Below are 1,009,884 nucleotides of genomic sequence, written 5' to 3'. Positions count from 1 at the left end.
TAAACATTTGTCCAATTGAATAGGACTCAGCAATCAAAAGAAACTACTCACACATGCTACAACGGGGATGAAACTTGAAAACACTCTACAAAATGAGCAGAGCCAAGCACAAAAGAGTACACCTTGTTCGATCCCTGTTAGATGTTTCACGGCGCATGGCTCCATTTCACGGATGTAGCGTGAATTATTTGAGCCCCATTGTTAGACCTGAACTTGTTTCCCATTTTTCAATATTATGCATAGCGTACGGCTAAATATTGGTGCCCAGTCTTAATGATTTCTTTAGGCAAATGCCTAGAAATGGAACTGCCTGTGTGAAAGTCTGTCCATTTTAAGCCAAATGGCCCTTCACAAAGTGCACTCGGTCTGGGCTCCCGCCAGCAGGGCTCCCGTCTCAAATAGAGCACCGCTTACCACACGGTGGGGGGTGGGGAGGTCACTCTTCCAAGCCCAGGAGCCCCACCCTTATGACGCTCTGTATTTGTTTGCAGACCCCCAGTACGCAGTTTCCATGGCCTTGCCGCTGGGTGCCAACAGCTGCCAAACGGCAGGCTTCGCCCTAGCCACCATAGGATGGATCCTCACCATCACTTCCATGGGCCTCGTGGAGTGGCGAGTGTGGCACATAGGGAACACCTCTCTCTCTTACTCCAGAGTGGTCTGTGTGGGAATGTGGAAGGTGTGCATTTACCACCATGTCCCCAACACCAACAGATCTGCATTGTGTTACCATTACGCCTACAATGATACTTACATCCCTTTGGATATTCGTATTTGTCAAAATCTCCTGTTGGTCGCCAGCATCCTAGGTCTTATGGGGAGAGTCTCCATCATCTTTGCACTTAAAAATCTGTGCGTTGGAAGTGGTCAGAGGAATGTCACCTTCGGTCCACTTGTTGTCTCAGGAATTCTGGACATAGCTGCCGGTATCTGTATCTTGATCCCTGTGATCTGGAATTACCTCTCCGTGATGAATGAAGAGGGTATTGCCTTCCCACCATTTCTCTCTATACCCTTCAAGCCCAATACTCAGGAGCTTGGCAGTGCCATTCTGGTGGCAGGCCTGAGTGCCATCATGATGCTGTCCAGCGGATTAATTTTCCTCTTTTACAGGTGCCCCATAGCTCGCCGAGTGCATCCTCAAACTTCAGAAATATAAACTCTTGGTTGCATTGGCTTTCCAAATTCAAGATTACCAAGCATTTTTGACGAGTTCTAGCAGGATGCCCTATCAAATATTTCCAACGATTCTAGACCATGCCAAGGGTAGTTGTGGGCAGAAAGTAGCCAACTATTTCCATCTGCTATTTTCTACGTCTTGGGTTCTTTACAAGAAAATTTCACTTAAAAAAAATCTTCCCCACCTGTTGGTTGGTCTTACTGAGTCTGAATTTCAATTATTGTTGAATAAATAATCTATACTATAAACCTAGTCTATGGACATAAGATTTTCTGTGATTCTCACATGTCCCTTTTTTTCAAGTTGGTTTTGTTGTTGTTGTTTATTAATTTGAGAGAGAGAGAGCATGTGAGCAGGGGAGGGCCAGAGAGAGAGGAGAGAGAGAGAGAGAGAGAGAGAGAGAGAGAGAGAGAGAGAATCCCAAGCAGGCTCCACACTGTCAGCACAGAGTCTGACTCGGGGCTCAAACCCACCAACCAGGAGATCGTGACCTGAGCCGAAATCGAGAGTTGGACGCCTAACCGACTGAACCACCCAGGCCCCCCTCCAGAGTATTTTACTTTCTTTTTTTTTTTTTAATGTTTATTTTTGAGACAGAGAGAGACAGAGGATGAACGGGGGAGGGTCAGAGAGAGAGGCAGACACAGAATCCGAAGCAGGCTCCAGGCTCTGAGCTGTCAGCACAGAGCCCGACGCGGGGCTCGAACCCACGAACCGTGAGATCATGACCCGAGCCGAAGTCGGACGCCCAACCGACCGAGCCACCCAGGCGCCCCCCCTCCAGAGTATTTTAAAGCAAACCCCAGATATCATGTCCCTTCATCCCTATACACTATCTAAAAGATGGACATTTCCTTGCATAGTCATTCTGTGCCTTAAAAAATTGAACAGTTATCCCTTGTGATCATGAAATATTTAATCAGAATTGTTACATATCTCCAAAATAATTCTACAATTTTATTTCTTCCACACAAGATGCACACTCTGTCTCTTAAATCTCAGACTGAAGTACTTCCCCTTTGGTGCCCACTCCACCTTTTGTTCTTGTAAGATTTTATTTTCAAGTAATCTGTACGTGGAACGTGGGGCTCAAACTCAAAACCCCAAGATCCAGAGTCACATGCTACACTGACTGAACCAGCCAGGCACCCTTGCCTTTTTTTCCTTTTCTTCATTTTGATTTGCCTAAGAAAGTGGGTCTGTCGTCCTCCCATGAAACTTGTCACATCTCAAGGCTTCATTAGATTCCAGGTCAGCTGTTTGTGGAAGAGTATGTCAAAGGCGATGCCCTACTTAGACTGAGTGCATTGTAGCAGGTGGTAAATGGTTATTTACCTTTTTAGTGATGCTAATATTGATGGGTGGATCCAGAAGGGGAAAACCCAAACCCTCTCGTAAATTTCATCCAGCTTCCACCTTTTGATGGTCCTTGTGCGAATCAATGATTGCACTAAGGATTACGAGTGGTGACTTTCTAATGTGAACATTTTTGTCAGATTTATTAACCAGAATGCTTTTGTAAAGAAGAGCTTTCTCTCATCAAGTGTGGCTACTTGGGTTCCCTACAATTCAGCTCAGACACAAAAGGCAAGGTAAATGCTTCATTTTTTCCCTTTAATTGTGAAATTGCTAGAGTAAGGGGGAAGAAGTCCTTAATTACCTTGGTGTTGACCGATGGCATTTTAAAATTGTTTTCACTGTTAGTTTTCATTTTTGTCTTTTTCTCCTGAGAGTATAAACTCAACTCTGGAGTCTGAACTCATGAGACTGTTTCCATGTTTTTATTGTGGAAATTTTCCAATGCCTTCAAAAGTAGACCAGCGATTTTCTCAGCTTCAAGAATTCTCATTAGGTGCCCTATAGTGTTTCATCCCCATCCTCACCGACTCTCACCAACCCCAGTCTTGGATCATTTTGTAATAAATCCCTGGCAGTGTATCATTTTATTGATGAATACTTCAAAACACATCTCTAAAAGATAAGGACTCCTTTTTCATAACATAACCACACTGTCATTATCACACCAAAAAAAAGTTAATACTTTCCTAATGGAAACAAATGTGTAGTCAATGTTCAAATTCCCCTAATTGTCTCATACATGCTTTTGTGGTTTATTAATTTTGAGAGAGAGAGAGAGAGAGACGGAGAGAATGCAAGCAGGGAGGGGCAGAGACAGAGAGAGGGAGAGAGGATCCCAAGCAGGCTGCATACCTTCAGTGCAGAGCCCCACGCAGGGCTTGAACTCATGAACCGCGAGATCATGACCTGAGCCAAAGTCGGACGCTTAACCAACTGAGCCACCCAGATGCCCAGATATATCTAGGTTGTTTTTTTTTTTTAAGTTTATCTACTTATTTCTGAGACAGAGAGAGAGAAAGAGGATTTCGAGCAGGCTCCACACTGTCAGCAAAGAGCCCAACACAGGGCTCGAACTCATGAACCGTGAGATCATGACCCGATGTGAAATCGAGAGTCAGGTGCCTAACTGAGCCACCCAGGTACCTCTTGTTATTACAAATTTAAATAACTACTCCCAGCACCCCACGCAGTTAGGTATGCCCTTCGTGGACTGTGGAATGCCTTTTTCTCCCCAACTTCGTAGGTGGTCCAGTCAGCTCCCAGGGTAACTCCTAAGCCCTCCTAATGCCCTATTTGATTACATTCTGAAATCATCCTGGAGGCCGGCCTAGAAGAGAGACAACCCCTTGAGCTCACTCACTGATGAATTCTTTCCCCAACATTCACTGGGTGTCTTTCACATGAGAGGTGACATCAAAACATTTCACCGAGAGCTTTGAGGATATGGTGTATACGAGACACACGCCTCCCACTTGTGCTGCGTGATTGCTCACGCTATTCACAGCCCTTCGGATGCGTAAATGGCCTCAAACGAAATAAATGACTAAAAGATAAGGTCTTAATGGGTAAAACTCAGACACACTTGAATCTAGAGTGACAGACTGAGGGTCATACTGAGTTCACGAGAGAAATCAAAGGGCTAACCTGGAATGTCTTTCTTTTCAAAGAACATTTATTTGTTTGAGAGCATAGTGGTTGAAAAAATTGCCCCACTGTGACAAAAGTCTATCAGCTATTTAAATTTTTTTAATGTTTCTTTATTCTTCAGAGAGAGAGAGAGAGAGAGAGAGCGAGACAGCATGAGTGGGGGAGGGGCAGAGTGAGAGAGGGACGCAGAATCTGAAGCAGGCTCCAGGCTCTGAGCTGTCAGAGCCCAGTGTGGGGCTCGAACTCATGAGCCACGTGAGATCATGACCTGAGCCAAAGTCGGACGCTTAACCTACTGAGCCACCCGGGCACCCCAGTCTATCAGCTATTTAAATATGTGTTCCAAAATCATCGCCTGTGGACCCAAGTGGGCTGGGTGCTCCGCTAGAATGTTAAACAGACACTTCCTTTAGGCTTTGTGGCCAGATTTGTGGGCAACAGATTCTTCCTCCTCTCTGATGGAGATTTTGTAAAATTTTAATAGCATTCTTTAGGAAATCTCCTTTCTCCACCGACTATTATTTGCATAACACCCTTAGCTCTCAAGCTTTGCGAACTGGGAGGAAATCACACCCTTTTGCATTTAGTTACAGAGTTCCTGGCTCCCTTCCCAAGTCTTCGAAAGGAGCTGGATGGCAAGTCTGAGTCCCATCCAGACCTTCAGGGCTGGCCTTGGACAGAGTCCCACGTATTCTCCATGCAACTACAAGAATGGCTTGTAAAGTGGTTCCTCGGTAAACATCACATTCCCCCCAGTGAAATCTCCCCCTGTAATAGGTCTAATTAAGGCCAACTTTACATACAGGGGCTTTGAAAGTGGATTTGTGTAATTTAAGTGGATCAAAACCACGGGTTGCTTGGAAAATGGAAGCTCGCAGACGACATGCTTATGAGGAAGGGTTGCCCAACCCACCCCCCTCACAGAAGAGATACCGTGACCACGAACAGAGTGGCACATTTGCCACCTGTTGGTCACGGGGGAAAGTGGCTAGATTGGCTTCGGTGAAAATTTAGTGGTGACCCCCTTCTGCCTCCAGGCTCAACAGAGAGCAAGCCCATGGGTCCTAAAGACTTTAGATGCAAAAGGCCAAGGGATCGCCATGGCAGGGTCTGCCCTGGGGGAGAAGGGTAGAAGAAAAGGGGCAAAAATGAGTTTCAAGACCTTCTGAAGGACCTTCATTCATTTCTCGGGTTAATGGCTATAAATGGAGGCAACTGTGGTTCGTTTACCTCGGGAAAGGGCTTTTAAGGAATATTCCCAAGCAGCTGCGGAAACCCCCTTTGTTTCAGGGAAATTCCCTGTCTTCTCTGGCTTGACAAGGACTGCCTATTTCCACCTGTTGGCGGGAAAAACCTGCACCAGCTCATCTGTCTGAGCTGATGGAGTTTAAGACCGGGAGACCTCCTTCTCTGTCCTCTGGACTTTTACCGGCCTCCAGCCCGCCTGCTGGGCCCACACCTCTTTGGCTTCCCGCCCCCCTCCTCCCGTTTCTGCACCACTTGGGGTGTGGCCTGCCTACCATCCTCAGGGCCTGAGGCACCACCGGCTCCTCCTCCCACCCTCCCGTCAGCACCCACTTCAGATCTCCCCACCAGTGTCTCAGGTAAGCACCGACAACGGGGAACGAATCGACTGTCTTTTAAGCTGATGCAAGCGAAACATAACTCGGTATTTAAACTAATTGAAGTTTGTTGGTCCAATTAAAAATAGAGTTATCAGCATTAAATATAAAACGTTTTATTCTATCTAGGTTTCCTAAAGGGCAGATAAGCTAATGTCATCTCCCTTGCAATTTGCTAGCAAGAAGGTGACTTAAAGTGATGGTTAATTCGGTCTCAAAGCTTTCGCGGGTAATTGTTAAGATAGCTTTCAAAGGCTTTGGTAACCTGAAACTTTAAAGTTTTTGCTTGGATGAGAAATTGAAATTGGATTCATCAGACATCTAGGTCTTTTCGAAATGAGATAAAGTGCTAAAGCATTGACTGCTAAACATAAGTTTGAGCTTTTGACTTCTCGTCACATGAAACAAAGGATATTTGGGTCTGTTGGAAAACATGCCTTGTGCTTCATCGATTGATGAATTTGCCATCTGCTGAATTCTGCTGTAACAGTTCACGATTGGTTACTAGTTAGTTTTGCCCGGAGATTAAGGTTTCTAAGCATTAAAATTCTTCTGTTAAACATAGTTAAGACAGATGGAAAGAAGGGAAGCGACTCTGTATGTAGAAAAGTAGGAGAGGTGTAAGGAAGATATAAGGAATGGAGATACATTTTTGTTGAAGGTAAAAGAAGGTAATTTGGTCCTAGAATTGATGATGTTTTGGGGTCATGGGGGGGCTTGTGGCGTCTGGAACTGAAGGCCAAGAAAGAATTCTGGAAGACGTCTTTGGTGCAAAAAGCCGATTTTATTAAAGCATGGGGACAGGACCCGTGGGCGGAAAGAGCTGCATTGGGGTCCTTCTGGGTAACTCATTATCTACCCTCAGGTTGGGAGGAGTTCAGGGATAGAGTAAGTCTCTAAGGAATTCTGGAAGCAAGGTTTCCAGGACCTTGAGGGGCTAGCTGTTGCTAGGGAAACACCATTTACTACCGTTTAATAAAAGCTCGGTCCTGAGACCCTTCAGATGCATACGAGGGGACTGGGCACAGGCTTGGAGCCTGATTGCCGGCATGTATCCTGGGGCAGTCCTCGTAAAGGAAGTAGACTTCCAGGATCCTCGAGGTTGGGACACCGGACAACAACGTTAAGCCAAGGTTCTCTTTTGCCCCCAGCAAAGTGTCATCGTGGAGGCAGCTGAGCTCCTAGAGGGAGATCACTCTGCCGGTTTCAAGGACTTGAAGGACCTTCATCAAAAGGGCGCTGGTTGTTTAGAGAAAAATGGCTTGGGACAAAATCTGAATGCAAAGGAAAGTTGTAGAAGGTTTGTGAAAGGAAATCTTTGGAAAGGAATTTTATGTGTGGTCAGCATGGACTAAGGTTAAAATAAATGGATTTCCATTTTTTTTAATGTTTGTTTATTTTTGAGAGATAGAGCAGGGGAGGGGCAGAGGGAGAGGGAGACAAACAATCCAAAGCAGGCTCCAGGCTCGCAGCTGTCAGCACAGAGCCCGACACGGGGCTCAAACCCACGAACCATGAGATCATGACCTGAGCTGACTTAGCCACCCAGGCGCCCCTAAAATAAATGGATTTTTCAAATACACTAGTATGAGACTGAAAATCTGCTTTTCTCTCTGTTCAAAAGACAAAAGTTTTCTTGGATTGTTGATCTGCTCTTAATAAAAAAATGTAAACAAGTATCTTTTTTGTCTGCCGGGAAAACCAAGCTTATGTTTTGTCTTTATCAAGTCTTTGATTACTTAGTTAAAACTTCTCAATGTTAAAGGAGCTAAGTCTTGCTAACAACTATATAACCCTACATACATATTTGCCTTTGAATCTCTTATTGCCACCTTGGTTAAATAAATAACTAAGTTTTAAGTTTTGTAATGATCTGTGATCCTATTTAGGCATGTGCTTTATAACTTTCTAAGGTTTTAACAGATTCCCCAAGATTTAAATTGTAAATGAAGTCTTTTTGACCAATTAGGCTTGTTTGTTTCGTATGTTACGTTACTTGAAAAAAACTCAAACAAATAATGGTGAACCTCAGGTTGTATTGCTTGGATAAATGCTATAACTGTTCAAATATATATATATATATATATATATATATATATATATATATATATAATTCCTAAAGTTTTAATATGTTTTGGTAATAAGGTCATCACTTGATATTCTAGTTATCAAAGTGCTAGGTGTCACAGAAATCATGAATTCCCTTGTCAACTGCATTATAATGAACTCTCATATCAGATTGTTAACAGTGTCCATTTCTGAGATTTTTGCCATTTATAGTTAATTGTTCTTATTCTCTCACAAAACGTCTTTCATCTTCAAGGACACTTATAAAAAGGACTTTTAGGACAAATACAGGTGTTTCACATCTTTAAGATTACTGAAATAGGTAAAAATTTCCAGAACTAACTAAAAGTTTTATTTGAACTAAACAAGAATTAGGAACATGGGAGTAAATGAACTGAGGAAGATTATAGTTTTTGTGACTCTTGTTTGAAATACTATTGGTACTCATGGGAATGCAAACTGGTGCAGCCACTCTGGAAAGCAGTATGGAGGTTCCTCAAAAAAATAAAACTAGAACTACCCTACGACCCAGCAATGGCACTACTAGCCATGTATCCACGGGATACAGGTGTGTTGTTTCGAAGGGACACAGGCACCCCCATGTTTCTAGCAGCACTATTGACAGTAGCCAAAGTATGGAAAGAGCCCAAATGGCCATCGATGGATGAATGGATAAAGAAGATGTGGTCTATACATACACAATGGAGTATTACTCGGCAATCAAAAAGAATGAAATTTTGCCATTTCCAACTACGTGGATGGAACTGGAGGGTATTATGCTAAGTGAAATGAGTCAGAGAAAGACAAATATCCTATGACTTCACTCACATGAGGACTTTAAGAGACAAAACAGATGAACGTAAGGGAACGGAAACAAAAATAATCTAAAAACAGGGAGGGGGACGAAACAGAAGAGACTCCTAAATATGGAGAACAAACTGAGGGTTACAGGAGGGGGTGTGGGAGGGGGGATGGGCTCAATGGGGAAGGGGCACTAAGGAATCTACTCCTGAAATCATTGTTGCACTATATGCTAACTAATTTGGATGTAAAATTAGAAAAAGAAAAAGAAAAAGAAAAAGAAAAAGAAAGAAAGAAAAGAAAAGAAATAAATAAATAAAAGAGATACTATTGGTACTCTAATGTTTGCTTTTCCAGATTAAGAAAAGTTTCTCTTAAGATATCTATGACTTACACGGTCTCATGGTTAAGTTCTTGGGATTGAGCCCTGTGTCCAGCTCTGTGCTGGTGGCATGGATCCTGCTTGGGATTCTCTCTCCCTGCCCCCCCCCCCACTCTCTCTCTTCCTGTCTCTCCTCCACTTGCACTCTCTCTCTCTCTAAGTAAATAAATAAACTAAAAAAAAACCTATGACTTACAAAAACATGATAAAAATATTCCTCTGTAAACAAATTAAGGCATTTCACTTTTCTTTGTACCTAAAACCCTCTGAAATTCAGAAGGTCTTAACGAGACCTTTTTAAAGGCTTTTTTTTTATAAAAGGCTTTTAAAAAAGGCTTTTTAAAAAATAACTTTTTAATGCTTTATTTTTGAGAGACAGAGAGCTAGAGCATGAGTGGGGGGAGGGGCAGAGAGAGAAGGAGACCCAGAATCCGAAGCAGGCTCCGGGGCTCTGTGCTGATATCACAGAGCCCGATGAGGGGCTCAAACCCACGAACCACAAGATCATGACCTCAGCCGAAGTCGGACGCTTAACTGACTGAGCCACCCACGTGTGCCAACACTGTTGCCTTTTTTAACTAAGTTTATTTATCCCTTTTTTAAAAAAATTTTTTTAATGTTTTATTTATTTTTGAGACAGAGAGAGACAAAGCATGAGCAGGGGAGGGGCAGAGAGAGAGAGAGAGGGAGACACAGAATCCAAAGCAGGCTCCAGGCTCCGAGCTGTCAGCACAGAGCCCCACGCGAGGCTCGAACTCACAGATCGTGAGATCATGACCTGAGCCGAAGTCGGACGCTTCACCGACTGAGCCACCCAGGCGCCCCTATTTATCCCTTTGAATGTGAATGGTGGCTTGCAACATGGGTAATGGCATCCCCACCATTATGTCTCTCTTCCCATGCCACAGTGACATGACCGCGTGTGCGTGTGGGGAAGCAAATGACTGAGTTGTGACTTAGAAACGGCAGAGATAGCGGCGCTGACAGCTCAGAGCCTGGAGCCCGCTTCAGATTCTGTGCCTCTCTCTCTTTCTCTCCCCTGCTCACACACTCTCTTTCTCTCAAAAATAAATAAACATTAAAAAAGAATTGAAAGAAAGAAAGAAAGAAAGAAAGAAAGAAAGAGAAAGAAGGAAAGAAAGAGAAAGAAGGAAAGAAAGAAAGAAGGAAAGAAAGAAGAAAGAAAGAAGGAAAGAAAGAAAGAAGGAAAGAAAGAAAGAGAAAGAAAGAAAGAAAGATGAAGAAAGAAAGATGAAGAAAGATGAAGAAAGAAAGAAAGAAAGAAAGAAAGAAAGATGAAGAAAGAGAAAGAAAGAAAGAAAGAAAGAAAGAAAGAAAGAAAGAAAGAAGAAAGGAAGGAAGGAAGGAAGGAAGGAAGGAAGGAAGGAAGGAAGAAAGGGCAGGGTTAGTGTTTCCAAACCACAGGGTGTCATTCCTTCAATAAATTGGACACATCTTTGCTCTTTTTCTTTTCAAATGTTTATTTACGTTGAGAGAAAGAGAGCACAAAAGGGGGAGGGGCAGGGGGGGGCGGGACAGAGGATCTGAAGCGGGCTCTGCGCTGACAGCCGAGAGCCCGACGTGGGGCTCGAACTCACAAACTGTGAGATCGTGACCTGAGCCAAAGTCGGACACTTAACCGACTGAGCCACCCAGGGGCCCCTATCCACTTTCATTTTTTGTGGGACGTAGAGAAGACCACAGACGGCCATTGTTAAAATTGACAGAGAATTTGTCAATTTTTGATTCTCTTTTGATGTGAATAAATGCCCTCTGGTATCAGGAGAGGCAGGAAGCACTGTGCCCACAGCAAGGGCTCTAGAGCCTGCCTCGGCCGTTTCTATCTATGTGACCTTGAGTAAGTTACTTAACCTCTCTGTGCTCGGTCCCCTCATCTAGAAAATGGGGGTCATAATTGTACATCTATCACTGGGCTGTCATGAGGGTCGAATGTGTTAACATTCATAAACTATTTGGAAGAGGGAATGAGCTTTACAAAACACGAACTATGTGTGATAAATATTTGGCAAGAGGCAGCAAATGTTGGGCTTTCTTCAGAGCCCCGAACTCTGCCTGGCCACACCTCTTTTACTGTTCATCTCTTGCTGTGGATCTTCTAATGTTGGCTGGATCTTCTAATAGTTGCCATTCCCTCATCTTCTGAACACTGGAGTCCTTCTACATGGCCCACGGGTAAAATGTTAAAGTAAGATACAGGGTGTCTTTCAAATTTGGTCTTCAGGAAAAGCATGTTCCCATCCCACTGATTTCCTTCACGCTGCCCAAACTCACCGGTCCCGTGGTCCATTCCCTCAGCCCTCCATTGTCAAGGAAGTATTATTCCTGGAGAGTGAGGCCATCAAACTGGCAGTCAACCCCAAACTCGTTTTGCTAATGTAACTAAGACTGCTGCCTTCACGCGATTAGAAAGCCCATTGCCCAGGAGATTGTGGAACAGCGAATACGGTGTTGAGAATATCAGGCTTCATAGCCAGGAGACGGATTTTGGAGGCCCCTAAAATCTTCTGCATGGACAGGTGTTCATGTTACCCACTCTGAGCAAAAGCCCTGCCTCACGCCCTTCTGCTAATCGGCAGAGGCAGGAGCCTGAGGAGTATCATTTTCTGATTAGCCCTGCCTCTACTCCCAAGGACTCCAACTGAAAAAGATCCAAATAAGTCAGTGCGCAATCTCGATTTTGCTTCATAGAAGATATCTGCTTCGTGTAAAATACGTCAAGCTGGAATTTCACAGTGGATTTTTATGACTTAGCTTTCCCACTGCAAAAGAAATGCTAATAAGGAAATGCTTCTCCTACGCATTCGCACTAGGACTCACAACTGCCACCTTCTCGCTAATAAGTGCCTCCACGTTCTCCTGTGAAACATTTTCCATAAAACAGTGGAGTCAAATGAAACCCAGGGCTGGGGGCAAATGTCCAAAACAAAAGGTCTGGACAAAGGACCTACTCTTCGGAATGGCTGCCAATAGCTTTCTTTTTTTTTTTTTTAATTTTTTTCAATGTTTTTTATTTATTTTTGGGACAGAGAGAGACAGAGCATGAACGGGGGAGGGGCAGAGAGAGAGGGAGACACAGAATCGGAAACAGGCTCCAGGCTCCGAGCCATCAGCCCAGAGCCTGATGCGGGGCTCGAACTCACGGACCGCAAGATCGTGACCTGGCTGAAGTCGGACGCTTAACCGACTGCGCCACCCAGGCGCCCCTGCCAATAGCTTTCTTGAAAAAATGTCCTACCTACATATCATATTGTTGTCGTCATCTACTCATTTAACATCAAATAAAACGTATTTGGTTTTTCAGGGTGTGTCTTCCTTCCTTTGAAGCTTTTCACTTCCTGAAATCTGTAGACAAACACATTGCATGCATACGCTACCAAAAATCAAGGGGCGCCTGGGTGGCTCAGTCGGTTAAGCGTCCAACTTCGGCTCAGGTCATGATCTCACGGTCCGTGAGTTCGAGCCCCGCGTCGGGCTCTGTGCTGACAGCTCGGAGCCTGGAGCCTGCTTCGGATTCTGTGTCTCCCTCTCTCTGACCCTCCCCCGTTCATGCTCTGTCTCTGTCTCAAAAATAAATAGACATTAAAACAAAACAAAACAAAACAAAAAAAAACAAAGGCAGGAAAAATGTTTATTGCAACCGCTCAGGTGCAAGTGTCACTGCACACAACCCACTCTAAGCCGAGTCAAAGCTTATAAATAAGCTGACACAGTCGGTTCAACGGCTGACTTCGGTTCAGGTCGAGATTTCACCGTTCATGAATTTGAGCCCCACATTGGGCTCTCTGCTGTCAGCACAGGGCCCGCTTCAGATCCTCTGTCTCCCTCTCTCTCTGCCCCTCCCCCGCTCGTCCCCCCCCCCAAAATAAACATTAAAAAAAAAGATTTCTTGGGACGTCTGGGTGGCTCAGTCAGTTGAACGTCGGGTTCCTGATTTCAGCTCAGGCCATGATTTCCTAGTTTGTGAGTTCAAGCCCCACATCGGGCTCCATGCTGGCAAGGCAGAGTCTGCTTGGGATTCTCTCTCTCTCTCTCTCTCTCTTTCTCTGCCTCTCTCTCTCTCTGTCTCTCTCTCAAAATAAGTGAATAAACTTTTAAAATTTAAAAATTTAATGCAAGATTTCTGGGGAAAAAAAGCTCACACATGCACACAGGAAAATAATCACGTTTAGAGCTTAGAGATCTTTAAGACATTATAACTGGTTAAGTTAGCACAGGGTTTCTCAACCTCAGCACTATTGACATATGGGGCTGGGTTTGTTGGGGGCAGGGGGCTATGCTGTACCTTGTAGGATGTTTATCCACATCTGTTGCCTCTACCCAGTAGGTGCCAGGGGTACTTCCTCTCCCCTTCTGTCGAGACCAAAAATGTCTCCAGACATTTCCCAGTGTCCTCTGGGGGCAGAAGTGCTCCCCACCGAGAACCTCTGGGTTACAGGTAGCCAACGACCCTCGCTAATGAGCTCTATGGCGTGTTGAGAGGATTTTGAGGAAAACTATCCAATAAAACTGTATTGGCTCAATATGTCATAGCATCCATTTGCCTGGTCTTTGACTATCTTTAACTCAAGGGTCTCCTGGGGTGATTTTGCTTCCCTCCCCAAGGGGACATTTGAAAATATTAATAAGAAATGTAATTTTTGAAATATGAAACACCATAGTAGGGTTAGGTAGGCAGATAGATACAGCTGATGAGAGAAATGGGTAACTTGGGGGATAAATCTGAAGAGATGGCCTGAAACACAGCCTGGAAGTTGAAATATGAAAGAGTACTTAAGGGGCGCCTGGGTGGCTCGGTCAGCTAAGCATCCGACTTCGGCTCAGGTCATGATCTCGAGGTCCATGGTTTTGAGCCCCGCGTCGGGTTCTGTGCTGACAGCTCAAAGCCTGGAACCTGCTTCGGATTCTGTGGCTTTCTCTCTGCCCCTTCCCTGCTCGTTCTCTGTCTCTCTGTCTCTCTCAAAAATAAATAAACATTAAAAAAAAAAAAAGAGTGCTTAAGAGGCATGGAAAGTGGAGGAAGAAGGCCTGATGTATGTATGTCTCTGGGCATTTCACTGGAATACAAATAGACTACGGAAAAGGCGATATATATTTTTTTTTAATGTTTATTTTTGGGGGAGAGAGCTCAAGAGCACAAGCGAGGGGGGGCAGAGAGAGAGGGACAGAGGATCAGAAGCAGACTCTGTGCTGACAGCTTTGGTGCTGAGAGCAGTGAGCCAGATGTGGGACTGAAACTCATGAACCACGAGATCACGACCTGAGCTGAAGTCGGACACTCAACCGACTGAGCCACCCAGGCGCCCTGAAAAAGGCGACATTTGAAATGAGGTTGAAATTTTTCTAGATCTTTCTAGTGAAAGATCTGAGTCCTCAAATTGAGGAAGTACACTGGGTCCTTCAGTAGGGCAAATAAAAATAGGTTCACACCTATCATAGTGAAAATGCAGAAACTTCAGATATAAGGAGAAATTTTTAAAGGAGACTAGAGAGAAAGCAGAAATTAAATGATAAAGGATCTATAATTAGACCAACAAACACCAGACTTCAAGAAAGAGCAAAAACAGTAAAATAATATCCTCAAAGTGCTGAAAGAAAATAATGCTCAACCAGTAATTCTATGCATACTAACCTATCACTCAAGAATAAGGACAAAATGAAGACATTTTCAGAAAAGGAACTTCACAAAAGGAGGCACTTTGGGAAGAAAGTAATTGGGCCCAGAATAAAAGACTTGGATCCAGAAGTAATGATAAACAAAGGAATTGGTGAGCACGTGGGCATATCTGAAAAGTTTTTTTAATGTTTCTTTATTTTTGAGACAGAGAGACAGAGCATGAAGGAGGAAGGGTCAGAGAGAGAGGGAGACACAGAACCCGAAGCAGGCTCCAGGCTCTGAGCTGTCAGCACAGAGCCCGATGCGGGGCTCAAACTCACAAACTGTGAGATCATGACCTGAGTAGACGTCGGGTGCTTAACCGACTGAACCACCCAGGCGCCCCCTGGTTATAATTTTTAAATGCTGATATTATGGAGTTCACAGATAGCATGTAATACAGGAGAGGAAAGGGTGCCTGGCTGGCTCAGTTAGAAGAAGGTCTAGATCTCGGGGTCGTGATTTCGAGCCTACATTGGACGTAGAGATTACTTAAATAAAGTTAAAAAAAAATTTTAAGACAGGAGAGGAATAGTTAGGGCTAAATCTTTTTAATGTCCTATTTATTCTGAGTCATTAATTAACTTTAGATTTAAAAAAAATTATTTGTTTGTGTAATCTCTATGTCCAACATGGGATTTGAACTCATGACCCCGAGATCTAAAGTCACATGCTCTACCAACCGAGCCAGCCAGGTGTCCCAACCAACTTTAGATTTTAAGTGAGTATATATGTTAAAATGTTAAGGATAACCACTATACAAATAGAGGATGGAAAAAAAAAAAAGTAGAAGGACTGGAAAGGACAAAACAAAGCCGTAATTTTTCCGAGGCAACATGTTTATGTAGAAAATCCAAGAAAAGACTGCATAGTCATGATTCCATTTATAGGAATTTTCTAGAAAAGGAGCACTCGACACAGACACAGAGCAGTGGTTCCCTGGTGCTAGGTGTGGGAATGGGGAATGGCCACCAGTGGGCATTAGGAAACATTTGAGGCAGACAAGGATAGTCTAAACCTGGATTGTGATTATGGTCCTACAATTCTATAAATTTACTAAAACTCTGCAAGTTGTGTGCCTTAAAGGAACGAATTTTATGGTGTACAAATTATATCTAAACAAAGAATTTTTTTAATTTTTAAAAAATACTTATTTTTGAGACAGAGAGCGTTCACGTGTGAGAGTCCAGGAGGGGCAGAGAGTAGGGGACAAAGGATCCCAAGCGAGTTCCACGCTGACAGCAGCGAGCCCAATGCGGGTCACCAACTCACAAACCATGAGATCATGACCTAAGTCCAAGTCAGAGGCTCAACCAACTGAGCCACCCAGGTGCTCCTCAACAAACATAAAAATAAAACCCAATGGCATTCCTAAATGCCAGTGACAACTTTTTAAAAAATATATACTATTTCCAATGGTAAGAAAACCAGTAGTGGTCCAAGGAATACATTTAAAGATGTGCAAAACTGTCATGGGGAAAAAAAAAAAAGAATCTTATTTAAAGTCAGGAAAAACAAGTTATTCAACAGAGGTGTAGACTATGTTCATGAATGTCATGACTCGATGTTGTAAATTGGCCATTCTCATCCATGTATTGTAATTCCAGCCAAAACCCCGCAAGAGTTTTTGTTCGTTTGGGAAGCACTGACAAAAGGTAAAACAACAGTGAGTGAACTCAGTATAGGCCTATTTCCTCCAAGTTGTGACTCAGGGGCCCCGGATCCTTCCCTCTTGTAGCCAGATGTCCTCAATAGGTAGATGGCGAGTTCTCTGGGCCTGTCTGCTTCTAGTGACAGGAGTATGGGGCATCGCTCATGGAGCACTTCATAGGTTGGCCTGGAAGCACTATGCAGTATTTCTGCTCACTTAATAGCGACTAGTGCCAGCCATGTGGCTGGGAAATTTAGTCCAACTACGTGCCCAGGAGAAAAGAAAAGTAGGTTATGGCCAACACACAGCAGTGTCTGCTGTAGCTTTTCATCAAGTTTGATGAGCTGATATTCCCAGACTCCTCCTGACCTGCGCAACATGGACTTCTTCCTGGGATATTCACCCAGGAAGTGAATAAATTCCGAGCTCGCTCCTGGCATATAAAGTTCCAGTCCAGAAGCCACAAAAAACATTCAGGGCTCATTTTTATAGTTTGTGGTAGAAAATGAAAATCACATTTTCGTATCATAAATGACGTGTATCAATCAGACCCATCATCGTATAAACTGTACAGGTCTTTCTGTGACTTGCCAAATCCTCAGACGACCAGCATCGCCCTGCCACCCACCCCAGGCCAGGGTCTGATCTGACTCCCGCCGGCAGGTACAGGAAGTGGAAAGGGTAGCAGAGCCAATAGTGTGAAGCTTGGCATCTTCAACGGCCACTAACAGTTTGCTCTTGGCTGCTTATTTAACTCAGTCCCTCAGTTTCTCCATCTGTAAAACTGGGATAATAATTGTTTTGTCCTCATCTATGATTGTTGTGAGACTAAAATAAATAATGCACGTAGATTTTTCAACATTTTTTGGCATGTATAAACACTCAACATATATTAGTTGTTGCTGCTGCCACTGTGGCTTTGATTGTTACTGTCATTTATATCCCAGTCCCCTATTGGTAGGTATTTGATGGTTTTTACTTGTTTTCTGTTATGAACAGCACTACCTAAGCATCTTTTTAGTCCCATCTTGGCTGACACATAAGTAGCTTGCTAATTCACGGGACGTATTCCATAGGTCCAACTGGGTTACGACCCAAGGCATGGATCAAAATACCTCTTGGGGTACCTGGGCGGCTCAGTCGGTTAAGTGTCCGACTTTAGCTCAGGTCATGATCTCACTGTTCATGAGTTCTAGTCCCGCGTCAGGCTCTGGGCTGACAGCTCAGAGCCTGGAGATGCTTCATTCTGTGTCTCCTTCTCTCTCTACCCCTCCCCCACTCATGCTCTGTCTGTCTCTCAAAAACAAATAACCATAAAAAAAACCCAAAACCTCTTTTTGTAATTAAAAAAAAAATAAGTGCCAAATGAAGGCAGAGCGCATTTGCTTGATTTTTCCAAAAGGAAAAGAAACAATTTCTAAAACCTGGTAACTAATAAACTTGAATTCAATAATCCGCAAAAATACTAGGATGTGATAGTAGATATACAGTTTATGAACTCCTAGGATGATGGCGATCTTGGATGGCCAACATGAATTTTCTAGGAACAATCTAGCCGATCCGATTTCTACTTTCCCTCACGTTAAGTGCGATTCAGATTGGCATTGCAGACAGATTGGGCTGCCAGGCATTCTGGGACTTGAGTGACTGAACCTCTGGGAGAAGGAAGAAAGTCCAGCCCTGGTAGAGCAAGGGCTAGAAAGTATGGGTGAGATCACCAAGGGTGGCTTCTGTTGGGCCAACATAGTTCCATGAGGTCACTCTTCACCTACAAACCAGGCCTGCAGCTAGTCCAGAAAAGGAACTCCAGGGAAGAAGCCTGGCATGAAGGCCTGTCAACACCATAGGGAGGTGTGATAAAGACCATGGACGTCCATGGTTGCAACACTGATTCTAGACCCTACTGGCAATAGACAGAAGCTGCCACTGTAAGTCTCCCCGTATCAGGATTGGTTTCCCATTTTAGGGCAGCAGCCCTTGTCCTACCTTGAGCATCATGACCCTTTGGATCTTGCCAGGAATTAGTGTGACTGTCTCCCTCAGACCGGAAGCCATCTAACTATTGCTGGCATTTTACAGGTGTAGATGTTATCGCTCACCCAATTTTGAGATCTCCTGAGTAAGGGAATCGTGTCTTCCGGAGATGTTGGGGCATACGAGGGATGTAAAGACTCTTCTTATTTCATTCAATAAGAGAAATTTACTTGAGTTTGTCTAAGTCAGTGATTCTCAACTGGGATGACTCTGTCCCCTTAGGGGACATCTGGCAATGTCTGGAGATATTTTTCATTGGCACAACTTAGGAGGTAGAATGCTACTGGCATCTAGTGCGTAGAGGCCAGAGATACTGCTCAACAACCTACAATGTGCATGATAACCCCCAGCATGAAGAATTATCCCGCCCCAAATGTCTACGATGCCTAGTTGAGAAGCCCTGACCTAAACCGAAAAGGAAACATGCAAAACGACTTATCGGAAGAGTCCTGGGGGTAGTTTGCAGAATCCAAGGAGAAATTGAATCAGTCTCAAAAAGAAAAAGAATATACCGGTGCTGATCCATGATCCCGAGCAGTAGGAGGTCACGGACATTTGCCACACTCTGTTGCACATATGACTTGTCTCCCCAGCTGCCAGTCTCTCGGGAAAGAATGTGATTGGTCCAGCAAGGGTCAGAGTCCACTCCCAGGAGATTCAGCTGGGGCCAGCTATGTGGTAGAAACGTGGCACACGGGGGCCACTCCATAGATGTTTCCTACACGAGTGAATTACCATGGCTGCTGGCAGCCATTCCTGTGAGCCGTGCTAGTGCTTTGAGAGATGGGGCAGAAATCTGGCAAAGAATCTATCACTTTCAGCCTGTGGGGCTATCTGTTGTTAAGCCATGGTCGTCCCTCTCTGCTTGTCCACTCTTCCCGACCTTCCAGCCCATCCTCCTATAAATCCCCTGCTCCGGTGACACGGGCTATGTTCGTGGCTATGAACATAAGCTGCTGTTTCCTGGAATTTCAGAAGCCTCCACATCTCCTAATAGCTGGGAGTGATGTTCCCTGACTTTCACTCCACCAGCCAGTCTAATCTTCCAATACCTAATTCTCTGTATTAGATCGTTCCTGTTCGAAATATCTAGAATTTTCCCGACTAAAACTGACTGACGTAGCAGAGATGGTTTCCAACAGTTCTCACTGCACATTTGATGATCCCTTGGCCGCTGGCCTCGTTGAAGGCAACCTCAGACACCAGATGTGTTCCCGCTTCCCGCCAGGCCTCAGGTCTCTCTGCAAAGCGGGGCTTCTCAGTCGTGAGTGGGCATCAGAAACTTCACTGGAAGGCGTGCAAAACGCAATTTCCTAGACCCCCAACTCAGCATTTCTGATTCAGTAGGTCTGGTTTGGGAGTTAAGAATTTGCATTTCTAACAAGTCCCCACTGAATGTTGACACTGTTAGTCCAGAGCCCCCGCTGGGAAACATTGTCAGCCGGATCCCAAAGGTCAGTCATTTTGAACGCCTGGCTGAATTATTAGAATTAAAAAAAAAATTTTTTAACCTTGATTTATTTTTGAGAGACAGAGAGAGAGCACGAGTGGGGGAGGAGCAGAGAGAGAGGGAGACACAGAATCCGAAGCAGAGGCTCCAGGCTCCGAGCTGTCAGCACAGAGCCCGACGCGGGGCTCGAACTCATGAACCGCGAGATCATGACCTGAGCTGAAGTTGGACACTCAACTGACTGAGCTACCCAGGTGCCCCTAGAATGTTTTTTTTAAGATTTTATTTTATTTTTTTCAAGATTTTATCTTTAAGTCATCTCTACAGCCAACGTGAACTTACAGCCAAGCGAACTTACAACCTCGTGATCAAGAGCTGAGAGGCCTGAGAAAATTAAAACTTAAAAGCTTAAGTTACGGGAAACTGAAACCTAACCAAGCTTAACCAGCTTGTTCCGCTTCTGTACAATTGCTTGGCGTGCCCGTGTATTCCTGATCAATCATTGTTGCCTGGCACATCCGTATATCCCTGATCAACCATTGTTACTTGGCACATCCGTGTACTCCTGATCAATCATTGTTGCCTGGCACATCCGTGTATTCCTGATCAATCATTGTGATACCCGTACCCCCCGTTGTGGTCTGACCTAAAGGCAGGAACCAATCGAATACTGTTAAGTGTCCAACTTTAAACACCAACCAATCGCAGCTCTGTAACCGTGGAAAATTCCTGATTTCCCCATGACTTGTTTGTACCTGTCTATAAAAGGGGTGTAAAAACCTCTCTCAGGGCCTCTCGGCGTCACCGGCAATGGGGGCGCAGAGGTCCAGGTTCGAACCTGCAATAAATGACCCTTGCTGCTTAGCTTTGGCTCTGGACTCTGGTGGTTCGTTTTTGGGGGTCTCTTAGACTCTGGGCGTTTCATTTGGTGCGTTGGCCGGGAAGGCCCCCCCCCAAACCCACCAGACCCCAAGTCAACGGGTCATTTCTGAGACCGATCGGTGAGTGAGCCGGCTCTGTCTGTGTCTGTGTCTGTGTCTGTGTCAGTTGTCTGTCCGTTTCTGGCTCTCCCGCGCGGGATCTGTATCAGTGACTGACCTAGCCCTGGCGGACGCGCTATAGGGAAGTCAGTCGGGACCAGTAGGAGACGTCCTCTGGCTCCCGTCTGGGGCACTATTTTGGCCCATCAGAACTCTTTGTTCGGGTTACGGACACCCGTTCTGTATCTGGTCTCTTCTCCAAGGCACTTTCTGTTTGCCGCCGCGCTTGCGATTTAACTTGTCTTCTCTCCCCTGCAGGTATATCCAACTCGATTCCGGAACATAAACTAACTTGGCCCATTTATTTTTTCCTATACAGGCTATGGGACAGAACCAGAGTACACCTCTCTCCCTTCTTCTAGCTAATTTCAAGGATGTCCAGGCTGGAAGAAGGGAGAGAGGCCATAACCTAAGCCTGGACATCCGCCGGTCGAGACTCATCACTTTCTGCCGGTCTGAGTGGCCCACTTTCGGGGTGGGCTGGCCTACTGAGGGCACTTTTTGTTTGCCTATAGTTGCCAAGGTCAGGGCCACCCAGACCAGGTTCCCTACATCCTCGTCTGGCAAGATCTTGTTAAAAACCCTTCACCCTATCTTCCCCCTCCCCTTGCACCCCAGGCCCTGCCCGAAGCGGCCGCCCCACCTGTTGCCCCGCTGGTGGCCCCTCAAGGGGAACGGGGGCGGGGGGTGGGAAGCAGCAGCTGTGCCAGAACCAGGGAGGCTACAGGCAGCAGCCGTGCCAAGCCCTATTGAAAATGTAACCAACCTTAAAGGGCCAGCCGGCCAAACTCGCTGGCGCACCCAGTGTGAGCCAAGCTCTCGCCTCCCCGACTCCACTGTAGCCCTACCCCTGCGGGAAATAGGACCCCCCGATGAAACGGGCAATCCCCGACTCCAGTATTGGCCCTTCTCCACCAGTGACCTATATAATTGAAAAACCCAAAATGCTCGGTTTTCTGATAACCCTAGAGATCTTATAGCCCTCCTAGAGAGCATAATGTTCACCCACCAGCCTACCTGGGATGACTGCCAACAGCTTTTGCGAATCCTGTTCACCACGGAAGAAAGGGAGAGAATTCAACTTGAGGCGCGGAAGCTGGTCCCCAGGGAAGATGGTCGACCCACTGTTAACCCTGACCTCATTAATGCTGCATTTCCCCTGATTCGGCCTAATTGGGACTACAACACGGCAGAAGGTAGGGGACGACTGCTCATTTATCGCCAGACTCTAATGGCGGGTCTCCGAGCTGCAGCACGCAAGCCCACCAATTTGGCCAAGGTGTACTCGGTAATACAAGGTAAGACAGAGAGCCCTGCCAACTTTTTAAAAAGATTAATGGAAGCCTTTAGACAGTACACTCCCATGGACCCTGAGGCCCCTGAAAATCAGTCTTTTGTAAACCAGGCTGCCCCTGACATCAAAAAGAAACTCCAAAAAGTAGAGGATTTAGAAGGAAAACAGATCCAGGATTTACTCCGCATTGCTCAGCGGGTATATAATAATCGGGACGCTCCAGAGGATAAGCAGAAAACTCGCCCCCCTAGGCGCCCCCTAGACAAAGACCAATGTGCCTACTGTAAAAAAAAAAGGACATTGGATTCGTGACTGTCCCAAAAAGAAGCAACTGCGCTGGGGGTCAGAGCCATGGCAAACCAAAGCGGCCCCCATCCTATTTACCCAGAACTCAGGAATTCCTGGGGTCTGCGGGATTCTGCCGGTTGTGGATCCCAGGTTTTGCTGAAATGGCCAAACCCCTTTACGCAGTCTCTAAAAACCAACCATCATTTGAATGGTCTGCGGAAGCTGATTAGGCATTCCAAGAGATAAAGAAAACTCTCCTATCGGCCCCAGCTCTAGGACCGCCCGATATCTCTAAGCCCTTCCACTTATATGTGGATGAGCATAAAGGCATAGCCAAGGCAGTGCTAACCCAGCATCTAGGTCCATGGCCTAGACCAGTGGCCTATCTCTCAAAGAAACTGGACCCTGTAGCCGCAGGATGGCCCCCTTGTCTCCGGATAATAGCGGCTACAGCCCTAATGGTTAAAGACGCCGATAAGCTGTCCCTGGGTCAAGAGTTACATGTCACCACACCCCACGCCATCAAAGGAGTACTCAAGCAGCCCCCCGATAGGTGGATGAGCAATGCTCGGATGGTCCATTATCAGGGACTCCTGTTAAATCCCTTGCGGACCACATACACCCCTCCCCGAACTCTAAACCCGGCCTCGCTGCTACCCGACCCTGACCTGGACTCCCCGCTCCATGACGGTGCCGACATCCTAGCGCAGATCCATGGAACAAGGAAAGACCTACAGGACCGGCCGTTACCTGATGCTGAGGTCACCTGGTTTACTGATGGAAGCAGCTTCGTCCATCAAGGACAGAGGTATGCGGGGGCAGCAGTGACATCTGAGACTGAAGTGATATGGGCAAAGGCTCTGCCCCCAGGGACTTCTGCCCAAAGGGCAGAACTAATTGCATTGACCCAAGCATTAAGAATGGGGCGGGACCGCAAAGTGACTGTATATACAGACAGCCGGTATGCCTTTGCCACGGCCCATATACATGGGGCAATATACCGTGAGAGGGGACTACTCACTGCTAAAGGCAAAGACATCAAAAATAAAGATAAAATTCTGGCCCTATTGGCCGCTATTTGGGCCCCTAAAAAATTGGCCATAGTACATTGCCCGGGTCACCAAAAAATAACTGATCCAGTCTCTCGAGGGAATAACCTCGCTGACCAGACTGCACGCCAGGTAGCACAAAACCCCATTCAAGTACTCCCTGCGCAGCTACCAGACCCAGGGCCCCGAGATTTATCCCCAGAGCCTGAATACTCAGAAGATGATCTTATTTGGATGCGCAAGCTCCCCATGACCCAAGTTACAGATGGATGGTGGAGGGACTCTAGAGACCGCCTTATCCTTCCCGAAAAATTGGGCCACGCAATCCTGACAAAAATACACCACTCTACCCATTTGGGGCCCCGAAGACTTCAGGATCTCCTCAGACGATCTCAACTGGTATTAAGAAACATCTCTGACCAGACGGAAAGGGTTGTGACAGCCTGTTCCACATGTCAACTCCAAAACGCGCACCCACACACCACAGCCCAAGGCCACCGAAAAAAAGGAACCATACCAGGAGCCCACTGGGAAGTGGACTTCACCGAGGTAAAGCCCGGCAAATACGGTTATAAATACTTACTAGTGTTCATAGACACTTTTTCAGGATGGACTGAAGCCTTTCCAACCAAGAAGGAAACGGCGCAGATAGTAGCCAAAAAGATCCTAGAGGAAATCCTGCCCAGGTATGGTTTTCCAGTCATGATAGGGTCAGACAATGGACCTGCATTCGTCTCTAAGGTAAGTCAGGGATTGGCTTCCGTACTTGGGGCAGATTGGAAATTACATTGTGCCTACCGGCCCCAAAGCTCAGGACAAGTAGAAAAAATAAATAGAACATTAAAAGAGACCCTTACTAAATTGACTATGGAGACTGGCGCTAATTGGGTAAAGTTACTCCCCTACGCTCTGTACAGGGTTCACAACTCCCCATACAAGTTGGGCTTTACACCCTATAAAATCCTGTTTGGCCGACCCACACCTATCATACCTACCTCATCATACCTACCTCATTCAATTAGACCAAGATAACAGCCTCTTGTCTTCTCTCAGGGCTCTACAGCGGGTTCATGAGGCCGTGTGGCCTAAACTAAAAGAACTGTATGAGACGGGGCCCCCACCCACTCCTCATCAGTATCGTCCAGGAGACTGGGTCCTCGTCAAGCGACACCGGCAGGAGAACCTTGAACCCAGGCGAAAAGGACCTTACCAAATCATCCTGACGACTCCCACCGCCATCAAGGTAGATAACCTCCCCACCTGGATTCACCACACCCACGTGAAGCCTGTCGACCCGCTGTCTGACCTCGTGGGACACACTGATAAAAATACTACTTGGATTGTAGACCGGAGTAAAAAAAAAACAAAAAACCCTCAAACTAACCTTGCGCCGTGCCTCCCCTAGACATGTTCAAGATAGTAACCCTTGTCCTACTAGCCCTCAACCTCAACCTCCTGGAGGGAGGACTAAATGCCCCCGTCGACAAACAGAAATTGTACGGAGCTCTGTATAGAAGGCCCTGTGATTGCAGAGGTGGTGTAGTTAGAACCCTCACCCTGCCACATGGTAACAGACTAGTAGCCGGCTCTGTAGGAAGGGGTGGTCACTATCAGCGAAGATACACTCAAACCCAAGACTGTGGGACCACAATTGCTCACTTAACCCAGACCTATGACATCACGGGACCCCCAAAACAGCAGTGATTATGTGTTGACAAACCTAAGCCCCTGCCCCCCATAGCAGAATGCCCTCGCTCTACTTTCCAGGAGTCGATGCGTAGCTCTTGTTATGACTCCTATCAGCAATGTACAGGGCCAGACAACTCCACTACCTACTTTACAGCTATCCTACAGAGTAACAGGGCAGCAAAAGCTAGTGATAATAATATGCAACCTCAAGCTGGCTGCCGTGGCTCAGTTGGAAAAGCCGTCCGCTGGAACCCCCATGCCCATCCCTAGTTTAAACTTTGCAACTGGCAGATCCAAACGAGCTGTGGTTTTTATCCCCCTCCTGACAAGCCTAGAAATTACAGGTGCATTAACTACCGGGACAGCGGGATTAGGAGTCTCCATACACTCCTATCTGGGACTCTCTCGGCAACTAATTAACGATGTCGAGGCCTTGTCAGGGACAATCCAGGATCTGCAAGATCAACTAGATTCCCTAGCAGAAGTGGTGTTACAAAATAGAAGAGGGTTAGATCTGCTAACCGCAGAATAAGGTGGCATCTGCTTAGCCCTACGAGAAAAATGTTGCTTTTATGCCAATAAATCAGGAATAGTTCGGACCAAAATTAAATAGCTCCAAGAGGACCTCGCACGCCAAACAAAATAATAAACTTTATCAGGGACAGACTAAACACCATTCGGGTTATGGTCCTTAGACCACAGTATCAGCTCCTAGACATGGAAAGCGAGCTTGATTAGGTAACACTGTAGGACCCAAGATTGGGTCTTCAGGTACTTGAGAAAGGGGGGAATGAGAGGCCTGAGAAAATTAAAACTTAAAAGCTTAAGTTACGGGAAACTGAAACCTAACCAAGCTTAACCAGCTTGTTCCGCTTCTGTACAATTGCTTGGCGCGCCCGTGTATTCCTGATCAACCATTGTTGCCTGGCACATCCGTGTATTCCTGATCAATCATTGTGATACCCGTACCCCCCGTTGTGGTCTGACCTAAAGGCAGGAACCAATCGAATACTGTTAAGTGTCCAACTTTAAACACCAACCAATCGCAGCTCTGTAACCGTGGAAAATTCCTGATTTCCCCATGACTTGTTTGTACCTGTCTATAAAAGGGGTGTAAAAACCTCTCTCAGGGCCTCTCGGCGTCACCGGCAATGGGGGTGCAGAGGTCCAGGTTCGAACCTGCAATAAATGACCCTTGCTGCTTAGCTTTGGCTCTGGACTCTGGTGGTTCGTTTTTGGGGGTCTCTTAGACTCTGGGCGTTTCAGAGCCGCACGTTCCACTGGCTGAGCCAGCCAGGTGCCCCTGAATCATTAATATATTTAAAAATGAACTCTTTAGTGATTACTTTGCTATAGTTTGTGTGGACTGCTACAAACAGGACACCACTGTGTGTTGTCCTTCCTTTCCCTAACGTTGTGAGGCTGCCCACCTTTCTCAGTGTTGCCTTCTCACCTCCCACCTTTCCGATAGCATGTGAACTTCAGGCACCCGCTTTTCCTAGGGTGTGATACTTGACTTTGAAGTGGGAAAATGGAGTATAAATTCACCCATTCGAGGAGGCTTTTTCAGCTGGTATTTAATCGTGAGCAGCAACAGATGAAAATGAAGTCAATCCACTGCGGGAAAGCAAAGAGGAAGAGAGAAGGAGAGAAAGAAGTATGATTTCTGATTAAACAAAGTGTCAACTACACTTTAATAAAAAAAAATAGTAGTACAATTTCTGAAAGACAAGGAAAACAGTGCCGCGTTGGAAACATTCTTCAGAAAGCTTGAGGTTAACGGTCCATTGTTTAAAGGAGAGAGTGAGTGGGGGAGGGGCAGAGGGAGAGGGAGAGGGAGAGCGAACCCCAAGCAGGCTCCGCGCTGCCAGCGCAAAGCCTGATGCGGGCTTTGAACTCACGAAACGCCAGATCGTCACCCGAGCTGAAAGCAGGAGCTGGACGCTCGGCCGACTGAGCCACCCAGGCGCCCCGGTCGGTGGTCCATTTTTAAACAAAGTCTACCTTAGCAAAAGGCACTTTTCTTGAGAAGTCCAGTTTTGAAGGAAAAGAGGTGGGTTTTTCAGCCAATCTGTTGGCACAAAGCTGTGACGCGATCAGAAGAAGGCCTCCGGTCAAAAGGAAAAATCCGCCAATCCAGCCGCTGAACATGGCACTGCCATAGTCCCACCGGGGCACGTCGGTTGGGAACTCAGGGCCCCAGAACCTCTGCACGGTGACCCGGGCGATGTAGGACACGGGCACCAAAGTGGCGAGTCCAGCGAGGAAGAACAGAGCTCCCCCTGCAACGTTCGTGCTTCTCTCCAAAGAGCTTCCCTGGTGGCCCCCGTACCTCACACATGTCAGTCCCAGAAGGACGGCCACCAGCCCGAGCGAGCCAGCGACACAGGCGCCACACATGAGGATGCGGGCCACCAGCATTTCGGTGGCCAGGTCCCGCAGGCTGGCAGAGGCCTGGCACACACGGCCACCCGTGTCTTGAGTCACACACGTTTCCCACAGGCCCAGCGTGTACTTCTCACTCTCCAGTAAGCCCGAGGAGAGGGTCAGCCACTGAGGGATGCAGAGCGTCACCAGGGAGCACACCTGGCCAGCCAGGGAGCCCAAGAGCCCCGCGTTCTCGACCAGGCGGAGCACCCCACTCGTCATCTCGCTGGCCAGGCCCGAGTCCGCTGGGGAAACTGTGTCTCCACCTAAGAGCACAGGGCGGCTTTGCAAACATGACTCACTCCTTGGTTAACCAATCAGAATGCGGCGGCTATTGTTCACCCTTCACGAATGCAGACGGGCACCTACCATTAAAATAGGCCCGACAGAAAAGCCCGGCCGACCCAGGCCGAGGGGGAGGACAGGCGGGCTGGGTCAGGTAATAGGCACTTGGCAGAGTTCTTCCCAGTTGTGAAAGGTATTCATTTCAGCAGTCTTATTTTCAAAAAGGAGACAGTTTGGAATGGAGTTATTAAGCATTCGAATCACTGATCAAGGTTTTTCAAGGAATCTTTCATCATTTTGAACTATTTTGAATTCTCTGTTAGCATTACCTCTTCCAGGGTTTGGTATCTGGTTCCATCATTCCTAAACCTATCCTCACAGGAAGCCTCTAATTTTCCACACCTTCCATTAAAACAGGAGATGGGGATCTTCCCGAATGAAAAAAGACTCTCATGGTCCAGCAATCGCGCTCCTTGGTATTTACCCCAAGAAGCTGAAAACTTATGTCCACGCGAAAACCTACAGCAGCTTTCTCATAGTTGCCAAAACTCGGAAGCACCCAAGATGGCCTCCAGAAGGTAAATGGATACATAATGGTCCATCCAGACGTGGGATACTATTCAGTGCCAAAAAGAGATGAGCTACCAAGCCATGAAAACAAAGGGAGAAACTTTAAATGCACATTACTAAGTGAAAGAAGCCGGTCTGAAAAGGCTACAGACTATATGATTCCAACTACATGACATTCTGGAAAATTCTGGCAAAACTACGGAGACAGTAAAGAGATCAGTGGTTGCCAGGATATGGGGTCAGGGCAGGGGGGAGGGGGAGGGATGAACAGGTAGGGCACAGGGTATATTTAGGGCAGTGAAACTATTCTGTATGATATTATAATGGTGGCTACTCACCATTATACATTTGTCCAAACCCACAGAATGTACACCACCAAGAAGGAACCTTAATGTCAAGTGCAGACTGGGTGATAACAATGTGTCAACGTAGGTTCATCAGCTATAACAAATAGTACTGCTCTGGTGGCAGATGTCAACAGCGAGGGAGGCTATGCATGTATGAGAGCAGGGAGTAGGAGAGAAATCTCTATACCTTCCCCTCAATTTTGCTGTGACCCTGGGGTACCTGGCTGGCTCGGATAAGCGTCCGACTTCGGCTCAGGTCATGGTCTCACGGTCTGTGAGTTTGAGCCCCGCATCGGGCTCTATGCTGACAGCTCAGAGCCGGGAGGCTGCTTCAGATTCTGTGTCTCCCTCTTTCTCTCTCTTTCCCAAAAAGAAATAAAAACATTTTTTAAAAAATCAAAAATTGTGTTTCTGTGACCCTGAAACTGCTCTAAAAATTAAAGTCCGTCTAAAAAGAGAGAGAGAGAGAGAGAGAGAGAGAGAGAGAGAGACTATTATCTGTCACTCCAGTTCCCACTCAGGGTCATCATGATCAGTGATAAAGGAGAATTTTCCATTGTCTCTCTGCTAGGTCCGAAATGATGTTGGGATCCCTCAGCCTGCCCCGGGGGGCTTCTTCAGGAAGCCGAACACAACCTCTCAGGTTTCCAAATTCTCCCCCTTTGGGGCTTGCATACACATCATATTCTCTTGGAGTGCCCCACCCTCCTTTGTGCTGTTGTAAATGTTTGGCAAGTGGAAGATAAATCCACCCCCAAAATTCTGTCTCTGTCCCAGTTTGAGATATGGGTCTATGAGAAGTCTAAGAAAGTACAGAGACACAGTCAGCTTGGCCATTACTCAGTATTAACCAGAATCAGGGAGATTTCTGTTTCTCCAGCTTCTAGAGTGAGCACGTGAAGGAATATCACACACACACACACACACACACACACACACACACACACTCATACACACACACATTTTTCTGCGAGAGGTAGAAGGAAGAAAAGAAAGAAGAGGTCTTGACCTGCTGGGAGGAGGCGGCATCTCGCCAGGAGGAGGGTGTAATTACCCCACACCCAGTCCCCATTCCTAACTCCCCGATACCATCTAGAGAATGGACACCCACAGCCAAAGGGACACACGAGGTACGACTGTATCTGTGATCTGCCAGGAGGCCCTGATCCTTCACTCCAATGCCAAGGACGGAGAGACTAATTCTGGTGAATCCCCAACAGGGATCTAGCGTCAGCATAATCAGTGCTGGTCAGAGCCTATTACGTTAGGGTGAATTCCCGGATTTAAATCTACTTAGACGTTTTTATTCAATGGTTTTATGGAGCCCTACGTCTCACACAGGCTTTCTTAGTCTTACGGGGCAAGTCTAAGGAAGCCCTGACTTTTGAGAGCCGGTGCAAGGCCTTCGAACACACCCATGTTTGTCTCTTAAAGAGAAGTAATTAGCTTCATGTAAGAGAAAACTGTGTCAACACAGGTCTAGCCAAGATGGATATTGTGACAACAATATCCACGAGCTGATGTCCCTGCATCTCTGATGACTCGACAATGCCTCCCGCCCAGGACGGGCACTGCTTGGAGCAGATCGTAAAATAACTACACATCTCCAGCAGGGCACCCATGTCTCTTGCCCCAAGGGATTCTATTTTTTTTTAATGTTTATCTATTGATTTTGAGAGACAGCGAGACAGAGAGACAGACAGAGAGAGAAAACCCCAAGCAGGCTCCACGCCGTCAAAACAGAACCCGACGTGGGGCTTGATCCCACAAACTGAGATCATGACCTGAGCTGAAATCAAGAGCCAGATGCTCGGACGACTGAGCCACCCAGGTGTCCCCTTTTTTTATTTATAGAATCTTTTTTCTTTTGTCTGTTTTTATTAAGTTTCTTTTTAATTTTAATTCCAGTGTCGTTAACATACAGTGTTGGATTATAGTGATTCAACACTTCTGTACGTTGCTCAGTGCTCATCATGATGAGTGTAGTCTTTATCCCCTTCACCATCCCCCTCCCCACCTCCCCTCTGGTGACCATCAGTTTGTTCTCTATAGATAAGCGTCTCTTTCTCGGCTTCTCTGTCTCTCTCTCTTTTTTTTATTTGCTTGTCTGTTTTCTTAAATTCCATATATGAGTAAAATCATATGGTATGTCTTTCTCTGACTGACTTATTTCACTTAGTGCTATACTCTGTAGCACCATTCGTGTTTTTGCAAATGGCAAGATTTCGTCCTTTTTTGTGGCTGAATAATATTCCATTGTGTATATATGCCACATCTTCTTTATCCATTCATCTATCAATAGACACTTGGGCTGCTTCCACAATTTGGCTGTTGTAAATAATGCTGCAATAGACTTAAGGGTTCGTGTATCCCTTTGAATTCTCCTTTTTTTGGGTATTTTTTGGGTAAATACCTAGTAGTATAAACCCCGCATTGTAGGGTGGTTCTATTTGTGACATTTTGAGGAACGTCCATACTGTTTTCCACAGTGGTTGCACCCGTTTGCATTCCCACCAACAGTGTAGGAGGGCTTCCCTTTCCCCACATCCTCGCCAACACCTGCTGTTTCTTGGGTTGTTGATTTTAGTGACTCTGACAGGTGTGAGGTGATATCTCCTTGTGGTTTTGATTTGCATTTCCCTGATGATGAGTGATGTTGAGCGTCTTTTCATATGTCTGTTGGCCATCTGGATGGCTTCTTTGGAGAAGTGTCTGTTCATGTCTCCTGCCCATTTTTTGATCAGGTTATTTGGTTTTTGGGTGTTGTGTTATGTCAGTTCTCTCTATATTTTGGATACTAACCCTTTATTGGATATATCATTTGCAAATCTCTTCTCCCATTCAACATTGCCTTTTAGTTATGTTGATTGTTTCCATCACTGTGCAGAAGCTTTTTATTTTGATGAAGTCCCAATAGTTTATTTTTGCTTTTATTTCCCTTCCCTCAGGAGACATATGTAGAAAAATGTTGCTATGGCCAATGCCTGTACTCTCTTCCAGGATTTTTATGGTTACAGGTCTCACATTTAGGTCTTCAATCCATTTTGAGTTTATTTTTGTGTATGGTTAGAAACTGGCCCAGTTTCACTCTTTGGCATATAGCTGTCCAGTTTTCCCAATGCCATTTATTGAAGACACTGTCTCTTTCCCATTGGATATTATTGCCTCCTTTGTTGAAGATTAATGACTATATAATTGTTGGTTTATTTCTGGGCCCTTTATTCTGTTCTATTGATCTATGTGTCTATTTTTGTACACATACCATGCTGTGTTGATGACTACAGCTTTGCAGTATATCTTGACGTCTGGGATTGTGATACCTCCAGTTTTGTTTTTCTTTTTCAAGGTTGCTTTCGCTATTTGGGGTCTTGTGTGGTTCCGTGCAAAGTTTAGGATTGTTTGTTCTAGTTCTGTGAAAAATGCTGTTGGTATTTTGATAGGGATTGCATTACATCTGTTGAGTGCTTTGGGTAGTATAGACATTTTAACAACATTTGTTCTTCCGATCCATGAACATTGGCTATCTTTCCATTTGTGTCATCGTCAATTTCTTTCATCAGTGTTTTCTAGTTTTCAGAGCACAGGTCTTTCACCTCTTTGGTGAGGTTTATTCCTAGGTATTTTATTATCTTTGATGCAGTTGTAAATGGGATTATTTTCTTAATTTCTCTTTCTGCTGCTTCACTATTGGTGAATAGAAATGCAAAAGATTTCTGTCCGTTGATTATGTATCCCATGACCTCCCTGAATTCATTTATTAGTTCAAGTAGTTTTTTGGTGGAGTCTTTAGGATTTTCTATAAATATAGTATCATGTCATCTGCAAATAGTGAAAGTTTTACTTCTTCATTACCAGTCCGGATGCCTTTTATTTCTTTTTTGTTGTCTGACTTTTGTGGCTAGGACTTCTAGTACTGTGTTGAATAAAAGTGGTGAGAGAGGACCTCCTTGTCTCACTCCCAACCTTAGGGGGAAAGCTCTCAGTTTGTCCCCATCGAGGATGATCTCAGCTGTGGGTTTACAAGGCCCTCCAGAGATTCTTCATGTACCTGCATCAGGATGGGGATGTTTCTGGCCAGGAACGCTGCCCCACAGACACCGCCCTGGGGACAAGAGCTCACAGGTCTTTCTGTCCTGATATTAACCTGGAGCAGATCCAGATTCAGAGATGGGAGGTCAGGTCAGGAAGCAAAGGCCTTGGCAGTTATTCTTGCCAAACGGCTCTGGTGTCATTGGGTGTGTAAGCGTCAAGCATCCGGGCCTTCCCAGGCCTTCCTGCTTTGTTCCCCTCCGAGCCCTTGTCTGGCAAGCTGGAGTTGGGGCCCCTTCCTTCCACTGTGGCGGTCTCCTTGGCTCGCCGTGCGTGAGCCAGATGACTCAAGCAGCTGCGTTATCACTCAAGGGGCTTTGGATAGGGTTGATATTTATATTCAGAGACACACAGAAGTATTAACAACAAATTTTACGGAGACTGGTAGTATGTATGTGCATCATGGGCTATTATGATCTACATTCAGCTGGCCAATAATTTACCTCATGTGTAAAGATTATGAAATGCCTAGCACATCACAGGCCTCAATTGTAGGCCATTTCCACCCTTCTGGACCCTTCCCTCCCCACTGGGCACTGGCACACGGAAGACCTGTAAAAATGACAAGCCTGGCTGTGGAGTTCAAACTCTGTCCCTCCTATTTCCAAGGTGGCAGAGATTGTGAGACTGACTCATAACCTGCGACTGTCTTGGCCCAAGTTTCCAAGCAACTGCTCTTAAAAAAAAAAAAGTTTATTGATTTATTTGGGGTGGGGAGGAGCAGAGAGAGAGAGGGAGAGAGAGAATCCCAAGCAGGCTCCGCACTGTCAGTGCAGAGCTCCACGTGGGGCTCGAACTTACGGACCCGGAGATCACGATCTGAGAAGAAATCAAGAGTCTGGTGCTTAACCGCTAAGCCAAGCCACCCAAGTGCCCCCCAAGCCACTGTCCTTCTATTATACTGGTTGTTTTTAAGGGGCGGGGAGGGTGGGCGATGTGCTAATAATGAGAACAGAATCTTAACTGTGTCTCTTCAAAAGCCATCAAGCAGATTGAAAGGAGTGCTGTTAAATAAGACCCGATCATTCAGATTAATTGTGTTCACTATTTAAAGTTGTTTTTTTTTTAAGATTTATTTATTTTTGAGAGAGTGCACAAGCTGAGCAAGGCAGCGGGGGGAGGGGGGGGGGCAGAAGGTCCAAAGTAGGCTCCGTGCTGACAAGTAGCCAGTCCACTGCGGGGCTTGGACCCACGACCTGCGAGATCGTGACCTGAGCCGAAGTCGGACACTCGACAGACTGAGCCACCCAGGCGCTCCTGTGAAAGGGCTTCATTTTAATTCTAATTTCCAAGCAACTACTGCACGTACACAGCAAGGCTGTTGATTTTTGTGTTAGTATCCAGCGGCTAACTGGGGTTTCCGCTGGGTTGGAATAGCTTTTTCAGGCGTTTTCTTGGGCTTTTGAAGGCATAGAATCAAGTTAGCCGAACAATGACTTATGTGCCCCTCTAGGATAATTATACCTCATTTCTCTGTCTCCTGACTTATGTCAGACCGGCTAGACCTTCCAGAACAATCTTACGTAACAGCGGTAATGACAAGTTTTCGAGTCTGGTTCCTTGTTTTCAGGGAACTGGTCTAATGCAGGGATTCACAGCAGGGACAGCAGAGGGGGTGGTTTGCTGGGGCTGAGGCCGAACAGGCCTCATTGGAAAAAGCCTCCCAGGCGATTCTGAAAAGCCCCACCTCACCCAAGGGGGGTAAACCTGCATTCATGTTTCACCAAAGATTTAAATGTTCATTTAAAATAGGCATCATCAGGGGCGCCTGGGGGGCTCAGTCGGTTAAGCGTCCAACTCTTGGATTCGGCTCAGGTCTGGATCTTGAGGTTCGCGAACTTGAGCCTTGGTACCCGGCTCTGCGCTGACAGTGCGGAGCCCGCTTGGAATTTTCTCTCTCTGCCCCTCCCCTGCTCTCGTTCACTCTCTCAAAAAAAAATAAATAAATAAACTTAAAATAAAATAAGGTAGATATCATCAAGTGAAGCGTCTTTTGTTCCTTAGTTTACAAAGAGCGTTTATCAGAAATTAATGGTGCCCTGGGGTGAATCTCGAAGATAAATAGAAAGGTTTTATTGAGCTCTTATCTACATACCGTGCAACGCACCCATTTGAAGTGTGCAAGTCAGTGGCTTTTGTCTGGAGTCTAGAGACACATCCCCTAAAGGGCATGGTGTGCTCCCAGCTTCCCAGACTCCGGCGAGGCCACAGTGGCCGGGCAGTAGAAGGCTTCAGGTGTATTTGTCAGCCAAGATCTTCAAAGTCCGGCCGTGAGTGGCGCCAATAGCCTCCGACAGCCTGTGTTGCCCAAGGGACGTGCGTGGGCGTCCCCTTTAGTCACCACACTTGCTTGTCCTCTATTTCCCAGCAAGCCCCACGCCTTGCCGCTGCTGCCTCTTTAATCTCTTCTCCCTTGGGGCCTGCCGCCACCTGTCATGTGCTTTGTCGCCATCCCCACCCCCCCGCCCGCCCCCCTGCCCCAGGAGCCACGTCCCCGCCGCCACGTCGTCTGCCGGCCAGCTCTCTCCTCTCCTGGAGACCTTCCCCGGCTAATGGTTACTCCTTTCCCCCCATCTACCCTCCCCAGAGCCCTTTCCAGGCCCTGTCCTGGGCCCCTGCGGCGGCCTGTCTCTCCCCTTGGTGGCCCTCTGTCAGGCTGAAGTCACTTGCCAATCCACACTGTCTTCCAGAGGCTACACGGCCTGACCCCGTCCCCCTCAGTCCTGCACTCCCAGCCCCTAATGCGGGCACGAGGTAGGTTCTCAAGAAACATTTCTTTAGTCTGGGTTGCTCGACCCTGCGCTGGTGACACTGGGGGCCACATGACTCTCGGGCAGGGGGGCGTGGCGCGGGGCGCTGTCCCACGCGGGGCACAGGGTTTAACAGCATCCCTGGCTTCTACCAACCAGAGGCCAGTAGCACCCTCCGGTCGGGACATCCCGAAATATCCCCACACGTCGCAGCTGTCCCCCGGGGGCCGAGTCCACACCAGGCTGAGATTCCCTTCAAGGCCTCAGCGAAGGAATGAAGGGATCCTGCCACGACAGACTCCATCCGTGGCACCCATCAAACACCAGGAGGCCACTTTTCCTCTGCTCCATCTAAGTGAACCAAAGAACCTAAAATGAGACTTAAAAGAGCAGGAAAAGAAATCAGCCATTCTACTCACGCTCTATACACCCCCACTCTCTCTATTTTTTTTAAATATGAAATTTATTGTCAAATTGGTTTCCATACAACACCCAGTGCTCATCCCAAAAGGTGCCCTCCTCAATACCCATCACCCACCCTCCCCTCCCTCCCACCCCCCATCAACCCTCAGTTTGTTCTCAGTTTTTAAGAGTCTCTTATGCTTTGGCTCTCTCCCACTCTAACATCTTTTTCTTTTTCCTTCCCCTCCCCCATGGGTTTCTGTTAAGTTTCTCAGGATCCACATAAGAGTGAAAACATATGGTATCTGTCTTTCTCTGTATGGCTTATTTCACTTAGCATCACACTCTCCAGTTCCATCCATGTTGCTACAAAAGGCCATATTTCATTCTTTCTCATTGCCACGTAGTATTCCATTGTGTACATAAACTATAAGTTCTTTATCCATTTGTCAGTTGATGGACATTTAGGCTCTTTCCATAATTTGGCTATTGTTGAAAGTGCTGCTATAAACATTGGGGTACAAGTGCCCCTGTGCATCAGCACTCCTGTATCCCCTGGGTAAATTCCTAGCAGTGCTACTGCTGGGTCATAGGGTAGGTCTGTTTTTAATTTTTTGAGGAACCTCCACACTGTTTTCCAGAGTGGCTGCACCAGTTTGCATTCCCACCAACAGTGCAAGAGGTTCCCATTTCTCCACATCCTCGCCAGCATCTGTAGTCTCCTGATTTGTTCATTTTAGCCACTCCAACCAGCGGGAGGTGATATCTGAGTGTGGTTTTGATTTGTATTTTCCTGATGAGGAGCAATGTTGAGCATCTTTTCATGTGCCTGTTGGCCATCCGGATGTCTTCTTTAGAGAAGTGTCTATTCATGTTTTCTGCCCATTTCTTCACTGGATTTTTGTTTTTCGGGTGTGGAGTTTGGTGAGCTCTTTATAGACTTTGGATACTAGCCCTTTGTCCGATATGTCATTTGCAAATATCTTTTCCCATTCCATTGGTTGCCTTTTAGTTTTGTTGATTGTTTCCTTTGCTGTGCAAAAGCTTTTTATCTTCATGAGGTCCCAATAGTTCATTTTTGCTTTTAATTCCCTTGCCTTTGGGGATGTGTCAAGTAAGAAATTGCTGTGGCTGAGGTCAGAGAGGTTTTTTCCCTGCTTTCTCCTCTAGGGTTTTGATGGTTTCCTGTCTCACATTCAGGTCCTTTGTCCATTTTGAGTTTATTTTTGTGAATGGTATAAGAAAGTGTTCTACTTTCATTCTTCTGCATGTTGCTGTCCAGTTCTCCCAGCACCATTTGTTAAAGAGACTGTCTTTTTTCCATTGGATGTTCTTTCCTGCTTTGTCAAAGATTAGTTGGCCATACTTTTGTGGGTCTAGTTCTTGGATTTCTATTCTATTCCATTGGTCTATGTGTCTGGTTTTGTGCCAATACCATGCTGTCTTGATGATTACAGTTTTGTAGTAGAAGCTAAAGTCTGGGATTGCGATGCCACTGTTTTGGTTTTCTTCTTCAATATTACTTTGGCTATTCAGGGTCTTTTGTGGTTCCATATGAATTTTAGGATTGCTTGTTCTAGCTTTGAGAAGAATGCTGGTGCAATTTTGATTGGGATTGCATTGAATGTGTAGATAGCTTTGGGTCGTATTGACATTTTAACAATATTTACTTTTCCAATCCATGAGCACGGAATGTTTTTCCATTTCTTTGTATCTTCTTCAATTTCCTTCATAAGCTTTCTATAGTTTTCAGCATACAGATCTTTTACATCTTTGGTTAGGTTTCTTCCTAGGTATTTTATGCTTCTTGGTGCAATTGTGAATGGTGCAATCCATTTCTTTATTTGTCTTTCTGTTGCTTCATTATTAGTGTATAAGAATGCAACTGATTTCTGTACATTGATTTTGTATCCTGCAACTTCGCTGAATTCATGTATCAGTTCTAGCAGACTTTTGGTGGAGTCTATCGGATTTTCCATGGATAATATCATGTCATCTGCAAAAAGTGAAAGCTTAACTTCATCTTTGCCAATTTTGATGCCTTTGATTTCCTTTTGTTGTCTGATTGCTGGTGCTAGGACTTCCAATACTATGTTAAACAACGGCAGTGAGAGTGGACATCCCTGTCGTGTTCCTGATCTCAGGGGGAAAGCTCTCAGTTTTTCCCCACTGTGGATGATATTAGCTATGGGCTTTTCATAAATGGCTTTTATGATGTTTAAGTATGTTTCTTCTATCCCGACTTTCTCGAGGGTTTTTATTAAGAAAGGATGCTGAATTTTGTCAAATGCTTTTTCTGCATCGATAGACAGGATCATATGGTTCTTATCTTTTCTTTTATTAATGTGATGTATCACATTGATTGATTTGTGAATGTTGAACCAGCCCTGAAGCCCAGGAATGAATCCCACTTGATCGTGGTGAATAATTCTTTTTATATGCTGTTGAATTCAATTTACTAGTATCTTATTGAGAATTTTTGCATCCATATTCATCAGGGATATTGGCCTGTAGTTCCCTTTTTTTACTGGGTCTCTGTCTGGTTTAGGAATCAAAGTAATGCTGGCTTCATAGAATGAGTCTAGAAGTTTCCTTCCCTTTCTATTTTTTGGGATAGCTTGAGAAGGATAGGTATTATCTCTGCTTTAAATGTCTGGTAGAATTCCCCTGGGAAGCCATCTGGTCCTGGACTCTTATTTGTTGGGAGATTTTTGATAACTGATTCAATTTCTTCACTGGTTATGGGTCTGTTCAAGTTTTCTATTTCTTCCTGTTGGAGTTTTGGAAGTGTGTGGGTGCTTAGGAATTTGTCCATTTCTTCCAGGTTTTCCAGTTTGTTGGCATATAATTTTTCATAGTATTCCCTGATAGTTGCTTGTATTTCTGAGGGATTGGTTGTAATAATTCCATTTTCATTCATGATTTTATCTATTTGGGTCATCTCCCTTTTCTTTTTGAGAAGTCTGGCTAGAGGTTTATCAATTTTGTTTATTTTTTCAAAAAACCAACTCTTGGTTTCATTGATCTGCTCTACAGTTTTTTTTAGATTCTATATTGTCTATTTCTGCTCTGATCTTTATTATTTCTCTTCTTCTGCTGGGTTTGGGGTGTCTTTGCTGTTCTGCTTCTATTTCCTTTAGGTGTGCTGTTAGGTTTTGTATTTGGGATTTTTCTTGTTTCTGGAGATAGGCCCGGATTGAAATGTATTTTCCTCTCAGGACTGCCTTCGCTGCATCCCAAAGCATTTGGATTGTTGTCTTTTCATTTTCATTTGTTTCCATATATTTTTTAATTTCTTCTCTAATTGCCTGGTTGACCCATTAATTCTTTAGGAGGGTGTTCTTTAACCTCCATGCTTTTGGAGGTTTTCCAGACTTTTCCCTGTGGTTGATTTCAAGCTTCATAGCATTGTGGTCCGAAAGTATGCATGGTATGATCTCAATTCTTGTATACTTATGAAGGGCTGTTTTGTGACCCAGTATGTGATCTCTCTTGGAGAATGTTCTATGTGCACTCGAGAAAAAAGTATATTCTGTTGCTTTGGGATGCAGAGTTCTAAATATATCTGTCAAGTCCATCTGATCCAATGTATCATTCAGGGCCCTTGTTTCTTTATTGATCCTGTGTCTAGATGATCTATCTATTGCTATAAGTGGGGTATTAAAGTCCCCTGCAATTACCACATTCTTATCAATAAGGTTGCTTATGTTTGTGATTGTTTTATATATTTGGGGGCTCCCGTATTCGGCACATAGACATTTATAATTGTTAACGCTTCCTGATGGATAGACCCTGTAATGATTATATAATGCCCTTCTTCATCTCTTGTTACAGCCTTAAATTTAAAGTCTAGTTTGTCTGATATAAGTATGGCTACTCCAGCTTTCTTTTGAGTTCCAGTAGCATGATATATCTCCACACCCTCACTTTCAATCTGAAGGTGTTCTCAGGTCTAAAATGAGTCTCTTGTAGACAGAAAATAGATGGGTCTTGTTTTTTTTTTTATCCATTCTGATACCCTATGACTTTTGGTTGGACCATTTAGTCCATTTACATTCAGTGTTATTATAGAAAGATATGGGTTTAGAGTCATTGTGATGTCTGTACGTTTCATGCTTGTAGCGATGTCTCTGGTACTTTGTCTCACAGGATCCCCCCTAGGATCTCTTGTAGGGCTGGTTTAGTGGTGATGAATTCCTTCAGTTTTTGTGTGTTTGGGAAAACCTTTATCTCTCCTCCTATTCTAAATGACAGACTTGCTGGATAAAGGATTTTCGGCTGCATATTTTTTCTGTTAATCACATTGAAGATTTCCTGCCATTCCTTTCTGGCCTGCCAAGTTTCAGTAGATAGATCCGTCGCTAGTCTTATCGGTCTCCCTTTGTACGTTAGAGCATGTTTATCCCCAGCTGCTTTCAGAATTTTCTCTTCATCCTTGTGTTTTTCCAGTTTCATTATGATGTGTTGTGCAGAACATTGATTCAAGTTACGTCTGAAGGGAGTTCTCTGTGCCTCTTGGATTTCAATGCCTTTTTCCTTCCCCAGATCAGGGAAGTTCTTAGCTATGATTTGTTCAAGTACACCTTCAGCCCTTTTCTCTCTCTTCCTCTTGTGGAATTCCTATTATATGGATACTGTTCGGTTTCACTGCATCACTTAGTTCTCTAATTCTCCCCTCACACTCCTGGATTTTTTTATCTCTCTTTTTCTCAGCTTCCTCTTTTTCCATAATTTTATCTTCTAATTCACGTATTCTCACCTCTGCCTCTTCAATCTGAACGGTGGTCGTCTCCATTTTAGTTTGCACCTCATTTATAGCATTTTTTAGCTCCTCCTGACTGTTTCTTAGTCCCTTGAGCTCTATAGCAATAGATTCTCTGCTGTCCTGTATGCTTTTTTCAAGCCCAGCGATTAATTTTATGACTATTATTCTAAATTCTTCTTCTGTTATATTGCTTAAATCTTTTTTGATCAATTTGTTTAGCTGTCGCTACTTCCCAGAGTTTCTTTTGAGGGGAATTCTTCCGTTTTGTCATTTTGGATAGTCACTGGGGTGGCACGGAACTGCAGGGCTCTTCCCCTGTGCTGTCTGGAGTAACTTCTGTTGGTGGGCGGGGCCACAGTCAGACGCGATGTCTGTCCCCAGCCCACCGCTGGGGCCACAGTCAGACTGGTGTGTACCTTCTCTTCCCCTCTCCCAGGGGCAGGACTCACTGTGGAGTGGAGTGGCCCCTGTCTGGGCTGCTTGCACCCTGCCAGGCTTGTGGTGCTGCTTCGATGGGATCTGCCTCCAGAGAGTCCCTTCTGCGAGTCTTCTGGCGGTTTTCTGGGTTATTCAGGCAGGTGGGGGTGGAATCTAAGCGGTCAGCAGGACGCGGTGAGCCCAGCGGCCTCCTCCGCCGCCATCTTCCTCTGGTCTCCCACCCTCTGGAAAACCCAGCCCAACCCATGCAGTAGACCTCTGGCAGTGTTTTCCCTCTCGGCCCGCCGCTTCCTCGGACGTCTTCCCTCCGCGGACCGTGGCTCCCGGGGCCGTCCTGTCCGTACCGGCGCCGCTGTCCCCGGTGCCCCCCATCCCTGCCTTCTCAGCCTCTCCAACGCGGGCTCTCCCCTCTCCTGGTTTGGGGCCCCACGGCCAGGCCGATGACGCCCATGACAGCAGTACCACTTCCCGGGCACTTCCCACAGGCCGGGGCTGTCCCGCAGCACACCCGGCTCACACGGGCTTAGCGGTCGGCCCCAGGCCCCACGACGCCTAAGTGGCGGGGGCAGAATTGGAACCCAGCTCTTTCCGAGTCCGGGCCCGGTCCCTCTCAAGGCTGAAAGACGGGCCGCGCTGAGAGAGCTTCTCCTCCCGGGACACGTTTGCTCAGGACAGCCTGGAGGTGTAGGAAGCTTCTGGCAGGCCGGGTGCAGCGACGCTCCGGGCCTCGGAGCTCCCCTGCTCACCCCTCCCTCGCCCCCATCGCGTTCCCGGCCACCAGAAACTCGTAACAAAAGCACCTTCTCGGTGGGGGCCGGAAGGACCTTTCCTAAATGCTAACCCGCCGTGAGGCCCCCTCCCCAGCGCCAAATGTGGGAAGGGTCCCACATCCTGGCGCGTCCCCTCTGCCGCCACCTGCTCCCTGCCCTTCACTCCCACCGCATCCGGCCATCGGTCCCGAAGCCCTCACCGCCCCTCGCCCGCGCGTGAGTGCTGCCCCCTTCAGTGTGCTCTGACCTCCAGTCTTGACTGCAGGTGGCCTCCCGGTGCCTAGGGCAGCATGTGAAGCACCGGGAGTCCTCAACAAATGCTGGCGGCTGGAATGTAGGGACCAGCGGCTGGAACTTTGCTGTGGGTTTGTTTTTTTTTTAATATAATTTGTTGTCAAGTTAGCTAACAGTGCGCTCTTGGTTTGGGGGGGGGGTAGATTCCCCTGATTCGGCACTTGAGTACAACGCCCGGGGCCCATCCCAACAAGCGCCCCCCCCCCCCCATGCCCATCGTCCACTTTCCCCTCTCTCCCACCCCCCACCCACCCAGTTTGTCCTCTGTGCTTCAGAGTCTCTTATGGTTCGCCTCCCTCCCTCCCTCTGTGTTTGTAACTATTTTTTTCCCCTTCCCTTCCCCCATGGTCTTCTGTGAAGTTTCTCAAGTTCCACATAGGAGTGAAAACCTATGACATCTGTCTTTCTCTGCCTGACGTATTTCACTTTTGCTGTGAGTTTTTAAATAGTGAACACAGTTGGGGCACTTGGGTGGCTCAGTCGGTTGAGCCTCCGACTTCGGCTCAGGTCACGATCTGGCAGCTCATGGGTTCCGGCCCCACATTGGCTCACTGCTGTCCACACAGAACCTGCTTCAGATCCTCTGTCCCCCACCCCCACCCCTCCCCCACTCATGCTCACTCTCTCTCTCTCTCTCTCTCTCTCTCTCAAAGATAGATAAACATTAGAAAAAAAATGGAGTCCTTTCACAAAAGCAACGCACTCTCAATGTACCCCCCAGATGGGAAGACCGCACGTATCTTGCAAAGTTGTTCAGGCTTCCTAGATGAACGCGTTGACTCAACGTCATTCTAAGCAAAGTATCGATGATAAGTAGTTAAGTGGAAAAAAGGGGCAATATCCACACGTACGAAGAAGGGTACCGTTCACTCTGTCAAGTTTATACCCAAAGAAGATCGCCGCAAACACACATGGATCACTAGTTCGTGGCTTGCTTGTTGACACACTCAGAGACGTGTTTACAGACGTGTGCAAGAATAAGATGGACTGATTGATGGATGGCCCTTTGTAGCAACGGTGGATGGAACTGGAGAGTGTGATGCTAAGTGAAATAAGCCATACAGAGAAAGACAGATACCATATGGTTTCACTCTTATGTGGATCCTGAGAAACTTAGCAGAAACCTATGGGGGAGGGGAAGGAGAAAAAAAAAAAAGAGGTTAGAGTGGGAGAGAGCCAAAGCATAAGAGACTCTTAAAAACTGAGAACAAACTGAGGGTTGATGGGGGGTGGGAGGGAGGGGAGGGTGGAGGATGGGTATTGAGGAGGGCACCTTTTGGGATGAGCACTGGGTGTTGTATGGAAACCAATTTGACAATAAATTTCATATATTGAAAATAAAATAAAATAAAATAAAAATAAATAAATAAAATAAAATAAAAATATGAGCTGAAGGGGCACCTGGGGGCTCAGTCGGTTGGGCGTCCGACTTCGGCTCAGGTCATGATCTCACGGTCCGCGGGTTCGAGCCCCGTGTCGGGCTCTGTGCTGACAGCTCCGAGCCTGGAGCCCGCCTCGGATTCTGTGTCTCCCTCTCTCTCTGCCCCTCCCCTGCTCAAGTTCTGGCTCTGTCTCTGTCTCTCTCAAAAATAAATAAACATTAAAAAAATTTTTTTAAATATGAGCTGAAGACAGATGGGGAGGAAATGGGCTAAAATATTGCCTGTGGTGAAATTATACGTGGTTTTTATTTACTTTTTCATACTCCACGTCCTGACCATATTTTCCTTTTAAAAAAATTGTTTTAATGTTTGTTTATTTTTGAGAGAGAGAGAGAGAGTGAGAACAGGGGCAGAGAGAAAGAGATACAGAATGTGAAGCAGGCTCCAGGCTCCGAGTTGTCAGCACAGAACCCGATGCCGGGCTTCAACTCACCAATCATGAGATGGTGACCTCAGCTGAAGTCGTAGGCTTAACCGACTGAGCCACCCAGGTGCCCCTCTTTTTTTTTTTTAATGTCTATGTATTTCTTCGTTTTGAGAGAGGGCCCGCGTGCACACACGCATGAGTGGGGGAGGGGCAGAGAGAGAGGGAGACAGAGAATCCCAAGCAGGCTCCGTGGCTGCCGGGGGGGCTCAAACCCACAAACAGTGAGATCAGCACCTGAGCCAAGAGTAAGAGTTGGGCCCTTAACAAACTGAGTCACCCTGGTGCCCTGAGCATGTGTCAATTTTTAATAATAAACTTATGTATGATATCTTTATCACTATGCGAAGAACGCTTTGGGGTTTTAGAAATGCCTCTACATTCAGGAGCATTCTTCCATTTGTCCACGAGAGGACGGCATAAGCACAGCAAATAGCAAAATTGCTTTGAAAGTATTCAGCCTGAAATTGAATGCTGCTGTTAATTGTTCAGTTTATTTTTTAATTTTTTTGTGTTTATTTATTTGTTCATTTTTGAGAGAGAGAGAGAGAGAGAAAGAGCAGGGGAGGGGCAGAGGGAGAGAGAGAAAATCCCAAGCAGGCTCCTTGCTGTCAGCTCAGAGCCCGATTCGGGACTTGATCCCATGAACCGTGAGATCATGACCTGAGCTGAAATCAAGAGTTGGACCCTGAGCCATCCAGGTGCCCCGAGCATGTGTCAGCTTTTAATAATAAAATTATATATGATATTTTTATCACTATGCAAAGAACACTTCTTTAGAAATGACTCTACATTCAGGAGCATTCTTCCATTTCTCCACGAGAGGGCAGCATAAGCACAGCAAATAGCAAAAATGTGTTGTAAGTATTCAGTCTGAAATTGAATGCTGCTTTTAGTTCACCAGTTTGGTTTTTTTTTTTATGTTTATTTGTTCATTTTTGAGAGAGAGAGAGAGAGAGAAAGCGGGAGAGGGCAGAGAGAGAAGAGAGAGAGTTTCAATAAGGCTCCTTGCTGTCAGCTCAGAGTGAGGTTCAGGGCTTGATCTCATGAACCGTGAGATCATGACCTGAGCTGAAATCAAGAGTCGGACACTTAACCGACTCAGCCACCCAGCCCCTCCCCCCCCGATTTTCTTTTTACAATATCCAGGGACTTTCACCATAACCCAAAGGGTATTGCTGCCCACCCACTCACCCTCTGGCCAAGCCAGAAAGGCCCATTGGGCATCGGTGTCTCACAGGTGTGCTCCCTCCTCGTTGCTGTGGCTTTGAACACCTCCTGGGTCCCCAGAGCCCTCTAAGCACAGCTCTAGACATCTGTCCATCTTGGCTTCTCAGGAGATGACCAAACCTACCATTGACTTGAGTTCTCAGGCTACGCCCCACCCTGTCTGTATCTCTGCCCATCACGGGGCTACCGCAGCCTCTTGTTCCAACCATACCCTGTTGCTCCCTGTAGTTTTTGTCAGTTACTTCAAATGTCTTATTTTAAATGATCTTTGCCTAGAAACTGAAAAGGAAGAATTTACAAATTTTTCTATGTGATGATGTAAAATCCCTGCTCAGGGAAGGAAGGAAGGGAGGAAGGGAGAGAGGGAGGGAGGGAGGGAGGGAAAGAGGGAAGGAAGGAAAGAATTATGAAATGACATTTGCGAGAAATATATTTGCAACATACATGACAAAGGGCTGATTTGCCTAATTTATACAGAGCTCAGAATCAAATGTCAAAAAAAAAAGGAAGATGAAGAAAAGCAGATGAAAAACCCAATAGAAAAAAAAAGGATGAAGTAAACAAAAGGGTACAAAGAAATCTAAGTCACCAACACACAGGGAAAAGCTGTTGTACCTCACTGGTCACAGAAGACACGCAAACCAAAACGCTAACAGAGTAGAATTTCTTACCTTGCAAATTGCCAAAAGTGAATTGAAGTTGGGTGACACCCGGTGGTGTTGAGGATGGCAGATTGGGAAATGAGCACTCACGCTCATTTGAAAAGCAGGTGCTTGTCGAAAAGCACGAAGGGATGCAACTTTCTGAAGGACCATTTGACAACATCGATGAAATTTACCAATGCATGTAGCCACCAAGCTATGCCCTGTTTGGAACTTACACTATAGAAATATTTATATTTCTATATATGTATATGGAATTTACATTATAGAAAATTTTATCATACCAAAAAAACCCCAAAGCGAAACAAAAACACAAAAACAAAACAAGGAGCTTGCAGCAACCGAAGTATCTAAACAGGGCAAAATTACTAGATATTTATAAAAATGAAGAGGCTTGATGATAGGTTAAAAAAGCAAGAATCAAATACCAAAATCAAGTTCAAAGTTGGCACCCATGTAGCAGAAAAGTAGACTTTAGGGGCACCTGGGTGGCTCAGTTAAACGTCCGACTTCAGCTCAGTTCATGATCTCACAGTACCTGAGTTCGAGCCCCGTTTCGGGCTTTCTGCTATCAGTGCAGAGCCGGCTTCAGATCCTGTCCTTCTCTCTCTCTCTGCCCCTCCTCTGCTAGTGCTCACTTTCTCTCTCTCTCTCAAAAACAAACATTAAAAAAAAAAAAAAAAAGTAGACTTCATACTGAAAGAACTATAGTGCCCTGATCTTTGTTTGTATCTCTTCTGCCTGGGAACTCAGAATCCTGACCCAATGGTGAAATGAGATCATGTGTGATTTTTTTCTTCTGTTGTACTTTCCTGGGTACTCTAAATTTTATGTAATGAGCATGTGTCGGTTTTTAATAATAAAAGTATATATAATATCTTCATCACTATGTAAAGAACACTAGGAATTTATAAATTACATTCATGAGCATTCTTCCGTTTCTCCACGAGAGGGCGGCATAAGCACAGCAAATAGCAAAATTGCTTTCAAGGTATTTGGTCTGAAGTCGAACACTGGTGTTAATTGGTCAGTTTGGTTTTTTCATATTTATTTATTCATTATTGAGAGAGAGAAAGAGAGAGAGAGAAAGAGAGAGAGCGCGCAGGGGAGAGTCAGAGAGAGACAGAGAGAGAGAATCCCAAGCAGGCACCTCACTGTCAGCTCAGAGCCCTATTCGGGACTTGATCCCATGAACCGTGAGATCATGACCTGAGCTGAAATCAAGAGTTGGACCCTGAGCCATCCAGGCGCCCCGAGCATGTGTCAGCTTTTAATAATATTATTATATATGATATCTTTATCACTATGCGAAGAACGCTTTGGGGTTTTAGAAATGCCTCTACATTCAGGAGCATTCTTCCATTTCTCCACGAGAGGGCGGCATAAGCACAGCAAATAGCAAAAATGCGTTGAAAGTATTCAGTCTGAAATTGAATGCTGCTGTTAGTTCACCAGTTTTTTTTATGTTTATTTGTTCATTCTTGAGAGAGAGAGAGAAAGAAAGCGGGAGAGGGCAGAGAGAGAAGAGAGAGAGTTTCAAGCAGGCTCCTTGCTGTCAGCTCAGAGTGAGGTTCAGGGCTTGATCTCATGAATCGTGAGATCATGACCTGAGCCGAAATCAAGAGTCAGATGCCTAACCGACTCAGCCACCCAGGCGCCCCTGGTTATTTATTTTGACGTGTTACTTGCACAAGCAAATTGTTCATTAAATTGTTTATCTGCATGATAAAATGTGTAGTCATGGTAAAAATTGATATATAGGAGAAAACACGAGTCACCTATGGTCACACTCCTCATATGTAGCCAAAGTTGACAATCTGGCATTTATCTTCATGTTTATAGGTGCGTGGTGGAAAGAGGAAGCTACGGGTTTTTAAATAAAATGCGCCCACCCGTACAATTGTTTTGTAATCCGCCCTTTCGCACCAAATGTCTCTTGAGGATCTCCTTGTTTCCCTAAATTCTTTGACATGGTGGTTTTTAAAGGTGGCATGGTCTTCCAGCTGGTGGACACATTGTACCTTGCTTAACTGACTTACCCTGGTCATTTAGGCTGTTCTTTTTTTTTTTTTTTTTTAACATTTATTTATTTATTTATTTATTTAACATTTATTTATTTTTGAGACAGAGAGAGACAGAGCATGAACGGGGAAGGGTCAGAGAGAGAGAGGGAGACACAGAATCCAAAACAGGCTCCAGGCTCTGAGCTGTCCGCACGGAGCCCGACGTGGGGCTCGAACTCACGGACCGCGAGATCACGACCTGAGCTGAAGTCGGACGCTTAACCGACTGAGCCACCCAGGCGCCCCTCATTCAGGCTGTTCTAACCATCTTTAAATTACAAAAGATTTCCCATGTACAAAATACACAAGGAAAAAGAATGGTCACCCAATTAATCACTGCTCAGATTTGATACATGTTAATTTTTGCCATCTCTGCTTCAGATATTTTTTAAAAGATTTTAAGTAATCTCTACACCCAGTGTGGGGCTCGAATTTAACAACCTTGAGATCAAGAGTCACACGCTCCACTGCCAGGTGCCCCTGCTTCAGATTTTTTTTTTTAATTTTTTAACTGTTTATTTATTTTTGAAGAAGAGACAGAGTTAGCAGGGGAGGGGCGGGGTGGGGGGGGGGGACACACAGAATCCGAAACAGGCTCCAGGCTCTGAGCTGTCAGCACAGAGCCTGATGCGGGGCTCGAACCCACGAGCCATGAGATCATGACCTGAGCCCAAGTCGGACACTTAACCAACTGAGCCACCCAGGCGCCCCCAGATATTTTTAAGAAAGAAAAGTTTATAGGTAGAGTTGAAGGTCCCTCTGGCCAGTTCATTTCTATCCTTCATCCCAATAGTCACCTCTAACATGATGTTTATTTTTCCGATCCTTGATCTCACACTTTAATTGCAAAAATATGTTCCGTAAACAACATAGTAGTGTTCTGAGTTTTAAAATTCTACACGTAAACGGAATCACGAGGGCATATCCTTTATTCACTTAATATTGTGATTTTGAGATTTACTCAAGTTGATATAGACCCAGGTAAGTTTAACTGCCCCAAGATATTATCATTTATAAATAGAATTCATTAACACATTCCCCCCTTGATAATCATGTAGGTTGGTTCTAATAACTGACAATCACTGCTTTTTGTGATGGGGCAGGTGGACAGGAGTCTCTCTAGGGGCGAGGAGAAGACTGGAACATGCTGAGCTGAGTTTGGCATTGCAAGAAGAAGGGCCGATTCAAAGGGGCGAGCCTCTTCAGCCCTACGGGGTCCTGCTGAGTCACACTGCGGAATGACTGTGGTTTCCAGGTCAGCCAGTCTTTTTTAATTATTATTCTTTTAAAGTTTATTTATTTATCTAAATAATCTCTACACCCACCGTGGGGCTTACGCTCACAGCCACGAGATCACACGTCACAGGCTCCTCCAGCTGAGCCAGCCAAGTGCCCCCAGGTCAGCCAGCCTTGAAGGAGTGTCCCCTTTCCCCACCTCCACTGTGTGGTAGGACCCGTAGCTTTAAGCATCACGGAGATGAGGCATTTATTCGTGGTCACTGGCCAGCAAGGTTTGTCTCTTGCGAATTCCCTACCCATGGCCTTTGCTAACTATGCACTTGAGTTACTCGTCTTCTTCTTGCTGACTTGTATACGTTTTATACATATTTCTGATTCACACCGGGTCTCTGCAAGACGCACGTGGCAACGCACAAACCCAGTAATTTAAGGAGGGCTCGATAAAGGTGAGGGGATAGGGCGGCCAGCAAGGTGGGCAACCTCAGGCCTGAAGTGGCTGATGTTCGACAACAGTTCTCCCCGGATTTCTGGGTGTTTCCACACGGTCCCGCTCTGCCGAGCAAAGGGCACTGACGAGCTTGTTCGGGGATGATTGGATAGCAGCCGGCCTTGAGAGCTGGACTCGATGGAGATGAGAACATCGAGAACATCGCCCTCCCCGGAGACATTCCAGGATCCTAAAGCCAGCTCCTGCCGGTCCGGGAGACCTTTGCTTACCTTCCCCTGTGGCCCCTGAGGGGGTCTGGTTTGCTTGCATTCCAGATAAGGTCATCTCTCCGGAGGGGAGGATGGGCAGGCCATTAGCAGGCCTGAGAGCAGCTGGCTTTCCTAACTCAGGAAAGTCTTGTAGTGCGTCCCCCCCCCCCCCCCCCCACCGCGTGCAGGTGAGCGTCGCCCTGTGGGAACCGGGGAGCTGCTGCCGGCTCCAGAGAGTGTTCTGGCTGCTGCTTGTTGCTCAGCTAAATCCTGTGCCTCTGACCAGGGCTCTGGCGCTTCCCGGCCAGAGATGCCCACGAAACGGGGGCGGGCCGACTGGTTAGCCTGCGGGAGGGCACGGTCTCAGACCGCAGCTTCCGACTCGCCGGCAACGAGCGGGGCCCGGGAAGGGCGGCCGGCCGGCCGGCCGCAGCCGCGCTAGACCGCGCGACTCGGCAGGAGCCGAGCGGGGCGGAGGGACGCGGCCAGCTTCCTCCGCGGGGGCGGAGCCAGGGCCAGAAGCTCACACGCCGGCCGGCGGATCTCCCACGGAGGCTCCGCCCCCCCGGAAACCGGTGGGAACGGAGCGCCCGCTCCCAGGGCCCGCCTCCCGGGCGCCGCGTGGGGAAGGCTGGGAAAGGGACGGCCCGGGAAAGGCGGAAAGGCGACCGGCGCGGCCGAGGGTTTTGCGCTCGGCAGATGTTTTCCCTTGGACTGTGGCTTGCCTTTCCCTCCAGAAACGTGGTCCCCTTGCTACTGATACTTTGGGGATGTGTGCAGACTTGCTTTGCATACTTTTCCCAGGTCTGTATTTGTAAATGTTCCACGTGTGTATTGACTAATCGCTGTGCGCTGGCTCCTGCGTATGCCCCGTTAGCGCAGGATGAACACCAACAATAATAGTAACCGACCGGAGCAGGGTGTAGCCGTGGGTTGGTTTAAAAAAAAAAAAAAAAAAAAAAAGGTGGAACTACGCAGGTTGACTCTTGATTTCAGCTCAGGTGGTGATCTCACGGCTCGTGGGTTCCAGTCCTGCGTCGGGCTCTGTGCTGACAGCGTGGAGCCTACTTGGGATTTTCTCTCTCTCTGTCTCCAAATAAATAAATAAACTTAATTTTTTTTTTTTTTTTTTTTTTTTTTTTTTTTTTTACAGTGGAACTACAATCCTTGGCAATAACCACGTGCAGGAGGGCAAGCCTTTCTGTGAGTTAGAACGTTCTGGGCCGTAAGGGTCAGAAACCATGGCTCGGCTGGATCAAACAGTAAGGCAAGTTAGAGCTCTTTTAGCAAGCCCAGATGTAGCTGTCTTCCGGGCTGGTTGAATCTTCAGCCTCATGATGTTACCGTGGGCCTAGACTTTTCCATTTCTCTGCTATCGTTTCTATTAGTTTAATGAGCATGCTGGGAGCAAGACATTTGTAGCAGTATCAGGTGCCTCGTCCAAACTTGACAGTGTCGAGAGGAAGAGATAAATAATATTGTCCTTGCCTTTGTCTTGAAAAGAGAGGAGACTTCTCCCACAGCCTTCTTAGCTGACTGCCCATCGCGTGGCTAGAGTTGGGTCACACTGGTTTTCCTGACGCCGTGACTAACAAGACAGAAGATAGCAAGTTACTCATGTTGAGTTGATTTTTAGAGCAGGAGAGGGACTTGGTTTTCCCTTCAAGAGACTTGCTGTGCAGGGCAGAGGTGGATAGCGGAACAATATTTGGACCCTCTCAGGTAGGAAGGAGAGTAGGCGGGTGCTGGGTAGGCAACCCAAAGCCTTCACTAGGGCGACCAAACCCTTGAACTCCACAGTTAAACACCAAACGATCCGATTAAAATCTAGGCAAAAGACGTGAAGAGAGGTTTCACTGAAGAAGGTACACAGACGGCAAACGGATGAAAAGGCGCTCAACGTCATTAGCCATTTGGGAAATACAAATTAAAACCGCGATGAGATATTATCACACACCTATCAGAAAGGCTCAAATGTAAAAACAACCACAGTAGTGACAACACCAAACGCTGATGAGGCGTGGAGAAACCTGACCGTTCCGTAGTAGGAATGTAACATAGTGCAGCCACTGTAGAAAATACTTCGGCAGTTTCTTAGAAGCCTAAACATAGGCTTATCCTATGAAATTCTAATTTTGGTGTCAATAGAGAGAGTCTTACTGGTACACACCCATAACCGTTCGTTTACATATTGTGTAAATACGTTAGGCCGTGGCTGCTTTCACGCTCCAACGGCAGAGACGAGTAGTTGTGACACAGACCTATGGCCTGCAATGACTAAAAGGTTTGCAATCCGACCATTTACAGAAGAGCTTTGCTGACCCTCGTTTTAGGCAAGATCAGCCCAAACACAGACACGCAACGATACCGTCACGGAGATCCAATGAACCACAACTACACACAACAACGCGAGTGAATCCCACGGACATACAGCTGACAAGAAGAAGCCAGAAACAAAAAAAATACACAGAGTACGCGTCCCAGTGGTAGCACATTTAAAAACAGGCCTGACCGTCCCCATGCTGATTGTGACCCCGAGGGACGGCCAGTTCAGCGCCCGGAAGGGGCCGGGACAGGGCATCTCGAGCGCTGATCTGGTGCCAGTTCAGTGGGTGAATTCACTTCGTAAAAATTCACGGAGGCTTCCGCTTACAATCTGCACGCTTACTTGTGGGAAGCTCTGCTTCGACGAAGACTGCAGAAGACAAGGGATGCGACACCACTGCTTGGCCACATCTGGGAACAGGTGGGCCCATCAGAGCAGGCCAGGATTGCTTCTGTATTTGCTCACGTTCTGTTTCTCAGCTCGCCGCCCCCCCGCCCCATCCCAGCTTTCACTGCTTCCTCACCGCGACCCTTCTAACCCTGCCCTAGCGGGAGGGGCTCCTCTTAATTTCGGCAGACCCACTCTGTGACGGGGAGGAGGTAGGTTGCTGGTATGCAGGTCTGCGTTCGTCAGAGCTATCTACCGCCACGTGACAAGTCACCTCCCAAATGAATGGCTTAAACGACAATATTTTGTTGTTTGCCCCTGATTCTGCACAGCTGGCCAAGATGGAACGTTTAAGAAGCCTTAACGTACGTAGTTGGGCTCCTCAGTGCTCCTTGCCACATAGCCATCTTGAGCCGCCTTATAGCATAGCGGCCTCAGAGTAATCTGATTCCTCACGTGGTGGCTGACTTCCAAGAGCAAGAAAGTGAAAGGGCCCATTCTCCTAAGCGTGGGAATGGACGCCTTAGAACATCACTTCCACCCAGTTTTACAGGGCAACGTAAGTCACGGAGAGGAGAAACAGACTCCCCCTCCTGATACAAGGAACAGAAATGCATGTGTGACCTTCTTTAATCCACCCAGAACTTTATCTAGGATGATAGGGCTGGAGCTTAGCGTGCTTCCTGGAGCTCGAGGGTGCTAGGGCTCCGATGATTACAGCAAAAGCCCGGGTCCATCCCCCAGGGGACTTCCGCAGAGACGTTAAGTTCCAACCACCCAAGCGCCACTTGCATTAACTCAACAACAAACACACACATAGTTGAATAATTTATCGAGAACCTTTGTGGAATAAACTGAATGGGAACTCGGTGGCTTTTCATTTCAAACAAATGCTACTGGGTACTCTGTTGAGCGTGAAACTCAAGCAACCCAACATCACTGCGAGAGTGATTACTGTTACCTGAATTTCTTGTCTAGACCAATGCTTCCCAAATTGTAATGTGCATGGGGATCACCTGGGGATCTTGGTTGCTTTTTTCCCCCAAGTTTATTTACGTATTTGGGGGGGAGGAGAGAGAGCGTGTGCGAGCGTGGGGAAGGGACAGAGAGAGACAGACTGTCCCAAGTGGGCTCTGTGCTGACAGTGTGCCGGGTTGAACTCACAAACCGTGAGATCACGACCCGAGCCGAAATCAAGAGTCAGACGCTTAACAAACTGAGCCACCCAGGCGCCCCAGGGATCTTGTTAAGAAGCAGATTCTGATGTCGCTTCACCAACTGAGCCACCCAGGCGCCCCAGGGATCTTGTTAAGAAGCGGCTTCTGATGTCGTAGGTCTGGAGTGGGGTCTGATGGCGCTGCTCTCAGTGTGGTTGGGCACAATCAGACCACAATGGAATTCAAACAGAGTGCGGGAACTTCCAAAGCACGTACTGGCTACAAACAGGGTCATTTGGACCCTCCATCAGCACTCCCCTAGTTAAAGTAGTATGGAGTTAAGCTGATCCTTTGTAAGGAACATAAACCAGTTGGTTAGGGGTGAATTAATTTATTCAGGTGACAGTCAATCACACACACACAAATCTATAAATGAGAACATGACAAGGGCCGAAAATTAGATTCAGATTATGCAAAAGGACAGAAACACAAGCACCTCAGGAGGAATGCAACTTTAATCATATCAGACCTTATCAGCTCTAAGCAGGATCTGGAGAGCTAAGTAAGGTCCTGAGCTTGCGCGGAATTTATTCGGTAAACAGTATTGGTATTTGCTCATATCATTGCCATAGGCTCACAAAGATGGACTTGTGCTATTTTAAATGTAAGCACATTCATTTGTACATTGTACAGCTCTTCAGAAATGGTGATCGGAGCCCTCAAAAGTGGTGTGTGTGTGTGTGTGTGTGTGTGTGTGTCCGCATGCACAAAAAAAGATTTATTCAGTTTTACAGATTTGATAGCTTATTTAAGTTACAGGTTCAAATGCCTTGTTTACCTGAACCTTTTAAGTTCAGCCTAGAAACCTCATTATCCTTTTTCTGAATTCATTTTTAAGTCTAGCCAATAACAGCAGCCACTTTTAAGGGGCCTTCGGAAAATACTTGATTTTCCTTGCAAACTTAGTTAATTAAACACTGTCACGAATTTTCAAGTACATTTAAAACTTAGTGTGGGGCACCTGGCTGGCTCAGTCGGTGTGGGGTGGGACTCTTGATCTTGGGGGTGTGAGTCTGAACCCCACGTTGGGCCTAGAGATTACTTAAAAATAAAATCTTAAAAAAAAAAAAAGAAGACAAAAAAATGTAGTGTTCTGTAGTTTCCTTTTTAATCACTTCAACTGTCTCAATTAACAAGCAAATACATTCCCAACTGTGCAAATAACTTTTAAGTCTAGCGAATTAAGCCTATAGTGAAACTTAAGTTTTCTTAAAATGTTCCAGTACCGTATACAAAATTAGTTTTCAACTAAAATCAAGAGTTTAGATTAATTACCCGATGATGCATTTTACAGTCGTTTCCAATGCTGAGAAAGTCTCTGAAACTTGTACAACTACATAAAATACCAAATAGGCATAGATTCCTTCCTCACCCCAATGATGAGTCCCGTTTTTTTGACTCTCTTAAGTTTCTCCACTTTTCCTAAATTCTCGAGCTCAGAGATTCGTCCCCATTACAGATGATAGTTACCACCCCAAGACTGAGCCTGCACACACAGCCAAGATTTGGGCTGGCCTCTGGCTAGATTCTTGTCAGTGACCCTAATGAGATACCTGAAGCCTGTTAATGATTGCTATGTCCACGATGCGATGCTGTATTTCTTGTGAGGTGGAATCAAGACCCTGACCCTTTGTTTGTTTGTTTGTTTAGATTTGTTTCTGTAAGATTTTATTTTGAAGGAATCCGTGCATCCAACATGGGGCTCGAAACTCACAACCCCGAGCCGGAGTCGCACGCTCTGTGGACTGAGCCAGCCAGGTGCCCCCCCGACCCTTAGTTTTAAGCTGTACACATTCTTGGTTTTTCTGTGCGCTCCTGGACATTTGTAGGACTGGCAGCGGGATCCCTTGACTGGATTTTACATCTAAGCGGTTCTCACAATATGTACTTTTCTCTTTAGCCCCAAAGACCTTTGCACTTGAGGAATCCTAAGATATGTAAATACCCTTTTATCTTCTAATAAGACCTTGGGAATCCGTGGAATCTTTGTAGAGGCTTTGATCAGATTGGCTTTGGATTTTAGGGCCTGGGTGCCTCTCTCCGCGATTTCAGCAGAACACATACTTTTTTGAATATTTCAAATTACATTCAAGTTTTAATATTTCACATGGCTCTGTCGGAGCTGTGGTCACCAAAATTTGAGGTCCTTTTGCTGACAAGGTTTGATGCATATGATCAGCAAGCTGCTTCTTTACTAATTCAACAAATGTTTACTGATCACCTGCTCTTTGTAGATAACGCAATAGAAAACGTAAGATGCTCTTTTCCTTCTGTTCTTCTTGCCCCGAATTTCTCAACCTCAGTACTACAGTCCATGGCCTCTCCCCACTAGATTCCAATAGCACTCTTCCCCCCCACCCCCCGCCCCGGGTCTTTCTTGACAATCCAAAATGTCTCCAGATATTGCCAGATATCCCCGGGAAGTAAAATCACCCCCGTTGAGGTATGCAGGAACCATTATAGGGTATCTTGGTTTTGAACGAAAAAAGGTTAAGTGTTTGTCAATCTGAAATACCTGGTCCGAATCACGTCTGTGGTAGGCAGAATAATGGCCCCCCAAAGACGTCCGGACACATCCGAATCCCCCAAATCTACGTTCCTTTACGTGGCATACGGGACTTTGCAGATGTGGTTAAATTAAAGCGTCTTGAGGTGGGAAGATTATTCTGGATTATGCAGGTGAACCCAATGTGATCACACGGGTCCTCATACGAAGGAAGCAGGAGGTCAGTGTCAGGGAAGGAGGAGTGAGATGTAAACTGAGGCTGGAGGAGGGACCCAATTGCTGGCAGGGGGCATGAGCCAAAGACCGCAGGCAGCCTCTAGATGCTGGAAAAGGTAAGGGGACTGGACCTCCCCTAGCGCCTCCGGAAGGAACAAAGCCTTGCCGACACCTTAACTTTGGCACAATAGACCCATTTCGGAGTTCAGACCTTCGGAACTGTAAGATAATCAATTTCTATTCCTTCTGGTCACCACGTTTATAGTAACTTGTTACAGCAGGGAGACAAGACGAATACAATATTTAAATATTCAGATTCTATTGGCTCAGATGTTTTTATAAAGTTCCCATGGAATGAAAACGTTTTTTTGTTATTATGGAAATTTTAAGCATATGTAAGTGACAGCGAACAGCATAATGAACCTCCTTGACCCATCCCCGGCTTCAACAATTATCAACTCACGATGACCTTGTTTTAAACCCACTCACTCCTGCTCTCCGTCACCTGTATTTTTATTTTTTATTTTTATTTTTTAACATTTATTTATTTTTGAGAGAGAGAGACAGAGCATGAGCAGGGCAGGGGCAGAGAGAGAGAGAGGGAGACTCAGAATCCAAAGCAGGCTCCAGGCTCCGAGCTGTCAGCACAGAGCCCGACGCGGGGCGCGAACCCACGAACTATGAGATCACGACCTGAGCCAAAGTCGGACGCTTAACCGCCTGGTGCCACCCAGGTGTCCCTGTATTATTTTTAAACAAATCTTAGATATGTCACACTTCCCATGCATTTATAAAATGTATGGACTATTTAAATGGTAACTAAAATACCATTACCCAACCCGAATTAAAAAAAATAATTCTTTAATACCATCAACTATCAAGGAGCGTTCCCATTTCCAGTTGCCCCACAAATATCACGGATGTTTTTTCCAGTTGGGTCTGTATAAATCCGGATTCGCACACAGCCCACGCCGTGCTACTCGTTGCTACGTCGCTTCAGTCTCTTTTTCACCTGCAGGCTCCCTTTCCATCTCTCTTTTGTCCCCCTTGAAATTTATTTCTTGAAGAAAAAAGGTCATTGGTCAGGTAGAGCTTCCTCAGCTGGGGTTTTGCTGATAGCATCCCCAAGATGTCAATGTGTTCCTCTGATGTCTGTATTTCCCAGAAGCTGGTAATCAGATCTACAGGCTTTGATCCGATTCAGGTTTGACTTTTTGGCAAGACTGCGTCATAGACGGCGTGTTCTTCCACAGAAGCCCGTCAGGTGCCTGGCTATCCTTTTTGTAATCTTCGCAGCCACTGAAGCTCAATGTCAGGATCCAGTCAATCCGTGGGGTGGTGGGGGGAGGGGGGGTTCATTCACATTTCTGATTCCCTCACTGCCCCTTCGGGATCAGCTGAATGTTTCCACAAAGAGACCCTTCTCTCATCTACAGGTTGGATACCCAGTGGTCCAAGGTACGTCCGAGCTCCGGGTAACACACGGCAGATGTGGGCGTTGCTGGTTTGCTTCCCGTCTGGACTGGATGTCAGCCTTTACTGTTTATGGAATGTGGTCTTGGAATCAAGTGTGACATACCTGGGGCTCCTGGGTTTGGTGGGATTTCTGGGGGCTGTCAGGGTGGGTTTCCGTTTTCTGGGATTCCCTGGCATTACATGGGATTCTGTAGACGGAGGTCTACAGATTCCCGACAGATTTCCAGGCGTATTAGTTTCCTGGGGCCGCCGTCACAGAGCGCCGCAGACCGGAGGGCTGAAAACAACAGAAATTTCTTCTCTCGCTGTTCCGGAGGCTAGAAGTCTGAAAGCAAGGTGCCAGCCGGGTCGCACTCCCTCCCTCTGAAGGCTCGAGGGGAGCGTCTGTTCCGTGTCTGTCTCTTAGCTTCCGGTGTTGCTGGCAATCTTTGGCTTTACAGGAACATCACTCCAATGTCTGCCTCCTTCATCACATGGCCTTCTCCCTGTGTGTCTGTGTCTTTTCTCTCTTCCAAGGACGCCAGTTATATGTGGTTGAGGGTTCACCCCACGCCAGGATGACCTCATCTTAATGTAACTGATTACAGCTGGCCTTATTTCCAAATAAGGGCACGTTCACAGGTACCAGGCGCAGGACTTGAACACACCTTTTGGGGGACATAATTCAGCCTGCAACACCAGAGAACCCAGGGCGTAGGAGCAGTAGACGTTCTTCTTGCCAGCGATGTCACGGTAGACTCGGGGAGGGAATCAGCTTGGCAGAGACGTCCTGCAGAACGAGTGGTTTGATCTGCAGGAACAGAGCCTCGCTCCCCAAAACGGTCTTCCGTGCTATCGCTGAAAACTGCCGTCCCTTCGGAATGTCCGAAGGACACAACAACTAGAAGTCAAAGGTACGGACAGGGCCCTGTGCTCCAGAGGACTTGTGTGAGTGAGATTTAGTGCTCTACCATCACCCTCTCGAAATTCTTCGCAGTTTTCGTAAACAAGGACCCGCCATGGTCTGAATGCTTGTGTGCTTTCCAAATTCATATGTTGGAATCCTAAGCCCCCTGGGGGATGGTATTAGGAGGTGGGGTCTTTGGGAGGTGTGGAGGTCATGGTGATGGAGCCTCGTGAACGGGATCAATGTTCTTTTCTTTTCTTTTTATTAATTTTTTAAGTTGATTTACTTATTTTGAGAGAGAGGGAGAGGGCGTGCGCGTGAGCGAGGGAAGGAGGAGCAGAGAGAAGTGGAGAGACAGGATCCCAAGGGTGTTCCACGCTCAGCGTGGAGCCTGACCCGAGTCTCGATCCCGTGACCGTGGGATCATGACCTGAGCCGACATCAAGAGTTGGACGCGCAACCGACTGAGCCACGCGGGCGCCCCATGGGGTCGATGTTCTTTTAAAAGAGACCTCCCAGTTCAGGGTGAGGGAAACAGGACGGCGGCGTCCAGGAACAGCTAGTAAATTGCTGTCATAGAATTCAGGCTTTCTAAAGGAAGGACCAGACCCCCCCCCCGCCCCCCTCCCCCCCCCCACAGCAGACGTCCCCTAAACAAACTAGTCAAGGGCACTGGACCTATTGGAGAGAGTCTGGGACTTAGTGACTGAGGAATTGAGGTTCTGACCCTACTCCGGTAAGTTGTACACAGGTGTCCCACTCTCAGAAGGTTGGTAAAGGTTAAACTATACATAACTGTATAATCCATATAACTATATAAAGGGTAAGCCATAGATTTCGCTATCTCTTGCGTATAAAAAAGAAGTGTGTTCCACAGTGCCAAGCAGGGTATGTGCGCAATAAACATTCCTTTTGGCCATTCATAAATAAATAAATAAGAAAGAGACCTGCCGGACTTTCCTCGACCCTCCTGCCATGGGAGGACACAAAGACCCGGAAGAAGACCCTCATTCAACCATGCTGGCACCCCGATCTTGGACGTCCCAGTCTCCAGAACTGTAAGAAATGAATTCCTGGTGTTTATAAACCAGTCAGTCTGTGGCATTTTGTGAAAGCAGTGTGATCAGAGTAAGACAGGGCCCCACATTTCCATTGTGCACCGCAAAGCACAGACCACACATTATGTGGCCAGTTCTAGGTGGGGACGCCGACCGGGGGGGGGGTGGGTAGAGGCACAGGAAACAAACCAAAAATCAAATGTTGTTTACAGCATAGTCGGCTTGGGGCTGGCTTTTTGCCTCTTTCTTCTCCTGTGCCAGGTAAGTCTGGCTGCACTTCACGGAGACATGGCCTAACCTTGCGTGACAAGCAAACCCGGCTTCTTAGCGGTGCTTGTGCGGAGCGAGTGTGGACGTGGCTGTCACCATCCTCCGCTCAGTGACTGGAGTAGGGCTGGGCACCTCTTACGTGATCAGTAAACCTTGACTGATTATGAAGCTAAGGAAAACGTGACCTAGATCCTCTTGGAATCAGCATTGTGAAATCTCTTCCCTCCCCCCGCCCCACCCCAACACCATCCCCTTCTGTGTGTGTGACCTGGTGGGACGCACACGAATGGGTCTGGACTGGGCGTTACGGTGAGCTCCCCCGCGCTGCTGGTTTATGAACCTCTCTGTGAGTGGAAAGACTTGTAGAGACACAGAACAACTGCTTATGGAGTCGAGACGTGTGATGGATAGTTTGTCTGTTGACGTGACCGGACCGTGAGTTGCCCAGATATTTGGTCAAATGGCGTTCTGTGCCTGTGAGGTTGCTTCTGGATGAGCTGAAGGTGTCAATCAACAGGCCAGACCGAGGAAAGCGGATATAGGTGGGTCCCATCCAATTCGTCGAGGGCCTGAACGAAACAGAAAGATTGACGCTCTGAGAATAAGGGGGAACTCCTCCTGCCTGACGACTGAGCTGGGACATCACTTTTTCCTGCTGGCCTCCGCCTGGAACTGCACCATTGGCTTTCCTGGGTCTCCAGTTCACTGACTGCAGATCTTGGGACTTGTCAGCCTTCATAATCATGTGAACCAATTCCTTATAATGAATCTCTTTATTTATATATTATCTGTCTATCTATCTATCTATCTATCTCCTATTGGTTCTGTTTCTCTGAACTTCCATCTCAGGGCTGATGCTTTTTAGCAGCGGCCAGATCACATTGGATCAGTTACTTACATTCTCTGAGCCTTGGTTTCCCCACGATAAAGCCTAGGCGGCGGTACAGATGTGATCATAAGTCACACATACACTATGGGGTTTCTCATGGGGGATGCATCGTTCTCTGGGAGGTGGGGCCACCCTGTGCACTGTGGGAGGGTGAGCAGCCTCCCTGGCTCCTACTCACTGGATGCCAGTAGGGGCCCTTCTTCCAAAAACGTCCCCAGACACTGCCACATGTCCCCTGGGGGCCACGGCCGGCCCTGGTCGAGAATCACTGATGTATGACAAGCGTCCTGTGGTTTTGCTCCAGGATCTAGCCAGATTAACTGTGTTCCAAAGCTGTTCCATTCGTGCGAGGAAAGAGACTAAGTTGTAACACCAGTATTGGCAAGTGGAAAAAAAAAATGGTTCATGACCCAGAGGCTGCTCCTCTCTGTGTTGCATAAACCCTCCTTCTTGTTTCTGTAAGCTGGAGACTTCCAAGCGGCTCTGCTTGGCTCATAAGGCAGAGGTCTGCAGTTTAAGAATCTGTTTTTCCAAAGACACAGGGGACCAGAGTCCTAATCTTGAACCAGAGAATCCAGCCAGGAGGAAGCATCTCGTAGTATGCTGGCTCATGGCAACTGTGTCTTCCTAAAATTATGGTTTGCCTGGGATACATTTTCAGTTGGCTCGTTAGCATTTTGTTGAACAGAACCCACGGGTTGGGAAGGAAAAGAAGTAAAAATGTAGCCCTGGGAGGGGAGACTTGGAGAGGAAGGAAGTGGGTGGTTCCGAGTGTTCTAAGTTTGGGAGAGAAATTGGTCTAACATTTTTTTTAATCTGAATTTTAATAACCCAGGTACAAATGGAGTCCTACAACATGACAGCCATGACCAATTCCAAGAACACCGCTTTGTGCTGAGACGCCGAATGATGCAGAGCAGAACGATGCACTAAAAACGACCAAATACGGACCTCCCGGCTTATCCACACAGCTGACTTTTCCAGAACACCCTGCATGGCTTTCGAGTGGAAGATCAGGAAATGAGACAAATCTTAATCTCAAAACTGGATGGGGGCGCTCGGTCGGTTAAGTGGGTGACTCTTGGTTTCCGCTCAGGTCATGATCTCGCAGTTTGGTGAGTTTCAGCCCCGCGTCAGGCTCCACGCCGGCCGAGGCCGACCGTGCGGAGCCTGCTTGGGATTCCCTTCCTCTCCCTGTCTTTCTGCCCCTCCCCCACTTGCACTGTCTCGGTCGCTCTTAAAATAAATAAACAAACTTAAAAAAAAAAAAAAAGAACTGGATGCATCTACACATTTGGGAACAGCGCTGCCAGTCTCTCCGTCCACGCTCAGAATCTAAACAGCAGCCTTTCTGATCACGAGTCAAATAAGCGTCTAAAGCTAAAGGCATCAAGCCACAAAATAAAATATCAGGGAATAACCCCACCCTGTCCCCATTCCAGTCCGTGAGCCTGCCTAGGGGTCCCGGGTTGGGGACCTTGGCATTTTTCTCTTCTTTTGCAGTCCCCAAACCAGCACGACGGGAATTAGCGAGAACTACATGTGATCTCCTCCACAGCCTGTTGGATTTGCATTATTTAAATGTATGGGAAGTGCCCATAATTGAGTAATTATTCTAGCATTTAAAGAATGCCAAACAATGAGCCATTTCTTCTTCAGACCCGATCCGGCCCACTTCCGGTTTCCTCCCCGCACAATGTGCAGAATTAGCCAATGTGTCATTTCCTAGAACACTTGATTGTTTATACAAGTAAGCAAGACTCCTTTGGCAGTATTTATTTCTCTCATTTTAGACATGATGATTGTGGCCTTCGTGGTACTCCCTTCCCTAGAAGCTTCTCAAGTGTTGAATGTGTACAGATGCGATTTGGTACCTTTTTTTTTTTTTTGTACCTTCTTTTTTTAAAATAAAGATTATCCTCTGGGAAGAGGCGCGGGGAGCGAAGGCGGAATCCAACTGAAAGAGCAAAACTCTTCCAACTCTGCGTTTGCTTCTCTGGCGTGCAAAGAGTCTGTCGGTTTGACTCCTTCCCAAGCATTTTAAAGAAAATATTCTGCGAGCTATACTTGAGTGCATTTTAGCAGTTTCAGAAAAGGGATTTCCCAGAAGGTCGGAAAGGAGGAGAACAAGTATTCGCCACCTCAATGACCCAGAGCCTAAGTGGATTTTTCCTGAGCTGTTTTTCCATCAGAAATCTCGGTGAGAGCCTAGGTCACTATGATGTTTGCACTTTTGTTGTGAGCAAGGCTGTGGTTTTAATATAGAGGCAATTAGGGGCGCCTGGGTGGCTCGGTCGGTTAAGTGCCCGACTTCGGCTCAGGTCACGATCTCACGGTTCGTGGGTTCGAGCCCTGCGTCGGGCTCTGTGCGGACAGCTCGGAGCCTGGAGCCTGCCTTCGATTCTGTGTCTCCCTCTTTCTGCCTCTCCCCTTACTCGTGCTCTCTCTCTCTCTCTCTCAAAATAAATGAACTTAAAAAAAATTCTTATAGAGGCAATAAAGAATGCATGACTGTGCCTTCAGCTCAGACCAAAGCCTTCTTTCACTACAGTGTTCGGTGTGTGCCTGTGTTTTTAGTGCAACATGGAAAACCCGGCCTATAAGGAAGACAGGCCTTATTCTCCCTAACGGTCCACACCCGCACACCACTCTTCCCAATTCGTGGCACTGCTGGGGAGTCAGGAGTCCCTTCCTCGGCCACCGACTTCTCTTCCACCCCAGCTCCCTGTACAGGTCTTCGGGGAGGGCCAGAGGCTGGCTAGGGCAAACATTACAAGTCAAAAAGGATGAACGGTGCCATAAACAGGCCCCGGGAACCCCGAGTTCTGGCCTCTCCCCTTAGCTCATTTAGGAAGAAGTGCAGCAGGTCCGCCGACCTTCTCTGAGTCGGAGAGGTGCAGGGGCCACGAGTGGGCATGTGGATAAGGCTTCTCCAGTGAGGGGCTCTGTCTTAACCGGCTGTGTCACCCTTTTTCTGAATTCCCCTCTTGTGACACGCACATGAAATTAGGGATACCCGTAGATGTCGTCATGACGGTCAAATGGTTTGTTTGCCAAGTGCTTGGAAGAGAGCAAGTGCCCCAGACTCTCTTAGGTCAGGCTCCGGGAAGGGTGCCTGAGGTGGGGGTTCTCATGTGAGTGATTGATGGGGGGGGGGCGCGCTGACTGCAGGGGGTTTGGGAGGTGGGCCGGGGCAGGGGGCAGCCCAGGGGGAGCTCTGGAGTGCGGTGCCCTGGTGTTTGCCCCAGCAGGGCAAGAGGCAGGGCTGTCACATAGCAGACTCAGTCCCCGGGGGGTGGGCACAAGCTGTCAGACTCAAGGGCAATCCTCCGAGAAGGGTGTGTGCCCGGGGCCACGGAGATCTGGGTGGGATGCGGCATCTGCTATGCAAATCGACAAGTACTTGGGGCCAGCGGCTCCACGTGCCAAGGGGACAGGGCCCAGAACTTGGGAACCTGAAGACCTGAGCCTCACTTTCCTCATCTGAGGCGTCTTCCTTTTAGTCTCGCGGGCCTCCCTGCATCCTCAATTTGAGGTTGGCACCTGGGCTTCATTTGTAGACAAGTCACAGTCGTTCACTGCCTGTTTCTTTGTTTCATCCCCAACTTGTGGCGTGGGGCGTGCACAGACTCTGTCTTGCTCTCTGCAGCATCCCAGCACCCAGCACGATGCCTGCACACAGTAGGTCTGCAGCACAGTCCGATTGGGTACTTGGGAGCTCCCATGCTCAGCGAAAGGCCCGTCCACTCTTGCCTCTTAGCTCCGAACTGGATGTAGCCTCCCCCACCCCTACTCTACGGATACATTCTCTTCTTGCCTTTCCTCGGATGAGTCCTTCGATGTGCGGGTGTTCTCTCTCTTTAGACGCTAGCTTCACTCTAACACACCCCAGCCCCATTCGGGGCAGTTTCTAGCGACAGTACCCAGATTCACGAAATTCTGGAAGGACTCCGTGCCCGGGAGGGCGGGGACGCAGCTTCAGCCCTGCCACGTTGGGAGGCAAAGTGACTGCGTGCGCGGTGGGCGGGATGAGAGAGAAAAGGCTGTGTGTGGCAGCCCCCTTGGCAATAACGCATGCCAACCAGAAGGGAAGGTGTCAGGGCAAAAGCGCTTGGGCATCCCCTGGAAAGCGCAAGATCAGAAAGTATTTGCTTTTTTTGTTACTCTCCCTACCCTTCCCTTGGACATTTAATAAGCATCCATGTTTACAAGGACTGGAGCGGTGGAATTTCCGGCACATACGTTTTGGGTGGGGGCGGATACTTGGGGAGCAAGGAAGTTTCCGTGTTGTGGTGGGAAGACTGGAGGAAAGACCTTCCTCAGCGATGTCCCAGTTAGCAGTCTCCACGCCTTCACCGTCGTTAAAAACAACTTTCTCCCTTATGAAAGTAGTATTACCATTTTACAAACAATGTGGAGGGTAAATAATTTTTAAGCAACCATCTCACCGAAGGAATGCAAACTACCTGTGAGCATGTTTCCTCTAGTCTCTTCTCCCATGTGCCCAGATTTGGATCACTGTTTTGACTTTTTACTAGATATTTTTATATCACTCTAAGAGCGTTTTAACCACCCCCCCCCCCCCTTTCCTGCATTTCCTGGCATTAAATCTTGTGGCCAGGGAACTGGAGTACTAAGTAGCCGGGGCATTTGGTGCAAGAGACAGCCCCAAAGTTGGACTTCAGTTTCCCCAGCTTGAGATGCGAGTGGAACATAAACTGCCATCGAGGTTTCCAGTTTTAGGAATTGACCTGGCTTCCTCCCCAGCAGTGGCCTACTTGGGTCTCTGCTCAAACTAGCAGATCCTTCAGGCTGGACGATGGAAGAGCTCAAAGCAGGTCAGGAGGCCAGGCCCAGAGTGGGGACTCCGGATCAGTCCTTCTGGGGCTCTCCTGGCAGGGATCCATAATGCGTAAGTGGCCACCTGCCCAGCTCTCTGCTCCCAGGTGTGTCCTCCCAGCTCGACCCAGGACGACTGGCCGCGGCTTCCTCCTCCAGCTCCCCAGCTCCCTCGGCCTCCCCTCCGGGGCATTTCCCGCCCTCGCGGGACCGTCTTGGGCACTCGGGAGACCCAAGGCGCTGTCCTCCCCCCACCCCAAGTCGGCAGAGGGGAGGCCCCCAGACTTCCAAGTCCCGGGAGTGGGTAAAGTGAGGTGACCGCCCTCTCCCCCGGGAATTGTGTGGGTCCCAGGAGTCAGCCCCGGGGCGGGCCGCGCCTGCAGCTCGGGTGGGGTGCCGTCCTCCCGGCCCTCTTTCCTCTCCGCGGTGGCCCGGGGGCGGGCGGACGCGGCGGCGCCCATCCTGGCCCCCGCGCGGTTTCCCGGCGGGGCCGGAGGAGGGAGGTGATGGAGTGGGAAGAGGGAGGAGCGCGCGGAGCCCGAGGGGAAGGAGAAGGAGGAGCAGCGGCGGAGGGGAGAAGGCGCCTCCGGCGGGGGAGCCGGAGGAGCGGCAGCGGACGGGGGCGGGGGCTCGGGGGTAGAGGAGCGGGTAGCCGAGGAGCCCCGGGGAGCTCGGAGGCGGAGCAGCGGAGGGAGACTGGGGGACTAGCAGCGGACGCGGGCGGGGCCGTCGAAGCGGCCGGGGCAGAGGGGGGCGGAGCAGTGGGAGGGGCGGGGCCTACGCAGCCCCGCCCCCTCCCGACCGGGCCGCGCCGAGGAACGAAGATGGCCGGGCGCGCCGCGGGAACCGAGGGGCCGCCGGCAGCAGCGGTGGCGGCGGTGGCGGCGCCGGGGCTGTGACTCTACGCGTGGCGGCGATCCGAGCGATCCGGGCGGGCGGGCGGACGGCGGCGCGCAGGGCCAAGAGGGCAGCGGGCGGGCGCCGGTGCGCGGGCGCCGGGCGGAGGATGCACCGGGTGCGGCGGGCGGCTCCCCGCGGCCGCCCCCGCGCCCCGGGCGCCGGGCCTTAGTGCTGGCTGAGGAGGCGGCGCGCGCGGGGCGGCCGGGCGGCGGCGGCGGCGGCGGGGCCCGTGCCGTCATGCCGTGGCTGAGCGGCGGCCGGCGGCGGCGGCGGGGAGAGCCGCGGGAGGCTCCGCGGGAGCCGCAGCCGCCCGCGCAGCCCGCTCGGGAGCCGCCGCCGCCCGCGCCCCCTGCCGCGGCCCCCGCGCCCTCCGCGCCCTCCGCGCCGCCGCCGCCGCGGGCCCGGGAGAGCGCCGAGCTGCCGCTGCCCGCCGGCTGGGAGGAGGCGCGCGACTACGACGGCCGCGTCTTCTACATCGACCACAACACGCGCCAGACGTCGTGGATCGACCCGCGCGACCGGTAAGGGCGGGGGTGCGGGCCGGGATCCGGGCGCTCCATCCCTTGGGTTCGGGGAGGGGATCGAGGACACCGGGAGGCCTCCGGATCCGGACGAAGATCGCGCGTCCTCGGGGGTCCGGGCGTTGATTCGGGCCCTCCACGCCCCCACCCCGGGGCCTTGGACGAGGATCGAGGCGCCCCCTCTCCCGGCCTCGAGCCCCCGGAGTGCGGAGCCCCGGCCGCCTCCCGGCCCCCGCCGCGGGGCCGACACAGTGACTTGGTTCCCTCACGTCACCCGCTGACCGGCGCCTGGAAGCTGGGCGCCTGGAATTTCCTCTCCCGGGGCTGACGGATGGCCCTCTTTTCCTTTTTCCGCCGCGGCCTCGCCCATCCCTGCCGGGCCTCAGCGGCCCACCGCCCCCGGCCCCGCGGTGGCCAGATGAGCTGTCATCTTGGAGCCGAAACGTGCGCTCCAGCTTCGTGGTGTGGGTTCCTTGTCTGGCGGGCTCAGCGTACTTTCCATCCAGAAACTGGTGCCAGACGGGCCACTTCAGGGATTCCCAGTTCTTTTGCAGTTGGGAGAGCCCGCTCCCAAACTATGATGGTTGCTCTGTAGCGCCTTAAAAATTGAGGTAAAATTCTGATGGAAAGAGCCTTGCCTACTGCAGGCAGAATGGAATATGATTAGACCCAGATGCTTTTGGGGTAAACGAAAAACAAGAGCTGAATTTCAGGTTTCCTTTTTGTGCAAGATGTGAACAGGGCACCAAGTTGTCTTATTCATGTAAATAAATCCCATGGAGGAGAAAAAAAGGATTCTTCTGAAAGCACTACCATATTGCATTTAATTAAGTTCATGTAATGACGCTTTTCCCTAACTTTCTGTTTGATTGCTGGTTTCAATGGCTCGGCGGCTTTTGGAGAGATGCAGTGTGTGTGTGTGTGTGTGTGTGTGTGTGTGTGTGTGTGTGTGGAATTGGGGATTCTGTTGAAACCGAGTATTTCTGGTGGTTACCTGATATCTTGCTGGGTGCCAGAAAGGCAATAGTGCTGGCTCCCCAGTGATTTCAAGACTTGAGAAGGTTCAGTTTGGTGACATTGGTCCTGCTTTCCCCTCACCTGCACAGGAAAGGCAGTGCTGCATGGCACTGGCATTTGAAAATAAACTTTGGAGGAGGGAAGCTGCTGCATTATTGTTTGAAGATCTCTGTGGGTTCAGATAGGGAAAAACAAAGCCAAAGGATCGTGCTTCCCTAACATTTTCCCTGAACACAGCAAACTTCTGGACTCAGAAACTTAGATCAGTCTTAGCACAGTTTTATGGGTTAAAAAGATGCTTGGTTATTTTGAAAATCAGGTGAGATCATATAATAATTTTAACCAAAGGCTAGAGCCACAGCTGTTTGATCAAGCCTTGGATGGTTCTGGAATTGGTAGAACTGCTTGGAGTGTAACGCCCTTTTATGCTGTATGTCTGTTAAAAACCCAAACAACTGGAAAATGAACCAATTAAAAACACCGTTTGGCTTAGAAAAGGCTAAGGCTCATTTTATGAGGGTAATATAAAACAGTTGTGGTTACGTCGGAGTGGGGATTCAAGATGAAAAATATAAATGTGAAACTTTCCATTTTAATGGTATGACCCAGGGCATAGGTGAGCAGACCCAATGGAAGTCAGCTTGTAGAATCTTCCTTTCTGTGTGCTTCATACACATTTCGTATGTTCTTTTTTCCAGAAATCTGTTTGCGCGAACTGAATGACATTTTCCCCCTTTTCAGACATTGCTTATGTTATAGATTTTTTAGAAGTCCCCGTTTCTAGTGCTTAAAAGTGTCGATTGAGTGAACAAAAGTGCATATTTTACATTTTTTGTAAAGTAAAAAACATGTGTATACTTTTATGAGACATTGTTTTTATAGTGAGTGAAATTCAGCAGGGGACAGCTTGCACTTCAGCTCCCATAATACCTTGCCCGAAATATGTATGGAATGTTCAGCAAGCCACAAACATTTAAGTGGAGTCTACCGAAGGGTGTAAATGGTGTATGGTGTAATAGCCATTCTTTTTCCTCTTTCAAAACAGAGCCCTGCTGATTTTTATGGGTGACTGATTATCCTTTAAGGTTGTAATTGATTTTTATCATATGGAAAAAACGGTTTGTCGGAGCACATTTTCTCCATGTGCGTCTGACAGTTGAAACCCTTTTTGAGTTGTGTTTGAGTCACACAACTGGAAGACGCTGTTCAAGGACTTTCTCCAAACAGCTTCCAAATAGAGAACTGACAGAGTGGCAGATACACAAATAGGTTTTTAAAGAAAACGAGATTTTGAAGGAATACGTGAATGTGGTAGGTTAGGCGAAAATTGTTGCTGACTTAAAACATGATTTCATATACGATTTAGTAAAAGCTATAATAGCGTAAAATATGCTGCTGTAAGCAAAATAACTGAGGACCGAGGGTTGTAAATAATCTCTTCTAGGGTTTTAGAGTAATTCCATTCACTGTTGTGTTTAACAACATTTGATATTGCCACGGCTCGGGGTGTGTTGGTGAATTACTGTAGGTATCGTTTCTTTTTGGAGTCACAACCAAGAGGTTGCAAGCCCAAGGGAACAGTCTTTACAGATGTGGCTACAGATGTATAAAAAATTTCAGTATTTCCAAAATGCAGTTTTTTTAGTTTGATTTTGAATCCCCACCCCCACCCCCCCGCCTCAGGTTTAAAAATCACCATCTCTGCAGATCAGTACTGTGCGTATAATGTTCATAGTTTCCTTTAACAAAGGATTTTATCCTTTAACAAAGGGTTTTACATTAAAAAATATAAAGTGAATTCATCATTTCTATGGCTCGTAGCTCCCGTGGATGAGCCTTGTGTGGTTTACATTAGTTGCACATATGCATCCTACGTATATTAACTCAGAGTTCAATGACTGCTCTACAAAAAGGTATTTGCTGTTGAGGCAGAAAATTTGGGAAGAACGTTTTTGCCTCCTTTGAAAACCTTGAGTGCTTTTGACAGCTGTGTATATGTGTGCTCCCTGTGGGGTTGTGTCGATATCATCCTATAGGCGGACTGAGTGATCGAAACTTCACATTCTGTTTCTTGTAGCTCAGTTGAGATTGTGCAACACTGGAATACCAACTTTGGGCAGCTTAAGAATGGTGGACCAGATCACACTTGAGGTTGAACAGAATGTAAATAACCCCGACGATGGTGGGAGACCCAGATGATATCATGACATAAGCTTTTAGGGACCCATTTGTTCACGAGATGGGATTTGACCTGCTCCAACTGGAGACATTCTGTGGTATATTAAAATTCCTTTGAACAGGCTCTTGCTTTATGGAGAAAACAATCCATGGTTTGGGAATTTGCCAGGTTTGGAGCCCCATATGACAGAGCCAGGTGACATCATGACCCCCTTCTTAGAACTTTTATTCAGTATTAATTAATGGGCGGTTTACCGTATTTACTCCACAGAATCTGTTTCTGGGTTATATAAACTTTCTGATAAATAAGCAATGATTTCTCCATTTTTCATTTTTTTTGAAGAATAGGTACTGTTTGTATGGACATGGGGGAGCATCTTGCTTTTAAGGCCATAAGGGGTGGGCTCCTGGAAGAATCAATAGTCATTTCTTGGTCTATTCTTGGCTTAGTATCTTTCTTTCTTTTTCTTTCTTTTTCTTTCTTTCTTTCTTTCCTTCCTTCCTTCCTTTTTTTTTTTTTTTTTTTAAGAAAAGTGAATGGAAAAGTCATTTCTGAAAATAGATCCCGGATGTTTGGAACTCTCTAAGTTTCCTCTTCTCCCTTTTCACTCTGATTCTGAAAGTGGAAATAATGTTTCACCTTCTGTAGTAGGTTCTGCTTCAGGAGCCGATGGGTCAAGTGATGTGTTAAAAGTCACCCTGCGAGCCTGGTGAGTTTCTTCTAGTCCAGGTCCCTTTGCTACTGCTGGTTGCCTTTCCGATACGTTCAGTAAAATTAAGCAGAGTTAAATGCTACTGAATTCAGTTATTCCCATTTAAATCCAGTAAAATGTAGAAGTATTTACAGAGATTCTTGGGAAGGTGGATGGGGAGACCCGGGTTTTCTGGGGGATGGGAGACAGACATATACAATGAAGACAGTGGTCACCAAGCACCATTGTCAGGTGGTGATGGCTTCTGAGAAAAGGACGGAGGGCTCATTTGAGCCTGCGGGGTCTTTACCTTCTTCCATTGATTTCCTAGGTTGAGGGTTTCTTGCGTGCTCTCTTGGAGCTGGGGAAGAAAAGGAGGCATGTGAGGACAGTGCCGGAGACAGGAAGTGCTGCGTGTTCAGGATAAATGAGGTCAATTTGACTGACCCAGAGTCTTTGTGTAAGGGGGGTGAGCCTTGGGTAACAGCACGCAGAGCTTGGAACCCTCAACTTTGGGCTTGGAAGAGCGAGGACTGTCTTGCGCAGGCTCTCATTTCGCACCGGAAGGCCACAGCTATGGGGACGTCCTGCCGGCAGATGGGCGAACGGGAAGTTGAGCTGGGTCTTCTGGCCCGGAACCAGTGCTCTTTCTGGTATGCCACTCAGCTGCCCAAACCCCACCCGCTCTTAAGCATCCTACCTCTGTGTTTGTTCGTTCGTTCATTTGATAACTGTTGCACAGCCTCTCCGTCTCGGGTGTTCTTCCAGGGTTTGAGACTCTAGTGGCGAGCACTAGCAGACGGGTCCCTGCCTCCGTGGGGCTTACACACCTCACCGTGCTGTTCCTGCCTCTTGGTTGCTCCCCACTGAGATCCCTCAGGTCTGTGATGATGGTCAACAGAAGTGGAGTGCTGACCGTGTGCCAAGCGCTCTAGGTGTTTGTCTGGATGCTGTCGCTGAAAGCCCACAGTGGCCGCACGGAGTGTGGGTGGGCAGGTGATGAAACAGGACAGGGAGGTTGACTTAGTAACCTCACTGCCCACAGCCAGAGAGGGGCAGCGTCTGTCTGACTCCGGAGTTGAGCCCACGTCTACTACCTGGACGTGACCCTCCCTTGGCCAGGTAACTGTGCCCCTTGCTCTGTGTTATACCCACCAGTTATTTTTATCTTGCATTCATTGTTGTTTGATATTTTGCCCCCTCTCCCCCACCCCGTGGTAGGTAGAATAATGGCTCCCCCAAAGATGTTACAATGACATCTGTAGGTAGGATTAAGTTAAGAATCTCGAGATGAGGTGATTGTTCCCGATTATCCGGGTGGGCCCCATGTAATCATGGACCTTATAAGAGGGAGGCAAGAGGGTTGTTTCCCATTGAGAATGGAAGCATCTGGTCAGCTTGGTGTCTTTGATAATAACGGCGATTGCTGGTGCTTGTAGAATGCTTAGGGGGTACTGTGCTAGTACGCTCGTTACATCCATTTTCTCCCTAGCTCCTCCCAGCAGTTAGGAGTCCTTGTTCCTTTTAGAATAGTGGGGAGTCTCACCTTAGTCATCTGATGCGCTGGCCAAATGTGGGGTGGTGGGTAGGGTGAATTTCCAAGAGAAGAGGCCAGTTGGAAACTCTTGGGAGGTCTTCATGGATGGTGGCCTGATTGAGAGAGATTGGGAGCAGCGGGGCTAGAAAAGGCAGGGATTCTACGAGAGAAACTGTGATGAAAACAAGGGCACAGTATTTAGCTAATACTTGAATCAAGGCAGGTGGAATCGGGAGCTCTTGACAGACATGGTGAGGGCATCTTGAAAGGCTGTTCGTGGAGCTGCAGAATCTCCAGTGTTTTCTATCTGGTGGGCCCTCTTTTTATTTCTTTAAAGGGGCTAAGGAAGTGAGAGAGAAGGAGAAAGGGAGTCGGCTAGGCTGGTCCTTAGGCAGAAAGCCCTGCACTTGGGTGGGTGAGTCATCGAGCCAGGCGGGAGATCTTCTGGTGGGTCTTAAGCGCCAGCCTCGGCACCACCAGGAGATCGAGCACTGCCAAGGTGGGCACGGCGTTGCCATGGCGTGGGAAGCTCAGCCAGGACACCGGATAGCCACCGTGGGAGACGGACCCCTTCTGCCCGTGGAGCTCTGTGCCACGGGAAGGTGCTCGTCTCCAGTGCGGGGCAGGCCTCTGAGGGTATGGATCCACTGGATTTGCCCTGAAAATTCTCCCCGCTTAACAAAAATTGAGATAAGATTTACTTACTCTAAAATGTACCATTTCAAAGTACACTGTGTAGGTAGTGGCTTCTAGTATATTCACAAGGTTGTGCCATCATCACCACTAACTCCAGAACGTTTCCTTCACCCCAAAAAGAAACCCTGTACCTGTTACCCAAAGTCACTCTCCACCGCCCCCAGCCCCTGGCAACTGCTAATCTGCTCTCTGTCCCTGTAGATTTGCCTGTTCTGGACATTTCATCTAAGTGGAGTCATATGCTCTGTGGCCTCCCGGGTCTGGCTTATTTTGCTCAGCATGATCTCTTCGAGGTTTATCCGTGTCGCAGCGTGGATCGGTGCTTCCTTCCTTTTCGTTGCCGAGTATGGCCCCACCGGGTGGCTAGGGCACAGCATTAGAGGCTGCCCTGAAGTGCCGTCCTTGTCCAGGTGTCCCTACAGACTATAGGAAGTGGCCGTGGCTTGAATTCCACCCTGTCAACTGCAGCTGTTCTACTCACAGAAAAATGACCCTTCCTATGTTTACAATGTCAGAATGTAAACATGACCTCGTGTATTCCCTGAAAAACACGAGGCTTGGGCTGGCTGTGATCAGCTGTTGTCTGTTCTCATTTGCTCGCTGCTTGCTGTGGCCCCTCCGTAGTGCTGTCCATGGTTGAACCGGCTGGGGGGGTGGGGGGGTCTTCTGAGTCCCGGCGCCCTCTGCACGTGGCGCCTAGGTAGCCCGTGTTTTAGGTTTGAGTTTCTATTCCCTGACACGAGCCTTGAGTAGATTGCTGTTTCCGAAGATGATGTCACAGCTCCACACGGTGTTACGATGTTAGGCTTAGGTAGGTATGTTCAGTTCTGTCACCGCGCTTGGAATTTCAGAATTTTGACAAATGGCTCTTTGTTGCGTGCTGTTTGGGAACTGCTCATTCCGGCTCTTGGGAAAATGTTTTCTGGCCCTTTTCCCCCAGGTCTCCGTTAATCCTGGGAAGTGTCTGTGATCTTGGGACGGACGGGAGAGCTCAGGTGAAGCCCGTGAGGATTTGGAACGGGGTGGGGGGGGGGATTTTGGCCCAGGACGGCTGGCGGACCTCGCCTGGCAGGTCAGGCCCGGGGCCAGGGTCACGCCCGCCTGGCCAGCCGGGTCCCGATGTGCAAGGTGGGGCCTGGCACTCAGAGCCCAGTGCAGGGGGGAAGGGGGGTCTGGCTGAGGCCGCACACCTTGGTTGCACCCTCGCTCCATTCTCTCTCCCTTGTCCGGAAATGCCCTTCCTGCACACCGGCCCACTTCTCAGAGAAGAGAAGCGGGTTTAAAGGGGAGGGTGATGCTGTCCCGATGGGCCCTTCTGCAGCCTGCGGGACTTGTTTGTGACGTCTGATGCACTTCACGTGACCGATCAGCTGACGGACGCGGCCGAGGCGCGGGAACCTCGGTAAAAATCCGTTGTTTGGCATCACGGCAACTGTGGCCCCTCACTTGGCGCCGTGCTCCCGTGCACAGCTGTGCGTGGAACCGACTGTGGCTGCCCTTTCACGTGTCGAGGCCCACGGGGACCTGGGGTGTTCCTTCTGTTCCACGGGGAAGCCACTGAAGTGTTTCTGCCACCCGAGAACGAAACCGTGCATGAACATGCAGAGTGCGTGCAAATCCCCGCCTGCCCCTTCCCAGAGGGAGCTCCCATAACAGCTTGCTGTGTGTCCTTTGGTCCCTTCTTGACACTCTGCCGAAACACATGTGCATGAACCTGGACCTCTGTCTGGGGATTTTACAGAAACGGGATCATGCTATCGACTTGCCCCCGTGGCTTGACACTGTTGCTTAATGATAAGTCCCGGTGCTCTTGCCACTGTTGGAATATTACGGATCTACCACCATTGTTTTCCATGTCGTTGTATTGAGGTACGTTTCATAACAGAATTACTCATTTTAAAGTGAGCCACTCCGTGGCATTCAGTTCGGTCACTGTGTCGTGCGGCCGCCCCCGCTGTCCAGTTCCAAAACCTTTCCTTCACCCTGGAAGGAAACCCTGTCCCCCCTAAGCAGCCACTGCCCGTTCCCTCCCCCACCCCCCGTGGGCCCTGGCAGCCCCAGGCTGCTTTCGGGCCCTCTGGCTTTGCCAGTTCTGGACATTGCCTCCAAATGGAATCATATGATCTACAGGTGTCCCATCCCCTGGGCAGGGGACTTGGGTTCCATTACCTCCCCAAGGGCTCTTACAGTTGGCCCCATCCCTGGGGGCCATTTCCCCATTAACCACCCGCCAGCCCGAGGAAGGGTGAGGGGGAAGGGCCATCAGTGATATTAAGGTGGTGGTGGTGGTGGTTGTTCTAAACAAAATGGAGAAGCATAAATAAGTGAAAGGGTTTATTTCAGTTCCATAAAATGGATGAATGAATGAATGAATGAATGAATGAATGGAATCGTATGCCATGTGGCCTTTTGTGTTGGGCTTCTTTCATCTAGCCTAATGTTTTTGAGGCTCATCCCCATTGTAGGGGTCTGGTTTTATGCTTCTGCTTCTGGTTTAATACGAGGATACGCCCTCACGTGATCCTAACTGAGGGCAGCTGCATGAACTTGCCCGCGGGAGCTGCCAGCACATTCTAAGAAAAGTCAATTGACAATCAAAGAAAAGAGATTTTTGCTTTTCGTTTGTTCCTTAATTTAGCCTTTAATTTGTTACTTTGAGAAAGAGAGAAATGTAAAATCTTTCACATTTCTCTTCAACGTGAGGGACAGGGAGCCAAAAAAACTAATATGTACAGTAAGACTTTTCAATAACCTAGATGCAAAAAGAAAAATCATAAAAACCCCAAACAAACAAACAAACAAAAACCCCGATCTAGATGCTACGTCTGTGCCGGGGGCCATGGAGAGTAACAAATGAACATCACCTAGCCGCTTTCCTCGGGGAGATGGAAACACCGCTGGGGAAAACAGAAGAACCCACGTGGAATAATAAGCCGGTGCCGGGGTGGTTCGCGGTGGGCTGTCAGGACCGCGGCAGCCCTGGAGCCGGACGACGCGGGCGCCCCAGGTCAGCTCCTGCCACCAGCGCCGTGCTGCCGTGCAAATCCCTGAACTTCCTTGTGCCCAGAGTTTCTTACTTGTACAAGGAGAAGGGCAATACTTGTCATTAGATGGACCAGCGTGTAAGTGTAGGTTCTTTCCCAGATGCAGTGGCCGGCCCCAGGAGGTCTTAGGAGAGGGGGCGGCCCAGCATCTGTTCCTGGGCAGCCTGTGGGATAAGAATGGGTTTTCCATTTGCAAATGGTTGAATAAAAAGAAGAGTAGTATTTTGTGAAATTTATGTGACATTCGGATTTCAGCGTCCACGAATAAAGTTTCATTGGAGCTTAGCCGCACACTCCGTGGCTGCTTTCGAGCTACAACTAACTACGAGGACAGAGTTGAGTGGCTGGGCAGAGACCGTGTGGGCCGCAAAGCCGAAAACGTTACTGTCTGGCTCTTTACAGAAAAAGTGTGCTGATCCCTGATCTTAGAAGACAGGATTGGGGCGCCTGGGTGGCTCAGTCAGTTAAGCAACTGACTTCTGGCTCAGGTCATGTTCTCACGGTTCGTGAGTTCGAGCCCCGCGTCGGGCTCCGTGCTGACAGCTCAGAGCCTGGAGCCTGTTTCAGATTCTGTGTCTCCCTCTCTCTCTCTGCCCCTCTCCCACTCGGTCTGTCTGTTTCTCTAAAAAATAAATAAAAACATTAAAAAGCAATTTTGAAAAAAGGAGTAATTAAGGTCAAGGGACCTGTGGTCAGGGGACCTGTGGAGGGTGGCACAGGATAAGACCTGAAAACCCCAGTGGGAAGTCTTACCAGAGGAAAGGGGCATGGAATCATAAAAGCCAGTGGGGACTTTAATTTAGTCAAGGAACCCCTCCATAGAAACTTCTTCGGAAAAGGATGTTGTAGGGGTGCCTGGGTGGCTCAGTCTGTTAAGCATCCGACTTTGGCTCTGGTCACGATCTCACCATTCATGAGTTCGAGCCCCGTGTCAGGCTCTGTGCTGACAGCTCGGAGCCTGGAGTCTGTTTCGGATCCTGTGTCTCCCTCTCTCTCTGCCCCTCCCCCACTCACACTCTGTTTCTCTCTCTCTCAAAAATAAATAAACATTAAAAAAACGAAAAGGACGTTGTATCTGTCATATGACAACCGGTAGAGTTAGATTAGATCATTTAAATAGGATGCGAATTAAGACTGTATAAGAAGGCAGGAAAATAACCACATTTAAAAAGATTTTCATTAAAAATACATTTTTAATTCTGGGGATCCGCTGCACAGCACTGTTATTATAGTGAACGGTACTGTGTCATATGCTCGAATCGCTAAGAGAGTAGATCTTAAATGGTGTCACCACAAAGAGGAAATGGTAATCAGGTAACGTGATGGAGGTGTTAGCGCACGCTATGGTGATAATCATATTGCCATATACAAGCCTATCGAATCATCATATTGTACACCTTAAACTTACACTATGTTAAATGTCAATTACATCTCAGTAGAGCTGGGAGAAACACAGTTGAAAAAAGCTAAGGTTTGAAGGTGCAAAAAAAACCTTAGTTCCTGGGAGAATTTTGAGTAAAGGACTCATTCTTTTGTGCTCCTGGGTAAGTGGACCCGCCCCCCTGTACTTTATGAACTGAAGTGGGTTTTAAAGGCCCGTTAAGAGAATTGTGTGTGTGCACATATGTTGCTTGCTAAGAACACGCAGATGGAAAGAAGAAACCCAGCTGTTCTCTGCCCCTCCACACCCCCCTTCACAGACCTGGAGGGGCAGAAAAGACCCCCTGGGACCAGTGTTACAGGGAGGGCCCTTCATTAGCCTGTTCCTCTTCAGAGCAAACCGAGACGCAGAAAGAAATTGGTAGGATTCCGTTTATATAGCATTCTTTTTTTTTTTTTTAATGTTTCTTTATTTTTGAGAGAGAGAGACAGAGTGCAAGCAGGGGAGGGGCAGAGAGAGAGGGAGACACAGAATCCGAAGCAGGTTCCAGGCTCCGAGCTGTCAGCGCAGAGCCCGACGCGGGGCTCGAGCTCCCAAACTGTGAGATCGTGACTTGGGCTGAAGTCGGATGCTTAGTCGACTGAGCCACCCAGGCGCCCCGATAGCATTCCTAAAATAATAACATGGAGTTGGAGAGCACATTAGTGGTTGCTGAGGGTTAGGGATGGGGGGCAGGGGTAGGTGTGGCTATAAAAGTGGCTCGAGGGAGGCATGTGGTGGCAGGATATTTCTACGTCTTCATTGTGGTTATAGAAACTACACATGTGGGAAAATGACACGGAACTACTACACAATGTGTACAGCCACTCACATGCACACGGATGTGCACATGAACTCTGAGTAAGCCATGTGGGCTGTGTGGGTGTCGGTCACCTGGTTTGGCCTTGTGCTGTAGTTGCGCAGGGCGTGACATGGGGGGAAACTGGGTGAAGGAGCCTCCCTTCCACAGAAGGAGCAACTTTCTGTGAATCTGTTATTTCAAAATAAAAAGCAAAAGGAAAGAAAAGTGAGAGAATGAAGGGACCAAGCAGTTATAGTTTTGTTTTGTTTTTGTTTTTTTTGATTTAAACCATCTCCTTTCCTTTAACTTATTTAGATTTTACTCTCCTTTTCTACACAATACCTACCACGCAGTGGGTGCTCAGTAAATGTTTTTTGAATGTAATTATGCATGTAGAAGCAGGTTTTTTTTTTAATGTTTATTCTGAGAGAGAGAGAGAGAGAGAGAGATTCAGAGAGAGCGGGGAGGGGCAGAGAGAGAGGGAGAGAGAATCCCAAGCAGGCTCTGCACTGTCAGAGTAGAGCCTGACGTGGGGCTCAATTTCACAAACTGCGAGATCGCGACCTGAGCCGAGATAAGGAATTGTACGCTCAACCGACTGAGCCACCCAGGTGCCCCCCTAGAAACAGGTTTGACTTACTTGTGTATTTCTGTGTTCCACTTAGTTTTTCTCAAATATTCTAGAATTCTCAAGAGCAGTCGTCTTTGCCTGCGGTCAGAGCCCCCGCTTTGTTGGAGTGCCCACCCTTGCCTTGGCTCAGGGGATGTGGCCCTCTCTGCAGCTCCTGCTGAAGTCCTGCTTGCTCAGAGCCGGTGGGTCTCCGCTGGGAGTGGGTTTGCCCCTGCGGGGCCATTTGGCCACGTCTGAAGACATTTTTGATCATCACAGCTGGGGAGTGGGGATGGGGTGCGATTGGCATTTAGGAGGTGGAGGCCAGGGAAGCTGCTGGATGTCCTCCAGTGCATAGGACAGCCCCCAGCACCACGAGGAGTTATTTGGCCCCAAGTGGCAGTAGCCGGGCCTGCCTGCGTTTGGCTGAGGCAGGAGCACGTGGCCCAGAGCTGTGCCGTGAGTGCAGGGGGAGGTGCGGGACAGCCAGAGTTGAGGACAAGGCTCCTCGTTCCTGCAGGACCTGCATGGAAGCGACTCCTCCTTCTGCTAATTGACGACCCGTCTCCACCTACATCCGGAGCTGGGTGGTTACGTCGCTGCCACAAAAGCCAGGAGGGAGCTGGCCAAGAAGCCGAGGGTGGCAGAGAGAAAAGGCTGCACCCTTGGTAAGGTGGATGGTAGCTGATTGAAGAAGGTTCTAGAGCTACCTGCCCGCAGCACCTTTTCTTACGTGAAATGTGAACTGACAGTGTCTACTTAACCCTCCAAAGCTGGTTGAACTGGGGACTCTGTCACTTGCAGCCAGCAGAGCCGTCCTCGTTCGTGTGTGTTTATCTCGTGGCGTCTGCAGTTTCTATCACGGACATTCTTACTGGGGGTGCAGGCTGCCACGGAGCGTCTGGGCCTCATCTATTAAGTAGTCCTCTGTTTTTGACCCTTTAGACTGTCCCTTGATATTTGTGATCATATAAGTACTATAATTATAGTGCTGCTTAGGTGCAATTATTTTCTCGGCAGCAGTGCTTTCCCCCGTGTTTGCTTTAGGAGACAGACACATAAGAAACAGACACATAAGATAGCTAAAGGCCTGGGCTGAATGCAGACCAGTGGTTGGTTGGTTGGTTTTAATACACATCTGTTTTGGAATGTTTTAGAATTACAGAAGAGTTGCAAAGATAAGACAGCTCCCCCCATTGTTAATATCTTATGTCACCATAGTGTATTTGTCAAAACTAAGAAGCCAGTTTGGATATGTTTCTGTTCATAAAACTCCAGACATTATTTGGATTTCACCAGGTTTTTCCTCTAATGTCTTTTTTCTGCTCCAAGAGTGTTTAGAACTATTAAGTTGTTGGCATTTGGATGCCTCAAGCCGACTATTGTATGTTTCTTTTATATCTCTCTTGTGGGTGTTCCTTTATCTTCTGTGCACTTGACAGACTTGTTAGAAGTGCTCCCAGGCTGCTTTTCATTTAGGCTCGTGACATCATATGGCATCCATTGAACAGTGGAGGTTCGTGAAGAACCTTCTTTGCTTTCTCCAGCTCTTCCTCGGCCTCGCACCCATCCTAGCATTAAACTGTGGTGTGCAGTCACTAGATACAGCCCCCAAGTACCGAGCGGGTTTCACATGAAAAGGGAAGGGATCAATGAACCTCGAAGACATGATGTTGAGTGAAAGAAACAGACACATAAGACGGCACAATGTCCCCCAAAGGCAAACCCATAGGGATAGAAAACTAGTTGTTGCCTGGGGCCGGAGGTGGGAAAGGGAGCTACCTCGGCGATGAGAACGTTCGAACGCTGGATTAAGTTTTGTACAACTCGGCACGTTTACTAAGAATCAGTGAATTGTATACGTAAAAAGGGAGGGTTTTATGGTATGTAGATTATACCTCAATAAAATTGTTTTGAAAAAATCTTACAAAGCGAACCTGTTCTTACATTCCGGTGCCTACCTTGCTTTGGTGGTGGGACAGACCAGGCTAATGTCAATGAGAGTTGGCAGCCGCTCGCCACGCAGAAGGCTTCCGGGCTCCTCAGAGTGTCCATACGATGTAGCATTTTGTATGTCAGCTCTGCTGCAATGGACAATAAAAAAAAGCTTTTGGAAATGTCCCTGAAGTCACCAGGTACCCTTAAGAAGCCATATGCTAACATTGTCCAGGAGTGTTGCCAACCGTAAGGGGAGACCACCGCCACGAACAACCTGGTGATCATCACTCGATCAAAAACATAGGTGGTTTTCATGAAGGCACCTACCTCCTTCATTCAGAGGAATTTTCCTTCTAGGAGGACTCACCGGCGCTGCTTTCTGTTTTAGAAGAGTTGATGTGACATCTGATTATGTGGCAGTGTTTGGATTGTAATGCAGTTTGTGGCTGAAGGGTCGATTGATACTTGGGCCTTTATTTATTTTTAAAATTTATTTTTATTATTATTTTTTTGGTGTTTACTTTTGAGTGAGCGTGTGAGCAGGAGAGGGGCAGAGAGAGAGCAGGGCAGAGGATCCAAAGCGGGCTCTGCACTGACAGCAGAGACCCCAACGCAGGGCTCAAACTCACGAATCGTGAGATCATGACCTGAGCCGACGTCGGACGCTTAACGGACTGAGCCACCCAGGCGCCCTGATACTTGGGCCTTTAAATGTCAGCATTCTTCTCTTTCACACATTTTTTTGGAAGAAGCTCTTAAAATTGTACTACATGCTTCTTGTTTCTTGGGTGTATTAAAATGTGACATTTTCTTGATAGTTAGGGTTTGTATGGGTGAACAGGGCCGTTGATATGTCCTGGAATGGACCACTAGCCATAGGGACCACCCAAGTGTGCTTAGCCCTCATTTTAGACGTAGACATCTTGAGTCTGACTCCTGGCTCTGCCGTTCGGTGTGTGCCCTAGGGCAGTATTTGGGCTCTCTGAGCCTTAGTTTCCTTTTCCATAAAATGGGGGCACTTAGGTCAATGTCTAGTGCATAGTAGACACATTTTAATTGTTCTTGTGATCATAGTAAATAGTCTTTCAGCATTGTGGGTCTTCAAAGTCTTTTTTCTTCTGCCTATCAAATTTTCCTCTCTCCATCATCTCTCTTCCGCTTCTGAGTTGCTTCCTTATTTTCCTTGTAGTTGTGTGGCCCTGGGGACCCACCAGTGTAAAGGCAGGCACTCAGAGTTCATGATAACTATTTTTCCTCTCTGCTTGAAGCTGTTCTTTGCATTCTCTTGGTTTTGTGGGCTGAGTGAATGAAGTTGCTGGAAGTGAAATGTTACTAAAGAGAGTGAACAGATTAGAGCAGGGCCATCAAACTTTCTTGGTAAAGGGCTAGAGAGAAAATATTTGAGGCTTTACAGGCCACGGGGTCTCTGTCGCAGGCACTCAACTCTGCTGTTGTAGCTCAAAAGCAGCCAGAGGCTATCCCTAAATGTGGATGGGCCTGGCTGTGCTTCAGTAAAGCTTTATTTATGAAGACAAGAAACAGGTTGAATTTGGCCCACAGGCCCTACTTTGCCAATCCGAGAAATGATGTCATGCTTGTTTGTGTACCGTGTCGACACAACCGAAGCTTCTGCGTGTTTAGCTTTCATTGTTACTGTATTAGCTTGGATATAAATCTGAAAATACCCCAAATATATACCGAATTATTGGTTTCCAGGTTTCAGCATCGTCTTGTTCTGGAACTTGGCATTTGTAGCACTGAGTGATGTTGGGGACTTTCAAAGAATTCACATCATATGATGAGATCTTGTTCCGTAATTAATGTTGGATACTTAATATTGGACAGCTATTAAGACCAGGAGAAGTTGATTCAAGGTCAAGATCTTCAGCTACATCTTCTCAGCAACCTTGTGCACTATCTGCACAGTTTTCGTGTGTGTATTAGTAGCTTTTGGCTGCACATTATTTATTTATTGAGAGAGAGAGAGCGCGCCAGCACGCACAAGTGAGGGAGGGAGGGACCGAGAGAGAGTCTTAAGCAGGCTCCACTGTGCCCCAGGCTGGATATTTGACGGACAGACTTACTTTGGGGATGAAATTAAGTTTACCCAAAACGCTGTGCTATTGGGGCCTTGGGAGGGGGGCTCTCAGAGCGCATGTCCGTAGCACCGCCTCTGGAAAGTGCTCACTCCTGCGCGGCTCACCTGCCGGCGGTGGGAGATGGGTAAGTGGGTGGACCGGGGCTGCAGGGAGGCTGCGAGAAACCGTTAACATTCACTTCAACAGTTAACTTAGATATTTTCCTAGCAGCACGTGGCCACAGCTGTAAAAGCTATCCCGGCCCTCAGGTTCACCGATTCCACCAAAACCAAGGCTGTCAGCTGGGGGCGGTTTCGCCCTCCAGGGGACGCGTGGCAATGTCTGGAGACGGTTCTGGTGGTCACAGTTTGTGGGGAGGGGTCGGTACTGGCGTGCAGCGGGCGGAGGCCGGGGATGCCGCTCGATGTCCCACAGGGCACAGGGCAGCCACAGCAGAGAGTGACCCGGCCCCTGTGCCAGCGGCGCTCAGGCTGCGATCCTGCTCGCGGGAGCACGCCGATGCCCATATGATGTCACAAATTGTTGTGTTTAGAAACTGAGGTTTTATTATTACTTAAGAGCAAGTGGCTGGTGGTTGCTTTCTAATGGTTGGATGGTTTGGGGTCTAAAGCAATAAGGCACAAGCCCGCGGTGGCCGGCGCGGCAGAGCTTCGTCACCGGGTGACTTTTCTTCAGAAGCGCCGTGGCGCCGTGTCGTTGGCCGTCCACGGACCGCTTCGAACGCGTCGCACCCGGATCATTCTGATTGATCTGGCCCCGGGTTAACCGAGATTGTCATCCCCTGAATCTCAGTGTTAAAAGCCAGAACATCAGAAACCGAAGCGTCCCTCCACCGGGATCCTACACCTCCCGAACGTCAGCGTGCAGATGGCACATTGACAAAAATGTCGAGGATTACCAAGAATAGCTTCTTGCACTCACACGCATGCGGCAGGGAGGACAGAGCGGCATTTGCTTCTCCAGGCCAGAACCAGCGACTCCTCTTGGAGCAGCTCCCCACGCTCGGCTCTTAGAACCGTAGACACACCCACTTTCAACTTTTAAATACAGATTCGTGTACTTATTATCCATTATGCCTTTAAAATGATTAATTAGCATTTTTCTTAGGCCGTATATCACCCAGCCCCTTTAAAAATATGGGTCACCCTGAAGTTCTCTATAAACACGTAACTGATGAAACGCACGTTTCCCTGAGTCATCGCCGGCATCTCGGTTTGAAATCTGGTGCCAGCTCAGTAAATACTTGGGATCAAAGTCTGCGCTTCCTTCAGATGGGCTGATTTTTATCTTGTGTAAAGTGGAGAGACCTATCACGTTCTTCCCATCTGTTTTGGGGTGGCTGGTAGCCACTTTTTCGTCGGTTGCAGTGGCTGCCATCGCTTTTTGCACCGGGGAAAATAACACCCTTGGCACGCTTTTGTTGTTTTCAGGGTTAGAAAACCATGTGGATTAATCCCAGCCGGGTGGTGGGGGAAGGAGTAAGAGCTAAGCTGGTTCTTCCACCTTCCAGAGCTGCGGGATTAGTTCCTGGAACACTCACCAAGCTCATGGCAGTTTAAACGACTTGGATTGCACAGGAGCTGGTCAGTGTCACTGCTGAGCTCTTCATCGATGGTGTGACAGAAAATAACAAGCATGCCGCTGAGTCGTTCCTCTTTTTCCCAGGATCCTTTTTTTTTTTTTTAATTTTTCTTTAAATTTTACTTTTGAGAGAGAGAGAGAGAGAGAGAGAGAGAGACAGAGTGCGAGTGGGGGAGGGGCAGAGAGAGACGGAGACAGAATCCGAGGGAGGCTCCAGGCTCCGAGCGGTCCGCGCAGAGCCCGACTCGGGGCTCGAACTCACGGACCGCGAGATCATGACCTGAGCCGAAGTCAGACGCTCAACCGACGGAGCCACCCAGGTGCCCCCTTCCCAGGATCCTTTTTTACATTTCACTGGTGGCTGGTTGCTTTACCTCTCCACCCAGAGTAGAAGAAGGTGCTTTGGCATATACAGAACTGGTAAAAGAAATGAAAATGGACAATTTTCCGTGAAGCCGACCAATGACATGGTGGTAACACAGGCATGTGAGTTACTGGAATTGGTTTTGTAAAGCAGTCAGCTGGTCACGTTTGCAAAGCTGGGAGGTGTAAGTGGTTGGGGTTTTTTTTGTCACCCAAACAGTAGCCCTACATTAAAGTTGAACATTCTTGTATTAATTAATGGGTTCCAAAGAAACTGAAGTTCTTTGTTCTTCCCGTGAAAGTAAAGGTGAAATGAAAGTGTGACCTTTAGGCCGTCGTTCTTTTCATAATTAGGTCTTACACGTGCTCGAAAGATAGGATCAAAGAACTCTCCAGAAGCAAGGAAAAGAAAGTGCTGGAGAAAGTGTCGATCGCAGTGCGGTTTGCTTATAAAGGAGTAAATGAATGCTATGTGCGGTGGTCCCTCTTGGTAACTACCTCCCCTCCGGTGGAATTGTGTAATAAAACGGTGTCTCACCATCTCTGGTCAGTATTCAGAAAACGAGATCTCTGAAATACCAGCAGGAACCGTCTACCGTGCCAGAGGCCGAGCAGCATGGGCTTGAAGCCACAGGCATATTTCTGTTCCGAGGTGGCCCTTGCCCCTCAGGTGTCCTCAGGAATCTCAGACTGTCTGTTGCCATCGACAGTCACGGGGCCAGGTCCTCTCGGCCCGATGCCGTCTCCAGCCCTGGACGGTTAGCCGGCTCACGGTCCGAGCGGTCGGCCTTTGGCTGGGCTAGCCTGGGCTGCCGTTTCCAGCTCCCCTGCCCCCTTTGGTCCTGGTTGGTTCCCCTAAGAGTCCATTAACGTTTGCTCTTATTTCATGTTCGTCATGAACACGTCATGCTCAGTGCTTACTGAGGACACCCGTCCAGTTTGCATTCATCTGTGTAAATTGCACTCTGGGTCCTTCCATCAGTGTGGGGGCATGATTTTAAATGGGCACGCTGTCCTGGTCATGTTGCTCTTGAGTGCCCTGTAGCTGGGATTTTGTCCCGGCTTTGTATTTCTGAATGTTATGTGTCTATTTATATTTTTGAAAAATGCGTTGATTTTTTTTTTTTTTCCAGAGAGAGGGAGGGACAGCATGCCATACTCTTTACCCAGGATGAGTGCAGCATCAGGTAAAACCCTGAGGTCTTAGCCACCGAAATGCTCTCATTTCTGTATTAATTTAAAGTTGCACATATGTTGGGGCACCTGGGTGGCTCCGTCGGTTGAGCGTCCGACTTCGGCTCAGGTCATGATCTTGCGGTCCGTGAGTTCGAGCCCCGCGTCGGGCTCTGTGCTGACAGCTCAGAGCCTGGAACCTGCTTGGGATTCTGTGTCTCCCTCTCTCTCTGCCCCTGCCCCGCTCATGCTTTGTCTCTCTCTCTCTCTGTCAAAAATGAATAAAACATTAAAAAAAATTAAAAAATAATTTAAAGTTGCACATATGTGCAACCTGGTGCTTTTCAAACCTAGATGCAAGATCAACCTGGGGTGCTGTATATTTGTGTTTATTTGCATTTACACACACACACACATACACACAGCACTACCCTAGGAGATTCTGATCAGCAGGGTCCAAGAGGAAGCCCGCTTTGACCCATTTCTCTCCTATTTTTACACTTGATCTTAGGCAAAAGGCCGAGAAGCGATTCTCCTATTTTTAAAGACTGAGGCAGAATTCACATAACATGAAATTAACCACTACCCTTTCCCCTCACCCCCCACTAACCATTGCAAATGGTTAATCCAGTGGCATTTAGTATGCTCACAGTGTTGTGCAACCGCTGTCTCTATCTAGCTCCAAGATATTTTCACCACCAAAAAGAAAACCTTGTACCCATTAAGCTGTCACCCCTCACTCCTCCCCCCTTTCAGCTCCAGGCTGCTTTCTGTCTCTATTGTTTGCCAGTTCTGGACGTTTCACATAAGTGGAATCATAGACGATACGGTCTTTTGGGTCTTGCATGATGTTTTCACATTCATCCATGTCATAGCAGAGATTGGGGTCTCATTTCTTCTTATGGCCACCTACCGTTGCATTACACAGAGTGCCCCACTGTGTTTGTCCCTTTGTTCGTTCACAGACACTTGGGTTGTTTCTGCCTTTTGGCTGTGGTGGACAGAGCTACGTGAACACGCACTGCCGGTGTCTGTTTGCAGACCTGCTTTCGGGATCGCTGGGTATGTCCCTGGGATTGGACTCGTTGAGTCGTATGATAATTCTACGTTTCACTTTTGGAAGAACGACCCAACCGTCTTCCACTGTGGCTGCGCCATTTTACAGCCCCACCAGCAGTGTATGAGGGTTCCAGTTTCTCCATACCCACGTCAGTTCTTGTTACGTCCTGTTTTCTTGTTTGCTTGCTTTCTTGCTCTTTGAAAAGAAGGCCATCCTAGTGGGTATGAAGTGGTATCTGTTGTGGTTTTCATGTGCATTTCCCCGATGACTAATGACGGTGAGCCTCTTTTCATGTGCCTGTTGGCCATTTGTATGCCTTGGAGAAATATCTATTCAAGGCTTTTGCCCGTTTTTACATTGGGTTGTTTGCCTTTTTGTCGTTAAATTTGACAATTTGCTTCTACTCCCTGGATATTAGACCCTTATTGGACGCTATGATTTGTAACTGGTGTCTGTTTTGGAAAAGTTCTGGTGGGTTCAATTAGCAGCCAGGCTCAGGAAGCGCAGATCTGGACCAGTGATTCTTGAGGCATCCTACGACACCTAGAAAGCTTTCTAGAAACAAACCGACCCCCTCCAAAGTGCAGCCTCCTACCCTCAAGCTACCCTGGGTTCTGATAAGCCCCCTCTCCCCCCACCCCAAACAAATAACCACATGGCAAAGCAGCAGTTAGAGGTGCCCGATGACCTAACTGAATGGACAGGTGTCATTGAAACAGAGAATCCAGCAGTTCATAGAGAATCCGCCAGCATCGGCTCCCCGCTCCCCCTTCTCCAGAATGTTCTGGGCATTCGGTAAATGTGCAGCAGGCCGCCCTTCCTCATGCTCACGCACATTACAGGATGGCCTGGGCCTCCCGAAGGACCGGCACCGAACCTGCCATGTTGTTTGGCCTCTCAGGTAACAATTCATCTGCCTGTTTCTCCTGTGCCCTGGGGGAAGGGCACCTCAGCATTGCCACGTAAACCCTTGAGCTGCGTGCTCATGTTTCTTTTCAGTTTCTTCTGATGGAGAGAGCACTATTGGTGCTTGCTTGAAACGTCATCTTAATCATGTTAATGTGGGATACTGTGGTTTTCCTCTCGAAAGAAACACATTGTCAGCCTGGGTTCCCTCTACCTTCTGCACCCTTAACTGCAAAGGATGGCTGAAAGCTTGGCTCAAAACCGAGAAGGTGGGATGGTTCTGGGTCCGTTGGTGGAACTTTCTAGTGAAAGAAGTTCTCATCTGATAGGAAGCTGGGCGTGGGGGTGGAGAGGGCGAGATCCCCAGGGTTCTCTGCTTCGTAGGAATCTCTTTATTTATTTATTTATTTATTTATTTATTTATATTTTTTAATGTTTTAATTTTGTTTTTGAGAGAGAGAGAGACAGAGCACGAGCAGGGGAGGGGCAGAGAGAGGAAGACACAGAATCCGAAGCAGGCTCCAGGCTCTGAGCCGTCAGCACAGAGCCCGATGTGGGGCTCGAACTTGGGAACCGCGAGATCGTGACCTGAGCCGAAGTCAGACGCTTAACCGACTGAGCCACCCAGGCGCCCCTGCTTCGTAGGAATCTCTTAAGAGAAAATATCTCCCGCCGATGCTTGAGCCATCCTTTACCACCTTGCGGGTCCCTCCTTGTTCCTGGGTTCATAGGGGCCGAGAGCCTGTCAATGTTCTGTGTACATGGTTCTTCCTTCCCGTACCCTCTGCTCCAGTCTGCCACCTGCACTGCTCCTCCCATGTCTCCAGCTGGTGTAAAATGACTTAACTTCCATACAAACTTTGGGAACCACATAGGGACTCCTAAGAATAGATTCTGATGGATGGGAAAAGAAAAGAAAAAGATCGCCTCAAAGGGATTCAGTGCCACAGCAGTGCATGTGTTTTATTAAATTCCACGTTACGGTGCAAGGTAGTTTTGCTGGGCGGTTTTTATGGGATCCTTATGTGTTGCATCACATTTAGCCTTAGAGGAAGAACGCAACGAAATGTGTTTTGAATAATCGCCTGGTCAGCCATACGTCTCCTGCTTATTAGCACGTGCCCTCTGTACCAGTTTTAAAAAATCAATTACTATTTTGGAACTGCCGTCTCCCTGCGAAAAAGGAGAAGCTGACCCTGGGGTACGTGTTGCATTTCATTGTTACTCCGTGCAGAAGCCTATCTTCGTGAAATGTAGGTAGCCCGTGTATTTGGTTGGCGCTTTTCTTTTCTTGCCTTTTTGTCAGACCATATGCCTTCTGGGGCTTGCCCTCGTCTGCTTCCTAGAGCGTTTCCTGCACTTGGCACTTGGCAATGCCATCCCCTGGGTAGGAGGAGAGATAATTGTTTGATTATAGCTCCAAAGGTATTTTAAGTATTCAAGGTGGAATTCTCAGTTTGAAAAGCAGATGCTGGGGGGCACCTGGGCGGCTTAGTCAGTTGAGCGTCCGACTTCGGCTCAGGTCACGAGCCTACGGTTTGTGAGTTCGAGCCCCGCATCGGGCTCTGCTGACAGCTCAGAGCCGGGAGCCTGCTTCGGATACTGTGTCTCTCTCTTTCTCTCTCTCCCTCCTCCACTCACACCGTCTCTCTCTAAAAACAAATAAATAAATAAATAAATAAACATAAAAAAAGAGAAGAAAAGCAGATGCTTGTGGAAAGTAACCGATGGTGCGCTCCCGAACTGTGCTTCCCGACCCTGCTCACTTACCATCTTCCCTCTCCGGGGCAGTGCCACACACACAGGAGGCAGGTGACTACACGCCTTTGAGCGTCACTTACCCGGGGGTCTCAACCCCGACTTCAAGTTACAGTGATCCAAGGAGCGCTTACAAGCTAGTGTTCCTCGTGTGCCACCACGAGTCAGTTAAGTCCAACGTCTTGGACAGATCCAGATGTCCCTGATGATTCGAGTTGCAGCCAGGGTGGAAATCCACTTTCTCACGGGCTCCCTCTTGTTCACGGGACTGAAGGAATATTTGTTGATGATTTCAAGCCCTTTGTGACACCTGGGCAGATGAGCCTTGATCTTGACGACCAGAAACATGGAGGTTTGTAAAGGAGAAAGAAAGGTTAGAACAGCTACAAATGCTGTTATATCATCGTTCTGGGGCCGTGAGGGGGGGGTAAGGATTTGATGTTCTGCTGACCGTAAAAATCATTTATGTTCCTGTTGAAACGTTTCCTCCTCTGAGCCTTCTGTAGCGTTCTGCACCCCTGCCACTGAGGGGATCTGTCGGGTGGTGACCATTTGTTATTTCTTTGCTCCCGGCTGAGATGAAGTCCTTGAGGAAACTCTTGGCACCTCGGATCTCGAACAGCCTTCCTGCACTGACTGTTTGAACAAGCGAATAGCCCTTTATAGTTTTCCCACAGCTTGTCCTAGGGCGTGGGGCCCCCAAGCTCTCTCATCCTGAGCCAAGATTATATGCCTGAGCCGCTGAGCATCATCTATACTAAGCTTGGTGCCCATCTCTGCTCGCACCCCTCGTGCGTACCGTTTGCTGGGCTGTTCCCGGGAAGGACTTTCCCACCTTTGTGCCTCACCTTGTTTGGTGCAGTGATTACGGACTCGAGCGCCCACCAGGGCTGGGATCCCAACCACGTGACCGCGTGTCAGGGGTAACCAGGAGTGGTGGGGGCCGTGGCCAGCTAGCAAGCCGCCCCTTCCGACGGGGATGGCCCTCCTCGGCTTTTGTCACGCGTTGTCTTTGGGGCTCATCACCCCCGTGTGCCGGTTCTTCTGATGTTCAAGAGAGGTAGAAATTCAGGTGTTTGAAATGAGATCTCCTGAGTTTAAGTATTGGCAACTCGATGGGGTTTCGGTAAATCACCGTGAGGGCCGGCGCCGCGGACCAGACAGAACACGTCTGCAGGCCGAGTTGGCCTCCGGGTGGCTTTGGAGCCCTGCGCTGCCAGCTCTCGCCGCCTGGCTTGCCTTTCTTCTGGGCGGAGGGGAGCAGGAGCCCGATGGGAGCGCGGTGGCGGCCGCACTTGTCTGTACGGATCATGGGAGGAGGAGAGGAGACGGAGCTCTGTTGGGTTCTGGGTAAGCTCTCCCTTTTAAAAAATGATTTGTTTGTGTAAACGCACCACGATCCAGTCCAACCTCTACCGACAAGTACTGCTGTGTTCACACGTCTTCTGTAGTCTTTTTTTCTTTTTGTAACCAAAGGAACCAAACCGCGGTCGTGTATCAGCTAATTTGATAGCCACTCTTTCTCCCTGATCAATAACCAAAGCCCTTCCAAATTATTCCAGTGTGTTATTAAACACACTTTAAAAATTATCCCAGGTAAGGGGCGCCTGGTTGGATCAGTCGGTTAAGCAGCTGACTCGATATCGGCTTAGGTCAGTATTTCATGGTTTGTGGGTTTGAGCCCCGCGTCAGGCTCCCTGCTGACAGCGCGGGGCCTGCTTGCGATTCTTTCTCCCTCTCTCTCTGCCCCTCCCCTGCCCTCCCCCTGTCTCCCTGTCTCTCAAAATGAATAAAATAAAACTTAAAAGAAGTCCACAGCGCCTAAGCGAAGTCTGACATGTGGTAGGTCCTCCGTGAGTAACTCTTGAGTGATTGTCAGCGTGCAGTAATTTATCGGATCCTATCCTGTCCTCGTTGTTGGTCGTTTTTCCTTTTTTTCCTGTTGCTGTACACAGTGCTGTGATGCACCTCTTTATACGTTAAGCTCCTTACATATTTTAGCTGATTTTCATAGGTGGTACTGATGACCTCACGGCCGGGCAGTTGTTTGTTGTGGGGCCGTCCTGCGCATTGTAGCATGTGAGCAGCATCGCTGGCCTTTGCCCGCTACGTGCCGGTAGTTCCTCCCTTCGACGCTCGTGACAGCCCCAAATGTCTCCAGACACTGCCAAGTGTCCCTGGGAGGCCAAATGGCTCCTGCGAGAGCCGCTGTGCCGGAGGGATCAGCCAACCAAAGAGTGGCAGTGTATTTTAAGATTTTCAACTTAAAATGTGTGCCGCTCCGAAGAAATATTTCAGCAGACTATGGTCAGCTGCCTTCCCGTACTCCCGTTTTACCCAGTCTCCTTCCCCCGAGAGATCAGAGCGTCCCCACTGCCCTTTGACCGGAGCAGTGCTGTCCAAGACGGCACTGTGCGATGATGGACATAGTCCATGTCTGCCCTGCCCGGTATGGCAGCCGCCAGCCGCGTATGTTCCTTGAGTACTTGAAATGTGGCTGGTGCAACTGAAGGGTGAAGTTTTGATTTTATTTCATTTTAATTAATTGAATGTTAAATAGCCACATGTGGCTAGTGGCTGCCACAGTGGACAGTGCAGGAATGCTTCTCTCTGGCTCCCCAAAATAACCCACCCTTTCTCAAAGCGGCCTTGCTGAAAATCAAATCAGTAGCAGGTTTTGGGGCAGCGTCTCTGTGGTTGGTGTGGGTTTGCTGTTGAGTTTGGCTCCTTCTTTCGTTACCTTCCAGCCTCCCAGTTAGGAAAGCAATCTAAAGAAATAAAGCCTGATTAAGATACGAAGGAACTGGGCTGCCCTCTGGCCCCCTAAGCCTGCCTGGAATGTGTTTACCTATAAATCTTGGTGGACCTGGTTTGGGAATTCCAGCTTTCAGTTCCCCTTAACTCCTACCATCCACCTTCTCCTTTTCAAGACCTTTCCTCCCTACTGGCCTATGTAGATGGATTCTTTATCTGTTCACCCCTCCCTTTCTTCTTCCATCCTTCTCTGTCCTTCTGTCCATCCTGCTCCATCCCTCCGTCCACCCATCCATCCATCCATCCTTCCACTGACCCCCATCCAGTTATTTATCCATCTGTCCGTCCCTCCATCCACCCCTTTGTCCATCCTTCGGTCCATCCCTCCACCCATCCTTCCCTCCGTGCCTCTGGCTTTCCCCCTCGCCCTTTCTCCCTTCATCTGTCTTAGCATAGTGCACTCCTGCTGTAAGGTCAGGGTCTGTGCGAAGTGCTGGGATGTCAACATCTCTGTGTTCCCTGATTCTGTGGTATGCACACACTAGTGGGGGGCATCCGAAGGCCCCTGCCCTTCAGTGACGATTCAGAGCAGAGTTGGGAACGGGATTGCCTGGGCTCGTGGTGAGGGGGCCTCTGCAGGGCAGGGGGCTATGGATGCCTAGGGTGAGAAGGTGAGTTAAGGTCATTTCAGGGTTAGAGCACTGGGCTGCTTTGGGGAGGATAACGAAGACCAGAGGCCTGTGTCCCTGCAGGCTCATTCTCTGCGATTGGGTTTTCAGGCCATCACGTCTGGAAGTCCTTTGGTCTTCCTTGGTTTCTGGTCCTGGGAATAACTCCTTACTTTGCTCGTGTCCCCTCTGCCATCGTGAAGTGGACCTCAGGCCCACAAAAGGAACTCGCGGTGGAGTCTGGTAAGCAGCGTTCCAGTGATCCGAGGGGCCTGGCGGTTCTACGTGGGTCACGAAGCAAGCCCGATTGACCTTGGCCCGATTGACCTTAGCTGTGCTCTTTGCTGCCCGTGCTGAACTCTGCTCAGATGGAACCAGGCTCCGAGTGCTGGCAGTCCGGGCTTAAGGGTGTGCATTGACAAGTTGGACAGAACAAATGTATTTCAGAAGAAGAGCTGATTACTTGTTCTAAGTGTGGCTTTCTGTTTTGGAGACAGCCAGGTGCCGTGCTTTTGCTCTAAGCGGCTGGCACATCCGGAGAGGAGCAGCCCAGTGCTCAAGGGATGATTCCGTGGGCTTCCTGGTGGTGGTTTTCAACATGGGAGGAGCCATCGGAGAGGGCCGGAGCGTGTCCTCCAGGGGAACTGACTCTAACCCAGAGTGCCTGGCCGGCCCGGAGGGGCCTGCACACGCGACCCCGTGCTGGTACTTGGCAGGCTCGGTGTGGACATGAAGGGTCTTCCAGAGGCTTTAGGGTCTAGAAGTTTAAGCCAGAGCGGCAGGGGCATGAGAGGAAGAAGCCTGGAGCCGACGAGCTTGCGGGACGTACCCTGGCTCAGGTCCAAGGAGTGTAGACTTTCAAGCGGTTGTTAGAACGCCGCATGTTTATTGTGCTCTCTCGGGTGGGAAACCTTAGCTTCTTTTTGGTTCTGAAGGAGAATTTGGGGCTCACTATTAAAAAAATTTTTTTTTAATGTTTATTTATTTTTGAGAGAGAGAAAGAGAGAGAGAGAACACGAGCAGGGGAGAGGCAGAGAACGAGAGAGAGAGGGAGACACAGAATCCAAAGCAGGCTCCGAGCTGTCAGCACAGAGCCCGACGCGGGGCTCGAACCCACGAGCTGCGAGATCATGGCCTGAGCTGAAGTTGGACGCTCAACCGATGGAGCCACCCAGGTGGGGCTCCCTAGTAAGCCACCTCACGGGGCGGCTCAAATATTGTTGGCTTGCAGTCCTGCTCTGAGGCTTAAAAAAATTTTTTTTTTTCAGTTCCTGCAACTCAATATTGAACAAAATGACAGATTCCTGACAGCAGTGCCTGCTGGTTTGGGGGTAGCTCTTTTCTTACAGGACATCCTGACTCCAGCCCAGTAACGCCTGGACTGCCTCACTCATTCATTGGGTCACGGCCCGTGCGTTGGGCCCCCTGCTGGTGATGCTGCGATAAGGGCAACGGTGGCCTGTTCCCGCCTCTTTGGAGAGTATCAGGGGAGCCTGGCATCGTCGAAACCTTTCCACCAATGACGACTTGCCCTTTGGGTAGGCGTGCCTTCGTGCAGATACACACCAAAGACCGCAGACTCAGCGCCTTCCTGGTGTTACTGAGAAGGGAAACCAGCAGGGTAACCAGCAGGGTGACGGGAATGAACGGGAGTGGTTACGGAGTGGCGCTGGGGTTCCTGATACTCTCCCCGTAGCGCCCACCCTCCGGGAGGCTGCCCCCCTCACCCCGGTCCGGGTCCCGGCCCTGGCCCTGCCACTGTTCCCCTGGCCCCGTGCTCCTCAAGCTTCGTTTCCTGCTCACGCCTCTGGCCCCTCCTGCTGCCGTCCACTTTCTCTGCAGCCCAAGGGATCTTCCTGCGCAGCTGATGTGATGATGGCGCGCCTAGCCTCCACTCCTCCTGACTTCGTGCCACCTGCAGACTAAGGCCCTGCTTCGTCAGGACGGCCCACGCCTTCTGGGGGACGCTTCCCTTTGCCGCACCCGCCCGTGAGCCGTCCGCTTGGGGCCAGGGCAGGGCCCGGTCCTCCTGGGACTGGCCTGCGTGGCGCTGGCAGCCTCCTGTGCCCTTCCCGGGCAGGTCGGAGGCGGTCTTGGTGCTCCTCTCTTGGGCTTTGAACCTGCCGCCGGTGAATCGGCCCTTCCCCCGGGAGCCGCACTGTCTCCCTGGTGCCTCTTCCCCTGGGCAGGGAGCCTTGGGCACGGGGATCCTGAAACCGGACTTCCCGGACTGGCAACGTTGCATATAGATGCGGGCGGCATTCTGGGTGTACGTGTAGGCACATTTTTCCAGGGAGGAGATCAGTGGCTTATCTCAGATTCCCAACGAGATCCGAGACCTGGAAGATCCGCTGTCCCAGAGAGCTTAACTGACTCCTCGTGTCCTCTCCGGGCGGGCGTTTCTTCCGAGGAGCTTGCTGGCTGGTGACTGAATGTCTTAGATGTTCGGGCATGTCCCCTTTGCTTTTGTTCGTGGATTCAGATGGTGATATGTGCAAAGATGCATTAATAAAGAATGGACTTCTCATGCCAAAAAGAAAACAGATTGCAGAAATGTGGCTGTTTTCTTCGTGGGGGGAGAGGTAATTCGTGCAAAAAGAGATGTGTGATGAAGTCCTTTTACTCTTAAAAGCCTGGTACAGGACTTCCTGCAACTGGGAGCAATCCGAAGGGGTGAGCCTGATCTGGACGCTGTTTGCAAAGCTGAAATTGAGATCACGGAGCCCCGAGGACTGTGACGTCACCACTGTGTGCCGCTCCTCTGAAAGGATGGCCAGGACCCTCCCTGGTTGCCTCCCCCTGTGATGCCATTTCTAAAGAATGTTATTGTTGGGCCTCTTGGCTCTCCTCAGCCAGTGAGGTTTTCCTCTCTCGTTTCAGTTGAGTTTACTTTTTCCGTCAATTGTTACTATTTATTTCTTTTTTTCCCAAATCCTTCCTTACAACCTCCCCTTTTAATTTTTAAATATCCCTTCCTGTCCGTTGTATTCAGTACTAAGCTAAGAACCAAACTTTTGTAACACTGTATTTTATTTTTAGAGTGAAGTCCCTCATCCAGCATTTTGTCCATGTTAAAAATAAGACGGTCATTAACTAACTTCCATGAAGTACTCCCGTCAGAGTAATCCCCACTAGAAGTTTCTCAGGAGGATGATGGAGATAGAAATTATTTAGAGGTGGAGTATGGTGCGTATATGCTTACAGGCACACCTGGGGTTTGGTTCCAGACCACTGCAGTAAAGCGAGTGTCGCAAAGCGAGCCCGATGAACTTTTTCTTTTCCCGGTGCATATAAAAGTTATACGTATACTATACTATAGTCTGTTAAGCGGACAATAACGGTATGATGTCTAAAAAACAGCGTACGTGCCTTATTATAACATACTTTATTGCTTAAAAATGCTAGCCATCAACTGAGCTCTCAGCGAGTTGTAATCACTGATCACAGATCGCCGGAACAGTTAGACTAATAAGGAAAAAGTTGGAGATGTTTAGAGAATTACCAAAATGTGAGACAGAGATGTGAAAGGAGCGAATGCTGTTAGAAAAAAGGTGCTGATAGACTTACTCTATGCAGGGCGGCCACAAGCCTTCGATTTGTGAAAAAACACAATTATTTGCCAAGTGCCATAAAAGGAGGTGTACCTGTATTTTACGGCATCTTTAGTTCTAGTGTTTTCCCCAGGGATGGTGGTTCCTGCCTGATAGGTTCTTGGAACTGTTTCAGTCTTGCTTGGAATCCTTGCTGTGAGCTCAGTGGGAGTGCAGGGAGCCAGCCAGCGACCCTGCAAGGGCTTCTTCCGAGTCCTCGTCTGGTCTGGGCATTTCTTAGGCACGCATCCCTGAGCTCAGGTTCCTGCTGGGTGAACTGGGGGTGATGATCGTGGACCCATCGCTTAAAATTGTGCTGACTGAAGGAGACTCTCCCTGTCTGGCCAGAGCACAATGCGGGTTTGCCCCCGGCTGCCGGGTGTGGCCGCACACTTTCAGTTGTGTCTGCAAGACTGCGGGGAGGTGGGCGGTAGCCCTACACCGAAGTGCCTAACGTATGACTGGGTGCACTTGCCTGTGGGTATAAACCAGAGCATCGCCCTTCCCAGTACTGCTGACTGCTACGGAAAGGAAGGAAGGACTGTTTTGTATCGCACGCACGACCAAAAGACAAGTTTCATAACGTCGTATGTACCATGCTACCCCTCAGAGGCGTGCTGGGCTCCAAGATTTTCTTTTTAAACGAAAGCACTGATTGCGACCTGCCGGGTGGCTTTCACCGCTCATGAATGGGTTGTGACTACACACGAGAGCCCGATACAGGGTAAGGTGATGAATGAGTGCAGAGGATCGGAAACGGTTACTTTAGAGAGTGTGTCAGCATGTGTCCAGCTATTTGGAGGACGTTCTGGGACACTGTTGAGCCATCACTTGGAATCTATGGATCAGAATCGCCAGAAGCACGTAACAGCTTAATGTGAGATGACAGTGAAGCTAGCTATTGTCCAGAGTGTTTCATATGATTTGGAATCTTGACATTGTTTCTTCCCACTGTAAATCATATGAAACACTCTGGACAACTTACAATTTTGAGAGAGAGAGTGCAGGGGAGTGGCAGAGAGAGAGAGAGAGAGAGAGAGAGAGTCCCAAGCAGGCTCTGTGTTGTCAACACAGAGACCGACGTAGGGCTCGATCTCACAAACTGTGAGATCATAACCCGAGCTGAAATCAAGACAAGAGTCGGATGCTTTACTGACTGAGCCATCCAGGCGCCCCTGTGTGTGTGTGTGTGTATTTTTAATACACCTTTAGTGAGGTGTAATTTACACAGCACAAAATTCACCCATTTCAGTGTAGTTTGAGGAGTTTTAGCAGATGCGTACAGCTTTATGACCATGACCATGAGTTGGTTTTCGTATATTCCCGTCTCCCCCACCCCCGGCATGTCCCCTTTCCTGTTCCAGTCCCTCAAAACCACAGATCTGCTTTCTGTCTTTTATGTGTATTTTGGAATGCCTGCTTTTCTGGTTCCTCTTTGGCAAAGACAGATTCCAGAAGTCAGACTTTCCTGGAAGTCGTCATTTCTCCACTTTCCCTGCTGAGAGAGAACTGCAGTGGCTGGGACTCTCCCTGGTGACCAGCTGCCTGGTCTGGAGCCCAGGGAGGAGGACAAACTCAGATTCGTCTGTACAGGTTGGGCGCTGAGGGCCGCTGGTCTGCACGGGCGTGGAATGGGCAGGTGGGCTTTTAAGGCAGCTGTGGACTATTGGGGGACCCACAGCTGACTTTGGGTCTCCTCGTGAGGGCCCCTCAGCCTGCACTGGCTCCCGTCGGTTAGTGCCGTGGGTCCAGGATGCCATTTCTAACTTGACAAGCCCGCGTTTCCTATCGCATAGTAAACAGCCCCTGAGCACCTGTTAGTCCCGTCCCCGAGAGGAAGAGAGGCGTCCGCCACGCTTCAGCCCGCTCCTTGGGATCCAGTCTCTCAGGCCTCAGATCTGCACACCTGCTCTTGAACGTATTCTGTCGAGACAGAGACATCTAAAAACAGCTCTAGAGCGACCACAGACTCCATTCGCCATCGATCAGGTCAAGCCAGTAACTTCCCCTGCGTGTGCGGTTGTGGCACCTACGGGACACTCTGGAGCTCCGTGGGGGCAGGGCAGAGTTGGGGGAGATGCGGTTCTTGCCCAGAAGGAACCGACAGTGGGGGAGATGCGACATGAACGAATCACCACGTTCCGCTTGTAGGTTTCATGGATGTCCGGGGAGGAGAGAGAGTGCTGAGGCTGGGAGAGAAAGGGCTGCCTACTTCCTGCTGGGACGTGCTGGGTACGGACAGGAGGCATTCCGTGCCACATCCTGGGACACGACTAGGATTTGAATTGGAGGGGGATGGGAGGGAGGCGTGGCAAAGGGAAAGGACAGTCCAAGTCGGGGAAAGCAGTTCCTGAAGGTTGCTGGGAATGCAGGTGAACAGCAAGGAGCCGGAGGGAAGCAGAGTTCCCTGCATGAGGTTTTGTGGTCTTAGAGACTTTAGAAAGCATCTAGGATCCCCACTACGGGCTTGTGGAAGAAGGCTTTTCAGTGTAGATATTTCCTAAGGGCCCAGCATCTCAGTGGGTGGATTTCGCGGTGACCTTTCGTGGAGTCAGATGACGGTAGAGCAGGGGAACCCCTAGGGCCATGCTGTCCCGCCCAGTAGCCGCTGCCACATGGGCGACTGTGCATGTCCCATCGTAGTGAGCCCGAGATGAGGTGGGCTGTGAGTAAAACGTACACTTTGTAGAAAAACAGGTAAAATATCTGTTTAAAATTTTTATCATCATCACGTTAAGTGATAGTTTTTTCAATATATTGGGTTTCTTAAAAAAATACACACACACACCCATACACGTATATATGTATATATATATATATAGGGTTTTTTTTGGGGGGGGGTAAGGAGGGGCTGAGAGAGGGAGAGAGAGAACATCTCAAGCAGGCTCCATGCTGATGCAAGGCTCGATCTCATGACTGTGAGATCATGACCTGAGCCGAATCAAGAGTCGGCTGTTTAACCAACTGAGCCACCCGGGCGCCCCTATAAAATATCTTAGTAAACTTAATTTCACCGGTTTCCTTTTAAGTGTGGCTGCTAGAAACGTTTGAATTCGGTATGTGGCTCTTGTATTTCTCTTGGATAGCACCGCCCTAGAGAATTCTTTCCACCCACTGGGCTGACGTTTATCTTCTGCGGGCTCTAGCTTGTACCGTCGGAGCTCATTCGTGGAGGTGGACAGTGTTTTCTGTTGTCTTGGGACTGGGCACTCGATGGGCTCCACGAGAAATTCTTTTTCTCTGTGATTTTCACGGCAGAGGACCCTGCTGGCTGGAGCTCTCAGGCAGATGGCTGTGCTAAGGCGCCCCTCTGGGTGTGGTTTTCTTTGGGTGGTACACTCCCATCCCATAGCGGCCTGGGGTCTGCTTGCTCCGCTCTGCATTCTAGCACCTGAATCCCAGGCTTTTAAACTGCATGCCATTTGTGCAGTATTCTGCTAAGTCAGAATACTAATTACATTTTTCCAGTTTCTAGACAAAAAAAAATATGGAGTATGTAAGAAGTTTCAGGAACCTCGATAATGGTCACAGCCTTTCAGCCTCACCACCCCGCTGTAAAGATGAGAAAACGGAGGCCACAGTGCGACAGGCATTTGCCGAGGCTCGTCGCCACTTAAGTGGTTATGGTTTCCTTGGTTGGAGGTTGTCTCCCACAAAGTTTACAAAAGTTAATTGCTGTCTGTGTCCACTGTCACTGCGATTCAACGAAATATATACCGAGGGACCCTGTGCTCACTCACGCGCCAGCTCGTGGTCTTTTTTGGGCGTCGTGACTTTCTTTCACCAGTGTGTGAACCATCTGAGAACCAGGAGGATCGCTGGGGAGGGGGAGCCTCCGGGAAGTTTGCTGGTCTCCCGAAATACCTCCTAGACTGGTTGCCTTCGGACAGTTTATTCTTTGCCGATCTTGCCTCTGTTTGCTCCCTTCCCGGTAGACAGGCCCACGCTCAGGAAACCAGGGCATAGGTGAGCCGTCGGCTTGGTCGGTAGAGAATCAGAATAGAAAGCTAGGGGAGGTCTTCAGGGACATTTCCTCAAGCTGTGTGGCCTGCCCAACTGCCTTTCTTCCTTCTCAGGATGTATCTAGAAGAGCTGTCGGAGGCAGGAATGAACCCACAGTGCCTTGGCCTCCTGAGCCCTGCTTTTCTTGTAACGTAGACCTTGTGAGCTCAGTCAAATTCTGAGTGCCCTTTTCTCTCTCGAGTCTGTCTCTTCCCGTTGTTTCTCGACTGCTCATTGGTTCCATTTTGGTTTTTATATGGTACCAGTCTCTGAAATTGTCCCGATCAACTTCTCACACGGTCTCGTGAAGGCCCGTTGTGTGCGAGGGCTCTGGCTTAAAAAGCAAGGATTAGAGAAACAGCATCCTTGCTTTCAAGGAGCTGACAGACCAGTAGGGGAGGCAGCCAGGTGAAATAGCGATTGCACTACAAAGTGACAGCACCGTTGAGAACAGAAATATGCGCAGCGGTCCTTTTCACCCGTTCCCCCCCAAGACTCCGTAGGGGAAGGACAGACTCTCCAGTCCTCTCCAAATAATGCCTGCGCTTGGCTAACACGGTTTGAATCACCAAGGACGCCCCTATAACCAAGTGAGGCGAAACACTCAGACTTTTCACTGATTCTGATTCTCTCTGCCCTTCGTCCAGATCTCCGAATGCGTTAGCCAACCAAGTGCTCTAACGAATGGCTCAAAATCTCAGTTGCTTAACAGAAGTTTCTCGCTCCTGTAAGTGCAGTGGGGGGTCACGGGGGTAGGGAAGGGGCTTCCCAGACCCTCGGATCCATACAGCCTGCTCAGTTCTGTGAAACCAAAGTGCGCTTCTGATCTCCAGGACTGTAAGATAAAAAACCTATGCTGTTTCAAGCCACCACGTTTGTCATCATGTGTTCCAGCAGCAAGAGGAGACGAATACGGTCCGAAACGAGTCTCCTGGAGACAGAACAGGGAGGCAGGAAGGGGAGCGGCCGCAGCCCGCGTCCATGCTGTAACTAAAGAGGCCACCCCCAGTTAGCACGAGCCCGGCGGGTTTGTTGGCTCATCCCCATTTTGAAGATTTGGAAACCGGGGCTCAGAGAGAAACAGAATGACTCATCCAGGGTTTCTCGGCAGTAAATGGCTCTCTTGGAACTGGCACCGACTGGGGCGGCCCGATGCCACCTTCTTAAAGAGCCCTGGGGGATGCAGCAGGCGGAAGGGAACGAAAGAAACCGGCATCTGTGCCGTCCATCACTCTCTCCTTTCTTGTGCACCGGCTCTGGTAAGATTGGCCAGCGACACATACTCCTCTCCTCTGCTGAGGCCGAGAAGAACCATTTGTTAAGGGGAGACTCCGCGAGGGGACTATGTCCGAGTGGTTGTTGAGGGCAAGGGGCACCTCTCCTGGCTGGCGTCGCTCAGACGGGGCGGCGAGGTGAGGGGCTGGTGAGGGCCGGCCGGTGTCAGGGCATGCGTTGAAGCGTGGGGACAGTGGGTGCCCTGCTTCTCGGTTCATCGCTTTCCATGTTTCCCCAGCTCCCCCGCATCGGGAAAATGCCATCAAACTCAGGCTGTGCTCGCTACCTACTTGTTGCCTGAAAGCAAAGCCCGCTTGTGCCTTACGGGTTTGTTCTGAGCCCTTGAGCAAGTGCATTGTAGATTTCCCCGGAGGGTGATGAGACAGACCGTCTCTTACCTCTCTGGCAGGGGTCACGCACTTGGGCAGTTCATGTCAAGTGCTTACTGGAAGCTCACATTCGTCATTGACAATAAAGAGCAGAGTGTCGGGACATACCTGAAGAGGTGACTCGAGGTGCCTGGTATATGGGTTATGCTTTTTACTGCAAGTGATGGAAGATTCCAGCATGACAGAAAGTGGTGCTAACGCGGAGTGAAAGGGCACGAGGAAATAGACCAACCAGTGTACGAAATTGTATGTGGTGTCGTATCAGCTGTGGAAAAGTGAGCTGGAGGACAGAGAAGAGAGGAAAAGAAATGAAAACGTGAATCCAGGGCTTCTGGGCTTTAGGTGATTTTATCTCCTATTTTTCGTACTTTACTGTGAATGTTTTACATTGGGTTGGAGATACGGGGAAAAGAGCGTCATGTTCTTCAACCTTGAAACTTTACTTCTTGGACTCTTGAGGAAGATAGTTGTAAATGCAGATTGTGAGCTTTCTAATACAGAGATGTTCCTTTCATCATAGTTTTACAAATTGGGATGTAATTCACATATAGCACAAAACTCACCATTTAAAGCGTGCAGTTCATGAGTTTGAGTGTATTCACATTGTGCAGCCGTCACTGTCTCATTCCAGAACATTTTTATCCCTCCCAACAGAAGCCCCACACCTATTAGTGTCACTCTCGTCCCCTCGCCCCCAGCCCCTGGCAACCACTGATCTACTTTGTGCCCCACTGGACTTGCCTGTTCTGGCCATTTCTTATAGGTAGAGCCACACAACACATGGCCTTCTGCGTCTGGCTTCTTTCACCCAGTGCAATGACTTCAAGGTCCATCCGTGTTGTAGCAAGTGTCCATACTGCGTTCTTTTCTTGTGTTTTTAATGGCTGTATAATATGCCATTGAATGGGTAGACCGTGTTTTATTTATCCATCCATCGGTTGATGGCCCTTCGTTGTTGCCACCTTTTGGCTATTGTGAGTAATGCCAGCATGGACCTTCATTTGTGTGGATGTACGTTTTCATTTCTCTTGGGTATACACCTAGATGTAGAATTACTGGGTCATATGGAAACTGAGTGTTTAGCTGTTTTGAGAAATTGCTGCGCTGTTTCCTCAAGCACTGCTTATGCATATTCGTATTAACAGAAGTCAGGAAATAATATAGCTTGTCAATAGTAGGAGAGTGCTTAGGTGAATTGTATTAATCCCCTTAGCAAACGCTTGGTAAGAACGCAAGCTCTTTTATTCCTAGATTACGTACTAGGGGTCAAAGGCAGTTGAAATGGGATAATTGTCCTCATTTAAGATTGAGCTTAGTCTATTCCACTCCTCTAGGTGATGTTTGCAGATAATTTAAGAAGGGAGACAGAATACTTGGGCTATAGTGTTAGGCCAGCTCCAGTAATTTGGGGGGAGGCTCCAGGTATGAATTAATAAGTAAAGATGTTACACATTACAAAGTTGAGTGGAATAGACAGGACAGAAAATTGTATATACTGTGTGAGCGTGACTATGTCAGAAAAAACAAATTAAAAGAGCACAGAGGGGCGCCTGGGTGGCTCAGTCAGTTAAGTGTCCAACTTCGGCTCAGGTCATGATCTTGCAGTTCACGAGTTCGAGCCCTGTGTTGGCCTCTGCTGACAGCTCAGAGCCTGGAGCTGCTTCAGAATCTGTGTCTCCCTCTCTGTCTGCCTCTCCCTCGCTTGTACTCTGTTTCTCTCCCTGTGTCTCTCTCTCAAAAATAAATAAAACATTAAAAAAAGAGTGAAAAGAACACAGAAAAAAGGTGGAGGAAAACACAGTAAAATAGGAATAATGGTTTTATTTGAGTGGCGGTATGAATGGACGGTTCTCTCCTATTCAGGTGTATTTCCTAAACTTTCTGTAATGGAAACTGTAATAGAAACAAAAATGCCCCTGAGCCTGTGTGTGGTGACTGTGGGAAGGTGTCGGCTGGAAAAATCTAGCGTCAGGTTTCTGGGGAGGTGAGAATTCAGGAACTTGGGCCGGCCTGCCTGTGAGTGAGTGAAGACAGAACTTTGGGTTTGCCTTAGGGAGGACTCGTAACCCCAGTCTGGGCCTATCCTGGCACTCAGTGCCGTGCACCTGCAGACAGCCACTGCGCTCGAGGAGGGGCCATTGGACATCAGTGTCTCCGCCCCCTCGGAGGGATGAGCGTCACCAAGAAGAAGGGTCACAAGATTGTCCCGGAAGAAGCCCAGCACCTTGCCGAGGGTGCTGGTCGTCTCTGGCTGAGTATGAGATCTCCCCCAGGTGGCTCCAGGCCTCCCCCTGACGTACAGGAATCCTGCTTTTTAGCCAACAACAGCCAGAAAGCACTCCTTGCTGAAAAACTAACACCAAAACAACTCCACTGTTCCAGACTCCCAGACGTTGGCCTTCTGACAGTGAAAAGGGAACCAGGATTTATTCAGCTCTCCTCATTACATCAACGTGATCAAATACATCCTAAGACCGAACCTCTCATCTGAAGTGATTTAGTCATTACTGAAGCAATGTTACCCACCAACACCCTTCTTGGGAGAAAGACATCATTTTGATATTGGTACAGTTTCAAATATTCAAGGATGGCCTGTGCTGTGCAACAGAAAACCGTGAAGTCTTTGTCCCATAAATATTTCGGAATGATGATTAGGACAATCAATTTAGACACGCTCGATGCTGTTGTTGAAAGTCATGCCAGAATGTGCCTGTGTGCCATGAAGTCACAACCGTCTGGAAGTCTGGAGGGTGTGTCGGCCTGGTAGATGGATGAATCAGAAGATCGGCATGGATGTTTATTGTAATGTTCTGCAATAGGATGAAGAGCCTTCTCTGCATTTCACTGCCTCCTAATAGAGGACAGCCTGGATCATCACCACAAATGTCCACTGCGGGATCTGACGATAGACTGGGAAGGGAAGTGAGAGCTTAGGTGTCTTATTGGTTTCCTATTGCCGCATCACAGATCACTCTGAGATTTAGTGGCTTCAAATGACATGACAGTGAGCATTATGTCACGTGACTCCTGTGGTGCAGGAATATGGGAGTTTCACCGGGTGGGCCTTGATCGGGTCTCACAAGGGGTCGTGTTCAAGATGCTGCCCGGGGCCGAAGTCATCCGAAGGCTTGGCTGGGGCTGGTGGACCCACTCTCAAGGTGGTTTACCCATATGGCCGGCCAGTTGGTGCTGGCTGTTGGCAGGAGGCCTCAGTTCTTCCCCATTTGGGTCTCTTCATCGGGCCGCTTTAGGGAGCTCACAACCTGGCTGCCGGTTTCCCCCAGAGCCAGCAATCTAAGAGAGCAGGATGGAAGCACAGTGTCTTTTATGACTGCATCTCGGAGGCCACGCACCGTCATTTCCTCAGTATCTTGTCGGTTGCACAGCTCAACCCTGTTCTGTGGCGGAGGGGACTGTGTGAGGCCATGAACACCAGGAGGCAGGAGGCATTGGGAGCCCTCTTAGAAGCTGGCTGTCACGGGTGTCCTGCTGTAGGCATGCGTGTTTCATTCACAGTATGATGGATGAAGCCAGGGAGCGGGTTTATGTGCTCCTGCTTGCTGTCAGCTGGCCCCTTTGCCACGTTCTGCCTGCCCGAGGGATCCCTATCTTTGCCTTCTAGCTTACCACTTCTGTCTTTTGGGAGCTGGGAAACGTCATCATTGAGCCTGTTCAGACTACCATCAAGTAAGTAAATGGGCTCAAGGTGTAGGCCCTGTGGATCGATAAGACCAATAGCAAGGACTTGATAAACTTCTATGTGGGTGCAGGGACCTTACTCTTGGCGTGAGCTGGACTCTGAGAGGCGTGCTTCCTCCTCAGCTAGCTTTGTAGTACTGATTCTGTGGATGACTGTGCAAACTCCATGCCTTGTTTATTTTTTTAATTTTTTTTTACATTTATTTATTTTTGAGACAGAGAGAGAGAGCATGAACAGGGGAGGGTCAGAGAAAGAGGGAGACACAGAATCTGAAACAGGCTCCAGGCTCTGAGCCGTCAGCACAGAGCCCGACGCGGGGCTCGAACCCACGGACCGTGAGATCATGACCTGAGCCGAAGTCGGACGCTCAACCGACTGAGCCACCCAGGCGCCCCTCCATGCCTCGTTTAGAAAGAAAGTGGAGTCAGAGACATCCGGCTTCTCTATCGGGCCAACATAAAATTCACTACTAGAACAGTAGAGGTGTCATTTGGTTTATTTTTAGAACAACAAGTATGGAAGTGTTATTATAATCCCCTGTACTGGTTATTGGACAGAAAATTGAAAAGATGAACTTCAGAGAGTTTTATAACAGTTCTGAATTATGAAGTGAATTGGCCTCAGTAGCTCTAGTTCAGGATTCCCACCTCTCTTTGCTGACGAAATGAGATCACAGATGTAAATGTGCTTGGAATGCACCTGTGCTTGAGCATTTCTCTCCCAGCTTATGTGCGAGTCAAGAATGGCAGAGATGTGCTCAGGGCCCCATTTATCCTGAAGTAGCGTCGTTTTTGGTGTGGTTTGATCCCATTCGGGACTTGAATCACGCACAACGCCCTACTGTTACCTGCCTGACTTGGAGCCACGCCGCCATCACGCCATCCCCGACCTGTAAAGGAATCGTGCTCCGGACGTTGGTGTTTCGGGACGGCGTGGCGTGCACTAGGCTCATCCTGTGATGTTGTGTGTTTTGAGTGCATTGTAGTTGGCAGGCTGTCTGTGGTGTATCTTGCCTCCTGTATATTTCTGTTTTGATGTTGACTCTAACGTCTACAAACTATGTATAAAATGGAGACAAATTACAATCTGTTCCATTCTGATGGCGCTTATCAGTTTCTAAATGCTACTGGGAGAGACAGAGCCTTGTTGTCGAACCAGTTTGGGGAAATAACATGTTCAGAAATCATCCTGGTCTTGTGAGGTTTGGCCGTGGTTGTGGTATCTCACTTTCCTGGGGCCAAGGACTTGAACAGAAGATGTGGGAAGATTGAGGTGGTGAAATTTAGGTTATCGGATTCCCATGCATACCAGTCAGTGTGCATTTATAGAGACGACCGAAGAGATAGCTGCCCAGACTCAGACAATTATAAGGTGTGGCCTGTTTCATCCAACAGCTGTCTTGTCAATCATTGTGATCATGGGATGTGGGGGAGGGGACGTTCTCCCTAAAGAAACCCATCTGGAAACCTTTTATGTATGTATGTCAAGCCAAGGTTTCCTTAATCAATTGTGCTTCAAGGAGAGAGGTCTGTAGACAATGCGCTTTTGTTGTTTTTCTCCAGAAAACAAAAAAGGACCCTTGGCAATTTCTGCCTCCTACTGTATAAGGAATACAGGCAGTATTTATTTAGTAGGTATCTCCTTGTATTGTCGCCACGCGTGCTGGGCTTTTTGCATTTGGTCAGTGGTTAATGTTTCACTCCTTAACTTCTGATGCCCGGTAGGTGAAACTTACCAATACATTTCAGATAGATTTAAGCTGTAATGCATGCAAACGGTTGTGTGTGTATGTGTGTGTGTGTGTGGGGGGCATCTGTAAAGGAATGAGAACAAAACATAGGTGTCCTCTTGTGGAAGGTTCCAGTGTCATCAGCTCATTAAACGTAGTGCTTGGAAGAAGATGCTCGTTTACCTGTTTTGTAACTGTCCATATCTCTTTTCGCTGCTATTTAAAGTTGCATTTTGACATAGGAATGCTTTTAACTGCAAGCGTACAGATATTGTTGCTGATTATTATTTGGGCAAAGCCAGTCAGTTAATTTTCCACCTAAATAGTTGGAGCAAAGGCAGTCAATTAGATGAGATAATATCTAATTTTGTATTAAAATCTAATTCTGGAGTCGATTCAAGCCAACGTACACGAAATTGACCTGACTTTCAAATTTGCTTTCATAATTTTATTTTGCAGGATAACAAAGCCATTGACCTTTGCCGATTGTGTTGGGGATGAACTTCCTTTAGGATGGGAAACTGTATATGATAAGCAAATTGGAATTTATTACATGGACCACATAAATAGTAAGTAGACTGCCACATTTGAGTTATTACATGTGAATGAGTTTTCATGTTGATCTCAGAGATGCTAAGAACTCTTTTTGTAGAGCTAAAACAATCATTACTATCCGATGCGGCATTGGACCGGATTTTATAAATGTAACCTGAAGTTTTTGTTTGTTGAGTTCTTCAGAAAGTGAAGTGGTTACGTAGCTACCTTGCTTGTGTGTTGCTCCGAACTGCACGGAAAATGTTGAATGGGGAGTTTTAATGGCTAATAGAAGGACTACGTTCCCAGGCGGTCTGGAAATAGAAAGATCTTTCATAATGAGAAGGTTGTTTATTGCAAAGTGGAGCTTACGGGTTCTTGGAACAATGAACACCCAAGTGCTTACCTTACCTTCATTTTGTCTTACACACTTAATTTTAACTTGAGTACACCAAACCTTTTTGATCTTTGGGGAGGGCGAAAACTGTGTAAAGACCACAGCTAAAATAAGGGTCCCTTGACCTCGCAAGCTTTCTTCAAAGAACCGTTTAGAGCAGTGGCTCTCCATCGGGGCTGGTTTTGTCTCCCGGGACGACTTGGCAGTGTCCAGAGGCCTTGTCCGTGGTCACGGCCGGGAGAGGTGCTGCGGCGTCCAGTGAGCAGAGGTTGGGCGGGGGGTGCCGTTGAACTCTGTCCGCTGGTCAGGACAGCTCCCCGAAACGGCAGTGGTGCCGAGGTCGACACACCCTGGTTCACAAGCTCCATTGTATCAGAGATCTGTTCTCCACCGCTCGCTCTCGGCTTGCTGCACTTTCGTCAGCCCTCCTCGATCTGGCCCGGCTGGGACCCACTTGTCACTCAGATTCCCGCTCTTTACTCCCTCCCGGCTTCATTCTAGCTACCCTCAGTGTTTCTGTCGTTCGACATTTTTCATTCCTCAGGACACCAAGCACGGCTTCCCCTCAGCGTGTTTTCTGTCCTTCAGTTTATTAAGTGTGGGGGTGCCCGGGGGGCCCGAAGACTCGCGATGCCTGCCACGTGAGTGATTCGAAGCTCTTTCTGGTCCCACGGCTTCTCCTGTCCCGTAGTGCAGTCAGCCCAGGTTGGTGTCTTCAGGGCCGATTTTTGCCTGTCTCTTCCAGCCCGGCCTCCCGAGTCAGCGTTTGGAAACCCGAGTGGCGAGGCTTCCTTTCTCAGTCCCCGGGCAGTGGAATTTCTGGTGCCTGGCGGTCAGCCTTGCCCTTGATTGTGGCTCTTGCCCCAAGACTGGACAGTGGGGATAAGTACTGCCCCAGACGGGGCCCCATCCCGTCTGCCCTGTCAGGTAGTTACCCAAGTGGCAGGAGGGCTTCTGGGTAAATCCACCACCCAGCGGACAGGGCGCTGTGCTTAGCGAGGCTCCAGCTGCGGATGGCCCTCCCTGTAGCCCCAGCCGACCTGGTGTCTCACAACAGTGTGTGTTCAAGGTGTCTTGCTGTCTGGGCTTGCCCTCCCAGCTGCTGGAGGGCAGCTCCTGCAGGTGAGGGCCTCTGCTACAGGTGAGGGGCCGCTCCCGCAGGTGAGGGATGCTTTCGCAGGTGAGGGATGCTTTCGCAGGTGAGGGATGCTCCCACAGGTGGGGGCCACTCCCGTAGGGGAGGGATGCTCCCGCAGGTGAGGGCCTTTCCCGCAGGTGAGAGATGCTCCTGCAGGTGGGGGCCGCTCCCGCAGGTGGAGGATGTTCCCGCAGGTGAGAGATGCTCCCGCAGGTGGGGGATGTTTCCGCAGGTGAGGGCTTCTCCCACAGGTGAGGGCCACTCCCGCAGATGAGGGATGTTCCTGCAGGTGAGAAATGCTCCCGCAGGTGGGGGCCGCTCCCGCAGGTGGGGGATGTTCCGCAGGTGAGAGATGCTCCTGCAGGTGAGGGCCACTCCTGCAGGTGAGGGATGTTCCCGCAGGTGAGAGATGCTCCCGCAGGCGGGAGATGCTTCCACAGGTGGGGGATGTTCCCGCAGGTGAGGGTTTCTCCCACAGGTGAGGGCCACTCCCGCAGATGAGGGATGTTCCTGCAGGTGAGAAATGCTCCCGCAGGTGGGGGCCGCTCCCGCAGGTGGGGGATGTTCCGCAGGTGAGGGATGTTCCCGCAGGTAAGAGATGCTCCCGCAGGTGGGGGCCGCTCCCGCAGGTGAGGGCCACTCCTGCAGGTGAGGGATGTTCCCGCAGGTGAGAGATGCTCCTGCAGGTGAGGGCCACTCCTGCAGGTGAGGGATGTTCCCGCAGGTGAGAGATGCTCCCGCAGGTGAGGGATGTTCCCGTAGGTGGGGGTCACTCCCGTAGGTGAGGGATGGTCCCACAGGTGAGGGCCGCTCCCACAGGTGAGGGATGTTCCCGCAGGTGAGAGATGCTCCCGCGGGTGGGGGCCGCTCCCGCAGATGGGGGATGTTCCCGCAGGTGGGGGTCGCTGCACCGTGGGCCTGGGCACATGCTCACTGCGGCTTCCTCATCAGTCTTTGGCCTCCCTGGGCCCAGGTGCTATTACTGAATGGCAGAGGCATCTGCCTTACACAATCTTTCCGGAAAGCCAGCCTGCCACTGAGGTCCTGGACCCGTTCTGGCTCGCCTCTCTCGTAAACCCAACTTGCTCATCCCTGTGTGCCCCCTTCTTTGCTGTGGGCATTCGTTGCTCACCTGCTCACTGTCACGGCGACTGTTTTAGAGCACCTTTCTGTGCTGGCCCTGGGGACACAGGGCCCAAAGTGAGACCCAGTGCGCACCTCAAGGATTCCACACGACGCTCTAGACGTGGCCTTGAACCCAAAAACTGAGTAGTCACCGTGGACTTTCTTCCAGTCACGGTGAGTATAAGTGGGGTGACTCAGCACCGTGGGTGATGCTGGTGAAGACATCAGCTCCGGGATCACACCGCCTCCTCTCTCAGAGAACCCAACTCTTTTGTTTTTTTCTTGCAGGAACAAGAAAGGTTATTATTGCAATAGTTTGTACATGGAGGGCCAAACAGCACATTCCAGAAAACTTGCTCCCCAGAACCCAACTCTTCATAGCACAACTTTAAAACTCTTTAAAGGCACAGCACCCAGAGAGTCAGATACTAAATTGGAACCGTGCAGGTGGGCAGTAGGGTGTGAGGGACCAGAGGGACCCTGGTTGACCACCTTCAAGGTTCCCAAGACCCTCCGGGGCACTGGACAGAGTGCAGGCAGTGCTGGTGGGCCGCAGCGGGTCTCACTGCCACACACAGGCGTCGCTGACACCCGGCAGTTACAGATGTGATTTGGCCCCGTCCTGGGCCCGCTGAACGTGAGCTCTGGGACTCGGTCAGGACCCTGATCGTTGTCATTATATTTGGTTTCTTATCGTCTAGCGTGGGCTTTTGAGGCCTGGAGAGGCTGTCCAGTAGGGGCCTAGAGTGGCAGTGTGAAAGGGGCGGTGGGTGTCGAAGGAAGGGGGTTTAAAGGGAGAACTTACTTGAAACATCCTAGCAAGCTCTTGTGTGTGCGTGTGTGTGTGTGGGGGGGTATGTGTGTGTGTGTCTGTGGTAAAGAGCACGTGACATAAAATTTACTTTTTAACTGTTTTGAGGTGAAATCCACAAAACCGAAAATTAGCCATTTTAAAGTGTGGAGTTCAGCGGCGTTTGGTGCGTTCACTGTTGGACAGCCACCGCCCCTCTCTAGTTGCAGAACATTCCACCCCACTCCCCCAGAGTCAAACCTGGAACCCATTAGCAGTCACTCCCCTTCTCCCCTCCAGCCTCCCAGCCCCTGGCCACCACTAAATCTCCTTTCTGTCTCTCTGGAGTTGCCTCTTCTGGACATTTCACGTAGATGGGATCCTACGCTGTGTGACCTTTCGCGTCTGACCTCTTCCACCCCGCGGGATGTGTTCGAGGTCCGTCCGCGCTGTAGCCGGAAGCAGCACTTCATTCCCCGTCGTGGCCGAATGACCTTCCATCGTGCGGATGGGTCCTGCTTTATTTATCCCCTCATCAGTTGCTGGACTTAGGCTTGTTTCTACCTTGTTGGCTGTTGCCGTAGAGCTGACCGAGCACACTTTATTCTGTTTTACTTATTTATGAAGATCTGATTGGCTTTATTACATGTTTCGTGAATCAGGCAGCACCCCTTCTCGCAAATAGAGGGGAGCTCCCCAAGCCGCTTTAAATGAATTATTTTGCATGTTTGTGTAAGGTTGGGGTACTCCTGTACCCTGCACTCCTGTGCCAGCAGCCTGCACGTATTTACCAATGTGTCATGGTTGTAACAGAGCCACCATAGCCTGGGGTCTCTAAATTTGGAACAGGGACACCGCTTTGCAGTTTTTATTTGATTTAGGGCAACGCTTCGGCTGACGTCTCCCTGTTAGGAGATTTGTGGCGGTGGAGGAGGGGAGCGTCTCCCGAGTCTGGGGGTCTTGCCCATTTGCTCAGTCTGCCGCCTCAGTCTCAGGCTCTGATTTCGGGACCGTTGTCCTCTGCCTGTGGAGCGGACTCCCCTTCCTACCGCTCGTTCGGTGCTCCTGCGGTCAGCAGTTAGTGATGGCCTTGCCTTGGGTTTCAGATGAAGGAAAAGGTCCTGAGAATATAATGATGACCGAGGCTCCATGCCTGCCTTTGAGGGGCTCGTAGTTTAGGGGGGGGAAACAGAAATGTGAAAACGGTCACGTGCCCAGTGCCAAGAACTGCAGTCCCAGCCGTCGTGGAGAGACATTACGTGCTTGCAGGGGCGGGGCAGGCTTCAGAAAGGAGGTGCTTTGGCAAAGGCACTCAGAAGACGGTAGGGTTTCCTGGTGGGGCGGAAGAGGACGCAAGCAGCACGAACAAATGCAGACGAGCATTTCCAATGATGGAGACTTCGGAAAAATTCAGCCTCTTTCGAGGACGTCTTGGTTGGGGGAGGACAGAAACTAGGAGTGAAGCTGGCAAGTTAGTTTCGGGACTCCGGCGTCATGAGGAGGATATTGCCTTGAAAGACGTTCGTGTGTTAAAGAATCGCAAGCCGAGTTAGGAAGGCGACTCTGGTGAGCGCACTGAGGAGGCAGGACACCTGCGTGGTTTCGGAGAGGGGTCGTGAGGATCTGATTGAACTTAGGGGAGATGGAGAGAAGGGCATGTCGTCAGCCACGATTGTTTCTAGGGGGCAGGAAGCACCAGTTCTTGGTGGCCCGCAGAGAATTCTGGGTGAGGGAGAAGAGCAGGTGTTCTCTGAGGATGGGCCCCAGGTTGGCCAAGTGGGTGGATCTGGATGATGCTGCTCACGTCGAGAGGGGGCAGAAGGAGAAGCAGGTGACTGCTGTGTCCCTGTTGGCATCGGTTGAGGGTTTGGTGGTGAACGGGCGCCATGTGAGAATGAGTTCTGCCTCAACGAATGACTCAGAATTCCTCTGGCTCCGTCCGGGTGGAGATCTACCTAGGAGGCAGCCGGAAGAAAAACGGGAACTCAGGAGAGAGGCTGGAGCCAGAGGGAGGCATGCGCCTCCCACGGAGAGTGAGAAAGCCGGAGTGGAAGATGGTGGGGGGGGTTGGGATCTATGGGTGGGAGGAGACAAGGAAGTTCGCGAAGAACGCAGAGGGGCTGCAGGTCTGGTGCAGAGGCCCGACGAAGGGGAGCAGCCAGGTCATAGGGCATTCTGGGTCAGAGAAGTCAGTGACCAGAAGGTTGGGAGGAGCCATTAGTTTGACAGTGGAGAGCTCATTTGGGTTCATCCCCGCCAGTGTTTGTTCGCAGTGTGAACAGTTGTCTGGTATCGTCTCCTCCGCGGGAAACTTCTTCATATCCCTAGAGTTTTCTTCTCGTTCCAACTGTGGATCTACAAACGGCAGGGGTTCCACGCTTCAGGAAGCTTCGTTGTGAGGTCGCTTCCATAACGCACATCCCGCCAATGAGTGAATTTTCATATCGGCCAGTCACGTGACTGCGTGACTGTTGGTCAACCTCAAGACCTTACTTGTAAGTCACTTACGTTCTCGCCCTTTTAATTTCAGAGCTTACCCAGATTGAGGATCCCAGAGAACAGTGGAGGCGAGAGCAGGAACGGATGCTGAAGGAGTATTTGATCGTGGCCCAGGAGGCTCTCAATGCCAAGAAAGAAATCTACCAGATTAAGCAGCAGCGGTTCGAGCTGGCCCAGGAGGAATACCAGCAGCTGCACAAAATGTGTGAGGACGACAGCCGCTCGTACGCTAGCTGTGAGTTGACTGTCCCCCGTGGGTAACGCGTGGCTTCGGAAGCCACCTCTCCGCCGGCTTACTGCACACACCGAACCTGACTCGGGCAAGACGGCTCCGTAAAGTTTCTAACCGCGTATCGTTAGGTCGTCGGTATTTTGCTCTGGAATCAGGTGTCTTCCGTTAGCCACTCCTTTAGTGGGTATTTGCCAAGTGCTCGCCCTGTGCCCAGGCGCCGTGATGCGGCGGAGCCTGAGGAAGCAGAGGTCCCTGCCCTCATCGCATCACATTCAGGTGGGGAAGGTAGAAGAGCAACAAGCAGATTTCAGGTAGCGGCACGAAACGACCTCGTGTCTCGTGTTCGTCAGTGCGGAAAAGGGCTTCACTCGGAGCCCTCCGCCACCGATAGGGCGTGTTAGGGGTGATCCCCGGGAGGGCCGCACAGTGGTTTCATCGATCCTGCGTGGAAAGGCTCGGGAGCCATCACGTGTGTCAAGCACCTGTCCCTCTGTAGAGTCCTTTCTGGGGCGGCACGCTGACGGCGGAGGAACTCAGTGTAACCCAGAAGATCGGGGGGCCTCCCCGCCTCAGATGGATGCACACTGGTGTTCTCAAAAGGAATCCCTCTTCGTTTTAGAGGTTACTGGACGTGGGCTCCCATCTCCTTAGTACTCGGCAGACGCTCAGGTATTGAAGGAGCCCGGTCCCGTCTCAGAAACCAAAGCATCTCGTTACCGACACAGTCAGTCACTGCTTGAGCCAGTCTCTTCCCCACAGCGCTGTCACACTTAACAGTCCACCACAGGTGCACACGGCCATGACCGTTCTGGGTGCCCGTGAGCTCGGGAAGAATGCGTGGAGGTGCTACGACTAGGTTTTGTGTGATAACAACCTGAGTCTCGCTGAGACACGGGAAGCCTTAACCTGTGACGTGGCCGCCATGTTGCCAGGTACTTGGCTCTGGCGAATAATAAAGACACAGTCAGAGCTTTGTTCTGTGTTGCGAGTCAGAATGGAGTTAAGGCAGAGGGGCCATAGGTCTTTTTTTTATTGCAGCCGCTGTCGAAGGTGAATACGCCTTACAAGCTGTGGGGAAGCGAGGGGTGGGGGTTCCCCTCTGTAACAGGAACTGAAGACAGTGCTATCACATGTCCCGAGAGAAGGTCAGGACCCAAGTATAATGCTGTGTTGTTTCCAGCTTGTCTTATCTCTTGTTCTTTGGATATTGATATCTACTAGGTTTTTTTTTTTTTGGTTTTTGTTTTAACTGTTCGTCAGAACGCAGTGCTCAGCTCAGTGCGAATTTTTAGAGGTTGGTTTCCTATCTCCATAGTTTCTTCTTTTATAATGTCTTTCTCTGATTTCGGTATCAGGCCTCACAGAACGAATTGGGAAGTGTTCCCTCCTCCTGTTTTTGGAAGGAGTTTGTGTGGGATTGGTATTTGATAGAATTTGATAGAATTCACCAGAAAAGCCATCTGGATCTTGAGTTCTTTGTGGGAGTGTTTGGAACTATAAATTCAATGTCTTTTATGTCTTTTATAGATATAAGGCTATTCAGATGTTTGTTTCTTATTTTTTTAAAATTTTTTTTAATGTTTATTTGTTTTTGAGAGAGACAGAGACAGAGCATGAGAGGCAGAGAGGCAGAGAGAGAAGGAGACACAGAGCCTGAAGCAGGCTCCAGGCTCTGAGCTGTCAACACAGAGCCTGATGCGGGGCTCGAACTCACACAGACCGTGAGATCATGACCTGAGCCGAAGTCGGTCGCCCAACCAACTGAGCCACCCAGGCGCCCCTGTTTGTTTCTTCTTGAATCAGTTTTAGTATTTGTGTATTTCAAGGAATTCGTCTATTTCATGGAATCCAAAATCAGCAAACTTTTCTACCAAGGGTTAGATAGTAAATATTTTAGGCTTTGTGGGCCACAAGATCTCAGCTGCAACTACTCAACCCTGTTGTTATAATGCAAAAGCAGCCAGAGATAATACACGAACGAACGTGTGTGGGTTGTTCTGATAAAGTGTAAACATAGGTAACAAGTTTGATTTGGCCTGCAGGGAGATTTGCCGACTGCCGAGCCAAGTTGTCAAGTTTATAAAGTTGGTCGTCAAGTTTATAAAGTTTGCAGAATTCCCTTACGGTTCGTTTAAGATCTAGACACTCCTAGGTGGTGTCCTGTCTATCATTCCCAATGTTCCTAATTTGTGTCTTCTTTTTTTCCTCAGTGTAGCTAAACTTTTGTTGATTGTGTTTGTCTTTATAATGAGCTGGCTTTTCCCCCCTCCTATTTCTTACCTGTTTTCTGTTTTATTGATTTCTCTTTATTACTTTTTCCTTCTTAGTTTGGCTTTACTCTGTTCTTCCTTTTCTAGCTTCCTAAAGTAGAAACGTAGACCATTGATTTTAGACCTTTCTTATTTTCTCACCTAACCTCTAAAAGGTAGAAATTCTTCTCCAAGTGCAATTTTAACTGCATGCCGCAGGTGTTGGTGTTTTCGTTTTCAGTCAACCCAGATTGGCTGTTTCTTTTTGGGTTCTCTAAAAGCAAGTTGTTGGGACTTTTGAAAGATGTTATGTTGCCGATTTCTAATGTAATTCCATTGTGGTCAGAAACTCCACTATGTAAGATTTCAATGTTTTGAAATCTATTGAGATGACTTTTATGACCCAGCCTATGGTCTCTCTTAGTGAGCTCATAGGATTAGAAGCCCATGGTGTTGGTACGGCGAGGTCACGCCTAGCTGCACCAGTGGCTTACAACTGTTCCTGAGAGCCTATGGTCAGCGATCTTAAGTCTTTTCGAAAGTTACTTAGTAGAAGCTACGCCGAACCATAGAGAATTGTTCTTTCTGTAGCTTAAAAAGGGCTGAATATAGGCAGTTTCATATGATTCAACCTAATGGAATGTTTCTTCCCAGTAGCCTTTAGGGACCTTATCTGTTCCATAGTTGGGTTTGATTAGATCTCCAAAGGCCCTCTGGTTGATTTTTCTTCTACGGATGGAATGGGGGAAGGACAGACCAGACAAATTTGGCAGGAACTTTCTTCCAGTGATTGAAGAGAAAAATCGCAGCAAGGGGAGATGTTTCTTACATGTTGCCTACGACCAGTGCAGCTGAGACTTCAGTCGTGGTGAACGTGGGGCCTCTGGACCTGAGCCTGTGAGGGTGCAAGTAGAGGAGGACCTTAGTGCATCCTGTTGGATTCCACACCCAGCCCTGGGGGAGGCGAGGGAGGAATCCCGGGCCAAAGCCGAGCCCCTGGATTAAGAGCATTCAGAACCTGTAGCCCTGTAACGATGGGATATCCCTCACCATCAGTTTTTGTATTTCCGTGGGCTTTGACATTTGGGCGTGTAGGAAATCGCACTCGGTAATGTTCCTTCCTGTGCTCCATAGAATTTTCCTAATGCCCAGTAAAAAAGAGCTACTCAAGATGCCATCCTGCGTGGTGCATGAAGAAACCTTCAGTAGAGGAAGCAGATGACTCTGTGGTGTCACTTGACACTCTGAACCATGCCCATCAGAATCCTGACCTGCTGGAAGTCTCTGTGTAGACACAATCTCTGCATCCACTTGTATAAGTGGCCTTGGGGGCCAGATAGGGCCAGCCTGTTTTCACGAAGGGCTAGAGGTGCCAGTGGATTTTGCTGGGGCCTGTTGGCTCATCTGGGATAAGACGCCACATGGAATCGTAACGGACTTAATCCAAGCGCTTCACCAGGTTGCTGCTGCTCCTGGGGTTTGGACCAGGCTCTTTCAACTTGCCATTTAACCTGAACTACTAATTACGATGACGAAAACTCTGTTAGTGACTCAAATGAATTCTCTCTGACCACACCGGTCTCACACAGCCCAGATTGCTAGTCATCTAAAGCAGGGAGGCGTCTCCTTGCTCCGGTACTGGGAACAGGATAACACTTGGACCCGTTTCTCGTTACTTCCTTCATTGGCAGTGACTTGAAGCGAAATGAACCAGTGTTCAGTGAGCTAGAGTTTTCTGTGCATCGTTCGGATTGCAACATTACGAAGCACACGATGCTGTCTTTGTTGTACACGTGAGAAGCAATACTGGGGAGGCGAGGTTACTTCTTCAAGGTCACATGCCTAGTAAATGGCAGACCTGGGATCTGAACCCAGATCTGTTTGTGCATGTAGCCTTCAGTGCTGCGTACTGTTTCCTAGGCATGGAAGAGGCAGCTCAAAGGAGCTAATTGTGTTTTTGAAACACTTTGCCCTCCTGTCCTGCCCTCCTGTCCTGTTCAACTTATCTAGAAGTAAAGACCGATTATAAATTGACAAGGCCTCTGGCAAGTTTGCAACACTCAGAGGGGCGAGTGGGAGGCAGAGCACTTTCTATGTCTTGGCTTTCTTGTGGCCCATGGCAGGATTGCTAAACTATTCGTCTAGTTTCCAACAGATACTTACTTAGCACCTGGTATTGGTATGTCCCAAATGCTGGGGACACGATTTCTGTCTCCCTAATGGCTGATTGTAGGGAACAGTTAGGCAGTGATGGGGAACAGAGGAAGTAACTAAAACAGCTACTTTTTAAAATGTTCATTTCTTGATTTTTGAGAGAGAGAAAGAGCACAAGCAGGGGAGGGCTGAAGAGAGAAGGACAGAATCCCTAGCAGGCTCTGCGCTGTCAGCACAGAGCCCGACGTGGGGCTCGATCTCACAAAGCATGAGATCATGACCAGAGCTGAAATCGAGAGTCGGACGCTCAACTGACTGAGCCCCCCAGTCGCCCCAAAAACAGCCATTTTTAATGTTGGAGCAGGAGGGCGGGAGGAAATGACGTGCATCTGTCCTACCCCCTTCACAGATCTCTCCCTGGGTTGTGGAAATCACCGGAATAAAACTCCATTCACTGGAGAGAAAAAGATTTTGTGTCAATATTGGGCCATCTGGTATCTAAGAATATCCAAACCTTGACCTTTTTCTGTCCCTGAGCAAAGCAAAAGCAGATGCTTGCTGGATTTGAGCGTACATGTCCCCGTGAGGCTAAAAACCCTATCCTACTCTATTTCTGGGAGCTGCCTGGTACCCGGGCCTATTTTGTTTGTAGAACACGGGGACGGAGCTGTTCTGCAGTGGGCTCGTTCTCTTTGAGCACACCGGTTTCTCTTCCACAGTTCCATCCTGTCGTGTTCTCCTGCTTTCTTCATGTCTTGTTTTGCTGGCAAGGGAGTTTTATTAAAATCTTTGTAGCAAAGGAACTTCTTGCCGCCTTCATTATAACTATAAAAAATGAAAACAGAAAATGCCAAGAACTGGAGGTCTTTGTATTTCTTGACCCGAGTGGTTATGTTTGTATTTGCGTTGCATTAATTCATTGTTTTGTATGCTTCTCTTTACGTGTGTTATCCCCCCACCACAAAGCAGAGAGAAAAGCCAGGGGGAGCTACATTCAATTATTAACATTGCTCACATCTAGAGGTAGAAACAGGGAGGTCTTTTTCTTTTTTCAAACCTATTTTAAGATTTGTCTCTTGATTCCACGCGTTTATTTCATGCAGTGAGCAGAATTCTCTCTGGGTGAAGAGTGAATCGATATCTCATTTAGAGGAAGAAGATGGTTCTGTCTTGATTTGCCCTACTTTCTTCATTCTAATGTGCTCATCTCTTTGCCTTTCCCACTGAATACATTTGTTATGTCAGACGCTTTTATGCTAGAGTTAATCTTTCAGTCTTCCTGAGAAACTTGAGCTCCTAGATGCATTCAGATGAAGTATTATGACCATTTGCAGGATCTTTTGGAAGGAATTCTTGCATGGGATGAATTACAGTCTAAACCACAGGTCAGCAAATTATGTATGGTTTCTGGGCTGAATCTTGTCCACTCTGGCTCTTTATAAATAAAGTATTATTGGAACGCAGCCACATCCACTCACTTACCTATTGTCTATAGAAGCTACAATGGCAGGGTTGAGGAGCTGAGACAGAGGCTGTACGGTCCACAAAGCCAAAAATATTTACTCTCTGGCCCTCTGCAGAAAAAATTTCCCAACCCCTGGTCTAAACCAGTAGTTCTGAACCCTGGCTACAGGGTATAATCTCCTGAGGGGCTTTTAAAAACTGCTGCCTGGGCCCCACTCCCAGAGATTTTGATCTCCTTGACCTCGGGTGGGGCCAGACATTTTTTTTTTTTTTTTTTTTTTTTTTTGGTAAAGCTTTCCAGGTGAATCCCAGAGTTGAGAATCCATTGGTCTGGATTGACTGTGATGGTCTCTTCCGGCAGCAGGAATATGACTTTGTGCCTCTGGCTCCTAGGAGCCACCAAAAGTCTGCACCAAAAGTATCTTCGGGTGGTTGGGAGAGTTGGCTTAATCTCCCGTGAGAAAGTGCTGACCCACCCTGAATTCCTGGGTTAGGTGGTGGTGAAGCTTGACCTTATCGGTTATCAGTTTTGCCAACATTCTTTCTGAGGCTTTAGGCCCATCCCACAAAGACGGCCTTCCATTGGTTACCCAGGAGAGGGGTTTCTCCTCTACTACCTAGGGGAGTGTAATGGCCACAGTCCATCCATTCAACCTTCTGTTTTCCTTCGTGGGTAAGCGTGTTGGAGCTGGCAGGGGAAAAATGGATCACACGCAGCATTTTTCACGGGTATTAGTTGGCAAGACTCAATCTTAAAGGCGATTGCAGAGCCTATGTCTGTTGAGAGCTAATCCCCTAGTCTGCCCTAGAGAGCATTTCTGAGAGAACTCTCAGTCTGAATTTGGTGGCATCTTGTGTTACTTCCGTAGGTCACCTCTGAGCGGGCTTGGTTGATATTTTCTGTTCCTTTGCTTATGGTGCCTTTAAAAACAAATGTCATGCCCTCCTCTGTTGGCCTGGGTTACTTACGTGCATGCCTTTGTCGCTGCTCTGGTAATTAGTACCTGTCAGCATGGGAACTGTCAGGGCTTGCCATCCTGTCTGCCAGGGTTCTTTTGGCTTCCTTGAGCAGCTCCCTGTGGTGCCGATGCCTGGAGGTGCACACCTGGTCCTAAGGGGCAGTCTGCCCAGAGGATGTCTTTGGAGAAAGACTACTGGTCTTTCAAAGCATGTTACCCCCCTGGGGTGATCTTAGGTTCCCACGGCACAGAGGAGGCCTGTGTGTATCAGAGAAACAGGGAGACAGAGACAGACACACCAGCAGACGTGTTTTCCCTTTTCGATACCCTGGAAAATCAAAATCCAAAATAAGTCCTGGGGTCTGCAGCGTCATGAGTGCTAAATGCACGGGCCACGCTCACCTCTTGGACAGTGGGCACTGGGGAGCCCGGGGTCCATTCCTTCTCTTGTTGGAGAAGCTAATCTGATGAAAGAATCTGGGGCATCTGGCCCACAGGAGCCCAAGGTTCAGACCGAGGTCCCTTTTTGACTGATGTAGATCAAGGCACTGGAAACTTAGTCTTCGTTCAAGTGGGGAGACGTGATCATCGTCTCTCACAAAGATTTTCCAAGAGTTGATGTCGCTGTGGTCCAGCTACACTGTAACCTGATTTTTGTGTTACCCAAAGCACTACGGTAAGCCTGAGTGGGCTCCTTAAGCTGTTTAATAGCTGTGGCCACTCAAGTCTTCAAGAGAGAAGAAAGCTTCAGAGGCGAAGGTCTGGTATTTATCGTAAACCTTGAGGTTGGAGACGTGTCTTAACAGAGGCATGATTCTTTTTTTAAATGTCATGGAGTGCACACCGTGAAAAATGGAGGCTGGTGCCCTGAGGTGTTCCTTGGACTCCAGGAACGGGTTCCATTAGACCTACCGGCAGATGTCAGGAACTAAGGATTTGGCCTTGCAAGTTAAATCACATTATTAAAAGTTATGCCAGTGTTCATGACGCTCCTTCGTATTTGAAGATAAAGGGACTCACTCTTTTAGGTACTTGAGTTGCCTCTTCCCTCGTCCCAGTCCTGGAAGTTTTAAATTTTAGAGACTGTAGCAAAGCTAACGTGAATGCTGTCTGCATAAGGAAACCCCGTTTTATCATTTGGGATGGTTTCAGCCGTAAGTCACAGAAAAGACCCGCTCCTTGTCACATAAGAGTCCTTCAGCGGTGGGGTGGGCCCCCCCATGGGTGCATTCGGTGGCTCAGGGGTACCATTTCTCTATCGGGCTCCCCCTCCAGGACTCGGTACACCTTGAGTCTCCCCCAGGGGAGGGGTGCACGCCCAGCGAGCTGAGGGTCCTGTTAGTTAGGAAGGAGAGCTGGGGGGCTGGTGGCTGTGTATTTGTCTAGCCGTATCCTGTTATTTCAAGTCTGTCGGCTAGTTTTCCCTGTGAAGTTGCGCAGAAGAGGACTTTTGTGGCAACGATTTCAGACCGTTACGTTACTGCTGTCGAACGCTGTTGTCAGTTTCCCCGGACTCTGGGAACCCAGAGTTACTTTCTACCCCACGTGGGAACGACCACAGGTGGCAGCCGTTGGCGTGGTCTCCCTCAAACGCAGGGTGACGGGTGGACCCACGTGGGGGTGAGCAGTCAGCGAGCCCTGGGCTCATTGGCTTCTTATCTGCGTCCAAGTGGAAGTCCCTTTACCTCAGGTCGGGGGGGAACATTTAAGTCCCGGGAGTTCAAGGTGGGGGTTTTGTAGAGATGATTTCTGACTCTTAAGGGCTTTGTTCGGGGCGTTGCTTTCAGTACCGGTCTTAAATGAAGCCAAGGAAGTCAGTCAAGATGGAAGTCGAAGGATTTGGAAATAGACACTCTTTGTCTCAGAAAGAATTCTGTTTTAAAAGTATTTTACTCCGTGTCCTCAAGAGATTACGATTCTAAGAACATTTGAGATAAAGTTGGCAAGTGCTTAGCTCCTCCGGATATTTATTTCTAGTAGATTCTAATGGTTTGAAATTCTGACCGTGATAGGGACTATCTTCTTCTTCTTATTATTTTAGAGAGACAGGGAGCACACGAGCAGGGGAGAGGGGCGGGGAGGGGGGGAGAGAGAGAGAATCTTAAGCAGGCCCTATGCTCAGCTTGGAGCCCGATGTGGGGCTCGATCCCACGACCCTGAGATCGTGACCGGAGCCGAAATCAAGAGTCGGACGCTCAGCCGACTGAGCCCCCCAGGCGCCCCTGGAACTGGTTTTTTAAAGAGATATCTGAACTGCTCACACTACCTTTGGATGTAGTTCTAATTGAGGGTATTAAACAATCTTGCTGTGTAAGCCCCTTGATGACTTTGAGCCGTCCTCTCTGATGCAAAGTCAGGAAGCGATTTTGAACTAGTCGCTAGCGGTTGGCACCCAGTCATCGAGTGACAGGCAGCCTTCAGCTCCCAGAGCAGAGGGGTGAGGAGAAAGATGCCGGCGCTGCCGATGGGTTTTCCGAGCAGGTGGAATCAGTGGGAATAACCCGGACGCAGATGAGAGCGGTGCGGGGTTGGCCACAGCCGGGGACAGGGGCGCGCGCCGCCAGCCAAGGTGGGGGCAGAGACGAGTCACTCCGGCACAGGGGCCGACGGCTTCCGAAGCTGAAGAGAGGAGACGGAAGCATCAGGAAACAGCAGTGCAGGGAGGTGAACGGGGTGATAGAAGGGCGAAGCGGCCACTAACTGCTCGGCTGCAGAATCCCCGGAAAAGGTTCTTCGCTGTCCGCACCGCCGGAAATTGGCTGACTGTGCTCGGCGCACAGCTAAACAGGCCTTCGCGTCCTGCTCACGCCAGGTCCCGGCTGTTCATGAGGGTGCCGCGTCTGGCCCGGAGCACGCGGCGTGGAAGAACAGCTTTTTCTCGGGCCTGCCAGCTGCTGACACATTGCTAGAAAGTCGTCGTTTTTATTTTATAGAGCTTTACTAGTTGTTTCTCATGCCAAAAGTCGTTCATGTGGAGAATACAGATGTGAAGAAAGGAGAAAGAAAACCTTCTGTGATGAAACCATTGAGGATAACCACAGGTAGCTTTGGGATTGTGTCCTTCGAGTGACATCCATGTGTATATGCGTTTGAAAAGGAAGCAGAAACGGATTCATCCTGTATGTACTATTTATGTATGTACTTAGAGCAGTTTTCCATATCATAATCACCACCCCCCCCCCCCGAGCGTATCTGTGGTTTTTAACCCGAGTAATTTTGCTTTCGAAGCAGTTTTGATTTACCGATAGCCATGTACTGCCTCGTGTGGAATCACGTAGAAGGGCCACATGGCAGAAATCAAACGTCAAGATTTGAGGCTGTGAAATGTTAATTCCTTACGAGCCGGTGCCAACTTGTAAATTGGAGACTTAGAATTAATTATTGATTCAGAAGTTCCTGTCTGTGTGTATTTATTTATTTTGAAGGATCCATTATAAAATAAAATGTTTTCCTTCCGTTTAGCCTTCTCTGGATATTCAACAAATACAAAGTACGACCCATACCAAATTAAAGCAGAAATAGCAAGTCGTCGGGATAGGGTGAGTAAAAGAGCGCTCCCACAACTAGAAGCCCTGTGTGTATTTTCACGTAGCGTTACTTCTCGTGGCTCATCTAATGGGGGTCGGTGTGCCTAACACTCATATTGTGGTAAAAATTTTTAATTTCGTGGATTATGATGACGTTTGGTTTTACCCTTCACTTTTTTTCTAACAGGAGGAGAAAAGTTTCTTTTTGAAAGCTCAGCGCATCTAACCAAAAGCCACCTGTACCCCTCTGTGTTTTCCCTAGAGCTAGGGTCCTCCTGCCCGATTTGGAAAGATTGGGTGACGTCGGGGCCCGGGCTCCACGGCCTGCTTCCCGATATCAGTGGGTTGCCGGCCTTGACCCTTGGCAGCTTTAGCTTCTCCTGTTCTCCCCTGGTTGCTATATTCCTAGGGAAATCTTTCCCTCAATGGCATTTGACCAGAAGGTTCTGATGCTCCTTCCCTGGGGACACTGGAATTCTTTACATGCCCCCCCCCCCCCGTCTCATCCCTTCAGTGCCCTGCCTTGGTCGCGTGGGAAGGGGGACGGTTTTGTTGCGTTTGCAGCAAGTCATGGGACACGTCTTGGAAACAAAGCCTGTTGGTGTCTCATGCCCCAAACGCCAGTGTCTCTCTCAGTGCAGCGGTTCCCAAACTCTAGCGTGTCCAAGAAGAGCACCTGGGGAGTTGATTACACATGCGAGCTGCCAGGCCCACCCCCTGAGGGTTTTTTTTTTAATGTTTATTTATTTTTGAGGGAGGGAGACAGAGCGTGAGCAGGGGAGGGGCAGAGAGAGAGGGAAACAGAATCCAAAGCAGGCTCCAGGCACAGAGCCCGACACGGGGCTCGAACCCACAAACCGTGAGATCGTGACCTGAGCTGAAGTCGGACGCTTAGCCGACTGAGCCACCCAGGTGCCCCCACCCCCTCCCGAGTTTTAACACGGGCCTCAGGTGGATGCCCGAGAAGCTCTCCATGTGACGCACTCTCAGGTAGTGGGACCGCAGACTTCCGGCAACAGTGTTCCCACATGTGGGGTCTCAGAGTAGTAAGTAGAGGGAAGGTGAAAAACGCATTAGGCAGTTTGCTGATTGTGATGTATAAATCACTACCTGAAAAAGGAAATAGTTGCCGGTTCCACATAGGTAGGAACCTGTCGGGGACCTGGGATTTTTGTATCCAAGCGAGGCGCTTCTTCCACGCTGGCTGTTCTGTTTGCCCGTGGATGGAAATTCAGGGAGAGCCTAGGTGACCCAGCACATCGGGAGCGAATCAGGAACTTAGAGGACGATGCTAACACGAATCAGGAACTTAGAGGGCAATGCTAACACGAACAACTATAGAAACGATTTTCAGAGCTTTTTTTTTTTGGAAAAAAAAATATAATTTGTCTTTAGCTTTCCAGATTAAAACGAGAGCTGACCCAGATGAAGCAAGAACTGCAGTACAAGGAAAAGGGGGTGGAGACCTTGCAAGAGTGAGTTGCCCGCGATGACAGAGGGGGGGGTTTCCTATGATTTGCTCTTGTGCTCGCCTGGTGGGTGCCTGGGTGTGCGTCCTGAAGCTTCACGGGCCTTCCGCTTCTATGCTTCTATTTCTGCTCATGTTTTCCCCAATCCTAAGCCTCGGAATCTTTCTTTTCCCTGAAGATACTTGGTTCCTTTAAGTGGAAATACCCGGGAAACAAGACCTTTATTTTACATTTATGCACATTCTCTGTAGCCGCACCGTCCAGGACCCCCGTGGATGTTTAAATTTGACTTCTAGTTCTGTTGCTTTTAGTCTCAAATTGTTTTTATTTAAATTAAAGTGAACTAAAATTCAAAATTTAGAAGCCCAGTCACCTAGCCATATCTGAAATGCTCAGCAGTCACATGTGGCCAGTGGAGATTTTCTCTACCTCGCTGCTGTTGGCACTTTGGACCAGATAACTCTGTGCATCACAGGATATTTAGCAGCGTCCCTGGCTTTGACCCCCTGGATGCCCGTAGTACCCTCCCACCCAGTTGCGACAGCCAAAACTCTCTGTAGACATTGCCAAGTGTTCCCTGGAGGGCACACGTGCCCCCGATTGAGAGCCAGAGGGCTAGCGGTGACTGCATCGGATAGAACAGATAATCGAACATTTCCATCGTCACAGAACATCCTGTGGGGCGGTCTGGTCTACAGACCTTCCTGTTGGCGTCTTTACAATTAGAACTTGGTCCCGACTAAGAGTTTGGGGGTGGATTTCTTTTTTGTGAGCTATATTAAGCCAGCAGATTCAAAGAACACAAGTTATTTCATAAATGGTGATGTTGTCCTTCTGAAAGAATTGATTTTCTCAAGAAAGTGTATTGTATGCTTACTGGTCGGTCGAGATTCAGAGCCTGGCTTCTCTTGCTGCACGTGAACACGTGCCTCACGAGACCTTCTGTGCCTGCTCTTCCCATCAGTCACTGGGGATTGTGGTAGTAGCTCAGGCTGCTATAACAAAACATCCTTGGCCGGGGAGCTTAAACAGCAGCCATTTCTTTCTCACAGTTCTGGAGGCCAGAAGTCCAAGATCAGGTCCTGGCAAATTTGGTATGTGGTGAGGGCCTGCTTCCTGCCTCCTTGCCGTGTCTTTCCGTGGTGGTGGTGGTGGTGTGGTGAGTTCTGGTCTCTAGGGTCTCTCCTCCCCTCGTGGGGGCCCCACTCACATGACCTCATCTAACTCTCGTTGCCCCCCCACCCAGAAGGCCCCATCCCCATATACCATCACATTGGGAGTTAGAGCTCACCTTGTGAATTTTGGGGAGACGCGCACCTTCAGATCATTGGGCCGAATTGTCCAGAGGGCGGTGCCAGTGCCTGCTCTGGCCAGCCTTCCGTGAGTGGCAGGGATCGTGTGGTTACTGGGCCTCGTAAGGGTGGGCAGCACGTCACTCTCTTGAATCCTGTGTGCGGACGCGGTGACAGCGTGTCAGACGGGACTGATGTGTTGCTCTTGATAGGGAAGTGATACAAATGTAAGTGTCAGACAAGCATAATTATCTCAGCCTCAGATAAAGGGTAATTGCTGGGCGTGCCCAACCCTGTTGTTTAATACTGTTCAATGTTGCGATTCATCTTCTTAATCATCCAGGATCGGTTTGGTTGATGATTTATGGGCCCATTTCTTTATGAAGGACCTATTATAGGCACCAAGGCAGGCACAATAGAAAACTGAGCTGGGTCCTCCCTGGAGCCGGGTCCTGCTTGGCTTTCTCTGGCCCTGAGATGTGGCCATGCCCTCTGCAGGCCCTGCCGCGCGGTGGATTTTGATAATCCCATCCACACGCTTAGTGCGGCCGGGAGTCTTTAACCTTACTGTCAGCTTTTTGCTGCTCTGCCGTTTTCCAGCTGTGCACAGTCTCGTGTGATTTCAGTCTACAGTGGGAGTTCCTTTAACGAGCCCTAGTCCATATGGCTTTTTAAAAAAGTTCTGCTTAAGCAAATCAGTCCTTCTCGGTATCGGCTACTGTCGCGTTCCTCATCTTGTCCGTTTGCTACGGCGTTTCCCGGTGCGCGAATTCGTGCTCCGTAATTTTACGCATACGGCCCAGCCAGCCTCCGGATACTCCGATGCCTGCTAGGGCGCGTCCGTGTGTGCTGTGGCCACGTTTTCCTGTGTCACTTCCGCCGAAGGGCCGGATGAGAAACGAGCAGGAGCAAATAATTTCATTTGGGAGGTCTTCTACAGTTACGAGGGCCGTCTGGCTGAATCAGAGATTGATTTCATTCTTTCCTTTGGCCACCCAGGAGCTTTCTGTCATTACCAGGGAGAATCGGGACTTCACAGTGTCTCCAGATGATACCTAACTTAATGCTAGGCATCGTGCCGGCTGGAGAGCACAGCCAGTTCAGTTCTCGCTTGTAGAGCTCTGGGGAAGGTGATAGAGGTTCGGGGTGGTTCGGGAACACTGTGAGGACACACAGGACCCCCGAGCCTCAGAGGGGAGCCTTGCCCGGCACCTTTCCCTGCCGGCCCTGGCTTCTGTAGCGGGATCGCCGGCCCGGTGCCCGTCCCTCTGGCCTCCGTCCCTCCGGCCGTCTCCGTTTCTTTATGTGAACGCGCGGGTTCCATTGCAACAGCAGCCGATGACTGAGCACTAGAAAACAAAGGTGTCGGGGCCCAGGGGACCGAGCATCTCTAGGAAGTGAATCCATCGCTTGTGGTCGAACTAATTTCAACAATAGGAAGAGGTGGCCTCGCTGTCTCCAGGTTTATTGGGTGGCGAGCAGCCAGGGCAGGCAGAGCTGTGACTTCACACCTGCGGCCGGAGCGGAGTATGGGTCGTGCTCCTAAGAAGAGAAGGGCCAGCGCTCTTTGTCTTTGCTTTCTGCTTTCCTTAGCAAGGTCTCCGTTGAGGAGTGGTGATGGTAAACGTGTCCCTGCGAAGGAGACAGTCTTCACCCCCTTCCAGAGCCCGTGAGGATGCCCGTGCTCCCCAGTGGAGGCTGGGAGAAGGTTCTGGACCTGGCCTCGGCCCTGGGGGACTCACTGCGGCTTTCCAGGTCGAGCCGCCTGGAGAGGTGGCTGCATTGTCACTACAGGCTCAGTCTGTCCTCACGGGAAGGACAGAAAACACAGGCACTCGTGCCATGCTTTACCTTTCTTCGCAAGCGAAAACTAAGCCGATAGCCTTCCTCTGAGTATACACGCTACGCGGGAGACGGAAACAGCCTCGTTCTCTTTCTGGTATTGAGGATTGACTCTTAAGTTTCCATCGAATCCTGCAGATTGGCATTATTATTAAGGACATTTGGGGAACCTTCTGGAAGCATTGATAATGGGATCGCCTCACCCCTAATACACGAGCTGTTGTACGTGAAAGGGCTTCTCGGATGTTATTACCAGCATCGATTTAAGCCAGAGACCCTAGCTTTTCCTCCAGAAAATTTTCTGCTGTTCTTGCTTCCCAGAATATCCAGTGTATTCTTTTCCAGAGCACCTCGCCAGGAGTTTAGCCGCTTATAACATTTTAAACTCTTACTTGTTTATCTTGGTGAACTTTCCTGGCTAACAAGGAAATCCATCATTATGCTTGGGTCCAAGTGAGGAAAAAAGAACCTTTTGTATTTTTTTTTTTCAGGTCTGTGTATGTTGTTAATTTTTGTAAATGGGAGCTGGCCACGAACACCGTCCTGGGTTAATGATAGAATAGGTACGTGCCTGTGTGGGAGCGTGTGCGTGTAATGCATATAAACTTTTAACGATGGAAAACGTCAGGCGTACACAGGAGCGGAGAGAATAGTATCATGGAACCGTCCTGTGGCCTTGACCACACTTCGGCAAAAGTCACCGCACAGGGGCCGGTCCTGTTTTGTCCGTCACCCTGCCGCACCCCTGAGACCCTCGCTGCCTTACGGAAGCAAATCCCAGAACTCTTTTGAGTCCATAAATGGCTCTTCTGAAGTTACGGATCCCTTTTGAAAACGTAGCTACAACACCTGTTCCCCACTTAACAGTCCTCTCGTAACATCGTCCCCTCTCCAGAACGTTTCCCGTTTCTCTGTTTTGTTTGGTCCAGGTTCGGAGAAGCCCCACACGGTGTGTTTGGTTGGTGTGTCAGTGAATCTCTACACCCCTGCACTTTTTTTTCTTTCCTTCTGACGACTTATTCATCGAAGGAACTAATTCGCTTGTCCTGTAGAATGGCCCTGATACTGGATTTTGCTGCTTTGGCCCTCGCAGGCTCGCTTGACACGCTCCTCTGTCCCTTGCTACTTATGCAAACTAGTGTCATTAGTCTGTGAGGCTTGATCTGATTTGAGTTCAGGTTCTCTTTCTTTTTTTCCCCAGGGGGAGGGGGAGGGGCTGGGCTGGGCAAAGTCCCATTTCCTGGGATGCGGAGATTGTTGGTGGGTCCTGGCATCGTCAGCCTCATTCGCCCGTTTATAACGTTCCCCATCAGCTTTACACCTGCTGCTGTGCCCGTGTGGGTAGGAAGGCGTTCAGGATAAGTTCCCGAAAGTGGGTTTGCTGGGTCAAAGGGTAAATGCCCTGGTCGCGTTAGGAGATGTGGCCAGATCCCTCTCTTTACCACGTTGCCTCCCCGCCACTGACAGGTGAGTTTCTGTTGCCACGGCTGTGCCGACAGAATGTGTTGTCGCGCTTTCGCGTTGTTGCCAGGCGCAGAGGCGGGAGAGAGTATCTCGGCGTGGTTGTCATTTGAATTTCTCTGGAGGGTCTTGCTAAAAGTCAGACGATCAGAGCAGCGTTTACGGGTAACGGAAGTCTTTTTCTAGAAAACTTGAGCTTTTCCAGTGAAAAGGCGGCTGCGCTCCCTGCCCTAAAGTTTCCGAAGGGTGTTTGGGAAAATTATCTTAATGTAACTTGTTACTCCCCTCCAGGGGCAAAGGCGGAGGGCTCAGGAGTGGCATGTGCACAGCTCCCCGAACGGGTGATGTACAAGAATGCGCTGAGTGTGCCAGTGGGTGTGGGAGAGTTCCTTCTCTAGTTATTCTAGATCTCCTGGAGATCTGGAACGTACCTCGTGTTAGATTCCCAGTTGTCCTGCAGCCAGAAAGCTCATTTAACGTTGCTTCACCCTGAGTTTCCCACGCTTACGTGCCGTTGAAGCCTTTTTTTCTACCGAGACACCCGTGAGGTCCCCGAGAGCTGGTGTGACAGCCCTAGACGCTTTGGCAGGGGGCACTGTCCTGCCCACCTTTTTACCACCCGTTGTTCTTGGTGTGCCGTTATCACACCTGACCCCCGTTCCCTTCTCCCAGCTTCTAGCACGGTGGCTGTTAGGGCTCACCGTTCTCACGCTGTGGCCGTGGGGACTTTTCAAATGCTGTCTGTGCTTGTGGTTCTCCGGGGCTTTCTCTCTCACTTAGAATACAGTCTCCTGGATGATCTGGCCCCTGTCCTGACCTCGTTTCCCCCAGTGTCACCCCCACTCCTCTGTGTCTACCCCCTGACCACCCTGCTGGCTCTCCCCACTGGAACTTGCAGCCCCCTGTCCCCGGAACACTCTTTCCCCCAAATTCTACTTGCCTGCCTGTTCCCTCCTTTCTGTAGTTTTCTGGACAAATGGTGTCTTGCCAAGACCCTTGGCTGACCACTGGACCTAAAAAGGAGCCCTTTCCGTCACACTCTGTCCCGGAACCTGGCTTTGTTTTCCTTAAAACGCCGATCGCTGCCTGCCCTAATGATTTATTTTTTGTGGTCTCTCTTCTTGACTCGCATCGTGCCACATGGGAACAAGGACTCTGCCTTGTTCCCTGCTGGGTCCTCAGGACCCAGACGCTTCAGGCACAGGGCAGGGCTGAGTGGCACGAGTGGACCCGGCCCTGGGTGCCGTGCGGAGTGGCTGATGTCGCCGCTCCTGCCCGCTGGGAGCTGTGACGCGGTTCGCGTCACTGCTGGACACTGGCACCCTCTGGGCTGCCTGGACCACCGGAGGACTGTGTACATCGGCCCGGTCACCTTCTTATTAACCGCCCTCCGGCACTACCTTGTCGTCTACGCGCCGTGCTCTGTTGTGTTTTAAGAAATCCTGTTCCTCATTCCTGCTGTTGACATCACAGAGAGGGGCTCACGAAATATTCCAACGACCAGTTTCCAGGGGGCACATTCTTCGCCACGGGGTACCGTTTTCTCTTCGAGCCTCGTAATTGCTTGATGAACGTCTTCCCGTTTGGGCGGTGTGCGCAAAGTGAAAGCCACGTGTCTCAGACAAGAGTGACTGCACGCTCCCGAGCAGTCTGTACTAGAAGGACGCGGTATTAGATATGGGAATGAGCGTTCTCTCTCCAAGGGGATTTAGCGTTTTCACAAGAGAATGGGATCGTTCACAGTTGGAACAGGCTGAGGCCGACAGTTTCCCAGTAACATAGCCCGTCAGGTACAGCCCGTGCGGAAGCCCGGCACCGCTCAGGTAACTGGAAAGCGTGCAGCAGCGGGGCGGAAACAAAAAGAACATTGTTCCTGGTCGCGGGACAGGTCTGCTGCTGCACACAGGCCCTGCTGTTGATAGAAAGCTGCCGGAAGCTGTCTGAGGTCCCTTCAGGGCCCCTTGCCAGAGCCGGTGATGTAAAAGGTGGAGTCGTAACAAAACTCCTCATTCTTTTGGGTTGTAATGTGTGGTATTAACATGGAATATCTTCAGCGGCCTGGCAGCCCTTTTCTTCCAGGCTGTGGGTTGAAGGAGCCATTTGGTTTTGCGTTTGCCGGTGCGGTTCTCTTGACGTCTTAAATCCAACAACAGACACGGAAACCAGGGTAGTAGGAGGTGGAGGTTCATAGATGCTCTGAAATGCCTTCTCACCCGTACTGCTGTCATCGCCTGAAGCTGCACCTTCTCCTTTTCCCTCTAACCCTTTCTTTCAAAAGGAGACCCTGGAGGGCACCGGTTTACTTTGGGACCACATCTGACTGGCTGTGGGGGTGGCCTTCGGCTGTGACACAGTGTGAATTTGGAGGCCTTGACTCTGAGTGTATTGCTAGCCCAGTGATGAAGAGGCTGAGAGCCGGTGTGAGCGGCCCTGGTGTGAACTTCACCGTGCCTCTTACTGGCTGCGTGACCCTGAGCAAGTCACTTAACCTCCCCAGAGGCTGCTTCAAGACGTTGGAACGTGGAGACTGTGGTCTGGGTACTGGATTTTTTTTTTTTTTACACTGTGCCTCAGTCCATTTGGGCTGCTAAAGCAAAATACCACAGACTGGGTGGCTTATAAACAATAGAAATTTATTTCTTAAAGTTCCAGAGCCCGGAAGTCCCAGATCAAGGTGCCAGCCTGGTCGGCCTCTGTGTAGCCACCGTCTTGCTGTGGCGTCACAGGACGGAAGGGGCAGGGAGCTCTGTGGGGGTCTCCTTTATTAGAGCACTGATCCCACCGATCCCAGTCATGGGGGCTTCTCCCTCATGACCTCATCGCCTCCCAAAGGCCCCACCTCTTAACACCATCCCCCTGGGGGTCAGGATCCCAGCATGTGAAGGGGGGTGCGTAAACATTCAGATCATAGCACCGGGCGTCCTAACTTAAGTTTTTACCTTTTGTTGACAGTTACCACTTTTCTGTCATTTTATTTGAGATGTATCCGCACTCTCTTGGGCTCTTGATTAAAATTAAAAAAAGAAAAAGACAGTTCCTTGGCAGTCACGGATGTTACGATCTTCTTTATGAAATGGAGTATATTGGTATTTTAGAAAATACCAAATCACTGACCACATCCTCTGAATTTGACCAAAGTTCTAGAGGGAATTGGAGCAAAGGGAGAAAACTCCCAAAGAAATGAATTTTGCAGATGGGAAGGAAGGGGTTTCCTACCCTTTGAAGTTTTTATTAGATGAAATTTATCATCGTTGAAAAATGGAAGCGGTTGGGATTCTGTGAAGCCTTGCCTGCCCTTAGAAAAGCATATGGGACCGACCTTGGCCGCTCTGAGCAGGAGTATGCCTGTGGGATCAAGGGGGCAGCACTGTACTTGGCGATCCGACACAGGCTTGAGAATTGGGAGACGTGGGTTCGAAACACTGCGGCTCTGCCGGATCTTAGCTTGTCATCTGGGGCCGCGGAGGTCATCTCTCTGAGCCTCAGGTTTTTCATTATAAAATCTGAGAGGGTTATGCTTCCCTCATAAAGCTGCTGAGGGGACTCAACGAGGTGACAGACGCCAAACGTGCAGGAAGACCCTGGTGCCTAGTAGGTGCTTGGCACGTTCAACTATTGTAATGTACTAGTTCTATAATTATATAGTGTAATCAAATAATATGTACCGGATAGAGTGTTTACCTAAGGTTATATTTGCATAATACATAATGACCCTTTTAGATGATTGTATGTTCTGTTCTATAACATTAATATTGACATACAGTTGTGAAATATGATGCACAATACAATAATGGTATATAACTGTTTTTAAATAACAGTATTCTCTCTGAAATACCAGGACTTCAAGATCATGTTCCCTAATAGCTTTCGCACTTTTTTAACAGCGGAATCTTTTTCCTTTCCCTTTCCTGCACATGACATCTTCTATGGAACCAACCAGAATGTCTGAGACGGAGCAAAGGGGAGGTGCTCGCTGAAGCAGGGGTGAGGGTCCTCGAGCCCTAGACGGGCCCTCCCTGTAGCCGCTCCTGCTCCCCGCGCCGGACACCCTTGGCACAGAGCGGAGACAGCTGTTCTAGGCCAATCTGCATTCTTTTCGAGGTCCCAGAGCCACTTGGGTATAGCCAAGGCCAGAGCGCAGGTCCGTGGCCTTGAAGTTGAACTTCCGTTCTCCCAGGTGCTGTGCAGCGTCCGCCGGCGGCATGAATTACGGGGCTGCCGATCCCTCTTCCTGAGGGAATTGCGGCCTGTTTTCCTGTGTGTGGCAGCCGTTCCCATCATGGGGCCTGCCTTGACGGGCTGCTGGCTCAGCCCCTGGGTTTACTGATGTGATGGCCACGCGCAGGCGTTCTTGCTACTGAAAGCCGTAAGGAAGTCACAACACTTACGTATAAAGCTGGAGCTGACATGCGTAGGGTCTCACATCACAGCCTTAGCGCCGGGAGCGTGTGTCTGTACTTCTGTGGCTGTTTGATTAGCTTTGATTTTCAAGCACTTGAAAACATTGTGCTCGGTGCAGTGGAGTTCATTTCTCCACGGGGGTGTCGGCGTCAGGCGAGGATCTATTTGCTGCGTTTTTCGTTCTGGAGCAGTCGACCTGGTTAGCAGAGGCGCTGGGCATTGACTGTTACAGGGAAGTCAGACTTGCCCGGCCTTGGTGTTTTGTCTGAGAACGATGGAACCCTTCTACCGACTTCATGAGCCTCTGCGGGTTGTTGGCTGTGACATTAAATGAGATGTATTGGAAAGCCTTTTATCAGAGGATCGGTGCCAGGAGACCCTGTTACGTAAACGAGTCTGGCTTTTCCCTGCAAGAAAAACCGGGCCACTGCTTCGGCGGATGTGGCGCTGTGAGATGGACGGCCTCTTATTTCCGCCCTCTATTGGAGACCCTTGGTTCTCTGGAGAACAGCTGAAATGGGAAAACGCGTGGCCAGGCCCTGCTGGGATGGAAGCGTGTCACCACTGGATGGGTGGCGTTGACTCCGTGAAAGAGAACTCAGGGACAGGTTTTGTAAATACGTGATTTGTAGCTGATGCAGTGCCGGCAGTGGCCGTGGAGCCCTGAAGCCCGGTTCCAAAGGGAGGGAATGGCTTCCTGCCTTGGTGTATTTGTCCTTCTCTTATTCCAAGGGTCGTGAGAGCTCAGATCAACTCCGGGCCTAAAGAACCAGAGTTGGTGAATTATTTACTTTTTCTCCCATGAATACACAGATTCAGTGTTATCCTGACGATAATAATAATCACCGCTAATATTACACGCCTGGCCTTTCCTCATTAAGTGGGGGAGACGTGAACCTGAGGTTTACAGAGGCCAAGCCGCTTGCCCAGGGTCCCGCTGTAGTGCTGCAGCGTCACTGGTCCTCACCAGTGTGCCAGGATGCTTTCGTGAGCGGAAAACCGGCGAGTTTGGGCTGGTTGTTAAGGATCCAGATTTTCCGGTAACGTGGGGAAGAACAGTGTCGAACCGGAACCTGCGTAATGGTGGGTCTGGAATCTGAAAGGCATGCTAACTACTTTCAAGCGGCGGAGTTCGTGCCCCTTTCTGGATCAGAGTATTCCAACTGCTTTAGCCCTGCGGGTTTCCAAGCCTCAAGACTTAGGTAAGGGAGGCGAGACAAAGGATGTGCTGTATGCGGGAGGCGGCCTGCTTTGTGGAGGCCAGAGCCAGGCCTAGTCTCTCGGTCAGCGCTCTGTTTCCACCACCTGGAAGCAGGCCTTGTGTGCCTGGGGGCGGCCTGGCTGGAAGGAAGGAAGGGAAGGATAGAAGGAGGGAGGGAGGGAGGGAGGGAGGGAGTTTGGATGGATGGATGGAAGGAAGGATGGATGAATGGATGTTTGGATTGAAAGAAAGAACTGAGGAGGTGAGTAGTAAGGAGAAAGAGAGAGGGAGATCAGAACGAGAATGAGATGGAAGAAGGTAGCGGAGACAGAGTTTCCAATTTTATAGAAGGCATCGCTATTAAAAGTTCACAACATTTTGCTGTTTCCCATATGCTCTCCTTGCACACAGATGTCATTCGTATGTTTATTTAATAGACAGTTTTGACCGCTAACCCAGATGCCGGGGATAAACAAGTAAGACATAATCCCCCTCTCAGAGAGGAGTTTACCATCTCAGGATATTACTTAAGCCAGTGTTGTTGCCTGATCATTAGTAGAGGTCATGGGAATCCTGATTCGAAGGTCCTCACCTGCACTGGATGTTCCTGGAGCAAAGGAAACCGTCCACCGGCCAAGGCTCATCTCTGCGTGTTTACCACAAGCAAGAAAGGTTTTATGGGATCTTTATTTCTCTTTGCCACAACGCTTTTAACCGTTTCCCACCTTTCTGTAAAGCTTTTGAGTTATGTTGTTGTTGTTGTTATTGTGTAATGGAATGTTATAATCTCTTATTTTTATTTTTTAACCAGGATTGATCGTAAGATGTCAAGCACTCACACCAACTACAAGCTGGATGAGGCACAGGCCATAATGAGTGAGCTCCGGACCATCAAGAAAGCCATTTGCACAGGCGAGAAGGAGAGGCGGGACCTGATGCAGGTAGGGGCCTGGCACTCTTCAGATCCCATGTCCGTTCGTCTGCCTGCCTACGCGTCTGTCTTTTATTTAAAATTTTAGGAAAATATGTACTTACCATATATATTATGTTATGTATGTATTATACATGCAATCCATACATTTTTAAATACACGCATATATAATACATATATGTGTATATATGTTCTTTATGTGTGTATATTTATGTATACTGTATATTAAAATGTTTTCAAATACGGGTATTAGTTATTCCTAGGGCCGCCATGACAAAGGAGCACACACTGGCATAGAACAACAGAAATTTATTCTCCCAGGGTCTGGTGGCCAGGACGCCAGAGTCAAGGTGCCGACGGGGCCCTGCCGTCTCTGAGGCGGTAGGGGAGGATCCTTCCTCACCTCTTCCAGCTTCTGGCATTCCTTGGTATCCCTCAGCTTGTAGCTGCATTGGTCCAGCCTCTGCCTTCCTCGTCACCTGGTGCTCTCCCTGTGTCCCCGCATCTAAATGGTCTCCTCTTACAAGAGTGCCAATCACTGGATTAGAACCCACTCTAATTCCGTAGCACCTCACCTTAACTTGATTCCGTCCGCAAGGACTCGATTTCCAAAGCAGCCCGCATTCCCAGATTCTTAGGACTTGAACGTAACTTTCTGGAGGACACGATTTAAGCCACAAAAATGGGTGATGCCTATTGTTCAATAATCAAAATAATTTTAAAAGTCTATGATGACAGGTCTTGCTGTTGCCTCATTCGCTTGTCTCCTGTAACTACTTTTATTAGCTTCCCGTATACCCGGCTAGTGTTTATGCAGCCGCGGGAGAGTGTGAACGCGTGTTCAGCCATCCTCACGGGGAGCTAGGACTATGCCTGCTGCTCCCCTGCCCCGGCTTCCTCACCTAACGATAACACCCCGTCTCTTTTTCCGCATCTGTCCACCACGCGCCGCTTCATTCCCTGACGTGGCCGCGAAGTACCCTACTGCGTGCGTACATTCAGTTCCGTGGCTGCCATCAGTGGAGCATTATAGCGTGTTCTTTTTTGTTCCTCGCGCTTCTGTAGATGTTGTTATTTTTAGAAAAAGCTTGAGTGTTTGCAAACGGGTGCGCGCTGGCCTTTTTGCTTGATGCTCGGGTGCTTTCAGATGTTTCTGTTACGGCTTTCATTTCGTGTTCCACACACTGAGTACCTAGTAGGCACCGGTCTAGATTCCGCAGAACGTAGGGCATAGAAGGGCACGTGAAGCAGAGCTCAGACTCGTAGGCCAAATGAGACAGGTGCACAGATAGCTGCCTTCCATGGCAGTGCTTCCTGAGGTCAAGGATCCAAGAGACTTGTCCCCACAGTGGTCACTGAGTTGCCCATTCCCGGGCCCTGCCCCGGGCCTACTAGATAAGGCTCTGGAGGTGTGGCCCACACATCTGCATTTTCACACGCCCTCTCCAGGTCACGAAAGTAAATGATCGACGGTTAGATTGTCTCCGAGCACTGGTAGCAAGAACAGCTACTGCCATTTACTGAGGCCTCTGAGTGCGGTGTCGGACAAGGTGCCGTATGGATGTCACCCATCGTAACGTGAGCCTAAACCCCAGGGGCGAACCAAGCGGCGTTTCGCCACGGGGGCTTGGAGGCTCTGCCCCTGGAGGTTGCGCTAACTGCTCCGCACTGGCCGATCCAGGCGTGCAGGGCGGGGGCGACCGCCCAGTTGCCTCGAGTGGGTTCCCCACTTTGGAGGCTGGAGATAGAATTTCTAGAAGAAGCTTCAGACCCCAGCATCTTCTCTGAGATGCTCCTGGGAGAGGCATGGGGAACGTCCTCTCTAGTAAAATCAAAGAAGTTGTTCTGTCTTTCTTTTATGAGCTTAATGGTACCCGGCCCATTCCAAGATGCCTTTGTCTAGAGCCAGAACCAGCTACGTGTGTTATACCGCTCCTGCGGGTCCTGGTGTCCACAGCAATGTCTGCTGAAGATAAAAACGTTCAAAAGTCTTCTAAAAACTTGTAGAAGATCTCATTGCTCTTTGACTTGCACCCAAAGGGGTTACGTGTGCCAGAAGACATACTCTAGTTTTTGGCCAACTGACCTCACGTGAGATGACTCTTGGTCATGTACAGTCACCTGAAAAACCAGGTTGTGAAAATACGTAAACATCATCTGGGAGTGGTTTTGCTTCTGTGTGGTTTATCAAAATCTCGAGGTGGCATTCATCTCAGACTCATTTATTGATAGAACGTTTTGGATGGCAGTGCTCCCCCCTTTTATTGAGGTACAGATGACAAAATTATGTAAACTTAAGGTATACAACCTAATGATTTGATGTACATATATAACCTGGAATGATTACCACGATAAAGTTAGTTAACACATCCACCGTCTCACATAGGTACCGTGCGTGTGTGTGTGTGTGCGTGTGTGTGTGTGTTGAAACACGCTGTGTTTCCTAAAGAAGAAAAACAGTAACAGTGGTACCCCCGGCAGTTGTCTACGTCATCCACATGCTGGCAGGGGGACTCGGTCACAGGGGGACGTAAATGACGAAGAATTGTATTAAAGGTGCACGTGGCGGTAGACTTGGCTTCTCCACCTGGTGGGGGAGGGGTGGGGTGGGCCGGCGCCAGGGGCGGCCCTCAGCGGGAAGGGAAGCGTCACCACCTCTGTTCAGGCGGCTCGTTTCCTTCCCTTCCAGAGCCTGGCCAAGCTGACCGACGGCTTCAGGAATAGCTTTTCTCTCACCGACCCTCTGCCGGAGTTCCCTCACAATCCAGGTGTGCTTGGCGATTCTTTACCTCAGCAGTTCTGCGACGCTGGGTCTCAGACCGACATCGTCGGAGAGGTATGCCAGGAACCGGGGGCTGGGGTGGAGGGGAGGGCCGAATGTGCCAGGAGAGGAAAGAGCCGCCTTCGCGGTGCCGTCACTCGTCACTCGTCTGTTTTCCTCTGCCACTTTCTCTTCAGAGATGTTTTGGCTTTTGTGCCATTGCGTTGGAGGAAAAAAATCCAGCTGTGAAGGTCCCGGGGCCTGGAAGGCAATCGAATTGCTTATTACCTCTCTCCTTGTGATTCTTTAAAATGGCAGAATCCTTTTGAGAATTGAATTTAGGTGTGTTTTTAACAGACATATGATATCTTACAGCAGGGATCAGCTAACTTTTTCTGTAAAGGCCCAGATAGTAAATATTAAATTTTTTTTTAATGTTTATTTACTTTTGAGAGAGAGAGAGAGAGACAGAGCGTGAGCAGGGGAGCAGCAGAGAGAGAGAGGGAGACACAGAACCTGAAGCAGGCTCTAGGCTCCAGGCTGTCAGCACAGAGCCCGATGCGGGGCTCGAACTCGGGAACAAGATCGTGACCTGAGCCGAAGTCGGACACTTAACCGACTGAGCCACCCAGGCACCCCTAGATAGTAAATATTTTAGACCTTTGCCATAACTATCCAACTGTGTTGTTAGAATGCGAAAGCAGCCATAGGCAGTGTGCGAACAAATGGGCAGGGCTGTGTTCCAATAAAGCTTTATTTTTAAAAACAGGATTGGATCTGGCCTGCGGGGGCCATAGTTTACCGATCGTTGGCTTCGCCCAGTGATTTTCCGAGGCTTTGTGGCTGTAGCACCCTTGGGTTATACTTTGATGCTATTTCTTATTCTTCTAAAAGAATGTCAGGAAATTGAATTGAATCAAAATTAATTTTGGTTGGGACTTGGAAGAATTTCATAAGGCCCCTTTTGGCAATTAGTGAAGCCTTGAGTTAGCCACAAAAACAAAGTTGGCAGTCATCATCTGAAGCAGGGTGGTGAATGCTTAAAGACACTCCTGTTGTAATGTTATTGAGTGAAGTTTATTACAAATGGAAAACAAATTGAAAAAGAAAAAGATGGCTTCTTTTTCTTAGAGCTTATTAAGTAAAGATGAGACATCAATGGAATGTGGAATGCCCTCCCCAAAATTACATAAAGAAAAGGAAACAAGGGGGAAAGACCATTGACAAAAACTCTGGGTTATAAATAATTAACTAATATTTTGAAATTTAGGCAAATAGTATCTCTTTGAGAGTGCTATGGTAAATAATGACTCTTTGTCCTGGACGTCCCAGAACAGCCCTATTTTCAATTTTCCCCTCCTTGCTTTTAAAAGTCTGCGTAGACGTTTTTGACCAGGCAATTTTGGTTTTAAAGGATAGGGTCACCATCTATATAAAGACACACAGAAAAGAATCTGTAAGTCAGAAATGCCTGCTATTTTTGCCTAAAGGGTTTGGTGTGCAGGAAAGAAAGAAGTACAAGACTCATTGAATTCCATGAATAATTGCCGTTATCATAGGGTAGGATTAGAATTTAGAGATTCGACTAGTTTGGAAGAAACAAAGGTTCTCTAATGATTAGGTAAGACTTTCTGAAAATATCAGGTGGGGAGTGGCTGGTCATGCCGTTGCAGTAACTCAAGGAGTAAATTGTTATCGTTTGTGAGTTTACTGGGGCTGGCCCTGGACTGACCGCTTCATGGCTGTTACCTTATTAGTTGTTTCCATATACTTTTGATAGACGAGGGGATCAGGTGCCGAGTCAGCTAAGGTCATGTAGCCAGGGCTGGCTGGGTTTGAATCAACATTTCTGATGTCTAAACCCCTGTTTATATCATGTCGTTATAAAAAAGGATATTGAAAGGCCGTAATTGGATTGGTGGGCTATTACTGCCTAACAGATTACTCCAAAATGTAGCATCTTAAAACATCACACTTCGATTATCTCAGACTTCTACTGTGGGTCAGGAGTCTGGGTGGGCCCTCTGCTTCAGCGGCTCTCACGAAACTGCAATCAAGGCATCGGCCAGGGCTGCAGTCTCATCCAAGGACTTGACTGGGGAAGAGGCCACTTTGAAGCTCACGTGATTGTTGACAGGATTCACTTCCCCACGGGTCGTGGGACAGAGGGTTTTGCTTCTTTGCCGTATGGACCTCTCTGGCACCATAGCTTGCTTCATCAAAGTGTGCAAGCTGAGAGAGTCTGCCAGCAAGATGGAAGTCACTGTCTTCTGTAACCTGGTCACAGAAATGGCTTCTCATCATCTCTGTTGTATTCTATTGGTAATCATGGCTCTAGAGCACTCTCAAGGGGCTCACACGTGGGGCAAATCCCAAGAGGTGGAGACTACTGGGCACCATCTTAGACGTCTGCGTACTTGGCTTAGTTATCAATTTGGGTCATCAGTTTTGTGGGATGGGTGTGGACATAATTGGCTATGCTTTTTGACCCCAGGACTTTGCAAACACAGATGTATACACGCTGCAGGCCTAATGCCGGGATTCGACGGTTGGGGTACATGCTACGTAGGAACTGTGAAGCAGGAACCTGCCGAATCCATTGGGTCGTAGGTTTTTCCTTTTTTGACCAAGATGTCCGTTTTGTTCTCAAAGAAGAGTGCAAAAACAGAGCTTAGAGATCTACAGGAGCATCAAGAACAGGTTGAAGAAATATCTGTTGGTCTTGATGATGGGTCAGCTGCAGGAGTCTCCGACAAACAAGGTGGTGAGGTGACATGTAGCTCGTTTCCAGCGTAGATGGCTTCTGGAGATGTGACGTCAAAGCATAGGAGTGTGTGTGTGTGTGTGTGTGTATTGAAGAAACCGTGGGGAGGCTGTAAAATGTGTAAAATTATGACACATCTCATCGGAGAATGCTCAGCCCCTCAAAGGCATTTCTTCCATCTCGCCATTCGAGACGATGAAGATAAAGACATTCCTATTGATGTGTATCAACACTGGTATCGATAAATTCATCACTAATCATTCAGATAGAATATTTTCAAATATTTGCTGACATGACGTTATTTAAAAAAATGACTTGGAAGCTATGGTCTAGTTAAGGTCAGATCTACAGAGAGGATCAATTTAATGAATTGGTGTCATAGATTTCCAGGAATGAAAGAAGTGACCAAGGTGAGCTACGATTACCTCCCATACAGGTCTTTTTTTGTTTTGTTTTAGGAATTTGTTTTGTTTGGTGTAATTGGTAAGAAAATAAGAACAACTAATGATCATGTCAGGGCACCACATTTCAATTCTAACTCCTAAGGTGATGTGCCCCGATCCAGGCTTTTCCAGACCTTGCTTTATTTCCTTTTGACCTTGAGCTCTTTAACATGCCATGTGACACTAGAAGGAGTCCTGTAGCCCATGCCTAACACAGCTAAGTCCGTCGTCTTCCGATCGTGTGACTTCTCAGAACATCGTTATTCTGCATTTATTGAAGAATGACAAAATGTACTGTACAAAGTGGGACGGACGTTTATGCCTTTGTATCAACTTTTACTAAGGAATTCCCTATTTTGTTTTTTAAACTTAATTTGTTTTTAAGAATTATACAATAGATGAACACACTTCCACTGTTAAAAAATACAAACAGACCCACCAGTGTTTGAAAAGCAGAGCTTCCCAGCCCCACGCCCAGCTTCTAGCAACCAGAGGTGACAGCTAAGTATTATTTGGTGTGTTTCCTTCCAGACCCTTGAAAAGGGGACATTTGTTTTCTTTTTTGAGAGAGAGAGAGAGAGAGAGCGAGAGAGAGAGAGAGAGCGATCAAGCACGAGTGGGGGAGGGGCAGAGAGAGAGAGAGAGAGGGAGGGAGAATCCCAAGCAGGCTCTGCACTGTCAGCACAGAGCCCGACGTGGGGCTCAAACTCACAAACTGTGAGATCATGACCTGAGCTGAAGTCTGATGCTTAACCGACAGAGTCCCCCCAGGCGTCCCGAAAAGTGGAAATTTAAAGACAAAATAAGATCTTCTTCACTGTTGCTAAAAGTTGAAATGAATTTTCTATTTTGAAAATATGTTTTAATATGTTTCCCCCCCCCCTTTTTTTTTTCCTTCTGTTCCGGAAAGTTTGTCTTTGATGATAAGACAAGACTTGTAGACCGAGTCAGGCTTAATTGGCAGTATGAGGAAGCCAGAAAGAGGTAAGAAGCTCCTTTTTCCAATCTTGCCTTCTGCTTCCTTCCTTTCTCCCATGGAAAGAGGTTTTGTGGAACTCCAGTGTGGGATCGTCCACTTTTTCTCAGAAAGCAGTGTCTGATAGAATATAAAATCAAAGATCTTCCTTTCTGTGGAAGCTTCCTAATACCCACAACAGAATTTCATATGCATTTAAAATGTGAAACGGTCACTCTTGTGAAGTTATAAAGCCATGATTTAATAAAGACAGAGACACCCGGCTCCCGCCCTCCCTGCCTTCCCACCAAGGCTTCAACACAATCGCCTTGTCTTTTATATGTGCCCTTTCCGACTCCGTAGGTTAATGGAGAAAGCCACGCATCTTGGTTTAAAAGACGGGTTAATAAGGACTAGGTCAGCACGCACTGGCGGCCCCCGGTCTGTTTGGATTTCGATAGAACCGAAGCGTAGCCACTTTCGTTGACCTTTGCTGTAAATCATCTGCCCTCTGAAAATTGAGACTCGACCCTGTCTGTACATTTTCAAAATTCATCTTTCTGTCCCCCTGTCCCAGTCCTAACCGTAGCCAGGGGCAGGATTGAGAGGCAGCGTGCAGTCCTCACAGGCAGGCAGGGTTTTTAGCACATCATACCCTTCCCCATGTCCCCAGGACCCCGTTTTCTATATTCTGACCCTGCCGTGGCTTTTGTGTCCTCTTTTTAGACACTTTCTCTCTTTTGTGTCTTTTGAAAAGAGCCTTAAAACCAAATCATTTCCAAATCTGTGCTTCGGAAAGCTACAAAGCATATCGTTTTGAAAAAAGTTTCTTGAGTCACATGCGAACTGTTTTCTTGGAGGGCGGGGGAGAAGGAGCGGAATGCCCGGTGGGATGAGGGAGTCCTTTTTGGAAGGGAAATAGTTGGGTCTGCTCGATCGACTGTATCATTCCTGATGTCTGGTAATCCACTTGGTCGCCTTTGTAGAAAATGTAAAAATAGCAACCAAAGCAGATCAGATGACTCCCCTGCTAGACGGCCTGACACGGGCCCTCTGTTTGCTCGGAGCTCTGACACCCGGCTCTCCCTGGCTTCCCCCCTCGCATGTGCAGTGGGCTTTATGTTTCCACACGGACTGCCGCCAGATCCGTTCAGCCGTGCTGCTGGGCTCCGTGGCCGTATTGTCCATCTACCGCGCGTTCCTGCTCTTGAGCTCGCTGCCGTCTGTCAGGGGCTGTTGTCCCCGTGGAATGTTCCTCTGCTCATTCCTGCATGTTTCTACTGGACTGCGCAGTGTGGGTGCTTGGCATTTGCTGCGCTGTTTTAAAATGCAGAAAATAGAAGGTTGCTACACTTAGGAACTTAATTGTTACGTGCTTTGCTGTGACATTTTCTCAACATAGCAAGTGATTTTTTTTGTTTTCTAGAGATAGCATCGGTACACAGGGAGTCACCTTTTAAATGTTGAGATAATACATTTGGGCGAAAAGGCAAGTATTTAAGGCAGATATGCAGGGGAGGACACTGCATTTCATCAATATCTTTTAAATGAAAGTAATATTTCAAGGTTGCCAGAACCTTGTTAGGAAACGCACTGCAGCTATGGGGGTGGGGGGTGGAGTCCTGCCCTGGGTGCTTCAGCCTTTGTGGGACAGCGAGGGCTTCTTGGGAACGCCTTTCTGGGCTGCACTGGCACCGTTTACGCGAGGACCTCCTGGGCTGGCTTGCACGAGCGCTGCCTGTCTTCTCTCTAGCACAGGGGTTCCCAGCTCGGGGGCGGGGGACCCTTTACCCCCAGGGGACTTCTGGCCCTGTCTTGAGGCATTTGTGGTTGTCACGACTGTGGGGGACCTGCTATCGGCATCCAGTCGGCGGGGCCCAGGCCTGTCACTCCATCATCCTACGGCGCACGGGCCGGACCCACACAAAGCATGATCCCTGCCGTGTGTCCCCAGTGCCGAGGCCAAGAAACCCTTCTCTGTGCTGGAGGACTGCGATGTCTTAGCGGGGCCACGCCTGTGGTCTGCGTGGGTGACCCCGGGAGCTCCAGTGGGTAGAGAAGCCGCTGGGAGAATGGGAGATCGTACTTCTTTCTACCCGGCACCTGCCCTGTTCGGGGCATTTCCAAACAATTGTGTGGTGTATGTGATGCGATTGCATATGGTCTTTAACCTATTTGGGAGATAAACTCCTCCCCAGCTAACAGAAATCTGTGAGTTTATCAGCGGCTCTGCCTGGGGGTGAGGACCTCCCCCCAACCCACCGGGCAGTACCTGCTGGGGCTGCGTGTGTGTGTGTGCGTGAACATATGTGTACACGCGCCAGAGCCGGAAACACATGCCCGTGTATGCTTGTACGTGATGTCCGCATATACCACAGGCATGCTTACATACGTGCACGCACACTTGTATTTTTCTCTTTGTTTTTATTACAAAAACAATACATGAATACGTCGTTTTTGTCAGAGGCGCAATCAATAAATAGAGACCAGCTGTTTTTCCCTTCTCTAATCCCACTTCCTACCATTAATGGTTTGACGTGAAACCTTCCAGGCTTTCATCTAAACATTGAAATCAATTAAGCCCAGCATAGTTAAATATGGTACGTGATGCATAGCTTAGGAGGCATAGCCATCACTCTGCGGCTAGACGTCTTCGATGGCTGCAGTTTTCCCTTTCCACAAACTGCACGTCTTTTTGTGGGCCCCAGCCTTGCAGGAATGACGGTTCCCGTGGACCGAGACTCAGCAATGAGATGCGTGGGTCTAAAGGCACGTACGCTGAAAGTTTTGCACTGCTGCGAATGGCGATTGAGAGCCCTGATTCTCACATGCGTCATGAAACGTCTTCATTCCTTGTCGGTTTTCCTAGAGTGATGGGCGGAGACGTCCTCCCAGCTGCCATGCGCTTCTCCCTGGTGTGGACGGTGCGTTTCCTGGTGCGGTTCAGCATACTCTTGTGTAGCCTTTGGTCATTTCAGTTGCTCTGTCGGAATTTTTTTTCCAGACAAGTGATCCTTTCAAACGTGTTAGATGCTGTCATTCCTCTGCCTCGCATGGGTCTCAAGCATTGAAGGAGGCAATGTTTGCTCCCCAGGGAGCGTTTTTGGTCCCCGTGACTAGAGACCGGGCACTGCCGGCAACCAGCGGGCGGAGCCCAGAGATGCCGCATGGCCCCATGGCACAGACTCAGGTGGCCCAGACTGTCGGTGGTGTCTTGGCTGAGAAGCCTTACTCTCGGGCTGCTTGTTTTGCTCCTGAATCCCTACTGTGTTTGGATCGCGAGGGCCCACAGGAGCAGGTTTTCGCTAACTCGGGGCATTAGCCCGTTCCCCGCGCCCTCCCCGCCCTGCTCCAGCCGAGCCGACCCCTCGGTGTTCCCCAGACATACCGGGGCTCCAGCCTGCCAGGCAGACTCCTGACTTAGTGCCTGGAGTTAGCAGAACCACCCCCCTCCCCAAGATGTCCGTGTCCTGTGGACAGAACCTGTGACTGTGTTGCCTTCCATGGCAGAAGAAACTGTGGATGGGATTAAGTTAAGGACCTGGAGATGGGGGGATGGTCCTGGATGATCCAAGTGGGCTCAGTGTCATCACTAGGGTCCCTGGAAGAGGGACGGTCAGGGAAGGAGACGTGGAGGGAAGCAGAGATCAGAGTGGCGTGGGCCACGAGCTGAGGCCTGTGGGCGGCCCCTAGAAATGGCAGTGGGATGGGTTCTTCCCTAGAGCCTCCAGAAAGATCACAGCCTTGCCCACCCAGTTTTGACTTGTGACTTCTGGAACTGGAAGATAACAACGTGTGCTATTTTGAGCCACCGAATCTGTGGTCTTCTGTTACAGCAACAAGAGGAATCTCACAGGGTGCCCTGAGGGCTCGATCCCAGGAACAGAACTGTGAGATCACGACCTGAACTGAAATCAGTCAGCCACTTAACCGCTTAACTGACTGAACTACCCAGGTGCCCTGAGAGTGGTTATTTTATTTATTTATTAAAAAAAATTTTTTAATGTTTATTTATTTTTGAGAGAGACAGAGCGTGAGCAGGGGAGGGGCAGAGAGAGAGAGGGAGACACAGAATCCGAAGCAGGCTCCAGGCTCTGAGCTGTCAGCACAGATCCTGATGCGGGGCTCAAACTCACAAACCGTGAGATCATGACCTGAGCTGAAATTGGACGCTCAACCGACTGAGCCACCCAGGCGCTCCAGGATGTATTCAGATTAAAAGGAAGTTAGTGGAAGTGGAACTCTTAATTCCAAGTGGTAGTGTGATTTCTAGAGAATTCTGTCGACCAAATCACCATCATGGTGACTAGTGTTGTGTTTTCAACTCTGGGTCGTGGAAAATGTACCCAAACATCTGCTTCTGGGTTTCCCTTCAGGAACATCACTTAGGATTCTCCAGGCAGCCCTTATGATAGGAATACTTCCACATTATTGGTTGAAAATTTTAGAACTTTTCAAAGCCGATTTGGAGGAACGAGTCTCGAAGCAGTCCCAGTGACGCAGATAGTTCCTTATTTTTAACCTAAGAGCACTCGTTCCAGAACTGTGCACAAACTGCAGCTGTTTCCATAGAAACACTCGCAGTCCAGATAGGAACAAAACATCGGACCCATCCAGTTTTTTGTGTCTTAGCGTTTGTTGCCAGGATGGGTCCTGCTGTTCATCTGTCGTCAGAAACCAAAGTCGTGTTAGGATTCCAGTCGAATTTGATCAGACGCTTGGAGTTTTCCTTCGTTTCTGCAGTGACTGTGTATCGGCGCTCGGGTGTGAGTGAATCACAGCCAGGAGCGACGTGGGAAAGCATCCTTGCCACGGCTGGCTCCTTCTTCCCCATTCAGGCCAAGAGAAAGAAGCCTACACATGCTCTGCTTCTCATTTGAAGGAGTTGCGCTCTGAAGATCTGTACCCTCAAAGGGGAAAAGACACGAGGGCAGGGAAGGGTTTGGGGGTGTTAGCGGACCCTTCCTACACCACATATTGGAGATTCAGCTCGAATGTCCAACACAGGATAGAGAGCTGAGCCAAATGGACAGCGGTTTATTGATGCTTAGCTCAGTCAGCTGAAGCGATTTTATCGTCCATCTGACCTAGATCTCAACTGAGATTTTCTTGAACTTTTGCTTTTCGCGTACATGGATATTTACAAAAAGAAAACTAAGGAGAGAAAACATAAGCAGTGTCAAATCTGTAGCTGCGATTGAAATCTGAAGGCACAAGGCTCTAAGCCAACACGACGTCCCGGAGTGTGGCACTGGGGGGTCTGTCATGTCTCAAGCGTCAAATGGGACCTTGGCTTGCCTGGGGTTCCATTTCTCTTCCGGAAAGCAACCATATTTTAGGAACATGCAAAATTATATAGTAGACTGCAGAATTTGTATATAAATTGAAAAAACCAAGGATTGTTCTGGGTATGTAAAATATACCTCAGAACTGTGCTGTATTAGAAGTGCGTTATTTTTTTCAGAAAAATGCAGACACTATTTAGGGCTTCTGTGAACTGTGGGGGCCTAAGTAGTTTCTGCAGCATAAACGCACCTTTCTATTCATGGTTTAATGGCGCCTGGGCTGTAACAGAACAGGTGGTCAGGCAAAAACAGCGAGGGGGACAAAAGATTCATATATTACTTGTGTCTACCTTAGACCTGTTCAGGGAATGGAATTTGGAGGTTACATAATAAATATGAAGGCTCAGTGTTTGGTTGAGGCTTTGCCTTCATTTCTTCTCCATCATGAGCACAGGGACATACGTTTTAAAGCTTTTTTTTTTTTAATTTGTTTAACGATTATTATTGAGAGATAGAGACAGAGCATGAGCATGGGAGGGGCAGAAAGAGGAGACACAGAATCCGAAGCAGGCTCCAAGCTCCGAGCTGTCAGCACAGAGCCCAACGCAGGGCTCGAACTCACAAACCACGAGATCATGACCTGAGCCGAAGTCGGATGCTTAACCAACTGGGCCACCGAAGCTTTTAAAGGCATTTGTGAGAGATTATATGTAAGCCATAAAATGTATTACCTATCAAAAATTAGAATCAGTACAGAATACAGTTGACTTACAGGAAATAAACCGTCCCCAGTTTTAAGCGGCTCTCGGACTCCCTTCAAAATGACCTGGGGAACGTTTCTTTTTTGCAAACCGTCCTCAGGGCCTTGGTTTGCTTTCATGTGTTTAATTTCACCGAAATGGTATTTCAGGAAAGAAAGCCTTTCTGGAGATTGTTTTCCTCAGAGTGCTCAGAACTGGGATGATGGTACTCGTAGGAGTGGGGTTCCAGCCTTCAGATCAGTTGTGTGGCGTGGATGTGGAAGAAGGGGCACCGGAAGTGATGCTGCGTCTTAGGCGCGAAGTCAGTCTCCTCCAGTAAACCTACCACACTACGGGTCCTCCTGGCAGATGGCTGCTTTCGAGGCTGGCAGCACGGGACGGCACAGTAGACGAGGCGTACCGTGTCAAAGGCAAAGCCGTCTTGTCTGTCCCTCGGTGAATGCACCAGAAATGAGTGAAGGAATCCTTCTAGAGCTTTGGGCTTTAGTGCGGACACACACACGAGACACGTGTGCCACGCTCTCGACCCGGCCCAGAGCAGGTCCCGTGTGCCTGCATCTGGAGTAGGGAGACAGGGCAAGAAATGGCGCTTTGCGATACGTGTCAATAGTCTTCTAGATTCATAGCTAGCTCTCAGATGACCAGGCGATCGCTTGCATCATTGTGAGATGTATTTTAAAGAGCGCTATCCTCAAGCGTAGAAATGCTTGCCTAGTGTTCGGCACAGCCCAGGCAGCTTTTCCCGACGGGTGGCGTGAAGTCCACTTCGTCGGTTTTTGGTTTCTTCCACAGACGTTGTCCCTTGCCGCGTGGCTTTGCTTATTTTTCTTGCGAGCTGTGCCGAGTCACAGAAACGTGCTTCACCTCGGCCGCCGTGCTGTTTCTTTTATGCCTTCGGCGGACAGCCCTTTCGAAGCTGGCGCTTTGCTTCTCTTCCCGCCTGTAATTCTTTTCTTCCCCTCATTCTTTTTTCTGATAGTGGATATTACTTGAGATCTGCCTGGAAAGAGTAGGATTAGCTAGGACTGGCTCTTCCACCGCCCTGCGGCCCTCGGCAACTTGAATCCACGTAGAATGGCAGCTAACCTGTGCCTGGCCGGCTTGGACAGAATCACGATCGCCTCTCATGTACACCTCAGAGACTCAGAGGCAGTGCTTTTTAAACTGTGTCCGCTTGTAGTGGATGTAGGAGAATTAGTACACGTTACAAAGTAATACCGCTAACTTTAGCAGGGTTCAGAGAGGCTTTCCTGTGGATTGGTCAGGTAAATTACATGAGAACTTACGAGGACGCGATGAATTTGCTCATTGTTGTTCGGCCCCTTCATATTTATTCCTTACTTTGGACTTGTCTGGATCTACGGTAGAACGTTCCAGAAATTTCATTGGGTATAATGTCTGATTTGGCACTAACTTATTTATGGGCCTACTTGCAGCGTATTTTCCTTGGGCTTCAGTTATATGACTGCCATAAATTTTAATTACACTAATTAGACATAGATGGATGCTTAAGGCCCAGTTGGATTCCTAACCCTGTTCAGCTGCCTCTGTCATTAGTATTTTTCAGTGACATGATTTGGCACCATTTTCCAACACATTTTCAGGAAATTAGTTTTAAGTTGGAAAAGAACTTGCCTAATAAAGCTACTGACATTCAACTATTTTCTTTACCTTCTTGGGGAATTGGACTTGAGTAAAATGCACACGTTGAAACTGTAATTTGTACACTCCTTTTTTAAACCGTTGGCTTTCGGATTGGCTTGGTACTCGAAGAAGGCGTCTTACCCAGTCCTCTGGCCGGGCTGGCTAGCCCGCACGCTCACATCCAGCTCAGAGGAGCCTCACTTAGTGCAGGGCCGGCTGACAGGCTTTGACACGTGGACCGACACCAGTCGATGGGTGGGCAGCGTCTGCAGGGAGCTTGGTGTCGAGAAGGATTCTGAGGGCTGGACCTAGCGGGCGGGATGCCAGCTTTGATGAGTGTGTGTGCCCTGGGCATGGGACAGGGTGGCCTCAGGGGCACTCCTGCCATTCCCATTTTAGTGAGGATCGCCACATCGGAGCCTGATGTGAGCCCCTGAGAGCTCCAAGGCCAGTTAGGATCCTCTGGACAAGGCCGGGCTGCCTGGGGTCAGAGGCTTTTCGAACTCCGGTGAGCATCAGAAGTACCAGTGGGACTTGTTAAAGTCCAGATCGCCCCGACCCCGTCCCCAGAGTGTCTCCTTTTACGGGTCTGGGGTGGCGCCCGAGGTTGCCGTTTGTCACAAAACTCCTGGTAATGCTGAGGCTGCCGGTCCGGGACCCCCCTTTGAGAATCACTGCCTTAGAGGCTACAGGGCCACGTGCCCCTGCCGCTGCCCCTTCTTCACCGCTCTCTGCGACCTCAGGGACGTCTCTGGATTTGGGTTTTGGGGCACGTGTGCCAATGTCTGTCTGTCCTTCGCGGCGCCGGGTTCGGGGCAAGTCTGGCGTCCCTCGCTTCTGCCTGAAAACAGATAGGCCTCATATTTAGCCACACCTAAACTTGAAGGGCCTACAGCAGTCTACTCTGGCCATGAAACGATTGCTCTGAAGATACAGGCCGCATCTCTGCCGTTTAGTCTGCATTCAGCAGCGACTCGGGACACACGGTGATGCGGTCTGCCAAGCGAACGCATGGAAGTTTGGGCCCGTGGAAGGTGACAACAGAGCCCGCGTTCTTACACCCGGAGGGTGGTCATGCCGATGCATTTAGCGAGGCTGACCGGTCTCTACCCCCCTGATTACCTCACGCCAACACCTGCCAGGGCAGACCCTCCCGCTCTCGGATATTTGTGGTCATGTTTGCTCCCAGTTCCGTGCGCTTAGCCCTTGCCGAGTGTCTGCTCTCTGCAAAGCATTTTGAATGTCACCTACGGTCAAGGTCTCTGGTGCTGGAGAGAGCAAACAGAACCAGGAGAGGTAGATCACTGGCCTTCGGGGGTTTTCTGTCCAGAAGCAGTGTGAGGGGTGCGTGGCTGTCCTGTCACTTTGTCTACGTGGCGTTGGCGGTCAGGCACGGCAGACGAGGCGGGAAGCCAGAAGCATGTCTCACGTACCCGGCGCAGTGTTTAGCTACTGGTGACGGGGGATGGGGAGAAAGGAGCCGGTTCCATCCTGCTCTGCGACAGTGCCATGTGGGAAACCGTGCACCTGAGACAGCACAGTGCACGGGTACGTGGAGGACGCCAGCCTTTCCGTCATTTCTCTACAACAAGCACGATTTGCTCACTGCCGTCCCCAGTCTAGACCCAGAGACGTTGTGCAAAAGACCTACGCGTCATTCTTATCACTCCTCGTTTCCAAACGCTTTATTTCTGTCACTGAAGGTTCACTTGGTGCGCTAACTTCAGTATGTACTGAGCAGGGTGAGTTTCTAGGATCTGCGTGATGGTGCCGAGAACGTGGGAAGGTGACGTTTTGACTTCATGGATTTTTCTGGGCCCGTCTCTTGCAGGGTGTCGACCATCCAGCAGCAGCTGGCCCAGCTTGACAACGAGTCCTGGCCGGGTTTGGCCGAGGCCGACAGGGACCGGCTGCAGCTAATCAAGGAGAAAGAGGCCCTGCTTCAGGAGCTGCAGCTCATCGTTCAGCAGCGGAGGCCGGCGGAAGACGTGGCCCGGCTGGAGGAGGAGCGGAGGCGCCTGGAGGAGGAGATCCAGCGCGCGCGGGCCACGTCCGTGCAGGGCGCCACGGAAAGGTGCGCCGGCCCCCCCGGGGTCGGGGGCAGGGGGGACCCGGCTGCTAGTGCAGAACCAGCCGGAAGAGCTGACTCGGAGAGCTGGCACGTGACTCGAGATCGGTGCCGGTTGCCGTTGGCGCTCGAGGCATCTACCGCCTGGCGTGTCTCCTCGCCAAGTAGAGCGAAGGGAGAAGGCACGGGGAGCGCGCGCCTTCCCTTCTGTAGGAGGTCCCGGCTCTGCCCAGGGCTCCCGAGCTTCCTGGCTCCTGGACAGAAGCAGGAGGGGATGGAGAAGGGGATGGAGCAAGGGAAGCCGCGCGCTTAGACCGCACCCCTTCCCGGTATGGGGGTGCTTTCCTCCGGTCGGTCCGCAAGACGGCAGCCTGGACGTGGGCTTGCCGGCCGGAGGGCGGGAGGGCGGGAGGCGGGCGCCGGCACGGAGAGGAAGCCCGCGTTCCTCCATTGTGGGCGTTGGGGCCAGCCACCTCTTCCTTTCATCTGCGACCTTGATTCGCCCCCAGGAAAGCCCGCTCTCTCTGCTGCGGCAGGAAGCCGGCAGCCTGGCGTGTGTCCGTGCCCAAACGTGCCTCTCCTCGGTCTGTCCTGGGCTCTTGGCTGGTGAAGCCAGCACAGCGTCCCGTGTCCTCGGTGCTCGGCGCTTTGGGGTGTGCGGGGTCTCCTGGTTTCCATCTGGCGCGTGTGACCACGGGCCGCGCCAAACGCTGGGTCTGACCTCCACGTTTCGGGGCTGTCGGATGGGTATCTGAGGGCATCAGCTGAGCTTTGGTGAGCTCACCCTGTCTGATGACCTAGTGGACCTTCAACTTCAGTGTGTTAAGAGGACCGTACGCGGCATCTGCGTGAGCATTGCCGACATGGATTCAGCAGTCAGCTGAATGATTTCATCTGTACGGAGGCCCTCAGAACTGTCAGTTCATCCCGTTAGCCCGTTCTCTGTGTTGGGGGTTATCGATGCTCGGATAGTGATCGTTTTTTGCTGAGGTCTGTGGTGACATTAGTGGCCGATGTCAGTGTTGGCAGGCAGTGCTGGTGTTCGGAGAGCCCAGCTCCTAGCAATAGGCGGGATGTGTTCTGGTTAGCTTAAGATGCTAGCGTGGCCTGTCACTTCACTCAGAGTAAACACGGAGTTGATTTTGAGTCTGAGAAGGGACTGTGGAACTGAAGTGTTCATCCGTGCCCTTGTGCTTCCAGACTCTTCTGCTTCAACATTACCTTCCGCTCTACCCTTGGTATTCTGTTGTGTGTGTTCTGGCTGGGGGGCCTGAGCGCTCATTGGGTTGGTTCTCTCTTAGGGGGGTGGATCCGGTCCCACAAATGCCACCTGCTTCTCCAGACTCCACATCCATGCACCCCTGACTATATTTGCCCTCGCCGTGTGGAAACCGTGGCACACGTGAGTGCTGTGGTCCCAGGGTACAAATCCACGGAGCCCCATGGAGCCGCCGTTCCCCTCGATGCCTAGGTCCGGGACTGGCTCAGCCAAGCTCATCCGGCTGAGGGAGGCTCTTGTGGGACCAGCCCAAGAGAGAGCCGTCCACGGGTGCCACTACACGGCCCTGGGCGAGGACGGCACACCCTTGTGCCGGCAGCGCTTTCGCACCGAACACTTCGGGAACATTCTCTGCAGCCGTGTGCCCCTCGAGGGCGCCTGCAGCAGTGAAGCGTGGGCCTGGTGGAGGCAGGCCTGTTTCTCTGCGTGCCTCCCTCCACTTGATGCGTGCTGGAACCGGAAGTGTGGGCCCCCGAGGTAGGAGGCTCTCCCTGCGAATAGGCTGAGGGGTGTGAGAGAGAGCCGGTGTGGAGCTGGGCCAGAGTGACCGACGTTGGCGTCTTAGGGCTGAGATGTGCCCGCTGCTTGGCCAGTCTTTGCCCGTCTCGGCCTCCGTGTCCTCATTGTCAGGTAGGAACTTGGCGCCGGGGTCGTGAGTGTCACTGGGGATCGGGACGGCATAAATCCTTTCCCCTGTCGGAGGACAGAGCAGCTGTTTTAAGGGTGCCTACTTGGTCCCATGCTACAATGCCATCGTTTGATTTGTAAACAAGGACTGTTTTGTTCTGAGGCAAACATATTCATACATTCATTCGGTGACTGTTGAGTGCCTGTACGTGTCAGGCTCTATTCTAGGCAGTGGGCTTAGTGTAGTGGAAAAAGTTCATCTCAGAAATAATAAAGTAGAAAAAGCGGAAAGAGGAGAAAAATTGTCTCCAACCCTGTGACTGTTGCTGTTTTGTTTTGTTTGTGTCTAATCTTTTAATTCTGTAGATTTTAGAATTGTATGCATTTTTGCCTGGAGAGGCCTTAAATGAGGGACCCGGGTTTGTTCTAAGAAATTCCAGTAGATTACTGCGTGTTCTGCATTGGAGTCCATTTTCTAGTCTAGCCCCTCATCCTTTCTGTCTGTTCTGTGCCTGCCCACCCCCATCCCCCACTCACCCCCCACCCCTTCCCCCCATCCATATGCCCCCCCCCCCCACTCACCCATCCGTCCACCCGTCCGTCTGTCCACCCGGCCACGCACCTGCTGAGCTCCTACAGTGTATCAGGCACTGCTCAGGGTGCTGGGGGTACGTTTTCAAGCAAGACAAAACCAGTCTGTGTTATCCTGGTGTTTGTGACCTGAATGTGGTTTTTTAGAATTTAGTCTTTCAAACCTAAATCTTTGGGGGCGGGGGGAATTCACAGTTGCATTTCTTGTTGGGAAAATACACTCACTCTGTCTCTGAAAAATCCACCAACGGACCGTTTTCTTACCTACAGGATTCTCCTTCAGGAAAAAAGAAACTGTCTGCTTATGCAGCTAGAAGAGGCTACCCGCCTAGCGTCCTATCTCCAGTCCCAGTTAAAAAGGTGGGTAACTTACCGTCACGTTAGAACGATGCGTCCGTGAACGTCCTCATTCCCTCTGGCTTGTTTTTCTCGTACCAGAACTTGGAGCCGGAAGTGGTTGTAAACACAGGGTAGAAAAGCAGCTTCGTTGTATTTTTCAGAGAGGCTGCTAATGTGTGATTCAGGGAATATGAGGAGAACCGGAGTTGGCTGCAGAATGACGAGTCTGAAGTCAAATTCGTCCGTCGGTTTTGTAATTTAATCCACCGCTTCCGAAGCGTGTATATTCATCTCCATATGCCCATGGATATTCTTCTGTTGTTTTTTTTTTAATGATATGACTATTTGTAAAGTAAGCTTTGGATGCTTAGTAATAGCTTCTGCTTTCGAGTACTTACCGTATCGTGAAACATAATGTAAGGGCTATCTATGTAGTATTTCCTCAGTTACTCCTAAAAATGTCACGAGGGAGCAGGAATTATTTCCCAGCTCCCAGTGAAAAAGTAGGGGGTTCCGAGAGGGCAGACAGCTTGACCCAGCGGACCCAGCTACTCTGCGTCTGAGCTGGACCGGGGACTCGGGCGTGAGTCTCTGATGCTAACTGCTGCTCTCTGCTGATACTCGTAAGAAACAAAGGGAATATTAACGAAGTCGCCTTCTAAATGCTCGCAAGTGGCTAAAGACCCGCTCTGGTTCACGGGAGCCTTGGGCAGGGTTTCGTTCCCTCTAGAACAGACCGGACGCTCAGCTTCGCAGCGGAGAACGGTGGGGCTCCAGCCGGGGTGTGCAGGCTGCTTGTCTCACAGCACGGGGTGTCTGTCCTTTCAGCCTGTCTGCCAGCACCCTGACCGTGTCTTCGGGGAGCAGCCGCGGGTCCCTGGCCTCCAGCCGGGGCTCGCTCGCCTCCAGCCGCGGTTCCCTGAGCTCCGTCAGCTTCACGGACATCTACGGCCTCCCGCAGTACGAGAGGCCGGACGCCGAGTGCGGCCAGCTTCTGCGCTTCGACCTCATCCCCTTCGACTCCCTGGGACGAGACGCCCCCTTCTTCGAGCCCCCGGGCCCCTCGGGCTTCCACAGGCAGAGGCGCTCCCTGGACACACCGCAGTCCTTGGCGTCGCTGTCCTCCCGCTCCTCCCTGTCCTCTCTGTCGCCCCCGAGCTCGCCCTTGGACACGCCCTTCCTCCCGGCCTCGCGCGACTCGCCCCTGGCCCAGCTGGGGGACAGTCTCGAGGTGCCCGGCCTGGGCGCGCTCGACAGACTGCGGGCTCAGGCCTCGGCTTTGGGGGACGAAGACTCGCAGGGCACGGCGTCCCTCCAGCCGCACGGCTTCCCCGGGGACGGGGAAGGACCTCGCGAGCGAGGACCCCAAGCGGCTGCCGCTCCCGCGGGCGCAAGTAAGTATTGATGAGCCCTGTGGGGGGGGAGAAGGGTTTCCGAATCGGGGAAGGGATCGCGTGCGGTGGCACTGAAGCCAGCCCGCCGGCTCTCCGATTCCATAGCGAGCTCTCAATTCCAGACCGTTGGTAGGGCCAGGAGGCGCGCACCTGCCGTCCGTGTGCTCTCCTAGCCGGGCCTCGTGCCTGTGTCCCGGAGACATCGTTCAAATGGCAAAGGCGCCTTTCCCGGGCATCTGGCTCGTTCTCAGAATGCGCTTGCCTGTTGGAAAGGACGGGAAGAACCACAGCCTTCCACACTCAGAGGCTGCTACAGAGGTACCGGGGCCTCCGTGAGTTCTCCGGGGCGTGTGCGGCCTAGGAGCAGCAGTGGGGTTGTAGCCCAGCACAGATCCCTCTTCCTTTGTCCCTCTGACTTCGTCTCTTCTTCTTTGGCCTTACGGTTTTCAAAGATGTAATTTATCAAACGTGGGATTGAAAAGAATTGGTGTCATTTCAAAAGACGGGCCAGTCAGCATCAGTCATTTCCACCGAATCGATTTTTCTGGTAGTCTTCAAATCGAGGCGCACAAACTGGGTCCGTCTAGTCCGAGTTCATTCGGCTTCTGCTTGGCGCCAGAGCCCGTCCGCTCGTAGCCCGTGTGGGGAACTGGACTGCCGTTCTACAGAATATTCCAGCTGATGGCTTGTGCCCGAAGCAGGGCCTGGGCTCCAGCCTTCCTCTTCTTGACCCCGTGCGCCTCTTTGAGCCAACCCTCCCGCAAGATTAACTTCTTTGGGTTTCACAGAGGATCGAGAACCAGGTCTCATTCCTGAAGTTCCCGAACTTTTCTTTACATGGCAGAAAGGTTTTAGACATTCCATTTAAGCAAACGCTAGGTGTTTGTATAGCTTACTGGATCTCAACCAGGGGAGTTTTTGAACCCTGGAAGGTACCTGTCAGTGGCTGGAGACATGTTTTTGGTTGTCACAGCCGAGGTGGTGTTAGGGAGGTGCTGCTGGTATCTGGTGGCCAGAAGCCAGGGATGCGGTTCAGCATCCTCCAGTGCACAGCACAGTCCACCGCCCCCACCCCCCCACCTCCGAGAATGATCCGCCAAGATGTCGGTAGTGCCGACGCTGAGAAACCCTGGGTGTGTACCGTTGAGTAGTTCAGCAGCAGGGGGCAGAAATAGAACGCGAACACAGAACCAGGTGGTTTTGGTGGGAACGGCTTCAGACTCGCAGCTTAGAGGCCCAGATTCTGTTCCCTGCCCTGTTGACTGGTTCGCTGTGTGACCTTGAGTGCATCCCTGGACTTGGCTGAATCTTGGCTTCCCTGCCCTTGAACGAGGCGGTCTTGATGGGCTCTTGCATTCTCCACCATTCTGTTACCCTGAGTTTTATCGATACAACCACACTGGTTATTATGTACGTGATAGAGTAATCTTCCCGGTTAGCACCTACGTGCGTAACCAGGGAGCTGTGAGGTCCTCAGGCAGCCCGGTGGCTTTCCGGCATCTGTTACTTTGGTGCCTTCTCTGTGTTTGCAGACACACCTTTCATACCCCCGGGTATATTGTTACGGTAATTCACATATGCAGGTGACCTTCATTCACTTTGCTCTTTATAGTCACAGGTTCAGTGCTCCGTGTTTACTCCTTTGATTCAAAAAAGAAAACACAAAACAAGGACCGGATTGCACATCTGTCGTTAAGCTCACCGCTCTCAGTGCCTTGCCTCCCATACCAGCCCGTCTTTATAAAGGTTGAGATGCAAAAGTAGTCTTGTTAGGCAGAAAATCCACACGAGGCCCGAGGGAAAGACGGGATGAGATGGAGAAGAGCTGACTGACTTTCTGATCCTGATTTCTTTATTTTTCTTCCCACTCTGGCTGACATTATAATGGTTCAGGCTCCTTAGCCGGGGAGGTATTTGCTTGCGCCACGTTCAGATACCGCCACCTCGTGGTAGATTCTTACATGACACTGTCAGTTGACTCCGGTCTTTAGAAATACTTAGCTCAGTGAATGAATTGGTCCTGGTGGTCCCAGCTCCCAGAAGGCTGGGTTGGGTAACGAGCTTCAGGCATGGACACAGGGTGACTTCTGGCCTTTCTTGATGCGTGTGGGAACGCTTGAGCCCAAAGTCATCGTAGCTTTGTACAGTTGGCAAGGACCTCTGTACCTTCCTTATTTTAGCCCAGCCCTCGTTTATGATGCCTCCCTGCCATCATGCGGTTCCCTCTGACTTTCTAGTTTCCCTAGGAACAAAACAGTCTGAGTTTGACCTCCAGCAAGTTTTAGAAAGATAAAATCTTAGTAAGATAAAATTCTAAATTGCCCAAACTTACAAAGCAAGCCCTGGGAATAATTTCTTCCATTGTGTTTTAAATGGAAGAAATGTGTTTAAATGTGTTTTGCCTGAGGAGGCAAAACATGGGACCGGGGAGTGGGAAGATAGACTGTAATCTGTAACATTTTAAATATTTTTACTATACTTTTATCTTCTTTGGGTAAAAAAAAATTTTTTTTTTTTTTTTTTTTTTTTTTTTAGAGAGATCACAAGTGGGGGAGAGGGAGAGAGAGGAGAGAATCCCAAACAGGCTCCATGCTCTGCACGGAGCCCAGTGCAGGGCTCGACCCCATGACTCTGGGATCACAACCTGATCTGAAATCAAGAGTTGGACACTCAACCGACTGAGCCACCCTGGTGCCCCTGTCTTCCTTGGATTTTAAACAGCAAATGTGCCGGGGTGCCCGGCTGGCTCAGTCAGTGGAACATGCGACTCTTGATCTTGGGGTCATGAGTTCGAACCCCACGTTGGGTGTAGAGATGACTTAAAAACAAAAATCTTTAAAAAAGCCAAATATGTCAGGTTTTGAAATCTTTTCCTATTTTCATTTCCCATTAGTATTTGCTAATCTAAATCTGGGAAAACCTTGATTTTGTCCACCCATTTACTGGCGTTTTATTACGAATACTTATACTCTGTTGAAAATTGTTGGCTTAAATTCTGCAGTTTTTTCACTTTATGCTTTTTTTTTTTTTTATCTCTTTTCTCATGCGGCTCGACAGACACACTCGCTGTAAGTGACCTTGGAATTCTTCACCTTGTTGGTCAGGCAGTAAGCACATCTTTGTGCAATGAATCAATGTCTGTAGGCTGGTAGGAGCTTGGCCACAAAGGGCGTATCTTACTATTATATTATTAATTATTATTTCAACATTAGTATTTATCGTGGCTATTAAAGTCGTCTAAGAACTTTTCTAAATGCTTTAAGTATTCATTCCTCTGCATTTTTTCCCGGACGTTAGTGGCTTACATTGTTTTAGAATGCCAGCTTTGCCCCGAATGTGATTTTCATTATGTTTTCTTTTCGTCAAGCAGTGTTGATGTCCTCGGGTCTCAGTGTCTGTCTGTCTGTCTTTAATGATGGAAAGGTCAGAGATTCCTAAGGTGAACGTGTGGAAGGTTGTTTCCTCCTTGCCTCATTGCCATTGCCCCCTGTGGTCCAGCCGGTTGCCTTGAAGGCTGAGAGCAGGCGGCCGGGCACGTAACGTGGGGTCTGCTGTGTGCTTTTTCTCACCCGGGGCAACGGCTCACCATACTTCGTTCTGGCAACTGCTTCCCATTGCCAGTTGCTCCGTGAATGTGGTGACGAAGCCTGGGATCACTGAGGATCCATTCCTTCATTTCCTTTTTCTCCTCATCGACTGCCATTGCAATGAGGGAGAAATTTTGTTAGAGCTGTACCGTCGGGTTACCTGAAGTGCTCGGGGTCACTGCCTGGTGTTAGTTATGTCCTGGACGGAACGCAAAGCCACGTCTAGGAGCCGTGCTGGGTGTCCGGGCTGGGGACGGAGATAGGGAGCAGTTCCGTCTGCTGGGGGTCAGGGCACCAAACCGGGGTTCCGTCCGCAATTCCGAGCTGGGGACTTCGGGGCCTCCCCTGTGGCGGGGGCGACCGGAAGAGCTGGACTTTGAGAGTCGGTGCCTCCGGCCACCCCAGAATGGAGCCGGCCTCGGTCCCCGACCGGGGAGGAGCCTGCAGTCGCTCTTTAACGCGTTTGGATTTAATTGGTACGTGAATAATTTGGTTGAGGCGAGAGCTGGTCGTCGGTGGACTGGACGTATCCCCCTGTCCGGGGTGCACGGGTGCCTAGATGTTCACGTTCGGAGCTCAGGTGGCCGAAGAGGAGCCGCACGGGCCGGAGGGACGTGCAGTGTGTGCAGAGGCGTCACGAGGCGCGGTGCTCCGTTGGGGGCTCCGCGTTTGCACCCGGGCTCTAACCACGTCTGCCTCCCCGGGGAGCGCTGACGCTCGCGTGTGCACACTCACACGTGGCGCGGGAAGACCGAATGCCCGCTTTGCTTGGCTTGGTGGAAAGGGCCTTGTCGCTGCGAGGGACGGGGCAGAGGCAGTCGATGAAATGCCGGAAGGAAGAATGTCCGAGGCCGTGTTGGGCTCTTGATTACAATAGATACGAGGCAAAAAGAAGCTGCCTCGTCAGGGTGGCTTGCTCGCCCCAGAAAAGCCATTTGGGACGCCGATCTGGCCCCGGGGCTGCCGAGGACACCGCAGTGAGAGGGGTTGTTGCCAAGGCCATGTCTGGGGTCAGCCGTGTCCTGAAAGTCACCGCGTTCAGTTAGGGTTTGTTTGGATAATTAAAAAAATTTTTTTCTGATGATAAAATATAGAGCGTGTGTTTAGTGTATAAAATGTGGGAAGGAACCATGCCAGATAAGGAAGGAAATGAAAAATGCCCCTGTCCCCTGCTCAGATACATTTAGGAGGACAGCTGCTGTCCACATTCGGGGTAACGTCTCTTGCCCGGTCTTTCAGGTATGACGGTCTTTTCTCCAAGTGTGATACGAAGGGGCGTCCCCCTGTCATCTTCTGTTCTGTGTGCTGGTTAAGCAGGTGAAAAGACATCTGTGACTGTTTAAAGAGCTTTTCAAGAAGTAACCAGAAGCCTGTTCCCGCAAATTTTCAGTATCAAAAGAAAAATGAAGTGCAGCATATTTAAACATATGCATGTATATGATGTGCATGTCTGTATCATGGCGTGTCTCTGGAACGCTCAGCAATCTCATATGTGCGCTGACTCAGAGTGTTCCTTTCTTGGCATCACGGTCCCGGGCCTCCCATGCTGTCCCCTCCTGACCCCCCGCGTGTCTCTTGTTTGTAGCGGTGACTCTTCGAGAGGACAGTGCCACGAGGTTGGAGAGGAGAGCACGCCATGTGTCTGCCTGCCTGTCCGATTATTCACTGGCGAGCGATAGTGGAGTATTTGAGCCTCCAACCAAAAGGTTAGAAGCCGATCTTCTCCCTCAGCAGCCCTTCCGCAGTGTTACTGTTTTTGTCGTTAATTTTTTTGAATGTTTATTTATTTTTGAGAGAGAGAGAGAGCGCGCGTGAGCAGGGGAGGGGCAGAGAGAGAAAGAGGGAGACACAGAATCCGAAGCAGGCTCCAGGCTCCGAGCTGTCGGCACAGAGCCCGACACGGGGCTTGAACCCACGAGCCGTGAGATCACGACCTGAGCCGAAGTCGGGCGCTTAACCGACTGAGCCGCCCAGGCGTCCCGTCCACAGTGTCACTGTTAAGCACGACGCGTGTACACACTGAGACTTCCACATATTGAAACTTTGCGTGTATCTCCAGGGCTAGAATCTTTGCCTGGCTTCTCTCAACTTGGATAGGTTGGGCCTTAGCGAGCCACAAAGAAAACTCCTCTGACTTCTGTGTGGCGTCTGGAGGTTGGCCCTCCTTCCGTGGTTCGAGGACGACTTCTTCCTGTTTGGCCCTGGCCAGTTTCAGGCTTAAGCCCATGAGAGCTGGAACAGGAGAACCCGTGTACAAGAGACACCCGCTTTTCTAGAAAGGCATTCGTTAGAAGTGAATGTTCTCCCTCCTTCCCTTCCTTCCTAAGCTGAAGGAAAGTGACAGGACACCTTTGGGGATTCTGGACTTTATTTTGATTTGATATGTTTGATGTCATTGTTTCCTTTCAGGTGTCTGTCAGACATTTCACTTATCACAAGTTTTTTAAAAGTTACTTTTCAGCTTTGCCCTGAATACCACACGTGGTTTTGAAAGACATCCCAAGTTATTTTCTCAAAAACAACAACCCTTTGTAGGCAGGCCCCCACTGAGATAGGGCATGGCAGGTCCCCAGGGCCCATGACAGTGCAGTCACTTAAAGAATTTGTTTATGTCGCGACTTAAGAAAGCTCTCCTCGGTGAGAAGCGCCCCTGACACGAGAGGGCTTCCGCCAAAGCGGCGCTGATCGGTTCCCTGCGGAATAACCCTGTGACTTCCGGTTTGTTCAGGAGTGAAGATAGCGAGGAGTCTGCACATGGAGACGCTTGTGGTAACGAAGGGCCCCAGATCCACGTTGGATTCTTGTGAGTACAGGAGCCTCCTAGAGATGATCTGTAGCGCGGGGCCCATCCGGCGACTCACGCTTCCAGGCCGGGCGGGCCGGCGGGAGCCCCCCGCCGTGGTCCGGGTGCCGCCCCCCGCCTGGACACCCCCAGCCTGCTTCGGCGTCTCGGCTGAGGGGACGGAGGTGGCGGGACGGAGGGTTGGGGTTGAGCCGCTCAGTCGCTGGCCTCCAGCGCCGAGAGTCACAGCCGGGATGACCCCTCGTGCCCGCAGCCAGAAGCCGGGTGGGCCGCAACGCGGAGCCTTTGGGTCCCAGTCCCCGTTTCAGGGAGAGCGGTAACCAGCGGTGTCGCGTCTAGCAAGGCGGGAGGCGTGCATGCCCACGACTTCCTTGGCTCGCCCCCGTCATTGGGCCGGGTGTTTCTCAGTGCCAGCGCAGTGGCCGTCCGGGACTGGGTCGTTCTTTGCCGTGGGGGCCGACCTGGGTGCTGGAGGGTGTGGCACGGGAACCTGGTCCCCGCTCCCCAGGTGCCGCTCACACATAACATCCCCCCCCCCCGCCCCCGCACCCGGTCACGACAGTAAGACGTCTCCTGACTTCGCACACGTCTGGGGGCGGGGGGCGGGGGGTGCAAAACCGCCCTCAGTCGAGGGCCGCCACTGTCGGTCCGAAGGAAGTTTCCACCGTGGGGGATGTGCGCTCAACGAACTCGCGTTTTGTTTTCTAGGCTCGACACTGCCAGCGAATGTCTTCTCGTGAATGTGTTCCAACTAAAGAATTTTGCGGGGCTGGTCATGAAGGAGGACTGCAAAGTGTAAGTAGGCTACCTGGCCGGCAGCGTTTCCTTTCGGAGGGCGCGCTCCTGGCCGCCTCGCCAGGCCTGCTCGCCGACCGGTTCTGCTCGGCGGCTTCGAGAGGGAAGAGGCAGCTTTGGAACCTGAGTTCCAAAGCGTATTCCTAAGAAAATACCGGGAAAGGTCTGAAACCCAAAGGATCGTAAGTTTTAGAGACAGTCGTCGTGACCTGAGGCAGACGAAGTTGAGGGAGCCGGGCCGGGCTGGTCACGTGCCGCGGCGATGCTGAGAAAGTGGCCAGCGGCAGTGTTTTGGTTTAAAATGTGCACCCTGGTCTGGGAGCTGGGTGATGTGGCGCTCGGCTCTCTGATCGCACAAGGGGAACAGAAAGCCTTCTCCCTGGGCCCCGGGGGCCCTTGTCTGCGCGAAGGAGAAGGAAAGACGCGTCGTTGCCGCTGGAAGGCGCTACCTCTGTGAGCTCCGCAGCCGGAGATGGGTCCCACTTACCAGGCACTGACTTTTAAGCCTTTCTCTTTACGCGTGTCTTCCCCCCTAGTCTCCAGGGGTACGTAAATTCTCTGGGCTTACTCTTAGTTGAGAAAAGGACCTTTTCCGAAAGACTTCAAAACTCGGCCCGTGGGCATCCGAACAGGGAGACCTACGTGTGCATCCATGCGTGTGGTTCGTGGATTCAATCGCACAGATCTGTCAGTAAGTGTCACCTCTCTGTTTTTTCCTCCCGCTTCCTGGTTCCAGACACATCCGAGTCTATTTGCCACCGATCGACTCCGGCACACCAAACACTTACTGCTCTAAGGCTCTGGGATTCCAGGCCCCCCTGGTATTTAATGAAATTTTCAGAATCCCTGTGCATTCAAGCATGTTGACGTTGAAGTCACTTCAATTATATGTGTGTTCAGTGAATCAGCAGCTGCAGGAAGAACTGCTGGTATGTCCCTCCCCTCCCCCCCACACTCCCCCCATTTCCTTTCGGCTCGCCTCCCCGCCTCCCTCCTTCCTTCCCCCGTGTTCCCATCGGTCTCGGTCTCGCTCCTGCCCCTTCTCCTCTTGTCTTTCTGCCTGCCTCTCTCTCTTCTTTGTCTCTGTCTCTCCATCCCCTCCTTCCTTCCAGCTCGCTCCTTCCCTCTCCTCCCTCCTTCGTTTCACCCGTGGTGGGCTGCTCAGAAATTGTCGTCCCCTCGCGTGACGCCTGTACCTGGGAGTGCACGCGAGGACAGAAAGCCATTGGTCTCGCCAGGTGTGCCCTACTTCAACTATGTCATCTCAACTAATACTTGCAAAACTGCTCTATTGCCCCCATTTTCAGTTGAGGGAACGAAGTACGGTTGAGAAACTGAGCAAATAAAAATAGAGCATGGGGACGCCTGGGCGGCTTAGTCGGTTAAGCTCCAGCTCTTGATTTCGGCTCAGGTCATGATTTCACGGTTCGCGAGACTGAGCTCTGTGTCGGGCTCTGTGCTGCCAGCTTGGGGTCTGCTTGGGCTTCTCTCTCTCCCCACCCCCCCCCGCCCCTCCCCCGCTCGTGTACGCATATGCCAGCGCGTGCGCACGCCCACTCTCTCGCTCTCAAAAGAAATAAACTTAAATAAAGCACCTTAAAAATTTTTTTTAGTTATTTATTTTTGAGAGACAGAGAGACACAGAGCACAAGTGGGGGAGGGGCAGAGAGAGAGGGAGACACAGAATCCGAAGCAGGCTCCGGGCTCTGAGCTGTCAGCACAGAGCCCGATGCGGGGCTTGAACCCACAGACTGTGAGTTCATGACCTGAGCCGAAGTCAGATGCTTAAGCGACTGAGCCACCCAGGCTCCCCTAAAGCACTTTTTAAAAAACTAAAATACAGGATGGTTCATGAAATGTGAATTTCACATAAACTATGGGTTCTTTTTTGAGTATAGTGTCCCGTGCAACATTTGGGATATACTTATGCTTTAAAAGAATGCATTGTTTACTTGAAGTTCACATTTCCTGGCTATCCTATCTTTTATCTGGTATCCCAGGAACTAAGCGCCAGCAGCTTGCGTTCAGTACCCCCAGCCACGTGCTGCCCGGGCCACGACTCGGCAGCCCGGGTGGCTTCTTTCCCAGACTGGAATTGTTCTCCTTGGTGTCCCCCCTCAGCAGTAGAACTAGATTGTGGCGGTCAGCCAGCCCTCTCTTGTTTCACAAATCCCTGAGCGAATCAGCGGCTCATCAGTTGGCAGACCCTGAGCCCCACCCACCACTCCACGTTGCCCATTCTCTGCCCCCGGCCCCCTTCTGGCACTCTCTCCGCGGGCTGAACCAGCCGTCGAGGAGCCTCCCTCAATCAGATCCTGTGCGACCACTTCCGTTTTCCTGCAGTCCTTCGAATAGCAATGAAAACATTCCGTCTTTCCGGTTAAGATTGGAGGGCGACCTCGATGTCTTACAAGATCCCCCTTGGCTGTCAAGGCGAAATCACTCACTGCCCGTTCTGCTTGTTAACACTGGTGCAGGGCATCGCTCAGATCAACTTGGCCGACTACGACGGGTCCGGCGAGATGCAGCTGCGCTGGTACGCGGTGCAGGTGTTCGGCAGCTGCGGGCCGCCCGGGCCGGGGGCCGCCGCCAGGGACCCCGCGCTGGCCGTCGCCGGGAAGACGGTACGTGTGCCCGCCCGTGGCGCCACCGCTTTCCTGCCGCCCGCACCCGCCGTCACGCGAGTCCACCCCTCACGAGCGTCTGTGCGCGCTTGGCATCAGAACGTAGTGGCGCCGAGAGGCAGTGTCAGGGGACGGCACGGAAGTAGGTTTCCGTAGCTGTGGCCATGCGTGACGGCGGGTTTAACGCGGACGAGCTGGTGACTGTGCGCCACACCTTGGTGGCTTTAAAATCGAGCCCTCGGAGCCGCTCGGGCCGGCCAGGCTAGGTCCCGGCGACACGCGGCCAGCCGCGGCTCAGGTGCGCCCTGTCCCCCCCCCCCCCCCCACAGGACGCGGGTGACGGCGCTGCTGGCCAGGACCACTGCCCAGCTGCAGGCCGTGGAGCGTGAGCTGGCTGAGGAGCGCGTGAAGCTGGAGTACACAGAGGACGAGATCCTTGAGATGGAGCGGAAGGAGGAGCTGGCCGAGGCCGTGTCCGAGAGGTAGGGCCCTTCCGCGCGCCGGGCGCATGGAGCCCGGCGCCAGGCCGCCGCCCTGGCAGAGGGCCCCGGGGCAAGAGGCTCTTCTCACCCACGCCTCCGTGGAACGTGCCGGACACACACTCTGTGCCGCCCGACGGCCGGGATGCTCACGGGGACTTTCGTGCAGCGCCATAGGAGGCGGTACCTTGACCCCTGTCCCCAGCTCCCCGCGCAGGCTTTTCACCCTCTCCTCGTGTTGTGGAGTGTCCCCGAAAGAGAGCGGCTGTGAATGGCTACAAGTATTCTGCTCTGCCGGGACTGGTATAATAAGGTCCCTTTCAGTTGTATTTAAGCAGCTTTTTTGGCCTATGATCTCCCTCCCACGCGGTTCACCGTTTCAGGTGAACGAGTCCGCGGCGACTGGGAGAGTCACAGAGTTGTGCCACCTTCGCCACAGTTGATTTCCGGGCACTTTATTCATCACATGAGAAAGAAACCCCTCTCTCGTTAGAGCAGTCGCGCTGTCCTCTTACCCTGGCCCCTGACCACCGCTCATCTCCTTGCTGTCCCCGTGGATTGGCCTGTTCTGGACATTTCACCCCCGGGGAGTCATGCACTGTCCCTTCGCATCGTACCTCAAACAGCCTCTTGGTGAACCCTTGACTCGGTAGAGACCGCTCTGCGGTTAGAGGCATAATTCAGATGGACAGGCTCTTCGAGTGAATGGATTTCTGTCTGGTCCTTTCTGGAGGCGCTTTTGTATTGCTTTATTTGCCTGTTTCTCCGTGAAGAGCATCCTCTATTTCCAAAGCTTCCTGCTTCTTCCCGATAGCTTTCCCTGAATTGATTTTAGGAATTGATTTTAGGGAGGGAAAGTGCAAGGCAGTGGGGGGAGCATTGTATTCAGGGACCCTCGGGAAGCTGGGAAGGCCTGGGAGGGAGGGTTCAGGATTCTGGCATCTTCGGCAGCTGCCATTGGGTGATAAAGACAGACAGACCTTCTCACTGAAAGTCCTTGTCACGTCGTCTTCCCTCTAAACCAGAAAAGCCCATTTACTTCTTGAGGAAGCACCTCTCCGACCACCGGAAGGCGCGTGGGTCTTGCTGCCGTGCTCTGAGCGCGGCGGGGGACTCAGCCCCTTCATGCGCGTTTTGTCTTTCCAGTTTTGTCAGAAACGATATATTTTATTTTTCTGACGCCACACCTCTGCCAAGGGGTTTTACCAAATTGAATGGAGGTTACACAGAACGTTCTGTGCGTGAGCTGGGGAGGCAAGGGAAGGATCCACAAAATGAAAAACAAAAACGAGATCCTGGGGAGCTGTGAGCATCCGTTCCGTTCCATGCGAGTCAAGTTCAGCTGGGAATTCCTGAGAAAGAACAGAAGAGGGTGGGGGGGACAGGGAAGGCCATGCTGGGGAAGAAAAGGCGGAGGGAAGGAAGACGGCGTTGACGCACCTGTCTGGGCTTTCGCGATGTCTGCCTTCAGGAGCTGGCAGGCCGACTCGGTGGACAGCGGCTGTAGCAGCTGCGCCCAGACCAGCCCCCCGCACCCCGAGCCCTGTTGCGTCGGCGCCGACCCCATCCGTGGACACACGTTTGCCGGCCAGGCAGACCCTTACAGCCCCGAGAAGTTTCAGCCTCCACCTCTTAAGGTCAGTGGAAGAGGGTGAGGGATCTATGCGGCCCCCCGAGGTCCTGCCGCACCGTCCCAGGCACCGCCCTGGACGACGAGCGGGAGGGCCCACATCCTCCATGGGAAACCGAGGGAGTCGGTGCGGGGGTGGGCGAGAAGACACTGGGGCCGACAGACTCATACGCGAGAGTAGGGTGGTGTGGCTTGCCCGCGACCGGGGCTGTGGGGAGGGTGTGGTGTAACGTGGGCCGTGCTGCTGGATGGGGGGGGGGGGCCACGGCCAAGGTGGTATTTCACTGGGAGCCGAGGGAGAGAAATGAGGGCCTAGATCTGGAAACAGAGTCACATGGGCCCAGCGGGTACCATCAGCTCTCAAGTAAAATGAAAGGACGGCTACGGCGAAACCTGGTAGGTTTGTACCCCTCCGTGCTGTGGGGCGATGACCCGTTCCCATCTTCGGGGCTCAGGATGTTTTGTGAGTCCCCGGGGTTTTGGACACTCGTGGTCTTTTTTCTCCGTCGGTGACGTGACGAACTGTGAAGTGTCCCTTTGCCCCTTCTGTTCACCCGATCTTAGCTGTGCTCGCGGCCGTATCTTCAGTGCAGAAATCTTGGTCGCTTGCGGTGATGTGTGTCTGAGGAAGCCGGAGAGGTGGGGAGACACCGCATCAGCGCTCTGTCGAGACTTTGTTCCCAAACGGTTCAACTCCCCGAAGCTTTTTATCAGCGCGGCCCCCGCTCTCCCCCCACAGCACAAGTACTGAGAGAAGTGGAACCCGCCTGCCTCAGTTTCCCCAGGCGCGGCCCACGCGGCCCCAACCGGGTGGCTTCGGGCTAGGCTGCCGGTAATGGCCATCGGGCAGCTTCTCAAGACCTTTGAAAGCTTCGGCTCAAACGGGGAGGGGGCCGTGGCCGGCTGGTTTGGTGGGTTGTCGTCATCCCCAGGCCCCGATTTGCATTTTGAAATACTTCACATCTACAGACGACTTGCCGGGATAGTAGAACGAACGCCCACCCGCCTCGCACCCGGGTTCCCCAGCTGCCAGTCCCTCACCGCGTTTGCACTGTCTCTCCACGTGCACGCGGGGAGGCGCGAGGCGTTGCACACGCGGCCGTGGAGGAAATAGTGCCTCGAGGGGGAGGCGGGCAGCAGGGTAATTCCGGACAGTACGAGGGTGCTTGCCGCTTGCGAGAGTCACGGGGGCTGCGAGTGTATCTCAGGGATCTGCGTTTATATCTCAGAAAGGTCGGGATTGTGAAACGGTGCAGCCTCTACGGGTAACAATACAGAACTTCCTCAGAAGCTTAACCGAGCTGCCGTATGATCCAGCAGTGCCGTTTCCGGATGTGTATCCCGACACTAGGGTCTGCACACACTGACGCTAGGGTCTGCAGGAGATACTGGCACGGCCAGGTTCCTGACAGCGTTATTCGTGGTAGCCTACAGGTAGAAGTCACCCCGGTGTCCACCGGCAGGTGGGTGGATAAGGCAAACGCCACACAGCCACCCAGCGGGATGTCATTCAGCCTCAGAAAGGAAGGAGATCCTCCTTCCACGCTGCAACAGAGGCGAACCCTAAAGACGTCGTCGTGCTAAGCGAAATAAGGCAGCCACAGGAGGGCGAACACCGAATGATTGCACGTACACGAGGTCCCTAGAGCGGTCAGATTCCTACGGACAGGAAGCACGGAGGTGGTGGCCAGGGGCTAGGGGGCGGGAGGACGGGGAGTTGTCGTTTAATGGAGACAGTGGCAGTCTGGGAAGATGAAAAAGTTCTAGGGCTCTGTGTTGCAACAGTGGGACTATATTTAACACTGTTGATCTGTACACTGAAAAATGGTTAAGGTGGCAGATTTTATGTGGTTTTTACAATAAAAAAGAATGAAAGGTCACGGAAGCCTCACCGAGAAGGGAGTTTTTGAGCGGAGGCCTTGAGAAAGGAGTCTCCGGAGCCGTGTGCGGGCCCCGGGGAACAGCATTCAGGTACAGGGAGCTGCACGTGCAGGCCCACGGGCGGGGGTGGGGGCTGAGAAAACAGCAGTGAGGCCGGTGTGGGGCAGGGGGTCGTCAGAGCCGAGGACGGAGAAAAGTAGAAGGACCGGATCACACAGGGTCCACTCGGGACCCTCCCTTTTCTCTGAGATGATTGGGAAAGTGGTGGGTGGTTTGGGGCCCAGGATTGACCTGATCTGACGTAAGGTTTCTCGTTGATTTTCCTTTGTCTAAAATAATTTGGGGGGGGCACCCGGGTGGCTCAGTCGGTTAAGTTTCCGACTCCCGATTTTGGCTCAGGTCACGATCTCACGGTTTGTGAGTTCGAGCCCCATGATTCTCTCTCTCTCCGTCTCTCTGCCCCTCCCCAACTCATGCACGTGCTCTCTCTCTCTCTCTCTCTCAAAATAAATAAATTAATAAATGGAATAAAATAATTTTTTGACATGTAATTGACAAAAATGAACTATTTCAAAGCAAACGATTCAGGGGCATTTAGTATGTCGCCAGTGCAAGCAACTACCACTCTGCCTAGTTCCAGAACGTTTCCATCACCCCAAAGTAAAACCGCGTGCCTATGAGACTCACTTGCCAGCCCCCCCTCCCCAGCCCCTGGCCGCCAGCAGTCTGCTTCCTGCCCGGGAACTTGCCCATTCTGGGAACTGCCCTCCGTGCATGGACAGGTGGGCTGTTTTCACCTTTGGCTGTTTGGATAACGCGGCTTTGAATGTTCGTGTACAAGTAGTTGTTTGAACACCTGTTTTCAGTTCACTTGAGCGTGTGGCTAGGAGGGGAACTGCCAGATCTAACTTCGGCCTCACCGGAGTCTCCCTGGTGACTGTGTTGAGAAGAGATGGGGGAGGGGAGGGAGATCTGGAAGAGGGGGACACCGGTGAGAAACCCACTGTGCTGATCGGGCGCGAGATGCTGGTGACCCAAATGGAAGGTTGGTGACAAGCGGTCAAAACATGCTTCCTCATAAACCTGGAGCCAGTAGGATTTGATCTTGGACCAGATATGGTGTGTACAAAAGAGAGCAGAGTCCAGGATGACAGGAAGTTGGGGTTTTTTTGTTTTGGTTTTTGTTTTGTTTTTTGCACGAACCATCAGAAGGTAGGGGTTCTCGGAGGAGGTGGAGAGGTGTGTATTAGGGGGAGAAATTAGCAGAAGTTGTTTTGGACGTAAGTATCAAATGCCAGTTAGAACTCCAAAGGCAGAAGGCCGGGACGGTTCATGTGAAGCTTATTGCTCGTGTTCTAGAAAAAGTCATGGTAACGATGAGCTACTGTCTAGGTTGATAAAGAAACCAACACAGAAGATGTCTTCCCAGAAGAAGTCGCGAGTCTTCCGAAGGAGAGGCCCGGCCGCAGGGCCCGTGGGTCGCCTTTTGTCCGGAGTAGCACGATTGTCCGTTCGCAGACCTTCTCCCCCGGAGCACGAAGCCAGTATGTCTGCAGAGTAAGTTGAAATTCCGTTGCCACCTGTCTGGACTGTTTTCTTCCCCCCACCCCCTTTGTCGTGTGTTATTTTCACCGTTTATGCTAAAAGACACACGTGTTCCCATGCATACCAGTGATGAGCACCACGCGTGTATGGATGGAAAATCAGTATTGTGGCTTCGTCTCCCCTCACCCACGCGTATGTGACTCTGCATCTGTTCGAGATTCTAATACATTCCTCCCCAGATTTTCAGTCTGTATGCACACCAGCTCGTGGTACCCGGGAAGCAGGGCCAATCAGTTCTACATCGGCCTAAGGAATGACAGTTTGGAACAGGGAGTATCCTGAATTGGATTGAGATTGGGAAGTCGGGCCACTGAGTGGCTGGAGGTCTTAAAGTGTAGCTGTAGCGGGGTCCCAGGGAGGATGGCAACCTTGAAGACTCCGGACACTGAGGCAGGGTTCTGACCCCCCCAGCATGTAAATTCTCCCCCCGAGGGTGATGGCCGGAGATGCTGGGTGCTTCTCAACCTTGGCTGGCCGTGCGGTCAAGTCATGTTGGCAATGGTGGGGGGTGGGGGTGTTGGGCAGGTGGGAGGGCGTCACAAAATGCTAGTGCCCGGGTTCCCAAGATTCATCATTGGCCATGGTGGGGCCTGGGCATCAGGCTTGGGGAAGCCCCCATATGACTGTGATATGGAGAGCCCCGAGGTAGGTAGAGGGGGAGAGCCAATCCGCTGTGGTCCTTGAAGATAGGACAGCGTGTTGGGGGTTGGCGAACAGTGGCGGTGTGACAGTAACAGCACGGAATAGGAAAGAGAAGGGAATTTGAAGGGTAAATAGTCATGACACAGTGGCCTGATGCAGCTGTTTGGGTTGAGGAGAACTTGGACCCTTCCCACCTCTGAATCGGGCTCGTGGAGGTAAAGCTCCTTCGGTTGCAGGGGACCGCCAAGGAGCTGGCTCCATTTGGGCAAAAGCAAAGTTCAGTCGTACGAGAGAATCAGGCTCAGGCCTGGGAGCGTGGTCCAGGGGTCCCCGAGCCCATGCTCAGGTTCAGGAACTTGCTAGGACTCCGAACTCGGCAAAGCCGTTACACGCATGATTGTGGTTTATTACAATGAAAGCATAGAGACCGAGGTCGGCAGGGGGAAGAGGCGCATAGGGCACCGTTCAGGAGAGACCTGGTGCAAGCTCCCAGTTCTCTTCCAGTTGCCTGGATGGCTCTTGGCACTGGTCACTGCCGGGAGAGGCCGCAGGCATGGAGTACTGCCAACCAGGGGTTTGCGGGGGGCTGGTCACGTAGGCACAGCTGATGGCCTGCATGGCTGACCTTAGTTTCCAGCCCCTCCGGAGGTCAAGCTGATGGCCTGAGGCCCCCACCATAAATCACATTGTCAGCAGAGCCTGTGTGGTTTGGCCCGAGGTCCCCAGGTAAACAGGGATGCTTAGGCAAGACATTCCAGGGCTTCACGGGTCACTTCCCGGGAGCTAGGCAAGGACCAAACCTTTCTTGGGGAAAAGTTAATCCTTTATCCTGTGGGGGGGGACAGTGAACAGGAGGGGGTTGGGGCCACGTGGCCCAAGCTGCTCCTGTGCCATTTGCCAGACCTGCTGTGCGTCTCCCCACAGAAGCGAGGCGTCCGATCGCGGCTGCCCTGGGTCGCGCAGGGTCAGGCCCGGACACTCCCGCCCCATCAGGCCGCAGCCCTGTGGGGGCTGATGCTTAACCAGACACCTGGAGGCACGAAACAGAAGGCTACCCTCACGTCCCTTCCTCACCTTAGGCCGAACCACTGCAGAGTGGGTTCGGGTCTGCTCAGTGAGCAGGGCAGGGAGGTAAAGGAGGAAGTCTTTGCTTCCCCAGAGAGAGGTTTCCACCTCTGGTGCCGTGTTCTGCGCCCTGCATAAAAGCGTGCATTTACAAGTGATGCTTTTAGAGGTCTCTTTGTTTTTGTATGTTTGTGATGATGGGGCGGGGAGGCACGTACACTGGTGTGCCACAGCATTTCCTGAGTCTTCTGGGTCAATTGGCATGCAAGATACGGCCACGAAGGCAAGGACTTTGGCTTTCGCACAGATACACACGGATCCTGAAGCGCGAACCCGCCATCGGATGTCTTGGCTCCCATAAAGAAGGCGTTCTTTCTTTTGCTTCTTAAAAGCAGACCTTTTCCCTGGCAGAGCGGGTGTTAGGGCTGCTGGCTCGTCCTACTACCAGGAATGAGTCTCTCGGAAAGCCTTTTTTTCCCAGCTCTTGCCAAAGCCGGAAACAGAGCAAATGAGAACGCCTGATAAAAAGTCAAAGGCGCTGAAGTCCGTGCTGGCTTCCTGAGCGTCACACAGGACGTCCCGTCACAGTTGGTATCAAGGAGACAGAAATCTTGTGGACTCTACCACCCTGGAAACTTCGCGTGGTTTCGTTGATGTGGCACATGAAGGAGGACAGGGGGTTGGTTTGCGTATTCAGTTTGTTTTCGCTTGTCTTCAGTTTGACTCGAAACTCCTGTGTAGTTTGTCTTCACCGAACCCGCAAGTCTTGCTAAAAAGCCCCCGTAGCCGTGAGCGCGTTCGGGTACCCGTGAGGAGAAATGAGATCAGTTCAGGGTACACCGAGAGAATGAATATCGAATTTCTGCGAAAGTGTTTCTGAACCTCATTTCTTTTTGGCACAGCTTTATCGTAGTGACAGCGACAGTTCGACCCTGCCCCGGAAGTCCCCCTTTGTCCGAAACACCTTGGAAAGACGAACCCTTCGCTATAAGCAGGTATGTGCCACAGAAACTGATACGGAGTCTAGACTTACCCTGGGAGTTATTGTTACAAAAGTTAAAAGGTGGGGGCTCTTAGGTGGCTCCGTCTGTTGAGCGTCCGACTTCGGCTCGGGTCACGATCTCGTGGCTCGTGAGTTCGAGCCCCGCGTCGGGCTCTGTGCTGACAGCTCGGAGCCTGGAGCCTGCTTCGGATTCCGTGTCCCCCTCCCTCTCCGCCCCTCCCCCACTTGTGCACGTGCACGCACTCTCTCTCTCTCTCAAAAATAAACAATAAAAAATTTAAAAAAGGTAATATTTTAGGTCACGTTAATTAAAAGGTAATATATTTATTTCCTCATTGACTGCGTTATAATTTTCAGAAGCCTATGTAATGTCAAAATATTGCCAATATTTCTTAATGTCCTAAGATAACATCATGATCTAGGATAATTCATGATCTTTCCGTTTTTAAATATAATACATTCATGAGCAACCATCCTAGATGAGAAAAAACCATCCTTTTCTCTTTTTTGACAAGGGAACACACAGAGTTGAGAAAATGGGAATCTCAGCCCAGAGCCTTCCACATAGGCCTGTTTTACCGGCTTCGTTCCCTTTACCCACCGAGTTCTTTCTCTACATCACGCAGGTTGACAGCGTTGTGCCGCCTTCAGTTTGTGAGCCAGTAGTTCCTTATATTTTTCAGGCTGAGATTCTTTTAAAGAAACAGTAAGTCCCACGTTCCCACGTTGCTCTACTCAGAGCAGCTGCTGACTGGGAACGAGAAGACAGGACAGAGTTCAGCTCCGTCGGTGTTTTTCAGCCGGCACGCTGGTGGCAGTTTGACTGGGTCATCGCTGTGGGGGCCGCCCTGGGCGCTGGCGGCCGTTGAGCTGCCTCCCTGGCCTCGATCCGCTAGTAGCCAGTGGCACCCGCCCTCCCCTCAAGCCGTGATGACCCAGAATGCCTCCGGACGCTGCGGAGAACCAACCGAGCTCTACCGCGAATTCAGCAGTGCTTTTAAATGAACCTGCGTTTGTTAAGTCACGTCGTGTATTTGCATTAAATGTACGTATGCGTGCATGCTGTACGTGTGCACAATAGTGTACGTGGGTGTAGAAAGCATACAGTTCCTCAGTCCACTGATCGATGCCCACTGAGGTGTGCTACAGTGAGTGCCATTCCTAAGGTTGCCTCCCATTGAGCGGGAAGTACCGTTCTCCACTCCATACACAAAGTTCGCTTTTCATCTCAGGACTTTTCTTAAACGTGGCGGGTTTGCTTACTTGAGGCTTCTACGGGGAGGGAAGGTTTTGACAGCTTGCGTGTGTGCCTGTGCAATCTTTTAGCATGGATCATTTAAGATTGTCCAGTATATTTGTTCGACTTTTCACAGTGGCTGTATTTTCTGCTGCCTTTGTAATTTACTTAATCCGTTTTCTCTTGTATTTAGGTTTGGTCAGTCATAAACTTTATTTTTTAACGTTTATTTATTTTGAGAGAGAGAGAGCAAGAGAGTGTGAGCGGGGGCGGGAGTGGCAGAGCGAGAAGGAGAGAGAAAGAATCTTAAGCAGGTTCTGCACTGGGACTCAAACTCCCGAACCGTGAGATCGTGACCTGAGCTGAAATCAAGAGTCGGACTAAACGTTTAACTGACTGAGCCACCCAGCCGCCCCCTGTCATAAACTTATTTTTTAAGACTTTATTTTTGAGCTATCTCTCTACCGAACATGGGGCTCGAGTTCAAAATCCCTCGATCGAGAGTCCCACGCCCTACCAACTGAGCCAGCCAGGTGTCCCTCGGTCATAAACTTTAATTGGATTACTTTTGATTACTTTTACATGTCATGAGTTGTGCCTTTTATTTGTTTTTTGAAATATTTATTAGAGAGCAAGAGAGCATGAGCAGGGGAGGGAAAGAGAGAGAGAGAGAGAGAGAGAGAAAGCGAGCTCATGTGCGAGTTGGGGAGAGACGGAGACAGAGAATCCCTAGCAGGCTCTGCACGGTCAGCAGAGCCCGATGCGGGGCTCAAACTCAGGAACCGTGAGATCATGCCCTGAGCCGAAACCAAGCGTCGGACGCTTAACCGACCGAGCCACCCAGGCGCCCTGAGTTGGGCCTTTTAAGTGCAAGTCGAAATGAAATTTCGTAACCAAAGAAAATGCACGTTTTGGGGCTTGATGTATGTTGTCAGGCAGAACCTCAGAAAGATCATACCCGCCCCCGATCCCGGCAGCTCCGTCTGAGCGGCTCTGTTTCTTCACGCTTTCGCAAATGCGTGGGGCCTCGGGAGACGGGCCACCTGCGTCACTGACTTGATACTGGAGACTTAGCCTCGCCCACGCCTGTGGTTCATTTGACATCGTCCACGCGTGGGCAAACGCCCCCCCACCCCGACCTGTGCGGCAGCTGCGCCTCCCCTGCCCGCGTGCCGCGTGGCAGAACCTGGCGGGGGGCGAGGGGGTCCGGGCTCGCTGCGGCCCCTGCCCTCCCCGCCGTCAGCGCACGCGCTCAAAGCTGCCGCCTCCCGCAGCCCTGCAGGGCCTCCCTGGCCGAGCTCATGGCCCGCACGTCCCTGGACCTGGAGCTGGATCTCCAGGCCTCGAGAACGCGGCAGCGGCAGCTGAACGAGGAGATCTGCGCCCTGCGCGAGCTGAGGCAGCGGTTGGAGGACGCGCAGCTCCGAGGCCAGACCGACCTCCCGCACTGGGTGCTGCGCGACGAGCGGTTCCGGAGCCTGCTGAAGGAAGCCGAGAGGCAGGTAGGAAGCCGGCGCCCGCCTCGCCGGCCCCTTGGCGTCCTGGGCCCGCCCGGTCGCGCTGACGAAGCTGTACTTGAAACCATCCGGGTGCTCGTGTGAAGGAGCTGGGTCCCTTCCCCCCGTGGGCCAGGCAGCCGGTGTCCCCGGTGGCGCCGACGCACGTCTTTTGCAGCCGCCTCGGGTCGGGGTGGCGGGGGGAGCGCTGGAGGGAGGGACCCCAGGACCCTCCGGCTGGCGTCGCCATTCCCCGCTCTGCGGTGGAACGTTCCGTGTCGGGTGTCTGCAAGGCATGACCCCGCGGGGACCCCAGTAGCCTCTGTGAAGATTCCCTGTCGGGGGTGGGGGTTGTGTGGATGGGGCAGGCCTTTCTCCCCTCCGCGACCCGGCGGCTGGGAGCGGCTTAGCAACAACGCCTTGTTCGTCCCACGCTGCTCTTCCAGACGAGACAGACCAAACTTGACTTCCATCAAGAACAGGCAGCTGAGAAGATGCTGAGGAAGGCCTCCAAGGGGGTCTGCCAGCTGCGAGGGCAGAACCACAAAGAGCCCGTCCAGGTGCAGACCTTCAGGTAGAGGCGCCACGGCCCCGCTTCCTTGCGTTCCTTGCACTGTCACACCTTCGTCGTCACCACAAGCATAAGCGTGACAAAACCCCACGGGCGGTTCCGAACAAACCCGGAATCCCCACTGCCGTCAGCATCTTGGTGTTTTCTGCTCCTTTGTGTCTAGGAACTGGGTTCCTGCTGCTTGCAGTCATAATGCGGGTTCCCGTTTGCGTTTCGTTTTTTGTCTTTTAATGAAAATATCCTGGGTTGCCACATAACCTGTTAGCCTTTCTGGCTGTCACGTTTCATGTAACATAGAATTTGCCCAACTACTCTATTTTACAACCTTTCCAAATATCTGCTATTGTGAACAACACGGTGGTTTACATACATATACACACGTATCACCTGTGCCTCTTCACTTAACTTTTTATTGAAGCATAGTATACATACAGGGACGGGTGCCTTTTGTACGTGTAAACTAGTCCGGTGGGTTGTCGCAACGCCACACGGCAAGAATCAAACATTATCAGCACCCCCCGATATGACCGTATGAATCGCATACGTCAGTTTTCTGTTTTTGCTTTTCGTAGGAGAATTAGTTATGTCCATATTCTTTTGTGTCTGACTTTTTTTTTTTAATATATGAAATTTATTGTCAAATTAGTTTCCATACAACACCCAGTGCTCATCCCAAAAGGTGCCCTCCTCAATACCCATCACCCACCCTCCCCTCCCTCCCACCCCCCATCAACCCTCAGTTTGTTCTCAGTTTTTAAGAGTCTCTTATGCTTTGGCTCTCTCCCACTCTAACCTCTTTTTTTTTTTTCTCCTTCCCCTCCCCCATGGGTTTCTGCTAAGTTTCTCAGGATCCACATAAGAGTGAAACCATATGGTATCTGTCTTTCTCTGTATGGCTTATTTCACTTAGCATCACACTCTCCAGTTCCATCCACGTTGCTACAAAAGGCCATATTTCATTTTTTCTCATTGCCACGTAGTATTCCATTGTGTCTGACTTTTTAAAAGATTGAGGTGAAATTCACAACGCATAAAAGTCACCATTTTATTTTTTAAAAAATTTTTTTTTCAACGTTTTTAATTTATTTTTGGGACAGAGAGAGACAGAGCATGAACGGGGGAGGGGCAGAGAGAGAGGGAGACACAGAATCGGAAACAGGCTCCAGGCTCTGAGCCATCAGCCCAGAGCCTGACGCGGGGCTCGAACTCACGGACCGCGAGATCGTGACCTGGCTGAAGTCGGTCGCTTAACCGACTACGCCACCCAGGCGCCCCAAAAGTCACCGTTTTAAAACGGGCAACTCCGTGACATTCAGTACGGTCACCGTGTTGTGTGGCCGTCCCCGCTGTCCAGTTCCAGAACCTTTCCTTCACCCCAGAAGGAAACCCCATCCCCGTTAAGCGGCCACTGCCCGTTCCCCTGCTGCCCCCTGCGGCCCCTGGCACCCCCAGGCGGCTTTTGGGCCCTTACATGGAAGTGGCCTCATACGTTATGTGACCTTTGTGCGTGGCCGCTTTCACTTAGGACAATGTCTTTGAAGTTCACGCGTGTGTATGTAGCTCGTGTCAGTACGTCATTCCTTTTTATGGCTGAATAATCTGTGCCTTTTAGCCTTAATGTTTCTATACACTGAATTTTCATGTCGCCATCATAAAAGAACATAAAACACTATCACCGCCCTCCCTCAATCATGATTTAGAACTCCTTCATTTGTAGAGAGATTCATTTGTTAATAAAGGAGATATTTACAGAGCACCTGCCATAGGCCAGGCACCGTTCTAGGCACCGGGAACAAACCCTTGTCCTCATGGGGCTTCATAACTTCCATCAGCATTTAGAGAATCTGTATACAGACAGATGTGTTGTTAGGAATTTAAATTCATTTTTTTTGTATGCTTAAGAAAGGCCATCATTGACACGAGAGCCTCCCATCAGCTTTCGTCGCACGTATATCTGCTTCTAACCTGTCATTCTTTCCAATCCCAGGGAGAAGATAGCATTTTTCACAAGACCAAGGATTAACATACCTCCTCTGCCTGCCGACGATGTTTGATACAGTGCTTTGTACACATGAAGTATTTATCTGCCTGTTTTATTTTCATGAAGTTCTTAGACTAGCTACATTTGTCTTTAAAATATTTGTGCAAAGCTATTAATATACACCTTTTGTAAAAAAAAAAACCCACATCTATATCTATACATATATATTTTATAATAGTGACGGCAACAGGGCTTGGCTTTCCCTCGTTGTGAAATTGACATCTCTGAAGACAGGTTATTTTATAAAAGATCAACTATCATGTTAAGAGTGTACAGTTTTTACGCTGTTTTATTTGACTTAAAGGCTGGAAGACAGAAACAAAGTGAGTTCAGGCAAATTCACTGTATTGTAATTTATTTATAGTACTTTTTTTTTTCCTTGAAGGAAAATACTGACGTTCAGATGTATTTTAAGACTAAAATTGTGTGCTTCAGTATTTGTCATGCAGTAGAACGGAACTTTGGGGCCGGTTTTGTTTCTGACACCCAAAACGCAAACACTCTGTGCTCAATCCATCGCTTGTAGCCGTCTCTCGCGTGTCTTCACCGTGCCCGGTGTGCACGCTGCGGTGGCCCAGGGCCGGGTCACACGCCGTGCGGGCACCGCAGAGCTGTCTCCCGTGCGCAGTGCGCGCCACGAGCCTCCCGTCCTGCCGTCTCTCCGCGCATCCCCGCGCTTCCCCCCGTGAGTCTGACGCGGGCCCCGAGCCCCGGCATCCTGGCCTCTAGCCTGCCTGGCCGTGGTGGCTGTCCGTGGGGGCTGTCCGCAGGCAGCCCCGCCTTCTGAGTCCGCTCCCCCTGACCTTGGCCTCCGAGGCGGTTGTGGAGCTCCTGCGCTACCACCGTGCCGCGAAGGGAAGTGACGGGAACCGGGAACGCGCGTGTTCGCAGACTCCGTGAATCCACGGATGGACGTGGCGGTTATGACGTAGAAGTGATGGCCTTGGAAGGCGCTTTTTTGTGGAAGGAAGTGTGTGTGGGTAATGACGATTACCCAGTGGGTCTCTTACAGGAGAGTATTTGATTTAAATCAAAACCCGCCCCCCTCCCAGTACTGGACTCTACCCAATATTTCTTAAGAAATCTTAGAAGTAGTTCACGAGGCAAAAAAAAAAAAAATTTATGTAATAAAAATATACCAATATTCTTTTAAAATGCCAAATGATATAAATATTTCGCCTAATACATATTTATTATCTATGAAATGCACTCTCCTTTACGAGGCCTCAGAGAAGTAAACGAGGTGGGTCACATGGAACGTAAAAAGAAAACCGAACTCTCTTCCTAGATCTTTCTGCCTCTCCCTGGGAAATGCCCCGCCCCCTCTAATCAGTGTCTCGCCCTTCTCCTTAGTCTGTAACCGCCCCCTCGTGTAACCTGCCTGCCTTTTTACATTTGTTAAAAATGAATTTTGTAAAAGCATTTCGTTGACACAGACCCGTCACAGACAGTGGCGTTTGTCAGTGGTGCTGGGACTGAAGATCGTGCGTTCGCAGCGCCCAGCTCTTGCTCTGTATTTCCGCCTCTAGTCTCGCTTTTTTTTTTTTTTTTTTTTTTTTTTTGCTAATTTCTCTGTGTACATAACCCACAACAGAGGCAGAGACGCGCAGACCATCAGTCCTTGCCAGAACCGCCCGACCGCAGACGGCGCGGCCGAGCAGGTGACACCGGGGGCGGGCCCCCAGCTGTCGAGACTCTCAGCTCCAGCGGAGAACCGCCTGCCTCCGGACTTGGGTGTGTGGAGGGCACGTCACGCCCGTCTCGGGCACACCGCTCCCTGGCCGTGCAAATGTGTCCTGGAGGCACTGCCTGGCCGCTGCTCCTCAGCGGCCGCCACGCGCAGCTCTCTCCGCAGGAGGGGGGCCTCGGGGGGCTTTTCCGGCACCCTCCATCAAGTAGCAACGTGGGGAAAACCCCCTGTGCCAATGCAGAAGGCCCTCACCCCAGGGCTTTCACACAACTCTCACTGCCCGGCATATGCAGGGTTCTGTTGGGTGTGCGCCCGCACCCCAGGGTTGGTCATTTGTTTTTTCAATCCCTATTCCGGTGCCAGTCCAAGGGGTGCTTGTGTCTGTCACCTCTCCAGTTACTTCTCCCGCGTCCCTGCGAGAGTCCGCCTTTGCACCTGAACGGTACCAGAGTGCGCCAGGAAGGAAAAGCCAGCCAGATGGAGGAGGTGGAGGGCGAGGGCCCGGAAAGGGCACAGGGACGGCGACAGAGACCAGCCCAGCTGGCAGGTGGACAGGAAGCACCATCACTGGCTTGTCTCTCGTGACCTGGGTTTCCAGCTTCTTTCTAGTTAAGACAGCCACCCCCTAGAAAACCCCCACGCGCCAGAAAACTGAAGGCCTGTTGTCGTAAGGGGTGTTCTCATCTTCTGTTTGAACTTGACCATAACCGTGCCGTGGGATGAGAAAGCTGCCGTGTTTTATCAGCAGGTCTGGTCCAGAGACGATCCGAAGTCTGCCACCAGGGCTCTTTAGAAACAGCGCGACGAGTAAAAGGGAATTTGGTCTTCATGTCACCCGATCACAGAATTGTCACTGCTGAAATAACCTTCTGTCGTGGGAATAAGTTATAATCAGTACTCATCTCTGTTTTTGTCACTGTTCCCTACTTGCATTGTTTGTATTGTTGGAAAGTATTCCTCCTATAAAATTAAACTAACCTGCCTTAAGAACAGAATGGAGATGTGTGATTTTTTTTTAAAGAAAAACGTAATCACGTGGGCTTAAGTATATAAAAATGTACATTTTTTAAACATAAAAACAGGTATAAGAGTAGAACGGTAACACGAACACACGTGCGGCCATCCTCCATACACCTTCTCTGTTTAAAGAAAAATGTAATCACATGGGCTTAAGTATGTGCACCTTCTCTGTTCAGCTACGTATTGCTGACTTCTAATGCCATTCAATAGCCGGGGTTCACCTTTCCAGTGGTCTCGTGGGTCATTCGCTTTTTATGTTGTTTTTTAAATAGGCTTCCCGCCCAGCACGGAGCCCAGCTTGAGGCTTGAACTCACGATCCTGAGATCAAGACTTGAGCTGAGAGGGATAGTCAGACACTTAACCGACTGAGCCACCCAGGCCCCCGTCATTCTTTTTTTTTTTTTTTTTTAACTGAACACAATCCAAATATACATTTAATGGGATTTCTTCACGCCGATGGGTTTTTTTGGTAACCGTTTTCTTGAGATAGAATTCACGTACCATATAGTTCACTGTTTAAAGCATGCAACTCGGGGCGCCTGGGTGGCTCAGTCGGTTGAGCGTCCGACTTCAGCTCAGGTCACGATCTCGCGGTCCGTGAGTTCGAGCCCCGTGTCGGGCTCTGGGCTGATGGCTCGGAGCCTGGAGCCTGCTTCCGATTCTGTGTCTCCTTCTCTCTCTGCCCCTCCCCCGTTCATGCTCTGTCTCTCTCTGTCTCAAAAATAAATAAACGTTAAAAAAAAAAATGTTTAAAAAAAAAAAAAAATAAATAAATAAAGCATGCAACTCCTCGGTATGTAGGATATTCACAATTGTGCAGGTATCACTACAATCAATTGTAGAACTTTTTCATCACCCATTAACACTCCCCCTCCCCCCCCCCCCCCAATTCTCCCAACCCTTGGCAACCACTGACCTGTTTTCTGGCTCTATGGATTTGTCCACTCTGGACATTTCCTATAAACAGAATCATACGGTGCGTGGCTTTTGCGTCTGGCTTCCTTCACTCAGCATTGGGTTTTCCAGGTTCATCCACGTTGTAGCAGGCGTCAGGACTTCATTCCTTTTTATTGCTGAAGAATAATCCACTGTGCGGATAGACCACGTGTTGTTTATGCGCTCACCAGTCGACGGACATTCGGGTTGCTTCCACTCTTTGGCCAGTATGAATAATTCCGCTTCCATCATTCATGTTCAAGTCTTTGTGCGGACGTATGTTCTCCTTTCTCTTCGGCCTGTACTAAAGGTGGAGCTGTTGGGTCGGACGGTAACCCTGTGGTTAACCTTTTGGAGAGCTGCCAGACCGTTTTCCCAAGCAGCCGCGCCATTTTACATTCCCACCAGCAGTGTGCATGGCTCCCGATTTCTCCACATCCTGGCCGACGCTTGTTACGTCATTTCGACCATGGCCGTCCTAGTAGGTGTGAAGTCGTATCTCCTTGTAGTTGCGTCTGTCTTTACAGGATCTATCCCTCCACCCCGCGCCACCCCCCCACATACACACCCTGATAATTTGTTGAAGAAATAAGATTGCATGTTCTCCGAGCCTCCCGTGTTCTGGCCTTTGCAGCGTCCCTCTGGAGGTGCCTGGGTGGCTCTGTCGGTTGAGCGTCCGACTCTCGGTTTTGGCTCAGGTCACGATCTCACGGTTCATGAGTTTGAGCCCCACATCGGGCTCTGCGCTGACGGCACAGAGCCTGCTTGGATTCTGTCTTCCTCTCTCTCTGCCCTTCCCTCGCTCACACTCGCACTCTCAAAATAAACTTAAAAAAATTTTTTGAAGTGTTCCTCTGAACTTCATTTTCCATTAATAAATACTATGGGGGGAAAAGCTGTTGTTGAATCTACAAGTTTGGTCGGATTCCCTTTTGATCAGATGCTTTCCCTTTTTTGGGGGGCGGGCGGGGGCGGAGAACGAGTGGCAGGAATTTCTATTTTCATCCATCTGGTGGCTTGCAGTGTCTTTTTTGTAACGTTGGAAACCGTTGCCAATCGACACCTAGATCCATAACTCACTAAGGTTGCAAAGTGAGGATATTCGAACGCTATCAATTGTTTTTAACTTACTTTGAAATACCTTTATAAAGAGAGAACCTAGTGGTACAGTTTGTATGGGTAAAGCAAGATAGGTGCTTAGTTTTTTTTCTCGACCAGCTCTGAAAATAGTGGATTGCTTTCCTAGCATTATGCAGTGGTCACCGATTTGTTCTTGGTTTTTGAAAAAAAAAAGCTCACACGGTTTTCTTAGTATCGTTGTTATCAACACACAGTTTAAACATGGTTGGTGTGCTTTAATCCATTCGAGTTGTTACCCTTATCGATGCTTAAATTCCCCTGTCTTTGGCGGGGGGACCTTGCCTGGTTGGCTCCTGGGTCCTTTTTGGTTTTGGGGAACAGCCTTAGCTGGCTCCCTTGCTATCCCGCGTGACCCGGAAATGGTCATTTCTCCATTGAGGGTTGGGTCTCTTGGTGCTAGAGGCACTTACCGATACTGGGCTGGTCATTGTTTTTAGGCCTTTTATTTATTTTTTTTTTAATTTTTTTTTAACGTTTATTTAGTTTTGAGACAGAGAGAGACAGAGCATGAATGGCGGAGGGTCAGAGAGAGGGAGACACAGAATCTGAAACAGGCTCCAGGCTCTGAGCTGTCAGCACAGAGCCCGACGCGGGGCTCGAACTCACGGACCACGAGATCATGACCTGAGCCGAAGTCGGCCGCTTAACCGACTGAGCCACCCAGGCGCCCCTGTTTTTAGGCCTTTTAAATAGGTAGGCAATATTTTCTTTCTTTCTTTTTTTTTTTCAGGATAAAGGGATGAGAAAATACCATGTAATTACTCCTTCTCTTTATCCTGTATCGTACACACACCACAGTTTCAGAATAACGGAACCAACACGACCACCAATAATATAAGTAACTAGAAACTGGCATTTTTCCCCCAGTTATTTTAAGGTGTACCTCACTAGGAATATGTATTCAAATTGACCGTGTTTTAAAGTAACTTGGAATCTTTCCATCCTACGTGACTATCAGCTGGGCACATGTGTTTCGCTTTATTTTGGACTTTGCATTTTTATTTTATTTTATTATTTTTATTTCTTAAAAAAAATTTCTTTTTGCGTTTATTTATTTTTGAGAGAGAGAGAGAGAGAGACAGAGCACGAGCAGGGGGAGGGGCAGAGAGAGAAGGAGACAAGGAATCCGAAGCAGGCTCCCGGCTGTGAGCTGTCAGCACAGAGCCCGACGCGGGGCTCGAACCCACAAGCCATGAGATCATGACCTGAGCCGAAGTCGGACGCTCAACCGACGGAGCCACCCAGGCGCTCCTCAATTTTATTTTCTAGTTATGTAAAATATTGACATGGTTCCAAAGACAAACAAGGTGTATTCAAAGGAGTTGTTTTTACTCTTGCCTCTACCCTATTTTTTTCCCTCTCCTTATGGGTCACCATTTAGGAAATACTGCCTTTTCCTGCATTGTTCAGTTTTTAATATAAGCAGATACATAGGCATATGTAAATGCATACACAGGCATATACGCAGGCTGCACACATATATACGTGTGAATATATGCATATACACAAATACGTCCACATCTGTGTTTGTGTTCACTCCTCTCTCCGATAAACGGTAGCACACCAAACACACTTTTCTCCGCCTGGCATTTTGCACTTACAAATGTACCTCAGAGGTCACCAACGTCTGTATTGGCTGCTGTAACAATTTACAACAAACTTCGTGGCTTAAAACAACAGAAATCGGGGCGCCTGGGTGGCTCAGTCGGTTAAGCCTCCAACTTTGACTCAGGTCATGATCTCAGTGTTCATGAGTTCGAGCCCCGCGTCAGGCTCTGTGCTGACAGCTCAGAGCCTGGAGCCTGCTTCGCATTCTGTGTCTCTCCCTCTCTGCCCCTCCCCCCCTCTCAAAATAAAGTAAAACATAAAAAAAAAAACAACCCAGAAATCTATTCTCTCATAGTTCTAGAGTCCAGAAGTCTGTGATCAAGGAGTCAGCAGGGCTGGGCACCCTCTGAAGGCTCTGGGGGAGGATCCTCCCTGCCTCTTCCAGCATCTGGGAGGGGTCTGGGAGCATCTGGGGTCTGCCTGCAACCCTGGCGTTCCTGGGTTCCTGGTGGTAGAGCCACGCCCCCAGTCCCCCCCCCCCCCCCGATCTTCATCACCCTCTCTGTTCCTCTTCTGTCTCTTCTCAGAACACATGTTCTTGCATTTAGGACCCACCGGCTAATCCTAGATGATCTCAACTCAAGATCTTTAATTACCTTAGCAAAGACTCATTTTTCCAAACAGGGTCGTGTTCACAGGTTAAAGAGGGCCACCATTGGACGCACTACCATCTGCCCTCCCCCCCCCCACCGGCTCCCCCAAATTCACGTCCATCCCGCATGCGAGTTACGTTCACCAGATGCCCAGCCCCCCTGCATGTGCCCCGGTTTATGCAACGCCCCCCCCCCCCCGGGGTTTCTAGTCTGCTGCTGTTAAAAATAACCCCGCAACGAAAAAGCCTTCTGCAGACATCTTTTCATATTTTTGCCAGGGTTTCGGTGGGATCGGTCCGAAGCGGGAGCTGCAGCTCACAGGGTCAATGCGTCTGGGATTTTGCGGGGTGCCACCTCATTTCTCTGCTGGGGGCTGTGCCATTTCGTGTTCTCACCGGCCCTGTATGCGACAGTTTCCCCACACCGTCACCAATAGCATGGTGTCACCTTGCGAGCGGTTGCCACTTGCAGAGATGAGAAGTAATACCTCAGCAGAGTCTAAGTGTGTTGGAGACTGCCTTCATTATAGAAGCTTTTTGATCTGTTTTATTGTGTTAGGGCTGACTCTTTCTTTTTCTTTCTTTCCTTCCTCTTTTCCTCCCTCCCTCTCTCCCTCTCTCTCTCTTTCTCAGCATTTTCTCAGCGATCCTTGCTTAGTTGTGCTTCCAAATGGATTTTATAATCAACTTGTCTAGCCCCCGGAGTGGAGGGAAATGATGGAATCATTATCCAGGATTGTATTAAACTTACAGATGAGGGAAAGCTGACATCTTTATGGTGTTGAATCGTCTTATCCAACAATGTGTTATGTATTTCCATTTGTTCAAAACTAATATTATGTCTTTCAGGAAGGCTTTACAGTTTTACTCGTTTATATTTTAGATGTTTTTTTGATAGGTTTTGGCCTATTTTTATAGTCTGTCTTAACATGGATAAAGACAGAAAATAGGGATAAGATAAATACTCTACATACAAGGCTATAGACCTTTTTCTCAGACCTCACTGGAAAAGCTAGCGTTTCCCCATTAAATAAAATGTTGGCTTCAGGAGATGAATTTCACACACGCACGCTTTGATGTTAAGGATGAGCCCATCGATTTCTATTTTCTTGAGTATTTTCGACATGAATAGGTATTGGGTTTTTCTAATTCCTTTTCTCCATCTATTGAAATGATCGTATCATTTTCCTAAGCTCTAAGAATGATTGATTATATTCCTGGGTTTCCTATTAGAGACGTTTTGTAAAATAAATTCCATTTGGCCATGATATATAAGCATTAATGTGCTTTGGAGTTGGTTTGTTAGTATTATATTTATGATTTTTGCATTGCTACACTAATTTTTTTTTTTAGTGCAGTCTTGGCCGCGTTGAGGGTCAATACTATAGTTTCTAAAGAAAATGTGGAAATTTTTCTTCTTTTTCTTGGCTCCGAGATAGTAAATTTGAAAGAATTCTGCTGGGGAACCATTTGGGTGCATTCTGTTTCTTTTTCTTTTTCTTTTTCTTTTTTTTTTTTTTTGAAATCACAGGGGAGCTCTTTAAATCACTTCTCTACTTCCTCTATGGCAATTGAGCTCTTTAGACCTGTCTCTTGAGGTCAGTTTTGGTTAAGTTGTATTTTTCTTAAAAATGATCCATTTCACATGTTTTCCCTTTTATTTGTCAAGAGCACACGGCACAATGTTTAGCGGTTCCTTCCTTTCAACTGTTCTTTCCCCCTGGCATTTCCGACTCTCTGTACGTGTGTTTTCTCCCTTGTTTTTCCCCTTGATCTGGTCAGTTACTGAATTATTTGGGGGCTTCTTTTTTTTTTTTTTTTTTAAAGAGAACCAGCTTGAGGCGCCTGGCTGGCTCAGTTGGTGGAGCTTGTGACTTGATCTCAGGGTCGTGAGCCTGAGCCCCACGTTGGGGGTAGAGCTGACTTAAAAAAAAAAATAGAACCAACTTTTTTTTTTTTTTAATTTTTTTTTTTTAACGTTTGTTTTTATTTTTGAGACAAAGAGAGACAAAGCATGAATGGGGGAGGGTCAGAGAGAGGGAGACACAGAATCCGAAACAGGCTCCAGGCTCTGAGCTGTCAGTACAGAGCCTGACGCGGGGCTTGAACTCATGGACCGCGAGATCATGACCTGAGCCGAAGTTGGCCGCTTAACCGACTGAGCCACCCAGGCGCCCCAGAACTAACTTTTGATTTTACTTATTCTATTGTTTTTCTGTCTTACAACTCATGAAATATTGCTTTCGTTTTTATGGATCCTTTGTATTCTTGTATCTTCCTTAGTTGCCTCGTTTGGGTAGTTGTTTGAGTTGGGTGTGTTTATTTGAAATTGTATAGGGCTAAACCAATTTAGTGCTCTATGTTTTCTCTTGTCAACTCATCTGTTGAGTTTTCATTATCATTATAACTAAGAAATTCTAGAATTTCACTTTGTATGTCCGCTTTGACCCCAAAGCATTATTAACATGTCTTTAAAACGTCTCTCTGGAGGGGCGCCTGGGTGGCTCTGTCAGTTAAGCATCTGACTCTTGATTTCAGCTCAGGTCATGGTCTCATGGTTCATGAGTTCGAGCCCCGCATCGAGCTGTGTGCTGACAGCATGGAGCCTACTTGGGATTCTCTCTCACCCTCTCTCTCTGCCCCTTCCTCACTTGCTCTCTTTCTCTCTCTCAAAATAAATAAATAAAACCTAAAAGCAATTAAAAAAAAAAAACAAAAGCCACCTCTGGCCTGTTCTATTAAAAAAAAATCCAGATACAAGGGTCTTAACGGATTTTTATTGATTTCTACTTTCGTGGCAAAGTAGAGAAATCTTGTTTGTGTTATTTTTATTTTTCGGAACGTATTCAGGTTTTCTTTGTGGCCTGTGATAGTCGTTTTTTATGAATGTTCCATGACAAGCAGCACATTCTGTATAGTTAGGGTTTAGAAATTGGCTGATTGATTTATACTTGCATACATTTGATATTCATTTCCTAGGACTCCCGTAATACATTACCACAAGCCAGGTGGCTTCAAACAACAGAAATCTTGTTCCCTCACAGATCTAGAGGCCAGAAGTCTGAGATCCAAGTGCGGGCAGGGCCCCGCTCCTTCTGGAGGCTCTCGGGGAGGAGCCCTCCTCCCTCTTTCGGCTTTTGGTAGCTCTAGGTGGCCCTGGGCTTGTGGCTGCGTCCCTCCAAGCTCTGCGCCGTCTTCACGTGTCAACAGATTCCCTCTCCTTTCTCTTAAAAGGACACCAGTCATTGGATTTATGGCCCACTGTACATTTCATCTTGAAGATCGTTAAATATTCCACGTGCAAAGACGTTATTTCCAACTGAGGTCCGCTTCTGCAGTTCTGGTGGACATGAACTTGGCGGGGGGGAACACAATTCAACCCACTGCACGTACATACACACCTAAGCCCCATTTCATAGATCACGTCTGGGTTTTCTGGGTCTTTACTCACGTCTCGTCTACTTGAGCCGTCTCGGACCCGTGGAGGATGGCTGTTAGGGTTTCACTTTTCCTTCTGTCACCGGTAGTTTCCCCTTCTGAAAGCTGTTGCTTGTTATCGGGCACACAAACGTTAGTGACTCTCAAAGTCTTCGTCGTGCGTTGTAACCTCGCCCTCCGTGAAATGGCCTTCGTCTCTCCGAACGCTTTGTGCCAGAAAGTCCACCTTCCCCGATATTGTGAATGTGATCCTTTCATTGTGTTTGGGCTTTCCTTGTACATCATTTATTTCAGTCGTTTTGTTTCAGCTGCATCTGTCTCCGCGGAGATTGTTACGTTCTGCTTTGTTAGATACTCTAAAAATGTGTTAACCTTCTTACGTGAATTATGATGGGCTGTTTACATTTATTAATATTATTTATTGCTCTCTGATCTCATTTCCATCATTTTTTAAAAATGATCTTCTACTAGCTGGAGGGCTTTTTATTTTTTTAATTATTTTTTTAATGTTTATTCATTTTTGAGAGAGAGAGCGAGCATGAGCGGGGGAGGGGCAGAGAAAGAGAGGGAGGCACAGAATCCCAAGCAGGCTCCAGGCTCCGAGCTGTCAGCACAGAGCCCGACGCGGGGCTCGAACCCACAAGCTGTGAGATCATGACCTGAGCCGAAGTCGGACGCTCAACCGACTGAACCACCCAGGTGTCCCTACGTTTTATTCTAATGGTTTCCTTATATTAATGTCTTGATATCGTCCTTGTAGTTGCCTCTCTTTTTGTGGTTGGTATCTGTTGGTTTCTTACTATGGACAGTGTTGAAATTAGCAAGTAACCCCCCTTTTTCCTTTTTCCCGAGGTCCGATTTAAGGTAGTATCACTAGAAGTCCACCAACAAGCCTACTGGCCTTCCTCTAACCCTTCCCCGTCCGCCCCATTTTCTCATAGCCACCAGTGTTCCCGTTGTCGGGGCGGCCCTGACCCCTACATCCTGTCTTCTGTCTCGTATAAGCATTTTGTCATCGCTCTACAAGTAAATGCATATATAGGTCACCATCAGTCTTCCTGTTGCCTGCTCTCCTTCTGGTTGTCTGCAGCTTGTTCTGGGCAGATTCTTCTAGAAGGACTTGTGGGAACAATATTCTCTGAGCTCCTGCAGGCTGGTGGATATAAAATCCCTGCCTCACCTTTTCCTCCCTTGAGTACCCTAAACGTGGCACTCCATTGTCCTCTGGCATGAAGGGATGCTTTCGAACTTGCATGAGAAACTGATTTTCATTTTCCTACAAGTGACTTGGTCTCCCCCCCCCCACACCCTGATACTCAGAGGATTTTTCTTATTTAAATCCAAAGTCTTTCCCACCTTCTTTCTTGGTGCTGGCTCTTTTTTTTTTACGAGTTTCTCGATTTCTGTGTGCCCTGTCGATACAGAGTTTCACGTCTTTATATGATGACAGTTTTCTTTTTTTTTAATGTTTATTTATTTATTTTTTCCTTTTTTTTAAATTTTTTTTTTAACATTTATTCATTTTTGAGAGACAGAGAGAGACAGAGCATGAGTGGGGAAGGGGCAGAGAGAGGAGGAGACACAGAATCCGAAGCAGGCTCTAGTCTCTGAGCTGTCAGCACAGAGCTCGACGTGGGGCTTGAACTCACGAACTGCGAGATCATGACCTGAGCCAAAGTCAGACACTCAACTGACTGAGCCACCCAGGCGCCCCTAAATGTTTATTTATTTTTGAGAGAGACAAAGCACAAGCAGAGGAGGGGCAGAGAGAGAGAGAGAGAAGGAGAAGGAGACACAGAATCCGAAGCAGGCTCCAGGCTCCGAGCTGTCAGAGCAGAGCCGGATGTGGGGCTCGGACTCACGAACTGTGAGATCGTGACCTGAGCGGAAGTCAGACGCTTAACCGCTTAACCGACTGCACCACTCAGGTCCCCTGACGGTTTTCTTTAATGTCACTTTCCAGTATCTGTCCAGGTCTCCTGCTTTCATTTGGCTGTTGGCTCTTCCTGGCCTATTTTTTATGTTTGTCACTTTCTCTCAAAACCCTTTCAGCTCCTCATTTCTTTGTGATTTTTAGTATTTCCCTTTCCCTTTTAATATTTAAAATACCGTGTTTTGCATTTATCATTGTTGTGTTCCTCCTGTTCTCTCCCTCGTGTTCCTGATTCTTTGCTGAGTCCTCCCCTTTCATTTCTGAGTTTTTCTACTTCGAGTGCATGCTGTTCTCTCAGATAGCGTTTCTCTTACTTTTTTCTCTCACACTGAAATCTTCAGATGACGCTTTGCATCTGTTTCGTGAGCACGTCTTCCTGGCGCGTTTTCATTATCTGTAGGGATATCCGTGTGTTTTTTTATTCTCTTTTTAAAAATAATTTTTTAAAAAAGCGTTTAGGGACGCCTGGGTGGCTCAGTCAGTTGAGTGTCCAACTCTTGATTTGGGCTCAGGTCATGATCCCGGGGTCGTGGGATCGAGCCCTGTGTCGGGCTCCGCGCTAAGCGTGGAGCCTGCTTATGATTTTCTCTCTCTCTTTCCCTCTGCCCCTCCCCCCACACTCATACTCTCTCTCTCTCTAAAATAAGTAATAATAATAATAATGATAAATTTGTTAACACTACTGTGGCCAAATCAAATTTGCTCCAGTTCCTGTGGCATAAAGCGCCCCCTCCTGATGCCTTGGGACACACCCCATCCTCCCTCTGGCCCATCGTCCTCCTGTGTCCCCCCAGCTGCTGTGTGACCCCGCTCATCCTTTGCTAGGCTAACCAGCTGCTTTCTCAAGGAGGCGGGAAGTGGTGTCCATCCATGAATAAATTTGGTCCCTCTACTTTATGTATTAGACCGGGGGCTTAAATAACACAAATTAATTTTCTCACCGTTCTGGACACTGGAAGTCCAAGATCAAGGTGCCAGCAGGGTTGGGTTCTTCTCCCTCCTCGGCTCACAGACGACCGTCCTCTTGGCACATCTTCCCGTGGCCGTCGGTATGAACCGGGTGAATCAACGAGTCCAGGCTCTGTTAGGTACCTCTCGCTGCCGTAACAGATGACCTTAAACTCAGTGGCTAAAACAGCGCGGGTTTATTCTCGCACAGTTCTGGATGGAAGTTGGGAGTCTAAAGGCTGCCTTCCTTCTGAAGGCTCTAGGAAAGAATCTATGTCCTTGCTTTTTCTGCTTCTAGAGGCCACGTGTATCTGTTGGCTCCCGGCCCCTCCCTCGCTCTTCCAGGCCAGCAACTGTGTGGCTCTGACTTCCGCTTCTGTGGGCACATGGCCTTCTCTGACTCCGACCCTTCCGTCTCCCTCTTATAAGGACCTTTGTGATGACGTCGGACCCCTCCCGCCCCACCCCAAGCCTGGGTCATCTCCCACCTCAGGAGCATTAACCTAATCACAGCCGCCAAGCTCCTCTTGCCATGTGAGGTGACACGTGGAATTAGAGTGTTAATATATTTGGGGGGGGGGTCATTATTCAGCCGAGCCCAGAAGCGCTCATCTTTAAAGGGTCCGTTCCCCTGCTCTGGAACAAGATTTGTGGGCCTCTAGGGAAGTGCGGAGGCAGACGGTGCACATCCTGCGGCATTTGGAAACATCTTGCCTGGGACGTGTGGCTAGAGGCACGGAGCCTTCTGGAATCCGTGTTTTCCGCGCTGCCCGCGAACAGGCACTCTGGCCAGATTGCTTCTCCTACGCTGCAATTACAGGCAGAATCCCCTGGGTAATAAACACAAATTGTTTCATTGCAATGGAATTAGTTGAAAAGAAATGCTTTGTAGCACACGATAGAACTGATGATGAAATTGTTCTGTACCTGCCCTGTGTGGCTCTCGAGCCCTCGACACGTGGCTAGTGTGACGGAGGAACTGACTTCTAGATTTGACTGATTTCAGTTAATTTCACTATAAACAGCCCCCGGTGGCCAGTGGCTACCGTACTGGAGCAGTACGGTTTGATAAAAATCCCGTATCTGATCTAAAGCGCTCGGACGAGTCCCAGCTTTCCTCCAGGAACGCGTGCAGGGTGAGAAGAGCTGTCCCTTCCCCAGGTGCAATAAAACGGTTCACTTGTATTGCCTGCGTACGTACGGCGCAGATACTCGGTCATCTTCCAAGTGCGACGGCTAGTGAGCTGGCAACCAGCCATGGCGGGAGAGCTCGCACGCGGGCATCTGCAAAGGCCACCAACCAAGGCTCCCCACCCCCACCCCATCTCTGCCCCCAGAGAGCTGCGCTGTTCGACCTCGGCCAGCACACCGCTGTGCACACGCAACTGTGAGGGCCCAGTCCCACTGAACTGTCTTAGCACAGTCTGAGCTTCCTGGCACCCAAAGAGAGAAAGGACGCGCCGCAGGCTGCACGGTGTTCGTTGTCAGAGAGGAAAACAGGATCGTGGCTTCTGGGGTGGGGAGGGTTCTCTTAGCCCTCAGCGCCGCCCAGGATGGGCTTCCTCGAATGACAACTTCCTGGGCTTTCAAAGCTGCTGCTTGTCACATCATTCAAGGCTGTCCCTTTCGATAGATGTGGGGGTGAGATGGCCCCACTTTCGCAGCTTTCGTATGTCCATCGTGATCTCGGAGCACAGCTCAGAATGCCTGGGCGAGGCTGGATTGTATATACTTAGTCTCCACCAGTCGCTTCTCCCTCTCGTCTCTATGACATTGGCCACCTGCATCGCACCACGCTCGGTGTGGGGGACACATTCATTGATTCGTCCATCTGGAGAATGCGTTCAGATGCACAGGAGCTCAGGACATAAAGGCAGATGAAACGAGGTCCTGAGCTCCAGGTTTTATCAGACCCACCATTTACAGAGGAGTTTACCAGGGACTCAGGGCCGGAATTTGGAGGAGGTGAGGCAGGGACTTGCCTCGGGTGCAAAATTTAAGTGGGCACCAAAAAGTCGGTGATCAAGATAATATTTATAAAAATCAAAATTAATGCAAAAATTCACAATGGGCGAAATCGCACACTTAAAAATAAAAACAGGCTGCCGTGTGTTTGACGACCCGGCATTATCGTGCAAGGGGAATAGTCACTTCTGAGCAGCCAGGGCTAACGCACCCCGCTCGCCCCTGCAGCCTGGGTTTATGGGGATCCACCATGGTGTGTGAAGAAATTGGGCCGCGTGGGGCTTTGTGGGTGTGCGTGTTTGGTTATACAGTCTCTATGAACTTTTTCCACTTGGCCGAAAGTGTTGGAGGATATTTTGATGAGCATATATACGGGTGGACGCTTCTCCTTGTGTCTCAGGCTCCAGCTTGCTCTTTCCGGACCCCTCACGTAAGTCTCACCGTGCCTTCAGGCGGTGGCTATTTGTTACCGCCTACCACTGCGGCCCGCTTTACAGAAGGGAAAATCAAGGCCTGTGGAGGCTTGGCAAAAGAGCGCAGACGGCGATACCGTGAGATGGCCACGTAGTACCTCAAGATGGTGTATGATAAGAGGTGCTGGTCTTTGCTTGAGAATATCGGGAGACGGTTTTGCTTCTGGTCTACCCCTGCACCCCAGGGAGTGTGCTCTCAAAGACAGGTCAATCCAGCTCCCTTCTCTTCCTGCAGGAGCTCGAGGCGAATGTGAGCAAATGATTTTGCTCCGTGGAGAGTCTCAGGGAGCTAGCGCGGTGCCCCGGGTGAGAAGCCGGGAGGACCGGGCCCGACCACAGGGCACGCCAGCCCGGGGAGCGGGAGACTGACGTCAGGGCTTTGACGCAAGGGGGCTTGCAAACGGCTTTCTAGCAGGCCGTGAATGCACTTCCTCGTCTCTGAAAGCTTCCTGCCACCTCTGTGTCCCAGCCGCCAGGTTCTCTCCTGTACGTGCCACCTGCCGGAAGTCCTACGTTGGAGGCATTCTAAATGAAGCAGTTTCCAGCACGCTATATATACCGTGGTGAACTCTGAAAAGGGGCTGGAAAACGGAACATTTTTGGCATTAAATTATACTTCGCAAGTAATTTTATTTTATTTTTTAATTTTTTTTAACATCTATTTATTTTTGAGACAGAGAGACAGAGCATGAACAGGGGAGGGTCAGAGAGAGGGAGATAGAGAATCTGAGACAGGCTCCAGGCTCTGAGCTGTCAACACAGAGCCCGACGCGGGGCTCGAACTCACGGACCGCGAGATCATGACCTGAGCCGAAGTCGGCCGCTTAACCGACTGAGCCACCCAGGCGCCCCATTCGCGAGTAATTTTAAACGAGGGTTCCTCCAGCTCTGTCCTCCCGGTGCTCTGCTGGGGGCGCCCCGCGCGCCGTGGGAGGCCAGGCAGCATCCCTCGCCTGCAGCCACTGGCTAGATGCCAGCAGCATCCTCCCCCAGAGCTGTCGCGGCCAAGCATGGCCCAGCCGCGGAAAAATGTCACGGCTTCAAAGGGAACAGAGCAGGAATCTGCGAAGAATACGGAAGGCACCTGTAAGGAGCGATTAAAGCTCAAAGTCTGAAGGATCGTTGCACGAAAGACGGTCACAGCTCACTTTCTGTCTCCACACAGGGCACAACAGGAAGGGAATTGGTGTGGCGGAGAAAGTGAGACTGACCGACAGACGGTTAAACATTAACACCGGTTTGGGGCTGGCGGCCGCTTTTCCTAAAGATGTTTATGAGCAGAATAATCTAGGACGACCAGGAACTGTTCTCCCGGGGTTTTGCAGTTAAGATTTGAGAATCTTCAAGTAATAAGATCGGCATTGAAAAACAGCCAAAAAAAAAAAAAAAAAAAAAAAGAAAAGCAACCGCAAATGTTCATTCCATGATCCTGTCTGCCACGGTGCTTTTAAGAAAACAAGCAATAACCGTTTCTTGTTTCAAGAATAATACACATTAATTGTAAAAAAAAAAAAAATCTAGATAATGTAACTAAGCTAAAAAGAAGAAAAATGTAAAACACCCCCAATCCCACTAACCAGTGAAATACGATTGATACTTCAGCGAATTTGCTACCTAATTGTTTTCTGTGTTCAGATACAAAGGTATCCGTGTAGATACAAATATATTGTATTGTAGGGGCAGAAAACTTTCCCCTCTTCCCTTCTGGGTTCTTTGGCTAGTCCAATAATTAAATGGACATAAGACAGATTAATGGGAGAAAAACAAATTTAATTTTGTACATACGGGAGCCCAGAGAAATAGGAGATGCCAAGAAGTGACCACAGCAAGCAGCTTTTATACCCTGTAGACAAAGAAGCCACAGATCTGTGAAGAATTGACGAAAGTCCAGGCTTGGGGTAGCAAATTAGTGAGAAGTAACAGGTTTGTTTCCACAGCCCTCTGGCCTTGGACCCCCATCTCCGGCAGGAAGGACGTCTCCCTTCCTCCGGGTTCGGGACGGGCGCCTTCACGGGGGATTTATGTCCTGCTCCCAGGGCACACGGCAGGCCAGAGTGTCCTTGCACGGGCTGCTTCTTATGCGACTTGAATTCGAAACAATCAATGTGCTAAAGTGGCGTATTTGAGGGGCAGCCTGCCCTGAACCCCAGCATGAGCCACGGTGAAGTTCAGCCGTGCCTGCTTGACACGAAGCGGAAACACGCGCGGAGCAGGTGCACTGCCCCGCGCCCAGCCCAGAGGGCACGCTCGCTCCGGTCTTTCCTGTCCATCCACCATCCCTCCATGTGTGCCGACCGGTCCTTAAACACAAAGGAACGACCCGCCGTCCCTCCTCTCCTGTGTGGGCCCCGCCACTTCTCGCCCCGCACGACATGTGCCCCGGCTCGTCCTGGCCGTTTCCCGCGGACTGGGCCGACCCGGCACCATTTAGAGGCGGTGAGCTTTGTAGATACGGTTTTCACGGTTTCGCGTGGACCTTGAAACCCAAGAGAAGTGGGAGAAAGACTCTTCCGGCAGATGGAACGTCATCAGCTGCTAGAATCTTCGAGTGCTAGAAATGGAAGGGATCCCAGAGATTCCGGGTCTGAAAGTCTCATCTCACAAAATAGGAGACTGGGTGGGGAGAGGAGGAGAAGCTTCTCAAAGACAAATTCATTTCAAACACAGTTCTGAAAGGATCCTTACAGCATGCAAATAAAAATCTTTAGAAAAACTTTGGCCACCTGAGCATGTAACTTTAACTTAGTGTATCTGCCGGGAAACACATTTTGGATCTAACCATTTTTATTTTTGAGTTTTGTACCTGGAACATGGCTAAAAATTTTAAATTTTTTTTTTCAACATTTTTTATTTATTTTTGGGACAGAGAGAGACAGAGCATGAACGGGGGAGGGGCAGAGAGAGAGGGAGACACAGAATCGGAAACAGGCTCCAGGCTCCGAGCCATCAGCCCAGAGCCCGACGCGGGGCTCGAACTCACGGACCGCGAGATCGTGACCTGGCTGAAGTCGGACGCTTAACCGACTGCGCCACCCAGGCGCCCCTAAAAATTTTAAAACGAAGGCTGTAAGAGCTCTGTGTCTGTATTTTGTATGTCTGTGTGTATGTCTGTGTATATATGTCATAATGTGTGACATTTTTCTATGAGTATTGCCAAAACTAATTTGCAAAGAGCTCTATTTAATTGGCTTAAAGAAAACTGAGTGTTTACAGAAATCAAGTATACTCTTAGAAATTGTAGAAAGTAGGCCAAATGTTTGTTTCAAGTTCACATGATCTGGGATAATCTTTGATAAATAAAAATTCATTTAAATTTGCTGGTTTAATAAAAGCAAGCATGTCTTCGAAATTTGTCAACAACAAAACAATAAATAAGATAATGGTTAACCATTTGATGTCTAATCCGAGCATCATCGTTAAAAAGAAGTAATTTAAGTATGTGTAAATACGGTCAAAGTTTATGCTAAGTTAAACCAAATAATGGCTCTTCAGTGAATATCTAACTCATTTCCAAATCAGATGAACATTAAATGCTAAGCAGAAGTTTATCTACTTTTTAATTTTTACAGAGAGGAGCAAATATTTGGGTCTATCGATAAACATGTTTGACGCCACATGGAAAAAAATTATTAGAAGACCCTTCCAATAATCTTGCAATGTATTTATCAGTTCGTTAATCTACCACAGGATGCTAATATACGATAGCGCGCAGTCACCTGCTTCCTGGTTTGCCCTGGAAGGCAAAGATTACAAATAGTTTAAAAAATGGGAGGAAGGGCTGCGAATGAACCAGAAGAAGAAGCGGCAGGTAACTCGGTACAAAGCCTGCACGGGCTCCAGGCAAACAACGCAGGTGCAGCAGGCGGCCCCCTGGGGAGGTGAGAGGCCGGGCAGCTTCTTCCTACTGTGCCCGGATTTACCGAAACTTCCAGTTTCCCAAACTGCGCTCACAGACCCTCGGTGAGTGAACGTTAGCCTTCCTGTGCATAGAAAATATGCGTATGATCTACTTATATCTAGATAAATGGAAAATATGGATCTTCAATTTTATCCACCCTTTATAGATGGACTTATTATAGGTGGATTTATTATCTGTGTATAAAGGAAAGGATAATTTCGTAAAGCACAAAACAGAGTGCGTGCGTGGCATATACTAAAAATGGGAAACGTGTGTCAGTTTATTAAACTTTTCTTTCAGTCACTTCTATGGTTTTATATGTGTGAGTATGTGCAGGGCCATACTATTCACTCTGTTTCTTGCTGTGGAATTCTCCAACATGTTGGAAAGCCACTGGGTTGTTTTTTTTTTTTTTTCCACAGCAGATTGAGCATCGGAAGGGTCTGTGTGGCCAGCTGGAAAGGCCCTTAGGAGAACAACCACCCATGAAAAAAAGAAAAAAAAGAAAGGAGAAAGAAGAACAAAAGGGAAAAGAAAGAAGAAAAAAATTATTTAAAAGCATTTGCCCCATTTCTTTTAACTACTTGCAAGGCTGGGAAATCTGGTGGCGGCTTCCCAGCTCTTTACAGCCACTTTCGACCTTGCTGTCCGGTCTTTTGAATTTTTATTCTGCCTGGTCAGCTTAGGGCGAACGTCTTCAGCAACGATGTGGGGACCCTGGTGGCCCTGCCCGTTGTATCATCCCCGGTCTCCTAGGGCAATGTCAGGCTGAGCCTGGAGATGCGAGTGAATGTCATACTGTAAATTTCAAAAAGCGTGTGGTGTATTTCCACTGTATTATATGCTATTGTCTACGAGCGAATCTGTAATTATTCTGTGGCGACAGCTTTGTGCCGATTCGTTTCTAGATAAGCTTTGTAATTTTTTGAAATTGAGAAAACATTTGAACGAATAAAGGTGAAGTTGTCAGGAAAAAGAGGCTTTTGTTTGCTTGTTTTTTGTTTTACGAAACTACTAGAAATAAGAAGGGTGAAAGAAAATGGCTGGATATGAAAAGCAGGATGTGTGTTTTGGCTAAAAGATGATATGAGGGATGGAGATGCATTTTTCGTAAGGAAGAAAAAGAAAGTAATTTTATCCTAAAGTAAAATCACTGTTCCAGAATAAGAAAGAAAAAAGATAGGACTAAATGCGAATGGATCTACAAAGTTGAAGGCTTGCGGAAAAGGGATCTTGAGAAAGGAATCTTATGTGTGGCCAAGCAGACCAAGATTAAAATGGATTTATTTAAGTTAAAAAGAAAAAAAAAAGGACTAATTTTATTTTTTATTTTTTAAATGTTTATTTTGGAGAGAGAGAAAGAGAGAGCACGCGCACGCGCGCGCACATGGGTGCACGAGCAGGGGAGGGGCAGAGGGGGTGGGGCAGAGGATACAAAGCAGGCTCCCCACTCACAGCTGTGAGCCCCATGTGGGGCTTGAACTCATGAACCATGGGATCCCTGGTGCCCCAAAGGAAGAATTTTAACATCCAAAGTATAATGGTGCAAAATTAGAATTTGGTTTCCTCTCTGTTAGAAGGACAAAGTTTTCTTCGATTATGGGTCTGCTCTTGGTAAGAAACTGCAAACAAAGGTTTTTCTTTACCTTTAATGTAATCCGCCTAGAAAACAAAGATTTGATGTTTTGACTTCATCAGGTTACGTAAGCAAACGGGGTCTTCTTTATTTAAAAAGCTAAGTTATTTTTTCAACTAACACTTTAATGTTATGTTACATTTCATGGGAAGCATTATCAAATAACAAGTGATGCTAAACTTTTTTAGGAAATATTTACATGGATGTTATTGATATAAATGTTCTAGAAATTATATGAAGTTCTTGGGAATCTGGTGTACTGACATAGTGTTATCAGTGATAATTCCAGCGATTGTCTTAAAATATTGTATATCAGAAATGACCAAATTTTCTTGTCCATTGCATTATAATAAATTCTCATCTGATGTTTAACTACTGCCGATTTTTAAGTCTTTTGTTTCATCCTGATGCTTTTGCAACAATGTTCCTGCAAAGATGCTTTATCTTTGAGGAGATTCATGAAAAAGACCTTGATAAGTACTCTGTAGAATAGAGGTTTCTGATGACTTTAAGATCGTAATACTGAAGTGGGTAAGAATTTCTCCAACTTCCACGGAAAAGTGATGAGTTCAGAAAACCGACAAAAGATTGAGCTCAACAAGAATTAATTACAAGAGACCAAATGGATCCATGAAGATGACTATAATTTTTATGACTTCATTTAAAATATTGCTGGTTCTTTCATGTTTGGTTTTGCAGATTTAAAAGGATCCGGAGGAACATGATCAGTCACTATTCTTGCTGCACTTACATAAATAATCAGGCCGAGTTTATTAAAACGCCACTTAATTTGCAAAACAAATCCGTCTTGCCTCCGTTGTCTTGGATGGAAATGGAAATGATCACGGAGAGAAAATTATGTTTCGGTAACCCACCCTGGTGGATGTTAGATTCGAGTGCTGGTGATCGTCTTTGAGGCTTATTTTCTACCTGTAAGCTGGACTGGATCCTGAGTTCCAGCTTCCTCCAGTATTTGGCTGCCACTCTCTAGACCAGCATTTCCAATTTTCTCCCACTATTTTGACTTGGAATCACTGTGAACTTAAACCTGCCCCTTCTCCGAAGCCAGGCAGGCTGAAGCTGGACAACTTGATACGGGCTTCAGATGGTGTGGACCATCTTTGGGCCTGTGGCCAGGTGGCCACTCAGAACCACCCCCAGGGACATTCACACCACAAACAGTCTGATTGCCTGTCACTGCTTGCACTCTATCTGAAGATCCTTAGAATCCGACAGTTGGAAATCTTCTCAACCGACTGCTCTCCCAATTTAGAAAACGGAACTTCTAATTTGCTTCAACTGTCGGCCTTTGTTTTTCTTTTGTTAACATAGAAATGCCTCTCATTAAATCACCTGATTGCCCACATCACATAGCCGCCTAATTCAGGTGGAAGCCCAGGTGCGACACCGCCTCCTGAAATACAACATCAAGTTCATCCTGTCCTAGGAAATCACGAGGATATGTGTTTGCTAATACATCATGTTGTGCCTATGTAAATAAACTTTTTTTTGTAGATTGACTTAGTGAGGTAAAACCTGAATCTGATTATAACCCGGTTGATTTATTTGGTTGGTTAAACCTTGGCTCCTGGGTATCTCGGCTCTGGGGAATTTTTCAATCCTTGGCTATTGTTCTCCCTACAATCATCATATTGTATGCACTTGAGGCTTTTAAGTGCCTGTGGGCAGTCAGTCCCCTGCCAAATGGTATCCAACAAGATCAGGCAACTGGAGGAAATCAGCAGTAACCACGTGAATGAATGACGAAGATGGGGACTCCAGGGCCCTCTGGCCTGATGACTCAATGGAAACAGAAATGTGTGATCCTCTGGACTGGCTACCAAGACCGTGATCCTACGGCCGGTCATACTCTCAGCCTGCTTCACGGATGACCAAAAGCGGGGGAACTGTTAAAATCAGAAACAAATGAAGACCAACCTTGAAGGGTCCCCGAGCAGACAGAGCCGGTCCAGTCAGGCGGGCAAAGCTAACTGGACCTGGTCATTTCTTGCTTGTGTCTCTGGAAAGGATAAGCAAAACGTGCACCGCTTCCCAAAGTTGCTATGACCGGTAACCACTGAAAATTATACCATTATAACTCACCACTGTGAAGCGTGTTCTGGTTTTAGTGCTCCAGGGATTCGCTGGTTTTATTTCGGCTATTTTGAACCTTTGACAGAAGTCATCTCATTCTGTTGGAAACTGACACGGCCATTTTAGGCCTTTTCTGACTCGCCCTGTTGGCTGTAATGTGTCTTACACTTGAGCAATCCCCTCCGAAAGAGAAGGTGAAACTGACCTATTGGCAAAAAAAATCGCCCCACAATGAGGAAGGTGCCTTTGCTGTAATTGTTTCTGCCGAGCCGGAACACAGAGCATGTCATTTCAGACCGCATGAGGGCATTTTATAGACCCTCCCCACGTCCCCTCGACTCCTGGAACTCTGTCACAGCAGCCTGTGCAGGCCGGCTTCTCAGGGCAGAGCGTCCTGTGTCCCGGACGCGAGGTTCTCGCCGGCCGGGGACACACACCGAGGGTAGGAGGCGACAGAGCTTGGCATGGCGGGCCTCCAGACCCGAGAGGTGACCCAGCTGGCTGGGCCGGGCTGAGTGGCTGGGCCCAGCACGTGACCTCCGAGCCTGGCTCCGTGGGGGGTGGGGGTGGGGCCGCCCTGGGCGCCTGGGGATGAAATCGACATTTGCCTCTGGCAGGAAAGTGAGCCTGTCAGACTCTGTCTCCGTTAGACCCTCCACCCACGGGAACGGGGGATTTCGGTAGCCTTTTAACTTTCTATCTCAGGAACCAGAAAGCCCAAGGTAAGAGTTACTTATCACCTAGAAAAACAAGCTTGCGAGGAGTGACCTAGAAAACCACACGGCCACATTTGTTGAGTTTTAAAATCCGGTGCTGAAAATAATAGATCGTTGTGAGGGGCAAGGGCCCCTGGTTGTTCCCAAATTACAGACTGACCTTCTGAACAGATATTTGGTTACTGTGGAGGGAATGGCGGTAAAAGGGCCCAGGTTAAATATAGAAGGACGTGAAACCTGCGGAATAAATAGCAAGTAGGTAAATCTTATCTGCTTGTAAAACAATGTTTCACATCTCTTTGGGGGGGGGGGCTGGGCAAGGGAATGTTAAAATTGGGATTTAAACTCTATTGAAAATAAACTAGTCTATATGAAGCTGGGATACAAGTAAAACCGGTTCCTGCTTTTGTCCTTTCACATTTCAAAACCGTTTATATGGTTTGGCAGAAGAAAACTTGGTATGTTCCCTGCTCAAGTTTGAAATATGCCCTTTCAAATTTACATGATCACTGTTGGGAATTTTCTAAGGCTTTCTAGGCAAGGCTGTTTTGAGTTGTGAATGAGAACTGTTGACATCGTGCATATTTTCTGTAATAGTAAGATGACTCACTTTCTGCAGAATGTGATAAAAATTAAAAAGCGTGAAATAGTGAGTTCTTGTGAATTCACTCCTTCATGTCTGAGAGATCAAATTCCTTGCCAGAAGATTTAAGAAAACACGGGTAGGTGGCATGAATATACGGTATCCTTATTTTTTTTTATTTGGCAAATCCACGTTAATATGGATTAGAATGTTACGCTAGTGACAGTAGACAAAAGCCTTACTCACCAGTGCAATTAGCGTAATATTCCATGATGAATATGCTTCAAATTAAAGTATTTGAGGTATGACTTCAAACATCGAACCTCAGCGCAAAGTATTTCCGTGCGCTTCGTATTTCAACTGCCCTTTTGATTTACACAAAATCGGTTTCTCCGTTGCATTTGATAAAGACTCTTAAAACTCACACACTAAGTTGTTCCCTGTCGTTACTAATCCCTGTACTGCTAACTCTTCTGAAATCCTATTACACGCTTGGAGCCTGTAATCATTCGGGTTTCTCCTCCTGTGTGCTGTTTGTTTCCCGTAGCCGGTGAAAGGCCAGGCAAGCTGCGCGCGTCCAGCAAACTGCCCAGAGGGGAGGCCCCGGAGCGGGGCTTCCCGGTCCCCCGCTCCTCACCTCCGGGGACTTCCAGGTCTTCCACGCCCCCCACCCTCTCCCCGCCTCGCCCCGAGGGCGTCACGTGGCGGCGTGGGACCCGCCTCCGGTGACGTCACCGCGCTCGCAGCCGTCGCGCTGAAGAAAGGATGCTCTAGGATGCTGTGCAGGTGGGCGGCCGGACGCGCCATGCGGCACTGCAGGTAAGGGACGCGCGGCGCCCACTCTGCAGGCGGAGCCCCGGCCTGCAGGCGTGCGGCCCGTCGGCGCCCCGGAAAGCGAAAGTGGGGTCTTGGGCCGCTGCGGCTGCTGCCTGCGCCAGGCGGGGGTGCGGCGGAGCGGGGGGGGGGGGGGGGGTTGTCGCAGGCCCACGCGTGACTCGGGTCTTGGCGTGCCCATCCGGGGAAGTGGGCAGGGGCCAGACGGGAAGACCGGGGCCTCTCGCTCAGGAGAGCGAAGAATCTGGAACCGTCAGCCTACGTGCATTATAGGGAGAGGAAGGGGCTTGTCCAAGATAACTGTCAACTGTTTTCCAGCTGCCATTGTGCTTCATAAATCATGACACATTGACTAATTCTCCTTACAGGGGTCTGTCCTCAGGATTTAGCCTGATTTCTTTTAAAGCAAGAGCCCCTTGGCTTCGAATGGAGTGGAAACTTCTTGGTTAGCAATTCAAAGAGCTAGATGTGCAATATAAATCGTTTTTGCAGAATTTTGCAAGGTTCCAGCGTTGAAAGGGGATATGTCACAAATGCATCCCCCCTCCCCCCGCCCCCGCCAGGTGTTTTCGGTAGATTAAAAAATAACGGTATCCAAGAAAACACAATAGAATAAATAAAATGAGCTGCAGCCTCCGAAGATAACTGCGGGCGTTAAGAGCGGATTAGCTGCATCTCTGAAGAACAAAGTGGATTTTGGAAGGGGGGGGTGGAGACAAATACCAAACCCCAAGAATTCCCAGTGTTCTTTTTAATTCCCCCCCCCCCCCCCCCCCCGTGCTGAATAATTAGCCTGCTGGAAGAAGGGGCTTGATGACTCAGCGGCAGATGGGGGGGGGTGGTGTCAGGTGACTTTTCAATTCTAGCCAGACGGGGTGAGGGGGTGGGGGTGGGATTTTAATGGGCTCTCTTAAGCGTTCTGACCTGTTTACATTCCTTTCTCTGGTTACAGCCTGAGGCCAGGACATGGGTGGGCACCCTTAGGAGGAGAATGTGGCATTCCTTCCTGTAAAACATCACTCCTCTGGAGGTCGGGGTGTCCGTAAGCTGTGTTGGAACTCACACCATGAATAATTTGATTCCCCAGCAACTGTCGGAGGACAATGTTAAAACGCAGTGCTATTTTAGTTGATAATTAAAGAGGGTTCTCTATTCTTTTCCCCTTGCTGTGGGCTTACTGTGATGTCAGGCAGCCCCAATAGCTTTGGCTCTAAGAAGGGGATTATATACTTCCTCTCTCTGCCTATTTTCTGACTAATTTTCAATTGATTTGCCCTGACTATTTATTTCAGAATAAGGCAAAGCTATAAAAACAACGGATAATTTTCTTCCAACCTAGAACTTCATAAGTTTGCCACCCAGAAGACATCGGCGGGGGGGGGGGGAGGGGGGGGAGAAAAATGGAGATGTGTAAATGTTTAAATGTTTAAAGAAAATGCGGGGTGGGGTGAAGTCAGCAAGGCTTCTCATTTGCTAAAATCAGACTAATGTTTCAGAGAAATTAATGCTGTGTCAGAAAACGAGCTGGCAAGATATTGGAACGTAGTCTCGCGTGTACTTCAGCCTAGAGATCCAAATATCAAAATCGTATCTCTGTCCACATCCACGTCTATATCTATATAAATATGCATACATTCATGTCTCTGTCTCTATCTCTGTAGCTAGGTCTTTGCTACTGTAGTCTTTTTTTAAAATTTATGTTTAACTTTATAAGAAAACGCCAAACTATTTTCCGAGGTGGGTGTACCAGCAACGTAGGAGAATTTCCGTTAATCAGGATCCTTGCCAGCACCTTGAGTTGTTTTTATTTTTTGTTTTTTAATTTTAGCCATGCTTGTAGGTATGTAGTGGTATCTCTTTGTGTTTATTTATTTATTTGTGAATGAGTCTTATTGTATGTAAATGATTCCCTGCGGGCACCTTGGTATTACTAATTAAAAAAAAAAATCTAGCTCTTCTGGTAGGTAACAGTGATCTCTCCTTGTATTTTTTTCTTCTTTTTGATTTTTTCAAAGCATTTTTTTTTTAACGTTTATTTTTAAGAGAGAGAGAGAGAGAGAGCGCACTATCAAGCAGGGGAGGGGAGGGGCAGAGAGAGAGAGGGAGACACAGAATCCGAAGCAGGCTTCAGGCTCCGAGCTGTCAGCACAGAGCCCGATGCCGGGGCTGGAACTCACGAACGGCTTAACCGACTGAGCCACCCAGGTGCCCCCTTTTAAAATTTTTAAAGAATTGACCTGTCTATTGTGTTTCTCCCTGCTAGAATATGAAGTCCATGAAGGCAGGGATTTGTGTCTGTATTGTTCATTCCTTTATCTCTAGCTCTGGGCCTGATACAGGGCATATTTAGTTAGTGTTTAATAAATCAGTCAATGTTTAGTAATTGAACAAGCCCCGAAGGCCTGGTGGGAGCCCCCTTGCTCACCCCAGAGGGGGTTAAGCCATCGGTGGTGCCCCTGCAGTCCTCGCTGGTGCAGGAGTCCAGGATGAATTGGATTTGGCCGCGCATTGCAAGCTGAAATCATTATCAAGGAGACAGCTAGCAATTTTCATTACCTCGCTGGTAACTGATCTTTATTTGTCACTAATTATTTTCAAGTCCCTGGATCCAACCATGTCTGAAGCTTCAATTAAAAAAAAATTACTTCTCCCACCGCGTCCCCCTGCCTTTGGCAACCATCAATCTGTTCTCTAGCTTCCCCCCCCCCCACCCATTGGATTCCACATATAAGAGGGATCGGAAGGTATTTATCTTTCTCTGTTTGACTTACATCCTTTAGCATAATGCCCCCCGGGGTCCATCCATGTTGCAAATGACAAGCTTTCATTCTTACGGGTGAATAATATTCCACTGTAAATATATAGCACAGTTTCTTTATCCATTTATCCATCGACAGACACTTAGGTTGCTTTCATGCTTTGGCTATTGTAAATGATGCTGCGGTGAACCTAGGGGGGCAGATATTTTTTTGAGTTCGTGTTTTTGTTTCCTTCAGATAAATACCCAGAAGTAGGATTGCTGGATCATATGGTAGTTCTATTTTTAGTGTTTTGAGGACCCTCCGTACCGTTTTCCATAGCGGGGGCACCACTGACATTCCCACCGACCGTGCGTGAGGGTTCCCTTTTCTCCACCTCTTCGCCATCACTTGTTATTTCTCGTCCTTTTGTTAATAGCCATTTTAACAGGTGTGTGGTGTTACCTAGTTGTGCTTTTGATTTGCATTTCACTGATGATGAGTGATGTTGAGCATCTTTTCATGTGCCCGTTGGCCATCTGGATGCCTTCTTTGGCGAAATGTCTATTTCGATCTTCCGCCCATTTTTGGATCTGTTTTTTTTTTTTTATTGTTGTTGTTGACTTGTATTAGTTCTTCATATTTTTTGGATATTAGCCTCTTATCGGTTATATGATTTGCAAACGTTTTCTCCCATTCAGTAGGTTGCCTCTTCATTTTATAAACGAATCCTTTTGCTGTGCAGACCTTTTTAATATGCTGTAGTCCCACTTAGTTATTTTTGCTTTAATTGCTTTTGCTTGTGTCAGATTCCAAAAACCATCGCCAAGACCTATGTCCAGGAGCTTACCGCCTGTGTTTTCCTTTTTTTTTTTTAATTAAAAAATTTTTTTTAATGTTTATTTATATTTGAAAGAGAGAGACAGTGCATGAATGGGGGAGGGGCAGAGAGAGAGGGAGACGCAGAATCCGAAGCAGGCTCCAGGCTCTGAGCTGTCAGTACAGAGCCGACATGGGGCTCGAACTCACGAACTGTGGGATCATGACCTGAGCCAAAGTCGGACGCTTAACCGACTGCACCACCCAGGCGCCCCCCCCCCCCCACGTGTGTTTTCTAGTAGGAGTTTTATGGTGTCAGGTCTTATGTTCGAGTCTTTAATCTAGTTCGAGTTAATCTTTGTATCTGGTGTAATTTCCTATGTGTGGCCTTTCGTTCAGGGTTTGGACACCCTGATGTGTTGTTCCAGTAATTCAGCAACTTACTTATTGCAGCTTCCTTCGTTCGGTTCGAGTTGGCTACAGGAATTAAGATCCTTGGGCCCTCCGCCTTCCCTCTCCCCCCGCCCAACCCTAGATAGAGCTGAACGGGTGATAGAGACGGATGTAGTTGTGACCCGGACTCTTCTGGCTTCCGGACCGTGGCACCTTGGGCACGTTGCTTCGCGTCTGTGGGCCACAGTTTTCTCTTCTTCAAAGTAACCAAGAAACGTAGATCTCAGGGTTCTTCCGCCTCAGCAGTGGTGACATTGGGGGCTGGCTCAGGCTGTTGGGGGGGGGGCACCCGTGCCCTGTAGAATGCTCGGTCGCATCAAGGCCTCTACTCACTAGCTGTCAGTAGCGCCTCCCCAAGTCGTGACGACCAGAATGTCTCTAGACGCCGCCACGTGTCCCCTGGGGTGGGCAGCGGTGCCCCTGGTCGAGAAGCACCGATTTGGATGCTCTCTAAATGTTCTTCTGGCTCCGGTATTCTAGAATTCGTTTTCCTATGAGTCGTCTGGTGCTAAGCCCTCCGTCAGAGATCCAATTCCCTTTCGTCACGTCGTATGTGTTGGGAAATACAACGAGAAGGCTTTTTTTTACGTTGTGGGTTCCAGAAGGAGCTTCTGTCCGGAAGGGGAGGCCTGTTTGTGAGCGAGCTGTCGCCGGGAATCTAGCTGGGACGGGGAGGCTCCCTGCGCCCGCAGGCCCCACAGCCGCGACCCTTCCTCGTGGCGGCAGCGCGTGGCGCCGCGGGAGGGTGGCAGGACGGTGGCGGTGTCTCGCCCACCGCGGAGCCCCCTCGGGGCACGGTGCTCAGGCGCGCCAAGCCTGGGGATCAGAGCGGTGCTGGGTCCGTCTCGTGGGGCCCACGGCACTTGCTGGTCCTGCCGCCTTGACCCGGGGGGATCAGAGGGACGGCAGACGGTCAGCAGGCTGGGAAACGCCCAGGAGTCAGCATGCGGTGATGGCCTTGGCGGTGATGGCCTTGGTGGTGATGGCCGTGGCGTTGCATCATGCGCCCAGTGTGGTGGGGGTGGGGTGGGACACTTAGAACGGCCTGCACTGTGCGGTTCCCCGTCCCCTTGCCATCGGCCTTCTCTCCGGCTCTTCCCGGCCCCCCCCAAATTGGCATCAGGCACTTTGGCCCGCAGGGAGAGAGGCGCTGCGTGGGGGTGACATTTTCCCTGCGGGCCCCTCTCGCCCCTGCGCCTCTCCCGCCGGCATGGCACCCTCGCTGGGCCTTCAGGCCCACCTCTGTGACAAGTCACAGCCCACAAGTCACAGCCGTGAAAGAAGTAGGAAATAGGAGGGTATTCACCATCAAACGAAACTTAAGAGACCGAGTGACTGTCCCGGCGCCCTCTGCTGCCAGAGTGCCAGACTAGGTGGCTTAGCAACAATAGCCGTTTATGTCCTGCAGCCCTGGAGGCTGGCGGTCCCAGACCAGAGTGCCCGCAGGGTCGGTTCCGGTGAGGGCCCTCTTCGGGGCTGCGGGGGCCACCTTCCTGCCCCCGCCCGTGGCAGGAGCCTGCGTAGCTCGCTGGGGTCTCTCCGTAGGGCACTGATCCCATCACGAGGCTCCTCCTTCAGGACCTGGTACCCTCCCTACGGCCCCGTCTCCTGATTGCCATCACATTGGGGGTTAGCTTTCAACATGTGAATTCTGGGGGGACGCATTCAGCCCATGACAATAACCAAATATAACTCGTGGCCCCTGTTTGGGCCCCGGCCCGAGCAAACACCTATAATCGGCGCCCGGGGACACCCGGGTTATGTTTATGTGAGTGGTCATTAGACGATATAAGGAAACTACCGTCAGTGTCACTAGATGTGATAATCTTGTGGTGTGGTAGGCACCTAGCGAAGCCACCCTGGGGTTCCTGACGCGAACAGTGAGGTGACGCGGGTTTGTTTCCCGCCGCCACGTTTTGGGGTCTTTGTTACACAGCTGTAGATAGCCAACACACGTGTACGTAGAAGAGTCTTATTTTTTGGTGACGCGTGCTGAAGTATTTAGGGACGGAGTGTCACGATAGCAACAAGTTACTTAGCAATTTCTTTGAACCATTTTTGGAGATCTCTTTAACGTACGGCTAGATACAAGACAGGTGAATTCTCATACCTGCTTCTACATTCAGTCTGTCGCAATATCACACGTCATGTAGCCTCTGGAAAATTCTACTGTCTACTCACAAGAGAATGAGAATGGGAAAAGGCAGATAGCAATGTAAGATTATTATAAAAATATTTTTGATAGCATGGATCCCTTAAAGGGTTTTGGGGATCCCATGGTGTCCCCAGATCACCCTTTGAGAACCGCTGTTCTAGAAAATAATTGGTGTGTAAATGATTCAGTTAAATGGGAAGAGAAAAAGGTGAGGCAATTTCGGCCAAATGGAAACACTGAATTTGCTGCTATTCATTGGACTCTTCTGGATAATGTTCTGTGTATTTGAAAATGTTCACAATAGGGGCACCTGGGTGGCTCAGTCGGTTGAGCGTCCGACTCTTGATTTCGGCCCAGGTCATGATCCCAGGGTGGTGGGATCGAGCCCCGCATTAGGCTCTGTGCTCAGGGCAGAGCCTGCTTAAGGTTCTCTCTCTTTCTCCCTCTGCCCTTCTCCCCCTCTCTAAAATAAATAAAAAGATAAAAAAAAGGAAAATGTTCATAATAAAACATTTTTAACAAGATAGAGAAGAAACGTAGACTCTTGGGCATGTGGGGGGCTCTGACTGAGTGGGTCACGGGGTGAGGCCCGGCAGGAGCATTTTGGAGCTGGGCTCCGGGTGCCCCCGGTGGCCCTGAGGCCTGCTGGCCAGAGGTTCCCAGCCACCTCCCTCCCGCCTCCACCCTCCCGCCCGATGGAGCTGAGCGCTGTTAGTTAGCGAGTGGTGAGGCTTATCTGTTTTCCCACTACCGATGGGCGCCCTTGGGGACAGTCTGTTCCGCACACGCTGTCCCTCCTCCGCAAACCCTGCGTGCCGGCTGTGGGAAAGACCGTGTTATCAAACCGTTGCTTAACCGCCTTTTCAGTGGACGGCAGAGATAAAGTTTCCTTTCTAAGGGCAGGGGTGGTTTTCCTTCACAGACCGTCGGAAGTATTTTTGAATGGCTCGTCCACGTTACGGACGCACGGTGACTTTCCAGCAGGATCAAGGTTAGGCAGAGAACACCAAGTCTCCTTTGTATCCCCGTTCCCCTGGTCCCCCCCCTTCCCCAGGCAGCCACCGATAACTTGCTGAAATGTGGTTTCTGAAAATGGCTGTGCAAATGCACCCATCTACAGAGTGTATATCGTGCCTTTTTTTTTTTTTTTTTGGTTTTTGCTTTTGTGGGATGTAATTTACATGGAAGCAAAATGCATGGATTTTTATTCCGGTTGGTTTTGACAGAGACTGTTCCCCACACCTCCTGAGGGCCCCGTCTTGCCTTCCTTGAGCCAAACCCCGTGCGAGCGACAACCACTATTCTGATTTCCATCAGCACCGTTTACTTTCGCGTGTTCTTGAACCGCATATACACGGACCCCTGTAGCATGTACACTTTCATATCTGGCTACAGAGAGGTTTCCATGAGACGCGAGCCTCGGTGTTCATTCATGCCTTCCCTCCCGCATTTACTTCCTTGCTCAGCCAATATTTGTTGGGTCCCTGCGATGTGTCCAGACCCGGATTCTTCAACGTTGACACTGCGGCCATTTGGACTGGACGACTCTCTGTGGGGGGCCGTCCTGTGCATCGTACGACGTTTAGCAGCCTCCCTGGCTTCTACCCACCAGATGCCAGTAGGAAGCACTACTGGCATTGTGACAGTTGTGACAGCCAAACTCCAGGCATTGCCAAACGTCCCCGGGTGGGCAGGAGTGCCCCTGGTTGAGACCTACCAGCCTGGGCAGCGAGACGCACTGTGGTGCCAAACAGACAAGGCTCATGCCCTGGTGGGACGTTCGAGTTGAGGAAAGGGAAAGGAACCGTTTTATCGGTCGTGCGTTTAGTGAGGTACGGCAGGGGGCAAAGGATAGACGGTGATGGATTCAGAGTGCCAGTCGGGGGGTCACGAAGGCCTCTCTGAGGGCTAGCACGTGAACAGGGACCCACGCGAAATGAGGGAGAGCTATGTGAACCTGGAGGGCCTGAGTGTTCGGGGCTGAGGGAACAGCCAGTGCAAAGGGCCTGAGGCAAGGCACGGCCAGGTGCATTTGAAGAACCGCGAGGAGGTCGGTGGGTCTGGAGAAGAGGGAACCAGAGAACACGCGGTGGCGAAGGTGCGCCGACAGGTGGCGGGGGGCGGACCGTGCAGGGACTCGGCAGGGGCGGCGCCGGCCCCGAATTATTCTGAGCGTAAAGCTGCCGGCTGCTTTCAGGCGTGGGAGCGACGCGTGGGGGCTTGTGTTTGAAAGGGTGACCCTGGCTGCTGTGAGAAGAGTCCGAGGTGGCTGAGAGAGGAAGCGGGCTGGCCGGTGAGGAATGCGATGGCGGCCAGGACCTCAGGGACCTGGGTGGCCAGGTGAGCCGGAGCGCGCCTCTGGCTGACTTGGCGGCAGCGTGCTGGGCGCCACGCGGACTGCGCCGTCAAGTGTGAACGTGTAACGGCAGCTTGTGGAGACGGGCCCAGGAGGCCGCCCCGGGTCAGGGGCACGATTACCCTCGATGGGCAGCGGTGCACAGGGACAGCACGTGAGATGGCGCTTGCGGTCCACATATGATCTCTTCCCGGCTGTCCCGTGGTGGATGAAGTCCCCTGTGCCCTTGGGTCACGGTTTGGTGGCCATGATTCTTAGGGTCACGGTGACACCTGGACCTTGAGCCCGCCACACTCATCCTTGTCACTGGGTTTGTGAATTGGCTGCTCTCTGTGCCTGGAGGGCTAAGCCCCCGTGTCACATGCTGGCCGGCCCAGGTCACTCACGGCCCGCTGAGCCCTCCTCCGAGCGGCCACCCACTGTCACCCTATCCGAGCTCTCCCTGCCCCAGCCGGGTGTTGTCCACCATCGCCGTGCTGTATTTCCTTCCCTGCAGCCAGGTTTCACACTGCGGTTCTGCTCGCTGAGGCACCTGCTGTTGGCCAGACCTCCGTGTCATTCAGAGCAGGGAGCCCGGTTTGAACCCAGAGCTTCCCTGTCGGAGGTGACGGTAAGCCCTCCTGATGTCACAGAAGGGGAGTCATGGAGGCCTGGGGACAGGCCCTCGAGCCTCCCAGGGTGGAGTCGGGCTCCCCCCCCCCACCGGGCAGCAGCTCAGGTGCCTGGCAGGTGCGGGGCGTGTCTGGAGGGAGCACTTTTTACCGTGTCTCTGGGGGGCAGCCTGTGCTTACCTGCCCCTTGCTGCTTCGTTTCCCTTCTGGCTAAATGTGGAACTTCGTCTGTGGCTGTGGCCAAACATGAAGTTTTTCTCCCTCCACTGTAACCCTTGGGGGCGCTGCTTGCTTTGGTGGGCTTTGTGGTGAGTAGATAGGAGGGCTGACCGCCAAGATTACAGACGAGCTATTTTTCCTCTCAGCTTAGTCATGCCTTCCACAAGCGCCCCTCTTGCCCAAAGCTTACTAACTGACCACACATCAGCCCTCATCTTTTTTTTTAATTAAAAAAAAAGTTTTTAATGTTTATTTTTGACAGAGTGCGGGCGGGGGAGGGGAGAGAGAGAGGGAGACACAGAATCCGAAGCAGGCTCCAGGCTCTGAGCCATCAGCCCAGAGCCCGATGCGGGGCTCGAACTCACAAACCACGAACGAGATCATGACCTGAGCCGAAGTCGGATGCTTAACCGACTGAGCCCCCCAGGCGCCCCTAAGGGAAACATATTTTTATTTATTTTTAATTTTTTAAACATTTATTTATTATCAAGAGACAGAGAGAGAGAGAGTATGAGCAAGGGAGGGGCAGAGAGAGAGGGAGGCACAGAATCCGAAGCAGGCTCCAGGCTCCGAGCTGTCAGCACAGAGCCCGACGTGGGGTTCAAACCCGTGAACTGCAAGATCATGAATTGAGCCGAAGTCAGATGCTCAACCAACTGAGCCACCCAGGCGTCCCTCAGCCCTCATCTTGGTGACCCAGTTAGAGTACGCTTAAGCCACCCGGTGGCCTCGTCCTGAGAGCTCCAGGAGGGACACCTCAAAGCCGTGTTGGATGACTGCCTACATTTAACCTTTACAGAGTGGCCAGTCGTGAGTGTCTCTTTAAATTTTATTTACCTGTGTGTGTGTGTGGGGGGGGGGTGTGTACTGCACCTTAAGCGGTAAATGGATTGTCACGGAGGAAATGGCCAAGGGAAGGTCAGTCTGAAGAGGTCCCGGGAGCGGGGCGGGGGGAAGGGCAGGGAGAGACAGAGAGCTATTTCCCACCAGCGTTGTTGAATTGTGTCCCTCAAAATTCATATGTTGAGGTACCACCGGGACTTCAGAATGCAACCTTATTTGGAGATAGGGTCTTTATAGAGGCAATCGAGTCAAAATGAGGCCATCAGGGTTGTTATAATCCGGTGTGACTGATGTCCTTCTAAGAGGAGGAAGGCACAGAGAGAAGGCAGTGTGAAGGGACGTGGGGAGAATGGCTGTCTACGGGCCAGAAAGAGGCTGGAACAGATTCTCCGTCAGCGCCCTCAGAAGGAACCAACCCTGCTGTCATTTGGATCCCAGACTCGTGGTCCCCAGAACTGTGAGGCAATAGACGGCCGTCACTTGAGGCGGCCGGTCTGCGGTACTTGGTTGGGGCGGCCCTGGGGAGCTGGCATGGCACCGCTCTCAGAGGCCGGAGGGTCGCCCAGCCTGCCGTTATCGAAGCTCCACGCAAGCTTTCCGCACAGTTTAGGAGGGAAGAGGCGGGCAGCGCCCTGTCAGCCGAAGCGGCGGCCCTCGGGTCCCGAGAGGACCCAGGCCTGCGAGGCTGTCGCGGGAGAAGGGCCCTCGGGGCCTGGGCTCGAATCTGGCTCCTCGCTTACCTTCTGGGAGACTCGAACCTGTGACCTGACCTCTCCTCTGCCTCCGTTGGCTTATCTGTAGCGTGGGCCCGAGGGTGACGGTATTTAATTCGGAGACTGTCAAGGGCTCTAGCGACCGAATACGTGTGACGTGCTTAAAATAGCGCCTGGCACACGGAGTCCTGGAAAAAGTTGGCACCAGGGGCGCAGAGACTCCTGCCTCTCCTCCCTCCCCCTAGCGGTGGGGATTGAGAACACTGAGTCTGTTGTGTCACTCGAGGCCACGTGCAGTCGGCCTCGTCCCCTCTCTGACACGCAGGCTGTGTCTCCCACCGTGACGGAGAGCTGTGTGGCCCCGGGACCGTAGGAGGCGTACCACGGAGGGAGGGTCACAGTCCCGCGCCGGCTGCCCGGTCCTGCGGAAGCAAGGCTGTAAGCGAAGGAGCACGGAGCGCTGGGAGCTGGGAGGCCGGCCAAGAAGGAAGGAGGAAGGAGAAGGAGGCCGCCGGGGCCCTCCCCTGTCTCTGTTGGCTCCGGGCAAAGTTTAATGTTCGAGGTCTTTCCGCCTGCCCTTTGGCTCCGGGCTTCCCTCTTCTGGGGACGCTCATTGGCCCCGTGGCCCTCGGCTGGCCCCTTGCGCCACGACCACCGGGGGCTCCTCTCACTGTCAGCGCCTCTGGGGAACCCGCCTCGGGATCTGGAGGACTGGCTGGAAGGAGGGAATGCGTCCCGGCCCCTCACCATCCTGAAGGTGTCTACGTTTTAAAAAGGGAGAGTCCGGGGGCGCCTGGGTGGCTCAGTCGGTTGGGCGGTTGGCTTCGGCTCGGGTCATGATCTCGCGGTCTGTGAGTTCGAGCCCCACGTCGGGCTCTGTGCTGACGGCTCAGAGCCTGGAGCCTGCTTTAGATTCTGTGTCTCCCTCTCTCTCTGACCCTCCCTCGTTCATGCTCTGTCTCTCTCTGTCTCAAAAATAAATAAACATTAAAAAAATAAAACAACAAGAAGGGAGAGTCCGTCGTCTCAAACGGATTTGACATCGGTGGGGTTTCGGGCCGTGGCTGGCGCGGGAGCTGGCCTCCACGGTGGCCCCGGCGGTCCTGCCTCCCGGTGCCCGGATCCGCGTGCGGTGTCCTCCCACGCTGGCCACCCAGGGCCCACCTGTGCCACCAGTAGGGCGCCGTGCCAGTGACGCCGTGGCTCTTCCGAGGCTAGGTCCCAAGACACTCTACTGCCTCCGCCTGTTCCCTCGGATCGCCTGCTTTGGAGGGAGGCAGCCGCCAGGTCCCGTGGAGCCGCAGGACGGCGACCTGAGGCCTGCCGCCCGCAGCCCGCCCCAACTGCTACCCGTGTCCGGGAGCCAACTCGGAGGCGGGTCCTCCTGCCCCCATCGAGCCTTCAGATGACCGCAGCCGTAGCGGACCGCTTGACCACAACCTCCCGAGAGACCTCGAGCCGGAAACACCCAGACGAGCTGCTCGCGAGTTCCTGACCCACAGAAGCTGTAAAATCATACGTGTTTAGCATTTTTAGCTGCTGAGTCCCGGGGTAATTTGTTGTGTGGCATTGGACAGCGAGTACAGTGGTGAGGACCCAAACTTTCGTGGTGGGGGAGGCCTGGCGCCGGCTACCCCTTGGGTCCGCTCCCCACGTGGGGACTGCCTCCCTCTTGACCCTTCTGAAGCTCCACTTTTCTCCAGCTGCTCTATGTTTGCTCACGGTGTGGCCCCCCTCCTTCTCTAGCCCCCACCCCTCTCTCTCTCTCTCTCTCTCTCTCTCTCTCTCTCTGGCCGAGGGGAGAGGCGCTTCGTGCAAGGTTTATAGGTGCATTCACAGTAAGTTAGGGCATACTGATGACGACTTCGAGTGTGTCGATTTTTAGTACATGGACAGCTGCCTGTATTTTTTCACAACGTATTTCCCTATATTCATCTTCAGAGTCTGGACACTTTGGTACAATAACCCCCAATGCCAGTCGGGTTGGATGTCTGGCTGTCGTGTTGACAACCCAGCATTTGCCAGTGTAGGTTGTAATCTGCTTTTTTTTTTTAAGGTTTTGTTTGTTTATTTTGAGACAGAGAGAGAGAGGGAGAGAAAACGAGCAGGGGAGGGGCAGGGAGAGGAAGAGAGAGAATCCCAAGCAGGCTCTGCACTGTCAGCACAGAGCTGGGTGCGGGGCCCGAACTCATGAACCGTGAGATCGTGACCTGAGCCAGAATCGAGAGTCAGACGCTCAACCGACTGAGCCCCCCAGGCGCCCCGTAGGATATAACTTTCTGTGCCAGCATCTCCCCTCTTCCTCTTGCGACGGTGGAACATATGCTGACCTGTAACGCCGCGTGGAGCCTGTGTCCTGTGCCCACCGCGCGGCGGGTCTGCCAGCCCCGGTGCCTTGGTTTTGTCCGAGGGTTCAGACTTTCCACCTGAATTCCTTCGGTGGGAGGTCATTTTTGCAAGAGGTGATGTGACAGGTATTTCGAAGATGCAGTATATCACAGGCTCTTTAGGGAGGTGTTGTAGCCTACAGAAGTCTAACTTTTGTAAAGTTAGAGGCCGTGAGATTTAATTCTAGCCGATGGCTGTTTTGGATTGCCCTTCAGTAAGGCTTTTACCGAAATACATGTGCGGAAAAATGTGTAAAGCAGAAGTGTGCAGCTTGCTGATTTTTCACCAAGGGACCACACCCGGATAACCAGGGCTTAGATTAACCGCAACATGACCAGTCCCCAGAAGCCACCTGCGGGTCCCCTTCTAGGGACTCCCCAGCCCCAGGGTATCTGCTCCGACAGATTCATTTTGCTGGTTTGGAACTTTCTATCAGCGGACTCGCGTATTCCTTCGTGTCCGGCTTGACGTTGGGTTTGCGAGCTTCAGCCTGGTCAGTGTGAGTAGTGGCACGTCATTCGTGGTCACGGCTGTGTGTGGTTGAAGGGTTCGCTGTGTACACGTGTGTCTGCTTTCTTTTACTGCTTTCAGGGTATCCCCCTTTCCGCTGGTGTTAACAACTTGATTTTGCTACGCCTTGGTGTGGTCCGGTTTGTTTACTGATTTATTTACTCTTGTGCCAGGGTTTGCGGGCCTGGGATCCCGTATCTGGGATCGAGTCTAATAGCTCGAATCCCTACAGTAAGTGTGCGGGGCAACTAATCAAACTTTATTTCAGGAAACTTCTCGAGAGAGTTTGAAGCGAGTTTTAAACCAGTTTCCCTCTCACCTCCTCCACTTGGGTAAGAATGGCGAAGAAGGTTCGCCTAAAGGAACTGTCAGCTTGTGGTGCTTTTAGCCACCGCGATGGGTTCAGAGTCCACTCCCGTGGTCCCCGGTGGCACGGGCCCGCGGTTGAGTATCAGCCAGGATGCTTGGCAGCCGCACTGTCGTCTGTGTATTTCTCAGCTCAGCTGTTTTCATGGGTGAAATGTAATAAAGGAAAATCAACATGAATCGAGCAGTTAAAAGGAAACCCCGCCAACCTAGCAGGGAAGGTGGTGTCACACAAGTGTGGGACGGTGCGCGAACCAGATGATATGTAGTCAAAGAAAGGTGTTAAAACCACTCACGTTTTACGTGGGTAGCGACTTCAGTCTGGTTTATATTACTCTTTTTGTCCTGAGTGTGTGCACGGATAAGGTATCTTTCTTGTATTATTATTCAGTATGTCTACGCAGTGATGTCCAAAGCATCGAGCCGAGTGCTGGATACAGGTCTTTTTTTTTTTTTTTAAATCTATAGATGGATTACAATATTAGTAATGCGCTTGTAGAATGGAGATAGTGTATGTGGTCGGCTAAGCTTTTTAGGTTTAGTGGGTAATATTACTGTATGGCAGGGCCCAGCAAACGCTTCCTCAAAAGTCCAGATAGTAAATCAAGGTGAGCAACCGACCTCAAGGAACTCCCAATCTGATACGGAAGGAAGCAAGCTTGCAAGTAATTATTCTAACAAAACGCAGTTTGTAAATAAGGTCGATGTTAAAAATACTGGTGATGAAAATACAGTGGGAAGGATACAGGGCACGGGAGAGAGTGGGAAATAGGAGGGGACAAAAAATGATGGGGGCCAGTGGTTCCCCAAGTACAGCCCACGAGCCAGTATCATCAGTCGGCCTCCCTGGGAGCTTGTTAGAAATGCAGATCGCTGGGCCGCAGCCCGGAGCTGCTAAAGCTGAAAGTCCGGGCGTGGGACCTGGATCCAGCGTGCTGGGAGTGCTGACGCACACTGGGATTTGTGTGTATCCCATCTAGGCAGTGATCGGCCACCAGTGTCCTGTCGAGGGGCGTAGGACAGGCCATTTGGGTGCTCAGGCTGTCCCAGAATTGCTAGAGGCCTCGGGACGGCTTGGACCCTTGTGTTGACGGACTGTTAATCTGTTTTACGTTGCCCGTTAGCATAATGTGTCCAGTTTTTCTTTTATGGATCATGCTTTTGTGTCCCTTCTGATAAGTCTTCGCTTAGCCCCACGTCATGAAGACATTGCCCTTTGGTGCGGGGCCATAAGAACACCCCTTGTGGGTTTTACACAGGCAAAGGCATCAGTGGCCGACGAAGCAGAAAACGCCATGCTGCCTTCATCTGTGTTCTCCCAGAGGTGGACCCTGAGACCAGGAGCCCGGTGCGGGGTCTTTTGGGAGGCGCGTGGGCAAGTGTGGCTGTGAAAGAAGGCAGCCATCAGAGGCTGGGCTGGAGGTGCGGGTCACCCAGTGGGCGACTGGAGGCTACCTCTATGCTCTGGGCGCTGTAGGAACAGGGGCTTTGTGTGTCACCGGTCCCCGAGATCATCTCTGGGTTCAACCAGGGGTATTCACAGGACAGTCTATGGTTGTTTTCATGGCTGTGCTTGATTATAGCCGGGGAGGGGGGGCTGTAGGGCAAAATCAGCAAAGGGGAAAGGCCCGGTCGTTAGAGCCTCAGTGCTGGGGGTTTCACTGGAGGCTGCTTCCGCCGGCATCCTCTGTCTAGCTCGCTGTCAAAATTCTAGACCTTTAGAGGGAAAGCGGGAGTGTGGCACAAATGACATTATTTGGACAGCCAGTGTACACACAGTGAGCCATTCTTACCACTTCGGGGATGGTGGGAACCCTCTTGAAGTCCAAGTTCCCAGATGCAGGCCTTCCCAAGGAGAGCAGTGTCCGGCCTGCAGTGGTAAATCTTTTCTGGACAGGTGCAAAACACATGCCTTGAAGTGATTCCGTTCGAGGGGTGAGGGAGTGGGGGTGTTTCTACACCAGCTCCTGAGAGCCCTCGGGTCCTACCTGCTCCCAGTAGTGTACTTCGGGCGTGCCGTGGCTCCAGGGCCACTTTCGGGGGGCCTGAAACAGGGGTCTCGGGCACGGAGATACTGTCGGAAATCAGCTGCAGCTTATCGGAAGGGTTTGAGGGGTACGGGTAGCATCGGATGCAGTCGTTCTTCTAGAAACTGGGTGAGGACAACAAAGCCTATACAGGGCAGTTCACGTGCCTGTGGTCATGCAGTGGTTTTACAACTGTGGGGGAAGCGACCAAAGGCCGGTCTTCCCTAGAACTTCCTTGGGGTGTGACAGGAGCCCGACGCGGGGCTCGAAACCATGAGCCGTGAGTTCGTGACCTGAGCTGAAGTCCGGCGCTTAACCGACTGAGCCCAAGGCGTCTGGAATCTTGAAGCATCAGAGTAGCTAATTACTTGCAGAAACTCTTCTGATTGTAGGATATTATAGAAACCTCAGTGTGTGTGTGTGTGTGTGTGTGTGTGTGTGTGTGTGTTAGAAACTACCTTTTCAATTTTCCCAAAGCTTCCAGGTCGAAATGTTGCTAGTGAGGTCCTTTAGTTGCATTTTTAGGGTCTAGTCCATTCATCAATTGACGGACCTTTGGGTGGTTTTCACTTTTTGGCTGGTGGGAATAATGCTGTTGTGAGCATTTGTGTGTTTGTGGACGTGTTTGCAGTTCCCTTCCATATAAGCCTGGGAGTGGAATTGCTGGGTCATGTGGTGAGTCTGTGTTTAACCTTCTGAGGTGCTGCGAGACTGAAACCACTTTTCTTAACTGAACTTTTTATGGAAGTAAACATCTATCTATAAGAATGCAAAAAGTGTAAGTGTGCACCTCCACGAATTTTTGCAAAGGGAGCTCAACTACGTAACCAGCAGCCAACTCGAGGAACAGAATGTGACTGGTCCCCAGAAACCTTCTGTGACTTCTTCCAGGCCCTACCCCTACCCCTAGAGGTATCTGCTATCCATATTCTCACCACAGATTAATGTTGCTGGTTTTGAACTTTAATACATTTTTTAATGTTTTATTTATTTTTGAGAGAGAGAGAGAAAGAGAGAGAGAGAATCCGAAGCAGGCTCTAGGCTCCAAGCTGTCAGCACAGAGCCCAATGCGGGGCTTGAACCCACAAACCGGGAGATTGTGGCCTGAGCTGAAGTTGGATGCTTAACCGACTGAGCCACCCAGGTGCCCCTTGAACTTTGTATAAATGGAATCTTTTACTTCCAGCTTTTGTTCTACATTATGTTGTAAAATCTCTGTCGTTGGGTGTAATTACTGATTGTTCTCTTTGCTCTGTAGCAGCAAACATTTTCTTTTTCTTTAAAAAAATTTTTTTTTAACGTTTATTCATTTTTGAGAGACAGAGACAGAGCATGAGTGGGGAAGGGGCAGAGAGAGAAGGAGACACAGGATCTGAAGCAGGCTCCAGGCTCCGAGCTGTCAGCACAGAGCCCGATGCGGGGCTCAGACTCACGAACTGCGAGATCATGACCTGAGCCGAAGTCGGACGCTCAACCAACTGAGCCACCCAGGCACCCCAGCAAACTTTTTCTATTAAGGGCCAGATAGTGAATATTTGAAGCTTCGGGGGCCGTGTGGCCTCTGTCAGAACTACTCAGCTCTGCCCTTGCCACATAAAAACAGCACGAGACAATACACAAATTAACAACTGGGGCTGTGTTTCAATAACGCTTACTTTGTGGACACCGAAACTGAATTTCTTACAATCTTCGTTTGTCACATAATATCATTCTTTTGTGTTTTGATGATTAAAAAAATGTAAAAGCCATGCTTGGCTGGTGAGCCGTGCAAAAGCAGGCGGTGAGCTGGACTTGGGCCACGGGATGATGCATTTTGCCAGCGCCTGTTCTGTAGTGTTCGATTGTGGGACTAAGCCCTGATACATTTTTCTCCTCTACTTGGACGGGCTTCTGGGTGCTTTCCCACTTGGAGCCATTACGCGTGGTGCTGCTGTCATGTTTTACATCCACACGTAAGACGTGGTTGAAGACCTTCCACCTGTCCCCTCCTCTCTCAGCCTGGCAGTGACCCGGCCGTAAGAGCCTGGCAGTTCTTTCCCAGATCAGACCACGTTGCCTTATTTGCCGACTTCCCCGTGAGCGAATTCCCAGATGACTTGGGCGGATGGAGCGGAGACTCGTAACTCAGATTAAGAGGTGAAAACCCTCCAATCAACGAGGAAGGCTGGTCCCCACGGGGGTGAGTACCCCAAGGTTCCTCCTGCAGTGTGGACGCGCCAGAAACTGCCACTGAAACCTCCCGGGCTCATGAGCCTTTCTTTCCATCAGGCTGTCCTTGCCACCTTTCTCCTTTCTGTCCCCTTGGAGCGACTGAGCTGACACTCAGGGCTTAGCAAATGTTTCCTATGAAGCGCCAGTGGGGAAGTGTTTTCAGCTCTGCGGGCCTTACCGTCTGTCGCAGCTGCTGCACTCGGCTGCGGTAGGGCGAAGCAGCCCCAGACGGGGGGTAAAAGGAAGGCGTGCGGCCATGTGCCCTTAACACTTTATTTACAGAAACAGGCGGTGGGCTGGATTTGGCCTGCGGGCTGTGGTTTGCCAGCCCTTGCTTTGTGCCCCGAGCGTTCCTGGGCCCGAGCTAGCTCCCAGACCCCTGTCCGAGGTACCGGAGCTACCAGCAGACCTTTACCTACCAACGGGAGTCAGCAAAGAAAGCATCGTGATCCACTGGGAGAAGGACAGAGATAAGTAGGCGACCGAAATGCCCATCAGCGGATGAATGGGCGAAGGCGACGTGATGTGTACCTACAGTGGCGTTTGAAAAGGAGCCCTCCCATGCGCAGCCACACGGATGAAATAAGCCAGTCACAGAAAGACAAATACTGCATCGTTTCATTTGCAGGGAGTCAGACTCACAGAAGCAGAAGGTAGCAGTGGTTGTCAGGGGCTGGGGGGAGCGGATATGGGGGGGGGGTTGTGTATAAAGTTTCAGTTACGGAAGACGAAAAATATCTAGAGATCTGCTATACAACATTCTGCACAATAATGTGCTGTGTGCTTAAGATTTGTTACGAGGGTGGCTCTTGTGTTGTTACTGTTTTAACCATCATTTGAAAAAAACAAGAGAAACCGAGCATGCTTTTGGGTTGCCAAGGAGGAAGCCCTCAAATCCCTCTGGGGAAATTAGTGCACGTTGCCCAGAGAGAGTGAAACAGAACAGGATTCTGGAGGGTGAATAGAAGCTTTCCAGTCAGAGGGCAGGAAAGCCGTTCAAGGTAGAGGAAACGGACGCTCAAATGTATGGGTTTCTGCGTGACGTTTTTGGTCAGACATGCTGATAATCCTTATTAGCCTAGGATAGGGTGTTCTATGTTCAGTCAGGCCTTGGTTATACCTGGGTCAGAACCCGTCATTCTTCATCTCGATCTGGGTGATTTCCTGCCTTCATTCACCTTTTGGAGAAACCGTTTTGTTATTGCCGACACCCAACTATGCAAAGTGCGGGTTTCCTTAACATTTTACAGATCCCTGTTTTGAGGGTGAGCCGACCCATCCAGAGCTGTGTTCGACATCGACGTCCTAAGTTATGTCACCGAGAGTGTCACAGTCAACACATGCTTGTGTTCGTTGGGCCCTGGGTGAAGTGAGTTTTACTGGACACGGTCCGTTGTTGTCATCTGCTGTCGAACACTTTGACCCTAGCCCCTTGGAGTCGTCCTACCAGAAGACCAAACCTAGATACCTTCTAGCCTTAAAGGACTGCATAAAAGATCTAGGTGCCCCATGTGTCTTCCAGAGCCCCTTTGTAGGTAAACAGGGTCGCGTGGGAGAGATGTTACTTTGTCAGGCCGCGGATGCCTCCGGCTGGAGGCGTTTTATCAGCCGGTCCTCATCCCGTCCCGTCCCTGGGGCTGGTCTGCGATGCCACAGCTCGCTTATCTGCCTCATTCCTCCTCTCCCTGGAGCCCAAGTAACAATGTTAAACACTGTTAGGACGCTGCCACGTGACAGGCTCTTCAAAAAACCCGGTGGCTTGGAACAATAACCGTTTATGCTTCTCACAGTCTGTGGGTGGGCTGGGTGATTTGATTGGGCTAAACTCAGCTGATCTTGGCTGGGCTCGCTCATCGATCTGTGCCTGGCTGGGCCTCGGTGACCTAGGACGGCCTCAGCCAAGATGACCCAGCTCTCCATTCCGTGCGGTCTATCAGCTTCCAGCATTCTAGCCTAGGCTCCTTCCCGTGACAGAGGTGGAGGTCAAAAAAAAAAAAAAAAAAAAAAAAAGCAGAAGCTTCATCACCTCTTGGGATCTAGACTGAGCACATGTGCATGCTGTCACTTCTGCCACATGTCACAAGGCCGGTGCAGAGTCACTGGGTGGAGAGATGGACTGCACGTCTTAACAAAGAGGACCTGTGAAGTCCCCTTGAAAATGTGGTAGATACCCGGAGGGGTAGAGAATATGACCTTTTTTGCAGTCAGCCCACTGCGTAGATCAGGGATCAGCAAACGCTTTCTGTACGCGGCCGAAATACTGAACATTCTAGGCTTTGTGGGCCATACTGTCTTCGCCATGACCGCTCAGCTCTTGTGATGTGAAAACAGCCATAGACCCTACCTAAACGACTGGGCATGGCTGTGTGTGCTGAGCCCTGACCTAGATGATCCAGACCAAGTAGGAATCTCAGAGCCAGGTTCCAGGATGTTGTCCTTCCTGAAACCATGGCCTTGAAGCCATAAGCATAGGTGTCATGTGCCAGCAGAAGCACTCTTCTTGGAGAGAAGAAATGAGAACAGGTGAGAGGAGCGGGGCTCCCCGCTGAGGTACAGATGACTGTTGGCATCCATTTGGGGCTGTTCCTTGAACCATGATGAACTTACGGAGGTTAAGTTCATTTCTCAGCAAGTCCTTGGAGTTCGCTTCTAGTTGCTCTCATGTTTGGCTGGACTCTCATTCCTTACCCACCCATGTCTCCCACCTGGATTCCAGATAGAATCCTTTCCATTTTTCTAACCTGGATGCCCTCTTCTCACCCTCCCCCGGACCCTCCTGTCTTTCCTAATAATCCCAGTGTCAGAAGTGACGTCACCACCTCCTTCTGGGCTCCCACAGAAGACCCCAACTAGATCCCGTTTATTTTCCTTTACCAGTTATGTGTCTAATTGTCACGACCATGACCTACTCCATCAGAATTTAAAGGTGGTGACTGTTCTCAAGAGTGACTTTTTGATTCAACCCTGATTGCCTGGAGTTGTTGCTTGACTACAGATTTGGTTAAGCTTCAGGGAACACGGAGTCCCTTTTTAATAGAATGTTCGAGTCTCTGCTCTCTTATTTTTCCCATCAGAGATTTTCTTTGCCACATATAATACAAAGCTGTTACCACCTTGTTTTTGTAGAAATGAGAATGAGATCTTTGCTTTCTAATTTCACTCCTTCCTTTTTATTATTGGTTGCTACTGACTTATGCAACATGATTCTTCCCTGGGTACCCATCAGCGGGTATAGTTTTCAGCTTGGCATAGCTCAGACCTCAAACTTTTAAAGTTTTAAAGCAGCCGAGTTGCACAGACGGTCAATAAATCACTCACTATTGCTACTTTATTGCTTGTAAGGTGATTACCCCACTTTGCCCATAGCGACTTTTCCATTTGATTAAAACGCAGTTAGTTTCATCAGGTCGTGGTTGAGTCCTCCAGATATAAAAAGACATAAAGCAATGAGAGACGCCTATGCTCAAATATTTTTATAACTACCCTTTGCCTCTTTAACCATCTACTCCAGCACTTTTGTGGTCCTCGCCCTATAATTCAAATTTCCATGCTCTTCGCCAAAGTAATTTTTATTTAGTGCTTATTCCAACCTCTTGTCTTTGTAAGAGCGCCTTATTTTTTCTGCTAACTGGTGGGGAGCATTGGTCCTGCTGCAAAGCATTTTCTACATCTCAAATGAGCTCCTACGTGATCTGTAAACGAGGCTCTGATGGTATAACGTGGAAGGTGTCTTGGGGGCCAGGGTAGTGGGGGTGGAATTGTTATCTTAGGCAGGAAGAAGAGAAACTCCGCCCGGCTACCGTCCTGGCAGCCCGAGCCCTTTTGACTGTATTTGAAGAAAAATTAAAAGTGAGTGCCTGTATCCAGAGCTTCTGTGCCCAGGGGGCGTGCGGCCAGCCTGGCCCGGCTCGTGGCCTTTCTTAGTCTGTTTGGGCTGCTGTGATCAAGTCTCACAGACTGGGGGGCTCACAGGCAATAGACACTTTGGTCTTGCAGTTCTGGAGGCTGGAAGTCTGACGCCGGGCGGCCAGCCCGGTCGGGTGAGTGAGGGCCCCTTTCCCAGTCAGGACTCCTCATTGTGTTCTCACACGGTGGAAGGGGTGAGGGAGCTCTCCGGGGTCTCTTGTATACATGTATGTATTTATTATCTATTATTTTTTTTAAAGTTTATGTATTTATTTTGAGAGAGACAGAGACAGCACGGGTGGGGAAGTGGCAGAGAGGGGGAGAGAATCCGAAGCAGGCTCTGCGTGGGCAGCACAGAGCCCGACGCGGGGCTCGAACTCGTGAAACCGCGAGATCATGACCTGAGCCGAAAGCAAGAGTCAGACGCTTAACCGCCTGAGCCACCTGGGTGCCCCTGGGGTCTCTTGTAAAAGGGCACTAATCCCATTCGTGATGGCTTTGCGCCCCTGACCTAATCACCTCCCCAAGGCCCCACCTCCTAACAGCATCACCTTGGGGGTTACGACGTCAACATGTGAATTTTGGGGGGGGGGGGGACACAAACATTCAGACCGTAGCATGGGTCATGTGGCAGGTCGTCGTCTTCCCTTGTCAGTCTCCGTGGGTCCCCCCCCGCCCAGGGCCACCGGCCTCTGCAGCTCACCCTGGCTTCCGCCAGGTAGCTACTGGCTCGCCAGCATGCCACATCTGTAGTGACGACCACAGAGGCTGCCTGCCTGCGTGGTCTCCTTCATCTCACGAGAGGACCAGTCACTGGTTTGGTTCCAGGGATTCGATTGTGAGCGGCGCGCCTCCGCCCCGCTTCCCCTCCAGTGCTCTCGTTTGGATGGCTCCCTCGCTTCCACAGTACTTGAGGTTTTCCAGAAATGCGGGTGGCCGATCCTCGTGATTTGCGGTTCTGCGTCTGCGCATCTGCCTACTCGCTAAAACGTACCTGTAAGCCTTGCCCCCCAGCCCCCGCGCGTGCCTCTGTCCCGGTTATTCACGGACGTGTGCGTGTGCAGAGTGGCGAAAAGTCCGAGTCCCCAGAGAGGCGCGTTCCCAGCCCCTCCGTCTGATTTCAGCTCCCAGACTAGAAACGAGTGTCCTTTGCCCGGACTGTTTCGTGCCAGGGTTTTCACATTTTTGTGCTCTTATTATGGGTAATTGTGCTGTTGGCAATGGCCCCGAGATGCAGTGCTCCTGGTGTTTCCATTTGGAAGAAGGCTGCAGCGTGCCTTGTGGAGAAAAGACATTTGTCAGACACGCTTCGTCCAGGCACGACTTGTCGCGCTGTCAGCCGCGACTTCAGTGTTAATGAATCAGCAACATCTATTCGGTAAGATATCCTTAAACAGGAACACAGAAAACAAGGTTGTAGATTGACCCGTTCACAAAAATGCGACCTCGTTTACAAAGATGATGCTTGCGGGAGCCTAACCCCACCTAACGCTTTGGGACGTTGCCTCCGTGCTCACCAGTTTGGAGTTCATGGTGCCTTTATAGAACATAATGACCACGCGTGACAAAGGAAAAAGTACATGTGGATGATTCTGCCGTGTCTGTGCAGATATCTTGCATGATGATTTTAATCACAGGTTCTCTCTCCCAGGTGTAACTAGCATGGTCCATGCAGGAGCGATGAGTGGTTCTGGAAACCTGATGGATTTCCTCGATGAGCCATTCCCTGATGTGGGGACATATGAGGACTTCCACACCATCGACTGGCTAAGGGAAAAGTCACGGGACACCGACAGACACAGAAAGGTAGGTGGCGTTCCTAAAAGACATATTGAAGGGGGACGCTTCCTGAGCTGAGGTTAGGGTCACATGTCACGTGCTGGGCCGCGTTCTAAAAAAGAGAAGGCCTAGTGGGAGAGGCAGAGATGTGGACAGATAATGACGGTATTAGGTGCTCGGGGTGGGGGGCTGTGTCATACAGAGGTATGGTGTGGGGGGCAGGGAGGGGACTCCGGAACCAGACAAGTCAGGCACATCGTGCCCTTGGCCCCTTTAGGCGGGGTGACTTTTGGGGTGCCATTTCGGGACCCTGGTTTCTCTTCTGCGAGGATGGAGGTCATTCGGCGTGAACACTGAATGAGGTGTGTGTGTACGAAAGCCCGTATTTCAGGGCCTGGCGTCTAGCGGGCAGTCAGCACATACGTCAGTGGCCACGGCGAGGTGGTATTGGGGCCGTGTGATCATTCGGGAGGGACGGTCAGGGAAGGGTGTTTTAGAGAGGGTGACATTTCACTGGGGTCTGGAAGGATGACTGGGAGTTTGCTAGGCGGAGAAAGAGGAAAGGGTTCCCAGGTCAGGAGCGGCCCTTTTTCGCGTGGCGGAGGCATGACAGAACCCGGTGCCGTGGGTGGTTCCGGCGGCTCGGAGGCCCGGCGGAGGGTTCCCAGAAGGGAAGACCTGAGTCTGGCGGCACGGGCCGTGGAGCCGCGCTGGGGGTGGTGGCCAAGGGGGCCGCGGAGAGGGGGTTGGGTTTCCTCTTCCCGGTCGCGGCCACGGAGTGCGAGAAAGATGCGTCGCAAAGGGAGACGCGGGAAGGAAGCTCGGAGATCAGCTGGGGGGAAAGAGGAAGCAGGTGCGACCGAGGGCAGTGAAGTGCGGGCGGCGAGAGGCTCCGGGTCAGGAGTTCGTCAGGGGAGCCGCCGACCGGGATTTGGGGCGGGTCTCGGGGGCGGGCGGGGAGCGGAGGCCGGGACGAGGCCCCGGCCGCGGGTTCGAAGCGGAGGCCTCTGTTGGCGGGAGGAAGAGGGGAGCGGCCGGCGGTTCCGTGGGAGCCGCTCCGAGTGCGCGCCGTTGACGCAGCCCCGCGGCTGGGGACGGTTGGCAGGTGGGGGGCGCCCTGCGGTTCCGGGGTGAGGTCGGGGCTGCGGGGGCGTCGGGGGGGCCGAAGCGGCCGAGGCGGCCTGCGTGCGGAGACGGAGAAGGTCCGGCGGGGCGCAGACGGGGCGCCCGTGACAGACGCTTCGAAGAGGCACGTAGATGTGGAGGAGGGGAACCGGCGAAGTGGCCGCGAGCGAAAGGAGGGAGAGAGTGGCGAGGTGGCGGACGGGCCCTCGGGGACGGCGCCTTCCCGGTAGGCGAGGAGTGTCCCGTTGCTGCACCGAGCGGCGGGAGAAGGGGAAGAGACGCGTGTGGGGGTGCGGCGGGGTCAGAGGACGGCCCGGCCCCTTGGCCCCCCGGCGTGGAGGAGCGCGGGAGACGGGGCGGCCCGCGGCCTGCAGCCGCGGCGGCCGGACTCCGGCCCTCGGGCCCTGTCGGGCACCAGAGTGTTCCCGGAACGCGGGCACGCACGCCGCTTCGCCCCTTCGCGTCTGCGTTCCTCGCGGCTCCTTTCGTGCCACTGTCGCACGGCCAGGTAGTTGTGCCAGAGGCCCGCCGGGCCGCGGAGCGCACGGTCTTTCCAGAAGATGCTGTGAAGGGTGCCGAGAGGAAGGCGTCCCAGGAAGGCGGGGCTCTGTGAAGGGGGAGCAAAGGTGACCCGTGCGGCTCATTCGGAGCTCTTACTCGTAACGTTCACCCTGGGAAAGAAGCAAAGGAAATGAACTCGTTGTTGAAGGGGTTCTTTGGCGAGCAGACCTTACAGTGTAAGTGAAAGCAGGAATTCTTGTTTTTATTTTATTTATTTTTAAATTTTTTTTAATGTTTATTTTTGAGAGAGAGAAAGAGAGCACGAATGGGGGGCGTGCAGAGAGAGAGGGAGACGCAGGATCCGAAGCAGGCTCCAGGCTCTGAGCTGCCAGCACAGAGCCCGATGTGGGGTTTGAACCCACGGACTGTGAGATCATGAGCTGAGCTGAAGTCGGATGCTTAACCGACTGAGCCACCGAGGCGCCCCTGTCATTCCTTTTTTTAAATAAGGTTTATTTCTTTATCTTTGAGAGAGGAGAGAGCACACGTGCGCACGAGCAGGGGGGAGGGGCAGGGAGAGAGGGGCCTCCAACTCCTGAGCCGTGAGATCACGCCTGAGCCCAAACCAAGAGTCGGATGCTTAACTGTCTGCGGCACCCGGGCCCCTACCCCCAGCCCCCAGCAGTAATTCTTATTGAAAGTGGTGACGATGAATTCATGCCTCCCTTCGAATGGCTTCTGAATAATCAAAGATCAAATCACACTTCGGAAGTTTTTTTAATTAAGTGATTTTCGGGGTGGGGGGGATTCTAATTCTTTGGAGACTGTTATGGCATCCTTGTCACCCTGTGATCCAGAAAGCCCATTCTGTCATCGTGCTGGGCAACCGAAAGGATATCGTCAGTGGGAATTTTGTTGCTTAATCACACTCATTTTCTTAGGCGCCCGTTTCCCAAGGAAACCGTTCCTCGGCAGGAAGCATGGGTTACAAAGCGTATCCAGATGAACCGCTGTGTCTTTTTGTTTCTAGATAACCAGCAAAAGCAAGGAGTCCATATGGGAGTTCATCAAGAGTCTGCTGGACGCCTGGTCAGGATGGGTGGTGATGCTGCTCATTGGCCTGCTGGCGGGTATGTGGAGGGCACGCGGCGGACACGTGGAGGGGCAGGAGGTCCTCCTGGGCGGAGCTGGAGGTACCAAAACCCAAATCGACAACTGTCTGGGACGGTATCCCGAAAAAGAAGCGATCCTCTCTTATCCGTCGAGGCTTTTCTTACTTGTAATACCAAGGAGCAAAATACACGACCACACGTTTCACGTGACGTGTGCCATCAGTAAGGCAAGACCCCAAGGCGTGGGCCCGAGTGCCGTCCCTGGAAAGCTGTAATTAGAGAGCTGGTAGCCACTTCTGCACCGCACGGTCGTTCGTTGCCGTAGTGGATTTTATCGAAGGCACATAGTTTGCATTGTATGCCAGAAAGTGTGGGAGCACTTTGATCTCTAAAAACCAAACCCCATAGGAGGGAGGTGTTTACGGATACTGGCAGGCCCTGGAACGAATTGTACACATCCTAAAGATACTCAGGATAATTCTAGCCCCCCGCGGGCTGTGGACTAGGCCCAGGGGAGATACCTGCAGGCCGACGTTGTTGTGACCCTCAGGGACTCCGGGCCCTTCATTTTATAATCCCGTCACCCTGCTGCCAGCGGGAGGTGTCCAGAGTGAAGGGATGAGTATCTGGAGGGGACACCTGCCCTTTGAATGTCACAGGTACCAGCTCTCCGTGGAAATTGTTTCCTGAAACTTAGTTCCTTTTAGGAGGCTGTGAAGGTTAACGTCTAAGAATAAAATATATGAGCACACTAAGAGATGCCCTTGATAAAAATCACCTGCCTGTAATATCATCATAGTTGTGGTTATAGGATCGATCAGAGGATCACTAGAATACAGGCTGAATGTAGTAAATGTTCTAAAAAGAATATTAAGGGGGCATAGATACACATTTTCCGATTACAGAGGATTTTGATTTCTGGACATTCTTTCATTTATTCCATATACAGTTGTGGGAGAGGCTTGGTTGCCAGGGAGGGGCTCCATTGGCCTTGGCCTGCCCTAAAGAGCCCAGACTAGTGTGGAAGGGGGGGCTCTTTCCCTCTGGTCACGGTGGCTGTCCATCCATTTCCCTAATTTTAGCCTCCCTTTCCCGGGGGCATCCCCTGTATAAAATGGCAGTGATGCCGGCGAGGAATTTGATTTCACGGATGTACGGCGTTTCGCCACCAATTTGTTTGACTGCTTCCACGAAGACCTTTGAAAGCAGGCAGGGTAGGAATTCGCTGTGAATTTTGACGTCTTTATGTAGAATAGGTGTAGGAAGCTGTATACTGTATCATTATTCTTGCCTTCTGGGAAGGACGAGTAAATAGAGGAAGTGAGGAAATCCGGAAGAGATACTCCAGCATCTTCCCTGGGCGCACAGCGCAGCATGGATTTATTGACGAACGTAAGAGCCCGATTGGGCTCTCTTTAACCAATCCGGATACTGCCCGGTTGGCTTCACTGCCAGCCCAATTTTTGTCAGTTGTTTCAGGAAGAATCACCTGGGGAATGAAAACAAAAATTCTGCCGCCTGGGCTTCAAGGAAATAGGATCCCTGGAGATGGTGCCCTAGCATCGGGTAAAGCCCCTCTCCTCTCTTTCTCCCAGCCCCCTCTACCTGCGATTCTAATGTGCAGCTGGGGCCGAAACCCCCCTGGCGAAGGGCGATCCCTTGGACACACCAGCAGACAGATCTAGGAGGAAGGCGAGAAGGGGATGATACTGGCAGTGAAGGTGGCCTTGAAGGGAAAGTCAGCAAATTGTGTCCCGTTCACTTTTCCGTTCCCCAGTTGTTCTGACCGTGGGGGAGGACTCAGGGGTCCCACTGCCTGGCCTGGCCTCTCCTCAGCGGCGCCCTGGGCATCCTGTTTTGACTCCCATTATGGGGAGGCCTGAGCAGCGTCGCCTCTACAGGGCGTTTATCAGGAATCACCACTGGGTGTCGCCGTTGTTCCACCGAAGGAAGCTGAGCTGCACAGTGCGGGCCAGCCCGCCGAGTCCGCCCGGAAGGTTGGAGGAGGGATAAGGTGATCACAAATGAAAGAATAGTGATGAAATTCGGGGGGGAATCCTTGGGTTTTGCCCTTGGGTATCTACTGGACCCCTCCCTCACCTTCATTAGGTCTTCGTTCAAGTGTCCCCTTCCCTTGAGGCATTCCCTGACCACCTTTCCTAAAAGTCCTCTCTCCCTGTCTCAGCCTCGCCCCAGTATGCGTGCGTGTGCGTGTAAAACCTTCATTAGGACATAATTCACATCTTGTACAATTCACCTTGTTAAAGTATACAATCGAGTGGTTTTTAGCGTATGCAGAGTTGTAAAACTGTCACCGCTATTTTAGAACATTTTCGTCAGCCCCCAGAAGACCTCCATACCTCTTAGCTCTCAAGCCCCAGTGCCCCCAGCCTCCTCCCAGCCCTAGGAAGCCCCGGATCTACTTCCCGTGGCTGTACGTTTGCCTCTCGTGGACATTTCACGCAGTGGGATCCTACCGTACGTGGTCCTGCGGTTGGTTTCCTTCACTGGGCATCACGTTTCGGGGTTCGCCCTGTCACGCGCGTCAGTGCTTCACCCTTTTTTGTTGCCAAATGCCGTTCCATCGTGTGGATAGACCGCATTTTATTTCTCCATGCAGCAGTATGGGCGCGTGGGTCGTGTCCACTCTTCGACTGCTGTGAGGAGTGCTGCCGTGAACATTCGTGTGCGAGTCCATGCACGGACTATGTTTTCCTTTCTGCCGGGTGGACACCTTGCAGATGGCTGTTTTCTAAAGTGGCTGCACCGTTGTAACGTGCTGGATTTTTCTCTCTAGCATGTCCCACCTGCTATCGGAGCCCCCGGTTTACTTACTTCTTTTGTCCAGTGTCTTTCCCCCCATGATGTGCAGTTCCACGAAGGCAGGGACCTGAGTCTGCCTCGTTCACTGCCATATCCCCAGGGCGTGGACTAGGGACTGGTGCGAAGGGAGGAGTGAATGGCCGGACCGGGGTTTTCTGGTTTTCGTTCGTTTATTTATCGCACTATGGATGTATAGTTTGCGCCGTGTCCCCAACACAGATACAACAATGGACAAGCCACTTGTGGACATAGAGTGGACACAGAGTCTGGACATCTGGCCATGGCATGCAAACCACACAACAGGATCTCCACCCTCCCAGCCCCATTTATGGACTAGACACTATACACACACGTACACTCATCACACACACACTCATGTTATCAGGATGTGACAGGTATGGTGATGGGGGAATGCCTGGGAGGTACACCTAGCCCAGACCTAGGAAATCAGGGAAGGCTTCCCGAAGGAGGATGTGAATACTGACTCTGGAAGGTCAATAGGAGATTGGCGGGTGTGGGAAGGACAGTGCTGGCTGAGGTGGCACAGAGAGGAGAGCCTGGTGTGCTCCATCCAGGAACATGGTGTGGGCAGTGTGGCGGTTAGCGATGGAGAGAGCTGAGGCTGGAAAGGTATGAGGGGCCAGCTGTTCGGGTCTGCTGCCTGCTAAGGATTCAGGCGTTCTCCTGAGAACAGGGGGCGGCTTTCGGTGTAACAGGAGAAGAGCAGGGAAGGGTGAGCCGTGTCGCAGGTGTGCGGACGCCTTCGGGGTTGATGCAGGTGGGGAGGTGGTATTGAGATAAAGATCTAGGAATAGTTTGCAAAGTGTAGCGGCCTGAAAGTCTTCCCTGCCTCTGTAAAAGACTCTAGAATGGGTTATTCTGGAAGGAGACCCAAAGGTAGGCTTCCGTGGCCCACCGCACACTCTGTTATCTCACTTCCATCGGACTTCAAAGCAGATCTACACGGTCCCTTATCCGTAATTTTAAAAATCCGGGAAAGTCCTAATAGGTGAGATTTTCCAAGTTTGGTTCCCATTTGGTGGCAAAACGGTACTTAAACGATGAGGCTGGTATAGTCATTATGCCTCCGTTTTCTCTGAATCGTCAGGTTGGCCTGAGACAGGTTAATAATGTGTGTGATCCCAGCCTCGTGCCCCAGAAGCCGCTGAGGGGGTTGCGTCATTTACAGGGCACAGGTACCGTGTTTCTAGACTTTGGAAGGGGTGAATTCTGAAAGCTGCTTGGCCCCGGTGGCTTGTGGTGACCTAAGACCTGCCTGACCGTCAGTCCTGCGGGATTTAAGGCACGCAGGCGGCACGGATCGTTGTCCTCTGCTCGTCACCGGCCTGGGCGCTGCTTGCCCACGCCGTAAGTGCTCAGGAGACCCGACAATCGATGAAAGAAACTTTCTCTACGTGTTCCTTCTGCTGCATGTTCATCTCCTGGTCCGGCCGCGCCTCTGCGTTGGCCCCGGGCCCCGTGTTCTCCTGCATCATCACAGGGCGACTCCTCTAAGTGGCTCTCGCTGCTTCTTCCAGGCACCTTGGCTGGGGTCATCGATCTCGCCGTCGACTGGATGACCGACTTGAAGGAGGGGGTCTGTCTGTCTGCCTTCTGGTACAGCCACGAGCAGTGCTGCTGGACGTCCAACGAGACCACTTTTGAGGACAGGGACAAGTGTCCCCTGTGGCAGAAATGGTCGGAGCTGCTGGTGAACCAGTCAGAGGTGCGTTTCTGGGGAGGGTCCTGGCTGGGAGCGGCCGCTGTTCCACGGGCGCTTGGGAACCTGGGCCTTCTGTGACTGTCTGTACTTTTACCTCCAAGTGTCTGTTCCGGCAGCCGTCGGTGCTCAATACCAGTGCGGCTTGGCTTTTCCCAGCTCTGATGTGCAAACCGAAGTTGGGAAAGCCCTCCGTACCGATTCGTGTGCATGGTATACGTAGGTGTTCGTAAAAGCCTTGTTATTTTTCTTAGCGAGAGTGGTCTGTTGATCGTGCTGCAGAATTAGGGTTGCTTTTTATACCTTCTAATAAAAGAAGTTATCTTTTTTTTTTTTTAATAATACCAGCTTCAGTGAGATATAATTCACCACCCATATGGCTGGCCCATTGAAAGCGTGCAGCCCACTGGGTTTTAGAATATCCGCAGCGTTGTGCTGCATTAACCACAAAATAATTTCACGACATCTTCATCATCCCCAAGGAAACCCTGCACCCCTTAGCAGTCCCCCCCATTCCTCCCAGCCCTCCAGTCAGAAGCAACCACTCCACTGACCTTTCTGTCTCTAAGTGGAATCATACAATACGTGGACCTTCGTGTCCGGCTTCCTTTGCTCGTATGAGGGCTTCAGGGCATCCGCCTCCTCGCCCGGTTTTGATTGCAGCCACCCTAGCAGGTGCGAAGTGCTATCTTGGTGGGGTTCAAGTTCTCGTCTTCCAGTGCGGTTCACGAGTGCATCGCAGAGGGTGCTTCTGGGCCTTCTCTGATGGGAGTGTCCCGGCACAGGGGACTTAGAGCTTCAGATCTGTATGCCTGTGTCACTGACAGATCGGAAACCCAGGTCAGGGGGCGCTGGGTTGGCAAGATTCACGTTAGGGGTAACTCGGGGACGTTCAAGCTAGAACTATTTTTGGAAGATGGATGTGATTTATCCCTTTTCTCCCCCCCAACCCCTTCCCCCCGCCCCATGTACTTGCCACAGCTGAAGCGATGTGGAATGCACTTGGCCATTTTGCTAAACCTCCTTCTCAGCAGAATTGAAAATTAATTCCTTCCAATCTGAGAGGTAGACAGGGATCTTGAAATCTCACACGTTCTCAGTGCTCTCCATGACGTCCAAAAATAAATTCTCTCCTTGGGTTGATGGGAGTGGGCAGGCAATATTGGCTGGACACCGTATTTTATTTCTTTTCTCCTCCTTGCAATATGTTTTTTTTTGGGAAATATGGCCATCTATCTTTTCATCCGTTTCTAAGATTTATGCTTTGATTCAAAGAATGACTGTTACCAAGAGTGAGAAGTTATTTTTGGTCTCAAAAAAGCACATTTTTAAGTGGGTGAAATGTATTCTTCGGTCCGATTTCTCTTGCCTCGGGTGTGAATATATGGGATTGTAAAGGCCAGAACGGTCTCCTGGAACGTGGTTTTGCATTTAATAGGCACACATGCGGCCGTATCTGTGGCCTGACTCCTAGGTGACCTCGCTTTCCTTCGCCCCTCACTTGAGTGATCCAGATGGTGGCAAGAAGCTGAGGCCGAGAGAAATGTCTCCACCCGGCCAACCAGGTCCTCAGCATCAAAGACCCCAGACCGTGTGTTTGGTTCAGAAAGCCAGCCTTCATTCATCAGATAATTTGGAATAAATGGTTCAAGGAGTTATTCTGAAGGAGATGAACATGCATTTTCCCCTCTAAAAGCGCCTGGAGAGCGTGTCGCGGCGCACTTTGCTGGGCCCCACCTCGGGTGTGTGTGACCCGGCGGCCCCGGGGCGCGGCCTGAGAACCTGCATCCCGCACGCGGGCTCAGGTGATGTGGATGCTGCGGGTCAGGGGACCACAGCCGGGTGGCTGCATCCTGCAACATCGGACGTGGCCTCCGTGAAAGCCCAGGGAGGCCGGTCCCCCGCCGCCGCCAGACAGAGCCTCCGGGGTCGCCAGGGCAGACTTCTGGGCGTCCCGCCTTCCCCTACCCGTGGCGGGCGAGGGGGAAGGCCCCGTGACCTTGGCGGTTCCCTGAGTGCTGAGGGTTTCGCCCCGCGGAAGGTGTGTGGGCACAGCTCCTGGACGAACGCCCGGTGCCGTGTTTGTGTGTACCTGCCGTAGCAATGGCAACAGCTGATAAAACCAACGCTGGCCTTTTTGTAGACACGGGACCGGATGGGAAGCTGGCCGATGCCTTCGAAGCTCCCACTGTGCCCTCTGCACGGAGGGGGCGGGCGGGCGCGGCGCTCAGGTTGGTGACGGCTCATCTTTCTTTCTTGTTTTGTGTCTGTCGTCTAGGGCGCCAGTGCTTACATTCTGAATTACCTAATGTACATCCTGTGGGCATTGCTGTTTGCGTTTTTGGCCGTCTCCCTGGTGCGCGTGTTTGCACCATACGCCTGTGGCTCGGGTATACCAGAGGTGAGTGCTGGCGGGATTTCTTCTGTGCCGATAATAAGCCTAGCAAACACTTACGTAGCACCTAGGTGCCAAGCATGTGATCTCTGTTAACTCATTTAGTCCTCACGGTGAGACGAGGAGGTAAGGTCTGCTGTTTTGCCCTTGAGAGTTAAAGAAACTGAAGCGCAGAGAGGTTAAGTAACTTGCCTGAGGTCACGAAGCTGGTTAGCAGCAAGTTGAACCCAGCTGTCTGGCTTGGGGATTTATGCTCTATATTCAGGATTTATGCTCCATTGCTTCTCAGATGATTAAATTCTTGTCTTTGCAAGCCAGGCATAACTCTCACAGCCTGTGGAATCAGAGTTAATTAACCACATACATAAGTGTGGCACTTCAGAAACTTGTAAGTGCACCTGTGACGTAATGTGAGCAAAGACGGCGATGGACGTTTGTTACTCAGAAAGTTCACTGATGAGTCAACTCTCTTGTGGGTCAACTCCCTTGCCCTGTTTTGCTCTTCTGGTGACACGGTAATAGCGATCCTTAAAAAGCTTAATTCCACATTCAGCGCATGCGCCGTGAACGCACCCTTGTGGGCTCAGAGTTCTTACGTCTTTTTGCATTTTCGTGTAACCAAAGTGTAAGGGAAGTGACCTCATCGATCAGGAGGGATGCTTGAGATTAAACTTCCCACCTAGGAGGATCTGCTGGCTAGAATAATGAGAGTCGGGCTAATTCCTCAAAAGCCCAGATGCTGAAAATTTTGGCCAGAAATAAGTTCACCAGTTCTTATGTTATCACTACCATCGATGCAGTTCCGTTTTCCTTCAGGCTGGTGCTTCGGCAACGCCCCTAGGTGGTGGGGATGGTGAGTTTAAAGATGTGACCGATGATGGCAACAGCCCCACATTGGTCCCTGCTCCCCTGCGCCCACGTTCTTTGCTGGTATTTGCCAGCACTGCCGCTGTTCCGGGCGGCTCACGGAAAGGGCTGGAGTAATTGAGAGACTGCCGAAAGAAAAGCGCGACATCGTCCCGTTCCGGGAAAGAGAGAGAGAAGAAAAAGACCTGATGCGTCATGTTGACTTTTTGACGGTTTGTATTAACACGTTACCGCAGGAACCTGAAAGGCAATCCAGTCGTGCTGCAGCGCGACACGGGCGTCCCTACGGCTCACGGGGCCGTGCGGAATCGCACAAGAGCAACCACAGCGCTCGTGGGGAAGATGGCTCCAGGAGCACAACACGCAGAAACTCCGTCAGCGACACATACAGAAAAGACAGAAACCCAGTCGGAACAGTAGCCCGGCTTACACGTGTTAAATGGTTAAGAAATCTGTACTCGCCACTGAGCGTGTGACCTGGTAGACGTTGGAGGCACGTGCTGCGTGTGTTTTGTGCGCTCCCGCCGCGTTTCTCCCAGCTGAAATTGTGCATAAACAGACGCGCAGTTTGCATTGTGCTCAAGTTCTTCCCTAATGCATGAGTCACGTTGGAACAAATTTGTGTTTTCAAAACAAGCGCTGTGACCGAACCGACTGTGTTGTATTTGGTGTCTAAGAGCTGACGCACCCCAGATGACAGAAAGAGCAGACTGGTGTCGGCCTCTCAGTTTTATGATCCCACTGCCCGATGGTAGGCTGTTTGTTTTTTTTTGTTTTTTGGTTTTTTTTTTTTTTTGACCCAAGTCGCCTTTCCAAAATGAGCAGGTGGCCAACGGGGAATTGGAAAATTTCAGGCGGCAACAACCGGGGACACACGGCTCAGCTTGCGAACTTGTAGACAGACAGGGGGCTTGGAGGTGAGCTCTGTCTGGGAGGGGCCGCCTGCACTTGGTCTTGTCCAAAGCGGGCATCTATTTGTGACAGCTGAACCGGAAAGGAGTTAAGTCCTGAGTCGGGCATCACGTTTCCTATGTGGCAAACGTGCAAGGCACACACTGGTGTGGATGCAACGCACAAAGGCAGTGTCGAGTGAAGAAAGGGGCAGTAGTATATCTGAAGTGTGATTCTATTTCTGCAAAGTCCGCAAACGGCCACAATGGAGCCGCACCCTGTTTAGTGACACACACGTACGCGGATGGTATAAAGGAAGGCAAGGAAACGATCGATTGGGCTCGGGAAGGAGGAAGGTTCCACCGAGGAAACAAACACGGGGCTTTCGTGGGTACCCATTCTTCTATCTGAAATGCGGGTACGTGGGTGCTTGTTTTATTAATATGCTTTTGAGTCATATGTAACATGTAACAGATTGGTTTCTCAATTTATGAAAGAGCTCACAATGATCTTTGAAAGTACCACGAAGCCAAGGGCGGCTGTCTAATGAAGTTTCGGTCACCATGACTCAGTAGTAGCAAAATTTTCACTGTTCTCACACTAGAGCTTGAAATTCCTAACCTCGGGGTGCAGTACCTACTCCAGCTCTTGGAGGAAAGGGGCAGAGGAGAAAGGAAATGTAAATGGTTCATGCTGGAAAAGAACCTCCTAGTCAAGACCCAAGTGACTACATAAACTGACTTCACTCACAGTGAGATACGAGGCCGCGCGCCCTCATTTTAGCAAAGAGACTAACTGCTCAGAATGGACATTCCTTTGGAAACCTTTTTTGCAATGCAAATGTACAGAACGTTTATTTTGTCTAGCACGTGCTCTTGTATAAGGCACATTGAAAAGTGCACACTAGTTCTTGGGGTTCCGGTGTCCCTCCTCTGCCTGCTTTGTCCGTAGAACCACCGTTGACTCCGGAAGAAATCACGTCCTTTTAAAAGCTGCTTTGAATTGATGTTTCAGCCCATTGCAAAGCGCGAACGCGCACACCAACGTTCATTTACCAGAAAGGTTTTACAGTCAACACCGGCAAGTCCCAGAACCACTGCAATACATCTCGTTAAAGCCCCACTGGATTCGGTCTCTATTAATTCATATTAAGCAAGTGATTACCTTTTGGCATTTACTGGGAATGAATTTGCTTTCTTTAGTTCCTAATTTGATCGTGACAATTTTATAAAATCATTTTAGAGAATTACAAAATACCTATTACATTGTTCAATTCACCGCATGTCACGGCTGGCGGAGGCTCAGGTAATTTAGATGCTTGTAATTTTCTAAATGGTGTTACACTCTTAAACTGTACCCTAGGGTCCAAATCGACATTAACTAACTGACAAAAAATTATAGATAATTTTATTCGAGGCAACACAAAAGGGCAGGACTGCGGCAGGCATAATAAAACATCCCTTAAATAAAGGGATCTGAGATCCCCTGGGCGCGGGCTCACACAGGCCGACCACCACTAGTTAAAGACCACCTTAACCACCGCTAGTCTGTCTGCCATTAGTGAAAGGCTAGTTCAAGAAACACTGTCTGATGGTATCGCCAGAACACCCCACTTGTGCTTTTTCGGGTGCGTGCTTGCACGCTCGCTCGCTTGGTCTGTCTGCGTGAATTAAGTGTTCCATTCGTCCACCTTTAAAATTTTGAGGATTAGCTCACTTCGCACCCCCCCCCCCCATCGCCAAAGGTGACGTGGTGCCAGAGAATGGGGACCATCCCTTGAATACGGAGAAATGGGCTGCATTTTTGAATCACCCGGGGAGGCTGTAAAAATCCCCAGGCCCAGAATACACCGCATCAAACTGCATCAAACTTGACCAACTGCATCAAATCTCCAGGGGGAGAGCCGGTCCTCACTGGTTTCGAGCGCCAAGCTCAAGAAGGACTGTAATAGCTATTTGAGAAATTAATTTCTTGGCATAGCAATGTCCACCGGGAGGCACTTGGAAGATATGCCAATATCCTGACACTGACAAGAGATAACATTGTCCCGTTATGTATTTATGCGATGGGAAAAACAGAAATTGACCATGGATGTCATTGGCTGACTCACTTATTGCAGACTTGTGAATTGCCAACTCAGACAGTAAACATTCACTCCATTTCAGCCAGTTGTAGGAGAAGTTGAAGGTAAAAGATTACTTACCCATTGGTGATGCTTCTGGATCCAAAGAATAGGGATTTGGGATAAGGAGGACTCCAATATATGAAATTAATCACTGAGATTGGCACCCAGTTGAATTCTAAAAGCGTAAGGCAAACCGCACCTTTAGCAGGAAAGCCATTATTTGGCTTTTATTTGGCCTTTTAAAATGCGGTAGATCTGAAAAAGGAGCAAGATGACTCTACCTGTAGTCCCAGAGTCCTTTTCAGTATGAGGGGGCAGGATTCTATGCAAGGCAAGGAGTCACTCTGAATGTAGTCACCATTACGTCCCCTGGAGACGCGTTATTAGAATGTTGAGCATCATCTTTTTCTGACATCGTATTAAGAATATTTTCAAACATTCAGAAAAGTTGAAATAATTGGGCAGTAAACCCCCATGCCCCTGGCCTGCTGCAGGGGTTAGCAGACTTTTCCAGTAAAAGGGCAGGGAATCCATATTTTAGGCTTTGTGAACCGAGAGGGAAAATCTAGCAACTGTTGTCAGTAAAAGGTTAGTAGTCTGGTTTACACATTCCATTCAAAAATGTTAAAGCACTCTGAGTTCGTGGGTCATACAGAAATAGGCAGTGCGCTGGATGTAGCCAATGGGCCGCAGTTTGCAGACCCCGACCTATGGTTCAGTTGCCATTTTGTTCTATTTGCTTTGTCACACAGTTAGCCAGCTTTCCGTCTCTTTATCTTGGATGTCCCTCAATAATAAAAGATTAAGAGTTAAAATCAATAGCTACACGTCTCTCTTCAACACAACGGAGGATAACGTGAACAGGGTTAAAATGCCGTAAAGAAAATGAGACCCTGATAATCGCTCCTTCAGTTCTCATTATGGTCTCTTATTACTTTAGAAAGTCTCCAGATTTGTTATGCGTTGAATGGTTTCAAGTTATCATTAGTAAAAAAAAATTATATACTATTACAAATTCTGTTAATATGAAATCCTAGCCAAATCCAGAACGAAAGTAGCGTGTCCTTGGTATGATCATGTGAATCTAGTGGGGGGCAGGGGGGACTTGTCACTTTCCTCGCTGTGGCATTGAAGCGGCTCATTCCACCTCGTTCTCTGTGCTCTGTTTCAGATAAAGACCATTTTGAGCGGCTTCATCATCAGGGGCTACTTGGGGAAGTGGACCCTGCTGATCAAGACTGTCACCCTGGTCCTAGTGGTGTCCTCGGGCCTGAGCCTCGGGAAAGAAGGACCACTGGTGCACGTGGCCTGTTGCTGTGGCAACTTCTTCAGCAGCCTTTTCTCCAAGTACAGCAAGAACGAGGGCAAGAGGCGCGAGGTGAGCAGGCTCCCCCCGACCCCCGTCCACGGTGACAGCCTCTTCTGGAGGTCCTGGCCCCGTGTCCCCTGCGCACGCGTGTTTGCATGACAGGTCTCGGGACCTACGTGGCGCTCTTTGCCTTACAGGTGCTCTCGGCTGCCGCCGCTGCTGGAGTTTCCGTTGCCTTTGGGGCTCCAATAGGAGGTGTGCTTTTCAGCCTCGAGGAGGTGAGACGGGGCGGGATCTGTGGCCTGAGAGGTCAGGGGTGCGGAGGGCCGGCACGGCAGTCGGCTCTCAGGGCTGTGTTCCAAGGGGTATTGACCGCAGCTCATCAAGAAGTCCCAGTTCTTGCCGTTAAATACCTGTTTTCAAGTATTAATTTCAGAAATTGCCGGTGTAATTTTTTTTTTTGTTTGAAGTTGGCAGTCTTTCTCATAACCAACCTAGTGGGGCATTTCTGGTTGTGGCAAGCTGAATGGATCAATTCCAGGGGTCAGCAAATGTTCTGTGCAAAGGGCCAGAGAGCGACTATTCTAGGCTTTGGGGGGTCTTACAGTCCCGGTTGGAACCTGTCAGCTTTGTCATTGTAGCGGGGAAGCGGCCACAGACAGCACTCACGTGAATGGGCATGGCCGCCTTCCAGTAAAACTTGCCTTATGGATGCCGGAGTGTGGATTTTATATGATTTTCACGTGTCACAAAATATTGTTTTTCCTTTTGAATATTTCAAATATCACAAGATGGTTCTCCCCCCTCCCCACCCCCCCCACCCCCGCAAGCATTTAAAAATGTAAAAACCATTCTTAACTCCTGTGCTACAAGTACATTTGCTGGGCCAGGGTTTTCCAACCGTCGACCTGTTCTGTTGTCTGTAGAGTCAAATCCGGGGCTTTATGTGCCTTTAGGAGGGTCTTGGTGACATAAACAGAAGTATAATGAAATATTTCCATTTCTCGTAAAAAATAGCTCAAACACATCGTGACCAGCATCGATTCCACTTTAGACACACAGTCCTTTAAATACCTCCGTTCGTGCATCTCGGTCCTAATTGAACCTAGCTTGAGGAAGCGAGTACTGCCCATCTTCGGTCTGGGTGTGACCGTGACACTAAGCGCCAGCGGGTGGCTGCGGGTCGGAGGCTGGGGCTTTGCGCAGCCCTTTCTTCAGCCGGTCTCTAACTTTCTGCTTGTCCGTCCCAGGTCAGTTACTACTTTCCCCTGAAGACCTTGTGGAGGTCCTTTTTCGCGGCCCTGGTGGCGGCCTTCACGCTGCGATCCATCAATCCCTTTGGGAACAGCCGCCTTGTTCTCTTTTACGTGGAGTATCACACGCCCTGGTACATGGCCGAGCTCTTCCCCTTCATCCTGCTCGGGGTCTTTGGGGGCTTGTGGGGAACGCTCTTCATCCGCGGCAACATCGCCTGGTGCAGGAGGCGCAAGACCACCAAGCTGGGGAAGTACCCGGTGCTGGAGGTCATCGTGGTGACCGCCGTCACCGCCATCATCGCCTACCCGAACCCGTACACGCGCCGGAGCACGAGCGAGCTCATTTCCGAGCTGTTCAATGACTGCGGGGCCCTCGAGTCCTCCCAGCTGTGTGACTACATCAACGACCCGAACATGACGCGGCCCGTGGACGACATCCCGGACCGGCCGGCCGGGGTGGGGGTTTACACAGCCATGTGGCAGCTGGCCCTGGCACTGGTCTTCAAAATCGTCATTACCATCTTTACCTTCGGCATGAAGGTGAGTGAACGGGGGAAGGAAGGTGTGGGGGCATCTCCCGTCCTTCTGGGGATAGCGCCCTGCTCGCCAAAATGAACTCAGGATGGGGGCGCCTGGGGGGCTCAGTCGGTTAAGGGTCCAACTCTGGACTGTGGCTCAGGTCACGATCTCACCGTTCCTGAGTTCGAGCTCCACACTGACGGCGCAGAGCCTGCTTGGGATCCTCTCTCTCTCTCTCTCTCTCTCTCTCTCTCTCTCTCTCTCTCTCTGCCCCTCCCCCACTTGCGCGTGCCCTCTCGTACTCTCTCTCTCAAAGTACATAAGTAAACTTCAGAAAAATACCAAAAAAATAAAATCGTGATGGGAAGGGAAAGGGGAACCGACCTTTATTGACCGATCTCTTGTGCCGGGCACTTGACGTTCTTTTAATCCATAAGAAGCAATGCTTTTGATAAACCAGCCTGTGAAACAGAGATTTTAATCCCTTTACAAGTGAAGGAGCTAAGGCTCAGAGTATGTCGTTCATACGGAGATGTGGACAGCTCGAGGAATTTTCATAAAACGCACGCTTGTGTCATGAGCACCCAGGACCAGAAGCCAAACGTTTTGAACCCTGCAGAGCCCCTGTAGTGTTCATTACTGTTGCTTTCTGTGTGGGACTTTTAGGATTTGTTTCTTTTTACAAAGTCTAAGAAACTGGGTACTTGAGTGTGTAATGGTCAAATGTGAACCTGAATTTTTGCCTTAAGAACAAGGATGGGTGGACTTTATTAAACGGCCAACTGTCTCTGACGCGTCTCCTAGCAAATGGATTATTTGCGCGTCTGAGAAAGACGTTTGCGGCCTCTTCCGGTGCCTGCTGGGAGAAGTCTCCTTGGCAGTTACGGCGAGTTAAATGCCTAGGATCGGGGGCGGCTCAGAAAGGAAGTTTCTTCAGGAACATCCCAAACTCTAGAAATCGTACTCGAGGATCCAGACTTACCTGGTGTGTGGGAGGGAGCATCAGGGCGACTCCCGGTCGGGATTGCCAAGCACGTGACGTCTCCGCGAACACGGAGAGTCAGGCGTGTTCTGTTGCGCGCGTCTGATCACGCGATAAAACGCATTTCCACACGGCAAAACGTGAAGCACGCTACCACCGACATCTCCCAGTTTACTGCCAGTTTGCGTCGTCTGTTTCTTTGCTGCCTTTCACCTGGCTCGGCCCGTGAAAAGCTTCGCAAGGCGCAGGGCAGCTGCTCCGAGCTGTTTGTGTGACCTGTGAATGGCCGCGCGCCCTTCTTTTCCATTCTCACGCTGGGGCTTGACATTTCATTTCAAAAGCTAATCTGAATGGCGCGCAAGGAGAGAGAGAAAGCGGGGAGTATCTCAAGTGGCCGATGCTCACTTTGAATGTCATTTGCAGCGGGGCTTGTCATTCTTTAATGCGCAGCAGGGGAACCAGGCCCGCTTCCCGGGGAGAGGAGACGCAAGTGTAAAAGTGCGTCCTGTCCAAGTCGCAGTAGCTGGGCCTGACTCAGCGGGTGAAATCACTCGTCCCGCCTTTTGCCAGCTGACCCCTGTTGGGAAGCGTTGCACCTCCTCTGAAGACTGAGGCAAAATGCAAGCTTGTTGAGGGGGGGAGCGCTCACTGGGAGCGGGGTGTGGACACGCGGACTCCTCCACTCATGCTGCTTTTCCCTGTGTTCCCCCCTCCCCCGGAGATCCCGTCGGGTCTCTTCATCCCCAGCATGGCTGTGGGCGCCATGGCGGGCAGGATGGTGGGAATCGGCGTGGAGCAGCTGGCTTACCATCACCACGACTGGATCGTCTTCAGGAACTGGTGCAGGCCCGGAGCGGACTGCGTCACCCCCGGACTTTACGCGATGGTGGGAGCCGCCGCCTGCCTAGGTACAGCCCCCGGGGGGATGGTGCGGGCTGCATGGAGCGCACGGGCTGCTGTGGCTCCGGGCACCGGCGAGAAGGAAGGCAGGGACTCGGGTGCTGGCATTCTCGGGATAGGCAAGCTCGCGTTGCCGTCACAAGGAAAGCCCTAAATCTCCGTGGCTTAGCGCACCAAGGCGTGTATCTCACTCGGGATGTGCAGTCGACTCTTGTATACTGTGCACGAGTATCCTTTCCTTTCCGCGGTCTATTTAGTGCCATGTTTTGGCGTTTTTATGCTTTCGGGTAATGATTTTGCTGTTTTAAATGGCCTCCAGCCACAGTGCTGTCTGGTGACCCGAAGCACAGGAAGGCTGGGACGTGGCTTGCAGAGAAAATAGGGGTGTGGAGAACTCCCTTCGGGCACGAGTTACGGTGCTCTTGGCTGTGAGTTCAATGTTAACGAGTCATCTACACGTCCTAGATAAGGTGTCTTTAAACAGAAATGCACATAAAATAAGGTTCGGTGTTGATTGGTTCACAAAAATGTTGTGACCAGAAACTCGCAGAAACCTAACCTTACGTTTCCCATAGGGCAGTGATTGAGTGTTTGCTCATACAGTGTTCGTGGCAACTTTATAGATCATAGCCACCACGAACAGTGAGAATCAACTCTGTGTGAGTGTGTGTGTGTGTGTGAGTGTGTGTGTGATGTGACTTATTAGAGGGCTTTTCTCCACTCCATCATGCAGGGCCCAGGGTGATGGAGTCTCCATCTTGCAGCTGTACCATCTAGAAGAGTGGTTTTCGCCTGGGGCCACCTGTGTCTCTCAAGAGCCCTGGACAACGGAGTCCTTTCCGGTTGTCACACCTACGGGGGCGGTGCTACTAGCATCTAGTGGGCGGTGGCCAGGGGCGCTGCTAAACATTCCAGGGTACACAGTGCAGCCCCCACATCAAAGAAAGATCCAGCCCCAAGTGTTCCTAGTGCTGAGCTCGAGAAAGCCCAGTGTAAGCTCATTGGGTGATTAATAGGAGTTGGTATGGAGTCTCCTTTTAAATACCGAGGGACACAGAGTTGGGTCCCTCTCCTGTCTGCAGCTCCTACGAATCTCTACAATTTTCTAGCTCGTGGGGTTGTGGAAGAGAGCCACATTGGCTGTGTCAGAAACCTGCATAGCCCACATAGGATCCCCTTCCAAAGAGCCAGGCACGTGGTCTTGGGTAGACAGACAACCCTGTTGTCCCTCACCGAAGAAAAGCCCTCCCTGCCCCCCCCCGTCAGAAGTGACTTACGGCTCCCTGAGGTAAGGCCGCATTTGACAGCCTGGCCTCCGTTGCAGAGGCCCGCCGTGGGCAACCTGGACGACCATCTCTTCAGAACAGGTGTCAGGAGCATTTATAGCCAGCTTGTCCATTTCCATAGTTCATGCCCTCGTGAGGGCCCGGAGATGGGCTTTCAGAACTGTACTCCTCTCTTCGGTTGCAGGCGGGGTTACCAGGATGACGGTGTCGTTGGTGGTCATCATGTTTGAATTAACGGGTGGCCTAGAGTACATTGTGCCCTTGATGGCGGCAGCCGTGACCAGCAAGTGGGTGGCCGATGCCTTTGGGAAAGAAGGCATCTACGAGGCTCATATCCACTTAAACGGGTACCCGTTTCTGGACGTGAAGGATGAGTTCACCCATCGCACGCTGGCCACTGACGTCATGCGGCCACGGCGCGGAGAGCCGCCTCTGTCCGTGCTCACCCAGGACAGCATGACCGTGGAGGACGTGGAGACGCTCATCAAGGAGACCGACTACAACGGCTTCCCGGTGGTGGTCTCCAGGGACTCCGAGCGCCTCATCGGATTTGCCCAGAGGAGGGAGCTGATTCTTGCAATAAGTGAGTAAAGAGAGGGGAGCTCGTGATGTACTCAGAGGGGAACGGTGGCCTCTGTAGCCCCTGAATTCTCAAAGGAGGTAGAGTGCAGAGGCCGGAGGGCTCGAAGCCAGGGGCTCTGCGCATTTCGCATTCACATCCCCTGGGCATCTGGTGGAAATGCAGATTCCGATTCAGTAGATTTGGGGTGAGGCCCAAGACCCTGCGTATATATTTTTTTAATTTGAGAGAGAGAGAGCGTGCGATCGGGGGAGAGGGGCAGAGGGAGAGAGAGAGAGCGACGATCCCAGGCAGGCCCCACGCTCAGCACAGAGCCCGACGTGGGTGTGACCTGAGCCGAAATCGAGGGGCAGATGCCCGAGCGACTGAGCCACCCAGGCCCTCCCCCCCCCATTTCTCCCAAGCTCCTGGTTAATGCTGATGCTGCTGGTCCTCAGGTCCCACTGGCAGGGACGACGCCTAGGGAGAGACGTGCTTGGCTGGAAAATGAGCGCCGCGTTTGCACGCAGCCGAGGGGCTCACTGCTGCTAGGTGGCCGGCTGCGGCTGCCGCCTCTTTTAGGGAGTTGTCAGGTAGAGCCGGGCGAGGACTGAGGTGTGAGAGCCCGGCCCGGCCCCAGGCAAGCTGGTCTGGGACACAGGCTTTCAGGCGGGCTTACCGACTTCCTTGGTGAGTTCTTTGTCTCAGACGCCCCCCCCGCCCCCCCGCCGGGCACCACACAAGCCCTTCACTTTGCTTGGTGGCATTATGTCCCATTCCACTAGTTCAAGAGCCTCGTGGGTCAGTTCCCCGTGGTGCTCTTCCTCCCTGTGCACTAAGTGAACTCTGCTGGGCTGAGGGGCAGGCTGTCGAGTTGGGAGAGGAGTGAGTGGATGACGCCCGGGGGCGGGGCGGGGGGGGGGCGGGGGGGGGCGGGGGGGCCGTGCCAGAGACCCATAGGTCCGAGAAGCAAGCCTGCGGGCACGTCAGCCTGGGGGTGCCTGCACGGAAAGGGGGGCGGGAGGTAGAAGGATTCCCAAGAGAAAGGTCTGGGTGTGAGGCACGTGGAGACCTAAGAAGGAGGACAGTGAGCTTGGAGGCCCCCTCGGGGTGGGGTCCCACCCGTGGCATGTGGCCAGTACAAGTGCCGTCTGGCTCAGCACGCCTGCTCCCATGATCTGCTCCTGGTTCCGGCAGCCCACGGTGGGCCCGAGGCACGGCCCCTGTGGACACTTGATGACTTTACCACGTACCCTGTCTTCCAGCGTACCTCAGTTCGCCAGGGGGACTGGCGCGGTCGGGTTGCAGAACGCCCACTGGGAACACACCTCCGCCAGATGACCCTTTGCTTTTCTCTGCCCTTGGTTAACTATCTCTGCGGCTCCTTTTGAGTTTCTAAAATCTCTTTGTGATGTTAAATAGCTTTTAAAATATCTTTAGGAGCGCCTGGGTGGCCCTGTGGGTTAAGTCAGACTTCAGCTCAGGTCGCGATCTCAGGGTTCAGGGCCGCGAGTTCGAGTTCCGCATCGGAGTCTGCACTGAGGGCACAGAGCCTGCTTCGGATTCTCTCTCTGCCTCTCCTCCACGTGCGCGCGTGTCTTCTCTCTCTCTCAAAAATAAATAAACGTTAACAAAATAGCTTTAAGGTATCTTCGCCAAAGGCTTTATAAAAATAAGTTTCGATAAGCCGTGTCCTTTAATTTGTGCTTACGTGCTCAGTGATGCTTCTCTTTATTATAGGTCCTGTCGCTTAACAGGTAGGTGCCTTTGGGCGTAAATATTGCCTTATAGATAACGGGATCTGTTTTAAGCTGTATAAGTAAGGTAGGGTTTGTTTTAAAATAATGTAATCAGCAGCCTTTAAAAATCCATTCAGTCCCTCAAATCTTTTAAACAAAGGTTGAAATTTAAAAACTAAAGTAATAAATGTCACCGGCTCCATTACCTATTGTGTAGCTCCAGGCACACCTGCTAAGAGACAGCTTACTAATTTCGCTGAAAGCCATTACCGTAATCAAGTGGGAAGCAGTAATTGTCATCAACCGGTTAGAGAAGAAATTTAAGCTTGCCGACGGAGCGCTCTCTTAGAAGCTATGTTTGGAATGTCTGAAGAGGCAACACGCCGGGTAAATAATACCTGTATGCTTTCAATCAGACCGATAATAGTATAGAAGCTGCTGTTTACATGGTTTGTGGAAAGGCGAGGAGTGTTTCGCTCTGAGCAATCAGAAAAACTGTTTTCCCGATCTGTGGAAACAGAGGAGTCCCTGTACTCGGGTGGAGAAATATGTGACCGGTATTTGCAGAATTATGTGACCTTTCATGAAGATAGAAGTAGGACTTTAGCATTTCGCTAGTGACCGTCTCATGCCGGTTTCATTTGCAGGGGAATTAGCAGAGATTCTAGACAGGTAGATCCCAGACAGCCTGTGTAAGAACGCTAACTGAGGCAAATGAGGATTTGTCTTACGTATCCTGTTAAAATCATAGCAGCTGCTCACACGAAGCTGAAAACGTTTTGTTATTTTCAAACATCTCTGGAATGCCGAACCATAGCCGTCGTCCTTGTTAAAAGAGCGATTCGTTAGCCCCGCATCGGACACATGGCCCACTTCCCCCATCACATACTGACACATGGGGCCGTGTGTGACCCTCGTTCAAATTCCCAGTAAATGGGACTTTGCCTTTCAGTGCCATTTGCAAATATGAGGCTCTTTCTGTGCTCAGCAGGGCTCAGACTCTTCTAGTCTCGAATTCTGCAATTAGGTGAGGACGGGTTCAGAGAGGACTCAGCGGGAAGCCGCAAAGATGATTAAAGGGATGGAAACTTGGAGTCACAGGCAAGAGTTAAGGGAACGCTCCTTTTTTTCATCTGGTGGATGATTTAATGATGATTCTCTAGCATGTGGAAGATGCTTACTTACAGAAAGGGATCTACGGCCAGAACCGAACCAAGTGTCAGATCTGTTGGAAGGGCTATTTAGGGATAAAGCGGTTTCTTCCTGGGAGGGCCGTTGATGATTGGAATAGGCCACGGAGAGCGGCGGTATCATCTGCTTTCTGCTGGGCCTAACACACACGTACAGAGGGACTTCTCCATGCCGCGGCAAACTGTAACTTATCATAACATCCTCTGCTTTTTCTTCGAGATAGTTTTCTTGTAATCCCATCTTTGTACTGGCCACCACTCCGGTTGCTTTCAGTTTTCCATTTTAACCTTTCGAGTCAATTACATCTGTCATATGGGAGCATTTTTGATGAACGGGATGGTCGAGTATTATCTCTCTAAAAACATGTTACTCTAAAGTAGAGCTTCTCAACCTTAACACCATTGACATCTGGAGCCGGATCATTCTTTTGTGTGAGGGCTTGTCCTGGGCACCGAGTGACGTTTAGCAGCCCCCTTGGTCTCCCGTCACTGGGTGCTGGTGGCAACACCATCCCCCGGTTACGAGGACCAAAAATGTCTCCAGATATTTCCAAACGTCCCCTAAGGGTGGGGGCAGCATTGCTCCCCGTTGAGAACCGTTGCTGTGGAGCCATGATAATAGCCTACTGAATATATGATTATTTCCAGTCTTGAAATTTCTCGGTCTGTCATAGTTTGTGAAATTTACCAGCACCCTATTTTTTATTTTTTATTTTTTTAAAATGTACATCCAAGTTAGTTAGCATATAGTGCAGTAATGAGTTCAGGAGCAGAATCCAGTGGTTCATCCCCAACGTGTAACACCCAGTGCTGATCCCAACAAGCTTTCTCCTCAGTGCCCCTCATCCATTTAGTCCATCCTCCCACCCACAACCCCTCCAGCAACCCTCAGTGTGTTCTCTATATTTAAACATCTCTCATGGGGGCGCTGGGGTGGCTCAGTCAGTTAAGCGTCCTACTTCGGCTCAGGTCAGGATCTCACAGTTTGTGGGTTCGAGCCCCACGTCGCGCTCTGTGCCGACAGCTCGGAGCCTGGAGCCCGCTTCGGATTCTGTGTCTGCCTCTCTCTCTGCCCCTCCCCCACTTGTGCTCTGTGTGTGTCTCTCTCTCTTTCAAAAATAAACATTAAAAAAATAAAAAAAGTCTCTTATGTCTTGTCCCCCTCCCTGTTTTTGTATTATTTTTGCTTCCCTTCCCTTACGTTCATCTGTTTGGTATCTTAAAATCCACATGATACTTTACCAGCACTCTTATCTGTACTTGGCATTGTCATGGTATTGTCTGCTAGAAAATGGAATGTCAAGTTGAATAGCCTTAGCAAGTACTCACAAAATGTACCTCAGTTTTCAGGAGCGGTGGCCACTGACACTAGTTCTGGTAGAATACATAACAAATCTTCTTTATTAAGAACAGTTTAAGTGATCTTTAAAACAACTAAAAATGGAGTTTATTACATTTTTATTTTTTTATTAAAATTTTTTTAATGTTTATTTGTTTTTGAGAGAGAGACAGAGCACGAGCAGGGGAGGGGCAGAGAGAGAGGGAGACACAGAATCGGAAGCAGGCTCCAGGCTCCCAGCTGTCAGCACAGAGCCCGACGCCGGGCTCGAACTCCCGAACCGTGAGATCATGACCCGAGCCTAAGTCAGATGCTCAACTGACTGAGCCGCCCAGATGCCTCTATTACATTTTTATTTTTAAAAGTAATACATACTCATAGAATATTGGGGAAATCAGAAGTAAAAGGGGAAAAAAAAGATACCCACTTTCTCAAGACCATGGAAAGCCATGGTTAATAATGTTTAGTGCATTTCCTTCTTGTCTTTTAGGTCTTTTACATGTGTAAACCTGGGGCTTTTTTTGTTTGGTTTTGCTTTGTTTTTTTTTTTTCCGACACGAGTCTTCATGGCTCCCTGGGGTCTGGGAGTCTACACTCTTGCTAGCACGGGATCATCCCCTGGGCGGGAAGTTGGTTTAAGCTTTCCCACGGGGACTATTTCTCGTGCACGCGCCATGTACTGGAACAGCTCTGGGAGCCGGCAGGGCGGGGATGGCAGTAGCCAGGCTGTGCCCCCTGTGAGCGCACAACGTGAAGTTTGTTGTAGGCATCTTGGTGACCGGTGAAGATTTCTTATCTGAGCCGGGAGTAGATGGCTCCCCCCGGCAGAACGATGCAAAAAGCTTTCTTGCTGGTTTCTTCTGTTACTGGCCAGAGCACCCCCGCCCCCAAAGTCTGAACATTGAGATAAGTCCCGATAACAGAATTCCAGAGTGGCCTGACAGACCCTTCCGGAGAGAGCGGCAGTCGCCACTCTTTTTTCAACGTTTTTTTTTTTTTTTTTTTTTTTTTTTTTTTTTATTTATTTTTGGGACAGAGAGAGACAGAGCATGAACAGGGGAGGGGCAGAGAGAGAGGGAGACAGAATCGGAAGCAGGCTCCAGGCTCCGAGCCATCAGCCCAGAGCCTGACGCGGGGCTCGAACTCACGGACCGCGAGATCGTGACCTGGCTGAAGTCGGACGCTTAACCGACTGCGCCACCCAGGCGCCCCGGCAGTCGCCACTCTTAGAGTGACAGGGAGCATAGCTCACGTCTCCGGCTCGGACGCCGGCCGACGCCTTTGATTCTCGTTCGTGGGCTTTCCTTCGCAGCACCTCCTACGTGGGATGGGCTGGGTTCTACATGGCGGTTCTACATGGGATGGGCTGGATTCTACATGGTTCTACGTGGGACCCGCGTCCGCCAGACACTCAGGAGACCTACTCACTCATTCATTCGCTTAGTGATGCGTGCGTTTGGCGGATATCTGTTTCGTGCCTGCTGGATACCAGGCATCGTCCAGGCACTGGGAATGTACTGGTGAGCCAGAAATCACTGAACTAGCTGCTATTAGAATCAGGGCTTCTAACCCGATCGGGAGATTCAGAGGAAATCTACAGGGTGGGTATTCATTTCAACAAGTGGACTGGACAGCTCACGAAGTCGTATTGGGTCTTACAAGGGGTTCAGCGAATCACGTGTTCAGTTCTCGACTGAGGTTTGTGGCTTGATCCAGTGCTGAGAAGGATCCATCCTCGACCCAGTCAACCTGACTGTTGGAGTAGGTGGCGTTCTTGTCATGTGGGCCTTTCAGAGACTTGGTCGGTCTGTGAAAGTGAGCCCGAGTCCGTGCTGACCGTTGTATCCTCACCTCAGTGCCTCCGGCCGGAACCATCTTGGTGGAGGAGAGAAAGGTGCAGTGTGCGTGATGTGACATCATGTGCCGGCATTTGCCCAGGGGGCCCTCTGTTCCTCTTTTGAACAGAGACCCCTTTTCAAACTCAGCCTGACCCCGAATGCTGCCAGTTTTCCATTAGAGTACTATTGCAATAAATGGCCTGAGAGCAGGCAGTTAGAATTTTATTTTTCAAAGAACAATATAGGTGAATAGTAGTCTTTGAGAAGGCAAGAAATGTATTATCGAAACCAGGATCCATTTTAAGGCAGGCCTCACACTACATTTTTCCTAACCTTTTCCCATGAACCAAAAGAAAGATTAAAATTCCAACAGAAGGAAAATCGCCTTGGAGAAATATCTTGAGACCGATGGATTTATTTCATGTGTGACTTAAAATAGCCTGGGCTTCTAGTGCTGCAGAAAGCTGTGTTTCTAACGAGTTCCTGTTACCCTGCTTCTCTTCAGCTGGCTTTCGCGTGGCCTTGCCTACAGATAGAAAGAGGCTAATTGTTACCATCACAGTTTTACCATCTTTCTTTGAGGAATCCCCAACACGGTCCGTTTTTAAGAGAGGAGATCCGAGAGGTGGGGGGAAGGTGGCTTTTCTGGGGTTATTTCTTTGGTCCCAAGGGTCATATTTGGGATTGAGCTGCATTTCTGGGCTGGGAGCCTAGGACGGTCCTATGGTTTTTGTTCCTCTCAGGATTCGTAATGCCACTTGGGCCAGTTAAAAGTTAGTTTGTAAGAAAACACCCCCAACTTATTAGGGTCGTCGGGCAGCTCAGCAAGGCTTCTTGTCACGTCCAACCTGGGCCCATGATGAGGTGAGGGACTGTTAGGAAAGCAAGGGTGGAGGGCCCTGGAGGCCGGGAGGAGGCAGCACGTTCTCCCCAAGAAGCCACCCTGCTCAAGCCCGCGTGTCGAGACTTTGGCAGTGAACGATCAGGTCACAGCGTGGGGACCCTCGTAGGGCGCTCGCTTCAGAGAGATGCCGATTTTACAGATGTTTGGCTGCAGCCCCTCCTTAGGAATGTGGCGTTCGCCCTCTGAACCCCTTCCCTGTGGGGGTCTAGGATGTGGATGGGGGGCAGACGTGTGTCGGTGCGGGTGCGGGGCCGACGGAGTTGCTAAGCACGGGCCCTCGTGTGGCTTATCGTTCCCGCTCGCCCGTTGCAGAGAACGCCAGACAGAGGCAGGAGGGCATCGTGAGCAACTCCATCATGTACTTCACGGAGGAGCCGCCCGAGCTGCCGGCCAACAGCCCGCACCCGCTGAAGCTGCGGCGCGTCCTAAACCTCAGCCCGTTCACGGTCACGGACCATACCCCCATGGAGACGGTGGTGGACATCTTCCGGAAACTGGGGCTCCGGCAGTGCCTGGTGACGCGCAGCGGGTGAGTGGCCGGACAGGCGCGGACGGGCTGTGTGCTGGGGCCGCACTCTGAGAACAAGAGGAATGAGACACGGCCACGGCCGTGCAGGGCCTCGAGGTTGCCCCGGGGCGGACGGGTACTTGGGACAGGGCGTCGGGAAGCTGCGGCAAGGGAGCGCGCCGAGCAGGACCTGACCGTGACCGGGAGCTTTGGGAGCTTGGCGCGGGGCCCGGGAAGGTGCGAGAGGCTTTGGTGGGGGGGGGGGGGCGGGGGGGGCCGTCTGGCCTGAGGCTGAAGGTCGGTCAGAAGGGGGAGGAGCGCATTCCTCGCAGCCCAGGCCCCCGTGCAGGGAGCTACGAAGCACGGGCTGATGAGAAAAACAGGGTTGTGTGTGCAACACGCCACGGTGGCGCGTGCGCACGCACACACGATGGGAACCTGATACAAAAAAAGTAGCACGGCTTTTGCACGTTAGATGGTCAGGAAAACACAAATACTACAACAACGGTAGCACTTTACCTTGAAGACGACTTGAAGTCGTTTTGTAGACGTAGGTGTTGTGAGGGCTGCAGCTTGTGAGCGCTGTACAGTCGGACCTCGCAGGACACCGGGCTGGGGGCGCCAAATTCCCGCGCGGTCAGAGATCACGTAGAACTTTTGAATCCCCAGAGCCGTAGCTACCGAGAGCCTGCCGTTGACCCGAAGCCACACCGATAATGTAAACAGTCGATTAACACGTATTTTGTCTGTTCTATGTATTATATACCGTGTTCTTACGGTAAGTAAGCCAGAGAAAGCGTCAGTAAGAAAATCCTAGGGAAGAGACCCAACGTTTATAGTACCGCACTGTACTTCTTGAAACAAATCCGCATATAAGTGGACCTCAGCAGCCCAAACCCGTGTTGTCCAAGGGTGGGCTGTATTCCTGTGCCCCTGGCTTCAGCTGGGTGCAGTTTTCTGCACGCACCTGGAACGTCTCCCGGATGAAATCACCCACATGCAAATGTGGAGTTCACATCGTGCTCAAATTGCTCAAATTGTTCCCTAATACAGCAGTCTGCTCAAAACAACCTCGCGTTTTCACAACAACGGTTACTGTAGAGCTGAGAGATTTGGCGGCCCCGTGGCATCGTCTCTGCCGCGGCGGCGGTGTACCTCTTGCTTTGTGTAACCGCAGACCGGGAAACTGGCATTTCGAAGATCAAAGGTTCATGATGGCGGGAGAGGTGCGGCGCCTCGAGGGCCATTCTTTGGGCTCCGCGGTGCTCCCCGAATCCCACGGCTTCAGCAGCTTCGGTGGGGGACGAGATTGGCTGAGTGAGGGTGGCCTGGAGCATAGGGTCGGCTGCCCGGCTTATTCCTCTGTAGACTGAGAAGAGCCGGGGCATGGGTCCTGGAGACTCCGGCCCCTAAGTGCACTCAGGGCCTTAACTCCCTAACGTAGTTTACGTTGCAGAGCCCATGCTCCAGTTTGACCCGACGGTTCTAGACCAGGGCGATTTTGCTCCCCCCTAAGATTTTGGGTGTCACAACTGGACAGGGGATGCTCCTGGCATTTAGTGGGTAGAGGCATGGGACGGCCCCCGTTGCAACAAAGAGTCACTGGCCCAAAATGTCACCAGCCGTGGACTTGAGTGACCGGGGACTGGATGCCTGGGAATAGCCACGTGAGTGCTCCTGGTTCCCTCGTTTCCTTCGTGCTGTCCCGGCCACAGCAGCGTCGGGCTGTACGAGGGGCCGTATGTGCGCACTGACCCCGAGAATTCCCAGCCCACGCGACGAGCGTCCTCAGCTCTGGCTGCAGCCAGGGCGGGTGTCTTGCACACAGGAGGGACGATCAGTAAGGAATAAATACGCGTTTGGGGCTAGAGATCACTTCCGCTGGTGTATTTGAAAGGAACTCGGTGGATCGCAGAATCCCCCTGGGGATTCAAGCTCCAGGTTAAACCGGGAGTGTTGGGTCCACTGCAGTGACTGATCCCTTAGGTCTGGGAGGGGCCTGCGAATATATATTTCCAGCAAGCTCCCCGGTGCTGCTGCCGGTCAGGACTCCACTTTGCAAAACGCTGAAGCCCATCTACATACTTGAATTTCTAGTGCTCGGCATAAATACCACTGTGATCGCCCGCCGAGTCTCAAGTGCATAGCAGTTTCTCTTTTCCTTTAAAATAATAATCCAATGTCAGTTATCGTGGAATTTCCAGTTCTGGCAGGAAATTCTGCCCTTAACGCCCGCTCACACCTCACGCAGCCCCATGAGGTTTTCCTGTGAAGATCTGGGTGCCGAAATTGGCTCCGAATGTTCTGCGAGAAAACAAAATCGCACTCTCTCTCGCTCTACATATTTTAAACAAACACAGATGCTGATACGTTACTGCTGGCAAGGGATCCTTGTTTGCGGGCCTTTCATCTCCTCGGGCTTTCAGCCAGGACAGGCATGTCTTGAGCCAGCTCGCGTTTTTGATGTATTCCGTCACCATGTGCCTTCCCTGCTCGCGGGGAGAGCCCCAGCTCGCCCTGTCGACCTGCATCGTCTGCAGGATTTCTCGGGGCCTGGGGGTCCAAGGTAGTCTCGAAGCCAGACCAGGAACCACCGAAGTCTTTGTCCCCAGAATGCCCGAGTCTGGGAACTTCCGGTGGCGGAGACTGCATTTGGGTGGGGTCTTCCCCCCAGAGGATATCGAAAGGGCAGGCGGGCAGGGGACGTTGTGTCCGCCTTCCCTGAGTCTGCTAGGCGGGCCCCCGGGACTTGGGACGGATGGCCTTCTCAGAAGAGCCCGGCTACCCTCATCTCATACGTTCACGGTCACAGATTGGCCACTCCCCAAAGGGGCTGGAAGTTTGAACACTTGACTTTAGCCGAATAGGACATTTCACGCCACTAATGATCTCCGCCGGGTTTGATGTTGCCTCCTTCTTGTAGATGCTGAGCTTTCTTCTTTCGCAGCGATTACTGTTGCAGGCCAAGGCACAATTTAGGCCTGAGGCCGAGGCAGCTCCTGAAGTCGCATGTCCCCGGGAGTGTTGTGAGCAGCTTGACTTGGAGGTGCTGTAGTTACAGAGCTTTAAGGGGAGGCTGCCTGGCCCGCTCCCTGGTGAAGGTGGGGCAACAGAACCAGGCCTCGGGGATAAGGGAGGGGCCCGTGGAATAGAATCCCTATCGCTCTGCAAACACGAGCAGGTCAAACTTTTTCAAAGCAACACTGCCTTAATCACCATCTCACTGAGCATCTGGTTGAGACCCGGAGAAAGCTCAAGAGGTGTCTGAAAACTAATAAAGCCAGGGAGTTTGTCATCTACTAGGGAATGTGGACACACTCCAGTTCAGGTGGTACTACCCAGGGGTTCTAGAGGGGAATGTCCTGAGCCAGGCTTTCAAGTCGAAAACGTCCGAGGACGGGGGCGTCCGGGGGGCTCAGTCGGTTGAGCGACCGACTTCGGCTCAGGTCACGATCTCGCGGTTCGTGGCGTCGAGCCCCGCGTCAGGCTCTGTGCTGACAGCTCGGAGCCTGGAGCCGGCTTTGGATTCTGTGTCTCCCTCTCTGTCTGCTCCTCCCCGACTTGTGCTCTCTCTCTGTCTCTCAAAAATGAATAAATGTTAAGAAAAGAAAAGAAAGAAAACGTCCGAGGACAAAAGAGCGGTGTCGGTTGAGAGACGGTCTGCTTGCGATCGCCAGCAGCAGAGCCCTCCCTGCCTCACACCCCTCCCGTTTGTCTTCCCACCACACCTCTGCTAGTGGCGATTGTAGGCATAAGCTGCTCGCCTGTTTCCTGTCCCTTTTTGATTTTAAATGCAGTGGAAGAACGGCTGGGGACTGAATTGTATCCCCCCAGATTCCTATGTTGAAGCCCTAACCTGCAGCATGACCGTGTTTGGAGATGGAGTCCTTAAGAGGTCAGGGTGAGTGAGGGCGCGAGGCCGGGGCCCTAATCTGATAAGACTGGCGTCCTTAGAAGAAGAGGAAGAGGCAGCAGGGCTGTGAGGACACGGCAGGAAGGTGGCTGTCTGCAAGCCAAGGAGAGAGGCCTCCGGAGACCCCAAACCGGCCACCACCTTGACCCGGCCTTCTAGTCTTGGGAACCGTGAGAACAGTCATTTCTGTTGTTGAGCCACCTCATCTGTGGGGTGCTGTTACGGCGGCCCGAGCTAAGTCCTCCGGGCGGCTTTAGTAGGACAGCATCTTGCTTTACTGCGTTCTGATAAATTTTAGAAATGTATTTCAGGTCATCTCTGAACTCAGCTGAAGCCAAGCGACTCTAAACAGCTGGGACAGAAAACAGTTCCCGGCTTTATCCTTCTTCACCAGCACCCCTCTCCCTTCAGGCAACCACGTTTCTCCCACAAGGGTGTTTTCTTTAATTAATGGACTATTTTTTTGGTTACATTTATTTATTTTTGAGAGACAGAGTGAGACAGAGCGTGAGCGGGGGAGGGACAGAGAGAGAGGGAGACACGGAATGTGAAGCAGGCTCTAGGCTCCGAGCTGTCAGCACAGAGCCCGACGCAGTGCTTGAACTCACGAACGGTGACATCATGACCTGAGCTGAAATCGAGAGTAGTATGCTTAACTGACTGAGTTAGATGCCCCCAGAAAACTATTTTTGTTTGTTTATTAAAAAAATTTTTTAATGTTTATTTAGTTTGGAGACAGAGAGAGACAGACTGTGAGCCGGGGAGGGGCACAGAGAGAAAGAGAGGGAGACACAGAATCTGAAGTAGGATCCAGGCTCTGAGCTGTCAGTACAGAGCCCGGCACGGGGCTCGAACCCACGAACCACGAAATCATGACCTGAGCCGAAGTTGGACGCTCAACCGACTGAGCCACCCAGGCGCCCCTAATTAACAGACTATTTTTTATTAGAGCAGTTTTGGGTTTACAGAAAAACTGAGCATAAAGTACACAGTTCTCATATATCCTCTCATCCCTTCAATTTCCCTTGTTAATGTCTTGCACTTGTTACGTTTGTTGCCTCCCGTGACCTGATATTGACATGTTAACTAAGGTCTGTAGTTTAGGGCTCACCCTTGCTGTTGTACATTCTGTGCGTTCTGATCAATGGAGAATGACATGTATCTTTATAGTGTCCTACAGGGTAGTTTCACTGCCCTGAAAATCCTCTGTGCTCCTCTTCATCCCTCCTTCCTTCCCTCTAAGCCCTGGCAACTGCTGATCTCTTTACTGTCTCCATAGTTTTGACTTTTCCAGAATGTCATCGAGTTGGAATCGCACAGTATGTAGCCTTTTCAGACTGGCTTCTTTCATTTAGTGATGTGCATTTAAATTTCTTCTATGGCTTTTCATGGCTTGACAGATCATTTTTTTTCAGCGCTGAATAATACCCCACTGTCTGGATGGACCACGGTTTATGTATCCATCACCTTGAGGAGGCCATCTTGGGTGCTTCCGAGATTTGGCAGTTGCGAAGCAAGCATACATCTTCTTCTTTTTTTTTAAGCATTTCTTAAAGTTTATTTATCTATTTTTGAGAGAGAGAGAGCGAGCACAAGCGGGGGAGGGGCAGAGAGAAAGAGGGAGACCCATAATCCGCAGCAGGCTCCAGACTCTGAGCTGTCAGCACAGATCCTGACGTGGGGCTGGAACTCACAAACGGTGAGATCATGACCGGAGCTGAAGTTGGGTGCTTAACCGACTGAGCCACCCAGGTGCCCCACAAGCATACATCTTCTAAGAGTTAAGGAAATTCTTTTATATAACCACTAAACCATAATTATACAAGATGAACAATAACTCAGTGTATCATTCAATATCCAATTCATATCAGATTTCAATCCAGAATTCCTTCAAGCTTCACACATTGCATTTGGTTGTTTTTCCTCTTTAGTCTTTAGTCTAGAACAGTCTCTTGTCTCTTTTTGTTTGTTATTTATAACATAGATTTTTTTTTTTTTGAAGAATCCAAATCAGTAGTCTCACATTCTGAATCTGTTTGATTGCTTCCTCATGGTTTGATTTGGTATAAGTAGTTTCTGGCGATATGCCACCGTAGATGACGTCATAATGTCAGCTTTTCCAACCTTGTTGGTGATAAGCTCTATCTCCTGAGGTGGTGGCGGCTGGAGCCCTCCATTATAAAGAGACATTTTTCTCTGTGTACGTCATCTGTGGATGGATACTTTCGGGAATTTTTTGTTTTCCAGTGACCATTTGCTGAGTGGTTTTGGAGTCCATTGATAATGGGCGTCGATTGGGGCATCTCTCCTCTACCTACGTGCCGTTGGCCAGAGCCCACTCAGTTGTCCCCCACCCAACTGAAGGGAAGCTGGGAAGTGTCTCTGTGTGTCCAAGTGGCAAAGTCACTGGGGTTTAGGACATGCGTGGGTCAATATTGTAAGGCTGACCTCTTTTCTGTATTTTGTTTCTTCTCCAGGAGACTTCTTGGCATCATCACGAAAAAGGATGTTTTGAGACATATGGCCCAGATGGCAAACCAGGACCCTGAATCCATCATGTTTAATTAGAAACAAGGTGGCATTTATTTTGAGAGAAACACAACTGTGTCATTTTAAAAGAAATAAACAAATGATATGTTATTATCCTAATGAACGATTATACGCTAGGGGCAGTGGAAACAAAAGCTTTGTTTGAACGAAAGGAGGATAAAACCTGGTGTGTGTGTGTGTGTGTGTTTTTTAAAGACATCCACGAGTAGGCATTTTATAGCTTTAACCCCTTATGAGTTTCCAGCTGTGTTTCTTAATGAGTTTATTAACTGCCGTGGGAGCATGTGGGTGGGTGTAAACGATGTGGTTTGTACAAGGACACAGAACACAAATGCTGAGTCAAGAAACGCTTGCCCCTTCTGTTTAAGGCTGTTTGGGAAGCTTTGAGTCTAAGAGGCCAAGGGGTATTGGCCTGTCAGCATCTTTATTTATTGGTTCCCGAAGTGTTGCTGCTATTTTACTGAATTGGATTAAAGATGTTTGCACTTACTTTGTCGGAAAAGAAAAAGAAATTAAATGTGAACCGAGTGAAAGCTGCACGAATGCCAGTGGGCTCACTCGTCACCATCCCGTTGTCTTGCTCCTGCTCTCATCCGTCTGTGCACCAACATCCGGGGGCTTCTGCTCCGCTGACTGTGAGAAACCCTTTCTCGGTGCAACACCAGCATCTCGGGACCACACCGTGAACTCACTGTTCGAGCGTTTAGTGCTACGCGTGTTTCCTCCCGCACGAAGGGACCCGCCGCGATTTTGAGGGTATACGCACCTGCTCATGGTTTCGGGTCCCTGTTGTATGTACCTCACTCGTTGATCGCCGTGGCCTGTGCATTCTTAAATATTGATCAGTCCGGCATTTTCCACGGGCCATATCCTGTATGCTGCCAGCTTGCCGTAAGCGTGCTTCAATTTCCAGATAGCGTACGTGAGAGTCAAAGCCGGCCACCCAGTGTTACTACTTATTTTTCCTCTCAGCTCTTATTAAATACGGCTGCAGGGAGGGTGAGGCATACGAAGTCTCAGTGGGAACTCCTCCAAATGGATTGCGAGAGAAATGCTAAATTGATTCTAAATCTGTTCCATTATCTTCTCTGTAGGATGCATAACGTCCGGCTCTAATGTCTGAGCGCGCGCTTTCATGCTCGCAGTCAGAGCACAGAAGGGCAGAGTTAAATTGGAGACCGCCACTCGGAGCACTGGGCACCTTCGTGTTGAACTTAACGGTGTATTTGTCCCTTTAGTCGGGACTCGGCTCTTTCTGTGAGAAGGAACCGAGCTGCGGTTCCGGTCCGCTGTGGCACCGGTGTGAGTACGTCCGCCCCCGGGAGCGTGTCACGTGTGTCCCCGCTCCCCCCTTCTCACCGAGTGGCCCGCGCCCTTTGCGATCTCGGTCTCGGATACTGACGTGCCAGGTGTGTGTCTGGCGGCCAGAGAGAAATCCCGCGAACAGTGACGAGCTGAACGAGAAACCGGGGGTCGGGCACTCTCGCGTGTCTCCTCATTACCACCCAGCAGCCGTACGCTTTGCTATTGTTGTCTGCTGTCCTTCGTCCTCTGGCTTGTAGCCTCAGTCACAGGCCGGGCTCTCTGTTACCCGGCTGCCAGCCGGGCCGTCGGCTTCCTAGGCACGAAGCGGGAGGAGGAGACACGTAGCAAGGTGCGATGCCTGTGCCCAGGAAGCAGAACTTGCCCACGGGTGCCCAGCCGATGTCCATTGGCCGGACTTTGGTCCCATGGTTCCCCCTGGCTGCACGTGAGCGTGGGAAGGGGAAGTTTTAGTGAGGCCTGGTACTCTCTGAATGAACTTTGGATTCTTCTAACAAGGAAGAGGGACTGGTCCTTGGGAGGGAAGACTGTCCCTGGATTGGATGCCATCATCATGTCTCTGTTGGTGTCCTCCCTGTCCTCCTTACTCTCTTTCTTGCCACACCCTCCAGACATTCTCCCACTCACCGAGCGGTTCCCCACCCCTTCTCTCAGATCTGACCTAGAACTCCCAATCGGAAGCCATCGTTTCTCAACCCTCGTAAAAATGCTCGTCTTGTATAAAAACCTAGCGACTAGCGGGTTTCTGTGGAACTTCTGGTTGATACAAGAAAACGTACTGCTGTGTCCTCTGGGTTCAAAAAAGTGAAGTCAGAGCGTGCTGACAAACACTGGAAAATTTGTTTCTGTGATCGGTTGGCCCCCTCCAGAATGATATCAAATAGCCACTTCAGTGTGGAAACACTGGTCGGTACTAGAGAATTTGATCTTGGTGTCCCGTTCACGGCACGTTAAGTGTCGAGTCACAGATCCCAATTTTAGTGTTGTTACTGGGGTTTCCATGGAGCGTGTGCAAGTGAAGCTGGGTTCTCCTGGACTTGAAATCCTACGAGGTCTTAAAGATTGCTTCATGTAGTTCCCGCTCACTCCTGCGTGGCCTCCCGAAAGAGTGTTAGTCACAGCCTGGGTTTGTATAATCCAGAAAGCCCCTTCAGCTAAAACAAGGAGCTTCAAAAGGGAACACGAAACCGTGAACGGATAGCCAAAGGGCAGTGAAACCACAGAACTTCCTCCTCCAGATGAGGCCATAGAGGAATGAAGGGATAGTTTACTCCAGGCCAAGGTCACCAAGCCGGGGGTGGGGGGTGGGGGGGGGGTTGTGCTCTGTCCTCCTCCCAGGCCTTAGTGTAGAAGAGGTCTGCAAATTCACGGCAGACAGTTGGGAGTGTTACTTTGACACAAATAGCCTTGTTTTCCTTCATGAGTCGAACCTCTAATTTGTTGTGGGGTTCAGGCTCTTGGCAACAGAAGGCCATGGTCAGACAGGCAGGTGAAGGTCAAGGGTGGGAGAGTTTGCAACGGGGCTGCCAGAGCTGGTTGCCTTCCTCCCGTGGAGCCCGAAGTCCCCCGTGCCGTCCACTCGCCTGCTGGCCCCGGGCTCTCGCACAAACTCCAGGGGGAGCAGGCTTCCGAGCTGTTTGTCAGTCTTTCTTGTAAAAGTACGCGGGTCGGGATTCTGAAGGGATTTGCTGTAGCCAAATGTAGAACCTTGTCTATCTGGCGATCTGATGAGCGGGAAGAGTACAGCTGGGATGTGAAGTAAAATAAACATTTCTCAGAACGGTGTGTTTGTTTCTTTTTCCAGAACCAAACCCTTTAGACTTCTGTAGAACTTTCTGGATCCTTTCTGAAGCAGTGTTTTATGTAAAGAAACATAAATGCGGGACAGAAACGGAGTTCTCTAACGGAGCACTTCAACCTATTTCTTGCTCCCCCTCTCTACTAGTAAGGAAACGTGTTGTAGAAGGACAGACATCATAAAGAACATCCCGAGAGGGACACATGAATTTCTTGCGTGTTTCGGTGCACCCCCCCCCCCCCCGGGAATGCAGGTGCGTGGGTGGCATTTATGGAAAGGTAAATGTGTTAGAAGCAAATCAATACTCGGTGTTCGCTGTTCCTCAGAACCAGGCCAGCTTAACTTTCTGTTTGGTACTCCCCAAAGACCTTACAAAGGAGAAGACCTCTCAGTAAGATCTCGATTTGGCCCCGGTAAGCCACAGAAACTGGGGAATTCGTTTCACTGAGGGGAGGACTGGTTACTTTGGATCATCGACAAGTGCAGATCTGCTCAGGACTCCTTATCAGACGCCGAGCTGGAAAAGATGAGAAACACAAGCCTCTGAAATGATTTACACGACGGGGGAGCATGTATATGTGACTTGGGGACATTAACCAGACTCCATTTTCGCTGACGCAGTAATAACTATTTATTTGCCGTCCTAGGTGTGCCGGGAATGAGCCTACGTGCGACTTTTATGAGATCTGTTCGCATTTGGTGTTGGAACGACCACAGAGCAATGTGGTGGTTTTTTTTTTTTTAATTGTAACCCTCTGTGTAAACGTTGGCACCTTACTAAAAATTAAGTGTTTGAACTTTCCTTTTAAAAATAAAACGAGCACAGTCTTCAAGCAGCAAGTTGTAGATGGGAGAGATACTGATTTTGCAGCGTGTTTGTGCCCAGATGGAACAGTTTGGTCAGCTCTAAAATCCCTTGCTCTTAGCCTGGTGGGTGACAGCTAGGTAACAGTTCAGACTTGGCGCTGTGTATTTCCAAGGATGGGGTAGGACCGCTGTCCCCAGGCCATCTGTGTTTCTGCCCTGTGCACAGACGCTAGGGAGGACAGGTTGGGCAGCGGTCTAGTAATTCTTTTCAAGCTCTTTATCTATCACTTTGGGAATCACAAGGGTTTGAGTTATGTCCTTCCCCAACAGTTTTCTTTTAGTTTTCCGCTTCGCAAAAATTTGAAGGGAAAAACACAGAGAATGCCCACATCCCTTTGACGACCTCAAAGAGGCAGTGGGGGGAGTCCCTTCTAATTAGGGGAGGGAGCCAGCCTGGGGACCACTTAGGGAGCATTGTCCTCAGCAGAGGGGCCAGCGAGTGCAAATGGCCTGAGGTATAAACAGGCCTAACTTCCTGGGGTCCCACCAGGGGCGGGGGCTGCAGGATGGGTGGCGCTCGAGGGAGGGAGCGTCGGGTATTTGAAGTTGGTTTTGCTTTTCCCTTGGGAGGAAGCTAACACAAACAGATGCTTCAGAGTCCCTAGGGCCAGGTACAGATACGGGGTTGAAGAGGAACGACGTGCTTTGACTTGCGCTGTACAAGAACCATTCTGGCTGTTGTGTAGCAGGACTGGAAGCCAGGAGGCTGGCTCGGAGGCCGTTCCAAATACACGAGTTACGATGGAAGCTTGCCCCAGAGACACTCTTGAATTCTGGATATACTTCCGAGGCAGAGCCAACACATTTGTCGGTGGAGTGGATATAAAATGGTACAGCTGGGGGCGAGGGGCCCCTGGGCGGCTCAGTCCGTTGAGCGTCTGCCTCTGGATATCAGCCCAGGTCACGATCTCCCGGTTCGTGGGATTGAGTCCCCACGTCGGGCCCCGTGCTGACAGTGCAGATACCCTACGAACAAACAACCAGCGTTCTGACAGAATTGCAGTATCGAATTTTCAGGGAGTCGCGCTCGCCGACTCACACGCCGATAGGACCGCACTTGAATGCCAGCGCCACTGCCTCGTGTCTGTGTGGCGCTGCGAAGGGGTCAAACCTCCCCGAGCCTAGATGATCCCGTGTCTGTAGACTGAGCTGTGGCCCGTGACAACGGCACGGCCGCGGGAGTTCGGCGAGAGACTGGCTGTACGCAAGGCACGTGGCACGGAGCAGACCATGAAAACGGTGGGTCGTCTCATCTTCTCACGTTACGGAGCCCTCCCGGCAGCTCTAGTTGGAAGCCGACTTTGTGTTGTCAGAGGACCTGCGCTTTGGTTGAATTTTAAGACCCCGAAAAGTGACACACGTCGGGCTGACCAGCTGCCTTCTTTCCAGGCTCTACAGTCATTTCCAAACCACCGAAATGAGACAAAACAAACAAAAACTCAGATCTCTTCAGGGGTGTCGAAAAGGTCTCACTGACTCCAAATTAACGGGAAATGCTTAGAAAAGAAACAACTCGGTGAGAAATTCCAGTTCTCCGTAGCTTTGTATTGGCCCGGAGAAGAGAAAAGCATAAGAAGGTGTGGGGGGTAACGGAACTATTGATTGGCCTAAGATGTGGAACGAGAGGTCACAAGTCACAAGACTGTGCTCCTTATTGTCAGACCACGGAAAACCCAATACTGCTGTACCTCCAGACGGAAAAACCTCTCTAGCACGGTGTTGATGTAGAAATAAGTCTCATTGGTAAAACTCCTCAAAGACCAGCCTTTTGTGGGCCTTGGCTATTTCCCCTCAACACGATGTAGTTTAAAAACCAGAGGGGGAGAACGAACGAACAGGATCTGTCTGAAAGGTGACGACCCATCAGTTGTAACTCTGGGAGCTTAGCTACAGCGACCAAGAATGACCTTGCAGAGAAACGTCCGGGGGTCGACGGGCTTCTTCCTGGGCTTTCGCGAATTGAGACAGGACCGAGACGGGACCGGAGACCTCCACGTCCTCCTGGGACCCGTGCTCTGGCCGAGCGCAGGGGAGCCCGGCACGCCCATCGTTACAGCTTGTCCCCAGTTCATTGGTAGTTAACTGGCTAGAAAGAAGCTACCTACCATCTGGGAAGGTAGAGCGGGAGTGTCTCTTCTTGGCAGGCCCTCCACGTCGCGTTTCATTAAAGAAATGGTCTTCTCTTTCCCAATGAACAATAAGCAAAGAGCACCTTGTGGGGATTTCCAAACCCCTTTCGTCAGGGTTTGGCTCACGGAATGAAGATCAATTTCCACGCGATTCCAGGATCTGTTATGGAACACATATTTCAAAGATTAAACGGCCGCCCTCAATCTAAACAGGCTCTGTCAGAGAAATTGGAAACACATACATAAACTCTCGTCCTGCAGGCTGCCCGGGACAGGTTGCATCCAGAGGACGCTTGCTGGTGGTGGAACATTCCTTCCTTCTGCGCGGGCCCATGTTCATTTCACACGCGCTCACTCAGGGCTCCCACCTGTTCCCAGCGGGTACCGACCCGAGCGGAAATTGGAGCTAGCTTCCTTTTGATGGGCTGGTTTCCTTTCCTGACATTTCTCAAACTTCAGCCTGTCCCCAGAAAGATGAGCATTTCCAGGAGTGGCTGCGGGCTATTTCCATCCCTCCAGGGAGGGAGCGAGGTGCTCATGGGGTGGGAGTCTCCACAGTGATGGGAGAACCCGCCCCGTGGGTCTGCGTGCGGGGGGGCTGGGGAGGGGTGGGGGGGTGCGCTTTCCAAAGTGTCCACAGGATGCTTCTGGCCCGCCCCCCCCCCCCCCCCCCCCGGCAGAAAGCGTGGCTCCCGTGGTTAGCGAATTAGAAAGACCAGGGTCGCAAAGACCAGTCCTTGGGAAGCGCTGCTTTGGGGGCAGGAGTTTCTGTTCAGAGCTGAGGGGCCTGGGAGAAGTGACTCCCCTTTGACGGGACTTACAGCACATCATCTGTGAGGCAAGGGCCTTTCCTTCTGCTTGACAACCAGAATGACATTTAGGGACTAACCTCTCCTGCATCACCAGAGCTGGTGGGAAGGGCAGTGGTCTGAGCCCCGCTCGGGCCTGCTGAGTCTGAATCTGCATTTTCCAGGGGTTTTGTGTGCAGAGTAACGTTTGAGCAAGTTGACTTCCAGCTCTCAGATCTCTAAGGGGGACTTCCAGGGCAGGAAGCAGCAGTGGCTGTGGTGACTGGGTCCCCGAAGGAGCCTGTCCAGAGGAACGAGGCGGAGAGCAACTTGGCGTGGGGTCCCTGAGTCTGACTTCTCAGCCCCCAGACCGTCCCGGTCACCGCACGGCCGCGTGATGCTCTGCGTCTGCGGGCGGGGGGAGAGGGGCAGCCCGCCCCCCACTCTAATTGTGCAGAGGGCAGCCTGGGGTTTACAAAGCGTGGACACAGGGACCCTGCCTTGGGATAGTGTGGGTGAGATTTTCATCAAGCTGGTTGCAGATCTGTAGTGTTAGGCAAAGACAGGGTGTACGTGCTCTGGGTGGCCGGGAAAGAGTGTCCCCCGCCTTGAAGCAGAAAGCAACAATGTCAGGCAGGCGGGGACATCCACCTCTTTCTTTCTGAGAACTAGCTGCGTGCCCGGGAAGACTGCAGTCATCTTATTTGGGCATACACCCGGCGCCAACCGGTGATTCGGAAGGCTGCTCTTCCGACCCTCCTACAGTGTGCCCTGCCTGGCCCTCCGTTAGCCCGCCGCCAGCCTGCACACCGGAGCGCAAACAGAGCGCGGCTCTTCGCTTGCAACATTTCACCCGAAAGATGCCCGGTAGCTTCCTTGAGTCGACCTTGAACATTTTTTGTATCTTCATGGAAAGTTCAGAGCAGCCGTTGGCAAACTACAGTACCGCGGGCCCAACCCGGCCTGCCACCTGTTGCTGCAAATAAAGTTTTATTGGCATGCAGCCACACCCATTCTTGCCAGTCGCCTGGGACTGCCGTCAGGCTACAATGGCGGAGTTCAGCTGTTGCAAGAGAGCTGCGCAAGGCCAGCAAACGCTACCGTATTTGCTATTCAGCCTTCTATGTATTTAAGTGTATTTATTTTGAGAGAGAGGGAGAGAGCAAGAAGGAGGGAGAGAATCCCCAGCAGGCTCCCAGCTGTTGGCGGGTATTTGGCCTTTTGCAGAAAAGTTTGCCGACTCCTGGCTTAGAGTCCGTTAGGGTCACCAAAGCACTGGGTAGTTACCAAGAATAATTGAACTTTCTTACACTGGGTGGAAAAGAGAGACGCTTTTAAAACGCTCTCCTAATCCTCCAAGCTTCTCCAACAGCTTCATTTGTGCCAGAAACTATCTGTCCTGCTTGGATACCAGCGGAGGTATTGGTGACCTCCGTTACAATTTAAATATGTTTTCTGCCGGGGAAAGTAACACCTACCCTCTGTTTGACCAGCTCTCTGTCATTTATGAAGGGATTTCAATATTTATTTATGCTTTTCCTTCTCAGTGGTCCCGTGAGGTAAAAGGGATCATACGCATCGTTCAGAGGGCGAAGCTGGGGCTCAGAGAGGTTGAAGCACAGGAGAGTCACCCGTAAAGCGTTTATGGCATGCGGCTGCCCTGGTGCCATGCGTCGCGGGTGCGATCTGGCATCCCCTTTAGAAAGGGCTGCCGTGTGACCCCAAAGCGTGGTGCAGATTGAGAACCTCTGGGCTCCAGGGACTTGCCCAAGGTCGCATAGCTAGTTGGTGGTCTGACTAGAGCTCAAACTTGGCTCTTTTTGCGACTTTCAGTCCAGGGACCTTTTCCAACAACACGACAGTTCACCTTAGCTCCGATCGGTCTCAGAGTCAAGCGGGTTGGGGTATCCCCGTGATTCTCAAAGTGTGGTCTCTTGACCAGCAACATCAGAGTCAGCCGGCAGGTTGTTAGAGATGCAAAGACGCCCTCGGCCCCACCCTGACCTGGTGGTTCAGAAAGCTGGGGGACAGAGCCCTGCCACCCGTGTGTTAACGAGCCCTCCGGCCCATTGGGGTGCGGCTCCCGTGTGAGAACCGCCGGTCTAAGGTGATGGGAAAGCGCCGATGGAGCGAGGATGCTAAAACCAGAACGCGTGCACACGCGCCCACACCTGGATGAGGCACCGCCTCTGGGAAACGAGGCCTGGGTGTAGACGGCCAGAGCGGGCGAGGGAAGGGATGGAGAGAGTGAGACTGTGCGGGCGTCTGCGGAAGCTTGGTGACACCAGGGCGACAAGAAGGAAAACATCTCCCCGTCATCCCGAGATGAGCCTCTGCTGACCTGCTTTTCGCGCTGGCGCCCCGACGGTGTTAGAGGGAACTCAGGCATATTCCTTTGCTGTGTTGGCAGGTCTGAAGGTTTTTTTTGTTTTTTTTGGTTTCGTGTTTATTTTCTGAAGTTTGGGTTTTTCTGAATCCAGCACTGTGTAGAAATGAACATTCTTGTGGGATTAAATGAACCCCCTTCTGCTCGGAGCCAAAGTCGCATTCTTTGCTTCCATTTCAGCCAGGTGCTCCTTTCTCACTGCGCTTTGGGTTCAAGTGCGCAGCCGTGTCCTTCCCGGGGGAGGGCTGGCCCCTAATCGCTATGGGCTTTGCCCCTGCAGCTGGGACTTCAAAGGCCCCAGAAGTCCTACTGTAACGTGAGCTCCCAGTTGTGCCCAGAGAGGCATCGTCAGTCAAGTCAAGGCGAAGGGACACCTCATTGTGGAGGGGAGAAGAAGAATCTGGCCTCATCTTCAGTCCCCCTCGGAGCCTCCCCCCCAAAGCGTTGCCCTTCCCAACGTGAAAACCGCACCAAAACATGCATAATTCAAGTCTGTGCACCGGCCGCCCAGAGCGAGGGGACAGATGTGCATGCCCCGGGAAAGAATGTTTGTTTCAACCAAACGTTCACAGCACCAGCTGCCAACGGGAGAGGAAAAGCAGAGAGGGGCTCCCACAGACTGACGTGGGAAAATGTAAACAACGATTACAGGCTCGGAGCAGGGACTGTTGGTGGGTGAAATCACATCATCTGATTTGGGCTTTGGTTTTGCAATTACTGGACCTAGAGAGTGTAACTGCCACGCACGTGCTGTTTCCAGGATGGGCGGGGCTGTGTGAGCTCACCACGGGTTCACGTCTGCACTTGGACCTTCAAGTCGGACTCTGAGCGTTAATGAGAGCAGGCCTCGATTTCCACAGTAGCTTAACGTCAAGTTCCAAAGCACGGTCCCTGGAGACAGATGGGGTCACTTGTGACTCTATTTCCTTTCTTCGGCCCAGAGCTAACGTGGAGTATTGATTTGCAAAGTGGGAATTCCGAAGGTGGAAACCTGGGATTTGCTTTCTTGCTCAAATCTGCGAGTTTCTCAAGGTCATGGAGCGATGTTTCCATTATTTTTCTTCAGTGTCAGTTCTGGTATCACGTACGGTGACGATAATCAGTGATTACATATTTTTGAAGAACGGAGAAGCGCCGAGGACCTGCTCTTTAGTTGTGACCTTTTGGAATAAATCGAGAAAATCATCGTGGCAGAGTTTTCTGGAGACAGAGAGCGTTTCCCCCAAAGAGAGCCATCCACCATTGTGTAAAATGTCACATAAAACACTCCGCGTCAGAAGAAAATGGTAATCGGCATGGTGTTTCATGGCCTGAGAAGGGCTGCTCAGTTGAGAGACCCTGAATTTCCAAAGACCAAATATGAAAGCAGAGTCTGCAGACCCTATGTGTCCTGGTGTACCTTTGATCAAACTGAACCAGAAAGAAGTGTGGCAGGCTCTAAATGCCGCACAGACTAACGGCTCGGGAAATCCGTGCCCATGACTTTACTGAACGTGTCACATCAAAGGGAGAAATGCCCCACTGACTGGAAAGTTCTTTTGCTGTTCAATGTTGAGAGAGAATAGAAATGAGATTAAATTTCAGTATTTCTGGATTTGGTTAATAGATTCTCTCTCTTTTAGATATAAGAACTTTAAGTGATTCTGTGTACTTCGTAGAAAAATATCCAAAAGGTGCGTCTAATAACCACATCTGAAGGGGAGTAAAAATATATACGTAGAAAGAGCGTCGTGACCTTTAGAGAGGTGGTTCTGCTAAAAGTTGCTTTCAGCTGTGACATCCAGGACAGGTGAAGTTCACCAGCACAAACACCCCCACGGGGAGACTCTGGGTTTCTCGGCAAATCCCAGGGCACCGTTTGCCACTTGACTCCTTTCTTGGGGATTTGAGGAGGCCGAGGCAAAATGCTGGGGAACGATATTGGAGGAATAAGCATGCTAATTCATAGTTTATGAAAAGAAGAAATACCATGCATAGCTGAGTACCTAATATCAACCAACCGTTTGGACCCTGCTTCGCGGCTGCCGAGGCTCGTGGGGCCCCATTCCGTACCCGGAAGAATCCATTCTTCCCGAAGCTCGCCAGTAAGACAAAAGACAGTGTCTGAAGGGGCCAGACTGAGAGCTATGTCTTGTCAAAGGAGAACCGACTCAGCTGGTTTCTGACTTAGGATCAGGTCACCCCCAGCCACCATCTCTGTAGCGGTGAAGCTCTCATCTCTCCAGGATGTTAATTCTTCTGTCCATATCAACGTGGCGAGCGCGGTTCCTGACACAACACGAGTGCTCAAAAATGTGATTGTGCAGAGAGAGCCAATGCCCAACAAGTCTGCGCTCTCTTTTTCTTCCTGGGCATGCGACACGCCTACGTCTCCCAGCATCCCTTGCGGTTAGGTGTGGCCATGTACAGGTTCTAGCCAGTGGAATGTGAGCAGAAACGAGGCCCGTGGAAAACTTCCCGTGTGCAATCTGCTGCAGTCTTCTGCTCTCCTGGGTTGGGAGGGAGATGACCAGGGTGATCTTGGAAGCCTCTGAATGACTTTGGAGGAGGATTCCCCAGCTCCCTGTCACCTGCCCTTTACTGTCATGGGAGTAAGAAACAAAGCTCTGTGGTACTGAGTCATTTTCCACTTTGGGGTCGTCCGATAAGGTAGATAGTCTACCTAGACTACGCACTTAATATCGTTACAGATTCCTGTGCACTGGTGTCATGAACTTGTACCAGTTCCCAAGACCGATGGTGAAATTTGCAGGACTTTTGCCAGCCGGTTGCTGTCACGTTCCTAGCTTGAAACGGGTTATGGTGGGAATTTTTACGCCACACAAAAAGGCAGATACCGTAAACCGGGTTTCGCCCCACCCCTGCGCCCCCATTGGGGAACGTTTACCGGCACACCACTGACTGGGAATATATCTTTTTCTTCTTGGTCTTATCCCAAAGCCTTACAGCCTAGTGCACTGTATATTTATAGGACTCAGAAAGCGTTTGTGGCTATGAAGTAAGGTCAGACTCAAACAAATTAAATGGGGACGCTGGGCCCAGGGATACACTTTGGTGTCTCGGGTCGTGTCAGAAGGTTCAGGTCTTCAACTCTTTTACCCCTTGCCTTCTCTGGTTGTCACTTGTCCACCTGGCAAGTGGGTGTCTCCCGAAGCACAGCGATTCTGTCCTCACTCCCAAGCACTCCGTGACGCCAGGCAGCGGGGAAAGTGTCTTACTCTCCTTGAGTTACCGTTGTCGGCACAGGTAGGGGCTGCCTCGGTCTGGATTCCCCCAACAGCAGGCCCCGAGACGAAGGTTCAAGTGCCAGTCATTCATTTGCAAGGCGACGCCAGGAAACAGCGCAAGGGAATGGGGAGGAGGGGGAGAGAGGGGAAGGCAGCCAGCAAAGGGAGTTACCCGGCAAGTTGCTGCCGTGGGCAGCTGCGGACACGGGGGATAGTGGAGAGCTCTCACTTCCAGGCTATCACCCCCACAAGGGACAAGGCGGCTGGGGTGTTCAGTAGCTCCCTTCAGTCACTGGTTGGTGCGTCACCCTGTGTCTGGGTCCCTAACAGCCCGGACAGCCGGGCGTCCCCGCTCTTTCACTAACTGGCCCCTGACGCTCTCGTTACTCCACCAAGACTTCCCTGATTTCTCGGAGACCAGCTGACTCCTCCACTGGACCTCCCAGTCCAGACTGCACACGTATTTCCTTAGCTGCCCTTGACCACGACTCCAATCGCATATGCATCCTGACCTCTGTGTGCATTAGATCCCTTGAGCGCATTCACGTATATGAAGAATGATTCCAGTCGCAATCTTAGAAATGCCAGAACCGGAGAGTTCTTGTTTTATGATCTAACACGATTACGCCCACCCTGGATTAGATGTATGTTTCGTCAGAATTTCCACACCGTGGTAGACACAAACGTTGGCTCCCAAAGTTGTCCACGACTGGGTCCCCTGCAGCCACGAATATGTTACCCTCCACGGAAAAAAAGGACTTCGCAGGCGTGATTCAGTTAAGGATCTTGAGAGGTGGCGATGATCCCGAATTATTGGGGTCGGGGACAGTGTCATCATAAGGGTTCTTCTAAGAGGGAGGCAGGAGTGTCAGAGTCAGAGATGGGATGATGGAAGCACATTGCGGTTGTGCAGGGCCACGAGCCAAGGAACTCAGGCGGCCTTCGGAAGCTAGAAAAGATAAGGAGCAGATTGTCCCCTAGAGCCCCCAGAAGGAATACAGCTCTGCTGATAGCTTGACTTAAGCCCGTAAGACCTCTCCACACGTTTGTCCTCTAGAATGGGGAGCTAATAAATTTGTGTTGTTTTAAGCTTTAAGTTTGTGGTAACTTGTTACAGCAGAGGGAGAGAGAGAGAAAGAGAGAGAGAGTGAGCGAGCACAAACAGGGCAGGGGCAGAGAAAGAGGGAGACACAGAATCCAAAGCAGGCTCCAGGCTCCGAGCTGTCAGCACAGAGCCCGACGCGGGGCTCGAACTCACGAACGGCGAGACCATGACCTGAGCCAAAGTCAGACGCTCAACTGACTGAACCACCCAGGCGCCCTTCAAAAATTTTAAATTATGTATTTCTGAATGACTTTTTGGGGATCTGACATAACTGTGATGGCTGGCAGGCTATTTTCAGTGACTTTTGGAATCGGCTTTGTGGATTAACTCTAACCAAATCAAGGTGGGGGCTGGCGGCCCTCTGAGGTCTGCTCTCGATCACCGGCCGGTGGCTTCTCGGGGCAGAGACCCTGACCCCACACGCAGGTGGGCGAGCCGGGAACAGGTGTGCTGTTCGCGGCGGCCGCCGATGGCGGGCCAGTTATTTCTGGATTAACGGCTATCTGTGGGTAATCCCTCATCCAGATAATTGAGAATTCTCTGCCTGAGCGCTCTCTGTTTCTGTCCACTCCGAAGCCGAGGGGTTGGCGGCTTCAGCGCACCAGTGACTTTTACGTTCCCAGCAAATTGGTTGGCTTACTCGAGAACCTGCTTCATTCTGGATAATAGCAAATACTTCCTGAACATTTTACGCCACCTGTCAAAACTCCAGGCTGAGCACTTTTTGAGTTCATTATGCTTTCGAATACTCACTCGGAGCTGAGGGCTCCACGTACGGATTGTGCAGTCTGTACACGAGAGGCCAGGAGGGCCGGGGGCCCGAGGGGCTCGCTCGGCTGGCGTCCGGCAGAGCTCTACTCCGCAACCGGGCCCCCCTGGTTCTTGAGCCCGTGCCTCTCACCAGTAATGACAGTCAGTCGCTGTTTTTTTTTTTTTTTTGGAAATGGCCCAAGTTTGTTCCCAGAGGTAGAGATGAAGTCAGCATTTGCCTTTAACTGGCGGTGGAAGACGCAAGAGTCAGGAGCCAGGAGCCCTTGTTCGCAAAAGCAGCCCCTCCGTGAACTGTTGAAACACTCTTCTGGGAAGGGAGGGTCTCTGGGCGTCCCTTTTGTTTCCAGGATGCTGGATTCACCTCCCACCTCGCCAGGAACTGAAGATGATCGTTGTCCCGGGGTCTTAGTGATCAAAATGCGTTAAAAAGGGTTCCGGCTTGCGTCCAGCGGCGGTTCGTTCGGAGAGCGCGTCTAGCCAACAGATGCCGTCCCCGTGTTCCCGGCACGCCGGCGCTCCTGGCTGCGGTTTGCTTTGTTTGCTTTGTGTGCCTAGCCTTTATGGACTCCCCGGGTCCTTCCTTTTAGATCAGAAGATTGCTTCTCTTTGGAGTTTAGAAGTGGCAGGCCGACACAGTGGTTCTCAGGCAGGGATGACTTTGCTCCTCGGGGGACATTTGGCAATATTTGGAGACATTTTGCACGGTCACAACTGGGGGAGGGCGCTCCCGCTGTCTAGCGGATTGTGTTCGTTTCCCGACGCTGCCGCCAACTTCACATCCCCCACCCCTGCCCAACCGCCTCCCATGTCTCTGTGCCTCACATCTCCCTCTCCTTCTCTTCTAAGGACACCTGTCATTGGATTTAAGGTCTAGGTCCGGGATGATCTCATCCCGAGATCCTTACCTTAACTACATTTGCAAACATGCTATTTCCAAATGAGGTCCCATTTACAGGTACTGGGAGTTAGGCCTGGGACATATTTTTTTTTTTTTTTACTGTTTTTCAATTTTTTTTAACGTTTTATTTATTTTTGAGACAGGGAGAGACAGAGCATGAACAGGGGAGGGTCGGAGAGAGGGAGACACAGAATCCGAAACAGGCTCCAGGCTCCGAGCTGTCAGCACAGAGCCCGACGCGGGACTCGAACTCATGGACCGCGAGATCATGACCTGAGTCGAATTTGGCCGCTTAACCGACTGAGCCACCCAGGCGCCCCGGCATATTTTTTTTTAATTCTTTCTAGTGTTTACTTTTGAGGGGGGGGAGGGGCAGAGAGAGAAGGGACAGAGGATCTGAAGCGGGCTCTGTGCTGACGGCAGAGAGCCTAACGTGGGGTTCGATCTGAGCAGAATTTGGACGCTTCACCGACTGAGCCACCCAGGGGCCCCCACTTGGACGTATTTTTTGAGGGGGACATGATCGGGGACCCGTTGCAAGAATAGGTGCCAGGGATACCAGGACACATCCTACCACGCGCAGGACAGTCCCCACCCCTGAGTGGTTGAGAAACTCTGCTCCGCCACGAGTGTGAAAATTGTGGCAGAGAAGACCTTTCCGTGAACCTCAAGTCCTCTGGCCAGTGTCGTGCGCGGTGCTGCCCGGCACGGTGTCGCCACCCGGTTGGAGTGTGACTGATCGTCTCCAATGAGTGGAGGCTATTCGTGCCCAGTAGGTGGCCTTCAAATCCCCACCTATAACCACGGCGGGCGTGCAAATGACCCAGAGCGTCGCAAATGCATGCGGTGCTCCCGAGCGTGTGTATTTGGCGTGTGAAGATGCGATTTGTGTCTTCCTTCTGATTTCCCGGCGTAGGCTCTCGGGGCTTCCCCGTCTCCAGCCCCTGCATCATCTTTACGATTCCGCTCCCGGCCAAAGTGTTTATGAGAATTTAACACGGGGGTCTCCAACTTAATTTGTAAAAGGCTAGATAGTGAATGTTTTAGGCTTTGCAAGCCAGGAGGCGGGATGGAGGGTGTTAGGTGGGTTCTGAGATAACGAGGGAGAGAAGTTCTGCCGCGCCCTGCCCTGCTTGCCCTGGGTGACGGGGCTTGGGTGGTGGGCGACTCTGTGCCTAGTCGTCACCTGCCAGAGTTCCGGCCCCGCTCTAGGGTTGGGGCCGGGCCCTGGCTGGAGCAGGAGTGGGGTGGGGTTGTGGGGCGAGAGGTGGGAGGTTGGGGGGAGGGTGGAGGCACACTGCTTTGGTCAGTTTCACTCCCTGCCTAGTGACCCCCAGATCCCGACACCTTCTCCTCGCTCCGGAAGGGTGAGGCTGTCTCTGGGCAGCTGGAGGGTTCCAGGCTGCCCACCGCCCAGCAGATGCCAGTAGCCGAGGCCACAGCGTGTAGGTGGTGACCGGTACCGTCCCTGAGCGGCAGCCACTGGCCCCAGAGGGGGAGGGGGAGGCTCTGGCTGGTCTCCTGGCTCCCAGTGGCAGCTTGCTACGGCGATGTCTGTAGGCCGCACGAGCAGCCCTGTGCCAAGCTGATCCGCGGGTTGTTAGAGACCATACATAGAGGCTCGGGAAAATGGGTGCAGTGAGGGCTTTCTTTGCAAATGAGCATGCGGGCCAAGGAGAAAGGCAGAGTCTGGGAGGTGGGCGGAATATTTCCGCCTTGCGCCTTTTGAAATTCAGCCTCTTCACCCCTCCCCGTCCGATTGGATTCTGTCTATTCCTCCTATAGGTAGCTTGGTTTGGGCAAACCGTGCTCTAGGAACGGTGACTGGTGGATTTATCTTGCCTTTTACCATATAATCCCCAAAGGTAAATATTAGAAGCAGTAGGCTCGGAAGGAATAAAAGAGCAGAGAACTCCCACATTCGAGGTTTCCGATGCCGTCACGAACCCTGTGCTGCACGCGCCAACCGTCTGGCATTTGCAATATGGACGCGTCGGTTAAGACAAAATTCCTTCCTAGTCAAAGCCCCGGAAAATTGTCTGCGATCACAGTAGCAACCGCTGTCTGTCAGCGAGTCTTCTTTCCTCGCTTAGAAACTTCATTAAAATGCCTTCTCAAAAATCAGCTGTCACCTCCCATTTGATTCAGCCGGGCTCAGACTGCAGCCTCCTTCCCAGCGCGCTTACCAGTCGCCTCTTGAGCCAAGTGCGATCGGGGCTGTGGAAATGTCTGCGCTTCCTCGGGTCCTCCGCGGTCCCTCCAGATGCACCTCTGAGCATGATCCTGAAGTCTGGGGACCTTTCCCGAGTCCTTCACTGTGCACGACATGGGAACCGGGTGAACTTCGCGCCTGCCGCTCTACCGTGGGAGGTATTGCCAACCACTGGAAGCGGAGAGGTTTTGAACGGAAACGTGGGAAATCGGGGGTAACAAACGAGAGAGGAGAGCCTGGGACAGAGGGCAGAAACTGGTTCTGAGGATCCCTGCCCCCCGAACCGTGTTCCTGCCCCAGTCGAGAGTCTTTAGGAATCTGATTGGTGCTGACGAAGGAACTGTCCTGGGGGGAGCCTTGGCCCTGAGAGGTGTGGCCGACGATGCTAGAATGGCTGCCGATCGCCCCTCATCCGGTTCTTGCTGGTGCCCAGACACATGGAGTCTGAGAGTCAGGAAAGAAGCACTCAGCGAGGGTTCTCTACCTCCTAGGTCCTCCTCGACCCTCGGCAGCACCTGACATTTGCTGCTCTGATTTCTTCCGGAAACCTGGGCTTGGCGGGGCTCCGGCCTTGGCCTTCTCATCTGGACGACCTGCTTCTGTGACCTCATCCAGGCTCTCGGTTTTGACCAGCTCTCCTTGATCTCTGGCCTTGATTGTCTCCGGAACTGCAGACTGGTTCTCTAACTTCCTGTTTGGATGTAGCCGGAGAGCCCCCAGGCACTTCAAACTCAACATGTTGTCTTTAAGAGACGCACTATAAATTCCGAACACCGAAAGGTTGCAGGATTTGGCACCCGGTTGTATGTAGGAGGAGATGGCGGGGGGCGGGGGGGGGAGTCATTGGCGACACTTCTGCTTCTTGAAACTTACCAGGATGGCGGACAGGTATGGGGAACGTGGAGGTCGGTGATGTGATGGGGGTGATGAGTGGCTTAGAAGATGAAAATAGAGTTGTGAGGGTTGTGAACCACAAAGACTCAACTCAAACTAGCTTAAACACACACACACACACACACCCCAAAGAAAGAAAAAGAACAAAAGAAACTTTGTAAGTTTATTTGCTCAAGGAATTGGAAAGTCCAAGGGGGTGGTTTCAGGGACAGCTGGATCCAGGTGTTCAAATGGTGTTATCTACCATAGTCTGGGTTCCCCCATAAAAGAACCTGAGACAGGGGCGCCTGGGTGGCTCGGTCAGTTAACTGTCTGACTTCAGCTCAGGTCATGATCTCATGGTCTGTGAGATCGAGCCCTGCATCAGGCTGCATCTGACAGTGCGGAGCCTGCTTGGGACTCTCTCTCTCTCCCTCTCTCTCTCTCTTTCTCTCTCTGGCCCCCCGCCCCACTTGTGCTTTCTCTCTCTAAATAAATAAATAAATAAACTTAAAAACAAGAGCCTGAGACAAGGGCTTGTGTGCCTGTAATTCTTTTGGGAGCCGTGTTGGAAAGGGAACACGGGACAGCTAAGCGAAAGATGCATGAATGAGTCCCCTGGCAATATGGGATCTTCAAAAGTCGGAAGGGAGAAGCACTGATTCATTGGCAGAGCGCCGCAGTCATCAAGGGTGGCCCGTGGGCATTGACTCCTCCCACATTTATACACGTGTAGGTGCCCAGCAGGTCCTACAGGTGTCCCACGAGACAGAAGTCTCTGGGTAGAAATGAACTTATGGTGGCCTCGGAGAAGTCCTGGGGTGGCCGGGTTGCCCCCTTTGTGAGGCTGGTCAAAGCCTGCATGGAACCAGTGGCGGTCACAGTGGATGGGGTGAGGGTAGAGGCCAAGAGGATTCGAAGTGGCTCATAAACTGGTCTTACCCACCACCAACGTCCCTCTATTTCCCTGTCCCTTACCTGTCTCTTGACCACGTTTGCATCTTCCTGACCCTCCGACAGCCTTACTGACGTCCAGAACTGATTCTGATGGTCCCTCCTTGGCCCATGTGCTGCTCATCCCTGTGACCAAGAAAGCAGAGGGTCTCAACTCCTTGCCCCGCTAGAGTTACACGGAGCTGGGAGTCGGGTTGTTTTCCAGTGGACAGGTGGTGGCTATGGCAGGCACCGAGAGGTGGCCCTCGGATCCTCCTTCGAGCCTCGAGGAAAAGCTTGCTGCTGACCCGCGAGGTGTGTTTTCTGCCCACCGCCTCAGCTTGAGAGCCAAGGTCACGCTCTTCGTAGGGCAGTCCCTGGCCAAGGACCACGGCAGGGCAGTGCTCCCCGGATCCTAGCCATTGCTCCCCAGAGCAGGGCTCCTGGAAGCACAATTCGTGCTCTGGAGCTGCCTGTTGGGCTCATGGAGAAATTGTCAGGCCAGCATCCAAGTCTGGCAGCTTCTTCTGCCCGATCCCTCTTCCTCTCTTTCTTCCCCTCAGGTGCTTCTCTCCAACGCACCTTTCGCGCCCCTGACTCCATCTCGGCGCCTGGCTCCTGAAGAACTCACAGAGTTCACTCGGGACAGAGGGGCCTTGCAGATGGAGGGAGGGAGGGAAGAGGAGAGAGAGAGTCCCAAGCTTTGAGTGGGGACAACAAAGGGTTCCAATCGCCACCTCGCCAGGGCTTCGGAACCACCCGAGGTCGGCCCGTGCGCCACTCCGTAACCAGCCGTGGGAATAAAAGGCAGGCCTGGATTTGGAATCAATGCTTTTAGCTTCTGCTGTCCTACCACCGACAGGGCCATGAGTCGGGGGCTACACGGAGCCAGGGAGATAAACACAGAGGGGAGGCGGCGTGCTCATCCATGCCTTCCGGGCAAGCCAACGCCACTGCTCCTCACGGGGACATCGACCCTGGGCAGCACCGGAGGGAGGACCACGTGAATTTGCGAGACCACCTTCCGTATGAGTCCCTTCTGCTGACAGGCACGTCAGGGAAGGGTACGGGCCCCTGTGTCTGGAATTCCAAGGTCCAAGGAAACACGGACCCGAGTGTCATCATTTCTCTGAGCTGCTCTGTCTAACGTGTCTCCAAACACCTGGTTTGCGCATCATTGGCCTTGGCTTCGCGAACTGGGAGTGAATTTTATGGGAAGGTGGCACATAAAATTATGGGTCTATAAACGGCCATCGGAAGCCAGCCAAGTAAAAGGCATAAATTCCAAGTCATATGGTATGAAGAAACAGAGCAGAAACTGCTGTTGTTTTCGCTGGCAGGCAAACAAAAGTGAACAAAATCCTTATTTTTCTGCGTGAACAGGGATCGGAATGCATTCCCATAGTGACTTCTCACGCCCTGCATTCCAGGGAACGAAAGAGAAGGTCTGGTTCACCAACCTGACTTCTAATTGCTGAGATCTGACGCGAATACAAATAATCATGGTATTCTGTGGTGCTTCGTTCCGGAAAGCCAGTATACGGAGTCATAAAACTCCTCCCATGGCCCTAAGGAGCACACGTAAGGCAAACAACATTATGATCATTTTTAAAATTTATTTTTAAGTTTGTTTATGTATTTAAGCAATCTCTACCGCCAACGTGGGGCTCAAACTCACGACCCCGCGATCGGAAAGTTCTTCTGACTGAGCCAGCCAGGCACCCCTGTCACAATCATGTTTGTAGCTGGGTAGATTTAAAAAGCAAAGGATGATCTGATTGCTACTTCGTGCGTTAAAGAATTGGGCTCTTTTTGTGTCCATTCCTGTTAAATCATAAACTACAACAAAGGAGAATGACTTTATTTAAAAGCTGTACCGAGTCCTTGTGGCCGTGAGAGGATGTGGGCGCATCCAGGGCAGAAGTCTTTACTAGCACAGTTAGAGACGAAAGAGGTAAGGTGAGGTCGTAGGTTGACCGTGTAGGCGGTGCAAGGGGTCACCAGGGTACTGGGTTTTTAAGAACAGACGGCCTATTTTATCAGTGTGACCGGAGATATTGGGCTCTTGGGCACTGACTCCCAGTAGCCCATCTGCTAAGAGACTGAATGGTAACAGGGAACACAGCTGTAAGCCCTGACTTTGTCTAGGGCTGGGACATTTTGTGCCGGCCACCCCGAAGCCTTCTGTCTTGGTCTCCGGACATCTGGGGAGTTGGCTTAGAAACGAGAAGACTGAGTATATAACGAGGAATTAAAACTGAGGCCGCTGGATGGTCCCAAGAGCTATGCCATGCGGGTCCTGGTGACTGCGAAGAACCTGCCGGCTCTCTCCACAGTATTTATCTCTAAGGACCGAGGGAATTTGTCCTTGTGAGATTCGGTGCCTGCCTCTCTCCTCGGTAAACGCCACCATAGTTTGCTCTCAGTAGGCGCATTTTCGTGGTCCACCGGTAGACTAGTATCATCCCACCTTAAAAAAGGAGCCTTTCTTTAGAAAGAATACAGCACCATGGAATCATTTACAATCATTTTCTGACCTGCCTCTCTCAGTTGCTGCTGGTGTAATTCTGGAACTTAACCAAGATCAAGGACAACTTACTCTCTTTGATAGTCCCAATTATCTCATCGGTTTGTGAAAGTTGAAATGAACATTTCAAAACGCCAAGAGGCGGGCAAACACAAGAAGTTGTTTTTTTCTTTAATGAAAGTATCAAGTGAGAATTATAGTTGAGTCTTGAACAACACAGGTTTGAACTGTGTGGCTCCACGTGTGTGTGGATTTTGTTCAATAGAGTACAGTACCATAAAATGCATTTTTCTTCCTTAAAATTTTCTTTTTAAAATGTTTATTTATTTATTTTTGAGAGAGAGAGAAAAGAGAAGCAGAGAGAGGGGGAGAGAGAGAACCCCAAGCAGGCTCTGGGCTGTCAGTGCAGAGCCCGACGCAGGGCTCGAACTCACAAACTGTGAGATTGTGACCTGAGCTGAAATGAAGAGTCGGACGCTCAACCGACTGAGCCACCCAGGCGCCCCCTCTCTGTCACATCTTTCCGAGCTCAGGGCCTCGGCAGCTCTCCACAGGACACCGCCCAGATATTTCTGCAGAATTATATCTTGTATCTAATTCTTCTCAAATGGCTGCTAACAGGCATTTAATACGAATTAAACACCCCCCCCCCCACCACCAGTAACAGAGGGTATTTGCGTTTTAGAGAGTCGGGGACGGATTAGAGTTGGTGGCAAAACCCTAGTAGTTGGTCACCAGTTTTCCTTGCTTTCTGGGGCATGTCGCTTGCCCACAGTTCCCAGAATTCCTTACCGTTAGACGGGGGTGGGCATGGCACACCATCTTCAGGCCTGGCCCATCAACAGTTCCTGCACTTTCTCTTTCCCTGAGGGGTGACCTAGTACAGAGCATGTGGTGGAGGACTTCAAGGTCCCCTCGGATGTTAGAGCCACTACACAGAAGGGACCCGGGTCCTGGAATATCTACGTAGAGCAGAGCCTACCTGATGTGATCACTGGGATCTGAGGGTTGTTTGCTGTGGTAGTTAACCCGCCTGACTCATACAGAGCACTTAGCCTCTCACCGTTGATTTTTGCCTAGGAAATGTGCGTTCGTGGAGCCATTTAGGCGCCCTCAACACCTCTGCTAAAGCTCAAGGGTTTGAGGATGACCACAGAGGGTTTCCACTTTTGTGAAGAATTTCCAGAGGCATTCTTCCCAAACTGGTGTTATTTCCCCTTTTTCTGACAACGTGGTAACAACTTTTTACTTCTTTCATGCAACCTGTTGCACAGTACTGAAATTGATCGTTGATGGTGCACCTTGACCATCTTAGGCAGAAGGGGAGTCTATTCCGTCTTAGGAAGTGAGGGAGATAATCTTCCAAGATGGCCACCATCAATTCCTCTCCTCCCTGTACCTGCATGCTGCTCCACCCGTCAAAGGGCGGAGTCTGGCCTGTGGCCGATGACTTGCTTTACCCCGTAGATTGCCAAGGACGTGACATTCTGGGACTTCCAAGCCCAGGCCTTGAGAGGAATGGCTGCTTTATTTTGACTTATTTTATTTATTTATTTTTTTTAATATGAAATTTACTGTCAAATTGGTTTCCATACAACACCCGGTGCTCATCCCAGCAGGTGTCCTCCTCAATGCCCATCCCCTCCCTCCCACCCCCCATCAATCCTCAGTTTATTCTCAGTTTTTAAGAGTCTCTTATGGTTTGGCTCCCTCCCTCTCTAACTTTTTTTTCCTTCCCCTCCCCCATGGTCTTCTGTTAAGTTTCTCAGGATCCACATAAGAGTGAAAACATATAGTATCTGTCTTTCTCTGTATGACTTATTTCACTTAGCATCACACTCTCCAGTTCCATCCACGTTGCTACAAAAGGCCATATTTCATTCTTTCTCATTGCCAAGTAGTATTCCATTGTGTATATAAACCACAATTTCTTTATCCATTCGTCAGTTGATGGACATTTAGGCTCTTTCCATAATTTGGCTACTGTTGAAAGAGCTGCTGTAAACATTGGGGTACAAGCGCCCCTATGCATCAGCACTCCTGTATCCCTTGGGTAAATTCCTAACAGTGCTATTGCTGGATCATAGGGTAGTTCTGTTTTTAATTTTTTAAGGAACCTCCACACTGTTTTCCAGAGCAGCTGCACCCATTTGCATTCCCACCAACAGGGCAAGAGGGTTCCCGTTTCTCCACATCCTCGCCAGCATCTGTAGTCTCCTGATTTGTTCATTTTAGCCACTCTGACCAGCGTGAGGTGATATCTGAGTGTGGTTTTGATTTGTATTTCCCTGATGAGGAGCGACGTTGAGCATCTTTTCGTGTGCCTGTTGGCCATCCGGATGTGTTCTTGAGAGAAGTGTCTATTCATGTCTTCTGCCCATTTCTTCACCGGATTATTTGTTTTTCGGGTGTGGAGTTTGGTGAGCTCTTTATAGATTTTGGATGCTAGCCCTTTGTCCGCTATGTCATTAGCAAATGTCTTTTCCCGTTCCATCGGTTGCGACTTCCAAGCCCGGGCCTTGAGAGGAATGGCTGCCTTAAAGTTCTCCCTCTTGGAATCCGGCTGCCATTTGAGAGTCTGACTATCCTGAGACCACCCTGCTATGAGAAAGCCCAAGGCGACCATGTGGAGAGCCCACTTAGGCACCAGATGTGAGCGAAGGCTTCTTGGCCCTTCCAGCCAGCTCCGGTGCCAGCTGAATACAGCCAAGTGAGTGCCTCCAGCCGATGCCAAATGGCTCCGAAGAACTACCAGCTGAGCTCGGTCAACTCACAGAATCATGGGAAAAAATACATTGTTGCTGGTGTAAGCCACCCAGTTTCAGAGTGGCTTGTCCCGCAGCAACAGATAACCGAAACAGGAGGCAGTTCAGATGTGGTTTTGACCGGGTGAGGAGAGAATTGTAGGCTCCCACGGGAGTGTTCGTTGCTGTCTTTTAAGTCACGAAGGTGGAAGCATGGCTTTCAAAGAGGCCCAAGGAAGGTTCTTTATGCTCAGGGGCACGCAGGGGCCACTTCCCCACGCTTCTACCTGAGCCCTGGCAAATATTTCTCTCACAGAAGTGTTTTGAGCGAAAATAAGTACTCGTGTCCCTCTCTGTTCCCTGTCTTAGGCCATGAACTCCTTCAGGGGCGTGATCGTGTGTTGCTGGGCGTAGAGTGGAGCTTCAGGAAAGTTGCAGGCTTTGAAGGGTCATTGACCGAGTTAACGCTACTGGGGGGGGGGGCTCATCCTCTGAGAGGATAAGGAAGCGATGAGGCGAAGCCCTTGCCTTACCCCTAATGTCTCCCCCAAAGAGCAAAAGAAGTGGCTACAGGAAGGAGGATGCGGTGCACGCCGACAGTCGCAGTAAATCGATAAATATACCACCGTGTGTTGCGAAAGGCAGTTCACTTGCCACTCAATAGAAAGAGAAGACGTTCCTTATCGTCAGGCCGGAAACCACTCTCCGAGGATGAAGATCAATCAAGGTGCATTTCCAACACTCCTCTGACTGCACTTTGTGTCCTTTTCTTGAGTAATGATTTCGCTACAGACAGTGTGGTGACCTCCAGGCACGAATCACAGCGGAGCCGGCCCCGAACTGGGAAGAGCGGATGTGAAATGGAGCACATCTGGACAGAAACAAACCTGGCGGAGACAAAATACGGAGGGCTGAGGCTTCCCTGTTTTGCCCGACTCTCTGGGTACACTTACCTTTTCTTCAGTGACCAAGTGACGCTTGTTCAAGTCATATACCGAGTTATAACCCAGCCAGAGTGTCTCCTTAACCTGGGACTTGGTGAAGATAATAAAAGGATCGGCTAAGAAGAGGCGGACCATGCTATGGAAAGAGAACGACATCCATCTTAATATTGTTAAATCAATATTTAACAATTGCAAACCACAAATTGCAAAGAATATACCGTGGGGTTGTGTTAGAACTTCCACGTATTGCTTTTTAGGGAGTTGATCAGAACTTCTAGTTCCTTTGACCTAAGGACCCAGGCTGGTATACTCATAATTTACGTTTCCTCCCTCCCTCCGTCCTTTCCTTCCTTCCTTCCACCCAGCCACCCACTCACCCATCCATCTACCCGTCTGTCCGTCCACCCGGCCACGCACCTGCTGGGCTCCTACAGTGTATCAGGCACTGCTCAGGGTGCTGGGGGTACGTTTTCAAGCAAGACAAAACCAGTCTGTGTTATCCTGGTGTTTGTGACCTGAGTGTGGTTTTTTAGAATTTAGTCTTTCAAACCTAAATCTTTGGGGGCGGGGGGAATTCACAGTTGCATTTCTTGTTGGGAAAATACACTCACTCTGTCTCTGAAAAATCCACCAACGGACCGTTTTCTTACCTACAGGATTCTCCTTCAGGAAAAAAGAAACTGTCTGCTTATGCAGCTAGAAGAGGCTACCCGCCTAGCGTCCTATCTCCAGTCCCAGTTAAAAAGGTGGGTAACTTACCGTCACGTTAGAACGACGCGTCCGTGAACGTCCTCATTCCCTCTGGCTTGTTTTTCTCGTACCAGAACTTGGAGCCGGAAGTGGTTGTAAACACAGGGTAGAAAAGCAGCTTCGTTGTATTTTTCAGAGAGGCTGCTAATGTGTGATTCAGGGAATATGAGGAGAACCGGACTTGGCTGCAGAATGACGAGTCTGAAGTCAAATTCGTCCGTCGGTTTTGTAATTTAATCCACCGCTTCCGAAGCGTGTATATTCATCTCCATATGCCCATGGATATTTTTCTGTTGTTTTTTTTTTTAATGATATGACTATTTGTAAAGTAAGCTTTGGATGCACACCCCTGTGAAGCTGTCCATGACCCCCCCCTCCACCCCCCCACGTTTTTAGCCCTTGGAGACTTGCTGGCATCTAATGCAAGTACGTTTTCACTGCTGTTTTACGAGTTTCTTGGAATGGGTGCCGGCGTCTGTTCCCTTGTTGAAGCCCCATCCTCTGGCACAGCGTGGGGAGCCACGCTAATCGTAGGCAAACAAACGCAAATAATTGAATACTGCCCTTTGCGCCTTTTCCCCTCTTGTGATGATTTCTTTTCATCACAATTTTATCTCCTGACATTTAAGCTCTCCTTTCTGTAGATCCGAGGGGCCTTTGAAGTCCATTTTAACCCGATTTCCCCTGAGGAAATATATTTCAGTACGAGGGCACTCCCTTATCCCCCCTCCCCAACCCCCTCCCCAGTCCTCGCTCACCGGCAATACACACAGGGGATTTTAATGCACAGTTAATTGGAAGGTTTTTACCAACCTTTGTCCCTTCGCTTGCCGAGAAAGCACCGTGGTTGCCATAGAAAATACCACTTTCACAGCTTGCGAAACTAAAACACTAGGTTGCGACTGGTCATATGTTCTTGCGTCGGTGTCTTCATTATTGTACAAGACGACAAAGGAATGAATGAATGAGTGAATGCACTTACTCCGTTTTCCGGTCTTGTGCCTTACGAAAGAGGTGGGGGCCGCCTTTGAAGAAATGGGGGCTCTCTCTGGAGCATTATGGTGACCCACGGGGGGCGGCGAGGACTCAGCAACGAAGCCGACAGGACAAATCATTCGGCACCGGTTCCATTCTCGTTGCTTGTTGTCATTGGGGGTTTAAGGTACGCGTCCACGTTCAGAAATTTAATGTGTTCATAATCTTTCTGGGTCTGCCTGTTGCATCCAGTGAGGGGTACCTGCACGTGCTAACAAGGGAAACGCTCCCATTCTTTTGCTTTTGGGAAATAGTACCTTCTAGTGCCTGGGGCACACAGCTGCCGAATTACACGTGTTGGCATCTGCTGGTCTCCGACCACGTGTAATGAATGTGTTCTGCTTATTCTGACGCTGCCTCCAAAATGGGAGAATTACTGGCACCTTCGACCACCGGCTGAGGGGGCTGGTGTCTTCTTCGAAGCAGGCGCCAGTTTGTAATGAGTCGTCTGTTCGGCGCGATTTATCCATGATAAGCCACAGCCAGCCTGACACAGACGGCCTGACCTTCTCCAAGTACAAAGGATCATCACAGCCTGGCCCTCCCAAAGCTGAGCTGGGCACAGCCATTCGCTGCTAAAAAGGCCCTTCTCTCCTTTCTTTCTGTAGGGTGCGGACTGTGTCCCAGGTCACTGTTTGAGGCCTCAGTTTCAGAGATGAAGTATTTAATGAGGTTGAGTCCCCTGGTCTCTCATCCAAGGAGTTTCTTTTGGCGCTGAGGTTACCTGAAAGTCTGTCCTATGAACCGATCGCCTCTTTTCTTTCGGCCTCTATTTGCCATAAGAAATGAATCATCAGACATAGACAAACGTGACATCACGACATTCATACGCTTTTAAACAAAGAAAAAACAAGGAAGAAAAAAAAGAAATCTATGTACATAGGTCCTTAGCTAATATTTGTTAAAAGTATTTTCTTTCTTTGTAACCTACGAGCTCATTCTTTCAAAGCTAGTCACTGCTTCAGGGTTGATGAATGTTTTCAGCTCATGAACCATGTGCATTTTTCTCCCACCTCCCACTTCCTGTATGTTACAGGCCCATCCAGATATTGGACATGCTGGCTCCAGGCTGGAAATTCCATCAGCAACCTGGTGTGGGAGTTGGTGTGTCAGCTGTCTCCTAGACGAATGTCGGCCTGAGGAGTCTGGGCCGGAACTTGAAGGGTCGAATCTGGAGAGGGGAGGGGCCGGGGTGAACTGGCAGGGGACCGGAGTTCCAACCCCAGTCATCGCCAACGGTATGACTTTGGACAAGTCACTTAAAACAATCTGGCCCCTCCCTTTTCCCCCGTAAAGGGAAAGGACCGGCTGTGTCTTACAAGGGCCCGTCCGTTCTACGATTCTGGTTCCTAGACTTGCACCCATCTGAGGTCACCCAGACGGGAAGGTCTACCTGTCCGGGACTTTGCGGCAGGAACTCAGGGTGCCTGCGCCTGGACGGCACTACTCTTCGACTTGGAGGACTTGACCGATTATAACGCGTTTCCCAAATACCAGTCTTTTCCCTGCAAACTTCAGATATGCGCCGTGTATTTATTTACTAGGTATTTCTCTTCGAGTTGACTTTCTAAGACTTCAATTTAATTATGGAAACGCTGTCACTTCACCAGAGGGGTACACAGCTTGGTACCGACCGCAGCGGAAGCAACTACAACGACAGCTCAACATTACTCGGGGCTGATGCCTTTCTTCCTATGGAGGGTGGACTCCGGTGCCTTCTGCTTCTCTTCCTCCCACAGGCTGGGAGCAGAGCCGGTGTCCGGCTCGCCGCGGAGAGTGCAGTCCGGATTTGGGAGAACCAAACACAGGGGGCGCTCAGGGCACCCGCTCGGCTCAGCACGACGTTGGCTCAGGGCAGATTCCATGTAACTCGGGCTCTCCATTACGCCCAACGCTGATTAATGGGCAACAGAAACGTTCTGGTCTTCCAGAAATTACTGTTGACTCGGGGTTCACAGGGGTTCAAATCCTGCCACCGAAGGGGGAGAAAATCCCCCACATCCACTACTTCGAGTGGCGCGGCATACTCCCTTGTGTCTCTGGTGAGCATTTCCCTCGGCCCGTGGTCGGGTCTCCCCCACAACCGAGAGCACCCCAGGGCGGAGCCCAGACCTCGTGCTCTCGTAACGCGTTGTCTGATCCTGGGTCGGCCTTCCGCGGGAGCCCCATCCACACCCACGACTGATACCTGCATCTGACATGCAAACCCAATGCCTTCACCTCTAAGGAGCTGGGGGCAGGGCTGGTGAGTACTATTTAATGTTGCTGCGGCGGGAGACTAGACCACCCACCACCGCCGGGATGAGATTCATCTACTCAGAGTCTCGACCATGAATTTTTGCTGCCACCAAGCCACATCCCAGGTGAAACCTTACAAGAAGACCGTGGCCGCCCCGCTGTCTTTCAGGGGCGTTTATGAAGCCCCCGCCCGTGGTGGCTCGTCGCAAACCGTTCTACGAAGCAATCAGAGGCACGGGCTATGTTCTCCAGGGCTTGTGATTAAAAACAGGCTTTCTCTGAGCTTACAGCGTAGACTGTTCTAGATGCTGCCTCCCAAAAGTTTCCTGCTGGTCCGCGACTTTTGCTAGTAATGACATTCACACACGGAAAGGACGCAGCCCCTCTTCTTCAACAAAGCCCCAAACTTCTGTGGTCTGAGCCCCAGAAAGGGGATCTGTAGAGGAGGCGGCTGGTGGGCCAGGCACCCCTGAATCTTCACCCCGAGTTGCTTCTTCCCCCTGGGGTTCTCTCACCCGATTTCCACACTCACCACCATCCTGCCCCCCTTCCACACCCCCTTCCTGCCGGCTTGGTTCCCTCTGACAGGTGAGAAAGACTTTACTCTGAATATATGTAATAGTGAAAAAGGAAACAAAATAAAGGAAGAAAACCAGAACTGTAATTCGGAAAAGACTTGACTAAATCCCAAGAGGGCTACAACGATTGTGGGTGCAAAATCACGTATATGATGACCATACGGTTTAGCCGGACGGGCTAACTCCCGTGTGACCGTTGTCTTCGGGGTCTGGGAACACTTGCCTCCAGGTCCCAAAGTCTGCAGTCACTCCTTGGCCTGAATTCCTTGCTCCCTGGACCCACACTCCGTATCAGGGTTTCTCCTCCTCAGCACCGGGGACTCTTGGGGCGGGATGATTCTTGGCCACCCCGCACACTGTGAGACGTCGAGCGGCACCTGGGCCTCTGCCCGCCGGATGCCAGGCGCGCCTCCCCCCGGCCCCCCAGCTGGACCAACCAAAAATATCTGCAGACGTTGCCAAATCCTTCAAGGGGGTGAACGGGCTGAGCCGAGAGCCGCTGCTCTGTCTTCTGGCCCCTCCTTGTGAGGTATCACCTCTCTCTGAAGCAGGGTGTTCCCGTCACTGCCTACTAAGGAACCGAATTCCACTTTGGTTCTGGCTTTTGCCCTAGGTCGTTGTGGTATAATATAACATATATGTGGTCTTTGTCCCCGGTTCCTGGCACAGAGCTCCTGAAACCCTTGTACTTTCCAGACTGATGGGAGTGTCTTTTGTATTCATGAGAAGGCCCTTTCAACCCTACCTGAAATTATGCCAATGAGGTGACTCATGAAGGAGGTGTGGCTGGATAGCTTCAGGACGGGGCTGGTGGCCAGAAAAACCAACCAGTGACTAGAGAGTTAGAACTTTCAGCCCTGTTCCCCCACCTCCAGGGGAGGGCAGCTGGAGACTGAGTTCAGTCACCAGTGGCCAAAGATTTTATCAATCGTGCCTCTGTAATGAAGCCTTGATTAAAAACTCGGATGAGGATTGGGGGCGCTCCTGGTCGTGAACATATCAGTGTACCAGGAGGGTGGCACACCCCAACTGCACAGGGACAAGAGGGTCCTGCGCTCAGGATCCTTCTGGATCTCACCCTACATACCTCTCACCTGGCTGTTCGTTTGTATCTTTTATAATAAATTGTAATTGTAAGTATAGTGCTTTCCTAAGTTCTGTGAGTCATTCTAGCAAATTATCTACCCTGAGCGGGAGGCGGTCATGGGAACCCCCGAATCTGTAGTATGCCAGGCTGAAGTGTGGATACGCTGGGGACCCTGTCTGTGGTATCTCCAGTGAGGCCAGTCTTGTGGTCCTGAGCCCTTGATCTATGAGGTCTGTTCTAACTCCGAGGTAGTGTCTGAATTGAGTTAAATTGCAGGATACCCAGTTGATGTGAAGAATGGAGAATTGATTGTTGCTGAAAAAAACGACGTAGTAGTTGACGGGATCATTGGGACGTCCAAAGTGAAAGATCTCATGCTTCCGGTGAAAGTCTGCCTGCAGTTATGTATCAAAAGATACAGTGAACTTTTGGGGCTCCTGGGTGGCTTAAGCGTTTGACTTCGGCTCAGGCCATGATCTCGCAGTGGGTGAGTTCGAGCCCCGCGTCGGGCTCTGTGCCGCCAGCTCGGAGCCTGGAGCCCACTTCGGATCCTGTGTCTCCCTCTCTTTCTCTTTGTCCCTCCTTTGCTCACGCTCTGTCTCCCTCTCTCAGAAATAAACATTAAAAAAAACCAAAAAGGTATAGTGAACTTTTAACAAAGTTTGTCAAGCCTGATGGAACACTTGGAAAATAATGGGATGTTGATGGAGCATCATTATGATGTCATTGAATGTAACTGTTCTCCCATAGATGGCGACATTAATTGTCCTGATCTTACAGGTGAACTCACTGTTGCAACAATTGATTAAAATTGCCAGCTTCCCTGGTGGTGTGGAGTATGTGACTCCATCGCAAAGGATTTCACGGCAAAATGATATAGTATTTTTCTTAGAATGTTTCAAATGTTTAGACAAACTGGGAAGCCTAACCTCTTTGGGCAGTGGCAGTTGTTAAAGAAATAGGGGGAATGGTGGGGGTGGGAGAAAGTGTCCTTCCCTTTGAAGAGGGTGTTCTCTCCAGAAGAGCCACTCCAGGCCCAGTGGGCCATGCTCTGTGTCACCTGCAGCACATCCCTACAGGTGACATGTTCCTGACGTGACATTCCATCAGGGTGACTGGGAACCTGGTCTTGCCCCCTGCCACCTGGGGAATCTTGACTGTGACAGGAAGGCCACTCTTCTTCCTGGTGCACGAGTTCCCTACGGCCACCGTAACCAATCGCCACAAGCTTAGTGGCATGACGAAACACAAATTCATTAACTTACAGTTCCGGAGGCCCCAAGTCTGAAAATCGGTCCAAAATCAAGGTGTGGGCATGGCTAGAAGCTTCTGGAAGCTCTGGAGGAGAATCTCTCCCTTGCCTTTTCTGCTTTCTTGGCTCATTGGCTCCCTTCCAGCCAGCCATGGCATCTCTCCAATATCTGCTCCCATGGTCACGCCCCTTCTCTGACTCTTACCCTTTCCTGTGGTAAGGACCCTTGTGATGACCTTGGGCCCATTTGGAAACTCCTGGATAATCTCCCCGTAACTGTATCACACCTGCAAAATCCTCTTTGCCATCCAAGGTAACACCTTCTCAGGTTTCCGGGATTAGGCTTGGGGGCCGTTACTCTGCCTACCACACCGTGGCCTGCATGTGACAATCCATGATGGAGTCCATCAGCCCAGGACCTCAGGAAGGCGAAAGGAGGGAGTGCGGTGCGTCGCCGAACGCAGCTGTAAAAACCAGCCCGTGAGATCCTGCTGTCCGTCCCAAGGTCCTATTCATCAACCAGCTTCACTAGGCAGCTGCAAGCACGGCCTCCGTTTTGATCTGGTTTGGACTTCTGTCTGTCTGTCCTCCCACTTATACAGATCTTCTCTTCCCAGTGCTCCGGAAGGGGTGTGTGTAGAGAAGTAAGCGCGGGGGGCGTGATCACTCCACTTCCCGTAGTGCTCGGAGCCCAGAGGTGCCTAACAAGCGGGAGTTGTTCCCGCCGGTGGTTCCATCCATAGTACGTTTGCAGAGGTATTGGCTGGCTGTGTGTAAACCAAAGTTCCAGGTGTCCCCAGGGGAGGGCCCCTCGTACTCACAGAAGCCATCCACACCAGGGCCTGGGCATTGGAATCTTGTGGGTCTTGTTGACATCCGGCACAGATTCGCCAGGTCTGGGCTGGGGCCTGAGATTTTGCGTTTCTAGCACGCTTCCAGATGATGCTAAGACTGCTGATCCAAGGACCGGGCTTTAGGGATCTCCCAACCCATTTTACAGATGAGACGATGGAGGCCCAGGAGCACAGGTGAGTTACCCAAGGTTTGTGGCAGAGTCGGAACCGGGATCCAACGGCCCTCCTCACAGTCCAATGGCCACCCCATGTCACATGCCTGTCTCAGGCGACGAGAGGATTCAGCTGTGCTAGCCAGCAGTGAAAACAGGGCGTTGCCTGATTATATAACAATTATCAATGGGGCGCCTGGGGGGCTCAGTCAGTTAAGCATCCGACTCTTGATTTTGGCTCAGGTCACCATCTCACGGTTTATGACATCGAGCCCTGTGTCAGGTTCTGCACTGACTGTGGGGAGCCTGCTTGGGATAGTCTCTCTCTTTCTGCCCCCCTCCTCAAAATAAATAAATAGGCATTTAAAAAAATTATCAAGATTTAGCAACATGAAAGGAGGAAAACCATGATAGTGTGAATCAATCATATTAATTGTTAATGAGAAAACGGGTGTATGTTATTTATTTGCTTAAGGGACCAGACTCTATGTGTATTCAGGTTTTATATATGTTAATATTTTATATTCATTATATATACAAATAAATGATTTTTATACATGTATATGTAATCTTTTTCCTTTATGAAACACTATTTTAATGAGAAGAAACCCCGATGACTGTTAGAGGGCTGAGAATGGGCTGGGGCTCTGAACTTGGCACATAAGCTTGGCCTTCCTTCCAGCTGGAGGTGGCCCTTTAAGACCCGGAGTGCTCAGATGGACACGTGGGGGGCTCTGCTGGGGGGCGGGGTGTCCTCTGGTTGGTCACCAATACATCGCCAACACATTCTTTTCTCTCCTTCCCTTTTCCTTTTCCTCTTCCTTTCTCTCCCTTTCCTTCCTCTCTTCTTCCCTCTCTCCTTTGCTCCTTTTTTTTTCTCTCATAAACATTTAATGGGTGCCCTTAAAAATCTTTCACCTCCAGCAATCGCCCCACCCTTGGTACAAATATTTTAGAATGGTTAACTCTGTTTTTTAATCCTTTGTATTTTTTGGTGAAAAAAATTTTCATTCAGGTATAAGCAACATACAATGTTATGTTAGTTTCAGGTGTATAACATATCGGTTCCACACTTCTGTACATTACGAAATGGTAAGTGTAGTTACGGTCTGTCCCCATACACCATTATTACAATATTATTGGCCGTATTCCCTATGCTGTACTTTTCATCTTAGAATGGTTAATTCTGGAAGCTGGGCCAACGACAAGGTGAAATCAATGTGGCCAACTTGACCCTTTTGCGACACAGCCGAGTGGAATAGCTCTGGGGGCAGGTATAATGACAAGGTGAAGAGTAACAAAGACTCTATCAGGGAGTAAGTAAACGGAGGACTGTGGCTCATTTTGTCATTACACCTGCCCCCAGAGAGTCCGCGCTGGCCTGGCGTGAAGAGGTCCTAGCCCGGCCGGGCCGTCCCTCCAGGCTGTGCACACAGGCTTTTAGCGACGGCCCTGTCTGAGCTCCTCTGGGACTGTGGTTTCTATCGCCAGTCTGACTGCTAGGGACGATACGACTTTATGAGAAGCAAAATGAAACCTCCCTTTGCTTGAGAAATCACCGCTCAGAGATGGCATTTATTCTGAAGGAATGACTCGGAAAAGGGTGATGTTGAAGAGAAAAAAATCAGATGCGCACAGAACCCTGAACCCTGTAATGCCAGGGGCCATTATCCGCGATATCAGTGACATTTGGGTGGCTCTGCTGTTTGATCTTTCATCTTCCAGTTTGTACGGACTTCAAGTCTGCCCTACATCGGAAAATGGCAACGGTCAGAAAATGCGACGTGAGCCTGAAGATGGTAAGGCTGAAGGCAGTTCACGACCAAGACATTTTCTAGTGCGTGTTTTGCTTTTTTTTTTCAATATATGAAATTTCCTGTCAAATTGGTCTCCATACAACACCCAGTCTAGTGCGTGTTTTGTATTTTTCTTGCATTTCTTCGGTTTGTCTTCTGAAAAGGCGCAGTTTGGGTATCGTACAGAGGTGTGAGAAGCACCCAGGGACCGTGAGTGAGGAAATGGATCATGACATTGATTATGAACCTGCCATATGAGTGGCAGAAAGGTAAGCTGTATGGATGACCTGAGCCATTTGCTTAGAGCTGCCTGGGGGGGAAGGGCTTGTTACAAATGCAGATTCCAGGGCCTTGTCCTTGAGGCTTACAAGTCAGCGGGACTGAGGTTGGGTCTAGGAAACCGTGTTTGTAGAGTTCCCCTGTTGCCTCCAGAGCTTAACTCGATCAAACACGTGCCAGACATGGGATCCCCTAAGACTAAGCCCAGGATCTTTGACCAGATGTGATTGGTAATCGAACTAGATCAAGGAGGGCAGTGAATTTTTAGGAAAAAGTTAGTGGTTCTAGAGAAAGGAAAACAGCTAGCACTTCTTGAATACTTATTATGGGTCAGCCACTGTGCCGAGAGCTTTATAGAGATTAATCCTGGGCATTTATGCCCTTATTTGTTTATTTGTTTTTAGCAAATGAGGGAACTGACGCTTAAAAAAAGCTAAGGCAACTTGGCTCAAGTCCTACAGTTACAAGTGTTGGGGGTGAAGGTTCCATCCCATGTCTGTGTAACTCTGCAGTTCAAAGCCCAAGGGTGGGGGGAGGGGAGGGGAGAAAGGGAGGAAGAGAGAGAGAGAGAGAGAGAAGGAGAGAGAGAGGGAGAGAAAGGTGCCCCCCCCACCAAAGACTTGCAGTTTTTCTCTGGAAGGAGGTAGATGAATTTACATACAACTATTGCAAGGAACTAACAAAGGGACATAAGATGATTTTTAGTTGCTGTTCAAATTCTCATTACGTTTGGGAGGATGAATCTTGTTAACTGTGGTCCAAACAGAGCAACTTACTCTTAGGGAAAAATTATAATCAGATACTAAACATTTGTGTGACGAATTTTGTTTGGTTGACACCGAAGGCCACTGCGTTTTCGCGGGATAGCCTTAAATGTAATAAAGTGAGGTTTTAAATATAGTATTAGCTGTATAATTCTGTTCTGCTTTGTTAGCTTCTGCTAGCCCAATAAACTCTGTCAACGGAACAAAAGACCCTCCTTAGGGTGATATTTTAATTGTCATAAAAATGTCATATAGATTAAGGGGCCAGCTGAGCCCTTATAGTTTCTCAGGGACTAGAGAAATCATTAAAAAAATGCATATGCTATTTCCAAGATAAAATACTGGCCATGACTCCAGCCGTAATGTTCTTTTTATGTGAATTTTGCCAAATACAAAGCCATGAATTATATTAATTCCCTGAAATCATCTTCCAAAAAGCTTACATGAAATATCAGAGATGTTCCCCTCCTCCTCGTTCCTCTTTCCTCCCTGCCTCAACCCCCCCTCCCCACCCACTTTTTATTATGGGGAATTTTGAATTAATACAGAAGCGCGCATAGTTGTATAAAAAATTCCTGATACTAAAACATTTATTGCCATAGGAATTTCTGCCCTCCCACGTCTGCTAAATTTTGAGTCAAACTTTGATTTCTGGCAAGCTTTTCCCACAGCCCTTCCCTGAGCGGGAGGAAAGACACAGAATATAAGCGTGAGGGACGGTAGAGTCTAGAGCTGCTTCCAAATCACAGCCTGCAGGTCAAACCCGCTGCCCCTGCTTTTGTAAAGAGGGCTTTACCAGAACCCAACCTCGCCCGCTCACTGACTGTCACCTAGGCTGCTCCCCCCGCGACAGTGGTAGAGGTGGATGGTCGTGACCGAGGCTGTAGGGCCTGCAACGTGGAAAATACGTGCAGAAAAATTGTCTAACCCCGCCCTGCTTCAGAGGAACTGTTGTTCAGACAAGGGTATCGAATTAGGTCAGCATCTTTGTTAGTCAGGGTCTGGTCAGAAGAATTGAGTGCCTGCCAGATGAAAACTTAATACTAGAAACAGGGACCCAGGCTGAAAGGACATTTACCAGCTGGAATTTGTGGGTCGTCGCGGCCAAGGAAAAGAGAGCCATCCGTGACTCTTAAAGCTTCCGCCTGAAAGTGGCACACGTCACATCTGCTCACATTTTATTGGCCAAGGCCAATCATATGTCTGTTCCTTCACAGGAGGCACGAAGTGCAATTCTGCTGTATGCTAGGAATATTTAAGCACAGTACTCATGAGATCTAGCGGATGCCTTGGATGAGTCAAAAGCCAAATAAATCACTTCCAGAAGCAGACACACGCACATAAAATACGGACTTTTTTTCTCCCTAAAGGGATTACAACATTTCTAATGTTTTAATTGAGTTGCTATTTTGCACTGTATTCGATACACTTCAGAATTCGTATCCCTCTTAAGACTTCAACCGCCTTTCCTCTTTGTCATTGTTACCTCTGTAAATCATTGTGTTTCTTGGAAAGAAGAAAAACACACATGTCTATACCTAATTAGAATTCCTTTTGTTTTACCCAGACTATTAACGTGACTTACAACACGAGTAGAGGAAAGAAACAAAACAACGGCACTTGCATATAATTGGAGCTCGGAGTAAAAATTCTATGTGTTTTAATTTGCAGGTGCAGCACCAATTACGCTAATAGGCAGAAGAACTTTCTCTCTGCCAGAAGCGAACGCCTCTCAATTCCCCTGAACGTTTACTAGAGAGTCTGTGGTGGTTAAAGGGGCAATGACATGTTTTCGGCCTCAGTGTGTCCTTCCTGTGAAAAGTTGGGCTCTTCTGAACAAACCGTGTTCATTTCCCTCCTTTTGGCAACTGCTTTTGAAGAGAGGGAAGGTCTGGAAAGAGGTAACTATAGGTGAGGGGTCATCAAATTAGGGTCCTCAGGCCAAAGTGAGCTCACTGCCTGTTTTTGTAAATAAAGTTTTATTAGGACACAGGTACATGTTGTTTATGGCCGTTTTTGAGATACGGCGGTTGAATAGTCGCGACAGAGACCGTCTGGCCTTCAAAGCTGAGAATATTTACCGTCTGGCCCTTTGCAGAAACAGTTTACTGACCCTGCTTTTAAAGTCTTTCTCATCTGCAGAAAAAGTCGAAATATAAATTATATGCCCACATATGAAGTTATGTAAAACCTCTCAACCACTTACGGAGCATGATGCTAAAAACACATTAACTTGATATGGGTTTTCATCGTCATTGATTTTGGCAAATTGAGTATATTTCTTCTTGATCTTCCTGTTTTCCACATGACACCTTTTCTTCCGCCCACAGAGAACTCAAAGATGTTCTTCTTTCAGGATTATTCTCTCCATCTTGAAACGTGTTTTTCTCCACTGCTTGCCTTTGCCTCCCCTTTGCCTACTAAATTCTCTCAGTCCCCTCGTCATCCTGTAAATATCGGCATTCCCCACCTTGGTTCCCCTTTGGTTTTATTCTCACCTCACCTGTGCCACCGTCAGCCGGTCACTCCTGTGGTGTCTGTCAGCTGCAGGCTTCTCGAAAACTTAGCTTCACGCCACGATCTTTCTCCTGAGGGCCGGACTCTCAGTTCCAGAATTCTCTCTCCCGGCCGTCTCCACTCACAGTGCACGTTCACGATTGGACTTGTTGCCTTTTCTTCCCAGCCCGGTCGTCCTTCTTTCTTATACCCGTACCCTCTTCTCCTGCAGCTAGAAACTCAGGAGTCCACGTTGATTTTCCTCTGCCAGCTGGCCACCAAGACCCACTGATTCTATCTTCTAAATACCCCCCAAATATGTGGCCTCCTGTCCGTGTCCGCCATTGCTTCAAACTCTCATCACATCTTGTGTGAACTGCCTCGAAGCGACTTCTCTCCTGATTCCACATTACTCGATACCCCGCATGGACACCAGAGCCACCTTCCTCAAGCCAAGTTTGATGTACGAATGTACTTAAAATTCTTCAGGGTGTCATCACCTTAAGGGTCATGTTCAGACACCTCAGCAAGGAACTTAGGTGCCTTCTTGAGACGGCTTTTGCTTAGCTCTCCGGTCTGATCTCTCACTGTTCCATTCCCTCAACCTCTGGGCTCCTTGCTCAAGCCAGTGCATACTTTTGCCCATGGTGTTACCTCTGACCTCAGTGCTTCGTCCTGATGCCATTTCCTTCTCTTATTCATCCTTTAAACGCGAGATCAGGAATCTCGCTCTCCTCCTATCCGTACAAGATGATAGATGTTAAGTAAACCTGTCATGGTAAGCATTTCACAATATATAGAAATCAAACCATCGGGCTGAATACCTCATTCAGGGATGTATAAAACTGGAAAAAAAAAATCTCTGTTAGAAATAACATCGGTGGTTAGTTTTCATATCTGTATACCGACCCAGGCTATCGATATGTACATCTGTATACTACACATACAGCATTATATGGAGTATATATAATATATACACACACACTCGGACATGGCCCGAGGAGGTGGCCCGGGCACGTACACCTTTGAGAATATTTTGAGCTTAAATTTGCCTTTAGCACTTAAGGGTTCTTTAACATCTAGGGCACGAAAATAGTTTTAATATATTGTTGAACATTTCCCATTGACGATCTGCTTAATTGCTCGCGTGAAAAGATTTCAACTCCGCCGGCTCCCTGCCAATTCCGCTTTCCTTCCACTAACGTGCTTTTGTTTCCAACATCTGCTCCCGGTGACTGACCTCCCATCGTGTGGCTGCTAGCCTTTTCCTCACCACCTGGCCCCGGCCCCCCCCCTCCTTCCCCCGTCCATCATACGGCTTCTAGTCAAACAGTTGGCTGTGCCCTGGCGGTCTCAGACACGCACGTGCACACCTACGTTTCGGCCCCACGGCCTTCTGTGTGGGAGCCACGCATATGGCAGGCAGATCTTCTTTTCATCGGGACCAGGTTCAACGCCTTTGTTGCATCAAGTTCACTGGATGATGCCCCAATCAAAGACTGGTTTCCTGGTCGCTGACATCAGCCCCTCTGTTTCTCAAGTTCACTTCGAATCACATTCAGCCAAGTTGAAATTCTCTTTAGCAGTCAGGGGCCAGGGGAATCAGGATAAAGAAAATGTTCAGACAATCCTTCGGTTCGCTTATCCTAAGCAGTAGAATAAATGCCTTTACTAAATTCTCAGCCTGTTGGCTGGCGAGGTGTCTTAAGTAACGATTTGTATTGTGTTTGTCAATAATGATCATGGTCGTCGTGGAAACTGATCGTGTTTATTCTGGACAGACTGGAGCAGGCCTTTGACACGAACTCTCTCATCAGAACATCCTTGGATTCCAGTAAAATGGCCAAAACAGGCATTTGAGGGAGAAGAAAGGGAAAACTGGCTGCATCTCTCTCTGTCTCTCTGTCTCTCTCTGGTTTTCAAAGGTGTTGTTCGGTTTTATAACTTTTTATTTTGAAATAGTTTAAACCTTACAAGAAGTTGGAAACATAGCACAGAGCGTGTGTATCCTTCACTCAGCTTCCCCAATGATAAGCTCTTACATAAAGATGCTGGCTCATTGTCAAGACACTGTGCGTGTGTGCGCGTGCGTGTGTTTCTATGAAATCTGATCACATGTGTAGGCTGAAGAAGTCATCGCAGTCAGGAAACGGGATCGTTCAATCGCCACAAAGAACCTCCCTCACGTTACACTCTAACTGCTGCTGATCTGTTCTCCCTCACCATGATTTGGTCACTTCATGGTGGTTTTTGTTTTGTTTTGTTTCTTCATTTTTAAATGTTTTATTTATTTTTGAGAGAGAGGGAGGCAGAGGCAGAGGGGGAGAGAGAATTCCAAGCAGGCTCCGCGCTGACGGCAGAGAGCCTGATGCAGGGCTCAACCCAGGAACCATGAGATCATGACCTGAGACGAAGTCAGGCGCTTAACCGACTGAGCCACCCAGGCGCCCCCATGGTGGTTTTATATACACGGAATCACACAGCATGTAACCCTTCGAGGCTTTTTCACTCAGCATACCCTTGAGAGCCATCCAAGTGGAGGGTCTCACTGTTACTTTTTGCATCCTTTATTAAAAAGAGACTTTTTTTTGCAGAGTCCTAACTGGAGGGTTCAGATTTCAGCATGTAACTGGCGGGGTCTTCTTTAGGCAAGGTCAGCCATGGAGCGACCTGGGATCTGGGAGCTGAGAAGTCTCCAGAACATCATCGTTGGCAAAAGAGTTCTGGCCCTGATTTTCGCATTCTCTGGGGCCAAGCTCAGGACCCCCCGAGGGTCTCCCCGTGCGCTTGGTCAACTGACTGCTCCACTCTCGAGCTGTTCACGCAGCTAACTCTGAAAGCTTATAATGATTTGGAGGGATTTTATCCGTGTAATTAAATTAATCGAAACCTAGATCTGTATTTCACCCTGAATAGCTTCAAATAAGGTAAATAATCATTTTTTTCACCCCAGTGTCTTATCCAAGTTCCCAAATGGCAGTTTTTCCAAACAGTCCTTTGCTTCTTGGCACGTACCACCGCGCCCTACTGGTGTGGTTTATGCGTCTACCTGCATCCTCCGCTGACTCCCTCGCTGTCGGCCTTGGAGTTTTCATCTCTTTGAATCCTGTGCCGCTAGCAGAGGGTCCCACACACGGATGCGGGCAACGAACGTGCGCCGTAGAGGTTGGGGATGGAGGCGGCAGGGAAACCACAAAAGGAGGTTTCCCACTTGGGCCTTCGGGGGGTGTTAGAGGGGGTCTCGAGTCCGGTCCCACTGAGGCAGTTCTGGGTGATGCTGCTGCGTGGCGGCGTGCGGTCGGCCGGGCCCACCCGTCCCAGCCGGGCTCGCCACTGGTGGCTGGGGAGCTGGGTCAGGTGGCTTTGGGGACTAAAGTCCCGTCAGTGGGAGCGGGGAGGCGCGGGAGAGAGAAAAGAGCAGGGGTGTAGAAGTCAGGGTTAAATCTCCGAGAAGTGACTTTATAGAAGTTGTAGCAGCGGTCTACACCGACGTCCTTTTCCCCCAAAGACTGGCTGGTGCGGGGGTTTGGGTGAGGCCAGAGTGCCTTAATGTTTATTTACTTTTGAGAGAGAGAGAGAGACAGAGCACGAGCAGGGGAAGTGCAGAGAGAGGGGGAGACACAGAATCGTAAGCGCTCCAGGCTCCGGGCTGTCAGCACAGAGCCCGAGGCGGGGCTCGAACCCACGAACCGTGAGATCATGACCTGAGCCGAAGTCAGACCCAGGCGCCCCAACGCTGTTGTCTTTTTAAACTGAGCTTATTTGAGTATCACTTTGAATGTGAATGGTAGCTCACAACATGGGGTAATGGCATCCCCACCGTTATATCTCTTTCCATGGCCACGGAACCGTGAGATCCTGACCTGAGCCGAAGTCAGCACCTAACCGACTGAGTCACCCAGGTGCCCCAACGTTTATTAAAAGCAAACGATGCCACCGTTTCAGTGATCTCTTGCTATGTAACAAACTAGCCCAAGCCTTAGAACTTCGAAAGTACGATGTGTTATTTATTACGACGGGGTGGGTCAGGAATTGGGGCAGGGCTCAGATAGGTGGTTCTTCTGCTCTGTGTGTATCATTGAGGGTCGTTCATCTGGCGGCATCACCTGGCAGCCAGGAGGGGCCGGAACGTCTCAGAAAGGTCTCCGCTAGGTCAGTTGGTCTCTCTCTGTCTCTTCCGATCTCTCTGTCTCCGTATAGCTAGTTTGGTCTTCCTTGCAACATGGTGTGAGGGTTTGGGCTTTTCCCAACTAGGGTGGTCGGACTTCTAACGTGGTGGCTGATTGCCAGGAGAAAGGAAACAGAAGCTGTCGATATTAAGACCTGGGCTCGGAAGTCCCAGGACGTCTCTTCCACGACAGTCTACTGGCAGTTCAAGGGGAGGGAAATGGACTCATCTCTCACGGCATGCACATCTGGGGGTGGGGGTGGGGGGGCTGTTGGAGGCTGCTCTGGTGACTCATTATCACACTCATCCCGGTAGCCGAGTGGCAAGAGTGGGCTTGACTCAGGGGAAGGCGAGGTGAGGCTGTCCAGGAAACTACAACGTGGCCTGGCTTCACAGAGCCACCGGCCATTTTCTGGAGAATCTGGAGCCAAGAGCAGGGAGGGACGGAGGGAGAGAGAGAGAGCACACCATAGAACAGAGCTGAAGGGGAGAGGACCTGTGAGAGAGTAGGAGCCGAGAGAGGCCACAAGTGAGCTGGAGGGAAGGAGGCGCGCAGAGAAGGGCAGATTCTGAGAGGCACAGGCCGTGACTGAGAGGGGCAGGGAGAGTTCTAGTCCTTGGTGCCGACTGGAAGTTTTCAGCTCCAGGGTTAATTCCAACCAGTCCCTGTGCGTTATCAGATACCCCTTTTTACCCGAGGGAAAACGAGTGGGTCTCTTTTTTTCATTTCCAGCGAAACGATTCGAGACATGAGTTTGAGTCCCGGATCGGCCACCAACTGGTGCCGTGTCCGTGGCTCGGTTTTCTCATCGGCAAACGAGAATACTTCTGCCTTATAATTATGCCTACGTCACATGGCTGTTTTGAGTATTACGGCATTTCTATCATGAGGGCTAATACATTTGCAAGCCCTTGGAAAAATGCCTAGCATGTGACCAACACCGTGTAAGTATTTTTTAAAGAAAAAAAGAAGATAATGCTTGGGAGTCTCGGGTTGAGAGTCTCTCTGGAAAACAAGTAAGATGTTTGATCGGGGAAAATACGTGATTTTCTTCCATAAGCAAGGTAGATCAGCCCTACCAGGCCGTTATTGTGTGCCACTGAACTAAAAACACATCTCCCGAAAAATCTGGAACCAAGTTGTCTGCGAGGTTAGACAAAACTGTGGCTATAGTAAATCACATAAGCTGAGGCATCTTGATCCTTATCAGGAATTTGGAGCTTCTTTGAGCTCTCTGTGTGCTCTTTTTTCCATCCTTTTTCTTCCCGCTCACTTCTCCCCTTCTCGAGATAACCCAATTTGTAGAATTGCCTCAATATGTGCCGGTTGACGTGACATTCTGAGCGGAGAAGAATGCCAGAGAGACCCGGTTGTAACCTGTTGATTTATGGTCGGTTCCGCTTCACTGTCACTTTCTGAGTTAACATCAAAAGAGCGGATTAAGAACGCAATCACGCTGGGCAAACAAATATACTGTTGCAAATGACTTTGCAAAAAAAAAAAAAAACAAAAAACTTTTTTGGTTTTATTCCGTCCGTGTATAAAATGAGCTAAAAGTGGCCCTTGGCGCAATCATTCAAATACCTTCGGACCCTCGCACCATATGTTTCCTACGTTTTCTTTTATCACACGTGATTGTATATTATAACACGCGGCGATTCCAAAGGGGAACCAGATGGCCGCGTGTTTCCCGGTTCAGGATTCTCCGGCAAAAAGGCAGAAGGAATCTGGGGCTATGTTTGGTTCTGATGAAACTGACAGGCCATCGGAGGTGATAATCAGTGGTATTTAGGGAAGGCTCGCATTTACGATAAGAAGCGTAAGTGCTCAGTCACGTCTGAATGTGTCTTTAACGGGCATATCCTTTAAAAACGGATTTCATGTCTTCCTTTACATCTGTCCGGTTTGAACATGTTGAGGCAAGCGATATTTTAAACTAGTTTTTCTTTCTGAAATACACATGCTTCAGAAAAAGCAAATAATTTCTTAGAAAGACAGTTCAAAAGGTGGCCAATTTTCAACTCTTGTTTAGGCTGCTGGAGAATCATTGGCTCAATGAAAAAGAGTGGGCTGAGCTGGGGAGAAGGGAGCGGCAAGGGAGGCGACGTGGCAGTTTTCTCTGTGCACTTGAAGGGTCCTTGCACACCCTCGGTTTCACGGAAGTGAAACGGCTTCCCGGACGTGAAATCCTTAAGAGTGTGCAGGACGATCACAAGTCTGGGCGGTCGGTCATCAAGGTGCATAATACTTTCCTGTCTTATTTGTGCTGCCGCAAAGAATGATGCACGTGTCAAAATGGAAAACAAAAAGACACAAAATCTGAACATTTTGGTGGCCGAACTGGGGATTACGCCGTAGCCAGGTGATCTCTGTGTGTCGGCTCAAGGCCTGCCTGCCTGTCGCAACATTTGTTCGTGTTGAAATTTGTGTTGTGGCCTATTTTTATTTATTTTATTTTATTTATTTATTTAATTAATTAATTTATTTTTATTTTTATTTTTTATAATTTACATGCAAATTAGTTAGCATATAGTGAAACACTGATTTCAGGAGTAGATTCCTTAGTGCCCCTTCCCCATTGAGCCCATCCCCCCTCCCACACCCCCTCCTGTAACCCTCAGTTTGTTCTCCATATTTAGGAGTCTCTTCTGTTTTGTCCCCCTCCCTGTTTTTAGATTATTTTTGTTTCCCTTCCCTTAGGTTCATCTGTTTTGTCTCTTAAAGTCCTCATGTGAGTGAAGTCATAGGATATTTGTCTTTCTCTGACTGACTCATTTCGCTTAGCATAATACCCTCCAGTTCCATCCACGCAGTTGCAAATGGCAAGATTTCATTCGTTTTGATTGCCGAGTAATACTCCATTGTATATGTATAGACCACATCTTCTTTATCCATTCATCCATCGATGGCCATTCGGGCTCTTTCCATACTTTGGCTATTGTGGATAGTGCTGCTAGAAACATGGGGGTGCACGTGTCCCTTTGAAACAGCACACCTGTATCCCGTGGATACATGCCTAGTAGTGCCATTGCTGGGTCGTAGGGTAGTTCTAGTTTTAGTTTCTTGAGGAACCTCCATACTGTTTTCCAGAGTGGCTGCACCAGCTTGCATTCCCATGTGGCTTGTTTTTTTTTAAAGTTCATTTATTTTATTTTGAGACAGAGAGGGAGCGTGAGCAGGGAAGAGGCAGAGAGAGAGAGAGAGAGAGAGAGGGAGAGAATCCCAAGCGGGCTCTGCACCGCCCGCACAAAGCCCGGTGTGGGGCTCGAACTCGCGGACCATGAAATCACGTCCTGAGCTGGAATCAAGGGTCGGACGCCTAACCGACTGAGCCATCCAGGCACCCCCTTGTGCCCGTGGCCTTTTAAAAATTGGTGATGGTGTCAGTACTCTTGGGGGTGAAGTACACATGTGAAAAACAAGTACACAACTGAAAAAAAAAATGGCAGGGGAGTAGAAGAGGTAGGATCCAAACACCGGATTCTGGCAACAATGGCCGTGGACTGAAAGGCCTGGTCGCTTCTCAGTGCCCACAAGTTCCAGCACTTGCTGGAACGTCCACCACACGCCTTTTGCGTCTGGCCCTGTCCGTCTGCCTTCCGGGATCCCAACTATATTCACGCTTCCTCTACCCGCCTGATGCTGCTCCTGTTCCCTCTCCTAGGGCTCCCTCCGAGGCTCCAAACTAAGCCTCCCGCCCCTTCCAGAAAGCTCCATCTCCAGTTCCCCTGGGCACTATCAACTCAAAGCGACCCCAACTCTGCATTGGCCGCCCTCTCTCCCCACCTGCCCCTCCCCCTTGAATTCCTTTCTTTGCGAACGGCCTTGTTTCTTGTTCCACGGCCGCAAGAATATTTTCTCTAAAAGAGAAATCCGATCACGGCGCTCCCTCAATCAAATCCTTCAGGAGAGTCCCATGATAGGATGAAGCTCAAATATCATGGCAGGGCCTAGACGCCCCTCACCCTTGCCTGGATCCAGGCTTATCTTTCCTTTCTTCTCCCATGGGGGTCTGCGGAGCGGGCGGCCTCTGACTTTGCAGCTCTCGCAACAGCGCTTGCAGGCTCGCATTTATCTGCTCATTTTCCTGAGAGAGCTCTCCTCTCCTCCCTCTCCTCCCCTCCCCTCCCCTCTCCTCTCCTCTCCTCTCCTCCCCTCTCCTCTCCTCCCCTCTCCTCTCCTCCCCTCTCCTCTCCTCCCCTCTCCTCTCCTCCCCTCCCTTCCCCTCCCCTCTCCTCTCCTCTCCTCTCCTCTCCTCTCCTCTCCTCTCCTCCCCTCTCCTCTCCTCCCCTCTCCTCTCCTCCCCTCTCCTCTCCTCCCCTCTCCCCTCTCTCCTCTCCTCCCCTCTCCTCTCCTCCCCTCCCTTCCCCTCCCCTCTCCTCTCCTCCCCTCTCCTCCCCTCTCCTCCCCTCTCCTCCCCTCCCCTCCCCTCTCCTCCCCTCTCCTCCCCTCTCCTCCCCTCTCCTCCCCTCCCCTCTCCCCTCTCTCCTCTCCTCCCCTCTCCTCTCCTCCCCTCCCTTCCCCTCCCCTCTCCTCCCCTCCCCTCCCCTCTCCCTCTCTCCTCTCCTCCCCTCTCCTCTCCTCCCCTCCCTTCCCCTCTCCTCTCCTCTCCTCTCCCTCCTCCCCTCCCCTCTCCTCCTCTCCTCCCCTCTCCTGTCCTCCCCTTGTTTGTTGAGAACTGCACATGTCCTGGCATTACTTAGCCTCCCCTTCCTGTGAGTCCTCCCTCCAGGCTGTGGGTTCTGCCACGGGCAGCACAGCACGGTGTGAGGCCGGGATGAGGGAACCACATCCCCAAACAAGGAATGACACAGAGCGGTGCTCCTGCTCTGCTCTCGCTGGGCCGGGGGGGGGGGGGGGGTGGGGTGGGGTGGTGGAGGGCAGCAGGGAAAGCAGGCAGGGCGGACCCGGGGAGCTGGCATTGGGGTGGAAGCCCTGACAGCCCACGGACAGACGGACAGACGGGTGGACAAAGGGCTGGCCCAGAGGAAGGAGCGGACGGCAGAGAGTAGGTGATCACTAATCTACTTTCTGTCTCTGTGATTCTTGACATTTCCCAAAATGAAGTCACATAGTATGTGGCCTTTCGTGTGTGGCTTCTTTCACTTAGCATCATGTTTTCAAGGTTCATCCATGTCATAGCATGTGTCAGGACTTGATTCCTTTTTTTAAATTTACTTAAATTTTTGTTATTATTAAAAAAATTTTTAAATGTCTTTATTATTTATTTTTGAGACAGAGAGACAGAGTGCGAGCGGGGCAGGGGTGGAGAAAGAGGGAGACACAGAATCCAAACAGGCTCCAGGCTCCAAGCTGTCAGCACAGAGCCCGACGTGGGGCTTGAACTCTTGAACCTTGAGGTCATGACCTGAGGTGAAGTCGGTCACTTAACTGACTGAGCTACCCACATGCCCCTATTTTTATTATTATTTTTTTAATTAAAAACTTTTAAAAATGTTATTTATTTTTGAGAGAGAGAGAGAGAGAGAGAGAAGGAATGAGTGGGGGAGGGGCAGACAGAGAGGGACAGAGGATCCAAAGCAGGCTCTGCACTGACAGCAGAGAGCCCGATGCAGGCTTCGAACTCACGAACCGGGAGATCATGACATGAGCCAAAGCCAGATGCTTAACCGACTGAGCCACCCACTCGCCCCGGGACTTTATTCCTTTTTACTGCTGAACGATATTCCACATGTAGTTTATGCATATTCATCACTTGACAGACATTGGGGTCATTCCCACCTTTCGGTTATTATGAACAAAGCTGCCGGGAGCCCCATTTTACGGGCAAAGAAGCTGAGGCTCAAAGGGGCTGAAACACAGTGATTTAAAAGTGCCATTTTTTTTAACCCGATAGACATAGATTCAAAACTCAGCTTCGTCACTTGCCAGCCACGTGACTTCGGACAAATCGTTCATCCCCTTCATCTTCCGTAGTCAATACAAAGCCAGATACACGATCTGACCGTCAGCCTGGGTAGGAGCACTCTTGATAAAGGACAGCTTGGTGCGAATCAGGACGTCCGTGAAGACTGTGGACGGGTCCCTCCACATCTGGCCTTTCTAGGCGCCCAGTCGCTGGTGCAGTTGGGGACGGTAGCCGGCGTGGTGGTAATAAATGAGGTCAAGTGCAAGATCTAGCAGGGGTCCTAGCACGTGGGAGGGACTCGGTCAGTGTTCACTCTCTTTCCCTTAATGCCCGCTTGGGGTTTCCTCTTTTAGTCCGATGCGGCCCACACCTGAACCCTTTCAGCAAGCTTTCGGGTCTGTGCTTACGCTTGCCCGTAATTTGTCACTTTTGACTTCCATGTCGTTAATATTCTCTATCGTTAGGGAAAGAAAAGCAGAGCACTGAAAACATCATTTAGGAGCTGCTCGGTCGGGTAAACACACAATGCGTTCGTGAAGCGTTTTGCTTCTCACTCGACGCTTTTTTTATTTTTGCTAAAGCCAACTTGTCCAGAATCAGCAGTATAAAAATTACAGGCACCAAACCGTTTAGTTTTGCAGAGGGGCCTAAGGGTAAATTGAGGATCTGCTGTGCTCAAGGTTTCCGCTCAGCCCGCCAGGAAGGGCAAGTCTTAATGGAAAAGTCTCCACTGTGGGTTCCATTCATTTTGCAAGGAATGAAGTATAGGTCAGGGGTCGGGACAGGGTGAAGGAAAATGTCTTTGAAACAACTCATCGGATGTCACTCAGGGATTATTAATTTACTGAAAAGTCTACCTTTGGCCTGGGGATTTACTGAAGGTAGAATTTGCTAGATGTTTCCTTTGAACTCTGCATCCAGGCATCCAGAGGAAGGCTGGCTCACCCCTGCGCTGCGACCTTGCAGACCCGGCCGGCTGCAGCGTCTTTCTACACCTGATGCCAATGACACGATTCTGCTCAGGCTCTTCGGTAAGCCCAGGCTTTCAAGGCTGAGAAAAAGAAAGAAAAAAAAAAACCTGGGCTTCTCTGTATTTTGGTTTTCCATTGCTCTTTTTTTTTTTTTAATGTTTATTTTTTGAGACGGAGAGAGACAGAGCATGAACGGGGGAGGGTCAGAGAGAGAGGGAGACACAGAATCGGAAGCAGGCTCCAGGCTCCGAGCTGTCAGCACAGAGCCCGACGCGGGGCTCGAACTCACGGACCATGAGATCATGACCTGAGCCGAAGTCAGACGCTCAACCGACTGAGCCACCCAGGCGCCCCGGTTTTCCATTGCTCTTATCCGATCATCAGAGGCCTTAAGTCTATGGAGCCGAAGGCCGCGACCATTTTGGATCTGGTGACAGAGGAAAGGTGCGGTGAGGGAGGGTGGTGAGAGGGAGTTGGGACATTTTCCTTAGCCGCAGCGTCACTCATTAGGAAATTGCCAGCAGTGTGGGTTACTAGCTTCGGCGAATGCCGGTTGAAAGTCTCGACTGGTTTGCCCTCATCCACTTGGGCGCTTCCAGAAATGTTCGCAGATCCAGAGAGACGCAGAGTAGAAAGGGTGGTTTCCCGGGGCGGGGTGGGGGGGTTAGGTTGTTATACGCACGTATATAATGTATTTAATTTTTTTAAGACCTTGTGTTTTAGAGCAGTTTTAGGCTTACAGCAACACTGAGAGGAAGATACGGAGATTTCCCACACACCCCCTGCTCCCACGCGTGCACAGCCTCCCCCGTTGTCAACATCTCCCACCAGACTGGGACATTTGTCACAACTGATGAACCTCCTCCCAACCCCTGCCAACTACTCATCTTTTTACCGTCTCCATCGTTGTGCCTTTTCCGGAATGTCACGTAGTTGGAGCCATACACTGTGGAGCCCTTTCCGACTGGCTTCTTTCACTCCGTCATCTGCATTTAAATCGGGCTTGACAGCTTCTTTCTTTTTGGTGCTGAAGACTGTTCCACTGTCTGGATGGACCACAGTTTATGTATCCATTCACCTCCTGAAGGCCATCCTGGTTGCTTCCGAGTTTTGGCAACGGTGAATACAACTGCTATAAACATCCAGGCACAGATTTTTATGAGGACCTACGTTTTCAGCTCCTTTGGATAAATGCTAAGGAGCAGCATCACTGGGTCGTGTGTTAAGAGTGTGTTTAGTCTTAGACCGAACCATCTCCCAAAGTGGCCCCACCAACAGTGAATGAGGCTTCCTGTTGTTCGACATCCTCGCCAGCATTTGGTGTCGTCTATGTTCTGGACTTTGGCTGCTCTGATAGCGTATCGTGGCATCTCATTGTTGTTTTAACGTGCGTTTCCCTGATGACGCACGATGTATGATACCTTTCCCTGTGCTTATCTGCCATCTGTATAGATTCTTTGGTGAGGTGTCTGTGAAGGTCTCTGGTCCATTTGTAAATCAGGTTATTTGTTTTCTTATTGTTGAGTTTTAAGTGCTTTTTGTATATTTTGGACGACAGTCCTTTATCAGATGTGTCTTTTGCAAATATTTTCTCCCAATCCGTGTCTTGTCATCTCATTCTCATGACATTGTCTTGTGCGGGGCAGGAATTTTTAATTTTAATGAAGTCCGGCCTATCAATTATTCCTTTTATGGGTCGTGCTTTTGGTGTGGTACCTAAAAAGTCATTGCCATGCTCAACGTCTCTAGGTTTTTTCCTATGTTGTCTTCTAGGAGTTTTACTGTTTTGTACTTGGCATTTGGGTCCATGATACATTTTGAGTTCATTTTTGTGAGTGGTGTAAGGTTTGCGTCTAGATGTATTTATTTATTTATTTTGCATGTGGATGTCCAGTTGTCCCCGACACCATTTGTTGACAAGACTATCTTTGCGCCGTTGTGTTGCCTCCGCTGCTTTGTCAAAGGTCAGTTGGCTCTATTTGTGTGGGTCTATTTCTGGGCCCTCTACTTTGTTCCATTGATCTATTTATCTATTCTTTTGTAAACGCAACACTGACTTGATGACTGTCACCATATAGCAAGTCTTGAAGTCTCACAGGGTCCTTTCTCCAGCTTTGTTCTTCTCCTTTAATACTGCGTTGGCTATTCTGGGTCTTTTGCCTCTCCGTTCGGAGAGAATAAAACGTTAGTTTCATTTTAGTTTAATTCTAGACTTTAGAATTAGTTTCTCGGTAGCCACAAGGTAACTTGCTAGACTGCGCATTGTTTTAAAACACAAGAAGTGATATGACAACGCATGTACTTTCTTCCCCAAAGATATTCTTATACTTGCATGGAAAGTGAATGTAAGCTTTTTGCGCCAATACAAGGCTGATAAACTTTTCTTAAATATTCATACAAGATATCTGTAGTTAATGCAACTAGCCATACATTTTTAATGGGTTCCATGGACAGTTAATTTGTCTACTCAGCTGAAGATACGTTCAGCAGAATGTGCTATGCCATTGTTATTCCTAAAGGTACACCCAGCCCCCTCAAGCCTGTCAGGTTTCAACAAACCATTTTTAAAAAGATCTAAGGCAAGTGGTTCCCAAAGTGTGGTCCCTGGCCACAACATCGGCACCATCTGGAAACTTGTTAGAAATATAAATTCTTGAGGTTATCCCAGACTTTCTGAATCAGAAACTCTGGGGAAAGAGCCCAGAAATCTGTGTTTTAACAAGCCCTTCAAGTGTCTTTGATGCTAACTAACATTTGAGAACCTGTTATTTAAGGAAAACATATGAAGCCTCTAGTGATCTGAGTTGTTTTTTTTTTTCTTCTTGTGCCTGATGGTAAAATTAAAGGACCCACCTGCACCAGCCTTGCAGAATGAGAACTTGGGAGAAGGAAGACACCCCAGATAACTAAAGGACATCAATCTTTGAAATGGTGCATCAAAATAGAACATTCAAATGACAACGTAATGTAGGAAGAACCTTACAACGACTCTGATCCTAGAGCGATGGAGAAGAATCCTTCATTCAGAATATGCAGAAGGTGTAGACCATAACTTAGATGTTTCTGTTGCAGAAGAAAGTGGTGTTGGCGTCTATGAAGAGTTAAATATTCTGGTGGGTGAGTTAAAAAGACATTTTAGGAATGCTGAGGCAGTTTCGAGGGGTGCATTCAGGGGGGCCCAACCCAAGATCCCAGTCCAAAGTACTGAATGGTCAATGTCCTAATAATAATTGTGAAGAATTAAGGAGCACGGACCACACTCTCGGCCTCAACCTAACAGGGGGCGAGAGCGGTGAGAGACGTTAGAGGGCGTTTCCAAGTAAGGTTAGAACATGGTATACCATTAAAATGAAACTGAGGACTCCAGAAATTCCAACACTGCTTATGGACACCACGTATTTAGATTTTTATGACATTCTTTCCAGTACTTTTGAAATAAAGGTAGAACAGCACAAAATCCCCTTTCCAACGGAAATGAACCTCATTGCCTCTTGGTTCCCTAATATTTCTTAAAAAAATTTTTTTTAACATTTATTTATTTTTGAGAGAGAGACAGGGTGCAAGCAGGGAGGGGCAGAGAGAGAGAGAGAGGGAGACACAGAATCCGAAGCAGGCTCCAGGCTCCGAGCTGGCAGCACAGAGCCCGATATGGGGCTCGAACTCACGGACCGCGAGATCATGACCTGAGCCCAAGTCAGCCACTTAACCAACTGAGCCCCCCAGGAGCCCTCCAGTATTTCTCCTATATATGTCTATCCTTGCACCTTAGTAAGTGTCTTGTTGAATTTTGTTCACAATCTGAGTCCCTCACGAGGGGCTTAAGCCTTTCAGGACCAGGGCATCCTAGTCTCCCCAGCATTAAACACACAGAAGGGTCTCGGCTCGATAAATGTTATTGAAAAAAAGGAGTGAATGTATAAAGGTTAAAGCTTAGGATTAGGAATCAGGATCTTAGGAAAACCCTATGAGGTAGTGAGTTTTAATGATTTAAAACACATTTTAGGGGAGCCTGGATGGCTCAGTCGGTTAAGAGTCCAACTTCGGCTCAGGTCATGATCTTGCAGTTTGTGAGTTCCGGCCCCGCGACAGGCTCTGAGCTGCCAGCACAGAGCCTGGAGCCTGGAGCCTGCTTCGGATTCTGTGTCTCCCTCTCTCTCTGCCCCCTCCCCCCCTCTCCCCGCTGACGCTCTGTCTCTCAAAAATAAATAAAACACTAAAAAAAATAAATAAATAAAACAAATTTTAAAACGTTAGAGATTGTGTGGTAGAAATCTTTTGGGGAGTTTGCGTAGGTCGGATGCTATCCTCTCCCTTTGAGAACTGTCTTCAAGAATGCGAATGTCCTCAGCGCTCGAGCACCGGGTCATGTACGGAAGTGTTGAATCACTCTGTCGTACACCTGAAACTAAGATAGCGCTGCCTGTTAACTAACGGGAATTAAAGCAAAAACTTAAAAAACCAAAAAGAACGCAAACGTCCGTGTGATCACCGCTGTTTCTCCAGCATCTGGTTTAATAGACACTTAATATATATTCGCTGGAATATTTGATATACGGATGACCCTCTGGGAAGCCTTGACTATGACCTGCCCCCGCTGGCTGAAATTGATTGCATCAGGATTGCGCTCATGACCCAACGGGCCGATGAGATTCTCTCCTGGGAACTTAAATTGGTACTGAAAGATAGTTGAACTCTGAGTGGTCTTGGAACGGTAGCATTTAAGCTGAGGGTCTGTGAGGTTAGCCATGTTCCGCCACTTGGATGGAGACACAGAAAAAGTAATCAACGGATATGCACGTATGTACCTGGGCACTCATGCGTGTTTGTACACGTGTGCCACCGCCCCCTCCCCCTTCAGCATTTTTTGGGGAGGGGCGGGGCCTCGTTTCTGGTTCTTATTTACATTCCCTTCCTCGGACCCAGTGTCTCCTCCTCTTGGTTCTATGAGATACCCCTTATTAGAGTAAATCCCCCTTCTGCCTAAACCAGCTCAAGTTGATTTTTACCACATGTGACCAAAAACGATTAGCAAATACACCCTGTCATAATTCATTTTTGTTCTCGGATATTTCAACATTTGTAAGGTTTAAAAATCACCTGTGTAAAATATTTGTGTTAATTTGAATTAATTTCCATTTCCCTGGACCTTGCTTATTCAGAAATGCCTGCTTGGCCCCCTTCCATCGTGCAAAAAGGAACGCAAAGCAATAAAAACCACGAGACACCAGCTGAGGTGCACTCTCAGGCTCTGGGTGGAAAGTATGCCTTTGAAACACTTGGGAGTCTTCCTGGGAAACCATTTCCCAGCAAGGGAAGACAAACTAACACATTTCAGAAGTAAACTTGAACTATTACTCATTGCTATGGAAAAGTGCAACTTTGAAGTAACCAAAGAAATGCAAACACATGGGTTCTCTTTAGTGGAGGATAAAGCGGTAGTCAGGGTGGAGGTCTGGGGCCAGATGGCTTGTCTGGATGTCACAAGCCCCCAGCTGCAGAGCACACATCGTACAACCGTGTCCGGGTCTTGGCTTTGCGCCCTCAGCCCCTCGCGGAGGGTCTCACCTGAGACGAGGCTCCGTATGTGCGCGTCAAAGAAAGAGCGAGAGATGAAATAAAGGGTAGTGATTAAGTGATTAGGTCTGGAGATCAGAATCAGGGGGCAATTGTCTGGTTCCAACGCCTCCTTCCCGTGCGACCTTGGATGTGTCACTTGACTTGTTCATGACTTGGCTTCCGAAACCATAAGCCAGGGATGAGAACGGAGGTGTTTTTTAGAGCATTGAGTATTGAATGAGTCCATACATGCCCCACATTAGCTCAGCGTCTGCAAAGGAGGAGGCAATAAATGTTTGTTTTCTAATCATCATGTTAGAGAGTAGCTTTTCATAATCACGTTTTGCCTCCTTTAAAATTGTCTGGAAATGCTAGGGGCAAGCGTGTTAGGGACATGTGATCTAACCTTTGTAATGTAGATATTAAAGAAACATACCCCTGTGCAAGTTGCGGTAAAAAGTCTTTACTTGTTCCCGGGTGAGAACTTGAGGGAAAATGCCAATGACCGGCAACACAAGACTTTAGACCCTTAAAAACTCTAACTTTAAAAGGCTTACCGGATGGCCACATCAGAGGAAAGTCTGAGCACAACTCTTACGTCTTCTAGCTCACAGCTAGAAGGCTCAGGTTTCTTGGGCTCAAGAGGATCAGCCCAGGTCCAGCCCGTCCTGGTAGTCACGGCAGGAGACACTGTGCTGGGGTCACACAGACCAGGGCCTTCACCCTGTGCTTCACTCTTGCCTCGCGTGCTGCCCATCCAACGATTACTTCCTACTCCGTTGAGTCCCCCGAATATTCTGCAGGGAAATATAGCTGGTCGTGATCCTTTCCCCCTCCCCATTGGTCAACTCCATATGGTTAACTTTCAGTCCTTTTGGCTGGAGATATTTACATATCTGTGGCTCTTGGCACAGATGGGCTCCTTTCTCTGTTATGGTTGGCCCCTCACTCCACATGTCACCCTTCTGAGGATTGGACCAGGAACTCTCATTCTGTTGGAACGAGCACACGGTTATGGCAGGGGCCGAGGCTGACTCATCAAATGACTTTAATGACGGTTACTGTCTACTGTGGGCAGGCTGACTCATGGGGACACCGATAAACACAAGATTGCTCTGTTCCCTTCCCCAAACGTGGGCCTTCCCAATGCCACTCAAGAAGTGTTAGGTAACAGGTTAGGGGTGAGAGTGCAGATGAATCAGGGACAATCCCTCCCGTCTCCTGCACCAAGAAAACAGACACGCACACCCGCCAGCACTATGTTCCCATGCGGGGGTGTGGCGCTACGACAACCTCAGGACTAGTCAACTGTGGACGGTAGAGGTGGTGAGTTGGCCCGTGTCATCCGTCCTGTTCTCCTAGGTTGGAAAAGCGAGAACCACCGTTCCCAGTCTACCGCTCAGCTGAGGTCCAGGCCTTAGGTCTCATGAATCTGATGCACTCCTGGGAAACTCAGGGGCCAAGAACAGAGTGGTACTGACTTCTGCCCTTTATGTTGGCAAAGCCAGTTGCGGACGTGTAAAGTGCTGTTTCTGCATTTTCGGAGATCCCAGCGCAGGGCCCCAGGGAATCTTTCCTTTCCTTTCCTTCCCTTCCCTTCCCTTCCCTTCCCTTCCCTTCCCTTCCCTTCCCCTCCTTTCCCCTCCCTTCCCCTCCCTTCTGCTCTCTTTTCTTTTCTATTCTTTTCTTTTCTATTCTTTTCTTTCCTTTTCTTTTCTGTGCAGCCCCTGAAGCCAGCAGTGGCTTCCTGATCTCCACTTTCCTGATTAAGAAAGAAACAGCAACACTCATGCTGAAGATAGTTCTGCTGTGGGTTCTAGAGATGATTCCTGGGGTTCCGGCCCAAGCCCCCCTCCCGCAGTATCAGGACCCTGCCTGTGCTCCCTGGAGACAGTGTAGATGGACGTGCCCAGCTCGTAATGGTTTCCCAGGCAGCTGGTCTATGAATGAACACTAGTAAGTGAACGTGACTCAATTCAGCATGTTTCTGGAAACTCCTGATGCCGACAGGCTGCTTCGCCGGTTCTGCGATCGAGTTTATCATGCATTTGTTGCGTGACTTTGGCCTCTGTTTCTACCATTTGTAAAATGGTAGCAATGCTTTCACCCACCTCGTAAGATTTGCGTGAAGAATAAATGAAATGACGGGTGTGAAGGAAGAAGTCAGTAAATCTACCACGGAAGTGGGACTCATTTTGGGCTAGGTGCCAGATCACAAAGATAAACACCACGCACTCGGGTTCTGCCCTGGTCTAGAGGGGGGAGGGTCTGGGGGACAGAGTGGTGGACTTGGAGACAATTTGCTGAAAACCAGTTGGCCAACAGCCAGCTTGCTGAGAGCTAATTTCCCAACGGCCCAATCGCCTAATGCCTGATGGCTGATCCACCAAAGTTTCTACGTTTACTAAACACTTATTTTAAAAATAGTCTTCTTGGGTCTAGTCAGTTAATGTATTTCTCCTAGACACATCGACTTGTCAAAAGTTCTGGGTTTTAGGGTGGTTTTGACTTCATGAATATTTTTTCCATTAGTGTTCACGTTCGTGGAAAACCATGTCAGTAAAGTTATTTCTTGAATATGTTAATAATCATGAGGATTTTATATTACAAACATAGTGAATATATTCTAAAACACAACCATTCAATATTTTTACTTATTACAGTAAAGGAGAATACGATCCTAAGAATAAAATATTTATTTCATTGAATGTATTCAAGACAACTATCCCTTAGAGGAAGGTTTCAGCCAATGAGTAATTTTGGCAAATTCAACCCATCGGCCACGTGGCAAATTAATAATTTGGCAAATTGATCCTTCGGTGAATTGGCTTTGAACAAATTGGTCATTTGGCATATTGGACATTTGGCGAGTTGGCGATCACTTCTTTCAGACTCGATCGGTGAGTGTGTCTGTGCACCTGTCATTCAGTTCAGGCACAGACAGCCAAGCAGTAGTTGTATTGCCTTCCTGCGTCCCCACCACAAATCCACACGGAATTACACAGAACCGACAGCTGAAGGAGACACTTGGCCAACAAAAATGAAAGCGCGGCGAAGAAATGAAAAGTGACGACATCGGAAGCGAAATTCAAATCAACGGAAAGGGATTTCGGAAAGAAAGGGTGACCGCGGCAACACCGATGCTGTCGCCCTTGGAGGGACTCTAGATGTACAGCCAGATGCACGGAAATGAGGAGAGCGGTTGTGACGACGCGGACACGTCCCGGAGGAAATGAGGCTGGCTGAAGAGACTTCACGCTGAAGAGACTCTCAGAGATAGTTCCTGCTATTAGGAGTACGAAGGGTAAGGGGCGCCTGGGTGGCTCAGTTGGTTAAGCAGCTGACTTCGGCTCAGGTCACGATCTCGGGGTCCGTGGGTTCGAGCCCCGCGTCGGGCTCTGTGCTGACAGCTCAGAGCCTGGAGCCTGCTTCGGATTCTGTGTCTCCCTCTCTCTCTGCCCCTCCCCCGTTCATGCTCTGTCTCTCTCTGTCTCAAAAATAAATAAACGTTAAAAAAAATTAAAAAAAAAAAAAAGAAGTACGAAGGGTAAGACAGTAGAAGCAGATCCGAATTTAGAAAGGAGTGTGACGATTTTCCAAGGCCCAGAAAAGACACTCCGTCGGAAGTTACGTAAGAAGTGTTTACAAACAGAAAGACACTTCGATTCTTAATGCGTCTGGGGTTATAAGTTACAGCGTGCTAAAGAAATACAAGTTTGGCCGTGGTTTATTTCCCCACGCATTCGTAACGGACGGGAAGAGGGGAATTCATCTTTTAACATAAATGCGAGGCGCAGCACAATCCTATTGTCCCCATGCGTGACTGAGATCGCTGTGCACGGCTTGGGCTTGCGTGGCCACTTTCGCCAGCCTGCGCTGCCATGCAAAGGAGGCTGCCTGCACTTAAGATTGGGCAGAAGGGAAATAAAAAATAGTTCGCATTATAAAGTCTGACTTCTGGGAAATTGCAGAGCAGTGAAATGTACACTATTCCTCTCCTCTCTCTGGCAGCTAATTCAAATGAAACAGGTGGTGAGGAACAGAGTATTGTACTGGGGGAAGATGAGAGAGAATCTTGATGGCATCTGGAAGAATGTTATCTGATGCTAATGCTGATTTTCTCCGGAGCCTCATGATTGCCCGTTGGCGGAGCGGAGCAGTGCTCTTAACACTGTCAAGAACAATTTTCTCCTTGAGTGATCTTTTCCAAAAGGGTTCTCACTGATGAGTTATTTTTCATTATTATTAGAATTTAAGTACCACACTTAACTCAGACTTCTGCATTCTGAGATGTAACCTTTAGCTGTCATTGTAAAAAAGATAAACAGAAGCGAAGCTCTCATACACCTGATCAGATGAAAGGAAACCAACAATGAGAAATATGTCCGCAAAGACAGTCATACGAATATTTTTGTGCCTGCTGCACAAACCACTGAGCTGGGTCCACAACAAGATGCACTAAAAATTTCGGTATTAATTTTATGACCATATCTCTATTAACTACATGGCATTATTTCTATTAACCACGTGAAATATGTTGGTAAACGATAACATTGAATTTGTAGCTTTCAGGGACTTTTCGTTCTGAGCCATCCCCGGGCTAGGGCACCATGCGGTCGGTAACAAGTCTCCCAAACTCAGTGTGGCTTTCACTCAAGGGGGATAGCGAAATCTCTAAAGGGGGTCACGGTTTGAACCCTCGTCCAGGTGAATCTGACCCTCCAAAAGATCCGCCCCTCCCCCATTATTGCCGGGAATCACCTTGAGCTCTTCTAGTTTTTTATCTGAAGTGCCTCTGCCCTGAGCCTTCTACTGGTTCAAATACAACAAAGTACACGAATGTGCTGGTAGCTGGCGGTCGGAGATGCGTCTTGTGTGACCCCCGTCTTTCCGCCGAGATATCTACCTGTCCGAAACCTTCCATGAGGATTTCTAAGTTTGGGGTTAAATCATTTATCAACCACGTTCCATGTGAAATACGAAATCTTCAGAAGGTTCCATTAATACTCAAAGTAGATTTAATTTTGATATTATATCAAAATTCCCCAAAGAAATGGAACGGATAAAAGGTCGGTTTTAGTGCTGGAGACGGAAGTAATGAGCTTCAGGGAAAATCTCCGTGGGCCGACTTCATTCCTGTACAGCCTGTTTTGCTCTCCGAGCACACGCAAATGCTTCAGCTGAATTAAGCGCCTTAAATCTTGGCTCTGAGAAATATAATAAATACTACTACTTACCGCTTGTGGGGACGGATTAAAGAAGCAGAGGTGGTATAACGACCGGGCCTCAACCTCTCCTGTGTCTGATCCTAGGTGGATATCTAACATCTGGCCTTCATTCTGTCGCCCGGGGCGGGGGGGGGTGGGGGTGGGGGTGGTTGGGGGGGCGGGTGCTGGGGCTCCGGGACTGGTGCGAAATTACTCTGGCCGTTTTTGCCCTGAGTAATAAATGGCCTGCTCTCCGAACCAGAAAGCCCCGTGCCTCCTATCAGATCAAGTGGGATCAGGCCTCAGACTTTCCAGAGGTTCTGACTTAACATTTCATACTGGATGGAGCTGTTATGGGTATTAAAATAGATCATATAAGCATGGGGAGAGGGCTAAAAGGTCATTTCTTTGACCTTCCTTGCTACATACAGTCTGAGTTTTTGTGTCCCCGTCCCCCAAATTCCTATGTTGAAATCCTACCCGCCCCTGTGTGAGGGTATTGGGGGGCAGCTTTGGGAGGTGCTTAGGTGATCAGGGTGAGGCCCTCATAATGGGACCCATGTTCTTAGGAAAGATCCCAGACCGCTCCCTCGCCCTTCCCAGCACACGAGGACACAGTGAGAGGGGGCGTCTACAGCCCAGCAGCGGAGTCACTGTCCCCGGCACCCCGATGTTGGACTTCCAGCCCCCAGAACCGGGAGGAATGAGGTCGGTTGCCGAGGCGCCCCTGGTGGGTGGCATTTTGCTGTAGCGTCCGCAGGGACTAGGACATCCCCCGGCGAGATCCCTGAGTCCCTGGCAGGTGCCAGGCGTTTTCTGCGCCTGCCCTCGTCCAATTGTCAGAGCAAGGCTGTGAGGCCAGCAAACCCACTAGCCAGCCTTTTTTCTAGAGGGGGACACTAAGGTTCAGAGAGTTGAAGGAACTCATTCAGTCATCAGGCAAAACAGGAATTTAGCGCAGGGTGCCTGATTTTCCTGCTGGTCACATGCGACCTTACAAACGGCACCAGACTAGCTATCCGATGCCACCTCATTTAGTAATTTATTTCCTGTTTGTTCACATGGGCATTTCCTTACCTAGAATCTAATCTATGAAGTTAATGGGGGTGTAAATCCCTCAGAATCACCATCTGCCGCCTCCCCACTGCAGGGTGACATTAACATGCTAATGGCTAATTCCAACCGGAGTCTGTTAAAAATCCCCCGGGGCCTTCGCAAAGCTACCAACACTCACGACCTGACTATGTGCCCTTGGAAAATCACTTGCTCCAACAAAGTGTTGTAATAAGCCCCCTGCATTTGAGGGTTAGGAAAACACGGTTTAAATGGCCTGGGTGAAAGCAGAGAGGGGAGGACGGTGGGTGGGGGGGTGGGGGGGTAGAAAGAGAGAGAGACAGTGAAGAAGAAAAAGAAAGACACAGAAAGAGAAAGAAGAGAGTCCAGGAAGGGACAGGAAAGGAAAAAGAAAGAAAGAAAGAGAGAAAGAAAGAAAGAAAGAAAGAAAGAAAGAGAAAGAAAGAAAGAAAGAAGAAAAGAAGCTAGAAAGGAAGGAAAGAGGGAGGCAGGGAGGGAGCTGACAGGACAGTACATCAGCAGAGCCAGGGAAAGTTTGTATTGATTGAAGATTTGAGGAAATGGACCAGGGGACAGCAAATTAGGAAATGCATAATGCATAGAGCATGTACTTTCTGGAACAGTCCTGGATCAAAGATCCTACACAAGGGCCTGGAATCCATAAGTTTACTTTTAGTGCCAGAAAATGTTTCAGAGAAGCCTGCAGACAAGCCTGCGAAATTTTCTTTTAGGCTCACACGTACCCCCAAAGAAATCAGCAAGGTGTGATCCGTAGCACCGGGCAGGATTTCTTCTAGCCAGACGATGATTCTTTGGCCAAATAACACCCGGTACGAAGAGGAAATGGGAGGGAGAGTCCCTGCTATAGGGAAAGAAAAGTGGGTAGAAATTCTGGAAAAATACCCCAAGCAGAGGAAAACAGTGAGTGCCTGGGAATGACAGGGAACTGATGGTTTTTAATATTTGAGATTCAAAAAAAAAAAAAAAATTATCCTGAGAAAGAATGGTTTTGTTTGTTTGTTTGTTTGTTTGTTTCGCATTTCCACGTTGCGTTGCCTCAGGGACCCGGAGCAGTAGGGGGTGCTGATCCCAATCATCTCTGTGTCTGTTATAAATTGTGAGTAGATCTGCTCTGTTAAACAGCTCATCTGAATTGCGCACGAGAGATTTTGCAGATGAGGATAAGCATCTAAAAGTCTGGGTCGCATTTACATGGAGCTCTGATTCAAGACACCTTTATTTGGTAGAAATAATGACAGAGAGCAGTGCTGTGGTGGCGTTTGCTCGATATCTCCCCGGCACATCGCCTCAGCTTCCAAACCATCCAGGTGTGAGTGGGTGAGACACTTCCTGCCGTTGTCCAGAAGGAGAGGCGCGAGGCGTGGCACTTTGTTTCTAGGGCTTTCCGTGAGACGTGCTGAGTCATACATTTCTGCAGTGTATGAGTTTCTTCCTGCTGCTGTGACAAATATCTTAGCGGCTCGATACAACACAGATTTATTATCTTACCGTGCTGGAGGTCAGAAGTCTAAAACAGGCCCACAAAGGTGCATTCCTTCTGGAGGCTGTGTGGGAGAATTTCTTTCTTTACTTTTCCCGGCTTCTAGAGGTGGCCCACGTTCCTTGGCTCATGGCTCCTTCCTCCTCCTTCAAACCCAGCACTGTGGCCTCTTCTTTCCTCTGTGAAGTCTGCTTCTATCCTTGCACCCCCCACCCCTATCCCCCAACAAGGACCCTTGTGATTATACTGGGCCCATTTGAATAATCCAGGATGAATCTCCCTGTGTTAAGAGTCAAGATCCTTAACTTCTTCATCGCATCTGCAAAATCCCTTTTGCCGTGTAGGGTAAGATAGCCAGGGGTTCAGAGGGTTAGGGTGTGGGCACCTTTGGGGTCATTGTTCAGCCCACCACGCGCAATCTGGACATAAGAACAGCATATTAAAGTACAAGGTATATGGACATATTTGCCAATTAAAACCATATATATGTATTAATGTTCCATCTATTGGGTGCAAAAATCTGTATCTTCTTTAGCACTTAAAAAAATTTTTTTTTATGTTTGTTTTCGTTAGAGACAGAGCACACGTGGGGGAGGGGCAGAGAGAGAAGGAGACACAGATTCCGAAGCAGGTTCCAGGCTCCGAGCCGTCAGCACAGAGCCCGACACGGGGCTCGAACTCACAAACCGCCAGATCGTGACCTGAGCCGAAGCCACACGCCTAACTGACTGAGCCACTCAGGCGCCCTTTGTCTTTAGCACTTATTATAGCTGTTATAATGTCATGTGGGCCTTGGTTCTCCAGCTGCAAGGCAAGTAACATGTAGTTCGGAAAACAGGGTTGTCGTATACCATGTTTTCCCAATTTCTTGACCTGCAGTTTTTAGCTAAGAAATCCTTCTCAGTTCGTGTGTCTAGAAGGGAGAATGGGAGCAGCATCCTTGGTTCTCCATATTGACCTGCACACATCTAAGCATCGACATTCAGATATTCAAATACTGACATGCAGAACTTGGGGCTAGATATTGACATACATCTATTTTTTAAAAATGTTTCTTTATTTTTCAGGGGGGGAGGGGCAGAGAGAGAGGGACAGAAGATCTGAAGCGGTCTCCGCGCCAACAGCAACGAGCCCGATGTGGAGATGGAACTCACAAACCATGAGTTCGTGATCTGAGCCTAACCAACTGAGCCACCCAGGCGCCCTGATATTGACATGCATCTAGATATTGACATGCAGAACTTTCAATAACAACAATAAAAACACAACAGCTATCCATAATTGGTCACCCGTTTTGCCTGGAACCGGATTGGGTGTTTTCCACACATATCTCATTTATTGCTTACCAGAACTTTCTGAAGTCTGTATTACTACATTGATTTTACATATGGGTAATTAAGGGTCAGAAAGAGTAAGTAACTTGCTCAAGGTGAAAAAAACTAGTTAGTTGCGATCTTGAGAGAGGCAATGAATGTGAGGAACTCTCCATTCCCAACACACACACACACACACACACACACACACACACACACAGATTCCTGAGTTCTTACATTTGGCTGACATGTTTGTAGATATTTGGGAAATTCGAGTTTCCTGTTTTAGAGGCATGTGTAAGATCAGATGGGAACGAGAGTTAAGTAGTTGAATTTTGAAAATATGACGCATCTGAACATTAGGTACCTGAAACATAGTTGATCTTCGTTAGTCTCTCCTTTATTTCAGTTTTATCTCGTTTTATTTCATTTTTGAGTTGGCTCAGTTCTTGTAGCTGAAATGGCTTCATGGTCATTCCTGTTGTGTACATTTGTTACTAAATTTATTTCCTCAGTTATCCTTCACAGATGGTGAAGGCAAAGATTGCCTTTTCCTTTTCAACCTACTGAGAAAAGCGCTCTCTCGGGACACCATGCCACTGGCCCATAGTAAGCATATTGATTTGAAAGAAATAGCTCGAAGGTCACAGCCATTGGGTGACAGTGAACAGTGATGAGTGGGGGCTCTGCTGGTGAGCATCGGGACCGGGTTTGTGGTCTTCAGTCTTATTCAACTCAAATCCCAGGGATCATCAATAACAGTGATGAGGATAAAATGGCCTCAGAACATAGAGAAGACAGAGGGGTAGGGCCTGTTGGATGAGTGGTTTCAAAGCCCCAGGAAAATGAACTGATAATCCCCAGGGGAGTGCCCCCATGGAGAGCAATTCTGAGAGAAATTGTGGGCTTCCGGCTTCCAGCTTCCGTTCAGACAGGCTGCCCGGGGAGGAGGGGAAGAGGCTCAAGATGGAGGGAAGAGAGGTCAAGTAGGGGTGCTGGTTCATAGGCAAATGCTCTTAGGTGTTGGCTCAGCATTCCAAGGTCATCATAAACAGGTCTGCATGTCTGTTCATCAGCGTCCTCCCGTCTGCATGGTGCTTCAAGTACATCATTGTTTGACTTTCTGTGTATTTGCTCATTATCTCTAATTTCATTTAAAATACAATGAAGTGGGGACTAAGAGGGTCCACACATCATCTATTTGCTTCCAGACACCAGTCATGCCAAGTCGTCATGAGAACTGAGGCGATGCGATCTGGGTCCTACTTGCTTTTCTCTGGAGATGAGGCCAAGGTCTTGTAATGAATCTTCAAATACCAACTTAGATTCCTGTTCACCTTGTGCAAAAGCACACTGAAAAAATGTCCTCCTAGGTCCTTCCCTGATATTCTCTTACTTGCCGTGGAAAAGGCTCCCATAAATGCAACAAGTCCTCATTGCTTTGACGAATCTTGACATAGACTAGCTCTGGATACAGTGGTGTTACAGGTAAAAATCCAAGACTGGCCAGATTCTCCCTGGCTCTTCTCCCAATGCCGACGGGAGTGACAGTAGGTATTTCTCGTGGGTATTTTATTCTTTCAGAAATGAACATTTTTAGAACATCTGTTGTAAGGCAAACACTACGCTCATTTTATATGGTCTCATATATGCTATTTTATTTAATTCTGCCTCTCAAAAAGTCCTTATTATACCTAATACTCAGAAAAAACAACCGAAGTCCAGTGTGTTTTAATGAACCTTGAAATGTCTACCATGAAATCACTTGTTCTTTTCCCCACACCTCTCTAGATACACTTTGACAAGGAAAATTTTCCTTGACAAAGAGCGTTGTTACTTTTTGGTTCTGCTTTATAAAAATTGTGGTGAAAATTTACCAACCGTTGTACGTTGTTCCTCGGTTAGTTTCTTCCCACTCAAGCAAACGTGCTAGAAAAGAACGAAACCATTTGAAATTTACCATACTTAGGTTCTGTCCTTTCTTTAGATACAATATAATATTTACCCAATAGTGTGAAGGGAAGTCTCGATGGACCCAGACACTAAACACTCCCTGGAAAACTCGATGAGGCCATAAGGCTTTCACTGCTTCATCGTAGTGGTGCGGAAGCAGCCCCAGGACATTTACACAGCCCAAGGACAGCAGTTCACAGTCGTCCCATGAAAGCACTCAGACTAACTTTCAAACTAGACAAACAAGGTTTCTGTTTGGGGTTTTGGGTTTTTTTTTTTTTTTATCCAAAAGTCTTTTTGACTCAACTGGGAAGGAGACAACTATCATTGTGATACCCTCATGAAACCCCCTGAATCCTAAAGCAGTAAGTTGCACAATAGGATATCAAAATTATGGTCCCAATCTGAAACCAGAAAGAAGTCACTTTTAATCTAGCTGGGTTTCTAAAAAAAAAAAAAAATGAGTAATTCGTTCTCCTTTGAGCCAATATGTCTTTAAAAATAGTTTTTTCCTATTTTCCCTTAAGGAGAAAAAAATCATATGTATTACCTCACAAGAGACCTATATTCTTCTTGTTTTCATAAGTAATAGCTCTACAGGAAGCATAATCTGCCGTTGTTAGTAGCGGTGCCAGATAATTTGACTTGAGACTGTGAGTGAAACATTGTTTAGATGGCAGCATAGCTTGTTAAACCTCAGAAGAGGTCTTCTAGTTTATTCCAGAAGGCCCGAACACCGCATTTAGCATGGTGCCTTACATGTATGGCCCACTCGATAAATGAATGGAGACACCAGTAAATTGTGGGTTCAGACAGAGAAAAAGTAACAAAAAGATACACCAGAAAGACTTACATTATGATTGCAATCCCAACGTATAATTTCAAGCACACTGACTGTATCACAAGATCTAACTCATCTGTGGCGTCGAGTGGGTTGCTATTTATAATGGTCTCTGTTTCCTTGAAAAACAAAGCAACGCAAATCGAATCAAAACAAATCCACCCATAGCAGGCTTTTGCAATCACAAATATTTTCCAGTAATAATCACGGAGTGTTAACGCGGTGAATTAGAAGTGTAATATTCAAAATGGTTTACCTCTCTCTCTTTCCTTCCCCTTTCCCGCTACCCCCGTGCCATCCTTCGCAAGATAAAAAAAAGTATAAAAGCGTGTTTCAAGCATGTTTCAGTATGTGTCGAATCTAGGGATAAAGCAAGGGCCCATGAATCCCTCCAGTATGTGGTTCCAACATGAAACAATAATCAAACCCCCGCTCCTCTTGAAAAAAAAAAATAGACTTAAATTTTTTAGAGCAGTTTCAGACTCACAGCAAAATTGGGTGGAAAGTACAGAGATTTCCCATATCTCCCTGCTTCCACACATGCACAGCCTCCCCTGTTATCAACACCCCCCCCCAACAGAGTGGTACATTTGTTACAATTGATGAATCTACATTGACACATCATTATCACCCAAAGTCCGTAGTTTACATTAAGGTTCACGCTTGGTGTTGTACATGCTATGATTTTGACAAATATATAATGACATGTATCCACCTTTATAATAACATACAGACTAGTTTCACGGCCCTAAAGATCTCCTGTGCTCCAACTATTACCCACCCCTCTCCCACTAGCCCCCAGAAACCACTGATCTTTTTACTGTCTCCATAGTTTTGCCTTTTCAAGAATGTCTTATAGTTGGAGCAAATCCTCCTTTACAGTAGATCAAGGCTGTCAGTAATAAATACAATTGTTTTATGAGTACACATAAAACCCCAAATCGTTTATACTTCTCTGCTTGCTAAAAGTTACAATCATATTGGATGGGTTAACACCTTTTTGGGGGGACGGGTGTTAGGTGTTAAACCCTTATTTCTGCTTCCCAAATTGAGACCAGATTGGTTTAGAAATGAATGTCTAGTTTTGGAAAGTAAGATTTTTTAATAAGGGAAAAACCAATTAATGTTATTAATTAAAAGGTTGAAGGAGAGATATTATATAATCAGGTCAACAGATGCATAAAAGCCTTTTTCGTAAAGTTCAATATTCATAGTAAAAAATATTGGTAAACAAAGAGTAGAACAAAATTTCTGTAATGTTCTGTGAAGAATATTTATAAAGAGCTGATGATAAGGACAGGTTAAATGTATTCCTTTTAAAATCATGTGTAAGAAAATTTCTTGCTAATAGAGAAGTTCTATTCATTATTGTATTAGGGATACTGGCCAGCAAAATTATCATAGGAATTGGAAGGGAAGAAAAAAGAACTCTCACCACTAACAAACAGAAAAGAAGATATTACAACAGCATCAAAAAATTGAAGTATTTAACAATAATTTCCACCGAGTTGACTGGAAATAATGACACAGATTTATTGAATGTCATTAAAGATTCCTAAAAATGGGGGCGCCTGGGGGGCTCAGTCGGCCGAGCGTCCGACTTCAGCTCAGGTCATGATCTCACAGTTCGTGGGTTCGAGCCCCGCGTCGGGCTCTGTGCTGACGGCTCGGAGCCTGGAGCCTGCTCTGGACTCTGTCTCCCTCTCTCTCTCTGCCCCTCCCCTGCTTGCACTCTCCCTCTCTCTTTCTCAAAAATAAATAAACATTAAAAATTACTAAAAGTGGAGAGTCATGCCATATTCACAGAAATGAACCCACGTACGAGTCATCTCTTGCGGGAGAACGGATTACCCCGCACTTCGTGGGGCCAAACAACACTTTCATCTCACCGCTCGCGTAGGTCAGGTCTTCAGGAGCGGCGCAGCCGGGTGGTTCTGGCTTGAGGGCTTCGTGAGGCTGCAATCAAGCAGTCCCGCGATCTGGGAGCTTGACCGGAGCTGGAGGAGCCACGTCCAAGCTCGCTTACATGGCTCTTGGCTGGAGGCCTCAGTTCCTCACCACCTGGGTCTTTCCATATGGCAACGTGACAGCTGGCCTCCCCCGGAGTGAGCGATCTAAAGGACAGGGTCTCTGAAGTCACACACTGTCACTTCTGCTTTTTTCTATTTATTGGAGACAAGTCACTAGGCCAAGCCCACACTCAAGAGGAGGAGAATTCATCCCTATCTTTTGGAGGGAATGCCAAAGAGTTTTCGGACATATTTTCGACCACAGTGCTCAAAATAAATAAACACTAAAAAATATTTAGCAAAACCAAATAACATTTATGCAAACATAGGTGATTAAAACCTATCAGCAAGAAATGACACAAAATTCAGGATAAGATTTACCTTTAGATCGGTGGTTCTCAAACCGGGAAGACCGGGAGGCATTTTTAGTTTTCATGTCTGGGGAGGTGCTATTGGCATTCTAGTGGGTAGAAGCCAGAGATGCTGGTGAACATTCTACAATGCACAGGACAGCCTCCTACAGGAAAGGATGACCCGGTCCTAAATATCAGTAGTGGTAAGGCTGAGAAACTTCAGGAAAAGGAGTGGGTTTGGGATGGGGCACGTAGGGGACAAAACCATAGTAATGTTCATTTTCTGGAATTCTTTCGGTGATGCAAACACAGGAATATATTTTATAATGGTTTAAGAAACATGCATACCAGAAATATTCTTTTGAGTTTTGTCAGTAATTAATAAATACAATAAAAAAAGGGCAAGTTGTTGAATCAACAGAACTCCGGACTCACTGGATGTAGATGCATGGGGTGAACTTCCTGTTCTGAACCATTGGATAGACAGGGAATACCGCCCGGTGCTAGATTTTTTTTCTTTTTCCTCAGATAAAAGCCGGCCCAGAACACCTCCCTAGACTCTTGGCGTTGTCTCGAGAAGGAAAACAGGCCTTCAACATTAATTGTATTTTGAAGATGGCCTTAAATACAGACTGCATTTGCGAATCCTGACAAATCATCTTCACTTGGTGATTTGTAAGTCACTGTTCCAATCCTGTTGGCCATAAGCAATCGGTCCCCTTCCTCGCAGGGTCAGAAGAGTAAATCCAGCGGTGAGGCAGGGAGACCTTCGAGCAAGGGGAACCATCAGGCGGCCAGAGGCCTCCAAGATGTCACGGCAAAGCACCCCCCACCCCCGTGAGCTGGCTCGGGCGCCCTCCCAGAGCTCACTGGCAGCCGACACCGGGCACCGGGCGGGGAAAAGCAATTCTCCGCGAGCCCAAAGCACAGACCAGTCAGATTCTCCAGGGGGTGGGCCCAGGGCATCTCTAGCCTCGTTCTGAACTCCCACATAAGTTCGTGGTTACCCTGGGCTGTAAATGAATGAAAATCAAGTCTTCCGTGATTAAAAACAAATGCTCTACTTGGGGCCACAGTTGCAGAGAGCTGAAGCCTGCTGTGTGTATCTTATACCGGAATGAACTGGAGGAGACAGACTAAGAGATGGAATTTAAGGAAACATGTGATCTTTTTTACTTTTAGATTATGCTCTGATTTTCCCCTTAACCGTGTAGTTGAATTTTCACACATGATAACAATATTTTTCCTTGCAGCAGATGGGGCCTTTTATGAAGGGGGGTTTGCACCTTATTTTGTCTTTCCTATGTCTAAAAATTATACATAAAAACCCCAAATGTGAGCAATTCACCTAAACTCTGCCAACCCTTTGTGTTTTTAAACAGCCAACCGGGAGGCAGTGGGACTATTCAAGTCTTAAAAGTGTGTAATGACCCCCATTACGGAAATTTGAAATGCTGTCCAATCTTAGAGAACCCTCTTTTTTTTTTTTTTTTTTTTTTAATGGCCCAACGCTTGCTTTGGGCACAGAAGGATGACAAAAGATATGGAGCTTGCCCAGTATTACTCCCATTCTAGACCTCTGCCATTTGAAGCAGATTATAAAATGGGACCTTTAACTGAGCAAATTCTTCTGGTAAAGGCACCAACTGTGGCCTTCCTCTTACAGGATTCTGCTCCAGGATTTCAGCAGAGCTCTGGAAAGCCAAATATATAAAAAATTTATAAATCTTTTATAAATATATAAAAGATTTAAATGAGGGAACGAGTTCTTTCGGAGGCAGCCATGATGCTTGGGAAAATTCTCGGGTCATAGAATGATGGAGATTCAAGAGGTCTCCAGCCTGGATTTGAAGGACAGGAGTATGATGGGACAAGAGACCAGTGTTTCGCGAATTCTGTCTCACCAGCCTTCTCCCTGGGGGATCCCGCTCCTTTCTCCTCCTCTCCCCACCCAGTGTCCTATTTTGTGAGATGAGACTTTCAGACCCAGAATCTCTGGGATCCCTTCCATTTCTAGCACTCGAAGATTCTAGCAGCTGATGACGTTCCATCTGCCAGAAGATTCTTTCTCCCACTTCTCTTGGGTTTCAAGGTCCACGCGAAACCGTGAAAACCGTATCTACAAAGCTCACTGCCTCTAAATGGTGCCGGGTCGGCCCAGTCCGCGGGAAACGGCCAGGACGAGCCGGGGCACACATCGGCTGGGGCGAGAAGTGGCAGGGCCCACACAGGAGAGGAGGGACGGCGGGTCGTTCCTTTGTGTTTAAGGACCGGTCGGCGCACACGGGGGGATGGTGGATGGACAGGAAAGACCAGAGCGAGCGTGCCCTCTGGGCTGGGCGCGGGGCAGTGCACCTGCTCCTCGCGTGTTTCCGCTTCGTGTCAAGCAGGCACGGCTGAACTTCACCGTGGCTCATGCTGGGGTTCAGGGCAGGCTGCCCCGCAAATACGCCACTTTGGCACATTGATTGTTTCGAATTCAAGTCGCATAAGAAGCAGCCCGTGCAAGGACACTCTGGCCTGCCGTGTGCCCTGGGAGCAGGACATAAATCCCCCGTGAAGGCGCCCGTCCCGAACCCGGAGGAAGGGAGACGTCCTTCCTGCCGGAGATGGGGGTCCAAGGCCAGAGGGCTGTGGAAGCAAACCTGTTACTTCTCACTAATTTGCTACCCCAAGCCCGGACTTTCATCAATTCTTCACAGATTTGCGGCTTCTTTGTCTACAAGGTATAAAAGCTGCTTGCTGTGGTCACTTCTTGGTCTCCTATTTCTATGAACTCCTGTATGTATGAATTAAATTTGTTTTTCCTGGGTGGCTCAAGCGGTTAAGCATCCGACTTAGGCTCAGGTCATGATCTCGCGGTTCGCTGGTTCGAGCCCCGTGTCGGGTTCTGTGCTGACAGCTCGGAGCCCGGAGCCTGCTTCAGATTCTGTGTCTCCCTCTCTCTCTAACCCTCCCCCGCTCACACTCTGTCTCTCTCTCTCTCTCAAAAATAAATAAATAAATAAATAAACAAATAAATTTGTTTATTTATTTTTTAAATATTATTTAAAATTTAAATATTTAAAATATTTAATAATTTTAATAAAAAAATTAAATAAAATTTAAATAATTTTATTTAAAAATTAAAAATTAAAATTAAAAAATTAAAAAAAAATAAAATTAAATAAAAATTTAATAAAAAATATTCAAAAATTTAAAATATTTTAAAAAAATAAACAAATAAAAAAATAAATAAATAAACATTAAAACAATTAAAAAATATTTTTTTTAAATTTTGATTTAAGTGTTAGAGCAGCCAAAGAACCCAGAAGGGAAGAAAGGCAAACTTTCACCCAGAGTGTGAACACCAGGAGGTGGAGATCATGGGGGCCACCCTAGACTGTGTCTGCTACACCAGCCACTCCTAGGTTGGTTCTTGATAATTAATTAATTAGTTCATTTGACATGCACCCACTGGGTTATTTAGCATAGCTTGACCCTGTGCTGGGTACTGGAGCATGCAAAAAAAAAAAAAAAAAAAAAAAACCCAAACCAAAACAAAAAACCCTATAAAACAAAGCCATGGTCTCTGCCCTTGAGAGCACCCAGGTGAGAGGGGTGCTGGCTTCCTTCCGCTGTTCGGTTCTGTGCCTGGCTCTCTGTCCCGGCACAGGAGTTGGGGCTGAGCCTGTGTTCGGTGCTCCCCTCCACCCGGGGCTTCTGGGCCGTCTGGGGATGCCTTGGTCTCAGCGTGGTCTCCCAGTGACCTCCTAAGCTCATAGCTCCTCCTGTCTGCCGCCTGTGGCCGGGCTGCACCTGCTCAGCGCCGACTCCCGTCCCGGCAGCCAGAGACCCCTCCCCAGAGTCTGTCCAGCAGCTTTCTCATCACCCTTCTAGAACCTCTGCCGGGGTGGTGGTCACGGTGGGGCGCTGGGGACACCGCACGGGCCTTCGAGACTTCTCGAGACCAGTCCGCCCTTGTGAGTCAACCCTGTCCTGGGCTGGGGTCCCCACAGGTAGAGCCGGAGGTGAGGATCCCTCTGAAGGTGATTTTGCGGAAAAGCTCGTCATAGGGCAGAGGCGACAGGGTGGGATCCTGACAAGCCCCCTGGAGGGAGCCTTTCCACCCCAGAGGAGTTACCATCAGGGGAAGGCACCCAGGGCGCCCTCTGCCCCGCGAGTTATTGGAGAAGGGCTGCCCCGAGATGATGTGGGTTCTCCTGTGCTCTCCTCTCTCCTTTCTGCAGCCAGAGTGGCTTCTGGTGGCCTCAGAGCTGCTTTACCACAGAGACGTAGGTGCTACTCGTGAGTAAGAAGCTTGGGGCAGAAATCCCAGGGGATAAAAATCTCCCTAAAGTTCGGTGTTTGGTTCAATGGCCTTCTGTTTTCTGCCTGCACTCTGTTTTTCGGACCAATACTGCCGAAAAATTAATTGCCCAGTTTTGCTTGTCACTCCATGACTGTCTTTACATTTCCCCTAGGCGTGAGTTCCACCATATTCCTTAGACTAAGATTTTGCAGCCACAGCGCTATTGACATTTGGGGCCAGGTAATTCTTTGTGGTGGGGACTGTTCTGCGCATTTGTGATATGGTGATTTATAAGAAATCCATACATTTGGTCATTCAGGTGACCAAAATGTATTTCTCACACATATTCGGTCTCCGTCCACGGTTCCCGTGCACAGCTCCCCAAACCCTTCGAGTTTCCTGAGCCATAAGACAAAGGGAGCATCTTTTGTTATGATACTGGCTCTCTTGTCCTCAGTCCCTGAAGTCCCTTCAGAGCCACAGAGGTGTGACGAGGGTACTGCTATTCATAACAAGCTCCTTGCCACCACAACTGTGTTTATGTTGGTGAGGAGACTTCTGGAAGGCACCTAAGGATGAGGCTTGGTTGCCAGGGGAGCCAACCACGTGGTTAGACCATCGGAACTTTCAGTCCCACCCCTCGATTTCCGGCAGGGGAGGGGGCGGGGGGGCTCAGGTTTATTCCATCACCAATGGCCAATGGTTTGATCAGTCGCGTCGGTCATCTAGTGAGTAAATGGGTTTCCTGAGTTCTGTGAGCCATTCTAGCCAAGAAATGGAACCCAAGGAGGGGGTCATGGGAAATCTCCGATTTACAACCAGTTCGTCAGAAGTGTAACGACCTGGGTTTGTGATCGGCTTCGGAAGTGGAGGGCGGTCTCGTGCGACTGAGCCCCTGGCCTGCGGATCTGAGGCTGTCTCTGGGTAGATGGTGTCAGAACGGAGTCGAGTTCTCAGATACCCTACTGGTGTCCCAGAATTGCTTGTTGGTGTGGGGAACCCTTTGCGCACTGGAACTGGGCCCGGGAGCCCAAAAGAACGTTGTAAAATGTTTAGCTGCATCTCTGGCCTCTTTTCCCGCTAGATTCCAGGAGCACCTCCTCTCAGTGGTGACAAAATGTCTCCAGACGTTGCCAAATGCCCCCTGGGGCCAAGATGCCCCTGGTCGAGGACCACTGCTTCAAACTGGAAACCTAGCCAAAGCTGGGCTCCGTGTTTCTCTCATGGCTCTGTAAGTGATCAGGACAACTAACTTTCCCCATCTCTACTACTGAAGTGGAAACTTCCGCGGTGCCCCTTGTCTGTCTCACCCAGTGCCCATAACTGGTTCCAAAAAAGGTAAAAAAAAAAAAAAAAATAATAATAAAGGAAAGTGCTCCCTTTAAATACAATTTTAATCAGAATCATCTGTTCAGTCATGTCACACAACTGGATAGCTTTTAATGCCTGTTGGCGAGCAGCGGCTCGGGGCGAGCACTGCCCCGTTCAAGTCTCCACGAGTTACTAAAAAAGCAAGGACAGTCTACTTCCCAGGTAAAGGGATGGCAAATGGTGGGACCTGGAAGGGAGATGACTGGCCGCCTCTATGGATCTGTGGTTTCTGCCTCTTCCCACCGTGCACACCCCCCTACAAATAGAGGAAGAAGACCTGGAAACTTGGAGACGTTTCACCCTCATTGGCTGCACTTAAGACTGGCCACCCCAGTAAGACCAAAGTCGAGATCCGTGCTTTTATTTGGCCAAGTAGAGTAGAATGTGTATTATAATCTTCCAGATCTTCTATATTCTTTTGACAGTAGAGATGTGGTTTAAATCAGCATCTAAACTCTGCAGCTTTCTAAACCACAGAATTACTTAATGAGTTTCCTCCATAATTTCCACTTCCAATGACTGTGCTTCCTGTGACCAGAAGTGGATGAAATGATTACTTTCCTTTTTTTCTTCTTCTCTCCCTCCCTCCCCTTCTTCCTTCTTTGATATTCTTATGTTCTTATTTGACGAGTTTAATTTTGTTTTTCTGAACTGGATGTTTATGTTCCTGCCCACAGAATGCCAAGAACGCAGAGAGACTCAGCAAACCAGGACAACATGCAGATGCCCCTGTTTGATGAAGGTAGAGTGGTGGGGGTACAGTTTCTGCCCAAACTCATCCACCTCCCGAACGTATCCGGGAAGTGACGGGTTTTCACAGCGATAAAGCGTTCGCGAAAGGTAGTGGAGATTCGTTTAGGTAACTCTTCTGATATCTTTTTGTAATGCCTCCAAGGACTTCAAAATGACCATAAAAGAACACGAAGCCATGAAAGACACCAAATAATTTTGGGGCCTGGTGTAATCCTCCCAATTATATCACTAGCAAAGCGCACGCAGGCAGCATGGAGAGAGGGTCATGTTTGCCTTCGGTGGCCATCTGCCTGGGGGTCTCCACATCCGGGTCCTCAGAGCCCTTGTTCTTCTGTGTCCAGCTCCCTATAGGGGTGCAGATCTGGGTTTTCTCTCCCTGTGTTTCACATATTTCGCTTCCTCTTTTTATACATCGTTAGTAGTCACCTGTGAAGAAGACGGTTGGTCAGGGGACTTTATTTACATATTCTTTTATTTTATTTATTTATTTAATTTTTTTAAATGTTTATTCCTTTTTGAGAGAGAGATTGAGAGAGAGAGAGAGATTGCAAGTGGGGAAGGGGCAGAGAGAGACGGAGACACAGAATCCGAAGCGGGCTCCAGGCTCTCAACTGCCCGCACAGAGCCCGACACGGGGCTCGAACCCACAAACCACGAGATCGTGACTCGAGCTGAAGTCAGATGCTTAACCGACTGAGCCACCCAGGTGCCTCTCTTTTATTTTAAAATGAGGGAGAAAGAGATAGAGCATGAGTAGGGGAGAGGGGCTGAGGGAGAGAGAGAGACTCTCAAGCAGGCCCCATGGAGTCTGGCCTGGGGCTTGATCCCACGACCCTAAGATCATGACCTGAGCTGAAATCAAGAGTCAGACACTTAACCGACTGAGCCACCCAGGTGCCCCTACATATTTTCAAATCATTGCCAGTAGAGGCCTCCTCTGTCTCTACCCAGGGTATGGCGTTAGTTGAATTTTTCACTTTTTAAACATGTTGCTGTGGCTTGAAACAGCTTATATCCCCTCAGTTTCTTTTGCTAGAAAATAATCCTTTTTTAAGAATAGATGATGTTAAAAACGGTTTTAGAGTTTCTAAAAGAAACGAAGAGAAATGAGATTGGGAAAAGATGAGTTTCCAACGTGTTTAACATTGAACTACATGTTGGTGGATCATTTACTCATTCTTGCAGAGATCTTTGAAAACGTTTATTTGAAAAATTATTGGAAAAACTCTGTTGAGGTTCTGATGTAAGGCAGTCATCGCATCGGCACTGGGTTCAGAGACGAGTGCCACACTGTCCCTGTCTTCTAGTGCTTTATTATTAGGGGGGTCAGCTATAAATACCCATTAGCACCCTAGGGAGCTCGAGGGCAGGGACTGTCACATTAGAGCTCAAGCAGTGTCTGTTAAATATCATGAGAATGTCCTTAAAAATCAGGCTTGAGTGGGGGCGCCTGGGTGGCTCAGTCGGTTAAGCGTCAGACTCTTGGTTTCAGCTCAGGTCATGATGTCACGGTTCGTGGGTTCGGGTCCCCGCCTCAGGCTCTGTGCCGACAGCGTGGAGCCTGCTTGGGATTCTCTCTCTCTTTCCTTCTCTGCCTGCCCCTCCCCTCCCCGCTCTCTCTCTCTTTCTCTCTCTCAAAATAAATAAATAAACAAACATGAAAAAAACGTTTAAAATATCGGGCTTGAGTGGACAAATTGTCAAATATAAAGATACCACCGAAATAACAATCGAAAGTTTGGAAAACGGGCCCCAAGGAAGCACAAAGGAGGCAAAAAGACAGGAGGAAGAAGGGAGGATGTGGAAAAGTTAGACATTTACTTCCTTGAGGCAGAGAATTGGACCTGGTGGATGTTCTTTTGGAAAGTTCCGTTGGCATATCCACCGTCACGTCCCTCGTCGAAGGTTGAAGGATCCGAATCATGATCCTGACTATCTTCGCTAATCAAAAGAAAGGCCAGTTTTTCGTTTGGAATAAATTGACCTCAAATGTGCATTTCTTAGAACACCACGGTCTATACTACAGCCGCTGGATTCACAGTGCCTTGGCCAAGTAATGCGCTTGGGAAAATAATAAACCTTTACTTCCACACCACCTATCAGCCCGACTCGGCAGTGATCCCGACCCTAAATTAATCATCCCATCATAAAACTAAGTGTCGAGGTGTCCCCCCCCTCCGCCCCCTCCCGCTGCCTTGGTTGTATCTCCACGGTCTTTCATCGCTTGATGAAATTGCTAGATCGTTCGTGGCCAGCGTGTGGAAAGTCACAGTTCCTGCAGTTCTCGTTTCCAGAACATCGTCATCCCCACAACTTCGATAAAGCCCCACATTCGTGTTCTTTTTTAGCCCGTGCTCTTGGATACGCTCAAAACCCGGGCAGAGCAGTGCATTTAAAGACTCAAATCCCCAACTTTGCAAGCACACAGAACCCATTTCCTTAACAGAAAAGTTCAAGAAAAGTGAATCCCTTGTCCTTGCTATTATTATTATTTTTTTTCTTGGAGGCCGAACCTTTATAAATGGCTTGGCCGGATGCCCTTTCAATTAACAGCACGCTGAGCAAAGTCTCTTCTGTGGAAGAAAATTCCATCACCCTCAAATGTGACTTAGCGTTCCCATTTTTTCCTGAAGGACGCGTACTTGAATTTCCAAAGAGTGGGTTTTGGGGGTGCAGGGCGGGGTGCGATGGGATGACCTTTCCTCTTCGTGGATTGGGGCCAGGGCTCCGGACGGGCCTTCCTCACTTCGCTCGGGAGAGTCGGAGCCCGACACCGGCTCACACTTGGCGGTCCCCTGGGCTGAGGCCTCAGGTCGATGCTGCGTGGACGGTTGTCACTTCACGTTTCAGCTGCTTTGAGTCTCATTCCTAGGCGTCCGATTGTACTTGTCTCTTCCAGGCGGTCTTTGAGGTAAACACCTGGCGTTTTATTCGAAGAGCTAGAACCCGAGCCCTCTCCGTCAGTCTGTGCATTTGGGCTTTGCAGCTGGAAAGCATGTTTCCTCGCGCCGCGTTTTTCCCATCCAGGAAATGCTCAGGGGAATTCGGGGTACATGTGGTACCTTTGAAGTTCCACGAGCAATTTTCTCTTTCCTACTTTCCTCCGCGTTTTGTTACATTATTTTAATTGATGTATTTTGTCTGATGTATTATATTAGGGGAGCTTGAGGGATGATGTGTTTCGCATACAATGTCTCTTATGATTCGATTTCTTTGCAGAAACGCAACGTCTCAGTTGTGACTCTGCTCTGGGCTCTGGGTTACGAGACAAAAACAATGCTTTGCCAGTCGAGCAGGAAAATCACTCAGACGTTCCCGCCCCAGAGTTGGCAATTCGTAACCCAAATTTGTTTCAAGTTAAAAAACTCTAATATTTATGGCCCATGTTTCCTCCCTTTATGAGTCCTGCGTGTCTAGTTAAGCTTTTGATGAGATCAATTTCGACGTATATTAGTATACAAACGTAGCGCGTGGGTAGAAACAGAACTTTTATTATTTAATGACGGAAGGGCACCCTAGCTCTGATAAAATGGACCTGATCAGCATGTAATTCAAGTCCAAGAAAGGTAAAGGCAAATATAATCCTGTTAACCTGCATTTTTATATTGGTTTAAATTCCATTGGATTGCAATTCCTTGAAACTTGAAGGCACCGATGTTTGCCTTCTTCTTTATACCTCTATTGTGCTTGGAAATAAGAAATGTCCAGAAATAGCTGTAGGATTCTCTCGGCCTCGTGACTTGCTCCAGAGAAGAAAAAATAAGGCAGGCCCCGTCTGCCACTAATATTTAGGTCCAGCCAATTCGCAAAGTCTGTGGAAGGAATCTTGAGAATAAAACCACACATTTATTCACAACCATCAGGTTTTGATCTAAGAGAACAAGGAAGGGCTACAGCATCAAATACTATTTTTTTTTAAAGTTTATTTGTTTTGAGAGAGAGAGAGCGAGAACCAGCGGGGGAGGGGCAGAGACAGGGGGGGACAGAGGATCCGAAGAAGGCTCCAGGCTCCGTGCTGACAGCAGTGAGCCGGATGCTTTGGGGCTCGAACTCACAAACCTCGAGATCGTGACCCGAGCTGAAGTCGGACGCTTAACCGACTGAGCCACCCGGGCGCCCCCGGCATCAAATACTATTTAGGAAATAATACGTTCACGGTGTGAATAAAAGGAATTCTGTCTTTTCCGGCTATTTTGAGCATTTCTTTGGTGATTTCTGAGAGTCGGGTTTTGTTTTATTTACTTATTTTTTTGCACAAGTGATACACTGCCCCCCTTCCCTTTTCCCGCTTCCTTTTCCTTCTAATATTTCAATTATGCTGAAATGAACCTAGAAACATGCATTCTCCATAAAAGCTTCAAATAATGAATTTATGATGGTCTTCTCTCTGCTTAAGTGATCAGGGAATCTCTGACCTTTGAAAAGGTGGAATAGTTTTTGCTGTGTTAAGTGAAGCGCAAGCAAGAGACCCAGTCAGCCAATTTGTGTTTGATTTTATCTTAAGCATGTCAGAGTTATTCATCCAACCCAGATGAGGGTGAGAGAGAGAGGCAGAGAATTGTTGAAATGGGAAGAAATAAGAGTCGTTTGCAGGCTGCACAATCTGCACAATCCATACAGAACCCTTAATACATTTTTTTTCTCATAACGAACGGGATTCGGAATTTGCTGCAGCGGGTTGACATGAAATAGTTTGGGCCGCACGGCGTAGAAGGTTCTGGAATTCATGAGATGGATGGACGTGGGTAGTTTTGTATGTCTACCGGGCTGAAAAATGGCCATCTTTTAGGGTTTTAAATGTACGCATTTAAGGGAATACTCATCCTATGGGAAAACATAACAGTTGTTTGATTTACCATAGACATCCCCTGCTGCATATTATTTGCTGTAAAACCTAAGTCCACTTAGGATCCGGTGAGTCATTGGACGCCTCTTTTAGGATTTGAGAGACTCAAGGATTGGCTCGGGGCCCCTTCTCTGCAGCCCGAATGCATCACCTCTCGGGCCCCGCTGGCCCTCTCAGCTTCTCACCCCACCGGAGCCCCAGCCTGCCTTCCCGTAGCACGCTTCGTGCCGACCCAAGTTGCGTTTTGGTGAGTAAGCCCCTCTTCGTGCTTTGCCCTCCGCGGCTACGTCAGCCCTGCCCAGGATGCTATGGCAGAGGATCAAAGTTCCCGCATTTCCAAGCGTGCTGATGGATTTTTTTTTTTTTTATCAATAAGTTTGTCTTGGGCCGAAACTATCGGACGGGTCCAGAGCTTTTGTTCTGTTAAAGAGACACACATCTATCCTGGATTTCACCGTGGCAGTTCAGCTTTTCCATGACTTAAAAGCACAGTTCTTACATAACGGAAGGAGACCAGCTTTTTAAGAAATCACTTTCAGCCTGGTTCTACAACCAGCACATTCGTCAAAATGGGGCTGATTTTGCCTAGATCCTCCTTGCAGGGGAATTTGGAGTCTAGAAAGGCCCATTTCTGCAGGGGTGTGATGGAAAAAACACAGGGAGTAATTGGTTCCATTCATTTTAAAATTCCTTATAAAGCCATGAGGAATTAATTCATATTCAAAGAGAACTGAACAAAGCCTCAGAGAAAGCCATTGTGTTTTCACAGATTTTGTGTGTGTTGGAGGGGGAGAGGTAACTCTTCAGCGGTGATGAGTAGAATTTTTCATAGAGGGTTCATTCATGAGAATTTCATATATCACCCAAGGAATCTCCAAGCCTGGAGAAAGATCAGCATCTCAGGACTCACGTATTTTATCTTACGAACACCAGCCCACTCGAATGTGTACGTACGTGTGATATTCAAGTGCGTTTATGTCTGTGGTTCTCGATCACGGCTGTGTAGCAGAATCTCTTGTGGGGATGACCGAGTCGGATAGGGTCGGCTATGCTGCAGTAACAAATGGGTCCCCAACTCTCATGACTTATCACAGCCACGACTTTGCTCTCGCTCGCAATCTGTATTCATTGTGGCTCACCCCTGGCTCTGCTCCTTCTTGTGTTCACTGTGACACCAAGGTGACAGAGTAGCGGCTGCCGGTTGTCATGGCAGAGGGAAAAGAGAGAGCCTGGCAGAAACTGCCAGCTGGCTCTTGCCACCAGTGTTCCATTTCATTGGCCGGGGCAAATCACCTGGCCTGGCATAATAGGGTGGCCCACGAAGCACGCGTCTCCCGGGGAGCCACGGCGAATCTCTGGGCCTCTCTCACAGGGACATTTCAGGGATGCAAATGCCTTCTGACTTCAGATCTACGAAGCAAGAATTTCAGGATGGGACCTGGGGGGCCGTGTTTTTGAAAGTTCTCTGGCAAGTATGAGTAAGCAAGGTTAGGAAATACTGACTTACATGAGACAAATCTTGCATCTGTACCTAAAACATCAGATGAATGCCTGTTTCATTCCTCTACAGTCATATCGTCAAATAATTCGGCGAATTGGGGGCTTTAGGAGTTGTTCTTTAAAGTCTCAAATGTCTGTTTCCTATCAGACAACATGGAAGCGTAAGACAGTCTCAGTGTTGATGTTTACTTAACAGGACATTGTGGTTTATTCGCAGATAGGAGCGCCCTCTGGTTATGACGGTCAAACCCCTCACAGGTAATGGGTGAGATCGGCGTAAAATAATTGATCAGTAAAACCTGTAATCTAATGAGGCCCTGCGTGAGAGGCATGGCCTCGCCCTCGGAGTGTTTGGGCTTGGTGCTAACATTACATGTTTGCACCATCCGTGCGGTGGAAATAAATCATGTGTTTGTACATATCAGAGTGTTGAATATTGTGGGTTAGCAGTACATAAATTAATTCCATTTGGATACTCCCTGCCGTCATACAACCACGTGAGCCACACCAGTGCCATGGAGAGAAGACCGGATTCTAATGAGAGCTATACTTTCTCAGCTCTTAAATACTCACAACACTCTATCGTGCCGCGTCTCCTGGCAGTCTTCTCTTTTATTCTCTATATTAGATATTTGCGTACACCGTGCAGGGCATTGCGGGGGACTCCGCAGTCTACCTGCCTCCGCTGGGTAGGAGCTACGCACTTTGCAGCACTGACTCTCCTCCAAGCTTCAATGCGAGGCTCTGATTGGATCGAACCAATCCCAACCCCCTAGCCTCAGTCATTAGTTTAGGTAACTCATGCCTAAACCAGTCAGATCGTGGCAATTCCCCACCCCGGAGATTGATTCAGGAGTCGCCCCATCAGACGGGGTGAAGAGTTTTGGCAATAACCCAGAAAGATGACGTATCGGGTTCTGGCGTAAACGAGCTGTCAGTGCGTCTAGGAATATGTCTGCCCGCCTACTCTGGACTTGGTTCTCAGAGAGGATCAGAACCTCTTCTCGAGACTTCATCAGCCTCCGAAACACTGGCCTCCTGCTTGTAGTTCCGAAGCAAGCGGGAAGGTGCTCGGGTAGCTTTTCCTTGCTAATTCCATCTACACGGGGTGGTTTGCCAACGTATGCTGAGGAGAGGAGGAGATTGGAAAGGCCCTCAGGCAATATTGACTTTGACCCCTAGTCTGACAAAACCCCAACCAGCGCCTGGAAAGATGAAATGTCTCACCGTAAGTGACTGGAGAGCTAAGTAACTCTAGAGCTTATGCTCGGGTTGATTCTTTAGCTATTCCCAGTAGGAGATGCCATATACTGACAGCACTCCAGCCCAGGGCACCATCATCCCCCATCTGAACCCCTACAGTGGCCTCCTAACTGCTGACTCTATGTGTACCAAACTGGCCCAGTCCATTTGCATACAGGAGTCTGAGGGAGCCCGATACATCCACACTAATCACATTCCCTTGAATGCCTTTACCTTATGCCAGCATCCCGACCACTATGGCCAACCCACGTAGCCTATCCTGGCCCAATTCATTGACCAAGATTTCCTTTTTTCTCTGGGACTGGATAAATCCATTGAGTTTGAACACCCAGATAGGCAATCCTCCTCTGCGTACTATTTCTAATTTTTTCTGTCACTCCATTTAATGGTGAGGTCTGTTATTCTCAACCAATCCCTTCGTTCTCCAAGTCCCAAGTTATTGATGTGGTCATAAATAGCCTTATATTCATAAGATTCCCATGCACAGATGTCTCAGCCTGATGACTCTTATTTCTATGGGGAAGCTAACCAAATGGTCCAGCTAGCTCGTGGAGAGCAAACAAAATGTGGTCTTCTCCAAGCTCATGCTGCTTTGGGAACATTCATGCTCCATGCAGTGTAGACGAGCAGTTTTCTACTTGGATGATTTCATTCCCCCAGGGAATATTTGGAGTCTGGAGACATTTTGTATTGTCATGACTGTTGGGGAGGTGTTAGTGGCATCTAGCAGAGAGAGGCCAAGGATGCTGCTACACGTCTTTCAGTGGAGAGGCATTTTATAATTTGTAGAACACACACACACAAACTCAATCTCTTGTGCACCTGACGGGCCCCCTTCCTCTATGGAAATTAAGGTAGTCACTTGCTCCAAGAAGCTGCTTCTGGAGGGATAGGGTGAGAACACGACCGACAGTCTTGGGCTCCTGATTTTTAACTTCCCTGGAGAGGAAAAAGACCAGATCAAAAGATTTTGTGACCTCAAAATCAACGAAAAAAAAAAACACTTCATGTTAAATGTACCGCAGCTGAAAAATAAAGGTGTTACGTAAGATAACACGTCTGTGATCTTTTTGAAGCCGCTATAAGATTTCCGTACGCAACAACTACAGACCCCATTTGAGGTTTTCTGCAAACAAAGCGACTCTTAGCTTCTCTCTGGATTTTTCTTTAGGTGCATTTATAGGTTCGAAGAAAAGAAAAGTGTGGCTCGACACAGGCAAGCAGAAATAACATGAAAGGTTGGTGGAGCGGAAGGACAAAGCGGTGGGAATAAGGTAGTTAAGAGCTGGACCGAGCCTCCGACGGAAGGGTGAGATTGTCAGATGTCTCCCTGGTGAGGTCCGGGCGACAGTGAGTGGCAGGAGAGGGAGACATAGCAGCCCAGGGAGGCAGCTGGCATCTTGCAGGAAACGGAAGGGTTTCTGCTGCCCAGGCGACTGCAGGCCTGCCTTCTTGGAAAGCAGCACTTCCAGAAGTTTCTACAAGAAGGCCTGGAGGAGGGGCAGGATTGGAGCTCTCGCTTCCCACAGGGCTTGCGTGGAAGCGACGTCAGTCAGGACAGCAGCTGATCGGCGTGCCGGCACTTTCAGAAATACTCGGCCCTTTGGACCTTTTTTGTTTTTTTCTTTTCGCCGTTTGTATTTCTTCCTTTGTGATATGACAATTTTTGAATTAAATGTTGGAGGTCCTCACTCTCAAGCAATTTAAAAGTTGCCTCCATTGTGTGAAGGCCTCTGGGCTTTTCATCTTTAATCCTCGCACAGCTCATTGGGACATAATAGGCCCCTATTAAGTGTTGAAGGAAAGAAAGCACGTCGTTACCCATGAACGTCTCATGGGGAATTAATTCAGCACCTTCTATCACATCTCGTAACTGGATTTTGCGGAGGAATTTTTTCAGTGAAGCAAGGACATGGAGCCCACCCGATGGGGGCAGGTCCTTAAGACGACAATCTAGCGGTTGTCACAGATTTTAAGCAATGCTCACAGAGACAAGCTTGGCACTCGTGACTTAGCACTCTCATTTTGTCTGTTAGCCTCCAAGACATGTTGGAATCTCTCAGCGTGCTGACGTGCAAATATACGCCAAACTTAAAATAAGCCTGGGGTACACGGACAGGTCTGGAAGCTGTCGCTTCTCTCAGAGCAAGTGCCGTAACTCTCGCCACGAGGTAAAATATTTCGTGTCTTCAGACAGCCCCTCACAACCCGAATCAGTGTGTGTAAATTAGAACAACCTTTCAAGGGGACAATTTGGCACAGGTATTAGAAACTTTAAAGGTGCTTTTAGGGGCGCCTGGGTGGCTCGGTTGGTTAAGCGTCGGAACCCTTGATTTCAGCTCCGGTCGTGATCTCACGGTTCGTTGAGTTTGAGCCCCATTTGAACAGGTGATTGCTCATCTAGGAATTCAGGCAAGGGAAGAAGGTGTGTGTATGTAAAGGCATATCATCGAAGAATGTCATTGAAGCACTGAAAATTGGGAAGAGACAAAACCAAAGGCCTAGGACATTGGCCAAATTGGTTAAATAAATTATGTACCTTCATTCAGTGTAATGCCAGCTCTTCAGATAAACGAACGCCCTTTTAAGACCATGAAAGGATGTGGGGTACTTTTCATGATACATTCCGTGATGAGGTAGCTTACAAAATGGTATAAAGACATTTCAACTTTGGTGTGAAAACTGGGGAGAACCACGTATGCAGAGACAAGTGATTAATGGTGCTTCTCTCTCTAGATGACAGGAGAATGCTTCATTTTCATGTTTCGTGCTCTTTTATATTCCACAGTTGTTTGGGTTTTGTTTGTTTTTTTAACATTAACCTGAGTTGATTAGGCAGTTAGAAACAAATTCTTTCCAAACTCAACTTTGCCTCTTTGTTTTTGATTATAAGATTCACAAATGAGAGCAGTCACCTGCCCATTCTAGAGGCCATGAGATTAGGTCCAGAGAGTTTGTACTTTCTCTGGGCACACACGTGAGGCACTTTCTCTAAACTAGGAAACGATCCATCGGTCATAGGATATGCTCCTCTTCAATGTCTCTAGGTAACAAATTACTCTCAAATGTGATTATACCATTTTACCTCTTTTAAACAGTCCCTAAGTTTTCTAGGTATGCTTCCTAGCTTCACAGAACAGCAGGAAAAAAATGCATTTGGGATCCAAAGACGAATCTGGCAAACAAATCTGTCCCGGACATTGTCAGCGCCCCACCCATATCCTCTCATGCTTAACACTTCCGTGTATACCAGCCAACTCCCAACTGCCAGCACCTGCGTTGCTTTTTGCCTGGGAACATTCTCTGGCTTCCAGAGATAGCATTGCTGTTGGGGTAGCAACGGCAATTGGGAGGAGCTGGGGAATTTCCACCCCCTGGGAGCTGTCTCGACCAATGACTGATGGGAGTTGGCATATCAATACCTCAGTTCCCTCGTCCTTCAGGTGGGATAACTCTGAGGTATGTGTTTTATCCAGATTTTTGGCGTGCCCAGAAGAATTAAGCCCCGGTTGCCCACAGATAATCTGCATGATACCAAACCCTATATTCAATGACTCTCTGTCTCACTTCCCCTTCTCCCCCACCAGTGTCCTGGGACCACTTTCCAAATAAATTACTTGTGCTCACACCTTTGGCTCAGAGTTGGCTTCTGGAGGAACCTTAACTGGACTCCAAATAGCTCTCATAAGGATGCATTCAGATGGTCATAGGTGTGGGGGAAATTGTCATCAGTTGTAGAATTTGTCCATAACCACACCACAAAGAAAAAGAAAAGAAAAGAGTTTGCATATCATTCAGAGACAAGATACAATAAACACTTTGCCATTTGGTTCTTGGAGAAGATTAGACAAAAAATACATAAATAAAATGTTAGTAGCTGCAACAGCGGGAGACTTTCCTTTGAAAGCCACGCCTTTAGCTTCTATTCTAAAATTTTTCAAGTGCACTGAAGAGAAATGCTTGTAAGACTTTTGGGTTGCTTTGCAGAGCTTGAGATCATTGGTGTCAGACCTTCGAGTTTTTATAGTTGAAAGTCTGAAGTTAAAATCAGAAGAAAAGAAGAAAAAGAGAAAGAACTATCTTCAAGTGCAAAAAGGCAATGATTTGCAATGTTTTTATTTATTTATTTTTGAGAGAAAGAGAGAGAGAGAGAGAACAAGCAGGGGAGGGGCAGAGAGGGAGAGAGAGGATCCAAAGTGGGCTCTGTGGTGATAGCACAGAGCCCAATGCAAGAAAAGTGGAGTGCAAAAAGGAAGCTGTCGAATGGCAGACCCAGAATATCATGTATATAATGTTGAAAGCATTAAAAATAGGATTATATATTGTTTGCAGATCCCTACACGTGTTATAAAAGCATAAAGCGAGCATGGGAATGATAAACAGGTTAAGATTTGACAAAGATTTTTGTAGGTGCATGGACATTGTTTAGAATATTCTCTCTACTTTTTTTTCTGCATACCTGAAACACTTCATACCAAGAGAAAAACGAAAAAAGATTAAGTTTTTTTTGTGGCCTTTGTAGTTTTGCCATTTTTTTGGAAACAAAATGGTGCGATTGAGTGATGGCATTTGGATTTTTTTCCTACGGCGGAATTTCAGTTTGAATTTTGCACTTTGTGGCTCCAATTTTGAATTTTCTGACTCTAAGTTCCAATTCCAAAGTTGTGTGTGCGCTGCGTGATTGTACTCACTTAAGAAACTTAATTATTTCCTTTCCCCTCCCAAGCTTTTGGCCCAAGGAAGGAAGCTCCTCCAGCAAGATGTCTAGAAGTACGTGGTAGTATGGGGTAAGTCCAAGCTGTCGGTCTGAAGCATCAAACATAAAACACAGCCATGGGGCACTTGGGTGGCTCAGTTGGTTGAGCTTCCGGCTCTTGATCTCGGCTCAGGTCATGAGCTCATGATTCATGGGATCAAGCCCTGCATCGGGCTCTGCTCTCACAGTGTGGAGCCTGCTTGGGATTCTCTCTCTCTGCCCTTCCCCTGCTCAAGCTTTCGCTCTCTCTCTCTCTCAAAACAAAACAAAACAAAACAACACAGCCATATCTTAGGACTGATCGGTTGTTGGGCTCTAAGCGAGAGAGATAGAGAATTGCTGCTTTTAAAGACTTCCGTTCTGGAATTTTGTACGTTTGAGTGTGCATGCAATTCCTGTCAAAACACGGCTATCTGTGACATTCCACGTTTCTGGGCAAAAAAGCAACAGAATGAAGAGCCAGTGAATTCGTTATTAGTTACCTGATGAAGTTAGGAGGCAGATTGCACCGGCAATGAATCAGCATAAGCTCGCCCAGTCTTTCCTGGACAACCTGGCTTCCAGATTTCTCCACACTCCATCTGTGCTCCGGGTGAGAACAGCCTGGGGCAAAAGCGAGAAGAAAGCAGTTCGTGTTCAGCGCTCCTTCTTCAAGCACTTCCGGGTCAGGCCGACCTCAAGCTGGCAAGCCCTGTTAGAAATAGAGAATACGTTCACACGGTTTAAAATGCAGTAAGTACCAAAGGGCTTACAATGATAAATCTCCCTCTTACCTGCCTCCTCCGGGCACCCAGTTCCCCAACCTGCAGGCAGCCAACACTGGCAGAATGTTTTATGCACCATTCCAATCATACTTCAGGGCTATCCAAACAAACATGTGGGTACGTATTTTTTAAAAAAACTCACCTAAAATGCACATAGTTCTACGCCTCACGCTTTCCATGGAACATGTATCTTGGTTATTGCATCATACCTGTGTATATTCAAATGTTCTCACTTGTAAAATAACGCGACAATATTCTACTGTATGGATGCACCGTAACTTATTGAAATAGTTCTCTCTTAATGGTCATACAAGTTCCTTAAAATATTTGGCTATTACGAGTCCTACTGCAACGAATGAGCTCCACATACACTGGTATTTGTAGAATAAATTTCTGAAAGTAGGGGCGCCCGGGTGGTTCAGTCGGTTGAATGATCGGCTTCAGCTCAGGTCAGGGTCTCACCGTTCATGGGTTCGAGCCCCGCGTCGGGCTCGGTGCTCATAGCTCAGAGCCTGGAGCCTGCTTCGGATTCTGTGTCTCCCTCTCTCTCTGCTCGCCCCCCTGCTCATGTGCTGTCTCTCTCTCTCTCAGAAAATAATATAAAACGTTAAAAAAAAAGAAATTTGTGACAGGATTCTTGAGCCAAAAGGTATGCGTATTCATAATTAGGACTGAAATGGGTAACTTGCTCTCCCTACAAGTGGTACCTAGACGATATGTAATGAGTGGGCGAGACTGTGTTCCCATAACATTTATTTTGCTTCTTTCTCCAAATTCTTACCAATAATCTGCTGTTAAATTTATTATTTTATTTTATTTTATTTTATTTTATTTTAGAGAGAACACGTGAGTGGGAGAAGGGGGCAGAGGGTGAGAGAGAATCCTAGGCACACTCCATGCTCAGCATGGAGCCCGACGCGAGGCTCGAGCCCGTGACCTTGGGATCACGACCTGAGCTGAAATCAAGAGGTGGCCACTCAACTGAGCCACCCAAGCTCCCCAAATTTATCTTTACGTTTGCTGAATTAATATATGAGAAATGGTATCTCAATGTGCATTTAATTTGCCTTTCTCTTACTGCCTTTTCACCTGTTACAAGTTTTTTTTGACACGGGCCATTTGCTTTTTTAGGTATCAGAAACTTGAAAAAATCCTGTTGGTATAACACATCCAGATTGGGGATAAATTGCAATGTGCTTTTTACTATGCCACTTTTTACGATGCTATGCTTTACTATGCTCTACTTTTTTCAATGCTGAGGATCCGGTAAAGGGAAGGAAGATTGCCAAGGCAGAACGGGGACGATAATAGCAAAACAACGGGAGCGCATACCAGGGAAGCAGGCAGGAAGCAGACAGAAGCTTTAGTGGCGCTGTGGGCACCGTTACTGTGGGCTGCGCCGACTCTGTGGTCGCTTTCCATTTGCTAATTTCTACAACGCCTGTTGAAGGTGGGGGTGAGTTTATAATGTAGTATGTCACAGGGCTGGTCCCCCCTTTATTAATCTGTTTGTTTTTCCAAAACCTTTCCTGGCTATTGTCTCTCTTCTTTCGTTTTCCACGACACTTTTCGCTCTTCTATTAGCACATATTGACATTTTTATCGAGGGAATTTTGTATTTTGGACCGAATCCAGGGCGACCTGACATCTTCAGCTGGACAATGATGCGACAATGATTTATTGTGCATCTATTATGTTCTATTATGTGCATCTGCCGTGTTCTGAGTGCGGGGATAGAACAGTGGACAAAACGGAACGAAAATACTGCCCCATGGGACCTTACATTTTACGTGGGGAAATAGACAAGCAACAAGAAGAAGGAGATACAATAGAGAGTATATTAATGTTAGATGGTGACAGGTGCTAAGGAGAAAATTAAAGGCGAGATGAGTTGGTGGCAGTACGGGGAAGCGTGCTGTAATTTTAGGAAAAGTGGCCAGAGACGGCGTCAGTGCGAAGGTGCATTGGAGAAAGGCCTGAAGAATTGAGGGAGCAAGCCATGTGGATATTTGGGAAGAGCATTCCTGGCGGAGGGAACAGCCGGTACAAGGGTCTGAAGCCCTAGCATCTCTGCAGGGTTCGGGGAAACACAACGAGCAGACCAAACCAGGATAAACACGTCGAGACGATGCAGCAAGGGAATGAGCCCGCAGCAAGCAGGGACCGGGAGCCGTTCTAAGGACTCTGGGGCTCATGAGAAACCCGAGCTCAAAGGGACCTGGGAAAGTTCACAGCTTTCCAGCCTCTGTGTTACAGAGAGCCATGCTGGAAGCCCAACGGAATGAGTGTTGGACAACTTTCGGCGTCTGCCCTGAAAACTAGCCCAAGTCTGTGTGGTGGTGGTGGTGGGGGGGTGTTGAACATGCAACGGCCACTTGAAATCCAACTTTGTCATTGTCAGGTACAGATAGCCTACAGAAGAAGAGCGAGGTGACCAGGAAAATTATTTGCACGCGATGCAGATAACCATGTGTGACCATGAGCAAACTATGACCCATGAGTTGGGGAAGGAGTGAGGACGATAGAAAGGGAGATGAGTCCATTCATCAGATAGGGGTCAGTGGGTCTAGTGGCCAATGTGACTACAGATGCAAGTGTCTCAAATTGATCTTTGCATCATCACGTATTGGTCACTGTAGGGGGAATGTGCCATCGATCGTCGTGGCTACCCAGCCTCTTTGGCAAAGCCTTTCTATACTCGGGCAAACACACGAGTTATGAGTTCTCACTCACTGACCCAGAGGTTTCCTGGGATGTGGGATTTTAATTGCTGAAACCGGGGAACTTTGCCATTAGTCGGTCACCCCAGGTTTTACCTCTCAGATGTAGAATCAGAGCTCAACCCCCCCAGGGCTCTTTGGGGGCTAGGATGTGGCCTGTCACCGAGACTCGGCCCTTTAGAATTAAAAAAACCACCCAAGACCTAGAATCGGAGCTGAGCTAGGAAGGAAACAGGCTTGCAGTGAGCTTCCTTCGCACTGGCAGGGATGACAGCCCGGTCGGCTGCCTTTCAGGGGCGGGCGCAGTGGCTGTGAGCTTGAGTTCCTGATGCAGAAGAGCGGGAGTCTGGAACGCGATCATCTGCAATCAAGCTGAAGTCTGGGCTTGGTAGTGGTAACAGCACAGCAGCGGTGGTGTCCCCCCCTCCACCCTCCCCAAAATCAGGCTAATTTGCAGCATGGTTTTGGCATTTTTCCTGGAAGCTACGCCTTGGGTTTGTTTTTGCAGCCCTTCCATGATTCCGGAGCTACTGAATATCTTTCAATAAACCCTTTCCTGCTTAAACTCACCAGAGAATGGATTCCAGCGTTTGCCAGACAGAATCCTGACCAATAAAATAAAACTTGAGTACTTCATATATGGGATGATGGCTATAGCTCCTTTTAAGCGTATCCTTTTTTCACTAAGGTGTAGATATTCCGAGGGAGAGGCGAGACAAACCGCCTAAGGGAGATTCTGCTATAATTTCATATTCCGAATATATATTTATCAAATTTCTGGCACTCTAGTGCTGATTACTCATTCTTCTTTTGTTCTTTTTTTGGCTTCTTCATACCAAAAACAAAAAACCAAAAAAAACAAACCAACCCAGGACTCCACTGGGTTTGCTAAGCAAATACGTATATGCTGCTATGACACCGGGTGAAAAAACGTGGTTAATGTGTAAGCCGTGTGTTTATTTCCATTGCTCTATTCTTTCCCACTTTTGATGTATTTAGCTTTTTGCACGGTATCACTTGAAAAGTTTTTTACGGGGGAGGGGTTCACTTGCCTAAATTGCAAGCCACATCTTGCATTTTTAAAAAAAAAAACAAGCTTTTTATTTTGGAAGAGTTTTTGATTTATGCAGAAGTTGTGAAGACAGCACAGAGAGTTTCCACACACCCTTCACCCAGCTTCCCTTAACATTCACGTCTTACACAATCACGGCATTGCTCTTAATTTCCCCTGACGCCTAAATCACCCAGAAGTGCTGGATCTGGAAACGTCACATGCTATCGGTACCTTAACAGCAGGTCGTCATAAATAAACAGACGGCATTTGGGCTTTACCAATGGCTTTTAAAATTCTTTTCACTCTCTCTCGCGATATATTTTGACACGGAAACCTGTGCTGCCAGAGGACTTTGCTCCATGTAGACTTCATTCTGGCCTTGCCCAGTGTCCAGATTAGCACAGATGTCCTTGACGGGTGTGTGAAGATCACAGGTAGAACTTGAGGAGCCCCCCAAGGGTAGAGTTTGTTGGAGGCAGCCCAGTAGGAAGTCAGCTCAGCGTGTCAACATCTAGTTTACCCAGACTGGGGAAAACAGGACTGGCCACAAATGCGAGATGTTCAATCCCCCCGGACTCACAGTACGTCATGGAACCGAGCTCCTCCAGCATTATTGCGCGCATGAGAGGCTCTTCTTCGGGATTCAGTGGGTCTCGGGCGGAGGCTGCGATTCTGCGTTTCTAATGCGTCCCAGTGATGCTCATGCTACTGGTCCGCAGACCACACGTTGAGTAGCAAGGCTGATTGGTCATGATGCAGCTGTTAGAGACAGCATTAAAGGAGCCATACTTGTCATGGGTGGCGTTAACCTCGAGACCAGAATCAAATGGATTGGAAGTGACTTTGTTTCTCTCGTAACATGGATTTGCACCATAGGCTTATATAATTCTCTTCACACACAGACAGTCTCTGAAAACAGTTAAATGCTGCAAAAAATGTAATAGACTTGGGTGATCAGTTATGACCATTTAAGTTCAGACTCTAAGTTCCTGCAGAAGAAGAAAACAAAGATTTTTTTTTTAAAGTTTATTTATTTTGAGAGAGAGAGAGAGAGAAAGTACAAGCAGGGTAGAGGCAGAGATAGAGAGGGAGAGAGACAGTCTCAAGCAGGCCCCTTGCTGTCAGCACAGAGCACAACGTGGGGCTCGAACTCACGAACCTTGAGATCATGACCTGAGCCAAAATCAAGACTTGGATGCCTAACCGACTGAGCCACACAGGTGCTGCAGAGGAAAATAAAGATTTAAGGAGACCCAAGACCATGGGACTTGAGGGATGTTGGAAGCTTTTATGGGTTTGTTGAAAGTCAGAGTTGAAAATATCTCCACAGTCACATGCCACATTAAGGATAAAACATGGAACAGAAAGAATTATTTTGTATTAGGAACCCAATTTAACATTTCATAGGAGACTTTCATTGTAGTTTGATAATGCTAGGTGGACATCTACTAGAGGAATCCAAGACCCCGTGACAGTTGAGAAGATAAGGAAAAAAGGATATTTGTGGAGATATTTATAAATCGAATCAGTTCTCAGTGCGGTTGAAAGAATTGATCTTCCTTAGGATTTCTGAGCCAGGTTGAAAGTTCTACTAAGAACAGTTGAGATTTGAAATAGAAACTGCTACCCATAATATAGAAATGTGATTAAGTTTAGGAATGGAAGAACAATTTTATGTCAGAACTACTATAAATATTTTTGTGTCGATGTGCAATTTATTCTAAAGGACCAAATTTTAAAAATCAGATGCTACATCTCTATTTTCTGTAAGCAATTAAATACCAAATCATGGGACCTGGAATCCACGTGGCAAAACAAATCAAATGCCGCAAAACATGCTGAAGGTTACAACTCATCAAAATTCATACCTGTGGAGTCCCTCTCCTACCTGGGAGAAGGAGCACATTTTCTATCAACTCCTTGAAGAGAGAAAGTTGAGAGAGTTGAGAGGTAAATGTGTGCCTGCGGGTAACTTTAGTGCCATAATCATCGCATCGGACAATCGTGGAGGAGTCTGTGTGGATTTACGTCAGCCGGAGAAATCAGTGGGCTTCTGGCCATGGGATGCAAGTGAGGGAGACCCCCTGAGGGATTCCCAGTTCTGCTGGGGCCACCTCTGGGCAGTGTGGCCTTACAGGAAAGGCCTTACAGGCCTTACATGACTTACAGGAAAAGACCTGTCAGTGTTCCCCCTCGACGTTAAAAGTCCACAGTGGGTTTCTCTCTCTGAGTAGGACATACCCCAGATTCTAGTCTTCTCGAGAATTAAACTGATGACTAATAATAATAAGAAGAAGAAAATTCAGTATAGTACTATATGCGTTATAGGTACATAGTATTGTATGTATTGGTTTGCTATTGCTGCATAAGAGCAAACTCGGAGGCTTTACAAGGCTGCAGTCAAGGTGCTGGCTGGGTTGCATGCTCATCAGAGGCTGGACTGGGGAAGATTCTCTTCCAAGCTCCTCCTGGTTGTTAGAAGAAGTGGTGGTTGGAGGACTGGGCTTCCAGCAACTTGCTGGCTGTTGATGGGAAACTACTCCGAGGTCCTGGAGGCCGCCAGCGGTTCCCTGCCATGTGGTCTTTCCATGGGTTGTTTACAACATGCCGGTGTGCCAGCAGAAAAGTATCTGTCTCCAGTCTGCTAAGATGGAGTCTTCTATAATGTCACCATGGGAGTGACATCCTGCTACCTCTGCCATGTAACAGCCTAAACATGGAAATGACGTCCCATCACCTTTGCCATATTCTGTTGGTTAGAAACCAATCACAGCTTCTGCTCACACTCGAAAGGAGGGACTCGTACAAGGGCATGACTCACTGGGGGTCACCTTAGGGTGTGTCCGCCACAAATAGTGAGAAATGAAGCAAGATTTGGGGCCCTGCCTTGTGTTGTTTGAGGGCTCTGCTTTGTGCTACGTGGTGCTTTTATTTACCTTTGAGTGCCTGGCTCATAGCAGGTGTGTCATGAACTGAGGGACAGAAATCCTTCTGGAATGGACTTCCTTTTGCTCCCCTCTCTGAGAGGTGATGCTGAAGGCAAACAGGAAGGGAGTTAAAGGGAAGAGACTTCCTCTGCTGCCTCCCAAATGAAACCCTGAGACATGACAATATCTATGAAATACGAAAACTTCAAAATCATAAGTAAAATGCTGCTTCTATCAGCTCAGTGATTGGGGGAATCATCTTATTGGTGTCTGAAGAGTTGTAAAAAAATTACTACTAAATGTGACACATGGTTTTTTTTTTTTTTTTTTTTGCCAGCCTCAGTCAAGAATTCACCCAATGAATATGGTGTTATTCGTTTGGTATATTTGTACCATCTTTCAAAATCTGTTCACGAGTGTGGCTTTTATTAATATTTATTTATTTATTTGTTTATTTAACGTTCATTCATTTTTTGAGAGACAGAGACAGAGTATGAGCGGGGGAGGGGCAGAGAGAGAGAGGGAGACCCGGAATCCGAAGCAGGCTCCAGGCTCCGAGCTGTCAGCGCAGAGCCCGACGCAGGTCTCGAACCCACGAACCGTGAGATCGTGATCTGAGCTGAAGTCAGATGCTCAACCGACCGAGCCACCCAAGCGCCCCCATCAGTGTCGCTTTCAGATGCCACCATGGCCAGGGCCTGTCAAAAGACACTGAGCTTAGGGGCACCTGGGTGGCTCAGTCGGTCAAGCATACAGCTCTTGACTTGGGCTCAAGTCGTGGTCTCATGGTTTGTGGGTTTAAGCCCCACATCTGGCTCTGTGCTGGCAGCATGAAGCCTGCTTGGGATTCTTTCTCTCCCCCCACCCCTACCCTCTCTGCCCCTCCCCCATGCGCACACTCTGTCTCTCTCTCTCAAAATAAATAAACTTAAAAAAAAAAGACACTGAGCTTAGAATTTGCTAGTTGGCTTGGCATCTTGAGCTGAATCCATGTATTTTCAGCCCAATGAACATTCACTGGGCCCGATGTCCCAGACACGGAACTGAAGACATGCAGGCCGGGGGTGGGGGTGGGGGATGGGGGCTGTTGAGTTGCCTTCTCGACCTCCCGGGCATGACGGTGCTGTCCCCAGTAACGATTCCATGCCTGGCACATGATTGATCCTGTCTCCACTGCGTCTTCAGGGAAGACCTTTTCCTTTTGGCTCTTGCCGGTCGAATGTGATTAGAGAGTCAACGATGGGAATTTAAGAGAGTTTTCTTCTTAAAAAAACACAGTAGGCGAGAAAAATATTTGGTCAGCTTTTCAAAGTGGAAACAACTGGGGGGGGGGGGGTGGGAACGCTGTGGCAGGTATTTCCCTTGTTTTTTTTTTTTTTTTAAAGTTCAGACTGCATATGTTCTTTAGAAGTAGAACCGGAAAGGAAATGTGGACAGAAACGCTTTGTCTAGGGTGTAGCACGTGAATGCGAGAGAGTGACACAGGCTGTCTGCAGGCTCACGGCCACCCTTCCGAAATATCTCGGGGGCGTTTAGTAGCTGGCAAGGTCCGCACTGGGTTTGTCTCCTCACCGTCCCGGTGTGCTCTGCTAGATTTTTCTTCGGCAAATATTCACTCCCCTTCTTCTCTCCTCCTCACCCTCCCCCGCCCCGCCATCACCTGCACAGGAGTTGATTTCTCTGTCCCATCGGGCTCGGCTGTGCGACCGGCTGGGGCCAATAGGATGAGGGCAGAAGAGACGATGTGTCAGTTGTGAGGCTAGGCCTTAGGGAGATTAGCCCCTTGGGAGCTTCTGACTTCTGCCAAAAGAATGCTAAGCCCGGCTGGTTCCCGCTGCTCCAGCCGGAGCCCCAGGACGAGATGTGTGGAGCACGTCTGGACTCAACCTCCCATGTGAGAGAACTGGTGGCTGTTGCGTGCCCCTGGCATTTGGTGTGGGCACATTTCACGCCTGTGATACACCCGACGGTGGCAGGACCTCAGAAATCAGAGGGCGAGTGCGTTCGTCCACCCCAGCCCTTCTCAGGCTCGAGCCCGTGTCAGAGCCACCTGGAGGGCTTGTGGCTCGGCTTCCCGGGCCCGCTCCCAGGGCGCCTGAGTCAGTTGGTCTGGTTTGGAGCCCCGGAGTCTGCATTTGTAGCAAGCTTGTCGGGCGCTGCCGTGCCGCTGGTCCAGGGACCCATTTTGGGAACCACTGACGGAAAGCCCCGATCACGAATGGGAGCAACCGTGTTTGACACGTTGTGCCACACAAATAGAAAAGGTTGAGTTCTGCGGATGTCGCCCTTTTTGATGTGATCTAAGCTGGGAACAGGCTCCGTTACCCAGAAAGTAGGCTGCAAAGAGAGAAAGCAGGTGGTACCGGTGGTGGGGGTGGGGCGAGGGCGGCTTGTCTTAAAAATGGATTTTGATCCCTGGGGGAACGGAAGACAAGGCTCCGAAGATATCTGTGGGGAGTAGGCACCTGGGTGGCTTCGTCAGCTAAGTGTCCGATTCTGGCTCAGATCGTGATCTCACGGTTCATGGGTTCGAGCGCTGCGTCGGGCTCTGTGCTGGCAGCTGGGAGCCTGGAGCCTGCTTCGGATTCTGTGTCTCCTTCTCTCTCTGCCCCTCCCCTGCTCACGCTCTGTCTCTCTCTCTCTCTCTCTCTCCAAGGTGACTAAATGGTAAAAAAAAAAAAAAAAAATTAATAAAAAAAAATCTGTGGGGAGTAGCCTGGATAGTCGTAGGCTTTAAGAGGCCAGATGGGGGGTAGTGGCTCATCAGCTAACATTTTGGTCTTGTTAATAAACATTTATGTGTCTTCTATCCTGGTCTGGAGACATGGAAGATGGGACTGGAACACTTGAGTTTATTGGAACACTTTAAAAATGTATGATAAAGACCATGAATGTAGGCATCTTTACATCAGGATGAAAAACGAACAACTTAAGGAATCATCTGGAAGTTTTCAAACATCTGCAGACTTGGCCTCACGTTGATTTTGCCTGAATACAATAAGTGTGTAATTTGGAAATGGGAAGAGACAAGTCTAAAACATTAACTGTTGGATCGTCTTGCACATTCTGCTCGCAGTGTAGATGAGGTCCCAGTGGCCTGATGCTGACGTATTTATTGATACAGTGAGAGGCAGGAAGCTGATCACAGCTCGGCCAGGCACAATTCCCAGGAAAAAGAGTAATGAAATCAGATCACTTATTTGTAAAATGCATCCAGCTTTGAATTACATGGATTCCCCTGAGAGCCCAAATTGGTTATACAATGGAGGACGGTTTATAGAAGTCGCTTGGTGGGTGATGGGTAGACAATCTGATTTTGAATTAATATTATCCTTATTCATATTTACTGATAATCTTTTTTGAAGTCACTCATTGATGACCCAACTGCGATCCTCACCCCTCTGAACTCTGGCACACTGTCTCTCAAACTTTGCCGCATGTTCGAATCAAACTGGGGAATTTTGTGCGTCGGGAAGTCCAAGCCATACCCCAGACCAAGTTCACCAGAATCTGGGGACAGAACTCAGGCATTAGCCTTGTCTGGGAACCGGTGCACACTTTGCTATTCAAAGTGGTGCCTGACCCAACAGTATTGTCACCTCCTTGGAGTTCCTTCGATACGCAGAGTTTCAGGCTCCACCCCAGACTTACTAAATCAGAATCTACTTTTTAACAAGCCCCCTTGCCCCACCCAGATGATTTGCTTGCACTTTAAAGGGCGGATAAAAGTCACAAAGGACAGCACCAGGCTTCCGTCCACCATTGGCCCCAGCTGCAGGGACCCTTTCCCGACCAAGCCAGGTAGGTCTTTCCGCCCTCCCCCTGCCCACAAGCAGAGCGCTGATCCCCCCGCCGGTCACGACAAGTGCAGTACGTCTCTTCCACCTTTGCTACTGAGCAAAGATCAGCATTGTTCAAAGGGAGGAAAAGAAAGAGGGAAGGAAGAAGGAGAAGCAAAGAGAATGAGAGAAGCTGTCACCAGCACGGATTTCTTATTTTAACCAGAAACGTCCCACACTGAGTCTTGGCCGGCGCAAATTAAAGGAAAGCTCCAGTTCCTTTCACCAATGACCAGGAGAAAAGTAGCTTAAGGGTATGCACCACGTCAAGGTCTCAAGGATAGTGGTTGTGATGCCTTTATCCCAGGGGTCAGGAAATTTCTCTGTGAAAAGCCAGGTTGGTAAATATTTTTGGCTTTAGGGCTATATCGGCTCTGCTGCAACTATTCAACTCTGCCACCAGAGTGTGAAAGACGCCCTAGACGATATGTAAATGAGCGGGCGAGACTGTGTTCCCATAACATTTATTTTCTTTTTTTTTTTATTTTTTTTAACGTTTATTTATTTTTGAGACAGAGAGAGACAGAGCATGAACAGGGGAGGGTCAGAGAGAGAGGGAGACACAGAATCGGAAACAGGCTCCGGGCTCTGAGCCATCAGCACAGAGCCCGACGCGGGGCTCGAACTCACGGACCGTGAGATCGCGACCTGAGCCGAAGTCGGCCGCTTAACCGACTGAGCCACCCAGGCGCCCTGATAACATTTATTTTCAAAAACAGGCAGCTCTTTCAGTTAGGGGTATAAACCGTGAAGCGTTGAGGTGGTCGTTGTACAACAGTGTGAATGTACTAAGTGCCACTGAATTGTTACTTCTTTTTTTTTTTAAGTTTATTTATTTATTTTTTGAGAGAGACAGAGACAGCGTGGGGGGCAGGGCGCAGAGAGAGCGCAACCCCAGCACCGGCAGCGCGAAGCCCTGCGCGGGGCTTGAACTCGTGAACCACGAGATCATGACCTGAGCTGAAGCCGAGAGTTGGACACTTAACCCAGTGAGCCATCCGGGTGCCCCGAATTGTTGGTTTAAAATGTAAAATTGTAAAATATAAAATGGTTCATCTTATAGTATGTGAATTTTGAATTATACCGCAATAAGAACGTTAAAGGGGCGCCTGGGTGGCTCAACTGGTTACGTGTCTGACTCTTGATTTCAGCTCAGGTCACGATCTCACGGTTCATGAGATTGAGCCCCATGTCGGGCTCAGTGTCACAAACCGACTTCCTATTGTTCCCAAAGAGCCCTAATTAAATTACTGTTTTTTCTCCAGGGAGTGTTAGTTTGCAAGCTAAGGTCAGTGTTGCTGCCTGCCCTGCCCTGAGCACAGTGAGTGATCCGAGAATTTTCCTACATAATGGTGATGCATCTGCCGAAATAAAAGATAGTAGACCCAGATTTCAGGGTCTTCCCTGCTAATTCTACCTCTGTGGTCTTTGTGTATCATTTAACACCGAGCCTGGTGTTTTTTGTCTCTAAAGAGCACCCAGTCCTCTTACGTATTTCTTTGGTTGGTACCTGAGTGAAATGAGTTAACGTATGTGTGACACTTGTATAGATGGTAAAACTCTTTATTAACTATCAACTAAAGGAGGCTTAAGAGTCCCAGAAGAGCAGTTTATGGCTTTATATTATAACTATATTTTGAATGTCGTAATAATAGAAGTATTTCTCATACTTGAGAGAAGTGTCATTCTCCTTGTATTAGTTAGAGACCACTCAGAGCACAGATGAACTACCTCAGCTGGCCCCTTGACCAACCCACCAGCCCCATGGGTGATCCTAAAACAAGGTCTACAGAAGAGTGGCCCAGCTGAGCCCTTCTCAAAATGCTGAATTATAGAATCGTGCACGAATAAAATAGTTATTTTTGTTTGAAGACTCTAAGTTTTGGGGTAGTTAATTATGTAACATAGATGGACTGAAAAATCTCCCAAGAAATTCTATATTCCTAGCAAAGAATATAAGAATGAAGGGTTTTGTGAGATGTTTCCAAGAACTGGGGAAGAAAATGGCTTACGTCGCGTTCTATCACATTCTACTGGCCGGGACTTAGTCTTATGGCCCCCTTCAACTGCAAGGCAGGCTGGGAAATGTAGTGGTCCTGTGTTCCCAGGAAGACAATACAGCACATTATCTGCCATAGCTGTTCGTAGCTTTTTCTCTCATTTTCCTTTTGGTGGATGGAACATGATCTTTGTTCTCTTCCTGTAAGTGGTGGAATCACAATCTCATTTCTTAACTGGTGTATCTTGTCATACTCGTTTCAAAACCTCATCAGGTTGGTGTCAAAAACTCTCCCCGACCCCCAAATCAGACCTGACGTTTTAACAATTCTGGCAATTCAGACCTGGAATTTCCCAATGCTGGTATCAGGAAATACAAAGAAATACAAAGTATAGAATTCCTCTCCACTTAAAACCAAAGATGTTGTCTTTTTTTAAAGAAATGCTTATTTATTATTTTATTTTGCGAGAGAGAAAGAGTGAGCTCGAGCCGGGGAGGGAGAAAGAAAGAGGGAGAGAGAGAATCCCAAGCGGGCTCCGTGCTGTCAGCACGGAGCCCGATGTGGGGCCCGAACTCACAAACCGTGAGATCACGACCTGAGCTGAAATCAAGATTTGGACGCTTAACTGACTGAGCCACCCAGGTGCCCCAAAGATGCTGTCTTAATAGGTATTACACTACAAGTTTCCCCATCAACTTTGTGCCCACCTTCCTGACAACCTTAAGATAGTATATCTTAGTTCTTGTGGTCAGAGAAGATTTTATTTTGTTTGTGACAATAACATTACATACAGTTATATTTATAGTCAACTATTTTTTCATTTTTAATTCAGACAAAACAATGAATAAGAAACACTACTGAAAAGCTTAAGTTGGGGCTTAAGTCAGTTAAGCCTCTGACTCTTGGTTTCAGCTCAGGTCATGATCTCATGGTTATGGTTCGTGAGTTCGAGCCCCGCATCGGGCTCCATGCTAACAGTATGGAGCCAGCTCAGGAGTCTCTCTCTCTCTCTCTCTCTCTCCCTCTCTGTCTCCGCCTCTCTCTCTCTGTCTCAAAATAAATGAATAAACGTAAATAAAAAGCTTAAGTCAGCATATTGAAGAGAAACATTTTAAAAGAGGCCAGTTTAAGATTCAAATTGCAGGCTGGCTTCCAGCGGTTTGAAGTTCCAAAGTGGGAAACTGAGAGCCCTCATGCTCTCACATGTCACACTTTCTGTAACATTATTGAAATTTTCTACTGCATTAAAATAATAATAGAAAAAGTAAATCCTTCTCCTGATACAGGATCCCTCCCCATCTTGTTCCCACGGCACGGTCAGTGGCGCAAGGTTGAGGAGAACAGGGGAGGAAAACAAAAATCTGTGGACACACAGAAAATGGCTAATATTAGCATCTTCTGCGCACAGTTTGCTTCAAAGAACAACATGCGTTAAAAAGGAAGGATGAAAGTGATTTCTACTAGAAAGTGATTGTATTTTAGTTTGTTTAGAACAGAGAGGTGCTGCTTAGAAGAGGAGATTTAAAAGGAAAAATGTGGTAAAATTATAGAAAGACTAAGCTGAAAAGGAATTTTCTGAGGTTTAGCCAATTCCCTTAATTCAATTCGCTCAGTTGAATTGGTTCCATTCCATTCAATAAAATCAATAAACATTCGCCCCACATCTATAGTGTATCAGCCTTGGGGATGTAATGACCAGTAAGATCCAGTCTGCCATCACATATCTCAGTCCTTGTGTGAAGAAACTTAACCTGGAGATCTGAAGTGACCTATGTAGGTCCTATAACTCATTGGCAGGAAAAGCAGGGCTGACATTCCTGCCTCGTGACTCCTGATTCGGCAATGGGCGTGCCACACAGGCTATGGCTTCCCTATGCCAAATCAGAGATCACACCAGAGAACTCACCCAACTATTCGTATGCTTCGTCTATGCAATGCTGAAAAGAAGCCAGCAAAATGAGGTACTAAATATAAGAGGTAAGATTTTATTGTTTACTTTTTTTAAAGTGTATTTATTTATTTTGAGAGAGACGAAGACAGCACAAGTAGGGGAGGGGCAGAGGAAGAGGGAGAGAGAGAATCCCAGGCAGGGCTCCATGCTGCCGGCTCAGAGCCCGATGTGAGGCTCAAACCCAGGAAGCCACGAGACCATGACCTGAACCGAAACCAAGAGCTGGACGCTTAACCGGCTTGAGCCACCCAGGTGCCCCGAGAGGTGAGATTTCATAAGAAGGGAGAGGGGAGAAGGACACAAGGAATAACAATCCCTTAGAAAATCGCGGTAATTTAGACATTGGAGTCAATTACATCTGATGATCATTGAATTTCCTGGTTTGGAGGAATTGTGGGTCTCAGCAATAGTTATAGTAATAATAATAGTAGCCAAGATATGAGTAGGTAATACTTTTTGAGTGCTTACTATGTACCGTTGACTAGTTTAAGGGGCATATTTGAAATAACTCCGTTAAGTCGAAAAAGAAAACTACGAGGTAAGTATTATACTTACCTCCATGTAATCATTAGCACTTAGCGCTGTGTAACCAACCTCGCCAAAATTCAGTGGCTTATAATGACAGCCATTTATCATGGCACTTGAGCGTATGGCTCAGCTGGCGGTTCTGCTGGTCTCGGCTGGGCTTGCTCGTTCACCTATAGTCAGCTGCAGGTCACCTGGGCTGTAGATCGAGGATGGCCTCAGCTGGGTTGATTCTGCTACATGTTAACCCCCATCCACATGTCTTTCAGATCCCTTCAGCAGGCCAGCTCGGGCATATTCCCACAGTAGAGGCAGGGGTGCACGAACGATCAACAGGAGAAGAAGAAACACATAAGCAGTTTCGAAGCCCGCTTGCATCCTGCTTGCTTGAAATCAGGGGAAGCATCATGACAAGCATCTACCACAGAGGTGAAATAACTTGCTCTTTTGATTGGGATATGGGTTCACCTGTGTGTCATAGAGGTCCAGACCAGCAGTGGATTATTACCACTGTGTGTAGTTGTCCAAAGATAGGCAGTCCAGGCTTGTGTGTTTAGTGTGCTCCAGACTTCGGGGTTTCTTTTATCTGGTTTCTCCGCCTTCTTCTCAAGAAGCGTGTTCATTTGCAAGGTCTAAGATTGGTCATCACTTCAACCATGTTCCAAAGTAAAGATGGCTATCAGTGAGGGAAGAAAAGTATGCATTCCTTCCCCCTTACAAGTAGGGGTAGAAATCTCAGGATTTCCACTTCTGGTGATACAAGCTCCGTGATATGGACCAATCCTCCTACAACTAAAAAAGCTATATGGATTACTTTTAAAACCCAAGAAGCATCCAAGAGCCAATAAGATACTGTGGGATTATTGGTCTGATGCTCTAGAGAGGCTGCTAATTCAGAAAAGATGAGCAAAGCTCTTGGAGCTGCCTGTGTCCTAGGGGGATGCTTAGTTGTCCTTTTGGTGACCCCAAAGGACTAGGAGAACAAAAATCTAAATCTTGTTTAGACGGGGCAGCAAAGGATTGTGCCCTAGAACAAAGGCAAACTGGAGGTAAACTAACCCTTGCCTCATCTGAAACCCAGCTTTGCAAAACTCCGATTTTCCCTCAGAAAATCTCATACCTAAAACTTAGATCAAGGCGGTACTAAATCACAAGCACTAGCCCCAGGTCCCAACAGAGGCAAGTATAACTAAGAAAATATCACCTTAGTCTTCCAGTTATTCCTACCAATAATACCTCTGGTGTAATATCAAGCACATGACCAAAGTTAACTAGACATGCAAAGAGACAAGACCATATGGGCAAGAACTAACAGAGACAACAGCAGACTACAGTGATTGGACTGATCACATGTAGACTGTAAAACAACAAAGATTCTTATCGTTAAACAACAAAATTTGAAAACAAAACCTTAAGAAATTGACAGAGAACTGAAAGATATAAAAATTGATGTAACAATTTTGTAAAAAAAGCCAGACAGGAATTCTGGATTTGAAAAATATGACAATGGAAAATAGCAAGGTTGACAACCGAGAATAAGCCCAAGGATACAGTTCAAAATGAAGCACAACCCAAAGGATGAAACTTGGAAGAGACAGAAGATAGTCATAAAGCTTAATGTATGTTTCATTGGAGTCTCACAAACAGAAGGGAGAGAGAGGCAGGGAGCGAGATTGGAGAGAAGTAATTTTGAAGTGATGAAGGCTGAGAATCTTTGGAGATGATGAAAGACGTCAATACACTGAGGCCCACTGAATCCCAAACAGAGTTTTTAAAAATCTACATATAACATATGTTACTGAGCTTTAGAAAACAGAATTAATAAATCCTACCGCTTTTGTTCTCATTGTCCAGATCGTGGTAATGTAGCTACAACTATCTGCAGGAAAAGGTGGAAAATGTTGGTTTTACTCTGTTGTTTATTCAGAGGTACATGCTCTGACAAACACTGAGAGTTTATCACCACGAGAGAGATCAGAAGCATCAACATTGACATTGACATCTTTTCAAGGTCACACAGCTAGTCAGTGGCAGATCAGATGTTTGCTTCAACATGGCCTGGCTCTATAGCCTGTGCCCTCAGTTGCTTGCTCTACAAGCGTGAGACTATAGTACAATGCTTGGGTTTGCAACCGTTGACCACAAGTCAACAGAGTGTGTTAATTACGCAAAGGGACTATTAAAGACACATTGGAAACAGGATAACCAGGCCGGGATCATGCTAGTAGAAAACTAGCTCTTCTCAAACATTTCAGTGTTGCTCACATTCATTAAAGAATATGGTGCCCGTGACACAGGGTCTGAAAGTGCACATCAGGCTGCAAATACCCCATCTTTAGGCATCTGATTAATGTTTCTGAGCACAAGGGACAAGGTGTCGTCAGTCTCTTAGTGAGTTAATTCTTTGCATCTCAAAATCAGAGTCCCAAGAACACAAGTAGTAGGAGAAGAGATGAAAAGTTGATTCTTGTCTTTCGGCATCCAAGGTCAGTTTTCCTCAAAAGTGACCTTAGATATATACCAAATAGAGTTATATATTTTTATTTTATTTTATTTTTATTAGTTTTTTTTTAATGTTTATTTAATTTTGAGGGAAAGAGCGGGGGTAGGGGCAGAGAGAGAGGGAGACACAGAATCCGAAAGAGGGCTCTAGGCTCTGAGCTGTCAGCACAGAGCCCGACGCAGGGCTGGAATTCAGGAACTGTGAGATCATGACCTGAGTTGAAGTCGGATGCTTAACTGACTGAGCCACCCAGGCACCCCTAGCGTTATATATTTTTTAAAGTAGCTCTAAGCCAGGCACTTGGCAAACTGCGACCCATGGGCCAAACTCCTCCTGCCTTCTGTTTCTGTTAATAAAGTTTTATTGGTACACAACCACATCGATTCACATACATTTTACCTATGACTGCTTTTGCACTACAGTGGCAGAACTGAGCAGTCGTGACAGAAACCCCATGATTTGCAAAGCCGAAAATATTTACTATCTGGACCTTTTCACAAGCAGTTGGCCGATCCCTGCTCTAAGCAAATGACAACTTCATGATTCTAGGCAAAGATAAATTCATCTTCGTCTTCAGCCGCATTATGAAGGAACATCTGGGGTCTTTATCTCCCCTTGGCCTTCTTTTTTTTCACGGGGGAGATTTAAACTTGTTGTTTTTTTTTTTATTATTGAACTATAGTTGATGCATGTTATATTAGTTTCAGGTGTGGGGGGGGGAGATTTTGGACTGCGTGAAACCTCCTCATGTTCAGTGAGCCCCCAGAATTGAACTTGACAATTTTGGATATGGATTTTAATAAACAAGCATTTCATAAATTCTTAATTTCTTTTTTCTTACTGGATTAATTTTCTGAATTTAATTTGGTCAAGTAGCTTGATGAGGGTAGGCAAAACAAAGCCATTTTATACAAAGAGAACTCACTGCCCTAAAAGCCCTGCTTGGTACAGGTTTTCCAAAGAAAGGGCGTTTTCTCTACAATGGATGATTGAAAACCAAAGACATGTTTTTCTAAGGTCAGACCATAAGGAATCATAAAATCAAGATTTCTAACATTTATGGATTTGCTCTCATTACTTTTTGGCAATACATGACTTCTTGATTTTTGAAAGAGGGACAAAATGGTGCAGAAAGCTTCTGGAACATGAATAAAATATATATACATATCTTTTATAATTTTAGTGTAAACAAATTCCAAACATATGGATCACATTTCCTTTTAAAAATAAAGGGTTTTAGCATTTAATGGGAAAAGCGATTTGCAAAATATGCTTTGGGTTTTGCCAAAACCGAATCACTCAAAATGTACAATTAACTCTAAACGAAACCAAACTCAACTGTCTTTGCTATAAATGACTAAAAACACATCTCCCATTGTTGTTCATGCCTTTCAGTTCCCAAGTCGAGAAAGGGAAGTCAGAATGCGCTGTGAAACGCACTGTTCTCCGTAAAGTCATGCATCAAAATACAGTTGAACGGGAGAGTGTTTCCCAGGGGAAGATGTGTGACCTTCTCATGTGTAAATCTATTCTGACTAGTTATGATGTTTAGGAGGAATTATAGAGAGGAACTGACGTGCTTCCTGGTAAGGGATCAAGTTGTTAATTTCCACGGGCCATGAAATGCTTATTTGTGCCCTGAGAGCTAGATAATCTGACAAAAGTCTTCTACATTTTAATGACCTTTTATATTTGTAATGAGAGCAGTAGAGTGGTAATAAATGTGCTATTAAAAAATACATTAGGTTTTTTAAGGTTTTTCTCTTAGATCATATTCATTTGCAGAAACAAACACTGCTGTTTTAGAATCAAGGGGGACTGACTAATTGTCGGGGTGAGACACTAGGGGGTGCTTTCTTTTTTCCTTGAGGTTTCCAGCCGTCCTCCTTTGCGGGGATCCAGCTGACTGTGTCGGCAGGTACAACCCCAAACCGGGAGCCCAAGGCTCCTGAGAACTCGCATATCCACCAGTCTCTACTCTGAAAATAATACATGTGCCTCCTTTGAGGAAACATGGATTAGGAATTAGGAATTAGGGCTGGTGTGGCATATGCAGGTGACTCTCATGAGAATTTCAATCTTAAATGGCACTTCTGGTCAGAGAGGATCCATCCGTCTGCCAAGAGTCGAAGAGGGTGATAAAGTTGAGGAGTACCTTATAATGATGCAAATACATTCTCCCTTCTGGACAGAATGGGGAGACCAAAGGGGTGCTCTTGAAATACTGAAACCTAGGAGCGTAATTAGAACAGATTCAAAACCACCATATACACAGAAGAATAAACGAGGAAAATGACAGGAAAAGGAAAGAAGGGAAATCAAGGAGCACTCGGCGTAGTGCCCTCCCAGTCATTTTACTGTCCCTCGAAATCTTTCATTTTCCAAAGAGCTATCCAGGAAGGAGAGTAACTTAATATTTTCATATCCATTTCTCCAGCTCTTTGATGCGACAAAAAGGGCATGATAGCAGAAGAAAACCTGTCAATCGGGCATCTCGAAGGTCAGTTTCTGTCATGTTTCAGTAACATATTCTTATTATATTGGCACTTTCCGAATTCACTGTGACTCACAGTTTTCCACGCCATACATCCGCTTCCAAATCATTCGTTTCTTACAAACGTCACTAAGTCCATTAAATTTAAGCTTGCTATTTTCAGTTTCCGCCGAAGCTGATCTAAATGCAGACCCTGTGCTGTCGACACAGCAGCAGGCTGCAAAAGCCAATAATCACCACTGTTCCTTGTGAATCAAAAACGCTTTTGCAGTTCAGGAGATTGGTCCCAGCAGTCGGATCATTACTTCTTGAGTTGCCCATTATGTGGTTAAAATTTACATAAATATTAGGTACACTCAGTCCCTTCCCTGTGGCTTTTCCAGAAGGACCACATTCCTGTATATTTATTAGCCGCTTTCAAAGCTTCTTGTTGTTACAACTTGCAGAATAGAGAAAGTCGGAAATACAAAGAAGTCTTAGATTTGTACAAATCAGGGCTGTGTTCATATAATCTTATGAAGATTTCATAAGTAAATGGATAACTGAGTTCTAGAAAGCAGTTGGGGCAAGAGTAGTCCTGTCCATCTCTCCTTCTGGAAAATATCCATAGGCCACTTCTCGTTCTCTGGTCATTGCACACCTCTTACCCTCTGCCTTGATTTTGAGGGGATACTTCCCCTCCTGATATCGTATCACGCGCGACTCCTTGTCGCCTTCCGTCAGAGCCCTCGGCCCCTCTTACTTCAAACTTCCCTCTTGTTTCCCCTCCCCTCCCCAGCCCGTACCATTTTCCTTTCATCTGGACTTTCCTCCACTTGGGTTACTTTTCCATCTCTGGTGCTCACGGAGGCATCAACGCAAGGTTCACGAAATTGTTTCCATTTCCTCCCGGGTCCACGGGAAGACTCTTGCATGAAGCGGGCCATGAGGTGATACACACATGATGTTGCCCTCTTCCAAGCCTCTTGAAAGTCCTGCAGAAACTTTCACCTCCCTTCCATCCTCCCTTCATGGATGGGCCCATTAGAACGCGGCCGGCTGGTTCAAGCCTCTGGAGGTCCCCGAAGCTGCAGGGGTTGGCGGAATCGCCAAAGAGAAGGAGCCTGGTTGAGAGACAGCTGCCCGGGACAGCTGTGTGATGGGGGACGTCGGCTCTGCATTTAGCCTACTGCTTCCTGCAGTGCCTGGCACAGAGCAGAAAGGCCCTCAATACATCTCGGCAGATGTCGCCCCTTCCTCAAGAAGACGCCATCACAACTGGGGGACCGTCAGACACCGTAGCCTGGGGTGGGGAGGGGGTTGGTGAAAACTGAAGATGTGGGGGGAATTAGCCACGTGCCCTTCAACGCCATCACCTAGTCTGTTTACTACACAAAGAATGTCTTGTCATCACTCACTCCATAGGGAGTGTAAATAAAGGCAAGTTTACATAAAGCAGTGATGTTGCCTATGTAACTATTTATTCTCTGTGTATCTGTCTTTGCCTGAGCACTGTTCTAGACACCAGGGGAAAGGAGGTGGCTATGAGAGATCAGGTCCTCATCTTCAAGAGTCTGTTTTCTGAGCCAGGAGCATTATGATATCTCCATGCTGGCCGTGGAGCCTAACGTGGGGCTTAAACTCATGACCCTGGGATCAAGACCTGAGCTGCGGTCAAGAGTGAGACCCTTGACCGACTGAGTCACCCAGGCCCCCCCGATATCTTTTTTGAAAGGCACCTTTCCTTTGTATAAATCATAGGGATATTGAACAGTATGAAGCATCGTGTATCCCTTTTGGGCAAAACATAGAGATCAGGCAAATGGTAGAAGCCACTGGAAATCTAGACACTGTAAATAGGGTATCCGTATCATTGCTCGGATCCTATCTCCCACCATTCATTTGCAAGGACTTTATTATCTGATTACAGAGGTCACACATGACTTATAATTTAATTTCTCCACTTACATTTTTTTTCCTTCATTTTTTCCTCCTCCTTGAGGATGGGGACTAAGCCTTACATTCAGTTCAACAAATAGTTATTGAATACAATGCTCCATTTAGTTCCCTTGGGGAAAAAAGATTGCAAACTCCTCTAAATTCATTCCATACTTCTTATAAATAATCCCTGTCGAGAACTGGGCTCTCTTTGAAGCATTTACTGCTCAAGTCTTTTTTGCCACCAAAGATTTTACTCGTCTCAAATTTCTTTTTTCCGTGTTTTCTTCCATACTTGCTTCCTCAACATTTCAGTCCCTATTTTTGAAAAATTATATCATTCAATTAGTAAATTAAATCAAATGTTGGATGTCCAAGGGAAATTCTCTAAATAAAGGACTTATATGAAGAATTCAATCATTTAATTGTATTTAATATTTATTTTAAAGCAGAACTTTGTAAAAACCAGATTTGATTAAAATAGTGACATGTTTTGGTACGGTCAGTTAAGCGTTCGACTCTTGATTTTGGCTCAGGTCCCGATCTCATGGTTCGTGGGTTTGAGTACTGCATCGGGCTCCGTGCTGATGGTGCAGAGCCTACTTGAGATTCTCTCTCTCTCTCTCTCTCTCTCTCTTTCTCTCTCTGTCCCTCCCATGCATGCGTGCTCTCTCTTTCTCAAAATAAACAAATAAACTTAAAAAAAATAGTAACATGTTTACATTCCGTGCCAGTTCATTTCATTTTTTTAGTGTAGAGCTTTTCAGAATGAGGTTTCTGATGTCGACCCCACAACCACTGCTCAACTTGGTCCACTTCTGGTGGAAAGGGAGATTAAACAATGTGACAGAGTAACTCAGGAGAGTGGTCTAGAGCCCTGTAAGGAGGTAGTTTGCACCCATCTAAGGAGGAGTTGGAAAGTGAGAGGGAGGGAGAAGTGGGAAGAAGCTGCCAGAGCAAGAAGGAACTCAGACTCACACGTGATACTTCAGAGAATATAGAAAATAGAGTTGCCTAGATTTGGCCAAGAAACAAACAATCAGAAGTCACCAAAAGAAAATGACGATAACAAAACACAGGATACCCAGTTAAACTTGAATTCCAAATACATCGATTGTGTGGGACATACTTATACCTGTGCCTGTTCATTGTTTATCTGAAAGTCAGATTTAACTGGGACTCTGATTTATCTGGTGACTCTAACTAAAAAGCCACGCAGTGTATAAGTGAAGAAGTGTTTTTAAAATCATTTGTGTGCATTCACGACTGGCTTTCTGTCTCACATAGGCCATCCAAAGGCCCATTATCCTACATGTCGTGAGCTAGAACAGTGGGTTAGGTGTGTGGGCTAAAAAGTGTGTTAAATAAAGAATCAAGAAACACCATGGAAAGAAATGATTGGTTTCCCAGAAGGGACTGGTCTTGTTGGTGGCACTCCCCGGAAGCCAATACTTTCCAACCCAAAAGATGACTTTCCAGCAGGGAGTGAAGAGCCCTGACCCCAGGCCGGGCGGAAGAGACTGGAACGGGCAGAAGGGATAGGCTGAGCTGAGAATGAGTCCCCATGGGTCAGAGCCTAGAGACAGGAAGTGACCCTTGGGAGATGTCTGGGGAAGGATGGGGCACCCGATGGGCACTCTATGGCAAATTTTTAAAACCTAGGCTCTATTAACGTTTCGGACTAGATCATTGTGGTGGGGGCCATCCCGTGCCCTGTAGGATGTTTAGCAGCATCCCTGGCCTCTGCTCACCAGATGCCATTAGCATCCCTGCCTCCAGTTTCAACAACCAGAAATGTCTCCAGCCATTGCCAAATGTCCCCTGGTAGGCAACGTTGCCCCCGGTTGAAAATCCGTGTCCTATGGACACAGAAGCCAAGGAACCAAGAGCGATAACAGAACCGGAAAATGTACCTACGAGTCAAACGGGGCTGGCAAGGATCTGTGGCAAGCATAGCAGAGTCCCATAATCATAGCAAGGTCTCACCATTGGGCTGTTTCCTCGGGAAGCCCGCCCCACCCCCCACCTGCTGCCCACCCTCGCCACTTGCAGAGCCTGCACTTGCAGAGAAATGGCAGCCTAACCAACAGGATCTCTGAGGGCATAGCAGGAAGCTTTGAGAGAAGACCATCTTTACTCTGAGAAATTCACCACCACAGCCTCTGACTGGCCTTCCTGCTTCCACTCCTGCCTGCTGTAGTCTCTTCTCCAATCGCCAGGGTAGTCTTTGAAAAAACAGAAATCAGGCCTCATGATACCCCACGTAAGACCCTCCAGTGGCCTCCTGCTACACTCAGGCTAAACCCCAACTCCTCCCCATGACTTGCCAGGGCCTGCATGATCTGGCCCCTGCCTCTTTCCTCACTTTCACACTGCCCAGAGATCCTCCTTGATCACTACCCCCGACAACACTGGCCTGATTGCTGGTCCTACTCCAGGGCCTTTGTTCATGCTATCCCCCCCTACCTCAGACGCTTACTTTTCATGAGGTTCTGTTTGAATATTACCTCCTTGAATTTTGCCTCCTGACCACCGTATTCAACTGGTTAATTAGCAATCTCTTTACAAAGTTATGCTTTTGCCCCTTACCGTGCTTAATGTTTTCATAGATGTTATCAATGTTTATATTTCATTTATATTACCCATTTATTATGTTCATTTATACTATTCAATATTTTTGTATTTACTTTTTTATGGAATATATGTTTACAGGGTTATTTACTTGCCTCTCTCTGCATTTTCAGGGCCTAGAAGAGAGCTAGGCCCATAGTAGCAGCTCCATAAACATTTGTCGAACAAAAGAGTGACTGGCGATTGGCAAAGCTAATTACAGAAATGTAATTAGTCTTATATGCTTTTTTTAAGTTTATGTATGTATGCATGTATGTATTTGAGAGAGAGAGAGAGAGTGCACAAGCAGAAGAGGGGCAGAGAGAGAGAGAGAGAGAGGATTCCAAGCCTGATGTGGGGCTCAATCCCATGAACTGGGAGATTATGACCTGAGCTGAAATCAAGAGTTGGATGCTTAACCGATTGAGCCACCCAGGCACCTTGAATTAGTTGTATATGTTTAATCTAAGCATTTGTAAATGCAATCAGTATTTCTTGGTCATTCTCTGTAATCTCTTTGTATTTTGTGGGCCATTGGAGAACATCAGATCAATAATATCATTTACGGTTTAGGAGGAAGGACCATATGTCCCCAGATGCCCAGGAGTGTCCCAATTTGTGTCTGTTGTCCCAGTGGAATTATTAATAGCACTGTCACTCTCAAGAACATCCTCGCTTGCACAACAGATTGAACTTACACACGGTATGGATGTGTCTTTTAACAAGTAATAGAAGACAAAGACAAAACAAGATGAGAGGGAGGCTGGGACTTGCAGGCATGACCTCATGGAAGATTTGGAACTAGAATGGAGCCTGGAGGGACAGATAGGAAGAAGGAAGGGCTTTTTGGATGCAGAAAGTCACATGTGCAAAAGGACCAAGATGAGATCGTGCCACTGTGGTTACACCCGGCAAATTGTGATGCAAGGTTTAGGCAAGAGAACAATCAGGGGTAAAATTCAAAGGCATATAAGGGGCAGACGGGAATGGACTACATTCCAAGGCTAAGACTTAGGGCCGCATCCTATAGTTGGTAACCATCCATCTAAGGGTGCTGTCATGCTCCTGTCACTTAAGCACAGATTTAGATGACCAGGTTGGAATGTTTGACACTCACTGAAAAAACAATGTCTTGAACACAAATGACTGTTTTAAATCAGTCCCAGATAAGATAGGAGAGAAGATGATATGGGCTTTAGGGAAACCTAGGGGAGGCAGAATCGGCTCGTTAATGGCACAGCTGTTTCAACAGTTAGAATTAAATTCAGCACGATGATCCAATTTAGTTTTAACAAACTCAGATCTTGCATTTCACCTTCTTCATAGCTTCCGCTCCTCCAGAGAGCCAGCAGAGCTTGGTTTTGGTATAAGTCGCTGGCACTCTTGTTTAGTCAACATTAAAACAACAAGACAGAAGAAGAACGTCTGCTCTCGTACTCTTGAGAAAATAATCAAGTCGCTAAGGACTTGATCCCAAAACACTGGAAGAGGGTGGGCATGACCGACTCATCCACTGAAGTGAGTAATTTTTAGTGTTGGACCAAGTTTACTTCCAAAATCGGTCAACAACATTTTGGAGTCTCATGAAAACAAACCAGTAAAATCCCCTCTTTCAGTCAACTGCACCTCTCTAGAAGTTTTGTCTTTATAAAAAGGATATTTTATCATTCGGATGCATTTTATTCAATAGGTACTTTCTCTAGAGCATACGGATCTCCCCTTTTCCACCATTGTTGGCGAGACACAAAAGAACTCTGCTGACGTGATGATCCGGCACAGCCATGGGTGGTGGCCTGGAGTCTCTAGTCACAGGTGTTTTTACAGAGACACGGTTTGGGAGTTAAAAGCATCTTTGTTCCTAGGGCACCTGGGTGGCTCAGTCGGTTAAGCATCCAACTCTTGATCTTGGCTCAGGTCATAATCTCCCAGTTTGTGAGATTGAGCCCTGTGTCGGGCTCCATGTGGACAGCACGGAACCTGCTTGGGATTCTCTCTCTCCCTCTCTCTTCTCCTTCCTCTCTCTCTCTCTCAAAAATAAATAAATAAACATTTAAAGAAGGAAAAAAAGCATCTTTGTTCTCAAACTAACCCTCTGGGTTCCCTTAGAGAAAACATGCTTTATGAAAAGAAGAAACAAAAGTGGAGGCAAATGAAGGTCTGATACCATCGCCACCACCACAAAGTGGCTAGAGCACGAGCAATGGGTACGTTATCTTAATTGTCACCAAAGGATTTGAACTTTGGCTAAGAGTCCTTCATCTACCTTTTCAGGAAAAGTTGGGAAAACCAAAGTCCTCTGGTTGTTACATTTCCGTTGTTGTTTGAAATGTTCCATTGCCAAAAAAATCATTCTTTCCGATGAATGACAGAGTGGCCCTTAGATGGCCAGGCCATCATGCACTGAGCTGGTGGCCAGGGTGGTGCTGAGGAATGTGAAAAATGCCTGTACACAATGAAATTGAAGCTGGTGTAGCATGCTCTTTGCAGTGGACTCAATTTTTATTGTTTCATTGTCAGCGATGGGGATGGCGGCAGTGTTTCCGGAAATGGAATGGAATTTAGATCTCTGTTTGGATAAATGTCTTCAACTTGCTCAAGAATAGATTAGGAAGATTAGGAAGAGAGATGGAATGAAAATGTACGCATACAAAGAGCAATCAAAATGGAAGGAACCATCTTCAAAAAGTTAACTAATCTCTTTTCAGGGTTTGTTTCTATTTCGTTTCCATTAAAAAGGAAAAAAACCCAAATTATTGGAAAATAATTAGTTGTTTCCCTCAGAATAAGACAGTAGTCCAAAGGGAGCCTCTCTGCTTAATATGGTGGAATTGACCATTCTGTAATTTCCAAGACTAGGGCGTACGGAGCCTTGCCAGTTTCTCTCGGAATGCTTGCTAGCGGGGAAGCCTGCCACCATGCTATGAGGAAGCCCAAGCTAGCGTGTGCAGAAGCTGCATGGAGAGAGGGATGACCAACCAGCTCTAATAATTCCAGCCATCCCAGGCAACATACTATGAGCGCCAAGCCTCCAGATGACTCCAGCCCCGACCTCCACCTGATAGCTACCACTGAAATGAGACTCCCAGCAAGAACCGTCAGCTGAGCCCAGTCTACCCACAGAAACATAGAGATAATAATACGTGGTTTTAAAGCCACTAAGTGTTGGGTGGTTTGTTGTGCAGTAACAGATAATTGGAGCAGTCGTTGAAAGTAACGTCAACTTTGCCGCCAGGCTGCCCGGGATGGACTCCATGAGTTCAAATCCTGGCCACCGCTTTGGATTCTTACTTGCTCTCTCAAAGCCTCAGCTTCTTCATATTTGTAGAACGTGGATGATGACAACAATAGTATGTTTGAATGGTGGTTGTGAGGCGCAAATAAATTCCTATAATGTATGTAGCACACTGCTTGTCAAAGGGCACACACTAAATAAATTTCACCTGTTTTTATTAATAACTAAAATGACCCACAGAAACTGAAAGGCTTTCGGGGGGGAAAGAACCCATTTGCTTGCTTAAATAATGATCCCTGTATTTGGATCATTTGTTCTGCTTCTGGTGGGCTGACCAGCTCTTTGAAAAAAGATAATCTCTAAGATGGTGAACTTGAAAAGGAGCTGGCACATTCCAAGATCGTTTTGGGGAAATGATGCTCTCTGTCTTACGTCGGTGAAAAACTTCATGTTTCTTCTGAAAACTCACCAACAGAGAAGCAAACACAGAAATGAGCGTGAGGGCGTCTGTGGCAAGGTTAACTCCACTGGGCCGTGGATAACGTACACGGTACATTCCAGGAATGGTGGTGCCTTGGAAATTTATTATGTGTAACATTTAATAAAGGGAAGAGTTTAACAAAACACCCTGGAGATCTGTGTTCTAATTGAGTATCTGCTTTGATGTGTGACTTAGAGCAAGTCACTGGAGCTCTGTCTCTTATTTCCAACTATTATAAAACAGGATTAGGAGCACATTCAGAGCACCCTCAGACACTGAAGAATGAAGGGGGTGGGGCAGAGGACCCTCTGCGGAGAGCACCTAAAAATGTGGATGCTTAACAGAGGATAGCCAGAAGGTGTGTGCGATAATACCGTTAGCATTAGGACAATCAGGAGTCCTTCTGGGTTTCAGCAGGGGCAGACTGGGTCAAGGAGCATGATAATGTCCTAGAGGCATGGATGCCTTCCAGCTTAGTACTTTTGATGCCAGAATGAGACTAGAAGGGACCCCCTTCTTATCTGTGGAATAAAGTAGTATGTATATCTATATCTATACCTATATCTATATCTATATGATCTATATTTATATCTACCTCTACCTATCTCTCTATCTCTCTCTATTTATCATCTATCTATCCATCCATCATATCTATCTATCTATCTATCTATCATCTATCTACCTATCTACTTACCTATCTGGTATGCATGGTGTATATATCAATATACCATATGATCCATATACAACATATATATTATATATCATACAGTCCATATACCATACCCAAGTGTATGGACATGGTGGGGGGCGGGTATCATTTAGAAATCTCCAACTGAAATCATACCCACCTGGCTCTGATCAAACATGAGCCTTTAAAGTCAGTGGAGCCCATGATCGGCGCCTTCAACAGGTCTTTGAAATTCATGCTACAAAATATTAAGCAACGGGAGAATTTTCCAATGGCCGGGAAGGGCATGTCTGTTGGAAATAATAACGAGAGCGTTTAACAGCAGACAGCACTAGCCACATTTCACTGGGAAGGACCCCTTTCATTTTGGGGAGAATTATTGACCAATTCATGGCTTTTCTCCAGTTTTGGATTGGAATGTCTATCTCTTAAGTCTTGGGTAGGCCTAAATCACCTTCATTAGCATCATAATTCATTCCAAATTTAGCGCATCCTCTTGTAGACTCAAAGTCTCACGGCTCCGCAAATTGTAAGTGAATTTAGATTTTAACTGGTGTGCAGCTGGAGTAAATAAAAGGCACTTCCATTTAAAGATCTTACAGAGACAGTAATTGGAGCCTCCGGTGGCCCCTGAGACTGTTAAATAGACCCAGAGACTGGAATGTCACTGAAGGCAGGGCCAAGGCATTTTGTCCTGCTCACAGCAGAGATCCCGGCACTCAGGACAGTGCCGGGCGGGCATACAGCAGGCGCTCTATAAATACTTGTTGAAAGGATGGGGTGACTTGAAGGCTGTGTTGAAGCAGAGATGCATCTGTTTGGTGGCAGGTAGAGATGTGAAGAATGTGTGACCTTCAGAGGATCTTGTTTCAGAAACGGTCAAGAAGGACCAAAGAAGACAAGACAGGAGCTTCCACTGGGACTCTACCCAGGCCTTTGGGTCCGGGAAGGGAGACTCCAAGGCAGGGGATTTGTGCGGACAGACTCCTGGGGGACTGCCAGGTTAGGGCTCTGGTGTTTGTGAGGAGGACGTTGCATCCTGAAGTCTGGAAATAGAGGACATTGCTTCTTCTGGAACAGGAGCAGCTTCCAGACTGACGTAGGGTGTGGGAGGCGATGACCACCGATGCCTGATGTATGTTACACTGAGCCCAGTGGAAAATTACAAGACCCATTCAAATCTCTACACAGCAGTCAAGGAGGCTTTGTTTCCTAAATGGCCAAATCAGAGTGGAAACTAGGGAGAGGGCATTTATAAGAGAAGACAGGCAGAGGACTTCATCCTTGGGCCACCGTGTTGGTTGGGCCACCACGACACCCACAGGTTTTGTAAAAGAAATACATTATTAAGTATGACAAAAAGTTCCTTTGCTCTCTAGTAGAGGTGAGGGGGCTGTTCTAGCAGATGATTGATCCCATATTTGACCATCTTTTTTCTTTTGTTAGTCCTCTGGGTTTATTACCTTTCTTTTTGTCAACTCCTTTTAAAAACATGTCTGGGATTGCAGAACCTTACCCTGCAATATATGTGAGGCTCTTTATGGATTTCGTGACATCACCACATCCGATGTTCGACAGGCTTGTATGGTCACATAACTGAGTCTGTAAACCGTTTCCATAAAGGGCCAGATTATAAATATTTTCAGCTTTGTGGGCTATACAGTCTCTCGCAACTCTGCAATGTAGCATGAAGCCAGCCACTGACGGTACATGAGAGAAGGAGTGAGGCTATGTGCCAATAAAACTTTACTTACAAAAATAGGCAGTGGGCTCGATCTTTGGCCCATCGGCTGGAGTTTGCGGAGCTTTTGGTCTAGACTCTCGCTATTCAAACTGTGCTCTGTGGACCAGGGGTACGGGCATCACCTGGGAGCTTCCCGGCAATGCAGAATTCTGGTCCCAGATCTCCTGGATCAGAATCTGCATTTTAACAAGCCCCCGGTGATGCACGAGCACATTAAGGTGTGAGCAGCCCTGAGCTGAATGGTGTAGGGTTTCCTAAGGGAACCATTCTGTTTTCCCCCCCTCACTGCCCCTAAAATCTACTGGGGTGCATGTATCTTCCTTACTCCTGTGCCACCAGATCATATCTTGGGCAAAGCCCCTAGGTTTTTTGTTTTGTTTTGTTTTTGTTGTTGTTGTTTTTGGTGTTTCTTCCGGGCACAGCCTCATTTTTAGCTATTAAGAAGTCTGGTCCAATCTAAACTGATGTTTTACCAGCAAACGCAATTCCAAGGCTCTCAGCCTTCCCGTGGCTGCGTTCGCCCAGCTTGGAAACCTCCGGGAAGAAAAGGGGAAGGGACTGTTTCCCTCACTTCCGATCGCGGCCTTTCCCTCCCTTGCTGCCAGCGGCTTCTGCCTCCTCCAGGGTGCAGCTGGAGGAGGAAGGAAGACTGGGGAGCAAAGCCTCCCAGTGGCCCCACACTCGTGCGGTCTGCTGCGGGAGCCTCGTCTGGGGAGCCGTGCAAAAACTGGCTCTCCCTCCTGTGCGGTGCTCCCGCGGGACCCTAGGCTCCTCCCAGCTTCCCGACTGCAGCCATCCTCCCTCTGGCCTACCTCACACCTGCTTTGTGTTGGGGGTCATCTCACTCTGGCAAGCGTGTCCTTGGGCACATCATTCTGGCGCGGCCACCACCGTCAGCATCACCCTCTCGGCCTCAGGAAAACTTAGCCCCTTTCCCCAACGAGCTCTGGAGGCGTGCGTGGCCTGTGCCAACGCCAGCCTCTGACGTCTCTTCTCACCTCTGAACTTGGCCAGGCCAGGGTCAGGCGGCACTCTTTGTGGCCCAGATGCCGGGACAGGGGCAGGATCAGAGTCCCCGAGGCTGGCCTCTACCCTTGCGGCAGGTAGAGAAAGCATGCTAATCGCTCTCCCACAGGGGACGAGAGCAGACTCGTGACCCTCTCTCTTCTTTCTATGGGCTGCCCTCTTCTCTCAGTGCCTGGGTCTCTTCACGGGCAGGCAGGCAGGCGGCAGGTGACGAACAAGGGTCACAGAGCCAGTCTTGAGCCTCTTAGCAAATCCTTCACGATTCCTGGCCTCACCCGTTGTCTTCAGCTTCGGGCCCCAGCCAGAAATTCCCATAGAACAGCCTGTTCCAGAGAGTTTGTTCTGGTACCTTTATACAGAGGAGGACAGTGACACTTAGCGAAGTTAAGTCGCTGGCACAGGGTCCCTGGCCAAGGAAGGGTGAGCCGATGATCTTCGATGATCTTCGACTCCAAGGTTGGGCTTCTCCCCTCCCAAAGCTTCTCTTTGAGACACTCTCTTAACCCTTCAGTTTACGTGCAAGCAGCTGGGCCCGGAGAGAGAAGTGAACTGTCTTGATTTCCAGCTAAGAAACGTTGCCATTACAGCCTCTTTCCCTTTTTTGTGGAGCGGAAAATTCCGCAATCAGATGAATAAGGGGCGATCTGAAAGATTCAATTACTTAAGAAAAGTCTGCCTGTTAACCTATTTTCCTTGTCGAGAAACCAGGAGTGAACTGACAGGGAAAATGTTTTCTCTGCGAAGAAAGTGGCTCTCAGAACAGGCTACGTTCAGTGATTCCAATTTCGTTTTAAAAATATACGCGCACACGTAGAGAAGTGCCTGGAATAATACATCACAGGTTCCTGCTCTTGCTGGGCTCGAGGATGTTGGTTACGATCTGTGTCAACCTTTCTCATGCTCTTCTGCAGTGTTGGAAGTTTGTTCCGATGCTCGTGTTACTTTTACAATAAGGAATAGGCACACATTTATCTTGACAAAATACAGAAAGGAGGGCTGTTTGTTTGTTTTGAGCTTTTGTTACGATCAATTTTCCATTCCCTATAATTTCAGCATCAACATACAGGGCGCCAATAACAGCCTTTAGAATTTTGGCAAGTTCTCGCGCCGGGGATCTGTAATCTGTGTCCTGTGAAAAAGGCAACCATGAATTTGATGAAATAAGATTTCCAGGGAAGCGTATGATTTCAGGAAAAAGGATTTACACCCCCCCCCCCCCAAATCACTTCGTGGAGAAAAAGCCCCGAGTATGTTTAGGTGAATTTAGTGTTTGCGTCAGTTCTGTGATTGACGGGGCCTTAAGCCTGGAATCTTCCCTGTATATGACGAAGTCACCAGGACCCTGGTCTGCCTTCACCTTTGATCTGCAGAGGTCAAGGTTTCAACGGGGATGTGTGTTGACTCTCCTGCAGCGTTTATTTCTTGGTTTCCGGGTGGCCGGTTTGAAAAGCATGAACGCCGTCCCAAACCCACCAACTCGGTTTCAATTGCCACACCGAATGCATTTGGAGGACACGGTCCAACCAGGTCATCCTAAAGTTGAGATGGGTGAGGCCCCGGAAGACCGAGGAGGAGGAGATTTGCATTGTTCTCTACTTTGCAACCCCTATAGGTTGAATGTTGTCTCGCTATCACGTCTGAGTGTTCTTCCGGATATGTCCTTCCCTCTCCCCACATACCCTTCCCTTTGTCTTCCACCCAGCTGGAGAACAGCACAAAGCTGCCGCAGATAGCCCTACTTTTAAGCTCCCACCCCAAGGAGGAAGGAATTCTTCCTCTTTTCATGGGGCATCATCCTCGTGGCTATTTATTTGTGTGTCTCACCTCCCCTGGGACGCTTTGGGACTACACATGATTAATCGCTGGGTTCCCCACGTAGCTTCACGCAGGGTCTGGCACCAAATGCACACTCAGTGGCCTTTCTTTCAAAATCTGGCTATTATTTTCCTGCAACTTATGCATATGCACCGTTTAGAAAGTTACATCGTTCCACAGGCGCGATTTGAAAAGCGGCACTCAACACGCCCTCTCCCCGCTTCTTACTTCCTGCTTCCCAAGGCAACGACCTTAACTGTTTGGAAATTGATCTTCATGCGTCTGGGTTGCACTAGGTTGCACGCTTAGACTGCTGCTTCTTAATTTTTCGCTTTCTGCGTTATCCATTGGCTTGCGTCTCGGAGGTTGAGGAGCGAGCTCTCTGTTACGTCACCACCTCGTGGCCTCCGCCACCCACGTGCACACCTCCTCGCCTCCAGTCCTGGAAATCCAGCCATTCTATAACTTCGGCCAGGTCAAGATTCAGAGTTCGCAGGATTGTGACGAGGTGGTGCTGGCCCAACTGCTCTCTCTGGAGGTAGCAGTAATCTTTTTTACTTTTCCGGTTGGCTTGGTTTTCGTTTTTTAAAAAAAAAAACATTTTTTTTTAATGTTTATTTATTTTTGTGAGAGAGAGTCAGAGCACGAGTGAGGGAGGGCCAGAGAGAGGGAGACGCAGAATCGGAAGCAGGCTCCAGGCTCGGAGCTGTGAACACAGAGCCTGACGCGGGGCTCGAGCCACGAACCATGAGAACACGACCCGAGCCGAAGTCGGACGCCCAACCAACTGAGCCCCCCGGGCACCCCAGGTTGGCTTGGTTTTCTATGCTCATATCAGATGCCTTCGCAAGCACTACCTTGTTTCAAATCTCTCCTCTTGTGGCTTTCCAACACTCCAGGAAATCTATCCAGTTCATCTTCTTGGGAACATCTCCACCCCTACCTGGATTCAGCTACCAGAATCGTGGGACTCGAGTGTGGGAAACAGGGAGAAGGTCGGAGCTGGCGCCTCAGTGTTTAGAATATATACGTATATTGATTCCCTTCTTTCCAATGTGGACTCAATGCTCCAGTTTCTACTAACCTTCCTACTAACGTCTCTACCAGCCAAGTCCACTAACCTAGAGTTTCTCAACCTTGGCCCTATTCACATCTGGGGCGGGACAATTCTTCGTTGTGCAGCGTAGCATGTTTAGTAGCGTCCTTGGCCTCTACCCAGACCCCCGGTTGTGTCTCCCCGAATTGCCAAATGTCCCCTGTGGGGCCGAATCACCCCAAGTCGAGAAGCGCGGCCTTAATGCTACCTGGCGTTTCTCAGGAGAGGAGCTCTCTCTCTCTTTCCTGAGAATGAATATCCATTTTGATTCTGGGTTTAGTGGATACCAAATCCTTAGTTGTTCAGAGGATCTCAAAGTGTAACTGTTTCTTAAATCAACATTCTGCTACCCTTTCTATCGTTAGCTTCACATTTGCACTTCTGGGCTGCAGTATCTGAGCCGGTCCTTTCCGGAGCCTTTGTGGGATTCTGTCACACCGGTTTTCCCCTTGGCCTGATACAGGTCCCCACTTTCCCGGGCCTGCTAAATCAATGAGCATATCCTTCTGCACACCAGCTGCTGAAATTTTGTTCCTATGATCTCCTCTCTGTTTCTTTGTTGTCCTGGGTTTCTGCTTTTTGTTTTTAAATGTATTTACAGCCTTGGGAGTTAGGGATGGGATTTCAGGAAGGGGAAGAGGGACACGTGCGTATTCTAATTCACTGTCTTTGATGGAAGCTGAGTCAACCATCTTCAAGTTGTAGAAATGTCATCTACCATATAATGGGGGGAGGTGGGGAGGGCACAGGTAGGGAGCCGCCCTGTGCAGGGATTGTAGGTACCACCTTGAGTCATGTAAAGGCAGCCTTCGGAAGTACTCACAAGACCAACTGAACATCTCATGTTTCCACCAAATGATGCTGTTAGCACACGAAGCACCTAAAAGTGAGGTGGGTGTGGGGGAGAAGTCTATTACTTGGCTGCCGCTTTGGCTCCATGGTAGGATTCTTTAATAGATGAGTCACTCTTTCCTTTGGGATGTGGCTTACAGTGTTTGGTATTAACTCCTGTCATGCTTCATGGTTCAGTCATGAGGGTCTGCCCTTCTCCTTCTTGTCTGAGAAAAGCAGAGAAGGAGACTTGGGTCTCAGGGAAGCATGGGAATATGGTGGATGTAACACCTCAGTTCTAGAGGCCTGGGCTTCAGATCTTTGCCTGCTCTGCGTGCCCCACCCCCCCTCCTGTCTATTATAAGAAGGATGGGGAAGGGGGAGGGGAGCGTTGTCACAGGCCCCTTTCTTCCACAGCTCCAGGTTCTGGCCTCTCAATGGTTTACCTCCTGCCAGTCAGAGGGGTGCAAGTTGGAAGTGTGAGACCCTTTATTTGTGACTCAACTGCTTTATCTAATGTAGGCGGATGAATTCAACAGGTTGTAGCGGCCTTCTGGCTAGCTTAGGCTGACGGGTACCAAGTTATCCCTAACGTGGAATACACTTTCCAACAAAATGCACTCGCCGCCTGAATCCTAAACATGATTAGTTTGGCTTCTTAACCAGTCTTCTTCCAAAAAGAAAAGAAACGAAAAGAATATTTTGTAGGAAAATTCCTGATATGGCCTTTCCTCTTCCTCTGAGATTAGATAAACCCAAAACAGAACTCTAAGGAATGTCCTATGAATCTATTTATGAAACATTTCTCATGTGGTTGTAAGTAGTACAAATATTATGGAGGTTTTGGGGGCTACCCCAAATATTCCAATTCTCCTGTTTTTGCTGACATGCCATGGGATGTCACTCCTCTAATTGCTCTGAAGGTAAGTGTGGCCAGGGCACTTGCATTGGTTAAGAAAATGAGAGGAGATGCTTTAAGGAGTCGGTAAGTAATTTCACATTTACCCTTTGCTTATCTCGATTATTATGGAAGAATATCCAGAGGGAGCTTCCTTGAAGTACCGACACCTGGAGGCTGTTTGTTACTGTAGTACAATCTAGTTTCTACTGACTGATACAAACTTGATACTTGATGGAATTTGTATGATTCAGAAACGTCAATAACATTTCCCAGCAAAATGTGCGTGTGTAAGACAGAAGCAAAACCATTTTGGCTGCAGCTAGGTTGAGAGTCCGGAGACCGAGCTTGGCTACTCCTTTCCTCCCTGTGTACTTCCAAAACATCTTCTCACAATCTTATGAGGGGACAGTTTGAAAATCATTACCAAAGACTTCCAAGCGAATATCGAGAAGTTCTCACGATAAGAGTTTTAAGCATCCTTTTCATCCAGAAGCAATGTGAAAAATCCACCCCACAACCACTCGGTAATAAGCCAAAACTAATTATGATCAGGCAAATGAAATAAAAACTACAACAATGGGGGTCTTTTCCCAGCGAAGGTATCCTCATCACGTACATGTGGGTTCAGCATGAAGACAGGGTTATGTGTTTGCATTTCCATACCCAGCAGAACTTTGAGAACAGGACTGATATCAGCATGGGAAGTGGGAGACCCCATGTTAGCTTGTCCCACCCTGGGTCTGCTTCTCTCTTCTCCTCACCTGATTCCTCATCCCCATGTCAGTTCTGCTGTCAGCTTAGTGATTACGTGTTAGTCACAGCTACAGGTCTCAATACTCTCAGGCATCCTTAAATGTTATGGTGTCCTAGTCCTTTGAGAATCTAACTGAAACCATGATCTCCAGGAACAAAATCACACACACACTCAACACGTACATCGAATTGCAAGAGTTTTAAGAAATCTTGATCAAAATGTTCTCTACATCTACCCACGCAGAAGGAATTTGGCCTCTTGAAGATGTGTATATTTCTGCATTTGGTCAAGATGGATGTGAAAGAAAGACACTCTCATAGTTTCACATGTTGGTTAATATTTCAAGAACGTCTCAAATGGTAGAATTCGTTAATTCCACATCTTTACTGTGGTGAAACGTGTGCAACAAAATTTGCCGTTTTTAAGTATGTATGTCAGTGGCATTGGATACATTCACATTGTTGTTGGAACCGTCACTACCATGGGTCTCCAGAACTTTTTTCATCTTTCCAAACTGAAACTCTGTACCCATTAGATACTAATTTCTCATTCCCCCTCTCCCCCAGCCTCTGACAACCACCGTTGTACTCTCTGTCTCTACGAATGGGACTACTCCAGGGATCTCATACAAGTGGAATCATACAGTATTTGTCCTTTTGTGATGGGCTTATTTCACTCAACATCATGCCATTAAGGTTCATCCGTGTCGTAGCAGGTGTCAGGATTTCCTTCTTTTTTAAGGGCGAATACTGGTCCATTGGGTATATAGATAACATTTTGTTTATCCATACATTCACTGATGGGCACTTCAGTCGCCTCCCCCTTTTAGCTATGATGGTGCTCGCTTTGGCAGGACATACACTAAAATAACTATTATGCATAATGCTGCTATAAACACAGGTGTAGGAATATATATGCAAGTCCCTGTTTTCAGTTCCTTTGAGAATATACCCAGAAGTGTACTTGCGGGAACACATGGTAATTCTATTTTTACCTTTTTGAGGAACTGCCATATTGCTATCCACAGCAGCTGCGCCATTTTCCATTCCCACGAGCAGCACATGAGGATTCCAAAACCTCTGTGTGTTGCCAACGCTTGTGATTTTCCGTGGGTTTTTTTTTTATACTGGCCATCCTAATGGGTGGGAAATGGTATCTCATTGTGGTTTTGATTTGCATTTCCCTAATGATGAGGGATGCTCAGCATCAAAAGATGCTTATTGGCCATTTTTGTATTTTTGGAGAAATGTGCACTCTAGTTCTTTGTCCATTTTTAATTGGGTTTTTTTGGTTGTTGAGTTGTAGGAGTTCTTCAGAAATTCTAGATATTAACCCTTTATCAGATGATTTGCAAATACTTTCTTCCATTCCATAAGTTGCCCTTTCTTTCACTCTGTTGATTGTGGACGTTGATGCACAAAAGTTTTGAATTTTGATGTAGTCTAATTTGTCTATTTTTTTTAGTGTCATATCCAAAACATCATTGCCAAATCTGATGCTTTAAAGGTTTCCTTTCATGTTTTCTTCTAAGAGCTTTGTAGTTTTAGCTCTTGTGCGTATACGTCATTGATCCGTTTGGAGTTAATTTTTGTATGGTGTAAAGATTTAACTCCATTCATTCTTTTGCATGTAGATATCCAATTTTCTCAACACCATTGGTTGGAAAGACTGTCTTTTCCCCATTGAATGGTCTCGGCACTCTTTTTAAAAATCATTCGACTGTATATGCAAAGATATGCAAAGATTTATTTCTGGGCTCCTTATTCTATTCCATTGGTCTGTCTATCTGCCTTTATGCCAGTACAACACTGTTTTGATGACTATAGCTTAAGTACTACATTTTGAAATAAAAAAGTATGATATTTCCAAATCTGTTCCTCTTTTTCAAGACTGTTTTGGCTCTGTGGGGTCCCTTGGAATTCTATATTAATTTTAGGATAGATCTTTCTATCTCTTCAAAAAAAAAATCAGTGAGATTTTGATAGGGATTGCATTGAATCTGTAGATCACTAAGTGTGGCCATCTTAACGATGTTAAGTCTTTCAATCCATGAACACAGGATGTCTTTCCAATCATTTGTGTCCACCTTAATTTCTTTCTGCATTATTTTGTAGTTTTCAGTGTAAAAATCTTTCAGTTCCTTGATTAAGTCTATTCCTAAGTATTTTATTCTTTTTGATGTTATTGTAAATGGAATTCTGTGTCTAATTTTCTTTTCAGGTTGTTCATTGTTAGTGTATAAAAACACAATTGATTTTTGCATGTTGATTTTGCATTGGACAACTGTGCTGAATTCATTATTTAGTTCTACCAATTTTTCAAAGAATGTTTAAGGTTTTCTATATGTAAGATTATATCATCTGCAAACAGAGATAATGTTCTTCCATCCCATTTGGATTTATTTGATCTCTTTTTCTTACCTTATTGCTCTGGCTAGAACTTCCAGTAAAGGCGGGCACGCTTTGCCTGATTTCTGATCTTGGACGAAAAAGTTTTCAGTCTTTCACCATTGAGTATGATGTTCACTGTGAGTATTTCACATACGGCCTTTATTATGCTGAAATTATTTTCTTTTAGTCATCATTTTTTTGCATGTTTTTATCATCCAGTGTGTGTGCTGAATGTTGTCAAATGCGTTTTCTGCATCAATAGCGATGATCATGTGGTGTTTTTTCCCGTTATTTTAATGTGGTGTATTACATTGATTCCATATCTTTTCAAGCATAGGATTAAAAATATTTTCAAATAAACTCCAGGCTAAAGGAAGCATTGATGTGTCGTCTCATTGCTATCTCTGCACGCAAACGAGGCCTCTCCACTCTCCTTTCCAAGAAGTCTCCTTGATTCCTAGGCCTCTGCTTCTTGCTCCTTTCTTTGGGGTCTCCTCGTGAAAATATATTTTTAAGTTAAGAAATATTAACCTCTTGAGAAAGAGGCAAATCTACAATGCTACATCATAGGTGGTTATGACCGAAAATGACTTCAGAGTTTATTTTGTCTACCTGTCGCAAGGACACAGAGCTTGCTTTGTTTAAAAAATGTGCTATTGAAGTACAATGCATTTCAACAGTCTGGGTTTCACATCCCATTACGTGTTTCAAGCTTGATACACACATATGAACAGAGAGAAAAGTGATTACATACAGGACTAGCTATGAGTAGATTCAAAACTGTTTAACTTCAACTGGAATATGTCTTCTTCCCGGTTCTACTTCTGTGAAAGCTATTTGATTGCTTTTATACGTCGGTGTGCTAATCCAAAAAAAGACAATTTACCCAAGAAATTCTTGTATATTACCTCATTGAGTCCTTAAAACAACTCGGTGAGGTGGATATTATAATTCCCAATAGACAGACACATACAGGTCAAAAGAAAGATTACAAAACAGTGGTCAAAAAGACATGTGGAGAATTCTAGAGAGAAGGGATATGATTAGAGCATGAGAAAGGAGTTAACAGTTTGGGTTGTTACCTTGTACCAAAAACAAGGATTAAAAATTTAGATGCAAACACAGGGGTTTTTTTTTTAATTAAAAAAAGTTTATTTATCTATTTTGAGAGGTGGGGACAGGCAGAAAGAGAGGGAGAGAGAGAATCTCAAGCAGCCTCCATGCTGAGCGTGGCACTTGATCCCAAGACTGGGAGATCATGACCTGAGCCAAAATCAGGAGCCGGCTGCTCAACCAACTGAGCCAGTTGGTTGACCCAGGCACCCCTGTTTTGTTTTATTTTGTTTTGTTTTTTAATTAAGTAGGCTCCATGCCCAATGTGGGACTTGAACCCATGACCCTGAGATCAAGAGTTACCTGCTCTACCAACTGACTGAGCCCGTCAGGAGCCCCACAAACAAAAGTTTTAAAAGGGATTTACTAGTATTTGCATTATAATGGAAATAACCGCATGAAGCCATGACCATAAATAGAAAAATTATCCTCTTTTTACAATTCAAATCCAAGTTAGTTAACATCTAGTGTAGTATTGGCTTTAGGAGTAGAATTTAGTGATTCCTCACTTGCATATAACACCCAGTGTTCATCCCACCAAGCGTCCTCCTTAATGCCCATCACCCATCTAGCCCGTCCCCCCACCCACCTCCCCTTCAGCAACCCTCAGTTTGTTTTCTGTAGTTAAGAGTCTCTGATGGTTTGCCTTCCTCTCTGTTTTTATCTTATTTTCCTTCCCTTCCCCTATGTTCATCTGTTGTGTTTCTTAAATTCCACATATGAGTGAAATCATGTATTTGTCATTCTCTGACTGACTTAGGTCACTTAGCATAATACACTCTAGTTCCATCCATGTTGATGCAAATGGCAAGATTTTTTTTTTTTGATTGCAGTGTAGTATTCCATTGTGGGTATATATAGGACATATATGATATCATAAATCATATCATATATCATATATATCATATATACACCCTATCTTCTTTATCCGTTCTTCAGTCTGTGGACATTTGGGCTTTTCCCATAATTTGGCTATCGTCAATAGTGCTGCTATACATATTGGGGCACACGTGCCCCTTCGAATCAACATTTTTGTATCCTTTGGATAAATACCTAGTAGTGCAATTTCTGGGTCGTAGGGTGGTTCTATTTTTAATTTTTTGAGGAACTTCCAAATTGTTCTGGCTCTATTAGTAAAGTGACCTGGAGGTCAACTAGTAGCACCCATGTAGAAGTCCTTACTATACACCCTGAATGCCCAGACTTGGGCTTCTATTTCTATTTTTCATTAAAGGAGCATTTTGTGGGGGCACCTATGTGGCTCAGTCAGTTGAGCATCTGACTCTTGATTTCGGCTCAGGTCATGATCTCACAGTTTGTGAGTTCAAGCCCTGCATCAGGCTCTGCATTGGCAGTGTGGAGCCTGCTTGGGATTCTCTGTCCCTTCCCTGCTCATGCTCTCTGTCTCTCTCAAAATGAATAAAAATAAACATTAAAAAAATTCAAAGGAGCATTTTATGGATATTGGATTTCATATTCTCCTGGAGGGAAAAACAAAGTGGGTATAAAATATTTGTTTTTACCCAAAAGTCTTGTCTATGGAAGGCTGAGTCCATGATGAATACTAAGAAGGAGAACAATTAATATACAGTGGCCTGGGTGGCTTAGTCGGTTAAGCGTCCAACTTCGGCTCAGGTCATGATCTCGCGGTTTGTGGGTTTGAGCCCCACGTCGGGCTCTGTGCTGACAACTCAGAGCTTGGAGCCTGCTTCGGATTCTGTGTCTCCCTCACTCTCTGCCCCTCCTCTGCTCATGCTCTGTCTCTCTCTGTCTCAAAAATAAATAAAACATTAAAAAAGGAGAACAATTAATATACAGTGTCCAAAAGGAAGTCATAATAAAAAGTAAAGATGAGAAGAATGGGAAATAGTCCATTAACTGTATTACAGAAGGGAGTATTGATTTAAAAAGGTGTTTGTGAGGAAGCTGCTGATATGCCAGGGGTTCCCGCTCATCTCAAGAAAATTAAAATAACCAGATTCTATTTATGGTAACAGAGCCAGGATGATGTTACCAGGACAGAGAAGGGATGGGCTCTGTGGAGATCTTCTATTAAAAAGGTAAGGATCTTGCCCCTGTGTCATCATCAGTGCCATTGGTGGGAGATGATGTTCTCACGGTCCATCAGACATCCTACTTCAGGGAAACCACCTTTCTTTGGGGGAATATCCACACCCCCCCCCCCACCAAAGCAACAGGAATTTGTTCTGGCAAGGCACCCCGCTGGAAGCAGGGGAATTAGAATTGCCTGGGGACATAGGTACCAGGGAAAAGCTCCCCCCCAAGCGATTCTGACCCCCTCCTACTTGGGAGGAGTTAACTCTCCTTGTTGAGAATCAGACTTCCCACCGACTTAATTGCAAGGGATTCAACTTTTGCAACCGTGAAGGTAAGAGTCCGTGAAACAGCACACAGCATCTGATTTCCAAAAGGAATGTTACATACGAATTTACAGAATTTAAAATAAGGACGTTATGATTTACGTGAGTAATGTGTACTAATTAAATCATCTTACGGGCAAAACTCCAAAGTCCCGAGTTTCTTGGTGTAGCTAAAACAATTCCATGAAATATAGCTAAACTACTGAAGGACATAACTATTGTCGATGAAAATAGCGAACCTGAAGGAGCTGCTTTGTGTTTTATTAACCTGGGAATTAAATAAGATGCATGAAATGCCAGTGATTCAAAATAGCAAATCTGTATTTTTTCCATAATGTGCCTAAGCTAGCAATGAGGACTAAACATTACATGTTGTGTCCAATGCAGTGGATTGCCATGTGTTGAGCACAGCGCCCAGCCGTACCCTTGCCCAGGGAAAGAGGGCTATCGTCAGACTAGAGACGTCTGCCCTGGGCACCGGCACCCATCCCCACACCATGGCCCCCCACACTGGCAGCCATCCCCACTGGCTTCTTTCCAGTGGCGTGATTAGAAATCACACGCCCCGTGCTTGATTAGCTTTTGATCTGGTTTGGGAATTGAGATACCAAAAGAGGAGGAAATAGAACATTTCTCAGGCAGTATAGAGACCTTCTATAAAGCTCTCCCATGCCCCTCTTGGAACAATTGCCCTTGGAACTAATTGCTACTTTTTGTTACTTCCATGGCTACTTTATGGCTGCTGTTATGTGAGTACTGCTTTTATTGCTTTCGTGACATGATTATTGCTCCCCTGTTAGCTTGTGATGCCCTCCAGGGCAGAGCCCTCGGCACCCTGGTCCATGCCTCCTGAGCTGAGGGCCTTGGCGGACAACAGGCTGAGCCGAGCATACGAAGAGGGTTGAAGGAAGTCAAGTAAGCAGGCTGTAACTACCAGGCTGACAACAGGCTGAGTCGAGCATACGAAGAAGGTTAAAGGAAGTCAGGTAAGCAGCCTGTAAATACCAGGCTTGTCCTCAGTTCCCAAACCCTTCCCGTTTCCTCACCTCCCATCCCCAGTTTTTCTGGGCCTTTTCTAGAGCCGCCCCATTGAGTATACCAAATACACTCTCAACTTCCAGATAAATTCCTCTTCTCTTTAAGATCCTGAATCAAGTTTCTGTTGCTTGAAACAAAGCACAGTGCCTGGGACATTCTCCCACGGTTATCTGGCTTTTTCTCCCTTCATGCCTTTGCCCCTGTCACCCTGCTTCCTCTGTCACGTGGGGAGAAGGGAGTCACATAATCTAAGAGCTCTGGAAACTCCCAGAACATGGGACTCCCAGAACATAGGATTTCTCCTTCCCAACATCCAGTTACCCAGGATGAAGTGAACACAATGTCTACCTCAGGAAGTTGCTCTGGAGATCAAGAAAGATAACGCACACCAGGCATACGGCTCAGTAGTCGCTGGTTACCCAGCTCCCAATTCCCCTCACTCAGCAGGGATCAAGTCATTGCCGTGTGCACTCTGGATACTGTGACCATTTAAATCCTTTATTATTTATCTTCTTATGTACTGATGCCTTATTTCCCCGATTGCAGGGAAAGCACCTGACTTCGCGCTGGCCTCTGCAGAGGATTTGAACTTCTATTGGGTAACTTTGGGGAGGACGGAAGGAAGCAGGACTTCGCTCTGGATGGCATGATCTCAGAAAGCGGGGCTAATTCTGGGATTGGATATTGCAATAATTCTCAACCAGGAGGAGGAAAGGCTAGAACAAGGCCAAAGCTGTAACTGATAAAGAAGCAGCAATCACTCATGAGGGGGGAGGACAGGGGGAGGGTTTTTATTCCGTGGCTTGGACAATGTTCGTGTTTTGTCTATGCTCCACTATGTTTACAGAGGACTCTTGGTTTTGTCTTAATTCATTATGGTCACAGGGTGGCCTTGTCTGATGTTGATGTTCTGTGAAACTGTTCATGTTCAAGAGGAGAACACCCAGGCCTGGCGGGAGTGCCTGCCAGCTCCTGATGTCAGAGGCTCCTTTTCTTTCTCTCAACAGTAATTCAAGCTGAAATTGTCTCGTCTGTCGGGCCACAGCTTTCATTTATATGGAAAACTTTCTCCATAATGGTTGAGGTTTCTCAAGCCTTTATAATTATAGCAGACCTCCAATTTCCTGCGTTCCTGGAGTGAAAATCCCTGCTGATGGAGAGACCCTGTTATTGGAGGAGTCTCGACTCGTAGGATACAGACCAAATTATTTTACTCTTTGTGATAACTGCTAACCCACGTGCTGCCCTCTTCCTGGGCAGCGGGCTCTCTGAATATTCCGTTCAATATAACGTCACGACTTTTGTCACTTGCGGTTATTTCCAGTCTCGTGTTGGCCGAGGAGACGGGATCCTGCGTGTGGCTAAGGTCTTCACTGCCCGCAGCCTCTGGTGACGGTGGTCGCTCTCTCTGGCCACCTCTGCAGGCAGCGACTTGCCAGACCCGGCACGTTCTGACTCTAGCCTCGGGCTCCACGGACATGGTCCCTGCAGTTGGCCCACCTCGTTGCCCTTTCCTCCGGGTCGGCCTGCCATCCCAATGCCCGAGCATCTCCAGCACCAGCTCTGGGGCTGGCAGGCACAGGCGGGGTCCTCCTTCCAAGCCCGTTGGGAGCCCCCCTCTCCTCTGTGCACGCGAGCATCCCATCTCTCCCCAAGGCTTCTCTCTCCACTCCAGGGGGGGTGTGTGCGTGAGGGATTTTCCACCGAACGCTCTCCCTTGCTTCTGGGAAGGACTTTGGTCCATACTGGATTAAATAAAATATAATATTGAAATTAATTTTACTTGTTTCTTGTAACTGTTCCTTGAAAATTTTTTAAATTATTGGGGCTCCTGGGTGGCTCAGTCAGTGAAGCATCTGACTCTTGATTTTGGCTCGGGTCATGATCTCGAGGTTCGTGGGATCGAGCCCCACGTCGGGCTCTGTGCCGACGGTGCAGGGCCTGCTTGGGATTCTCTCTCTCCCTCTCCCTCTGCCCCTCCCCCGTTCTTTCTCTGTCAAATTAAAGAAACATTTTAAAAATTTATGTTTGCTTATTTATTTTTGAGCCCCCAAGGGGCCCCTCAGATTTTTAAAAATTATTTATTTCTTAACATCGACGTATAGTTGACATGCAATATTATATTAGTTTCAGGTGTACAACAGAGTGATTTCACAATCGTATACATTACTCAGTGCTCACCGCGATTAGCACAGTCACTGTCTGTCACCGTACAACATTATTAGGCTATAAATTTAACACTACCTGTGTGGATCCATTATATTTCTATCGGGCAGGACTGTTCCAGACCAGGTGTTGGCATACCACGGCCCACTGGCCAAACCCAGCTCAGTACCTGTTGGTGTAAATACACTTTTACTGGACTACAGCCATGCCATTTGTTTTCGTTTGTACAAGAGCAGAGCTGAGTAGGTGAGACAGAGATCATTGGCCTGCGAGGCCCCAGGTATTTGCTATTTGGTCCTTTACGGACAAAGTCTCTCAACCCCGGTGCTTAGATTATCACCTAAAAGGTACTTTCTAACCCCATCTGAGGAAATCCTCAGACTAGAGACTGGAAAACAAGTGCTTTTTGGTGAATGCGCTAACCTGACCTCTTCCCAGCCTGCTGTCCTGGACCTGAGCTTCGGCCTCCAGCCCAGCCATCCCTCCTGCAGACTGGCTCCCCCCCACAGCCGTTTCTCTGTTCTAAGGGAATGTCGTACAGCCTTTCGTTGATGGGAAATCTTCGTAGTAAGAAACCAAGGACCGGTTTTCCCTCTGACATCTGTGAACGCCTTAAACCCCTTAATTCTACATTAAGCCCTAGTTCAGTCTCTTTTGAGAATGAGAGGGGAAGGGGCAGAGAATCCCAAGCAGGCACCCCCGTCCTATTTTAGCCTTACATCTCCAAATGGTGAAACCGTTCAATAAAACAACCATGATTTTGAAAAAAAAAAAAAAAAAAAGTACTCTCTAAATGCATGGAATGTATTGAATTTTTAAAATTTTTTTTTTAATGTTCACTTATTTTTGAGAGGCAGAGACAAAGAACGAGCAGGGGAAGGGCAGAGAGAGAGGGGACACAGAATCCGAAGCAGGCTCCAGACTCTGAGCTGTCAGCACAGAGCCCGACGTGGAGCTTGAACCCACGAACCGTGAGATCGTGACCTGAGCCGAAGTCGGACGCTTAACCGACCGAGCCACCCAGGTGTCCCTGGAATGTATGGAGTTTTTAATTCAATATTGCATATATATTATAGTCTTTTATTTCCCAGAAAGGTGATGCATTTAGGCTAATCCTGTCTTAAGGTGAGTAGTTAAATAACCCGGACACCCCGCTGCCCACGTTGGCGGGTAGCAGAAAATTTGCTCCGTTAGTCCTGTCATGCCAGTGTCCTCATGGAGAGTTCGCACCCAATTCCTCGTCGATACACGCTCAAGAACTGGGGACTGACTGCACCTGGGGAAAAATGCAGGTTACCACTTTCATACAAGTATGAGTGACCGGTGGGGCTCCATATCAAGATAAGAGTCCACTGCGGATGAGCAGTAGCCGTGATGATTAAACGGAAATGCCCGTCTCAGCCTCAAATCACAGGCTCAAGGCACGCGCTGAAATTACACTGAGCAGAAAGCAGTGCCCTTTCAGGACGGGGAGCAGAATCTTCCGCGTTATCGCAGAATCGTATCTAACAACATGTGGTCCCTTTTCTTGAACTCCTGCTGCAGAACCAATTGTCGCAAATGATTACACTCTTCATTTGCCTCCTGACCTTTCATCTTTTTTATTCTTGTCAATTCTCCTTGTGAAGCGTTACCGTTTTAGTGGGGTGTGTATGTCACGAAAGCACGTTTTGCATCGCGCTGGAAATTATGGCCGCAAAGCCTCCTTAAATTACACTCTAATAGTATTTTCTTGGAAGTCATTATGAATTTTGGTTCTTCCTAACCTTTGCCACTGGGGATCACATAGCACAGCTCAACGTTTCCGTTGCTGCGTTTTATAATGGTGGTAATGTAAGAATTTACTGGGGACTTTATACACAGAGACAAAAGCACGCCACTTTATGAAGCTATTAAACACCATGGATTTTCCCACATGAGAGATCAAGCTTATTGTATTTCCCCAGTCTCCCAGCAGCTTCCCCCGCAGCACAGCTCCATTGTGGGAGATGGTGCGGTGTACCCGGCCGCCCCCTTGCCCGAGCTTGTTAGCGTCTTGACTGCAACCCAGTAAGATCACCAAAGCATGGCCGTCACAGACAACTCGTGCTCTGTCACCAGGCTTGTTACTGTGGGACACCTGGCCTCTATGCGGGAAAGGTTATTATATTTCCTTTTGACAATGGAAGCTTTTCAAGGGCCAACAATGCAATTTTTTTTATAGCAGAGATTAAAGTTAAAAACATGACAAGCAGAGAGCAGTGTGCTTTTGTGTGCCGATATCCAGCCATTTTTCAGCCCGAGATGGCAGTGAGCTGCACGATACAAATTCTAACTTGAAACTCCCAGGGTTCTCCAATTAGATGCTTATCTTTTCTTTGATGGGTGAGGCTTCGTTTAAGACAAAATTTCTAATGGGGAAAATATGTTTTCACTGCCCAAATGCATCTGCTACGGGAATGGCAGGCCGCTGAAACGCAGGAGACGTTATTTACATTTTTAAAAATGGTCAAATAATATACCTTCATGTGCATAAGATCTTGAAATTCAGGACTATTTCCACTTAGGAAGAGTGGTGGTAGTCATTAAGGCTCCCTTTGGGGTAATGTAGTTATTAAAATCAATTGTGTTTTATGGAAATGACCAAAGCATTTCTTAGGTTTGAAGGTTCGTGTTTAAAAAAAAAAAATTAAGAGTCCCCTGAATCTGGAGGTATTTACTGTGTGGTTTTAGTCCCTGATATAACTCTAAAACTATGTGAAGCTGCCTATGAGATATAAATCATTCCACCGCCAAATGTCCTCGTTTCTTCTTTGATTAGAAGAAGGAAGTTTCTTTGTAACGGTGGCTGGTCCGCGGGCTGTGTCCGGTTCAATCGCAATGGGCCAGGGCCCTCTGACTTGTTGGATGGCCAGTTCATTGCCCACGCGAAGACCGCGCTTCTCATTCGCTGAGGTTTAGGGAGGGCAGGAGCCCACTCGGGGACCTCCGCGGCCCTGTGTGTTCTTCGTTCCCATCCAGGGTCCCCGGAGAGCTGGACCCATTCCGCCGTGAGCCTGCGGGAGAAGCCATCACACGCTGGGGACATCCAGCATCCAACTGGACCCCCACCCAACAGTTTTGATTTCGTAATCCTCCTCTGCGAACGGTTTCCCTAGGGATTGGCGTTCACAGCCCGGGTCCGGGGGGACCCTCTCCGAGGCCGGGAAGGTGAACGCAGCTCCCCGCTGGCGCCCGTCAGAGGCGGTCCCAGCACCTGCTGGGCAGCACCTGCTGGGCAGAACCCTGGGCCGCCCTTGACTTAGGTTTGCTCACAGGACGCTGTCCGGGGAATCAAGGTGCGGAAGGTCAGACTTGGTGAATGGGAGTACCACGCGTTTTCAGGTCCAGCTCCTGCAAAAATAAAACTTTCTCAGGAGAGAGTGAAATGCCGGAGGCCCTGACCCCGATCTCCCAGTGCTATTTGGGCCGCACATATTTTCAGCATCTGTCATAAAAGCTCAGAGTGTTGTGAGGGGCTCTAAGTTGAATGGTGTGTAATTTTTTTTTTTCTTAAGTCTCTTGTTGCTTCATAGCTGCTGCCTGCAAATGTGGAAAAGCTTTTTTTTTTTTGCATTTAGTTTTAGAAGCACAAAGAAGAAAATACAAAGCCCTAAATGCCCTGGATTAAATTCCCAGAGAATTTTGTGCTCAGAAAAACGTCCAAATGCCAGCTCTCCTTGGCCTGTGGAAATTTCCAGAAACCCAGGGCCCGAGGCCCTGATATTAATTTTCTTTTCGCTCCTCACACCTCCCTACCCGCACCCACCTAAGGTTGTTGAGGCCCCACGTCACTGGATCCCTCCCCCCCGAAACTCTCCTGATAACTGAGGAACTCAGTCCTCCTTTGCCCGGACAATCATTCACATGCTTGGGAATGTGGGGAATGTGACTCCAGGAGAAATGAGAAGAAAATAATTTTTAATTTCAAAGAGAATCCGAGATATCTCTACACTGTGAATATATGAATAATGTACAATTTATGAGGTGCTGGAAAATATACTACATTACATCGTCCAATTTAATGCAATCCATGGAGCTCCAAATGCCCTTTAGAGTGTTTGAAGCCAACATTTACAAATACAATTTTAAATAGAGGATAACTAAATGGGTGTTATTATTCTGTTTCGAGCCTGCTAACGAATTCTCAAGAACGTAGCATGAATTGGTTGTCAAGGTAATGTCTGGGAAGGTGGCAGAAACTGTCACTAAGCCAAGTGGAAAAATTAAACCCTCCCTTCGTCATATTCCAGGAATTCTCAAGCAAAAGGAAATTCCTAGACACCTCTCAGAGCCCTTTTGTATTCTCCTTTCTTTCATCCCTCAATCCTCTTTTCCATTTCCCTGTAGATGACCAAACGAAATAGAATGCTCCCCAAGAAAACTCATTTAAAGAAGTTGAGTTCAGGGTCAGTCTTTTTTTATTTTATTTTATTTTATGTTTTTTCATCTACGGGTCTTTCTTTTAGTTTATACCCTCTGGGCTGATTCAAATTAGAGAGAGTATTTTGGGCTCTCTACGGAAGACACAGAGTGGAATAACTTAAATTGGAAATGCATGTTTCATGATAACAGACATTTCCACTCTTGCTGGGCATTTCCAATTGCTGGAAAGCACCTCTGTGACATGAGCTAATCCACAGACCCTCTGGAGACTCGGCAGAGAAACTGAGGCCATGAAAGTGATTACAGGGCCATTAAGCATAAATGGTGGAAAAGAAATTACATTTGAATTTTTTTTTCATGTTCTGCTTTCATATAAATTACATAAGACAATGGAAAGAAAAGACCATCTGGGTTTGGATTTCATAAAATGGGACTCACATCTGCTTTGGTATGTCCTATAAATATTCCCTCATTAGAGAGTTCAGTCTATGAAACACTTTTGGTCAAAGAAGCATTAAGAAAAAGGGGGAGAGATTGCTTTTCATGGATGCCGATTATTTTTAAATCCTCAGTTCTAAATATTAACTGGCGAACACCTCAGAGGATTGTGTGTAACTTTATTTTTAGAAATTAAAATACCTTACGCTCTGTCTACTTTGGCCAAGTAGTGCACGTTGCTTTTTTATTTGTTAAACAGGAGAGTTGATGGGCCTTCATCAAAAACGAGCGGCCTTTTGTGCTCGGTTCAGCTTTTAAAAAGGGCTGAGGATGGAAAGGTCTGTGTTTATAAGACACGTCCTTTGGCCTCATCAACATGAATGAGATGAATTTAGTTCGCTTTCTAGCAATCTCTCTTGTCTCCTCTTTCTCTCACCGTCCATGTCTTGCTTCCATCTACTGTGTATTGTGTGATGTGCCTATTCTGTAACCAATCAGCGATCACAGAGCTGGTGGGGGGCTTGGGAGGTCTCATTGGCTGAGGCCTAATCACATGCCCCACGTCTGAATCAGAGGAGTCCACCCAAAACTGATGGGCCAAGAATGAAGGAGGGATGATCCCTGCCTCTCGGCGTTTCTGTCTTTGTTTATTCCTCTCCCCTTGAGTCTGGACCGGGCCTAGTCACTTACTTCTAGCCGATAGAATACGGCAAAAGTGATGGGATGTCACTTCTGTGATTAGGTTACATAAGATTGTGACTTCTGTCTTGCTGTCACATTTTCTCTATTGCCTTATGAGCTTGCACGTTTTGGTGAAGCAAGTTGCCTTGTGAGAGAGGCCCATATGAGGACAACGGCAATTGAGGAATGGAGACCCTCAGTCCAGCCACCCTCTAGGAACTGAATCCTGTCCACATGTGAACTTGGAACCAGATCCTTCTCCAGTCAAGCCTTGAAATGATGCCCCCAGCCTTGGCCATCCACTCCACTGCAGACTTGTGACAGACTGTGAAATAGAGGACCCACTAGCCGTGTGTGGACCCCTGACTCAAAGAAACCGTGTAACAGGAGCGCCTGGGCGGCTCAGTCGGTTGAGCATCAGACTCTTGATTTCAGCTCAGGTCATGATGCCAGAGTCGTGGGATCGAGCCCCGCGGTCGGCTCTGTGCTAAGCATGGAGACTGCCTAAGATTCTCTCTCTCACCATCTGCCCCTCCCCCGAGCTCACACACACACACACACTCTCTCTCTCTCTCTCTCTCTCTCTCTCTCTCTCGTGTGCACTCATGCGTGCACAAATAAAAAAAAAAGGAAAGAAAGAAACTATATAATAATAAGTGCGTACTGTTTCATGTTGCCAAGTTCGTGGTAATTCGTAATCCAACAATAGGCAGCCAATAAAAAGAGTGCCCCAGAGGGAATCGAGCATACAGGCACCGGAGAAGGGTACTGTTTAAGGTGTACCTGGAATTTGTTTTAATCAGGTATGGTCTAACACCCAGACCTGAGAATGAGGGTCACGAAGGAAGAAGTCCATACTCACAGATCTCTAGAAACAGGGAAGGATCAGAGTCAGGAGGCAGAGGGACAGTGGAAAAGCAGGGGCAAAGACTTTACAGTGGTTTTCACAGCCAAGAAAGGGACAAAGCAGGGTAGATAGACCTGGGATTGGCGAGTTGGAACAATTTCAGGGCCCTTCAGGATGCAGGGACTGCCCCTCCTTGCCTGGTAGCTGGCTCTGGCGTGGTATTAGGGCAGGGCAATTGTGTTAGTCTGTTCAGGCTGCTTTGACAGAATACCATGGACTTGGTGGTTTATAAAGAACAGAAATTTATTCCTGGCAGTTCTGGAGGCTAGAAGTCTGGGGTCAGGGTGCCGGCACTCGTGGGGTCTGGTCAGTGCCTCCTCTGGGTTGCGGACTCTCGCTATGTCCTCACTCGGTGGAAGGGGCGAGGGGGCTCCCCAAGGTTTTTGGTTTTTTTAATGTTTATTTTTGAGAGAGGGACGGACGATGCGAAGCAGGCTCCGCGCTGACGGCAGCGAGCCCGACGTGTGGCTTGAACCCACAAACCATGAGATCATGACCTGAGCCGAAGTCAGACACTTAACCGACTGAGCCACCCAGGTGCCCCCCAACACCCCACTCTGGTTTCTTTTTATAAGGGTACCGATCCCATCATAGGGCTCCACTCTGAGGACCCAATCACTTCCCAAAGGCCCCACCTCCGAATACCATCATACCGGCGGCTAGGATTTCAACATATGAATTTCGGAGGGGTGCAAATATTCCGACCATGACGCAGGTGGTGGCCCAACCTGCGAGAGCTTGATCAAGGAGGTAGTTGGCAGGTGTGGGCTGTGGACGATTGCTTTGCTGTCCCTAGTTCTGGAGGGGCAGTCTCTCCAGGATCGGCCTGGCCCCGAATGTCAAAGCGTCATAAAATACAGAAAACAATACATAATTAATGTACGATAATAGTAATTAATACATGCAGGTGAAGTCTGGGCGGCCAAAACAATGGCGCGTTATGGGCACGAGCGCGTTCGTCGTCTCGGCAGCCCTATGGGTAGCATCGCTCTCCCCCCATTTTTTCTCCAGCACAGAGAAAAGAAAATAGCCTGCTCAAAATCGTACAGCAAATCACATCAGCGCTCAGAGACTAGAGAGGGTAGAACATGCTATTGGCAGAGAATGTTTAACCCTTAAGAGACTTGAGATGCGATTGCTTTCTAGTCTTTGTATGGTTTCAGGTGTCCTCAGAGAATTTGTTTCGGAGTCTAGAGATTTCAGGTGCCGCACTAAACAGGAACCTCCTCTATGCAAACTGCTGATCTGCCCCAAGCAGCTGCACGGGAGCCTTGAGAATCCCCGAACCTCGTCCGCCCAATACTGGCAGGAAGAACAGATCATTGCTACCACGGCCGGCCCTGCCTCCCTTCGCCAGCCTGACCCCGGGGTCGCCACCGTATGCTCCCACCTGGGCAGTTTCTGGCCCAGTCCCGACCAGGAATGACAGTGTCTCACCAATCTCTAGTCTGCCAGTAGCGGGGTCTGGAACTGGTTTTGCTGTCTTCGACCCAGGCCCTGCGTACTAGGGCCGGGCCCTTAACCCGGCGGGACGCCTCTGTCCCCGCTGCATTAGCACGGCACGCTTGCCTGGCAAATGCCTGGTTTCCCTGGGGCGAACTGCATTTTCCTGACCTAGTAGGGTCCCTGGGACACGATATGTTTGCAAAAAACCTGAGAATTCTCCTTTTCAGGGACAAAGCAACCCAAGCACAGGGTGGGGGCTGGGCTGGATAGATCATAAGGGCTGTTCTTGTCTTGAAAAGCTATAGCTTCATGTGGCTTGTCTTCCTCTGTCTTGTATTATGGTAGTTTCCTTCATTATTTGGTTTCTCCTATTAGACTGTGAACTTTGGGAGACTTTATCGATGTATCTTACACACAAATATATTTTTTAATGTTTTTAAATGTTTATTTATTTTTGAGAGAGAGACAGAGAGACAGAGAGACAGAGACAGAGCATGAGCAGGGGAGGGGCAGAGGGAGAGGGAGACACAGAATCTGAAGCAGACTCCAGGCTCTGAGCTGTCGGCACAGAGCTAGATGCGGGGCTCGAACTCATGAACCTTGAGATCATGACCTGAGCCGAAGTCGGACGCTTAACCGGCTGAGTCACCCAGGCACCCTACATTTTTTTTACTTAAAAATATTTATGTGTCGGGCGCCTGGGTGGCTCAGTTGCTTAAGCGTCCGACTTCGGCTCGGGTCATGATCTCGCAGTTCGTGAATCGGAGCCCCGCGTCGGGCTCTGTGCCGACAGCTCAGAGCCCACTTCAGATCTCCTGTCTCCTCTCTCTGCCCCTCCCCAGCTCATGCTCTCTCCCTCTCTCTTTGTCAAAAATAAGGAGACATTAAAAAGATATTGGGAAAAATTTTAAAAAATGTAAAATGCTTATAGTCTTGATTGTTCTGATGATGGAGATGAAAATGGGTTTAGGAAAAATGACATTCCAACAAAAAAGTCAGAAATGGAAATGACCTTTCATCGTTAGAAAAATGTTTCCCTTTCATGTTGCTCTTTTCTATTTATTCTGTGTGATTAACTCGGCGAACACAGAATCCCAGTGACCTGCACTGTGTCTAATGATGATGAAAGTTTTGTTTCAGTTAAAAACAAACCATCTCACATGTACAAAAAAAGGCAAAGGCGTCCATTAATTTTGCTAATTTACTTCTCGCACATTCTGGAGATGCTAGCCAAGATTAGAGTCGTGCTGCTCAGTTCTGTTTTTAACATCGTGACTGAACATTTTCATTGCGCTGAGCCGACTGGAATGACCCGGGATATTGTGTTTTAACATAGAGCAGGAGTTGGCAAACTACAGTCTTTAGGCCAAACCCTACCCTCTGCTCACATTTGTAAATAAAGTGTTGTTGGAACACCATCGTGCCTGAGCAGATGTGACAGAGGTCGTCCACCGGCAGAGCCGAGAATATTTCTTTGTCCCTTTAAAGAAAGTGACTGCTGACGTCGCACCTTAGCTTGAAGGGCAGTTAATAAAGGATAAGCTTTGATTTGACTTGATTTGATTTTACTCTTTTATGGTGCTCATTTCCTTTTGAGCAACGAGGACTAGGCAGTTTTTCAGTCCATTTATAGGATACCTCCCTCTAAAGAATTTTAAGTCTGTTCGCGTATAGATTTGCACATCTGGTCCAAGGCTTATACGTTTTTGTTGTTTTTTTTTTTTTTCCGGACTCGGAGAGGTTAATTGGCCTTCATAAAGTTGCACACGCAGATGATAGTGGGGCCCAGAGGAGCTCTCAGGTTTACAATTCCGCAGTCAGGCCCCTTTCGATGAGCATTTGTGTTTGAAGCTGTGGTTCCTACATTACACCAAGACCAGTATAAATGGAAAATATTTAGTCGACCGACCGGTTCTGTGTGTACCAGTTAACCTGAATAATACCACGGCCCAAGTGTGTGTCAATGCCGACAACCATACTTGCAGACAAACGTGTCATTCAAGAGGCACTACCAGTGCCATCTGGTCCCTGACCCCTTTTCTAAGTGGCTAGGTTCGAATGACACTTTTATTTTGTACCCCCAGCGCGTCTCCCCTAAACCCGGGGCCAGCCTGAGTCCTGGGCCTTCCGCTTTCAAGGCCCTCCTCTGTCCACACCTTTCCCCAAGCCCAGAGTTCTGTTGCGCTAAGTGGATGCGAAGCCCCCTTCTGGACCATGCCCCTTGGACCCGAGACCTAGAAATTCCCTGCTCAAATGGCTCAGCCTACTTCCAAGCCTGCATGGATTGTTCCCGATGTTCCTCACGTATCCAAGAGCACAGGGCAGACTGTGCGGCCTGAGAGTTGGCCAAGGGGACAGCTGTTGGCCTAATGTTCATCTGGCCTTGAATGTGCAAGCCGGGGCGTCTATTCTGATGCGCCTGAGGCTCTTTGTGGTTTGCAGTAGAGCTGGAGACGGGAAGAGGGGTTGTGCTCTGGACTGGCCTCAATTAAAAATTTTTTTAATGCTTATTTTTGAGAGAGAGAGAGACAGAGCACTCATGGGAGAGGGGCAGAGAGAGAAGGAGACACAGAATCCGAAGCAGGCTCCAGGCTCTGGGCTGTCAGCACAGAGCCTGACGCGGGGCTCGAACCCACGAACCGTGAGATCACGACCTGAGCTGAAGTTGGACGCTCAACCGACTGAGCCACCCAGGCGCCCCTGGGTAGCCCTGATTTCAACTCTTGCCCGGGCTCTGCAAACTCCTCGCGGAACCTAAAACCCATTCTTGGTTTGTACACTTGGTTTTTCAACCAAGTATTCTTGGTTTTGTAAGCTAACTAGCTTACAAGCAATCTCTCCCTGCTAAAACGTAAATCCCTGGAATGCAAGAGCCACCTCTCCTATGTTTCCACATCTCTGGCACCCGCACAGTGGTCGCGACATTTGGGGAGATCAGTAGATATTTGAGGGTTGAAAGAACAGTAGCCTCTGTGTCACTAAATTGACAACCGCGAGGGAAGTCAGCGCTCCTGCTACTGTTGTCGCATAATGAACCACCCCAAAGTTAGTGCCATAAAACAACCATTTGATTATGTTCACAGCTCCGTGGGCCAGGAAGCCGGACGGGCACACAGGGGTGGCTTGTGCCTGCCCTCCAATGTCCAGGGCCTCAGCTGGAAAGTAGGAGACCGGGGGTGACATCACAGCTGGGGCTGGCGTCCCCTGGAGGCTCGCTCGCTCATACGTCTGCCAGGTGATCCTGGCTGGGGCTGGACCGCCACGTGTGGCCTGTGCACTATCGCTGCTTGGGCTTCCTCACGGCATGGTGTCTGGGGTCCAAGCGTGAACATCCGCAAACCAAGTGGTCTCGGAAGTCACTGCGCTCGCAAGCTCCACAAAATTCAAGAGGAAGGAAACTAGACGCCCATGTTTTGATGAGAGGACAACCCAAGACATCCTAAGGAGAGCATGTGAGACAGGAAATAAGGCTGTGGCCAAACTTGGAAAAATGGAATCTGCCACGGTTGGGTAGACCCTCGTTTAGGAAAATCAACCCATCTCCCCAAACCCACGGAGAGGGAGAGCAAACTTTTCCAAGAAAACAAAACAAGTGAAACAAAGATCTCCTTTCCACACCTCCTCCCCCGCAGTGTTCGGGGAGGTCGTGAGGTGTGCGAAGTGGTGTAAAATGAGGACTGTCTCTCTGAGGCGAGAGGGCTAAAACGTGCTCCATTTAGAATAACGATTCGTGGCTTGCAATGGCTTCTTTCCCACTGAGTGGTTGATCGTTCCATTGCACTCGCTTCGTCCCAGTGGTATAGAGTTACTTTTATATGAAGTACTAAAATAGCTTTTCAAAAATAAGACAGGAAGTTTCATGCTCTAATGAACTAATACAGTAAAATGTCAATATCATTAGCTGGAAAAATAGCAGACAAATGTTGAGTTAAACTCAGCTACGAAAGTTCTTTTCTTTGGAAAAGTTCTCGTACTGAATAATGCTTAATTTGGCATTATCGAGAATTTAGAGTCGTCACCGTTAATACGGCAAAAATGTATGACAAATAAGGAAACGCTGTAGGTAAAGATTCCATAAATTTGTTGTCCAAATGGTGTAATTTCAGTGTGGGGCACGAGAACAAAACCCAGGGATTGTATGAAATCTCCAGAAGTTTAAAAGTGTATATAAATTTAAAGTAACGAAGTGAATTCAAAGAGGAGAGTCTGAACTGATGGGGGCCCCACAGACACACCATTGTAAAAACCCAAACACGGTAGCCTCCCACAGTGTCTCTCAAATGTTTCAATTTAATTTGCTCTTGTATTTTTTTAAATTTTTTTTTTAATGTTTATTTTTGAGACAGAGAGAGACAGAGCATGAGCAGGGAAGGGGCAGAGAGAGAGGGAGACACAGAATCGGAAGCAGGCTCCGGGCTCCGAGCCATCAGCACAGAGCCCGACGGGGGGCTCGAACTCACGAACCGTGAGATCGTGACCCGAGCCGAAGTCGGACGCTCAACCGACTAAGCCACCCAGGCGCCCCTAATTTGCTCTTTTAGATTCTGAAAGCCGCTCTCAAAAACCTGGAGGCGCATGCTTCCAAGGCTGGGTCAGAAGCGATTTTGAATGGGGTTTTCCAGAACCTCCCAGAAGGCATTTCTTTCTGCACCTCATCCTTCTCCCAGCTCCGCCCTCTTAGAGGTTAAGGAAGTCCCTGCTCCCATTCCATTGGCGTCTCAGAAGGGGGCAAGCTTTTAGCTCCAAAACATCTAGCCTCTTCCAAAATTCCCTGCTCCAAATGCAACTGCTGGGTCTAATGTGGCAAGCCCTGGCCTGCCGGGATCGCCAGCGGAGGCAGACCAAATTGACCTTGGAGATGAACTGCGCAGAAACATCAACCAAGAGTAGTTTCCAGTTGAGTAGCCTGTTGGCTTTCAAATCCACTCTGCGGAACATCTGGAGTTCCCACTTTCGAGAAGAAAAGGGGCTGTAGCAGAGGAAGCCCTGTGCGCTCTGCCCACGTGTTACTTAGATGGCTCTGGGCTTATCTGTTTTATGTATGGCCTTCCTTTCAAGTCGTCGTTTGAAGAGCTTTTATAGGTTAGCGTCGCACATGCGCTGTTTACATTCACCTGAGTTGGTCCTTACAAATCCTGGTGTCACAGAATGGCTTCTGGGCATCTTTAAATAATTTAGAGAAAGCTCATGTCAGTTCTCCACTCCCACCCATGGTTTAGCCTAGTTAAATCATTGTTTTGGCATCAAGACCTAAAATAATAGTGATAGTAATAATAATAACAATAACAAAAAACAAAAGAGGTCATGGACAAAGTAATGGTGCCCGATGCTCCAGACCTCCCTTCCAAAGCACAAGAGTCTCAGGATTTGAACATTCTTTTTATTAAGTGATTGAAAATTATTTGCTTAATTATGAAAAATATAGAGAGTAATAGGTCCCAAATTAATGACACATGTCGACCGCGACTTGGCTCTGCCTGGAGCCTCACTGTTTTGCTTGTGTTACGAGGCAATTTGGGGAAAGAGAAAAGGGAGGAACATTGAGAAGGCCGTGTCAAACCTCCAGTTTCGCCAGAAGAAGATCTTGTTTAGCCGAGTAAAAAACATGTGCACCGTTAACCTGCTCGCACCGCACTGCAAAGAACGGTAGGAAATGCAAACTTGGGCTCAGTGGCCATTTCCTAGCGACAACTCTGCACCGAGGAGAGGGCGTAAGAAGTTTTGATGGATGGACATACTCTCTGCCACACTGCTTCTGGGAAATAGAACACTTTGCAGTGGCGTGGCCAGATTAGCATTCGGGTGTGACCTGACGGGTTGAATGTGCTAGGCCCTTTCGACGAGGTCTATCACTTGCCCCCCACAAAGCCACCCTCCACTCTTGCTTCTTCTTCCCCAGAACCATCCAACGAGACCTTTAGCCACCGCCTACGATGCAGTATTGCAATGAATTCAGGTCTTCTGACCTCTCATCCCAGGGAAAGGGGGACATGAGATGTTCCGCTCGACTGGACGCTGAGGGGATTTCTTTTCTCCGCTGTCCCTTAGGGCCACCTGCCATGGAGACTGCAGCACCCGGCAATCTGCATCAAGCCAGGCCTGGCGTATCGCTCATAGACCTGCCTCTGAAGCTTCCCTCATTAGAGTCACTTCCTCGTTCTTAAACCTCTTCTTCCTTTGGTCTCCTTGGACAGCACGTTTCTCTCTCTCCTCTCCCTTAGATGATCAGGGATTTAAATTCTCCTCCTAGACTTATGACTTCCAGTCTTCCAATCTTCCTCTCTCTAGCCTTAATGTCTCCTTTGAGCTAAAAGCTGGCCACGTGACAATTCTGGGTCCATGTCAACGGAAGTCCACGTTTCACGTGGTCTCCTCGGAGACACCCTTCCTGACTCCTAATTTACACGAACCGACCTCTCCTACTCCTTGTTAAATATCCACTTATATTGTCTTTGTAACCCTATCACCACCTGAGGCTGCTTTTCCATTTCTTTGTTTGCTTGTCATATCCTCGATGAAGATGCTCCACGGGTGCCAGGCCTCTGCCTACCTTGTGCAGAGCCTAGCACGGCGCCTGGAAAATGGGAGACGTTCCATAATGTGTCAAATGAATACGTGAAGAATTCGTTGTAGGCAGGCCCCCTCTGAAATCCTCAGTGCAGATTGAGGGACACGAGGGAGGAAGTAGCAGACATATTGGCTGGAGGAGCTGGAATTACTTTTCCACCAAGACCACTCAAGACAGGGGAGGGAGAATTGCCCATCAGGGTTCTGGAGTGCTATTCTCTCGGGAAACAGGGGTGAGGCAGGTAAAACCCGACAGATACTTACTAAAGTTTGTAATTATGGCATAGAAAAAATACACTTTTGAGCCCCTAGATTCCTGGATCGGGGTGGGCAAAGATTTTTCTGTAAAAGGCCAGATAATAAGTATTTGGGGACCTGTGAGCCATATGGTCTCTGTTGAAACTACTCAACTCTGCCGTTGTAGGACAAGAGCAGCCATAGACAGTATGTAAGCAAATGGGTGTGGCTGTGTGCCAATAGAACTTTCTTTCTGACACTGAAATTTAAATTTCATGTAAATTTCACTCGCCACTACATTTTTATTCTTTTGATTTTTTTCCAGCCATATTAAAAAAAAAAAAAAAAACAACATTCTGCGCTCACAGGCCAGAGAAAAACAGGCATCAGGCCCGATTTGGCCCACAGGCAGTAGTTTGCTGACCCCTCTTCTAGATGGTCAGACAACTCAGCCCTTATACATATGAGGATTTTTTTTCCCCCCAGCTCCCACGGCTACTTTATAAATAACGTTTCATAAAACATTTTCGTGTAATCCTTGAGTCTCTAGGGGTGTTCTGGGTTGGGGGAGGGAATAGGGAGAGAGTCTCCCAGGCCTAAATGGTTAACGTTTATATTGCAACATAAATAACTCTTTGCTCCAGATTGCCTGTGCTATCCATGTAGAATGATTAATGTCAAGATGATAAAATGATGCAGTCTCTTGAATTTGATTCCAGCTGTTCCCGTCTTTGATATGATTTGTGAATGACATTTGTATTTTTCACTGGTGATTAGTTAATGCTGGAAAGGACGGCCAGATGATAGCTGTCTAGAAATCTAAAGCCAAAGATTTACTTGGCTGGAAAGCTGTTCAATAGAATATCGTTACAACATTTACCGCAAATTCATTTAGCATTTGTTATTAGAAGGTGCTCAGCATCAGGGAAGCAATCTATAGCCTGTAGAATTTCTCCGACCATTTGATTACACCGTGATTACAGAACAAGGGTAACCCAAAAAGGCTTCTATCCACATGATGCATTACTCTTGTTTAGGTCGCAAATGAACTCTTAAAGAAACGATTCCAGTTTTTCTGAGAGCTCCTTGTCAGCTTGCTCATGGCTAGAGGACATCCCAAGTATGCATCTCGGTTTAGAAGCCACGTGTCAGAAGTTACTGGCTTTGGCCCACGATGACATCAGTGACCATTTACCGAGCCACTGACAATGTGCCAGGCACTAAACTATTTTACACTCATTTTGCCTTCACACCAGGGCTTTGACACGTTATACTACACTGTTAGAATATTTTTCCATCCACCAAGCCATCAGGAGGGCAGGCGGTCTGGTCTCACTCTGCATCGTGTGGCCTCTTGGGTTGTGACTCTCTCTGGTCAAGGGGGGGATGAGCTTAACCCCAAGTTCCTCGACCTCAGCCCTGGTGACCTCTGGGGCTGGACCACACTTGGCCGTGGGGGCGTCCTGTACACCATAGGACAGGGAGCACCATCCCTGGTCCCCACCCAACTAGGTGCCTATAGCACACCCCCAAGTTGTGACAGTAACCCTTTTGTCTCCAGACACTGGCAGTGTCCCCTGCAGGACAGAATCACCCCAAGTTGAGAACCACTGGTTTAACTCAATCTCCCCAGTGTAGCATCGTGCAGGTATTGCAGTCCTCGGGGTTCAGCCTGTGTTTTCACTTCCTTCACGAGACCATCCGGTAATGAGTTTCCTTTTACGTTAGGAATTGAAATGGGGGTCGCACCTACTTTATCATGAGTTCTGCTTCATGGAAAATAGAGTTCATTATGACGTTGGCAACAGGGACTGGATTCTTTACTCTGGATCCAAGTTAGTATAAAGGAGGTATCAATGTTTTTGATAAGTGGAAGGAGCAGATGATAAGAGTCTCTCTGTCTCTCTCCTTCTCTCTCTCCCTCCCTCCCTCTGCCCATCTCTTTTGGATCAACATCTCCATCTCCGGAATCTAGAGGTAGACAAACCAGCGTTTTCTCTGCACGTAGGACCGTGAAGTATAGTTTTTGTTTTCCTCTGTGCTATTCTTTATTTTTGAAACTGTTTGTAATAAACATACATCGTTTTTAAATGTTTTTATTTATTTTTGAGAGAGAGAGAGAGAGACGGAGTGCTAGTGGGGGAGGGGCAGAGAGAGAGGGAGACACAGAATCCGAAACAGGCTCCAGGCTGTGAGCTGTCAGCACAGAGCCCGACCCGGGGCTTGAATTCGTGAACCACGAGATCGTGACCTGAGCCAAAGTCGGACGCCCGACTGACTGAGCCACCCAGGAGCCCCTAAACATGTATCGTTTTTTTATGTCAGATACAAATTCCTTCAGAAAAATGGAGTCGCTAATCCACGCTTAGATTTATCAATTTCTTAAACAACACGAGCCTCAACTTTTTTTTTTTTTAATTTTTTTTAACGTTTATTTATTTTTGAGACAGAGAGAGACAGAGCATGAGCAGGGGAGGGGCAGAGAGAGAGGGAGACACAGAATCGGAAGCAGGCTCCAGGCTCCGAGCCATCAGCCCAGAGCCCGACACGGGGCTCGAACTCACAGACCATGAGATCGTGACCTGAGCTGAAGTCGGACGCTTAACCGACTGAGCCACCCAGGCACCCTGAGCCTCAACTTTCTGATACAGACACTGATGCCATTGTAATTCTAATGGTGAAACTTCTTGGAGAGAACTTGAATGGTGGACATGGGGAAATGATGTTACTTAGTTGTGCACATACAATTAGAGCAATGTCCTGAACATTTGAGATGCCAGGGACCTGGAAAAAGAAACATCCCGTCGCCAGTTCTGAGTTACGTAATATTCTCATTAAAGAACAACGGGGGACAGGAACAGCGGTTGCTTTGAATTACATGCTATATTTGGGATTAGCAACAGTGGATTAACAAGGTTTTACTGCATTTCGAAGGCGTATCAATGGTTGTCAGCTTTCATATCTACGTATGAAATGTACATACCAACCTTCCAGGGCACGGGATCTTCAAGGCAGAGGTTATGTCTCTTCTGGATTCTGCACAAGGCTGGACCACACTGGAGAGCCCTAATACACTGGCAGAGCATTCTGACCATTGATAACGGCGTGCGGACCCTTTAGCTCAAGATCCCAAAGCCAAGGTAGAAACAGCCCGGGAACAATGCCTGCAAAAGCTTTTTATGACTATAAAGCCCCAAGCAAGCGTATAGCTTTCCCAATCAGCAAACGCACTTGGCTCTGGTCTGTCATTAAAATGTGGGCATGGGCCCAGCCCCAGGCCCGGGAAAGCAGCCCCCTCATGAGCAGGCTTCCCTGAGCAGAGCAGAAAGGCCTGGCTCTGGGCCCCCTGGAAGCCGGGAAGTTTCCTTGAGTGGCCTGGACGCCAGCTCCCGCCTAGAGAAGTTGGGAGAAGTGATGGCTTTCAGGCTGAGGCCTACAGAAGCAGAATTCCCAAATCCCCAGCCAAAGAACATAATCCTGAAGTGGAAAAACAAATGAAAGTCATACAAACTGAACCCAACAATTCCCTTTCCTCATTGGAAAGGAAATGGCGGGGAGACGGTTGTGGACAAACAGCGCATGGGGGCCACACTCCTTCCTTTTTCTTACGGCGGAAGCCAGAGGGAACTCAGCGCGGAGCTAACGAGGTCGGAAGGGCCAGTCCGTCGGTGGGTCCCGCTGATCGGCAGTGCCCTCCATGGGGCTCTCTACGCCATCAGGACACGTTTCCTTTGGTTCTTAATTTTTGTTTAGCTTCTGGTTCTTTGGCCGATGGGAGCAATCGGATTTCTTCACCAGAATTAAATTGTTAAGTCCCTTATTGCACAAGGGAGGAAACGTTCTCCAGCAATTTTCATTCGGATGAAATGGGGATAAACTGGTCTTGAAATAGAAGGAAAGAATTAAAATAGTAACTCTATTCCCAGGTACGTTTCCTCCCGTAGGAAACAGCGGTTTCAAGTTTGTGGAGCAGGTTAATGAGTTGGAGAACCTTGCCTTTTGGCCCATGTCCTAAAATAAGACTTAAACACACTTCAAAAATATACAACACTTCTCATTAATGGTGAATAAAGAATTAGGGTTTGAGTCAGGATGTAAAGGCTGAATGATGCATATGGTAACGTGCAGCAGAAATGAGGTTTTTCAGAAATGAAATATTTCATTGATTAAATGATTCCTGGAACACCACGGGCATTTATTTTGCTTTGCTTTTTCCCTCGTGCTCTTTGATATCGTTCCACATTTTCTTCCGTCGACATACATGACCAGACTGGAGAAAAACGGACTAAATTCGAGGCCTTTCAAGAAGTGCAGTTGCTGTCAAAAGTCTACAGAAATGGAAAATTTTAAAAAAATATTTTTTCCTTTTTGGTTTTGCTTGAAGGTCGTGGGATGGATCGGAGGACGTGTAACCCGGTTCTTTTATTCTACTTATGTTTACCTTTTATGGCTCCATAGCGGAAGCCCTGTCCTCCCGTCTAATGGGAACGGGAATGGGCGTAACTCGAAAAGCTGGGCATCTGTTGACTAGTTACGGTTACGTATTTTCTCTTGCTGTCAGTTTTCCTTCAGCCGAATTTCTTGGATCGCCTAAACAAACCCACACATCGCTTCTTTCGGTTCTGCATGAGATGCTGGAGGCCGGAAGCAGTACCAGCTTCTGGGTTGGGTGTGGCAAGTGAGCGTAGGTTAGGCTAAGCATCAGTGGTGTCATTCTTTTGATCATGGAACAAATTTGATTTGAGTACGTATTATATAAATCTAACACTGATATCCTCCCTCCGTCTCTTCTTTCTTTTCTTCTTTTCCTTCGATTTTCCCTCCTTCCTCCTTCCCTCCTTCCTTCCCTCCTCTCTCTCCTTCTCTCTCTCTTCCTCCCTCCTTCCTTCCCCCATTCTCTCTCTCCCTTACTTTCTTTTGGCAGTAAACATCTACTAAAGACATACAACGCACTAGCAAGTGGGTTAGGCCCCAGAGATATTAAAAGGTAATCAACACAATCCCTACCTTCAGGGAGCTTAAGGTCGAAGAGGAAAAAAAAAAAAAAGTCCCTCAGGGGGAGGAAGGCAGAAATCTGTGGATTCTTCTGAACTGTGTAAGGAAGGAAGAAAGAAAGGAAAGAGAAAATATGATAGCTATACTCTGGGGCTACTGTGTTCTTTCAAAACGCAGCCCCTCATACCACATGGAAAATACGCTTCCGGCCGTCAGCAAAACCAAAACAGAGTCAGAGACCAAAACACTGTTCTCTCAAGTTAGCCTTGGGAAGAGAAGCTTCATGTGATGACAGAAGAGCAGTGATGTGGCCGTGACCAGGGACCCTGAGGTCTGATGTGGAAGGTGAGGGTGCCAGTATTTCTTGTGCCGCAAGAAAGTTCAGAAATAATCTGTTTTTGCAGAGCAGAGAAATATTTTGAGGGCTTGAGGAAATTCCCATTAAGTTTTATTTATTTATTTATTTATTTATAGAGCAGGAGAGAGTGAGCAGGGGAAGTGCAGAGAAAGAGAGAGAGAGAGAGAGAGAGAGAGAGAGAGAGAGAGAGAATCCCAAGCAGGCTCTGTGCCCAGTGTGGAGCCCAACTCGGGGCTTGATCTCATAACCGTGGGATCATGACCTGAGCAGAAATCAAGAGTCAGATGCTTAACCGACTGAGCTACCCAGGTGCCCCCTTTTAAGTATTTTTTAAAACACGTCTATGGGGTGCCCGGGTGGCTCAGTCGGTTAAGCGGCCGACTTCAGCTCAGGTCACGATCTCACGGTCCGTGAGTTCGAGCCCTGCGTCGGGCTCTGTGCTGACAGCTTGGAGCCCGGAGCCTGTTTCAGATTCTGTGTCTCCCTCTCTCTCTGACCCTCCCCCATTCATGCTCTGTCTCTCTCTGTCTCAAAAATAAATAAACGTTAAAAAAAATTTTTTAAATGTAAAAAATAAAACACATCTAGTAAGCTCACTTTTTTTTTTTTGCAGTAATAATAATTTGTATACGAAAGCTTCTTGTATCGGAGTTCCACATTTACCTAGAATCAGATGTCTTGGGTATTTGCTTATTGGCAGCTTCCAGATCTAGGGAGAAGCTGGAAGTGTTTATTCTTCCCACAACCCTGCCTCCCTCTCTCCTGACTTTACTGATAGTGCCCCGGGCACACGGGAGATGTTGAACCGTGAGCCGGACGATGGCTGCATTATTGCCAGACACCCCACAAGTGACCCAGTGGCCCAGGAGCAGAGAGGACGGGATAGAAAATCGGTAGGAAGGTGACATGAGAAGATCCTGTGGACAGAAGGAATATTATGCTAGAAGGTTGATGGAACATGTACAACATTATATTGTTATAATGATATAATGTTGATATTACGGTTGAAGCCCTCATCTGGGCCAGTGGTTCTCAAACGGGAGTGACTGAGTCACCCAGGGGACATTTGGCAGTGTCCAGAGATATATTCGGTTGTCACACTTGGGAGCAGCAAAGACCAGGGTTGTGGGTCGACGTCCTACAACAGCCAGGATGGTCCCCAACAAGGAATTGTCCAGCCGCAAATGTCCACGGCGCTGAGGTAGAACGCCCCTGCTTTAGAGAAGGGGCATCTAGGGAAAAGACTGAACAATGACGAAGGCAGGGAATCGGAAGACTTTGTCCACAGAACCAGTGAGGTGAGGGAGTATTCACGGCAAATACAGTCAACAGCTACTGGCTTTTCTGTCCTTTGTCTCCGTGAAGGCAGAAGATTCTATGTGGCAATCTCGTTAGACCCTCCATACATAAGCAGAAAGTTCGTAACATCCTGCCTAAATTGAAACGAACTGGAGACACAGACTGTAACTAGCAAGAATGAACAGCGTCCTCACTTTTCCCCAATTCAGCGGCGCATTGAACCCGCAGCCACGTCGTTTCCTTCCAGAGCTGTAAAGGTGTCATGACGTCGATCTCCCTGCCGTGGAGCTGTTCTGCGACACGAAGCCTGGCCGTCCGGCTCCGCGGATGTCTCTCTCGGAGGGCCGTGTCTGACGGCGTTAAGGGAAATTGTTCACGTTTGTGTCTCGGATGCTGTCACGAGCCGTGTCGATTTTGCTCCTGTCAGAGCTGTCCCTGAGGACTTCCTGCTCTTAGGGGCAAAAGCCTCAGGAAGGATGAGCTGCCTTCGCAAGCCGGCCGCCCGGACATGGGCAGTAGCTCTCCGAAGTCACTGGGACGGAAGCCCGGCCTGGTGTTCTGTGACGTCCAGAAGCGTCTCCGGCGCCTGCTTCCCCGAGGGGAAGGGGAGGCCTGTGGGGCTCCTCTGGGCTGTCCTCCAGGCCCCGGATGAGTCCCGCGTGGCCATCTGTGAGGACGACTGTACCCTCATCACTTGTTTAACCACCGGCAGCACTGCTGGGAAATGCTCGATATACCTGTGCTTCAGGGCCTAGGAACGGAGCCCGGGAGGGAGCAGGCGGCCTTCTGTTTCTGGCACCAGGTCCCGTGGCGTCGCTTAACGAGAACCGCCTGTGCGGCACCATCAAGGGCTTGGGCCCTGCGGGCCGGTCGGCCCCCGTGAACCCTGGGGTTCGGGTTCACGCCCTGGCACTTCTGCTTCCAGTCAATCACCTGAAGGTTTCAAACGCACCCCCAACGGCAGGCTTCTCCGTTTCAGGATGTCCTGAGTGCCGGGTCTGGAATGCGGGCAGGGAGCGAGAGGCAACCGACAACAGATGCTGCCGTGTGGACACCCGCCCCTCCTCTCTCCGTGCAGACCCAGTCCCCGGGGGGGGGGGGGGGGGGCAAAGGTCAGAGGCCTCCATCGGGCAACTTGTTCCACGCTGAGGGCCGGACGTCTGTCCGTGTCTGTGTCTCTTGCCGCTTCTGAACCTGGCCTCGCCGAGACGGACTCACCTGAGGCGCGACGTGGGGATCGAAACCAAGAAGATTCATCTCTGTCAGCATCTACGGTAGCTTGCTTATTGGGCGCCAACAGACTCCAAAAAGCAGTAGGCCCGGCCAGAAGGCTGCATAGCCGACTCCGCAGCCGACTCCATTTGGATAGGCTTGCTCCAAATCCTCCAACTCCAGACCTGGTTTTCCCCAACTGACCCCGCCTTTGCCATCTTTTGGGGGGTGAAAGAAAGTGGGAGTTAGGAGGGAAGGAAAAGGAGAGTGCTTTACTTATTCAGTGAATCGACTCACAGGAAATGTCCTTCATTGGGAAATCTACTTTGTCCGCTGTCGACTTAGCTACTCCAGCTTTCGCTTGATGAGGGCTGGCATGCTCTATCATTTGCCATCCTGTACCTTTGGACCCATCTCCGTCTGTCCTGCTGAAAGTGAGTTTCGCGTAGATTGAATATTGTGTCGGACGGATTAGCCCGGAGCTGGTCTTGGGTTGCTTGGGAAACTTGGGTTTCCCGAGATAACCTGGGTTATCTTTGGGAAACGTGCCTGTGACGGGTTCCTTTAAAGGGGCTGTGGGGCAACAGGCCTGGGAACGTGGCAACAGAATCTGAAGGAACGGAGGAAACAGAGAAATCGGCCCATATAAAGAAGCAGGCAGGAGCCCCCGGGTGACCTAAGACCAAGCTGAACAAGCAGGTGACACAGGCATTGGGCAGGATTCCAGGTGCAGGGCTACTGCTGCCCGGGGGGGCTCAGAGCACGCGCTGCAGGTCAAGTCAGGGGGCCGGCTCCTGAGAAGAAATGAGAAAGGAGGCTGGGGCTCTGTGAACCGGTAGTGGGGAAGCTGGGCAGAAATGCCGAGGAGGCGGGGCACCGAGGTCAAAGGGGACCTTCTCTAAGACCGAGGGGGACTGTGACGCCTCGGAGCCCATTTGATTCGCACCTGGATTCTCTTAGAGTGTGGGATGAGCTGAGCGGGCAAGCGAGAAGTGCGTACGTACGTACAACCCCAGACCCACAACACAGGGACAGGAGCCGGGCAGGAGGTGACAGAGGACACGGAGGGGCGGGTTTACTCGCCCAAATTGAAGGTTTGATTTTTGCTTGATGACAAGGAGTCACTATAAAGAGAGGGTGGAATTTGCTAGATGGTAGATTTCCTAGCTTTTATTTTGATAGTATTTTTTATTCTGTAGCATTTGTGGTTTCTGCAAATACGAAGGACATTTTTTTTTTAACACAAGGCTTGTAAAAAGGAGAATAGTGGATGTAGTAGGTTTAAGAGGCAGTTACAAGAACACACGCATGAGGAATTATGATTCTACTCTCTATTGAGCACATACAACACGGCGAACATTGAGCTAAGTCAGTCTTGGCCTCAGACTTCGGGAACACTACCGTCTAGTGGGGGCAAAGGAACAGAAAAAGTAAACAAAACTTACACAAATACCGGCTCAATTTCAAGTGTGACAGACACGCAGGGAAGCATGGGCTGCTTTACGGATCAAAACTGGGGGAATTTGGCTCAGGCAGGGAGGTCAGGGTAAGACTCTTGGGGAAGTGATGGCTGAGAAGGAGCCTGAAATATTAGGGGTATGGAAGAAGGTGAGGGGAGTAAAGGTCTGTGGCAGACCAGAGCGGGGCTACGGTAGCCACTGTGGCCAGAGTGCAGAGAGTAAGTGGAGAGTGGTCCAAGGTGACGCGGGGGACAGACGCAGGGACCGTGGCGAATCGTATGGGCACCGTGGAAGAGCTCCAGGGAGAGGTTTAAAGTCAACGTATAGGGGTGCGGAGTGGACGTGAGAAAGGCCGAAGGACTGTGCGGGGTGAGTGTGACATGACCCGATTTTGAGATCACCTTGGCCGCTCTGTCACCTGGGGGCTGGTGCGGCGTGGATGGCGGGTTAGGTCAGCTGTAGAGTGGGAGATCTGGAGGCTGGGACTTGGAAGTTGTGTGCAGAGACAAGAGTAGGTCAAAGAGATACTTAGATAAAATCAACAGGATTTGGTGATGGATGGGACATGGAGGGTGAGGAAGGCACTAAACACGAACCTGTGGTTTGGGGTTCATGAAACGGGTTGGATGAGGCAAGGTTCAGGGGGGGAGAGCATGAGTGCAGCTTCGGACATGTGGAGTTTGAAGTAGCCTTCAGACATCCAAAGGAGATGACCAAATAGGCAGGCCGACGTAAGGGGCTGAGCTGGGCAGAGAAATCTGACGTAGAGATTTAAATTTGGGAGGCTCCTTGCACAAAATGGTGAAGGAGGAGGGGGTGTGGATGGCGTTGCGTAGGGAGGGATTACGAAAGAAGTGGTCAACATCTCGAAAGCTGCCGTATGTCAAGATGAGGCCAAACGTGTATGGTAGAGCGAAGGCACTGAATGCCTGGTGGAGGGTGCGGGGTATAATGAGAGGTGACATAGAGGCAGAACGTCTGAACCTCCCTTTGAGAAGCTGGACAAAAAAGGAGGCGAGAGAGGGTAGAAGCTGGAGGGAAGATAAGACTGGGGAAGTTACAAGCTTTATTAACTGAAATATTTTACTGAAATTGAACAGCTTTTAATGACCAGAAGCAAACATTAAGCTTTGAGAATAAATAGACCGTGCGGAGGCACCAATGTTCATTAAATCATTTTTTTCTGTGTCTCTCCTTAATTGGTAATTGGTTTTCGGCCATGACACATTTGCTTGTTAATTGCTATACTTCCTATTTGATCATGCTTTTATAATTCTCTCCGGACAACATGGCTGCAAAAGGTCCAAAGGGAGACCTGAATTCCTCTCCATAAATCGCCCATGTTGAGACAGAACAGCTGCAAGAAAGCTTTTCCAGAAGGCCTCAACCCCGTTTTAATTTTGTTCTTGAATGTGCATCCCAGGGAGAATGATACTCAAGAGAGGAGGACTTTGCAAGTTCCACTTCTCTCCCTTTCTATGCTCCTCTTCTAATCACAAGCAACTATCTTCTTCAACATATTGTACGTCTATATATATACATATATATTGTATATGTATACATATATATATATATATTTTTTTTGACAGAGGGCAAGTAGGGGAGGGGCGGAGAGAGAGGGAGACAGAGAGTCCCAAGCAGGCTCTACACTGTCAGCGCAAAGCCCAACACGGGGCTTGAACTCACAAACCGTGAGATCATGACCTGAGCCAAAACCAAGAGTCGGACCCTTAACAGACTGAGCCACCCAGGCGCCCTTGTATTTTTAAAAATAATAATTTACCAAAGAAGGCGATGTGGGCTACTCTCTGGAGTGTATGGCATGCCCTTCAAGTTGACTTTGAAAGGTGATTAATTTCAGCAGTGGTTGTTCAGTTTCAAACGTTCAAATTAGATGTGCTTCAAAACTCTTATTAAAGGGAATATATTTTACACACCTGTCACTTGTGAGGAGGGCTGATTCGAGTCAAAATTATGAAAGAGGTAACGCTAATCATTAGACCCGACACACTCTGCTGAATGAAAGAATCTTCTAATAACCTTTGAGTGGCCCCGTCTTAAGCACTCGGTAACTAATTCTCCATGAGTTCTGTGATTTCAGGATTGATGTAATTCAAAGGTGGAAAGGACTTGAGAGCTAAGAGGCCCAGAGCCCTGAGGGGCTGCTGAGCCCTCAGGGAGAGAGAAGGTAGTCAGAGAATGTCCCATGGGCTTCGGGCCACAAGTCCAGTACTATATCCGTTATAGCAGGCGTTGGCAAATTGCACCATGGGCCAAATGCAGCCCCGTGCCTGTTTTTGTAAAGTTTTATTGGAACCCAGCCTCACCCATTCATTTACGTATCCTCTATGGCTGCTTTCACTCTATAGCTGCAGAGTTAAATAGTTGCCACAGACATAGGTATGACCTGCGAACCCTATAATAACTCGCTATCTGACTTTCATAGAAAACGTGTCGAGGGGCGCCTGGGTGGCTCAGTCCGTTAGGCATCCAACTTCGGCTCAGGTCCCGTTTTCACGTTTTGTGAGTTGGAGCCCCGTGTCAGGCTCTGCACTGACAGCTCAGACCCCGGCACCTGCTTCCGGTTCTGTGTCTCCCTCTCTCTCTGCCCCTCCCCTGCCCGTGCTCTGTCTCTCTCTCAAAATAAATAAACACTGAAAAAAAAAAGGCAAAAGAAAAGGTGCCACGCTCCAGGTGTCTAGCGCTTTCCAATCACTCGAAACAAAAGGACAGCGTCCCGGGCCACACTCTAGACCTTCTCAGCCCCAGTGTTTCAGAAGGGGATCCAGGAGTCAGCATTTCTAAAAAAGAAAAGGCAAGTTTCGTGCTCTGCCGGGTTAACAATCAAACACACTTCAGGTCGTGAGCGCATTTTTCACACGGGAGAGGGGACTGGGTAAAGCCTTCCGGGGCTTTGCTTCACAAACTGTGGCCAGCATCAGAATCGCCGGGAAGGCCTGTTAGAACTTACTGCTGCTCCCACTCCCGGAGATGCTGCCGAGGAGGTCAGGGCGTAGGGCTGGAGAACGGGCATCTCTAAGCAGCTCGCAGTGGCACTGAGGCCGGCGACCCACGACCACTCGGCAGAGCCCGGGCTTCCATCGAAAGGGCTTGCACCTCTAACGGGAGAAGGTCAAGTCCCGGGGCCATGGGATGGGGTTGGGGATAGACTTAAGACTCGACATCAAGCCTTCTTGCGCTGGATCTCCACTCCTGTATGGATTTTATTGTGGTTTTGAAATTCCCTAGGGATTATTTCGAGGCTTGTAAAGGAACTGCATTTTGAACGGAGAGAAGCGGGATGCCGGATGGGAGAGTTTCGGGCAGGAAAAGGAAACACCGTATGTTGCAAAGGAGTTCAAAAAGCCAGCAGAAGCTGAGTGTTTGTGGAAACCACGAATGCGAACACACAAAATGATGACAAGGCAACAGAGACAGGCGAGACAGAGGGCCTCGGAACCACAAAAATGATTTTATTTTGAACCAGAAAGCAACAACAATGGAGAGAACAGTCCGGGCCGAGGGCGTGGCACTGCGACTCGAGTACCAGGGACTGGATTCGTTCAGGTGAAGGAGCAGGCCTACACAGAGTCCACTCTGCCTTTCCAAACTGAGCAGATCGCATCCAGATCTCTGTGACACCAGTCACTGGATTCCCGTTTGCGCGGGCCTGGACCGCCTTTCAGATTCCAGATTTTTGTAACGGTTTTGTAAATCTTGTTTAAACTGAAGGAGCCACGGCAGTGAAGCGTTTGCAGTGAAGCGTCCCCTTTTCTTTTCGAGAGATCAGGCATTGAATGTTTTGCCCGGATCGTTCTTGGCCGTGGGGGGCTGTGCTGTGCACTGTGGGAAGCTGAGCGACATCCCTGGTCTCTACCCACCAGATGCCAGCAGCGCCCTCTCCCAAGCTGGGGTAGCCAAAACTGACTCCAGACATTGCCAAATCGCCCCCTGGCTGAGAAGCACTATTTCCAAAACATCCTCCCGCTTCCTGCTTAACGTTTCACACAGGCAGACCAGATCATCAACTTCCCAACACCAAAAGCACACGTACGCGAGCGTACGTGCGTGTGTCTCTTCAGGCACCGCATACGGGCCCGGAGCCGAAGCCGAATCCCACGCTCGCTGGACGGTGCCGGTTCAGTTCCTTGGCAAGTTCAGGGTCAACATCTCAGTACCGTGATGAACCGCCCGTTCGTCATCAGGCCGTTTCCTCCTCTCCAGCTGAAATCATCGTCAATATTTGCAGTCAGTTTTTGAAGTCATTTTTTGTTTTTTTCAAGCTGGAAAGAAAATCTCCACCCACGCCCGCTCTCCTCTTAATCCGTCTAGATTCCTCCTTGAGTGACACGGCCGGCCACGTTTGACACCGGATGCAGGTTTCTTCATTTGTATCCACCAGGAAGAGAGGTACCATGTTCCTGAGTTCCGTTATGAGGACCGGCTACATAACGTTCGAGGCCCAGCGCGAGATGCAAATGCAGGCCCCTTATTCACAAATTATTAAGGATTTCAAGATGGTGACAGCACCTGTTCACACACCCACGACGTCAGACCCGGCGGCCTTGGTCAGCGCCGCATCAATTTGGTTGTATTAATTTATGGATCTCGAAAACAAAATACGGTGACCCCAGTCCACTTAAAGAATTGTACTGCAGCAAATGTTTATAGCATATATTTTTTTAGACTCTCAAAAAAAAAATCCACGTGGAAATCTTTTCTACATCATTACAGCAACGAAAGGAAACACTGTGGCCTTTCACCATATACATATTTTCCTGTAAATAGGACAACAGGGAAATAGTAACTGCTACTATCCACAAGGTTTTTAAGTTAGCAAAGAGTGACACTTCCACAACCAAATTATAACATAATCCCTCTCGTCCTTATAAAAATAGCCAAAACATAAACTAAATGGCTTGCGGTGAAAATTTGAGTAGTAACTTCTTTATGTTGAAAAACATTATATTCACGGAAATATTGTCCTTGTAAATGCTTTACATTAACATCATAAGGCAAACCGTAGCATCTACTGGCACCTGGCGACCATGATTTTAAAAACTCAGAAGCTGAGTTTTAGACCCTTTTATTTAAAACCTGTTGGTGTACAAAGTGCATTAAAATATCCATTATCCAGCTACCAAAACAGTATGTAAAAATTACAACCCTTTCAGTTTGTCCAGGAAGGCAAATACACATTGTTTTATGTTGTAAAAAAAAACCCAAAAACATCGTTTCCAGAGAATGATTAATTTTTTTCCATTGAGGTGTCCATCTGTGAGATGTGAAATTGTCCTAAGTAGCTATCAAAATATTCATCTGGGTATAAATAATATAGTAAATATATAAACTCTATCTGTTACGAAAAAAGGAGAGTGTCTGCCAGTGAAGGGGACAGAAACACCCATGACGTGGCCCACGGGGTCCGGGCTCGCAGTCACATGACGTGATGCTGAAAACAGTGGGTCTGTGGACGGATTTCGGGGAGACAATTGGTTGATTTGGTTAACAACGAAATTGCTAAAAGCAATGCTTAAATTCATCAGTCTGTTCAGTCAAAATGGCCAACCCAGTAGTTCAGATCAATACATTAGCAAATGAAATGACTTACGGGTATCATGCCCTTCGTCAAGATAGAACCAATGCCAGATTCCTGGTCCGGGTCCAAGGACTGCTTAAGAAAGCCTTCCTTCATGGACCGTTCCGTCTTACCGGATCAGCATGCCCAGAATCCCACCTGACAGCTTATTAGCTGGTTCTACTAGCAGGTTCCAGCTCGGCAATAGTTTGATTTTTTTTGCGTGTTTTTTGTTTTTTGTTTTTTTGTTTTGTTTTGTTTTTTGTTTCACAACTCTATCGTAAACTATACTAGAACACAGAGGGTCCTCTACATCTTTCAAGATGTGTTTAATAAAAGTCTTTTTATAACTTTCGAGGCACGTGTACCAGTAAATAGTACTTTACGCAACGTCCCTTGTCATTACCGACTCATAAATATTAAGTGTTTTTCGGGTGAGTTATATTTGGACGTGGTAGAGACAGTCAGGGCCATGTGCTGATGTCCTGGAGAGCAAAGTCAATCCAAAGTGGTGCTGCCATTTGTAACAGAAAATGTGTATTCCCTCAGCCCCAGCAAGCGAAGAAAAATGATTTGGGGGAGAGGGAGATAGGACAGCTATTAAATGTGGTAAAGCAATGTCACAGGCCTAAAGACACTACTAAAAGGAAGAACGAAATAGACTTATGTCATGAAAGCGAACCCTACTTCTGATCAAAGACAAATCAGCCTCAGACGTTTTGAAAAATCAGTAGGATTCAAAGAGACTATTCTCAATCGCAATCTCAATTCTTAATGTTCTCCCAGATTCCTGAATCCTGGGAAAGGTAAGGTCACACATGGCCAAAGGCTTCGCAACCTTTCTTTCCAACATTACCCCACCAGCCATTGGAGGGTGATTAAAGCCTGGGCCATGGTGGAGTCCAAGCTCCAGAGTCAATTCATTCAATTCTCTCTTTTGCTCTCCGTTCCGGTTGAGCCAGTAAGTTTTTGACATCACAGTTAAAACACTTCGAAATAAACCACAGTAAGAAAGCCCGTTTACTGCCCTACTAGGTTCAAAGCTATGTTTTCTTTTTAAGATACTTGCATATTCTGTTATGCACGGTCAGGGCGACAGGACCTACAAGGGGATCGGTATGAGATATGAGGATGTGAGAAGGTGGATAAGCGCACAAAACTACAAGAGTTTTTCCTCCAGCCCACAGAGCGTGACGAGACGAAGGCTGTTGTGAAGAGCCCGTCCGCTTCTGGGCCTCTTAATGTGCAAAACCAAATACTTTCTAAGAGTTGGAATTCCGGTTATGTTTCTTTTATAAATAATCTATAATTTTTCCTGTAGATACAAAAAAAAAAAATTGAAGAAATTATTAAAGCGTGTACTTAATACAAAAGACAGCAAAGGGGGAGAATCGCCTATTTTGAGTCCTATCCTAGCCGATTTCTGGACACTTTTTGGCGAGATTTAATCACACTCTGGAAGCCTGTGCTTTCTCGGTCCCTGAAAGGGTGGCCACGGCCCTTTTTAATCCCCCAGAAATCAGCTCCACATGGCCCAGTGCTCACGGCAGCTGCTCTGTGCAGTCCAGATGGTCTGGGATCGGAAGGCCAGTTATAATGGTCAAACACTTGTTCCACAGCGTGAAGGTGGGGCACACAGGCTGCGAGAATGTGATGTCGAAGGTGTAGAGGTGGATGGAGTTCAAAGCATCGTAGAAAGCGATGGAACCGTTATCATAGTCCAGCAGGATGCCGACGCGCCGGAGATGGGGGGCTGGCTCGATGGGGGTTTCCTTGCTGTTGTGTCTCACCACCCAGTTATTGTGACAGCGACACAGCGCCCAGGAAGCAGAGTTCTTGCCGATCCACTCGTGCTTTGGGGCCGATTTGTAAGCAAGGCCGATGGCATACCTGCACAAACAAAATGGTGACAGCGAGAACGGTGAGGCGTGGGGCACAGCTGCGCTAGATCCCTTCTACGGTTTTCCGGGGTCACGAGAACCGGATTCATTCTTCAGTGAAAGCTTGGCAAGGACCCTGACACAGGTGTTCCTCATCTCCTTCCCTCCCACACATACAGTGGGTGGAAATGGGCTGCTGTATTTACTCATATTCCTGTTTTTAGTTCCGACATTACATGAGAATTTGAACTTTGTGTTTTGCTGCCTCTCTATCTTCCTTCCCTTCCCTTCCCTTCCCCCTTCCTTCCTTCCTTCCTTCCTTCCTTCTTTCCCTTTTTTCCTTCTTTCTTTCCACTCATCAAGACCCACACAGTGAATTCTCTAGACCAGCGCTGTCCAACAGAACTTTCTGCAATGAGCGAAAGGTTCTGCTCTGTTCCGTATGGTAGCCACGAGCCACATGTGGCTACTGGGCACTTGAACTGTGGCTGCTGAGACTGAGGAACCAAACTTTAAATTTAGTTAGTTTTCATGAAGTTAAATTATGCAAATAACTGTATGTGGCTCAGGGCTACCATACTGGACGGCACAACCCTAGATTTCTCCTTTTGACCTACTTTGAATTTTTCAACCGGCACCGTGTCTGTCATTTTCCATGACTTCAAGCACACTTTGCAAAAGGCGAGTGTGGAGAATGATTTTCATTTGCAGGGCAAGTTCCTCGTCCTCTCCTAGCCATTTTCCTCATCTATAACACAGGGACAATGACAGCGTCTATCTCGGATGGTTATTTTGAGGAGTAGAGGAAAGAATACATGTAAAATCCTGGGCACGAGGCCTGGCAAGGAATCTTCAGTAACTGCTGTTTTATTCTTTTTGCCCAATAACACATTACCAATAAGCATCAGAATCAGTACTTGAACCTCAGATGACTCAAAAGGCCCCAAACTTAAACAACACTCTCCCATACCTTCCCTCACCAGAAATTATGTGATTCATCGTTGCCAAGAGCCCTTCTAATTAACTTCCTACTACATTAAAAAAAATTCTGAATGTCTTTGAGAGACAGATATCCTGGTTATTCTAAACGTACTCGTGGGGCGCCTGGGTGGCTCAGTTGGCTAAGCGTCCGACTCTTGATTTCAGCTTGGGTCATGATCTCACGGTTTGTGAGTTTGAGCCCCGAGCCGGGCTCTTGGCTGACAGTGTGGAACCTGCTTGGGATTCTCTCTCCCCTCTCCCTTCCCCCTCTTGCGTGCTCACTCTCTCTCAAAATAAAGCTTACAAATAAATAAATGTACTCTCAACCGCTCAAAAAAAGTTGAGAATTCTTTCTACAATGTTCTAAGCTCCCTAATCTCTTTTTACCCTGCTGAGGTATGCCACCATTAACATTTGCGATATTTCAGACATTAAGATAAGCAAAACTCATCATTCTTAAGAAAGAATAAATGATTCAGAGCCCAACTTTTAATATGTTGTAGCAGAAGCCAGTCTAAGTGGATATTGACATATGGTACCTTACCCAGTGCAGACAGAAAAAGACTTCATTGGTCTTTGATAAAACGACATTCTTTTAAAAATCACATGTTGGATTTCAAATACAATCACTTTAAGAGTGGTGTGTTAAAAAGAAACGAAAGTAACATGCTATCACTGAATTAAAAAAGAGGATGGAATCGAAAATCAGTAAAGGCCAGTGTACCAGCCTGTCTGCCATCACCTTGGCCTCCTCTCTTCCTTCTTGCCAATCCTGTTCTGCATCTCAGGGTGAATCCCGGGACTGTATCTCCCAGAATCCCTTTTCAAGTGGGAGTCTGGGTCTCGTCCTGCCACCGTGATGGCTTTGCAGAAGATCTGGAAGTTCTAAGAGGTGGGGAAATGCCCTTTTCCAGACAACAGACAGCAGAGGTGAGGTTTGCGGGGGCTTCTGGCAAACTCCAGAACTTACCAGGGGGGTTCTGGTAAGCCGCTGGCTCCCCTCCTCCGTGGGGCTCCTTGACTGACTTCTGTTTTTCTGCTGAACCCTACCTACCTGAGGCACGTTGGAAAGGTTTTTGTTTTGTTTTTGAGTATTTTCCCCAGAGACCTTCTCTATGCCCCAGCAGACGCCGTTTCCGTTTTTCAGATAACCCGGAACCTGCGTTTGCATCACAAAGTAGCCATGTCTGTATTGCTTCCTTCTTGTCGCCGGTCACCACTCTCATGTTTTATTAAAGAACTCTGCCGTTGATTTCCCAGCTGAGCCTTAACTGAACCCGCCGGGAAGTAGCCGCGGCAGGTATGACGGACTTCATTTAGCAAATGGGAAAACACGGAGGTTAAAATTAGGAGCAGAATCCAGAATCTCGCCCCTTCCCCCTCGACTTCTGGCCCAGTAATCCATGTACGAACCCAAGTTTAGTTAACACCATTTCATAAAACACCAAGTGCACATTAACAGCATTAGGGAGTGAGAAAATAACTCTGTGTATAGTCCATTAAGCAAAGGAAAATATCATTATATGATCATTAATCTGTAAAACTATGTACGTATTTCCATCGAGCTTGAAAGGTGCAGGCAGAAGGTAATGTTCCATTAAGTTACGCAGTGAGACTTGGAGAATTCAGAAAGTATAAAAATTACGTTTCTCAGAGCGATGTTAACATGCCTCATTGCAGGGATCATAACATACATGTTAATTGAAAGTCGGGACTGTATTTCACGAGAAAATATACGTGTCGTTAGCTGGTGCAAATCAAGGCATCACAAGCATTTGATCATATGGGTCACCCCTTCCTCTCTAACACCTCCCAGGAAATGTTAAACCACTTTCTACACGAGAATTTTTTCTGAAATTGACACAATCCAGTTTGTAATGATCCAAAGTGCGGCAATTAATTTTAGAATTTTCCCCCCCTCATGAGTTGGTTTTGACATCTGGAGGGTGTTTTCAAGGTAATACCGATCTGTGTTTATATAACTGAAGAGGTCTGGTGGAATTTCCCGCACCATTCGTCAATGGGAATGAGATCATAATGATCGGGTATCATTTATCATAAATAATTATTAATGGGGTTGTAATTATTTAGACACTGGATTCTGTCCCAGGTTAATACAGCACGTTAATTAACTAGAAATGTTTGCTCCTTTGCACCTGCAAAAATTCATTGTATTTTCCTTTGGGCTTTTATCTTGCCCCACTGCAGCTATAAATGCCAATCTGGCCCAGAGCCGAATAGGGAGGTTGGGGGGGAAGGATTTGTCCTCTATCCTCCGGCAGGATGTTGGAACAGGAAAATGTTCTGGGCAAAGAGAATCGTGGGGATCACAACGGAAGAAAACCTACTTGCTTGGCCAATATAGGTACCATTCTGGGGAGAAAGGAGACACCCAAGCTTACGATTTCACTTTTTAGATTTCTGTCGACTTGTACCAACACTGCAAGGGACTTCGGACACAATGTGTCTTAGCATCCTTATCTCAAAAATAGCCGTTACAATACTCATCATTGCAGGTTATGCCCATTTGAGGTGTGTCTTTTTAAGCAAGGTTGAAGCTCTCACTCGTCAAGCATACCATTGTAAGCCCTAGCGTAATTATAATGTTTCAAAAACACAAGCACGGTGGTTAAGAGCAGAAAGAGATCAGCAACCTACAACCCATGGGCCAAGTCTGGCTCTCTGCTTGTTTTTAGAAATGAAGTTTTATTTGTGCCCTGCCACACCCATTCGTGGACATACGGTCCGTGGCTGTTTTCCCGCTACAACAGGAGAGTTGAGTTGTTGGGATAAAAATCATCTGGCCTGCCAAACCAGCAACACTGGCTCTTTAGCCCTTTACAGAAAAGCTTGTGAACCCTTGGCTAAGCGCTTGTACCCTGCAGACTTCCTAACCCTGCCACCTCTGAGCTTTGTGACCTTGAGCCAGTGGGCACGTGCCTCAGCCATCTCATCCGTAAAGCAGGAATAGCAGCACCTGCCTTTGTGGGGCTGTTAGGATGAACGGATGAGTTAACATCCGTAGAATGCTTAGACCAGCGCCTGGCACATATGCCAAATAAAAATAAAACAGCTGCCTTTTTGGGCAGTAGCGAACAGGTGTTTGTGAAACGGCCAGCCAGAGTAAGGGGGGGGGGGCAGTCTGTGGCTGTGGAATAGACAAGGTCAGCTTTGTGAGACGAACTAGGCAAGGTTAACCAATTGCAGCGTGGACACCGCACCCTGACTGGATCTAACGGACCTTTCGAAGGGATTTCCAGCCTATGATCGCTGCTTCACCCTCTCGGCTCCTGGCTATTTACAGTAATCGGCCCAGTCCAGAATCACCAAACATACAGGGCAACGGCAACTAGTTTTCTTTAAAGGTCGAAAAGTAGTGTTTCAGAGTAGGAGTCAGCTAACGTTTCCGGTAAAGGGCCACCGAGTTGGTATTTTCGGCTTTGTGGACCACAGGGTTCCATCTCAACTGCTCGACTCTGCTGTGTGGCTCAAAGGCAGCCACAGACAATGTGGAAAAGAATGGGCACGGATGTGTTCCCATTACACTTTATTTACAAAAACAGGCACGGGGCCCCAGGGCTCTAGTCGGCTGACCCGCATGGGACAGGACTCGATCACCTTAGCTGCAATTCTCGGAGTGAATTTAAAAAAAAATGTTCTTCCTGGCTGAATGGTAGATCAGATGACTGCTTTGCGGATACTCACCCCCTCCTCTCACCTCCACGGGAGGAATATACTTCCCTAGACCACTGGCTTTGGGTGTGGCTCTGTGACTGGCTTTGGCCAATCGGAGGTCAGCAGACGGTGATGTAAGCAGAGGCTCCTTGAGAAAGACATGGCCCGGGTGCCCCTCGCGTCCAAAGAGGATGAAGAGACACAAAGAATGGACCTAGATCCAACCTGCAGCTTAAAGCAAAGCCCGGCTGAGATTGGTCTTGACAGCTAACCCATGGATGTGGGTGGTTGGTGAGCGAAAACGAACGATCATTTTGAAGCCACTGAGTTTCGGGGCGCTGGTTATGCAGCATTACCATAGCAACAACGGACTAAAAAGGCTTTTCTGCCTATTATTCTTCAAGATGGGCTCTGGTATGGATGAATGCTCCGACACAGCACAGCCTAAGACGTGCCTTTTGTATAACGGGAGGACGATAGATAGAATTGCCTACCATGTGCTTCCACTTATGACCACCTCCCAGTAATGCCGACCGCTATCAATGAACACGTTTCCAGCGACACCATAGCTCCCTTGGCTGGTGAAGCGTTCAGGCGTGTGACTCTTTTTGGATGATGACTCATCACGTTCTACTGTCAAGTTATCGTGGGACACCTTCAGCTTCCGATGTGCAGATTTGGGGTCCAGTTTAAATGGTTGGCCTGGGAATGAGTTTGCGAAACACAAAGAGGAAGAAGAAAAGGACTGTTTATTTTGACATGACCAAGAATGTCTTTTCAGAATCAGATTTATTTTTTTTTTAAACGTTTAGTTATTTTTGAGACAGAGAGAGACAGAGCATGAACAGGGGAGGGGCAGAGAGAGGGGGAGACACAGAATCTGAAACAGGCTCCAGGCTCTGAGCGGTCAGCACAGAGCCTGACGCGGGGCTCGAACTCACGGACTGTGAGATCATGACCTGAGCCGAAGTCGGACGCTCAACCGACCGAGCCACCCAGGCACCCCTTTCAGAATCAGATTTAAAAAGCACAGTAATATAGTGGAGATGAACACGTCCCTGCCTTCATGAACTCCCCGTCCATCAGTTCCAAGACAGGGATCCAGAGTTGTTACACCTAAGGACTCAACAGTACCATGGGCAGGGCTCAACCACAGCTATCTTCATGGGTCCCAGATGGACCCAAGCAGCACAGGTACATACTGGCCAAACAGTGTCCCAAAAGGAAGGAGAAAATGAAGACTTCATTTTCAACCATTCCCATATTCAGTCCAGCTTAAAATGTGGCTCATGCTCAGCAGACTTCAGACAAGAAACCAAAGAAATCAAGAATGCAGATTTTGGCAGATGGAATATTCTACAGGCTTTACGTTATTCTGAAATTGTTGAAAATTAACAATTGTTCCCGTGAGCTCAGAGTGGCTATAGAGATGTGTATTTTGGGGGCGCCTGGGTGGCTCAGTTGGTTAAGCATCCGTCTTTGGCTCAGGTCATGATCTCAGTTTGTGAGATCGAGCCCCGCATCGGGCTCTGTGCCGACAGCTCGGAACCTGAAGACTGCTTCGGATTCTGTGTCTCCTCTCTCGGTCTCTCCCCTGCTTGTGCTCTCTCTCTCTCTCTTTCAAAAGTAAATAAATAAACTTTAACAAGAAAAAAATGTGTATTTTTCAGCCCACAACAAGGTCAGGGAAAAAAATGTGATCATAACACCTGGTTTTCTACTCCTGAGTTGTGTGTGTGTGTATACATAATCAAATAAATATGAAATAAAAAATATATATTAAATAAGGCCCTCCCTACCTCTCTATTTCATTATTCACATTTGTGTTTTTGGAGACTGAACCATTAGAAAATCTTGGCAGAGTCCCACCTGAACATCTTGCCATAGCCGTTGTTACTCCTTTGGATTTAACACTGCTTTGGAGGACCGCCTGCCATCCAACACCACATCGGGTACAAGCTTCTAAAGGTGGGAAATGAGTTACGAGAGGACGCAAATACCATGATGCCCAAACTCCACAGCCACTGGTGCAGTTGGTAGGCCCGCTGGGAGACAGCCAGTGGAAAAGTTTGGGAAGTTGGCTGTGGCGATACATGATGCCGCTGAGAAACTGACACCGAGAGCCTGGGGGAAGGCGTGTTAGGTCACGTGCGGGGAGGCCAGAGGATTTCCAGTCTCCACTCGGATACAAACATGACGCCGACACCTCTAAAATCCTTTTAGATCAGGGCCAGCACATCTTTCTGGTAAGAGGCCGGATAGGTTATTTTTAGCTTGGCTGGCCACGTGGTCTCTTCTGTGGGCGCTTAACAATGCTATTGCGGCACGAAAGCAGCCAGAGACAAGAGGTAAAAGGACGGGCGTGGGTCGTGTGCCAATAAAACTTTATTTATAAAAACAGACAGCCAAATTTGGCTGTAGTCTGGGCTGAAGTCTGCTGACCCGATTTAGATTTCTGTCCACATCACAGAAAAGGTTAAAGAGAGAGCTGAGAAGATCTTCAAGTGTTGATCAGGGCAGCGGACATTCTCAGAGGCTGTGAGACCTAATGGATTACCTGTGTCATTTACATTTCAGCTCGTCCTGTGAAATAAATATGCCCTCAGGAGTGATCACATCAGCAACTATTAGGGATAAAGTATGAACCAAGGCAAGAAGAGCATGAAGATAGTTTTGCTTCAAATATTTCAACTTTTAAAGGTGGAAGACGGAATGTATGCAAAAATAACCAGACGCTAATGGGCAGACTAGGAGGAAATGTCAAAAAGGCCGCCATCACGGAAAACGAGGGCCGTGTTCTGGTTGCCCTTCTTCCAGTGAGAAATATCAGAATGTTATAGCCATCAGAGAGACTGGCCTCATGGGGCGCCTGGGTGGCTCAGTGGGTTAAGCGTCCGACTTCAGCTCAGGTCACGATCCCGCGGTTCACAAGCTCGAGCCCCACATCGGGCTCTGTGACGACAGCTCGGAACCTGGAGCCTGCTTCGGATTCTGTGTCTCCCTCTGTCTCTGCCCCTCCCCCTCCCTCTAAAAAATAAACATTAAAAAAAAAAAAAGAAAGATTGGCCTCATAATGGTGAGATGTGTCCTGTCTCGTCTCAGCTCACACCCTCACCTACACATGCACGGAGCGGGATCACGCCAGCTGAGGTCAGGCCCAACCCCTGCCCCCTCAGTGAGCAAATTCACACCTGTGCCTCAGCTGTGTTTCTCACACAAACCCTCGCCTGCTCTGTCCAAGTCAGAGGCTTCTGCTTTCATGAGGACACATCGGTGCAAGGAACAAATTAATCACTTACTTTACTAAAGAATTCAATTCACTGTAATATTTGCACACATAGGAGTTTGGCAAACCACAGCCTGCAGGCCAAATCCAGCACACTGCCTGTGTCTGTCAATAAAGTTTTATTGAAACATAGCCACGCCCATTCATTTATGCGTAATCTGTGGCTGCTTTTGCACTACAACGGCAGAGCTGGATATGAGCGGATGGTGACGGAGACCGTCTGACCTGCGCAGCCCCAGATATTTACTATTTGGCACATTGTAGAAAAAGTCTGCCAACTCCTCGCGTAAAACTTGATAACATCTGTTCAATGACTGCATGTCTAGAAATAGAAGATGACATTATCTATAGTCTACATGAAATGAATCCATTATCTTTAACATTTAATATTTAAATCTGATGGAGCACAAGCAGGATGTCTCCAAGATACAGAATTAACCTCGGTGTATGTATTTACTCATTTTTTCCCCCTAATTAATCTCTAAAAACATCTCCTCCTTTACCAGCAGAAACACTGGAGGAGAAAGGAGCCCAGTGTTTAAGAGAATGTGTCTTAAACACCTATGTCTGGAGGAAAATAGACGTATTTGACCACTGAAATCAAGGCCTTGGGTTAAATGAGGGTTCCTCTTGAAAAGCAGTTAACTATTCCGTTGACCAGCTGAGAACCTTATAACACGGTGCCGTACCGACACGCTCCAATTTGCTTTCTCTCGGGAGGTCCCGGGCAAAAGAAACTCCATGTTACGGAACATATTTCTAGATCAAAAATAGTCAAGAGAAAAGAGAGGATAAAACAAAACACATGTGGGCAGAGACAGAGAGGGAGATGACGGTGTTACAAGACACATGTATCGGCCAGATCTCTCTTTGTTGTGTCCTGTGTGGTGTGGGATGTTTCGCATCAGCCCCGGCCTCTAACCACTAAATAACAGTAGCATCCGCCTCAGTTGTAACAACCCAAAATGTCTCCGGACACTGTTCAATATCCCTGGGGTGGGCAGAATCGCTTCTAAGAATCACAGACCTAGCCAGACAGATATCTGGAGTAAAATAAAGAATTCCTGAAGAAACAGCTGTTCATGTGCTCTTCTGCTATGGAAAGCAATACTACAGGGGCGCCTGGGCGGCTCAGTCGGTTGAGCGTCCGGCTTCGGCTCAGGTCATGAGTTCACAGTTTGTGGGTTCGAGCCCCGCGTCGGGCTCTGTGCGGACAGCTCGGAGCCTGGAGCCCGCTTCGGATTCCGTGTCTCCCCTCTCTCCGCCCGACCCCCACTTGCGCTCTGTCTCTGTCTCTCTCAAACATAAATAAACATTAAAACGAAAGTTTTTTTTTAAAAAAAATGAGCAGACTGAAGTGCAGAGAGGTGGATGGACTCACAGCCCTTAAGGGTCGAGTCAGTTTTGGAACCCGTTAGCTCTGGACTTGCTTCTTGAGGCCGTCGGCGATGCCCGAGGCAGAGAAAAGGAACAGAAAGGGGGGACCGAGGCAGCTGAGAGGAGAGCAGGAGGGAGGCGACACTTACTGTTTGTCTTCAACTTCCCAGGCTCGCTGCTGCGGCTGCCCGCCTGGTTGATGGCCTTGACGATGAAGATGTACTTGGTGCCGCTCTGCAGACCGTGAACGGTGTAGTGGTTCTGCTTGATGTTGGGCACGATCATCCAGCTGTCGGCAGAGTTACACAGACCTGCAAAACCAAGCAGAACACGGTGCGGTGCTTTGGCGCAAGCGTGGGGCGACGTCTGCGCGACTCCGAGTCTGTGTAATCGGGGGTTACGTGAACCACAAGTGGGGTGCTTGGCCACTTCTGAGAGAGACCCCTAGTATGTTCCAGTGCTCAGTCTCCTGCCTACGGTAGGTGATCAACCTGTATTTGTTATTATATATTCCTATTGTGTGCTCTAAATGGAAAAACCAGTTACAACTATTATCTTGCGGGGGGACGCCTGGGTGGCTCAGGCGGTTGAGCGTCTGACTCTCGGTTTCGGCTCAGGTCATGATCTCACGGCTTCGTGGGTTCGAGCCCCTCATCGGGCTCTGTGCTGGTGGCGTGGAGCCTGCTTGGAATTCTCTCTCTGTCTCTCTCTGTCTCTCTCTCTCTCTTGCTCACTCACTCTGCCCTTTCCCACTCATGCTGTGTCTGTCTCTCTCAAAATAAATAAACCTTAAAAAAAGTATTAAAAATTATAACACAGGGGCGCCTGGGTGGCTCAGTCGGTTAAGCGTCCGACTTCAGCTCAGGTCACGATCTCGCGGTCCGTGGGTTCGAGCCCCGCGTCGGGCTCTGGGCTGACAGCTCAGAGCCTGGAGCCTGCTTCGGATTCTGTGTCTCCCTCTCTCTCTGCCCCTCCCCCGTTCATGCTCTGTCTCTCTGTCTCTCTCTGTCTCAAAAATAAACATTAAAAAAAATTAAGATAAAAAAAATTGTTATAAACACAAATTCTGTTCAGCGTAAAGAGCAGCAAAGGCACTTCTGTCTGGTGTCTTGTGCACGTGTGTGTGTGCGACGTGTTGTTAGGGGCCGTGGTGATGTAAAGAAAGCGGCGGGTTCCCGCTGGGTCCGCTCTCTGCACCCTCACCCCACACCTCTTGTTACGGTAACCCCTTAAAATTTGCACCTCGTCAATCGTGAGACTCAGGAAAGTGAGAAGAGACCTGAATCACGGATGAGAAGCTGAACCTCTAATTCCTCACCCCTGCCCCGGATCCAGGCCTAAGTGACTTCGCACTGGCTCGCTCCCCAGATGGGATATATCGCCCTACGACACGGCCTTCGATTTGGCCGTGTGATTGGCTGCAAGGGCAGGCATTACAGGGCCTTGAGACTGTGTTGAGCCCTCGTGCCTCTGCCTTTGCCACGGGGAGAACATTCCCCAGATAGCCTGCTCATCGCAGCAGGAGGAGAGATCTAGGTCACAGCTCTACAGGCAGCCGGTGCCTGAGGGAGGCCAGCAGGGCCTGGCCCAGCTGCTGACAGGGGAGCTAGGAAAATGATCATCGGGGCTGTCTGCGATGCAGACTTAGTGTGGCCGTAATTAACCAAGTCAGGCGCCTACGAGGGTTCCCTACGAGAACCCCGAAGCAGGCAGCTGAGGGCCCAGTGCGGCTCTTAGAAGAGCAGGAACGGGGAGTTTTGACCAGCTGCATTCCCTGGCACGGCTGGTTTCAGAGTAGAGTTCCGGCTGCATTCTGCAGGATGTGGGTTGGGGGGCAGGCTGAGGATTTATGATGCTTGGAAGAACATGGAGGGAAAAGGAAGCCCGTTTTGTTTTGCAGCTGGCTGATGCTGAAAACATCTCTTTGGTATTGGGCCCAACTCTCTTCTCTCCACCCATCAATCTCCATCCACTCTAAAGAGAACATTTTCCCAGCGTCCCCGCCCCCCCCCCCCGCCCCCCCCCCCCCCCCCCCCCCCCCCCCCCCCGCGACTGGCTGTCATGAAGTTTCCTGGCTCTGGTGAATTTCCTTCACCATTTCTTGGTAGAGGGCTGGGCCCCTCCACTTCCTGAGGGGCTCCCAACTCCCCCCACTCTTTCCCTTTCAGTGGATTTGCAAGTCAAAGGATTCGTTCTTTTGATCTTGAGGCAACTTATACCTTACCATAATCCCAAGAAGCAGTCCCTTAATCTTTCTTTGGTCTCACCTCTTTGAGAATCTAATAAAACATTTCTAAAGAAAGAAAGTCACATGTGCATTTCCATACCAACCCACAAATATTTGCATAGCATTCCAAGGTATTCACAGCCCCATGACATCTGTCTTTGAATCCTACTAAATGCTTTCTCCAACTCTGGAGCTCAAGTGTTCCTGGTAGTCTCACAGTTGGAAGGAACCCTGAAAGTATTTTGTCAAGTGTGAAAATTCACCTCATATGATTTGTACCTTAGGTGCATAGTATCTTTAGACACACTTCAGTGAGTCATAGATATATACATGACCCTGTGAGTTTTCTGTCACCTCTTTTCATCCCCACCTGCGAACATTTCGCCAGGAGGACTGCCAGACTTGATAAAGCCAGCGAAAAACAAGGGAACAACGGGAAACTCACAGAACGGGTTGAGTGGGTGTCGGAGACATGGCATCCACCCCACTCCTCCCCCCAATTTCCCCCTAACTCTTAGACCCAGGGAAACACGCATAAGTGGTTCAGCAACATGGGACTCTCCTTACTACGTATCTTTTTTGATACTTTCTCACCTTACTTTTTCCTTGAATGTGGCTGCAAGAAACTCAATGCTTCCGGATAGCGGCATGGCCGAATGAGAGATTTCGATCCAACCAGAGAAGGGCCATTTTGAACGCTGAGCTCTGGGCCCCAAGCCTGTCTAACTCACTTTAGGCATTTAATAATAATCTTACAATAGCAATAAAACAAAAACAACGAGCTTTTCTATTGCCTAGGATAATCTACTCATATGCCTAGACCTTTGTCAACAGCAGTCAAGCACGAACGAAAACAATAACAGCATTCAGGAGAATCAAATGAGAATCCTATCAATGTCACTGCGTTTACACTGGTCCCGTTTAATTGCCTACGTTACAGTAAAATGAGTATTGTGGTCAAAGACAGCGAATGTAAAAATGTTTCAATAAACTTTACATCACTGTACAACCGAAAAGCTGGGCCTCATGTGGTGGGGGAACGCTTTCAACAACATCCTAAAGCAGACAGCAACTTGGCCTATAATCCAGAGTCTTAACCCAACAAAGATTTAATGTTTCAGAACGCTTTACTGAACAGGAAAGGGACTCTGACCATCCTGATTATTTTGAAGAGGTCACTAATTTTTCTCCTTGACTATTAAAAGAACAAAATGTTTACGGCGTAGTAAAATTTGATTGGATGGCTTTGCACTGGGACAGTCTGCTTTCGTGAATACTCACTATTCCTGTTTAGGCTTACCTTTGTGTTATTATTATTGCCGGGGCAATAACCGAGGAGTTGATTAAAAATGCCAAGAAAGCAACACCGACCATTTTCTTTTGGGGGCTGGAGTAAGGGGGTGGGTGCCTCAGAGTACAAAGCTATTGCGTGGCTAGCGTCGCTCTTGTGCCAGACCTCTCTGCCCCGATACCCCACCGTGTCGGGAATGTCGACCGGGTTTTCTTCACCTCTTTATGAGACACCCATGCAACCATCCCGACAGAAACTTCCCTCGTCTCCAAATTCGTTTTCAATCGTCTTTGAGGGTATTCCGCCGTTCACCTTCTCTAATTCAGCTTGAAGTATTAAAACAACAATGGAACTTGGAAGATAATTAGTTCATAATGAAACTTAATTGAGTTTTTCAATTTTATACATTTTGTTCTCATTCACAACGGGTCAGAAGCATTTCCCTACATAATGCCGCTCATTACAAGATCCTAATTACATTTGGGATTTCAGAGCCTTGTATAGCAACTGTCATCTTGCAGTAAAACATTATGTATAAAACATGATGCAACGTGGACACCCTTCTGAGAGGCTGTGCACCGGCTGCTAACATCCTTTGTTTCTTTTCACAGATTGGACAGAAGCGCACATTCTTTTCCTTCTTCTCTATCTGTTTAATAACTTTCACGAATGTTTTCAAAATGACTAAAATTAATTAAATACAGATAACTGCTTTGCCATGAACACTTGGAGAAATGCATCTTATGACTTTGGCTAGTGATAAAAATAGGCTGCTGGGAAAAGGCCCCATTTAAGAGTGCAAATGGTGCACTGGAAGAAGTTCTGGAAGAAAACATGAAAAACGTGGCAAAATTAAATACATATCTACTTATTAATAAGCAATTCATTAACATCTGCAGTCGCAAGTCTGTTAATAAAAATGCGTAATAAAAAATTAATAGCGTCGTTAATTTTGCATTTGAATATATGAATTTGGTTAGGGAGAGCCTTTTTATAAGATTAAAAGCTGCACAGATCTTATCTAATTCTCCTTCACCAAAGTCAGTTGTGGGCAATTAACTAGGATTTATTCTGACAAGTGAAGGCACCGGTGACCTAGCCGCACAAGGAGCCAGGACCAGTTTGGGAGTATAATGCCTTCGAATTTTCTGTACAGTTTTATTATTAGATCTTGTCATTCAATGTGACATCTGCAAGGGATATTCCTCCAAATGGTAGGACAGATGGACAAACAATATTCAGGGAAGGGCTTTCACGTGACGATTGTGCAAAATGCTATCGCGTAGACAATCCAAATGTCATGACAGACATTTACCATATGACCAAAAATACTAGCTTTTTATTGTTTTTAAAGGTTCTTTGGTTTTTGTTTTTAACATCTATTTGCTTTTTGAGAGACAGAGAGAAACAGGGTGCCAGCAGGGAGGGGCAGAAAGAGACAGAGAGGGAGACACAGAATCCGAAGCAGGCTCCAGGCTCTGAGCTGTCAGCACAGAGCTCAACGCGGAGCTCGAACTCACAAACCGCGAGATCGTGACCTGAGCCAGAGTAGGTCACTTAACCCACTGAGCCACGCAGGCACCCCCAAAATATCAGCTTTTTTTTTTTTTTTTTAAAAATGCAATGACAGGCGACTGTAGTCTATATTTTTGTACGAATAAGAACTTTGAATATTTATGTGCCAACACTGTGGCAAATGCGGGGCTAAGACCTATACTTTTGTTATCTCAACCATGTGAAGGTAAAACATTACCTCTTCTTACAGATGAGGAAACAGATTCAGAGGACGTTAGATGATTTGCCCCCAAATTACGGAGCTAGTGTGGCCCAAAGTTGGGATTCAAATCCAGGTCTCTCTCAGTCACTACAAATACGTATAATAGTTAAGAAGAAAATAATTTGAAGATCTTTGCATCTCACTTGCCTTTTTAAAATGTTTTTTAATGTTTACTTTTGAGAGAGAGAGAGAGAGAGAGAGAATGCCAGCAGGGGAGGGGCAGAGAGAGAGGGAGACCGAGAATCTGAAGCAGGCTCTACGCTGTCAGAGCAAAGCTTGACGTGGGGCTCGAACCCAGGAGCGGTGAGATCGTGACCTGAGCCACAGCTGGTCGCTCAAGCGGCTGAGCCACCCGGGGGCCCCTCAATTGCCTATTTATCTAAGTTTATTCTTTCCTTGTTACAACTTGATCCTATAGGCCTCAGGGCTTCACTATAGTGGCTCAATGGACATTCAAGGGACAAATAACTCTCGAGACCAACAAACGGATGAGTGTACCCCCATTAGATGAGCACCTACAGTGTCCCCTGCTTTCCATCCGTCCTGGGAGAATGGCCTTTTTGGCACCTGTGCGTTAAATAAGCAAGGTCTGTCATCTTCATGAAGTCATTCCCATGTATTTTCTTGTGGCCACTGCTCTTGGGGAACAAAACACCTTCCCTGGAATCACCAAGCATAAAGCTGTGGATTCAGGAGTGCTGTTGCCACGGGATTTCCATGGGCATGGCCTTCGCTCCTCTATTCCATTTATATGTCTTGTTGGGGTATTAGTTTTCATGCCGACAGCATGGAAGCCAAGTTAGTCACAGCTTAGCCACCTGAGAAGCCCTAAGTTTCAAGCAACAGATCTCTTCTTTTCATTCTGGGGATGGAGGGGCGAGCTGGTATCGAGTTAGGGTTCTAGAGCGGGCTGCCTTCTGGCTCTGCTTCCTTCCTCCTGGCCGTATCCGTCCCCTTTGTGATGGAACCCTGAAGGCCCTCGCGTTCTGACTCTGGCCTCGCCCAGGGGACTTGCTTTGGCCTGTGGCACATCGGCTAACACGACAAAGGCAAGGGCTTGCAAAGCACGTGTGCAAGCGGGCCTGCCCCTCCACCCGCACGCTGCGATCGCCAGGAGAAGGCACCTGAGCGGGACTGTGGGAGGGCACAGTGTGCCCTGGCCGAGCAGCCGGACCATGACGGAGCCTCACCAAGGTCAGCGGGACCTCCTAGCGGACTCCCACCGGATTCCGGACACACAAGCAATGCGTGTGGATTGTCATCCGCCACCTAGCTTCTGCGGTTGTTGGCTGTTCAGCAGAAGCCAACTGATACAAAGGCCCGCCAGTCCAGGCCAAGGCGCTACGTACTGTCCAAACGCTCATAATCATTTGATTCAAGACACCTCAGGAAAGACATAACTTGGGTAGCCGCCGTGGTTCTCACTCTACTATTCATGATTTTGTGCATTTCTTTCTCCTTGAGTGTGAGCAACACCTGTGACCTGCTTTTAACCAAGAGAATATGGCAAAGGACAAAAGTCTTGCCATCGTTATCATCGTTAACGCTCCTGGTGTTGTATTATATGGCAAAGGTAATGGGAGTCTGCAAACGTACTTAAGGTCCCTAATCCGTTGTCCCTGGGTTCATCAAAAGAGAGAAAATTCTGGGTGAAAAAAGCAAGGTAAGGAGCTGTGTATGGCATGTTACCTTGTGCGCCCCTAAAAAGGTATTTCTCCGTGACTGTGATTGTATATGCACGCCCGTCTATTAACAGACTGTCCCAGGAAAGACGCATGTGAAATAGAATTGATGTAGTGGGTAACTTTGGTTTTTTTTCTTAATATTTTTCTTTTTTTAAAGTTTATTTTGAGAGAGAGAGAGAGAGGGAGAGCGTGTGAGCAGGGGAGGGGAAGAGAGGGCGAGAGAGAGAATCCCAAGCAGGCTCCCGCTGTCAGCGCAGGACCTCACATGGGGCTCGAACTCACGAACCACGAGATCGTGACCCGAGCCGAAATTACGAGTCAGATGCTCAATTGAAGGAGCCACCCAGGGGCCCCACAGTGGGTAACTCTGGAACTGAGGTGGCTGGCGTATTGAAAAGCATCCAATTTTCACTAGATACATTTTATACATTATTATACAGTGTTTGTGCATTGCTCACTAAAAAGAAAGATTTTAGGGGCGCCTGAGTGGCTCAGTAGGTTAAGCATCTGACTTCAGGTCATGATCTCGTGGTTCATGAGTTTGAGCCCCACGTCGGGCTCTGTGCTGACAGCTCAGAGCCTGGAGCCTGCGTCGGATTCTGTGGCTCCCTCTCTCTCTCTCTGTCCCCTCCCCAGCTCATGCTCTGTCTCTGTCTCTCAAAAAAGAAATAAACGTGAAAAACAATTTTTTTTTTAAATAAAAAAAGAGAAAGATTTTAGGGAATCAGCGTTGCTTCATGATTTGTGGGGGGCATGTAGGGCTGGGGCTGGGGAGCGAAACCAGACGAATCGAAAATCCTGATACCCCCCGTGCCTCTCAGATGTGCCCCCAAAAGCACTCCAAATAGCTGAAGATAGTAACGGTGTTCCCCGGGGATACGGGTGAGAGGTGAAGTCTTTCTGGAATCATCTTCTCCTGCCCTCGCCTTCTTCGGTGCTAGTGCCCTTGGCGGGTCCTGGCCAGCTGTGCCTCCGTGAATTACTACGGGCCTCCTAGTTCACGTCTCTGCTTCTAGTGTTGCCCTGTCCCACTCCCTCGTCCCCAGCACTGCCCGACACGGCTTCCAACCGATCAGATGGCAGTGCGGCTCCGCGTGACGCCCAAGCCCACAGGGGAAGATCCAACACGCTGTGGCCGGGTCTTTACTGCGGGTTACGATTTAGAGACTGATGATTAAGGACATGTGCTTTCCGGAACCAGACCTACTCGGGTTTGAGTCCTGGTTCTATTTCCCTGTCTTCACGTCTCCCCGTCTCCCCTTCCTCACTCAATTCTCCAACCAGGCTTTCGTAGGCGGTGTCTCCGAAAACGCCTGGCCATTCTAGGTCTCTACAGGTTTGCGCCTGATCAGGTGGCTGCCTGGCGTCCCCTTACCTCTCTGATACATACCCACTCTTTCAAGACTTAGGCCATCATCTCCCCCAAGACGTTTTTGTTACACCTGCCGCTTCTGCCCTCTGTTTCCCCCCTGCTCGGGCGGCTGGCCAAAGCTGTTCTCGACGTTTCACGGTTTTCCCCCTTACACATTCTTGGAAAATGGTAAGATTTTAATAAAGCTTCCAAGGCAGGCCAATTAGGGAGGGGAGGGTCCGAGGGGTGAGGAGGGAAGCCTGGGAAACGAGGCGCTAAGGAAGCTGGGGGGTCCATTTGTTGGCATGAGCCAGTGACCTTCAGTTACTCAGAAGCAGGGCTCTTCGCCCATCACTCTTTTAATTAATCCTACACCTGATTTCTTTTTTAAGCATCTCACGTCTCAGAACTGTGTCAGAATTACACGGGAAAGAACAGTGTGGTGAAGCCGAGAAGAAGTTTACATAATAAAAGCACATTAAGTTGATACTGAATTTTTCAAAACACTTCTTTGTTGAAAAGTGGCTTCTATTCTATTCTATTCTATTCTATTCTATTCTACTTTGACATGCTGTATTTTAATTTGCTAAAGAGGCTTCAAACTTGCTCCCCTGAAGAGCCACTTCCTCTGGTCCTTTTCCATTTACTCAACTCAATTGAAATAGCTGCGGGGGTGGGGAGGAGAGATTCCTTTGTGATCACCTCTCTGGCCAGCAACTGGGGCGATGTGAGATCATCGCATTGTCTCTGATGCCAAATATCTCACGGGCCCCAGGGAGAGAGGGGCCTCTCCGTGTTTCAAGGAAGGGCTGAAATTCTTCCCAGGTGGGGCCGGTTACTAACATTGCTTGCCTCTCCATTTTATTACATTCTTTTTTTTTTTTTTTTTAACATTGTGAAACAACACTCGAAAAAGTACATAAAACTAAATGTATGATACGATGACCAAACCATGTGACTCCCACCCAGAAAGTAGCCACCCCGCTTTTATCTCTAGCTGTTACACGTTCATATGTATCTCTAAGCAAAAGAGTTTCCTTTTATCTTTCAGTTACGAACGTACAAACGGACTCGTACTGCGTGTATGCTTTGGTTTCCTGCTTCTTTCTCTTACGTGTTTGTAAGATTCATCCACGTGGTTTGCTAGAGATCGTTAATTTTCGTCGCTATTTGGCCAGCTAGTTTTGCTCGTAGAGCACAAGCGAACGCCATCATCTTCTTGGTTAGGAACGGCAGCCAATAAATACCGCGGATTCTTTCCTCCCTTGTCTTCCCCTGATGCTTAAATTTAGAAACGCAATCTATCCGGAAACAGTCACCAAACAGAGAGACCGATAGGGTGCACAATACTCACTAACGACATTGGCTTGTCCGGTGAATATGGTGTATTGGAGCTCATAGGAGACCACACTGAATTCATCATCGGACGTCCAGTGAACGGTGATGGTGTCGTAGGAAGCTGTGCAGAGCTCTTCTCTAATTGTGGGAGGGTTGGGAGCTGTGGGGATCAAGAATGCTCATCAGCAACGAAGCAGGCACCTCTGGGATACGTTGCAGAGGAGATGTGTGACAGTCAAAGCAGGCCTTTCTGGACAGGTCCATCAGGACCACCGTCCTAGAGACGGTGGCCCCAATCCAAAGCACATTTGGTTGGCTGGTGATCGCTGTGATTTTTAACAGGTAGCGTGACTTCGGCCCTCCAGGAGGGACTTGTCTCTATCGTGAAAGCAGGTTGAGGAGACTAAGCGACTAACACTCTTGTCCATGCAAGAAAACATGTTAGGCAGAAAGTAAACGAGATGAACTTTTGGGATTTCATCCGTAGGGGGGGGATGGCAAATTTTTTAGTAAAGGGCCAGATGGGAAATGTTTTAGGCTTTGCAAGCTATATGGTCTCTGTCACAACTACTCACCTCTGCCTCTGCACTACAAAAACAGCCACAGACAATTCAGACTCAAACAGACATGGCCAGGTGCCAGGAGAACTTTAGTTACAAAACCAGGTGAGCGCTAGATTTGGCCTGAGAGCCAAAGTTTGCCAACCCGAGGTATGTGAGGCCACGTATCTTATGAAACCAATTGGAAAAATACTGACGTTCGTTATTCCATAACAAACCTGCCAAGTAATTGTTTGAAAATTTTCTTTCATTAGGTGTTTTTTTTAATTTATTTATTTTTGAGAGAGAGAGAGACAGAGACAGAGACAGAGAGAGCAAGCGTGTGTGTGTGTGTGTGTGTGTGTGTGTGTGTGTGTGAGTGGGGGAAGGGCAGAGAGAGAGAATCCCAAGCAGGCTCTGCACTGACCGCACTGTCAGTACGGAGCCTGACTCGGGGCTCAGACTCACGAACCGTGACATCATGACCCGAGCCGAAATCAAGAGTCGGACACTTAACCGACTGAGCCACCCAGGTGCCCCTTTCATTAGATGTTTCGATGCCTTATAAAAAAGAACCCTTATTAGTGGGGCCCTATTTTCTTCTCAGTTTTTAATTTATAGGTGATATTTCAAATTAAAAAGAACATGATGAACAACCGATCATATCTAAGAAGTACATTTTCCTTCCCCGAAGAAAACACTGGAGAAGGCTGCGATTTTATGTCTTGAACACAGTCTGGAGCAGAGAAGTCTAAATCCTACCAAAATAATTATTTTAAGTTGATTTAAAATCTACCGGCTTGATTTCAGTAACTGGTTTTATGAGAAGAGTTTGTGAGCAAGAAAAAGACTAGGCAGTGAGTGCTTTGCACCGGCAATAATCTTTTAGAGCAGGGGTTGGCAAACTATGGCTATGGGCCAAATCTGGCCCACTGCCTATTTTTGTAAATAAAGTTTTATTGGAACACAGCCAGGCTCATTCATTTACGTATTGTCTGTGGCTGCTTTTGTGCAACAGCAGAGTTGAGTAGTTGGGACCATATGTCCTGCAAAGCCTAAAATATTTACCATCTGGCCCTTTATAGTCAAAGTTTGCCAACCCCTGGCTTAGAGAACTGATCCAGGCCTTTATTTCCACTCTTCTGGATACTAGAACCTAACTTCAAAAAAGGAGAAAATTGCAGCATTCTACAGATTGGTAGCAGCCTCAGTTTACATCATTGCAGAGTTCTTTCTTGCTTTAAATTGCGATTAGGATTGATGAGGCCTGAGCAAACCCAAAGAAGGAGAAAAGTTTGTAAACATGGCAAATTTAAGACCCTAATTGTTTTCGTATTCTTCCTTTTGCCACCTGACGGTGTATTCAGGACAAATACGGTAGGCGGCCAAGTATGAAGTATGTTCGCTGTACGAAGTCACATAGACCAGCTTTGTCTCTTGGTTATTGGATTCTACAAACATTATTAATGAGCACCTACCCGTGGCAGAGGCTGCGTTAAGCTGTGCATTAAGACAGAAAGGCTCTGTAGAACCTTTAAAGCATTCTTTCTGGAATATGTATTTACACACCTATCTCCTGAAGTATCCACACGCAAGACTTAGCGTCATGCGCTGTGACTTTGATGTGCATGAATCAGCGACACCAACCCGGAGATGCATTCTGCAGGGGAGGCCCGGCCGCACCATAAAACGTGCTTCCAATTGTCCGTGTTCGTGTGGGATCACCCTGCCTGGACCAGTGGAGAAATGCTTATTCTCCCATGATCTAAACAGTTCATTGAATTATTTTTTCCATCCACCGCTGTAGAAAGGTTGTGTTCTTTCTGCATTGCAATATATGATTAAATATAAAGAAAACTTATGCTCAAAATAAGCGAGTGGCTGGGAGGCACACGGCAGTTGCTGCAATCGGGGAGGAAATGTCACCTCTCCGGGTTATTAACTTGACATACCGCTTAGAGGCATGTCACAGGGAAAAAAAAAATCTTGTTTTCACAGCCACGCGGGCTAACCCTGTTTTGATTATCAGCCCAATGGGTTTGTCCTGAAAAGTCAATACCTAATTTACGGTAAATGAAAATAGCACCATGCTCCCAATTTCAATATTCATGGACCGGGTAGCAGAGCTGTTATTTTCCTGCCTCTGTCATAAACAGGACACAAGAAATGGCGGGCTCATATTCCGCAAACACTTCATTTCCTGCTTACGAATGTCTGATAGGCTATTTGGACTTGGCAATATCAGCCAAGCATCCTATGTTATGGCCAGGATCGCTGTTATGTCTAGAAGTGGACCAAATTTGTATTTGAGGTTGACAGTTAAGAAGGCATAAGAGCAGGTACCCCATGTGATCTTTCGTTTGGCATAAACAGGCATCGGGGATGATACATGGTGTGCTTGGTACTAGTCGGGGCCAAGTGCTTTCACATTTTCTCCTTTAATCACTACTCTGGCATTGGCTTAGAGATTAGCCCATGAAGGTGTGCCCACTGAAATACCATTAAACAATTCTTGGGGAAGGGGAGGATACACTCAGGTCAACGAGACACTGATTTTGTGCAGAAAGGCCAAGTGCCCAGCCAAACAGTGTTTCGTTCTTCTGTGTCCCTGGCCGTGACCTTGTGACGTGGATCTGGCCCATAAGACACAGGTGGGAGTTTGCTAGATGGGTCTTCTGAGCAAGCTTCTCATTTTCCTAATAACCCAAGACAAAGCTGGCTCACGGATCTTTGTCATCATCTCCCCTGTGTCCCTCTCTTTTTGCCTGTAATTTGAGCATAATGCACGGAGGTGGGGTAGTTGTGCTGTGATCGATCGTGTGGCGAAAAGGCAACACAGTGAAGACGGCAGAGCAGAAAAAGAAGAGAGCTAGAGTCTGAGGTCGTCAGTGAGCCGCTACCCAGGCCCGGGACACACAGCTCCGTCCTCCTGTTCCTGGGATACAAACACTCCTTGACGGGTTTAGTCACTGCTAAGTGGATTTTCTGTTGTTGCGATCACACTCAATCCCAAATGATGTAAGAAAAAAAGAGCTTTTTTTAATCGGATGTCATTATGAAAAACAGCTTAGCCAGAGAAAGCACTGTCTAATGCAGTGGCCACGAGCTCCATGTGGCTTTTTAAATTTCAATTACATTTAATTACAGTTAAATAAAAGTAAAAACTCGCCGCACACATTTCAAGTTTTTGATGGCCCCATGTGGCTAGCGGCTACCATAATGGACGGTGTAGATATAGAACGTTTTTATCGTCGTGGAAGGTTCTATGGGGTAGTTAGTTTAGATAAATCTCAGAGTGAAAAGCTTAAAAAAGGACGGCAGCATATTCATAAGTGTTTGAAACCAAGTTTGGTTCCTTACTGCAAATGCATTTTTGAGTCAACTTCTTTTTGAGTGGTGTGGTTTGAAAGAATTACAGAAGATAAGAAGTTTGTGGGATGACCGCTTCCCTTGCAAATGCAGAAAGGCTAAAAACAGCGCCTCGGATGCTTGTGAAGAAAAAACCTGTCTGGGTATAACGCCCCTTGGATATAAAACTCCTTGATTTTGATCCACAGACTGTAAAAACAAACTATACACAATGTTCCCTTTCTCCTGCTCCGTCTTTTCCAACCACTGTCCCCCAAACACACACACACACAGAGCTGGAGTCGAGAAGCTGATGCCATGCTAACTAAGCCAGGGATGTGGTCTCTCGAGGGCCGCCTGTCCTGAGTTCGGTGCACATCTGGCTTCACTGTATACATGGAGCTTTCCTGAAGTCATAGGCACCGGTGGGTTTGGCTAACACAAATAGAGGTCATCTAAACAGTCCACATCCTCCCAGCGAATGATTTCAGTTCTCGCTCTAGAGGTTGACAGCAAAGAAAAATCTGGAAGCATGGTTAGGAATGGGAGGAGGCTAAGGTTTTCTTTTATTGTTGTTTGCTTTTGTTTCTTAAGTTTGACCCAAAAAATGCCTATTGGAAACATGGTACCAGGAATTCGCGTGTGATTTCTGGGACGTTTGCCACGGTGACCTTTGCCAAGATGAAATGCGGTCTTTTACGAGAAAGACCAGGAGGTCTTTGGGAGTCTGTACAGACCCAAGCAAATGCTAACTCTGCCAAGTCCTTGGCTACCTGACCTCCCGCAAGATGGGTGACCTCCGTCCTCTGCAGAATGAGGCTGACAACACTTGACCTCAGTTGGATGTTGGGAAGATTAAACAGGCTCTCACATACAAAAAGCCGGAGCAGGGTAGACACCCAATCGAAGTTAGCTGCCAAGTTTTTCTCTGGCAAGACACCGTGAGAGCCCGATGCCTTGCTGAGATGAAATGGAAAATAGCCACACTCCCTTATGTATCCCTGCGATGGCCAACAGAGCCATTATTTGTGGTACCCACACTCTGAGAGGGAGGGAGAATGGTGGTAAGTATGTTTTCAGTTATTGAGATTCTCCTTTTTCCTCTGTTCCCAGTTTGGTCTCAGACTGTACTGTTTTGAGTGAAAAAAAAAAAAGAAAAAAGAGTGCCAGAAATTGTTTATGGGACTATTAGACTCCATTCCTAAATCAGAAGCGCACCCCTCTGGTTTTTAGGGAACGGATCTGGGGGGCAAAGTATGCGTATCCCCGAATGTACACTATATTAACCCCCCCATACACACACACTCACACACACACACACACACACACACGCAAGACATTACCTGTAAGGTAATCCAGACATTCTAGCAACTTCTTCTCTCGGGAAAAATCTAAGGCAAAGGTGTCAAAGGTGTCATTGAGGTTGATTTCAGGAATTAGGACCTGGGATGATGCAGTTGCCATGGAGACTCTGTAATGTAAACAAAACAACATTTTAGAACTGTCAAGATGGCTTTCGCTGTCGCTGCATAGGAATGAAAGACAATAAAAGGACAAGAAATACCATTTTAAAACTGTGCTGTTTTCACACGTGAGCCTCAGAAAGGATCTTGGAGTGGCACAGCACAGGGACACCATACTAATGAATGGAAGCTCAAAGACCAGGCAAAGGAATTGGGTAAACAGTAGAATAGCGTTCTGCCTCCCCCCGCCGCCTTTCTTTTTACCTCGGAAAAAAATTCCCCACGGAGGTGAAAGAATATTCATATTTCATGTTGCTGTGTATTTAACAGCCTGGCCCCTTCACATCTAACCCCAGCGAGAAGCTCATAGCTCCGGGCATTTCTTCACACATCTGTCTGGGAAACGGTTTGTTCCTTTCAGACCCGACCCTGCTCTACTTCAAAGAGGAGTCTCCAAAATTTCAAACTGCATAAAAGGCAAAGTGAGGATTAAAAAAGAATGTTTCCAGATATTGGATTAGTTTCATCAATTACCAGCCCCTCTCTGAAATACACATTAAGAAAGGAGTTTTCTCCCTGGCTCGCTCCATTCTCCTTGTATTCATTGTTTTGCCCCATATTCCCGGCAGATGCCATGAAAAATATTCATGAGCTTTCTCTCACATTCCTCCAAAGGATACACCATTTCTCCTCTTCATTTAGGGTTGCTAGTTAGAGTTCTCGTTCATAAACTCTACGGCAAGGTACTGGTGGGTCTGACTCTCCTGCTATGTATGAGAGATCTCCCGAGAGGCCTGTGTTGAGCTCTCAAGTCGATTTGCAAAGTTCGGTTACTAATGGCAGAACAATCTGACTAGTTTAAGAACCGCAGGCGATTCTCTTAAAGGCAATACAATTGTGGCACGATGTAGGCCACTTCTGAGCATATCAGGCTATGCCAGCCTCATAATCTTGGTGATCTGGGTATTTCATTAAGTTTGGTAAACACCACCATTTATACAAGGTCACAAAGCTGGCTGGCCCCAGCCAGGAGGAGAATTCCAGGCCTCTACTCTTCCGTTTAACCTAGAAAAATTTCAACCTCGTTACCTAAGGGGATGTAGCTCCTCCTATACCTCTTAGTGGCTCTTAAAACTTTGTGTTTTATTTTATTTCAAAAATTTTTTAATGTTTATTTATTTATTTATTTTTAATTTTTTTAACGTGTATTTATTTTTGAGACAGAGAGAGACAGAGCATGAATGGGGGAGGGTCAGAGAGAGGGAGACACAGAATCTGAAACAGGCTCCAGGCTCTGAGCTGTCAGCACAGAGCCCGACGCGGGGCTCGAACTCACGGACCGCGAGATCATGACCTGAGCCGAAGTCGGCCGCTTAACCGACTGAGCCACCCAGGTGCCCCTAATGTTTATTTTTGAGAGAGAGAGAGAGAGAGAGAGAGCGAGAGAGAGCGCACAAGCATGGGAGGGGCAGAGAGAGATACACAGAATCCAAAGCAGGCTCCAGGCTCCAAGCTCTTAGCACAGAGCCTGATGCGGGCCTCGAAATCATGAACTGATAGATCACGACCTGAGGTGAAGTCAGCCACTTAACCAACTGAGCCACCCAGGTGCCCCGAAACTTTGTATTTTATAAACATAATATATTTTCGGGGCGCCTGGGTGGCTCGGTTGGCTGGGCATCCGACTTCTCAGGTCACGATCTCACAGTTCGTGGGTTTGAGCCCCGCATCGGGCTCTGTGCTGACAGCTCAGAGCCTGGAGCTTGCTTCGGATTCTGTGTCTCCTATGCTCCCTGCCCCTCCCCCGCTCACACTCTGTGTCTCTCTCTCTCTCTTTCTCTCAAAAACGAATAAACATTTAAAAACCCTTAAAAAAGATAATAATAGTTACACCTGTGAAGTGCTCAAAATCCTTAGAAATAGAATTTCTATACTTGTACTTCTGGTACATTTTCAGTTCTGTGGAGGGGAGGGAAGGAGACAGGATAATTAACAATGTAATAATCGAAATGATATTGGGATCCATAGATGAACGTTTGAAGAGGCATAAACTCTGGAAAGAAAAGTTTCAAGTGTTTCAATGAGGGTGGAGAGTCTAAATTCACCACCTCACCTTTTCACCAAGAAACAGTAAATAGCAGAGTTACGGGATCTTGTTGGCTAAAGATTGCGCCCGAGGGAAATGGGCAAATTATTGTGACTAACACACCTGCTAATTTAGACCGATGGATAAAGGGACGGTTGCTAGGCATTTTTTACAGATGGTCAAACTGTACTTAAACATGCTTTCCTTATGACCCATAATCAGAAAAACTCCTCAAAACTCCGAGAGATCCCAGGATTATTCAGCAAATATTTACTAAGCCCTTAAAGTATGCCAGGGGCTGAAGAGCCCGACATATTTGCATCGGTGCAGAAAAGTTAAAAGAAATGCTCTAACGGCATTTGAACTCCTCAAATAAAAATTTCAAAGCGAAACCCCAATTAGAAGGTCTTGGGCTGAGAGGACCTTAAGGCCTCTGACTCTCGCCTTAGCACTTGCCCAGTCCAGGGGCAGAAGCTTCTGTTCAGGCTCATCCAGAATAGAGTTCTCCCAAGTTTCTCCGGGTCCTATGGTCCACAGGTAACTAAAAATGTGCTTCGGTCACGTGACAGGGTTAAAAATGCCTGCCATCTTGATGGTGGGAACTTTGCGGGGTTTTTTGATGGAAGGAAAGATATTTATCATTGGCTACAATTTCATATTCTTAATTGGAGTGACGGGCGAGGGGAGAGCTGCCAGATTCAACATTTTAGGTCACGTTTTTATTCCCCAAATCCTTGTTGCCCGTCTTCTGGCCTTTCAGATGAGCTGCCAAAATCCACCAGGGCCATCAGTGTTAGGCCACTTTCGCAATTCTGTGCCTTCACAGTTGTGTGTGTGTGTGTGTGTGTATACACACATGTGTGCACATGCCTGTAGGTGTATGTGAAGCCTTGGTCATATTGAGGCAAATAAGGACTTTGTGCCCTATGCTGATGTTTAAGGGGGTGGACTGCACGTTACTTCTGTTTCTGGTTGTACTTTGATGGCTCTAATCTCTATAACACTCTGTTTGCTAGGAGCCACATGCGGCCAGTTTTCCAGAAGGTGGATGTGTCTAGAATTACACTGCTTACAGGGTTTCTGTCAAACAGTCCATGTCAGGGCAAGATGCTCTACCCTTCCTGCTGAATATCGCCCCCATGCCAGGCCCCCGACAACGGCACTTAAATGGGTCGTCTCTCTTGGGCGAGAGGGCACATCACCACAGTAAAACCCAGCGAGGTCTCATGGCAACAAAATGTGGTTTACTTGGGTCTGCTCAAGATTTCCCGGATGCATTTGGCTCCGGGATTTTGTTGTTTTAATACCAATTAACACCCCCCCAGAACACTCTTCAAAAACCACTCATCACATGTGCTTAAATTCTTAAAATCAAGTGACATCTTGCCAGAGCTGACAACTGGAGCTCTGGGCTTTATATTCGGGGTAAGTCTGATGGATCCTTGAACTGCTTAGGTGTTCAAGGGCAGAGGGGTCACTCTGTGGGGTCGGACACCCTCCTAGAAGGTCTGAAAAATGGGTACCGTTGAGAGGGAAGTTTCCTTTAACCCTCCTCTTGAGAATTCGCTGCGAAAACTTCAGATTTCTCATAACCAGTAGACCAACTTTCTTATGCTTCAATTCAGTGAAAAGTTTTGCTTAACGTGATTTTGTAAAGACGCCCATACAATCCTACAAAAGACCTATACGTTAGCGTGGCTTGAGAATGCGGTATGTTATACAATCTGTTTGCATCAACTCAGTGAGTAGGAAGGACGGGAATGAGCATTTGTTGCACGTTCACCTTGGGACGGGAACTGGAATAATGGTTTTACCACATTATCTCATTTTGTCCCTGTGACAACCGCATTAGGTAGGACTCCTCGACCTGTTTTATAATTTGTTCACTCATTCATTCACGTCAGGCAGTTTGCTACGTGCTGGGGCTATAATGGTGGAAACAAGATGGCTGGGGGTTCCGCCTGCTAGGAACGTGCGAGCAAGATTGGACTCACAAGTGTTAAAGGAGCAGCCCCAATGCCGTCCGTAATTACTGCCAGGCAATGAACCCAGAGCCGGACACTTGATTCCAAAGCACATGCATCTCCTACAAGGTAAAGCTTGAGGGTCTCTCTCCTTTTTTTTTTCTTACTGTTTCTAAATCAAAAAGCTTTTTGCAGTTTGATTCAGCCTGTAGGTGAACAAATCCACTTCAAGCGGTTTAAAGACGTCGAAAAACCTCCCCCAAGTCTCACTTTAGGAAGGCTTGCAGGATTCCAAGTTTGTTCTGGGCTTTCCACCCTTGACTAGAAGAATAAAGATGGTTTGGAAGTATACAGGTGCCAACGCCCAAGGCAGACACAATAGGAGGCAGAGAATCATGAAGTCACGTCCCAGAGTGGAATGCTTACTAAGTAAAGGATTGAAGAGTTGAGACAGGCAGAGACCAGCCCCAGAAGAGACACACAAGGCAGGGCTGTACCGACACAATGAACTCTGAAAACTTAAATCCAACATACAGTATGGAGTATCAATGACGTTAAAGGCCTATTCTTAGGATAGGATACCAGCAGTATTATCAAAATTACCGATAGAGGTAGCTATTACGAGCCCACTCCTCTTAGCAGAAAATACCTCACGGATAAACCCCAAAGGATCGCAGTTTAAAAGTGGCAGTGCTGGGATCTGCCCAAGTTTCCCAGGTCCTAGTCCAAGCCCCCTGCCCTTTCCCTTCATTCCAGTCCTAGAAAGAGAAAGGCTCGGGAAGTGACCAAGAAGATTGACAAATGAAGACAGAAGAGAGGGGCTGCAGGAACGGGGGGACGAAGGATGTTGGCAAACTTTTACAGGTACTATGTCTTTAAACTTTGATGGAAGTTTAGCCTTCTCATAAACAGGCGGCCGACTTTCTTATGTCTGGACTTAGTGCATAATTTTGCTTATTTACAATAATTTTAGGGGTGCTTGGGTGGCTCAGTCAGTTAAGAATCAAAGTCTTCATTTCGGCTTAGGTCAGGATCTCACCGTTCGTGAGATCGAGCCCTGCATCAAGCTCTGTGCTGACAGACAGAGCCTGTTTGGGATTCTGTCTCTCCCTCTCTCTTTCTGCCCCTCCCAGGCTCACCCTGCTGCATTCCCCCCCCCCAAAATAAATAAACTTAAAAAAAATAATAATTTTATAAAAGTGCACACACAATCACAGCGAGAACTATGTATTAGTGATGCTTGAGAATATATTGCTCAGTTGACCTTTGAACAATGGGGGGGTGGTTAGGGGTGCTGACCCCCACCCAGTTGAAAATCCACGTATAACTTTTGATTCCTCCCCCGCCAAACATAACTACTAATAGCCTACTGTTGACCAGAAGCCTTACTGGTAACATAAATAGTCGATTAACACATTTTTTTGTATGTCATATGCATTATATTCTGCATTCTTACAATACAGTAAGCTAGAGAGAAGAAACTATTAGTAGAAATATTAAGAAATATTATTATAGAAAATATTATTAAGAAAATCATGAGAGAAAGTACATTTACAGCACTGTACTATATTTATTTTTAAAAATCTATGTATAAGTGCACCTGTGCAATTCAAACCCATGCTGTTTGAGGGTCAACTGTATTATACAATTCATTTGTAGAAAGAAAACTCAAAGTCATGTTTCTGTTCTTGAAGAGATGGGCTTGTTACGGGTGGAGGTGAATGGGACCAGTTATACCCTGCTGGATCTGAGGGAGATCACGTGTGGACATTCATGTGCTTATGTTACACTTCAAAGGTAGGTAGGCCTTCTTTCAGAATATTCTTTTTTTTTTTTAATATTTATTTTTGGAAGAGCATAAGCAGGGGAGAGGCAGAGAGAGGAAGACAGAGGATCTGAAGTGGGCTCCACGCAAACAAGCTGACAGCAGTGAGCCCGATGTGGGGCTCGAACTCATGAACCGCGAGACCATGACCCGAGTCGAAGCTGGACGCTCAACCGGCTGAGCCACCCAGGTACGCCCAGAATGTTCTGTCTTAACTGGTATGGGGCCACATTCTCTGCCCTTGAGAATTTCTTCATATTACACGTGATCAAATTTTTAGGGATTGCTGAGAAATGCACTTCACAGTAGCCATTTCATCTGGCCATCTCGTGGTTTAAAGCTGGAGAAAAGTACTTGGATCCCAGTTGGAAATCATGACATAAGTGTAAACACCGTCTAGTAGACTGCCCTAGGTACACCGGAGTTATTAGTGGTATTTGCACTTTCTAACTTTAGGATGCATATAAAACAATTGGATACAGTCCAGATGAGAGCTGGGAAGACAATTAAACGCTTGGAACCTAGGAGACACGAGGAAAGAAACTGGCTTCTCTTAAGAGTAGGGACGTGATCATTTTAAGGATATAACCAGCTGCTATCCACGTGCTTTGGAAGAGATCAGGTATCGGAACCAATCGCAGAAGAAATTTTTCTCAACTATAACAACACGGCGAGGCCGGTTCAATACGAGACCAGAGTTGTCAAACTACTACTGTACGTTACTCTAATTGAAAGAAGAGCGGAAACGGAAATATCAATGCCTACCTGTACGCGACATTTTGAGAATTAGCACAGTGGCCGCCACAAGCAAGCACTCAACTAATGTTGGCTTTCTTTCTCTTTCCTTGAAGAAATTCAAGTCATAGGATGGTATTTTCCCCCCTGGGCCAGGGGTTGGCAAAATACAGCCAGAGGGCCAAATACCTGTTTTGCGAAATGTTTTTAGAAACACCCTTTAGACAGTGTTTCTGTACTGTCTAAGCGAGGCTGATAGAGAGCTATCATGGCCGGGTTGAGTAGCTTCCAAGGAGACCTCATAAGTTGCAAAGCTGAAAATATTTACTCTCTGGTCCTTTATAGGAGTTGGCAGATTCCTGCTCTAGGATAAAGACCAGCATGAATGAGCTGCCTGGGGTCATCCGGTGATTGGATTCTATTACTGCTCTGGATAAGGGAAAAGTGACTCTGAAAAGCAGAATGAATGAGAGAGAGGTCAAGGGCATTGGCAAGGCTTGGAGATATCATTTAGGTGAGTCAGGTGCGTTTTGTGGCTCCATGAGAGCTGCTGTAGGTTTTTGCATCAGGGAGAGCAAGTGATTCTGTACCGATCAAGTACTCGGACCAAGGGAGCACAGACTCCCACCAGTTCTACTGCTGAACCGTCCATTCAAATAATGTTATCTCCATGTTCCCTGCCCTAGAATAAGCCACACATTTCAAAGCAAGAGGTAGGAGACTGACAGGTGGGTCCGCTCTCTCTCACATGAGTCAGCTTTGACCTTTCAGAAGAGGCGAAGCTTCTCGACCAAATAAAAACAGGTCTAACGGAAAACAACACCTGGGAGTTTGCTCTTTTTTTTTTTTTTCCCAAATAGATGAGCCCTGAGATGGAAGAAAAGATTCCCTTTTATGTCTTTGCCTTCATTCTGATTCTTTGTTATCAAGCGTACGATAAGATCAGGTCTGAGAGTCACAATAAATGCTGGTTTTGTGCCACCATAAGCTTTCTCCCCCCAAAAAGCAAGGCTGATTTTATTCTTTCTAGCTGGTGGACTCTTGTTTCAAAGGCCTTGAACTCCAGGGCGCTGCTGAAAAGGCTTTGACATGTCAAAGGGAAGCATCTTTAGCTGGAACAAAGCTGCTCAAAGCCTCTATTCTCCCTGGTACTCAGCCTTGAAAATGAAAACAAAAGCAAGGGGAGGGCAAGGCCAACCAATCGCTCCCCAGACACAGGAGCCCAGCGGCTGAGAACTTCCCAGCAGCCCCCGCACTCACCTCTCAGTGATATTCTTCGCCGTCTGTAGGAAGCGCGCATGATCGTTCTCCTTCAGAGAGTGTTCCGCTTGGGAGATAAGTGATGCCGACCGCTCAATGCACTGCTTGCAGTTTGCAATCTGCTGAGCCAGTTTGCGGAGCCTCATCACCTTGAAAAGAGGAGATGGTTACACGGGTGGCCTCGCTTAGGGAAAACGCATCGGGCCGGACCCTTCTGATGCGTGCGTTCTGTTGCACGTAAGTTGTCCTTCAATAAAAGTCCGACAAGCAGGCAGAGACATATGGAAATCTCCGATACGGGACTCCTGGCTTAGACAGCCCTTGTCTCCTTGGAGAAGCGTTGCTAATTTGTTTTATGGGAAAATACTGAATGGCGAATTACTTCCTTGTTGATGGGGAAACAAGGTGTTGCCCCATGGTAAGTTACAAGGGTCACCAGACCTCTTCCCCCACTATTCCACTCAATTACTGAAAGATCACAGGGAATGCTGGAACTTTCTCTTATCTCAGGTTTGCAGCTGGGCCATCAAGCAAATAAAACATCTCCATAGGTGCAAACGTGTGGCTTCAGTAAGAACCATTTTCTAAAAAGTTCTTTGCAATCCATGTAATAAAATTGTGATGTGAAAACATGAGGTATTACTATTTCCCACGCGATCTAAAACTCATGTGTTAAATTCACAGAAAGAGAGCGTTTTTTCCATTGATTAATATTTTTCCTGTTGAGCAGATGAGAGAAGGCCAAAAAAAGCACAGCTGGGCCGTTTCCCCTCACTGGGAACGTCATTTCCAGGCACTTTGTGCTTACTTGATAACTAAGAACTATTTTGATAAGCGTTTCCCAGTCGGGATAAAAATGCATGTTTGGTTCCAACCTCCATTCCGATTCCTGATCCTGTCTTGCTTGAAAACGACCCTCAAACGTAATTGACCATAACCTCTGGGGTAGGCCAAGATAAGTGCACGGTAACCCACTTGACCATGCGCTCGGGTGTTTGAAATGTGCTACGAGATGAAGCCCTCGGGCCAGAAGCCAAGTTAAAATTAGATTGCTAATTAGAATTGCCGAGCGCCCGGTGCCCTCTCCACACAGCTCGGGACAGGTCTTGGCCGGCTTTGTGATCATTCCGGAATGGAAACCAGCCCTGGGTGAAAGGGTAGGGAGGAGGCCAGTTAATCTGTCTTACAGACAGGGCTGGCTCCAGCTCCCTCCAGAATTCCTGCTAACTCCGAGAAATTCCTTCTTTCTCCAAGTCATCATTACCATTCCCATGCAGCTTTAATCGGAGAAAAGGAAGGAAGGAGATGTCAGAACTCGAGGCCTCTAAGGAACATCTGATTCCAGCTATGTCGTACTGCAGCAAACAAAGGAAATGAATATGCTACGCTGAGAGACCGCGGCCACAAAATTTCAGGCAAGAGTGAGAAAAATTCCCGAAAGGAGAGTTAGAGAATGAAGTGTCAAAACCTTGGAGCAAACGGTATATGATACGAAGCCTGGCAAAAGGCTTCACTCGTCAGAATTCTAGTGACCCTCCGCAGCGGATTAACCGTGGTCGTGAGTTGAACGAAGTGACGCTTAGTTTACACGAAACTGAATTTAGCTTCTAACGTGAATACATCCAGAGGAAGCAAAATAACTGAAGAGTCCCTCGAACAAACCAAGTGGATGGAATATTTGGAATCACACAACAGAATTAAAGCTGTTTAATACGATTCTAACAAAAGACACATAAGGTCGCAATATTCCCTTGGAATAACTTCGTGTCAATCACTTATCCTTTCAGTACGCCGGTCAGTGATCCCATGACTACACATCTAACAATGCTTGAACTCTATTCTCTTCTTTCTTTTCTTCTATCATGATATTGGAAATTAAAAGTGACATTAAGAGGAGAAGGGAGGGGCGCCTGGGTGGCTCAGTCGGTTAAGTGTCCGACTTCGGCTCAGGTCATGATCTCAAGGCTCGTGGGTTCGAGCCCCGTGTCGGGCTCTCTGCTGACGGCTCGGAGCCTGGAGCCTGCTTCGGATTCTGTGTCTCCCTCTCTCTCTCTCTGCCCCTCCCCTGCTTGCACTCTGTCTCTCTCTCTCTCTTAAAAATAAATAAACATTAAAAAAATTTTTTTAAAAAGAGGAGAAGGGAAAAAAACCTCCTCAGTCATGCGTAAGTTGAAACAGGCCAAAATGAGAGCCTCCTTTGAACACATAGGAATGCTTCACAGAAAACAATTGTTGGAATAATTTTAATTTTAACTCAAGTGTACAATTCCATCTGATACACCGGATCAGAGCTTTTCAAAATGGTGTGCATAAGAAGCTGCTGGGGATCTTTTAAAAAGAGAACTACAGATGTTTGGGCTCACGTCTCAATATCCTAGGTAAAAAGCTGTCACGGGCAGAGCAGCGGGATTCTGCATCTCAACAGGCAATGAGGTACAGGTATGATGAAAACTAGCCCTGAAAACGCGAAGTAGAAGACGGGCACCTGGGTGGCGCAGTGGGTTGTGCCCGACTCCTCATCTTGGCCCAGGTCGTGATCTCACAGTTCGTGAGTTCGAGCCCCAAATCGGCTCTGTGCCGGTGGCACAGAGCTGTCTTGGGATTCTGTCTCTCCTTCTGTCTGCCCCTCCCCTGCTTGTGCGCTCGCTCCCTCCCTTTCTCTCAGAATAAACAAACTTAAAAAAAAAAAACATTAAATAGAAGAGGGGAGGAGGAAAGGAAGTAGCAGAGTGTATTTCTGGTACGAAGGGCAAATTAGGTTTTGCAAAACTCTGTGTGTGTGTGTGTGTGTGTGTGTGTGTGTGTGTGCGCGCGCGCGTGTGCACGCGCACACAGGCTGGATTTGATGTCCTATGTATTTCTTACTGTGAGTTCCAGTTAAAAAAAGAAAAGATAAAAATACCGCTCTAAGTTAGGTGTTCATAAGCTATGGTCTGTGAGCCATACTCCGCACACACCCGTCTGTGTAAATAAAGTTTTATTGGCACACTACCACATTCATTCATTTAGGGCTCGCCTGTGGCTGCTTTCACACTACAACACTGGGCAGAGGTGAGCTTCTGCAAGAGAAACTGCCTGGCAAAATCAAAAATAGTTATTATTTGGCCCTTTACAAAAAAAGTTTGCTAACTGAAACGATTCTGATCAGATGGCCTTGATCGGAACCACACTCTGGGAAACACTACCCTACTTGGTATACAGCCCTTCGGGATCAGACACGGAGCATTTAGCAAAATACTAATTTCTTCATTAGAAAACACTTCGTGTATTATTTTAAAAATCTGACAAGATGAATAAAATTTGATTTTTGAAAAGAAACACTAGATCCTGACACGTAAGAAGAACCTTTATATTATGTGTTACTGCCACAGGGGAAATTTTTCCGAGTTGGCCCTGCTCTTTTTTCCTTTGGGAAGTGTTGATTGCACACTGTAATTTCAGGAATTCATTCCATACTCATCATGGAAATATCCCGCCTGGTGGATCTCCTTTGACTGGGGACACCGGCTTCAGTATGGCAATTTGCTGGCTGTTTATTATACCTTACGCATGCTTTGAAAAGTAGCCCTTTGTTTTTCTTGAAATGCATTTTAAATGCTTTTAATATATGTGCTTTTATGTACATTGCAGGATTCCACCCCAACACTGTTATGTCCTAGCAACTGATCCTCAGTCATCACAAATACCTGAATGGCCAAGGAAGCCGGTCCTTGGCATTTCAATCAGGCTGAAGAAAAGCCCGAACGTGTGGTCCGGTTAATGATCTTAAATTTTGGAGATTTAGAGTACACAAAAGCAGTGAGGACGAGGGACCCTTTTTCTCTGCGGCTGCGGCTTTCTGCCATCGACCTGTGCCTGAACATAACGCACGTGATTTGCTTCATCTGGAGTCTGGTGCCAGCTCTTCGTGTGTTGCCATGAAATTTATCTCCCACTACTGAAGAGATAAGACAATTCTTTCCCAGGGAGTCTCATGGCTTGAGACTCTCCAGTCCGTCCAAGTACAAAGGCTGCCAAGCTATGTATTTCAAAGAACGCACAATGGTCTGAGAGCGATGGTCTGTGTCGGCACCAGAGACACATGGTGGCAAAGGCGCGAGGTGGATGAAATTCACCACCACGATCCCCCAAATCCTGCTGGCGCCTCCTCCAGCTCCCCACTTTCAAGTGCCGCTCAGAGGGCCCCCCAGTCCCTTCTCTGCGTTCAGCGTCCTCAGACACGCTTGCCCTCCCTGCCCAGCACCTCAGATTTAAAGGGTGTAGGTACCCATGTTCCTCTTTTCCTGAAAATCTATCTCTTACACCAACACACCCTGGCCAGGGACCCAGTCACTGTGAATTCCGAGTTTGGGGATCAACTATTCCTTGGCGATATGCCAAAGCAGTCACTCAAGAGAAAGCCGAACTGGGCCTCATCTTTCCCAGGTATTGTGTGCTTTCTAACACAGCTTCTGAGATAATGTCCCTGGGCACTTTTTTAAACAAGGGAGAAATTCCACACGCACAATTTTTCAAGTAATGGGGCAAATTTCCTATCCACGGTACCAGCTTTACCAAATCTCGATGTTTTCATCGTATTAGCGTAAGATTTTTCAAAAGGAAGTAAAACATTATCGATAGCATTGAAGCCCTGTGTGTCCCTCCCTAATTTCACTCAAGTCCTTCTTGAGAGGAAGACACCTTTTTTGAAGTCAGGGTGGGTGACTCCCAAGCATGTACAACGTGCCCAAACACTGTATGGGATTTGTTTTTTTTTTTTTGGAGTTTATCAAATGTTATATAACAATTCTCATTCCGTACAAAAGTACTGTAAATCTTGTTTCTATTTTTGTGATTTGTCCATATGAATACATGTCACCCTACTTCATTAATTTTAATTTTTGAAGACTGTTCCATCATATAAATATGCAACTGTCTTATAAACAGCTTCACTGAGGGGCGCCTGGGTGGCTCAGCTGGTTAAGCATCCGACTCTTGGTTTCGGCTCAGGTCGTGGTCTCACGGTTGGTGAGATTCAGCCCCGAGTCAGGCTCTGTGCTGACGGCTCAGGGGCTGCTTGGGATTCTCTCTCTCTCTCTCTCTCTCTCTCTCTCTCTCTCCGCCCCTCCCCTGCTTGTGCTCGCTCGTTCTCTCTCTCTCTCAAAATAAACATTTAAAAAAATAAACAGCTTTATAGAGATACAACGAACGGATAACAAACTGTACATAATTAACGTGCAAATTTAAAAGTTTTCAAATATGCATAAACCCAGGAAACAGTCACCACATTCAAGACAATGAACACATAGATCATGCCTCCAGTTTTCCTGTAGCCCCTTGGTAATTCGTCCTGCCCACCCCTCCCTGTCACTAAGCAACCACTGATCTGTTTCCTGTTGCTGTAGGTTATTAGAAAGTGTTATTTCTAAACTTCCATATGAATGTATTCATGCAGAATATACTACTTTCTGTCTGGCTTCCTTCACTCACCACAATTTATTTTTATTTTTATTTTTTTACTTGTTTATTTTGAGAGAGACAGAGAGAGTGAGTGGGGGAGGGGCAGAGAGGGAGGGAGAGAGAGAGAGAGAATCCCAAGCAGGCTCCACGTTGTCAGCGCAGAGCCCAACAAAGGGCTTGAACCCACGAACCGTGAGATCTTGACCCGAGCCCAAACCGAGAGTCAGAGCTTAACCGACTGAGCCACCCAGGTGCCCCCGCTCACCGTAATTTATTGAGATTCACCCATGTCGTGGCATGCATCAGTAGGCATTGCTCTTGTTTGCTGCTGAATAGTATTTCATTCTGGATGTGCCCCAAACTGTTTATTCATCTGTTGATGGACATTTGGCTCATTTCCAGTTTGGGGCGATTACCCTTCACACTCACATGAAAATTCATGTACATGTCTTACAGGGACATATGCTCTCATTTCTCTTGGTAAACACCTGGAACGGCTGGAACATACGGTAAGTGTACGTTTAACTACTTACGAAACTGTCAGTTCAGGACGTGTGGGTGGCTCAGTCGGCTGAGCGTCTGACTCTCGATGCCGGCTCAGGTCACGATCTCACGGTTCGTGGGTTCAAGCTCCAAATTGAGCTCTGTGCTGACAGCGTGGAACGTGCTTGAGATTCTCTCTCCTTCCCTCTCTGCCTCGCCCCTGCTCTCATGCGCGCATGCATGCACGCACACACGCACACACACGCTCTCTCTCTCTCTCTCTCTCTTTCAAAAATAAATAAATATTTAAAAAAGAAAAAAAAAAACTATCAGGGGTGCCTGGGCAGCTCAGTCAGTTAAGCGTCCGACTTCAGCTCAGGTCATGATCTCACGGTTCGGGAGTTCAAGCTCCGCATCGGGCTCTGTGCTGATGGCTCAGAGCCCGGAACCTGCTTCGGATTCTGTGTCTCCCTCTGCCTCTGCCCCTCCCCCACTTGCACTCTGTCTCTCTCTCTCTCTCAAAAATAAATAAATATAAGAAAATTTTAAAAACCTGTCAGTTCTCCCAAATGCACCGTTTCATTCCTATAAACAGCATGCGAGAGTTCCAGTTCCTCCACATTCTCAAAAATACTTGCTATGGTCCAGCTTTTTAATTTTAACCATTCTACTAGGTAAGAAGGGTATCACACCAAGGTTCTAATTTGCCCCGATGACTTTTCTTGACGACTTCCTTAATGACTAATGATTTTGAACGTCTCCTCATGTTTTTATGTGCCACCCACATATCTCCCTCGGTAGAGTACCTGTTTAAATCTTTCATCCGTTTTGGCAAAGGTATTGTTTATTTCCTTACTAACGAGGTTTTAGAAGTTGTTATATATCTGCGTACAAATACTTTTTGATTTAGATAAAAATCTGTCCCCAATCCGTGGCTTGTCTTTACATTCTCTTGACAGTGCTTTATAAAGAGTTTTTACTTTTGATGAAATACAATTTAGAACGATCTGTTTAATTTGTAAAGATTTCTTTGATGTTTTTTTCTCATTCTGTATAAACCAATCTTTGCCCAACTCAAGGTTCACCAGGATTTCCTCCCATGCTTTCTTCTAGAAGTTCTTTTTTTTTTTTTTAAGATTTTTTTTGTTGTCAAGTAATCTCTCCACCCAACGTGAGTCTCGAACTCACAACCCCGAGATCAAGAGTCACATATGCCTCTCCGACTGAGGCAGCCAGGCACCTCCAAGTTCTGTCCCATTGTCTTTCACATTACGTATATGATCCATTCAGATTTAATTTTGGGGGGCGCCTGGGTGACTCAGTCGGTTAAGCGTCCGACTTCGGCTCAGGTCACGATCTCACGGTTCGTGAGTTCGAGCCCCGCGACGGGCTCTGTGCTGACCGCTTGGAGCCTGGAGCCTGCTTCGGATTCTATGTCTCCCTCTCTCTCTGTGCTTTCCCCACCCACAACTGTCTCTCTCTGTCTCTCAAAAAAGGAATAAATGTTGAAAACAATTAGATTTAATTTTTGTATATGGCATGAAATATGGATCGAATTTCATATTCTTACATGCGGATATCCCCTCCTACGGGGAGGCTAAAACTCAGTTTCCAAATTCCCCTCGTGGCCAAGTTTTCTTTGTAGTTTCAGGGTCTACATTTTTACCTCCCAAACTGCTAACTTGTTATTTTCCTATTTCTTTCTCTCTTATTTTCTATCCTTTTGTGGTTTCACAAGTTTTTGCTCTTTTAAAATCAAAGTTATGCCCTCATTTATTTCTTTAAACATCTTTTTAATATTTTCCCATAAAATGAATTTCACCTGGGGTGAGGTAATGTCTTTGCTGAGTTTGTCGGCTGTATTTTTCGAAATGCAAGCTTTCCTTATATGCTCCAGAACTGTGGTTTGAGTTTCAGATTTAAAGGGAAGGAGTTAGCCATAATCTTTACTTCCCTCGCCCTCCTTGCTTAGCCCACCCCGCCCAGCGGGTTTACCGTCAGTCGCCCTCACCTCACCCGTGGGGGTCCTCATTCGGGAACCCGGTATTACCTCCGCCTCTCTGAGGCTTCTGTGTGGGTGTCAGAAATAGTGCAGAGCCAGGCGCTAACCTGACAACGGGCTTGTTCCAGACTCCCAGGCCTGAAGTTTGCTAAAAACTCTGACCCTAGGGAGAGGTTGGCAAGAATCCTTTTCGGTGTCTTTTAAGGAAGCGAGAAGGCTCATACAGCCCGTGGCACGAACCAATGAGCCTGATTTCAGTCCCCCATACCATCCGGAGCACTGGTACCCTTCAGCCCAAGGCATCAAGAACTATTGACCCATTGGACTTGAAGGCGGAGCTGCTTCGGTCTCTTCCAGACCAAGTCTCCACTAGCCTGTGTTTTAGCCACAGCCGCGGCTTTGCGGGTTCATCCCATTTCTGGCCCGTGGAGATCTTTCTCTTGTTTTGGGTCCAGCTATGTCTCTTTGCTTTCCTACTTTGCTATGTGCTCTTGTCACTGCACGTGCACCCCTTCACTATCTTGATCCGGCTCATGAGAGAGGTCGTCATGCTGGGAAGTTAAGCAAGGGAAAGGCATGCTGGCCGGGCTGAATTAAGGGCCCCCAAAGATGCTCTTATCCTAATCCCAGCAGTTTTTGAACTATGGCACCTTACATGACACAGGGACATTGCGCATGTGATTAAGGCAGGGACCTTTGAGAGAGGGCGTATTATCCTGGATGTTCTGAGTGATCCCAATGTAATTAGGAAGGTCCTTAGAAGAGAGAACCAGGAGAGGCTGTGTCAGAGAAAGAAACTTGAGGAGGGAAGCAAAGGGCACAGAGTGATGTGATAGGGAAACCAGGAGCCGAGAAAGGGCAATGAATGGATTCTGCCCTAGAGCCTCCAGAAGGAAACAGCACAGCCAAAACCTTGACTTTAAGGCCGGTGACACTGATTTTGGACTCCTGACCTCCAGAAGGTCAGATACCAAATCTGTGTGTTTTAAGCCACCCAGAGCAGTAAGAAACTACTACGAGCCTTGAGAGGTGGTGCACGATAATGGAAGGGGAAATACATCCCGCGAGGATTCCAGGCGGACGCTAAGTTGTACAATGTGTATGTGGGGAAAAGTCGCTTCTCAACACAGCTGAGTCAGTTCTTGGCCAGGGACTGGTTTCACATTAATCTGTTAATTCACTGTAAACAGCTTCAAGAACTATTTGATTTGGTTTCACTTTGACGTCTCCGATCGCCGTCACAATTTACCTGTATAAATAGCTTTCAACCCATACAGACAAAGTAATCTAAAATATGATACAATATTGAATGTACCTTTGAAATTTTGTAGAGAACAGAGAAGAGCACATATATTGGCTATCGTTACCTCTGTGCACCACTTAATAGTTGCTAATTTAATTTAATTATACATATTTCATGAAAGTATGGTTATGAGCAGTAGTAGTTAAATCTTGAATGAATGTTTCCGTTTTTAAAATGGCTACAAAATCACCTTTGGAGGGAGGCAGAGAAATGGGTAAAATAAAATGGATCCTAAGTATTTCAATAAAAACCGTAGGGATTTTAAACACATAAACATTAGAAAAGAATTACTATTCATATATCCACAAAGGGATATATGATACAGTGAAACTACAGGAGTTTTGCCACCACAAAATTATACCTGTCTGAATTCGCTCAAAGGCATGGGAAAACACTTCGCCATCTCTATATAAAATCTGAGTCACTGAAACATTTATTTAATACTGTGATAATTGCTAGGATATAGCGATAAATAGGAAATGAACTCTTCCTCTGTGGAACCCACCTTCTCCTAGAGAAGAGAGATGAAAACAATGGCTGGGGCGCCTGGGTGGCTCCGTCGGTTGGGCGACCGACTTCGGCTCAGGTCATGATCTCACGGTTCGGGAGTTCGAGCCTCGCGTCGGGCTCTCTGCTGACAGCTCGGAGCCTGAAGCCCGCTTCAGATTCTGTGTCTCCCTCTCTCTCTACCCCTCCCCTGCTCACGTCCTGTGTCTGTCTCTCAATAATAAATAAACGTTAAAAAAAAATTTTTTTTAATAAAAAAAAAAAAAGAAAACAATGGCTGTAACAGACCAGAGCTCCACACTGCCCTCTGGAGTTCAGTAATGGAGTAGAGGTAATGTAATGCAATCCTTGTATTACAGATGTGCATAGGAGACCATGATAATACAAAGAAAGGGGTAGAGAAAAAAAAAGGTCAACCAAGGGACTTTGAGCTACGTCTTAAAGACGTAAGAGGAGGTTATAGAAAATATAGAAAAAGGGGGTATTCAATATTTCCTAAGCTATTGAAGTGCATGGGAGTATGACATCCTCTCCAGGAGAATATGGTATCTTCTGCCCTAGAAATCATACCTTCCCTTCTTTGATCTTGGTTCCAATAATTTGTCGTCTTTGTTGAATGATCTCAATGAGAAGATCACACTCTTCCATCAATTTGGCTTCTTGACGTGATGCATTGACCTATAGGACAGATAGAATGGTGAGCATTTAATTTGGCCTTTGTTTTCTGTTAAATGCTCTTTAATGTAGACTACTACGTTTCTGGCAATCACTAAAAAGATACTTTAAATGTTAACTCTTTTTCCAATTATACAAAGATGGAAAATATAGGACTTACATGTCTACTCCCTTCCTTACACTCTTGGAAAACACTATTATCCAATGATAGCAGTCTTCTCTGCTAAGCCATACTCAGCCACAGAATCTTTCTTAACACAACATATACACAGCTATTACCAATTAGTTGGAAACTGACACTTGAGATATATTTGCAATTCCTTCTTCTATATCTTGAAAGAGAGTGGAATTTTGGCCTATTAGACATATAAAGTAAGTTTAAAAAGAACGAATAGTATTCCTTTATGGAGGATAGACTACTATTAACGTCCATTGGACACATTTTCCAAATGCAAGGTAGCAAGACTATATCACATTTACTTAACTCTTCTTTCAAATAGACATCAACTTTGCATTTAGTCACTATGAAAACACCAAAAAAGAAAACGGATGGTTGGATATTTTATTCATCTTATGACATGATTTAAAATTTTACTTCTGGTATACGTCTGAAAGACCAAGATTCTACAATGAACATAAGCCATTCTCCAGGAAAGGTAGATCATTATAGAATGGCCCTTATTTGAAGTTTTTAAGACTCATTATATGCAAGGCAGGGTGACAATTAGCTCATTCTTGGCAACTGGGCTTGGGAAATACTCTGCACACGCTATTTCCTCCACCTCTTGACAATTCTGAAATGCTTATTCGCAAACAGAGACCCCAAAATCACAGCTGTGGGAAATGGGAGATAGCATGCTTGAGTTTTATGATTTTGACACAGCACACAAGTTGCAGTGTTACAGAGAATGACAATGGCATCATTGATTACTCTACCATATCTCAGGGAGGAGCCATGGCCCAGTCATTAAGCCCTTCTGATTTGGGATACTTTATTTAACTGGAGTAATTCCATTCTCTATGAATGAGATAAACTGGAAGTAGGGTCAGAAGTTCAGGATAAATATCCATTGATGGCTGTTCAGAGGAATCACGTCCTGTTTCCAGAGGCCAAGATTCCTTGCGTTTTATTCCTGATTATTATGAGACGCAGGAGAGAGACTACTCAAGACATCTTCTTATTGAGAAGATAATGGTCACTGGCCATTTGCAGCAAACCCCGAGATCAGGTCCTATGTCAGATTAGCACGCAAACATGCTTGCTGAATGTGATGAACAAAAGAGAAAATTAAAAGACGTTTTGAGGGGCGCTGGGGTGGCTCAGTCGGTTAGGCGTCTGACTTTGGCTCAGGTCATGTTCTCACGGTTTGTGGTTCGAGCCCCGCGTCGGGCTCTGTGCTGACAGCTCGGAGCCCGGAGCCTGCTTCGGATTCTATGTCTCCCTCTCTCTGGCCCTCCCCGGCTCACGCTCTGTCTCACTCTCCCTCCCAAGAATAAATAGACATTAAAAAAAAAAAAAAGACGTTTTGATGGGTAAGTACAGAATGTGGAACTCAGGCTAATATTTCAAGGAAGTTCACCACCGGACTCAGTTTCTCTTACCATGACTTTTATGTTGTCATTTCTAATTTCCCTTGAGGATTCCCAAATAAAAACTCAGCTATCCATGGACATATTTACTCAAAATGCCACTACTCTCAAGAAATTTCTTGTCTTACCTTTTGACCTCTAACTGAATGTAATGACTGGCTACAACTGAGCTGTGAAAAGGAAGGAATCATATTGAAACCATGGGCACATTATGATGGAGAGAGTGAAATTTCTGGAAAGTAGCACCTTATACTTGAAAAGTATCTTTGAGAGGAGTGCCTGAGTGGCTCAGTCAGTTAAGCGTCTGACTTCACCTCAGGTCATGATCTCGTGGTTCATGAGTTTGAGCCTGGAGCCTGCTTCGGATTCTGTGTCTCCCTCTCTCTCTGCCCCTCCCCTGCTTGTGCTCTGTCTCACTCTCTCAAAAATAAACAGTAAAAAAAAAAAAACCCACAGAAAAGTATCTTCTAGAATGAGCCCCAAGAGTGACAATTTTGATAGAGTCCAATTTACTTATTTATCTATTGTCATCTGTGCTTCTGGTGTCATAGCTAAGCAACCCGATCCAAGGTCATGAAGAGTTAGGCCTCTGTTTTCCTCTAGAAGTTTTATCTCTTACATTTAGGTCTATGCACCATTTTGAGTTAGGTTTTACGTATGCTTCCAAGCAGGGTCCAACTGTGCCTTCTTACTTCTGGATAGCCAGCTGCCTAAGCACCATCTACTGGAGAGACTATTCTTTCCTTCAGTGAAGTGTCTTAGCACTTTTGTCAAAAATCAATTGACCGTACCATGAAGTCCTCAGGTTTTGATGTTGCTAACATATTCTGTGCTTAATGACATTCTGGTTTTGACTGAACTGGATCCAACCTCACTAATAGTTCTAGAGGTAGGTGTCATGAAATGTGGCGTCGAGGACTAGCTCTACTCATAGGTCGATGTTGGAAAAGTCCAGGAAGATAACCATTTCAAAATTCTCCTATTTTGTAAAATGAGGGGAACGGTATCTGCTGTCTCAGCCATGTGGGATTATTGTGGTAAGTACACGAACTAATATCTGAGGAAATAACTACCACTGTGAAGTCACAGACAAATCTCAAGTAGTATCATCTGCATTGAGAAGTAGCTTTGTTAATAGACTATGATTTAGTTTGGGATCCATTTCACTCTCAAGATCATTGGGATTTGGGTTACTCCATGGGAGGAAAAGTGTCCCAGTTGCCATCCTAGCATGGGGTTTGATTTAATCCAAATTCTGACCATTTGATATTTATGATGGATAGATTTGTTTTACAAAAAAAGTAGACTGAAATCTACTTTGTTGAGCCAAATATGTTTTGGGAAAGCTGATACCACAACCACCACTGGCCGAAAATATAATTTCTCAGAAATTTGGAAACATGATCCATTCATTTTAGGCCAAGTATTTTCCTTAGATCTTTCAAAAAACACAGAGTTGACTTTCCTTTGAAACCAGGAAAGTTGAATCTCTTTTGATACTTTGATGAAGCTTCCAAATTTTTGTAACTCTAGCATTCTTCTATTCCAAAAGGTACAATAAAAGAAGTTGAATGCTATCCTGTATTTCTAAAATTCTCCCACTACAAAGAAGTTTTCCACAGTTTTGCTGTTTTATGTGTCACTTAAAAGAAGTTAATGACTTGATTGGATTTCATTTCTTATATGGGCTATTAACCCAAATATGGGTTTATTGGTCGCTCGCAGCGTGTTCAGGTGTTTCTAGTTCGCAGGTTTGGTTTGGAAGCTGGCAGCTCTTGGTTATGATTTCAGCCTTCGATTTCTGATTCACGTCTTTTGATTCAGAATCATGAAGGCTAATAATGCAAACAAGCGCTTTGAGTAGAGCCAACCTAAGGATGAAAGAAACAAGCCTCAAACCTTCTTTCATAGACCTCTATGTCCACCTTCTTGGTCCCTCACCTAAAGACAAGAGTGGGATGAAGATAATTAGGGATGACGAATCATTCCCCCCATCCTTGTCCCTAGTTCTTAGTACTGACTTCATCTCTAAAGTAATTCTTCTAAAGTCAGATCCCATCTGCATCCTGTCAGGACTCATGTCTTCTTTCAGGTGTTATTATCCCATTTTTAGGCCCTGACGCCTTATCTGAGGCTGCGAGCGGGACGGCCAATGTTATGCAAGCTCAAGCCTATTCTTATAAAACACTCGCGTCCCTCACTTTGAAAGACACGCATACAACTATTGATTCATTCACCTATCTAATCATTTATTCATTCAAATGATAGCAACGGGTTTCCGAGAGCATATCAGGCAGCACTCCAGCGCTGGGCACAGACAAAGTCCACACTATCACAGGGTTTACATACAAACATAGGGGAACAGGCTGAGCAAGTCAAGAAATAAATAAAAATTTCGGCTCATGACTAGTACATAGAGGAAATTAAAGAGGGTGATGTGATTGCCCGTGCCTGAGAGTAGGGCCCGTTTTATTGAAGGTCAGTCAAGAATTCTCTGAGAAGTCTTCGAAGGGGTGCAAAGGAACCAGCCATAAAATATAGAAAAGGTGTTTGCAGGCACTCCCAACTCTGCTTTTAACAGGGACCTCCTCACAAGCTCTACAGCGCAACTTCAGTATTCACAGCTTCCGTATTTGCGATCTGTACGCTCGCTAAAATTAACAACTCCACTTGTAACCCGAAATCAATACTTGTGGCCTTTTCACATGCACGTCGGGCACGCTCAGAGCCCGAAAAAAATCTAAGTCACCCTGCCAGCACCCAGCTGAGGTTGAACAAGGACACGCTCAGCCTTCTTGTTTTAGCTCTTCCATAGTCCGAGGGTGGAGACAATAAGGGTAGGGCAGTGTGGTGTAAGAAGGTCTGGCTCTGGGGCCAGATGGATGGGCTTGGAGTCCCAATTCTGGCACCCGTCAGTGGGCCAGCCTCAGGCAAGTCAGTTAACACTTTGGAAGCTCTTTTTCTCTTTCATAAAATAAAGACAATAGAATCTACCAGGAGACTTGCTTTCAGGATTTAAGATCATATCATCTATACGAGGGCTTAGTGTGTGTGTGTGTGTGTGTGTGTGTGTGTGTGTGTTTTCTCCCCTAAGAGCGATGGTTCAGTATTGGCCAATTCAGTGTTCCTGGCGACTTTATAGAACATAACTGCCACACTTAATGAGAATCAATTGTATTTCCCTACTACCGCGTGTGTCCATAATCGTCACGAGTATTTTAGGAGCAGGAAGGGTAGAGTGAGAGGGGAGATTACGGAAGACACAAAAGAACAGTCTGGCTTGTAGAGCTGGCACCCCACTCTCTCTTATTCCTAGGGCGCTTTTGCTGCTTCTCTTCGACCAACTACGACTATCTCACCCTCGACAGCCTAGTGAAGGAGAGATTGGAAAGTCAAACAATGAATTGAGCACAGAAGGCCACCACTCCTGTCTTGGCCTCCTAGCCCTGAGATCGAATTCAGCTGGGGGCCATTCGACTTCAGTAACACTCCTGTCAGATACCAGCAGTCAGTTGTAGTCCCGTGGAAGTTGCCACCGGGTGCCAAGCTCATCTGCCTTTGCTGGATGTACAGGTACACGTACTCATTCCCCAGCTTGGTTAATGATAACATAAATGTTGGCTATTTTCTCCAGAGCACGTGGTTAGCAATGGCCAGCAAAAAGTCCCCCCCCCCCGCCCTGTTAAGTTTTATTAGATTGCAGACACATGTGGCCTTAACATCTTTAGAAATGTTTTATGGCGCTCTTAGAAGACAACGTCAATGGGGAAAAGTATCTAGCCACTTCTCACGGGTAAAACTGGACTAATATGTATTTTAGAAATCCTCATTTTCTGGGGCGCCTGGGTGGCTCAGTCCGGCTTTGGCTCAGGTCATGATCTCACGGTCCGTGAGTTCGAGCCCCACGTCGGGCTCTGCGCTGACAGCTCAGAGCCTGGAGCCTGCTTCGGATTCTAGGTCTCCAGTGCCCTCTGCCCCTCCCCTGCCCGTGCTCTGTCTCTCTCGCTCTCAAAAATAAAGAAACATTCAAAAATAAAAGAAATCCTCATTTTCTCATCTTAAACGCTTTGTTGAAATGAGTTAGCCATCTCTAGATTTTGAGAAAAGACCCTTTGCATCCTCTCGTGAGAAGGATGTGCTGCCTTGATAGGTCACTTTCTATTCGTACACAGATGCATGCAGTGGAGGAAGTTTTGGAAAGGATGAGGTTTATGTGGTGGAAAAAGGGCATTTTATTTCAGGGCGTTGAGGAAGGAGGGGTGCCTCGAATTGGTCCTCATGGCAAAGGCAAAGCTGTACCACGATTCAAATGAAGGTGACCTGGAGAAAGATTAAAACCCTATTTTATTTTATGCTATGTTGCTTTTCTCTCTTACTAAGAATATGTGATTTTGAGGAGCACGTGGGTGGCTCAGTCGGTAAGCGTCCAACTTCGGCTCAGGTCATGATCTCACGGTCCGTGAGTTTGAGCCCCGTGTCAGGCTCTGTGCTGACAGCTCCGGAGCCTGGAGCCTGCTTCCGATTCTGGGTCTCCCTCTCTCTGCCCCTCCCCCGCTCACACTCTGTCTCTCTCTCAAACATAAACAAACATTAAAAACTTAAAAAAAAAAAAAAGAATATGTAATTTTGAGTCCGCATCCAAATTTAAAGGGGTCGGTGTTAAGATTATGTCTTAATAACACTATTATTTCATACTGTTCTATGCTACAACGTCTATAACAATCCCACAGGTGCAAAGGGAAATACGAGGATCTGAGGGTGCTTCGGGTTTTATTGCCAAAGGCAGCTGTGATGAACATTCCAGACCCTGGGGCAGAAGTTAGACGGAGCTGCCAGAAGGAACAATGAAAGCGACTCTAACACTTGAGTTTGTATATAAAACTGAGCCAAGGAGAATTGAGTAAGAGCAGACCGTATTACTGTAATTCATCTAATATGTTTATATGTAATCTTCACCCTGAAACTCTCTCACACCGAAGTCAAATATTTGTGGACGTAGCTCAAGTAGATGAGAGGGAGAAGAGTGGCCAAGTTCCCAGGGTCCCTGTCTTTGGGGCAGAAACCGGAGTACAGGAGAATATTTTGTAATATTTAATCTATTCATCTGACTAAAACTTTCGAAAGCCCAAGAAATGCTTTTCAGAAAAATAAAAAGATGGAATCCCTTCATACGGTGCTAACCATAGTCCGGCCTTTACCATGGAGTGATGTGCGGGGAAATGCTTGGGCCCAGAGGAGACCAATTCTGCATATTGATGGACTATCCACACGGGATCTTGCTATGTTTTTGCTACGGGATCAAAAAACAGCTCCCAGGAACCTCATGATAAAATCCTCCTTTCTGGAGGTTTCTAAGATAATGGAGCTTGAATGTTGGATAAGGAAGTGAGACGCTATTAAAAATGGCAACACACTGTGGTGAGCTGGGCAATAAAAGGCTTCTTATAAATGAAACACAACTGTAACAATACAATAAAACTGCCCGGCAAGAACACCACTCCTAATACCTAAAACCTTGAAGCTTCACACAAAGGGATTGCCGCCCCCCACCCCCCCCAAGAGGAGCAAACACAACGCGCCCATCCGAAACGTTGTTCGTTTTTCAGTAAAGCGAAATCGTCAGACAAGGTGAGAAGATTTAGAGTGAACAGGGCTAAGGGAGGCAGTAGTTCAGAACTCAGGGTCCCTAGAAAGTCTTCCTGGGGTGGAATGCCAGGCCTTCCTTACTTCCTAATTGTATGTTCTCAGGCATTTGCTTAAACTCTCCATTTCTCAAGTCCCTCAATATCGACTCTTACGGGGTAGACCAGGTGTTCCTGGGGGACCGCTGGCAACGTCCGGAGACATTCTTGGTCGTCACGAGGGGGCTGGGGGCCACGCCTCATATCTAGTGGGTGGAGGCCAGAGACGCTACCCAGCAAACATCCAACAATGCTTGGAAAAGCCCCCACCACAGCAGAGAATTGTCCAGCTCCAAAAGTCACCAATGCCGAGGCAGAGAAACCCTAGGGGAGCTTGTGGTTCAGAGCTAAACGCACTAGCACGTGAAACGTCACTGAAAAATGTTTCACATGTAGCAATTACTCAATAAATGTTAACTACCACCATTGTTAAGAGATTCTGTTTATCTGGAATGTCCACACAGGAGCCATAGTACGAGTTCCAGGACCGGTCAGCCTGTGATGATTACCTGGGGGACTTAATAGCAGGAATCCAAATTTTTTCCCATCTTTCACCAAAACAATGGCTTTGGAAGCTATAACATGAGGACTAACTCCAGAATTTGGGGAGTTATTTTCCAAATCCCCAATGCCTTCTCTTAAGGGCTCCTTCCTGATGCAACGGGGAGGGGACAGAGGAGAGCCTTCCATGATGTACCGCAGGAGGTGAGAGACTTTGCTATAAAGAGTTAGATGGTAAATATTTCAGCTTTGCGGACCATATGGTCCCTGTTGTAACTAGTCAATGCCGCTGTTGTAGTGTGAAAGCAGCCACTGACAATACGGAACCAGATGGGTGTGGCTGCGTTCCAACAGAACCTTATTTGTGAAACCCGGTGACGAGTCGGACTTGGCCCAAGGGGCATAGTTTGCCAACCCCGAGCAAAGGGGAAAAGAGCATGGACTTTGTAATCAAAGAGCCGCTGGTGTGAAAAATGTGTAGAATCTGTGTAGGAAGGTCTCCTCGTTTGCATACTTTCAATGAAAATATCCGTAAGCTCTCTGGCACATAGTAGGTGCTTGATAGATATCAGTTTTCTTCAAAGTGGTTCCAAAATGAAGAAGCGGAATGGAAGGTGTTGCTCGTAATTCATTCAAAAACAATAAACTCCTCCCTTCCTCTCTCTTATTAATTACACACGTTATAAAATAAATGCTCCACACCCTTCCATTTGGGTTGGGCACACAGAACGAAGAAAAAAAAAAATCTATTAACCTGTCATGGACACTTGGGCCTGTCAAGTCTTTTTCATAAAGTTTCTGAAAAGCGGTGCTTTCTATTAAGTAATTTTCAACTAATGTATTTGGCAAAAATCGCATTGTGGTCAGAAGCTAAAAAAATTATTTACAGCGCGGGACAGTTAATGGAGTGCCGGGGAGGACAGAGGTGATCCGTCTCGGGGAAGGGAAGTCATTTCTAATGGAAAGAGGAAGCTTCTATCCCATGACCTTACATTACTCATTTTCAGTCTCACATGTCATTTCTCATTAAGTGGCATTCTTTTTAGTTGTTGTGCCGTGATTCCCGAGTAGTGATGGACTGGAAAAATACAAGGTTGAAGTCCTATTCGGGCTTGAGTTACTCAAAGATAGATGCCATCTGGCGCCCCGCAAAGTTAAGGAGGATGAGGATCGGACCTTGCTCTTCAGCATCCCTCACAGTACGTGAAATACACTCGACTGTATCACTGGTAGGACTCGCACTTGGGCGCACGACTGGAAAATGTTAAGCTCCGTTCTGTCTTTCGGACGCGTCCCCAAGTAACATCTATGAAGCCCTGCCTGGGTGTCGTCACTCCGGAATGCCGGCAGAAGCAGGCAGACTGCTCTTTCAATATCTGTGATGCCCAGTGTTTAATAATATTCACATTTAGTCAAATAAAGTCAAAGACAGGAGGCTTTAGGGAAACCGAACACGTGAGCTGGGGCGGGGGGGCAAAGAGCTGCTTCCAGGAAGCAGGGCAGGGGACAGGGATGGAAATATAAGTAGCTGCCAGGGAACACCAGTAGGGGTGGGGAGGTGAGACAGGGCATGAAGCCAGAAGCACGTGTCTGACCGAGACCACGGTGGCCGACTGCAGATTAATCCCGGTGGGAGACTGGGAAACTCAAAACGGTCCTGCTGATGGGGAGGAAGGGTGGGATTTACCTAATATCTCCCATGGGTGGCTGGTCGGAGGCTGTCAGGGGTGGTTGGGCAGTAATTCTCTGGAGTTAACGGCTGGGCACCCTGGGTGGGGGAGCCCCCAGGCAGAGTGTTACGGGCTTCCAGAAGCTCTCGGGCCAGGAAACATAGGACTGGTGAGTGCGGTAAGCGCCTGGCACTGACCATTACAGACAGAAGTGCCTACATCAGAGGGGACGACGATCTGGACGTTTCTTAAGAAAGAGATCTAGAGGGGGTCAGAGGGCACCGGTGTCCCACTCATCCAGTTTGTTCTACAGCCCCAACGACTTCTGACTAATTGCAGGGCTGAACAGAGTTTGCATCTGGCCGTGCTGTCTATCCTGACCTCGGTTGTTTTTTCCTTCGGGCCACAATCTACCCACAAGTGTTCATTTACAACTGACCACAAATGGGTCTAAATCTGAGCAATGACAGGCAAAGTTGCCTGAAAAGAAAACACATGAAATCTAGTGAGTCAGACTAAAATATATGTATTTCTTTATCTAGAGACCCTTGGATTTTCCATCATTCCAACTCACTGTGAAATTATTATTGTCTTTTTAAAACAATGGCTCTCCAGTTCTAAGCTTAATATGTACAGTCTTCTAGAGTAAAACTGAATCTTAAAATACTTAAGTTAGGGATTACATGAAGAAGTGCCTCTCTCTCTCTCTCTCTCTCTCTCTCTCTCTCTCTCTCTCTCTCTCTCTCCCTGCCTCCCTCCCTCCATTATCTGAAAGATGCTGTCTTCTCACCTCCTAACTGGGAAACAGAATGCTCTGTTTACATTTGTCAGGATCAGGGGGTGGCGGGCAGGCGGCATCCTGCCAGGTAATGGAAACACTGCTCGCTTTAATTTTATGACCAAGAACAAAGCCTTCTTATTGTTTCATGGAAGCCTTCAAGGCGGGCCTCACGGGCATAGTTCTGATTTTTTCGAGACCACAAACAAGAGGAATTCTTTAAGGCCATTTCATGAAAAACAGAAGGCAAAAATACTTTATTCTGCAAAAATTAAAGCAGACCTTTGTTTAAGTAGCCAGAGCCCGACCCAGGTCAGCGTTTCGTTAAGAAGGGACGGAGGCTATGTCACCGGTATGAGAGAACACCACCTTCCTCTCGGATATCATCACTTCGGCGCCGTTATTTTCAGGTAGCATGCTGCAGGAAGAAACATCTTGCACCAAACGTGATCGCGCCAACACTGCCCTTGCGAGCTCTCTCTATAAAACTAGGAACCACGCAAGTCTTCATTCGGTGCTTCTTAGGATTCTGCCAGCCAACTCAACTTTCCATGCGGTCCCACTCCGCTCCCAGGCTAGGTGGTTAAAGCTACTGCTTTCCAGAGATCTCCGCAACGGTCTGGGTAGCTGAGGAATGTACGTGAGAAGAAATGACGACACTCCCACCTCTCCCAGAACGAGGAGGGCGTCAGCGGTGGCCGGGTGGCCATCCTGGGGACTTGTTGGGTGCCCACGATGTGCAAAGTGGCACGCGGGCCCAAACTCTGCCCTCCAAAGACGAGGACTCCCTTAGAGAACAACTAGCACACACGCCGGCTGCACACAGAATTAACTGCACCAGAAACCCCGGAGCCAGACATATCTTACTGCCCCTTGAGAAAAGCCACGCTGAGGTCCACCGCGGAGAGCTGGCGATGACCCATCGCACTCACACAGAGCCCGGCTAAGGCAAAAAGGTGAATTTGGAGGCTTAACTCTGGGGAGGGGTGGTCTTCTCTTGACCTTCTTCGAATTGACTTCCTTGATTTGATTTATGACAACTGAGAGTCACCGTCTCTCTCTGAAGCTGTCCCTGCTTACTTGCTCTCCTAAGGTTTTTTTCTGAAACTGGGGAGCTGGTGCCCATGAAGGTCCTGAGGGTGGCAGGAGGGAGATGGGACACAAACTACAGAGCACTGTCACTGTACAAGCTGGGCTTTGCCAAAAGGACACTGAGAAGGAATCTAACCTGGTCTGGAAGAGAAAAGGAAAGACCAGAGTATTCAGATGATTGTCAGTTGCCGATTTTGAGGTTCTGGGGTGTGTGTGTGTGTGTGTGTGTGTGTGCGTGTGTGTGTTTGTGCACACACTTCAAACGTGTGTTTGAAGATCAAGAGAGCCTAATACTGAAAATGTCATTCTAGGGGCACCCGGGTGGCTCAGTCGTTTATGCATCCGAGTTGGTTTTGGCTCAGGTCATGATCTCACGATTCGTGAGTTTGAGCCCCGCATCAGTCTCCACGCTGACAGTGTGGAGCCTGCTTGCGATTCTCTCTCTGCCTCTCCCCTGCTCGTGCTCTCTCTGTCAAAATAAATAAACGTAAAAAAAAAAAAAAAAAAAAGAAAGTGTCAGCCTGTAAGCCATCTTCAGACCTAGGCTGACTAGCCATCATCCCACATGTGTGAAAGTGTTCAAAAGTGTTTCCCCCAACTTGTTTCAAAGTGGCTGTCTGGCCATTTTTTTTCTTTTACAAACCAGAAGGGATAGAGAGGGTATCCCAGAACATCAAAAGGAAGGAGATAGCTGTGCAACAAGGGGACGGGGAAGACCCACTGTGACCTCCCTTAAGGGCTCAGCAACGACCCAATGGACAGTTCTCTCATCCTTGACTTCCGTCCTCCTAGCCCTCTGCCAGTGACAGGGCCCTTGTGCCGGGAAGAGCTCACAGTGTGCGTCAGCCATCCGGCTACTGCCTCCAGGAATTACGGCTGCTGAGATGTGCCACCATAGAGACCCTGTCCTGTGTACCGTCTTCTCAAGAAGGATCCTTTTTCGGGGCACCTGGGTGGCTCAGTAGGTTGAGTCTCCGACTTCAGCTCAGGTCATGATCTCATGGTTTGTGAGTTCGAGCCCCGCGTCGGGCTCTGTGCCGACAGCTCGGAGCCTGGAGCCCGCTTCGGATTCTACGTCTCCCTCTCTCTCTCCGCCCCTCCCCCACTCATGCTCTGTCTCTCTCAAAAACTAAATAAACAAAAAAATTTAAAAAAAGAAGCAGGACCCCTTTTCTGCCCTTCAGGATGAGAATTCATCTGATGCACTGATCGACACAAATGCACCAGTGACAGAGGGAGGGCAGAAGGAGGCAGCTGGTCTCTCTAGGAGAGTCCTGATTTCTCATCCCTGGCCACGTGCCGTGTGCTGAACGCAGGAGATACTAGGAAAAGGATAGCGTCCTGCTTCCCGAGGAGTCCAACCGACCAGGAGACGGAAGACATGTGTTTGAAGAGCACGTGGATATTTGGCCAAGGACTGTACCTGTATCAACAAATCGTCATGGTGTTTTCCTTAGGCTTTTAAATTCAAATGGTGAATCTCATTATTCTATTCATAAATCCAACAAATTTTATAAAACCAAGAATCATCACTCTCGGGGGGATCCTGAATCAATGTTTAACTCACTCATCTTGAACAGACCTAACTCCATTAAACAGTCAATGCCATATATTAATTAGTTGATTCAGTTCCTGTACTCATTTTTTTTTTAATGGAAGTAAATCTACCTACAGGAAAATGCATAAATCTTAAGGGACAAGTCAATGGATTTTGATAACCAACACAGCCAACAGTTTGACCAAGACATAAAATATCTCACCCCAGAAAGCCCATGGGTAACCGCTGTTCTGATTTTTATCACCAAATTCCTGTAACATTTTAAATTGCATTTATAAATGTAACATATTCAACTTACTTTATAAGCACTTTAAATGCTTAACGGTGTAAAATTAAAACCCTAACAAGGTAAACCTTCTCACGTCCTTAAGTAGCTCTTAGAAATCTAATAAATTAAACTTACAAATGTAGTGAAACTCCAGTTTTCTCCTGAACGTTCCCAGCACTGGTTTCAAACAAACTATTTTACACTTTTAACGGAACAATCACAGGTCTAAAAGAAATTACGTGTTTCGGATTGGAATTTCAAAGCTCGCCTGTCAAATTTCTGTAATATGCTATTTTCTCTTAAACGCTACACACCCTTAAAATACATGTTTTTCGCTCCACATTGTAATACAAAACATTGATTCTATAGATACTGTTTCGGTCCTCGTCTTTACACATACTCCTCAATCTTCCTGGGGAGGAGGAGAAAAAGAACTTTCTTTACTAAAGGGAGCAAACTGATCATCTCAAAGATGTTATGGTGAGTTGGACAGGGTTTCCAATTCCCAGCAGATGGGATCGTTTCTTGCCGGGAGAACTCCCCTAGGAATCTAAGATTCTGATCATCTCTTTCAACGCTATCACCTGGTTTGGGTAGCTGAAGTTCAGTAACCACTCAAGTTGTTTTACTACTTAATTAGATTCAGTCACCCTGCCCCCCCTTTTGTCTTACTGGCTGATTCTTGTTGCGTCTGCCTTCAAGTCACATATCCATGGTCATCTGAAGGACATTCACCTCAACAGGCTTTGGGATAATAAAATCAGAAAGTTACGGTGGGACCTTGTAAGTGGTCGTTTTTGTTTCGGTGTATATCTGTGTCAGTCCTCCCACTGTCGTCTTCTCTACATGACAGCCACATGTCGCTGTGGAGCTGTGAGACTCGATACAGTAATCACCTTCTAACATCTGCAAGGAGGGACAAGGTGCCATCTTCCCAACCTACGTAAACAGATGGAAGGCTTTCTTGAACTTACCACAGCCCCAAACGAGCTTGCCTGGTCAGAGAATTAGGCTACTAGGATAGTTTTCATCACCTCCTATATAGAAACCTGATGTTCTATCTAGTGAAAATACTTTTAAAAGCATAGTAAAAGCTCTATCATAAATTCCCAGGCCGGGAAGTTACCTCACTTGGTTGTAAAAATCTTTATTTGTGCTGCTCCTCACTGAAAGCCTTTTACACGCAGTGGTAGCCTCGGGCTTTTTAAATAGCTGAATTTCAAATTTCATATTTCTGTTTCAAACGAAAATAATCAATGCTACAATTGTGCTCTTGTTAACGAACATTTTATATGCATGACTCAATTATTTTGCTGGCGAATTTCAAAATCAGAACAGAGCTCTTCAGTTTTCCCTATAACATTTAGCAATTTAAAACAGAAGTGAATCAAATGAAGGCAAAAGATGATGTGTCCCATTTCTCTCCCACTCTGTAATTATCTTATGTACAGAGATGATTTCAGCTTGATTATCGTGAAAAGCAATTTTATATTCATTTGTTGAGAAACATAATTTAAGCTAGATATTGAGACCCAGAGACAAAAGAGGCTAGTTCAGTTACAAAATGACAGATTGACGGTTGGGACCGCTTATCTCTCTGAAGGGCAGGCACAAGCACAATCACGAGACACAATCTACCTGACAGTCACCCTCTCACCTGCGATCGTCCCTCCCGCAACTGGATCCATTCAACTACCACCATCTCACGTGAAAGCTGGAGTCAGAACTAACCACAGCGGCCATGTTTTAGATCTGTCCCGACCTATCCTTATTATTCTTTACATCATGCCAGAAGCATCCTTACTGCGCTAGTCACCATCTGAATATTTCAAGGCAAGAAAGAAAATTAAATAAAATTGTTTTTCAAATGGGGCTCCGTCGGTTGAGCATCTGACTCTTGATTTCGGCTCGGATCATGATCCCAGGGTTGTGGGATCGAGCTCCGAGTTGGGCTCCGCACTGAGGCGCGGGACCTGCTTGGGATTCTCGCTTTCTCTCTCTCTTTCTCTCCCTCTCTGCCCCTCTCCCCTGCGCATGCACATTCTCTCTCCAAAAATAAATGAATGAATGAGTGAATGAATGATCTCCAGGCAAGGAGGTTGTGTGTGGAATAGTGTAGGGGAGACACGATGAAGAATTCCTATACTATGGGGAGAAACCACATTAGGATATATGTATTCTTGGGGTGCCTGGGTGGCTCAGTCGGTTGAGCGTCTGACTTCGGCTCAGGTCATAATCTCACGGTTCTCATGGGTTTGAGCCCCGCATTGGGCTCCACACTGACCCAGTGGAGCCTGCTTGGGATTCTCTCTCTCTCCCTCTCTCTCTGCCCCTTCCCTGCATGCTCACAGGCTCTCTCTCTCTCAAAATAAATAAATATCCCTTAAAAATTTTTAAATAAAGATACATGTATTCTCTCTCTTTCCCACGGCTCATCCACTGGGCCCCAATTAAGGCCAATTATTTCACATTTAAGTATTAGCTTTGGAAATCTGCACTACTAAATTGAAATATGTTCAGAGGAACGATCTTCAGAGGCACGTACATGTACTCACACTCCAATCCAAGCCACCTGGTAGGATTCTGAATATGACACAATAGTTCATCCCATCCAAAGTAGAAAGAATAGCAGGTGAGGAGAGGTTTGGATCATGTTTTAAAATTTTTTTTAAACATTTATTTATTATTAAGAAACAGAGAGAGAGCATGAGCATGGGAGGGGCAGGGAGGGAGGCAGACACAGAATCCGAAGCAGGCTCCAGGCTCCCAGCTGTCAGCACAGAGCCCGACGTGGGGTCGAACCCACAAACCGCGAGATCATGACCAGAGCCGAAGTCGGACGCTCAACCGACTGAGCCTCCCAGGCTCCCCAGTATCATGTTTTTAAACAACTTTCAAAGCTGAAACTTGGGAATGTCATTCTCAAAGTAATACCAAACTAACTAAGCCTTATATTCAGTCATTCCTGAGACTGATCTCTTATTCCAAAACAAGACTGGAAGACTTACTGCTGATGTCTTCCCACAATTCCTCACGAATATACCTAAGACGGTAACAGGATCCAATCCCCCTTATGAAACTTTTTTTTAAAGACAAGAACAATGAATCTAAGGAAAGAGTTTCAAGCATGTGTTACATACTACTTTAATAAACGATTACACTCAATCTCCACGGCTGAGAAAAGTGAAGTTTGGTACATGAGCTGTCCATTTTAGCAAACTGGATACATAGCCATTATACACATGCAGTAGTCAATCTTCTTCTCGTCTGTCCTGGGAATCCTAAGACTGGAACGTGGGAGAGCAGCCTTTACCACAGTGGCTCATAACCCATGGATGATGTGGTTTCAGGAGGACAGAATCTGACTCCAATTATACCTTGAGAGCATTCTCATGAGGGCTCAGATGGGGTGGGAATCTAACCCTCCTCTGCAAGTGACAATAGATGATGACTCTGCACATTCAAGTTGGCCCCCAGCGGGACGTATGTCATACAAGGTCAGACACCTGTCCACAAAACACAAACAGCACATTTGGCGTTCAGATGCCGGTCTTTATGCGACGGCTGTGGACAGAGCAATCGCCAAGGTTTCCAGAGAGAGGGGGAGAGCGCTTTTGCGTAAAACTGTATAATAAAGTTAATTTAAACATAAAACCTGGGGCGCCTGGGTGGCTCCGTCGGTTGAGCGTCCGACTTCGGCGCGGGTCATGATCTTGCGGTGCGTGGGTTCGAGCCCGACGTCGGGCTCTGTGCTGACAGCTGGGAGCCTGGAGCCTGCTTCGGATTCTGTATCTCCCTCTCTCTCTCTGCCCCTCCCCTGCTCATGCTCTGTCTCTCAAAAATGAATACACATTAAAAAATTTTTTTTTAATAAAAAAATAAAAAAATAAACATAAAAATCTCATGTTTCTTTTTAACCCAGCAATTTTTCCTCTTATTTCAAAGCTTACAAATTGAGTGCCTTTAGGATGTGGTAAATGACTGAAAAAGTCTTTTACAGACCCCCTGCTTTCCCAAATCAAGGTTTTTAACCGTTTCTTACAAGCTACTGTAACATATTACCCTCCTCCCTCTCAATTCACGGAGCCCAATATCTGGGCAAAAATGGAATGAAATTGCCCTTAGTTCACCCCCAAGAAGTCTGTCACTTCACGTGTGATCTAGCAGTGGCAAGACTCAGAGAAAGCCAGCAAAAGAACAAAGTTTCCATTAAAATCAAAGAAAAAGATCGTTTAAGAACTCAGCGTGAAAAACAATGGCAAAAGGAATTTGTTTAAAAAAAAAAAAAAAAAAGCCTTTGTCTTCTCCACTCTGATCTGGCAATTAATTAGTCACCCTTGCCCAGTCTTTCTTTACCATCTCTCAGTGGATTTAGTCATTGGCCACCCGTAATCCCCCAAAGGAACATCTCTTTTGTGCCCAGGTGTTATAGTCTCTGTGAAAGGACTCGATTCTCAGAATGTGTGGAGAATTTGAAACATGTCAGTATTTGCTTAACTAAACTAGGCCCTCTGATTTTGAAAATAAAACGGGGAGGAGGCTGAGACGAACTAACGTTACACTCATCCCAACGGAATTCTCTAATGTCTTCCTCTCCTGAAGAAACCAAAGCCCAGTGGCTAAAAACCCACTCATTTTTAGAATCCCAGCCACCACATCACACACACACGTTTTGGGAGTCTACCTGATACTGTTCTTTTCAGTATCTCTCCCCTCCTGAGGCCTGAACCGCCTCGGCCTTCATTCTAGTTTTAAAAAGATTTGGGGCGCCCGGGTGGCTCAGTCTGCTAAGCATCTGACTCTTGATTTCGGCTCAGGTCATGATCTCACGGGTCGTGATTTCGAGCCCCGCGTCAGGCTCCGTGCTGCCCGCGGAGCCTGCTTGGGATTCTGTCTCTCTCTCTCTCTCTCTCTCTCTGCCCCTCCCCTGCTCGCTCTCTGCCTCTCTCTCAAAATAAACAAAAATAAACTCACATTAAAAGAAAGATTTGGTACTTACTGTCTAAGAGCCATTTCATTTGCTTACCCTCGCTGTAAAAACAAGTTATGAAACAATGGGGATGTGTGGGGGGAGGGAGACCTTCAAACTCTTTTCATTCTAAAGAAAAGCAGAAGTGAATCCCAGGAAGGAGGTGTGGACTTATAAGGATGTGGCATTTCCTCAGGATCTGGTGGGAATTCGTTGATTTGATTTACAACAATTGAGAGTCACGGGATTATTTTCCCTAGGAATGCTCATGCCCGAAAACAAGGACACCTTCAGGAAGAGGAAAAGGAAGAAATACAGTCTAGGAACCTAGGATGCGAACCAGGAAATTCTTTTCCACCGCCTGCATTTAAAAGTGCCTGACAAACTCCACTGGCTTTTTGGAGTTCAGTAGTGCGCAGTGAGGTTTTCCCTTGGGTGTGCACTTAGTGCATTTTGCACGAAGAGGTCCATACGAACTTTCCATTAGCCAAAAATACCACTTCCTGAAAAGAATCAGGGATGCCAGGTGTCGCTGTGAAAATTACCCAAGTCTCTATGTTCCTCAATCCCTCATTAAACTTTCAAGAGCACATATAGCTAGACGAGGATGCAATTATTAAAGCCCACCTAGCTCTCAGCTCTCGAAAGCCGGCTCCTACGGATCCCCCCGACACACCTTGCGTGTCTACAGAACGAACTACTTGCTCTGCGCACACACACTCTTTCTCATTCTATCCCCGCGCCTCGGTTTCAAGGCCGCCTACCCTTGGAGGCGGGCTCACAGCAGGCACTGCCTTTGGGACACCCAGCCGGAAGAAACGTCTTGCTTCTCTGAAATTCCAAGTACGGGGTCCGTACCTCTCTTACGGCAATTAGTTTCCGATTTGGCATTGTGGTTACTGTTTTGTCTTGGACAAGATGGTGGGCCCTCGGCACCCAGCACAGTGCAGGCCCCACACACGAACGGAACGAACAGACTAGCGTGACGCTTTAACCAACCGAAGCCACCGGCCGGAAGCAAAAATTTACACCCTCGCCCGGAAATATCTGTGTAGTGAACACAACTCATAGATCAACGGTGTCCAGGACAGAGCAGCAAGTCACGTTAAGCTAAATTATCCAACACGCGGAAATAAGGCAACAAGAAGACTGTGCGCCCTTGCCGGGGCGGTGGGAGAACATCCTCCACCAAGGCCGCCCGAGGAAGGGTCATGTAACTCCTCAGGCTGGGATGTCACAGAGTTCGGCTTTCTATTTACTCTCAATCGAGGCTTAGTCTCTGCAAAGTTAAATGTCAACTTGGACACTTGGAGAAAACTGATGATATGCAACTCATTTTGCCCAAACGTTATGACTTTACTGCCCTTTACGTCACCAACCAGTTTTGCATTTCATTCAGCTACCTGATTCCGGCGCCCTTCCTCCCGCACTCCCACCCCATCCCCACCCCCACCCCCACCCCCACTGTTTGCCGGTCCTTCATCAGTGACCTCGATAAATCCTCAACGGACCCATTTGGTTATTGTATGAGAACTGGATGCTCAACTGCTGGGAAGTTACACTCTGAGAATATCGATAATTATGAATAAGAGACACATGTAAAAACATAGGTACTCCTCGCATCACTTTTCTACTCATAATTCATTTTCTTTCATTTTTGTCTAGAAGAAATTTCCCAAATACCAAATTTATTCACCTGCAAGCATTTCTTTCCATTTGGAGGCTTTGTTCGGAAACACAGTAAAATGAATGAATATTCTTTACTCCTTGTCTAGCATAACTTCTCATGGCCTACACGTGTCTCCTTGCAAGCCTGCTAAAATCAATTCAGTAGTAACTTTATTTATTTATTTGTTTATTTATTTATGTATGTTTATTTTTCAGAGAAAAAGCACACGAGCTGGGGAGGGGCAGAGAGAGAGGGAGACATACAGGCTCCGTGCTGTCAGCCAAGAGTCTGATGCGAGGCTCGAACCCACCAACCGGGAGATCACGACCTGAGCCGAAGCCGGACACTCAACCGACCGAGCCACCCAGGTGCCCCAGTAAGTAGCTTTATTTCGAAAGCCTTTATCACAGCTAAATATCTCATCTTTTGGCCTCAAAACAAAATCTGCTTATAAATTTCTATCAATCATTCGAAATTGCTGAACATCATAGAAAGCAGTTTTACACGTTACAACGATAGCATTTTGTAAATTCGAGCCATACTAATACCGCATTAGGAGCAAGACCGTTGTTCTGAAACCACTACCGGCCGTAATGGAAACCAGACCCTGAGTGCTTTAAGAAGTCACTAGCTGAAATTGAATGGAATGATCACCCAATCTGTAAAGGCTTTGTAAGATTTCCCCGTAAAACACAGGTAATTTCTTTTTTTTTTACTGGAGAGAAATTATTCTTTCTGATTGTCCTAAACGTCAAATGCCGTCACATCATAAAAATAAAATATAGCACGTGGATCATTCCATTTTGTTCATCCATTTATTCCTACAACACATATTCACTTTACCCTACAATAATGAAAACATTATGCTTGTTCACTGTTATTTACCATGTTGTTTAATCAACAAGGCTCAAAACGTTCCCTGGAGACACCCTTGCCACAAGTGAATCCATTCTAGGCACACTCTTGACTTAATCCCAACAAGTGGTCAATTTCATGGAAACATATGTGACAGCGAAGATGCATTTCATAGACACCTGCGGTGGGTTGAATCATGTTCTCCCCCCGCCCCCCGCCCCGGAAAAATTACATCCAAGTCCTAACTCCCGCCCGGTATCTGCGAATATGACCTTATCTGGAAGTAGGGTCTTTGCAGACGTAATCAAGTTGAAGTGAATTCGTGCTGGGGTAGGATGGCCCCCGTCCGACGACTGGTATCCCTGTAAGGAGGTTTGGTCATAGACACAGAGACACAGGGGGAAGGTCGTGGGAGCACAGAGGCAGAGACAGCAGTGGGGGCAAAACAAAGCAGTGCGTGGGGAGGGATTCTCCGAGGTTCTATTTCCTTCGATTTTGTGCATCTCTTCTATTTGGCTTCTCCAAACGATCTAATTTTAAGAAGGCTGCCATCTTAAAAATGCAAAAGCCGAGGGGATAAACCAGCCCAGCGGTCTGGCGGTTCTCACATGAAACACAGCGCACAGAGACACTCACCTCCACGTGCTGGCAGGTTTGGATGAGTTTAGCCAAGAGGGTCTCCAGTTCCGTGTTCCTCTTAATAAGGTTGGTGAGGTTACTCTCTAAGTTTTGCTGTTCAAAAAGAGAAGAAAAATATTATGCGGCATACTTTTAATACTTCAGCATACACAAAATTACTCATACTCAGGAAGAGCCGATCCATTTTTCAGAAACCTCAATGAAATCGACGCAGCTTTAAGGATTTATAGATTTAAGCTCGGCTTTGAGAAGCTGCATTTAAAAGAACCTTCAAAAACGGTTCAAATTTCATTCTTTTTGTTCCTGCTTCTCGTACGAACTCCGGCACATGTACCTGAATAATGAGTTATAGGTCACGAACTAGGGAGAAAGGAGGTAATTGGATTTCTACTTCTTTACCTGAATCAGAAATAGCAATAATATAAGGAGTATATTCCCACAGCAAATCAACCATTATTGGATTTTTAGGATTTACCATCTTACGGGCAGGCTGAGGTCAGCCCCTCAGAGGAAGGTTTGAATTATCCGGCTATCGCTGACATTATGACTATTTATAGGCATTTATGAGATATAAGAGGTCCTCGCCATACACATTTACTCACTCACGGTACGTTTTATTGCACACACTTCTTTTCTTTGCCTATCAACCTATCAATGCCAGATCAAATTTCCTTGAAGGCCACATTTTTCACATCACTATCCTGCTTACGAATCTAGAATTATTCCCTATTCCTTGAGAACATCAAAGTTAAAGCCCCCTGCAATGACTATTAAACCTCATTTTCAACCACAATAACCCACTTCTCATTCTTCGTTTATGCCATCCATTCATTTATCCACTCCTACAAGTACTTACGGAGTTTCTGCTAAAAGCCAGACTCTGAGAGATACTGGGGAAGCAAAGATAGAGACTCCCACTCCCCGTCCACAAGGAGATAGCACTGCCACTGGGTGAGAGATGCTCTAAGCGAGCCAAGGGGCAGAGTCGGGGCCACCTGGAGAAGGTTTCCCGGAGGACACAGTCTTTCCGCTGAGTCGGGAAGGATGGGCGCGGGTGGAAGGATGGGCGAGGGAGTGTCTGGGAGTGTCTGGCGAACAAGAGGGGATTTCTTGGGAAGATGGGATGGACGCGAAGGTGTGTGCGGGGAAGCGCGTTCCACGGGCAGGGGTTAGAACAATGTCACGGACCCAGATCAGGGCAAAGGATTAGGGCGACTATGCGTTTCAAAAGTCAGCCAGTTCACAAATTCAGCGGACATATGGGGCAGAAGGAAATTTTGTGGAAAAGAAAACAGATCGAGGATTTGTAATGCCATCTGAGAGAAAGGATTTGAAAAGAGTATGGGGGGCGGATTATGAAAATTAACAACTTCATAAAGGTGGTAATAGCTCATTACACGGTGAAATTGCTTTCTCAGAGCGTTTACTTCTCCTACTTTCCAAAAGTTTAGATTTAGGAAGGTGTATTCAGGAAAATAATCACTTTTATTTAACGGCTAAGATGTGTAAGTCAGAAGCAGAAATCTCTCTGGCCATTCTTAAGCAAGTTAAGCCTATTAATCTGGTCTTTATCCTATTGCCTGATTCTTTTTATTCCAAGGACCACCTTTTTCATTTCCCGCGGATTCTTTATCACAGCTCCCTCTTCTTGAATTACTTTCTCTTCCTGTTCCCAGGATGCAATTCCCTCCTTCATAATTTCAAGAGAACGAAACATTCTTATTTATTCCTCAGCCTATTCGAAAATTAAAAAAAAAGCAATTCCATATTTTCCTGCGTGCAACACTTCCCAAGAACCCGAACCCTTGATGACGGGGCTCGAGGTTGTTTCCCTGGCGAGGACCCTCCCACGAGACCCCCGTGTGTCAGAGAGGCACAGATCCTGGTATGACTCGGTGCCTCTGTTTCCTTCCCTGAGAATTCTATCTGGATCCAATTCCAGAGAAGGTGGGAGCGACGAGTCCAGGATGTACCTGGGGAGTCCTGGGTCTCCTGTCCCGTGCGGGATTGTCTCCGCCGTGTGCCCCTCAGGTCCCCACTGCTCTGTCTCGTCCCCACTTCTCATGAGCAGCCCAGTTTCAGCCTTCCCTCACCATTCTACATTTCCTTTCATTTCCAGTCCTCGGAGATTCTCCTCATGTTTATACACGGTTATTAGTCTATTTATTTATTTATTTATTTATTTATTTTTGAGAGAGACAGAGAGACAGAGCGCAAGTGGGGAAGGGGCAGAGAGAGAGAGAGAGAGAGAGAGAGAGAGGGAGACACAGAATCTGAAGCAGGCTCCGGGCTCTGAGCCATGAGCACAGAGCCCGACGCGGGGCTTGAACCCACGAACTGTGAGATCATGACCTGAGCCGGAGTCAGACGTTCGACCGACTGAGCCACCCGGGTGCCCCGGTTACTGGCTTTAAAATCCATTTGAAAATATTTTATCTGTAATTCTCATGTGTTCGGAACTCAGAGGGAGGTTCTGTACATATTTCATCCGGACTGGAAGACCAACACGAACTGTCAAACACTCAAAGAGTCTCAAATAGAAATATTTTAAAGGAGAAAAATGCCACCAATGATTTTATGGTCGGAGACCAGAGTATAATTTTGAGGCACTCCATTATTCAGTGTCGTCCTTGATCTAGATATGACTACTTTATGGTGTATTTGTCAACTTCTTTTGGTATGTTAATCTTAGGGAATCTTTTTACTTGTCTTTTTGGCTGACCCTTCAGAGCAGGAAATTTCTAGGGAAAGACATCACCTAACTGTTTACAGTTCAGCTATCACAGGTATGAGTTTTCTAAAGCGAGTCAGCAAAAGAGAGCCGAATAAATATAATCTAACACATTTAGATTTTACAAACATCTGCTTGCTTCCCCTCCCTTTATTGAGCATACATCATGTATAAAAATCTGTTTTTAATCAACTAATGTGTAGACTAAAGCCTGTGGTTTAAACGCACTGACCTATCTAGATCCTTTGGGGTTATTCACATTTAAATAGTACAAGTGTTACTGAAGTCCACAAAGAATTACCGAGTCACTTACAAGCATAATAAAGGGAAGTGAAGCCGGGAGACACTTGTTTCCAAGAAGTACCAAAGGGACTGACAACACTTGCGAAGAAAGCCCGGGTAATGGGAAGGTAACAAAATCCAGCGCTCAGCGAACCATGCATCCAGAAGCTTCCACCACAGGGACTTCTGTGGAGTTTTCTAGAACTTAACTGTATCGCTAACATCCTGTGTGGCGGTCAGCAGGTCCTATAACCTCCTAATTTTGGCTGTGCTTTGTGCAGAAGAGAGATAATATTTTTTGGCATAAGGGTCGGGGGACTAAGCGTATGTAAGTACCCACTTCCCTGTGGATACCTAAGGAATTCTACAGAGTACCAAAAAAATAGTTTTAGTTTCCTGTTCTCACCTCGAAAACGTCAACGTATTTACATCTCCTTACGGTGCTGAGCTTTGTGGAGACCGAAGGAGGCAGGCCGGAGTGACCACACATGCAGAGTGAGGAGACGGGAGGGGGGGGGGGGGCTGCCCTCCCACCTGAATTCTCCTGGACAAGGGACTCTCGGGCTCAGTCTTCCCATCCACAATCTGGGCTACTGTCTAGGTCAGGGGAGAAAATGAACACGTACACCAGGAACCATCGAAACGCGTTCAGTTTGGTGTCGGTAGCAGGCACCACAAGGGGACCAACCCCGTGCCTCAGGCTTCCTGGTGACTTTAGGCTGCGAGCACCTGTTCTTGTCCTGTTCTTCTCCGCACTGGGGTTTTATCTGGCCCCAGGCAGAGCAGGCTGGGGTGCTGGGGAGAACAAGGGGAAGCTGATGCCTCTAGGGGCAGTAGGTGGATGAAAAGCCCAGTTTCCCTCATCTCCCAGGTGGGAGCGCTCTGAGTCGTGCCCCGTAACATCTTCCAGAGAGCCCCAGCGAGAGGGGCCCAGTGGCCCACAGCAACAACCTGCTCCAGTCCACACCCTCTTTCCGCTTCCTTCCCTTCTTGGTCCCGCTTCCCCTCTGCCCTACAGATGCCTCCCGGGTCACCTTCCAACGTGGATTGCGAGCCATGCTCTTCTTCCGGGAGAACTCAACTGAAAGTTTACTGGGAAAATAATCCTAGTGTATTATTTTTAAAAAATTTTTTTAATGTTCATTTATTTTTGAGAGACAGAGCACGGGAGGGGAAGGGGCAGAGAGAGAGAGAGAGAGAGAGAGAGAGAGGGAGACACAGAATCCGAAGCGGGCTCCAGGCTCTGAGCTGTCAGCACAGAGCCTGATGCGGGGCTCGAACTCATGAACCGAACCATGAGATCATGACCTGAGCCAAAGTCGGACACTTAACTGACTGCACCACCCAGGAGCCCCCTAATCCATTATTTATGAGTACACCTTCTTATGAGTAATAGCCACATTAGTAAAAAAGGATTTTGGGGCGCCTGGGTGGCTCAGTCGGTTGAGCCTCCGACTTCGGCTCAGGTCGTGATCTCGCGGTCTGTGAGTTCAAGCCCCGCATCGGGCTCTGTGCTGACAGCTCAGAGCCTGGAGCCTGCTTCGGATTCCGTGTCTCCCTCTCTTTCTGCCCCTCCCCCGCTCATGTTCTGTCTCTCTCTGTCAAAAATAAATAAAAATAAAAAAGATTTCTTTCCTTTTGAAAGACATGTGCAAATACAAGAAGAGATTGTTTTCTCTTCCTCCATTTTTCTTTTTTCTAGAGGTCACATATCTTCCGAATTCCAGGCTCAAAACCAGGAGTCACCGGAAATACAATGTCCGCCACAAATGTGAATCACATTTAAAATTTTCTAATAGTCATGTTAAAAAACAAAAGTAAAAAGAATCAGTTAAAATTAATTTTAAGACTATATTTTACCTAATTCAACAACCAAAATATTATTTCAACCTGTGATGAATATTAAAAAAAACTGATGAGCTGGGGGCGCTGGCTGGCTCAGTCAGTGGAACAGGAGACTCTTGATCTTGGGGTTGTGAGTTCAAGCCCCACCATGGTTGTAGAGATGACTTAAAAACAAAATCTTAAAGAAAAACTGATGAGCTATTTTACATTATTTTCGTTTCTTTTTACTAAGTCTTTGGAGTCTGGTATGTGTTTTATACATGTAACACATAAATAATTCAAGACGGTCCTTCTAAAAGTAAAGATACACGATGGTCCTTCTGCAAGACGGATTTGGTGTCTTAATATTAAGCCAATGATTGGACTGATAACCGGAAAGGATGCTAATTTTTCCCATAACTTTTTTTTCTACTGTTTGAGAGAGACAGAGAGACAGAGAGACAGAGTGTGAGCAGGGGAGGGGCAGAAAGAGAGGGAGACATGGAATCTGAAGCAGGCTCTACGCTCCGAGGTGTCAGCACAGAGCCCGACCCCAGGGGCTCGAACCCACGAACCGCGAGATCATGACCTGAGCCAGAGTCGGATGCTTAACCGACGGAGCCACCCAGGCGCCCCCCACGTCATGTAGTTTTCAGTGAGGGTTGTCGGAGCTGATGCTTTAACAGTCCAGGGCAGGATAGCGGGTTTCACACCAATCTCAATACGAGCCTGTAGGCATCGGATATGGACACCAGCCGAGAATAGTCAATGCAACTTAACAGATGAGCTTTGTATTTCCACATACGCTGATCCCTAATCGAATAGCAAGGTAAGCAGACAAAAATACTGCTAATTTTAGCCTTTGGAGACCCGTACCTAAGAATCAGGTTGCAGGGAATTAATGACTTGTCATTGAGTGCTACTATTAAAATGTATGCCTGAAACAGGAGATTTCAGTAATTCCTTTCGGGTTTATCCAGGCCTTAAAGAATGTTTGCTCTTATTCCGAAGTCAATGCTTGAAAATGTCTTTAAAGTATAATATTAAGTCTGGATGCCTTTCAAGGCAAACACAGATCTGGCTTGTTTCATGCCATAATATTCAGAGCGACATTCAGGAACCGTGTTTGTAGCTCTGACATCCAACACCACCGCTCCAGCACCATCAGGATATGAACACGTTGAGTGCCACAATCCATACATTTTCTTCTAAGAAACTTTAATCACAATCCTTAATACGAAAACACACCCGTATTAACACATGCCACCTGCGTGAAGGCAAAAACTCTTTATATACGTAACGAAACACTTAAGATGTTTTAATTACATCGCAGGAGTTTAAGGTTCAACTCATGACGGACCGCGGATACGTGTGATTTATGCTGGTTTTATTTTTTAATGCCTTTTTTCATTGGTTATGATAGCTAACATTTCCAAATGCCCTGGCAAGACAGGCCGCCCAGGGAACTTCAAAAACATAATAAAACTCCATCTACATACAAATTTAAGTCTAGTGTTCCGTGGACTACAATTTGAGCCATTTTGATACGCGATACTGTATTTACCTTGTCAGGTTTTATTTGATAGTTCTATATTAATTCCACAGAACCTGCTCCATATAGTTATAAATTCCATCATCCAGAGTTCGGGGTTTATATTCTAATCTGGTAGTCAATAATACACAGAGAGCAATTTTTAAATACCATTTATGGTCTAGAAGAGCTTTCAGATTTTAATGGAGATAGGTAAATATCTCAGTAGAGTTAGATTCACCTAGTTCTAATTTTAGCAGATCCAACAACTCCTCATCCCCTGGCCTTATTTCTGCCGGTAATAAGAGAGGCGAGCAACGGACCCGTAACCACATGTGTCACTTTTGAGAATCAATACTGAGGTGAAGGAAGCTGGATTACTAGGAACCTCTGAAAATCTGAAATGTAGAAATTCCCATTGCAAAATTTGTGCCCATAGAGAAGTATTTCAGATAAAACGATTGTAACTTTTATCAGCGGAACACACAGGAAGCATTTCCTAGGATTATGGCGTAAGTGGAAGGGCCGTGAAGGTCCAATTTGGCAGCTCTTTTGCTGCCTTTCTCTGCTCATTTGCCCCTATCCAGGCTCTGGAATCGGCCTCCACACAGCACATAAGAGGCAACCAGCTGTCAGTCCAGAATTAGATGGTGAAGGGGCGCCTGGGTGGCTCAGTTGGTTGAGCGGCGGACTTCGGCCCAGGTCATGATCTCATAGTTCATGGGTTCAAGCCCCGCGTCGGGTTCTACACTGACAGCTCGAGCCTGGAGCCTGCTTCAGAATCTGTGTCTCCCTCTCTCTCTGCCCCTCCTTTGCTTGTGTTCTCTCTCTCTCTCTTTCTCTCTCTCAAAAATGATAAATAAACTTAAAAAAAAAAGAATTAGATGGTGAAAAGATCATGGAAATATCGGAAAACAGACTGACAGTAGTAGTTGATTATTTCTGCTCAAAAGAAAAGCTTTCAAGTTGGGGAAATCTGAATCTCCCAGAGCAGGGGACGACGGCACTGTACAGCCCGCAGACCAAATCCCGCCTGCCACCTGTTTGTGTATGGCTTGCCAGCTCAGAATGGTTTTGACATTTTCAAATTGTTTGAAAAAATGAAAAGGTAAAATTTTGTGACCCACGAAGAGTATATGAAATTCAAATTTCTGCGTCCATGACGTTTTACGGGAGCACAAAAAGTGTCATTTGTTTAAGGGTTGGCTGTTGCCACTTAGGAGCCACAATGACAGAGTTGATTACTGGTCCTTTGCAGAAAGTTGGTCTCCTTAGAAACAATAAAAACATCTTAAAAAAAATAACCTCAACACTTTTTATTGGCTAATACGGAGTGCTTTCTCTGTTGGTCCAAATCATTTTAAAATTTCAACAACTCAGCTCACTTAACATTTTCTTTATTAAAAACAAATCTTTTTTAATGTTTATTTATTTTTGAGAGACAGAGAAAGACAGAGCACGAGCAGGGAGGAGCAGAAAGAGAGGGAGACACAGATTCTGAAGCAGGCTCCGGGCTCCGAGCTGTCAGCGCAGAGCCCGACGTGGGGCCTGAACCCATGAACCGTGGAGACCGTGACCTGAGCCAAAGTCGGACGCTCAACTGACTGAGCCGCTCAGGCGCCCCTCACTTAACATTTTCAATCCGTGCTATGAGAGCGGAGGAATATGCCTAAAATTTCAATCACTCAGCGACCCAAAATTCTAAAGAAGACTCTTTTCGTTTCTTTTTGTTGGCTACCAAAACGATTTTTAATTCATAAAAGAAAACAATGGCTTTCAAGCATGGGTGAAACGCAAATGTCCGAGTCAATTCCTCTGTCAACTTTTGCTCAGAGAAGCAGAAGATCCAGGCTGAAAAAGGCTCAGAAAGGACCTCATATGGAATCAAGGTTGTTCCAGCAAGAGCATGGTGGGTAAAGACGGCAGCGAGCACAGGGATCAGTCAGTTCTTTCCGACATGTGAATAAGTGTCAAGCGTTGGGTTGCAGGTACACACCGAGTGTGGAATCACTCGTTAATCGCTTTTTCCATCCACTCGACTTTCCTCAGTCTTTTTTCTTAATCATAAGACACACCTCAAAGGGGTCCTTAGAGCACAAGATAATTAATGTCTGTAAAATCCCCTGAAACTGATGAACGTCATACACCTTGTTTGTATATGTCACTTCGAGCTTTACTTCCTCCATCACTCAGAGATTGAATAATCTTGATCTTATCCCCTTTCCTCCGTTTTAAGTAGATGATGACATTGTTAGATACTCATTAACGAACATGTTCTGACTTTTCTACTTAAATAGGGTTTTAATACCATCAAACATTTTTATCAGACCTGAGTGTCTCATGGTGGATGTTTAGCCTTCAACGAATGGAAATATAGTTGAGTCTTTGATCTAATAATTTGGCATCGGTCACTCTGATTTGCTTTGTTTCTATAGCAACATTTATCTCCTCAAACTTTTAGGTTTTAGAGGAATATGCCTTTTCTGGACCAGCTGCTGAAAATGATTATTAAAATTCAATACATGGGCAGCTCTGCTCTTGAATTTGTGGCATTCCCAAGAAGGATTCATATTGTTCACAAAATTCATATCCCCATCTGGGAGGTGCAAAAAGTATTAAAGCCAAGGGAGGTTACACTCTTTGACTCAAAAAAATAGATTAAAATTCCATTCCATCCAAAGGGGTCTGGTCTGTTAAGAATTTACAAAATCAATGTTAGTAAGAGAATTCCCCATTTGGGACAGCCTAGAGAATCAAAGAAGAATATGAAAGCATGCCATTGTTTCTCAGCCCTGAATAACCTTCAAAGACAGAACCTTCCTTGGGTTTTAGACCTTTGAATCTCAAATTCCTTGAATTCAAACCGCATCCTTCGTCCCTGACTTGACCATCTTTACTCAGCCATTTCCTCCTCATTTAGTAGGACCGATTCTGCCTTTGTCCAATCAAGGTGATTTTCATGGAGTCGAAATTAAAAACACATAGAAGTTATGGAAGGAAGGGAGGAAGGGAGGAAGGAGGGAAGGAAGGAAGGGAGGGAGGGAGGGAGGGAGATGATGCCGGATCACAGGGTAAGTGGTTCCCACCCTGGCCTGTTTGCTGCAATCACCTGGGGAACTGAACAAACACCACGCTCAATCTACACCCAACCAGAGTCTGAATTACTTAGGCTGGGGTAAGGTCCAGGGATTGGAATCTTGAAAACTCCCCAGGAGATTCTAATGTGTAGCCAAAAGCAAGAACTATTGCTCAAAACTGAGACATCGGGCTGCTGAATCTTTGGGTCTATAACACAGTGGACACAAATTCATAACTTACTCACTTTACTAGTTTTACACTGTAAGATTTATTCAGAATAAAAAGAGTCTTTTTTTGTAATGCAGCATATACATATAGTGAGTGCAGGGATAAAAGTACATACAGATGTCGCTAGAAGTGTGAATTTATGGGAATTTGTCATAGAAAAGCCCAGGAACCTTACTAAAACAGTGCTTTGCAGGCAACACTGATTATTACGGTTCAGAAATTCAGAGGACTTTTTTGACTGGAAACTACAGGGCAATACTTTGTTGAATCACTCAAGTATTCCTAACGGCTAAAAAGAACTTCTGGGGGTGCCTGGGTGGCTCAGTCGGTTGAGCATCTGACTTCGGCTCAGGTCATGATCTCACGGCCCATGAGTTAAAGCCCCGCGTCAGGCTCTGGGCTGACAGCTCGGAGCCTGGAGTCTGCTTCCGATTCTGTGTCTCCCTCTCTCTCTGCCCCTTTCCCGCTCACAGTCTCTCTCTCTCTCTCTCTCTCTCTCAAAATAAATAAACATTAAAAAAATTTTTTTAGAAAGAACTTCTGGTTACCTTGCAACCTATTACTATCATACCAACTTAGTTTGTTGATTTCCGCAGTAATTATCTCACCAGAAATATAACAGAAGTATGATACAGATGTTTATAATCCAACAAGATTTTTTAATGTGGTAAATCAAAGATGTAGGGGGGAAATGTTAAGAACTCTCGATGACAAAACAATAGATTCACTGCCCTACCCAGATTCTTTGAAAGGTCAACTCCGGCAACACAACTGCCCTGAAGACTAGAAAAGCCTCTAGACTAAAAGGTAAAATGCAAATATTTACAATGATGGAAACCGCAGTGAAACCATTTCATTCCTTCCATCTTTGTCCATAATATTCTGTGTCTTTGATCGAGAGCCACCTGTCTACTGGCCAAAAAAAATAATAAAATAAATAAAAATAATAATAATAATTCTAGAGAGTGAATTATTTTACTTGTGGTGCTTTACAAAAAAAAAAAAAAAATGATTAAGCCATTTTCCCAGAGTTGGTTTGTGTATACATGACTAAAGACGTTTTAAGGTTCAATGTATTTCGGAAATGAACAAACTCCCATTTCCCCGGAATATATCCTGGTTTGCACATACAATGTTTTGCTAAAGAGGAAGTCAAAGAATAAATGTCGCTTTAAAAAAAAATGTTTAAAGCCATTTGCTTTTAACCCAGTGAGAGAAAACTGTCCAATATTCGGAGAACTGGAAGGAGACTTGCCAGTTAAAACAATTACGAATTACAAAGTCCCATCTTGTCCTGTCCATAGAGTCTAGTTTGCAAAATGTAGCGTGGACCAAGCTCTCCTCCCCGGGGAGCTGGTTGGAAAGGCAAACTCTTGGGCCCCGCCCCAGACCTGCTGAATGAGAAACTCGAGGCGGCCCAGATCCTGTGATTTAATAAGCCCTCCAGGGGATTCTGGGGAGTGCTAAAGTTTGAGAACCACTTACCTGAATGTTGTGACACTCTGGGGGGGGGGGGCAGGGGAAGTAAAATTTTTACAGAGAAGAGAAGCTAAGTGGGGGGTAACTAATGCCTGTGCTGTTCTTTTGATCCTATTACTCAGTCTTTGTCATCAGGCCTTATTCTTGGCCCCTAGCTCCTTCAGTCTCCACTGGGAAACAGGGGTGAAACAAGGCAGGGCTGGAGAATTTGGGCAGTGCGGGGAGATGACCCCATGTCATGGCAGACGGAAGGCTTGGGAATGAATGTGTACCTCAGTCAACCGTGCTTTTTACCCCGTCACCATTGGCAAGTCTGAATTGCTTTTTCTAATAAAAACATAGATAGAACTCAGATGTTCAGAAAGTTCCAGGAAAAAAAAAAATCAGTCTTGGTGAAGTTGCCCCAGTGTATTCTCAATTACTTATAAATGCTGTTTTGAAAAATGTTTAAGTGGTGTTGAAAGGGGGAGAGGGCAGTCAGCCAGCAGAGGACCCAAACTCATCTGTTTATGATGAAAACATAATGCCACCCCCCCCCCAACTGGTTGAAGTAAGTGCACCTCTTTAAGATTTGGCTTGACACAAAACACACAAAGCTGAAAGCAAACGTTAAAGTTCGCTCTCAGAACGTTTCAGCGTGACTTTTGTCATCTGATTTTCAAATGTCTGTGATCTTGGTTGACCACTGTGATCGGACACTCCAGGGAGGTCGAACGCTAACCCATGACGTCAGAGACGGCTCGACAGTTCAACGGTGACAGTAAATCATATAGTGGCCTTCCACTAACCATTGTTTTTCTCTAATGCGTTAGTTTTATTTGAATGGAGCGTCCCTTATATAGCTAATGAATACATTTTCAAATCAAACACATTTTACTATAATTAAAGGCAGACTTTAGCACTGCGTAATTTTGACTGCAAGTGAGTCTTACACCAGAATGTGTTCTTTCCATCTCCAAACAATGATGACAAAACAGTGACTTCATATATACCACACACACACACACACACACACACACACACAGACACGTATATACATACATATGCCTCAGCCATAAATATTGCCTCAGCCAACATGTATTCTTTTCCAGCTTTGACTCTCTCCTCTATCCTGATAATATTCAAAGTTTGACCTCAGATCTCAAGTGTGACCTAAACTTTGGTCTCTTGTTCCCAAAGCTTTGATGCTACCTTATTTTATTTTTTTTTTAATTTTTTTAACGTTTTTATTTATTTTTGAGACAGAGAGACAGAGCATGAATGGGGGAGGGGCAGAGAGAGAGAGGGAGACACAGAATCGGAAGCAGGCTCCAGGCTCTGAGCCATCAGCCCAGAGCCCGACGCGGGGCTCGAACTCACAGACTGTGAGATCGTGACCTGAGCCGAAGTCAGACGCTTAACCGACTGAGCCACCCAGGCGCCCCAATGCTACCTTATTTTAAACTCAACTTTCTTAACAGCATCATCTGCCCCTTTGAAATTTCACTCCATTTTCTAGTCTTTACAAAGGATAATGACCATTCTCCAGGCGAGAACTAAACTCAACATACTCTTAGACTTTGACCTCTCCTTCATGCATTCTATCAACCACTCTCTAGGGTTGCCTGGTTGTCTATTAGAAGGCCCCTTGACTTCAGCTTTCCCTTTTCTTCTCAAGGTTACCACTCTAACCATCTTCTTCCGAGAAGTGTTGGTTTTCATCCCTCTAATTTTTGCCCAGCCAAGCGGGTCCATGCGTGGTCACCAAGGTAATCTTCTGAGTAAGTTTGTATTACTATAGTATCACATGATCACAAGTCCAAAAGCTGTCTAGTCTTAATTTCCCCAGTAGAAGCCAGCTATAATCACTACTGCCCTGCAGAATGAACACTGCACTTCAGATAAACTGTCTGAGGTCGTGTCTTTCTACTTACCTAGAATTTTTTTCGTTCCACCCTCCAGCACTCTGCTGAGAATCTAGCCGACTGCTCTACACGCAAATTGAGGCACCAATAAGTGCTTGCTTGACAAAGGAGTACATGAATAATAATTAATGCAACTAAAGATTTCCTGTCTATAACAGAAATCACACAAAGCCAAATCAGAATTCTCTTTCAAACTCGGATAGGATTAAATCATACGTTTCTGAAGACATCAATACATATTTGAGACATCAAGCCAGAGTTCACTATAGTATAAAAACACTTTGATTAAATTAGTTTCAGAAACTGCTCTCTGGCCAAGGAGCTATCTACTACGCATTGGATCAGGCAATAAATCTTGGACTGTATGTGCTGACAGGTGTAAGATGGTTTATTGAATTGTAAGACAAGGAATTGTAAGGCATTACTAAGAAAATCCATACTCTCTTGCAATGCAACCTTATTTTACTTAACAAAAGGAATTTAAGAGGATACTATACTGTTAAAGTAATCGCACGAATGCTTCCCATACATCGTTAATTGTATATATTAAAAATAATCCAGGAATGAAATCATTAGATTGTGCTGCTGGCTCTAGATCAGACAGATGACTTAATAATGATCCATTTCCCTGAAATAAAGCTCATTTCTGCCTGGTAATAATCAGAGAATTTACACTACCTGTGACCTTCAATACTCTTTTATCTGGTTTTTCTTTGCAATGTTATTCCTTTTTACACAATACCTAAAGAAACTGAGCCCATATATTTAACTTTCTCTTCATGATTGAACTTCATTATAACGATTTCCCGAATTTTTCCATTTAACCAGTTCCTTGAAAATTACCACTAACCATTTGCAGCTATAAGCTTCCCCAATAACCAAAAAAACCCCCAATTTTTTCATTAAAAAACTGTACCTAAGGGGACTTTCATGTTGGTTTAACGAAAAATGGCATCTTGGGTGCTCAGGATACAAGGGCAACCTGACATGTCCTCGGAGAGGTTGGTACAATTATGCCACGATCTACACGTAGAACAGTGTGGAGGTGTGCCAATCAGAAAGGTGCGTTTTGTTTTGTCAAGATGGAATGATATTGCTAGAGAATTTGATATTCCTGCCCTTGGCCTCTAGCTCCCAAAGAGTATTCTAGCCCTAAACAAAATCCTAGGTCCAGAAAAGAGATCTCCTTAGGAGCCCTCTCTAGCATAGGATGCTAAAGAGATTTGATTCTGGCGAGAACCAGCCCTTAGGGTCAGAGGGAGGCTGAAAGATAGTGGGTAGGTGGGTTCCTGGCTCCTTGTGGAAACCAGAGCTGTTCACGTGAATCTTAATGACCATTTACTTCCTGAAACCTTATGGAGGAAATCTGGGCCAACAGTTATTGGACACAGCAACATCCGAAGTGTCTCTATTAAATACGCTCCTGTTGTATAGAGAATAGGACGACTGGGCCTCTGTTCATCACCATTGTACAAGAGATTCATTAAGTGGGCATGGAACCTCAGATCAAAGCATCCTGCACGCTTCCTGCAAGACTTTAAAGAGCCGACCTCTCTAAAGGGCCTTTGCAAGGTTCCAAGATCTGAGAGACTCCCCAAGTCTTAAGAGCACCAAGTAGTTAGGAAATCAGTCAAAAGACTTCTGCCTATAACCTGAGTCTGTTTCCTGGGCTGCTGGTATTCCACACAAACAGTTCTGGCTGTGGTCTGTAGCATGCTCTGTGGTGCACAGAAAGAGATTCAGAACAAAAGTAGCTCAATTACAATCCGATGCATTGTTTCAAAGTATGGGAGTCAGCGTGTCCTTGATCATCGGAGACCCGGTATCTCACCCTCGGAGGGGATTCCAGGGATAGGATACGGAGTTCTATCCGAATTGAATCTACGGCATAAGCAACGAGGATCCCACCCACACAGTCAACTTGGTACACATTAAGTCTCCCAGTGCCAATATTCTCTAGTAACACATTCAGAGATTCCCCCTGCCTCTTCTTCTTGTTAGAAAACTTCAGATACAAAAGACGTGAACTCCCTCGAAGGAAAGCATCATTAGGACAGGACTCCGGTCTCACTTTTTCCCCAGTGGATTCAAAATACCTGATACCATGTTTGCTGCATAGCAGATTCTAGAGAATTTGCTAGAGAAATGGGTGGATGAATGGGTGAGTGGATAGATGGATGGGAGGGTGGGTGAATGAATGAGGGCTCCTACAGAGTTTAGGAAAATAATGTGGCACGTTAGTCCCAAATCCTGAGAAAGAATTAAGGTGATGCAGAAAGTTCTCAGATTATACTGTTCTCATAGTTATCCTGGTGCCACCGAAGAGTTGGAAATATTTCCGGTTCTCGTAAATGAACACTTCTGATTCTATCGAGAGCTTTCTAGAAGGATCCACACACTTGGTAATTGGACATTCTGTGGAAGATACCAAAGGCAGTGGACCTATCTGCCTCCTTCTCTGTGAAAAAGCTTGATTCTCTCCACTGTATGTGCTGAAAAGAAAGGCCTTGCCCTCAGGGCGACATTTCTCCTGTGGCGGGAAAGTTGCTGTTGCAAATTAGCAGAGTAGATGCTTGTTTTTAGATTACAGACAAACAGAAAACACCGAGTTCAGGTGCTAGTAATAGGTTTTCCCTGCAGTGATTCACAACTGGTTATTACAACGTCTTAATGTCCGAAACACTAACTTTAAAACTGGAATCTGAAGAAAACATTTCATGCTACGTGCATTCCATCCCCTTGATAACCAATTACGTGTATCAGCACTGAACAACAAGGGGAAGTTGTCAACTGACAAGCATTTTCTTTCCTGTAGTCCTAAAATACAATGAGGGTTTAAAAATGAGGACACGGGTAGTTTTATGTTATTTGCATTTTATAGTATAGTGAAGTGTATCCTGAGGATGCGAGCCTGGAATTCTAGTTTAGGGTCCATCTCAGGAAGTATCCTAGAAATGTGAAAGGAAATTGGCAAAATGAGTTTAAAGCACAGAAATCCCAGGTGTGAATTTTCTGAGCACAGGTGGAGTAAATGAAGAGTCGGATAGAAGTATGTGGGGGACGAGGGGGAGGGGGAAGGCTTTACGGGAGAAACACCTTACTCCAAAGACTTTTGGGACCCTCCATGGCCAGGTATTTCCACTACGTTTCCCAGGCTTAATCACACTCCCCAGGACTGTGGTTCATTTGCTTCCAGGCTGCCATTTTACCATTTGACTCAAGAGTCAAATCTGTAAGGGGAGTTTTATCACCACTAATGCAACCCAGCATGGACCATGTTCCTACGGCACAGAATGAAATTTGGCAAAATCAATGGTCATTTAAAATGGCTAACAAACCTCTGGATCATATCAATTAAGTCCTTCATAGAATTTTCACCTACATTAAACATTACAAATGTACAGCTGGAAGGCATGTTAAAAAAAAAAAAAACACCCAACTGTATACATTACAACCCTTAATGTGTTTTGCAGATTTTTTTTAGAGGCTGGGATGAATCCAAATTGACCATGTGTATGCTGTCTTTGGCAATCATGTGGTTTTCCAAAACAATTATAAAAATAAAAGAAACATTTGCTCATTGCTACTAGTGTATACAATGTCTCCATAGGGTACTTTCTGCTGTCGGAATAGACGCTCAATACCTTTAAAAAATGTTGTAGCTCATTATTCACCAACGTCTGCCAGTTGTTGAGAAATGAAAGAGTCACGATGAGGGTTGGGGTGGGGGATTTAAGACTTAATGAACGTGGTGATTAACATCACAAATAGTGTCTAAACAAAAAGCTGAAGAAGCAAAGGACTGAACTTGAACCTTCACAGTTCCGGATGCTTTCTTTCCTACAACTAGTACATGAGTTTATAATGATAAGTAACATTTCAAAAATAACCATGGACGTAATCTAGCATCCAGATTTACTGGACAGTAACCTCCTTAACGACAATGGTATCTTTGTGCTAATCTTAACTTCTTCCCACGTGAACATGGAGTAGGATCAATCCATGTTTGCACGGCATCGGAATATATATGGACATTGGTGGCGGAGGAAGTGAAGTATTCCATTGCATCGTACTTCACACTCAAAGCTTTTCGAAGACACACCATCCACTTCACATGGGAAGGCCCCATCACAATTTTATTTAAGTTTCCTTTAGTTTCAAATTAAAAAGAAACAAAGAATTTTTAGTGCAATCAACCGCGGTGCATTAAGGGGAAGTCTTAGTCCAACGACCACATACCAAACATGTCATAATCTTCCCCATATGACACACTTACTGGCCTACGAGTGTTCACAACAATATCCACACCCCAAAGTCTACCTACTTTGAATCCAATTTGAGGTGTGCTAAGTATTCATCTGCTTCGAAAGATCAAATATGGACCACAAGATAAATCTCGATACCTTTGACGATGTTCGATTTTGCAATGCGTAGCAGCAGCAGCAGTAGTCATGATAACAGCAGCTAGCATTTATTGAACATACGCTGTGTGCCAAGTATTTTGCATATCTTACGGAGCTCTAGTCCCCTTCATAATGCTACAGGAATGCATTATTACCCCGATCTTTAGTGATGGAGAAACGCACTCCAAGAGCGTCACTTTCCCAAGTTGGCACAGCTAGTGAGTGCTGGAACTAGGCCCCTGAGCCCAGTTCTGTTTGATTCCAAGCTCGTTCTCCACCCCCCACAGCATCCAACTTTCGCGGCATCATCCTCTAAAAAGTCATTCATGTCCGTCACTTTCTTTTTTATTCCATTGTCACATGCCCAGAAGATGCCTCTTATGAGTACAACAGGTCGTGCTGGTTTTGCAAACGGAGACACCAAAGACAGAGTCAGTGTTTCAAAGGGAAGATTGGGATTTCCAAGGTTACACTGATGGGAGAAAAGCAAATAAGCAAGATTCTTCATCCGAGTGGCCCTGGTTAGAATCAAGAGGATTTGGAATCTCAGTCAACAGTAACTGCACCATACAGAAGGACCTCTGCTGGGCCAAGGCATGCTGGGAGCTGCTCACCAAGGACTTAATGAAAAGACCTTCATTTAGGAAATACTTGTCTATCATGAATTGAAATCTTCATCGGAAGACTTTTCCGCAAAAGGAAAATATTGTTCTATTTTAATATCCAACTCATTCTAAAAAAAAACCAACTCTGGGTCATTGACTTAATTTAGTTTCATAAAAAATAACAGGACTGAATCCAACTTAACAGTATAAATACATAAGATACTGGGGAGCCTGGGTGGCAGTCGGTTAAGCGTCCGACTTCGGCTCAGGTCATGATCTCACGGTTCGTGGGTTGGAGCCCCACGTCGGGCTCTGTGCTCACAGCTCGGAGCCTGGAGCCTGCTTCACATTCTGGGTCTCCCTCTCTCTCTGCCCCTTCCCTGCTCGTGCTCTGTCTCTATCAAACATAAATAAAACATTAAAGAAAAATTTTTAAATGTGGAATCTTGAGGCTAGATAATTAGACTTTCAACACATAGTAGGCGATTGTGATACCAGTTGACAAACTCTAAAGGTGATTTCTTTGGTTGTACATGCTGTACATGATTGAAAGAAATAAGATATTGTTCTTCACCCTTTCCTCAGTCTACAATTAGAGAAAGGTCCATATTTTCCTTCAGTGCATCTAGTAATCCCTTTGCCAAAGGGACTGAAGTCACACCAATATTCAGATCACAAAATTAAAAGAGAGGGAAGGGGCACCCGGGTGGCTCAGTCAGTTGAGCACCCAGCTCTTGATTTCAGCTCAGGTCATGATCTCGTGGTTCGTGGGATCAAGCCCCACGTTGGGCTCTGCGCTGACAGTGCAGAGCCTGCTTGGGATTCTCTGTCTCCCTCTCTGTCTCTCTGCCTCTCTCCCATTTGCTCGCTCTCTCTCTCTCTCTCTCTCTCTCTCTGTCTCTCTCAAAATAAATAAACATTAAAAAAATTTCTTTTAAAGACAGGGACATGTTCCTGGAAAACATCTTCAAAATGGGATGTGTGCCTGTGGTGACAAGATGATTATTTCTGAATGAAGGAGGGGGTGAGAGGAGAGAGAAACACATCCGAAGCAATGCCACTTTAACGTCCCCAAACAAGGCTGGGGTTGATTTGTTCTGTTGCTTTTAAAAACTTTCATTTGTCACTTTGTAGTAGTCCCAATTCTCATATTTTCTTAATTTCTTTTCTTCTTTAGTTCTGTTTGGCGGTGTTGGCTGCTGGAGTAAACTATGTATTTGAAAAAGCGTATAGTTTAGATTTCCAGAACTTCGAAAAAAATATTGAATATTGCCAGTGTGTTTTAAGTGGAACTCCCAAACAATAGCATGTCGTACATGGACTTCCCATGGGGTTTTAAGACCTTACAAGAGAAATGGCCAAGTCCCATGAGATTGCTTCCTCCACGTTTTGGGCACGCCTGAAATGTTCTGGCATTATGCTCTCGGCTTGTCTTTTATTGCGTGGAATTTATTACTTGGGAAATATTTTTGAAATATTTTAAAATAATAAGTAAGTATTCTTCGAGCAGTAACAGCAAAAACAAACAGAGGGGGAAAAACCGAGTTCTGAACTGTTTTTGTTTCATGAAAATTATTTTAATTTCAGCTATGTATAAATCATCATTCAAGGGCTTAGCGGCATTTAATGACCTCACTCCGTCTTCTTTATAGCTGTTTTCTCAATGATAATGTGAAACAAACAAACCTATTTTTTACAACATTTTCTATGCCTATTGTCCCCCCTACAAAGGCAACCTCAAGTGCAGAGCTTATCTGGATAAGGATCAGTTCAACCTTCAGCAAGCTGTCTTATCATCTAACACTTCCTTGTCAGAAGGAACGCATGGTATTAACTCATATCACCCATCTTCTAGTACAGTCCTTTGGAACACTTTATTTCATAAAACCGCTCAGGGCTATAAAACTCTCAACAGCACTGAAAAAATGACTCTCCCGGAGCCTCGGGAACCAAAGATTAAGGCAGCAGTGAAGTTTTACTAGGGCGGAGTAAGCCAAGTGGAAGAAGCAAACTTAGCTACAGCTGTCCTCACATCTGTGGGGGCATCACAGAGAGGGGGCATCACGGGGAAAGGGCACCGTAAAGAGGGGTGTCATAGAGATAGATAAGGGACACTTCCTGTGGGAGACAAATTTCATTTTGTTTCACCATCTTTATCCATTCGGAGAAATCATTGACAGAAAGCCATTTTATCATTGTAAACAGGACACGTCAGGACAGGGAGCACTTTTATCAAATGTATTCTTTAGACACAAAATGGAAGAGAGAATCATCTTCCTGAAAAATATCGTTATGTGTGTAACTAACAAATGTAAGTCAATCTCCAAGAAAAAAGACCCGATTCAATGGCTTTTTAACCTTCCAACAAACCTATTTTTATGTGTGCATTTGGAGGAAGTGTTACACAAACAGCAAAAAAAATAAAAAATAAAAAAATATATACCAACATTGTCATTAAGAGCCAAACCCATAACTCTCCCCATTAATTGTGACGGCTTCATTTCCTCTACCTTGGCCTTACTCCATGGTCATTCTCAAGGACTCTTAGGGAGGCATCTCTAGCTATTAGATAGAACGCTCAAGATTGCTCACAGTTGTTCGAAAGAAATTAGTTTTGGACTTTCCAGTTGAAAAAAAAAAACCTTGGACAGAAATATTATTGACTGGCTTATTACGTTAGTAAAACAGAGACACTGTGATTGTAGATCCTCGGATGCTTGTCTTAACTTACATAAAGGTATGTATTTAACTTCTACAGAAATTGGGTATGTTATAGACCCTGCCTCAAACAGGAAGGCTGCATCCAGTGGAAGAACATTTACTGAAAGTTGGTGTATTTGTGGTCTAGCCATATGGGTTTCCACCAACCGGTCGTGAGACCTAAACCAGGGGTTGGCAAACTATAGCCCGTGGGCCTAATCGGCCAGCCACGCGTTTTTATAGTTTCATTGACACACAGCCACGCCCGTTTGGGTAAGTATTGTCTGTGGCTGCTTTCACACCAGGACAGGTGGAACAGTTCCGAAAGAAACCATATGGCCCAGAAAACTGGCAACATTTAGTAGCTGGCCCTTAAAGTGTTTGCTGACTCCTGCCTTTATGAATTAATCTAGACCTCAGTTTCCCCGTTTGGAATGGAGAGACTGAGCAAGACTGAAGTTTTTCAAGCAAGTCCGCACGTTAGAATCACTTGGGAAGTCTGGGGGATCTATGCGCAGCCAGGGCAAGACTCATTGCACTAGACAATGACAAAGGCCCTTCCAGCTCGGGGCATTCACGTTGTGAACCTCTTGTGAAATAAACAGCATCTGCCTGCAGGAACAAGCTCTTGGAAATTATGCCGGCATTGAAGGCTCATGTTTGATTCCAAGACTCACATTCCAAGTCTCCGAGTTGAGAAGCTGAGAATCTACAGTTTTGCAGATAAAGAAGCACAGCTACATAAATATAAACGGTGTCTCTGGAAGATGGATTTGAACTAGACGAACAGATCTAATGAGTTAACTTTGGAACTGTGGAATGAATCCACTTTGAATGTATCACCATTAAGACCATTATACATCAAATGCACGCCATTTGGGTGAAAATCTCGGCTGCCAGCCTGTTCTCTGCAGACTTCCCACTCGGTCGAAGGCCCCAGGCTGTCTCTGACACAAACAGCTACACCTGGAAGGTAGTCTTGAACACGAGCCGCCATGACTCGGAAATCTACGGGACAGCAGATCATATCAAGTGCACCTCAATCATGTTTGAGGAAGGGATTAAGGAACGTTTAATAAGCTTTCGGAGGGTTAAATATTGCTGAAACAGCCCGAAGGACGGCATGTGCGGGCCCAGACTGCTCAAGACAGGCCCCAGCCTAAGGTAGAGGAAGCCTGCCATGCAATGCGCCTTGGGGCGCTGCCATTCTGCCACTCAGGGCGGCCACAGATGGCGGAAGCGGGATTCTCCAAGGGCTGAGCTTTCTACATCTCCAAATACATTTGGTTTCGGAGGTCACACAGACAAGTCAATGCCTCTGAGAATGAGGCTGAACATTTCCCTTGGTGTCACTGGCAAAGATGCTTTGGGTCAATTCAGGGTGCCCCAGTCTTGGCCTTTGGGGTCAGATGATTCTCTGCCATGGGGGCTGGGCTGTGCATTTAGGATGATGCTTAGCAGAATCCCCGACCTTGACCCACTAGGTGCCATTATCAGCCCCCTGCCCCCCCCCCCCCGTTGCCAGGAGAAGGCAATCGTGCACTGCTAAGCTGACCCCCTAAGCTCTTTATGATTTCTTAGTATTCTGCCTCAGAATGGAATTAAAGGTAACTGTTTTGAGGCAGCAGAGAACAAAATGTATACACAAAAAGTATATATACAAACAAATATACGGGTACATAGTGATATTTTATCCTACCTCTTGTGAATGACAAATATTTCATCACCTCTGCCTGAGGTGAAGTTTAAAAAAAAAAAAAATCAAACGGTCTCTCTCTAATACTTTCTCTAGAGAAATCATTGGGGAGCGATTTGCAGATTCAGAAATGAATGCAAAAACCTGAAAGGCAGTGTTTCACTTGCTTATGTATTCAAAATTCAAAAGAATGGCTGGTGGGCTATGTATGGCTTTCCTTTTTTTTATCTGATGGGCAAATCCTACCGACACAGTGGAGACTATAATCTGATTAAATTATTATGGGCTGTTCCATTTATTTCAACAAGTATTTACTACTGATAAAATGCCTCATAGCTTTAAAAAAAATGCTCTCGTCACTGAAAACTGAGTAAGCAGATACAAAAGAACTACAAGATACAGTCACCGGGTTTGAGAAATGGACAAAAAGTCTACGGCCATACCACCCTGAACGCGCCCGATCTCGTCTGATCTCGGAGAAATGGACAAATGGTTGGGCCGAGAAGGCTCTGCGCCCCAAGAATGTTCATAAAACAGTACCGAATGCTACGTAATCATGAAAAGACAATACGGAACGTCTGGGGTGAGGGAATTTCATGAAAAGCTAAGCTAGAGAAGTCCTCAGTGAGCCTAGAGTTGGGTCCTTTAAGAACAGCGTGGAGTGAGTAGAGGAAGGGATGGAAGGATTGAGGAAGGAGATCCGTCATTCACTTGTGTTTCTATACACTTTATATTGTCTGACTTCTTAGAGTCTGTAATGGCTTTATTACTCCTCGTCCAGGGCTTCCCAAGGGTCAAGCGTTACAGGGTTTAGTCCTGAATTATTATCACCTCCTGTTTTATTGAGGAGCAAATGAGGCTTAGAGAAGTTAGTTTTGCTTTTATCCCTAACTTAAATGCATATGACTCTAAAATGGCAAGGCCAGGCCCCAAGTTGAAATCAGACCCCAAACCCATCTCAGACTTGCTGAATCAGAATCTGCATACTAACAAGACCCCCGAGTGGTTCCCGTGTACATGTTACGTTTGAGACATTCTGGTCTAAGATACTAATTGAAGCCTACAATTCCGATGGGTTAGCAATCCTAGAAGGAGGAATGGAGGATAGACCCAAAAGCTGTTATTGACTAACACGTAGTGATCATTTTTATCTGTAGCCAGGCTTTGCCAAGAATAACTAAATATGAACAAGAGCTCAGTTGGGTCTCTTAAGAGGTTTGAAATGTCAAAATCATAGACCGAGACTCTAAATTTACATTTTTAACCAGGGCAAATAAATAATCACATTTCAAGTGATGAAATGAATTTAGGGATCACTGGAGATTCGTTCATTCCTTCATTTAACACTTACATATGCAGTGGCTGATGGGTATGGAAGAATTCGACATTACTGGAGATACATAAAAATGATTCCACATGGATTTCCGTATTTCAACTTTGTATTTTTCCATCTTTATTTCTGTTAGAATGGAAAATAGATCATCTTCGATCATAGTCACCACTTTAAAGAAAACTTCTTCGCTCTGTCCAGGGAGCCCTTGTGTCCAAAGTTAAGGCAAAAGCGCTTTCAAGCCCTTTTTCCTTGTCAATAATTTTTTGAGGTGTGGGATGTTTGAGCCATAGTTCTTTCAGCCTTAATCCTAGGCAATGATTCGTCAGGGACAGGGTGGGCTCCCTGGGTCTGAGCCCCAAACTTTTATGTCTCTAACCGTACTTATGCTATTTAATTTCCCATGGCCGCGTGTTGCACATGGTTAAAAAGGTTCCTCTTTACCAAGCTTCTCCCACCCACTAGACGCTGGGCTAGACACTTGGCCCTACATTATCTCATTTAATCCTCCCAAGACCCCTAATGAGCAGGTATCATCATTCCCACATCTTTGCCGGGGAGACACGGTTGTTCCAAGGATCAAATAATACTTGAAAGTGCTTTGCAAACTGTCAATCTGGAGATTTACCAGTGCTAGTCATTACTCTTGGTAATAGCTGGTTCTCAGTGTTGAGTCAACAAATACCCTTGAACCACATCTCAGAACAACTGAAAGCAGCATCTTGAAAGAGAACTCTCCCTCCCTCTACTACCACCCAGCCTTGGCCCACGCGACATTTTTCTAGAGGTATGGAGGCAGCACGGTGGCCTTGCCTCTTACGTTTCTAGATGAATTTCTAGAATACAAGAGAAAATGTAACTACTTCACTTAACAAGATGAACACTACACATGGGCGAGCCCCTTTTTTGCCAGGACCCTGTAGAGCCTGATTTCAGCAATCCAGGGGGCCAGAAAAACATCTCTCTCCAAGTTCCTTGGGTGGGGTTTGAACGGGTACCTCAGGTCTCCTAGATCTTCCAGAAGCAACAGGTCATGCTGACAGGGAGTCTTAAAATCTGTCCATTTTGCTTCTCTCCATACCAACCGAGAGCAACTGAGCTCTGAACAGCCATGTCAAGGGTCAAAGGAGGAAGGAATAAATCTCTCACTCTACCATGTCAGGATATTCATCCTATAGCGCCTAAATTTGTAAAAAAAAAATCCCCAACAAAGCCAGCCTACCGGTTGGCTTTGGCAACACAAGGGCACTTCCTCCAGTTGCCTCTCATAGCGTCTTCTTAGAGATGGGCCCCTTCAGAGTGGAAATGACAGAAACTGTTCTGAGCCTGGCTATTTACCTGACCTATTAGCTCCGTCCAGGAAGGACACGGAGACGGCGGGGGGAAAGCAGACCTTAATAAATAAGAAAGGGCCTGGCCCAGATTTTATTATGGATTGGGGACCTCATCTCTTGTCCTTTCCTGCCACTCCAAAGGAACGCATGGTGCGAAAGCAAGTCACTGCTTGTCCTCCGCATGTGGCTTTTCATCGGAAAGTGTTTCCACTGCAGCTTCTGGAATTAGGCAATTTCCAGGGAGCAGCACCTAAGCCATCAATTTTTGGCTATCATTCATAGCAAGAACTATCTCATGGATTGAGTTTCATACACTTCTTTTCATAGTCCTTTCATATACTCTTATCACACGTTATCATTACATCTAGACTTATCTTGGTTATTCGCCTCTGCATTCCCAGAGTTTACCCAGTGCTAATCTCATTAGCTACAAACAAATAGTCTTTGGGTGAATAGACAAGCCTTCTTTTCTTTCTTTCTTTCTTTCTTTCTTTCTTTCTTTCTTTCTTTCTTTCTTTCTTTCTTTCTTTTTAAAAGTAGGATTTGATAAAACAGATGGGGGGAGATCATTTATAAAGGTACAAAAGGCGTAGAAGCTTTTCATGATTTCCATATTGTTTTATTAGTAACCTAGTCTATACCAATGTGAATAAAAGCCATTATTTTCCTGATCCCACCCCCCCACCCCTTAAGCAGTAAAGAAGATAGAAGGGAGGAGGCAGATGATAACCCTGCTGTTCTCTGCATTCTGTCCCCATGGAGTGGCAGGAAGCATAGAGAACAAAATCCCCCAGGGCCACTATCGTGGAGGACCTCCAACCCTTCTCCTTCTGCGAGTTCCTTCTTCTGAGCTCTCTTCCTCTCGTAGCCCTAACCAATACCAAAACCTCTTCTTCCCATTCTAAGGGACACGGCTACTAACATAGGCCAAGGTCAGCTTGCTCTATCCTTCCCTCATACAACACAAAAGAAAGTTGGCCCATGGAACTTGTGATTGGTCCAGGCTGTCTACGTGTGACATAACCCTGAGCTGGCTTCTTTTTCCTAGGAAATAGTCATAGGTCCTCTGTCAACACCCACGGTGTTGATTCTATCAGATAAGCCTAGCTCATCCCCCATGGACTGGACTTCAAAATGGTGCCTGTTCTTAAAGCCATTTCTTTCAGTCTACCACTCCCTGCTTCTTAAAAGTCCATTTTACTACCTAGCTCGGTTTAGAAAGAAGGACAAATCAAAGTTTCCACCCAATTATAATTCCCCTGAAGGTTGTTTAGTTTCCCATGTCAGCCAGAAACACAAATCGACCCTATAACCACGGAGTAATTTATGATACTGTCATGAAATCCATGATTGGATTACACCAATGAAGCCTTTAGTGTAACAGTAAATGCCCAGATGTAATAATACGTCACGTTCATGGAACGCTTACTATGTGCCAATCACCATGCTCGGCACTTTACAAGCATTTTCTTTTTGACGAGAAATGTAAAATGTGTTTCCTCTGTCAGCTTCAAACCTATCCTCACGGGTATGCCAAGACTTTATGTATCATGCCCCAAAGTGCAAAACATCAAGTGAGTAAGTTTTAAGTGGATTTTGTAAATGCAGTTTCGTCAGATTTTTCCAGAATGCTTACGTCACATACTGAGAATAAATGAAATCTTTAGCCACATTCACTTTCGCAGGCCACTCATGTCCTCTTTATTACTTAGCCGGGACTAAAAAATGTACCACTCTTTCGAAGATGGACTTAATTCATGATCTGCCAATGACACAGAAGGAAGGAGAGTTTTGAATATCACAGCCTTGAAAAAATGGAATGTTTTGTTAACGTAATTTCAGCATATCGTACTGGCCTTAACTTTGTAACTGGTCGCGATGAATCGCATTCTTTCAAAACTTTTCAACTTAAATCCAAATACCACGCACAGATACTCCTCACTTATGTTTACTCAGTTAATGTATTTCAATAAAATTAAATTGTTAATCTGTATGTTAAAACATTCAGGAAAAAAATTACCCTAAGGGCGGGGAGTGGGGGGGACGCCTGGGTGGCTTAGTCGGTTAAGCGTCCGACTCTTGGTTTTGGCTCAGGTCATGATCCCACGGCTTGTGGGTTTGAGCCCCGCGTCCAGCTCTGCGCTGGCAGCGCGAAGCCTGCTTGGAATTCATTCTCTCTCTCTCTCTCTCTCTCTCTTTCTCTCTCTCTGCCGCCTCCCCCCAACTATCTCTCTCTCTCAATATAAATAAACTTGACAAATAATTATCCTAGGAGGGAAATTAATGAGCCATTTAAGCTGCAATTGTAATTCATTTGTTTCCACGTGAGCATCTCCTTTTCTCTGTGGTGTCCCCAAGGGCAACTGGGTCCATCTATATGAACCCACCTCCTGGCATGAGGTCTGGCCCTTCAAAGCCACCCGGTCTACACTGGCACAGCGGTAGAAATGACAGCACGGGGATATCTTGAAGCAGCTTTTTTGGTGGCCCTAGAGGCATCATCCTACATCCACGATGGTGGCTCACAGCCAGGCCAGGTGCGTGTTCAAAGTCACTGTAAAATCAGTGCATTTAGTCCCAGTGCCTCAAAAGGACCCAGAGGAATGCCCGGAGGGCGGCGGGGCTGAAGGGACGCAGGACAGACCGGGCAGCGGGATAGCCGTGTCCAGCCCCGGTATAGTCACCTCGCCGGGTGGTTGCAGGCAACTCCTTTTACCTAATATTCTCATCTACAGGAGGGGGGTGAAATAACGTGAGCTCCGAGGTTGCTTGTGGCTCTAAAACGTTACTTAGGTGTATAGCAGGCATTCCGAGGCTTGAACGGCATCCTGCTTATCGTGAATCAAAAAGCCAGAAGAAATCGGCACATGTTATCACCAGTGTGTCGCGCTGCACTAGGACAGGAGGAAAAGAATCGCCTTTCCGCCTGGACCCAAGACCCGCCCGGCAAGGACACCCTCCTACTTCTTCTCAGTCTTCCTGGGCCACTCTCTGAATCTCCCAGCTTCGCGTGTTTCTGTTGACGGTGTGGCGGGTTCTGAGCTGTGTGACGCTACTTTACTTCGCCAGTTAACAAGGACACCGCTCTGGGGGCGCCTGGGCGGCTCAGGCGCTTGAGCGTCCGACTTGGCTCGGGTCACGATCTCGCGGTTCGTGCGTTCGAGCCCCACGTCGGGCTCGCCGCTCTCAGCACAGAGCCCGCTGTGGATCCTCTGTCCCCCTCTCTGCCCCTCACCGGCTTGCGCTCTCTCAAAGAGAAACAAAACGTTTTTTAAAATGTTACAAAAGAGAGACCACAAATTCTAAAGGCATGGGAACGTCTTTTCCTCCCCTACCTCTGTGGATGCCTACACGTTCGCGTGACCTCACCTTCAGAAAACATACGTCACATAAGCATCCCTCGCAAAAACAAAATGACTTCAGCGTTCCCCTGTAGAGAAGGGTAAAAATGTCGCACGCTCTTAACTTGGCACTCGAAAGGCTTTCAAAATCTTATCCCAACAGGACTCTTCCAACACTCTCTCTCCCGGCCCCCCAGTCGGCGCCCCAGGCTCCAGCCAGCGTTGTCTAGGATCCCTAAACTCTCTTGCAGGTTCCTGCCAACAGGCCTCACGTCCATCAACACGTCCATCAACAAATGGATATTCATTGTTGCGCCTCTGCCCTTTGCCAGGCGCTTTGGAAACAAAACTACAGAACACATGAAAACCGTAACACGACCCTTACCTCACACACAAATAATACAAACAGTATTAACAAACGACTGGCAGGCAGTCTATCTCCAAAGTCCACACTGTAACCATCCTACCCCCTGGCTCCCAGTAGACACTGTTATGCCCTAACATACACTGCAGGCTTCCTGGGGGCCAGGCACAACACAGAGAGTTTATGTGAAACATTTTATTTTGTTCTCCCAAGTGTCCATGTAAGTAACTACATACTTAGCCCTGTTTTTTGAACAGCAAGCAACGTGCCCAAGAATGACATTTGTTTACATAGCCACATGGCTACAAGGTACCTCTATACTTGCCTGTGCATCTTCCAGAACTCTCCAAACTTACTGAAAATGGTTCCAATAACACCAAAGCATCAGGCGAAAAGACCTTCCTCTCTGCAGGTGCAAGAAGGGAGAGGAGATTCTTCAGGGAGAAGGATGTGGCCTTGAGCTTACAGTTAAAACTCATCCCTGGGGACGGTTTCCTTTCCTCCGTGTGTCATAAATCCTTTGGGTACCAAACTGAGAAAATTAAAATCTAGGCTTAAGGTAATTTACAAATACTTGGAAACCACATTTTAAATATATATCGCTGACTGAAAAAAACCACAAGCAGAATTGCATTCTCAAGGGGCCAGTCAGAACTGGTGAGACCCCATAAAACCAAAACGTTCTACAAGACCTATGTCCGACTTACGCACATATCCCACCGGCATCATGTGGTGAAATGTCAGAGGGCATATCCATATTTTAGACTAAAATCTAGCCTGGGATTATTGTGAACTAGCTTGAAATCTTATACAGGGTTGCACAAGGGATGTCGCAGGAGATAACAATAAAAAAGAACGACCCAGCAATGGCACTACTAGGCGTTTATCCATGGGATACAGGTGTGCTGTTTTGAAGGGACACGTGCACCCCCATGTTTAGAGCAGCACTATCAACAATAGCCAAAGTATGGAAAGAGCCCAAATGGCCATCGCTGGGTGAATGGATAAAGAAGATGTGGTCTAGATATACAATGGAGTATTACTCGGCAATCAAAAAGAATGAAATCTTGCCATTTGCAACTGCGTGGATGGAACTGGAGGGTATTATGCTAAGTGAAGTGAGAAAGTGTCAGTCAGAGAAAGACAAAAATTATAGGACTTCACTCATATGAGGACTTTAAGAGACAAAACAGATGAACATAAAGGGAAACAAAAATAATATAAAAACAGGGAGGGGGACAAAACAGAAGAGACTCTTAAATATGGAGAACAAACAGAGGGTAATTGGAGGACTTGTGGGAGGCGGGATGGGCTACATGGGTAATGGGCATTAAGGAATCTACTCCTGAAATCATTGTTGCACTATATGCTAACTCATTTGGATGTAAATTTTAACAAATAAAAAAATAAAATGGAAAATAAACAAACTTAAAAAAAAAAAAAAAAAGAATGACTAACACCAGGGAAGTTACAGACATCTAGGAAATTCAACGTTTTCTAATAAAAGGCTGGGAATGGTGAGTGTCATGGTCCTTTTCTGGGAAGCCTTTCTCCATCGCTCAGGTTTAGGGATGGTGTTTGCTGTTGTGGGCAGGCAGTGCTTCCCCCCACCACCAACAGAGAAAATATTGACCTGATTGGAGTTCTCTGCTAGCCTATGAGCGCCACGAAGGAAGGAGGCTGTGCCCGGTCATTTATTAAGCATATACTGGCTTAGCAGTTTTCGGCAGCCCGTTGAAACAACACCTAGATGCCAGATATGGTTAACTGGAGGGGAAATGAAACGATGGGTTTAATGGGTCTATCAAGTGCCCATCACATAACAGCGTGAAACAAATGTGAATTGTTGCACAATTAGCTGAGATCTAGTTTATCAAAATTCACGGCCTTTAAGCCAACAAAACGCGATAGGGTCCAAAATAATGGTTCACGTCCAGTTGGGTGGAATGTCATGTAACGCCTGGCTCCTCTCTCATTTAGATATTATAGGATGCTTTGTCACGTAGAAGAATGAATATCTGCAGTATTGTTATGGCCTTAAATTAAAATTTCCACGGAGGGTTAATAGTTGATCATCAGTGAAGCAGCTGACAAGAGTTTATTGGGAATTCATGATCTACAAGCCCCCACGGTCAGTCTTAGGTGAGTGCCGGGGCAGTGCGAGCCCACAGGGCTCTGCCTAACTTGAGGTGATTAAATCCCTGATGGAGAAAGAATATGTGTTCAATTGACTAGATAATTAGGTACACATTGAAGTAAGGAACTGTTGTGGGTTGAATTGTGCCCCCCCCCCAAATTCACACGTTGAACCCCTAACCCCCAATAACTTCAGAATGCGACCTTATTTAGAAATCGGGTCATTGCAGATGTAATTAGTTATGATGAGGCCATACTGGAGGACGGTGGGCCCATCCTCCAGTATGACTGGTGTGCTTATAAAAAGGGGAAATCTGAACACAAAGACGAGCACAGGGGGAGAACGGCACCGAAGAGAGAGAGAGGAGACAGTCACCTACAACCCACGGAGACGTGCCTGGAGCACATCCCTCCCCTCACAGCCCTCAGGAGGAGTCAACCCTGCTTACACTTTGGTTCTGGGCTTCTTGCCTCCAAAACTGTGGGACAATAAATTTCTGTTGCTTAGGTCACTGTGCTTGTGATCCCTTGTGAGGGCAGCCTAGCAAATTACTACAGTGATGAACACTAAATTCTTCTCACTGACCAGGGTCTCTCGACTGGGCACTATTGACATTTGGGGCCAGATAACTCTATCCTTACCATGGATGTGCCATGTAGCACACACACACACACACACACACACCTTTGCACTGGAACCCGTACTATGCCTGTGACTATTTTCAGAGAAGGGACAAGGTATAGAAATTCTGAGGAAAGAGAATACCAGTCTAGCTAAGTATCTACTTACGACATTCCTGGTTGCAAATAAAGTACAGGACTTTCCAAATTATGGAACCTTACAATCTATAAATGAAACCCAAGAGTGAAATCCCTTGCCTTGACCTCCAGATAAGAAGGACTACACAGGAAGGCTAAGCTTGAATTGGAACTTTTACCCAACTGTGACCAAATTCCACTGGGATGACCCATTGAAGTGGACATTATACAAATAAACTCCCTCAGCCAGCCTTTAGAGTCAGAAATGCAAAACAATGGTTTGGACCTTCAGCATCAGCTAACTTGAAGTGAGTCTATGCTGAAGTTGAAGGGCAAGGCAAGGTCAATTCCTCTCAGTTTGTATATTTTTATAGGTATAACTAGAGAAAAGAAACTAGAGCTCCAACATCGTATGTTGGAACAGGGAAAAAATGGAATGATTGCATTGTAATTCCTCGGTCACTCTGCCATACACTATATTAAATTCTCTTATATGTTATGTAGTTCACCAATCAAAATTTAATCCAGATTTGGGGCACTGAGAGGCTTCTTCAAATTCAATTAAAATGACGCAAGAAAGTCCACAGTATGACATGCTCCATTTAGAGACGTGCATTTGGTAGGAAGACTTTTCTCTTTTCAGATAAAATTCTACACGTTGGGATTTTTATGTTTTTCCTTTTGTGCCTAGAAGGAGATGTGCAAAAGTATATTCCAATTCTTTACATAAACATACGTATAACGAGACCTAACATGAGTAAAGGTGCCCCCCGAGGTTTAAGATCAGTGCAAGAAATAATTGTTCTTCGTCATCATTGCAGAATTCCCGTCTTCAAATAGTGGACTTTTACTAACAGAAGGACAGACACACACGTTTTTCAACAGGAGACCCTTGCGTCCCTACATATCCAATTTACAGAGCATAGTCACTTGTTCAGACCAAAGTAATAATTGACAAAAACACCCTTCCTTGGCTTTGGTCCTTTCAAATATTAATGCACACGCTGTGCTTGGGTTTTAAGCAAAACAAAGAAGTACGTACGTTCATAATTATGTGACAGCTGAAATATCACAGACGCCCCACATGTCAGGGTATTCCTATGATTTGTCCATTCTAATGGCGTGTTTTGGAGCAAACACGTTATGTTGGCATGTTATCTGTTTAAACGCTCATAAGCGCATTTTGTGAAAAGGCTGTAAGTAAATGCTCGGAAGCATATTTTGTTGAGTGGCTGTAAATGTGCTTGGGTGCACTGGGTGCTGTTTATATGCTTATGCTTCTATAATTCGAAGAGAAAATATACTGCTTCATTAACTGATACTGTTACCAGGAGGGCCTGACAATTATCAACGACCACTAACCCACTGGCTCGATCAGACAAGTGTGCAGGGCTCATAATTGAAGAGTTGTCAGTTTCATCACAAGAAGGGCCTAGAGCATGACAGTATCTCCTCATAAATTTGGAGATGTTCTGTAAATAATTAATAACTCCCCTCTGATAGTACACAAATAACGAGCAGAACCTGACTACCAAGTTTAACTACCGAGTCCGGGGTTGTCGAATATTGAACATCACGGTGGGGTTTTAACACCCGATCATCAAAAGGCAGTGTCGATCCAGTCAGAGGAACATTTTGTGATAAAGAAAAGACCCCGTCCGCCAGGTTTACGTCGGGAAGACAAAACCACCTGTGTCCGGTCATCTCAAACGTTCAGTCCCCCACCAAAACAGGGGCGAAACGGTCACCTTGGTCTCCAAGATGGATCGCCGCATCCATTTCCGAAGAATTTGTTTCAGAGGCACAATTCGACACGCATTGCCTCCGCCATCGTTAACTTTGGAGGTGTGCTTGTGGTAGTGCTGGGCACACTAGAAAACCAGGCAGCTTCCGTGTCCCCTTGTCCCCAGCACCTAAGTCCTCGGGCTTAACTCCCTCTCCATGGACACTTAAAAGTGAGGCGTGCTGCCCAGGTGAGGTTTTGTTTCCCCAGGTGAGTGACACTCAGGAGCGGGATTCACTTCAGCTCCTCCATTTCCCTCCGCGTCTCAAGACACAGCCAGACCAAATCACAGGTGTGGCCCATTAATCCCAGCGTCACAAAATAAACAATGAGGTCCCGGGAAACACAACCACCCATTAGCTGAGGAAAAGTGATAGGAACCATTTGTGACAGGTGACGGTGTGCTCCCAATGGTAGCACTCTCGATCATGTGATTCATTTTCTGTTTGCTCAACAACACGGTGTGTGTTTTTCCTGAGAGGAAGGACTTGAATATATATTTACTCAAAGCTCTTAATTCCTACTTCCTTTCTTTTTAATTGGCGTCTTGTGATCTAAAACTGACTGGTGAGCATAGTATCTCACTATCAGAGCAAACTCTCGGCTGAGTTTGCCATAATTAGACCCACCGTCGCCTGAAGTTGAACAGACATCAGGAGACCTGACTTATTTCTTCCCTGGTGCATTCTATCCATATTTAGAGAGTGATTTTTTAATTTGACGTATAGTCATATTAATTATCGTTCCCCGAGCTGGAGTCAGGTTAATAATTTCATGTTAAAAGTGGAAGTTCAAATAGTCTTGCCTGTAACCTTCCTGAACACAAAGCCTAAATGAAAAGGAAATCCTTCGTGAAACCCGAGATGGTCAGCGTACTCTAACTCACCAATAAGCCAGATATCACTCACACGAGAAATGAAAGGTCACAGGTCCTCCAAAAGCCCACAGTTGCCACAGGCTGTCCTCCTTGTGTCCTTTCGTTTATGCGGGTAACTAGATCCAGGTACAATTCGGGTGAAATTAGCTTTCCTGGATGAATGAAGAAACTGAATGCCCACCCCCCCCCCCCCCGCCGCAAATGCCCAAAGCCAGATTTTATCTGCCATTCCTTCTTTCCTTCTGTCTGTCTGTCTGTCTCTCTCTCTCACACACATACACACACACACAAAACTGCAAGGGTTGAAGACGATCCAGATTTTGCAAATTCATCGTCACCGTGACAACGCTAAAATTACAAGCAGCCGTCAACTTTTACAAGATACCCTTATTGTGCAACATTTATAGGCTGCCAGAAAACATGCTAAAACTAATCAGATAGCAAAGGTGAAGAGGAAACCTTCACCTGCCATGTAGCTAGCAGTGAGTACACTTTTTATTTCCATGACATTTGCTGGCAGAAAGGGGTTGGCTTAAGGCGGATCGGACTAACCTTCAACTTGTCATAGCGTTCACTCAAAGCTGCCACCTGATGATCTCGGTGCCGCCCAACCAGTTTACACAAGGCACAGATTAACTGGTCATCGGTCACACAGTACATATTCACCTTCTCATCCTCGTGCTCCAGGCACATCAGCCCCCGGATGTGTGAGTCCGGAATTGGCTCAATCAGACGATGCCCTGTAAAGGGCTTCTTGTTTGGGTGAGTGGCTTTCAGGCACTCATCACAGTAGGACACTTCGCAAGTGACACAGGTCTTCACAGCATCCTGGGCAGGATCCTGGTCACAGAACTGGCAGAGGACTTTCTCGGCGGAGGTCATGGTGTTGGCGTCGAACGCCCGCTCCCGGCGGGTCTCGCTGGGGGAGTTGGGCCCGCTCACGGACGCTTTCTGGAACCTGTCGATGATGTTCTGCAGGGTGACGTTGCGCTTGAGTCCGTCTAGACCGCGCTGGCTGAGCGTGATGACATGTCGGCAGGTGGGGCACTGGAAGGCGGTGATGGACTCCACGGACTCGTTGGTGGCACAGTGCGACACCAGGATGCGGTGGGCACAGTTGAAGCAGAGGCTGTGTGCGCAGGGCAGCAGGAGAGGGTCCTCAAAGAGCTCCAGACAAATAGGGCAGGTCAGCTCCGACTCCAGTGTTTCCATCTTCAGGCAAAGCTCTCCTGGGTCATCAGCAAAATCCAAGGAAGCTGATCAGCTATCTGGAAACAGAACGTAAGATGTGATTAGGCGCGAGGGGGTCAGCCATGGGGGGCTGTCAGCTTTGAATGCGTCTCAAAATGATTCCGAACGCGGGTCACGGAAGGGTAAAATGCGTGTACGTTCCAAATAATTCTCTTTCTGTGCGCGTGGGGCAACGAGGCGGGGAGAAACACCCTAAGCCAGCACACCAACGGACGTTTCCTCTAAGTCCCAGTCCCTGAAAGCAGCGAGTGGGTTTTTGCCATTTTGCTTGCCAAAAGGTCTTACTCCAAACTGGCAAGTTACTGAAACGGCAATGTCCACAATTTGTATCTGATCCCAATAACCTGAGTGGGTCACGGCCAACTTCTACCTTGTGCTGAGAATTAAAATGTAGAAATGCTAACTAACGAGCGAGAGCCTTTCAGAACTCGGAATCGATGAACTTACACGCGAACGTTTATGCGTCCGCAGGATTTCTCCCTCTGTGACGCCAAAGCAGTCTTCAGGGAAGGAGAAAGGCACCTCCCGTGGAAACGGGCATGAAATGTGCGTGAAATCAAACGCGTGGCTTCCGCGGCGACGATAACGCTTAAATACGCGATGTCAGCTTCCCAAATATATTCCCGAGGAAAAACACTGACTTTCGCGGACATGATCGTGACAGAGGCAATGTTTCTGGCATGCGTTCGCTACCCTCCTGAATAATTCTACTCGTTGATCCCGCAGTGGGATGGTGGGTGGGCAGAGGGAAGCAGAGAAAAAATATCTACGGGCCTTTTCAGGGGCCGCGGTGAGCTTGGGTCCCAATGACTAATAACGATTCAGTTAATTAGAACAAGGATTCTCGGGGCTTTAACGTGCATCTGGTAAGTCACTGACAACGGTAACGCCTGCAGATCGGACGGCAGCGTCAGGCCGTCGCGTTACCGCGCGGGGAGGCTCGCGAGGGCTGCCGAGGGGACCCCGCGCGGCCCTCCCGGCCGACAAACTCCCATCCAGGGCCTGTCCCTGTCGCCGGCGACGGGCCGGGCTGGCGGGAGGTCCAGCCTCACACCCAGAGCCGCGTGGGCCGGGACACGATCCCCGCCGGCTTCGGTGCTCGCCCCCCCTGCCGGGCCGCCTTCGGGTGGCTCAGCTGCGCGCTGCTGCTTTTGTGAACCCTCGCCTGCCTTCCCTTCAAAAAGGGCAGGGGAAAGAATCCCACAGAAACGCCGGTTCATTAACCGGGAAGGGGCCCCGCGCTCATTAGCAGGCCTGGGAACCAAGCCTCTTTGAACCTTCTCCCTTTAAAGACCATCAGCAGAGGTCTGCGGAACAGCGCCGGGCATGTTAGATGCGGCCCACTGCGGGCTGTGGGAGAACGGTAGGGCTCGGGGGACACCAGTTCAAATCACGCTCGGGGTGGGGGGGGTGGGGCGGGGGCAAGGCGGGGAGGGGTTCTCGGCCGGCTTCAGGGGAAGGCTTCACATCCACAGCTGGGTTTACGGGATTCCGACAGTCGGCCCTTTTGTAGTCCCACCTCCGTGTGTTTACAAAATTCGAGGTTTCCAGCCCCTGCCGCCCCTTTCTGAAATAGCAGCCCTCGGAAACGCCACGTGGTGCTCGGGTGAAGCTTAATGCTCATCCTGCCAACCACCGAATGGTAAGCGATCATTAAAAGCGTCAAGTATGTGCTGAGTTTGTTAAAACTTAACGAGCTGCCGGCTTCATAGGAGCCCGGTAGCTGAAAGAGATCTTCGGCCATTCGCGAACATTAACTACATGGGAAAGATTAAGCGGGCAGCTGAGATTTGAAATATTAAAGCTTGCTCGTGTTTCCACAATCTGCAGCGGAAACCCCAGTGGGGGGGCGGAAGGGGGGGTCGCTGCCGTTGGGAGAAACCCGCCGTCCCCCCTCGGTCTCGTCCCCCCTCGGTCTCGGCCACCTCTTCCGGCAGATGGCCTGGAAGAAATTGAAAGGGTTTTACCTATTAATCACTATTTTGGTTGATCGCGGAAAATGAGAATGATCTCTAAATCGAACTCCTTCTCTCTTCCCACCGGAAGAACGTAAATTAAAGGGAAAACGTAGCTCTTTTGGTCGGCTTTGTTCACAGGTGGAACGAGAGGAGCCCCAATTCTGTCTGGAGAGCTGTGACGCTGGTAACTTTTTAAAAAATGTCCACTTACTTATTTTGAGAGAGAAAGAGAGGTGAGAGGCAGAGGGGGAGGGACAGAGAGAATCCCAAGCAGGCTCCGTGCCGTCAGTGCAGACCCCGACACGGGGCTCGATCCCATGAACCTCGAGACCATGACCTGAGCCGAAACCAAGAGTCGGATGCTTAACGGACTGAGGTGCCCAGTCATGATTGTACTTTCATGCGGGTGCCAGGATTCCATCCCAGAGTGGCACGATCAGAATTTCCAGAGGTGATTCCACTGCTGACCCCGGGAGAAATGCTGACGTTTCATTCAAGGACATCAAGTGTGCTGGCTCGAGAAGCCGGAATCTGGCGTCCTCACTAGCCCGGCTCTATGATCGTGGGCCAGCCGACATCACGCCTTACCTGGATTATCCTAATACCCTTCCAAACGGCAGAAGCCAGAGATCCTGTTAAAACATGACTGAGCCTGCCCCGTCTCTGCTCTACCCTCCAGGGGCTTTCCCATCCCACTCGGAGAGAAACGCACCAGAATAACTCCAGCCCCAGAGAACACAGACTCAGACAGTGACCTCATTTCCTCCCACGTTACCCCTTGTTCGGCTCCGGGCACATGGCCTCCTTGCGATTCCTCAAACGTGCCAAGCACGTCCCGTCTCCCCCCTCACAAGGTCTGGGGAATCCGCAGGACTCTCTGCATCGGTGTCACCTTCTCTGTGAGCCCGCATAAAACCAAGTCCCCTGCTACCACCACGACCACCTGCCCACCCATCACGGCCACCCTTCTCCCCCGACCTCGGTTTGCCTTTCTCCACAGCTTTTATCGCCCAAAGTATTCTATTCGTTTGGTCACTGAGCCATCTCTCCCCACTGCCCCAGCAGAGGGCGGGCTCTATGGCAGCACAGACTCCACTTTGCTCAGTGACAATGTATGCCCAGCACGTGGAACAGCGCCTTGCACACAGGCAGGGTCAAGCATCTGTTGAAGGAGGTGATAAACGTCCAGATGTTGGGGTTAAAACACCTCAAAGAATAAAACATAACCGCCGCCCTGAAGGATCTCTCAACGTATCAGAACAGAGGTCAGCAAACTTTGTGTCCTATAAAGGGCAAGGCAGTAAACACTTTTGGCGTGGCGGGCCAGGCAGAATCTGTCGCAGCCGCTCCAGTCCACTGCTGTAGCGCGCAAAAGCAGTCACACACCAGGCGCGAAGGAGCGAGCGTGGCTGGCCAATAAAATCGGATTTACAAAAAACAGGTAGCCAGCTGGACTGGGCCTGAGGATCTTATGTTGCTGACCCGTGTGTTCGAAGGTAGAGACACGTACAGCTAGACAAAATGCAAATGAGAATCCCTCCCCAAGAGATACGAATAAAATGCAGCAACGGCAGTGAAGTAAGACTCTGACAAGCGGGTACAAGTTCCGAATGCTAACGAGAAATGATATGCAATGGAAATAATGGCAGTCGAGTGCTTAGGGGCACTTCATGTAAGAATGATTTAACAGCAGCTGCTCAGAACAGGATCTTTTTCTTTTATTGCCATCGCGTTTGGCGTGGCAAGCACTTTGTGCAAGTGTCTACGCTGTAAGCGTTGGTTTAATGGTATTAAGCCATGACTACATATCTGGATACCCAGAGAGGTGCAGCCCATTTTCTGGATCTTTCGCCCATATGTTGCCAAAAAGGAAGGGGCCACGGGTTCGCTATCTACAGTGGATCTGATTTTTTCTTTCTCCTCTCCTGCAGATCATATTTTTGTTACATTACCCAACAATATGTTAGCGGTAAGCGTGCGTAGCATTCACCCACCTGAAAAAAGTAGCCTCGTTTATTGTCTAGCTTCCTTTGAAACACCCTTTTCGAGAAATGAAAACACCATTCATTCTTTCACCAAACATCGAAGCCCCTCTAGGTTCTCGGACCTGGGACATGACAAAAGACACGTGCCAAAGATTGGGGGACAAGAAGATAGGAAAGCTTCCCGGAGGAAGCATCATGTGAGAAAGATTTTTGAAGACGAACAGGGGTTCGCCAAACAGGTTGGGGGAGGAGGCTGTGAAAATGTTATGTTTTTTCTTTTCTTAAATCCCATAATTTAATTTCTAAGCTTCAAAAGAGAGAGAGAGAGAAAGAGAGAGAGAGAGAGATTCTTAGCCTAAATGCACTACAATGGAAGGAAATCCCACGTGCATATCATTGTCAGGAAATTCTATAGCTCAACATTTTTCTTAATGGGCTGAGCGGTCCTCATTCACAGGAGGATGTGGGCAATCCTGGGAACCCCTTGCAACAAACTGGGAGTGGCAACAATTTAGAGCTCACACCCCCGCTTGTCCACAGTTTGTAGTCTAGAACAGGGCACGGAATAGAGAGAAAGGAGAGAGCTGGACGAGCGGCCAGACAGTCGGGGACGACATGTAGCTCGCCTATTAGCTGAGTGGCCCTGGGAGTGTGTCCCCAGATGCTCCCTCCAGTTCCTTCCAGCCCTCACTCGGAACAATCCCTAAGCAGGACAGTCCTCAGGGGCGGGTGCGAGACACGTTTTCAAGAAACTTTCTTACAAATCCAAGACTTTCGAGGAAAACACTTGTTTACAATGGAAAATTAATAAATGGGTGTTTCGGTTGAAGTGACAATGGACACATCCCACCCTCTCTCATTCTACGTGTCACCGAAACTGCTCTTCGGGTTTTCCTCTCTCTAACCACTGCCGACTTCTTCCAGCCAATCAAAGCCTGGGTGTTTCCTAAGCCAGAGTCTGGCCTTCCATCCAAAAGTCATCGAAGAGTGGTCAAAAGGCAGACTTCCAGATGTAAAAGAACGTACTCGCGGGGATGTAACGTAGAGCACGGTGACTCTCGCTCACGATACGGTATTGCGTAATTGGAAGTTGCTAAGAGAGGAGATCTTAAAAGTCCTCATCACAAGAAAAAAAGTTGTAACTGCGTGGTGACGGATGTTAACTAGACTTAGTGTGGCGATCGTTTCACGACGTATGCAAATGCGGAGTCGGGTCGCGCACGTGAAATGAATATAACGTTCTACGTCAATTCTAGCTCAATTTTTAAAAAAGCTGTCCCGGTTGTTCGTTCGTTTCCCGTACGGCCTGAGAACGACTCCTGGGCTTGTCCCTCGCAGTGCCAGCTCTTTCCAGAAGCCCAGCTCATCACTGCCAGTTCTTTGCTTCATTTACTGTAAATGCCCCACTTCACAGCGTGCACCTCCTGGGTTTCGTCAGCTTCCCTCCGGAACCTGCCTGCCCCGCAAGCCTCCTGGTGCCTCACATTCGATCCTCCCTCCCTCCAAAGAGGGCCTCATCCTAATCCCCGGAACCTATATGTCAGGTTACAAGGCAAAGGGGAATGCAGGCTGCGGACGGAATTGAGCTTGCCACAGCTGAGCTCGAAATGGGGCGCTCAGCCCGCACTGCCCAGGTGCACTCGATGCAATCGCCAGGGCCCTTGGATGTGGAAACGACAGGACACGTCAGGTGATGAGACGCAGAAAAGACTCGAGGGCCATTGCTTTGAAGATGGAAGGGCCACGAGTCAGGGAACGTGAGCCGTTTCCAAAAGCTGCAAAAGGCAAACAGATTCTTCCCTAGAGCCTCCCCAAGGAACACAGCCCTGCGGACACCTTGACCTCCAGCGTTGCTGAAGCCATCACGCTGGTGGTCATTTGGTACAGCATCAATAGGAGGCCACACGCTCTCCTTCCCCCAAATCCAAATCACTAGCCAAGACATGTAAGTGTCAGTCCCTAGTTCTCGGGTCGGTTTCTTTCTCTCTGCTCTTGCTCTGCCTTCCGGGTAGATCTACACCTTCTGTCCTGCATTCCTGGACTATTACCAACCCTCCCCACCCCCCCACGAACACACAAAACCAAAACAACAAACCACCACCTCCCAAGGTGATTCCTTCCCTCCAATCTTTTGTCCCTCAGTTTCATCTTGGCCACATGCTTCTGGCACCAACGGCTTCTTCCTGTCGCCTGCCTTAAAGGCCCAGGCACTGAGCAGCACCCAGCTGCCCAAAGCAGGAGTCGCAAGGGATGCCTCATCTCCTGTCTCGAAGCCATGCCCAAGTTTCTCCCAAAGTGCTCCTTCGGCCTGATTCCCACGCACTCACCTCCCATCCCAGGAACCGGGACTGTTTGCTGCTCTTAGCAACTGCCTTTGTTGTTCTGCCTAGCACAGATCATTTTTTCCTTTGGCAGATTGTTTTGTGTTTCGTGTTTATTTTCTTGTTGTTGTTTTCTGGTTTTTTTAAGATGACGGACGGCAGGACCTCGTAGAGGCCCGAAGAACCCTGGTCGCTGTTGTTTTTGGAGATTTCATATTAAACAAAGAAGGATTGTTTTAAAAGACAGCTATAAATAGCGTGACAGGTCTTAAATGTTTACAGTGAACAAAGTAAAGCTTTTAGGTGAAAACCACAAAGCAGCATAACTATCATCTGTGCAAAACAACCAAAATATTCATTTAAAGATCCTAATTCCTACTCCTGAAATCATTATTGCGCTATATGCTAATTCACTTGTATGTAAATTAAAATAAATTAAGCTCTGGGACTGATAAAGGCATGCACGATACAGGCGCGCGTGCACACACACACACACACACACACACACACACACATATCTCACACAGAGATAACACTCATAGTCTAGATTTGAGGCCAATGACGGACAGGTGGCCTGAGCCAAACGACCACCTACTCCTCGAAATCCCCCATGCTAAACCTGGATGTCAAGAGGCTCGAGCTTTTTGGGGCAAAGGAAAATTAATCAACAGAAAGGGCTGCAGGAATGATCGAACCTTGGCATCAGGTGGTGGCTAAGGTGGTCTGGCTGAACCAGCTGCCTGGGCAGGTGGCCCCTCGCCCCCTCGGGGCTCCAGGTATCATCATCCTTTGGTAGCACTCCTCCCAGGAGGAGGACTTTCCTGGAGGGAGAAGGGCTTTCTTTTGTCCAAGGTGCGCGATCTGGGGGGAAGCAGACTGCGTGAGAAAGTCCCCAGTGGAAGAGAACGGACAGCAGGACTTAGTTCAGACACAAGCTTTGGACCTGAGAAGGCAGATGGGGAACTCAGGACGGGTGCCCTAATGGATTACTGTCACAGGCCAGGCAACGGAAGGTCTTTTCTGCCTCCTCCTTTAAAGTGAGAGAGAGGCAAAAAACATTGTCCGGGCAAGTCAATGCAAAGAAAACGTTTAACCCCCTGCCTGTGCAGTCACAACCCTCGCCATCATCCTGCTCGCTAGCTCATGTAAGAATTTCACAACTATATTCCTTATCGTCTCCCCCAACTCCTGCTAGGACACAGAGAAGGTAACCTACAGCCCGAAGGAACCCCCGGTACCCCGTGAAGATGACACGCCTTGCACGGCTTAATCCGTGGCCAACGTCAGTGAGGGGGCTTTCCGGTTCAAAATCCCCACAGTGTGGAAGTTTCACCCATAGATGCCAGAAGTGACCAAGAATCAGGAGTCTCCAGACCGAGTGCATTCTATGCGTTCAGTCACCCACGAGGCACATCATCCGTGAGTTTTTAATCCCAAATGTCTCTTAACGGGGTTTCGACATCTTAATCGTAAGGTGAACCCATCTCTTGGCGCTTCCCTACAGGTTCTGGGTCTCCACGAACAATAATCATGTTTCCAATTATGAAACAGAGCGTGTATTGCAGCCCCCACTGATTTTACTTTCGGTCTCACTTTGTACGCCTCTGAAGGCCATGGCCTTCAGAGGGAAATTCATGAGTCACCAGACCAAGGAATAAACTCGGAGAGCAACCCTGGGTGGCCCGTGGTCAACTGTTACTACCAGGTGGCTCTCAGCCACTGCCCGGACGATTCCCAAGGCACTTCCTCCGATTTTTTCCTAAATAGCCTCTGGGGTGGGGAAACTAAGCCTGATGTTCCATTTACCAACACAGAACTGAGCCGACACACACACCACCCAAACTGTACAAATGTTACACCAAATCACATAAAAACGGTTTGAGGGGGGAAAAAAACCCTTGAAAGTGTTTTTTCACAAACAGCATCCCCCATATCCTATGAATAAATTTTCTTTAAAGCATCCTACATTTCAGAACAACGACCAAGTCCATTTCCTATCCCCTCTTCACAGGGGTAATGAAGATTTAGTGGACTTCTTGCCATTTGGGTTTTTGCTATGACATCATCCCTGTTCTAGAACCACAGGTGGAATTTTTTTTTTAAGAACTGTGGACGGGGCGCCTGGGTGGCTCAGTCGATTGGGCATCCGACTTCGGCTCAGCTCACGATCTCACAGTTTGGTGAGTTCGAGCCCCGCGTCTGGGTCTGTGCTGATGGCTCAGAGCCTGGAGCCTGCTTCCGATTCTGTGTCTCCCTCTCTCTCTGCCCCTCCTCCACTGGTGCTCTGTCTCTCAAAAATAAATAATATGTAAAAAAAAAAATTTTTTTTTAAACTGTGGAATGATGTTTTTATCTTGGATCAGAAGGCACATGGGACTTTCAGAGGACTCAAAACTTTGGAACTGGGCAACTTTGGAAATTAACCTGTTTGTGAGGCAGAAACAATGGAAACTGGGTGCTATATTCTAGATGAATCCACCACAAATGCACTATTTTCAATAACAGAATACAGGCACCCAATGTTTGCGCATTCGGCCATGGTTTAGGATTTAGCTTTGAGTTATAAAAACTACAGCTTTGAGTTCTAAACACCCGACCCAAATGCTACTTTACTGATTAGCAGCACCCTGGCCGATTGGAGACACGGGCAAGTCGGTAAATGCACAATAAAACCGGGCCATGAAGCTATGGAAAGGGGAGGGTGAGATCCAATTGAATGTAACAGCATTCTGAAAGACTGGAAATTGATATGACAACAGAGGCAGTCAAAATGCAAAGTGGCTCTTAAAGCAACAGTACAAATAACACACGAGCGGAAACAGGTGGAGAAAAAAAGAAAGTGATCCTGTAACATTCTATAGGTAATGTCTCTGAAATATCACTGTGGTTAACCTCCGACTGTCAGCACCCCAAATTGGTTCACTTTATCGGTGACAGACTTAAGAATTTCTGCCAGCCGAATTTTAAGGGACCAGAGGGACTGAGTGAGGAAACAAAAACAAAAACAAAAACATGACAGGCAGATGAGCACGGAGGCACCAGCCTCAAGTTTTAAAGTAACTCATTAAGACGATAGATTTTCTTAATAACTTGCCACTTCGTGTTTATTTATTCTGAGGAGCGCTGAAGTTAAAATGTTCTACCTGCCACGGAAAGTGAGAAGCAAGGAAGACTTTTAATGTCACCAAACACCCACCTGGTGGAATTCATGCAGACTGAATGAAACCGTTCACAAAACCTGTCCATAGTGTGCTCGATTTTTAGTAATTGGATCTCCAGGATATTCTTTAAAATAATCACATACTCTCTTGACCATGCAACCTGATTAATAATGAATGAACATTCCTGAAAAGAATCCTTTGGAAGCACAGCAGATGTCTTTGGGGATATGAAGGCTTTAATGATAAAAATTAAGGGGAAGCGGGAGCTAGGTCACACTGTCTGGTTATTTTAATTGAAACCTAGTCTTCCACATTTACTTAACAGAATGCTTAAATACACCTTCTGGAGTTCATTTATACAAGCAGACAAGAAAAAAGACACCAATGACAATGCAAAAAAAAGCAATCCCAATTTCTCAAGGACCGACCGCCCGACCCCGCTCTGCCTTAATAGTAAGGAAACCCCCTCAACCGTCTCAGAAATGCAACTTGCTCTCTTGAAAAAACTGATAGATAGGTTAAAAACAGGAAACAGCACATTTGTCCTTAATAGTTCTTTGAGCACCTCTCCAGATTCTTACAAATAGATCGCCTTGAATACCCACCAATGGACTGCACCCTAGTTCTTGGTGAAGACACATCGCCGTAGGCAGAGGAAGGGGACCCGCGAAATGACAGGCAGGCCACCGAGACCAGATGGCGGGTGGCAGGCAGTGCCGGAGCAGTCCTGTGTGTCTGTGAGAGCGTCAACGGTGAAACACAACAGGAAAATCGACGCGACAATTCCAGGAAGCCCAGCTCCACCTCATCCACCCCGCCAGGGTTGCTGAGTTGAAGAATCAAAACTCCCTCTTGCTTTCCAGCTGCCTTTTGCACAGACCCTGCCGAGGCTGCCCTATGTCCTCGCCCACTCCACGTTCAACTCAAGCCAAATGAAAAGGCAGCTCGGGGCGGATTAACACCCACTGCCTCGTCCCCAAAACGACGACGATTTGGCACTGCGATCTGTACCCTCATGGCTCACGGGGCCCAGCAGCGGGTCAGTGTCCCGCAGCCGAGTGCCGGGTGCCAGCTTTTCCATGCTGCCAATAGGAGCGTCCCGTCCGGCTCCCGGGGTCAGCAACGGGCTCTTGCCTCCCTTGCATTTCGGTCCTTTTGGCGGCTTCCTGAGCACATGATCACACTATGCTCTGGACGCTGTTGTTGTTTTTTTAAATAATACACTTATTTGTATCTATCTTCTGAGTTAAAATATAATATCTGGAAGAAGTTTTGATTTTTTAATTTTTTTTAATTTATTTTTGAGAGAGAGAGACAGGCAGACAGAATACGAGCGGGGGAGAGGCCGACAGAGAGGGAGACACAGAATCCGAAGAAGGCTCCAGGCTCTGAGCTGTCAGCACAGAGCCCCACACGGGGCTCAAACTCGTGAACCGCGAGATCATGACCTGAGCCGAAGTCAGACGCTTCACTGACTGAGCCACCCAGGTGCCCCCAGAAGAAATTTTTTAAAACATCACATCCAGGGGCGCCTGGGTGGCTCAGTCAGTTGAGTGTCCGACTTTGGCTCGGGTCATGATCTCGCGGTTTGTGAGTTCGAGCCCCATGTGGGGCTCTGTGCTGACAGCTCGGAGCCTGGAGCCTGCCCCGGATTCCTCTCTCTCTCTGCCCCTCCCCCACTTGCACTCTGTGTCTCTCTCTCAAAAATAAATAATAAAAAAATTTTAAAAATAAAAAAATAAAAAAATAAAACATCACATCCAGAAGAACAATCTCTCGTACAGACTCCATAAAGCAGTCATTTTTTTTCTTCCCCAAATAGAGAGCTAAACTGCAATCTCTCATCCTGATAAACAACTGAAAATATAGGTGTATGAAATATACACACATGTATATACACACATAAGCAAGCAACACATATACACACATATATATATATATATATCATGCCTGCATACAACATGTCGTATGCACACGTGTTTATACATACATATGATGCATACACACATACACACAGCAAATCTGTGATAGGTGTCCCAAATTTCAGTCACCAGAACGGCAAAGAAAGAGTGAATTGAGAATGGAAAGTAATCTTTTAAAAATTGATTGTCTAAAGGAAGAGGAAGTAGTCTTCCCAAAAGCAAAAAAAAAAAAAAAAAGAAAAGAAAAAGAAATTGTCTTGCCCTGCAATTCTTTCAAGGATGTTGCTTATCACCATGCAAGACAAGAACAGGCAACTCAAGTAAATCATCAGGAAAGTGTAAAAAAACACACACACACACAAAAAACCCCACACACTGATTGCAAACCTGCACGATTCACGTGCAAAATCAGACATCCGGCCTCCACCAAAGGTGTTTAAGAACCTTCTTGATAAAAGGGCAAGCAGGAGGCAAGGACTGTTGCCTGGCTGGCGTGTCGTGACGCCTACTTTCGTGCCATTGCAACACCTCACGGTAAACCAAAGCGTGCTTCACATGTTTGGACATAAAAATGCAAACATACACTTTCTTGGCTTATGTCTGTACAAATCACAATTTCATCCGTCTGTTAACAATAAACAAAGGGATTACTCAATTTCACAAAGAGGTGACTTCCCAAGGAAGACCTCGCTGTCCACAGGAGAGACACGCATCCATCATCAAACAGAATTCGAAAGAAGTTCTCGGCATGAGATGTGAAAGCGTTGCCTTTGTTAAAACAACCTTAAACCTGCCAAAATTTCTACGAGACATGCCTAACTTGTCCGTATTTTGACGCTGCGGTGGCAAATGAGCCTGAACGTCTAGAGTTGGAACATCAGGAAACAAACATGGACTTCACCCCTCAAAACCGGAAGAAAAGGATCAACAACCGCAACCTTGATCATCTTCTACGGAGCATCATCTGACAACCTCTACAGGCGATTTCCCACCGCCGGAGGGTCTCAGACATTTCATGTCTTTTACAGTTTACGCGAAGAAAGCAAACATCCAGTGTTAAAGGCAAATGGCACCTATTTCGCATTCAGTTGAAAGTGACGGACGTTTTCCCTGTCTGTGCTGTACCGAGCGCCAGGCAAGAATCTGGTGCTGAGGGCAGCGGCAGCGGACACGAAAGAGAGGGGAGGGAGAGAACACCTGTCACACCTAGTCTCCTGACACCTCCAGTGTGGTGGTGGCAGAAATGGAAGCTCCCGTGGACGCTTCTTCCCAGTGTTTCTAGTTCGACAGGCATTTCTACACCCATGCATGGAACTATTCTCTGTCTCTATAAAACCCTACGTACGTCTACAGTGGAACTGATTTTTGTACACACCCACACACCTAAGCGCCTTTGCAAAATTACGTGGGACTTGACAGAACTCACCCTTCACAAATCCCTCGGTGACAACATCCCTCCTGGATCAGAGAGACACGCCTTCCTCTGTGCAAAAACGGAAACCTTACACGATTTATATATTACATTTTTTTTTAAAGCCTGCCCGTATCTGAAAAGGGTTACCTGGAAATCAGCAAAATGACATCAGAGGTCTGGTCTGTGAAGGACGGACCAGTTGAGCTGGATTATTGCAGCAAGTAGATTCCATCTGGAAAAACGCTTGCCCCTTGGGAAAACCTTCTCTTACTTCATTCCTACAATGCTCCTCTAGAAGGCAGAGAAAGTGCACTCTCCCCCCTTCCCACTTATTATCCACCGGGAGAAAAATGCATCAGTAAATAGTTCCTGATGATGGCCAGTATGGCATTTCACCATTGTTCTCTGAACATCGAAAAGCTTACGTTCAGTGGCACGCACAACTCCTCCAGTCCCATGACTCACTGAGGTAACGACAATGTCATATAGTAACTGATGCCTATTGTATGGACAGATTGGGAAATTCTCTCAAACGCGATAGCTCCTTTCCTCAAAGGAAATCGCTTTGTCTCTCAACTTCAAAGTTAGCCACACACAAAGGCCTCATGTTCACAATGCCCCGAAGCTAATTTGCGATCTTGAAAACTAAAGAAAAGTAACCTTGATTCACAACTCCTGGTTAACTATTATGAAGAACATGCTTTCAATGTTTCCCGTGATCACTGAGGCCCTACCGTCAGGGGATGAAGTCTTTTGTTTTTTGGGTTTTTTTTTTAAGGCAACAGAAACAGGAGTGACTCTTTTGTTCAGAGTTGTTATTGTAAAGCACCACACGAGAGAAGGGGGACGATGGAAGAATGGCAATGAAAAGAACAACAGTGCTGACGAAAACAGGATATTAAGAACAGCATCTGAACCGGGCGTCCTCACAGAACAAAGGCAGGTGGCTTCTTGGGAGAAATCTGAGCAAAAATACTTTGAAAAGATTTAAATGCTAATGGATGAATGAGTTTTCCAGGCAGCAAGAAATCTTTACGTCTGGGGCGGTAAAACTGGGTTGTCATTTAAATACATACACACACACACACACACAGTATCATGAAATTAAAACTTTCAAATCAGATTAAATCACTCACTTTTTAAACCCATGATCCACTCCTTGAAACTTCTAGATCTGTTTCTGCCCCATCTAAAGTAAGATACTTTTTATTAGATAACTGAAGGAACTTAGGGTACATTCGTAAGGAAACGGAATTTGTTACAAAAATGGTTCTCTCCATTCGGAGCATACTCTAACTTACACTTTTTTTCTTCTAACTTACATACTTTAAATATAACCTTTAAGGAGAGTTTTCAAGAACTCCTAGGGAAGCCACGGAATGGATTCTTCGCTGAGAAACAATCACCGCGACCGAACAGCTAACGTGAAGGTCACAGATGGGTTTGGTCAAATCATGCTCTTTTTTTTTTAATGTTTATTTATTTATTTTGAGGAGGGAGGAGGGGTAGAGAGAGATGGAGAGAGAGAATCCCAAGCAGGCTCCATGCTCGGTGCAGAGCACGACACAGGGCTCGATCTCACAACCACAAGATCATGACCTGAGCTGAAACCAAGAGTCGGACGCTTAACCGACTGAGCCACCCAGGCGCCCCCAAATCATACTCTTCTTACCTTCTACTTTTTTTCCGATTCAAATTCCGCTCAAGCTGCTAATGGGACAACACATTTAGTGAGAGCATCAGAGTTCATATAAGTCTACTGGACTTACCACATAATGAGAATTATAATGATCATTATTGCAGTCTCTGAGCTGGAGGGTTCAGAAAAGTAAAAATATATCCTGTCTTGCAATGCTTCCAAAATGGCCGTCCGTTTCCTCTTCTCTCTGTTCCGCTGCTATTCCACGTCTTTCGCCTTTCCCCATCCCCTCCTTCTATTGCCAGCGGAAGGAAAAGCAAAAAGACTTTCCTCTTTTAGACAACGCATTTCATCTGGCTCTCTCCTTGATGTGCTGGCAGAAAAGCTGGGGTTAAGCCTCGATTGAGCTCAGCTGGCCCAACTACGCTTGGTCTCGTTTTGGGGTGAGACCGTCAGTATGGTGTTGTGCAAAGAAACGTGTACCTGGAAACCAGATACACCTGAGTTCAAACCGTGGCTTCTGCCGTTTCCTATCTTGTACGGTTTCCTCATCCGCAAAATGCGACAATGAGAACAATCTCGAAGGGTCTTTTGAGGATTAAGTGAGGCAAAGTTGCAAAAGCGCTAGCAAAATTGTAGCTCCCACACCCCTCTTCCTCTCGTGTCCCCGGTCACCACTTCCCACCCTTCTCTGAGTACATTCATGATCTGTATTTTTTATTGCAAACTGTTCCAGATCACTTTTGGAAACAGGAAGGATCTCAATCCATGTCCTTGTTCAATAACATTCATGGGCCGTCTTGTATAAAGAAATAGTATATAACGAATAAACCGGCATTCCTGCTGTTAACATTAATTCTTTTTTAATAATTGTCTTCACGTAGGCAAGGTCCTCTGTTTCCCAGACATCAATATACCTCTATTCATTGCCACTGGGCCTCCGGCCGTGACCTCGAGCCTTCAGTTCTCCGCTCCTCACTGCAGAGCTCCCCGTCCCACATGAATCCTAGGCCAGAATTTTTGATGTCGCAGGAAATAAGAGACCCTGGCACGGGTGGCGCAGGTGAGACTATCAAGACCAGTGACGGCTTTCAGATTTTTCCTGCTCGGGAGCTAAGCTGTTAGCCTACCAGTTCCATGGATTTCGGCAGAAGACATGAGACCCGTGAGTCAGAGACAAAGGACGGTTTTAAGGCAGGGCACAGCAGGCATCGCGTGTCTCATAGTCACGCTGGTTCCCCTCGTCCCCCAAGTCCACGGAGCGCCCCAGGTGCTCACTGCATTCGTAGAGGGTTTGCATCACAGCTGAAAAACCCGAGCTCAGGAAACCCCAACCTCTCATTATGGGCTGCAAGCCAACCTCTCTGGCATTCGCCCTGTAGAGAACATTATCTTTACCATAACGGACAGCAGACCAACCTACTTTCTACCCCGGAGGGAGATACTCTGTCGAGATACTCTATGTCAATCTTCTAAGCTGTTGGCTATACGGATGAATATCCTCGAAAAGACCGTCTGGAACAAAAGCCATCCGTACCTCAGCTCGCCAGAGGTACAGAAACGTGAGAGGTCCCTGGAGAATTATTGTCCAACAGACACAGCTCCTGGCTCCTCCTGGAGATCTGGCCCAGGAAATCGGATCGATCGCCACCGGGCTTTCCAGCAGTGAGGGCAGAGGCACTTAACGTGACAGTGAATGACGCTTGAGTCATGGAAGACCAGGGGTCAAAGGAGCCCGCCAGAAAGTGCTCCACACTCCTCACCCCTACCATCCTTTAACATCAGCTGGGGTTCCAGGAAGAGAGCAGGTGGGCCCCACCCATAGTAAACAGAGCCCTTAACTACTTCCTTATTAGCCCCAAATCAGCCTGTATCTGGTCTTTGCTCTTAACCGAAACTCATTTTAAGAGGTGGGAAGAGTAAGCTCGTTTTGTTACTTCTTTGATATTAGAAATCCTACACGTGCGTTAAGTTGGCTTAAGCGTTTTTTTGTTTTTAATGTTAGAGCTACCTTTGGCGTAAAACCAGAGAGCAAGTCATTTCTCTGAATAGTCTTTCATTCAGTAGGTATTTTTGAGGTCCTGCTGTGAGTCAGGCACTGCCCTGGGCCCTGGGAATACACGGGTGAATATGTCCTGGGAGGGCTTATGTTTTAATGAAAGGGACATAAAATAAACCAGGAAATGGGTGAGAACCATACATAAAATGAAAGAAATAAAAAGGATATCATGATAGAAAATAGAGGGGTGGGTGAGGTCTACTGTAGCTACAAACACGTTTATACTCATATCTGTGCAGGCTTTCTTAATATTTTGCCTTGCCGCCCTGCCAATAAATGAGCAAACAACATCTTAATTTCAGTATAAAACTTTCCAGCATTTGGGAGCAGAGTCTGGATTTAATTTCTCAAGTTGCTCAATGTTTACTGACAGATTTCCTTAACGGATGATTTCTGTTTCAAGGACGTGAAAATCCAACTTTTACCAAGAAAAAAGGAAGAGGTCACTGCACGAAAAGATAACGTGACCAATTATTGGAAAGCAGTGACCTCTTGATTTTTTCTAGCATTAGAACTTGCGAGAAAAGCCACGATCACACGGTGGACCCAAAAAACCCCAGGAACTACGGGACTTAGAACTCCCTGAAGGTCTGAGAATCTTGATGGCAGGATGTTAACACGAAGTCGAAAGTAACAACGGGCCAGGCAGTTAAGGGTCCAGGGAAGGGCGTGAAGGAAATTAACAGACATTTCAAGAGTCATTGGTTTTGCTGTTGCCTCTCTAGGAGAAGAAATTTCAGGAAGGACAGGAAAGAGGTGGGGAAAGAGCGCGGGGGTTAATGAACAGGTACAGCTGGGGCTCCATGCCCAGAAGATCAAAGAGGAGTGGAAACCGGGGGAGCCCATGGCCTGAGAGCTGTGTTGGCGTCTTGTGGGCAGTGATGTCAGTAACGAAAGGTATCTCAAGAGAAATAAATTCCCGGCCTGAAGGGAGACCAGCACGGCAGGAATCGTGAGACGGTAACGCGTGGCTACTGCAGCGGTAGCAGAGGCCAAGGGCCCGGCTTGGGAAGCAGGGGTGGCAGGTGCCAGCCCTACACCACAGAGACACCAGTAAGCCGGTTTAGGAGAGGACGGAGCACCAGGCATAGCGGCGTTTATAAAGCAAGTCGTTCTCGGAGGGGGAGTTCTCCCCAGCCCAAAGATTTTTGGCCTAAAAACCAACATTAAAGGGTGTCCGGGTGGCTCAGTAGGTTAAGCGTCCGACTTCGGCTCAGGTCACGATCTCAGCGTTCGGGAGTTCGAGCCCCGCGTCGGTCTCTGTGCTGACAGCTCGGAGCCTGGAGCCTGCTTCGATTCCGTGTCTCCCCCTCTCTTTCTGCCCCTCCCCTGCTCATACTCTCTCTCTCTCTCTCTCTCTCTCTCTCTCTCTCCGAGCCCCGCGTCGGTCTCTGTGCTGACAGCTCGGAGCCTGGAGCCTGCTTCGATTCCGTGTCTCCCCTTCTCTTTCTGCCCCTCCCCTGCTCATACTCTCTCTCTCTCTCTCTCTCTCTCTCTCTCAAGTAAATAAACATTAAAAAATTTAAAAAATTAAACTAAAACCAACATTAAAAATGTCTCATTGGAAGCTTGATAATTCTGAAAAAAAAAAAAAAAATACTTGTAATCATATGAAAACAAATCCCACAAAGGCCATGAGGCTTCTTCTAGTGTCTTCTTAAAAACACTCTCGAGGCAGGCTAACCTCTGAGAGATTTTCCTTGCATTATCCAAAGGTTTCCTGTCGTAACTTTGAGAGAAATTATACATGCAACTTATGAAACAGGAAGTCAAGACGTTCCCTTGGAATTTATATCGAAAGGTATGATCTCAGGGACCCGACTCCAGGGGTTTTGTTGTTGTTTGCTTTGTGTCTTATTTGTTTGTCGTCTAGGATTCTTTGAGTCTTAAAGGAAAAAGAGCTTCATTTTCAGCCACTAAGCGAGCACTTCATCTTGCGCGTTTTATCCTCTCATTGAATCAGATTATATCAAGAGCTGGCTTTATGGATATAAACAAAGGCGAAACTGGAAAGACTCAGTACTTGAGATACAATCTAGGGCTTAAAACTTCACTTACGAGAAACTACCTAGCTTTGAGAACAGTGAGCTTTCCGGGTGGCTAAGCTACCTCAAAGTGGAGATGTATTTATTCTGATAATAAATATGGACGTTGTTTGGCAGAAGTATCGCAGTTACGTGAGGAAGCATCGCGTTTTGGAAAAGAAAGACAAGAGCCCTTCTCAACGTCTGCTCGCTCATCTTTAAGGTAAAGATGGTTACGGCGCTCCTTTACCTTGTCCTGATTTAAATCAACAGACACTTGACCCAGGGCGCGGTTCCAAAGGGTCCTGCCAGTTGTCTAAGTCTATTCTTTCCATTACAAACTCCTCCAAATGACTCCCTTGTAAACGGATGCAAATATTCCGTTCCCCCGCTCTATTCATTCTCTCCCTCAGAGTGGGAAATGCCTTTCTCCGGGGGCGCTGGGCCGAGGGGGCAGGACGGTGGCAGGGTGACTTCCCAGAAGGGAGCTTTGTTGTGCCCAAGCCACTGCCAGGCAACCTGCCTGAGCATCAACTGCCAAAACATCACGGTCCGAATAGGGGCGCTCCGGCCCCCCCTCCCCCCCTCCCCGGCCCGCCCCCGCCTAGCAGCGTCCAGAAAGCAATTCTTTGCATGGGTGCTTCTTCATCGTGATCCTGACTGGCAGCTCCGAGGATTAAACACAGGTCCTTTATGCACATTAGCCCCCTGGAGTGTTGAACTCCAAAACCTCTATTTTCTCCCAGTTAGCCACTGTGGTACACAGCCTTTCTTCCACTCTGGGCTATCAAAAGAAAACAAAACAAAACACCAGACCCTACAACAATATGATGGACATGGTAATGACGGAGAGTCGGTAGGGTAGTGGGCAGATTCTGAGACTGGGAACCCATTTCCTTCTTTATCATTAAAACTTCGCATTCTCAGCAGCAGAAGCTTGCTCACAATGGCACCAACAATCGACTGGGGGAATGAAAACCCTGTGCTCTGTGCGCGCGTATATCTATCTCCATTAACACACGGCCCGCAAAACTGCTGAATGAAAATCGACACCGGAGCCTTCTTAATCAAGCAAAATTTCCTGCTTCGTGGCTGCATTAAGAAAAAAAAAGAGAGAGAGAGAGAGAGAGACCATCTGGCCTCTCTCTGCTACTTAGGGTTTTTGCTCCCCACTTCCTGGTTATCTTCAGCAACGCATTACATTTTCACTTATAAATTATTTTTACCACGATGCATTTCCTGCGGTGAACTAGAGGCCGAGTAGAAAGCATTGTTCTATTTCTAGGAAAATACTTCTCCGTTCCTAATGGCAGGTTGGAAAGGGGAAAAGAGCACTTGAAATAGGAAAATGGAGGACAAGTCGCAGCGAGAGCATTAACTACTCGTATTTCTTTCGACGTAAACACGTCTGCCACCAAGCTCACTCTGTCTCTTCCTCTCTCTCTCTCTCCCTCTGTATATAGAGAGAAAAAGAGAGAGTAATAATTTAAATCCCAAAACAGAAAGCCACCTCTGCCCCGCTCATTCAAGGTGTACTTCGTACTAATCAGTCTCCAAATAATAAGTCAGAAAGTGGAATTCATTTTTGCACGGGAACAAAGACCCTGATAAAAGTACAATCAACCTTCAATGAGCTGAAATTCCCCGAAAATGGGAGAGTTCTGGTTAATTTAATTTTCTGGTTAACTGAACCTCAAATAGAAAACCTTGTCTTTTTTTTTTTTTTTAAATCCTCGTTGAGAACGTTCCTAAAATGCTTGAGCCTGCTTTTCTTGCGTTAACTACAAATGGGATGGAATTTAAAAGTTCTTAGGTAGTTCCAAATTGTATTGTTTCTTGAGATCATCACCATAAAGTCTTCTTCCTTTTAATCATAAATTGAGGAGATTTAAGAGATGGAGCGGAACGTAGATTTGTACTCGTGACCGTGAATTTTTACATTAATCCACGATATTGCCTTCTTTCTTGTATTTCACCATCTCTTGGGAAAGTACAACGTAGAAAACTGGTTAACAGAGACGTTTGACTCTGTTGGCAAAATTCAGGTAGGCTGAAGTTTCTGTATGCTTACGTGTTAAAGGGACGAAAATTCCCTCTATACCTGTTCAATAGGTGTAAATAGTGAATACTTTTAATACAGTGCTTCCCATCAAGCTTATTAACACAAATTAAAGACCGTGTCAATTCCTCTGACGTACGGATTTAAACGGACCAAGAAAGCGCTAGGATTTAGGTTTCATGGTAGAACGTGATGGCAGCTCAGAACTGGCCCCAAACGTCCTCCTTCCACAACATGGTCACAGCCAGCCCAGCCCTCTCTTGGGTTCCGTGTTGCAAGTTCCCACAGAATTCTATGCCGCGCCACCTGCGGCTATCAAACAATAACACCATATTGACTCAAAGCACTGCCCAACGGTCAGAGCCCTCGAGTCTTACATCAGGCTTCCGGGAACCAGGTCAGCTAGGATCATTTACGATTCCAGATACCTCACCATGTACGCGTGAAGAGAAGACTGGGGCTTTTGCTCTCTAGGTAGAATCTCTCTAAGTAGGATGTCTTTGTCTCTGTCTCTCTCTCACATACACACGCACCTCTTTTTCTGGGAGTGGGGGGGGGGAGTAAGGGGTGTTACGATGCACTCATCCTCAAAGAAGCACTGGGCAAATCTAACGTAGATTGAGACCTTATTATCCGCCAGGAACTGTTAGCCACTGGGCGCACAGTAGGATTTTCATAAAGATTTCTCCAAAGGACTGAATGGAAGTGAAGGGATCAGCCATGGCTCACTTATGGACCTATACAAGATCGCCTTATAGGTAGGCTAACGATACCAAATGATTCTGAACAATGACTATTTTCAAAATGAGGCAGTGGTCACACCCTAAAAATAGGACTTTACTGTAAGGCACAAAGACAGCCATTTATGTATTAATGTTATCAACCACTATGTCTTGGGCACAGATGTGGTGAGTATATATGGAGGATGTATGTATCGAGTGTGTATTTTAGATCTCAAAACCTACAATGCAGCATAGAGCTTGCCCGCGATCAGAACCAGGGCCTTCCTTCTGGCTCGCTATTGTCCTCCTGTCCGTACTGTCGGCTCTTCTCTCAGTCCGTTTTGCAGGTCCTGCCCCGAAGAAGGATACTGACACCCAAAGCACAGACACTTTTCTTCCCCTAAGGAGCCCTCGGGGAATACAAGAGATCGAAAGCCTTGGAGAGTTCTGCAGACTTCGTAAAGTGGGACACTCAGAAGCAGCGTAAGGGGCCTGAGGCTGCTTTGCCTCCGCCATCTGTCAGACGGTGATTTCCAGGTTGAGTGGGTGCCTAGGACATCCTTGGTCAAAGGTCTGGATGAGTAGCTCCATCCCATGTAGAACCACTCCAACACCCTTCCGGCTCATTTGCGGAAGCATCGGGAAGTGCTGGACATTGTTACCTGCTAGCTCTGCGAAGCCCTCCCGTTCAGTACTTTAACAGCTTCCTTAGAAAAGAGCAAGCAGGTCTCACGTTGCACGACTCACTTAACTATTATATCCTGGGAGACAGTGTGCTTATACTGATTCCTCCCTGCACTAAACAAAGAGTATCTATAAAGGGAATTGTTAACTTAATGGAAATAATACTTACTTGGTGGGGGGGAGGGGTTGGGGACTTCTAGGCAAGAATAAAGCATGTGTTAATACACCTAACACGCAAGTGTTTGACGTGTAATGCCAACTCACATAAGGCTTCCTTTGAACCTCCCTTTTCTCGACCATTCTTCCATATGTCCACAGCTGACATGTTTTTAAGTACCTACCATTTGTCAGGCACTTTCTATCAATTACAGACCCAAAAGGGTAGGTACCATTTTCTCCACTCTCTACATGGGGAAACTGAGGCTCCGAGTTAGGGCACCTTGCCCAGGGCCACAGAGCGGGAACATGGCAGAGTCCAGCTGAGAACGTGCTGCTCCATCACAAGGAACTGGAAATTTCCGATGTACGAATGCAAAGAAAATGTGGATGCTGTAGCTTCCAGTAAGTGCTTCAACTACTTCGAGACTTTAATTTAAAAAAGAAAACAAAACTGGAGCCCCAGTTGTAGGGTGGCTCAGTAGGTTAAGCATCCGACTCTTGATTTCGACTTAGGTCATGATCTCACGGTTGGTGGGTTCGAGCCCCACGTTGGGCTCCGTGCTGTCAGCATGGAGCCTGCTTGGGATTCTCTCTCTCTCTTTCTCTCTCCCCCTCCCCAACTCATTCTCTCTCAAAATAAATAAACTTAAAAAAACAACAACTAATAGTTAAGCATTGGTCCTGTGCCTTTACCAGGAGCCATTCAGGAATTTCACAAGCTAAGCACTCGCCAGTCTCCCTTGGAAGGACTGACATTTGGATCATATTGGCAAGTGGGTGCTTTAAACACGAGAGAAAATTAGGAGAAAAACCTAAGACTGGATTACGTCCACGAGTTCACTCACCAATATCTCCCCAAGTACTCTTTTTTGTCTTTTTTTTAAAAAGTATAACAAGCTCGTCAACCATCCTTTTCACTCAGTGAACAACGGCTTGTGACCTCCCAGGTAGCAAATTCACAGGAGAAACATATCAGTTATAATTAATGTTTACTAGGATAAATGTAAATATTTAAAAACACACAACAGTTCCAAGCACATGTGATTTCCATTTTATTTTATGAAACACTAAAAATCCACTTGTCCACCCCATTAATTATAAGCTGCTCCCAGCCCTGACCTGTATATAATTCCCTCTGACGTAAATTGGAACAAGGTGCCCAGAGTGGAAACAGCCTACACCCTAACTGGGCTACAAAATGTCAAGTTCCCAAACCTCTCAAAAGTGTAACCTGACATTTTTCTAAGATTAGAGGCAGTTTGTGAATTTAAAAAGAGGGCTTAAAGACTCACCACAGTTAAATCCTACAGTAACTCCTGAAATATCCAAAGTAAACAGGCCTAAGGGGGCTCTGGGGACACCAAAACCCTACTAGGAGAGAAGAAACACTCTTTAGTAGGTGGTATTGCTTTGCAGAAAATAATGTACGTGCGTTCAACCAGAATTAAGAAGAATGCGACAGTACACTTTGAGGCATGAAGCCCTCTAGAGATCTAAAGGAGCCATGAATGGACCATGCGAAAAATTTCTCCTTTTGCTACACATGAATGATTGAGTTTATAGTGCCTATTAATCTTAAATGTTGAAGGCAAAAAAAAAAAAGAGAGAGAGAGACTGGTTAACTTTTCTAATAGTATTTTTCTTGACACAATTATAGTATGTGTTCATTTATAACATTCCCCAAAAGCAAAATGCCTCGAAAAGAATCTGACCACCAAGAAGCAGCATTCGGTCCATCAATCTTTCGAGTCATTTTTCTATCGTCTTATCCACAAAAATGGGAGCATACTTCACAGGCTGTTTTGCAAGTTGTTATTTTAAAATAGAACATACTGGGTGATTTTTCATGTTCAAAGACTCTTGTGATTTCTCAGGATTAATCTTAAGTGCCTTTTAGTACAACTTAAGTATTACTGCCAGTTGCCAAATCAAATAGACCGTACAAGTTGAGGATTTAATAAATATTAAAATGTGAGCAATTTCTTTTTTCCCTTTACCAGCATGCGTTGCCAGTGAGGGCAATACTGCCTTCAAGGGTGAGAAAATTAGTTCTTGGTGGCAAATAGTCTCACTCTTTTTATGTACAAAGCACAGAAACACATAAATAGGTATACAATATAGCTGCGTAAGGAAAATTTTATGGGGGGGGGGAGCAATTAGGAAAAAATGTTTGAAAAGGCTCCTTGGAGGATCAATGACGGAAACAGGTTGCCAAACACAGTGCTATGCCATCAGACGTACCGCAAACAGTAGCCTTTACGTCACTGGGATCCAAGAGATGAATTTTTCCATTTTAAATGTCTCATCCTTGAATGAATTCCAGCCCATTTCGGAGCTGGAGAAACCCAGCTTCCCAGCGGCAGATCTACGGCGAGTTTTTTGTGACGTGCCCATGGTCGGCACCTGTTCCCTCTCCCATGTTCTTACTAAAGACTCAACGGGGTCTGGGTGAGGAGGCACACGTTGGGTGAGAAGATGCTCTGAAGACAGATGAAGAAACCATCTCCGAACAGACTCGTACCGTGGGAGTCTCTTAGTAGCTCTTGCTCTGTGCTGCCCTCTAGTGCTGTCTGGGCCTCCGGGATACCTCTTCCTGACAACCCTAATCCCCAGAACCCATGTCGGCCCTAATCCCCAGAACCCATGGATGTGAGGTATCACTCCCCCGACCATGTTGTTAAATAACAGCGCAGTTGACGTCAGGGGAAGGGAGATGATCCAGATGGGCACATGGGCCCTTACGATAGAAAGCGTTTTCCACCTGGTGGCAGAGGAGGAATTTAGAGAGATCATGTGTGTGCAAGAGACTCCACGTGCTGTTGTACTTTGCGGATGGAGAGGGCCACATGAGAAGACGAAGACAGAGGAGACTCGGCCGACAGCTACCAAGGACACAGGGAGTTCAGTCCCCAAAACCGCAAGAAAATGAACCCGCCAACAACAGGTGTGAGCCTGGCAGCATCTTCTTCCCCACAGGGCCTTCAGATCAGAGCCCACCCTGGCCAACACGTTGACTTCAGCCTCAGGAGACCCCGAGCAGAGAAGACAGTGGGCTACCCGGACCTGTGACGTACAGAAGCACGAGCTAATAAATGGACGTGGTTTTCACCTGTAAGTCTGTGGCGACTTGTTATGCAGCAACGGTGACGAATACACCTTCCTTTTTCTACTTTACGATCGTACCAATTATACCAGTGGAGGACATCCTGGCGATGTCTGTCTCCCAGGTCACAGACCCTGGGTCAGTGGGAATCAATTCAAATACAGTTGCCAATCTCAGGCCTCTCGCTGGCCTGTGTGACCCTTTGAGAATCTACAGTCAATCCTGCCAGTCAAGTCGCAGCTCTTGACCCCTGCTCGGAGCAATGGTCCCTCGGGGGGATTTTCATCACCTTCCACTTAATGACCAAGTTCCCAGTGCCCCCCGCCACCCGGTTTTCTTGGTGCTGGGCGACCTCGCCGGCTCAGGCATCCATCGGATGTATTTCACTCAGATTGTCTTTTACTCCCTATAACGGGCTGACCAAAGAATCATGTGAGAAGATAAGTGGAAATCTGAATGCTCTGCCGGGCCTTAGTTTTCCTAACTCTGCTGCAGGGAAAATTGAAGCAGTGATTGCTAAATCATATGCTAAGGTGCAAAGAGAAGGAAGGGGATTAGGGATCAGATGTGGCTGAACAGGAAGCCTACCCAGTATTTTATCACTTCTGGTACCTGCTGCCCCATTTTATATCTTTCTGGGCCTCATTTCCCTCATTCAGAAAAGAGTGGTGGAAACATTTACCTCACAGAGCTGCAAGTAAGAATAAAAATGGTAAAGTCCCATATAACAGAAATTAAACTACATAGACACTTTAAATATCACCGTGAGGGGCGCCTGGGTGGCTCAGTCGGTTAAGTGGCCGACTTTGGCTCAGGTCATGATCTCGCGGTCCGTGAGTTCGAGCCCCGTATCGGGCTCTGTGCTGACACCTCAGAGCCTGGAACTTGTCTCGGATTCTGTGTCTCCCCCTCTCTCTGCCCCTCCCCCACTCATGCTCTGTCTTTCTCGCTCTAACAAATTAAAAAAGGTATCTATCACCGTGAGAAGAAATCAGGTAATAGTTTGTATAAAACGCTTTCAACCTTCCAGGAGGCAGCTCTGTAAATAATCTCTCTATGTCTTCTGTTATCACCAGAAAAAAGCCACAGTTAACCTTCTTTAGGGCAGACTTTAGCCGTGACAAATTGAGTACCGTATGACATGGAGACAATCAAACGGCATTGGGATGCTGTATTCATTACTCTGGCCAAGAATAAGGAAAGAGTTTTAGGATTAGGAAGAAAGTTCTGCAGTTGCCATATTTGTAAGGATATTTCTATTGGTTTTGCTGTAAAGTGGAATAAACCATAAGCCCCCTGAGGATACAGCCCATGTATAATTCACCATGGATACCACGGTGGGCACTTGACTTATTCAGGCACCAAAAAATCAGTTCGAGAGTAAAGTTTATGCTACAAACTGTGGTGAGCTCAACATTCGATTTTTTCCCCCTTGAATTCTCTTCTTTATGATCCGGGTAAATATAGATCCCATTTTTCTTCAAATTAATAGATCTAAATACTTCCATTACAGAACTGAAGGGGATGTTCAATCGAAGGGGCTGGGAGCAGTGGGTCAGACCTCCCCCAAATCTCCATGTTCCTCAACTTTTGACTTGTGCTCAAATCAGAAAATAAGGCCCCCAAAGTGTAGCATAAAATGGCCCACATATTCCCAAGGTTTTCTTCCTTTTGCATTTCCGGCTCATTTCCCAGGAAGTATTTCCAGGCTCCTGGTGGCCACCCAGGATCCTGTGAGAAGCATCTAACACCACTCACTCCCGGGCTGGAACGTTGGGGACATTTATTTCCAGATGTAAGAGACCCACTTTCTGAAAAGTTTTTCTTTCCGGAAATTAGTTGTCATTAGAATAACATCGGATGCACTCATCAGTCAAATTAAAGATCATCTTTCTGGATGTGTGTCAAATGCAGATAAAGTATAAAGAAGCATTGTTGATAGTTTTGTAAAAATGTGGACTTAATGAGTAACTTTGCTGGTAAAATTCAGCAGCCGGGGGCAATGAAGAATTCCCAGGGCTTGAAATCCACAGCCTTGGCAGACTTCTTAATGGCCTGTGTTCAAGATATCCCTAGATTCCCGGACTTAAAAATAAAAATCTCAAAACCACACAAGGTAGCATTATTACATGCTCAATCCCGTTAGCTGATTTTTTATTTCATAATTTGCTACAATGTGGACTGCTGCAGTTGAGTCTCTCAATAGCTTGGCTTTTAAACATAATGTAGCATTATTTATTGCCTTACCTGGTACATTGGGGTAAGGACTTTAACACGCTTCCCAACAAACTGCTGACTGGCCAGGTACCTTTTTCAACCATTAGCCGGGAGCCAGAGTGCGCAAACTATGGCCCCCCGCCTGTTTTATATGGCCCCCAAGCTCTAAATGGTTTTTACATTTTTAAGCGGTTGGAGGAAAAAAACTCAAAAGAATCATATTTTGGGAGATGTGGAAATGACATGAAATTCAAACGTCCGTGTGCAATTGTTTATACCTACTGCTCATGGCGAAGTTGAGCGGTTTCGACAGGGACTGCGTGGCCTGCGAAGCCCAAAATACGATCCAGTCTTTACAAACAAGTTTGCTGACCCTTGGCCTAGATGTATGTGGTATGAGAAGGGTGCAAACAGCTTAAACTTCGCCCCCTAAGAGTGCAGGGTGTCCGCAGATGCTGGAAGTCTCATGACCTAGCTCTGTACGCTGCCCCGTTACACTTATATGCGCGCGCACGCGCACACACACACACACACACACACGCGCGCGCCTCTTTCTAATTATTGGAAAGAGGGAAGCAACACCAGAACCCACCTGTATTCTCTATGGTTGTGGGAGTTCTGCTGGGACAAAATCTACATGATAATCAGCAAGTGATTCCCAACCACTTGGACCACCAAGGATGCCTTCTTCTTCTTTTTTTTTTTTTAAAGGCTGGGTGCTGGGCTTATTATTTTTAAAACCAGTGTCATTGAAATAAAATTGATATATCAAAAACTCAACCAGTTAAACTCAGTGGTTTCTAGTGGATTCAGAGTTGTGCAACCGCCGCCACTATTTAATTCCAGAACATTTTCATCACTGTCCCCCCCCCCCGCCCCCCCGCAAAAAAGAAACCCTGTACCCGTTAGCAGTCACTCCCCATTCTCCCTTCCTCCCACTCCTGGCAACCACTAATCTACTTTCTGTTTCTATGAAATGTGTTTATTCTGGACTTTTCATATAAATAGATCATATAGTATGTGGCCCTTTAGGGCTGGCTTCTCTCACTTAGCACAATGTTTTTGAAAACCTCTTCGCTTTCTAACTTCACAAATCTCCAGGTTTAGAAGTATCTGATGAAAATAATCATTTAAAAGCTAGGACTGTACAATTTCCTTCGAGTTTTCTATAATGATAAAAAAAAAAAACAAAACAAAAAACCCTAGCACACAAACCACTCTTCCAGTCCGTAGAGATGCCTGGGAGTCTCAGCCATGCCATTCAGGGCACGACGTCACCACCATATGCTCATTCTGTCATTTACTCAACAAATATTTATAGAGCGCCTGATACCTGCCCAGTACTGTGCCAGACGGGCAGTGAGACAGGCCTGAGTTTCAGATCTAGTTCCTTACAACCTTACTTTTCACTAGGTGCTGGCTCGATCTGTCAACCCCTGAACATCTTATTCCCAACACATTGTACGTATTGTCCAGGATTTTAGTCTTTTACGTAAAAATGATGTAACTTCTTAAGATGTTCAAAATAGTATCAGTGGCCTTCAACTCTCCAGATATCGGAAGAAAGTTCCAGATGCCTCTTTCCCTTCTTCTCCTACTCAGCCACCCTGTTTTCTTCTCTTCCATGTTAGGACTCCTTCCTTTCATTACTATTTCGAGTTCTGTAACACACACCAACAAGACATCACGAAGATCCTTGGAGTATCAGACAAGCAAAAAGAACAAAACTCAAACCTTGTCCATTCATGATTTTTTTTTCCTTAGCACCTAGACGCCCGCCATCATCTGAGTACTCACTCACTAGCAAAGTCTCAGAAGTTCCGTTTCAGAAGTGGGCTAGACAAAGTCTGTAATCTAAGCAGCAAGAGGTTTAAAATAGTGGCTTTAAGATCGCTGGGTCTTAGAAGCCGAATCGTATCTCTCCCACGGACAGACCATTTCACTGTTGGACATTTGTACTTACTAGCATTGCTTGATCCTAAAGGACAGGGTCCAAATCAAACACATCTGGGCATATTTAACCTGGAAAAATGCCCCCAGAAGGCCCTGTTAGCTCTGTCTTTGAAGCGCCGTCAAGAGAACAGAGTAACCGCACGTGTTCCGCGCTGTGTAGATGGGGCCAAACATGGGTAAAAGCAATAGGGAGACAGATACAGATTTCATCTGAGGACAAACTGTACCTGCGAACGACGTCCCGGATGGGACCGGGCCTGGGGAGAATCCCCTCCCCTGCTGTGCTAGCATTCCTGGGTGCCATCAGAAAAGGTGTGCTGGTGACATTATAGGAATCAAACGGGGACAAGGTATGAAGAAAGGAACCAAAGTCCTTTAACTCCCAGTGACATAAAGTCTGTGGCCAGGGTGGTGGGCAAGGAATCCAGTTGGGGAGACTTTTCGTTTAAAGCCACTGCGATGGTTCAACCCGACTGAACTGGTCTCTCAAAAGACTGGGGCATTTTTGAAAGTGACAAAGATGACGTTTCGATGTCAACGGTGACATAGCTTTTAAAGCATTCATGCAGCAACTTAGCAAACAGAACGGAAAGCATTAGTTAGCATTTAGAGGTAAGTGTTAGAAATTTTTAACCTCTATATATTATAACCTTTATAACATTTAATATGACATCCTTTTGTTAAAAAAATATATTTGGGGAGCACCTGGGTGGCTCAGTCGGTCGAGCGTCCGTCCGACTTCGGCTCAGGTCATGATCTCACGGTCCGTGAGTTTGAGCCCCACGTTGGGCTCTGTGCTGACAGCTCAGAGCCCGGAGCCCGCTTCGGATTCTGTGTCTCCCCCTCTCTCTGCCCTTCCCCTGCTCGTTCTCTCTCTCTCCCTCTCTCAAAATCAATAAACTTTAATAAAATAAAATAGCCCTTGTCCGGCAATAAGGAAACCAGAAGTATGTTATTTTGAGTACAGCACCCCTTTACACTGAGCACATCACACTGAGCAAACCAGTCATTTCCTACAAGAAGGGCAACGGTAGCCTCTGAAGAAATGTGTATTCTCACGTTAGAAGCAACACTCCTCTATATCATCCTGTAAACAAAGGAAGATCATTTTCTGGGCTCATATGGGTTTAATATTTCTTTCTCCAAAGCCTTTTCTCAACATAATCTACAAATCAATCCTTTCGGGCACCTTTTCAAGAGACTCCAGCATTTTCAAGTAGTTTTGAGTATTATTTGTCATACTATGAAACTAATACATTTGCAAATGTTATTCTATTATTTGGGGAGTCAATCTGTATTTCAGCCCATTTGTTTCTTGGCAAATGTTCTTATTAAAACTCATACACTCCCAAGAGCCTTTGCTGTATTTAAGTGTCACTTGAGTTTAGTCTGCTGGGATCACAAGCGCATAGAAAAGAACAAAAACACTTCAGGACGCACCTTCATCTAGAAATAGCGATACCTCCAGGCAGTTTATAAATCTCTATTCCTGAGAAAGAAAGGCTTCATTCTGCATTGGCTCCGCGTTCGTGGGGGATTTGTATTACAATACAACTCAGTGGCGTAATGTACAGGCAGGGCCATAATAGCTGTGCATTAATGATAACTATTGTCCAAATTTTTGAGCACGCTGGAACACTCTGTATATTCTGTTACTAATCAAATGAGGGAAGGGTGACAAAAGTGGAATTTAAATTGTATAACTGATACAGTAATATTTAATTTCTACAGGAGGTTATAGTTTATTCTTTTCTCCGGTAATTTGTAATGTGTATATAAACATAAAATAACATTTTAATTCCAATATCAACAAGAATATACTATTTATAATATTTCAAACAATAATTATTTTTTAATTCCAATAGAAAAATACATTTATATTACCTATTACGATATAATAAATACAAAATATATTATTTTTACCCTGTAAATACAATGTAAGGTAAAAAATGTGGTATTTTACAGACTAAAATAGTTATTTTTACCATCTAAGTATAATTAAAATTTTAGAAACCGATTGTATTTTCTCTTGCCTGCTTTGGAGTTCTTTAAATGTCTTAAGACCTCAACCATTAGAGGGACGCCTGGGTGGCTCAGTAGATAAGTGACTCTTGATTTCGGGTCAGGTCAGTATCTCATGGTCCTGAGATGAAGACCTGAGTTGGGCTCCGTGCTGAGTGTGGACGCTGTTTATGATTTCTTTCTCTCTCTCTCTCTCTCTCTCTCTCTCTTTCTCTCTGTCTCTCAGGCTCTCTCCCTCTGTCCCTCTCCCTCACTTGCTCTCTATCAACCAATCAATCAATCCTCGACCATTATTCAGTGAAACAAGTTAAATCAGAAAAATATCCAAGATTGTGCCAATTCCTCTATAAAACTTTCTATGCACATACAGATATGCCTCATTTTATAAAGATATTTTATTCCTTATTCAATTTTAGATCTGGTCAAATAAGCATGATATCTAACATAAGGGATAAACTATCAATGTGAAGTAACATAAAACCGTGCTTTCATGAAGTTTTGTTGTTAATGGTGCGTGTTCAATTCGTACAAGCTCTTTAAGAAACAACAGCTGGTATCTTTCTCCATTAGCCACTAATCTTCACCCATAATGTACAGAAGCAAATGGAAAGACACTGGTGCTTATGGGAAGTGACCAGGCAGGCATGTACCCAAACCTACCTCATGGTAACGAGAGGCCCATCGAGTGCCCACAGCCCAGTGCGATAACCTGAAGGCTGACATTCTCCTTCTCATTTACCTAGACCAGTGATTCTCAAAGGGGGTGGTGGGGTATTTTGCTCCCAGGGGACATCTGACATGTCTGGAGACATTTTTGCTTGTCAGATCTTGGGCGGGTGCCGGGGTTGCTGCTGGCGTCTAGTGGGTAGAGGCCAGGGATGCCACTCAACACCCTACGACGCACAGAAGAGCCCCACAAAGAACCATCTAGCCGCAAATGTCAATAGCGCTGAGGCTGAGAAAACCCTGACCTGGAAGAATCTAGATCGGATGGCAGGGAACATTTAGGATGCAAGTCCCAACAGCCTGTGAAGAGATGTGTTTGCACACACATACCCCTCTGTACATAGATTGACAACGGGGCTAGATCGCGCCCCTAAATGTGTCTACACCCCAAAGTGAATAGGCGTCAAGTGTGGCTCTGCTATGTCTTGAGGAAGTATCCATTCTCTGTGTTTCTCAAAGCATAAATTGGAGGCCATTCTAATGTTGAAAGATCTATTTTATACAACAATGCTCCTTTATTGCTTATCAATATGTTAGCCAGGGCTCAAATGAAGACCCAGCAATCACAGGGAATTTTGACAATTCAGCCATGAACCACGATAGGCCCATTTGGGTGTGAGAATCTTACCTGGGAATACATTAGATGATGAAATATTTCTTCACCTTTTAAAAACCAATACAAACGAGATACCACTGCACACCTACCAGAATGGCCAAAGTAAAAATACAAGCAACACCAATGCTGGGGGGAGGGGGGGGAGGGGCGGGGGGGCGGGAATCACTGATGCATCGCCAGTGGGAACGTAAAATGGGTCCACCACTCTGGAAAACCGTTCGGCGGTGTCTTACAAAATTGAACATGCACTCACCACATGACCCAGAAATCATACTCCTGGACATTTGTCCTCAAGAAATGGAAATTTATGGTCGCACAAAATCCTATACACCGATGCTCCTAACAAATTTATTTGTAATGGCCCCAAGTTGGAACCAACCCGATATCCTTCAACAGGTGCATGGTTAAACTGTGGTGCATCTTTACCGTGGAATACTACCCAGTAATGAAAAATACCAAACTACTGATCCACACCACGACTTGGGTGAATCTTCGGAGAATTATGCTGATTAAAAACAAAATACCAGAATCAAGAGGTTATGTACCGTTTGATTACATTCATGTAATATTCTTGAAGTGACACAATTATGGAGATGGAGAACAGATTACTGGTTGCCAGGGACCAAGGATGGGGGGGGGCAGGGGTGGGTGAAGGGTACAGGGGACCTCCTTGTATATTGTTTTGCAACTTCCTAAGGATCTATAATTATTTCAAAATAGAAACATTCTTTAAAAACTCGATTTCTACACCAACAGAGCCCTGGGAGACAGGAGCATCCAAATGGCCGCATTCACAGTTACAGGGTTGGTCGTGGTTAGTTGTTCTCAGCTCTCAGTAATGGCGACCCTACGCACATCCAAAATACATTCTTTTCCAATTCTACCTTGTGTAGTTACTGCTCTGCTTAGTATTTTATTTTTGCGTGAAGGACATAAATACATAAACATGCATATAAGTGTCATTTCAGGGGCTCCTGGGTGGCTCAGTCGGTGGAACGTTCGACTTCGGCTCAGGTCATAATCTCACGGTTTGTTGGTCCGAGCCCCGCGTCGGGCTCTGTGCTGTCCAGCTCAGAGCCTGGAGCCCGCTTCGGATTCTGTGTCTCCCTCTCTCTCTACCCCTCCTCCACTCATGCTCTGTCTCTCTCTGTCTCAAAAATAAATAAACGCTAAAAAGAATTGTTTTTAATAAAATTAAATTAAGGGACCACTGTAAAGAACAAAACAGATGATGAAGAAATGCTTTCTTGGATTATGCCATACAACAAAGACTCTTTCCTTAACCAAACTTTAGTCAGACTCCCTCAGTCCTCCTCTTGACTAAGCCTCAACCCTGGCCTCATCCCTGCTGGGCCTGCACAACCCAGGGTTAGCCAGAATCCTGCTAAGTCAGTTTAGAGAGAAGCCCCCATTCTTGGTATCTGGACATCCTGACCTGCCTTCAGGAAGATTCTGTTAAGTTGGTTGAATAAGAATTCTCCCACCCTGATGTCTCCTCTTAGTAAGTTTCCATCATGCCATAAATTTCTAGCTGTAGGAGGGGAATCGGATCTCTCTCCACTGTTGCTATCACGATAGTCCTGAGTAAAGTCTTCCTAATGGTTTTAACATGTGTCAGAATAATTTGTCCTTTAACACATGAAATCATGAGATGTGGCATTGTTTTAGCATATCAGGAGACCTTGTCCTACAAAGGTATACTTCTTAGCAACAAGTTACAGTTTTCTCACACTTTACAGGGATTATTTTTACAAATACATGAAATCTACATGCATTTGTGCACACACACACACACACACATACACATGCACAGATATCTGCCTGAAGGGATGCCTTTAGAGGTTTACATCCATGTAGTACATAACTCCACTGGGTACGTGTGTGTATATACATGCCTCTGTGAGGGCGGGTGGGTATTCATTCAGAAGCTAACAAGTGGAAATGTCCACAAAACCCAGACTTCCCTGAAACCTTGAGTTTGTTTCCAGAAAAAGAGAAGGTAACCTAACATCTCTTTAAAAAAAGTTTTTTAATGTTTCTTTTATTTTTAAGAGAGAGAGACAGAGCGGGAGCAGGGGAGGGGCAGAGAGAGAGGGAGACACAGAATCCAAAGCAGACTCCAGGCTCTGAGCTGTCAGCACAGAGCCCGACGCGGGGCTCGAACCCACGGACCGTGAGATCATGACCTGAGCTGAAGTCAGACGCTTAACTGACTGAGCCACCCAGGCACCCCGGTAACCTAACGTTTCTTATATGCCTGACATGTAACCAATACTCTAAGTGCTTTGTATTTCATTTTTCCTACATAGTTCTTCATTTAGTCGTTACATCAACCCTATGAAGTTGGTGATAATATTCCCATGTACAGGTTTGGAAAGCTTAAGGAATCCAGCCAAGGTCACGGAGCTAGCAAGCGGCACGCAAGGGTCCTCGCCCAAGGGTCTCTGAGACTATGCTTCCAAATCTATTGCCTGGAGTGATTCTCTTATCCAAATAGTAGTTTTATCACTGTCAAAATAATGCCAAACACCATTGTACACTAGACCTCGTGTTTTCAATTTTTTAAAAAAGATTGATGCCTTTGGGGTGCCTGGGTGGCTCAGTCGTTCAAGCGTCCGACTTCGCCTCAGGTCATGATCTCACGGTCCATGGGTTTGAGCCCCACGTCGGGCTCTGTGCTGACGGCTCAGAGCCTGGAGCCCGCTTCGGATTCTGTGTCTCCCTCTCTCTCTGTCCCTCCCCCACTCATGCTCTCTCTCTCTCTCACTCTCTCTCTCTCTCTCTCAAATATAAACGAAAAGAAACATTTTTTTTAAAAAAGGAGGGAGGGGCACCTGAGTGGCTCAGTCGGTTGAGCAACCAACTCTTGATTTGGGCTCAGGTCATGATCTCAAGATCAAGCCTGCTTGGGATTCTCTCTCCCTCTCTCTCTGCCCCTCCCCTGCTTGCTCTTGCTCTCTCTCAAGATAAATAAATAAACTTAAAAAAAAAAAAAGGAGGAGGTTAGCTCTGCGCACTTTTATGGAAAGATCTCCAGGATAAAGCAGTAGATAAAAGCGTGCAAACAGTGCATGTGAAAGGCCACTGCTTATGTAAGATGAGGGAACTCTAGTCACATCTGCCTACGACAACCGGAACACTTCCTCGGAGTCTGCCACCAATACCTAGAAATAGATATCACCATCAGGGATAAACAGCATCCTTCACAACTTTGGGCTGCGGAGGAGGGACGATGTTTATATACCAATTAGGGATTTCAGAAATCCTCTAAAGAAGTTTCTCTCCAAGATGCTAGTACTTAAATCGGCATAAGGATAAGACAGAAACTACAATGCTCCGAGCTGACAGTTTCAAACAGCGTTTGAAGCCCCCCCCCCACCGGATCACAGTTAGGACTTGCGCCTGGGCCAATTACTTTCATACTGTTTCTTTAAATGATCCGCAGCTAATCAGCAGTTTACCTGGTTACATACAATTCGGCTGGTTTGGTAGTGCTTCAAGGGGACGCTCGCTTCTCGGGTCTTCTGCATTCAGACAGGATTTGCAGAAGAGCTAACAACAAAGGGACTTAATTGGAAAACGAGCAAACGGTCGCGTTTTGAAGAGGAACCAGGAATCCATATTCTTGGGGGCTTTTGCCTGATTACATTTGTTAATAAGGAATGCCAAAAACATGTGCACCAAAAACCGTCCAAGGTCTTTTGGTAGCAAATTATACTTGTAAATGTGATGTAAGTTGATCACTGCAAGAACTCACACACTCTTTGAAGATCTGAGTTCATAAAGGTACGAAGGAATTAAGTGGTTCATTCCCCTAGTGATATAAAGTATTAAATGGCAGGGAAAAAAATGTGTTTGAAATCAACGGAGGAAATAATTCATTTTGAAAATTATCCCATAAAAATGTTAAATAGGAAAAACATGTTGGGCCAGTTTCTACCAGATAAATAAAGCAGAAATACGCAATGGGCAAACTTACGGATGATGGGCTGGGAAATGTCCCATCGAGCTCTTTGTTTTCCGTAATTTTTTTGTTATTCAACTATGGCAGTCTTAGGCACGGTAATCTATTCCATCCCCAAACGACAAAGAAAGGAAGACTAATTCTGATCAGCAGAAAACTGGCTGGCCTTTGGAGCCTTGGAGAGGGCAATGGCTCCCGATCAAGGAGAAGTGAATGTCTTTGAAGACTGCATCTTAGATTGTTTTGTTAATACATAAAATCCTCCCTCTTTATCATGCAGAAGACTCATTTCAAAAGGAAAATGCAAGTCAATGAGGATTAGTTTGGCTTCTTGGAGGTCAGAACTAAATATACAAAACTAATAAAACGACGACGCTGAAATAAACAAGAATGTGCAATTGCTCATCTGTGGGAATGATGTAACGAATACTGACATAATTTCCAAGCAGAAAAGCAAAACTAGGTCAAAGCGTGTTGGCCTAACATAATAAGCATTTTTGCTCCCAGAATTTTACCATGTAGGCTGTGTCCGCAGGCATTAATGTCTCCTGTTATCAATGTTCGGGGCTGTCACAAACAATTCATGTCTTATCACTCTTTGTTAGTTAAACCAAAACAATGTTAAAAAATATTCCGAAAGTGTCTCATGTTCTTCTCCACTCAGAAATTTCTCTCGCTCAGTTATTAGGGCTTTTTTTTTTTTCCTTCTTTCACTCAGAGCCATACCAGATCAGCAGCATCGATCTCTCTTTAGAAATCCTCCTTAAACACTGACCAATGAAAAAAGCCTCAACTGAGTCACTCGGTGAGTAGCCAATTTTTCCGTTCTGCTCTCCCATATGCTGACTAAAAGAACTCATACATTCTTCTTTCTATTTCTATTTCTTTCTATTTCTCCATTTCATTTTCCTGCACTATTTCCACAAAGCACCTTGATTCACCTGGGAGAAAAAAAGGACTCGGTCACTCCTCAAACTTTCTCCTGTGTAAACATAATCCTCCTAAGGTTTTACTCTCTGACAGGTTCACGCTTATTGAAAATCGGAGCAAAGAATATGTAGACAAAAGTAGTACAAAATCCAAAGAGAAGGCTACGTGGAGTTTGGATTTTTTGGAGTTTTGGAGTCTTGGATTTGGAGTTTTCAGATAGTATCTGCTCCCAAAGGGACTGCCGTCTCTCCTGACTCTTGACTCCCTAGAAACCATCAACCCGTTCGAAATGCCTTGGCATTTGTTAGCACATTAAATTAGAACTGGCCTGTGACCCCAAATATCCAAATGATGTCTTACTAGAAGGCATGCAGTACAGTCAAAAGAGCACAAGGTGGGGAGTCTAGAAGACTCAGGTTCCAGAAGTAAACTTGCTCCTACCTTTGCCCCCGATGGAGGGTAAAGCATTCCTCTGAGTGAAAATTTCAAGCCACAGACTCTCAACTTTTCACCAGTACTCTTTGTCTGAATTCCTAATGCATCGCCTAAGTAAGTCGGTTTCTAATATTTGCCGATGCCTTCCACTTATACGTTTATCTGGTCGTTCACCCAGTTATTGGCAACCCAATCGGGCATTCAACAAATTCCACTTGTCCACAAAGAGCTCCTTTCCTCTTAATCGTGTGGGGAAGACCACCGCAAAACACACACGACCGAAGCCACCCTCCGCAAGCTGACATATGACACATAACACGGTCTACTGCGTGGACCCTTCGAAAACGTATTAGTCCTGTTGTCTCCATAAACCGGTAAACGTCTCAGAAATTTCTATTTCATCATTTTAACCATAACTCTCAGACAGTCTGTCACACCCAGAAGCAGTGAAAATGCTTGGTCCAGCATATGTCTTGAATTTCATGGAGAAAATGTGGCCACCACATGCAGAAAAGACAGTAGAAGACTTCAGTCTTCTCTCAGAAACGTTCGCTCAGACGCTGAGTGACCTTGGGCAGGCCACTCACCTGGCAAAACAAACCAACCGCATGGCGGCCAAAGGCCTAAAACACCAGGTTGGGCTCAGCGAGAGCGAGCAGCAGATTCTATCTTGCTTTTGGGCTTTCAGCTACTGGAGGACACATTCCATTTCTTAACCACTTGTGTAGCCCCATCATGGAAATGTAAGCTAAGCTACCTGCCATGTTCCAGGCTGTGTCCTCACCCAGAAGGCAACTGAATGGGATCCATGGTTAAGCAGCTGCAACACAGTTTCATTTTTCTCTAATGTCCATCTATTCGGCCCTTACTGTTCCCCCACCGAACGCCCTTTTTTTTCCTCTCGGAAACGCTCCCCGGAAAATGCTCTCTCCTGCTAAAATTCATCCAGCTTCCACCTACAAAATATTTAATGATTCTTCTTGTGTGCCAGGCACCGTGCCCCCTGTGGTTCCCTGGCTGCCATTCCCAAAGACCTCAGTGAGTCTTGAAGTTCGGGCAGGATGCTAAGAAGAGAACAAATGAAGAGGTCTGACCCACAGGCAGTCACATCAGCAAGTCCCATCTGCCAAAGGCGTGACCTCGCCCACAGATGTTGTCCCTGAAAGGGCAATCGTGAGTTTTGCAGCTCCAGGCTCTACCGCCTGCTTTTTCTCCAAGGAAAGGGTCGCCCTGAGGTTTGAAGGGCTAAGAGTCATGAGCTCTTAGCTCATCCATATTACTTCTCCCCCAACACCCGGTCGGGACCATTGTCTAGAGGAAATAGGAGTGTGGTTTGGAGGTGGGGCGGGACAGGGGGGAGGCTGGGCAATTATGGAAACTCAACTCACTGTATATTAGAATAGGGAGTCCCAGTAGGACCAAGAAGGTATCAGAAGGATGGAGAAAGAAAAGCGCGACTGGCGCAAACCTTTCCTATTTCAAACCTTGCCAAGACTGGCCCGTTACCAAAAGTATGGCAAATCTTTCTCCCTCTGTGCTCCATCCTGTGCAACATGGAGGCATGCCCTCAAAACTCAGAACTGAATCTGACATTAATCAGATTTTTAAGTTTGCTTATTTGAGAGAGAGAAAGAGAGAGAGAGACAGAGAGAGACAGAGAGAGCCAGAGATACTGCGTATGAGGGGCAGAGAAAGACAGAGAGAATCCCAAGCAGGCTCCACACTCAGTGTGGAGCCCAATGCGGGGCTCGAACCCACAAACCATGAAATCATGACCTGAGCAGATACCAAGAGTAGACGCTTAACTGACTGAGCCACCCAGGCACCCCTTAGATTGGTTATTTTGTAAGATAGTGATGTTTAGGGGTGCCTGGGTGGCTCAGTCGGTTGAGCGTCTGACTTCTTCGTGAGTTGGAGCCCCACGCCACACAGTGCCCGATTTAGATCCTCTGTCTCCCCCTTCCCTGCCCCTCCCCTGCACACGTTCTCTTGTGCTCTCTCTCTCAAAAATAAATAAACATTAAAAAAAAAGATAGTGATGTTTAGAAATGGAATCATTTCTCACTGGAAAATGTTCTGGGTTTCAAACAACAGACCCTTAGAGCATAAAGTCTTCCAAGATTGGGGAGTACCTATGAGTTATTTTTCTCTATTGGTAAGATTTGATTAAATTACTATTTAAGAATTATGATAGGGGCACCTGGGTGGCTCCATCAGTTAAGCGTCCAAGTTCGGCTCAGGTCATGACCTCACGGTTTGTGGGTTCAAGCCCTGCGTCAGGCTCTGTGCTGACAGCTCAGAGCCTGGAGCCTGCTTTGGATTGTGTGTCTTCCTCTCTCTCTGCCCCTCCCCCACCTGCTCTCTTTCTCTCTCTCTCTCTCTCTCTCTCTCTCTCAAAAATAATAAATAAACATTTTAAAAATTAAAAAAAGAATTATGATACATTGATTTTAGCTAGGGATTCATAAAACTTCTACAAATGGATATGTGGTTAAAAGTGAACTAAACTTCACAATTACAAATCATTTGTCAAGTCTCCCAAGTTCAAGAAGGGTTTGGCTACCATCAATTTATCAAGTGGATTCTTATCCATACAAATATAGTTGTTAATAAGCAGGCACTCTGCCCGTGAGTAACTTACATTGTGCTACGGGAACGATAAAGTATATATCAGATCAAAGATTATTTGAGGACGGGGATCATATTAAAATCATGCCCGTAGCCCCAAAGTGGCCTGGCATACAAAAATCATTTAAACTAGCATAAATGGGGGCGCCTGGGTGGCTCAGTCAGTTGAGCGTCCTTTTTCGGCTCAGTTCGTGATCTCGCTGTTCTTGAGTTTGAGCCCCCATCAGGCTCTGTGCTGACAGCTCAGAACCTGGAGCCTGCTTCGGATTCTGTGTCCCCCTCTCTCTCTTCCCCCTCCCCTGCTGGCACTCTGTCTCTGCTTCTCAAAAATAAATAAATATTAAAAAAAAAAACTATAAAGTAATGCAAATGAATGAACTACTGAATATGGTAATTCTGTAAGTACTCAGTAAGTGTCCTTGAATGATGTAAGAAATGAAGGAGAGACTTTGTCGTATGCTCATCATAAACAGTTAACCATATATAAGACTTAAGGGGCGCCTGGGGGGCTCAGTCAGTTAAGCGTCTGATTTCAGCTCAGGTCATGTTTTTCCAGTGCCTCAGTCTTCTGCCCTCTTTAACACTTTCTGTAGGCCATTAGCCATCCAAATCTGTGCCAATGGGACATTTTCCTCCGGGGGGTGGGGTGGGGGAGGGGGAGGGAACCTTGTGGATCCAGAAGCCTCCCTAATGTTTTGTCCTTCCATTTAAAAACATTTCCAGAACATGCCAGATTAAAAAACCAGGCAAACAACCTTCTAGAACAAAACCCCTGAGATGAGTTTCATGTGCAATAAAAGGAGTTGATAATGAGCCAGAAAGGAGTGATGTTGATAGAACTGTCCCATATCTAAATGGAGATTAGATTCCCGTTTGACCTGGCTTTGTAGCCCTCTCTTTAATCACAGCGTATTTGATATTCTCTTCCTTGAATGAACTCATTTTCATCGTGGCTTTGGTCACAAGATTAAAGAATCGCTAACTAATTGTTCCAAGTAAGCAGAGCAATTCTCCCCGACTCCAATCCCGACTCCCAGCGGTGCCCACCGCCTGGCCTTCCATCGTAAGACATTTCAAGCCTGACCTCTGCAGGTGGAGAACGGAAATGCACAGGGCCCAAACGATTGTGGTCTTTCTTTTTAAAAGCCCACCGAGTTCTGAAAACACAAACGTTCACACTAGGTACGACAGGGATACTGATAGAATATGTTGGCCTCCCCTTTCATTTTAGAAGTTGCTTTTTTGAAAGTAGCAACCATTTGACTGCAAAGCATTTAAATTCCATCTGCAAATTAACTTTGTCCCGGCTAACCATTAATTCTTTCTGCCCATCGAGAAAAACCCAAATGCCTTAGATGAACTGAGATCCTGGAGTCATGCGGGTTAAAAAAATGTCCTGATCGGCCCCACCTTTCTCTAATCAAACAAATTGCTCTTTGTCCAGTGACCAAATCCCCCCTTTCCACCACCGTGCAGCCCAGGTTGCCATAGCTACCTTGGATGTCTATTTACCACACAAGGGATCAAAGCCAGGAGACATCCACACACGCACTTAGCCTTAAAACTTGCTGGAATGCCTGCGGATAACATGTGCCCACAAATTAAAGGATTTGCCCACAGCCTACGCGGTCCACAGCCGAGCAAACTACGAACGCACTTCATAATGAATGGCGAGGAAAAGCCACCGAGAAGTATTTCAAAACGACCCTATTTTAAATTCTGGTTAGTTACAGTATCTTCCTAGCTCAGTGTTGGGACAAATGAGAACAGAAATGCCTTTTACAGTTTTAGAGGCTTGACTTTCAAATGAAGGAAGCCATCAAACATAGTTGGATGCTGTAGGGGAGGCCTGTTTTAAGACCTATCGCTTCTAATTCCAAGCCTGGCACACACAGGTAGCCTGCCTTTCGGAGCGGGTAGGATTCCTCCCCAGAATTCTGCCTAATTTGCTGTGTCTCATTCTACGTCACTGTTCTCTGCCTTCATTCACCTCACCATTTGTTCAATGAGGATCAAACTGCCACCTCGTTCTCTCCTGGGGATGTGACAGAGAATAAATAGATGGCGTTGGTAAAGGACTTTCTAATCCTCAAAGGAAAGATGAATACAAAGACATTCATTATGAAACCAGATGTCCTTGGGCATTTTAATTCCAATCTGAAGAATGCAAAACAGGCCGAGTCACAGCTTCCTTGTAATAGCACCAGGCTGGCCTTGCAAGAATTAGCAGCTGCTTAAAGCACTGGCTCACTACCTTGTTTTTCCCCTTCACACTCGTGTTAGTCTATCAGAAATAGAGCGCGCACCTTCTTCTCTTCGCGTGTTTTGGGAAGTCGTCAGGATATTAAAAACACAAAATACGTCTGGTAGGCAATTTCGTCTGGAGCAGCTGATTTTTTTTTTTTTCCTAGCTCGAGAAAGAATTATTTGTCCTTCTCACGTGCGGGGACAATGAGTGGTGCGCTCTTTAGGGAGGGTATCGGGCCGTTGCAGGAATGCCAGAGGGAAACCTGTTGTTTTTGGCCGGCCTTCTACAACAGGTGGCCAGGCCTTTCCTTTTGCCTGGGAACACGGCAAATTCCTTCTCAAGGAAGTTTGAGGAGAGTGTCCCATTTAGGACCAGAGTACAGAGAAAGATTGGCACACACTTTAAAATTACTTCCTGATAAAGGCAAATCAGGTTCACACTTCTCGTCTGTCCTAATTCGGCGTGACCTTAGGAACCCTCAAATAATATTATCCTTCTATGCGTTTTTTTTTTCTGCCACCCTGGCAGAAAGTTAAACCCCCCCTCTGAATCTCATCGCAGGGCAAGCAGCTTTCTAATTCTGCTGGCCCTGTCTGCCTACCCGCTATGGCTCGTACGTGGCAGGGGTCTCCTGGCTGCCGCACCATTGTTCAGCACTGTGCAGCCCTAGGGACGGATCACTCCTCAGAGAAGAGATTGGATTTCATTGCAGAGCGGATGACACAGGGACCTGTTTGATAGTGAACGCTGCAAATCCGGCTGAGGCTGCCGGGCTGGGATGGCAAATTGGCCGGTGGGTGCGATTCACCCTGCCTGGTCGCGGCAGTTTGGCCCGAGAGAAACTCAGATCAAGACAGGATTAATCCACACCAAGAACTCCACCACTCATCCCCTCCACATTGTTGTTCTAGCTGCCGTGGAACAATGTGTTCGATTCTTGAAAGGCTGGACTGCCCCGATTCTTTGGGTGAGCAATGACCCTCCCTCTCTCTCCCCCTTCCTCCCACCCCCGCGGCATCCCACCCTCTTTTCGAGTACTGAACAGGCCAAAACATCGTTAGGCACACAGAGTCGCGAGATTCGGAAGTCGTTCGCTCACTAAATAACGAAGGAGCCATCACATGTGTGCCCTTAGAACTTCAAAACCGGGCTGAATTCCAGTTCGCGCGAATGCCACGGCAAGCCAGGCATGGGGAAGATCATGCCAAGCCGGACAGCCTGCCTTTGGCATCGGGCACAGGGAGTGCCACCGTTCCACAGGGATCGTGTGGGAACAGGGATTCTGAAAACTGAGCTCAGACACCACCAAGGAGAGGACAGGTGGCCGTGCCCGGGATCAAATGACTTCTTTGTTCCAGCTGAGGACCTTTGTCAAAAATGTTTTGCGTTCCTCTTTCTCCTTTTAAATCCTTCCCATTTGGGCTTCTCGCTCCTTCCCCCCATCCCATCCGACGGCTCGACATAAAAAGAATGGGATCAGTTGTGGGTTTGCAGAACTAAAAGAAACCGAGCCTCGGCCCCACGATCTCCATCCAGCAAGGCAAGGGCAGTTCACTGAAAACACACGGCACTTGCTGATCTAAACGTGCTTCCCTGCATTCACAGAAACTTGCCAAGCACGCTGGCTTAGGGGGCGAGCGGCAGAGGGTCTCTGCGCTCGACCAGTGGGGGCTCTGCACCTCCTCCCGAGGCTGCAGGAAACGGACGGAAAGTTCTAAACCCCTCGCCCTGGCGCCCAAAGGGAAAGTTTTGCTTCCTATGCAAATCACTTCCCCCAAAGCTGTCGGAGTGGAGGGTGCTGAACTCATCTAGAAAAAGATGTGAAGAGCTTTTCTGGCGGTAATACAGATGCTAACTCTTCCTACCCAGATTTATTGAGAGCTGGCAAAAGCAATTTACACTCCTCTGGTCAATTTTCTGCCGTTGCCAGCCTACCGGCATGTTTTTCCAATCTTGTCTTCCCTTCCTAGGAGCAGTGATCTTGATATTTCTATATTGACATAAGAGTCTTCCATAACTTGGAGTAAGTTGTAAATTGCACCTTTTCTTGGCTTCATACACCCACTTTTTCCTTTTCCTTTCTTAATGGCAAAGCCATAAACCTCTGCCTGGGCTGATAAGGAATGTTATCACTCTGCCCCGAAGCCACGGAAGAGGCTGTCGGTTTAGAATTCCTTTCAGAGACTCATTTAAGTAATCCCAAGCCTTTCCCAGCTCACCGCGTCAGGGTTGTCTTCTTACGGCCAGAAGCAACACAGTTTCACAACTGCTGGAACAGAAAAATAAATCTGCATTTTTCTGGAAGGGCCGGCCGTCTGGGCTCATTTCGGGCTGGTTCCGCCTTCTCAGCCACAAACACAGTGAAGTGCTCAGAATGGGAAGCCAAAATGAGATAAGACGCCCCGTGTAATTCTTTTTCAGGATATTCAGTTATCTTTATTCTAACCCAAAGCACAGGATAGAAGCTTCAAAAAAAGCTCGAGAAAGACCCCGCACGACACAGCCCGGCGACTGCAAACTGGAATTGATTTACATATTCGACAAACCGCTTTTCAGCCCTTTACAATGACTGGCTGACATCACCGATCACCATTAGAGGCAAAGCGGGGCGGGGGGGGTGGTGGAAAGCCGGGGGGGGGGGGGCCCTCAGGAAATCGGCTCCTTCGGTTCCCTCAGGAAAACGCAGCCCCGACTTTCCGCCAATGGATGGACGTGGACAGCATGTGCTAATCCAGAAGGCTCGCCGGAGTACCATCGCGGGGGGCCCAGGCTGCGCCCTCCCGCCCCACCGGCCCGTAGAGCCCCCGGAGCTTACCTGCCTCATGTTTAGAATTCCATGACCCATCCGGCAGGGAGCGAGCTGCCTCGAAGCCCACGCCGCGGTCTTCGGAGGGGAAACACCAAACCCAACAGAAGCCCGCAAGACAAAAGCAACTCAGGGAGACCCACAGGCAGCAAAGAGCACGTTTTCTTCCTTTTTCTTTGATCTGTTGCTACACGCACTCTGCCCAAGACAATGTCAAGTTTCTCAAGCTTCCCTTCCCCAGCCTATGAAAAGTCGGGCTCAGGGCAGCAAGGACCGCCTGGCTCTTATTTCAAATCGGGGCTCCGAGCCGTCGTAGGCGGCTGGCTTGGGCCCCGGAGGAGCCCCGCCAATCAGGAGGAAGGGGTGGGTCCTGGGAGCCCGAAAGGCCGCCTCCGCGAGGATTAGCGAGCTTTCGGGATTTAAATGGCTGGAAGCCGCTGGAAACGGTGCGAAAGCTCCCAACGTGAAGCCTGAGTGCTGTTCTTATCTCGCTGCCCCGGGTCCGCTCGAAGCGTAACTGACTAGCTTCGACCCTAAGGCCCGGAAAGTGACCCAACCGTGTTTGGAAAAGGGCATCTGGCACCGAAGCCCTACTTGGGCGGAGACGCTGGGGAGGAAACCAAATGGTTTGTGCGGAACACCTTCACTGACGGGAGCACTCGGGGGAGGACGGTGCCACCCACCTCATTTCCATATAGACGAACTGGAGATCCAGCCCAAAACACCCAAACCGAAACGGGAAGGTGCACGCAAATCTGTTGAAAAGCGGCAAGGGAACAAGAATCGTTATCTGTTGGGAGCCCGAGGCATAACTGCCCAAAATACGGTTATTCGAAAAATAAACGCTGATGTGTCCTTAAGAAGAAAATGACTAAAGGAAGCCTATCTCCCTTTCTCTAGGGTTCGCCTTCCCCACAGGGTTGAATGTGGTGAACTTATGAACAGGGCCTAGCTGGCCATCAGCTCAGTAGGATGGGAGGAAAGCTGGCTGGCTTCTGGTAAACTTAAACCCGGACTGAAAAAGAATTCCCGAAGTTCGCTTTCTAAACTTCACATAAACAGGAACTTTATTCAACTCTCAGCCAGCATGATTTCAAGGCAAATCGACCTTTGGATTTCAAAAAAGTGCACGTCGAGCCAAGACTACTTTCTGTGGCACCAGTGGCGTCTTTTTTTTCCCCCCCAAAGAGTGGCCAAAATGATTCTTTTGTGAGAATGATTCCATAAGTATTTTTAAATTTTTGTATAACAGGTTAGCAGGTAACCAACGGGCAGTTTCAAAACTGTCATCTGCGTACCCAGTTCTATGAAAACTCAGCAGCCCAGTATCTGCTGGCCAGGAGGTCCATAACCCCACCCCAGCCCCCCACCTCGGTAGGCCAAGGGCCCGCCTAGTGACACAGGCTGGCTTTAGTCCACTTGTCCTTACTTCGGAGCCCTTCAGTTACGACCCAGCCCAACCTCAGCGCTACTCACTTGGGGTCAGATCATTCTCCGCGGTGGGTGCCGTGCTGGCCGTTGTGGGATGTTGAACAGCGCCGGGGTCTAGGCCCCCTAGACGCCAGTAGCATTCTCATGACAATCAATAATAATCATGCGGGGGGCGGGGGGGGGGACGTAAAATCATGCCAGATTGAGAAGCATTGATGTACCAGCTCTGAGATATTGGTTCTCAAGCCAGAGCGCGCAAGGAAACTTCTGGGGAGATTGCTAAAAATGCAAATCCCAAAGGCCCTGCTCCTGTTCTAAGGGAATCTGATCAATTGCTTTGAGGAGGAGCCTGAGAATAGCATTTCTGACGCACAAAGGACTCCGATTTGCTTTGAGATGTACTGTACGTATCCCTGCCCTAGGTATGCCCTCAGCCCCAGGACATAGGGAGCGACCCCCAGCTGCTGCCATTAAATATCACTCGAGTTAAATCCCAAGGCGCACCTAATTTATCACCTTCAACAAAAGCTTCTCACAACTGCATGTGCCTTCTGCGGTCATCATCTCAAAGGTACATATGAGCTGGAATTTCCTCTCACCATCACCGTGCCCTTTCAAAGTTTCATCCATCTTTCTTCTCCTTTACCCACTCCCCTACCATCATACACGGTCAGATGTCACCACTCTCTGTTGCTTCCCCAGAATGCCCCAAGACGAAGTCATCCCTTCCCTCCTCTATGCTCATAAAGCAGTTTATAGACACCCAGTGGTGTGCTGGCAAATGTTTGACAACCAGCTCTCCAAAATTTAAAAAAAAAAAAAAAAAAAAAAAAAAGGCAAGATTTGTAGTCGCATTTGCCAATTTCCGCGGTGTAAGAACTCGCTCCTTTCCCACCACCAGGACACTGAACAGAGTTAGAAAGGGTGGCGCCGAATCGGCGCTGTGGTCATACACTCTCGTCTCTCTCGTATTAAACTATGCCACGCCGGAGGGTAAGAATGGCGTTCTATTCGTCTCTGTAACCCCAGCCACTTGTAATGTACCCGTTGTGCAGTAGGTGGGCAACCGACATGCATGGGGAGAAAACGCAATGCAACGTGCAGCTCAGACCGGAGTGCATGATGAGAGACCAGCCTTCTGAAACAGAACCTCGGATTCCCGGGTGTATTTGGGAGACACTATATTTTTTATGTTTTTATATGAAGGCATCCCACACGTTTGCATCCACATCTTAACACCATTCGATCAGCTGTAGATTGCAAAGATCTCCAGGAGGAATATAGACAGTAGCCCCTGGGAAGTACAGGAAAGGTAAGAGATGTGGTAATTGATGACGGTTATTTCTACCATCTTCTCCTTATGCACTAAGACAGGAATGCTAACGGTGGTGTCATTAGCAAACACCACTTGCGACTGCCTCCTGTCAGCCAAGCATTTCGCCAGCTTCTTCACCGACGTGCGCCGTTTAATGTCCGCCAAAATACCACAAAGTAGACATCACCGTCGTCAGGCTAAGAATGAGCAGACAAGATCATGGAGGCAAAGTAAGTAGCCCAAGATCGTATTGTTATAAATCGCTGTACCAGGAATCAAGTGTTTGGGATTAGAATTTTTCTGCTTTTCGTTGTAAGACATGCTGTCTCCGGAAGTGTTCGGAAGCTGCCTAAAGAAAGTGGACGGTGTGAAAAATGAAGTCTCCTTCATTTATAAATACGCCAATATAATTTTTAAAAACTTCCAATGAAATAAATGGCCCCTTGGGGGTCGCCCATCGAGCGAACATCAGGTCCGCTCATCGGAAACGGTGTAGGCAAGTCAAGCGAAACAAGGAAAGAAACTTGCTTCACCAAAGGAGAGGATGTCCCCTTCCCCAGTGTGTGATTAACAGCGTTTGCCGATGACAGCTGAAGGGATGTTGTAGTCTTAACGGAGCCTAGATGACAGTCCTGCGTGGTTATGTGCGGGTCTGGTGATAAACAGACCTGCACAGCAAATGGAACAGGTGCCTGGACAGGTGGCCCTGGGCAGGCCCTCCTGGCCATGGATGGATATTAGCATGGCACCTGACAAGTGTGCCACCTCTTTCTGGATTCTATTAGGGTCAAAGCATATGGGATTAGCACTTGTGTGCATAAATAATGGTTGACCGTCAGTAACGTCGTGTGGTTTATTGAAATATGTGTCAGGACACGACATTAAAAGTCAGTGAAAACCAAGCTGAAATGGCCTAATCGGCCACTTGGAAAGCGTGCTTGGTGCAAGTGAAGTCTTTGGGGTCTATGGAAAGAGTGTACTTATTCTCCTGCAGAGGATCCAGGAAGCCAGTTGCTTTATACTGTATATACGTATACATATATAAATATATATATATTGAGGAATACTGTATTCGAGGTAATTCGTGAAGTTGCTTTAAGTTGACAACAACACAGGTCCCTGCTTAGAAAAAAAAAAGGAAGGGGCGCCCCGGTGGCCCAGTCGGTTGAGCGTGCGACTTCGGCTCAGGTCACGATCTCGCAGTTTGTGGGTTCGAGCCCCGCGTCGGGCTCTGTGCTGACAGCTCAGGGCCTGGAGCCCGCTTTGGGTTCTGTGTCTCCCTCTCTCTCTACCCCTTGCCCACTCACACCCTGTCTCTCTCTGTCTCTCTCTCGCAAAAATAAACATTAAAAAACAAAAAAATTTAGAAAAAAAGGAAAATCCCACCTATCATTCTTAGAGCATGTCACCAAAAAGCAAGTTTCTACTCGCTGAGTGCGGGCGTTCATGAAGTGCATTTCTTTCAGTTGGTTGATGGAAGCACTGAGAGATACCAGAAGCACGGGGGGTAATTTGGAGTTCATTTTTGGTGTTAATGTGGCCAGTAAACTGGCTGATGGACTTCGAGCAGACGAACTGACATCTTTAGGTCCAGATTTTTCAGGGGGCAGTTGGGCATATTATGGGCTGAATGTTTGTGTCCTCCCACAATGCTTATGTTGAAATCCTAACCCCTAATGGACCAAGACAGATAAAATCATAAATGGGAAAGGTTTTTTGGTAACTATTGCTTGTATGAATGTTTTGGATGACAGACACTGGAAAGAAGGAAAGAAATCTGTGAATCCAAAAACGGAAGGAATAGACACCCTGTGAGAAACGGTTTCGGAGAACGGAGCCTAAGGACAGACCTGCAGACAGGACGGAGCTGACTAACTGGTCAGGGTTTTCAACGCACTGAACTTGCTATTTCCTCACTTGAAAACTAAGGACGTGAAACAAATCATGCTATTTAAAATTTTAATCATAACTTACTACGTACTAATTCTCTGCGTTTAGGGGTGCCTAGGTTAAGCATCCGACTCTTGAGTTAGGCTCACGTCATGATCTCACGGTTCATGAGTTCGATCCCCATGTTGGGCTCTGTGCTGACAGTGTGGAGCCTGCTTGGGATTCTCTCTCTCCCTCTCTCTCTGCCCCTCCCCCATGCACATGCATGTGCACTCTCTCTCTCTTTCAAAATAAATACATAAACATTTAAAAAATAATAATAATTCTCTGCTTTTAGAGGTGAAACATTCTGACATTTCCTAGTTTTTGTTGATGAACTAAATAGGGCTGATCCCTCATTATTTTCCTCTTAGTAATCTGGTAAAGCTTAATGCATGAACTTGGCAATGGTTTTTATGTACTCCTCCCGCTGTCAAATATTCTCTACACTCCCAATTAAACCTTCTGCTTCATGTCAACGCAATAATATCCTACTTCCCCAAAAGTAATTCTTCAGCTTCCAAGTCATCTGCTTTTTTGCTCCAGTTTTGCGCCTAGATTTGCAAGGAGAAAGTTATTACAATGATTTATTATTTTTTTTTTTTTACTTGCCTTATTAACCCCTTTCCTAGCTTCTGAGGTCGGTAAGGCCTGCGTCAGTCAGGGTTCTCCAGAGAAATAGAACCAGTAGGATATATAACGTACATCTTGGGATTTATTTCAAGGACTTGGCCTGTGTGACTATGAGCACTGGTAAGTTTGACATCCATAGGGCAGGCTGGCAGGAGCTCATCCTACAGTTTTGAGGCCAACTTTCTTCTTCCTCAGGGAAACCTCAGGTTTGCTCTTAAGGCCTTTGACTGATCGGACGAGGGCCCCCCACATTCTCAAAGATCGTGTCCTTTACTTAGAGTCGACTGATTGTGGCTGTCAACCACATCTGCAAATGCCTTCAAAGCAACCCCGAGATCAGAGTTTGATTGAATAACTGCTGACTACAGCCTAGCCAATGGACCGTTGTATATCCCTGATAACAACAAGCACACAGTATATGGTCAATTAGTTAAGAAATGTTTACTGAATCGCTGCAACTAACGATAATTGCAAAACCTCCATCGGTAGAAGGCTCTCTTCTTTATAAATAACGAAATTTTGCTAATAGACTTATCGTGTGCTTCCCAACCACAACACTGGAAGGGAGGAGCTCTAAAATGTTCAAATAAAATGATTTCCAACTGATCATTCTATCCCAAGTCAGACTATTCATCAAATGTCAGGACCGAATGCCGCTACTTTCATAGAAAGACGCCAACATGTTGCATCCCTTCTACTCTTTCTTTGGAATCTACTCAAAGATGTGTTTTAGCAAAAGGAGGGAATTAAACCAGGGAAGATATGGCAACGGGTCTCAGAAGCAGAGAAACCAACATGAAGAGAAGTGAAGACGATAGTTGGGGCGGTCTTAGAAAGCCCCTGTCTGAGCTATAGCAGGATGATGGAGAACTCCCGGACAGAGGTCTCCGGGGGGCTGGGGGGATGATACTGATGGATCACATTTGAGGATGAACAGGTGCACGTAGATATAAGCAAAAGGTGGCACTATCATTAATTCCAGGAAGAGCAAAAGAATGCCCATAGAAGGAAGCACAGTCCTAAAACACTCCTGAAATCAGGAGTGATCTCTGATACAGAGACCGAGGCAGAGGCTACTGGCAGCCAATCCAATACCCAGCTTCCCCTTGTTTCTTTCCAACAGAGCTTCAATGTATTTGGTGGCAGAAATGTGCCGGACCGAAGAACATTTCCCCGTCTCCCTTGCAGGTGTGGCTGGTGATGTACAACTATATGGCCAATGGAATTTTCATAGAAGCTGCTGTGGAAGGCTTCTGGGAAAGCTCTTAAAAGAGATGCACGGTTTGCCCTTCGCGGTTCCCAATTTCCCTACCGGGAATATGGATGCGACATCTGAGGGGCTGGGGCCATTCTGGAACCATGAGAGGGACGGAACAAGTGGTAAAGCTGGAAAATAGTAAAGGCAGAAGGGTCCTGGATTCCTGAGGACATCTTAGAGTCTCTGAATGAGCCCTGAACTCCATGTTCTGTGAGAAAAATAAATTGCTGGGGTGCCTGAGTGGCTCAGTCAGTTAAGCATCTGACTCTTGATTTCGGCTCGGGTCATGATCTTACGGTTTGTGGGATCGAGCCCTGCATCGGGCTCTGTGCTGACTGCACCTGGGCAGAGCCTGCCTGGGATTCTCTCTCTCTCTCTCTCCCTCTCTCTCTGCTCCCTGCTCTCTCTCTCTCTCAAAATAAACAAGCAATTTAAGAACAAAGAAAAATATGGGGCACCCGGGGGGCTCAGCCAGTTGAGCGTCCGACTTGGGCTCAGGTCATGATCTCAAGGTTCGTGAGTTGAGTCCCACATCGGCCTCTCTGCTGTCAGTCCGGGGCCCGCTTCAGATCCTCTGCCCCCCTCTCTCTCTCTGCCCCTCCCCCACTCATGCTCACTCTCTCTCTCTCTCTCTCTCAAAGATAAATAAACATTAAAAAATAAAGAAAAAGAAAAAGAAATTGCTAATTCTTTCCGATCCTATGCGGGATGTTAAAGATACGGTCTAAAATTCATAAACCAAGAAACAGCAATAAAAGCATGTTACAGGAAATATGAAAGTACATATCAGAGGAAATCTTTATGAGTTGAAAGCGATTGCTCCCAGAATGGAGTGGTGGTTTTCATTACAAGTCGTTCATATATTTGCACTTTGAACATGGATTACTTTGATACAAATTAAAAATAATTAAAAATAAACAAGAAGATACTCCGCGGTGATTAAATCAATTTCTCGGCCCTTGAACTCACTTCCTGTATCAGCAGTGTGTTATGATTATCTGGCCCATAGTTAACCAAAGAGTCAGGGTAGAGCATTCGAGAAGTTACGTGCCTGATGGCGCATTTTGAACCTCAAGGGCAATGTCACCATGTCACGCACATATGATCTGATTGGCATTTCCTCTTTCCCCCACCACAGATTTAATTTGCTCAGAGTTTATGACTGATTTGCCATGTAGGGTGGGAAATACGCATATTAAGACAGCCTTGATCCAAACTGCTTTAGACTAACATTCTTTCAGAATCAAGGCAACCCTGATGCCTTAATAATTGGTTAGACTAATTTAAAAAAACAACAACAATTTTTCTTTTTATTCCTAACTGGCATCATCCTTGATTTAAATTCATTTTTAAAAACTGGGTTTAAGTATGGCAGGAAATAACTGGTTACTGTTCTTTATATTATTACCACGTTACTTCTTATTCTTTTCTCTCTCTCATTTTTCTTGCATAAGAAACGGGTTAGTCTCTCAAACCTTTAATATTTTAATACTCAAAGCTGATTTTTAAATTAGCCTTAGAGATGAAAAACAACATTCACTTATGTGATTCAGATCTCAGTTTTTATATGTTAGGAACAAACAAATCAGGCTGGTTCTTTGATAATCACATGGACAGAAGGTGAATAGAAATTTTAATCAAAAGAAGCTTTGAACAGGATTTGCGCTCCTTGCTTGTAAAAAGACAATGCTTTATCCTTTAGATTGACACTTCTCAAATGCACAGAAAGACTGCAGGCATGGCTGTATTTTTCTCCCCCTGATTGGCAGAAGCCCTCTCCCACTCCACACATAATATCTATACTTGGATTCAAGATGGCGGAAAAGATAAAAGCTACTTCAGAATCATGGTTTACATGTCTCTTTCCTCTGCTAGACACAGATGAGGGTGTTTTTCTGCTCTCTTTTCATAGCCAAGAAAATAATAGTTGCTCTCATTTCCTTATAACTGGATGGCTCATCATGGGTTTCTCCTCTGCTGGGAACCACTTATGAAAATTCACACATACTGAGATCGGCTTTCCTATACTATTCCCCCGATGCAATATGCAAGATAAACATATTGAGTCGCGGCAAGGAAAAAAAAGGCAAACGTTGAGTATCAGTGCCTTAGCTTTCTCCATATTTACTGAAGAGCTCTTTTAAATGTCTGGGAAACTGCATTCAAATGAAGCTTCGTTTTCGTTCTCCTTCGATTTAGTAATTTACAAAAGGAAAGGCTTATACTGTTTGTCTATTTTATAAATGTGCTATCTATTTTTTGTTTAAAAAATTTTTAATGTTTATTTATTTTTGAAAGAGAGACAGACCGTGAGCAGGGGAGGGGCAGAGAGAGAGGGAGACACAGAATCCGAAGCAGGCTCTAGGCTCTGAGCTGTCAGCACAGAGCCCGACGTGGGGCTCGAACCCATGAACTGTGAGATCATGACCTGAGCCGAAGTCGGACGCTCAACCGACTGAGTCCCCCAGGTGCCCATGGTGCTGCTATTTAAAATAATTTCAATGTGAGTGATTTAAATAACGTCATACACTGACCAAGATAACCGTACTCTTATTTGTAGCTTTATCTGTGTTCTATCCGAAAGCCCTACCGATATTTCTCCTAAACTCCCATCTGTGTGGGGGAAAAGATAATTTCGTTATGGTCATCTCTAGAAACCAACCAACTGGCTCTACTTATCTTCAACTGGGCAAACTAATCTAACCCAATTAAAGGGATCTAAAACCAGCTGCTCTAGGAGGTCTAACTTAGTTAAACCTTAAATTAAAAAGTGGACACCCGCACTAAAGGGATGTGCTATCGAATACAATAGAGACCAGCAGGAGGGACTTGTGCTGAGTGGAAAGAGAGGAAATGAAAGGAGTCCCGGATCTGTCATGGCGAGACCGGTTATGCGTTCGGCCTTCTTGAAAATGGAGCACGTTTCTGATGTGTACAGGACTCCCATCTCTCTGACTCCACAACTCACGCTCTTTCCAGAACGTGGCGCTGCCACCCCGGTCCCAGATGCGGCTCTCCCATGGAAAGAGGCATCAAAACCCAGCATGCCAGCGCATGCCTCACCGCAACACTCCCTCATCCCCTGTGCCTCCTTCAGGGGTGTCTGGGATTCACCGCGTGGATTGCCATTCGGTTCTGAAATCACCAACCTCAATACGCCTCCCAAAGTATCTCACGCTGCACCTTCGAGATAAGTTTACTTATCCTGTAAACACCTTCAGGAACGTACTTTGAGTGTATCTTTGAAAACACACTGGAGAACTCTTACGATTTCTATTTACCTTTAACGGTTTTCCAACCTGGGGATGGGTTCATTTGATCACCTGTAGGTAGGGGGAAAAAACCCACACACGTGCCTGCCGATGGCGTATTCCTCGTGGAAAAAGGTGGTACTGTTGTGCTACGCAGGGCAGGGTATGAAATTTTAGGGCCATTTCTCTAGGACTGTAAATGAGGTTTTTCCTTCTTCATTCAGAATTTCTCAAAGGCTTTCCCATCGGAATACGTCTCTGTGATTCATTTCCACAGTTAGGAACACGGCCCGTAGAGGATCTTGCCTTGTTCAAAACTAATTAGTGCATCAGTGATTTAGCCATTGATCTCATTAGCCACATACAGATATCTGTAGATCCCTACGAATTGATTTTCGTCACTCCCAGGGCATCCAAAGACCTCGAGCGTAAAGACAAGGACTTCCTGCAAGAAAAAAAGGCTGAGGACTCTCATGCCTTAACGTCGTGCTAACAAAGAAGCAATGGCGTGCCTTCTCTATGCCTGTACGGTCAGTCATTCATTCAGCAAGTATTTGTGGAGTGCTTACTACCTGCCACGCATCGTTTTAGGTGCTGGAGAGGCAGGCAGACAGGTCCAAACAGGCCGAGGGCTGCCCTCATCGGCACACCTTCTAGTGGAGGGAGATAGACGAACAAATCAACAAATAAAGCGTGTCTGAGGGCGACAGAGGTTCTGGTAAGGGGGCAGGGAGCCTGTGCTGGTTGAAGCCGAGTGAGCGAGGGTGACGGTGGTAGGAGCTGGGTCTCAGGAACATGAGCGCGTGAGTGTGTGTGTGTGTGTGTGTGTGTGTGTGCATGCGCGTTGGGGGGGCGGCGGTTGCAGGTTGCGTAGTGTCTAGTAGATCTCCGGAAGAGTTCTGGGTTTCCTTCAGAGCAAGGTGGGGGGAGACTCTGAGGCTTGGACACCGAGGAGTGACAACAGCCAGTCGACACTTTAGAGTTCAGTGTGACCGCCGGGCCCTATTGGGCAGAAGGAAGGTCGCTGAGGAAGCTGTTTTGGTCAACCAGGGCCCCCGGGTCAGAGATGGTGATGGACGGGGCTGGGCGCGGAGGAGGAGACGTCGAGGCTCGGGTGGACGCTGGTTGTGTTGGGACCGTAGAGCCGATGGGATGGCTGGTGGGGCGGATGTGTTAAGGAGTGGACACTAGGATGACTTCCCAGTTCTCTTCTGGGACAGCTGAGAAAACGGAGCCACCATTGACTGACCTGCACACCACTGCTGGGGGGGCCGGGGGTGGGGGGTGGGGAAGCCGTTTGGAGGAGGGCCCCTCTCCCTGCGACACTCCCCTGTGGGAGGGGCCGTGCGGCGGCACTGTAAAACCGTCCCGATGAAAAGAAGGTCCAGGGATGTGTGAAGCAAGCCACGGTTTCTACCACACATGGCAAAAAACATTGCCCGTAAATACGTGATCTGTTATTCCCAACCAGTGCAGTATGGCAATGTGGCGAGGAGCACCGATCCCAGAAAGAGCCTCAGTCCAAGTATCAACTTTGTCCTTTAATGACTGTGTGAATACGGCCCATCTGCTTATTCTCCCTCAACATTACTGTGATTTGAATAAAGCGATTTGTTTTTTTTAATTTTTTTTCTTAATGTTTTTATTTATTTTTGAGACAGAGAGAGACAGAGCATGAGCAGGGAAGGGGCAGAGAGAGAGAGGGAGACACAGAATCGGAAGCGGGCTCCAGGCTCTGAGCCATCAGCACAGAGCCCGATGCAGGGCTCGAACTCACAGACTGTGAGATCATGACCTGAGCCGAAGTCGGACGCTCAACCGACTGAGCCACCCAGGCGCCCCTAAAGCGATTTGTTTAAACATAATATTATTTAACATTTACCGAGGGCCTACTGAATGCCAGCCACTTGTGAGCACGTCAAATTCTCCTTTACCCCTATGAGAATAGGTCCTAATATCATTCCCATTTCCCAGGAGTGAAAACTGAGGCACAGGGAGGCAAAGTGACTTGCTGAGATCATAAAGCTAGGAGGCCGCAGATCCTCGTGTACACATTCAGGCCGACTGGCCCCTGCAAACCTGCTCTTAACCACAGAACTATGAGAGTGCAGTGCAGCGTAAAGGCTCAAAAACTGTAGCTTGTATTATGATGAGGTAACTACCAAAACAATAGAAATGCCCGATGGTCACTCGTAAAACCCTACTCATAATCATCGCCTCAGTTTCGATCTGTACCTCACTTTCTCCCGCTCTATGTGGGGTACACAGCCTGTGCATGGCGCAAACTCTGCTGAGAAAATCAGAACAGAGCATCGTTAGAAAATTCCCTTTAGAAAAATGCCCAGGGGGCGCCTGGCGGGCTCAGTCAGAAGAGCCTGTGACTTTTGATCTCAGGGTTGTGAGTGTGCACCCCAAGTTGGGAGTGGAACCTACTTAAAATAAGAAACATAAAACAGAATCGCCCAGGGCATGGGAGTCCTGAAGAGTCAGAAAACTCATCGGAAGCGTGCAAATGTGGGCTTCTCGCTGTCGTTAGTGACATTTAAGACTAAAAGTTACTTACGTGATTTCCAGATACGGAACAGGAAACAATTGCTCAGACGCGCTGGCCAGTAGGGGCGGGGGGTGGGGGTGGGGCGGCGGTGATACCCGGTTGCTGTCACTTTCCGCCCCATCTGAATCCCAGAAGTCTCGCCTCTGCCCCAACGTGCTTGCAGGTGGGACTGTTCTGAGCCTCTACGCCCACCTTCTTCCAATCAGTCACGTCCTCCGGCCTAATGAGTTTCTAAGACTAGTTTTCATTTTATTTAAAGGGCAAGTTTCCAGATGTGTTTTAAAATTAATCAGTGCTGGGGTGCCTGGGTGGCTCAGTCGGTTGAGCGTCCGACTTCGGCTCAGGTCACCATCTCTCAGTTCGTGAGTTCGAGCCCGGTGTGGGGCTCTGTGCCGCCAGCTCGGAGCCTGGAGCCTGCTTCGGATGCTGTGTCTCCCTCTCTCTCTGCCCCTCCCATGCTCCCGCTCTGTCTCTGTCTCTCAGTAATAAATGCACATTAAAAAAAAATCAATCAGTGCTAGTAATGAAAGAAAACATTATTCCTGAAGCTTCTAGCAAATACATTCCAGCACCGAAAACACTTTGGTCGCACTCACGTATCTAAAAAAAATTTAAGCGGACTATGCCACACCTATTTCTTGCTGTGTATCTCGGCAAGTCGGTGTCCTTATTTGCACACTGAAAGCATCAGTTGACTTGGCTGCCCTTTGAAACCAACTGGAAGAGATTGAAAAGATATTGCTGACTGGGTCCCCAACCCCCCCCCCCCCCACCCCAGACTCTGATTTAATTGCTCTGGGCTGGGTCGGGGTGGGGAGATTGTTTTTCAAGCTCCCCCCGGGGGAATTAGAATGAGCAGTCCAAGGTTGAGAACCACAGGTTGGTCTAGATCAGTGGTTGTCAAAGTTTAGCCTGCGTCAGAATCCCCTGGAGGGCTTGTTAAAACACAATTACCGGCCCGCCCTGGAGTCTCTGATTGGGCAGGTCTGGAGTGGGGCCTGGAAATTTGCATTTCTGACAAGTTCCCAGGTGGCGGGTTTGGAAACCTCTTCTCTATATCAGGGGTCCGCAAACTGCGGCCCTCAGGCCAACTGTGGTCGGTGGAGAACGGTTTTCAACACTTTCCAATGGTTGAAAAAAAAAAAAAAATCGAAAGCATTCTGTTTCAGGCCATGGGAAAAGTATATGAATTTCCAATTCCAGGGTCCATAAATAAAGTTTTATTGGAAGGCAGCCACACCCACTCATTAAACCAAGCTGGGGCCTGTGTGGCTTCGTGCTCGACTCTGAAGCCTGGCCTGACAATGGTTGACACTGGAGCTTGGTGTGTTTACCTCGTGAAGCAGGTCCGAATATGTATGCCACCCCAAAATACGCCACTTTGGCGTCGGGATTATTTTGAGCTAAAGGCAACTGAGAACCGGGGCGCCTGACCGGCTCAGTCAGTGGAGCATCCAGCTCTTGATCTCGGGGTTGTGAGTTCGAGCCCCATGCTGGGTGTAGAGATTACTTCAAAATAAAATCTTAACAAATAAAGGCAACTGAGAACCACGGGGGAGAAGAGTGATTTTTTTTTTTTTTGGTTTATTTATTTATTTTGGGGGGGGAGGCAGAGAGAGAGGGGGAGAGAGAGAATCCCAAGCAGGCTCCGCGCCGTCAGCGCAGAGCCCGATGCGGGGCTCGAACTCACGAACCGTGAGATCATGACCTGAGCCCAGATCAAGAGTCCGGTGCACGACTGACTGAGCCACCCAGGCGCCCTGAGAAGAGTGATTCTTATCACCAAAGACGGGGTGTGAACACCAAGATGTTTGCATAAACAGACCATTCTAATATAGCCCTTATCTTCCATTAGTTCCTTCACGTATCTTCTCGTCATTTCCCCACATTTTATCATTCCTTGTAGCCCAATCCCTCTTTTCTTTGTGAAAAGGGTAGACAAGGCTTGGAGTCTCGCGGCTTCTTTGCGTTTTGCTCCTTTTCTGTGAAGTCTTGCGCATATACGTAGTGAAAAATTGTGGGCCTTTTGTCCTGTTAATCTGACTTTTGTTAGTTTCATTCACAGGCCCCAGCGACTAAACCTAAGAGAGGGGAGGGAATGGTTTCCCGGCCTGACACTCCTTACCCAAGAGATGGGAGAAGTTGAGGTTTTCAGCCTCCGTTCTAAAGTCCCCCTGTGCCTTCTCTCCATTGGTCGACAGATATCATAGAAGCTCGACTCCTGGTTTCTCCCCGCAGCCCTGACAGAGTGGCCTTTCATGTGGTCAGAGAGGGCCTCTTGGAAACAGCATGACTTAGGTCCCCTCACAGTACAAACACTGGACTTTGACATGATCCTATATCCTTTCTGGTAACAAATACCCAGGAAATGACCACCAAAGATCTCTACACAGCACAAACCTCAGGACATACCCACCATATATGCTATGGAGGGCTGCTATGTATTCCTAACCATCTGAAACCCAAAAAGTTATTTCATGGCTTTTTTTTTTTTCTTTGAGGGTGGGGGGAGGGGCAGAGAGAGAGGGAGACACAGAACCCGAAGCAGGCTCCAGGCTCCGAGCTGGCGGCACAGAGCCCCACGCCGGGCTCGAACTCACGAACCGAGAGATCGTGACCTGAGCCGAAGTCGGACGCTCAACCGACTGAGCCACCCAGGCACCCCTATTTGATGGCATTTTAATGAAAGCCTGATACGTAAGAATTCTCTGGTGATAAGGCATGAAAACACACTCTACTGGAAATAAGCACGTAAGTTGTAAAACTTTCTTAAAAGCCCCTTCCCCTCCTGAATCATGCCCCTAATTAAATTCAAACCCGAGTAATATCATCCACGGTTAACTAACATGGTTTTATTTCTCCCTGCTTCTCTGAAAAGATGTGTATCCTTTCAGGTAACTATTCCCTTGACAAAAAGGTTGCCATGGATACATTTTTTTTTTTTAATTGAATGCTGGTATTTTAAAGCCTGTGCAATTTAGTGAGGTATACCTGGCCTGAGGGTTATACTCATTTAAGTGCCTGCCTTTAACACTAACAATTTTATCTTAATACAGTTGCTCCGTGCATTTGACATGTGGTGTTCAGGAGTAGTTGGAAATGGCGTGGGAGTTCCTGAAGGAAAAGCAAGTAAGACACATATCACCCGGCCCACCTAACTGCACTTGAATCAGCGGATGCTTCACTCGCCTGGAATTTGTCTGTTCTCGGCATGTTTAATAATGAGTCATGCAATGCATTTGCAAGGCTCCCAGGGCCCCGGGGCCACGTGACGATCCTCTGCGCCTAAGTCCCTCGTCTTTGTTCAGACAGGCTGCTAATGCGTCCCACAAAGCTGACCTAATGCTACTACAGTGGCTCTATTTTTCTTCGATGGCTCAGCTTGAACGTGATATTTAGGAAGTCGACTGTCAGGCATGCAAATCGAGAGAAAAATATGCCATATTAAATCATGACGGTTTAATAAGGTATTACTCATGGGCCAGTGACTTCTGGTTCTCTCCTTAGTAGGGGCGAGTTGAAAAGCGGAACCGGCCACGGAGAAGGAATGTTGCATTTTCAGAATTCCACCTTCCCCACAGCATTGAGTGAAATACACTCCAATATCCGTAGTATGGCTGCCGTCATTCTACCTGAACATACCAGCCGCCTTACGTCCTACTTTAGCCGTAGGACATATTAGGTGGGGATGACCACCTTTATGATTACACTTAGGTGAGATAATCACTCCAAATATCATTCCCAAAACATTCCACAGGCTTCTAATGATTGTTCCACTCCATGAATACAATGGCACCAAACACTTAGGAATGTTTCATGGTATCTCAAGAATTTCTTTTCAGAGCAAAAAAAAATTGAGAGATTCTTCCTTTACTACAGACAGAAATGAATCAAACGGGTATCCATTTTCCTTCGGTTCAGTTGCTTTTGTTTCTGTCATCCATAGAAAAGGAAGCACATTTAAGAAGACATATTTCAATTACACCCTTTTCGATCAGACGTGGCACTTTGCACACCGAAAGGTCCGGAATTCAAGAACTGCAGTGCTGAAATGCATTGATGACTTTGCCCGCCGCCAAACTATTAATTTGGTAACTTATTCTCCTGGAAGTACACTAATTAGGGTGATATGTTAACAGTAACACAAAACCAGTTGTTTTCCATGGGTTGATCGTAGTTTGCCACAAGCATGCCTCTGCTCGAAAAGACCGAAAACAATTTCACATGAAGAAACTGGTTTCCTTCTTCAGTCAACAATTTAAATCAGCGCTTAGTTGTCGAAGATTAAATGCAAAATGTATTAAAGGCACCGAAACCATTTTTAATCCTTCTTACTTAACTACAGATACTCTTTTATTTAATTTTTGGTTTCTTTTGTTAGATAAAGAGAAAGACTTAAAAGAAAGGAGAAAGGCAAAGATTTCCAAAAACAAAAACAGAGAGAAGAGCATGAAAGCAAGTATAGAAACCATGTGGAAGTAAGTATTGTGGGATAAAGGTTTTCAAAACAATCTTCAGGAATCGTCTTTGAAAATACAGTAACAGAGAAAAAATGAAAAATTAGCAGATGCCAGTAGGAAAGTCTGGCCCAATTCTCGTTTACTTAAGAGAAATCGAACAAGATTAAGCGTTTAAAAATAGAGGAGGGCAAAACAGTCATGTGTAGTTTTTGTCTTCCTCCAGTGCCTCCTCTTCGCTATAATTAATCATTTACTCCAAGAGCAGACCACCGGGGAACCGCATTGAGCTAGGACAATTCAAAGCCATGGAAGCCAGATCAGGCCTTACGGGTTTCCCCATTGGGGTTGGGACCCGAGCGAAAGGAAGATAATGGTCTCAGAGCAGCCTCTGGTGGCTAAATGTCAAAAGCTCAAGAAGTCAGAGGCCACCTCACTGGTGTTCTTAAGACTTTGTGCAAATGGAAGTTACTATTTAAACAACGTTAAGCCCAAGCCCAAGCCCGTAGCCCAGAAGTGACTTGGTCAGAACTGAGATTAATTCATTGGTCTCAAAGACTATCTCGGATAAGGTGGAGTTTTGATGCTGACACACCGGGCTATTCAGACAACAGGTACCATTGCCCTTATAGTTGGACGTCAAACGGTGTTACATACAAAATTATCTCCAACTTTCCGAGTATCTCAAATAAATGGTGGGCTAGTGATGACTGACACCTGAAATTAATTTAAAAAAATTTTTTTAATGTTTATTTATTTTTTGAGAGAGAGAGAGAGAGACAGCAGGGGAGGGGCAGAGAGACAGGGAGGCAGAATCCAAAGCAGGCTCCAGGCTCTGAGCTGTCAGCAGAGCCCGACACAGGGCTCGAACCCATGAGCCGTGAGATCGCGACCTGAGCCGAAGTTGGACGCTTAACCCACTGACCCGCCCAGGCCCCCCTGAAATTCATTTCAATTTTTAAGCAGTTTTAATTTTTAAGCAATGGCCATTTTAAAGCAATCTAAATATTTTCAATTCTCAAAAAGCTCTGCGTATGAGTGCGGGTGTGTGTGGACGTGGACGCGTGCCCTCTGTCCGTTAGAAGTATTTGGGCACGTTTTCTTGTCACAGCTTTCCCAGCTGGAAGACATCTGTTTAGGACAGAGGCCCATAAATTCCATCTGGCAGACTCCCCGTTGAGCCATCTCATCTGGGATGTTTCTAAGGGCCCCTCTTCCAAAGTCTGAATCCTAGGACGCCACCTGTGTCAAGCGTCACGTCCAAAAAAGTGCTGCCATCTGCAGCATCATTTCTGAGTACCTCACACTGACACGGTAGGTCAGCATGTTCTGTTCAAAAATCCAATCTTTGCAACTCTTTTGTCAACCCAAAAGTGTTCTGCAATCAAAATTGGATTTTTTAAAAGCAAGCACAGAGCATCATGAGCAAACGCACTGAGCGGAAGTGGCAAAGGAAGGACAGAGTTCTCTTATAGAAAGAAGGGCAATTAGCACGCAATCATTGACTGCTGTTTGTTATGTACCAAGCACTTAGCTATGCACCTGAATAACATTAACTCATTAAAGCGTGTCCCTTAAAACCACACTCATGAAAGAATGCTGTTGCCTACTCTGAGTAACAAAAGAATCAACTCTTGGGGCACCTGGGGGGGACTCAGTCAGTTAAGCGTCTGACTCTTGATTTCCGCTCAGGTCATGATCTCGAGGTTCATGGGTTCGAGCCCCGAGTTGGGCTCCACGCTGATAGCATGGAGCCTGCTTGGGATTCTCTCCCCCCCCCCCTCCCGCCGCCTCTCCCCCACTGGTGCTTGTGTGCTCTCTTGCTCTCTCTCTCTCTCTGTTTCTCAAAATAAATGAACTTAAAAAAAAGAGAATGAACTCCTAAGGAAAAAATGTGGCGCTTAAACTTCAGTAGGAGACCCTTCCTTTATTCTTCCTCTCAGCTCACTATTTTCACCTTCCCTAGGGTCTTGGGCCCAGTCTCAACCTTATCTTTACTCCCTCCCTCCATGACGCTTCTTTGTCATTACACGTATGTTTCAGTATCGGAACAGCTGAATGTTCAATTGTTCCGATACTCAAATATTTTACGTAGATGAGTATCGGAATTTATCGATCTCTAAATTCAAATGTTTGAGAATCGGGATAATGGAACATTCAACCGGCGGCGGTGCGAGAACCCAAGTTCGAGCCAGTCTCGGTCTGGCCACGAGGTCCCGTTGTGAATTCTCTGCCCTTGATGAGTTCCTTTTCAGCATTTGTCAGGTAACCTAATTAGTATAGCTCAGCTATTCTTAGCTCCAGAACAGGGTCCAAAGTTCCCATGACAGTCACAGAGCACAATTTTCAAGCATGACACAAAAACGTTCCTCCCTTCCAACCTCAGAAAGTGAAAGATGCACAGATGACAGGTGGAAATAGTTGGTCTCCGAAGCCCAGTTTGCCTGCAAACCTCTCTTGCTGTCCTGATTCCAGTGACACTCGCTGTCTGCCATCACTCATTGAATCGTGGATCCCGTTCTATCTTGCATTAGCCTCTCTGTGGTTATCACCCTTCTTGAAGCCACACATCTCTTTCGAACTTCTTCCCAAATGCTGCGGGGACAACCGCACGACAGTCTGCTCTCCGGCTTTTGGGCCACAGCCACGTGTGAAGGTGAGACGGTACAATGTGACCGAAGGCCCGGCTGCACAGGGAGTCAGGAGGGCTGGCTCCCGTTCCCTCCGCGCCACCGGCAAGCTTTGTGCCCTGGGGCGCTCTGGTTACCTTCTCAGGGTCTCAAAATCCTCAGGGAGGCAGCGAGGGGCTGGACTCCACTCAGATAAACCGCTGGAGTTTACTGAACGCCACATTGCAGGCCTCGGAGGCGCCACGTCAAGCCTCACGTTGCTATCTCTTCCTCCCACTGCCGCCACGGTACCAACTCTGCGTGGGCTTCAGCCAGTTTCCCTCGGGTGTGGCTGACAGCGTCTTGCCTCTGCGTGTACCAAGGATGTCTCGATTCCTGCTCTGGGGCTTTTCCAACAGGGCATGAGCCTCCTACGGCTCAGCTCTCCTGGAAGCACAGCGCAGAAGCTCAGGGGTTCACTCTCACGGGGCCGCCCAAGGCCGAGGGGGTACAGGAGCCTCTTGTCCCCAAGGGAAGTCCTGAGACGCATTCGGTAAGCTCCTCCGAACACTCCCTGGGAAGAACCTTCGTTGCCCACGTGGGAGCGGCCAACTCGACGATGCCTTTGGGCTGGCTCTCTCACCGTCTCCGACACGTCCCAGTCCTGCATGGCTGCTCCCTGAGAGCACTTCCCACGCAGCCTTCCGGCAAGGAGGCCGCCTTCAGGATCTGCTCCGGGGGGACCCAGGCTAAGAGAAGTGCCTGCTCTACATCAGACATGTGCATCCTTTCCCGCTCTCAATTGTGATGGCCCTGCAATTGCTTGCTGGCAGAGTTCGCTCCTGCCCAGTGGTCCCCGTAATAAGAACAGGCTGGGACGAGGCTGAGTGGCCAGGATAACTGAAAATTACTTCCAGCTTTTTGCCTGACTTCAAGAGGCCACTGGGCATGCGGTTCTGGTACAGTCCCAGGGTGTATTTGGCCATATCACATGGCGACCTAATATAAGTGGAAGGGAACTGTAACAGGGAGCAATTTACACAGAAATAGGCTAATGAGAAAGACCCAGAAACCGCTCCTCTTTCTTTCCACTCCCGGATGTTAAGGAAGACGTTAAGGGAAGGACATTTTCACCTGAATTTCTGCTGAGAACAGGAGAAGTTTTAAAGGGCAGGAGAAAAATTTCTGAAAACCACATTTTTGCATGTTGCCTAAAATGAGAGATGTGTGTCAACTCTCTCTATAGCACAGAACCAAGGGACATCAACAGTTGTTGGGGGTGGGTATTCTTTGTCAATTAAGTTTGGAAACCATGTTAAGCACTTTTTTTTTTTTCATAAAGGGCAAGTTTTCTCTGAGCCCTGATTTTATTTTATTAATTTTTTCCCTTATGTTTATTTATTTATTTTGAGAGAGAGAGAGAGAAAGAGAGAAAGTGAGGGAGGCGCAGAGAGAGAGGGAGAGGAAGAATCCCGAGCAGGCTCCAAGCTGTTGGCGCAGAGCCCGCCTCGGGGCTCGAACCCGTGAACCGCAAGATCAACGCCGAGCCGAAACCAAGAGTCGGACGCTTAACCAACAGAGCACCAAGAGGTGCCACTGAGCCTTTACAATGTTAATATAGGTTGCCACTCTCTGAGAGGGAGACTCCAAAAGCAGCATTTCCCGAATTAATTTTTCCGCGTAGCCATTTCCTGCAGGCCTTTTGCAGAACAAGGTGTGGGAATAGGCTTAGAGAAATGAAAAGAAGGCTATCTCTTCTGCACGATTTGAACAATGTCTTCACGGAGGCTCTAATAGGTAACTACTAGAGGCCGCTTCTCTCACTGTGATGCTGGCAGGAGACTGTCGGACGAGGTACACGGATGACCTAACCTTGGCCTGGTGATCGCCCCATCTCACCCCCACCCTTCAATGTCAACAACATGCTGGGAGGTGGGTAGCACAGGAACCTTTGCTCTTTATTTATTTTTTTAATTTCATTTTATTATCTTTTCTAATATCTACTTAAAAAATTTTTTTTAATGTTTATTTTTTTTTGAGAGACAGAGAGAGACAGAGTGTGAGCGGGGGAGGGGCAGAGAGAGAGAAAGACAAAGAATCTGAAGAGGCTCCAGGCTCTGAGCCATCAGCACAGAGCCCGACGCGGGGTCCGAACTCACAAGCCACGAGATCATGACCTGAGCCGAAGTCGGACGCTCAACTGAGCCACCCAGGCGCCCCAATATCAATTTACTTTTGAGAGACAGAGTGTGAGCAGGGGAGGAGCAGAGAGAGGGGGACAAAGGATCCAAAGCGGGCTCCACACTGACTGCACAGAGCCCAACGCGGGGCTCGAACTCATGAACTGTGAGATCGTGACCTGAGCCCAAGTCGGACACTCAACCGACTGAGCCACCCTGGTGCCCCAGGAGTGTCGTGCGTCTTTTAATGCTAACTTCAAGCGGAGAATTAGACTCTAGAAGGGTTGATGTAAAAAAAAGTGCTAAAACCTTCTGTCAGACCCCTGAACCTGAACGGTAACAAATGAGAACTTGGAAATGGAAGAATGAAAGGCGTATACTCATTCACGGTACCAAAAACAAAGAGATAGGTGATAATTTGGGGTAGTTTTGATCTTAAGGATACAGCTGATTCTATGTGTCCAAAGCATGTAGCGAGCCTGCTCAGACAGCTCCAACCCTTTGTGCGGGTAACCATGGAAAATGCAGTCATTGCCATTCAAGTGTGGGCCCCGGGTGAAATCATCGAGCGTTCGAATGGTCTGATACGTACGTAAAAGAGAAGCAAAACTACCACAAGTCACTCAGCCCATGTTTCATTCCTCATTTTAGGGATTTCCTCCAGTCGTCAAAATTGAATCCTCCTTTCATCTTGTACACATCGCTGGGTGCCTATCATCTTTATGAAAAAGTATTGAACAGAATTCCTCACTAATCTCCAAGCCACAGGCTCTGACTATCCTAGTCCTCATTGTTTTTAGCTTCACCTCTGGCAGAAGGACACGAAATGCCACTGCCATAAACTCAGTTTTTAAAGATTTCATACATGGACACCCGAGCCGCAACAACATTGTTGTTGAGAAAGAGACAGAGTACAAGTGGGGGAGGGGCAGAGAGAGAGGGGGAGACACAGAATCCGAGGCAGGCTCCGGGCCCTGAGCTGTCAGCACGGAGCCCGACGCGGCGCTCGGACTCACGAACTACGGGATCATGACCTGAGCCAAAGTCGGACGCCTGACCGACTGAGCTGCCCCAGCACCCCTGTAGCTATCCTATTGTTACAGTGCCTCGGGGACTATGTGACTTTGGGGAGGCCTGGGCTTCAGTTTCTTCACCTACCTGTAGGTTAGAGTAAGAATTAGACGCAATCGATCGTTAACACTGTACAAATGTGAAGTCTGCTGTTCTTGCACGTAGGACACCATGCTCCACACTGGAGATCAAAGCTTGGTAAGATGCTCTTTTCCCTTGAAAAGTGAGTTCCTAGTTCATTGGGTGGAAACCCAAACCCAGAGGAGCAAGCACAATGCATCATTGTATTGTGATCGATAGACTATTGCCTATTAAATAATGATATGACCAGATGGAGACTAAACTGGCCAGCAGAAGATTCACTTTTAGTCCTACCTCTACCCTTAGGTAGCTGTTTGAGGCTCAGTCTGTCCACCTGTAAACTAAGGGTTGAATTAAATAATTCCCAAACTCCTTTCATTCAAACTCTTGCTCTAGTGTTTCTCATTTTAAGTTTATTTATTTTGAGAGAGAGAAAGGGAGGGAGAGAATGCACACGTGAGTGACGGAGGGGCACAGAGAGAGAGAGGGAGAGAGAGAATCCCAAGCAGGCTCCAGGCTGTCAGCACAGAGCCCGATGCAGGGCTCGATCTCATGGACCGTGAGGTCACGACTGGAGCCGACGTCAAGAGTCGGGCGCTCAACCAACTGAGCCAGTCAGGTGACCCTCTTGTGTTTCTCATTCTCTGGCTCATTTCTTACGCTTATTAAGAGGTGAGATTGTATCGGGCAGACACTGCTGGTCGACTGCCCTGGTAGCCATCACCCCCTCATCTTTGCTAACAGCACTGTCCTCCAAGTTTTATCAGGTCTAGGGCCGGGAGGTATGCTCTCATGGGAGTCTAAAGGAGTTAACTGGGATTGTCAGGGTCGTTCCACGACTTTTGTCAGTGATTGGCTCAGGCATGGGCACGCAAATCGCTTCTGACCAATGAGATAGTAAAAGAAGTCTGCTAGTAGTGTTCTAAAAAAAAAGGTTTTAATACCTGATTAAAAGGAAGAAAAGGGGGGTGCGCGAGTAAGAAAGCCACTCCTTGCCTTCCGGTATGGGGGGAGCGACGGGGTGATGCCTGGAGCTATGGCAACCATCTTCCAGCCACTTGCTGATGGAAGCTGGCTCAGTGAGAATGGCAGAGTGGGAACCTGAGACACACGAGGATTGCTGATGACACTGTTACGCTAAGGACGTCATCAATCCCGGAACTAACTGCGTTTTAATGTGCGCGGGTGAGATTTTCAAAACAGGCAAATCTGCGTTGCTCAAGCCCCCCAAAGTAGCCAGCTGAAACATGCGATCCCAAAAGCTGAATTACGGTACCTTGAAACGTTCACCAACGCATCCACGAGCCCAGTTTCACATTGCGCACAAGCGAATTCATGTCAGACCGAGAGGATAAGGTGAGTGAGTGATTCAGGGAGAGAAAAGCCCCTTAACAGATCTGATCTTCGATTTTCTCAGCTGCAAAATAGAATCCAAAGTATATCTACCTCATTGAGACGGTGAAGTGCGTAGAAAGCAGATACTAATTATTGCTGACTGTTTGATTATACATGAGGAGGCTGTTAGGGCAGAGACAATGCTACAGGGCCACCAAATCCTGTTACGTTTTGTTTTTCTTCCTGCACACACAGGAAGACCATTATTTCCCAGTTTCCCACGTGAATAGGTTTCAATCACGTGACTGAGTTCTGGGCTGTGGGAAAAGTCACGCAATCCCCTTGCGGCCTGCTTCCTTCTAATATCCCACGTGATCTTCCTGCCAGCTCCGTGTCATATTACCGTCACATTTCCGAGGCTGGAGACCAAGTCTTCATATTGGCCACTAGATGGACACTGAACGGTTTTATTTTCTTAAAATATTTAATAAGTGTGATTAAATTTACAATGATCTCCTCTCACTCATGTTTCCTACCTTCCATTTAAAAATGAAGGCCAAAACATAAATACATAAATAAACAACAACAAGTAAGGGGAAAATGAAGAATTAAGAAAGCTACCCCAGAATCTATGTTAAAATAAGTATGAGGAAATGGCTTTAAAATATCCGATACAGGGGCGCCTGGGTGGCGCAGTCGGTTAAGCGTCCGACTTCAGCCAGGTCACGATCTTGCGGTCCGTGAGTTCGAGCCCCGCGTCGGGCTCTGGGCTGATGGCTCGGAGCCTGGAGCCTGTTTCCGATTCTGTGTCTCCCTCTCTCTCTGCCCTTCCCCTGTTCATGCTCTGTCTCTCTCTGTCCCAAAAATAAATAAAAAACGTTGAAAAAAAAATTAAAAAAAAAATAAAATAAAATAAAATATCCGATACAGCTTGCAAGATCCGTGGAGAAAATCTCCCCAGGGAAGCAAAGCAGCTACCCCTTGTGGAGAAAGTCTACCCCTCTGAGCGGCTATTATTTTTGTCTAAACGCCTACGACAGAGAATGGCTGTAAAGAAAATTACGTCCATAGGTGCATCCATTTTTTCCGCCTTTTCCCAAGGACGGCCTAGACATCTCATCTTCTCCTGCAGCTTTTAACACACTTTCCGCATTTCCATTCTGGCTGGCAGGGCTGGTTTAAAGGAAGATGCGTGGTTTATGGGAAAATGCCCGAGGAAATCACCCCTCCTTCCGGTTGGATCACGTGACGAGATGTGAGTAAGTAAAACGCGTGTGCCTGCTGACGTCAACACCGTTTTCGTTCTCCAAGCCCTATCGTGTTTACGACACCTTCTTTTTGTAAGCAGCCACAACGACCGTTACCATTTGTTTTCATCTAAGTAAAAAAGTCCCGAAAATAATTTCTCTAAGAGGCACCTAAAAGATAAAGAAGTCTCCGGCATTTTCCAAAGCACCCTGGCCGGCATGATCATTTTGTAATGTGACTTAATGTAGGGCATTATCTTAAAACTTTAGCTCGACGAAAAAGAATGTATATTGGCAATTGCATTTTGATTTTGTATTTCACTTGAAACAGGGCTTAAATATGAATGGATTGATTTGATATAGCTTGACAATGAAAATAATAGTTTTTGAACATTTAATCCTAATAGATCCACCTCACTGGAAGATTTAAAAGAAATAGTCCCCTTCAGTAATAGTTTGCACTTTATAACTTAAAAAAATACATATTAAGGGGCGCCTGGGTGGCTCGGTCGGTTGGGCATCCGACTTCGGCTCAGGCCGTGATATCACAGTTCATAGTTTGAGCCCCGCGTCGGGCTCTGAGCTGACAGCTCGGAGCCTGGAGCCTGCTACCGATTCTCTGTCTCCCTCCCTCTCTCTCTCTGCCCTTCCCCCACTTGCACTTTCCCCCTCTCTCTCAAAAATAAATAAACACTTAAAAATACATATTAAAATGAACTGACAGGCTGTAGAGAAGAATACAGAAACTGCATTCATGTTTAAGATAAGATTATGAAAACAAAAGACTTCAGAGGAGGTTCGCTGGAAACTATACTCCCCATCACCTGGGGGTAAAAGGTCATACCTCTCTGCTAATAGGGATACCTTAGTGGAAAAAAATTAATTTTTTAAAAAATGTTTATTTATTTTTGAGAGAGAAAGAGAGACATGGCATGAGCAGGGGAGGGGCAGAGAGAGAGGGAGACAGTCATTATGCTTCTTGGTTCATTTGCTTCTGGGCTCTCCATCCAACTAGTTAACGTGTTCTCATATGACCTGTTTTTATGTCCCGTCATGATCTTTTGTGTGTCTTAGCCCCAACTGCTCTATAGTTTGCGTGGAAACTAAATGAGATACTGCAATAACGAGCCCACCGTGAGATATTGTAAATTTAGCACTACAAAGTAACATTACACTAGGTTTAGCAGAACTCATGATAAACTTGCTCCCTCTAACTGGTTTTGCCCATGGCAGCTAAGCTACAGTTCTTCCTTTTTGCCCTTGGTTTATTGATGGAAGGCTTGATGTTCTATTCATTTCATGTTGTTAGATTTGAATACTGTGACTAGACCACTGGAACACCTTTGCTCCTTCCTGTCGGTCCCATCTCCAGCCTCTTAAGCACATGCGACCATCCCTGAAAGCAAATGGGCATTTCAGAGCCAGCCATAAACACAGCCAGATGCTCAGACCAACATCCGATTCCTCAGGAAATGCTATCAATCTCACCTTTAAAACACACCCAGAGGGGCTCCTGGCTGGTTCAGTCAGAAGAGCATGCAACTCTTGATCTTAGGGTCATGAATTCGAGTCCCACACTGGGTGTAGAGATTGCTTAAATAAAATAAACTTAAAAAAAAACAAAACAAACAACCAGAGGGGCACCTGGGTGGCTCCGTCGGTGAAGCGTCCGACTTCAGCTCAGGTCATGATCTTACGGTCCTTGAGTTCGAGCCCTGCATCGGGCTCTGTGCCGACGGCTCAGAGCCTGGAGCCTGCTTCGGACTCTGTGTCTCCCTCTCTTTCTGTCCCTCCCCCACTTGCACTCTGTCTCTCTGTCTCAAAAATAAAATAAATACATAAGGGGCGCCTGGGTGGCTCAGTCAGTTAAGCGTCCGACTTCAACTCAGGTCATGATCTCGCGGTCCGCGAGTTCAAGCCCTGCGTCGGGCTCTGGGCTGATGGCTCAGAGCCTGGAGCTTGCTTCTGATTCTGTGTCTCCCTCTCTCTCTGCCCCTCCCCCATTCATGCTGTGTCTCTCTCTGTCTCAAAAATAAATAAACGTTAAAAAAAAATTTTTTTTAATTAAAAAAAAAAAATAAATAAAATAAATACATAAAAAAATTGTAAAAAGCAACCAGAATTTGATGCTCTCTCATTATGTTCTACTGCTCTGCTTCAAGCATCACCATCTTTTCATTTCATTCCTGCTGTAGCTGCCCAACTGGCGTGCCTGCCTCTACCATGCATCACCCTGTACCCCCTCCCCAGCCTATTTAAATTTTGTTTTAATGTGTATTTATTTTTTGAGAGAGAGAGAGAGCACGCGCGCGCAAGCAGGGGAGGGGCGGAGAGAGAGGGAGACCCAGAACCCGAAGCGGGCTCCGGGCTCCGAGCCGTCGGCACAGAGCCCGACGCGGGGCTCAGACCTGCGAACCGTGAGCTTGTGACCTGAGCCGAAGTCGGGCGCTTCACCGACTGAGCCACCCAGGCGCCCCACCCCAGCCTATTCAAAAGCTGTGATCCTTTCAAACTCCTCCGCTCAAAACTCTTCAATGGGTCCCATCTCACACCGAGTAAAAGCCAAAATCCACGCAAGACCTCCTCTTCTTCCAGTCTCCCCTGACTCACATGGCCCACACTGAGCCCCTCTAAGTCTACGACAGACACCGCAAGCTTCCATCTCAGGGCCTTTGCACTCGCTGTTCTCTCTGCGTGAAGTTGTCCCCCCGCCAAGGATAACAGCATGATTTACACCCTCACCTCCTTCAGGGCTCGGCTCAACTGTTATCGTCTTCAGAAGATACACTTTCTGTGACAGACGACCTCCTGGCTCCTCTCTCTGTCATATGTCTCTCTGACATATTGGACGTTCACGGCTTTGTTGTGTGCCTCCTCACGCTAGACTATAAGCCAAATGAGGACAGGGACCCGTTTAATTGACCCTGTAGCCTCAGCATCCAGACTAGAGCTAGACATGTTGTTAATGCTCAGTGAAGATCTGTGGAGGGAGACACGCGTGCTTCACTGCTCCCCACTTCCTGCTTTGGCCCTGGCCGGCCAGGCCCCCTGGCTTCATACAGTCTTTCCACAGAGATGCCACGTGCCGTGCTGGCCCGTGAGTTTGTACATCAGAGTATTCGTTGTTCCCCTAGCTTTATATAATACCCTTCGAATGTGTAAATCAATAAACAAAATGTAGGCTTCATGAAGGCACTAACTAGTTTAGACTCTAAGTTAACATAGGCAAGCTCAATTCAGTAATTCCCATGTCTTGTCTTTTATTCCTACCCTCTGACTTAGAAATCAGCTCCTGTGCAAAAACCAAAACCCTCTCTAAAACACTACTGTAGGCACTCGGTACCGTTAACGCAAAAACCATCATAGCACATTTCTCAGAAAATATTTGCTGTCAACAATTGGAGAGAAAGTCGATGCTTGCATTAAACTTTCTTATATATATCATCGATCAAAAAGGTAGGGGCACCTGGGTGGCTCAGTCGGTTAAGTGTCCGACTCCTGATCTTGGCTTAGGTCATGATCTCATAGTTCATGAGATCAAGCTCTATGTCGGGCTCTGTGCTGACACTGTGGAGCCTGCTTGGGATTCTCTCTCTCCCTCTTTCTCTGCCCCACTCCCCTTCTCAAAATAAATAAACTTTAAAAAATTTTAAACAAAGGTAGAAATAGGGGCGCCTGGCTGGCTCAGTCGGTGGGGCGTGTGACTCTTGATCTCCGGGTTGAGTTCAAGTCCCACATTGGGTGTAGAGATGACTTAAAAATAAAATCTTAAAAAAATGTTTTTAAAAGGTAGAAATAAAAACTTACATCTCTCTTTTTTTTAAAAGTAGGGACCATGCCTAACATGGGGCTTGAACTCACAACCCCAAGATGAAGAGTCACAAGCTCTACTGACTGAGCCAGCCAGGCACTCCTACATTTCTTCCTTCCTTCCTTCCTTCCTTCCTCGCTCCCTCCCTTCCTCCCTTTCTTCCTCTTTCTTTCTTTCTTTCTTTCTTTCTTTCTTTCTTTCTTTCTTTCTTTCTTTCTTTCTTTTCTTTCTTTCTTTCTTTCTTTCTTTCTTTCTTTCTTTCTTTCTTTCTTTCTTTCTCTAAAAGAAAGCAGTGTGTTTCTAATGAAAAAGCCAAGAGTTGAAATATGTAAAAGGAAATTGTCAGAAAAATTCCCCCAAACTTGAAAACAACAAAATGTAATTATTTGGTTGATGGAGGCTAAAAAAAAAAAAAAAAGAAAAGAAATAAGTTTTATGAACTTGTGCCAAAATATTTTGTCATTGTTGAAAAAGAAAATACTTCCCAGCCATACTTTTTAAAGGTTTTGCCTCGTAGGAATGCAAAAGAAAATTTCCAAAAAAAATTTATGTCGTGTAATTTGTTCCTGCCAAGCATTCTACTTGAATAGCAGAAGATTCTAGCAATATTTTAATAGGATCGTTCTTCAGCTTCAATGAACTAAACTCCTTACTGAAGTGTCAAAAAGATCTATGCATTATTTCTGTGGTCAATCAGACAATGAATATGTATGGAGAGCATGTTTTATATACAAGGTTCGAGAAGAGAAAAAGTATTCTTAGCAGCGATAGCTCTGGGGAAGATAAATTTCTGCTGGGCCCCCTGCATCTTTAGGGCAACTAGATAGAGACATTATTATAGTTACAGTTATACGTAGATAGAAATATAGCAGCAACCATAAGGAAATCAGTCTTATTCTATACAATAAATTTATTTATGTACTTCCTCTACCTTGAAAATATAATTTAAATAGAGAAAACACGTTTGGGGGCACCTGGGTGGTGTCGGGAACTTTTCCACTAACATGTGACGTGGTCCAGGCTGGCCATCTGGAAGGTCAGACACACGTAGAGCGTGGATCATTGAGGCCATGTAGAAGCATCTTAGCTGATGCTTCCTAGACCAACCAGTCCCCATGACCTGCCAGCTGACTACAGACACATGAGGGACCCCAGGTGAACCAGCAGAAGACTCACTCAGCTGAGTCCGGCTGATTGCTGACCGTAGAATCAAGAGCTAATGATTGTTGTTTTAAGCTACTAGGTTTTCAGGTGGCTTGTTATGCACCGTTGGATAACTGATACACCCTTCTCATACATACACCCGACACAAACTTTCCATTTTTTCCCCTTAAAAATAAAATAGTTTTTTGGCCATTTACAACCAAAAGAAGTCCTGACTAAAATGGCAGGGCCTCCTGTGCTCACGTCATTGACTTGGTGCCCTGTCCATTAATTTAGTCTGTGACTTAAACCATGTCCCTAAATCCCAATCTTGTCCTTCCAGCCCCTATGGTCCCATTGCCCACCTATGCTCTGTCATCACAAGCCATCTCATCCCTTCTCTCCATGCCTGACACCTGCAGGTTGGATCCCTTCCCGTGGCCTTTGCCAAGGGTCTATACCTGCCACTTCCTGTTAGCTCTTCTCCGTGCCAACTGCTCGAGGATGTGACTCTCCATCTGTCACTGAGCACTGGACCCACTGCCACCATTCTGCACTTCTCTGTGCAGACTTTCTCCTCCAAATAGAAGAGCTACCCACCTGTCAACTGCTGACAGCCAGCTCCCTCCCTGGATATGTTTCCCCATTAGGCCCAGATTCCCACAGTCTTAATCTTCTGCTTTATCCTCTGTCTGAGATAGAGCGGGGCCCGGGAAGCGAGGTGAATCTCTAGGAGCTCTCATATCCACAGTAGAAGTAGATGGTAATATGTTTTAAGACAGGTCATGAGGAAATGATGTCCCTTCCTGGTGGAAGAATAGTGACGAGGTTATCACAGGGACTTGTGGAGTGTGTGTGCTGCCTCTGAGGTTGGTAGACAGTGAAGCTGGTTGCCAACTGTATGAACCAGACAGGCCAATGTTCCACTCATATTCCCTTAAGCCTTTCCATTTCTCTGCCTGGCGGCCTGACATCCAACTGGCGGCCTCTACATCTTTGGGCCAGGGAGCTTTCTCTGGCACCGGGGCCAACCTTTGCTTGCACGGGCAGGCAAGGGGTGCCGGAAAATGAAAGCCTCCCACCTATGACCCTGTAGAGTCCTCATCCAGTGACTGACCAGAGCTGGTGTATAAATACCCCGACTACCTTTTCACTTGGTATCACAGGGATACCTCGGAAGAGTATGGCTCCCAGAGTTCCCCAATAGGATTAGGCTCCATTGCCCACAGTGATAAGTTACTCGGCAACACATTCTTTATTGGTCTCCTTGCCTCCCCTCTCTCTCCCCTCCAAATAAATTACTTGCACTTGAAATTTTGTTTCAAGATCTATATCCAGGAGAAGCTAAACAAAGACAATAGCCCACCTATCAGATGCCTTGAAGGATAGGAACTGGCCCCATGAAGGTGACGGCAACCGTGTGGGCGGAAAAGAGCACGGCAATGTGATAACGAACAGAACCAGCCACTCGGGTCGTGCAGCCCCATCTGCCCTCTGTCCAAGAGTCAGGGTGATTTTCCTGATAGGAGAGTCACTGAACCAAGGATGAACATAAGGGGAATGTTTGGCTATAACTCCATTTGTCTATAACATGGGCGTCAGTCACTTTGCCCCATGTCCATAGAACTATAAACTTGTGGAATTTGATTTCTTTTAATAGAGAGCTATTTAAACATTACTGTGCAGATTTTTATGGGAGAATGACACTCTGATATGGTTCTTTGTCTACTAGCAAAGTACAACTTAAAAAGATAACCCGGTGTTCCAATAGCCATGTTCAAATATTTATGAAATACTGGCTTGAATCATAGACTAAAGCACGGAGTTGAAATTGGTTAGTTCTATTGCCAAATACCTTCAGACTTCATTGACTTTGTTGGAATTAGTACAAAAGCAGAGATCAGATGCAAGACTTGTACGAGGATCCTGTGTGGTCCAGAAAATGGTGAGCCTTCACTCGTACATACGAATTAAATACTGAACACATTTACTCTTTAGCTTCTGGGACAGTGAGCAGTCAAGGTGGCGGGACTGATTGCGGAAAGGGCTCTTCTAGCAAAGCGTGGTAAAGTCCTCAGTCGTTCTGGATGGTGACCTTGCTAAGGACAGAAAGTGATTGCGGCATTTGGGAGGCGATGCTGACCATCTGAAGAGGGCTCCCTTTGCCTGAGGCCCGAATTGCAGGCGTTGCTTTGTTAAAGATTCTGAGATTCTTCAAGCATGAAAGGGAGGAGAGGGAATCAAGTCTCTCTACTTCATAGGAAACGTATTAGGACTGCTTCAGAATTAGCCTTGGCTCAGCTTAATGAAATTGCCCCATTGTTCAGCAGCGGCCCACCCAATCCACAGCATTCAAATGGTAGCCCTTCCACTGTAAAAAACCTTGACATTTAGACAACTTACAAAATGAAGATTATTATTTCTCTTTCCCAGGTTCACAAAAAGAATCGTACCTGCTCAGACTTTTGAGTCGGCCAACTATTAGAGGATCCCTATGCCCACGATGGCATTACTGCGTAAAATGCCTGTGATAGGGAGCCAGAAGTTTCTGCGATGAAACTCACCAGCCGGTTTATGCTCGAGAAATCACTGTAGAGGATGGCAAAGTCATCAAGAGACATCAGTTAGAGCCACTCCTCTCCGGTGTCACCGAAGTTTCTCCGCTGGGATTTCACGTGGAAGGCGTCGTTCCTCGAGACTTCCCTCCAGTTCCGGTTAAATGAATTTTCCTTCACTGGCCTGAGATCAGAGAATTCTAATTGCTTCGCCACCCCTTCCACTCGGCACCCACATACAATCTTTGCGTTTCCAAAAGGCCTTAAAATATCGCTATGACGTGCAACATTACTTTCTTTAATGCCATGAACGTGTGCATAAAATCTGACACTCAGAGCTCACCTTTTATTACCCACTGTCTATTCATCTCCCTTTAGCCTGCGTGGCCAAACTTCTAGCGTTCAGAGCACGAATCAATGTAGCAATGGAGCAGACAAAGCATCTCCTGATTCAAATGAGACCAATGTCAAATGCTGAAGTGTGTAAATAATTAATCGTGTTTTCTCTGGTGAGTCCAGTTTGATCTTTCACTGCTCGGCGATCCCTGGGGTCTGTGGCGCCCCGAGAAGCAGGGACATTTAGGATTTTTTATTACCAGCTCATAACTAATTTATAGATTACGATGGAGTCAGGTGCACAGATTCAGCGTCTCATCTATCACTACAAGCAGCTCCGGGGTTAAGGGATGGCTACTTCCCAGAAACCAACCAAGGGGAACAAAGATGAGGACCAGGGACGAAGTGCCTATGTCATAGCAGACACATCTTTCAGCAGAAGCACAAAGGTGTCCGGGTAAGGAATTTCCTACTCACTGAGCCAACCGACGATAAAGTTCTCTCGTTTGGTCTTAAAGGTAAAACCCGCTGTATGGCGCACAGCCAAAATATATGCAACCAAACACTGAAATTCTTTATCCAGTTTTCCTCTCTGATTTGCCTTCTTCGGTGAAAATTTTACCAGCACAACTGCGTTAGGTGCAAACTTGTACCAAGTACTATTGCTAAGAAAGAAAAAAAAAAGAAGAAGAAGAAGGGGGGGACTTTCCTAGGAAAATTTTGTCATGCCAAGAAATGACCTTGAAAGAAGAGGAAAATATCGGAGCTTAATTGCAGCTGTGATCACACATGTGCTATGTCTCCTGGACAACAGCATTGAGTGTGGAGTTCATTTCCTTATGATTTTCCAAAGTGTGTTCTATTATAGGCACATATTGGTATGTGATAGAAAGAAGTGAAAAGCGCAAACGCCAAAAGGGCCACTAATCACATACCTTCAAAGAAATCAACAATGGCTTCGGGATGTACATTACATTCCCGAGTTTTACACGGTTTCCTGGAGAGCGTTAATAGTTTTCTGTGAGTGCACTCAAGAATTCCATTTCCATCACAGCCAAGTATGTATTCCCAGCCTCTGACCCCTCAGACGTGTCCGCAACCTCGACACAAAGCTCATTCTCACAGAGCAAAGGCAAGAAGGGCTGCGGAAATAAAACCCAAACCCGGTGGAATCCGCAACGAGTACCAGTGGGATAAAGAAATCTCTGAACATATTCATAAGGAGTGTTTCTTTATGGTACTTTTCTCTGTCTCGGGGACGGCACCGAAGCTGTGCCACATTCTGAAACTGTTGCCATGGCAAAGCGTCTTGTTTTATTGACTATGGAGCACATTGTTGTGTTTAAGTCATGTAAATGATCAGGGTACAAAGGAGAGAGCCCACAGCAGCCCCCAGGCTCAATCACGACAGCACTGGGGTCTTTCCCCCTTGACACATGCCATTTACGCAGCATGGGAAGGCATTTCTCTCAGAAAGCCTCGCTCCCTGGGTGCTGAGGACTGGTCTTTGGAGACATTTAGGAGATCGCCACGTCTTTCAGAATCGCAGGGGAAAAAGAATACGCAATGATGAAGCCCCTGCTTTTGTTTTAAGGCCAGGATAATTCTATGCAAATTTTGCATTTTCTACCTAAGAACACGTTCTTGTTTCCAGGCTGCTGGGCTTGTCTAATCTTTCAACTTTCTATCCGTTTCTGTCACTTAGAGGCATGGTAGGAGACTTTCTCTTTTCTTTCCCGCTTATATCTCAAATATGTGTTTTTAATTAAGTATTTTACTACAGTAGCAATTCACACTGATTAGATGTAATTACAGAAACAAAATATGCAGAATACATTTTAATAACGCCTGCCACCTCTGAGGAAACAATGAGTATTTAATTTAATGATCGCAGTGCTGTTAAAAAGCAATGCAGAGTTGAAAAAAATAGTCATATATTTGGAAACGGAGCTTATTAGTATTTTCGGGTACAAATGTAAGCTAGAGTGCACTATTATCTGGGTTTCAATACTTGTAATTAAAAAAAAAAAAAACCCAACACTTAGGGCAACATTTGTTTACACGGGGAGTCAAATGACATCCTTTACTAATAAAAGCTTGATCTAGGGGAAATAGCTTCAATTGTGACACTTGGGATTTGAAAAGCGGGGATAATTTGTAGCCCAATTTCCAAGAGAAGGTTCACCATATGAAGATCGGCTTTTGCTAGAACTGTGTCAACGGCGCTTTGCAGGTTTTGACACTGTGCGCGCTTATGAAGGATGTTATCGCTGGGGGGAGCCGCATGAAGGGTACCCAGGAGCTCCCTGTACTAGTTTTGTAGCCTCTGGTGTGTCTTACGCTATTTCGAAACACAAAACATTAGAGCAAAAATCTACGTTTGATGCGGAAGAAAAATGGATTTTTCGAACTCGTAGAGGGATGTGTTGTCTCCGCAAGGCTTCGACAATTCCAATTCCAGAGCAACGTGCCACATTCTTCCCAGCACCTTGTGTCGGTGTCTGGAGTCAGAGGGGTTTTGGATAATGAGTTAACTTTCTCGACGAAAACTCTATTTACCCCACATTTTCAATTCGTTCGGAAGAGCATTCTGTAAACAATTATAAAGGAGAGATCTATTTCCTGTTACTGCTTCAGATGCTCTTACAGTCATTATTGACATGGGATTTACAGGGGCACCTGTCGGGCTTAATCGGAAGGTGACTCTTGATCTTGGGTCGTGAGTTCAAGCGAGCCCCATATCGGGTGTAGAGGTGACTTAAATGTAAGTCAGTAAATAAATTAAATAAATAAACTTAAAAGGGAGACTTTAAAGCAGTATTCACAATTCCCACAGACCCGGTTACGTCATTGGATCTCACTTCCTTTAACTGCCCTGTTCTCTTTTTGAAACAGTGGCTAAAATCAGAATTTTGCATTCCTCCTCTTCATGAGTCAAGTTCAGAGATTAAAACAAGAAATATGAACAAGGGGGTCTGGGTGGCTCAGTTGGTGAAGTGTCCGGCTCTTGGTTTTGGCACAGGTCATGATCTCACAGTTTGTGGGCTCAAGATCTGTGTCGGGCTCTGTGCCGACAGTGTGGAGCCTGCTTGGGATTCTCTCTCTGTCCCTCTCTCTCTGCTCCTCCCCTGCTCACTCTCTCTCTCTCAAAAAATGAAATGAAATGAAATGAGATGAAATGAAATGAAATGAAATGAAATGAAATGAAATGAAATAAATACCTTTGGAAAAGAAACAAAACAAAACAAAACAAAATGATAACAGGAGTTAGCTACCTCTTTTTAAAAGCATTTGGTGGGGGCGCCTGGGTGGCTCAGTCGGTCAAGCGTCCGACTTCGGCTCGAGTCATGATCTCGCAGTCCGTGAGTTCGAGCCCCGCGTCAGGCTCTGTGCTGACAGCTCGGAGCCTGGAGCCTGCTTCACATTCTGTGTCTCCCTCTCTCTCTGCTCCCTCCCTGCTCATGCTGTGTCTCTCTCTGTCTCAAAAATAAATAAACATTAAAAAAAATTAAAAAAAAATAAAAAATAAATAAAAGCATTTGGCGAATGACCTAGGAACACTGCCTTCTGTATGCTGACCTGTTTTCTTCTGCAATAGCTTCATTGACATGCCATTCTCCTATCATATAATTCACTCATTTAATATGTACAAGTCAGCATTTTTTTTTGTATATTCATGGAATTGTGCCACGATCACCACAATCTCATTTGAGAATAGTCTCGTGACCCGTAAGAGAAAATCTTGTATCCATTAGCAATCACTCCCTACTCCTATTACCCTCTGCTCCCAGCCCCAACAACCACTCATCTTTCTTCCGTTTCTATGGATTTGCCTAATGTAGACATTTCATATAAATGGAATCATACGTGACTAAGGCATGTATGAGTACCTCGTTCCTTTTTATTGCCGAATAATATTCCATTGTATGGATGTACATTTTATTTATCCATTCAGCAGTTGATGGACATTTGGGTTGTCTCCACTTGTTGGCTTTTTTTGTTGTTGTTGCTAAAGATATAGATGGGCTTTTTTTTTGTTGCTGTCAAAGATACAGATGCTTTTATTCATTTTCTTAAATGTTCATTTATTTTTGAGAGAGAGACAGTGTGAGCGAGGGAGGGGCAGAGAGAGAGAGAGAGGGAGACACAGAATCTGAAATAGGCTCCAGGCTCTGAGCTATCAGCAGAGAGCCCGACGCGGGGCTTGAACTCACGAACAGTGAGATCAGACCTCAGCTGAAGTTGGACATTCCACGGACTGAGCCACCCAGGTGCCCCGGAACTGCTGGACTGTTTTCAAAGCGGCTGCACCATTTCACATCCCGCCAAAAAGTCCTTTTCTTCATCTGAGCTGACAAAGTCACTCTGATGACTCCTGTCATTTACTGTAATCAGTAAACTTCAGTCCCTTCTCTTACACACTTCTGGGTCTGGCCAGTGGAAACATGGGAGAGTATATATGCTCCACCATGAGTTCAGAAAAGTGATCAGGAATTAAAATGAAAAACAAGGAGGGGGGGCGCCTGGCTGGCTCAGTTGGTACAGCATGTGACTCTTGATCTCAGGGTCGTGAGTTCAAGCCCTGTGTTGGGCGTGGAGCCTACTTTAAAGAAAAAAGGAAAACAAGGGAATTAAGGATGTGGTTTTTGATTCTACATCCGGAGTGTGAACCACCTTTTGGCAAGGAAATTTTAAATTTTCATTTGCACCAAACGTGCACGCACAGACACAATTCAATTGGCCAACAATAAAAAACAAACCAAATCAACCAACCAGTCAAACAGAATGTCTACTTTGGGAGTTTGAACTGTTTTTTATAGCTTTACAGTTTTCAACAGCAAGAGATATTCTTGGCTATGAAGACATCCATGCAAAAGTCCTCACATCTGCTTCTTGCCCACAGACACACAGCTATTTAAAAAAATCTCCAAAGAGGTATGAATAAACCTTTCATAATCGCAAGGATTCTTAAGTTTCTAGACAGGGATTGATACGGACCCTGGCTTTCAAGGCAAGCTGGGACACCTTCTGGAATTTAACACACGTGCTTGGCCCTGGCGAATGCAGTAACAGTCGATGGGAGTTGGATTGGTTCTTTTATGCACAAAACCAGCAACAGTCTGGCTAGCTCTTTCTGTGTGGCCAGAAAGGTGCATGCTGGGAGAGGGATGTACACGGTTCCTGGACTGGCAATGCTAGGCAGCTGGGGTTGAGGCGGCCATTTCTTCTTCTTCGCCTTGATTCTTACAATATCCATCAGTAGGTGTTTTTTGACTCGTTCTTATCTGTGACCTACGTGGCCTGGTTTCAGCTAAGCCAATACCAAGCTAGAAGGGAGAACTGTGCGGGATGTTTCTCTCATTCCATCGTCTCCCCTGTGTCACTCCCAACCGTGACAACCACACAGAGCTTGGGCTGTGGAACAGCTTCGAGCAGGGATGGCTGGCAGGTGTTGAGTGAAAATGGAAGAAACGAAGAGGAAGAAGCAATGAGTAAAGAGAAAAAAAAGAGAGCGTGAAATGGGGAGAGAGTCTGTCATGAGGCAAAGGTCAAAAGTGGGTAAGGGTGGCAAAGGACAAAAAAGACAAGAGAGATGAATCCTTGGGCTGAAGGTATTAGCAAAGGATACTCTCCCGGGATCACCCCAGTTCCCACTGAGGGCTTCATGTCCTTGGCTTGTGCAGCAATTCACTGATCATGCCAAATTGAGTTTGCAAATGGCTTCAAACCTCAGCAGGAGTTACCAGTGGTTTCTAGATTCTCAAACTGACATCGAAACACAAAATAACCTTGACGAACTGAAATAAAATATTGCAAAGCAAATCGAAGAAATCTCTATCACGTTATAGAATAGCACACAAATAGAATATCAAAAATTTTAACAATGTTTCTTTCTTTCTTTTTCAGGGAGAGAGGGAGAGGGAGAGGGAGAGAGGGAGAGGGGGAGGGGCAGAGAGAGGGAGAGAGAGAATCCCAAGCGGACTCCACACTGTCAGAGCAGAGCCGGATGCTGGGCTTGAACTCATGAACCGTGAGATCACGATCTGAGCTGAAATCAAGAGTCGGATGCTCAACCGACTGAGCTGCCCAGGTGCCCCCCCAAATCAAAGTTTTTAAAAAACGGGAGGGGGGTTTAGAAAGCTACTCAGCTAACTAATAGCAAGCACTGATTCTCAAAGTCAGTTGAATATGGAGGCACACTAAAGTATTAGAAAGGGCTCCTGAGGAAATCTGGCCAAACTATTTCAAAGGTTCTCTCCCTAGTTCTGAGCCCCACGATTAAAGAGGGATGTGGGGAGGCGGGAAGGAGTTCACAGAAAACCCACAAAGAAGCAAACCCACAAAGAAGATCAAAGGGTTGAAGAAGGGGCCCTGAGAGGAGAGTCAGGGAGCTGAAAAATTCAACCTGAAGAGGAGAAGGTTCTGGAGATCATTTCACTACGGTCCTCAGCTACATGAGGAGCCTTTCATGGGTGAGGTGGCCACCCGTTCTCCATTTCCACTACGGATGGACAGAGGGGCAAAAGGCTTAAATATGCAACATATTAACAATACTCAGTTAAGTACAAGGAATTTCTTGACGCGAGAGATGGCAGACAATGAGATGGGCTCCTGACCGTGGATGGGAATAAGGGATATCCTTCTCTGGTGTCTTAGAAAAGAGGTTAAGACTCCCATAGGCTCGGGGTGGCTCACAGACCTTGCCACCTGGAGCTGGGGGAAGGATGGGCGCGTGGCTATATTCTACCATTCCACACCACACACTCGGGTACTTTGGTTTTTACTTCAGACTCACATACGCATCGTTTGCCCGGCCAAATCTCTCACATTTCTAGTCACATTTCAAGACACAAAATGTCTCGCCTGGCATACCACTTTGAGACACAGCCATTTCATCTGTGAAAAAGCGCACTGGAAAATATCTGTTGAAGAGTGGGAATTTCTTGAAGGAAAAAAAGTCAGCTAAACAAGACTCACAGGGGTGGGGGTGGGGTAAGGCACCTCGGAGTGCATGCTGGGATTAGGGCTAATTAAGATGTTGACTGAATCTATGCTAATCATGTCCCACCAGACTCTGCTGGATTAGTATGTAAATTGGTAAACTCCGTTCTGAAATTGCCCTACCAGCTGAGGTCTAATTACTGACTAGACATAACAAATAATAATGGGATTTGTATTTTAGGATGTTTAATTATGGAAATACACGTCTGGAAAAAATACCAGTTGTAGCGCACGGAAAGCAAATTCATAATGTTTTACCGAAGGTTTATGAAATTTTACACCTCTAATAAGAGCACCATGAACTGGGCTGGCGGGGGGGGGGGGGGGCGTCCTTGCAGAGATCTAGCATTGGGGAAGGAGGACCAGAATCATAAGGATTAATTCGCGGCTGGAGTAATTTCCCCAAAGCTTCTCAAAGACTGTTTCATTGCTGATACACAGCATCTTGTGAGGTTTTAGTTCTATCACCAAAAGCCCTGGAACTCATCCATGTAGAATAACCCAGATGCTATGGATTTAGCAACGCTACCCTGTCATAGCACGCATTCAGATGGAATTAAAAGCAACAGGCCAACGATCTTTGTAGGAAACTAGTCCCCTTTGTAGGAATCTTCACCAAAATTAGTTTAGGACGTTGAAATCATTGAATTGATAGATCAGAAAGTGGTTCGTCCAATTCTGAAGCGAGAGAGCCTATTTCAGGGTTTTAGAGAAAAGCAGCTTGAGCTCTAGAATTCACCGAACGCGCAGCCTGGGACAGAAACTTCTTTGCAGCCATTCATTGCATCATTCTGTGACCCTTTCCAAAAAGTCACTAACATAGGGAGAGTTACACACAGAATCTCAGACAGAGTGGTGATAGCTGCCTGTATTTGCCCACCATCCTGGTGTACCTCACATAAATTTAAAGGCATACGGGTAATCATTAAGTCTTTATTAGGTCTTACATCAGAAAATAAATTATTCATGTTATTCTAATATGTACTGATATCTTTACAGCCCTTCTGCCCTCATGTAGCTAAACAGATCTCATTTGCACATCATTTTTATTTTAATTTAGGACAGTTTTGTTACGAAAATATAAGGCTTAAGTGCCTATTATGTCCCAATTACGTGCCAATTTCCCACACTTTTCTTGCGTCTACACAGGGCACTGCAAACAAGAGAGATTGCACGTAATTAACAAAGGTGGAGGTTTCCCTTGCACGACTAAGAAGTTTTCGAATGTTTGCTCTCGCCGTCACGTGGCAAGAGGAGAGGTGTTACGGACACGATTCAGAAAGGAAGCTTGTGTTTACAGTAGTTTCAAGCCTCTATATAGCTGAAGTTACCTACGTATATGAAAATTAAATTTGTTGATCACCGTACTTTGAATTAGTGACAATAGAGCGTTACCTTCTATAGGGGAGAGTCGCACACCATTACCGTGACCCGAGGCTTTCTAAACTTTGCAATGGAAACTTATTGAATAAGATAATTTTTGCTGGAGACCTCAGGTTATTTGTCTTTGCAGATCTTATTGGCATAGCGATAACTGTATTTATTTAGGGTTCCACTCCGGGTTTTAGCTTCTTTTTTCATTAGTGGAGGGAAAAATCTGAGCAAATTTTCCCTTTCCATATGACACTGAGCTCTCACCTTTAAGCATTGCTATTAAGCCTGCGTGATGACATCTTCCTGTAGGCAATATATCACTGAAAATGTTATTTTAAATGCTATTTCCCAATGCCCAAAGGCACCTGTCAGCAATTATATATTATTTACTATTAAAACTAATCATGACCTACTCTAAGCACTGAACCCGGGGTCAGAAACTCTGGGATGATAATTCTAGCTCTGTCCCCTTGTTGTCATGAGTTTTGGGAGAAGTCAACGTGGGGTTAGAATGTGGGGAAGGTTCACTGGAAGTGTTTTGCCAACACATATGCAAGCAGAGTGTAAGCCTGAACAGATGTCATCTTGAATGTAAATCTAGCTATTGGCTAGCAAGCTATCGGATAAATCTCGCATTTCCTGGAATTCTCACTTTGAGGCAAATGATACAATTGCAGAGAGTTATCTTTTCAACGAATGGCTTTGAAATCCTCTCTCATGAAATCAAGCTGCAGATGATTTTTTTTATTTTTTGTTAAAATTTGCATCCAAATTAGTTAGCATATAGCGCAACAATGATTTCAGGAGTAGATTCCTTAGTGCCCCTTCCCCATTGAGCCCATCCCCCCTCCCACAACCCCTCCAGGAACCCTCTGTTTGTTCTCCATGTTTACGAGTCTCTTCTGTTTTGTCCCCCTCCCTGTTTTTATATTATTTGTGTTTCCCTTCCCTTATGTTCATCTGTTTTGTCTCTTAAAGTCCTCATATGAGTGAAGTCATATGATTTTTGTCCTTCTCTGACTGACTCATTTCACTTAGCATGATACCCTCCAGTTCCATCCACGCAGTTGCAAATGGCAAGATTTCATTGTTTTTGATTGCCGAGGAATACTCCATTGTATATATAAGCCACATCTTCTTTATCCATTCATCTATCGATGGACATTTGGGCTCTTTCTGTACTTTGGCTATTGTCGATAGTGCTGCTATAAACATGGGGGTGCACGTGTCCCTTCGAAACAGCACACCTGGATCCCGTGGATAAATGCCTAGCAGTGCAACTGCTGGGTCGTAGGGTAGTTCTATTTTTAGCTTTTTGAGGAACCTCCATACTGTTTTCCAGAGTGGCTGCACCAGCTTGCATTCCCACAGATGATTTTTTTAAGTCTATTTATTTATTTTTGAGAGACAGAGAGATTGACGGAAGGGCGGAGAAAGAAGGAGAAAGAGAGAATCCCAAGCGGGCTCCACACTGTCAGCGCAGAACCCAACATGGGGCTTGAACTCACGAACCGTGAGATCATGACCTGAGCTGAAGGCAAGAGTCGACGCTCAACCGACTGGGCCCCCCAGGCGTCTCAAAGCTGCAGGTGATCTTGATAAATAGGAATATTGGTTCCAAAATGTGCCTGCCTTCGGTCAAGGGGACGTAAGCAAACCCTCCTAGTTTGCTGTTCAAATGGAGTTCAAGTCTGGCCGTGCCATTCTCTGAGAGTCTCGGATTATAAGGAGGAGTCTTTCTAACACATATCACAAGGAGCAAATGAAATGAAATGTATGCCCAACACACAGTGGATACCAGATAGCTGTTTGTTAAAGAAATGTCCAGTAGAAAAGGTTAACCAGAACAAAATTTTTCTATCACATCAATTAAGAAGCAAAGTTAAGGGGCCAGTTTTCCTATCTTCTGAGTGACCTAGCTATAAAAGAAGAAAAAGTATTGCATTCGTATGTATAATATCTTTGGTATTTGTTACCTAATGATTTGTTACCGAATGATGACTACATTACTATATTCCATATATATGATGGATAGAGCTCATCGGCACAGGTCCTGTAATTGCACATTATTATTTCTGCAAAGATTATAGAATAGTTCAAAGAAGATAAAAAGAGAATGTTAAAAAGAAGTATACATATTATCTTTCTTGGTAAGGATGACTTTTCTTTTAAAGACCAACTACAACTGAGTGATACTGAAATCCTCATGCACACAGTACAGCCCCACCCAACAGCCCAGTCGACGATAATGACCATGAAGAACAACCATAGCAAAATACCAGAACCTTAAAAAATGGAAACATCATTTTAGGATTCCTGACGCATTTGAAACTTTTATGTCAAGGTGGTTCTGCCTGGCACATTGAACCCACGTCCTCGAAGCACACGTCGTAGCTGAGTGAGAAACTAGATGCTGGGGTTGAAATTTCGCTCTGTCGATCGTGATGCTGTGACCTCAGGCAGGTTCCTGAACTTCACGTGTCTCTACGTTGAGTCCTCCTTCTATAAGACAGAGCGAGTTTTATAGCACTGTCATAGGGTTCAATGGGAGGATGGACAGAAAGCACCCAGCACTGAGTCATTTGACGGACACCTGTAATGCCCCTGCATCTGACCGTCTCGGCCTTCTCGCTGCTTTGCGTCTCCCACTCCTTTTAGAAAAGGACTACACCCTCACTTCGGATTTATCCAGAGGGCCTTGGAACCATTTCATTTCTGATCAGCTCTTTTTTCTGGCTGCAATATGGGTTTCTCTGTGTGGATATAAATTCTTAGAGAGCAGGGGAATAAGATATTTGTTTTATTTTGTCATTACGCCCAGTCCAGTGCTCCACACGAATGTTTTCTTTTATCGTGAATAACACGCTGCCGATGGCCAGGAGTCTATAGGAATTTGCCTCAGAAAACTTCACAGTTCATCTTGAAATGTACAGATAGCTCTCATACTAAATATCCCATAAGATTAAAATGAGCTGTTAAGCGAGGCAGTAGAGTGTAAGAATTAAACCCATGGAGCCCGCAGCCAGACTACTTGGCTTCCGATCCTTTCCTTCCCCCTTGCCAATGGCTTGAATAGCCTCTCTGCCTCAGTTTCTTCATCTGAACAATGGGTTGATAATGCTACTTAATATCTACCTAAGAGGGTTGGATTTTGAACTACGTGAGCAAAGGGGTGTTTCTGGCCACCACTGCTGCCGCAGCTCTGAGCGCAGTGTGCACACGCCTTCTCGGTGTCACCTACCCTCCCTCCCTCCCCATCATCCATCCAAGTTACCTAAGCCACAGAGTCTTTCCTCTCGGCTGTCCTGCCAATGCACTGTTTCTAATATCTCTCAGACTCCTCCCTCTGTCCCTCCTCTCAGAGACTGCCACGTGGCTTGCTCTCAACTCCTCTCTCCTACATTCCCGTTGGTGTCCCAGTCGGGCCTCCATTTCTAGAGGGTTTTTTTTCCATAAGCTTGGTAACATGAGAACCTGATTATTTCTCCTCTCCACTTGAAACCCTCCTGTGGCTCCCAATTACCCACAAGAGCATGGAATCAGTAAATATTATAGGGGCGCCCGGGGGGCACTCAGTCGGTTAAGCCGCGACTCTTGACCTTGGCACAGGTCACGATCCCACGGTTCGGGAGCCGGAGCCCCGCGTGGGGCTCTGTGCTGACAGCTCGGAGCCTGGGGCCTGCTTGGGATTCTCTGTCTCCCTCTCTCTCTGCCCCTCCCCTGCTCGTGCTCTCTTTCTCTCTCTCTCTCAAAATAAACAAACTAAAAAAATTTTTTTACAAAGAAATATTTTAAAAGGTGTGGTGGCCAGGACAATGGCCCCCCAAAGACGTCCGTGCTCTAATTCTCCAACCTTGTGAACGTGTTACGTTACGTGGCAAATGGGACTTGGCAGCTGTTATTAAGGATGTTGGGCGGGGAAGATTCTCTTGGATTAGCTTCGTGGGTCTAATGTGATCCCAAGGATCTTTATAAGGGAGAGAAGAAGGCGGGAGAGTCAGACTCAGAGAAGGAGATGGGCCGATGGACAGATGTGAGAGTGACGTGGAGGCCATGAGCCAAGGAATGTGGGCGGCCTCTAGAAACTGGAAAAGGAAGGAACAGATGCTCCCCTGGAGCCTCCAGAAGGAACGCAGCCGGGCTGGCATCTCGGTTTGAAACCCATCTCGGGCTTCAGACCGATAGGGCTGTAGGAAAATGCGTAAAAAACATGTAGTGTTTTAAGACACTTCCTTTTGGGTAATTTGTCACAGCAGTGATGGAAAAGCAATTCGCAGGCAACTGGATAGCTAGTGCCGACTAAATAAACGTGTTGAGGTCAGTCAATGGCTGTGCTGTGAAGGGGCCAGACCCGCATCGCATCGATAGGTTTAGAAGTGTTCTTCCTTAATGCCGCGCCATTGTTTCCTTTCTCTCAACTAATAGCTTTCGAAGCGGGGCGGGGGGGGGGGGGGGGGGGGGGGGGGGGGGGGGGGGATGCATTCCCGAGGTTTCCACAACCCAGTCCTTTCCTCTGCTTCCCTGTTGGAGGCGGGAAGCCAGGCGAGTGGGGATGGAAACGCACGTCTCTATACAAAGAGAGGAGACTGGAGCGTTTCTATTCTAACCTAATATGTTGTTTCTGTCTTGATGTTCCAAAAGCAGTTTCTACACATAAACATGTACGGCACCTGTCCGATCCCTGCTTACATTATGTCCGCTGTCAGCTCATAAAGGAACTTGGGGAACAGGCTGAAACTGTCAAGGGAGATTCTCTGGAAGCATTAAGATAAGCTGTAGGGAATTATCAATTGATATGGGATCTGGGAAGAAAGACGGGGGAGGGGGGGTGTTAAGAGGGCCATACAGACGTGGCTAAAAAGTGCTTTCTTTTGTTGGCTACCCTAGCAGTTGCACGACATGATTTCATTCTTTAATCATCGGGGCTTCGGTGTCCTCATCTTTAAAATGGGCCTAATAATACCCATTTTGCAGAGCCGTTGAGAAGATTAAATAATAACATGCTTGTGAGGAGGCCAAGGCAGTGTCTGCTACGTGGCGAATTCAAGAAACATTCATTTCTTTCCCATGATGCCCTTTTCCCACTGATAGCACCGTGAGTCATGTACATTATGGTGACATATCATTTAACAAAGCAAACGCACGTGACCAAAACCATCTGACAGAAAAGACCTAATATATCAAGGGAAAACATGAGAAGGGACAGTCATTTATAAGCTGGAAAGATTTGAAGCTGGCTCAAACGTGTTGCTCCTTATTTTCCGAACTTGTACAAAGGCCAAATTAATTCATGAGAAATCTTATTTTTGAATTATTTAAATGCCCAGCGATGAGACTAACGCACAGCAGGTCTTGTGCAGTGTGAGAGGATTACGGATGAACCCAACTCCCAGGTTCTAAGTAGCCAGTAATAGACTTTAATGTATCAATAATTCAGAAGAATGAGCATTTTCTGTTAGTGCCGAAACCACACCGGCAACTGTGAGAACGGCAAAGGTTGGTCTTTTCCCTTCTAGCCTTGGCTGTCTCTGTGAGGAACTGCACCAAAATAGAGTTTTCATCTCTAACAGCAAACGTGGGCCACTCCAGTGACACCCGGGCACTCAATAAATGTACGCCAGATGAACGAAAATCTCACAGGGCGGTAGTGAAAAACAACCCGCCGAGGTATTTGAAAAGATCAACCTGGAAAGAAAATCAATTCTAATAAACCCGATGCTCTCAGACTCGGATATTATGAAGGTAAATAGTCTTCGAGACTGAAATGATCAGAACTTGAAAACCTCCCAGGTGTCCTCGGGAGTCCGCAGATAAATTGATTAGCTGCTATTTCACACTCAGAACCCCCAAATTAACAGCCCGCCTTCCGTAAGCAATTCCCAGAGGCAAAGATAAAACTGTTGGGTTGAATTCACATTTTCAGTTGTAGAAGAATAAACTGAAATTGAAAGGGAATCGGCTCCCCCCCCCCCTTTTTTTTTGGTAAAGCATCCGGCAGGCAAATGATGAACTCATTGTAAAGAAAGAGCGTATGTGTTTTTCAAGTGGTCATGTTCACGTGCGCGCAAAGAAGCTATGTAAATAGCCACATACCTTTTAAGAGAGTTGATTGTTACGAACGAAATAAATGACACGCATTTTCAATTTTGGAATATTCTAATAATCAGGTCATCGAAGACTGCAGAATTAGGTAGAAAAAGCTCTCTGGGCCTAATTTCAATTGAAGTTAAAACTGCAGACCTGGGCAACTGGTTGGTGTTTGGTGTTGAATCATTTGACTCGATCGTTGTTTTCGTGACGCAAAGATTCAACTGGAATGATAGTAAGTGGAAGATTTGGTATACGTTAAGTTAAGAAACTCAACACCTGCCATCAGAACTTTGCATGGAGCGTGGCTTCTGGTTTTATTTTAATGAGAAGGAACAACAGCGCAGAGAGCCAGCTACATGAGGCGGCGTCCAAACTTTCTTGGGGGGGGGGACAACAACAGCAGGGAGGACCACCCACTCCTTGTGGGGTGGGGGAGGGGCTGGCAGGGTTCGCAGGAATTCCGTTCTCAGCTCTGAGAACAGGCTTCTGGATTTGTCCCTCACAGGGACAGCAGCTGTCTGTTGCTCATATCTTCTCCATACCTAGTCCGACTCAGGACTTAGGTAGTCTTTGCAGAATAATTTGCCTCAAACTAAATTTCTAAACTATTCCTGCTTAAGTTTCCCAAGGTACAATAAGAGGATGTATGTACAGATAGATAGATATCGATATCGATAATATGTATATAAATATCTAGATATAAAACAAAAGTGTGTGTATTTACATACGTGTATGTGTGTGTGTGTGTGTGTGTGTGCATATATATGTATAATATATCCACACAAATACCAAAATTCATTCTAAAAACAACAAAATGGAATATTTGGGAATAACACGTGCCGGGTAACGTGTGGCAAGCTGAGTCCTTGAAAACGCTGAAGGAGACGTGGCACCTAAACTTTCTGACTCTGGGGTGGCTTCCTCATTTCTTGTTTCCAATGAGGACGCTGGCTGAGTACCAAGTAGAGAATACATACTTCTACACGACTAACTCAAAATTCCATTTTCCTCATTTTAGTGGGACCCCTCTCCCCTTATCTCACGCCGTCTGGAACTTACTTTGGGGGCCACTGGGTTTATTAGCAGTGGTGTGGGTCTGCACAGTCCTAGTTACACAGCCCTAGGTGAAACGTGCATTCTCATAGGAAAACAGGCGATTTGGGATTTTCCAGAAAGGCCCGATCCCCCCCCCCCCACCCCATGCAGCTATACCTCCAAATGAATCAAATTTAGATAGAAGTCCTTTAAAAATATGATCATCCTATATAAAAATACGATTACCCAGGTGCATTCGTATATGGAGTATGGTTTCCGCGTGCGCATATGCTTTGTTTAAGTCAGTTGCTCCAAAGTGACGCTAATCAAGTTTGGGAAAAGTAAAAATGACGCTATGGCTACCAGCCCTTTGTGCGGGGGAAACGGCGCCTTTCTCACGCGTTAGGCAGAGACAATGCAGGATGTCCCCAGAATCGCCAACCCATCTCCCTTCCTTCCACCACGGATACTTTAATAAAGCAACTAGAGTAGCATCTCAGAGCAGTAGGAAAACAACAACAACAACATGAGCCTTACCAGTTTCTCCTACGGTAGACGAAGGAAAAGAACCCCCACCCCCGGCCGCTCTAGGCCAGGGACCTGGGTGTCTCAGAGTCACTTCGGTGAGGGGACCAAGAAAGCTGAAGTCTTCCTTCCCTCTGCCTGGTTTCTCCCCAGCAACCTCTCAGGATCTTTCTCACAAAGCACTCTCCTATTCTCTAATCCCCTCGCAAGGAGAGCCGGCACACACACCGAATGACTTGTGCAGAACCGCCTCTCCTGGGGAGCGGGAGGGAGGGGGGGGGGGGCGGAGGGTGTTTGCGGGCATTGATCCCTGCCAGGCGGATCCTCACGGAGGCATCCGGCCCCCTGCGCTCCTCCGCCGCGGGACACGCGGTACCAAACCCCGGGCCGGGCCGGCTCCCCGGCCAGGCGTGGGGACCAGCATTCTGAGCTTGCCGGTACCCTGGGTACCCTCCGCGCCCCGGGCGGTATCTCCCAGGGATGGGAAAGGTGGCTCAGCCTAAACCTTCACCTCCCGACACTCCCTCCCGGGACAGAACCGGTGCACCCAAGTTGCGCAGAAATCGGCCGGAAGGTTTGTCCGGGGGCTCATTTGCCCCCGAAGTGCAGAGAGACTGGAGCGCGAAGAAAAGGCGCATCATTAAACATGACAACGGGGATCTGCACGCTCGCTCAGAGGTCCCGAACAGGGCCGTTTTCGCAAGAGTTCTTTTTTTTTGGGGGGGTGGGGGGGGAACCCCGGCAAACACAAGCGCCTCGCTGAGCGGCGAGGGCACGACCCTTTTTAAGATTTACAGTTTACCTGATCTTCCCGGAGGACAGGCTTCACCCTTGTATTTTACAGCAACAGTCACACCTTCCGGATCCAAATCCCCCTCTCGCTGAAGACAAATACCTCATATGTGTTTCCCACATGCCAGAATCAATGTGGAATGCCCCCCTCTCCCCTCAAGGTTTCGAAAAGAAGACTTACCTTTTGCTTCTATCATTTAAAGCCCCGGAACAGATAAATCAAGGGGGAGACAAGCAGATGGCCCGATTCTACATTTTGCAACGAGGGCTGTTTGCCTCCGAGTCATTATTTCTAAGGAAACGCTGCTGTGCTGCTGTCTCTGTTCGGCAGCGTGCCATTTGGGCCTTTGAAACAAAATGAATCTGCTTCACACCACGAGCTCTACCGCGTCCTAACACTCCCCTCTCTCCAAAGAAAACCGCCTCCGCTTGGTGACAATGCCACATCTCCATGGCAAGCGTGGACCTGGGGCGCACGGCAAATGCTATGACTTCTCCGTCCTGCCTGACTTCAGTTTTCCCATTCCGCTTTGCTGGGGTTGTGGACGCAGGACAGGGTACCAAACGTAGTGGGCAGAGAATCCAGGCCGAAGAAAACAAAAGCGCAGAACTCAATAGTCTAAGAGTTTAGTACCTGAGAGCAGAATAGTAAAACCTACAAAAGGGACATTTTCCTTGTCTTTTTATATCGGCATTAAACCCTCGCACGATGACACCACTATCTTTCTGTTGTGCACCATTTAAGAGATTTGGCATTAAAATTACACGCGAGCAACTGCCACCATATTCAAAGTGTCTGTACAGGGGCCCCCCCGGGTGGCTCGGGCGGTTAAGCGTCCAACCTCTACTCAGGTCATCATCTCGCGGTCCGTGAGTTCGAGCCCCGCGTCGGGCTCTGCACTGGTGGTGTTGAGCCTGCTTGGGATCCTCTCCCTCTACCTCTCTCTCTCTCTCTCTCTCTGCCCCTTCCCCACTGGCACTCTCTCTCAAAATAAATAAATACACTTAAAAAAAATAAAGTGTCCGTATAAAGACTTTCAGATTTAACTGGAACTCAGTGAATGTCACATTTTCCTCCTCATTATCTACTGACATATAGCTCTTGAATTAACCTCGGCCTCTTTGCCCATTTCTGCGTCTCAGTTATTCTCTGCACTAGTCCGTGCCACCCATCTTAACATTTAAGATAATACTTGGGAAATCCACTTGAACTTCGAATACAAAGTTACTTGCAAGTAAAAGCCCTAATATCTTAAAGATTTTCATCACCACCTCTGTCCTTTTCACCCACTTACATTTTGGATGTTTAGCACAAGGAAAGGAAAGGACCCAGAAGGTATCTATAGCTACATCCACATCTACATCTATTTAAGATATCTATCTAGTGATGAATGACCCATAAATCTATCTACGTAAAAATAAAAAACTTTCACATGGCAAAAAGATAGCATAAGCCAAGTCAAAAGAAATGATGGGAGGTGCCTGGGTGGCTCAGTCGGTTAAGTGTTGGTTTCAGCTCAGGTCACAATCTCACGGTCGGTGAGTTGGAGCCCTGGGTCGGGCTCTGCGCTGACAGTGTGGAGCCTGCTTGGGATTCTCTGTCTCCCTCTCTCTCTCTGCCCTTGCCCTGCTTGCTGTCTATCTCTCTCTCTAAATAAATAAACATTAAAAAAAAAAAAAGGAAATGGTGAGCTGGGACAGAGGGCTAATCTCCTTCATGTTTCACAAGCGCCTAACCTTTGAAAAGAGAAAAGCCTACTACCCAAACGAAAAATGGGCAACGGTTATGCAACACAGGAGATGTATAATTGATCCTGAAATATACAGAAAGGTGTTCTTTCTCATTTGCAATAACAAAAATGCAAATGAAAGCTATCCCAAGGTATGGTTTCTTGCCCGACAGAGTAGACCAAATCCAAGGGCACAGCCCCATACCACCATTGGTGAGGCCCTGGGGAAACAGGTGCTCTCACAGGTTGCTGATGGAAGTACAAAATACTGCCACAAATACGGAGGGAATTTGGCAGGAAGTGGTAAGTTGACAGATGCCTGTACCCTTCTATCCACAGACTCGTAACCTAACATGTCACACATTCAAGCAAAATCACAGAAACGACACAGATGCCCAGCAGTAGACTGATGCAACTGCGGAAAGGGATGTCCCATCTCCGAGCCCCCCTCTGGACGAATGCCCAGGTAACCAAAACAAGGTGCGGAGAAAGGCATGGGCGGAGATCGATGAGGAAAGTGCAGTGGGAAGACTAGAAGCCTATATACGCATGTGCCTATATTTGCCAAAAAAAGGAAATCTGGAAGGGTGACCGAGAATCTAACAAAAATAGTTTCTTATAGGGAGAGGGAGTGAATGGGGTGGAAAGGGAAGAAGTGGACATAAGACTCCTCTGTGTCATTCTTTCATGTCAGGGGTTGGCAAACCAAGGCCTGACGTCCAAAAGGATCCTTGGCTTATTTTTGTAAATCAAGTTTTATGAGAACACGGCCATGCCCATTCATCGCATATTGTCCATGGCTGCTTTCGAGCCATGGTGGTGCAACGGAGTCCCTGTGCTGAGTGGTGAACCGCATGGCCTCCAGAGTGAAAAATGTTTACTATCTGGCCTTTTACAGAAAAAAGCTGCTGCTCCCTAATCTGTGTGATGAGTTTTAGCACAACGCAAGAGACAGTCGTAAGAAGGTGCGGTAGACGTCCCTACGTTTACGGTAGAAACCATCAAAGATGGTAAGTTGAGGTCCGAGTACTTGTGTTCAAGTCCTAGTTGTCTCTGATCATTTAGCTTCCCTGGATTTGCTTTCATCATGTACAAAGTGATGACTCCTTGGCTTGTTATGAAGCGTAAATGAAACAAGGAAAACAAATATGGAAGCACCTTGTAAACCCTAAACTACTATACCACCTAAGATATTATTATTAATCTTATTATATTGGAAGGTGACAGGTACACACATACGTAATTAGTAAGGACAATTAATAACAGAATAGCCATGACGCTATAAATTTGCAGAACTTAACATTAAAATGTTGCCTTTAGGGGCTCCTGGGTGGCTCAGTCGGTTGAGCGTCCGACTTTGGCTCAGGTCATGATCTCACAGTTCGTGGGTTCGAGCCCCGCGTCGGGCTCTGTGCTGACAGCTCAGTGCCTGGAGCCTGCTTCGGATTCTGTGTCTCCCTCTCTCTCTGCCCCTCCCCGCTCACACTCTGTCTCTCACTCTGTCTCAAAAAGAAACATTAAAAAAGGATGTTTTTTTAAAGAAAAAAAAAAAACATTGTCTTTAAACTTTTCTCCACTTAAGGTTTTCTCCATTTTTAGGTTATAATTATATCAGCTCTGGTCACATGGTAACTCTCAGCACTTGTCTGTCCTCTCCAACCAGTCAAGCCATTGTGGCTGGTCAGCTGACAATATTGACTCAGAGGTAAAGCCCTACCCAAGACAAGGTCGGTCTTCACACTGCAGTAGAATTATTTAATCTTCAGAAAGGTCTAGAAATTTCTAGACTTGAAGATATCTTTCAGTTCTAGCAATTAAAATCCACCTAATAAAGTTATCTTACTATGAAGGGTGGTATATTAAGTGACTAAGTGTATCTGGAATCCATCTGGGGATTATATGTGACAAATACATACTCAGGCTTGAGTAAGAAACTCTGATCCTCAAAGTTCAAGTTTGTATCATCACTTTTTCTTCTTAATTTAAATATTTGAACGATTTACCTTTAACTTAAAAGCCAGCATTTCTTTTCGATAGAAATATCAGTAGTTTTTTTCCTATACTCAATGATCTTTCCTTTTCAGTTATCAAATCTCTAGTGACTGATTTTGCCAAAGCATTTTATTTTTTTAATGCTTATTTGTTTTTGAGAGAAAGGAAGAGACAGAGCACGAGTGGGGGGCGTGCAGAGAGAGAGGGAGACACGGAATCCGAAGCAGGCTCCAGGCTCCGAGCTGTCAGCACAGAGCCCGACGCAGGGCTCGAACTCACGAACCGTGAGATCGTGACCTGAACCGAAGTCAGACGCTTAACTGACTGAGGTACCCAGACGCTCCCAAAGTATTTTAAATTTAACTACTTCTAAACCATACATATCTGTGAGCCTCTAAACTGCATTAAAGTGAATTGCCCCAGATTTGCATCAAAATCCCTTAAAATATGCATATCATTTGACCTGTACTACTTTTAGGGAATAATATTGAGGAAATAATGCTACACATACCATCCCGTACCCAGACACAGACACACACGCACGCATGTGTGTGTGCACGTGTGTGATGTTTATATTAGGAAAGCAACAACAACAACAACAACAACATCAAAACACTAGTAACGCCTGAAACGTCTAAAAGCAAGGAGTCCGCTATAAAAGGTGTAGTGCGGTCATTCAAAGGAACATTGCTATTCCCGGTATCTACTGCTGTGCAACAAACTACCTGGAAATTTACTGACTTAGGAAACAAGCCGCATGCATCTTTCTCACAAATCTATGTTTTTGGAAGGGCTCAGTGGGGACAGCTGCCTCGGTTCTATTTGGCATCGGTTGCTGCGGCTTGGAGGTTGGAGTCATCTGAAGACTCACTTCTCACATGGTTGGCAGTTGATGCTGGCTGTTGCCTGAGACCTTAGCTGGGGGCTGCTGGCTAGAACAGCTACACACAGCCTCTCCCATGTGTCACGGGCTTCCTCATAATGTGGTGGCTGGCTTCCAAGGCTGAGTGTCCCAAGGTAAGCAGAAGCTATCACTTTTATTTATTTTATTTTATTTTGTTAACATGTATTCATTTTTGAGAAAGAGGGACAGAGCATGAGCAGGGGAGGGGCAGAGAGAGAAGGAGACACAGAATCCAAAGCAGGCTCCGGGCTCCGAGCTGTCAGCACAGAGCCCGACGCGGGGCTTGAACTCACAAGCTGTGAGATCATGACCTGAGCTGAAGTCAGAAGCTCAACTGACTGAGCCCCCCAGGCGCCCCAAAACCATCAACTTTTGTGATCTCTCTTGGAAGTCGTATGGTGTCACTTCTAGTGGATTGAGGCAGTCATAAAGCTGCACCCAGGTTCAGGGTAAGGGGACATAGATCCTTCCTCTTGGTGGGGCATGACAAGGTTCAGAAAGTGACGCGGGTGGGGGGGTGAATAAAAAGGGTGCTGTCCCTATTTTGGGAAGTATAATCTTTCTTAATTATGCAGGCATTAGAAGGATATAGCAGATCTATGTTTATTGGCATGAAAGGACATTCCAATGCCAGTGAATGCTGAGTTGACAGAAGAGCAAATATGATGCCATCCAGTAGAAATACCACGGGCACCTAATAGACACTCAATAAACCTTTGTCGAATAAATCTTTGTACAGAAATGAATTCTGTTTTATGTTCATGTCTATATTGTTTAATGTTTATTTGTTTACTTAGAGAGAGAGAGAGAGAGCATGTGTGAGTGTGGGAGGGCAAGAGAGAGAGAGGGAGAGAGAGAATCCCAAGTCGACTTCCTGCTGTCAGCCCAGAGCCTGACCCGGGGCTCGATCTCAGGAACTGTGAACTCATGGCCTGAGCCGAAATCGAGAGTCAGCTGCTCAACCAACTGAGCCACCCAGGCACCCCGCATCGTGTCTTTTTTAAAGTGTCATGATTTTTCATCTTTAACAACTCTATTGAGAGATCATTTACAGATCATAAAATTTATCCACTTTGAATGACTTTTAGTAAATTCACCAAGTTCTGTATCCGTCACCACAAGTCAGTTTTAGAACCTTTCCATCATCCAAACAAGACCTCTGTGCCAGTTTGCAGTTTCTCCCTGTTCCTCTCCTCGGGCCCGGGCCACTCCTTCCTGTTTCTATAGATCTGTCTTTTCTGGACAGTTAATACCAATGGAATCACACAGCACACTCTTTTTGAACATCATCCATGTAGTAACATGGATCATGACTCCATTGGTTTTTATCGCTGAACAGTATGTGTAGCTGCTCATCAAACGTACCATAAGAACACTCAGGTGTAACCATTTCTTTGGGTCTTCGTTTCTTTATGGAGTCTCTTGGGTCACGTGAAATTTATATTAAATGTATGCTATTCTCTTGTTACTCTGTCTTTTGTTACAGAGGCCCCAGCCACTAGTGGACATAGAAAGGTAGAAGAAAAATATACTTGTCCTCTCCTCCAAGAGTATTTGCGTTTGGTTGATTCATTCCACAAATCCGTATCAAGTGTCTCTTGTGTGCCGGTCCACTGTCCTAGATGATGAGTTGATACTGACGTATAGGAAATGAATGGTGTCCCTGCTTTCCAGGGGTTTTAGTCGATTTGGGGGAAAACCCCTCAACTTGAGGGAATAATACAGTGCACAAGAACTACAGAATGAGAGGTACAAGTGGCATTCTAGCACGGCGCAGCAAAATCTAACTTCTATGGTTTTGTGAGCATCCCCTTGGAACTCCAGACTCGGGAGAAAGATTATTTTAAGCTGAAGACATCTGAGATTCAACAGATGCGGAAGGAAGTCTTTCTCGGCGCTTTCCTTATCTGACTGAAAGCAGAAACTTCTGGGCAATGAGGACTGCCATAAATTCCCTCTTCCGAGTGGCTTCTACTCCTCGGAGAGAGACCAAGGGTAAACCTACCAGAAATCCCCCCTCCAGGGGAGCCTCATGGTCATGGAGAAGACAGAAAGGTTACTGGTACCTGCATAAGCAACCATTATCATAAACATTTTTTCTCCTAAAAGCCCATTTGGCTTGCCTAAAGACCCCCCCCCCAGGAGTCTTTTCTCCCCACTGTTTCCCCTAAGTTAGGTATAAGCCCCAAATTCTAACCACCCCTTGGAGTTACTCATCACCAAGCCTTCCCACCACCAAGCCTTAAGGGCATTGCACATGCCAGCGGACTCTGCCTGTTCTCTTGCTCATCTGTCTGTCCGTTGAAATGTGCAGCTCCCCGCCCCCCTCCCCCAATCTCTAAACCTAAGAACGTAGAGGAAAGGCTTTTCCTTCCCAACAGTTTTTTTTTTTTTCTAGAAGAACCAACTTCCATGAAGAATAAATAGGAATTAACCAGGTAGGGTGGGAGGGATGGTGGAGAGCGGTCCAGGGAGAGAGTCCTGTACAAAGACCAAGAACTAAGAGAGAACAACACTCGGGGCGACAGAGGTGAAAGCTCACCAGGGCTGAAATGTGAGTTGTAGAAAGGAGGGTGACAAAATAGGGTTAGAAAAATATGCAGGGGCTAGGCTGTGCTGTCAGATATGAAAGCCACCAGCTCCGTGTGAGGACTGATCATCTTGAATGTAGCAAGTCTGAGGGGTGCTGTAGATGGAAAAATACACACCAGAGTGCAAAAACTTAGTATGAGAAAAGAATGTAAAATATCTCATTCATAATTTTTAAAAGACTGCTTGTATGTTGAAATGATACTAACTTGGATGTCGGGTTAAAGCAAATACATTGTTGAAATCAATTTTTTAAAGGTTTTATTTATTTTGAGAGAGAGAGAGAGACAAAGATGGGGGGAAGGGGCAGAGAGAGAGACAGAGAGAAAAAATCCCAAGCAGGATTCACACTTGCAGCGTGATTCACACTGCAGCGCAGAGCCGGATGCGGGACTCGAACTCACGAACCGCGAGTCACGACCCGAGCTGACGCTGGGCGCTTAACCGACTGAGCCACCCAGGTGCCCGTATTACAATCAATTTTTGAAAACTAATTAATTCATTAATAATTTTGCTACCTGAAAAATGCTAATTACGTGTGTGTCTGGCATTACACTTCTATTGGATGGTGCTGCTCTAGACCAGCGAGGGCCTGGCAAGCTAGGGTGGGACTTGTTTGTAGGACAGTGTCGTATCCAAAAATCACACTGACTAAGAAATCGCCAGCAACAATTTCACCCATGTACAGCGCGGCTCAAAACTGCGCTGCCTGGGGCAAACCGAAGGCTGGGCTTTCTCCATAATCAACCCAAGTGATCTTTGGAAAACCGTTTTTTTGAGACGTCATCAGCAGATCAATTCTCTTGTACCTTTACTTTCTTGGACGTTCGCTACACCTCCGTCCATTTCAAGGAACAGGGGGCAGGGATATCTCCCGGCTCCCGGTACCATTCATCCTATTTGTAAAAGAAATCTACCAGGTGGTTTTGCTTTTCAGTTACAAAAATCTGCTACTTCCTCCAAGAAATAGAAACAATGGATTAACAGGGCTCCTCACAGCAGGAGAAAATGCTGACTTTCTTCTACAAAGGGACACCACTGCCAGCCCTTAATGGCTCTTTACTGATCCATCCAAGGATCAACATTCAAAGGACTGGATCCCAGACTGCCTCAGGGGACATTCCCTAAACTCAAATTACGGCCGAAACAAAACCAAAAGAAACCCAGAGAGAAACCCGAAGAAACTTGGAGCAGGGGAATCGGGGGATGAGAATTGTCTCTCTTCGGCGGGAGCTCTCAAAATCAGGAGACCGGGGCAGGGGGGGGGGGGGGGACGATTTATACAGGACTGCCTGCGTCCACTCATCACTGATGACTTTTTTTTCTCCATAAAAAGAATCCAGTTGGAGTCTAATAAAAAAAAGAAAAGCTCGAATATCTTTACTGATGATGCAGTGTGTTTGTTTAAAAACCCGTAAGACTCCTGCGAATTGATGGAAGGCTTTGGTCTCCTTCTAAATATCTGGCATGGTGTCTGCGGGTGTCCCGTGGCGGTGGTTTGTTTTCGGAGCCGAGGTTGGGAGGCAGGGCGTGGCTGCACGCTGACATGTGGTGCCCCGTGATGTAAAGCAGGTTTTCACCATCGTGGCACTAACGACCTCTGGGGCCGGATCATTCTCTGCTGTGGGGGCCTGTCCGGCGCAGTACAAAACGTTTAGCGGGATCCTCGGACTCTACTCATCAGATGCTAGCAGCGGCACCCACACCCGAGTCCAGACTTTGCCTTCGTCCTCCTCTTGAGAACCACTGAAGTCATCCCTTCAAATACAGCATCGGTAGGGACACCGGCTTCAAAGCATCGCTGTGGGTGTTCCCAGCTGTTTCTTACTCCTATGCTCTATGGTGCATACCTGTGATGCGTGTCTTTCTGAAACGTTCCTAATAAGTTGGACAACGATGGACCGAGCCCATTTTCCACTGAGGCGTGACCCTCTCGGGCAGGCTGAGATCCCAGCCTCTGTCTGGAAGACCATTTCCGGGGGAGGCTCTGGTCACACGTTGGCATTCTGACGTGGGGAGTCCTGCCCCCATCCCGTGCCCCCATCCAAAACAGGCAGAGAAATGAGAGAGCCTCGTGACACTGATTCCTGTTCACCTTGAATGAAACAACACGTAAACAATGGCCCATCTTGGTTTTTCAAAACCAGACCTCGTTTAAACGCACAGCTTATGTCCTGACAGGTGTACAATTCTGGGCGGAGCGGACACATTTAATAGTAAGGTACACTGAATTGGTACGAGGATGCTATTTTGAATATTGAACTAGATGTGATTCCGAAAGGGTATCGGGGTGCCATTCACTACTGAGGGGACCGACATCCTCAGCGTCCCCACTTTCCACTTCTACCAGCATATACCCATCAAAGGGGATCAGAATGTGAAGTCTCCCCAAATATGCCACTGTGGCATAAAGATTATTTTGAGCTGAAGGCAACTGAGAAGCAGCAGACACAGAGAAAGCTCTCTACCTTCCTCTATCTGCCTTACGGCAGGCCATAAATTTCCCTTTAGGAAGGGGTCCCCCCTCCACGTTCCCGTGTCACGAGGAGGCGACAACTCTGATCACTGGAAACTGACTGAAATCTGCATAAAGAAGCCTTACTGAAACAACCCTCATCCCTCCACTGGTTTCCCCCATATATTTGCCTTCTCACGGTCTACAAAGAGCTGCCCTTTTGAGAAGCGGCTCCATTGCAAATGGAAGGCTGGCGCTTGGAGCTTGGCCCCGTGACTTAAGCTCGGAGGCTCACACTGGACCTGTCATTTGTTTTCCGCAGCCCTGTTTTGATAGGTGTGGCTGGTCTTTGCCCAGAGCGGTTACCTCTGAGTACGACACTCAGTCTCTGTGAGGCAAAATAGCTTTCTGGACATCACAGAGCCTTTAAGTCTGATGGCCACGAATATACTCCTGGAATATGTTTCAGAACATGCCAGGCTCTTTTCACCCAACATCACGCGGTTTTTAGAGAGACACTTGTCCGTAGATTAGGTAAAGTGGCTAGCTTGCTGCTTCAGTGAAGTTTTACTGTAATGCAGTTGAAAGGTAAATTTATGCAGCAAAAACTGTTATAATTTTCCTTATACTTGACGTATTTTATATATCAGGGACTGTGGAAAACATGAGTATGGGAAGTGGGGTAAAACGAAAATTGTCAGAAGTTCTTTACATTGAAGAAAGTGGGATTTCAAATAACCGAGGAAGGGAGGCAGCTTTGAGCTCTCTTAAGGAAAGAACGGGATTTGCCTTGGATGGAGAGAATTAAAGGAGAATCAATATTTTTGACTAAACGATTAGAAAAACAAAAAAGAAAACCCAGGTCACGGATGCTCTGTGATAATGCGAAGTCTACACATGCACCGGGAATGTTCTCTCCCACCATCAATGAGGAAAAATGAATCTGTAGACGTTAGCCTTCTATTTTTAATGCCATCTACAAACAAACTTCTTTGAAATTCCAAAGACAAAAAAATCATTTCTTTAGACAGCTAAAGAGTGATTTGCAAGCCTGAACACAAATCATTGAGAATGCAGTGCTGGAAACTCTTTGGTTTTTTTTTTTTAAACGTAAAATCCAGAACAGGCAGACCGTTAAGCTGGAAAAAGAAATTAATGTAACCTCACAGGCAAGAAGAAAAGCAAATACTCGCTCTAAAGCAGCCGCTGTTGATGCAAGCAAAGGTTAGAGCAGCAAAGCTATTTTCTAACAAAGTGTGAATCCCATTAGTGCCAAAGTGTTATCCCTCCTCAGGCCTCCCATCTCAGCCAGAACAGAGTTAGGATTTTACTTGCACGTACATCTCAAGCCTGGTAAATAGGACCCATGGAGACATGCAAAAATGGCGAAGCCATTCACAAGGCATCTTCGTCTTCGCGTAAGACTTTGACATATACACAATAGGCAGTGGCCAAAGTCTGCCCAAACACCCCGTTAGCATGCTTAGGTGGACAAAATAGGGAGCGGGCCTCCCCCAGTTTCCCAGCTTCCCCTGCAGCCCCCATTGTCTCTTCCCGAGTACACAATGATGCCATTTCATGATTGGTCCATTAGAAATGAAGCCCTTGGAAAAGTTTCTTTGGGGAGTTCAGAATTTAAACTGTTGCATTTAAAGAAGAAGAAGGGGAAAGTGGAGGAGATACGGCAGCAGCCAAAAGAGTGAAACATCTGGAAGTTATCAATGACTTACTTATTTGTGTGCCCAATACCCAAGTGATGTACTAACTTTAGCACTGTAGTCCAATGGACGTTGATTGTTTATTACAGCAGTTCATCTAAGGATCTGTAATCTAAATCCTTGCATTTTTTTTTTCTGCGTCAAGATCTGTCCAGTATGTCTCCTAGGCCGGATTGTGTCATTGAGCAGAACCCAATAAAATCGCAAAATGAAGTTACCTATTCCCATAAAGAAAAATCCAATGAAAGAAAAGTTCATACCCTTGCAAAGATTTTCAACATGGTTGCAATCAAGTCATTTTCCAATTGTGTAAGTAAATAACATTGACCACATGAAATATTCTGCCAGAAGTATGTAGTTGCTATGATTTTTTTAAAGGTGTAAAGCTAAGTGTTCAAATTTGCAGTTATTGAACTTGGGTTTCGGCACTGAACGTGTGCGGTGAATGTGTAGGATAATTATACCTCTACGTGTTTAACACAAAGAGCATTTCTATCTCAGGGAAAAACTTTCTGATTCCCAACTGCACAAAGCTGTACCAACTTGCCAAGAATGAGGAAATAAAAAAAAAATCCACTGGAAATAACATTTGGTTGTTCGCATTAGCATTGAAGACGACTGTGGTTTAGAAATTTCCCCTTTTTAATTACAGCAAGTAAACTACTTTGCCAACTCTCTCCGGGCAGCTCAATTTTCATCTTAGCTGACGGCCTGAAAATGAAGCTGTCAAGAATCCTAAGTTGAAATCGTTTTTCTGAAAAGAATGTTTATTGTGGTATGTCTCCAAAAATTGTGGAGAATCTGTTCAGAAAGATACATTTTCTTCAAACTGAGTTCAATGCATAGTTTTATTATTTAAAGCGAAGAAGACCCATATGAAAAGTTCTTTGAAATGATTTAAATCACACATACATCAAGAACTATTTTAGTTATCTTGCTTATTTGTCTTTCATTGTACACTGTTTTCAGAATCCGTGACTAAGTTGAATAAATACCACTGTGTTTTTGGAAGGCAAATTCAAGTTTGCAACAATACAAATTCTCTCCCAACATTCATTAAGCCACCAGGAAAGTTCGTTGCTAGTTGTCAAAAATTCTATCAGTTTACTCTTCTAGAGTTTTTTTTGTTTTCAAGTAAACTCTACCCCCAACATGGGGCTTGAACTCACCATCGCAAGATCAAGGGTCACATGCTCTACCGACTGAGCCAGCCGGGCACCCTTAATGGGCAGTTTAGTGTTTTCTTCAACTAATGAATGTTAGGGACTGAATGTTTTTGTCTCCTCCAAATTCATATATTGAAGCCCTGATCCCTAATGTGACTGTATTTGGAGATAGGACTTTTATGGAAGTAATTAAGGTAAACTGAGGTCGTAAGGTAGGGGGATGACTGGATAGGGTTAGTGTCCTTATAAAGAGACACCAGAAAGCGCTTGCTCTCTCACTTGGACTTCTATCTATCTATCTATTTATCTATCTATCTATCTATCTATCCATCCATCCATCCATACATCCCTGTATCTATCTAGCTATCCATCCCTCTATCTATCTATCTATCTATCTATCCATCCATGCACTGAAGAGAGGCCTCGTCAGGCCACAATGAGAAGGCAGAAGTCTATACATCAGGAAGAGAGCCTTCCCTCGAAACCAAATCTGCCGGCATCTCGATCTTAGACTTCCCTGCTTCCAGGACTGTGAGAAAGGAAATTTCTGCTGTTTAAGTCACCCAGTCTGTGGTATTTTATTATGGCAGCCCAAGCTGACGAGTACGACAAACAACACAAAACTTGGTAGTACAAGTGTATTTTAGTTGGAAACTTATCACTACAACAGGATTCCCGGAGCAAGCACAAAGTACACTGGGATTCGGGAAGGAAAAGTAACCCAAAATCACATCAGCACCTTTAGTCTTTAAGTATTATCGCTATTTCTTGCTGCAACGGTATGGTTTGCAATAGCCACACAATTAAATGTGATACTTAGCTCCCACCATATATGGTCTAAGTTACAACAAAACATAAGGATATAACCATAAATTCATTATATCTAGAGTCAGTTTTTTAGCCATCAAAGGCAATGTTTAATACATCCTTTTTGCAATGCAAAATAAAGGTGATGGACAATTCACAAAACAAAATTAGATGTGGCCTAAGAATTTTAGAGGCGCTTTGAATACTCTCTTCCAATACAGTTTTCTCATTTTAAAAATAAGAAAGACCAGGAGCACCTGGTTAGCTCAGTTGGGGGAGCATGTGACTCTTGATCTCGGGGTCATGGGTTCGAGCTCCACATTGGGTGTGGAGATTAAATAAATAAACTTAAGAAAATTAAGAAAGACCAAAGAGTAGAAACAACCTAAATGTCCATCAACTTGTGAAGAGACAAATAAAATGTCGTCTAACTATGCAATGGAAGATTCTTCAGTAATGAAAAGGAGCGAACTGCTGAAATACACAACACGATGAACGTTGAAAACATTATTCTAAGTGAAAGAAGCCAGCTACAAAGGATCATACATTGTATGATTGCATGGATAGGAAATGTCCACAAAAGGCAAATTCACAGAAACAGAAGGTAGATTAGCTGGTCTGTAAATTTCCTAAACTTATTGAATTGTACACCTAAAATGCGTGCATTTTGTGGATGTAAATTATATCTCAATAAAGCTGTTTTATAAAAAATGAAGACAGAGGGGCTTCGAAATGCCAAGAAACACTCCCACGGTCCCCCATTTGCCTTAAATGAAAACCCAGGCCAAACTTTGGTTCGGTTTGGTAGCATCATGAGGTCAAAACCTCAGAAGACTCAAATCCGCAATCAGACTTGTCAAAACTTTAGACAGATTTGGACCTAATCCACTAACACGCATTCTTTGTCTTTCCACTTTTCAAAGGGAAACTGAGTAAAGGGGAAACGACACAGTAGTCTTCACTGAGGAACTCTGGCCTATGTAAGATCGACTTTTTTTTTTCCTAGATGACAGTGAACATTTTCTTTTACATACGGCAAAATTGGGATGAGGGTGTTCTATTAGATTATGGATAGAGATTGATGATCATTTTGACAAATAATGTACTGTACCTTGTTTTAAGATTCCAAGACTCTGAATAATTTGTGGAGAGCTTAGTGTTTTCAAATATGCATTATCCCTAGCATGAAAACCGATGCGACTTGTGTTTGTTTCTCTTCATTTTAATAAAAAAAAATGCTTTTAATGTTATTTTTTTTTGAGACGGAGAGAGAGGGAGAGAGAGAGAGAGCACACACAGGCATGCGCGTGCAGGGGAGAAGCAGAGAGAGAGGGCGACAGAGGATCCAAAGCGGGCTCTGTGTTGACAGCAGTGAGCCCGATGTAGGGCTCGAACTCGTAAACCGTGAGATCATGACTTGAGTTGAAGTCCAATGCTTAACTGACTGAGCCACCCAGGCAACCCCGATTTTAATTTTTTTTTCAAGTTTATTTCCTTATTTTGAGAGAGACAGAGACAGCACAAGCAGAAGAGGGGCAGAGAGTCAGCGGGAGAGAGAATCCCAAGCCAGGCTCCATGCTGTTAGCGTGCGAACTCATGAATCATGAGATCATGACCTGAGTCGAAACCAAGGGTCAGACGCTTAACCGACTGAGCCACCCAGGTGCCCCGTGTTTATTTCCACTGAGATGACACCAAAGTGCTCATAGTGTGTTCTTACCTCCTTCCAGTGTGTGTGCATGTGCATATGTGTGAACATGTTACGTCTCACACTGACTTTTACCTTTAAACCTCGGCTTACCCTTCCGCCTTGAAGAAAAGAACTACCTGCTCCCTACCTCACATTTGTCCTTCTTTCCGGGGAAACCTGCCCTTTCAGTCTCAGGTATGATATTGCCTTCTCTGGAACTCCTGCTCCTTTTTCCCACCGACAAGTTCACTTTTCTTCTTGCCATGTTAAACACCCACCTCTGGGGACATCTCCCTCTAGCTGTACTACTCACATTAGACTATGAGTACATATGGGGCCGTCTCTGCCTCTAGATTGGAAGGCACAAGGGTAATAAGGTCTTACGTACGTATCCCTAGGGCCCAGGGCCAAGCTTAACATACAGGGTGGGAAGGAAGAAAAGAGAAAAAGAAGGAAAGGGAATGGTAGGGAAAGGAAGGGAAGAGAAAGGAGGGATGGAAGGAAGGAAGGAAGGAAGGACGGACTGAATAGTTAATGTGTAAACAGTTATTGGCGATTGCGGTCTTCAGAATTCCCTCTATCAGAGCACTTACTTGTGCACAGTTTAGCTCACTAAGCAGAAAAGAAGAGAATATCAGGACACCACAACCTTTCCAGCTCAGCCTTTTCTCCTGCCATAGCCCTGATGAGCCTCAAACCAGTGTCACCCTTCACCTTGGGACCATTTCTCCTGTCAGTGAAGAGAAGAGACTAATGACTCTGAGGGAGAGTGCCATCAGGGTGAATCATATCTCCAGAGATTCTGTCCATCTGCTTACCCTGAAAATGCTTCAGGATCTTCCCAACTTATGCAACGAAAGCACTCTGAAGGTTGGGCCAGGGAGAGAGATAGCCGGGTATTGGAGGCTATGAGGGCGGCAGGGAAGGTGAACTTCAGATTCTTTAGCACATCCTGATTTTAGCCCAACTCCCCTAGATCCTAAGGGGCAACCCCGGCAGGGTGGAGAGTCCTGATCAGCACCATAGCAGTAATTAGCGTAATAGTAATATGATGGTATAATGGTAATGGTAATGGTAATACAGATTATGGAACGCTTTCACGGATCCTACCTCACTGGATCACCCAGAATAAACACAATCTTTGGTACAATTTGTTCTCATTTTAATTTGTTTTCATTTTTAAATTTATTTTAGAGAGAGAGAGAAGAGAGCAAGCGGGGGCGGGGGGCAGGGCGGGAGACAGAGTGAGAGAGAGAGAATCTTTTTTAAAAAATATTTTTTAATGTTTATTTTTGAGAGAGAGACAGAGCACGAATGGGGGAGGGGCAGAGGGAGAGAGAGGGAGACACACAGCCCGATGCGGGGCTCGAACTCACAGACCACGAGATCATGACCCAAGCTGAAGTTGGATGCTTAACTGACTGAGCCACCCAGGTGCCCACTTTGTTCTCATTTTAAAGAAGAAGATTCAGGTAGGAGACGTAACCTGCCCAAAGTAATAGATTCAGCAAGGGATACTTGCAACCCTCTTTCCCCAGACATCTGCCCCGTCTCCCACTTTCCTTCAGATCTTCTCGATTGTCTCCTTTCTGTGAGGCCTCCCCTGACCTCCATGTTTAAAACTGCAGCCTCCCCCAAACCCCTTCCTTTTAAACTTTTTCATTGCACTGACCACCTTCTAACTGCTACAGAGCATATACGTTTATTTTTATATTGTCTACCCGTCAACATTGCCTTCCTCAAGATGTAACTTTCACAAGGACAGCCATCTTCTTTCTCTTTCTCTGTTGAGGGTTCTATCTCTGCCACCTAGACCGGTGCCTGGCATACGGAAAATTCTCATCAATAGCTGTTGAGTCAATAAATGATTCCACAAGGACTCTGATGCCTGGGTCCGTGACTTCTCAACTATTTTTCCAAAAGATGCTACACCATTTCACATTCCACTTGTTAATTATATTCTCCTTTCTGGCTTTCACCAGTTTCAACTGTTGAATGTAAGTATCCTACAAAGAAGTTCACAAAGACAATAGTGCCTCCAGAATGTTAACTTTGCAGAGAACAGCATAAAAATCATTGCTAACGCTTGACATAATATTAAATGTTATATGTGCACGTGTACTATCAAATCTGGATTTTCCCTTTTCTGAGAGTTAGAAATGTGACACACTCATTCTAACTAAAATAAATAACCCTCTATATATGCGATTATATATTAGGAACTACCACTGTTGCAAAGCGATGTGCTTGCTTAGCGATAACTACATCTCTATTTTAGGCACAATGATCCGGTACCCTCTGTGTCTAGACTGAATATGAGAGAAGAGACCTCTGAGGGGTAGAAACAGTTGCCTCACAAGTTTTGCCAAACGCGGCAGCTTCGAAAGAATGTTTCCTTGAGACGATTCCCATTAAGAATGTCAGGAGACCAAGGAAATTTGCCATCATAAAGCCTCTGACATGTCCTGTATCAAGATACCTGTATAACTTTTTTCAAGTATTCCTTTAATTTATGTGAACACGGGGCCCGCTGCGTGTGGACATCTGGAATAACGCTTTGAGAAAGCCGCCTAAAAGCAATTACTTAAAATTCCTTTATTACATCCTATACCAAATACCCCAACCATGCTCACCTTGGAGGGAAGAAGGGAGAGAGAGGGGGTAAGAAGGAGAAGAAAGGAGAAGAGAAGAAGACAGTTTAAAATAAGATAAGCTTTGCCCGTAATGATTTCTTCTTTCCTTTTGGTGCGTTCAAAGTAGTTCCTTTTTCAGGGAGCCTGGTTGGCTCAGTCCACACAATGTGAGACTCTTGAACTTGGGGTTGTGCGTTCCAGCCCCACGTCGGGTATAGAGATTACTTAAAAATGAACTCATTAGGGGTGCCTGAGTGGCTCACTTTGTTAGACGTCTGACTCTTAATATAGGCTCAGGTCATGATCCCAGGGTCGTGGGATTGAGTCCTGTGTTGGGCTCTGCTGAGTGTGGAGCCTGCTTGAGATTCTCTCTCTCTCTCTCTCTCTCTCTCTCTCTCTCTCTCTCTCTCTCTCCCCACTTCTGTCCTTCCCCTGCTTGTGCTCTTTCTCTCTCAAAAAAAAAAAATATTAAAAAAATGTTAAAAATGTTAAAATTTTCTTTTAAAATCAGTACATACAGACTAAATGCCAGGTTTATTTCATCTCCGAGGTCCGAGGAACGGGAATGAGATTTATCCTAACATAAGCCACTAAAACAAATCTATCGCCAAAACATCTCTTAAATGTATTTTGGGGAGCTGTTGCAATATAACTTTTGTTGAAAGACCAGTTGTACCAGAAGCACATGGTGCTAGTCTTATGGGAAAAGAAAATGTAAACAGAATGCTTTCAAACCAGTGCCTAGTGAAATATTTCGCCCGCCCCCTTTCTCCACCTGGCACCTTGTCCACTGGGCACGGTAACCTTCCCATCTGCCACCTCACTTTCTGGAGTGGTCACAGAGTCTTTCCTAACCATTTCTACTGTAGTTCTTCTACTTAATTGTGACATTTAAAAAGTACATTTAGTGCTAAGCTTAAATTATTTAATTTAATTTAATTTTAATTTTAATTTATTTAAATTAAATATTATTACAAATTATGTCATCAGCAGGTCAAAATTTTCTTATGAGTTTTTTTCTGAAGAAAAACATCTTTCGGGGCACCTGGGTGGCTCAGTCGGTTAAGCGTCTGACTTCGGCTCAGGTCATGATCTCAGTTTGTGAGTTTGAGCTCCGCGTCGGGCTCTGTGCTGATGGCTCAGAGCCTGGAGCCCGCTTCAGATTCTGTGTCTCCCTCTCTCTCTGCCGCTCCCCTGCTCATATTCTGTCTCTATCTCCTTCAAAAATAAATAAACATTTAAACAATTTTTAAAAAGGGAAAAAAGAAAAGAAAAACACCATTCAGTGAGAGTCCAGGGACTATCACTTTGCTACCCGATGCGGTGGCTATTAGCAAAGCGTCCAAGGAAATGGGCACAATGGCTTCCCAACACTTCCCAACACTGCCATCACCAGTAGCCCTGCCTCCCTGCCTTTATGAGCCTCCAGACCCTTGTAATTGTTGTGATTTGGTTTTGTGAAGCCCGCAACACTCCATCAAGCTGACGTAGCATGTGATTATCAGTAAAAGTTACAACAGAGCCCACATGTCATTGTACCAACAAATATTGCTAAAAAAAAGGAGACGAGAAATATTAAACTCAATGGCTGAGAGAAAGAAAGGAAGAAAGAAAGGAAAGATTATAATCACCTAGCCTCCTTTCCTTTACAATTTTTTGTTTTGACTCTCAAAACATTGTTAAATTTAATTTGCTAAATCTTGTTAAGCATTAGATGGATGTTGGATAAGCTTTAACAGGAAATTTGAGGCTTTATTAAATCCCTTTGTTACTATGAAATCAATGTGCGTTTCATAGCACTCGGGGGAGGGGGGACTTTTTTGCATCCTAAAAATTGAGACGGCATGAAAACTGGATCTAGGCAAGTCAACTTGACTGCTCCCAGGCAGTATGGCAGTAGGTTTGCTCGGGGGCATCCATACTACACTTGCTAGGAGCCCTGGGTCGGGTATTACCAGAAAAGAAACTTAGAACCCAGTAGATAAAACAGGGTGGGCACAAAGTTACAGTTGAATACAGGCATCTCTCTTTTCTAGTAAATCTCACATTTGCAACTTTGACTTTCAGGCAACGGTACAATATGGGACCAAAGATTTGATAACCTTCTGAATGTGTTGGCCACGGTACATTATACGTTAGGTAAAAACTCCGGAAAGTGGGATGTTGCCACCTAGCTCAGTGAACATGGTCAATATCACACAAAAGGAGCTTTGTAAAGCTGAAGGAGATCACCTTCACATCCTCTGAGTTTATGGAAGGCAGTGAAGTTTGGGGAGTTTTGTAAAGAAGCCAGTGTGTTGTGATGGAGAGAGCCTGGGCTTTGGGTCCTCATGATTCCCACATTGTTGTGGGCAGGTCGCTTGACATCTCTAAAGCCCCGTTTCCTCTCCTGTGACACGGAAGCAAAAAGCCCTACTCCACGGACATTGTCGAGGGGATGAAATGAGATGGTGTACCTCCTTCCCCTGGCACAACATAAAAGCACAGGAAACCGTGGTTCCTTTATTCTTGGTACTAACCAACGTTAATGATTATTGAGGGCATCTTGGCCACTTTGCTGAGCATTCTGTGTTCTTCATCTCGTTTGATCTTTACAGCTGCTCCGTGAAGGTGCAACTATTATTCTCCCCACTTTGCAGATGAGGAGACTGAGACCTAGAAGGGCAGGGGAAGTTGCTTAAGAGCGCTTTCCTACTGAGCAGGAGAAGCTAAGATTTTCCTCCAAATCCCGCCAAGTACGGCCCCGCCCACTGACTGCTAATTGGGAGGGACTCAGTGCATTTATTCACTGGGCAAATATTACTAAGTGCTCATTATGTTTCAGGCACTGTGCAGGTTACCCAAGACACAGCGGTGGATAACACGGACATGGTGCTAACCCTCCCGGATCCCACAACCTAACCAGGCTTTCCCAACTTCGGTGCTGTTGGCATTTGGAGCCGGACAGCTCTTTGCTCTGGACGGCCATGTGGTGCACTGTAGGATGTGACGTGGTGTCCCTGGCCTCCACCCACTAGATGCCAGTAGCATGGCACCCCCTCCCCCCACCTCAATTTGTGACAACCGGCAATGTCTCCAGACATTGTCAAATGTCTTCTGGGGAGGAAACTTCCCTGAATAAGAACACTGCTCTTGTGAATACAACATCAAGGTCTCATGCTTAAGGGGCGCCTGGGTGGCTCAGTCGGTTGAGCATCTGACTCTTGATTTCAGCTCAGGTCATGATCCCAGGGTTGTGGGATCAAACCCCGCATTGGACTCGGAGCTGAGTGTGGAGCCTGCTGAAGATTCTCTCTCTTCCTCTCCCTCTGCCCCTCTCCCGTGCTCTCACTTTTCCTTAAAAAAAAAAAAAAAAAAGAAAGCTTTCTTGGTAGAAACATCTCTACTTCGGAAAAGGAAGTCAATCAAATTTTCTCTATAGAAATACGTATTATAGTCAACTCACCCAAAACAGGGCGTACCATAAATTACTATGCTTTCAAACAATATTAAAGGGATATAAAGACATAGTGCCTAATACCATAGTGGGGGCTAATTACACTTCTCTAATTGGGTGGGGAAGGAAAGCAATGACTTTCGGGAACCTAGAATCAAGGGTTGCCGGGTCCAACGTTTCCAGGTTTATCACATATTTTCAGGTTGCTGGTGGATTAGTCCCGGTAGGTTAACTGTTGCAATCCAGAAATTACACAACAGTCCCACATAGATGATCCTGGGTATTCTGGACTTCTGGGATGCTTCTCTCTACATTGGGACTCAGAGACTCAGGCTCTAACAACCTTACGGCTCTGCTTTTAGGTGTTTGGAATTTTCACCTTCACCACTGAAAAGGGAAAAGGGAGAATACACAGATTGCAATGGGGGGTTTTTTACAGACCGTGACCAGAATCCTGCTCTTCCGTTGATAAGAACTCAGCTTCATGACTACTGCCAGCTATAAGGGAGGCTAGAAATGAAATCCAGCTACGTGACCAGGAGGAAAAAGAGAATTGTTTGAACATATAGCCATACTTCGCCAATATGGTCAAAATCATTTTCATTGTCCAAGAGCCATACATTGCCTAATTTTCTGGTTTATAAAATCAGGATATTATATACTTTATAAAGATTCTGTGAAGACCAACGAGAGATTTGTGAGCTACATTCTTCCCAAAGACTTTGTGCTATGTAAGTATCTGATATCTGGAGAATAATACACCATGCTAATTTATAGCCCCATTAAGAATAGACACATTCTTAATCCCTGGCAGACATCCTGATGTGGTCAATCCGTTATCATTCATTAAGAAAAGGCAAATGTGCTATGCACTACAAGTTCATGTCCCCCAGCGATGGTGTAATATTTTCTTTTGCTCTCAATGTGTGAATTATTAAAAATAAGCTAGCTACAATGTCATCAGTTTTGATTATATCAAAAATGAAGGCAGAGACAGGACTGCTTCCAATCTTGAAGTTATTTAGCATTTAATATTCCCTTTGGGAAATCAATATGGTTTGGGGGAGATTATTTATATACCACCAGTCAAGTGTGGTTTAAATAAATGCACTGTATTGCTAGAGTTATATGAATGAATCTTTCAATGTCAAGACCTTACTATTGAATAAAGAGATATAATCATAAATCAGCTAATGGGACAATGGTTGGTAGAAATTATCTGGTCATTTTACTGATATAGATGAATACCTTAGGCTCTGTTTTCTAGTATTTATTCAAATCATAAATATGAATGCCTGGGCATTCTATGTCAAGAATTTAACATTTATTTTAAGATGTATATTCTGTGATATTAATTTTATTTCGGGGGTGAAATGTGGGCTGGTGGTTCAGGCATGTATAAATAATTCATGTTTTTAAAAACCGGTTAGGTAGAAAAATAAGTAATTAAATCATGGCAAAGTAATTCCTACTCTTAAGTAGTCAGTTCCTTCCAAGCTCGATGGAGGTTTGGAGCACAGGAGGATGGTCAGCAGGTCAGAAAGAAAAAGGGAAATGAACAGAGAAGTCTAGGGTGTCTGAGCTAACCCAGACCGGTCAATTTCTCCTTAGGTCACTTGACTCTTACTAGAGAGAAAAATCGATGTTCCTGGGAGAAACGAGAAGAAAGTGCAACTAAAAAGACTGACTTCTCCGAAGCCAACCTGGGAGTGAGAACCTGCAAACCTCACCTCGAACAGAGGACCACCACCGGATGTCCTTTTCTGCACTTAGCTATTTCTCAGACAACACATATGCCCTGCTTTTAATGAACAGAACATGGAACCAGAGGGATAAATCCAGGTGTCATTGTGAAATTTACAAAGGGAGCCCACACTTTACCCCAACGTTCACAATAAAATGTATTTAACTAGTGACTTTTCCCTGGAGCCAGTGAAAAACCCTTTTCGGTTGAATCAAAATTATTTTCACATATTTAGGCTGATCACGATGAAATTGTCAATATCTGACCATTCTGACGGGCAAAATGGCAATTTTTTGAGGTTAGCCTTAAGGTTTAGCTTTCTAGGAACCTCGCCTTTGTACAAAGTAAGTATCGAGGGCACAATGAACTGCCTGGTCAGTAACGTAGAGTTCTGGGTCTTTAATATCGGGGAAAGACAGAACAGCAGGCTGCAGGCAGGTTAGGGGAGTTTCGCCCTTTCTGGCTCATTCGTCTAAGAAAGAATTTGGTGACTTGACAAGTTTCTGAAAGTGGAGGAAAATGATTTGAGTGAAAGCAGCCAGAGGCAGTTAGCAAATTCTGACCACCATCATCGTTGTCACCCACCGAAATTCAAACTCGAGTCCAAATTTATACAAGTGGATTCACTTACGTGGTACAGAATTCACATGCTATTTATTAACCATCACTGGGTCCTTTCTTCGGAATCCTGTACATTTCTGGATGGCATGACATTTTGGAAGCTGTAATCCTCTTGTGATAGGTTGTAAGAGCCAGGTAAAACTCTCTTATTTTGTTCTAACTCAGTACACTCATCTTTAACTGCAATAGCGAGTCTGATTCAAAAGGCAAACTTCAGGAAAGGAAGTGAAAAAGTCAGAAAGTCTGGAGAAAGTTGGAGGAGGGAGTGTGTGTGGGATGTGGGGAGTGAGGAAGACAGCCGATTTTTCCTTTTTTTTTTTTTTTTTTAAAGTGATTATTCACTTCGAAATGAGACAGCTCAATTTAACTGCCCCGAATTTATGGGTCTAACCATTGGGGAAGATTATGTGTCTGGAGTCCTCTGGAGAAAGAAGCTACCTGGCGGTCCAACATTCATGGTCAATTGTTATTACAGGTGTGGGAACTCGTTGCTGGCAGTGAGAGAATTCCTAGGGCAGGAAATTCAGGTGGGGTTCACTGATGAGGTGGTTGGGAGACAGCCAAAGCTGTATGCCAGTGAAGGGTCTGGGTAGCTACTGGAGCTAGTATTTTCTGCTGTGTACTTTAGAAGAATGAAGCAGTCTATTATTTGCGTCTTTGTAGAAATGTCTGACCAATTTTATGTGTCCACAGACTTTATTTTGCCCCGACGCTGCACTAAACTAAGAAGCAGTCAACTTTTTGCTCTTTCTGGAGTGATAAGATGACATATTGCATTGTAAGAGTTAGTAAGTTACATAAATTTCATAATCATGTCATTAATAAGTTGAATAAATTAATAAGTACGTTAGTTATTGAGCAACGATAATGTCTTTGCAGCCAAAACCCGTGTATAGTGAAATGCCATATCTAAAAATGCAGGAGTCCCTTAGAATAACTCTTGAGGAAAGGCTCTTACTATATAAACCAGTTAGTGATCAGGATAAGTGGATGAGGTAGATACCTCATGATTGAATGATTATTGTTATTTATTTAAAAGTAAGCTCTATGCCCAGCGTGGGGCTCGAACTCACAACCCTGAGATCAAGAGTCCCATGCTGTACTGACTGAGCCAGCCAGGTGCCCTGTGATGGAATCATTTTTAAAATACTTTTTCTTTTTAAAAAATGACTCAAGTAATTCATGGTCATTGCTGAACTATTAGAAAATCCAGGGAAGTAAATCAAAACAAGTTATGAGCCAGCCTACCTTCCAGAGTCAGCCACTGGTAGCAATTACCGTGCAAGTTTTTCCTTTGTTAATATAATATATAATCTATATTTTAAGTGGGATTATTCTATGCAGATCACATGATAATCTGCCCTTTTAATATTTTAACGGCCATATAATACTTCATTGTATGGATGTACCAAACATTAATTCCTTGGACCCACTTTTGCTGGTCCTTTACATCATTTACCATGTTTTGGCTCAAATGTAGATTATTATCAAAATCATTTTTTATACTCATGTTAGCAGATGTGCCCAATTACTTCCTTAGGATAAATTCCTAGATGTAGAATTGATTGGTAGTAAGACATAATTTGGGGGGGAGGTTTTAATACAGATGATGAACTACTTTCCTTAAAACTTGTATTTATTTGCAATCCCACCAACCATACGAGAGCTATTAGCTTGTTTTAAGAGTTTCCAGCCAGGCCATTCCCTACTTTGGAGGAGAAGAGGGCATATTTCTCAACTTCCTTCCTTCCTTCCTTCCTTCCTTCCTTCCTTCCTTCCTCCCTCCCTCCCTCTGACAAACATTGATCCATAAGCTACCGCGTTCAGGCAGTGGACACAAAGTCTCTGATCACATTAGCCAGCATGTGTGGGAGAGCCATGATTTTGTATGTTCTCTGCTTTTGTCCTCTTATGTAATCCACGGAAATATCACGGAAAATTCCAACACGTTGACTTCCAAACCCCCTCTCCCAGATGCCTTTCACATCTGGAAGTAACACAAATTCTTGGGTCAGACCATGCTCCTTGATTTTGCTCTGGAAATATTGTCATCATAACTGTGAGAGACAGAACTACCAGCTCTGTCCCATCTCCAGGCTGACTGTTGAATTCATTACGCAGCTATTCCTACTTTTCCTCCTCAGCGACAGTACTATGGTGCCTCCTCTACACCTCCCCACCCCTTAACCCCAGGTCCAAAGAAGTGGAGAGACGGGAGCGCATGGGTTATTCCAGTGCCCTCCCTCCCTTACATCTGACTCTCTCTTGTATTAACAAGCTATTCTCATGATGCTCTTAGAAGCCAGGATGAACAACAGTCTTCTTGCCAAGGAAAGTGACAGTCAATTAATGAGAGTTTTCTTTATTGTTGTGAGTAGAAAGCCCCCGAATAGCTTTTAAATTAGTGAGAGGCACTTTAGATGTCACCCTAGCCCCAGAATGGTCTGACAAGTTTCAAATCATTAATGGACTTCTTTCAAGCCCCTGTAATGTTTGGGCCTTTTCTGTGACTACGAGAGGCAAACAAACCAGTCCAATAATTATAAATTAATAAAACACCTTTAGATGGATGTGATGTGAAACATGATTAAAATACTCCCAGCCATATTGATTCATTTATTCTATTCTATTCTATTCTATTCTATTCTATTCTATTCTATTCTATTCTAGAGAGATAGAGCGAAAGTGGAAGAGAAAGAGAATCTTTAAGCAGGCTCCACGCTCAGTGCAGAGCTTAATGCGGGGCTGGATCCCAGGACCCTGGGATCATGGCCTGAGCTGAAATCAAGTCAGATACTCAACCGACTGAGCCACCCAGGCACCCCACGAAAAGAGAAGAAAACCACAACTGAAATACAATTGACTCTTGAACAACATAGGTTTGAACTGCATGGGTTCTCTTATACATGGACTTTTTTTTTTTTTTTTTGGATAAATACAGTACAGTATTGTAAATGTATTTTTCCTTATGATTTTCTTAACAACATTTCTTTCCTCTAGCTTACCTCATTGTAAGAATACAGTATATACGCATAAAACATTCAAAATACGTGTTAATCGACTGTTTATGTTACCTATAAGGTTTCCAGTCAACATTAGGCTATTAGTGGTTAAGCTTTAGGGGAGTCAGAAATTATACACAGATTTTCAGCTGAGTGGGCCGTCAGTGCCCCTAACCCCCATGTTCTTCAAGAGTCAACTGTATTTCAGTTGTCGTTTTCTTCTCTTTTCATGTATTCCCCTCTTGGACAGAAAGAGAAGGAACAAAAGTTAGGGTCCAGTTCGTGAGTCAAAGGGTCAAGATGCAACAGACAGCGTAGAAAGGTTTGCGCTGGCCAAATGCTGAAAGTGCAGTTCAAGGGAACTATGGTAGCATGCTCTTATAAATGTACTTTGTAATTCTTTTCTACGTGTCAGTGACCTTGTGAACGATTGAATGCGGTGGTTCCTGACCAAGGCTGATTTTGCCCTATGGGGGACATTTGACAATGTTTGGAATATTTTTGGTTGTCACAACTGGGGTGGGGGTCTGGCATCTAGTGAGCAGAGATGGGAAGGCTGCTAAACGTCCTGTAATACCTAAGACAACCTCCCACCCCAAAGAATTACTGGCCCTAGATGCCAATAGTGCCAAGGTTGAGAAACCCTGCTTTCACGTACTTCAAATTCAGCTTGTTGGGTTCAAAGTTGACATTTGAGTAATCATTTCAAGCATATCAGCCGTGGCAACACGAGATCTTAACAAGCTTCCGCTCTAGCCTGGGTCATGGGTAGAAGTCTTCATCTCTGCAACCGGAACTTCTACATGGGGTAGTGCCTCAGCGACATCTGAGTTCTTCTTAAGGATAGTAGTTGAGGAAAGAAACTATGAAGAGGAAGCACTGGATACATCTTTGGGTTCTAGAAGAAGTCATGAAAACTTGGACTGCTTTCCTTTGTAAGCTCTCTCTAATGATCAGATGAGGGGTAAGGAGGATTCCTGCTGAAATTAGTTCCTTCGGACTGGCCAACATCTTCCACAAAACCTGGAAAGAATAAGACACTGCTATCTGATGAGCCTGTAGCCCAGTTGTTCTCCAAGCGTGGTCCCCAGATCAGCAGCATCAGCGTTACCTGGCAACTTGTTAAAAATGTAAATTCTGGGGGCACCTGGGTGGCTCAGTTGGTTAAGTGTCTGACTTCAGCTCAGGTCATGATCTCAAGGTTCCTGAGTTCGAGCCCCATATTGGGCTCTGTGCTGACAGCTCAGAGCCTGGAGCCTGCTTTGGATTCTTTGTCTCCCTCTCTCTCTCTGCCCTTCCCCCACTCATGCGTGTGCTCTCTATTTCTGTCTCAAAAGTAAATAAACATAGGGACGCCTGGGTGGCTTAGCCGGTTGAGCATCTGACTTGGCCTCAGGTCATGATCTCGTGGCTCGTGGGTTCGAGCCCTGTGTCGGGCTCTGTGCTGACAGATCAGAGCCTGGAGCCTGCTTGGGATTCTGTGTCTCCTTCTGTATATGCCCTTCCCCCACTCACGCTCTGTCTCTCAAAGGTGAATAAATGTTAAAAAAACGTAGATAAACATAAACAAATTTAAAAAAATGCAAATGCTGAGGCTTTGCCCCCGACCTGACTGAATCCGAAATTCTGACCACGGGCTCATTGGGCTTTACCAAGTCTTCTAGGGAATGTTGATAATATGTCCAAGTTCAAAACTGTTGCTGGGGAGTGGGGTGGAGGGGATGGGGAAAATGGGTGAAGGGGAATGAGAGATACAGACTCTCATTTATGGAATGAATGTCACAGGGATGAAAGGTGACAACACGGGGAATACAGTCAACGACACTGTCTTAGCATTGTATGGTGACAGATGGTACCGACACTTGTCGTGAACATAGCATAATGTATAGAGTCGCTCACCTGAAACCAATGTAACGTTGTATGCCAACTATACTAAAACGACACAAAACAAACCACTGCTTTAGCTACAAAATGGTGGAGAGATAGAGAAAGAGGGAGGGAGAATTTCCTAAGGAAGTTTTCAGTTTGGGGAGCTCAAGAACGAATCAAGATATTCCCTTCAACACAACCATTTACACTAAAAATAGAAAATCTGGGCTGGGATTTTCACTTAGCATCTCATTTCCTGTGCAGCCCGTGATCTCTTGGAGATGTAGGCTTAAAGCCCACTAGTTGAGATGGTTCAAAGGTCTTTGGAGCAGAAGCGTTGACATTTAGTCAGTTTCGGGCCAGGGGGCGGCGGGTCACCTCTCCCGCTGTTACACCCTGGGCATGCTCAGTCACGTCGTGTTAATTCCTCCTATCTCCTCTGCACTCATCTCCATTGCAAGCTTTGACAAACACGTCATCATGCTGGCATTTTCATGCCCTGCGACGAGGGGATCCAGAATGCGGAGGAAAGAAAACACACTGTTTCCAGTTACTACTATAGCGTCTCCCTGGCTTAATCATTTATTCTTCCCAGGGGCACCACTATACTTGGAGCACTTGGAACTAACTGCACCCGCTGGCAGTGTTCTCTCTCACACACTCCATGGCGAGATGCTTTCTCTTTGCATTTGGGAAGGACTACTCTTTTTTTTGGAAACTTTTTCATGTTTATTTATTTTTGAGAGACAGAGAGAGGCAGAGCACGAACAGGGGAGGGGCAGAGAGAGAGGGAGACAGAATCCGAAGCAGGCTCCGGGCTCCGAGCCCTCAGCACAGAGCCCGACGCGGGGCTCGAACCCACGAACCGTGAGATCGTGACCTGAACCGAAGCCGGACGCTTACCGACTGAGCCACCCAGGCGCCCCTGAAAAGACTACTCTTAAAAGAAAACAAAGACGCGATGAAAGGGTGAGGGAGAGCCTCCTTAGGGGACAGTCCTTGGGCACCCAGAACCAAGCAGAAACGTTCACCGGCAGGCCAGCAGACCGGGCCCTGGGAAGAAGCATGTCTTCCTGGAGCACAGCTTAAAGTGAAGCCCCAGTTAAAGTTGAATGGGAGAGGGCCCAGCACACCTCTTCTAAAGGAACACCTCCTCGTTGGCAGTTGCTGATAGTTTGCGGAGCTAGCACAGCCTCTTTAAAATCTGCGAGCAATCTCTTTTTGTTAATCAAATCTGGAACACTCTACCCTGGTTTTGTTTCCATTGTATTAGTGTTATTGCTTTTTTAACCGTAGCTCATGCTTCCAGATAGCCATGGATAAAAGTAAGTCACTCCAAACATAATAAAAAGGGAATGGAAATGAGGCCATGTCTGGTAGGGCTTGAAAAGATTTTACATCCAAGGAGCCTGCCAAGATGTTAACATGAGGGAACAATATCATCGGACAAAAGGAAAAAAAAAAAAATTACCAAAGCAATTAGTGATAACACAGAGAACGCCAAGCTTTGTGTAAGTAAAACAAAATTCTATCATTAAAATATGACGACTAAAGAAAAAGCGTTTACTACTGTTCTACTTTTGTCCTAATCAAGGCATAATATTCTGTTTTGTATACCGCGCGTATTGCTGTTTTTAAAGGGATGATTCAATTGGAGTGCATTAGGAGGTTGGTCTTTTCTCAAAGACGAAGCGAGGCGTTAAGAGGTTTTCTTGTGTGAAACAGGACATTTGCCCATACGCGTGTGTGCACCCGAACGAAAGGCCAGCTCTCTGCCGCGTGAATTCAGGGGCAATTCATCCAACCCTATATCCACGGGGCTGGGGAGTAACAGCTGGAACAGGTTTGTATGTTTCAAACTCAGACAAATTCATATAAAGTATAATTTTGTGAGTTTCGGGCTTATCAGATCTAAAGAGACAGCATTCTTTGCTAATGCTTCGCCGGCATCAATCAGCAAATACTTTCCATGGTCATTTTGTGCCCAAAACACGGGATCCGATTTCCCCTCACCCAAAGTTCAACTTGGAACATAAGGACCGTGGGGGCAAAAGACTTCCTTAATGTGCGAGCAAAAACACCAAGTGTTTTCTTGGGCAAAGGAGATGAAATCTAAAAACACAGCGCTCTGAAAATTAAGGCCAAATTCTGCACTCAAAACAGAATACTTTCTTTTAGAACACAAGCTTGCTATTTGGAGGATTATGCACGGAAATACTTCCAAATTGCCACCCACACGGTTCTCTGGCCATCTCCTTATATGACTGAGTAAATGCGTGGTCAGAAAAAACCTTTTGATGTTATCCTATGCCAAGTATAATTTTAAAAAGAAGTCAATTGCTGCACAAAAATCACATCATGGATGACGCTTCTTGTCCAGAGTCGGGAGACAGGGGGTGTAAATTTCTCAGAACCTCCTTCTAGTTCTAACAGTTTCTTTTGCCATGTAAACGGATCCACCTCCCTGGCTTAACCCACCGAAGTACATGTTGTTACTATGAATACCAAACAGATAATACAAACGCATGTGAATTTGGATTCCCAATCCCTTTAAGTACGGATGATACGATCCGGATATTTAGCAGTGCTGACCCCTTAGTTATTATTGAGCAACTGGAGATGATAAATCTTCAAAGAAAGAGGACACAAATGACCATTCCCATAGGGGAAAACAAAAACCGAAGACAAACAGGAACTAGGGATTAAGTCCATTGCTTTCCCCTACCAACTCGGCCATGAAAGCATACAGATACCTTCCTGTTCTTTAAGTCTCAGACTTAATGAATATTAGCCCTCAAGAGGAAAGCTGACTTTTTAAAATTATTATTATTATCATGCTAGGCTTAATCAATTGCCTATTTACTGATTTAAGCAGAAAAAGAACTTCTGAGGGGATTGGAGATCCAGCTCAGGAAGGAGACAGGAACAAAGGGAGGCCAGCCAGTCCGAAACCCAGCCCAAATCCTGTCTTAGAATTCAGTTGTCCCAAGGAGAAGGCCCACAGTAAGTTCTGACGCTGACGGCCTGTTAGAACTGCAGAAGCTGTTGCCTCTGGAAAGTGTCACTGTCTTTTTCTTGCCGGTTCCCCCTACTCTCTTATCAGAGAGATTGTGTGTCCACGTTGAGGATCTAAAGAACCTCTTTGAGGCGTTTGCTGAAGTTATGGGGACCTCAGGAACGGAAGGAGGTGTAATGGTGCCCTCTGCTGGCAAAAATCAGTAATGCTGCCCAGTAAGTTTTCTGCTGGGGCTGGAGTAAAATTTCATTTCATTTTTTCTTTTTCTTTTTCTTTTCTTTCCTCCTTCTTCTTTTTCTCTTTTTTCTCTCTCTTTTTTTTTTTTTTTTGGCTAGAGGGTGTCTCTGGAACAAAAAGTCCTGAGAAGTACTCTGCAAAAAAGTAGTTGCAAAACCCCAAACCACATGAAATTAGCTTGATTCTGAGTTGACAGTGGAATTTGAAACCAGCTGTATTTCATCCTAAAATGTTAGCGCCATAAACCCTTCATCAAACCTGGAGACAATTATTTTCTCACTATCTGGACAAGACCACATTTCTAGCGGCTGGATTTTTCCAGGGCGGACTTTGCTCTCCCGTTTTCCTTTTGTAGAACCCCCCCCCCCCACTCCGACTTGCATAAACACGCCTCATTCAAGAATGAAGGATGCCACCCTCCATTATTCCGCTAGTAAAACATCATAAAAGGAATTTGTCACAGAAAGCACACATGCCATTTGCATTCTCAGGCTTCTTAGAAATACGCTATAAGGCCAAAAATTAGTTTTAAAACATCATTTGAGACAGTTCAGACAAACAGGGGTATTTCATTCAAGGTGTAGTTTCTTTATTTCATTTACCAGTTCTGGACCCACAGTTGAAATATTTAAACCACCTATGACTTAAAACAGCTAAAAATAACTAAGGGGCAGTAAAAGGAGACTGTCGATATGCATTGCATGCTGGCAGGAGCTCTTGGTAAAAAGCTGGATCATCTTCAATGGGGTCTACTAACCTATGAGATATTAAGGAAACATCTGTTTATATAAAAGTCATGAGTAAAAGAGACAAAATATAATGCCTCAAGGAATCAAAAAATTTGGCTCCTGGCTGGTGTCTGTGTGTGTGTGTGTGTGTGTGTCTTAAGTTTTATTTATTTAAGTAACCTGTATATCCAATGTGGGGCTCAAACTCACGACCCCAAGATCGAGAGTCGCGCGCCCTCCCCACTGAGCCAGCCAGATGTCCCCAGGCTGGTGTGTTTTTTTTTTTGTTGTTGTTGTTGTTGTTGCTGTCACTTGTTTTTAAACCCGAGTCCTGGCCAGACAAGAGAAACCATGGCTTTCGTTGGGTAAGTGAATGACTGATAGACTCATTCGTTTGTTTACCCACTGTAGCCTCACGGGAGCCCAAGCTCAGAAGGGCCCCAAGCTTGGAGGAATGGTCTGCCGCTGATATCGTGAAATTCTTAGGAATTTTGATTTAAAAAAAATTTTTTTTACATTTATTTATTTCTGAGAGACAGAGAGAGACAGAGTGTGAGTGGGGGAGGGGCAGAGAGAGAGAGGGAGACACAGAATCCGAAGCAGGCTCCAGGCTCCGAGCCGTCAGCACAGAGCCCGATGTGGGGCTCGAACTCACAGACCATGAGATCATGACCTGAGCCGAAGTCGGACGCTCAACCGACGGAGCCACCCAGGCGCCCCGGAATTCTTAGGAATTTTTAGACAAAGGGCCCCATGTTTCATTTTGCACCAGACTCTGTAAATTACGTCGCCCGGCCCGCACATGTGCCTATTCAGCGCGCACTTCCAAGCACCGTCAGAGTAAGACGCCGGCCTTCCTAGGTGCTCTGTAGTTCAGAGGACGATGGTGAGATCACTTCCAGCTGGGAAAACCTGCAACGCCTCATGAATGGGGTGTCATTTGAGTGGGGACTTTCACATGGAGTCTTTAGTACTTATTTTTCTGCAGGAAAATAAAAAACAAGGAAAACAAATAGGGGAGTTCTTCCCCCACAAAGTGGGTCAATCCTATCATGTCACTACACCACAACACTTTTTCCTCTGAGGGATGACACCGCCGTGACACTGAGGGTGCCACCCTCCCCCCCCATCTGGAAATCCCACTATGTCCACTTCAGGGCCCCGAAATGAGCTCGATCAACAAAGCAGGCACCAAGGCTCTAACTCGTTGGACCCAGACGTCCAGATTGCATCTCCCTCGACCTCCACGAGTGCCTTCCCGGCAAACGCTCTGCTTAAGAGAGATTTGGTTTTGAGGAAAGCAAAGAGAATATGAGAGTATTCCCTAAGATCCGATGCAAAAATTATAAAGGTATTCTACTCGATACGGATAAAGCTGCATGTAGCCATTCTTTAAAAAATTATTTTTAAGATCTATTGGCCATGTTAAATATTCAATATTAAAATAACAGTTATTTAAAAAACATCTTTGTACATTAACGGGCATAAAAACACACCATTCTTAGGGTCAATATCCTTAGAAAAAGAACGTATTGCACAAAAGATGTAAAACAGCCAACGAACTTTGCAGAGTACTCAAAGACATTTTTCTTTCCAGCACTCTCATACTCTTCTTTTTTTTTTAAAAAGTAATCTCTATACCCAACGTGGGTCTCCAACTCATGATCCTGTGATCAAGAGTCACATGCTCTATCGCCTGAGCCAGCCAGGTGCCCCACCTTATAGTTACTCTTAATATGCTATTTCTGGAACTTTGCCTCCTTAATTCTCTCTCTTTTTTTTTAAATGTTTAAAAAGTTTATTTACTTTTGAGAGACAGAGACAGAGACGGCGTGAGCCGAGCAGGGGCAGAGAGAGAGGGAGACACAGAATCCAAAGCAGGCTCCAGGCTCCAAGCTGTCAGCACAGAGCCTGACGTGGGGCTCGAACCCACGGACCGTGAGATCGTGACCTGAGCTGAAGTCCGGTGCTTAACCAACTGAGCCACCCCGGCTCCCCGACGCCTCCTCAATTCTTAATGGAACGAGGTAGAAGTTTAAAAAAATCCACCATGTGTTTTGAAGTCTTTGATTGTGGATAAAGCTACGTAAGCAAGGTATTTGAGAAATTACGTGTTTTGAGATTTTTCTTTTAGCCCGGTCTCTCTAAGCCCGATTTCTCACTAGATATTTAAACCAGAACCAGCAAGCAGATACTCTCTGGGTATCAACGAAGCAACATTTGCCATTTCGTAGAGATCGGTAATGCAATGAATACCAAGGCCGTATTATTTGAAGAAGCTGTTAATCTAATTCCCCACGAGGGAAAAACAGTACACACTCAAATCAAATTGTTTACTTGAGCTTTGTGACCAAATTAAAACAGAAAAGGAGGCATTTCCAATACTATGGGTTTTATGGCTCAGGTGAAGATTGGAGTCTGTGATACAAAATCGAGCTGAGTGTTCTTTCTCTAAGAACAGAGTCATAAAGATGCAGTTGACTCAAATCCGACAGCCAAGGCTGGTTGCATGAAACCACCGTCTGGCAGAATTTATGAGAGAAAAATAAAATTGTGTAAGCGGCAGTTGGCTTCAGAAAGGGGTGGCATAACAGAACCAAATCCAAGAACAGCAGAGTTTACCTCTGCCCTCGTTTCCCATCTTAAGAGCTGGGCCGGCATCACGTGTCTCCAGCTCGAGCGTTCCGGTCCTTATAACCACCACTATACTCTGGCATTCTGGCCAGACCCTGACCCACTCCCTGGTCAGACTCCCTGACCCACATTTGTGGCGGCCAAACTGTGGTTAGTGTGGGCAAAGGAGCCAGGAACTGCTGACTGAACTCTTTCTGAAGCTTGTGGCCACACGGGAACCAGTAGGCAGGGGTTGGATCCCTCTTCTGGGCCTGGAGCACATGACAAAGTGGGACTGGGAAGGGATACAATTAGTAAATGTTACAAGACTACTTTCTTGATCCCAGTGGAATGCTCAGAAGGGCTAAAGAACTAAGTCTGCGATCAAATCTCCATTTATGTAATGTCTCTGTTATGCGGCAGAGGGAGGATTCATGCTGTTTCTATTTCATCGTTATTATTTTTAAACTCTGTCTTTTGAATTATGAAGGACCGGCTCATCAGAGCCATGTGTAGATCCAGATTCAGCGAAAATTTGTCTGAATTCTGCTAACGGAGAGGGGATTTTGCAACTTCTCTGAAGACTCGAGAGCATCGCCGTTTCTGTTCAAAGCAGGGGTTCTCAACGTCTGGCCCCTCGACCGGCAGCATTAGCATGGGGGGAAGGAGAGATTGATAGAAATGCCGATTCTCAGGCTCCATCTCAGACGATCTGAATCACAACCCTGAGGCTGGGCCCCAGCAATCTGCGTCCGTGAGATTCTGCCGTGTTCTCACTTTGAGAACCACCGATTTAAGGAATCATTAAGGACTTCTATGAGATAACCCGTGTCTGCCTCCCCTGCTAGGGTGTTACCACCGACACTTCAACTTGGTATTTGGTCCGTGAGATCAGACGACTCTAGTTTGCTTTCTAGTTTAGTCTCATTTAGTTTCTAGTTGCTAGTTTTGTCGAGTTTGTAGAAGGAAACGAGCCATCGTCTCCCTCCAATTCTCTTATTTGCCTTGTTCACACTTGAATTCTCCAAGATTTTCCTAAAACCCCAAAGCACGAAATAGAATTCGTATTCTTGAACAGCGACTCCTTGGACCACTCACTGGGTATTGTAATTAGTTTCTGTACAAGTGAAATGTTTGTTTTCTCCTTGGAAGAAGTTTTTCAGAATTTAGAGGCTCAAAGAATTTTAGAGTTGCAATGGTTCTTTAAAAGCCATGCACAAAGAGGCGCCTGGGTGGCTCAGTCGGTTAAGCGTTCATGATCTCACAGTTTATGAGTTCGAGCCCCGCGTCGGACTCTGGGCTGCCCGGGTGGAGCCTGCTTGGGATTCTCTCTCTCTCCCTCCCTCTCTGCCCCTATCCCAGCCATGCTTTCTCTCTTTCAAAAATAGATAAATAAACTTACAAAAAATAAAATAAAAGCCATCCACATCTATTTTTTTTTTTTTTAACCCAGGGAGAAACGCAGGCCACAAGATGCTGATCTTAGGGGTAAGCAGAGAAATCATGGGTCACATGGGGGCAGGTGGCCGGCTGCTAAGCTCTGGATCCCTCTACTGGATCCAGTACGAAATGAAGGACTGCTCCTATGGGGCGGGGGCCGGGGGGGGTGGTGGTGGATGGCATTTGCTTCCAGTCCGCCAGAAGGGATGAGTGAAGCTCCCAACCTAGAAGCCTCTGATGTTAGAAAATGGATTCTAGTAACAAGAGGCCCAGGACAACGGACGGGAATGATCAGGCCTGTGATCTGTTGGAAAGGCTGCGGGGAGATGTCTGTGTAGCGCATGCTCATTACCGTGTCTGGCCCGAGCCAGTTTTATTTAGCACCATAAAAACAGACTTAGCTTATGATATTTTAAGCATCTCAAACAAAGCAAGATTTATGCTATCGGGCGCGACTTGGGACCTTCCCTTGTACCAGGGTTTCCACAGGTCTGGAGAGGCAAGAAACTGTTTCTTTATGCATTACAAGCACAGAGTAAGAAGCCCCCTCCTTCTCCCTTCTAATATCATCAGGAATGAATAGGCAGCGTGTTTCCCATAATTCAGCAATAACTGGGCTATTATTCTTTAATGCTTCAGTTTATTAATGTAACCACTGTGTCATTCCTACTGTGCCCATGTAATTAAATTACCCGACAGACATTTGATATGAAGCTCTCAATCCCCACAAAAGCTCAGAATTTCTATGCCCCTTTGTGAGTCCCTAATGAATGAGTGGCACAGACACTTCTGTCACCCATGTTCACTCACTGTCCTCTCTGACTGCTCTCCTGTGTCATAGGGGCTCGCTCCTGCAGACAAACTGGGAACCGTTCAAAAGTGAAGGGTCACGTTTCCAAGAACAACAAGCACTAGGCTATGCTATCACCTTCCCCTCTCTTTGTCTGGCTAAACCAGAGGCTGACCAAATTAAATTCCAAAACCGCGTCTGGGTGGACCAACGGTACATTCTTAAACCTTAGCTACTGAACGCTAATCCTTCCTTAACTCATGAGTATAAAGGGAAGATAAACTGAAAAAAAAAATTAAAGCCGTCATTGTGTCCATCCAAATATATGTCATCTTGTGACTTTCTGAGAAGGAAAAAAAATATGATTTTCATTTAAAAATTAAGTCTTTAACTTTTAAAATCTGTAAGTGGAGCTGATATTAGTGAGGCTAATGATGAACCTCAGCCAGATGCTTTCCCAACCCTGCTCATGGAAAGGTACCTGTGATTACTAATAAAATAATGGACTTTTTTCTAAATCACTCAACTGTTCTTTCAAGCTGTTCATTTCAAGCTACAACTTGCTCTAAATGTTGTAGAACTTGGACGTGAACTCTTTAAAATAATCAAAAGAGATTATATAATAGGAATTCTTTTATTTCTAGCAACGACACTTTAGAGACTCAAAATGTTTCCAAAGATTTTCAAAAAGCTTATATTTCACATTTAACAAAATGTGATACAATCAGCCTAGTATATATTTGCTATGAGGGTAGAGTGCAGATTTGAATGCGATCCTTGACATCTGATCTTTATTTTTTTATTTTTTTTTGACACCTGATTTTTAAATATTTAAATTACATGCTTTACACATGGCAGGAATATAAGGAAAAGTAAGTGTACGGGAAGAAAAACTGAGATCTAATCTCAAAAACAATTACTTTGCTTTTACAAGAAAAAGCATCAAGTCAAAGCATATGATGCCCAGATCAAGGCCACTGAAAATGTTTCCAACCACCCAACTAACCAACCAGATTTTTAGATCAGACACTTGAGAGAAGAAATCACATCTTATTGGAATCTAGATAATTTAAGTACGGCTAAAATCTAAACAATAATTACTCTATTACTATGACTGCCCTTTAACACTGGAATTTATGTTATCTACATATGAGTAACATAATTTTGGTACGTGATGCCTCAAGTGCACAGGTGCACAGAAAAAATATTGGTTTCAAATCCTGAAATGATTTGAGATGAAAAGCATCTTTAGAATTATTAGTAACAATTCTGCTAGTCTCAAAAGAAAGCAATAAAGGCATAAGAAAGCATCTAAAACAGAGGGAACAAAGAGCAGACCTAATCTTAACAATGCCAATAATTGTATTAAATATAAAGGGACCGAGCGCTCCAATTAAAAGGCAGTGTCGAAGGGGGTCCAGAAAAATAAAAGAACTAATTATATGCTGTGTAGAAGAGACGGACTTTAAGTATAAAAACACAAGTAGGTTAAATGTAAAAAGAGAGAAAAGATATGCCATGCAAACACTCCACATAAAAAAAACTGGCAGGGCTATATTAATGTCAGGTAAGATAGTCAATGAATGTTACCAGAGACAAATAGGAACATTTTCTAATGACATAAAGGCAAGTGTATTTGATGACCGAGAAAAACTTCCAGGACTAAAGAAGAAAAAGACTAATTCATGCTTATAGTTAGACTTTTATACGCCCTTTTAAGTAACAGATAAAACAACTAGTGGAAAACAAACAAACAAGCCCAAAACCCAGGTCTTTAAAAAAGCCCCAAATATCCGAAAAGTACACACTGCTAAACGATCCATGAGTAAAAGAAAAAAAATCACAAGAAACGTTCGAACATAATTTGAATTGAAAGAAATCATCGATCTAGGTATACACCTCAGGCAGCTGGAAAAAAAAAAAAAAGAGCAAATTAAACCCAAGGTCAAAGAAGGAAGGAAAAATAAAGATAAAAGCAGCAAACAAAGAAAGAGAAAGCAAATAAGGAATAGATATTTAACAAAGCCAAAAGTGGATTCTTTGAGCTTATTAATAAAATCGAGATACTCTTGGCAACAGTGATCAAAGAAAAAGAGAGAAAATATGAATCACCTGTATCAGGATATAACATATTCTGCAGGCATCAAAGACAGAAGGAAATACTATGAATGGTTTTATTCCAGTGATTTCAACAAGCTAGTTGGAAGGCACCAATTTGCAGAAAAACACGTTACCAAAATTGACACAAGGCAAAAATGGAAAATCTTATTAATGTTAGATGGATTAAAGAAATTGAATTGAAATGAAAATTCTTCCCCGAAAGAAAACATCAGACCCAGAGGGTTTTACCATACGTTTAAAGAAAAAAAAATACTGCCAATTTTATACAGATTTTTTTTCAGAAAACAGAGGAGGGAGAAATGTTTTCCCAACTCATTTTATCTGATAACAAAATCTGATGAAGCAAATACAGCATAAAAAAAGAAACTTGTGGGGCTCCGGGGTGGCTCAGTCAGTTAAGCACCTGACTCTTGATTTTGGCTCAGGTCACGATGTCACGGTTTGTGAGTTTGGGCCCTACGTTTGCCTCCATGCTGACAGCGCACAGCCTGCTTGGGATTCTCTCTCTTCCCCCACCTCTCTCTCTGCCCCTCCTCCACTTGCGCGCACTCCGTCAAAAGAAATAAACAAACATTAAAAAAAGAAAAGAGGGGCGCCTGGGTGGCGCAGTCGGTTAAGCGTCCGACTTCAGCCAGGTCACGATCTCGCGGTCCGTAAGTTCGAGCCCCGCGTCAGGCTCTGGGCTGATGGCTCAGAGCCTGGAGCCTGTTTCCGATTCTGTGTCTCCCTCTCTCTCTGCCCCTCCCCCGTTCATGCTCTGTCTCTCTCTGTCCCAAAAATAAATAAAAAAAAACGTTGAAAAAAAAAAATTTAAAAAAAAAAAAAAAAAAAAAAGAAAAGAAAATCACAAATCAATATCCCTGATGAAGACAGACAGGAACGTCTGTAACTAAATGTTAGCAAATCAGGTCCAGCAGCATATATAAGAAGCATGACATATCATGACCAGGAAGATAAGGTTAATTTAATGTTCAAAATCCATCAACCGATATAATTTATCACATTAATAGGGAAAAGGAGTCAAACTGTATGAGCATGCCATTAAAGGCAGAAAAGGAATTTTAAAAAATTCAACATCCATCCAATGATATAAAACCCCGTACATTGGGAACTGAAAGCAATTTAACCAGCCTAATGAAAAGCATCAACGGAAAACTCCATCATACTTTGTTGTGAAATGTTGAACACTTCCCCCAAGATCAGGATCAAGGCAACGATGTCTGCTCTAAGCAGTGACAGTCAACATTGTACCGGGCGGTGCAGCAAGAGCAATAAAACAAAAAAAAAAGCAAATCAACGACACAAAGGTTTAAAAGGAAGTAAACCTCTCCTTTTTTAAAAAAATTCACGATTGCTCAGACTGATAATTACATTAAACGGTGTTACAGGATGCAAGATGAGTGTATGAAAATCAATTGTATTTTTATATAACTGCAGCAGGATAAAATACTGGGGAACTGATTTAGCTAAAGACGTGCAAACCTAGATGGAAAACTAGAGGATATTGCAGGGGAAAAAAATTTAAACGTTAGAAACAAATGGAGATGTACCATGATTATGGCTTGGAAGATTCAATATTGTGAGCTGTCAATTCTCATCAAATTGATCTATAGATTCGACACAGTTCCCATGAAAAGCCTCACAGGCTGTTCAGTATAAACAGACAAGTTGAAGGGCGCCTGGGTGGCTCAGTCGGTTGAGCATCGACTCTCGGTGTCGGCTCAGGTCATGATCTCACGGTTCATGGGGTCGAGCCCCACCATCTGGCTCCCTGCGATGACAGTGAGGAGCCTGTTTGAGATTCTCTCTCTGCCCCGCCCCTGCTCTCTCTCTCTCTCTCAAAATAAATAAACTTAAAAAAAAAACAACAAGACATAGACAAGCTGATTCCAATATAGACATAGAAATGCAAAGGAACTAGAACAGCCAGACAATCTTTAGAAGAATGACAACGTTGGGGAACCTGCCTTACTTCATTTAAATACTAACTATAAGACTATGGTAGTCAACACAACTTGTCAGTGTTTTGTCAGTCACTGCCTGCATATCTGAAATTCAACACAGCAAGCTCAGGGGTCAACTGCTGATTAAGGCCACTTCCGTTTGGTATTTCTTCCCCTCTGTTTTCCACCAAGAGTCTACTTCCAACATAGATTCTCTGTCTTTATTGTTTCTCCTGTTTGTCCTCCTGCAGTCCTTTTCCCCTACACTAAAAGAAAATCTATCTGTTCTCCAGGAACAAAGTTAAGAAGTGTTGTTGAATTTTATGTACAGGTGAGTATCGAGTTGAAGTTCTGTGTAAACTTCTTATCCTTCAAACTTCACAACATCCTGCCTTTCGAGACCAGACACACTAATTTATGACTTTTGATACAGGTATATTGTCAGGGTGTATTACCTTCTAATATCTTTCTAACTTCTACCACGGAGTGAGGATTGTAAATTAATTAAAGTCAGTTGTTAAGGGTTAGCTGTGATGGCTTTCATCTAAAATTGTTGTGTGTACTCTAATTACAATTCTCACACTGATGTGAAATCAGGGGGTCTTTCGAAGGGGAAGGGAGGGCTTGTTTTTAAAAGCAACACTCTTCACGATGACTCTATCATTGAGTAGTTCTCTGGAAAGAGCAGAGAAACGTTTTGCACGTGACGTTCCTGAGCCATTTTTTATTTATTATTTTTATTTATTTTTTAATGTTTATTTTTGAGAGAGAGAGGGAGGGAGGGAGAGAGGGGCAGAGAGAGGGAGACAAAGAATCCGAAGCAGGCTCTGAGCTGTCCGCACAGAGCCCGACCCGGGGTTCAAACCCACGAGAACCGTGAGATCATGACCTGGAGCCGAAGTTGGACACCCAGCCACCTGAGCCCCCCAGGCGCCGCAGCCATTTTGTTTTTAAATTCAAGGCTCCAACTCCAAACCCCTCTCCCAAAGAGAACCAAAGATGCCTGTTCACACGTGCTCGGGTTTGCTGATGGAGGTGGAGGTCTTCAGCCCTTGGACACGTGGCAGAAAGCAGAAGAGACACATTGACGCGTGGACCTAGTCCATTCATGAGCAGAATGTCAAACTTGTGAATTCTGAGTTTTGCTTCGGCCAGGCTTGCCTTCCTCTCCCTGTTATCAAAGGATTCTTTAAGGGAGGGCTCATTTCCTTTCACACTTATTTGTGAGAGCTACTTAAGATTTCTTTTTTTTTTTTTATGAGAGCGCTTAAACCTCATTTAAACTTCAACCAAGAAGCGGCATAGTATCTTTAAAATCGGAAACCCCAAATGCCTCACGCTTTCATCGCTCACCATGGTCCGTGACATCGTCCTATACAGTCTTCTTATATGATCGGGTATTTATATGCAACCACAGGCTTTAGGGGATTTGTATGTATATGTGTGCATGGTATAGATTCACATTCAGATACAGTTTAAATACATAAAGTATATTTTGAGGGAAATACATGTATAGGGTTATCAGAGTTGCATTGTGTGTACACATATGCACACACACACACACACACACACTCCGACAAATATATATGCACATTCTTATTTCAAAATAGTCTCTGCATTTCCCCTCCAGATTTGGGAAAGAAAGAGTCTTAGAATATTGCTTTTTCGTTCTCAACAAAGAACTTGGAAAGAGCTTATGAAAACCTTATTTTGATCCCTTCAAAAATATGCTTAGGAACAAACATAAGCTCCAAGGATAAGAGTGATTTGACAGATTTTCTCAGAATTCTTGCAAAACTGGTTTCTGCAGAGCCAAGCCAACGCAGCACACACACACACACACACACACACACACACACACCAGGCTCTTGTAAATGAGGCCCTATCAGCTCTCCGAGGCTAGAAAAGACCCGACTTTGTTTCAGGAAATCTGCCCTGTGGATGGATCCTGCAGCCCAATTAAGCAGGTTCCGCGTGTAGATTTGGGCCAGCCCTGTGCCGAATGTGTCACTGTGGCCAGAGGCAGAGCCTGGAAGGACAGAGGAAGTCCCAGCTCAGAAAGGCCACCTCTGTAGTGTGGCACCAATGGGAATGCGTGAGAGGGCTGGGAAAGGGGAAGAAAAGGACAAAGGGGGCGAGAGTGGGAGGAAGGGGCAGAGGAAGAAGAAGGGCGGGATGGACAAGAAGAAAGGAGGAAAGAAGGAGTCACCGAGTGGGGGAGGGGGCATGAGCGCGGGAGAAGAAAATGGAGAAAAGGCTGGCAGCATGGCAGGGGAGGTGACTACTGAGAAACAGAAAGCACAGAGGGATGGGGAGAAAGGACACCCTTAAAGGAGAGGGAGAGAGAAAGATAAAGGGGAGAAGAGGTACAGACTGGCAGAGACAAAGTGGGGGATAGAAAAGGAGCAGGAGGGGACGCTGTGCTCATCGATGGCTGGCTGGGAGTGGTACCGGCCCAGCCCGGCTGTGTGGCCGGACACCCCTGTGGTCTATCTCTGTGGCTCCTTCTCTCGTGAAATGCAAATCTCAGAGGGAGCTCGGTGGGGGGTCACCTCTCCAATCATCAGGCGTCCCGATCCTGCACACACATAGATGCCACCGTGCTGGGCTCGATGTCTTGAGTTACAAGAGGCATTCTCTTTTCCTTCCCTGGTTAGGGCTCCGAGAAAAAAGACCATCTGCAGGGCAGGAATCCCACAGTAGAGCCAGGGGCGGCTGGAGTACGGAAGCGGACGTTGTAACCCTAAAGTGGAACCACTCACAGCGGTTCTCACTGCTTTTCACAAGGTCAGCATCATCTCCATTGGTAAGCAGAGGGAGCCCCTGCCCAGGAAGGAGCAAGACCCAGACCGAAAAGCAAATGACAACGGCTCTGGTATCGGGGCTCTCTGTCTGGAACCTTCTTTCTCCAGGAAGTCTGTGGGTCCATCAGACAGAACGACCAGGTTCAGCAAACACACAAACAGACGTTCGAGTTCAATAATGATTTTCGGATAAACCATGAATCATGTTTTGGTAGAAGTAGCACTTTTTTTTTTTTTTGAGGATAAATATATTCCATGCAGAAAGAAGGAGTGAGAGAACACTTGGAAGGGGGGGGGAGGGTAGAGTGGGAAGGGGCGGGAGAGACACAGAGTGGTAGAGAAAAGAGATAAATGCAATTTTGGGGGGGCATACTGCTAGTACTGATGTTTGTTTATCTGAGATACGAATTGAAGTGGGCATCCTGTATTTGAGCCGACAACCTTAGTTTCAGGTCTGCTATTCTCCCCTAAGTTATTTTCCCAACTTATTTCCACTAACTAATTCCACTCTCGCATCTAGCCTTTTTTGTATCTATTGGTTAATCACGGATATTAGGATATACCCTCAGAAGATAGCAATTTTCGCCAAATGCAAAAACTTTCCTAAACTTCTGTCCCACGAGCCAGGTGTTTGGGGGTCTCGTTTTGCGTTCTTTTGCTTTTAATCCTAGTAACACGCTCGCTTTTTCAAAGAGCAGAAAACCTGGTACGTGTGGGGAACAGTGTCAATTGGTTGGATATGTTGTGGAGTGAAGATCGAGGGCACAGAAATAAGATTGAGGGGGCCAGTTGAGGAGATGGAATTTCACAGTTAGACATCCTGTTCCTGTGTGTGGGTAGCACGGATCCTCTGTCCAGGAGCTATATTACTGCCTTCCTGTAGGAGTGGTGGGTGGGACGTGAGAATAAATGAACTCTAAGATCCCGTCTACGCCTGACTTTTCCGGCACTGATCTCAAAACTGGGCCCGTGTGTATTCTGAAGAGACTTCTCCCCGATGCAATGAAAAGCTCTCTCATGGAGCCTCATGGGTTTTGTGAGCTACGTCCTGTTTGCCTGCAGAAGGAATTAGCATAGGAAAGGGGGCAGAAAAAACCGACTCAGTTAAGATGTTCTCCTTCCCATCAAATATTCTCGGAGAATATCGGGGCACTCCGTGAACTTTGGAATGATTCAGGCACGTCTTGGTGAAGTGCCAGTGGGTTGAGTGGAATGTGGAGATTACAGGTAGAAGAATGAGAGTACAAAATGAACATTGCAAACAATAACCGGGGCCAAGACTACTCTGGCCACGGGGGAACAGCAAACCTATTCAAACTGAGTGGGGCGTTATTTAACGTGGAGTCCAGGGCGTGCCTCTGCTCTCCCCTCACCCTAACCCCATGTACACTCTCTTCTCTGAGCATGTAGCCACAGCATTTGAGAACTCAGGAAAGAATGAGCTGGAGGCTAGATCTTAGAGGAGCAGCTGCATGTGTTTCGAATACTTTCGTGCCCCATGTGTGGGCAGTGACCTCCTGTCAGAGAGGGCTCTGAACTGCAAGCCAAGAAGATGTGTTGATCTAGAAAATGTTTATACAAATGCTTACACACTTGAAAGTGAACCTTCTGTGCCTTTGGCACATAAGTGAAAGATATTCTAGAACCCTATCACCATCACATACCGTATGGCATGTGAGGGAAAGGGAAAAGGAGTCTCTTTACACGGGGCTTAGGATTGGCTACACGTTCACACGGGACCCTCCCAACACTGCTACGAGGTAGGAATTATTGAAGGCATTTTTGAGAGAAGGAAACAGTAACTCAAGAAGTGAAGGCCCAGCCAGGGACCAGGATCAGGGCTTCTGATCTCCCAGTCCCACCACCAGAGAGGACTTCCACAATGCCATATGATTGATACAAAGGGCGCTGACCTTTGGGACCTTTATTTGTGCTCATACAACTTACAGAGTTTCCTGGAGAGGTGAAAGAAGTGTAGACAAGCGGTTAATTACGGAGTCCTGGAATCAAATCCCCATTCTATCATTTACCAGTGGCATGTTCACAGACAAGTTTCTTTCCTTTCTCAGCCTCCATTTTTCTGACTGCAGAATGCCTTTAATGATGTTTTCTCCACCTTGAAACACGAAGGATTTCATTGTGAAGAACTTCACAATGGTTTCGGTTTTTGTCGTGAGGATTACATTCATATATGTAAAGTTCTTCGCATAGAAAAATGCCCCCACCTTCTCACTATTGTTAGTATCATTATCATCTCATGGTGTGGATTATAACTCTTCCCTTCAGTGTTGACGTGCACATCAGTCTAAAATGTTCCTTGTGGACTTTTGTGGGCTTGTTCTAAGAGAATCAGGCGTTTTGAAAGAAGAGACTAAGAATTTCGCTTAAAAAAGAACTTACCTTAAAGTCTGGTCAAAGCAACCCATAGATATATTCCTAACCATTTTTCAGAAGTGGGCAAAAGTATCAGAAATCAAGTGTGAGATATGGAACCACGCATGGTAGTAACCGATGAAGGTTGGCTTGGAGGAAATGCACCCCAAAGGGAAAATGTTCCCTGTGATCTTGCAAAGGAGTATCTGTGCTTTGTCAACATGACTTTAGCTTAAATGCTTCCAAACTTCTAAAGCCCAGAAGATAACCTTGGACTTTGAAAGCTACGATGTTGCTGATAGGATATTAGAAGGTGAAGCGTTTCATGACACTGTTACTCAGTTTGGAGAGAAAAGATACACTTTGGAAATAAATTAAGACTACCAATTTCAACACAAAGAGGGCCAAAGTATGGAGGAATTCTGGAAATGTTTTGAAATGGTGTGCAGACAGGATGTGAAGATCAAGACAATAGCCTTGGGCTCTTGGCTGAATCCCGAATTAATGTAAGTGATAACAAGGTCGGGCAAAGACATGCTTTCTTATTTTTTTTCCAGTACATTCTTTTCTTCTGAGGTGAAAAAAAGGTTTCAGTCTTTGAAAATAATCTTTGTTCCTTTTACAGCTACTAAGAATCTAGAGAAAGGTAGTTCTTCCAAGCCTGCCCACTGGGGGAAGGAGACGATTGTTCATAATTCGCTGAGCTTGCAGTAGGAACACCATAAAATAAAACCAAGCGGAAGACTGATTCCGTTGTTGGGGGTGGGGAGACGTTCTATTAAAGGAGCAGCCTCTAAAATGAATCATGTAAAATCATGTCTCAAGAAGAAAGGCAGTTTGAGAGGAAAAATAATGAGTGACATTTAATTTGGATGCTTTGTCTTTCTAAAAAAATTTCTTTTATGAGTGTTTATAACTTTAGAACTTTTAGAACTTTAAATGCCAGGGTTTCAGGCTCTCACCTGAGATCAGAAATTAATGGAGGGAGAAAAAGAAGGCACTGGGCCATAGAGAAGGATGGCAGGCCATGAGGGAGGGTCTGTGGTAGCAACGTGAACCAAAAAGGGGAAAAAAGAACCAAGCTGGAAGACGGAGGCCTCAATATCAAATTTGTCTCATTTCAAAATGTTTCCTTGGTTTGCTTATTCTTACTGGCTTTTGTTATCGAGAGCTTTTTCTATCTCCTCGAATAAAGCTAGTTTTAGCCACCTGTTCCTCTGGATGCTGCACTTCACTGTAACCCCAAGTACCATTTATTCATAAACTAAGTTATCAAACCGATAGGAGAGTACCATATTCTACCTCCCGTTTTCCAGAATTGCATTTTAATAGGGATGAAAGATTAATGCTAAAGTAATAATTTTACATAGCATTCAAGACTGTGGCCAGAGAGTAGGAAGATGTATAAAGAAGGGTCTTCACGAAAACACACTATGTTAAAAAAAATCCCTCTGTACATACTTCTTTATTTATTAAACCAAATTGTTTTAATGCTTATTTATTTTTGAGAGAGAGAGAGAGAGAGAGAGAGAGAGAGAGAAAATGTGAGTGGGGGAGGGGCAGAGAGAGGGGGAGACACAGAATCTGAAGCAGGCTCTGAGCTGTCAGCACAGAGCCAAATGTGGGGCTCGAACTCACGGACCACAAGATCATGACCTGAGCCGAAGTCGGGCACTTAACCCACTGAGCCACCCAGGCACCCCTCTCTCTACGTATTTAAACCATTGAACTGCCAAGGCACTATGTGCTTACTGCAGAAGGTAGAGTTTAGCCCTTTTACCGACCAACCCAACGAAATCTACTTTTCTTAAACAGCAAAGAAAGGGAATTTTCCACAATACCTTATTATGACTTTTAGTTAGTACCTTAAGAACACTTCAAATGGTGAAAGACAAATCGCTTGTGGTTTAAACATCCAGAGGGCAAAACACTTTATCCCTGACTTCTTGATTTCTTTAAATAATTACAAATTATCCTCAGTAGAAAAATTAGACTTGTTTTCTTCACAAGTCTATGAGATTTTCATGTCCCTATCCTCACATGAGCGGCCCTGTGGCATTTCAGATCTCCAGTCATTGGAACAATCGGTTGATTTTGGCAGTCTCTATGACTAATACGTTAACTCCAACCTATCAAATGAACTAAAACCGAGTGTGTTTGAATATTTGGTCTACAGATAAGCCTATTGGGGGCATTCAAACAAATGAGGCAAACTTGACTTTTCTGGTCCTTTCAGATTACCTCCAGGGGAAAGGTTACACAAGAGTTCAGTAGAGCCAAGCCCAAAACATCCATTCCAAAAGTCTTGCTTTCAACAATGTACTGTCTTTGCATTTCACTAAATTTTGTTACTTGGAATTAAAAGCTTATTAGAAGCAAGTCTTCCCTGCAAACTGACATATTCAATTACAGTCATCTGTTCTAGAGAACAGACTGCGTCTAGACAGAAGAATACCACTGTGGCTTAGAAGGAACATGATGCGTTACAGCGGCTGCTTCTGGGGCTGGGTGACCGCTTTTATGATCTGCGTCGGGAACACCATCTGATAAACTATTTCGCAGCTTCCCCAGAGCGTGTAGGTACAAATGACCTGAGTGACGACAGCTGAGAACAAAAACCGAAATGAGATGACATCATGGAGATGTGGTGGTGTCGGAAGGAGAACACATAAGCCAAAGGCAAATACGAAACAGCGGCACTAAAAATGCCAAAGAAAACCAAACAAATAAAACCAGATTAATATAAATTAAAGCCAAGATTCCAAGCTTTGTGAGCAAAAGAAGTCTAGTCTTTGTTCCATGTTCCAGGATCCTAACAACTGTGTTTAGGGCGGGGGCGTGTGTGTGTTGGGGCGGAGGGGGGGGGGTGGTATTTGTTCACATGTACGTGGACTCAGAACAAGCACTTGGCTCGCTTGTAAGAAATTAAGCATCTGTCTTGGGAAGCTTCCTGTCAAACAGAGCCATACTGAGTGTGTACCATATGAAAAGGAAGAGGCTAGTGGAACTGGCTGTTCTTGCTGGAAACATGTAAGAAAGCGGTCTTCGTGTTTTGAAATGTTTAGCCTCAAATGCACGTGTAGCACTTCAGCAAGTTACAACGCAGTAGACATGTTTGACCTCACGAGGAATCTCCAGTTGAAATCAGTTTCCCTGAAGATGAGTTTATGCATGCCGTAAGTCACACGTGCTTTGCAAAGCCATTGCCAACATGGGAGAAAAGGATTCTGCTCGCCCACCCCCAGCCCATGAAACTGGTCATCGTTGTGAGAGACTGAAAATGCAATCATTGCCAATTTTCTGGTTTCCATGGTTTAGAAAGCTGAGAAGGCGGGGGGGGGGGGGGGGGGGGTTCATTTCTTACTACATTTGCCCCCTAGGTTGGAGAAGGAAGACGCAAATGAAAGGAGAGGACATGACGTATGGTGGTTGCTAAGAAACGTGCAACTGCACACAGGCTGCCACTTAATAATGGCCAGAGGGGGTGTGAGCTGTGATAACATCAGCCATGATAGCTCGGCCTCTCAGCCCAGCAGGGGCCACTGCTGTGGGGAAAATGAAAAGGAAGGCAGCCTTGTTAGGGAAAATGTAAGAAGATCTGGAAAGGGAAATGAAAGCCTGAGGCCCTTCTCAGACTGAGACGGCGGTACTGTGGGCGCCCTGTGGGAAAAGGTAGGCTTTGTGTTATTTTCTACTAGTGATGAAGGTGGATGGGATTAGGACTGATCCACACTCCCCGACTTGCTCACCCGGTAGCCCATAGCTCTTCTTTGAAAGACCCGGGTCCTAGGAGTTCATTTCTCAGGACTCAGTGAGGCAACCCACATCCCTGACTGGACCAGCCCCCTCAAAAGGAGACAGGGACTTTAACCCGGAGCTAAGCAGCCAGCTAGCTCTAAATAACCATCTTAAAGTAGACATTTTGCACCTGGCATGGTCAGCACAGCCCACAGGTCCAGAGCGTAGCCTCTGGGGTCAGGCTATCCAAATTCCCATCCTCCTGCCTGGTGACCTCAGGCGAGTTACAAAAACCCCTTAAGCCTCGGAGTCTTCCTTGTGTTCAATAGGAACCTCATACTAGAACCCCGACGCACGCTTGTTTTCAGCCCAGCGCCACTTCCCCTTCTTCCTGGGAACAGACTCCCCCCTCCTCGTTATTTCGGGAGAATCCCCAGCCAACATAGGCTCTAGTGGGGGTTACAGAGAAGAATACCAACCCCCCCCAATCCCACCTCCTCCTCAGCTACAGTAATTGGCCCAGCCATTTGGGCAGTGACTCAAACCAGGCTGCCTAGAATCCTGCCATTGTTGTTGTTGTTGTTGTTTTAAATGAGGTCAGGGTATGGGTTCACATGCATTCAGGGCAAGACCCTTTCTTTCCAGTGGTGAAGCCGGCAGGACTACCGGCAGTCACCTTTTCATCATGTGGATAAAGCTGGTCTCCTGAGGAAGAGAATGACATTGACGGGCAAAGACAGGCAGAGAGGAGGCCAGGAAAGTCCCCAGATCATCTGAATGCCTGGCTCTGGTTCCTGAGTTCCCTGAGACCACCCTGGCTCCCACCTCCCAAAAATCTAGGTGACACTTAGATGAGGAGATGCATATAAAGCCTTTAGCACCGCGCCTGACACAGAGTGTTTGATAAATATTTATATTATTCTCTTGAGTGGGGAAGAATCGTTCTCCCTCTCTCCTGCTTGGCTGAAGAAGTTTGTTGGAACAGCTGCTTTTCATCCCACTTGGTAACTGAGTCCCATGGAAAGTGGCCCGTCCGGGATGGAGGAAAAGGGACGCGATGGGACTGCAGAGCGAGGACCTGCCGTCGAGCGGCCCTGCTGATGGACATCGCCCCCACCGCGCCCCCTGACTCACTGAACGAGCTGCTGCAACCGCGTGGATGTCCTGCCTCCACATGGACTTATTCTTAGTGGCAAAGAATTCCTGGGTTTCACTAAGTTAAATGCAAACAGCGAAATAAAAAGGGCTGGACAGAAACATTCTAAAGACTGGGTCCTGGCCCTAATTCTGCCACTCGAAAGTTTAAGGCTAAGCATCACTTTGGGAAGGGGTAGAGATTGAGTTACCCTATGTATCTACAGCCCTATTGAGATCTTCTCTTTTGACAAGTATACACTCTAGAGAGCTTGAGAATGTACGGAAGAACGATTAATATTTTCCTAGAGGGCAAGAGAAGAGTTGGCACTGTGACCAAGGCCACTTGTACACTCTATCTATCTATCTATCTATCTATCTATCTATCTATCTATCTATCTGTTTTGAGAGACAGAGCAAGAACAGAGAAGGGGCAGAGGAAGAGGGAGCAAGAGAATCTTAAACAGGCTCCACGCCTAGCACAGAGACTGATGCAGGGCTCGATCGCAGGACTCTGGGATCATGACCTGAGCTGAAATCTAGAGTCGGATGCTTAACCGACAGAGCCACCCAGGTGCCCTTACACCTCTTTTTAAAAAGTAACCTCTGTGGCGGCACCTGGGTGGCTCAGTCGGTTAAGCGTCTGACTTCGGCTCAGGTCATGATCTCGTGGTTCGTGAGTTTGAGCCCCGCGTCGGGCTCTGTGCTGACAGCTCGGAGCCTGGAGCCTGCTTCGGATTCTGTGTCTCCAACTCCCTCTGACCCTTCCCTGTTTGTGCTCTCTCTCTCTTTCTCTCTCAAAAATAAATAAACATTAAAAAAAGAAGTAATCTCTGTGCCCAATGTGGGACTCGAACTCATGACCCCAAGATCAAGAGTAGTGTGCTCTACCGACTGAGCCAGCCAGGTGGCCCCCTAGAGATTACTTTTAAAAAAAGAAAGAGTTGAAGCAAAGATTTACCCATCAATTAACGTCCTGGGCATTTTCTCTGTGTTTACAATGAGGTTTGAGCAATAAAACACCACTGTTGATCTTACAGTGTTCACAGCCTGTCAGTGAAACAGACCTGGAGACAAGGACTAAGAGAGCAGTGAATTCCCAGAGGAAGAGGCAGCGATTTATGTCTGGGAGGAGGCCACAGAAGGAGACCCAAAAGCGAGAATATTTGCTCTAAGCTTTGATGTTCACCAGGCAGAGAAGAGCTGGGAGGTGGTCCTGAGCAGAGAGAACTGTCATGGAGTCGGGGCGGCGGGACAGTGCACAGCATGCTGGGAAAGAACTAAAGAGGCAATGAGGACTGTGACTAGAACATCAGATATACTGGTGCAGCAGCCTTAATCTTTTCTGACATGATCGACATGTAGCTGAGGGTCATTATGTCCCTAGAGACCTCAGCATGATTGACCCGACATCCCATGGCCATGCTCACTACCAACTTTTAGGATTGTATATATCTGAAGCCAAGGTTTCTGGGAATTCCCCGCAGGGGACCATTTCCGAGATTGTTTAGCCTCCTGGATCCTACACATTTGACCACCGCCGCGTTGATTTGTGCATCAGATTCTGCCCATTCGGCTTCCATTCCGACAAAATCAGTCACACATCTAAACTCACATCCCTGAGTTGAGGACTCTTTTCTGAAGGTTCTGGTTGGTCAACCCACATAGCCGTCTACCATCTTCCTAGCCGCACAGTCTCTCTACTGTTACAGAGTTCTTTGGGAATCCAAATCATTCTTCCTGTATGAGGCACAGCAATGCTCTTCCTCCATTTAGGGACAAAACCTATTCTTCTGCTCGTCACATGCCCAGTGGTTTAGAAATCAAATTTTGTTGCTTGAACACGTATTTTGGATTTCACTGTTCACCCTATGTGGCCAATTAAAAATACTTCTCTATGAAGAAGTCTGGTGCCAGCTACAAAGGTAACAATAAATTTTTTGTTACTCTCCAGACAAGTCATAAATTATGACATGAAAATAACGTGAGCTGCTAGGGAGAGGGTGAGAGCTGAAAGAGAGAGGGAAGAAAGGGCTTGAGTCGCACTGTCAGTGCCACTGATAATCCAGCCAAGCAAATGGAGGGGAGCCATTGATGGGGAGCTTGTGAGTTAGGTGCTCAGTCTGGGTGTCTGTGGGGTCGGTCTGCCGACAGGGTAGAGAGTGGATGTGTTGGGGGAGAGCCTAGACGAAGGATGGGAGTATTCTGAGCTGAGGCCGTCATACTAGTTGAGGACAGAGTGGATGAGGGTTAACGTGCTAGTGACAGGTACTGCAGGGGCAGCCAGGATGTGACATCTAGGAGTCAGGGGATTCAGAAACATCCACAGCCTATTTTAAAACTCAAATACTGGGGCGCCTGGGTGGCTCAGTCGGTTAAGCGTCCGGCTTCAGCTCAGGTCACGATCTCGCGGTCCGTGGGTTCGAGCCCCGGGTCGGGCTCTGGGCTGATGGCTCAGAGCCTGGAGCCTGCTTCCGATTCTGTGTCTCCCTCTCTCTCTGCCCCTCCCCCGTTCATGCTCTGTCTCTCTCTGTCTCAAAAATGAATAAACATCAAAAAAAAAAATAAAGGAAAAAAAAAAACAAAAAAACCCTCAAATACTTGTGAAGTTCAACAGAGAGCAACTCTTCAAATTTCACTGCCTTGTGGCCTCATTAACTGATGTGTAAATTTTCCTAATTAAGGCAAGGGATATGGGTAATAAGAAAATAACGCGATGGGTTATTCAAAACCCAGTTGATGGGTTTTGAAATCCATTTTGAACATTATTTCACATGCTTTAATTTCTTCAGAAGCCTATCTGGTTTGATCATTTGGGATAGTCACTAAAATCTTCGTAGGTCTTTTTGTGGTCTCCACGTATCTTTTTTATTTATTTATTTATTTATTTATTTATTTTTACAATATTTATTTATTTTGAAAGAGAGAGAGAGAGAGAGAGAGAGAGACAGACCACGAGCAGGGGAAGGGCAGAGAGAGACAGAGAGAGAGAGACAGACCACGAGCAGGGGAAGGGCAGAGAGAGACAGAGAGAGAGAGAGAACATCCCAACCAGGCTCTGCACCGTCAGTATGGAGCCCGATGTGGTGCTTGAACCCACAAACTGTTGAGTTCACGACTTGAGCTGAAACCAAGAGCCAGACGCTCAACTGACTGAGCCACCCAGGCACCCCTCAATGCATCTTTTTAAAATAAAATTTTAAAGCTTATTTATTATTTGTTTTTAGTAATCTGTACACCCAACGTGGGGCTCGATCTTCACGACCCCGAGATCAAGAGTTGCATGCTCTTCTGACTGAGCTAGCCAGGTGCCCCTTACTGCATCTTTGTTTTGGCCATTTAATTTCTTGAAGATATACCTTACCACTTACCTAACAAATGATCATTTGTGTGTATGTGTTTCAATTTGTTTTTCCTCTAGGCCTTCCACTCATTTCTTCACGGAAGGCTTTCTATCTCATTAATTCCCTCGTTGTGTGTATAGATGTTTCTTTTGAACCCCAAATTTGTGAGAGTTATTTTACCAGAAGACTCATTTGTGCATTGAAGATCCGCACACACCTTCCAACAATTGTTCACATACTACCTATGCTCCTTCAAAACCCAAAGCTATAAACATTAGGCCTAATCTTGCAGAGGACAGAGGGGGAAATTTTAAGGTGTGTCAATTCTTTTATTTATTTATTTGTTTGTTTATTTATTTATTTATTTTTGAGAGCAAAAGCGAGAGAGAGAGAGAGAGAGAGAGAGAGAGAGAGAGAGAGCTTGAGCAGGGGAGGAGCAGAGAGAGAGAGAGGGAGACACAGACTCTGAAGCAGACTCCAGGTTCTGAGCTGTCAGCACAGAGCCCCACTCAGGGCTCCAACTCAGGAACTGCGAGATCATGATCTGAGCCAAAGTTGGACACTTCACCGACTGAGCCACCCGGGCGCCCCAGGAATTTACGCAGTCTTGATGCCCCGGGAAATCATATATTTCTGTTGACAACTGGCTCCAGCTTCTCCCACCGGGTTGGCCTCTCCCCCGCTTGTCTGAGGGGCCTCCCTTCAAATAGTCCTATCCTTCCCCCACCCCACCCATCTAGTAGGCCGCCCCTGTGCTCAGACACAGCAGGGCCAAGGCTCTGCTGTCCCAGGTCCAGGTTCAATTTACAGCACTCCCCCACGGTACAGAAAACAATTAAATGTGAAAACTCACCTTTGATTTATTAGGTGCGCTTGGTGAAGTCTGGAATTAAACAACAAGCGAGACAAGACGGTGCAAGTCGATATTGCCGGTGTTGGAGATTTCTGTGCTACCCCGAAAAACTCAAAAGGAGGTCTGAGTTATAAATAAATGCTTATTTATAAGGTATTGATGCCTCCACATTGAGACAACTGTTCTCTTTATCTGTATGAATTGACTATAATGTTGGGTAGTTATCACTTGAGTAATTTATTGTTATGAATTAACCCATCCCCCAAAGCTAGTGGGAACTATAATCACTACAATAAAGTGAATGAACAGAAAACAAAGTAGGGCTCAGGGAGATGTAAAGCTAGTTTCAAGGTTATCAATACAAGTGTTGGTGGTCATGTAACACGTATGTGATGTTGCCCCAAAGAAGAATGGCCTCATTCACAGCGTGCAGGAGACGGTAGGTTATAAGCTAAGTAGGGCCTGACCCTGGGTACTTTTGCCTCATTAATTATGTCAGAGAAACGTGGGACAGGGCATATCGGTGCCATGGAGGGCGGGTAGGGAGGAACGCTCAGGTGCTGGCAGAAGGCAAGATAGTCTTTTCCTTTGCTGTGGCAAGGATCCCTTCTTTCCACTGCTCCTCTGTAGTCAGCTCTGGGGTCATGCATATTTTTCATTTTTGCAGAGCAGATTATTTCTGGAAGGTTCTAAGGCTATCCCTGTGCATAGACACACTATGTAATTTGGAGCGTTTTGTATATCTTCACTGCCCTAAATGACTCTGCTAATAGTCCACAATTTCCCCACGTCTCTTTCATCTTTCTCTGAATGTCCGTCACAGGGGTCCCTCCTCAATGTTTGACTAGATCTGAAAGAGCTTTGTCTCTACAGGACACTGATAAATTGCAGGCATTATGTGGAAGAGGAAGGCACAAAGGGTACAGGCAGAGACGTCATCACCAGAAAGGAACAGCCTGCAGAGTAGACCAGGGCTTCGCTACTCAAAGTGCAGTCCATGGACCAGCAGCATTGGCTTCTGGGAGCTTAATGCAGAATCTCAGGCCCCCACCCCAGACCCGCTGAGTCGGAGTCTGCATTTTCACAGGCTCATTTGTGTGCATATCACAGTTTGCGCTGAAGAGAGAAGAGCAGTGCTGTTAGGGACAAGGATGGCCAAACCCCAAGACTGACTAAAAAGATGACTGAAGATAAGCTGGCTATTTTGCCAAGGACACTTCTGGAGCAACGTTTTATTCACTGATTCCCAAAGCAGGTTGGGCATCTGCCTCACTATTTACAAGTACATATTTCCAGATCATACCCCAGAGATGCCACTGATTCTGCCGATCTGAGGAGGGGCCCAAGAACCTCCATGTTTAGCAAGCACCTATATGATTCTCCTGAAGCTGGTTGTTATTTGGATCTCCTATAGATCACTCTGTCCCAGCTAGCTCCCACTACCACTGGTTCTGTGCTGCCATCATCATTTCATGTCAGGATCGGATTGCTGAGTAGCCCGGTAACACTCTTGAATCCACGGCCACCTTCAGACCTACTGACTACGAAGGCTTGAAATTATAGACCTACATTACATTCGGCGTTTCCTCAAAAGGGCCAAACAAAGGAGAACAGTGCAGGGACCAAGACTGTGAATTCTCCAGCCAAACCGCCTACTTCGAATCCTACCAGCCCCGTGCAAACGATGAGACCTTGGGCGAGTTAACCAGAGTCCCTGTGCCTCAGGTTGCCACATAGAAAACTGGATGATCGTAACACCTATGCCAAACAGCTGTTGAGGGGATTAAATGAGAAAATCCAGGGTTGCGTATCTAGTAGATAGCATTGTCAATCTGCTCCCCAAATAGTCCCTCTACCTAGAAACCTGCAAGGGAGCACGTGGGGGCCCAACTGCCCAGACCCCGTCCTCCTTGGCCTCCTGGGTACCCGGGTTTCTTCACTCTCTGCAGAGGAATTGGCATCCAAGCGGGGACACTGTTCTGTAGCATAGCCCATTCGATGAGGATGTGTTTTTCTGCTTCTTCCTGCTAACCTCATCTTTCAGGATCTAGAATTCACTACAGTTTTGTCCATTTTCTTTCCAAAAGGAAATCTTGCAAGGACTCTAACATGCCCACAATCAAACGTGACCTGAACTTCCAATGGTCCTGCCCTTCCCTGCCCCTGCCAGAGTCCCCTCTGACCTAGAACCCGTTGGGATGGGTCTTCCTCCTTGGTAAGTCCTGTCCCCTTCTACAGATGCCTGCCGGATCTCTTGCCCCTCACATGGCTTTTGTGGCATTAAGGGGGAAATGGGAGTAGGACGTGCAGTGGGGAGGGGACGGTGGAAATCGAATCTTTTTTTCTTTTGAAATTTTTAGATGTCTTCTTATTTATTTATTTAATTTTATTTTTTATTTTTTAAAATTTATATCCAAATTAGCATAATGTGCAACAATGATTTCAGGAGTAGATTCCTTAGTGACCCTTCCCCATTTAGCCCATCCCCCCTTTCACAACCCCTCCCGTAATTCTCAGTTTGTTCTCCATATTTAAGAGTCTCTTCTGTTTTGTGCCCCTCCCTGTTTTTACATTATTTTTGCTTCCCTTCCCTTATGTTCATCTGTTTTGTCTCTTAAAGTCCTCATATGAGTGAAGTCATATGATATTTGTCTTTCTCTGACTGACTCATTTCACTTAGCATAATACCCTCCAGTTCCATCCACGTAGTTGCAAATGGCAAGATTTCATTCTTTTTGATTGCTAATACTCCATTGTATATATATACCACATCTTCTTTTTTTTAAATTTTTTTTTCTTAACATTTTATTTATTTTTGAGACAGGGAGAGACAGAGCATGAACAGGGGAGGGTCAGAGAGAGGGAGACACAGAATCTGAAACAGGCTCCAGGCTCTGAGCTGTCAGCACAGAGCCCGACGCGGGGCTCAAACTCACGGACAACAAGATCATGACCTGAGCCGAAGTCGGCCGCTCAACCGACTGAGCCACCCAGGCGCCCCCACATCTTCTTTATCCATTCATCCATCGATGGCCATTTGGGCTCTTTCCATACTTTGGCTATTGTGGATAGTGCTGCTAGAAACATGGGGGTGCACATGTCCCTTCAAAACAGCACACCTGTATCCCGTGGATACATGCCTAGTAGTGCCATTGCTGGGTCTAGGGTAGTTCTAGTTTTAGTTTTTTGAGGAACCTCCATACTGTTTTCCAGAGTGGCTGCACCAGCTTGCATTCCCAACGTTTTATTTATTTTTGAGAGAGACAGAGACAGGGTGTGAGTGGGGGAGGGGCAGAGAGAGAGGGAGTCACAGAATTGGAAGCAGGCTCCAGGCTCCGAGCCGTCAGCACAGAGCCCGACGTGGGGCTCGAACTCACGAACCGTGAGATCGTGACCTGAGCCGAAGTCGGAGGCTTCACCGACGGAGCCACCCAGGCGCCCCAGAATTCGAATCTTAAAAGACAGAACAAACGGGCACTGAGCCCCCATCTTCTCCACGAAACATCCATGGGAGTCTCGAGATTGCAGAACGGTGGCGGTCGTCTGCTAACTGGGAGGGTGAGTGGTATACTGTGTGCTGCTTTGCCTGAAAAGACTGTCTTCCCCAGTAAGCAAATTATTGATTATAAACTGTTATGATTCCTTTGGAGCCATTGTGGCCAACTGTATTATTCCATCTGCCTTAAATGTCTGCTGTGTTCCCATGCCAAAACCCTTATGAAATTTCCACTAGAAAAAAAAATGAGTAGCAAATTCGGGTCTCAGGGCTCATATATAATTTCAGATTTCATTAATGGTTATTAAATATATGCCCCGAGGAAGGATAAAGTTCCTCGTATGAATGGAAGGAGAATTGAATTTATAAATAAGGTGATTCTGTTTTCAAGGACTATTCATTAGACATATCGAGGACACACTTAAAAAAAAACTTTTAAATGGAAGGCGTTTAAAATCTCAAAGGATAAAAATGCAATGTTGGGAAAATATAGCCCTCCTTAAAAAATCTCTAAAAACCCCTAAGTCTGAAACATTTCACTTGACCTGGAACTTGAAAATGAATCCTAGGGAAAATTTTTAGAAGTTGTAAAAATATTTTCATATTGCGGTCAAAGGATATCCACATTTAGAAAATATAGATGTACCTATTGGCGGGTAGAAAATTGGTTGCCAAAAAGAATGTTGAAAAATTTTTCTTAATCTCCTTTTAAGAACCAAAATTATAAAAAGACTAAAAGAGGCCATTTAAGTAATTTTGACTCAGCAAACCTTTTGATGTTTTAGGCTACCAAGCCCCATCCCATAACCTGCACAGTATATTCTTAATAGGAGTTGTCAAAAGTCTGAATAAGAAATTCAGATCTTTTTCAAACCTGTTGCAAATCCCCCCCAAAGCTGTACAAATGGTATAGTTTTAGCTTCATGAGAATAAGTAGTTGGAGCATGTTTTAAAAAGAGTGAAGTTGCCAAAAGAAGCAAGCAGTGTCTTTCTTTCTTTCTTTCTTTCTTTCTTTCTTTCTTTCTTTCTTTCTCTCTCCCTTTCTTTCTTTCTTTCTTTCTTTCTTTCTTTCTTTCTTTCTTTCTTTCTTTCTTTCTTTCTTTTTAAATATTATGAGGGCAAGTGAAATATTTGCCCGAATCCTGAATTCCTAAGGAGAGAGTTGAACCCGAGACACTTTTGTATCAGGTGAGTATTCTGACATCTATTTACAGTGAATTGTCTTAGAAGAAGAGACATGATAATTTTGTTGTCACCTGCTGGCCCGTGGCTGTGACATGAGCCACTGTTAGAGAATCTTTTTAGGGGAGTGAGTTCCAATTTCAGCTTTTCTCCCTAAGAAATGAACTTGGCAATATTTTTTTAGCAAAAAAAAAAAAAAAAAAAAAAGCTTACCTAAATAACCTTAACACAAATAAGCTGTGAAAGCACTGAAGACAGTTTTCCTATGTGCGTTTTATCTCGTAAGACCCCCTAAAATGGAATTTTACCTTTTAAAACAATTCTCAAACAGAGAGGGGCTGAGACGACCCAAAGCTCTCTCCTGCTCTGTCTTGTATTCACTCCCCAAGCGAGGTGCGCTGTGTGACAGAGCAGATGTGATTAGCCTGACCTGTAGGAGCAGAAGGTCATTTTCTGCTGACCCTGTAATCTCCAGGATCAGTCTCAGATCCAGGGAGCATTTCCCTCGGAAAGTTCACGTCATTGCGAATGAAAAGTCTCATTATTCAAAGACAGTAAACATTCAGTTGCAGAACTGTTGTTTTCTAGGTTTCCAAATTCAAAGACATTGGCCCCGAACATATGAAAACGTTGAGTTTAACATTAGCCTAAAAATATTTTGTCTTGGCAGTTTCATTCTCAGACATGTGCTTTTTGACCAGGCTGTTTCTCATACCAAAAACATGATGCCAGAGAACTTGTAGGCCACGTTTGAAAAAGCCATCCTAAAGTGATATTTACATTAGGGGAAAAGCATGAAAATGCTGCTGTGAATCCTGTTCAGCTGGTTATAAGGGGGACCGTGGGTGGAGTTTGAACCTTGATGATTTAAACAGAGATGCTTGAGAAAAGCAAGCAAAAAGCGATGTGAATCCAAAGGTGTCCCCCATTTAGGCTACAGAGCAGTAAAGGGGATTCATAGGACAGAGTGTAGAAAACAAAAGTCTACTTCCCTCCCTGAAACAGTAATGAAAAGTAGACAAAATGAATATTGAGTCACTTCCATCGTCCATCGTCCAGACGGTTTTCAAGAGTTGCTAATGGGAGCCAACGAAAGAAACATCAAACGATGCTTTCATGAGGCAAGGGGAGTTACCTGTCATTTCACAGCCAGCATGAGAAAAAGAACAGATTTATCCATTTCTTAGCAAAGACGTTTGGTAAAAGGCAGACTATATAGCCTTGCTGAACCAGAATCTCAGCAGCCCCCAAGCCAAGGGTCCTTATCGACAGCATAAACGCCCAGGTGGCAGCTGTGGAATTTCAGATGAACTAATAAATATAAGAGCGAGCCAGCAGAGTTCAGCCGGAAAGAATGTCAGCAATTTACTAGCGGACGCCTAGGAGAGCCTTGTGAGCCCATCTCGTCAGGGTTTTCAGAGAAACGGAGTTCCAGAAATTTCAGGCTGGCAGAGATGGTCAACTGAAGCAAAGAAATTCAAGGAGGAAACTGGGCTGTGTGACATGGCTTGTTTCATTGTCGCGAAATGCTTCCCCACGTTCGCATCCCACACACCCACGACTTACGACGAGGAAGCACACAGAGAACGTGTACTTTGTCAAAAAAAAAAAAAAAGCCTAATGAATAGAATTACGCACTCTGATGTGAATCTGGTGCTATTTTTCTTGGTCATATGATACCACTTTAAGAAATGAACAAGATATCGAGGCAATAACCTATTTATGCACACATGCACACATCCAGGCTTGCACGGAGAAGCAAAATTAAAAGCAGATAGCAAACAACCATTTACAACACAGAAGGTTCCTGTAGTCCATATAAATTAAGCCCCTTTAGAAGGAAAAGAAATCCAACGCGGTTTATTTACGCAAGTGCTTTCAAACAAGTTTCTCAGATTATTTGATGGTGTGATGTAATCATTTATAAGCGAGCAGTGAAATTAAAAGATCAGGACATTGCGTGTTGGGAGCTGAGTAGAGAAATTTCATAAGGAGGTTTTAATTCTGGGAGGAATATTTTGTACAGAGTATTAAGATTGATTGTATCTAATTAAAATGCTAAATCATACAGTGAACAAAGAAAGACAAGCAAAAACACGTAGGGTCTGCGGACTCCTATGGAGGGCCCTGGGGAGTCCCCAGACCAAGTCCCTCCCTTCACAGACGACGAGCCTGAGATCCCGGACATTCCTACCATGTGAAGTCACACGCACAAGCTTGGGTCAAGGCTATGTGTCTGGTCACTTATGCATATATCAAACGGGGGAGATACACACACACTCAAGCACACAGAGCGAGAGAGGATTCAAACACACCGCAGCTCCCAGGGGCGGCAACGTATGGTCCTCCGGGGACAAAACGCACATCGCATAGAAGAGAAATTCATCAAATATGAAGTCGAGCCTTCCTGTTGTGAACTGAAAGCTTGGGTGGCAGACGTGGACTTTTAGGTGGAGTACAAATGACGAGGAGGCCCAGCTGGCTTGTAGAGCTCACCAGCCAACTTGTCAGAGGACTGGACCCCAGTTGTGGAGGTCTCTCACCCCGTTTGAAAACCACGTCCTCCCGGGGCACCTGGGTGGCTCAGTCATTTGAGCTTCCGACTCTTTGATTTCGGCTCAGGTCGTGATCCCAGGGTCATGGGATCAAGCCCCGAGTTGGGCTCCGTGCTGAGCGTGGAGCCTGGTTAAGATTCTCTCTCTCCCTCTGCCCCTCTCCCCCCGCTTGTGCTCTCTCTCTCTAAAATTAAGTAAAAAAAACCCCCAAAACCAAAAAACACTTCTTTCCTGAAGTCCCCCTGCCCCAATCTGCCCCGCTCCGTCTGTCCCAGTGAAAAGCATCTCTTTGCCACGACTACCTGGCTCATTCGGTCTCACTCCTAACATGGCCATTGCCTCCTGCACGAACCAGGCACCTAGCACGGTGCTCCTCAAACTTGAGCGTGCCTCAGTCCACGTCGCCCGGAGGGCTTAAGACAGGTTGCTGGGTTCTACCTCCCGAGTTCCTGACTCAGTAAGGGGGTCCCGGCTGGGGCCCAAGAACTTGCATTTCTACCAAATGTCCGTGTGATCTTGAGGCTGCCGGCACACAGACCACACTTGGATCCGGTACGCTGCGCTGCATCCAAGTTGAAGTTGACGACGCCGGATTGCGGAAGCGATGGATGAAAACGATGCTCTTTTATTGGGCCGCACCGAGTATGGTGTGTGTGCCTGCAGCACCTGCAGATGAAAGCAGCGACGAACACTGAGGTTTCTAGAACTGCCATCAGGAAAATATCGACACGCACCCATTACAAAAATTTTCCAAAGACGGGTTTAAATGGTCTCCGTATGCGAGATCAATGGGATGGAACTTAAAGAAAAAAAAAGCTGTCTTGGTAATAAAAGCTAAATGTCATTACTGTAATTGTGGCGGTTCATGCATGCAGTTCCAAGAAGTGTGGGGGAATTTTTATAAGTCATTTTGGGGGGCTAAATGAAATATTTCTGAAACTACCTCCCTAGAAAAGAACTTTTTAAGTATTGCAACTTTACGTCTGCCCTCTTCCTTTGTCAAGAAAAGTACTACATAGCTCGTATTGGTATTATTGGATTTTACTTTTCCGCAGAAAATGAAACGCTATCAAAATGAGGAAATAAAGGCTCTACTCCAGCCTGCTCTTCAAAGCAATGTGGTTATTTATAAAGCAGTTTTTCTACTTTGACTAACTCAATGTGGACAAAAGAAAAAATAATCATTTCAATATAGATTGGAAGGCAACTCCCAATCTTAATGATTAATCCTGGTAATGGTTTCAAACCCTGTAAGCGTAGATGAATTGCTCTCATAATTCCTCCTACCAAGACAAAATACAAATCTTCTTTGTTCTAAATTCATTTATTTATTCTCATTATTACCCCTCTAGACAATCGACAAAAAGTTTTGTCAGGGGGCGCCTGGGTGGCTCAGTCGGTTGGGCGTCCGACCTCGACTCAGGTTGTGATCTCGCGGTTCATAGGTTTGAGCCCCATGTCCGGCTCTCTGCTGTCAGCACAGACCCTGCTTCAGATCCTCTGTCCCTCTCTCTCTGCCCCCCCCCCACTCTCTCTCTCTTTCTGTCTCTCAAAAATAAATAGAAACATTAAAAACCAAGTTTTGTCAGGTCTCCGAGTGGCTCCATGCCTTCCGGAAAATGTCCTTTAATAGTCCTTTTTACTATGTCACTCCCCTCCAAATGTAATTGAAACAGATTCAACATTTTGTTTCTCAAGCTTTAAGAAAAGCTGCAAAAATCGAAAGAATTCAGAGGACAAATTCTATCTATATAGCAAGCAAAGTACTCCATTTTCGAGGGGCGTTGATCACAGGTATCTCCATTCTCCTAACTGTGCACTCATGAAGGTGGCCGAAATCATGCGATTTCTCCAGGAATTTGACCTGGGAGGTAGGTGAGGAGACGTTCCCAGGTGCTGCCTCCAGGCCTGGAACACGGGGCTCTAACGATTTTCAGAACTTTCTCCTGTAGTGCGAAGGGGTTGGAAACCCAGGCACACCAAATCTGGTTTCTGAGGTGGTGGGCGATAAGGAAGGCTTCTGGGGATCTACACCCCGCCTCCCGTGTCCCCTGCAAGCTACCCTGAGTCACTTCCTTCCCTGCCTTGTGAAGTCATCTTGCTTTCCCTCCTCCCCTGGGAGCACCTGGACAGGGTCCCTACTCCAGAGAGTGCCCCGGCCTTGGCCTCGCTTTCCCCTGCCTCCCCCGTCTGCCCCGGGTTTTCCCTCATCACCGAGTCGCTTGCTACTCTTGTCTGCATGCATTTTGTAGGCACGAGTTCCCATTTTCAAGCCTCTCTTCCGGACCAACTGGGCCCTCAGTTTCCTAGCATCAGAAATGGCCGCGTGGCCGGTAAAGCACAGGTTGAGGGCAGATATAAAAACTATTCTAAGCCAAGTGAATTCAGCTGCCGCATGGATTCAGCGAGAGGAGGCCCAGTGGGAATCTGGGCTCGATCTGTCACTCGACCGCCCCGGTGGCCGACTGGCCCGTCCCCTCCTCACACACTCTCCCAGCTGGCCGCTCCTTCACACAGGCCTCCCACCTTTCCCGGAAGCACTTTTCCAAACCGATCTGCTCTCTGAGTTGCATGCTTGGCATCAAGTCAACCAGCAACCACACCTCTCACGGATCAGTGCTCAGCATAGGACAATGACGCGAGTCCTGGATAGTCAAGGGCACGGGAAGGCTTTCTTGGGGGCAGATAAAAGCATATACGGTACTGTCTTTTACGAACGTACCATCGCACTATTTCCGCCGGAAATGTCGCGTACCCTTCCCTTTACACTCTTCTTCTGGCTGACCCAGTGATGGCACCCTCCCTAAAGATATAAGAATGTGTTATTACATTCTTCCTATGTGTTAGAATGTAATAGCACTCACATTCTTCTTCCAAAACTGTAAAATGACTTATTTTCTTCACTATGCCTCAGACAGCAAAGAAAATGAAAAAAAAAATTTACATTTCCTTTTTATACTCTCCCCATAACATCTCATAAATTGTGTGTACTTTTGTGGCTGTATTATTTTGCGGGGGGGGATGCAAATATGTTTTCTTTGTCTTGTCGAAAAAGAAAACAAAACAAAAAAGAAGACTGCACTCATCTTGAAAAAACTGTGTTGCCCAAAGCTTCCGTTAATCATTGAGAAAAGTCCACAATCGTCTTGCCTGCTCTTCCAGCATGAGAAGAATCTATAGAATATTCACGCCAATCAATACCTCCTGCCTGGAAACTAACTGTCTAAGCTTCACGATCACTTTTATTTTATTTTATTTTCTATTAATGACGGCAGAAACAACTGAGAACAGCAGGAAGTTATCACACCGCTGGAATCAACCGTTATCTCGTCCTCAGAACAATGGACAGTAAGGAAATGATTCCTTTTACCAACACGTGGACTAGTACTTTTAAATGAAACGTTAGAAGAGTCTAATTATGTGGAAACTGTGTTCAGTTCCTTCATTTCTTACACACACACACACATGCACGCACACACACACACACACACACACCCCTGTGCACTTCTGAATCTTCTTTAGGTAAAGATGCTGCTTTCTTTAATCGGCAAAGACTTCCTTACGTAGTCAACGGTAACGTACTCCACCAGGCGCCAACAGGAACTTCTTTCCTCACCAGGTACACGGAAGTGCTGGCTACTCTTGGGACAGAGTTTAGTATAAGATGGGACTCAGCTGGTTGAAAGGGTCCAGGATCCTCCACGAGGACCTCAGACGTTGCTCTCGTGAAGGCTTGGTGGAGAACAACAGTTGGCTGCCTCTTTGGTTACAGGGTAATCACAATGGAAAAGAAGCATAACTCTGGGCCTGCCTCTCAGATAATTCAAACTTTGAACACTTGGAATAAAGTCCTTTTAATTGTAACCAATCGATGAGCGGAAGATTGGCTCCAGCCCTTTGCCATAGTACACTGTGGGCAAGGTGTACTTCTCTGCCTCTTGACTTGGCCGTATGACTTGTTTGATCCATGGAATGAGGCAGAAGTGACAGTGTGCCAGTCTTAAGCCCAGGATTCAAGAGGCCTTGTGTGTTTCCGCTTGCTTTCTTCAACTCTGCTTTTGCCATGAGAATGATAGGCCTGGGCTTGCCTGCTGGTCCCTGAGAAGGATGAGAGGTACTTGCAGCAGAACCCTCCCCAAGCCAAGACCAGAGAACACCCAGCTGGTCAGCAGACTTGGAAGACATAATCAATCATAATTGTTCTAAGCCACTACGTATGGGGTGGTTTGTTAGGTGGCATTAACTAACTGATACATCATGAAATCACTATTAGGCAGGTTTGCTTTATAGGACTGACTGGTCCATTTGATTAACTTATTTTTAATGTGATAGAACAATGCAATAATGTTACTCAAATCATTTTAAGAGAATCCCGATATAAAGAGATTGGCTTTTGAGTCAGATGGCTCTAAATTCATACAGAGGAGGAAGTTCTCTAGTCTTCCAGAGCCTCGATTTGTGCATCTGTAAAATAAGAATTACCACATTTACCTTGAAGAGTATGAATTAATGGGTAAAGTATGTAATAAACCCAGCATATGGGAGGACAAAAAATGTTTGCATTATTTTTATTTAATATGATGTGCAATCTCAAAAGTCTATTTCTACATGAGTCATTATTTGTATTCCGTGATTTTTTTCTTCTTCTTTTAATTTTTTGCTCATCTTCCTCTGGTTTCACTTACATAACTCCTATCTTTTCCTTGCCTTAGGTCTTTTGCAAAATCCAAGTATAAAGTCTGCCATTCATTTTTCCCAGTGCCCAAAGGGGATGATTTACCACAAGCGGTAAGTCCCACTGAGCTACTTATATTGCTCGGGACACAAGTTTCATGTTTAGGACAAATTTTCAAACATAAAGTTCTTTTGAAAGAAAATCAAGCATGGCAGATCATTCGATGTCTTTCTTTAAAAGTGAGTGTTCTTTTCCCTCCCCTGTCTTCTATCAACTCCCTCAATTACGTATTGGATGTAATTGGGATGTTTTCTAGTGAAACCCATGACCCAGTGTGTATGAAGCAACGACAAACACACAATGATTGCCTTCCCTTCTGTTGTGACTACACGAGTGATCGTAGTTTGGAAGGGACTGGCAAATGATTTTGCCAGGATGATCAACCTTTTTCTGAAAAGGGCAGATAGTACATATTTTCAGCTTTGGGGGCCATACGGTCTCCATCGGGCCACAGTTTGTGGATAGCTCCTATAAACAATAAACTGTAAGACCAAAGTCATGGTGATATTAACGCAAAATTAGTCACGCTGCAGCTCAAATACGTTCTTTCATATAAATTCCACACTATATGTAAATATCTCTTGGGCTTGATTATAACTTTTGTAAAGTGCTGTGTAGGACAATCATAAGGTTGGGTTTTATTCTAAATTTATTGTTTATTTACTCTATGCTCATGGCCCGAAGTTTCCCAACGCTTGTGGGACAGAATTTCTTAGCACAAGTCTTGCCAGCAGGCTGATTTAATTCAATTTCTATCTAATCATTCTGTTCAGGACATTTATTCTGTGATTTCCGCATACATCAACAATGGGTCTGTGTAGCACTAATTGAGTACTATTTCCATCTATTTGCATGGTGCTCGATCCTGTTTTGACGGTGACCATATTGGACAACACATTTTTTTTTTCCAAATAGGAGTCAACAGGAATATCAAAGGAAATACATAACTTCCCAAGGACTTTCATGTGGAATCTCTCTTTGGCTTCCGAAAGCTCACCATTACCAGGTACTCGTTAATGTTAACAGGATCTCGCCCAAATCCAATAATCACCGCGGCTCACCCTGGGGAAGACTGGCTAACTGACTCAGCCCAGAAGAGACGTGTTAGAGGCAGGCATGCACGTCGGCCGAGCTTGCACGAGCCCAGCTGCCCTGACGCGCTGGGGAGGCATTGGTGTGCAAGCTAAGTTTGGTGTGCAGATGTTGGTGAAGGGTTCCCGGAGACCTCTGTGATAAGATCAAGCCTGTGGCAGAGTAGGCTCGTTGAAGGTGATCCCCCCCCCCCCCCCCCCCCCCCGCTTTCCATTGTTAAGAATGGGTTACCGAGATGGGTTTCCGCAGTCACACGGTGTGACATTTATTTTATCGGGCGGTTTAATCTGTCCTTAATTTCAAAGGGCGGAATCCTGAGATAAGACTAGATTGCGAGGTACATTCCTCTTGTGAGGCAAGATGCGGGTTGCCCTCGTCCTCAAGAAGAAGTGATATATCGTGGAGCCTGTGGCAGAACAAGCCACAGGCCTCCCTTTCATCTCTCAGCCTGTCTGTATTCCCACGTTTTTAAGACTCTGTATTTTCTTTTATTGCCCAGATTTTGATTATTTTTGGTTTCAAACCGTTACAACCAAAAATGTTGCCGTGTGGGCTTAAAAAAAAAAAAGATTCCAGTTCATCACTGTTAATGTAAAGAAGGATAGAGGCAGGAAATTCATGTGAAACTGGAGTCCCGGCTTGGACAATGAGTATGTGTAGAAACACGGGTGTTTTAAAAAGCTCGCTTCCTGATGCCATATGAAAATAAACGGATGTTTTTAATAGCAGAACTTAGGTAACAATTGTTAACACAAAGCTAAGAGCTGACACAGAGCTCTTTTATCTAGGAAGCGTACTGTCTAATGTCACGGAGGCTGAAAGATAAAGACAAAAATAAATAAAAAACCAAAGAACTGTGCTCAGTTCCCCAAAGCTGAGCATCCTGCCTTAGGGTCTGAGTGGGGCTCACACGCTCAAATATCCAAGGGGAGACAGGCGGGGGAAGCTGACCTGAAGGCACCGACGGGCTGTGAGACACAGAACAAGACAATCGTGCCACAAATGTCTCCATCGGTCTCCATCTGTTTTTGGTATACGCTTGGGTGCCCCGAGCTAGTGGTTCTCAAAGTGTGTGGACTGGGGAGGAGGGGTGATTTGGCTCACCAGAGGACATCGGGTGAGGTCTAGAGGCATTTTTAGTTGTCACAACTTGGGGGGAGGGTGTTGCTACTGGCATCTCGTGGACAGAGGATGTGTAGAAGGCTGCTGCACATCCTACAGTGCCCAGGCAGCCCCACGACAAAGAGTTATCTGGTCCCAAATGCCAGTGGTGCGGAGGCTGAGAAACCCTGTCTGGCCCGCGAGGGGTTTACGGTGACCGTAGAGCATCGGCTCTCTCTCGGGGCAGCGGTTTGGAGGTTCCTGCCGATGTGAGCATGTGGGAACCTTCCATGCGGGAACAGAACCAAACAAAGGATTGAGACTTACTCAGGATATGATGGAATGGCTTCAAGTTATCTTTAGAGCCAGATGAGAAGAATTAAAATATCTTTAGAGTTTTTGCCAGGAAGACAATACAAAGAAAGCCGACGTCTTTCAACCCAAATCAGATTACAGAATTGGGTAAAGAAATGGATTTAGAGTCACATGTTCACATGGCGATTCTGAAAAACGGATGTCTTCTGCAGCTCAGAGCACCCCCCCCCCCCCCCCGATGACAGCAGTCTCTGTGTCCCACATCCTGGGTCAAATCTCTAACCCATAAGCCGCCATGTTAGCACCCCCAGTCAACCCAACAGAAACCCAATTGAGTTACTAAATGAATTTTATAGGGTTAATTCTCTTGTTTTAAATTTAGGAAAACATTTAGTAATTGTAGTGAGAATCTGGGTATGTAATTGAAAACACTTTGAATGTTTAAGAGTATTTTGGCATGTTAGCAAATGGTCGTATTCGCCTAGTCAGTAAATATTTGTCAAATGATTAAATGTATTAGCCTTTTGATTCCAATTTTATTTTATTTAAAAAAAATTTTTTTTAACTTTTGTTTATTTTTGAGACAGAGAGGGACAGAGCATGAACAGGGGAGGTCAGAGAGAGAGGGAGACACAGAATCTGAAACAGGCTCCAGGCTCTGAGCTGTCAGCACAGAGCCCGATGCGGGGCTCGAACTCACAGACCACGAGATCACGACCCGAGCCGAAGTCGGAAGCTCAACGGGCTGAGCCACCCAGGCGCCCCTTTTGATTCCAATTTTAAATGAGAGACTGATTTTAGACTTGCGATTGTAAAATGAAAAGTGTAACAGAATTTAAGTGTTTGGTAAATAGTGCTGGACTTTTCAGGTGAACTTCATTCTCTAAATAAGTATGGATATTCTAAATATTTAATAAGCTTAAATATTGAAAAGTTTTAACGGCAATAAGTTGAAATATTTAAAGTTTAAGTTGTAATAAACTTAAATATACACATTTGTTGAATACATGAATGCATGTATTAGATTTATAAAAGTTGTTTAAGCTTTTAAAAAGGTTTTGCCTCTTAGGGCTGTAAGTTTGCCAGTAAGATAGATACTTGAACGGTTAAACAGAAAACAGAATATAAGAACTTTATAAACGTAGATTAAAATATATAAAGAATTTTAGCTAATTAAGTTTAGAAATGAGAGCAATTGTTTGAGTTTAGATTGTTCAACTTAAATTGATTCAACACTAATCAAAACCCTCTGTGAAACTATTTGTTCTTATTATATACAAAAAAGTTACTAGAATTATAAGCAGAAAAATAGGATTTGTAAGTTGAACTTAAAAGCTTGAGGAATATTTTGATTTTTGTAACTTCAGTAAGGTAATATAATTTTAAAGCCTACATAACTGTAAATATCCCTTTCTACACAGAAAGAAAGAAAGAAAGAGAAAAAGAAAAAGAAAATGCCAACCTTAGGCATTTAAAAAATCATTAATAACGTCCACACTCGTCTTTTAGCAAAGAAGACATAATGTTCCCATTGAGCAAAGGGGATGTGTTAGAAAGGCACATCACTTTCCAGGTTTCAGAGCTGGGCAGATAAGACAATGGTGCTGACTATAGTCCCCTGTGAGACTATTAAATAGACTATAAGAATGTTAGTTCTGGAGAGACCCTTGGAGATCACGGTCCTCACTTCCCCCCAGGGGTGAAATGGCCAGGACCAGTCCTCTGGAGCAAGGCCAAATTTCCACCCAGGGCACCAACCTTAGAGGACGTTCCCAACAGGGTTACTCATACATTCTCCCCACTCTGTTAATTTGTTAGGGCTCATTCTGCAATATTTGCCAATTTTTACATAGTAATGGCTACAAACTTCAATGAGTTCCTTTTCTGTGTCAGCAGATGAACAATGGGGTGCCATGAAACAAAGCGTATGGGGACAAAACATTTCTGAGAACGGCCTGACAGTGATGCGTGGGTGGGGGTGGGGGTGGGGGTGGGGAGTGCATGCGTATGCGTGCGGGAGAGGAAAGTGAAGGCTGGCATCTACTTTTTCCTCTGATTTTCTATCATTTTCAAAAAGTTTAAAATGATACCAGGGCTGTGCTCTATAATATCATGGCATGCATTTGCTAAAAGAGGCATATTATTTTATTTTCCCTTTTATCCCGCCCTGATGGTAGAAAATATATCCAAATGACCTGTGATGACACTTTAAGGTAGCTAGAACTGGTATGCAGACTGACCTTATGACAGACTAATAAGCTGAAAATGAAAGCGAAATCCTCTTTATCCAACTTAAAAAAAAAAAACAAGAACAAAACCAGGAGGCTCTCCTTAGCGCTAAACCAAAGAGCGCCATCTGCTGGCTGTTTGCTAGTAGGTGTTATCTAATCAGGGCCACCAAACAAAGGTGATCAATAGGAGAAAAGGGAGAAGCAGGCTCTGTCCTCACTCTTGCCTCTGTGCCCAGGGGACTCCCTGTCACACCACCTCTGAAACACAAAGATGACAAGGGTTCTTTCTACGATAAAACATTCGCATTTCCCCAGGAACCCACGTCCCCCCCCCCCCCACTCCCCACCCCTTTCTTTTAAAGAAGCGCCCAAGAACTGAACACACCTTGGATTCAGCTTGGCCGTCAGCAAACACATTTCTTACAAACAAAGATTACCTTTAACTCTCTCATTTTCTTTTTCTACTCCCGTTCTTTTCAATAAAGAGATTAACTACAAGCTTGCCAACCAATCACTGCAAATACATGGAGACTTTGAATCTTCTGCCCAAGCTCCCCCAGGACGGACAGAAGGAAGCAAAGATAACAGCCACAACAACTCTAGCATGAAGCATGCTGTTTGTTTCTACTCACTGGCTTCATGTTGCAATTCGCGACATCAGGGCAAACCCATTTTTTTTGTGTAAACTCTTAGCTGAGATGATAGAGCTGGGCTTTTGACTGTCTCGCCGTTTCCATAGATGGGTTGGCATGAAAAATACTTATATTTGAATCAAGTACAATTACACATGAAACTGGCTTTTGAGGAATTTCTTTGCCTGTGTAACAAAGTGAAATGAGGGGAAACACTGAACTGACTAAATCGGCTTCACCACTCCAAAGACGCTCAAATGTCATCACTATGGCAACATGGCAGCTAGAGTCCACCCTGGTCTCTTCCCTCAGATTGGAAATTGCGCGCATTGTCCTTGCCAATTAATTAACATGGCTGACACATGGAAAACAGTGAGTTTTGGCTATGAGGAAGGGTCTCAAGACTGATTTCATTCATGAAACACTCTATCCTATTTTTAGTTTTCTTTCTCCAAATTTAATTAGCCTCCGAGGACCTGCTTGACACAAAGGATTTGCTCATTTGCTGGCTCCCTCTCGTGGTGCTTTCAGAGGGATCCCGTGTTGTTGAGCCCTTTGTTCTGGGAAGTGACAGGGGTCACTTACACTTTGGCCCCCAACGGGACAAATCTCAGGTGATACGATGCGAAGGGGGAGTCTAGTGTATCCACTGGGGGGTCAATTTTAACATATTAAGAACGTATGCAAAAGATTCTCTGTTCCTTAGAAGATCACTTATTGAAAAACCTGCGGAAGTCTGACTGAACACTTCCAAGGCCAGTGTTCAGAGAGGCAACCAATTAGTTTCAGAGCTCAGGAGAAATGTCCCTTTCAATCAGTGGTGTGCCTGATAGTCATGTTCTTCCGGAGAGAAGATTAATGTGAACAGCTAGTCCAAATCCTTTGTGTTCTCATAAGTGACCATTTCTGTTGATCTATTCTTAAAATTGTAGAAAATGGCTCAAAACTACCTTCCTCAAGATTCTTTTCATGCCTCATAAACTTAAATTAGGATCTCACCTAGCTTTCACACAACGAGGCCAATTTGCCAAAAGCTAATTTTCCCAGAAGCCCAGTCAATACACCAAATTTATTTATTGTAGGTTTAGTTACTTTAATAGTTTTAAGTGGAATGTTGGATTTTAGTGACTGATACGTATTTTTGGAAAGTGAAGTAAACTAAGGGTGGCATGAGAATCCTAAAAATGCCAAAAGTCAGGCAGAAGAGAAGTAAATGTACACTTCATATGGAAAACTATTTTTTTAAAGAGATTGAGAACATGCATGACCCGGGGAGAAAGGTACCGGGTGGGAGGGAGAGAAAGATAGAGCGCGTGAGAAAATCCCAAGCAGGCTCCACACTCAGCTCAGAGTCCAATGTGGGGCTTGATCCCATGACCCTGAGATCATGACCTGAACTGAAAGGAAGAATTGGACGCTCAATTGACCGAGCCACCCAGGCGCCCCTGGAAAACAATTTTTAATTTAAAAATTGGTATTTTATTTGTAACAGGACCGTTTCAGCTGCTTCTGACTTCAGTCTGGATGCTTTTAAATGACACTTCCTGTTTTTTTTCTAATTTAAACCATTTAGCTCATTTTGTAATGGACTATCAGTCTTTTCCTACTACAGCTAGCAACTCAAAACATTTTAAAATTTAAATTTAAAGAAATTAAACTAAGTTTTAAATAAGTACAAGTATAACTGTAAACACAAATTAAAAAAAAAACAGACTGGAAAAATCAACGTTTCAAATTAGGAACTAAGCTAAAATTTAATTCGAAGTAAGCATCGAAATTTAAATCCGAAAGCAAGCATTCATAAATTGCCCAAACAATTCCATCTTATGGTTTGACTATATCTGTATCAACACATCGATATCCATATATCTATGTAGCTTAAAGAGTTGAGATTTACTGAAGGATTTGAGAGGTAAAATCATATAAAGGAGTAGAAAGGGAGCATGGCAGCCCAGAAGGGACATATCAAGAGTTCACTGAATGGCAGCTCAATTTTGAAATACATTAACTCTAAGCATATAATTGCATATGAAGGAGTACAAAAATAAATTGACGAAAACAACTGATATTGCTGAAAGGTGGCTATAAAACCAAAGTACATTAAAAAGTATTTAATTTAAACAGCCAATTCTGATATTTTGACGACTAAGAAGGAAATGATGTATTTCTAAATATATCTAATAGGCTTTCTTAATTATTAAATTGCATAGAAAAGGCGCATGTAATGCATCATCAGATATTCAGGCGGAATAGTCCTGCTAACGCTCCTTGGAATACTCTAATGCCATTTTTTAATAAATCAGGAAATTTACACATTAGCTTTTGGTGAACTGACTGAGAGCCACAGTGTGTGTGCATACGTGTGTGTGTTTTAAATCTAGCTATTTTATACCTCTTCTCTCTTAATCATTGTGTTCTGACCAGTGCAGAGAACAGCGGGTCTAATGGTGTGTTCATTTTAGATGCTACGATTCTATTGATGCAGCCTCAGGATACATTATTTGATCCCTGAGTCATGCTGTGCCTTATATTAGAGCTTTTAGTCAAATGATAAGCCCAAGTATTTTTTTTTTTTTTTTTTTTTGGCCAGAACTGATGTAAATTCAAATCTCCCTGATTCTGCTGTCGTGCAGTTGACCCTTTCTGAACTTAAGGATGCGATTTTTTTTTTTCCTGGTGATGTTTTGTCTTGTTTTACACACTACGTTGTATTGTTTGTTGTGTATTAGTTAACTCTGCTGAGGTTTAGTGGAAACCTCTTGTCGAATCAAGGATGTGGCTTCTACCACACCTGTCCCCCCGCCCCCAATTCTCTGCTCCATTCTGGCACAAGGTAGGCTATGTAACCAATCCTTCACTGAGGACTGGTATGTATTTGCTGAACATACGTGTCCTGTCCCCAGAGCTAATACCTCCAATATCTTCCAAGATTCCGTTCGCCCAGACCTTTAAAATTAGTATTTTCATTTCTCCTGCCCTCACTTCTTTGAAGTTGAATTGCTGAAGTGCAACAAAGTGCACTTACAAATGGCATTTAAGTAAAAAGTTAATTAATCAACAGATCAGGCCAAATTAATTAAAAATTGAGATGAAAACAATCTGATAAAATCATTAATCTTCCAGGAAGTGTTTAATTAAAACATAAAGCAGATCTTCATTAACACAACTGCCATAAATATCTTAGTGATAGTGATATCTATGTAATCAACTCTAAGTTTTAGGCAGGTATCTAAAATAACAGAAAGAGGGGCGCCTGGGTGGCTCAGTCGGTTGAGCGTCCAACTTCAGCTCAGGTCATGATCTCACAGTTTGTGAGTTTGAGCCCCTGCATTGGGCTCTGTGCTGACAGCTCAGAGTCTGGAGCCTGCTTCAGATTCCGTGTCTCCCTCTCTCTCTGTCCCTACCCCACTCACACACACACTCTCTCTCTCAAAAATAAGTAAGCATTCAAAAATAAAACAAAATAATAGTAAGTTAAAATTACTTATATTTTATTGGGGATTTGGATGTATTTCAATAGTGCATACATCCAGCATAACTCAAAAGATAATAATAATCAAACAATAAAGAGAAGAAACCCTCAACTTCAAAACCTCAGCAATAAAGAGGAGAAGCCCTCTCTTACTCAATTTTTGAATAAGAGAAGAAATCAAAAGTTTTAAGTGAACTTCTCCATATGGAACTCAGAATTTTAAAGGATACCAAGGCACTATGGATTTACTGGTAAATTCTTCTCAACTCTCCTATGTTAGCAAAATCTTTCTTGGAGATAATTATGGCCTCAATTCTAAAACCTGATAAACCTAACAAAACATTTTAGTAATAAATAGAATGTAGTGAGGCTTTAAAAAAATCCCAAATCCGGGATGATTTATTTCAGAAATATTATGATAACTCAGTTAATAGAAATCCATTAACATAGCATTCTATAGTCTAATGAGAAAGAGCATATGACTGTTTCAAGATATAACAAAAGATATTTGATAAAATGAATGCGTTAAAAATTTTTTTTAATGTTTATTTTTGAGAGAGAGAGAGAGACAGAGTGCAAAAGGGGGAGGGGCAGAGAGAGAGGGAGACACAGAATCTGAAGCAGACTCCAGGCTCTGAGCTGTCAGTACAGAGCTCGGCGTGGGGCTCGAACCTGTGAACCATGAGATCATGACTGAGCCAAAGTCGGATGCTCAACTGACTGAGCCACTCAGGTGCCCCATGAACGTGTACTTTCTTAAAGAAGTAGGTAAGAATAGAAACAGTGCCGTTGAATATGTCATAGCAGACCCAGCTTACACCGAAATCTAACAGGAACATTCTAGCCCATTGCCGTTCAGTAGAACTTTCTGCGATGATGGCAATGTTCTCTATTTGTGCTGTCCGTGCAGTGGTCACCAGCCATAAGTAGCTACTGAGCACTTGACATGTGGCTGTTGTGACTGCAGAACTGAATTTTAAATTTTATTCAATTTTTATTCATTTAAATTAAAAAAGCCACATGTGGCTAATGGCCATTATTAAGCACAGTATAGCCCTAGAGGGCGTTTCTTTCTTTTTTTTTTTTTTCTTTTAAATTTATATTTATGTTTGAGAGAGAAAGAGAGAGAGAGAGAGAGAGAGAGAGAGAGAGAGAGATCATGAGTGGGGGAGGGGCAGAGAGAGAGAGGGAGAGAGAGGATCCCAAGCAGGCTCCAAGCTGTCAGTGCAGAGCCCGACACGGGCTTGATCCCATGAACCGTGAGATCGTGACCCAAGCCAAAACGCTTAACCCCTTAACTGACTGAGCCACCCAGGCACCCCTGGGCATTTTTTAACTCAAGGTAGGAGGGAGGGCAATGATGTGCATTTTAACTTTTATTTTTGATGGTGAAGCAGTTGCTGATATCAATTATTAAGAAATTCTTAAAAAGACAATGAAAAATTTAGAAAGTTACGTAAATATTATAATTTTCTACCTAGACCATCAAAAGGAGTTACCTTTAAAAAGTCGTCTAGGGGCGCCTGGGTGGCTCAGTCGGTTAAGTGTCCGACTTTGGCTCAGGTCGTGATCTCGCGGTCTGTGAGTTCGAGCCCCACGTCAGGCTCTGACGGCTCAGACCCTGGAGCCTGCTTCGGATTCTGTGTCTCCCTCTCTCTCTGATCCTCCCCCCCATTTATGCTCTGTCTCTCTCTGTCTCAAAAATAAATAAACGTTAAAACAATAATGAAAAGTCGTCTAAATTAGGATTGTGTAAAGGGAAGAGAAAAAAAGTGACTTTACAAAATTCAATGGCACGAAAGCCCAAAAGCAGTACTGACATTCTAAAAACAGTGAAAATATAATGCCACTCACAATAGCAACCAGGAAAAATAAAAACTATCTCTAGCTATTAGATTACATGAAAATAATATAATATGGCTTATCTAGGAAATGATAGCATAAGTCTCTCAACGAATATCATACACATGTCTTAGGGGGCTTTTCTTCCAGCTTCTCAGACTAATACTAGTCTTTCGTGCTGCAGAAGAAGAAAGCTAACATTTAGTTATGGAAACCCGATGCGAGATGTTTTGCTATCTCAGCTTGTTATAGCAGAACAATTGGATTAATGAGTCACTTTCCATCCCATTTTTATAAGTGAGGAAACTGAGGCACAGGGAGGTGAAGTAAAACTGCCCAAGACACAGAGCTAATAAATGGCCACCTTGGGCCCTCACTCTCCAAAGCCAGTACCCAGGGCGTTAAAACATCTGTCTGTTTATTCCCTTTCTCACCCATTTTTCCTCCATATCTGTCCTCTTTAGTTCAGGTATCTGCATATCTGATTTAAAACCCCTCATTTGGGGTCACAGAGGGCGTGAAGGCATAAAACCAAAAGAAACTCCTGATAAATGTTGCAAAAATTAGCTGAACAGAAGAGTCTAGAGTCGATACAAGATAGATATAAGCTGGCCTGGCTTACACACAGGCCAGTGGCCCATGTTGAAGTTACTTGTTTGGAGCATGAAGCACATGTTCTATGAAACACACATAATAATAAGGACACAGAACTCCAAGAGTGATTATTAATGTACATGCTGGAATCTACACATCTACATGAACATTGGTCCTTAGAAAGAGCCATCTTGGAAGCTCAAATGTAGATTCTAATTAACCTAAACTCGTTCAGGGCTTTCAGAATCGCCCTTTCAAAAGTTCCTCCAGAGCCAGTTTACAAGTAACAGTAAATTAGCCTTATAGATTTTTGAGAAACTTGCAAAACCAATATTGTGAAAAACAGAAAAACAAAATGTATTAGGGTTGCTTTTAAACATGGCCTTAACTTGAATTCTGGTACTCCAGGAAAAACAGCTTTGATGACGAGAGAGCATGGAGACAGTCAAAGGCTTTCATCGAATTCTGAAGGGGCCTCTTTGTTACTTCTAAGTCCACTTCAAACCTCAACAACATTTATTTTCTTTGCTGAAGTGGTACAGTTCTAATTCTTCTGTTTCACATGGATGATCTGGACACCATCTTTTAGCTCTAAAATGCTTTGTATCTTATCAAGAAGCAAATTGCAATGGGTTATTTTGGAGGTCCTGAATGGTACTGGGTATTGGGGGAGGGGGTGGGGATGGGAGAAGGAAAATGGGGGAGAGAGAGAGAGTGAGTATGTGAGAGAGAGAGAGGACACCAGTGGAGGTTTCACCAAGGTCACCAGGCAGGAGTTGGGAGTGAGAGAGGATAGAGAATGGGAATTATACAGCACGTGAAGAAGAAGAGATGATCTACAATTAACTGGGCTGCAAGACGGGCTAGTTGGTTGGTAAGGGAAGAGCAAAGCAGATTGGCAAGAACGGGGGAAGAAGGTCAAGAAATCTTACGTTAGACGTTTCTCCACGTTGGACACCATAGACCATATACGATTCAGATGTGCTTTGGCCCCTCCCTAGCAGAGGGAAAGGAGGGGAGGGCGGGCAAGGAAGCAGGGAGTATCCATGCATTTTTATATACCGTCAAGTCCAACGTTCACTAACTGAGTCACGAATGAATGATTTGTTTTGAGATATCACATTGAGAAGCCGCATGACGGAAGCATAGCATTGAGCGTTATAAAACAGAATAATGCAGGCATTAATGAAGCCCCTGCATCAGACACAGACACTGTGAGTTTCTACCTGTCAAAGGATTGTAGCGCGTGGGATCCTGCAAGCCAGCCGTGGCCTCCCTGAAGACTGCCAGCCTGTATATACAGGTTGATTCAAAACCAGGTGATGCTAGGGAGAAAGGTATTTCTTCTGCTCATTGAATCAGCGATAGCTTCAGTGGTTCTTAAACTTCAGGCTCCTACACAAACAGCTCCTGACAGGTAGACAGGTAGACAGGTAGATAGGGGAGGAAGCTTGTTCTCTTTTGAATCGTCATGAGCTACCGGGCCCAGATGGAGAGAAGAGATTGAATTCCTAAGGTCACTGTCCAGATTACATGAAGGCATTAAGGCCTGCCTTCTATTGCTTCTCCATCAGCATGAAGGCTTCCCAAGAGCCTTCGCCTACGAGACAAAGCCAAACACCATTTTTTTTTCCCCAAGGCAGACTCCTAACCATAAGTTGCAGTCATATAGCGGTCTGTGCCCTTTTTTGCGATGCTTTCTACGCTCCTGTTTGATCTTGATAATATTGTGAAGCAGGGGCAGGTAAGTTTTCAAAATGAGGACACAGAAGCTCTAAAAGCTGAAGTGATTAACCTCAAGCCACTGCAAACAAGTTAGTTACAGAATCCAGGCGGAGCTTAGGAGGGTTGATGTCTATTCCAGTATTCATGACAGCCAGAATATCTAGTTTCAGTATTCTCATCTGAATTAAAATTTTATTTAACTTGATTTGAATTAATTTCTTACAACAGTGATGAAAGAAGAGCCTCCAATTCAACTCCATACAAGTATTGAGCACCTAGAATAGTACTCGGGATGCTATGTTTGCGGTCAGGTTACAATAAACTAGACACGGTTCCTGGCTTTAAGCATATTGCTCTGCACAAGAGACAAGAAAACAGAAAAAAAAAAAACCAAAACCAACCCAATTAAACGAGTTAGGTTTTCCCTGGTGGAGAAGGTGGCAATGGGCATACCAGTTTGTTCATTTATTTTCAGTTGTTTATTTAATAAATATACGTTAAGCAGTGACTATGTGCCTTGCACTGCACTGCCACGTGCTGGGGACACATAGATGGGAAGGTACATGATTCCTTCTCTCCAGAATCTCTAAGAAATAAATACATATGTAATAGCCAAATGCCAGGCCATGAGGTTACTTCTAGGGCAAAGAGATGTGTATACAGGAAACAGTGGGATCACAAAGAAAGGAGCTAAACATCAACCTGGGGACGGAGAGACGTTTCCACTGAGCATGCATATGTGAAGAGATTATCTGTAATTAACGGAGCGGCAAGAAGGGCTAGCTGGGTGGGGAGGGAAGAACAAGGAAAATTAGAAGGGAAGGAGGAAGAGGGAGAATTTGGAATCTGATTAGAAAAGTTACATCACACCTCGTATTGCCCTTATGAAACTTACCACATAGCCAGAACAATAGCCATATGAACAGAGAGCTACAATAAACTGCTAAGCGCTGCTGTGTTTATGAACACAGACTGCTGTGCCAGCCCAACCTCTAGCAACGTGAGCACGTGAGGAAGCGCCACAGAGCTAAGGACTGAGCTGGCCCTTGAAGCAAGAACAAAAGTCTCTGGGGTAGAGAAGGGAGAAAGCCATTCCGGGAACATACGAACAAAGTCGCAAAAACATGGACGTGCACGGTAATCGGAACTGAGGAACACGGAGACCTGGAGTTTGGAAACAGGATCTGAAATTCACTGGGACAGAAGAACAGGTTAGGAGTCAGGAAAGCAAATTTGGATGGTGTTTAATAAGTCCAGGGTAGAAAAGTAGAGGTTCTAAATGGAGGCAGTAATGATTAGGATGAAAAGATTATATATTTACAAGGAGGTTCAGATGTTGAACATATGGGACCTAAAAAACTTACAAGGTAATGGATGAGAGAGAGGAATGGAAGACGGCTTGGAAGCTTCCAACTTCACTGGCTGAGTCACTGGAAAAACATCCATTGAGATAAAGACAGAGAGAGGAATGGTTTGGGGGTGTGGTAGGCAGAATAATGTCCCCAAAAATGTCCATGTTCTCATCTCTAGAAACTAAAACTAATACCTGAAGGCAAAGGAGTGATTGTAGATGTGGTTAAGTTTAGGATCTTAACATAAAATTTTTTTAATGTTTACTTATTTTTGAGAGAGAGAGAGAGAGAGCATGAGTGGGGGAGGGGCAGAGAGAGAGAGGGAGACACAGAATCTGAAGCAGGCTCCAGGCTCTGAGCTGTCAGCACAGAGCCCAACGTGGGGCTCAAGCTCACGAACCGTGAGATCATGACCTGAGCTGAAGTCAGACACTTAACCGACTGAGCCATCCAGGCGCCCCAAGTTTAGGATCTTGAAGTATGGAGATCATTCTGATTCTGGAGATTATCCAGGTGGACCCAACATAACCACAAAGATCTTGTAAGAGACAGGAGGGTCAGAGGTAGAGAAGGAGCTGTGATAATAGAAGCACAGGTGACAGAGAGAGATTTGAAGATGTTTCACTGCTGGCTTTGAAGATGGACGAAGGGGTCATGAGCTAGGAATCCAAGTGACCACTAGAAGCTGGAAATGGCAAGGAAATATTCTCCTCTACAGTCACCAGAAGAAAGGCAGTAATGCTGGACCATTTTGGACTTTTTGCATTGTTTTAAGCTACTAAGTCTGTGGCAATCTCCTATGCTATAAGCTTACGTTATATCGTCACTAGGAAACTAATACAGGGGACAAACAGGGAAATGAAGAAGTCAATTTTATGTGTGTTGAATTTGAGTGCCTGTGGTGCATCCACTTGGAATTCAGACCAGAGCTGGAGCAAATAGGTTGCGCTGGGTGTCTGAAGTATAGTATATAGATGATGGCAATGCCAACGGGTCAAAGGGGTGATCACTAGGAACAAGAACCAGAAAGCGGCCAGTGTTACACCCCAGAAAACAACGACTTTGGAGGATTTCACAAAGGAAAGGGGACCGGCAAAAGAAATGAGAAGGAGGTGGGAGGAAACCTTTGAGAAGCCTGTGCCACAAACACCTGGGTGAGATGACTAGAAAGGCAATTGTGAACGAAGTTAAAGTCTATTTCGAGGCCAAGTGGGAAGAGTTCAGAGAAGAGGGCTTTGGACTTGACATTATGGCAGGTCTTTGGTGATGTCGGCAAAAGTAGCTCCAGTAAAGCTGTGGAATGGGAGCCAGAGCTGGCGAAAGAGTGAATGGGAGGTGAGGAAGTAGAGACCACGACAGTCCATGATTTCTAGAAGATTCTCTTGAAAGCTGAGTGGACAACAGGGAGAGAATTGGGTTGGTTGAGGGAGAAGTATTTGAGTGGTTGTTCGCTAATTTTGAAGTTGTATGTTACCTGAACGTGTTGTAGGCTGAGGAGTAATGATATTAAAGTAAGAGACAAGAGGGAATGTCGAGAAAGGCTGGATTCCCTGGAAGCTTCAGTTTTAAAAGTAACAGTTTTAAGGGAGCCCATCTTTATGGGGTTTACGTGTGAACACATAACATGAGACTAGTTACCAATAGGCTTTCAAGTGTCCATTAGCTGAGAAAGTGGTTTTCACGACTTGTCTCATTAATTTCTATCCATCAGGAGGGTGCTAATTGTGGGTGTGGAGGGGAGGAGAACCGAAAGTCAGGATTGTATTTGTAGAAGTTGCAGGGAGCATCAGAAAGAATTAAAAAACTTAATCCAGGCACTTGGTCCTAAATAGAGAGATAAATCTTTTAATCTGTTATGGGAGTTAAACTAAACTAATTGTTGAAACATTCATTTCAGCCAGGAGCATGTTTTTAAAAACAATTGGGAGGAGGAAAGCAATGAATCCAACCAGGGTCATAGAAACATGGATGAAGGAAGTGACAATGAATTCCTGAGTTCCACTGGGTTGAATGTTTGCATTTTAAGCTGAGGATTGATTATTGAAATGGCCTAGATAAATCAGAAAAAAAAAAAAAAGAAAAAATGAGTTTTTGCTTGGGTTAATCAAAACAACTTTTTAATGTCAAACTCCTTTAGTTTGTGAACATAAGAATTCTCAGTGATGTAGGAAATAACACATTTTCCACTTTTGGAAAAGTGTAAGAAGTGAGAGTTATATCTGAGAATGAAATTTCCTTTCCTGGCATCATGAAAAATTTCCCCAAATACCTAAGACAGTGATATCTTTAGTGTATACCCTGTGATGTTCAGGTCCATGGAAAATAGTATTCTCAAGATGGCCACACTGCTGTTTGTAGGTTTAAATGTGATGGATGTGTTATGGATATTGAACAAGAAAGAAAACCATCAAATTCTTTTTGGTGACCTGAGCAGATTTCCCAGAGCCTTTCTAGTGTGTTATTTGACATTAATTTGTTGTTGCTAAAATCCCCAAATATTCCATAACTCTTGTTATATTCAAAGGTAACTTTACGATTCACTGTTGCGGGTTTAAAACACTACCTGCTAATTACTTCCATCACTAGATCTCCATATGTGAATGGTATTTAGGAACCTCTTTTTTTTTAAGATTTTCTTTTTAAGTAATCTCCACACTCAACGTGGGGCTCAAACTCACAATCTGAGGTCAAAAGTCGCATGCTCTACAGACTGAGCCAGCCAGGCACCTATAAATGGTAGTTAGGATGATCTTTTGAATAATAAGTAACACATTGTAATAAGTTTGATCAGGTTGTCCATTGTTTTGGGGGATGTGATTTTATATTTATAAAACAACAATACATTTTTCTAAATATCAAGAGATTAAGTTGTTGTATAAAGCTCTCAAGGTGTTTTAAGAACTCTAGACCAATCCTAAATCTGCAAGCTGTATGGTACTTTTCCTAGGTCTTTGTATTACTAGACTATTATTTATCTGTCATTTTTTTCTTATTCCCTATGTTGTACTTTTCAGCTCTGTAACTTAGTTATTTTACGACTGGAAGTTTGTACCTCTTAATACCTTTCATGTATTTTGCCCAGCCCCTCACCTACCTCCTCTCTGGCAACCACCACTTTGTACTCTGTATTTAAGAGTCTGTTTGGGGGCGCCTGGGTGGCTCAGTCGGTTGAGCAGCCGACTTTGGCTCAGGTCACGATCCCGCGGTCCGTGAGTTCGAGCCCCGCGTCGGGCTCTGTGCTGACAGCTCAGAGCCTGGAGCCTGTTTCAGATTCTGTGTCTCCCTCTCTCTGACCCTCCCCCATTCATGCTCTGTCTCTCTCTGTCTCAAAAATAAATAAACGTTAAAAAATTAAAAAAAAATAAGAGTCTGGCCATTTCTTCCCACTCAAGTAAAAAGCCGTCATCAGGAGTAAGCAAATTAGGAAAGGAAAAAGTTGCCCAGGAAAATGCAAACATACAATAAAAGTAGTAGATGAATGACATAAAACCAGGAAGGAGGTTAGAGCACAAAAGCAGTAAAATCAATTATATCTATAAAAAGCAGTCAAGGGATTCACAAAATAAAAGGATGTAAAGTATTACTTCATATACAAAAATGTGGGAAGGGGAGAGTGAAAATTTAGTGCTTTTAGAATGGGTTCAAACTTAAGTTACCATCAGTGTAATATAGACTGCTATATGCATAAGATGTTACATACGAATCTAAAGGCAACCACAGATCAAAAACTCGTTACAGATACACAAAAAATAAAGAGAAAGGAATCCAAGCATATCGCTAAAGAAAGCCATCAAACCACAAAGGAAGAGAACAAGAGAAGAAGAAAAGATCAGAGAAAAACTATAAAAACAACCATTAAACAAGCAACAAAATGGCAGTAAGTACTTACCTATCAAGAGTTACCTTGAATGTAAATGGACTAAATGCTCCAAACAAAAACAGAGGGTTACTGAACAAGTAAAAAAGCAAGACCTATCTATATGCTGCCTATAAGAGACTCACTTCAGACCTAAAGACACATGCAGACTGACAGTGAAGGGATGGAAAAACATTTCCTGTGCGAATGGAAGTGAGAAGGAAGCTGGGTAGCAATATTTATATTGGACAAAATAGACCTTAAAACAAAGACTATAACAAGAGACAAAGAAGGCCACTACTTAATGATAAAGGGAACAATCCAACAAGAGGGTATAACAATTGTAAATATTTATTTACACCCCACTTACATCAATGGATAGATCATCCAGACATAAAATCAACAAGGAAACAGTGGCTTTGAATTGGACCAGATGGGCCTAACAGATATATTCAGAACATTCCATCCAGAAAGAGCAGACTACGCATTCTTTTCAAGTGCACATAGAACACTATCCAGAATAGATCACATATTGGGTCAAAAAACAAGTATCAATTAATTTAGAAAGATTGGAATCATATCATACATCTTTTCTTTTTTTTAATTTTATTTTAGAAAGAGAGTGAGTAGTGGAGAAGGGCAGAGTGAGAGAGAGAGACAGAGAGACAGAGAGAGAGAATGAGAATCTCAAGCAGACTCCATGCTCAAGTGTGGAGCCTGACAAGGGGCTTCATCCCATGACCCTGGGATCATGACCTGAGCAGAAATCAAGAGTCAGATGCTCAACCGACTCAGCCACCCGGGTGCCCCTACCATGCATCTTTTCTCACCACAACATTCTGAAACTAGAAATCAAACATAAGAAAAAACCTGCAAATAACACAAATACATGGAGGCTAAATAACATGCTATTAAACAATAAATGGATCAACCAATAAATCAAAGAGGAAATAAAAAAATACATGGAGACAAATGAAAATGAAAACACAATGGTCCAAAATCTTTGGGATGCAGCAAAAGCTGTCCTAAGAGGGAAGGTTATAGCAATACAGGCCTACCTCAAGAAACAAGAAAAATTTCAAATAAACTACCTAACCTTACACCTAAAGGAGCTTAGAAGAAGAAGAATAAAGCCCCCAACAAATTGGACAACCTAGAAGAAATGTATAAATTCCTAGAAACATATACCCTTCCAAAACTGAATCAGGAAGAAATAGAAAAATCGGACAGATTCCTAGCAATGAAATTGAATCAGTAATCAAAAAACTCCCCACAGACCAAAGTCTAGGAGCAATGGCTTCACAGGTGAATTCTACCACACATTAATAGAAGAGTTAATACAATTCTTCTCAAACTATTTCAAAAAATAGAAGAGGAAGGAAAGTTTCCAAATTCATTCTATGAGGCCAGCATTATTCTGATACCAAAGTCAAAGGCACTACAAAAAAAAAAAAAAGAGAGAAAACTACAGGCCAATACCTCTGATGAACATAGATGCAAAAATCCTCAACAAAATATTAGCAAATTGAATCCAACAATACATTAAAAAAAATCATTCCCTGCGATCAAGTGGCATTCATTCCAGAAATGCAAGGGTGATTTACTATTTGCAAATCAATCAATGTGATACATCACATTAATAAGAGGAAAGAAAAAATCACATGATGATCTCAATAGATGCAGAAAAGCATTTCATGAAGTACAATATCCTTTCATGATGAAAAGCCTCAACAAAGTACGTTAAGAGGGAACATACCTCAACCTTAATAAGGCCATATATGAAAAACCTACAGTCAAAATCATCCTCAATGGTGAAAAACTGAGAGCTCTTCCCCTAAAATCAGGAATAAAACAAGGATGTCCACTCTTACCACTTTTATTCAACATAGTACCAGAAGTCCTAGCCACAGCAATCAGACAACAAAAAGAAATAAAAGGCATCCAAATTGATAAGGAAGGAGTAAAACTTTCACTATCTGCAGATGACATGATACTGTATATAGAATATCCTAAAGACTCCACCAAAAACTACTAGAACTGATAAATGAGTTCAGTAAAGTTGCAGGATACAAAATTAACATACAGAAATCCGTTGCATTTCTACACACCAATAATGAAGTAGCAAAAAGAGAAATTAAGAAAACAATACCATTTATGATTGCACCAAAAAGACTAAAATACCTAGGAATAAACGTAACCGAGGACGTGAAAGATCTATATTCGGAAAACTATAAAATATTGATGAAAGAAATTGACGATGACACAAACAAGTGGAAAGATATTCCATGCACATGGATTGGAAAAACAAACATTGTTAAAATGTCCACACTACCCAAAACAATCTACAGATTTAATGCAATCCCTATCAAAATACCAACAACATTTTTTCGCAGAACTAGATCAAATAATCCTAGAATTTGTATGGAACCAGAATAGCCAAAGAAATATTTTTTTGAATGTTTATTTATTTATTTGAGAAAAAGAGAGAGAGAGAGTGGGGGAGGAGCAGAGAGAGAGGGAGAGAGAGAGAATCCCAAGCAGGCTCCGTGCTGTCAGTGAAGAGCCCAACATGGGGTTCGATCTCGCAAACCATGAGATCATGACCTGAGCTGAAATCCAGAGTCAGACACCTGACTGAGCCACCCAGGCGTCCCACCAAAGAAATCTTGAGGAAGAACGAAACTGGAGGTATCACAATCCCAGATCTCAAGATATATTACAAAGCTGTCATAACCAAAAGAGTATGGTACTGGCACAAAAATCACACATCACTGACACATAGATCAATAGAACAGAATAGAGAGCCCGGAAATAAACCCATGCTTATATGGTCAATTAATCTACAGCAAAGGAGGCAAGCATATACAGTAGGGAAGATGTTGTCTCTTTAACAAACGGTGCTGGGAAAACTGGACAGCTACATGCAAAAGAATGAAACTGGGCTATTTTCTTACACCATACACAAAAATAAACTCGAAGTGCATTAAAGACCTAATTGTGAGACCTGAAACCATAAAACTCCTAGAAGAAAACACAAGCAATAAACCTTTTGACATTGGCTGTAGAAACGTTTTTCTAGATAGGTCTCCTGAGGCAAGGGAAACAAAAAACTAAATTCTTGGGACTATAAAAAATGAAAAGCTATGGTACAGCAAAGGAACCCACCAACAAAACAAAAAGACAACCTATGGAATGGGAGAAGATATTTGCAAATGATATAACTGATAAGGGGTTAATATCCAAAATATATAAAGAACTTATACAACTCAACACTAAAAAATCCCAAATAATCCAATTCAAAAAATGGGCAGAGGACCTGAATAGACGTTTTTCCAAAAAACACATCCAGATGGTCAGCAGACGTATGAAAAGATGCTCAACATCACTAATCATCAGGGAAATGAAAATCAAAACCCCCAGGAAATGTCACCTTATATCTGTCAGAATGGCTAAAATAAAAAAGACAAGAGATAACAAGTGTTGGTGAGGATGTGGAGATTAAAGGAACACTTGTGCACCGTTGGTGGGAATGCAGACTGGTAAAGACGCTGTGGAAAACAGTATGGGGGTTCCTCAAAAAATTAACAGAATTACCATATCCTCTAGTAATTTCACTACTGGGTATTTACCCAAAGAAAATGAAAACACTAATTCAAAAAGATACATGAACCCCTATGTTTACTGCAGCATTATTTACAGTAGCCAAGACATGGAAACAACCTAAGCGTCCATTGGTAGAGAAATGGATAAAGAAATGGATACGTGTGTGTGACACCACACACACACACACACACACACACACACACACACACACACTGACATATTGCTCAGGCGTAAAAAAGAATGAGATCTTGCCATTTACAACAACACCGTTGGATGGTTGGACCTAGGAGGTATAATGCTAAGTGAAATGTCAGAGAAAGACAAAGACCATATGACTTCATTCAGATGTGGAATTTAAGAAAAGAAAGAAAGAAAGAAAGAAAGAAAGAAAGAAAGAAAGAAAGAAAGAAACCAAAAAACATACTCTTAAACTACAGAGAACAAACTGGTCGTTGCCAGAAGGAAGGAGGGTGGGAGAGGGTGAGTGAAATAAATAAAGGGGATTAAGAGTACACTTATCTTTAAGTTTATTTATTTATTTTGAGAGAGAGAGAGTGGGGGAGGGCCAGAGAGAGAGGGAGAGAGAGTTCCAAGCCGGCTCTGCGCTGTCAGCACAGAGACTGATGCGGAGCTCGGAATCATGAACTGGGAGATCATGACCTGAGCTGAAACCAAGACCTGTATGCTTAACTGACCGAGCCACCCAGGTGCCCAAGAGTACGCTTATCTTGATGAACACGGAGTGATTTACAGAATTGTTGAATCATATTTTACACCTTAAACTACTGTAACACCGTATGTTAATTATGCTTTAAAAAAGAAACAAAAGCCTTTTTTGGTTTGTTCATTTGTTTTGTCTTTTAGATTCCACATAGAAGTGAAATTGTATGGCATTTGTCTTTCTCTGACTTATGTCACTTAGCGTAATAGCCTCTGGGTTCATCCATTTGCCATCACAGATGGCAAGATTTCATTCTTTTTTTTTTTTATCTGCACCATTTTAAATGTCCAGTCTCCCATGCAAATAATTTTCATATGAGTTGCTCACCCAACAGGATGCTTTTCTGATGTGCGTACTAATGACCTATGAAGTACGCCTCTGAAACAAGAGTCCACTAACATCCGAAAGCAAAACCACACAGAGGAGTGAAGCTTAAATCTGATCTTAGGGATAACCGCTCCTCACCATAAACTGATTCAGGTGCCTCTCGTGTTTCCTATTTTGGCGAATGCCACGGCTGCCCTTCTGGTCGCACAGGATCGAAACCTCAAAGTCATCATTACCTCTCTCGTCTTCCTCACACCCCACATCCAATTAGCTGCCCAATCCTGCTGATTCTATGACCTCAACATGGTTGGCATCCGACTCCTCCTGTCTGCCGCCCTTAGTTCCTTCTGCCCGGATCTTGTCATGGCCTTGGAACTGGTCTCCCCAGCTCTGGCAGCCTCCTTTCTCCATCACTCCTCTCCATCGATACCACATTACCCTTCCTAAGACTTGGCTTATGTAATTTCTTTGCTCAAAAGCTGTGAAGAATCGCTATTATTATTATTTTTTGAGAGAGAGAGAGAGCGCAAGTGAGCAAGGGTCAGAGAGAGAGAGAGACAGAGACAGAGACAGAGACAGAGGGAGACAGAGAATCCCACAAGGGGCAGGGAGAGAGATAAAGAGAGAGAGAGAAGCGGGGCTCAGCTGGGGCTTGTGTTTTACCTGAAGCAGGGCTCAAGCTCACCTGATGTGGGACTCCAACTCACGAACTGTGAGATCATGACCTAAGCCGAAGTCAGATGCTTAACGACGGAGCCACCCAGGCGCCCAAGAATCGCTATCATACGCAGCGTGAAATGCAAGATCCTCAAGCCGATATTCAAACTACAATATTTTGAATTGTATGAGAGAGAGAGAGAGAGAGAGAGCGGTCCGTGGACCAATGTGGTCCATGAACCCCTTGGTGTGGTTCCCCATGGAGATACATAGAGAAATACGGAGTAACCACTTAGAACCCTTCTTGACATTCTTTTTTCTCATATTTGTTCTGATTATATTCATTGAAATGTAATTATACAGCTGTCAAATCTGCTACAATTTTGTAAGTTACATATATTAAACTTTTTGTTTAATATTTATTTGTTTTTGAGAGAGAGACAGAGTATGAGCAGGAGAGGGACAGAGAGAGAGGGAGACAGAATCCGAAGAAGGCTCCAGGCTCTGAGCCAGCAGCACAGAGCTGCACGCGGGGCTCGAACCCACAAGCCGCGAGATCATGACCCGAGCCCAAGTCGAACGCTTCACTGACTAAGCCACCCAGGCGCCCCATGTAAGTTAAATATTTTAATATCCTTATTGTAGTAATTCATCTTTACTGTTGAACAGATATGTATCAGTATACCACATTTTGGAAATTCATACAGTGACCATTTGTGAATCACTGTTCTAGAACAGTGCTGCACCAAGTGCGGTCCACAGACTGCCGGCATCCACATCACTCGGGAGCTTGTTAGAGAAGCAGACTCTCCGGGCCCACCCCAGACCTACTGACTCAGAGTCTCTGAGAGTGGGTCTTAGCAATCTGTATTTTAACAAGCCCTCTAGGTTCCAGCTATCGTTTGAGATACGCTGTTTAACAATCTTTCCACCCCTCCTTAAAACCTTTGTAGCCCATGATGGCTATTAAGCACTTGAAACATGGCTGGTATGACTGAGAATATTTTAAACTTTATCTAGCTTCATTTAAATCTAAACAGTCACACGCTGAAAACTAAAATATTATATATCAATTATATCTCAATTAAAAAATAAAATAGCTACCAATAAAGAACCATTAGCTGAAGAACAAAATCTAAACATCTAAACAACATGGCTGGTGGTGTCCATATGGGATAGACATGTTGGTCTGTTCCCTATACTATACCCTTAAATAGACAGCCACAGTGTCATCTCTATGCTGTATTTTAAGCTTCCCAGTCTACTTAGGAATATTTATTTTCCAACCCCAGCACTCTCCTAGTAATCTATTAAGTTCCACCCATTTTTCAATGTGTTCACCTCTTCCAAGAAGACCTCCAGGATGTTCCTTATTTAACTTTCCTCCTTGTTTTTCTTTTACACTGTTTCTTCTCATTCTCTTACAGAACTCATTACTTTCTGCTTTGTACCCAAGTTACTTAGGGATGAGTTTGCCCCCTTGCCGCCCCACCAGATGGAGACCTGTTGATTTAATCATGTGTTATCTCATGATAGCACCTCTCTGATACTTTGCAAATGGGAGGCATTTATCAACCATGCAATTGAATTAAGCCTACATGAAAGCAGAAAGAAAAGTCTTCAACACCAAGAATGCATCCTAGTGTTCTTAGAAGTCGAGACAGATCAAAATGTTAACATACACAATTTAGTTTAGAATAGGAAACAATGTTAAAGCCATGGTGAAACATTTGTCACAGGATCAAAATACATTGTTATAAAAATAAACACAGTGCCTGCCTCATCATTTCTTTAGCAGCAGGAAAGCATTTTCCTTTGGCAATCCTCTACCTCCATCAGAATTGTTCCTTAACTAAATTTGAAATTAAAAACAGACTTGTAGCTTTTTTATTTTTTAAATAGCACTCCTATTGGAGAAACACGGTTTTTTTGGTGATAGAAAAGCAGTTTTCCCGTCAATTTCATGAAAGATATTAGACTTCTGAATGGACTGACATTTTGCTACAAATGAGAACAAATAATGTTTATTTTTACAGAAAAGGTGAGAAGAAAACACAATTCATTCTGCTTTATCTCAGAGCTCTATACTAGGTCCTGTTTTTACAAAGCTATAAAATTAAAATACATGAAATTAACCACACCAAACCAAACATTAAGGTGGCTAATAATTAAGTATATTCTGCCATCAATGTAATAAACCTCATTAGATTTTTATAGGGATTACATATTCACGCTGACTCACAAATACAGCACTCTAAAGAACTTACACTTCACAATGCCTTCACACAAAAGTCAATGGGAAACGTATGTTACTTTCCAACAATGGGCAATGGCAGCATTCATATGAGATTTGCAAAGCTGAATGTCAAATACAATTGACAGTTTTCTGTGTGCCTGTCATTATGGGAACTCACCAACCAACATTAGTGCCAACTCCCCTTACAAGTTGTATTTCCAAAATTTTTAGGTTGTCTGATCGTGCCATGGTGGAAAAGCACACTATTCAACCGGTTCTAAGTGTCCACACGTGACACATTGGCTGCTTTTTTTAATCTGTTCTGAGAAGCTTGGAAAGATGCAGTTTTCTAGGCAATACTTTCTCATAAATGCACCATTTATTAGAACATAATAGCAAAACGATGTTTAAGACATATGGATAACTGAATAAAAAAGATGACACGCATATATGATTCTAGTTATGTAAAAAATAAAGTAAATATATGTGAAAAGCAGAAAAAGAACGTGAACACCAAATTGTTAAAACTGGTTACCGTTGAGTGAGTAATGATGGTAGGGGTAATGAGGAATATATTTTTAATAAATCTCCTTTAGGTATTTTTGCTAGTGTGAGTCTTTTATAACCAGAATGTTTCCATGTACTACTTGTGAAACCGAAAGCAAGAATTATTCTAAGAAAAAAAAATTCTATTTAAAGAAAAGCCAAAGAAATATTTTTTTTCCCCTGACAAAGGATTTTTTTCAGGAAAACCTAATAAAATATAATAATATAAAAGCATAATAAAATAAACAGGCCTCCCTAATGACCTCTGATTAACTCTCATTAATGATAATGAATATTTGTATTGTAATTTATAGTTTAGAAACTACACTTTACATTCGTTATCATGTTTATGAATTTAACAGTGAGATAGATTTCACCATCATCATTTTACAGATTCGGATTCCAAAGCTCAAGTGTCAGCCCCTACATTCCCTCAGCTCAGTCAAGTGCAGCTCGGAGAAACTGATTCACTGACTCTGGCTAGAGAAGCTAAACAACCCAATCTAGACCATTAATGACTTTGTAAAGTTTAATGGTTTCATTTGAAGCAATTATGTATGACATAGTAATGTCTTATAGAGCCTGGGAGGTCTCTAATAACTTCCCTTCACGCTCTTTCTAGCGATCCTTTCTTTAATGAGAAGAGCCAGCAGTGGGAGAGAATGACTTAAGTCTCCTCGAGTCTCAATCGCACACTTGTATCACACATAAGGTCCACTCATTGTTCATTCACTGGTTCCACAAACACGTATTCACCTCCCAACATGTTGCTTATTGTGCGCATAGGAAAAGAATGAGGCATCCTCTCTGCTTTCAGGGAACCCCACATCCCTGGGAAAATAGGTGGAAAATTAGAATCCCAAATGGAAGAAAGAAGAACACTACCACAGTATGTGCTAAGCTGGAGTGGTTCTCGATCAGGGGTGACTGTACCACCCAGGAGGAATGTTCGAAAGTATCTGGAGACATGTTGGTTGTCACAACTTAGGGTGGGGTGGCAGGAAGTGGCCTGAGATGTTACTGAACAGCCTACAATCCACAGGACAGCTTCCACAGCAAAGATTATCTGGTCCGAAACGCTAACAGTGGCAAGGTTTAGAAATCCTTTGCTAAGGCGTATCACTCCCCCAGATTTTAAACGAGAAAATTTACACCAGGCAAACAAGAGGAATTTACCATTCCATGATAACGAGTAGATCAAAAATGTAAGAAATCTACTCTTGGGTAAATGCTCTAATCTTATTTTTAGCTGTCTGTGAGATTAAAACAAAAATATAACTCTTTTAGAAGTGGGTTAATAATACATAATTAGGAAGGGTGGGGGATCCTTCATTTTTATGGGAATGAATTCTCCTTCTTCTGCCCCACCCTTGGCCAAGCTCCCATCATCTCTCCCTTCCCAGACTGCTGCACACCAAGGCCAGGTTGTCTCCTGTCCAGTATTCTTAATAAATTCCCACTGCACTGGGGATAACATTCAACCTTGCTTCAAAACCGACAAGGTGCCCATAACCTAGACCCTGCTGCCTCATACCCTTACCTTGTTCACTCTGCTTTAGCCACAATGATCCCTAAGTTCTTTTCCCAACTCAGAAGCTTCACACATTCTGTTTCCTCTAACATGGAAATCTCCTCCCCGCTCCCTGCTCCCTAAATCCTCGCATTCTATCTCATGACCTACATATCATGCCCTAGAGAAGGCCTCCTCTAACATCCCCTTTCCTTTCACCCCCTGCTTCCTTATCCATTCTCCACCCTTCAAGCTTTGCTCTGTGCCTCTGATCCCTGTGTGATCTCTGAGTAAGAGATTTGAGGGCTGGAGGAGAAGGACATCCAGGCATTGCCACCCCAATTCCTACCTGGGTTCCATTCTTTTTTATTTTTTTTTAAAGTTTATTTATTTATTGAAAGAGAGTGTGTGAGACAGAGTGAAAGAGAGAGAGAGAGAGAGAGAGAGAGAGAGAAAGCACATGCGAGTGGGAGAGGGGCAGAGAGAGGGAGAGAGAGGATCCCACTCAGGCTCTGCCCTGTCAGCATAGAGCCCGATGTGGGGCTCAAACTCATGAACCTCGATCCCACAAACATGAGATGGTGACCTGAGCCAAAATCATGAGCTGGCCGCTCAACCAGCCGAGTCACCCAAGCGCCCCTACCTGAGCTCCATTCTGGTGCTAGTGGGAAGAAGTTTCTCCCAGAATGGAGCCCAGGTGCCATATCCTGTCCCCTTGTCCCTCCAGTTGATGCTAGTTTTAGGTGAAGTTGGCATCTCTCCTGCATTGCCTTAACTCTGCCCCCACCTCTGGAAGTAACCCCTTCAGTAACGAATTTTTATTTGACCCACCCAAAGTAAATTGTGTTTCTGGCCAGCAGTTTGGCATTCACAATCCTCAATCCCAGTTGGTATAGATTCTTCACAGTCTCCAATTATGTTTCCTCTGAGCTCTTATGGCATTTTATAAAGGTGTGTGCTTGTGTTTGTATTTTGGTTCTTTGTGTAATATCTGTCACCTGACCCAGCACGGTTATGTTCCCCAGGGATCGTGGCTGTTTGGTTAATGGCAGTTGCATGGATGGATTAAAGGGCAGACAATGGCATTGTTGAGGACAGACACCTCATCCCTTCATGAAATAAATCATGACCAACTCTATTAATATGAGGAATTTATGGATAAATGACATATGTGACGGAAACTGCTTAAAGCTTTATGTGCATGCATGCACACGTGCATTCACCTGACATGTGCTCAGACCTTCATCAGGCATTTGGAGCAGAGGCATGGAAAGGAAACAGTCTCTTTTCTCAAAGGCTCACAGAACAGAGGAGAGATGGAAATGTAAAGACAACGGGGCATAGGAGATACTTGAGCCAGGGGCACAAGGGGGTCAGGAAAGAGACTGCTATCAAAGTGGGAAGATTTACAAGAGAGGCATCTGGAAATGAAAAAAAAAAAAAATACAAGAGCATGATTCCCTGTTGTTAAAAAAACAATGATTAATCGTAATTGGTTGTAATTGTAAATTCTTCGCTGTTTCTCAAATGCAGAGAGGAAACGATGGACGCAACACCCGTGCCAAATATATTGCTTCGGGGTAACGTCTCAGCCCAGATAAAAGAGTCCAGTCGGGATTGGCAGGTAAAGAGGCAATATTATGAAAATTTCGCGGGTTTTACCATAAGAGCCCAGACCCGTGAGTCCAGATGGTAATGGAAGCCTGTCAAGTTTGATACACATGTTGGTACAACGAGTGTCTGTGATTACAATACGACATTTATAATCCTCAAGGTAACAGTTATGCTCACCGACATTCTGTCTGGCGATATTAAGAAATATTCGAACATCTTTTTTCATTGAAATAATATTTTTTTAACCCTCCAGTGTAGAGGAAAACAGTTATTTCAACAAATTCTTTTATCATCTTCCTAGTTTTGTCAACGAGCTGCCCTCGTGCAGAGAGGTCACAATGAGTCACAAATCATTCTGATTGGAACCAAATAAGCACGGAGGTCCTGTCCTCAGCCAGACATGAGACCAGGGGTTGGCAAACTTTTGCCAGAAAGGCCAGCTAGTAAGTATTCTAGGCTTCGTGAGCCAGATGGTCTCTCTCGCAACAAGTCGACGTCGTTGTCATAATGTGAACGCAGTCAGGGACGATATGTAAATGAGCAGGCATAGTCATGTTTAATCAAACTCTGGTTACAAAAATAGACGGCAGGCCAGATTTGGCCTGTGGGCTCTAGTATGCCGGCCCTGCACCAGACCATAAAGAAGGATAGGGAAGAAACGAACTGGGAACAAGGGAAGCAAGTGCGAAGAAAGAAAATCACCGATGGCAACACTGCGGTGGTACGGAAAGGAGAATATTCTAGTTGTATGAGATGCTAAGGAAGCGACAAGAAATCAATAAACTGTGAGTAGCTGAACACACGTTCTGCCTTGTGATGAAATGAAAGCCACTGGTAGAATTTCCCATCAGCTGTGGCTACTATGTTAAACAGTTCCTGTTTTGAAAAATACAAATACATATATAGTTCAGAAACGGGAGCTAACTGTGACATAGATGAGCTTTGAAAACATGATGCTATGTGAAAGAAGCCAGAAACCAAAGGCCACGTATTTTATGATTCCACTGGTATGAAATGTCCAGAAGAGGCAAATCCATAGAGACAGAAAGCAGATTAGTGGTTGTGGGGGGCTGGGGAGGAAGTAGGGAATGGCTGCTAATGGGTACAGGGTTTCTTTGGGGGGTCATGAGAATGTTCTGAATTAGACAGTGGTGCTGTCGGCACAGAGCCGGGCGCAGGGCCCGAACTCACGAACTGTGAGATCGTGACCTGAGCCGAAGTCGGACGCTCACCCGACTGAGCCACCCAGGTGCCCCTGAATTGTACACTTTAAAAGGGTGCATTTTATGGCACGTGAATTATATCTCAATTTAAAAAAAGGGGGTAGGACATTCCCATACAATGTTTCCATCCTTCTGGAAGGTGATTTGAGGCAATGAATATTAATATATTAAAAGTCCTATAAATGTGGGAAGCAAAGGAGAAATAGGATCTAAGAAGATGCGGAAACTAAAGAGCAGCAGGAAGGAAGGAAGGAAGGAAGGAAAGAAATGATTTCTGTAGCTGGGATAGTTCTGTATACATCAGTTCGAACACAAAAGGGGCTCTATTACGTCCTAGAGCAATTCAAAGGCAATACGTTACCTTCCCATATCCCTGGAAAATGCCCACAGATACCTGATCTGTTTATATGAGTTAACAGATTTGTCTGGACATGAAAGGGTTATCGCTGGGCACTGTGCTGGGAGCTTTTCACGTCTGTAGACATTTTCCGCAGTTCCGCAGGGTGTGCATTATAAATCCCATTTTACAGATGAGCAAACTGATTGTCAAAGGTCCTGTTCTTTCCCCCGTCCCCGATCTCACGCATCTCAGGCTGCCAGCACCTCACTCGCTTAACGTTCCTCAGCTGCGTTCTTTCCTCCAAACGGGACGCATGGGAGGCACCCCCATGACAGGGGAGGCCCTGCACACAAGATCTTGACATGGCCCATCTGGATTTCAGCGGCAGTCTCTCAGCTGCCCTCCCTGCTCCTTCCCCGGCTCACCACCACCAGAGGGATCTATTTAAAACTTCACTCACTCATACACTCACGCCCCACTCCCCCTTAAAAAGTCAGCCTCCTCATCCGGATTAGAGGGGCCTGGGTGCCCTGGTTCATTGGCGAGCAGCCTGCCCTTCCCCCTCCTCCATCAGCCCATGAGCCTTCCTTCACATCCACCCTAGCTGGTCCCTCTGCCTGGCATGCCCGTCAGTCACATGGCTGACTCCTTACGCAGGTCACCTCCCGCAGAGACGGTCCTTGTCTGCCTAGAATAGCGACAATTCACTCTATTTTAATCCTTGGCAAAGCCCTTACCATCCGATATTTTCTCTTCCCTCCCTCTCTTCTATCCTTCATCCCTCCCTCTTTCTTCTTTCCTCCCCCCTTCCTTCCGTCTCCTCTCCCTTCCCCCTTCCTCTAGAACATAAGCCCTACAAGAACATGAGCCCTCGTGCTGTTTACTGAAGGATCACCTGCCCCTGGCCCATTTCAGGCACTCTAATGGATTAATGAATGCGGATGGAACTTGGCCGAGTCTCCTAGGTCTAGCTAAATGATTCAAGATCTTAATCCCACGGCTCGCGGTCTTGGCTCTGCAGAGGGCTAACCAATAAATGGGACTTCTAATAACCACAAACTTCAGAAGGTCCTAACCAACACTGACCATTTACTACGGCCCCCACCCCCAAAGTTCCATGTCTGAGACAAGTTTCTGCCTGGAGAGAGTTTTTATTACCTACTCATAAAGCCCTGAATCATGTGGTTTACAGGGCAAGTGCTAATGCGGTCATAATTATATTGGTGCGAACACATTGTCATAGAAATGCAGCAAACATAGACACAGGCATTTAAGAGAAACCAGCGGCTCTCAACACGACATCAACCGTCACAGAGAAACCAGTGAGCAGGCACACAGCTCAGGAACTTGAGCCGACTGACTGAAAGTGACACGCCCTGTGACTCACAGAGTCAAATGACAGTTTGCACCAGCGCCTCGGGGGAACCGCCTCACTGCCGGGAGAGCAATGCATCCGGGGGCAATCTGTAATCGAGACAGGGATACCACCTTGCCCAAGACGGCGACTGCTATTCATTGCTGTTTAATTAACCCGAGCACAAAATAAGCAGAAACTTCAGTCTGTGGGTGATTTCCTGTCTTTTCTCTTTGGAAGCAGATCAAGAAACAAGAAGGGACATGACTTCATTATAAATTCAGCACTTACCTAGGCTTCTTTTCCTTTTTAATCTTTGAAATAACAGTTGATCCATTAAGAGACTTGAAGGTGAAAAATGTCAAGTCTTTGACCTTTCCTTAATTCACACATACTTACTGAGCCAAGGAAAACATACTCACCCCCCCCCCCCCACCCCGTCTCCCCATAATTAGTGCTCTCCATGGACTCAGTGATGATTCTAACGCAAAGTTTCCCAGCCTAGGCACTGCTGACATTTTGGATCAAGTAGGGGCTGTCCTGTGCATTGAAGGATGTGTCTCCCCCTCTCTCTGCCCCTCCCCTGCTCACGCTCTATCTCTCAAAAATAAATAAATGTTAAAAAAAATAAAATTGCAGGAAGACACCTTGAAGTCCACCGCAGAATTGCATGCCTTCATCAAGAGTTGTATGCCAAGATCACGCTTTTTAAAAACAAGGGCCTGTAAATGCCTCTTTTTTTGTATTTAGATTAACAACAGAAAGGGCAGAACTGGTCTCCGTTATCGGCCTTGCAAGATTTTACAATTCTGAAAAGGCCATTAATCAGCACACAATCTATACAGACAACCTAAAGAAAACGTGTAAAAGCCACCAACCAAATCTCTACATACTGCTTTTCCCCCTGGGGGAATGAGGCTGTAAGTTTGTTCAGTAGGTGGGAAGGAAGAATAATAAGCAAGAAATGGAAGATAAATCTTCATCGGCATTCTCACGTAAAGCTGACACGGATTTAGAAAAAGCTTTTCTTCAGGGTTTTCATAAATTTTACTGTTTGCCCGGAACAACGTATTCTAGTTTGAAAGAGTGCATTTTAAAAGCTGTTGACAATCGCACATGGGTTATTTCACATCGCACAGGAAGCTGACCACTGTAACATTCCTATGCCATAGTCACAGTATCGTCTGATTTCGTTTGCTTTCGGGATTTTCTTGTATGATATTTTATGGTTTTTGACTTAGCACCAGATGCACATTTGGCACGAATGGTAAGATTTCCTTAAAAGGCTGTTTACAGAGAGATGAAAAGTTGAATAGTATTATTTTGAATCTTTTTTTTTTTTCCTGATGGGTTTATGACTTGCTTTGTGCAAGGCCCACATGTTTGTTTGGCTGAAGAGAAAACTATTTGACATTGTCCGCCTCAGCCTAACTTGTGATCCATTTAATACCTTGCTTTTCTTATTAACAAAACCCGAAGTAGGCCACGTTCAGGGTGATCAGCAGGAGAGAACGTGGCTCATCAGAGAGGGCGGGCGTGTACCCAGCATTCTTCTCCAAGAACAGTGGCTCACCACAGATGGAGGAGGGGAGGTGTTTGGGAAGTCTGGGCCCCTTGTCTAGCTTTTGATTAGGGGCCTTCTGAGCTTTTATTGATTTATTTTTAAGTTTATTTATTTATTTTGAGAGAAACAGAGACAGTGTGAGTGGGGAGGGGCGGAGAGGGGGGGAGAGAGCGAATCCCAGGCAGGCTCCGCGCTGCCAGTGCAGAGCCTGACGTGGGGCTCGAACCTGAGAACCACGAGGTCATGACCCGAGCTGAAACCAAGAGTCGGACGCTTAACTGAGTCACCCAGGCGCCCCATCCTGAGCTTTTATTAAGGACAATTTAAAACACCCTTCCTGGGGCGCCTGGGTGGCTCGGTCGGTTAAGCATCCGACTTCGGCTCAGGTCATGATCTCGCGGTCCGTGAGTTCGAGCCCCGCGTCGGGCTCTGTGCTGACAGCTCAGAGCCTGGAGCCTGTTTCAGATTCTATGTTTCCCTCTCCCTCTGACCCTCCCCCGTCCATGCTGTCTCTACCTGTCTCAAAAATAAATAAACGTTAAAAAAAAATAAAAAAAAATAAAACACCCTTCCTTTCTATAGGTGTCCCACCAACTAATTCAACAGCTGCTTGTGGGGCAAAATGGCATTGTGGACTCAGTGTCAGAGAAGGAGTCTAAATGCTTCTGAATAACCTTCATGTAATTTCTAAAATAACTGATCATGAATAGCAAGCATCTTGTAGTGATGAGTCAAGGAAATTGATGACGCGACTACTACCTGAATAAGAGAGTGCTAGTGTTTTCCCTTTCATTCCCCCTGTCCAGGAAAGACATACCTATCAATGTACCCTCTTTGAAAAACTTTGGTTGCTAATGTTAAGCTGATCTAACACCAATTAATCCACTCAGCTTCCTGAACTCTCAAGGTGCAATTCACAGGAGAATCTAGCTCGACGCCAGATCGGACTTACGTTTGCTAGGACACTAACGCGTGAAGGGCCTCAGCGGTCAACGTTAGTACTCAGTGCTGAGTATTGTTCCCTTCCGCTACTCCCTCGCTGAGACAAATGGCAGAATTGTTACTCCTTAAAAATCTCACCAGCACGGTCTAGTCACCTCCTGCTTTCTTCTCCACACTTTGCCAATCAGCCATTCCTTATTCTGTTACCTCTTTAAATAGACAGAGAGTAGGCACTGAGTGGGAGGCTGGCCTTTGAAGGCACCTTGAGTACAATATGGGAGCTGCAAACTGGAGCCCTGTGTTCTGAAACAGTAGCTGTCTTATTGTTATGGATGCCTAGACTACAGGGAGCATGGCGAGGTGTTACATTTGCAACTGGCTCTGCTGAGGGGGTGGGGTAAGCTGTGGCCGTGACCTGTAGAATTCCTTACATTTTCCTTTCAGAGCAATTACTCTCTGCCGCTCCTGTCCCCATAATGTGTCCCACAGGATCCCTCCCTCTGCTTCGTTCCTCACTAGGTTCACATCCTTGCTTTGTCACCTTGCGTTAAAATGTGTCCTGACTAGGGGCGCCTGGGTGGCTCAGTCAGTCAAGCATCAGACTTCAGCTCAGGTCATGATCTCACGTTCATGAGTTTGAGCCCTGCGTCAGGCTCTGTGCTGACAGCTCAGAGCCTGGAGCTTCCAAATCGGTGACTCCCTCTCTCTCTCTCTCTGCCCCTCTACCACTCACACTCTGTCTCTCAAAAAACAAATAAATGTTTAAAAAAAAACAAACAACCCCAAAAACGTGTCCTGACTAGTCCATGAGGACTTGGAACCCCTCACAAGCAGATATGCTGCTCATGATTTTGGACTGCCTAAGGGTCTAGCACCCATGCCTGGCATGCCTTTGATGCTCCCCTCCCCTGTTTTCGTTTATATCCTCTGAAAGTTCACATCTGAATTCTTTATTTTTTTAAATGCTGATTTATTTTTAAGAGAGAGAGAGAGAGAGAGCACAAGTGGGGGAGGGGCAGGGAGAGAGAGGAAGACACAGAATCAGAAGGGGCTCCAGGCTCTGAGCCATCAGCACAGAGCCCGACGCAGGGCTCGAACCCACGGACCACGAGATCGTGACCTGAGCCGAGGTCGGATGCTCAACTGATGGAGCCACCCAGGCGCCCCTCATCTGAATTCTTTAAATTTCATTGATGCAAGTATCTACCCAGCTTTACAACAGTAATTTACCACCTTGACTCCTCACTCCGTTTTGCTTCTATTAGTGATTTATCATCCCTTAGATTTCTAGCGCAAGTCAGAAAAGTGAAGAAGAAACACTGCAGACTTGGGAGTCACTAGCTAGCTATGTGGCAAGGGGTGTCCATAATCATGCTGAACTTATCATTCGTATTTCTAAGGAGAGAGTTGAGTGGGTTAGAAGGGAGAAAAGGGTAGAAAGGAAGGAAGGAAAAGAAGAAAAAAAAGAAAGCAAGAAAGTTCAGTCTTATATGGTGGTTGCAGAAATTTTAGAGACTGTGTTTTATAAGCACCTGGCATTTAACGGTCATTTATTTGATGGCAGCCATCCATTTTTGTGTTTCTGAGTCTAAATGTGAATACTCTAAGGCCAAATTCAAGATACACCACATATCAGAGTAAAAGAAGATGTGCCTTTAATTTTTTTGTGTCACCACGATGGTATCTGTGGGTGGATTTTCTTGTTGTTTTTGTTCAGTCTCATTGGATTTTTTATGTATAGAGTGAATTCATATTACATTTAGTTCTTACTGGTGTTCAGATCAACCTTCTAAACTGTGTAATATTAGCAACCAGCACTGAGTTGAGGTCACCAGATCAACCCTCTCACTAGCCAGGCCACCATTACTAACATTGCTGTGCCGTGGCCTCTCCACCTTGGTTTCTGCTCTTTAATACAAATTTTATTCTTTCTTCTTCCTCCCCACTCCCTCAAGCAAATGTTAGTGGGAATAATGGGCAAGCAGACTTAACATTTTCTAAATACATAGCAGGCCCTCAAAACATTGTTTTAGAGATAATTGTATTGAGTTTGGGCAAAATGATCAATTATTGGCCAGCCTACCGAGTACAGCAAGAAACAACAAATACTGTAGAGCTTGTAGAAACCTTAGGTTTCTAATTGTGCATATAGGCCATGGCATGAAGGTAGCAGAAAAAAATCTTACGACAGTATAAGGCCAGAAGTGGGTCCCTTGGGGTATTTTATAAAAATATCCTGATTGGAAACCATCATTATGGAAAAGTATTCATTACTGAATGCTTGGAAGGCTGTTCTTCCCCAGTCAAGCCTCCAGATGAGATACCAGCCTCAGTGGACTCCTTGATCATAGTCAGTAAGGCCCTGAGCAGAGGATTCAGCTGAGCTATGCCTGGATTCTTGACCCATAAAACCTGTGAGATAATAAATGTGTATTGTTTTAAGCCTCTAAGTTCTGCGGTAATTTGTTAGGCAGCAATAGGTCAGTGATGCAAGGGCCTCATGGAATGGCCCAGTAAAACCAACTGGCTAGCCACCAGTCTGAGATCCATGGAAGACAGCGATGCTAATTTTCAAAGTGATAGATACTGCAACTCCTCCACTGCATCAGACCCAGAAAACAGGCGAAAAACAATACGGTAAACACATTGCTACCCGGGCCTAATACGTTTGCTTAACTTCCATGTCAAAAACAGGAAGGATGCAACCATTAGGCAGGGAAATAGTCAACTAATACATAGACGTAACAAATCAGTACAAAGGAGCAAAGAACAAGTACATACTGACTGATAGGAGTTTTAGAAACCACTTGATTTAGCCAGGCTACAGCTAGAGAGAATTCGAACCTAAGGTGAGATTTAAAACTAGAGAGTGGCTGAGTCACTCCCTCAGGAAGCATTTTGGTATCCTGGTTGGTTAGGCTAGCTCTGTGTGGCTTCCTCATCAGGGAATAGTCTTTCAGAGGAGAACATTTCCATCTTTTCCAGAGCTTTTATTTAAAATAAATAGACAGTCAAGACTCGAACGCAACAAATGTCTGGCCCAATTACATCTAGTAATATGAGAAAATTATGGTATTTCCCCTGGCTTTTAAAAATCAGTCAAAGCTCATTTAGAATTTTAAGAATTCCTGCTATTTGTTTGATATTGTTTTTCTCTTCGTTTACAGATTGGCCTTTATGTTCAATATCAGCTCCTTTGTATGAATATTGGAAGTGACAATATACGTTTGATGATTTCTATACTAATGGGAAACCACGGCTCTAAACTTTATTAACAAAATGCAGAAATTTAGAACTTTCTGTTCTGAGGTGAACACTTACTATTTCTTAGTACTTAGTACACAGCTTTTGGGGTGAAGTAGTCCTGACTTTGAATTCTGGCCATATTCACTTCTTAACCAGGTGGCTTTAACATCGCTGACCCTCAGTTTTATAATCTGTAAAGGGGGATAGATATAAAATTCTTGAGACGGAGGTTTCCATGTAAAGGAAATGACATAATGTATGTGAAATGTTTATATTGTGCTTGGCACGTGATAAGTAGCCGCTACTATGTTTTAGAGATTTTTGTCTTCGGTTTTCTGCAATTTAAATATGATATGGCTAGGTGTACACTTTTTGGTATTTATCCTGCTTGGTGGTTTTTGAACTTCCTGGATTTACGGTTTGGTTTCTGTCATTAATTTTGGAAAATTCTCAGCCATTATTACTTCAATTATTTTTTCTGCCCCTTTCTCTCTTTCTTCTTCTCATATTCCCGTTTGGTATTTGCCTTTTGTAATGATCTCACAGTCCTTGGGTATTCTGTTATTTTTTTGTTTTCTTTCCTTTTTTCTCTTTGCATTTCAGCTTGAGAAGTTTCATTGGCATACTTGCAGCTCACTGATTCTTTCTTTGGCTACATACAATCTCCTAATGAGCCCATCAAAGGCATTCGTCATTTCTGTTACTATATTTTTGATTTCCAGCGTTTCCTTTTCATTTTTTTCTTATAGTTTCCATTTCTCTGCTCTGTTACCTGTCTGTTCTTGCGTGTTGTCCATTTTTTTTTTTCCATTAGAGCTATTAGCAAAGTAATTGTAGTTATCTTAAATTCCTAGTTTGGTAATTTCAAATTCTCTACCATATCTGAGTCTGGTTATGACGTAGGAAATTCTTTTCCTATTTAGAACTGAAAGAAAAATGTTTTATTAGAATACTCATTTAAAAAAAATCAATATTGGGAACTTCTAAAGAAAGACAGTGATGAATATTAGTTTTCTATTGCTGCATAACAATTACAACACATTTAGTGAATTAAAAAGACACTTTATTAGCTCACAGTTCTGTAGGTTTGAAATCTGGATGGGCTCTATTGGGTTCTATGCTCAGGGTCTCACAAGGTTGAAATTAAAGTGTTTTCAGCCAGGGCTCTTTTCTGAAGGCTCTGGGCAAGAATTTACTTCCAAGATCACTCGGATTGTTGGCCGATTTTAGTTCCTTGTGGTTGTAGAATTAAGGTCCCTGTTTCCTTGCTAGCTGTCAGTGGAGGGCTGCTCAGCTCCCATAGGCTGCTCTTCCATTCTTGCACATGGCTCCTTCCATCTTCAAAGCCAGAAATGGTGCATCAAATCTTTTTTGTGCTTCAAGTCTCTCTGTCTTCCCCCTCTGCCACCAGCCAAAAAATGTTCTTTGCTTTTAAGAACTCATGGGACCATATCATGCCCACCCAGATAATATCCTCAAGGTCAACTGTACCATATAACATAACATAGTCATGGGAGTGATATTCCACAATATTCACAGCTTCCAGGGCTTAGGGAAGGAGATATATAGAATCCTGCCTACCACAGATGGGTATCTAAAGGACTTTCAGGATGGGAGGAAGTCAGGAGAATTTAGCACATGAGAAATTTTTCTAAAAACTGGGCCAATTCAGTCTGCAAAAAAAGAAATGGGCAATAGGTTTTACATTTTTCAATAGCTTCATACAGAAGAAATGGTATACATATATTCATTCCACAAACAAGATTAGGTACCTATTATGTGCCGAAGTGTGCATTCAATGTTGGAAATGTAAAGATGAATAATGCATGCTCTTGCTCTCAGGGAGCTCACAATTTGGTGTCCAGAGAGGAGAAGCTGACATGAAAACCTCCAAGATGTTCCTGTCTGATAGACTTCTCTAGGATGGTCCTATGTTGTTTCCCTCTATGATGACGTTATATGTGATAACCATCAAACCTCCTTCCTGTGAAGTCCCTTATTATGATACCCTTCTTTGTGATGAGCCTGTCTATGATGCGGTCAGTCTATGATACCCCTCTCTGTACTGTCCCTCCCTATAATGTCCCCCCAACAGTGATCCTCTTCATTATGCCTCTCTGTGAAGCCATCATCCTCCCAGATTGAAATTCTGTATACATTAAATAATAATAATAATTAAATTATAACTACCCATTTCCTCCTTCCCCTCCAGACCCTGGTCATCTCTATTCTCCTTTCTTATTTTTTCATTTTGTTTTGTAAAGTTATTGTGCTTCTTTTTGCTTCCCCTGCCTTCCAGCTTTATTGAGGTATAGTTGACAGATAAAATTGTGCATATTTAAAGTATACGGCATGATGAGTTTTTGTGTGTATACACACTGAAATGACTGCCATGCTCAAGTTAATTGACCCACCCATCACCTCATACAGTGAGTGACCTTTTGTGTGTGTGTGTGTGTGTGTGTGTGTGTGTGTTGAGAATACTTGAGATTTATTCTCTTAGTAAATTTTAAGTATACAATATAGTATTATTAACTACAGTCACCATACTGTGAATTAGATCCTCAGAACTTACTATCTCATAACCAAAAGTATGTGCTCTTTGAGCAACATCTGTTCATTTCCCCTGCCCCCAGGGGCTGGCAACCATCATTCTCCTTTCCGTTTCTATTGAGTTTGACTGTTAGATTCCACATACAAGTGATACCACGAAGTACTTTTCTTTCTTTGTTTGGCTTATTTCGGTTATAATAATGTCCTCCAGGTTCATTCATTCATCTTGTGAATTGTAGGATTTCCTTCTTTTTAATGGTTGAATAATATTCCATTTCTCTCTCTCTCTCTCTCTCTCTCTCTCTCTCTCTCTCTCTCTCTCTTTCTCTCTCTCGATCTATATCTATAGTGTCACATTTTCTTTATTCATCCATCAACAGGCACTTAGACTGCTTCCATATTTTGGAATCATATGGAAGTTGAATTTTTAATCTTTTGAGAAAAAATTATCATATTATTTTCCATAATGGCTGTTCCAATTTACATTCCCACCAACACTGAACAAAAGATTCCCTTTCTTCCACATCCCCACCAACATTTGTTATCTCTTGTCTTTTTGATAACAGTCATTCTAACAGGTGTGAGGTGATAATTCAGTTTTGATTGGCATTTCCCTGATAATTAGTGACGTTGAGCACTTTTCCATGTACTCATTGGCCATCTGTATGTCTTCTTTGGAAAAATGTCTCTTCAGGTTTTTAGCCAGTTTTTAAACATATTATTTATTATTTTGCTATTCTGTTGTAGGAGTTCTTTATGTATTTTAGAAATTAACCTCTTATCAGATATATGGTTTGCAAATATTTTCTCCCATTCTCTAGGTTGCTTCTTTCATTTTGTCGATTGTTTCTTTTCCTGGCAAGAAAAACATCTTTTTTCTTTGATGTAGTCCCACTTGTTGACTTTTGCTTTTGTTTCCTCTGCTTTCGGTGTGATGTCCAAAAAGTCATTACCAAGACTAACGTCAAGGAGCTTTTTCCCTATGCGTTTTTCTAGGAGTTTTATGGTTTTAGATCTCACATTTAAGTCTTTAATCCATTTAGAGTTAATTTTTGTGAGTGGTGTAAGATAGGGGTCCAGTTTCATTCTTTTGCATGTGAATATTCAGCTTTCCCAACACCATTTATTAAAGAGACTGTCCTTTCTTGATTGTGTGTTCTTGGTGCCCTTATCAAGGATTAGTTGACCGGATATATGTGGGTTTACTTCTGGGCTCTCCAGTCTGTTCTGTTGAACTGTGTGTCTATTTTCATTTTGGTACCATACTGTTTTGATGAGTACAGTTTTGTAATATAGTTTGAAATCAGAAAATAAGATGCCTTCAACTTTGTTTTCTTTCTCAAGTTTTGTTGATATTTTCTATTGTTTTTCTAGTTTCTATTTCATATATTTCTGCTCTGATCTTTGTTATTTCCTTCCCTCTGCTAACTTTGGACTTACTTTTTTCTTCTTTTTCTAGTTCCTGGAGGTATAAAGTTAGGTTTTTCATTTTAGATCTTTCTTTTTTCTTTTTCTTTTTTAATTTTTTTAAATGTTTATTTATTTTTGAGAGAGAGAGAGACAGGGCACAAGCAGGGAAGGGGCAGAGAGAGAGGGGACACAGAATCTGAAGCAGGCTCCAGGCTCCAAGCTGTCAGCACAGAGCCTGACACTCTTGAACTCAAGAGCCATGAGATCACGACCTGAGCTGAAGTCAGACGCTAACCAACTGAGCCACCCTGGTGTCCCGATCTTTCTTCTTCCTTAATGTCAACATTTATTGATTTCTCTTTTGATTTTTGTTAAGTTTATTTATTATGAGGGAGAGAGAGAGAGAGAGAGAGAATGGGAGGGACAGAGAGAGGGAGAGAGAGAATCCCAAGCAGGCTCCCCACTGTCAGTGCAGAACCCGAACTGTGAGATCCTGACCTCAGCTGAAACCAAGAATTGGATGCTTAACTGAGTGAGTCACCCAGGAGCCCCCTTTTGATTTCATCTTTGACCCACTGGTTTTTCAGGAGGGTGTTGTTTAATTCCTACATTATTCGTGAATTTTCTAGCTTTCCTCCTGTTACTGATTTTTTTAGTTTCATGCCATTGTGGTCATAAAAGGTACTTGATATGATCTCAGTTTTTAAAATTTGTTAAGACTTGTTTTGTGATTTAACGTATGGTTTATCCTGAAGAATGTGCTGTGCACATGAAAAAGAATGTGTATTTTGCTGTTGTTATATGTAATGTTCTATGTACTTCTGTTAGGTGCATTTGGTCTAAAGTGTAGTTACAAAGTATGCCCATTATTTTCTTAGTGATTTTCTGTGATCACTAAGATCACTTAGTGATGATCTATCCATTGTGGACAGTGGAGTATTAAATCTCCTACTTTTATTGTATTGCTGTCTGTTTTTGTCTTTAGATATATTAATATTTACTCAATATATTTAGATGCTTCAATGTTGTGTTCATATATATTTACAATTGTTTTATCTTCTTGATAAATTGACATCTTTATCACTATATAATGACCTTCTTTGTTTCTTGCTACAGTTTTTCACTTAAAGTCTATCTTGTCTGGTGTAAGTATAGTTGTCCGAGCTCTCTTTTGGTTTCCATTTGCATGGAATATATTTTTCTATCCCTTCACTTTGAGCCTATGTGTGTCTTCAAGGTGAAGTGAGTCTCAGACCTCGTCTATGGATGCATCTATTCCACACTTCTTGTTCCCTCTTGGGTGAGAGATTCTTAAGATTGTAGGCCTTCTCTTGATCCTGCAAATCCGGGTTGGATGCTGAGAGCCTCACAATTGTTTTCCTTATGGCAGTGCCCTGAAATGCTCAAGTTTGTGAATGTGCTTCCAGTCCCACAGAGTTGAACAGGCTTTCTGTGCTTGCTCACCAGCTGTTTGTAAAGGCTTGCATTTGTCATTTGTGGGAGCATGTGCTGGGAACTGGCCACAGCTGGGGAAAGAGAGTGTGTGTGAGGTGTGTGGATTGTTGTGAGTACCCATGGGCCAGTTGGTAGGAGCCTGCAGTCAACATGTCCCCAGTGGCTTATGGGCAGACTTCCTGATGGAGTCTGTGGATTGGTTAATAGGAAGAAGTGTATAACAGTTACTAGTGTTTCTTTGATCAGTTCCAAGCCCGGGCTGTTGTGCTTTTAGTCTCTCCTAACTCCTCAGTCTTGCAGATCACCTCAGTAATACAAGTGAGTGAAAAAGAAGTGGGTCTCTTAGACGGCTGGGAAAGCTAGGTAGCCACTCACACACTCTCACTTTCCCCCATGCCTGAGATGGTCTGTCCTGGAATTGAGTTGTGCTGCCTTGGGGGAAACCAGAGAAGTTGAGAAATTTGTCCAAATTAACATAGCTGATAAGTGGGGAAGCTAGAATTCAAACCCAGGAAGTCTGGCTCAGAATCTATGCTCTCAGGCATTGAGTTGAAAAGTCAACAAATGTTTTTTGAAGATTGACCATATGCCAGCTACAAGATATAGATATAGTTCTTATGCTTACTAAGGATTCAAGTCCAGAGAGGGAGAGAGGCTTCCAATGATAGTGATTCTGACACACAGAATGCATGTATGTGAGTGGTGAAAAATATGGTTGGGAAAGTAGGCAAGGGCTAGATTGAGAAGAAGAGTTTTGCCATGGGTATTGGAAGTTGGAACTATGGGGGATCAGACTAGGATTGATTCATGATGAAGTTTCCAATGAGGAATGTGAAATGAAGAAAATGTAGACAGTTTAATAATTTCTTAACAAGGTTAAATGTATTTACTATAAAAATTCTCTTTATTCTAAGATTTGTCCTACTTGTATTTTTTGATGGTAAAATATCCATTTTTTATATTTTGTAAGTTTTCTTTGTCATGTAATTAGTGGCAAAATTTAAAGTCATATTGGTGCCCTGCTTTTTTAAAAAAAATACTGGTCCCCCTAGCAGCACGACAGCATCATGGTGTGGATATACCCTTTTAATGTGGCTATAATTGGCGTGATATCCCATACCAAAATGTCTTTTGAGCAGAAGAAATAGAGGTGAACTATAAAGTGAGAGCCAGTTTCCTCTCTACTCTGCAATCTAGAAGAAAAAGCTTTTGCTCAAGGACAAATCAGCCAGATCAACACTAAATCATCTTACACACCTAGAAAACTGATTTGAGGATTAACACAACAATCTGCACAACCTGAACCACAGAACTCAGCAGGTATGCAGCATGGAGAAGTGAACTGGGGGAGAGAGATGCCGCAGAGGGCAGGAAGTTATTTTTGCTTGTGGAGAGAGGACAGAGATGGGGGGAATGTATGGGAAAGTCCCCCCTGCCCTCCTCCCCCACCTCCCCCCCCCCCCCCCGCTGAAAGCTGGAGAGAAAAGGAAGAGTATGTAAGGGACTGAACAAAAAAGGGAGAAAGGAGAAAGGAGAGGATTTAAATTCCATTAAGACACTATAAACATTGGGGTGGGGGGCAGAGAGTCTGAAACTCTGCAGCTCAATACCTGGTGGTGCTCTGGTGGGAAGAGCAAATCCCCAAGATCAGAGAGCAAGGTGCAAGGGGTCCTCAGGCCACATGGGGAGAGGCAGTTCCCTTGCTGGGAGGACATTTGGTAGAGACGATGTGGCTTCCCCACAGGCAAAGGTCCCAGCAGACCCCGGAGAACAACCACATTTGCTGGCATTGAAACAAGGACGTTAAGGGTGAAGCCTGGTGCCAGATGTGGGTTGTGATTTTCCATAATCCTTGAAACGCTGCTGCTACAAGATCACGTGAACATTTTCTGGGGTAGGCTGGCACCCAGCGGCAGTCTCTGGGCATCAGCAACAGCACAGTCTCGTGAATGTTCCTGAGGGCAGGTGGGCACCCAGCCATTGTTCAGTGAGACCCTCCCCCAGAAGGTCTGAGTGGGTCAAAGCTGCAGTCCTTCAGAAGTGAGGGGTTGGGAAACACAGCTGTATCTGAGATAAAACTCAGGAGGGAGGTGCCTCCTGGTAGCCTGACGGCTTGGTCATGGGTGGTGTAAAAGTGGGGAGTAGAGGGAAGCTGGAGACAAAGGAGGGGTGCTTGATTGCTGGTCAGGGAGAGCATAGAGTTCTGATACCAGAGACGGGGTAGCTGGGTGATGCCATTTTCACCACTCCCATGCATGCGCATACATACCTACACACGCCACAACAATCCACCCCAGTAAGCTAAGCAGCGCCATCTAGTGGAGAACAGAGCCGTTACACTAAGCCCCAGCCAACAGGGCCAACCAAGCTCTTGAGGACCACAAGTCTCTTTGCCTGCTTAGTTTACAGACTATAACGTGCTTCATAGTTTGACTTCTAGGGGAAACCAATGTAATTTCAATCGTATTTCAGTCTGTTTGCTGGCCCATGTATGTTCAATTTTCTTTTCCTTTCTTATTCTTGAATACATGAGAAAAAAATTTTTTATTTTCCGTTTTTATTACAAAGATTTTTCTTTAATTTTTTTCTACTATATTTTTTACTTTAGTGTAAATTTCTTAAATTCTATTTTACTTCCATCATTTCATTTTATTCTATTTTTTTGTACTCATTTTTTCAAATTTTCAAACGTTTTTCTTTTTTTCCTTTTTTCCCCCTTTTCTTATCTTTCCATTTTTTTCTCTAATCTATCAAGCTCCTTTCAACAACCAGACCAAAACACACCTAAGATCTAGCATCCTTTATTTAATTTTTTGAGGTTGTTTTTAATTTTCTAATTTTTATTTTTTTTTACTTTATTAATTCCTTTTCTTCCTTCAAAATGACAAAATGAAGGAATTCACCCCAAAAGAAAGAATAGAAAGAAATGACAGCCAGGGACTTAATCAACACAGAGACAAGCAAGATGTCTGAACCAGAATTTAGAATCATGATAATAAGAATACTAGCTGGGATTGAACACAGATTAGAATCCTTTTCTGCAGAGATAAAAGAAGTAAAAGCTAGTCAGGATAAAATAAAAAAATGCTATAACTGAGCTGCAATCTCGAATGGCTGCCATGGTGGCAAGAATTGATGAAGCAGAGCAGCGAATCAAAGATATAGAGGACAAACTTATGGAGAACAATGAAGCAGAGGGAGACTAAGGTAAAAGAGCATGATTTAAGAATTAGAGAACTCAGTGACTCATTAAAAAGAAATAACATCAGAATCATAGGGGTCTCAGAAGATGAAGAGAGAGAAAAAGGGGTAGAAGGTTTATGTGAGCAAATCATAGCAGAAAACTTTCCTAGCCTGGGGAAAGACACAGACATCAAAATCCAGGAAGCACAGAGGACTCCCAGTAGACTCAATAAAAACTGACCACCAACAAGGCATATCATAGTCAAAATCACAAAATACTCAGGTAAGGAAAGAATCATGAAAGCAGCAAAGGAAAAATAAGTCCTGAACCTATGAGGGAAGACAGATCAGGTTTGCGGCAGACCTATCCTCAGAAACATGGCAGGACAGAAAGGAGAGGCAGGATATATTCAATGTGCTGAACTGGAAAAAAAATATGCAGCCAAGAATACTTTATCCAGCAAGGCTGTCATTCAAAATAGAAGGAGAGATTAAAAGTTTCCCAAACAAAAATTAAAAATTAAGAGTTTGTGACCACTAAACCAGCCCTGCAAGAAATTTTAAGGGGGACTCTCTGAGGGGAGAAAAGACAAACAAAACAAAACAAAACAAAACAAAAAGACCAAAAGCAACAAAGACTAGAAAGGACCAGAGAACATCACCAGAAACTCCAACTCTACAGGCAACATAATGGCAATAAATTTGTACTCACTGTGAATATCAATGGACTAAATGCTCCAACCAAAATACATAGGGTAACAGAATGGATAAGAAAACAAGATCCATGTATATGCTGTTTACAAGAGACCCATTTTAGACCTAAAGACACCTTCAGATTGAAAGTAAGGGGATGGAGATCCATCTATCATGCTAATGGTCACCAAAAGAAAGACAGAGTAGCCATACTTATAGCAGACAATCTAGACTTTAAAATAAAGACTGTAATAAGAGATGAAGAAGGGCATTATATCATAATTAAGGGGTCTATCCACCGAGAAGATCTAACAATTGACACATTTATGCTCTAAACGTGAAAGCACCCAAATATATAGATCAATTAATCACAAACATAAAGAAACTCATTGATAATAATACCATAATAGTAGGGGACTTCAACACCCCACTTACAGCAATGGACAGATCATCTAAACAGAAAATCAACAAGGAAACAATGGCTTTGAATGACACACTGGACCAGATGGACTTAACAGATATATTCAGAACATTTCATCCTAAAGCAAAGGAATGCACATTCTTCTCCAGAGCACATGGAACATTCTCCAGAAAAGAACACATACTGGGACAAAAATCAGCCCTCAACAAGTACAGAAAGATTGAGATCATACTGTACATATTTTCAGATCACAATGCCATGAAACTCGAAATCAACCACAAGAAAAAATGTGGAAAGATAACAAATACTTGGGGACTAAAGAATATCCTAGTAAAGAATGAATAGGCTAACCAAGAAGTTAAAGAGGAAATTAAAAGGTACATGGAAGCCAATGAAAATGATAACACCACAGCCCAAAACCTCTGGGACACAGCAAAAGCAGTCCTAAGAGGGAAGCATATAGCAAACCAGGCCTTTCTAAAGAAGGAAGAAAGGTCTCAGATACACAACCTAACCTTATACCTTAAAAAGCTGTAAAAAGAACAGCAAATACAACCCCAAACCAGCAGAAGACAGGAAATAATAAAGATTAGAGCAGAAATCAATGCTATCAAAACAAAACAAAAACAAAAAGCAAAACAAAACAAAACAAAAAAACCCCAGAACACATCAATGAAACCAGAAGCTGGTTCTTTGAAAGAATTAACAAAATTGGTAAACCCCTAGCCAGTTTGATCAAAAAGAAAAAGGAAATGAACCAAATAAATAAAATCAAGAGTGAAAGAGGACAGATCACAATCAACACAGCAGAAACACAAACAATAATAAGAGATTATGAGCAATTATACACCAATAAAATGGGCAATTTGGAAGAAATAGACAAATTCCTAGGAACATATAAGCTACCAAAACTGAAATGGGAAGAAATAGAAAATTTGAACAGACCCATAACCAGTAAAGAAATATAATTAGTAATCAAAAATCTCCCAAAAACCAAGAGTCCAGGGCCAGATGGCTTTCCAGGGGAATTCTACCAAACATTTAAGGAAGAGTTAACACCTATTCTCTTGAAGCTGTTCCCAAAAAATAGAAATAGAAGGGGAACTTCTAAACTCTTTCTATGAAGCCAGCATTACCTTGATTCCAAAACCAGACAAAGACCCCACTAAAAAGGAGAACTATAGACCAATTTCCCTGATGAACACGGATGCAAAAATCCTCAACAAGGTACTAGCCAATGGTATCCAACAATGCATGAAAAGAATTATTCACCACAACCAAGTGGGATTTATACCTGGGATGCAGGGCTGGTTCAATGTCTGCAAAGCAATCAGTGTGATACATCACATCGATAAAAAAAAGGACAAGCACCACATGATCCTTTCAACAGATGCAGAGAAAGCATTTGGCAAAACACAGCATCCTTTCTTGATAAAAAAAAGCCCTCAAGAAAGTACGGATAAAAAATCATAACTCAAGATCATAAAAGCCAAATATGAAAGACCCACTGCTAATATCATCCTCAATAGGGAAAAAACAAGAGCTTTCCCCCTAAGGTCAGGAACACGACAGGGATGTCCACTCTCACCACTGTTATTCAACATAGTATTGGAAGTCTTAGCCTCAGCAATCAGACAACACGAAGGAATAAAAGCCATCGAAATCGACCAGGAGGAAGTCAAACTTTCACTCTTTGCGGATGACATGATACTCTATATGGAAAACCCAAAAGATTCCACCAACAAACTGCTAGAACTGATCCATGAATTCAGCCAAGTCACAGGATATGAAATCAATGCACAGAAATTGGTTGCATTCCTATACACCAACAATGAAGCAACAGAAAGAGAAATTAAGGAATCGATCCCATTTACAATTGCACCAAAAAACATAAAATACCTAGGAATAAATTTAACCAAAGAGGTGAAAAATCTATACACTGAAAACTATAGAAAGCTTATGAAAGAAATTGAAGAAGATACAAAAAAATGCAAAAATATTCCATGCTCCTGGATAGGAAGAACAAATATTGTTAAAATGTCAATACTACCGAAAGCAATCTACATGTTCAGTGCAATCCCTATCAAAATAACACCAGCATTCTTCACAGAGATAGAACAAACAATCCTAAAATTTGTATGGAAGCAGAAAAGACCCTGAATAGCCAAAGTAATCTTGAAAAAGAAAACCAAAGCAGGAGGCATCACAATCCCGGACTTGAAGCTGTATTACAAAGCTGTAATCATCAAGACACTATGGTACTGGCACAAAAACAGACACTCAGATCAATGGAACAGAATAGAGAACCCAGAAATGGACCCACAAACATATGGCCAACTCATCTTTGACAAAGCAGTAAAGAATATCCAGTGGAATAAAGACAGTTTCTTTAGCAAACGGTGCTGTTAAAACTGGACAGCGACATGCAGAAAAATGAACCTGGACCACTTTCTTACACCATACATAAAAATAAACTCAAAATGGATGAAAGACCTAAATGTAAGACAGGAAGCCATCAAAATCCTCGAGGAGAAAGCAGGCAAAAACCTCTTTAACCTTGGCTGCAGCAATTTCTTACTCAACATGTCTCCAGAGGCAAGGGAAACAAAGCAAAAATGAACTATTGGGACCTCATCAAAATAAAAAGCTTCTGCACAGAGAAGAAAACCATCAGCAAAACTAAAAGGCAACCGACGGAATGGGAGAAGATAATTGCAAATGACATATCAGATAAAGGGTTAGCATCTAAAATCTATAAAGAACTTATCAAACTCAACACCCAAAAAATAAATAATCCAGTGAAGAAATGGGCAACAGACATGAATAGACACTTCTCCAAAGAAGACATCCAGATGGCCAATCGACACATGAAAAAATGCTCAACATCACTCATCATCAGGGAAATACAAATCAAAACCACAATGAGATACCACCTCATACTTGTCAGAATGGCTAACATTAACAACTCAGGCAACAACAGATGTTGGCAAGGATGCGGAGAAAGAGGATCTCTTTTGGACAGTTGGTGGGAATGCAAAGTGGTGCAGCTACTCTCTGGAAAACGGTATGGAGGTTCCTCAAAAAATTAAAAATAGAACTACCCTGTGACCCAGCAATTGCACTACTAGGCATTTATCCACGGGATATAGGTGTGCTGTTTTGAAGGGGCACATGCACCCTAATGTTATAGCAGCGCTATTGACAACAGCCAAGGTATGGAAAGAGCCCAAATGCCCACTGACAGATGACTGGATAAAGAAGATGTGGTATATATATATACAATGGAGTATTACTCAGCAATCAAAAAGAATGAAATCTTGCCATTTGCCGCTACGTGGATGGAACTAGAGGGTATTATGCTAAGCAAAATTAGCCAGTCAGAGAAAGACAAATATCATGTGACTTCACTCATATGAGGACTTTAAGACACAGAACAGATGAACATCAGGGAAGGGAAGCAAAAATAATATAAAAACAGGGAGGGGGACAAAACAGAAGAGACTCATAAATATGGAGAACAAACTGAGGGTTGCTGGAGGGGTTGTGGGAGGGGGATGGGCTAAATGGGTAAATAGATAAGGGGCATTAAGGAATCTACTCCCGAAATCATTGTTGTACTATACGCTAACTTGGAGGTAAATTTAAAAATAAATAAATTAAATTAAATTAAATTAAAAAAATATTGGTCCCTGAAATTTGAACATCTGGGAAGCAGTGCATTAGCAATGTCAGAACAAATGATATAAAGTGTCACAGAGGTCAAATACAGTAAGGGCAAAAGCACTAAATGGATTAGGCCAAGAGGAGATGATCAGTGACATTATTTGGGGGCAGTTTTGACAGAGTGATGGGGGTGAGAGGCAGGCTGCTGTGCAGATAGAGAATTCTCATTTATCTCTAGGCAGCAAAACTTGAGTGGCCACGCAGAAAAAAAAAAAAACTATATTGGCTCATTTCATACATGTAGTTGCATTCTGCTGGGGGATACAAAGAGACTAAGTAATTTAAGCTATAGCTCTAAGCAAAAAGATTGACAAACTCCAAAATACCCATTTGACTCAATCAGAAAACCCAACCCTTCATCAGCTTTTTTGCCCCCATCGCTCCAGAGAGAGAAAGGCCAGACACAGACGAGAGCAAGCAGGGCCACCTGCCATGCCAATAGCCTCTGAGACCGGAAGCCAGGTAAACACCAGCACCCTAAAAACCTCCTCTCTGAGCATCTACGACAGGTCAAAGTGATGATCGGGGACACACATGTCCGGCAGCATTTGAGTCATTGTCGTCCTGCTCTGCCTGGCCCAGAGTGGGGAGAGCAGCTGAGACTGGAGTTTGTGTCCTTCCCAGTGCGTGTAAGGCACGCAACGCAGGCCTCTCAGCCACCAGGCTGTTTTGCCCTGGGAGAAGGTGTGTGGGACGCACACCCGAGTCCCTGCTGAACCAACGCAGAGAGTTAATCACAAGCCAGGGCACTTTGGATTGAACATTTGCCTGTGATGAGCTGCGAAGCTGGTCTCCTGCACGCTTCCCTGCAGACTGTACGATTTCACTGAGAAGGTTGTCTTTATAGCCTGAAGGCTTGGAAACATTTTCAACCCTGAATTGGCCTATTCCTGGAGACTAGTGTGAGCCTACTGGGATAACATCAATCTGCAGGTTTCCCCCAGCACAGAAGACATATTTCATCCTATAATTGAAAACTAGATTTGATTTATATTCCATTGTGTCGGAGCCTATACTTGGCTTTCTCAGTGGAGAGGACTGGGCAACAGGGAGATGATCTAGTTTTGAAAAAAGATACTCCACAGACAGTGGTGTAGAACGCTGCAAAAAAGGAATCAGAGTGATGTTTGACAAAGCATTCCGATGCCTCTTTGTAGATTCTGGGGCCAGACTGAGGGATGTCAGGCATGGGGAACCCAGACTAGTGGCCTTCTGTACCGGAACTAGCATTTGTTGAGTCCCACTACATGCTAGACACTGACATATGGGTTCACTGAATCCTCTCGACATCCCAGAGACTGGGTATCATTAGCTTTCTTTTTTTTTTAAAATGATTATTTTTTTCTGAGAGAGAGAGGGAGGGAGAGGGAGGGGTAGAGAGAGAGAGAGAGAGAGAGAGAGAGAGAGAGAGAGAATCCCAAGCAGGCTCCAGGCTTGTCAGCACAGAACCTGACTCAGGGATCGAACCCACGAACTGTGAGATCTTGACCTCAGCCCAAATCAAGAGTCGGACACTCAACCAACTGAGCCACCCGGGCACCCCTCATTAGCTTTCTTTTAAAGAAGAGTGAAGAAAGCCCAGAAAGATGGGTCATGTAGCTGGCAAATGACTGAATGCTGACTTGAACTTGAACCCAAGTCTGTCTCGCTCTGAAACCACATTCTTTCCTGTGCACCACAAGAAACCCTGCTCTTTCTAAACAGATGCCTGTTGTCCTATGGGCTGGGTTTGTAAAGTGTAATGTTTCTGCCAGAGGGGTAGAGTAAGCACGCGATATAACCCAAGATTACGTGCTATTGACTCAGGCAATGACACTTGGGACATTTTCCTATGGAGCTGATGTTGTGAACTGTTAGCATTATTTTCCTCATTTTTCTCAGGGAATGCCTGGAAAACACACGTCTCTTGTCAGGACTACCTTAGGAAACTTAAGCGACAAAGGGAAGCCAGCACAGACTAGCAAATCCTGGGCAACTGTCTCTCTAGTGCAGAGGTGAACAAACTTTTTCCGTAAAGGGTCGGATAGTCAGTGTTTTAGGCTGCATGAGTCAGACACTCTCTGTCGCAACCACTCAACTGTGCTGCGGTAGCCCCAAAGCTGCCAGGGACAATACATAAATGAATGAAACTATTTATGGAGACAATTTTGAATTTCATATAGTTTTCACTTGTCACAGTATATTATTTTTCTTTTGAATATTTTTTGAATTAAGAAATGTGAAATCCATCCTTAGCTCATGGGCTGTACAAAAGCAGGTGGCAACATGGGTCTGGCCTGTGGGCCACAGTTTGCCCATCCATGCTGTAGAGGGTCATTCTTTGTTTTATTTTTTCATGTGTGGTTTACTTTCACAAAGTTTATAAAAGTAGAAGAGAAAATCCATTGATGAATAATTAGTAAAAGCTACTGAGCATAACTTGACATTTTACGTGTGTATGTATGTATGTATGTATTTTTTAAATGTCTCTTTATTTTGAGAGAGACAGAGCGAAAGCAAGTGGGGGAGGGGCACAGAGAGAGGGAGACAGAGCAGGCTCTGCACTGTCTGCACAGAGCCCGACCTGGGGCTCGAACTCATGAACTGTGAGATCATGACCTGAGCCAAAACCAAGAGTCAGATGCTTAACTGACTGAGCCACCCAGGCACCCCGTAACTTGACATTTTAAATAATAAAAACACCAAGTTTTGCTTACTATGGGGTGACCCACACAAAACAATTCTGTATTACTTTTTCAAAAACCTTTCTGGGGCGCCTGGGTGGCGCAGTCGGTTGAGCGTCCGACTTCAGCCAGGTCACGATCTCGCGGTCCGTGGGTTCGAGCCCCGCGTCGGGCTCTGGGCTGATGGCTCGGAGCCTGGAGCCTGTTTCCGATTCTGTGTCTCCCTCTCTCTCTGCCCCTCCCCCGTTCATGCTCTGTCTCTCTCTGTCCCAAAAATAAATAAAAAACGTTGAAAAAAAAAAATTAAAAAAAAAAAAAAAAAAAAACCTTTCTAAATTGGAATTTCCATTGTGATCATTGTAGATTCACAGGCAGTTGTAAGACATAGCACAAAGAAATCCCTCGCACACTTTGCCTAATATCCTCCCACGATAACAATCTTTAAAACTATAGTGTAATATCACAACCAGAATATTGACGTTGATACAACCTACTGATCTTATTCAGATTTCCCCAGTTTTGCATGTACTGGTGTGTGTACCTGTGTGTGTATTTAATTCTACAGGATCTTTTCACACATACAGATCTGTCTGTCTACCACCGGGATCAAGATACAAAAATTATTTCATCACCACGTGGATTCCTTGTGTTATCCTTTTATAACTATATTCACCTCCCTCCCTTTCCCCCAGTCCTAACCCCTGGCAGCCACTAACCCGTTCTTCATTTATAAAACTTTGTTATTTCAAGAATGTTACAGAAATAAAATCATACAGTAGATTGGCTTTTTTGACTCAGAATTCCTCACAGATTCCTTCAGGTTGTTGCATGTATCAATAATTCATTCCTTTTATTGCCGTGTGGTATTCCATGGTGTAGATGTACCGTAGCTTCTTTAACCTTCTACTACTTGTTGACGGAAATTTGGGTTCTTTCCAGGTTCAGGCTAACACAAATAAAGCTTCTAGGGATGTTCAGGTACAGGTTTTTATGTGAACATTTCACTTCTCTAGGATAAACGGTTCATACTTACCACTTACAAAAAATTCCCATTACACCTGTTTCAAAATAAGCCCGTTAACCTTATCACAGAAACACTTGATAACAAACAATGCCATAGAAAAGGCCTTTTAAGAATTCCCTGCCATCCTACTGGGTATTTATCCAGAGATACAGGAGTGCTGATTCGAAGGGGCACATGCACCCCGATGTTTATAGCGGCACTATCGACAATAGCCAAAGTATGGAAAGAGTCCAAACGTCCATTGACTGATGAATGGATAAAGAAGATGTGGTACCTATACAATGGAATACTACTCAGCGATCAAAAAGGATGAAATCTTGCCATTTGCAACAACGTGGATGGAACTAGAGTGTATGATGCTAAGCAAAACAGTCAGAGAAAGACAAATATATAATTTCACTAATATGTGGAATTTAAGAAACAAAACAGATGAACAGAGGGCAAGAGAAGCAAAAACAAGATAAAAACAGAGAGGGAGACCAACCATAAGAGACTCTGAAATACAGAGAACAAACTGAGGGGTGCTGGCTGGGTGTTGGGTGGGGGGATGGGCTGAATGGGCGAAGGGCATTAAGGACACTTGTTGGGATGAGCACTGGATGTTGTATGTAAGTGATGAATCATTAAATTCTATTCCTGAAATCATTATTACACTATATGTTAACTAACTTGGATTTAAACTAAAAAAATAAAATAAAAATAAACAAATAAAAATAGGAAATGATATGCTTTGGAAATCAGAAAAAAAAATTCTCTGCCATCTTACATTGTCATTGGAGAGACCCAGGAACTCCAGACTAGAGAACTTAACTGACCCCAAAGGGTCTCAACTCACAGAACGGGCAGTGTGGGTTGAGTGAGGACAAGAAATCGAATCACTTCTTCCATCTCACCATAAATTGCTCTCACACTAACATGCTGCACCAGTAAAATTACAGATGGAAACAACCAAAGACAGGGTGTTCCTCCTCATGGAAGAAGGGACATGACTTACTTGGCTCTCAGGGACGCAGTGAGCTCACATCCAACCATCTGTCCTTGCCACTGCCTCACGGCATGGGCAAGCGATCAGGGACGGCAAAGCGCAAACGTGCAAACAACATTTAATCATGCTCCTGAGTGTGTATGTGAACTGGAAAGTCTAAAGCTCTGTGACCACATCAAACAAATCCTTTTCATCAGGCTCCCGGGGGTTATACAGCTGCCTGGTTAACAAGTGGACTGTATTGACTAGAGACGGCTGAACTCGTTTTGAGAATTACAGTTCCTCAAATCTAAAGTCCTACCAGACAAGTTCTGAGGTCCTGAATGATCCAAGGAAGAATTGATTTCCTTACTACATTAGAGTAAGCAATTGGTTTTTTCATTCCACTGGCCATGACCCGAAGTGCAGATTTCCCACCATCTTTCACTGTCTCAGAATCTACAAGGCACCGCAACGTGCGTCTCGATCTTAAACCGGTTCTACTCAAAATAGGGTCTTTGGACCAGCAGCAGCAGCAGCACTGGCAAACTCAATAGAAATGCAGACTCTCAGGTCCCACCCCAAGACCAGTAGACTCAGAATGTCTGCAGTCTTTCCTAGCTCTGGCCTGGAGATTCCGGAGCTCATTAAAGCTGGAGCGCTGTCTTCAACCCTTTCAGAGCTATTTCCGGTAGACAATGGAAATGTAAGTACTGGCTTGCAAATGAGTTAAAAGAAAAACGAGCCAACAAAACAGCTCCAGTCCTTTTCTGTCAATTACACAGTCTTTATGAGGTCAACATTGATATATGTATAAGCCAGAGTTGTTATTTCTGACGTTCGACAGATCATAGCTTTCTTCACACATGCTGTATTTAAGTTATGTTTCTAATGAAAATGTTAAGTTTGTGCTTCTACTTAGCACCTATTTAAAATTCTTTATCAAACTGTAATTTCCTTGAGGGCAGGAAATGTGTGTCTCCATAGCCTAATAACTAGGTGCCTAATAAATGGTTGTTGAACAAATGAATGGCTTGTGTTTTATATTATAGTTGCTTCGTCCTCCACCAAACAGTGCACTTTAAGGTTGTAGAAGATGCTGGATTATTGAAAATATTCTGGCTATCCCTAAGTATCCAGCAGACTTCCCAGAACACAATAGGTTCACCAAAATTGTTGAATGGACAACAGCCACCAGCTAAATTGTATCTTTGGTGCTACTCCATAGACTGCAAATAATTTTACTATCAACATTATTTCCATTATTTCCACAGCACGTGGGAAAAGGGGATTTCATACGTGCCATTTTGAATACGGTTTAACAAATATCATTACCTACAAATGGAACTTGAGAGCATGTTTGGGGAGGCTCGTGGGGAAACAGAGGTATCTGTGACAGAAGCACCTACCTTCAGGAGGGTCCCTCATGGAACAATAAAGGAGAAAGGAGGCAATGGAGAGCCAGCCAGATGAGCAGGCAAATCCCCAGCTTCTGCTTCGACCACTGATTTTCTAGTTAAGAACCCGAATGACACAGTTTCACCAGACGATCCAAGTTCTGGCATTAAGGTAGGGATGTCTCAAGCCCTTCGAAGTTGATCTTCTAGGTTTGCCTGCCTTGTTGGTTATTCTAAAAGACTGAGAGTAACCGACAATTCCATGGAAAGGTATTACGACAAATAAGCACTCTTGAAGGATCGGACATGCGTGACGGCAAAAAACACGACATCTCTGCTCAGGGATCTAAGTTAACTTAGCAAGGGCCTAAGGTAAGACAACTGTCCTCTTGGATTTTCATACGGTTCATGTGAAGGACAGGAATTTCTAAGTGTTTTCCTCAGTGTGTTATAAAATACTACAGAGGGGTACAAGTTTCGTAATCTACCTTGCAGTAAAACAAGCAAATAAATCATTCATCTGTGCCTCGGAATCAAAGAGGAGGAAAAAGTAAAGTGTTTATGATAATTAGAATTTAGCAATGAAGTACTTTGGAAAACTTCTACAGTTATTAATAATCTTAGGAAATCTTCAACGTGGGTTTCAAAAGAATGTTTCCTTGAAAGTGATAGGAAGAGGAAATGACTACAGATATTAACTTCTTTCATTCAATATTGCTGCCATTTTGGCATATTTATAGAACTAGGATTTTGTTGTTGATTAGGGTTTTTGTCCTCTTGAAATGTGTCTACAGGGCATGCATATTTCTTTTTAAAAATTTTTTAAACGTTTATTTACTTTTGAGTGAGTGAGAGAGAGAGAGAGAGAGAGAGAGAGACAAAGGGATGAGCGGGGGAGGGGCAGAGAGAGAGGGAGACACAGAATCAGAAGCAGGCTCCAGGCTCTGAGCTGTCAGCACAGAGCCCGACAGGGGGCTTGATCTCACGGACTGTGAGATCATGACCTGAGCCAAAGTCGGACGCTTAACCGACTGAGCCACGAAGGTGCCCCAAGACATGCGTATTTCTGAAAGGACCTAACATGTTTCTGATCCAAGAGGGAATACAAAACCAGTCTGGGTAAAACATCATCTTCCAAACAAATTTTAGCTTTGTATTTAATTTGTTCAAGCATTTCACAGAGAATTTGTCTCCAGGCAAAATTCTTAAAAGCTCGTTTTGAGCCAACATATGTTACGATGGTTGCCTGCAATCACTTGAATATTTTAGTAACATTAGTCCAAATTTATTTGAACAATGTTTTATATGCAAAACTTCAGGCTGATCAGTCTCAGAAAGATCCTTTAAAGGTATAAAGCTGTGCATTGTGAACTGAATGGAGAGGGTGATAAAAAAAAATGAATGTCTACCTTCCAACTGTGGCAAGTCACTGTCTCGACATGCTATCAATCCTTGGCATTAACTGTATTAACAAAAAGATCCTAAGTCCCGCTTAAGTCCGCAGACCTCTGAAGGAAGTCTAAACAATCCTGAGTGATTTGGAGTAAAAGCAGCATTAACCAACAAATACAAAAACTTTTTAGTGGGAACCCTCTCACCCAGCGGCAATGTGTTTTGTATGACTTGTCCTTGAGAGTGACAGCTCCATAGCTCACATACTTATCAAATATTGGGCCATCACTCTCAAGGAACTTAGCAGGGATGATACTAGCCAGCATTTACTGAGCACTTAGTCTGTGCAGAATACCGCATTTCTATCTTCTGATTTACTCTTAGCAAATGGCCCTGGGAGGCAGGTGATAAGAGAAACCAAGGCCAGGGAGCTAAATGTTAAGAAGGGGAAGCCTAGCTAGCAAGTGGCATGGCAGAGATTCTAATCCAGGTTTTCATGGCTCGAGAGTCTGCTCTCCTAACTTCTATGCCACTCTGCACGCCTTTACAGGGCATCGAACAGCTGGTGATGGTGGCCGTGGAAAACCGAGGGTTGGGAAAACAAAGTGAGTTCTTTTTCACATCTTTCCTCGGCTGCAGTGGGAAGCAACACATACATATTAATTTTATTTTGGTTAATTTATGGAGGGATAATCTGCATTGTGTGTGTGTGTGTGTGCGCGCGCGTACATGTGAGCGAGCTGTGTGAGGAGGGGGAGGGGGAGTATTTAGAAATACTGGAAAAGTTTGAAGACCACTCATCTAGTCTTTTCAACGAATTACACAAAATTAGTTTGGACTGAAGTTCATCTCCCTTACTCACGCCCCCTACTTGTGACCTATAGAGTAAGTCTTAAATGCCACATTGTAGCGGTTACATTTACTCTATGCAATGACCTCAAATTTTCCCCATCCCCTCGTCCTTTTCTTCTTCTCTGCCCACTCATGAGGCAGTGGGTATTCCTCCCTTCCGTTTTCATAAATTCAGCATTTGGAACCCAGGGAGAGCAAGAAATATACAGATGTTAAGTGGAGAGAAATCATTACAACCCAACATTTCCACATTCGCTCTGTCTGGTTTCTCAGAGTTCCTAATTAGTCCTTATCTTAATTCTTTGGCCTGCTGCAGGAGCTCTTACAATCCTCCAATTAGCATCTTCCAATATTCTTCCCTGGGGAATTTCACGGAAGCCTCCTCGCTCAGTGCAATCCTAGGATCTGAGTAAGGGCTCTATCTTACATTCTACAAGTTATAGGACCCAGTGTGTACAGATATGCCTTCCCAAGCTTTTCTAATCAGCGGGTGAAGGAGAGCCATTTTATTATCCGTTAGACCTTACGCCAATCTTTTCTGAAATCTGGAATCACAATTGATGGGGCTGGTTTTTCCCATAGGTACAGCCTTTGTTTCATGGCTCTTGTTTTCTTGAGCAGTCCCATTGGCTTCAAACCCTTACTTACCATAAAAGTAAGATAAAATTCCCAACAAGAGGCCCTGGAATACAGCCAGTCGTTGGAACTAAAGTGATGGTCCTTGGTGCCCTGAAGCTTTTCTGTACGGACGTGCACACAGCGTGTAGGGCAAACAGACTGCCCAGCAGTTGCCAGTGGAGGAGAAATATGCAGGGAAGGAAACAGCAAAGACTTGCAGGGCAAACTGAAGTAGGCAGATCCTCAGAGCTATGGTTAGCGAGCAAAAAGTCGTCAGGTCGACTGTCCCATACTCAGGAAACGGAAGCGTGAGGTTTCTTTTGACCTAACGCGCTAACATGGACCTACGATTCGCACAGCCCCCCAAAAACAACAAATTCCACAGCAGTCCAGGGCACTTTAGTCATAATGTCATCCTTGAAAAGGCTCAGGAAAGTAGAAAATGTGATCTCGATAATTTCTGTGTACCTAAAGGGCCAATTATCTATTAAACAATTGAAAGGAGTGATCGTTTCAGGGAAACACTAAAAGAGACTTTAAAAATAGTTGATTCCAGTGATTTACGTCATCAAGAAACAGACCATCTTAAGTAACACATGGGCAATAAAAGCAAGCAGATGTTTGCATTCTAACCAGGGCACTAATGGAGGTGCAATGGCATCGTATCAAAGTGAAGTTTGCCATCTTCCGAATTGCCCACTGGAGTTTTAAATGCAGCTGCGTAGCTTTGAGTCAACAACCGGTAAGCTTTCCCCAATTACCCTGAGTATCATTGCCCGCTGCAGGTAAGAATTAATAATTCACCATTAACATGCCGCGTCAAACTCGTTTCCTGAACTGGGCCTTGAAACGTGTGATTGACTGCAAGATCCGAATTTGCCATAAAAACAATTCCTCGGGTTGCTGAATTGCAAACATAAGTTATTATGAGTGAAATCACAGTAAAAATAAATGAGCAAGCCCAAACCCACAAGAGACTGGACTGGGAATTTCACGTGCAGGCTCTGAGCCTGGCAGTTACAGAGTCAGGCGTTGGGCACTCGGGTGAAGCTTGGCAGCGGGTTCAGATATAACAGCCTCTCCCTCCTCTCCCCCCCTCTCCCCTTCCGAAATTCAAAGTGTTTAATAAATATCAAGCCAGGTACTGCTGGCTCAATAAATGACTCCTGGGAGTATGGAAGGCATTTGGAGGATTAACTCTTCAGGCCACCAAGCTATCACTCACTGCTCCAGGATAATCCTTGGTTAGATGGGGGAATAGGCAACCCACTGTGGAGCACCGTATGGCCTAGAAGATGGGGACTCTGGCTACACCAGCCTCATCGAGTAGGGACATTGACACAGTAAATTGCATTCACACGACTGTTGCAGCACAGGACTAATTACAAAGACTAGACCAGCCCTGCCATCTTCGGGGGGCAGTTTCACCGGGATGAACCCACCCGGGGCATTACTACGCAGCCACTCTCCGGGACCTGGCACTTGGCTGAGCTAAGTTGCCCTCTTCACCTTATTCTCACCTTCCTCCGGCCGTCTTTTTGCCTTCATTTCTGTGCTGTCTACTCCTCCTTTCATCAAGACGCCCAGAGAACAATGTCTTCTCCGCCATCCACCAACTCAAGCACAGTGGCCATCTCTGTCTCATTCCACACTTCCTGAGTTTTTCCTGTGACCTCCTCATTTCCTACTTTCTTCTGTGTTTCCTCTTGGCTCATCTGCTTTCACTGTGCAAGTATTTCCCCCACCATTTTGTTCTCACCCTTTCTTTTGTTCTCTCTCTCTCTCTTTTGGTCTCCAACACTTTCTAGCAATTTGTGTCTTGCCCCTTCTTTTCTTGACGCCTTAGTCTGTCTGCTGGGCTTCTGTTTATACAGGGACAGTGCGCTTGGCTGCGGAAGGGAGAGCAGATTTTTGTTGTTTTGGGACCTCCCTTCCTCTCTCATCTCTTGCTTCTCTTTTCTTTCCTTTTCTTCTCCCCTGCCTCCCAACCTCTTTTGGACTTCCATTTGTCTTCTATATAATTATATGTGGTCTTAAAAACTTGTGACATTTTCTCTCTCTTTTTTTTTTTTATCTTTCACGTGACTTTGAAAAAATATCAGTAAACAATGGCGACAGCTCACCCTCCTTCATAAAGAGAAACTTTCAAATGGGTTCATACATGTGCATATAGACAATTGGGTGGCGCAGTCGGTTGGGCGTCCGACTTCAGCCAGGTCACGATCTCGCAGTCCGTGAGTTCGAGCCCCGCGTCGGGCTCTGGGCTGATGGCTCAGAGCCTGGAGCCTGTTTCTGATCCTGTGTCTCCCTCTCTCTCTGCCCCTCCCCCGTTCATGCTCTGTCTCTCTCTGTCCCAAAAATAAGTAAAAAACATTGAAAAAAAAATTAAAAAAAAAAAAAAAGAAATGTACACAGATACATATGTATCATTGCTTTATCATTGATAGTGACTCTGGATGTACTAACACTTGTAAGTGGAAATAATTTACTAGAACTGGATAAGCTCTGAAAAGTTCTTGGAAGCAGCAATAAAAATTAAGTTGATGAAAAAATAAATATATTTTGGCAGATAACAACATACATCACTAGTATTATATACTGAAATCTACAGTTTACTTTGAAATTCCCGATCAACGGCAATAAATTATATACCACAAACACACACACACACACACACCCCACTGTTATTTTCTCCACAGAAGGCAGGTCATTTATAAATAAACTTTCGTACAATCTAAAACTCATATATTGACTTACGCTACCAAAATACAGCCTGGAGTAAGCAGAGAAACAAATAAATCAACTGGACAAGTATGTATAAAATAGGCTGTTTCAGAGATAACACAGGACAGATTTTATTAACTAATTTATGACCTACAATCTGTTGGCAGAGGCCCTTCCTTCCCCCCATTTTCAGTCTTTCCGAGCAGGATAAACACACCACAAGGCCTGATGGTGTGCAAAGCTCACAGCTTTATCTTTGCAAGAACTTTATTTGGGGGCTTGAAAACAGAGGTTCTCCCCGTTTTTTTCGTGCATTGTAACGTGTGATGTGTTTTCTCTTTGCCGCGACCTTCATTCGGGATCATTCTCCCAGGTTCCTTCATGCTCTTTGAACTATCGGCACATTATTTGTTGGCACATTCATAGGGCAAAGTGAACTCTTTCTCTGCTGGCTTCCTGATACTGTGCTGTGAATTGTAACCCATCCAGATGTGGAGGGAGTACTCACACACTCACACATGCTAATGGCAAGTTTCTGTGGAATGCTCCTGCCTTGAGCTCAGCAAAACTAAAGCCAAGTGGGTCTTTACGAAGTGAAATGGCAGCCCCTCCGGAGACACAATTCAGATTTAGAGTCGCCTTTCTAAACTGCCCTTATATCTTGGAATGCATTTGCGCCAAAGTGGGGTTGCGTAGGAAAAAAAAAAAAAAGTGAAGGCAGGGAAAGGTAGAAGAAAGGGGAAGCTCTTAAAAACGCGTCTACGACTTCTATTCCAGATAACAGCTTCCACTCTGCTTCCCTCCCCGCGCCTCCCACACACCCAACCCCCAGGCCCGCTGGAGATGGTAACATCTCAGGTGTCCAGATGGAGAACCAAGCTGGTTGTCTGAAAGTTCACGTGAGCGTTTCAGCATCTTCCACGCAAACGTGGCGCAAGTGAGATGACCAAAGAGAAAGCCTCTCGCTCTCGCCCATGTGCTCTTCCGGACGAAAATAAGTGTTTCTTGCATGGCAAAAGAACTGAATGGTTCGTGGTGGGAAAGTTAATCTTCCTGATAATTACTGCGAGAGGACCGTGGCTCTAAAATATCGAGACTTAATAGTGTGTACCAGGAACAAAGGGAAAGAAATGGAACAAGGCAACTGGAGGCGAATTTTGGTAGCGACTTGGAGCCCACAGTTCCCGGAACACCTGTGGAGAGGGAAGCTAATACCTGGATTCCACAGGGCTTAACCCCCTCCTCCCCTTCACCTGCCCATTACAAGGTTTTCCTAACCGCTGCCTAACGGCTCCCTTTAATGAGAGCATATTTGGCAGCCGGAAAGGAATTCGCTGAGGTCACTCGAGGGCAGTAGAATTACACATGTCATATAAAATGCTCTCGCTAAATTGATGCTAGAAAAACAGAATGGTAAAACCTTCACCCAAACACTACAGGGAGCGTGAAGTTAATCGAGTGTGCTCATCTGTTAGTGCAAACTCTCGGGTTACATTTTCCTAAACCCCATAGTCCTCTTACAAGTGATAAGGGATCTCAGCTGAGAAAAGTAACGGAGCTGATTCCTACAGGGGCTCCCTTAATCCAGGCTGAGGAAGTGAGGAGGAGAGGGGGCTGGGATGAAATAAGAAGGAATCTGTACATTATCAACAAGGAGAAAACTGCACTTCGGTAAACTTACCAAGTGTTGAGATCTCAGCTGTCCAAATTCGGACACACCACCCGACTCCCTCGCCCCCAGGAAGGTGGTGAAAATAGTCCTTCCTCCTCGACGCTTCACTGCTGGCCAATCGGGTGGAGTAAGAAGGGTAACTCATGCGTGCAGGACCTCTGACCATATATGAAGTTATTTCGATTGTCCCAGCAACCCCGTGAGGTAGACGTTTATCCCTTTTTCTCAAGATGCGAGAACTGAGCCTCGGAGAAACCGAGCATCACACAGCCAGTAAATGGGTGGGCTGGGACTTGAATCCACAGCAATGCTCTCAGCCCTAAAGCTCGTGCACTTTCCACTCCATCGGGCTGCAAACGATACCCCTCCCTACCCCCAGAACAGGTCAGCTTTAATATTCCCTAAATCTTTAATGATGCCAATACCCCTCCAGTGAGGGGAACAAACTTCCTGGGAGTCTGCCTTGACACGTCCTCGCCCCTTGCCATCGCCCCTGTCCCATTCATCGCCCACTCCTGTCTATTTCACCTCTGAAATATAACTAAACTCCATCCACGTCTCTTCATCTCTACCACCGCGATATTAGCACAAGTAGACATCACCTGGTGCGCCTGGGTGGCTCAGTCAGTTAAGCGTCTGACTTCAGCTCAGGTCATGATCTCCTGGTTCGTGAGTTCGAGGCCCGCATCGGGCTGTGTGCTGACGGCTCGGAGCCTGGGGCCAGCTTCGGATTCTGTGTCTCCCTTTCTTCTGCCCTTCCCCCACTGTCTCTCTCTCTCTCTCAAAAATAAATAAACATTAAGAACTTTTTTAAAAAAGTAGGCATCACCTTTCCCTGCACCCCTCTCTTAGGCTCCTGTTTGGTTCACCCACATTCACTCTGATGCCCCCTCTGATTTCTTCTCTATGTTGCTGCCCAGGTGGCCTTTCCAAAAGACAAATGTCATCCCTTGTTGAAAACTCCCTAACACAGTCTGCCCACTTCCTACCCCTCCAAACCCACCGACTCACATCCTTTCCTACTAGCTCTCTGTATAAGCATCTCTTTCTTGGGGAAACTTTCTCTGACTTCCATCCTCTGATGGAAGCTAAAGCGCCCCTCTGCCCCAGTACAATCTCATGGCAGCATATAGCTGTGCTTCATAGCTTTTGTTCCAGGTGCACCTTTCCCCTTGTTTGTGGACTATTTATTTCATCAGTGTTTGTCTCTTGCAGCACACCGTTATCTACTTGAGTGCCTCAGCATGTAGGGTGATGCCTGGTTCGGAGCAGGGATTTGATAAATGCCATGGAAGCTTCTCTTTTTTGTTTTTCTCTTTTTCCGTCCTCTCTCCATTCCTGTATCCTCATCCCTATATCACCCCTTGTCCCACTTTCATGGGATCTTGTTCTCCTACTTAGTTTTAATTGGAAAGAAATCCATGCCAAAGACAATGAAATCATTCTCTAATGCCGAGATTTTAGACATCCCTATGGGATGGGGGAGTTTCACTCCATTTCATGGGTTCTCAGGGGGACATCCTCTCCAATTTAGCATAGTTGGTATTGGGATGTATCTTACACGTGTTGCTGCCTAGGCCGCAGTCATGACATGATTGTCATTGCCTGCCCATGGACTTTCTTGGTCACAGAAGTTCATACTATGTTCACTACTGTTGAGTTCTGTTGAGTTCTGGGCATTATTTGAAACAAGCTGCACCCCAATGGCTCACATGCCTGGCAAAGCCGGTCAAAGAAATGGAGAGGAGGAAGGGTGTCCCCCAGGCCAGAGAAAGATCCTCTCAGGGCTCAGATGGGACCGGAGGGAAGTGGTCTGGACAGATGCCCAGGAGATCTATGGAATCTACCGAGCACACTGGTTCTTAATGCATTTGTGGACATGTGATAGAAAGGTTAAGGAATTAGCTCACAGAGGAGTGTAGTAACTTGGTGGATGTTCTTGGAGGTGTGAATGGACAAGTTCATTCCCAGGTAGGACCATGTGAGGAAGGAATATAGTTCTGGTATAGTTCTGGGAGTGGGGAGGGCCGCACGATCCAGTCCACAGCAGTGGCTTCGTCAAAATGTCGATGCCTATCACGATGAGCATCGGGTGATGTATAGAAGTGTTGAAGTGAACTAATAAACCAGTGTATGTTAACTAACTGGAATTAAAATAAAAATTAAAAAAGTAGATCCCGGGGCGCCTGGGTGGCTCAGTCGGTTAAGTGTCCGACTTTGGTTCAGTCATGATCTCACGGTTCATGAGTTCGAGCCCCGCGTCGGGCTCTGTGATGACAGCTCGGAGCCTGGTGCCTGCTTCAGATTCTGTGTCTCCCTCTCTGTCTGCCCCTCCCCCGCTCACGCTCTGCCTCTGTCTCTCAAAAATAAATCAACGTTAAAAAACATTAATAAGAAAAGTGTAGATCCCCTATTTCTGACTTATTTTCATTGAACTTGAGATAAGATACAACACTAAGAAAGAAAAAAATCTTCCAATTTGACTATAAAACAATGTTTTCTTCGCATTTAAATATTTTATGCTGTGTTTACTGAAAGAGTCCTTTTAGGCTGATTTAGACCAATTTGTATAAAAAAATACGTTCCTCCTGTATGTGCATAAATGGGAAATATAGGCAAGATAAACTTTGTAAGATTCCAACTTTTCTAAATCACTTTTCAGTTGGAGTTGTCACGTGCATGCTTTGTGCCAGAATATAACAATTCTTTTAAAAGAGCTTCTCTACTGTTTTTGGGTTTTTACCAAAAAGCAGAGGGATGTAGTAGGTGGGGGGTGGGAGAAAGAGAGTGGGGTCTGAGGGTAACCTTGGGGGCATGACACCTTTAGAGAGGTCCATCTCCAAGACTCCTGGAAAACTGTTATAAATTGAAGCCAGGGAAATGTTCTAACTTGTTAATAAAACAAGTGGCTTTTATCAATGGATTTACTAGCCCAGTCTCCCCCCACTGCCATTGGAAAAGCTTTGAAGCTGTCAGATTAGTAAGCGCGGATGTGAATATTTTTGTTTTGTTTATAAAACGCGTTACTTTTCAGAAAACACCTTAAACGGAGGAAACCTGTGGTTGAGATAACATAGATCGCCCCAGAAGGCAGAAGGCTTTCAAACAAGCATCTCACAAAAACCTACGGGGGACAAGCAGGTGAACACAAGTAAGCAAAGAGAACCTGGAACAGGACATCAGAAAGTATATCATGCTTCACTGAAAAGCAGATTGGAAGTCACTGCATGGGCAAAATCGCACCCAGGCCCCCAGTGTGTGCGTACTTCCTCGATCCCTTAATTGTTTACTTGAAGACGCCCATTTCAGCTCCAACTAGTACTTATCGATTGGCCTCATGCCCAGCATCTCACTAGGTGCTTTGACAGACGTGACCGTTTTCAATATTCATAACCATCCAATGACTTGTGTATTTGTGTCTCCATTGATAGATGAGGAAAATCGAATCCCAGAGAAGTTTAAGATGACTTGGCCAAACCCACCATCCACTGCTTTGTTTCTTAACTTTAAGCCAAGTATATCAGTTCGAGTAAACTTGTGATCCGTTCTCTATAGTTTATATACTGTTTCGTTCCCCAAGGCAATACATGATGAGTGCGTCAGGACAGATCTAAATAACTGTACAATTAGATACTCAGGGGGGGAAATAATTTGGGTTTAAATAACCAAGGGCTCGGTTGCGGAACAATACCTATAAATAATGCAGCATTTCCTGGCTCTAGCTCTTTAACCGAAATTCCAATTCTGTCACGTGTTAAAACTCAAACTGCCAAATTGAGGGGGTTCTGCTTAATTTCATCTCTGTCTCAAGTTCAGACAAGTGAAGGGCAACTCACAAGAGAGCGAACCGATGAGGACATACAGTTAGAGCCATTCTTTATGTAGATCCAGCTAGTAAGTACCATGCCCATTTGAGAATGCTATGTTCTGCAAAGCACTGCCATCCATTTTTATTTTCCTTTTAAATAAAAAATAAAATTAACCGAACCCTTGGCAATAATGTAGAAAGTAACTTAATTTCTCTGCCACGTTCACTCGCAGAAGATTCCCTTCTATGTGATTGCAAGCAATTAATTAAAATATGGAAATGTACTTTTACATTTAACTAGAAACCCTAGTCTCGTCTATCACCTTGCCAGCTAACCTTTCTTCAAATATAAATATATTTTAAATTGGTTTTGCCAATGCCCTAGATACTTGGAGAATCCTACTGACACAAACCAGTTATTAATTCATGCTCCCTCGTTCTAAGCCTGAGACATACAACCTCAGAAGTAACGGCAGCTGTTTTTGTCTGCTTCGTAAGCACTGTCACTGGAACTTGAACCTTGATCATGTCCGGTGGTTAAAAACCAGCGTCAGAGCTCTCCTCTTCACGTGGTGCCTCGGGAATCCCTGATACCCCCAAGGAAGCGTGGTCGGGAAAATTCCACGAAGAAGCTGTAAAGAAGTGCCATCCAGCTCTCTGTCACTTACGGATGCGCCGCAGCGAGCCAGGTGGCACCTTTCTTCTGTAAGTACAGCCACGTCCACTGGCGCCTCCCTGACGTGTTCTGACATGGAAATCATCTGGTCACTGACAGCATGACCATCACGACCTGTGTGTCACCTGCTTTATGCCCACCAGTTGGGAAGCTCTGCCTTAAAGAACGTCCCTTGGGATGATCAGCGAAAAAGTAAGTGGTCAAGTGCGTTTGTCACAAGTCACATCTCATGAAGATTTGGTTTAAATTCATCTGTGTCTTATATACCCGCTTTTCCTCCAGAGTACTTAGCACAGAACTTCAAAAGGCACTCAATAAATATTTGCTGAATGAATGTAACAGGAATTAATAACGCCAAATGTTTTTGAAAAGGTAATTGATGTCAAATGGTAGGCAGAGAAAGCCAGAGAAAGTTCACCAGGGATAGGAATGCTGTGTACAAATCTGGTACGGTGTCCAAGGAAAGAATTTACATTTAATAAATCACTTTTGAAACCAGGTTCTTTTATGTCATTGCCTCTGGACTAGGCCACACTGGCAGCAGTGGAATCCCGGGCAAACAAACCCTGATAGCAGTTTGAGGAAGGGAAGTATGAAGCATAACTAAACATTAGAAAGGATCGCATGGGGAAATGCTTTGTCATCAGGTTTTTTTAGGAGATCTTTAAGAATAGAACAACACACGCACAGGCACACACACATCCCTCTTTAAATTCTTTATGGAATAAAGAGGGCAGACTGGATAACTTATGGAGGGCCTTGACATCCCCACCACAGCATGAAAAACAGGAAGAGCGAGGGTATTTTCCTTCACATTTAGCCCCAAGGCCCAAGTTAACACAGCGTAGCAGAATTTTGACTTGCTCGATCTGTATTCTGGGCCTGGACCGTCAGACAGTTTCCTAACGTTTACACATCATGTCGGATACAGAAATTGATCCTATCTGCACGTTGCCCTGGGGCCAAATGGGGAAGCTGCGCGGCCCAGAGATAAATTTCAGGGGGATACACCCGGCCCAGGCACGGCTTGATGGCCCAGATGACAAACGAGGACAACATCCGGGCAGGTCTGTGACCCATTCATTGTCTACCAGTGCTCTGTGGCCCAGCCACTGGGAAACTCTGCCCAAAAGAATACGCATTAGGTGATCAGGCAAAAAACAAGCCATCAGTCCAGTTTGCAGCAAACCACACTTTTGACGTTACACGTGCTCAGGGAGTCACAACACATACTAGCGAACGGGCATGGTAAGGCTCTGAGAAGACCTGCTTCTCTTTGGTTGTTTCCCTCCAAGTGTTTTCAATCTCCTTTAACCAAGACCCCTCCTAACATCTCACAGATCTAAAGAGGCTGCCGGATGGCTGTGCCCTCCACACAACACACTAGCGGTGGCTCGAAAAGGGCTAAGGCGACAACACATCATCCCAGCGCCTTTCGCTGCAGGATCGGTTCAGACCCTGAAATAACTTGCATCTTCGAGAAGGAATCCTCCTCAAACTCTATTAATGCCAAGGTGTTAAGTTAAATACATTCATCACCATTCTTGCCCCCACACGAGCTGCCGAGCAGCCAAGGATGAGTAGGTTGTGGAGACAAGACCCCTAGTCGTCCGCAGTCACGTTGTCACAAGACTCAAAACCCCGACGTCTACCCGAGGCCCTCCGCACCCCAAGAGACTTATCTATCTTTCTGGTTATATATTCCCCTGGCTGTTGATGTAATTAGTATATAATAACTGTGTACATATGAACTCGCAGGAAAAACAGCGGACGTGCTGGTTGATTTGGCCTGGGGCCATCGCATCGGCAGGGCGAGACAACCCGGTATAAACATCTGTTATTAACCGTGTATTTTCAAATAGTGTTTTGTGTCTCCTGGGTTACTGATTCCCGTTGGGAAACTGGCTCGAAAACGTCTGCCTGTGTCTTCCAAGTTCTGCTGCTTTTGCTATTAAGAATTGTATTTACCAAAACGTCTACTGTACCACACATACAGCTTTTCTAGGTTTCCTTCCCCTGGACGTGAGCAGGTTTCATTTAAACTATGTTACTGTGGAGAGTTACGCTTTCTCAAGTCAAGGACCCTACATAAAACTGGCCATAGCTTTTGTTTTTCTGAGCAGGTAGCTGCTGGTCCCCATATTTAATCAGTAGCCTCCTAGAGAATGGGTGATCGCTTGCGATTTTTGTTTTTAAAAAGCGATCACCCTCTCCTATCTGTTCACACTGATTACTTTTCTGGAAGTTAGTTTCGGAATGGGACGACCCAGAAACCGGGTCCTTACTCGCCGCGGTCACTGGCACAGCTCACTCAATTAGGAAAACCCCCTTGCCGTGAAAAAATAAAAAAAAAAAAACTTTGTACCGGATTCCAAATCCCTTTTGACGGCTCTCCTATAAGGAAATTCACTTTCTTTTCCAAAGTTTTACCTATGCCCCAGAACTCAGTTGGAATAGTTTTTTCTTCTTCCGCAGTTGTGTCTTACAATTGGCTGTTCCCAAGTATAATACAATTCCCCTGGAAGTCTGGTAAACACTTTCACGTTTCCGTGTTTAATTACATTCAGATTGAGACTTTTGTATACGTAGAGAGTATAGCCAAATTCCAACTTAATCGACCGCAATGCCTTTGACATGAAGCCCTTGTTCATCGTTCTCGCCTCATATATAAATAGACACCCGCTACTTGTCAAAATGCACGAGTGATCTTTACATTGTCTAGAACAAAGAGCCCAGCCTGGCTTCTTTCTTTCCTCGGTGTCTCAGAAGGTGTCCTTTACTGCAATGTGCAGGACGCAAAGAGTTTGCTGCTGCATGAATGAAAAATGATACCTTCAGACTGCCTTTTTAGTGACAAATTGCCCTTCTGCAGAATATCACACTGCCTGTGGTTTTAAGAACCCACTTAGATTTACTATTACTTCCTTGGGGACTCAGCCTTCTCGCAAAGCACCCCAAGGCTCATTTCCACTGTTTCAGCGTGCAAAAAAAGATGAGAAAGTTTGCTCATCGCGACGGTCTACAAACTCTTGGCTAGTAAAAACACTCTCTGCAATGTCTCAGGTGCTAAAGTCATTGCCTCTGTGAATTCTCGGGGTACGAACCAGGCAGGAAAAGTTGTGTGGAGGTATTTGCGGAGCATTGTGTTTGTTCGCGAAGGAGCTGTGGGGTTGGACCCTGAGCTACGCCTCTCCCTTCGCTTCCTGGGTGAGAGCATCGAGACGCGCCACTTAGCTGAAGCAAGCAGAGAGAGATCGGTAAGACTCACCGGCTTCCCCATCTTTCCCAGGACGGGGGTTTTTGTTCCTCAGCTGTGATCTGGAAGAGACAAACCTGTGGGTCCTCCGAGCAGGCTGCCTCGGAACAGCTGAATGGCCGGGGCGTTCAGGAAGCTTGCTCTGTCCAGCTCCGAATCACTCCCCTTTCCAGGCTGTGTGCTTACACGCCTCCCCGTCAGCGCAAAAATCTGCCAAACTCAGGTCAGCCTAACAGGTTTCCTTATATAGGTAAACATGAATTGCATTCCTGGTGAAAGAAGTTAACTAGGAATCCCGGTAACCTGGTTAACTCTATGCATGCCAGAACGGCTCAGAGTCCGCCAGCCTGCCTGGGCTCTGGTTGCAGCACAAAGGGATTTGTGCGATTTAATTAAAATCATCTTTATCCTGGCGGTCTGTGAAATTGGCCCTTCTGGTAGAACTGTGAGTCAACAGCTCGTATTTTATATCGGGACCTGGGACCGACCTCATAGTGTCCGAAGGCACTGGCAGGGGCGAAACCAAAGGAGGGGATGGTATCATTTGCCTTCTAGGTTTTTACACCCAGGTTAACTCGTCTTGAAACGGTTTTCAAAGACGCAGACAGGAGATGTGCTAGGACGAGAGCGTGACTACACTTCCACCAAATAAGGCTCAAATGCCTTACGTGAGCGGGGGAGCTCCTCGTTATTCAACTTTCCCGGGGCCCTCAGTAGATAATGCAATTGGATCATTTGGAGTGTACTCCCTTGACAAGGCAGTAATTGCTACTGTATTTTCTGATGGGCGAAACGACACGTAATGACATCTATTTATTCGCCGTAATAACCCTCCTGAGCCCACAGAGTGACGTGTTATTTGATGGTTTCAGGAAGGAGATCTAAGGCATGTGAATTTGCATAATTGCACGGAAAAACATTTTCAACAGCTTCCTGGACTCAAGAGGATAAGACAATCCACCTTTAAGAGAACTCCTGGAAGGCCCGACTCTGGGCTCAAACTGTAGCTTTTAAATGCAAGCATGTGACAGAGCAATTGTCTAATAACTGGCTCTTCCCCCCTTATATTTAGCCACCGCCAAGTCCAGTAATAATTCCGTGTAAGTCTAACCAATTCGGCGGCAAGTCTTCCTGTGACTCAGTAGAGACTCGAGCCTCTGCAGCACCCGGCCGGGTGTTGGAGGTGGAGACTGCCTGCTAAAGAAAACCTCTCTTCAGATGAATCATCTGTATTTCATCCACTGGGTGTCCCCTCTTCGCGGAGCGTCCGTCTTAGCAAAAACAGCTCGGCGCTGCGTCTTAGGCCTCTGCTCGGGAAAGGGGAGAGGATGTTTACACAGCACCTAAGCCAGCACCGGCACAAACCAACTGCAGAGAGCTTCTGCTGGGGGCGCTCCTGGCGCCGCCTCACTCCGATCCACGTTGGCTCAGATCAACTCTCGAAAATTGTGAGGAAAAACCAAAAAGAGCTTCTGTTGAGAGCGGTGAAGCGCAAAAGTCGCACTGTCAGGACGGGGGACTAATCTCTGAACGGCATTTTCGGCGGGGCGAAGATGCTCCACACGGTGTTTCTTGTCATCTCCACAGGAGCGCAGAGATCAGGCGATCGCTCTCGAGTCTCATGACCAGCCTGTGGCAGGCCCCCAGTCCCAGATCTTCGAGATTTGAACTTCCAGAGAATTTCCAAAAATCGAACCAACTCGAAGGGACAGAAGAACATTAAAATGGCAGCTTTCCATGTTCAAATCTAATTTTTAATAATCATACGCCCGGAGAGTTTAAATGCAATATACAAACGGATTAAAATGCTCTTTCTCTAGTCATAACTTACTGCTAAAACGACTGCCTTTAAATGACTCCAGAAAGATCATAAAATGAGATAGGAAGTATATTTTTATTGAAGACGAATTCGGGTTATAAAATGTTATGAAGATATAACTGCAAATATTGCACACATTTTTTCTGTTCACGGTACACACGTTTCTACCGCATCAAGTTAGGACTCATCTCGACTCCCCCACAGGAAGGAATATTAGTGTTTTCTACTTATTGGGTTCTCATTAATCTTAAGTAAAACTCTCTGTTCCATGCCACGTAAATGGCTTACACTACTAGAGTCCATTTATGATCGTGCACCCTTTATGTTGTCATAATTCCCGCTGAAGCAAGTTCTGTTTATGCAGGAACGTTAGACTTTATTAACGTGTTGATGCAAGACAAAGAATGCATTTTTTTTTTTTTTCCCAGGGCAGGCTAAACCTTTAAGTGCCTTAATCTGGCCTCCAAATTTGTTCTTACAATTCTAAGCAAACAATCATTTAGGTTTTAAACATAAAATATCTTGGGCTATAATTATTGAATTGGAAGGTCAAAATGAAATTTGGATCTCAAAGTAGCATATTTCAAAGAAGGAATATAACCCTCTGCTAAATCCATTTTGGACGCCTCAAGAAATGGTTTGGGAAAGGCTGGCTCACTGACACAGCATGAATTCAGCCTAACCATACAGGCCCCCAAAGAGAGAGTACTTACGGCAGAATAATTACACCGTGCCCCAAGAATAGCACTTATGGGAAACTAAATAAAATATAAGACCTACTCGAAGGGGAGAAAATATCATAGTGGTTTAAGGAAAACATCAGGGGACAGATTTTAGAACTTCCCGATGACCTACAACCAATGAGTAGTTGAGCGGTAATTCAAATCTCAGTCCGTCAGACTCCAGGACGCTTGCTATTTCTACGGCACCCTGGGTGTACCACACTAACCCAAGGAAGAGCAGGTGCCTTGGAGTCAGAAGGTGCTTCCATTCTGGTTCCACGTCTTGGTTGTGTGACCTTTGGTAAGTTACTTATAATGTTTTGACGTTTCACCTCTCGAGGGAAAATAAAGTTGGCCACGCACCTCACAGATTACTGCAAGTACCTACTGGGTTTGTTTTTGGGTTTTTTTTCAATCATTCCCAATACATTTATGGATGCTTCACATGGTCCAGGAGTTCTTCTAGGTCCTGGGAATACAGCCACAAGCAAGTTGGGCACGCCTGCACCATCACAGAGCTAACGATCTTCCAGGAAAGGCTGTGTACATCCATGTTATGGAATGTGAAACTCTCACGTCGCCCTGGATTTCTCATAACACAAGAATGTTTAACTGAGTTCCACAACAATATAGAAAGATTAATAGACAAATGTCCAAGCTTAACACTTTCACTGTCGTCAGTGGCCTCTCCAAGGCCAGAGGCCGGCCTTCCCACGATCAGACTTGGTGGGCCTGGGCTGAGCCAAATAAGGTGAATATTGGGGAAAGGTAACAATTGATGCGTCTGTCATATCACGAAACCTCCTTCGACCGATTGAGGAGGACCGGCACATTCAATTGCACGACATCTTGGAGATGCTCGGGAAACCGGATGCACAAGGAGTTATTCTTGTTAATTCTGTTTGTAAAGCAGTGACGGAAAAGCCTAACACTGCAGCCTGATATCTGTCCGCTAATCTATTTTGAGCTCACTTCCACTCAATAAGCATTTAATTGGTACGTATTATGGAGAAGGGTCTGTGCGGGGTACTAATCGTAAAGGACACACAGAAAAAGAATGGTCCCTAGTTTTAGTGGAGCTTTCTAGAAAAATGTTGTGGTGCTGTATCAGGCAGGATGGGTGAGGTTATGCTCTGTTAACAAGGAACCCCTGGATCTCAGTGGCTTGTAACAACAAAGGTGTTTGTTTCACTCAGGCCAAATGTTTATAGAGATCAACGGGGAAGGTTCTCCATTCACAGCCACTCGGGAGCCCAGGCTGATGAAGGTTCCTTTCAACACATACTTCCACGGCTGCTGAGGCAGGAAACGGGGACCCGGTGAATCATGCTCTGCCTTTCAGAACTTCACTTCATAAGGGACACTTAACTTCTGCTCACCCTTCATTGGCCACAGCAAGTCCTCTGGCCCCGCTTAACTTCAAAGCAAGAGACAGAACTAGAATACACGACGAGTGGACACATGACAGATACGGCAGACCATGTAGCTGGGGGAAAGCATCAATTAGGTAGGCATATTCAATACCCCTTGTGGCCTAAAGACTGGCAATTTCAGTTCGGAAGTTACCGACCAGCTCCGGTTTCCATGAGAGTGCTTGCTTAAAGGTGGACTCCGATTATCTATCGGTGGCTCTGCCTGAACCTTGGGGGAAACAGTGACATTTAAAAAGGATATCCCGAGGCAGGCTCTTCTTAATATTTCTATCAGTTACTTGAGTGATGAAATAAAAGACAAGTTGATTTAATTTGCAGATGGTGCTAAATTGGATAGCTAACACCTCAGGGGATTGTATTATAATTCAAAATGACCTTGAAGAGTGGGGGGAGGGGGGATGACGGTAAAAAAGCAGCTTATGTCCAACAGGGACAAAAGGAGGATTAGAAAGAATGGTCCACAAAATACATGCTAGAAAACCTATATTCAGCAAATATAAGCCTGTAAATTGAATATACACTGGCAGCTTAGCACTCTTACTTGTAAAGCCCTTGGCATGGGGGCATTAAGTGAGCCTCATCTCAAGAAATAAGAAATCAGAGCAAATTTAGAAGCAAGAGCTGACATTTCCAAAAGACCAAGTACCCTAGCTCAGACAGTCGCATACTTTCTCTGCAAAGGGCCAGATAGTGAATATTTTTGACTTTGCCACGCATAAGTCTCCCTGCTACAACTACTCAACCCCGCTGTTGTGGCTCAAAACAGCCACAGATAATATGTAAGTGAACGGGTATGGCTGGGTACCAATAAAACTTTATTGACGAAACTAGGCAGCCAAGCTTGGGCGCAACTGTGCAGAGCCCTGCTCTCTACATTATAAGAAGTGTCCCAGAATGGCAAGGCACTAAAATTGACTGCAAACGCCTAGAAGGCAAGAGGAGCTCTATTTTGGCCATTTTCTATTGTTCAAGTTCCTTTAACAGTACTTTCCACACAGGTGCTAGTGAATAAATTGGTGAAATAGATTAAATGAAATTAGCCAGAAGTGTTACTACACCAGCCTCCTTATTAAATACTCAGAAAGAATTAGAATATGTCATTCTTTTTGTGTGCTTGTTTTTTATTTTATTTTTTAAAATTTACATCCAAGTTAGTTAGCATATGGTGCAACAATGATTTCAGGAGTAGATTCCTGACCCATTTAGCCCATCCCCCCTCCCACAACCCCTCCAGCAACCCTCTGTTCTCCATATTTAAGAGTCTTTTCTGTTTTGTCCCCCTCCCTGTTTTTATCTTATTTTTGCTTCCCCTCCCTTATGTTCATCTGTTTTGGATCTTAAAGTCCTCATATGAGTGAAGTCATGATTTTTGTCTTTTTCTGACTAATTTCGCTTAGCATAATACCCTCTAGTTCCATTCACGTAGTTGCAAATGGCAAGATTTCATTCTTTTTGATTGCTGAGTAATACTCCATTGTGTGGAGATATCTATATCTATATCTATCACATCTTCTTTATCCATTCATCCAGTGATGGACATAGAATATGTAATTCTTGAGGATGTCATGGGAATAAAATCCAAAATATAGTTTACTGTCTTACTTTATCAAGTATTTATCAACTATATTGCCTTTCGGCTACAAAAATATTAATGAGGAAAAAAATATAAGAAAACCTAGAAGGATTACAACGAGGAAATTAAAGGAAACACAAATTTGCGACAGAATATATGCACACAGCACTTTTAAGTTTTTCCCCCAAGTTCCTCATAACTAGCTGAAGTCAATGAAGCAAATGTTGTCCTTATTAGACAAAGGTGAGAAGGGAGACGAGAGGTTAAGTCAATTGCCTCATGTCAACAAGCTAGTGGTGATGGAGAAGGAAATAGTACCCAGGTTCCCTGGGTTTACAGTTCGAGACCACGATAAACGCCATGTGCATAGAGGCTGGGAGAATAGAGCCAATATGAAGTGCAACGGAAACCCTGTGGTGTATCTTTTCGGGCGCGTCGAGGAAAGCCCAGCACTCCAAACACCATCTGTCTTTTCCTCCCCCACGTACACCTGCACCCCATCCCTCTCCAAAGCACTCTGGTTTGCAGCCAGCCCCATAGCCTCCCCCTCCTTTGATAAAGCCCTGAAAGCTAAAGCCTGGCTATGGGTGAGTCTTTGTCCCACTGCCCCTGAATCCTGAAACTGACTGCTCGTTGCCATCGCCTCTGACTCTTCCAGTCCAAGTCAGTGTCGTCTCTTGCCTAGATCGATTTCTCAGCCTCAGCACGACTGGCCTGGATCATTCTTTGTGACGGGGCGGTCCTGTGCTCTGCAGGAGGCACAGCAGCATCTCTGACCTCCTCCCACTAGATGCCAGGAGCACTTTCTCTCCCCTCACCGTCCAGGTCACAGCAACCAAAAGTATCTTCAGGCATTGTTGAATGTTCCTGCAGCTGCGGTGACAGGGGAGGGCATGACATTACCCCTTTTGGAGAACCTCTGAACTTGATGATTGAAATTGCTTCTTAATTGTTCTCCCTACTTCTGCTCTTGCCTCTCTGAAGTCTATTCTTCACAGAGCAGCCCAAACCATCTTCTTAAAACATACATCAGATCATGCTGCTTCTCCGCTTAAAACCTCTAGCGGTATCTTCGTATAATTAGAATGCAATGTCGTTATCAGACCATGGCTCCCAGAGTTCTCCATAGTCCACACTGGCCTTCTTTCTCCTTCCCCAACATACCCACCTTGCTCAGACCTCAGGACCTTTGTATATATTATCCCCACCGCCTGGGACGCTCCTCCTGGTGTGGAAGGCCGCATGGTGGTGGCCTTCCAAAGATGTCCACATCTGAATTTCTGGAACTTTGTGAATAAGCTATGTTAAATGGCAATGGGGAATTAATGTTGCAGATGGAATTAAGGTTGCTAATGGGCTGACTTTAAGTTAAGAAGATTATCCTGGATTATCCGGGTGGGCCCATTGTAATCACAGGGGCCATACAGTGGAAGAGGGAGGCAGAAGGATCAGTGTCAGGGCAATGCCAGGTGAAAGACTGGGCTAGCTATTGGTGGCTTTGCGAATGGAGGAAGGAGACCATGATCCAAGGGATGTGGGCAGCCTCTAGAAGCTGGGAACAGATTCCCCCCTAGAGCCTCCAGAAGGAAAGCAACCCCGTGGACACCCTGACTTCAGCCCAGTGAGAAGTGCATTGGACTTCTGACCTCCACAACTGTAAGATAATAAATGTGGGCTCTTTTAAGCCACTACGCTTGTGGTAATCTGTTACAACAGCAATAGGAAGCCAACGCACCTGGCATCTTCACTGCTAGCCCCTAAGCCCTCAGAATGTATGCAGACTTCTTCTTGTCCGGGAGGAGGCCACCCATGATAAGCAGGACTCACTGTCACCACCCGTCCCACCTCCAGTGTTTCTACATCAACTTACCCATTTGATTTCCTTCATAGTTCTTGGTCGCTACCTGACATTACCACAGTTCATTCATCGCAAAGCCAAAAAACAAACAAAACAAAAGGCCCACCTTGACAAAAAGTAGACAACAATGACAAACTTGAAAAAAGAAACCCAGCGGTCAACGCATGTGTCTCGGAACAGGAATGTTGGAGAAAGGGCCAGGTTTGGATTAAGTAGAGAACGTTTACGTTGGATGAAAAGACATTCTGGACGGTAGTTGGAGTAATCGTGCAATGAAACCGGCTGCCAAGAAGGGCCACGGAGGCCTCGATTGTGGCAACACTCACGAAAGAGATTAGATAAGTCAAGTCAGGAGAATAAGCGGAGCCCAGCCTAGAGCATTTACTCGGTGACCTGCGTGTTCCTCCTCCAGCTTGAAAACGTGTGCAGCACAAAGCAACGGGTCACAGCACAACATCTGCATGTAATTGCATTTCTGTTCCAATAATAAATGTTTCAACTGCTATGCTATTTACCAAAGCTGTTATCATAAAGAGCCAAGTGGGGGAAATTTGAAACACAAATGCTTATCTTAAGAAACCTTTCCTTTGCAATTCCCGGTCCAAGTACTGAAACAGCAACTTTGCTGTAGGATATGAATCGTCCTGAGGAGTTAATTTTTGAAGATCTACTTGAGACTGATTTTTAGGTGTCTGATTCCCTGTAAAAGCCCCTACTGTCACTCATGGTTTTCTTGGCGGTTTTTGAACCCAAAGAGGAGCAGAGGCTAGAAATTGTCCAGGTTTTCCTCACAGACCTATCATCCGATTTGGGGGCCCATTGTCAATGAGGGAGAAAAGGTGCCTTTTCTCTTTTAGTCAAGAATGTTTATTCTCAAAACAGAAGACGAGAATTATAGATTTCCCCCACCCATCCTACTCCCATAAACTACCCCCACCCCGGGGATTTTTGGCCTTTAAATTGCTTGCAAAATGCCAGGACATTTAACAATTATTAACAGCTAATGTAGAAAAGACTAGAAAATCAAAGAAACTCTTCTTTCCTCGGGTCAGCCTCGTCCTCCCACCTCCCCACAGCGGGAGATAATTTTTCTGTCTGCCTTGGCGCAAGAGAAGCTGACTTCCCTGCAAAACTACCAGTGACACCAGCAAAGGCGAGCAATTATTTTGGCCTTTTAAACTCGACTTTGAGGGGACGCATGTTCCGCAAAATAAAGCAGGTTGAATTCTTAAGCAATTCGCTTAACTTTGCGTCGTTGAATTGTGTCTGTTGGCCACTCAAAACTTCACCGCTTTGAGTCAAGTATGAAGACTCCCGTCAAGCTACAGAGAAAATAAAACCACAGCTCTGAAAAGGCTGCCTCTCTGCATTTGGCTAGGCAGGTGTTTCAAGACCATGTCGTTGAGAGTTTCCCTTTTAATGAGATGGCAAATAACCACGCGGGAGGGCCAATCCTCAAAGGGCAATGAAAACAAGCAATCTTACAGCAATCATGCTAACCCACCTCCCCGTTTCCCAAGGTCTGTATTTCTTCACTCCTAGATGCTTACTTCTCACTTCATTAGCACCGTTTAAAACACCACAGTTGAATATCAAAACCAAATGAAAATTTAGAACATTCTTTTAGGAAGATGAAAATATATCACGGTTTTCCAAAGTGATTTTTAACTAACGCTTTAAAACCCAGATCGATGGCAGTGGTTGGACTATCAGATGGCCAGCATCTAGGCTGCCTACAGTTTCTCCTTTTCCCACCCGGGGCCCCTGGCCCATAGTATAGGTGACGATGGAGACAGACGTAGAGAGATTCATTCATTTGCCAAGTAATAGCGGGTAATGTGTCAGCCATGTGTCCAGATATTAGGGTAGATAACAGCAACTTAATTAAAGGTTAGAAGAATGTCAAAAGTTATGTTTTACTGAAGCATATAAAACACCCCTGTTAAGATGTCACAAGAAGGACACTTCACTTCACCTCTGTGCTATTTTTCCCCAAACCCATAGAAGGGGCTTGAAGTCCAATACCAGGAGGCCAGTATGGCTGGGTGAGCGCCCTCTTCTGGGTCGCAGATTTCATGCCGTTCCTTCACAAGGTGGTCGGGGCCAGGGAGCTCTCTGCTGGGTCTCTTTCATAAGTGCATTAATCCTCACGACCTAGTCACCTCCCAAAGACCTCACTTCCCAATATCATCACGACGTGGGTTAAGACTTCAACATATGAATTTTGGGGGCACACGAACTTTCAGATCGTAGCAGCTAAATTGAGAGTGACATTCTACAAAATACCTGACCAGCACTCCTCAAAACTGTGAGTCTTGAAAAGGAAAGACGGAGAAACTCATAGCCCAGGGGATCTCAGGGGGCCTAATGACTAAATTCACTGAGTCCTGTGGATGGGATCCTAGAACAGAAAGAAGACATTTGTGAAAAAAAACTAGAGAAATCCAAATGAAGTCTGGACTTCAGTTAAGGGTAAGGTACGATGTTGGTTTCTCAGTTTTGACAGAATTACCATGGTCATGGAAGACATTAACGTTAGGGAAAACCAGGCCAAGTGTATACAGCATGTCTCTGTACTTTCTTGGAAACTTTTTTGTTGATCCCAAATTATGTAAAAATAAACGAGTAAAAAATTTAAAACAATTTTAAATATTTAAACATGTTTTTAAATGCCTCCCCCCCCCCACCAAGCAAGAATAACACATTATACTGTAGCCAGAGAAGGAAAGACAAGAGGAAGAAAAGAGCCATCCAAGAAGGACAGGGACGGAGGCAGGAACATGCAAAGGAAACAGGCAGATATGGAAATAGACTCTGTATCCCTCTGGTGGAGCTCCCTGGCCTGGTTAGGTGGCCCCCTGCTATTATTCTCTTAAGCTACAGGGATCAGAAGAAAGGATTAGTCTTTAAAAGAACTGAGAGATTTGACATAGATTGGAAACATATTGGAGTACTGAGAAACTTCTCTGCCTTTTTCTATTTTCAAATGTTAGGTTTTTTTTTTTTTTTTTTCTATGTGATTTTGAAGGCAGATGTGTCAATGAATAGCTCTGGTTTAGCAAGTTTTTCAGGAACCTTGGAGAGAGAGACTGATCAGCAAGCTTTTGAGACTGAAAGCTGTCATGTCTCAGAGGGCTGTTCTTTGAGAATCCCATACTGTCTAGTGTCCCAATGCTGAAAGGATACATTTAGGATTGACCTTGGCTTCATCCTAATGGGTACTTCTATTTAGAAATCAATCTAGCTTTTGGTCTACCTGGGAATAGATATAATGGGAAGCCAAAAAAAAAAAAGTCAAAATCCCTAAGGTTAGGTTAAGTTTTCACAATTGCACATATGAAGTCTTCGGGGTTCTCTTCTTCAAAGGAGTCCCAGCATTTCACAGACGTTTCCCTGATCATTTAACCTCACAGTTAATCTGCAATTAATGTGGGCTTAGAATTTCTGTAGACCAGTGTGCATTCACTTACACGTTCCATGGTGTTTTTCTAAAAAGGACTTGAAACAGTAGTAACTATAAGTCAGGATAGTCTTGACAAGGTTAAGTGTGAGATATTAACAGTCAATCAAAAGTATTTGATTAGTGAGGCACCTGGATGGCTCAGTCGGTTAAGCGATCAACTCTTGATTTCTGCTCAGGTCATGATCTCAGGGTTCGCGAGTGTGGCGGGAGGGGGGAGAGGGGCGCCTCAGGCTCTGTGCTCATAGCAGGGAGCCTGCTTGGGATCCTCTCTCTCCCTCTCTGCCCCTCCCCCATCTGCACTCACTCTCTGTGTCTCTCTCAAAATAAATAAATAAACTTAAAAAAAGTATTTGATTAGTGTGTGCCCTAAATCAGTCCAAACATGTATTTCCTGGACGGGCTACTCACACCCAGGGCTCCAAATCTTTTACTGATGTTGGTCCCAGAATCCACAAGCCATATTAGATGCAAGAAATCTCTGTCTAGAAACTGATTGAGATTTTGGTAATAGTTGGCATATTAGAAGTGGGAGAACAGGGACAGAGATCTGCAAAGACATCTCAGGGGACTGCATAGTTCATCTTGAATTAGTTTTATATCATAAATGTGAAGCTATTGTGAGCGTGGATTTAAACTTTAATGCAGCAAATTACATAAACTCCTTAACAAGAGCCAAAGTTCCAAAGTGCCCTCTTACATTTGTTTTCCTTTTCCACTGAAACAGCATACCAAATCTGAATCTGATTAAGCCGGCTGAATTTGTTATCAGCGCTAGGAACTATGTATGCTATACAAAAAATTACCTTCACCTAGAAACGCATGTTTAGGTGGTTTTACTCCTAAAAGGATGCTGGTTAGAAAGATGTCAAATCCTGGGAGAGGCCACACTTTCTTTTTCCCAAGAGAACCTGGTTTGTACATAGGCTGGAAACAAGGTTGGGATGTTGAGGTGTGAAAACGCACAATGACTGTACAATAAGTTATGTTGTCAACGAGGGATGCCCTGATCATTGTCTGCCAAGCACAATGTCTGGCACTTAGCATATAACTAGCTTTATTCCTGTGTATCTGTGTATCTACCTATGTATCTAGCTATCTTTGCATCTATCTCAAAGTGTCTCAACCTCAGCACAATTGACATTTTGGATCAGAAAGTTCTTTGGTGTGTGTGTGTGTGTGTGTGTGTGTGTGTGTGTGTGTGTGTGTCCCTCAGAAATTTCCCCCAGGGAAGAACCACTGATGACCTCCACCTCTACCTCGACCTCTAATGTCCAATTTCTAATCTCTAATGTCTAAACACCTACATACCTACAGAAGACATACATAAATGAACAGATTTTATGGTAAAACCTCCAGGCTTCAACCTGGCATGATCAACTGAGAAAGTGTGCAAGATTAATGGGATTTACTGCATATGATAATTTGTATCTATGATAATAATGAACTATCATACTATGGTAATAAATGCAAGAGAATTTGGGGGGGAATCCCCTGTGCTTGTCTCCCCTAAGCCTTCTTATCTGTTACTTTTCTTTTACATACCAGGTAGAGACAAACTTCTTGAGTGCACACTGCTTTCAGATACTTTCAGAACACATAATTCGACTGTTTTTGCTGCATCAGGTTAGTAAACTCATAGCAAATCATAATAATCCCAAAACAAAGCTCATTTGATACATAAAAAGTATGCTTCTTGAGGGGGAAATGGGATTTTTTAATTTAAAAGGTTTTTCTTTAAATATCAAGAGCCAGAGCCCCAGCTAATTCTGACCATAGATATTGTTAAAAAGGACCAGAGAGATTTGATTTTTGAAAGCAAAGAGAGTTGTGTCCTACTTCCCATCTGGAATATGAGGAAAAGGCAGCCTTGTGGGGTGCACTGCCCCATGAACCCAGGGGCTTATATAGAGTTGATACTCAATCATTACCATCTACAATAAATCAGGGTACATATTTAAGAATACTTAACTGGTATCACTTCATATTAAACTTTAGTCACAAACAAGATCATAATTCGCACAACTTTGGTCACTTTCTTTGAATCGAAATCCCCACGTCTGCTTTCTCATTATGTATCAGACTCCCATGCACCACAACTGAGTAGAACACAGCCAATTCAACTAGGAAGTAGACAGGTGGCCTTTGGTATGCCATTAAAACTCTTTGAAGCTCTTTGGTTCCTTTATCTGTAAAAAGGGAGGGATACTAATTTCTATCTCTTAGGTTTTCTCTAAGGATGAAATCATGCTCAGAGGACCCACAGGTTTGTCTCTTCCAGATCACAGCTGAGGAACAAAAACCCTGTCCTGGGAAAGATGGGGAAGCCGGTGAGTCTTACCAATCTCTCTCTACTTGCTTCAGCTAAGTGGCGCGTGTTTGATGCCCCTGGAGACTCTCTTCCATGGTCAACAGATATGAATACAGTAGCAAAATTAATTTTCCCCCGAGCTTGAATCAAGAATGTATATGTGAAAACCTGCTGAAAAGTGTAAAACACGATATAAATGTAGGTAAAGCAGCGGGACAGTATGCCCTACTCTCCTTAAACTCATCCTATCTCTCTTTAAACAGGAGCAGGATGCACTTAAAAATATTGGATTCCCTTTTAACCTTGATGACTGTTTAAGGGCATCCAGGCCACCTGATCCCAGGAGGCAGACAGAGTGAAGACCAGCTTCAGCCTAAAGTCAGGGCCGAAGTGTTTGTCCAGAGCTGCCATGGCTCACCTGGCTTACTGACCCTTGTCTAACTCCCAAATATGGTGGACTTGACTGTTCCATCCCGGGCTGGGTGACCTCCATTAACTTGACCCCTCATTTACTCCCTCCTCATTCATTCACTCATTCTTCTTTGATGAACCATATTCAAATTATAGTAAAACAGTGAGAGCGAATGAATGTGAACACATACACCCACACACACACACACACATACACACACACACACACGCACACACACATTAAATACAGACATTATGGGATATTAGAAGAATCCAACTAAAATGGTCCTAGAATTTAATGAAAAAAAAGATTACAAGGAGGAAGCTTACGCAAGTCTTTGTGGAAGAGCATCTAATCTGGTCTTTGAGGTATGGACAGAATTTGGGCATAAGGAGAGAGTGGCTATGGAGGTGTTCATTTCATAAAAATTTATTAAGCTGAACATATATGCTTAACTTCAAAACATTTTGGCAGACACTTTAATAATCATGTTTCTAAAGTTTGCACTCCATTCTCTGCTCCTCTGACCATTCCAAAATATGGAATCTGAAATCTATATTTTAATTAGGCTAACAAAATTATTTTGTCAAACCACTGCTAACAATAATTGGGGTGTACTGATGAAATGGAAAACTAGGATTGGGATTCATCCATCTAAGTCATCTAAAACCCTGAAACTGAGATAATTTTCCCAAAGAAATAGAATCTATAGCTCTCTTTGCCTTCTTTGACTCAATATTTCCTCTTGTAACATATGGATAATATTATTTGTCTCCCTGAGGTGTGTGGCTATTATGGGAGTTACTAGGGCAATTTGTTCAAGTACTTTAATGAGCCCAGTGTATTTGAGATCAGTTCAGAAGATCTTTCTTCCATGGGCAGGCTGACCAAGGGTTCAGAGACTAGTTCATCCATCACAAAATAAAGGGCCTTAGCAGAATCTACCCAATGGGTGGAGACTGAACTACTCACTCACAGTCCCTTGGGGGAAAATTGACAACTAGATTGGTGAGTGGCTTGGAGGTCCAGAGGTGGTTGTGGGAAGGACAAAGAAGGAGTATTAGAGCGAGATATAGAAGAGAGAAAGTCCAGGTATCAAGTGAGAAAATGTTTCACTCGGTGCCGACCTTGGAGGGCAAGAGATTAGGAATCAGAGGATCTAAGGGTTAAGCTTAAATATGGGGATTTGTATATTCTAGTTATGTTTCAAAATCAACTTATAATAGGTGACACAGACAAAACAGAACTGCTAAAATAAGAATAAAAGAGTAAGAACAAAATAATGAACCAAGGGCAGCAGCTGGATAAGAAAGCAAGTCAGCAGACGTATTACAATTGGACACAACTATTAGCTCCAAGAGCACCGGTAGCCAGGGAAGAAAGGGAAACCAGACAAATTACATAGTTTGTGTGCTATAAAGAAAGAGACAAACATTTTACCAGCATCAAGACACAGATATTTTATTCAATGGATCTTGTAGTAAGCAAAATAATGGTCCCCCAAAGATGTTCATGTCCTAGACCCCAGGCCTGTGAATGTCACCTTACATAGCAAAAGGGACCTTGCAGACATTATCAAGTTAAGCAGCTTGACATAGAGAGATTCTCCTTAATTATCCTGGTGGGCCCAACATAATCACAAAGGGCCTTATATGAAAAACCATAGGTGGCAGGGGCATAGTCAGAGGGAGATGTGATGACAAAAGCAGAGGTCTCAGTGATACCATTGCTAGAAGGGAGCCATGAATCAAAGGCAAGGAAACCAATTCTCCCCTAGAACCTCCATAAAGCATCACCGCAGCTGAAACCTTGATTTTAGCCTAGTGAGATCTAATTTTGGACTTCTGACCTCCAAAACTGTAAGCTTATAAATTTATAGTTTTTCAAGCCACGAAACTTACGGTAATTTGTTACAGCCGCAATAGAAAATAAGTGCGTATGTTTCAATAATGGACCGAGAGAAAAATCACTGAAATGTAACTTCCACGTCACTTCTGTTGGGAGTAAAAATAATACTGCTGAGTTATAGAACTTTCTGCTGAGGATAACTAGATATAAGAATAAAGAGGAGAGAATTTGGAGTGATTTCTAAACCAAGTACTTCAGAATCCGTCTGAGGTGATGGTGAACACCTTGGGATTCCTAAGTCCGTCTCCAGTCCTGCTAAACAGATTCTGTGGCTAGGACCTGGGAATCTGTATTTTCCACAAACAACTATATTCGTTATCATTGCTGCAGACAAATGATCACACATTTAGCAGCTCAAAGCAATACCCATTTATTACTCCACAGCCTTAGATGGTACCTCTGTTGTAGGGTCTTACAAGGCTGTAGTCAATCCGCCAGTTGGAGATGGGATCGCATCTGAAGGTCTGATGGAGGAAGGATTCACTTCTAAGCTCATGCAGGTTGTTAACAAAATTCAGTTATTTAAGGGCCCTTTGACTAAAGTCCTAGGTTCCTTGCTGGCTATTGGTTGGAGGATGCCCTCAGTACCTTTTCAGATGGGCCTCTCCAACATGGCAGCTTGCCTTATCAAAGACAGCAAGAGAGAGAGCCCACTAGCGAGACAGGGGTTACAATCTTGGTAATGCGATCACGGAAGTGACATCCCATTACCTTTGCCATATTGTTTTGGCTAAAAGCAAGTCCCAGGTCCCACCCACATTAAAGGGAGAGGATTACACAACGGGAGGAGGGGGAGTACCAGAAAAAGAAATTCATTGGGGGAGGGTGGTCTTAGAATCTGTCCACCATGGCATCCCAGATGACTCTTGCATACAACCAACTTGGGCAGCACTAACTTAGGAGAACAAATTCGATTAGAACGAGTCGAGCATTTCACAGCTGGGCTTTTGACAGGAAGTGGATGTGAGAATTTCAAGGCTGGTGATGTCTGAGCTGTGTCTTTTCTGTAACAGATGCTATGGGTTAGCATAGTGTCCGGACCTTAAAAACAGCCCGGATCATTACTTCCAGGCCCCTCTGTGCTGCCAGCTCAGTTGCTCACTGTCTCTGAGCCGACCTCAACATCTCCGGGTACCAGCCCAAGCTGCAGGAAGAGTGGGGAAGGAACAAAGGGGGATAAACTGACAGGGTAAGAGCGGGTTTCTGAAATTCATGAGTTTTGATTATTTTTACTTTCTCGTCAAAGAAATGTAAATTTTGCCCTGCCGGACTATAAAGAGAATCCATTTCACAATTTAAGCAGCTGATTTCAAATACTATCCTATTTCAAGCTCCATCACATTTCCCTCAGATACTGAAATGATATCCTGGCAGAAACACTGGCATGTGCTTGCCAATCCCTCCTGGGCACAAAACTAAACACTTCCCAGCCCCTTACAGTTAAGTGAGGCCAGGGAATAGAGCTGGCCTGGGGCAAGTCGCCTGCCTCCTAAAACCTTCCGCGTAGTCTTTGAAATTCTCTCTTCAGTCACCTCTTGGCCAGATGTTGAGAACATCGCGAAGGTCCCTAAGGCTCTGGTGGTGACAGAGCCGCTAGACTGAAAGAACCTGGGTCCCTGGACACCTTTTCCACTGTCACCGGTCAACCACACTGGAGTGAAATGTGTGTGAGAAACACACGGTTGTGGAAAGTCACTGTTCATTACAACAGCTGACATTAGTTATCCTGACTGGAACAGCTGTCTTATTTTCCCTGTGGGACAGATGTCACCTGCTGGTGCTAGACACCAGTTCTCTCTCTGTGGAAACTGAGGTCTTTTCTTAGTGTGTCTGTATGACAGAGTGGAACTTCCCATTCTACCTCAAACGCTGATTCCAAAGGGGTCGATTGCCTGGAATCGCCATACTCTCACCCACGTGACTTGACATCATAACACCGCCAACCTGCGCCCCCAGTCTCAGCTGCAGGGGGCCTCGTAGGACATTTGACAGCATCCCTGGTCTCTGCCCACTAGGTTCCAGGAGACTTTCCTCCAGCGGTGACAACCAAAAATGTCTCCATTCATGGCCACGTGCCTGGGGTGGGGGGTGGGGGGGCGGGTAGGATCAGGACATTGATCTTGCTTTCTATCTTAGTTGGCTCCAGGCCTCTTGTTTACCAGGTATTCTGAAACTGACCAATGACCTAGCCCAACGTATGCGCCCAATTTTTTGTTTAATTTTTAATTGTTCAAATTGTGAAACAATTGACCATTTAAGGTATACGATGTATTGATCTGATACATTTATATATTACGATATGATTCCCACTGTAGCCTTAGCTAACACCTCTCTCAAGTCACATAATTACCACTTCTTTTTTGTGATGAGAACTGAGGTCTAGCCTCTCGGGCAGCTTTGAAGTTTATAATATCGCCACTACGCAGTGCATTTGATTCCCAGGACTTCTTCATGTACGAGTGGGAGGTCTGTACCCTTCAACAATCTCTCCCCATTCCGCCACCCCAGGCCCTGTAACCACCATTCTACTTTCTGTTTTTATGAGTTCAGCTGTTTTAGATTCCACATATAAGTGAGATCGTACGGTATTTGTTTTTCTCTATCTGGCTTCTCTCACTTAGCAGAATGCCTTCGATGTCCACCCATGTGGTTGAAAAAGGCAAGATTTCCTTCTTTCGAGGCTGAATAATATTCCGCTGTGTATATACACCACATTCATCTGTTGATAGACACTTAGGTTATTTCTGTACCTTGGCTATTGTGAATAATGTTGCAGTAAACGGGTGCAGATATTTCTTCAATATCCTGTTTTCATTTCTTTTGGATATGTACCCAGAAATGGAGTTGCTGGATTTTAAGGTAGATCTATTCTTAATTTTTTGAGGAATCTACGTACTGTTCCCCATAGTGGCCAAAGCAATTTATATTCCTACCCACCCAGTTTGAACTCTGGCCATATGGAGAGGACTTTTTTTTTCCTCATCAGAACAACTAAAGTTTAAAGTTTAATCCTCACCTAACTGTCTTGGGATCTGGAAGAGGTACTTCAAAAAGAATGTGCTGTTATATGGGCTACGTGTTAACAATATAGGCTATTTTCAAATCCCTTAGACCAGAAAGATATTAAACATGATGCATTTCACTGACTTGACATTGACAGCTATATAGATAAAAAAACAAAACAAAACAAAACCCAATGAGGGGCGCCTAGGTGGCTCAGTCGGTTGAGCGACCGACTTCGGCTCAGGTCATGATCTCGCAGTTTGTGAGTCTGAGCTCCGCGTCGGGCTCTGTGCTGACGGCTCAGAGTCTGGAGCCTGCTTCGGATTCTGTGTCTCCCTCTCTCTCTGCCCCTTCCCCACTCATGCTCTGTCTCTCTTTGTCTCTCAAAAATGAATAAACGTTTAAAAAAAATTAAAAAAGACCCAATGAGCGTACATGATTATATACATCTTCTTTCTCAACAGAATCTCCCAAGTAAAAACAATCTCTTTTGTCTACATTTAAATGAGCTTTTAATAATGTTTCATTAAGATCCCCGTATGATTTGTATCAATATTTACATTTTGTTTTCAGTGCTGTAGACATCAACTGTTTTTTTTCTCGGGGGAACCGAAGCTTCCCCAAACACCTTACTGCTTAAGGGAAACAGCCACAAATGCTAAAGGTTAACATTTCAGCCCAAAGGTAAACTGAACAACCTCTCTTATCCTCAGAAACAAATGGAGCTAATTTCTGAATTTGCTACCAAAAACATGGCTTCGCTGATGCTCCCTGTGAGTTAAAACAAGCCCACAAAGTAAAAGCATTATGCAGGCGAGTGAGCAGGTTCAAAGCTTTAAACGAAGAAACACAAACAATTATTTGGAGAACACAAACAAGTCACTCTCCAGTGTCGCCTCACCGTGACTCAAGTTTCTTTATGTTTCTGTATCCAGATTTGCAAATGCTATTGTCAACAAAGTCCTCACAAAACCAGAACATAACGTTCTAGGCTCATTCTCTCTTGGTAATTGTCCAGTAAGTGTATTTGGAACCAAGGTATGTTATTTCAAGGTCTTCAACACAGCATGAGAAATCTGGGTTGTCTTTCATCCACTTCTTAAATCTTTTCTCTTAATAATGATACAGTAATCCAATTTTATTTTTATTTATTTAAATGTTTTATTTATTTTCAAGACAGAGACAGAGCATGAGTGGGGATGGGGCAGAGAGAGAGGGAGACACAGAATCTGAAGCAGGCTCCAGGCTCTGGGCCGTCAGCACAGAGCCCGACGTGGGGCTCAAACCCACGAACTGTGAGATCATGACCTGAGCCGAAGTGGGATGCTCAACCAACTGAGCCACCCGGGCGCCCCTACAGTAATCCAATTTTAGCCTGCATTTTACTCAGTGCTCTTTCAGGCAGTACAGAATTCGGTTTGCTCACTTGCTTCCCAAGCACTCGGGCTGAAAAAGTGTTATTGTCACAGCAAATGATGTGATTTGAAGACTTAAAAGGAATTAAAAGGATAAAAAAGAAAACGAGGCCCTACCCTGTCAATAAGTCATCTCTCCGATTTTATGACTAAAAGGGCAGCGGAACACGACTTTGTTTTCAATACAAAGTAGAACTCAGGAAAACCTTCTGTAAATAAGGAACTTTCTTAGGTGCTCCGAGGGTGGCTTTGAAGCCTACAGGAATAGAATGGGATGTGGCCCACAGGATGTACCGATGAATAGTTAAGGCGCAAGCTTCCTTCTTGTCACACCAACTTGCCCATGTTAAGCCTCACAGTTCAGACCACACAGGAAGCCAGCATATATTCGGCCCTCTATACACAAAATTCTTAGCTTATATTGCCGGCCCAGATCATCTCCCCCAAGGTATTTTAAGCAGAAGAAATATTTTGCTTTAAATCGAGTGGCCCAGATCTTAGCTTAAAATCAGAGAGGCAAGTAACTTCCATCTCTTAGAAGAGAAAAGGCAACCTGGAGAAAAGCTGAAAACAGAGCAGGGAATTTCCCCTTCTCACCATGTCCTAGACATCTTCACCCCCCATTCCAGGTTTTCAAAAGTCACCCTACAATTCAGAACTCCAAGCTTAGGCTTCTCATGTTCTTGTCGTGGCTTCTGACCTTTCAGCTGACCCCCTGATAACCCAGCAGAAGAGAGATTAACTTACCATATGCTGAAAGGTTCGACCATCCCTTAGGGGATATTGAACTACATGGAGAACTCCGCGTCCTGGCAGGGGAAACACAGTCTAACCCAATTTTCTTACCACTACATGCATTTCATGGGCCTGGGAAAAATGGATCTTCTTACTTGTTTTACCAAACTCCATCAAAACATGACTAGGTGTCGCCCAAACAACTAATCAGACCCTGGATTTTATTGTGGCTCGAGGGGAAAGCAGAAAGATCATTGACATTTTCTTGGCTCTAAAGCTACATTAGGGGACCTCACAACCCAAGCATTCCTCAAGGGATACCAAATGTCACATGATGTGGAAAGAGGTATTAACTCAAGAACCCAGATATCCTCATTCTTGTTTTGGAAAACTGACTGACATTTATGAGGGCAGTCGTCCACAAAGACATGGTGCTATGCTTGTTCTCAGTACCTTCTTAGAGTTTAGTCCAAAATATTTGGCTAATTCTTAAAGTCTCCCTTCTCATGCCAGAAAATGTGTATTCAAGAATTCTATGCATTATCATCAGCAGAGAGCTACTGCTCAATCCAAAGGTATTGCCTGCTGGGTAATCTCCCTTCCATAGCTGCAGATCTCTGTCTTCCCTCACAGACATCCATCACCAGGATGGCAAAGATCCATAGTCTCTTTCTCAAAGCATCTGGGTCAAGGTACATAAAATTTTCAGTCATCTCTCCTGACCATAGGTGGCATTATCAGTTTCAATAACTTTTCTACTTTTCATCTCCACTGCCCCTACTTTGGTTCAGGCCACCATCTTGTCTTCCTTGTGTTATCAAAACAACCTGTCTTGTTTTGTTGTTTTGGTAAAAGTTATTGAGATATAGTTTACATATCATAAAATTTATCCCTTATGTGTGCATCTCAATGATTTTTAGTAAGTTCATGGAGTTGTACGACCATTACTAGAATCTGGTTTTAGTACATTTCCATCACCCCAAAGAGATCCCTCTCTACTGTTTTCAATTAATCCTTGCTCACACCTCTAGTCCTTGACAACCTCTAATCTTTGTCTTTTTGACAGATTTACCTTTTCTGGACATTTCACATAAAGGAACCATATAATATGTGACCCTCTGTGATTGGCTCCTTTCACTTAGCGCAATGTGTTCGAGGCTTATCCACGCAGTAGCATGAATCAACACGTAATTCCTTTTTTATGGCTGAATAATAGTCCATTGTATGGATAGATCATATATTGTTTATCAATTTACCCGCTAATGGACATTAGAGCTTTTTTTTCATTTTTGAGTTGTTATGAATGATGTTGCTATGAACATTCATATACAAATCTCCCAAGCGGAGATAAATTTCATTTCCAGGATTGGAATTACTGAGCTGCATAGTAAATTTTGCACGGTGCACTCATAGTTGTTCTACTGATCTCACATCTTGATCCACTTTAATACCTTCTCTCTACTACAGGTAGAATGTTATGAAAGTGCAAATCTAGAAATTGTTTTTCCCAGTTAAAACACTCTACAGAAGCTCCGCATTGTTTTTAGGTTAAAACCAAAACTTTGCGAGGTGCCTGGGTGGCTCATTTGGCTAAGCATCTGACTTCGGCTCAGGTCACGATCTCACGGTTCGTGAGTTCGAGCCCTGCATCGGGCTCTCTGCTATCAGCACAGAGCCCGTTTCAGATCCTCTGTCCCCCTCCCACCTCTCTCTTCCCCTCCCCTGCTCACGCTTTCTCTCACAAAAATAAGTAAACAGTAAGAACAAAACAATACTTTGCTACATTGTTTACGGAGCCCTGCATGATGTGTTTTCACTTCCACAGCCTCTAATCCTATTGATCTCGCAAGCCCTTAGCTTGGGATTTTCCCTCTACTTTGAACTCTCCTTACTTGTAGGGTAATGGTTTAAGAGGCAGCTCTGGAGCTAGATACCTGAATTCACCAATTAAAGCTGTGTGACGTTGGCCAAGTCATGTCCCTATGCATCAAATTCTCCATCTTTAAGCTAGGTAACAATAGGGACGCCTGCGTGGCTCAGTCGGTTGAGCACCTGACTTTGGCTCATGTCACGATCTCATGGTTCGTGAATTCGAGCCCCGTGTCGGGCTCTGTGCTGACAACTTGGAGCCTGAAGCCTGCTTTTAAGTTCTGTGTCTCCTTCTCTCTGCCCTTCCCCTGCTTGCACTCTGTCTCTGTCTCTCAAAAATAAATAAACATTAAAAAATGAAAAACAAATTTTTTAAATAAAAAAGAATTGGGCAATGATGTATCCTGAGTCATAGGTTCCTCGGAAGGATTGAATGTGTTACGTGTAAAGCCCTTAGAACAGTCCTCGCTGAAAGCCAGTGATGGCCAATGAATTCATATTTTGGCTTAGATCTGACTCCCTTTTAGAAACCGTCACTGACCTCTTATGTACAGGCTTGTTCCTTTAAGTGTTTCCATCATACTCTGTTCTTTTGGTGTCATAGTATCATTGCCATCATGTCATCATTTATTTTTGTGTCTTCCCCTGGCAGTCTGTGAGTTATAGTATCTGCTGCATTGAAAAACGGCTATATATTCTTATGTTCCATTCATTCTTATCTTGCTTTGTCCAGTTGTCTCTCCCAAAGAGACACCCACGGACTGTATCATCCAGACAACTGACCAGCTGCAATTTGGGTGGCATTGGCCAAGGGGAGGCTCTTGCAAGGGACAGATGGGTGGGTAGAAGATGACTTCATGGTAATTGCCCTTCCCACTTCCTCCCTGCTGTGGTTCTGCCAGTGGTTGCCTTCGGCTGTGGGAACGGCTCCTGTCAGGACATCCTACTTAGACAGCTCTAGTCTCTGGTACCAGAAAGAACATTCCTTCCCTTTGCCCCTCCAGATATAGGAGTGGTACCAGCAGCTTCCCCCTATTGCTGATCCTTTGGTGCCTATGATCACTCCATCAGTCTTTCAATCCTGTCCAATCCTCTGTAAAAAGTTTGCCAATGACTGTCTATGTAAAGTCACTTGGATGTGTCATCTGCTTCCTAAAGGGACCCTAACTGGTACAATGACAGCCATTACTGCACGATTCACATTCTTTCTGGGTGGCTCAGGTGGCAGAGGGGGGCCGGGGTACTCTTTGCTGTGTTTTGTTGGAGAGGTGGTGGTGGGGAAGGATATGATTTCACTATTGAAATAGCTTGCGATGTTTACAGTTCTTATTTTTATATGTATACATGTCACTTGCCATATGCTAGGCTATGCTATTGCCAATGGTTTCCATATGGATTGTTCTTAAAGCAATTTACTGGTGGATCTCGCTCTCCAGGGCACTGTGTAGGGAAGACTGGGTAGCAGCACTTAATCTGACTACTGGAAAATCATAGTCCACCCAGTGCTAAGACTCATCAAGTATCACGATTGTTTCCAGTTCCGGCTAATGGTACATTTCCCAGGCCATTATTTCTAGTTCTATTTGAGAAACAATACTGGATATGTGATCCCATAGGTTCCATTAGAGGAATGGGTTGTAGACAGCCAAGTATCAGACTCTGAAACCAGGGAAGATCTGTAGGTCTGAAGACCACCTCCCAGCCATCTGTGTCTCTTGACAACATTTCTTGAGCACCTACTCCTGCTCAACTCCCAAGAAACAGAAGGCTTAGACTGAACATTCAGATAGTTTATGGTATAGCTATTGCTTTCTGTCAAATAGGTGTCTTTTTACATAAGAACTGAGTTATAAATAATCACCCACACAAACTTGGCATTATTACCTAATTTGCATGATTTAAAATGATTTTCTAATATGATAAAATCTCAGATTTCAAAACTCTAGCTAAACTATTTTGTTGAAGCCATCAAAATTTGTCATGGGCTGAATGTGAGAGGCTACACAGAGGAATTGATGAACTTTTTTAAAATGCGTATTTGAAAAAGATGGCTGTATTAGTTTCGTGCTGCTGTTCTAACAAATTACCGCAAATTTAGTGGGTTAAAACAAAACCAATTTCTTATTTTATCGTGTTGGAGGTCAGAAGTCCAGAATGAGTCTCACTGGACTAAAACCAAGGTGTCAGCCGGGCTCTGTTCTTTCTGGAGGCTCTGCGGGGGGATTCTGTTTCCCTGTCTCTTCCAGCTTCTAGAAGCTGCCTGCATTCCTTGGCTCACGGCCTTTTTTCCATCTTCAAAGCTAGCAGTGGCCATCTGAGTCTTTCTCACACCACATCGCTGTGACACTGCTTCCATCCTCACATCTCTGCCCCTTCTGCCTCTCTTTCTTTCACTTAGAGGAGCCTTCTGATTACAGCGAACCTACCTGGATTATCCAAGATAATCTCCCCCGCTCAAGATCCTTCACTGAATCACATCTGCAAAGTCCCATTTGCCATGTAAGGTAACATACTCAGAGCTGCAGAGATTAGAATGTGGACATCTTTAGGGGCACCTGGGTGGCTCAGTCAGTTAAGTGTTTGACTTTGGCTCAGGTCATGATCTCAAGGCTTGTCGGTCCGAGCCCCGCATAGGGCTCCATGCTGACAGCTCGGCACCCGGGGCCTGCTTCCGATTCTGTGCCTCCCTCTCTTTCTACGCCTCCCCCACTCGTGCTCTCTCAAAAAGAAATAAATGTTAAAAAAAATTTAAAAAAAAGAACGTGGGCATCTTTGGAGGCCATTATTCTGCCTGCCACAACATCCATTAAATACTTATTTAAAATTTTAGAAATGTTTGTCTTTGCCGTTATAAATAATGGAAAATGGTGGAAATAAAAACTATTTTATGAGTGTTTTTTGTTTTTCCCTAAGACTTAAAAAAAAAACCCTAAGTACATTCTGTTGTCTTGATGTCTACATATTAAATGAGAATAAAAATAAGCACTATAAATGGTTTAAATTTTGGAATTTTAAATTACGAATACTGGTAAAATTACTGACATAGAGGAAGTGCTCAAAACGGTCTCCTATTCACTGCATGCCATTTTTACACATATTCTTTTCCCTGAGTTAGGAAACAAATACTTAAATAGTAATAATTATAATCATTTCGGTTTCAGATGTCATTTTGTGACCGGGAAAGGCTCCATGAAATAATTTCAAAGTTTGTAGCCTCTCGTCTTCAAAGTTAATACAGAGGAAACAGAGTTTTTGAGGCTCCATGTAATTTTCACTTAAGTAGTCTGGGTTTGGAATTCTATAAGATAGGAACTGGAAACATTTTTTGGTTTCTGTGGTAGAAGCTAGGAATCCTTCTCCAACTTCACAAGCTAACCATCATATGTGATGATCCATTTCAGCACAGGAGAAGGTAACTGGAACATGCGACTAAGGCCAGGCTGTACTTCTTAGCGCTGTAAAGGTATCATAGTCGTGCCACTGTATTAAGGAGAGTGGAGTAAATGGCACCCACCGAAATTATATTAACATCACAATTACATTAATCAAAGGTTTAATGGATCATCCAGTCAAGGGACAAGGAGGTGTAAACAGACAGGATACCCACTTCGATATAATTCCAACAAGGGTGTGATAATGGTATGCTGGGCTCTATTCGTGCCAGAAGGGAAGCTACGCTAAGGAAAGATGTCTCTGGAGAGGGGACATTGGAGCTGTCATTTGATGACAGACAGTTCGTGCTGTGGATTCTTAAGAGCCTGGATGACTATGGCCCCTCTCTTCATCTCCAAAGTGAGGTAGATATACTACAGAAAATAAGCAAGATAATCAACAGGAAGAAGAGATTAGAACTTATATTTGCATTTACTTTTAATCTAGAAAATAAGAAAGAAGTTACGTTTTGCCAATATTTAAATTTTTTACACCGGCACCCTACACTCGGTCCTTATGACAGACCCCTGGAGAATTGCAATGAGAACCTTGTTAAGTGAATTGAAAGATTATATTACCCAATTTTAACTAGAATAAACCTCAAATAATGGAACAACGGCTTGAAAATTTGTCTGTAAGGAAACCATGAGTTGAGGTAATACTATTATTGCAATCTCAAGTTAATAAGAAAATGTCAGAAGTAACTCTTTTCCTCTGCCAAGTTGGCCATCATCAGCCACTTTACGGCCTCTATTCATAGCTGAAGAAAACTCAGCCACACATATTTAACATTATCAAGAAATCCATATAAAACATGAATTGACAACCACTTCCATTATAGATCAACCTTTCCTAGCCTTTCCATAGGATGAAGCCATCACAGTGAACAACACATTTAAAAATATCAGTTATTTACCTCATCTTTATTCCATTATGTATGTTTTATAATATACAAAATGTATGGTTACTGATTCGTGTATATAATTTATAAATTGACATACATATATTTAGGATTCGTGTGTATTTATTTTGACTTCTAGGCTTGCATAATCAAACATGCTTTGTGATCGCTGTTCTAAGCTATTTGATAGTTTATGGCCCTTGTCAGCGACTGTCAGCAACCATGTACGGGACAACCCAGCTCTGAACTCTGAAACGGATTTTCAAGATGTTGTGAAGTTTTGAGTATAATTAAGGTGCCAAGAATCACATCATCCAGCAGAATCTGGGTGGAGTGGCAATTCTCCAGTGCTTTGGAAGGAACATTCCAGTTCCAGCTAGAAGCTGCAGGGAATCTAAGCTGATACCTGAGGCAGCACTACCATTCCTGTCTCTTTGGTTCATACAGGATGTTGGCCAAGATTCCTCTGCAAATCCATTCCTCAGAAATAGACTTCCAGGAGGCCATACAGGGTCTGATCAGTGACAAGTTTTATGTGAGTGTGTGTATGTGCACTAACGTGACCCTCAATGAGTTTTCCTTTGGTCCCTTGTCATTTCATCAAACACCCTTGAGATGCTTTGATGCGTGCCATATCTTAACGATAAAGTATTTCATAAAAGAGACTTACTTTCGGTAGTCAGTGGCCAAGAAAATCCAAACTATAACTGTGGGCACATTTAGAATTAAGAGTTAAATGTACTTTTTAAGTGAATGTGTGGCATTGATGAAATAATTTGCAATTGTGTTTGCCCTTAAGCATAGGCATTAAATGCATCAAGTTTTCAGACACTCTAACATAATCAATTGCCTGTGGTAAAAAGCAACTGGTAATGTGTAAGGATTTCTTAGTGGTTCGATTGTGGATGCTTCAACATGCATGACAGAATGCATTCCCGGGAGAAAAAGGACACTAGAAACTCAAAGGTGCTCCAGGTAGGTCTTCCATGTACTATATTCCACACTCATCAATGTAACAACTGTCCTGTCAACAGGTTTTTCTCTCACTCTCTTCTCCTGCTCCTTTTGTCCCCCTCTCCAGCGAGGCACACCCACCCACTTCTTGGAACACAGACGAAATCATCCCAGAACAGAGACTAACTCATCCAGGGTAGAGTTACCCGAGGCTCAGCCAATGACCGGTATTTTCAGAGATTTGGTGCATTTCTCATCTATATCTGTGCCATCCCATGCTTTGAAGTGTAATAATTGTTCCATCAAGACATTAACGAGAGCATCTTGTGTAGGTAAATATATGTGCGAATGTGCCTGTTTAGGTTATGGTGCCCAACATCTCTGAGGAGACATGTAACGTCATGCAAGTTTTCCTAGGAGTCACCGCTCTAGGCATTTGAGCTGTGGTAGTGGTGGTGGTGGTGGTGGTGGTGGTGTGTGTGCACGTGCATACACATTGGAAGAGGGTGAGGGAACAGGCTTTCACAGAAAACTCTTTCCCCTACTGTGGGAAAGAAGATAGGGTCAAATCCTCTTGAATTTCTAAACAAATACTACTTGAGGGCCCCTATCAGGCATATTAAACTTAGGAAAGAGGCTAAAGGTCCATGAGAACCCTTGCACTTGGACTTGATTATTTGTTCCTTAGAAAACCTCTTCTATCCGTTTCTTCTTCTTCTTCTTCTTCTTCTTCTTCTTCTTCTTCTTCTTCTTCTCCTTCTCCTTCTCCTTCTCCTTCTCCTTCTCCTTCTTCTTCTTCTTCCCCTCCTCCTCCTCCTCGTCCTCCTCCTCATCCTCCTTCTTCTCCTCCTTCTCCTTTTCCTTCTTTACCCTTCTATACCCTGAAGGTAGATTCTGGATTTAAGAATCAGGGAATCTGTGAGCTCCAAATTTATTTTAATTAAAATGTTTTTTTTTTCAGTTCTAAGCACATTGGGGGGCAGTGGCAAACTAGCCCCTGTCTGAGTGAGGTGATAAGTTTAGAGTGGGACCCCACAGATCTGATCAGCCTTGAGAAGGAACGGCGTGGGGGTGGAACCTCCCAATTGTTTTGGCTGACATTTTCTTCTCCGCAGAGACCTACTTAGTCACTTCAGCCTTTGAATATTGAGGTCCTAGTGGATTTCCTCTGCAGAGGACGATGTCCCAGGGGGCTTTGGAAGTCTGATGGCCTAAACCAAAAACACAGAAATCCAAGCACCTCCCTCTCCGTCGTCACAATAAACATGTACCACAATAGGATGGTTTAATTCATTTTCCATGTGGAAGATTTTATTAAGTTTAAAGTAGACTGGGTACACACTTCTTTCCTGCAGCTGCAGTTTATGACGAGGGTAACCCAAAACACATGACCACATGATGAAACAATGTAATGCAGGGCTTCAAGAATGCCGAGTGGACAGAAGGTTGGAAAAGTGATCCTTTGTGTAAATAAGGGCTGGCCTCACATAATGGTAGATGCCTGTAGATGTTAAAATCCAAAGAAACACGCACTTTCCCCAGGATGTCATTCTCGGCATAATAAACATGATTCCAAATGCTTTACACAAATATCGTCACATGAAGAGCCTGGACGTCAGTCATCTGCCGGCACCATCTATTTGGAAAAAATATCAATCTGGAAATCTCTGGAGAGGCTTTTTCTGTTTATGAAAGTGAATTCAAAAAAGATTACAGCATTTCTCTTCCTCTTGATTCTGCTGTCAGGTCACCAACCAACTTCCTTCCTTCTGATGTTAGCCCAAGTGGAAGGAACTTCTTAGATGACTTACAAGTTCCTCATTTCCCTGCAGCCTATTGCCTCTTCTCTGGGCCAGTCTAGATACTTGCTTCCCCCGCCCCCCCCCCCCCACCAGTGATCTGCTCTAGCAGTTAGGAAGATTTGCAGAAAATTTGCGAGGAAATATTTTGGATGATATTCAGGATTGCACTAGGCACAAAATGGTGTGATTTACTGAAAAGAGGATATGCTTCTCAGTTAGAAGGCTTGATTCACGGTACTCCTTAGGCCAATCACCACCTGGAGCATTTGGCCTCCCTAAGTCTCACAATCCTCTTAATCTTAAAAGGGACCAAGAATATCTCTCTTACCTACACACAAGGTGTTTGTAAGAATTGGATTCTTTGTAAAGGGCTACCCTTGGGTTACTTATTGGTATACAACGATTGGTTACTGTGCTGAAGAAAGTTAGAACAAAGAGGTATCGGAGATGATTTTGTAAAACGAGTTCATTTTCTAGATGAGTGATCTGAGGCACAGAGAAGACACTCAAAGTTCATTATGGTTGCACAGTGATGTGTTTTCAGGATACATAAGAATGACACAAACAGTTGTGTTGGGCTGTGTACTCACTCATTATAATAATTTCCATGGTATCTTTATGGAACTGGTTTACAGAACATGACAAGAATATTTCTTCTCCAACCACTCCTTTCAAACATTCTCTGTCCAGCTCCCTTTTTCCTTCCTTAAAGATATCCCAGCTAGATTTTTTAGTTCCTGATTAGTCTTCTATTTGAAAATGCCCAGGTCAGTGCAGTTTGAAACTTCGATCTCCTCTTCAGTTTATCATGAACTCTTCCTCTAGGCCTCCAGTGCTGGGCCTGGGCCTGAGGGGTTGTGAATAAGGGAGAGGTTTTTTGGATGTCTTCTATACTGCTCTCTTCTGGGTTCTTTCTTCCCGCTTTGTACCGGAGCTCAGGGAGATACAGTAGGGGTGGTGGTACTTGGGGCAGACATCTCTGATAGAAGAGGCACCTTTGTAGTCTTATGTGTTGACTACTACTGCTCCTCCCCAGAAGCCTTGTGTGTGCGTGAACATAAATGCTCCCTCTGACCTGAGGCTTGTAGACATATTTTTTCAGAGGTTCCTTGGATGGCTCTTCCCACTGTACGGTTCTTACATATAAAAGATGTAAGATGTACATCAGTTTGAACCCACTTCAAATACTGCCTTTAGTGGTATACCACATAGCGTCTTATTGCCAGGAGCCCTTTGTCCAATAGGCAGCCATCATGGGTGCCTCATGAGTGAGGACTCAAGCCCAAGTGTCATTCTTTGTATCTGTTTGACTCCTGGGAAACTCACATATCTTGGCTTCACCCAGAATAAATGCTCTTTGATCTCTGTCTTGCTATTTCTCTCCAAATGACTATCTTGCCCCTTGGTCCCATAGAAGAAATCAGCAAATCTGTTCCTAGGCAAGTAGCCAATGATAGAATGAGATGCCACCCTCCATCTCTAATAATGATTCTTTAGAACGTTCCCTCACTTGACTTAAAATTTATAGCTGTTCTCTGATGATTCTCCAATGCATTCCCAGACTTTTACCACTATAGGTAGAGAGAGGTGGCGAGGAGACTGAAGCTATGTTGAGCCTCCCAACTCTCATTAAGTTCAATGGAATTTGTGAATACAATGTGGAAACATTTGGTGCCTGATGTTTTCATCTGGTATCTTTATCTGCTCAAATCCTCTGTTGAGCCCCTCTAGTGAATTTTTCCTTTCAGTTGTTGTACTTTTCAATTCCAGAATTTCTTTTTGGCTCTTTTTAAGGAAGCGTTTATTTATTTTTGAGAGGGAGAGAGGGGCAGAGAAAGAGGGAGACAGAGAATCTGAAGCAGGCTCCACGCTGACAGCAGCAAGCCCAATGCAGGGCTCAAACTCACAAACTGTGAGATTGTGACCTGAGCTGAAATCAAGAATTGGACACTCAACTGACTGAGCCACCCATGCACCCCGGTCTGGGCTGTTGGTATTTTGATAGGGATTGCATTAAATGTGTAGATTGCTTTAGGTAGTATAGGCATTTTAACAATATTTGTTCTTACAATCCATGAGCATGGAATGTTTTTCCTTTTTTTTAAGTGTCTTCTTCAATTTCTCTCATCAGTGTTGTTTTCAGAGTATAGGTCTTTCACTTCTTTGATTAGGTTTATTCCTAGGTATCTTATTGTTTTTGGTGCAATTATAAATGGGATTGATTCCTTAACTTCTCTTTCTGTTGCTTCATTATTGGTGTATAGAAATGCAACAGATTTCTGTACATTGATTTTGTATACTGTGACTTTACTGAATTCATGTATCAGTTCTAGTGGTTTTTTGGTGAAGTCTTTTGGGTTTTCTATGCACAGTATAATATCATCTGCAAATAATGAAAGTTTTATTTCTTCCTTGCCGATTTAGATGCCTTTTGTTTCTTTTTGTTGTCTGATTGCTGTAGCTAGAATTTCCAGTACTATGTTAAATAACAGTGGTGAGAGTGGACATCCCTGTCTTGTTCCATACAGGAAAAGCTCTCAGTTTTTCCCCATTTAGGATGATATTAGTTGTGGGTTTTTCATATATGGCCTTTATTATGTTGAGGTATGTTCCTTTTAAACCTACTTTGTTGAGAGTTTTTACCATGAATGGATGTTGTACTTTGTCGAATGCTTTTTCTGCATCTATTGAAATGATCATATGGTTCTTATCCTTTCTTTTATTAATGTGGTGTATCACGTTGATTTATTTGTGAATATTGAACCACTCATGCAACCCAGGAATAAATCCTACTTGATCTCGATGAATGATTTTTTGTAATGTATTGCTGGATTCAGTTTGCCAGTATTTTATTGAGAATTTTTGCATCCATGTTCATCAGGGATATTGGCCTGTAGTTCTCTTTTTTAGTGGAGTCTTTATCTGGTTTTGGTATCAGGGTAATTCTGGCTTCACAGAATGAATTTGGAAGTTTTCATTCTTTATTGTTTGGCATAGTTTGAGAAGAATAGGCATTAACTCTTCTTTAAATCTTTGGTAGAATTTGCTTGTGAAGCCATCTGGCCCTAGATTTCTCTTTGTTGGGAATTTTTGAAAAAAAAATTTTTTAAGTTTATTTATTTATTTTGAGAGAGCGAGAGCACAAGAGCAAGGGAGGGGCAGAGAGAGAGAGAGTGAGCAAGAGAGAATCCCAAGCAGGCTCTCACACTGCCAGTGCAGAGCCTGACATGGGGCACGAACACATAAACCGTGAGATTATGACCTGAACTGAAATCAAGAGTCAGACTCTTAACCATGTGAGCCACCCAGGCGCCTCAGGAGTTTTTTGCTTACTGATTCAATGTCTTTGATGGTTTTTAGTCTGTTCATGTTTTCTAATTCTTCCTGTTTCAGTTTTGGTAGTTTATATGTTTCTAGGAATTTGTCCATTTCTTCCAGGTTGTCCAATTGGTTGGCATATAGTTTTTCATAATGTTCTCTTACAACTGTTTGTATTTCTGTGACGTTGGTTGTTATTTCTCCTCTCTCATTTGAGATTTTATTTATTTGGGTCCTTTCTCCTTTCTTTTAAATAAGTCTGGCTAGAGGTTTATCAATTTTATTAATTTTTTCAAAGAACCAGCTCCTGGTTTCGTTCATCTGCTCTATTGGACTTTTAGTTTCTATATCATTTATTTCTGCTCTAATAATTATTTTTCCTTCTTTCTGGTGGCTTTTGGCTTTTTCTTGTTGTTCTTTTTCTATGTCCTTTAGGTGTAAGCTAAGGTTGTTTATTTGAGATTTTTCTTGCTTCTTGAGGTAGGCCTGTATTGCTATATACTTCCCTGTTAGAGCTGCTTTTGCGGCATCCCAAAGGTACTTGACCGTTGTGTTTTATTTTCATTTATTTCCATGTATATTTAAAAATTTTTTCTTTGATTTCTTGGTTGACTCATTCATCGTTTAGTAGCATATTGTTTAACCTCCATGTATTTGGTGGTCTTTCCAATTTTTTTCTTGGGTTGACTTCTAGTTTAATAGCATAATGTTCAGAAAAGGTGCATGGTATGATTTCAATCTTTTTGTATTTGTTGAATCCTGTTTTGTGACTTAACACGTGATCTCTTCTGGAGAATGTTCCATGTGCACTTGAAAACAATGTGTATTCTGCTGTTTCTGGATGGAATGTTCTGAATATATATGCTAAGTCCAACTGTTTCAGTGTGTCATTCAAAGCCATTGTTTCCTTGTTGTTTTTCTGTTCAGATGGTCTGTCCATTGATATAAGTGAGCATGTTAAAGTCCCTTCTATTATTGTGTTATTATCAATCAGTTCTTTTATGTTTGTTATGTTTCATTTATCTGGGTGCTTCCATGTTTGGTGCATATATATTTACAATTGCTATATCTTCTTGTTGGACGTCCCCCTTTATGATTATATAATGCCCTTGTCTCTTTTTACAGTGTTTGTTTTAAAATCTAATTTTTCCAATATAAGTATTGTTACTCTGGCTTTCTTTTGATATCCATTTGTATGATAAATGTTTCTCCACTCCTCACTTTCAATCTGTAGGTCTGCAATGAGTCTCTTGTAGGCAGCAAATAGATGGATCTTGCTTTTTTATCCATTCTGACAACCTCTGTCTTTTGATTGGAGCATTTAGTCCATTTACATTCAAAGTAATTATAGATAGATAGATAGATAGATAGATAGATAGATAGATAGATATTGCCATTTTATTACTGGTTTTGTTGTTTTTTTGAAGATTTTCTCTGATCCTTTTATGTCTTTGTCATTTTTGGTCTCTCCTTTGCACTCAAAGAGTCCTCTTTAATAGTTACTTCGGGGCTGATTTAGTGCTCACAAACTCCTTTTAGTTTGGGAAACTCTTTATCTCTCCTTCTATGTTGAATGACAGCCTTGCTAGATAAAGTATTCTTGGCCGCAGATTTTTCCCATTCAGCACTTTGTATTTCTTTTTTTAAAATTTTAAATGTTTATTTATCTTTGAAAGAGAGAGAGAGAGAGAGAGAGGGAGAGAGAGAGAGAGAGTGAGAAGGGAGGTGCAGAGAGAGAGGGAGACACAAAATCCATAGCAGAACTCCAGGCTCTGAGCTGTCAGCACAGAGCCCAAAGCGGGGCTTAAACTCACAAACTATGAGATCATGACCTGAGCTGAAGTCGGATGCTTAACTGACTGAGCCACCCAGGCACCCCTCCCCCAACTCAGAACTGTGAATATATCATGCCATTTTCTTCTGGACTGCCAAGTTTCTGTTGAGAAATCTCCAGCTAGCCTTATGGGTTTTCCTTTGTCAGTTAAGGACTTTTTGTCTTGCTGCTTTTAAGTTTTTTTTCTTTGTCACAATTTTTTTGCAAATTTAATTACAATATGCCTTGGTGTTGGCCTGCTTTTGTTGATTTTGATGGGAGTTCTCTGTGCCTTCTGGATCTAGATGTCTGTTGCCTTCCCCAGATTAGGGACGTTTTCTGCTATTCTTTCTTTTTTTTTTAATGTTTATTTATTTTTGAGAGAGAGAGAGAAAGACAGAGTGTGAGTGGAGGAGGGGCAGAGAGAGAGAGAGAGAGAGAGAGAGAGAGAGGGAGAGAGAGGGAGGGAGACCAGAATCCGAAGCAGGCTCCATGCTCTGAGCTGTCAGCACAGATCCTGACACAGGGCTTGAACTCGTGAACAAAGATCAATATCTGAGCCGAAGTCAGATTCTTAACTGACTGAGCCACCAAGGCAGCACCCTATTATTTCTTAAAATAAGTTTTCTGCCCCCTTTTCTCTCTCTTCTTCTTCTGGGACTCCTATAATATGAATGTTATTACATTTGATGGAGTCACTGAGTTCCTTATATCTATTCTTGTGTCACATAATTCTTTGTCTCTTTTGTTTAGTGTCATTATTTTCCATTATTTTGTCTTCTAGGTCACTATATCATTACTCTGCTTCTTCCAACCTGCTGTTCATTGCATCAAGCCTATTTCCAATCTCGTTTATTGCGTTCTTAATCTCTGATTCTTTTTTTAGCTCTTTTATCTCTGTGTTAAGGGTCTCACTGATGCCTTCTGGTCTTCTCTCAAGACCAGTGAGTATCCTTATAATTGTTCCCTTAAATTCTCCACCAGGCATGTTACTTTTATCTGTTTTAGATCGCTGGCTGTGGCCCTCTCTTGTTCTTTCATTTGGGATACATTCCTCCATCTTGGCATTTTGCTTAAGTTTCTGCCTTTTTCTCTGTGTTAGAAAAGCCAATGATATCTCCTGCTTCTGAAATTAATGGCCTTATGAAGAAGATGTCATGTAGTGGCCAGGGCCTGAAACTTAAGAGTGTGTCTCCAGTGTGTGTTGCATGTGCTCTGCTGTTGTGTTTTGGCTGCTCTATGCTTCAGGCAAGTCGTTTGTAGAGGCTCTACTTGACTGCTGTGGGCAGTGTTTGGTCCCTGACCGGAATGTGGCAAATTTAATTAGGTGTGCTCTGGTCTGCTTGTGAAATGAGACCTGACACCAACTCCACCAGAACTGAGGCCCTGCAGGACTCTCTGGTTTGGAGACATGGTGTGGGCAGGGGTTTGTGCTGGTCTTCTGGGGCAGGGGCCCACCACACTGGGACTGAGGCAAGCTTGACTGAGAAGCATAGTGCTGCCAGAGAGCAGGGGGGTGGGGCTTGGTGTAAGCAAGGGAAGCAGCCAGTGTCTGGCACTGTTGGCTGCTTCCCATACGTGGCTCTGTGTTTATGCTGAGGGGCGGGAGAAGAAAATAGTGCCAGCCAGATCCTTTGTTCCTGGAGAGGCATCTCTGTGAATGCTGCCTCTCAGGGACATGCTCTGAGAAGAGCAAAGAATATCCCCACTGTGTGCCCCAGGCAGTCACTCTTCAGATCACTGTTTCTACATGGTGTGCCCCCAGGTTATTTGCCTGCCTTCTCTCCAGGAGCAGTGCAGTGCCCTCTGGGCTCTGTTGCAGCCAATCCTGCCGACCTTTAAAACTTCAGGTTTTAAGCCCCGCTGGTTGCAATAACTCACAAATTTCAGCCCCTCTTGTTTTCCAAGCCAGTGGCTTTGGGGAAATGTTCTCTTTGTGCATTCCCCTGTGTGCTCCTCTCTCTCTCTTGCCCTTCTCTGCAACTATGGCTCCCTCCCCTCTGCAACACCACAATCTGTTTCTCACCTAAACCATGTCTCTGTATTTCCTAACTTCTTTGATGTGGCCTCTTTTCTCCCTTTAGTCATGGAGTTTATTCTGTCAGTCTTCAGGTCAATTTCTGGGGTATTTGGGACAATTTGACAGTTATCTAGTTGTGTTCACGGGACAAGATAAGTCGAGGGTCCTCCTAATCTGCCGCCATCTTCCTCTCCTCTCTCTTTCTGCTCCAAGACCCAAATTTACGTTAGGTCCTGGAGGATGAATCCAAGGTGGGAAGATCACATGGGCTGTCAAGCCATCAGATCTCAGCTCACTATTCTTCCTGCCTGCCTTTGCTTTCATTCTGATGATAGTGACTTCTGTTCAGGCATATCTGGGTCTCCTCTCCCTTAGAACTATGGGAGGATATACACTTAACAAACTTTCTTGACATTGGACCGAGTCATGTAACTGGTAATAGCCAATAGGCTGTTGACAGAAGTAACTTGTGTCATTTCCCAGCTGGGGAATTTCATTGCCATTGTGAGACCCTGCAGCACTCTCTTTCCACTGCTGTCATGACTGGTGATGTTCCACATGTTGGTATCTCTATTAGCCTGGGTTCCAGAGGTAGAATGACATAGAGAAGCACCCTTCAAAGACATCTGCTATTTATCAAGTGTGATAAAAAAAATAAACCTCATTGTGTTACATGACTAGGATTTTGGGGTTGTTTGTTAATGCATCATAATCTGTGCTATCCCAACTAGCATCTTATTTTGTTTCATGATTTTAAGCTTGACCCACCTACAGTCCTCTGTCTTGGCCATCTGCACCATTTTGACCACATAGGTCACATTCATCAGCATCCTCATGCTTATTTGAGACAATAAAGGGAGGCAAGAGGCTCATAATTCTTTTCCTTTCCTCTGAGCCTCCCACTAACATATGAAGCTATGACACAAACCATGACAAACCACAGTCTGTTCTATATTTAAATCACATTCTCTCTCACTCTGTTTCTAAGATAGATTTGACATGGAACTCAACTATCAAAAAATTAACTGATGAGAATATACACAATACTCAGAGTTCCAATGCCTCTTTATAACTTGAGCAAACCACCATCATCTTAGGTTTCCTTTTGCTGCTCTGAAAAGCAAGGACAAGAGTGATATTTCCCAAGGTGGTTATGAGAATGAGTGTGTGCGGGTGTGTGGGGGAGTGTTAGGGGAAATGTGGTGTATTTTGCATAAAGTGAGCTATAATTGAAAAAGGCACTCCATTTCAAGGGAGCAGTCAGGAGAACTATAGACCTCCAGAGCATGCTGGAATCTGTTTTCTATTTTCCCACGTTTGTTACATGCTAAACTCTTTGGGTCCCCATTCCCCATGGAGATACTTGGCCTCAGCAAAACATGGACTTGCTACACTTATTTACTGATTTAAGAATAGTAGCCAATCCAATAATACGAAGATGATTCTTGTATGAGGGGGATAATAAAAATTGTGTTTTTGCAAATTCTAAATGTTTTAATTTTTAACTTTTCCTTATTTTGTTTATAAAATAACTGGTCGTTTTTCATTAAAACATTAATACATTTATACAATGCTAAGATAATTATTCAGTCTTCTAAAATGATATGCAGGGAAAACCACATTTAATTTTCATCCCCCCTCCCCTGTATCCAGGTTGCAGTCCTTCCCAGAAGCAACTCTTACTACTATGTATTCTATGCATATACTAATATAATACATGATATATACAATGTACAAAATCTGCTTCTGCCCCATATTTATCAACATAAATGGGAGCAGAGTGCACACTGCTCTCAATGTTCTCCAGGCCATTGTTCCTCTTCATAGACTTACCCATTTTTTCTAATGGCTAAATAATATTTCATCATACATTTAGGACTTGACTTAATGGTGCAGTTGGCCAAACTGGAGGGGTGAGAAGGGTCTAGTTCAAAACCATAAGATGCAGTAGAATATCGGTTCTGATAGTGCAGGCTATGCTGCATTAACAGACAATCCCCAGATGGTGGACATTTATGTTGTTTTCAGTCTAAGGCTATTGTAGACAATGTCGTGAAGATCTTATCTTACCTTTGCATACATGTGCAAGGATATCTAAAGGATAGAATCCTGGAATAGAGTTGCAGGCATAAAGGGTATGTACGTCTTATTTTTAATAAACTTTATTTACATATGATCAAAAGCACCCTTTTAAAGTGTGAAGTTTGTATATACCCATGTTACTGCCAACACAACTAAGAAACAGAACATTTGTTTTAATAAGCTTTATTATTGTTGAGGAAAGGTAAGGCGATGACAGATCAGGAGATGACTGTCATTGAAAGGGTGGTTTGTTACACTCACAGTTTCCAAGCGAGGGAGTACATGTCAATGAGAATCACCAAAGGTAAGGTATCAAAGTTGGTGGGCAAGAGAGAGAGGAACTGTGTGTCCAGGCCTTTATTGTGGTTTTTGCAGGAAGCACAGGGGAGAGAAGGGACCTTTACTGGTGATTACAGAGGAGGGCATAGACTTTGGATTCGTTGGTTTCTATTTGAGATGACTCAAATCAGGCTGTCTAGAACAAGGTGTGTCTGGCATCTGCATATAGGGCAGATGTTAAGCATCAAGGTTACTGAATCTAGAAATATGGCTAATACAATTTCCATTACTGCAATAGCTCCCTCAAAACCCTTTACAGAAAATCCCCCCCTACAACCTCTGGTTCCAGGCGACCATTTATCTGTTTCCTATCACCATAGTTTCGTTTGCTGGTTGTAGAATTTCGTATAAATGAGATCAAACAATATGCATGCCTTTGTGCCTGACTTCTGTTGCTCAGGATAATGTTTCTGAAATTCATTCAAGTTGTTTTGTATACCGATGGTTCTTTATTTTTGTAGTTGTTGAGCACTATTCCATTGTACACATATATTACAATTTGTTTATTCATTCATCTTTGATAGACATTTATTTCTAGTTTGGAGCTATTATGAACATTGCTTCCTTGAGTATCCTTGCAAATGTCTTTCATGGGCACAGATGTACATTTCCCTTGGGAAGATAACCAGGGGTGGAGTTTCTAGGTGTATGTTCAACTTTATAAGAGGCTGCCAAATGGTTTTGCCAAGTGGTTGTGCCATTTTCTACTTATGGAAGTGTATGAGAGTTCCAGTTGCTTCACATCCCGGCCAATACTTTATATGGTCAGTTGGCATGTGCATTTTGATACACATTGTTCTCCAGATGTGTAGCAGACACTGGAAGTTGTCTGAAGCAACAACTGCTCCCACCTTCTTTCTCTCTCACTTCCCATCATTAGGCTAAGACTTTCCCAGTTTCCCTTACAGCTATGTGTGTTCAATATATCATAGTTCCCACCAGTAGGGTGTAAATGAAAGTGTGCTTATCTAGGTAAACTTTTGTTTACCTAATAAAGGAACAGATGTACCAGCGTTGATCCCACCCTCCCTCCTTGCTCTTTACTGACTTGATTGCAGACACGGTACCTGGTGCTATGGTAGGCATCTTGCCATATCACAACCCAGAGCCCCTGAACCAGCAGCCACTTCCCTCCAAACTTCAGATTATATGAGAAAAGTAAACATGGACTTACTTAAGCCATTGTGCTCCGTGTATTCTCTTATTTGCAAAAGATCAGGCTAACATGTCTCACATTCTTTATCATTCATTTAAGCAATACCAAAGGAGATCACCAGTTGACATGCCTGATCTGAGAATGCTTATTTCCCTACATTTCTCCTAACTCATGGTGTGGTTTTAATTTTTAGTATTTTGGTGTTTTAATATATACCTACTTAATCATGGCTGAAGTGGGAACTTCATTTTCTTAAAAGCTGTTCATTGCTTTTTCTGTGACTTGCCTATATATGTCTTTTGGGTATTGATTTGTAAAAACTCTTTATATCTATAAAAACTCTTTATATCAGCTCTTTATCTGCTGTACTTCTCATTTGTTTTGTGTATGGTAGGTTTTCTGCAGGTCAGAAATTTTCAGTTTTTATATAATGTATTTTGAAGTGAGATGTCCTGTATTCAAATTCTATTGATCCCGGGGCTATTCCACACTCAATTATCTATCTTTGCTTTATTTTGTATATCTCTAAGTTGTGCTGGGACTTGAACCTAGGTCTACCTGACTCTGAAGCTCATGATCTTTTTACTATGAAGCAAAGTACTTTATTTTTTAAAATTTGTTTTAATACGAAATTTATTGTCAAATTGGTTTCCATACAACACCCAGTGCTCATCCCAACAGGTGCCCTCCTCAATGCCCATCACCCACCCTCTCCTCCCTTCCACCCCCATCAACCCTCAGTTTATTCTCAGTTTTTAAGAGTCTCATATGGTTTGGCTCCCTCCCTCTCTAACTTTTTTTCCTTCCCCTCCCCCATGGTCTTCTGTTAAGTTTCTCAGGATCCACATAAGAGTGAAAACATATAGTATCTGTCTTTCTCTGTATGACATATTTCACTTAGCATAACACTCTCCAGTTCCATCCACGTTGCTACAAAAGGCCATATTTCATTCTTTCTCATTGCCAAGTAGTATTCCATTGTGTATATAAACCACAATTTCTTTATCCATTCATCAGGTGATGGAAATTTAGGCTCTTTCCATAATTTGGCTACTGTTGAAAGTGCTGCTATAAACATTAGGGTACGTGTGCCCCTATGCATCAGCACTTCTGTATCCCTTGGGTAAATTCCTAGCAGTGCTATTGCTGGGTCATAGGGTAGATCTAGTTTTCATTTTTTGAGGAACCTCCACACTGCTTTCCAGAGTGGCTGCACCAGTTTGCATTCCCACCACAGTGCAAGAGGGTTCCCATTTCTCCACATCCTCGCCAACATCTATAGTCTCCTGATTTGTTCATTTTAGCCACTTTGACTGGCGTGAGGTGGTATCTCAGTGTGGTTTTGATTTATATTTCCCTGATGAGGAGCGACGTTGAGCATCTTTTCCTGTGCCTGTTGGCCATATGGATGTCTTCTTTAGAGAAGTGTCTATTCATGTTTTCTGCCCATTTGTTCACTGGATTGTTTGTTTTTTGGGTGTGGAGTTTGGTGAGCTCTTTATAGATTTTGGATACTAGCCCTTTGTCCGATGTCATTTGCGCATAAATTTTCCCATTCTGTTGGTTGCCTTTTAGTTTTGTTGATTGTTTCCTTTGCAGTGCAGAAGCTTCTTATCTTCATGAGGTCTCAATAGTTCATTTATGCTTTTAATTCCCTTGCCTGTGGAGATGTGTCAAGTTAAGAAATTGCTGCAGCTGAGGTCAGAGAGGTTTTTTTCCTGCTTTCTCCTCTAGGGTTTTGATGGTTTCCTGTGTCACATTCAGGTTCTTTATCCATTTTGAGTTTATTTTTGTGAATGGCGTAAGAAAGTGGTCTAGTTTTATCCTTCTGTATGTTGCTGTCCAGTTCTCCCAGCACCATTTGTTAAAGAGACTGTCTTTTTTCCATTGGATATTCTTTCCTGCTTTGTCAAAGATTAGTTGGCCATACTTTTGTGGGTCCAATTCTGGAGTCTCTATTCTATTCCATTGGTCTATGTGTCTGTTTTTGTGCCAATACCATGCTGTCTTGATGATTACAGCTTTGTAGTAGAGGCTAAAGTCTGGGATTGTGATGCCTCCCGCTTTGGTCTTCTTCTTCAATATTACTTTGGCTATTTGGGGTCTTTTGTGGTTCCATAAAAATTTTAGAATTGCTTGTTCTAGTGAAGCAAAGTACTGTAAATCCTACAGATTATAGTCTGTCTCAGCCCATTGGCATGCACAGTCATCATTCTAAGGGAATCATACCTGAAGTCAGAGAGAAGACTGGCTTTTTTTTTTAATTAAAGTTTATTTAATTGAGAAAGGTGGAGGCAGAGAGAGAGGGAAGCAGAAGATCTGAAGCAGGCTCTGTGCTCACAGCAGAGAGCCCAATGTGGGACTCAAACTCACAAACTGCAAGATCATGACCTGAGTCAAAGTCAGATGTTTAACCAACTGAGCCACCCAGGAGTCCCAAGAAGACTGGCTTTCTTAATTATGAGTACTTCCAATCTTTGTAAAAATGTGGCACCCTATGCCTTCATCTGTAGGTTATGAATGTGGGTCATCTTTCTAAGAGAGATCATACCTAAAGCACTGAAAAAAAACTGGCTTTATTTGGTTTATGAAAAGGTTGTACTCATACTTCCAATATTTTATAAAAATGTGCCTCCTCTATGATTTCATATGTTGGGTATGTATAGATATGTTGTAGGTCCAAGTTGATCTCCCAAGATCAAATCATATCTCCGTTTTGATTATCTCTGCCAAAATAATTTCTTTTAGTTCATGAAATCGTCCAATGCCATTATCAATTGAGCCCCCAAATGTTATCAACAATTTATATTATTATTAACATAAAAATTTAAGAACCGTGGACAATCAGCTTAGCGTGGGCTTGTCTTTCCCTCTATGGCTATATAAGGGTGGGCGTTTCATGTTTTTAAACCTACATGAAATTAGAATTTTACAGTGCATGCCAAACAAAATCAGCCTTTTCCTCAATCCCATTTCCATTTTAGACTGTGATTTTGCTTTGGCTTACGTTTTAATAAAGTTGGCGTTTTTACCTCTCTGCATCTGGAAATTCCCAATTGGCTTTGTCACATTGTCAACTGAAATAGTAATTCAATTGGACTGAATTTGCTTTGAGGAATAAACCACCCCTTTTTACATTTTTCTTCCTTATGATTTCTTGATTTGCAATATATGCCATGAAATATATACATGTATGTATATATTTATCTACACGTGTGTGTGTGTGTGTGTATGTGTGTGTGTGTGCACACCCACACAAACTGAACTTTAAAAAGGACAAGAGTTGCATGCATGGCTCAGTTTACTGTTAATTTGATTTCTTCATTTAGGGCAGTCCCAAGGAGTAGGAAGCTGAATAAAAATAAACTCAAAAGAGAAGACAAACAATAAATACATATGCAGATTGTTGAAAATGCAATTGTGTCCATCCCTTTATTGCTTTTGGAAAATAAGCGGTATTTTTAACGTGTTCAGTATTTAATTTTATGAAGAACATATTCTGATACAGCAATGAGTACAGGTAAATCCACTAGATATCCTACGCCATTGTAACTCTTAAATGTTTGAAATAATGTGACAGCAATCAAAGATGTCTATAGGGGTCCTGCCTTTTCACCACCTTGGAAAGTAAACAGGAATGTAACCTACAGGCCAAGAATGGCCACCCTGCTGATAGAACTTTCTTATTTTGTTTGAGGATAAGAGCTGGCTAGGATGACCAACCCTCCCCAGAACTGGGGAGTGTCCCAAGATGTGGGACTTCCAGTGCCCAGAAAAGTCCTGGGAAACCATGATGAGTTGGTCAGCCTAGAGCACGGAAACCTGTCACGGGTGTTGCAAACTGCGCCCATCTGGGTTTGATATTGAAACACATGACTGTCCTTCATGTGCCCAAAACTGAGATCATCCCTGGAAATGCTCGTGGTATCTAAATGGAAGAAAAAATTCTGAAGCCAAAATAAAACCTTAAATGTTTTAAAAGTGTAAAATGAGTGCGGTTTGGAGCTTAATATCTCCAGAGTAGTCAGGATATTGATATAAACACGATATACTCTAAAACAAATTCAGGTAAAGAAAATCAATCCTCCCTAAGCTATATGTCAAGTCCTAGGTGCACATAAACTTCGTGTGTTGCTATGAGGGGAAGAGGGACATTTACAGTATGGGCGCAAGTGTGATATTAGGTCCAGAAAAGAATTTAGAAATTAGCTTCCTTTATCGTTACAGCACTGAATTCTCCAAGATAATGCAGTGTCCATTTTATGTGAAAAAGTCCACAGAATTAGGGGGCACAGCTAAATGAATCTGGTGTGAAGCAAAGACCTCCGAAAAGGAGATACAGTGGCCCGTTCGTTGAACAACACGAGGGTTAGGGGTACAGACCCCCTGGTGCGGTCAAAAATCTGTATATAACTCTTGATTCTCCAAAACATGAACTACTAATAGACTACTGTTGACCAGAAGCTCTACCAATAACAAACAGCTGATTAACACACACTTTGGACGTTATATGTATTACATGCAGTATTCTTACAATCAAGTAAGCTAGAGAAACAAGAACGTTATGAAGAAAATCATAAGGAGAATACATTTACAATACTGTTCGGCATTTATTGAACAAAGCATCCGTGTATAAGTGGATCCACACGGTTGAAGCCTGTGCTGTTCAATGGTCAACTGCGTTTACACGCATAGATTAAATGTTACAAATGTTAAAAACAACTAGACAACTCTCTTCTCTCTCCTTCATAACCGGTCATTTCATAGCAGGTGTTCTGGTGTCGAGACTCTTCTGTAGCGACTCTCCAAGGACTCACAGGGGTTGGCGGGCCTTGGACTTCTACTCGTTTCTGACCGCAATTCCTGCTCCTGATGAATCAGTTCAGTGTTTGGACCACTTCGCCCTTCGGAGCTTATCCCTTTTGGTGGCTCTGGGGTTGCTCAGATCTCTCTTTCAGGAGAATTTCCAGCTAGGAATGTGGTTAGCAGACACAACGCTATGCCAACGCTACCCTGCCTCAAGGCTGCTCCCGACCAAGAACTGAGCACGGAAGGGGACTAGATCCAGGCCCCTGTCTGATTCTCTAACGGGCAAGCTCTGCTCAGAGGTTCCCCATCAGCCAGGCCATAATGGGCCTAGAGCTGCACTGCAGGCTAGGAGGCTCCTGTCCCAATCTTCCTTCCTTGTCTCCCCTCACAGGTATTAGAGTTGAATCATGGATTAAGGGCTCTTCCTGCCTACTCCCGCTCTCTCTCACCCTTAACTTTCATTGGCCTTTTCTCCATCTGTGTATCTGCTTCTCAGGGGTCCTGAATGGACATAGTTCTTATGGCCTTACACTAGATGCCACTCAAAGTACCAATGACACGAGGCTCTGGGTGCAGCAGCTTTTTGGTGAAGGTTGGAGGCAAAGGATGCCATTTACTTTATAGCATACAAATGTCAAATTGAATCTTTAGCATCTTTCTCCTTAAAACCTTTTTTTTTTTTCACACTCTTGTGTTAGAATTTCCCATAAACTCTTTTTCCACAGGCTCCAACCTCTTGCCCCATCTCTCACATTCCCAGTCTTGCCCCAATTCTTTGATCTCTACTGTGCACTCAGTATTTGCTGTGCCCCCTAGATCTTCATTAACATCCACCTTTACAGACCAGGTCATTGGAATATCACCTGCGACCACGTAATTCGTTATTATTTTTCTTCCTGAGAAGAACTGTCGGGCCAAGGCAAAGGTAACATTTTTTTTCAAGCCCACTCTGCAAATATTCTCATATTTACAGATAAAAAAGAGGTATCTTGGGGTGTTTGGGTGGCTCAGTTGGTTGAACGTCCAACTCTTGATTTTGGCTCAGGTCATGATCCCAGGGTCGTGCAATCGAGCCCCCCATCGGGCTCCGTGCAGAGCGTGGAGCCTGCTTAGGATTCTGTCTCTTTCTCCCTCTGCCCCTCTCCCCCACTTGCATTCACTCTCTGTCTCTAAAATTTAAAAAAAAAAGAGAGAGAGAGAGAAATCTCCATAATTTTACCCAACCAAAAGAGTATTTCTTTACCCCTATGAAGACATGAGGAAAAAGGGAAGGGAAAAAAGCTAAATTAGGTGGTACTGTGGTAATGATTTTATACATTTGGGATTTACTATAGAATATTCTTATTTGCCATAAAACCACCTTTAGGTGTGTATGGATAGTCACCAAATGTAATAATGCAGAATGTGGAAGAGATTAATAGCCGTTTGCTAAACCCGTTTTCCTTGTTTCTTGGGTAGTTCTGTACGACTACATGACTGAATTGTGGCCAATGAAACGTGGGCCGGAAGTGATGTGTATACCACACACCCCCAGGTCTGGTTCATAAAATTCCCAGTTTATGGACCCTTCATGTAATCCTACATGACGGAAGGATCCTGGGTCTGTGAAGTTAGGCATGGAGAAAGCATCCTATCTATCAAGAATTTTGCCAGTTTCTGAATGGGTGGCTGGTTTCCTCATTAAGTTTTAAGAGTTCTTTACACGTTCTGGATACGAGTCCTTTATCAGACATATGATTTGTAAATATTTTATCCTACTCTGTGCTTGTCTTTTGATTCCTCAACTGTGACTTTCAAAGAACAGATTTATTTTTATTTTGATAAAGTCCATATTATCAATGCGTCCTTTTATAGATCATATTTTGGTGTTGTATTTAAGTAGTCTTTGCCTAATCCAAGATGAAAAGTTTCTCTTATGCTTTCTTACAGAAGTTTTACGGTTTTAGGCTTTACATTTGATTACAGATCATATATGTTGTATATGTGATATGAGGTATAGATCAAAGTTTCATTTTTCTTTTCTTTTTTTTTTGAGTATGGACATCCAATTGTTCCATCACCATTTTTTGAGACTATGCTTTGTCTATTTTTTTCCACCTATGTGAAAATTCAGTTGTCCATATATATCTGGGTCTATTGCTGGATTCTCTATCCTATTCCATTGATATATTTATCTATATTTATGTCAATATCACACTATCTCGATTATAGCAGCTTAATTATAAGTCTTGAAATTAGGTAGTGTTAGCCTACCTTTGCTCTACTTTTTAAATGTTGTTTTGATTATTATAGGTTCTATGCATTTCCATATGAATTTTAGAATCAGTTTGTCATCTATAAAAAAACATGCTAAGATTTTTGATTAGGATTGCATTGAATCTATTAGCCAACTTGTGGGAAATGACATCTTAACAATATTGATTGAGACTTCTGGTACTAGAATAAGGCATATCTGACTATTTATGTGGGTAATTATTTAATTTCTCTCAGGAATGTTTTATAGCTGTAACTGTAAGTTTCTTTTATATATCTTTTCCAATTTATCCCTAAGCATGTCTTACTTTCATGCTATTGTAAATGATATTTTAATTTCAATTTCCTATCGTTCCATGCCAGTTATGAAAGTACAATTATTTTTGTGTATTGATCTTGTTTCTTGCAGTTTTGCTAAACTCATTTATTTAGCTCCAGCAGCTTTTTTTATATGTAGATCCATCCGATTTTTCACATGGGCTATGATGTCATCTGTGAATATAGACAGCTTTACTTTTTTCTTTCCAATCTTTCTTTCTTTTATTTAAGTAATTTCTCTGGTTAGAATCTCTAGAACAATGTTAAATAGAGGTGATGAAATAGACATGTTGATCTTGGTTCTGATTTTAGAGAGAAAGCCTCAGTCTTTCACCAGAAGGATGATGTTAGCTGTGGGTTCTTCATAGATGCCCTTTATCAGGTTGAGGAACTTCTCTCCTATTCCTATTTGCTGAGAGGCTTTGTCAGGAATGGACACTGGATTTTGACAAATCTGTGTCTATTACGATTAGCATATAGCTTTTTTACTTCTTTTGTTAGTTTGCTAATATAGTGAATTAGATTGGCTGATGCATTCCTGAGATTAACCCCACATGATCACAACGTGTTATCCTTTTTCATATATTGTTGGATTGGACTCACTCAGATTTTATTTAGAATTTATCTGAGAAGCACTGGTCTAGCACACATTAAATATTAAAATTTTTTTTAAATGTTAGCGACCCCTCCCATCAAGTGTACATACCTCTTCTATAATTGTTATTTCTCTGGAATATGATGAACAGAAGTCCAAAAAAATATGCCCAGTAGTGCATTTAAGCACCTGGGTAAATTTAACTAACCTGTGAAGAGTTGTCATAGGAATTTAGATTACATTTAAACTTGGGGCACCTGGGTGGCTCAGATGGTTAAGCATCTGACTTCGGCTCAAGTTCGTGAGTTTGAGCCCCACGTCGGGCTCTGTGCTGACAGCTTGGAGCCTGGAGCCTGCTTGGGATCCTGTGTCTCCCTCTCTCTCTGCCCCTCCCCCAATCGCTCTCTCTCTCTCTCTCTCTCTCTCAAAAATAAATAAACATTAAAAAAATTGTTTTTAAATAAATTACATTTAAACTTAAGTTGAACTTCTATTTCTCAGCTACATGAGAATAACGAGCACATGTCCCTTGTCGTTTGTAACAAAGGGTTTACCTGCAATCTCAAATTTCTTCCTGGCTTTCTATTTCCAGTTTCTATATACTGCCTTTCAAAACCATGGCTAATGGGGTGCCTTTACATCCCCACAGAATAGTAGGGTCAGGCTTCCGGTAGAGAGAACTGGGGCACCCATCCAAACACATTATGTTCTGTTAAACCTCACACTTGAGATCCATTCACCCTCGAGCACACAATATGTCCAATTCACATTCTACGTAAGCAGGGCTGTCACACAGATTGACACAATTCCAATGCTTGTAATCCTCTACCTCACTCTTACACATCACGCAAAACCGGGAACAACCAGATGCAAGGGTAGACAATCGGTCTTCAGATCGAGTCCCTTATGTCATCACCTTCCAACATTTTCTTGGTCGGTGTCATGGGCTGCTCAACACAGCCTTTCAAGCTGCCCAAGCCAAAAGGACAAACAGCCCTCTCTGTTACCAACCACAGACTGTTTACGGAAGAGCTAGACAGACCCCTGGGCAGTAGCTATTAGGAGGCCTGGGAGAAGGGAGACAGCAAAAGAACCAGCAAATGTTTGTGGGGACAGGTGGGGCTGTCTGCTGTCCCATTATGTATGATGTGATAAAATCTGAAAATCTCTGCATAGAAAACAAGGTTTAAGCTCAGCCCATTTACGTCTAAGGACCTTGAACGTTTACAGTTACATGTGATAGCAGGCTGAAGCATTCAGGGTGTGAGAGAATTTAATCTCAGTGGTCTCAAGTACCCGTAGGACAGGCTTGGTTGGTATCCCAGTTTGTCTTCTGACCGTCTTCTGAACGAGCCCACTGGGGGTTCAAAAGAGTCTATAATTTAATCTAATGATCTGTAATCAACTTTAGACATGGTTGAGTGTAAATACGTTTTTAAAATGAACCATGGCCCTAATGTTTGCTTAATTCTCTTTTTCCACCTCTTGGTCTCTATTTGCTATTACTATATTCTAGGCAAAGATGAGATGGTAAATTACTCGAAGTTTTGCTGAGTGGGACATATGGCTAAGAAAGCTCTGAGCTATTTTTCGTGGGCAAACATTTCTAAATTTATGTCGTTTTTGGCATTCGGTGAAAATGAAGCATTCTTTCCTCCATTTCTTATGACCAACATAATTTGAATGCATATTCTTTCATTCAACTTTTCTTTTTGAATGCTATCTCGGTGCCCAATGCAAAGTTTCTGTTTTTAAGATAGTGAGGCCCCTGTTTGCAGAGATAATCTCTTATACTTATTTTTTAGATGTCAGTATACCTAAGACAGTACAAGGCATACTATAAAATGTTCATAAATACTTCTAAAGAATTTGAGAAGTCGTGTATTTAGAGCAACACTTTTTGTGGCTTGGTCCAATGGTTTCCTTAACTCCTTCTTATTTTCTGTGATTTTTATCATAGACAAATCCTGCTTTCACTCTGGCAAGAAGCAGGTTTTCTTTTAAATAAGCAAATCAATACCGAAATAAATACACATTTTTAATAAATGTATATATTAGATATTTCTATATTTCTGTATTTGTGTATTGATGTATTTATTTCCTTCTGAAAACATATTTGGCCATAGTCAGCAAAGAAGGTCATTGCCAGAGACTCCCCCTCTGCGCGTTGAACATGACTTTGGCAAGACTTTCTCAGCGATGCCCTCCCAGGAAGGAGGAAGCACAGAGCGGCGGAAATGCTGGGCCGACACTACTAATGATGACGCCCCTTGGACTTGAAAGGCAGGCTGAACCGTGAGAACACGTATCCTCAACCAGAACAGTCTGGCTATGAAAAGCCGTAGAATGGCCTGCAGCCCTTCCTCGGCAAAGGAGGTTTGAAACGGAGGATTTCAGGACAAGTAACCCGGACACCTTGTCCAGTGCCTCAGGCCAGGGTTTAAAACACCCCTGGTGTGTAAAGTGTGAATGTTTGGAAGGTCAAAAGGCTCACATTTAAATTTCATTGCAAAGAAAGCACTCAGAAGCCACAGGCAAATTTCATGTTTAGGTGGCAGGATTATCTGGGCCTCTGCTTCTCTCCAGTCCATAGTTAATCAAGTGCAAAGAGAAGTAATACCCTGCCCGTATTCACCCAAACACTGCCCCTCTCTTTGCATTATTTATTATCATTCGAAGCAACACGATGCCGCCAATCTTCCCGCTCTATACAGCCTGACCAGTTCCCTGGGAAATACCGCTAGGGCCCAAGACAGCAGAGGGTAAAGCAGATATAGGCATGCTTGCTAGAAACTCAAAGTGGGAAGGAAAGCCGAGAAGCATCTGCTGGAATTGCTGGAGGGAGACACCAAATACAATGACAAAAAGAATGACAGGCGCCAGGAAGAACAATTCAGGTTGAAAAGGAAGAATAATGTCGGAGATTCCCAGGAGGAACAGAGCTGGCGTCACCATCACCGGTCAGGAGGAAAGAGAAAAGAATGCTTAAAGTCTTCAGAGAAAACAGAACTCGGGGTCGACCTGGGACTCAAGTCCCTCAGCCCGTCCACATCTCAACAAACCCCTTTGTGCTCCATCCCAGGGAGTTAGGCTGGAACATTCTGATGTCTAAGAGTCTAGGAATTGAAGTATATGCATGTATATTTTTAATGACATCGGCGCTTTATCCAAACTCTAAATTTAACATGGCATCCTTTAAAGCCACTGGAATATTCTGATGTCCAAGAGTCTAGGAACCGAAGTATATACATGTATATTTTTAACGACATCGGTGCTTTATCCAAACTCTAAATTTAACACGGCATTGTTTAACGTCACACCCCTTGTGTTTCATTTCACTAGTTTCTTTATGAAAAAAAAAATTCGTTTGGAAACCAACTAGTAAGCATAAAATACAATGAATGTGGTGAGAGTTGCCAGTATGTGTCAAGAGGGGGTGAAAGGGATTGTCTGATTTGTTAACACCTCATTTTGGGATCAGCCCCTCCATAAATACTCTTCTCACACCTCAGAAAGAACAGGAACAGAATATATTTAAGCTGGGCTTACTGGATGAGTCCAAAGCCTCGTCAGGAGATCTGAAACCTCGAAACCGTAAGTTCTCAGTATGTGAGTACAGTGACATTTACATTTATCCCAACCCTGTAGTCTGTTATTTGAAGAAACCACATTCTTATCTCTCCTTGGTTTTCCTTGTTTGTTTTGTTTTGTTTTGTTTCAATTTATTGAATTTTCTTAACATCTGGCAAATGTCTGTAACGGTAGAAGGGAGAGGGAAGGAGATGGAACAGGAAGAAGGAAATAAACTTGGGATGGGGGGGGGAGTCCCAGAAATACTTTCCATGCAAGTTTCCATACCGAGGCAATGGTAATGAGAATTTGCTACATGCCAGGCATTGGGTGAGGCATACAAGGCACCATGCTAGATGGACATCAAAGAGAGAGCAAAGAAACACAACAGCTTGGCAGCCACACTGACTTAAAAACCCATTTGCACAGGCTTGAGAGAGCCTGTTGTCTCCCAGGGAGGCTTTGGCATGGCCAGAAGAAAACATCAAAGACACTCCAGATTTCAAATCCCTTCCAAGGGCGTGATCAGCAGGACAGGAAATGGGAAAGTCATCCTGAAAGGAATCTGGAAGGGAAGGGGCTTAGGCAAGGACACCCCTGGTCCTGCACATGAGCTCTCACCCCACGTACATCCAACAGACATGATATGGCGAACAGCTTGGCACCCAGTCAGTAGCAAGTCTTGCTCCAGCCGCCCCCCGACCAAGAAACTGCGGGGAATAAGGCAGCACGAGAAAAGATAATTCAATAAGAGTGTTTTGTCATCGTCACGGTCGACTTAATATTTTGAAAGGATCCCATGGTACGAGAAAGCCTGCCTTCTAAAACAACAGAACAGTAAACAAACATTCAAAGATAGAAGCCCAAAGGGATGGGAGAAGACCAAACTTAACCAACAGAAAATGAACGAGTAGGATTTGCCCGAAATAATATCTAGTATGCTCGACTAAAACTCCTGGTAACGCGGCAGGGTCGATTCATGCTTATAGTACCTCAGTATGCCCGAGGAACCAAAGGTTGCCAACAAACACAAGGAAAGGCCTTTCATTCCACATCGCTGGGAAATAACGACAGACTACGAAATGTGCCATGTGCAGAGTCCAAACGAGATCGAAATTTCACATGCGACCTTGTCACTAAAGTTGGATGGCAAAAATGAACTCGGCCAAGCTTTTTTACAAAACAGAAAGTTCCTACAAAAGCAAGGGGTAGGAGCCTCCTTGAAGAGATAGGAACGTTCAAGCAAATGTATAAGATACACGGATGTATATTGATTGCATTATTGTGTGTATGTTGGCTAAATACTTTAAAAAACATTTATTTTAGGGGGAATAAAGCTGAGATTCACAGAAAACGCGGAATTTTTAGATGAGCCCCCAAGTCCAGTAATCCTTCCTTCTGCATGCCCAGTAAGCAAGGACCCACGCGTGCCGTCCGGAGGCCCTGTAGCCTAATGGTCAAGCTTGGAGTTTCTAGAGTGAGAATCTTCAGGCCTTAGATACCAGCTTTACTACTAATTATCAGTGCGACTTAGAAAAGTTCCTAATCCGGGGGCACAGTCGGCTAAGCATCCGACTCTTGATACCGGCTCAGGTCACGATCAAAGGATTCGTGGGATCGAGCCCTGTGTCGGGGTCTGCTCTGACAGCGTGGAGCTTGCTTGGGATTCTCTCTCTCCCTCTCTCTCTGCCCCTCCCCCACTTGCTCTCTCACTCTCTCTCTCTAAATCAATCAATCTTTTTTAAAAATTAAAAAAGAAGTTCCTAATCCAGAAAGCATGGGCATAATATTGGTACTTACTTTACATGGCTATTGTGGGAACTGAGTGAGATAATAGATGTAAAGCATTAGACTGGATGCTAGCACATATTAGGAACTCAATAAACACTCTCTGTTAATACCACAAATCTATTATAAGCTCTGCAAACCATATCCCTTGGGAGTGTCCACAGCAACCAACAGAGCAGGGTAACCAGTAGTATTCAGCGGATGTCTCTTGCTCAATTTAGAAATTAGACTTCCATAACTTGTTTGATTTCCTAAACCCCACAATATAAACAGATATATAAAACGAAAAATTTCTCTTCTTTTTTCCATGTGGTTATTTCCACCCGCTACTAAACAAGTGCATTGTTTTCAGTGTACTTAATTTTCTGTTGAATTTCGTCTTAGAGTAAATGCCTATTCCTTGTCATCAGCGTTAAATCCCATAAAATAATTCTAGACGTCAGCACCATATTAGTACCTTAGGACAAGGTTCCTCAAGATTTCTCCGAGGGGCAGATTCTCCGGTGTGAAGAGGTCCTCCTATTGGAAAAAAAAAAAAAAGAATTCTATGTTAATTTGAAAAATGTGAATTAAACAATGTCAACCAGGCATGCAAGATTTATCAGAGCTTTAAATGTGCTAATATGTGCGATGGCTCTCCAGATGAATATAAAATGCCAAGCTGCCCCAAACCATTTGTCCACAGAAGTTCATTTTTCATGGAATTACCTCTTTCACAGCACTATGACCCTCAGACAGAACTAGTGCTCTATGATCCGCACTTTGGGATACCCTATCTTAGAGGGATGGCCTGAAATCTGCTGACTTTATCCTGGAATGTGGGGTCACAATCCCATGAGAACACAATCATTTTTCTACACAGAAGGGCTGCATGGAAAGCCACAGTGGCTATACAATGTCAGTGCTGAGCCCTAGGGTCGATCCTGATGATTTTGCTGGTCGGGTAGGTGTCTCCTTTTCCTTACGCCACCGCCTCCTGCCTCTAGAAGGTCAGAAAAGCCCAATTCTTCAAAAGATGAATGTAGGACTATTTTCAGCTGAGGCTGTCACTTGTTTTAGAAATGTGTTACGCTAAACGCGTCATCAGTGAATACAACGAAAGGTAACACAATCTACATTTCTATTGTACTTGCCAGTTATTTAAGCCTGCCCTCCAATTTTGTCTCTTGATCAGCACTTCCCAAACTTTAGGGTCATAATAATGACCCACGGAATTTGAGATACACAGTGATTCTCGGGTTCCACCAACCCACGTATTTTGAAATGCTTCCCTGGTGAGGCTAATGATCAAGCATCCCTGGGAAATTCAAACTTGCCTGCCCCTAAACCTCTTGTTTTTTAAACCTCTGACACATTTGGAGAGTCAGTTCTCTGCGGGGAACCAGGGCTCTACACCTCAAGTTCATCTACCGACAGCGCTAGAGATAGAACTGCAAGGCGGCTCCTCTAACATTAAGCCCCAGGCTTCTCTCCGGGATCAGTTAATGTTGGCCACAAGGTACTGACCAGCACGATGCCCTACACAGTGGTGAAGCCCAAATACATACTGAATGAGGAAGGAAGGAATGTCATAGTAGTCTCCAAAAATAAATAACTTTCTTTGAAAACTGGCAGAATTGAGAGCAGGAAATTTGTCCCCAAAGCCCCAATGTGGTTTGATCAAGAGGCTCTTCTTTAGATCATCCTACTCCACCTTTCAGTATTTTCTAGGATGTAAAATAGCTCCTTAGGCTTTCTGTTCATGACACGAAAGACGTTCCCAAGGTTCACCAAGCAGTTTTCTGACTGGTGATGTGGTTGCCCTATATGGTATTTCTGTTTCTATCTGGTCACCCACCACCTTGAGCCTGGGTCTGTTTAGAATGAGCGTCTACAAGGGCTGTCCTTCCGAGTGGAAAATGTATTGCCCCTTGCTAAAAAGGAGAAGACTCATAACTGGCTTTTGGGTGCTGGACACTTCATGCTAGAGGAAAGAAGCAATCTTAACACAGGTTATGGGACTACATCATTCGGTCAACCTTGGGAATCTTTTATTTGGAGAATTAGCAAAAATAGTAGAAGTAATTGAGAAGTCAAAAAGGATTAAAAGGAAACTTCTGGAGCTAATTTTGTTACATGATTCCCACAAGACACCCCTCAGGAACTAAGATGCAATTTCTTTTTAACAGCTCTTCTTTTCTTTTGGAGATATTTGTAGACTTAGGGAAGAGTTTCAAAGATAGCACAGAGAGTTCCCATATGCCCTTCACCCAGCTTCCCCTAAGAAATTAACTTTAGCATAATGCTATTAGCAAAAGTACAGAACTTATTCAGATCTCACCAGTTTTCCCACTAATGTCCTTAAAAATTTTTTTAATGTTTATTTATTTTTGAGAGAGAGACAGACAGAGCATGAGTGGGGGAGGCGCAGAGAGAGAAGGAGACACAGAATCTGAAGCAGGCTCCAGGCTCTGAGCTGTCGGCACAGAGCCCGACGCGGGGCTCGAACCCACGAACCGTGAGATCATGACCTGATCTCAGGTTGGATGCTGAAGTTGGACGCTTAACTGACTGAGCCACCCAGGTGCCCCATAATGTCCCCCCCACTTTTTTTTTGGTTCCAGGATCCCATCTAGGATTCCACATTGTGTTAAATTATCTCGTCTCCTTAGTCTCTTCTGGTTAGTAAGAGTTTCTCTTTCTTTCCAGACCTTGACGCTTTTGAAGAGTACTGGTTGCTTGTCTTGTAGAATGCCCATCAACTTGGGTTGGATGTGTTCTCATGATCAGACTGAGGTTATGCATTTGGGGCGAGAATAAAATACTGCAGAAGCGATGAGCTCTTCCTGGTGTCACATACCTGGAGGTGCATCATGTCTGTAGGTATGACCGATGATATGAACTTTGATCACCTGGCTAAGGTGGTGTCTACAAGGATTCTCCACTGTCCACTTACTATTTGCCTCCCTTGGTAATTACTAGATATCTCGAGAGAGATACTCTTTAAGCAAACATCCTGTTTCTTCTTCGACTATCATCCACTCATTTTAACATCCACTGGTGGATTGTTTTCTGAGGTCATTATTGTGGTTTTCTAACTCTATGTACAACTATTTTCTTTAGAAATTGTATTTTTTATTTCCATCATTCTTTCTACTCGTATTAGTTGGAATTCTTCTGTGAGGAAGAGTTGGCATTTCTCCCCCATTTAAAATAAGAGATTCAAAGGATAGAAACAGGCTACCTGATTTTTAGGTAGGCCAGTAGGATGGCATGTAGAGTTGACTTGGTCTTCAGAACATGATGCTATACCACCATTCCCTGATGGTATTCTACCCCAAAGACAACAAAATATACACTAGGCATGGACAATTCTAGAGTTTAAACCTAAACATAGAACTAGAGCAAGGATGGCAGGGTGTGAGAAGTCATTATTCCTGGTGGTGTCCATCCGAAGAAGATGGAAATGCTAGTCAGGAACAAAAGAATGTCTGGGGTTCATAGAGTATAGGCAGAAAAGGTTAAACGGATTGGTGGCAGTTGAATACTTGGTCAAAAAACAAGTCACCATCAAGAGTTCAGACAAAAGGTGGCAGGGCGAGTAAAGAAATTCTAGAAAGAACATAGATGTCAAGGCGATTAAGACTGGGCACTGAGGAGTCTGGGTGAAATCATGGAGACCAGGCAAAATGTGACGGACCCGGAAAACAGGAAAGATTGGCTGGCAGAGTCAGAATTACTCTCTGTGGAGGGCCAGGGAATATACGTTTTGGGCTTGTGGGCTGTACGGTCTCTTTCCAACAGCTCAATTCTGCAACTAGTGTGAACGCAGCCACGGCCAGTATGTAAGGGAATGTCCATGCCAGAATTTGGTTTGTGGTGAATCAAATTTGGCCTGTGGACTGTATTTCCCTATTCTGAAGCAAATAAAGCCAACAGTACACCCAGGACCAAAATGTCCTTTGGGCTCTACATACAGTGCCGTTTGGTTGGTCTTGACTTAAAGACATCCCTAAGGGGCAGAGGATTAAAAAAAGGACTACGGTCACTTCAAATAAAGTATACAATGTTGGCGATTCTTGATAACGAGGGACCCTGGAGTTACCCTACTTGTTGGTCTATATCTAGATATAGATTGTTTAAAATACATTCCTCCAAATTAGATATATTGTACACTTTTGTCTGGAGGTCAAATTTTACAAGTACTTTATGTTGAAGTTTCTTGAGATATTTTGAACCAAAATGGAATATAAGCCACTATTATTAAATGGTCTCGTCACTTGGAACTTTATGGTATCGGTAATGTGAACCAAGTTCTTGCCTTAAATTATTTCATTAAGTTGAAATAAAGGAAACACTAACATTCTCTCCATCCTCTGATCCGGTGTTTTGTTTAATGTTCTTCTTAAACATTATGCCTTTGAAATATAAGCTTGTAGAGCATAATGGTGGCTAAATAGAGGACGATGAGCTAAAGCAGAACTTCAGATCGTTTTGCCGTAGGAGAGTCAGAATATATCAAAAGCATTTAAGTAACCCTTTTAGGAGTGAGATATCAATTCTATTTTCATCACACCCTCTGGGCTTTTCTTGAATCTCTGAAATCCTTTCTCTATACCTGGAATCTCTGTGAAGATATTCTGTATATTTATCCTCAAGGAGCATGAAAACATTTTGGAATTCTTTGTTAAATGAATTTTACGATAGTTTACAATTTTAACAGGCTTGGAAGTTACGGAGATGCAAACATAATGCGAGATAGGTAACGTGCACTGCCACTCATCTTGGGGATGAATAAGGAGAGAAAAAATCCCTTTCAGCATTATCAGTTTCCATAATGTCTTATTCATTCCCTGGAAATTTAATTTTGAAGCTGGGTCATACTTTAAAGATTTGATTTGAAGTAAAAAAAAAAAAAAGCCAATTTCAGCAAAATATTAAGAAGCTGTTCTCACGTTTTAAATTTCATTAGACTGATTTTTGGTGTAAGACATACATAGATCCATGTGTCAATCTACTCTGTAAGTTGAGTTACTCTAATTATTGAGTATTAATAATTGAGTTGAGATATTAAGCATATTGTTTTCCAGGTAAGAAACTTGCCAGCGATTTGCTTTTATCTCGTGAAAAAAATAAAATAATCGTTTCCTACCCAAACACTAGTAAACAGACTATAGAATAATGTGAGTTTCAGGGCTGCGGATATTCTGATTATTATATTCATGCATTCCTTTGGGCATAAATTAAGTCGGCCACAGGGCAGCCGGAGGGTGACCACAACTTGACAAACCTTACGGTTCAGCAGATGTGGTTGTAAGATACGGCTTCACTGAAAAATATTTCCCACTGAGCAATTTTAGGACTCTACTCTGAGGTTTTCATTTAAAAACTTGGAATTTCCAACAGAAAAGTGGGTGGTACCATCATATTGGCCTTAGGATACAGAAATATTTAGTTGCCTCAAGTAAGCGGTAATGTGAATCAACAATATCTCAAATTGCAATATTTCTCTCTTTTTTGAAATTTTGTAACGTTTATTCATTTTTGTGGGGGGGGGGAGGGGCAGAGAAAGAGGGAGACAGAGAATCCGAAGCAGGCTCCAGGCTCTGAGCTGTCAGCACAGAGTCCAATGCGCAGCTCGAACTCCCAAACCGTGAGATACTGACCTGAACTGAAGCCGGACGCTCAACTGACTGAGCCACCCAGGCGTCCCCAAATTGCAATATTTCTACAGATATGCAAGTCATGAGCTGGAAACGTTTTTCAGCACGTGCAATGACCTTATTCAGTTTCTTTTTGTTGATTTCCAGACCCCAGGGGCTTTTCTTGGCATATATATTGGAAACCTTCATGTGGGTCATTCACTTTGAAAGATCAGCTCAATATTTGAGTGAACTATTTGAACAGTGTTATTCTCTGATTTAGAAAATAACATGTATTTCCAAGTAAGTGTAGAATTATTGAAATGTTCCAAGGCTTTAGAGGAAATATCACATACACAGTCATTTCCTGGGCTGCGGAGCTGAACACCAGCATTTATAATATACATTGAGAGATTCCATAAAATCACGAAATGCGCAGGACTCAAGTAAGTACCTAGATGTGTGGGAGAATAGGGACTAAGGAGCTTCAGAAATAACCTAATGTCAACCTCATGCTTCAAAGTTTTGGGTTAATAAAAATTGAGTAAGACCAGGAGTACTACTTTGATCTAGATCAAAACTTCCCAGTCTTGGCTGTAAGAGGAAAGTGAATTTCCAGATTTCTCTTTGTAAAGGAAAAAAAAAATGTGAAAGATGCTGACATAATTCCTCAATGGTTCTAAAACTTGTGGTTAAAACAGGAGTGGGGGGGAGGCTGATGAAATTAACATGTCCAAAAGTTACAAAGGAAACCTCTAAGATAAGGCTGGATTGCAGTATCTTTTCCTTAACGGGTTCTGGTTCTACACCGGGGGGATAATTCCTTCTGGGTGAAATACTTAGTCCACAAGACTCTTGATTTGTTCCATTTTCTCACTTCCCTTCCCACTGAATATTCAGAGCATCACTTACTGGCTTTATTAGTCAGAACTCTTTGGTTGCCCAATCATGACAAGATTTATTTTAAAATATTCTTATTTACTTGTAGTGGCTTTGAAAATGACCATGTAAAACATCCCTGCACTCACTCACACAGATGAATGAAGACTAAGAAAAAGAAAAGTTGTGTTCCTAGTGCCTAAGAAGCAGGCAGTGTTCCCTCACTAGACTGTAAGCTCTGTGAGGGTAGGGGTATTAAATGTTTATTCTTCCGGGTGTCATCACCCCAAGCACGGTGGTTTGCACATATTATAACAACTCAATAAATATTTCAGTCTGATTTACCACATCTGGGGTTATCAGCTCGTGTGCATTGTGTTTCCTCTGTTTATTGTCAATTACGCTTCACAACCACTTCCTAGTTAGGCGGTATTCTCTTCATTTCATCAAATCCCAAGGTCACATAGCAGGAAAGCAAAAGACCTGGGATTAGAACCCAAGCTTTCTTATTCCAAGTTTATTACTCCCACCCACATCAGATGCCTGAAACAGTTCAATGGAGAGAAGCGGTTTCAAAATCTTTTCTTATCCCAACAAATAAAGGATAATATTTGATTCCTCTCATTTTTACCTGAATATCTGATATAGGAATCCTTCCTTAACTACGGAAAAGGTAGAGTTTTCAATCTACTATTTCTTCCAATTTTGAAGGAACAGAAAGGTCTTCAGTTAATTATTTCGAGAAAAAGCTTCCCAATTCCCATTTCAATATTTTCCTAATCACATTTCGGTTTGGAACACAGGCACTGGATTTGGAACCTGAAGCCCATTTCCTGTCTAAAATGGTTTTCATTCATTGAATGTGAACACTTGTTTTTTATTGCAAAGTTGTTTACAAAGCCGAGCTGCTGGAATTCATTTCTTTTAATGAACAAAAGAGTGATGGAATATTTAGCTGGAAGGAATTCACAGAGGGTTGCGTGCAACTGGCCAAGAGTTTCAAGGAAAAGTTTTCAGTTCTAATGGAGGTTCCTTGGTCCAAAGTGGAAGAACATTCAGGTAAAATTCCTCCAGTGAAAGAACCGAATAAATGAGAAAAGGAAGTTTGATAACCTCTTTAAACTAAACTGAGATGGTTCTCGTCCAAAAGAATCACGCGTTCAGGAAATATTCATACACATAAAATCCTTCCTACATACCCAGGCACCGGGATCCAAAGTTCACGAGGACTTTGTGATTTGTACCCATAAAAGATAACCGATAATTTTATGATTTTGTGCAGTGTGCCAAATGACTACTGTTCTTAAAATAAAACTCATCATTTTAAAGTGAACGGTTCAGTGGTTTTTAGTACATTTACAGACTTGTGCAGTCATCATGACTATCTAATTCCGGAACGGTTTTTATCACTCCAGGAAGAAACCCTGTGCCCACGAGCAGTCACTTGCCATTCTCTCCTCCTCCCAGGCCTGGCAATCTTCACGGACATTTCACATAAGTGGAATCACGCAATATGTGGTCTTTTGTGATTAACTCCTTTCACACAGCATAATGTTTTCGAGGTTCATCCACATTGTGGCACGATTCATGTTATTCCTCTCTAGCCGAATCGTACGCCGTTTCATGGATAAACTGCAGTCTGTCCATCTGTTGCTTGATGGACATTTGGGTTGCTTTTACCTTCTGGCTGTTGTGGAATGCTTTTGCAGTGAACACTCACGTGCATGTTTTTGCGGAAACATGTTCCTTTGATATGGTCGACTTAGAAACGAAGAGAAGCAAGACTCAGAAAGGTGCCCAGCGCCGTGCCAAAGACAGCACACGCATCAGTAGTCTGTTCCCGTTGTTGGTGAACAGCATTCCACTGTATGAAGACACCACTGTTTATTTGTTTACCAGTTGTAGGATGTTTGGGTTGTTTCCAGCTTTGGGTAATTATGAATGAAGCCACTGTAAACATTCACATACAGATTTTAGAGTGAATATAAATTTTAATTTCTCTTGGGTAAATACCTGGGGGTAGGATTGCTGCATCGTTTGATTCTATGTTTAACTTTATCAGAAACTGCTAAGCTCTTTTCAAGGAGACCTGACCATTTTGCATTTCCACCAGCAGTGGGTGAGTTCCCATCGTTGCACACCCTTGTCAACACTCGATATCGCCAGATTTTGTTTACCTGTTTCTTTCGTTTTGAACCATTGTAATACATGTGCAGTGATATCGCACTGTGAGCCCTTTAAGTTTTGATGCTCTAAATTATCCTTGGTGGGGTTTTGTACATTGCTTTTTACCCAGCAAGTAACCTGTTTTTATTGTTGTTTCCTAGCATTTTTAAAAACTTGCACAGGAGTAGAGAGAATAGTATAATCGTAAATCTGCATAAACTGGCCACCCACCTTCAATGATTATCAACATTTTGCCAATTTGTTTCATCAAGCACCACCACTATTTTCTGGTTTGTTCTTTCTGGGGTCCTTTTAAGCAAATCTCATACTTCATGTCATTTCACTATTAAATAATTCAATATGAATCCCTTCAATAACTTTAAAAATAAAACGAAATGTAATCAGGGCACCTGGGTGGCTCAGTGGGTTAAGTATCTGACTCTTGATTTCAGCTCAGGTCATGATCTCCGGTTGTGAGATCGAGCCCCGCGTCAGGCTCTGCTTGCTCGGGATGGAACAGGCATGGAGTCTCCTTGGGATTCTCTCTCTCTCCCTCTCCCTCTGCTCCTCCTCTGCTCATGTGCTCGCTCTCTCTCTCTCTCTCTCACTCTCTCCCTCTCTCTTCCTTTCCATCTCCCTCTCTCTCAAAATAAATAAACATTAAAAAAAAATAAAATAAAGGGGAGCCTGGGTGGCTCGGTCAGTTAAGCATCTGACTTTGGCTCTGGTCATGATCTCGCAGTTGGTGAGTTCAAGCCCCACACTGGGCTCTGTGCTGTCAGTGAAGAGCCTGCTTCTGATCCTCTGTCCCCCTCTCTCTCTGCCCTTCCCCACTTTACAATGCCCTCTCTCTCAAAAAGAAACATTAAAAAATCAAAATAAAAAGGATTTCTTAAAAAAAACACACAAAATGTAATCACAAGTAACAAAATTAATGATAATTCCTTACTGTCCTCTAATATTTAGTCTGCTCAAATATCCCCAATTGCTTCAAAAGTGCCTTTTTAAAAGTTGCTTTATTTAAATTTAACTTATGACATGAGGTGGAAGCTAAAAAATCTGAGGTCCTACTTCCAAATGATTGAGGTTCTACTCAGTTTTCAGAATCATTTTAAAGTTAGTTCAGGCTTTACCCAAGTTATAGTTTAACTATTCCAAATTATATTTTTATGACACAGCAGCAATTGGGAGATTATAAGGCAGGTATTAAGGATACAGAATCGGCATATCATTTAACCCACAGATCAAAGCACTTAAAAGATGACTGCCACAATTAGATAGTGCAGCCAAATGATTTTACTGGCAGTGAATGCACAGGTTGGCATTGTTCATAGTAGGCCCTCCACACAATTGAGAATTAAGAAAACATCCTATCAAGAGGTGTTGTGCGTGTGTGCGTGTGTGTGTGTGTGTGTGTGTGTGTGTGTGTGTGTGTGTGTTGCATTAGCATCAGCCAAATGAAATTTTGGTTTGGCAATAAAACCCAAATAAGGAATTTGTTGCCACGCCAGTGTAACTTTTACTTTATTTAGAAACGGGTAAGACTTTATTTTGAATTAGCCCCGTTGTAGTTTGCAGTCGAGTCAGACAAAAATCCAGAAAATTAATATGTCGATTTAAAGATAAGCAACTTGGTTGTGTTCTGCTCTAATTTTTAAATTAACATCTCAGTTTAAATTCCTGGTTGTAACAAGACTTCCCTTCAATCCGAACTACAGTGCTGTGTTCTACGGTTCCCTACAGCCCCTGAGCTCTTTTTCAACATTTGCACAAATGTATTTGCTTGCTCTATTACCATTTAGTCCAGATAACAAGGCTCAAGTAAATGTAGCCTGCGCAATAAGAATATAATCACTGTTTAAAATCAAACTTCAGAGTAGGTCAACATGGCATAATGTCCTGCCTAAGTGATCTGTAATTCACCTCTCCAGATAGTCATCTTGGCCCTGGAGTAGTTTAAAAGGTAGTAGCTGCCAAAAATTGTTAACCATTAAACAAGGGTTTACTTTTCTTTTGTGTGGCAGGAACAAAGGTGCACTTCTAAATCTGTGTCTAAAAAATGTGTAGGTTTTGAAGAATTCAATCCACTCGACAACTCTTGCTCTCACCATTCAGAACAAACGTTTTAAAAGTTTTGGGGGTTTTGGTTTGTTTTCTTGTTTTTTTATTTTGCCTTGATTGGGTGACCTGAGCCACAGTGTATGTGCATTTCTGGGGGTGCAAGTTGACGTAAAGAAAGCTTGGAAAGCCCAAGACAGTCCTAAAAGCAAGGTGTATTACACTGGAATGTGTTCCATCAATTGCCAGAGTATTTAAGAACACTGAGTCATCATCATGGGTAATGCCCCCTTCATGAGGGCAAAAATGAGTTTTCATCATGGAGGATATTCACCTCTCTTGCTGAACCATGGTGCAATTACCTTTCATGGTAGCTCAAAAGTAAACATTAGCATTTTTGCTCACTGTTCAACTTCAGAAAGTTAGCCCACCGCATTACTTCCAGCCTCAAAGAATTCTATAGTTTCATTCTCAAGACAACTCCAGAAGACATGGCATTTTAAGCACTAGGAGACTCGAGACTCATACACACGCAGCCTCTCATGGATTCAATTAGTCACCATTAGAACCTGAAGATCTAAGTTTCTACTTCGTTGACTGTGCTCAAGGCAGGTTTCTCCCAGAGCGTTGTGTCTTTCCACAATTACATTTGGTTTCTGCCAAGTTCTCCTTTTGGAACTTAGAATGTCTTTTTAGACCCCTCCCAGTGGAAGGACAATGCCAGGTTTTTCATTAGTGTAACGAGCCCATTCACCAGAGCCAATGGGGTATCTTGTTACTTTTCAAATTCCGTAGAGTAAAAATGTTGGCAAAGTCATTGCTATCTTCTACCTATTACAATTTTTTTTTTACTGCCAGATAAAAGACACGAGATACTTGAAGTGATATTTTATAACCATGGTTTTTCAACCTCCCTGGCACTGTGAACATTTGGGGTCAGATAATTCTTTGTGTGTGTGGGGGGCTCACTGTAGGATGCTTACCAGTATCCCTGGCCTACACCCACTAGATGTTAGTAGCTTCCTCACCCCAGTCATGACGACAAATGTCTCCAGACATTGCCAAATGTCCCCTAGGGGACAAAATCACCCCCTGTTGAGAACCCTGGTTTTATAACCAGCCAGACAGGTATTCACTGTCAGTCTTTTAGATTAATTATTTATTAACACATTCCACAGTCAACTATTTAAGGAGTGCCACTGGACACAAGATGGTACTAGACGAGATCCTTACATGATGCTTGTCCTCCCAGAGTTTATGGACTAGACTGGGAAGCCCACAGTCTAACCTTATTCCTAACATCTCCATAGCAAGAGTCCTGAACCATGGTCAGTATAGGCTAGGATCCATTCTGTAACTCACATCTTGCCTTGGCTCATGACCCCCAAATCTCCAAACCAGAGCATCTACGTGACCTCGGTGGTCACGCCAAAGGATGATCCTGTTCTCTTTTGAGTTCTTTCATGGCACCGAGTTGGTGCCATTCATTACCTACTTCCTGGTTTATAGATGCTGTGTGTAGCTCATCATTTTCTTATTCCTAGTGACTAGCACCTCCTGGAGATAGATGGCTGGCTGATTGCCTGGACAGATGAGTTGGGTCAGTTACTGTTGAGTACCTTGGCGTCCCAACCAGAGCTTGGAGACAATTGCGGGTTTTTTTTTTTTCTTTTTTTCTTTCTTTTTTTTTTGTATGAGAATGACATGATCAAAACAATTACTTATAAATATCATCTGTGTGACACTGTGCTGGAAAGACTGGAGAAAGGAAAACCTGAAGCCATGGAGACAGTGATGAAATGATTTTATATGCTTCCCATAGATGAATTAAGTACATTCGTAGAATAATGGTAATGTGAATGAGGAACAAATGAACAAAAAGGAGAACCATTTCAAGGAAACAGTAAATAAGAGTTTGGAAGAGGAAGTGATTATTACAAAGAAAATTAAAGTCAAAGTATTCAAACTCTGAAGGTTGGAGTGCGGGGATCTAAAATATGGTTTTTCCATTAAGTACAAATAGAAGTTCTGAGATGATTCAAAGATGTTAGGACATACTGAGACCATCATTCTTCATGTAAGTCTCTTCTTTTGAAAGCAATATTCTTATACATTTCCTACTCTTACATTAAGTTTAGCAGTAATCTAAGAGCAACCAAATTAGGGAGTCAGATGATTGACTTTGTGAACAACATCATGTGGAAAACAGTGATGAGGAAAGCGATACTTTACAGATAAAAGAGGAGTTATAGGACCCCTTCACCATTTTGAGAACAGACCGTGGTGGGGCTAGGGTAGAAGCTGAGGAATATCATTTAGGAATCTATTACATGAAACCCCAGTGTCAGGGGTGAGAACCATGAGAAGCGGACAGATTAGGGATACATCACAAAGACTGAGCTAACAGAATTTGTAAGTGAAATCAGTACTAAAAAAATGACTCAAAAAAGACCCCAAGGTTTATGGTGTGAATTAGGTGAGGAACTTAGGGAAGTAGCCCGTTTGAGAGCATATCAAAAACTCATTTGTTAACATGGCAACACTGAGGAACTCTTTAGCTATCTAAGCATAGACATCAAGTAGCCACTTGGAAATACGTATTTAAAGTTAGGTGCTTGGCTGAAAATAAAAACTTGGGAGTAGTACAGCACAGGTTTCTTAATGGAAGACAACAGAACTCACCCTAGCCAGCTTAAATAGACATGGGATGCCACAATATATGCACTCTTACGTTTACTACGGCATTACTTAAAATAGCCAACATATGGAGGCAACCTAAGTCTCCAGTGATTGATAAATGGATAAAGAAAATGTAGTGTATATATATATATAGAATGGAATATTACTCTGCCATAAAAAGGATGAGATTCTGCTTTTTATGACAACGTGGAGGGGCTTAGATGGTATTACACTCAGTGAAATAATTCAGACTGAGAAAGACAAATACCATACGATTTCACTCACACGTGGAATCGAAAAAACAAACAAACAAACAAAGAATAAGCGAAGACACAAAAAGCAGAATCAAACCAATAAATACAGAGAACAAACTGATGGTTGCCAAAGGGGAGAAGGGTGGAGGCGTGGGCAAAATGGGTGAAGGGGCGTGGGAGATATGGGCTTCCAGTTACGGAATGAATAAGCCACAGGAATAAAAGGTACAGCATAGTGAATATGGTCAATGATATTGTAGTAGCATTGTATGGTGACAGATGGTACCTACACTTGTGGTAAAGCACAGTATACTGTATAGAGATGTTGAATCACTATATTGTACACCTGAAACTAATGTAAAATTGTGTGTCAACTATACTCAAAAAATAAAAATAAAAACCATAACGACTTAAAAAAAAAAAAAAGAAGTAACACCTTCAGCTCTACCTGGAATTGCAACCAAAGTGAAAGTAAAAGTTACCTCTGATGTAGATGTTCCATATTAAAAATGTAGGACTGTAATAATCCTTAATCAGTAAATGCTGGGGAAAACAGTTGTACTGCTCCTACTTTTATTCTGTATTATGCATTTAGGCTAAATCAAAGTACAAAAATGTGCTGAATAAGGGAGTGCTCAGCTGGCTTAGTCAGGAGGGCATGCAACTCTGGATCTCGGGACTGTAAGTTCAAGCCCCACGTTGGTTATAGAGATTACTTTAAAAAATGGAATCTGAATAAAATGTGCTAAATGAAATATTTTTAATTTGTGTAGAATTGTATAGGCTGGTCAAATAAAGAAAACTCAATAAGAAGAAAAGAAACGGAGTATTACTTAGTTCCAAGAATTTCTGGATGGGTTGGAACAAGACCTAAATGTGATGTGGCCAAATACAATGAAGCCAGGGCAAATGTCCAGCCACACCATGGGAAAGCTCTAATAGAAACACCACTGTTGGTACTACCCACTGTGACATGAGGGACTGGGCATTGGAAATCTGACTTCCCTCAGACAAAGCAGATGCCTTAGTCGTGAAAGGCGACCCTATCTCTCCTAGTCCTGTGCACCCAGATTTTGCACCTGTGCATGTGAGTTGAAGAAATTTAGACACATGTCTCTACTCCAGCTATAAGAAAAACATGCAATTTTAGCTATACAGCCTCTCTAGTATTAGAAAGAAAGCTAGAGGGGTTTGAAATGAGTGTTGAATAAGTAAACTTGCTGCATTTGCTTCGGGAAGCCAGTGGTGTATAGATAGTGTTTACAGTTATGGTATTAGGTGAGGCCACTTTGGGAGAGAAAAGAGACGGTGGCTGGACTGAGTCCTTGAGCACCCCAATACTTAGATATCCAGGAAGGAAGCTGAGAACAATCAGGTAGTGAGAAGAAAAACCAGGAAATTATCATGTCCTAGAAGCTCAAGGAGTAAAGGATCAACTGTAGTGAATGGTGCTTTGCGATAGATTAAGAACAGAGAGCTGACCATTGGATTTGAACACATGTAGCTCATTCATAACTTTGACAAGAGGTAATTCAGTGGAGTGATTAGAATGGGTGCATAAGAGATTTGGAAAGGATGAGATGGAGACAATGTGCATGAAGGGGCAAAGATATGGTGATGGGAGTTGGAGCAGAAAATGGGACCAAGGGAAGGTCTTCTTTCAAATGGGAGACGCTTAAAAATTAAGGATGAAAAGGCATAACACAGCCACATGTCTAAACAACCCAGCCCACTGGTATGTTTTAAATTATCTTTCACAAAAGCTGATTTACTGCCTGATCAGTGCAAATACTGTGTTTTTAAACAGTTTTTCCTAACGTGTTGGAATGTCCCAATGGGGGGAAGCCAAGGGCTTTCTGTTTGTCATCTCACTGGGCTCTGAGTCTTGACACGGTCATCCTTTCACAACTGAAGAATAAACTCTCTGATCTTGTTCACACTTTTCCTGAAGCATGCCTCATTTCAGCTTTCTCTACCTTTAACAAAAAGGTTCATCAGAAAATATTACCCTTGTGTTATCCAGAAGAGGAAGGCATGTACTTTAGAAAGTGCTAGAATATGAAGGTTGAATCATATAGTATGCAGCCATTGGAGACTGTTTTCTTTTACTCAGTTCAATGTTTTTAAGATTCATCTGTGTTGTTGTATCAATAGATGCTTCCTTTTTATTGCTGAGTAGTATTCTATTTTATGGATATACCACCATTTCTTTATCCATTCATCAATTGGTGAACATGTGAGTTATTTCCCAAATTAAGAATGAAACTGCTATCCAAAACTACTATGTACTTTATAAATATACAATAAAACACATTGATTATTAAAAAAAGAATAAAACTGTGATATGGCATATATATACAATGGAATATTACTCAGCCATAAGAAGAATGAAATCTTGCCATTTGCAAAGACGTGGATGGACTTAGACAGTATCATGCTAAGCTAAGTAATTCAGTCAGAGAAAGACAAGTACCATATGATTTCACTCATATGTGGAATTTAATAAACAAAACAGATAAACATAGGGGGGAAAAAAGAGAGGCAAACCAGAAAACAGACCCTTAACAACAGAGAACAAACAGGGTTACTGGAGGGGAGGTGGGAGGGGAGTTGAGGTAAATGGGTGATGGGTGCAAAGGAGGGCACTTGTGATGAGCACTGGGTGTTGTATATAAGTGATGAATCACTAAATTCTACTCCTGAAGCAAATATTACATTGTATGTTAACTAACTGGAATTTAAATAAAAACTTGATGCAAAAGAAGACTAAAACTTCTAAATATATTCACATTTAGTTTTTTTGTGTGGACACATAAAGAAAAATGTCTTCAATGTCTTCATTTCTCTTGGGTAAGTATGGAGTGGAACTGCTAAATCATAAAATAAGTGTATGGTTAACTTTAATCTATACTGGAGGTGGTAACCACTTTATATTCCAACCAGCAATTTATCTGGCATCCTAAAAACTTGCTAAACTCACTTATTAGTTCTAATAGATTTTTTGTAAAATCTTTGGGATTTTCTGCATAGCCAATCATGTTGCTGAAGAAAAAAGACAAGTTTTCTTTACTCCTTTCCAATCTGTGCCTTAAAGAAAAACTGCCATATTTCACTGGCTAGAACCTCCCAGTAGGATGTTGACTGGAAGTGGTGAGAATAAAAATCCTTGCCTTATTCCTAATCTTGGAAAGAAAATATTCAGTCTTAAATAGGAAAGTATGATGTTAGCTGTAGCTGTTTTTGTTGATGCCCTTTATCAGAATGAAGAAGTTCCTTTTTTTTCTAGATAGTTTGCCTGATGAATAGATGTTGAATTTTGTCAAATGAGTTTCCTGCATCTATCAAATTGATCATGATGAATTTCATTGATCTTTGAATGTTGAACCAAACTTGCATTCCTAGGTTAGGTCCCACTTGGTCATAATATAATTTAATTCCTGCATTTCATTTGCTAATATTTTGTTAAGAATTTTTGTGTTTATACTCCTGAGGGATATTGGCCTGTAGTTTTCTCTCCTTTAAATGTCTTTGTCTGGTCTTGGAATCAGGGTAATGCTGGCCTCATGATTTGAGGAAGAATGTGTTTCATGTTCCTCTATTTTCAGGAAAAGTTTATATAAAATTGTCTTCCTTTATTTTTGGTAAAATTTGGCAGTGACGTTATCAGAGCCCAGAGTTTTCTTTTTTGGAAGATGTTTAACTACAAATGTAATTTCATTATTTGGCGTAGGATTATTCAGGTTACCTGTTTCTTCTTGAGTGAGCTTGAGTGGTAGGCTTATGACTTTTGAGCAATTTTTTCCACTGCATCTAAGCTATCAAATTTATTAGCATAAAGTTGTTCATAATAGTCCCTTATGCCCCTTTTAATGTCCTTAGGATCTTTAGTGATGTTTCCTCTTTCATCCCTGACACTATTAATTTGTGACTTCTTTCTTCCTTCTTTAGCAGTTCAGCTAAATTTTTTTATCAACTTTATTGATTTTTTTCAAAGAAATAGATTTTGCTTTAATTTTTTTTTTAATTTTTTTTAACGTTTATTTATTTTTGAGACAGAGAGAGACAGAGCATGAACAGGGGAGGAGCAGAGAGAGAGGGAGACACAGAATCTGAAACAGGCTCCAGGCTCTGAGCTGTCAGTACAGAGCCCGACGCGGGGCTCGAACCCACGGACCATGAGATCATGACCTGAGCCGAAGTCGGACGCTTAACCAACCAAGCCACCCAGGCGCCCCAGATTTTGCTTTCATTAATTTTCTCTTTTCTGTTTTTAATTCCATTGATTTCTGGCCTCATCTTTATTGCTTAATCTTTTATTTATTGCTTTTAAATTTGTTCATTTTTCTAATTTATTCACGTAGAAGTTTAGGAAATTGGTTTGAGACCTTTGTCTTTAAACATTTAATGCTATAAATTTTCCTCGTAGTGTTGCTTTAGCTGAATTCCACAAATTTTATATGTTGTCTATTTAATTCATTAAAATCTTTTCTAACTTCCTTGTGACTTTCTCTTTGACTAATGGGTTATTTGCAAATGTGTTATTTCATTTCCAAACACTTGGGCGATTTTCTAGATAACTTCTCATTATTGATTTCTACTCTACTTTTTAGTCAGACACAGAATTTTCGTATTTTCAATTATTTTAAATCTGTTGAGGCTTAATTTACGGCTCAGAACATGGTCTGTTCATCTTCTATGTTTATCGTACTTAGTTTCACATGCTTCACTACAGAATATTCATATGATTGACTTCCTGGGGTTTCCCCAGCCTCCACTGCAGGTGTTATATAATACACAGTATATGAAACACATAAGCTTCCTAAAATCTGAAAACTTGTGAATTCTAAAATGCAACTGGCTTCAGGGATTCAGTATAATTGTGGACTGATTTCTTGGTTACATTATCATACATGTGATCCAGCATATGTTTATATTATTTTTAGATCATCATTGACATAAAAACATATAAATTTAAAAATTCATCGAAGAACTTTAAGATTCTAAAGAATATTTTCCTAGACCACGGAGACCATGGCTCCTAGCCAGAAAACTTAGCAATGATGAATTTATGGTATAACAGTGTTGAGTTTTCTTTGGCTGCAGCTGCTTTTCTTAGAAGAGACCTCCTTTGAAATGCTAAACTATCTGACAGGCAAATTCGGGTGGCACTTTTTGTTTTGGATTTTCTGAGACATGATCAGAATTGCCAAAGGCAATTTTACTGCTTTTCTGTGATGAGTCCTAAAAATTCCAAGGACATCCCTGAGGAGATAGAGAAGATAAACAGCTCATGACAAATATCAACCTCATTCTAGATCAGAACTATCTTGCTTCTTGAAATCCTGTAATTGTCTATTAAAACTAAGAAAAATTGCTTATGAAACCAAGAAAGTTGGCAGTTTTAGAATAAATTCTTACTAACACTGTTCCCAAACCCATAGTAATGAACCAGAGGAAAAGAGTACATTTAAGTGTCCTTACAATTGCAAACCTTAGCACAGATTTAAATGCCAATCTTTATTAAAAAATATTGTTGAATGGAGGGGTGCCTGGGTGGCTCAGTCGGTTGAGCTTCCGACTTTGGCTCAGGTCATGATCTCGCAGATTGTGAGTTCCAGCCCCGAGTCGGGCTCTGTGCTGACAGCTCAGAGCCTGGAGCCTGCTTCGGATTCTGTGTCTCCCTCTCTCTCTCCCCTCCCCTGCTCATGCTCTGTCTCTCTCTGTCTCAAAAATAAATAAAAACATTAAAAGAAAGTTAAAAAAAATATTGTTGAATGGAAATGATAACTCAAGGGGGCCTCAATTTTGTAGAATTAGGGGAAAAGCCTCAAAATCAGCAAGTAGGAGTTAAATTAGCAAATTCAATAGAAAACATGTAGGTCAGCCAGACCCATGGGTAGGAGGCAGACGCAAGAAGAGAAAGAAGGCAAAGCTATGACACAGTTTGCATTCTTTTAACCACAAGAATTTGAGGAATCAAGAGAATTGTGGGAAACTGACTAGATATCCTAAAGATTGATGCCACAACTGCTCTGCACATTTTCCACTCTTTGCTGCCCCGGATATAAGACCCTACCTTATTTCAATAACATTATAAAGAGAAATTCATATGATAATGAGGAAAACAGTAATTGGGGTGGAGCAGAAGATCATCTGGTTGGTTCTATCCTGACAAATCTCGATCACAAGGTTAGGTTTGATGTCATTAAGGAAAAGAATATTAAAAATTACTTTTAACTGGGTGTCACTAATGTATTGTTTCCTCTCACACAGTCTGGGTGGACTCCATGTTAAATAATAAAAGTGATATGGTTATGTGTTCAATTTGAATGCCATTATCTGCTCTTAGATGCCTGCTTCCAAGAAAAAGTTTAGGAAGCCAAGATTCAGGACTAGAACCTGATGGATGCCTCATTTCCTGGTGCTCTGTGCAGGGCAGGGGATGGGCATCAGGGACTCTATTGCTAGAATAGCCCTATCTTTTTATGCTTCGGCTGGGAAGAGGGGGGTGGCACACAGAAAGTCAGAGTCTACACAGCATTCTTGATGGGACACTCATTTTTCACTTACATTTCACCCTATTAAAAAAAAAAAAAACTAGATCAGGACTTTTCAAAAACAAGTTACTACACTCAACCTTAGTAGGGATGTGACTTAGTAAGTCCTGTTCTGATTCTACTTCCATTTCAAATTCAGGAAACATGCACACTTGTCTGTGTCAGTCTCCTCCATTTTATGAATTAAACTTCTGGGGCAGAATGGGAGTTTGCTTAAGTAAAAGGTAGGAATGCATAGAATGCTTTGAAGAGAGAAAAAGGCCAAGTCAGTGCTGCAGGCAGTCATGACTAGAATTCTTAAGCCCTGTGAGAAAGCAAGCTATGCAGGATTCTGTTCAAGCAGTGGCTACTCTTGGTTGCATTAAGTGGCCACTTCGAGTGAAAGCAAATTTCAGCTTTCCGAGCTGAGCTGTACACCTGAAGGCTTTGGAAACTTGTCTTCATTTTATTTTCCTTCAAAACCCTTACAGCCTGCTGACCAGGTAAAATAATGGAACATATGGTCTTTATTTAATTCCTTCGTGCTTACCGCCAAGACAAGAGGAGGTTGAAGGGTGAAGATCTCTTGGCTGTCTCCAATGCTTTGCTTTAATCTTACTTTATTTACTAAGAGCTAATAAAAAATCTGAAGTGCTTAACTCTCAAGTGTTGTTTTTCTTCTGGGCACTGGTATTTGATTTGTTCCTTGGCCTGAACACCCCCCTCTTTTCACTGCTGACTGTGCCATTGTGAACCTCTTTTTTAATGCTGCATTCATTCTCCTTTCTTTGATATATTTTTAGCTCCTAAAAGTGTTTTTTCCATTCTTATTCAAATTACTTTATTTTGAAATATAATCACATTGGGTTTATAGAGTAAAATAATTTAATTATAAAAATAATATTTATATGAAAAATTTTGGAAAAAAAGGGAAAAAAATCCCTTCTCTTGCTGCCCAATTGCAATAGCTCTTTATTATTCTCTCTCTTTTTAAAAACATTTATTTATTTTTGAGACATATAGATACAGAGCACGAACGGGGGAGGGTCAGAGAGAGAGAGGGAGACACAGAATCTGAAACAGGCTCCAGGCTCTGAGCTGTCAGCCCAGAGCCCGACGCGGGGCTCGAACTCACAGACCGCGAGATCGTGACCTGAGCTGAAGTCGGCCGCTTAATCGACTGAGCCATCCAGGTGCCCCTATTATTCTCTTTTAATACAAGTATTGCATTTTGCATACTGACAGAGTGCATAGAATTCTGCCCAGATGTCTTTCAGGTCACATTATCCTCTCATTGTGGTTCCATGTTTGCTAATTCTGCAGATTACTAGGGAAGATATTCATGTGACATTGCCTCGACTGACGTAGCCATTCTGCTATCAATAGGACATTTAGGGGGGCGCCTGGGTGGCTCAGTCGGTTAAGTGTCTGACCTCGGCTCAGGTCATGATCTCACGGTTCGTGGGTTCCAGCCCCGCATCGGGCTCTGTGCTGACAGCTCAGAGTCTGGAGCCTGTTTCGGATTCTGTGTCTCCCTCTCTCTCTGCCCCTCCCCAACTCGCGCTCTGTCTCCCTCTGTCTCAAAAATAAACACTAAAACAAATTAAAAAAAAAAATAGGACATTTAGATAGATAATAGCCACTTCTAAGGCTGTGCTCCCAAGGGCAGGAACTTTTTAAAACAAACCTGCAACAAATTAACATATAAGGGCTAATAAAGTGTGGAGCTTTGGATATGAAAATGACAAGTTATAAAAACTTTGTGACAAATAATTCAACAAGAACAATTCTCCTTGGTTACTTTCAGGACATATAACTGTGGACTGGGGAAGTGAGCATGGATTATGACAGGAGCATCCGCATCCGTAAAAAAAAATACTAATGTGATTATCTATCCTCATAGAATCAATTTCCTGGCATATCTTTTGTGAAATATATCCCTGAAAATGTGGTTCTTGATATATCCAACTTGCAGGTGAAACTAATCATGCCGATATCAAAACCTTTAATATTTGTACAAGATAAATATTTCCTCATCCATTACACAGTGAGTAGCCTTTTTCATGTCTTCCCACATTTTATATTCACACACTCGGATATTTTATTTGGAGCTTTAAAAAAATCGGATTGCTCTTCTAAGAGGTTTGCATTTCTCTACAGACAATAAAAACTGAAAATAAGAACTTGATAAGTCTGAATGCATCATTACTATCAAGCCTCATCACCCTCTTTGGATAACCAGGAAACTGTAACATAGACAAAAACATGCTTTTAGCTCTTTGTAAATTACTCACTGCACGACCTCTTTTTCAATATTGTGCTTCTTAGTCTCGATATCAATTTTCTTTCTCTTGGAAATTCTTTTAATTTGTTAATAAAATACTTAAAAATATAGAGATCTTTGAGATTCTTGATATGGTCAACTCCCAGTCAAACACATTTTATCAATATCAAAACCCTTTAATAGTGTTATGAATTAATTACTTTTTCCTTACTCATTCCATTTTAATATCTTTTTTCTCTTTTAATACATTTTCTTAAACTCTATTTTATTGTATAATACATCAATAAGCCTGTTTTGTTTTTGTAAATTGGTGTTTCCTTGCGTATCTTTAAAAAAAAATCCCTTTATTCTAAAATATTCTGTTATTTGGGGCACCTGGGTGGCTCAGTCAGTTAAGCGTCTGACTTCGGCTCAGGTTATGATCTCACGGTTTGTGAGTTCGAGCCCTGCGTCGGGCTCTGTGCTGACAGCTCGAAGCCTGGAGCCTTCTTTGGATTCTGTGTCTCCCTCTCTCTCTATCGCTTCCCGACTAGTGCTCTGTCTCTCTCTGTCTCTCAAAAATAAATAAATGTAAAAATTTTTAAAAATTTAAAATATTCTGTTATTTTATGTGTTCTTCTTGTGAGCAGCTTATAGGTATATTTTTTCATTCAGTCTCACAGTCTTCATATTCCACATGAGTATCAATCTTTTTGCATCCATTTTTACTGACAAATTAAATTGATACTATCTTCTGTTTCTTTTCTTTTTCTTCTTTGCTACTATTTTTGATCTCCTTTTCTGACTTCTGTGGGATTAAAGACTTTTTTTACCTACTCTTCTTTTAAAAAGACACGGTTCGCATTTATATTACTTCAGTGGCTACTCATACATGTTGACATACAGAGCAATTCTCAATGTGTCTAACAACTTTAAGGTTATTCGGTAGTCTCACACTTTTCCAGAACACATCGAGAACTTTCATGCCTTAAATATCCATAGAAACTTCCACCCCCTCTCTTTTTATTATCGCTTATAATTTCACTTTTATCTCTACCAAAAAGATAAATTTACTTCCTGCCAGCGATGTCTATTTCTATCTTTTGTTTCCTGTGCCCCACATTTCCTTCTGGGTTTACATTTCTTTGTGTAGAAGCCCCTCACTCCTTGCTCCTTTGGTGAGGGTCTCTGGTAGGGGGTAGATTCACTTAGTCTTTGTGTAACCGAAAATGTCTTTATTTTGCTTTTGCTTATGAATGACAGTTAACTGGGTATACAGCCTTAGGTTGACATTGACCATCAGCACTTCGAGGCTATTAATCCATTGTCTTGTGGCGTCTATTTCCAATTATGAAGAGATGTGCTGGTCTCCAACCAACAGCAGTCTGTTCTCTGTCTTCTCTCTGGCAGCTCTTAAGACCTTTTGTATATTACCCTTCATGTTCTGTAGTCTCATTACAATGTGTGTAGGGATGGATTTATTTCCATTTGTTCTCCTTGGTACTTGGGGCATTCTTTTAAATTCAGGATTCAGATCTTTCTCCAATGTAGATATCTTCCAGCTATTATAACAACCGTTTCCTCCGTTCTCAGCTTCTCGCTTTTCTGACACCACCCCAAAAGGATTGGAGGGGGGGGTGCTGTGGTACCTCGTTACAGCCTGGTAAGGTGGAAGGCTAAGCCCTCACCCTGTCTTTGCTGGTGGCGGTAGGGGTGAAGCTGCAATCTCTTCGGTGGTGTTGGGCTAAAGGAGAGTGCTTCGTGTCTAAAGGTTCTTCATGTTGTCAGTTTGCCCTCTTCCTGGTCCTTTGGCTAGAGAGAGGCTTTTCTCAGGCTTTTGAAAAATCTGTGTCTGCTGGCATTTCCAGGCATCCAGGCTGATGCAAAAAGAAAGCCTCAGGTTCCGAGGTCCCTAGTCAGTCTGCCTTCTTTTCTCTAATTTTCAAGGACTTCTCAAGGACTTTTCAGAGTATTGTTATGTTTGTTTTCTGTGTAACGTCCTGAGTTTTTAGTTCGATTTGCCTGGAGAAATAGGGAAAAGAATGTCTACTCTATGTTCCTGGAAACGAAACCTATGTATCTAGTCTTTGTCAGGCTTCTCTATAAATTATTTTTAAGTGGGAAGAGCTTAAATATTGATCTAATTATTATTTTTGGCTATGTTCTTTGCATCAGATTTCTTCACTTGTCTTTACGTTTTGATTTGCAAGCTCATTTGGAGAGGGAGATTTTATGTCTCTTGGATGATGGGTTGAAGTAAAGGGGGATGTAAGAGAAGTGCATAATTATATATCAAACTGGCTAATAAATAGATGGTGTCACTTAAAAAGAACTGGTTCTATTATGAAACTAACCTGATCAGAGCTAACTTTGGATTTTGGAGTTTGTTACCTTACATAAACTATTTCTCCCAAGTGTTTCCAAAACATGTTTAAGAAAGTAATTTTGCTGCTTCTTTCTCCAGACCCTGGACTACAACTCTAGAACCAGGTTTAGAATGTAATTTAGGGCCTATGCCCTTTGAGGTGAGATAGAGTTATCACAGACCTGGGCCCTAACACATTCGGTAATTTGGTTAAGCTTCTAGTTAGCCAACCATGCCTGAGTTCTTCCACTGGCTTGGCCCACAGGTAATTATGAGTTGTGGCCCCGGGCAGTATATGGCAGAAAGGTTTTACGTCTCCTTTCATTAGTCAGGGGAGAGGAAGTCCCATATCAGCCCTAGCTGTAAGCAACGAGCCTATCTTAGTGCATCTCAAGTGGAGACAGAGGACCAGAGAGTCCTTTAAGTGTCCCTTAATTGCAGAAGTTCAACTGTCCACTATCAGACCGATTCTAAGAGGTCTCTTGCTTCACCTCTGCCTACCATTTTGCTTTTCTGTTATATTTCTGGACCATGGAAATGGTACTCTTATCACATGCTCTTTCATTTTTATTTTTTTTAATTTTTTTTTTAATGTTTATTTATTTTGGGGAGAGAGGGAGACAGAGTGTGAGCCGGCGAGGGGCAGAGAGAGAGAGAGGGAGACACAGAATCGAAGCAGGCTCCGGGCTCTGAGCCGTCAGCACAGAGCCTGACGTGGGGCTCGAACCCACGAACTGTGAGATCATGACCTGAGCCGAAGTCGGACACTTAACCGACTGAGCCACCCAGGTGCCCCTCATTTTTATTTTTTTAAATCTTTTTGGAATCTCATTGCCATGTGCCGGGAATAGAAACTGCACCAAAGCATGAATTTACTAGACCATCTAGATGGAAAACGTACACCTTTCTTAAACACGTTTTGGAAGCACTTGGGGGGGGGGGGATAGTTTATATAAGATAAAAAACTCCCAAGTTAGCTCTGATCAGGTTAGCTTCATAATAGAACCAGTTCTTTTTAAGTGACACCATCTATTTATCAGCCAGTTTGATATATAATTATGTACTTCTCTTACATCCCCCTTTACTTCAACCCATCATCCAAATATGGGTAGACGATAACTTTCGGCTAAATTGTTCTTCAGTATTATTGGGTACATATAAGCCAAATGTTTACTATGATTAAGTTTCTTGTAAACTTTTTTTTCCAGTGTTAATAATGGTCCTATTTTCCTTGGCTTAGTTGTGCTCTTGCCCATGGTTAAATCCTTCCAATACAGTATAATATTATGGCAATCCAGATTTCCATGCAATCGAATCTCTCTGTTCATGTATCAGTTACTTTTTTCTCCTTTATGACTTCCCGTCTAGTACCCTTCATCTTTATGTTCCAGTGGGACCAGTTACTTTCTTGGACTTCTGACAGCTGCCTTCTTTGAAAGTTCTCTTTACCATCAACTTTCTCCTCTTTCTTGTGTTGTATCTCTTGCCTTCCAGGACTCCACTTTTTTCTTAGTTCACTGTAGCGTGACCCTGCTACAGGAAGTTCCTAAGAAAAGATGCACTAGAGGGGCGCCTGGGTGGCTCAGTCGGTTGGATGACCGACTTCGGCTCAGGTCATGATCTCGCGGTTCGTGGGTTCAAGCCCCACGTCAGGCTCTGTGCTGACGGCTCGGAGCCTGGAGCCTGCTTCGGATTCCATGTCTCCTCTTTCTGCCCCTCCCCTGCTTGTGCTGTCTCACTCTGTCTCTCAAAAATAAATAAATGTAAAAAAAAAGGTTTTTTTTAAAAGAAAAGAAAAGATGCACTAGAGATACCTTTTTAAAAATCTTTGTTTTGCTTTCATTTCAAATGGGTAGTTTGGCTAGTACAACATTCTAGGTTGGAAATTATCTTCCCCTAGAATTTCTGGAAGTTACTGCTCCTTTTTCTTCTGGCTACTGAAGTTTCCAAAAGAGTTTTCATTCCTGATCTTTCATTTAGGACCCAGATTTTCTCCCTGGAATATTTTAGGATCTTCTTATCATTTATGTTCTGTAATTTCACAATGATGTACTGGGGTGTGGGTCTTTTTTTAGTCTTTCAATTATACTCTTAGTGGGGTTTTTCAATCTGGAGATTCATGTACTTGAGTTCTATGATTTTTTTCTTGAATTATGTGGCACAGATAGCTAAACTCCCATTGGAATTTGCTGTGGTCTAAATGTTTGTGTCCCTTCAATGTTCATATTTGAAATCCTAGTCCCTGAGGTGATGATATTAGGAGGTGGCACCTTTGGGAGGTGATTAGGTCATGAGAGGAGTCTGCATGGATGGGATTTGTGTCTATTAAAGACACTCCAGAGTGCCTGCTGGCCCCTTCCACCACGTGAGGACATAGCAAGAAGTTTTTAGTCTGCAACCTGAAAGAGAGCCTTCACCAGAACCTGACCATACTGGTAGTCAGATGTTGGACTTCTAACCTCCAGAACTGTGAGCAATACCTTTCTGCTGTTTAGAAATCACCTAGTCTGTGGTATTTTTGTTATGGCAATCCGAACGGAATGATGAGAGGAAAATGGAATTGTGTTTTTCCTATTCTAGAGGGAAGCAGGGCAGGGCTGGCTGATTGGGATGGTCCACACTACCAGAGTTTTATATGTCACGTGATGTGTCAGTAATTCCTCTGGCCAAGATGTGAGGAACCTAAGAAAGATTGTAAGTGGGGTCCTGTCCAATTGGTCTTCCTACAGAGTAAAAGGATCCCATCAAAAGATAACCTGGATTACCAGAGCATCTCACTTTGGGGTTTTCCTGAAAAAAAGAGCCTGGGATCATGACTTGAGTGGGGTTCATTTCAGAGGTGACATTTGGAACAGAAGTGAGGGAACGAGGAAAGTGAAACAGGGAAGGGAGAAAAAGCCACAAAAGAATGAGTTACCGAGTTGGTAAACTGTGTAGACAACTAGGGCACAAACCTGTTAAGAAGATGCGGGTGTGTGTGTGTGTGTGTGTGTGTGTGCGCGCGTGCACAAAGGACTATTACTCAGCCATCAAAAAGAATGAAATCTTGCCATTTGCAACCACATGGGTGGAGCTAGAATATATTATGCTAAGCAAAATAAGTCAGATAAAGGCAAACACAATACGGTTTTATTCATATGTGGAATTTAAGAAACAAAACAGATAAACATATGGAAGGGGGAAAGAGAGAGGGAAATAAACCATAAGAGACTTTTTTTAAAATGTAATTTATTGTCAAATTGGTTTCCATACAGCACCCAGTGCTCATCCCAACAGGTGCCATCCTCAATGCCCATCACCCACTTTCCCCTCCCTCCCACCCCCCATCAACCCTCAGTTTGTTCTCAGTATTTAAGAGTCTCTTATGGTTTGCCTCCTTCCCTCTCTGTAACTTCCCCCCCCCCCCCACCATGGTCTTCTGTTGAGTTTCTCACGATCCACATATGAGTGAAAACATATGGTACCTTGTCTTTCTCTGACTGACTTATTTCACTTAGCATAATACCTTCCAGTTCCATCCATGTTGTTGCAAATGGCCAGATTTCATTCTTTCTCATTGTCAAGTAGTATTCCATTGTGTATATAAACCACAATTTCTTTATCCATTCGTCAGTTGATGGACATTTAGGCTCTTTCCATAATTTGGCTATTGTTGAAAGCACTGTTATAAATATTGGGGTACAAGTGCCCCTATGCATCAGCACTCCTGTATCCCCTGGGTAAATTCCTAGCAGTGCTATTGATGGGTCATAGGGTAGTTCTATTTTTAATTTTTTGAGGAACCTCCACACTGTTTTCCAGAGCGGCTGCACCAGTTTGCGTTCCCACCAACAGTGCAAGAGGGTTCCCGTTTCTCCACATCCTCGCCAGCATCTATAGTCTCCTGATTTGTTCATTTTGGCCACTCTGACCGGCGTGACGTGGTATCTCAGTGTGGTTTTGATTTGTATTTCCCTGATGAGGAGTGATGTTGAGCATGTTTTCACGTGTCTGTTGGCCATCTAAACCATATGAGAGTCTTAAAGATAGAGAACAAACTCGGGGTTGATGGAGGGAGGTTGGTGGGGGAGGGGCTAAATGGGTGATGGGGGTTAAGGACACTTGTGACGAGGGGTACTGGGTGTGGTGTGTAAGTGATGAATCACTAAATTCTACTCCTGAAACCAACATTGCCATATATGTTAACTACAATTTAAATAAAAATGAAAAAAAGACCATCTGGGGAACTAGTAGAACAGTTCCCACAAATGTTACATCAAGTGAAATGGAAGTAAAGCCAAAACCAAGGAAGCAAAGCAACTTATCTATTAATTCTCACTGCCCCTTTTAGGAGGGTCACCTCTGGGAACATTAACATCCCCTTACCCTTCAGGGCAGTGGCTGTTCAAGGCCCAAAGTGTCTCTCTCCCTCTCTCTCTGCCTTGGAGAGAGCCCCTAGCAGTCCAACAAGGCAATGCTGAGACTGAGATGTGGCGCGCTGGCAGGATGCAGGGAATGTTTATCCCAGCTTCAGGGAAGGCAGTCAGACTAAGAGCATGGAGTGAAAGATACCACGAGGATATGATACACAGCACTGCTACAAGGACATGACATCAGTGACCAAGCAGAAGAGAGATGCACCTGCCTAACTCAAGGGCATCAAGGTCCTAGGTTCAAGCAGAGATCCTCCAAGGAGTCCTCAAAAAGGCCCACGTGACAAACCCCCCCCCCCCAAAAAAAACCAGCTTTAAACATCTGACGGGCATGGAGAGAGCAAAGCCAGCATTTCTTTCCCCTTCCTTTTGCTCTTTCCCCATATGCCCAGATCCCTGAGCCATCTGGCCAACATGCTAGGGAACTGCAGAAGGGGACAGATCCAAGTCTGTGCCCCCTTTCTCCGCTGGAGGCTTCAAGCCTGGGAAAGTGAAGAAGCGCTGCCTCTAAATCAAAGTTCAGCACTTTCATTAATATCCTGGATTGGACACTGATTTGCAAACCAAGACTGTAACTCCATAACCATAAGAGCTACATGTTACCTAATAACGAGCAGAGACGGTTTTTATCTCGGGGCAGGAGGCGTTCAAGTTTTCAAATCAAGTGTGGGAGACGAATACAGTCGCACTTTGATGGCAGCATCGGCTGTCCTCATTTGATCCACATGTGTCAGGCCATCTTAATGAAATGAAATTCATCTTTGTGGCTAGCCTAACTGTGGTGCTCCGTCCTTCCTAGCACCTGTCACTACCAACTTTCCTTGTTTACTTTGCGCTGCACTCTGTGCCCTCACTCACTACCACAATCTCTGTAAGATACAGTCATTCTGGTCCCCATCTGCAGCTCCAGAAGCTAGCACAGCGTTAGGCACGAGGTGGGAATGCCTGTCAAATGAAATAATTTGTACGTATATGTTCGTAAAAGATCTGACAAATGTACACAAGTTAAGCCATAAATTTTTGAAAACCTCAGCTTTGCAGAAAAGAATCAAATGATAAGACTTTGGGACCATCCTGGGAAAGTCAGGAATTATGGGGGCTCTATATTCCTAATGACAGTGTTTCTCAGAGTGTGGTCCCTAGAGCAGCAGCATCACCGGGAAGCTTGTCAGAAATGCAAATTCTCAGCACCTCCCCACTTTCAGAAACTCTGAGGGGGGGAGTCCAACATCTGTGTTTAACAAGCCCTCCAGGGCCCGCTCAAGTTTGAGAACCACTGCCCTAATATTGGAAATGCCCCTCCCTGCAAAGTGCTGAAGTCATATTTGGAAGGAGGAGATGATGTCTATTAAAGACCCCTGAAAACCAAGACCCATATGATCTCCTTCTTCTTGATGCCATTGAAGTTAACCATCCAAACTAAAGACCGTCCAACACAATCCATTACCAGAGGATTCAGCTGGAAAGGATTACAGCCAAGCAGCACTGTCAACATCTACAAACGGGGTCCAGGTGCATGCATCTGGTACTCCTGGCTAGGAAATCGCTGGATTACTTGCTTCATTTAGTTCTACGTTTTAATGGTCTGACATTTTAAACTGCATGGCTGGGTTTTTAATCAGATGGGCCCATCTCTGTACCTATCTTGGCATGACAACTTACTTTGTGGGAGAGTTGAATTAGCAAGGGTGCTAAGCCTCAGGTTGGGCCAAAGGGAGAGGAAGTGATACTTGAAATGTGTGGCCAATCCATATGTGACCTCAAAATGTGAGGTCAAAACCTCCAGGTGGACAAGAACAGCGAAGAGCCACATAGAAACCATCCAAAACCTTCAGGGAGTATGCTGATCCCTTCACCCACGGAGGCTGGATATTCTTAAAACCCCATCAAGTTCAGGGAGATGAAGGTCTGGTATGTTAGACAGATTCTATTGGGTCTGTGAGGGTCACCAACAGGACCAATGGGACAGACCAAGGCACAGGAAGGAAAATGTCTTTAAATGGAGTATGTAAGTATGTATGTATGCATGAATAAACAAACCAAAACACAAACAAGAAGCGAAACAAGAGCCAAGGAAAGGAAGGAAAAAGAGTGAAAATGTTCAGTTCGGGTTAACCAAAAAACAAATAATAAATAAACAAATAACGTACCAGACACAATGTTGGGGAGGAAAAAAACACAGAAGGGTAAAAATGCTCACCATCTAAGTGCCAAAGACGATCTACTTATCCTCTAGAGCGTCCACTAAGGAAGCTGGTAGCTACATGAGGCTACGTAAATGAAAAGCAACTACCATCACCCGGAGGGCGCTCGTCGGGCTGAGCACTGGGTGTTCTATGTAAGCGATGAACCACGGGAATCTACCCCAAAAACCAAGAGCACACTTTACACACTGTACGTTAGCCAATTTGACAATAAATTATATTATAAAAAAAAAACAAAATAAAAAAATAATAAAAACCATAAAATAAAATGAGGATGCTAATAAAAAAATAAAAACTTACTACAAAAAAAAAGCAATTAAAAGTAAATCCAATTAAAAAATCAGTGCCTCTGTACACAAGCCACATTTCAGCTGCTTGGTAGTCCCATGTGGCTACCATATTGAACACCAGGGATTAGAACACTCCCATCATCCTAGAAAGTTTTCTTGGACAGTGCTGCTCTATAACTTACTCTACGATCAGACTTGTACTTTTTTCCATCCTTCCAGGAATATCGAAACTCATAGAATATGGAAAACCAAAAGGTGTATGGCCAAGGACACAAGTAATTTTGCTCTGTCGACGAATTAGCCTTCTCCCTGAAATTCCGCACAAACGTGGCCTGATTTGTTTGCCTACACATATCTCAAGCACACACACTCAACATGATTCAACACAACAAATGTTAACCTGAATGCCTTCTCTGGGCAAGACATTGCCCTGGGCACCACCTGAAGAGTAAAGATGCATAGAATGTCCCTGTTCTCCAAGGGACATATTTGACAGAAGATGTAAGACCAGGACATAATCATGAGATAAGAAAAATAGGGATGTTGGGAGAGGTATGAACTAAGCTGTGGGTCCCCCAGTGCACGGTCCCCACACAGGGCTGCTGTGCATATGATAGCCTTGTTAAAAATACAGGTGCTCTGTATTTATAGGTCTCCTTTTGCTTTTTGTTTCTTTGCTTATTTTTTTGGTTTTTTAGATTCCACATGTGAGTGAAACAATACGGTAGGTGTCTTTCTCGGTGTGACTTATTTCATTTGGCATAACGTCCTCTTAAGTCCAAACTGATGGTTGCCAGAGGGAAGGTGGGATGGGAGATGGGAAAAAATGGGTGGAGGGGAGTGGGAGATGCAGGCTTCCAAGACGGAATAAGTAAGTCAGGGGAAAAGAAAGTACATAGGGAGTGTAGTCAATGATACTGTAATAGCATCGTATGATATCAGATGGTAGCTTTATTCGTGGTGAGCATAGCATAATGTATAGACACACTGAATCACTATGTTGTACACCGGAAACTAACGGGATGTTGTGTATCAACCGTACTTAAATTTTAAGAGCTAAAAAAAAAAAATACAGATGCTCCAGCCCCATCTGAAGAGAGGGATATCTTTGGCTCTGGGAGAGGCTTCTGACAACAGGCGTGTGCCTCCCTCATGGAGGCAGACACCTGCAAGATGGCCTTTGGGTATAAAGAGGACAGTATAGGGGAATGAGCATTCTCTTATGGGTCAAGAGAAGGAGGATTCGTAACCTAGTTTTGGCACAAATACTCGTGTGTTGTTGATCAAGCCACTTTGGCAATTTAACTGGTGACTGTTGTCAAAATGTCCCCGTCCTGATTTGTCTTTGAATCTCCAAAAGCCAAAGGAAGAGTTTAAATTCTTGAGTAGGTGGGGTGCCTGGGTAGCTCAGTTGGTTAAGTGTCTGACTCTTGATTTCAGCTCAGGTCATACCTCACAGTCGTGAGACTGAGCCCAGCACCAGGCTCTGCGCTGGGTAGGAAATGAACTCAGGAGTTAGTGAGATCTGAATAGAATTAACAGAGAAACAAAGTCTTGAAATCACTAGAATTATTCAAAGGCCTTAAGCCAAGCTAGAAGACAATATAGCCAATCCTTTAGTGACAGATGAATCATCAACTATACTTATCAAGCTATTAATTAATATGGGGGGTCAGCAATCCTTAAGGGAAAGATCACACTTTTTATAGATAGAATAACTTTGGAATATAGGAAAGCATTCTTGGGGATTGAAATATGTAAAGCTAAGAGCAGCTGGCAAATATTATGTCCCAAGATACTGCACTTATCAGATGACAAAAATGCTGAGATTCTTAGGCAGTAACTAACTTGCTGAGGCCACATTGTCAAGAGATATCTCTTGGCTCATCCCTTGGCAATAACTGCTTCAACGTCAATGGCTGATTGACTTGGGCCAGTGAGATGGACACTCTCCTGTGTTTGAGCAGAACCAGGGAAATCAGCATTAAGTTTGTAGCTGATTTTGATAACATCATAGCCTAAAAAGCACATCTGTATTGCAACTTAACTTTTCTATTCCCATCCTGGGTTTCTTTTTGTCCATCTATTCTGGGATATTCCAAACTCATCCTTTCTTTTTTTTTTTCTTTTCCTTCCTTCCTTCCTTCCTTCCTTCCTTCCTTCCTTCCTTCCCTTCTTCTTCCTTCTTATCTTTCTTTCTTCCTTTTTTCTTTATTTTTTAAAGATTGGAGATGAAAGGGATTGCTTTTTCTTACCAGGGTAAGGCAGGTAAAGAACAAGAATGGTGATTCACTCAAGGCTGTCTTAATTTCCTTTGTTTGAACGTATCCCGTCACCACCACCAGCATGCCTTCTTTAATGACAAACAATTTCCTGCTATACCAGATTCCAAGACTTTAATCCTTGTGAAGGGCCATGCAAATGTTAGATTTGTAAGTCATATGCAATTGTTCCAAGGAATTTTTATTGAGTTTCATTGGACATGCAGGCTAAAATGCAATTTCTGGCTTTTATTAGACTTTAAAAGTCTATGTTTCAACTAACTCAACAAAGGAAAATTTGGGTGCAATACATAGCAGATGGGAGGCAAGACCATCATGTAAGACTGTACCGGTGGGACATTGTTCAACTCTAGGGAGAGCCATTCACAAAGTCTTCAAAATGAATTGTGTCCCTGGAAGTTGTACCTGCTCCACAGTTCAAGATATTCTTAGCTGAAAGCTTTCTATAGAATTATTACAGGTAAAGGACACCTGGGTGGCTCAGTCGTTTGAGTGTCCAAGTCTTGATTTCGGCTCAGGTCACGATCTCACGGCTTGTGGGATTGAGCCCTGCATCGGGCTCTGGGCTGACAATGCGGGCCCTGCTTAGGATTCTCTCTCCCTCTCTCTCTCTGCCCCTCTCCTGCTCGCAGTCTCTGTCTCTCTCTCAAAATAAATAGGTAAACATTTAAAAAACTTTAAGAAAGAATTATCATAGGCTATTTGTTCACTCAATTAAGTGTTTGGGTACATATCATATACAGTTTCCATACTAGACCGTACTGAGCAAGACTGATTAAGTCTCTGTCCTCATGGAGCTAATACTATATTAGGAGTCTCAAATAACCAAGCAAGCACTCATAATCAAAGCATGACAAGTACTGTGATACAAGAAATAAAGGGTGACATAAAGCACAGAGGAGAGAGTCCCTCTGGGAAGGGATCAGGGGAGATTCCTAAAGGAATTGGTGGTTATTTTGAAATATGAGCAATGAATAGGAATTAGGCCAAGTGAGTGGATACGGTTGGGATGGGGTAGAGGTAGGGGATACTGTGCCAGGAAGGACATTGGGCATGCAAAGGACTGAATGATGTGTGGTACACTGAGTCATCAGCTACTTCCTGATGCCAGTTTTGTTGGAACCAAGGGCACCTGTTCAAGTGCCCATGGCAGAGCCAAGTTATGGATCCTGCCTGGGGAAGATGTCCTCTCCATGCAGTCACCTGGACAGTTGTTCCCTGCCTCTGTTTGGTGACACTTGCCTCTGATCTTATGCTTTGTTCTAAAATAATCAGGGTACTTTACTCCCTACCCGACAGTGAGAGCCCGCTGAGAACAGAGACTGTCTTCTCTCCCACTGTCCTGTTGTTCTGTCTCTGCATGTGGTAGGTGTCCGATAAATATTGAGAGAAAATAATTAAACCATCATCTACCTTATGGTAAATCAATGTGAGGTAAGGACTTGGGAATTTTATTTTTCCTTTTTCCAACCTTTCCATTAAGTTAAACTAACATAGATATTTAACCCAGGCAGACATTGAGCCTGGTTTGTCTGACTTCAGTTGTGCTATTAGTGAACACATAAAGAGTAGTTTCCTGATATTGTAATATGACAGAAAAGAACATTTAAACAAATAATGATATTTGCAGCAAAAGACTCATGATCTCATGTTTTGATTCCAATCTTATAAACACTTGAAAGTAGCTTTATAGGTGTCTTGGGCTAATTCTGAGAGAGCGTATAGTTCTTGTGCAGCCATTGGAAAGAAAACACAGTATCCTGTTCCAATAAAATTTTCAGACACGGCAGTAAATCAGGCTCGCCTTTCAGAATGCAACATTAGGCCATCGGTTTGGGCATAACATTTGGTAATATCATTGAGACACTGAAGGCAATTGTCATAACCCACACACATCCAATGTTCCAAGGGCAGCTTTATGTTGAAGCCAGAACATGACAATGGCATGTGTTTTTTTTTTGTTGTTGTTGTTTTTTTGTTGTTGTTTTTTACCTGGTATGGAGGAGACCATAGAGACAGATAGCCTGAAACCCATTAACAAGATTAGCCTTGGCCTTGACAGTAGGGGAATACTTTTCTGAAAGCTCATAAAATATTTTCGTATCTCCGCTGATAAGTTTGCAGTGATGGGAGGGGGGGAGTTCTCAATGTATTTTATTCAGCTGAAAAAGTTTTTAATATGTTAGATTGCAAATATGTGCACTGACCTAAGTCAACTGCTCTGATTAGCAGCAATGTGGTCAGCCCCAGTGCAGATAAGTGACCTCAAAAAGGCGGGCTTTTAGAATTCTGCTTATATTTTCAGCTTGCATTCAAATTAGGAGATTTTACTTCCAATTTTCTCCTGGTTTTTAGACTACTTTAATTTCTCACAAGGTCTGGTTCCAGAACAGCTATGCCAAATTTGGTCATCCATAACGACAGTGGTATATGTTAGAGATACATTAGCCTCCAGATTTCTTTGGAGAACACATTCAGATCTGATGCTGCCAATACCCCCATATTTCTTGGGAGAGATACACTAGAATCTTTGATTTTATCTATAGGGATACTCAATAAAGATGAATAAAAGTTACCCATGTAAAAGCCTCTCGTTTACTGGTATATTCTCATTACTTTAAATTCTGATGACCTTGGATTACATTGGGCTTTTTCAACACGTAATTTTTCATGGTTCCTTGAGACTTTCAACAAAGCAAATCCGCTTTTCAGGTGCGAGTAATTGACATGTCACAGCATAGACATCGGCATCTTTACGACTGAGCATCTTTCCACCTTTGCTTTGTCAGAGTTGTCCAGTGAATGTTTTTTGAATAAAAGGAGGAATAGCTTCAAAAATATTTCTCCGTATCAATCAGCCAAAAACGTTAAGGCCAGCCCAGCTCCCAGGAACGGTCAGCAAAGTGCCGGCCTATCGTGCTCTGCAGGACCCTCCGTAGCTCCACTCTCTCCCATAGCTGAGCCCTCAGGCTTCTTACAAAAAGACCTTCTCACCTCTTGGGCTCAGTCTGTATCTCAGTGACCGCAATGAGCTCAGCTTCCTTGGGAAAGTACTGTCTTCATCCCTTCTAGGTACCTGATGGCGCTGGAGGGCTGTATTCTCTTACTCTCCATCAGTTCAGGGAAGAACATTCCTGAAATCTGCCTCCCGGCTGCTGAGATTGCTGGACATCCCCACTGGTTCCTGAATCTCCTGCTAATGTGCTTCTCCCATTTGTCAGGCACCCCACTGGATCTCCTAACCCCTGCTCTCTGTAGCTACAGTGGCTGGGTACTGTGATCTACCCGGGTGTTAGCTCATATCCTCTGAGAAACACGGGATGGAGTGTACAAGGATTTCATTAGGGGGATGTGCCGGAGTGCAGGGAACTACGATGGGAAATGGAGAAGGCTGAGAGGCCATTCAGATCGTGATGCACAATGTCACAGTGAAGGAGAGAAGGGGAGAAGGTGGAAGCTCCTAGTCTGCCCTGTCGTCTTAGGAAGGTTCGGGAAAGCTGTCGTGAGAGCGTATCGACCCAAGTCACCCGTCGAAGGGAGACTATGTGTCTCGGGAAGGGGCCTGCCTTAGTATCTCATCCTTTAGTCAGCGGAAGGGCGCAGCCTGTGGGAGGGGACGCTCGGCGTAAACCCCACGAGCGACTACACCGCAGCAGCTGGGCCCCTCGGCCTATTTATGTGCCCCGCAGCCATGGGTCTGCCAGGCGCATGCTCGTGGCCTTCACAACCTGTCAGGCTGCAGTTTCTTCCGGCACCTGTAGCTAGGCCTGCAGCCTGGAGCTGGACCCACCCTGCAAGCATGCTGTTTTGCGTCCAGGTCCCATTGTCTCCCAGCCTGCTCCATCCAGCCGGAGTCGACAGCCAGCCGGGCCACGCCTTGTCATGGGCAGTAGTGTCACCGTGTCCGTTTCATGTGTCAATTCCTACCTGGCGTTTCTCGGGGAGTCTACGTGTGTCTCTCGAACCCCAATCCGACAAAAAACTTGTTAACACGTGAAGGAAATGAGAAAAGATGTTATGGGTTCTCCTCCAAGAATTAAAATTGAACAATCAGAGGACAAGGTCAGCATTTCTGTTTTACACAAATCATATGATTGGCGTTCAAGCAATGAGGAGTTTTCAGAGCCAGGTAAGTCCTTTAGTTGACGACTTTCATGTGTGGCTCTGGGTAGTAGTATTGTTAACCTTCTAAGGAGGCCTAAATGTAAACTTATTCAGATACTACCCAGGAACATTTGTCAGCATTTTCCAGGGCTTGAATATTTGTGAGAAGCCACAATTCTTTTTAAATAATGCTAATCTGAAAATTCTCCGTTTATTAAATGATGTATAATATCCATAATACTTGAATAAAGCGCTTGGAAAATGCTGGAAGTGGCTTAAAAAGGATGCATAACAGAGAACAGCTTATGAAATCCCCCCAGAGTTCTAATGTCTCATTCCAAGTCCCGAAGATTGGAAACACTGAGAGGTAAAGCTGGGGAATTCTCCAGAACCGAGCAGAGAAACGGCAACAACTAACTCGAGCGTGCTGCTGTCTCCTTACGCGACCAGAATTCAACCCCCTTAGCCAAGCAGAACGTTAATCTCACTGCTCCGCGAACCTCATTTAGCTGCTTGCTCCCTTACAATGAGGAAACGGATCATGTCGTATGGGCTCCAGTTGTGCACCTTCCCATTTTAGAAAAAGATAGTACAATTCTCTTTTAAATTATTTGTCCTCTATAGGGTTTGGCAAGCACATGGCTAAAATGGAAAGAGACACCATAATTTCAGAAAATCATGGCATCTTATCCGTGATATTGCTGCCAAAGTTTTCATGCACTTGACCTTTGATGAATGTGTCATCTCTCCAAAGAGCCATCTCTGATTTTACTCCATGTCTTAGTTTGCTTGGACTGCCATAACAAAATATCATAAATTGAGTGGCTTAAACAACAGACATTTATTTCGCGTAGTTCTGGAGGCTGGAGCAGTGCAACATTAAGGTGCCGGCCAGTTTGGTTCTGGGGGAAGGCTCTCTTGCTGGCTGTGTCTCTTGTAAAAGCACTTTTTCCATCATGAGGGTCCCACCCTCCTGACCTCATCCAACCCTAATCGCCTCCCGTCTCAAATACCGTCATGCTGGGAGTGAAGTCTACAAACATTCAGTGTGCAACATCCAGCAATGACCTTCCCGAGATTAGCACCAGCTTATAAAGAAGGAGCCCGATCGGGGAAGGGTGACTGGGCAGTCCTCGCCCTTTTGCTTGGTGCTCTTTATTCCCCTGTGGCCACCAGTCCCTTAGTGTCCTGATGGGGCCCCTCTCTGGAATTTAGGCAGGGAGGGAAGGGGGCAGTGCACTCTCATGTGTCGAGGGCAGACCACGTGCAGGGGCTCCATAAACATCATCAACTTTCATCTTTCCAACGTTCCTGGTGGGAGCTCTCCTCTGTTTTATAGAAGAGAGACATTGGGGGTTTGAACAGTTTCAGTAATTCAGATGCCCAGGTTGCACAAACAGTAAGGAACAGACCCAGTTTTTAAAAAGGTAGAATTCACACACCACAAAATTCACCCTTTTAAAGCGTACAGTTCGGGTTTTGGGGTTTTGTTTTTTGTTTTTTGTTTTTGTATGTTCACAAGGTTGTGCAATCATCATCATTATAAAATTCTGGAACATTTCATCACCCCTTTCCCCCCCAAACCCCATGCCCAGTAGCAGTCCCTCCTCATTTTCCCCTACCCCAAGCCCCTGGAAAGTGCCAATCTGCTTTCTGTCTCTATGGAATGACCTATTCTGGACATTTCATATAAATGGAGTCATATGTTATGTTGTCTTTTGCGCCTGGTGTCTTTCACTGAGGGTAAGATTTTCAAGGTTCAACCAAGTGGTAGCATGAATCATTACTTCATTCTTCTTTATGGCTGAATAATATTCCATTGTGTGGATCAACCATATTTTATTTATCCCATTCATCAGCTGATACACACCTGGGTTGTTTCTACTTTTTGACTCTTACGAATAGTGCTGCTAATCATATTCACGTATAAGTTTCGGTGTTGATATACGCTTTTACTTTTCTTGGGTATATACTGTAGAGTTGAACCGTTGGGTCGTATGGCAATGCTATCTTTCAGTTTCTGAGGAACTTCCAAGAGATCTAGTTTTGAAGTGCCTCGTTTGGGTCTAATTTCTTCCCACCACGTCGAGGAATTATCACAATTTCTCTCAACCTTTGCAACACATTCTAAGTACCTGGGGGCCTGAAAAAATATACTGGATCCCAAGTGTCCTCCTGCAGGAGACTCTGACTTAATTTGTCTGGGGTGGGGCTCAGACGCCGAGTCTTACTAAAGTTGAGGGGATTCTACTAGGGAGCCAAGGTTGAGAATGATCACGTTACGCTTTACGTAGTCTGTCTGTGGACCTTTCGGCTGACGGTCAGCCTCCTTCCCGTTGGTAATGAGAAATAACTGGCTAAACCAGTCTGGGAAACGGTTGCTTCTCTCTCAGCCACATGATGCTTTAAGAGAGTAAAGACGCACAGAGCCCCGAGAGATGATCAGTTGTGCCTCGGAAGCATGGTGAGACCATGGCAGGGCAGCAGGCCCCTTGGGGCCCAGCGCGCATCCATGCGTGGAAGCAAATACCCCCTTCTCGAGCTCTAGGATGATGCTGTTGTCTGTTAACCTCACAATAGCACTCTGAGGTGGCGGTGGCCAGGGTGCCCGTTTTATAGGCAAAAACGCTGAGGCTTGAAGAGTTAGAGCACGTACCTAAGGCCCTCAAGTGGTAGAGCTGGGATTGGAATGGAGGGCGTCTGGCTCCAGAGTCCTTACCCTTAGCTGCTTTGTGATGTGATGCTGACTCTATTCTAACAAACAACTTTAACAATGACAAGAAATATCTCTTCACCTTAATCACTGCAAAAAATATCACCAAACAGAGCACTCCATATGACCCAAACCTAAACACTGGTGAGAAATGAACCAAAGCATTGGAAATTTGGCTAAAGGCGCTGAGAAAATAAATACCGGTATCAGAAAGGTTCAGACGTTCTAGATTCCAAACTTGTGTACCTGACCCTAGGGCACAAGTTGTTTTTTCTCTGTACCCATGATGGACACATTTAATGTTTCTTTTCTACTCTGAGGATGGGATTCTGATAATGAGCCATACATGATAACATCACCCTGAGTCTGGGGGGAGTTTGGAAGGTTGAAAAGCTTGCTAAAAGTGAACCCGCACAGTGCAGCCTGGGCGGCTGCCTCCTTCCACCAACGGAACCGTATCAGTTTCAAAACTGTCTCTCTCAGTAGCCTCTGGTTTTATTTAATTTACTGCACTTGGAATTTGATAAGTTCCTGGCTAGCTTTTGCATTCTTTCGCATCCTCGTAATTCACATATTATCTTTCAGCTTTCAGTTCTTTGAATCTTCCAGTTACTCCTGGAGAAAAGCTGCTTTAGCGTTTTATCCAGTTAATGCCTCAAAAACGTAGTCAGAGTCAAACACACGGATATATTCTTACTCAGAAACGGCACTGTGGTCCAGACAGTTCTCAATGTCTGACATTTTGGGAGGTCCAAGTTTTCTCAGGGGCCCCACCAGGGATCTACAGATGAAAGAGTGTCCCAACCCTACAGGAGCTCATATTTTTGTGGGAAGGACAGACAACAGCCAGTTACAAAACACTATAAGCACTCCAACAGAGGTATATGCATGGCATCGTCCATGCCCATGACTGAGGCAGCTTGCACAGACCGTGGAAGCTTTTAACTGGAGCTTGTGGGACATGATAAGTAAAGAAGAGAGACAGCTGTATTCCAGGAGACAGGAGGGCATCCCCAAAGCATCAGCTGTGGGAGTGCATGTGACCTGAGCATAGATTCGGGGGCATGGTGAAGAGATCTAAAAAATGGTTGGTCTTTATACAGTCTTAATACACGCCATGCATAGTTCTTCCTGCTTAATGACTCCTAGTAACCCTCACAGCGCTGGAGAGGCAGGGACTACTATTTACCCAGTTTAGAGATGAGGAAACTGAGGCCGAGAGAGGTCACAGTGCCCAATAAGGGATGAGGCTAGGATTCATACCCAGGTAACCTGGCATCAGAGTCCACAGTTTAATTCTCCCGGGCTGGTGTGCAACGTATGGGCCAGATCCTGAACGACTGACAGTTTATCCCATTCATTCGTTCCTTTGTTCATTCATTCGTTCAACACATATTCACAGAATGCTAGTATACGCCAGGCATGATGACAGGCTTGAAGACAAAAGAGAGAAGGACCTTGAATTCAACCCTTAAGGTGATGGTGTGAGCAGGGCAGCCACTTCATGAAGATGCCATGGAATAATAAGACACTCCCTTCTGGGTGCTAGAGTCCAACAGGAGGCTATACAAACAGGAACTACTCCAGCAAATAATTCACTCAAAATCATGAAAAGAAAGTTTAGGCTCAGCATTGGACCTGATGAAGGTAAATCTCATAATGTAGAGGTAGGTAAAGATTGGTAGAGAACATATTGTTGCACGCAAGACAGGAGGAGTACAGTCCAGAAGGAGCTGATGCCAATGGCAAGGGAAGACTTTGATATAAAGGGTTCAATGGAGCAGACGGCAAGGCAGGCTCGCTGGGCCGGGAAGTGGCACCTGAGGCACCGTGAACATCACCTGGGTCTCTATCCAAATCCATCATGGCTTCTGCTGGAACATTCGAAGGTGTTGCCAGCGCAAAGAAGCACCTGGGGGCCAGCTTTAAAAACCTCTTCGGCTGACCGACAGAAGCGCTGACCTAAAAGAATATAGTTCTGAATTGTTCCGGGAACACGCCCAATTAGAATCCTCCGGTCTTAAGTGATAACGACTTCAGCAGACTGGCCTAAGACACGAGATCTCCTCAACTCCCAACTGACTGACTTGCCCCAGAGTGAACCACCACCCCCCCCCCCCCACCCCGCCTCCCCTGTCCCCTCCAGAATTTGCCCCCTGAAGGAGAAGGGAAACTATCAAGCTTAGAAAGTTTTCCTCTAAATTTCCTTCTTGAACCAAAGCAAGGACAGCACTTTGGGACACTCTTTCCAAAGCAGGTTTTTTGTTTGTTTGTTTGTTTTTTCTGCTTGACCAAAGGTAGAAGCTTTTCTCCAGGAAGTTAAGGCACCTCCTGCTGGTGTAATCGCTTTTCCCTGGGAAGAAGCCGCTGCCCCCTGGGTGGTCACTGCTGCTGAAAAATTGAACACAGATGTTTGGCGGGTCGATTCCCCATGCATCCCGCTCTTTGTGTGTTTCCTCTTAGAGAGATGGGATGGGCTCAGCTCGTCCCCAGCGCCACGTCCTCATCAACATGGCCGTGCGGTTTGCTCTTAGACAAGCCTCTGAAATTAACTGATCGTCCAGTGAATCTGTCAGTCACCTCCCGTATTGTTTACCCACTCTCCCGGCCGCTGTCACGGCAGTTATAGCTCTTCTTATTTGAGGAACGAGCATGGGAAAGCTCACAAATGTGTGAAATGCAGATTTTGAAAGCTCTGTTTTAATTTATTATTGTGAGAAGCAAATGTCGACGATTTTAACCTTCCAAAGGAAGGGGAAAAGAAAGGGAAAAGAAATGCTTGCTTTCCTAACATGGGGCTCTTAGGTGAGAGTGATGGATGCTGATTTGCTCGTGCATTCACCTATTAATAATAATTTTTGAGAAATTATGAGTAAAGAAAGGAATAAGTTAGGGGTGCCTCGGTGGTTCAGTCGGTTAGGCGTCTGACTTCGGCCCAGGGCATGATCTTGTGGTTCGTGGGTTCGAGCCCCACATTGGGCTCCGTGCTGACAGCTCAGAACCTGGAGCCTGCTTCGGATTCTGTCTGTCTGTCTCTCTCTCTCTGCCTCTCTCCCGCTCACGCTCTGTCTCTCTCTCTCAAAAATAAACATTAAAAAAAATTTTTTTAAGAAAGGAATAAGTTAAACTTTTAAAACTTACATGTACGAGTACCCTACTATTTCTTCTATTTAAATAAAAACATATTTATTCCAGTCCCCTCCAGCTACCCCATGCCTTATTTCCTGTCATTTATAACACAGCTCCACTAAAGAAGTGTCTGTACTCTGAGAACGATTTCTCTTTTCCTATGTGTTTCTGCTACATCAATTTCTTTCTCTCACTATAAAACCTATTCGGACGAACACCTCCCGAACACAAAACAAGTCGGCTCTGCTTCCGGGCTGAAGGTCATTGTTAGGACCGTGCTCTACTCAGGCGTGTGCATCAGTTCAAGGCTGGCTTCTTGGACTGGCTCATGGCTATGCTCTTCCCCGGTGGGGCCTCAGACAGGTCAATAAAATTAGAGTGAAAACACTGTCTACGACTTCATTCCGCAGCACAAATATTAACCTATTGTCAGCTATTATTTGCAGGCAGCAGTATGTTCTAGTATCAACAAGCCCGTCCGCATCTGGCGCGGAGCCCAAAAAAAACCAGCATGCTACACGAGTAACACAGCGCGTTTCCGCTCCTTTGAGTCAGGGCCAGTAAATGGAGTGCGTCCCCACGTGTGTGCTGTGTACCCTTTAAGTATACAAATGTCACTTAGTCATCTTGCACTTCTATAATTGTGCTCCCTGAACGTGTTTCTTCCCTGAGTGATCATAGCAGGCTAGGGGGACGGATCAGTTTGCAAGTACATCCACTCCCCAGCGGTAAACCCTGCCAGCCACTTCTGAGTAATTGTGGGGTGGAGAGAGGGAGAAGTCAAAGGTTTTTAAAATCACTTTCAAAACATGCAGTTATCTCTCCCATCACCCAATCCTTCTCCAGATACGGCTCCATTTCTTGACTTCTTTTAACAACAAGAGCCCTTCCGAGTTCTGTCTCTATTTCCTGTTTCTGATTTCCCGCCTCCCAATCTTGGGAATTTCCTCCGATCAAGCTTTTGCGGGCACCACACACAGAGGCTGCTCTGACGTTTCACTGGTTACTTCCACATTACTAAATCCGGCCTCAATGCTCAGTCCTCATCATGCCTGGCTCAGTGGCACCATTTTACAGAGCTCATCACTCCCTCCTTGAAACACTTTCTATACCTGGTGGCCAGGACACCACTCTGTTCTGATTTTCCTTCTGCCCCTCTGGCTGCTTCTTCTCCACCTCTTTTGTTGGCCTCTTCTCCTCTCCCTGACTTTTTTTTTTCCCATGGGGTGAAATCTACATAACATAGAATGATCCACTTTAAAGTGAACAACTCAAAGGCATTTAGTGCAGTCACAATGCTGTGCACCCGCCCCCTCTTTCCAGTTCCAAAACATTCCCATCACGCAACAGGGACACCTGTACCGCTGGAGAAGAGCTGTCAGCGCAGAGCTTGACGCGGGGCTCCAACTCATGAACTGAGATCATGACCTGAGCCAAAGTCGGACGCTTAACCGACTGAGCCACCCAGGCGCCCCAGCATAGTGTTTCGAAGTCTATCCATGTTATAGCATGTCAGTACTTCATTTCTTTTTATGGCTTATTAATACTCCATTGTGTGGATAGATCACAACTTATTTCATCTGCTGATGGACATTTGGGTTGTTCACACCTTTTGACTATTGTGTACCTGACCTTCTGTTATCAGAGTGTCTGGGGACTCAGTCCTCCTGCCTCTTCTTTCTTCCTTTCCCTATCACTCTTTAGCGGATCTCTTCCGGTCATGTGACTTTACGTACTGTCTGTATGCAGTACATCTCTAACTCGGACTTCTCTCCCTAGCTCCGTACTCTTATCCCTGAACTGCCTGCTCGACAGCGTGCCTAACAGGCATGGCAGATGTCACACGTCCCATGTGGAGCTTTTAATATTCCCCAACTTGCCCTTTGCTGCCAATCCTGCTCCTCCTACCCTTTGCATCTCGGTTAATGACAACCCCACCCATCTCTATGCTTTGGCCAAAGAGCTTAGGGACATCCTCAACTCTTCCCATATTCACATTTAATTCATCAGAAAATCAGATCACCTGCTCTCATCCCCTCCACTTTGACCGTCCAGGTTCAAAAGACCTGGGCCGGCCGCTTGTAGGTCATGACAGTGGTGCCCTGGCTGATCTCTCAGCTTCTGGCAAAACTGGGTTACAATACACACACACAGACACACACACACACTTATACATACATAAACATATTATATGTACATATATATACATCAACTCCTTAGGACTCTCCCTTTTTGAATGTTTTCACAAACTGCTAGCTTGCATCTGATTATAATAAGTTTCTTGGGCAAAAGCATAATGATCTTCCAGGAGAAGTTTAAATCTATCCATTATCATCTGGTGAGAACATTCTTAACTGAAATAAGTATGGAAGAAATGACTGATTTATTTGTTTTTAAACGTTCTTGTGTTCTGGCTTTATTTTCTTCGTTTCCAACTCTTAGGAGAAAAACATCAACATAAATTAAGTTTCTTAGGTCCACTCCAAGGGAAAGAAACAAGTTCTTCTTTGTGCAATTTCTAGGGTAATCTCCCTCCACCCATTTTAATATATGGACTAACTCCCGATTCCCTGCCCGGGCTTCAATTCCACATATGTGAATTAATTCCATGTTGCCTAACAATTTAAAAGGGCAGTAAATTAACTCTATTGAACCCCATTCACAGGCAGAGAACAGCATAGCGGCTCTAAAAACTTAAAGCAGGATTCAATTAGCGTCAAACTATTTTTACTCCTCAAATATATAATTACACCAGTATTATTTTCAAGAAAACAAAATTTGTGATATAGTATCACTGTCAACTTATCTTGCTATAAAGCTGTTGCTTTCAACTGGGGGCAATTTTGCCCTCCAGGGGACATCTGGCAATGGGTGGAAACATTTTTGGTTGTCACGATGGGGAAGGGTGTGCCAGTGGCATCTAGTGGGCAGAGGCTGGGGATGCTGCTCAACATCCTGCAATGCACAGGGCAGCCCCTCACGACCAAGAATTACCTGGCTCCAAATGTCCACAGTGCCACATTCGAGACACTCTGATTTAAAGTGAAAATGTTTATTATTCCCTGGGACCATGGGGGTATAAATCCAATTTTAAAAGATGCAAATTGTATGAGCAGTTTTTTTGGTTTTCAGACTTTGGTGCCTTTCATTGAAGGCACAGCTTTTATGTTTTCATTTCTCCGTAAATTAGCATGTGTCGCCTTTATCGTCACCCATGTGGCACTAAACCAACTTCTGGAAACACTCTGAAAAAAACTCAGTAGCAGCTAATTTCCTGAAACACTGACCTGGCACCAAACTAATGCTCCAGAGATGAATACAAAAGCATGAAGCAAAAGCATGAAGCAAAGCGCATTGCACATAGTAGGTGCTGACAATATCTAGTGATTTACTGATTCTAATTCAGAATGTGTTTGTGATTCAAGTTTCAGGATAGTTTATTAGTGTCTACCTGTTGCTGTTCATCAGCCTGATGTAGTATTCAAATCCTTCTGGACCCAGTAGGGTCCCACAATTTCTATAAAGGAAGGTGGGGTGTGGGATGACTTTTAGATTTTATTTCAAAACGTTCAAATCAACCTCTTTCTGTTACAAGTGTAGGCATAGGCATAGGCGTAGGCATAGGTGTAACTCTGTAACCACTGGGGACATCTTAAGTCAGAAATCCCACATGTATTGTATTCTCTGCCTTAAGAGGCTAACAAACACATTATTAGCTTCCAGAACATAACTACTTGAAGGACTAATGGGTATCTAGTGCAACCACTCCTCTTTTATTACAAATGAGGAAAGAGAAGCTCCCAGAGGTTATAAGACTTTTCCAAGGCCACAGAGCTGGTTAGTGGCCAATCCAGAACAAAAGCTCTTCTCTTCTGTCAGAGCACTCTGGGGTCTTCCCAATAGACCAATCTTTCTTTGCTTGACTTGCTTGGAATCAAACTTTCCAAAATTGCTGTGTAAAGTTGCCTAATTTATTATAAACTTGGTCTAAGTCCCTGAGCAAGTTATTTATTCCCATCCTTTTATCTAAAATTAAAATTCTTCCACTAGGCATACAGCACAATTCTTTAAAGTGAGCTGAAAATTATTATCATACAGCCTTACTAAATGTAATATATAATACTTCATATATAATAACTGTGCAGCTAATGACTTTTTTTTTTGCCATAGCAGCTTTCAAAGAGTTATATCACTTTGGGGACAATTCTTTTTTTCCCCTCAGAATATCAACTTTTTCCCCCCAAAACACACTATATAAATAAACTATAAGAAGTGATATGTCAACATTATTAATTTAGGCAATGACATACTCACCAATTTACTTTGACACAACAATTGCTAGTCAGAGAATACAATAATATGGAACTGATTTCATGTATACCATATTCAAATAAACCTAAAGAATCTTGCTCGGTCCTTACACCAACCAAGAGGGATGGACAGGTGGGTGGCTATCGCTCCCATGTGCCATTTCGACGTTTTGAAGCACAATCGTATTTAACCTTAATACTTCTCTAAAAGTATATTTCTGTGCCACAACTTTATTTGTACATTTACTATGAATATAACGCAACCATGAGCCTCAAGAAGTTTGGAAACTGTTATGGAAAATGTGTCAGAAAAAAAAATAACAACAAATCTCCCTAACATAATTTTAGGTAACAAGTCTACTTACGTATTTATCTATTTAGTATCTATTTCATCTAATTAATGAAAACATTTTCATTTAATGATTTCTGGAAGTGAATTAAAGTAGTTAAGCACAGAACAGAGTTGAAAGTGATTTGGGATTTTTATTACAAAGCCAAATAGTCAAGCGCCTTCCATACTCAGAATTGTACAAGTCACGTTTCCCTGTCTCCCAGTAGACTAGATTACTAGTAGACTGATTACTAGAACATTTGATTCCAGATTTTCTCTTTACCTATCTTCTCTTTATATCTTTTCCTGCCAGATAAATACTGAAGTGTTGTAACAGACACTTCAAAAATGCCCAGAGTCAGGCATGTGACTTTAATAGGGAGCTCTGGCTAGAGCTTTTTGCAATGAAAATCAAATAATTCTGTGTTCAGATGGAAATGGAAATATTTCATCCTGAATTATCTTTACAAGATGATTCCAGCTTTTACATATGAAAATAACAGTTGAGATTTTTATCTGTGAATTTCTCAGGAGCTCCATTTTCAGACTCTGTGGTCTATTTTAAACACACCATATGGATCATGTACTCTAAGAACTACTCTGGACTAAAAAAAAAAAAAAAACTGTGCAAACACAAACCACCCAGTTCTAAAGTCCCAGCTGGCACTTCTGTTACCCATAAGTGCTCTTTTCTGTTTATGTTTCTTACACCCACATGTATATATGTTTGCAGTTGGAATCCTTCACCCTTGTCTCTTAAAAATTCCTTGAGCAACAAGGCGGCTGAGAATGGGGCTTTGCTCCTTTTCTGTAGGTCAGCATTTGGCCCAGCAGTGGGGAAAAAGGCCAAGGCTGCAGGCAGGGGGCTGCCAGGAGAATGCGTGGTCCAGAATCTTCTCCCCCTTTTCCATTTAAAATTGCTTGCCTGCCGTTCCAGTCCCTCGAGGCTCAAGTTTTTGCTTTTGCGGATGCCCCCAACCTGATGAAGCAGCACTTCCCAAAGCCACATGCCTTACAGGCCGTTAAGCAGAGTCCCGTGGAAAGAAGAGTCCTGTGGCTAAGATGCGGGGAGCCAAAACTTCTCAAAACCTTTTATTTCCAGAGCTTTCCATGTGAATGGTCACTGTAAATATCTTAGATGGGTCAGTGGAGTACCAATTTTTTGTGTGTGATGTGTTTAAATACAGAACGCTTCCTTTTCTCCTCGGTGTCCACAGAGCTCAATTTGGGAACTATTACTAATGTGAGGAGCTTAAAGGAACTGCTCGAGTCCTAATCCTTGGTTCCAAGGCATGAGTCTCAAGTAGGACATGCAGGCCTCCCACGTGGCTGCTGGAGAGGCTATTTTTAAATAAGTGGAGCTCTTGGTACATGTCAGGACCCACCGCACAAGTGGTTGCATATTTCAGCCCTGATAATGTACTCCCCTGTGACACGGTCACATTGTCACACATCTAGGAGTGACAGTAATGATTTCAGGGATGATGAGACATGACAGGCAATGCAGAAAGTGGATAGAACGTTTTAACTTGTCCCTGGTTGTTGCCCTGGGCTCTACTAATATAAGGTCTGCACATTTGTGCACTCAATGAATATTTGCAGAGTGACTCAAAGAGGACTAAATCCAGACATTCTGTTCAGTTTTCATATTTCTCCTTTCATTTCTGCACTGCAAATCCCCATTTTTTATTAGACAATTTTTTTAATGTTTATTTTTTTGAGAGACACAGAGAGAGCACAAGCAGGGGAGGGGCAGAGAGAGAAGGGGAGACACAGAATCTGAAGCAGGCTCCGGGCTCCGAGCTGTCAGCACAGAGCCCGACGCGGGGCTCGACCTCAGGAACCATGAGATCATGACCTGAGCCGGAGTCGGACGCTTACCCGTCTGAGTCACCCAGGCTCCCTCTCCAGTCCCCATTTTTAGAGACGATCATGGGAATCTGTAGATAGGGGAATCCTAGAGGACCCCCCGCTGTTTGTTCCCAGTCTGAAAGCTACCTACATTGGTGAAGGATCAACTCTCTGGTATTTGAAAAGTCTAGTAAAACTGGCTGCAAGGCATCCTTACTATTCTGTTCCCCAGCGGCATGGCATTCATGGCTAGAGAAATCATCATCAATCACATATTCTATCTTGTGCCACCTGTCTAAAAGGCACTCGAGGGATGGTGGCCATTTCCCTGTCAGTGTCAAGTTCAACCATACTTTGCCCTAAACACTTGGGCAAAACCACCAAAGATTTTTCTTGCCGTATAAGTAGATGAAGGACATTCTCTAGAATCTTAGTTCCATTCTATCTTTAAAAAAATACACAAATCTATCTGTATGCGTGTGTGTGTATTTATACAGGTGTGTGTGTGTGTGTGTGTGTGTGTGTGTGTGTGTGTACGAACATCACCTGCCTAATTATACACTTTCAAGACTTTAGCCATTTTCATGTCCTCCTTCTCCCGTGAACTTTGTTCATTTAATTAGCCACTGAACCTGACTCATGCTGTTCCTGAAATGGCACAGGCAGTGGATCCTCTCCAGATTTCTACCATTTAGTTCCTGCCTTCCTTCTCTTTCATTTAGACTGTACAGTAGGCTCCAAACCAGCAGAGAGAGATTTCCAAACTCTCCATCCAGTATTGTATTTGTATGGCCCATTACAACTGCTAAGATGTCTTCCAATAGATTTCGAATGCTTGTACCAATTTGTGGACCAGGCACTGTGGCCTCTGTGTGCAGATAAGGTCACAATGAATGGTAAACAGTCAGCTCAGTGTCCCACTGCCAGTGATTCATTTGTCAACAAATCATGCTTCCCCTCACCCCATGGGCCTTAGATATTTTTTAAAACACAATTAAAAAAAATTTTTAACAGACTGCTAAACGGTCACTTATCAAACAGGAAAAAACAAATTTGTCTTCACATATCATTAATAAAATTCTTAGCCATTAAAACCTCAAAATAAGTATTTGCTGATCAAAACCACATCCTACTTAAAACTAGTTAATTTACACTATGGAAAAATGATGAGATACTTTTTTGTTAATTCTTAAGGGCGTGTGAAAAGAGGTATATTGCCATAAAAGGGTTCAGATATTCCCTGATTGTTGGGATTTGCGGATCCTGCCAAGTAGAACTATCTGCTGGGTGCAGACAGTGTATTCGTCTATGTTTTCCTCCCAGCACGGATGACTCCTGCCAGTATCCCCAACCGGCCCATCCCTGCCCAGCCTCCAAGCCCCAGCTCCTAGGCTATCCCCACCCCCAAGCCTTCTCTGCTACCCTGCTTGTTGTTCATAACTCTCACAGGGTATTCATTCATTCATTCATTCATTCATCCATTCATTCACTGATTCAACAAATAGCCTTTCAGCGTAGCTACCACGCCAAACGCTATCCCGGGCTCTGAACAGAGAGAGTAATAAGAAATGAATTCCGCCTCAAGGGTACAATCTCGTGCGAGCACCTGCCATCTCCGTTAGGCCACATGTATCGATGACCAGTGCTGCTGCGGCCGGTCCAGCGTGTCTGAGTGCAGACTCCAGTTTGCGGAGAGCTGTTTACTCTTCCACCGTAAATCCATCACACAGAAATCCTGCATTTCAGCCTTGCATTTAGTGTCTAAGAGCTGACTGCGCTTCAAACAGAATGGTGCTTCTATTGAGAGACAGGCATCCCTTACATGAACCCAGCATTCCATCAGCCAATGAAAGTGCTGTTTAGACATGCCATTTCTCCCTGAATTCTTCTCTTAATTACTTATGTAGCTCAGAGTCGTAACAGTAGTGGAGAAATCTGTCACGGCCAGAGTTCTTTCCTCCTGATGAACTAATTGGAACTTTTAAAAATATTTATATTTATATACAAGAGTGAGCTCACTTTGCAAAGTGTACTGAGCTCAGTAGTGATGAGGAGGGTCCGTGGCACCCTTGAACAGTTACGAACAATTGTTTCAATGCTTTGGTGCTAATTTTAATTGTCAGTTCATCATTTATATAATAAACTCTTCTGAGAGCCTCTTTCCACAGCCGGTAGCAACAAACACACTAAGGAAAACAAAGAGAAACTAAGAGAACAAAGGGAAAACAAATTCCAGAACTTTCAGTAGGTCCTAGAAATTACAGACTCCGTTATTACTTTGTATGGTGGCCAATTCTTTCAAAGCAAGATTTGAGACAGTTCTCAAGTGAGTACATAAATTCCAAATAAAAATAGGAAATTGAGGCCATGGAAGGAAGTAGAAAGAAAATGTACACTCATATATTGGATGGAAGTAAACAAGTGTAGTTCTGAGCTTCCTGGTGGCCAAGGCAAAAAGAGAATAATGACCAGCAACAGAGTTCTCCATAGCAGAATGGACAACATACATACGTCTTCTCCTTGGCTGCACTGCTCAATTGGAGACTGGACGGTGGTGTATTCGTCTTTGCCTTCCAGTTTGTTAAATTGGATCTGCCTTTCCAAGCGGAGGTCTGGGCTCCATTAAATTTTACTAAGTTTCCTCTATAACTGAATATAGTAGGATGTTAATAGCTTATAATTCGGATGCCTGACTTCCCTCCTGACCCCCTATAGTCCATTCCTCAGAGGTAAGCTAGAGCGACCCCTCACGAACGTACCAAGGCTTGTCTCTCTCATGCTCGCCATCTTTCCAAGGCTTTCAGTCACCTGTAGCATAGACTAGACTCCGGTCCTCTGGCACTCGTGACCCTACAAGGTCTGCCCACTGCCTCAGCTCCCACTTCCCTTCCGCTCTTCCAATTCTACTTGAGGCACTGTGGTCGTCTCTCTATTGCTTGAACACACCCAGCTCATTTCCTCCTCTGGGTCTTAGCTTTTGCTGTTCCTTCTGCTTGGAAAGCTCTTGCCCCTGATTTTCACATACTTGTGCCTCTGTTCACTCACATTTCACGGCAGTGTTAAATTCTCAGGAAGCACTTCCCTTATCATCACAGAACCAGTACCTCACTTTTTAACACGTCACTAGGTTTGGGGGCATCCGGCTGTCTCAGTCCGTAGGGCATGTGATACTTGATTTCGGGGTTGTAAGTTTGAGCCCCACATTGGGTGTGGAGATTACTTAAAAATAAAGTCTTTTAAAAAACCACATCACTAGGTCTTACTTTCCTCACCACACGTACCATCTGAAGTAATCTTGGTGCCCGCCTTTGTTTGCTTGCTTGTCTGTGTCACCACACAAGCATGGAAATCCACAAAAGAAGCCTGTCATCTTGTTTTCCCTCTCCATACTCAAAGCCCAGAGCCATGCATGGCACACGATGCGATGAATGAATCAATAAATGAAAACGAGTACACTATAAACTGATTTTATTATAAAACGTATAAAATATAAGAGAAACACAAATATACGATAGCTAATTCCCTTCTAAAACTATCTAGTTCTAGCCCAAATCAGCAGCATATTCATCTGACATAGGAGTGAGAAAACTTTTCTGTAAGGAGCAGAGAATAAATATTTTAGGTTTTATGGGAGCTACAGTCTCTGTGTCAACTAGTCAACTTGGTCTTTAAATATGAAAGCCACCATACATAGTACATAACCAAATGTGTGTGGCTCTGCTCCCTTAAAACTTTATTTACAGAAATAGGCAGCTGTTAACATCCTACTCAATGGTGAAAAGCTGAGAGCTCTTCCTCTAAGATCACTAACAATACAAGGATGCCCACTCTCACCACTTTTATTCAACACAGCACCAGAAGTCCTAGCCACGGCAGTCAGACAACAAAAAGAAATAAGAGGCATCTATATAAAGAAGAAGCTAAACTGTCACTATTTGCAGATATGTGATACTACTATGCATAGAAAATCCTAAAGATGCCACCAAAAAACTACAAGAAGTAATAAGCAAATTCATTAAAGTGGCAGGGCACAAAATTAATACCTAGAAATGGGTAGCATTTCTATAAACTAATAACAAAGCAGGAGGAAAAGAAATTAAGAATACCATTTACAATTGCACCAAAAAGAACAAAATATCTAGGAATATACTTAGCCAAAGAGGTGAAATAAGTGTACTCCAAAAACTATGAAACACTGATGAGAGAAATGGAAGATGACACCAAACGATGGAAAGATATTCCATGCTCGTGGGTTGGAAGAATATCGTTAAAATGTCCACATTGTCCAAAACAATCTACAGATTAAACATCATCTCTATCAAAATACCATCAGCATTTGTCACAAAACTAGAACAAATCAAGCCTAAAATTTGTACAGAACCGCAGAAGACCCCAAATAGCCAAAGCGATCTTGAGAAGGAAGAACAAAGCTAGAAGTATCACAATTCCAGGTTTCAAGATATACTACAAAGCTGTAGTCATCAAAACAGTATGGTACTGGCACAGAAAGAGCCACAGATCAATGGAAGAGAGCCCAGAAAGAAACTTGTGCTTACATGGTCAATTAATTTATGATAAAGGAGGTAAGAATTTACAATGGAGAAAAGACAGCCTCTACGATAAACTTGGTGCTGGGAAAACTGGACAGCCACATGCCAGAGAATGAAACTGGACCACTTTCTTACACCCTACACAAAAATAACTCAAAATGGATGAAAGACTTACATGTGAGACCTGAAGCCATAAAATTCCTAGAAGAGAACACAGGCAGTAATTTCTCTGAGATTAGCCATAGCAACATTTTTCTAGAAAAGTCTTCTAAGGCAAGAAAAACAAAAGCAAAAAATAAACTATTGGGACTACATCAAAATAAAAAACTTTTGCACGGTGAAGGAGACCACTGACCAAACCAAACAAAAACAACCTAATGAATAGGAGAAGATACTTGCAAACGATATATCTGATAAGGCATTAACACCCAAAGTATATAAAGAACTTATATAACTCAACACGAAAAAAACCCAAAAAACAAATAACCCAATTAAAAAATAGGTCAGAGACATGAAAAGACATTTCTCCAAAGAAGACATCCAGCTGGCCAACAGACACATGAAAAGATGTTTAACGTCGCTCAGCATCAGGGAAATGCAACTCAAAACCACAGGGAGGTATCACTGTGCACCTGTCAGACTGGCTAAAATCAAAATGACAAGAAATAACAAGTGCTGGTGAGGATGTAGAGAAGGAGGAACCTTTGGACACTCTCGGTGGGAATGTAAGTTGGTACAGCCGCTGCGGACACAGTCCGGAGGGTCCTCAAAATGTTAAAATAGAAATGCCATATGATCTAATACTTCCACTACTGGGTATTTACCCAAAGAAAAGCAAAACACTAAGTCAAAGAGATATACGCACCCCTATGTCCATTGCAGTATTATTTGCAATAGCCAAGACACGGAAACAACCTAAGTGTCCATTGATAGACAAATGCATAAGGAAAATGTGGTATATACACACAATGGAATATTACACAGCCACTAAAAGGATGGGATCATGCCTTTGAAAGAACACGAATGGGGGTGCCTGGGTGGCTCAGTCAGTTAGGTGTCTGACTTTAGCTCAGGTCATGATATCACAGTCTGTGGGTTCGAGCTGGGTGTCCAGCTCAGAGCCTGGAGTCTGCTTTGGATTCTGGCTCTCCCTGTCTCTCTGCCCCTCCCCTGCTTGCATTCTGTTTCTCTTTCTCAAAATAATAAATACACATTAAAAATTTTTTTAAAAAGAAAGAACACGGATGGATCTAGAGGGTACGACGCTGAGTGAAATGAGTCGAACTGAAAAAGACAAATTCCATATGACTCTACTCATAAGTGGAATCTAAAAAAAAAACAAATGAATGAATAAAAAAACAAACAAAATAAACAATCAAAAAGCTGAATCAGACCTATAAATACAGAGAAGAAACTGGTGGTTGCCAGACAGGAAAGAGGTGAGGGGAATGAGCAAAAGGGGTGAAGGGGAGAGAGGGAGATACAGGCCTCCAGTTATGGGATGAGTAGTTCACGGGAATGAAAAGCAGAGCCTAAGGAATGCAGTCAATGGCGTTGTAATAGTGACGTAATGGGACGGATGGTAGCTGTACTTGTGACGAACACAGCATAACGTATAAACTTGTCAAATCACTCAGCTCTACACCTGAAACCAATGCGACGCTGTGTGTCCACTAAACTCAAGTAAAAATAAAAAATGAGGCGGCTGTTGGATTTGGTCCACAAGGAGTGGTTTACCAACTGCAGTAAGACATGTAGATCACAATGAGTATTGGGAAAATGATAGTTGCTGTTGAACGCGAAAACAAACAGAAAAATTCCAGGTTAAAAAAATCCGGAAACACTACAGCGAAGATGTTTACGTCTAGGAAAAACAAGGAAAGCAAGAAGTAAATTCATAGTCAGAATATAGAGAAGAAAGATCAAGGTGTGTGACAACGTGTCAAGTTCACAGGCTTCACTCCGTGGTTGTGAAGAGATGACCCTCTCTCTAGAAGATGTCGATGAGCTCACGCTTGGAAAAAATGTAGACAGGTCCGGGCACTTAATTATGAAGAGAATGGAAAAAAAACGTCCCCAAATTGGAAAGCTTTCGTAGTCACTGGCGCGTGTTCAGAGGCACACAGCCAGAAAGAAAGCCTGGGAAGCTAATGGTTGGAGAATGATTCAAAAGACCCCAAGAAACGTTAACAAAGTAGGATAAATGAAGACTGCAGAGGACGTATACAAATATTCATGTAAGAATACTGCAAATACCGTAGAAGGAAGAGGATATGCTGGTCATCTAGCTGGAGATTTGAAAACATGAAATAGAATAAAATTTGGAAAATACTATTTAAGCTATATTTCTCCTACCAGGGCTTAGGGTAAAAAAAAATTAACATCCATATTTAAAAAATCTCTTCCCGTGATTCGCCAAAATCTTTCCCAAAATTTAGGTATTTACGTATGTTTAACGCTTGACAGCTTTCAAGGTTCATTTGGACACCCCACTCTAATTGGATCAATGAGGCAGGCAGGCAAAATTCTATTATCCCCATTTTGTAGATGAAGAGACAGAGGTTCAGAGAAGTTAGTAACTAGCTAGTAAGGGGTAGTAAAAAGCCCAAGCTTTGGAGATCTGAATTCAAAATATTCAAATTATGATTCGGCTACTTACTAGTTTAAGAAAGATGGTTCTCTCAACATCTACATCTTCAGGGGCTCATAGCATGTTCCACTTGCAGAATTTCTGGCTATACATTAGATTTAGCCGGGGGTGATTTTTTTAAAAAAAATCTAGCAATGCCTGGGCCCCATCCCAGGTCAGTTAAACAAAATTTCTGAGAGTGGGATTCAGACATCAGTGATTTTTAACTGTTCTAAGGTACCACCAAAGTTGAGGAGCACTGATCTAGTATAGAGGTCAGCAAATGTTCTCTGTAAAGGGCTGGATTGTAAATATTTGAGGCTTTGCTGGCCACACGGTCTGTGTCGCAACCACTTAACTCGGCCGTTGCCTGGTGAAGGCAGCTATAGACAGCATGTAAAGGAATGGGCATGGCTGTGCTCCAATAAAACTTTATTTGTCAAAACAAAACGAAACGAGTGACAGGCCACATTTGGTGCAAGAGCCCATGGTTTGCCGACCCCTGATCTAGTAGAACCTTTGTGTGGAAGAGAGGCCCGGGGATGTTAAATATTTTACCCAAGGCCGCATAGTTCGTCAACGACAAACTCGAGGCTGGGGTTCTCCTCTTCTGCCCATTGGCCTGCTGTGATCCCACTACCAGCTCTCTCTTGGATTCTCTTTGGGAATGCTAGGCTTCGCTTCCACAGGCTTAAAACATCGCTTTCGGAATAGCGTAGCAATCAGTTAGTGGGAAGGGGGCTGTCTTTGGATACAGAGAACTATGGTTTTGAGTTCCAGCTCTCCTACTAACTCGTAGGGGAACCCTCAGCAGTTCTCTCAAAACTTGAGTCTGAGTGTCTGAGTTATAACCCAGGGATGAGTTGCTCCACAGAGGATTTCTGTGTGGATTAAATGAAGGAAAAAAAAATGACCTGGCACCATGCTTGGTACACAGGAAGAGCCCAATAAATAATGATTCCACAATCTGTGGACATCTACTGGTTTTTTTTTTTTAATTTACTGTTTTCAGATTCATTTTGTACATGTGAGGAAAAATTTTTGAAAGAACTAGAATATTAGGAAAAGATAAATGTTTCACCAAAGTGTACTCTCATTATCAGAGAGAAAAGCAGGGACATAGTGGAAAGGGGGTGAGAAGAAAGGTAAAGGATGTATGTCAAGAAGCTCCCCAAAAAGATTCTGATGGCTATGGTCCTGCCCAACCACACTACCGACTGAGAATCACTAGCCTAATTTTTTAATTATTTCCCACTATCCCAGAAGTTGAGTTGAGATGAAGAGAGTGTGATTACCTTTTTAATTTGGAGAGAGAAGAAAAAGAGTATGGGTTTGTTCACTCCATCTTCCTAAACTCGGGTGCTTGAATATAAACGTAAATCTCCGAATTCATTCTTTTCCAATGAATATAAGAGACAGTGTTAGCCACCTTATGAATTCAGGATTTCGCTGGTGTGATAGGATTGATTTATACTGACACCATTAGTGAATTTACTGACTTTGCAAATAATCTGGGATGACCATCAATGGGCCATCGGTGAATTATTTTTCCACGGGGGTTCAGAAGGATCCCAGGTCACATATTTTGAAACACTGGGATGATCTATCTATTAGCGGAAATTGTTAGTTAACTACACAATATGCATCCCCTTGCTTCCTTGCTAAGGGATCACTCTTTCATTCAAACCTCCCTTCCTCTCAGGCCATCACGTGTCTCGTGCTAGGGAGGCTGAATCTATTTTTTAGCTCCACGCACAGATCCGATTGATCTGGAGTAATATATCAGTTTCCTCACCAGTGACCGGATAGAGAATGGGTATATGACCTTATTATAGCCAATGAGAGAGGAGACACTTCTGGGAAAGGTCTCCTCATTCTTCTGACAGAGCAACAGGAGAAACTGTTTCTCTATTCTCTCTAGAAAGCTCTGTGTCTGTAGGTGATGCCTGGAGCCCCTGCTGCCATCTGATCTGAAGTTTGACCAATCACGAAGATGCCCCAGGCAAGTAGGATCCTTGTTGACATCATTAAGTCACCGAATTAAACACCCTGAACATGCTCCATCTATGGATGTTTCTATATGTGAGCTAATACTTCTCTTTGCGGTTTAGGTCAGCCGCTGAGAACGTCCCGATTCTGAATGCATGCCATTAAACCCTTTTATCTGATGCTACTTCCTGGATGCATTCATCTCCCATCTCTTCTAAGATCAGTTTTCAAATTACTCTTTCAAAATACAGAAAAAAAAAAAAAAAAGCTTGGAGTAGCTGTACTGTTACATTTGGTAACCCGATGCTCCAAAAGGAAAGCAAATAGTCTTACATTTTGAAGATTTTAGAAGAGAAATGTCCTTTATTAACAAATTTCTGCAGGCAAACCTCACAGCTGGATGGCAATATACCCAGAGATGATATCCATGCATCCTTGGGGAAAGCAATGTCTTTAGAGCTCAGACCACTTGAATGCACACGTATTTGCCAACCTTGCACACGATTCCAGGAAATTTTGTCTTTAATCCATCATTTCTAATTACAATCAAATGTTCACCAGGGCAACCTAACAAATGACAGACACTTGCATACGTGGCTTCAAAACAATAATACATTATAAATGATTTCTCTCATCTCAGTGTCTGAACTTCCTGTTCTTATCTATCCCACAAATATTTATTGAGCTCCTAATATGTGCTGGATGTAGGGAATATAGACATAAAAAGGGCAACATCAATCCTTTAAGGGGATCAGAGGCTATCAACACTGTCCAACAGAACTTTCCGCAATGATGAAAGTGTTTTATATCTGGACTGTCCAATATAGGAGCCACTAGCCGCTAGCTGCCTGTGGCTAACGAGTACTTGAAATGTGGCTATGGCACCTTGGGGATAGACTTCTTAACTTATTTTTAATGAATTTACATTTACATGGCCTCATGTACCTAGCGGTACCATATTATACAGTACAAGTCTAGATGGTAAAGCAGGCAAGAAAATCAAAAGTGAGGACAGACTGTGATCAGTACCACGAAAAGGGATGCACGTAGTCCTACAAAGGTAGGTCTCCACGAAGACAGCACTCCAGTAACGCAGCCCGTGGCTAGAAAGTAGGGCAAGAAAATGTATCCAATGAAAGTTGACCCTTGAATCGAGGCCTAAAGGACAAAGATTAAACATGTAGTACAAAAACACCCATATGCCAGTTTGAATTGGAGAGCTGCTAACTCGCTGCTGAGTGAAAACTACCAAAATAATTTTACGCGACCCCACTCTACGTGCGTTTTGCTCTGCTAGCTATTCTAAAGATTGATTTTCAATTTACTATTCAAAATACATATGTGACAGCATCAGATCTCCAGTTATAGAAACAGTACGTGCGTGGAGATTCATTTTGCTTCCTGCCTCCCGTGGTTCGCGGAGACAGTTGTTTCTGACCCTTCCTTGAGCTTTTTCTGCAGCCATTAGGCCCACTTGCCTTCTGGACCGGCCCAGAGGGCCAACGTCTGTGCACTGATGTTCGGTTCTATCACATCTTCCCTAAAAACAATCTTCTGTCTCTCTCTAAGGAGAGAAGTTGGGAATATCCGAGTTTCTGAGTACAGCAGGCTTTAGAAGGGTAATGGATACAGAGTGGAGAGGACAGATGGGGGTAGAGATACTGCTGCCTGGTGAACAGAGACGCTGGGAGGTCCTGACAATGAGGAAACGGGGAGTTAATGGGTGTTGGAACTCGGGTGACAGCGGCAAGAATGGAAAGCCCGAGGCAGAGGTGAGGAGGCCACTGGAGGGAGAACTATCAAGTTGGAAGCGCACGGAATGCTGGAGGACAGAGAGGACCAAGGCTGTAAAGTAAACGACTGGACAAAGTGTATGGTCACCGTGTAAAAAAGTGTGGAGGAAGAGGTGGCTTCTTTCAGGGGCGGGCTGGGGTTTTGTTGGGTTTTAGGAGCAGCGGGCTGTGGGGAATGTAGATTTGAAGGCCAGTGGTACCGAATTCGGAGACGTCACTGAGAGACATAAGAAAGATGGAAAGGAGAGGGAAGTGAGGTGCAAGAGACCAGAGAGGGAGCCACCACAGACATCGACTGATGCTCTTAGAGGTTTCCAGGTCTTTGAAGAGGCATATGAGGCTCAGAGGAGGTTATTAAGCGAGATGACTGGGGCAGGGGGAGGCCTGGGATGGAAGCGCCGGACGTTGAGAAACTGGCCAACAAGTGGGTCGGGAGTATCCTCGCCATGAACGCTGGCCTCGGTGCTCGGCAGCTGACAAACCTTTACCTTATCTTCCGCTCACAGTAAGCCTGCAAAGTCAACGCTTTCCCGCTCTTTAGAAAAGAGAAATCATCGCTCAAGTGTTTTTTGGACGATGCCAAAACTGTCACCCATAGCATATGGAAGAGGAGCCCTCAGAACCTGGGCTTGTCCGGCTACAGCTCTGACGGGGGAAAGTGGGAGCGGTGGCGATAGACGGGACGGCCACAGTGGGGTGACTGTGGAGCTACGACAATGATGGCGAGAGAAAGGCAAGGAGGGACGAGCAAGAGGCAATTCTGCAAGCCTTACAAATAGTCAACAGAGGTTTCTCTAATTCGCAAAAGTAAAAGAGAACCTGGTTTATGTTATTGCAGTCGCTGAACTGAGCGAGCTTTTTGCCGAATGTCTGACGTTTTATGTCCTCTTCGTATTTCCTCGCCTGAAAACCTATTCCCCATGTAATAGTTCCATATTCTTTTGGAATGTGTGGCATGATAGCCCTCCCCTCCTTCTAGCAACCTGTCTTCTATGATATATACCATTTCATCCCTTTGGCAATTGGGAGATGCATTTCTAGAAGCCAGTCTCTTGGCAACTGATGCATCATTTTTCCATTAAAGAGAGTGCTGGTGCATTCACAAAGAATTGCAGGTTTAAAGTGTTTGGTAATGACCTCTGGCTGCTTGTCAAGCAGAACCTCTATCTGAACGTGAAAATACAACATTAATATGATTTGCAACCCTTTCACTGGGTTCCTAGTTTCCTCCAGCAACACACGGTGATTTTTTCCCCAAGCTTAAAATCCATTACAGGTGCTTACTGCATTTGGTCTCCTTTGGAGGTACATCTTCTAAATCTGACCCGGGAAAAAGTTAAAAATGTCCTAAATGAGTAATCCCCCTACCCTGCAATCTTTTAACTCTGATTTATTCCTACGCTGAAAGTATTCATCACTAGTTGAGCTAAAATAAACTAACTCTTAGGACATATAATTAAATTACAGGCAGAAATAAAATTTAAAATTCCTTCACAGTATCTCACATAAACATCAGCAGAATAAGTGAGCTGAGGTAAAATATTTTGTTGAAAGGCCAAAAAAAAAAAAAAGTCACCTGAAAGAATGTGTTTCTTTAATCTCTGACAATGTTTAATTCTCTTTTCATGATAATTACAGAAAAAAATTTCACTTGTGTGTCAAATCCTCTCCTTTCAACTCCTCTTTGCCTCCCTTCCTTTTCCATATCTTTACCAGAAACTGGAAATAAAAACATTAGGAAATGGGGCACCTGGGTGACTCAGTCGGTTAAGCATCCCACTTCGGCTCAGGTCATGATCTCACAGTTCGTGGGTTCGAGCCCCGCGTCGGGCTCTGTGCTGACAGCTCAGAGCCTGGAGCCTGTTTCGGATTCTGTGTCTCCCTCTCTATCTGCCCCTCCCCTGTTCATGCTCTGTCTCTGTCTCAGGAATAAATAAACATCAAAAAAAAACCCATTAGGAACATGTTTAAACTTTTAGCTAAATGATAGCCTCTCTAAGTCTGGCTAAGAGAAATTATACATTCACTCAGTATTCACAACTTCTAAATTAAAATTCTAGAAAGAGGGAGTGTCATAGTTCCATAATGTCTACCTGATTTTCCTTTCAGTTGGCCCCCAAAAAGACTCAATTATTTCAAAGAATTTATAACCAGGGCACATTAACTTGAGGGAAAAGTGATTTCTGGGCCCCCGATGAAATAGTCTTGAGGAACACACACACACACACACACACACACACACACACACCACACCCACACCCACCCACCCACCCACACACACACACACACCCACACACCCCACTCAATCACTAAGCAGATTTGCCCATTCAAGAACTTGCAAGAATGAATTCAGCTCTGTTTTGCTTGGGAGTCTGTCCTGTCTTTCCGTTATGTGAAACTCCAAAATGATGCAGTCATCTCGGAATCCAGAATCGCAGTATCCATACCACATGGAAAAAATTTAAGCCAACTCTTTCAGGATTCACCACAAAATGAACAACAAATCAACACAACAGTGGTTCACAAGGCAGTACATTTTTCCTCTAAGAATTTATGGTATCATTTTCATCTTTACTTCTAAGTTTTAAAATTTCTTTAAACTGCCTCCTCCCTTTTTTCTGTTGAACAGCAATTTTTAAATTATCTGGTGGTTTAATAAACTTCTCTTATTTTTCTCACACTCCCTTCAATGGTGCCAGTATTTTTCAGGCCACTCTCCTTTCGAGATGCAAATAAAAAAAAAAGAAGGAAAGAAAGAAAAAAGAAAGAAAGAAAGATTAGACTTGTACCAGAAAAATTGGGGAATCAACCCAATTCTGCCATTTTTTTTTTTTTAGCCACATGGACCATGGCTGGTCCTGTAGTCCCTCTGAGCGCAGTGGGCCTATCTGTTAAACAATGCCAGAAATATCTAGAGCGCAAGTAGAGGATTTAAAGAAATGGTATAGTTTGTGAAGAAGCTTTGTAAATGTCAAGATGCTGCACGTAGGTATTTTTTATTCAGATGCAGCTGTCTGATGGGAAATACTTGGCCAAAAAAAAAAAATGTTCTGGCCTTCTCCTTCTAGGAAGAAAAGGCACTGTCTCAAGTATCAGCACTCAGTACAAAAAGAGAAACGTCTACCCACTGTAATCTCCACAAAACTATCCTGGCCCTCCAGAATAATCCTAGTCCCAGTCCCCAGAAGATTATTCCACTCCTATCCTTATGGAGCCCACAGTCTACTGATAACATACCCCTAAAACTTCACCTGACATTTCCAAAGGAAGATAGGTTGCTCCTTGTCACACTTCCCATGGCTCAGGGATGGTTAGAACGACGAGAAGGCAATGGAACATTCCTTACCCTCCTCTGCAGCTTCGAGGCTCCTGCCTCACCACCAACATGCAATCATATTCCTAGATTTTAAGTCTTTTACCATATGCTTACACATCCCTTCTTTGCCACTCACTGTTGTCACATCCCAGGACACTTTGCCAGGTCCTTTAAGACACCGGGCATTTACCACAGTCTTCCCTTTCAGTGGCCATCATCCTTTAAGGTTTCAACAACTCTGTTGAAGCCCTTTCTGATACCACACCTCATAGATCTTTGTACTTCCATCTTGAAGTGGAAGAAGGCTCCTGGATTATCCTGGCGGGCCCAATGTCATCATGAAGGTTTTTGGAAGAGGGAGGTGGGAGGACCACAGTCAGAGACTGGAGAGGTGGAGCCATGAGCCCATGAATGTTAGCAGCCTCCAGAAGCCAGAAGAGGCAAGAAACAGATTATCCCTTGGAGCATCCAGAGGAACTAGGCCTGCCACCCCCATGATTTCAGCCCAGTGAAACTCACTCTAGACTTCTGACTTCCAGAACTATAAGCTAATAAATTCGTTTTCATCGAATTCACTAAGTTTGTGGTGATTTGTTACAGCAGGGAGCGGAAACTAATACACCTCCCGTGTAGCTGAATGGCCTCTTGACCCAGTTTTGAGGGGGCCTGTAGTCAGTGATTTCAGCTTTGCCCATATCTTCACCCTAAAATTCCTCTCATTAGGCACCTTCCTGGATTCCTGCCTTGCCAGTCCCCACTCTTGATTGACTTCTATTCCAATAATGGATTTTCTCATTCCTGCTCATCAGTTTGCGTGAGGTTGGAGCAAATCCCAAACGAGTTAGCTGGGAACATTCATAAATCTCCGGATTTTAGTTTTGTCCTTTAAGATTTCTCCCTAGTGGCTTAGTAGAAAATGCTACAATTATCTCTACTTTGTCGACCCACCTTACTCTTTGTTGAAGCTACCTTTTCTGAGAAGACGGGATCTTCAGGAAAGATCTACAGTCTTTCAACTGTGCTTCCATCTTGAGCTGCCTCTTTTATTCCCTCTCGATTCAAAATCAGTGCCCTTTCTCCTCAAATTCACATCCTTTCCACGTCCCCCGGATCCCATGCCATCGGGATATTCCTCCACCTCAGTCCATTAGTTTCTGTCATTGTAGCACATGAAGAGGGATCATAAACTCCACTCCGGCATGCAAGGACACGCCATCTAAGTTACCCAGGACAAATCACCCTCTAGTTTTTTCATTTGGATCTGTAGGTCTCCAAAGCTAAAAATTCCTATCTTCTCTGATTTCCTCTCATAGTGTTTCCCTGCCTTCAAAATCAAGATGTTCTCAAGTGGGAGAGGATGTTCAGCTGTTCTGCCTTTTAGAGACACACGGGACGCATAATAGATATAATGATATTAACAGGAATCCTCTGAGATCAGGCAGATTCCAAATACTCTATACCAGTGTCTTCGTAAATATAAAATTATTTTTTGTTTTGTTTTGGAAAATAAAGTCCCTCTTCCCACGAATCCCAAAGAACTGTGTCATTTATGTAATAGGTGCTCACTAAATGTTTATTGAGTCTTAATGGTGTAAGCAGCTCACCGAAATGGAAATTTTTCATGAGCTGACCATCACAGGCCATGGAACTCTCACCCCGAATAGCTGGATCCACCTTCAGGTAATAATCTCTCCATCTCTGTCTCCATAAGTTGGTTACAAAATACTACTTTAATCAATGTATAACCTTTATCATATGGCTTCCCATTATTGAAAACAGAATTATGTGACTCCTACTGCTGACACTTGTTATAGGCTTCAAAAACCTCACATAATATTCCCAACAATTTTTGCTGGCAATTGAGGTCCAAGGATAAAGACAAAGAAGCATGATGGGGAAAAGTTACTTAAACAAAGAAACCTGACTTTGTGTAGCTGGTAAAGACATCAACATTTTTTTGGGGGGGGGGGGAAATCTTGCCTACTTAAAAATATTTAACGTTATTCTAGCCAAATAAATATAGAACTAAGCTCTTTAAGAAATGTAATCCTTGTGAAAAAGATAGCTTTTCTTTTCATATAGCTATTTACTTTTTGCTTAAATTAATTGCATGTGCATGTAAAGCACACAGATCTATATTTTAAAAACATATTAAATATATTAACCTCAAAATTTATATGTGCAATCTATGAATTTACATGCATGTGAAATATGCAAGCCATTTCAATGATACTGCCAGATTACATTTAAAGTCCCGATTTATGAAAATATCGTAAAGAAATCATGAAGAAGTTAAAATGAGACAAGCATTATGGAGTAGCACGGAGAAAGTACATGCATGAGTCAGGACAACCTAGATTTGAATCTTTGTTGCTCACTATACAACATTTAACAAGTTCAATCCATTTATACCAAAAATTGGATATAACAAATTTAGACAATGTGAATGAATGACAGACATCATTCAGCAGGGTGAATGTCCAAGTGTTTGATATCAAGAATACTTCTAAATGTATCTCATCACAGTTATAAATCAAAGAGAAAAGATAATTCCTCAGGAGATGTCGGGGAAACAAAGAATTCCTAATAAAACTCCAACATAACAGGAAAATGGATCGAAAGGGCTAGGTCACTAGTGCTATTGATATAAAATATAGATTATCAATGTGTTTGCCTTAAAATAATTTGGGCTAAAAAGGAAGCTGTGCTCCTAAAGTGAAATGTGAGTATATTTTAATATCTTACTCTGTCATCATTATTCTATGGCATTTGAAGAGAAAAAAAGGATACATAATTTGGAAATAAAGCAATAATTTTTTTTTAAGTTTGAGAAAATAATAATGTAATTCTCATCTCCCGGGGCTATTGTGGGGCTAAAATAAGTCACAGCCTCTCCAAAAACATAGCTTTCCCTTCTTCCTTCTGTTCAAGGACTGTGTCTAATTCTTTATTCCCCAAGAGTGTCTAATACAATGCTTTGAACACAGGAGACATTCAGTAAATATTTGCTAAATAAATCGATATCTTGGAAATCATTTAATGATGTACATTATCTGTTTTCCTCCACACTGAGAAAGAACCCTCCCCCCCAAATCAATCAAGTTAATCATTTCCCTTCACATCAAAACTGCATCTCAATTTCTTTTGGAGAACCTTACATTTTGAGTTTCTGAGAGTTTCTTTTAAATTATTTGTCTGATATGGTTGGCAACCACATGGCTAAAAAGAAAACAGATGCCAAAATTTAAGAAAAAGTAAAGCATAGCATCTTAGTCCTGCTGTTGCTGCAAAAGATTTCATACACTTGACCTTTGATGAATGTGTCATCTCTCCAAAGAGCTATTCCTGATTCTACTCCGGCGTGGCATTTCCAAGACCAGAACCAGCTCATGGAAAATAAGAGTGCAACGAGGGAAGGGTGACAGGGCAGTTCTCCGCCCTTTTCCTTGGTGCTCCTCACTCCCCTGAGGGTACCAGTCTCTTAGTGTCCTCAGGAGGCCCCTCTCTGGAATTTGGGCAGGGAGTGAGGGGGCAGTGCACTGCCCGTTTCCCCCCCACATGGGTCGGAGGCAAACCACACGCAAGGGCTCCACAGACATCAACTTTCATCCTTCCAACATTCCTGGTGTGCACTCTTCTCAGTTTTATAGAAGAGAGACATTTGGGGTTCAAAACACTTTCAATAATTCACATCCCCGTGTCACACAGACAATAAGGACTAGACCTGTTACTTCCAAGATGTAACTTATATACCATAAAATTCACCCTTTAAAAGTACAAGTCAGGATTTTCAGCAGATTTACAATGCTGTGCAACCATCGCCACTATCTAATTCGAGAACCTTTTAATTCCTCTAAAAAGAAACCCCATACACATTAGTAGACGCTTCTCACGTTCCCTCTAGCCCTAGGCAACCACTAATGTACTTTTTGTCTCTGTGGATTTGCCTATCCTGTACTTTTCATATAAATGGAATCATACAATATATGGTCCTTTGTGACTGGCTTCTTTCACTAAGCATAATGTTTTCAAGGTCATTCATGTTGTATGTGTCACTACTTTGTTCCTTTTTTCTAGCTGAATAATATTCCAGTATACGAAAAATATACTTTTATTTTACATTTATTTGAAGAGAGACAGAGACAACGTGAGTGGGGGAGGGGCAGAGAGCGAGAGGAAGAGAGAGAATCCCAAGCAGACTCCGTGTTGCCAGTGCAGATCCTGACACAGGGCTGGAACTCACGAAATTATGAGATCATGACCTGAGCCGAGCCCAAGAGTCGGACGCTTAACCAGCTGGGCCACCCAGGTGCCCCAGAAAAATACACTTTTAAAGCATTACAGTGTTAGACAAAACACATCTGGGGTGACAAAGTTCAAATATGCTGTAGCAAGACATACAAATGGAAACACCAGTTTTCAACTATCAGATTGGCACCAATCTATAAGTCTTAACAATACTCTGCGCTAGTGAAGTTGTACAAAAGCACCACTCAAGTATTTCTGGGGCAAAGGTGGGTGAGTTGGTTCATTCTTTTGGGGAGGGCGATTTGATAGTATCTGTTAAAATTTCCAATTCCCTTTCTGGGAATTCATTCTACAAGTACATCAGCACGTACGGGAAATAATGCATTTGTTTCAACATGATTTGCCGGAGCAAAAGACAGGAAACCACCCTATGGTCCACCACTAGTGAACTGGTTAAATGCAACACGGTTGAATACCTGACAGCTGAGAAACAGAATGAGGAAGTTCTGTCCATACCAATATGGCAAGTTCTCTAAGATACAGTCCTACTTGAAAGAATAAGGTAAAGAATGCTATGCATAGAAGGCTACACCTTATAAAAGAAGGGAATCAAGTAGAATGTTTATGTTTATACTCTATGTGCACAAAAAAAACTGGAAGGATCACAAGAAACTAGTAATGGTGCTTCCCTGTTTGGTGACTGTGAATGAGTCAGAAAAGACTTTTGGCCGCACAGATATATACACCTGTGCTGCGGTGGGCAAGATTCCAGAGGGTCCCTTCAAGCCTCCAGTCTCCTGGTCACTCACTCAAGCACTACTCAGCCTACCTACTGTTGTGAAAGGACATTGCAGATGGAATGAAGGCTGTGAATCAGCTCATCTTAAAGTAGGGAGAGAGATCCGAATGGGCCGGCATGTCGCGCGAGCCCTTGAAAGCGGTCACCAAATCGGCCAACAACCAGAAGGAGAGCCCAGGTGACTAACACCTAGATCCCAGCCCTGTGAGCCCCTGAGCAGAGAAAGCAGCTGAGCCAGCTGAGACTTCTGACCTGCAGCGCTGTGACAGTTTGTGCCATCTGAAGCCGTTCCATTTGTGGTGATATGTTACAGCGGCAATAGAAAACGAACTCATAGCTGGCTGTCTTGCTTGTCTTGGTCTTATGAATAAAGATTTAAAGTCAACGGAAATCCAAACGGACCTCACTAAGATCACTGAACGTAAGGTTAATTTTCCAGGAGCGTAACTCTCTAGTCAAAAGTTCATGGTAGTTTTCTTTGTTTTGTGTGCCTACGCTTAAACAGTTTTAGTCAGAAAACTGCAATTTTGATAAAGATCCCCTGGGAAGCAAGTCTGTCTTGTAAAACCTGAATAGCTGTCTTGTTTTCCCAAGGCTCTCTGTGTCCTAAATTTAGAGTCTTCTCTAAAGACTAAAATACCAGGATATAAACACAGTTTATTTAATTCTTAGAAAGTTAGTTAAAACTGATAAAATTAAATTGATAGACACCAAAGAGGCAGACACTTGGCTTAAAGGAGAATGTTTGCCTTGTCTAATTGAAATGTCTAAAGGTTAAGCCTGTGCTTTGTCTAACCTTTAACTATGCGATTCTTCCCTTTGTTATTGGGTATGTTCCAGAGTTTTGCAAAAGGAGTTTATTGTTCTTACATGGAAAAAAACGGTCAAATAAGTGATCTTTAATACAGAATTAAGATGAAAGTTCTAAGGATACCATTTCTCTTTATTATCCTCTAGCTATTTGTAGCCAAAAAAACTGTGTATGAAAACAAAAACCTTCCAAAATTAACAGACTTGTGTGAGAAAAAGCAAAAATGTATTTCCTTTCTAATTTGTTGAAAAAGTTAATCTCACTGTTGAAAAAAAAATCTACCAATTAATCTTATTGTTAGGTAAAATCCATTTTGTTTCAAAACCATCTTTCCCCTTCCAAGACCTGTGTCCACTTCTTGCTAAGGACTGCTGGTCAATATCTATCTCAGTGGTTCTCAACTGGGGGTGACTTTGTCCCATGGGGCAACATTTGGAGCTATTCTGGGATGCTACAACTAGGAAAGTGATACTGGCATTTAGTGGGTAGAGGCCAGGGGTGTCGTTGAACCTCTTACAGTGCACAAGACAGCCCCACAACAAAGAATTATCTGGCTCCCAAATGTCAATAGTGCCAGTGTTGAGAAACCCTGGTCTAGATGGATCTAAAAGAATGGGTCAGTAATGAGTAAATAGGTGACGTTCTCTGATTAGGAGAAGTAGTGAAAGCCATGTTAGTATAGTATTGTTTTTAAAGAGAGAAAGAAAAGAAAAGGAAGGAATGAAGTTCCTTCTTTCAAAGTTCCCCAATAACTGAATTGAGTATGTTTTAAAATGTAAATTTATTAAAAGAAAGTAAAATTTAACGTTGAATTTCTCAATCACATGAGCCACATTTCAAGAGATCAGAAGCCACATATGACAAGTGACTACCAGGTTGGGAGCATGAATTCAGACAATATTCCTGGGACACAGATAACATTTAATACACAGGAAGGAAGAAAGGTAGGGAGGAATTGACAAATGACTACATTAAGCCAATGTAAAGAGGAGGCAAAACCAAGTGATCAGAGAGATGAGATGACAAGGAAAACAGAGAATCACAAAGATAAATAGACAGTTCTAAGGAAGACTTAGTCAGCAAGGTTGACTGCTATGGAGCAGATGCATTGAGTGATCATTAAGGAAAGTAGTATATCATGGGTGACGTCCAAGATGTAACCTTTAAGTGAACAGGTGAGTTTTAAGGAAGATCTCAAGGTTTGAGGGAGTAGGAACAGATTTTTGCTTTTATTTCTTTAGGTTTATTTTATTCGTTATTTCTTACTTTTTTTGTTTGTTTATGACAGGAGGACCAGAGAATGTGATTATGGTGATAAAATGACCACCAAGCAGTGTCAAAAATATCATTGTGCAAAAACAGCCTCCTCTGAAATACTCAGAATTGAGAATATAATTTTAGAAAATGTTCACAATTTCAAGCAATCACATTTAAAGAGGCATTTGTCATGTATGACATTTAAAGTGAGGTATGAACTACCTCATAAAAAAAAGGAAAAATAATCTAGTACAATGGAGACACTCTTCTCTCATTGTTCCTCTTACATCCAGTTGTAAAGTCCAGTTCATGAAATATACAAAAAACCAAAAGGCAATCCAATCTAAACAATGAGTCAACTGAGGTGAGGGGAATGTGGAAAGGAGAGAGTTTTAGTTAAATTGGTGTCTGGCAGGAAGAGAATCAATTGGTAAACTTTTTTTTTTTCATTTCTCAGATACTTTTTCTGAATGGAATAAAGAGCTTAAGTCTGATTTTCCCATTTGAAACCAAAATGGATTTGACATCACAACTATTTCTTTAACTAAACCATAGAAAAATAATTAATCCAACTGCTTGCTTCCTTCATCCTGGACTGTTGGTTACCCACACTGGACTGTGAACTGTCATGCCCAGCCTGAGAAGCCACTCCTTCACGCGGAACCTGGGCCACTCCTGCGGCCCCACCCAGCCCTGGAGTGGCCTGCTCTGTGGCTCCGTGGAATGAAACTGAAAGCTGGACGGTCAGCACAGGGCAGCAGACATGAGCTGCTCACGCAACAACTTCTCCCTTCTGGAAAGTACGACTACCAGAAACAATAACAGAGTTCAAATTTCTAGGATGGAATCGCCTCAACCTGTCTCTAAAAAAGGGAACGCTTTTGCCCGGACCCTTGATATAATTTGGTTCTAGCATTCTCTTGGCTTTCGGTTAGAGAATCCAGCTGAGTAAGGTCTAACAAACAGCATAATGCATGCACTTCCAAGTCTCTGACATTGATTTTGTACCCTGCGACTTTGCTGAATTCATGTATCAGTTCTGTCTTTTGGTGGAGTCTTTTAGGTTTTCCATGTAGAGTATCATGTCATCTGTGAAAAGTGAAAGCTTGACATCATCAATGCCAATTTTGATGCCTTTGATTTCCTTTTGTTGTCTGATTGCTGACGCTCGCATTTCCAACACTATGTTAAACAACAGCGGTGAGAGTGGACATCCCTGTCGTGTTCCTGATCTCAGGGGGAAAGCTCTCAGTGTTTCCCCATTGAGGATGATGTTAGCTGTGGGCTTTTCATATATGGTTTTTATGATGTTTAAGTATGTCCCTTCTATCTTGACTTTCTTGAGGGTTCTTATTAAGAAAGGATGTTGTATTTTGTCAAAAGGTTTTTCTGCGTCTATTGACAGGAGCCTAAATGTCCAACTGATGAATGGATAAAGAAGACGTGGTTTATATATACAATGGAATACTACTTGGCAATGAGAAAGAATGAAATCATGCCATTTGCAGCAACGTGGATGGAAGTGGAGGGTACTATGCTGAGTGAAATGAGTCAGTCAGAGAAAGATATCAAATGTTTTCACTCCTATGTGGATCTTGAGAAACTTAACAGAAGACCATGGGAGAAGGAAAGGGAGAAAAATAGTTACAGAGAGGGAGGGAGGCAAACCATAAGAGACTCTGAAATACAGAGAACACACTGAGGGTGGATGGGGGGTGAGGGAGAGAGTGGGGGATGGGCATTGAGGAGGGCGCTTGTTGGCATGAGCACTGAGTGTTGTATGGAAGCCAATTTGACAATAAATTATATTAAAATAAATAAATGAAAATTAAGAGATGAAAGGCCAAAAATAAGTCTCTGACATGCCAGCTTGGGGGCAAGAACTGAAGCCCCATTTCAGATGCATTTCAGCCTCTGCGAGTTGGTTCGCTTTGCCCTGTGTTATAGTGTCTCATCCTAAATAAGCCTACATGGAGGGGTGTGGACGGCTCAGAACATTCTTTGTAACTACTGGGAACTAAATAAAGACATCACCCTTGTGTCGTGTGGCCTATGGTATCTTCCATGTAAAGGGAGAACATTCTATTATTCTTGGTGATAAAAGTAGACACCACATAGAAGCCAGTCACATAAACAATTCTACTTCTACTTCATTAGTAGCTGAATGCCCCCACCATGCTATGCTTTCCCACTGATTTTGCAAGTCAACAGCCCTCAGTCTGTCTATCTACTCCCCTCCCACTCCTTCTTCAAGACTTTGACTTGACACATACTTGTGTCTCTCTAATCCCTCCCTACCCACTACCTTGTCCAACATTTCAGAAGGACACTGCAGGGTCTTGGCATTTAACTTGTGAAAAGTCACCGGGCCTAACTGTATCAATGCCCCTACTGAATGCTCACACAATGAAATTATAGTTTAGTATGAAAAACCCCATCGCTTTTGTAAATGCTGCGACAACACTCATTACATCAATACAGAGCAAAAGAAAGGAGCTCAGACTTAATCCATTTTAATCTCAGTTATTTCCTAATATAAAAGACTGTGGGCCTTTTCACATTCTTTTGGAAGGATTAGCGAAGGCCAACATGAATAACAAATTGACATTTCTGAGTTCTGAAAGAGCCAAAAGCAATACAAAAGGAAGGCAGACAGATCAAATTTCTGAACAGAATTATTTTTCTAAGCAGAGTTTAAAAGTTAACATTAGGAACAAATGTTAAACAGCTCTGCACAGTTATTTTTCTTTACCTGGAATGCTTTTTGCCAAACAGTTAAACTGACAAGTTAGAAAGACACATCTTGAAGTTACAGAGACAAAGAAACTTTGTCTATGTGACAGGCATAATAAGAGATTTTTTTTTAAAAGAAGAGTTTCTTGCATAACAATTTTTATGTTCCTCTAGTCCTTTGATTTTTAGAGATACTTTAAAACTAATGGCATCAATTATTGTTTAGGGAGGAATATGTTGATTCCCATCAACTCACTGATTATTGGTGCTAAAAGAGAGTTTAAATTACCTACTTTGGCCTCCTCACTTTATGAATGAGGAAAACAAGATCTAGAGTCTCCAAGCCATCCATCCACTGCCACAAAGTCAGAGATCCATGACAATTCAGGACCAGGACCTTGGTTTCCGATGAAGCACACAACCATCTTTTCATTTATCGCTGTCCCGCTCCTCTACAAGATTATATTTTCTTATTATATAGTATTAATTTGCTCCCCCATTATAACCCCATTTCAGTTTGCTTTGATGTGTCTTGAATCAAAACAGGAAGAACAGAGTAATTCTTGTTGGCCCACTTGTCTTAATGCCACACAAAGTCATTGAGAAATGCTGGAAGGATCTACCCAAACCCTTTGACAGCAATTCATATCTAACCAATAGTATTATAAAATGAACATATCCCTACGAGACTAGTTCCACGATGGGATGCTGGATCCTACCTAACACGCTTCACCTTTACCCTTGATCCCAGATGTGGGCTTCAGTAGAAACCAGGATTTTTCAACCTCAGCACTGGTGACTTTGGGGGCTGAATGATGCTTTGTTAAGTGCCTTCTACCCACTGGATGCCAGTAGCCCCCCGGCCCTGAGCTGGGATAACCGAAAATGCCTTCAGACATTCCGGATGCCCCTTGGGGTTAAATCGCCCCAGATGGAGAACCACTGGTCTAAATCCTTCAGCACCTATATATAAACCTTGACACAAAATAGGAACAAAAGCAGAGACGAAAAGTACGACAAAAAGGAACTCACTGGCACTTTTGACTATGACCCTTCCTTGGCTCTAAAGCCATTTCAGTGTTTTGGTGAAAAAAAAGGAAAGTTGTTTTAATGAACCATATGCCTTTCCTCACTCCCACCACACTTTTGCCTTCAAGTGTGTTTTTGTTGCCGTGAAAACAGAGCCTGCCTGTTTGTAATTATAATATTATTCCATAGCACATTTTGTAAAGACCCAATTGGTGCACGTCCAATCTCCAATTCTCTCTCTCCCCTCTTCTCCCTTCCTCAGCCAGGAGCTTGGAAAGAGGGAAGGAATGAGAGAAGGATGCCTCGTGTGCTCAGCTCTGACTTGGTTCTGATGCGTGCACTCGGCACTGACCTCTCAGGTTTCCAGGACCTGCCAACCGAACCTCCAAACATGGCCTTGGCTCTGCCTCGACTTCATGCCACAGCAAAGTTCTCATTTGCTCGGTGTTTTCACCTAAGACCACAGACTTTGGGGAGAGCCAGTCGGGACTCAACAAGAGTGATGCGGTGAAGGGAGGGAGGGAAGAAATAGTTACCTGTTCTTAAAATTTTTTTTTAGTGTTTATTTTGAGAGACAGAGAGAGGCAGACTGTGAGCAGGGGAGGGGCAGAATCCAAAGCAGGTTCCAGGCTCCGAGCTGTCAGCCAAGAGCCCAACGTGGGGCTCGAACTCATAAACCCTGAGATCTTGACCTGAGTCAAAGTCAGACGCTTAACTGACTGAGGCACCCAGGCCCCCCTGCCCATTCTTAATCAGAATGAGTTATGATCTTTTACTCACAGCTTGGGTTACTTCTCTGGATAGGTCAGTGATGGCCATGCCACAGAAATTTCATAGAAATGTTTAATAGATGTGGTTCTTATACAATTTCTTCTCTTTTTATAGACTGAGATGTAAATAATAAAATGCTCAAATCTGAAGCATAAAGCTCCACGAATTTTTACATATGTATACATTCGTGCAACTGCCTCCCAGATGAAGATACAGAATATTTCCATTACCCTAGAAGGCTTCCCTGCCTCCACCCAGTTAATACCCATCCCCCACCTTCCAAGACAATCGCTATTCTGCTTTCTATCAGTGAAGATCGGCTTTGTCCGCCTTTTTTTTTTTTTGGCTTATAAATTAAGTTGCACAATATGTACTCTCTGTGCCTTTTTATCACACAATACATTTTAAGTTCATGCATAGAGTTTTGTGTGCCAGTGGTTTGTTCTTTTTTGTTGCTGTATAGTATTCCACCACGTAAATATACCACAGGCCCCGTTAATGGATATTTGTGGGGTTAAAAATTATTTAGGGACTATCACGAATAACACAGGCAGACAAAATGCATGTAAGTCACTGTTTGGACACATCCACTTGTTTCCCTTGGGTGTTTAACTAGGAATGGAATTCTAATATTAACAAACAGGAAATATCAATCATTAAACTGAAATTTCTATATCAGTAGAAAGACTTAAAGGATGCAATGACTATCACCCATTTATTTGGCATAATGGAAGAACAGATGAAACCTTTTCTATTCATAAATTAGGAAAAACATACTAATGCAGCTAACAGTAGAGTGAGCACAGAATTTGTCCTGAAAGTGGGACACTTTCAGAGTAAAGGGGGAACTACTAATACCTGCATTGGGACCATGTAACCTGGACTCTCCTGAGAAAACCTGAATCACATGGTCACTCAAGCAAATTCTGACTCAGGAGACGGATGCTAGGGCCAGGTATAGAACGCCAACTTCAGAATTAACTTCCTTTTTGACCTTGGCTAACTTGTTTCAACGCTCGTTCTCTAATCATGACATTGGTCAGAATCTTCTCCACCAACATGTTATAAATACTCCGTAAGTGGCAAATCATAAATCATAAACGCCAAATGCAGTCGAGCTGTCTAGGAAGGATCGAGGGCTGGAATGCAGACATCCTGGGTTGAGACATATGCTTTCAAGAGCTTGGCTACACCTGCATCTAAAGTGCCACTCAATTAATTTATGAGGTTCTCCCTCCCCTTTCAGTTTCTCTTCCACTTCTGAATACACTGTGACTTCAGAATAAGTTTAGGCTAGCCACATATGCTCTATGTTATTTTACTGAAAAGAAGTGAGCTGCAAATTACATCAACTGTTGTGACACATTTGGCAATATCTTCCTTCTTTATGCTTCAGGCACTGGACTCACTGTGTGATGAGAATCCCAGAAGCCCGGTGTGACAGTGCCTGAAATCTTCACTAAATTGAATCCCATAAAACTGTTTCATCAAGCTGATTCTCAATGCTGGGTGGAAGGGGGTTGGAGTCACCCTATGGAAGCTGATGTTCTCAGGCTTAGATGAGAGAACGATTTCTACCACATTAAGAAGTTTGAAAACAACACGAGACCATAAAGTTGCAATGCATTCTGAATATGAGTGGCTGCCCGTTTTCACGAGCATTTAAAACTACATGTGTCAAAAAACAGGTAGAAAACTGAAAATTAAAATAGTGTTCCTTGGAAGGAAAAACAGTATATACTGGCTACATGTAGAACATACTCAGATTCACTGCATGGAAATGATTAGTTGCATGGAAAGCAGCCATTCCAATTAATTCACTGGGAGTCACAGACTGTTAACAAAATTAGAGGTGAGGACAAGGACTAGGAACATAGTCTGAGAGTAGAAAACTACAATAATATTTACAACATGAATTCTTTGTGGACAAATCCTTATTTTATAAAAGTCACCATTACCTTAATGCTAAGTTCACGTTTTCTAAGAAGGTATGAAATGTGTTTGACTGAGTCTGTACCTTCTAGCTGGTATTGAAAAATTAACCAGTGTGGTCATATTTTTATATTTTAAAAAATCTGTATCTACACTACCATACGACCCAGTAATCATAGCCCTACGCATCTATCTCGGAGAAATGAAAATTTATGTCCACATAGAAACCTGAATGCAAATATTCACAGCAGCTTTGTTTATAATAGTGAAAAAGTAAAAACAACCCAAACATCAGCAACTGATGAATAAACACACTAGCACGGCCATACCATGGAATGCCACTGGGCAATCATCATCATCTCTTGATATGGGCGACAATTTAGATGGGTCCGAGATAATCTAAGTGGAAAAAAAGATTATCTCAAGAGGCCACGTACTGTATGATCTCATTTATATAAAGTTATCAAAAGTGCAAAATTATAGAGATGGTGAACAGATTAGTGGTTGCCAAAGGTTAGAGATGGGGATGGGGAGTGGGTAGCATGAGGGAGCCTTATGGTCATGGAACAGTTTTGTATCTTGATTGTGGTGGTGATTACACAAATTTCTGTATGTGATACAATGGAACAGAACTTTACGCTGTACCAATGTCAATTGCATGACTTTGACATCGTAGTGTATTTACCTAAGATATAACCACTGGAGGAAACTGGGCACACAGCACATGGGATGTCTGTATTACTTACAGCTGCCTGTAAATCTAGTTATTTCAAAGTAAAAATATATTTAAAAAGCAACAGCCACATCTATGTCTGAACGTACACACACGGGTCTTGCCATCTACGTTTTGAGGGACGTTACCTCCCAGAAAAAAATCCTTCCTAGGTGAATCTTCATAAGTAAAAAATAAAATCATCATTGATAGCAAAGGGAAAAGTTAACGGGACACCGGGTGGCTCTGACGGTTAAGCATGTGACTTCAGCTCAAGTCATGATCTCACAGTTCATGGGTTCGAGCCCCGCATCAGGCTCTGTGCTGATGGCTCAGAGCCTGGAGCCTGCTTCAGATTCTGTGTCTCCCTCTCGCTCTGTTCCTCCCCCACCTGTGCTCTGTCTCTCAAAAATAAATAAACGTTGAAAAATTACAAAACAGCAAAGGGAAAAGTTTTGATGTATTTCTCACAATCAAATTTAACCTATTTATGCTTAAAGCAACACCAAGTCATATTAAAATGAACCCAGTCATGTCAATATTTAACACAGGCTGTTACAACATAATAAGAAAATGTCTTTTAATTCCTAAAAGCATTGTCTGTTTGTACATTTCCACTCTTTCCTAGCAGTTGTGTATTGCGCATTGAAGCCTGTAACTATAACACAGGCAGTTTTGCTCACTGTTCAAGTAATTGCACATTTAATTAAAAAATAAGATGGGGGGCGCCTGGGTGGCTCAGTTGGTTAAGCGGCTGGCTCTTGGTTTCGGCTCAGGTCATGATCTCAGGGTTCATGAGTTCCAGCTCCACAGTGGAGCTTCACTATCAGTGCAGAGCCTGCTTGGGATTCATTCTCTCTCTCTCTCTCTCTCTCTCTCTCTCTCTCTCTCTCTCTCGCCCCCCCTCCCCCCGCTCTCTCTCAAAATAAATAAATAAAAGTTAAAAAAATAAATAAAAAATAAAAAGAAGAACAATGACAAAACTATCAGCGATGACTACACAGGTGGAACCTGAAATCATCATGACTCCAAACTAGACACCCAGGCATTTTCTTGGCGGAAGAGACAGCAAAAGTCACCAACGGTCACGTGCCTGCTCATCTCCCAGGGTATGCGGCTACCTGGAAGGCGGCGTGAATCTAGCCCAGCCTTCTCGAGTGGCAGGAAATGTTCATAAGTGTAAGAGAAATATTACACCACACTCCCCTGAAAAGCCCAATTCTTGTAACCTAAATGGCAGAAATGAGAAAGAAGATAGGCTGGGATGGCAGAGACCTAAATCTTCGAGGTAACTTGCAACTGGATGCTGAAATTATGAGGAAGTCTGTTCTTCGTATATTTTTATAGTCAATGTTCCTACTTTACTTATAAAATCACTTTTAAAAATATATACATGCCCACACACGTATGTACGTATGTGCGTACGCACCTGTAACTGGTAATGCTCACCGTGCGGCCTTGATCTGAGATGATCTTGTGATAGGCAGTTTTGCTCCTTCCGGATCCCCCGAGGTCCTTTTCAGTCTGTACAGGCCGCCTCCCCGGGTTCTGGGACATTTTGACCTCCGGGGACTCGACCCGGCGCTGCCCTTGGGCTACGGGAGCAACTCCGGCTGCGCCACAACCGGGCATACCCGGGAGCTGACACTTAGCTCATGACTGACAGGGGCGGAGCATGAGAAGGTGGCCCCCTGGCACCAGAGGGGGTGGCGACCTCCGAGGCATAACTTGCTCTCTGGCTCTATTCTGGGGGGTGTAGGGGGAGGGAGAGGGGAGGGTTTTGCTGGACGGCGCATGCCTGCTTGGCTTTCAGCCTTGCTGCCTGATCTACTTCCTTGACCTGCCCTACCCGGGAGCATTTTCTCTTTCTTTCTTTCTTTCTTTCTTTCTTTCTTTCTTTCTTTCTTTCTTTCTTTCTTCCTGCCCTACCTGGGAGCATTTTCTCTTTCTTTCTTTCTTTCTTTCTTTCTTTCTTTCTTTCTTTCTTTCTTCCTGCCCTACCTGGGAGCATTTTCTTTCTTTCTTTCTTTCTTTCTTTCTTTCTTTCTTTCTTTCTTTCTTTCTTTTCTTTCTTTCTTTCTTTCTTCCTTTTCTTTTTTTTCTTTTCTTTCTCTTTATTTTTCTTGTTTATTTCTTCTTTCTTTCTCTTTTTTCTCTTCCTTCCTTCCTCCCTCCCCCCCCCTTTCTCTTTCTCCCTCTCCCTCTCTCTTTCTTTCTCCCTCTCCCTCTTTCTTTCTTTCTTTCTTTTCTTTCCTTTTCTTTCTTTCTTTCTTTTCCTTTTCTTTCTTTCTCTCTTTCCTTTCTTTCTCTCTTCCTCTCTTTCTTTCTTTCTTTCTTTCTTTCTTTATGTTTTACTTTATTTTTGAGAGAGAGAGAACACACGAGTGAATAAGCAGGGGAGGGGCAGATAGAGAGGGAAACAGAATCTGAAGCAGGCTCCAGGCTCTGAGCTGACAGCACAGAGCCCGACGCAGGGCTTGAACTCATGAGCGGTGAGATCATGACCTGAGCTGAGGTCGGATGCTTCACCGACTGCGCCACCCAGGTGCCCCAAAAACACACTTTTGTTCCCAGAAAAAAATTTATAACATAGCACATTGATGTATTCTACTTCATTTTCTGATATTTATGTAAAAGTAATAATACTGAGTAATATCTTTGTGAAATACATATTGTTAGTTATTTGTAAGTATGCAAGAATAAATTTTATATTGAATTACAGTAAATGCATAAAAATTAAATTCACTAAACAGCTGGTGGCTCCCACCACATAAAATTGAACTATAGTTACAATAAGCAAATTAATCACAGCTTACGTTGCCATTGCCAACATTATAGAAAGTTAGCAATATTTTTTTTTTTTTTCGGTAACTTCAGTCCTTTATTTATTTAGTTTTAATAGGAAATTTATTGCCAAATTGGTTTCCATACAACACCCAGTGCTCATCCCAACAGGTGCCCTCCTCAATGCCCATCCCCCACTTTCCCCTCCCTCCCACCCCCCCATCATTCTTAATAGCTCACGTGTAAATTCATTTCAGAATTTCTGGGGACCAAACGAAAAACAAATCTTTTTTTCCCACATCAATAATTTTCTGAGGTCAAGGAGTATCTTACAATTGATATGAACATTTAATGCAGCTTTTGTTCTGGAAAAATGTATTATGAAATTATAATTTTATTTTAAAATTTATTATTATCAGCTTATAAGCTATGTAAGGGCAATGTGGGTCTATTCTCCAGTGTGCATCTAAGGCTCCACATGTTGTCTCATATGTATTTTACTCAATAAATTTTTGTCAAATTAATGGATTGAAAAAATACAGTGTTTTAAAAAATGTTAATGTTTTTTAATTTATTTTTGAGAGGGTGAGACAGAGTGCGAGTGGGAGACGGGCAGAGAGTGAAGGAGACACAGAAGCTGAAGCAAGCTCCAGGCTCTGAGCTGTCAGCGCAGAGCCCGACGGGGAGCTTGAACCCGCAAACCGTGAGATCATGACCTGAGCCCATGATGGGCTGGTGGATGCTTATCCAACTGAGCCGCCCTGGCGGCCCCCCCCCCCGCCAAAATATAGTTTTATAATTTGTCTTGTATTATAATGCAAATTATGAATTTCCTTGGTGGTAGAGCATGAATCATGCCTGTAGTTCTATTTTCCATAATATTTAACACAAAGTCATGTCCAAATTCAGCACCAAGAAATGTTGACTATAATCGAAACACAGATGCAAATAATTTTGCAAAGGAAAAAATAACTCTAAACCAGGAAAAGAAGAGCAGAGAGAAAAAAAGGAAGGGGAAAGAAGAGATTGGAGACAAGAGGGGAAAGGAGCCTGTGAGAGAGGCTGGATGGTGGATGCTGGTCAAGTTTCAAGGGACAATGAAGAGATGACAAACACTATAATGGCTGGGAACAAGATGTGAACAGGAGGCATCTGATGTACATTGAATTTGAGCAGGAAGGGTACATGCATTTTTTGAGACCAGCAAATTAAGATCTGGAATATATCTCCCATAGTGTGCAAAATTCTCCATCCAGCAACTATAGACAGGGAGTATGAAGCCACGGTAACACAATGGTTTGCACAGCTCACCACACCACCAAGGACTTCAGATGCAACCACAACACGGGAAGACTCCAAAAGGCAAGGTAGAAACATTGGTCATCCATATTCTTTGGGCCATCCAATGAGCACTCAAATGCCCTTCCATCTGTCCTCCACCAAGACCACTTATCAGGACTGAGTCATCTTTCTCTAGTATTCTTTAAAGATAGCCAAGCAGACACAGGGGTGCTATTTGCAGTTTGGTGAGGACCTGATCAAAGGTAAGGGGACTTTTGAAACTGTCCTGCATGAAGAGGTGTCCAGATAAGACAATAGAGTAGAGGAACAAAAATACACCGTTTCAGTGGGAGCAAAAGTATCGTTATCTGTGTTTGTGTTAAAGTACATATGTGTGCATGTGTGCTGTGATGTGTCTAATCACATTTGGCAAGTATTGCTGTGGAATTTGCTGAGTTAAGAGAGTTAGTGTTATTGGAAGGGAATGACGTAAAGGATATGATGCTTCCTTTGACACACGGACTTTGACTCACCCCAGTGAGTCTCTCCTTTTACCTGAAATGCCCAAACTCTCCCTGGAAGGGGTAGAGAGCAGGGAAATGGTGAAGGAAACAAGAAACACTGGGCAGGAGAATACAGCAATCTGAGACAAAAATTCGTCCATTCAGGAGGGAGGAAGCATTGAAGATCCCTGAAGCATCAGCCTGTCCTACTCAGGGGCTCTCCCTCTCCATCCCCACCTGGCCCATCTCTTCTCTTTTAGAGCCATCATTGTCACCCAGCCTCTGCCTGGAGCCCAGGTGGCCCACTCAGCCCAGCTCACTTTAGGCACAGGTATCTATGGCCTCATCTAAGAAGAGCCAGCCGTTGGTATGGCAAATGTGGCTAGGGTGAGTAACGAGCAAGTGTTAAGGGAGGTGAGCAGAGAAGTTGAGTCACCTAAGAAGAGATGCCTTACAGTGGGAACTTCTGAATTAGCGGTTCTCCACCAGGGACAATTTGGCCCCTCATGCAACATTGAGCAATGTCTGGAGGTGTTTTTTGGTGATCACAACTGGGGGCAGGAATGCTGTTGGTTTCTAGTGAACAGAAGCCAGGGATGTTGCTAAACATCCCGTAACGCTAGGTCAGCCTCCCATGGCCAAGAATTATGTGACCCCAAATGTCACCAGCACAGTGGTTGAGAAACCCTGGCCTAGAAGAAGCCACTCCTAAAGGTCGGCTTGGTGATGCAGAAGCAGCCAGATTACGTGGCCAAGAAGGACAGAGTTGGATAGAGCCAGGTGTGTGGCATCTCTGGACTTCAGAAGAACTTCTAACTCGGGGTGATGAACAAACAGGAACTCAGAATTGTGTAGTTGAAACGTCAAGGTCTTCATAGTCAGAAGCCAGAACCTGCCTCTTCCCAACTGCGTGAGCTCAGGCAATTACTAAACGCTTCTCCATCTCAATTTCTTCATCTATAAGTTCAGGGTCCTAATAACTGCTCTATAGGAATCTGTAGGGGGTAGAGAAGATATTAAACCTTCTCTAAGTACTTCTCAACAGGCGCTCAACAAAGAGCGCTTCTTTTCCCTTTTTTTCTTGCTCTGGATGATTTCTGGAATGAACATCATAGAGGTAGAGGGAGGAAGGAGATAGTCTGATCCTCTCCCCACAGCCCGACATTTTCAGGGTTCCTCGATCCTCCTTCATGTCTTTTCTTTTTTTCTTTCTTCTCTACCTCCTTTTGACAATTGAGATTTCCCACCCTTCGGTGATCACAGACTCTGGCAGAGGCTTGAGCTACCACTTTTTTTTCTTTTCTTTCTTTTTTTTTTTTTTACCTCATGACTCAAGAAGATATAGCAGAGTGAAATCACCAGGTATCTATGCACAAAAGAAACCAAGAAGCCTCTTGGGAAATTATTCATCCTAAGAGAACAAAGCGTTAATAGCAAAAGTGTGTTTCAAAGACAACAGGTGAGTTTGAAAGATGGGGGTCATTCTGAGCACAGCATACATCCTGTATCAGAATCGTTGTGGATTCACCCTGCGTCTCTGGACAAGGAGACTAATAAAGATCGACTGGAAACCAAAATTGTTTCTGTAATATTTCCAAGGGCTGCAGAAAGTGTGAAGGATCAGAGGTTCTGTGACAGTGGAGGATCTGGCAGCGGCCGCGGCACCGATGGCAGTGGCCGCTCCATTTTGATCATGTAGGTGACACGGTGGCCCCTAGCCACGCTCTTGACAGAGGGCACTGGTTGCCACTGCAGGCAGCAATGCCCTCGAGAGCAATCAGTGGTGGAAACAGTTCCTGTGGGGCCTTTGACAGCAATCAAACTCCTCTGCACAGAGACCCAGAGCAGGGGAGGAGAGAGACAGCATGTACTCCCACACCATCAGAGAGACCCACTGTGGGAGTAGGGGGCACACCCCCTGGAAGGCCCCAGCGCTCTGGAGAGGCAACTCAAGCAGTGGAGGCAGAACAGCCAGCCAAACACAAGCTTGGTATCTTTCGGTTGTCATTGGCATCTTTTTCTCTTTTTTCCAGAGACAGAAATATAGTTTAATAACTTTCTGACGATAAAAGTAACACCTCCTTTAGAAAGACTGGAGACTTCAACAACAAAGAAGAAAAGGGCAATTGTCGGTCATGCCACTGCTCAGAGCCATGCACTTCCTTTGGTCTTTTCTTAGCTGTGGGTGTTTTTACATTGTTGGGAATATGGACGAAATCAATGGACATTGTTGGATGGATGGATGTCCATTTCCATGCCTGTCTTTTTTCTAGCTCACATTGCGGCGATCCAATAAGTTGATGTTGCAGGAGATCCTGCCATGGCCCCTGACCACCCAGCTCCATGAGGGGTGGGGGGAGTTCACTGTATCCTACTTCCCCACTTCAATGAAGAAAATATACTAAGCGCAGATCTTCCCCGTAGGGTGAGGGAAAGTGAAGGGTAGTTTGCCTTGCCTTGAAGACTATTAGGAGACAAAGGAGGACCCAGGATCTTTCTGTCACCCAGATGATCACCATGCATAGTCTCCCCCTGAGATGGCCTGGAACACATACAGTGTAAATAAAGACCTAAGGGGGAAATCAAAGCCTAGCACGATAGGATATATTAGAGGAATGTAAAATATTAGACCTCAGGCATTTGCATTGAATCCCTCACATTCCATTATTGGTATTCGAAGCTCCTTTTCTTGTCCTTTATGGTCTTTTTTTTTTTTTTTTTTTGGACAGGATATTAATCCTAAATCAAGACTGTAAAACTAAACCATTTAAAATATATGCGTGCTTAGCAAAAAGATCCTAGGGTTTAAGAATCATTTTTAAAATTAGATTTTTCAATTTGATTCAATAAACATGTATTGAATATCAGCCCTGAAGTCTACAACTCCATTCATTTGTAGGTACTAAAGACCCCCAAGAGGCAAGCCCACTCTAGACCAATCCCAATTAATCCAGCATCCAACCATTAATACACATATTTTCATTGAGTGCTTCCTATGTGCTGGAGGCACTGGGCAAAGAGTTGTTTGAGGTCTGTATGTAATATGTCTGAAATCAATATACATTTCCCTCTTTACTATAGACAGCAAATGTTTCACTTTCCTCTTAACTCTCCTATATGTGTATATGTATAAATGTGTAATCCTCCTATATACACATACATTTTACAAATACATGATGGTAAATGGCACCTAAAGTATGGCTTCAATATTGGGAGGTGATAAGAAATACAGGAGTCGGTGATGACACAGAGTGCTCATTGTCTACCTAAGGAAGACAGTCACCACTGATCCTAGCTGATTGACGCTTGAGGGTTTGTGGGGCCAACGTCAAGTTTTTCAAGAAAACACAAGAATTCGAAATTTTAATTTAAGTCTTCCTTTCCTAAAAATTAACTTTTGAAAAATGTTGTGTAGGTCAAACAAAAAATAACTAAAATGAGGAACATACTCTTACATATTATGAGAATGTGCATGAATTGGTTCGAACTCTATGGAGGGCAATTTGGAAATACCTGTCAAAATTAAAAATGTACATTCTTTCAGGAATTCCTGGGTGGCTCAGTTGGTTAAGCGTCCAACTCTTGATTTCAGCTCAGGTCATGAACTCAGGGTCATGAGATAGAGTCCTGTCTCACACTCCGTGTTAGGCTCCATACTGGGCATGGAACCTGCTTAAGATTTTCTCTCTTCCTCTCCCTCCGCCCCTCCTGTGCTCTCTCTCTCCCTGTCTCTCTTTCTCAGGAAGGAAGGAAGGAAGGAAGGAAAAGAAAGAAAGAAAATACAAGCATTCTTTCTGAGTCTGATATTCCAGTTCCAAGTATTTATTCTGCAGAGGTATTTTCACGTGTGTGAAATAATGTGTGTTCAATATTTGTTGCAGTATTGCAACGCTGCAAATCATATACTTGCCCACCGATGTAAGGCTAAGTATTGCAACACACCCATACAAAAGAACTCTATGCCATTATTTTAAAATTAAAGCAGCTTTATATAGAGTGATTTCACTGATAGAGTGCCAAGTCAAGGATAAAAACAAGCACAAAACACAAAAAAGTAAGTCGCCCTTTGTGTAAAAAAGTAAATAAAAGGATGCGTACATATGTAATTGCCTATGCCTCAAGATGGCCAAGGGCCACTGACTGTCCCTCAGACTTGGATGAGAGAAAGAAAAAATCTGTATGACTCTGGACTCAAGGTTTTTGGCCACTCCGCCATTGCCTTGAGGCAATTCTTAGGAGCACCACACTTGTCCCCTACCATTATCTCCCAGTCCCTATTTCCAGATGGGCATTCCAATTTCTTAGTGTGGCAGTAGCCCTGCCTCAAAGAGCTAACAGAAGCTGTGATCACCAGAGTTTACCATTTCTCTTTCCTCGGGTGGGATTCTGCCTCTGGTCTCCCCTGCTGCTAGACACTGCCTGAAATATTGGCAACCCACCCAGAATGAGCCCTTCCTTTGCCATGCTTCTACAGGCATCAGGGAATGGGCTGCTGTCTCCTTCTTCTGAACCAAGTCCTTCTATTTAGAGCACCTTCTAATTAGAGCACCAAGCCCAGGTGGCAAGAGGGGTCCATGGAGCACAAGAACCTCATTACTTAGATGGTTAAATAAATCTAACAAATGCTACATACACTTACATATTCACAAGCACGCTAGCATAATAATGACTCTGAAGACTGCAGTGCAGAAAGACAGTTGCCCTTTTTTACTCCACAGTTGCCCAAGATTGTTTGACTAACAAATCGCCCCTCTTTGTTGTATGCTTGTGGACACAGTGCAAAACTAGTGTTTTCCAAGTGTAACACACTTGGGAAAATCCATCCCAACCAAAACCTAGCGTCCATGCTTTTCTCCAGCTTGCCCCTTATAAAAGAGACTCCAGTAAACTTCCTGAACAAACCCATAAGGGTCATGACAAACTACAAAAAAAAAAAAAAAAAAGACACTAAATAAAAGAAGGAGAGAAATCCAATAAGGAGGGAAAACTCAAAATTAAATGTCTAATTCTATTATTTGGTGGTTATGGTCATCTCAGGCAGAGAAAATGAACCTGATCATGGAAAATAATAAATCAGAAACTAGAAGGCAAGCAGGCAGGAGAAAAGACAGGAAATGTTGAAGGTCACAGCAGGCAATGGGTTATAAATCAGTAACTATGAGAACACAAATGCCTAAGAGGAGGTCAAGGTCAATGGTTCCACTCTAGGCAGCCCATCAGAAACCATTAAAAAGCCACTGGCATGAGATGGTTATAGACTCTTCCCCAACAGAAGCTTCAAAGATTACTACTTGAGGTTTGATCTGAATCCGCAGGGGCCAATACAGTTGCGCGTGTGGTACGTGTAAGGGGAACCATTAATGAGGCAGATGCTGTAGATTTATGTATTTATTGCCATAATTTTCTGGCAGACTTTTTCTAGCAAAATTTTTAGATCATGACGATCTAGAAATAGATTACATTTCTAACCCATGTGAAGGTGCCATAAGAGAGAGCAGTAGCCCTTCTCCAAATGTCTACTGGGTCCACAGAAGGCCATGGGCATATGGCAGAATGCTAGCCATTAAAATAAGGTGATCTGCACCCTACACTTGACTCCACTGGACAGTTTTCTTCACTCACCCAAGTCTGAATATACTTATTGGCTAAATGAACTCTGGTTCTGGAGGACCTTTCAGTTATTGGAATACACTGCATATGTTCTCACCTCTGATGTTTCACACACGCTTTGCTTCTACTTGAAATGCTCACCCTTCACTTACCACCAGGCTGACCCTCCAAATCCTTCAGGTCTCAGCATAAATGCTAAATATTCTGGAAGGCCTTCACTTCTACCATGGCTAGGTCCCCTACTGAAAGCTTCTATAGAACATCTGTATCATCCACCATCATAGTTCACATCAAATTTTAGCATAATTATTTTAGCGTTTGTCTTTCCCAGTAGACTTTGAGCAGCACCAGGACAGGAAACATCTCACTTGTTCAGGGCTATCTCTTCACGGCTAAGCATACAGAAGGAAGTCAATAAATATTTATTAGAGGAAGACATGAATGACCTCAAAATTTATATAGAAACCAACAAGTCTCATTTTTTTATTTTTTTATTTTTATTTATTTTTCAATATATGAAATTTATTGTCAAATTGGTTTCCATACAACACCCAGTGCTCATCCCAAAAGGTGCCCTCCTCAATATCCATCACCCACCCTCCCCTCCCTCCCACCCCCCATCAACCCTCAGTTTGTTCTCAGTTTTTAAGAGTCTCTTATGCTTTGGCTCTTTCCCACTCTAACCTCTTTTTTTTTTTTTTTCCTTCCCCTCCTCCATGGGTTTCTGTGAAGTTTCTCAGGATCCACATAAGAGTGAAAACATATGGTATCTGTCTTTCTCTGTATGGCTTATTTCACTTAGCATCACACTCTCCAGTTCCATCCACGTTGCTACAAAGGGCCATATTTCGTTCTTTCTCATTGTCATGTAGTACTCCATTGTGTATATAAACCACAATTTCTTTATCCATTCATCAGTGGATGGATATTTAGGCTCTTTCCATCATTTGGCTATTGTTGAGAGTGCTGCTATAAACATTGGGGTACAAGTGCCCCTATGCATCAGTACTCCTGTATCCCTTGGGTAAATTCCTAGCAGTGCTATTGCTGGGTCATAGGGTAGGTCTATTTTTAATTTTCTGAGGAACCTCCACACTGCTTTCCAGAGCGGCTGCACCAATTTGCATTCCCACCAACAGTGCAAGAGGGTTCCCGTTTCTCCACATCCTCGCCAGCATCTATAGTCTCCTGATTTGTTCATTTTGGCCACTCTGACTGGTGTGAGGTGATATCTGAGTGTGGTTTTGATTTCTATTTCCCTGATGAGGAGTGACGAAAAGCCCATGGCTAACATCATCCTCAATGGAGAAAAACTGAGAGCTTTTTCCCTGAGATCAGGAACACGACAGGGATGCCCACTCTCACCGCTGTTGTTTAACATACTGCTGGAAGTTCTAGCATCAGCAATCAGACAACAAAAGGAAATCAAAGGCATCAAAATTGGCAAAGATGAAGTCAAGCTTTTGCTTTTTGCAGATGACATGATATTATCCATGGAAAATCCGATAGACTCCACCAAAAGTCTGCTAGAACTGATACATGAATTCAGCGAAGTTGCAGGACACAAAATCAATGTACAGAAATCAGTTGCATTCTTATACACTAAGAATGAAGCAACAGAAAGACAAATAAAGAAACTGATCCCATTCACAATTGCACCAAGAAGCATAAAATACCTAGGAATAAATCTAACCAAAGATGTAAAAGATCTGTATGCTGAAAACTATAGAAAGCTTATGAAGGTAATTGAAGAAGATATAAAGAAATGGAAAGACATTCCCTGCTCATGGATTGGAAGAATAAATATTGTCAAAATGTCAATACTACCCAAAGCTATCTATACATTCAATGCAATCCCAATCAAAATTGCACCAGCATTCTTCTAGAAACTAGAACAAGCAATTCTAAAATTCATATGGAACCACAAAAGGCCCCGAATAGCCAAAGTAATTTTGAAGAAGAAGACCAAAGCAGGAGGCATCACAATCCTAGACTTTAGCCTCTACTACAAAGCTGTCATCATCAAGACAGCATGGTATTGGCACAAAAACAGACACATAGACCAATGGAATAGAATAGAAACCCCAGAACTGGACCCACAAACGTATGGCCAACTCATCTTTGACAAAGCAGGAAAGAACATCCAATGGAAAAAAGACAGTCTCTCTAACAAATGGTGCTGGGAGAACTGGACAGCAACATGCAGAAGGTTGAAACTAGACCACTTTCTCACACCATTCACAAAAATAAACTCAAAATGGATAAAGGGCCTGAATGTGAGACAGGAAACCATCAAAACCCTAGAGGAGAAAGCAGGAAAAGACCTCTCTGACCTCAGCCGTAGCAATCTCTTACTCGACACATCCCCAAAGGCAAGGGAATTAAAAGCAAAAATGAACTACTGGGACCTTATGAAGATAAAAAGCTTCTGCACAGCAAAGGAAACAACCAACAAAACTAAAAGGCAACCAACGGAATGGGAAAAGATATTTGCAAATGACATTATCGGACAAAGGGCTAGTATCCAAAATCTATAAAGAGTTCACCAAACTCCACACCCGAAAAACAAATAACCCAGTGAAGAAATGGGCAGAAAACATGAATAGACACTTCTCTAAAGAAGACATCCGGATGGCCAACAGGCACATGAAAAGTCTCATTTTTTTAAAAGTTTATTTATTTGTTTTGAGAGAGACAGAGACAGCGCAAGTGGGGGAGGGGCAGAGAGAGAGAGAGAGAGAGACAGGGAGACAGAGAATCCCAAGCAGGTTCTGCACCGTTAGCTTGAAGCCTGATGTGGGGCTCAAACTCATGAATCCATGAGATCATGACGCGAGCTGAAACGAAGAGTCGGACGTTTAACCCCTTGAGCCACCCAGGTGCCCCAACAAGTCTCATTTTTAAAGATTTGTTTCCAGAACTAGTATATCTGTTCATTTAATTTTATCAAAATAAGCCAAATTCACTTGTCTCATGCTTTAAGAAGTCAATTCTTAAATCCTGATATCTTATCTCCACATATTTTTAAAATTTTTGAAATATTTACTTATATGAGAGAGAGTGCACGCAAGTGGGGGAGGGGCAGAAAGAGAGGGAGACACAGAATCCGAAGCAGGCTCCAGGCTCTGAGCTGTCAGCACAGAGCTCGACACGGGGCTCGATCTCCCGAACCAGGACCTCATGACCTGAGCCAAAGTCGGACGCTTAACCAACTGAGCCACCCAGGTGCCCCATCTACATATTTCTTAAAGAATAAAGTGCTATCTAGGTACAAATATATTCCTGTGAAGTTGTATATATTGTGAGTACATGAAAATGGTCCCTATTTTAATTGTACTCAGCAGCTCAAGTGGAATGGAGTCATCTTATGAAGAAACAGCACCCGCCCCATCCCAGTTTACCTGTTCCGTTCATTCAGATTAATTAGGACTATTTTTACTTTAAAGGAGTGGGATCTTGATATTAAAAGGGGGAGCGGTATTGAAGAAAGCTTACTATTGATATAAAAAGGTTTCAGTCATTTTCTTCAATGAAAAAGCAAGACAGAGAACACTGTCAGCATTATTTGCATGAGGCCCCGCTGCGGCCTCTTCCGCTGTTCTCCCAGAGGATTTGGTGCTTGGTGCTTCTCATGTGTGGGGAAGCCACAATGATCCTGTCCCACAAGCAGGGAGTAGAAAGATGAGATCACCTGGATCTTAATGGGAGCGGGGCAGAGTTCAAGGGAGATGACATATATCCCTGCGTGAGGGAGAATTTACTACTGGGGAGCAAGAATTTTCACACATGCACACCTTCGGCACAGACCCTGAAGCTGGACTGCCTGCGTTTAAATCCTAGCTCTGCCACAACTCCCTGGGGAAACTTGTATAAATTACTTAACCTCGTGGTGCCTAGTCCCCTCGTCTGTAAAATGGGAACTGTTTTGGGGAGCTACATATTGGGGTAACTGCATGCAGGTAAAACGATTCAATGGACTGGAGCCCTCGGAAAAATGGCCACCATACTAAGTACTCAATATATGTTAGATAGGACTTTTATTATCTTTGCTCTCCATTCATGGGCAGGGACCAGGAGGGAGTTGCTTTGGTAAGGTACACAGTACACCATGGTTCTCCAGCCTAGTGTGGGGCAACTGACAGAAACTGAAATGGCAAAAATTTCTTTGGGAGTGCCCAAAAGAGCCGAGATCATTTACAGGCCAGACCAGAATCGCTTGGGATTCTCCACATTCTCTGATTTGGTGTGGGCAGTGGTCACAAGGGAGAAGACAGAAGGCAGGGTGAAAACACCAGTGCCACAGGGAGGGTGATGGAATTAGGTAACAGTGGTCAAGAAACAGATATGGAAAATGCCAGGAGACAAAGATCATTAGCCTCACTGGTCAAATGTCTCCGGGCTTTCCTTTTTAGGTGCCTTCTGACAGAGTAAGAAATGCCTCATGGTAGGAGGCATCCGTAGCCCAAAACCTGTAGAGTTGTCCTTGAGTTTTTTTAACTCATCAGGGAAAAATTTCATTGGACAACACAGAGGCACTAAGCTGGGAGTTCAAAGAGTAAGTTTATCCATCAATAAATAATTTGTTAGCTTATTGTTCTCACTTTATAGTGTTGTACCATTTCCTGCCATTAAATATCAGAAACTAGTTTTTGCCTAAAATTACAAAAAGCTTTACACTTTTGCATTTTTTAATTCTCTGTCAAATTCCAGTTAGTTAACATACTGGGTAATACTAAGTTCGAGTGTACAATCTAGTGATTCAACATCTGTATACAATACCCGGTGCTCATCGCAAGTGCCCCCCCTAATCCCCATCACCTATTTCACCCATCCCCTCACCCACCTCCCCTCTGTTAACCATCAGTTTGTTCTCTACAGTTAAGAGTCAGTTTCTTGGCCCACCTCTCTGTCTTTTTTCCCCCTTTGCTCATTTGTTTTGTTTCTTAAATTCCACATATGTGTGAAATCATATGGTATTTGTCTTTTTCTGATTGACTTATTTCACTTAGCATAATACTCTCTAGCTCTATCCATGTCATCGCAAATGGGAAGATTTCATTCTTTTTGATGGCTCAGTAATATTCCATTGTATATATATATATTCCATTGTGTGTGTGTGTGTATATATATATACCATTGTGTGTGTATATACATATATATACACATATATACAGTCCACATCTTCTTTATCCATTCATCAGTTGATGGACACTTGGGCTGTTTCCATAGTTTGGCTATTGTATATAATGCTGCCTACATACTTTGGCTATTGTAGATAATGCATCAGGGTGCATGTATCCCTTTGGATTAGTATTTTTGTGTTCTTTGGGTATATACCTAGTAGTGCAATTGCTCGATCATAGAGTAGTTCTATTTTTAACTTTTGAGGAACCTCCATACTGTTTTCCACAGTGGCTTCACCAGTTTGCATTCCTACCAACAGTGCAAGAGGGTTCCCCTTTCTCCACATCTTCGCCAACACCTGTCATTTCTTGTGTTGTTGATTTTAGCCATTCTGACAAGTGCGAGGTGACACTTCATCGTAGTTTTGACTTGTATTTCACTGATGATCAGTGATGTTGGGCATCTTTACATGTGTCTGTTGGCCAGATGGATGTCTTCTTTGGAAAAAATGTCTACTCACGTCTTCTGCCCATTTTTTTAATTGGACCATTCATTCTTTGGGTGTTGAGTTTTATAAGTTCTTTATATATTTTGGATACTAACCTTTTATCAGATAGGTCATTTGCAAATATCTTCTCCCATTCCGTAGGTTGCCTTTTAGTTTTGTTGACTGTTTCCTTCATTGTGAAGAAGTTTCTTATTTTGATGAAGTCCCAACAGATTGTTTTTGCTTTTGTTTCCTTTGCCGCAGGAGCTATATCTAGAAAGAGTAGCTATGGCCCATGTCAAAGAGGTTACTTACTGCCTGTGTTCTCTAGGATTTGTATGGTTTCAGGTCTCACATTTAGGTCTTTCATCCATTTTGAATTTATTTTGTGTTCGGTGTAAGAAAGTGGTCCAGTTTTCCCAGCTCCATTTGTTGAAGAGACATTCTTTTTCCCATTGGATATTCTTTCCTGTTTTGTTGAAGATTAGTTGACCATATAGTCGTGGCTTCATTTCTGGGTTTTCTATTCTGTTTCTATTGATCTATGTGTTTATTTTTGTGCCAGTGCCATAGTGTTTTGATCACTACCGCTTTGTAATATAACTTGAAATCTGGAATTGTGATGCCTCCAGCTTTGCTTTTCTTTTTCAACATTGCCTTGGCTATTTGGGGTCTTTTGTGGTTCCATACAAACTTTATGATTGTTTGTTTTAGCTCTGTGAAGAATGCTGTTGGTATTTTGATAGGGATCATATTGAATGTTTGGATTGCTTTGGGTAATGTAAACATTTTAACAATATTTGTCCTTCCAACCCATGAACATGGGATGTCTGTCCATTTCTTTGTGTCCTTTTCAATTTCTCTCATCAGTGTTTGGTAGTTTTCAGAGTACAGGTCTTTCACATCCTTGTTTAGGTTAGTTCGTAGGTACCTCTATACACCAATAATGAAGCAGCAGAAAGAGAAACTAAGGAATCAATCCTATTTACAACTGCACCAAATACACTTTTGCATTTATTTTTTTTTTTAATTTTTTTTAACGTTTATTTATTTTTGAGACAGAGAGAGACGGAGCATGAATGGGGGAGGGTCAGAGAGAGGGAGACACAGAATCTGAGACAGGCTCCAGGCTCTGAGCTGTCAGCACAGAGCCCGACGCGGGGCTTGAACTCACGGACCGCGAGATCGTGACCTGAGCCGAAGTCGGCAGCTTAACCAACTGAGCCACCCAGGAGGCCCTACACTTTTGCATTTAGAGACTACGGATTCATCACTAAGTTGCCACACACACGTATATGTATATGTATATGTATATGTATATGTATATGTATATGTATATGTATATCTCCCTCTCTCACGAGGTCATTTAGAAGAAAAAGAACACAATCATTAACTTCATTTATAACAGTTGGTTTATTAGAATCTGGTTATTCCTTTCACAAAGCATCCGTGACACTGTTGGAACTTGTCATTGAGTCCCTTGGCAGCAGTATCTGCCTCTAATCGTTGGGGCACTGGCTTCTTACTGCCCGGTGTTCTCACCCACCTCCACATGCTGGAACTGAAAAACTATGGCTGGGCTTGCTTATGTAATTAGAGTTGTGCCTCCTTGCCAGGTGGTTTCTCCCTCCTCTACTAATTAGCCCAGCTCTCCCGTGAAGACACGTAGGGACGATCAGCTAAGTCAAATGAAAACAATAGGCCCGGTGATGTCAGTTTCAGAAACTGTTGATTACTTGCCATGTTCTATCATATGGCCGTGAGGATTACTCGGCACTTATGGGTAAACTGTTCAGCTACTCATTAGCTCCATCCAGACACATCATGGCTTGTCCTGGTTAACTAACCTTTTAGGCCATGTGACACAGGAAAAACAAGTCCTTCTCCAGGAGGTGTTAAGCAGAATATCATACTAGGACCTTACTTTCCTGGTGGCTTTTGTAGTCAATTTTCTCCCAGTACAACAGTTCCAAGACAAGGAGTGGAACCAAAAAACAACAAAAATAGTGGCATCTTGAGTATCTCTTAAGAAGCTAGAGTCGTATTTTGCAAATATATTACTGGTGCATTTTTCAAGCATCCTGACAAGGTAATAACAGAGTTAGCAAGTTCCGGGTATCAGGACAGGCTGTTCCAACTCTTCCAACATAGCAAGTGCGCAAGTTACCCTGGCACAACGAAGAGTAGCTTCGGACATTGGCTACGGGGCATTTGGTAGATACTCTTATTTCCTTCTCCAAGGTTTCTCAAACACTGTGCTCCAGGGACCAGCAACATTAGGATCACCGGGGAACTCGTTATAGAGGCAAATTCTTGGGACTCACTCCAGACACTCTGGATGCGAAGTTTCTGAATCAGAAACTCTGCCACAGGTAGGCAGCAATCTCAGTCTTCATGGACCGTCTGGGAGATGCACCAGCATCACTCAGAGCTCCACTGTCAGTCATACGGCCGAGCAGAAATGGGCAAAGCCAGTTTGTACGGATTTGGGTGGAATCCTTAAAGTTCATCCTGTTACTATGAGTCTTAGATCACAGAAAACAGTGTCAGGATCATTGTTAGTTCGATGAAGAAAAGGAAGAAGGAAAAAATGCGCCAATTTCCTGGTAAATTTCCCCAATGGTTTTAACAATCCTTACCATATGCAAAGCGTAATGTTCTCAAAGATTAAATACCACTCTTGGGACTTAAAGAAAAGAGGAATAGAAGACCATACTTGGGAAAAGAAATTTCTCTCTTTCCTGCTATGGAAGAAATATAACACTCGTTAGGTCATTCCAAAATCTATTACATTGGTTTCTAAGACAAAGAGAACTTTTAAGACAGTGTGGCTCAGATGAATCCGAATACCTTTCTGTAGTGATTTCTCCAGCGCTGACACACAACGTCTATCAAGAAATTTTTCCTAAAGAGATTAACCTAATTACTAAAGTTCTCTTTGCTCCAGTCACAAGGGAAAGGGAGGTGAGTTCAGGTGAAATTGCCTTGAAATCAGAGCCCCAGACTTGTGCACATTCCTCACATTTGTGGCATTCTTGAGGCCATCAGACCACCCCTGGTGACAAAGAAAAGAAGACTGACTGGAGGCACAAACAGCAATTATTAAAGCCATTTCCAAGTGGATATCTCAGGAAAACACATTTCTTTATAGCCGCTAAGTGACAGTGAGGATAAGGGAGGGCATGGCAGCTAATGGAAGAGCATGAAGTGAGCAAGATCCTTCCTGGACTTATCAGCAGGAGAAGGCTTTTGAGGGGATGGAGACGCCTGGGCACTGAGGTCACCTGAGTTCAATCAGCCACCCTACCACTTCCTGGTCTTGTCTAAATCCAATTGCTTATTTTTGGATTAGCTCTGCCACTTGATGATAGATGCTTTAAGGAAATCAAAATAATTTAGTGTGCTAAGTGCAATTATATGACTAGGACTTGCTGGGCAATTTAACGTGGAGGCACAGCCACTTTGTTCATTAGCAGGGATTGATCTTGGTCAAATTGTCAAATCCCTCATTGGGCCAGTGACCTCATGAGTCCAGTGGGAATATTCTCACCAACTCATTACTAGACAACTCCTAAGAGAAATGGATGAAAACAGTTGGGTAGTGCTGGACTGTATCCCGTAATTTTCTGTGTATTTTTATTTTTATCTTGAAGAACAAATTAGAAATAGTCCGTATTCCAAGCCCCTGTCACTGAAACTGAATGAGGAAATCACTGAGCCGGCAGGCAAGCATTGTATTTTGCACAACATTGAACATTAAAAGGAGATCAATCAAATGTTTCTATTAACAGAAGAGCTTTTCTTCATTCAGTGTGTGTGTGTGTGTGTGTGTGTGTGTGTGTGTGTGTGTAGGAAACAGTTCTTTAAGCCAACTACAATGCTGGATTGTCAAGAGCGCCTAGGAGTCTGAGAAGTTTGAGATAAGCGAGAGTGACACAAACACTATGAGCATTGATTCTTTTTGAATACATATAAACTAAGTTTTCAAACGAGGAAGCCACTGAGCCAGTAGAAGAGATGCCACGTTCTTGGCCATCAAGGTGGCCCTACATTCACTATCTGCCTACTAATGGCATTTCTTTGAGCTCCCTCTGAACCTCTCCCTAAGCAGCACCAGTCCTTCAGGCTTAGCCAGCCAGGGTTGTAGTGCCACGGCCCAAGGGCAGGCCAATTAAGATTCATTATGTCACGTCAAGGGAAGAATCCCAAACACTGGGCCCTCCACCAAGAATGAAGCATCCTCAGCCTCCCACGTCAAGCCCTGAGATGTTTTCAGTAAAAATAACCTTAGCTAATCATAACTGCTAGGGAGGATAGAGATAATCTCAGTGAGGTCACAAGGGGCTAAAAAAGGCTTTAGAGATCAAAGAGTTATACTAAGAAGGGGTCAGGAAATTCAGGATGTAATGACTCATCTTATATCCTCTGTTCTTTCTGAGCCTCAGCTGGGGCTGGGATGCTGTGCTGGGAAGCAGGGTGAAGCCTTACATTGACTCAATTCCTAGTCCCACACTGAAAAGAGACCTCGTTTTACCGTCTCAAATAGATTAGCAGTATGCACCTAAATAACACTCAAAACAGAGAAAGTCGTCATTGTGACGGACTCATAAAAGGCGGTTGCAGGAAATTGCACAAAAGACGCAGAACAAGTATTACCGGAGTGAACTGGGTGCTTACGACAACCACCTGACACTCCAACTTCCTTTCAAATTTCACTTTTCCTCCCCTCTCTTTTTTTGCCAGATGAATGTACTTCCAGCTGGACTTAGGAGAAGCAATGGTGTCAAACAACGACTTGCTAAGAAATACACACCTGTCATAAATGCAAGACTCTCTCAGGGGATATATTGAATTGCGTTCCCTGCTTCCTAAGAAAAGGTGCAATGAAAAAATGAATTAGCTATCAACTACCAGATGTTTCTAGCATCTCTATTAGTTTGGGAAAGATGAAACAATCGCTGCATTGTACAGATGTATACCTCACATAAACATAAGCATTTAGGATGTGGGAAGAAGGCTCAACTAAACGTGTCTGGAGAATAATTGATCTTTTCTTCTTGGCAACGCTTTGTAATAACAGGAAGAAATCTCCTCTCCTTGAATTGACACATTTTACGCCAACACAAAAAACAAATGGGCGTTTTTTCTAAGGGGACGGTCGTATGGATATGCATTTTTACTTTTACTTGGCTTCAATGAGTCAGTTGTAATGATCTTGGACTTCCGGGTGATTCTCATCCACGTACATTTCATAATTTGAACGCTTTCTAGTTACAGAAGGAGCTAAGTACTGTAAATGCCATTTTCCGAATAACGCAAATGGATTCCAGTAAGGAGAGATGATGTGGTCAACGGTACGGGAAGTACAGGGCTGTCCGCACGTTAAAAATATCAAGGAAGGGGACGCCTGGGTGGCTCGGTCGGTTAAGCACCTGACTTCGTGATCTCAGCTCAGGTCTTGATCTCAGGGTCATGAGTTCACGCCCCGTGTTGGGCTCCACACTGGGTGTGGAACCTACTTAAAAATAATTAAGGAAGAATATACACCACATACTTGGGTTACTTTTGACTACATAATATACTGCTCAGTGTTCAAGTATATGGAGCAGTCATCAACATGTGCCATTCAAGAAAAGGGACAGGAGCATATTGTGGCAGTAGCCTCAATCTCTGCCTCTGGCTGAGATATTATTATTGTGTCTCCCAAGTGACTGTGCTTTGAATTTAGCCCGTGTCATCTCACTCCCAGAGGAGAACCGTGGAATGGAAAGCGGCGGGGGGGGGGGGGGGGGAACGGGACATCACTTTGTACCACGTACTACAGGGTTCACAAACAGGCTATAGCGAGATTCAGCTCATGTGTCGGATCCGATGGGTTTTCCCCAGTGGCTGCCTTGGCCTTTTCTGAAGGATTCTGAGATCCTATCTTGGTTTAGGCAGAAGGAAGGTAGGAGTCTATTAAAAACATTTGCCAGTACTCCAGAATGGGAGGGCGTCAGCTCATGGGGAGAAATTTTCCAGCTTGGGGCTTGGTGGTGGTTAAGAGAGTGGGCTTTGTGATCAACTAGACCTCAGTTCAAAGACACAAGTTCAGATGCACTGGAGAAATTTACTTAACTTCCCTAAGATTGTTTCTTCTTCTCTTGAGCAGGGCTAATAATGAAAACTCCCCAAAAAGGCTATTGTAAGTATTAAATGAGATACCGTGTGTAAAGAGTTTTGCCTATTTCACGCCACAGAGTAAGAGCTACAAGAATGACAACTGTGGCCGTGGTATGGATTGGAAACAAAAACTAATGTGAAAGGGGGGTGGGGAGCGAGAGCAAGAGAGAGAACGTGTGTGTGAGCGAGAAAGGTATTCTGACTAGCCAAGTAAACTGGAACCAAACCATCACTGGAGATCATGGCCCAAGGGTAATCATCCTTTGATGGAAGTGACCCCCTGAGCTCCAGAGAGGTTTACCCTTCTCTCGTGGGTGCTTCCAGTAATGTGACATGTGCCACATCTATTGCACTAAAAGTATGCCAGTACTCCTGAGCTCAACGTTGTGGTTTGAACTGAGTAAAGTGACTACCGGCCAAGAAAGAAAGAAGGCAATGATAGATGGTCAGGGGCTACTGAAAATCTTTAAGAGGCAGAGAAAACAGAAACAGAGGGAAAGCCACCATCCCTTGAGCTGGTCCCTCATCCCCTTGGTACCAGCTCTTGAAACTGCATTTTTTCAGCAGCAACCAGATGTAAGTTATCAGGTGACTTGGAGAGTCGAGGGCATGTGTGGATGAGTAAAAACAGGAGCTGGTGAGCAGGTGAATGCTCAGAACAGGGGTGGGCACTATGTTCCCTCTGGATACTGGAGCCCCTAACTGTAGTGGAGCGGGTCTGAGAGGGTCAAAGATTGTGGGTGTTTTACAAAGGCTGTATGCTCCTTTAGAAGTGTGGTTCGATCTGTTAGAGAAATAATGGCTACCTTCCAGATCAACAGTGAAGAAAGAACAAATTCAGAGGGAAGGGTTTAAAAGAATTTTAAAGAGCACTCTTGGTGAAATAATAAAGGAATAGCAGCTTACAGATCATAGACTTTTATTCCTGCCATAAGCCTTTGAGATCATTTAATCTAATCCCATTGCTCATAGATGAAGAAATGCATGTCTTATGGATAACAGACCTGTGGGAATAACATATTAAAACCAGGGGTCACTGTACGAGAAAGAGGTAGAGAGTTCAGAAATGGACATTCAGACTTCGGAGTTGTCTAGGTTCATGCAGTAAGTGACGTCATATATGAGGATACAGTTCTCCCTAGCAGAGGGAAGAGGTGCGTTTCGGCTTCCAAGCAAAGCACGTAGAGAGTGACACGCCCATAGTGAAATGGCCAAATGGACACCACCCAAACGTAGGCAACTGTATGGTACAAACCATGTGAATAAAGGCAGAAGGTTGGACATGTATATTTTCCATGATGTGGCATATCAACCCAACTCTAATTACTGTGCACTCGTGGGATGGACCTTTCTGCTTTTCAAAGACAGTTAAGGAAATAAATGCAGATTCAAAATGTACACAGTGTGATACTGTTTGGCTAAAAGCTGTAAATACGTAAACTAAAAACAATATAAGAAAGGTTTAAAAGGTCTGTTGGTAAACACTGAAAACACTTAGATTCGGGGTGAGTCAAATGCTTACATTACATATTTGCAAACATAATTGCTCGTTCTTGATAGCAAACGTATATGAGTTAAAATAGTTTCAGGACTAATTAATGTGTCTCTAGCATCTCAGATACTTCCAGCAAGAATCACGAAATGTGTGTACAAAGAGGAAGGAGAAATAAAAACAAGCTAATGACCTCATCTTCCGTGGGATTCAAACAACTGTATTTCCTTTATGAAATTGACAATTAGAGATCTAGAAGCAGGATTTTTAAATTTAATGCCAAGTCTTACAATGAAAATATATTCAGGGTTTGTAGAGGAAAAGAGCCCAGGAATTAACTAATGATAGTTATGAACACTTACTATGTACCAGGCATGTTCAAGATATTTCTTTCCATAGCCCTCTTAACACTGTGAAATGGGCCACTATTTTTATACCAATTTTACAAATTTTGTAAATGAGGACATTGAGGTACAAAGAACTTAGGAGCTATTGATTCTTGAAATGTTGAAATTTGTTAGGCTCATTTAAAAATATTTAAGTAATAGAACTATACATTATTTAAAAGAGACCTAATGTATAGAATGGGATGATGTAGAAATATTAAAAATAAAGGGGAGCAAATATGTATCAAGCAATGAAAAGAAAATATGGAAAGCATTAAATTCAGAATATACCAGAATATAACAATATAACACTGATCAAAAGTATAATCCACAATAAAATATAATAGTCTAGATCAGTGCTAATAGAACTTTCTATGACAATGGAAATGATCTACAGTTGTGTGGTCCGATTTGGTAGACTCTAGCCAATTGTGGCTACTGAGCCCTTGAAGTACAGCTAGAGTAGCAGACAGACTGAATTATTAATTTTAATTCATTAAAAGTTAAATTTAAAAAGCCACGTGTGGTGAGTGACTACAATATTGAACAGCACATGGCTGGGTTTCAGTATATGTGAAGTAGATGTTACTAAAATTAAAAGGAAAGTTTAAAAGGAGCATGTTTTAATGTAAGATTACAAAGCGATTTTGAATTATTAAATACACCCAAACCAAATAAGAATATAGATAATCCGAATGATTTAATTACTAAAATTACCTAATAGTTACATATAGAACTTTGTCCTCTATAAAGAATGTGTATTCACGTTCATGAATGTTTACAAATATCGGCGACAAAAGAGCTCCTATTTTTAGATTTCCCCAAAGTGGAAATTTTCCTGGCTACAATGCAACCAACTAGAAATCCATAACAAAATTTTAATCAAGTACATACAAAATTCAGCAAATTGGAAATTTTAAGGCACTAATCTAAATCTGTATACAATTTATAATGGAAATAAGCTCGGCAATTCAAGCTAATCACAACCTACCACAGTATACAGGCTGGGTCAAAATTATACCCAAAGGTAAGTTCACAGATTTTACTGCTATTAATAAAAGAAGACAATGGAAATGAATGAGCTAACTCAATTAAGAAGCAAACAAGAAGAGAGGTGGGTGGGGGTGATGGGGATTAAGGAGGAGCACCTTATGATGAGCACCTTGTGATGAGCACCGGGTGATGTATGGACGTGTTGAATCACCATATCGTACACCTGAAACTGACTGGAATTTATATTTATAACTGACTGGAATTTACATAAAAACTTAAAAAAAAAGATGTAAACAAGATTATAAGAAAAGTCAGGGAAAGGAAATAGAAGAAAGTAATTATAAAACCAAATACTTGAGAAATTGAAAGATAAAGAAATATGGGGAAAACCTTTCGTCAAGTTTTAGTAAAAAGATATTAAGAAGTATCAAACACAAAACCGTGAAAATGGGAAAAGGAATACATAACAATCACAGAGATACTTTTTAAAATATTAAAATATTAATTATATGCTAACACATTTAAAAATCGTAATAAGTGGGTTATTTCTAGCAAAGTAGAAATTACCAAACTGACAAAGGAAGAAATAGAACAGTTCTGGTCACAACAAAAACTTAAAATTTCTTTTATGGTTATCAAGAATTATTTCCCCAAAGTTCCACCACGTGTAAAGAGTTCTACACTACAAATGAGTTCCACCGAATCTTCAAGAGACAGAATACTGATGTTCTAGAAACATTTCAGACCATAAGAAATATGGAAACATAAGGCTGATTAAAAACTTGACAAGAACAGATTATAGGGAAAATTATAGCCTTAACTATTCTCAAGTCCACTGGCAAAAATCAACATTGAATAAAAGTAAATCAAAAGAGTGTACAAAAACAACTGCTATATGTTATTAGAACGACACACTTTGAAATCATGGGATTTATCTAAGATTTACTACTAGGAATTGTGTTATCTTGATTAAACATTTGAACACGTCAAAGGAGAAAAACACTATTTCAAATCGACGCTAAAGGAGTATTTTGTTAAATTCAACACTTGTTTCCAATTTTGAAAAATCCTAGAATCCAGAAATACAGGACTGTTTCTGTAACATAATAATATCTCCGTCAGCAAAACAGTGTGTTTCACGCTTAACTATAAGCTCAAATGCATTCTCATGGAAGTCAAGAGCAATTCGGGATGCCCAACCGCACCACATTTTCTAAAATTGTCACAGAAGCTGTAGCCTATGTACTAAGACATAAAAGAAATTAATACTTACAGCTATTCCCATAGAGAGGGAAAATTTTCACTTTGTGACTGATTTTATCCACCTAGAAAATGCTTGGAATCTCTTTATTTTAGGTTCAAATCATGTTTCAAGGTGCTCATTGAAGAAACACCTTCAAGTAGATTAAAGCTCAAAAACTATACTCTCATATGTTATATGACATCATTTATATGAAATTCTAGAAAAGGCAAATTTTTAATGACAGATCTGTTGTCTGGGGCCAGGGGTGGAGAGAGGGGATTGATTCACTCTGAAAGAGCATTGGGAAACTTTCTGACTGGGGTGGTAACAACTGATTATATACAATACCACCATTCATTATATTGCATACTTAACACGGGTGAATTTTATCACATGTAAACAATACCATTTAAAAATTTGTTTGTTAAAAAGAAAAAAAAAAACACATAACCACCCTGTAGTCTCACTACTGAGATACAACCACGATTAATATATTGATGTGTTTCCCTATGTTTATCATAGGCATTTTTTCTTCATTTGTAAACATAAATGGGATCATATAGCCTTTTTGTAGCTTCTTTTACGACAATATAAGCATTTTCTTTATTACGTGGTCTTCAAAAATCACCATTTTCATTGGCTACCTAATATTCAATCAAGTGACAGGAATTACTCAATGGTTAAAACTATTTAACATGTATCTCTTGTCAGGCATACTGATTGTCACCAATTAGTTACGTACGCAAACCTTACCGAGAAGAAATTTTCTACATAAAGTTCTTTCTTCAAAATTAGAAATATTTTTAAGGATATACTCCTAGAAGTATAATATTGAGCCAAACAGTATAAACATTTTTAAGGCTCTTGCCAAACTCTAGATTCTTACCAAAAGAGCCATACAAATTCTTACTGCCTCCAGCAACGCTTAATGCCTTTTCACCCCTCTAGAATTGAATACCATCATTTTTAAAATCTTAAAGACTTCCTTATGGCCTCTCCCCATAGCTGTTCGGCCGTAATTAATTCCTCGAATTTCTTGTGTGTCGAGCTGTTCAAAAGTTTTTCTTTTTGTTTCTGTCTTCGTCCCCCTCTTTCCTCTTCCTCCTTCCCTTCTCTTATCCACCCTGTTCCCTCTCTTCCCGCCCAAATGGTTTCTACTGTAACTGATGTTTTTCTTCTTTATCGAGTGGCATGCTCATTATAATATAAATATGGGAAGGAAGGTTTCACCTAGGCCAAAGCAGAATTAGGCGTGGGAACAACAGCTCTTCCCTGGAACGTAGTACAGAAAATAGAAGATCAAATGCATTTCAGAGACTGGAGTGTCAGAGGCCAAAGACAACAAGACCATCTTAGGCCTAGGGGATAGGGAGTCTGGGAAAGCAGAGAGTCAAAGAGTCAGGCTTGAAGGCTGTTGTCTTCTTTCTTCAATCCTTCCTTCAAAAAAAATGCAAAAATCTGGGGGTACAAGAGTCACTGGGCCCTGGTGAGAAATGGGCATACCATAATCAGCTAAAGGAATAAATAAGTTTGTAAAGTGCCCTTTCCAACTTGGATCCCAGGGTCAGTCATTTCTTTGGCTCTCCTGAAGGCATTCAATTTGTCCACTACTGTCCAATTCTGTCAACCTCCGCCTGTAGCAGTCCTTTACTTTCCCCATTCTTGGGTTTACACCAAAGGCTGCTAAAAAATGACCTAAGTGTTACTGGTTACCATTACAAACCTATAGCAATCAGGGTAATTCTGCTTGGGATTCTTTGTATAACCTACCAGGAGAAACACCAAGTAAATGTAGGATGGAGGGGCATGGGATGTGATATTGGTGGCGATTTCTTACATCAGCAAATGGGGTAAGGGTCCCCTTCCTTGTCAGATCTAGGGGTCAGAGGGAGAGTGTAGAGATGATTCCAGGTAAGAAGGGGCAAAATGGTAACAGCACATTAAAGGAATGGAGGATGTTTTCCTCCTCCTGGCATTCTCCAAGATGAAGAAATATGTGCCGGTAGGAGAGTCTGGGAAATTGAGTATTCAAAAATCACAGATGAGGAGTCCATGTACTCAAGAGCTAAACATCTAAAAATAGGAAGTAAGCTAACTCTGGTCCTTTGAAGCTATTGCCAATGTTGAAAGTCACTAGAAGGACCGTGATTAAAATTTCCTGGTTAGAAAATACGATCGCTAACTTCAATCAAGTTACGTAAAGAAAGGTTTCTGTACACGTGCTAGATGTTTCAAATCATGCGAACATGTATACTTGGATGTTATTTAGATCACCTGTTGAGAGCTTGAATTCACGTGTCTGAACTATCAGTATAATGTTGGTTTGGTTGCTTTTCCAAAAATAGTTGAGGGTAGCACTTACATAAGGAAACTTCTCAGGTCATCTGCTGTCATTTATCATAAAGAATTGTTTGTGGATTTAACTGTTTAGAAATCTGCAAGCGGAAATGGAGACTGCCTGTTTTCTGCAGAGGAGACCCTCTATAAAAATTCTCTTGGTAGGAAATCCACATCATAAATGAAACACTAATAAGTAACCCAAAAACTTTCCAGTAGGTATACCAGTCGGGTGCCTATATGTCTAACTCTCTTTTCTCTAAGTGCAACCTTTTTCCTCATGGGAATTGGTCTAAGACTCAGCAGAGTGATCATCTACTGGATCCAAGATGGGTCCACGATTCAATGGAGTTAATCCTCCCATGTGGCTTACCATGAAAAAGAGAGTCAAACCAATCAGATACCTGTCCCCTGGAAATTTAAATTAGGAAATGCAAAAGGAAGCGTTGGATTTTTCTTCCTGCTCCTCCTTAGGAATGATCAAAAGCCTAAGCTAAAAGGCAGTCAGGTAGAAGAAGGGCCACAGGTAAGGACCCTCAGAGTTGTGCAGTGCAGAACCTGGGTAATCCTACTTGACGACCTTGGCAACGAACATGGAAGCTGTGATTAGGAGGATACACACGTCATAAGTAAGCTGAAGCAATGAGGTAAGGAGAAGATTGATAAGCTGGAGAAAAAGGATGAACCAGCCATAGTGGCTTCAGGGGAGCAGTCCATGCTGAATGCAGATAAAAGGGGGGACATTATAGATAATCTAAAAAGAATACTAAAACTGGCTAAAAGGTGGTCTTGTTTTCATTATTACCATGCACCTGTGATTATAAACAATGTCGGTGATAAAATATGACTAACCCCCCTGGCCCCTGATTTTGGTACACCACTGGTCAGTGAGTAGCGAAAGGAACAGAAATCCAGAGTGAGAGTGAGACTCCATAAGAAAAGGACCACGTAGGGTACGTGTGTGTATGTGTGAGTGTGTGTGTGTATGTGTGTGTGGGGGGGGCACTGGGTCCTAGAGTTGTCTCAATTCTAGATCGTTTTTCACTCCTTTTTTTGGTCTATTTAACTTGTACCTTGTTAGTACCCACCCACCCACCTCCCACCCCTGCAATGCTTGAGGTAAATTAAAGAGGCTCAATTGCTTGCAGTCAAAAGGCTAAGTGAACACTCATTACCAGTCTCAGGACACCCACAATGTGCTTAATGCTGGCTCTATTGTACTTATTTGATGCACATTACACCTTCTTCTAAAACCCTGAATACGGTGTTTTCAAGATGAATTACTAGCTGATAGTCCAATGTATGCTATGTGGAATCTTCCAGCGAAACGAAAATATTTTATAAGATAATACAGCCTTCACGTTAAGGTCAGCTAAAATAAAGAGGTTGATTTCAAACAACTAAAAGACTCAAGTCTGTCTGAGCATCTCTTCTGGTTTTCTTTCTACCTTGCTGATGGGCCTTCCCCAGTTTTCTGTCTCCTTTATTGGTTCCTTTCTACCCCTGAAGATGACACCTCCCCAGCTCCCTACTCAGATCACTGCTCCTTTGTCCCTGAACACTCTTGTCCACTCTATCCAAGCCCGTGACTCCAACTACCCCTCAATTACTAATGGCTCCAACTTTTAGCTACATTAACGGCTCTAAAGATCTCCCAACTATGTTTCTCTTTTCAAGTACTTAAAATTCACTATCTCTAAAGCCAAATTCATGTCAGGGCTTGCTTGTTCCACTGTATTTGCCATCTCAATAAATTTCATTACCATCCACCTAGTAACTTAAATCAGAAAACTTTAGTTACCTTTATGTTCCCTCGTTATCCATTGCTTTCAATGTCATAAAGCTCTACCGATTGTCCCCCTAACGATTTCACAGCTCCACCCCCATTCTATTCTTCACTGTACCTGTCACATTAGGGCCTCATTATCTCTCACTTGAACGATGCTATCAACTTCCAAACTGGTTTTCCCATCAGGAACAACTCTTCACTTCTGCTACCTCCCACTGCCACCAGGGCTCTCAGTTGAAAATACAGACATCAAAATATTTTTGTCAGCTTTCCAGTTAAATCTTCTAGAGTTCCCTATTTCCTATGAGGGAAAGTCTAGATTAGTCAGAACTATATCCTAATTTCCCCAGAGCCTGATATTAACTTCCTTTAATGTCATGTGATCTCTCTCCCTACTCCAGCCTTACCACCAATATCCAATGGCAACTATCCTTATCATATACCAACCTTGATCTACTTCTTGTACCTCCTTTTCTTGGAACATCTTCTTCCGTCCCAAAACAGAAGGCAAAGACCTAGATTTCAGCAGTCAGAGGTGCCTACGGGAGACATTGGTACAGACGTGAGCAATGGAAGTAGCGAGTGTGTGTGGGATTTGTCTTCAGGAAAGCCGGGCCAGCTTATTTACTCTGAAGCCAAAAACAGTACCTAATTGCTCTACTCTCCTCCAAGTAGGCACCTCTGACTGCTGAAATCTAGGTCGTGGGCAAGTGTCTGGCACCAAATGAGGTTACAGCAGAGGTTTTCTTTGCCTTCTGTTTTGGGAGGCAAAGAGTTTTCCAATTATTACGGGAGCGTTTAAATGGATCTAGGCAGCAACCACCAAGTATGTCCTTTCTTCTCGATGGCCGAATTCATATTCTCCTTCCAAGACTCATCACCACATTCCGTCAGGCATTGGGTTCCCAGTTTCATGGAGCATACCTGGGCCATGGCACGCTATATTGGAATTGCGTGTTTGTATGTCTCCCACCCCTAAACTCCGTAAGACCCTTGAGTGTCACGGGTGTGCTTGGACCTTTTTTGCATTATTCTCTTCTCCCTATTTAACACGTAGCCAATGTCTGGCATATGGTAAGCACTTAATAAATGTTCTTTCTGGGAGAAAGAGTAAAAATTGGAAAAGTCCTAATTCAAATGTTCTTTGTCTGCAAACATTCTAGCTATACCCCTTTAGCTGAATTCTCTTTTACTCAATACCCTCAGTTCCAGGGAATATTTTAAACTCTGATGCAATAATATAGCCTTGTAATGCACAACATGTCTAACCAATATTAAAAACCTTTTAAATAGTTTCTGGCTTTCTAATATACCCAAGGGAAATTGGAACTCTAATGTGAGTCTTCCCAAGATTTAGCAAAGTGCAAGCAATCTGAAATCAGAATCCCATGATATTATTACCAGAGATGTGACTTTGAAATGGAAACATAGTAGTGGGGAAGAGTCCAGAGAGGGGACCTCAACTGTAAAAGTCATTTTCAACGAGTTCTGTTTGTTTTGTTAATAACCGTGGGATTTGTATCAATGTTACTTTGCCTTCACTTTGACATCATAAAATGGTCTCCATGGGCTTGCTGACAGCTTCATGAGCTGATAGTGACAACAGTCTATGTCCAATGAGAAAGAATAGGCAAGTAGGGAGTACATATTTTTATAAGGGAACACAAAGAGAACAGTAAATAAGCAAGTTTCCTTTCTTTCTTTGAAATGTATATGCTTAAATTTAAAAAAAAAAATCTTAAATGTTTATTTATAATTGAGAGAGAGAGAGAAACAGAGAGAGAGACAGAGACAGAGACAGAGCATGAGCAGGGGAGGGGCAGAGAAGGGGAGACACAGAATCCGAAGTAGGCTCCAGACTCCGAGCTGTCAGCACAGAGCCCGACGCGGGACTCGAACTCACAAACCCGCGAGATCGTGACCTGAGCCAGTCAGATGCTGAACCGACTGAGCCACCCGGGCGCCCCTATGCTTAAATTAAAAAAAAATAAAAAATTGGTCATTGGAACCAATTGAAGGTATTTAACATCGATCACTGATAGCCACTTGGTCGAAATTAATTTTTATGAATCAGTTCCACGAGACAATTCATACAGGGCCCAAATGGTGGCTTCCCACCCCCGCCCCCCAAGTTGTGCAATTGGTCGGCCCTGCAGTCTTGTATTGTAGGTGGGAGATGCGTGCTTATTCAACGAAACCACTATTTTCTCCGTCTGTTTCCACAGTGTGTGAAGAAGGCTTCTTGCCATCAAATGAAGAAAAGAGAACACTGCAGAAATGTCTGTACTTGCAAATATTAGGCTGAAATTCAAACACTGCTCCTAATAAATTCTGACAGTGTTTATACGTGTTTTTAATCTAATCGTTTATATATTCTTTTCTCTTCTACAATGATTAATCTGTTAGTGCCTGTGGCTTTGGCAAATAGCAGAATTGTGTTTTTACAGCCATGGTCGCGCCAGTCTATACATTGTTAGGCCTTCTCTTTTTTTCCTACAGTACTTGTGTATTAGATTTCTCTCCCTCACCCTCTCATCCATCACCCGCTCTTTGTTCTACTTTCCTTCCTATTTCTGTTTGGATTCCCCTCTTCTTTCTCCATTATATGCTGTAGTAATGTAGAGGTGTATTTTTATTTATGAACTATGCCAAATAAAATGCAAATACTGATATCAACTTCATCAGGTTCTTGTGAGGATACATGCAAAACGCTTGGGACAGTGCAGGGGACAGGGGAAAAGGTATATACATAGAAGTCAGCAAAAATCACCTTAACTTTTGGTAGATATTGTATACAATTCTGTAATCCTTGTTCTCAATTTAAAAAGCAGATGAGCGTAGGGGCTCCTGGGTGGCTCAGTCGGTGACGTGTCCAACTTCGGCTCAGGTCATGATCTCACGTTTCGTGAGTTGGAGCCCCACATCGGGGTCTCTGCTGTCAGGGCAGAGCCCGCTTCGGATCCTCTGTCCCCCCACCCCCCCCGCCCCTCTCTCTGCCCCTCCTCCGCTTGCTCTCTCTCAAAAATAAAATAAACGTTAAAAAAAATAAAAGCAGATGAGTGTGAAGTAGGTAATGAGGATGGAGGAGGCCACTTGTGAGGTTTGAAGTAAGGACTTTCGATAAAAATGTTTAGAAAATAAAAGCAGACGAGTGAACTATCTGGCATTTCTCTTATAAAAGCAATCTGAATAACGTTCTCTTTATTTGCTCTTCACGTTTCTCTCCTGCTCTTACGAAGTCCTAGCATCCCCAACTCTTCATCTCCTGGGGATGGCCACGGCAGGTCTGGCCTTCGTTCCAGAAAACTGCCGGTGTACACAACATTTTGCACACTATTCCACGCTCCACAGGAGTCCACATCGTTAGTTCATCTATTGGCCACGTAGTTGTCCATCAACTATCTCAGAGCCCCCGCTCCAGAGAAAAGGTTTTCCTACTCTGCCCAGTACCAGACTACACAAATGAAAAACAAAACATGTAGTTAGGACAACATCAAAGCAGGACACAGAGAGAGGGAGGGAGGGGAAAGGTGGGGAAGGGTTCTTCGAAAATACGTGGTTCCTGGTATTTCCATAACAGCTAAACAAAATCATCACCTCGGGAAAAATGTAAAACATCATGGGACATCTTTGCGCTTACGTTAGGGTTTGGCATTATTTTATTTTGCATCACATTGGAGGGGTTCACCTTTTCAGGTGTCAGAGCCATGGCCCATCCATGGCCTGCCTGAGGACTGAAAACAGCGTGGCCAAGTGGAGAGAGCAGAGATTCTGGAAGTTTGTGTTCTGGTTCTCTTTCATTTCCTTGCTTTGAACAAGATATTACATTTCTCAGAAGACCTGCTTCCTCGGTTCTAAGAAGGTAATATTGCCTTCCTCTTAGGCTCACTGGGGAGGATACACGATTGGCATGTGAAGGTTCATAGTACTTGTAGACCTCCTCGTTCTCTCTTTTTTAACACTAGAAGTTTGCTGAATGAATAGATGATGGTGAAGCTTGCTGCCCTCATTATTTTAAGAGCCACTTCAGAGCTGTCACACCATGATTACTGTGGCTTACTGATCCTGGATGAATGGCAGGTTCACCTTTTCTCTTTTTCTTTTTCTTCCTTTCTTTTTTTTTTTTTTTTTTACCGTAAAATTTGAAGTTAGAAACATTGTTGTGGCAGAGTGCTACTCTGAGAACCCGCCATCCTTAAACAACAGAGGGGAAACTGGGTGCTCATTTTCTTAGACTTTAGACGGGAAGGTGTAGAGACATAAAATGGGAAAGGGGACAAAAGTGAAATGGTAAAAATGAGTATAATATATCTACATTCCTTTACATATTTTATAGTAGGGAAGAGCACAGTTTGCATGAATCCTCTGATAGTTTTCCATTTTTATTTTAAAGACCAATTCTCATCCTTTTACCCTGATTCATGGTTTCTACTTGCTTCATAACCTAAGAGCTGAAGAAATAAAATATCACATCTGGCAACGGTTTTTCATGGCAACATTTTGCTTGCGGTATAAACTTCTTCACACTGTTGAACTAAGAATTCCACACAAATTCCATCTGCTTATGCTGTGTGCAATAATTAATCTATTGTAAATAGACAACTTTTTATCTTATAAAAGAATTTCCACTGAGAGGCAAAAACTGCTATTTTCTTAAGCCTTTGTCATCCACACCTTATGCCAAAAGTGCACTTATTTTTTGTGTACTCTTAAATATTTCTACAAAATTCATCGATCAAATACTCAGAAAACCTAAATATTGAGATTGGTAGCTCAGAACCATAGTCTAATTTCCTTTTGAATGTCCATTCTCTCAGGCATTGGACAAATGTATAAAGTTAGAGGCAGATACTTGAGCAGCACGTGATTGTCCTTTGGGGGACAGAAGCCCGCTGTAGGGGTTGGACAGTGCAAATAGGGCAGCATCTTGGAAAATCATCCCCCCAAATCTATGTCTAAGGATTTTGTTCTTCCTTTCCAAACCCTGCCTAACCTTGATGGTTACTGGACTTCTCTTCTCCCCATCTTTCCCTTGACAAAACCAAAGGAGACACTTGCTCTCTAATATTTCCCCGTCTCAAGTATGCTAAAAGAGACACGTAAGTTTTCCCTTTTCTTTTACTTTCCTTCTTTTGTGTTTCACCCTGCGGTGAGCCAGGGTGGCTCAGTTAGTTGATGATTTTTGTTTGAGACACTGAATTTACAAACACATGCAATTTACGTGAAATGCCAACTATTTCCACCAATAAACATTCACTGAGCATTTGTTATGCATACATCAACATCAGGCACTGGGAACACAAACATGGGGCAGGTATAATTGGTACCCTTCACAGAGATGCTTAAATAAGTTATTATAAAATGAATACCTTCTCTAAATCACATATGTGCCCAGGAGTCTGCTGGCACAGAGGGTGACATGATGAATTCTGCCTAGAAGCAATGGGTGTCCAAAATATAATCTCATAAAGGAGGAATGTGGAAATGAATCTTAAAAGGTGAAGGGTTCCAGGAATGACAGACTAGATCACTGGAACCACCCATCCCCCTATGAAAAAGCTGGACAGGATATAAAAACAGCTGATTTAACTCATTAAACAGCTTACAAAGGAGTAAACAACTTTAAGGTCAAGGAACTGGAAACAGAACCGCAGAGAGGTAAGCCTGCCATTTGGATGCTCCTTCTTCCTTAGGGAGAGCTGTCAAGTCCAAAAGAAGGGACCGAGAAAGGCTGAGAAGTTGAGAAGAACTTGGGACACTTTCCTAAATCTAAGGGAACAAAATAGGGAGTCCAGGATCACCAAATGAGTGAGAACCTGCTCACCATGTCAGGCTGTGGCACGGGTCTCTGAGGAGGGAGCTGCAGTCTAAGAGTCAGGGTAAGTAGGAAAAACACCATCCATCACAGGGACTGCAATCCACATGTCAGGCACATGGTAACATGCAATAAATAACTGTCGAATGGCTGATTAACTGGTCAGATCTGTGAGGTGCCAGGGTGGCTCAGTTAGTTGATCATCTGACTTCGGCTCAGGTCATGATCTCATCAGTTCATGGGTTCGAGGCCCGTGTTGGGCTCTGTGCTGACAGCTTAGAGTGTGCTTTGGATTATCTCTCCCTCTCTCTCTGCCCCTCCCCCTCTCACTCTCCCTCCCTCTCTCTCTCTCTCTCTGACTCTCTCTCTCAAAAATAAATAAACTTAAAAAACGATCTGATCTGTGATTCAAGGAGGTGATGTCCCCTCGTTTTGCCAGCTGTGCCATCAGAGAGCATATAGAGCCTGGACGGCCATGTGGCAGAATGTGAATCCACAGAGCGGAGGTTCTGAAATAGGAAGATTTAGCCGAGAAAAGAAAAGAGGGTGGAAGGTACCTGTAGCTGTGACCATCATCTCTGGCCAACTTTGTCCCACCTGGAAAACTGAAATATGGAGAGAGGGAGAAAAGGAGAGTAGAAGGGAGTGAGGATGTGAGAACAGAACTCAGTTAAGAAACAGGAAAAAAAAAACCCACTCTATTAGATAGCAATCATAGTTTCCTGTGGTTGTACAGAAAATGTATCCCTTAAATCCACGATGATATTAACTATGTTAATATCAATTTCACTTTGTACCACATTGGAACTAGTTTTATTTTAACTGTGGTTTATGGGAATCTCTGATCTCTCTTGATTCCCAATCCCCCTGTAGATCCCCAGTATTTAAGGGTTTGAATCTTCAAATTGAACTGTTTCCTTATCCTGCTAAGATTTTTTTTCCAACATCTAAAAACTTAGGGTTTCATGTTGACTGTTCATAAGAAGGGGGAGTTGTTCAAATCTGTGCACGTTTTCTTGAAAAATTAGAGTTGTGAGTGAACAAAGGCCAAGTTTCCATTTTGTAGCTGAATGATAAATGAGGCAAGGCTAGCACAGCTTTTCCAAGATACAGAATCAAGATTTGTCTTTTTCCTTCTCTCATCATGCTTAAAAGGACAAGCTGATGGCCCTAAAAAGTGTATTTATTCACACAGCAAGCCTGGCTTTACTAAACTGTTTTCTGGTAGATGCCATGTGCTTATAAATATCTTTATCCTCAGTTTCTTCCTCTTCTGTCAAGTTGACATTCTGTATGGTATGCATTAATGCAAAATTGTTTAAAGGGTGAAAAATCAAAAGTCAGGAAATGCCTAGTTAAGGATCTTGGGAGCAACGAGAACTTGGCGAAATTACATACCCTGGGCAAATTCTGACACAGTTTTTACCACATGAACAGAACTGCATTGAAGGTATAAATTTACAAGGGAACGAGGGATAGAAAAATTACATTCAGGCCACAACACCCACGTAATTGGGCTGTAGAACCTTTGGAATTTCCTGACAACTGTTCTAAAATTTGGACGCTGCACATAGATATTGTGGTAACAGAATCTGCATTTAGTTTCCATGGGCTTACTAAAGGAAGAAAGCATTCTAGAGAAATCTTCAACTTATTAGTCTCTGCTCCAAAGCTTTTCATTCATGTATCTTTATGGGACTGCAATGGAACAAGAAAAAATCAGAACAAAAGATCAATGTCTTCATGGGCTTTCATTCTTTACATTTGCGTGGAGAATTTGCCTTGAGAAATGATGACCGTTCTGCTAAAATCAATTTTTAAAAATGTATCACTCAGAAATATGAAAGAACAGATATTTATGCTTTCGAATTTGTCTTTCAGCAAGAAATAAACGGGTACAAGTGATTGAAAAAGTCTGAACTGGGAAACTTTCATTCTCTCATTTTTTTTCCCTGACCAAAGCCTTAATGACTGAAGGATCAAGTTTGCATAAAAACACATCTTTAGCACTTCTTCTGGCTTTGTCTATGCAAATAATAACCGCGTGTAGTAATGTGGGTTTCTAGATAAGGCCAGAACAACTCTTTCATATCTGCTGAGCATTAGAAAGCAGTGGCTTTCTAAACACAATTTCCCTACCACCTCCCTGAAGAGGCTGAGAATTTTAAACAAAATTTGTTACTAAATTCTAAGTCAGAAAAGTCACATTTTTAATGGATAAATGTGCCCCTGACATCAAAATCTCCTTTCAACTGCACGGGTTCAAATGGACACCAAAAAAGAGGATATGAACCCTATGCTTTGTAAGTTTGGGTTTCAGAAAAAGGGGAGAAGTGGGTTAATTTTCCATTTACCTCTTGGAGTGGGTGAGAAAATTCCATATACAGAATTGAAAAGTTCCTATTGGGTTAAAGATGGAATTTCATCGTTACGTTTATTAAATGTGACTCTAAATGCTTATTAGTGACAATGTGTCCTCTTGAATAACAATAACAACAAGTAATGCTTGTTGATTTCTCACTTTGTGCTAAGCCCTTTGCCTACTTATTTTTTTTTTAATTTTTTTAACGTTTATTCACTTTTGAGAGACAGAGACAGAGCAGGAGCGGGGGAGGGGCAGAGAGAGAGGGAGGCACAGAATCCGAAGCAGGCTCCAGGCTCTGAGCCATCAGCACAGAGCCCGACGTGGGGCTCGAACTCACAAACTGCGAGATCCTGACCTGAGCCGAAGTCGGACGCTCAACCCACCGAGCACCCGGGTGCCCTGCCCTTTGCCTACTTACCACCTCATTTCAGTGGTCCTTTGTACAGAGACGGAAATAACCGCTTCACACGGTTTAGGAACTTCCATGGCACATGCCTATAATGGCAAATGGTGCACGCTGCTGACGCACACCAAATTCTGGTGCCGACCTAGTGAATACCATTCAATAGAAAATGCAGAAGCCACCGCAACACATCTCCTTCTTGATCCAGCTAAATCATAGCTTCTGCAGGGTGGAGAGTGTGAGAAACACGAAATTTAGATTCCCACTACTCCAAATGAGAAGGTGATTGTCGAAGAAGCAAACTCTGAAATGTTTGATCTTTCACCAGGCAGAGGGTGTTAATATATCACAAATATTTTAATTACTCCCAGGAACGGAATGGTAAGCAGAAACAATCTTCTCACTCTATGCTGTGCTAAAAATTGAGAAGTAGCAGCTCTTGTTTATTTGCTTAAGTTGGCTTCCTGAAGGTCATTTTTCAAGGGAAATGTACATGACTGGGAAAAAGAAAGTCTTTTCTTTTGTGGCTTTTGTTCACACATGGAAGAAGTTAATTGCGTTTTACCACTTATAAACTTGTTCATTTATAAATAGCCCAGAAAGGGGAGGGATTTGAAAATGCAATGAAGTGAAAATGTCATTTCAAGAACCAATCTTAGCTATCTTTATTCTATTGAACGTTCAATTCTTTGCTTTAGATTTGTTTTCACATTTGTGCAATGTATACATTCACATATTTTGAAAAGTCAAGTACTTCCCCAAGGTTTTAACAAGGTCCATAATAACGATTGATTACAAAAGTCACCTGCCCTCCTGATTCCAATGTTTCCCTTCCCCCAGGCACTGGGATAGACACAGTCTTGCTACTCCTAAATTTTCCAGTCCCGGTCATTAGCTGTTACTTCCAGTATGGAAGGTGATGATTTTTGTTCTTGCTCCGTCTCACTGCCACCGCTACTCCGACATACGATTCCCACCCCCACCCCTCCAATGCATTGCCAGGGTTTAGGACATGCTACCCTAAAATGTAGCACCTCGCCATACTGACCATTTCCAGCCGAAGGAATCTGAGAAAAGGCACGTGCAGGAAGAACTGTGATCTTTCCCTGAGGTTGGTCAGAGAACCATGGGACAAGGGCCCTTCCCATACTTGGGGGAAAGGAGTAGCTTTACCTGTGAAGACGAAGGGTCACGAGAGGAATCTGAACAAACAGGACTTGCTACGCTTTCCTCAGTTAGCACATTTAGCGCACACCCCTTTAAGTCCTCTCACATTTTTTCCACGACCTCGCCAAAGCTAGCATGAAAACACTCAGGCTCAAGCATTTCTTTGGGTCTTCCTTTCCTTATAAAGGTCCTGTGTCACCTAAAACTTACATTACATAAGTTTGTAAGCTGTTCTGTTAATCTGTCTTTGTCAATGTGATTTTTCGCACCCAGCCAGGGACCCAAAAAAGATCAAGGAACTTTTTCGTCCTCTACGGTACTTATCGTGTAATTTTGCTTAGGATGTCATCGGGTTTTACATTATTATGACTTTGTAAATCCTATTTATAACTGAGTCATGTTACATACCATGAAATTTGGTTTTTCTTCAAGTTACCGCTGGTCTTGTGTCTTGTGTATACTAATACCAACGTATTTTCCCATTATCCTCACGTTGTGCACATCATTCAAAACATTAGGAAAATTTAACACCTTTGGATAAATCCCTCCAGTGTCCCGAGCTGCTCCCATCTGGACTGGCTGTTTTCTGCACCTGCATTAGTTATCTACTGATACAAATGTAGTGGTTTAAAACAACACATATTTATTATCTGTTTCCCTGGGCCAGAGGTCTAGGCTTGGCACAACTTGTTCTCTATCCAGGGTCTCACTGGGCTGAAATCAAGGTGATGGCCAGGGCCATCTCTCTACATTTCTCACTGGGCTGAAATCAAGGTGATGATCATGTGGCTCTTCAGTTCCTTGTGGTTATAGAACTGAGGCCACCCGCCATTGCCTGCCAGGTGCTGGTCTCCACAAAGTGGCTGTCTGCTTCTTTAAGGCCAACAGGACAGAAACTCTGCTGTTTCAAATCTCTCTGACTTCTTTATGATCTCCAGCTCCTCTTTTAAAGGACTTACCCAATTAGGTCAGACCCACCCAGGATAATCTCCCTTCTGATTCACTTCGAATTAACTGGTGAGGGGCCTTAATTACATTGTCAAAGTCCCCTTGCCTTCATTATCAACATAATTTAATCATGGAAGGGCTCCCCAGTTGTGTTCACAGGTCCTGCCCAGACTCAGGGGCGGGGATTATTCAGGATATGTATATCAAGAGGTGGGAATCCCAGGGACCACCTTAGAAGAATTCTGCCCACTACTACACCTAATAACTAGAAGCCATCCAGAAACCTCCCTTCATTACCATCATGGGAATCCCCTTAGCCTTTCTCTCAGGTTGGAGTCCCTGTTTCCTGAGCCCCGCGTCTCTTCTTTCTTGATCAACTCCATAATTTTGTAGAAGCACATCTCAGCTTGCTAAAAAGGGCTGCATGGGAAGTAAGTTTTGTTTCTTAGGAACTGAAAATGGGATTCTCTGTTTGAAGGCGTTTTTCTTCAGAATTTTGAGTGTGATTTCTCCATTGCTTTATAGCTTCTGCTATCGCTAAGGCTGATGTCATCTAACACTTGATACTTTGTATGAACCTGTTTTTTTTTTTTTTTCTCCCTGAGAGCTTGCAGAATCTCTTTTCTGTCCCTGGCTTACTGACATTTCTTGATAACGTGACTTGGTATTGGCCTACTTCAGCCACTATTCTGGACATTTAGTAATCCCTTTCAATCAGGACATTCACGCTCTTCAATTCTGGGAAATCTTTTTTGAATTATTTTATTGATGATTTCCTTACTTTGTTATCTCTATCCTCTATTCATAGAACATAAGTATTCTAGAACATTCTAGACGGGTCTCTTTTTTTTAATCTTATGTTTCTTATTTTCTTCTCTGGTTTCTATTCTACTTTCTAGGGGGTTCCCTTGAGTATATCTTCCAATAGATTGTGCTATCATATTTTTAATTCCTAAGGTTTTGGGTTCACTGAATATTTCTTTTTTACAGTATCCACTTCTTGTTTCATAGCTCGATATCTTCTCTGAAGATATTAATAATGGTTATTATAGATTTTTAAATTTCCGTCTGTATTGGTATTTCAACTTAAAAAAAAAATGCCTGGCAGTCCTTAGCCATCTGGTCATTTTTAAGAATGGGGCACTAAAAAGATGAGTAGGCGCTCTTGGGGAGGATGCTTGTCAGCAGTGCTTTTCTCTCTAGGGTAATATTTGGAAGACCTCAGCTTTGAGTATTTTGCGCTCATTTCCCTTGGAAGTTGGGTTTCCAGAAAGAAGCTTCTGACCTCTTGCCTAGAAGGTACATGTCTGGCTGCCAAAATTCTTGAGTCATAAGAGGGAAGAAGGCTAAAGATCTCAAGTCCCATATATAAGGTTTATCTTAATCCTCATGTTTTCTAGTTAGTCTCTCTGTCTTAGCTGGGCCTGGTATTGTGTTCAAAGATCATCTGCTTATCCTCTTTACAGAATAAGTCCCGGGTGTCCTGCCAGAATGGGGGAAAGATGTTTGCTCAGCTGCCTAAATTTGGAATGGAGATATGAGGGACTAAATTCTTAAACAGATTTTCAACCAATTCTTCCACCTGCCAAATCCGTCTCCTTTGGAGGATTCTGCAATGTACATTAGGCTATTTCTCCCCTTTCCCAACTTCCAGTTTAGGATTCGGCTTTCTCATGTCTGTTAAGTCATTTAACTCTATCTGCCTACCAACTTCCAAAATGTTGTCACTGTTGTCTCCTATCTTGTTCTTTGTCCTTGTCTATTTATATCGTCTTTAGACGTTCCTTTACCCTCATTTAATGGGATTCTGAGAGGAAGAGGAGTTGAGGTACTTGTGTATTCAATCTGCCATTATTATTTTTCTGCAAGACGATCACAATCAAAGCCCCAGTGGGTTTTGGGGGGTAATCTCACCAAACGATTTGAGAGCCTGCTTGGAGGAATACACTTGTGAGAAAGCCAAGAAACTTCTGGGAAAAAAATAAAGATGAGACATTTCTCTACAAGATACTGAAATATAAATATATAATTACTAACATGGAATCACATTGGCGGTTATAGAAATATTAATGGAACAGCAAAACCAAATACATAAAGATATTTGGTATATGATAACATGATATTTCAAACTGGTAAGAAAAGGATTAACTAGCAAGTCGGCCAGTTGATAAATAATATCATAACAAACGACGAAGAATTTTCATATACATACGGTTGTAACTCGGCCATCTCTCTTTGCTCTGCCTCTGATGGCCCATCTGAAGGCAGCTGGCTTTTCTGGCACCCTCTTCCCTGCCCCCCACACCCCACTAGGGATCATGACAGCCTTTACTACCACTCCCAAGATCTCTGAGCTTAGCATTCGGTCCACAGGCCTGCACGCTGCCAGCCCTGTCAGAAGCCTGCCTCTTCTTCACGGCCCAGTTGGGAGTCCACTGCTCTCAGAACCCCCTCATGTCATCCATGGGGCTTAGGAACTGTACTCTTAGAGGCTGGGCTGATGCCTTGCTTCTTCAACTCTTTGAGCTCTGATCTTGCTCTCCCTGACTTTTGAAAATGAGGGCCTCCTATCTGTCCCTGGAAGCAAAAGAAAAACGATACACACCATGAGAACAGGAAGCCCTGAGGTTACGGTCCTCTCATCCTGATTAAGAAGGCATCCCAAAACTTTGCACCTTAAGCAACGATGACACTTCATTTGCTCAAAACTCTGCAATTTGGGGCTGCTCGCAGGATGAGGACTGGGATGTGGAATTATCTGGAAGCTAGTACACTAACATTTCTGGCGGCTGATACTGGCTGCCAATAGGGAATCTCGGCTAATGTTATCGGTCAGGAATGAACACATGGTGTCCTCATGTGCCCGAGGCTTCTTCACAGCTTGGTGAGCGTCCCAAAGAAAGAGCAGATACGAGCATAGCACTACTTATGACCTGGCCTCAGAAATCATGCAGTGGCATTTCTACCGCGTTCTATTTGGTGAGCCAGTCCCAAAGTTCCACTCAGGTTCAAAGGAAGAGAACTAGATTCTACCTCTTGGTAGGAGCACGGCATGCTTCTGGAGGAACGTGTGGCATTGGATATACTGCTGAGGCAATTCTCAGAAAATGTAATCTGCCACACCTAGCTTCCTACATTAAAAAGAGGAGGAAGAAAGAAAAAAAAAATTTAATTTGTGTGTGTTAAAACCCCACAGGCAAGGAAAGATACAGGTGATTTCTCAGTTAGGTTACCTTGCCCATCTGGTTTTGTGGTTGAGATAGAAGTGCTAACAGAATCCTCTGCTACGTCAGTTAACTCTGCTTTGCTTCAAGGTCGGGGAATGGGTCCTTAACCTGAGCCAATCACCTTGACAGTGAACGATACTGCTAACAAGGGCATCCAAACCGAACAGAGCCGACGACAAAAAAAGAACGTCTCAGTGTAAATCCGTTTCTGTTAGCACATGATCTACCAAAGATACGCTGGGACTTCTTTGCCCAAATGAGGGTAGCCCATAAACACTTATGACAGGAGTACGAAATTATTTTCTGTTTTCTCTTCAAGTAAGTCATTTGTACGTTACTGCTCCACTGAACTCATTTACAGAAGACCAGATCACGTTTTTGTTTTTGTTTTAACCAAGAATAAGTCATGTTACTGCTAAAATGCAACATTACTGTCTTGGCAGCTACATTTGGCTAAGTCTTTGTGGAGACTCTATTGTTTGATTTCCTATCATGACTAAACTTTTAAACAATGCACCCATGAACAGTTAGTGATTGCTTATCACAGCGTTTCTTTTTCCTTTAGGAACTGGGCAATCTCCTTAGGATTTCTCACATTTGGAACAAACTGCATTTCCTTTATATTGTATTGTAAACATTTGATAATCCAAACCAAATTCCAGGTTAGCCTTACTAAATGACATGCCAAAAAGTTACCTGAGAGAAGCTTCTATAATTCATAGGTGATGTATTTGTACCTAGAGTTAAAAGAGGAAGAAAGTCTGATTTGCTTACATTCTTTCTTGTTCCAAATAAGTAATCAAGCTTTGTCCCAGGTACTGAGAGTCTTTCTTAATAAATCAGTCAGAAAATAATTTGATGATGACCTCAAATCTACTGTGAACCAGAGACGTGGCCTATTTAATTCTCAATCTGACTTTGACCAATAGAATTTCCTGGGAAACTTGTCAGAAATACAGTTTCCTACTAGGAATTTATCCAAAGGATATAGGAGTGGTGATTCATAGGGGCACATGTACCCCAATGTTTATAGCAGCACTTTCAACAACAGCCAAATTATGGAAAGAACCTAAATGTCCGTCAACTGATGAATGGATAAAGATGTGGTTTATATATACAATGGAATACTACTTGGCAATAAGAATGAAATCCTGCCATTTGCAGCAACGAGGATGGAACTGGAGGGTATTATGCTGAGTGAAATAACTCAGTCTGAGAAAGACAGATATCATATGTTGTCACTCCTATGTGGATCTTGAGAAACTTAACAGAAGACCATGGGGGAAGGGAAGGGGAAAAAATAGTTACAAACAGAGAGGGAGGGAGGCAAACCATAAGAGACTCTTAAATACAGAGAACAAACTGAGGGTAGATGGGGGGTGGGAGGGAGGGGAGGGGAGGTGATGGGCATTGAGGAGGGCACTTGTTGGGATGAGCACTGGGTGTTGTACGTAAACAGTGAATCACGGGAATCTACCACAAAAACTAAGACCAAACTGTATACACTGTATGTTAGCCAATTTGACAATGAATTATATTAAAAGAAAAAAAGAAATACAGATTCCTGGGGTCATCCTTAAGAATTTGAGTAAGTCTGGGGTGACAACCCAGAATCTGCATTTTAAACAATGCCCCTATTAGGGACTGATATAAATGGATCCGCTAAGCTAGATGAAGTTTTATTTTTAGTTTTCACAATCTAATAGAGAACTCTTTACTTTATACCAGCCATGGTTCAAAATGCTTTACAAATATTAACTCATTTAATCCTCATAACAAACTAATGATGTATAAACTCTTGTTCTCAAGTTAAAGATGAGGAAACTAAACCACAGAGAGGTCAATTGACTTGTCCAAGGGCCCACAGCTGAACCCAGGCAGTCTGGCTCCAGAGTCTGTGCTCATATCAGCCATGCTTTGCTGAGTTTTGAAAGGCTTAAGCACACACACATAAAAATAAAGTACTTAAGGTTATGGGACTATAGGATTAAAGACCAACAGATTGGAAGTTGTCAGCTTTCCTCCTTCTCAGCCCTTTGTAACTGAGACTGTCGTTGTAGGCTGAAGGCCATCAAGCTTAAGACAATGTGGCCATGGACTACCACATCCTATCACCAGGAGGAAACAGTGCTACCCAACTGTTGGCCATCATAATGCCCGTTGTAGCATCCATCCTTATCCTCTGGGTAGGCCTGGACCTCTCCCATGATCCCTACCCTCTCCCAACTCTTGCCAACTTTGTCCCTTGAGTGATGGGTGCCATTTCTCATAGACCCAGCAGCCAGATCCCATTACCTTGGACATAGCCACCATTCAGAACCAAACTCACATCCTTCCTAGACTTGCTGTCCTCAGCCTCACACTAGAGCATGCCTCAGAGTGTTGAAATCCAGAAATAAGATACACAGTTCCCCAGTACGCTTTATACGGTATTCTACAACCTAATATCTGGCAATAAGTTGACATCTCATATAACTATACTTACAACTTGTTATTGTATCTAGAATAATCCATTCCTTCTCTGAAAATGAGGACAAGCCAAAAATGAGACTTTAACATTTTTAACTTACATATAAATAACTTATGATGTTTTAAATGAGACATTTTCAACTTTGCCTTAAAAATATGGGATCTGTCAGGTCCCATAATCTGGTTGTGGAAGTTTAACTCCATGAATTGACTTTATATAAAATATTTATAAACATTAGAGATGTGTTACAGAAGATAAGCTCATTATGGTCCTTTTTTAGCTCATCAAGAGGTACATTAGAAAACTAGGACTTGTTCTTGGATGCTAATGCATTATGAATAAGTATAAGGCTAAATTTTTCATTCCTAAGCATTTGGGTCATACATAATCAATTTTGTTTTCTTGGTTTTATTTATTTATTTTTTATTTATTTATTTTTTTTAACGTTTATTCACTTTTAAGAGACACAGAGCCAGAGAGACAGAGCGCAAGCAGGGTAGGGGCAGAGAGAGAGGGAGACACAGACTCCGAAGCAGACTCCAGGCTCTGAGTTGTCTGCGCAGAACACAGCACGGGGTTCGAATTCACCAACTGTGAGATCACGACCTGAGCCAAAATCGGCCACTTAACTGACTGAACCACCCAGGCACCCATTATTTCTGAATTGTATTGATGTACTATAGGAGCCAGCAAAAAAGAAAGTATGGCAACTATCCATTCATATGAAGCAAAATTTAAAGAGAAAAATGACTTGTCAAGGTAGCATAGTATGGTAAAAATATTATTGGCAATGGAGTCAGACCAAACAGGGCTCAAATTCAACTCTGCACCTTCCGGGTTACTTGCCTTTTCAAAGTGAAGTAAAGGGTCACGGCCATATTGCCATACTAGAAATAGTTCCCAGGAGAGAAGCTACTACAGTGAAACAGGACTCACTGAAGACAATTAACTGGTTTCTTTAAAATGTGCTTTGAACCCTAGAGAAGAATGGAAGCAGGTACATATCAACCCCCACCATGTGCCTTTTCCAAATTTTTGAATTCTATCATCTGATTAAGTTGTTTCAGGGATCTGATAAGTTGAATCGGGTGGTTTTAATATTTGAGGTAGGATTAGCTAAGCAAAAGGGAACAGCTATTGTACTGTAGACGCTAAATGAAAGGGTTAGAGAAGATGAGTTCAACTCCTCTCCCATTTCCTGGCCCCATACCCCATCAGGAGGTCAGTCGGTAGAGGACAAGCCACCTTGGGCATGAACTGCTCGCTGAACCAATTCACTGGCACTGAAGTTGTCCCACCTAGCTGAGAGAGCTTCAGATGAGGGTCACGGAGAAGCACCAGGAATACTAAACTGAAGGGGTCATCAAGGGACAAATGCAGGGGAATCCTTATCCTTCTGGCAGAAATCAACAACAAAATAAGGAACCCATGATGAGTAGACAGAGGAATCTCATTTTTGCTGTGATTTTGAGTTTTTCCTCTTGTAAGCTCCTGGCTTTTCAATAATTTAAATGTACATAAATAACCGACCTTTCATCACAGGTCACCCGTGAAATCTGGCCACCATGCTCAACAACTTGTTTCAACCTTTTCTTCTTTAGGTTCTACAGGGTTTGCCCCTGCTGGACACATCTTCTTTCCCAATGTGATGTCTTGGTTTCAGAACAGGTTGGGTTTTGTTGTTGTTGTTGTTGTTTCTTCTGGTGTTCCTACTTCCTTTCTATGTCTTATCTGTTTTATTCCTTTTTTTTTTCCCTCCCAAGTCTTCTAAACAAAGTCATACTTCAGAGCTTAGTTTTTGGCCTTCTTTTAATATTTACTCTCTTTTGGTTAGTCCATTCACTTCTCTGGCTCCTACTTTTCTATGTCGATCCTTGATTGACTTCTTAAGCATGGCTCACAATTTCTAAACTGCTTGTACACATCTCTAACAGATGATCCACTGACCCCTGAAACTTTGCATCATACTTCCCTTTTTATGTTCCCTGCTCCCATAACCCCAAATTCCCCAATGCAGCTCCTCTTTGCTGCTCAGACTCACAAACTTGAGGTCACCTAGACATCTCCTTCTCATTCACCCTTGCACCTTAACAGGTGCTAATTACTACAGATTTCCACCCCCCCCTTCACCAATTCACCCAGGTCTGTGCCACTCCTCTCCTTACCCACTGACATTGTGTTTCACACCCCCACCCCCACCCACCCCCATTACCTCCTGCCTAGAGTTAGCATGTCTCGAGAGAAATACAAGTGTTCTAGTTGTTCAAAGGAGATTATGAAATTTTAAATGGATTAATCATGTTATTGTTCCAAACAGCCTAAGGCAAAAAAACACTGAGTGATTATCAATTCATGGAAAATAACCCAAAAGGCTACTGAAAGACTAAAATGAATGTTACGTCTTTAAAGAGAAGCTAACTGTTGTAACAAGAATTGATATTTACAAGGGGTGGGGTTCTTTAAAATAAACAAAGCAAGGGTAAATATCCATAGTCTGTTCCCTCCCCTAACCAGTCAATGTATGTTACTGATATTATGGCAACATAAGAACGTATATCAGATTTTCCCAAGTGTTTTTTATAGACCATCTGAATCAGAATCATCTGGAGTATCTGTTAAAATGCTGCTTCCCAGGCCCCATCCTGTACCCTTCTTTTGTAGTGAATGTAGAACATGGTTTATAAACAAGTTATCCCTATGATTCTTATGCACATTAAAGTTGGGGAGTCACTAAAATATAAGCAAGGAGAAAGGCTATAAAATTTACATAAAATATTATAAATCACATCAATTTTCTTTATATTTGTTTCTTTTTTCAAATTTTATAGTTATATAAGAAAAGTAATAAGTGTGATTTTAAAACAAACTTTGTAGGCCATCTCTGAATTTTGCCTACATATATTAGGCAATAACTCACAGATAAATTCTTTGAAAATGTTAAAAAGATTCTGTAAGAGAAGAGATTTGAAACAGATCTTTTCCATATACTCTCAAAACTACAATTAAACTAAAAAATGACTTAAATAATCTAATGGGATTTTTTTTATTCAAAAAGTTTTCAAAATTCCAGATGTGTAGGAAAAAGATAATAAAATTATAATACCATTGTTCTTTTTAAAAAACTCAAGTTCTCTCGCTAATAGTTAAGGATACTGATTTATTTAAAACATAACATGTTTCTGCTTCATAACAACATCTGTATTATTTTACATTTTTATTGGCAACTTTCACTGTACCCTGGTGATTTCTAAAAATCCTCATACTTCCCTGCTGGTCAAAGTTTCCAAAAAATAATAAACAAATGATTATTAACTATGATCTTTTTATTCCATGACCATATATTCCATAAGAAACACTTGAAAAAGCTGAACTATTAACTTTGGGGAAAATAGGGTTCATATACCAGATCTCAACTGTGGAGATCTTTTGCGAAGTGGACAGATCATCAAGAATAGAGAGTAAAACGCCCACCACAAGTGTATTATTCTCAGGAGAAAGAGTGAGCATCTGGGCTTCCATCAGCATTAAACACACTCCTAACTTTTTCACCTCACAAAAGTAATGTCCTCTGCTCATAGAGAAGCTGCTATCATGGCAAGTGTTGCCTATTGCTAAGGTTTCCGGCCAAGTTGTTCTCAACTGGGAAGGACTTAGACCCCCAGCGGACATTTGGCAAGATGTGGACATTTTTTTGGTTGTCAGAGCTGGGGGGGGGGGGGGGGGGCGGGGGGAGCTACTGGCGTCCAGTGGGCAGAAGCCAGGGATATTGCTCAACATCTACAAAGCACGGGACACTGAAATCATAGTAGGTTGACCTGTCTGGTGGCAGAGACAATGCCATGAACTCACCAAACTCCATTCCTTATCCCCCCGGGCTCCGTGTTACAGATTTCCCAGCCTCCCCTGCAACCCCGCCAGGCCATCTGACTGAATTCTCGCCCACATCATGTCGGTGGCCGTGATGTCTGCCACTACCGGGCCAGGTTCCTAAATCCACACCCCCCACCCACCCCCTGGCCCTACACAGGTCTCCGTGCATTCTTTCTTCCTTCTTCTACCATTTGGTGGCACATGATCCCATCAAACTCTAAGGCCTTAGGCAAGGGTAAAGGCGTAACATTTACGGAATCTGGGCCTCCGGATATCTGGATGCAGTCCCCACACCGCGCCAACCATGTTTGGGTGATGCCATGGAGATCTGCGGGCCACCTGTCACCGCAGCGTGTTGCTTACCTTAATACATTGGCTGCAGCTACATTTGAACGCAGCTCTAAGAGCTACATTTGTGAGAAAACTCCTCGCTATTTGAGGAACCCTGTCTCAGAGAGGCCCTCTACATAATAACAATATCCTAGAAAATTCAGGAAAAAAGAAAAGACTTCTACGCCATTATAGGCATCGCTAGCTGAGATAATTTAATCAAAGGCGTAACCGCTTACAAACCAGGAATCAACTGCCGTCCCGCATTTAGCTGTGGAAGATATAAACGGATCGTGTAATTGCACTCACCCGAACACATTATACACATCATTGATTGTGTGTTAATGTGTTTAAGTTTTGTTTCAAAAACAAAATAGCCTGCCGGCAAGCTCTGAGTAAACAGGCTCTTAGAAAAAAATGATTCACAATGTCTGCGAAGGAAGAAGGAAAACTTGAGGAGAATGGACTAGGATTTTCACACTAACGTGACAACTTGGAAAAGACATAAGGCTGCCTGGGTAAATATAGAAATTAGAGAAACCAGGAATTTAAGAAATGGGTATCTGAAAAGCCAAGATAAACAAAACGTGATGAATATTAACTCACTGTTGCCTTGCTTTCTAGATTCCATATTTGGAAGAGAAAATAACCCAAGTCAAACAGGATGATTTGCTTTTCTCTTTTAAGTGACTATTCTATTCTATGTTGAGGGATTTGGCTACACTTCAGTTCTCTGGAGGGACTCTATTTCTAAAAGAGACTTAGATTGTTATCTTTGAAACCATCTTCACAAAGGGCTCAAATTTAAAGTAGTAAGAAACTTTGGTTTCAAACCTACAAACGCATCTGATTTCATTTTATTTTAAATTTTATCCTCAAGGAGCACATTACGTATTTTAAGTCACTGTGGAAGGGGGCTTCCAAAAATCTTTCAGTTCACAGAAGTATTCACTAGACTGCAACATTTTCATCCACTTACTAATGTCTGAGCGCTTCTAACTTCCATACTGGTTCGGTCCACACCGCGCGCGCGCACGCGCGCGATGCGCGCGTCTTTGCACGCGCACAGGCATGCTTCAGGTCGTTTTGTTGCATCAGAGGCAGTTTTGTGCCTCTTCAAATTTGGAATCCCACACCACTTCAGGGAAAACACTGCATTAGACAAGCTAATATACAATGAATGGATATTTAAGCAGCTACATAGAGTCAAACTCAAGTGTATGCTTCTGGGAGTAGAGGTCTGTGCAACTATCAACGCAACCTTTTGATACACTATACTTCTCTTGATGTCTGTAAAAATGCAAAAAAGTGTGATGCATTTATAATGACATTTGCAGCATTACTGAGCATACTTCTGACGGGGAAGGATTCCTAGTTTAACCAGTCACCAATGAGAACCAAATCTGAAGCGTGTAACTTCCCACATCTGCTGGTTGGGAAAACTGTTCGTAGACCGGCCTCTGGCTTCACACATTTCAAGCCTTGTTTTTCCCCTCCTGCCTACATACTTTTGTGCCAGGTGCCCTGGGGCACACTCGTACTGCAATACAATCTGTGGTCCTGTGCCTCAAGTCACCATACAGAGTCAGCAGCCTGGAGAGAAGAAATCTTCCTGAGAGCCACTCCCCCATCAGCACAACGGACCAGTGCCAATGCACGCAGGAGAGGCTGATGGTAAATCAGTATTTCGACCAACAATTATGGGGGCGGGGGTCAAAGCGCATGTCTCTGCTGGGAGTTGGAAAGCTGGATCCTTCATCCGTATGTAAAGGTATCGAAAGTTGACTATTTGCATCCTCAACTCGACTTTCTCTTAGCTAGACCCCTCGAAAGCCCACAGCCTCTCAAACACCTTCCCCACGAAGGGGAGTGTAATGGAGGGGATTTTGAAACGGGAAGAGACAGCAGTCTTAGCCCACTGTGGTGCAATTATCTCATGTTTGCAAATTTTCCAAAATAAAACCACGTAAACATTTGAAAACACCACAGGGGCTATTCCCACCATTCCAGGAGGGACCCGTTCAGCGGCGGGTCCTCAAGCTTAAGTTTCATCGGCTTAAGGATGTTTCTACTTCTACACAGGATTTCTTTCTTTCTTTGTAAAGACATTGTTATATGGAAACGTTCAAACATATGCAAAAGTCGGAATATATAATGAGCCACCAAGTACCCGTCGCTGAGTTTCAGCAGCTATCAACTCAGGGCCTTATGTCCTCCACACCCCGCCCACTTTTCCACCCCCTCTCTTACCCCCGATTATTACCATTTCACCTCTCATCATTTCTGTACATACATATATGTTTAAAGTTTATATTTCTCATGTGAGATTTCATGCCAAATTTCTCAGTGGCCATAATTAAATGAATATAGTTTTTTATTTCTGCAAGGAGAATTACATTTATTTCTACTATTTTCATAACAGGGGCTGGGTCTGTTCAACACTACTCATTTTTAACATTTACAATGAAGACAAGATTTCATTTGACCTGAAACTTCCACAATGTTATATGTCAATTATATCTCAATAAAGCCGGGGGGAAAAGATTTCATTTGAACCGACAATGACCTTTCCTTCACAATCGAGCCATGAATGAACTTCTGCTTCACGAACTCCCACACGGTCCATTTTTCTTATCGTTCATAATAGTCATTAATCCGTCATCATATATACATACATACAAATACACACAGAGAGGCACATGTAATTTTTCTTCCATATCACATTCTTCTAGCCTAAACTAAACCAGATTTTTCAATCATGGGGAAAAACCTGTAAATAAGGCATTAGAAAAAGAAATAAGAAAAACACATGAAAAGCCATCTAACATGCTAACAGTTAAGAGAAACAAGGCCACTCCCCATGCCACACAAGTGCAGATTCTCATATCACAGCTTACACCATAGTTATATGCAATTCCATATGAACAGGTCTAAAGCATGCCTAAAATAAAAGTATTTGGAACTGTCGTTACCAGCCTTTTACTCAAAGTCAAGAGAAGGAATTTAACTGGGTACCCTTAGTTCAAGGAGAAATTTATAAGATTTTTACTGTTCTCACTAGTTAAAGCCTGTTGGGATACACCACCTTGGGGAATTTTCCTTGAGAGACGTCAGTGTTCTTGCATGAGACAGAGAGCATATTAGTACGTTAGTGTTGGTTCGCACCTTGGCTCGAGAACCGCTCTAATATTAGAGTTGTGATGAATTCCTTATGATTTGAAATTATAATCCTGGGCTGGAATCCAAGGATTCTGAGGCAAAGAAGACGAGCACAGTCCCTACCCTCACAGAGCTTGTAATTTACTGAAATGGATGACTACACGGGGAGTCACAATCAACTGTGACACTTGTTCCAACAGAAGAAATTACAGAGGCTTCAGGAGGGCAGAGGAAGGGAGTGGAAACCCGGGATGGCCTGGGGAAGTGCGTTTAAGCTGAGACTCACAGTATTCTCTTTGGTGCAATTTTCTTTATTGAAAGTATGGTCCCGGGCGCCTGGGGGGCTCAGTTGCTTAAGTGTCTGACTCTGGATTTCGGCTGAGGTCATGATCTCATTGAGCCTCACCTCTGGCTCGGTGCTGATGGCGTGGAGCCCGCTTGGGATCCTCTCTCTCCCGCTCTCTCTCTGCCCCTCCTCACTTGCGTGTGCGCTCTCTCAAAATAAATAAATGAACTTTAAAAAAAAAAAGTTAGGCCCTATGCAAAATGTCTATTTCAGTTGATTCTCCAGAGACAGACCAACATCACGAACGAGAGCTTGGCCCTGCAATTCATGAAATGTTAAGGAATGTGTACACATGGTGTAACGACTACTGTAATTTAATCGTACTGCTTTGTGCCTTAAAGAAGGGAAGCAAGCATACCTTTGTGTGTTCAGAATGTTAATTGAATTACCTTTGACTTTAGTTTATGTTCCTTAAGTACAAACTCGTAGGTCAGGCAAAAGGGATCACAGTTATGTAGTGCCATACTTAACTGCCCTTTTTATAAGCGAGGATTTTTATGCCAAAAATAAACAGAGGCACACAGACATAAACCCATAAATTACGTGCGTTAGTGCTTTAAAGGACCGTGTATTTGCGCAAGGACCAGGAGAGCCTTCCTAAAAGGGACTAGGTCCTGGGAATTCTCTCTAAAAGTGATTTATTTCTGTCAACATTCTTCTTCAGTTTAAACACATGCTTTCACATATATTTAAATTTCTCCAGACATTTGACTTTAAAGCTTTACTTCTGATGTCCTGAGTAAATACCTTTAGCAAAGAAACAATAAAATAAGTTAAGGCAGCTCTTCTCCTTGAATCTATCCTTCTTGTAAAATCTTCCTCTAAACAACAAAACATTATTTGCTAATGTTTCTTTAGAGATATTTCCCGTATTTATATATTTATACGTATAATGTAGGTAATACATATCTTACATACATACATTACAAACTATTCAAATGTTTCTGATTGCTTTGAATTTCTTCTTACAGAAGGGTTCTTTTTTTAAAAACTTTTTTTAAAGTGCATTTATTTATTTTGAGAGAGAGAGAGAGAGAAAGAGAGAGAGAGAAAACAAACAAGCAGGGAGGGGGAGGGAGAGAGAGAGAGAGAGAGAGAGAGAGAATCCCAAGCATGCTCTGCACTGCAAGTGCGAAGCCTGACACGGGACTCGAACTCACAAGCTGCGAGATCATCACCTGAGCCTAAGCTGGACACTTAACCAACTGAGCCACCCGGGTGCTCCCAGAAGGGTTCTTGTCAGCTTTCCGACAACGTAGATTTCAAACTTTTTAAGTGTACTTATAAAATCCCTTTCAACAAACTTATTTATTTATTTAGAACTGGCACGAGCACGCATGGGCGAGGAAGAGAGAGAATCCCAGGCACAGGCTTTACACTGAGTGTGGGGCCCGAGGTGGGACTCCATCTCATGACCTTGAGATCATGACCTCAGTCGAAATCAAGAGGCAGACATTTAACTGACTGAGCCCCCCGGGCGCCCCGCGACGAACATTTCTTAAACATCTGCTCTGTGCAGATACTCCAGGTGATTCTGATTCAGATGGTCTATTTCTTTAGACCGTTGACCTATTATGGTCTATGTAGTAGGTCAACGGTCTAAAGAAATCAGACGACTTTAACCAGTAAGTAATAACGTGAAACAAGTCTACAGCCGCAAGTAGAAACAGACCCATGCAACCATATTCTACCTTTGTAGCTTATCAAGGGGACAAGTGGAAACAAAAACAAGCTTTTGGTCCCCGGTCATCATAACAGGAATTATCCGTTCTCCACCCCAGAATCCTGATGATCACCTTCAACAAGAGAATGTTGCACATGGCCGATGGTACATGGTAAATTATTTCACAACCCAAGTTATTACTGAGTTCCCAGAAAGCCTCCACATTATTTATGTTTTCTGTAAAATAATCCTCAGTTCCAAGTAGGAGGGAACTTTGCATTAAATGATGATACTGCACTTTGGGACATGTATCCTATTAGCATGTATCATGTTAGTATATTACCCCTAATACAAAAATCTCGTCTGTTAGTTAAATGCAAAGCTTTACTTTCTCCTCACTTATAACTTACAGAAAGACATGTTGAACAAGTTAGTTATGTCAATACATGTCTGTTAAGCCCATGAGCTGAATTCCAAAAGGATTGGAAAAAAACTTTTAAATGCTCTGCTTAGCCGCCGCTGTGTTAACATTGCTGACCCAATTAAAAACATACACGGACAATTCTGTATTGGTAACATTTTATATGATTTACATGACATGGTACCTTAAAGGGGAGCCAAAATACGTGTTTTGATGTTTCAGCAGTGATTCTGGCAGAGCGAGTAGGATCCTCAAGCTAATCAGAGAGCGAGCCGTCTTTAAATCTGGATTGGGAGATTCTCGGCGTAAGAAAGAAAACGAGCGCAAAAGTTCGGAACGCAGTGAATTTCGGTGATGTCCTTCACACCTTGGGGTACCAAGGAATCTTGCTAGTGTGAAGACTGATACGTCCAAAGAGAAACTGCCCCAGGGAGTTGCTGACTTGACCTTGCGACTTTCAGCCAGACGACCCACCAAACAGCTGCACCGAATAAGACCGCGCTTTGGCTCTCCCTTTGCTACACGAGGAAACCTCACGGACAGACCCTCTTATCTCGTTCCAGGGCTTGTTCCTTAGTTCCTGCTCCATCCCTGCCTTTACTCGGCTTCAGACTTTTCAGCTCTGTTTCCTGTTTTCCTGCTGCCAGTCCCACACCTGCACTGTGGACAGATTTGGACACTTGAACACTTGGCACTTTGTCTCAGATACAGTTTGAACTCACTCTCTGGTACGCATGCCTTTGGCTACCCCTCCATCCAACCTCTGGTCTCTAGGAGTTCTCTGCTTGGCCAGTGCATCCGCTAGACTCAGTCCTGCCCATCCACAGCAAAGCACAGTCGGGACTATAACGTGCAGGCTCAGTGATGCTTATGTAAGCAGTGGCCTCAAATGCTCTGTGTTCTAAAGCTAACATTTGTTTTTTGGCTTAGTCTACACGCCCATCATAGGCCTGCCATGACTCTGCTCCAAATCACCCTCATTCAGAGGCTGTCCCTCGTTCTGGTGGCTGGGTGAAGAAAGCATGTTGCACTGCAAACAAGCTCTTAAAGACTTGTCCAGAAGTCACGCATTTCAGTCATATCTCATTGCCCGATGTAAGTCATATAGCCCTGCCCCAGGTCAAGGGGGCACGAAGGTACAATCCCACCCAAAGGCGGGGGGGGGGGGGCAAAGATATTGCTAAATAATATTAACTATAACCATAGGCACCATTTTTTTAATGTTTATTTTGTTTTGGAGAGAGAGAGAGAGAGAGAGAGCAAGAGCAGGGGAGGGGTTCCCTTTTGAGAGACAGAGGCAGACAGAGGATCTACAAAGCAGGCTCTGTGCTGTCAACAGAGAGCCCGATGTGGGGCTCAAAGTAACGAACCACGAGATCATGACATGAGCCAAAGTGGGATGCTAAACCGACTGAGCCACCCAGGTGCCCCCAAAGGCACCATTTTTAAGCCACAATTTTCTGATCTATTGGTTCATGGAACTGGAATATTGACTATAGTGTTGGTTGGCCATATCTGCTAACTCTTACTAATCCCCAGAGAAAGCTTTGACTTAAGGTTTAATCAACACATGAAGGGATTGACTGAGAAGAGCTAGGTCCTTAATAAAGGAACTTTTTATGCTATAACTACTGTCGTTAGTAGAGACATATTATTAATAACAGCTAGTGTTTCATTTATCAGGCATACTATGTGCCTTAGAAGTATGCTTCTAAACTCTTTACGTATATTTGTTGAGTCCTTTAGTAACCCTGTGGTGCAAGTTCTTTTTATTCCCTTTTTGTAGACAAGGAAACGGAGTCACAGTGATGTTTAGCAGTGTGCTCAGGGTCGACAGCTATCATGCTTTACTGGATGCTAATTTAGCCTTTAAATTGTTAACACAGGGGTGCCCGGGTGGCTCAGTCAGTTAAGCGTCCGACTTCGGCTCAGGTCACGATTGGCAGTCCGAGAGTTCAAGCCCCGTGTCGGGCTCTGTGCTGACAGCTCAGAGCCTGGAGCCCGCTTTGGATTCGTGTCACCCTCTCTCTCTCTGCCCCTCCCCTGCTCGCACTCTGTCTCTCTCTCATAAATAAATAAACATTAAAAAAAAATTTTAGATTGTTAACATAAGAGTATATAATATAGTTTGAGTCTTCCACTAACTCCAGGGTTTCCACACTGGTTTACCATGAACCCTTCGGCTTGTTATGTCTAAAGCAGTATCTGTCTCTAGGTTTTAGTCCAGAGAGTATTTCTGGCACATGGCATGAAGGAACGGAGTGTGTGTGTGTCGGTGGGGGGATGGACAGGACTTGGCTTCTGGCGAGAGTGTAGAAAAGTCAAAAGAGGGCATCATTCTCACCCTCGCCACCCAAACAAGCCTGAGCAGCTACAAAATCAAGGTTTTATACAATCCATCTAAGAATGGGGAGTGCAAAGCAACCTAGATGAACCAATGTCCAGAGGACAATTTGCAGGTGAGGAGAGAGCTATAGCCTCTCTTTCAGAGCAGAATGATGGGGGGAGAGGAAATCCAGATCAAGAGGGATGAGGAGAAACTAGCCAGGGTTGTAGTGGGAGTTCAATGGCCACGCGTGGTCTGGCGAGACAGACAATGCCAAGGAGCTCAGTCACAGAGTCAGTCAGCACGGACCCGTCAGACCATTCCCACGGTTTGTCACCAAGTGTTCAGGGGTATTACGTCAAAGGGCTGGGACAGGGCCAAAGAAGGATTTTCCTGAGGTGAACAGGGCCTTTCCCAAGGGCAAGGCAGCCATCTCCATAAGCAGAAGTGAGAAGAAGGCATCGGAGGCACTCTGGGCTGAGATACTGAAGGCAAGGGGCTTGGCACATAAGTCGAAAGGAATCCGTCTGTGACGCTCCCACACATCGACGGTTAACAAAACAAAACAAAACAAAACAAACAAACAAAAAAACCTCAGTAAAATTGAGCAAAAGAGCTGCCCGAACAGACCCTTCACAAATGAAGATTATATGAGAAGCAAGTAAGTACGTGAAATAGTGTCCCACGCCATTAGTTACCCAGGAAATGCAAATTAAAGCAGAACTTGAGAGACTGACATCAAATATTGGCGAGGATACGGCACAGCTAGAATTCTCATACATTTCTAGCCCGAGTGTAAAATAGTACAACCACTCTGAAGGGCTGCTTGGCAGTTCCTAATAGTTAAAAGTACGTCTGTCCTAAGAACCAGCCAATTCCACTCCTATGTAATTAGCTAAGGTGAATGAAAATACGTGTCCACAGAAAGACTTGTTCACAAATGATCAAAGAACTCTTATCAATAAGCTCAAACCTGGAGACTCCCTATATGTTCATCAACAGGTAAGGGGCTAAAGTTTGTTACGTTCGCACAACACAATCCTACTGAGCTATAAACGATGTGATATGTAATAACCAACATGGATGATTCGCAAAAAACATTATGCTGAGTAAATGAAGCTCAAAAATGGGCAAAATAATGTACGGCGATGAAAATCCAAATAGTAGAGGACAGTAGTTGAATTAACCAGAAAGGGGCACAAGGGAACTCTCCAGGATGATGGAAATGTTCTATGTTTTGTCTTGGATGGTTAACACACGCAACCGTTACTTAACTGAAACGAAGATTTGTGCAATTTATTGTGGCTTAGTTATACTGCCTTTTAAAATAGACCAGGTCAAATATCATTATTTCTGAACACTGAGAATGAGTCAGCTCCAAAGTCAGTCCATGATACAAGAGTTAAAAGCCAGGTCCTGTAGGCCACCCAAGGTCAACAGAAAACAATCACAGCACTTCTCTTATTCATAGCACTTAACAGTCAGGTGCCGACACGACAGGACTTGCTACAAAAAAAGGCACAACCCCACACCTAATGAGTGATCGTATCCTTCCATCTGTCTCTAGCCAGAGTTATCTCCTGCTGATTCACCCAAAACCTACAGATGAGTCACTGCCCTAATCTCTGTGTCAGCCTGTAATTGTCCAGGGTCAGCCCTTAAAGCACTGGGGATTCCCGCTCTAAGCACACAGAGCTTATCAACTGTGTGGTTTACTAGAACTCTACCATTAACTGCTCGGTTATCTCATTATTGCCCTTTCTGGTCTTAACTTCTCTATGCAAGTCCGTGCAAAGGCTTTCCTGCGAGGCTCCTTGGAAACTCTCAGAAACGACGATGGGCACAGTGACGGGGAGGGATAGGATGCGATGGGGTGACTCTAGAGGAGAACATACGCATCTTCCAGTCTAAATTCTGCCTAAGATAGACTTCTCGTGCTTCAGTGTGCGTAGGAATCACCAAGGAGTAGTGTTAAAATGCAGATTCTGATTCGGTAGGTCTGGAGTGGAGCCCAAGATTCTGCATTCCTAACAGGCTTCCAGATTATAGGGTTTTGCTGGTCCATGGTCCACACTGAGCTGTAAGGACCAGGTCTTATTTTCTCTGTGGTTATGTACTCTGTTTCTAGAAGGTACCTCTCTGTGTGTGTGTGTATTCTCAGTCCAGGCTTCAATATTCGACTGCTTTAGGTTCAAAAACATGCAAGCTAGAGTCCCAGTAATGGACAAAGGATAGTTCTTGGAATCTAAGCATTCTGGAAAGGCATTCTAATTTTCATTCATTAGCTCAAAATCAATGTATTAAATCAAAATCATGCATCTTCTCTGATGTATTCACATCAATTTGTGGGACTCCCACTAACCAGCAGCTCCCACAGAGCAGGCAGCAGACCTTCCAGAATCATCTGGGACCACAGCAATGGACCACATGCAACACCTCTCAACACTTCAGCTCACCTTGGTTAGCAGGAGCACTCTGCCTGACGGTCTGGGAAGGAAGGAAGAATGCAGGTCGCTGAGTCCCTCCCTGGAATGGGCGAGAGCCTACTTCCATAGTCAGGTGGGGGAAAACAGCCTCTTTCCCAGTGACTGCTGGGTACAATGTTGCTCCTCAGACAGATACAGAAGAAAACAGATTTTTGCCCCAAAGTGACCTTTGGGCAACAGCATTACAAGAGATAGTAAAATTATGATAGTATATTTGGCCTTCCATGGGGACAGATTTTGAGTCTTAAATCTTCTTTTCTTTAAATATTTTTAAATTTATTTTGAGAGAGAGAGCGAGAAAGAGAGCGTGCACACAAGCGGGGAGGGGCAGAGAGAGAGGGAGAGACAGAATCTCAAGCAGGCTGTGCACCATCAGCGCAGAGCCCAATGGGGGGCCAGGGCTCGAACTCACAAACTGTGAGATCATGACCTGCGCTGAGGTCAAGAGTCAGATGCTTAACTAGCTGAGCCACCCAGGAGCCCCTTAAATATTTTTTTAAAAATTTAAGTTAATGGGGTGCCTGGGTGGCTCAGTCGGTTAAGCATCTGACTTCCGCTCGGGTCATGGTTCATGGGTTCGAGCCCCGCATCGGGCTCTGTGCTGACAGCTCAGGGCCTGGAGCCTGCTTCGGATTCTGGGTCTCCCTCTCTCTCTGCCCCTCCCCTGCTCGTGCACTGTCTCTCTCAAAAATAAAATAAAATAAAATAAAATAAAATAAAATAAAATAAAATAAAATAAAATAAAATAAAATAATAAAATAAAATAAAATAATCTAAGTTAAAATATTGTCTCTCTGCAAGAGTTCCAGACCTTCTTTAGAAAAACACACTTGAATCACTGAATCTAAAGAATTCGGAATATTCATAAGCTCTCCAACCATTTTATTTAAGCATGTGTTTTCTCATTCAGAATGAAACTTTATATTCAAAAGAAGAAATACCAATACTGAATGTGATATGGTATTCAAGAGTTACTGCAATTGATCTGGTGCATCGCCAATCGGATCGCTGGCATTACTCCTTGGGCACACAAATACTTTGCCAAAGAAACACAAACAACTAAAACGTCCATGCAACACACAACATGGCAGCAAGAGCAGTCCATAATCTGCCCATAGTGTTACGAGTTTAAGGGGATGAGCCAGTCACGGTGAGATGAAGGTTAGGAGTTTTAGGTTTTGCATAACCAGCTGAAAATGTGAAAATGAAGTCTAAACGGAGGAAGCCAGCGACATACTCCCTGCAAGCTTCAGGGACCCACGTGAACAGCACGTACAGGACATACGCACGGCAGTCTGGGTATTTATCAGGAAGCAGGGGCATTGAGGAGTTTAGCTGAGACATTTTATGACAGCCGTTCAAGACTGTGGGAGTTCCTGCTCCTAAAAAGAAATTCAACGCTACCCAACTTCGCAACACAAGCATTCACCTAGGACCGGCCCAATCTTTTGGCGGTGATTACAAAATGTATGCTCTCAGGCAAGCCTGATTTTCCTAACATGGAGTTGAGGTGAAGAGTCAGTATTTCTCTCCACACTCGAAGTGAGAAGCCATAAAACTGAAAGGTGATCTGAGGATAATCAGAGCTGAACTGAACTCGGACAGAGAAGCCCTGGGCTTCTTTGCAATATAGCGTGACCACCACCACCACTGTCATCACTGCGCCCCATCGCTGTCACCACCAGAACCACCACCATCACCATTATCGCCACCGTCCTATGCTACTGCTGTACAGAAAATCGTAGAAGCTTTATTGAAAGGAATTTTGGCAGGAACTATTAGATCTTAAAAATTCATATCCCATTTGAATCATCGATTTCTCTCTGAGGTATCTGTCCTGCAGAAATACTTATGCAAAAAAAAATGCATGGAAAAAAAGCTCAATATTATAAAAATGTCAATCCTTGCCAATAAAATTCTAATCAAAGTCCCAACAGGATTGATTTTGGGCAAATTGACAAACTGACTCTAAAATTGAAATAGAAACATTGTTTGAAACAAAGAAAAATTACGAACACTCTAAGGAATTTCAAAGACAAATTTGTTTAACGAATGTTTATCAAATACCTATTATGTGCCAGGTACAATTTTAGCCAAAGGGATAAGCGAATAAAACCTCACCATGCTCTTTCTAGGGAACACTGCGCTGCATATGATAAGAATAAAATACAACTAATTAACTGATGTGGAAAAACCTACAAGATATACTGGGAAGGTTACAAAAGTCACGGAACAGTACGTGCAGCAGAACGCTGTTTTCTAAAATTCATCTGGAGCTGAGCATGTAAATATATGAATGCACAGAAGATAATCTAGGGAGGCATCTTACTGAGAGGCAATGGATGATTACTTCTAGAAAGGAAAGCAGGTTGAGTAAATCATGGACAATGTTGGCTTTGTGTAATATCTGGATTTCTTCAAGTAGAATGTGTTTATTGCATGCATACCTAAACTATACCAGGTTACCTGAAAAAGACTGACGAAGCATTCCTTGTCACAATCTGGCCTAGAATATATTATACTTAACAGAATGTTTACAAATACCTTCTCATTTTTGTTGGTCGTTTTCTAGGACTTCAATTTCTGTAGGCTGATGGTAGACGAAGTGGACTTTTGATAAAAGAAAAGGAAGGAAGGCAAGTGGCAGGTGGTTAAGAAAGAGAGAACAAACCAGGATGCTGCTTGTCACCAGTCAGACTTGGGGGTTAGTCCCTGTAGTGGTACCTGATAAACCTGTGTGTTCTCGGAATGTATACTTTTAATGGCAAGTAACAGGATGTCTAGCAAAAAGTCGCTTAAACGATAGAGATTTGTTAACGCACACAACTAGAAATCCAGGAGCAGAACAGTGGCCGGCAGGACAACCCCTACAGCTCTCCTTCGGCATTTTCCTCATGGATGCAAGATGGCTGCTTCTGCTCCAACAAAGCACCACACCCTTACAAGATGGCAGTCCAATGTAAGAAGGAATGAGGTCTTTTATTTGTACAGGTCTCTCCTTTACCAGGGAGGATAGGTTTTCACAGCATTCCCCACAAATTTCCCCTTTCATTTAATTGGCCAGAACCATGTCACATGACCACCCCTCAAATCAGTTACTGGAAAAGAGGTAGAATAATCAGGTTCGACTTAAGTCCACTCACATTTCCTATCATGAGACTGAGTCCTCCTTCCCTGAGCATATAACTTTACCTGATACCCACAATAATTCTGGGTTCTGCTCTTAATGAAAGATAAAAAAAAGACTGGAGTGCCTGGGTGGTGCCTCAGTTAACATCTGACTTTGGCTCAGGTCATGATCTCAAGGTTCATGAGTCTGAGCCCCGCACCAGGCTCTCTGCTGTCAGCACAGAGCCTGGACCCTGCTTCAGATTCTGTACCTCCCTCTCTCTCTCTGCCTCTTCCCCGTTCTCTATCTCTCTCAAAAATAAACATTTTTTAAAAAAAGATAAAAAAGAAATCACCATTGGGGCGCCTGGGTGGCTCAATCGGTTGAGTGTCCGACTTCGGCTCAGGTCATGATCTCACAGTTCGTGAGTTCGAGCCCCGCGTCAGGCTCTGTGCCGACAGTTCAGAGCCTGGAGCCTGCTTCAGATTCTGTGCCTCCCTCTCTCTCTGCTCCTCCCCTGCTCACACGCTGTCTTCTCTCAAAAATAAATAAAGATTTTTTAAAAAAATTTTTTAATATAAAAAAACTAAAAAAAAGAAATCACTATCGAACAGCCAATGAACTGCTACAATAAGTCATTAAAGGTTCCGTTTGTTTATCTGTAAATTAGGCAAAATGACCTATCCTCATAATTGTTTGAAATCCTAAATGAGAGAGTGTATGGCAAGCCCTTGGCTTATCCTAGCTGTTCAATAAATGTCAGTTTTTTCCTGAACGTCCTCCATCAATAATTATAGCATTATTTCCATAAGGAGATTTTTACAAAATAGGCAACAAAGCAAGCGAGAAGGCTAAGCGTCTAGTTGTAGCTTTCCATTCTTTGCATTTAGGCACTCCCATGCATGTAATACATTTATATTCAGAAACCGCAAGCGTTGCTACGTGTCTGACGACTGTTACCTAAGATGCCAAATTAGTTTCTGGAAAGAGTCCCGTTCCAAGGAACACAACTAAGCGACAGAAGCCATTAGAGGAGACATAATCTCAGGGAAAGCTATTTTCAATATTAATTTCAAGTTTATCTCTTGAAGAAAAAAGGGATACGAATAGGTACCACTACTCGGACGCTATAAGCTCACACGGCAGAAGGACAGAGGAAGGTCTCTGGGGCCTCTTTTATAAGGGGCACTGATCCCGGACTACCGCTCCCCTCTTTACAACTATGGATAACCACATTTACCTTCTTGTGGAAAAACACGTCCCTGCAAATTCCAAATAACTCCAGGAGCCCCTTGCACATGATGGCCATCAATTTAAAATTATTCCACCACAAACTATTTGCTGACAAATTTGGTATCTGGATTTCAGCCACAGCAGGAGGAGGAAGAGTAAAGGGGACTCAGGGTTGGGCTTCTCTACACCCAGGTAGACAGGCTTCCCTGGAACAGTGGTTCTCAAACTTGAGCGTGCATTCTATTCATCTGGAAGGCTGGTTAAATCACAGATTTCTGGGTCCCACCCCCAGGAGGCCTAGGGTGGACTCCAAGAATTGACGGTTCTCACACGCTCCCAGGTGATGCCGATGATGCCGTTCGGGACCGCTGTTGGGGGCCCACTGCTCCAGAGTGACGCGGGAGCCCGGAGCGTGAGCGATGGCATCGGTCACTGCCCGAATCCCCACCTGTGAACCCAGGCTCAACCCCAGTCAAATAACATTGCAGAGCAGAGCTGTGAAATGTATAACATTTCTGAATAGTTTCAAATTCTTTCCAGGTTGCGGAACTCGAGGCTGGAAGACTCCATTTGGGGATAGACCCCTTCAAGTAAGCCCGAAAGGAGAAGAGGAAGGGCCACCTACCAAAACAAGCCAGCTTCCCACCGTCTCACCTGCCAACTTTCCAACAAAGGGAGAAGAAAATAACACTCAAATCCTGAATGCTTTCAAGGGTTTGCAAGCATTTCAAGAAAATTGTCCTTCCTCTCTTTTATGCCCGATAAAACTATTTAAACAGAGACCTCAAGAATGTAGGGCTCTTTTGCGTCTTTGCCAAAGGACAATTCCTTGATTGGGCTCCATGACAAAATTCAAGAGCGTGGCCCAGACGAACTGGCTGCATGAGCCTGCTGTCAGCTGCTTTGCCAGCAATGGACCAAAGAACTGGATTAGAAAAAAGCACTTTCTGTCATTTGATGCAACAGATTTTTCAAAACAATATTTTAATTTGCAGACCAAGCCAAATTCCCTCTCCGAGGAGGAACAGAGCGCATTCCATTGTGTAAGACAATACTCATTCCCGCACGGTGATGTCAGTGCTCAGTGAGCAATGCTCTTTCTGCGAGTCCTTTTCTTGCCATTAAGGTTCCTATTATAAAATTTTAACCACTTCAGAATCAAGCAAGATGTGGCAAATCTTTCTGTTACCGTTTCCGCAAAACCGAAAGAGACACGGCTGTCAGCAACTGCCTCGAGCACAATTATTTTATGAGTTTTCCCTCATGGTATGAATAGGGTTTCTGAAATCTGTCTTCACCTCCCAGGACTTTCTTCTCTCAGGAATACTGATTTGGGTAGTTTATTTTTGCCAGCTTTTAATGTTTGGGGAGCAGTCTGATTGTTTGCTAAAATGATAGGAGGCACTTCAGGGCTCTAAGACAAAACCCTAGTAGGGATTTTGAGGTTAATGGGAAACACACTGGGCATTTCGCTAGTTCAGGGAATATTGGGGCACAGGGAAGATTAAGGACAAAATGTACTCTAACACATAAATGACATAAAATGGCAGGCAGATTCTGGCAAACAGCCTCTTCCTATGATTACTTGGAAAAAACACCAGGTAAGAAAAATTGCAATACGATGTCTGTGTGTCTGCTGTCTGTCTATCCATCTATCTATCTCATCTACCTGCATACAAACCCCAAAATTTTAAGATTAAAGAAAAAATTGGATTTCCATTTGAATTCTAACAATGTGCTTTTTTTTAATTGGGAAAAGCTTGAAAAAAATATAGACCCGTGAAGAAAACAACACAGCACCAACCAGATGAAATTAAACAACTGTTCACATTTAGTCATTTTAAGTGAGCTAATTTTGAAAACTTTAAAAACAGGGGTGCCTGGCTGGCTCAGTCGGTGGAGCATGTGACTCTTGATCTCGGGGTCATGAGTTCGAGCCCCACTTTGGGTGTAGAGATTACTCAAATAAATAAATCTTTTTTTAAGTGGGAAAAAAGGAGCAGAATGGAAAAAAGTGAAATCTCCTTGATTTTTTTCCCTTGTCCCATTTGCCTGAACTATTTAATTTGTTGGGAACCCATCTGGCATACGGTTTTATACTTTTATTTTATACACATATACCCTAAACCACTGCTGAACATAGTCATGTATGTTTTCTAATATGTAAATAAATGCCATCAATTCAGCACTTAAGATACCACAACTTGATCTTTTTTTCATTCAGTGTTATCCTTTGGAGCCCATCTACTCTGATACATATAGATCGAGATCAGTTTTAACGGTGGCATCACATTTCATTCTAGAAATACACTTTAATTTATCTTTTAGCCAGCTGACGAAACCTTCAGGGGCTTTCGATTTTTCACAATTACCAACAACGCCACAAAGAACAGTCTTGCCCGTGTTTCCCGAGGCTAGAGTAGAAGAGGTTTTCCTGGGACTCTATGGAGGCAGAGCTGCTGGGACAAAATGTCTGCACGTTTTCAGCCATGCTAGATATCATCAAGATGTTCTCCCAAGAGGTCATAGCATTAGTATTCCAATCAGCAGCATTACCAGTGTGTTTTCCCTCATTCTTGCCAAAACTCCAACTATGTCATTCTTAAATTATTTCACTCGTCCGAAGGTCCCTGATAAACAGCAAAGATGAGTTTTCTGCCCACATCAGGAATGAGACTGCAGTGGACATCTCTTACCTCTGCCTGCTGGCATCCAGAAGTATCTAGAAGCTGAGCCTCCCTTTTCTGTAGAGAACTGCCCTCCCACCCAGTGGGCTGTTAATCACACAGTCATGAAGGAGCTTCTCCCTAGGTAGAGTGACCCATCCAAAGGTAGATAACAGAATGTGGACAATCAGAATTTCTCTTCAGGGGTTAATATAGACAATGGGAGAGAAAATCTCTCCCATCTTTGAGGAACTTAAGGAGTAAGGAACAAACTGTCTTTGTCTACCTGAGGATAAAGCCACAGAGAGGAAGGAGGAATCAAGAGTAGATAGAAATTCCGCCCCAGCTATATTCCAGGAGAACTGAAAACAGGGACTCCAACAGAGATTTGTATGCCAATGTTCGTCCCAGCAGTATTCACAAGAGCCAAAAGATGGAAACAACCCAAATGTCCATCAACAGATGAATGGATAAACAAAATGTGGACTGTCCTTATGATGGAATATTATTCAGCCATGAATAAATTACTGATACCTGCTAGCACATGGATGAACCTTGAAAACATTATGCTAAGTGAAATAAGCCGGAAACAAAAGAACAAATGTTGTATGACTCCACTGACATGAACTATGTAGAACAGGCAAACTGATAAAGACAGAAAGTAGATTAGAGGTTACCAGGGGCTGGGGGAGAGGGGAATGGGGACTTACTGCTTTGTGACTGGTTACAGAGATTCCATTTAGGGTGATGGAGAAGATTTGCAAACAAACGGTTAATGTGGTGAATGCCAGTGAATTGTACACTTAACATGGTGAAAATGGCATATTTTATGTGATATATATTTTATCACAATAAAAAGTATCAAAACCTACAAGACCATTGCAAATGAAAAAAGAAAAGATTAGATCGACAAAAAGAAAGACACACATATGTATCTCCTAATGACATCATTTGAGTCCCTGGATCCTACCATGCCTGAAGAACGAATTCTTTTCTCTTAGTTACATAAAGCAATACACTCTGGGTTTTTTTCTTTATCTAGTTTGAATTGGCTTTCTGTCACTAGGAACGGAAATAATCCTAAATCAGGCGTAATAGCATATAATCCAGAAGGAAAAAAAAAAAATGTGATCTTAATATCCACTTAGGCCCTAAACATTCTGTTTGAACCTCTTGCCGTTTGCAGGCAGGCAGGCGGTCAACTCTTACTTCAACTGAGTATGTGTGTGTGTGTTATTAGGAGCTGGTAATAACTTGAATAAACACGATAATCCCCTAATTTCATTTCACTGCTTGATACAAGGTCTATCCCAACTAAATTTTTTCCAGACACACTTCTCCTCTAGTTAATGCGCTAAAGAGAAATGAGTGACACAATGAAAGGGACAGAAAAGCAAGTCCACGACAATGAGAAGATGGATGTTAAAAGCGATTCTTTCACTCTACTACCAAACAGGAAAAGAAATGATCCAAAATCCTAAGGCAAAACTAATTCTCACATTTTATGCATTTATGCCGGTCTGGAGAGTGGATCCTCCCTTTGAGAGACTCACCCTCCCTTCTCAGAGGAACTAGGCAACCCCCCTCTTTTTTTTTTTTTTTTTTTAGAAAGGCAGCTAATGATTCCTGCCTTGATTTCACCTGCCCTTTAGTAATAGAACTGGCAAAGCATACGGGGCACCTGGGGGGCTCGGTCAGCGACTTGTCCGACTCTCGATTTCGGCTCCGGTCATGATCTTACGGTTTGTGAGATGGAGCCCCAAGTCGAGCTCTGGGCTGACGGCACGGAAGCTACTTGGGATTCTCTCTCTCTGCCCCTCCCCCTGCTTGCATGCATGCTCTCTCTCTCTCTCTCACTCAAAATAAATATTTTTTAAAAAGTAACTGGCAAAGCCTAAGTGGCAAAAAGAGAAGGTGGGGAGAGGAAGGAAACTCTTTGATTTTCCTCTTTGTTTCATCTGATGTTTTGATCTTTGCATAAATTTAGCAATAGACAAAATAAATACAGCTAGATGAAAATGATTGAAGATGCACAAAACAAAATAGGTAAGTTTAGCCCTTAACAAATTCATGGGAACAATTATACTGAAAATAAAATGAATCCATTTGCAAAGAGACAGGCTATAGATTAAAAGTATTACTTATTGCAGAATCTCCTTAAGGACTGAAATATGAGTGGTGGGCAACAAAATTGTTAAAGGGCCCATGAAAGGGTCAGTAATAAGAGTGAAAGTAATCCTAGAAGTGCAATAGTCTCCGGGACAGGCAAGAAAGTGGGAGGGATCTGCTTGCGTGGGGTAGGGGAAGGGAAGGCACGCCCAACAGGAAATGGCAGACATGAGTGATAGCGACAGGCAAGATCCGAACGTCAGTAATAGGTTAAATTATTTTATAAAATGTTTTCACAGTGGCCAAGTGCTGAAAATGCAAATTCATAAGGAAATTAGGCAAAATACAACAGAAACTATTTGTTCAACATGAAAAGAAAAACACAAAGACAGGAAAGGACAGGAAAGGAATACTACAACATTATGAAAACTGAAATGTCATCTTTCTCCCATGTTTCTTTTCCTTTTTCCCTTTCTTTCTTTCTTCCTTTTTCTTTCTTTTTTTTTTTTTTTTTTTTTTGGCTCTAAAATGACTCCAGAAGGATTAGGAGGAGCGGAGCGGCAAAAGAACCAGGGAATCTCCTTTGGAAAAACAAACAGGATTTCCAAAATTCATTTATGCTTCTCTTCATCCAGTTTAGTCTGCTTCTTTCCTTTCTAAATGCTTACGTGCATGCTTTCTCTGCCTGGTATTCATAAGCGAGACATTTTTGAAATATATAGCTTCATACCAGTAATGGGGTGGGGTAGGATAGCACACAAAGGAGTTTGCATTTCAAATATCAGCACAAAGAACTCCTTATTGAAACATGTAACATTTCCGACTCCAGGAAGGCACAATTGGCTTCATGTGTCAGTGGTACATAAGACCTTCCAAAAGGACGCAACACGAATGGACTACCACGTGTAGTCCACAGCTCATCGTAACACAATCCAAAATACGAGCCGGTGTTTCCACCTCCGACACTATGTGAGTTTTCAGTCTGCTTCACATTCATGGGGGTTCCGTTGAATGAATAATACCATACTTAGGGGGAAAAATTATTTGGCAGAACAGAAGGACAAGGAGGGGATAGAAGGAGTAATTGACATGGAAAGTCATTTGATATTACCAGTTAAGCTCCAGAATTGGGGTTTTGAGGATAATTCCAAACAAAATCCCAGACATTGGTTTGGAAACTGTTTCTCTATTAATCTGTGTTCTACTTTTGTGAAGTTCCAACGAATGACATCCCCAAATTATAAATGTTTTCTTCAAACCGAATTTCCTATGAATTGGCAACAATTAGTTTAATTGGATTGAAGGAAATAAGATTACTATTGAGAAGGATACGTTTGCTCTGAATCTCCCCGAGGAAAATCTATTCTGTTTCGGTAAAAGTATGAACCATGGTTATAAATAATTCATTAAACAACGCAGTTCTATGATAAATTTGAGGGCTCACTTAAATACTGACATCTTCTCTGTAATATCAGCTATGATTCAATGTATTACGGGGAATGGTCTTCTTCTCTAACATTTTTAATTCCAGTCAGTCAACAAACAGTATGATATTAGTTTCGGGTGTACAACACAGCGATTCAACACTTCCATACATCACCTGGTGCTCATCAAAGGTGCTTTCCTTAACCCCCATCACCTAGTTCATCCATCCCCCGGCCCCCTCCCCTCTGGTGACCATGAAGTTTGTTCTCTATAGTTAAGAGTCCGTTTCTTGGCTTCTCTCTCCCTCCCTCCCTCTCCCTCTCTCTCTCTCCCCTTTGCTTGTTTTGTTTCTTAAATTCCACATATGAGTGAAATCCTTTGGTATTTGTCTTTCTCTGCCAGACGTCTTTCACTCTCACCAGCATCTTCACAATTTCTCCTGTTGTCCTCATTTATGCGAGTATTTCATCGCATGCATTCATCGGCTCCCTCTTTAGAAACAGAAAACTATGAAATTTTTGCTTAAGTATGTTAATGACTATCATTTCCTAAATAGGCACTCGAGCTCCTTTATATATTATGTCATTTAACCCTCGCGACAATGTTCTCCCCCCTGTTTCAGAGATGAGAAAGCCGAGTTCCTGAAGTGTTGGATAACTTGAGCGAGGCTGCATTCAAACCCACACCTAACACCACCGCCGGAGCAGTTTTCACTACGCTGCGTTGTCTCCGCCGGAAAGAAGATGGAAAGCGAACTATGTAAAACTACCAACTAAATGTTCACTGAGGATGACTAGGACAAACTATATCAGGCAAAATACCTCTTCCAAAAGATTCGCTAAAAAGAGCTTTAAAAAAATGTCCTCGTTCCCTTAATCCTAAATCATTACATTTAAATTATTGGAGATTTAATGGGTAGTGTGTTAGACCCTAATTGAGTGCTTGTTAGCATCTTCATAAATAGAGCATTTACAACGTGTTAATAAAAATTCACAGCACCTACAAACTTTAATTTCTCAATACAATACTTACATCGGGCATAAAGTCTCTTTTCTATAAGAAATTGGCCACCTTCTCCTCAACCAGCCTTGGGCCTGTTTCCTCTGTTCTAATGAGAAGCCTTGGCAAGTTATCACAGGACAAAACACAGAGTGTTTTGTGGCAGAGAACATTTTAGTTGAGTGACCTCATGTGGCTACGTTGGATCACCAAATCGGAGACGCTGAATTCGCTACTGACCCCTCTTTCTGGCATTTCACAGAGGTGAAATGTGAAAATGAGATGTCCTTGGACCAGACACGGGTGAAGAGGAGAGGACTCGTACACCAACTTAAGAATCTGACAAAAATCCATTTTTACTGAACGGGGAGATATGGAAACATGTAGAAATAACACCTTCTTATGTGACTTTACCAGGCAGTTACACATATTTGAAATAAGCCTCTCCAAAGCTAATGTGACCGACATCAATGTAAGAATGAAGGTCTGTTATGAGTTCCATCCCGCATGTTTCCCCCGACAGAGCCCCAACGATAATTTGCAGCAATACACAGAGCTTACAGTAGACAAAATAAAGTGGAATGAAGTCCAAGTGCTTTTTATGTACGCCCAAATCCACCCCTCCGTGTGTGTGTGTGTGTGTGTGCGATTTAAATTATTTCAACAGATCTCAGAATACAAAATAAGGTAACATATAATCATTGTAGGAAATCATGTAACACTAAGCTATATAAGTAAAAGTAATATTCTAACTCTTCCCAAATCCCACAATTTTGTTAGCAGTTTGTACATAGCCTTCTACATCTTTCTTAGGCTCATTGTGATATGTGCCTATTTCCTTTTAACTTTTTTTTTTTTTCAAAACACTATTACAGTGCTGCACAATTTGCTTTTATCATTTACCAATACATCACTGATGCTCTTTGGATGAATGCACGAAGACACTCGCTCTGTGTACACAGTCATGCAGTGCTAACTAAAATGATCAGTAGAAATAAATGCTAAAGCCCCTAGATCTGGGCCTCTAATTCCAATCCCTACTGCAAGGTATTAGAGTTTCTCGGGAAAATGGCCACTCGCAGATCTCGTTCGGTGGCAGAGAAGACACAAGATGAGCCTGAGACATCACGTAGTGCCAGAAATCAAGGAAGGTGTCAAAGATAAAGTCATTTCAAAAGGACACTGGAAGCAGCTTAAAGAGGTTCCTTCCTGGTCAAGTCGATGACGATCTGAGCAACAGACAGTAAGTGCAGTCAAGTGCACCCACTTTATACGCAATCGCCGTAGAGACTCAGTGTGCGGGAAGGAAAGTACTGTGTGAAGTAAGCCAGCATCTGCACCAGTAAGAAGTACTCAATATTGGGGCACCTGGGTGGCTCAGTCGGTTAAGCGTCCGACTTCGGCTCAGGTCATGATCTCACGGTCCGTGGGTTTGAGCCCCGCGTCGGGCTCTGTGCTGACAGCTCAGAGCCTGGAGCCTGTTTCAGATTCTGTGTCTCCTTCTCTCTGTGACCCTCCCCCGTTCATGCTCTATCTCTCTCTGTCTCAAAAATAAATAAACGTTAAAAAAAAAAAATTAAAAAAAAAAAAAAAGAAGTACTCAATATGGAATAGGAGCTTTTGTGGCTCCAAAGCAAAGCTTCTACTGCACACCATGCTTCCTGATCAAAGCAACGTTTACCCGAAAAGTGCTGAAGGGAGGAGGATAAAGAGACAGCTAGGAAGAGGCAGGTAAGGAAGCCTGAATTTAACTTGCACCGGAACGGAGTTTCTCCAAAGTGGCCCCATTCAACAACACACGCAACACCCAAGGCTGACTCCGGATACGTAAGCAGCGGCCGGATAGGATGGCGTTTAGAGAAACCACTGCAGTCCCTCCAGGACGGATGTTCAGGTGAGCCAAGCGCTCCTCCTTCGTGGCGGCACCTCCCACGGATGTGCCTGAAATGGTGGCAAAGCCCCACCTCACGCCACAGCGTGTTCTCCAGCCCGCGTCTCTGGGATGGAGATTCCTACAGACTAGACTATTCCTTCACTTCACCCTGGTGCCCTGTGGCTACTGGAATTCGGCGCTTACTGCCTCCCGGCCTTGCCCGGCCTTTCCCAGCTGCGTCAAGAGCTTTGTCCCCGGTAGGGATGCTGCCCATCCCCCCTTCGGTTTCACAGAGCACTGCTGACACCATATAATTTCATGATATAAATATAACTTCGGAAGTATAATTTGACAAAATTGTACTGACCACACGAGGCTAAAAGGTAAGGACTGTAACGCAGAAACGCAAATGTGAAACGACACAAAATAGTGTAGCTCCCGGTGTCGACCAGGCCGCAGAGTGGAGCCCTCCTCCCACTAACCACTCACCCTGGCAGGGTTTTGACCATTGTCTCCCCTATCCCCAAACTCTCCTGGGACCTAGAGAGAGGTAACAATAGTTTATCCTTCATCACCAGCCCCAGGTTCCCCTCCTGGGAGGGTACGATTCTGGCCTCCAATGAAGAATTATGCAGATGGGTTAGAGTTACAGCTTCCCTTTGGCATAACCAAAAGGTTTGCTGTGGTCATTTTTCTTCCCCACAACTGAGGAGCAGTCGCCCTCAAAGGAGAATCAAGCATCCATCTCTAAGCAACAAAATAAACCACATCAACATTAGCGTCTTTTCCTCCCTAGGCTTAAACATCCCAGCCTTTCCTCGGGCTCGATTTCGAGGGTACCCTTGCCTCGTGTGATGGCCATTGAGATGTGTTATCCAGAACCCCCTCCCAGGATGGTTGGCCACAGTAATGGTAGAAAATCCGTGCCATCTGGCTCCAAGAGGGATCATTATGATGGGCCATTTCACACCGGAGCTACCCACGGGGATGGCCAAGGCTGACGTGGCCTGAACGGCAGCCCAGCTTCTCCCTCTACCCAATCCCGCTTCCTTCTTCTCCCCTTCCCAGCCGCTGACCCCTTTTCGACATGTGCGCACCGAACTCCTTCCCACGGCATACTTCCGGGAGAAACCGACTTGCAACACCCTGCTACAAGATCCCTGTTAAAACAACTGTGGGCCAATATTCCCATCACGTACTCCACGTAAGGTCTCCTGAATCCATGCAACCCTGGAGGGAGGGCAGTTTCCTTCCAGAAAGAGGCCCCTCCCTCTGATCATGGGACATCCGGGCTTCATCAGGTGAGTCAGGCACCAGCCTTCCAGGCTCCTCAGATGCAAGGAACAGACTTCACATGTCTCAGCTCGGTCTCGCTGACACACTCCCCCAGTAGGCCAGGGGTTAAGGATAAGAGTCCCCCTGCCTTCATTCTTGAGGGGGAAGGAGCAGTGGGACCCTCAGTGCCATTTCCCACAAGGAAACCCCTCCCCACAAGCGCCTCTGAACCCTTACCCTCCATGTCGGTGACTCCTCTCTTCAGGTTTTCCACAGTCTACTGAGAATGACTGCCCTGGTGGTATCTTGGAATGTGGCGGTCATTGTCTTCATTCCTCAGCCAAAAGTGACCCTAGAAGAGCCCCATTTTAACAACGTGTTACATGATGGAAATGCTTGAATATGGCAAGAATACCTTTTGGAAGAACTCTAGCAGTGGTCTCCTCTGAGGAAGGAAATGGAGGAGTAGGGGAGAAGGAAAGGATTGAGACCTACTTTTCACTCTCTTTTGTGCTTTGCGATTTTTGTACCATGTACACACATGTTACACCTATTAGACTGAACCCCACGTACCAATATTTGACCAATAGACTGTACCAATATTTGACCATTTTTACTCATTTTTTAAAATATTTTATTGTTAAGTCATCTCTCCACACCACGTGCAACTCAAACTTACAACGAGATCAACAGTCACAAGCTCTGCCCACCAGCCGGGCGCCCAATACTTGACCATTTTTGGTCTACGGTTTTCTTATTATCTTGTCTACCCTCAGCATAGTCAATTATAGGACACAAGAGGTAGACTACTTGATGTTTCCCCTACCATCAGATTATAAGAGCTACAAGTGGCCCAAACTATCCCTTATCTCTTCCTCTCAAACCCTGACCCTGCTATATCATTTTCTTGCTTACATCTCTCACGCTCTTAAAGTTTGTTTCCCGAAGCTGAATAGAAGCACGACGCAACCTACGGAAGATAAGCAGTGACATTCCCGCTCTGTCCCTAGCCTGTGTCCAGTACTCTCCCCAAAGCCCCAGATAAATAACCCTCTTTCGGGACTCCGCTAAGACACCATCTTCTCAAAGTCTCTAGTCTTTTCTGAATTTCTTCTTGCTGTCTACAGCCCACTGAAGAGAGATTGACCGTTCTGCAGTGCAGATGTCTACCAGAGGCTCTATCGCAGTATTGGCCTTATGCCAATGGCCATCTGCCATTGGAGTGAAGGAGTCTAATGGCTCCTTCATTAGACGAATCTTTTTAAAGAAAAAAAGTTCAGGTCTTCGTATCCCAAATTAGAACGCCACCAAGATCGGACCAGTAGGTTCTGACGGAACAGGATCGAGAAACCATTGCCAAACGAAGGAATGGCCTCGTTGTAAATGCGGGCATCACTCATAGCACAAATGAATTCAACAAATACTTTATGCTGCACACTCCTTATTTGGGTTTGAGTGCAATATTCCGTCTGAGCGTGCAGTGGGTTACAACTGTGAATCATTAGCTTATGCGGACTTGTACTCAATGATCCGTATATGATAGATGTCTTGGATACACAGTCCTAGCACACAGAAATGCACTCTTTCTGAAAACATACCTTGACAAAGGAGGGTAGCCAGTAAGACCCTGGCTCCTACAGACGATAATTCTGTTATGCTTCATAGCCTCCAAATTTCTATCTTGCTTCGAAGTGATGAAGAATTTCGAGTCTCCAAGGAGGACAAATAACATGAGAAAACTTTGTCAGGAAACTACAGGCCCTCAGGGCCAGAGTTTAGAAAACACTTATGCAGGTGAGGCTGCTTTCAAGAAGTTTCGACTATATAAATTCCTCTTTGTCAGAGTCACCGTGTATTAGTCTAAGACAGCTATTATATTTTCTTATTATAAGCATGCACTGTGTCCCGCATCTGGAGCACTTGCCAAATTGTAGATTTATTCCTATTTCTATACATCTGTGAAAAGAATGTGTGTTCTGTTTCATCAGGGAGTTACTTGAAGTCACAGGTTGCTAATTCCAAATGAATAGAAACAGTGATTAATCTGGGAGATACGAGCTCGCCACTATTCCTGTAACAGATGTCCATTATGATGAGCTACACATTTGTTCCGTGTTTACACTAGAATTTAAAAAAAGGAGGGTCTGACCGTTTTGTGGAAGAAAGAAAGAAAGAAAGAAAGAAGAAAAAAGAAGGAAGGAAGGAAGGAAGGAAGAAAGAAAGAGGAAAGGAAGGAAGAGGAAAGGAAGGAAGGAAAAGGAAAGGAAGAAAGGGAAGAGAAGGGAGAAAGGAAAGGAAAGGAAAGGAAAAGAGAGGAGAGGAGAAGAGAGGAGAGGAGAAGAGAGGAGAGGAGTAGGGAGGGGAGGCGAAGGGAGGGGAGGTGGGAAGGAGGCATTAGAAAACACTATGAAAATGTTTATTCAGGTGCCAGGTTAGATGCGTGGAGATGTGCGGTACGTCTGCAGGGTGGCAGATAAAGAGTGGGGGCGGGGGGGTACAGAATGAGGGGAGAGAGGGGGGAACCCGGGGGTAAATGTTCCTGGCTTCATTTCAGGGTGTGGATATTAACTCCGTTCATCTCACTTGGCTGACAGAAGCACTAATGCCAAAACCGGCAATTTCATCAGCATCAGCTACACAGAAGATGGGATTTCAGAGGGAGGCACAAGAAAAGGGAGAATGATGTATGTAATTTTATTCAAATAATTAAAAACAAAGTTGGCAGTCTATCTTCCTGTCAAGAAGAATAAATGTCAGACTATGGAGTTGGAAAGGGGAGCGCAAGGGGCTTCCTGCTGCTCCACATTAACTCTGGTCCAATACAAACTCTATAGTTGACTCTTCACAAAAACATCCATTTAAAAGGACCCTCCTATGCTTTTTTTGCGGTCATTCTGTGAGCAGAGCTCACACGGCTCTAGAGGACACAGGCCAGGAGTAAGTGTGGAGGAGGCCGCCTGCCGGAGCCACACTAGAGCCACGAGCTTCACAGCCACAGACACGGGGTTCGTACAACCCGAGCTACTTCTCCCGAAGGAGAGGCGTGTGAGGTTTTCCAGAACTTTCCTTTCTCTCCTTATTTACCTCCTGTCCTCCCGTGCCCAAAAACCGCGGCAGGGCCCGGCCTAGGGCAGGAGCCAAATAAATAAACACATACGTACACATATACACATACACACGCATACTTTTTGAATGGATTAAAAAACTTGATAACTGACCTGTGGACATGAATGCATAATATTTATCAATACATTCATTATCTTCTGCATTTGTAGGCTCACTGGATTATAACAGATGCAATATCATAGCCAAACGTTAAAGAATCCTCTCTGAATGTCACAACGTGGCTGTTACATGTCCTAAACTATACCTTTCCAGAGTTTTTCAACAGCAACCGTTTAGAGGGGGCAAGCTCCATTTCGTGACTGACAAAGAGAAAGGATTCGCACGGCCAAGTGACAAAAAATAGAGTTCAAACACGCTCAGTGAGGGTTTTGCTTCGAAAGCATTTTGAGCCCTCTTCCTCTAGATTTCCGGTAATGTGTCAAATCGCTCTTCCGCTGCTTCTAAAATGTTGAATTTCGGACACAAAATGCTCCCCTTTCTGCAACACTTCCCGGTCCATGTGGGAACTGGGCTTCTGCGGGAACGGCACGACCATGGGAACAGCAGATTGGTCTACTTTTCGCAAGGCAGGGAGCAAAATGCTGCAAAGGTAGCCAAAATGATCAAGGGGGATGCGGTTAATGAAACATGACACGTTGCTATGCCAAGTTAGAAGGGTTGGTAAGTGGGTACTTTCAGACAGCTGAAAGGTTCCTTCTGGCATCCGAAATGGCTTTGCGAAAGCCTTAGTATTTTAGTCTAATCCCGCTGAGCCAAGGTGATGATGACAGAGACAAAAACCCTTACGTTTTGAAGGAAGCGGGAATGAGGACAACACGGGAGTCGGCAAACGTTTGCTGTAAAAAGGCAAATAGCAAATATTCTTGGCCTTGTGTGCCGCCTGGTCTCTGCTGCAAATACTCAAATCTGGCTCTACGGTTCAGCACAGTGGCCATCGACAGTATGGAAACAAATGGGCACAGCTGTGTCCCGATCAAACTTTATCTATAAAAGCAGGCGACAGTCTGGATTTGACTCACAGGCCATAGTTCGCTGACCCCTGAGATACGATGCAAATGGCTCTCCAACAGACTGAAACCTAAGGAAGGACCTTATCTCAAGGTCAGATTGAAAATCTTAGTGCTTTTTAATTCTCTATATTTTACCATGTGCTTAGCAGCACTTCTGATTCCTGTGCAGATCGGATGCTGTTTGCCTTCCAACAGCATTTCCCTTCAAGGCATCGAGATGCACGTCTTTTATCAAACTGAGACAACAGTCAGTCAGTACAAGCTGAGACAACAGGGTCATTCGGAACATTCCAGGAATAAAGAATTTAATATAATAATCAGGGCTTCCGTCGGAATCCATTAGCACAGTCGGGTCAGGAGAATCACTAGGAAAGACCAGGGACGCAGACACTGACGATCTCAGCCTGGCATAGCAGTGTGGGTGCTTGTCCGAGCTCTACGGGAGTCTGCTCCCAGAGAACCTCGGAGAAACCTCGGTCTGCACCAGCAAAGCACCTGGTTGTGTCCATCTCTCCCGGCAAGGCCGCTGTGAGCCTCCCGCCTGCCCAACATCCCGCTGCAAACAGCCCTGAGCGGAACGGCTTCCGCTCCTCTGTCACCTGAAAAAAAAGCCCCCCCCCCCCCCCCCCCCCCCCCGCTACCATCCTCGGCAACCCTCACGTGGGACGCTACAGGGAAGGGGACTGTAAGAGAGTCAGTCCCCTACTTCTCTTCAGGAACTCAGAAGACACCTCGGAAGGGTGGTAGTTGTAGCGATGCACACTCCACCCCTTTGTCCGGGCAGCATGCACTCCTTTCACCCATTTTTAACTTTCAAATAAGTAAACAACATGATGCTTCTATCCTGCTTCATGCAGCCTGAATTGCCTCGCGCTTTCCCCCAAAGTGAGGCTACAAAGTAAGTATTGAGTCATACGTTCCTACGTGATAGTCAAGGAAGGCCAAATTTTATTACCTGTACGGATACATATCACAACAGGAAGAAGTTATGTCCTCACCATCCTCATTCCTACAACTGGCCACGTGACCGCTGTTAGCTTCTATACCTTTCTTCCACCTACTGTTCACGGGGATCACGGACACCCAGCACGCTCAGGTGGGATCGCCATCCGTCCTGAACACCGAGCGGGGATCGGCCACCCTCTGGCCATCATCAGCGACCCCCCTCCCACTCTGGGCGGCAGTCCAGTCCAGATCTCCCCAACCCCGGACCCCCCAGGACAGCCCAAGGCCTCGCCTGTCCTAGTCGTTTACCTCTTGGCAGCTGCCTGGCTCACGGGAGGTAAAGAGATTAGAGTAGGAGTGGGGAGGGGGGAAGCACAGTCTGCCCACACTGCCAAGCTCCCGTCTCCACACGCTCCCCCCACCTCCCATCTCCACATTTTAACCTTTTAATCTGGCCCCTGGTCCTCTGATGGGTACAAATTTAACATGCCTTCAATTAATGTAATCTCCTATTCTCTCTCTCTCTCCCTCTCTCTGAAACCCAATAGATTTTAGACTATCTTTCATGCAAATTACACCTAAAAGGCATGTATTAACTCTCTTGCATTGAAGCTGGGTAGCTGAGCTGATTACAGACTGGGGTTCGTGGATTTAGACTCTGCATGAACACATTTTGCTTTGTACCAAGGAAAAGTCTGTTTCAGAACTTCAAAGTCTAACCCCCTGGCCAGCTAGTTTTCAAATATGTGCTGGTGGTCAAGGGCAAGGATAATGTGTGTGATGGTTCAGTGCAAACCCTACCTCCCATTCCTAAGCAACCAGTAGACTAGACTTCTCTTTTAATGATGGATGTTTAATAGGCAAGGGATGCGATTTTTCTTTTAAAAAAAAAAAGGAAAAAATGGTCAAAATGTTGCCACCATCTGAATAAGCTTTGTCAGTAACAGCCCCCAAAACATCCAGGTTAGAATACCAGTTTCCAGGGGCTCAGTCAGTTAAGCATCCGACTTCAGCTCGGATCATGATCTCATGGTTCATGGGTTCGAGTCCTGGGTCGGGCTCTGTACCGCCAGCCCAGAGCCTGGAACCTGCTTCAGATTCTGTCTCCCCCTCTCTCTGCCCCTCCCCTGCTCACGCTCTCTCTCAGAAATAAACATTTTAAGAATTAAAAAAAAAAAAAGAATACTGGTTTCCAAATCCTTTCCCCTGCCACACATACATGTACATACACACACACACACACACACACACACACACACACACAGGGAGAGAGAGAGAGAGAGAGAGAGAGAGAGAGAGAGAGAGAGAGAGAGAATTTTATAAACCAGATCAAAATGGATTTCACCTAGTTTAAGAGACTAGGCTGCAGTGTCAGAAGCACAGGGCTCCAGTTTTGCTCAGTCCCTGCAAAGACTCCTTTATCACCTAATTTAACATCTCTAAGCATCCTCATTGTTAAAATGAGAATAAGTATAGCTTTGTTAAGAACACGTCCCAACTTTGAATGAGGTGAAATGGCCCGAGGTGTGACCTTTCAAAATCTCCCTAGGGCACTCACCTACCGACCTAAGAGTTACATCATTACCTAGGGAATGCACTTGTTTGTCTATTTTTTATTTGGTTAGAAATCAGATGCTCTGTAGTTACATGTTAATTCATAGATTTCTGTCCAATTGAAAAGATAACCGCAAAGGTTGTGGCTTTAGTGCCCTATTAATCAGTTTTGAATCTATCCTGGAAATCTTATTCCAACACTTTTTTTTCCCCTCAAAATGCCTACAAATACCAAGTTCCTCAAAATGCTTTTGGAATCAGTTGAACCCTCTTATGGTCCTCTCGTTAATGAGTTGAATAAATTCTTGACAGGTGTTCGTTCTGTGTTTTTACAAGATTATGTTTTTAGTTCTTTAAAAATTATACTAACAGTACCTATGTTATGAAGTTGTTATGAGAATTAAATAAAATAAAGCAAATAAAGTAATTAATAGGGCCCTGACATATATTAAGCAGTTAACGCGGCGCCTGGGTGGCTCAGTCGGTTAAGCATCCAGCTCTTGATTTCAGCTCCGGTCCTGATCTCACAGTTTGTGAGTTCAAGCCCCATGTCGGGCTCCACGCTGAAAATGCAGAGCCTGCTTGGGATTCTCTTTCTCCCCCTCTCTCTGCCCCACCCCAACTTGTGCGTGCGCCACGCGCGCACTCTCTCTCTCTCAAAATAAACTTTTTTAAAAAGCAGTTAATGAATGTTAGCTATTATTATTAGCTATTATTTTTTAATGTTTGTTTATTATGAGAGAGATCGCGCATGAACGACAGCGCAGAGCCTGACACAGGGCTCCATCTCATGAATTGTGACCTGAGCCGACATCAAGAGTCAGTTGCTTAACCAACTGAGCCACCCAGGTGCCCCTATTATTAGCTATTATTAAATGCAACGTGATCCACAGGAAATAAAAAATGTAGCATATCCAAACTTCACCCAGAGACACCTATGCAGCTAAAACAAATGAAATAAAATTAAGAGACTATTCATGCTGAGCCCTAGCTTGATTTCCCTGGAGATTTTTGAACCCTCCGGAATTCAGCCCAATGAACGAAGCTTTTGAATTAGCGGCCATTTTCATGGATGGTGCCAGATCTTATAATTATTGGAATCTATAACTGTACACAGAATAAGGATTGTGTCCCATAAAGAAAAAGATACGCAATTGTTTCCACCACACAGAGCCAATAACAGATAATAAAATTAAAATTGAGACTAAAGTAAAAATTAACATTTTTACCCTCCATCCTGCTTTGATATACCTAATTGTTATCCCTCATTTTATTTCCTTCCACTTTAGTGGAAGGCTGGGTTATTCCCTGTTTTTTCTCGAAAAGTCTTCATGTCTTCCTTTGTCGGATTCCAGTAACGGCCAAAAATAATGGTGATTTCCCATGGAAAGCTTGTCCCCTAAAAGAAACTGAAGGATAATGAAAGGAGCATGACCAATTTCTCCAATTTCACTATGATTTTGGTGGCTGTTTATGCCCCAATAACTTTCTCATAAATCCTGACAAAGAGAACTCTGTCAATTTTAGTTTTTGTTTTTTGAATTTGGGGGGCGGGGAGAGGCGGTGTTTGTTTCTCAGAACCTGGCATAGGAGTTAAACCAGCTTTGGATCAGAGGAACCAAGTGAATTGAATAGTTGAGTAGATGCTGGAGTTATTAGAAGTAATTCACAACCTTTCCATACCGATGTCTAAAGAAGAATGAAAAAGCGTCTATAGAAACACAAATAATGGGGCATAAAATTTCCCCACACAAGTACAAGGGAACCAGGTGGAACTGGAGGTTACTCTGCACAGTTCACAAAACCACAGGGGGGGGGCCCATCAAATACTTTTTAAATACCTTCAAACGTTGAAATACAATGAAGGAACCTACTGCACGCATTTGAAAAAGCAAACAAACACATATAGGGACTTAAATCCAGATTCCACATTCAGCTGCTGTTCAGTTCCAGGGACCAAAGAAGAGTAAGTTGAATTTAAAATAAAGTGAAGAAGGGGCGCCTGGGTGGCCCAGTCGGTTAAGCGTCCGACTCTGGATTTCGGCTCAGGTCGTGATCTCGCAGTTGGTGAGTTCAAGCCCTGTGTGAGGCTCTGTGCTGACAGTTCTGAGCCTGCTTCGGATTCTTTGTCTCCCTCGCTCTCTGCCCCTCCCCTGCTTGCTCTCTTTCTCTCTCTCTCTCTCTCTCTCTCTCTCTCAAGAGTAAAAAGAAAGTGAAGACACAGAACACCTCTAGTCATGAAGTGTTCTCTGTATTTGCAGAGCTTACGTATCTACACAAGTTCAGACACACGCACATATTCAGCTACATACACATACACGTATGGATGTACACATGTGTGTTTTATATATATTCACACGATCACATGCACATCTGCTAGCCTTTAAAATGAGAGAACACCACTGAGCAAGTAGAGAAATCAAAACTGAGGTAGCCCTCCTTCAAGGTCACTGCAGTCCCCTGCTACTCAAAATGTGGTCCCTAGACCAGCAGCATCGGCGTCACGTGGGAGCTTGTTCAAAAGGCGGACTCCTAGGCTCCACCCCAGATCTCCCGAATCAGAACCTAGCTTTTAAGCAGACTGCCGGGTGATCTGATGCCCCCATTGAAGTCTGAGAAGCACTGCCCTGCAGCCGGGCCATCCATCTCCAACACTGCCAGCCACCCGTGTCTATTCGGTAACTGGGATGTGATTAGTGAGCCTGACAAACTGCGTTCCTCGTTTTGGTTACAATTAAAACGAAAATTGAGAAAATAAGACCCGATTCAGCTGTTGGACTACTCTTAGGTTAAATACGTTCGGAACAACTCGGTCGCGTCAAGCTAAATATGGATCAAGTATTTCTGATAAAAAACTGAGCAGCTGAGCTCAGTTGGAATGAAAACGAATGTGTGTAAAACGTGTAATTGATCATTTTGGTAATGAGACGTTAAAAAGATAAAACTTCAGATACACTGCGTTAACTGTCATGTGATCTTAAAGTCCACGTGGTAAATAATGGCCTCGGAGGGACCTGATATCTTTTGGGAGCTCCCATCATCCCTCAACAAAACTGTCGAGTTGGGAAAGCAATGCTCAGTTCTTACCCAAAGAGTGAACAACGATCCCCACTGATGTCATCTGGGCTGAAGGCTGGGTGATTGTTTTTTTCTCTCAACTTCACGCAGAATCAAACATACCCGGATGAAAATCAGTGTTTTCTCAGTGTCTCTAGAAACCCGCCACCAGTTCTTCCAGGAATTCTCTCCCGTATCTGATGTAGCGGCTCTCCGGCTTCTGTATGTTTAGGGCCCTCTCCTGGGTAGTTTGTTTAAAAGCAGATTGCTGGGCCCTGGCAATTCACCAGAGATCGGTGCTAGGGTGACAGACCACCCTGGTTTGCCTGGGACAGTCCCGGTTTCGGTTTTAGCACAGAAGGTCCCGCATCCTGGGAGCTGGTCAGTTCTGGGCAAACTGGGACAGTCGATCAACCTACCCCAGGGAAGTGCCTGTTTAACAAGCAGCCCAGGTGATACTTGTGGACCCCAGGTGAGCACAGTTTGAGCCACTGGAAACACAGGTTCTTGAAGACTGGTTGGCCATGTTCTTTCTGAATTAACCAACTACCCCAAGAAGACAGCCACTGAAGCTACATGAATAATCAGTTCCGCAAATAACTGATAGGGGAAATTGCTCTAATTTAATTAAACACATTAATAAATTGTTTAAAACTATGGGAGGGGATCACCTGCAAAAGAAATCACCCTGACAGCCTTGAAGGGAACTCTTTTGTTGTCAGGAATTCAGCAGATCGGGGCTGAGGCAGGGGGAGGGCAGAGTAAATGCGTGGCGTAATTCATGTCAATCTTGAGTTTGAATCATTGTTTCTGTCATTTGCTAGCTGTGCGACTTTAGGGAAGTTCCTTAACCTCTCTGGGCCTCAGTGCTTTCATCTGTAATAATGAAATCGATAATTTCTATTAACACTGAAGATTAGCCGTAAGAATAAGAAATAATGCATTGCATCGGACAAATCCCAGTTCGGGAGTGTTCTACAACATACCTGACCAGTGCTCCTCAAAACTGTCCAAGGTCATCAAAACTAAGGAAAGTCTGAGAAACCGTCACAGCCAGTAATGTGGCATCCTGGAAGCGATCCTGGAACAGAAAAAGAACATTAAGGTAAAAACTAATGAAATGCAAGTAAAGAATGGATCTTAGTTAATATCAATGTATCAAAGTTGGTTTATTGCTTGTGACAAATGTACCATACTGAGGTAAGATGTTAATACAGGACAAGCTGAGTGTGGGGTGTAAGGGAACTCTGTATGTCACTGCAACGTTCCTGTAAATACGAAACTATTCTAAAACTGAAAGTTTATTACCAAAAAATGCCTAGCAGAGTAGTGCCCAGGCCAGAAGCACATGTTAATAAGAGCTGTGACGATTACTGCGAACCGTATATGAGGAATGATCCCAACAAGAAGACCACCATCTTGATTCAACATTTGCAGGAGAAACTAGGAGCTGGAAAGCCTTGGGGATTGGGCTTGAGGGGAGGGAAGATGATGAAAGGGGAGGTAAAGAGGCCATGGCCACTGCGGATTTTGTCTCCAGCACACCCATGCCTGTAACTTCTGCCGTGTGGCCCAGTTGGTTTTCTTTTTGAAGTTGTTCCGAGTCTGTAATTATTTTCTTCATTCAATGGTTCTCTGTTCTGAGCCCAACCTCCTCTCCCCTTCTGCCGGCGTGCGTACACGCACATGCGGCGCACACACGCGGCCCAAGCCTTTATCTGATTTCTCCTTTCTGTATCCACCGTACCCAGCACAGCACCTGACATAGAGTAGAAACTGTATCTGTATTTACTGAACGAAGGACGCGATACCACTGACCGTCAAAGAATGGAGGGAAAACACTCTGTCTGGACTAGAACCAGAATCCTTTCATACATGTTTTCTCCTCCTAGCTTCCTTATAACTCCCCTACTGCTCAAAAAAGGAGAGTGCCCAAGCAGATAAACACAGACACCACTCCATCACCCAAGTCACCTCGTGTGGGGGGCAGGAGGGAAGGGCATTTTGGGACCAGATTTGCTGTCCCACGTAGTAGTTTGCATTTGCAACCACAGGTGATAGACCTTAAACGGAAATACCTTAGTGATAGCTTGTGCTATATCGTACCTTATGTTTTCTATTTAATTTAAGCCTCACGCAAATTTTATTAGATAAGCAGGGCAGATGTTTCTAGCTCCATTTGAGAGACATAAACACTTACGGAAAGGAAGGAGGGAGGGGAGGAAAGGAGGAGGAAGAAAGGAGGAGGGAGGGGGAAAGAGAAGAAGGAAATGTAAGGCAGCCACAGCATTGATAAGTTAATTAATGGGTCACTGTATTAGTCTACTGGGGCCGCCATAACAAAACACCACACGTGGGGTGGCTTAAAACAACAGATACTTCTTTTCCCACAGTTCTGAAGGCTGGGAGTCTGAGGTCAAGGTGCCATCAGCGTTGCTGCCGCGCTGTGTCCTCATATAGCAGAGAGAGCGAGCTCTGGTGTCTCTTCCTCTGATAATGACATCAGCCCATCAGATTAACGCCCCACTCTTAGGGCTTCATTTAACTGTAATGACCTCCTCAAAGGCCCCATCTCCGAGAAGAGTCACATCTGAGGTTAAGGCTTCAACTTATGAATTTGGTGGGGGCCACAACGGAGTCCACAGAAGGATGTTCTCTGACCAGGGGCAAGAGGATTAACAGGACCAGGAGGGAGGAACAATTAGTGGACCAGAGGTCAGCAAACTGGGGCTCCGAAGGTCTCAGTCGAAAGCCACCTTTATTTTGTGAACAAACTTTTACTGGTGCACAGCCACACCCACCCTGGCCACATTGCTCAGGCGGCTTCGCTAGGAGGCAGAGCTGAGTGGCTGTCACAGAGACTGGCACACAAAGTCCCAGATATTTACTCTTCACCCTTCACGGAAGTGTGCTTACTCCTGGGTTAGGCCCGTACGAGATTGCTTGTTTCATCTGCAAAGCAACTCCCTAGGTCAGTATTCTTGCCACTTCGCCGATGAGGCAGTGGAGGCTCTAAGACGAGAAGTGACGGTCACCTTCACGGCCAGCAAGCCTGGAGGAGAACTTGAACATTCGGAAAGGTGCCCTTTCCAGGCCACCCCACCACAGAGCCTTGGGTTTTCTTCTAGACCTCAGAATTGTGTGTGTGTGTGGGGGGGGGGGGGGGTGGCTGCCAGGCCTGTGGTACCTTTATTTTAGATATAAAAGCCACCTTTAAATTGGTAAATCAGGGCACCTGGGTGGCTCAGTGGGTTTAAACGTCTGACTCTTGATTTCAGCTCAAGTCATGATCTCGTGGTCGTGGGATCAAGCCCCACATCAGGCTCCTTGCTGAAGGCCTGGAGCCTACTTGGGATTCTCTGTCTCCCTCTCTCTCTGCCCTCCCCACTCGCTCTCTCTCTCTCTCCCTTCTCTCTCAAACTAAATAAACTTTAAAAATCGGGAAATCATCCCGTCACACAATTGGCTTCCTTCTCCATGTCACAGACTGTTGTCACTCAGGCCTGAACGTCCCACTGTCTCCGGTCACACCTTACTAGTTTTTGTTTATAGCTATTTTAGGTCCTCGGTTTCTTGAAATTCTATTTCGTTTCAGTTTGTTGTGTTTCAGGGCATGTGTTTTATATGATTAGCATTTACATAGAAAGCAGATCACTTGCATTAAGGGAGCCTTGCAAATAATTATGTAGACCTTGCGGGGTTTCCAGGAATAATTTCGGGACTGTTAGTCCTAAATGCAATGGCCTGTCCTTTGCATTGTTAGACAGTGTGTTCCCTTTTCAGCATCCGGTATTGAAAGCAGGGTATTTTCCTTATTGTATTTATTACAACTCGGGTTCCTGTTTATAGAGACATTTGTCAATAGAATACAGTTCTTAGATCCTCTTTGAATTAGTAGAGACATTCCTCAAATGATTTGCACAAGAATCCAGAGCCTTTTCATTAGGCCTGTGGTGGAATTTAAGGAAGCAAAACTGCAATTGTGATTAATATTACTATTGGCTAATGGATCTCTTAGTAGGGCTGGCTTCTTGATCTTTCTGTCCATACAAAGGATCTGCATGCAGATTCGTGCTGCCTTAGCATGTCCAGCATCGTTTCGTTGGGGAGCGCCCTCTTTCCCCTTCGTGTGGTCTAGGTGGGCTGTGAGTTATAACGCTCCAGGCCCCAGCAAATCACATTGCCCCATTCCAGCCTGAGACACAGCGGCTGGTCCAAGGGAAAGTATGTGACCGATAGGAGCTAATTCCCCAGAATGTTAAAGAAGTTGAGAGAGAGGCCATCAAACAAAGGAACACTGTGCTGAGAGAGGGAGGCAGAGCCCCCAGATTGAGCCCCTCTTGAGGTCTTACCCACCCCTGGACTTCCTAGGGATGTGAACCAATAAATTCCTTTTTCTGCTTAACTAATCCAAGTTGGACTTCTCACTCAAAACCCAAAATGTCCTCACTGACATAACATATTTCCAGATTCTCTGAGTGTCCTCAGAAACATGCATCAGCAACTCCCAGAGGGCACAGGGGACTGGGTATTGGGATCCACGGGTCCTCCTCCTAGCTGCAATCTTAGAACTCCTCGGCCATCTCTCTGCCAGGTTGGAGGGACTTAGAAATGGACAGCCTCGGGGCACCTGGGTGGCTCAGTCGGTTAAGTGTCCGACTTCGGCTCAGGTTATGATCTCACAGTTCATGGGTTTGAGCCCCACGTCAGGCTCTGTGCTGACAGCTCAGAGCCTGAAGCTTGCTTCAGATTCTGTGTCTCCCTCTCTCTCTGTCCTTTCCCCGCTCATACGGTCTCTCTCTGCCTCTCAAAAAATAAATAAATGCTAAAAAAAAAAATTAAAAAAAAAAAAGAAAGGGACAGCCTCATTTCGAAGGAGCACATGCACCCCAAAGTTTACAGAAGCACTATCAACAATAGCCAAAGTATGGATAGAGCCCAAATGTCCATCGATGGATGAATGGATAAAGAAGATGTGGTATATATACAACAGAGTATTACTCAGCAATCAAAAAGAATGAAATCTTGCCATTTGCAACTACGTGGATGGAACTAGAGGGTATTGTGCTAAGCGAAATTAGTCAGAGAAAGACAAATATCATATGACTTCACTCATGAGGGTATTGTGCTAATCGAAATTAGTCAAAGAAAGACAAATATCATATGACTTCACTCATATGAGGACTTTAAGACAGAACAGATGAACACAAGGGAAGGGAAGCAAAAATAATATAAAAACAGGAGGGGAACAAGACATAAGAAACTCTTCAATATGGAGAACAAACAGAGGGTTCCTGGAGGGGTTGTGGGAGGGGGGATGGGCTAAATGGGGAAGGGGCATTAAGGAATCTACTCCTGAAATCATTGTTGCACCATATGCTAACTAACTTGGATATAAATTTAAAAATAAAATGAAACTAAAAAAAAAAGAAATGGACAGCCTCTAGGACATGGGATGCCACGTCATTTCTTGGATGTGTGTATGCTGTTATGCATTCCTGAGTTCTACAACTCCAGGTCCTTTGACCCGTCTTGGAGTAAACGCAAGACAAAAGCCTTATGCTGGGACACTGATGGTATCGATTGAGGGGCGGGGGGGGGGGGGGGGGGGGGGCGGGGGGGGTGGAGAAGACCAAGTAGGATTAGTGGCTGGGCCCACCACATTGACGATGCTGGACAGACTGAGCTAGCCACAGTCTGGGGCCACGGATGGACCCCAAACCTACCAGTGGTCCCAAGCACAGCGACATAATCAGGAAGGAGAAATAAAGCCCCACATACACTACCAAGTGGCTGCAAAAATTACCACTTTGGTGAAGACACATTGTTTTCCTCCTTTGTCTTCCAAAAGATACCCCTCGGGACCTGTGTAAACTCTGCCTCACTAGATTCCTCAAGTGTCACCTCAAGTGTAAGCTATGACTCAGAGTTTCCTGAGATAAACTCCACAACCTTCCCCCTCCCCAGAGGAAAGGTCCCGACTGAGGCCTGCCCGCACCAGCCAAAACTCGGAGCCAGATGGCGGGCGATGCCTTAAGGCCAAGGGCACTGTGCGTTTCCGTGTGTTTGCAGGTAATGATAAACAAGCATGCTTCTTCGCTGGCTCAGTTCTTTGCAGTTTAACTTGGCTTCCTCTGTTTCAGACTGATGGGAACCCAAGTCCATTCCTAAGACCCACAAGGAAGGAAAGCTCTTTGTGTTAAAGGCGGTCCGCCAAGGTGCTAATTCCATCTTTGGTAGGTTTTTCCCAGGACTGCGTTCCTCATCCAGGAATTTCTCTGAGCTCCGTGGTTCTCACGTCCAAATTCCAACTTTGAATAAATAAACCAGCTAAAGTGCTCGGTTGCCCCAGGGAATAGCCGGGCGGTTTCTGAACCTCCATCGCCCCCAAGTGGCCATTTCTTTTTGTCTAGGATTTTCTTAAGCCAGAAGGTTTAGGATTCTTCCCTCCGAAACTATTAAAAAAAAAAAATTTTTTTTTTAAATTCTGACACCGAAGATTATGAAAAGTTTGTGTGGAGGCCTGTTAGTAATGTCAAACTAAGAGCTGCTGGGTCACAGGGTCACAGATTCATGCAACTGACAAGAAGCATCCAATTGGACAGATCTCACCAATTGGGGGGCCCCTTGTAAAAAATTCCTGCAAAGTCTAACATGAAAGTGATTACCTCAAATATGTTTTTTTTTTTTAATTTAGAGGATCCAGACCTGGGGTTCCATTTGTCTGGTCCAATTAAACCACTACTGGGGGGCCTGGATGGCTCAGTTGGTTAAGCATCCAACTTTGGCTCAGGTCATGATCTCATGGTTCGTGGGTTTGAGCCCCGCATGGGGCTCTGTGCTGACAGCTCAGAGCCTGGAGCCTGCTTTGGATTCTGTGTCTCCCTTTCTCTCTGTTTCTCCCCCTCTTGCTTTCTCTCGCTCTCAAATAAATAAAACACTAAAAAATAATGTAAACAATAAACCACTATTAATAACTATAATTTTTTAACTTGTATTATCCCTTTGTAAACTCTTCCACCATAAAATGTCTTCTAACATTGTCCAAGGTGATGAGAAAACATTCAATGCCAACAAAAATGAAGGTTTATAAACCACGCGTGGACAACTTTGCAAAAGCCAACATTAAACCGGCACAAAGTACATAGAAACATCACTGCTGGGTTGGCAAAACTTTCAGCAGATCATACACAAAGAGACAGCATCAAAAGCATAAAAGTTGTAGTGATTTCAAACTTCAACACGATGGAAACTCAAAAATAGCTGACAGAGTTGCCCTAAGTCATCAGAGTTTAAGGACATTAAATCGTCTCACTGGTCAGTAGGGACTGATGTACGTGCCTTAATTCATCACCCGCCCAACCACCCACCTACCATCCCCCCCATCCCACCCCCACCCCCCTGGTTGGTTCGCCCAACCACCCATCCGCCCATTCTCCCACCTATCCGCTTTAGGTTAAGAAAGGTATCCTATGGTAAACAAAAGAGAAAGAATGTGTCTTCAGAACAGGGATAATTTTGCAGCCACTTGGTAGTGTGCTGTGGGCTTTGTTTCTCCTTCCTGATCACCCTCATCTGTCCATTGCTACGTTAGGCATGTGGCAGACACCGGGTGAGGTTCCAAGGAGAAGAGATGGTTAAGATACAACGCCCGCTTTCTTGGTTCTGGAAGCAAAAGAGAGTTTCCAGGTGTTTCAATCTGCTCTCTAGTCTGAGGGTCCATTCCCAGCCTAGGCTGCACAGAGTAGACACGAGAACGCATCCCGCCACAGCCACTGAATGTTTTCTCTGAAAAACAAAAGGTGGGCTATCTGGGATCCCAAACATACGAACTATTTTGAGGGCGTGAACACGCATTACATGTGAAACAGCCAAGGAACACTTTCATAGCATAATAAGCTCACAAATTTGCGTTAAATACAGTCAGTGCTTTTTATGGCTGGCATAAAGTATTTCGCCGTGTTTCCTAGAAAAGGAGGAGCTAGAATTGAGGAAAGCAAATATGGACTGAAGAGGCTTACCTTCAACTCAGAAAAGGGAAGATTCTTGCCTCCCTACCCCTAATGAAGTTCGTATTTCAACACAGTTGTCACATCACGGTGAATTATTTTGGTTCACCACCTGCTATGCCTCGCTCCCGTGCTCCTTTTAGATTAGAGGCCAGGCTCATGGTCCTGTAAATAATACTAACCTGGTGCTAAGCTCCTACACACCAAGCATTCCTGCCACTCCTAAATCCTGAGCGGAAGTGCCTGTCTTTCCCTTACTCACATCTTGTTTCCTTTCCGGCCGGAACGTTCTCCTCCAACGGCCACCCTTCTACCCCTGCCTTTGAAGGATAAACTTCAACAAATCTCTTTTATTTATTTATTTTTAAAAATAAATTTCTCTTATTTTTTAAGTTTATTTATTTACCTCTGGGGGTGGAGGGGGCGGCACGCATGTGCACATGTGTGCATGGGGGAAGGGGCAGAGAGAGAGGAAGACAGAATCTCAAGCAGGCTCTGCACCATCAGCACAGAGCCTGATAAGGGGCTCAAACCCAAGGACGGTGAGATCATGACCTGAGCTGAAATCAAAAGGAGGGTGCTTAACCGACTGAGCCACCCGGGTGCCCCTCAAATCTCTTTTAGATCCCAGTGGCCTGGGGGCCTCATTATTAGTGCCAAAGCACATCTTTTTGTGTGTGTTTAGCATGTCTTACACATAGTAGGTGCTCAATAATTTGCTAAAAGCAAGGGAAAGGGGAATGGTGGGGAGAGAAGGCTTGAAGGAAGAAAGAAGAACAGGAGGAAGGGAGAGAGAGGGGAAAGAGCCGATAAGAAAGAAAGGAAAGGTAGAGAAAAGAATTATTTTACAACAGCCCAACGTTGCCTCTAATAAACACTACCCAACAATGCAATACTCACTGGTCCTGCTTTGCAAATCACCTAAGCATGCTGCTAAGGTTTCTTTTCAGGGACAAAACTTTCATAAAACAAATTAATCTATTGGAGTTAAAGGTTTAAAGTGATGGTTTCTATGGGGCGCCTGGGTGGCTCAGTCGGTTGGGCGTCCGACTTCGGCTCAGGTCATGATCTCACAGTCCATGAGTTCGGGTCCCGCGTCGGGCTCTGTGCTGACAGCCCAGAGCCTGGAGCCTGTTTCAGGTTCTGTGTCTCCCTCTCTCTCTACCCCTCCTCCACTCATGCTCTGTCTCTCTCTGTCTCAAAAATAAATAAACGTTAAAAAAAATTAAAGGGATGGTTTCCAGTGTTTTCTTATAGTTTGAGGGCAGACTGAGCCGTTCACCGTGAAAATAAAATAATTAACCACTGGTATAAGACGCAGTCTATTCTATTTCACCTGACACAACAAAATATGTATTGCACGGCGCTCACGAGGACTGCCACATTTCCCCGTTAGCAGCCACTCCTCACTGCGGCACTGCAGAAAGGCTCACCTGGGGACAAGCGTGTTCGCACAGGGGAGCTCTTATAGGTGGGCCTCAAACCACATCAGTGCACACGCTCCCTTCTCACTTCGGGTGGTTCAGTGCTCAGCGCTGCAATACCACAAAAAGCAATGAATTAAACGATGCGGCCGCTTTGTGCAATAATCGAGGAATTTAAAAAAAAAATCAATCGAGCATATTATTATTAGTGAAATTATGTAAATAAAGGTAGGGGCACTGGCATCACCTGGGCACTTGTGAGGACTAGAAACAGATTCTCACGCTCCACCTAGACTTACTGAATCAGAATCCACATTTTCACATGATCCCGGAGGGATGTGTATGCACACTCAAGTATGAGAAGCGTTGGTCCAAACATATGATTTTAAGACCACAGAATGTTTTATTATCAACTCACCACGTTTTATATAATAGGTATTTAATAAATTCACCCTTAAGCAAAGTTTAAGCCATTGGCAGCTAGGCCTGGCCTCCCTATCCCCTGGAGCTCAAGATCTGATTCACTTGAATCTCCAGATCCACAGAAGATCAAGTTTCCCTAAGTTATATGATACTTCCCAGGGACTCATGTTCCCGTGGTCACCTCTGCCTCTGGGCTCCTCTTTCTGGCTCAGTTCACATCAACTTAGATTGGAAACAACCCCTTTATCCTCTCCTGTGGAAGTCCATTCACCAAAGCATTTGTTGATTTTGTTACATCTCATAGTAAAACAGAGACATACGCATTCTTTGCGAACATGATTTAGGAAAACTCTATTTATGCCAATCTAAAAGTTAACACGATGTTTAATGGATAAGTAATGCTAGAAGCGTTCCCATAAAATTTTGAAGTGTCCACTACCACTTCTATTATTTAATATTTTGCTGGAAATCCCAAGCCCATGCAACTAAGAGGACAGAGAAATGACAGGCCTGAGGATTGGAAATGAGGAAGTAAAATTATTATTAGTGGAGATGCTATGAAAGAATTCCCAGAAGATCCAAGATCAACAAAAAATAAGACGAAAGGCAATAAGAGAATTCAAAACACCACAGAACATAAGGTGAGCGTAGCCAAAAGCTTGCCTAAATATACCAACTCTAAGTCTGAAGACCTAAGGAGAGAAAAGATTTCCCTTCCGTTGCAACAACTAGTTTAAATACCAAGAAATAATCTCAGCAAAATAATATCTAAGATTTGAAAAAACACTTTAAAATGATACTGAGGAACACAAAAGAACTCAACATTTGGGAAGGTGCTGCATCTTCATGTATAGGAGAACTCTTTTTTCTCAAGAGTTCTAGTCTTCTTAAATTAATATATAACTTTAACATAATCCTCACGAAATTACCATCCAGGTTTAAAAAAAAACTTGACCAGCCAACTACAAATTTCATTGAGAAATATAAACAAACAAAAGTATCAAGAAAAAACCTGAAAAAGAAGTGAAATGAGAGGCTACTGATTTGCCAGATGGTCCCAACACTTCAACTAATGTTCACCGATGCAACAATGGCTCAGGGTAAAGTCCAAAAATTGGTCCAAGAACTCACGGGGATTTAGCGTCATAATAATGAGGAGACATCTCAAATCTAGTATATGTGAAGGGGTATCTGGGGGCATAGTTTATTGGATAAATCATCCCAGGACAATTGAGTAAATGTCTGAAAAATATAGAGGGATTGGAACTGTAACTTATTCCTTGCACCGGGATAAATTTCAAATATATTGATGTTTGAAAATAAAAAGTGAAAACTTTTAAAAATTTGAGAAAAAAAATATGAAAGGATTTATTTAAGGCTTAAAAGAGTACTTTGAACTATGCTCCAATACCCAGAAACCATAAAAGACTGAAAATGAAGGTGCACAAAAATTACTCAAAGCAAAACTTCCCACAAGCGAAAACACAAGAAAAATGACAAACAGAAAATACGTCCACCTCCTTGTGATGGACTGAATTGTGTCCCACTCAAAATCCTCACGTTCAAGCCCTAACCCCAAATATCACTTCAGGGACAGTAATCTTTAGGGAGGTAACCGTAGTTAAATGAAATCATATGGAATTAGACAAATACCGTATGATTTCACTTACACGTGAAATCTGAAAAACAAGCAAACAAACAAAAGAAAAGCCATGGATCCCGAGAACAGACTGGTGGTTATCAGAGGGGAAGGCGGGTTCAGGATGATGATGGATGGTGAGTAGCCTTATTGTGGCGATCACTTGGTAGTGTATACAAATACTGAATTATTGTGTTGTACATCTGAAACTGCTATAATGCTATATACCAATTTTAGTGAAAAAATAAACAAAGACAGTTAAATGAGGTCATAAAGGTGAGCTCCTGCTCTGATAGGACTGGCGTCCTTACAGGAAGACATAGGAGAGAGCTCCCTCTCTGCACGTGCAGAGAGGAGAAGTGAGGACACAGCGAGACAGTGGCCATCTATAAGGCCAGGAAGACAGCCCTGAAGGCAGGCTGATAGTCACTGGACTTCCAGCCTCCAGAACTATGAGAAAATAAATTTCTGTAGTTTAATCTACACAGTCTATGTTTTCCTGTTATATGGCAGCCCAAACAGACTAATACACTTATATTTTAGAAAAAGAGTTGATTTCTTTTTTTTTTTAATGTTTCTTTATTTTTGAGACACAGAGAGAGAGAGAGACAGAGAGAGAGACAGAGACAGAGCATGAACGGGGGTGGGGGGAGGCAGAGAGAGAGGGAGACACAGAACCCGAAGCAGGCTCCAGGCTCCGAGCTGTCAGCATAGAGCCTGACGCAGGACTTGAACCCATGAACCACAAGATCATGACCTGAGCCGAAGTCAGACACTTAACCGACTGAGCCACCCAGGCGCCCCTGCCTTTAACTTTTTAAGGTATAAACCACACTTAAGGATCTCTCAACATGATTTTTCTTTTAGAGGGGAGGAACATAGTAGACTATACTAGTTATCTGAAATCACCATCTTACTGTATAAAGAGAAAACTAAGCTGTAGAAAGCAAGTAGACAGGGAGTAAAAGAAATGGCTGCTGATTTTGAGAAATATACAGGTTTAGGAGGGCAAGATGAGTTCAGGGTCGGACATACCGCAGTTGTGATGACAATGGTTATCTAGGCAGTGAAATCCAAGAAGCAATTCGGAACACAGAACTGAAACTCAGGAAAGCGAGAGCCGGTTGCAAACAAAGAAATGTAAATCATCAGGTATGGTTGGATGTTAAAGCCACAAGTATGAATGATGACATCCACCAAGGCTTTTGTTTTTCTCTGCTATCATTCTACATTTACCAAAGAATCTTCTGACTTTAGTTGGGTTTCACTACTAGGAAGAGAATGCTTGACTAGCCAACCTATATATGTATATATATACTCCTGCTTCTTTGGTAGTTTCATTTCTTGTTGGAGGCAGTGTGAGTTAATACAGAGAAGTAAAAATGGGGGGGGGAATCAAGAAGGTGAGGTAGGAGCGGCTGTAGAGGAAGGATGAGAAGGCTCTCTTAAGTAATTTGGACTCACTCAAAAGTGGGATTGAAGAGGGGGACCTTGGCTCAGTAGGTTAAGCCTCCAGCTCTTGATTTCGGCTCAGGTCATGATCTCATGGTTCGAGGGATCGAGCCCTGCATCGGGCTCAGCTCTGACAGACCAGAGCCTGCGTGGGATTGTTTCTCTCCCTCTCTCTGCGTCTCCTCTGCCCACACACTCTCTTGCTCTCTCTCTCTCTCTCTCAAAATAAGTAATTTTTTTTTAAAAAAGTGGCATTGAAGAATTAAAGCCACAAAAGACAAGGCGATAAACCATTCTCTATCACCACCACAGCAGACATACTTTTCCAAGAAATATGCTTTAGGGGATATCAATTCGTATTTTAACTCTTGAATCCTAATAGGTATAGATATTTGTGATACTATCTTATTGCATGGTCTCCTTACGCAATGAAAACCAAAGATACACACACACACACATATAATTAATTCATTTTTGGAGGTTATGTTAAAAGACCCCAGACTCATAAAAAGAAAACAAAAGCTTGAAACTTACTGCTTGGCAATAGTATGTCCTCTGAAGCTATGACAATGGTATTGAAAATACTAAACAGAATGATAACCTCTAGCAATCCAGTTTGACTGGCAACAAATCCCTTTGAAGAAAAGTAGCATTTGTTTCAATGAGTGAGAGGCAGCCCTGACCCTTGATATAGACGTGAGATAGACATGGTGCCTCTGAGTACAGAAGGTGGGCCCTGATGAATAAGGAACCCTGAGCTATAAGGGGAGGTGGGGGCTGGCTGTGTCTTAGAACTGTGTCTTAGGAACTTGCTTCATTCATTCAGGCCTTAGGAAAGACTGTGCAATTCACTGCCAGTGTTGGCAAGGAGCCAAGTGAAGGTCTCCAGGCATATAAGCACAGTGGTGAAGAGCAAAGTTGAGAATACAAATTCTTCCTATTGTCAGGTCAAATAACTTCTTTTCAAAATCCTTCTATGGGGGAGCCTGGGTGGCTCAGTAAAGCCTCCAACTTCAGCTCAGGTCATGATCTCAGTGGCTCCTGAGTTCAAGTCCCTGGTCGGGCTCTGTGCTGACAGCTCAGAGCCTGGAACCTGCTTTGGATTCTGTGTCTTCCTCTCTCTCTCTCTGCCCCTCCCCTGCTTGCAAGCTCTCTGTCTCTCAAAAATAAATAAAAATTAAAAAAATAATAATAAAATAAAATCCTTCTATGGCTTCATAGAAAAGGGGGAATTGTGGGAAAGAATGGGGAATTGTGGGATGCAAAAGTAATTGTGGGAGAGAACAGAGAATTTGGGGGCACCAGAGGGATTGTGGCAGAGAAGAGGGAATGGTGGGAAACAAGGGGAACTGTGGGAGAGAAACAAGAATGGTGGGAAACAAGAGGAATTGTGGGAGAAAACAGGGAATTCTGGGAGGTAACAGACAATGGTGGGGAATGAGTAGAATTGTAGGAGAGAACAGAGAATTGTGGGGGACCAGTGGGAGATAAGAGAAAGTGGTGGGAAACAAAGGAAATTATGGGAGAGAACAGAGAATTGTTGAGCACCAGATAGATTGTGGGAGAGTACAGAGAATGGTGGGAAATGAGGGGAATTATGGGAGAGAACAGGGGATGGTGGGAAACAAGGGGAATTGTGGGAGACAACAGAGGATGATGGGAAACGAGAGGAATTGTGGGAGAGAACAGGGAATTGTGGGAAGTAACAGAGGATGGTGGGAAGCCAGGGGAACTGTGGGAGAGAATGGAGAATTGTGGGGGACCAGATGGATTGTGGGAGAGAATAGAAAATGGTGGGATACGAGAGGAATCATGGGAGAGAACAGGGAATTGTGGGGGACCAGAAGACTTGTGGGAGAGAACAGAGGATATTGGGAAAGGAAGAGAATCATGGGAGAGAACAGGGAATTGTGGGAGACCAGATGGATTATGGGAGAGAATAGAGAATGGTGGGATAGGAGGGGAATCATGGGAGAGAACAGGGAATTGTGGGGGACCAGAGGAATTGTGGGAGAGAACAGAGAATGATGGAAAATGAAGGGAAACATGGGAGAGAGCATAGAATTATGGGGGACCAGAGGACTTGTGGGAGGGAACAGAGGATAGTGGGAAATGAGGGGAACTATGGGAGAGAACAGGGGATGGTGGGAAACAAGGGGAATTGTGGGAGATAACAGAGGATGATGGGAAACGAGAGGAATTGTGGGAGAGAACAGGGAATTGTGGGAAGTAACAGAGGGTGGTGGGAAGCCAGGGGAACTGTGGGAGAGAACAGGGAATTGTGGGGGACCAGAAGACTTGTGGGAGAGAACAGAGGATGGTGGGATAGGAAGGGAATCATGGGAGAGAACAGGGAATTGTGGGGGACCAGAGGACTTGTGGGAGGGAACAGAGATGGTGGGAACCGAGGGGAACTGTGGGAGAGAATGGAGAATTGAGGGGGACCAGATGGATTGTGGGAGAAAATAGAGAATGGTGGGATAGGAGGGGAATCATGGGAGAGAACAAGGAATTGTGGGGGACCAGATGGATTATGGGAGAGAATAGAGAATGGTGGGATAGGAGGGGAATCATGGGAGAGAACAGGGAATGATGGGAAATGACGGGAAACATGGGAGAGAGCACAGAATTATGGGGGACCAGAGGACTTGTGGGAGAGAACAGAGAATAGTGGGAAATGAGGAGAACTATGGGAGAGAACAGGGGATGGTGGGAAACAAGGGGAATTGTGGGAAGTAACAGAGGATGGTGAGAAGCCAGGGGAACTGTGGGAGAGAACGGAGAATTGTAGGGGACCAGATGGATTGTGGGAGAGAATAGAAAATGGTGGGATACGAGAGGAATCATGGGAGAGAACACGGAATTGTGGGGGACCAGAAGACTTGTGGGAGAGAACAGAGGATGGTGGGATAGGAAGGGAATCATGGGAGAGAACAGGGAATTGTGGGGGACCAGAGGACTTGTGGGAGGGAAGAGAGGTTGATGGGAAACAAGCGGAACTGTGGGAGAGAATGGAGAATTGTGGGGGACCAGATGGATTGTGGGAGAGAATAGAGAATGGTGGGAGAGGAGGGGAATCATGGGAGAGAACACGGAATTGTGGGGGACCAGCGGACTTGTGGGAAAGAACAGAGAATGGTGGGATAAGAAGGGAATCATGGGACAAAACAGGGAATTGTGGGAGACCACATGGATTATGGGAGAGAATAGAGAATGGTGGGATAGGAGGGGAAACATGGGAAAGAACAGGGAATTGTGGGGGACCAGAGGAATTGTGGGAGAGAACAGAGAGTGATAGAAAATGAGGAGAAACATGGGAGAAAGCACAGAATTATGGGGGACCAGAGGACTTGTGGGAGGGAACAGAGGATAGTGGGAAATGAGGGGAACTATGGGAGAGAACAGGGGATGGTGGGAAACAAGAGGAATTGTGGGAGATAACAGAGGATGATGGGAAACGAGAGGAATTGTGGGAGAGAACAGGAAATTGTGGGAAGTAACAGAGGATGGTGGGAAGCCAGGGGAACTGTGGGAGAGAATGGAGAATTATGGGGGACCAGATGGATTGTGGGAGAGAACAGAGGATGGTGGGATAGGAGGGGAATCATGGGAGAGAACAGGGAATTGTGGGGGACCAGAGGAATTGTGGGAGAACACAGAGAATGATGGGAAATGAGGGAATCATGGGAGAGAGCACGGAATTATGGGGGACCAGAGGACTGTGGGAGGGAACAGAGGATAGTGGGAAATGAGGGGAACTATGGGAGACAACAGGGGATGGTGGGAAACAAGGGGAATTGTGGGAGATAACAGGGAATTGTGGGAGAGACCAGAGGATGGTGGGAAGCCAAGGGAACTGTGGGAGAGAATGGAGAATTGTGAGGAGACCAGATGAATTATGGGAGAGAACAGAGGATGGTGGGAAATGAGGGGGACTGTGGGAGAAAAGAGTGAAATGTGGGAAACCAGATGGATTGTGGGAGAGAACAGAGAATGGTGGGAAACAAGGGGAATCTTGGGAGAGAACAGGGAATTGTGGGGGACCAGATGGATTATGGGAGAGAACAGAGGATGGTGGGATAGGAGGGGAATCATGGAAGAGAACAGGGAATTGTGGGGACCAGAGGACTTGTGGGAGAGAACAGAGGATGGTGGGAAATGAGGGAAAATGTGAGAGAGAACAGGGAATTGTGGGAGACCAAAGGAATTGTGGGAGGGAACAGAGGATGGTGGGAAATGCAGAGAATTATGGAAGAGAACAGAGAATTGTTGGGGGCCAGAGGAATTGTGGGACAGAACAGAGAACTGTGGGAGATAAGGGGAATTGTGGGAGAGAACAGAGAATTGTAAGAAGAAAAAAAGATAATTGTGAGAACAAGAATTGTGGGAGAAAAGAGAGTATTATGGGAAAAGAGAATTGTGAGAGATAATGGTGTATTGGGTAAGAGACTAAAGAATTGTAGGAAATTAAGGGAATTGTGAGAGAAACAATTACAGGAAATAAGAGAACTGTGGGAGAGAATAAAGAATTGTGCTTGAGAGGGAATTGTTGGGAAGAACAGAATTGTACTTGAGAGAGGGAATTTTAGGAAAGAACAGGGAATGTGGGGCAAAAGGGAATTGTTGGAGTGACAGGGAAATGTGGGAGTCACAAGGAAGTGAGGCAGGAAAGGGAGAATTGTGGGGAAAACAGAATTGTGGGAGACAAGAGGAAATTGAGGAAAAAAGAATTGTTGGAAAGAATGGGGAATTATAGGAAACAAGGGGAATTCTGTGAAAGAATGGGGAATCGTGGAAAACAATAGGGAATTGTGGATGTGATAGAGAATTTTGGGAGACACATGGAATTATGAGAGGGAGAGGAGAATTGTAGGAGAGATGGAGAATTGTGGCAGAGAATTATCATTGTGGAGAAAAAATAGAAATGTGGAATAAAAGGGCAATTCTGGGAATAAGAGAATTGTTGGAGAGATGTGGAATTGTGGGAGAGAACAGAAAATTGTGGGAAAGAATAGAGAATTGTGCTTGAGACAGGAAATTGTAGGGAAATCAATTTCATTTCCATACACTAATAATGAACTATCAGTGAGAGAAAGTAAGAAAATAATTCATTTACAATTGCATCAAGAAGAATAAAATATCTAGGAATAAATTCAACCAAAATGGTGAAAGACCTGTATATTAAAAACCATAAGATATTAATGAAAGACATAGAAGAGGACACAAATAAATGGAAAGATATTCCATACTCATGGATTGGAAGAATCAATATTGTTGAAAGGTCCATACTACCCAAAGCGTTCTACAGACTAAATGCAATCCCTACCAAAATTCTACTGGCATTTTTCACAGAAATAGAACAAACACTCCTAAAATGTGTATGGATCCACAAAAGATCTTGAATAGCCAAAGCGATCTTGAGAAAGAACAAAGCTGGGGGCATTATACCTTCTGATTCCAAACTACATTACAAAGCTACAGTAATCAAAACAGTATGGTACCGGCATAAAGACAGACATCTAGAAAAACAGAACAGCATCGAGACCCCAGAAATAAACCCATGCATACATGGTCAATTGACTCATGACAAAGGAACTAAGACTAAGGGAAAAGACCGTCTTTTCAATAAATGGTCCTGGGAATACTGGACAGCCACATGCAAAAGAATGAGACTGGACCACTTTCTTACATCATACACAAAAATTAACTCAAAATGAACATAAGACCTGAAATCATAAAACTCCTAGGAGAAAACATAGGCAGTAAGCTCCTCGATGTCAGTCTTGGAGATAATGTTTTTGATTTGACGCCATAAGCAAAAGCAACAAAAGTAAAAATAAGTAACAATGAACATCAAACTAAATAGCTTCTGCGCATGGGGCGCCTGGGTGGCGCAGTCGGTTAAGCGTCCGACTTCAGCCAGGTCACGATCTCACGGTCCGTGAGTTCGGGCCCCGCGTCAGGCTCTGGGCTGATGGCTCAGAGCCTGGAGCCTGTTTCCGATTCTGTGTCTCCCTCTCTCTCTGTCCCTCCCCCGTTCATGCTCTGTCTCTCTCTGTCCCAAAAATAAATAAACGTTGAAAAAAAAAAAAAAAAAAAACTAAATAGCTTCTGCGCAGCAAAGGAAAACATCAACAAAATACAAAGGCAACCTACCAAATGGGAGAAATATTTGTGAATCATGTATCTGATAAGTCGTTAACAGCCAAAATATATAAAGCACTCATACAACTCAATAAGAAAAAAAAAATCCGATGAAAAACTGGGCAGAAGAACTGAATAGACATTTTCCTAAAGACATACAGATGGTCAACAGGTACCGGAAAAGGTGCTGAACATCAGTGATCATCAGGGAAATGCAAATCGACCCAAGTGAGATTTCACTTCACATCTATCTATTGGAAAGATTACTCTCAAAAAAACCAGAGATAACATGTTGGATGTGGAGAAAAGAGGACCCTTGTGAACTGCTGAATGTAAACTAACGTAGCCACTATGGAAAACATTATGGGGGTGTCTCAGAAAATTCAAAATAGAACTTCCCTATGATCCAGCAATTCCGATGCGTATTTATCCAAAGGAAACGACTAACTCAAAAAGATACATGCACTCCTCTGTTCACTGCAGCATTATTTACAATAGCCAAAACACGAGAGCAACCCAGGCATCCATCAATGGACAAATGGGTAAAAAAAAATATGACACACACATACACACATGCACTGTAATACTATTCACCCATATAAAAGAAGCCAATTCTGCAATTTGTGACGACGTGCATAAACCTTAAGGGCATTTTGCAGAGTGAAATAAGTCCTACAGAGAAATACAAATACTGTATGATCCCACTTATATGTGAAAGCTACAAATAAAAAACTCATAGGTGGAACAGCTTGGTGGTTGCCAGAGACTGGATGTGGGGATGGGATGAAACAGACAAAAGTGGTCAGAAGGGATGAACTTGTAGTTATAAAATAAATGAAGTGTTGGGGATATAATGTACAGCATGGTGACTACTGTTAACAATACTGTCTTGTATATTTGAAGTTGCTAAGAAAGATCTCAGAAGTTCTCATCAGAAGAAAAAAAAAGTTTGTAACTGTGTGGTGATGGATGTTAGCTAGACTTATTGTGGTGAACATTTCACAGTATTTACATATATCCAATCACTATGTTGTACACCTGAAACTAATATAACATTATCTGTCAATTATATCGCAATTAAAAAAATTTTTTTAAAAACCTGCCACAAAAATTGTGGGAAAGACAGGGAGTTATGGAATAAAGAGAAAATTCCGGGAAACAACAGAGAATTGTGTGAGACGGGAAATTGTGGGAGATCATAAAAAATTGTGGGAGACATGGAAGACGGGGAATTCTGGGAAAGGGCAGAATTGTTGCAGAGGGAATTGTGGACAAACTGGGGAATTGTGAAAAGGAGGAAGATTATGAGAGGGCAGAGAATCAGGGAGAGTAGAGAATTGTGGGAGAGATGAAGAATTATAAAGGAATCAGGGAATTATGGGGAAAAGGGAGAACTGGGCACAAGACAGAGAACTGTGGGAGCTCTAAGAACTATAAAAGCAACACTTTGTAAACATAAGCAACTGTAGGTTTGGAAAGGAGATTTAGTTTACTACAACCAGTCATAAATTCAGTTTGTAATTTCCAACGAGCTTCAGTTTTTCCTCTCTGCTAAACCCTTGGGTCTGACAGCAGGAGTTCATATCACATTACCATGGATTGGCAAACCCACAGGCGCTGCCTTGTAGAGGCGGACGTACACACACAGGCACATACACACACATATATACTCACACACATGCTTGTACATACACACACACAAATGCACACACATATACACACATGTGCACACATGTCTTGGAAATTTCAAACATGGGAACAGAAATAAACTAGAATTTATGGTTGGACAAAATTTTAAGCCTTATAAAAAATAAAACAAGACGAAAAAGTGATAGGATAACATAGGAAAATTAGAGTGTCAGCTAGGAATCCAACATACGAGTAACAGAGGTTCCTTCAAAGAAGGGATGGAGAGAGTAAGAGTGAAGCAAGTTAAAAGAAAATTAATCATCCGAAAAAATATCCCCAATGTGAAGGTTATAGGTTTCCAGAATGAATGGTCCCATCAAGTGCCAAGCCAAGGAAAGCAAAGAGGTCTATATCACGGCACATCTTTTCCAACCACTGGAAGAAAGAAAGTTAAAAATAATGTTGACAGAAAGAAAAGAAATGACATTTGACTTTTCAACCTCAACCATGGAAACTAAAAGACAATGAAGTAACCGCTTAACGGTTCTGAGAGAAATGCTTCCAAACCTAGAATTGTATTTCCAAACTACCAATCAATTGGAAGGGTAAAACAGTTTCTGATTTTCAAGACCTCAAAAACCGATGTGCTCCCAAAACAATGCCAAGAAGAATACATGGTATCCAAGAGCCCGAGATCCAGCAAAGGATAAGAAAGGGCAGAAAGAAAATCCCAAGAAGACGAAGGGGGGGCAGAAGTCATTTCCAGTTTAGAACTGAGCAGCTGCGGCAGCAGTGAGGTGCTTATCTGTGAGATATTTCCCTTATCTCCAAGAGCAAAAAGGAAACACACATTAGTTGATATATTTAAATGCATTGAGAGGAGATTTACAATGCAGACAAGAAACTTAGGGATAACCTAAAAATCAAAAAAGACAACGGGGCGGGGAGGCAAGGAGTGAATTCCATTGAAAAAGTACAAGGAAAAAAAATCATCTTTGGTCATAACAAATATTTCCATAGTCACAATAATGTAAATACGAAACTGTGACGTATCCCAAACCATATAACTATTGGCATAGGGGAGGGACCCGTGTGTTTCTGTTGGCATGTTGTTTGGAACATGGACGGAAAACTAGAAGAAACAGCTAAAGAGCAGTAAGTCTTTGCCTGGGGACAGTGGGCGCTGTGGTTGAAAGTGTCCCCCCAGTCTCCCCACCCACCTACAGCTCTCCTTAATGCCCTGTTTGGTAGCTCCTTGTCTATAAAGCATCCTTGTTACTTTCCTTCGTAAGCACTTCCGGCACATCACCCTTTAACAGTCACTTCTTCCCTTTTCCTCCACCAGTCGGAGCATACACGTACTGACACGTAAATATGGTTATTTGTGTGCCCGTCTCTCCCATTAGCGGGGGTTTTTGGCCTTGTGGTGCCAATATGCCCCTTTGGACTGTGAAGTCTATGAGTATTTTCTCAGAATAATATTCTTACGTGCATAAAACAAACTACAAGAAATTAAAGAAATCAACGATAGTGAAATATAGTTACCATCAGATTTCAGAAAAACAGATTTTGATTGCTAAAGATCTGGCTCCCCAGGAAATATGCACGGATATAATACAGTTTTTAATATGCTGTCTTGAGCCAGTTTTGAAGCCCCAGCTAGAGGCTGGTCAGCTCCCCTTCTTGAGCAGCTAAGTCCACACCTGCCGACCAAGTGTCATTGGGCTCCCATACTCTGAGCCACCAGACACCCGCCCCCATCAGCCCAGGGCCAGGTCCCACCCAGCCCTGTGCTCCAACTCCCTGAGATTATTCAAATTAACCAGTCCTGGGGGCGCCTGGGTAGCTCAGTTGGTTAAGCGGCCGACTTCGGCTCAGGTCATGATCTCGCGGTCTGTGAGTTCGAGCCCCGCGTCGGGCTCTGTGCTGACAACTCGGAGCCTGGAGCCTGTTTCAATTCTGTGTCTCCCTCTCTCTGACCCTCCCTGGTTCATGCTCTGTCTCTCTCTGTGTCAAAAATAAATAAACGTTAAAAAAAAAAAAAAACAAATTAACCAGTCCTGAATCTGCTTACCCCACCTCACCTATTTCTTCCCATGAACACCATAATAAAGGCTTCTGCCCCCCAGTTCCCCCCTCTCCCTCTGGCTCAATAAAGACTCTAGTGCTCACACGTGTGGCA

General features: G+C 45.7%; 5 protein-coding genes across 14 annotated transcripts; 3 read left to right on the top strand and 2 right to left on the bottom strand.

Annotated features, from left to right (window-relative positions):
* Nucleotides 1-6: 6 nt before the first annotated feature.
* On the top strand, nucleotides 7-1,446 carry CLDN34 (claudin 34). The gene has a single exon (XM_019417849.2). The coding sequence runs from the start codon at nucleotides 341-343 to the stop codon at nucleotides 1,157-1,159; it is 819 nt and encodes a 272-aa protein (XP_019273394.2). The 5' UTR covers nucleotides 7-340; the 3' UTR covers nucleotides 1,160-1,446.
* A 25,770-nt stretch (nucleotides 1,447-27,216) lies between these two features.
* LOC109248354 (putative claudin-24) lies at nucleotides 27,217-27,876 on the bottom strand. Its single transcript, XM_019418018.2, has one exon. It carries the CDS (start codon nucleotides 27,874-27,876, stop codon nucleotides 27,217-27,219), a length of 660 nt encoding a protein of 219 aa, XP_019273563.2.
* A 39,140-nt stretch (nucleotides 27,877-67,016) lies between these two features.
* On the top strand, nucleotides 67,017-185,312 carry WWC3 (WWC family member 3). Its single transcript, XM_053891849.1, has 23 exons — nucleotides 67,017-67,611; nucleotides 109,052-109,161; nucleotides 115,107-115,310; nucleotides 125,596-125,672; nucleotides 127,056-127,135; nucleotides 138,138-138,267; nucleotides 140,947-141,093; nucleotides 145,136-145,209; nucleotides 154,702-154,944; nucleotides 157,706-157,795; nucleotides 158,603-159,168; nucleotides 164,341-164,461; nucleotides 165,484-165,558; nucleotides 166,267-166,353; nucleotides 167,090-167,282; nucleotides 168,831-168,985; nucleotides 169,307-169,459; nucleotides 170,928-171,093; nucleotides 174,360-174,524; nucleotides 177,182-177,274; nucleotides 179,794-180,021; nucleotides 180,462-180,589; nucleotides 182,574-185,312. Exons 1-23 carry the CDS (start codon nucleotides 67,328-67,330, stop codon nucleotides 182,638-182,640), a joined length of 3,636 nt encoding a protein of 1,211 aa, XP_053747824.1. The 5' UTR covers nucleotides 67,017-67,327; the 3' UTR covers nucleotides 182,641-185,312.
* Nucleotides 185,313-206,572: 21,260 nt separating this feature from the next.
* CLCN4 (chloride voltage-gated channel 4) lies at nucleotides 206,573-269,680 on the top strand. 4 transcript variants are annotated; one of them, XR_008418330.1, is made up of 14 exons: nucleotides 206,573-206,721; nucleotides 207,846-208,117; nucleotides 232,085-232,253; nucleotides 234,883-234,982; nucleotides 239,326-239,513; nucleotides 241,786-241,908; nucleotides 246,957-247,163; nucleotides 247,292-247,372; nucleotides 248,345-248,890; nucleotides 250,573-250,759; nucleotides 252,222-252,620; nucleotides 259,919-260,135; nucleotides 266,505-267,333; nucleotides 267,672-269,680. XR_008418330.1 is itself a non-coding variant. In XM_053891848.1 (14 exons), exons 3-14 carry the CDS (start codon nucleotides 208,074-208,076, stop codon nucleotides 266,593-266,595), a joined length of 2,352 nt encoding a protein of 783 aa, XP_053747823.1. In that variant the 5' UTR covers nucleotides 206,573-206,721; nucleotides 207,335-207,437; nucleotides 207,846-208,073; the 3' UTR covers nucleotides 266,596-269,680. The 4 variants fall into 4 exon arrangements, 3 of the variants coding, with proteins under 3 accessions (XP_053747823.1, XP_019273400.1, XP_019273398.1); XM_053891848.1 differs by adding an exon at nucleotides 207,335-207,437 and having other exon boundaries at nucleotides 266,505-269,680; XM_019417855.2 differs by having other exon boundaries at nucleotides 232,099-232,253; nucleotides 266,505-269,680.
* A 160,910-nt stretch (nucleotides 269,681-430,590) lies between these two features.
* On the bottom strand, nucleotides 430,591-977,640 carry MID1 (midline 1). 7 transcript variants are annotated; one of them, XM_019417856.2, is made up of 11 exons: nucleotides 977,528-977,640; nucleotides 822,856-822,917; nucleotides 532,226-532,941; nucleotides 497,286-497,381; nucleotides 475,914-476,021; nucleotides 465,610-465,758; nucleotides 457,620-457,747; nucleotides 452,406-452,549; nucleotides 442,870-443,031; nucleotides 438,552-438,759; nucleotides 430,591-433,411 (listed from the first exon to the last, which is right to left on the bottom strand). In XM_019417856.2, exons 3-11 carry the CDS (start codon nucleotides 532,883-532,885, stop codon nucleotides 433,063-433,065), a joined length of 2,004 nt encoding a protein of 667 aa, XP_019273401.1. In that variant the 5' UTR covers nucleotides 532,886-532,941; nucleotides 822,856-822,917; nucleotides 977,528-977,640; the 3' UTR covers nucleotides 430,591-433,062. The 7 variants fall into 7 exon arrangements, with proteins under 7 accessions (XP_019273401.1, XP_019273404.1, XP_053747820.1 ...); XM_019417859.2 differs by lacking the exons at nucleotides 822,856-822,917; nucleotides 977,528-977,640 and adding an exon at nucleotides 768,743-769,024; XM_053891845.1 differs by lacking the exons at nucleotides 822,856-822,917; nucleotides 977,528-977,640 and adding an exon at nucleotides 628,875-629,373.
* Between the last annotated feature and the right edge of the window lie 32,244 nt (nucleotides 977,641-1,009,884).

This window comes from Panthera pardus, unplaced genomic scaffold (genome assembly GCF_024362965.1).
Source record: "Panthera pardus isolate Hobbes unplaced genomic scaffold, ASM2436296v1 HiC_scaffold_27, whole genome shotgun sequence".
Lineage (NCBI taxonomy): Eukaryota > Metazoa > Chordata > Mammalia > Carnivora > Felidae > Panthera > Panthera pardus.
The sequence above is the reverse complement of the archived record's forward strand: the minus strand, read 5'-3'. Positions and strand labels throughout refer to the sequence as shown.

Excerpts from the sequence above, each read along its gene's own strand:
- LOC109248354 (XM_019418018.2), bottom strand. The coding sequence starts at position 27,876 with ATGACGAGTGGGGTGCTCCGCCTGGTCGAGAACGCGGGGCTCTTGGGC.
- CLDN34 (XM_019417849.2), top strand. The coding sequence starts at position 341 with ATGGCCCTTCACAAAGTGCACTCGGTCTGGGCTCCCGCCAGCAGGGCT.
- WWC3 (XM_053891849.1), top strand. The coding sequence starts at position 67,328 with ATGCCGTGGCTGAGCGGCGGCCGGCGGCGGCGGCGGGGAGAGCCGCGG. Across the intron at positions 145,210-154,701 it reads TATGAGGAAGCCAGAAAGAG|GGTGTCGACCATCCAGCAGC; the intron begins GTAAGAAGCTCC and ends CGTCTCTTGCAG. Across the intron at positions 166,354-167,089 it reads ATGAAGGAGGACTGCAAAGT|ACACATCCGAGTCTATTTGC; the intron begins GTAAGTAGGCTA and ends TCCTGGTTCCAG.
- CLCN4 (XM_019417853.2), top strand. The coding sequence starts at position 208,074 with ATGCTGTGCAGGTGGGCGGCCGGACGCGCCATGCGGCACTGCAG. Across the intron at positions 232,254-234,882 it reads ACACCGACAGACACAGAAAG|ATAACCAGCAAAAGCAAGGA; the intron begins GTAGGTGGCGTT and ends TTTTGTTTCTAG. Across the intron at positions 248,891-250,572 it reads TCTTTACCTTCGGCATGAAG|ATCCCGTCGGGTCTCTTCAT; the intron begins GTGAGTGAACGG and ends CCTCCCCCGGAG.
- MID1 (XM_019417856.2), bottom strand. The coding sequence starts at position 532,885 with ATGGAAACACTGGAGTCGGAGCTGACCTGCCCTATTTGTCTGGAGCTC. Across the intron at positions 457,748-465,609 it reads GCGAAGAATATCACTGAGAG|AGTCTCCATGGCAACTGCAT; the intron begins GTGAGTGCGGGG and ends TTTACATTACAG. Across the intron at positions 433,412-438,551 it reads GTCATAAGTGGAAGCACATG|GTATGCCATCGGCCTTGCTT; the intron begins GTAGGCAATTCT and ends TTGTTTGTGCAG.